Below are 1153433 nucleotides of genomic sequence, written 5' to 3' on the forward strand. Positions count from 1 at the left end.
AACAATGTCATCAACATCAACATTGAAAAGTTGTCACTTAGAATAACCCTTAGCCATTTATTCATTTTCCACCCAATACTATATGACTCTTTTTTTCACAACCCTATTAACTGACCAATTTTATATGATTCTTTCTTCAATTTTTAACAAGTAGTTGAAGAATAGTGGTGAAGTTTGTTATCAGCTGGTTTTCACATAGCAAGGATTGGCTGTTGCCAGGTGTGGCCCTGATTGGCATCAAAAGTAGGTGTACAAGTTAAGAAGTTAAGTTTACCAAGAAATACATGGTTTGTAGAGAAAAATTTAAAAGTATCTATGCTGAATCATTTTCTTTTTGTTAGTCTATTCTAAGAAAATCTGAGTCTTTTCCTTGATTACTAAGGCAGGGTAGAAGCGCCAGGCTAAGCATATTCAATGCCAGATGCTAAGCTTTCATTTGTTCTTGTGTATATGCGTGTGCATTGACTTAGCAGATAAAATAAGCATTGAAGATCATTTCCCACTTTTTTTCCTCATTCTTGGATTTCATTTTCATTTTGCCTAACTATACCTTCATATTATTTTATATAAACTTTATGAGTCCTTGAATAAATCTCTATTTGTCAAGTACACTTGAATGGTAATTTATGTAGAGTTGTCCTTCAGTATCTGTAGGGTATTGGTTCCAGAACTGCCATGGGTGCCAAAATCTGTGGATGTTCACACTCCTCATATAAAATAATATAGTATTTTCATGTAATCTATGCACATCCTCCTTTATATTTTGAATCATCTCCAGAATACTTATAATACTTAAGGCAATGTAAACACTCTCTAAATAGTTGTTATAATGCTGCTTTAAATGTTTACTATTTTTATTGTTGTATTGCTATTTTTATTTTCTCAAATATTTTCTACTTTTCTTCAAGTTTTAGATAATTTTACTTTAATTTATTTACATTTTGATTTTTCACATAAGTATCTGTCTCCAAAACCAAAACTATATTCAAGGAACATCTAAGAAGTCTTAATTCCTGTCTGTCTCCAATGTCTCAATTTCTTTTCTCTTCAGATAACTCATCAAGTATCTTTTTTTCTTTATTCCCCCCAGCTCTATTGAGGTATAGTTAACAGTTAACACATAAAAATAGCTTATATATACAGTGTACAATATGATGTATTGATAGATGTATACATTGTGAAATGATTACCACAATCAGGATAATTAACATATCCATCACCACACATAGTTATTTTTTGGTGTATGTGAATGTGTGGTGAGAATATTTAGGATCTACTTGCTTAGCAACTTTTAAGCATACAATATATTATTATTAACTCACTGTGCTATAAATAGATCCCTAGAACTTATTCATCCTTACTCAAACTCTGTACCCTTTGAGCAACGTTGCCCTACTCCCTCCACCCCCACTGTCAGCTTGTAGGAACCACCATTCTACATTTTGCTTCTATGAATTTAACTCTTTCAGATACCACATGTAAGTGAGATCATGCAGCCTTTGTCTTTCTGAGCCTGACATATTTTGCTTAGTGTAATGTCCTCCAGGTTTATCTATAATGCCAGAAGAATTTCCTTATTTGTTGAGGCTCATTAGTACTCCATTGCGTGTGTGTGTTTGTCACAGTTTATTATCCATTTATTTGTTATTGAACACTTAGATTGATTCCATGTCTTTGTTACTGTGAATAATGCTGCTATGAACATGGGGTGCAGATACCTATTCACCATACTGATATCATTTATTTTGGATATATTTCCAGAAGTGGGATTACTAGATCCTATTGTAGTTCTATTTTTAATTTTTTGGTGGACCTCCATACCATTGTCCATAATGGCTGTACTAGTTTGCATTCCCCACAACAGTGTATGAAGGTTACCTTTCCTCCACACCCTCACCAGAATTTGTTACTTTTCTTCTTGATAATAACCACACTAATGGGTATGGGGTACAATTTCATAATAGTTTTAATTTTCATCTCCCTAATTATTAGTAATGTTGAACATTTTTTCGTATATCTGTGAGCCATTCATATATCTTTTTTTGAGTACAAAAGTCTATTCAGATACTTTGCCCAGTTTTTGAGTTTTTACTTTTCTTACTATTGAGCTGAGTTTCTTCTATTTAGATATTAACTTTTTATCAGATAAGTGATTTGAAAATATTTTCTCCCATTCCATAGGTTGTCTCTTCACTCTGTTCTAATATTTTTTCTTTCCTTTCTTTCTCTTCCTTTCACTTTCTCTCTCCATTCCTTCCTTCCTTCCTTCCTTTTCTTTCCTTCTTTCCTTCCTTCCTTCCTTTTCTTTCCTTCTTTCCTTCCTTTCTTTCTTTTCTTTCTTACTTTTTTCCTCACACTGTTCCCCAGGGTACAGGCTAGAGTAGTGCAGTGGTGTGATCTCAGCTCACTAAAACCTCTGCATCCCGGGTTCAAATGATCCCCCCACCTCAGCCTCCAAAGTGTAATATTTTCAAGTCTCATTTGGTTGAATCTGCAGATGTGAAACCTAAGGATTATAAAAGCCCAATTGTATAGAGATTTCTAGGTTATATTTATTTTTTATCAGAACGGTTAAGGCCACTGTCTTCTAAGAGCTCATTAGCTGATGAAAAGTATGATGTCATCTGATGTTTGCTAATTTATAGGTACACAATTTGAGTATTGTTTCTTTGTTTTCTCTATAGAAGTCTTCAGACCTTCTCTTTTCACAAAAGTTTATTAGATTTCACTACATTCGAAAAAGCTTCCAGAGACAGAGACAAAGAAAGAAACAGTCTGTGTGTGTTTTTCTTTAACAAGAGGAAAGGAAGTAGAAAAGAAGGAAGTTTTTACTAAGTTTATACTAACATGACATTTTATTAGAATTAAACCAGGGTAGGTTCCAATAATGGTAGGATCATGGTGGAGGCGAGGCAGGACTATATTGCAGCTCCCACTCAGACAGCTGACAGTGCAGTGTCTGGAGTTCGTATCATGAACTTTTGCTCCAGAATGACTGCAGGAATAAATCAGGGAAGCAAAGAGAACCCACAGACCCTCTGAAGGAAATGGTTTGCTCCTGCAGGACCCAGGAGATACCCCAAATACTGTGAGTGCCCAAACTGTGGAAGTGGGAAAGGGGGATCATCCAGTCCTGAACACACACCCTCACTGGGGAACCTAAGGTGTAGGTTACGGGAGAGGAATTGACCTTACCTGGAGCTGAGTCACTTTAGAGAACTGAGCAAAATACAAGGGTAGAGGAAGAAGCACAAAAAGCCCTGTGGGCTTGCTGGGTCCCCTAGCAAGCCATTTCTGCCTTGCCTCACAGGGGTCCTTGGGGAGGGCTGCCAGAGCCACTGGGTAACGGCCACAGGGAGAAGGAAACCTCAAGCTGAACTTTGTAACAATTTGAACTGATCGAGAAGTCTCCTGGCTAGAACTTGGGGGGAGGTTGTGAATCCAATGTGCAGACTCCACAGATGGGATGAGCACAAAAGCCCTATTTGCCTTCACAGCTGGGAGGCGGGTAACCTGGGAGAAGTTCTCAGCCCTGCTTGCCCACTGCCTGGAAACAAACTTGGTGCTGTTGGTGGGGGGCACAGTGGGAGTGAGAATGGCCCTTTAGGTTGTGTGGGAGTTGGGTGAGGCCTGTAACTGCCAGCTTCTGCCTACTTTCCTGACAACCTGCATGACACAGTAGAGGCGGCCATAATCCTCCTAGGAATATAACTCCATTGACCTGGGAACCACATACCCATCCTCACAGCAGCTTTAGCAAGACCCTCCCAAGGAGAATCTGAGCTCAGTCATGCCTCGCCCTGCCCCCATTTAATGGTCCTTCCCTACCCACCCTAGTAGCAGAAAACAAAAGGCATATACTCTTGGGGGTTTTAAGGCCCCACCCACCACCTGTTCCTCCCCACACTATCACAGCCAATGCCCTCTTGAAATCGCCACCTCCTAGCAGAAGGCCAACCAGCACAAAAATGGTGGATTAAACAACCCAAGCTAAGGACACTCACAGAGTTCATTCCATTCCCGTGCCACCTCCACTCGAGCAGGTGCTGGTATCCACAGCTGAGAGACCCACAGACAGTTCACATCACAGGACTCTGTGCAGACAACCCCCAGTACCAGTCTGGAGCCTGGTAGACTTGTTGGCTGGCTGGATTCAGAAGAAAAATAACAATCACTACAGTTCTGTTGTCAGGAAGCCCCCTCCCTAGGAAAAGGGGGAGAGTACTACATCAAGGTAACACCCCTGGGACAAAATAATCTGAAAAACAGCCTTGAGCCCTAGACTTTCCCTCTGACAGAGCCTACCCAAAAGAGAACAAACCAGAAAACTGACTCTGGTAATATGACAAAACAAGGTTCTTTAAAACTCCCAATAAATCACACTAGCTCACCAGCAATGGATCCAAACCAAGAAAGAATTCCTGATTTACCTGAAAGATAATTCAGAAGGCTAGTTATTAAGCTTATCAGAGAGGCACCAGAGAAAGGCAAAGCCCAATTTAAGGAAATCCAAAAAATGATACAAGAAATGAGGGGAAAATTTTTCAATAAAATAGCATAAACAAACAAACAAACAAAAAAACCAAAACTTCAGGAAACAATGAATGCACTCACAGAAATGCAAAATACTCTGGAAAGTCCCAGCAATAGAATCAAATGAGCAGAAGAAACAACTTCAGAGCTTGAAGGCAAGGTTTTCAAATTAACCAAATCCAACAAAGACAAAGAAAAAAGAAGAAGAAAATATGAACACAACCACCAAGAAGTCTAGGACTATGTTAAACAACCAAACTTAAGAATAGTCGGCATTCCTGAGGAAGAAGAGAAACCTGAAAGTTTGGAAAACATATCTGTGGGAATAATTGAGGAAAACTTCCCTGGTCTTGCTAGAGACCTAGACATCCAAATACAAGAAGCTTAAAGAACACCTGGGAAATTCATCACAAAGAGATCATTGCCTAGGCACACTGTCATCAGGTTATCTGATAAAGGAAAGGATGTTAAGAACTGTGAGACAGAAACACCAGGTAACCTAGGAAGGAAAACCTATCAGATTAACAGAATATTTCTCATCAGTTACCCTACAAGCTAGAAGGGATTGGGGCCTTATCTTCAGCCTCCTCAAACAAAATAATTATCAACCAATAATTTTGTATCCAGCAAAACTAAGCTTCATAAATGAAGGAAAGATACAGTCTTTTTCAGACAAACAAATGCTGAGAGAATTCTCCACTACCAAGCCAGCACTACAAAAACTGCTAAAAGGAACTCTGAATCTTGAAAGAAATCCTGCAAACATATCAAAACAGAACCTCTTTAAAACATAAATTTCATAGAACCTATAAAATAAAAATACAATTTAAAAAAACAAGGTATACAGGCAACAAATATCACGATGAATGGAATGGTACTTCACAGATCAATATTAACATTGACTGTAAATGGCCTAAATGTTTCACTTAAAACATACGTAGACCAAGCACAGTGGCTCATGCCTGTAATCCCAGCACTTTGGGAGGCCGAGACAGGCGGATCACGAGGTCAGGAGATCGAGACCATCCAGGCTATCACGGTGAAACCCCATCTCTACTAAAAATATGAAACCCCGTCTCTACTAAAAATACAAAAAAATTAGCTGGGTGTGGTGGCAGGGACCTGTAGTCCCAGCTACTTGGGAGGCTGAGGCAGGAGAATGGTGTGAGCCCAGGAGGCAGAGCTTGCAGTGAGTCACGACCTTGCCACTGCACTCCAGCCTGGGAGACAGTGTGAGACTCCATCAAAAAAAAAAAAAAAAAAAAATACGTAATTGCAGAATGGACAAGAATTCACCAACCAACAATCTGCTGCCTTCAAGAGACTTACCTAACACATAAGGACTCACATAAACTTAAGGTAAAGGGGTGGAAAAAGACATCCCATGCAAATGGACTCCAAAAGCAAGCAGGAGTAGCTATTCTTACATCTGACAAAACAAACTTTAAAGCAACAGCAGTTAAAAAAGATAAAGAGGGACATTATATAATGATAAAAGGCTGTGTCCAACAAGGAAATATCACAGTCCTAAATATATATGCACGTAACATGGAGCTCCCAAATTTATAAAACAATTACTAATGGACCTAAGAAATGAGACAGACAACAAGACAATAATAGTGGGGGACTTCAATACTCCACTGACAGCACTAGACAATTCATCAAGACAGAAAGTCAACAAAGAAACAATGGATTTAAACTATACCCTGGAACAAATGGAGTTAACAGATATTTACAGAACATTATACCCGTTTACAGAACATTCTACCCAACAACTGCAGAATATACATTCTATTCATCAAACGGAACTTTCTCCAAGATAGACTATCTAGTAGGCCACAAAACAAGACTTAATAAATTTAATAAAATTGAAATTATATCAAGCACTCTCTCAGACCACAATGGAATAAAACTGAAATCAATTCCAAAAGGAACCTTCAAAACCATCCAAATACATATAAATTAAATAACATGCTCTTGAATGCTCATTGGGTCAAAAATGCAATTAAGATGGAAATTTAAAAATTCTTTGAATTGAATGACAATAGTGACACAGCCTATCAAAACCTCTGGGATATAGCAAAGGTGGTGCTAAGAGGGAAGTTCATAACCCTAAATGCCTACATCAGAAACTCTGACAGAGCACAAACAGAAAATCTAAGGTCATATCTCAAGGAACTAGAGAAACAAGAAGAAACCAAACTCAAATGCAGCAGAAGAAAATGAAATTAAACAAAAAGAAAATACAAAAGATAAATGAAATAAAAAGCTGGTTCTTTGAAAAGATAAATAAAATTGATGAACCATTAGCATGATTCAACAAGAAAAGAAGAGAGGAAATTCAAATAAGCTCAATTAGAAATGAAACGGGAGATATTACAACTGACACCACAGAAATACAAAAGATCATTCAAGGCTACTATGAATATTTTTACATGCATAAACTAGAAAACCTAGAGGAGATGGACAAATTCCTGGAAAGATACAAGTCTCCTATCTTAACTGAGAAAGAATTAGATACCCTGAACAGATCAATAACAAGCAGTGAGATTAAAATTGCAATTAAAAAAAAATTACCTATCAGGGGAACCACCTCCAATATTTCAATGTGGGTTCTTTTCTATTTTCCCTAAGTGTTGACCGGTCTGAGAAATAAAGAGAAAGAATACAAAAGACAGAAATTTTAAAGCTGGGTGTCTGGGGGAGACATCACATGTCGGCAGGTTCTGTGATACCCCTCAAGCCGCAAAACCAGCAAGTTTTTATTAGTGATTTTCGAAGCGGAGGGAGTGTGCGAACAGGGTGTGGGTCAGAGAGATCACGTGCTTCACAAGGCAATAAAATATCACAAGGCAAATGGGGGCAGAGCGAGATCACAAGACCAGGGTGAAATTAAAATTGCTAATGAAGTTTCGTATCCCACTGGGCATGCATTGTCATCGATAACATCTTATCAGGAGGCAGGGTTTGAGAGCAGACAACTGGTCTGACTAAAATTTACTAGGCAGGAATTTCCTCATCCCAACAGGCCTGAGAACGCTACGGGGGACCAGGGCTTATTTCATCCCTTATCTTCAAACGTATAAGACAGACACTCCCAGAGCAGTCATTTTAGAGACCTACCCCTGGGAATGCATTCTCTTTCTCAGGTCTGTTCCTTGCTGAGAAAAAGAATTCAGCGATATTTCTCCTATTTGCTTTTGTAAGAAGATAAATATGGCTCTGTTCCACCTGGCTCTCAAGCAGTCAGACCTAATGGTTATCTCCCTTGTCCCCTGAACATCGCTGTTATCCTGTTCTTTTATTGAGGTGCCCAAATTTTATATTGTTTAAACACACATGCTTTATGAACAATTTGTGCAGTTAACGCAATCATCACAGGGTCCTGAGGTGACATACATCCTCAGCTTATGAAGATGATGGGATTAAGAGATTAAAGTAAAGACAGGCATAGGAAATCACAAGAGTATTGATTAGGGAAGTGATAAATATCCATGAAGTCTTCACAATTCATGTTCAGAGACTGCAGTAAAGACAGGTGTAAGAAATTATAAAAGTATTAATTTGGGGAACTAATAAGGTCCATGAAATCTTCACAATTTATGTTCTTCTGCCATGGCTTCAGCCGGTCCCTCCGTTCGGGGTCCCTGACTTCCCACAATAATTACCAATAAAGAAATGTCCAGGACCAGATGGATTCACAGCAGAATTCTACCAGACATTCAAAGAAGAATTGGTACCCATCCTATTGACACTATTCCACAAGATAGGGAAAGAGGTAATCCTCCCTAAATCATTCTGTAAAGCCAGCATCACCCTAATACCAAAGCCAGGAAAGGCCATAACTGAAAAAGAAAACTACAGACCAATATCCCTGATGAACATAGATGCAAAAATCCCTAACAAAATATTAGCTAACTGAATCCAACAACATATCAAAAAGATAATCTGCCATGATCAAGTGGGTTTCATATTAGGGATGCTGAGATGGTTTAACATCCACAAGTCAATAAATGTGATACACCTCATAAACAGAATTAAAAACAAAAATCACATGATCATCTCAATAGACGCAGAAAAAGCATTTGAAAAAATCCAGCATCCCTTTATGGTTAAAACTCTCAGCAAAATCAGCATACAAGGGACATACCTCAATGTAATAAAAACCATCTATGACAAACCCACAGCAATATTGTATATTCTCATTCAAAAATGGGAACCAAGCTATGATGATGCAAAAGTGTAAGAATGACACGATGGACTTTGGGGACTTGGACAAAGGGCAGGAAGGGGGTGAGGGATAAAAGACTACAGACTGGGTGCAGTGTATACTTCTCAGGTGATGGCTTCACCAAAATCTCACAAATCACCACTAAAGAACTTACTCCTGTAAACAAACACCACCTGTTTCCACATAACCTATGGAAATAAATTAAAAATTTTTTTTACTACATTCTATATTTCTCCTTTAACCCTGCTTAGCACTGTATGTATTTCCTCTGAGGTTTCTTCAAAACTTATCCCCTTTATTTTCACTTAGATGGATGTTGTCTCTCTATATCTTTCATCCTTTCTGTCAAACTTTACATCTTTGTTTAAATGATATTCTACAAGATTTACTTGAACTTTTCTCCAGTTCTACTGTTAACTTTAAAAAATTTGGCCAATATTTTAAATTGACATTAACTCTTCCTTTTTGAAGGTTTCACTTTTCTAAAAGGAGCATATTCGTTTATTTAATGAAAAACAAAATCTTTGAATTGCTGTAAGCATTTAAACGAAATGCATTTAAAGTTATATTTTCTTCCATGAATTTTATTGATTTATCCAGAGTCAGTTGTCTTTTTCTTTTCTTTTTTCCCCTTTTTCATTGTCTTTTGTGTTGCTAGCTTTGATTACATTTCTGCTAATTGATTCATCTTTACTTATTTGTATGTTTTTAAACAAAAAATTGGGTTAAACTGCTTAGGTAGGTGGTATGGGTTTTCTCTTCTTTCTTTATTATCTATTCAGAGTGAAAATCTTGACTAGAAGAAAAGAAAGTATAAGTAGGTGTTATATTTTGGATGTTTGTTTCCTCCAAATCCCATGTTGAAATTTGTTTCCAATGTTGGAGGTGGGGTCTAATAAGTGTTTGGGTCCTGGGCACAGATTCCTCACGAATAGATCAATGTCTTCCCTGGAGGAGGTGTGGGGGTGGTGAGTGGGTTCTCACTCTATTAGTTCCTGCTAGAGCTGGTTGTTAGAAAGTGCCCAGCACCTCTATTGCTCTCTTGTTTTCTTTCACCATGTGATCTCTACAAAACAGCTCCCCTTCACCTTCCACCACGAGTGGAAGCAGCCTGAGGCCCTCACCAGAAGCAAACGCTGGTGCCGTGTTTCTTGTTCAGTCTGCAGAATGAGCCAAATAAGTGTCTTTTCATCCTCAGATGTTCCTTTGTAGCAACACTGAATGGAATAAGACAGTGGCATAAATAAAATGCCATGCTTTATTTCATAGAGGTGTGATGCAAACAAAGTAGACCCTTTCTCCACTCACCCTCAATGCCCAAATAAAAGGTATTTCCATTCCGTAAGTCAGTCTATTCCAAATAGATGTTTTCATCTCTTTACAGACTCTCTTTCTTCAGCAAAAAGAAAAATGGCCAAATAAGAAATCAGTGCACCAAATTCATATTCGTATTTTCTTGTTGTTTCTACTGAAATATATTGCCTTTCCTTCAATGAATAGATAAGTTCAAAAATTAAGTGGATATTGCATATCCAATTTTCTAAAGACTTAAACTCATGATAACAAAATTCGAACTCCTACAAGCAAATGTGAGCACTAGAATGAATAGTTCTTTTGTTCATATAGATAGATTGTAAGTGCACAGCTGTTTGTGGCAGGAAGGAGGGAAATAATAAAAAGAAGAAAAGTAAAAGTACCACATTAATCCATTGTGTTACTATTCTGTAGTTAACTCCCAAGGCAGAACCTTCTTGAAAACAACAGGAGTCTCTCAGGCCACTGCACATTCCTTTAGCACATGGTACCCAATCCAAAATGTAAGCAAGGTAGAATACCTGAAATTTGAACACTCTGTTGGTAAAAGCCTATGACATTGGGGAAAATCTCAGACCAATCTACTCTCCCAGTCCAAGATTCACAATTTGGTGAGTATGCCTATTGAAATCTGCAATGTTACTAAGCAAACACATGGTGAGATAATGTGTTTATATAAATGTTGGAAAAAGTACCAAAGATCTGCTGGGCCCAACTTCTATGAAGCAATTCCAACAATTTCTTACATTGCTTCAGTGCTTCAGCCTCACAATAGTCCTGTAAAATATAAAATATTGGGACTATCAAATCTGTCCTATTATAAAGGGAAAGATATAAGTAGAGAAACTAAGTAATTTGGCGAAATTCACAGAGCTAGAGAATGTTGAAGCCATAATTCCAACCCCCAGTTCTATGGATTTCTGGTCCAACATTCTTCTCCCAACAACACAGGGAAAGACAGCTCAATAACCTCCCAAATATATACAGCAACAAAAGTAAAAATAATCCAAAAAAGTCTTAAAATTTTTGGTTTCCTTATGAAGTCTTTCTGTGACCACAGTAAGCCTAAAGTCATTTTTATTTTTTTCTCCTATCCCAGTTGCATGCCCTAAAAATGCACAGCTGCATTTCTTTCTTTCAGAAGAGAACTAAGACATTCTGAAGATATAGCTGTGATATATTCATCTTAGAGCTTGTACCTGAGCAACAGGAACCAAGACTCTTTCAGTAAAACAGCAGGCACCACCTTTCATCTCACTCAACTTGTCTGAGAGTCTAGGAACCAGAGCTGAAGAATAAAAGGAACAATGAAATGTAATCTCTCCTGCTATTTTCCCTCACCCCTTGATACAGTTTTCTGATTTGTTTCAATGTCTTTGAAGTACATAAAGGAAATGTCAACAAGACACACAACAGTAGTAGTAGAGCAGCAGGCACTTAGAAGCTTTAGGATTTGTGCTAGCTTGGCATTTCCAAAAGGCATTCCTTTGGGGATCAAAATACTGAACACAAAGCCTGTATGCTCTGCAGGGAAACTTGATGCCTGGGCAAAGTCAAGGCATTTCAAAGATTCATAGTATCACATTGGGAAAATCAAAGGGTTTTTTTTGAAACTCTAAATCTAGAGCTTAGCACTTTTGACAAGTCATTCAAACCTTACATTATAAAGGTAGGCCCATCTGGAATTGCAACCACAATTGATTTTAACAATTCAGGGTAAACAAAATGTTATCCTACAACATGGAAGCAGCAAATTGCCATTTTGAAAACCACTCTTTGGCAATCAAGCTGAAACTTCATGAAGATTGTTTTCTTTTTGCTTATTCACCATGTGACAAACTCAATCATGAAATCACAGTTCTCAAAGGCAGAAAAAGCAGACTTTGTAGATATTCAACCCTGAATACCTTCATGAACTCCAACTCACTGACTGCATCCGTGGGCCATTTCATCAATCAAGAAAACCAATCCCAAAATATCCCCCCAAAATGGTAACATTAACATATGAAAGCAAGAGAGCAAGTGTTATCTAAATCACTCTTCAGTATTGTAAAGTATTGTAAGGTGGTGTTTCAATATATAGAATACCTATTTACTATTTAAGGCCCAAATGAAGACGTAGAGCTTGAACATTTAGAGAGGAGGGAGGGAAAAGTAATAGAGCCTAAGGCTGATGGTATAAGCCAGGGTGCCTGAAGTTAGTAAAAGTACAGTTTTGTGTCAAAAATGGGGAATAGTCTCATGCAGTATGAATGTAATGCTAAGTGTAATGAAGTGGTAAACAAAATAAGTTAGTTTCAGATCCTCAGATGTTGTAGTACTCTCAACCAGTTTCAACTTTTATATTGTTAAGCTCCAGGCGCCCTTTCCAGGGCATGAGATGCTTGTCTTTTTGCAAAAGGCTCAGGGAATCTAACTGCTTAGGGCAGCTGTTCACATACAGCTCATTTGAATCCACTCTAGGCTGACAGTATTCAGATCTTTTTTTATGTAATAAAAAGAAGTCTGCAGGTAAGAGTCCTAATATCTCAAGCAAGCACAAAGATCACACTTTTTCTTTTCTTTTTCTTTTTTAATAAAGAAGTTACTCAAACCTTAGCTACTTAATTTGACCACACTATACAAGTAATGTAAGTTATAAATCATTAATACGTTTAAAACATATAGATCTAAATAACTGCTAAATTATGAATGGCTAATATGAACATTTATTTTTGCACACCAAACTCAGATAGCTCTCCAAAAGAACAAAATGTTGTATCTAGAACTTACATGTGCTAATATCTAGTAAATAATAGTATAGCTGAAAAAAAGGTAGAAAATACTTTTTGCAAATACTTAAGATTGAAATGTTATTAATAAATGTTAATAAGTGTTAAGCAAGGATTTATAATTCACTTTGCAGGGTTAAGACAGATAAGAAAGTCTTGATGCATTTAAAATTTTAAAGACAAACAACTAGCTTTTCAGATAAAAATCAGTTATTTTGTAAGTAGAGTAATAGAAAAAATCTTAACATTTTATTATATCAAATTATAGTACCAAATTAGTTTTTCTTCAATTACATAGCAATTGGTATCATTGTAAGAAAAAAAAATTGGTCCTTCTTGGGTATAGGAAAATAAGATATAATAAGGTATAATGTTGGCCATGTTGGTTGGCCAACATGGCAAAACCGTGTCTCTACTAAAAACACACACAAAAAATAAAAAATTAGCCCGGCGTGGTGGCTCACACCTGTAACCCCAGCTACTTGGGAGGCTGAGGTGGGAGAATTGCTTGAACCTGGGAGGTTGCAGTAAGCTGAGATCACATCACTGCACCCCAGCCTGGGTGACAGAACAAGACCCTGCCTCTAAATAAATATAAATAAATAAATAAGATGAGACAAAAAAATAATCTGTTCAAGTAGAATGATGATAGACTTTGATTTTCATATTACAGAAGAAATTATGTTTCTACAGATAATGACCTTCAAAGTAAATAGGTCCCCTTGTTAATTCCAGATTACTATTAAGAAGAAAATCCTACAAATATTTTAACAAAGTGAAATATATTTTGTAGTTTTCAATAGTAAATATTTCAAATTAGAATTCTCAGTTCTTACTAGCACCAAACGCAAAACAAAAAGATAAGAACTTCATTAATATTAAATGAGATAAGATGCAGTCTCATATTTGTGAAGATTAAAAATATCAGCATGGAACATTACATTAAAATTAATTGGTCACTATTGCTTGCAACTTATTTTATTGATAATTTAAATAAAAATAATTTAATTCATATATTGTGATATATATTATAATTAATATAAAATACTATTTTAATTTGCTATAAATTATTTTTAACCCACATTTAAGTTCCACAAGTTCACTTCCAAAAAGTCAAGCATTTGAATATAAACATATTAAGACGTACCTTGCTGTTGAGTTTTAGTAGGAAGCACTGCCAGACTAAGCTGTGACCATTATTGGAAAATATTCTGGGCCGGTGATGGTCTTTCATGCCTGTAATCCCAGCACTTTGGGAGGCCAAGGTGGGTGTATCACTTGAGGTCAGGAGTTTGAGATTAGGATAGCCAGGCATGTTGCCACGTGCCTTTAATCCCAGCTACTTGAGAGGCTGAGGCACGAGAATCACTTGAACCTGGGAGGCTGGGGTTGCAGTGAGCCCAGATCGCTCTGTCTCAAAAAAAAAATTCTGTATTAGTAAGAATTGGCTAGCTCAAGCTGTGGAAATAAACTGAAATGCCACTGTCTTCACACAGAAAAGTTTATTTCTTCCTGATTCAAAGTCCTCTGAAGACTCTCCCATAGGCAGCTCCCTTCCATTGGTGACTATAGTAGAAATAAAACCTATTTCTAACTTGAGGCTCCAACATGCCCCATAGTTTCTAGGATGCCACAGAGAGGGAAAAGAGAGCTAGAGGATGATGTAGAGTGGTCTACTCCCTCAGTTCTAAGTGGTACATGCCATTTCTCTTCACTGCCCATTAGCCAGATATCGTCACATGTCACCACCAAAACACAGGGCTAGAAGGTGTAGTCTTCTGTTTGACCAGGACAGAGAAGAATGCAAGACATTAAGGAGTACTGGTTATGTCTGACACATCTCCCACCATGCTCATTTTTTTGTTTATATCTTCTTTGGTGATTTCTGTTCCTTATTGCTACCCAAAGAAATGCTCTCTTACTTCAGAATAATATCTCAAGTTCCTGTCTTCTTCAGTACCTTGAATGGCAATATAAGAATATAAGGTGTTATAACTAAATTCCCCTACACCAATAAATGCTGACACATGCTTTGTTGTATGATAAATTATATTAATCTTGACAGCTTGTTTTTTCTCTTTATTGAGTACATATCAAATGCCAAATGCTCTGTTCTTTAATCTATAATGCCAACTTGTGATACGGATATTTTATTCCTGTTTTGATAATCAAAAATTGGTATACACAGAAGCAAATCAACTGATGTCACATAGCCAATATGTTGCCAAACCAATCAATTCACTCTTGAGTCTGTCTGACACCAAAAACTGTGCTCTTTGTGACATAATACATTGCCCATGCTTTTCTACTCCTCTCATGTCCTTTCTCCCCTTATCAGATGGATATAAAGTGTAAATTCCTCTGAAAATTTGACAAAAATAATTCAACCAAGTCATCACAAATCAAGGAATAAGAGACTAATTTTAGGATGAAGAGCTAAAAGCAAGGAGTACTTGAACTTGGCATCAAAAGCACAACCCATAAAAGAAAAAATTGATAAGTTAGATCTCATCAATTTTTTTTTTTTTTTTTTAGTCGGAGTCTCACTCTGTCGCCCAGGCTGCAGTGCAGTGGCGTGATCTCGGCTCACTGCAAGCTCCGCCTCCCAGGTTCACACCATTCTCCTGCCTCAGCCTCCCTAGTAGCTGGGACTACAGGCATCTGCCACCACGCCCGGCTAATTTTTTGTATTTTTAGTAGAGATGGGGTTTCACCGTGTTAGCCAGGATGGTGTCAATCTCCTGACCTCGTGATCCGCCCACCTCGGCCTCCCAAAGTGCTGGGATTACAGGCGTGAGCCACCACACCCAGCCCTCGTCAATTTTTTTAACTATTGTTCTATAGAATACCATGTGAGGCAAGTAAAGGCATGTTCTATAGACTGGAAAAAATATTTGGAAATCACGTATCCAATGAAAAAACTAGTAGCTAGAATATATAAAGCATTCATATAATTCAACATCTGATAATAAATTGGGCAAAAGACATGAACAGACATTGCATCAAATAGTATAAACAGATGTCAGATAAGTACATGAAAGGATGTTTGACATTATTAGTCATTAGGGAAAGGTAGAGTAAAATCACATTGAGATCACTACACACCTATCAGAATGACTAAAACCAAAAATAGTGAAAACACCAAATTTTGGTGAGGGTGTAGATAAATCAGGTCACTCAGAAAACAATTTGGCGTTTTCTTAAAAAAAGACAGAAAAAGAAAAATACAAACAAAATAAATATCCAACTATCATATAACAAACAACTGTATTTGGGAACAGTTATTCCAGAGAAACAAAAACATGGCATTCTATGAAAATGTATATTAGAAGTTTCACAGGAGCTTTATTTGGAATAGCCAAAAAATGTAAGCAACACAAATGTCCTTCAATGCATTAATGTTGAAACAAACTACAGTACATCCAGTGATAGGATCAGAGGTAGAGATCTACCAGTTAATTGGCAATGGCTAAAGTTTTCACCCAATGAGCAGTCACATGGAAGGAATAAAATTGGATAATTATTAACAAGACTGAGAAAGAGATACGAGCCAAAGGTGAGAATATTTATATCTTATGTGAATACTCACCAAAAAGAACTCCTCTGTAGTAGAGATAGAAAAATGTGAAAATTGTATTGTAGTCGTAGTCTCTTTCTTCAAGTACTTTAGTATTTGCTCAAAGGGCCCCTGAATATGGTCAGGAAGGTAAGTGAACTATAAGCTCAACAACATGGATTTCACCTCACTATGGTGAGGACAATAGGGACTGCGTCTAATCTGCCAGAATCAGAGAAAAATACTAAAATCCACAAGGGGGGCAATACCTAACCATAAAATTCTGAGCATAATCAGCTGTAAACATCAACTGATGAAAATGCTATTTTGCTACAGCATTCCCTTGGCTTCACTCTGGGACAGCTGTTCCCTAGGCATATTTTTCCTAGATATTTAGGATTTAAGCCTGGTCCCCTTGGCCTATACAGGTTTTCTGGTGCTGCCAATAGACTTCAAATAAATCACTTCCTACTAAAACTATTGGAGTGAATGTTGTTGTTTGCAACTAAGATTATTCAATGATACGTCTCAAATGGCAAACTATCATACATAGTGGCAATTTGTGGAAGGAGTGTTTTTTTTTTTTTTTTGAGCAGTGGAATTTTCTATACATTTTATATTCAACTTCGGTGGGACTTAAATCCAAGTTTTTAAAGCCAACCAAAAAGATAGGTGAGAAGCCAAAGGCCACTCTCCTCTCAAGCAAAAATAATTCGAGAGGCAGTGTTCACTTTCCTCAGGAATGCCAAATGTATTCTTTTCAGTTTTCTTAATAATCTCTTACAATCACTCCTTCTATTTATCTTCTGGTTTAAAAATTGTTTGCCCCTTGCACACAGGCTGCTATAAAATCACATTTTTTTTAACTCAAGTGGGTTTTATCAGAAATCAATTCATTGGGATACCACATGTGCTTTGAATCTAAGCTTTCTATTTTATTTTCATTTGTATAATGCTATAACTGAAATAACTTTAAAGATCACTAATTCGACATCTTCAAATTATAGAAAAACTGGAACCTAGACAGGGAATGTGAATTGTCTATGGTCAGTAATGTTTGGTAAAGCTTAGCTCAGGACCCCACTTCTTTGTCTTCTAACTCAGACTGCTCAATGTTTCTCTTAAATCAGAGGTTCCCTGCCATAATAATCATTGCTCTATCATTACCCAAATATGTAATGATATTGCATATTTCTCATATTGCAATTCATATTCTTCCCAAGGTACAGAACCTAAGATTAATAATAATGCCAAGTTGAATACTATATTTGAAAAGTTTTGGTCTGGGTGCAGTGGCTCAAGTCTGTAATCCCAGCACTTTGGGAGGCCGAGGTGGGTGGATCACGAGGTCAAGAGTTCGAGACCATCGTGGCCAACATGGTGAAACCTGTCTCTACTAAGAGTACAAAAATTAGCCGAGTGTGGTAGCATATGTCTGTAATCCCAGCTACTCGGGAGGCTGAGGCAGGGGAATTGCTTGAGCCCAAAAGGCAGAGTTTGCAGTGAGCTGAGATCTTGCCACTGCACTCCAGCCTGGGCAACAGAGCAAGACTCCATCTCAAGAAAAAAAAAGAAAAGTGTCATATCAAACTATTGTTAAACTATAACTTCCTCAAAAATATTTACCTTCTTTGGGCTCACGTTGTGATTATTCTGGATTCTGAATTTCCCTCACCCTTTTAATTTCCCTCTTCAAATACCATTTTCTTTGCATTCTCATTGCTATAATTAAATGTATTGTGTTAATATGAAGAAGAAGCTTTTTCTACCTAATTAGTCTCTTTAATATGTCTTTTAAACATATGTAATTTATTCCTGGGAATGAATTTGGTTATCCTTTTCAGACAAACATCAAGGTCTACCATGCATAGATAATTCCAGAGATATATTAATTATCTCACTTAAGTAGCAGGCTGAGATACATCAATGTTCCTTTCCTCAGAAAAGTGGTGCTTATGCATTGGTAATTGAGTGATATGACAAATATATTTAAATATTAATCAATAATAGAGGTGATAGATCTAACCATATTTAAATGACCTTTGGAATAACAACAAAAAAAGTCTTTTATCTAGAGGTTCATTGGCCTGTACTCTGTTTCACTGTATCTTCTTTGCCCCCAAAATGCTTTGCTTTTATACACAAAACAGTCTTCAAATGAAAATATACTGCAAATCCCAGTATAAAAAGAGAGCTAAAAGTAGAGTTGCTCTGATGGACTGAAGTGTCTGCCTGACCAGAATCCTCACCTGAGTTCACACACAGGACTCTGATAGTGCTAGGAGGAAAACAGATAACACTGAAAAGCACAGTTAAAGGTACAAGGGATTTGAGACTGAAAGGTATCTTTGAGATAATCCTGTTTATAACTCTCCAAAAATGAATTCCATTTTGCTTGAATGAGAGTAAATGTAGGAGGACAAGGAAAAACAAGTTCATGATCATCAGTGAGAGTAGCAGCCCCTCCTGCTACCCTCCCTGACATTGAAGACATTTCTGATGACATTTTCCAGACTAATTCAGTTATATTAATGACACTGCATGAAACATTTGGATACTTGTTGTAGCATATTTGATATTTATATTCAAACATTAATAATTTGGGACTTCACCTAATGATTCCTCTAATAAGTATTTACTGAGAAGTAGAGTGAGACTTTAATTAGGGAAACTCACAAAGTGAGACTTAATGGGATTTTAATTCCAACTGTATTGCTGCTAAGTACTCGTTGATTTTTGGATGGACCCTAAACACCAGAAAGAAATGTTCCCTGGAACTTTTAAAGATAAATACTTTTGTAGTCATATAAATGGCCATTGTATTATGTTTTAAAAGTGTTACACAATTGATAATTTCGAACGAAATGTTCTGGTCACTTTAGTGAAGCAAGTCCTTTTTGACCATTTTGGTAACCATCAATTTCAACATCATGGCAAACTGCCTGGGATTCGTGTTGCCACAGTTACATGAAAGCCCAAAGTGTCTATTGCTTCTTCACAGTTCATCTTCCCTTCTCCTTCAGGTGGAGTTACTTCACCTTCCACTTCAGGATTAGTTTTGTACAAATGTAGTTAACAATCCAGTCTTTAGTCCAAAGCAATGTAAAAGTTTGGCTCAGTATTAAAGGGACTCATAATCAAGCCATCTTGACTGGTTTATATGTTCCAACTTTAGTAAAAGAGCCACTTCCTGTTTCGAGAACACCAACTCAGATAACTGGACTCTCTATTTGTTTTCCTGGGCGTGGGTCCCTGTGATAAACTGTCTCTTTCCACAATGGCACCTTAGATGTTTGGATCCCATGTCTAGCTGCAATGTCATGCCAAGTACTGGGACTGTTTCCTGTATAAAAGGGTTAGATAACACTGTGAAGGGAAATCCTCAGCATCAAATCTTACAAAGAAATAATGGAAATGATGTTGTGCTGAGAGAGAAGTTCAACAAAGGTCCAGTCTTCTACTCAACATAGTAATGCAACAAGTATTTACTGAACATTTATTATATGTCAGGCATTGTTCTAAGCACTGGAGATACAGAAGCAACTAAGTCTCTATCCTCATAAAGCAAACTAAGTCTCTATCCTCATAAAACTAACATTTCAATGAGATAGACAAACAAATAAATATAAAAATATACAGAATAATGTCAGGTAATGAGATGAGCTATAAAGGAAAATAATGTAGGATAAAGGGATAGAAAATGATAGCTGCTCTTTTGATAGAAAAAATATTTCTGAGGAGATGGCATTTGAACAGAAATTTGATTTATCTAAATTTATCCCTCTTTTTAACTAAGATTTAGAAAAATGGAGCCTAATAAGAGACAAACATACCAAACAGTGCCCCAAGAACTGCTCAAGATGGATCTAAATGATCTATTCCCCCGAGGTGTAAAAAATGTGTACTAAGAAGAGAATTTAAGGCTTCTCTTAAATTTGGTTTCAATAATATAGGAGGAATTTTCTAGATCTAACATAACCTCCTTGGTAGGCCAGAAATACCTTTTGAGATGGTTTTCATACTTTCTGCGAGAGTTAATGGATTGGTCCCATAAATGTGAAATTAGAGAACCTGGACTCTGACCCACAGGAGAACCAAGACAAATAGAATAAATCTCCTTTTCTTAGACACAATTAAAGGAGACCTCCACCTCCAATCACTGTCTCTATCAGTAGCAGCCTCAACACCCTTACTGCTGGCTCCCCAGGATTTTAGATCCCAGTTGCAGTGTCTCTGAAGTTTTAATAAAAAAAAAAAAAGCTGTTCTCCATATCTTTCAGGAGTAACTTCAGCTTGATACCTGGAATTATTATGAACCATAGTCTTTTAAATATGAGAGAAAAGAGGAGATATTGGCCAAAGAATACCAAATTTCAGTTATAAGACAAATAGTCTGTAGATCTAATGTACAGCGTGATGACTATAGTTAATATAGCAAGGTGTCCTATATTCGAAATTTGCTAAGAAAGTAGATCTCCAGTATTCTCACCCCTCTGTCCCCAACCCACCACACAAAAGACGAATAGGCAAGTTGTTGGATATGTTAGCACAATTGTGGTAGTCATTCCACAATGTATACATTTAGCAAAAATATCACGTTGTATTCCTAAAATATACACAATTTATATGTGTTAATCATACCTCAACAAAGCTAAGAACAAAGTATTAATAAATAAATAATGTCCTATTTGTCTTCCCTTTCTTCTATTTCCCACACTGCAGCTATAGTGATCATTCCAAAAGGAATATTTGATCCAGTCTCAACAAGATGTTAAATGACAAAATTCCTTATGTCTTGAATTTTGGATGGGAATGAATCACTATAATCACATTCTAAAGAAAGTTTCTAGATACACTCATGCGGGACTTGTTAAAACACAGCAAAGAGAATGAAACAACCATTAGAAACTCAAATATCTATTTTAATAGGAGACTAACGTATGTTTCAATATTAACATATTCTTTAATATTAATCCTACCCTTCCTTAAGGAAAAGATAAGAGAGGGGTATCATCAACCTCTCAAGCCAAGTGAGGAAAATGCTAAGGACAATAAAACATCTGGGAGACTGAGTTGCTTGCAAAAATTAGGGACTGCCATTTTACTTTGCTCCTGAATGTTTACTAAATTACTAAGATATATATGCAGATTACCAGACTAAAGAAATATGGGCTGGGTGCGGTGGCTCATGCCTGTAATCCCAGCACTTTGGGAGGCCGAGGAGGGAGAATCACAAGGTCAGGAGATCAAGACCATCCTGGCTAACACGGTGAAACCCCATCTCTACCAAAAATACAAAAAATTAGCCAGGCATGGTGGCGGGTGCCTGTAGTCCCAGCTACTCAGGAGGCTGAGGCAGGAGAATGGTGTGAACTCAGGAGGCGGAGCTTGCACTGAGCCAACATCGAGCCACTGCACTCCAGCCTGGGCGACAGAGTGAGACTCTGTCACAAAAAAAAAAAAAAAAAAGAAATATGAAGACATTTGGGGATAGCTTGAGATACGTCCCCTTAGGGAGAGGAAGGGTGTATGTGTGCATTATTTAGAAACTCATACCTGCATATTAATGGGAGGATTCTGGAGGTTAAAGGCCAGCTGGAGCAGTAGTGGAGACAAGAGCAAGGAAGGAGGGTACGGCGTGGCAAGCCTGCCTTCCTGCTACTTGGTATGGTAAGCATGATGAATTTTCTGTTGGCCAAATGGATGCCATGGAAAGTAGCTCTTTTAAAGAGAACTCATCTCAGTAGGGTGCCTGGTGAGATAAAGAGATATCAAGGGTGAATGTGGTTACATATCCACATAGCAGCTGGAGGAGGAAGCATTTGCAAACGTCCTGTCAGAAGGTATATTTCCTAGATGTGTGGAAACTGTCATTTGGAAGTTTCTGTGAGGCCTCCAAAGAACCCAAAAATGCAACTCATGAGAGAGTTTTTGCAAATATCAAGGGCATCAAACCAAAGAGTACAAATAAAATAGTAAAAATTATCTAAAGCCCACCCGCCTTTCTTCTAGCTTCCATTCCCCTGCCCCAGCCTCAGAAGAGTCCACAGCTTGAGAGATTATGATAATTGAAAGAGCCAGAGGAAGAGTGAGAAAACAGACTATAACTTCTTTCCCACTGCAGATCCCTGAGCCATGAGCGAGGCATCCGTTTAAAAGAGGAGCGAGGCATGGAAATGAACAAGAGGCTGGCATTTTGTGGTTGGACTCGACTATATCTTTAATACATTAAAATAAGTCATAGTTATAAAAATAAGACTTCTATAACTGAATATTACCAAAAAGAAACTTCCACTTTTAGCCATGATGATGAAACAGGGACTGGATTTACACTTACAATGGAAGCTATGAACAAAACCAGGTAAAATATATGAAACAACAGATTTTAGATGTTGGATATCAGGCAGCCCAAGACAGTGATTCCTGATTGAGGAGGGAAAAAATAATTTGTGCAATAGCCCCCAGCTTACAATCTATAGAGAGTATACAGGTCATTGTGCAGGAAGAAGAACCTGAAAAAAGCCCAGCCATCCCGCTAAATTAAGACAGACTGTAGGGTACAGCGATGTCATCGTGTGTAACTTTTTCTAGAGGGAGTACTGGAGAAGAAAGAGCTAAGCAAAGAGAGAGTTCTAGATCCCTATGGAGAGGCAGGGAGAGGAACCTAAAAAAGCCCAGTGGTGTCCCTAATTTAAGAGACCTGAGGGTCCAGGGATGTCAAGTTGTCCGTCTTTCTCTAGACAGAATACTGGAGAAGAAAGAGCTGAGCAAACAGAGAGTTCTAGATAGCTGTAGAGAGGTCCCTCAAGTCTTCAGCTGAGTACTGGTAACCCAAGTGTGTGAGGAAAAGCAAATCTTCATGAGCAGGTGAATGGATAAATAAAGTGTTGTACACTTAATGAAATACTGCTGGTCTATAAAAAAGGGATGAACTATTGATACATGCAACAGCATGGATGGATCTCAAAATAATTATACTAAGTGAATGAAGACAAACAGAAAGAGCACATCGTGTTTTATTCCACTTACACACAATTATGGAATATGAATACCAATTGACAGTGACAGAAAGCAGATCAGGGCTGGTGAGATTAGGGTAGGGTAAGGGGGGTGAGAAAAGGAGGATGACACAGAGGATGAGAAAACTTTAAGGAGTGATGCATATGTGCATTGTCTTGGTTGTGATGATGGATTCATGGGCATGTACATATGTCAAAATGTATTAAATTCCATAATTTAAATTTGTATATAGTTTTGAATTGAGTTATAACTCAATAAAGCAGTTTTAAAATGGAGGGTGAGAGATCTTACTAGAATGTTGTCAAAGAAGAGAGAAAGGAAAGTAGACATCATTCAGTTAAAGGTAGTCATTGGGGAAATTAGAGCCATATTCTGGTGATAGCTTGTTTGAGTTCAATTTATTCTATCAATTATTCATAGCTACAAGTGGCTTAACAACATGCTTAAAATATAATTCTGAGTTAGTAACATAATTTACAGAGTTCCCCATTATGTGGGCACACCTGTGTCTCTAGTCCTTTCACACACACTACACTGCATCCCTACCATATTTTCATTTAGTGCTATTTACACTCCTGAACTTGATATACTATTTTTCACCTTTGGTTCTTCAATCATTATGTTCTCTGCCAAAATACACTTCTCCCACCAGATGCATCCCTATGCCTCATTCTCCCAAGAGGTCTTTCCTAACAGCCTACTCTAGGTTGAGTACCCATGACAAGTGTTCTCAAAGCACGCTACTCTATTGCACCTCATAATACTCATCAAATTTATATTACTTGTTTTTTATAAGACCGTAAACTCTCTGATACATTTATTGCTATATCCCCAAGAATACAGCCCAAAAACTAGTTTATGAATGACACTCAAAAAATATTTGTTGAATGACTGAATATGAAAGAACCCAAACTTAAGGGTTTTATTTTTTATCTTGCCTCTACTCATTTACAGCAGTAAATCTGCAAGCTTCACAAATTAAGAACTTTGTCCATTGTATTCACCAATGTATCCTTGCACATGGTATCTGTTTAATAAATTTTATTTTGTGAAAGGCACTCTCTTAGGCTTTAAGAAATTCACTTACTTGTTTGTTTTAAATTTCAACCACTAAGGTATAAATCTATAACCATAACATTGCTTATTGTTCTTTTGCCTAATCTCTAAAACAGTTTAATAATTGAATAAAATTCAATTAAGTGTTCTCCTAAAACTAAATCTGAGCATGTTTACAAATGTCCATGACCTTCCTCTGATCCATCTTTTCCAAATTTATATATTACATGAAGTCCTCAACACTCCTAGACTCACAACTATGAGTCATCTTTGGTTTCTTTGTCTCCTTCATCCCTTGTACCACCCTGAACACAAAGTTCTGCCAAGTCTTCCTCTAATACATTATGCAACAAGTCTATTGTCTGTTTATGACCTACAAAGTACTGCAAGAGACACTGATACAAAAATGGCCTCTAATCCCTGAAGGCTTACCATCTCTTAAGGAGAATGTTGTCAACAAATGACAAAATATGCTATAAAATAAAGAGATTTCCATACAAACATGCATGCACCGTGTGCTCACACAGAATAAACTTTTCTGTTGTAGAAGGTCAAAGGAGAATATGCCTATTTTCAATGATACAAAAATATGTTGTGGAGAAAGACATTAGCAAATGTAGGTAGAGATGAAGATGTAATAAGGTGTAAAATAATTGTGAAATAGTATGTGACCACAACTTGGGCAGTGTAGACTGAAGTTACTGAGCAATAGGGAGATAAGATAGTGATGCATTTCAATCAATGATATATAAGATTAATCTAAAAATCCATCAATGTTTGCAACACACATAGGAGAGAAAATAAAATCAGAGATTAAAGTCTGCTCAGAAAGGTTTATATAATATGTAAGTAAACTAAGTTGCTTATAATAAGAATAAAATAAAATAAATATAAGAGATATTACAGAAGTTCATCAGGTCATATTAGAAACTATCTGGATTTGGAAAGAAAACCAACGATTTGGTGATTTACAAAGCACTTGTGTGATACCTCATTTTGATTCTCATGAAAGCTTTATTAGATACAATGACATAGATTCATTGGATTAGAGAGTAAACTGAGCCTAAGAGAAGGAAATAGTTTACTTAGGGTCATAATAGATAATCTAGTGGCAAAGTAGGAACTCTGATCTGTATGTTATTTTTAATGTAGCTCCCTTTCTTAAAAAAGCATCAAAAGATGATACCTGGAATTTTTTAGTTTTAAGCTTTTCCATTTCCAAAATCCAAGAAGTAAAGAAGGAGTTTTGGCTGAGTGGCTCACCCTAAATAAATGTATTAAATTCAATTTTCCTCTTATTTAATCCATGTAAGAACATATGAATGGTGCCTGTTGTTAAGATTATTTCTCAACTTCAAACCCACCGTTCTATATTTTGGAATGCTGAGGCTGGGACTGCAAACTTGTGCTTTGGCAGCCTTTCCATTAGAGTTGGTCAACAAAAGTTGCTACAGGGAGGCTGCATGCTTGGAAGAAGACAGGACTTGCTTTTGTGTTTTCCTGAGGGCTCTTTGTGACCTTGTGGTTCTCACGATCAGGACCTCAAGAAAGCTGTGTCCTCATAATAGCAGTTGTTCCTGTAACAGCAGCATCCCTTCCTCAGAGGTCTGAGTCCCAGAACCCACGAGGCCTGACCTCTGAGCTCAGAGACACCAGAAGCAGAGAAGCAGAACTCCCTCCTGAGCAGTGTGACTTTTGTTTTCTCGCTCCTTTTGTTTTCTCAGCCATAAGGATGGCAGCAGCTTCCACAGTTTCCACCTCTCCTACACCTTAGAATTATTCTTTATTTGTTGGCAACTTTATACCTAATTAAAATTATTTATATGAAATCTCCTCTGTCAAATACTGCTGTGTTTTCTGTCTTCTGTTTGGACCCTGACTAATACATCAAGTTTTCTAAGACTCCCCTAGTAATCACAGTTCTAAAGAGGACTTCCACTGCCTCATGCTAACATCTCCAAATAATAAATATGTACCAACCCATTTAACCCCCTAACAATTTTTGCTCTTGCTTTACATATATTTCTTCTTATCCTCTAAGGAAATATATCCCCTGGTTTCTAAATATATTGTCCCAGAATGCCTTCATTATGCTTCCTTGCTTAAACTATTTTCTTTTTCTTTCTTTCTTCCCTTTCTTTCTTTTCTTTCTTTCTTTCCTTCTTTCTTTTTCTTTCTTTCTCTTTCTTTCTCTCTTCTCTCTCCTTCCTTTCTTTCTCTCTTCTCTCTCCTTCCTTTCTTTCCTTTCTCTTTCTTTCTTTCCTTCTTTCTTTTTTTCTTTCTTTCTCTCTTCTCTCCCCTTCCTTTGTTTTCTTTCTTTCTTTCTCCTCTCTCCTTCCTTTCTTTTCTTTCTTTCTTTCTCCTCTCTCCTTCCTTTCTTTTCTTTCTTCCTTTCTCCCTTTCTTTCTTTCTCCCTCTTTCTCTCTTTCTCTTTCTTACTACATCTTTTTTCTCCTTACCTCTATCTATCTGTAGTTTACCACTTAGAGCACCTCTAGATTAGATTCATAACTTCTGCCCATTCTAATTATCGCTATTGATATAAATCATATAAATCATATATAAATAAAATATATATGTTGTATAAATGTTAATGATTTATATAACAAAACAATACAATATAGGTAATAGTATTCTACTTTTAAAACAGTAGCAATAATTCCATCATAATGTTATCTAAAAGAGTCACAAATTGAAAACAACCTAAATGTCTAACATTAGAAAAGCATTGAAGTAATGTTGTATATATGTTTATTAAGTGAAATATTATACTTATAATAAAAATATTACCTACAAAGAATTTAAGTGACATTGAAATTGATTATGACTTATGTGAACAAATAAAGATATAATATATAACTATGACATGATCTTAACTATGTAAAAATGTATAAAATAAAAACTACACAAAAAAGGAAAAACTTGTTAAATAAAGAAGGAATCTGAGGATTAGAGAAATTGTGTCTTTTATGATTTTCCTCATAGGTCATTCTATTTTTTTCACTTTCTCCCACTAGCTTCCATGGTCCTCAGAAAGGGAAATGTTTGTAATACACGAGATGTATTCAAAGTATCTCATGTGGTCCTGTGGATGAGGTCGTACCAAACACATGTTTTCAGACAGAGTCATTACTCTAATCATGATTTGCCTACTTTACACGTAATTTTCAAGGTGAACTTCTCATCTATATAGGGTACTAAAGAACAAAAAATTTGGAACCAGGAGGCCTAGACTTTAGTTCTGAGTCTCACACTCAGCCTGAGTCACACTGAGTTCTGAGTCTCACACTCGAGCCCCATCTCTGTCTCTCTGTCTGTGTCTGTCTCTGTCTCTCTCTCTCTCTCCCTCCCTCCCTCCCTTGCTGAAGAGTTTGGGTGCATCACCTAAACCTACAAGCTGACACTCTTAAACACAAACAAAGCATTTACTTTAGAGTAAGAGCTGTGTCTTACAAGTATACTTCCCAATGAAGCAGGTTCCAGAAGGTCTATATTGTTAATATCTTAATTGATCATTGTCAGCATAAATCACTTAAATAGCCTCCTTATTCTAACCTTTCCCTGTCTAGGATTTTGAATTTTAAGAAGACCGTATCTTACAAAGCAGTTTTCACAAACAGTCAATGTGAAGGGAACACTTGGTTGCTTTGGTTTTCAATCCTTATTTTCCTATAGGTGTTACATTATTTAGAGAAAATGTTTTCAATTTAATAATAACATATGATAATTAGACTTCATCAATATCCAATTATTTTTATAATACCTACTTAACATTTAAATTGTTCCCATAATTTTAACAGTATGAAAATCTATTAATAGATTATCTCCTGAGCTCTTCATAAAGAAATACATTTATTAAAGCTGAGGTGGTAAGAAAGTGAAGAATGAATTTTTATTTTTCTATCTTAGTGACAGACCCACAAAAACTTAAGGCCGTGCGAGTTTTTACTGGTTATTCTTCTATTTCAAACTGCTCACCAATATTGAAATGACTTCCACTGCATCTCAAACTAGGCTATGTCTTGCTTCTTGAATATTTCCTAGGAGGGAGTACACATGTACAATGTACATCAAAGTAGTCTATTCTTTGATGGATGGATCTAATTACTTCATTCAAATATTGAGCATTCTCTTTTACAAAGCTAGGTAGTGGGACAGATTATGAGTCAAAGTTCATGATATCATGACATTTACTGTCTGTGAAGTGCCAAAGGATCATTTGGTACTTATCTCTATTACAGTCCTAACCACCCTCTACTATATGTATGATACTGTGCCTTTCCTCGGATAGAGCATAATTTCACCACAGTAGAGCCCATGTTTTATTAATTTTCGTACCCAGCGGTAAATAAATGTTACTTAATGAGTAATAAATGAATATGAGGCCCAATAACAGCACAATTTGTATATATATATATATATATATATATCCTTTATACTGAAGTAAAATAAATTATGCTGTAAACTGCATGTCCCTAGAATAGTTTTGTCTTCTGATATTGCCCAACATAAGCATTTTTCATCTTTCTAAAGACAGCCTAGTGATCATAGATAATTTTTAATATATTGCCTTCTTTAAATCACTCACTCTCTGTCCTTTTATATGTTTTCTATACATGATGATGATTGGCTAATTCTTTATCATACTGGTTATCCTTCTCTAGTCACACTTTTTTGTGTCGACATCCTGAATTATCAAGGAATAAAGTAGAAACGTGTGAGAGTATTAAAACATTTCTCTTTATACAAAAAGAATGCTTTCTTGTCAAACTTAATTATGTCTTTTTATCTGGGAAAGTAGCCTGAAAATGAGAAATAAAAAGCAATATCAATTGTAGGGGAAAAGATGAGTTGGAGGACCTAGGTCTTTCCCCGGCTTTGACAAAAATTATTTATCCTTCATACTTTTGACGTGTGCTTACAAAGTCTACACAGCCTGTAAATGTAGTTCCATTCATTTCCCTTCATTTAGTCAGTAGAAGGGTACTTAGAATGGTTGAGTTTCTATGAATGTGGTTTCAGATTCTTGGCTTCAGATTCCATTAGTTTATGAAAACATGCTTCGCTGTCACTAATATTTGGTTTCTCAGGGTCAGATGAGTTTTGTGGTGTCTTCGTCTGCTTTCTATTGCTATGACAGCATAACTGAGTCTGAGTAGTGTATAAAGAAAAGAAATTTATTTGTATCATAGTTCCAAAGACTGAGAAGTCCCAGGGCATGGCAGCAGGTTCTGGAAAGGGCTTTTATACTGTCATAACATGACAGAGGGCATCACATGGCAAGAGGGCAAGGACATGCCAGCTTAGGTCCCTCTTCCTCTTCTTATAAAGCCACAAGTCCCATCATGGAGGCCCCACCCTGATGATCTAATCTAATCCAAATTGCCTCCCAAAGCCTCATCTCCAATCAACACATGAATTAAGGAATAGTTTCTAATACGTTAAATTTAGGGGACACATTCAAACCATAGCAAATAAGATTTCGATGTGAGACTTCAATGAAACAAAGGCATCATTGTTTACAAATATATTCTAAGCAAAGACTTGTAGCACCATAAAGGTGCAGCCATTGAACCTAATATTATAAATCAAATAAGCAAAGATCATTTCATTCTCCCATCCCATTCTTTCAATACTTTCTTCAATACTGAGCCTTCCTTCCTTTTAGTCTATTATCTCTGTCCTTCAACATAAATTCTCTTCTCATCTCCACTCAAAGATAATGGTTTTTTCCTTTGCCTATTGCCTCTCTGTATTGATTGGCAAATACCAAAAACAAACAAACAAAAAACCAAACCAAAAAAACCCTCACAACTTTTTTTTCTTATGTTTTGCAATAGAATGGGAAAAATTAATTTTTTTTTTTAATATGGGTAGAAAAAATGATTATGCAAGTAGCCACTCAATACTAACACTGTAGGAAAAGATTGTTGTTGTGGAGTTTTTGTTGTTGTTGTCTTACTATGAAATCCACAATTTCTTACTCTTTCCCTGTTGTTGAGGAGAAACTGGAAAAACAGATGAACACATGATATTGTCATTTTCATTGCAGCTTTATGAACTAAAGAGTAATTATATTTATAATATTTATTTATGGATGTATAAAAATTCTGTTTTATAAATGTTTCATTTATTCTTCCTATGTTTCTTCCTTAGATGCCACAGTCAATAATAATTTCAAAAAAGGTCAGCTTTACTTAGGGAACCATAAGTGTTTGATATTTACAAAGGTGGAAATGTGATTTAATAGATTATTGCCTACCCTGTTGAAAAATAAGTGTGACTTGCTGGGAAATGGAAAATGGAAATAGGAAATGTGATAAATAAGTTTGTAATAAGATTCCAAATAAGGAAAATTATTATTAATTCAAAATCAAACAAAATTTTTAAATTGAGACATTTAAATGCAAAAAGGACCAGTTACAGAGAATCCCATTGTTTGCATGAAGTCCCCACAAAAACAAATATTAAGAAATAAAATTCAAACTCATATGCACACTTCCTCCTGAGAATTAATCAGTAGATGTGACAGAAGATCTGAGCTGCTTAATCTGATTTTCCATCATAGAATTTTTATTATTAAAAATTAGGTTAATGTTCATAAATTTATTTTTTTTAACTTATTGATAAAATGTATATTAATAGTTGTTTGTTTCACAAAGGTTCCAGGAAGGAATTACTGCTTGCTGATATCCAGCTTTAATTGAGACAGGGAAACCTAACTATCATCCCCCATAGCTAGTCCTAGTAAAAAACATGAGATTCATTGCCTACTATCTCTGCTTTCTTCATAATATGTCTTTTCACTTCTCTCTACCTACCAATAGTTAAATAGCTAAGGAATGTTAAAGAATCAAAGTGCTGGTAGTTTAATGTATATTCATCTTACCTCCTCCATTCACTAAATTAGAAATTTAAGGCAAATCTTTTTCTACCTCAATTACCTTATCTATTACCTCCCTTGTACAGCTGAATAAATATGGAAAATATAAATAATTATGGGGAAGGATAAATTTATGCATATAAATCACTTAAGCTCTAAGTATTAATATTTTAAACTTATTATTGTGATATTTTCTCTGGACTCTATCAGAATGAAAGCAGTTGATAATCTCCCGTTAATTACTTGGCATTTTAGCCTCCTCTGTCACTCTCCCTAAGAGTTTATTCTTCAGACCACCATCACATTAATATTCCCTCAAGACAGTTGTATTTATTTCATTGCCTTTGTGGTTACCCACTATCTACTAATTAAAATTAATTGAAAATAAATGTGATATCAGAAACATTTTATGTTAATTCCACCTAATAATGTTTTATTTGATGGTAGTCAGTGACAGTATTTGGTAAAAAGACACTCTATCTCTGCATGTCAATATCCAGTTTTCCCAATGCCATACTGAAGAAACCATCTTTTTGTCCATTCTGTGCTCTTGGCAACTTTGAGGAAGATGAGTTGATTGTAGATGTGTGGATTTATTTCTTGGTTCTCTTTTCTGTTCCATTGTTCTACACGTCCTTTTAACACCAGTGCCATACTGTTTTGATTACAATAGCTCTTTAGTATATCTTAAAATTAATAAATGTGAGGCCTCAAGCTTTGTTCTTTCTGTTCAAGATTCTTTTGGTTACTTGGAATTTGTGGTTCTATGAGAATATTTTTTAGTATATATTTCTGTAAAGAATGCCATTGGGATTTTGATAGAAATTTCATTGATTCTGTAAAGTAATTAGTGTAGTATGAATATTTTAACAATATTAATATTTCCAATCCATACAGAATGTCTTTCCATTTTTGTCTAGTTATTCCATTATAGAAGACACAATCAATGTTTTATCATTTTCAGTACACAAATTTCATCTCTTTTGCTGTTTATTCATAAGTATTTTATCATTTTGCTGCTATTGTGAGTAGGATTATTATTGTAATTTCCTTTCTAGATACTTGATTGTTTCTATATAGAAACATGACTGATTTCGATATTTTGATTTTGTGTCCTGCAACTTTAGTGAATTCATTCTTTAGTTCTGTTTGTTGTTGTTGTTGTTGTTGTTGAGTCTATACTGTTTTCTAAGTATATGATCATGTCATTTGCAAGCCAATAGTTTTACTTCTTTCTTCCTTTCATTCCTGTTCATTTACTTGGATACCTTTTATTTCATTTATTTGTCTTATTGCTCTGTGTAGGACTTCCAGTACTATATTGGATGGAAATGGCAAAAGGGAGTATCTTTGCCTTCTACCAGGACATAGAGGAAAATATTTAAGTTTTCCCCTATATATTATGATGTTAGCTGTGGGATTTTAGCATATGGACTTTATTGTGTTGAGGTAAATTCCTTTTATACCTATTTTGTTAAGAGTTCCATATAAATGAATGTTTTGAATAAAATGAGTTTTGAAAAATGTTTTTCTGCATCTTTTGAGATAATCATGTGTTTTGTTTTCTTTCATCCTGTTAACATGGTTGATTGATTTGCATATATTGAGGCATCTTTGCATATAAGAGATAAATCTCACTTAATCATGTTATGTAATGCTTTTAATGTGCTGTTGAATTTGGTATCTTATAAATTAGGCCATTATCTCACACTATATTCAAAAATCAACTAAAAATAGGCTAGAGACTTAAACACTAGACCTGAATCCACAAAACTAGGGAAAAAGTTAAATAAACATAGGGAAAAAGTTTCTTGACATTGAGTTGGGCAACAATTTTTTTGGATATGACAACAAAAATACAGGCAACAAAAGCAAAAATAGACAAAAGGGATGGCATCTGACTAAGAGGATTCTTCACAGACAAAGGAAACGGTCAATACAGTGAAAAAAGCAACCTACAGAATGAAAGAAAATATTGACAAACATAGATAAGGGGTGAATATCCAAAATATATAAGGAACATATGCACCTCAGTAGTAAAAACAAAATAAAACAACAAAAAAAAATGTGATTAAAACATGGATAATGGACCTGAATAGACACTTCTTCAAGAAGACATATAAATGGCCAATAAATGTATGAAAAAGTGTTCAACATCACTAATCATCAGGGAAATACAAATTAAAACCACAATGAGCTATCACTTCACACCTGTTAGAATAGCTATTATCAAAATAAGTGTGGATGAGAATGTTGAGAAAAGGAAACCCTTGTACACTGATGACGGGAATGTAAATTGATATAGCCATTATGAAAAACAATAAGGAGGTTTCTAAAAAAATAAAAATTAAAAAAACTACTAGTAGGCATGGTGGCTCATGCCTGTAATCTCAACACTTTGAGAGGCTGAGGCAGGAAGATCGCTTGAGCCCAAGAATTTGAGGTTACAGTGAGATATGATTATACTACTGCACTCCAGCCTGGATGATAGACCAACATGCTGTCTCTTAAAAAAAATATATAACTACTTTATAATCCAGCAATCTCATTTCTGAATATAAACCCAAAGGAAATTAAATCATTATCTCAAAGAGATATCTGCACTCCTGTGTTCATTTCAGCATTATTCACAATAGCAATGTATTCCTAATTGTTCATTAACAGATGAATGGATAAAGAAAATGTGATTATACACACACACATACATAAACAATGGAATACTATTCAACTTTAAAATAAGGGAAATTGTGCCATTTGTGACAACATGTATAAACCTAGAAGACATTATGAAAAGTGAAATAAGCCAGTCTAAAATAGACTTACAGAGGTCTATTATTATAGAGGTCTAGACCCCTAGAGTCTAGGGGGAGGGGAAAACGGAGGTACATTGATCAAAAGATACAAATTGTTAGTTATGCAGGATGAATAGTTTCTGGAGATCTAATGTACCGTAATGTGCCCATAGTTAACAATACTGTATTGTGTACTTGGAATTTCCTAAGAAGGTTGATCTTAAGTATTCTTATCACAAAAAGATTTTTAAAAAAAGAAAGAAAGAAAATGGTAACTGTGTGAGGTGATAGATATGTTACTTAGCTTGATTTGGTCTTTATATCAGAATATATATGTATCTAAAAATATCGGTTGGACACCTTAAATATGTACAATTTTAATTTTTCAGTTGTACCTCAGTAAATCCAGAGAAGGAATAAAAAGAGAGGATATATCTATAAGAGCTATCTGGTAAGAGTTGAGACTATATCTGTCTTTTCACTGATAAGACCTGGCAAAAAGAGGCATCCACATATTTCTTGAATGAATGAAGGAATGAATGTGAAGCTTCAGGTTAATGCTAAACTCTCTTCATAGACGTTCCTTGAGAATTGCAGTTACAGGTTTAGTAAGTGGGTATCTGTTGTTTTACACTGTCAGCACCCATTCCTCTTTCTTTTGATAAAAGCACCTCAATATTCATTTAGGAAACTATGTGTGCAACATTGAGTGTGATCTTGGTGGCAACATCAACAAATGCACCCCCTCCTAATCTGGGGAGAAGACCACCTGACAAAGCTGGATCAATCAGCTGTTTTAAAGAACTGCTTTGTTTTTCCTTTTTTTTTTTTTTTGAGTATTGGTAATTCATTTTCTTTTGTTTGATTCTTTAAAAGGTGCCTACCATATTACCAATAAATTATTTTTTTAGTCTAAGTTAGGTCCGGTAGGTTTCTGTTTCTTATAGTCAAACAATCCATCTGATATAGCTATCATTTATAACTAACATATAACTGACTTAGCTAGGAAAGTAGTCATATAGATACAACATACATTAACTATTAGAATATCAGTACCACACTAGTAAGATGACATTACTGATGGAAAATGATAAGGTCACAATTATTGTTTAAAAAAAACCTCTTCTGGCTCAACTCAATTTAAATAACGTCTGCATTCAACTCTAGAAATATAAGAAGGATGAAATCACTGAAGACTGACTGAACTGTACAGCTCCCTGGCAGACATAACAGATGTCTGTCACTGAACCTACTGCAATCTCTCTCATTTCTAGCCAAGAGAATTCTCGTCTGTTGATTCACAAACCATGAATCTGTCTGAAAATTAATGAATCAGCTTCTGGCAATAGAGCCTCCTCCCTTTGCAGTTACCTTGACAAATCCTTCCATACAGATCCCCCAAACACAATTCTGCCAACTGAAGTGAGTTCTGTGGAGGTCAAAATAATTCATATCCAAAGAGTGTCATAGAAAAATTATTTAAGGGAAAGAAGTAAGCATATCAGGCAAATTATATAAAACTTTCTCAAACTACTGGCACACATGTTTCACATGAAAGGTAGAGTGGAGTTGTTTGATTTTAATAATTACAAGCACTCAAAAGCTATACAAAGTGAAGTTCCATAGTTCCCTAATTCTAATTTTTCTTAACATTTTTTTCAGAATCCCCAGAATTTAAATTCTACAGATTTAAGATTTGGAAATTTTTCTAGTCATCACAGACTTTCCAAGACAAAACAGCAGGGAAAAAAACAAACAATTTAGAGACCAACACCCCTGAATTCCATCTCCACGTCTGAGCTCTCTCTCCAAAGATCAATGTCCCTTTTAATCAAGTCAGCCAACTTTCATTCTTGTTGTCTTGCTGGGCATTTATTAATAGTGGGAGGTAGTGAATGACTTTACAACTTCTGTTATTACTGCTAGGAGAGTCCTTTATATAGCACAGAGAGGCTCAAGTATACCACTATTCTGCACCCAAATTTTGCTTTGCAATTGGTTCACTACCTCAATTTTTCTTTTTTATGAAAATTCTACTGATAATATTCTGGTCATTTTGTAGCAAAATATGGGTCAAGCCATGCATTTCAACCATCCAAATGGAATATAAGGAAAAACAAGGTGGAAATACAACAGAGAACGTTTGTCTTAATCCTCAAAACAAGAAAGAAAAGTAAACTAGATAAATGTTTTAAAACATGGATTACTGAAAATATGAAGAAACATTGTATTTAGATTATCAAACACTCAAATCAATAAGAAAAGCAAGATCTTTCTAAAATCCAAAATTCAACATCTCTATGAGGATATGTATATAAAGGGGCTACATACAAGATCCAATCTGGATGACAAAGGCTGGAGGATACAGAGTATTGTAAGTCTTTAAGAATCTTTACAGTGTATTTAAATTTTAGACCTATAAAAACTTAGGAATATGATCTGTAAGCATTTATCAGTTGGAAATAAAAATAAATATCACAATATTATACAATTAGAATTTATACAGTTTGCATTCAGCTGAATGGTACTTGGGTCTTAGGCCCCCACAGCCTCTTCAGAATGAAGAATAAAATGAACAGGAGAAGAGCTGGAGCAATAGGATATCAATGACAACCAGTTACACAAATCATTACAGATTCTTGTGGGAAGTTCATGAGCCATTTTAACATGGATAGGGAGAGATTGCTATACCAACAATTACGGTTAATTACCAGACGGTGCTTCCCTGTGAATCAACAACATTTCACAATACAGCCTCCCAAGAATGGCTATTTTGACTCATCTGACACCTACAGTTTTATGTATATGAAACAGATACATGTTAGCAGTAAGATGTGAAAAATAAATTTGGGGCTATGTTATAAATGTGGATTAAAATTTTTCTTTACAGACATACTAATCTTTTAAGTGTGTGAGTAACAAGGCTCCTTTCCCTCTCTGTCAGATTTTTAAAGGTGGTTGGAGACCTGAACTAGGTATCAAAGCTCTGCCTATATGGAACCTCACAAGAGTATCTATGGAAAAATTTGAGTGATTTTGGAATGCATTTTAATTCCATGAATATGCATACCTCTGTTAGGTGTAGGACACTCTTTGATATTAGTGCCCTTGAGGGTTAGTAATTGAACGTGCATTATCTTTATTTATTTTTTGTTTTTCTGTTCCATAGCTTTTTCCTTTTAGAATTTCTACCCCCTTTTGTTTACTATTTTCCTTTTTGGGGAGCATCTAAACCCTTGTTCCAAAGGGTGACCTGAAATAACACTTGAGTATATTTGAGCAAGCACAAAGATTGTCCTCACGCATTCCCCATGAGAAATCTCAATGCTATCTCATCTTTTCAAAGATATGATCAGATGAGACCCTGAACAGATTCTGAATCCAACTAAAGATCTAATTAAGTAACCCTAAGAAAATTTCCCATTCAGAGATTCTGTACCTTTATGAACTTCCTCCTAATCATCTCTTGGAAGGTAAACAAAATCACCTTTTTCTGCATTTGCCAGCTAGCAACAATGTGCATGACCTTGACCACAATGAAGAGCTCAGTATTGCCAGGCCTGGAAAAATCATTGACAGTGCATAGCCTATTGAAGCTGAAGGAGCACTGTGATTTCTCTCTGTGAGGGCAAGCACATTAAACATAAAGGCTAATCCGTGGACGCACAGAGCCCCACTAATCCTTGCAAACCGTAAGCTGCTTTACAAATTTTATCATGAACTGGCAAAGCTTGTTTGCAACTCTAAAAATCACAGAATTACTGAAACATTTGGTTGGAGGACTCAGTAAGGTCATTCACTAGCAACATTCATTAATCTATCTCTAGTCAGCTTTCCTTAAAGTTTCTCTAACAGAGAAGATTCTCTTAGTCTCAGATTTCTCGGGGAAAGACACTCCATAACCTCTTTTGTATTTCCTTCCTATTTTAAAACATCTCAAAATATAGATATTGTTTATTACTAACTTCTACCTCTTTTTTTAAAAAATAAATAAACCCTTAAAAATAAAACAAGGCAACAGTCCACTGGGTTAGAAGAAAAAATAAATCCCATAAAGAAAAGTAATTCCAAAAGCTGTATTGAACCATATTCACCACTTTTTCCTAAACTCCTGTTTTAAACATTTGATGATATACTATGATAGAATTTATCCATACAGCATATAAAGCTGTTTATTATTTGGTCTCTGCCTATTTTTACAGCTTTACCTACCACTACCCTACTTTTCTTCCACACCAGCTAATACCAGTTGTATTGATGGTACCTGAAGTTACCATCTTTATTTTCTTAATCTTTTCAACTAGCATTGTTCTTTAAGACACATTTTCTCCCTTGTGAAGCTTCCCTTACGTCACTTTAATCCTCTTTGTGTAAATTATTTTCAAACAGCCTTCATATATATATATATATATAGAGAGAGAGAGAGAGAGAGCAAGAACAGAACATATCACAATATATGATTAAATCATACATATTTCTCTATATTAGGTGCACTCCTCTTCAAATTAGCAATTTGGTTTTATTTTCTTTTATATCATTAGTGGAAGGCAAGTCATTTGTCCTAAATAACATTGGATAAATTGTATACAAGTTGTGGACCTTGCATTTATGAAGACAAAAATGTACTGTTTTTCGTTTGATGTGTTATAAACATTTTTCCAATAATTTTGAATATCATTCGCATTTCCTTAGGGCACTTAGAATCACAGCTGATGCCATGATAAGAATCTTTTTGAAAGATGAGAACAGAACATCATTAAAGAAATTTTGAGTTATCTTCTTTTTGATAGACAGAAAAACAGTTGGTAAAAAGACTAAAAATGAATAATTAACGTTCAGTGATTAAAAGTAGTCCATAGTTAAAATTACAATAATTAACTTTGACATGGCATGTAATACCTAGAGAAAACTATCTTACTATATATGTTGTATTAATTATAAATGTAAAATGTTACAAAAGGAGAAATTACCTTTTTGTAAATCCTGAGAAATATTTTATCCTCTGTTCAGGATGAAAATATCTTGAACACCTGAATATATTTTATCCTATATTTATTTATCCTGTATATATTAAATCCTATCTATATTTTATCCTATATTCAAAATGTGTAAGAATCAGAAGATGGCAAGGGAATGTCTCTTGCAAGCATCAATTTTAACACATGGTTTATACCATAATCTTCTTATTAGATATCTAGGACTCCAGAGCCCAGTATTCTTTGATATATAAATTACTAAGAATGGCTTATTTAAATTTTTAGAAATTAAAATTATCACAGAACTTCAAATTTAACACTGAGTTAATAAATATTTGATAATATTATTTTATACTTTTCTAGAGTTTCTATTTTTTTAACCAAAGACAAGGTCTTTTACTAAGATTTTTCTAAAGCAACAACCAATCTAGGCAAATATTAGTAGATTTAGAGATAGAAAACAAGCTCAGAGAGAGGTTTTGTAACTTATTCACAGATCACGCTGATAGTTCATAATATTGTGTTTTGGAATTAGGTTTCCTAACACAGTGCCTCACACACATACCACCATGTATCATAGCTATGGCTGCAGCTGGGATGGAAGGTTAGAGTTTAATTTCAAAACGAGAAATAAGTCTGGACTTCTAGTTTCAGCTCTGACATACAAAGTGTTTGGAAATCCTTTCTCCCACCCTTATAACAAGTAATAGCTAGACAAACTAAAAATTAATGATATTTCTTGGACATATTAGAGAATTGAGGTCAAAGGGCATCACCACAAAATCTGAAGACACAGGCACATCAAGAGAGACACAGCCAAGATTTATTTTTCTGGAGCAAAAGCCAATGGCCCATGAACTTCTAGTAGTGGTTAAATGATAATTTTTATGAATTCCTGGAGGCTGAATGCAGACTAACTTGAGAGACAGAAACTCTTGGTGGCCATAATATTAGTGAAGCCCCCATATTTACATGGGTTTTACCTCTAGGAACCCTACAAGATTCTCAAAATGAGCCAAGAAAATCCACTGACAGGTCTGGCCGGGCAAGAGGGAAACTAACCATTTTGAAGTATTTATAAAGTGTTCTTCATAGTGAAGACTTGCTCTCCAATAGAAAAGACTTTACTGGGGTGCTAAATGACCTAAGGTAGGGTCACCTCCAGCCCCCTTTGCCTTTCTGTCTCATCTAAAGGGTGGGAAAAAAAGCCAAGAAACACTTGGGAAGATTATAGTTCAGAGACAAAGACTCTTCAAAAGGCTGAGATTCAATCAAAAGATTATAGAACGTTTTCACTCCCTTATTGTTTAACAATACATCAACAGGTTTACAATATAATAATAGTGGATTATGACTGAAAGAGCTTCAAGACACGGACTCCATTTAGGAAAGAGCTTTTAGGGAACCCCCAGAAACCCCCAAAAAGGACAGACAAAACAAGAACAATGGGGAAAATGGAAACTTTTTGCATCTACTGCTACAGCAAACATTAAACACGGGCCAGCTCCTAGCCAGGTAAACATATAATCTCACACCGTAGAACTATTTACATCTTCTACTACACCATACGTCATGCCTAACTTTCAACAAAAAGTTTAAACCATTCTATAAGAAAAAAAAGCACATTATCTGCAGAGATAAACCAAGTATCAGAACCATCTTCAAATATGGTATAGATATTAGATTTATCAGCTAGGTAATTTAAAATAATTATAATTAATAAGTGAAAGGTTCTAATAGAAAAAGTAAATAATACACAAAAGCAGATGGGTAATGTAAGCAGAGAGGTGGAAATTCCAAAAAAAAAAAAATTTTTAAATTAACATAAATGAAGAATGTCTTTGATGAGCTCATCAGTAGACCGGAAACAACTGAGAAAAGAGTCAGTGAGACTGAAGATATGTCAATAAAAAATTTCCAAATTGAAATGCAAAGAGAAAAATAAAGAAAAAAAGAAAACAAAACAGAATATCCAATAATTGTGGGACAATTTCAAAAGGTATAAGATATACATAACTGGAATACCAGAAGGGTAAGACAGAGAATGGTGTGGAATAAATATGTGAAATAATAATGACTGAGGATTTCAAAAATTAATGATAAACACCAAACCACAGATTCAGGAAGCTCAATGAGCAACAAGCAGGATAAATACAAAATATATATATATATATATATATACACTTAGGCATACGATATCAGAATTGAGAAAAACAAAAACAAAGAGAAAATTCTTGAAAGAAGGCAGAGTGAAATAAAAAGCCTTATTTATAGAGGAAAAAGGGTACAAATTATAATAGACTTCTTGTTGGAAACAATGTAAAAAAGATGACACTGCAATGAAATATTTGAAATGTTGATAGAAAAAAAATCAAGAATTATACATATGATGGAATTATCCTTCAAAAGTAAGGGAGATAAAGACTAAGAAAAACAAAAATTGTAGAAAATTGTTGCCCATAGACCTGCCTTGCAAGAAATGTTAAAGAAAGTTCTTCAGGGAGGAGGTTTCCCAATACTGACACAGCATTTAAACATAACAATTTTTCTACAAGAGGAAATGCTCAAAAAGTAATTTTTAAATATAATTGCGTTAATTTAGATTTTTTCTGATTTTTAGTTGGTCTAATAAATACATATTCAGAGTATGAAAAGTAACAGTATATTGGATGTTTATGGCATTTGGATCAGTGAAATAAATGACAACAATGTTATAAGGGAACATAGAAGGGAAGAATTGGGTAGCACATGGACTTTGTTACAAGGTCCCTGTGCTACCCATGCAGGAATGTAGTGTTATTTGAAAGTGGATTAGCTGCAAATGTATATTTCAAAGACAATGGCAACCATTAAAAGCTTTGTTAAGGCATTATAATTGATATGCTAAAACAGGAGAGAAAATAGAACTTTGTAAAATGCTCAAAGTCACAATAGGCAAAAGAGGGGAAGATTTTAAAAAGTCACACACAAAAATGCATAAAATAGAAAACCATTGTGATAAACACAGCAACTATCAATCCAACTAAACCAATAATGATTTTATATGTATATTGTCTAAATATACCAACTAAAAGAAAGAGATCATCACAGTGTATTCAGAAACAGGCCCAACTATATATTGTCTACAAGAAACCCAACTTACATATAAAAACACAGATAGCTCAAAAGTAAATACATAATATATACCATGCTAATAGTAATAAAAAGAAAGCTGGAATAGATATATTTGTTTCAGACAAAGATGACCTCAGAGAAAGAAATATTCTCAGGGATATAGTGGGGCATTGCATAAAGATAAATGTGTCAAATCTCCAAGAAGACATAACAACCCTTAATATATATATGTATCAACAACAGGGCATCATAATATGTGAGACAAACACTAATTGAACTGCAAGGAGAAATAGACAAATCCACTGTTATAGGTGGAGACTTCAACATATCTCTACCAGTAATTGATTAATCCATCATCAGGCCAATCTGCAAGGATATAATTGAAATGAACAACACTATTAATCAACTTGATCTAATTGACATTTACACAGAAAGAAGCCTCAACAATTTCCAAGGAGGTATGAAGTTGGATCACCTCTGTCCATTTCACCTTGCTGATATGAGGATATATTGAGAGAGAGTACGTGTGTGTGTGTATGTCCAGTCCAACACCAGGCATAATACTGAAACAAGGTATGACTTGAGTGTATATTTATTTAATCTGAATCTTTGATATATTTACCTATACTTATTGTTAAAAAGGTACTCTTTCTACTCTACATACCTCTGGAGAAGTGACCCTGAGCCTTGGCCTGTTTTCAGGTGCCATGCTACCCCACTGTTACCCAGACTAGTGGCACAGGTTATGCACACCGAACCCTCAGCTCAGCTGCTCGCTAGTTTTAGATTAACCTCTCCATTTGTCTTACCATGGGCCTTGCCATGACCCAGTAGATGTATATAGTTCCAAGTACTCTCCTGTTCATTAAATTAATGCCTTCAAAGCTTTACTGTTATATTTAAAATTTACTATTTCACTACAATTAAAATTTTAAAAAATATTTTAATGAAAAAACTGAGTGCTACTTTGTACAGAAACTGTGTGGCCCATAACTAATGACCACATTGGTCCACATTGAATCAGAACTATATGGACCACTGGAAATAAGGACCAATCAGACACTCCAGCAAACTTTTCAGTGTCTTCCTACAATGCATTCCATCCAAAAGTACATGAGCAAGTTTCTGAATTTTTTGACATTTCCAACAGCAAGAGAAAATCCAGGCAATGCAATTTTTAGTCCAAATATAAAATATTCAGTACATTGTCAAATTTTATTACAATGACAGGGAAGATGAGATAAAATCTTATCTATTAAGAGAAACCTGGAAAATACTGTCATACACTTATGACCTATAACTGACCTCCTGTTAGTAGTGAAGAGAAGGGAATGAATAAACTAAATTAACTAGCCGGTCTTAAAAGGAAGAAACTATTACCTTTAATTTTTTGTTTTCTTAACCAGCAAATAAAGCACGATAGTTATGTTTTCTCAACCAGCAAATAAAGCATGATAATTACGTTTATGGTCACAGTGCCTGGCACGCAATATGCTCTCAACAGATATTAACTGTCTCATCTTTTTCCACCCAGGAACCCAAGGCCAAAGGTTACAACCCATGTGTATATAAACTCTGAATGTAATAAAATTTGACTGTCATTTGCTGCTTGCAGACATATCTGCCTTAACAAGAGCTATTCCTGTTATATTTGCATTATCAATACACATCTTTTCCTCCTTCAGCTTCATTCAGCAGGCTCTGTGACCACTCTGATACAAATTCTACCGCAATGGCAGCTGGAACACTCCTGGTATCCCAGGAGGAACAGAAACAAGAGTTTGCTCTGCCTCTTGATCTGTACTCTGGGCTTGGAACCAGCAGCTATATTCATAAGTCTGCCCAGTCCTGCTTCTCATTAAGGAGTATTTAACACTCTCCAAATATTAATAAGGATCTTCTTACAAATGTGATCTTACTTGGTAGCAAAGCCTTATGGCTTTCTTTTTATAAACCAGACTAAAAACAAAGCGTAATCCTTCTGTTAATAAGGAAGGAGAAAAACAAAGAATCAGTTCTTTGCTTGTGGCAAGGAATATGTTGTTAGACCTCCATGCATCTGTGGACTCTGTAAAAAGAAAATTCTTACTAATAATTTCCGAACCTAAAGTTAACTGTGACTCCCAATGAAGCTTCTTCCCATAAACTAGAATCCTTTTAATCCTGAAGCTGTGTATTTCAAATTTAAAAAAAATCACCTGAGTCTTTTTTTGAATGTGTTTAACAAAAAGTTCTTTTTCACCAATGTGTGTCAGGCACAAAGAGGATTCAATTCTTAACAAATACTCCCTAGTTGCCTAAACCACAAAACTATTGGCACAGTGGAATATATATTTACTTGATTCCTATGCTATGCAAGACTATGCCTGTTGTTTTAAGGGATATAGGAAATATTAAGTGTCTGTTCTCACAGTCCAGGCAAATCTATACATAAATCTCAGCTCCACCACTAACTAGCGGTGTTAGCTTTGATTTTCTTATTGGATCATGTTCTAAAGATCGTTCGACATGTTTTGTTCACCATAGATATGTCTTGTGCTTCTGGGAGAGCTTACACTATAGTCTGAACTTCTACAGAGCCTTTTCCTACTGTAAACCTCACTCAAAAATGACAGCCTTCCATTTCACAAGGTAAATAGACCACAGCAGTATTCCCAAGTATGGAATATGCTAACTTCATCCAAAAGAGGCCTGTAAGAGGTTGTGCTTCCTTCCTAGTGGTGGAACTTTTAAAATGTATTAATTTGTCCCTTACTTTGCCCTCAAAACCAAGGGTCAACAAACTACTGGTCACAGGCCAAATTTAGCCCACTGCCTGTTTATTGTGAATAAAGTTGTATTTTCATACAGCCCATTCATTTGCAAATTGTGTATGGCTATATTTGTGCTTCAACGGCAAAGCTGAGTAGTTGTGATAGTGTCTGGCCTGCAAAGCCTTAAATCTTCACTATTTGGTCTGATCACTTGCAGAAACACTTTGCCAACTGCTGCTCTAAACCTCTGAACACTTAGTAGTTCCTCTAATGTGGCAGATATCTGAATCTTTATAGGTCTTACGTCTTATCATCTGTTGTCCATGTATTTTTCCAGACCTCTAAACTTTTTACCAAATCTTGCTCATCTATTCTGATTAAGTAAGTTTATAAGGTGGCAAGGGTACCCCATGATTTTTAACTTCTTAATGATTAATCACATTTACCCTTCCATTATCTTTCTCCAATGCATCAATAGCTCCCAGCAACAGCCAACCAATCCCATAATCCTTTTATTGACTACTTCCCTGTACCTCTCAACTACCTGATATATTGTACCAGAAGAGCTTTTTTATCCAATAATATACTTTCTCAGTCCTCTATCACTGAAACATTGGACAACTGTACTGCTATATCTTGCCAAGGTTATCATTCCTTCTCCTACCAACTCATAGGTGATGCACCTGTCAAATTCCACTTTAGTCTCTGTCTTTGTACTACCCCTGGTACCCTAATATCAACTGTCATTGGTTGGGTTCCTTAGAAAAGCAGATGAATTTATATGCAGCAGAACTTTTGAGGGTGTGCACTAAAGATCAACTCCTAGAAGTGAGGAAAGCCAAACTGAGCATAGGGAGGAATTGAACTGTGATGAAGTTGTAACAGAGAACTCAGATAATCCCATGGAGTGCACTGGAGCTGAACTGGCCCAGAGTAAGTCTGGAGGGCCAAGTCATTGTACTCCCACAGCAAGCAGTTTTTAACAGGTTGCATCAAGGGGTGGGGTATAATCTTCAGTGAGGCAGCTGTCTTCTGTCCAGAGCAAATCATAGAAAGAGTTATTGTATTTGTGAACTGTTAGTAGACAATAATTTCAGCACCTGACAGAATGAAAGCCTGACCCCTGAAGTGGGTCTAGACAGCACAACACACTATCCATTCCACGGATGTAACGAGCAAAAAAAAAAATCCTAGAAGGGTACTTTAATTCCAATGGTGAGATGGTTGAAATAACAAGCCAATAATAACCAAAGCTAATAGTCAGACACTCTTGGAATCAAAGACACCTTTACATGCCACATCAGATGTGTATTGCTGATGGGAATGTCAAACAGTATAGCCACTCTGGAAAATAGTTTGGCAGGTTCTTAAAAACTAAACAAGCACTTGTCATATGGCTTGGCGATTGCACTCTTAGTCATTTACCCTGAAGAAATGAAAATTGATATTCACACAAAAACCTGTACAAAAAAGTGCATTACAGCCCAACGCTAAACCCAGATGTCCTCCAATAGATGAATGGTTAAACAAAGTGTGATACATCCACACTATATCCACACTATAGAATATTACTCAGCAATAAAAAGAGAAACAAAAAAACAAAGAACTATTGACACTTAGAACAACCTGGATGGGTCTTTATGGTGAATGGGAAAAAAATCTCCAGAGATTATACACACTGTAGGGTTCTAGTCATATAGTATTATTGAAATGACAACATTACAGAAATGGAGAATAGGTTAGTAGTTGCCAGGCTTAGGAATGGTAGGAAGAATTGAATTGGCTGCAGCAATAAAAGAGTAGCATAAGGGATCTTCCTGATGGAAGTATTCTGTTTTTTGACTATGGTAACACAAGCAAGCACACAATTAAACTAGTGATCTCTGAATAAGATGAATGGATTCTCTCTATGAGAATTCTCTGGTTATGATATTGTACTATACTAATATAAGATATCACCATCAGTGGAAACTAGTTAAAGGGTATACAGGTGCTCCCTATATTATTTATTACAACTACATATAAATCTACAATTATATCAAAATAGAAAGTTTACAAAAATATTTTGTGATGTGTTTTACCTTCTGTAAAATACCCAAATAGAAGTTTTAATTAAATCATAGTTGGCAACAATTTGCAGGTATTTCTATTGTTTTTGTTGGTGGTAATATTTGCTCATATGAACCTAAGCACTATTAGGCCAGGCATTTACTCACCAGATCTGGTCTGGGGTTACATATGGGACTGAAAACTCACATATTATCTGGTTAGAGTAGCAAAAAGCAAGAAGACCTGGACAGTCTTCTCCATGCACAGGCCAAGCAGAGATGCATGGAGCAGCAGGAGGGATTAGAGTCTTGCATCCTAGGTTGACTTATTTATTTACCATTTTATTGCTTGAAATACAAAACCTTGTTAAAATTCATGTGCCTGGGCATAAGTTTAACTCTCAAGTTAGACATGTTACTTTAGAAACACAGATGTAGCACCTTCAAGAGAACAGCGGATGATTTCAGCCAACATTTAATTGAATTAGAATATTGGAAGGAGCTCATACTATTTTGTTTATCCTACAAAAGGAAAGTCTTTAAAAGAAAGGTGGTAGGATTTTTTTTAATGTTATCATGATTCAGAATTACACCTGTAGGAGCAAATTACAAGAGGAGTATTTCAACTCAATATAAGAAGAACATTTTAAGTTATCACTACCCAATAATAGAATAAACTGCATCAGAACATAGTAGGCATCCTCATGCCCAGAGAGATTCAAGAAGAAATGATGGCTAAAAGAGAAACAGAATGAAGGTTATATGTAATATCTTCTGAATTTCTTTTGAGACTTCAGAATCTATAGATATTTTTACATAATTTATTTTATATTTAGGATAATTGAAGGAAGGAATGATTTTCAATGAAAAGGTTTTATTTAAAATTCTTACAATAGCCAGAAAATAATTTTGGCACCAATTTCAATTGGTGGCACTACACCTAATGCCCAAGAAGACAGATAACTTCCTTTGCTGTGATGTAATTTTTTTCTTCCTCAAAATTGGTACAATAATCAGTTGTACTTGATTTCATAATTTTTTGTGTGTTGAATAAAATTTTATTAAAAAAGAATAAAAAGAATAATTTATATTTTATTATCCCTTGGATTTAAAATAACAATATTTTTATATTTTCTACTCTTTTTCTTAAAAATTTAATAGCACCTTCATTTAATACATCAGTATATAATCTCATCATTGTTATTTAAATTGTCATATTATTTCCTGCTCTCATCTCTTTAAGAAGAGAGATGGTTTACCCTATAATATTTTGGGGTAAATAACCCTGTTTGGAATGGTAGAGTAAATTTACATGTGGTTGGTGAAAATAGTATTCTAATTATTATAAATCCCTGGTGGAAATATGGCATAGGAGAAAAGTTTACAGGGTAATATTATGGTATGTGTTTTTATCTATTTTATTTTATTTTATTTACTTTTATTTTTTGTAGAATCAGAGTCTCACTATGTTCCCCCAGTGGTCTCAACTTCTGGCCTCAAGTGATCTTCCTGCCTCAGCTTACCAAAGTGTTAGGATTACAGGTGTGAGCCACAGTGCCCAGACTGTGTGTGTTTTTATAATTGGAAGTACATGACATCTTTCACACAATATGAAAATGCATGTTGAGGAAGGAGGGAGAACAAATATGTCTAAAAGTAATCAGAATAAGTCTTGACCCATTAACTGTACAGATCAAAATCCACACCAATTTTAGATTCACAGAACACTATGTCTTTTTAAAAATCTATTTAGAAATTACCTACAGTATTTTTTAGAAAATGCACAGGAATTTGCTGAGAATGGTGGTTTCCAGCTTGATCTATGTCCCTATACCTAATGTTAAATGACGAGTTACTGGGTGCAGCACACCAACATGGCACATGTATACATATGTAACTAACCTGCACGTTGTGCACATGTACCCTAAAACTTAAAAGTATCATTTAAAAAAAAAGAAATAAAATATTCCTAACAGAGTTGAAGGCCACGCACAACCTTGTCATTTCACGTGCCTATTTCACTGTCCTTCCTAATCAGAATAATCTTGGTGTTTATAATGAACTTGGTGTTTATAATACCCATATATTTTATACCATTTCTTTCCAATCACTTTTAGGAACATTTAGAAACTTTTAGTTACATTTAGGAAATGCGCACTGAAACAAATATAGTTCTACGATGTATTTACTGTTCAACAACAAGAGACACCAATTGTACACCGAAGTAGGAAACCATGGACTGGAATTCAGAGGCTTAATTCTGGTTCTGGCTCTCCATCAACTAGCAAGTCACTTATCAATACACCTTATTTTCCTAATTTCTACAATGAAGAGGTGAAACTAGGTTAGCTGTTCCAAGCTTTTTACCAAAACAAAAAATGCTTTTTGGTTGTTTGTTTTTTTCAGTTTATATTCTGTGATTTGTGACGCTAGTAAAAGTACCTGGTCTACATTTCCTAGTTCATAAATTATAAAGTCACCAACAAATTTTCTGGTCTGTGTAAGGTCCTCAATGTTTTCCTTCTGAGTAACTTTAATTCTAATGTAGATGAAAAAAATAGGTCATTTTAATATACCTGTAGGACATTCTTATACTGGGTATATAGAGTCTCTCTCTCTTTCTCTGTGTGTGTGTGTGTGTGTGTGTGTGTGTGTAGGCAATATCTGAAGGATGATCTTTAAGTATCTAAAGTAAATCAAGTCAAAAATCTATTTTGAATACAGGTGACAGCTTCAATTTCAAAAACATTTATTTACAGGTCTTTCTATGCTTTGCATTCAATAATTCAACTCAACACACAATGCTGGCGTCATTCTTATCTTTTGAAGGAATGATAGGTATGCATCCAGCTACATGATAAACACAGACTTGTATTAAATTTATTTATATTTGAAGTTTGACTATAAGTTGCAGTAGTCTACATAACTAAGAATCTCTATTACTCTAAACACCCATATTTTCAGATGTTGGTTTTCATATTCAATGTTTCAAGACTGAAGGTACAAGTGAAATTATTGTCAAAATATGGTCCATGCACACCTGCATTAGAATCACATAGGATATTTGTTAAATTGTGAGTTTTGGAGAACTTACTCAGACCTAATGCATCATAATGCAGGCCATGAAGATCTTGACACAGAATAAATAACAATTGAGAACTGCGTTTCAGAAAAGTTTCTTAACTGATTCTTTTGTTTTACAACTTCTCTCCAGTACGAGAGCCCAGTTCCCCTCTCCAGCTCCATTAGAGCCTCCGGGATCTATTCCACCATCAGAATAACAACAACAACAACAACAATGATAATACAATATTCTACAACTTAAATTGGCATAAACTCTCAGCTCTTCATTAGAAAGAGAATCTATTTTGTGGAATAAATGAGACTTAGTATTTGTAGGGACCCAGATCCCTACTTACAAGAGCCTGAGTCTAGGAAGTACTTAACATAGTTAGAATCACTGCGGTAATTACAAGAAAGGTTCTGTAATGTTAGTCGTTAGTGTGCAGAAGAGATTTTTATCTTCAAGAATAGAGCATAATTACCAAATTGAAAACAAAAAAATTCATCCCAGAAGCAATATGTTAATTAACTGACTTAACAACATGTTGTCTTTACATTTTGACTTTGATTATAGCAGAGTGAAGCTGGTGTGTCGGGGGGGCGGAGGTAGGGGGGCAAGGGATGGAGTGAATAAAACATCTTCCAGCTCTTTGGCTTTGAGGGAGAGACCAGCTGTCAAAATTAATATGAGATTCATAGGTTCAGGACCTGACATAAATTAGACTGAGTGGAAGGAGAAATGTTAATGGAACTTGAAAATAAATCCCATAGCACCTGTATGTACAGGTTTTTTTTTTAATACAGTGATTATTCCCAGCTGCATCATTATGATGACTTAGTGAACTTAGCATCCTGAGGTCCTTTTGTGGGGTGAGAGAAGATGCAAATTGAGACAAAGCATCATATTTTTACTGACAGGAGACCAAAACAGTCAATTAAAAAAAAAATCACTAAATTATATAAAAAGTAGCACAACTAAATTTATTTAATTTTAAATGCAAATAAAGTATTGAAAAAGTTAATTAAAAATATTCTGGAGGTTTAGTTGTATTTGATGTTAGCTGGAGAAAAACATTTAAATTTTATCTTTAAAATAAAACATTGATTGGGTGATCATAATCATGTCTGCATGTTTCAGAGAAACTGCCTGTGTGGCCATATCTCTATGGGAATCCCCACAGTTAGGTCCTTGCTAATCAAAATGTGTTACTTCAACCTGCAGCATCAGCATCCCCTGGGAACTCGAAAGAAATGTAGGCTCTCAGGCCCCACCCCAGACTTGCTGAATCACAATCTGCATCATCATCAAATCTCAGATGATTTGTAGGCTCTCAGGCCCCACCCCAGACTTGCTGAATCACAATCTGCATCATCATCAAATCTCAGATGATTCAACTCAACATTAATGCTTTTAGAGCACTGATTTAGGCCATTAAATAAACTGCTTCTTTTTAATTAGTTTGAAAAAGAAAATACTTTAAAAATAAGATTTTATTTTGCTAGGGCCCTGGACAATTGAACAACTTACTATTCCACAACATAAAATGATTTTAGACCTGGAGGGGTTTTTGAAACCATTTTATCCAGTCCTTTGTTTTATAGATTAGGAATCTAAGAGCTCAAAAGACAGAATGACAGGCCCAAGGTCATACAGCTATTTGATTACAGAGCTGAAATGCAAGTTCGGATGTCTTGGTTTCCAATTCAAACATGGAAAGAAAGCAAGACTGATCTGAAAATAGTCAGTGACTTTTCAATTATTTTTACAAATATTTCAACTGAAAAGAAAAAGGAATACATTTCCCATCACTTTGCCTCACAAACACGTATACAATTATTTGCTTTATTTGTTTGTACAATAATTGGGGCAAACTGTCATATGTATTTAAACACACACTTTAAAATTAAATTTCTTTTTACACTAGGACCTCTTTTCTGCTAGCTCTGCTCATCTGGACCGCTAGTCTTCAACTCTGCTAGTCATTTTAATGCTGTTTTTTTCATCTCTGATGATAGATGAGCTCACTAAATAGGCCCACTATTGTGTAAACAACTAGTTACCAGGGATCACGGGAGAAAGGCCTTTTCAAGACGGAAGAGCACTGGAGAGAGTGGACTCGGTGTTTCTTTTTGAATGGTAGGTAACTAGTCCTTGAATATTGCTGAGTCAAAGGAAAACCACCAAGCCCAGAACCCTCATGGCAGGTAAAGCTGTGCCCTGTTAGGAGAAAGACGCTTCGCCAACACTAAGATGTCACAGTGCCAGTGTCCTGCTGAGGCAGTTCAGATTATGTCATACATGCTGTTTTAAATGCTAATCTTGATAAAATATTGACAAAGCAATACATGCAGCAGAAATTTCAAGATGAATAAAGAGTTGCAGAGGAGTGAAGATTGAGAAATTAGGAAAATATTTTTAAAATTTATTTTTATTTGATGTTTATTACCAATGTAAAAATGGATAAAAATGTATTATGTTACAACTGTAAATTTTCTTTGACACCTAAATCACATATTAAGACTAAGTTAGGCAGTGAAAAAGATGATTAAGCAGCCCCTAATATCTATCTGAATTACAGCACACCTTCTCTGGAATTTTATCACTGGTCAACTTGATCACCTGACCTCCGGTGAGATTTTGGTATTGGAGGATACATGGCTGAGAGACAGAGAAAGAGGAAAGGAGAGGGAGAGAGAAGTGAGGTGGGTTGGAGTAAAATGAAAGCCAGAAGATGTAACCTAATGTGTTTAAACATAAATATGCAAATATGCAGTTAAATTACATATTTATTTCCTGTTGCTCTTCTAAAATTGAATTTAACTGATGTGTCATACTCTGTGCATTTTAGAAATGATTTCTAAGTATTAAATTTCTCTTTCTGAGCACTCCATTGAATACGGAATGCCCACAATAAAAGATATGTAAAATTGCTGCAAAGTATGTATGGAGCTCAGCACTACAGAACATAGTTGTTAGGAAATAGGTCTACTGTCTACTACAAATAAACAATGAAAATTCCTAGGTAACCTTAATGTGCTATGCATACAGCATACTGTCAACTCTTTTTTAGATAACGATATAGGAGTTTCAGGCATGCCAGTATCCTGTCTGTCCCTGGGTTCCTCTGCATGCACTAAATCTTATACATTGGCATGAATTCCCTCTCCATCCTGCCTCAGTTAAAACAGTATTTCTTTTATCCTCCTCACTTTGTAGTCTGGGAGGCTACCAGCTTGTGAGTGGCAGCTGCTCACTGAATGGCGCTGTGGCTGAAACACAAAATGCATAGTAATGTCAATCACATATAATCTCTCTCAAATACAACTAGAAAGAGGAAGTATAAAGCCTTCCCATGGACATTTTTTTGTTATTTTTCTTATTTGTTGTTGTTGCTGTTTGTCCATAAGCCAGTTTTTTTTTCTCTAGAGTACGCATGACTTTCATTTTGTTTCTATAGGATGTAGGGATGACAATGTGGTTTTTAGAATTAAGCTACAGAACATAAATGAAAATAAATGAGTGCTTGGAATGTGGAAGAAAAACAGAGAAATGCTCAGCAAACTATCTAGAAATGTACTATAAGATATAGCAAACATCCTTTTATATGTATAGCTGAGTTTGCAAAAAAGAGAAATCCCAGCTGATAAGAAATGAAAGGACAGGCCGGGCTCAGTGGCTTATGCCTGCAATCCCAGCACTTTGGGAGGCCTAGGTGGGTGGATAACCTGAGGTTAAGAGTTCGAGACCAGCCTGGCCAACATGGTGAAACCCCGTCTCTACTGAATATACAAAAAAATTAGCCGGGCATGGTGGAGGGCAACTGTAATGCCAGCTACTCGGGAGACTGAGGCAGGAGAATCGCTTGAACCTGGGAGACAGAGGTAGCAGTGAAGTGAGATCGTGCCATTGCACTCCAGCCTGGGCAACAAGAGCAAAACTCCATCAAAAAAAAAAAAACAAAGAAAAGAAAAAGAGAAAGAGAAAGAAGAAGGAAGGAAGACAAGGAAAGAAAAAAGAGAAGAGAACAGAACAGAAAAGAAATGAAGTTCAAGGACAACACACAACACAAAACAGTGTAAACAGAAGCAGACCCTGCCAACAGAGACTATGGGCTTTATATCTCTGGGACTTCTTCTCTGATGCCCACATATCGAAAGCAGAGGAGGCCTTTATACTCACATAAAATGAAGAATTGGAATTGAGATCCCCACATAACGTCTGAACTCATACATGGCTGATCGTTTTGTAGAACAGTAGTCTAGGAACAGTTGCCTGTCTCTGACTGGGCTTGGAGTGAGGAAAACATCTCTTAAGATTCTGTAACCAGAGGCCTCTGTCTTATGCTTGCCCAACATACACACGGGAGTGATCAATTCAATCTAATGATTACTTAATGAAAGAAAGAGAAAGACAAGGTGAGAAATTAATTGCTTCTATGCCTTTAAAAATTTCTTAAAACCATTATTAGTTAAAGAGGGAGGTAAAGAGTCCTTTGGGCAAAAAAAGAAGGCATATGCAAAGGTCCTGGGTTGGAGAAAATAGGGCACATTTGAAGAATCAAATGAGGTCTCATGAAAAGGGAAGTGAGATAGCAAGAGAGACTAGAATTGGAGTGGCTGAAGATACACAAATTATGAAACCAGGTGTACAAACAGCTAAAAATAAGCAGAGTTGCACAAAGTGAACACAATTTGGGAACTGACACATTTGTCCATGACTAATCACTAAAGGCGTTTTTATGGGTTACTGCATTTCACAAAATGAGAGATGTTTCTATTATTATTTTAGACACATTTATGGCAAAGGACTACATGAATACCATTGTCATTTTTTGAATCCGAACCCTAGGTCCTTGAGCTAGAACTAAAAATTCTATAAATAGTTCCTGGACAATTTTCTGGACTTGATCTTGCCTTGAACAGATTGAGTACTGTGGTGGGTAGCCTGTCTTCCCTAAATATGCCCATTTCTTAATCAACAAAATCTATGAATTTATTTCCTTACATGGCAAAAGGGACTTTGCAGACACAATTAAATTAAGGATCTTGTGACGAGGAGGTTGTCTTGGGATTATCCAGGTAGGCCCAACATAATCACCAAGGTCTTTACGAGAGGGGGACATTTGAGCCAGCGTCAGAGAAAGAGACATGACCATGGGAGAAGAGATTAGAGTGATGCTGCCACAAACTAAAAAAAAAAAAAAAGGCAGCCTCTAGAAGCTGAAAAAGGCAAGGAACTGATTCTCTCCTACAGCTCTCAGGAGAAATACAGCCCTGCTGACCAATTTCAAATTTCTGACTTTTAAAACTGTAAGATAATAAAGTTGCATTGTTGGAAGTTACTAAATTTGAGGTGATCTGTTAAAAAAAAACAGAAAAAGAAAAAATTGGAAATACAGATACCTAGCATAAGCTGAATGAAGGGATGAGGGTAAGTTAATAACAAAGTTTTTTTGTTTTTGTTTTTGTTTTTGTTTTTGTTTTTGTGGTGGGGGATGGTGTCTTGCTCTGTCACCCAGGGTAGAGTGCAGTGGCACAATCTCGGCTCACTGCAACCTCCGTCTCCTGGGTTCAGGCAATTCTCCTGCCTCAGCCTCCTGAGTAGCTGGGATTATAGGCACCTGCCACCACACCTGGCTAATTTTTGTATTTTTAGTATAGACGGGGTTTCACCATGTTTGCCAGGCTAATCTCGAGCTCCTGACCTTGTGATCCACTCGCCTCAGCCTCCCGAAGTGCTGGGATTATAGGCGTGAGCCACCACACTCAGCCACAAAGATTTTCTAATAGCTAATTTTGATAAACACATGCAAGTCCACAGTTACACAATTCAACAATACAGACGTGTGCTGTCTAATACACAATTCAACAATACAGATGTGTGCTGTCTAATACAGTAGCCAGTAGCGACACATGGCTGTTGAGCACTTGAAGTGTGACTAGTTCTAATTGAGACGGGTTTAAAGTGTAAAACACAGAGTGGATTTAGAAAATATAGTATGAAAAAATGTAAAATATCTCAGTAATGAATTTATAGCAGTTATATGTTGAAACAGTAATATTTTGGATAGACTGAGTTTAATTAAATACATTGTTGAAATGGGTTTCACCAATTCTTTTTGCTTTTTTTAATGTGATTATTAGGATATTTAAAATGACCTATGTGGGAGGTGGAGCAGGATGGCCAACTAGAAGCCTCCATCAATTGTCCTCCTTGCAGAAATGCCAAATTGATCAGCTATCCACACAAAAAGCATCTTCATAAAAACGAAAAATCAGCTTATATACCAGCTTGGCCACAGTAGGGTAGAGCACTAAGCAGGCTTTTGGGGTCCCCAGTTTCAGGCCTTGGCTCTAGAACAACATTTCTGGACCTGCCCTGGGCCCGTGGGGAGTCCACTACCCTAAAGGCAGTGTCCGAAGCCTAGCAGCAGTCACCACAGGTTAACTAAACAGCTCTTGGTCACTGAATGAACATTAGTTGTAGCCAGGCAGTACTCGTTGTGGGCATGGCATGGTGGTGGCCATGGGGAGAGATTCCTCTGCCTGTGGAAAAAAGAGACAAGAGTGGGAAGAACTATGATTTGTGGTTTTAGTACCAGCTCAGCCATATTGTAATAGAGAACCAGGTAGATTCCTAAGGGTTCCAATTCCAGGCTCTGGTTCTAAGACACCATTTCCAAACTTGACCAAGAACAGCTGGACCTCGAAGCCATGAAGAAAAGGACTGAAGCCTGGCTAGATTCATCACCTGCTGATTGTAGAATCCTAGTGTCTTGAACAAACATAGGTGGTAGCCAGGCAGTGGTTACCAGGGGCCATGAGCAAGACCCAGTGCTGTGTGGCCTTCAGGTCTGACCTAGTGGTGGTGGCAACAGGGGTGTTTGTGTCCCCCTTCACCCAGCACCAGCTAGCTCAGTATAGAGAGAGGGAGTTTGTTTTGGAGAAAGTAAGGAAAGAGTACAAAAGTCTCTGCCTGGTAATCCAGAGAATTATTCCAGATTTTACCCAAGTTCAACAAGGTGATACCTCTACAAGTCTGCAAGAGCCACATCATTATTGGACTTGCAGTGTTCGCTAATGCAGATGCAGCTGCTGTGACTGAAAACTTTAGATCACAACACTGAAGTCCCTTTGAATACCTGGAAAGCCTTCCCAAAAATGACAATACAAACAAGCCCAGACTGTGATGACTAAAGTAAATACCAAACTCTTCAATGCCCAGACACCAGTGAACATCTATAAACACCAAGAATGTCCAGGAAAATATGACCTCACCAAACAAAGTAAGATACCAGTGATCTATCTAGGAAAGACAGAGACCTATAAACCTTTCAGATGGAGAATGCAAAATAGCAGTTTTGAAGAATCAAAAAAACAAGATAACACAGAGAAAGAACTCAGAATCCTATTAAACAAATTTAACAGAGATTCAATTAATTTTAAAGAATCAGGCAGAAATTCTGGAGCTGAAAAATGCACTTGACCTACTGAACAATGCATCAGAGTCTCCTAGCAGCAGAATTGATCAAGCAGAAGAAGGAATTACTGAGCTTAAAGACAGGCTGTTTGAAAATACACAGAAGAGACAAAAGAAGAAAGAAAGAAAAAAAACTAAAGCATGCCTACAACATCTGGAAAATAGCCTCAAAAGGGCAAATCTGAGAATTATTGGCCTTGAAGAGGAAGTAGAGAGAGTGATTGGGTTAGAAAGTTTGTTCAGTTAATAACAGAGAATTTCACCAACCTGGAGAACTATGTTAACATTCAAGTAGAAGAGGGTTATAGAACACCAGGGAGATTTAACCCAAATAAGACTACAAGACATTGAATAACCAAACTCTCAAAAGTCAAGGATAAATAAAGAATCCTAAAAGCAGTTAAAAAAAAAAAAAAGAAAAAAAAAAAAAGGTGAGGTGTTTTACAAACATCAGACAGGTGAGGTATTTTACAAACATCTGAAGAAATGGCTTCAGAAATCTTCCAAAGGTACAAAACTCACTGGTAAAAGCAGGTACACAGAATAACAGAATATTATAACACCATGATTGTGATGTATAAACTACTTATATCTTGAGTGGAAAGATTAACAAATGAGCCAATCAAAACTAATAAGTACAACAACTTTTCAAGACTCAGATCTTACAAAAGAAAATAGAAATAACAAAAGGTAAAAAGTAGAGAAAAGTTGTTAAAGTGTACAGTTTTTATTAGTTTTCCATTTGCCTGTCTGTTAGTTGTTTATTTATGCAATCAGTGTTAAATTGTCATCAGGTTAAAACAATGGGTAATAAGATATTATTTGTAAGCCTCATGGTAGCCTCAAATCAAAAAACATAGAACAGATGCAGAAAAAATTAAAAGAAAGAAATTAAAACATACCACCAGAGAAAATTACCTTCACTAAAAGGAACACAGGAAAAATGAAAGAAAGAAGAGAAAACTGAAACCAGAAAACAAATAACAAAATGGCAGGCATAAGTCCTTACTTACCAATAATAAAACTGAATGTAAAGGGACTAAACTTTCTAATCAAAAGACATAGAGTAGCTGAGTGGATTTAAAAAAAGAGACCCAATGATCTGTTGCCAACAAAAAAAAACACACCCCACCTATAAAGACACACAGAGACTGAAAATAAATGGATATATAAAGATATTCCATGTCAATGGAAACAAAAAAGAGCAGCAGTTGTTATTCTTACATCAGAGAAATGAGATTTCAAAGCAAAAACTATAAAAGAGACAAAGAAAGTCATAATATATAATGATAAAGGGGTCAATTCAGCAAGAGAATATGATAGTTGTAAATATATATGAACCCAACACTGGGGCACCCAGATATATAAAGCATGTATTATTAAAGCTAAAGAGAGAGATAGACCCCAATACAATAATAGCTAAAGACTTTAACACCCCACTTTCAGCATTGGACAGATCATCTAGACAGAAAATCAACAAAGAGACATCAGACTTTATCTGCACTGTAAACCAACTGACCCTAATAGATATTTACAAAACATTTCATTCCATGGCTGCAGAATATACATTCTTCTTCTCAGCAGGATAATTATTCTCAAGGATAGACCATATTTTGGGCCACAAAATAGTCTTTAAAAATTAAAAAAAAATTTTGATATTGTATCAAGTAACTTCCCTGACCACAATGGAATGAAACTAGAAATCAATAACAAGAGGAGTGGTGGAAACTATAAAAATACATGGAAATTAAACAAAATGCTCCTGAATGACCAGTGGGTCAATGAAGAAATTAAGAAGAAAACTTAAAAGCTGGGCATGGTGGCTCATGTCTGTAATCCCAGCACTTTGGGAGGCCAAGGCCAGTGGATCACTTGAGCTCAGGAGTTCAAGACTAGCCTGGGCAACATAGTGAAACCTCATCTCTACAAAAATACAAAAATTAGCCATGTGTCTGTAGTCCTAGCTACTCTAGAGGCTGAGGTGGAAGGATGTCTTGAGCCTGGGAGATGGAGGTTGCAGTGAACCGAACCATAATAAAAAGCCTCCCATAAAAACAAAACAAAACAAAACAAAAGGCTGGGACCCCATGGCTTCACTGCTGAATTTTACTAAACATTTTTTAAAGAATTAATACCAATCCTACTGAAACTATCCTGAAAAATAGAGGAGGAGGGAATACTTCTAAACTCATTCTTTTAAGCCAGAATTACACAGATACTGAAACACAACAGACACAAAAGAAAAAGAAAATTGTAGGTCAAAATCCATAATATAAACTGATGCAAAATCCTCAACAAAATACTAGCAAGCTGAATTCAACAACACATTAAAAAGATAATTCATCATGACCAAGTGGGATTTATCCCAGGGATGAAAGGATGGTTCAACATATGCAAATCAATTGATGTGATACATCATGTCAACAGAATGAAAAACCACACAATCATTTCAATTGATGATAAAAAAATTTGATACAATTCAACATTCCTTAGTTATACAAAGCTTTAAAAAAATTGAGTATAGAAGGGACACACTTCAACAAAATAAAACACACATATGACGGACTCACAGCTAGTATCATACTGAAGGGAAAAACAGAAAGCCTTTCCTCTAAGATCTGGAACAGGACAAGGATATCCACTTTCACCACAGCTATTCAACATAGTACTAGAAGTACTAACTAGAGCAATCAGACAAAAGAAAAAAATAAAGGGCATCCAAACTGGAAAAGAAAAAGTCAAATTATCCTTGTTTGCAGAGGTATGATCTTAGATGTGGAATATCCTAAGGACTTCACCAAAAAAAAAACTATTAGAACTGATAAACCTATTCAGTAAAGTTGCAGAATACAAAATCAACATATACAAGTTGGTAGCATTTCTATATGCCAAGAGCAAATAATCTGAAAAAGAAATCAAGAAAGTGATCCTATGTACAATAACTACAAATAAAATGAAACACCTAGGAATTAATTCAACAAAAAAAGTGAAAGATCTCTACAATGAAAACTGTAAAACATTGATGTTTCAATGTAAGAAATTGAAGAGGACAGAAAAAAATGAAATGATATTCCATGTTCATGGATTGGAAGAATCAATATTGTTAAAATGTCCATATTGCCCAAAGCAATCTACAGATTTATTTCAATCCTCATGAAAATACCAATAACAGTCTTCACAGAAATAGAAAAAACAATTCTTAAAATTATATGGGACCATAAAAGACCCAGAAAAGCCAAAGCTGTTATGGGCAAAGAGCAAGCTTGCAGGAAAAACATTACCTGACTTCAAATTATACTACAAAGCTTTAGTAGCCAAAATAGTGTGATACTGGCATAAAAAACAGAACGGATAGACCAAGGGAACAGAATAGAGAACCCATAAATGAATCTACACATCTGCAAGTCAACTCACTTTCGACAAGGGTGCCAAGAACGTACATTGGGGAAAGGATGGTCTCTTCAGTAAATAGTGCTGGGGAAACTGGATATCCATAAGTAGAAGAATGAAAAGAGACCCTCTCTCTTGCCAAATACAAAAATTAAATCAAAATAGATTAAAGACTTAAATCTTAGCCTCAAACTATGAAAATACTGCAAGAATACGTTGGAGAAATTCTCCAGGTCATTGGACTGGGTAAAGATTTCTTGAGTAATACCACACAAGCACAGGTAACCAAAGCAAGAGAGGACAAATGGGATCACATCAATTTAAAAAGCTTCTGCACAGCACAGGATACAATCAACAAAGAGAAGAGAGAATCCACAGAATTTGAGAAGATATTTGCAAACTACCCATCTGACCGGGTATTAATAACCAAAATATATAAGGAGCTCAAACAACTCTAGTAGAAAAAAATCTAATAATTCAATAACAATGGGCAAAAGATATGAATAGACAATTCTCAAAAGAAGACATACAAATGGCAAACAGATATATGAAAATGTGCTCAACATCATTGATCATCAGAGAAATACAAATTAAAACTACAATGAGTTATCATCTCACCCAGTTCAAATGGTTTTTATCCAAAGACAGCCAATCACAAATGCTGGTAAGGATGTGCAGAAAAGGGAAACTTCCTACACTGTTGGCAGGAATATAAATTAATACAGCCACTACGGATAAGAGTTTGGAGGTTTCTCAACATCTAAAAATATAATTACCATATGATCCAGCGATCCGATTGCTATGTATTTACCCAAAAGAAAGCAAATCAGTATATCAAAGAGAAATCTGAACTCCCATGTTTATTGCAGCACTATTCACAACCAATATTTGAATGCAAGCTGAGTGTCAATCAATAGAAGAACTGATAAAGAAAATGTGATACAAATACACAATGAAGTACTATTCAGCTATAAAAAAGGAAATCCTGTTATTTGCCACAAGATGGTTGGAACTTAAGGTCGTTATGTTAAGTGAAATAATTCAGGCACAGAGAGACAAATTTCACTTGTTCTCACTTAGTTGTGGGAGCTAAACTTGGAAATAATTGAACTTATGGAGATAGAGAGTAGAAGGATGGTTAACAGAGTCTGAGAAAGGGAGTGAGTGGGGTGGGGAATGGGGATGCTTAATCAATACGAAAATACAATTAGATAGAGTGATTAAGATCTAGTACTTCATAGCACAACAGAATGACTACAATCAACAATAATTTATTAAACATTTAAAAATAACTTAGAGTATAATTCGATTGTTTGTAACACAAAGAAAGAATAGAGGTGATGGATATCCCCTTTACACTGATGTGATTATTATGCATATGACTATATCAAAAGATCTCATATGCCCCATAAGTATATACCTACTAGGTACACACAAAAATTAAAAATAAATAAAATAAAAAATTATATATGTGACTAGCATCAGTTTTCTTTTATATAGTACTGAAGCAAACATTTCCACAATAGCTACATATTTTAGACATCTTTACAGATTTAGAAATTCTATAAACTCAGAGTCAACCTCAAAATGAGATAGTATAGATATTTAGGACATTTAGCAAATGCTGTTAAACAAATGAGCTCATGTATAATACGTAAGTATGTTCTAGATCAGAGTGTATATGTGGGTATTTTCACATATATTAAAACCACTAAAGTAACTTTTTTTCTGTGACATTCCAGTCTTTATCAATTTTAAATTCTAATCTTCTTTGAAATTTTGATATAAATATTGACTTTTCAATCTCTTATTTTGCTTCTTTGGATATGGCATTATTTTTCTCTTTTCCGGGTTAAACAAACCTCCACTGGATTAGAATAATAAATCTGAGAGAATAAAGAATCCTTTTGTTTATCTTGGCAAATACTTTGCATTGATTTAATAATGTTCTCTGTTGCATATATGGCAAGAGAATAAATTGAATACTAACACAAATCAATGAAATAAATCTATTAACTGAATACTAGAAATATTAGGAGATACAAATTTAAGCAAGTCCCTTTATATTCTGAGCTTTTGAACCTCAATCAGCTGGAATATATCTTAAGTTATATTTCATAATTACCTAAAGCTCATTAAAATCAGCCTAAGTTATTCTTGCTGCTTAATAAATTGTTTTTATTTTACCTAATTAGGTAAAGTACCAAAAAGCCTTCCATATTTTACAATAATGTAAAACTATGTAATTTTTAGTGTGGATCATAAAGAATAAATAAAATGGTATCGGAGAAGAAATAATAAATTGTAGTTGCAATCAAATCATAGTTTTAACCTCGAATAAATTAGAGGTGCATTTGAAAGTCATTTCCATGGCAGCCCATTTGTCGATTAAATTTATCTCATCATGAAAATATAGAGCCACAATTATCATTATTCATGTAATGTATGGGAATTCATTCCAAGTGTCACTTCTGTCTCTGTCTCCTATCTGTATTTATTCCAAATGCATTTAAAGGACAATTGTTCCAAAAGGATAACTTAAAAATCAGCTTCAAGTTCTAATTTTATTTGGAAAATCAGATATGAATCCAAATGTCTTTGTCCACAAAATAAGTCCAGCAAAGATGACTTTACCATATTTAAAGTGTCTAACTCTTAATTGAAATTATTATAAACTTTTGTTCTATTGAACACAAAAAAGCCTTTCATTTACATTAAAGGTGTTAAATATTTTCACTTGCCTCTGTTATAGCCACCCATATGCACTACAAAGCAAACTGTCCACAGACCAAAAGAAGATTTTTGAATTGCCAGAGAGTTTTGCTTCTGTTTTTTAATTTGTTTTCATTAGGAAAGCAAGCAATGAATTAAAACTTTTATACCAGGTCCAGTGAATAGTAAGTAAGAAATAAAAGTGCATTGGTAAAATGAGACCTCATATACTGAGGATATCCTCATATATACTGAGGATAAAAGACCAATGGATGAATGTTGGGTTATCATGGTTTTAAAGGAATGGCAGAAAGACGGGGGAACATACAGGAAGGTAAGAAAAAAAAGGAGCCTAAAGACTAGAAAGAAGGCCAGAGAAAAAGGGCCGTGTCACAGAAAACAAAAAAGCATAGCAGCATAACTTTGGGTTGCCTATCACAAAGCCATCGAGTAAGATAAGGACTTAAAAGGGTCTACTAGATACAGGAATTTGAAGATATATACTGACATTCTATTGGCTGAAAGAAAATCTTGTTGGAAATGCAAAAGAAGGAAGCCAGATTATGATTAGTAGATACAGACACTTGAAAGCTTTCATAAGAATATTCATCTATCATGTGTATTTACATAAGGTTTATTATGTTAATTTCCAAAATTACAGCAGCCAAAAAATATAATTATTGGCCTTATTTTTCGATCTGCTTCTATCCCATTTTTCTTGCAGAAACTCTTTCTGAAAAAAAAAAACATTGAGCTAGCAACGTCTCAATATATTATGATACGTTTTAGACTCTCTCCCTCTTCCTTTCACTAACCTCCCCCATATAAGAGAGTCATGAAGAATCAGGCATGGAAGAGTTAAGGGATATGTGTCACTTGGTGGAAATCTCTATTTTCCAAGGGCAATGTAGGTTTTGAATAGCTTTATGAAAACTCAGTAACAGGCTTCTATCAGTTATGAAAAAGTTTTGTAATACCGAATAATTGAAATTGGAAATATCTATTTGGAACTCATTATGTTTTAAAATATATTTTGTTTTATCCACCAGAGGAATCTGGAAACAAAGGCATCAATAGCAACAAGCACATCTATAGACAGACCTTGGTTTCTAAATACCATTCTCTGTGCAAAGGAACCAAAAATTGTCGAAGACCTTATGTCTGCTCTGGCAACATTCAGATGATACTGGGTCATCTTATTTTGCCAGAAAGAAAAGGAATATCCAAGACTAATTGGAATGTATCAAGGGAACACAGAAGCCAGCTTGAATGGGTTTCTTTTGTGAACATTTTGAGAGTTGAATATCAAAAACTTATGGACTCAGCCAGGCACAGTGGCTCAGATCTGTAATCCCAGCACTTTGGGAGGCTGAAACAAGCAGATCATCTGAGGTCAGGAGTTCAGGACCAGCCTGGCCCACATGGTGAAACCCTGTCTCTACTAAAAATACAAAAATTGGCCAGACATGGTGGCATATATCTGTAATCCCAGCTAATCAGGAGGATGAGGCAGGAGAATTGCTTGAACCCAGGAGGCAGAGGTTGCAGTGAGCCAAGATCGTGCCACTGCACTCTAGACTGGGTGACAAAGGGTAACTCTGTCTCAAAAAAAAAAAAAAAAAAAAAAAAAATTACAGACTCTAATTGATTGTAAAATATTGAGTAAACAAAAATCCAAGAATGAATAGAGATACTTAAAAGATGAGAAGGAAAAAAAAAATTTACCATCATTAAAGTAGACTATTTCACCAAGGATTTACTCTGAAAATTTGATAACTAAAGTAAAATTATCTACCTGGTCTTTATATACAGAAATGAGTTTCTTGTTTGATGAAGAAAATCTCTTTATAGAAGAATGCCAGCAAATATATTGTATTAGTCTATTCTTGCACTGCTCTAAAGAAATACCTGAGACACACTTTGGGAGACTGAGGCGGGCAGATCATGAGGTCAGGAGATTGAGACCATCCTGGCTAACACGGTGAAGCTCCGTCTCTACTAAAAAAAGGTACAAAAAATTAGCCGGGCGTGGTGGCAGGTGCCTGTAGTCCCAGCTACTCAGGAGGCTGAGACAGGAGAATGTCGTGAACCCGGGAGGCGGAGCTTGCAGTGAGCAGAGATCGAGCCACTGCACTCCAGCCTGGTCAACAGAGCGAAACTCCGTCTTAAAAAAAAAAAAAAAAAGAAAAGAGAAGAAATACCTGAGACTGAGTAACTTATAAAGAAAAGAGGTTTCATTGGCTCATGGTTCTGCAGGTTGTACAAGAAGCATAGCGGCATTTACTTCTGGGGAGGCCTCAGGAAGCTTCCAATTATGGTGGAAGACAAAAGGGGAGCAGCACTTCACATGGCCAGAGAAGGAGCAAGAGAGAGTGAAGGGGCAGGTGCTGCACATTTTTAAACAACCCCATCGCATGAAAACTCACTCACTATCATGAGAACAGTACCAAGCAGGAATGGCACTAAACCATTCATGAGACATCTACCCCCCATGATCCAATCACCTGCCACCAAGCCCCACCTCCAACACTGGGGATTACAATTCAACATGAGATCTGGGGGGGGACACAGATCCAAACCATATCATATATATTATACGTAATGTTACAATTTGAAAAAAAAATCACTATTTGCTGTTGTAAAGTAATTGATTGAGGCAAGGATCATCAATTGCCACAACTATTAGGAACAAAAAGTTTCTGGAGAAAAAATCCAAAATGCACAATGCAAAAAATCATCCCTCTTTCCACAAAATGCATACACGTTTATAAACCTCTGGAGTGTGTGTGTGTAAGTGTGTATGTGTATCTTTACAATGGAAATATAGGTTCACATAATCCCCTTAGAGGTGTGACCAAATTTAGCACCACTAGTAGTCTCAACAAATGTGCTTAAGCCAAACATATTTAAGGCATTAGACCTAATTTTGAGTTTACTAAAAATAAAGGTACTACAAAAATATTATTACATGATGCAGAAACAATTAGACATATCTGAAATGTGAAATACTCAACAAAAATACTAATCTGGTCATTTAGAAGAGTCTATTTCATGACAAAAAGATGTGAAGGAACTCTTTCTGATTATAAGATATGTAATAACCGAGTGCAATATTTGAACCTTGACTATATTGTGATTTGAAGAAAGAAAAGGTAATAAAAGATGTTATTATTTTATGATAACAAATTTGAGATAATTGGAGAAGACAAGATGGCCTTACTAAAGTTTTATTGGATAATATCATAAATATTATTTATGGTATTAAATACTATTGAGAAAATACTTTTCTTAGACATGACACTGATATTATAATTAATGTGGTGGAATACCCTGTTTGAAGCACTTAGGGATGAACTATCCTAATGTTTCTAACAACCTTTTTATATTGGAAATGTTTTCCAATTGAAACATTTTATAATAAAGCTCGGGAAATAATTTTTAAATAACTGCTGAAAATTCTTAAATGTATATGCCCAGTCAAAACTACTGTCTCTACTTCAGATGCACATTATCAACTGTCTTTTCAAAATCTCAACTTAGATAGTGAATAAACATTTCCAACTTTCCATGGACAAACACGAACTCCTGATCTTTCATTCCAAAAGATGTCTACCTGCAGTATTCCACATCTTATATATTTCATTCCAGTTCCTCATACTAAAATCTTAGAAAATACCCTTAACATTATGTTTCTGAAACTCTATTTCCAATATTTCAGGAAATCCTGTTAACCCTAAGGTCAAAATGTATTCAGAATCTCGTTATGTCTACTGTCACCACTCTTGCCCAACCCATTGTCTCAAACTCTTACTCAAATTCCTGGAATAGCCTCCTAATTACCTCATTTTCATCCTTGCTAACTTAGAGTCTATTCTTAACCCAACATCCGGAGGCATCCATGTCATGGTTCAGTGGTCCCGGGCTGGCAGGGAAGTTCTGCCAGGTAAAACATAAGACTTCACAGTAGTTACATGTGTTGCCATTTCATAGCCAATGAAGGAGAGAAAGTCCAGCCAAAGTATCTTTTATGAAATGACCTAATAATTTAATGCATTAATTCTTCTCCTATACCATTGGCCAAAATTGGTCACATGGTTACAACTAGCTATAGAAGTGACAAGGAGACACTTATGTTGTTGGAAGATAATGAGTTTAGCTAAATATCAAAGTATCTGTTTCTAAAAGAAAACATGGAAAACTATAAACTAGGAGCAGTTAGAATAACCCTCACTTTACCACACTGGCCATGTAAGCATCCATGCAGTTACTGCATCCAGCCCCCAATCCAGGATTTTGTGATGTGCAATCTTCTTTACCATATCCAAATCTGGCTCTTCAAAACCAGACAATCTATTGCCTTCATGGTAAGATATGTTCTTACTCTTTGCTTCCAGTCAGTACAAGTAAAAGGGGGCACATCTAAACATCTCAACAGTTCAAAATCATTAAAACTGCAATATTTCTCCTCATGAAGCCAATTAAAACAATAGAAAGACAATGGATGTTCTTGATCTGACCTTTACATCTGGGTAACTTTAAGCAATCATCTTATCTCTTGCTGTTTGAAACACGGACATCATTAGACTTTTTAACTTTGAAAGGTTCAAAATGTCTAGATAGTCCATCACTTTAACTTCCTAGACACAAACAATCCTCCCTCACCAGCACTCTCCTGAAATCCATAACCACTTCAAACCTAGCCAGTTTTTGTGTCAATTTCCTTTCTGTAGCCACTTACTAAACACATGAGGAGCAGCCAGCATGCAGAATCATTCTGAATTTTGTCAACTAACTTCCTCAGAGCTACAATCTCAGGAGGACATGATCTGCCTTCCACGCTATGTCAACAACAGTTTTACCAAACATTTTGCCACAGCATAATTATGTTTTCCAGTTTCCTGACTCACCATATTTGTGAATTTTCCATTTGCAACTTTATCCATGTTACACATAATCACTGTTTTCATAATAGCATCCTACTTCCAGGAATCATGTTTTTTTTTCAGGAAATGGTTAACGATTTGAGATCCAAGATAAATACCCATCCACCCCCCGAAAAAAAATAGTTTTTTTTTTTAAATAAGAAAAGCATTTTTGTCTCTACTATAATAGTTTAGAGGTGAGCAATCCAAGACTGGTTGAGAGGTTTTTGATTATACTGTAAGTCATTACCATTATCCAGCTAGCAGAGAGAAGTAAGGAGTCTAGAATGCCCATAAGTTGTACACATAGTTGCTTACACTTACCTAGTACTGATACAGATTTAGTCTCATGGGCACACATGATGCAATTATACAACAACAGTAAAAATATCGGCAGAAGGGTGCTCACATACTCACCTAAAACGCTTGATTTCCATTATCAAAAGATGAGAGGGAAACAGTCAACTGATCTTTATTCCAATTAATTTTGTGCCCGTTACTCTACTAGACAGTAGAGATATAATAGACAAAAATTGAGCAAGATGTAGTTCCTACTGCTATGGAGTTACTGAACTTCAGGGGAGGCTGTGTATAACTTCAAGGGTGCCCAGGGGAGCACCTCTATATTTTAATAATTGAATGAAACATTAGCTTTTAGGTAAAGTCATTGTCAGTCTTTTAAAAGAAAGATGGATTAAAGATGCATTCCTGCTAATAAGGGGAGAAGTTGGCTTTGGGTAAAAAATGGAGAGAAACAAAAGATTGCTAGAAAAGAGGCAAAGGAGCATAGAAAAGAAGAAACATTTGATTGAGGACAAATTAATAAGTGAATAGACATATCTTCACTCCTAGAAGAAAGAAATAATTACAAAGGTGCAGTGGACATAGGGTGAATTTATGTCCAGGTACCAAGGAAAGATAAATTGAAATGAGAGTGCTACTGGATATTTTGTTATTAGGCCGAACTGGCTTTGCCTTTTGCAGTAGATTCCTTTTTGTCCTATCCAGATCTTTTCTTCAGAATCCAGGCATACAATACTACAGCTATTGAGAAAGTTGATTGCTGGTGGCTCCCAGGTGTGTCACCTTCCAGACTTTCCCCCCTAAAGGTGCTGCCTCAATTAAATTTACAAGCCCTGTTTAGGGGCTTTGAATAACTCTGGGGTGCCATAATACAAAGGCCAGACTCCTTGACAAGGTTGGAGACTAAAGAGCCACCCTCACTCCAGAGATTATCCCCACACACTGAGAGTGGGAGGAGACCTCCACTTTAATTACATTGCTATTTAAATTCTCCCTTTCACCAATCAGTCCTGCTTGTCCCACTCCCTTGGAGTTGTTGTTCCTAAATACACCCTCCTATGAGCTTCCTGTATATAAATCTCAGTTTAGATTCTGTTTCCATGGAACTTGACCTAAAACAACTTTGAGCTTCCCATCAGTCACTGAGCTGATGCAGGATAACTCATAACGTAGGAACTGAGCTCTATCTACCTCAATTTGAAAACAAGAAGTTCTTTCACACATTCTGTAATCCTAAAAATGAGTAAGCTTTCAAGTGACAATGCAGTAATATTTTCCCATTAGGATCTCACATTATTTTGTAGCTTAATACATTTTCAAGGCCATAGTAACCACCAAATTGGGATCTGGCAATAACCGCATAAGTCTTCATCGGGTTGCAAGGAGTTGCGGAATTCTAGAGTGTTACATTTACAACATACCACAGCAATCATCTAAATTATACCCATGACAGACGAAGACCCTCAGTTCACTTGTGTGATAACTTAGTACACATCACTTACTGGCTTAGCTTTTCTCTGTCTGCTGTCTTCTGAAAGTCAGGGATCACGTCTAAGTCGTTGTCATAGTCCCAGTTTCTATTCAGTACTTTGCACGTAATATTTTCTTAAAAAATGTTTGCTCATGGAACTTAGAAAATCTGAAGGGAGAGAACTAAAGTAAATAAATAAAAATTGGTGAGCCATTCTAGATTCTAGTTATCTCCCATATTCAATTAGTGATTCGCATTTTAAATCCTAAGGCCTACATGCCCTTGTAATTTGTACACACCTCTTCCTTTACATTATTACTGCTTTGGCAAAGATGTTCATCATTTTGCAATAAAAATATTAAAATAGCCTCCTGAGTGTTCTTCATGACATCACTGTTTTTTAAATTCAATTTGCTTCGTCCATCTTTCACAGTGTGGCTAGAGACATCATTCTAAAATAAGTAAATAAATGAGCAAAGAAGTAAATAAGAAGGTGTAAGGGCCCCACTTTACGTGCTTACTATAGGAAGGCCAAGCTTCTTGTTTAATCATTAAGTCCCTAAATACAGTGAGCTCTGCCTGCATCTCCACCATGCCGTCTGTCATGCCCTCTCGTGCACATGTATCAGAGTCATGCCAACTACCTTCAACTCAAATGTACCTTCCCTTTTACTTAGAATTCCCCTCCTTTTTCTTTTTTATTTGCTTAATTCCTATTTATCCTGAAACTGAATTATCATCTATTTTAAGGGGTATTTTCTGATTTTTTTTCTCTTGACATACAGAACTTTTAAAAATGTCTTTCATAATACTATAGCTTCCTGAAAGATTAAATCATGTGTTTCATAGTTCAATCATGAGCAATAATCTCAAATATGGAAAGCAGAAAAATACAGATAAGAGTAAACCTCTCTGTTTACTCTTTTATGTAGTCCTAAAAATGCATAAGCTTTCAGGTGACAGTGCAGTAATATTTTCCCATTAGGATCTCGCATTATTTTATAGCTTTCAGGTAAAAGTACCTTTGTTTATTTGAAGGCTGAGGAAGAGGGTGGGGGTTATGAATGTTGAAAGAACCCAAGAGGGAACTCAGAAATTTTAGAACAAAATGTAAACACATACACAACAGGTAAATGTGCTTGATGTAGTACAGATATTATGGGCTTCAAATTAGTTTTTGACCTCCCTCTATTTATACATATGTAGTCAGTTCTCATTATTCACAGTAGTTCTGTTCTACAAAGTTGCAGCAAACACTGAATTAGTAAATATTAAACCATTGCTCCTAGGGAAAATATGGAGTTAAATTTTTGTGAGCCTCTAGTCACAGCATTTTTGTTAATAAACACATAACCTTGTTTTATATTGGTTTCTGTTTGAAGACACCTTATTTAGTATATATTGCTGATTCAATAATGTTGAACTCATGGTTAACAGCAGTATAAGTCATGCTTGAATTAAGCTTATCTAACACGTTTGTTCTTCGTAGGGCACATCACATCCTTCTCGCCCTTAGGAACACTAGACAATACTTCAGCAATACACTCGGGAGCCAGTGAAAACATGAACAAAAAGAACAAAAATGAGAAATACGTGGTACTGAATAGACCACAGAAAGTACACTTGTTTACAGTATGAGAGCTGAAACAAGAAGGTAGAGTATCCTCTTGTTCACTCTCAGCTAGTTACCTGTACCTGGGGTGACTCGACTTTTTTGCTATTCTGTACATGTCCATAAATGACTAGGAAAGTGGCACAAATATTGACTTGGGGGTTACAGATAAATATTAGCAAGTAGACAATTTTGCAAATATGGAATCCAGAAATAATGAGGAATGACTATATTCAACTCTAGTTCTGAAATATCATAGAAGAAATGGAGAATTGTCCTATCTTCTCTTAGCAGTATTGTTTTCCCAAACTATTAGAAGTTATTATTTCATCTTTTTTTATTTATTTATGGAAAATTCAGGTTCTTTATGTGGATATTACCCAAATCAGAGCAAGGAGGATCAAAAGTGAAACATTAATTAGTGAAGATGAAACAGGAGATTAGCCTCTTACTAATTAGTCTCATTCTCCTACCACATAGAGAACTTTGAGTAGCCTGCTGCATTGATATTTGTAATTAAAATGGTGGCTGCTGCTGCTGTTTGAATTTTCTCAATCTTTCTTCTCTTTTAAAGCACCAATAATTAATTCTTTTTCATTTTCTCTAAGCCCTTTTGAGAAATACTCCTTGCTTCTCTAGCTAAGTTTTGTTTTTAATTAAAATGAATCTGAAGGAAATACTCTGTATTTGCCCTATAAAAAGGGAACTTTTTTTTTTATTATTATACTTTAAGTTTTAGGGTACATGTGCACAATGTGCAGGTTAGTTACATATGTATACGTGTGCCATGCGGGTGTGCTGCACCCATTAACTCACCATTTAGCATTAGGTATATCTCCTAATGCTATCCCTCCCTCCTCCCCCTACCCCACAACAGTCCCCAGAGTGTGATGTTCCCCTTCCTGTGTCCATGTATTCTCATTGTTCAACTCCCATCTATGAGTGAGAACATGCGGTGTTTGGTTTTTTGTCCTTGTGATAGTTTACTGAGAATGATGATTTCCAATTTCATCCATGTCCCTACAAAGGACATGAACTCATCATTTTTTATGGCTGCATAGTATTCCATGGTGTATATGTGCCACATTTTCTTAATCCAGTCTATCATTGTTGGACATTTGGGTTGGTTCCAATTCTTTGCTATTGGGAATAGTGCCGCAATAAACATATGTGTGCATGTGTCTTTATAGCAGCATGATTTATAGTCCTTTGGGTATATACTCAGTAATGGGACGGCTGGGTCAAATGGTATTTCTAGTTCTAGATCCCTGAGGAATCGCCACACTGACTTCCACAATGGTTGAACTAGTTTACAGTCCCACCAACAGTGTAAAAGTGTTCCTGTTTCTCCACATCCTCTCCAGCGCCTGTTGTTTCCTGACTTTTTAATAATTGCCATTCTAACTGGTGTGAGATGGTATCTTATTGTGGTTTTGATTTGCATTTCTCTGATGGCCAGTGATGATGAGCATTTTTTCATGTGTCTTTTGGCTGCATAAATGTCTTCTTTTGAGAAGTGTCTGTTCATGTCCTTCACCCACTTTTTGATGGGTTTGTTTGTTTTTTTCTTGTAAATTTGTTGGAGTTCATTGTAGATTCTGGATATTAGCCCTTTGTCAGATGAGTAGGTTGCGAAAATTTTCTCCCATTTTGTAGGTTGCCTATTCACTCTGATGGTAGTTTCTTTTGCTGTGCAGAAGCTCTTTAGTTTAATTAGATCCCATTTGTCAATTTTGGCTTTTGTTGCCATTGCTTTTGGTGTTTTAGACATGAAGTCCTTGCCCATGCCTATGTCCTGAATGGTAATGCCTAGGTTTTCTTCTATGGTTTTAGGTCTAACATTTAAGTCTTTAATCCATCTTGAATTAATTTTTGTATAAGGTGTAAGGAAGGGATCCAGTTTCGGCTTTCTCCATATGGCTAGCCAGTTTTCCCAGCACCATTTATTAAATAGGGAATCCTTTCCCCATTTCTTGTTTTTCTCAGGTTTGTCAAAGATCAGATAGTTATAATATGCGGCGTTATTTCTGAGGGCTCTGTTTTGTTCCATTGATCTATATCTCTGTTTTGGTACCAGTACCATGCTGTTTTGGTTACTGTAGCCTTGTAGTATAGTTTGAAGTCAAGTATCATGATGCCTCCAGTTTTGTTCTTTTGGCTTAGGATTGACTTGGTGATGCGGGCTCTTTTTTGGTTCCATATGAACTTTAAGGTAGTTTTTTCCAATTCTGTGAAGAAAGTCATTGGTAGCTTGATGGGGATGGCATTGAATCTATAAATAACCTTGGGCAGTATGGCCATTTCCACGATATTGATTCTTCCTACCCATGAGCATGGAATGTTCTTCCATTTGTTTGTATCCTCTTTTATTTCATTGAGCAGTGGTTTGTAGTTCTCCTTGAAGAGGTCCTTCACGTCCCTTATAAGTTGGATTCCTAAGTACTTTATTCTCTTTGAAGCAATTGTGAATGGGAGTTCACTCATGATTTGGCTCTCTGTTTGTCTGTTATTGGTGTATAAGAATACTTGTGATTTTTATATATTGATTTTGTATCCTGAGACTTTGCTGAAGTTGCTTATCAGCTTAAGGAGATTTTGGGCTGAGACAATGGGCTTTTCTGGATATACAATCATGTCATCTGCAAACAGGGACAATTTGACTTCCTCTTTTCCTAATTGAATGCCCTTTATTTCCTTCTCCTGCCTAATTGCCCTGGCCAGAACTTCCAACACTATGTTGAATAGGAGTGGTGAGAGAGGGCATCCCTGTCTTGTGCCAGTTTTCAAAGGGAATGCTTCCAGTTTTTGCCCATTCAGTATGATATTGGCTGTGGGTTTGTCATAGATAGCTCTTATTATTTTGAGATACGTCCCATCAATACCTAATTTATTGAGAGTTTTTAGCATGAAGCGTTGTTGAATTTTGTCAAAGGCCTTTTCTGCATCTATTGAGATAATCATGTGGTTTTTGTCTTTGGTTCTGTTTATATGCTGGATTACATTTATTGATTTGCGTATATTGAACCAGCCTTGCATCCCAGGGATGAAGCCCACTTGATCATGGTGGATAAGCTTTTTGATGTGCTGCTGGATTCGGTTTGCCAGTATTTTATTGAGGATTTTTGCATCAATGTTCATCAAGGATATTGGTCTAAAAAAAAAAAAAAAAAAGGGAACATGAAGTTTTAAAACCACATACCAGGATTTTTATTTGCAGAAAACCATGTTCTTTCTCCTTAAGAGTTCCACAGTGACAATAGGTGGTGGTTACTCTCTTGGTTGCTGTACTTGACTTCCACTTCAGGATCTCTGACAAAAGCAGAACGCCAGCTCCTCCCTCAGACTGAACACTTGTCTCCAGTGTATTGGAAAAGGACCTTTCCCCATGTCCTCACTGGAGTCCCTGTTCAGTGCTTAGTCTAGCAGAGCCAAAGCCCACATTCTATTAACCAGATGTTCTGCAGAGGAGTTTAAACCCTAAAATAATGGACAGCCAGGCCTCCTTAGAAGGAAGCAGTCATGCAGACTGATTTGCTATCTGTTTTAAATCCTGGTACCATGAGGTAATTTACAACCTGTAATTTCCTCACTGAGTGGGAGGAATTATTCACATGCTATCAATGAAGGCACAATATAATTTAAAGGTTTTTCTGCTCTCCAGTCTTTTGGTTTAAGTTTCTGGCATCCTCTGAAGAGAAAAGGTGATGGATAACAGAAAAGCTGGCATAAAATGAATACTCCAGAAATGTTAGTGATAGTAGAGACAGTATACAAGGAAGAAAAGGAGAGAGGGAGGGAGAGACAGAGAGAGGGAAGGAGAGATGAAGAAAGGGAAAGAAGGAGGGAGAAGAGGAAAGAAGGAGGGAGAAGAGCAGGAAGGTCAGTATTGTCAAATACTGAAGGAAAAATAAGGACAACAAGGACTCAAAAAGCAGGCCCTTTGATGTGACAATTAGGTTATTCATAAAAAAGGAACAGCAGTAGGGTTGACAGCCAGTAGCCAGGCCATACATTTTGAAAGAAAATGGGGTGATTCAGGAAATATGGTGAATTAACTGTATGTTTCTGAATTTACTTCCTTGTGAAATCCCAATAAAACTGAAATCCCACTGAAATATCAAGTAATATTTAAGGCATAAATCTACAAATATGGGGGGAATAGGAGCAGGGAAATCAATAAACTAAAAATTTTGAATGCTAGAACATAGATGGAATAAAGATAACTGATGTAGCAGCACGGAGAAAGCCATACCCTAAGACTGCAATGGGAAAAGCCAGGAACCGACTTGAGGAACCGATAGCACTAGATAACTCTGGGAGTGTTTGGTGAAGTGGAGTGGGGTGTGTGTAGAGAAGTGATCTCCTTTCTAATCACATGAGTTCCACCTAGGAAACCAACTCTCTAAAATTTCTTGCAAAGACCTCTTCTATTTTAGCACGTCTGAGCAGATGATGGCAGGTTTATCCTCTGAAGAGATTAAAGCTGAGAATCTATCAAGGTTCAGACAGAGAAGCAGGATGACTATGAGTGTTATGTAATTAGGTGTGTGTCATGGCAACTGGAATTTACATAGTTGTAGAAGACACTGGAGAATCAGAGAAATAACCACCCATTCAATCCAAGAAGCCATACATGTCCAACAGTGAATTGGGACTGTAGAGAGGAAGCTCACGGAAAGGTCTAGGGGGTGCTATTGCTTCTAGGTAGCTCTTACTCCTATAGATATTCAGCAAAGCATCTAACTGTGGGCCTGAGGCCCCTGTTGTCAGCATGGCAAACACTTTGCAAGAAACACTGAATGTGAAGTTCAGGGGAGGGAGGACAAGTGGGAACCTGACAAACCCTTAATGTGTGTCTGACATATTTGACCATGAAAAGAGCTTCACAGTGTATTGAGTGATGCTTCACTTCTTTCTTCTGAATATTATTAAAGTGTTTTTTTTTTTTTTTTTTTTTTGGCCACTCTAACATAGAAGAATACAGGAAAAGAGAGTCTAGAAAACATATTTCTCAGCTTAACCAAGTTGACAGCAGAGGGTCTCTGGACCATTGGACTACAGGGATGGTCTAGGGCTGGTATCATTTATGCAAACAGAGAGATCAAAGAAATTGATGCAAATAAAATGCTGCTCTCTCAGCCTTCTTTTCCCACTCACAAAATATCAGCAGCTAGGCCTTGAACCTCCAGACTACAGATCAGAAGATTCTTATGATGTCTGACTTCCAATAAAATAAAAGCCTAAATATTTGGACTTCACGTGTTCTCTAACAGATGACTTAGCCCAATCTTGTCACAGTGAAATGATACGTCAGTGAGACTCATCCACTTACTCAGAGTTTCTAGTTAGCCTTTTAGCCCACAACACTCTCAAATATGAAGAGACAGCCAGGATCATTAGGTAAGTATGGAAAGCCGCTAACAAGGAAGAGGGAGTCCAAAGCAATAGACAGAAGAAAACAACTTGCAGAAAGTTGAGACTATGCAAATAAAAAGATATTTTTTAAAAGTATTACTAATATTTTCAAAGAAATAAGGTATTATATTCCATTCATTAAACAACTTTAGGTATTATGGAAAAGAACTATTCATGAAACAAAAAGATATCTTATAAAATTTAAAACTTGAGGGAAAAGAGTAAAACTCAACATAACTTTCATAGGATAAAGTTGAAGACATCTTTAAAAAGGTAATCCAAAAAGTTGAAGAAAGCAGAGGGAAAAAGCAGTGGGCTCACTCAAGAAAAATTTCCAAGACTGAATATTGTTCTAACCAAAATAATAATAAATCTCTTTTGGAAGAATAAGATGGAAGTTTGCACACATCTTTGGAGATGTGGAGTGGGAAGAACCTAAATTCTCATCTGTCATAGTGGGTAGTCAGTAGCGCCAAATCTGAAAAAAAAAAAAAAAATATATATATAGATACACACACACACACACACATACACATATATACATACATATACACATATATACATACATATACACATATATACATACATATATACATATATACATATACATGCATATATATATATATATATATATATATATATAGTGGGAAACAAGAAAATAGTGGGCCACGCGCAGTGGCTCACGCCTGTAATCCCAACACTTTGGGAGGCCAAGGCTTGGGGATCACTTGAGGTCAGGAGTTCGAGATCAGCCTGGCCAACATGGTGAAATCCCCGTCTCTGCTAAAATACAAAAATTAGCCGGGTATGGTCGTGGGTGCCTGTAATTCCAGCTACCGAGAAGGCTGAGGCAGGAGAATCGCCTGAATCTGGGAGATGGAGGTTGCAGGGAGCCAAGATGGCACCACTGCACTCCAGTCTGGGTTACAGAGCAAAACTCAGACTCAGAAAAAAAAAAAAAAAAAAAAAAAAGCCATGTTATTTAGAGATATTAACGTACATACATAAAGAGTAATTGGAAGTGATTGTCTCTGGAAAAGAGGAAATAAGGAAAAAGGGTCTGTGAATCATTTTTTGTCATAACAAATCCGGTAGAATTAGTGGCTCTTTGAACTGAGTAAATGCTTAGAAATGCTGACCCGAAAAAAGTGACTAGGTAGTGAGGAAGTAGACGCAGTCTGTTAGGCTGAGTTTGATGTAAATAGAAAAAATACGCAAATGACAACGAGACAGCCAGGTGGGAAGGCCTTCCTGGCAAAACTCCAACCAGCCGGTGCACTGGGAGGAGTGCACCCTGGGGTGGAGCCACAGAAGTTCCTACAATTTCCAGCAGGGAGGAGCCTGGCCCTTCCTCTTCCTGTGTAGAACTTGGGATTTTAAAACTGTGAGGCGAGACGCACACCACCAGGGGTTCTGGCTTTGTGGAGAGTCACTGTTTCCCTTTTATCCTTTTTTCCCAATAAATCCCATTATTCTTGCCTTTCAAATGGTCTGCAAGCCTAATTTTTTGTGGCCGTGTGATAAGGACCTGGCTCTTAGCTGAACTAAGGAAAAAGTCCCTCAAGAAGAACATATTGATAGGTGGAATGTAACGAGGAAGGATGTGTGGGGTACTCTGAGAGGAACAGGGAAATTATGTGAATATTACTAGGCTACAAGGCAGCAACCAACAGAGATGAAGAGAATGGTTATAGAGAAGTGATAGTTACTAGATGGATGTACTTCAGAATTTGGGAGGGTGGGTAATCAAAGCACATTTTAAAAAAAAAGCTTACCTTGGTGAAATATAAAAAACACAATCTCCTGAAAACAAAGTTAAAAAACAGAGAAGTCAAATACAAATCTGACATAAAGAAGTAGGTCTTGCTCAAGAAAGACCCTGAAGCAGCCACACCAAAGGGTAAAGGAGCACTTTATTGGCAATGGAGGCATAGACATCATTCGATTACTTTAATCACAGGGCTTATATTGCCACACGTTGTGCCTCAATATTTTAAAATAGCCATAAATTTTCAAAAGGACATTTCCTTATACAATGTATCCTTAAAAATTAATATAAGAATGAGTATGATTCATCTTCCTTCCGTCTGTCCTTTTTTTTTTCATGTCCTTCAAGTCTGTCTAGGTCTCCACTGAACATATCCACTGCTCAATATAGTATAATAACTGGAATAAGCTATTCTGAAAAAGTTAAATGAGAATTAGCTGGCTACACGGGAAGCCTCTGTTTCTAATTAGGTAATTATATTCCTGTCTATTAATCTTCAGTGTTAATCAGTCTAAGAAAAACAACCTGATCAATAAACAAACAACATAGAAAAAAATCTTAAAATATATGGGTCACTAAAATCATTTTCTAAATGTTCTATATTTTAACAGAACACCATAGAAAATAAAAATGGACATTGGAGATTTCATTATTAGAAATGTTAATTTTTAAAAATTAGCTTTTTTGAAATCCACTGCCTTTTGTAAAAGCCATCAATTCAGAAAAAAGTGTCTTATTCTTTGAAGCAAATGTGTATAGAATATATACATGTGAAATATGCTACTTATGTGTTTATTTGTACCTGAATGCAAAGAGAACATGAATGATCTTATAAATGTGGCAGGATTCCCACAAACCCCAGAAACCACATTAGCCAAATAGCTAGAGCACAGTAGGCATTCTAACATAATAGTTTGCCTCAAGGAAGGTCAGAGTGACCTTGTCAATTGCTGATTCTGCAAAGAAGTAATTGCCAGATTAACAAAGCAAAAGGACAGTCTGTCTAGGTTCAAAATAATACTGGCACAAAAGAAAATCTGTTCTTTGCCCACGTACTCATTCCCTTCTGACAACATTCCCTAAGATACCAACATTTTAAGCAGAGGCAAGAAGAAAATTACCATTGTTTGCTGAACACCTACTATGTGTCTGCCACTTTTACAATTATAATTGCAGAGTCTTGTGTGTGATCAATACTAAATAAAATGGAGATTTCTGCTAAGAAGACATTACTCACAAGCACTATAATTAACGTGTGTTTGTAATGAGGAGTAAATGCATGCTATATGCAGAACTATGCAGGGTGAGGGGCAGAAACACTGAGAAGACAACACATCTATTCTCCCAGTGTGTCTAAGAAGGAGTTGCACTCAGTACAGAAAATGCCCTCCACTCCCCTCCGGGTTTGCACACATGAAGTAACAAGTAACTTGCTAGAGACAGATCCATTGTGAGGCATAGCAAATGGAATAGGAACACCAGACACACACACACACACACACACACACACACACACACACACACACCCCCCTGGCATGTTAGGTTTGAATAACTAAAAAACAAAATACATAAATTTTGAAGGCAGACTAAGAAAAACATACATTACACATGAGGAACAAAGATTAGAATGAAAGTAGACTTCTTTTTCAGAAATCATACAAACTAGAAAATAATAGATTGACAATCTTTAAAATGTTAAAGAAAAAATAATCTATTAAGCCAGAATTCTATACTAGACAAAACTATTTTACAAGAAAGAAGAAGAAATACTTTCCTTGGAAAAACAAAAACTCTGGGAATTTCTTGCCAGTAAACATAAGCTACAAGACATGAAAGAGAAATTTATTCAGGTAGAAAGAATATGACACCCGACAAAAAGTTGGTGTCACAAAGAGATAAGAGAACTAAATATAAAATAAATTAAAGTAATATAATTTTTTCTCCTTTTAAATTACTTTAAAATATAACTGACTTGAGAGCAAAAATTGTAGCAATTTATTTCATATTTATAGCATATGTAAAAGACATAAAAACAATAGTACAAACGATAGGAGAGAAGCAATGAGAATGTTTACTTAACAAAACATGTGGAACATTACAATGTTATTTGAAGAAAGGCTGTAATTAATTTTAAATATATATGTAATATGTATTTAAATATATATATTAAAAGAGAGGGCCAGGCACGGTGGCTCACACCTGTAATCTCAGCACTTTGGGAGACATGCGGGTGGATCATGAGGTCAGGAGTTTGAGACCAGCCTGACCAACATGGTGAAACCCCATCTCTACTAAAAATACAAAAATTAGCCTGGCGTCATGGCACGTACCTGTAATCCCAGCTACTCAGGAGGCTGAGGCAGGAGAATCGCTTGAACCCGTGAGGCAGAGGTTGCAGTGAGCCGAGATTGTGCCACTGCACTCCAGCCTGGGCGAAAAAAAAAGCGAGACTCCATCTCAAAAAAAAAAAAAAAGAAGAGAATGTATAACCCTTAGGACAATCACTAACAAAACTTTATAAAAAGGAGATATAAATAATAAGTCAGCAGATTATATAAAATGAGATAAAAATAAACTCAAGTGATACAAGATAAGATGTAGAAACAAAAAATAGAAAGAATAGATAAAACAAATAGAAAATATTTGTTGATATTAATTCAATTCTATTAAATATTAAATAAATAGGAATCATATACACATTCCAGTTAAAAAATAATGGTTATCAGAATGAATAAAAAAGCAATATCAAACTATTTACTACACACAAAAAAATCACAATATAAAAAATAGATAAGTTGAAAGTAAAGGGATGAAGAAGGATATTCCATGAGTATGCTTATCAAAAGAAAGCTGAGGTAACCACATGAATGAGACAAATTATACTTCAGAGTAGAGATTATTATCAAGGTTAAACAGGGGCATTACCTTTTAAAAGAGGGTCAACTTTCCAAGAGTACATAATAATCCTAAATGTGCATGTATTTAGCAAGAATATTTAAACTACATGAAATAAAAATTGTTAGAACTAAAAGCAGATGTCCATACGAAAAAAAAAACTTTGATACAAATTTCATAACTCTTACAAAAATTATTTTTAAATGCATCCATCATAGATATAAAGGTAAAATATAAAATTATAAAACTGTAGATTAAAACAGGAGAAAAACTGCATGACCTTGGTTTGCTTTTTTTTTTTAAGATATAACACCAAAGCATAATGCATAAAAGAAAAAAATAACAGATGATATCCTGCCAAAATTTTAAACCTTTGCACTGAAAAAATACTACTAAGATAAGTAAAAGATAGCCACAGTCTAAAAGAATATATTTACAAAGTGCATATCTGATAAAAGATTTTTATCTAAAATATATAAGAATTCTAAGAACATCTAAAAAAGGAAAAAAATGAGCAAAGTTCTCAACAAAATAAGGAAGATATACAGACAAAAATAAACATATGAGAAGATGTTCAAACTCACCAGTCATTAGAAAAATATAAATCAAAATCACAACAAAATGTCCCTACCCAGACCTATTTTACCATCAAAAATTTAATTTCTTAAAAATGACAGTGTCATGTGCTGGCAAGAATGTAGAAATACCACTCTCACACATTGTTGGTGGGAGTACAAAATAGTGCAGTCACTTTGGGAAAGTCACAGTTAAAAATACACATACCGCATAACCCAGTGATCCCGCTCCTCAGTATTTACGCAAGTGAAATGAAAACCCAAATACTCAAAAACCTGTGCATAAATGTCTATAGCAACTTTGTTCACAACTCCAAAATCTGAAAAGAACTCAAATGCCTTTCAACAAGTAACTAGACAAACTGGGGTATATCCATACAATGGAATAGTATTTGGCAGTAAAGATGGAACAATCTATAGATTCATATGATAACATGTTTGAATCTTACATTTTGCTAAATGAAAGAGCCAAACCCAAAAGTCTATATGCATTTTTCCATTTATGTGGGATTCTGGGGAAGTCAACATTATAGGAATGGTAAAAAGATTGGCATTATCAGGGGTTAGTAAGGATGGGTTTAGTGTATAAGAGAAGCAAAGGGAGTAATTGAGATGTTCAAACTTTCTGTTTGATACTGTGATGGTGGGTACACAATTGCAAGCATTTTTCAAAGACTGTGGAACTCTACATCACAGACTTACTTCTACAGCATGTAAATTTAAATTTTGAAAAATAAACAAGTATTGGGAGGAAATCAAGAAACTGAAAACAGAATGCCTATTGTGACCATTCTCACTGCACTATAAATAAAGGACACAACCACATTGAAGAGGTAAGGAAGAAAGGATCTAATCTAAGTAATTTTGGACAACAGTGTTTAAACTGGATACTGGAAGGCTAAAGACAAAATGAACTGTATATAAACATTGTACTCTAGTTGAGTAAGTTAGTTTCTCAAAGGGTTATGAATTAGCAATTCTGAAACTGCTTTTTATTTACCCAAAGGGTGAACTGCTAAGTAAATATATGATATATGATGAGAGCCAGTTTTCTCACCATTAAAGAACGAATTTAAAATAAAGAGGAAATAAGAGGGGAAGAAAAAAGGGAGAATGCTAGGAGGAGCCCTGTGTGGTTGGATTTGAATTGGAGGTACCTGTATAAACTCACTGATATGGTTTGGCTATGTCCTCACCCAAATCTCATCTTGAACTGTAGTGCTCATAATCCCCATGTGTTGTGGGAGGGACCCAGTGGGAAAAAATTCAGTCATAGGGGCAGTTACCTCCATGCTATTCTCATAATAGTGACTGAGTTCTCACAAGATCTGATGGTTTTATAAGAGGCTTTCCCGGACGTCACTCTGCGCTTCTCCTTGCTACCACCACGTGAAGAAAAATGTATTGGCTTCCTCTTTCACCATGACTGTGAGTTTCCTGAGTTCTCCCCAGCCATGCTGAACTGTGAGTAAATTGAACCTCTTTCCTTTATAAATTACCCAGTCTTTAGTATGTCTTTATCACCAGTGAAAGAACGGACTAATACACTCGTGTTTTGCTTTTTGGTTTTTAATCTATATATGTATGTTGATATGTATAAACATAAATATGCATGTGTGTATACATGTATATTTATTTACTACCTCTGACATTTGAGGAGTCCTAGAAGCAGTGATATCCTATTAAGAGTTATAACACCTAACACACATATTTTAGTTTCTTAGTATCATTTTCCAATTAAAAATCAAACAAGCTTCTTGGAGAAGAGCTTGATATCAGGGCTAGAGAGCAGTGAAAATATAAGTTGAGCTTGAGGCATCTTGTGGTGCCAGAAAAAATAAATTAATGAACTAAATAAATAAAGAATTGAGGCATGTAGAATCTATGCAGGAGCTAACCTGGAAGAGTTCACAAAGGTCAAATGAGGAATAATTTGAGAAACAGAGTAAGTAAATACAATATTGGATTATAACCCAAAGAGTAAAATATATATCCATGATTCCACATTGATACAAACAAATGATTAAATAAATACAAAAGGAGAAAAAAGATTGCATCTCTTCCTTATAGAATTCCCCTTAACATAGAATGAAAAAAATTTTTTTAAATCACTATTTAAACATCACAGTTACAACTGTTGCAGGCAAGTTCCTTGGAATACTAAAAGTAGTAGGTTAAAGTTTAAGTAAAACAATATTTGTATATTTGATATATCACCCCCTAAATATTTATTATTTATAAAAAGAAGAAATAGCAATTTACAGTGCAGAAATCTGGCTGACACTATCTTAATTAAGTTGTCAATGTCAATATAACCAGTAATAAAACATATTGATGCACGAAGAAGGGCACACTAAACATCTATGGTATTTTTCTCCAATCAACTTAATCTTGAGAAAACATCAGATAATCCCAAATTGGGGACATTCTCCAAAATATCTTACCAGAACTCTTCAGAAGTGTTAAGGTCATGAAAGACAAGGAAAGACTGAGGAAGTATCACAGATTGAAGATGACTGAGGTTAAGTAAGACATAACTACTAAATACTATATGGAATCTTGGATTCTATTTTGGAACACAAAGAGACACAGTGGAAAAGCTGGTGTTGAAATAAAGTTCAAATGAAGTCCGTAACTTAATTAATAGTATTGAACCAGTGTTAACGTCTTAGTTTTGATTGATCATTATACTGTAATTAATAAAATGTTAACATTATCTGACATGGGTTAAGGATAATGGGAACTCTCTGTACTATTTTTGTGACTTTTCTATAAGTATAAAATTATTAATATTTCAAAATAAAAATAATTTTTAAGTGCCCATCTTTTTTTAGATTCTATTGTTAGGTATTTTGGCATCAATATTTTTCAAAAGCTACTCTAAATGTTCTAATATCAGGGTTTAAGAACACTGCTCTCAAGGGGTAAAAAAATGAAGAGAAAGTGAGAATTATAGAAAAATAGTCAAGAATTAATTAATGGAATAAATTGTACTTTGCTTATATTTGCCAGAAATTTTATGAATACAAAATATATGCTTATATAAACCCAAAAAACTTGCTTATGTGTTTGTTTAATCAGTCAGTTAAATAGTCAATGTTAAAAAAAAAAAGTCAAAAGAGAATGTGACAAAATAATAACTACGAGTAATTGCATATAGAAGAGGGATTTCTCTGTTCCTTTTGTATTTTTTACCTCTTTCAAAAAAAGATTACAACTACTAATTTTATAATCAGGAGAAACAAATTTAAAGGCCACAAAGAAAAACATGTCTTCTAAGTGATTCTAATGCACTTTAAGTTTTGAGGGCCTTTGTCCTGGAGCAATTTCTTCACAGGCAATCTGGACGGCAGAGGTATATCACTGCACAGCCCATGGATTGATGATCTGAAATTATCCTTTTCATGCACGTCTGTGTGAAGAGACCATTGAACAGGCTTTGTGTGAGCAACAAGGCTGTTTATTTCACCTGGGTGCTGGTGGGCTGAGTCCGAAAAGAAAGTCAGCAAAGGGAGATGGGGTAGGGCTGTTTTATAGGATTTGGGTAGGTAAAGGAAAATTATAGTCAAAGGGGGGTTGTTCTCTGGCGGGCAGGAGTGGGGGTCACAAGGTGCTCAGTGGGGGAGCTTTTGAGCCAGAATGAGCCAGGAGAAGGAATTTCACAAGACAGTGTCATCAGTTAAGGCAGGAACAGGCCATTTTCACTTCTTTTATGGTGGAATGTCATCAGTTAAGGCGGGAACCGGCCATCTGGATTGTACCTGAAGGTCACAGGGGATATGATGGCTTAGCTTGGGCTCAGAGGCCTGACATTCCTGTCTTCTTATATTAATAAGAAAAATAAAATGAACTAGTGGTAAAGTGTTGGGACAGCGAAAATTTTGGGGGATGGTATGGAGAGATAATGGGTGATGTTTCTCAGGGCTGCTTCAAGCGGGATTAGGGGCAGCGTGGGAATCTAGAGTGGGAGAGATTAAGCTGAAGGAAGATTTTGTAGTAAGGGGTGATATTGTGGGACTGTTAGAAGAAACATTTGTCATTTAGAATTATTGGTGATGGCCTGGATATGGTTTTGTATAAATTGAAAAACTAAATGGAATAAGAGAAGGAGAAAAACAGGTATTAAAGGTCTAAGAATTGGGAGGACCCAGCACATCTAATTAGAGTGCCTAAGGAAATTCAGCATAGTCCTGCCAGCAAAGATTATTTATTTACTTCAAGAGTTAAGAGTGGCAGTTTGGGGATAGCACCAGGAGATATCAGCTGTGATGGCTTGGAGAAACAGTATAAACCGGCAGTGTAAACAAGAGCAGGGCATGTATGAGTAGTGGAGAATGGTGAATAGGAGTATGACTAGACAGAAGATAGTAGGGATGACAAGTTTTTTGGGGCACAGTCCAAGTTGGTCTGGTGTCTGGAATGAGACTGGGGCCTAATAAAAAGGAGCATCTATACAGGAGCTCAAACGGGCTGTACCTTCTAGCATTCTGAGGATAGGTCTGACTTCTGAGAAGGGAAAGTGGTAAAAGTATTGTCCAGTCCTTTTTAAATCGGTGGCTGAGCTTGGTGAGGTGTGTTTTTAAAAGACCTTTAGTCCATTCTACTTTTCCTGAAGACGGAGGACCGTAAGGGATATAAAGGTTTCACTGAATACTAAGAGCCTGAAAAACTGCTTGGCTGATTTGACTAATAAAGGCTGGTCTGTTATCAGACTGTATAGAGGTGGGAAGGCTAAACTGAGGAATTATGTCTGACAGAAGGGAAGAAATGACTGCAGTGGCCTTCTCAGACCCTGTAGGAAAGGCCTGTACCTATCCAGTGAAAGTGTCTGCCTAGACCAAGAGGTATTTTAGTTATCTGACTCGGGGCATGTTGAGTAAAGCTAATTTGCTAGTCCTGGGTGGAGGCAAATCCTCGAGCTTGATGTGTGGGGAAGGGAGGGGGCCTGAATAATTCCTGAGGAGTAGTAGAATAGCAGATGGAACACTGAGAAGTTACTTCCTTGGGGATAGATTTCCACAATGGAAAGGAAATGAGAGGTTCTAAGAGGCAGGCTAGTGGCTTGTACTATGGCATAGCCTGCCTTTGCTGGTGTGTGGCGATTAGGCCTGGTGGAACCGCCATCAATAAATCAAGCGTGATCAGGGTGAGGAACAGGAAAGAAGGAAATATGGGGAAATGGGGTGAATATCAGGTGGATCAGAGAGATACAGTCATGGGGGTCAGGTGTGGTATCAGGAATAATGTGGGAGGCCGGATTGAAGTCCGGGCCAGGAACAATGGTAATTGTGGGACTTAACAAAGACTGAGTACAGCTGAAGGAGCCGGGGAGCAGAAAGCATATGAGTCAGGTATGAGGAAGAAAATAGATTTTGGAAGTTATGAGAAATGTAGAGAGTGAGTTGAGCATAGTTTGTGATTTTTATGGCCTCTAAAAGTATTAGGGCAGCAGCAGCCACTGCACGGAGACATGATGGCCAGCCTAAAACAGTAAGATCAAGTTGTTTGCACAGAAAGGTTGCAGGGTGCGGTCCTGGCTCTTGTATAAGAATTCTGACTGCACTAACCATGCCTGAGAAGGAGAGGAGTTGTTGTTTTGTAAGGGATTGAGGTTTGGGAGATTAATCAGACACGATCAGCAAGGAGAGCCTGTGTGTTTTTATGAGAATTATGCTGAGATAGGTAACAGATGAGGATGAAATTTGGGTTTGACTGAAGTAATGGGGGCTGTCTGTGAAGCTTTGTGGCACTACAGCCCAGCTAATTTGCTGAGCCTGATGGGTGTCAGGGTCAGTCCAAGTGAAAGCGAAGAGAGGCTGGGATGAAGGGTGCAAAGGAATAGTAAAGAAAGCATGTTTGAGATCCAGAACAGAATAATGGATTGTGGAGGGAGGTATTGAGGATAGGAGAGTATATGGGTTTGGCGCCATGGGGTGGATAGGCAAAACAATTTGGTTGATAAGGCACAGATCCTGAACTAACTTGTAAACCTTGTCTGGTTTTAGGCCAGGTAAAATGGGGGAAGGGTAAGGAGAGTTTATAGGCTTTAAAAGGCCATGCTGTAGCAGGCGAGTGATAACAGGCTTTAATCCTTTCAAGGCGTGCTGTGGGATGGGATATTGGCGTTGAGTGGGGTAAGGGTGATTAGGTTTTAATGGGATGGTGATGGGCATGTGATCGGTTGCCAGGGAAGGAATAGAGATGTCCTATACTTGTGGGTTAAGGTGGCGGGATATGAGAGGAAGATGCAAAGGAGGCTTTGGGTTGGGGAGAAGGGTGGCAATGAGATGCGGCTGTAGTCCAGGAATTGTCAGGGAAGCAGATAATTTGCTTAAAATATCTCAGCTTAATAAGGGAACTGGGCAGGTGGGGATAACTAAAAAAGATTGCTTAAAAGAGTGTTGTCCAAGTTGGCACCAGAGTGGGGGAGTTTTCAGGGATTTTGAAGCTTGGCCGTCAATACCCACAACAGTTATTGGGGTGAGGGAAACAGGCCCTTGAAAAGAAGGTAACGTGGAGTGGGTAGCCTCCGTATTGATTAAGAAGGGGACAGAATTACTCTCCACTGTGAGAGTTACTTAGAGCGTCTGTGATGGTCCTGTAGGCTTCCGAGGCAATTGAGCAGTGTCAGTCTTCAGCTGCTAAGCCAAGAAGATCTGGGAAGGAGTCAGTCATAGAGCCTTGGGCTAGAGTTCCAGGGGCTCTGGGAGTGGCTGCCAGGTGAGTTGAACAGTCTGATTTTCAGTGGGGTCCCACACAGATGGGACGCGGCTTAGGAGGAATCCTGGGCTGCAGGCATTCCTTGGCCCAGTGGCCAGATTTCTGGCACTTGTAGCAAGCTCCTGGGGAAGGAGGTTCTGGAGGAATTCCTGGCCACTGAGGTTCAGGCTTTGGAAGTTCTTGTGTGCTGGAGATGTGGCTGGGGTTTGTCTCACAGTGGAGGCAAGTAATTGCAACTTTTTTCTATTACTGTACACCTTGAAGGTGAGGTTAATTAAATCCTGTTGTGGGGTTTGAAGGCCGGAATTTAATTTTTGGAGTTGTATTTAATGTCGGGAGCAGATTGGGTAATAAAATGTATATTGAGAAAATAAGACAGTCTTTTGACCTTTTAGGGTCTAGGGCTGTAAAGTGTCTCAGGGTTGCTGCCAAACGAGTCATGAACTGGGCTGGATTTTTATATTTGATGAAAAAGAGCCTAAACGCTATCTGATTTGGGATAAAGAAAAAGGAGCATTAACCTTGACTATGCCTTTAGCTCCAGCCACCTTTTTAAGAGGAAATTGCTGGGCAGGTGGGGGAGGGCTACTCAAGGAATGAAACTGTAAACCGGACCAGGTGTGAGGAGGGGAGGTGATAAAAAGATTATAGGGTGGAGGAGCAGAAGCTGAGGAAGAATTGAGACCTAGCTCGGCCTGGTGAGGAGCAGCCTGGGGAGGAGGGGAGAGGTCAGATTGGTCTGTAGAAAAGGAAGATTAGAAAGACTCAGTGACGCTTGGGGTTGGGACTGAGGGGACAGTCAGGAGGGAAAGAAGGAAGATTTGGGACTAGTTGCACTGGGCACAGAGACTAGGGAGGGACTGATGTGTAAAAGAATGCCTGGACATCAGGCACCTCAGACCGTTTGCCCATTTTACGACAAGAATTATTTAGATCTTGCAGGATGGAAAAATTGAAAGTGCTGTTTTCTGGCTATTTGGAACTACAGTTGAGTTTGTATTGGGGTCAAGCAGCATTGCAGAAGAAAATAAGATGCTTAGATTTTAGGTCAGGTGAGAGTTGAAGAGGTTTTAAGTTCTTAAGAACACCGGCTAAGGGCGAAGAAGGAGGAATGGAGGGTGGAAGGTTGCCCATAGTGAAGGAGGCAAGTTTAAAGAAAAGGGAGAGTAGAGACATAGAGGGAAGCGGTTCGGGAGTTCTTACCCTCCAGAAAAGTGGGAAAGGGGTCGGGGCGCAGAGATACGAGGTAGGGGTGTGGAAATAAGGGATCAGGGCACAGAGATATAAGAGGTCGGGGCATGGAAATAAGGGATTGGGGCGCAGAGATAAGAGGTCCAGACGCAGAAATAAGGGATTGGAGCACAGAGATATAAGAGGTTGGGGCATGGAAATAAGGGATTGGGGCACAGAGATAAGAGGTCAGGGTGCAGAAATAAGGGATTGGGGCACAGAGATAAGAGGTCGGTGCATGGAAATAAGGGATTGGGGAGCAGAGATATAAGAGGTTGGGGCATGGAAATAAGGGATTGGGGCACAGAGATACGAGGTTGGGGTACTTGCCCCTCCTCTAGAAAAGTGGGACTTGCCACTAAGGGTGAAGGAGAAGGGGTTGGGGGTTTCTTGCTCCCAGAAAGGCAGAAAAGGGGCAGAGACACAGAGAGAAGGGGTGGGGGTACTTGCCCCTACCCCAGAAAACTGGGACTTGCCGCTAAGGGTGAAGGACCAAGGCAGGCATCCCTGCATGGTCTGACACCTCTGAAACGTGGGTGAATAATCAGAGAGGCATCCCTGCAATGATTAAACACCAAGGGAAGGCTGCCTTCCAGTCCGTGACCTGTGTCAGAGTTTTGGGTCCATGGATAAAATATGTCTCCTTTGTCTCTACCAGAAAATGAAAGGAATTGAAATTAAAAGAAGGGAGAGATTGAAGAGTAGAAAGGAGAAAGTGGTTGAGGGACAGTGAGAGAGGTTGGAGAAGAGAGTAAGAAGAGGCCGCTTACCCGATTTAAAATTGGTAAGATGTTCCTTGGGCTGGTTGGTCTGAGGACCTGAGGTTGTAGGTGGAGCTTTCTCGTGGAGCAAAGAGCAGGAGGACAGGAGATTGATCTCCCAAGGGAGGTCCCCCGATCCGAGTCATGGCACCAAATTTCATGCACGTCCATGTGAAGAAACCACCAAACAGGCTTTGTGTGAGCAACAAAGCTGTTTATTTCACCTGGGTGCAGGCAGGCTGAGTCTGAAAAGAGAGTCAGCAAAGGGAGATAGAGGTGGGGCAGTTTTATAGGATTTGGGTAGATAAAGGAAAATTACAGTCAGAGGGGGTTGTTCTCTGGTGGGCAGGGGTGGGGGTCACAAGGTACTCAGTGGGGGGAGCTTTTGAGCCAGGATGGGCCAGGAGAAGGAATTTCACAAGACAATGTCATCAGTTAAGGCAGGAACAGGCCATTTTCACTTCTTTTGTGGTGGAATGTCATCAGTTAAGGCAGGAACCGGCCATCTGGATGTGTACATGTGGGTCACAGGGGACGATATGATGGCTTAGCTTGGGCTCAGAAGCCTGACAATCCTAACCTGTTTTAGTTCTGAACTCTCTAGACCTCAAACTTTAATATGTCCAACTAGCAGCTCCTTTAGGGCTTACTGGAAGTGGAAGTGTTTGGACAACTCGTTCACTTTTGGACGCATAAGTTATTGAAAACTACCCATTAAAAGTCCATCCAATGTCTTCTTTTCTATCTACTTGACCGCTGAATTCAGACCTTGAAATAATCTCAATTTAAATTAGCTGTCACTTAGGAAATGGAGGACAAAAGTGGATACAAAGAAAAGTTCAGGGTCAGTTCTTGGCTCTTCTACTGACCCAGTCACCCAAGGACCTCAAGGACAATTGTATAGAAGTGTGAATTTCAAACATATAAAATAAATTCAGAATCTTCTCATCCAACTCCCCACACTCCAAATTAGCACGATAAACACTCCTTAGGCTTGCCAAAGTCACTACGTAAAAGTGTTTTGGTTTGAAGAAAATGAACCAACATTTTTAAGTGGCTAATTTCTGAGGAGAATGCAGATATCCAGCCTCTCTTAACTGACTGGGTCCAATGGCAAAGCTCAGCCAGATGAAACAAGCAGTTAGCCACAGTCTAAACCAATCCCTGTCACTTTGCATTAGGGACATTTTTTTTTTCCAATTCACGTTACTTGCCTGGTCTCTATAACTGAATGAGTTTTTAATAACTGACTACATCTTTAAGAGTGAATATTCCTTGCTGATAAAAATGGTGTATTATCTCAAAAATGGAAAAAAAATGGACTAGGCTAATTAACATGTTGTTAAAGACCTTAGGATGGATTAGGTCAGAGGAATGAATGAGGAGAGAGCTAACAATCTTTGAACATCAAAATTTGCCAAAATTTGCACATTAAATGTTTTAGTCCATTTGCTATTTGCAATGATATTTTACATAGGTATTATTAACCCACTTTATAGATGAGAAACTAAGTCTTAGAGGGAAGAGAGCATAGGTTCACTGCAGCAGATGCAAAGAATGAGGAAAGCAATTCCTCATTCTCTACTTCATCAGCCACTGACTTGGCCAATGAAAGAAAAATAGGGAATCAAATCGAATGCCCTTCAGCTGCCACATGCTGTGACATCTCCTTGTTATAAAAGTTAGAATGCTTTGATCTCAAATTTATGGCCTTTTATCAGAGTATCCAGCAAGATCCTTGTATTTTGAAAGCAACCTAAACCTAACCTCCAACCTAAACCTAAAAATGTTGATAGGAGACTTGGAATCATATGATATCAAAGCTGGCAGGAATTTGGAAATCATCGGGTTAGTGGTTTTTAAACCTTTTATGTTTCAAAGGAGAGTGCCCTTTCTTTAAGCTAAATTTTACTGAAAGGCACTTCCTATCAGCCAGATAAAAATAGGGCTGCACTAGCTGTAGTGATATGTGGTCCAAAACCAGCACTGCTCATGCTCCTTCCCCAGCTCCTGCTCTCACCCGTGAGACTGCTAAAGTGCTTGCAGAACCTAGAGTGTCAGGACTATGGGGGAGGGGGAGGCAAGACATAGGGAAGAAAAATTTCCTAAATCTCTCATTTCCTGGAAATGGAACCTAAAGCCCAAGATCATATAGAAATTCAATGATTACATTGGAAAATAGAAGGACTTGGGCTAAATTGACACATTACATCAGCATGAAAGAGAGAAAAAATAGTGACCTGTCCCCATCAAAAACTCAGCTTTAGTTCAGGTCTAGTGATAGTACTTTAGAAAATGCTGCAGCTGAAAAATGATTCTTCCCTTCCATATCCAATTTTATTTAGAAGATGAACCACAGGACCGGATGGCAAGGGAGAAAGAGCAAATAATGAACTCATGGTCAGAGAACAATTACAGTTTTACAATCATTCTTGATCCTAGGTCCTTTTTCTGCATAAAAGGGCTAATAATCTCTACCCTGTCAGCCTCAAAGGGCTGTGGTGAGACATAAGACTGTGTTTTTAACACTTAAAGAACAGGAAAAACCTCCTTACTATTTTTTTAATGGCTGAATTGTACAGCTTGAGAATGCATTGTTTGCATCACTTTGTAGTGTGCTCAGCATGATTAACAAATATTATTTCATCATCTCTATTATTTTAATTTTTAGCTTGCATGCTTAGTTGTTGGTTCCCTTTTCAAAAGCCAATAATAAAGTTAAGTGATCAGAATGCTTGACATGCCTCGTTATTTTTTCAGAGGCTCCACTGTTTGTGCCACCTTGAAAAATGTGTTTCAGTTTCAAAAAACCTTGCCTGGTCAATTCTTTCCTGCTTTTTCTTATTACACTATAGGTGCTCCATGGAGCTGTTTGATGGGCCCAGCTGTAGCCTGGCTCTTCACAGCAGAAAGGTGCCTGTCAGCCTCTCACTCCTCTTGGCTCTGCTCCAGTGAGCCATCCCTCTCCACTACCTTTTCCACTTCCTGGCAGCTGGATGAGGAGGCTGGAAGCCAGTGGCAAACTGTGGCACCTGGCTGTTTGGTTTGTCATTAATGATAGCCCCTGCTGAATCATGACTCAATAGCAGTACTTTTTCTTCAAAAGGGTTCAAGTGGGAGAAAAGAAAAGGCTGCTCTGACCTCTGGCCCATGTTCCCCTGGTGCAGAATGCTTCTGTTGACTATTTTCCTATGTTTAATAGGTGGAAGCAGACTGAAAGTGTAGAAGGAGGTTAGCAAACTTCTTCTGGCCTGTTCATCAGACCCTTGCATTTAGAAAATAACGGTGCCACTCTGGAGAAGGTAAGGAGAAGGGGAAGAAAAGGTTTGTTTGATTGCCACAAAATTACATAATGTGCACACTGTCTGAACTTCTTATGAAACAAAAACAAAGAAAGAAAGAAAAAGAATGCTATGACTACCCAGCAACATTATCACTCTCCAGATTTCATCTTTGACTGACGACTGCTCAGGGGTGATTTGACCTCTTCCCCTTCCCCTTTCCTCCTGTGACTTTTCCCCCCACGGCAGCTACTTGAAAACCACTTATACCAACACACTGGTTAGCCTGGATATGGAGGCAAGTGCTCTGAGTGACTGGTAGTCCTGAGGCAGCCTGCTCAAACCCAACACGTGGCACTTCGGGTAGCAGAAAGGCTTCCAGGTCTAAATGCTAGAAGCTGGAAGCAAGTAAGGGGAATCACAGCTAGCTTTTCTTGCTTTTGGGGCTCTGAGGATTACTACCACCTTTAGTTTCACTGCCTTTTGAGAGCGCTAACAGCTTTTAAATAATTAGCCCTTTCCTTTCCACCTTTTATGGCCACTCATATTTTTTGTCCTTTTTTATTTTCACTCTCACACTATTTGTTTTCTAAACACTTTCTTAATTTACCTCTACCCTTCCTTTTGTTTGCACTTGTTTTTCATTCCTTACTTTTCCTCTTTGCTTGCCAAAATCATCTATTCCCTCTTCTTAGGTGCAGGTTCTTTTACTCCAGCCTCTCCCTTTCATTATCTTCATTATCTTATTTACGAACATCTTAGTTCTTCATTTGTTTTTCGTCAGAACTTGTTTGCTTTTTATGGCTCCAGATTTTACTTTTGTCTCCAAAGGGAATGTTCACAAATGCTGTTAGATTGAGAAACATAAAGCACATTACCAATTGTTTCACAACGCTAAAAGAATAGGTTGTCCTAGATGGTTAATGAAAGCTTCAGGGGTGGCAGTCCTGCTGGTAGCATTAACTCAGCACTCCTAATCTTTTCTGATAAGCATGCCTTCCAGGAAGATAAGACAAATCAAAGGCTGCTTTTTTAACCTTGTAGTTTGATGTCTGCTAGAGCAGTTCCTGGTAGATACCATTTTAACTCCCTTTCAGATGAAAAATCTGAGACTCAAAATCAAATATTTTCTCACTATTCCCTCAGGCTTCCTTGTCAAACCTTCTGACCAACTGAAAACACAAAGCTTCAGATCCTAAAACAAAATCTTTTAAACATCGAAAAATCAATGAACATTTTACCTGGAGGACAGATGTGGTTTTATGGATTTGAGCAACTTATATAGCTAATGTAGCTTGACTTCATTTTATGCATTGTGTTCCCCCCAAAATATTAATGAACATATATATTTATGGGTGAATCATATTTTGTCACAGGGATGTACTGTAACTATGAAGGTCTAATACAAAACTGAAAAAGGATTTTAGACCAAATTTAAATATAATCCCATGTAATTCAAGAAGATTGGCTTTGTTAATGTGCAATCAATGGATATTTATTTCTCTCACGTGAAAGTCCACAAAAAGTAATCATAAATAGTCTACATTACCTTTGGGCATTCATTAAAAGATACATATTGAAATTAATAATTCTGTTACTTGCTACTTCATCAAGAATTCATTCTAGCTCCAGGAAACAATGATAACTAGTAACTTACATAATAATTCTTGGAAGGTCAATAGATTATCAAATATGTAATATGAATATTCTACATTACATATTTGGGAGCATATTGATTCCCAAAGCTATGAATAGGTAAAGCCAGTCACCTAAATGCCCTAACTTCAAAACAAGTTCTCATGAGACACTGGAAGACAATCACATAATTTATATCTTGGCAAAGAACTTTGGGAAATAATATATCTAGGAATACATAAGGAACATAAGCAGCTTAAATGTAGCAATAGAACCAAAGTAAGAAGCAAACAGCTTAATTAATATTGTCTTCTTCATCACTTTTTTTCCCCCACAAATAACCTCAGGACCATCAAACCTATTAAATCAATGGCCTTAAAAAAAAAAAGTTTGTAATGTTTTTCAAGTTCCAGTCTTTTCTAAGCAATTAACACATTAATTAATACAATTATTAATATGCAACAGGTAGGGATGGAGCTAGGTAGGAAATTCAGATAGTGTGAGACAGCAGTCCCCAACCTTTTTGACACCAGGAACTGGTTTCATGGAAGACAATTTTTCCACAGACAGTGTTGGTGGAGCTGGTTTTGGGATGATTCAAGTGCATTACATTTATTGTGCACTTTAGTTCTATGATTATTACACTGTAATATATAATTAAATAATTATACACCTCACCATAATATAGAAAATCAGTGGGAGCTCTGAGCTTGTTTTCCTACAACTAGATGGTCCCATCTGGGGGTCATAGGAGACAGTCACACCCTAAGTGTTTTGCTTATGTCCAGTCTATTCCGTAATCTCGTTTTGGTTGCTGTCACTGCAAAAATCCCTGATTCACAAAGAAAGGATGTTGCAAATGGAGGTAGGGGTTTCAGTGCTTTTGTGACAATCTCTGGATATTACCCCTTGATTTTAATCCAGAACATAAGGAGATTTGAAGTTGTCTCAAACATACTTTTAAGGCCACCATCATTTGCGATCTCAAGCAGTTGATCCTCTTGCAGAACAGAAAGTTGATTCACCTGGCTTACCCATAAATGGGTCATGGACCCATTCCTTACCAGTTCGGGGGTCTTTTGTGTTTGGAAGCAATGCTCAAACTCTTTTGAAAGCTGAGATAGGTGATTATGCACCAGCTGGGAGAAAGAAAGTCCTGTCTCTTTCAAAATCTCTGCTAATGTTTGAACATGTCAAAAATTCGAATGTTCGCCCATCACCTTCATAATTTCAATTTGCCATCGAATGCAGTCACTTTATTTGCTGGCTTGAACACAGTTGTCATTCTCCCCTGAAGTGACAGATTGAATTCATTGAGCAGGTTGAAAATGTCACACAAATAAGCAAGTTTTGTGATCCATTCCGTGTCACTAAAATGTGCTGCCAGTGGTGACTTTTTCTAAAAGAAACCTCTGAAGCAGCTCTCATAACTCAGAAACTCTGGCCAATCATCTGCCTTTAGAAAGCCATCTCATTTCTGTGTATAAGAGAAGACATGTGTGCTCTGTGTCCACCTCCTCAGAGAGCTGCAGGAACAGACATGTGTTAAGGGCATGCACTTTAATGCGGCTGATAATTTTAATCACACCCTGCAAATCATTGTTAAGTTCAAGTGACATTTTTCACCTAGCCAGCATTTCTTTTTTTTTTTTTTTTATTTTATCTCTAGTCCTGATTTATTTTCCAGTATTATTTTCACTAAACCAAGCATTATGTAAAATGAAAAGCAAAAACCAAAATACAATGAACAGTGATATAACATTCAAATATTCAATTTTATATGTTGAAAATAGATAATTCAGTGAACACTGCATATACACTCAGGTATTTTTGTCCATTTACAATTTATCCCCAGGAATAAGGCAAACAAATAAAAACTAACCCTGGTTATATTACTAAATAATGACAATATGACCCTTTCATGACAGGACTTTAAGTATTGCCATCAACTAAATTCACTGTGAAGAAGTATTTTTATGATCTCCAAAGCATGAATAATTTAACACATTTTACATTTTACAATACTTGGACAAAATAAGTTAAATATAGAACTGCCACCTTTACTTCAATTTTGTTGCTTTTATGTATTTAAACTTGACCATTAATGCACTTTTGCTGATTTAATTTCCTATACAATCATACTTAATTGCTTGCTATGTCATATAATGTTCAATAAAGCAAAGTAATGAAGCAAAAAATAGCAAGACCTTTAAGAGAGGTTAAAAGGAAACCTGTATTAGGACAAGAGTGAATAACACCTCCATGCTAATTAACACTGAATGGCTGAAGCTTATAAATAGTGAAAACTCTCATTAATGCTATTAAAAGGTAAGTTTTAATTTTATTTTATTTATTTATTTTTTTTTTATTTTTATTTTTCCCATAATAAAAATATTTTATTTTATTTTATTTTTTTTTTTTTCTTTTATTATCATTATTATTATTATTATACTTTAGGTTTTATGGTACATGTGCGCAATGTGCAGGTAAGTTACATATATATACATGTGCCATGCTGGTGCGCTGCTCCCACCAACTCATCATCTAGCATTAGGTATATCTCCCAATGCTATCCATCCCCCCTCCCCCCACCCCACAACAGTCCCCAGAGTGTGATGTTCCCCTTCCTGTGTCCATGTGTTCTCATTGTTCAATTCCCACCTATGAGTGAGAATATGCGGTGTTTGGTTTTTTGTTCTTGCGATAGTTTACTGAGAATGATGATTTCTAATTTCATCCATGTCCCTACAAAGGACGTGAAATCATCATTTTTTATGGCTGCATAGTATTCCATGGTGTATATGTGCCACATTTTCTTAATCCAGTCTATCATTGTTGGACATTTGGGTTGGTTCCAAGTCTTTGCTATTGTGAATAATGCCGCAATAAACATACGTGTGCATGTGTCTTTATAGCAGCATGATTTATAGTCCTTTGGGTATATACCCAGTAATGGGATGGCTGGGTCAAATGGAATTTCTAGTTCTAGATCCCTGAGGAATCGCCACACTGACTTCCACAAGGGTTGAACTAGTTTACAGTCCCACCAACAGTGTAAAAGTGTTCCTATTTCTCCACATCCTCTCCAGCACCTGTTGTTTCCTGACTTTTTAATGATTGCCATTCTAACTGGTGTGAGATGGTATCTCATTGTGGTTTTGATTTGCATTTCTCTGATGGCCAGTGATGGTGAGCATTTTTTCATGTGTTTTTTGGCTGCATAAATGTCTTCTTTTGAGAAGTGTCTGTTCATGTCCTTCGCCCACTTTTGGATGGGGTTGTTTGTTTTTTTCTTGTAAATTTGTTGGAGTTCATTGTAGATTCTGGATATTAGCCCTTTGTCAGATGAGTAGGTTGCGAAAATTTTCTCCCATTTTGTAGGTTGCCTGTTCACTCTGATGGTAGTTTCTTTTGCTGTGCAGAAGCTCTTGAGTTTAATTAGATCCCATTTGTCAATTTTGGCTTTTGTTGCCATTGCTTTTGGTGTTTTAGACATGAAGTCCTTGCTCATGCCTATGTCCTGAATGGTAATGCCTAGGTTTTCTTCTAGGGTTTTTATGGTTTTAGGTCTAACATTTAAGTCTTTAATCCATCTTGAATTGATTTTTGTATAAGGTGTAAGGAAGGGATCCAGTTTCAGCTTTCTACATATGGCTAGCCAGTTTTCCCAGCACCATTTATTAAATAGGGAATCCTTTCCCCATTTCTTGTTTTTGTCAGGTTTGTCAAAGATCAGATACTTGTAGATATGTGGCATTATTTCTGAGGGCTCTGTTCTGTTCCATTGATCTATATCTCTGTTTTGGTACCAGTACCATGCTGTTTTGGTTACTGTAGCCTTGTAGTATAGTTTGAAGTCAGGTAGTGTGATGCCTCCAGCTTTGTTCTTTTGGCTTAGGATTGACTTGGCGATGCGGGCTCTTTTTTGGTTCCATATGAACTTTAAAGTAGTTTTTTCCAATTCTGTGAAGAAAGTCATTGGTAGCTTGATGGGGATGGCATTGAATCTGTAAATTACCTTGGGAAGGATGGCCATTTTCATGATATTGATTCTTCCTACCCATGAGCATGGAATGTTCTTCCATTTGTTTGTATCCTCTTTTATTTCCTTGAGCAGTGGTTTGTAGTTCTCCTTGAAGAGGTCTTTCACATCCCTTGTAAGTTGGATTCCTAGGTATTTTATTCTCTTTGAAGCAATTGTGAATGGGAGTTCACTCATGATTTGGCTCTCTGTTTGTCTGTTATTGATGTATAAGAATGCTTGTGATTTTTGCACATTGATTTTGTATCCTGAGACTTTGCTGAAGTTGCTTATCAGCTTAAGGAGATTTTGGGCTGAGACAATGGGGTTTTCTAGATATACTATCATGTCATCTGCAAACAGGGACAATTTGACTTCCTCTTTTCCTAATTGAATACCCTTTATTTCCTTCTCCTGCCTAATTGCCCTGGCCAGAACTTCCAACACTATGTTGAATAGAAGTGGTGAGAGAGGGCATCCTTGTCTTGTGCCAGTTTTCAAAGGGAATGCTTCCAGTTTTTGCCCATTCAGTATGATATTGGCTGTGGGTTTGTCATAAATAGCTCTTATTATTTTGAGATACGTCCCATCAATTCCTAATTTATTGAGAGTTTTTAGCATGAAGGGTTGTTGAATTTTGTCAAAGGCCTTTTCTGCATCTATTGAGATAATCATGTGGTTTTTGTCTTTGGTTCTGTTTATATGCTGGATTACATTTATTGATTTGCGTATATTGAACCAGCCTTGCATCCCAGGGATGAAGCCCACTTGATCATGGTGGATAAGCTTTTTGATGTGCTGCTGGATTCGGTTTGCCAGTATTTTATTGAGGATTTTTGCATCAATGTTCATCAAGGATATTGGTCTAAAATTCTCTTTTTTTGTTGTGTCTCTGCCAGGCTTTGGTATCAGGATGATGCTGGCCTCATAAAATGAGTTAGGGAGGATTCCCTCTTTTTCTATTGATTGGAATAGTTTCAGAAGGAATGGTACCAGCTCATCCTTGTACCTCTGGTAGAATTCGGCTGTGAATCCATCTGGACCTGGACTTTTTTTGGTTGGTAAGCTATTGATTATTGCCACAATTTCAGCTCCTGTTATTGGTCTATTCAGAGATTCAACTTCTTCCTGGCTTAGTCTTGGGAGGGTGTATGTGTTGAGGAATTTATCCATTTCTTCTAGATTTTCTAGTTTATTTGCATAGAGGTGTTTGTAATATTCTCTGATGGTAGTTTGTATTTCTGTGGGATCGGTGGTGATATCCCCTTTATCATTTTTTATTGCATCTATTTGATTCTTCTCTCTTTTTTTCTTTATTAATCTTGCTAGCGGTCTATCAATTTTGTTGATCCTTTCAAAAAACCAGCTCCTGGATTCATTGATTTTTTGAAGGGTTTTTTGTGTCTCTATTTCCTTCAGTTCTGCTCTGATTTTAGTTATTTCTTGCCTTCTGCTAGCTTTTGAATGTGTTTGCTCTTGCTTTTCTAGTTCTTTTAATTGTGATGTTAGGGTGTCAATTTTGGATCTTTCCTGCTTTCTCTTGTGGGCATTTAGTGCTATAAATTTCCCTCTACACACTGCTTTGAATGCATCCCAGAGATTCTGGTATGTTGTGTCTTGGTTCTCGTTGGTTTCAAAGAACATCTTTATTTCTGCCTTCATTTCGTTATGTACCCAGTAGTCATTCAGGAGCAGGTTGTTCAGTTTCCACGTAGTTGAGCGGTTTTGAGTGAGATTCTTAATCCTGAGTTCTAGCTTGATTGCACTGTGATCTGAGAGACAGTTTGTTACAATGTCTGTTCTTTTACATTTATTGAGGAGAGCTTTACTTCCAAGTATATGGTCAATTTTGGAATAGGTGTGGTGTGGTGCTGAAAAAAATGTATATTCTTTTGATTTGGGGTGGAGAGTTCTGTAGATGTCTATTAGGTCCGCTTGGTGCAGAGCTGAGTTCAATTCCTGGGTATCCTTGTTGACTTTCTGTCTCGTTGATCTGTCTAATGTTGATAGTGGGGTGTTAAAGTCTCCCATTATTAATGTGTGGGAGTCTAAGTCTCTTTGTAGGTCACTCAGGACTTGCTTTATGAATCTGGGTGCTCCTGTATTGGGTGCATATATATTTAGGATAGTTAGCTCTTCTTGTTGAATTAATCCCTTTACCATTATGTAATGGCCTTCTTTGTCTCTTTTGATCTTTGTTGGTTTAAAGTCTGTTTTATCAGAGACTAGGATTGCAACCCCTGCCTTTTTTTGTTTTCCATTTGCTTGGTAGATCTTCCTCCATCCTTTTATTTTGAGCCTATGTGTGTCTCTGCACGTGAGATGGGTTTCCTGAATACAGCACACTGATGGGTCTTGAGTCTTTATCCAGTTTGCCAGTCTGTGTCTTTTAATTGGAGCATTTAGTCCATTTACATTTAAAGTTAATATTGTTATGTGTGAATTTGATCCTGTCATTATGATGTTAGCTGGATATTTTGCTCGTTAGTTGATGCAGTCTCTTCCTAGTCTCGATGTTCTTTACATTTCGGTATGATTTTGCAGTGGCTGGTACCGGTTGTGCCTTTCCATGTTTAGCGCTTCCTTTAGGAGCTCTTTTAGGGCAGGCCTGGTGGTGACAAAATCTCTCAGCATTTGCTTGTCTGTAAAGTATTTTATTTCTCCTTCACTTATGAAGCTTAGTTTGGCAGGATATGAAATTCTGGGTTGAAAATTCTTTTCTTTAAGAATTTTAAATATTGGCCCCCACTCTCTTCTGGCTTGTAGGGTTTCTGCCGAGAGATCCGCTGTTAGTCTGATGGGCTTCCCTTTGATGGTAACCCGACCTTTCTCTCTGGCTGCCCTTAACATTTTTTCCTTCATTTCAACTTTGGTGAATCTGACAATTATGTGTCTTGGAGTTGCTCTTCTCAAGGAGTATCTTTGTGGCGTTCTCTGTATTTCCTGAATCTGAATGTTGGCCTGCCTTGCTAGATTGGGGAAGTTCTCCTGGATAATATCCTGCAGAGTGTTTTCCAACTTGTTTCCATTCTCCCCGTCACTTTCAGGTACACCAATCAGACGTAGATTTGGTCTTTTCACATAGTCCCACATTTCTTGGAGGCTTTGCTCGTTTCTTTTTATTCTTTTTTCTCTAAACTTCCCTTCTCGCTTCATTTCATTCATTTCATCTTCCAGGGCTGATACCCTTTCTTCCATTTGATCGCATCGGCTCCTGAGGCTTCTGCATTCTTCACGTAGTTCTCGAGCCTTGGTTTTCAGCTCCATCAGCTCCTTTAAGCACTTCTCTGTATTGGTTATTCTAGTTATACATTCTTCTAAATTTTTTTCAAAGTTTTCAACTTCTTTGCCTTTGGTTTGAATATCCTCCCGTAGCTCGGAGTAATTTGATCGTCTGAAGCCTTCTTCTCTCAGCTCGTCAAAGTCATTCTCCGTCCAGCTTTGTTCCGTTGCTGGTGAGGAACTGCGTTCCTTTGGAGGAGGAGAGGTACTCTGGTTTTTACAGTTTCCAGTTTTTCTGCTCTGTTTTTTCCCCATCTTTGTGGTTTTATCTACTTTTGGTCTTTGATGATGGTGATGTACAGATGGGTTTTTGGTGTGGATATCCTTTCTGTTAGTTTTCCTTCTAACAGACAGAACCCTCAGCTGCAGGTCTGTTGGAGTACCTGGCCAGCCGTGTGAGGTGTCAGTCTGCCCCTGCTGGGGGGTGCCTCCCAGTTAGGCTGCTCGGGGGTCAGGGGTCAGGGACCCACTTGAGGAGGCAGTCAGCCCGTTCTCAGATCTCCAGCTGCGTGCTGGGAGAACCACTGCTCTCCTCACAGCTGTCAGACAGGGACATTTAAGTCTGCAGAGGTTACTGCTGACTTTTTGTTTGTCTGTGCCCTGCCCCCAGAGGTGGAGCCTACAGAGGCAGGCAGGCCTCCTTGAGCTGTGGTGGGCTCCACCCAGTTCAAGCTTCCAGGCTGCTTTGTTTACCTAAGCGAGCCTGGGCAATGGCGGGCGCCCCTCCCCCAGCCTCGCTGCCGACTTGCTGTTTGATCTCAGACTGCTGTGCTAGGGATCAGTGAGACTCCGTGGGCGTAGGACCCTCTGAGCCAGGTGCGGGCTATACTCTCCTGGGGCACCGTTTCCTAAGCCCGTCGGAAAAGCACAGTATTCGGGTGGGAGTGGCCCGATTTTCCAGGTGCCGTCTGTCACCCCTGGAAGGGGAACTCCCTGACCCCTTGCGCTTCCCGAGTGAGGCAATGCCTCGCCCCTGCTTCGGCTGGCGCACGGGGCACTCACCCACTGACCTGCGCCCACTGTCTGGCACTCCCTAGTGAGATGAACACGGTACCTCAGATGGAAATGCAGAAATCACCCGTCTTCTGCGTCGCTCGCGCTGGGAGCTGTAGACCGGAGCTGTTCCTATTCGGCCATCTTGGCTCCTCCCCTAGCCAGCATTTCTCTATAGATGACACAGCATGTAGACTCACATTCAGAAGTGACTTCTTTGACCCCAGTAGTGAAAACAGAAAGCCACCCAGTCATGGCAGCCACTCCATCCATGCATATACTGACACTAAATGACCAATTTAGCTTTCCTGATATGTGATCATTCAAAGACTTGAATAGTCCTGCAGCTATGGTGTTGGATGGCAATGCAAGTGCATGTTACATATCTTTATGAACATCCTCCTGAAAAATACATTGCACAAAAGCAAGCATTGTTGCCTTGTTGTCAACATCAGTAGACTTGTCAACCTGGATTGTGTATCACTGTGACCCGTTCATCCTCTCTAATAATTGTGCCTCAATATGCTCTGCTATTTCATCAGTTTGTCTAGTTATGGTGCTAGCCAAAAGAGGAGCACATGCCACTTTTGGAACTGCAGCCTCTTAAAGCTGCAGCCTGCAGATCATCAGGCATTAGGTTCTCATAAGGAGTGCACAACCTAGATCCCTCACATGCTCAGTTCACAATAGGGTTTGAGCTCTTATGAGACTCTAATGCCGACGCTGATCTGACAGGAGGTGGAGCTCAGCTGGTAATGCAAGCGGGGGAGTGGCTGTAAAAACAATTGAAGCTTCTGCTGGCTCACCAGCTACTCACCTCCAGGTGTGTGGCCTGGTTGCTAACAGGTACTGACATGTGTCATGGGGGCTGGGGACCCCTAGTCTCAGAGGACATGATGAATGATGAGAACTGGAGCAAACATGATACATTGAGACAAAAAAATAAATTACAAAGAAATTGGAGTGAAATTAGAACTTGGTGATACACGTGTCACGGTGGAATATAAAAAAGACGAGAATGACTTCTCAATTCTAAATTAGATTCTTGGATGAAAGACATTTTGCAAAAGTTGATAAGCTTATTTTTAAATGAAACTTTTGTTTCAGAACAGTTTTAGACTTACAGAAAAATTTCCAAAATAATCCAGAGAGTTCTCACATATGCATTCCCAATTTCCCCTATTGTTAACTTTTTACAGTAGTGTTGTATATTAATTAGAATTATTAAACTGATATACACACCTTATTATTAACTATAATTGATACTTTATTTAGATTTCCTTGGTTTTTACTTCAAAGTCCCTTTTCTGTTTCAGGATCCCATCTGTGACACAACATTACAATTAGTTGTCAGGTCTCCTGAGGCTTTGTTTGGCTGCGAAAGTTTCTCAGTCTTTCCTTGTTTTTGATTACCTTGACAGTTTTAAGTTGTGCCGTTATCAAGAGTTTTGTAGGATATTCCTCAATTGGAGATGTTTCTCTTGAATGGACTGAGGTTATGGGCTTTTGAGAGGAAGATCCGTTAGGTAAAGCACCACTTGTATTGTTTCACATCCAGAGGACATACTATGCACATGATTTATCACTGTTGATGGTAAACTCGATTACCTGGATGCAGCAGCATTTGTCAGGTTCCTATTTCATCAATTTTTCTAGTTCCAATGTTACTCTTTCCTACCCTCCCCTTTCTATATTGCACTCTTCAGAAGGAAGTCACTATGTGTAGGCTACCCTTGACGTGTGGGGAGTTTAGCTCCAGCCCTCTAAGTATGGCTTTCTACATAAAATATTTGAGGTTCTGAATGGAAGATTTGTCTATTCTCCCACATTCATTTATTTTTATTCAATCATTTATTCATATCAGTACAGAATCATTGATATTAATTTTACACTTTGGGTTATAAACTAATACTGCTTTATTTTGTTGCTCAAAGTTTTCTAACTTTGGTCATTGGAAGCAATTTCAGTTGGTTCCTGTGTCTTTTTGGCATACCAATATCATCGTATTGTTTTTTGTTTTGCTTTTGAATACTGTCCTCCTTTCTGACCCCATAAGATACTCCAGGTCCATCTTGTATATTTCCTGCCCAATCCTAGAATCAATCATTTATCTAAGGAGCCTTGGCTCCTGTTATTGGATAATGGATTTAGAAACCAGAGTCAGGGCACTAGTGTGCTCATTGGTACTGGGATACTCACTGCTACTTTCAGCTAATACCGGTTACGGTGTATACTCTAACTCCATGCACATATCTACAAATATTTCTGTATTTAAACCCATATGTCTATATTACACTAAAAATGAGATTATACTGATGTTTCTGACTGATTGTTACCACTGGATCATTTAACCTCCTCTTACTGCTTATCTGTACCCTTCCACTCCAATAGTGAAAAATCTGATTCTTACCATTCCCCATACATTTGCTTAATTGTCCATTTCGAGTATATATATGCAGCCATTTCAGAATTGTTAACTCATACTCCCATGGGAGACAGTTTTATCAATTAGAGTCCAGAGCTTGGCCGGGCTTGGTGGCTTACACCTGTAATCCCAGCACTTTGGGAGGCCGAGGCAGACGGATCACAGTGTTAGGAGATCGAGACCATCCTGGCTAACACGGTGAAACCCCGTCTCTACTAAAAATACAAAAAACTAGCCGGGCACGGCGGCATGCACCTGTAGTCCCAGCTGCTCTGGAGGCTGAGGCAGGAGAATGGCGTGAACCTGGGAGGCGGAGTTTGCAGTGAGCTGAGATCGCGCCACTGCACTCCAGTCTGGGCGACAGAGGGAGACTCCATCTCAAAAAAAAAAAAAAAAGAAGAGTCCAGAAGTCCAGAGCTTAAAGCTTTCAGACTCTACTCACTTCCAAAGGTCAGCATCTTTTTCTCCCCATACCTTTCAGTGAGGTTGGTTCATATATTTGCAATACAGGTAAATGTTTTTGTTACATTCTTGATTACATTCTGGGGTCTTCCAATATACTAAATAATTTTTTAAATATTTGTGTATATTAAGATTCATTGTTGGCTCTATAAGTTTCTATGAGTTTGGACAAATGCACGGTGTCATGTATCAACCATTACAGTATTATACAGAATAGCTTCATCACCTCTCAAATTACCCCGAGCTTCACTTGTTCAATTCTAAACCCTATGCAATCATTCATCTTTTCATTATCTCCATTGTTTTGTTTTGTTTTTTCAGAATGTCATATAGTTGTAATTATACAATTGAAGGCTTTTTACGCTGACTTCTTACAACTTAGCTATACACGTTGTGATTCACCTATGTCTTTTCTTGGTTTGTTAATTAATTTTTTTTTTGTTAACGAGAAGTGCACTCTAATTATTTTTCATGTTTCTCTATAAGTAAGGTGTTTCGCCATTCCTTATCCCCAGCTCCTTTTGAGATTTTCTCATTTTTCTTTAGTATGAATATGATATAAATAAATGTAGATTTGTCATATTTATTTTGCTTAGTGTTCTCTAATCCAATTTAATCTAGTGGTTTGGTGGCTGTTGTTAACTCTAGAAAGTTTTGGGCCATTATTATTTCAAATATTTTTCTGTGACATTCTTTCTTTCCTTGGTTACTGCAATTACCATATATATTTTTTTTAATTGTTACATCCACAGTTCTTGGAGGTTCTGTTCTGTTTTTTTTTTTTTTTTTTTCATTCCTTTTTTCTCTTTACATTTCAGTTTGGGAAGTTTCTACTGATGTATTTTTTAACACATTAATTCTTTCCTTAGCAATGTCAAGTGCTGCAATTAGTACATTAAAGGCAATTTTTTAATGTCTGTGACAGTGTTTTTGATTTGTGGCATTTCCTTTTGATTCTTTCTTAGGATTACCAATTCTCCTCTTAAACGTGTGTATCTATTCTTTTACATTTTCTCCTTTTCCATTGCAGCACTGAACGTATTGATCATAGCTATATTATATTCTGTGTCTCATAATTCCAACATCTCTCTCATATCTGAGTCTCATTTTAATAATTGCATTGTCTCTTCAGACTTTGTTTTGTCTTTTGGAACGACTTACAATATGTTGTCAAAAGCTGAATATGCGGTGTTGGGTAATAGACAAATAGGCTTTAGTGTTAGAATTTCCGTTAATCTGGCTACAAGTTGGGCTGTGTTTAATGTTTGCTGAAGCTGCAATTGTCAGAGGTTTTAAATGACTTTATTGTCCTTACTTTTGTCCCACTCTTGACTCAGACTTCACTATGTACTCCTCAGAGCCAGCATCTTCAAATTCAGTCTTAATTTACTATTGACATACTGGAACTCTCTTTGGTGGTGGTAAGGTGTGAGGGAGGAAAAACATTCTACAACCTTAGGATTAAATCCTAGTGGACCTTTAATCCTAAAATTTTGGGGACTTTTGAGGCTGTGACCATAATAAGTGTCAACCTAGTGGTATAGATTTTTGCCCTTAGATAAAACAAGAAGGCTAGAAGGGAATGGAAGGGTGAGAGTATTCTTACTTCAGGTGGGTAAAGTCTGGTAAAATCTTCATTCCTGGAGGGTAGGTCTTTCTTAAGTAAAAATGCTCTGGACCTGTATCACAATGATTATTCATTTTTTCCCATTTCTAGATAAATTCAGCTTAAAAATCTTCTGAGGTACCTGGATATAAAGCCCTTGAATATACTCTCCACTAAGACTGTCCCTAGGAGGTTCTCATTCTCATATTAGTCTACACTTGATCTCCAGTAACCTGGAGTGTTACTGGAGTGTTCTTAGCCTTTTGTGGCAGTAGCACGTTCTCTTCCATGTAAATAGATCTTGGCTGTTACTTTCTGGATTGTCTCATCACTCCAGATTTTTTAGTGGAAATTTGCCCTGCAACCTTAGTTTTTTAATGAGTTCTAGAAAAGACATTTGTTTTCAGGGTTTTTTCAGCTTTTTCTTGTAAGAATGTGAGTAATGACTTTCATTCTTTTTACAGGTCAGAGCTTAAACCAAAAGTTAATAAGCTTAATTTTAATATATTAATGCTAATATATTTAAAGATATAATCTATTTAACATATTAAATTTGAGGTTAATTCAAAAAAATGGATATTTTACTAGCAGAAGAAAAGTATCTTTCTTTGTCTTGCATTTCTTAAACTCCTGCCTAGGATTACAGAATCCTTAAGAGACACTAGGCCATTTGATCTTGTATTTGCATATCAGAAGAGAAAACACTGTCAACAAATTAAAGAACTGGGTCACTTTATTGATTCGGTTTTAATATGTATGCAAGTTGATGTGGTTACTTTTGGTTAATAAGTTTGTAAATTTCTGTGGGATGAGTCACAGCAGTCAGCCTTTGGCCCACTTGTCTCCATTTTTAATGAATTGGAAAAAAAAAGTCGAATAACATAGAAGTGTTAATAAACATTTTGCTGGCCTGGTGAACTAATGTATTAGATTGTGTTAAGAAATGGGGTTATATTTTATGGTTTCTTAGACTATGTGAGTAGTCCACCAGCTTCAGATAAATAAGCTTGTACTTCTATATATGCCTGCTACTCTACCACGAACTCCTCCTTTTACATTCTTAACCCTCAATGTTTTCTTTCTCAAGAAATTTGTCTTCTCCTTCACTCACCTATTTCTTCTGACATAAATTTTACCAAAAAATTATTATTCTTTTGAAGATAAAGAAAGCATTCACACACAACCACACACACCCATCCACATGCACATATCTCCTAACCTAGTTACCGATCTCAGTTCCATTTTTTCTCTTATAATTAGATTTTTCAAATTACTGACCTCCACTAGTTTGTTCGATGTCTTAAACCACTGTATCTCCTTACTCACTGTGAGATATGTTCTAAGTCAAACTACTCTAAAACATTGTCTTTAATAATCTACGGTGAGAACAAGCATGATATGGAGAAGAGAGCAATAGGTGAGATGCTCATTCTGAATTCTAGTTCTGACTTGAACACTTAATTTGTATGACTTTAGGTAAGTTACTTCCTATGAAACTTAATATCTGTAAAAAGAGAACTTACTTATCTGTAAAACTCTCAGTACTATATCAGAATTTTTAAAAGGCTATTGGGGAGTAATGAAGAAAAATTAACATTTATTGAACATGAGGTAAGACAATTTAATCCTCACAATCACTCTTCGAAGTAAATTAAATAATATTAATAATTTATGAATAGAAAATTGAGCTTCAGAAAGGAAAATTTTTTTCTAAGGTCATAGGGTTAGAAAGTAAGATTTAAAGACAAATCTATATGACTTCACAAAAACATGGTGCCCCTAAAACCAGAATAAACATTACTATAATTTATACAAATTCCTTAAATTAGTCTTCTTAGTTTATGGAGACAGTGAGCCAGTTTGAATAATTTCTTTTTCTCATCCAGCAGAACAAACGTTATGAAAAGTTCACATTAGAACTATAGTAGGATTTCTGAAACCATTGCAACCCTATTATTGATGGTAGGGTTGTTTTTTTTTTTTTTCAAAAGCATTATTCTACAGTTTCTGGAATGATATTTATCATGAGAGAAAGTGAATGACTTAACAGAAAATTATGCCTTTGAGACTGAACAAACTATATGGAACAACTGTTTTCTAAAATTGGAAAGCACTGGGCTGTGACCCCTTTAAAAAAGAGAAACAAACAAATGAAGTGAGCTCTGCAATTAACAAAGTTTCATGCCTGTAGGTAATTCCTGGAACGCAGAAAAAACTATAATCAGAGTTCAGGGTGTACAAAGTGATTAAATATTTGGGACAGAATGCCTGTGAGAAAGGAGCTAAAAAGAAGGGAAAAATTCACATAAAGAATCACCTGAGTCTTTGAATATTCAATTCATGCCTACATAGAGTAAAACACAATGAGATTGGATACAAATAACTTTTGAAGCAAGAATAGTGATTGAAGAGATGTAAAACGAACAATTCCCAGAGCTCCCACAGAACAGGAAACAATTCGAACTCCCTCTAGCCAGAGTGCAGATACCTGTGAAACACAAGGAGCATTCAGTAAAGACCCAAACATGTAATAGCTTACGTATGAAGATAAATAGGTATTAGATTAAAGGTTACTCTAGCCCAACCTAAAACACTTAGAATAAAACCTAAAAATGATCAGACTAATACCTGAGTACCTTAACTAACCACCAGAAAGATCTAACACTTTTCAAAGGAATATAACAAAATTCGGAGAGCAAAACTATCAAGTTAATAATGTGTATCAACAATCCAAAAACTGTAAGCATATGAAAAAGTGAAAAAATGTGACCCATTTGTAGGAAAAAAACTCAATCAATAGAAATAGACCCCAATATGACAGAGATGAGATTATTAGCAGAAATGTACATTAAAGTGCTGTAATAAATGTACTCCATATGCTCAAGGAGGTAAAGGAAAACATGAAGATGATGAGAAAAATGTAAGACATATATTTAAAAACTAAAAAAACTTACATAAATGAGAAATATAGTATCTGAAAAAGGAAATATTGGACAAGATTGACTGTAGATTAGATACCGCAAAATAAATTTTCAAAATGCAAAATAAATATTTTGAGAGAAAAGAGAAAAAAGAGAGAAAAGGGTGAAAAAATAAACAAAAACTCAATGACTTATGGATGAAATCAAATAGTCTAAGATATATGTAAACTGGATTTTCAGGAGATTCAAATAAGAAAAAACAAAAATATGTAAAGATATAGTGAACAATTTTTTTTTTAAATTGATAACTATAAACTCACAAAGCCAAGAAGAGCAAACTCCCTCCCACAGGAAAATAAGCATAAAGAAAGTCAAACCAAATAATATTTTAATCACATTGCTAAAAAACAGTGCTGAAGAGAAAATATTTAAAACAGCCAGGAAAAAAATGCATCAAGTACAGAGGAACAAAGATAAGAATTACAGCAGAAATCTTATTTTAAAAAAAACTATGGGCCACCACTGCTGCCAATGTGAGCATGCCCAGTAATGCTGCTGCCCCACTACCACCATTGCCTCACCCCAGTAGATGTGCATGCACCCCACTGTGCTGCTGCAGCTGCTGGCACACATGAGTTAGCACAGATTCCACAGCCACCACTCCAACAAAGTGCTTTGGCCAGCGCTCCTCTTCAGAGTGTTGTGGCTAGTGAACCAGGAACACCTCAGCACCTCCAGGACAGCAGGTTCCTAACCTCCGGGAGGCAGAAAACAAAACTAGGGACTTAGTACCAGAACACCAGAGTTAGAGCTCATAGCCCAGGAGTAGTGAGCTGAGCCTTGTCCCCCCATAATCTTCTAAAAATGAAGCCAGTCAACTGAACCCACCTTATGTCACAATCAAACCCCCAAGGGCATCAAAGAAGACAAAAGGGGAAAAAAGCATCCACAGGACAGCAACTTAAAAGACTGAAGGAACATCAGCCCACACAGAAAAGAAAGAATCAGTGAAAGAACTCTGGCAATTCAAAAAGCCAGCAAGTCTTCCTACATTCAAACAACCTCACTAGTTCCCCAGCAATGGCTCCTAACCCATGCTGAAATGGCTGAAATGACAGACATAGGATTTAGAGTATGGACAGGAAAGAAGAACACCAAGACTCAAGAGAAAGTCAAAACTCAATCTAAGGAATACAATAAAATGACACCAGAGCTGAAAGACAAAATGACCCTTTTATGAAAGACTCAAACTGATTTGATAGAGCTGAAAAACTCACCAAGAATTTCATAACACAGTTGCTAGTATTAGTGTAGCAGGACGAGCCGCAGACAAAACCTCTCAGATACCGACTTGTAGAAGGAAGGGCTTTATTCAGCTGGGAGCATTGGCAAGCTACTGCCTTAAAATCCGAGCTCCCCGAGTGCACAATTTCTGTCCCTTTTAAGGGCTCACAACACTAAAGATTTTACATGAAAGGGTCGTGATTGATTGAGCAATCTAGGGGATACGTGACAGGGGTTTCATGCACTGGTAGTGAGAGAGAAACAGAACAGGGCAGGGAGTTTCACAATGTTCTTCTATACAATGTCTGGAATCTATGAATAACATCGGTTTCTAAGTTACGAGTTGATTTTTAACTACTGGGTTTAGGCCAGGCAGGCCCAGGCCTGGTTTCAGGCCTGGCGCTGGGCTGCTTGTCTTTGGTTTTACTTCCTTGTTGTTTTCTTAAAACAGGTACTGAGTATAAAACAATATAAAACAATATGAGAGGGTCTCTCTCTTCCCTCATTAGCAGGAGAGTCAACCAAGCTGAGGAGAGAATTTCAGAGCTCAGAGACTGGTTCTGCACAATAACTCAGCCAGACAACAGTAAAGAAAAAGGAATGAAGAAGAATGAATGGAATCTCTGAGAAATATGGAATTATGTAAAGAAACCAAATTGATGACTCACTGACATTCCTGAAACAGATGGAGAGAAAGAAAGCAACTTGGAAAATATATTTGAGGACATCATCCATTAAAATTCTCCCAACCTTGCTAGAAAGGCCAACATTCAAATTCAGGAAATGCAGAGAACCCCTGTAAGATACTATACAAGATGATAATCCTCAACACACATAGTCATCAGATTCTCCACGGTCGAAATGAAAGAAAAAATGTTAGGAGACCTTGGGCCTTAAGGGAACATTACTGGTGGTTTGGCAGTACTCCTCTTGGTCAGGGGTGGCTGTGGCTACAGGGTGAGGCTCCTTTGCCTTGAGAAAAGGAGAGGAAGAGGGGATAAATTGCTAGTAGCAGTTTTTTAAGAAATGTGAGTCTAGTCTCTGACTCCCAGACCACTCTCCTGGACCCACCCAGGACCTAAGGGGCTTCACCATCCTAAAAGGAAGGACACAAACTTGGCTGACTTTGCCACATACTGATTACAGGGCCCCAAGGCCTTGAGGAACATAGGCAATAGGCAGGGAGTGGTTACAGTAGGCCTCGTGCAAGACCCAGCGCTATGATGGCTTCAAGTTTGACTCAGTAAAATAATAGCGGTGGTGGCCACAAGGGTTTTTGTGTCACTCTATCTCCAGCTTTAGGTGGCACAGAACAAAGACAGGCACTCTATGTTTGGGAAAATATAGGGAAAGAGAACAAGAGTCTTTGTCTGGTAACCCAGATAATTCTCCAGGGTATTGTCCAGCAGCATCAAGGCAGTTTCTCTATGAGTTTGCAAAAACCACAACATTGCTTGCTTGGGTTGTCCCCTAAAACAGAAACAGCTTAGGTCACAACACCCAAGTCCTTTCAAATAAATGAAAAGGCTTCCCTAGAAGGACAGCTACAAAGAAGCCCAGAGAGTGAAGACTATAACTAATATCTAACTCTTTAATGCCCAGACAGCAAAGAACATCTACTAGCATCAACACCATTCAGGAAAATATGACCTCACCAAATGAACTAAATTAAGGCACTGGGGACCAATCCGGAGAAACAGAGCTATGTGACCTTTCAGACAGAGAATTCAAAAGAGCTGTGTTGAATGTGAGAGTGATCTGGCTGTGACATCTGTCACCCCACTGATGTCCAGAATTGATTCACCTGATCTGGCTGGCTAGGCAGGTGTCCCCTTACTCCCTCACTGCTCCGTGTTCATCCTTCCCAAAGCTGGGTGGTTGGTCAAAGAAGATGACAATCTCCGATAGAGGTAGACCTGTCTTTGGACAAGGGTATATCAGTAGCTGCATTCCCCTGCTAAAACGTCCAAACAAGCTCTCAAAATAGCTGTGTTGAGGAAACTCAAGAAAATTCCAGATAACACAGAGAAGGAATTCAAAATTCTATCAGAGAAATTTAACAAACAGATTGAAATATTTAAAAAGAATCAAGCAGAAATTCTTGAGCTGAAAAATGCAATTTGCATAATAAAGAATATTTCAGTGTCCTTTAATACCAAAATGGATCAAGCAGAAGAAAGAATTTGTGAGTTTGAAGACAGGCTATTTGAAAATACACAGTCAGAGGAGATTAAAAAAAGGAAGGAAAAAGAATGAAGAATGCCTACAGGACCTAGAAAATAACCTCAAAGAGGCAAATCTAAGAGTTATCGGCCTGAAAGAAAAAGTAGAGAAAGAGTTAGGGGTAGAAATTTTATTTAAAGCGATAATAACAGAAAACTTTCCAAACCTAGAGAAACCTATTAATATCCAAGCGCCAAAAGGTTAAGAACACCAAGCAGATTTAATCCAAATGATGCTCTCTCAAAGCATTTAATAATTAAACTCCCAAAGGTCAAGGATAAAGAAAGAATCCTATAAGCAGCAAGAGAAAAGAAATGAATAACATAAAATGCAGCTTCAATACATCTGGCAGCAGACTTTTCAGTGGAAACCTTGCTGGCCAGGAAAGAGTGGCATGACATATTTAAAGTGCTGAAGGAAAATAACCTTCAGCCTAGAATAGTATATCTGGCTGAAAATATTCTTCAAACATGCAGGAGAAATACTTTCCCTGACAAACAAAAGCTGAGGGATTTCATCAATACCAGACTCATACTACAAGAAATGCTAAAGGGAGTACTCCAAAAAGAAAAGGACATTAATGAGTGATAAATAATCACCTGAAGGTACAAAACTTACTGGTAATAGTAAGTATGTAGAAAAACACAGAATATTATCACATTGTAACTGTGGTGTATGAATTACCTTTGTCCTAAATAGAAAGACTATATGATGAACCAATTGAAAAAAATAACTGCAACAACTTTTCAAGACATAGACAGTAAAATAAAATAGAAATGGAAAAACAAAAAGTTAAAAAGTGGGGGGATAAAGTTAAGGAGAGTTTTTATTAGTTTTATTTCTGCTTGTTTATTTGTTTGTACAAATAGTGTTGTTTTCAGGTTAAAATGATGGGTTATAAGATAGTGTTTGCAACCTCATGGTAACCTCAGACCTAAAAACATACAATGGATACACAGAAAATAAAAAGCAAGAAACTTAATAATATCACCAGAGAAAATTGTCTTCACTAGAGGAAGACAGGAATAAATGAAAGAAGGAAAATAATACTACAAAACAACTGGAAGACAAATAGTAAAATGCCAGGAGTAAGTCCTTATTTATCAATAATAACATTAAGTGTAAAGGACTAAACTCTTCAATCAAAAGACAGACTTGGTAAATGGATAAAAAAGCAAGACCCATTGAAAGACTTCACTTACTAAGAAGCACAAAGACTGAAAATAAAGTGATGGAAAAACATATTCCATGCAGATGGAAACAAAAAAAGAGCAGGACTAGCTATGCTTACATCAGAAAAAATAGATTTCAAAACAAAAACTATAAGAAGAGACAAAGAAGGTCACTATATAGTGATAAAGAGGTCGATTCAGCAAGAGCATTTAACAATTTTAAGTATCCATGCCCCCAACACTGGAGCACTCAGATATATAAAGGAAATATTCTTAGAGCTAAAGATGCAGATAGCCCCAATACAATAATAGCTGAAGATTTCAACATTTCACTTTCAGCATTGTACAGATTTTTCACACAGAATATCAAGAAAGAGGCATCAGACTTATTCTGCAATATAGACCTAAAGTATCTAATAGATTATGTACAGAATATTTCATTCAAGAACTGCAGAATACACATTCTTTTCCTTAGTGCATGGATCATTTTCAAAGATAGACCATATGTTAGGTTAAAAGGAGTCTTAAAACACTCAAAAAAATTGAAATATTAATGATATCAAGCATCTTCTTGGACCACAATTGAATAAAACTAGAAATTAATAACAAAAGGAATTTTGGAAATTCCTCTTGGTATTAATTACACAAATTACACAAATACATGAAAATTAAACATGCAACTGAATGATCAGTGGGTCAATGAGGAAATTAAGAAGAAAACTGAAAAGCTTCCTGAAACAAATGATAATGGAAATACAGTACATCAAACCTATGGGATACAGCAAAAGCAGTACGCAGATGGAAGTTTATAGCTGTAAGTGTCTACATCAAAAAAAAGAAAAAACTTCAAATTAAAAAATTTAACAATACATCTGAAAGAATCAGAAAAGCAAGAGCAAACCAAACCCAAAATCAGTAGAAGAAAAGAAATAATAAAGATCAGAGCAGAAATGAATGAAATTGAAATAAAAAAAATACAAAAGATCAATGAAACAAGGAGTTGTTTTTTGAAAAGTTAAACAAAATTGCCAAAACTCTAGCCAGACTAACTGAGAAAAAAATAGATGATCTAAATAAATAACATCATAAATGAAAGGGAAGACATTACAACTGATATTGCAGAAATTCAAAAGATCATTAGTGGCTACCATTAGCAAGTATATGCCAGTAAATTGGAAAATCTAGAAGACATGGACAAATTCCTAGATACATACAACTTACCAAGATTGAGCCAGAAAGAAATCCAAAACCTGAACAGACCAATAACAATTAATGAGATAGAAGATGTAATAAAAAGTCTTCCAGTAAGGAAAAGCCCATGACCTGATTGCTTCACTGCTGAATTCTACCAAATATTTAAAGAAGAGCTAGTAATACTGATCCTACTTAAACTATTCTGAAAATAGAAGACAGAATACTTCCAAACTCATTTTATGAGGCCAGTATTACACTGATACCAAAACAAAACAAAGACACATCCAAAAAAACAAACAAACAAAAACAAAAACAAAAACAAAAAAACCTGACCAATATCTCATAAATATTGATGCAAAAATTCTCAACAAAATACAAGTCAACCAAATTCAACAATATATTAGAAAGATTATTCACCATGACCAAGTGGGATTTATCCCTGTGAAGCAAGGATGGTTCAACATACATAAATCAATCAACATGACACATCAAATAAACAGAATAAAGGATAAAACCCATAAAATCATTTTGATTGATGCTGAGAAAGCATTTGATAAAATTCAGCATCCTTTCATGATAAAAATCCTTGAAAATCTGGATATAAAAGGAACATATCTCAACATAACAACAGCCATATACTTCGGACCCATAGCTAGTATCATACTGAGTGGGGGAAAAAAAAAAAAAAAAAAACCTGAAAGCCTTTCCTCTAAGAACTGGAACACAACAAGGATGCCCACTGCTACTATTGTTATTCAATGTAGCACTGGCAGTCCAAGCTAGAACATCAGACAAGGGAAAGGTATAAAAGGCATCCATACTGGAAAAGAAGAAGTCAAATTATTCTTATTTGCTGATGATATGATCTCATATTTAGAAAAACCTAGATTTCACAAGAAAACTAATAGAACTGGTAAAAAATCTCAGCAAAGTTGCAGGATAAAAAATCAATATACAAAAATCACTAGCATTTCTATATGCCAACAGTGAACAATGTGCAACAGAAATTTAAAAAGTAATCCCATTTACAGTATCCAAATATAGAATTCGATATCTGGAAATTAACCAAAGAAGTGGAAGATTTCTATAATGAAAACTATAAAACATTCATGAAGGAAGTTCAAGAGGACACCAAGAAATGGGAAAATCTGTTAATGAATTGAAAGAATCAATATTGTTAAAATGTCCATACTACCCAAAACAATCTACAGATGCAATGCAATCCCTATCAAAATACCAATAACAGTCTTCACAGATGCATAGACAACTATAACAGGACAGCCCCGAAATAAAACTGCACACCTACAACCATCTGATATTTGACAAAGTTGATGAAAATAATCAATGGGGAAAGGACTCCCTATTCAATAAATAGTGCTGGGATAACTGCCTAGGGATATGAGAAGATTGAAAATGGTACCCATCCTTATATCACATAAAAAATCAGCTCAAGATAGATTAAATAATTAAATGCAAAACCTAAAACTATAAATATCCTGGAAGATAACCTAGGAAATGCTATTCTGGACATGGGCCCTGGCAAAGATTTCATGAGAAAGACACTAAAAGCAATTGCAACATAAATGAAAATTGACAAATAGGACCAAATTAAACTAATGGGCAAAAGAAACTATTAAGAGAGTAAACAGACAACCTACAGAATGGGCAAAAATATTTGCCAACTGTACATCGGAAAAAGGTCTAATATTCAGAATCTATAAGGAACTTAAACAAATTTACAAGTAAAAAACAAACAACTCATTTAAAATGTAAGCAAAAGACAGGAAGAGTGCTCTTCAAAAGAAGACATACACATGGCCAACAAGCATATGAAGAAATGTTCAACATCACTAATCACTAGAGAAATACAAGTCTTATCTACAATAAGATACCATCTCACAGAAGTCAGCATGGCTATTACTAAAAAGAAAAAATAACAGATACTGGCGAGGTTGTGGAGAAAAGGGAAGGCTTATACACTGCTGCTAGGAACCTAATAGTTCAGCCACTGTGGAAAGCCATCTGGCAATTTCTTAAAGAACTTAAAAACAGAAATACCATTCAACCCAGCAATCCCATTATTAAGTATATACTCAGAGGAATAAGTTCTACCAAAAATTGTTCTCGTATGTTCATCACAGCACTGTTTACAATAGCAAAGACATGGAATCAACCTAGATGCCCATCAGTGGTAGACTGGATGAAGAAAATGTGCTACATATACACTATGGGACATTATACAGCCATAAGAAAGAATGAGACCATGTCCTTTGCAGCAACATGAAAGGATCTGGAGGTCATTATCTTAAGTGAACTAACACAGGAACAGAAAACCAAATACCACATATTCTCACTTATAAGTGGAAGCTAAACATTGAGTACACATGGATGCAAAGAAGGGAACAACAGACCCTAGGATCTGCTTGAGGTGGAAGGTGGGAGGAATTTAAGGATTGAAAAACTACCTATCAGGTAACTTTGCTTATTACCTGGGTGACAAAATAATCTGTATAGCAAATTCCCAAGACATGCAATATGACTATATAACAAACTTGCACATGTACCCCTGAATCTAAAATAAAAGTGAAAAAAATAAAAAGTTAAAAATTAAAAAGTAAAAATTAACTATGCAAGCCAGAGATAGAGAAATAAATACTGAGAAAGTACTGTAGGAAAAAATGCTGTCAACTTAGAATTCTACACAGAGCAAAAATATCTTTCAAAAAATGAAGTTGGAATAAAGACAGATTTAGATAAACAAAAGCTGAGATCATTCACTGCTGGCAATCTTGCTCTAGCAGAAATTTATATATATATAAATATATATATAGTAGTGTGTATATATATATAGCTCTAGTAGAATTTTATATATATACATATAAATGTATGTGTGTATACATATATACACACACACACATATATATATATATATATTTTTGATCCAGGGTCTTGCTCTGTTGCTCATGCTGGAGTGTAATGGCGTGATCGTAGCTCACTGTAAACTCAAACTCCTGAACTCAAGCTATCCTCCTACTTTTGTCTCCTTGGTAACTAGGACTATAGGCATAAGACACCATGTCCAGCTAACATTTTCATGTTTTGTAGAGACAGGGTCTTGATATGCTGTTCAGTTTGGTCTCAAACCCCTGGCCTCAACCAGTCTTTCCACCTCAGCCTTGCAAACTGCTGGGATTTACAGGCATGAGACACTACACCTGGCCTAGAAGAAATATTAAAGGAAGTTCTCAGCAGAGGAAAAATGATAACAGATGCAAATGTTGATCTGCACAAATTAATGAAGAGCATTTGGAGATGGTGCACATGTGGTTAAGCACAAAAGACAGTTTTCTCAAATTTTATCTTCTTAAAAGTTTAAAAATCACATCAAGCAATAATTGCATTAAAATTCCAATTAATAGTTGAAAATTATTGGAATAAATAAGAAAGCAAGACCAAACTATATGCTTTATTAAAAATATTTTTATCAACAAATATATGGATAAAATAATAGGAAGGTACAGATACAGTGTTCGAACATTAAACCAAAGAAAACTGAAGTTGCCATGTTAATATCAGACAATATAAAGTATAAGAAATTATAAAGAGGCCATTTGATAATAACAAAGAAGTCAATTCATCAAGAAGACATTAAAAACCTAAATACGTATACATCTAAGAGCCTCAAAATACATTTCAGACATTGAATTTAGGCTGGGTGTTGTGGCTTATACCTATAATGCCAGCACTTTGGGAGGGTGTGGCAGGATTGCTTGAGAGCAGAAGTTTGAGACTAATCTGGGTAACATAGTAAGATCCTATCTCCAGAAAACAATATAAAAAGTATCTATGTGTGGTGGTACACATCTGTCGTCCTAGCACTCAAGAGGTTGAGGCAGAAGGGTCCTCTGAGTCAAAAAGTTTGAGGTTACAGTGAGCTATGATCATGCCACAGCACTCCAGCCTGGGTAGCAGAGTGAGACCTTGTCTCTAATAAAACACAATTGACTTTAAAGAAAAAATTGATAAGTTTAAATTAAATTTGGAAATTTCAACACTTCTTTTCAATAAATTAGAGAATAGGTAAATTATACTCAACACGCAGCAATATATTGAAAGGATATCATATCAATAAATGTAGAAAGAACACTGACAAAATGCAACACCCTTTCTTGATATTTAAAAAAAATTATCACCAATGGTGTAGAAGGGAACCAGCTCAACCTATCTCTTTGATAAAAGGCTTCTACCAAAACAAACAAACAATTAAAGCTAGTATCATATTGTTAGTGGTAAAAAACAAACAAACAAAAAAAAAACTAAATGACTTCGTCTTAATATCAGGATGAAGGTAAGAATGTCTTCCACCACTTCTATTCCAGTAATAACTACTGCAATAAATTGAGAAAAAGAAGTAGGATAAAAACATATTGGAAGTAAAATCTTTTGTATCCAAAAATGTTATGGTTTTTGTTGTAGTATAGCATAAAGTATATCCAAAAATCTGCTAGAACCAGATAGTGATTTTAATAAACTCATAGTATACAAGGTCAATAAATAAAATTTAAGTGTATATCAGCATAATCTCAATAGATTATAATTAAGAAACCAATATCATTTACAATAGCATCAAAACACAAAATACTCAAGATTCATAAGATTAATTTAATAAAATATGTGTAAGATTAATTTAATAAAATATGTGTAATTTAATTTAATAAAATATATGTAAGACATGTATGCTAAAACTATATACTTTGCTCGGATAAATTAAAGACCTAAATAAATGGAGAATACAATATGTTGATGGATCTGAACACTCGATATTGTTAAGCCAGTAATTCTTCCCATATTTATCTGCAAATTCAGTGCAAACCCAATCAAAATCTCAGTAGGCTTTTTGTACAAGCTGATAAGCTGATTCCTATATTTATTTAAAAATGTGAATGCTCCCAGGTAGCCAAAAAAATGGTAAAACATTGAGAGACTTGTACTACTTTATTATGAGACTTACTCTAAAGCTATAGTTGTCAAGCCAGTGTTCTACCTGAGAAAAGATAAACTTACAGATCAATTTAACAAGATAGAGTTCTCTTCAACTTCTGCTGTCAAAAGAAGTTAAACAAAGGCTAGGAGGCACATAAAATGATGCCTATTGTTGTTAAGCATTATAAAAATGCAAAGCAAAACTTCAGTGTGATAGCACTACACATCCAGTAGAATGGGTAAAGTGACGGACAATACCAAATGTTACTAAAGATGTAGAGAACTGGAACTCTAAAACAGTACTCTAAGGAATGCAAAATCTACAGCCACTTTGAAAAACAGTTGGAAAGTTTTTTATAAAATTAACTATATAGTTACTATTTAACTCAGTAATTCCACTCATTGGTATTTAATCAAGAAAAATGAAATCACATGCCCTCAGAAAGACTTATATTCAATTGTTTAAAGCAGCTTTGCTCAAGATAGCCAAAACCTGAAAACAAATGAAATGTACATCAACAAGTAAATGAACAGAAAAATTATGGTACATCCACACTCAGCAATAAAAAGGAACCAACAATTGATGCCTGCATCAACACAGACGATTAACATAATCATTATGTTAAGTGAGAGAAATCAGAATCAAAGGGCTACATACTGTATGATTTCATTTATGTGACATTCTGGAAAAGACAAAACCTGAACGTTGCCAAATGCTGAAACTGGGGATAAAGAATGCTGAGAAAAGAGGCATGAGTTATCACTGAATCTTGATTGTGGTAGTACTTACACTATTGTGTATATACATTAAAAGTCATCATATCATACAGGTAAAATGGGTAAATTTTATTGTATGGAAATTATACCTGAAGTTGATTTTAAAATTATAGAATAACATATTCAGATTTTTTACTTTTTAGCAAAAATGCATGATGTGACAGAAAGAACAATGTGTTCACAGCCAGAGAGGGAAAGAGGAGAATATGATAGGAAGTGGAATGACAATTAATGTAGAAAAATCCCTTCTATATGTAAGACACGAGATTTTCTATGTGTTATTATTTTTTATAGTATATTTTTGTATAAATGAAGAAAGAATTGCCAGCTTTTGACTTAATTTAAATAAAACCATTTAGTCAGTAAAGTGTTTGAGCACAAGAAATGATGTGTTTCTAAAATTTGTATTCTGGCCAGTATCCTCATGCTGTTTCTCTCACCCTGCAGAATAGACTTCCGGACCCAGATCTAACTCTTATTCTCTGTGCAAATTTTTATGTGTTACATAATCTCCCTAAACCTATTTTATTTCCTGTACAATGAAGTCAAGATTTACTAAATTTACAAGATTGTTGTAAGAAGCAAATAAATCCATGTGTGTGCTAGTACTTTATAACCATAAGGTATTAAACAATGTAATTGCTATTTTTCATTGTCTCACTATAATGAATTGTGGGAATTTAAATTCTGAACCTCATTATTCACTAAATCGATGAGCACCCAGGTCACTGGCTATATCAGAAAATACTGTCAAGAGTCAACATTTTAACATGGACAAAGAACACCCCTACCATATTAAACAAGGGCTGTTTAGCAACTCTGAGTTCCACCACTGCAATAAAAATGCAAGACCATTGAAAAAAGGATTGAGAAGGTCAAATACCTCCCCCACAGAAGCATGGAGCAAGGACCCAGGAAAAATTAAGCTGTCCAGAGGCATGTGACTCTGCATAGATAATAGTCTATGCAGCAATAGTCTCTGGTAGCAATGTCTAAAGGAATTTATCAACACTGTGTTCTACCCTTATTTTATTTACCTAAGTTAAGGGGCAAAGTCTGCATATATTTTTTATGACATAAGTTCATCTGGATACATACATCAATAAATCTCAGGAAAAAAAAAACTCACTACAAAAGTCCTTGTCATTGTTATCGTTTAAGCACTTGCCTATAATTAATTATGTATTTACAACTCCAATACCAAAAATAAATTCCAAAAATTGCTACTATATTTTCAGCATATAGTAGGAAATTTCATCATATAGTAGCAGTGAATTTCAACGTATAGTAGCAATGAATTTCAGCATATAGTAGCACGAATGGCTGAATGTCAGTCAGCAGTGAACAGAAAGAGGGAATATAAAGTAGATATGTGACTGCTGACTCTTTGTTTTTCCCTATGGAATTTCACCATTTTGACACACATTGACCAAGGCATCCTTAGACTGACTGAACTTTAGACAGGCTTCTTTCTGACTATAAGCCACCAAAGTTCCTTATCTTATTATTAGAGCATTCATTTTAGAACGCTTGCCATTGTCAATTATTTCTCTGCCTCTGCCTTCTTAAGATGCAAATCTTCTCCCATCCTCTTGACTTTGAAATGTAATCATCAAGAAAGACGGGCAGGCCGGGCACAGTGATTCACCCCTGTAATCCCAGCACTTTAAGAGGCCAAGGCGAGTGGATCACCTGAGGTCAGGAGTTCGAGAACAGCTTGGCCAACATAGTAAAACCCCATCTCTACCAAAAATCCAAAAATTAGACGGTGTGGTGGTGGGCGCCTGAAATCCCACTACTCAGGAGGCTGAGGCAGGAGAATCACTTGAACCAGGGAGGCAGACGTTGCAGTGAGCCAAGATCGCACCACTGCATTCCAGCCTGAGGGAGAGAGTGAGACTCCGTCTAAAACAAACAAAAAAAGATGGGGCCTCTATTTCCCAATCTCTGTGGGGAATGTGGGAGTGTAACTTTAATAAGCAACAATTAGCGAACACAGATGGCCTAATCACACTGACCAACCTCTCCCCTAATACCCTCCAGTACTTTTCCATTAGTTCACCCAGCATTTAAAAATCCTCTCACCTTTTGTTTCAACACAGTTGCATTCAATCTCTTCCCCACTGCAATAATCTTGACCCGTATTGCAATAGTCTTAAATAGTTTTCTTGCCATTTTGGTAGGTGTCCAGTCCAATTCTTTTACCACCATACACACGCAAGCTATTTATTTGCTACGATAATGCACAAACAAGCAGTGCATTTCAGTTTACAAACTGATTTTGACCTAGGGTATTATTGAAGCACTGTAAGAAAGAAAGAATACCACTGTGTTCAGGAAAATGAGTCTAATACTCAGAGAAATTAAGACATTACTGAAGTTGTAGTTATTAAGAGGTCTAAAACTTGAACCCCAGGTATTTATGTCCAAGTCTAAAGCTCTTCCAACTGCATCTCACTGACAGCGGTGCTCTAAGAAACACCTCAACAAAGTTATTTTCTGAAAAAATATGCAGATATTTAACAACACATACTGATTTATCAAGATTTCCTGAGGGAAAACAAAATAGATTTGGAAATATCCTGAGAGCAAACTCATTTGTTGATCTAACATCATGGCTAAAATAAAAAATAGATGGCATTGTGTTCTTGCTATGATAATACTAAAGCTGAGTTTAACATCCAAGATTATTAATGAGATCATAATTATTTTGTTATAGTAATATTAGTAAATATGTTCTATTATTACAGTATGCACACATTTTTGTAGCCACGTGGAGATTTTAGGCAGAAAAAATCATTGCCCTCAAGTTTTACTATAAGTAGAGCTAAGATGTAATTATGTATGTTTTCTTTAAAAGTGTTTAGATAGTATATTCCTTCCTTATGTATTATCTTCCTTACTGTTACTTGAATAATAAAAAACACAGAGTTTTAAAAAGTGTGATTGTCCTTTTTCTATCTCATCCTCCCCTTCTACTGAATCCTCCAAGTAGAATTAGTTAAAACATGATTTTCTTGAGAATTTCTAATCTTGATTATAAATGACTATAGAACTACTGAAGCATGGTGTGCTAGTTTTTATTGTGCTCTATATGCAGTACCAGAACTGTTTGAATAATTATGAGATTATCTGACAGATTATGAAGAGGACTAGAAGACAGAAACAGAAAAAAAAGTAGGCTACATTTACTTTACAGATCAGCATCTGTAAGTAAATTCACTGTCACATCTCTTCTTTCTGGCTTAAATTTTTAGACACTGGAATAATGGAAAGTAAAACCAAAATCTTCATTTCATTAATTTGAACAGGATCCATGCTGAGAAAAGTACTAACAATGAACTCTTTATAAACAAATGCAAACACACACATACATAATTAGGTACACAGAAACCTTAAGCTGCCTTCAAGCATACTCCAAGATTTTAATATTCAGTCTAATGAAGTATTCTGATTACTTGAGACTAACTACGTATGCCAGAGCTAGGTTGTCCGTTTTCAAATCAGAATATGTTTTCTTAAAAATTTGAATAACTTTGCATAGCTTTTGTCCATTAGAACCTACTGTAAGAATTCTTGGTGCCATAGGGTCAATATCCAAAGCACTGGTCATTGTTTTGTAAATGTGCAAAATCAGTTTCAAGGAATGTATTTATATATAAAAGATTGTTTATGGTATGATTTAGGGTATCTAGTTATAATAACTGATAACTCCAGTTACTTCAAGGATCATTGTGAAAATCTAAAATAATAAGGCAAATTATATTTACTTTAATGTTACCTGTGAAGTCACAGCATGGTCTTTCCAGAAGTTCTGAGGAGGTAGGGAATTTTGGCAGAGAGATTGACAATTCAAACAGATAGTGACTTCTTGAGAGCATGACTCTAGTCTTATTTATCTCTTTATTTCCCCATATTGCTTATCATGGAGCCTCACATAAAGTAAATGGCCAATAAGTGCTAAGCTGACAGTGTTAGACTTTTAAAGATCCATGAATTTTTCATCTAAATATGATTTGTTGACGTGTTGGGTAAGTCTAGTATTAGCAGGCACTTGGTTGTTGAAGAATAAAAGCCCTTTTAGACTTTATACAAAATTCATTGCCTACTTTATTTAAATCCTTCATGCCCTCCAATAGATTCCTTTCCATATACTGGAATCCTCACAGCCGCAGGGCTTTCATGATATGTCAAAATACTAATAGATTTGGAACTTCATCATGGTGATTACAAAAAAGTATTTAATGTTGTTCTTTGATGCCTCCAATAACAAGAGCAAAACTGAACTTCTGGGCGTCATTGCCAAGATGCAAACAAGGAGAATGCAGAATTTAAATTTGCTATCGTCTAAAAAGACATTCTCCCTGACCAAAGTAAGTGTCCCTGCTGTTCACCTTTAGCAATAACTTCTTATTGTTCCACTTCAAAGTCTTCAGAGGCATTGAAATTGAGGATCTTCAGGCACTTCTCTCACATAGGGGTTTCTAGGAGCTAAATAAGATAGAAGCTCCACAATACATTCCTGCACAGTAGGGAGAAAAAATGATTTAATTTCTCCAGAGGACTACAATATGTACCCATAGCTTGATAAGAGAAATCCGGATGATTATTCACGAGACCTTTGGGCAAATCTTATGTTCTCAGACACCTCTTTTAAGAGCACCAAATGTCACTTAAATCAGTGATTCCACAGGAAATAATCCTCCATTTATTTCCTTCCTAGGATTTTGAAGCATAACATCAAGGGAGAAAAAAAGGAATCAACTTCTAGGCCCAGTTAGGAGAATTGGAAAAAAAAAAATGGTGTGATTATTTTTATTTATAAATTTCTCTCCTTCATGAACATAACATTAAAATTTTTAATGTATTTTTAACCACATGGAGATACACTTATTTTAATTAGTGAATGAACTGACAGATGCGGATATTCTTAGTCCTCAGCTTAAAGGTATTATTTGAAAGATCAGTGGGAGAAGCCTTAGCTCAATGATGTCCTGGATGATTACTGATACTCGGGCATGCCAGCTGTGCTAACCAACCTTTTCTTTTGCTGGAACAGTTTATTCCCCTCATGCTACCATCTCCTGCCGTTCAAGGGAATGTATATTTCATTTCAAAGGATGGAAAAGAGGAAAACAACATACAGATAGATACAGATACTTTCAAATGATCATTTCTTTGGGAAAATAATAAATCTATTACCTAGAAAATGTCAAGTTTATTAACATATTCACTTATGAATCATAATACAGAAGTAAATAATGTAAGGTGAAATGTTACCATGTGAAAACTGTTTTAACATTTGGCTTAGAAGACAGACCGAAGTTGGAAAATACAATAAAATATGCCCAAGCACTAAGTAAACAGCAGAAGATAAGAGCAACCCATTGGTAATACCATCTCATATTTATTGATAAATCAATTTAGAGTTTGATCAGTATAATATCTATGTGACATTGTCAGGGCAGATAATATACGGTCTTTCTTACCTATGATGGAATTCACAAGGCGTAAAGTGGAAGAAAGATATTCTTTCCGAATCAGAAATATTCTCTATGAGGTAATCTTACTACTTTTCACTCATTGATGATTGATCACTGTTTTTCTTCTTTTGCTTACAAAATACAATTTAAGAGGATACACATACACACACACACACACACACACACACACAAGAAAAAAGAAAGCTAGCACTCTGCAAGCACAGTAATCCTGACTTGTTCCTGCCTGATATGAAAGAGTTTACATTGCAGTAAAGATAATGTCATGTTACGATGGTAAGAGCCACACTCATGGATTTTATACATCAAGTACAGAAGACGACTCATAGGGCAGAGCAGTAGATGTCACCAACAATTTATGGCAAGAAAGAATGGAAGGTGAGAGGAAGTGGATCAAGACTGATCTCATTTACTCTGTGGTTGTTGAAGATGGCATTCTATGTATGTGAAGATTGGTATTTGACTTGATAAAATAGATATAAGGAAAAGTAATAAGTACTACATGTGATTTTAATATCATACACAACATATAGCTCTGAGAGGCAGAAGAGGATGGTGGTTTAGTACAGAAGCTATGGAGCAACGTTGCTAAGGAAACTTATTTCAGCCACTTCTAAGGCATGTGACTCTTCGCAAGTTACTTTACTACCTTTTATTTGCTTTATCATCTGCCAAAGCCTCAGAGGATATTTTTTAAAAAGTTAATTCATATAAAGCACTTGCAGGCACATAGAAAACACATAATAAGTGTGAGTTTCTACTATTATTTTAAAAAGTATGAAGTTAATAACATTAAAATATTTTCCAGAAAAGAATTATGAAAGTAAGAGGATCTTATTTAAAATTTGGTAATGCACAAACCTCTGAATCTGTCATGACACAAACAGATTTTCTCCTTGATAAGATCAATGATTAATCTCCAATTACCTTCAATTGACTTACTAAGAAAAAACAGTAAGAGGTAAGCTTCAGATACACAGAGATTTATGACTTAACATTTGCTGCTATCAGGAATTATTCACAATCCTTTAGAAATCTAAAGATTTATGTGATATTAAAAGTGTAGAGCTGTATATCCCCAATGTAATTATTGATTTTATTCCCCTATTTATATTGCCTACTCTCCAACGTTCTTAAGATCTAATGAGATGGGAACAATAAGATTCTTATTGCTGTAAGTGGCCCACATTGTTTGGTTTTTTATCTTCTTAGACTTAGAGACAAAAAAAAAGTGGGCACATCCTCTCTCTCTTCCTAGGGCTATGGAAATGAATGAAATAATTTGAAGTATGTAGTTCATTTGTTTTCAGCATCAGTGTTCCTTTTTCAAGAGTGCTGTATTTATCTATGTCAGTATTTCTGCTCCCTTTCCACAGTTCCCACCAGGAACCATGCCAAATCTAACCAGACTCCAAGCTACCTTCCTGTGTGCCTTTTATCTCTGCATGTGCAATCTTCTCTATTATAATTTTTGAATATCTAGGCTCAAAGTAGGAGAAGCCCTGAGCGATTTAAATTTTGATAATTATGAACAATAGTGTCAATTTCCTGGGGCTGCCATGACAAAGTACCATAAACAGGATAGCTTAAAACAACAAACATTTATTCTCTCATAGTTCTGAGAACTAGAAATCTGGGGGCTAGTGTCAGCAGGGCCATGCTCCCTCTGAGATTCTGGATAAAATCCTTCCTTGCTTCTTTCTAGCTTCTGGAGTGCCCATAGATCCTTGGCATTCCTTGGGTTGCAGCTACATCACTCCAATCTCTGCCAGTCATTACGTGGTGTTCTCCCTATCTGTCTGTGTTATCACATGCTGCTTCCTCTTCTTATAGAGACTCCAGTCTTACTATATTAGGGTCCACACTAATGACCTCACCTTAACTTGATTGTATGTGCAAAGACCTTATTTCCAAATAAGACCACATTCACAGGTGCTAGGTATTAGGATTTAAACATATTTTTAGTGAGGATAGAATTCAATTCATAACAAGGAATTTATAAAGTATGATATTAGCAAATATATTCTTTTTTTATATGTTTATCACCCAAACTGCTCAGAATAATGCTTTAAATATAGAATATTAAAAGGCATACTGATTTGAATTTAATTTACTTTTATCCCCATGGTACTTTTATCCCCATAAGGTACACTATAGTTCCCTGATAACACTAAAGAATAAAGTTCTAAGTTAGAAAAATATTCGTACCTTGTGATGACTATAATTATTTAGTGGAATGAAAGAGATTTTTCTGGAAATCATGGTTAGTTTCTTGTTGAATTGTGTATAAATAGAGTCAGGAAGTTTTAGACTGCATTTATCTGGGTTTTTCTTTAGCTTCCCCATCACTTTTTCACCTTTAGAAGTTCTATTGATTTTCCTCACCATGTCAGTCTTTGGAAACAAGAGTTTGCTAGTTACTTGTAAAAGTCACCTAAGTAGCCATCTGGGAAGCTGATAACATGGGTTTTGATTCCATATTGACCAACCATTTAGACGTCTGACTTTGGAGAACTGTCTTCATGAGGATTGTCATGCTTTTTCTAACCCTCTCTTTCCCGCATTTGTTCAAGGAGGGATTTAGAAATCTAAAATATAAATTTTTTTTCCAATTCAAAATGATTTTTGCTTTTTATGGTACATCTGTGCCATCTCATAAGTTAGGTATGTGAATTTAACAAACATTAAGAACATATATTTTACCTCTAACTTCAGATATACTTAAATATTAAGTTATATAAATATAGGTATAATTATACAAGGAGTGAACACCAGATCTTATTTTGTCTATCTACCAATATGTGCAAATGGAAAGGCTTAATTTTCAGGACTCTGTAGTGGTAATGATATTTATGACTATGGCCTTACTGAATGACTAAGGAAATTTAATTATATTCTTTAATTTAGGTATTCAGGCCTAAAATCTTAAAATTCTGTTTCTCAGGCCAGGATTTCTTGATAAGGCAGCACACCGAGGCTTAATATATAGCCTTAGTTCTGGGTGTATATTATGTCATAATTATTTTAAAAATATACTTGTGTTTACAGGTGCTACTTCTCAATCAGCCAGAATAGTCATTCAACATGTACAACCAATCAGCAATTCTTCCACAACAACAGGAGTTCATCACATCTATTACATGCAAAATCCATACATCACTAATAAGTTTTTCAAACTCAGGCTCCTGGCTTTTGTAAATTTTACTTAATAAACCAATTAAGCTGTATTCATTATAATCCTTGGAGGATTATCCACCAAGACAATGCTCTTGCAACTAAATTGTCTAATTGAAATATGTTCAATCTGTCTAAAATTGCCATTGAACCATTTTACTGTTGCAGACCAGCAAAATTTGGATGGGATTTGGATTTATCTAGCAACTTGGGAGACAGATGGTGTTAAAAAAGATACAGATGTAGCAGCTTCTACTGATTCTTAATATGCCCCATTTTTGTTGTCTTAAGCATTTTCATCAGTAAATGAAACACTTGTTTTAAGTCAATGATTTGCATATTAAGTTGGGAGAAAGAAACATAAGGCAATAACTAAAAACTTGGGCTATTACTGCTGTAGGGAGGCAATTTTCCAGAAAGAAAAAAAATCCTTAATTTTTGAAAGACATGACTCTATAATTATTCATTAATTTACTCACACATTTATTTACCCAATAAACGATTTTGAGCACTAGTCATGGTAGGTACCATGATAACCCTTGGGGATGGTTATAAATATAATTAAACTATGATTCTTGCTCTTAGACAACCTCTCAAGTAGAAAATGAACCATGAATAGAAAACTATCAAGCAAGTTAAAAAGTTGAAAGTGCCGTAATAGATAACGTACCACCAAAATTCAGACATGAGAGGACTATTTGTAGCCAAATTTATGAGAAAAAAATACATTTATGTTAGAACTTCTAGGCTGTTTTCAATAAATGGAGATGAAAAGGTAGGCATATGTGGCAGTGCTTGAAAATCTAAGAAGACTAGAGAAAACTCAAAGCTAATGAAAGGAAAAGAAACTATCTAGGGCAGTCAGAGATAAAATTGGAAAGATCAGTTGTTTTGAACAATGATTAAAAGGTTTGCACTTTACTAAGCAATAAGGAGCAATTAAAACTTTTTGACTAGAGGTACGTTATGTTTAATGAGGTTTACTTAGTAATGATGTATAGGATACTTTAAAGGAGCAAAAAGTAGCCTGTGGTCCCAGCTACTCAGGAGGCTGAGGCAGAAGGATCACTTGAGCCCAGGGATGGAGGCAGCAGTGAGCTGCGGTCATGTCACTGTACTACAGCCTGGGCAACAGAGTGAGACCCTGTCTCAAAAATAATAATAATAATAATGATAGAAGGAAGAAATAACTCTTAAAGTAGAGGTGTGTTTCTTTTCTCCAGATAGAAAAACAAAGGCTTAGTGGATATAAAAATTTAGGCAAACATAATGAAAAAAGGAGGTAACTAAAATAAGTTCTATTTGCTTTGATATTTTCCTCGTATAGAAGAGACAACCTTCTCTTCTATACAAAATGTAGTGGTATACATTTTGTTTACAAAATGTTTACAGAATGTAGTGGTAGCAACATTACAAAAATGTAGTGGTAGCAACAAGACCCTTAAGAAGGTGGAAAACTTTTCCATTGACTATAGAGTCAACTGGAGAAAAAAATGGGAAAGTAGCTATAACATTACAACATGAGTTCACAGTGAACCCAATTAGTAGTTTTTAAAAATGTCTTCATTTGCTCTCAATTATGGATTGAGATATATCTGACTTTAGGGACTGCCATGGCAGTAATTCATGGAAACAAATCATTGATTCATTTATTCATTATTTCACTTATTCTTTTATTTTGAAAACTTGACACAAGTATTCTGGGAACCCACTATGTTCAAGGTGTGATGCTGGAATATACTTGCAATATAGCAGTAAGCAAAATACAGTTCCTGCCCGCATGGATCTTATACTCTGATCAGGCAGAATACAAATTAGTAGGCAAACATATTGCGGTAAATGTTATAGTAGAGCATGTACACAGGGTTATATGACTACATAGAAGAGCCCTCTAACACCTACATGAAAGCGTGAAAGGTTTCCTAGGAAAAACTAAACTGTGATTAACAAAGAATGGAGATGAGTGTGTGTGTATATATATATATTATATATATTGTGTTATATATTATATATAAAAATAGTGAAATAGTGAATAAATGAATCAATGATGAGTGTATATATATATACACTCATCTCCATTGTTTGTTAATCACAGTTTAGTTTTTTTGTGCGTGTACATATATACACATAGTATATAAATATAAGCCCAGAACATTAGATGTGTATAATATATCAGTAGGACAGTGATACTGTGAAATATAAATTTGGTCTTAGTCCTCATTTCCTGACATACAACTCCTAAAGCCCTTGAAATCTTCAGAGTGATGAGTGTCTTTTGTATACTAATGATATGACTGGTGGCTGGGGGCCCCTATATAGCTTCAGGATGAGGGCCAGTCACCTAAAAGACCAAGGGAGGATTAGAGCGTTGGGAGTTTCAACCCTAACCCTCTAACCTTTAGGGAGGGGCGAGGGGCTAAAGGCTGAATTAATTACCAGTGGCCAACCACATGATAAATCATGCCTATTAAATAAAGGTTCCATAAAAACCAAAAGAATTGGGTTCAGGAGCTTTTGGATTGCTGAACACATAGGGGTTCTTAAAGGGTGGAACACCCAAAAAGAACATACATGGAAGCTTTGCACTTTCTTCCATACCTCACGCTGTACATCTCTTTCGTCTGGCTGTTCATCCCTATCCTTTGTAATATTCTTTATAATAAATGGGTAAATGTAAGTAAAGTGTTTCCCTGAGTTCTGTGAGCCACTCTAGGAAATTAAAGGAACCCATGCAAGGGGTCATGGGCACTTTCCATTTATACCCAGTTGGTCAGAAGTCTAGGTAAAAACCTGCAGTTATCACTGGGTCTGGAGTGATGGGCAGTCTTGTGAAACTGAGCCCTCAACCTGTGGAGTCTGACACTATCTCCAGGTAGATAGTGTCGATGTTGAATTGAAAACACCAGGTAGATGGTGTCCACTGCAGAACTGCTTGGTGTGTAGCTAAAAACCCCCACACATCTGATGTCAGAAAGGGATGTGTTGAATGGCTATGTGAAAGTAGGAAAGGAGAAACACTGATTTTTTTCTGTTTTCTTTCCTTCTCTCTTTTTTTTTTTTTGAGACAGAGTCTCGCCCAGGCTGGAGTGCAGTGGCGCGATCTTGGCTCACTGCAACCTCTGCCTTCCAGGTTCAAGAGATTCTTGTGCCTCAGTCTCCCGACTAGCTGGAATTACAGGCATGCACCACAGTGCCTGGCTCTTTTTCTTGCATTTTAGTAGAGATACAGCTTCACCATGTTGGCCAGGCTATTCTTCAACTCCTGGCCTCAATGGATCCATTCTCCTCAGCCTCCCAAAGTGCTGGGATTACAGGCATGAGCCACCGTGCTTGGCCAACACTAAGTTTTTTCCGTCTCCTCCAGAGGGCTTAATGACAGAAATAGCTCAAAGACATTGCAGGTTTTCTTCCAGACCACAGAAATAAAGAAATAAAGTGAATACTGCAATAAATCAAGTCACACAAGTTTTTTTAATTTCTTGGTGCATATAAAATATATGTTTACTCTATACTGTAGTCTATTAAGTGTGCAGTAGTATTGTTTCTAAAAATAAACTACAGATTTTAATTTAAGGATACTTTATTGCTAAACATGCCAACAATCATCTGAGCCTCTAGTGAGTCCTAGCCTTTTTGCTGGTGGAAGTTCTTGCCCCCATGTTGATAGCTGGCTGACTAATCAGGGTGGTGGTTGCTAAAGGTCAGAGTGTGTTTGGCAACTTAAAAAAAAACACCATAATGAAGTTTGTCACATCAATTGACTCTTCCTTTCATGAAAGATTTATCTGTCGCAGGTGATTCTGTTTGATAGTAAAACATCTTTCAAAATTGAAGTTAATCTTCGTAAACCTTACTGCTGCTTTATGAACTAAGTTTATGTAATATTTGAGATCCTTTGTTGTCTTTTCAACAATGTTCACAGCATCTTCACCAGGAGTATATTCCATTTCAAGAAATGACCTTCGTTCCTCCACAAGAAACAATATCTCATCCATTCAAGTTTTATCATGAGATTGCAAGAATTCAGTCACATCTGTAGGCTTCACTTCTAATTCTAGTTGTCTTTCTATTTCTATCACATTTACAGTTACTTCCTTCACTGAAGCCTTGAAACCCTGAAAGTCATCCATGGAGACTGGAATCAGCTTCTTCTAAACTCCTAGTAATGTTGATATTTTGGCCTCTTCCCATGGATCAAGAATGTTCTTAATGTCATCTGGAATTATGAATCCTTTCTAGAAGGTTTTCAATCTACTTTGCACAGATCTATTGGGGAATCACTATCTATGGAAGCTATAGCCTTACAAAATCTGTTTCTTGAATAATAAGACTTGAAAGTTGAAATTACTCCTTGAGCCATGGGCTACAGAATGGATGTTGTGATAGCAGGCATGAAAACATTACTCTCCTTGTACATTTCAATCAGAACTCTTGGCAATGAGTTGCATTCTCAATAAATGGTAATATTTTGAAAGCCTTTTTTTTCTGAGCAGTAGGTCTCAACGTTAGGCTTAAAGTATTTAGTAAACTACGCTGCAAATAAATGTGCTGTCATCTAGGCTTTGTTGTTCCTTTTCTAGAGCATAGGAAAAGTAACCTAGCATAATTCCTTAGGGCCCTAGGATTTGGGGAATGGTAAATGAGCATGGGCTTCAACTTAAAGTCACCAGCTGCATTATTTCCTAATGACAGTCAGCCTGTCCACTGAAGCTTTGAAGCCAGGCATTGACTTTTCTCTAGTTATGAAAGTCCTAGATGGAATCTTTTCCGAATATAAGGATGTTTGATCTACATTGAAAATTTGTTGTTTATTGTAGCCATCTTTATCAATTGTCTTAGCTAAATCTTCTGGATAATTTGATGCAGCTTCTATATCAGCACTTGTGGCTCCACTTCATACTTTTATGTTATGGGGATGATTTTTTTTCCTTAAACCCCATGAACTAACCTCTGCTAGCTTCCAACTTTTCTTCTGCAGCTTCCTCACCCCTCTCAGCCTTCATGGAATTGAAGAGAGTTAAGGCCTGCCTTGCTCTGGGTTAGACTTTAGCTTAAGTACATGTTATAACTGTTTTCATCATTTATCAAAGCTACTATAACCTTCTCCATACCAACTATAGATTCGCTTTCTTATTATTTGTGTGTTCACTGGACTAGCACTTTTAATTTCCTTCAAAAACTTTTTCTTTACGTTCACAACTTAGCTAACTGTTTGGCACAAGATGCCTAGCTTTTGGCCTGTCTCAGCTTTTGACATGCCTTCCTCACTAAGCTTAGTTGTGTGTAGCTTTCGATTTAAAGTGAGAGACATGTACAAGAGTTGGTGGAAGAAAATGCAGGTTTATTCAAAAGCTGACAACCTGAGGAGATGGTGGACTAGTGTCACAAAAACCACCTCAACATTTTCAGGCTGACCAAAGGGATTTCAAGGAGATAGGAACCATGGAAACTAAAGTGCAGGAGTGGTGCAAGGCACAGGTCTACACGTCTTATTCCAATGGCTATCATGAGTAAAGGACCATCTAGAAGCCTGGCTGGTGTCAGCTTCACCATGACTGGGTTGTGGATTAACTGCTTGCTGATCCCTTCTCTGGGAAAAGAGTGTCCTGAAATCTCGACTTCATAGCTGAATGGTTTCAATATTAGTTCGTGGAAATCTTAAGCAAGTATATAGTTAGTTACGGAAAAGAAGAGGGTCAAGTGCCAAGGGAGAAAGGGCAAATACGTATGTATAAAAGAATATAAATAAAAGGAGGTAGCCACTTATTTTTGGCTACTTTGTTTACAGTAATGTATGGGTGTGATTTGTGGCTCCCCAAAACAATTACAACAGTAACATCAAAGATCATTGGTCACCGATAACCATAACAGATAAAATAATAAGGAGAAAGTTTGAAAAATTGGGAGAATTATTGAAACCTGACCCAGAGACATGAAGTGACCATATGTTGGCGGAAAAATAGTGCCCATAGGCTTGCCCAAAGCAAGATTGCTACAAACCTTCAATTTGTAAAAATGCAGTATCTGTGAGGTGCAGAAGAGTGAAGCACAATAAAATAATGTGTGCCTGTATTTATCTAGGACCTACTTTTGGCTCAGCTCTTTACTTCATATTATGGCATGTTAAGTCTGCTTCTCTTGAGTTTGGAATATCAGCATCTATGCTTTTCCAAATAAAACATACATTAAATCACAGTTATATATTACTTATGTTATTCAAGCTATATTTTATCAATAGCTACTATGACCCACAGACAATGCTTGATAATTTTCAGGTGGAAAATATTTATCCTTGACTTCTTTCTCTCTCTCTATTATATAGCTATTTCTAATACATCAGCAAAGTCTGTTGAATTTACATTCAAATTCATCCAGAATCCAACTACTTTCCATCTCAATTACTACTATGCTGGTTAAAGTCGTCATCATTTCCCACTTTAATGTAAAACAGATTTTAGTAGGTGTCCATGTTCCTAGCTCTGCCCTCTCTTTAACATATCAACCAGAATGATCCTTCGAAAATATGTCTGCTTTGTCACTCCTCTGTTTAAAATCCTGTAGTGCTGAGCCACTTTACTTATAACAGAACTAAACTTTTACAAATTCCTTCAATATTCGTTGGATACTGTGCTTCCACTCGGATGTATTTTTCTACTAACATTCTTCCCTTTCCATCTGACCCATCATCAGTCATAATTGCTTTCTTGCAGTTCTATATTTTTTCCAGACATGCTATTTTTTTTCTGCAAGAAAGACTCTTCCTCTAGATGCCCTCTTAGCTAGATCTCACCTCTCCTTCAAGTCTTAGCTCATATATCATCCTACCAATGATACCTACACTAACTCCCCTTATTTAAAACTACAAATTGCCTACAAAATATTCCTCAATTCACATACCAGATCCTACTGCCCCATCTCTGTATTTCCCACGGAGCACTTTATAGCATAGTTCACAGTTGACCTATTTGTTATTTTAATTATTTACTGTTTGTTTCTCTTCCCTGAATGATAAACTTCATAGAGAAAGTCTTATATCCCACATGCTTAGAAAAATTACTAATAGCAGGTGCTCCATAAATATTTATCAAATAAATCAATACTTATTCTCAGTTGAATGCAAATCATTTTTCCATAAATGTGAGCACAATTCTAAATTTGTGATGATGTCCTGTTGGTACTGAAGCATGTACTACTCTGTCTCTGAACACATCAATAATCTTAAGTACTCTAACATTTAGTACAGTTTTAAAATTATTATATTGAGAGTATAGGAAGGAGGTTGTGATCTTATTTTAATGAACAGCAAAACCTGTCTGTACACAGACTACCACAATAAATTATGCTGTAATCAAATTTAGGTGTGTACAACATTAGGGGTATGAATTTCATTGTAATTTGTATACCGTGGCTCATTCAGAAAATTCACTAAGCACCCTTTGTATGCCAGGAACCATGTTTGGAAATAAGAGAATGAAGTGAACAGAATATTACCTCTAACCTTAAAGGAACTTATATTCCGAAAGGGAAGAAAGGAGTTTTCTGACGAAAAGACTCAATGGAAGCAGCAGCAGAAAGAGATTAAGCTAAAAATAGAAAAATCTCTAAAAAAGCACATATTTGAAAATTACATATCAAGGCTAAGCATCTTAGAAACTTCCTACTCATTGAGAGTATGTTTAATTTTATTACCCCTTGCAAGAAGCAAAGAGATAGGCAAGGAAAGGCCAATTATCCTGTAAAGTAGATTTTTTAGTTGAGTGCAACTGAAGCTTAGAAAGGGTACGTTATTAATTCCTTGGCAATTAAAAGGCATGCTCTAGTGAGAGCAACCTCTTTTTTTCTTCCTGGAGATCCTCATCTTCTCCACATTGCAGCCATTCTGCATACAGTCTTATGCCTGTTATCTTAATGGTAATAATAATAACAATAATAATAAATAATATATCAGAATGATAGTAACAGCAATAATCATACAAATATGATTCATAAACATATATGGGTTATTTTTTCTAGAAAGGGAGTAATTTACATCATCAATGTCTAATCCTGCAATCTTCATAATACTCTCTATGGTCATTTTCTGCGGCTATCTCTAACATCCCCTCTTTGACTTTATTTTGAGTTTTTCTCTTTAAGTGTTCAAGTACATATTTATTGTTTTTACCAATCTGCATATTCATTTTATCATCTATTAATTTTCATATATATAGTGTTTCTAAGTCTACCAAGTATTTTACCTGTTTAAATCTATTTATGTGTATCTATCTAGATATTACAAACCAAACCATCCTGCAAATATTGAATTTATCTTTACTTTAGCTATTATATACAAAGTCTCTGAAGTTCAGAATCTAAAGATCATCTAAGTCCAATTCTTTCAGTTTACAAATGCTGAAACAAATACATGGAAAGTTAAGATACTTATCTAAAATTGTTTACCTATATATGAAGAAGTCAGGTTTAGAAAACAATAAGTTATATTAGCCATTTTTGGTGTACCTCTAATCTTTGTATGACAGAACTCTCCTTGAATAAAACATAGAAAATTGGATATGAATTTAACAGCATGGGAAATATTTCATTCAAATAATCTAAACTACTTAGTATTTAGGTGGTTTTGTTTTTTTTGTTTGTTTGTTTTTGCCAGAATTTCATTCGTTTTTCAAGAATCCTTTTTCTTAGTGTTTAAAGCTAACACAAAGCTATGCTACAATTTTGCAAGAATACCTGATTTTAAAGATACCCATTATTCCTATGGCAAGAAGGGTACAATTCAGAATACCTTCATATGCAAAAGTCATCTGTTTACCATACATTCTTCAGCCCTTTCCTTACACTTGAATGGATTTCAACAGACTTGAAAAATGTTTCCCTCAATGATAAGAATTCTTCAAACACATCTTAAAAGAGCAATTGGTATTCATTCCTCAAAATTAGAATTATTTAACCTTTACAGGATGAATCCAATCCTTCTTTAACCTTGTTCTTTATCATTTATAAAATGCTGAAATAATATTATACTTTGCCAAAATAAATTTAAAATGGAAATATCTATCTTGTAAAATGTATGAATAAGAAGCAGATAAATGCATATTACCATATTACAAAATGAAAATACATATGTGAACAGTCTGTGTGTACTACAAAGATCAGATGGTAAACATATGAGATCAAAAAGCTGTGCTTGCCAGCTAAAGTGAATGGTAAATTTTGTGTTGTAACATGATTCTTAGCCAGAGATCTCACTTCTAACTGTAGGCAAACACCTCAAAAATTAAGGCCTAGGTCCCGCAGAGGTAAAAGGAGAGAATTTTGTGAATTACAACGATTTGGGGACAGTGGAAATAAAGGGTACTGGGATCAGGAAACCCATCTTCCAGCTTTGAATCTGCCAACTACTTAGCCAGGAAGTCACGGTCAACTCATTCATTTACTTCCTCATTCTATCACGCATTCATACATTTATTAAATACTTATTACCTTGACTGGGTGTGGTGGTGTATGCTTATACTCCCAGCACTTTAGGAGTCAAAGGCAGGAGAATTGCTGGAGGCCAGACTAGCCTGGACAACATAGCAAGACCCTGTCTCTACAAACGATTTAAAAATCAGCTGGGTGTGATGATGCACACCTGTAGTCCTAGTTACTTGTGAGGCTGAGGCAAGAGGATTGCTCTTCAGGAGTTCAAGGTTGCAGTGAGCTGAGATCATACCACTGCACTTCAGCCCGGGTAACAGAGCAAGACTCTGTCTCAAACAAACAAACAAACAAACAAAAAACAAGACTTATTCACATGTACTGTGGGCCAGGCACTGTACTTGTGGTAGTAATACAGTTCTGAACAAATAAGGAACACATGATGTGCAAGGACTCTGCCTATGCTCCTCGTAAGCTGTACAGATTTTAAACTGTGTAAGATAGGAAATTATTGAAACTCTTCAGAAGGAAAATAACATCATTTGTTTATGTTTTTTAAAGATCACACTTTGATTGTTCTATACAGAACACATTGTTGGGGATACAAGAGCAGAAGCAATTCTAAAACCACGTTCACAACCATTGCAACATGAAAAAAGGCAGGGAAGTTATGATCACAGCCACTGGCTTAATGGAGGAACTCCAATTTGCTGAGATAGAATGGCCAATTTATGGATAAACAGTGATGAGTGACAGAGCCAAAACTAGAAAATGTTTATTTGTTCTTCAACTACAACACAGCTACATTTCAGTAGTCAACCATTCATACATTCAATCAGCAACCTGGTGTATTAAGCCCTGTGTATAATTGATCTCATAAATGTATAAACATGTTTTACAGTTTTATCTTGGAGTGAAGTGAAACAGAGTAATTGGCTCAGAAACCACCATTTCCCAGTTGCTGGATTTTTACTTGACATATTGTTCCTTCTGTTATGTTCTTCAAACAGATTGAAATTTCAGAAACATCTTTGATCTGGGATATATCTCTATTCACCCAGATAGTATAATTCTATCTCTTAAGAATCTCTGGAATTCATCTCCTCTTATTGTAGACTCTAATTAGCTAATTTTTAGGTTATTAAGCAGATTTTATCTAGTCTCCCTATTATCCTATTTCTATCATTTACAAAAACACTAGCCCTTTATATTTTCCATATACTCTGGGGCTCTGGGAATTTACTTATGAAGAAGACACATCTCGACAAATCCACAGAGGAGCAGGATATATGTGTAAAGTACTAGATTCAATGCAGTATAGATAAACATACTTAGAATGCAGCACAGACAAGCAATTTACTAGCTCCTGGTGAAGGTAGGGCAGGTTTCATTTAAGGTAACATTTGAGATGGCTCCTAAAGAATGAAGCTGGAATGGAGATCAGTCTTTGCCTTATCTAATTTTGTCTGTCCACCTTTTAACATCAGTGCTTCTAGTGTTAAATCACCATGCACAGTTCTGAGCATTGCAACAATTTTTAACATTTTTGTACCTAAGCACAAAGTACGTCTAGATTATGGATTCAAAGTCCTTGATAAGTTTCTCAATGTATAGTAACAGACCACTATTAATGCACAATATTATTTTAGATGAGTAGAATTCTTAGTATCAGTAATTTTAAATATATCTAATATTCATTATGAAAAATACTACTAGTATATCAAACCTAGATGCTTAGAAGAATTTTAGCCAAAAAGTAAAATCAATGTAAAATTAATTAAATAAAAAATAAATAATGTTATATTTGGCAAATCTCTGGATACAGAAAAATGTGAATGTCATTATTATATCACTGAACTTTGGAAAACAGCATCATAATAGATGGTCTTGGGCTATACACTAGCCAGCAACACCTAACAACATTTCAGGTGGCCTTGAGTATATCTTCATACCTTCTACCTCTGCTCAGGCCATTTATTCTGACTGAGATGCTGGTTTCCTCCACTCAATTATGACCTCCTCTTCCAACATTTAGTTTAAATCTTTATTATAGCATTTAATATATATTCTATTATGTGTCAAAATAATGTTTGATATTGTCATCCCTGCAGTGGTGGAAACTGAGAGGAAGGCTTGTACAGGCTGGATGTATCTCTGGTTTTCTGTTCTAAACTAAGGGCCTGGCTTATACTTCCCAACAAACGAATGAGCATGAAAGTACAATGTAGGTGTCCAGTTACTGTTTGCTGAATTGAATTGATTAGGCTGCTGAAAGATCCAACTCCCTTAAGGTCTCCATTGTTAAATGTCACTTCTGACTTAGACAACAATGACAAGCCATAGCTTCTGCAAGACCATATTTAAAATAAACGTCCATTGCCTGGGAACACAGCATGTCTCATTGGCAGAGTTCTATGGACTATTTTATCTAATTAGCTCATATCAGCAAGAAACGCCTATGAGTATGAGATGGAAAAAGAGAGAAAAAATGAAAGGGAGATCATCATAATCATGATGTCCATTTGAACAGAATGTTATCGTTTCCTTACGTTTCTTCACTTCAGGTTGATTACATCCAAGTGACAGATACTGTGGTTACTGTTACTATTCCCATATTCCATTGAAATGATACAAATGAAAGTGCAGAGTTCAGTATCAACTGTCTTCTTGCCTTCCTTTCTTCTTTTTTAGTGGATTTTACTTTTTAACCTATTCTCTTAACTCATAAATCATAACAATGTTCTAGGTCAAATTTTACATCAAGATAAAGACCAGTCTTATACATGGATTGAATACCCTCTCTATTTATAAAAATCTTCCCCCATCAATTATTTTCTTTGCCTGAACATTGACACAATTTACTAGAAGAAAAAAAATAGTGCTTAAAATTATTTTAATGTTAGTTTCACATTTATTTTCTTCAAATATTTATTTCAAGTATACACACATATGAATACAAATCCTTTTAATAAACATATTTGGATATGAGCTGGAAAATTGTTTTAATGACTAAAGACTAATTCTGAGCATTTTATATATATTATTAGTGTCTACTTTTAAACATTTTAATGCTAGTTACTAAAGAAAACTTCCAGAACATTTCGTATGACGGTGTAATTATTTCTGCTTCACAGAGAACATAGAGGAAGTAAGATTTCACAGGACAGAAAAAAAGTTGCTTCTAGAGCCAAAACAATAAAGAGGATCATGAGTCAAAGGGAGACTCCATTAGGTAAAAGAAAATTGCTCAGAAGAAAAACTATTTCCTTTTCTTTACCAATAGCTATGATGACATTACCTGCAAGGACTGTGGCAGTCAAAGCTCAGTCAGGAAAGAAGAACCACTAGGAGTATTATGGAATGAGGACTTTACTATCAGGGTTGGCTGTTACTTAGCTGTGAAAAGAGATGAAGATTAAGGTTTAGAATGGAGGAGCTGGAGGATTAGAGTCAGGTTGCTAAGCTGCCAGTCTGAAGCACTGGCGAGGGGAATCTGGGAAGCCAGGCATGTCTATCTGTTGGTGTGTGGCCACAGTGTGGAGCTGTTAGGAAAGTCTATGGAAAGCTGTCACCTCTGCATCTCGTGGTCAGCCCAGCGTTGCATTTGGTTAGTAGGGCCAGAAGTCAGAAAGAACTAGACATAAATGAGCGATAAGTGAGGACATGCTGAACCCCACCAGTACCTCTAGGTTCATCTTTCAATGTTTTGACTGTTATGACCTTCAGGAAGGAGGAACTCCTGCTTCACTTCTTCCTTCTATGCCTCACGCAAATATTTATTTTTGTCAACCCTGAGTTAGAAGCATCCAGAGAAAGAATCTGAGAGAATGAACTTCCCATTTAGCCAAGTTGACTCAGAAAAAAAAAAAATCACAAAGATTTCTTGTTTGCATTCAAGTTTCATTGAAGCATCAGTGTATCAAAGTCTTGAAATTAATAGAATGTATGTTTTAGGGAGATTCTGATTCTAAAATATTTGGATGGAATTTAATGTCTCAGGCCAGAAGAGACTTTAGTTAAGCATTGATTATAATTGACAATATTTAGTAATCAGAGAGGAAGATCGATGTCAACATTTCACATTTTTATCAAAATAATAAGCATCAATAGTAAGTGAGACATTGTGGTTACAGAAAAACAAATATTCGAATTGTATACTAGTATAATATGCTTTTTCAGTCAAATTGGACTAATCTTTACTGATCTTTCAATTTTGCCATAACCAAAGACCAGACTTCACCAGGGAGCAGATTTCTGAATTTTCACCATGGATACTAGAAACAAATGTTCCCTAAAATAGCCAGAATTACAAGATGAAATTCATCCAAAGTGTAAGTGGCAATGTCAGTTTATGTGAATTAATACCACACATTAAGGCATATCATATCTTAATTTAGATAAATGAAAATGTTATTTAAACCAGTCTTTAGGGCAAACATTAAATGCACAGTTCAATGAGAAAATGAACAAGAAATGAACAAGAAATCTCTCAAGAACAATGAACATAAACAGGGTATAGAAAAGGGAACTTCAGACAACTGGGCTGACAGAAAAGAAGGGCACTAATAATTCATTCTTCCCATAAAAAGGAAATCAAGGGTATAGCAATAATCCTCAGCTATAGAATCCCACCTAGAGAAGTCTTTCATCAAAATAAAAATGCTGTATAAATAATATAACGATTTAAAGTGGTTTACTGTGGTGTCAGCATCATTATTTTTTAAAAACGTGGTTTACACACTTGCAATTTCCAGTATCCCTTTTTTAACCAATGCTTTGATGAGATGTGTCAGTCAGTTATAAATGAAATGACACTCCTATATCCCAGTTACTTTTGTAAACCTATCATTATGTGTTTTAAATCTAACATGGATCCATGTTTTAAATTCTGTCAATATCTTTGCAAGATTTGTCTCTAGCCTATCACTGCAGCTTCAGTACTGTCCTTCTCGCACATTCTCTCAGTCATAATAAAGTCTCTGCTATTTTTCATACATGCCACATACACCTTGGCCTCTGGCTGCTATGTATGTTGTCCCAGGTGTCTCCTTTCCAATACTGTTTTTCTGATTGAAATGCTAGTCTCCCATTAAACACTCCCTAATCCTCTGAGTAATGTAGGATGTGTGCCTATTTTGGACACATAAATCAGAATATTTGTGCCACAGCTAACTTCCTTCTTTATCTTTGTTTATATTTTATTTTTTTAGATTATGTGCTTAGCTCCTACCACATAATTTTCTTAATAACAGTAGAAAAACGTCTTGTGTATCCTCCCTCCATCTTGAGAGCATGCTATATAAATGGCACTCTTCTAAAGAATTGAATTGGTGTTGGTGATTTGTTCTTAGCTCCTTGTTATTTGATCTCTGGCAGTGAATTGGGCTTAGTATGTGAAAAAAATACATACAAGGTCAAAAAGGCTAATATCAAACTAACTGTAGCAGAGTATTATGTAACCAACCCTATAAATCTTAGTTTATGATGAAATTCCTTGCGATATGCCTCTTCATTAATATAGGATCTTCCAGAATTTGGTAATTGTATTATTTTATCAATCTTTATGTGTGCATCACCTAGGAGGGGGACTATCTAAGTATATTCAAAAAATGATTTTGCCCAGAGCATCTAACAAAATAAGATTAAGTAAACACTTGAAAAAAATACATTGATAATGCAGCACTGAGAGTTGAGTTAAGAAGGGCGCATAGCTAAGGGAGGCATAAGCACTGTTTCTGCTAGGAGATAATTTGGCCAAATTATTTATGTAGGCAACATGGTTGCTGTGTCCACTTAACAAGCTGTTTCATAAACTAGATGATTAGCAATATAATACAGAGCCCTCTTGAACTTCTAAAACAGCTGTTTAGCTCTAAAATGACCACTGTAAATTAGTTCAAGATAAAAAGAGAAAGGAGAGAGAGAGAGTTTTGGAGAGGGTAAGGAAGGGCATCAAAAGAGAAGGATAGAGAAAGCAAGAGAAGGGAAGGGAGGAGAGGAGAAGGAGGGGAGAAAAGGTGAAGAAGAATGAAAGGATAGAAGAGATATTTTAAAGAAATATTTTAAGGAAGTACAACTAACGAGTATAAATGAGTTAGACAAGGTAAATATTTTAAACGTATATAATATTTTATTGTTTTTCCTTTTTAATTTTGCTTTTAATTTTTGGATTTCAATCTCTGAGGGTTAATTATACTTCTCAATTAATGATACGTTACCTGTATGAGACATTTGTTTGATTTTATTTTGTCCTGATTCCCCACTACCATTATATCCTTCATCTATATATAATCATTTTGATATTTTGATGTTTATTGTGTATCCTTATATTTACACATACATATTTAAAATGTGTTTATTTCCTTTGCATGAATATATATATTATTAAATTATATGAATGGTGCCTCACATAAATATCTTGTTTTCTTCCTTACTTTTTTACTAGTGACATGTTTTTGAGATGCACTATTGTTGCTGTGTACACATCAAGTCTATTGTTTCTCACTGTGGTGTAGTATTCACTTGAATGTATCCACCATGTTTTACCCATCCACCTCTCCCTCTGCCACAGTGAAGGATATCTACGCTGTCTACAATTCTTTGCCAACATAAGCAACATTGCAATGAACATCTTCAAGCCTTTTTCTTTAAGCATTTTTTATAGAATGTGAGATGTATATCCAAATGTGGCCTGACTGGATCATAAGTATCGTCTAGTTACTGACAAACATATTGTTTTCAAGAACAGCTATGCCAGCACACACAACCATCAGCAGTGTGTATTTTATGTTGTCTTTAGAAATGGTAACCTTGCCATGGACCCGAATTCTTGAATGTATGCATGGTGATTTGTAATTCTGCTCTTCACTCTGTAATGATAAGTCTCTTTTTAACTGTAATCTCTTTAAATGTTTGAATTGTGTGAGTGCAGCTGGACTACTGCCCGGGACATATCCCTTATTGGCTATGAGACTTTCAGCAACTCATTTCTTCTTTCTGATCTTTCTTTCATTCACTTACTCAGCCATTCATTCAAACAATATTAATTGAACACCTACTATGTACTTAGTTTATGACTCTATCACCTGATGTGTGTGTGTTTCTTTATCAGAAGGAGAACCTCCATGTAAGTGTTGTAGAGACAGTAGTTCATATGAGGGACAGACCCTGCTCTTAGAAAACTCTTGGAGACTCAGAGACATCTTCCTTGAGAAAGATAAATTTAATTTCAAACCTTAAAGGAGTTGGTTAGTCAAAAAACCAGGGAGCTGAGATAATTTTAAAATTGAGGATGGCAAAAATAAATTGTATTCTGAATAGAGGAAAACAATGAATGCCGCAGACCTGAGTAGAAACATCCAAGTAGATTCAATGATGGAAAGGTGTGCCGTAAGGCTAGAACGAAGAGAGTGGCGTTTGCAGGAGGCTCAGAGAAGCAGGAAGGTGGTGTCAAACCAAGTAGCATACTGAGACTTGGAAAGCATTTTGGATTACAGAAAAGTCTTTATGGATATTAAGGTAATATTCAAATATTATATAAGCAGCTAGATGAGTACTTCATTGGTGTCTTCCAGTCTTTTCATTTTGGGTTTTTTTCTAAATCTGTGCTTGCAAGAAGCCACATGTGGCTACTGTGCTCTTACAGTGTGGCTAGTCTGAATTGAGAAGTGCAGTAAATAAAAGATAAACACCAGGTTGTGAAACCATAGTTTAAAAAAGACTGCAGGCCGGGTGCAGTGGCTCACGCCTGTAATCCTAGCACTTTGGGAGGCCGAGGCTGGTGGATCACCTGAGGTCAGGAGTTCGAGACCACCCTGGCCAACATAGTGAAACCCCCTCTCTACTAAAAATACAAAACAAATTAGCTTGGCATGGTAGTGGGGGCCTGTAGTACCAGCTACTCGAGAGGCTGAGGTAGGAGAATCACTAGAATCTTGGGGATGCAGGTCGCAGTGAGCCAAGATCGTGCCGTTGCACTCCAGCCTGGGTGGCAGAGCGAGACTCAAAGAAAAAAAAAATAGACTGCAAAATTTCTTATTAACAACTGTATATTGGTTACAGATTGAAATTATGATTTTTGGATATATTGGCTTAAATATATTGTATTATAAAAATTAATTTTGCCTATTTCTTTTACCTTTTCAGTATGCTTACTAGAAAAATTTAAATCATATATATGGCTCCCAACACATATTTGTTAGGCAACACTGTTCTATGTCATTTGCTTCCTGAAAAACCATAGAATGGTGAAGATTCATCTAGGGTGAAGATTTTGATAACCAACATTTTCTTCCTATTAAATCTGAACCCAACAGAAGGAGACATTTAGCCTTGAGATGATTTCAACTACAGTCCCAGGCAGAAAGCCATTTAACTTGATTATAAGCTGTATAGACTTCAGCAGAGCAGTTTAGAAGATTATGTGGGTGTTAAAATATATGCACATATTCCGTTATATATTAACAAGATATGTGCTCAGAGAAGACTCCCACACACCCACGCACCACTTAGAATACTGGCTTACATTTTTCTACCAGTAAAGTCACTTTGAATAAAGGAAGAAAAAAATCGAGCAGTAGTACAGTAAATGTCACATACTGTATAGTTAATTTGCAAGAATTGTTTTGCAGAAAATGAATTTTTCATGAGTGTTCTTTAAAATATGTTTTGCCAGGATATTTTTCTTTGATGTGGCCAGCTTAAAAATCCCATTACCTTTTATTGAAATTTTATGATTGGTCTTTTTCATATTTGAAACAATTTGATGAAAATTTACTAAATTCAGTTTTGTGCCAATCTAGCTAAACAGACTTCATTTCAGGCCTTCAAATGCTTATAGTTCAAGAGAGGGGACTGTGCACAAAGAAATAAAATAGTGTGAAAAGTTGAAGAATCAAATTACATCTAGGTACAAATGTAACATGATTCTTTCTGAGAGGAACGAAATCAGTTGTATTTATTCTTAAAAAAAAAAAAATGACTACATATAGTCCAGAAAACCTTAGCTACATTTAAAAACTGTCTCACATAATCAAAATTTGGAACTGACCCTCAATTTTAATAAAATATTTTCTTTGGAGGATCTGTCAAAATAAGACAGTGTATACATGTTCTCATTGGCATTTTATACCTGGTGATTATTATGTAGGTATTAGAGAAGTAATATTTTTTTCCCAATCTCTTTGAGTCTTCTGTTAATAAATTTTGCAGACTTCCTAGTCAATGCGTCTCCAACATAATCGTGCATAAAGTGCATTTATTTATTTACAGAGGAAATGGACCATGAATAGCTGTCACTGTGGACTTTCCCCTCAGTGCCCCATTTACTCTGTCACGCTGTAGAAGTTGCTGGGGGGAAAAAGGGTCAGGTGTTTTTAGTGTAGGCATTTTCTATGGTTAGACAGCTTTTATATTTCCTTTGAAGCACTAAGCTGTAATGAAAGTTGTAGGATGGCTCTATGATGAGGGCCATTTTTTGGCCAAATTTCTAAATATGAATCAGTGGATTAAACAGAAAGGTTAAATTAGTTTTTCACATCTTCTTTACTTTTTAAAATATTATTTCAAAAACTATAATTTGAAAGTTATACTGTATCACATTTTATATATCCGGGTGTCAACTGGATTAGATGGGGATATTTTACTTTTCCCCCACATCACACAGTATCGGTAGTGTATTGGAATATTTGATATATTAGGTTCATTTATCCTAGGTTTTATATTTTAATTTGTTAAGTGAACTCTGAGGGGGAAAAGGGGAGATTTTCATTCAGGAAAACTGACTAGATAAAATAATTGAAATATAAATAAATGTCATTAAATTTGGGGGGTTTTAAAGAATATCAGGGGTCCTGTTCTGGATAAGATGGAATAAACACTGGTGACTCAGTCTTCTGCACTGAATAAAAACTAGACAGATGCAACAGAGCAGCTCTTTGAGGACTCTGATAAATAGAAGGCAAACTGGGGAAGAAGCCCAGAATTCAAATACCGATGAATTTATCATTTTTTTCCTCTAATGCTCACAACCAACACAGCAGTGATCACAAAGGAGTTGGCAGAGAGAGCTTGGGAGAAGCCTAACTCTGGCTTCTCCTAAGAAGTTCTCCCTAGTTCTGGCTCAAGAAGCAAGAAAGGGAACTTAAAATATTCCAAAAGAGTGTGGAAATGTCCTGTTTTATTTTTCTTTCTTTTTTCTGCTGTCCCGTGGCCTAGTTCCTATGCAATCCTGTGGAGCCAAAATTCTAGGTGGAGAAAGTTTCTATTAGAGTAGTGCCCCCTTATCTGTGGGGAATATGTTCTAAGACCACCAATGCATGCCTGAAACTACCAATAGTACCAAACCCCATATATTTTTTCTTACACAAACCCACAATAAAGTTTAATTTATAAATTAGGCATAGTAAGAGATTAACAACAATAATAATAAAGCAGAACAATTATAATAATATGCTGTAATAAAAGCTATGTGAATGTAGTCTCTTTCTGTCTTTCTCAGTATATCTTGTCATGTATAGACCTATTTTCAGGCTTTGTTTGGCCACAGGTAACTGAAACTGCCAAGAGCAAAACCATGGATAAAAGGGGATTCCTGTCCCATATCTTCAGCAGAGGATCCTTGGTTCCAAGAGAGAGAGGCTGACCACCTCTGTCGTCCATTTGGATTGTCCTTTCATTGTTTGGACCTGGATGTGGGCACACTTCAGAAGTGCACCTCAGAGTGGGATAACTAAAACCCTGGCTTCCTCGACATAGAAGGACCCCAAGGAACCAGAAAATATGAAAGTTATGGAGAAAAAGGAACTCAGGAAATCAATTCCAAATAATTGTTTCTAAATTGTGGACTCGTTCCCAAGCTTGCACATCTGGATCTGATGTTATTTAGTGTTCAAAAGACAGAACTGAAGATACACCGCTGCCCAATGTCTGAGACTGGCCACTAGGTGGCACATGAACTGGGCTGATCCAAATAGTACTGTGAGTGTTTTGCAAACTATGCTGGCATTGCAACCATAGCACATAGGAGAGGCAGGCTCAAACTTAAGACTGAACCTAACCAGGCTGACTCTTACTAAATGAAAATGTCAACATTCTCCATAGGATTTAAAGAAGTCCCAGAGTCTCATAACATAACATAATATTCAAAATGTCCAGGATACAATGGAAAAAATTTTGGTATGTAAACTATCAGGAAAATCTCAACTTTCATGGGGAAAGACAATCAACAGATATAAATATGAGGTAACAAAAATGTTGGAATTATCTGATTCTTGAAACCAAAGGAAAAATAGAAAGTACACAAAATAAATGGAAGCTGTCAAAAAGTACCAAATGAAGATTTTAGAATTATAAAAATAACAACAGTAACAACTTCCCCTCAAAACAACAAACAACCAAAACAAAATTTAAAACCCTCCTTTGACAGGCTCAGTAGCAGAATAGAGATGACAGAGGAAAGAATCAATGAACTTGAAGAAAAATCAATAAAAATGATTTAATCAGAACAATAGAAAGTTTGTTTTAAAAATGAAAAGATTAACAGAACATTAGACATCTGTGTCTAATGTTCAAAAACACTGGTGTTTTTGTTATTTGAGTCCCAGAAGGACAGAGGAAAAAGTGCAGTGCAGAAAAAAAAATTAAAGAAGTAATCGGTAAAAATGTCCCAAAATTGGCAGAAGAACTGGACATAAAGATTCAAAAAGCTCAGTGAATGCCAAGCAGGATAAAAACAAACAAATCCATACCCAGAAGCACTGTAATCAAACTGCTAAAAATTAAAGACAAAGAAAAAAGCCCGGAAGGCCCCCAGAAAAAAAAAAAAAAAAAAAGATTCATTACCAATAGAAGACCAGTGATATAGCTCAGAAGGAAGTGCTGAAAGAAAATAACTTTCAACTCAGAATTCTATACCCAGTGAATATATTACTCAGGAATGAAGGTGAAATAAAAACACTTTGAGATGAAGAAAAACTAAGGGAATTTATTGCCTTGCAGACCTGATCTGAAGGCACTGTGAAAAAAAAAAAAAAAAAAAACTCTTTAGGATGAAGGGAATTAATATAAGAAGGAAACATGGAACATTAATGATGAAGGAGGCTGGGCACAATGGCTCATGCCTGTAATCCCAGCACTTTGGGAGGCTGAGGCAGGCGGATCACTTGAGGTCAGGAGTTCGAGACCAGCCTGGCCAAACAGTGAAACCCCGCCTCTACTAAAAATACAAAAATTAGCCAAGCGTGGTGGCATGCACCTGTAATCCAAGCTACTCAGGAGGCTGAGGCACAAGAATCACTTGAACCTGGTAGGCAGAGGTTGCAGTGAGCCGAGAATGTGCCACTGCAGTGCAACAGAGCAGAGCGAGCTTTGTCTTTAAAAAATAAATAAATAAATACAAAGAAGCAACAATGAAAATGGCAAATGTTTGGGTAAGTATAATAGATTTTTTCCCTAAGTAGTGTGTGGGAGTTGAAAGCAGAAATTATAACATTGTCAAATGAGATTTCAATGTATGTATATAATCATGACATAAATGGGAAGCTAAAGTGATCTAAATGGTAGTAAGCTTTCTACATTCAGCCAAAAGTGGTAAAATATTAATTCTAAGTAGACTGTAAAAAGTTAAATACATATATTGTAATCCTTTGTGAAATAACAAAAAAGAAGTCAGGAAACAGAGAAATGAAAAAACAGAAATAACTAACAGAAAACAAGTAATGAAACAGTAAACCTAAATCCAAACATACCAAGAATTACATCAAATGCAAATGGTCAAATCACATCTATTAAAAGACACAGTTTTTTAGGGTGGAAAAGGAAGATTAGACAATCAAATTAATCCCTGCTTTGAAAACTGTCTGTGTCTTACAATGAGGAAACAGAGATTTAGAAGAGAAATAAATTGTTCAAGATCCTACAGCAACTAGATTTAGAGGACAGTTTTTCTAACTTCTTAGATATTACTTCCTACTACTTTACAAAATACCTTGTCCCAGCCCTCTAGGGTATTGCTGAGATAAAGAATAAGAAAGTGGGAACAGCTGGATTGCATTGTTTCAGGATTGAATTCAGAGTTAAATGGCAGGAGGGTTCTGACCCTGTGCCAGAGGCGCATATTACTAGGAAAGCCATTGAAAAAGCCTGTCATCATATAGGGAGGTAGTCAATAATGGCTAAAGTGGCATCAACCCCACTGGGGTCATACTAGGTATATTAGTCAGGATTCTTCAAAGAAATAGAACTAATAGGATACACACGCACGCGCGCACACACACACACACACACACACACATACGGAGGAGAGGGGAGATTTATTATGAGGAATTAGCTCATACAATTGTGGGGGCTGAAAAGTCTCGTGATCTGCCATCTGCCATCTAGAGATCCAGGAAAACCGGTGGTGTAATTCTAGTCCAGGTTCAAAGGCCAGAGAGCTGATGGTGCAAATCCCAGTCAGGGGAAGAGAAGACCTGTGTCCCAGCTCAAGGAGACAGGCAGGAAGCCAAAAGGGGTAAATTCTTCCTTCCTCCACTTTTGTGTCCTATTCAAGCTTTCAACAGATTGGATGATGGACACCCACGTTGAAGAAGACAATCTACTTTACTGGCACTGCTAACTCAAATGTTAATCTCATCTGGAAACATCCTCACAGACACACACAGAAAGAATGTTTATATTTGGGAACCCTGTGGCGCAGTCAAGTTGACGCATAAAATTGACCACAATACTAGATCTGACCCAATCTCCAGCATGCTTCTAGGGAAAAATAGGAAGTGTGAGGCAAATTTCTCTAGGTTTTTCCTGAGGAGAGTTGCATACATTCTGACAAAGGCAGAGAAAGTGACCCGGTAACCAGATATCTTCTTTTGATATATGCTGCTTGCATCCAGCAGGTTCTAAGCAATGAAACTCAGAGTAACCTATAGTGAATTTCTGACTTCCCCTCCCTTATTTTTGGAGCAAGTCAAGGAATTTTATGAGACAAGTTGTGTGTCCGCTGGAAAGAATAAGGGCAAGGACTAGAGAAATATAGGGTACATGGACTTAAATAGTAAAATACAGAAACACTCACTATTGAATTACCTAGCTTTCTAGCTTTCTGGAGGAGACACAGATTTTTGTTTTCTTTCTTATGATGGGTTCAGTCAGTGTACACGTAATTGAGGAAGAGTCATATGTTACCTCTTTGTTTTTAGAGTGTAGTGCTAGGCAAAGAAAAAAATAAAACACAAGTGTGACAGTTTTGGTTGCAGGAGACAGTGTGCTCTGAGTAAAAGTGTGAAAAAAGCTATTGTAATTTAATTTTGTCCTGAGAATGGGTGCTCAGATGCAAGAGAATAAATCTGACTACTCATGAGTTGAGAGACATTCATAGCCAGGACTGTATTGTCAGGGGAAAGTGAACTCCTTTCCAAGTGACACAGAAGTCTGTCTTAACATGTTCACACTACTAAATAAAGTAGCATTGTGAACCATTACAGCAGAAGCAAAAAATATAACTTTATTTTTGTAAAGGTCCAGATTTAAAATATATGCTTTTAATAATTTGGGGAGCTACCGTTTCAAGACAGTGGCCATATTTATTAACCTAATTCAGATCCAAATATTTTGTTCATGAAGTAAGCACTCACATAATGTGATTGCTTAAACAAGTATTTCTCTGGATTCAGACAGAAGAAGTTGTCCTTGAATCAACTCCGAATATTCAGGCAACATCTTAATATAAGGCCAAGCTCCATATCAAGAAATCTTTAAATATATCACTACAACACCTCTAGGAGATTAGGCATGATGCTGAAATATGGCAGGGACATTGCAGAAACTTAGCATCTAATATCCCCTGCTATTAAAATTGTCTAAACCTTGTCACAAGAGAGTCTTCTACTCATAACTCTCAGGCATATTTACAACTTAGAATTTCTCTGGAAAGTCGACTTCAACCAGCCTTGACTAGGCACTTAATAAATGTTAACTACGGTTTATTAAGGGTTCATTCAGTGGAGTGATTCTCAAATCTGCAAGAAAGAATCACCTGTCTTTACTCCAAACTGATTTCATCAGGATTTCTAGGAATGGGGCCTAAGCCTCAGTATATTTTTTAGAAGTTGTCAGGTAATTCTAATATGCAGTTGAGGTTACAAACCAATGAATATATCCTAAGCAAGAATAGTAATGAAATCTAAATAGGAACAACATACGATAACTACATAGATACTGAAATAATCAATTACTTTTATTTCCTTGAAGAAACGAAATCATGAAAATGAAACCATTTTATGCATTCTTCATGAGATGCCTCTTAGACTCCTCCATCTGGAAGAAGGATACGTACGCTTGACCGGAACCTAGGCCCTAACTATAGAGGCAATGATGTGCTGGGTTTTGGATGGGGGAAACAGTGAGGAAGTAGGGAGAGCTAATCCCTCCAATTCCTGCTTTTAGAACCAAGTTCCAGATAACTATATACTCTGTATCAGAGACATGTGTGGCCATCTCCAGGTCCATGGACAATTATGCTGGCTATATTCTAACAGGTCACAGTCACTTGTTTCGAGCCAGGTTAGAAATAGCTCTAGCATTTCAGATGGAGAGTGAGTTAGTAAAGCAGATTCATATCACTCTTGTCCATAATTCCATGATTAGTTCACCTTTGGGCTGAGATGTCCCAGCACAGGTCATCTGCTAGTAGTGTGGGCAAGTTTCTAATTCAGTGAGACCCCCAAATTGGGGTGTTGTGATGATCATTCTCCTAGTGAATTAGATATGGTACAGTAGTAGCATCTATGCTTTATCATTCTAGGGTGATATGACCAAGTTTTCTTGGTACACGATTTAGAGAATATTGCTCTTCTAATCCATAGTGTTGAAAGAAAGAACGCATCTCCTCATACATCCAGTGTGCCTCTCTTTGATTTCTTATAGGGACCACCCAGACAGCATGTAGGTTAGTTACTTCCGTTGTCGTACAGGAGATCAGAAATGACAGTGGCTCAACTTGCCAGAGAAACAAGTATCCTGGACCACAAAAACGTCGTTAACCTAGACCTTATAGCCAGTTGGTTTTAGTACCTGCAGCAGGAGGATGTACTAGACAATGGAAGAGGCTGTGAATATGCCCAGTACAAACCTGGAGGGCAGTTCACATTTTGTGATTTAAGTGCCTAATTCCTTACCCAATTTCAATTCCTTTTTCTTCCTTACCCATGAGCCTCCAGTTCTGGCCAGTGAGACATATGCTGGGGGTTTCTGGAAAAGATGCTTCCATGGTAGAGGTACCACATATTTCTACCTCCCTGTCTTCCTGTTTCCTGTGTCCTAGATGTGAACATGACACCTACAACTAGAGCAGCCATTTTGGACTGTGAACAAATGGTACTTCGAAGAAAAAGTACATTGAATTGCAGAGACTTCGGTCATGATGTCTTTGAATGGTCCAAATAACATGTGGAATGCCTGTATTCAGGCTTATCATTACAGAAAAAAAAAAAAAAGCAAACAAACCCACAACCTTCCAGTTTAATTTAGCCACTATTTTCTTGGTTGTAAAGGTAAAGTGCCAATCAGATCTATTATGAGGGTATGTTTATGAGGTGAAGCCGTCAGCATAGAAAATAGTTACTCAAAACACTAGGGAAAAATATCATAAACAAATTCAGAGTTAAGTCAGTCAATGAAGCAGTGGTACAACCGAAAATGCATATAAGAAACAAAAAGATGAAACAGGCAAGGAAAATGACGTTAGAGACAAGTCATAGCATGACTGACATGCAATTCATATGTTAAATACTCCTCCTGCAATGTTCTTCTTGTGTATGTCTTTGTGTGCCTCTCTGGATCAGGGACATATTTTTCAAGACAGCAAATTGCAATGGGTAGGCAAGGTTAATACACAAGTAGGTATAATATATAAGAGACATAGCACAGAAATTAAGATACGTTGTCTTTCAGATAAGGTTGTCAAAAAGAATTAGAAAAATAATATGACAACAGCAATATTATTTTATACTCGTAAGAAAAACAATTGTGAAAGTATGTGCTCAGAAGATGCACACTACTTTTAAATAAAATGTATTCAATCCTCTCAAAAAAACAAACCTGAAAATCAGTGCAAAATCAAGACTTTTTTTGAAAGATGGTAACCCAAGGTTTTGATGCCAGTATAAATATAAAACCAATACTTCTCACAAATGGAATAGGGTAGTTTGGATTGTTAATGCACTTAGTGTCATCCAAAGTGTTCAAAACACGTGCTATGTTCTGTAGAGGAGATTCAAGAAAGGCACGCGGCCAGGCGAGGTGGGGTGCCTGTAATCCCAACACTTTGGGAGGTCGAGGTGAGCGGATCGCGAAGTCAGGAGATTGAGACGATCCTGGCTAACACGGTGAAGCCCCGTCTCTACTAAAAATACAAAAAATTAGCCGGGCGTGGTGGCGGGCACCTGTAGTCCCAGCTACTCGGGAGGCTGAGGCAGGAGAATGGCGTGAACCCGGGAGGCGGAGCTTGCAGTGAGCCGAGATCGCGCCACTGCACTCCAGCCTGGACAACAGAGTGAGACTCCATTTCAAAAAAAAAAGAAAAAAAAGAAAGAAAGACATGCATGGTTGTTGCAGGTGATTTTGAAATGCAGCATTTTCTAATGGCCTAATCCTAGCAGTGCTTGCATGGGTATGAATAAAAGTAGGTATGATAGGAACCTCTGATCTAGAATAAGCAAGCTGCATTTTCTAACCCCCTCCATGAGAGTCATCGAAAAGCATTGAACATATCAGATATATTAAGTTATTGTCAAATGTTCCACTTTTCTTTAAAATTGCAGCTGTTTATCTCTTCATCAGTGACCTGCACAGTGCCTTCTTCATAGCAGTCACTTAATAATGCTTAGGGAATTGAATTGTCAATGTTGTTGTTTGTTCTTATGGTTTATGGCAGTAGCTTTAATTAATCAATATTTGCATTTCTCTGCGGATTTTTAGAATATCCAATGACTTGTGACAGAAAATACATCTCTTCGTTAGTAATGGAGATTTGCTACTTTTTGCTCTTCATTTACATTTCCTCTTGATAAAAGGGATCTGAATTTCATTCAAATATTTACCCCTCAACCATGCAGACTTGTATCTTGGGGGACAATCCAACCTCCAGGTCTTGGTTGACTTACACTAGTCAACATATCTCAAGTTTCTGGCCATGGTCAGTCACTAAAGTGTGAAAGATGATCTAAATCAGGTCAATGAAATGTAAGATATTGTCTAGGGGATTCTAATAGAGAATAGATGATATAAGCATGCAGATTCTGAAACTTCTAAAGGAACTTCTGCCTCTAAGGGAGAAGTTATACATGGAGGTGGACAGAGCTGACAGAACTACAAAGTAAGCCTCGATGGTGATGCTGCGTACCTAGATATTCGAGATGAAGCGCCAGTTTGGTTTGGGGATTCTATCTGAGCAACCAGAAGCATCCTAGCAGATATAGATGTTCAAACAAATACAAAGGCTGTATTGAAAACCTTTGAGTAACTTTTCATTTTTATTGATGTCAACTCAGTTTTTCTTCCACCTCCTTTTCTGAACATTCTTCCCAACTAAGCCCTGTTTTGCAAGTATCCATATCTTTCATTCAGATGATTTCCTCTACTTGAGAGGCCTTTGTCGTCTCCCTTTTATCACTCAGCAAGTATCGGTTCTTTTTCAATTGCTGTCTTTCCTCTAATCCCTGATGATGCGTTCATTGCCTCCTCAGTGGCATATAAAATCTTTTTTGCATCTATCATAGCACATACTTTTAGGTATTACATTATTTGTTTATTTATGTGTCTGCCTTTGTTGTTGTTGTTGTTGCTTCGAGATTGCAATTTAGTTTTTGATGCCTAAACTCAACTGAGACTCTAGTTGGTATGTTATGAACGAAAGAATAAACGAACATACTTTAGTTCTTAATCCTTGAAAGCAACATGTCAGGTTGAGACAAGTAGCTATATAATTACAAAGAAACATTTACTTTTCTTTCAACTCTTCAACAAAATTAGACATCTTTCCCATCTGTAAATCAATTTTTGATCTTTTTCTTAAGACACAGCACTTTTTCAGCAATATAGGATAAACACACTAAAAAAAAAAAGGTGGACTTCTCAAAGAAGTTTAATGTTTAAAAAAAAGTGCCAGTATTTCGTCTACGTGCATGAGCATCTCAGGATTTTAATTGTTTTTAATTCCAGGAGGGTAATGATGTATAAACATTTTACAAATCTGAGCTCAGAAAACAATGATTTGAATAATCTGTGCTTTAATGGAAAAATGAAACATTAATTTGTTTAGTTTCTCATACAACATGTTTACTAAACATTTCAGTGTCAATAATTTCTTAAGATTGTAACATTTAACCTTGTATTGGAGCTAATACCAATTCTAGTCATGGGAGTATGTTTTAGACTTTTTGAACAATTTTGAGTAAAATGAATGTCATTGTCTTTAAATTGTACTTGGAGCAAAGACAAAGAAACATCAGCTCATTCTTTCTAACTAATAGAACATTTAATGATGCAATTTTTATTACATTATTTTAAGGCTATTATCATAATGTTAAATATTCTTATTTTTGCTTCTGTCTGTTACTAAAGCTCAATACATCATTTCTGAACATTATTAATTTTCACTTAACTTAGATTTAAGTATTGAATTTTTAACTTGGGCTCCAGGAAAAATCCTGAAAAATAAAGATCAGCTTCTAGCATCCTTTTCCTGTTCTTTCACCACAAATTCTCAATTTGATATGACTTATGAAATCTGTATTGGGAAGTATAGATTTCTAAGATAACTTTTTGTAACTAAAAAATAATTTCCTGTGCATCACAAGGGGGATTAAAAATCACCAAAGTACTGAAGGAACATGTGCTTTGATTATTATTCCCACCTGTTTCTTTTTATTATAAAGTGGCAATTTGTACCATCATTAGAAATGTACATTAATGTATAAAGTTTTGCATTCAAATCTCTTTATTTTTGATTACCTATGACTAAAGACCGCAAATCAAATAAAAACTCTATATAATATATCCTTATTTCAGAAGCATATGTATATATACACATATATATTTGTAGAACAATCCACTGTTTTAAATGTAATTTTGACTTAAAAAATGCTATTTACAATTTTATGACAGAGAAATAACCTCAGCCTTTTATGGTATTAAAATGAGCAGGGAATTTTTATGTTTGTGTCTCATCTTGTGCAGATGAAATTAAGCAATATCATGGAAAACCTTCTCAAGAGCAAGGCCTTGTAGACTAAGGTATGAGGGTGAAATAGATTTGCTATTTCTGGGTCTATGTTTTAAAAAAATTACTGGCAATGTAGTCATACTTACTTCTTCACCAAGAAATCAGTGCTCCCAAATTAGGAATTCCAAACTTTTCAATATGCAACCTTTAAAGTCTTTCCTTGTCCTTACTCTTGTCTTAATACTCTCATCTACCACTAGTGGCACCGCAGGACCACCAATCTAGATATTAGATTGTTGCTATTTTATTAAACAGAAGAGTCTTAGTTCTTTTAAACAAGCTTTCTGAATTAGAATGAGGCCCATAAAGCATCACATTGCATTACATTGATATCTCTTTATTGCGCCAATCCATAATGGCTAAAAATGTGCTATTAAATTTGTACGTAAATTTCAAAGCCAAAACTATTGCTATGAGAATAGGATGGCTTGCTGCCCTCCAATTTGCAGAAGCACGAAAGTCTCTGAATTAGCAAATGGAACTTCAGCTCCATTTGTTTCTATACTTTATTCTGCGAGCTTAAAAATCAAGTAAGGTATATTGACCAGAAAGCTATTTTGTGAGACTCTCAAAAGTTTTGTTTTCATTCTTAAGCTCATTGATTTTGAAACATATTCCAATAAGAACTCAGGATAAACATATCTTAATTTATATCCACGTAGCCAATTGCAAAACATTACTAAAAGCCATATTTTTCCTGGGAAAAATCCCAATGCAACTCAAAAAAAAAAAAAAAAAAAAAGCTTATTTTACTTAAAAAGGAAAAGTGACGAATGAATTGAAGACCCAGAAATCAGAACAATGAAAATCAAAGAATTATTATACTTGAAATAAGCTTGAAAAACAAAGTACTTAAACTCAATCATATTTTTGGATGAAGTTGGATATTATGTTTATACATGGTAATATTTTAAAAAACTCAGTGAATACTGGCATATTCTATTAAAGGTTTCATGTACTTGAGAAGTAAGCAGCAGTTAAGCAAACATTCACCCTTTGCTCTGAGCTACATTTTTTGTCAGGTTTATGTGTAAAAGAAATGAGGTTTCCAATTAATTCTCTGAACTAAACTGGAAATAAGACAAAGCTAATTCCCAAAACATTTTACTGCAGTGAACATTTGCTTAACATAATACAGTGAAAAACAATATACAAATTGTATGGTTAGAATTTTTTCTTAACTGCTATCAGGAAGGAGACAAATGTGAGTCTAGATGATAAATGATGAATAGCCACTGAAAATAGAGGGAGGAATTTTGTTAGTGATTCATCTCTCTATTTTTTCATAACCAACTTAATTAAATATATTCTGTCATGAAATCATCATTGTAATTGATTTTTATGATTTTCATCAATTGTGTTATTTATGAAACCACTGTTTTACTGATGAGTGTGTATGTGTGTGTATCACCACAAAAGCTCAAGTCATTTCATGCTAAAAGAGCCAGTGTCCCATAGTGTTGAAGTTTCTTTTTTATTTTTTTCAAATAAAATAAGCTTTGTGTTTGGGATTTTGTTTTTTTTTTTTTTTTGGTTCTGGTAGTGACAGGTGTATTTATAATCAAGTTGAATCAAGAGTGACAAGAAGAAATACAGCTAGAGTTATATTTTTCCCCCAAGGGTATTCTTTTCCTAGAAGAGCAAGTCCGTTGTTAGAAAATTTAAATGTCTTTATTTGTTACTTTCCAAATATTTTGGTTAAACAAATATCTCTTGCAAAAGTGTCTTCAAAATCTTTGCCTAGATGCATAACATTTGTTCTTTCCAACTGCTTAGGTAAATTCCTTCATTTCATTTTCTGCTAACCTCTAGTTAACATAAACAGGATACCTGGTGAAGGATATGGTCCACTATTGAAGAATAATGATTGTGTAAAGTGAGGGAAACTATATTGACCTTGAAATACGGCAACCAATGGCAAGGTTTGAGGTGAGGGCCTAGAGCTTCTGCAAAGTGTATATATTTTAGGGAGTCATATTTGGAACAATACATGCTGGACAGTAGAGATATAGGAGAAGTTACATGCTATGTCTTCTCATTGATAATATCCATAAATCTGCATACATTTTTTAACATTCTGTTTTGTGTGGTTTTTTTTCTTTAAATTTGGATGTCTCTACACCACTCCTGATTTGTAGGACTAAATAGATCTATTTATTCCAATGCAAATTGTATAACATTTATTTCTTCCTTGATTTTTAAAAATAGTATTCTTAACTATGTATGTGCCTTCTCTTACACTGAGTTCTTTTTTGCTACTTTAAGCTGCTCACACAACACAATCCTGTCTGTTGGAGTCATAGCTGCTAATTCCATATTATTTCTCTACACCCCTTGAAAATTTAGTGTATTACTGGTACCCTTCTGTGTTCTAGGAAACAAACGAATTGCAAACTGGACTTGTAAATGAGGATCATACATAAAGCAACAGATTAGCTACTGGCTTTGTAAGATAGTAAGTTAGGAATTTCACAGTCATCTCTCCAAATTTCATGGCAGAGTTTAAAAAACAATATAAGACTGTGGAAAGGTATAAAGGCAAATGCAATTTGCGTTGACTAATTTCCTAGGACTTATTTCCTTATGTAAAACCCCTGTTCTTTCTTTCCTGCCGCAAGACAGGGTACAAAGCTTTCTAAAACATGCACTTATACTCTCAAAGGTGTCCACAAAGCAAAAAAATGAGACCAAATGCTAAGAGCAAGTAACTTATACCTCACCACCTGGACATGGCACTGGCAAAGAATTCCCAAAAGTCACTTCAGCATTAGAACAGTAATGTTTTTGCTAAATTACTAAAAAAAAAAAAAAAAAAAACAGAACTCCTGAAATAATATCTTTGATAAAAATGTTATACTCTAGGATAATTTGAAATTATTTTTGTGAAAGAAATTCGTTAAGGCTATTCGATGCCATACAAGACTTTCCTTTTACATAAAACAATCTTAAATTACATCTCAAAAATAATTTCTTACACTTTTCTTGATGATAAATGGTTCCTGGCTATATATTTTATAGGTGTTAAAATAGTTTATAATTTGGAAATGTTCAATTTCACGGTTACAAAAAAAATCCTGCAAACAGAATGTAATGGTGTGTCAATTCCAGATGCCCAAATAAAATACAAAATCAAGCAAAACCACACATCGCAGCATTATCATGAGTTTAAGCTATTTAGTATATAACATCAGTTTGTGAGTTCAATTCTCCAAATCCTTTCCTTTAAAGTAATAATTTTATTTCATCTTTATTAATGTCTTCATTACAATTAGCCTTCTACTAATAACAATACAGTTTAATTTAATATTTGTGGAGTTCTGATTTATTTTTTCCTTTGCTTTTAAGTGTGCTAATTTTTGTGCACATGAATTTTCTACCACATTGCAACAAGCAAGCTTTGGTTCAATTTTCTTGTCCTACACAAAGGAAGATTTTGAGTGCAGAATCTTAGCCACTAGGTCTTGCGTTGTCATTTTATTTTCCTCTCCTTGGGTGGATTTACTGGAAGGAAATGGGTAAATGGGAAGGAAGAGAAGGGGAAGGGATGAGAGAGGGAAGAAGGGGAGAGTTCTCAGCTATGTTGAATCTTGATTCACAACTTTGCCTCCATTCATGGTTGGTGTTCCAGAACTTTTCCTTGAACGCCCTTGTTTTTCTCCAATTTCATGTAGTGATGGTTCTCTGTACATACACACTGAAAGGCAAAATAACAAAAAGTACTTATGACAGTGGACATAAATTTCCTTCAATAAGCTTTTCAAATTTTATTTTACAATATTCTTCACTCTCATCACAAGCTCTTCTCATTATAAAAAAACAGTTTTAACTTGATAATATATTCAGTGAATACACATAATTTTCTTTCAGTTCTTTCAGTCACAACCTTTTAAACTTGTCTTGAACTACAGACATTTAAGTTGTTTCTGTTCTCTCATAGATAAGGCTTGAATCTTTATAGTTTCCTAACCTAGAAAACAGGATTTTCATCCAGGGTGAGAGGAGACATGGGAAATATTTCACTTTTTGGTCCTTAATCTGCAGTCTAATTTGGATAGGTAAAAAAATATTTATTTACATGTTGCTAATCTTTACCCTACCATAGGAAATATAATGTATCAAACTGAAATATTTATTGCCATTTCCAGGGCATCCTATGTAAAAAAAATAAGGGAAGACAGAGAAAAGGAAAAAAGATGAAGCAATTTCCCCGACTGCCCTAGATTTACCTAAAGTAAGAAACACAGTCTGTGACTTTTTAGTTATTCATCAATAGGGAATGTGATTATGCAAGCATGAGACTTCAGTTCACATCTATATCAACAGTTCTTTTCTCCTCTATTGTTTTGTCTGGCTGTAAAGTTCAGTCATCTGTGAGCCATCATGGCTATTCCTAGATAATTGTTTAGAAAGAATGAGGTTTTCAAATTATTCAAGTTATTCTTACAAAATACATTAATTCAGCTTCATTATACTGTTGTGAAGTAGACAAATGTGACTAGATAAAAGTATATGATATGTCTCATGTAAATATCAGGAGTTACTTTTATCCTCGGCTTAGGAACAAACAGGTATCTCCACCTATTGAATCATCATTACAAAGGTTTGATAATTTGAATGTTACTTCCAACATCAAATAGTTTCCTCCCTTGAACTTTGAGTGGTTACTGATTTGCGAAGCACGCTACCCGGTTCCACACCCTGACTCAGCCATCTCCTAGCCTTGTTAATTTGGACACATTTTCTTAAATGAAAAATAGCACGTTTATGAAGATTAAATGCCTTGCATATAGCAAGTACCAAAAAATGTTTATGAAAATTAAGGAGCTGATTTCTTTGTGAGCATTTTGAATAACAGATCTTCAGAGAATATAGAAATAAATTGTTTTGGTTGAAAGTATTCTAAATCCAAAACTAGACTAAAACAAAATTTAGAATACAAGTGAGAGTCTCCTGAGACTGGTTCAGCGATGAGGAGACAGATTTCTTCCAACATATTCTATTACAGAACTTCTTAAATGTTACCGTACATGTGAATCACCTAGGAATATTGTTAAAATGCAGATTATGAATCAGAAGGATTGTAGTGAGCTCGAGAGTCTCCATTTTAAATAGATCTCAGGTGATGTTGATGCTGATAAAACCCAGACTACACTCTGAGTAGCAGAAAATATATGTATAAAATATGTGTGTTAAGGCTGTGATGTAAATTAGCCACATATATTTTAATGAGATTTAAAAATATTTCAATTACTGCACTGATGGCTCTTCCAACATCCCCAAAGGACTAAATGCCCTTGGCTGAAGTAACAGAGTATACAGAGGAAACCAGCTCAGGCAGTAGATCATATAATTTTCAAATGACACAAGTAAGTCATTCAAGTTTGTCTTTCTTCTTCTTTTTCTGTTTCAACAAATAGAAGATCCTTAGGGAATATCTTGCCAGAATCTTGAAGTTCCCTAAGTCTAATGGCGCCTACCTCTCTTTCTATTATAAAAAAATTAAAAACTCTAAAATTAAAGCATAGTTTTTTATTTGTGCAAAACACAATCATTTACATAAAACTGCTCAACGCACAGGGGAACGCAAGAAGCAACGAAGTGATTCAGCTGGAATGCTATTCATATGATACCATAAAATAGTTCTTCCCAACTCTGTCACCTAATCAGCTGTGAAAACGTACACATCTGCAGGTCACACCACAGATTGCTAAATCAGAATCGCAATGAATTTACAAAAATCTCCTTTTTTAAAAATAATATATTTTGACCTGCAAATCCTTAAGCTTCATCTGGGGATACTTGAGGAATAAATTTTGTAATTTTCATTAAAGTGTATATTTTTATCTTGTTTTTTTTTTTTTTTTTTTTGAGACGGAGTCTCGCTCTATAGCCCAGGCTGGAGTGCCCCTTGGCGCTGTCTCGGCTCACTGCAAACTCCGCCTCCCGGGTTCACGCCATTCTCCGGTCTCAGCCTCCCGAGTAGCTGGGACTACAGGCACCCGCCACCACGCCCGGCTACTTTTTATATTTTTAGTAGAGACGGGGTTTCACTGTGTTAGCCAGGATGGTCTCGATCTCCTCACATCGTGATCCACCCGCCTCGACCTCCCAAAGTGCTGGGATTACAGGGGTGAGCCACCGCGCCCGGCCTAAAGTGTATATTTTTATCATTTTTTAAGCTGAGTTTCTTAGAGTTGCAATTTCCTTTTTAGTTTTTTTATGCCACAGATTCTACCCAAAACATTCGCTTGGACTTTTATCTTTTTTTTTTTTTTTTTTCTGTTTCTCACTTGCACATAAAATACTTCATTTGTGTCAACACACAATGTTACTGTTATAATTACTGCTGCAGATAACTTTTCCAGTAATTTAACCCTGCTGGCCATCCTTATATTGAGAGGTATTGCAAATTGACATCTGAAAATATACAGTGTTTCAAAAAGCCCAAAGGTCACCAGTGCCACAGCAAGTTGTAAAATTTGCTCTTTTTCTCATACAACTCAATTTCTAATTTCCCAATCTTTGCACTAAATGGAGTAATAAAATTAAGGGTTTTGAAAACCTAGTTCATGTCACAGTTAGAAAATGACAAGTAAAAGGTAGGTTTTCCAGTTCACTGATAAAAACTGCCCTCCTCCTCAATAAATCAAATAGGTATTTGAATTTCTATACTTCTGTTAACCAAAATAAAAAGATGTTCGGAGAAAGCAAACTAAAGTTATTCTAGAAACTGCATGCAAATACAAATACAGAGAGCAAAACCTTGGTCAAAGCAATAGATTAAATGTGATTTCTTGAGCATTAATTTTCATTGTTATTTACAGGACCTAGGATTCAGTAATATATCTAAGAAGCTGACAAATCAAGGGGAATAAGTCTCAATCTAATTTCTGAATTACAACGTAATTAAAAGACCATAATCCAATTAGAAAGCGAAGAAAGAATAAAGTACCTCCCTTCAGTAATATAACTGCCTTATTACCATCCATAGTTGCATTAACACTTAATGACTGCTATTCTGAATGTACATGGTAAATAACGAAACAAAATTGAGGAAGGAAACAAGGCGTAAGTGTTCTCTAAAGTGCATTATACGTGCAAAATGTAAACGAAAATCACCATGATGTATATAGCAGCCTCAATGATAATTCCTTGAACAAAACTGTCATTTCAGAGTATTCAAAGCAATTTTCAATTGATTAACTACATTTTACAATTATAACCCAGTGAATATAGTAGGTGAGAAATTATCACCCCTATTTTTTAAATATAAAAGAAATTAAGCCACTTCCATAAAGTCAGATAGTGAGTAGTGGCAGGGCCAGGATGAATATGTAGGGTTTCAAGGTCCTAGTTAAGAGTTTTGAATAAAATCAGAAATACCGTAATTTATCCAATAAAGAATGTAAAATGACTGACATATCAGTGTTTGAATTCTTATGTCTGTATGTTAATCAAGATTTAAGTTGGCCTTAACTTCACTAAATATTCCTAAAGTCATTCAGAAATGGTAACAAAAGAAAATGTATGGCTGTTATAAAAAAAATCAAAAAAGAAAGTAACAAGAGTTGGTGAGTATGTGGAGAAATTGATACCCTTATTCATTGCTACTTAAATGTAAAATGGTTCAGCCACTGTGGAAAATGAAATGGTGATTCCTCAAAAAATTAAATACGGATGTACCATATGATCCAGCAATTCTACCTGTAGGTGGACCCTCAAAATAAATGAAAGCAGGGACCCCAGCATCTATCTGTACATCCATGTCCATAGAAGGATTATTCACTGTAGCCAAAAGATGGAAGCACCAAAATGTCCACTGACAAATGAATAGGTAAATATAATGTGGCCTATACATATAATGAAATATTATTCAGCCTTAAAAACAAAATTCTGACACATACTACAACATGAATGAACCTTGAAGAAATTGTGCTAGGTGAAATAAGCCAGTTACAAGGAGCCAAATATTGATTCCACTTATGTGAGATACCTAGAGTAGTCAAGTTCACAGAGGCAAAAAATAGAACTGTACTTTCCAGGGGCTGGAGAAGAATGGGGATTTCATATTTAATGAGTACCGAGTTTCAGTTGGGGAAGATGAAAAAGTTCTGGAGTTGGATGATGGTGATGTTTGCACAACAATGTGAATGTACTTAACGGCAATGAAACATATACTTAAAAATTATTAAATTGGTAAATTTTGTATTATATTTTACCACAATTAAAAAGCAAACAAACAAACAACTTATCCCGAATTGTCCTGAGTATAAGAAGTGACTATTAAAGCCAGAGGTGTTCTATTTGCATAGGAAGAGCCAGCAATTCCCCAATAATAAAAAATATTAGTTTTAGAACTGTATTAAGGAAGAGAGAGTTGAGATATAACTGAGGAGGTACAGGGTGAGGAAAAGGATAGAGGAATCTGATGAAAATATTCTAGGACTGTGCTGCCTAGTATAGCATCCATTTAGCCATATGTGGCCACTGAGCACGTACAGTGTAGCTAGTCCTAATTCAGATGAGACATAAGTGCAAAAATAAACACTACAGGACTGGGTAAAATAGGGAGGTGATGACGAATAAGAAGGATAAGGCTAATTTGTGTCAGAGCTTGCTGAATTCCAGGCCAGAAAATTTAAACCCTGAATATCATATATATCAGCCTCAATATGATAGCAAATGAAGAGTTAATATACTTAGTTAATTAAGTGATATGATAGCAAATGAAGAGTTAATGTCCATCCGACATGAGTGTATAAAGAGAAATCTATTAATTCCTTTATGTAGAAAAATGTCTAGGTTTACATGATATGGATACAACTAGTCAGTATAGTCAAGAAAAATCATTCAAATTGAATCTCACTGAATGAACTCTGTAAGCAATGGCTGGCAGCATTTGAAACTTTTATGAGTTGTTCTGGTGCTTTGCAAACACAATCACAATTTCGTAGGAATAAATCTAGCTGAAGACCCACTATGTGTATAAGGCCCACTGCTTATCTAATATACCCATTCCAAGTACCATAATTCTGAACGCAGTTGAAAGGTGAGGTTCATTTGGGCAATCTAAAACATGTTCTTTTGTTTTAGGGGGAGCTTAAGAAGCCTAAACAAACAAAAAATAAATTAAGAATTACTAATGTCATTGCTTCTGGCCTTTTGGCTATGAACAAGTATGGAGAATTAGTAATACCACATGGAAAATGGGAATCATATGTACTTTATAGTAAAATTTATTCATGATCTTATATAAATATCAGTACTAGAATTTGTAGTTCTGCTATTAATTTCTAATCACATACTATTAAGCAATTAGGGGAAACCTTTAACAAGTATGTCCAGAGAACTGTCTAGGCTCAGACCTTCAATAGCTACATAAATTCTACAACTCTAAACTGTGGTTCTCAAATTATTCTTATCCCATGCCAGATTAAGTTTCTCTCTTCCTAATAATCAGATCCTTGTTATTAACCAGAAAGATTCCTAGTCCCTTGATTTGTAGTAGCTCGAAGTGCAATGTATTTCAAGAGGGACTTTTTCCATCTCTTTCTGTTATAATGAGCAACATTATTTCACCAGGAATAGATTTACCTTGCTTTAGGAGGTGCTAGAATTTTTTTAAATCTCTTTTTTTTCTTCAAAATTTTTTTTCCTGTTTCCTCTGTGTTATGCACTGGAGCCTACTTCAGCTATGAGAACCAAATCTGATATTGTAGTTCTTATGATAAGCAGTAATTTCTAGACTGGAAATAATGTGAAAACAAAACAAACAAATAGAAACTCCCTATCTTTCTTGTCTTCCCAGTTCCCCAATCCTGTTTCACAAAAACTCAGATTCAGTGGCACTTCCCATATGAAATTGGAAACAAATCCTCTAATTTAGACAATATGGGATGTTACTAGTTAACGGTGTCTCACTCAGGACCTTGGGGCTACACTTGTGATACAGATTTTATTTTCAGCAGGTATGATGTTATAGATAGTACTTAATATAAAACTGATTTTAAACTTTGTTTCTTTCTGATTGCACTTGATACTATTTTTCCAACACAGTTTCAGTGAACCCAAATTTCAAGGATGTTCAGTGTCCTAAAGATGCAAGGCCTGCATGATAAACAAACAATATTATTTCCCTTTCATCTGGCTTTTCTGGGTTGTCCTTGATCAAGCCGCTTGCCCTCTTTCTATTCATTTGTCAAGTACATAGAGTAGGAAAAGAAATATTTGCTTCTCTCCACCCCAGGATATTTCTGAGATAAAATATCGTTGTTCCTCTAACGCATGTGTCATCATAATAGTTTTGGACAAATGGTAAAATACGATCATGTTTTGAAGAGGAAGCATTTCTTTTTGGTTCTTCCGTACTCTTTCTTCAAATCAAAGCACACTCTTATTTCACTTCTTTTCTTCTTATTTTTCCTCTATTCTGACTTACATTTCAATTTTCTTCCTTCTTAATGTTTCTTTCTATTCATGCTTTTGACTTTTCTAGAGCTATCGTAGATTGAAACAGAGAGATTCAACCCAGCTTTCTGAGTGAAAATAAGGTAGAGATTTGGTGCAAGAGTGTTCCTCCTTATTTTTAGACACAAGGACAAGCAAGTGTTTCTAATAACACAGCTCACAGTATGTACTACTTTAAAGCACAGTATTTACTAGGAATCGCCAGTTTAACCCTTGAATGTCAGCAGAATGCACTTGTGAGATAGACAGTAGTTACCAGGTGACCCAGCACAGTGAAGGTTTTGATTTTAACAGCTGTCTGAGCACGCACTGACCATGTAGCCATAGAAAGCCCTGCAGTTCTGGTAATACAAATAAAATGAACACTTGGTCAGAACAAGACCATAATAGATTGACGTTGTGATGACATATGGTATTTGTTCTATTTATTTAATTCTTGCTTCATTTTAAAGTGAACAATTACACTTTTAGAAAAGAGAAATGTGAAATATATATCACTGAGCTTTGAAGTATTGTCAAAAAAATCCATTTTCTCTTTGTAGGATTAGGTATGGATTTTTTCCAGGGCAAGCTTTCTATTTAATATTTTTCTATTACATTCTTTTCACTGGTGCCTCTGTTGCAAATGCAGTTATCAGAATATGCAGGCTTTCTTTGCCGTCGTGATGGTTCAGATTTCCCTATTTACAACTTCTCACACTCAACAATAACTTCTATTTTAGTTACAAATTTCTTCTGAAAAAATTACTGTGAAACAATGACTTTCTTAAAAGGATGAAAAAAGTAAAATCTTGGGCATTGCTGTTATTTATAAAGCACACAGCTATAATAAACCGGGTGCCAAGTACCACCCTATGGGTACTCTCCTATTAAGCATTAGTCATCCTCATAATAATATCTAAGATTAACTGAGCACTTACTATATGCCTGCACATTATACATACAGTTTTTTAAATGACCATAAAAATAGATACTTTTAGTGGCCTGTTTTGCAGTTGAGTAAACTGAAGAACAAAGAGGGTAGCCTGTCCAAAGTAATATAGCAATACAGGGCAGTCAGCTTTAAAATCCGTTTGAGATTAACCCTGGTGCCCCTGCTCTAAGTTGATAGCCTAACAGCTGAGTATGTCTAAATATGCTGAAAAACATAAAACTGTTTTGACTGGTCGTAAGTCAAAACCTTGACCCCAAACCTCATGGTTGTACACAGCACTTTCTGGAATTCTACTACATCTTTCTGGTCAATCGGCTCTCTCATTCTTCTCAAGTGACTTATTTCACACCTTCTTGTACCTCAAGCTTCCAATACCACCTCAGCCCCTCCACAGACTCAGGAAATAGACCTGCCTGCTTTTCTCTTTTCTTTCTCTCTCTTTTTTCTTTCTTTCTTTTCTTTCTTTCTTTCTTTCTTCCTTCCTTTTTTCTTTCTTTCTCGCATTCTCGCTTTCTCTTTCTCTTTCTCCCTTCCTTCCTTTCTCTCTCTTTCTTTCCTTTTTCTTTCTTCTTTCCTTCCCTCTCTTCCTCCCTCCCTCCCTCTCTCCCTCTCTCCCTCCCCCTCTCTCTCTTTCTTTCTCTTTCTTTTTTCTCTTGTTTTTCTTTCTCTCTCTCTCTTTTCTTTCTTCTTCCTTCTTTCTTTTTCTCTCTCTTTTTTCCCTTCCTTCCTTCCCTCCCTCCGTCCCTCTCTCTCTCTTTCTGTCTCCTTCCTTCCTTCCTTCTCCCTCTCTCCTTCTTATTCTTCCTCTTTATTTTTCAAGACAATAAACTATCTGACTTTGCATTTCACTTAGAAAGGAGAATCAGATGAGAAATGTTTTCATGGCAAAAATTACCAACCTATGCACATCTGCCCCCACATGTTCTGACTCCTGCTTGTTACAGTGCTTGCACTGTGCAGTTCTTATCTAAATCTAGAGTGCCACGGTATACTTGATCCCAGCCCTTCTACTCAGTGTTCTTTGGTGTCCCTCTCTCCTGTAATCCCAATGTCTGCTTATCCCAGATTGTTCCCATCAGTATATAAATGTATGAAATAGCTTTAAAAACAAAGAACCCTACCATGTAACTGTCATGTTTCTCACCAGCTCCCTCCTCATTTCTCTACTTCCTTTTTATAGCAGCAGTTCTCAAAAGAACTTTAACATTCAATATTACCTTCTTCTTTTCTTTGCCTCCAGTTATCATTTAATTCTTTCCATTCAGACTTATTTCTCACTGTTTCACCAAAATCACTCATGTCAAGTCACTGCTGACCACGAGTTACAAAAGCAATGATCAATTCTCATTTAGCAGCTTGCTAGACACTCCAGCAGTGTGGGATACAGTTAATTATTTCCTCCTTTTTGACAAGATGTGTTCACTTGGTTTCTTGAACATCAGTCAAAATATCCTAGTCTTTCTGCTAAATCACTGGCTACTCTATTTTATTCTCCTTTGCAGGAGCCTCCTTTTCTAATAAATGTTAGTGTTCCCCAGGAGTAAGTCAGCAACTACATTCATTTTCTTGGCAGTGTGAAGAAATCAGGGAATTATTCTCCCCATTTCTTGTCACAACTATAGTGACGGAGGTCAGGTTGGTATTGCTAATATTCTATAATGTGAGAAAGTTCCACACAATAGAATAATTTTTCCAAACAAGATCGTCTCCCCATTTGAAAAGTAGTCATAGAACCTAGGGCAGTGGTTGTCAAGCGGTGGTGAATTTGCCTTCAGGGAATCTTTCGTAATGTCTGAGACATGTTTGTCTGGCACCACTAGAGAGGATTATCTGCTATTGGTATCTTGAACATAGAGGCTATAGATGTTGCTAAATATCCTCCAATGCACAGGGAAGTGCCCCACAACAAGGAATTATACAACCCAAAGTCCCAAAATGTCAGTAGTGTCTGAGTTGTAATAACCACTACTAGGGGATTACAAGTGATTTTAAAATGTCATATTTAAGTTGTGTGTGTGTGTGTGTGTGTGTACACATTTCAGCACACAGACCCATTATTCGCCCAGTTCATCATGCCTAACACCTAAATGTCATCCCTGATTTCTCTCTTTAGCTAACAACCTACATCCAATCCATTAGCATGCTCTATCAGGTCTAACTTCAAAATAAATTCAAAGTCATTCTCTCTACCTCTAGTTATAAAACCCTAGAGTCCAATCTAATATTATCTTGCTTAAGATCCTGGCTGATTTCTCTGCAATTCTGCTCAAAATCTATAATGAATCCCCACCACATTAACCATAAAATCTAAAGTCCTGAAGGTGGTTACAAGCCCTCAATTTACACAGTCTTTCCTTTCTCTCTAAGTTCATCTCCTACCTTCCATTCCTTTAATCAATCCATTCTAGTCACATTGGCTTTCTTGCTCATTATTAGGCATCCTTGGATTCTATAAAAGCCTTTGGAATCTGTCAGTTTTGCCTGCAAAAACCTTGTACCACATCTTTGCATGGTTTACTACTAAATTTCATTCAGATTACTGTTCAAACATCATTTACGTCATCTTCTCTAAAAAATTTAACTTCATCATCCTTTTTAAAATAGTCCCATTTTTTTTTCTTGGAACTAATCTCTAGTGATGTTTTAAAATGCTTGCTTATTTTTAATTGCGTATTTTTTTTACCCATTTCTAGACATAAACGCTATCAAGGCAAAATTGTCTTTCACTAGTACAGTGAAAGACACTTAGCAGGTGTTTCATAGTTATGTTCCAAATGAATATTCTTATCTACTATGCTATAGTGACTAACTGAAGAAGTCTTTGGTTGGAGTAAAGTTGATTTTCCTTTCACCTTTAAAGTCAGTGAATCTTTACTTTATCTAAGGTCCTAAACTTGGGCTGAGTTCCCTGAAATTGACCAATATAAAGGTAAACTAGATGACTTTGACACAAATGGAGCAAGGAATACTATACGGTAGACAATATTTATCAAGCTCCTTTAGTTTAGTGATATTTGAATAATCAAATAATAAGCCTCATCTTCACAGAAATAAGAAAAATCAATGAAACAGAAAATAAACCAAGAAAGTTGATGACCACCCTTACCTTTCCTTGTATAGATGGTGCATTATAGAGTCTAGAAAGGAAAGAGATTCTAAGGATCATTGCAACAGACAGTTCCCTAAACTTAGTGATTCTCAAGGCATGACCTCTAACCACCACTACCAACAGCAGGAACGTTAAGAAATGCAAATTATTTGGCCAGCTCGAACCTACAGAATTAAAAATTCAGGAGATGGGGCCTAGCAATCTATGCTTTAGTGGGCTCTCTAGGTAATTCTGATGCACACTCAACTTGTAGAGTTGCTGTCCTTAATTCTTCCATGAGAAATACCTGGGTCTTCTAAGAATCCATATTTGTATCTATGTCTTGCCTCTGCAGATTCTAATTCATAAGAAGTTCCACACTACACACACACACACACACACACACACACAACTGATTAAGTAACTAAATTGAATAACTTTAAGGAATGACAATGCCTATTTACACACACACACACACACACACACACAATCATATCACATCACATTTGTAGTAGGAAAAGCATGACATCTGAAGTTACAAGGTAACAATTCTAGTTTTGCTTCTTTCTAGCTGTATACACCTGAATGAGTTAACCTCTAGAAATGACATCTTCCTCGTGTTTAAAATAGGGATAGTAAATCTTAACCTTCATACTTCCAAGGATTTAGTGGCTATTAAATGATACTCTGGTTCAGAAAGCATGTTGAAAGGACAATATGCCATTCAAATGGAATATAAGGTAGTATAGCTGCTACTAATTATCACTTTATATTGTTGCTGTATTCGTGACAGATCCTTTGAAATTTGAGAGTGCTAGTAGTAATGAGGAGAACCAGGTATTAATTTTTAAGTGTCAATATCACTCTGTAGTGGAGAGTTGAACAACCTGTGTGTGGGAACACTGTAGTTGTTCTGACAAATTCTGTTTTCCAAATAAAAACAATTTAACTTCTGTTTTTAATAAAACTAAAAAATTAAACTCTATAAAGAACCCCCATCGACTACTAGTTGCCATCAAAGACAAACGAAATATGATTAATCATTTTATTACTACAAATTTAATTGAATTTTCCTTGGTCCTCTGTAATTTCCAAGAAGCTAAAAGGTTAGACTGCTGTGTTAGTTAATGCACCATTGAAGATACTTAATTGTCTTAATAGCAGATCATAGAAGGGTGTGGGCAATTTAAATAAAGCAATTTCACACCTTAATTAATGTTACATGGAATCCTTTTGGAACTGTTGGAGAATTTTAAGTGCTGGTTTGGAAGAAATATATTGCCTTAGAAATGCATTCACTGTGCTATACATATTTACTATAACGAGTTAACCACTATAACGTTGTGAACAAAAGCATCTGTATGTTCATTTAGAAAGAAAGAAAAAGCAATATTTGCATGAGGGACAAAGAGGGAGAAAGAGGAAGAATGTGTGGGGAAGAGGTAAGAGGGTTGTATTAAAGACTACATTCAGAAATCAGAAAAAGCTGGTTTGAATAAGTTACAATGGTTTGCAGGAGGAAAGTATCATAGGCTGGCAGAAACCCAAAACGCAAAAGAAACAGTTGCAGCTATTATCCTTTCTGTAATTAAAACAATTACTGTCAGAGAGGTTCCTTTTTGCTCCATCTTTCTGCTTTTGTCTTTTAGTATGGTTGGATCCAAAAGAGAACCAAGGCATTTATTTCTATTTCCAGTTTATTGAAATAAAAATATCAAATTTGGCATTAGTGTCCTACCAGTCGGAGTTTTATAACATCACGACTCCTGATTTGCTCTGTTCTTTGGTGTCTTATTATGTAGTTTTGAAGGGATTGTTATTTTCCTTCCAGATTCCATTTTCATTGCCTTTAATTTCTCATGCAATGCCACATCTCACAGCATTTTTCCAATACAAAACACAATAAGACAATGTCCATTTTCTAAGACAAAATGAAAAATGCATTTCATGTTTGATCTGACAGAATTCTCTTGAGAAATTCAACTTTTTTACAATGTCTAATTTTCATATTATTCCTTTGAAGCAGGTGGAATTTATAATAGACTTTATCTTTAGAGATGACTGAGGTGGAAGGAGATAAATTATTTTCTCAAAATTACTTAGCAAGGCTGCTCTGCCTATGGAGTGGCCATTCCTCTGTTTCTTGACTTCTCCAATACACTTGCTTTCATTCAAACAAAAATTGCTTAGCAAATCATTGCCAAATTTTGACCCAAAGAATTAGACACTTCTGTATTCTTGGTTACCTGATTTCTATTAGGTTGCTCTAAGAGGTGTCAATTTAATAAAATAATTGGCATTACCTCTACTGACTTCATATAGGAATTTAACCCTGGACTAAAACATACCTGTCTTGATAGTAGCAGGGAATGTAAAAATGTAACATATATAGTATACTTAATTTCATGTCAAAGGGACAATTTATATTACATTAGATTTAGTCCAATATATTGATCACAATAATATGAATAAATTTAAATCATCCATGGCCAGATTTGACCAAAAGGAGCTTAGAAACACCAAATTCAGAACACTGCATCTCAAACTCAATGCCATCGGAAATCACCTGGACACGGTTTTAAACCTATAGAGTCCTAGGTCATACCTAGGTTTCAAACATCAGATCACTTTGGAGATTTGGTCTGAAAATCTGTTAGCTTCTAGGAACACTACAGATGGTTCTGATACTGATGTTTGGAAAACAGCAGTTTACATTCTGCAGAGTCTTAAATCAGATTCTATGAGCTTAAAGCACCAGTTCTAACAAAGAAAATGGATAACATGTATATGGCCAAGTGTGTGTGAGTGTGCGTGTGTGTTTGTGTGTGTGTCAGTAGTGTCTCCCCACTACCAAATAAATTGGGAGAAATAAATCAATATTCCTTTATTCCAAGTTTAATACTTCTGTATGGATGGCTCTCAAATGATCCTTAGTTATCTTATTTGGAAATATATTTATTTCTCCAGGTCTCAGCTCTTGAAGCTTAAATCTTTGCAAAGTATACAGATTTTTCTTTTTTTTTTTCAGAAGGGAAGAACCAAATCCTGAATACTCAGCCACCTGCAGGAACTCAGTAATATGCTTCTTGAAGGAGGAGGGAGGAGAAAAGGAGGAGACTGTATTTTGTTCTTTGTCAAAGAGTATTTGACTGCTGTATCTAATGCTGAAGGGGGAGGTCACCACTAAAACACTTTACATCTGGGGAGTTACTTACTTATCTGTGCTTTGAACAATACTCTGAAAGGGCAGAATTGAGAATCAGGAAGCCTGTGCTGTTGTCCAAAATTCCAGGGGAGGGGACCCATGTAAGTGAGGTTTATGTGCAATGTACATAGTAATGTGCTTAAATATCAAGTCTGTCTATCAGAATAGGTGACCCTGAAACCCCTCATTAACCCTCCTGTTCTCTAAACACAGGATGAGATGTGAAAGAGTGAAGAGAAATGGGCTGGTGGGTAATTATTATCATGTTATCAGTGTAGGACCTAACCATCCTCAAACTGGCAGAGCTTAATTTTGGGAATCCTGACGTTCAAAAGAAAACACCAGTGGGACTGGGATAAAGGCAGACATATTTGAAAAACAAATAAGCAGTAAAAAACAACAACAAAAAAAAACAAAAGCAAAACCCAAAACCAAAAATAACCTACTTTGGCTTTTCCTCCCTAAGAGGTCAGTTCCCTTCACAAAGGAAGGGCTCATTTACCGTGCAGTGCTGGACCCTGTTAGGATGTTAACAGTATTAGCATTGGGCTTACAGGGTTACAAAAATGCCTTTAAACATTACAAACAAAATAGCCAATAATTCTTTTGGTCAACCCGTTAGCAGCAAGTTAGCTAATCTCTTATGGAGCTATCATTTTCTAATCGTTTTCTAAAAGTGTCATCTAGTTATGTGCTTTATACCTGCCCTATGGAAAAATATTATCAAAAACTTTATTTATTTATTTATTCACTTATTTTTGTGACAGAGCCTTTCTCTGTTGCCCAGGCTGGAGTGTAGTGGCACAATCTCAGTTCCTGGCAAACTCCGCCTCCCTGGGTTGAAAGCGATTCTCCTGCCTCAGCCTCCCAAGTAGCGGGGATTACAGGTGTGTACCACCACACCTGGCTAATTTTCATATATTTTAGTAGTGATGAGGTTTCATCATGTTGGTCAGGCTGGTCTTGAACTCCTGGCCTCAAGTGATTCGCCTGCCTCGACTTCCCAAATTGCTGGGAATACAGGTGTGAGCCACTGCGTCTGTCCTAAAATCTATTTAAATGTAAGTTATGGCTAGGATGCCTTTCATCCTATCCCTTCATTAAAAAAAAAATCACAAATAATGGAAATAGCTCATAAAGCTGTAATTTATTTATTCAATAATTCAATAAAGAAAATATGTTTAGACCATGTTTACATGTAAATTCTATGCTAGGTTCTATGAAGGAACATGGTTTTACAGTAAAGGGCTTATAACGACTGCCACACAATGTCATTGCCAAAGAACTTTAGAAATCATCTGGTCCAATTCTTTTTTGCTGAGTAGGAAATAAAACTTGTTAGAATTCACCAGAAAAGAAGTGATGCATTGTTAATTCTTTCTTGCCTAGCTTGAATATGGCATTCTATTAACTGTTTTATCTGATTGTTTACCAATGTGTTTCTCATCATATCATGTATTCCTGTCTCAATTTTGCATGATTTAAAACTAGTTTACTATTCAAATTGCATCACAGTATAAGGTTTCTGCTTTGCTATCACTGACTTTTCTGAGTATTTGCATATTCATAGGCTTACTTCAGATTGAAGGGCAACATAGTGCAGAGGTTACGTGACATTGCAACCCCAGTTCTGTATTTATCTAGCCCTGTGGTCTTGGACTGGTTACTTAATTACTTCAAATTACATTTCCTCATCTATAAAATAGGATAAAAATACAGAACTATTGTGAGGCTTAACAGAGATAACATATGCAACCTGGCTAGCAAATTGTAAATTGATAAACTGCATACAGAAGTAGTAAGAGTAGTAATAGCAGTAATGGTGGCAGCAAAAATAATTTGAGTATCCAGCAGCGAGGAAAAAGGTTTCAATGTCCAGTAGATTAATGCTTAACACAACCTCAAGTGTACGTATCTTTGATAATAATGGTAACCTGTCAAAATCATTTAATGATATAATGTATAACTGCAGGAGAATCATAAGGTAATTGTTCACATTTTCTGTATTATAATGACATCAAAGCACATAGGAGGCAGAAGAGAACCAACCAATTTCATGTGTTTCATGTCAGTTATAAGAGCGTGATGATCTCCATTAATCTGCAAGAACTTTTATTTCTAAGGGGTAGGGATATATTGCAGATTTTTAAAAAGAGAAGCAATTAGGCGACATTTATTCAAGATCATTTACTAGGGCCCACTATATTGAAGTTACATCTACATCTTTCTCAGACCTCTGACTGTAGCCTATCTTACCAGTTTTAAATGGGGTTTAAGAACTTGATTGTTCAAGTCAGAATGCTTTGGTTTCAATTCTGGCTTTGCCAATTGCTAGCTGCATGATTTAGGACAAATTACTCAATATCTCTGTGTTTCATTTTTCATGTTTGTAAATGCGGATAATACTGGAACCTACTTCATACAAATGGAACGGAAAGTAAGAGACAGTAATTGAGACGTGCTTAGAATAGCACCTGCACAGAGTAAGCATTTATACAACTGTTGGCTAAGGTTGTTCAATAAAGTTAGTTCCCTAAGACAAAAGGTAAAGACATTTATAGGGAATGAGAAGGTATTTGGCCTAAAACCAATTCAGTTTTTTTTCATTTTTGGAAGTAATTATCTTCATAGTCTATATACTTCACACCTAGAGAGACAAAAATCCTTGGAAGTGAATCGAAGTATTAGTGAGTCTGATTTAGAATGCATTTTTTTTCCCAGAACAAAAAGAAAATCATTCTAAAGGATCAGTCAATAACATAAAGTAAAAACACGATAATCTACTAAAAGATGTCAATCAGAAAATTAGGAAATCAGAGATATTCTAAAATTAAGAGGATGGAAGGCTGAAGCAGAGTTTTTAGTGTCTCAATACCCATTGTGCCATAACCCCTAGTCACAGAATATTTATTTGGTATATGGCTATCAAAAAAAAAAAAAAAAAAAACGACTACATTCTTAGCTTCTTTACACCTAAGTGTGACTACCTGACTAGGTTGTGGCCAGTGGGATAAGTATCATATGGCAGTTACCATGGACAACTTGAAAAGAAAACTGGCCGTGGCTCTTCCTTCTGTCTTCTTCACCTCTCCTCTGCCCTCTGGCTGGAATAAGATGCTGGTTGGATCACGGGCAGAAGGGCAGATCCAGGGCCAGCATGTGTGGTTGTGTTCCTGGTGCAGTGCACAGTTGTAAATAAGCCATAGCAAAACACTGGGAGAGAGGTACTAAAAGCTGGATGCAGCCAAGGCCCTACCAATTGGGAAAGCACAGTACCAGCTAGGATAGCTGGTCTCTAGATTTGTTTTGTGAGAGAATAAAAAACTTTATATGATTAAGCTGCTGTTAATATGGGTTTGTGTTGTGTGAAGACAACCTTAATTCTCATCCATAAATATAGGAATGTCCAGTTGTACAGGTACATGGTCATCCAGACCCAAGAGGAAACTTGATTAACCAAAGTACAGGATAGCAGCTAAAATTAGGAGGGTAGGTTATAGGTATATATATACTTTTTTTTTTTGAGAAAGAATCTTGCTTTGTCACCCAGGCTGGAGTGCAGTGGCGCGATCTCGGCTCACTGCAATCTCTGCCTCCTTGATTCTCCTGCCTCAGCCTCCTGAGTAGCTGGGATTACCGGCACGTGCCACCACGCCCAGTTAATTTTTGTATTTTTAGTAGAGATGGGGTTTCACCATGTTGGTCAGGCTGATCTCGAACTCCTGACCTTGTGATCCGCCCACCTCGGTCTCCCAAAGTCCTGGGATTACAGGCGTGAGCCACCAAGCCCGGCCTAGGTGTATTTTTAAGTGGGGTCATGAGGGTGAAGTTCAATATAAAGGGCATTATCCGTAAAGGGAATAAACAAAACACATGGATTTCTTTTCTTCATACTTTCCTAAATTTTCCAAAATTGTTAATGACCTTGTACTACTTTCATAACAAGAAGAAAATCAATGTAAATGAACAAATAAAAATGATGCAATAATTAAGAGCATAATTCATCAAACATTTCATTTTTGAGAATCCATATATTTCCCTGTGAAAATATTATTTACTTCTCAGGTACCCTTTGCTTAACCCTAAGAAGCAGGCACTTTCCTGCCTTTATTCACACCGCACCTGGAGTGTTTTTGTCTGCCTAATCCCTACCTCTCATCTCAAATTGCAGGAACCTGGCCTAGCCCTGAAGGTAAGTTTAAATATTAGCTTCTCAATGATATCTTACTTTTTGTGAAAATAATAGCCTTTTTCTCTGAGTCCCAATATAAATCCTATATATTGCATCACTTTACATTTTACTATTGGCTCTGCGTAAACATGTGTCACACCTCTAAGAATATCATGAAGTTCTCTGGCACATATATTCTTCTTTGTCTTTATAGTTTTCTCTTCATTAATTCATTCACATGTTCACTTTTCAGACAACTATTATCAAATATCTCTCTATGATACGCCAACTATTATAGAAGACAAAGGGAGATATGAAGAAAAATAAAACATGTTCTGTTCATTCAAAGAGTGAGCTAACCGTGAATAAGAGGAGACAGAGTGGCACTGGGCAAATTTAATGTCATAATTTCTATGGGAGAGAAATGTATGCAATGACAAGGTGACAGAATGTTTAGTTCTACTTGAAGAAAGTCAAGAAGGCCATCATGGAAATATTGACTCTTGAATTATTTTTTTACAAAGACTAATAGACATTTTCCAGGCAGATGAGATAAATGGATAAAAACTAAAGGAGCAGGGGTGATGAACAAAATGAGGCCAATAAGAATGAAAATAGGCCAGGCATGGGGGCTCACGCCTGTAATTCCAGCACTTTGGGAGGCCGAGGTGGGCAGATAACCTGAGGTGAGGAGTTTGAGACCAGCCTGGCATGGCGAAACCCTGTCTCTACTAAAAATACAAAAATTAGCCGGGCGTGGTGGTGTGCGCCTGTAATCCCAGCTACCCAGGAGGCTGAGGAAGGAGAATCGCCGGAACCCAGGGAGCAGAGGCTGCAGTGAGCCGAGATTGCACCACTGCACTCCAGCCTGGGTGGCAGAGCAAGACTCCATCTCAAAAAAAAATAAAATAAAGTGAAAATATACTGCAGGAAAGAAAAGTTCATTTCATATGCTGAATACACAGCATGTGAAGAGAGTCCTGAGAGGGGCTAGGGGCTTTGAATATCACATTTTATCCAGTGCTTGGAACATTGGAAGATAGTATTGACTTAAATGTTTGCAGTCACAGTGCTATGTACTATGCACCAGGCATTGTGTACACTGGTTGACTGACCATGCCATATGAGATATTCAGGGGACAGCAAGCTTGACTAAGTCACAGAGTTGCAATGCACTGCCTCAATTTTCTCATTTCCTCAGACAAGGATGCTGAGCCAATGTTTAAAGTGATTATAATGTGACTTTCAGAGGAGAAACAAGCTTACTTAGCCTGTAGTAGAAACCTTGGCTGAATTCAGGAAATGTGGTTACCCAAATGATATACTCTCATCCTAGCTAAGGAATTTCTGAGGGAACATAGCCTAGCTGCCAAAAATCGGTTTCCTCAGAAAAAAAAAAAGTTTATTCTAATGGTCAGTTTGAAATAAATGAACAGAGAATTAAATGATTATGAGAGGAAAGGTTATAGGCTCACCTGAGAAGGATATAATGCAATACAGTAAATATAAAAGTATCATTTGTTTTTCAAGAGTGTATCTGGAGAAATTAAATTATTAGGTTTAAAAAAGGAGGAAACTGCATACTAGATAGTAACTACCACTTCTTTTCTACTTCCAAAATTTTTCCAGCTTCTATATTCAGGCATTTTTTAAACTGCCAAGTATTTGTAATAGAATTTTCCTTTTTTTTTTTTTTTTTAATAGGAAAAGATTCCCAGCTACTATGGAGGCTGTGGCAGGAGAATTGCTTGAATCTGGGAGGAGGTTGCAGTGAGCCGAGATTGCGCCATTGCATTCTAGTGTGGGCGACAGAGCAAGACTTCGTCTCAAAAGAAAGTAAAAAAAAAAAAAAAAAAAAAGGAAGAGATACTATTGTGTTTTCTGAATATTTGTTTTGAATCTTTCTTCTGATCTGTTGCATTCCAGGCAAACTCTCTGGACCAAAAGGGCAAGAAGCAGAACTGATGTCAACACACAGATAAGGGTCCAACAAAGACAGTCTGTTGGTTTCATACCTTCAATAGGTTTCGGTACAAAATGTGATGAGGGCTTGGTTTTCTTCACTCTGTTCCCTTTCATAATTTGACCTTCTTTATTGAGTCCCAGAAACCAAGCTCGGCCTGATTCTTGTTGGCGGTACAGTGTGGAAGAATAGATCACATAGTAGTTTTCAAACACAGATTCCTTGAATTTGCATTCTGGAGTGAAAACATCCTGTAGAAAAAAAAAAAAAAGACAAAAAAGAGAAATGATTTAAAGGTGAATCAGCAAATGCTTAAATCCAATAAGCTTGAAATCCATGTCCTCTGTTAAGAACAAATGAAAGGCAATGACACGTAGTTTCTATTAGCCTTTGGTTACAAAGATTCATCATACAAAACCAAAAAACATGATTGCCTTTCTAGCCAACCTTTAGCCCAGAGATAATAACTTGCTCAGGCTTGAAGTTAGGTTAAAATCATTCAGGACTGTGGCCAAGTCTGTGCTCTGATCCTAGCAATATGTTTTGTAAACTAAAGTGATTGGCCATTCCTCATTTACTCGCCCTTAACATGTAAATGAGGAACTAAAATTTATCCTGGAAATCAAAATCAAATATAACAACATCAAACACAGGCACACAAGATGCTTTTGAAGAGACTATTCTGTATATACAAAAACGTATTACACGGCCACAGCTTGGTCAGGAAAATCACCACTTTTCCTAATGTCAGTAACTTCCTCTTTAATTTCCTTAAAACATTTTTTTCCTTAGTAATCAAAATCTCAGGTAAAAATCCCAGGAATAATAGAAAAAAATTACTATTATATTGAAGAAAATTACTAATAGTATTAGTAATTCCTATTACTACTGACCTCAGTGAAACATAGAATGAGAGTTTTAGTCTCAGAAGAAACCGTAAGATCCTGTACTTCAACTCCAACATTTGGTAAGTGAGAAAACCAAAAGGTTATACGATTAATTCAAATATACATTTAAAAAACTACTGAGTCAATGCCAGAGCTCACATTTATTGCTTCATAATCACAACCTCTCAGGCTCACCTTTTCTGCCTGAGTCTTGTTTAGTGACTTATAATGAGATTTAAAAATAAATAAATAAAATCATATCCTAACATGTCACATGAACAAAATGTATTGTGTGGAAGAAGAAATTTCTCCCCTTCTGAGATAAGCAGAAGAAAAACAAACGCTATTGCATCTTCTTCAGCTGCAATTAAACAAGAGTCCTACATGTCAGACACATTCACCACAGTCACCATCTTCCTCTCCATGAACTGGAAGAATTTCAATGTAAGACTCCCATGATTTAATGCAAGCAAACCTGGAATTAAGTTATTAATGAATATAGGAATATTAATGAATATAGGTTGCTTGAAACCATGGCCTTGTAGGTGATACTCCCATGCTAATCTCCTTATTTGTAGAGAGTGCTCTCTCTCTCTCTCTGTCTCTCTCTCCTTTTTTTCTTTTTCTTTTTGTAAGAGATGGGGTCTTGCTATGTTGCCTAGGCTGGCCTCAAACTCCTGGGCTCAGAAGATCCTCCCACATCTTCCTCCCAGAAGAGCCTCCCACGTAGCTGGAACTACAGGTGTGTACCACACACCCAGCTTGTTTTTGAATAGTTCTAACATTATAGACTAAGAAAAATGAGACTAAGAAAACTGGAGTAGGCTGGGGTGCGGTAGCTTACCTCTGTAATGCCAGCACTTTGGGAGGTTGAGGTAGGTAGATCATTTGAGGTCAGGAGTTCGAGACAAGCCTGGCCAACATGGTGAAACCCCGTCTCTACTACAAATGCAAAAATTAGCCGGGTGTGGTGGTGGATGCCTGTATTCCCAGCTACTCGGGAGGCTGAGGTGGGAGGATGACTTGAACCAGGGAGGTGGATGTTGCAGTGAGCAGAGATTACACCCCACACTCCAGCTTGGGTGACAGAGTGAAATCGATCTCAACGCCCCCCATCAAAAAAAAGTCCAAGAAAACACTCCCCAAAGAAAACTGGAGTAGAAAGGTGGTTGTAGATAGTAAGATAATAAGAATAGCAATAAATTAATATTATGTTTATATTAATACTGAAATATGATTTCTTAGAGTACTTTGAGTTTTAAGTAAATGAACTACTAGCTTAAGAATCAAAGAAACAAATGACCATGAGATGCTACTTCACATCCAATATAAAGGCTATAATTTAAAAATGGACATTATAAAGTGTTTATGTGGAAAAACTGCAACTCACATACATTGCTGGTGGAAATGTAAAATGATGCAGAAGCTGTGGAAAACAGGTAGGCAGTGCCTCGAAAGGTTAAACACACAGTTGACACACAATCCAAAAATTCCACTTTTAGGTATAGTTCTAAGATTAATGAAAACATATGTCCACACAAAAACCTGTGCACAAATGTTCATAGTGACATCATTCATAATGTGGAAACAACCCAAACATCTATCAAGTGATGAATGGATAAATACAGTGTGATAGTTCTACAGAATGCAACTGTAATACCATTATAAAAAAGAATGAAATACTGATTTATGTGGCAACAAGGATGAACCTCATACACATTATGTTAAGTGCAAGGAGCCAGACATAAAAGGCCACATGTGTGATTCCATTTATATGAAAAGTCCAGAATAAGCAAATCCAGAGATAGTAAGTAGAGTAGTGATTACCAAGGGTCGGGGAAAGAGGTGAGATGGATAAGGATGGAGTGACTGTTTTGTTGGAGGGATGAAATGTTCTGGGATTAGATACTGGTGATGTTTGCAAAACTTTCCGAATGTACCAAAAACCACCAAAGCATGCATACATTTTTAAAATGTAAATTACATGGCATTCAATTGATAGCTCAATGAAAAAAAATCAGATAAACAAGGTGATTAAAGAAAGTGAGGGAAGGAATGAAACTATTGCACACTCCTTGCCTGGAAGCACAGGGCTACACTATAACCCATGTGAAGGAAAACTGGCTCTTCGAAGGCCTTGTCTCAATATTGCCAGGACAGAGTTTAATCATTGCGAAGTATATGGGTAAAAGGAACTCAGATTCAATTTAGATGATAATATTAAGTTCTGGTTTTCTTCTGGGACTAATAAAGTATTATTAAAATGCTTAAATTTAGGTATGGATTTTAGTTCATTTTCTTTTGAAAACAAACTAAAGTAATCCCAAAGCTTTTTATTATTATTTTTTCTAGATCTAGTCCAATACTCGCAAACATAGTATTAACCCTAGATGCTATGCTAAGGAACTCTGGAAAGTTCAAGCAATACATTCGATGTATAAGATTTCAGACTTTATAAAGAAGTTAGGAAAAAAATAATTCCTGTTTTGTGTAAGTACATATCGTCATATATGTAGATAGTGATAAAACCTTCTTCCTTATGAATGTACATCACAGAAACATGTACATTTGAAGACAGATATAAAGCTGCTTAGTGATAGTACAATTTGGCACCTTTATTTAACAAGGTAACTAAAGCTCATGATAGTGAAATAATTGTCCCCAGTGTCATAGGAAGTTAGCGGCAGATCCAGACCCTGTGTTGAGCAACAGGCTCCTCGCTGCTGGTTCAGTACTTCTTCCAGTGCCACACATTGCTTTCCTACTGCATACACAGTCCTGCTTTTGATGCCAAGCTTGATTTGAGCAAGCCTTACTCATATTATAGAAACCATATCAGTGATGTATAATTACTACATTGTCATTTATACATGAGAAAAATAACACTCTCATTTAATAAATAATGACTCTCAGGTTTCTGTTTCATACTCATTTAAAATTCCCTCCCGGAACAGTAAAAGTCAGAGAGATTGCACAGGAGCTGGAGTCCTGGGGTCCTGAGCCAGGAACAGCATTAGGTAGGAACCGGGCTTTGAACTACTAAACTGACAAATGGGGGATCTCTTACACAGCATCCAGGTCCTAATCGGCAATGAAAAGCCAAGTGGAGTTTTCCATTCAGTATAATTCCAACAGGGCTATGCAGAGTCAGAATCTGAAAATCAGGCAGCTATTAATACCTGACCAGGGCAAGACATTTCTGGCTGGAAACATGGCAGGAGTTTGCTGCAGGCACTTGTGTGGACACCGGCAGGCTCCCCTATAAACTGGACGGGAAATCTTAATGGCACTGAACCAGCTTGGATAGTCATTCTAAGTAGAACCTTTACAATATATGTGCAGTTTCAATTTCAATATGGAGTTGGGCATCAAAGAATTTACATTGTATTTGCTATTATGCCTCTTTTTTTTTGTAATGAGAAATCAGAGCCCTACACATGGAGTAAAAAAAAAAAAATCAGGGTTTTCCTTCTGGCTCCACACATATTAGCTGTGGCTTTTAGGTAAGTGATTACAATTCTCTAAATTTCACATTTTCAACTGTAAATTGAGTTATTTTAAGGAAAATCATGCATATGGACACATGTTTTAAATGTTTAGAATTTAACAACCTCCAACTCATTATTCAGTTTTCACATAGCAGGAAAAATACAATGAATCCTATAACAAGGCACTGAATTCTGTTTTTTGTCGCATGTTTATATCCGCTCCAACATCTAGGACCTCGTGCCATAAGAGTAGTTAAGGCAGGTTACAAATATATAGACATTTTAAAAATAATCTAAAGCTTTTGGTAAAGACTTAGACAATCACATATATTCAGAAGGGGTTCTGTGGTTATAAAATGCGTGTTCAGATTGACAAAACATCTAATGTATAACGGAAACAGGCAGGCTTGGGGTCAAAGGTGATAAAATCCTAGGCCACCTGGATCCAGTGCATATAATAGAAAGCTGAGTAAATAATCAGTATAATAAGGATGATTTTGTTTCTTTTGTAGGACTAACCAGTAGTCATGTTGCATCTCATTGAGTGTTTCTTCTTCCTATAGTCTTGAGCCCTCAGTTCAATGTAGGCATCAGAGAAAACTTATAGAAATCTGTTGAAATAGAAACACTCCCATGTTCTATCTATGTCATGTGTGTAGATATGTGAAATGATAGGTCTATTTTTCGCAATTATTACTTTAAAACCTGCCCATTCTTCAACTTCCACTCACTTTGACTTCAGCGGAAAATGAATATTTTGATAGTATTCCGAAATTATTTCTGAATGCTCCCTCTTTTAGCAGCATTTGCAGAACTGAGTTTTTGTTCTATCACGGTATAAGCCAATATTTGACCAATTCTTTTTCACATTCCAAATACCTGTCCACCCTAGCCTTGCCTCAAAAGTTAAAATCTCCAACTCATTTTAATCCAGATGATGAATGAATGCTGGAACCCTACGTAAGCCCAACATGATCACTCAGGACCTCTTCTAGTGTCTCCCCATCCCATGGGATTCCAACCTGCTCTCCCTAGAATGCTCCCTGACCCCAACTTCAGAGTTTCATACTCTACCTTGATTCCTCTCCAACGCTGAATTTCTTCCTGCTTCTTCTCCCTGCACTTAGACAACTGTCTACACAGTTTCTGGCTTCTTAGTGTCTGCCACTGCCCAGGAAAAGTCCTCTCCTCTCTAGTCAGCCTCTAACTGTGTCAGCTTTGGCCTTTCCCACCCCCCCATCTGAATGGAATTCCCCTTAAGATATAAACATCATGAAAGATAAATAGACAGAAATTTAGAGATTTTAATGAATACATGGATAAAATGCTGTCTCTTTTCAGGTTTGACTCCCACTGTCAACACTGTTTTCATCATATGCTAATTTCTTGCAATGCCCCCACTTCCTAACCCTCAAGCTGTGCTTTGCTCAAGCCGTTCTCTCTATTTCTCTATCAAATAGGACCATAACAGATGCTCATTCAAGTCTCTTTGGGCTACAGCAAACTTTCCTTCCTTTTGCTTCTCATAGTATTTGATATTTCTTTTAGTATTTAATGTGTTCTGTCTTGAATCACGATGGTTTTTCTTGCTCCTATAGTAGACAATGTGAGCTTTGGTTCATGGGGACATAATCCTCTTCAATGCTTTTTATGAAGCCAAGTTTATTCTTGTTTATTCAGCACCCCGTTTATTCTTGTTTAAATAAATGTAGCAATAATTTAAGTCAAGGAAACAGCAAAGGTTATGTGATGAGATAGAACTGACTGACAGTACTGATTCAGTCCCTTTACCTGTATGAACTTAGACATGCTATTTAATTTTGTTAAAAATCTCTTTTTCTATTAATTAAACTGGGAGCAATAATTCTCACATTAAAAATGTGTTGAAGATGAAGTAAAATGACAAAAATTACTTCCCAAAATCTTTGTTCTTCTTTCAATATCAAGTTTTTCCTATATAATTAGCTAACAGATGATGTATGGTAAGTTTAATAACAAATAATAACCATTCATTTATAGGTTGCAAGCAAATTTTGTTCAAGATGTAAATATAACATTGTGGATCACATAACTTATTCAAGAAAAAAATATTTTCCATTCTGTCTCCAACTAACACATTCCCCTTCTTATTTTCTATTCCATACCATTATATTATACAACGCCCATGCTTACATGTTTGATTTACTAATAATGTTTGTAAAACTGTGTAAGTTAAAAGTAACCACTTACAAGGTCCTACAGAATAATTATATCAAGACATCAAATGAACAGAACAGAAAAATAGAATTGTCCAGGACACATGGAGAAATAAACAGTAAGTATTTTCTGGAAAATTATTTGGATTATCTAAATTTCTGATTTGTCATTCACTGACAATTTTCTCCCTGACCTTTAACATGCCAGTTAACCTCTCTGAGCCTCAGCTTCCTCCACTGTACACTGAAGATACATTTACTATACAGACTCCGGGCATTGTAATGATCAAATTATTTAACAGATATGAAAGCTCTTTGATAACTACAAAGGCCTATAAAATTATTTGAGACTATTTCTTTTCACAGACAACTTTGATATTGTAACTTTAAAGGCTTCTACATTTTAGTATGACATCTGCTCAGAATAAATTTCTTGAAAGGTAAAGAATGTTATATGATTCACTCAGAACTGCTTTTGCTCCCATGAGCTTTACTTGCCAAATGCATGCTTTCCAACTCAAGTAGGAATACAGCACTTGGTAGCACTGTATAGTTCATATAATTACACGATACCATAACCATAATTCATCTTCACTCCGCTCTTTGCAGATCCCTGTTTCCTCCTTACTGCTTTGGCTGAGATAACCCATGGGTGAATGTACAGTCAATGAGTGAACGCTCATTGTACTCAGCCACTGGTCTCCTTGCTGTTGCTGAAACACAATAAGCATGTCCCATTTCAAATCCTTCACAATCAATATTCCTTGTTCTTGAAACTGTCTTCAGTAACATATTAACATGGTTTGATCTCTTATTTCATTCAGGTTACTGCTTAAATGTAACTACCTCAGAGAAAGCTCCCTTGACTACCTTATATAATTTAGCACTTCAGCCACTTTCTAACCCTTTATCTTGCTTTTGTTTTCCTTCCTAACTTGACGCTTTCTGGCATTATAACACATATGAATTTGTTTAAGCTTCTTGAAAGTAGCCACCATGATTGCTATATTCTCTTCGTATTCTCAACGGTTCTGGGAATTAACCAAAAAATCGACTCCAACAAAATAATTTGGTGAAAATACATCATAAAATCTGAACTTTTTCTTCCTGTATATCTCTAAGTTGTGATCAAATGGGAAAGGCCTCTTTCTTTCTTAGGCTCTCAGTTTCTCTAAAAGTAAAAAAGAAATGCCAAATTACACAATCTCAAATGTCACTTTTGTCTTACTTTATAGCTATATTATTCATATTAAATACATAATTTATTAAAATTAAAGAGCCTATATAAAATCTTGTTTCTTCAAAAATAGAGCTTTCCTACCAAAGAAATGGTGGTAATATATTATTATTTAATAAGCAAACAAAGAAAAATTAATCAGAGAAATAGACTTTGCTATTGTATTAGTAATTATGACTAATGATTCTCCATATGGTATATAGAAATTATTGAATTTTCAAGCATATGCCAGATAAAAAAGGGCCTCTGATTTTGGTTCTATCTTTCCCACTTAAAACCCCAAATCTAAACTCTTTTTTTTTTTTTTTCCAGAGGGAGTCTCGCTCTGTCGCCCAGGCTGGAGTGCAGTGGCGTGATCTCGGCTCACTGCAACCTCCACCTCCCTGGTTCAAGCAATTCCCCTGCCTCAGCCTCCTGAGTAGCTGAGATTACAGGCACATGCCACCATGCCCTATTTTTTTTGTATTTTTAGTAGAGATGGGGTTTCACCCTGTTGGCCAGATGGGTCTCTAACTCCTGACCTCAGACAGTCCGCCCACCTTGGCCTCCCAAAGTGCTGAGATTACAGGCATAAGCCACTGCGCCAGACCTAAACTCTTTGTAATGTGTATAACCACCTTCTCTGTTTGCTGTGCAACCTCGTGGATTCAGTTTTGTATAAGAAAGAAAGGAATCAAAAACAGCTGGGGAATCTTCCAACACAATTTACATCCAACAACTCCAGAGACAGAGTCTCTTTGGTTATTCTCACTGGATATTTGGCTGTGAAGCTTCTGATTTGCTAACTTCATTAATGGCCTTTAGATGGAGAGAACTTGAAAATCCTTGCTATAATAGCTGCTACTTTGTTAACTCTGTTGTCAGACATAATGATATTAAATCAAGCAAGAGAACTATTGTTTTCCATCCTGACAAGAGGCAAAGAAAATGCCAAATTACATTATCTCAAATGAATTTTTTTGAAAAAAAAATTGGGATTGCTTTGACTAGAACAAGTCTAATTTTATAACTTAAAAAAAAACAACTCTGCAGATACGGAAACCTTTGTCTATACACTTTTGAAATAATTTTTACTGGAAAACTACTGAGCTGATTCCTCTAAAAATAAAGGTTCTTTGTTAACACATTCTTTGCAACATCTGATGAGGAAACAAGGTAAATTTATACCATCATAAAATAATGCAACCTGTGACGTACCGGAAATGTAATGTTGGAGGTAGATAGACACAAATATTCAAACCCTTGATTTTTGACCTTGAGCAAGTTACTTAATTTCTCTGAAACTCAGTTTCACATCTGTAAGTTAAGGTTAATTATATCATCACTGTAAGGTTGATTTTTTTTTTTTTTTTTGAGACAGTCTTGCTCTGTCGCTTAGGCTGGAGTGCAGCCGCATAATCTCTGCTCACTGCAACCTCCGCCTCCCGGGTTCAAGTGATTCTCATGCTTCAGCCTCCCAAGTAGCTTGGATTACAGGTGTGTGCCACCACACCTGGCTAATTTTTATATTTTTAGTAGAGACAGAGTTTCACTATATTGTCCAGGTTGTTCTCGAACTCCTGACCTCAAGGGATCTGCCTGCTTTGGCCTCCCAGAGTGCTGGGAATACAACCATGAGCCATTGCATCTGGCCAGGTTGTGATTATTAGACTAGACAATGAAGATGTGTCAAGCATGTAGTACCTGACTTATTATACACTCTCCTTACTCCTGGTTACAATTTCAGGGGATAACTGATATCACAAATGAGAATGCAGTGGCCTGAGCAGCAGGCAGAGAAAAGTCACCGTACTTGTGGATCCACATAACGTGTCATGAGGATCTCTTACCTGTGACAGGTTAATTAAGATTATCTTGCTTAAGGCTCAACTTGGCCATCTATATATAGAGAACACAGAGATATCAGATCACTTTTCTTTCTCTGGTAGAGGAATTTGGTGCCATCAATTGGAGATAAGTGATGTGGTAATTTCAGGTTCTTATCACCTCCTAATGAGGCATTATACCACAATACCATTGGACTCAGCCTCTAGCCAGAACACTGTAAAAGTATAGAAGTGAGGTGGGAGAAAGCCAGTGGGTGAGGGGTATATTATATTACAATTCACTGTTATCATCAAAATAATTTCCAGGAGCTTCAATGTTCTAGAGATGACATATCTAGAACAGATATTAGAGGAGCAGCACAATTCTCCATTGAAAATACCTTTGGTTCTTACCAAGTGAACATGTGCACAATGCATAACCATGTGTCCCACTATGATTGAACAGGAAAATCATGGCAAGATAGGTGCTTCTAGTGCCTCAGCCTCTGTCTTCCTTTCTTGGGATAAGGATGAAAGTGGGGATGTTGTCAAATGCACATATTTCAATTTAAACATTCTTCTGCTTTTTGGAAAGTCACATTTCATGCACTAAAAGATACGAGAAATTATCAACTAAGGCTAAAAAATATATTTTTTACATGAAATTTCCTAACTTTTAAAACTTCTGTATCAACTCCCATGAAGTCAAACTAACTGATATCAAACATAACTTCCCGATGTAAGCAATTATAAAACTGGACAAGGTATATGAGGTAGCAGTTTTCAGGCACTTCTCAGTTGGAACTGTGGGTGTTTGATCTTTGAGAGAAGGCAGATACACAGGAGGTAAACACCGTGTATTTGCTTGGCTCTGTGTTGGTTTTCTTGCTTTCTTCAAGGGGCACTTTCCAACTCTGAAGTGGGAAGGTAAAACTGAAGGACAGCGCTGTGGTTTCGTGAAGCTGAAGAGGCAGAAACTGTAGTTCGAGATTGCTAAGGTGACTTGAATTTGTGGAGCAAGGTGCCAGTGAAAAGGGGCTGGATGGAATGAGGGGCAGGAGACTGTACAGAGATCTCCTGTGGATCCTGGGTTTGCAGAGAGAAAAGCACATGCTCAGGATGAGACTCTTCAAGGCCCAGAATAGAATGGCTGCTCCAGGATTGAGAGCTGAATGGAGATGGCTGTGGCTGTGCAGGGCTAGGATATGATAAACTTCCAGGCAAGTCAGAAAGCAGGGGCCTCACTAAGCAAAGAGGGCATTCAATGAAGACCTCAGAAAGGCCACAGGTTCAAGTTAATGACCACACCCTAAGTGAGCACGTCCTCATCTCCCAGATTAAAGACAGAACCAAAACAGTCAAGACAAGACCTACACACACACACACACACAGACACATACACACACAGACACAGTGTGACAAGATCAAGAGGATTTATTAGTTATTAATCCAAATGCCAGAACAAAACACACACCCATAAGAGCAGATAATGCAATACACTCTACAATGTGTTGTATAAATGTCTAACATACAATATCACAAAACATGGATGCAAGCAGCACAATGTAATTCACGGTCAATTATGCAGACAGTAGAAAAGATCACAAGGTGGCCTAGATGTTAAAATTAAGAGAAGTAATTTTTTTGTTTTTTTGACACAGGGTTTCACTCCTGTTGCCCAGACTGGAGTGCAGTAGCAGGATCACTGCCCTCTGCAACCTCCACTGCCCTGGCTCAAGCAATTCTCCTGCCTCAGCCTCGCGAGTAGCTGGGACTACAGGCATGCACCACACCACACCCTGCCAATTTTTGTATTTTTAGTAGAGACTTGGTTTTGCCATGTTTCCCGGGCTGGTTTCAAATTCCTGGGCTCAAGTGATCCACCTGCCTCAGCCTCTCAAAGTGCTGGGATTACAGACATAAGCCACCATGCTCAGCCAACAGATGAGAACTTTAAAACAGCTACTATAAATATGTTCTAGGGAAAACATATCCCAATGAAAAAAAGAATGTAATGAATAAACAGTAAATATCAGCAGAAAAAAAATAAATGATTTTTAAAACCCAATTAAAATGTAAGAACTGAAAGGAACCGTATTTGAGGGAAAATATTACTGGATATAATTAATGACAGGCTGGATTCTGGCACATATAAACAACTAGGTATTTGCGTGTATTATGTATGATTGGAAAATGTCTCGAAGCTTACACAAGCTGGTAATAGTGTTGGCTCCTGGGAAGGGATTTGGTGGGCTAGGGAGCAGAGAAATAAGAAATAGACTTTTTTTTCTACATGTATTATTATTTCAAGTAATGAACTTAGGGGAAAAACTCTGGGTCAAGTACAATTAATGTACTAGTTAAATGTAGACTACAGACCTCCAATTGCTAACAGAGTTTTGTTTCAAATCTTATAAAACATAGATTCTGAAGTGCAAATTTACTTACCCAGGCTCACAAAACAAAGATGACTATAAGGATATACCATAAGTTTTCCTAATCCCATATAAAAGAATGGCCCCTTCCTCTGAAAAATTACTGAAGGAAGAAAATCAATGAAGAACCTATTGAATAGGCAATCTGTAAATGGACTCGTTGAGTAAAGGAGGGAATGAGAATAAATATGTTTACTTACCCCATCGTCTATGTCCTGCTTAGACCACCAGAACTACCTTGGACCTCAGTACAAGGGATATATATTAAAGCAAACAAACTCATCATTCTTTGAACTCTACTTGCTTCATTTTTCAGTATTTTCATGATTTGGATCAATCCCAATATACAGGAGGTCCTGAAATTCCTCCTCCAACACTACCTAATTTACTAATCAAAGCTGGAATGAAGGATGTAGGCACTCCAGAAGATGATGACATTTCACCTGCGAATATGCAGTAAAGGGCTTTTGTTGGGGGTCTTATGTCCCTGTAGGCATGATATAAAATTATGCCTACGGCCATGGAGAAGAAACAACTCCAGAATTTGTGTTACTTGTTTGCTCATTGGGTTTAAATTATACATTCATCTAAACATAGACTTCCTGCAGGTGATTACAATGCTCAGTGACTGAAACATTTCTCAGTGAGGAGCGACTATAATGGTCAATGAAGGGGAAACATGGACTGGGACACAGCATGTGGTGCAGTATTGCTGAGATATTGATGTGAGTACAGCAGACATCCCAAATCCTTTTTATGGATCTGGAGAGCAAGTAAGATTTTTTTTAAGCAAAGCAAAGAAGCCCCAACAACATGAAGATACCCAGCAGTGAGTAGGCTGAGATCTGACATCATATCCTTAGCAGAGCTAGAAACGCACATCTCACAGGTGTTTTCTGCTCAAGCTCAATCAAGCCTGCATGGACTGTCACTCCAGCCACGTTCATTTCAACAGCCTAAAGAGTAATCTGTTAGACAAACAGTTCTGATGGCGCTGAAAAGCCGGAGCTGTGTTTTTGAAAAAAATCTTTGCTGCAATGCTTCTTGCCGTGATGGTGTGTCCTCAGAATGAGAATGCAAAGTAAACACCTGCACCACCAAAGAAGAATGAAGAGACAGAGGCCTGGTTCACTTTATGCTTTATTTCTAAAGCCCCAGGAATATCATTTACATGTATCATGTTTTGGATATACTACCATTTGGACAAAAAGATCACAAGTACACTTGTTTAATTTCATAAAAGGTACTAAAAAGAAAGTTCATAAGCTCTGTCCTTATCATAGAATCCTTGAAATCTAGAATTGCAAATATGTAGTTTGACTCTTCACTTTACAGATGAAAAAAGCAAGGCTGAGCAGGAGGAGGAATTAACCCAATCACGACCATGGAGCTAAATAACAGCAGAATAAGGATTAGAACCCGGTCTCCAGTCCAGGGGTCTGCCCTCTCTTTGCCACAGTGGGTGCTTTGCTTATGATTTATGTGCTTTCACAGATTAAGGATGACTAGCTAAAACAGACTTTTATAATCCAGGCATAGTGGCTCACGCCTGTAATGCCAGCACTTTGTGAGGTCGAGGTGGGCAGATCACTTAACTCCGGGAGTTTGAGACCAGCCTGGGCAACATGACAAAACCGTGTCTCTACAAAAACATACAAAAATCACCCAGGCATGGTGACAGGTGCCTGTAGTTGCAGCTACTCAGGAGACTGAGGTGGGAGGATAGCTTGGGCCTGGGAGGCAGAGGATACAGTAAGCCAAGATTTTGCCACTCTATGCCAGCCTGAGCAACAGAGACCCTGTCCCCAAAAATAAAATAAAATAGGATTTTACTTTTAATTCAGCATATTTTCCATTAATCAAATGACTGACCAATGTGCTTCAGTTAATATAATGGTTGTTTTCACTTTGCTTACCTATTAGAGTGAATTCTCTGCTTTTAGACATTTTGGCTTCAGGTAGGAAGTAATTTGCTCTTGATTCCATAAAGCAGACATTAGTAATATAAGAGGTGGCAAAGGGCAAAAATGGGTGATTCTTTTTATATGAACAGGATAAAACCAGAGTAAGTTTGACCAATGGTCTCAATTAGAGATGGTGAATGGAGAAAATACTGTATTTTCCAAAGTAGAATTGCCATTTGTGGGCAAAGGGAACAGTGGGTGAAAGGTCAGGGGAAGGCCAATCCAACTCTGAAACTCAATAGCCGTACTCCTACCTAATGATCCTATTAATGCACATTTTGAGTTCAATTCATTTGTGATTCAGAACTTGTGATTTGATCCTAAAGTAATTTTCTCTAGGAAACTGAAAGTTGGCAGGTGTCTTCCTCAAAGCATTTTTGCAGACCCTATGAAAATGGTAGACAAATGAAATCATTCTCCAAACATGTGTTTTATCTACCAATTTTCCCATTTACAGTGTTGGATTACAAATCCATAAAAAGAAGAATTCAGATACATGTGGATAATTTACATTCTCTATCTTTACCATCAGATTGCTAAATCACCTCATATATGTGCATCCATCTCATTAGGGTACTTGATATATATATCTTATCACTTCTCACAGATTTCGTTACAATTTATAGTTATTTCATTTGTTGTTACTACTGCCGTGCTTTCATATGTGGCAAGTCCTCCCACCTATATCTGCAAATCCAAATCTCTCCTGTTGTTAAAGATCTAGTTCAAATTCAACTCCCTTCACAAAATTGCCTCTGATCCTGTCATCTGAAAATTATCTCTTTCTCTTCTGACTCCCGTCATAGCTATTTATCTGTGGCTGTCTTAACATAACGATCACTTTGTATTACATATCATGTGTATTTGCAATGATGACATACTATAGAGAACTTACTTGAGACCCCGGCCTCTGTCTTATTTCTCACTGAAATAAGATACTTGCACAGTAGCTGGCATCTGTCACCTAGTAGCTCCTCCATAACTGTTTGTAAATGAGTTAATGAATGGAGGAATCTAGCCTGTTCCCTGTCGGGAGTAGTTTGACAAAATAGCCCTTGCAATGGCTTATGAAGCCTATTACAGATAGCTTCCAGCACTAGACTTTCTACAAATCAACATAGCTAACAAAATTCTGAACTTCACCCAACTGTTTACATTTTCTTTTTTCTTTCGTGAAATATTTTTTTAATTGAAAGGTAAAAGTTATAGCTAATAGGCCGGGCATGGTGGCTCATGCCTGTAATGACAGCACTTTGGGAGGCCTAGGCTGGTGGATCACGGAGTCAGGAGTTCAAGACCAGCCTGGCCAACATGTTGAAACCCCATCTCTACTAAAAATACAAAAATTAGCCAGGCATGGTGGCGGGTGCCTGTAATCCCAGCTACTCGGGAGGCTGAGGCAGAGAATTGCTTGAACCCAGGAGGCGGAGGTTGCAGTGAGCCACGATCGCGCCACTGCACTCCAGCCTGGGCGACAGAGCAAGGCTCTGTCTAAAAAAAAAAAAAAAAAAAAAAAAAAAAGTTACAGCTAATAATCAATGGATCAGTAGTCTATAAAATAACCATTTACTTTTTCAGAAAATATTCACTCATTGGTGAAAGAGAGAGAAAAAAACATTAAAAAAAATAAACTGAAGCATACAATCTCAAGAAGCCTACAATATGAGAGAATAAACACAGGTATGATTCAATCTCCTCTTCACATTCTATGTTAGTTTACAAAAGATAGTGATTTTATGTTGAGTGTAAGAGATACTATTTTTTTTTCTTGAACTGAGAACTAATTGTGTAGAAATTCAAATATATGTTAACTTGATAAATGTCATTAACATGTATGAACCAAAGCAAACAGATGGTATTCTGGGACTTGGAAAATATAAGGAAAATGCTAATACTACTTTTCTGTTGTTAATACTTTGAGAATTACATGTGAATCATTTAGGAGTAAATCCATTGTTTTGATACGTTTTAAAATGTCAGGGTTCCTGTTCAGTTCATGACTACATGGTGCCACCATCTTGCATAAAGCCTTAGACAAATGCTGTTTGATAAATACTTAGTGACATGTACATGATTTATTCTTATATATGTGGTTCTGCACATATTAAGCCTACTAGAAAGAAGGCTATCTACTTCCTTTTTATAGACTCATTCTATTAAAGTTATTTTTCAGGAATATCGAATGAATAAACAATTTCTTCTTCAGATCATCAACTACAAAAACCATCAGTTCATTTTCTCTTAAATTTGTGTGTGTGTGTGTGTGTGTGTGTACTGCTACTTTATTTGAAAGGAAAATAATTTTGATTCATTTCCTGTTTTGATTTTCATGCTCTTCTGCAAAAAATAAAATAAAGAACTGGGTTGGCAGTTTCAAGAACAATTGAAAAATCTGTTGTTTAGTATGAGTCATGTCTCCTCTTGACCTTAAATTCTTTTATCTGCCTAAACTTCAATTTTGAAGTTTGAGGTTCAATTGTTGATAAGCAGTTAGTATTTGATTTTGGTTCTCCCTGAAATGTACCAACACACTCAAACATAGTCTGCTCTTTTCAGATATTTTGCAGCTTGGCATTTTTAATTCTTTTCTCCTTAGTAGAAATCTGTATTAGTACAGATGAAGCTGAAAGGAAGCTTGGAATTCTTCTAATCGGAATTTCATCATTTTATAAAAGGAAGCCAACCTCAATACTGTTTCTGTTCTCTTAACTTGAAGCCAAGCAGCAGAGGGTTCACAGCATCTCATCAGTTCAGCTTGTATTCAACATGAATAGAATCTGACCATTTTCCCTAATAGAATCAGCATGCAAATTTCTAGCATTCAATTTTGAAAAGCTGTATTTAAAACTACTGTGTGGGAGAACAGAACAATATGTGAAGGAGATATTATGCTAGAGTCGACAAGTTTGTTTCTGACATATATAGTCTTTTTTTGAGCAAAGGCAAAATTTGTATAGTATATCTTATAATTTATCATAAACAGGTCAGTAAAACCATAAGCATATTTTTGCCTGCATTCTCAACTTCCACATATATTTTTAATGTAGAACAGCTATAAATGAGCCAGTCAAGGTAGAAAGAGAAGGTTAATATGAAGTTGACCAAATAGCATTTGCTATTTAATTACACGATAGACACTAAAATAATTATGTAATTCATGTAGTCTTTTAGCTAACACTTAAATTCTGTCCACGTTCTAACTGGTTAATGATAAAGAGATTAATAAACAGTTTTTGCAGTCAAAGAATTTGCCATACCGTGAGGTATAAGATTAAGTGATAATGCTTCCTTCTTGAATAAGAATCAGGACCAAGGAGAGTTTCCTGAAAAGGCTGCTTTTGATTGACCCTTGAAGAACGTGTAGGAACTTGGAAGCAAATGAAGAGAGGGAAAGGAAGGGAGAGAGAGAAATAAATAGAAGAGATGGAAAGAAAAAAAGAGAAAACTAGGAAAAGAAAGTGAAGGAAGGTGAAGAAAGGAAAGAGAAAGGAAGGGAAGGGAAAGGGAAGAAAGAATAGTAAGTTTTCCTCAACATGGACGGGTCAACTGTGGTTACGATATCACGGAAATAAAAAGCAGCAGATCTATGTATTAGGAAATGAGAACGGAAAGACAAGTGAGGTTTAGAAAGTGGAGACATTCCTATTCTAGTCCCAGGAGTTTCAGAGACATTCCAGTGAAACAGAGAACCAGGAAAGTTTCCTAAGGAGAGTGGTGGCCTCATGTATTTATTCATCAATGTATTATTTTATTAATCCAACATCAACTTATAATATTTGAACAATTTCATAATCATATGATTCTAGGAATGAAATCTAGAATCCAAAGAGGTACTAGTGAGACAGCCTGAACTAAAATACAGTCCAGTGGCAGGAATTCTAAGCATAGGACCTCCATACTCTTTGTTCCATAAAACCCAGCACATTTCAAATAATGTTATTCTGTCCTCTTTACAGGTTAATGGGGATTATAGATTGAAACTATGCACGTGTTTTTGTGTTTCCATTTTTCAGGTTGCTTTCGTGAGGTGGTACTTAACCTCCAATTAGAGAATGCTGCCACTAGGTGGCGGGTGGTGACTTGGTTCCAAGAGGCTACAGTTGGTGGGACCAAGAAAGGGAGGGTTATGGGTCCCATGATTCTTAAATCTATTTCATTTTTTCTTTCAAAAACTGCAGTGGACAGTTGAGAAATAAGCTTCAATAATAAGTTTTTAGAAACAACTAAGTGTGTCATTTGATACCTGGATGACAATACATTGTCTGAGAAATACAATAAGACTAATGAAAACTCTGGACTTTGATGCAAGACACTGAGTTTCAAAATTTTGCCTGTGCCATTTATTAGTTGAATGAAAAGCAGAAAGTTCCTTCATTTCTATGAGCGTTGGACTCATTTAAAACTTGAATCATCATACTTATTTCACAAGTTTGTTAGAAGACAAAGCCATGTGGTGCAACGTGCTTTGAAAAGAACGTGGGTAACTACCTAGATATGATCCACAGATATGCCTGATCCAATCCCAAGAGGCTTTTCAAGTTTACAACATTTCACATAGAAATGTCATCTCTAATTTCTAACGAAAAAAATCTAGAGTCCAGGCAACACTTCATCTTCATTCCTCTGTCTAAGAATTAGCTGGAGTTACGTGACCCAGGCTCCCCTCCCTGCACATGAGTGTGCTAACACAGTTAGGGGAAACTTGCCTGGGACTCTGGCACATCAATGTCATGTTTTCATGCCAGCCAGCAGCTTGTAGGCTTCCTGAGCCTCGCTTTCATGGTATCTCCAGTCCTGTTTAAGCCATCTAAAAGGGGCTTTTTTGATTTCCTTTGATTTATTTATTCTCCTTTCTTCCTTTACTTCCCATACTTGGAGGAATCCAATGGAGAAAGACAATATTAATTAGATAATCTTTAATGGAGTTATACCCTCTCCTGTGGCATAGGCATGCTTTTCAGTTCCAAAATAACAGAGAAATTTGACCTCTCCAAACAGAAATTAGCTGGCGATTGAATGCGTTTATCTGTTAGATTAAAAAATGTAAAGTTGACCCACCTCTCTCCTCTCTTTGCCCTCTGTTATAAACTAAACTGTGCCTTCTCTCACTCCAAAATTTTTTTGTTGAAGCCCTATCCTCCCAGTACTTCAGAATGTGACTGTACTTGGAAATAGGACCTATACATTAAGTGAAATGAGCTGTTAGAGTGGGTTCTTTCCAAGCTGACTAGTGTCTTTATCAGAAGAGGAAATTTGGACACGCACAGAAACACCAGGCATGGTGTGCACAGAAAACAGCCACATGAAGAGGCAGCAAGAGAGTAGCTATCTGGAAGCCACAGAGAGAGGTCTGAGGGGAAACCAACCCTGCCACTTTGATCTTGAACTTCCAAGATCTCCATAATCACGAAAAAAGTTATTTCTGTTGTTTAAACCATTCCGTCTGTGGTACTCTGTTATGGCAGCCTTAGCAAACTAATATACCGACCAAAGAGGATTCTGGTTTGGCTACCCAGTCCCTCCCGTTCCTCTTTCCTTTGAGCAGGATGTTTTAAGGACTTTTGTGTTTGACACTCAGGAGCAAGGGGGGATGGTGGGAGGGAGACTATGTGAAACATAGAAGGTCAAGGTGGAATTTTCCACTTTTTAATGGATCGGGACAGATTGAAAAAAGCATGGAAGCACTTAAGGTATGGCACACAGTTTATGAGAGCTAAGGAAAAGATTTTTTTAAAGTTATAAGAAATAAAAAATTATTTTGAAATTATGTTGCATAGACTTTGCATTTTTATATAACTTCTCTAGGATCAAACACAGTGGTCAAAGTTTTATAGTTATTATACAATAATACATCTTCCCATAACAAGCATACAAACAAAAACACCTTTTATAAATTGCAACTAGTATGAAGTTTTATGTTTCAAAAATTCCTTATGTTTCAAAAACTATTTTAAAGGGCAAGTGATTAATTCATTGAAAATATTTTAAAGCATCCACATTTTAGAAGAAAATTTAATGAATTATTTAACAGAGCTACAATATTCTTTTTATATAAACCAACTATACATTGACAATTAAAACCGGACAGTCTCTAAGCCCAATACTCTTTTTGAATTATTCTTTATAAATCTCAATAGGTCAACATCTCCCCATGAAAAGAATCAGAATACAAATGATGTGATAATGCTAGTGAAATGGTCTTTCAAATTATAAAGTATCATGTATGTGCAACGCATTACTACTGATGACCCTTATCTGAAGAATGATGACTTCTTCAAAAGGATATTCATTATTTCTGTCAATTTCTTTAGGCTATCCTAAGAGTGAGCCTAAAAGAAAACAATAATAGATCTTGTATAATTAGACAAGATATTGTAATGACACCTCTGTAATTTTTCTTGAAGGTACATCTTTCCCATCAGTACTTTTAGTATTGGTGACTACCCTGACATAATATGGAGAAGTATTTTCATAAGTAAAATAATGAAGTTCTACAAAACTATGAGGACAATAGAAAGATCGGTTGGTGGCCAGGGATCCCAGGGAAAAGTCAGGTGAATCCATGAAAAATAGAAAATTTTTAGGGCAGTGAAACTACTCTGTGTGATACTATAATGGCCGATACATGTCATTATACATTAGTCCACACTCACAGAATGTAAAACACCAAGAGTGAACCCTATTGTAAACTATCGACTTTGGTTGATAATGATATGTCAATGCAGGATCATACATTGTAACTAATGTGCCACTAATGTGGAAGATGCTGATAATGTAGAGGCTATGCATGTGTGTTTCAGGGAGTATATGGGATATCTTTGTAACTTTTTCTCAATTTTTCTGTGAGCCTAAAACTGCTCTAAAAATAGTCTTTAAGGCCAGGCGCAGTGGCTCACGCATGTAATCCCAGCACTTTGGGAGGCCGAGGTGGGAGGATCATGAGGTCAGGAGATGGAGACCATCCTGGCTAACACGGTGAAACCCCGTCTCTACTAAAAATAACAAAAAATTAGCTGGGCGTGGTGGCAGGCGCCTGTAGTCCCAGCTACTCGGGAGGCTGAGGCAGGAGAATGGCGTGAACCCGGGAGGTGGAGCTTGCAGTGAGCAGAGATCGCGCCACTGTACTCCAGCCTGGGCGACAGAGTGAGACTCCGTCTCAAAAAAAAAAAAAAAAGTCTTTAAAAAACTAATAACAAAGCCCTAAACAAATAGCAGGGATACAGAAAGATACACAGAGTAGGGGAAAAGTTCCCCAGAAAATAAGAGAATTACACTGAATCATTTTTAGTTTCATTTTATGCGTTTGTCACATAGGCATGGGATAACATCGTGTGCTTTTAAACACACTGAGCATACAGCAGTGGTAAGATCTGGTGCTCTGGCATAAACCTTCAGGACAAACTCTAGAGAAATCATTCTTCAATCTCATTGGATCCAAAAACTTTAACATGCTAAATGAAGATCTGTCATAATTAGAGCTGGAAGTCTTTCTCTCCTTTCACTTAATGGAGAAAGAATAAAATTATTATTAGCTTCATACTTTTCCTACAAGTTGATCAAAATGGAACTATTTAGCTATTGCTTATGGACTTTTTGGTAGAAAGGGAAATTATCTTTCTCTCATTGTCTCTTATGCTTACAAAAATTTATAAGTATTTTATTTTATTCAAATTATATACATATACATTTACACATATACTTTTCATAGAAGAAAATTATTTGTAAGATTTTATTTTGCTCAAATCATATATGTATATCTAATTATATACGACAAATATATAATTATATTACATATAATAAATATATAATATATGTTATATATAAATTATATATATACACACACACAGTGGGTCAGGAAACAAGACAGATCTTCTCACTTGAAACAGGTTTTTAATATAACTAGTAATAATTTGTTTCTTCTCTCCACACTTTTATTATGCATTCTTTCCCTGTGGAATTATAAAATCACAGTATTTTCAAACTTAAAGGGGAGAACATTTGATTTTTACAAAGAAATAGGTCGTGAGTGAGAAAATGAAAAATAAAAAAGAAGCGTCTTTAATTCTATATTGTTGCATTAAGTGCAGGTTCAACAGGTATTTATGAATACCTGCAGTTATTTTTTATTCACATAATACATCGGTGCATACATAGTATATCATTGTGTAACTAGAGCATTGAGATGTTTGTTAAGTAGGAAGCATTTTGCATCATGAACTGTCAATAAAAATGAAATTAATGACAATACATAATCATTTAAGCAGCAGTGTCAAGAATACTTTTAGCACCTATACTGAGTGAAATGTTGTTGCTGTAATTGTCTTTTTGGGAGGTAGGAAGAACATAGAGCAGGACAAGATTCGATCCAGGTAGACCAGAAGTTGGGTCTCAATGATCTGAGTTCTCAAGCTCACTTCTTTCAGAGACCAAAAAACGTTTCATAAATGCCATGTGTATTCTTAAATATTCTAAATATTTTAACTATTCCCATTCCCATGATACGGTTTGACTTACTTCCTGGTCTTGCTTGCCTTGCTCTAGATATGTTCTGGATTGTCAATGTTCCTATTAAAATATGACTCCAATAAAGAAATGTCTACTTTAGATATAATCTGATCTGAGGTGACAAGAGAACAACTTCAACTCTTATGCCTTGGATATGATACCGCCACGATCACCCCATCACTGCATCACTGTCTTGGACTCCGACACTGGACTGCACAGAATTCTCAGAAGGGTGCTCATTTTCTTCTACAGGTAATAAAGGACTCACTCCTCAGCAGTGATCCAAGTTTCGTTTCCTTTTAAGTAGGTTCTCATGATCAGCTTCCTTTATCAGCAGCCCTAACATTATAATCATCAAATTTATTTGACATTCTCTTACCAAACATACCTCTTCTCTTGAAGATTCATGATAAGAGTTACCTTGGTTAAAATCAAGTATCATTTCCAGAATATACTCTATAGTCTCACCCCATGTCGTCTTCCATCTTCAACACAGCTGGTCAATAACATGACTGCATACCTATCTTGGAATGATTCCCCAGTCCTTACTGAAACACTTTTAAATACTAGAAAGTGGCCACTGTACTCTTTCTTTTTTAAGGATATTTTTATTCCAAATGCATTATAATTTGTATATGTACCATCAGTGTGATTCTCAGGAATACTTCTGGCCTGTCCTACAAAGCAATTACAGTCGGCTCATCTTCGTGTACTTGAGTTTCACTGTGAATAAATAGCTTTCTCAACTTCTCTTTCTACCAAATATACATACCGGGCCAGCAGGGATGTGTAGTATGTAGAAAAAATAAAAGCAACATTTTTCTAGCTAAAACAACATCACTTCTCCAACTCATACGGCCCTGTATTTCTGGTCCTAACATAATGTTCAAAAATAAATCTGAGTGGTTTTAAATGTAGGCACATATTTTATAAAATACATAGCTTTCTATTACTTCAAGCAGCTGATTTATATAAAGCAGAAATCCATTCAAATAGGTCAGAAATTTGTAAAATGTAAGACAAGAGATTAAGCTCATTATGCTTATCTTGTGGTCTGCCCAAATTGTTAAAGCTCGTGCTTCAAAGTGTGCTGAGCCTCTTTGGCACACTGACCCCGAGATTAGTATTTTCTCATCCAGTGCAAGGATAATGCATGTCTCAGGGGACCAGGTGGTAACTAAAATCATTGAATCAGGCTGAGTGAGAGCTATGAAACTCTGGAGATTCTCATTTCTCCACTTACAAAATGAAAGTGTGACTTAGAGTCTAATTGACACTGATAATACCATAGAGCTATACATTCATATTACTCTGGATGAAATTTTCATTCACAGCGCTAAACATCTGGGTATTTCCACATGGACTTATTTTCATACATTTAGATGTTTGACAACCTAAAAATAAAATAGTGTATACGTGGTGGAATTTTTCTTTCTATCCATGACTATCATATGGATGGATTCAGAGTGTGTCAAGTTTTTCCTGATAGGATACTCATAGAAATGTATCTTTATTAACAGTCTAAAAACCAATACTATCTTTGAAACATTGTGGAGTCTCTATTCACTCTACCTAACTATAATGAGACTTTTTAAATGTATGCTTTTTTAGTAAGGAATTTGATCATTTTTATAACGTATTTTTCAGATTTCTCACCAATAAAAAATTAAAATACAGTGCAACCAATATTAAATGTTAAGGTTTAATTAATTTATATAGCAAGGATTTACAAGATACCTGCTTTGGGTCAGATATCATGCAAAGGACTGCGGTAAAAGAAGGATGCTGACTGACTTTGTCCTCACGTGGTTTACAGTTTAATGGAGAAAAGCATCTCCACCAAGTATTCTGTCTCCCACTGTGGTTGTCTTGGAGCCAGAACTAGGATGCAGATTGGCAGTCCCTACATAGCCAGGAGGGCCCACCAATTGCTTACCTCTTTCAACAAAGGCATCATGAACCCTCATTTTGAAGCGGGAACAAAACAAATTTTTTTAATATGTAATTTATCATTGGCCTTTTGTGTTATTTTTCATAAGGATTTTATTTCAACTAAAGTCATTACCATTTAAATAATCAAAGAGAAAAGTCAGAGTCCATAATTTGTTACACATGTTGACAGATACAATTATATGTATTTATCATGTATAACATGATGTTTTGAAGTACAGCCATGCACCTCAAAAGATTTAGGTCAAAAACAGAGCACATGTGCAAATGGTGGTCCCATAAGATTGTAACACTGAAGTTTTTACTGTACCTTTTCTATGTTTAGATACAAAAACACTTACCATTATTTACAATTGCCTACATTATTCCATAAATGGACAGGTTTGTAGCCTAGCAGCAATAGGCTGTGCCACATAGTGTAGGTGTACAGTAAGCTATACCATCTAGGTTTCTGTAAGTATACTCTACGATATTCACACAATGAACTTGCAATAATGACAAATTTCTCAGAATGTATCCCCATTGTAAGCAATGTATAACTATATATATATATACACACATACACATTTCACAATGTGTATGTGTGTATATATGTATATATGTGTATATATGTATGTACGTATGTGTATATATATACACACACACACACACACATTGTGAAATGGTTAAATATACCTAAGTAACAAATGTATTACCTCATCTAGTTATCACTTTTGTGGTAAGACCACTTAACATCCACTTTGCATTTTTCAAGAGTACAATATGTCTTCTTTAACTACAGTCACCATGCTATAGAAGAGATCTCTTGAAGTTACTCCTCCCATCTAACTGTATCACATACACTTTGAGGAACATCTCTCCATTCCCCCTTCCCCCGACTACCCCAGCCTTTGGTAACCACTATTCTATTCTCTAGTTCTGTGAGGTTAGAGTTTATAGATTCTACATGAGTGAGATTATGTGGTATTTGTTTTTCTGTGTCTAGCTTATCTCACATAATATAATATTCTCCAGTTTCATCCATGATTTCAAAGAGATCGGCACTCTCATGTTTACTGCAGCACTATTCACAATAAACAAGATAATAGAATCAACCTAAGTGTTCCTCAATGGATGGATGAAAAAAGAGTCCATCAATTTTAAAAGACATAAAAAACTGTTCCAAATATTACATTAAAAATTGATATTTAAAAAATATTCTGGGTAAATAGCACATTTTTTAATTCCTCAGGCAAAGTTTTTAAATGGGAGTGTTAGAACACAACAAAATGTAACGCTCTGAAATGTAAAAGATCATTATAAACAACAGACAGGTGAAATGCCACTTTTCCTTTTTTAGTCAATACTTAGAGCTTATTAGATAAGAATATTTGATGGGACAGTAGAGCTTTTTAATTGCTTAGGAGACAAAAAAAAAAATCCCATCTATGCCATAAAGCTGTTTAGCAACATGTTTGTCTGTTAAGAATGTGAAATGTAGATAAAATTAATAACTAAAATATTCTAGGGTGTACATTTCTAACTTTCCTTCAAAAATAACACTCTAAATGTGAACCATCAAGGTAGACTTGACAGCATTTTGTAGCATTCTTTCCACCATTTAAATCTATTTAGTTTTTGTGTGTGACAATTTGACAGTCTTGAGCATACAAATGAAGATACAGGGTAAAATTATAGATTCAGTTTTCAGAGACCATATATGCAAAGACAAGTATTTTTTTTAGCAAGAAATCAACTAAGCAGTAGTTACAGAAAATAACTTAATATGATAGTAGACAGAAAACCAGTATCTACTTAATAGACTCTTAGGAAAGAGATCGGTTATGAGATGCTTGGGGTTTCTGTTTTTGTTAGGTAAGATGTGCAGTTACCAGAAATCTAAGGAAAGGTAACAGCCCCTTCAAAGATTTCCCTTAGAATTAATTATCTAAAAATAATAATTGATTACTCTTCCTATTGATTGCTTAGATTTGGCCCACTACAATCTCTGCTTCGACAGTACATGTGCAATTTTCTATAAGTCTTTCTGGAAAATCCTAGTATAAAAAATGTATTTTTAGTGATTTTTGTTTTACACTCTGTATTCTTCTCAGTGCCTACATAAAACTCTATAGACAGTTCCTGTGAACTTGAAGATCAGGCAATCAGGTTCAAATACTTACCGTGTGTCCTTCTGTACTAATTTTTAAAGATGTTTAATATTCAGTGTGAGGTTTTTATATTGGGGATAAAACGAAGTCTGCATTATATGAAATTTAATTTTGAAGGTAACGACATTTGAACGGCAGTGGTGCGTTGTTATATTTCCTTTCTTGTCTAGCTTTTATAAAATTATCTGGAGTAAGTACCATAAAGATCATAAGGACCTTGTAAGTCCCTCTGCATTCGAAACAGTGAAGGGAAATGTGTTGCTTTCACATTTTCATCCTGTCCAAGGGGCCTCTACAGTGCCTGAACTCACCAATGAGGTAACAGATGAAGGGAGAATAGTGATGGCCTTTACAAAGCCCTCGGGGGGCCGGATGCGGTGGTTCACGCCTATAATCCCAGCACTTTGGGAGGCCGAGGCGGAAAGATCACCTGAGGTCGGGAGTTTGAGACCAGCCTGACCAACATGAAGAAACCCCGTCTCTACCAAAAAAAATACAAAGTTAGCCGGGCGTGGTGGTGCTTGCCTGTAATCCCAGCTACTTGGGAGGTTGAGGCAGGAGAATCACTTGAACCCAGGGGACAGAGGTTGCAGTGAGCTGAGATCGTGCCATTGCACTCCAGCCTGGGGAACAAAAGCGAAACTCCTTCTCAAAAAAAAAAAAAAAAAAAAAAAAAAAAAGTCCTCCAGGGGTCCTGAGTGCCAACCTACAAAGCTAACTTTTTTTTTTTTAACTTTTTCTCTCATAATATCAGCAAATTTGCTGTCAACAAACTTCTTAACTTTATAGTTTTGTACAAATTTTGAATAAAAGAAAGACCCCAAAGGATCCAGAACAGTGCATCCATTCTAAAGGCAGAGAGCTGAGTATTTTTTATTCTGATAAAAAGATATGATAAGCAAATGAATCACATAAAAAGGATTAGGAGAGAATGTTCAACTTTTTTATGACCAAAATGTTTTCAGGCACTTGAAAATTAGAAGCAAGTGTTCACTGATGGCGATTAGGGAATTAATGGCCTTTAAAACTGACAATATTTTTTTCATTGCTTTAGTTAATATCTATTTTCTAACCTTTAACCTGAGTAAAAAAGAATCTGTACATTATATTGAGCATAAAAACCACTGAGCAAATGAAAAGAAAAAAGCTAAAATCAGTAATAATGCACACTAAATTTGTAAATGTTGAAATGTTGCTTTACCTTTCATGATCTCACTTATCCATCCATGAAAAAAGGGTGAGAGAAGGAAGGCAGCAAGATAATTTCTATATCTGTTCCCCAGGTATAAGTGCCTATGAGTCTAAACTAGAGTGCTGAGGATATCAGAAAGATTTCATGAAAATTAAGATTTGGGGAATATAAAAAAGCTTACAAATCTGATGTTCTCCAAGTTCCTGAAATTTGTAATTACCAACATCATGACCCAACTAGGTAGAAATATGTAAATAACTAAGGAATGTTTTGAAAAGTCCTAATTATTACAGTGAAGAGGTAAATAAGGTCAACATGCTAGTGTTCACCATCAAAAGGAAATTTCATGTTGTTTACTCAGCTTCTCTGGACACTACCAGAGACACAGCTCTTAGTGGCTTTTAAGGTAGTTTCTTCATCACTGGGCAATAGTTCATTAACAGACTACCTCAAACTTATATAACCTTTTCATTCTGGAAAATTTTACACATGTGTTGTTTAGGTTAATCAGAAGAAACGAAGACTAATCAGAATAATCTTTAGTAGTAAGCTAATTTAGCTCTTCTCAGCACCGTTTCAAGGAAGATATGTGCAAGATGTGTGAACAAATGGGGAAGAGCTGAAGTCAGTAACAATGCTAACTAAAGTTGCAAATGCTGACATGTTACTTCATCTCTCTTGGCCTCACTTATTCGTAAAATGGGGCAACGGGAGAAAAGGGATGAGATAATCTCAGATCTGTTCTATGTCTAAGAGCCTATGAGCCTAAAACAGAATGCTAACAAAATTGAAAAGGAAAACTAAGTAGTAAGTGTACTGAGTTGTGCTCCTGTTCAGTCTTTTTCTATTCAACCTCCCTAACATTTCACTCAAGGATAGCATTTCATGTAAGACATACATCATAACAGTTCAGATAAGATGTCCTCCGTATTTGAGATTTCTTACTTTCTTGAGAGGGAAGGAGATGATTAGGACAAAGAAACAGCATTGTCTGCAAATACCAAGTAGCTTAGTGAAGCCAGCTAACAAATGGAGGCCAAATGTATATGTGGCCTTCTTTCACAGGCGGGCCAATAAACGTAGAAAGCTCACCTAACCCGCATTTGGTTTGAGAGCCAGTGCATGAAAGTTTAGGAATAAAGGATAATTATTTGGCCATCTGAGAAAAGCTAAATCTTGTAAGTGGCTATTAAAAGATGCAATAAACAATATTCCTTGCCAATCTGAAAAGGCAAAAAATAAAAAGGTAGTCTAGCTGTTTATGAGATCTAACTCCTCCCTCCTCCTCCCACTCTGAAAACAGTGAAGATGAAAGTGATTATATCATACACTACTCTTATGCCAGGAAAGCTCAAGAATAAAACCATCACAGTTCAGATGGACTAAAGGGTATTTTCTAGGTTTATAACCAGAATGATTCATATATCAAAGGCCAATCATATACATGTACTTGCTCAGGATTTTCAAGTCGATTTCTTAGAGATGAAAGGTATTGCTCCCTGGCTCCAGGAAACAGAGCAATGCTAAAGAGGTCAATCAAAACAGCAATAGAAAGGCTGGGTGCGGTGGCTCACGCCTGTAATCCCAGAACTTTGGGAGGCCGAGGCAAGTGGATTGCCTGAGCTCAGGAGTTTGTGACCAGCTTGGGCAACATAGTGAAACCCCACCTCTAATAAAATACAAAAAAAAAAAAAATTAGCCGGGTGTGGCGGCATGCACCTGTAGTCCCAGCTACTCCAGAGGCTGAGTCAGGAGAATTGCTTGAACCCAGGAGGCAGACGTTGCAGTGAGCCGAGATCGTGCCACTGCACTCCAGCATGGGTGAAAGAGCAAGAGTCCATCTTAAAAAAAAAAAAAAAAGGCAATAGAAATTACTCCTATTTGGGAACGTGAGGACATTAAAATCATAATAAAATGAGAATGCCAATCAAACAGGAATAAAAACACTTGCTATGTACTATTTCTCCTTCTCCAGTTTAAACCAGAAAAACACTAGATCCAAGAGACAACATGTAATACATTAAGAAAGAAACTTTGACATAGGAAGCCAAATATACTCCCACATTGTTTCCCCTATATGTGTACACTAATTACTGAAGCATCTTCACATGCCAGCGATTATCAAAGCCTCACAAGTATAGATTGCAGTGTCAGTGAGTGCTTGGTGAGACAGACCAAACTCCATCAGTACCTTGCCACGTGATCTTGGACAAGACATACTTGTCCTCTCATGGTCCTTAAAATAGGACAGGGAATGGGGACAAGATTCTATCTCGACTCTTTACAGCACCATAGATTTAGTTGTCTCTAGCAAGGCCTGTGCTCCTTAAGTTTATGGATATCACAAAGTGGTTCTGTATTTTAGATTATTTGTCAGAAGATTAGTAATAGGCTCCCATTAGAACCAGAAGAACCAGGCTTTTGTGTGAAAAAAAAAATCAGTGAGTAGGCTACCTCAGTATTTTAAGAGATGGTAAAAGTATCCTGCTTTGACAGCCAGTTGAAAAAGCTAGTAAAAGCACAGAAAGTTTTCACAAAGGGGTACGGCTTCAGATGTCTCCAGACAATCCCTCTGTTAATTGTGAAGGATCATCTGTAGGGGGCCACTGGTATATACCTCTTTACTAAGTTAGCTGGTTAAGACTGGATCCTTAGGGAATGAGATGATGTATGAATAGGAGTCAAGGTGCTAAGCTGTACTTTATGTTCTAAATGTGGAATTTCCTCTGCTTTCTTGATTGATCTCTTTAGGATTGTCCTGTTTTCTAAAGTCAAATTTTGACACATAATGGATGGACAATAGATTTCATTATATGCATGGGTGAATGGAAATGGAACACAACAACTTAAATGGAAATATTCAGAAAGGGGCAGGCAAGGGCAAAGCTTTATCAAGAAGGTGTGAGTGGACACCTACTCTAGAGGTCTTTAAAATTCATTTTTATGCATTTAATGAACACTTGCCATTTTACAAAATACAATGTCAATGTGTGTTATTTGACATTATCCTCACCACATCTCCATGCAGTAAGCCCAGAGACTACAATTTAGAGAGCTGATCTAGTTCCAAACAGGCCACACATCTTGTAACCCGCAGAGCTTGAATAGGAACCCAGTCTTATATTCATCCCTCTTTTTATACCACCACCACCAGCCCATAACTATGGAAACTCTATTAGCATAGGAACTCATTAAAATCATGTTTACACATTTAGTAACTTAAAATCATATTTATTTAACTGGATGTCTCATTAGCTTATTGAAGTCATTACTGCCTGTCAGTCAGAGAAAGCAAACGAATGAATATTCTTCATAATAGAAGAGCAAGCAGGACTGTAATTAATGACTTTGCTAATAACAGCCCCATGTTTATGCACATTGATTTTCAGATATGGAATATACACATAAACCTCTGGGGAACAATGTTCTTCTATTTACCAAGAATAAATCTACTGATAGTTATTAACAATACATTCTTTAAAAGGCTTTATTCCTAATAATCTCTTACATATGGATGTTTCTTCAATGTGAATTACCTAGTTGACTTTGAACAATTTATGCTGCCAAATTTTTCCACTTATCTCATTCAGATGACAAAAGTAAATACACCAAAGATTATTTCTATGCATAAATGTCTCAAGTGGAGCGGCATTCGAGATGGGATCTTGAAAAAAAAAGTAAGGTATCCAACAGAAAGTTCCAATGCAGAAGGAATGCAAGATGAAGGAAACAGCAAAAGAAACAGACAGATTGAGGAAGTGGCACAGTTCCCAAGAACAGAGATTGGCCCGGTAGCTCCAATGAAAGCAATAGAGGAAAGATCTAAATAGAGTTTTGATGTCAGGCTTTGGAAGGTCATGAGTACTTTGTCTACATGATAGCAAAATCCAAATATTTAAAGCCACAGATAACTGCCCAAGATTTTTGTCTCCATTTGTGTTTGGTCTTAGGCACAGATTTATTATGTGCCTGTTCTAATTAATGTAGGCAAAAACACTGTTTTTTTTAATGGAAATAAGCACTTTCTGTTTTCATACAACCCTGAAGCAAATGCTAAGCTGGAAGGTTTTATTTTTGTTTTTGACAAGAGTTTCTTTAATTGTAAGGGAAAATCAAGAAAATATTTAATTTTGTCTCATATCTGAATAGTAGCGGAAAGTCCATATTGTTGGAATGCAGCGATGGGAGCTCTATTATTCTCCCTATGTGAATTTGCAGCATTAGCATCTCTGAACTGTGGGTCCTATCACGAGAAAGTTGAGGATACCAGTAATTACCACTTTACTTGCTTAGAGGAATACAAATTATAATGTATATGACAAGGCTTTGTAACTTAAAAAGTGCTGTAACACAGTGAGCAGCTCTCTATGTGAAGCTGATAAAGACTGAAAAAAATAAGGTTAAGAACTTGTGATTATTTTATCTTTATTTTCTATATTTCTAGTGCTTGCTCCATCAATGAAGAAAAGTGGGAAATACAGCCTGCTAAACAGTGCTTGATGGTAAAAATACAATGCTAAAGCATTTCATTGGCTCAGCTACTTTTATTTTCAAAAACTTCAGTCTATATATAATATTAGGAGGAAAAGACTAGTCAAAGTATTGTTTAGATTTTTTTTAAAAATGTACTTAAAAGCATTAAATATTTGTGTGTGTGTGTGTGTGTGTGTGTACACGCACACTAGGTACAAATAATATTCTTCTGTAGGCTAGAGGACTGATAGAACTAATTTGGTATTTTCTTTCCTTATAAGTTGTAGCTTTCATATGCATTTGTCTTATAACCTGTTTTTTACCTTGACCTAGCTTAATGATCCTTCTAAACAAGATATTCTCTAGTTAAAAGGAATTAGAATTATGTGAAATTGACTTGGGAGGTAAAACTTTATTTTCATTCATTTGCACATACCCTTATTGAAAAGTATAAACAAAGTTAAGATTTGGAAGGCCATGCTAAACTCTTCTGTAAATATCACATGTCTATATGTCTAAGGATTTGGATACATGTTGCATTTGAAGTAGCTTAGGGGTTTCTAATAAATGAGTCAGCTTACACTCTGTCTTTAAAAAAAAAAAAAAAAAAAAAAAAAAGAGTCTCACTCTGACACCCAGGCTGGAGTGCAATGGCACAATCATGGCTCACTGCAGCCTTGACTTCCTGGGCTCAAGTGATCCTCCCATCTCAGACTTCCAAGTAGTTCAGATTATAGATTATAGATTACAGACTTCCAAGTAGTTCAGATTATTAGCTGTCACGCCCAGCTAATTTTTTTAAATTTTTTGTAGAGACAGGGTTCTCACTATGTTGCCCAGGCTGGTCTCGAACTTTTGGCCTTAAGCAATCCTCCTGCCTTAGACTTCCAAAGTGCTAGAATTATAGGCATGCATCACCATGCCCAGCAATTTACTTTCTTTACTATGATTTCAATTTTAGACATGTCAGGGGCCTCCCTGAATAACTGCACTTTTTAGACACGTCGGGGGCCTCCCTGAATAACTGCACTTTTTAGACATGTCAAAGGTCAGTGGTTCATTGGCCAAAAAGAATTTGTCATTAAAAAAAGGCAAATCTGTCAGATTTATTAATTTTGATTGTGTGATTTGATCCAACCAATGATAGATGGCAAATTTCACTTTTCAATTTGTCTAGGTATTAAATGAAGGTCACCCAAAAACTGAGTTGGTCACCCAAAACTTGAAAAGGAATCCATCTAGTCCATGTCTTTTAGCCCCATACAAGGCAGATCTGAGCATAAAGATGAAAGAAAATTCCATTTTCTTTATCACAGAGCAAATAAGGGTCTCAACATGCAAAGCTGCACAGCAGAACTTTCTCTAATGATGGCAATGGTATACTTCTGCACTGTCTAATACAGTAGACACATACCACATGTGACTACTGAGCAGTCAAAATGTGGTTATTACGACTGAGGAACTAAATTTTAAATAGCCACATGTGTTTAGTGTCTACTATATTAGAGAGTGCCACTAAATATTTTAGTCACACTTTACTGAAGCAAGAATTGTAAAGTGCCACAATCCAGGCAGATAAATATGCTGCATTTTAATAACCTGTGAAGTCAGGTTGTTGCCTTTTAGGCAGGTCCCATAATATCAGGAGTTCACCTTCAGATTTGCACTTGCAGCCAGGAGTGGTGGCTCATGTTTGTAATCCCAGCACTTTGGCAGATTAAGATGGGTGAATCACTTGAGGTCAGGAGTTTGAGACCAGCCTGGCCAACATGGCAAAACCCCATCTCTACCAAAAATACAAAAATGAGCTGGGCGTGGTAGCATGCACCTGTAGCCTCAGCTACTTAGGAGGCTGAGGCAGGAGAATTTCCTGAGCCTGGGAGGCAGATGTTGTGGTGAGCCAAGATCGCACCAAGATTGCACTCCAGTCTGGGCAACAGAGTGAGACTCCATCTCAAAAAAAAAAAAAAAAAAAAGAAAGTAAGAAAGAAAGAAAAAGAATTGCACTGGGACTGTCCATCACTCCTCGGAAGAAGTATGCACAACTCTGCTTCATTATCTCTGCATTTCTCTTCATTAGACTTGGTTACTATTGATTTTCTGCTCTCCTAAGTTTGGACTTCTCATTCCTCCTAATATAAATGCTGTCTAAGCATGTGTAGTGGCAGAAGTATCCTCTGTTATCTTTTGGGAGGACAAATTATGACAGCCATTAGAAAAAAAAAGATTAATCTAATTTAGAAAATCTCTTAGTGTAATAGGTCTTTAAGTAGATTTTTTTGTGGTCCCAGAATTGTAGCTAAATCCAGGATTAAAATATTCAACCTTATGCACCCCACATTCTAAATAAGCTTCCTAGAATTAGAGCCATCTACCCTTTATAGCACTTTCTAAGAGATTAAAGAAATACCTCCAACTACTATACCATCTCCTACCCCCATGTTAATATAAGAAAAGGATGAGAGATGAGAGAGGGTTTTCTTGGACCTAGGTCTTTTGAGAGATGCAGCATTCCTGAGGACAATCAATTCCCTTCCCTCCTTGTGGATTAGGTAGGGGAAGGGAGAATATCCCTCCTGCCTGAAGCTAAATGAAGGAAGCTCCAAGAATATTATGCATAAAACTTAAGTGCCCAGCAAGAAGAGACTAACATCTTATCCTTGGACTGGGTGCTTGATAAACAGTAGTCCTGTTGGTGTAGGCAGAGTAGGGAGTGCTTAAGAAGTTCTTGTAAAAATGTGACTTGTGCCACCTCATGTTTTAGGCCTTTGAGAACATAGAAAATGGTGCCCACTTCTGATGAAGAGATTTGGAAATCAGGCTCCCTGCTATAATTGATTATGGGATCATGGAGGAGGCCTTGAAGTGGTGTGGTAAGCATGGAAGAAGATGAGAATGCCAGCTATTCCATTCCAGTCTTTACATCCCCAGAGGGACACAGAAGAAGACCTCTGGATTCCCCACGGCTATGCATATTGAAGGTCCAGTTCAAAGAATGTGGTGCTCTACACAGAGGAGGTATTACTATTGCACACCATTGATGGGGTAATCAGACACACAGTTCCTTCTCTGAGAGGGTTCTCACCAACAGAAGGTCCCAGGAAGTTGAAGATGACTCCAAGAAAACCATGAATATTGCTAATATGGAGACAATTATATCACCTGAAGCTTTAGCAGCAGACAGAACCAGGCCAATCCAGAGCAATGCCATAGACATCACTCCACTATCTTCATGTGCCTTTATAAGGAGATCTCTGCCTTTCCATCCTTTTCCCTTTCCCTGAAAAACTGAAGGCTCTAGGCCCAGAAGTAGTAACAGAAGGGGAAATCTCAGAGAACGCTCTTCTCTTTCACTCTACCCAACAAAGGATCATAGATCATAGCTCTAGTCTCCAAAAGGGAAGATCAATAGCCTGAAATCAGATATAAGATTAAAGTTTTTTGCTAAATTAGACAAGTGGTTGGAGAATAATAGAATCGACTCAGTAGGTTGTTAAGCAGGAAAGCTGGATTTGACAAAGTACAGTTAAAAGTAATGACAGGAAGAACAAAACAAAGCGTAATAGGTTCATATTTATATCCACCAAGTTGAGACTGCTCAATTGCAAAAGAAATATGAATGCACTTCTTTGTTTTTGGTTTTCAGTCCAGTTTAACAGCACTCAATCTACATTAGTAAATGAATATTTGCAAACCATATCACACATTTTTAAACAAAACCCGCTCATATTTTTGGGCACTTTTTCAAAAGAGAAAAAAATATATTTTCGACAAGGTAGGGTGGATGATGGGGACCCTACCTATAAGTTTTATTTCTTCAAAAGTTGCCTTGCTGTCATTGAAGCAAATGGTGAGCAAAATGAAGTTAACAGTTTAACATTTTATTAAAAGGGTGTCTGTATCCAACTCTAAAGCACTGCCCTGGCTCTCAACCCTCCTGGAGGGCCCCCTGGAAGCTGCCCCTGAAGCTTCCTTCACACTGACCTCAACAGTGGGAAATCTTATTCTCTGGGGGTGAATATAAACTTTAGAGTTAAGCAGAACATAATTTCACACATTGTTTTCACGTATTAGACATCAGTCGTGGTGCTAAGTCTTGAGGAGGAAAGATATTATATTGGGAAAAAAATAACTAGGCTTTGGTATCAGAAAATGGCATCAAATCAAGGCTATAGGTTTTATTGGCAGTCTAGTCCTGAGAAAGCTCCTTAGCATTTGAATATCCATCCATTCATCAGTGAAACAAAAATAATACTTCATAATTGTATTGAGAGTCCTTAACGATATATTATTTGTAGAGCATATAGTTTCTGGGATTTAGTAAACATCCAAATTTTATCAACCTTCAACATAAAAAGATTATGATGTCATGCCTCCTAAACTTAAAGGCCAGTTGTGGAGACATAGAAAGATAATTACAATAAAATGTAATGAGTTCTCTCAGATGTGAGCAGATTGCTATGGCAATAAAGAGGCAGATGACTGACTTTCCTTGGGAAGCAGGAACAGTGATATTTGAGCTGAGGCTTTTGCAGAAGGAGGGATTCTTCAGGTACAAAAGATGTTGGACACAGAGCGATCCAGGCATAGCCAAAGGCAAATGCAGAGAAGTATGAAATGTTCAGTGTATTTGGAGAGTGGGGAGAAGTGAAGTGTGACTAGAGCATATGGCATATAGGGGGAATACCAGGAAGTATTGCTGGAAAAGCAGTCAGGGCCAAAATGTGAAGGGCCATCAATACTTTGCTAAAGGGCTTGGCATTTATCCAGAAGAGGATGAAGATCTGCAACAGGGATACAGCAGAGGTTTTTAGTGAAATGAGTGGATTTGTTTTTCAGGAAATATTTCCTTGGCATCAGAGTGGCTGATGAATTAGAGTTGAGAGAAACTGGTGTCAAGACTTACAGCAACAGCCTCCTACCTGGGCTCCCTGCCACCATTTCAGACACGCTGAAGTGGAGGTGCCTGCAGGACACACAGTGTAAACCACACTCACAAAGCTAAGCAGAGGAAAACCCTACTTAGGGCCAGATAAATTACAGGGTAATTATTTCCACTGCAGAAACATTCTTTGCTTCATAAAAGGATTCATTTTAGGATCCCCGAGTTCCTCTAAATAGCAAGTTTCTTAGTGCATTTAGGCATCCCTTTACAGCTCATTAGCTACTTGATAGAGGCGGAGAAAGTCAAGAAAATCTTAAAGATGTACTTTCAAGTGTTCTTATTAAAAATCTTCATAGATGAAAATAAAATGTTTGAAGTTATCATTTTTCAATGAAAAAGGAAATTTGATTTATAAAAGCACTTCGATGTGATTTATAGAAACTAGAATAAGAAGAATGTCTGTTATGATATTCCATAGAATGCATTTCACAAATTTCAGCCACAATAACTCAAAACACTGTTGGGAGTAAGTGTGACAATATGAGTAGTCAGATTAATAGAAATAACTAGAAATACAGCTGTTGAGCCCCTGAATAAGAACCTCTATTGTCTTTAAGCCTGAATCTCATACATAGTTTTATGTTAAGTGCTTCTCTCTGTCCACAATTTATCAGCAGAAGAACTATGTCCTTTGCTACATAAAGAACATGTTTTAATTTGGATTATATATATATATATATACACACACACACCAAATTATAAAAGAAAAACTATTTTAATCTCATTATATTGAATTTTCTTGTGAATAGATATTTCACAAGAATACATTATTAATATCAACAGAGTCATTTCCAGAATACAAATAAATGTAGAATAATCTCAATTTTAAAACAAAAAACACTGTTGGGAACCCTCTTTGAGGAATGCTTTCAGAGCATTCTTTGACCTATCTTTATTGAGAGCAACTCCTTCGTAATGAATTTACTTTTTCAAAATAGACAAATTTCAATTTGAGCCAAATGCTTCTCAGTTGCCACGTGAGAGGTATCTAACTTAGCTACCGTCTATGAGTGTCTCACTCGGCATAGAGTGTAGTATTAGTGTCCCTTATAGTACCTTTAGTTGAACTAGTTCAGAGAATTCATTGTTGATTAAAAAAAAAGCATGTGGAAGAAACTGACAATTGTCTTTCAGTATTCATTCTTTTCTAATGTGTTTGATAACAAAACACATGTTTTTATACTTGGCTACATTACTTAAAAAGTTAGACAACATTTACCATTCTTCCTTGTAGCTATATGTAGTCATCTGACTAAATTAAGGCTAATATGATATAAATGAATATATATTATGGGACTTTCAGAAAAGCTGATTTAAATGAGTTGATTTGACTTAGAGGAAAACATTTTCTTCTCCCCTACTTCTTCCAACTATTGCCACTACCACCATCATCATCATCATCATTTTCATCATCATGATGGAATGTGAATGTAATGGCTAGAATTCCAGCAGCCATCTTGAATCAAGAGGTGATGAAAACTATCAATGAGGATGGGAAAACAGAAAAATTGAAACCTAGGTTCCTAGTGTCCTCTGGGAATCCTGTGCTAGCTATGGACTGTAGACCTTCAGATCCCTTTTTATAATAGAATAAGTTTCTGTCTTGTTTAAACCACTTTTATTTTGTTTAAAGTGAAAATTAATCTTAGCTGACACAGGTTATATCAAAAGAGAACGTATTCTTGTCTACATAAATTATCAGGATAAACATGCACAAGATGAATTAAGGTGAAGTGTTTTGTCATTCTGAATTTTCTAGCTTCACAAATAATGATGATGCAAATAAGAATATCCCCTCACATCAGTACAGGATTTTAGAGATAGGATATAGGATTTTAGAGATAGGAATTTTTATATCTGTGACCACATTTAATCTTTGAAGTAACTCTGTAATAAAGCAGAGGGACTTCCATTTCCCATTCAAACAGATGATGAAATTAAGGTTGAGCGATCTGCCTAAGTTCAAACAACTGTAATTGGTGCAGCCAGAAAACAAACGTTTGACTTAAAATGTGTTGCTCTCCCATTGATAACCTGCAGGTTCTACATGTTAACATTAGTCACATGTTGTATACCATTCATTACCTGACTCACTTACATGCTCCTTTGATTAAAGATAAAAAAATAGCTTTCACAGTTTTTCACTGGGCTTCTGTTTTTGCCATGGTGCAGTGACAATGACTAGATTTAACTTCCCACTTTAAACAACCAAAAATTATACCATATACGAAACAATGATTTTCAGATGTTGGAAAACATGCAGTGTACAACTGTGATCCTTGAGAGAAGAAAACATAGTGAGGATTGCCCCAGAAGGAAATGTTTAGACAGTGGCACAGAAAGAAAGAACACAAACAGCCAAGGAGATTCACTCAGTTGAGGAAACAGAAACTGGATTTCAGGGAGCCAGGGGAGGCTAGAAGTGGGTGTCCGTGTATCAGATTAAAAGAAGACAATAATTTAGACGAATACTGATCTGCATATGTGTGAGTGGAAACTACCCAAGGCTATGGGAGAAAAAAAAAATACACAAGAAAAAAGCCAGACAATTCTTGGAGCTCACACAGAGCCAGGAGTAGTTCATGTCCCCACAAAGGTGGACAGACCTGGTAATATATGGAGCTTTGGCTGGAGCTCTAAGAAGGGTATAACTAGTTTAATAAAATTCTAGGAAAGTCAACATAGAGTACACAGAAAAGAGATGGAAGAAGAGAAAGTTACACAGTAACCTAGGATTTTATGAACCTGAACATAAATGACAATTGCAGTACATCTGCTTGACCTCGGTATTTGTCATAGAATTAAATTAAATTTCTACATATCGGATATAGCATGGAATAGAGATAAAAGTCTTTACCATCGCGGAGCTTATATTCTAACAGAGAGTAGAAGAGGGAGACAGCAATGTAATAAATATTATATTCGAGGAAATAAGCGCTATTAGAATATAAATGGGGGTAAGGTGTTGTGAGAAGGAATGTGGCAATTTTAAGAGCTTCATAAATTCATCAAGGTAGATGAGACCAAAGACAGTGATGAGGCCAGGGTGGCTGGAGGCAAAGAGAAGAACAACAGGAGGGAAGTCAGAGATGTATTGATAGGTTAGATCCTGTAAGCCATTGTGAAAACAGGAGAGACTGCAAGGTTTAAAGCAGAGGTATGACATAATGCCTCATATCTTGAAAGGATACTCTTCCTGTTGTTTGGATTAGGCTCCAAGGGTGCAATGGTGGATTCCCACCATTAAGGAGGATATTACAGTACTCCAGAGGAGAAGGACTGAAAGCTTGGATTTGAGGGGAAACTGTGGACAAGGTGAGAAATGGTCAGATTATGCATATAATTGAAGAAACAGAGCCATGACAATGTTCAAATATTATATGTGGGATATAAAAGAAGAGAAGAATCAAGGATGCTTTTGAGAGTTGTGGTTGTTTTTAAGCAACTGAAAGGGTAGAGTTGCCATTAACGACAAAGGAGAACACTTTGGATGGAGCATATTAAAAGAGAAGATCAATTCTGGACATGAAAAAATCAATGGCGGTTTAGTGTGTGATACCACAATATTGTTATTTATTTGTTTATTTTTTTGAGATGGAGTCTCGCTCTTGCGGCTGAGGCTGGAGTGCAGTGGTGTGACCTCAGCTCATTGCAACCTCCACCTCCGAGGTTCAAGCAATTCTCCTGCCTCAGCCTCCTGTGTATCTGGGATTACAGGTGCCCACCACTATGCCTGGCTAACTTTTTGTATTTTTAGTAGAGACGGGGTTTCATCATGTTGGCCAGGCTGGTGGCGAACTCCTGACCTCAGTTGACCCACCTGCCTCAACCTCCCAAAGTGCTGGGATTACAGGTATGAGCCATTGTGACTGGCCTTTATTTTTTGTAAACATAAAAATATTGTAAAACATTGTTATTTTAACAATAAATTTTAAAGTATTAGATCTGCTGCATGGTCATTTTTAAATGCTTTAAAAAAAGACATAATACAAAATAGCTTTCCCTTTCAAATAACATAATAAATCCTATATAATTGCATATTTTAGAAGAAATAGGAAAACACAAAAGTTTAGACTCTTGCTACAAAGTGAAGTCTCTCCCACATTAAACACACGAATGTTAAGCAGCCTATGGCGTTCTCCCAAATAGCCCATTGTGCAACTTAAACAACATGTATTCGCAATTTAACTTCTGTTTTGCCTAACTTCTTTTTCAAATGCATCCTCTCTGTGTTGCAACACTGTCATTTATACAGACGTGCACAGCAGGGCCTACCTTTAAATACTGAAATCTCTGAGCAGTTGATTGCTCTTCCAATCACTTATTGGGCTGCAAACTGCTGAGTTGTTGCCATGATTAACAGTTATTCTTTCATAGACAAAAACAGGAAGGTTATATAGTGAAGATTTAAAGCTAGAAACAAATATATTGATAATGAATACGAACACTGTCATTTTGCAGATGTGAAAACTGACGACAGTGTAGGGAAGAGATTTCCCATAAAACATCAACTCTGATTTAGTTCAGGCAGTTAGTTTCAGAAAAAAAAAATTGTATTTAAATGTGTTATGTAAAACGGTGTGGGGAGAAGAAAGGTTAAGTTTAAACAACTTGTTATTTAGAAGATGGTAGGTGACAAGAAATATATATATATTTGCTGCTGTCTGTCTGCCCCCTATACTCCACTGCGTGAAAATGCAGTAAACTGGGCTAATAACTTATAGTACAATTTGCACAGCCAAAATGAAGGTTTCTGCTAGATACCATTAAACTCAAAGGTCACATTTAATATCAACCTTTTATCCTGCCTGGACTCAAAGCAGTTTCAGGATTTGTCATTTAACAGTCATAAATAATGTGCCTCAATTTCGTGGCGTCCTGGAGACTGAGAATCTCTCCTTTCATATTTTCTTCTCAACATTAAAATTCACAAAAATGGGGGGATTGAAAAAAGAAATAAAAAGATAACTTGGTAATTTCTGTTGATAATTTCAAAAGCTGGTCCTTGAGCTTTGGTGGAGACAATCTCATTAGCATCAGTGATGTGTAATACAATAAAGAGAAACACGCAAAAATCAAACACCCTGTCTGGAGTGGCAGCTGCTCTTGTCAGAGCTATCTGTCTTGTGCCAGTCCCAGAAGTGCAATGGTACCAATGGTCTTTGTCCCATGTTCTTCCTGCAGCAAAACTTGTCAGGTTATGATGTGCCAATCTTTATCAATGTCTACAGTTCTGCACAAGAAGGTTCCTCACAGAACGTGCTTATGCTTCTGGGCAAGAAAATGCTGTGTGCTGTCACTCTTTCTTCCCCCTTGTAAGCACAATTGTCCCAGCAAGCGAGCGCCAGAGCAGCTGAAGGCGAAGGAGAGCATCTGCCTATTTCTAAGTCTTGGTTATCTGAAAGTGTCTCCAATTCTTTTTTTTTTTTTTTCTTTTTTTTCTTTTTTTTGGAAGCTGCTTTTGTAGTCAGTAGGAGCTCTGGATAAATCAGAATAGGAATTACCCTTTTAAGAGGAAACACCTTCTACTTGTTTGAAACTCTAAATCCAATAACACTATTTCCAGACACGAATTAAGCTCTTTAAATTGATAAATGCTCGTATCATTTTATTTTCTCATTTATAAATATGCATCTCATTTCATTCACCCAGCCATTTCCAGAGTAAGTATTATTTTTCCACTATAGTGATGATGATACAGTTTTCAAATAAGTCAAGTGACTTATCTGAGATCACTCAGCTTAGAAGGGGCAAGAGGCAAGACTAAGTCTTAGATCCAGTCTAGCTCTCATTTTACTTCATTTTAACTGCCTCATTTAAGGAAGTTACAGTTTCTATCACTATAGGAGTTTATCTTCCAGAGAGTTGAAGAACCATGGCTCAACAGATAGATTGAACACAGCTCACACTACGCACAGGCCTGTGATTCAGCCAAATTGTTCCTTATTTAATGTAGCTGTAGTGACTTGGGATTTTCATGGCCCGTTTATTCCAACGCAGCTTTCAGTTTCACTGACCGTTGTGGAAGCTGTGGCCATTTGACTGTGAGTGAGCTCTGATTCCAGGGTTGGGGAACTTCCTGGAGTACCAGGGCATGAAAGACCCAAGTCAAGAAAAGGGAGGGGCTTTTTCAAAAAACTTACTTTTCTCCCTGTGTGTCCATGTAATTTACAAATATTATAATGCTCGTTACTAGAATGCCAAACTGAATTAGGCCATTTCTCAATCTAGAAGATGCTTTTCCTTCGATGCAGACGGGAACTGTAACATTTATCAAGAAACTATATGATTGTTTGTCACGTTTTACATTTACTAATTCATTTTTGTTTATTCTTCACAATAACCACGTGAGACCAGTGTTATACTCATTTTACTGCTTAGGAAATTCAGGGCCAGAAAAGGCAACACATTTTCTCAATATTTCATATTTAATAAATGAGAGAACCCAGAACCAAAGCTAGAAATAATAAGAATAACAGTGAATCTCTGAGTAAGCACAGTAACATTTCTTCCATGAATCTTTGTGTGTTTTACTTTTTTATTTGCAAATGTTCTCCTGGGGGAGGTAATGGTGCTGTCAAATGTTTTTGCTAACAGAAGATGTGGAATGAGAAGAGACAAGTGACACATCGGTCACCATCATCAGACACTCCAAATAGGTCTATGTGTGTGTTACAGCAGAAAAAAGGAACTCTAACTACAAACTGGCTTCCAGATCAGTCACATTTTCCTGTGTTCCACATGGTTTCAGTTGCTATGATTAAGCAACTTACCCAAGAGCAGAAACAAGCATAGAGAAGGTGAGTTGGTAATTGACATGTTAAAAGTTGTTTAAAATGTCAACTCATAAGCATTGTTAGTCCAAGGCCAATAGCTGTCTTAAATATCAACATTAGGATGAACCTAAATAGCATAGACATCTTTGATCACATAAGAATGTCTGGAGAAGAATGATTTTAGGAACTTGCATTCTGTAAAGAATGATATTTGTCAACTTAAATGTAGTTACATGAAAACAATTGTTTTAGGTACTCTCACATGTAACCCAGATCCCTCCTCAGGAATGAATTTATTCCACAGCTGCTGGGAGAACTGCTGGAAGAAATTCTTCATGCTTTCAGCTCCCCCCAGATCTGCTTAAGACAGCTGCCTTACAATGACTAATCAGCGTGGAGGTATAGGGGCCAATCCTATTCACTCTAAATCAGAGGATGCTTACATTGTCATCGGCTCTTCAGAACTCTCTACAGGAGTGAATGGCTGTGTCCTCCCACCAAAGCTTCATCCTAACTCACAACTCCCTCTGCAGAATCCTGTTTTCTTGTCTTCCCTCTCCTGGCTTTCCCTCAAAGGTGTTGATATCACTTTCATTCTCAAATAACTCCCACCCACCCATTAGTCTCCACACTAATCTCTGTCTCAGAGTCTGTTTTTCTGAACCAATGAAGAAGGGAGAGAAGAGAAATACTTGGTACTCATCATCCAGCAATTTAAAGAAGTCTTTCTTACCCTCACACCACCACTGCTGGTTGCTAAACCTTAGCACAATAATTGATGGACCTCACATGGCAATTATTCATTGGAGCAATGGTGCTTCTTCAGTTAAGATTTTTACTTACTACACATTATCTGTAGCATTGGGCCCAAGTGTAAGTGCCTGGTTCATGGTTATACGGGTCTTAAAGGCCAAAAAGCCATAAATTCAATACTATTTTAAGGCTGACAGCTTCTCCACAATACTCCTGCCGACTCTGTACCTATTATCTCCTAGCAGGTCTTCTGCTAAGAAGTTCTCATTGCCTCTCCAAATAGCTCAGAGCCATATTTGTACAGATTAGACTGCTCTCTCTTATTTCCTCCTAAAACTTTTTCCCCTATAGAAGGAATTCTGCCAATCTTTTACTGGTGGTAGACATATAAAACAAAGCCATTTTTTGATATAATTCTTCAATGACATAAAAACAACTTTCTAGTTTTTCTAAAAGTCTCATCTAATGTCCAGATTTTTATTAATGTTTCCTCACAAGACTTAATTTTAAGACTCCTCCTTCTTCACTTTGCCGCCCTTCTCTCTATGCATCCCACTACCTTATCTGTATTAAAATGTTGAATATAGTCATGATTAATTCATTGTACAAGCACGTGAGTTTCTATTATGTACCAGGCACCTTGCTAGACCCTAGGAATATAGTTCACAAGGAGCTCAGATAACACAGTAAATTTAGGAAAATTTACTTTCCTCTCTGAAACCAATTTCCAGACCATTGTTACAAAGACAGTGTAGTGTATTGTTATATTCAATGACAGAAAAACACCATCTCCTCCCATTTACATTTCTCCAAGTGACTATTTCTTTTATTTTTTCTCCTGGCACAAAGAACTACTCTTAAATTATTGTTAACCAGAATTTTATGAATTGGACATTGTCACATCCAGCCCTTTGTTATCATCTACCCTGGTAATGGAGGTTATTCCCTGCCACCCAGATCTTGTTATACTATCCATTGTCTTTAACAATAAAATGGAAATTATTTTCCCAGCTCTTAGTCTGAAATCAAAATAAGATCGCTCTTGCATGGAAAGTAAATGAATTTACACAACGTTCCATCAAACGAAATACATATCATAAAATTTGTGTGTGCTAAAAAACTTGGTTTCCCTTTATATAAAAATTTTTATAATGTGTAATAAACAATATCTTTAAAATGCTACATAATCAGAAACTTCTATAAAAGATGTATAAAAAGAAATTATTGACATTTGGTAGGCAATAGCAGGGTAGAAAACAATCTCAAAATAGTTCTCTCATTCCTTTTTCATTTTATCTCAGAAATCAAGTTTAACTCACAAAATTGTGGAGCCGAAAATAATCTTTAAAACTACCATTTTGAGGTGAGAAAACCGAGTCCCAGAGAAATGCAATGTTATAAAAATTAGAAACATTTACTTATAAATATCTATTTTTTTTTTTTTTTTTATTTATTTTTAAATTGAGATGGAGTCTTGCTCTGTCACCCAGGCTGGAATGCAGTAGTGCGATCTTGGCTCACTGCAACCTCCACCTCCTAGATTCAAGAAACTCCCCCCAATCAGCTTCCCAAGTAGCTAGGACTACAGGCGCTTGCCACCATACCCGACTAATTTTTTTTATTTTTAGTAGAGATGGGTTTTCACCATGTTGGCCAGGCTGGTCTCGAACTCCTGACCTCAAGTGATCCACCCGCCTTGGCCTCCCAAAGTGCTGGGATTACAGATGTTAGCCACTGTGCCAGGTCGTTTTAATTTTTAAATATCAGAAGAAATGACTAGTGGTTTTCGGTCTGGCTGCCTACTGGGATCACCTGAGATACTTAAAAAGTAAAATCCCCCAGAAATGTTTTAATATAATAGATGTGGTTTGAACCCAGGTATTGGTATGCTTCCTTTAAGCTCCTCAGATGGTTCTCATGTGCCTCCTGCTACAGTGAGCTGGGCTACAGTGGCATAAATTCCCGAAGTGGTTGACTAACAGCACCAAGATCACCTGGGAATATGTAAGAAATGCAAATTATCAGGCCATATCAAGACCTACACAATCAGAAATTCTGGGGTGAGACTCAGGAATCTGTGTTTGAACAAGTGTTCCATAAATGTGCATGTAATTCTGACTCACACTCACATTTGAGAACCACTGCACTAAGTAGACCCTGCATATCTCTATTAGTTATTGCTTATAGTTATTGTTTTCACTCAGTAAACTGACTTACCTATAGCTGTGTTTGTATTTGAAGATCCCCTAACTGAGTTCATTCTCATTTTCCCAAACCTAATTTTTCTCTTGAAATTCCTCTTTCTGATTGTGACAAAAAGACACCAACCAAGCTTCAGGCATTGTTTTCTTTTCCAGTGCTAATTCAACCCTCTTAATATTACAATCATGGTGTTTTTTTTTTCCTTACAGCCCTACTGCCATTGTTCCAGTCCAGGCCCTCATTACTTCTTATCTTGACAATTGAATCTGTTTCTGGCTTCCCTGCCTCTAGTTATCTACTCACTCCAATTCCTCATATATACTGTTCACAGTTTTGTCTTCCTGAATGCAAGCCAAGTCATAAACTCATTCAGCTTCGAATTCTTCAGTGACTTGCCATTGAACATATTCAGTCTACTCCACCTAGCATCAAAGACCCTCCATGACCTGGCTCCTCCTTGTATTTCTACACTTCTCCTTCACCATTCTACTTCCTTATTAACTTTAAACTCTAAATAATTTACTATTGCCTAAACTTTCCTACTGCATATTGACTTTTAACTTTATGTTTCAACTTATGCTTTCACTCCACTTGGATTGACCAAATTTTGTCTTCTGTTACCATCTCCTCCAAATTCTCCCACACTATAATTGTCCCAAACACCATTTCCTTCTGAAGCCTTCCTTGATCCATCAAATCTAAAGTAGTTTTCATCTACTCTGTACTACCTTAGGTTTTTATCCACCTCTCATACATCACTCGACATACTGAGATAACACGCACACACAGACAACATATTAGTTGTCAGTTAGGAACTATCATCCATCTAGTTGGTTAACCAAAAAAAATAATAATTGACTTCTATGAGATAAGAACTGTGCTAAGCTCTATATGACTGGTAAGTACTGGTTCATTGAAAAGAAGCCTTAGAAATTTGGGGGCATAAATATGTTTTTAAAAAGTTTCTTTGAAGGATTTTTGAACAGATGGAAACACGATGTTAAATATTCCAATAGTCTACTGAAGATGATAATCTGTGAATCTTCTCCTTTCCATCTTCAAGGCAATTCCTCTATTATTACTCTCTTTATTAGATGAACTGAGACACAAATAAATCCTCCAAATATTGTATCTTAAAAGCGTCTTGCACCAACCATCTGAATGACAAAGAGGTGAATTAATGTATTTGTGTGACTCCATGAGAGGATGGTTTAAAAGGAAGAGTACTGGTAACAAGATAAGACTGGGTCTCAGCCAAACATGGCAGCTTGCCTACCTTTGGTGCTGCTTGGATTTTACTCAAAACACACAATTCTCCAATTTCCTCTTTGCTAGAGTTGGGTGACCTTTTCTGTTTGACAAAGCCTCACAAGGCTAACCCACACACACATTCACACATGATTGGTATTTCTTTTTATTTTAAACATTCTTCATGTTCCGGAGCCTTCTCACCTTAAAGCCACGAATTCTGCACATTCTCTTAAGCTCTTATGTGCAAGGCATTAATCTGACAGATCAGCCAATAGAAAAATGGTAACTAGGTTAAAATGCTATGCATACATAGTACTAATTAGAATTTAATAAGGCCTTACTCAAATGAGAGATACTATTATGCCTGTAAGCACCATGACAGTGCAAGTATGTGATCAGTATCTTTATACTAAGGCACGTTAATAAACACCAGTGGTGCTGGAGGGAGGAAGAGATAGCCATCATGAATTACCAACTGCTTGGACCTTTAGAACATCATAAATAGTTCTTTAAATATCTACATTTTGGACAAAGTGACTTGGGAAGGCTTAAAGCTGAGGCAAATCAAGAGAACAATGTGCATAGGTAATATAAAGAAAGAAATATAGTTCAAGTCTTGGACATCTAAAAGTAAAATGTAATTCAGGTCAACAGACATTTACTGAAGTATAAAATATAGAAGAAATATCACAAAAATATTTAAGATACAATCCTGTCTCTAGTTATGACTGGCAGTGTAAAGGTAGAATATAACAAGTATAAAACGATTGTGATATAAATACCACCAAGGTTATGTGGTTAGAGGATTTGAAGAAGCAAAATATAAACAAAAACAAACAAGAAAAAATAGCTTAGCAAAAGAGATAGAGAAACATTTGATAGAGATTTGCCTTACAATTCAAATTACATTTTTACCAGAAAAGGTGTGGTATGAAGACGAAGCCACAGGAACAGAGAACATGACAGGTGTCATGCGTATTCAGATACTATCCATAAATCGAATCTAGACAGAATACAAGTAAATGGGGCAAGAAGTGGGAGATGAGACTGTAAAACTTGGTGGGGTCATCCTGATAAGGCCATGAACATGGGAATGAGTACTTAGTGCTGAGTAGGTGAAGACAGATGGATGAAAGCCGGGTTTCTTATTCTCTTAGGTTCAACAAAGAACCCTGAAATACAGCATTCTTAACAGCCGACTCTATTGAAGAGACTCAAATAAGGTTCTTCGGCTGTAACATGTCCTTAGAATGTCCACAGGAGAATCAGTTTCCATTTCAGACACCTTTACTTCTATTCTGAAAAGTTCTGTAAACTCCTGAAACATGATTATTGGATTTCCAGATTTATATTTTCAATGTTAAAATGTTAGCATCTGGAAACTCAAAAGGAAAGAATAATAATTAGTATTTTTCATGCACATCAGATTTTACCTTGCTCTAGTGTGGTGTTCTTTAGGAGGCTGAGTTGGCAGATACCAATTGAATTGTGAAAATCTGTCTCTCCTCCACACTCAAAGATAATAAGAGTGTCTGGGAAACAGGCTGTATCAATACATGATACTTTTATTGCATGTGAAAAAGGGAAAAATTCCAAATTAATCTTAAGAATATATTGACTGATATCTATCAAGTTAACCTGATACAACAGGCTAGGGAATGGTAAATCCATTCCATCAAAAAATATGGCCATGATTTTCACCAAACTGAGTGCTCATCCTGGCTCTTTGTAAATGCAGGATGAAACTCAGCACACTTCCATTACTTATTCTGAAAAAACAACTGTTCATTAGAATTCCGAGAAATGAATGTTGAATTAAGACTCACTGTCTCCATTATGATGCAGTTGAGAATCTCCCCCACGTTTCATGTCCTTCCTCTTCAGTTGCATGTATTCTGCACTGCACCTCTGCCCATACTTTACCCAAGATTAGATATAACTTAGTAAAGTGAATTTAAAATTATTAATATTTTCAAAGCAAATAAAATCACATTAAAGGGATCTTGCAAATGCCTAAATTAAAACTCTTTTCTTTTAGCTCTATGTACCTTCAACACATTTTACTTACTAGAGGCGCCTGAACACTGAATATTACAGGTTACCTAGGAAACTTACAGTGACTACACTTAAAAACAACACAAAGCCCTCTAACTGAAGCAGAATACTATTTTAGAAAAATCTATTTTGGGAATGGCAAAAAGAAATGGTTAACAAGTAAATATCAGTGCATAGCTACTGTCACATTTGAGTTTTTCTTCCTCACATTATTCTTCAATTTCTTTTTATGTCTGCCACTGAGTTGCTCCTGAAATAAAATAAAAGCTAAAGATATAATAATGAATAAAGGGCAATGATTTCTATTATCAGCTATAATCCAGATCATGAGCTCTTACTCTGTGGCTCCTCAGATAATATGAGAAATAATGTTATGCCTTTTTAGCATTCATTAATGATGGTGACCATACATCCAGTTTGTCTGGTATAATTCCAGTTTATGCCTATGGTTCTGGCAAAATTATTCACAGTATCTCATTTTACTTGAAAATTATCCAGGTTTGGATGATAAATTATGTTTGCCTTAACTGTCTATTACAGGTGTATACAAAATGTATTGAGAAATATAAAACTGCACTAGGAAAATCAGTGCCCTTGGGGAGCTAAAAATGTATAATCTAATTGAAAAAATATAAATGGTAACATATTATATTCTTTACAATATTTACTACTGAACAATGTAATGATATTATTATATCATTCACTATGACTAAATTGACAAAAATACTTTTTTCCCCAAACTCTCCTGTCTAATGTAATAAATTACACCAAGAAGGCACTTCCCCATAGCCCATAAAATGAATAAAGACAAAGTGTATAGAGTGAGTTGTGATAAATCTGCAAGCCTCAGCGGCTTTGTTAGCAGCAAAATCAAGGTCACCTTGGCTACTGCCCAAATCTAATACTACCACTGAGAGATTGCCTCAGGGTAGGGATTTTGTAAGATACCTGGAGAGTTGTTGCAGTGTTTTCTGAAATCCAATTACAAAATCCATTATTACTACTAGACAAACTGATACAGCATTTCTATATTTGCAAGGTGCAGAGCACTCACAGCTCAGCAAAACAGTGCTGGAGAACGTTTTCTGTATTATGATGATAGTGTTGATGATGATGATGATAATGACGTACAATTCCATTTATTTAAATACTTTCTACTCCAGTCCTTTGAAAACAAACATGACGAATTTCCTACACAAAACTGGAAGAAGATAACATTTCTTTTTCCTTTTCTCTAGCCAATCCTTGTTTTATATAGTAAATAAAAATTATATCAATATGGCTTGATAAAGTGAAAAGACATTTTAGTGTTCAAATCTCAATTCAGCATCTCTTAGATCTGCGATTTTATTATAGAAAAATCTATTTTGGGACTAGCAAAAGAAATGGTTAACAAGTAAATATCAGTTCATAGCTACTTTTCTTTTTATTTGGGTTTTTCTTCCTCAAATTATTCTTAAATTTCTTTTTATGTCTGCCATTGAGTTGCTCTTAAAAGAAAAACCCTCCGGCTCAATGTTTTCATTTTTATAATGAGGATTATAATAGTCCTACCTCAGAAAATTAGTTAGAATAAAAAGAAAGAAAAAGTGTGAAGTGTCTGGCATGATGTCAATAAAACTCGAAACTGAATGTTAGTTCTCAACTGTACACAATCCTCAGAGTAGTTCCAGTTGCCATTGCCAGTGAGATTCTTGCAATGACCTCTTCTTACACTAGTAGGTTACAGCAGTAGTTTTAAAACCCCAGTATGTAAATGAATCAGCTGAACTACTTGTTAAAATAGAAATTCCTGATACCATACCCAGAATTCTGACGTAATAGATGTGAGAGAGGCCCCAGGACTTAGCATTTCTTACCAGTACCTGCCTTGCCCATCCTTACTACAGGCCACCTTTACACAAATACAAGTCAGAGAAAATGAAGACTTGCCACAACTTCAAGGCTGAAATTTCACATTAAAAATGTATCATTAGCCACTTAGCATCTCCCTCTGGATATTCTGCCAGCAAGTCTGTATCCCAAGCTGAATTTAACTTAAACCTTAAAATTATTGTTGTTTCTCTTAATGACCCTTCGACCTCAAAACCTCAGTATGCTCATCCTCCTCCTCACTAGGCATCATCACTCTGCACTCAATATTTTGCGTATTTCTCCTCCATTCCATCATCATTCTCTGCCCCACCATCCCTTGCCTGACTTGTATAATCACCTCATCTTTGATTTTTCCATCTCCATTCTCTCCCTCATGCTAATCAATCCTACTCTTGCTACCACATATACATTCTTAACGCATAATTATATCTTAAAACTCCTTATAAGCCTCCAATGAGGATGTAAAAACACTAAAATCATCATATGTTGTTGATGGGAATATATAAATGTGCAGCCACATTGGAAAACAGTTTGGTAATTCCTAAAGTTAAACAGGTTACCACGTTACCAACACTTCTACTCCTACTTTATATATATATAAGATAATTTAAAAATATATCTACACAAAATGTATAAACAAATGTTCATATTCATAGCAGCATAATTCATAACAGTGAAAAAGTAAAAACAACTGAAATGTCCATCAACTAATTAATGAATAAAATGTGATCTCTTCATACAATGGAATATTTTCGGTCATAAAAAGGACATATGGACACATGTTATAACATAGATGAACCTTGAAAACATGCTAAGTAAAAGAAGCCAGCCATAAAAGGCTACATATTGTATGATTCTGTTTATATGAAATTTGCAGAATAGACAAATCCATACAGACAGATAGTAAATTGATGGCTGCCAGGGCCTGGGGGAAGGATGGAATAGGAAGTGACTGGTAGTGGGTATGGGATTTATTTTAGGAGTGATGAAAACCTTCTGAAATTAGATACTGGTGATGAATGCACAACCTTCTGAATATGTTAAAACACACTGAAGTCTCCAATAGCTCCTCACCACCTGCAAAAAAACAAAATCCTAAATTTCCTGACTTGGTATATGAGACCCATTCTTCTACAGCCTCTCTTCATGTGTCCTATACCCAAGACTAAGTGAACCATTGCTCTTTTGAAGTCCTGGCATGCTTTTTTTCCCATGGCTTAGAGCATTTTCTGAATATCTTTGTTTCATGCATGATTACCGTAATATGTCACACAGTATCGGTACTCTATGCCTGAATGCCGAGTAAAAAAGCAAACTATCTTTTTCAAAACACAGTATCCTTTAAATTTTGTATGTAGCAATCTCCATTTGAAACATGAACATGCTGAGATCCTTAAAATAAGAATAAGGCAGAATTGTGTGTGTTGTAAAGACAACATAAAATGCCATTACTGCAGCCATTAATAAGTAAGCACACATCTATGTATAATGCACACACAAAACCCACATACATACATACACACATACTGCTATGGTCTGAATGTTTGTGTCACCCACAAATTCTTATGCTTAAATCCTAACCCCTAAGGTGATGGTAACAGGAGGTGGAACCTTTGCAGGGTGATTAGGTCATGAAGGCAGAGCACTTCTGAGTGGAATTAGTGTCCTTAGAGAAGAGGTTGGAGAGATCTAATGTACAACATGGTGAATATACTTAACTACAACATATTGTATACTAGAAAAATGCCAAGAGACTGAATGTTAAATGTTATCATGACAAAAATGATAGCTATGTGAGGAATCATATATGCTACTTAGCTAGATTTACTCACTCCACTATACATATATATATACTTCAAAACATCATGTTGTACTTGGTAAATATATTCAATATTGTGTGTCAATTAAAAAAACAATGAATATAATGATAAAAAGGGGTTTCTCAAACGAGCTTGTTTGCCCTTCTTCTGTGTGAGGATGCAGCACAAAAGGGCCATCCAAGAACCAGGAAGTGGGCCCCCATCAGACATTGAATCTGCTGGCACCTTAATCTTGAGCTCCCAGCTTCCGGAACTGTGACAAATAAATTTCTGTTGTTTACAAGCCACCAAGTTTACGGTATTTTGTTATAGCAGCTCAAACAAACTTAAACACATACATATACAATAAAGGAATGATCATATCTTATAAAGTCTTACTACTCTGTTTCCTCATACTGCTATCAGCAAAATCACTATTTTAGCAGTAATCTCAGAAAGAAAAGTAAAACCCAGGAAGCACAGTTTTTGTACTTATACACAGACATTTAAGCCTTAACTCCATATCCTGTGCCTCTCACCTTGGTTTATGAGATATTCTTTCCTTTGCTTTTATGAGGATACCAGTTCAATCTTTTTCTGGAAGTAGACCATTAAGCAGTCAATATCCGAAATGTATCTTAATTGCTTCCTCATATTTCCCTTTATCTGACTAATGGAATATGGAAAGCAATGTTTAACCGGGGAAAAAACATTTACTTCTACCTGGTAAAGCTTAAATTCCATTTAGTGCTCAGAACTTAAAGTAAAAGAAAAAAGAAAAAAAATTTCTATCACACCATAGTAAGTGGGCAAGAGGTAACTAGTAAGTATATGAAATTGAAGGAAAAATTGACTGAAAGTCAAAACATAGTCTAGGAAGGGAAACTCACTCCCAGCTAACCATCATTGACAAACGCAGGTCAATTACTTCTTATTGAACTCTATGATACACAGTCATGATTTTCCATTTGTGCTCAAAACGGAAGCAACTTCAGCAAAAAAATAGAATTGACAAGCATCGAAGAGAATTGCAAATAGTTGAAGCAAGGGGAATATTTTTCAAAACAAAAAAATGTTTTGTTTCCTCTTTCTACTTTTCTATATTTTCTACAAGAGGACCTATTACTTTAAAAGTTTGTTTGTTTATAAGAAATAAAGATAAGTCATGGGGGGAATGAGGAAAGAGGAGATGTTGGTCAAAGCCAACAAAGTTTTGATTAGACAGGAGGAATAAGTTTTAGTGATCTATTGCCCACTGTTGGTGACTATAGTTAACAATGTGTTGTTTAATTCAAAATTGTTAGAAGAGTGGATTTTAAATGTTCTCGCCAAAAAAAATTAGTATATGAGTAATTAATATACAAATTAGCTTAATTTAATTATTCCGCAAATGCATACATATCAAAACATTACATTGTACTCCATACATATATAAAATTATTATTTGTCAATTAAAAAATAAGTGACTATAGATGACATGAGGCATGCATTACCCATCACAGTGGTAAAAATCCACCTTGCCTGTATCCTGACCTCTTATTCTGTTGAGAAAGCATATCATATTTAATCATGACAATTGCATTACAGACATTAGCGATATATAAAAATGTAAATAGGCTAAATGTAACTAACTTTGCTCTTACCACAACAGTGTTTTATCTATTTAGCAAAGCTTCCATGTCAACTTGTCAAGGTGTGTCACCTTTGGACAGTATACACAGACAAGATATTAAAAATAATGGAAAATTTATCACAATCACCATGCCCTCAGGTGCTTTCTCCCTCAGAATGAGAAATGATGCATTTTTACAGTGTTAAAGATAAATACAGAATCATCATCACTATTTTAGGAAAGAAACAATACTCAGAATTGAATGTCATATTCTCAAGAAATCCACAAGTCATGTTTCCTTAGGGTATAGAACCATTAAGATGAATATAAAAGAATATCACTTGCTCCACTGATTTACATTCTTGCTTTAGTTACAGGATTTAAGAAATTATTCCGTACAACTTTTAATACTGCATCTGAGGAAAAACAGAGGGAAACTAGACACTACGAGAGCCAATACATTTGCAGTCACAGAGTTCAATTATGTTTTTTTAAAAATTAACTTATTCAATCCTCACAATAATTTTCTGAGTTACATAGGTAGCATAATCCTCATGTTACAGTTGATCAGATAATTTCAGGCTATGGTAGAGCTTATTATATTGTGGGATTCCTCACCTCATGATTGGAGCTCATTGAGAGTAAGGACATTCTATACTAAACCTAAGTTGTCTAACTTCTGGGACATGGCTGATGCACTATAAATTTTATGGATCTAAGTGAATAAAATTAAAAAAAAAAAACCTGAGCTCTTGGAGGGTTATGCACACAGAAGGAACAGATGAAAGAATTAAGATGCGAACCCAAGAATGTCTTTCCATTTTACCAAGCCATATTGGTAAAATGTTTATTTATATAATGGTATAAAACAAGCATTTGAGAAAAGCAAAGAAAAATGATTATCTTCTTCCAATGATAGGTGGGAATCTTTCACATTTGTTTCTTTTTTTTTTAATTATTATTATACTTTAGGTTTTATGGTACATGTGCGCAATGTGCAGGTTAGTTACATATGTATACATGTGCCATACTGGTGCGCTGCACCCACTAACTCGTCATCTAGCATTAGGTATATCTCCCAATGCTATCCTTCCCCCCTCCCCCCACCCCACAACAGTCCCCAAAGTGTGATATTCCCCTTCCTGTGTCCATGTGTTCTCATTGTTCAATTCCCACCTATGAGTGAGAATATGCGGTGTTTGGTTTTTTGTTCTTGCGATAGTTTACTGAGAATGATGTTTATTGCGGCATTATTCACAATAGCAAAGACTTGGAACCAACCCAAATGTCCAACAATGATAGACTGGATTAAGTAAATGTGGCACATATACACTATGGAATACTATGCAGCCATAAAAAAATGATGAGTTCATGTCCTTTGTAGGGACATGGATGAAATTGGAAATTGGAAATTGGAAAACATTTGTTTCTTTAACTGACTTCTCTCATTCACAGGGAAAGTGGAAGAGCTAAAATTCAGATGCAGATATTCTGGCCCCAGTGTTTCTCTAACACCTCATAACTAACTATTGGCTAATCAAGTGTGTGTTGATCATTGCAGATTTTTATTTTTCAAAAACTCTAAAATTGTTTTTTAGAGTACTGCTACCAGGTTAGAGGTCAACTATCACTATTAAGTGATACAATACAACATTTTGAAAATTAATTACAGATCCTGGAGACTAAGAAGATCCATGTTATGTAGTTTAAAATGAGGTAAATATATATTTATATGAGCCATTTATAAATGGCTATTGTAAGTAATTTGAATGGTCATGGAAAATAAACTAGCTGAACTACATGCTATTCCTATACAGCTTTGGAACATTATATAAATGAAAGAGATCTACTCATGGAATCCGAAAAACAAAGCTCTTGTACTATATTTACTAATTAGAAGTTCATACACCTGAAAAGCTTGAAATTGTCACATTCACTTTAGTTTTCTCATCTGTAAAATAAACAACTTACTTTTCATGCTTTACATAATTGTTGTAAAAATGAATGATACATTATGTGAGAAAGAATGCTGTAAACTTTAAAGTGTAATGCATATGACGGAGCTTATTACCTAACATCTTGCTACTTAAGCTGTGGTCACAGTGCAATGGCATCAACATTCCTAGGAAGTGAACTGACCCAAAGAATCTCAGACCCCATTCCACACCTACTGAATCAGAATATACATTTTACCCATATTGCCAATAGACTTATTCACATGTAAGTTGGATAGAAAGCAGTAATTTCACTACTTTCAAGATCCACTTTTATCATTCAATATTAAAAATGTTTTGATATCCCAATTATGTGATGTGAAACTCCAGCAAATCCATGGGCACTTATTTAGACAGATACATATATGGTGTTACTGTTTCATATTCTAATTAAGCATTCCTCTACATAACTGTTTTGGCATATACATATAATCTTGATGTATTTGTTTTTTGCATCACTGTGGCAAATTTTAGACTGCACATTTCTGGACGGCAAGGATTGCCTTCAAATACTTAGTTCAGTGCCTGATAAATATGTAAATTGCCTTGAGAAACGGTGATGACGGTATCATAATCTGACAATAATTAGAGAAAAAATGCTTTGGACGCACAGCTAAGAGTAGGAAATTCTCAGCAACATTAATTCCAACTCACCTGGAAATAACAATTAACAGAATAGAAAAAAACCAAAAGGTTGCTATTTAATATTCTTGAGCACCCACACTTAATTTTGATGAAATCTTATGTCAGACTAACCTAGAGTTTCAGGTGGAAGTAATCATTCTTTTTTTTAATCTCTTTATTTTTTACTGTCATAGGGTAACAGTCTCAATGTATAATTTTAATAGGATTAGAGGATGCCTTGAAACGTAAGGAATGATCAATCAAATTCATATAGTGTATCAGCAATTGTGATCTCCCAGGTTGTGGAAATCAAGCTGAAAAATATAGATGGTAGATATAGTCCTGGCATTTTCAAAACAAGAAATGAAAACTTTAATAAAATTAAACACTTTAAGCTAATGATGACCTACTTAAGAAAATCATTTACCTTTCTAATTTTTAAGCACTTGAATTAGTTTAGATTTATAGTCTCTAGACATTGCTAAATTTGATTAAATGTGAAAAACTTAAAGTTCACCTGTAAAAATGTCCTTGATTAATTTTATCTGTTAAGGGAAAACCTATACCATCCTCTCTGGCCTTGGAAATATCTCTGACAGAGTTCCGAATTCTTCTCTGTATTTTAAATATTGTTGATATATTATTGATGCAGGTTTCAGTCATGCTGAACAAACCTTAAAATGCATGGAAAATCTGAAAATGCCTATTTAGATAGGTCACAGGCCCCCCTTTTTTTACTAAGCTAAAATTTAAAAATCAGGAATCACAGAGCATCAACAACAATGAGAAAAGAGGTTGAGTTAGAGGTGCTCTGTAGAACTCCAAATAAACACTTTACATTTGTATTTTCATGCATTTAAATTAGGGCTGTTAAAATGAGAGCAGGTGGATATAAAACTATTAGGTTGGTGCAAAAGTAATCGCAGTTTTTGGCCAGGTGCAGTGGCTCATGCCTGTAATCCCAGCACTTTGGGAGACAGAGGCAGGTGGATTGCTTGAGGTTAGGAGTTCAAGACAAGCCTGGACAACATGGTGAAACCCCATCTCTACTAAAAATACAAAAATTAGCCAGGGTTGTTGATGGGTGCCTGTAATCCCAGCTACTTAGGAGGCTGAGGCAGGAGAATTGCTTGAACCCAGGAAGCACAGGTTGCAGTGAGCCATGATGTTGCCACTGCACTCCAGCCTGAGCAACAGAGCAAGACTCTGTCTCCAAAAAAAAAAAGTAATTGCGGTTTTAGTTATTACGTTCAACAGAAAAAAAAAAATACTTTTGCACCAACCTAATAGAAAACCATCAACTAGATTAATCAGCTCATACCATGTGAATTATTGACCAGTAGGAAACAGAGACCAAAGTCAGTGCCGCCTACTGCTTAGGAGATGCAAAGATAATTCCTCTGATGGACTTCTAGATTCATTTCATTGCTCAACGACGTAGAGATAATTAACTTTTAACGAATATTCATTTGAAATAAATTCTGACAAGTGCCCCATAATCCTTCCAGAATTCAGTAATAAATCAAATACATCTTTTTTTTTTTTCTTGTAACTTCCCATTGACAATGTCATATCATTAAAATCCAGGCTATGTGTGGTTGCTCTTTCCCACTGCAGTGAAAGACATTTCAGTGGGAAATGAGCTTACCTATTAAAAATATCATCATTGTTGTTTTCTACCAATCTGTATCAACAGGTCATTTTCTTTCCTTTCTTTTTAAAATAGTAAATAAAGAAGGAATGATCATGATACTTCTTGCTCTCTAGGAACCAAGTCATAAATGCTTTATTAGGTATGCCAAAGTTATTTTTTCTAATAGAGTACAGAAAACTCTTAATAAAAGATCAGATTCATTGATGTATATGCACGATATCAGGAAAGAGTTCTCATAATTTGTATAATTCCATAGGCAACCCTAGCAAGTGAAGATTAATCAATGGTGGGCTCCCATGCACATGTATTTATTTATTTATTTTTCTTTTCCACTTTCTTTTAGGTCCAGGGGGTACATGTGCAGGTTTGTTGCTTTAGTAAATTGCACATCACTGGGGTTTGGTGTACACATGATTTTGTTACCCAGATAGTGGCATAGTACTTGATAGGTAGTTTTTTGACTCTCGCCCTCCTCCTATCCTCCACCTTCAAATAGGTCCCAGTGTCTACTGTTCCATTCTTCGTATCCATGTGTACTCAATGTTTTAGCGCTCACTGATAAATGAGAACATGTGATATTTGGTTTTCTGTTCCTCTATTAACCTGCCTAGGATAATGGCCTGCAGCTTCATCCATGTTGCTGCAAAGGACACAATTTTGTTATTTTTTTTTATGGCTGCATAGTGTTCCACGATGTACATGTGCCATGTTTTCTTTATCCGGTCCACTGTTGATGGGCATTTAGGTTGATTCCATGTCTTTGCTATTGCGAATAATGCTACAATGAACATATTACTATGTGTATCTTTTTGGTAGGATAATTTATATTCCTTTGGGTGTACATTCACTAAAGGGATTGCTGGGTTCAACGGTAGCTCTGGTTTAACTTCTTTGAGAAATCTCTGGGCTGCTTCCCACAATGGGTGAACTACTTTACATTGCCGCCAGGAGTGTATAAGCATTCCCTTTTTTCCACAACCTCACCAGCATCTGTTATTTTTTGACTTTTTGATAATAGTAATTCTGACTGGTGTGAAATGGTATCTCATTGTGGTTTTTATTTACATTTCTCTAATGTTAGTGATGTTGAACATTTTTCATATGCTTGTTGGCCATGTGAATATCTTCTTTGGAAAAGTGTCCATTTGTGTCCTTTGCCTATTTTTTAATGGGGTTGTTTGGTTTTTCTTGTTGATTTGTTTAAGTTTCTTATAGATTCTGGACATTAGACCTTTGTTGGATGCATAGTTTGCAATTGTCTCCCATTCTGTAGGTTGTGTTTATGCTGTTGATGGCTTCTTTTGCTATGCAGAAGATCTTTAGTTTAATTAGGTCTCACTTAATCCATTTTTGTTTTTGTTGCAATTACTTTTGCAGACTTTGTGATGAAATCTTTGCCAAGGTCATGTCCAGAGTGGTATTTCCTAGATTTTTTTTCTAGGATATTTATAATTTGAGGTCTTAAATTTAAGTCTTTAATCTTGAGTTGATTTTCGTATATGGTAGAAGGAAGTGGTCCAGTTTCAGTCTTCGGCATATGGCTAGCAAGTGATCCCAGCACCATTTACTGAATAGGGAGTCCTTTTCCCATTGATTGTTAATGGGAAGCTTTGTCAAAGATCACATGGTTGTAGGTGTATGGCTTTATTTTGGGGTTATCTAATATTGGTCTACGTGTCTATTTTTGTACCACTACCATGCTGTATTTTACTGTAGCCTACTACTGTATCTATTACTGTCACCCTGTAATATAGTTTGAAGTTTGATAGTGTGATGCCTCTGGCTGTGTTCTTCTTGCTTAGGATTGCTTTGGCTATTCCAGCTCTTTTTTAGGTTCATATGAATTTTAGAATTTATTTTCTAATGCTGTGAAAAATGACATTGATTGATAAGAATGGTATTGAATCTGTAAATTACTTTGGGAAGTATGGTCATTTTAGCAGTATTGATTCTTCCTGTCCATGGGCATTGAATGTTTTTCTTTTTGTTTGTGTCATCTCTGATTTCTTTCAGCAGTTTCTGCAATTCTCATAGAGTACTTTCCCCTCCCTGGTTAGCTGTCTTCCTAGGTACTTGATTCCTTTTGTGGCTATTGTGAATGGGATCAAATTCTTGATTTGGCTGCCAGCTATTGTTGAGCTACTAATTGTTGTACATTTATTTTGCATCCTGAAACTTTACTGAAGTTGTTTGTCAGTTCTATGAGCTTTTGGATGGAGACTATGAGGTTTTCTAGGTGTAGAATCATATCATCTACAAAGGGAGATAATCTGACTCCCTCTCTTCCTATTTGGATACCTTTTATTTATTTCTCATGCCTGATTGTTCTGGGTAGGATTTCCAGTACAATGTTGAATAGGAGTGGTGAGAGTGAGCATCTTTGTCTTCTTCCAGTTGTCAGGTGGAATGCTTCCAGCTTTTGTCCCTCCAGTATGATGCTGGCCATGGGTTTGTCAAGATGTTCTTATTGTTTTGAGGTAGGTCCTTCGATGGTTAGTTTGTTGGGAGTTTTTAAAACCAAGGGATGTGATGTTGAATTTTATTAAAAGCCTTTTCTGTGTCTATTGAGATGATCATGTGATTTTTGCCTTAGCTCTGTTTATGTGATGAATCACATTTATTGACATTCATATGATGAGCCAATCTTACATCTCAGGACTAAAGCCTGCTTTATTGTGGTGGATTAGCTGTTTCATGTGCTACTGGATTTGGTTTGCTGATACTTTGTTGAAGATTTTTGTATCTATGTTCATCAAGGATATTGGCCTGAAGTTTTCTTTTTCCCTTGTGTCTCTGCCAGGTTTTGGTATCAGAATGATGCTGGCCTCATAGAATGAGTTAGGCAGGAGTCCCTCCTCCTTTATTTTATGGTATAATGTCAGTAAAATTGGTACCAGATCTTCTCTATACATCTGGTAAAATTTGGCTGTGAGTCCATCTGGTTCAGGGCATTTTTTAGTTTGTATGTTTTTTATTACTGATTCAATTTCAGAACTCGTTATTGGCCTGTTCAGGATTTCAATTTATTCCTGATTCAATCTTCAGAGGTTGTATGTTTTCGGGATTTATCAATGTCTTCTAAATTTTTGGTTGTTTTTTTGAGACGGAGTCTCCCTGGGTCGCCAGGCTACAATGCAGTGGCACGATCTCAGCTCACTGCAACCTCCACCTCCCAGGTTCAAATGATTCTCCTGCCTTAGCCTCCCGAGTAGCTCTTTCCATCTCTTTCAGGAATGACAGGTGCATGCCACCACACCCAGCTAATTTTTGTATTTTTAGCAGAGATGGGGTTTCACCATGTTGGTCAGGATGGTCTCGATCTCTTGACCTTGTGATCTGCTTGCCTCAGCCTCCCAAAGTGCTGGGATTACAGGCATGAGCCACTGCACCTGGCCTCTTCTAGGTGTTTTAGTTGGTGTGCAGAGAGGTGTTCATAATAGTCTCTGGGGAATTTTTGTACTTCTGTGGGGTCAGTAGTAATGTCACCTTTGTCATTTCTGATTGTGTTTATTTGGATCTTCTTTCATTTTTATTAATCTACCAAGTGGTCTATCAATCTTATTTATCCATTCAAAGAACCAGCTTTTGGGTTTGTTCATCTTTTGTATGAATTTTCATGTCTTAATTTCATTCAGTTCATCTCTGATTTTGGATATTTCTTTTCTTCTGCTAGCTTTGGGGGTGGGTTACTCTTGTGTTTCTAACTCCTCTAGTTGTAATGTTAGGTTGTTAATTTCAGATCTTTCTAACTGCTTGATGTAGGCATTTCATGCTATAAACTTTCCTCTTAGCACTTCTTCAGCTATGTCCCAGAGATTCCGTTTGTTGTATCTTTATTTTCATCAGTTTCAAAGACATTTTTGATGTCTGCCTTAATTGCATTCTTCACACAAAAGTCATTCAGGGGCAGGTTGTTTAATTTCCATGGAATTGTATGGTTTTGAGAGATTTTCTTGGTATTGATTTCTATTCTTATTTTGCTGTGTTCTGAGAGTGTAGCTTGTATGATGTCATTTTTTTTGAATTTATAGAGAATTGCTATATGGCCAAGCATGTGGCCAGTCTAAGTGTAAGCGCCATGTGCTGATGAGAATAATGTACATTCTGTTGTTGTTGGATACAGTATTCTCTAGATGTCTCCCAATTCCATTTGATAAGTGTTGAGTTTACATTTGATATATCTTTGTTAGCTTTCTGCCTTCATGATCTGTCTAATACCGTCACTCGGGTGTTGAAGTCTGCCACTATTATTGTTTGGTTATCTAAGTCTCTTTATAGGTCTGCAAGAACTTTTATGAATCTTAGTGTTCCAGTGTTGGGTGCCTACATATTTAGTATAGTTAAGTTTTCATGTTGAATTGAACCCTTTATCATTATGAAATTCCCTTATTTGTCCCTTTTGATCATTGTTGGCTTAAAGTCTGTTTTATCTGAAATAATAATAGCCACACCTGATCTTTCTTGCTCTCCCTTTGCTTGATCTTTCTCCTTCCCTTTACTTTGAGCATATGGATGTCATTGCATGTGAGATGGATCTACAGTTGGGTCTTGCTTTTTTATACAACATGACACTCTGTGTCTTTTAAGTAGGGGCATTTAGTACATTTACATTCAAGGTTAATATTGATATGTGAGGATTTGATCCTGTCATCATGTTGTTAGCTAGTTATTATGTAGACTTAATTGTATAGTTGCTTTATAGTGTCAGTGGGTTATGAACATATGTGTGTTTTTGTGGTGGCAGATAATCATCTCCTGTGTTTATATTTAGCACTCTCTTAAGAATCTCTTATAAGGCAAGTCTGGTGGTAACAAATTCCCTTAGTGTTTGCTTGTCTGAAAAAGATTTTATTTCTCCTCCACTTAAGAAGTTTGGTTTGTCTGAATATGAAATTATTGGTTGAAATTTCTTTTCTTTAAAGATGCTGAATATAGGACCCTAATCTCTTCTGGCTCATAAAGGTTCAGCTGAAAAGTCCACTATAGCCTGGTGGAGTTCCCTTTGTACATAACCTGCCCCTTATTTCTAGCTGTCTTTAAGATTTTTTTCTTCCACATTGGTTTCGAAGAATCTGATGACTACGTGTCTTGGGGATGGTCATCTTGTATAGTATTTTGCAGGGGTTCTCTGAATTTCCTGAATTTGCATGTTGATCACTCCAGCAAGGTTGGGGAAATTTTCATGACCAACATTCTCAAATATGTTTTCCAAGTTGCTTGTTCCCTTTTCATCTCTTTCAGGAATGACGAGTTACAGGTTTGGTCTCCTTACATAATCTCATATTTCTCAGAGCTTTTGTTCATTTTTCAAATTCTTTTTTATTTTTGTCTGCCTGCATTGATTCAAAAAAACAGTCTTCGAGTTCTGAGACTTTTTTTTCTCAGTTTGATCTATTCAGTTATTAATGCCTCCAAGTGCATTCTAAAATTCCTGGAGTCAATTTTTCATCTCCAGACATTCAGTTTGTTTCTTTCTTAAAATGGATATGTACTCTTTCAACTCTTGGACTGTTTCACCGTGTTCTTGGGATTGGGTTTCAACCTTCTCCTGTAACTATATGTGGTTCCTTGTCATTCAGCTCCTGAATTCTGTATCTGTAATTTCAACAATTTCATTCTGGTTAAGAACCATTGCTGGGGCGCAAGTTGTAGTCATTTAGACTCGAGAAGACACTCTGGCTTTAAGAATCATTAGAGTTCTTGCACTAGTTCTTATCTGTGTGGACTGATGCTCCTTTGGTATTTGAAGCTGCTGTCTTTTGGATGGGGCTTTTTGCTTTTCTATTATTTGATGCTCTTGAGGTTTTGACTATGGTATAAATTGGCTTCCATGGATTGGTTTCAATTCTGAATGCTTTTATGGAGCCAAAGCTCATCTCCGCACTCTTGGGCTGCATGCTGTAATCCTGGGGGACTGGGATTAGTCCTGTGGCTTTGCTCTCTGGCCCCTTGAGATTAAGCGCCTGCTGCGCTGGAGGGGCTGAGGTGTTCCCAGTTCACTTGCAACAACACTCTGGCAGGGTCTGCTGGCAAAATTGCTCCAGTGGGGCAGTGGGGGTCTCCACACACATGTGCACCAATGGAGGAGGCTGCAGGCGAGTACACATCAGTAGGGGGAGGCTGAGGGTGGGTGTGCACTGGCAGGGAAAGACTATGGGCAGGTATGCACTGACAGGTGGAGGATGCAAGCAGGTACGTGCTGGCAGGGGAGGTCATGGTTGGAGTGTGCCAGCAGGGGGAGACAATGGGTGGATGCATACTGGTAGGGGTCCACCAGGTCGTTTTCTTACTCCAAGTTTCAGTTTTGTTATCTGTACTATAAAATGACTGAACTGTAATTTTTAAAGTTTTCTTAAGCAAAGAGACTTCAATTATTTTATTTGATGTGCCACTGGACAGACCTGTAAATGGAAGCTCAAGGAATCCAGTGAGTTGTCTCTGGAAAAGAGCAGAGCAGGTAATCCCAGGCTTTTGTGTTACATATATATTGCTCTTTCCATCATCTTATGGCTGCTTCAAAAGTTCCTTACAGGTCCAAAGTTTACTCTAACTCAGTGAATTCCTTTGGTCATTCCACATGTAATCCTCCTGGAGCACATTATCAATGGCAATCTTTGGACAGTGCTAGGCCTATCAATGGTGAACCTGGGATGGCTGAAGCTCATGCTGAGTCAAGTCTGTACTAATCTAATTCTCCCAAATCTGATGGGAAGTGCATTTTCCACAAACAGTACTCATCTTGGAAAGTAGACCAGCATCCTAATAAAAGCAGAGGTTTTAGTGTAATACAGGTTAACATTCCAATCCCACAGAATGGGTTTGCTTAGTGTATAACTTTTCCTAGTCTTCATACTTATGAAAAGACATGCGGTCGATGTGTAACATGTAGAAGTGTACATGGCCCAAAATATAAATTGAGCCCAAAAAACATCTGTAGGATACATAAAAAGCTAGCTCTTTTCTATTCTCTATTTGGTTTGCATACAAATGGTAGCATCCATGCACTTTAATGTTATTCAAAATGAACAATAGAAAAATCCATGGAAACTTGTCCATTTTGTTTGCATTGATGTTTCCAGAACTACCGATTTTGATAGATTTGTTTTTCCATTAAAGAAGTAAGAACAAATCCCTGATCTCTTACACTGAATTTTGGTGAACAGAATGAGATGGGAAATTGCTCTTTTAATACCAAATTGGGACAAAGCCATTAATTATGTGAAGCTTATTCTAACAATAGCTCTTCAAGTGTGTGATGGACCAGGGGCCCCCAACTCCTGGGCCACAGACTGGTACTGGTCTGTGGCCTGTTAGGAACTGGTCACACAGCAGGAGGTGAGCAGCGGGTGAGTGAGCACTACTGCTTGAGCTCTGCCTCTTCCTGTCAGATCAGCAGTGGCATTAGATTCTCATAGGAGCATGAACCCTATTGTGAACTGTGCACATGAGGGATCTAGGCTGAGCACTGTTGGTGAGAATCTAACCAATGCCTGTTAATCTGAGATGAAACAGTTTCATCTGGAAACCATCTCCAACCCCCCACTAGTCTGTGGAAAAATTGTGTTCCACAAAACTGGTTTCTGGTGCCAAGAAGGTTGGGGACTGTTGTGATAGACTACTAATCCTGCTAATGGTGTAACTCAAGTCACAACTAAGTTTAAGGTTGGAAAGCCCCAGTAAATATCTGAGGTCTTATTGAAAGAGGGTAAAATGAAAGGTGAGAAAAAGTTGTATTAGACACTATGGGTGCAGGAAGATCCCAGAAATAATAGTCTTTGAATGAAAGTCCAAGATATGACCTTCTTGGTAGAGAAAAACTCAACCAGGAAACTTGTCTTATACATTTTTCATAGATGTTGTGCATGTTAAATCCCCACCCTTATGGTAATCCATTAGTATGCTGAAGGCTCAGAGGAAATAGTACAAAACAGATGCATTCATGCTTCATTTTTCCATATGTTTGTTATTCAACACCACACAATGACTGATAGATCCCATATCTAATTACCATATACTGGAGAGCTTTCTGGATTTTTCCAGCCCAGCAGTGACAATAATTGCCATTCAAGAAAAGATAAATCAATGTTATAATAATAATACAATGACTTATCTGATTTCCCCTGATATTTTTTTTTTGAATATCAACTTTTCACTGAATTTAAGATGACTTTCTTATAAAATTATTATTTTTTTGCTCTGAAAATCAATATAAATATGTTTATCTGCTACAATAAGAATGATAACATGCATCAGTAAATGTAAACTTAGCTGTTATATGCAAAAGATTTTGCTAGTTGCAATAAATAAAAAGACACATCAGAAGTAGTTGTTGACTTCAAACTGCTCAGAATCTGGTAAAACAGATGACCTAGTGCACAGTGATTATCTCACCCAATGTCCCATTATCATCCAGCTGTATTCTGTTCCTTTTCCAGTCCTCATGCTCTAATTATTTAAGACTCAGCTTAAATCCTATACAAATCTTGGTCTGATATTTTGTCAGAAGACATATCTCCCCCCAATTTCTCAGAGCTCTTTATCTCTACTTTGTATATTATTTGTAATTTCTTATTTTATGATACTATCATGCTTTTCACCATAACAAAGCAAAGCCTCTATTTTTTCTTAAGTTATATCTTATTAAAGCAACTAACCTAAAGGGTAAGGAAAGGACTTTTTTGAGCTTTCAGGAAATAAGAACAAGCCAATTACGAGGAGGGAAAAAATAAAGCTGACCTTAGGTATCTACACAGCAACACTTAATTCTAGAATGCAGTGAATCAATGCCCACAAAATATTCAAGGAAAGAAAAATACAATCCAAGTCTTTAATATCTAGCCACAGTGTTCAAGTACAAATACAAACAAAACCCAATTTTTAACATGTAAGAATTCAGGGAATACTATTCCCATGAGTTCTTGTTGAAGAAGAATTTCACTGAACAAAAAGATATTTTTGGAAAGACTATATAAAAAGATTAGTACTGAAATTTGAATCTATACATTTGTTGAACAATGATTTAAACATATGCAAGGATTATGGTGACAGAAGAGAATGTAAATGTTAAATGACTGGGTGGGAGAGTGATAAGTATGGTAATTTTCTCACTTATAATACCAGGAGTTAAAGGATATTTTCAATACTTCAAAATAAGTAATGTGAATATAAATGTATTTAATATCTCAAAGGAAAACACTACAAAGATTATGTAATTAACCGAAATCAAGGGGATAAGAAGAAAAAAGCAGTATAAAGAAAAACAAATATACTAATTCTATCATTGATTATAGTGGAGAATCAAAAACAGAGTGAAGAAACGGGATTTAGGTTATAAAAATTATATTAGATCAAGAATATCAACTTTCTAATGAGCAGAAGCAGCACTTTCTCTCTCTCTCTCCAAAGTAAGTAAAAAGGAAATACAAAAAGCTTTAAAGATGGAAAAGCATAACATGAAATTCTATGCTAGAATTAAAATTAAATATATCTCCCCTATTGATAGTTCCATGAGGGAAAGGATGTCTGCTTGTTTTGTCCATTGCTGTGTCCCGAGCACCTGGAACATTGCCTGGCTCATGACTGCAGGCAAAAATTTCTTTAAGGAATTAAATTCATACGGCTAAATTCACATAATAAGAAAAAGGCTTTCAAGTTACTTCAAATAACAAAACCAACTGTTCTTAAGTATATCTTCAATCAAAAAAGAGATCAAGACCAAAATTATGAGACTTTTAGAGACAAATAATAAAAATACATTGCATCAGTATTTATGGGGTACAGCTGAGGCAGTGCTCAGAAAAACAAATCACTGCATTAAATATTTATGTAAGGGAACAAGTAAAAAGAAAAACACATTAAGCATTCATATTCAGAAATTAGTTAAAAATCATGAAACCTAAGGAAAGTAGAAGGAAGAATATTGCAATGATTAAAATAAATTGATGAATTAAAAACAAAAGGGTAGGACTAGTAAACAAATACAAAAGTAGGTTCTTTGAAAAAATATAATAATATAAATAAGTTTTAGCTGCCAGGATATTTCCACGTTGGTACTTAAGGAAGATAATTTTTGTTGTGGGAGCTGTCCTGTTCATTATGGGATGTTGAGCAGCATCCCTAGCCAGATGCCAGTAGCCCTCCCCTTCCTAGTTCTAGCAACCAAAAATGTTTATGAACATTGCCAATTTTCCCCTTGGGGGTATCAGAATTGTTCCAATTGAGAACCAAATTGTTCCAGTTGAGAACCACTGAAGTAGCCCAGTCAAAAAGGAAAGGAAGAAGCACAAACACCCAATATAAGAAATAATAAGGAAGTAATGATCAGTCAGGGAAAATTTTAAAAATCAAAGGCTATTTTAATAAACTCTACAAATTAATATGAAAGCTGAATATAAAGCATAATATTATATTAAAGTAAAATTAACAAAAATAGAAAATGTTATATATGAATTACCAAAGGAGGAAACTTGCCAAAATCCAATCATCTCAAAAAAAAGTTAAAACAAATCCCTACTACAATGCTGTTTGACCCTTCCAGATACACTTGGCCATATAATTTAGTAAAAGAAAATAACCTTAGAAAAAGATTAAGAAGACAAAAATTAGTATTATTGTTTACAGATGCAATTTAATTTTGCTGATATTATTGTTTACCTGGAAAGAAAAGTATATTTTACTGAGCAACTACGAAAAATAGTAAGAAAATTTAGTCTGTTAGCTCAGTATAAAATTAAAAGACAGAACTCATTTTCCTTTATGTATACAAATAACCTCTATTATATAGAAGATTATGGTGGAAAAACACATAATATTCAGGAATAATACTGATAGTAAATTTTCAGGATCTATATTTAGAGATTATCAAAATACTTCTGAGGTAATCAAAACAATACCAGGTACTTAAACAGGCAGATTCAACTTCATAAAGATGTTAATTTAACCTTAAATATATCTATAAATAAAATACCAACAGAAAATTTGAGAGAACTGAAAAACCTAATGCTAACATTAATATAGAAAACAAAATCAGAAAGAATAACTAAGATGATCATGAAAAAGAAGAGTAATTTGGTGTGGGATATGGAGATTAAAAGAAGAGGTAGACTTGCTGTTATTAAAAAATAAAGTAAAGCGACAATAATTAAATCAGTGTGTTATTGGCACTTGAATGAATAGTCATAAAATTGGAACAGACTGGGTAGTACAGAAGTCCAAATAAATGAAGCATATATGTATATTTAAGGTAGCATTTAACACTAAGGGGAAAAAGACAGTTCATTTAAAATATTGTGGTAAAACATTAGGGCAGCTTTACGGAAAAAAAAAAAAAACTCAAGGTAAATTCCCTTTACAGTATATCCAACCTAAGTATAAAATTTTAAACAATAAATTTACTTCAGGCATTTTAATGACTTTAAATGACAATGGAATAGGAAGGTATTCCTCAGTAGGAGATTTTAAAATCTCAGAAACTATAAAAAAAATTAATAAAATGTTAACATCATTATGTTGTTGAGTCTGTCAAACACATGGTACTTATGAAAATGCAAAAATTTTTGTATTACTTAAAATGCCATAAACCAATCAAAAGGTAAAAAGTGGGAAGCATTTGCAAGGCCTAACTTTCCTAATATAAAAGGGTTCCTTCAGAAAGATAAGTGAAAGACTAAGATCCAAATAAGAACAAAGGCAAGGATAGGTGACAGGTAAAACAAAATCAAAATAAAATCAGCTATTAGCTATTCTCCTACAATATGCTAAAAACCACATATCATAAATAAAGTAAAAATTAAAACTACAATGAATAGAATTTTTTATCCATCATATTTTTAAAATTACATAACTCACTGTGCTAGTGAAAGTGCAGAAAAATTGGCACTGTCGTGTCATATATTGCTTTACTGAGTGTAAATACTATGTCTAGGGAGATTGATTTGGCATTATCTAGCAAACTTACAAATATTCTGCTTTCTGCTCTACTTTTAGAAATTTACTCTGCAGATATACTACAAAATGTGCAGAATACTGATGTATAACTATATTATTTATAATAGAAAAATATTGAGGCAAACTTTCAGAAATATGGGACTGATGAAATCATGTATGTCACAGTCTATGGTATAACACCACATAGCTTTTAAAAAATACAGAAACTCCCTGTATACTGATTTGGAATAATCTCCAAGAAATATTAAGTGGAAAGAGCAAAATGGAGTGATAGTGTGAACAGTGGCTATCTTTTCTAACAAAGAGAGGTAAATAGACATACCTACTTATACGGGTATAAGCAAAAAGTAATAATAATAATAACTCCAGCTGACAAATAAGAAAATTGTAATATTGATAGCATATAGAAAAGAGTGGCTAGAAATATGCAGGATGAGATTGTTCAATTTATCTTGTATCTTATGGTTGTGAGTTAAGTGAATGTATTATCTGTTCCAAGGGAAATAAATTGTTTCAAAATAGTTGACAAAAGATTATTATGATAAACCTGAAAGAAGATATGCACAGTATGATCAACAAATGCTGATTTTGAAATCCAGAATATTAGCCCACATGAGTCATATTTTGTTAATTTAAAATTCATGTTGACAGATGAACACAACAGATGAAGCTATTAATGCAGCTTTACCTTACTGACCCACAGCACTTCGAGTCTGAGTTTCCTCTGGACCAAGTGCTTATCTTCTCTATACAGATTGGGGATTCTATCTCCCAAGAATGCAATAACAGCCCCTTTTGAATATTCTAATTCCAAGACTCATTGCAACTATGATACTCTTTTCTTTTAAGTGTGAGCCTCAGAAACAATTAAGCAAGAAATAATTGTGCATTTGCATAAGCCCAATTTACTGTGTTTTTTTGTTAGTTTGCTTGGGAATTTCTTTGAGAAGCAGGAACTCGTTTTGTCATCCAGGCTGGAGTGCAGTGGCATGATCAAATCTCACTGTAGCCTTGAACTCCTGGGCTCAAGCAATCCTCTCATCTCAGCCTCCCACGTAGCTAAGACCATGAGCACATGACACCATGCCTGGCAATTTTATTTATTTATTTATTTATTTTTTTTTTCAGAGAAATGGGGTCTCACTATTTTACCAGGCTGGTCTCAAACTCCTGGCCTCAAGTTATCCTCCTGCCTTGGCCTCCCAAAATGCTGGGATTATAGGTATGAGCACCCATGCCTGGCCAACGACTGTTTACTCAGCAAACATTTATTGGGCATCAATTAGCTATTGACATAATCATAACGCTTCCTTCTACATGTGAGCATCAGAAATATTTAATCAGGAAGTAATTATGCATTTGCATAAGCACAATTTACTCTTTAGTCAATGAATATTTAATGGGCATCAGTTACATGCCAGGTAGCATGGAAGGTACTGGAAACAGAGAAAGACATGTTCCTTGCCCTTAAATAATTTGTATGGTAATCATTATTCAGGGAGACAAGAATATAGCAGAATTTAATACAATTTGGTCTGTGTTAGAATAGTAGCCACAAATCATAAGTATGGCAAGAGGCTAGGAGAAGGAGGCAGTAACAATGCCTGGGGAGACTCAGAGAGGGCTTTACAAAACAGAGGAAGTTTTACTTCTACTAGACTGTCTAGAATTATAAGTGACAGACAACAGAGTCCTTGCTTTTTCGGACCCTAATGCTAAAAGACTGAATAAATGTAATAGTAGAAAAGTGATTAGTAGGACAATTAAGTTTTAAGTTCACATTAAACTTTAAAAAACACTTAAAAACTTAAAAAACATTAAAATTAAAATGGAATTCCTAGTTCCTTGATATCTCATCACATTACAAAATTCTGTTTTTAATAACGTCAGAACATAAACATAACTTCAAAACATTTACCAGAAATAATAGCTTTAGTTTTAAAATGGTTCCTCCAAAAGCATGTTCCAATTCAAGGCAAGTGCTCATAAACTAAAAATATGAATTTTAAAATTTATCTTTTTAGAATTATAATTACATACTTAATTACATATTTAGTATGAGTTTATAAAAAAAGAAAGCAAAAGGATCACTGTGACAATAGGTGACATCAAGAACCACTTGGAACAATAAAAGGGAAAGAAATTAATCTTTAACATAAGTGGAGTAAATATAACTATCAATGGGCCAAACATTATACTGAATTTAGTGGTGCTGCCCATGGAATTCTGGAAGTCTTAATATGTTGTAGATAGATATATACTTTCCTTGACTCAAGATAGTAAGTACTTATTTTTTCATAGTATTTGGGCTTTTCCAGGTAGGACCTGGTTCTAATTGACATAAATATAAAAGTGATAAGAAAGCCTAAAGCTGCCGGGTGTGGTGGCTCACTCCTGTAATCCCAGAACTTTGGGAGACCAAGGTGGGTGGATCACCTGAGGTCAGGAGTTCTAGAGCAGCCTGGACAACATGGCGAAACCCCATCTCTACTAAAAACACAAAAAATTAGCCAGGTGAGGTGGCGGATGCCTGTAATCCCAGCTACTCGGGAGGCTGAGGCAGGAGAATTGCTTGAACCTGGGAAGCAGAGATTGCAGTGAGCTGAGATTGTGCCACTGTACTCCAGCCTGGGTGACAAGAGTGAAACTCCATCAAAAAAAAAAAAAAAGAAAGAGAGAGAGAGGAAAGAGAAAGAGAGAGAAAGAGAGAGGAAGAAAGAAAGAAAGAAAGAAAGAAAGAAAGAAAGAAAGAAAGAAAGAAAGAAAGAAAGAAAGAAAGAAAGAAAGAAAGAAGGAAAGAAAGAAAGAAAAAGAAAGAAAAAGGAAAGAAAGGAAGGAAGGAAGGAAAGAAAAAAAGAATGAAAGAAAGAGAAAGAGAGAGAGAGGGAGGGAAGGAGGAAAGGAAGGGAAGGAAGGGAAGGAAGGGAGAGAAAGAAGAAAGAAGGAAGGAAGGGAGGGAGGGAAGGAAGGAAGGAAGGACAGAAGGAAGGAAGGAAGGAAGGAATATCCTAAAGCAACTCTCAGGAAACAAAACAGAATGTTGAGGAAAGGAGACTAGTGATGTGCAATGGTGCTAAGACTTGCTGATGGGAAACATTTGTGTAGCACAAACCCAAATCTGTAGGCATGCTTGCCAGCCTAATCCCAAATAGTCAACAAGCAGATGTACTCATCTGCCATCCCCAGAGACTTCAGCACTGAAGAGTTGTTTCGTCACTGTAAAGTATCAAATTGGTGAGTAATTTTGCTCTCCTACCTGGCTAAAAAAACATTCATTCAGTTTCTACTAGCTTAAAGGTCACTGTATTTTGCAGTCACCCATGCACGCAATCTGATATGGCTCAATGGACTCTGCTCACCTCACAATCATGAATACAATAGGATTTAAAGGTCAGCCAACCTGCAGTCTGTCAAAAGAGCATAAGGAGAGAATTTCAGCTATGTGGTTCTATACGATGGCATATATTTTGCTGACAGTTTCCTGAATCCACACCTAGCGACCACTGGCAGGAGATGACAGTTCAAGGTCAAGAATTCAATAAATCATTTCACTATATAGTTATTGATTCTACCACATTTAATAACGAATGTATGCAAAATTGAAGATGTTAAGTCTGGGAAAGATTTATAGAAAAAACAGTCAACAGCTTCTGTGTGGCTTCCAGGAGAGATGAAGGCCAAAAGAGTGAGGTAGGATTTTGCTCTAAATAAGACTTCACCAATAATAAGGGATATTGAAAATGAAAAGTATTTAGCTTCTGAAAGTAGTGTTCCTGACATATGGTTAAGCCAGATGGTGGATTAACACATATTGTAATGTCTAAAAAATTAGGACTTTTTAAATTGGGGCCCACACACTGCTTAAGAAATTGAGCTATCTGACCCTTCAAGACTTTCTTATTTTATTCTCTATGATCAGCCATGAGAGTTCTAAAGGGGGAATAAATGGTTCAGCAAATTTCATCTTGTTCCATAATACTATCTAGAATCAACAGAACCAAACTATGAACATCCACTTCCTCAAGGACAAATTTCATCAAACCATTAGTTATAATACACATGTTCAAGGGAGCTGAGATAAAAATCACAAGTGGCAAATTAATAAAACAGCCATTAAGGAACTTGGACATAGTTCAAGTGTACACTGAACTGAAACATGACCATGGAGAACAACCTTGACAATATGTTATTTGAAGCTATTTTCAGGTGTATAGATGTGGCCCAATATGGCACTTTTCATGTTCTCCATGCAACTGCTTTCACCTATCCTGACATCTTCAAGTTATCTGAATTTAAGAAGTATCACTATTCATGTTGCACAATCACTAACACTGAATATACTTCTCACATTCTCTGGCACGTGGTTTTAAGCTATCCTGGGTATTCAGACAGTTAAGATTCTTGGATGATCCCAAAGTTTCCCTTTAATTATTTGTAACAGTCTTCTGGATTAATAATACTTATAAAACCTTGGGAATAGCCTATGCAACATAGTGAGACCCCGTCTCTACAAAAAATAAAAACAAAAAATTAGCCAGGTGCGATGGTACATGCCTGTGGTCCCAACTACTCATGAGACTGAGGCGGGAGGATGACTTCTGCCTGGGGGGATCCAGGCAGCAGTGAGCGGTGATTACACTACTGCATTCCAGCCTGGGCAACAGAGAGAGACCCTATCTCAAAATAAATACACAAATATATAAAATCTTAAGAGTTAATTCTTTAGAAAGCATTTTATTTTAGCTTAACACAATTAATTTGATCTACTAGCAAACCCTACCTGCTTGATGAGCCATATTTACTATCATCAATTTCTGTCTACCATTACAATCAGTGATTATTGATTGGGTTAGTGAAGAGTTTTGAATAGTTTTAACAACTGTTTTGGGGCTCAAATTGAGACTTGATTAACAAATGCAAAATGAGTCAACCATGACTAAAATGAAACTGCTTCAATTATTACATAATGAAGATGGTAGCAAGTTTTTATTATAAGGGCTATGTAAATGCAGTACACTGTACTATTATAATAATAATCACAAGTTCTTTGAGGAAAGGTATGTGCTATAACTCCCATCCATGGTCCCTAGCAGAATGTCTTTCACAAAGCAGATGTTCATTAAATGACAGCTGAATAATAAAACACTATTATAGAGAACTCAAGTGTGAATCTAGTATTTCATTTTAAAAACTTGTTTGATTGTTGTGGGGTGGGGGAAGGGGGGAGGGATAGCTTTAGGAGATATACCTAATGCTAAATGACGAGTTACTGGGTGCAGCACACCAGCATGGCACATGTATACATATGTAACTAACCTGCACATTGTGCACATGTACCCTAAAACTTAAAGTATAATAATAATAAAATAAAATAAAATAAATAAATAAAAAAACTTGTCTGATTATACTTACATATACAACACTGCATGCAGCAGCTACTCGATAAACATGTGTGTAAAAGATTGTCTGGTCAAACAATTGCTCTGAATCAAACTTGTGATATAATTCCTGACTCAGCTCCCACAGAATATTTAAAATATAGTAATACAGTAAAATAATTTTTCCACCACTTCATGAACAGTCAGTAGGGTCTTGAATGCTACCTTTCAATATGCAATATGGAGGCCTTAGGAAGAGAGGAGTTTTTTTCTCAACACATAGAGTCAGGGTCTTAAGAATGACTTTGTGAAAACTCCAGCTTTGGTTGCTAGGGAACATTGATTGTTTTCCATGGTGCTTGTAAAGGCATTATTTGCCCTGATTCTTTTGATGAGTTGAGACTGTTCACATAGTAACTTCAGAATGGAAAGAACAAACCCCTCTCTTCCTCTGGTGGCACTTTGCCTACTGTCAGACTACAAAAAAGGGAGAGGCATGTGAGGTGACCTTCTCAATGTTGTCTGAACAATGAGGCAATCATCACAACTCACATTCTATCAGTTTTTATGTGACACTGACCAAAGGCAATTTGGGGCTCCTTTCAAGCAGTTTGCATCAAAAAAACATTGAATGGCATTGTCACCAGGCTACACTACAACAAAAAAGCAACGATTGAGAAAGGCTGGTGTCTAACTAGAAGACAAGAGTGCTTTAGATATGGAAGCCATTGCTCTGATATTTTAAAATACATTTTTAAAACAACCTTATTATCGATTCATTTATACAGTCAACTCTATTCTGCTTAGTACTCGAAGTGTGCACTCATGTGGATAATCTAAAACAGTGAGAATTCAAATAACATTTATATTAAATCCGACATAATAACCTAACGTTTTAGGGTATGCCTAAATTTGCCTTTCTATTTCTGTTTATTCTGGTAACTTTTGAATTTGGTTCTCTGGCCCCGGAAATGCCACATTTAGCCAAAGAAAAACAGTTTTGATTAAGGGATAGCATTAATTATTAGCTAGTTAAGTGTACACTCAGGAAAAATTACAGTCATTATTTTGATGAGTTTGGCATAATTTATGGTCAGCACAAGAAAACAGGGCACCTGTTCATATTTGGTCACCAGAGAATGTTCTACATTTAATTAACCACTTAATATTTACACCTCGAGAAAAAATTATGCCACAATACAAGCTTAAGTGTTTTTGATAAATATTCAAATATTAGAAAAATAAATTAAGATTTACATATTTCAAGTCTATTTCAGCCACAAAATTCTGATCATACTCTCCCTATCTACCTAATTCCAGCTAACAATAATTCAAATGACAATAATGATATATTTAGATCATTGTTTTTAAAGAATTTCTCAAACAAAAAATAGAGGATACCTATAGGTATCTTCTTTTTCTGGAGAATCAAAACATAGTATAAAATGGAAGCTTTGTTTGTGCTGTAAAGAATTCAATACATTATGGGGCAAATAAGTCTATTTTGAGGTTTTTAAAATTTCTGGTAGACTAGAAAGGAAAGATCCAACTCGGATGTTCATTTATTTAAAATCAAACATAGAAGATTAAATTCATACAAGCCAAAGAACACCTGGCCCTTCCGGAAAGAGAATAGAGTTCTAAATGCTGAAATCAGGTGAAGCATACTTAATTACTGGTATCCAGAAAGAGCAAAAGTGAGACATGCTATTATATTTATTCTAGGACAAAATATACCATTGCCTATGATTGTGGGTTTTAGATAAGAAAAATTAAAAGTCTTAAGCTGATTGTGAGTAAATAATAGAGCTACTGGGACAGAATCTGTATCCTTTGTCACTCTATGGAAACTCTTCTGTCTCACCACAACTCACTTTTGTCTGTTGATCAAATATTTCAGGGCCTTCAAACTCATATAACATGTTTCTCCTAGAAAGAGCTGCTTATCTTTTCTTAACTAAGAGCAGGGAGTGTGCCATGAAAATGTTGTCATTGATGAGAACCCACTTTGATTCTGATAGAGAGTAAGTTGTGCTTTTTTGCTTTAGTCATGCTGTGTATTGTCTATAACTCTATTGTACTATTACATTCCTAAATTTGGCTATAACAGGTGTATCAGCTGATTCACCAACTTTCAAGAAATGTTTGACATTATCTACTAAAGCTAAACATAGGTAGCCTATGACTGTGCAATTCTATTCTTATACAAAGTCCCAAGACAAATGACTGTACATGTCCACCAAAAGAAAATGACGAGAATATGTTTAGAAACTTTTATTCATAATAACTCCAAACTGAAAATAACCCAAATGTCTATCATCAGGAGAATGGGTAAAGAAATTGTGTTATATACAATACAAAGGAATACTACATCGCAATAATAATGAACGAACTAAGATGTACAAAACAGCATGAAAAAGATCAGATATTTTTAGTTGCATGAGGAAAAAAAAGCCAGATACAAATGGCCCATATAGTATGATCCTATTTATATAAAGTTAAAAAACAGAAAAAAAAATAGATATAGAAAACAAAATGGTAGTTAATTCTTGATGGAGAGCTTTGTCTGTGAAGGGGCATTAGGAAAACTTCTGGGAGTGGTAGAAGGGTTCCAAATATCTGGATAGTGGTTACACAGGAGCTTTATACATTAGATTTGAACACTTTGCCTATAAATCATTCCTCACAAGAAGCACGTATCATTATTTAGGATTTAGTCTATGCTAGGTATTTATATAAGAACACCAGCAAACGAGATGACAGGTAATTGCATGCTTAATTTTTTTGTGTGTCTAAGTCTTTTTAAGATTGAGAGTAACGTAAAGTCAGAGACCTGTCTGACTAAATTTTGTATTCTCTAGGATGAGAAAATATTCAGGCTCTTAAGAAAGAATATAAGCCGGGCATGGTGGCTCACGCCTGTAATCACAGCACTTTGGGAGGCTGAGGTGGGTGGATCACTTGAGCTCAGGAGTTCCAGACCAGTCTGGCCAACTTGGTGAAACCCTGTCTCTACTAAAAAATACAAAAATTATCCAGGAGTGGTGGTAGCATGCCTGTAATCCCAGCTACTGGGGAGGGTGAGGCTGGAGGATCCCTTGAACCCAGGAGGTGGAGGTTGCAGTGAGCCCAGATCATGCCCCTGCACTCCAGCCTGGGTAATAGAGTGAGACTCTGTTTCAAAAAAAAAAAAAAAAAAAAGAAGAGAAGACAAGAGAAAACAAGAAAAGAAAAGAAAAGTCTTCTCCAACTCTAGAGTGACCGAGGAAATAAAAATGTATGTACCTATGTTGGTTGCTTCTAATTAGAATCAATGTCTCTTTCAAAGTGCTTTCTGCTGCCAACTCTTTCACAAATAATCACTTGTCTTCAAGTAACACAATGATCACCTTAATTTTGATTAATGTCAGCTATGGTAGAAAAGAAAAAAACTTACTGGATAGTCAGGAAAAATACTCTGAAAAATATTACTTAATTTACATAAGATATATATCTCAGTAAAATTAAAATAAAGAGCCCTAAAAAGATTAATTACAATAAAAAGCATTATATCGAGTGTGCTTTTCACATTATTGCCTTTCTAAACATTTCTCTCATTATACCCTGGGGGAACTGATTTGGTCTTAATGCCAAGGAAAGAAACAATAAGAAACTAAATCACATCAGTTGTTGAATAAAACTGTTGAAATGCCTATCCTTGAAAATGGATTTATGAATTGATCAATGGATCCAGAGGTTATTTCTGACCAATGGCATATAAAATATATCAAAAATCATTGGATCTTTCTACTTTTCACTGAAGGAAAAATATCTTCTGACTCTGGATGAAGAGATATGGTTTGATTTTGCAGGCTCCTAGGATCTGAACTCGCCGTCTCAATTACATACTTTACAAAAGTGCTCAGTCACCTCTTTTCAATCTCCAGAAGATAACATTTCTCAGAGCAGAGAGACCATTTTATTGATGTTGGATTTTTGCTCCTAGACATGGAACTAATCCTATTAAAGAAAAGGGAAAGGGAAGGAGGAAATAAGATGATATTGAGAAATCATGACTCCTGGCAAGAGTAACGCATATTACATAAGTACTTAATAAAAAATATGGCAACAAGGAGAAAGGGAGGAAGGGAAAAGGGAAGAACAAAAGTAAGAAAGAATGAAAAAAATGGAAAGGGAAAAGAAATTAATTTAGCTTTAGTTAACAGTAAGAAATGAAGATTGAGTAAAAATTAGGATGTTCTCTTGCTTTTCTGTTAAATGTGTCCAGAATTACAGAATTATTTTTAAAAACTGGAAAAAAAAAAAAGGCTGGATGTGGCTAAAGTTTGTGGTTTGGAAGGGGAAATGGTGTTATTCAAATTATGTTTGGAGTCTTGCCCTCTCATATTAATCCAGAGAAAGTCGGATGTTTTCCTGAGACTCTCAGCATAAAAAGATGCAGGAAATTTTCCCCACAGAATGATTTAGGCTATGAAAATTATTCACTTTAGAAAAGAAATGAATCATGCATTATTGTTAACATAAGATTTGTCATTCATTTATAACTGGTTTAAAACAGCTATTTGTAAAACCACCATAGTATTTAAAAAATTAATTAACTTTAACTTGACAAATAAAAAATGTATGTATTTATCATGTACAACATGATGTTTTGAAATATATATACATTGTTGAATGGCTAAATGGAGCTAATTAACATGTGTATCTCACATACTTATTTTTTTGAGATGAGAACACTTAAATCCACTCTCTTAGTGATTTTCAAGAATACATTGTTATTAGCTATAGTCACCACCTTGTACGATAGTTCTCTTGAACTTATTCCTCCTATCAAACTGAAATTTCGTATCCTTTGACCAATATCTCCCCAATCCCTCCTCTCCCAAGACCCAGGTAACTACCATTCTACTCTCTGCTTCTATGAATTCAAATATTTAGACTCCACATATAGATGAGATCATGTGGTATTTGTCTTTCTATGCCTGGCTTATTTCATTTAACATAATGTCCTCTAGGTTCATTGATGGTGTCAAAAATGACAGGATTTCCCACTTTCTTAAGGCTGAAGTGTATGTCATTGTGCATATATACTACATTTTCTGTTTCTATTCATGTTGATAGCCATCTTAATATTGTGATGCATTTTTATAAATAAAATAATATGTATTCAATTTCCTATTGTGTTACAGCCATTCTCTGTGTATTGACACACAACATAGGATATTTGATAAATTTGTCATTGAAGATAAATTCACAGGCTATATAGGAAAATGTACAAAGGATAACTGCATTGAATGTGATACTGGACTACTAATAATCTGTAATTTACCTTTAAACTAAAAATATTTGATTCTACAACTAGGCAAAAGCCAAAATTCTCAGGCTAATGTATAAACATTAAAAGATCCAATGGGAAGACATTAAGTGCTTACATAAGAATGAGGAGTTAAAATTCTCTGTCACTTTGCACTATAAAAAGTTTAACAATTCAATCAAAAGAAGTTATAACAAGTTAAAAGTGTGTTTATATCACAAGTAGATCCTTCCTTATGATTTATTTTATAATGAATACATATAAACTCCTTCAAATTACTTGGAACATTAGGTAACATTATATAATTTTTGCTAAGTTTCAAAATATTCACTCTGCTAAAGGCATATCATGCCAGAAGCCTAGAGAGATGAGAGGTATGGATGTGAACTAGTAGGAAGAGTATTAACTTAGGAGGCACACTGATCAGGGTATGAATTGTGATTCCACTGTTTACCAGCTGTGAGATCTTGAGAAAAATACTTTAATTGCTGATGCCTCGGTTTCCTTATCTGTAAAATGTGAATTAACAGCACAACTCTCTCATAAAAGGCTACAGGAAGGATTAATAGAAATACTGCTCACAGCATGTATCAAATAGCTGAGCACATTAGAAGACCTCAATAAAAGGTAATTTATTATTAATGTTAGAGAAGAGTTTAAATTATTAATATTATAAACATTGTGAACTTATCCCATTACAATCGTTCTAACAAAAGCCAATGAATAGAGCTGGGGGAGAGGTATACTAATTAAAATTACAATCTATCTGGGGAGAGAAAACATTTCAGAGTTTTACTTATTAAGTGCATCCTGAGTAAGCTGAGTTATAGGGGAAGAAAGTGTTATGGTAGAAACACTAGAAAGTTTAAATTATCAATGCACAGTAGGGATCATGTTAAAATGCATATCATAGCATAAAGTTTTCCAATCAATTCCAATTCACGTTTGGTATAATAAAATAATTAGATATCTGTTTTACATATCACATGTAAGCACAACCTAATCCTCTACTATTATTTCTTTATTATTTGCAATCTCTGATTAGTCATCAATGTAAACCTTACTTTATTAAAACAATATTTAAAATGGTATTTGCCAAAGCTTAAACATATATTTCTCATGTCTGACTCCCCAAGCAGTTTTTAACATGAAAGAAATATGTTACATTTACTAAACATAGCCATGCACATACATCTTCCTAGAGATGTGCCTATTAAGTCTATGGAACATCTCCAGTAGCCATTAACATCTTTCCCGAAGTTATATGGCATTTCATGAATGTACCCACCTGGCAGACCTCTGGTTGGCATTCCACAACAAAGAGTTAAAACATCCCATTAATGAAATTTATACTGCTTTTTGACACCGTTTCTGGTGGAGAGGGAAACTGCAAGTCACTTCTGTTATGGTTTAACTTGTTATGCTATTCCAGAAGATGAATTCATTGTCATAAATATTCAGCTTCACGCCAAAGAAGAGTGAACCCAGCTGGTTGGTCCTTGTCCTGTCCTCATCTCCTGTCATAATTCTTACAACTAGCTACAATGAGGCAGAGTCTTACTTCTCATGCAAATTAGTCATTTACTTTGATTTCTAGCTTCTGACTTATAAATATGCATAATTTTATAATTGTTAAATAATAGAAACTTTCAATAATCTGACCAAGTATACATTGTTCCTTTTAATCTTTTGATACTTTTGCAATAATTCATTGTCTGACTGATTTGTACCCTCTATTCAAATCTACTTCCCCATTACTCATACCACACACACACATAAACCTATAAGCAACACACTTGTTACGTATAGATATTTACATATTTTATGTTTACTTATAAATATAAATTGTACATATTTTATATATTTACATATTTTAAGTAAAATATGCATGTTTACTTTCTTTAAAAATGATTGCTCTATACTAATTTGCATGTTATTTGGTAGGGTATATGCCATATATTTAAAGCATTTAATGTCAAAAAAACTTTTTAACATCAAGTTTCTCTTGCTCCCTTAAAAATGCTCTTTGAGCCATTTTAATTAGACTGAAATGAAATAGATTCCTTAGGCAACAGCATAAAAATAGTAAAGTAGGTTTCAAAAATCTTATTGGAGAATAATTTCAAGTATGGTTTTATTTGATATAATTATTTATGGGTTAAACACACAGATAGATAGCAGTATAGATGAATAATGAGCATTCCTAAACTCAGGCAATTTAAACTGAGTTTTCTTGAGCTTTTGGACTTTCCTTTAATTAGCTTGGATCTGGTTAGTGACTACATGGAAATTAATATTTGTTTTCACCATCGCTAGTTTCCAAGTCTGGATTTCAAGACTTGGAATCCTTAGAAAATCTAAGACATTTAGATAATCCTTAGAAAATCCAAGACATGCTCCTTAGAAAATCTCACTCTTCAGTGACTTTTTCCCATAAGCTCATAAATTGTAATTATGCTCTCACAGACTAAATGTAAGATCCTACTAGTGCTTGGTTTTTGTAAAACTGTAAGAGCAATCTGTGCAAATAATATAATGTGACTTGGTCATTCTTCAAAATAATAAACCAGTACCATTATTGCTACATGCCTTTTCTAATTTTCCCACATTTTATCAGATTAAATAAGTACCTTCCCATATCTTTTGGGGGTAATTTTATTAGTATCAAAAGCCCTGTCAGAGTCTCAGCATTAGCATTTAGCTATAGAACCAGAATTTTGAATTTATGTCCTAGTTTTGCCACCGTGTTATTTAGACCCAATTTCCTATTCAATAACAATCAAAATATAGCCTGTCCATCACCCAAATGATCTCTATATCAACATCAGAGAGTGACAGATGAAACTGTAATCCCTATATCAGTTGCACACATATTGCTTGCAATCACGCACATCCCTGACTTTTGAGTAATTTCTCTGAAACCCTTATCCATCATTATCTTGGGATTTTGACTTCTTAAAGAATAGGTTTCTCCATATCTTCTGTTTAGAGCCATTTTAACTTCCACTTACGGTGCAGTGGTGGCTAAGTATAGTTCATCTATTTCATGAAAAATATTTTGGTGCTGATTTTGCTGATTGGTTGAGTTAACCAAATGTTTTAGTTATTTGACTAGGGAGGGTTTTTTGTTTGCGTTTTTACTCTTAAGCATGAAAATACTACTTTGCCAGAAGTCTCCCTTGGAAGAGTCTTTCCATGGTCGCAGGAAAATTGGCTTTCTCCTCATTTCGTAACAAGGAATACAAATTTATACTTTATACAAGATTAGGGTGAGCAAATTCTAAACAATATTTTTCTGTTTTTGAACTTCGGCTTGACTTCTGAGAGGGCTTGACATGCAGTGAATGTTTGAGAATCAAATTCCTAAATTCCAATTCTTACAGTATCCTGTGTGATTCAGAACCAGTGAAGCTTGCATATTGGTAAGGTAGTGGTAAAATTTACAAAAAAAAAAAAAAAAAGCAAAACGAACAGAAATGTTACAAAGTAAAGGTTGTTTTTGTTTGTTTGTTTGTTTGTTTGCAGGGGAGAGAGGAACCAGGAAAATTTTGCATGAGGAAAAATATAAGACATGGTAATAAATATAATTTAAAAGATAGGGCTGGGTGCAATGACTTATGCCTGTAATCCCAGCAATTTGGGGGGCCAAGGTGGATGGGTCACTTGAGGCCAGAAGTTTGAGACCAGCATGGCCAATATGGCAAAACCCCGTCTCTACTAGAAATACAAACATTAGCCAGGCGTGGTAGTGCACGTGTGTAGTCCCAGCTACTCAGGAGGCTGAGGCAGGGGAATCACTTGAATCCGTGAGGCAGAGGTTGCAGTGAGCTGAAATCACACCACTGCATTCCAGCTGGGTGACAGAGTGAGACCCTTTCTCAAAAAATAAATAAATACATAAATAAAATAAACAAAAGCAGTTAAAAACAGTATAGTTTGTTTATAATAAAAACGTATTTAAAGTATAAGAAGTATGGAGTTGATTCATTTTCTTTAAAATTGGAGAAGGTTAATATTGGATACCTTAATCTTTTGCTCTGTTGTAATGCATATGAAGATTTAAAGGTTTTTGAAGCATTTTATTTTTATACTATTAAAGAAAGTATAAAAACTTTTGGGTGACTCAAAAGCAGATTAACACAAATGCGCAGATTGATGACTAGAAGTTCCTCAAGTAATGATATATGAAAGAAATTCATGTTCCACATAAAGAGAAAGAAAGCAGTGAACAACGACTTGTGAAAATCGTGTTTCTATAAATCTTTGAATATGATATGCTGTCATCAATGCTTAGCAACTGAAGAAATATGCGTCACTAACGAATCAGATTTTATTAAATGTATGTGTGATGTGTGTGTTTGCATTTGCATGTATATTTATCCCCCTTATCTGCACACCATCACTATTACTTATGTAACTGCAGTTATTCAGTTAAACACATCCTAATAGAGAATATAAAATCATTCTCTTGAGAATCCAAGCAAATTACTTGGTTGCATTTAAGATCCATTGTGAGTAGCTTTTCCTGTGTCAATTCATTATACCCAAGGGCAATTCCTCTATTTCATCCTTTTTCAAGGTCATGGGTTGAGCTTGATTAATACGACTGGAAAACAGAATCATAAGTGGAAAATATCGGTCTGGTATCAGAAAAGGTTTTGCTAAGAAACTGAATAAGGGAAAGCTTCATAATGAAAACACTGCATCATAAGATAACTGTTGTATTGGAATTTAAAAAATTATTTTGGGGGTGATGAATAAGAACTATAACAATAGATGTTAAGGCTATGGTTCAATGGCTGTAAAACAACTTTCTATATGTAAAAATGTAGCTGACAATACATCCATAAAATAGAGAAAAAAATGAATTGAGCTGAGCACAATTATGTTATTTAAAAACTCCAGAAGCATTAGATTGGAACAAGGAAATTCTCAGTGTATGGGCAAAATGCACTAAGTCTCTGACATGCCATGTATAAATATTCATGGCAATAATTTTCCCATGAGAGGAAAAAAAATGTTTTAGGAAATGTTTGTAAGTAGAAATAGGGTGGTTTTATACTTTCTTCGCTAAAGAAATCTGTAGATTGAGGGGAGTTTAAAAATATTTCCTCAAAGAAGAAACAATCAGAAATTCCCTCTTTTTGTATAAGATACAAAAATACAATAAATATGTTCTTACCACAAAATAGTGGAAATAGTTTAACTTTAGGTAATGGTTGAAGGAAAAGTTTGCTGAAGCATAGGATGCAGCAATGAAAATAAACGAGGTGTGAGGTTTCACGACCAATGATTCACACCTAGGATTAATGCCAGAATTCTTAATAGCTGATCTCGTAGGTGGGATTATATGTGGCATTCTCATATATGTCTCTTAATGGTTGAATGTCTTCATTGTGGATGCTTTTGCTGACAGAAATTACTCAGTAAAATCTGTGGACTTAGCCTAAATTTATAATTTGCTGTTACATATTTTTTCTTCCCCAACTGGATCTTCTGTCACTTGAAGCATCTCTACGATAATATCAATAACCTCACCAATCTCCAAACCAAAATCATCACGTCAAAATGTTCCTATGCCTAGCAAACTAGTTTTCCCTTTGCCAAGTACAAAACCTTCTGACTTGACAAACTACAAGATACCATATCAGGGTAGTTTAGGCAAGTGTATATCACAGGCATATTCATCTATATTTAGCTATTTACAGTGTATCTGGCTTTCCCAATTAGGTTGTTTGCCAGTGAAGACAAATGTTATATTTTATACATCTTTGATCTCCCACTAAATTTTTACTGTGCCCAAATAATAGTGTTTATTCAGCGGCTATGAAATCACACTAAATTGGATTCTGTTCATCCTCAACTTGTTAAAATATGGAACAAATCCTTGGACTGGGATTCTTCCTGCCTCAGATTTCACTGTAGAATCAACCCAGCGGCTACCGTAATACAACCCGCATATTACACAAATCTCCATATGCAGAATTTACACATGTGATGTGGGAGAACATATTCCATTACTCTTGGACCTCTCAGGTAGCATAAGGTATAAATAGAGGTCCAAGGGTCAGAAATAGAATTTTGGAGAAAACCTGTTATCAGATTTCTCCAGAGAAAGTTATTGCTGTGTTGTAAGTCCCCTTTCCTGCTTCATGGGAGGGCTGAGAGGTGTTATCTCTCTGCAATGGAAAGACACAGAGGACAGAGGCCTGACTCATTCCTTAAAAAGTTAAACTTTACTAGGCTCTAACCCATGCCAGAGAAATATATACAGAGACTGAAAGCCTGACCAGCTGCTTTGATAGCAGAAACAGATAGGAGAGAACCGCTGTATTGAGATAGGGCACAATCCCCAGAAGTTGTGAGAACCAAGGATATATAGGGTTTTATCTGGATCAGATGTAGGCCAAGACAGATGGGGGTAGGGAGTCACTTTGGATAAGCTAAACTGGGGTACAGGGATAAAGGGACCTCACCACAAAGAGACTGGCCATACACCACAGGGTACGCAGGGGCTGAGGAAGGAGCCACAAAGGAATTATCTGCAATAGAAATATCAGTTAAGGGAACTGCGGGTGAGAGAATCCAGCAAGGAATCTTTAAAGATTCCATGAAACACTCATGAAAGGAAAAAAAGATGGCTTTTATATTGGCCTGGTCTACCTGAAAACCTCAACTTCAAACGTCGGCCACGGCCGAGGGTTTATGAAGCCACCTAGATAAACAAGAACTGTACTATTTTTACACCTCCTCTGCTCTACACATCACCTTGGTCCTGGTAGAGCTAATACAGCATCTAGGTAGTAAGAGACTCTAAGAAAGAGGAGCTAATGCTATACTTCCATTCCCAACCACAGGCTTCCGCACTAAAGCAAACCTCACCTGGGAGAGGATTTAACTGTTGATTACACAAGCTTTTAAGTTTGGATTAATACCTGGACTCCATTCTAATTACTGAATTGGCACTATGTTTGTGATCTAAAGTGTCTGTAGAGCTGTGGAGATGTCATGGCTCTGCCAGAGGTTATGTCCAGGAACACATGAATATATGCCACACTGTAATAAAGTGTAAGGAGGACAGACAGAGAAAAGAAAATCTTTTTTGCTTACATCCTGAGCTTATATCGAACACACTGGTTACAAATAGATGAGTTTTTTAGTTAGTAAAATGAATTCTCCCTACCTAAGGTAATTTTATGTAGAGTTAGATGAGGAAAACTCAATACGTGATATCTCCAGCAGCCTGTGGGACAATCTGAATTGTTTGTGCTTTATGGGGAAAGAAGTGTGTGAAGAAAAAAATAGTAGCAGTAGCCCATGAAAATTCTGCATTATGGGCTGTTTTCCTGAGAATGTATCTAGCTGATTTTATTAAGGAGGGGGACTGACTGTCAAAGACAACAGAGGTGCCCCCTTAGTACTTGAAGAATTAGAAAATGTGTTCAGATAATAGCTTGGACCCCTAGGTGTGCCAAGAGGAAGGGAGACAGCAGGCTCTTAAACAGGGTTGTTAAAATTCACACTTATTTAAAACACAGCAATTAGCTAACAAACCTTGGTGACAGACTGCTATGAATTTTGTGCTGACTCCATACACATAAATTAAACCATTCCAAGTTCCCCACGTGCAGCTTTTGACATTTGTTTTGTACAAGTGTGCTGGCCGTGGGGAGGCATAAACTTTGCTTTTAATTCCTTTGGCAACTGAGCTGTGGATCATTTTGTTAAATTTCTTGTAAGAGATTCAAAAACACTTTTTTGAAGACAAAAAATGTCTCCATTGCATGTTAAGCTCTAAAATGTATTCTAATATGAGTAGTTTTCAAAATGGTTTTTAGATCTGACTGCAGACAGTTAAATATTATGTAATTATGGTATATATAGTCGTGTGCTACATAACGATGTTTTGGTCAACAATGTACTACATATAAGAAGATGGTCCCATAAGATTAGAATACTATATTTTTACTGTACCTTTCTATGTTTAGATACACAGATATCACTACGTTACAACTGCCTACAGTATTCAGTACCATACCATATGGGTTTGTAGCATAGGAACCATAGTCTATACCATTTAGCCCAGGTGTGTAGTAGGCTGTAACATCTAGGTTTACCTAAGTATACTCCATGATGTTTGTTCAGTGACAAAATTGCCTGAGGATGCATTTCTCAGATGTATCTCAATCATTAAGTGACATGTGACTGTAATTTTTTTTTTCCAATCAAGTGCTCCTCTAGTTGCTTTGGATAAACCCATCAAAAAAGTAGATAAAAACCTCTAAGAACTACTCCCCCATACACACACACACATCCTGCAGAAAGGGAGAGAGAAAGAAAGATGTCAGATTTCGAGAATTTCTAAAATGTAAGAAATGTCTCTAACAAAAAGGCATAATACCTCAAAATTAAGCATAAAATAAAAATTTTACTTATAAGCCTTTTCCTTTGAATTATGGTCATTAGCATAAACACTCTGATTCTCGTTGAGCTATTTAAGCATAGGATTTCTAATTTTCTACTCTGTACATTCCCTGCAAGACTAGCAAAATAGTAAGTATATAGCAGGTGGTCAGAAAATACAGGATTGAATAAAGCAATATGGCAGTAAAAATGGTCCATTTTAGAATGTTGAGTATGACATCATTTTGAGTAATTAAGTAAACATTAATTATTTCATAAACAATTATTTAGTATCAAGGCATTGACTGATAAAATGTTTTCTAACTAAATTGGGCCTTAGCTTAGACCTTTCTTACTGAAAATATGGTCTTTGACTCAGCAGCATTAATCCCATCAATGTCCCATCCCAGAACTACAGAAGAATCAGAATCTATATTTTAACAAAATCCCAGGTGGTTTATACACGCATTACAATTTGAGAGGTGCTAATTTATACCACTGGTTTTCAACCAAAACTACTTGTTAAAATCATCTGGTGTTGTTTTAAAAAATTAAAAAAAGGGGGGAAAAGAAAAAAAAAAACAACCTATTCCTGGGCCACACTCCAAACCAATTAAATACGCATATGAGTCCAGGGATGAAGTTTCTTTTTTAATGCTCCATGAAGTTCTCAGGTGCAGCCAAGTTGAGAAACATTGATTTAAACACAACAATGAGATATCATGCTGGCTATGCTGAAATTTTCTGAAATAAGTGAAATTGAATTTTGAAATTAAATCAGAGGAAATAAACTTCTAATACTGTATAGGAAAACTCCAGTAAGACATTACTTCATACCCTACGTATTTTAGGATCAAATGGAAAGACACATTAGTCTAAATATGCCCTCTAAGACTCATAAATGCAGTCCAACAAAACATCCTGTTCTTATTCTTCGACTCAAAATCATCTTAAACAGTTAACATCAGTATGCAGAATAAAACTGAGCTTTAAAGTTCTGCAAAATTAAAGCAAACTTTCCTTACTGAGCCTAAAGAGGATCTAATGTTGTGTTATATTTCATCTTTAAAGCTTGAAACACTGTATTCCCTTAGGAAAAATCAAATGAATCAATCCTCCCATCAAGTAAGCTAATATCTCATTATGACTTAGATTCTTGTTAAAAATTTGGCAGAGTATTCTGATTTGTTTTCATAAATCACCATAACTATATAGCACATCCAGAAATCTCCAGAATGAATAAATATTCTCCAAGCACACGATAACTAAATTGACCTAATATTTTGTGCTAATTCACACCATCAATAAAATGACTTTCAAAAAGGAAGACTTTTCCTAAAAGCTAAATAATACAATTGCCTGGGTATATCATACTTTTTGACAATATTGACAGAACAAAAATAAGAGATGATTTTTTTTCACATTTAATGTGGAATCCAAAAGGGTCTAAGCAAAAAAAGCTTGCATTCATACTGGATAAATCAGGAATGTAGAAAATATGAATTCTATTTTTAATTCTGGAGAAAACGGTAAACAAAAATTTAAAAAGACGATAATTAAAATAATTTAAATGATTTATTTTCTTATTTAGTCCTCTAATCAACCTAAGTAAGTAGCTATTATTACCCCTACTTTCCAGAAGAGGAAACTGATGTACAGAGAGGATAGAAACGTTGCCAAGGTCATACTTTATACTTTATTGAGTAGAATCTTATAATGATTTGACTCTTAGCGCCTTTGCAGTCAGACAGACCTCCATGAAAATCTCTGATACACTCCTGGTTATCAAGACTCTACTTCTCAACCAACAAGAGTGGAATTCCAGAAGTCTAGCCCTAGAAACTTACAGCAAATGTCTAGTGAACCTTAAAACGTCTCTGGGATCCACCGTCTGATGCCAACTGCTTTGCCTCTGTCTCTCTAAATGTTCTGGTCTACATCAAGGCCATTCAAGTGTGTTAGAACTCACTAGGTATATTCAAGTATACAGGAGATCATCAATGCTTTCTAAGGACATAATCAGGCTTGCATCATTTTCACTTTATAAGTAAGTCAAACTTCAGGAATTTTTTCATATTTTTTAATCAAAAAGGGAACCATTGAAGATAAAGGAGAAAACATAAAAAGCCCTTGCTGTTTAAAGATTGACAAACAAGGTAACTTAAGTACGACATAACTTTGCTCACTTTAAGAGTTGGCCTGGAAACAATTCTTTGTTCAATAATAGAGTCAAGTCTTATCTCAGATGATTTTTTAACCTATTATTTTTCAGCAGATGCATGTGTGTAAGAGGTAGTAACATCCGATGTTATATTCCTCCGTGTAGGGCGTTCACTGGTCACTCAAACTGCAGAGTCCACAATTGCAGGCAGTGCTATTCAGATGGACTAACAATCAAATGAAGACCCAGGAGTTGTGTGATGCGATGGCCTCATATAAAGGGTAGGTGGCTCTTTCTTCTTTAATTATTTCTTATGATAAGTATTGATAAAGCATCAAGGGTCAGCAAAGTATGTCCTATGGGACAAATCCAGCCCACCTCCTGATTCTGTAGAGCCATGAGCAAGAACAGTTTTAACATTTTTAGATGGTTCAGAAATTAAAAAGAATAATATTTGATGAAACCTGAAAACTGTGTAAAATTTAATTTTCAATATCTATAAATGAGTTTTTTATTTTTTTAACACAGCCATGCTCATTCATTTACTTATGGTATATGGCTGCTTTTAAGCTATACACCAGAGAGTTTGGTGTATACCATGGCAGAGGTGAGTAATTGTGACAGAGATTGTGTAGTGTAAAAAGCCTACAATATTTACTATTTGGCTCTTTAAGCAAAGGTTTGCCAACCTCTCTCTGACACAATAATGAAAAAAAGAAATGTCTTTCAGCTTAGCAAATATGGCAGTGACTCTGTTACTTGCTCTTTCTTTTGGCCTGAGAATAAACTGAATCTCTGCAAGCTTCCGTTTCCTTCTATGCATTGTGGGGATAAAGAATTGGCTCTTAGGAAAGAATTCATTTAGCAGACTGTTTTGCACATAAAAAGCACTTAATAAATTAATGTTTCCCTTAAGTTGGAAGCACTTAGCACCTTTTCTCCTTCTCTATCTGCCAAAATCGTGCTGGTCCTTCAAAGGCATAACAAAATACTGTATTTTCATACAATCTTCTCTGACTGCTCAGGTTAAATTAGTTGCTCCCTCTATGTTTCCACAGCGGTCTGTTTACCAGTCTGTCATATTATGATCCTTAATCTACCTTGGACTTTGGTTATGTCTAAGACCCTTCTTAAATGCAGATATTATTTCTTATGAATTTCATGACTTGCATAACGTTAAGCACAGATAGGGCCTTACACATAGGCGACATTCAACGTTTGCTGAACAAATGAAAAGCTGAATGAAGATGAAAATGAACAACCAAGTGGGGGTATTTAAGTAGGTTTACTGCCCTCCCAAATAATAGGCAACATGTTAACTAGGAGGTTCAGTCAAAGGAATGTCAGGGAAAGGCTTTCTCCAACCAGCATCAAATATTAGACACTGTCTAATTTATATCTTGCTATATTTTATCTATGAAGACATATATTCCACTTGGCTTTAGGGTACAAATTAAAATATGTCATAGCAATAGCAACTGCCAGAGTCAAAAGAAGCATTTAGTGAGAAAATGGTAGCTAATAAAATGAATATGTTAATTAGGAACTTTGAATACATTCCATTTTTTTCTGCTGCTCGATCAGTCTTACTCCATCCTGTATTACTAACCCAAATGGCTTTATTAACCACGTTCTTTTCAAAAGTCAATTTGCTCTATCTTTAAACACCACACACACACACACATACACTACCTCGCACATGCCCAAATACACTTTTAAAAAGCTAAAAAAAGGAAAAGAAACTCAGGAAAAAAATCTATGACGTAACTTATATCTCAATAAAGCTCTTATTAAAGTAAAAGCAATAAAATCCTGAATTATAAAAGAGAAATAAATCTCTTCTCATTGGTTATCTGGTTCAAGGAACCGATGCCTTGAGGAATCAGATGTTTCATGCTGATTTAAATTTTTGGCACCTGTAGGCTTCGATTACATGAAATCTGAAAGACTGCTTTCTAAATAATGACAACAAATTTCCTGACAATGCGAACAACAGACGTCACCAAGGTAAGCAATGAAGGTTTAATTGAGTCTTAGTCCTTGGAGAGGTGATTTCGTCTGAGAGGGAATCACAGGTTACATAGTTGATTAATGCATCTTAGATAACTATGCTTGACTGGCTGGCAGCATAGCATCTCCAGGAAGAACCCCAGTGTATCATCTCGATGCTCTGATCCATCTTTATGCCAAAACACAATGTGCAAGGTATAGCTGCAGCCCCCGTCTAAAATTCCCATGCATTATACTTTTCAATGGCCACAGATTAAAGGCATTTAAATACATGTTAGTTATTTCCATTTCCAATGAGAGTTTAATAAGAAGATTATATCTTCTTTTTTTAATGAGAATATTAACATTAGCAGGGGCCAAGAAGATTCTCCAAGTCTATGCAAGAGATTATATTTATATATCTGTTTTTATATCTATCATCTATCTATCTGTCATCTATATACCTAAATTACCCTTCAGTCCTCTCTTTTCCTGTAACATATCAGTGGAGATGTTATAGTAGTAAATTTGGCATTGTGGACATTTATAAACATTTGATTAAAACCATGGATTTCCCTTCCTGAAAATATTCACATTCACATACATAAATTTGCTGTATAATTTGCCTAAACCTATTCATGGACTCCCAATGTTAAAAATTTTATAGGACATTTTAAATTATAAAATATGATTTCTGTGCTATTCAAAATCATAAAAACCCATTATAGATAATTTTGCATCAAAAATCACAAATTTCTAACAATGTACCTTTAATAAGTTTAACACAAATCATAGTTCTCCTTCCACATCACATGTTCTCTATTTTATAAGTTGCTTGACCTCCCACTTTGTAAGAATCCTTTCTGTTTCTATGTGAGTATTCTTGTTCCCCCAAAGGATGGATATCTCAGATTTAAAGATAAAGCTTTTATTTTAAAACATGAATACACAACCCAGCACAATACTATGAAATCTCAGAAGTTCTTCCTAATGTTTAACGTAAATGTTTCCTATGCCAGATGTAGCTATTTTCCTTGTCACTTTTGCATCACAGGCTAGAGGATTACAAACTGATTACCCAGACTGCACTTCTCTGCCCTACATAGTAGCAAATTCTGCTGCTTCCAATTTTCCACAAAGAGCTCATCCTTCAAGCATCTACTTCAACTGGGGAGCTGTGGTGGCCTTTATCTAAAACTAGACTTAACACCAGACCTCTAGATGTGGGTTTTCAGATGGAATAAGAGGTCATGTGGGATAGAGAGCTCTTTTCTTTCATACTATGTGATGGATGATATAGTTTGGATATTTGTCCCTGCCCAAATCTCATTTTGAAATGTGATCTCCAATGTTGGAGGTGGGGCCTGGTGGGAGATGTTTGAATCATAGGAGCAGATGCCTCATGAATGGCTTGGGTCATCCCCTTGACGATAAGTGAACTCTCTGAGTTTGCATGAGATCTGGCTGTGTAAAAGTGTGTGGCTTCTCCCCTTCATTGCTCCTGATTTTGCCATGTGACATGCCTGCTCATCCTTTGCCTTGTCATGATTGTAAGCTTCCTGAGGCTTCCCTAGAAACCAAGGAGACGCCAGCACCATGCTTCCTGTAAAGCCTGCAGAACTGTGAGCCAATCAAAACTATTTTCTTCAAAAATTACCCAGTCTCAAGTATTTCTTTATAGCAATGCAAGAATAATCTAATACAACAGCCTACTTTAATAAAGTTTGAACTTTGTATGCAAATGTTACACATTACTAAAACATTTTTATTTTTATTTATTTATTTTTTATTTTTCCTTTTTTTATTTTTTATTTTTTTGAGATGGAGTCTCACTCTGTCACCCAGGCTGGAGTGCAGTGGCATGATCCTGGCTCACAGCAGCCTCTGCCTCCTGGGTTCAAGTGATTCTCCTGTCTCAGCTTCCCTAGTAGCTGGCACTACAGGCACGTGCCACCACGCCGGGCTAATTTTTGTATTTTTAGTAGAGAAAGTGTTTCACCACGTTGGCCAGGCTGGTCTCAAATTCCTGACCTCAAGTGATCCACCTGCCTTGGCCTCTCAAAGTGCTGAGATTACAGGCATGAGCTAACACACCTGGCCCTACTAAGACATTTTTAAATAGTGAAAACCACCCACTAGAACATAAAAGAAAATAAAAAAAAATTCATCTCTTCCAAATTTCAGCAGTCTTAACTAATTTTATTTCTCTATATTCTCCTAGCTTTTTAACCTGCACTCAGTGTTATCAGATGTAATCAATGTAGATACAGCCATTTTTTGATCGTATACACAGTACTGTTAAATGTGAACTCTGGAGACAGTCTCCCTACATTTGAATCCCAAACCCAGGGGTTATCAGCCCTGCAATCTTGCTCAGTTCCTTCATGTGTAAATTAGGGATAATAATAGTACCTACCTAATAATATTACTGTTAGGCTTAATAAATGTAAAGTCCTTCAAAGGTGTTTGGCACATTTAAAAGACCTAACAAATGCTATATTTATTACGACTAGTTATTTAGCTCCTCTATATAACACTAGGTTGGAGCCAATTTTCTGCAGTTGCAGAGTCTACCCAATAACTCTTAATGGCCACAGAATATTTCTTTACCTCTTGGCATGTAAATTCATTTAATAATTTCTATACCATTGGGTATTTAAATTGTTTCCATCTTTTACTATTATAGCTAATACTACAAAGAATATCTTCAGACATACAGCTCTTTTTTTTCTTCTTTGAAATGATTTTATTAAGGCAAATTTCTGAGTTTAATAAATGGCTGAAAAGCTGAACATTGTTGGTGAGCCCTGTGTTATAAAGAGAAACAAAATTGACATCCATTCAGGTTAGTGGCTGGGTGTTTCATTAAAGAACATGGAATACTTGTAATACTGTAGTATTACTGAAAAAGAGTAACTTTCATGGGCCACAATTTCAATTTTGTGTTCCCCATCCTCCTGCATTCCAAGGTCAATGGAGTCAGGACCTAGTGGTTTTTCAGTAGAAATCTTTCACAATATAAAATTCAAGGCCCTTTTGTTCTGATGACCATGGAGCTATTTTTCACAGAAATAAAGCTTTTCCTGATGGTCTTGAAACAACTCCCACAGTTCAATGAAAAGCAAAAGCATTTTTCTTCTCTCCAAGGAGCCTCAGGCTACACGTAATACAGCATTTAATTTCCCGCACCTTAGTTGATAACTGTTAAATCAATTCATGAGCAAAGAACTGAACTTTCTTGAAATTCTCCACTCATGCTATTCCACTATGTCAACATTTCATAAAACCCCTCCTTTCTCCCCTTCTATTATTGGGCAAAGTGAACTAAGAAGAGAAAAAGAAAAGAAAAATAATTCAACCTAAGTTACTATGAACTGCAGCAGATCTCATGAAGGGTACTGGGAGAGAAATAAGGTGTTAAGTGCATTGCAGGAGCTGACAAACTAATTCTGGATGAGCCAAGTCACAAAAAATTAAGAGAATTACTCTATCTTATACTTTATGTATCCGTCACAATTTCAGCAAAGGTAAACTAAAATGACAAGTATGTTTCCACACTTACATAGCCCGTATATTCCTCCAGATTGTAGAAGAAAAATGCTACGCTGAAATTTTTAAAAAGAAGGAAAAAAGGAAAGACAGATGAATGGATGGAGGGAAGAAAAGTGGGAAGGAAGGAAGGAAGGAAGGAGGGAAGGAAGGAAAGAAGGAAGGAAGAAAGGAAGGAAAGAAGGAAAATAAAAGAATCCATTAACTCAATGGGAAGAAAATAGGGAGATATAATGGGTGTTGGTGGGATGTTAGAATTCCACCAAAAACACTTCAAATTCCATTTAAATTGATTTGATATGTAAGTTTTTCTTGCCCTTTTGAGTTTCTCAGATAGTATATTAGCAGGCAGCCTCATTCCCCGCAGTAAGGATGGTTCTTAAAAAACTGAACCAAGATCAATCAATTAGACATTGCCACAGATTTCTCTCCAAGTGTCATCTAAAAATCATTAACTGTGGCATGAAATATCATGGACATTTTATAAGACATCCCCGCATCATTTTTGGTTACCAAGGAAGAATAAGCCTAATGTTTGAAACTAAAGAGCCTCCTTCATATCAATGTATTTAATAACATCCAATACATCTGCTGGCTTTGTATGAATTCAGAGGTTCAAGCACTCTTCAAATTCTTTTCTCCTGTATTCTGTGTTATTCGCCCATTAAACTTTTTCTGAGTCAACATAAGTATCTGCATTGTCGAATGCTGTACTGTCAACCAGAACTATTGTGAATCTGATTCTCAGCCCATTTGCTGGAAGCTACAGTAGCAAGGCTGAAACATTACAATAGCAAGGCAAAGTCTGATTTGGCTCCAAATTCCTGATTTAAACTCCCATCAGCGTATCCCACCCATCTTTGAAATCCAACCTACAAAGCCTAACTTACCATTTCCCACCTACCTGCCTATCTCTAGCTTTCCCTATCACCTCTGCCTTCCTTCTTTGTACTAATGGTATCTTCCAACCTTTATTAATTTACTCCTAACTTTTCCTTTAGATATCAATTCAAATATTTCTGTTTTGGGGGAAGTCTTTCCCAACTCTCATCCCCAAATTAGATCAGTCCACTCTCATGTATCACATCTGAATGTTTTATAAACAAACACAAAGGCAACTTAATGCAGGGGTCTGAAAGACATTCAATATGTCCCAAGGAAGAGGTAGAGAAGCTGAGGACACTAGTTTTGCAGCACTGTAAAAAGAAGTATCCCAAAGGGTTCAGAATTTCTCCCAGGCTACAGACTGACTCCTTGGTTTATTGAGACGTCTTAAAACGGCTCTTCAAAGCTGATCTCCTAATTGTGATTCTTGCCTGGAATCTGATCTGGTCCTATTCATTTCTCTTATCCAGTTCTAGGGTTTTCTGGGAAGACAGGAGAGGGAAGAATATTGACTTTCCTCCAAGCGATATTAGGAATGACTAATAAAAATAATGGTGAGTCCTGGAAAATTCAGAGAGCTGCATTAAAAAATTAATGGCCCAAGTTCCTTGGAGTCATCTGAAAATGAAATAATCACCCAGAGACAAATCCAAATTTTTAAAAAAAAGCATTTCATAAAGACACAGTTTATTCTAGGAATTTTCAGTAACTGTTATTGCTTTTTTTGTGGCAGCTATGCTTCAAGGAAGGCTCATTTCGTTTCAAGCCTAACTTAGCTCCATTGCAGACAAGGAAAGGGGACGGGGAGGTTGTATGTTCATATTACCTGATTTTGTGAAATTGCTATGTCAAAATGTAATCCATTTCATGAAGATAAAAAACTACTTTAAAACATTTTTTAAATAAAATAAAACGTAACCAATGAAATATGGCTGCATGATTGCAGGGCACAGTTGAACCTAATTACCAGCAAGTTACAAACCACTCCACTAAATGAATATAAATCCTCAACAATGCAGAAGGGGGCTCTATGGGTATATGATATGCTTGGTACTCTTTTAAATGATACTTCCCTATTTGAGCAAAACAAAGAGGAAACTGCATAGGGATGAGGCAGGATAACTGTGGCTCATTTGTCACAAGGCTCCGACTTGCTTGATTTTTCCGTGCGTGTCAGAGAATGTGCACATTGAAAGAGAAGGAGCTCTCCATCACTAAGAGAGCCCAAAAATAGCCCAACTGATCACAGCCATTGTAAAAATATTCATGGATGAAAGGAAAGATCCTTTCCCTGTCTGATGCTCCTTGACTTGTGATTTGCTACATTTGACAAGCCATCACTTACACAACCTGTTTTATAGACAAATCCTTCCAGTTTCAGAAGAAAAAATGTCATCTATCTCAACCTCCATCTCTTTTTCAAACTTTGATAGATGAGAAGAAAATGGTGAATAAATTTTTATAATCAGTTTTGCAAGATTGGTTTCAAGGAAGGAAGAGAACAGGTGAAGTGGATAGAGCCACACTTCCTACATAATTAAGGGCAAGTTAGTTTTATCACTTTTGGGTAAAGTGTTCCCTATGAGGGGATTTACTCCTTTCATAAGAAAATCAATCTCTTCTTCCAACAAAAGCTACTGAACCACTTATGCTGTTACATAAATGTGTTAATGGGGAAATCCATTCAAACATCTGCACTAAGCACTCTGTATTTATACATATGAATGAGATTGAGAGACACTGCCATTCCTACTGTTTTAGCTTCCACTATAGCGGAAAAGGGAAAATATATACAATGTACTCTGATCCAAGGAGAAAGAAGAAAACTCACGAAATACAAACTCGTTAAAAAATAAAGACAAAAAGACCAAGTTTCCCTGGGGCTGAAGCTGGGTTATGGGCACAGACACACATGGGGCCTCTAAGAGAGTCCTGCATGCTAGGCAATATTTAGAGTTCTTCCTCACCAATAGCTCAGGATGCATTCAGATGTAAGCTCGAGGAGTCACGCAGCATCTCTTGGCATTATTGGTTGTTTGCACATCCATGTCTGTAGCTGGACTGCAAACCATTCTCAAGGTGGTAAATATTCTTCCCTGGGGCTTTGTGCATGGTACACCCTCAGTAAATGTTAAACGAATGGACGTATATCTGACACTGGGCGTGTCAAGGCTTCGGAAAATTTACTTCCACTCCTATAAAACTTTTTCTGTAAAAAATGCTTGCAAAAATAATAGATAGAAGGATTCAATTTGTGTTTGCAACCTTGAGACAGCAAGCTGAGGAATTGGTTTGTCTGCTTGCTGCCCATGTCCTTCCTGCTCAGTGGATTGATTCAAGGATTTGAGTCTTCAGGATGTTAAGTGAGTGAATACAAAAAAAAAAAAAGTAGAACTGAAAACAATGAAAAATGCCTGTCATCAGCATCGTAATGATTGATCACCATCAGCCAGATAATTATACAGGCTGAAGATGATTTTTACAAACATAAAACCTAAAATAGATGCCTCAAGGTTAACACATCCTAATTATCTTTTGTGACATCGTATGAACACTCTATACTCTATTTTTAAAGGTACTGCTAAAGAAAAAATAAAAAGAAATAGAGTTGATAAAGATTATTTGCTATATCCAGAGATAAACTGAAATTCCAGAATAAATCTTTCTATTACATTATTACCTATCGAGGTAGAGCAGAGTAAAAATTCCACCAATACAAGAATCTTTGTAAAATAACATATTTAATATACACACTTACCAAAATATTACAGTAAGAAATTCAGTGACAAGTATTTATGTATATAAAATGTGTACAGTAAGCCATACCAAAAATAAATAACAGAGAAAGTACTTCAAAAATTCCATATTTGCCTACTGTTTATATACCTCACAAGAACTATACCTATTAACACACTTGAGAGAAGACACATAGTAATAAAAATAGGAACGTGGTTGCACTGATGGCTAATCAGAAAAACTATTTGGTGTAAACTAGGGTAGTCAGGGTTTAAGAATTTGGCAAGAAAGAGAGGAAGAGAGAGGAGAGAGAAGAGGGGGGGAGACAGAAAGAGAATATAGAAGAAATGGTTTCTACTTGCAGCTACTATCTAATCCCTTGGCTTTTCTGAAGTTGAAGCCAATAATATGTGAATACTTTAAGGATACGTAAGCATTTGTCCAAATTAGCATGACTGATGTTCAGTTAAGGACATAACAAGGACACAGTGTGGCACTAAAGAAACAAAGTTGCTAATAACATACAGCTTTTGCAAATAAACTGGTTTCCTTCATATTAATCACTGTGGAAGGCTTCACATTTTCTTTGTCCAACGATGCCACCAGTACAAAGTCCATGGTTTAGGTGTTTCTTTAAATTATGTTTTAAGAACCTAGGGCAGGTCCTTCAACTGTTCTTAAAGGGAAAAAAAATACATCCTAACAAAGTGAAAACAGATCTTTCAAATAATATAGATAATGAAGCTGCATATTAATGTTTTAGATTACAGATGATTAGTATCTATTATTTCTTTTGTTCGGTACTTGGCATGAGAGCTATCTATAAGTAATCAGACTTTATTTATAGATAAACACAATTTATAGGAAGCCATTGGTTTAGACTGAGCTCTTGCACCAAGCCCAACAGACCAAACCAAGATGGAGTCACTCATGCTGAAATTCCTCATCACCAAGCCAAAACTAAGTGGTTTATTTGACCTTTTAAGCAATCAGGAGAGACTCACATCCCCAAACAGGCCAGTTTTAGCTACTATGATAAAGAAGTTCCTCCTGCATTAACCTTTGCAAGTAAAGTAACTTTGAAAAGACCAATTTGCTTTCTGTTTTCTATTTATGTTTTCCTCTACCCTTTTCTGTTTGTAAAACCAAACTCCTCTGTTCAGCTCATTGAAATATTCATTCTATTTTATAGAATGAGAAATTGCTTGATTCTAGAATGGTAAATAAAAAACAATTAGGATCTTCAAACTAAAATCTGTTGTAATTTTGTCTTTAGAATTATATCTACCTGTTGGGACTAGAAAAGATTTTGTGAAGGTGGTGTTTTCTAAATGGGAACTAAAAAGATTGGTAGAAACAATACAGGAAAATACAATAGAAAAATGATGAAGAGAGTTTGCCCAAGGAATGGTAAGATATTCTTTTTAGTTAAGTAAAGTATAAGTAAGATAAACAACTAGAAATGTACTTTGGGGACAAAATGTGGAGAAATATGAATGTCAAGCCAAGGAATTTGGACTTTATTCATTGTTCTCTAGGAAATTATGAAAGATTATAAATCATGAGATTGGCTTGACCACATTGTTCAGATAACTCCACATTCCAACCTCCCAGCTAAGGATATTGCCTCGCTGTCACCTCACTGGGATGGATTGCAACCCCTTTCCCTGTAATCTGAAACTAATATAAATTATATCGCCGAGAGCAACTTGTATATATCACAACACTCCACATAAAACCAACACCTACTGATAAGGGATGGAATAACGTTACTTACTTTTCTAGATTATCAATGTTAACAGTCAGCAATTCATTAAGAATCATCAAGCCTTGGAGTTAAAGAGGCTCATATATGCAGTGTTTAAAAAGCAAACATGTGGAAACAAATGCTCACTGACAGGAGAGCTGATTCACCAGTCGTACAGTCACTGCAGAAAATATAGTCCACGTGTAAGCACTAAAGTTTCTTTTCCCTCACAAGAGCACAACTTCAAGAGGAAATGCATGGGTAAAATGGATAAATCCCAGGCCTACACAACAACCTAGATGAATTCTAGAAATTTAGTGCTGAGTAAAATGGACAAGTCTGTTCAAGTCATCATCCAGTGCAAATCACAATGTTCTGAATGTGTTCTGACAAGGTTTTAGAGTGTAGATCCACTAATTTTTTGGTTACAGCTTATTTTAAAATTTATGATTTCTTATAAACTCACAGATAACCAAGGTGCTTTATGAGAAAATGATTCTCATTTTAATGTTCTTGTTGCAAGTTAGAAAACAATACCCCCAACTGAAGGCCTCAGAACCCAATCTTTTTCTGTCCTTTTCCTGTCCTCCTGCCTCTCAGTTCCATTTTTTCCTGAGGTTAGCCATAGAAACCGGACCCCTTCTTTCCCAAGGTGGGTGATAGAAACCAGAACCCCATTTCCCTGAAGCCAGCCAAAAACCTTAACATATTACTGTAACTTGCTCCCTCTACCTTTCTGTACGAAAACTGGCTATGACAAAATTATCTGACCCACCTTGTTTAACCGTAGGTAATAAGATTTCCTTTCCAGAGACGGTCCTCACCACACTCAGAAGAAAGAAATACGTACTCAGAAAGGCCAGGAAAAATCTAGACAGACAGGTCTTACTGAGTTTCCCTACTCAGTCTATTAGCATTAAATCACATTTGTTTTGTCCCATCATATTTCTGCAGGATACTGTCCATACTTTGTTAAACCTAAGAATAAAAAGGGACAAATTACTCCCCTGCTTCTTGGGGCCTTCATTCTGAAAGCCTTCATGTCATGTAAAACTATGATCAAACAAATTTATATGCCTTTTTCCTCTCAATTTGCCTCTTGTCGATAATTTTCAGTGAACCTTAAGGCAGCAGAGGAAAATTTTTCCTTGGCCCGTATACTCTCCATTCATTGATAAAATGATTCACTGCTGTTTCTATCAAAGAATAGATTGTTTCTAAGTGAAAATATTATCTCAAGTTTATTCAGATTTTAGAGATATGCCTAGGCCAGAAGAGAGAAGCCAAAGGTAAGAAGAGCCAAATTCGAGGAGCAGTCATAAAACACTTATTACTTTTATTGGGCTGAATGAGAAAGCATTCTGTAAAGATTTCTGTCCATATGCATAACTGCTGTGATTGCAAAACCAAGAGACACAGTAAAGATGGTTTTCAAGGGAAAACAAAGAATGATGCTTGGTCTGCAGTGGGGGCAGCTGTTTGATCAATCTCTATAGGGTATTCACATGAAGTTTTTGGTCCAAAAGAGACAAATCTCTTACTATTTTTAACTGGGTAACTATGAATATTGCTTGCAGAACCTACGACCGTGTTGCAGTGCTCACTACTGTTTGCATGGGTCTTTACAGTGAACATTCTTTCCTCCTTGCGTGTATTCAGAGCACGGAAGTTCACTGCCCCGCATCAGTATGAGCATCTGGCTGTCACAGTCCCTGTAGCTCCTATCCTGTACACATACATTTCCCCGTTTCCTTTTTTTGAGACAGAGTGTCACTCTGTCGCCCTGGCTGGAGTGCAGTGGTGCGATCTCAGCCCACTGCAACCTCCGCCTCCCAGGTTCAAGCGATTCTTCTGCCTCAGCCTCCCAAGTAGCTGGGAATACAGGCGCCTGCCACCATGCCCAGCTAATTTTTGTATTTTTAGTAGAGACGGGGTTTCACCATGTTGGTCAAGCTAGTCCTGAACTCCTGACCTCGTGATCCACCTGCCTCAGCCTCCCAAAGTGCTGAGATTACAAGTGTGAGACACCGCGCCCAGCCACATTTCTCCTTTAAAGGCTTGATGCTATTACCAATCAGTCAGCTTACCTACATTAAAGACTGAAAATCATCACTATCTTAACATATATTGATGAATAGACATTACGTATGTAACAGGATTTTTTTAAATGACAAACTTTGACTAAGGCATCAGGGAATAATAGATATGAACTCTAAAATTTTATTCCAGAAAATATAGAAATCTGAAAATAGGTAACACAGAAATTGGTTTCACTGCTCTAAATTCTACAAGGAAGACATAGAAAGTTTAAGAGTAGGGCTTGGTAATTTCTTCATCTAAAACCTAGAGAAAGGGCTTCAATAGGACCATGGAGAGTTTTTGATCTCCTTCCCACTGTACTGAGAAGCACAGTACACCAACGTCAAAATATAGTCCCACCTAGGAACATAGAAAGGAAGGGCGAGGAGCTCATCCTATATTTTGACGGAACAGCATTCCTAAAGCTGGTCAAGAGAGAGGAGAATGAGTGTATAATGCTTCTAGAACAGATGTGGGCCACATGGTAAAAAAGAACCAGCCTAGAGTCTTTTAAATCTCCAATGCAAGAGAACAGGGTAAGAGGAAACGAGGCTTTAATAGGAAAAGCCTACATATGGTAGAAAGTGGAAAACCAAGAGCTGATGGAAAAGTGGTTTGAAGGTGAGAAGTCATCACTGACTGGACAGAGTTCCAGTTGGAGAGCCCACAAAGGGAAGTCTCTAAAAAACCCTTAAAAACTACAGTAGGTAAGAGCTACCCCCAGATTCTTATTGAAGTACCAATTAAGTACCAATTCTCCGGTTCCCTTCCTGCTCCTCCCTCTCCATATTCTAACTAGTCCTGAAGATATCAGTCATGGTGGTTGGTTTGGGCAGTGGAGGTGACTAAATTTTTGGTGGCCTTTCTGCAAGAATGTCACAGTTAGGGCCTGATTGTGGATGAGAGTGTGGAATGAATAACCTTTGAATAACGAAGGAAGTGTTTACATTATATTGAGCCGGGAAATTTACTTATTAAGTGAATAAGTGTTTTACAACTTGAAGAAAAATGATGAGTTTCATCCATGGATATGGGAAAATCTTCCTTGTGTATAAATTTTTAAAGGACAGTTAAAGAAAATGATCAGTTTGTATACTGATTTTACCTTATAAGTCATGCTTGGTTAATGTATGAGTTCACATATATCTATATATATATAGATATATGTATCATGTACATTCCCATAGAGAACTTTATTTAACCTAGACAGCCACTCTGTGAGATAAATATGTCTCTCATTTCATAGGTAAAGAAAATGACTCTAAGAAAGACCATTTAAGATAATCAATAGCTTGCTTAAATTGAATGAATTGCCAGACATTTTTCTAAGCATTTCATATATTTATTTCATTTAATTCTCATAACAACCCTATGAAGTAGTCACTATTATATTCCCCATTTTATAAATGAAGAAACAGAGGCATAGAGATATTAAAGGTCACAGCCAGCAAGCGATATGGTCAGCAATTACACCTGTCAGTTGAACTTCAGAGCCTACAGTCCTATCCACTAGGCAGGTGACATAGTGAGTGAGCAGCAAAGCCAGCGTCTACACCAGAAATCCTGAATGAAATTCCCCCTAGATCAATTTGTGAGGACTCAGCTGTATCATAAACAATAAAACAAAAGTTAAAAAGGAAGGAGGGCAGCACAACAGGTCTGTCACTATCTTGCTGTGTGGCATGGGGTAAATAACTTACATTTTCTGGGCTTGAGTTTCCATGTTGATTAAATTAAGGAAATGGACTAGCGAGTCTCTAGGGTCCCTTCCAGATTTGAATTTGATTTCCAGCTCTAAAAGAATATGTGTGTGGTGGGCAGCTAATGCATATTAAATTATGCAAACAATTTAGCCTTGCATTTGACTGCAGGGCTGATGAAATATTTTTAAAATTTACATTTACATAAGAGATAGTTTTGAAAAAATGCTATCTGAACATAACATGCGATCAAAAAATATGTTTTATAACATGTCAACTGGATGAAAATAAAAGACAGTTTCAAAGATCAAAGAAGCCTAAATGTGTTTTTTTAAAGAGAGAGTGATGGGGTTATACATAGATTCATTATTATTATTTTTAGAACTGCACAGCTGTTTTGGCAGCTTGTTTTGTAAATCCTACTTTGCAAATGTAATGAGGTTTTTTTCCAAACAAATGTTAGTTAATGGAGCAGATAACACATTTATTTCCTTGTCGTAGCTTAGCATTAAATAAGAAATGTAACAAGAATTCAGAGTTTAAAATATGAAACATGGTATTTGGTTTCTTTACTTACTAGTTACAAAATTAGAAAATAACTCAATATTTTATATTATAATTATCTGTGATTACAAAATATTTTTCAGAATTTCATTTCTTGTCACTTAAGTCTTTTGCTATTGTAAAATCAATAGTTGTATTAGTAGTGCCTCTTCAAAGCAAATCTCAAGTCGCTGAGCAGAAATTTTTATAGTATCTGACATGATTTAGGCACTTCTTATGTGCAAAATACTCCTCCAAATGCTTTACATTTATGATTTTATTTTTTTCTCACAACGAACCCATATCTAGGAAACTATCATCCTCATTTGACAAATGAGGAAACTGAGGCAGAAAGAGTAACTTGCCAAAGTTCATCAGTTAGTTGAAGAGCTAGGATCTGACAATAGACTGTTGAGAGGTGCAGAATAAAACCAGAAACAACAGGATAAATAGCAATAATATAAGCTAAAATATTCTAATTTTTAGTTTAAATGTTTGAGGCTTTGATGTGGTATCTTAGATATATTTCCACAGAAGGCCTGTCTTAAAAATGTAAAATTTAGGCCTTTTTTGAAGTCTTATTTATTTTTGAAAATTCTGTTTCATTACAAAAAGGATTTGACAAGAGAAATGCTGTTTTCCACTTATTCACTACACTGAATGGTGGGGCCTCAGAAATTTGTGGTGCAGTTTTCCTTACACTTTTTGCAGTCTCTTACATTCAGTGTGTGGGGTGTATTTGTTTCCTGGGGCTGCCACTACAATCACCACAAACTGGGTGGCTTAGACAACAAAAACTTATTATCTCATAGTTCTGAAGCCCAGAATTCTGAAACCAAAATGTCAGCAACGCCATCTTCCCTCTGAATCCTCTAGGGAAGAATCCTAGTTTGCCTTTTCCTAGCTTTGGGGGGTTAACGAAAATCTTTGGTGTTTTTTGGTTTGTAGCCACATCACTTCACCCTCTGCCTCTGTCTTCACAGGGCCATCTACCTGTGTATCGCTGCATCTCTCCTTCTTTTATAAGGACACTAGTCATTGGATGGAGGGCCCACTCTGAATCAAGTATGACATCATCTCAAGGTCCTTAATTAATTATATATGTAGAAAGCCTACTTCCAAATAAGGTCACATTCTGAGATTCAAAGTAGACATGAATTTGGGGGACACTATTCATGTGTGGAGATACTGTGGCCTGGCATTAAGTTGACATTGACATACACCTCTGAGAGACCCTATAGTAAACACATAATCTCTGTAACGACTTCACAGATGCCTCCATGCTACCAAAGGTCACACTGTGACCTCAGCCTGGGCGCTTAGCAATACACGGGCAAACAGTTTTCAGCCGTCTCAAAGGACTGAGGTGAAGGGATTAGGGGTAATCCTCTGAGTACAGTGCATCCAGGGCTTACCTAAAACATAACAAATATGTGCCTCAGCCCTTCCAAAGCTGTTCCCTATAGCCCTTATGCAATCCTAGAGTGGAAAGGCTTCAGTGTTTCAAATCCTCATACTTTCTGTAATCATTTCCTGATTATACTGCACATGCTAGTATGAAAATGTCTACTTGGAGATTTCCTGCAAAACTGTTTCCATAAATCTCCAATAACAGTGGAAATTAGAAACGAGAATTCACCTACACTCATCTGACTGCCATGACATACAGAGCACACACTACTTATTCTTTTGCTGTAGGTAGGCACTTCATCCACTTGAAGAACATAAGTGATGTGTGGTGTTTTTAATTATAAGTTAGTAAAATGTGTATTTTATTGGTAGGTTATATTTTCAATCTTCTAAATATTTCTGACCAATTGTCTGATTAATTCCTTAGAATGCAAGCTCCGTTTGTTCTCAGATTTCTCACCAATATCTAGGTGAACATCTGGTACATAGTAGGTACTCAACACAACACATATTTTTTGAGTAAATGAATGAATGAGTGAATGAACTTGGCTGAATGAATGAATGAATCTGGATGACAAAGAAGAGAATGCAAAATTACTAGATTCTTAAATACACAACATGCCCCCTTATTACTCTAGTCAAAAAATAATTTATACAAAAAGAGCTATTTTGTTTTGGATTCTCTTCCACTGTGTGCCGTCCCTCCATACTCCCACTATGAGATGTTTGAAAATTTTCTTTAAGGAGTGGCTAAGTGTACTATGTACCAAAATCAAAAAGTAAGTATGTAAATGACTATATCCTTGTTTTCACTGTGGCTTCCAAGGAGTTCTAGGTCAATTAATTGGGTCAAATATAAAAGCTCCATAGGCCTTTATGCCTACAGATTCTGTATATCTAATATTTATATAATATATTTATATTAGATAGATAGATAGATAATTAGAGAGAGAGAGACAGACAGAGAGAGCTGTAACACATATAACAATATGACCTCAAATTAATATTTTACTCTTATTTCCCACATTAAGAAGTTCATTCTTTTGATTAGTTTCAGGTCTACAGAAATTGCACAGAGAGTGCAGAGAGTATATACTATAAATAAGGCACCAGATGTGATTACTCAGGGAGAGCGAAGAGACATGTAGAGCTTAATTTCTGTCCATGAGGTAAGTGGACGTGAGAGATACACACATAAACAGATAAAATGGATGCCTTGTACTGTTGAAAAATGGATGACCAGTATTACAGTGTTTCCTAGAATCAAGAAATGCTGTATGTGAGGGAAAACTGGGAGGGACTTCCCAGATGAGGTGGCTCTTGGACTGGCCTTTGAAAAATAATGTAAAGGTACAACAGGTATGAGAAAAATTTTCATGACATGAATGGTATAAAACATATTTTTGAATGTTATCTAAAATATTAGATAAATGTAACCACCATAGTCGGGCTAGCACATATGTAACCACAGTCCATAAGAACTATTACTATTTATGTTATTTATAATAGTAATAAAAGTATGAAAAGTTCTTTTTCAGTTGTGATTCACTCTGGGTAGGACATTGTGATTCACCTTGTTTTCTTTCCAAACAAAAACATTATTATCTTTAATAATTTTTTGACATCAGAGAGGCAACTAAACTCTTCGTTAAAGGATGAGGTTGAGCACAAGCATTTATTTGATCGTTTATATTCAGCTCTATTCACAAAAGGATTGAAAACAATTTCCACACACATATAATTAAATAGCTAAAGGATTTCAGTTTTTAGGAGATTTAGTTAGAATAGTTATTTGTGTACACATGTTATCACTCCTGGTTGGGAGAGAATATCATTTTCTGTTAGAAGGGTAAATTTTCACCTCTTTATTTGCCACAACAGAGAAACCGATTTTCAGTCGCTCCCCCTACATCTTTATTCCATATGAGATGTAGGTAATCTCATTAGTCAAAACTTGATGCACTGGGCTGTGTAAAAAATGAACAGGCTATTTAGGTTTAAAAGGTGGTGGGAGAGTGGTCAGTTGGGGAAGCACTATTTTATATCACTGCCTGAATAGTGACAAAGAATTCCTCTCCTATTTCCACGTGGTCAGCACTTCTAAAACAGAGCCCAGGTTCTCTCATCTAAGTGCACACACAAAAGCCTGAAATTCTCCTTTCCTGCTCTACCAGAGAAACTCTACAAAGCTGAATACATAAGAGCATTTGGGATCACTTACAGACACAGCTTTCTCCACAGGTAGGCTCTGAGGTCTAATTCAGATACTCAGAAATAATCCTACACTTCTGTCTTAGAGCAACACTGAATTCTGCATTGCAGCTTTTCCAGCTACTAGACACTTGCCACTAATAATAAAACTGTACTTTGATCCCCATTTGCACTCTTGTCCCTATTTTCTACTAGTTAGAACCTAGAAAATCATTCCTCCAGACCTCAACATTCTTTCTACACTGGAAAGTTCTTGATGAGGAGGATCATGCAATATTTGCATTTTACCTTTGGTGACATGCTGATGATCACAGGGCACCCTGCCCATTGTGGATGTTCAATTAATATTCTCAAATGGAAATCTGGTTAATACAATTCTTTGAGATATCTGCTAAAATACGCCCCAATTGCTGCTATATTCTACTCTGTCCTTCAAATAATCTTTACACCAGAAGTTTCCAACACAAATGTGAAAAACATATTATTACCTTTGCAATTTGGCTTCCCAATGCTATTAGACTCTAGCTAAATGCAGGATATGGGGACAGAAGGGAGAGGAGATTTTTTAAAAAATAGGAAGAACAAAATGTATTGATCTATTTGATTTTTGAGAAGCAGGTCACACTGCAGAACAGCCTTTTATCTAGCATTCCACAGGGAGAGAGTAATGTTTGTCATGATTCTCAAGGCAAATCAATAGATCTAGAGAATAAAAAGAACAAAACTCCAAATCTCAAGTTCCCAATTAACTCAGAAAGCAATGAAATCTAGACAAGCTCTAATGTAATATACTGGCTTTCATAAAGTCATAGAATCAACAGGCTGGAAGTGTTGAAATAAGTTCCTGGAGTCACCTAGAAAACTACTGGGGAAGCTGGATTTTAACTCATTGGCCCTGGTGTTATGCAGCAAGCACTGGGCTCGTATCAGATTGCTGGTGACTCTGAAGTTATGAACGTTACTGGGATTTACAACAAGCTGATTGGACTGCCCAGGAGCTACTTTAGTTAGGTTTCACCAAGGTACAAGTGCAGACGTAGCCTTTATTCAGATACACATTACAGAGACGTATAACAAGCTATTGTAGTCTCCTGAGTACTATTTGGGATTTACCATGATCTGACAGATGCAGTGTTCAAGTCTTGAGTGTACTGCTGCCCTATGAAATGAAATGTAATATAAATCATGTTCTGCCAATTTAATCCCCATGACCCTTAGTAGTTGATAAGCAATTAATACCTGTGAAAGTGGAATTATTATCTCCGTTTTACAGATGAGCTATATAAGCCTCAAAGAAATAAAGGAACTTGGCCATAACCACATTATTTCTAATTGGCCAAGCCAGTGCTAAACTTCAAGCCTCCTGAGTCTAAACCTCATGCTCTTTTCACTACAATCTCAAGCAAATATCTTCACATCAAGAACTGATTTTCTAGATCAATGACTTATGAAGAATATCAACTTATTACAGGGACTGCAACATGAGTAAATTAAATATCATGCATATAGTTTGCTCCTGTATTTTTTTTCAAAAATTGCCTATGTAAATAAGCATTTTTCTAAGAATCTCTCATGTGAGTGTAGTTCAGTGACTGTCATTTTCTTATTACAACCTGAAATTCTTTAAAATTCTGAAGCTCTTGTTTCACTTTCTACCCTCTGTAATAAAACTGAAATGTCCAAAAAACTAATTATACTTTCATTTTTGGTGTTTATGCTGTGAACCACCTTTTAGGTCAAACTAAAATTATTTTCATGGCTGCCTTTAGTAATTAAAACTTCTTGCATGAAGTAAAAGAAATAACATCCTACAGTGAGAGTATTCTAGACTATTTCAAGGTTATCTTGTTTTTGGTGGAAATAACGAAAGATAATTGAGTGAATGAATAGTGTGCTCCTTAACTATGACAGAAATGTTTGAGTATTTACAATGTGCTGGAGATACAAAAATTAGCACAACCTGGTGCCTGTCCCTGACGAGACTGCAGTTTAGGAGAGATGGCTACACAATCAACTAAACAAAAATACATCAAACTTAGTCATATAAGCAAAGAATGGCAGGCTCAGAGAAGGCCAGTCATTCATTCATCTGATGCAAGTGAAAATTCCAATAAGGAGGTGATAACTGAATCTTGAAGTAACAGACATGCTTTTGCTACAATACGAACTTTAAAAGATAAGGAGTAAAAGGATGAATCCTAGAGCTCTGAATTGTATATCATCGGATTTCTGGTTAAGTTTTCCATTACATGTGCTCTTGGCACCCTTCAGAGAGAGGTTAATTTTCTGATGGAGCTATGAAGCCTCCCAAAGGTCCTTACCGAATCAGAAAACCCTCCAACTCAAATATGCGTCCATGGTAGACTCTGTTTGGAAGTGTTCCCACTCACTGTTTCCATTCACCGTTACTAGTGCTGAGTAGTGTGGTGTTCCTGAGTTACGGAGAATTTAAAGCAGCCAGAAATCTGTACCCTTTTTTTCAGTTGCTTAGAATGATCTGCAATCTGACTGAATTGATTGATTTCTGGGATCATGACCAGTTTTGGTTGTTTCACATGTGCTTACAAATGGTGGATACAGAGGTTTTCAACAAGGAAATGTTAAATCGTCTCCAAAAAAGGCACAAAAGAGAGAACAGAATGAACTGATTCTTACTGAATGAAGAAATAACCGAATGAAAAAGAAATCCTTTTATCTATTGTGTCAATTAATATTCACAAAACGTTTAAGACAATGGTTTATTGTTGTTCTGAGTATACTCTTGAGATTGATTTTTGTTTAATTATCTTCATTTTTATCAACAAGTGATCAAATAACACAACAGTTCCATGATAGCAGAGGGTTTTCACCACTTGTGGGAAACTTTAAGACACTATATATCTGCTGCTGAGCCATGGCAGGCACACTTATAATGTACAGAAGTGTTGCTGTAAAATACGTCATCCTTTCAAAATGTTTTCTTCAGGGTTTACATCCTATGCAATTCTAAGATAATAAGGCAATTTACAAACTTATAAAAAAGCAGAAATAGAAAATTAATGATCAAACATAAATTGAATTGTCTGAATGACTCAGAATAAATTAAAGACTACCAGGCCTAAAATAAGAAAAATATAGCATTTGATTATACTCACCTTTTTTCTCCAAATAAATTTTGTCAATCAGAATTGTTTCTTTTTGATTAACTTTCAAGGTTTAGATTTAATCACATAGCCTACCATATAATTTATGAACCTTCCTTTATTTACTAATTCCCTTAGTGTTACTTCCTTTACCCTCATCTGCACTTAACAATTCACTGCTGGATATATTCTCTCATTCTCCAGTTGTATTCCCTTTTTTGCACATTGTCTCTCCAAGTAAATCAGGGAGGAACTGTGTCTTGTATTTTCTTTGTATCTTCATGATACTTAACACAATGCTATGCATATACCTTTATTCAGCAGTTGTTCAGAGGTTAACAGTCTGTGAAATTTAGCTTATTGTTTTAATGTGTTTAGCTATCTGGTCTGTTGCATCAAAGCAGACTAGAAGCAGCAACCATGAGAAAAGCTCTGAAAGCTAGCACAGGTGAGAAGAGATTACATTTAAAAAGCCGGCCAAAATAGTAAAACCACTAACCCCAAAGTAGACTGGGGTCCTTCAGTGGAGGGGCAAATGATTGCAAAACCTTCAATGACTCTGAGAATGTAAATGAAAAGAGTATTCTTCTAGATTTCAAGTTCAACAACTATTTATTTAATACTTATTGTGTGCCAAGAACTATGCCAGAATTTGAGTTTACAAAGGTTGACACGGCATCTGGATCATTTGCTTTTGAGATGCTCACTGTCTACTAGTGGAAAGGGATAGATTATCTTATTTTCAAAAAAAAAAAAAAGCGGCAAATGCTATGACAAATATAAACACCTTAGAGCAGAAGCACAGACAAAAGATACTTCTTTAACCCAGCCTAAGCCAAAAAGGGCTTCCTGGTGTAGTAACTTTCCTTGATAAACTCAGTTACCAAGAAAATGTAGTTATTGTCCGTTATTGTTTAATAAGGCACTAATCACTAATCACCCCTACAAATAAGTTGAAGGAAAGGCTTTAGAATAAAAAAAATCTTCCAAAAGTGCTTCAGGATTTGGGGTGTTCACTATAGCCATAACTTTGGGTAGAAGTGACAAGTTTTCAAGTGATGTGTGGGTAGGGAAAAAATTAGTTTGTGAATTGCAATGCTACTCTGTGTGACAAAGATGCATCGTTCACAAAATACAAACAATTACCTAACAGAAAAATAAATTCACAGCAGGAACCAGAGCAATTTATAGCAATTAATGCAGAATACACTTAACACAGAAATCAAGAAATACTATCAAAGCTGAAGCACAATTACATAAACCATCTAGGTATCGTTTAAGAGAAAGACAAGACATAGTATCTATTCTCCCAAAGGATTCATGAATCTTCCTTCAAAATTAGATTTATACCTGTGATTAATTTTTTAATTTTTACTAAATTATGGTATGCTCTTTTTTATAGCTGATATCCAGATAAAATTTATATTTAAAATACAAATGATACTTATATCTTAACTGATGATTCCACGTTTCCAATTAACAGCCTGAAATTTCATCCATGGCCATCCTATTTTCTTGAATCATCGACTATAAAGTGTTCATAATTAGGATTTTGGCAATGATAAATGTACTCAAGCAATGGAGCTCAAATTAATTCTTATTTAATGGCTTTTCAATTTCAAAGTAGACAAAATTTTAGTCTATCCCAAAACTAATTTGTGCTGGTTACCAAGGAACATGGGCCCTGGTTATAAATCCATTTTTCTATCTCAAATGACACTTTAAAGATTGGCTGCAAACTGTGCACTCAAGATATAAACACTATATTTCCATTTTAAATGTCTTCAACATTTCCTAAGCTCTCATGTGTACCATGTCTTTTATGCTTAACTTTTATCATAGAACTACCATTCATGATACCAAAAAAGGCCTCATGTCCGAGTGCCCTTGACATCTCCCTACAAGAGGAAACCACTCACTGATACTCAAGTCTATTATCACCAAGACATCTTTCCAGGAAATTAGGTGACATTCAAGGAAAACACTGATAATCATGCAGGAACCTGAAGGTTATATTTAAAATGATTTGATCAGCCTCTGATGATAGGAAATAGATTTTGGGAAATAGCTGAGCATCTTTCATTCATTTATTCAACAGTTATTGATTATGTATTTACAATGCCAGGCTCCATTCTAAGTGCTGGGATGCAGGACCAAACAAGATAGACAAGGTCCCTGGTCTCATAGAACTTACATTCCTTTGAATGAGTCCATCAGTGCCTAGCTAAATACATCAATAATTTCAGACAGTGACAAGTGCTATAATGACAACAAAAGAGATAACGTGACTGGTGATTTGGAGCAACAGGATAGCATCTCAGCTTTTGTGCCAAAAGGAAGGTAAGAATAAAACGAGAAGGAACAGTCACTGGAAGATATGAAGAAAAAAATAAGTAGAGGATTCAAATGGGAAAATACAATGACCATTCTAAGTCGATATGTGTGAGGAAGAGACTGGAATCTTGCTGGGTACTGCACAGACCTGGCTCCAGCCTGCAGAAGAGAAGAGCAAACAATCCAGAGTGGGATTATTGACTGCATCTCTTCTTATTTTCATTATGTGGGAGAGTTAACCACTTTTAACTTTTGTTTATTCACTACAAAATTAGAGGAACAACATCAAATTTCTAAGTTTGTAGTTAATATTAATTAGTGTAAATAAAGCACTTGGTACATATTAGATGTCCAATAAATGCCAGTTCTCTCTTTATCAGGGTAATAAGTAGCATTTACAAAATAAGGATTACAAGGAGATATGAAGCCCAGTTATAATTTATTTTATAACATAGCTGACAGTGCCTCATTCAACCTTCCAGTAACCCTTCAGAAAAGGTTTTATCATCTTTCTCTTATGGATGAGAAAATTGAAGCTCAAAGAGATCAAGTGACATTTGCAAGATGATTGCTTTGCATAGGAGCTTGGAGTTAGACCCAACTAATATCTCCTCTTGGCTGGGGATGGAAAGGCAAAGTTGTTGGTCAAAGGGTACAAAGTTTTAGTTAGACGAGAAGAATTAGTTTTGAGATCAATTGCACAGCAGGGTGATTATAATCAATAATAATAAATTGTGTAATGCAAAATTACTAAGATAGGAAATTTCAAATTTCTTACCACAGAAAATTATGTGAGATGATAAATATGTTAATTAGCTGGACTTATTCATTCCACTTTGTACATATATATCAAAACATCACTCTGTACCTCATAAGTGTGTGCAATTATGATTTCTCAATTAAAAATAATAATTTTTAAAAAGATTTGGCTGCACTACACTGCCTACTGATCGTATCCCTATGATAAAGTAATACATAAATCACAGCTTCAGATAAAGGCGTAGGAGCTTTTCATAAAGTAGTGAAAGAACGGGAAGTTGTAGGAGTTACAATCTGTCTATAGAGCACAATTCCGAGTTACAATGGTTAAGGGCAAGCCTATTGAAGACAGCTAAGCCCAACCCTGTGGTGTGCCATTTATTAGTCATGCATGAGAAACACCTAGCATGCTACCTGACACTCACAGAGCATTCATTTGCCCAAGTTGTGCTGCTTGTGAGCAGCAGGGCCAGGACTTGACCTCTCAAGTTTCCAACACATCATGATACTTATTTCTTCATGTAACTAGCTGGGAAATTCCACTTGCTACATAGAAAAGACAGGTTCTTAAATTATATTGTATTAAAGTGACTCTTTGTTAAAACACAAAAATACCCCACTAGTTACATGCAGGTTGTATCCTTGTTAATAACAATATAGGAATCTTACAATCAATTCTGGTCTGGTAAGCTATAAAGTTATTTACTTCAAAAAAAAGGACACATATAAAAAATATGTATATAACATACATGCATATACACACATACATCGAAAAACATCTATACATATGAGTATATTTTTCACCTCTATGCATATATGTGTGTGTATTTATCTATCTACATATACAATGTCACTATCCCTTGTTTGTTAAATAACATTAAATTATCATGTCTCCAGTTCATGGACTGTACATGTATTTGTGCATAAATAAATTGCTTTTCTTATTATCATCTGGTGATTTACTACCATTGAGTAGGAGAGCTTCTTGGATACGAAGAATATCTGATATATGTGTATATATTTTTATAAAACATTTTTAATTTATTAATTATTCTATGGACATACCAGTTTGAGAATCTTATGGATGTTACTTTTTAAAAAATTATCACCACAGGCCAGGCATGGTGGCTCATACCTGTAATCCCAGCACTTTGGGAGGGCGAGGCAGAAGCATCACTTGAACCCAGGAGTTTGAGACCAACCTGGGCGACATAGTGAGATCTCATCTCCATAAAAAATAAACAAAATTAGCTGGGTGTGGTAGCACACACCTTTGGTTCCAGCTACTCAGGAAGCTGATGTGGAAGAATTGCTTGGGCCTGGGAGGTCGAGGTTGCAGTGAGCCAAGATTGCACCACTGCATTCCTGACAGGGCAAAAGAACAAAGCCCTGTCTTAAAAAAAAAAAAAAAAAATCACCATGGCCAGAGGTTTGTTCCAGAATATCACCCAAAAATATTCCTCAAATGAATACTCTGGGAAGTACTGGCTTGCTAATACAGAGCAAAAGGTGTATATTAATAGAATAAATGTGAGAAACCTATGGAAATAAGTAGGGGAAATAAATATATGGAAACAAATTAGTCATAGAAATACATTCTTTCCATGTTTTAAGGGAAATACTAAAGTTATGTAACCTTTGACACTAAACTTGTGGAACAAAAGATTGTGAATCTTAATTAAAAGGAAAACAGAACTATTTTCCCAAAGTCCTCATAAAAGCAAACTGTGCTGTATTCAACAATATGTGTATCAAATTGGCATTGGGATCATGCATCTAACCCAATTTGAAATGCCACTTAAGTAGAGATAGGAAGGCAAATCATAATAATTCCACAATCAAAGCTCAAAACATGTGTTGACACTCAACAAAAATATGAAAATGGCTAACATTCACACAAAATTTTGATTACACTCACAGTAAATTTAAAACTACTCACCACTATTGCTCAGAATCAGAAGTTTGTTCAGCGTGTTATAAGCGACTTTCTAAGGGCAAGTTACTTTGTTCACATATGGACCAAGTAGCTATTGACAAATCACGTGCTTTCTTTTCAAATGCTTTGTGTTTGTGGCATTTTATTGGTCATCGTGTCAGGAATACCAAACAATTTTTTTTTAGTGTTTGCAGAATATTATACAGTCACAAACATAAAACAATATGTTGCAATGAGTCAGCATCCTTCTTTTCTAAGTTTTATAAAGAGAATTTGTGATAATTTACTTTACGACAGTGACCTTGATTGCTTTAAAATCCCTTTAATCAGTGCTAATTTCTCATCTTAAAGGAAAATAGAAACATCTGAGTCTATTCTCTTTCTACATTGTCTTACTTATAAAATAATAAAATAATGAGAGGATATTAAAGGAAAAATCATTCATTTATTCAAATATGCATACAATTGCTTTAAGTCTAAGATATTAAAATAAACATGGCAGAAAATATTTTAACAGTCTACACAATTTTCTGGTTTGTAAAGTCAGTCTCTCCCTCTGACTGGCTCACTTTCTATCTAAAACATACATATCTGAAACAACAAACAACACACTTCAACACAAACATACCAGTTGAACAAGGGACTTCTTATTTATTTTCAATTTTTTGAGACAAAGTCTCGCTTGGTCACCCAGGCTGAAGTGCAGTGGTATGATCATGGCTCAGTACAGCCTCGACCTCCTGAGCTCAAGCGATCCTCCCACTTCAGCCTCCTGAGTAGCTGGGACTGCAGGCATGTACCACTATGTCCAGCTAGGTTTTTTAAAATTTTTTTTAAGATGGGGGTCTTGCTAAGTTGCTTAGACTGATCTTGAACTCCTGGCCTCAAGCGATCCTCTCACTTCATCCTACCAAAGTGCTGGGATTATAGGCATGAGCCCACAACTGACTTCTCGAGAGGTAATTTTGATCATATGATCTCTCAGAATTTCATTTAAATTTCTTTCATAGACAGCTGAGAAAGAGAGATTAAAGACGGAAAGAAAGAGATTTCATTTAACTCAATCAAAGTTTTCTCTGGTTAATCTAATTCTGTGCCTTAGTGATGTTTACTGAAAAAAAAAAAGGTGGAATTTAGAGGAAGAAAAACACTTCCTCTTGGGAAATAAAAGAAAATCATATGAAAATTTACCTGTTACAATTTGTTAACAGAAGAGAAAATGAAGTGTATGTATTTGGAGATTTCCAATCATCTTTCCAGTGCTAAATTTGAACCTTATTCTCAAGGGTTTTCTAAAATAAAACTTAACTTACCTTTCCATCACCACATCCTCATGTCCTCAAGGCTAATTTGATTTAGGGATTATTCTAGTGTTTCAATTTGCTATCAGTTTGAGATCCTTTGTATCAAAAGAAGTGCCAAATTTTGTGAGGTTCTTAAGAGAATAATGCAGGTGAATAAAGCCTCAGTATACTGGGCTTCTCAGAAATGTAGCACTGACTGCCATTTATAATTAATTAAAGATTTAGAGATTCTGTACCTTTCAAACATTCCTTCTTTTTGTGTGGAATGTTTTCTAATATATATTCAACATTTGCCTCCCTTTTCTTTTGATTCAGGGTTGTTTCTCCTAGTTCTTGCTTATCTTCATCTGTTTGGGTAGCTGTAGCCAGTGGCTTATAAACAATGTAAGTTTATTTCTCACAGTTCCAGAGGCTGGGAAGTCCAATATCCAGGTGATGGCAGATTTAGTGTCTGGTAAGTGCTTGCTCTTCTGGTGGATAGATGAGGCTGTCTGTGTCCCTACCCAAATCTCATCTTGAATTGCACTCCCATAATTCACACAAGTTGTAGGAGGCACCTGGTGGGAGATAACTCAATCATGGGGGTGGTTTCCCCCATACTGTTCTCATGGTAGTGAATAAATCTCACAAGATTTGATGGTTTTATAAGGGGTTTCCGCTTTCACTTCTCTCTCATTCTCTCTTTGCCTGCTGCCATCCCTGTAAGATGGGACTTGTTCCTCCTTTGCCTTTCACCATGATCACGAGGCCTCCCAGCCACGTGGAACTGTGAGTTCATTAAACCTTTTTTCTTCCCAGTCTCGGGTATGTCTTTATCAGCAGCGTGAAACAGACTAATTCTCAGAGTCCTTACTTGGAGGAAGGGGCTAACTAGCTCTCCAGGGTCTCTTTTATAAGGACACTTATAACATTTTTGAGAGCCCTTATGACTTAATCTCCTCCCAAAGGCCCCATTTCCTAAAACTACCACCTTAGGAGTTAGGATTTCAACATATGAATGTAGGGGGGCACAAACATTGCAGTCATAGCACTGTTCCCTATCATCGCTGTCACTCTTTTCTTTTTCTCCTTTTTAAGTGTAGCTTCCTGTCTCCTTAGGCAAAGAAACAAAACAACCTAGGTTGGGAGAAGCACAGATATCAGATCATATAAAAGCAGAATAATTTCTACACTTACAAATAAAGTGCATGAGATTGTATAGAAAGGCATCACAATTTGTCTTTTTAATGTTTAACATGCTTTTTTGCTTTCTTCCTGATCTTCCAACATATTTTGGCCGATAGGGAAAAGTTTTGCAACTATAACATAAAATAAAAGACAAGCAACAGCAATCTTCTAAATTGATAGGGGTAAATAAACTTTAATTAGATTAGGTAACTACTTTCAGAAAAATATAAAATCTCTCTATATAAAGACATATTGTTTAACACTAAGAGGGCTCCCTTGAGCATATAAAACTAAGAAGTCATCAAGAGGTTTGGTTTCTTGAGACACAAACTCTCAGAATTTTGGCCATAAGGCCCTAACTTAAAATAATACCAGTGGACTCTAGCAGGTTAATTATCCTACCAATCAAAGACAGCTCTATGCAGATGTAAACATATTGTTTCTAGTGACAAAAAATGATGAGGCTTTAAGACTCAGAGTGATGGAGAAGAAACGGTATGAATCTTGCCTCATTCTCTTGCTAGTATTCAGTCACCTCCTCACCTCCTACTCTTTGGCTTACAAAAGCTGACCTATCTAAGAGAACTGCCTAGAGCCTTCTGGCGATACATTGTACTTTTTGGTGTGGGTCAGTGGCAGGAATGGAACTAGTAATTGGATTTCCTCACTCCCAGTTCACTTATCTATCCACTACAAAACAGCATGTTAATTTTGGAAATATTTATACCACTAGGTTATCATGACCTTTGAATATAACCACTGGCACCAATTATATACCAGGAATCTCCTTATGCCTCACCTAACTAGAGTCATTGCCCATGGCAGTATGGACTTCAGATGCCATCTCTCCTGGATAACTGTTCGACATATATAAAACCTCAAAATAATGTGTTATATTTGAGAAGAATTCGAAGACAGAATATCCAAGTGTGGATATATCAAATTAATGTCTACATTTCTCTCTTAATTTTCTATCCAAGGAATAAGAGCTAAATATAATCACAGCAGGAATCCTAATGAAATGTTTCAACAGGAAGCAATATTAAAGTATATCAGCCTAGATTGATTGTTTTGATAGACTGTCTTAAAGGTAAATCTAGATTTTCTCTTTAAAGAATACTGAATCTCATATAAAATCAAATCTCTTCCCTGAAATATTTGTCAAAATCAAATTGGTATAGACTATTTTTATCACAAACACTCCCATTTTTCACAGCTATTCCAATACAACTCTGATTTAAAAACTGCAATAGAAATATTCAATTTAATTAATTTATTTTAAAATTTTATTTTTTTTTTTTGAGACAGGGTCTTGCTCTGTTGCCCAGGCTGAGGGCAGTGGCACTATCACAGCTCACTGCAACCTCCATCTACCAAGCTCAAGCGATCCTCCCACCTCAGCCTCCCAAGTAGCTGGAACCACAGGCACACACCACCATGCTGACTAACTTTGCTTTTCTTTTTTCTTTTATTTTCTTTTTTTTTTTTTTTTTTGTGGAGACAGGGTTTCACCATGTTGCCCAGGCTGGTCTTAAATTCCTGACCTCAACCAATCTACCTGACTTGGCCTCCCAAAGTGCTGGGATTACAGGCGTGAGCCACCATGACTGGCCTACAATGTTTTCATTTTATTTTATTTTATTTTATTGAGACAGGGTCTCACTCTGTCACCCAGGCTGGAGTGCAGTGGCGCAATCATGGCTCACTGCAGCCTTGACCTCCCAGGCTCAAGTGGTCCTCCCACCTCAGCCTTCCCAGTAGCTGGGACCACAGGTGCACACCATCATGCCCAGCTTATTTTCATATTTTTTGTAGAGTCAAAGTTTTGCCATGTTACCCAGGCTGGTCTCAAACTCCTGAGTTCAAGTGATAGCCCCGCCTCAGCCTCTAAAAGGGGTGGGATTACATGTGTGAGCCACTGTGCCCAGCCTCATTTTATTTTTAAACCAAATCTTCAAAAATTGTCCTGATTTAATAAGAAAATACAACATCCTAAAACATGATATTAATATTTATCATCTTTAGTTGCACAGATTCTTTATTTCTTTGTAAAGAACATTATTAGGTCTTCATAAGAAACGAAATATTGCTCTTTACGAGTTTAATGCACATAAGTAATCTATAATTCTGTATGAAACTTTTACAATCCCTTAAGAAATGTCCTGCAAATTTGATAATGTCAAATTTAAAAATAAAATACTTTTAAGGTCCAAACTTCAGATTTCAGAAAAAAACATGTGGAGTACTTAGCTTATACAGCCTAACGCTCTTCTGTCATTTGCACTGATAACATTATTCCTGAACAAATTTTAGCCCAAACCCAGGGAAGACAGGCTTACATGCAAGTTTACAAAAGGAATAAAATCCAGGTAGTCAGCAAAGTGCCCCTAGATGAGAACCGAAATTCTTCCAAATTGCTTTGTTCAAGTTTCATTATCCAGACTTCTGTTTGGCACAACATGGTTATTGCTCAGCCTTTACTATCCCTTCTACCAGCACATGTTGTGAAGAACAATAAAAGTACTAGGGTCAATATATAGGTATGTCTGCTTAAAAAAATAATAATAAGAGAAAAACCTATTTGGCTAGAATTTCCCACGATTTGAGTCATAGCCCACGAACAAGACTGATTCATTCACTTTTCTGCAAATATGCTATGAAGCAAAAATTTTAAAAATTAAAAACGTCTTCTGGATTGCTAGACTGGTTCAGTCGCAATACTTTGTTTGAAAAGGGAAGAGAAAAGTATACTGTTTTGTAATTGGAACTCAAAGACCACATCCTATGTTGTTCAATGCAGATTTCTTGATTGGCATGACAGAGTATGCAATATAATTATTTTTAATTGCCAATTCACATGTCTAAAGAAAAGAATATATAAGACTCCCAGAGGCACTGTTCTACAGCAGGAGTTTAATACGTCAATGCAGGCTTTAGCAAATAAGGGCTTTTGTCAATATTTCCCTGGCACATCACCCACAACATAACAATATCACTTAGAATTTATATAGGCCTTTCATTTGCAAAGTGCTTTAAAATAATTAATCACCAGAATACTCATTTGTGAGGGGAATGAGCAATTGATTATAAAACTGAGGATTTCAAGCAAGAAATGGTTTGGATAAGTTCAAAAAGGAATCTCATTTTGAGACTGAAATAGAATCTCTAACATCCCCAAAGTTAGCAGTGCTGTTTTGATATGGTTAACATCTTTAATATTTTAGCCACTGATAAGCTGAACCTATAGGTTTCTTTATGCTCCCTATATTTCTTGAAAGCTCACTTCTGTTCTCCAATGTGTGTTCAGTTTTTAAGAGCCACAGATTTTTCCATACATTCTCAAAAATGGTAGAATGTCTATATTTCTGAATATAACACTGAGAAGGCATTTGTAACCATTATTAAAATATTAGACCATTAGTGCTGTGGTGGCAAGCACAAGTTCACCATTTTATACCCAAGACTGAACACAGTGCATGGCACACAGCAATCAGTAGTCATCCCAACATAAAAAACTAATGTTCTCTCAGCTTCATTAACTCATATCTTTATTTGTTCATTCATTTAATCAGTCAATCAATCATCATTTGTTGAGCTCTGCTATCTGCAATTCACTGAATGATTTAGCAAGAAGAAGAGAAAAGTGTTAACTGTCCCTTGATCTCATAGAGTTTACAATTAACTAGAGATATATAGGTAAGTGAAAAATGAAGATGATTAAAGACAACAGTAGAAGAACAGGAGGGTCGGAGAACAAAAGAAGAAAGAAATATTTCTATTTGGTGAGTGTCTTAGTCCATTTTGTGTTGCTATAAAGGAAAATCTGAGGCTGGGTAATTTATTTTAAAAAGAGGTTTATTTTGGCCAGTCATGGTGGCACATGCCTATAATATCCCAGCACGTTGGGAGGCTGAGGTAGACAGATCACTTGAGGTCAGGAGTTCAAGACCAGCCTGGCCAACATGGTGAAACTCCATCTCTACTAAAAATACAAAAATTAGCCAGGTGTGGTGCATGCCTGTAATCCCAGTTACTCATGAGGCTGAGGCAGAATCACTTGAACCCAGGAGGTAGAGGTTGCAGTGAGCTGAGATCGTGCCACTGCACTCCAGTCTGGGTGACAAGCAAGTCTCTGTCTCAAAGAAAAAAAAAAAGGTTTATTTTACTGATGGTTCTACAGGCTTTACAAGAAGCGTGGCACCAGCCTCTGCTTCTGGTGAGGCCTCAGGAAACTTCTGGTCACAGTGGAAGGAGACGTGGGAGGTGGAGTTTGCATATCACACAGTGAGAGAGGGAGCAAGAGAACAAAGAGAACACGTCAGGTCCTTTTTAACGCAGAGATCTCATGGGAACTAAGAGTGAGAACTCATTCAATTCCTCAAGAATGGCACCAGGTAATTCACAAAGGATGTGCTTCCATGACCCAAACACCTCTCACCAGGCCACACCTCCAACAGTGCAGATCAAATTTCAACACGTGATTTGAAGGGGACAAATATCCAATCAATATCAGTGAGGATTCAAAACAATGCTTCACAAAAGATGTAGTTTTACTTGGGTTTTGCATGATTTTGATAGGCAGAAGAAATTGGAGAAGATTGTTGCAGACTGAGGGAAGGCCAAGAAGTAGAAATAGCTTTCCTGCCACCACCAATTTGGAGAAATTTGTAGCTGAAATTATATCACTTTTGACTACACTCGGTAAATTCAAACTTGATTTGTGTTGCTGAGAAATTCTGGATGAGTTTGGCCTGTGATTACCATACAAATTGGTTGTATGTAAATATGTGCTTCTATAGTGTGTGAGGACATGACTTATTCTTTCATATGTCTGAAATACTCCTCAGATTGTTTCCTCTCCTAATGTATATTGTATTTAAAAAATGAGAAAATGTAAGTCTCTTTTGAATAAAAGGCTGAAAGACTTCTATAGCATAGTACACCATAAGTACTTATATGGAAACATACAATAAGTCTACAGAAACTCCTCAAATACACACTTTATGCTTAATTTTGTTCTAGGCGTTATGGAGGATATAGTGTTGTTCCCAAGAGAATGTCTTAACAGTGCTGATACATGAAAAATGTTCCATAAATTCTTGTTAATTAAATATTATCTGATGAGTTTACAGTTTGAAGGGAGGAGGAGTGACTCCAGACTATGAGGAGAATGACTGGAATGTCACATGAAGTTGTAGATAGTGCTCTCTGTGCAATGAGTAAGGCACAAAACACTGAGCCAGTCATTGAACTCAAGTCTTCCCGATCCCAGTCTAAGGTAGTCTTTCCACAGATACATTGATTCTATTGGATATTTCCTCATTAGAAGGACTTCATTTCAGTACTGAAATTACAAAGCTGCCTCAGGTATTTATGCATTTTATTTTTCTTCCTGTGCTCATTGCTCCACCTGTCCCACTGGGGCCTATTTTCTCTATGGATTGTGTTCATCTCCCACGAAAGCCAACAGAAACTCTGGCAAAACATAGGGGAGCACAGGCAATCCCTTCTGCCACCCCTAGGGCATGCTCAGGAAGACACTGGTGTCACTGCTAATAGCACCTACCAGGTGTCCTGGTTTGGAAAATCTTACCTACTCTGTCACATGGCAGCCCTCCTCCCAGAGCTAGCCACCAGTGGTACTTATTAAATTATAATGATCTACTTCAAATATCAGTAAATGATGGTGCAACTGACTTTAAAACCAATTTGGATATTTGCTGGACATATCTGTCATTGAGGCTGATTATGAAAGGTTATATAAAACTTAATAATGGGGCTTTCCAGATGGGACCTAATAGTTTACCTTAATTTTTAGCTTAAACAGAGACAGCCCAACATTACAATCCTGGACAACCAATCTATTACCTTCCAAATGCCTGGGGCCAGGGCCTGGGGGCAGCATGGTAGGTGCCAATTTTGGTCAAGTCAGGTCTTTCTTGGGGGCGGTCATGAGAAGTAAGAGTGAAGAGTTGTAGATAATTATATTTCATAATAATTCATTTTCTTTGTAAGTTATGTATTTTTTATTTTACAAATTAAAAAGTATTATTTTAAAAAAGGAATCCCTAGATTTCTCAAGACTGCCAGAGTGATCCATGGCACAAAATGGTTAAGAATCCCTGAAGGATGACCCGGCGCAGTGGTTCACATCTGTAATCTCAGCACTTGGGAGGCCAAGGGGGGCTGATCACTTGCAACCAGGAGTTTGAGACCACCCTGGACAACATGGCGAAACTCCATCTCTCCTAAAAAATACAAAAATTAGTTGGGTGTGGTGGCACATACCTGTTACCCCAGCTACTTGGGAGGCTGAGGCATGAGAATTGCTTGAACCCGGGAGCCGAGATCACCCCACTGCACTCCAGCCTGGATGACAGAGTGAGATTCTGTCTCAAAGGAAAAGAAAATTCCCAAAAGATTGTCCGGAAATCAGTTAATGTGCAAGCATAGCAAATGCATGGGACAAAGAACAGTAGAGAGGCCACTTTCCATAAGGAAAATACAATGAGGTATTGAAAGTCCAAAGAAACATGGACTTAACATATTACTGTGAAAAAAAAAGGGCAATAGAAAGGAGTTTGCGATATCTGGAAGGGGATAGGTTAGGACTAGGTGAAGATAAATGAATCACCGGGCATGGAGAAATCATTCCAAGACAAGCATCAGGGAGAAAACAGAATACTCTCTTTATCTTGCAAGTAGTGTCTTAAAGAAACAGGGTCCCACTAAATAGTCACTTGGGAGAAATAGCCAAGAGCTACTAATTATTGTTTAGTTACTCAATTCATCCAGTAAGTAAAAATGTATTGAACACTTATCATGTGTCAGGTACCACATGCTAGGTGATAGATATCCAATGGTATAGAAACACCACAAATGGTCTTTGACCTTGTGAAGCTTACAGTTGACTTGGAGAGACAGGCATTAAGTAAGTGAGTAAGAACCCAAAAAATTATGATAAGCTCTATGGAGGAAAAGAGTACTGTGGCAACAAAGGCATACACAGTCTCGTGGTCAGTGGAATTGAAGCTTTGACCTGTAAGATGAGCACAAATTGGCCAGGCAGAGTGGAGGGAGGGTGTTCCAGATGAAGGGAGGAGCACGTAGAAAAAGAGGGTACTGCTGCTTAGTATTCTGAATTATGACACTCTTCAACACACTGCAGAAATTGGGTACATTCTCCACCTTGAGAAGAAGAAAAGAGAGTATGGGAGTAGAAGTCAGGTAAGGAAGGGAGCAGGGAAAGAAACAAGGAGGAGGAGCCAAACTTTCGCCATCTAATCCTTTGACTGGAGCCTGAGCAACCACCTCTTCTTTTATTTACTCTCCAAATCAGAGCCATCTTTTCTCCTTATACGTTTTGCCATGAAAAGAATACGATGAAGAGAATAAGAGAAGCCCTATTTCATTTTAATATTTACCAAGAATCCAAAATGTACAACTAAGATGGTGTTATAGAGAATATAAAAGTGAGCACAACACTTGCTTTGCAGAACAATCAAGTGACAGGGAGAAAAAAATCTAATAGGACGCCTGCTAGGTGTTGAAGTAGAGCCACCAGCCCTCTGGGTGGCCTTAGGCAGGTCATGTCTCCTCTGGGAGCCTTCCTTTCACATCTGTCATAGAGCTTGTAGGCAACTGACTTTGTGAAGTTCCTACCAGGTTAAACAGACTGTGCTCCATTTTTCAGACTATCATTAGAAAATGCTCAAATACATCTGAGTTTGTGTATGATTGGAGGCAGTTAATATATTTAAGGGGTCAGACATATAATTAAGATTTTGTTGTTGGGGTGGGATTTCTCCCCCTTTTAAGTCTCACTTTTGAGAAACTTGAACCTGAATTGAGCTGTTCAGAGATGAAGACTAATATACCATAATGTGCACTTACTAATTCACTAAATGTCTTGATGTTGATGTTGGGGATTTAAGGAGGGGTGTTTACTAAGGCCAGGCACAGGACTAGGTCCCAGAAATTCCAAATTGCATAAAATGTGGTCCTTGCATATTAGACATTCAATGGGCTCAGAATGGAAATGGCCATGCAGAAAACAGTGAGCATAAAGAGTTTACTGCTGTATCAACCTAGACATACAAAGGAAGAACTCTGAGACCACTAAGAAGGAAGTAAGTAAGTGTTAATGGGAGAGGTACATGTGGAAAGTTTTGTCACAAGTCTTGCATTGGTGCCTGATCTTAAGGAGTGAAGAGGAGTTAGCTAAACAAGGTGAAGAACATTCTAGGCAGACAGACTATGATAAGTAAAGGCAAGAAGGGAAAGAATGAACATAATGCTTTTCCTTCCCCAGCATCTATTTCAGTCACATTGCAGATAAACAGGATTTTAAACATGGGAAGTCATCCAAATCAGACAATTCTCATTCTTTTATCAAAATCCTAAAGGGAACATTTTAAAATCTCTTTTGTAATTGCTAGGAAAATGAGGTGTGCCTAGAGTCCTTATTTAGAAAAAAACAGGCCTTATTTTTTTAATCAAACAATATATCACTTTTCCAATAGAGCTGGAACCAAATTCTGCATTGCATATGTTAATTGCAATGTACTTTTTCTTTTGTGAGGTGCATGAATATGGTCTGTCAGCCATTACACAAATTTAAGTATGGAAAAAAATGGGCTTCACAAAAAGCAATGAAATGCATCAACATCAGAAATTTTGTCACGCTAGTAGACAAACACATCGACTTGAAGGATGTCTTTGCCAGGTTAGGATACGTCCCTTTCCTAGCTAATGTCAACCTAGACTCAGCTCCACTCAGAAATGCCTGCTTGGTTGGCAGCTGCTAAGAGATAGCAACTCCTCCTAGCAACAGATGGAGCCAATCAAAAGCAAGCAGCAGTGATCCTTGCTGTTAAGTGCAATGACATCTCATTTATCTGGCAACTCCAGTGAAGACTGTATAGTGCATAAGATAATTACTGAGAGACTGAAATTTACATTCGTATGCACCAGGGACTATTAGAATTTCAACAGCATGATTGGAAATTTGCCTAAAATTAGATGTCTGTGTGTTTAAATTATGAACAGGTATCAGAGTGTGGTGGATTATGCTTAGGTTTTAAAGACACCTAAAGGTGACTGTTAGTTTTATCACTGACTGCCCATGTGTTCTTAGGCATGATAGTTTCCCTGAGTTTTAATTTTTTCATCTCTTAAAATAAGATACATACATTGCCTGGCCTAACATATCTCACAGTAGTGTTGTGCTAATCACAAAATATAGCCGATATCAAAGCCCTTTGAAACTGCCAATCTTCATGTAAATAAATATTAACTGACATTTTCTTACTATTAGAGAAACAGTATTTAATATAGCTAATAGCTTCAGCTCCCATCTGGGTAATCTCCAGTAAGCCATTTCATCTTTATTTCCTTACCTGCCCAAGGAAGTTAATGCTAGGACATGATTCAGGGACTGGCTGTGAAGACTGTAGTAAGCACTCAAAAATGTTAACTAACAATTATTATCATTCCATCATTTAATGCTGTGAGAACTTGAGGGGTTGCTAAATTGGAGACAGTTTTTATTCCTACTAAATGACCCCCAAAGCAATATTCTATAGAACCCAAAAACACATGTATCCAAGGGATCTTGCACAAAACTCTCTTAACCCTCCACAGCTTTTTAACACATTCATGCATGCTAGAGATTATTTCCAAGACATCTACTTCCTCTGTTGGGCACCAAGCGCTTTACTTTTGCTGTCTCCTCCTGATGACCTCTCCATTCTATGAAATTACTATTCTCCTGCTCTACACATAACTAAAAACTTGGGATAGTCCATGGTATATTTGATTAAGCAAGTGCTACCAAGCTTATAGTTCCTCACAGGTCTGTCTAAACAGAGTATCTACTTTTTATCTTATTACCAAAATTCTCTCCTGCATAGAAAGGAAAGAACAGGAAATTTTCTCAAAGGACCTACAGTAGTCAGTTTCTCAATTCTCACTCAACTCCACTTGCTTGCAGTAATATTTAATATTAAAAAGGTATAATATAATTATCTCATATACCATACTTTACATGTTATAATAGGCGAATCTATTATACACTTAAGAACAGGTCACAATGGCCAGTATTTTCCTGGACCTAAATCAGTAAGACTTATTGACAAGAACTACAGTTTTAAGCTACAATTTAAAATATCCTCTCTGCTTCATAATGCTTATTCCATATTCAGAACTTTAGTAGATCCCACTTTGAATGTCTTAATTTTTGTACTGTTTAGCTTTCTTGCTGTATAAGCTCCTTTGAGAGCAGACGTTTTGTGTCATTGTTTGTAGCACACGCACCCAAAGCATCTAGCTCACTTTGTACACAGTAGTACATGCTTAACAAATAACTATTAAAGAAATAGCAACAAAAACAAAAAAGAAAGGGAGTGAGAAAGAGGAGGAGGATTGGAGGAATGGAAGAAAAAAAGAGATAGATAAAGAAAAGAGAGGAAGGAGGGAAATAAGGAGAAAGGAAAGATGGAAACAGAAGAAAGAAAACTAAATTGTTATAAATGCATGAGGAGAGCTCTCAAAGATGTTTGACTATTTTAAATACAACTCTTAGACCACTTTTCAGATAGAGTATAACACTGTTTCTCATTGCCACTCTTGTATGTCACCCTTAGTCCTTAGGATGACTGATGCCACTACAGGGTGTCAAAAAAATGGAATTTTAACAGGCTTCATTTTCACACAAACTCAAAAAGCTAAACATAAAAAAAAAACAAATTTTTAAACAGAGATATAATACCTTTGTTTGTGTTTTACTTTTCCTCCCAGAAATACATGTTGAGCTGCCCTTTCTCTATATACCTCCCACTCCTTCTCTGCCTCCCAGCCAGATTCTACACGTCAGTTTGCTCGAGTCCCCAGCTCTCACGTCCTCAAACCATCGACGTCACTCTTCCAGACACACACTTCAGTCAATATTCTGGCCTCCAGTGAAACATAAACAAAGAAATAAAAGTCTTAAATAGAAATTCTAAACTCCTGCACATGATAGAACACTTATTTTTCAAATAAGGGAGAGAAAGGAACCTTAGGAAAAAAAAAATATATATATATGAAAATCCTATGAAAAACTGTGTGAAAAGACTGCTAGATCTAGAGTTAAGAGGCTTAGTTTTTGTGTCTGACACTGATATTAGTGACCCCTATTTCCTTTGAGAAACTTTCTATTTTTCTAAAATAGCAATAATGACACTGGTCAATCTGTCTCTCTGGGATTTTTTTTTCTTTGTTTTTTTTTGTTTTTGAGACAGAGTCTTACTCTGTCATCCAGGCTGGAGTGCAGTGGCACGATCTCAGCTCACTGCAAGCTCCACCTCCCAGGTTCACGCCATTCTCCTGCCTCAGCCTCCCAAGGAGCTGGCAGTACAGGCACTTGCCACCACGCCCAGCTAATTTTTTGTATTTTTAGTAGAGACGGGGTTTCACCATGTTAGCCAGGATGGTCTTGATCTCCTGACCTCGTGATCCAACTGTCTCTGGGGTTTTTTATGTGGATCCAGTGTCATTACAAACATGATAATTTTTCGACCATAAATTTTAAAAATGTACACAAAAACACACAGTCAGATTACCTTTTCTGAATGCACATTTTTGTTTATATGATTTCAATTATATGTTAGGGGACAAAATAAGTTGGAAATTCTTACACAAATCCATCCATTATGGAAGCTCTAAGCCACTAATTCCCACTACTGCAACCAGGTATATATAAAAACATGCCTTAACCCCCAATTCAGGTGAGTTGCAGGTTATGATTCTCAAGTGATGGAATACTCTGAGAAGACAAAAAGGGGCATCATTTTTCTGGGTGGCATCATAATCACTACCAAAAACTTGGTCAAAGAAACGGGGCATGGTGGCTCACACTTGTAATCCCAGAGTTTTGGGAGGCTGAGGCAGGAGGATTGCTTGAGTCCAGGAGTTCAAAATCAGCCTGGACAACCTAAAGAGAGTTTCCTAACATATATTTCTAAGGGGCAAATGAATGAATTCTAGTTCTCAACCCTGTATTGTTGATTGATATATGTTGACCATGAATGGTTTTCTAGTTGCCCCAGAGAGTCAACAACGGTTTGTTGTCAAGGGCTTACCCAGGGCAGAAGCTAATAAAATATCACTTGCACAGATTACATAATACCACATTTCAGGAGAGGTAGTATAAATAAGAGTGACCTCTGGATAATGAAAGGATTTAAAAAGTCCAGGCTGTCCAAATCAGTTTTCTAATCTCATAAAATGTCGTTGAACCAAATAATTTATGTTTCCTTCCACTTCCAAAATTTAATATTATTATTTACTTGTTCCTTTATTTATTTAAAAAATATTTATTTACTTAAAATGAGAAAAGTACCTGTGAAAGAATTAGATTTGTTTAATATTCTCATGGACACTATGATCACACATCATGTAGTATTTAAATGTGATCAACAAATAGTTGAAAATGTGTTATGTGAAAAATAATAATTTTTGCAAACACTTTTACAGCACTTACTATATCTTAGGCATCTTTTTATGTGATGGAAGACAAATACATAGATAGACATGGATATGGATAATGATTGAGATAAGAAATATAATGGAGATAGAGACAGAAAAATTCTTTTAATCATTACAACAACCAATAGCTTTAGAACATTAACCATGTGTTAAGTAATTAACATATATTTTCTATGATGCCAGATAAAAAAGGCACAATAAATAGAAAATGATCCTTATCATCACCTCCAGGGTACGCTTTAGGTAATAAAGTCCTAATATCAGAGATAGCAGCAATGACAGGATTCTAACTGTGGTGAATATTAGAAAAGAAGCCACTGATTTAGTGTAGCTGACCTCTATGATCACTTTTATCAACTGAAAGTTAAAAAAATAAATAAATAAAGCTAGAGTGGGCACAATGCTAGATAGCAGAGACAGAACTGTCATATTTGGAAGATCTCTCAATTCTACAGTCAGAATTTTTTTAAAACAAACCAAACAACAATCATAACAGTTTATTGTTAGGGGAAGTACTGAGGTTGAGCTTTAAGAGTTTGCTGAGAAGCTGATTTGCAAAGATAGGCGAGCTTGGACCCCAGTGAAGTGGTCAAATAAATAACAGTGCTCAAAGAGTTATATTTACTGCCATGCAAGATGAATCATGCCTCTTTGGGGAATGCTTTTTCTGAAATTTCATTTCCCATTTTGGACTACTGGATCAGTCTCTCAGAAGAGTTTGGAATGTGGCCAATTACTTCCCTCTGCATTTTTCATCTGAGACTTAGGCGGTACAACTCCATTTTAAATTTTCACACCATACATCTTAGATAGTAGGGACTTCATTTTGTGAAGAATAAGACACCAAAAATATAGTCTGTTTGTAAATATAGATTTGAGAATAAAGACCAAGAAACACATGTTAGAAATCTTAAGAAATGAATTTTTACTATAATTATCTACAGCTCTATGCTCCATACTTATATTTTAAATTATAATACTAATGAAAAAAATCACTGTTGAGATGATAAATTAGCAGACCATTAAAAGCTTTTAACAATGAAAACCACTCTCCAACGATATTCACATGAAAAACCAGAGAGTAAAAGAACAAACAAGTAAATGTGGAAATAACCAGAATCCAATGTGCAACTGTCTCAATCACATTTAACCTCAGTATTACTAGAGCACTCAAAACTAATAGGTTGTTAAACCGTTTGGAGGGCAAATGATATTGGCAGATCTAATGGCAAAACAAACAAAATATCAAATAGTATTTAAAATTTAAAATATCAAAGAGGCCAGGCACGGTGGCTCACGCCTGTAATCCCAGCACTTTGGGAGGCCGAGGCGGGAAGATCACCTGAGGTTGGGAATTTGAGACCAGCCTGACCAACATGGAGAAACCCCATCTCTACTAAAAATACAAAAAAATTAGCCGGACGTGGTGGTGTGTGCCTGCAATCCCAGCTACTCAGGAGGCTGAGGCAGGAGAATCGCTTGAACCTAGGAGGCAGAGGTTGCAGTGAGCCGAGATTGCACCATTGCACTCCAGCCTGGGCAACAAGAACGAAACTCCATCTCAAAAAAATAAATAAATAAATAAATAACAATAAATTAAAAAAAATAAAATAAAAGTCCAAACAAATAAGGTCTTTAAACCACTGACCTACAGCAATCCATTTTACTTGATGGATCATTGGGTAGGGGAAAGGTTACAGATAAGTTATTTTAAGGAATTAAATTATGTGAATGTTAAATATTCTAGAATTATACAAAAGAAATTGTCTTAGAGTAGGCATTGAAAAATTAGTTCAAGGTCTGTACCCACTTACCTTTCCTATGAAACAATAGGCACAAACATGTTTTGTAAATATACAATGTAAAATATAAAATACAATGTAAATATTGTATTTCATTTACAGAAATATTATTTGCTTTTTGTAAATTAAAGAATCACCCTCAATGTATCATGCAGGAGCAACTCCATTTCTGGCTATCACATCATTTTAAAGCAAAGATATAACCATAAACATGCCAAATTGACTATAAAAAATAACATGCAGGGTGCAAAGGAAGAGAATAAAATGAAGAGCACAACACAGTCATTAGTGGAAAGAAAGACTGCTGCTATGATTTAGACCATTCAGGGAAAACCAAAGCAGAAACCATAGCTTGTGTCAGTCTCATTAAGATTAAATTCACAAATATCCAATCTGCTATGGTTTCCTAAGTGGCTACAGTGAGGACACAAAGCTTTTCCATACATTTGAAGAAACTGCGGCAACAGAAAACTCCGTCATCTCTGTGGAGGTATTGTTGGGTGGGTGATGGGGTGAGAGAGTTTGCAGGAAACTGGAAGATGGGAACTGGAAGATAAGTTGGACACAGGCTTTGCCTTCAAGATGCTGATAATTCAGTTCTGGAAACAAATGTACAAACTCAACCTAAGGTGGGAGAGAGGTACAAGCAAAAAGCTATGGAAGAATAAGGAAAGGCAGACTACTTCTTCAGTTTCAGCAGGAAACAGTGAGGATTTCATGGTGGAGGTATACTGGGTCTTAAAGAAGAAACAGGACATTGATAAATAATGATGACAGGAAGACATGAGCACTGACTGAGTGCATGGAAAGTTGAGATATATGAAATGACTGAAAAGGAAAGGAAAACATGTCATAAAAGTAAATGAAAATGGAGATGAAGCCAGAGAATTATGCTGGGGTCAAACTGTTAAACAGCTTAGAAGGCCAGCCAAAGAATTTTGGATTTTATATATAAGTTCCTAGAATTCACTGAAGGTTTTAGATACAGTAAGTGTCTAGTCACCCGGAAAAGGGTGCCCCCACAAAATAGTGGGGGCAACAACACAGTCACTCTTCCAGAGCTGGCAAGACTGGGGATTTGGGAGAAAAAAAGAGAACAGAGGTAATACAGAAGTTAACAGGAAGGATGAACAAAAGGAAAAGAATCACTTCATTTTCACTTAATCAAATAAGGCAAACAAGAAATTTTTTGCATGCAAAGCAGACATACTACACTGAGATATTTTTTATCCTGCCAAGTATTTTGACATTTATGGAGAGTAGGAAGAAAGAACTATATTCATTGGTGTTAATTATTGATCTGACCATATTACATATTATTTTATCATTCTAAACTCTTGCACCAAACTTACCAGCTAGATATATTATATCCAGTTCAAAAACGATGTCAGTCATGGGGTCACAGGCCTATAGTCCCTATTACTCAGGAGGCTGAGGCAGGAAGATTGCTTGAGCCCGGGAGTTTGAGGCTACAATGAGCTACTATCACGCCACTGCACTACAGGCTGGGTGACAGAGAAAGACCTCTGCCTCTAAAATAATAATAATAATAATAAAAACAAAAATAAATGATAAAGAAGAACTCAGAAACATTAAGTGAATCACCCAAATTCAACCAGCAGCAGAAGTGAAGTTACAACCCAAGTATAACTGCTTCCAAACACCGTTCTTTACACTACACCAAACTGTTGGAACATGGCATGAGACACTTTTGGGGGTCGCATGCCCCCACAGACCTCAAGGTGTTCAAGCAGAGTCTAAATAGATCTAGAGGGAACCCATCAGAAAATGTTATTCTAGGCTGAACTATGTTGAAAATCTTTCATCCTTCTTAAAACTCTGTACTTCTCTGTATTTATTTTAGAGTTTCTTCCTTTACTCTTTTTTCTTCTTTTTTAGAGATGGGCTAAATTAAACAACGACACAAGGTGAAGTAGATATAGAATATTTAAAATGGTAAATTATTGAGCATGAAATCTCATCTGATTCAATGAGTGAAAGTAATATTGATTAACCCAGCCACTGACCTTGAGTAACAGACATAAGAATACTGTAATAAACACAAAAAAGTGTTGGTAAAGTATTTGTCGCAACGTCAAGAGCTACAACCTGGATTAATAGTCACACTTCACAAAATAGACTTCTATGACTTTAGATGTGCTTATTATGTCTAACGATGAAGAAGGTGAAACAAACTAAACTGAGAGTGGAAGACACATGTTGCCCCTCAACTGTGTGCTATTTTGATATTGTAGAGATGATCATTAAATGATTTATCATAAAATGTATGAACTAAAGATAAATATTTAATTATAGAAAGTATGTCTTCATGTGTCTTTCTATAAAGATTCCCATGGGCTTCAAACTTCAGTTAGAGCCCTTTTAAAATATTTATACTTAAAACTGCACCATAAATTGCAATTTGCAAATACTTATCAGGAAGTAATATTCTCTCTGATGTGAGGCACCAAAATGTACATTGTTGAATTGATACATATATTTCTATATCTGGTTTTCATTAAATAGCTCAAAGGTGTCATTTTAAGGTACAAAATATTATAAAATATCTCACAATACATGTTTAAATTGATCTAAGGACAGAAAGCAAAAATCTATTTTGCAATTTAATACCTACCCAAATGTACCACCTCATTAAGAGATATGTATAATTTTTTTAAGCGCTGACAATAATAATTTGGAAGCCCAAGCTCAGTAAGTAAAGTTAAATACCAGTCCTAGGAAAACTCTTAATCAGGAAAACTCTTCTTGCATAGTAGTCTTTTGTGGTCAAAATCATTGTGTTCACAGTTGTAAGACACAGCTTCACAATTAAAACATGGATTCCACTCTGTTTCCACTACTTCTGCTACTTTTTTGGTCCATCACCAGAGTGTTAAAATGTTGTCTCACCTCTCCAATCATGAAGAAATTCACACCTCTGTGTTACTTTAAAAAATGTAATTCAATTAATGTGTATTGAATATATAAAGAACAATGATTTTATTTCCTGTTTAATCTCAATTAAATAATGATTAAATTGACATTTTAGCTTTTTTTGGACAAATTATCTTTCTAAATAACAGAACTATTAAGACGTAATTCCCATACAATACAGTTCACTCATTCAAAGTGTACAATTAAACGGTATTTAATATATTCACAGAGTTGTAAAACCATCACCCCAACTAATTTTAGAATATTTTTCTTCACCTCACAAAGCAACCCCACACCCTTTAGCTGTGAACCCCTCTCATTCCTCCCATCCCCATTCAGCACTATACAACTGTTTTATGTCTCAATAGAGTTGCTTTTTCTGGATATTTTACATAAATGAAATGATAAAGTATATCTTTTGTGACTACCTTCTTCCATATCACATAATATTTTCATGGTTCATCCTTATTGTAGCACGCATCAGTACTTTACTGCTTTTTATTGCCAAATAATATTCCATTGTATGAATATACCAAACTTTATTTATCCATTCATTAGTTGATGGACATTCGAATTGTTTCTAGTTTTAGGCTGTTATGAATAATGCTACTATGGGTATGCATATACAAGAGTTTTTGTGTAGACATATGTTATAAATTCTTTTGGGTACACATCTAGCAGTGGAACTATTAGGTCATATAGTAACTCTGTGTTTCATCTTTTGAGAAACTGCCAGACTGTCTTACAAAATGCCTGCACCATTTTACATTCTCACTAGCAGTGTATACGAGTTCCAATTTCTCACCTACGTGTGTTATTATCTGTCTTTTTTAATATAGCCTTTGCAGCAGGTGGGAGGTGGTATCTCCTTGTGATTTTAATTTGCATTTCCTTGATGGCTAATGGTGTTGAGTATCATTTCACATTGCTATTCACTGTCTATCTATCTATCTATCTATCTATCTGTCTGTCTGTCTATCTGTTTTCAGATCATTTGCACACTTTTAATTAGGTTATACGTCTTTTTATTATTCAGTTGTAAGAGTTCTTTATATATTCTAGATACAAATTTCTTACCAGATATGTGGTTTTCAAAATTTTCTCCCATTCTGTGTTTTGATTTTTTACTTGATTGTGTCCTTTGAAGCACAAAAGTTTTTAATTATGATGAAATTCAACGTATCGATTCTTCTTTTGTTGGTTGTGCTTTAGATGTTACATCCATGAAACCACTGCTTACTCCAAGGTCATAAAAGTTTACTCCTATGCTTTCTTCCATGAGTTTTATGGTCTTAGCTCCTAAAAGCCATAGGTTTTAGTTCTCTAATCCATTTTGGGTTACTTTTTCATTTAGGTCTCTGATCCATTTTGGGTTACTTTTTCATATGTCATGTGAAAACTTAGTCTTTAAATTTTTTTTTTTTCTACCAATCAGATTTCTTAATGTCTTCAGACAATGGCAACAAGATCTCTTCACTGAAATAACCAAGAAAGTTTGTGGAAATCCCATAAGCATATAAATAAAAAAGAAAGCATTTCAATAAGTAGTACATAAGTTTTTAGAAATTACACGTCTTATTCTTGGATTGTATGTACAATTAATCAAAACACAAAGATAATACAAATACAAAACAAGGAAATTCACGAGAGCTAATGAAAACTTAAAATTTTATGCTGTGGGCTTGCAGTGAGCCAAGATCGCGCAACTGCGCTCCAGCCTGGGCAACAGAGTGAGACTCAGTCTCAAAAAAAAAAAAAAAAAAAATTATACCAAGACACAAAATATTTAATGTTTCTATAACCCTGCTTCTCTCTCTTATGGCACCTAACAATTTAAATATTTTATTATAGTATTAATGAATAGTGTTTGCCTTTGTCTTCTACCATGATTAAAGCATCTATAATATAACTTGGTACATGATAAGTAAAAATATTCAAAATTGAATAGGTGAACAAATTAAAATGAATGACTTCTAGAATTGGCACTTTTTCCCTGTTTTGATGCATAATTTTCTCTCCTTTTCATCCTTTATGTTTTAGCTTAAGTATTATATCCTTAAAGAAATTTCCAGAGAAATTCTGTAGAAATTAGTGTCCTCTATTTTTCTCTATTACAGAAATACACTTCATTCTTTCATAGCACTAATCCTAAACAGTAAATGTTTACATTTATTTGTTTACATGTTATTGTAGTCTCCCAATATGGGAGATGGAAGGTTTTTCATTTTACTTCCAATGCCTAAGACAATGTGTGACACATTAATAATTTTAAATAAATAGGTAGTAAATGATGGGGTAAATGGGACCATAGACAACCTGCTGATCCCTGGATTTTCAGGAATAGCTATATTGAAACCACAGGCACAAAGTCATTGTTATGTCCTTCTTCATGGTAGAGCTTTCAGTTCCTACACAACCTTTCACATTTCCCTGCAGAGAGAACCTTTTCCCATCTATTGAAATCGAAGAATAAAGGTTGAAGTAGTAATGCTTATTCATCCTCGACCTTGCTATAGAAATTTTAGAGGTAATATCCAGCAATCTGCAATGAACACTCGTCAAGCAGTAAGCTTCTGTTTCCAAATTCCAGATGAGTTCTAATTTATTTAGACCTGAATAAAATTAGAGGTAATCTCTCTTCCTTGTAGTCTCTACAGTTCAATATTTGGCTTCCCAGTAGAGGTTCATAAACTTGTCAACTAATAGTTATAGTGATTAGAAAAATAATATGCAATCTAATGAAGAGACTATGTATGCATATCTATGCTTCAGTCTACTCCTTTTTTCTCTCTTTCTTGCCCTAAAGTCTTATATTGTGCACCGTTAAGTTTTTGGTCTAGAGAGGTGTGGCTGCTGCCAGGTGCTATGGACTGTAAGTTTCTATTACCCTCAGATTCATATATTGAAGTCTAATTCCCAATGTGATGCGATCTGGAGGTGGAGACTTAGAGAAGTAATCAGGTCATAAGAGTAAAGTCCTCATAAATAGGAACAGTGTCCTTGTAAGAAGAGACAGGGAAGAGCATGCCTCCTCTTTCTCTGCCCACCACCATGTGAGTACACAGCAAGAAGATGACCAACTGCAAACAGGAAGGGGGCCCTTACAAGATACTTGGCCATGCTGCCCCCCTAATCTTGGGCTCACCAGCCTCCAGAACTGTGAGAAATGAATGTCCATTATTTAAGCCAACCAGTCTGTGATAATTTGTCAAAGCAGCCCAAACTCAGGCAACTCTGGTTTGATACACATGGTAAAGTATATTGCTTAAAATTAAAAATTAAAATAAAAAAAAGCTAAAAGAGGCATTACCCTGTTTTTGTTTTTGTTTTTAACTTAAGGTTCACCATGTGATGTAGTTTTATCCAAGGATTCATAAGTAAAATCTACTGGAACTTCTGGGAAGATGTTAGCTTTCCTGATAAAAGCACCATCTCTTCCTCTGTGCCCCTTTCTACTGCCTAGAAAGCTCCCATGTTATCTGGGGATTTAAGAGCCATCCACGCCAGTAGGAGAAGTCCAAGCAAATGTAAAGAGGCCTTGGACATAATGGGCCTGTTGAGTCAATCAATGAACCAATACCAATAAATGTCTATCTTTAGACTTCTGGGTGTATGAGGAAACCCAAACCTCTGATCCCTTTAAACCATTGTTATGGGCATCACTTTCCTCACAGCTAGACTTAATTCCTCATTGATACAGGAAAGTAAACATAAGAAATTTGTTATTAATAATTGGTCTTAGGAAACAAAATCAGAAGAGGAAACTTTCTTCTTAGTGAAGTTTTGTGCATATATTGACACTCAAATTACCCACTGAGTTACATGTAGAATTATGTGGAAGGCATGTGGAAGGTGACTGCATAATTATTGCCAAAATCTGAATCCAGGATTCTTTAGAAGGTTAAATAGGTGCCATCAATAATTACACTAAGATACTCGGCATAAACTAGAACTCTTCTGGATGAATCAGGACATAGAGTTACCCCATGGGAGAATGATGTGCACGGTGGCCTCAAAATAGAGTTCTTTCATTTCAGTTGTAGCTGGCTGAAAGGTATGTCATTTAAATTCTATATATTCCCCTAACATAACTACTAGATTTTTTGTTTGGTGCAGAAATAACCAGTAGGTATACCATAAATACAGCAGACTGTGGGCTTGTGGAGCATGCTGCACTCTGTGATCTATCTCTGTCTATCATTGTTCTTATTTGACCCCATCACAGGTGTTTAAAATTTGTTTCGTTGTTGTTGTTGTTTTATGTCTTTTTTCTCAGTGCTATATGTTCAAAGAGCCAACTTCTCTACAGACTTGTTCATAAGAATGACTTGTTTCTGCTTCTCTGATTTGCCACATCTCTATCCCTTTCAAATTTCTACTGAAAAATCCATTGATTTCCCCTTTGCATTTAGGACACATAAATTCTTTCTCTTTTCCTCTCCCTGAAGGTTATGAAAGTCCTGGACTGTAGCTTTATTTTATGTCGTATACTTCCCTCCAAGTGAGTTATATAAGGAGATAGTTCCAAGAAAGAAAATGCCCAGAAGTTGAAAAACCAGGTCATCCTAGGGGGAAAAAATAAGTAACCAATACTTTTTTAGGATTTTCTTGTTAAAAACCCAATAAACATTCAAATATGAAAACTACTAATGTTTCTACACTTTGCAGACTGGGGTATAGAACAGCAAGAGAAAGCAGAACTAATAAAGACAGGAGATCTTTTGGAAATCAGGGTGGACCAGAAAGCTACAGCAAGGCCATAACTCTTCAGAAGGCCATTGTGTGATGCTTTGGCAGGAACAACAAGGAGGACATGGACTAAATGGAGCTTCAGCTTTTTCAGAACATGTTGCTACTCTCAAAAATTGGTTCACTGCTTTATCAGTTTAGCAGTTCATAAAAATGTAACCCAAACTGATTTATGTAAAAAGGGCAATTATTGGCTCAGGTAACTGAGAGTTTTGGAGGTAGGGCTGGCTTTAAGGATAAGAATGAGAACTTGTTGCTCCCCATGTTTTGAACCAGAGCTCCTGTCCTCTGAATGTTGGAATCATTAGCAGAAGGGATCTCCCTCTGTGGTATTAAGATGGTTATAGTCCCTTTATCTTTTCTGCTCCAAATCCAGTTTAAAAAATAATAATAGATCACTGAGGCGGAGCAAAATGGCAAATAGGACACTCCAGCAATTGTCCTCCCTCTGCTAAAACACAAAAATGAATAACTACCTACACACAAAAAAACCCTTCATAATAACCAAAAATCAGATGAATTACCACAGTATCTAGTTTTAACTTCATATCACTGAAAGAGGCACTGAAGAGGGTAGGAAAGACAGTCATGAATCACCTATATCACCACTTTCCCATCCCCAATTAGTGGCTGCATGGCATGGAGACAGAATCTGTGTGTTTGGGGTAAGGAGAGTACAGCGGTTGTGGGGCTCTGCATTAGAACTCCGTGCTTCCCTGTTACAGTGGAAAACAGCAAAGTGAAGAACTTGCTGGTGCCCAGAAAGGGGGCACTTAGACCAGCCCTAGCCAGAGGTGAATTGTCTATCCTAGTGGTCAGAGCTTGAGTTCTGCCAAGCCTTGCCACTGAGGTCCTAAATGAACTTGAAAGGCAGCCTAGACAACAAAGCCTGCAACTCCTGGACAAGTCCTGCTGCTGGGCTGGGCTCTGAGCCAGTGGACTTGGGGTGCATGTGACCTAGTGAGACACCAGCCCAGGTGGCTAAGGGGATGCTTGCATCACCCCTCCCCCAACCCCAGGCAGTGCAGCTAGCAGCTACGGGAGAGACATCTTCCTTCTACCTAAGGAAAGAAGAGGGGAGAGTAAAGAAAACTTTCCCTTACAATTGGGATACCAGCTCAACCGCTATAGAATAGAGCACCAGTCGTGAGGCCTGCATTCCAGGTCCTAGCTCCCGGATGAAATTTTTAGACACACCCTGGGCCAGAAAGGAACCCAATGCCTTGAAGGGAAGGACCCAGTTCTGGCAGGATCCATCACCAGCTGACTAAAGAGCCCTTGGATTGTGAATAATTAGCAGCGGAGGCCACAGGCCTTGGGTGAGACTTAAAGCTGTGCTGGCTTCAAGGGTGTCCCAGCACATTCCCACATGTAGTGGCTATAGGAAGAGACTCCTTCTGCTTGAGAAAAGGAGAGGAAAGAGTAAGGGCAGGCTTCTCTTGCAGCTTAGGCACCACCTTGACCACAGTGGGGTACAGCATCAAGCAGGTTCCCAGGGTACCCAGCTCCAGGCCTTGACTCCTGGATGGTATTTCTGGACCAGCCCTGGGCCAGAAGTGAGCCCACTGTCCTAAAGAGCGAGACCCAGCCCTGGAAACATTCACCACAAGCTGACTGAGGAGCTCTTGGACATTGAATGAACATTGGCAGTAGCCAGGCCATGTGTGCTGTGGGCCAGGGATGGTAGTGGCCACAGGACAAGACTCTCCTGCTTAAGGAAAGGGAAAAAGGAAGAGTGGGAAAGACTTGTTTTGCAGCTTGGGTGCTAGCTCAAGCACAGTAGAATAGAACACCAGGAAGATTCATAAGGTTCCCAACTCCAGGCCCTGGCTCCCAGATGGTATACCTGAACCTACATGGGGGAAAAGGGAACTTGCTGCCTTGAAGGGAGCAAGCCTGGCTGGTTTCACCACCTGCTGATTACAGAGCCCTTGGGCCTTGAGTGAACATAGGTAGTAACCAGACAGTGCTCACCACAGACCATAAAGGAGACACAGTGCTGTGCTGGCTTTAGGTATGACCTAGTGCAGTCCCAGTGGTGGTGGCCACAGGGATGCTTGTGTCACCTACCCCAAGCTCCAGGCAGCTTAGCACAGAGAGAGAGAGAGAGAGAGACGGCATTTGTTTGGGGAAAAGTAAGAGAAAGGAACAAGGGTGTCTGTGTGGTGATCCACAAAATTCTCCCAATCTTACCCAAAACACCAAGATGGTACCTCTTGTGAGTCTACAAGACCCACAACATTACTAGGCTTGGGGTGCCCCCTAATGCAGGTATGGCTGCAATAGCCAAAAACTTAGATCACAACACCCAAGTCGTTTTGAATGCTTGCAAAGTCTTCCGAAGAAGGACAGGTAAAACAAGCTCAGACTGCAAAGACTACAATAAATACTTAACTTCAATGCCCAGACACTGATGAACAGCTGCAAGCATCAAGACCATCCAGGAAAACATGGCCTGAACAAACGAACTACATAAGACCCCAGGGACCAATCCCAGAGAGACAGACAGAATTCAAAATAATTGTTTTGAGGAAGGTCAACAAAATTCAAGATAACACAGAGAAATAATTGAGAATCCTATCAGATAAATGAAGAGACTGAAATAATTTAGAAGAATCAAGGATAAGTTCTAGAGTTGAAAAACTCAATTGACATAGTGAAGAATGCATTAACATCTCTTCACAGCAGAATTAATCAAGCAGAATAAAGACTTGGTGCACTTGAAGACAGCCTATTTGAAAATTCACGGTCAGAGAAGACAATAGAAAAAAGAATTTTAAAAAATGAAGCATGCCTACAAGATCTAGAAAATTACATCAAAAGTACAAATCTAAGAGTTGTTGGCCTTAAGGAAGAAGTAGAGAGAGAAATCAGAGTAGAAAGTTTATTCAAAAGAATAATAACAGAGAACTTCACAAACCTAGAGAAAGATGTCAATATTCAAGCATAAGAAGGTTATAAACATCAAGCTGATTTAACCCCAAAAAAGATTATCTCAAGACATTTAATGACTAAAATTTTAAAGGTCAAGATAAAGAAAGGATCGTAAAAGCAGGAAGAGGAGAAAAAAATACAAAAAACATACAATGGAGCTCCCACACATCTGGAAGCAGACTTCTCAGTGGAAACCTTACAGGCCAAGAGGAGGGAATGGCATGACATATTTAAAGTCCTGAAGGGGGAAAAACAAAACAAAACAAAACAAAACAAAAACTTGTATCCTAGAATAGAATTATCCAGGGAAAATTTCCTACATACAGGAAGGAAAAATGAAGACCTTCTCAGATAAACAAAAGCTGAGGGATTATATCCACACCAGAACTGTCCTCCAAAAATGCTAAAGGGAGTTCTTCAATCTGAAAGAAAATAATGTGAATGAGCAATAAGAAACCAACTGAGGGCAAAAAATTCACTGGTAATAGTAAACACACAGAAAACAGAATATTATAATACTGCAATTGTGGTGTATAAACTACTCATATCCTGAAAAGGAAGACTAAAACATGAACCTATCAAAAATAATAACTACTGGGCTGGGCGCGGTGGCTCACGTCTGTAATCCCAGCACTTTGGGAGGCCGAGGCAGGAGGATCACTTGAGGTTAGGAGTTCGAGACCATCCTGGCCAACATGGTGAAACCTCGCCTCTACTAAAAATACAAAAATTAGGCAGGTGTGATGGCACGTGCCTGTAATCCCAGCTACTCGGGAGACTGAGGCATGAGAATAACTTGAACCTGGGAGGCGGAGGTTGCAGTGAGCTGAGATTGCACCACTGCACTCTAGCCTGGGTGACAGAGTAAGATTGTCTCAAATAAATAAATAAATAAATAAATAAAATAACTACAAAAACTTTTCAAGACATGGATAGTATAATAAGATAGTAATAGAAACAGAAAAAGTTTAAAGGCAAGGGGATTAATCTAACATGTAGAGTTTTTATTAGTTGTCTCTTTGCTTCTTTGTTAGTTTGTTTACGCAACCTGTGTTGTCATCAGTTTAAAATGGTGGGTTATATTATTTGCAAGTCTCACGGTAACCTCAAGACAAAAATCATACAACAGATACACACAAAAAAATAGCAAGAAATTAAAACATGCTAGCAGAGAAAATCACCTCCACTAAAAGAAAGATAAGAAAGAAGGAAAAAAGGAAGAGAAGACTACAAAACAACCATTAAACAAATAAAGTGGCCAGAACAAAATTCCTTCTTTATCAATAATAATACAGACTGTAAATGAGATAACTATCCAATCAAAAGACATAGAGTGCCTGAATAGATTTCAAAACTAGAGCCAATAATGTCTTGCCTATAAGAAATACACTTTACCTAGAAAGATACACATAGACAGATACAAAGATGGAGAAAGATATTCCATGCAAATGGAAACCAAAAAAGAGGAGTAGCTCTACATAGATCAGACAAAATAGATTTCAAGACAAAAACCACAAAGAGACAAAAAAATCATATAATGATAAAGGAGTCAATTCAGCAAGAGGATATAAAAATTGTAAATATAAATGCACCCAACACTGAGCAAATATTATCAGAGCTAAAGAGAGAGACCCCAATAAAATAATAACCGGAGACTTCAATGCCCCACTTTCTGCATTGGACAGATCATCCAGACAGAAAATCAACAAAGAAATAAACTTAATCTGCACTATAGATCAAATAGGCTTAATAAATACAGAGCATTCCATTAAATGGCTGCAGAATATACATTCTTCTCAGCACATGGATTATTCTCAAGGATAGACCATATGCTAGGTCACAAAACAAGTCTTGGAAAATTCAAAAAAATTGAGATAGTATCAAGTATCTTCTCTGACCACAATGGAATAAAAACTAGAAATCAATAAAAAGGAGAATTTTGAAAACTCTACAAACATATGAAAACTAATTAAATAATATGCTCCTGAATATTTCTTACTCAATAAAGAAATTAAGAAATAAATGTAAAAATTTCTTGAAACAAAAGAAAATGAAAACACAACATACCCAAATCTATAGGATACAGTGAAAGCAATATTAAGAGGAAACCTGATAGGTATAAGTGCCTACATAAAAAAGTAAAACATTTCTAATAAACCTAACAATGCATTCTAAAGAACTAAAAAAAAAGAGCAAATCAAACCCAAAATTAAGAGAAGAAAATAAATAATAAAGACCAGAGCAGTAGTAAAGGAACTTGAAATTTAAAAAATACAAAAATCAATGAAATAAAATGTTGGTTTTTTGAAAAGATAAACAAAATCAACACACTTTTAGCCAGACCAATGAACAACAAAAGAGAGAAGACCCACATAAGTAAAATCAGAGACAAAAAAAGGAGACATTACAACTGGTACCACAGAAATTCAAAGGATCACTAGTGGCTACTATAAGCAACTACACACCAATACAATACCTAGAAGACAAAGACAACTTCTCAGACACATACAACATATCATGATTGAACCCTGAAAGAGTCCAAAACCCGAATAGACCAGTAACAAGTAATGAGATTGAAGCTGTAACAAAAAGTCTCCCAAAAAAGAAACTTAGTTGCAGGACTTAGTGGATTCACTGCTGAATAATTTTATTAAACATTTAATGAAGAATTAATATCTACTGTAACAATTTCAAAAAATAGAAGAGGAGGGAATAATACTCATTCTGTGAGGCCAGTACTACTCCGATATCAAAACCAGATAAAGACATTAAAAAAAAAAAAACTATAGGCTAGTGTCTCTGTTGAATACTGATGCAAAAACACAAAACAAAATACTAGCAAACCAAATTCCACAACACATTAAAAAAATCATTCATCATAAGCAAGAGGGATTTATCCCAGGTATGCAAGAATGGTTCAACATTCATAAATCAACCAATGTGATATGTCATATCAGCAGAATGAAGAACAGAAATCATATGATCTTTGCAATTGATGTTGAAAAATCTCTTGATAAAATTCAACATGCTTTCATGATCAAAACCCTAAAAATGATGGGTATAGAAGGATCATACCTTGACAAAATAAAAGCTATACATCGCAGACCCACAGCTGGTATCATACTGAACAAGGAAAAGCAGAAAGTCTTTCTCTAAGATTAGGGAACAAGGCAAGGATGCCCACTTTCACTGCTGTTATTCAACATAATCCTGGAAGTCCTAGCTAGAACAATCAGACAGGAGAAAGAAATAAAAAGCATCCAAATTGGAATGGAAGAAGTAAAATTATCTTTGTTTGTAGATGATATGATTGTATATTTGAAAAACCTAAGGACGAAAAGAAAACACAAACTCTTCGAACTGATAAACAAATTCAGTGAAGTTTTGGAATACAAAATAAACATACAAAAATCGGTGGCATTCTATTTGCCAACAGTGAACAATCAGAAAAAGAAATTTAAAAAAATCAATTTACAATAGCAACAAATGAAATGTAATACCTAGGAATTACCTTAACCAAAGAAGTGAAAGAGCTCTACAATAAAAACTACAAAATATTGATTCAATAATTGAAGAGGACACCAAAAAAGGGGAAATATTCCATGTTCATGGATTGGAAGAATCAATATTGTTAAAATGTCCATACTACCCAAAGCAATCTACAGATTCAATGCAATCTTTATCATAATACTAACAACATTCTTTACAGAAATAGAAAAAATAATCCCAAAATTTATATGAAACCACACGCAGACACACACACACACACACACACACACACACACACACACGCACACACACACCCCAGAATAGCCAAAGCTATCCTGGGCAAAAAATTTAAAAACTGAGAGAATCACATTACCTGACTTCAAATTATACTGTAGAGATATATCAACCAAAACAACATGGTAGTGGCATAAAAACAGATATGCAGACCAATGTATGAACAGAATAGAGAACCCAGAAATAAATTCACACCTCTACAGAGAACTCATTTTCGACAAAGTTTCCAAGAACATACATTGGGGAAAGGAGTCTCTTTGATAAATGGTGCTTGGAAAACTGGATATCCACATGCAGAAAAATGAAACTAGACCTCTATCTCTTGTCACAGACAAAAATCAAATCAAAATAGATTAAAGACTTAAATTCTAAGACCTCAAAGTATGAAACTACTGAAATCTGGCAAAAGATCTGAGTAGGCATTTCTCAGAAGAAGACTTACAAATGGCAGACAGGTATATAAAAAGGTGCTCATCATCATTGATCATCAGAGAAATGCAAATCAAAGCTATGATGGGATATCATGTCACTCTAGTTAAAATGGCTTTTATCCAAATGACAGGCAACTTCAAAGGCTGGTGAGGATGTGAAGAAAGGGAAAACTTCAACACTGTTGATAGGAATGTGAATTAGTACACCTATGGAAAACAGTATGGAGGTTCCTCAAAAAACTAAAAATAGAATGACCATACGATCCAGCAATCCCACTGCTAGGTATATCCAAAAGAAAGGAAATAGGTATATCAAAGAGATATTTCCACTCCTATGTTTACCACATCACTATTCACAATAGCCAAGATTTGGAAACAACCTATCCATCAACAGATGAATAGATAAAGAAGATATGGTATATATGCCCAGTGGAATATTATTCAGCCACAGAAAAGAATGAGATCCTGTCATTTGCAACAACAATGATAGAACTGGAATATGTTATGTTAAGTGAAATAAAACAGGCACAGAAAGACAAGCATCATATGTTCTTATTTGCGGGAGTTAAAAATTAAAGCAATTGCACACATGGAAATAGAGAGTAGAATGATGCTTACCAGAGGCCAGGAAAGGGGGACGTGGGGAGTAGGGTTGGTTGATGGGTACAAAAATATAGTTAGATAGAATGTTTGAGATCAAATGTTTGATAGCACAACACAGTGAACAATAAGCCAATGTACATTTTAAATTACCTAAAAGAGTATAATTGAATTGTTTGTAACACAAAGAAAGGGTAAGTGTTTGAGGTAATGGATACTTCATTTACTCTGATGTGATTATTTATCATTATATGCCTGTACTAAAATATCTCATGTGGCAGGGCATGGTGGCTCATGCCTGTAATCTTAGCGCTTTGGGAGGCTGAGGCAGGCAGATCGCCTGAGCTCAGGAGATTGAGACCAGCCTGCACAACACAGTGAAACACCATCTCTACTAAAATACAAAAAATTAGCTGGGTGTGGTGGTGTGCACCTGTAGTCCCTGCTACTTGGGAGGCTGAGGCTGCAGAATTGCTTGAACTCAGGAGGCAGAGGTTGCAGTGAGCCGAGATCACGCCACTGCATGACAGCCTGGGCGACAGAGCGACACTGTCTCAAAAAATTAATTAATTAATTAATTAATTTAATTTAATATCACATGCACCCCATAAATATATATGCCTATGTACCCACAAAACTTAAAATTAAAAAATAATAATAATAAAAGGCAACTTTCTTTCAACAGATAAAGTCTTGAGCCTGAAGCTAATTTGCCCTAGTTAGATGAGAAATACTCTTCAAGCAATCCCCCAAGACCAGAGTGACTAAAGATATTCGATTAGGCAAAGCAAGAACCAGCACTAAAACTAGCAGTGAGATTAATCCTACAGAAACTTTATGGATTGATGCTCAGGAGCTGTTTGAGGGTACACCGAGCATCTTTTTAAAATATATCTACTGCTGCTACTGTTACTGCTTATGGCTAACACTGAGTGTTGAATACATAATATACACTGCCCTAGGGCTTTACATGCATCTTTCCATTTAGTCCTTACATAATTCTATAAATCCCATATTCTCATTATTACCCCTGTTTTACACATAAGAAAACAATCTAGAAAGTTAAAAAACTTTCCAATTTTTTCACAAAGGAAGTAAGTTACAGGGCTATGATTCAAACACAGTTTTATTTCTAAAGCTTACATTTTAAATTACTACTTAATATTCCCTGATTCACTGATGACTAAAGAAATACAATCTAGAAACTTTGGAAATATGACTACTTGTTGGCCTAATGTGGCTAATGACAAGATGGAAAAGAAAAATACAAAATCTGGCATCATATTCAAATAATTTAAGCAAAGGTCCTCATTAGTGCTGCTCTCAAAAGCTGAGCCTTGCTTTTATTTTCTAATGAAAAATGTTTCTAGAAACATATATGCTAATTTTCCAATTAAGGTTAGCCCTGGAGCTAAAGTATTAAAATTTTCCGTAAGTTATAAACTCTTAGAAAAAAAAACCAACACTATTTACTATGAATACATTGTAAGTTAAAAATGGATGCTTACTGTTAAAACTTACTGAAAGTATAACTAATAATCTGTTGTTTCTGAAAAAAGACAACCTAATCCCAACAAAAAATAACCCATGTCACATGTTTGCAAGCAATAATTGCCAGGTTCTTGGGTTGACAGAATTCCCTATTTTCTTTCTTTTTTTAACTGAAAAAATTTCCAGTTCATTTAATAAATATATATGGGGTGAAAAAAGAAATAGGCAAAATAGATAATCCTTTTCTAGGGGCTATGCCCCCAATTTTTTTTAAAGGAATGTTACAAAGGTCAAGGAAATCACGAGTATATGAGAAGAAAAAATTATGTAAATGATCTAAACTGAATATTTAACAATCTACTTGTTGAATAAGCCTCTATGATTTGGCCTTTGACTTTTCTCTATTTAGGCATCATTAACTTCTAACTATGATTCATTTGACATTAATAGTTAGGGTTCTTGTTTCTCTCTCTCTCGTCTTTCACTTTTCTGAGATATCACTCACTTGCTGTCCCAAGAAAGAGCTGTGAATGTGCCTCAGATTTCAGAACTTTCCATGAGAAAGCACGTTGATAAGGAAACTCAAATTCCAGAATGGGTAACTGCTTTGTACCTCTGTTCCAGATATGCTTGTTTTATAAATCCTGCGTATCTTTTTAGGATGGAACAGAATTCTTTCACTGAGAGATTAACTGTACAAACCAGGTGGCTTCCCAGGGAGATATCATGGCTAATCTTTACCTCTCCCTTACCTTTTATAAACAGTATTTAGTATAGAAAGAAAAGCATGGCAATATCAGCTCTTAAAACTGCAGCACCATATCAGCCTCAATAGAGAAGCATGAACAGTAAGATTCCTCTAGTAAACTTTACATGCTTCAGTAGAATAGAAACAGACTACTCAAAAGTGAACTAGTCACTGAACTGGAAAGTGTGTAGGGTCACACTCAGGAAAATTATTACAAAGCCCATTAAGTCCAGACAGCCCGTGAATTATCGCCAAAATTAAACTGTGTGATGCCTCTATCAACTGATTCAACTAGACTTCAGCAGATGTCTGAACATTGGACTTACAGTTTTCAGCGCCATGAGAGATATTAATCTATATGAGATATTTCCCTAACCTCAAGGAATTTGCATCTGATAGGATAGAAAAAGCATTAAGAACAAATTCTAACAAAAGAAAGGAAATACAGAGATAAATGTCTCATCAAAGTATAAAATGTAGAAGTTATTTGGGGCTGCAGAAATTGGGAAAATGTTTACTGCGTCCTAAATGATGGGAGAAATTTGGATATCTATGATGGTGGGGAACTAAAAGAAATTAGAGGAGAGAATAACAACCGCTTTCTCCTATCACCTACCTTGTGGACATAAACGGTCTTCTCCTTGTAGTTATCAATAGTGGCCCTTTCATTTTTCTTCCTTAGAGATCACCACCCCCAACTCATGTTTCTCAATAACTCCTGACACGGCTTTTCAATATAAAATCAGTATCGTCATCTCACGATCTTAACATTGTCTGCTCACACGGAGGCAATACATTAAGGGAGAAATTCTAAATGGTGCAGAGGACATGCATCAATCAAGCAGTCTCTCTTTCATTTTTGTTGTTGGTGTTATCACTGTAATAAAGCCATCACAAACAAGGCGATAGGCTGTCCTGGTTTTCTAAGAATTATGCTTTTTATATTATGTTGAAACACTGTGGTATGGCACATCCTTAATTGCAGCAGCAAATAGGAGAAGCAATATTGATTAAAGAAATGAATATTGAACTAGAAGTTGCTTTTTCTTAACCTACCTCACTATGCTGAGTGACCTCATTTTAGTCACTTAACTTCTCTGTTTCCCAGGCATACCTTTTGTCACTCAGCAATAATATCAGAGTCATTGTAAGGCTAAATGTGACAGTTTATGTGAAAGCACATGGGAAAATATGAGAAACATTCCAATGGAAAGGTTTCATTACACATAAGGCCAAGAGCAGTATGGTATTATGAAAACCTCATGGTTGTGGAAGTTAAGACCTAGATTTCAACTCTAGTTCTATTACTCACCAGAGTGGGCTTATTTAAGTCAAGCACCTCACTAAGCCTCAGCTCTTCATCAATATCTACTGGTTCATTTCTATCCCTCCTCACAGAGTTGCTGTGAAATTAAATACAAATCTGAAAGTCCTTTAGAAACAACAAAAACTAAAAGTACACTGTATTATTTGCACTAGCACAGCCATTAATATTGTTACTATGATTTTCACAGTTACAGCTATTCTGATAAGAACTTATAATGTTACTTATTTATTAGAATATAGACTGACTAAATAAGCATCTTTATCACTATTTCAGCTTCAAATATAATTGGTACAAGTTAAGGCCCTGTTTAAATAAAAAACTGTGTTCGCACAATTTGACTTTAGTTTATCCTTTAGTTAAAAAAAGTCTCAATTAGTTCATAAACTACCTAATTCAGATTTGGGCAATAAATAAATTTGGGCAACAAATAAATTTATAAAATATTTGTTTATATTATTTGTTTATAAAAAGTAAACAAATCATCGCTATAGTTTGAAAAAAAATAAACCTTTTAAAAACATTTTAACCAATATTAACCACTAAAATGCCAGCGATAAGTGTACTAAGCACATCAAACTATTCATTAAAAAAGGTCCAATATTTGCCTAGTTATGTGTTCTAGACATGTTTCAAATTATACAGATTGCTTTTTTTGAGGAAGGGTTTTGCTCTATTGCCCAGGCTGGAGTTCAGTGGCACAAACATGGCTTACTGCAGCCTCGATGTCCTAAGCTGAAGCAATCCTCTCACCTCAGCCTCCCATGTAGCTGGGAACACAGGTGCATGCTACCAGCCCCAGCTAATTTTTAAATTTTTTGTAGAGACAGATTCTCACCTGTTGTCCAGGTTCAAACTGCGTTATTTTTAAGTGCTATTTTCCTAGATGCAAATGTCAAGGCTCCTAAGTTATACAAAGCAGTAAGTTATATTTTTATTTCCCAAGTGCTGATATGCCAGATATTACACCCATAAATTTCTTTCCTTTCATTATTTTCTTCTTCTGAGCTGGGGTAAGAAAATAGATGGTAGTCAGAAGAGTGAGGGTGTGGGACTGGAAGCAGAGCCACAGGTACATATTTATGGACCATGGCATTCACTTCACTTGGACATCGGACACATAAAGAACTTGCCCAAAAAGAGGTACAGCCATTGCCCTTGGTTTCTGGAAGGTAATTTGTGTTTTCCTGAGAGCCTTGGGCTAAATAGAGAATAACACTATGATTTAGGGTAGGGGCTTTGGGTCACACAATATCTGTGGAGTCAGAGGCTGGGATCAAGCACATGGGCAATGAATGAATCCTGCCTACGTAACAGATGCCAATGACATCTCTTGACATAGAGGCTCAGGTGAGCTTCCTGACTGGCGACACTCCATGCGTATTATCACATGTTGGTACCTGAAGAGTAACATGTCCTGACTCTATAGGAAGACGACATTAGAAGCTCAGTATTTGGTACTTCTACTGAACCCTGCTTTAGGTATTTCTTCCCATGGCGGATTTTAATCTGTCCCTCTCCCAAAAATAAACTGTAACCGTGAGTATAACCATGGTTTTCAGTGAGTTCTGTGAGTCCTTCTGGAAAGTTATCAATCTAAAGATGATTCTGTGAGGCCATAAACTTGCAGTTGGTGCCAGAAGTGAGGGTGGTCTTGAGGACTATGCCCTCTAACTTTGTAGTTGGCCTAAACTCCTTACAACAGCTAACTAATTACGATTATAAGAGCAAACTACAATAAGATAAGAATTGTATCTATTTCATTCATCTTTATATGCTCAGTATGCAGTCTGGTGCCTGAGATGTGGTAGACTTTCAATCAGTATGTATTGAACAAATTTTAGGTTTACTGAGATTGCTTTGAGGACAAACCAGCATTTGTGCAGTGGTTTGTAAGACTACCAAATAAACTTTGATCAATGTAATCATAGTTAATTGTGCAACAATTCTATGAAATTTGTTCCATCTATACTTGAAATAGGCAATTCTTTAAAATTCAACAAGTCTTCATTGAGAATCTTCCTTTACCAGGGAATGTGTTTAATGCTGTGGTCGGGACAAATATGTGGCTCAGATGGCCCAGATAGCAAAGATGAATACGATGTAATTCCTGCCCACTAGCAAAATAAAAGTCAAGTGCTCAGATATTACAGCAGAAGTAGCATCTAATTCTCATAGAGGATGGACAATGGAGACAGGTGACACATCAGGTAAGATTTGAGCTGAGCTTTAAGGAAAATTATGAATTACATAGGTACAGAAGAGAAAAAGGCAAATATAACAGTATCAGCGACAGCACTTTGTAAATATTATTTTTACTCTTTACATATTTTATCACATGTATCATTCTATCAAGTTACCTAAAATATTATATCACTAGTGTTCTAACCAAAATTTGAAAATCTAGCTTTATAATATCATACCAAATGATGTTTATCTACATTTGCTTTATTTATACAAGGTTCAGTTCAAACAACTCAAATATAAAAAGATGTGAGTCAATTTACAGAGGATGGTGAAGGGCTTACTTGGGCTTTGTCTTTTCTGCATAAAATGAAAATATATCTCTCCTTCCCCATTCCCAACCGAAATGCCTTTAAGCACTGTGATCATTTGAGAAAATTTACGTGGTCTTACAAGTTTTGTCAAAAACTTTTAAAACTCAAAAAGAATAAAACATTAAAGGATATTACATTTTAAATCAAAACTGGTTAAACAGCAAAATTTTTAAAAGGCACTGTCTATGTGTAAGGTAAAATTTGTAGAAAAATCTGTTTCAACAGATTGTAACACAGAATGGTATTTCCTGAACTATCAAAAAAGGTGTTTCAGAAACATAAGTTTCCAACATGCTTAACCTTCTTTTGTTTGAGAAAGAGATGCATTAAGAACTTTTTATTTACTCCATTTTTTAAATGTTATTTAATACCATTAAAATTATTTTGGTCTTCCTTTCTAAAAGGTGCTGTGAGATTAAATTTAATCAAGGAGTTGAAAAACTTGTATACTGAAAACTACTAAACATTGTCAAAAGAAATCCCATGTTTATGAATCAGAAAACCTAATATTCTTCAAATGTCCATACTACCGGAGATAGTCTACATATTCAATACAATTCCTATCAAAATCTCAATGTCATTTTTTGCACTAATAGAAAACTCCATTCCAAAATTTATATAAAATCTCAAGGAACCTCAAATAGCCAAAACCATCTTAAGAAAAAATAAATAAATAAAGCTGTAGGTCGCACACCTTCGGACTTCAAAACGTAGTGAAAAACTATGGTAATTGAACAGTATGGTACTGTGGTACTGGCACAAAGAGACACAAACACCAATGGAACACAATAGAGAGCCCAGAAATAAACCCTTTACTATGTGGTCAAATCATCTTCGACAAGATTACACAATGGAGAAAGGTTAGCCTCTCAACAAGTGGTGTTGGAAAAACTGTATATCCACATGTAAAAGAATGAAATTGGACCCTTACCTTACACCACATGCAACATTAATTCAGAATGGATTACAAATCTATGCATAAGAGGAGGCTGAGGCAGAAGAATTGCTTGAACCCAGGAGGTGGAGATTGCAGTGAGCTGAGATCACACCACTGTACTCCAGCCTGGCAACAAAGGAAGACTGCATCTCAAAAAACAAAAAATAAAACAACAACAACAACAAACAAACAAACAAAAAACCTCTTAGAATAAACATAGGAAAAAACCTTCATGACACTAGATTTGGCAACTATATCTTGGATATGACACCAAAACAGTAAGCAGCAAAAGCAAAAATAGACAAATAGGACTACATGCAACTTTAAAAATTCTACGTATCAACAGAAACAACTAACAGAGTGAGAAGGTAGCCTACAGAATGGGAGAAAATATTTGCAAATCATATATCTGGTAAGGGCTTAATAGCCAGAATCTACAAAGAAGTCCTACAACTCAGTAACAACAACAACACAAAACAACTCAATTAAAAAGTAGGCAAAGGAATTGAATAGACATGTCTCCAAAGAAGATTTATAAATGACTAGCAGGTATGTTCAAAGATGCCCGTTACTACTAGTTATTAGAGAAATGCAAATCAAAACAAAATGAGATCTCATCTCACACCTGTTAGGATGGCCACTATCAAAAGAAACAAAAAGTATCAAGTGTTAGCAAGGATGTAAAGAAATTGGAACTTTTGTGCACTGTTGGTGGGAAGGTAAAATGATGCTGCTGATAGGGAAAACATTATGGTGTTTTCCCAAAAAAAAACAAAAACAGAATTACCATATAATCCAACAAGATCTTGACATTTGTACTCTCATGTTCATTGCAGCAGCAATCTTATATCCAAGAGGCCAAAGTAACCTAAATGTCCATCAATAGATGAATAGATAAACAGAATGTAGAATGTGCATAACATACAATGGAATATTTTTAAACATTAAAAAGAAGGAAATCCTGTCATATTCTACAATATAGATGAATGTTGAGAACATTACGCTAAATGAAATAAGCCAGTTACAAAAGCACAAATATTGCATTATTCCACCTATATGAGATATCTAAAGTAGTCAAACTCTTTGTAACTGTAAGTCAAAAAGGGTGGTTGCTAGGGGCTGGGGGAAGAGAGGAAAGAGAGCTGTTTGTTCAATAAGTATACAGAATTTTAGTTTTCCAGGATGGAAAAAAGTTTCTGTAGAGATTACCTATAAGGGAAAGAATATTAAACTGATGGCAACCTTCTCATAATCCACAATAGATACCAGAAACCAATGTAATATTATTTTCCAAATGCTGAGAAAAATATTGGTCTACTCAGAATTTTATAACTACCTTAACTGCAATTCAAGAATGAAAGTGAAAGGAAGACGTTTTCATGGATACCAAAATCAAGTTCACCATCCACACACCCTCGCACATAAAATAATTAAAGGTTTAGTTTAGAAGAAAAGTGAAATCAGAGACCAAATTTGATATACACACACAAACAAAAATTCTATGCATAGAAATTATTCAAAACATTCATTAATTTAATGATTAGCTATAAAATAACTAATTGTGCATATGATTTTATTTTAAAGTGCAACTAATCAAACTGGTAGCAAGAAAGGTTGTGGTATTTACTAGCAAGAAAACACTGTAACGTCCATAAGCTGTTGGAAAGGAAGGCAGAAACACTAAAAAATATTTAGCAAAGTATGTCGTGATTTATGTATGATTAAAAAAATAAGACTAACCACTAAAGGAATAAAAATATAGCCTAAGGTTACAAACTTGCAGAAGAATTTAATAAAATTTAAAAATGTGAATAAAGCAACAGAATTTTTTAAAAAAGAAAAGAGAAACAAAAGGAAATTTTAAAAAATACAAACTACTATGGTAAAAACATATCCAGATACATCAATAATCTCATCAAATACATATGGATTAAACTCACCTATTAAAACACAAAATTTCAGAACAACTCTTAAAACTATAGCTCTGTGCTACCTAACAGTCACTCCGTCTTTGACACTCTCTCCTCCTGCTTCCTGGTGAAGAAATAGAAATCAAAAGTAACATGGGAATTAATTCCTAGCTTAAAAATAAATAGAAGCCAGGTAAATGACACTAGATAAATGATACTGCTTGTCAATCTTTTGGGTTCTAAATTAGCTTATGTAGGTCCTCTTAGTTTGCTTCAGTCCTCTCCTCTCTCTCCATAAACTGCAGTTATGACCCTTATTGGTTGCCCAACTACAGTGTTGCCTACGACATAGAAAATTGTTTTTCAAAGAAATTCTAGCCTTAATGCATACCAGAAACACCTCAGGAAAGTCAAAGCTAACAGATGATTTTTAACTCACGAGGGGAAAGCATTGTGATTTTAGGTGAGAGGCAAGTTTGACTTAAGTGGAGAGAAGAACTGAAAATTTAGATACCCCAATAGGTTTACAAAGGTAAACTCCATTACAAAAGAAACTCCCTCTTGTGGCTCAAGATTCCCACCCCCTCTTAACCTCAGAACTAAGCAAGAAGGACAGAAGGAATGCATCTCTGAGAAGCTTCAGAGGATGAAATCACAACCCAGCAATCCCTCCAAACTCCCTCCTTCCCTTATACAATTGTCTCCTGCTTACAATACTGTTGTCAAACTTTCCGTGTTTTTCTTCTTCATTGACCTTTGGGGATCAATTCTAGTCTAATAAACTGAACTCTATAGCTTCTGTGGAATTATAACCTGAATTATGACCTTTTAAATATACATAATATGGTCTACATTTAGCTGCTTATTTAATGACTGATTAAATCTTTAAAGTAAGACTAACTAGAAATATTCAAAATAACATCCTCTTGCCTTTTCTTCTTGTTTTAATTCTTACATTTAAAATGGACTCACAATAACTGGACATTAAGAGTTGTTAGAGCTGTGACATACTAAGAGAGCCCATTATTTTGACTGAAAATGTATTTAATTGTTATTTTAAGCAGAAACTTTGAAAAAATGTATATGTACACATATAGCATATAAGTGTATATTTTGATCTGAATATTTTCAGGAGTAAAAAAAATTGTAATACAAATGACGGATGTATTATTAATAAGCAAGTATGATGCACCTGTTGGAGCCAAAGGAAAATTTTCACTTCACCCTCTGTAGATTAAGTGAAAATTGATGAACAAAAGGCTGATTAACAGGAGAAAAGAAATACAAATTTATTAACATGCACTTGGGAGAATTACAGGGTGATTACCCCACCATACGAAATGTGGTACACATGGTTATATACCCTTCTTTTTAGAGGAAAGGGCGATGGGAATGTGTGGATGATTTTACAGTGATAGCAAATGATTTTGAGGGGAGTTCAATGAACTTAAAGAACATACAATGAGCCAGGACAAAGTCTTTTGTCCCAGGGTAGACCATGGTTTGTGACAAAACGTTGTCTAGGTGTATTCATGGACTTCCGTCTTTCTTCCTGTGATACGAGTTCAGTTAATGAAAACTCAGGGAAGAGACCAAAGGTAATTGTTTTCTTCTTTGGCAGGTCCGAGCTTAGGCAGGTAAGGGAACTCCAGAGAACAACTTCATCCTGTGCTTTGGGAGAGACAGGATTCAGACACAGGAGGCAGAGAGAGTTCAGAGAAGTCTTGAGGCTGCTTCTTCTGTACAGCATGTAAAAACACCATATTTGAAGGTATCAGTTTCTGAGCTCCAAGGTACCAGAGATTTGTTTAATTGAACATTGGAAGAGCCTAATGAAAATTAGTCACCTAATGAAAATTAGTCAATAACTAATTTAGAATCCAGCAGACATATGGAAACTTCCAAAATAACCTTGTGCTATTTACTGAGATCATAGAAAGGGTGGAAATCTGTAATCATGATTTTCAAGGAATTTTTTTCATGAACTACAAATAGCCAACTCTCTTAGAAGAAAGCGGAAATACACACACACACACACACACACACCATTCAGGGCAGCCACATTCTCTCAACGCATAAATTATTATCCTGAGAGTGAGACAAGCATCATAATTGTGTTCACTACTTTAAAATATGTCAGTGCTGATAATGTAGCCACTGATGCTACCTAATTTTGCCAGTTTGGGATTTGAAAGAAGACATGATACAACATGGTGTCCAACATGCTCATTTGAAAGGTCCAAAATTAAGCCAAGGAAGGAAGATAATTTGCCCAAAGGGATATCAAGATAGTAAATGAAATGCAAATAAAACTCAAATATCCTTGCTCGTAATCCAGAGCTCATTCCATAAATTCATATTGCCTTTAAATTAAAGTTATTCTGAGAATCTGACATATTAGATAAAACATAGACCTACTAAATACAAACAAAGCCACAATTCATTATGAAAGTTTTTTTCTCCATGGTAGGACAGAGACTATTTCCAGACAAACTGAAGAATTTTCCTTCCTGAGCCATCCTCTATGCTTAAAGGAGAGATAACAAGAGAAAAGAAAAATGTCTTGCTCTTTGAATTAAACAGAAAGATAAAATTCCAAAAGGAGAATATCCTGCAGAAATGGAAGCTAGACACAAAGAATTTATATTGCATGGAGAGTAACTGCAATATACTCATTCAACAAGACATGGTCCTTAACACTGTAAATTACAAAACCTCAAAATAATCCTGAAAAACGGGATCACAAAATATAAAATGACTTCAACTTCCAATTTTCTTGCCTAACATGATGGTTACTCCATTACCTCTCAGTGGTAGTTCACACACATAATACACACTACAATGTACTTACTGAACTGTAGAGATAGCCTTCACCATTCATGGCCACATAGAGGCTAGCCTTCACTCCTTGGATGGCCACTACACGCAGGCCCACAGGAATTAGATTGAAGAGAGCTGGGGGGGAAAAAAAGGGCAGAAAGGATCAGTGACCTTTTGAATAAATAATCTTCTTTCTTATAATAATTCTTTTGAGAATTAAAACCTATTAATTGAACTTGGTAGAAAAATGGAGACAGAGAAATAAAGAGAGGTCTAAAAATGAGTGAAATTGACTTCTTGACCCTGCACCAGCATTAATTACCTATGTAACTTCAGGTAAGTTACATAAACTCTGCACTAAAGGGGTTGGATTAGAAGGTCTCTAAACGCCCAACTGGATCTGAGATTTCAGGATCCCTGATCCTTAAAATGATCCTCAAACAGTGTAATATAAGATAATTTTTTCTAACAAACAAATAATATGAACCGAAAAATTCTCAACAGGAGAAAACCTATCTGTAGTCATAAGAAATAACAAAACATTATCTTTAAAACAGGCCAAAGCTTCTTGTTTGTAGTCTTTCCCTTGTTGTTCCAAACATTATATTGAACACAGAAGAAGCATGCAAAAATTACTGACTTATTGATGATAACATTCAGACAAAACTTTTTTCTTGATATCTCAATTTTTTACATGTAAATAAAGAGAGATAAACAGATGGATAGATGATTGATAGATAGCTTAAGCTATAATGGATATATTTTATATTCAGGTGGGAAATATATATACACACACACACACACACACACACACACATATATATATATACACACACACAAACATATACTCAAAACCATTAAGAATTAATTTGACAAAATTCAACATCCTAAGATGAAATGGGAAAATGCTTGCGGTCTTTACATATTCAAGTTGCTCATCACTCAAAATACTCAATAGTCTATAGGTCCACTTAGAGAAGGAACTCATAGATCAGAAAAAAAGATACCTGAGAGAACCTTTTATTTTTCTTCCAACAATATATTTCTGTCCTTGGGATTATTTCAGTTACTTTTGAGATCACAAAATGAGCATAAACAGAAAACACTGCCCCCACCCTGAAACCATTCACATTGCATATGGAAGAAAAGCAATCATATAGTTAGGCTCTATAGATGGCAACATGGATATGAATTAAGTATCTCATGGTTGTATGCATAAGAAAATATCTCTGCAGTTCATTTCAGTATCCTGGCTTAATTAGAAGTTCTTATCCACCTTTTCTATTGATAAAATTCCTATCAGTTCTCGTCTTCTCAGTTTTTAACACAAGATACACGTAAATTAACCCAAGGGCTACCATTATTTAGGGATGCCTCTATTATTCTGGGCTTCTCTCAACCTACAATAGTAAGCTAAACACACACACATGCAGACACACACACTCACAGTATTTGACTTTCAGTCAAATGTTCAATTGACAGTTGTAGAGGATCAAGTCTTAGATCACAAGTTTAGTAGAACAGGATTCCATTCTTAGCTGTTGACATCAGATCAGTCCTTTCGCCTCTTTGAACCCATTTCCACATTTGTCACGAAAACTGAGACTAGATAAGAAACTATAAGTAGTTTCTTATAGATTAATTGTTGGCTCAATGTAGATTTGAACTGGTTTTATTTCTTGCTATATTCTTACCAGTGTCCTTGTGTTACTGAAACAACTTAAGAAATACAAGAACTAGACAAAGTCTAGTTGGGGAGAAAATGCTAAGACATATGGAATAATATGATACAGTGTATAATTTACTTCTATAATTAAATGTAATATATGCATTCTATATATATATTCTCTATGTTACAGAAGTTCAGGAAAATGGAAGCTCTGTGTGGCCTGAAGTATTCATGGAATGCCTTACACAGAAAATGGAACCTGAGTTGACACTTAAAGAAGAAGCAGAAGTTGAGAAAGCCAAGAACAGAAAACATTTTAGTGAGGCGGAAGTTAGGTGGTTTTTCAGAGTAATGTGTGTACGCAGAAAGGGACTGGCAGATTGGTGGATTTGATTTATATTGGGGGGAAATGAGAAAGAACACCATGTAAATAAAATAAGGATAAATAACTGTAAGTCTGTCACTCTAATTTTAAATATCTAGACTTTACCAAATGGGCAACAAGATGTGTGACATACGAAAACTAGAGCAACAACACAGATTATGAGATTTGCAGACACATAGTTTCTAAACCCTCCACTCAGTTACATGACTTTGAGCTATTCATGTAACTTCTCTGCCTTAGTTTTCCTATCTGTAAAATGGACATGATAATCCTTATTGCACAGAGTTGATAGAACCAAATGCACTGTCACGTTTCTGAAAGTGATTCACAAACAGAAATGTGTCCTCTCTAAGAGCTATTTGTCATGAATACCTAATTCTTCTGTTTGCCAGATAAAGTTACCATAAGTCTATTGTAAAAACTGACATATTGCCTCAGTAATATTTTTTAGTTTATATTCAGCAGATTGCTTTAATGCTTTAAAATCTAATACTTTATATTTGTGCAAGATTAATTTTCAAAGTTCTGATATGTTCATTAATTGTATTTGATCCTCAGCCATAAATGCTATGAAGAATTTAGGACAGAATGATTACCTTAATTTATAGAAGTACAAAAAGATTTAGAGTTAACCCAGGGGAAAATGCATCTAAACAAAGGCTTTCAGGCTCTCTAATGTGGCTATCTGTTCAAAACATCATATTTCATCTTTTTGTTCTTTCTTTTTCTTTTTTGGACAGAGTCTAGCTCTGTCATCCAGCTGGAGTGCAAGCAATTCTCCTGCCTCAGCCTCCAGAGTAGCTGCTATTATAGGCACCTGCCACCACAACCCAGCTAATTTTTGTATTTTTAGTAGAGACAGGGTTTCACTGTGTTGGCCAGGCTAGTCTCGAACTCCTGACCTTGTGATCCACCTGTCTCGGCCTCCCCTTTTTGTTCTTTTAATTTCCTCTAATATCCATTTTTGCCCTCTTGCAAATAAACAGATTATTCAGCTACACCTTCTTACATATCCTGCAACCAGATGTAGGTCCTATGGACCCACTACCGGCCAATGAGACATAAGTCATCACATCATTATAAGCTTGAGGAATGCTTCCTTAAAGACAACTTAAAGGTGTCCTTTGCGCCCCTTCTCAACCTTTGCCTATTGCTGTTTGAATGGAGATATGGTAGCTGGATCATCTCAAACCAAAAAAACAAGGACTACTCCCCAGCGGGTGTTGGCAGGTGAGCTGGAAGGAGCTGGGTCCCTGAGAGCTTTGTGGAGCAGTGGCACAAGTCCAACATTCAGTTACCCAGGTCTGGCTTTTATGTGAGAAAATAAGTCCTTGTTCTCTTAGTCTGTGCAAGGCAGAGCCAACTCTAATCCTAACTGATAGAGATGCTAATGAAAGCAGAATTAATATGCAAGATATGAACTAGATGCAAGGTACTTCATTTTAAATAAAAGCAGATACTGGAAAACTATTAAGTTCACTGATAATTACTGTAAGAAGGAGAAGACTTCCCAGGATAAATGCTAAGAACACTGGTTTATGTAGCTGACCATAGAAGGAAAAGCAACTATAAAGTTTTTCCTACATGAAGAATGAGAGAAAAGTGATAATGCTAGGCAGGGACAAAAACAAGAAACCTGTTTGAAAGTTTTATATGAACCACAACATGATAATGGCTTTTAGCTGGTTTGCTTTGTGAGACTTAATAAGCCCATTTTTTAAAATCAGTAAACGATTTGAAATGAGACTTTATTGGTAAAAGCTAAACATAGTTTCTCTGGAAAGGTCCTCATCTGCCTCCTAAAAATCCCAAAAGGTGGCAAATGACTTAGTCTTATCTATTAATTATCTTCAGAGTAGCACCCTCTGGCTCCAGCTCACAGGAGCCCTTTGCTACTCCTTTCACTACTCCTCAAAGCCACTGTCCTAACTCATAGTAACTGGGCTGCTTGACTCCACCCACTCTTTAAGTCCCTTGCATCCTCTTATGCCATTTTCCTGCTTACAACCTGCAGTGATTCCTCCCTGTCTCCGATGTCCTTTACAACCTGGCTCCAACCCACATTTCCAGCTTATCACCTGTCACCCTTCCCATCTGCTGTAACCGGCTTCACAGAGCTTTTTGCCATTTCCTAAGTTCCCTCTCGATCTTTAACTAGGCTGGAGTTTGTCCTCTTTTGTCCTCTATCTCTTTTTGGAAAGCTTATCTTCCCACTTCTAAATTTGGCCAACTCTTTTCATCATTTAAGGCCTACCTTGTTGAACTCCCCCATAAGTCTTGCCCAAAACCCTTCAGAAATGATACTTCCCTTTTCCAGATGGCTTATTTCTTGTGTATATTTCTGTAATGGTATTTAGAACACGGTTTTAGAGTTCTTTGTTTATATCTCTGTCTCCATCCCTACAGTGCAAGATTCTTGAGGGTAGTTGCTGTAATGTCTAGCCCAGGTACATGTACATAGCTTTATTAAATAAATATTATTATACGGGTTATGACAAAAACACATTATTTCCAGGAATGTAGGTTTTCTTGTTAGAATGAAAGTTCTTTTTAAGATAAAAATGAAACTAGAAACTTAAAGCATCTCAGCCTGATATTCAAGGTTAATCTACAACATACATTTGTGCTACATGGCACTTTCACTCCAATACTGAGTGCTTCTAGTAATTTGATCTTCCTCCTCCTACCTACTAAACTCCATCTTTTTGCTAACTTAGTTCCCTCGGCTTGGAATGTCACTCTCCCTATATCTTCACACTGAAATCCCTGACATGCGTGAAATGACACACCAAATGCCAAGTGCTTTCTTTCACTTCTTAGCTGCCCTATTCCTGGATCCAGACTATATTTATCACAATTTATAGTTTTATTCTTCTAAAAAATCTGTTTCCTCTGCCAACCACAACCAGATTGTAAGCTCTCCAAAACAAAACTCACATCAAAACTACACTTGTATAATACAAGGAAGGGAGGAGACAGACAGAGACAGAGAGAGAAAATGAGAGAGAGAATACGCAGGGTAGTATATATTCTGTGTATATTAGCAATCCCAGTAAACATTTGCAAACTAAATAATATTACAATTATATGCCAAATAGAGTCCAAGTATTTAATCTGACATTCAAAGATCTTCTTAAACTTGTCCTTTCCAAAAGGAGTATCTTGTTTTACATCTTTTTGTAAAGTTGACTCTTGTATTTTGAAAAATGAAATAATGGAGCTGGTACTCCTGGCTTCCATAAACCAAGCTCATTCATAAAACTTCACGGAAAAAAGGTATTGGAAAAGGTAATGAAGAGAAAGTATAGTCTCTTCAACAAATGGTGCTGAAAAAACTGGGTATTCACACATGAAAGAATGAAATTGGGCCCTTATGTTATACCATACATAAAATTCACTCAAAATGGATTAAATAATTAAATGTGAGACCTAAAACTGTAAAACCCATAGGGAAAAAAAACATAGGGGAAAAAGTTGACATTGGCCTTGGCAATGATTTATTTCTTGGATAATGAAAAGCACAGGCAAATGAAAGCAAAAACTAGACAAGTGGGATTACATCAAACTAAAAAGCTTCTGCAGAGCAAAGGAAACAATCAACAGAATGAAAAAGCAACTTATGGAATGGGAGAAAATATTTGCAAATTGCATATCTGGTAGGGGTTCAATATCCAGAATACATAAGAAACTCCTATGACTCAACAGGAAAAACAAAACAAAACAAAACAAAACAAATAAGCCAATTAAAAAATGGACACAGGGCTTGAACAGACATCGCTCTAGAACAACATACAAATGGCCAACAGGTATATGAAAATATACTCAACATCACTAATCATCAGATAATTATGAGCTGTTAACCTAAAATAAACACTTCTAAGTTATAAAATATTAAAGGATCACTTTGATTAATCATGCTACAGGAAAGACTGAATTATCTTTATATTTCTCTCTACAAGAAATGTATAATAAAATTGTTATCATATGGAAAGACATTCAAAAATTATATATCCATAATAATGGGAAGGAAATTTATAGACTTGCTGCTATCAGGCAATTAATTAAAATGTTGTATTATTTTCCTGAGTTGTATCATCTTTGATAGTTCTCAGCTTTTCAAAATTTAAACTGTTGTGGTTTATTTTCTCAGTCTAAATACTCAATTTTGCATCTAATTTTCATTGCATTATATTTATTTTTTCGAGAGAGAACCCCACATAAGATAAGCTTTAGGACCTACAAAACCTAAATCATACTCATATTGAAATTTAAGTGGAAGGAGAAGATGAGAGAAAGTAACAAATGAGAAAAGAAAAACTAGACAGATAATATTCATTGACTGTCTATTTTTTTCAGGCATCCTGCTAGGCATTTTGATATGCAAAATATCATTTCATTATAAACTCAGTATTTGACTACTTAAAATAGCTTCATTGAACAGTATATAAAAGTCCTAACTTCTTTGAGGGGTACAAAGTGAAAAAAATGGAGAAAATGTAAAGTACCATCCTAACATTTGGAGTAGGACCTTGGCCTTACAAAGTTGAACTCGAACACAGCACTTGTAAAAACCTGACTTAGAAGTCATTTATTCTTACCATAAATATTTATTAGGACTTACTATATGCCAAATGCCATGCCTAGGCTAAAAAAAGAGTGATGAACATAACAGTTGTGGTCTCTAGTGAAAAGACTTTTATCTGTGAATCTTTCTGAGGTTTCCACTATTTTAAGGGCAAGTTGAAGGTACCAGAAACTTTTATTATGATCCCCAATACCTAGCATGATATCTTGGTTTTAGAAGCTGTTATTCAATATTTGCTGAATAAATAAATGAATTAGGATTAGTTTCTCCTTACACATGTTTATTCATAACTTTTCTCAGACATATTTTTATAATTAAGCATGTAAGAAAAAAATTGAAGATAATATGTATTACACATAGACTAAAGGAAAGCCAAAAGTCTACAAGGTACAAAGTCTGAAATGGCAGAATCATGGGATGCATAGGCCTGGTGAGGGCAGGAGTACGTGTGTGTGTAGTGATGCAAGGCTGGAGGGAATTAAGAGGAAGGAAAGAGTTTGGGGAATCTGTTACAATTGAGATATTAAACATCTTGTCAGCAAGGCGTGGTGGCTCATGCCTGTAATCTCAGCACTTTGGGAGGCTGAGGCAGGAGGATCACTTGAGCCCAGGAGTTTGAGACTAGCCTGGGAAACACAGGGAGACTCCACTTCTGTAAAAATAAAAATAAAAATAATTTAGTCAGGTATGTGTGTGTGCCTGTGGTCCCAGCTACTTGGGAGGCTGAGGTCAGAGGATAGCCTGCACCCGGGAAGTCAAGGCTGCAGTAAGCCATGATTGCACCACTCCACTCCTGCCAGGGTAACAGGGCAAGCCTCTGTCTCAACAAAATAAAATAAAAAAATAAACATCCTGTCCAATGATATTGGACCAATAAATGTACTTTCTATAAGTGCTATGTTTTACTCACCTTAATTTCTACCTGTGCATTATCCACACCATATTATTCCAGTAAGAAAAAGGTAACAATCAATCCAAAACACATAGGAAAACAATGTGACAACCAAGAAAGTTTCAAAGAAAGAGAAGAAGAGGGAGAGAGGAAGATAGGGAGGAAGAAGGGAGGGAAGGAAGGTGAAAAAAAACTCATTACAAATTGTCTTTGGAACATGTAAATCCAGTATCTTTCTAAGTAACTTCTAAGGACAGACTCGTTATTGCTTGTAACGAAGAAAGGTATAAAAGAGTACAGTTGTATTCAGAAATTCTAGGTCTATTTTGTCAAATGGCCAATAAACAAGATTCATCCTGTGACCCATTAAAAACCCAAGTGGAACATACTGAGAGAGAATGGAGATATTTGGGTTTATAATCTGTGCATTTTCAATGTTAGATTTCCTTGAAAATTCAAAATCATTTCCCACATCTCAAAATGTTCTCAATCAAGATATTTTATTAGAGTGTGAATAAGATAATATCCTACAAAATCTTAAATAAAAAGTTAAGTTAGTACCAGGTTATTTTCTCCTACAATAAATCCTACAGTCTCTCACAATAATATCTGTAATTATAATATTTATAATATTTGCAGGCCACTCAATTGGTTTTTCCTGAGTTATGAAATTAATATTTACTTCTGTTATTTATAATTTACTTAAGTCAATTATTCACCCTCCCCATTCTCAATAGGAAAATGCTATTACTGAATATCCAGCAAAGTAGTGAGCTCTTAAATCTTCCAATACAAAAGTGATTATATAAATTATGGTACAATGGAATGTTCACCGAAGCAAATTAATTATTCATTCCCTTACCCTAATTCCACAGCATTCCATACACAGCACTTATCACAGCGCTTATTCATATTTATATGTTTGTCTGAGTTTCCCTGAAAACTAGGGATTCATAGAGTATGAAATATGTTTTTGTTGTTGTTTTGCATCCAGATTGCATTTCAAAATAAAGCCTAAACAATTGTTGTTACTGAATTTAACCCTCTAAAACAGCATTTCTTACAGAAATTAAAGGAAAGATGTAACCTGCCATATTCTTTTAGCTTTTAAGTCAAGGAAATAAGACTCAGATGAGGACCGAACGTAGCTACGTAGAGGACATAGCTTTAGGTCATGAGCCCTAGTTCTAAAATTTAACAGATTTGTGGTCTTGGTGACTCCAAGTAATTTAATGAGGTTGCAATTTTTTGAATTTCTGCAATCAGACCTTGGCGATGACTTTGAGCAGTAGGATATAAATAACTCCCACATGCATAGTGTTCCAATAATGGAACACTAGACATAAATGAGTTAACCACTTTGAGAATTTCTTGGCTCTGAATGCTTCACTGGATTGTTATGAAGATCAATGAGATAATTAAAAACAAGCCACTTTTTAAACCATAAAGGATACAAAGCATCACTATCAGTGTTGTCAGTGTTTTTGTTCTCATTGTTGTTTTCATATCTCCACATCTGGAGTTTTCATAGTAGGAGGAACATGGCTGGATGATCATTATTCCATATTTCAACTTAAATTTTTAAAAATGTTATGGGAGAAAAAAAAAGCATGTATTTCATCTTCTATTATTGAAGTTCCCGTAAGCAAAACAACTATGTAGTTAAAATAAAACACTGTTAAGAATGTAAACGTCAACATACTTTAAGCTATATTGGTTCACTGCTTTAAGTATGATGGCCTGTTTTATAAACAATTGGCCAAATAGTTCAACTGACTGATTTATTTTCTCACTGAATTTATTGACTTACAGAGCTGACTAGTGGTTTGGGACTTCAGAGACTAAAATTTTTCTTCTAAGCATTGGCTGACAGCATACACTGTGGGTTTTCAGCATAATAAAAATGAGCAGCATTGTGATCTCTTTATTTGATAAAAGGTAGTAGAAATATTTGCCTTAGCTCTGCTAAAAGTCCTGTCATTGGGTTTTAATCCTGATAATATCATATAACCTTTCCTATGATAGTTCAAAAATGTTCAAAAATTTGCATAATTAACAAGTCAATTAAACGTGATTCTTTTTTCATTAAGATGAAAAATGAGGCATATCACTATCGATGATGAAAGCAAATGCCTGTCATTACTCATTCTCTGGAGCCACTTGTCTTACACAGACTTGTCTTGGAGCCCGTCTGAAGAATTCAGTGAACAGCACAGGTGACGGTCCATGAGATCAATGGGCAGAAACATCTTCCAAGAAATCTTTGCATGTTTTGAAGCTTTTAGATTTGCATCCTCTATAAACCTTTCATCAAAAGCTATGTTGCCAAAATCAATACTATGGCCTACTAGGTTTATTCATTAATTCATCACATATATTCCAGACATCATGCAAGGCACTTGCAATACAGTGGTAGAAAGGACAGAGATTGGTACCTGCCATCATAGTAGTTAAAGTCTAAAATAGATAAAAGTAACCACATGTGTACTATGTATCCATCTTTACAGACCAGGAAACTGAGACTCAAAGATACTGTTTTCCCAAGGTTATAAAGTCAGCTAGTGAAAAAGCTAAGCTGTGAACCTAGATTCTGGTGGCTACAAAGCTGTAAAATATTGTTGCTCTTAAGATATAAAATAAAATTCTAATGATAACAATTCAAGTAGTTGTGAAGAAAGTGGGAAAAACAGACTATAATAAGAAAATGTGAAAACCTTACAAGGAATATTTTAGCCAAGTAGAACCATCCTGCCCAAAAGGTACAAAATCTTTAGTTTTTTCTCAGATAAAATTACACACAGGCAATACAAGCACACTTATTTGAGTTGATTTAGATATGCTCAAACAAAGCTTTGCACTTTGTTATCATTAATACCTAAATAAGAAAATATGACTGCCTAATTCCAAAAATATTAAGTGGATCTATAGAAATAAACATAATGTGGAAAGATTTTTTTTTTTTTTAGAAATTAAGGGATAAAAAAGGACTTGAAAAATAAAATGATGATTTTGTCCTATTTTCTACTTCAGAATCTCTCACTCAACCCATGTCTACTATAATCTCCGGTTAGAAAATTTTTCTAAAGTATTGCATTTTACTCATTGCTCAGTAACTTTCATTGGTTCCCCATTTCCTACAATATAAAGCTTACACTCCCTTAAGTGTCAGTTAAGACACTGTAAAATATGGCCCCATGATACTTCCAAATAATCTCTTTGCTTCATGCAAGCTAGTGGGTTAATTTTTCCCTAACATGGCGGGAGCTTTCTCCACTTCCTGATTTTGTGCCTCCTTACCTGAAATACAACTGTCCTAATCTTAATTTATTTATTTTGTTCCCATTCTTCAAGAATTGGGTTAAAACCAAACTTGTTGATCACTATGGCTTTTGAGGATCTGTTAGATCTCTGAAATCTGGTGATTCTTCTAATCACTTGGTAGTACCAGTGACACCTTTTGTTTTACATTAAAATGTAAAACCTTTTATGCTCTGGGAACAGCTAGAAGGCAGGAATTGTATCAGATTCATTTTTGTAACCCAGTAACTAGAACGCAGTTGGCCTTCAATACGTTGGTATTAATGAAAATAAAGCACGCATATGGAAGGCATATGTGAAAACTCAATCATTTGGTTGTAGCTGCCTGAAACAATGTCTTAAGGAGACATTTGAAGCCAGGCAACAATGAATGTTGTGAGAATTTAGTGATGTCTTCAGTAAACACAGGAAGGGGTACTTGAGCCATTGATTTGTCATCTCCCACTTGAGGGCCTCCTTTTATAATAAAATAGCATGAAACATTCCATAAAAGAACAGTGATGATTTGCACTGTACTTTAAAATCAATTTCTTATTGTATAACTTTGACTCAAAGTTATAATAATACAAATTTGGAATGCAAACTTTAAAAATTGAAGAAAAAAACCAACTCTCCAGAGGTAATTTAGCTTAATGGTTCACAGACTTTGCTGCATATTAAAACCTTCTGAAAATTCTGATGTCCAGACTACACTCATAATAATTAAATAAAATTGCCTGGAATTGAAGACAAGTACTTTTTAACTCCCCAGATTATTCCTGTATGCTTCATTGTTGAAAACAATTTAATATTCAATAGCCTGGTATAGTTCTAGCAAGCTCACATGCGATACTGATTCTTCCCAAACCTTACCAGTCAATGAACCAAACCTTGCTGCTCAAAGTGTGAACAGCATCACCATCATCTGGAGCTTGTTGGAAAGGCAGAATCTCAGGCTGTATCCAAGAATTATTGAATCAAAATTTGCATTTTAACACAATTACAATGCAGTTAAAGTTTGAGAAGTGCTGTGTGTTTGGTTCTCAAAGTGTGGTCCTCCTGCAGACTTACTGATTCAAAAACAAAGATTTTGGAGCCATTGTTGAGAACTTGGATCTATGAGGAGTGGCTGCTGTCTCCCTTTACATCTCAGTAGGGCTTTTCTGCCCAGATCATCAGTGTCAAAGACTGGGAAATGACTTATGTAACTGTATATTCCAACCCCTTCAGAGGGAAACTCCAAGTGAACTGGATGTTAATCTTATCTAAATTAGACTTCGATCAATTCTCCCAAAGAAAAGAAGGTTGGTCTAGGGCCTAAAAGAGTGCTGAAACTACAGATGTGGTTCAAAAATGGCTTCTTACCCAATTTGTCAAAGCTCTGCTCAAGTCCTTCATTTTTCCTGAAATGGCTCTTGATCACTCTTCAGTCAGAATTGATTTCTCCTGTTGAGACTTTCCAAGGCACTTCCTTCCGTAAGGGTACATTTTGATATTATTAACTTAAATCTCCTACATATTATTCCCATTTTGTGGATGAGGAACTCTGGTTTCAAAGTGTTAAACTAATTGCCCAAGTTTACCCAGCTGGAAAGTGGAGATACCTATATTAATATCCATGATTGTCTGTCCCTAAAATCAAATGGACTATTTATAACACTATCTTGCTTCCTCAAGTATGGGAAATGATCCCTGGTATATACTATAGAAACAATAAAAGTGATGTTTTCTGCTCATACCTAAGTAGGAAGGAGCAAGGAGTTCTCTTTAGGATATTTGTAAAAATTCAATTATAATACTGTGGAGTGGGCTTAATAATGCTGTGCATACATAGTTTGACATAGGTATGTGTTCCAGATTTGGTCTCAATGTCAAGGGAAGCAGATGTACTAAGTGCAACCTCGCTAGATCTTGGCTGGATGCCTGTTCAGTACCGCTCTATCTAGGCTGCTGAATAATACATGAAAATATATATCCACATAAAGACACACACATCCTACACACCTCAAACTTCTCAAATCAGATATATGAAATAGGCAACCAGGTTATTTAAAATATTTAAAATTATTGTATAATGGTTTATTATCTCTAAAAAATGTTTCAATATATATTTTAAATACATCAAACATATTGAAGAAAAATCCTTGCAAGTTCACTGTTTAGCCTGTCTAAAGTAAACCGTCATAATATCTTAGAACTAAACCACGTTGCCTTCTTAATGCCTTTTAAAAGTGTTGTCAGAAGAATGCAGAGGTATGATTTAACAGATTGTTTATTATGCACTGGGAAATATTAACCAGGAAAGAAAAATTCAAGATACAGTGTAAACTGGGTGAAGGTATTAACATTGGAACTAAACTTGCTGAATTCAAATCCTGGGTCTGTTATTTAATATCTTTATGGCCATGTACTAATTATTTAACCTTCCTGTGCCTCAGTTTACTCATCTTCAAATTAGAAATGATTATAGTACCTTTTATAGGGTTATTACAAGACTTAACTGAGTATAATTTTGAAAATTTTCATAGCTGTACTGAACATTTAGAAGGTGTTCAGTAAACAGTTACTATTATCTGATATGTCCCCAAGTCATAGATTAAGAAATAATGCTTGACACATAGGTGACCATTTTATTTTCCAAATCCTTCATTCCAAATATGTAGTTCTTTATGCTTCATAGTAGTATGCCTTAGAAAATGCTAATCCATATGAGTATACATTTATAATTTATACCTTATTTAGTTGGTGGCTAAAAAGAGTGCTTAATCAAACCAGAGACATATAAGAAACTCCACTGCAATTCATTAAGAATATGGACAAATCTATACAACCTTGCAATCAGTAACTTATGTTGAAGACGGAGCACAGGATATGGATATAGTTGAAATGAATTCTACTTACTCTACTTAGAGCAAATCAACTCTCACTTCAGAGCCTCAAAGAAAGGTAACTTATGTTGAAGACGGAACACAGGATATGGATATAGTTGAAATGAATTCTACTTACTCTACTTAGAGCAAATCAACTCTCACTTCAGAGCCTCAAAGAAAGGTAATGAATTTCAGGAATTTTAAAGTAATCTCTAATTCTCACTCATCAAAACTTTAATACCCTTTTCCACTACTTCAAGAAACCCTCTCTTTTTAGTTTCTTATTCTTAAACACCTGAGTGTATATTTTCTTTTTCCTGCGACATACGTTTAAATTTATACTGCTGCCCTTAGATGAATAATAAAAGCAATGACTCTCTCTCTTATGGGCAAATATGCCATTTGCATATTTTAAGAAAATGATGTGTCTATAATTATCAAGATGAATATATATATTCATGTAACACTTTGAGAATATACGTAACACTGTGAAAGTGTCTTCTTTCACTACTATTGCTACAGAATTCACTTTTCCAGACTAAGCATACTCAATTTTCTTCCTGTTTTCAAAATGGAAATAATTTCCTTACTCATCCCTTGAATTCTCTTAAATCATCTGTCATTCTCAAAACAAAATGCAAGCATGATCCCATTAGCATTAATTTTTCAAGCTGGGCATTGTCACGCAAAGTCATATTCATTTTTGATGGGGTTGTTCTGTGAATTCACTTTCATTCATTTATTCAACAAATATTGAATACCTAATATGTGCCAGGTATTCTTTTAGGTGCTGGAGACATAGCAGTACAAAATGTGGATAAAGCTCATTGTCCCCATGAAGCTTATATTCTAACTAAATCTTTTGGTTTCAATGGTATAATGATTATACTATTGCTACTATCAATGAACTTATCCATATCCTTATCAAGGCCTTACTTATTATTAAGAACTTATTACAGGCCAACACAGAGATAAAGCAGGCATTTTCAATGCCCTTAAGTAGTTCATAACCAAAAAGAAGTCAGCCAGTCATATACACAATAAATACATACAGATGAAACAGCAGAAAATCATAAGAGATATACAGTTTGTTCAGAGAAAAAGTAGAATGTACAGTTAAATCAGAAACAGTTTTCAAAGACAAAAGGCTTTTAGAGGATGGCATAATTAGTGAAAGAAATAACATAAGCAAGTATAGGATAGAATAAAAAAAGTATGGTATATATAAGTAATATTTTAGTAGTAAGAAGACATAATAAAACAAGTAGGTATATTAGATAGTGGTAAGGGTTCTAAAGATAAAAACAAAATTCAAGTAGGCAAAAGAGACTGAAATATTGAGGATAGGGACTGAGATGTATGTAGATTAACTAGAAAAGATCTTTTTGAGAAAAGACTTCCCTTTTGAGTGGAGTATGAAGATTATGAGGGATTGAGCTATTTAGATATTTGGAAAGACATTCCAGAAAGAGGGGGATAGCTGGTCCTAATGCCTTCAGGCAAGAACATGGTTGGTGTGTTTGAGGAACAGCAAGATGGCCAGTGGAAAGAAAGAGGAGAGATAATATTTGAGGAGGGAGGAAGGAGGCAATGGGTGAGATTATATAAAACGTTATTGGTCATAGGAAAAAGGTCATTGGCTTTTACCCCGAATGATATGTGATGAAAGGGATTGAGCAAAGAAGTGAGTTTATTTCATTTTATCTTTTAACTGGGTCACTCTGGCTGCTGTGTGGAAAATAGGCTGATGGGGGGAAGCTTTAAGTAAAGAGACCAGTTAGAGAGTTATTGCAAGAATCCATACAAAGAGGATAGTAGCTTGGACTAGGGAGTGGCAATAGGGGTATTGAGAATTGCTGGAAATCTGTATACGTATGCGTTGAAAGTAGCGGTGAATTCACTACTGTGTTCCAATTCAATGCAAAAACTATTGTACTATTTGCTCTTACAATTTTGCCTTCTTTTGTAATGTGTTTAAAATAAAAAGTTTCCCATTTTTTCCCATTTTTCAAAGGTGAAAACAAAAATCATTGTCAACTTGTAGGCTTGCAAAATTTCAGATCTATCAGAGATAGTGGATATTGTATTTTCTAAACACTTCATTTTACAGAGTAGAAAACAAAGGATTCATTCCTCAGAGGAGAAATGAGGGGTGGGGGGAAGTAAACCAAGGAACAGAAAGTTTGTGGGACTTAAATACGTTCACTCAGCTATTTAGAGAAAGAACCTGGACTGGAAACCAGGCTGTCTGACTCACAGCCCAAGCTACTCTGTCTTACAATCGGTGATATTTAAGGGGTTTGTACTGTTCCTTTAAAGTTCTGTTCTGTTATTTTGATTTAACAAACATTGAGTGAAAGCCACAGGTATCTCAGACTGAAAAGTCTTCAGGCCCTAGGCAGGTAGGAAGAAAATGTGGGAAAAAAAGTAGATGAATCTGTTGCTTACATACAATCATTCCCCCTTCCCAAGCATGCCAGCTAAATGAAACACATCTGTAGCTCTTTGGATTTTGGAAAATCTCCATTGCTTGGCTAAGCAGAAGGGCAAATAAGGAAGTCATACTCTAATAGGGAAAACACAAAAGCAGATAAGGAATTGCAGTATATAATGTGACTTGTGCAGCTGTAAACAAATGCATAAGCCTCAAATACAGCAGAGTGAAGTGAGTGAGCGTGGGGTTTTGTATGGGGGTGACAGCTGAGACAAGATGGCTAAAGAAGACCTCACATGGACAAAAGAAACAAGAGTTGAGGAGGGTTTTGAAGGGTGAGAGTGGCTTGCTTCCTGGATAAGACTGGCAAAGACATCGCAAGCGAAATAAATTTGCATATGTAAAAGCTCAAAGACATACAAATCTGTGATACAGGCTTACCTATATCACTACATATTTTTCATATTTTTTCTTTTTTTGTGTAATTCTCCAAACTTATATTTGATCATATATCTGTCCAGAATTGAGCCTTGACTCTCTTCAAGTAATTAATCAAAATGTAACAGATTTCACACATGTTTAAGATGGTAGAAAGTTTGAATTTCAGTGCCTACAGACCTCTGCTTTCCCTATTACATTAGGAGTCAGATCCCCATAGAAATAGGCTTCACAGTCCCAGAACAGAGATTGCCTTCATTAGCAAATGTGAGCACTTCAAATCCTGGGGGCAGAGGAAAGATGCCAGTTGTACTTGCTGCAGTGCATCAGAATAATCTGGATGGCTTGTCAAAACACAGATTGCTGGACCCCAGCCTCACAGTCTCTGATTCAGCATGTCTGAAGTGATGCTGGAAAATGTGTATTTCTAACAAGTTCTCAGATACATAGATGCTGCTGGTCTAGGGACTAGACATTTTATGAATCACTGACTTATTCCTCAATACCCACCAGTGTAAACACCTTCAAATTCTTCCATATAATAATAGCTGCCACTGCTAAGAATTCTATTTCCATTAAAACGGTCACTGTGTATGAGCTCCTTGAAAACAAGGGGTCTCTCATCCCTGTTGATGAAAATAATGACAGCAGATGACATTTATTAAGAATTACTGTGTTCTAGGTACTGCTTAAAGCACTTTTAAGGAATCAAACCATTTAATCTACACAACAGCCGTATGATCTAGATATTATTATTATTGTCATTTAACAAATGAGGAAATTTAACAGAGAGGGGTTAAATAACTAATTCAAGGGCAAAGAATCTCAAGTCAGATTACTTGGACCCAAATTCTGGTTTTAGCATTTATGTGTTTAACTCTCTAGATCTTTAAACACACTTTGAGACTATCACACAGGGATTTGCAAACTGATGATTTCCTGCCTGCTGGTAACATATCTTTCAGAACAGAGGGTATTTAGGGAAATGGAGGCTGTCAATCAGTTTTTCTGAGCATACCTTTACTTCTATATCGGAAGTAAATAAAAGACTATCAAAATCTTAGTGATTCTTGGCTCCCCTAATGTTGTACTATCTGAATTTGTATAAATCAGAGAATGTTTATGTGACTTGCCCACGGCCAAAGCACTAGTCATCACACAGAGCCAAAAACAGATCAAAGACAACCTCAGTCCACAGCTCTTTCTAGGAATACACTTGCTTAAGTAGCTCCAATAAGATTTTTAACTAGTATGTATTCTGCCTAGAAATAAGCCCATAAAAAGTCATAGAGTAAATAAGAAAGAATATAATTTCAAATGACTCATGTTTTGCTTTACTGACCAGAAAGATACATGGGAGCAGAAGTCTTTTTTTTTTTTTTTTTTTTTTTTTTTGAGACGGAGTCTCGCTCTATCGCCCAGGCTGGAGTGCAGTGGCACGATCCCAGCTCACTGCAACCTCTGCCTCCCGGATTCACGCCATTCTCCTGCCTCAGCCTCCCAAGTGGCTGGGACTACAGGTGCCCACCACCACACCCGGCTAATTTTTTATATTTTTAGTAGAGACAGGGTTTCACCATGTCAGCCAGGATGGTCTCGATCACCTGACCTTGTGATCCACCAGCCTCTGCCTCCCAGAGTGCTGGGATTACAGGCGTAAGCCACTATGCCCAGCTGGGAGCAGAAGTCTTATGATCAAAAATATATACATAAGATCAAGAAGAAAGTGAGGAGCCAAGGCTGAAGAATCTGGAGGAGTTATCCCCTTATGATTTTATGTAAGGGGGTAAGCCATTCAAGAAAATAACTAGTGTTTGCTAAAATTTTCCACAAATATTATTTGGAGGCACTATCTTTAAAATCAAAACACAGTCAATGAAAACAAATTTCTAACAAATTTAGAACATCTGTTTAATTTTTTGTAGTACCTGCATGCCCTTGTAATAAGAAATAGAAGATTTCCTTCATAATTTTCCTCAACTAACCATTTGGATCATACTTCTGTTCATAGTTTAGCAATAAAAGCTTCTGCTGACTTTGGCTGTGTCTATATACTTGTGACTGGTGGTATCAAAACATCATATGTTTGTATTGTATAGAAAACGTAACTGAATGACTAAACTTTTACATTTCCAATTGGTTTTCTGAAAATCAGACACAGAACATTTTGAAATGTTTGTTGATGCTAAACTCACAGTGAATTTAGTACATTCATAAAATCTAATGAAAGTGTATTTGTATTCATAACTGATAAGAACATAAAGTATTAGAAGTCTAGACTGAGAGAATCTTAAGAAATAAATTCCAGATTAACTAAATATCAAATATAAGAAAAGAAAGAATACATTACAAAAAACAAAACATAGGAGACTTTTTAAATAATTTTGGATAAATAAAGCCTTTTTAAATTGGAAAGAAAAGCTGAGGGCAGAAAAGCACATTTAAAATAAAACAAAAAAGAATAAAGCATGGCAAAAAAAAATATTGAAGGCAACAGAATTAGAAAAAAAAAAGGTAAATCACAACAAAGAACTGATTTTTTAAATACAGATTTCCTAAAAATAAAAAAGGCATTTCATAGAATCAGATATATAGACAGTTCATAGAAAAGGAAGTACAGATAACCCTGAAACAAGTGTTCGACCTAACTCATAATTTAAAAAAAAATTAAAATTCACATTTTTAGGTAACAAAGAACCAAGTTTTTTGTTTGCTTGTTTGTTTGTTTGTTTTTAGTTTTCGAGACAGAGTCTCGCTGTGTCACTCAGGCTGGAATACAGTGGCACGATCTCTGCTCACTGCAACCTCTGCCTCCCTGGTTCAAGCAATTCTCATGCCTCAGCCTCCCAAGTAGCAGGAAATACAGGCATGCATCACCATGCCCAGCTAATTTTTCTTGTATTTCATGTTGGCCATGGCTGGTCTAGAACTCCCAATGTCAGGTGATCCACCCACCTCTGCCTCCCAAAGTGCTGGGATTACAGGCGTCAGCCACTACGACCAGCTAGAATCAAAAGTTTGATAACACATTTTGTTGACTAGATGATAAGGAAACAGACTATTTTAGAGTAAATTTGCACAATGGAGAGCAATTAGGTCATATCTTTCAAAATGAAGAAAGCACATACCCTTGACCCAGCAATTCTACTTCTAAGTAACCATCCTATAAATACATTTGCATATAGGAAAAATGACTTATATAGGAGGATATTCTTTATAGGATTGTTTGTATTAGCAAAATACCTAATAGGAAATTAAGTATTTAAATTATCCATTTAAATATGTATTAATATGAAAAAATCTTGCAGATATACATTTTAAGTTAAAAGAAGGTGTTGATAGATAGATCAATATAGTAGATAGATATAGACAGATGGATGGATGGATAGATATTGTACATGTTGATAAGTGCATAGACTATATCAGGAAAATACCAAGAACGTGCCCAGGTGGCAATGGAGGGGTGTGAATGAAAATTGCTTTTGACCGCGTCAATGACTTCCAATGAATATCATAAACACACCCATGGTTGAACAAAGTTTGTCTTAATAACACTCGGCAAGGAGGAAAAATACACACCAGGGCAGAACTGGGGTGTCTTGGTAAGAGGATGTAAGAAAAGCTTTACAGGATTTGGGTGTGTGTCAAGTGGTTTTAAGGAGGGCTCAAAGAGGTGTGAATCTACCCCAGACCAGACGCTTGAAGGATGTGGGTGTAATTCTATGGCTACTATCTTAGTGATTCTTTTCTAGAAGGCAAGAAGAACAGAGCAAGGTTAAAGCTGTGTTTGGTAGAGAAGCAGCAGCCACTCACATAATCTAGGACAGAGCCATATTTGTTCATTTTGTAATTTAGGAAACATTTTTGTTTTTGTCATGTTCAGACATGATTACAGGGTCTTGCTTTCATCTCAACCCATCACGTCTCAGTGGCTTTGTCTGACTGCAAATGTGAAATTGTCTATATTCAACAGAAGGAGACCAAGTCTTCTTGGGAGTGCCAAGCCACCTGCTGGCTGTCAGGGACTGTTCTGCTATTTCTCAACTATACACCCTTTTGTGCCTTTATAATTTGGTGCCACACACTTATCTTACCTATTCAAAATAATTTTTAAAAGAATATCAGGACTAAATGAGACCTTAAAGGTCACTGAGTTCTGAAACCACGCCCCTCCCACCACCACTCTGCTGTCTCCTCCCACACCAAGGGGGTTTTCTTGTAAACCTCTCCCTTTGCCTCAAGTGCCAGGACAGCATCTGCTTCAATGTCTCCAGTCTTTCCACTGTACTAACTTGTCAGGCAGCCCATTCCACATCAAATGGCTCTTAATATTTTATTGTTCAGAGGTAAAGAGAACAGTATCTTTGGTTATAATATCTTCATTGTTTTCTCCCTAGCATTTTTGACCTCTTCAAACGTATCTTGTCCTACGGTAACTCAGGAAACAAAATAATTAGCTTTTTAATTTTATGTAAAATATTCCTATTAATACCCTCCAAACTGCCATTGTCTTTTTTGTTCCAGTGTTCCAACACAGTTTTGTGCTTTTTATCATTACATTTGCAGAGATTCTTATCTGTTCCTGCCGACAAATCCATTTGTGTTTTGTACTCAATTACATATAATTAGTCTTTTCTTCATGAACAAAAGAACAGGTGTCTTTATCAACTCTGTGCAATATACTATGGTAAGGTTGGTTAGACCTAATGATGTCTAGTGAACCAAACAACACATTTCTGACAGATGCTCATAGTAACAAGATTCTTTTTTCAAACAATCAACTGCTTCTACTCCTACACACACAAAGTAGAGAAAGAAAAGACATTTTAACAACTTAGAGGTTTATAATTTTTCTATGAAAGAAATGAGTAGAATTTAAATCCTTCTTCAATATTTTTACTTCTAATCCCCACTCTGACAAAGTATATGTAAAATTATTTGTTTTTATTTGATATTCTTCATTAAAATATGTGGGGAAAGTGTCAGAAGAAAGCACATTGGTTGAAAAACTGGTAACATTTTAATAAAAGCTATAGCTCTCTGTAAATAATATTCACTAGTGTTAATTTTCTGATGTTGATCACTATGTTGTTATGTAAAATGGTACCATTAGAAGAAGCTGGGTAAAAAGTATAAAGGAATTCACTTTTATTACTTTGTAATTTTTCTGAAGTCTTAAACGATTTTTTAAGTTAAAAAATATGTGGGGCCGGGCGCGGTGACTCACGCCTGTAATCTCAGCACTTTGGGAGGCCGAGGCAGGTGGATAACCAGGTCAGGAGATCGAGACCATCTTGGCCAACATGGTGAAACCCCGTCTCCACTGAAAATACAAAAATTAGCTGGGTGTGGTGGCATGTGCCTGTAACCCCAGCTACTTGGGAGGCTGAGGCAGGAGAATCACTTGAACCAGGGAGTCAGAGGTTGCAGTGAGCCGAGATCACGCCACTGTACTCTAGCCTGGTGACAGAGCAAGACTCCATCTCAAAAAGAAAAAAAAAAATGTGTGTAACAGTACTTTAGCCAATGACCTACAGAAACTTTTGTACATATTGACAGAGACATTCATGCATCTAGTCATTCATTCACTCACTTTGTATTGAGTGCTTACTATGTATTACAGACCATTCATTCTAGGTTCTAATGATGCATGAGGCATCAATCAAAATCTTTGCACTCATGGAACATACATTCTTCTGGGAAAGAAGATCAAAAATAAATAAACAGCAACAATACATATTTCAGAAAGTGGGATATGAAAATAGAGTTCCAAGGTGAGAAGTGTAATTTTTAAAGGACTGTTAAGGAAGGCATCTTCAACATCTATAAGACAGATCTTAGCAGCACTATTTGTAATGGCCTTAAAATAGAAACAATAATTATACACAAAAAGGAAAATGAATAAATATGTTTGTGTACATTCATACAGTGGAATATTCTACAAAAATGAAAGAAAGCAAATTAATATATTACCATATACAAACCTCACAACCATAATATTGGGAATTCAAGTACATAAAATATATTTATGATAATGTTCTAACTTATAAAATACTTTGAAATATGCAAAACAATATTATGAATTAAAATTTTTTCTTCAATCGCATATATATGAGACATACAAAATTCCAGGGAGGAGTTATATCTGGCAATGATGGAAAGTAAGATTCCATGAGGGAAAACGCAACAAGAAGGTTAAACTATATCGATATTTTTAATTAATTTTAAAGCTAGTGGTAGGTATCCAGATAAACTCGTATTAGTCTTTATATTTTGTACACCTAAATGATTTTAAAAACAATTTATTAAAAAGTGTGTGCAGTAGTTTATCTTAATAAAATATTAGTTTAAATTTCTGAGTTCAGAGAATTTTTAAAAGTACTTATTTGACACAATGTGTGCCCTATGCCGTGTGTGTGTATGTGGGTTTGTGTGTGGTATGCAGAATGACATTATGCTAAGCTATATATATGCATGGAGGAAGGTACAAATGTACACGTGGGTGTAGGTTTACACTAGCAGTTCACCCAGCATCAGCAGAGCAAGCATTGTCAATTATTTTCCTAGAAAGAGTGAAGGAAGGATTTGTCCTAGCTTGACCCCACACTTGCACTTCCACTCTTCTGTCTCTGCCCCATGATAAATGTCATGCGTTTGCAAGATAGTTGGCTGGGTAAAGTTAGCATTTTGTAGATTGAATATGGCTAATTGTCTTACTTGGGTATTGATTCTATCTTCATCAATTTATAATTTTTCAATTTTTTTTAAAGTTAGATGGATGGTGCTGACAGGGATGTTGATATATCATCACCATCTCCAGCCATCACATTTTATAGAAATAAAACCTGAGAACTAGTAATATCTTGGAGTTAGTGCAGATAAGTGACACAACTAAGTGGTTCCTTGGTTCTTGCATCTGTGTTTGTAGCCTCACTAAATCGACATTTGATTACAGATGCAATAAATGAAAGTACATGGAGAGAAAAGTACCCTGATTCTTCTACACTGAGTTGAAAGCTTTAATCTTTTAAAGAATGCTTTCACAAAAACACAAGCCAACAATGCAAACCAAAATAAGCCAATCAACAACTTAGCAAAAAATCTGAGCGCAAGAAAACTGAAATGAAATTCTTTATAATAAGATCTTTTATTTATTGTAAATTATATTTTAAATGTGTAATATTAACTGAACAAAGAATAACTTAGAAAGGGTGGACAAGAGCATTTTCATTCATTAGCGATTTTAAATTTTTCCTCAAATATTTCTTAATAATTTAAAAGATGTTTCACTATAAAATATCTAGCTTCCTATATTACTTTATGCAGTTTGGTAGATTATCAACCTGGTCACAAAATTACATCCATCAGAATCACAACTTGTTTGGACAGATATCAATGAGCATTTATTGTGTGCTCAACACTAAAGATCTAGCAGTGAAGACAGACAAACATTAGGAAACAATATGGCACCATACATAATTTTAGAATGACACGAATTTGACCTCAGTTATCCGTATATGATTATGCAAAATTTGAAAGATATGAGAGCTATCAATCTTGCCTCTGAAGCTTGTATTTGAAATTTTTCTAGACTGCAAATTCATTTTGTCATACCTCGATGATTGCTTTAATTTTTGAACTTGTCAACTCTAAAGTTAGATCACTTAAAAACTATATCCAGAGAAATTATTATTAATCTTTGAATGCTCAGCATCTTTATTTCCCCCCCAAAATTTTTAAATTCCATTTCAGGTCTATCAGCCTTCGTTATCTTCTTGCTATTATATATATTTATTATATGTACCATATGTAATCATAATATTTAAATATATTTTCCTTTTAAAATCAGCAATTTTGCCTTTAACATAAAATAACATATATATACACACACACACACATATATATATATATATATATATATATATATATATATATATGCACGTACTCAGTGTTTACCTTAAGAGGTAATTTTTGTCTGTCAGAAATTGTGTTCTAAGAAATATACAACTTGTTCATTATTGAACTATAACTTGTTCATCACTTGGTTCCGGGATTTAAATACCATCTTGTGTTAGAAGATGTGCTTGTATTGTTCCTAGGAGTGTTTATCATCATGCTGCCTAAAAACACTATGATGGGAGTATATTCTTGCCCATTGACTAAATGGAATACCTTTAAGCCTCTTACCTTCTCTTAAGTGCATAACCTCTCTCCTATACTGTGTCTTTGCTGTAGGAAATCATAGCAAGAAGGATAAAGGAAAAGACACTAGCTTACTAATAGTTAAATAGTTTGAAAGGCATAGTTTGGTAAGGCAGCTTAGCAATGCTTTAAGTATAAGATACACTGGGCCCTACATTTGATTTGTAATCAGATTGTAAGAAGCTAATGTTTCTTACTGTAGTCGCTGTTTTCGTCCTTGGTCCCATCAATGGTGCCATCTGGGTGCATCTGCAGGAAGTATCCCTGCTGGCTGAATAACCTTGTCACAATCCCTTTCAGCTGGGGTTCTGCAAAACAAAATAATTATTCAAATTTTTATTTGGCTTATACAAATGCACACTTACAAATTGTTAAAAACATCCTGTAAGTAAATACGTAAATGCCAATAGCTTAAATATTGAATTACGTATTTGGGAGTTGGGTATTTCAGTAACATACCTAAGCTTTTTTTTTTCCATTTAGAGGTAGAGCTTTAACACTTTTAGCAGTAAACTAAATGCAAATAAATAAAAGCTAATTATGATTAGGAAAATACAGAGACATGCTAAAAAGTGAATTATTTTCTTCCTTTGTGCATCTGGCGTCTGACTGCAAGATTTCACCAGATTTATAGTCCCATTCCAGAATTATTGTTTAGGCCAGAATGCCTCTGTAATTTCTAAGTTTCTAGTAGTCATACAGGTCCATAAGACTTCTGTTTCTGCAGGATGTCAGCTCTCCATCAGAAGTTCCTGGGTTTTGAATTTGTGATCAAGTTCAGCCAGAAAGAATAGTTTGGATGAGAAGAACCACAGGCAACAGCAAAACTTCCATGGCCATGAGATGTGACTGGCAAATATGTGGAAATGCAAATTTCACCTTCACTAAATACTTCATCAGAGAGGAGCCTCAGTGTTCCAAAGTTCATTTCTCCAGTACAAAAAAAAAAAAATCAAGTCATACATATTTATCTAAGTATTTCAAACCAGAATTGCTCAACTTTTAAAAACCCTCTAAACACAAATACTTTCAAACTAACCTTTGTATAACACATTTGAATTTTTGTGCCTCAGCTAATATAAATATTTAAAGCTTTCTCATTGCAGTGCTGGCTGCCAGCAGCAATCTAGTTTCCACTGCATCACCATTTTTGTCTCTATTGTTGAGCAAAAATGAAGTATTCTAATGCACTTATAGCCCTAATTATTTCATTAAAATGAGGAGAAAAAGAAAAATGCTGCTTCTGGTGATAAAAATGGAGGCAAAGATGGAAATCATATGATTGCTGAAGTAGCAACATGGTATCCTCAGAAGGACAATTGCTGAATTTAAGCTAGTCAACTTCATCCTTCATCCATTTATTCAACTAATGTTTGCCAAGAATGTCTTTTTTCTGCCAAGCAATATGGTAGGCACTGTGTGTTACACTGAATGCATTATTGATGTTTAGGTCTAAAAGAATTCTAGTCAAGCATTTAATGTGATTAATTCTTTGAGAATTGGCCTACGCCCTATAACAAGTGTCTACTGTTGGGACTTTTGCACATGTGACTTGATCACATTCACATTATTTGGGAATATGGGTCAATGCCTCTATCGACACATCTTTTTCAAAGCAGTCCTACGAAGCAAAAGAGATGTCAAGAAAATTGGGAGTGAGGAAGCAGACTAATGAGCAAAGAACTGAACTGGAAATTGGGCATTCTAATTAATAGATATGTATTATCTTTATGAGTTAAATAATTTTTTAAATGTGTGAACCTCAATGTCCTCATCAATAAAAATCTGGAAGTTAAACTGAATGGTTATTCCTTCATATGAGTTTCTATGCACTTTGAGCACATTAGAATCCTCTGCCTTGAATGGTGTCAGAAATAGAAGAATTGATTTGTCTTCAATGCATTTCCTCCATAGGCTCATCTAATCCCACAACTATGGACAAGTCAGGGACACACATGGCTAGCTAACGTCACTGCAAATAACTCTCTCTTTTTTTTTTAATTATACTTTAAGTTCTAGGGTACATGAGCACAATGTGCAAGTTTGTTACTTATGTGTACATGTGCCATGCTGGTTGGCTGCACCCATTAACTCGTCATTTACATTAGGTATTTCTCCTAATGCTATCCCTCCCCTATCCCTCCACCCCACGACAGTCCCAGGTGTGTGATGTTCTCCGCCCTGTGTCCAAGTGTTCTCATTGTTCAATTCCCACCTATGAGTGAGAACATGCGGTGTTTGGTTTTCTGTCCTTGCTGTAAACAGCTCTTTATGTGCCTCTCCCTTTGGCTACCTGGCTGACAGGCAGCTTCTGATGTGGTAGATTTGAACCTCAAATGCTGTGTGGCCCTGAGCAACTCATCTAACACCTGAGTTTCAAGTTTTTGTATCTATATAGTAAGATTTTTAAAAAGTCCTACTCTATAATCATTGCAAATTTCAAATGAATAATGACAGAGTACAAACTAGAAAACCCATAAAATATACATCCTAATTAAAGTCTAATGTTTCAACTATGAAAATCAAGGACACGGTATAAGGGAGGTAAAGGAAGCATTCTGAAAAAAGAGTATGTCTCCAGCTTCTGCTTTAGTAATATTAACTGAGCTTGTAAAGCCACTAAAGTAAATAGTGGGCTAGAAGTACAGGATATAAAACAATAGAAGGGAGGAAGAGGGCAACTGTCTTACAATTCACACTGTATTTCTAATAAGCTTGATAAAGTCACTTTAAGAAGTCACCACATGTTCTCACTCATCGGTGGGAATTGAACAATGAGAACACTTGGACACAGGAAGGGGAACATCACACACCGGGGCCTGTTGTGGGGAAGGGGGAGGGGGGAGGGATAGCATTAGGAGATATACCTAATGTAAATGACGAGTTAATGGGTGCAGCACACCAACATGGCACATGTATACATATGTAACAAACCTGCACGTTGTGCACATGTACCCTAAAACTTAAAGTATAATTTTAAAAAAAAAGAAGTCATGTTTTTATTGGTAATGAGATGCACGGCAGTTTAGTCGTTAAAGCCTGTAAATGATTGTTTGTTTTCTTCGTGCTCCTCTTTCTGTACCTGTAATTAAACACTTCTTTTGCCCTGGTGGAGCCATCCCCTGCTGGAGCCCTGGGAATTCGAGTTGGTAACTCCTGCTCAGGATAATGAGCATCAGACTCTGAGCACCCATCTCTGAGAGCAGTGCCAGAACAGGCCCAGAGTCTGCGTTTTAATCATGTTGTGATATGTGAAAATGAACATCCTGCATTATAGAAGTTTCAAAGGAGACTTGATCATCTATTGAAAAAAATACCCTGAACATATATCATATAGATGGGGCACAGAAAGCTGTGTAGCCTGAGTGGCATGTTGTATGTCTATTACCATCTATCAAGTCCTACCAACCTTTCCAGGTTCAGCTCAACATCACCTCCTCCATGAAGACTCAACTATCATAAGTGAGGGTCTCCTTTATAATGGGGAAAACCAGAACATGTTTTGCTCTATTTTAAAGAAAGGAGGTACAAAATGAGACCACTTTTCAGCATATCCAGCATCCTGGGTACATTCAGCTAACACACATTTATTTATCAGACTATGCTTGGGGACCCAAGATATGAAGAAAACGAAAACCTTTGCTGTCCTCAGGGAGCACCCAGTCTAATGCATGAAACATATTTACATATAATACCAGTGTGGGAGAGCTGATAAATGAGGAAGTGAATCACAGTGATGTGATGTCACCAAGGAGCAAGGGACCAGTTCTGTCTGAAGGCTGGGATAAGGCACTTCATCTGTCACTTAAAGAATGAGTAGGATTGCCATAGGTAAGGAAACCAGAGAAAGGGCATTCCACACAAAACATGACAACTCTGGGAATGATGCAGCCTGGTATAGACAGAATACAGAAAAGTGTTCTCAAATGCAGACATGCAAGTAAGTGCCTGTTCTCAACAAATGTTCATAGCACAACAGGGACACTAAGACAAATAGGGTCAATGGAATAGGTTTTCTATGAAGCTAATCTTTTTCAGTTCATATGACTCCTTGATTTTAAAATTATGCTCTTCCATTACTATTTTTCTTTTTTTTTAATGAAATGATGGCTATATTATTAGATGGTAGGAGAGGAAGGGTTGGTTTGCTCCCTTTTGTGCTCTAAAGTGTTGTGGCAAATACTGCAAGCATTTCACTGAAATCCATTTCCTCTTTTTTCTGGGCACCCAGCTAGACCATATGTCCTAGCCTCCCTTGCAGTTGGGTTTGGCAGATGAATGAGTGTCATATGGAATGTAAGTGGAAGTGATGTGTGCCACTTTCAGGCCAAGGTTTTTAAAAGCAAACATTCTCTTCCACACTCTCTTTTCCTTCACACCGGCCAGATGAAGATAACATAGCCCTAGGGGCTATGGAAGCAACAGAATGGAAGAATGTTGGGTCCCCGAATAACAGGTAAAGGAAAGATGACAGCCATTGAAATACCTACCTTGGACAGTGAACTGAATAAGAAATAAACTTCCATTGGCTGTGCATAACGGGCTTTGGACTTCCTTCCAAAAAATACAGTATGCAAAGGGAAGGAGAGAGTAATATTATGGTGGAGAAACCTAACAAAGAAAGCACTACCTCAGTCAGGTGATCAAGGTTAACATCATCAATTATAAAACATGCTGATAGTATGTACTCTTGAGATTATGTGATGAGAATAGCACTTTACCTCTGTGATCTTCCACCAAAAAACCCACAACCCCAGTCTAATCATGAGAAAAAATATTAGACAAATGCCCATTAAAGAATGTTCTACAAAATACTTGACCAGTACTCCTCAAAATGGATTGTTCATAACAAAAAGAAGGGATAAATGCTTGAGATGAGAGATAACCTATTTGCCATGATGTGATTACTATACATCATATGCCTGTTTCAAAATATCACGTGTACCCTACAAATATATATACCCACCATGGACCCATACAAATTAAAAGTAAAAAATTAAGAAAAAAACTATCAATGTCATTGAAGAAAATGAGTGTCTAGGAAAAAGTCATAGATAAAAGGAGTCTAAAAAGACATAACAACTAAATGTAATGGGGTATTCTGAATGAAATCCTAGAGCTGAAAAGGAACATTATGTAAAAATGAAGGAAATCTGAATAAAGTATGGATTTTAGTTAAACATACTGTAATGATATAGATTCTTCACTGTGACAAATATTGTACATTAATGTAAGCTGTTACTATGGGAAATTGGATATGGGGTATATGGGAACTCTGTACTATCTTCACATCTTTATAAATTAAAAAAATTCTAAAATAATAGGTTTATTAAAAATACTAAGTACAGCCAAAAAAGCAAGTAATAAATGTTTTCCTTAAAGAGGCTGAGTGATAAGGAAGGTAAAGGATGGGACCTCTGGTTCAATACTGCTTCCCATCAGGATGATATGGCAATTTCAGCAGAAGGTTTGAATTCAGAGCCACTCAGAAAAGCTGACACATGCTGGAGCTATCTAGACATTCCTGCCAGCTTGACAGTCCATCTAGTGCTATGGAGCATTTCCTAGGTACACGATGGAAACCCAGAACAGAGACAGAGCCAAGGGGTCCTGGTCACACATCTCAGGATGAATATTCAATTACAGGAAATAGGATGAATTTTAGACGTGGAAAGGATCGACACTTTACTTCATTAGCTTCAAAGGTAAAAAAACAAAACAGAAAAAAAACACTCTGGCTCAGAGAGACAGTGTCTTATCCAAGGTCACACAGCTAACACACTGATGAGTTCAGACAAGAACTCAGCTCCTATATACTGAATGGACATCATCCTTTCCTTTCCAAAGAGCAAAATTCTTACCTTATTAAAACTGAGGGTTGGGGAGGAAGAAGGGAGAAGAGAGGAGAGAATAAGGAGGGGAGAGTATCTAGCTGTGCATCAGTTATTAAAGTATAGGTTGATAGGAAAGCAGTTATAGAAAACTGTGCAAGAAATACGTATATATAACCTTTGATACTAAAATCTTCTAGGGCCAGTGTATTCACATATACCCAAGCTTTAGAGAAAGGTACTACATATAAACTCCAATCTAAAATGAAAACTATTATGACAATAATGAAAATTATGTAATGGGGGCCATATCTAGAGAATTAATAGTACTTTTGATAACAATGGCTGCATTTTGAACCCATCTCCTTCGTGGCAGGCACACTTCTGATACTTTTACTATGGTTTTATTTATTATGCATAACAACTGACTGTATGAGGTACTCTTTTCTCATTTTTCATTTTTTGTTGAGATTCAAGGAAGCTGCATCACTTTGACCCAAAGTCACAGCCACTCTCTAGCAGTGTTCAGTCACTTTAAAAGAATACTGGCAAAACTGGAACATGTCCAGAGGAAAGGAGCCAAATAAAGAGGGTATAAATGACCATCACATGAAGAATGGCTGAATTAACAGTGGCCATGCAGCCTAGAAAAGGAAGGATTTGGAGGGATGTGAGAGCCTAGAAGAGGGAGGATTTGGAGAGCTGTCTCCACATTCTTGAAAATTCAAATAAGAAGCAGCCAATTTGTTCTGAGTGGCTCCACAGAGATAGACCTAGGGCCAATGGGTGAAAGTTACAGGAATGCAGATTAAAAAGAACTTTCTGTTAATTGTATTCAAAGACAGAACAGGTTGCCTAAGAAAAGAGTGAGCTTTCTATCACTGGACATAACGAGAAAGAAGCAGAAAAACTACAGGTCAGAGCAGCTGTGAAGGACATGGATGTCTCCAAAGGCGGAGACACTCTGAGTGAGAATGGAAGGTCTTTTCTAACCCTGATGTCCTGGAAAGCTTTGAGATAAGCCAGATGGTCCACTAAATACAATTTCACTTTTCTGTTTCCTTAGTCGGTGCTTAAGACAGGGAATTAAAAAGACTGTTTACCAGGCATCCAGAAAACGTAACCTTCTTTATAAATGTTAAACATGGATTGTGGAGTAGTTTGACGAGTTCTTTTAATCAGTCTCTTTGGGTTTACAAATGTGCCTTCTGTATTAACATTTAATGTTGTCCACTTAAGGGAAATGAGATTGAAGAAGCTGTTAAATGTGATTCTTGTCAAGGGCTTCGGGGGCATTACATTGATGCAGACTTCAAAATTAGACTATTAGGGTTAGAAAATGTTCATAAGCAAATACATTTCTGACCAATCATAACTAAAGGGTATAGACTAGGGCATATTTACATAACATAAATCAAAGTCCCAGACAAATCAGAAATGAGCTACAGTAAGCATTTGAAAAGGGATAGAACTTACCTGGACTTTTGAACACACTGAAAAATTGCAACTCTACTGAGCTATGGGGATTCATTAAAAATATGTTATTTAGTAAAGGAGAAGCAGGCCTGAGGCCCCTCATTCACTCAACAGACTGCGGTGAACAGACCTAGAGGAACACCTTCCAGAACTGAAAGGATAAGGCTGAAGACGTGTCACTATAGCCTGGCAGAATCTGCTCTGTGGAGTAAAGTGAGTCACGTCCTGTCCCTCATCTTCAATCTCCCCATCAGTCAAATGAAGATGAGAGACACCATCAGCAGCTACCTTGCTGAGGGTCATGAATCAACCCCAAAAGCGCTAATATTCCAAGAGGAGTCTCTAACTAAGTGCATTCTATTTTCTTTATCAATAGATACTAATGGCACATTTTATTTTTTAAGAATGAATATTTATTGAGCAGCAGCATTTGTGACAGTTATTCTTCTGGGCAAAAGGGATAATCAGTGCATGCTAGTAAATCAACTCTCCCCCACCTCCCTCCCCTGCCAAAAAAAACAGCAGAAAAAAAAATCCAAAACCAGACTTCCATGGGATGATTTCCACAGTGCAACTACTTCAACTATGACTGATTTAAAACTACTACTTGACATTACTGAACATAGATGTGAAGCTGGAAAGAGGTGAGCACCGTCAGCTCCAGCTCACCAATGAATATAACCAAGGATAAAACATAAAGCGTGCATTCTAGTAGGAAGATGGAAAATAAACATGTAAACAATAAAGTATATAATAAAATGTTAGTATAAGTGCTATGATAAAAATTAAAGCAATATAAAAGGATAGAGCACGCAAGGGATGGATGTGCTATTGTGGACAGAACGGATAGAAGATAACATCACAGAGGCCTAAAGAAAGAGAGGAAGGAAACCATTAAGGATATCTAACAGAAATACACTCCAGGAGCAGGGAGCAGCAAGTGTAAAGCAATCCTAATAATTGTAAAGATTAATAACCAACGGATTAGAGGCTCTCTGAAGATCCTTCCACTATACCAAGAGTCCACAAACTATAGCCCTGTGGCTGCCAATTTTGTTAATAAAGTTTTTTTTTTCATTTTCTTGCTCATTTAATCTGAACAGTATTAGAGCATGGCCATGCCCATTCACTCATGCATTGCCTCTGCTCTCATGCTACAACAACAAAGGTGAGTAGTTGCAACAGATACCCTATACCCTGCAAAGACTGAAATATTTACTAACAGACCCTTTAATGAGAAAGTCTGCCAGCCCTTTCTCTACTTGCTTTCTCTTGCTTCTGTAGATACCTCTGCCTGAAATGCACAACCCCTGCCTTCCTCCTCTGCCTAGGGGTCCTCCAGAGCCTCCTAAGCACAGCTTTCTTCCACAGGGTCTTCCCTGACACCCTGAGACAAAATTAATCACTTCCTCTCCTTTGTGCATAGGTTAGGAGAGCTGTGCACTATTTTAGAGGTGCTTGTTTACACCCCTGTCTCTGCTGCTGAACTATGAACCTCTCAGGGCAGAGACGTTATTCATCAACTCTATCCCAGCACCTAACACAGTGCCAGGCACAAGGTAGATGAGGAGTGTTTGTATGCTGAAGGAATGAAAGTAATAAGATATACCTGGCATTTTCCTTTGTCACCTGTGACTTTCAAAGGAGCTTCTCATTTGTACAAAGAGCTGCTTATAGCCTTTTAATATAATGCCTCTGGCGTCTAGTGCGTTTCTTCCAATTTTGCCCTGCACACTGAACACAGTCTGACAAGCACAGCAGCCTCCTCCATAAACTGTACAGTCTCCAAAGCCCTGAGTTGCCTCACATTTCAACAGGAATCGAATGACCTTGAGACAGGCAATCCTTAGCCTTCATACTGTCTCAAAGCTAAATGGAAAGAAAAAAACCTTCATTTTTGGAGTTTCCTCTTCACCAAAGCAGTCTGTGCTGTAGAAGACAGGAGACGGAGAGCAGGAAAACTGAGCTAAGATGTGAAATACCAGTAGGGACAAGGTTTTTGTACTGAGCCAGTTTTATTCCTCATAGCACTAGCCCCCTTCCTCCTAGATTCTTCTTTGTAATATGCTCATGAAAATTTAAAATAGCTCCAGCACCATTTATTGACTTCCGACATGCACTAGGTGCTGGGTACAAAGATGAGTAAGATGCAATTCCTGCCTTGAAGGCACCCACGGCCTGATCAGGGAGACACATACACAACTAATCATTATTTCAGTGAAGATGAAAAGTGCTGTCATAAATGAACAAACAAAATGCCATGGAATTACAGAATGGGGATGCTAATTTTACCTGGGATGGCAGGTTCTGGGACAAGAAGCAGTTGAAAAAAGCTTTAAAGGTGAAGCACCATTTTATAGTTAGCCTAGAATAGGCAGGAGGATTTTGCTTTGAGCAGCACCAGCAGGAGCAAGGGCACAGACAGACGCATGTGCTTAGCATGTGCAGGGACCAGGTATGTAGATGGCTGTGGTCAGGGTGAAGGAAATATGGGGGTGCATGCAGGGGCTAGAGGCAACAGCAGAAAAGAAGCAGGGTCCAGGACACTTGAGGATCTTTAAGCAAAGCTAATAACGAGTTTTACTTTATTCTTTAAATCAATGATCTCCAAACTTTTCTAATTATACATCTCTATCAGTAAAATATTTTAAATCTACAGCCTTCATATATGTACATGTATAATTTATGCCACGTGTATGTGCCACTCTGTAAATTTTGTGTATAATATAACACAAAATAGGAATTTTAAAATGAGATCAATGAAAAACACAAACAAAAGTTGTAATTGCCAGGCATGTGGTGCACACCTGCAGTCCTAGCTGCTGGGGAGGCTGAGGTGGGAGGATTGCTTGATCCCAGAAGTTCAAGGCTGCAGTGAGCTATGATTGCACCACTATACTCCAGCCTGGGAGACAGAGTGGGAACCTGTATCTAAAAAAAGTTGTAACAGTTTTTTTTCATATGCCATGGCTGTCATGCCCCACGTGCTTCAGAGGCCAATGCATTAAGCAATGGGAAAATTTGGAAGGATTTTAAGTCAGAGGCTAAAATTATGATGGTAGTATTTTAGAAAGTCAAATTTGGGAATAATAGTGAAGGCTGAGTTAGAATGGGTGATACTGTGGTTATGGGAGCCAGCTAGGGAGCTATTCCATATAATAAGGGCCTTAGATAGGCAGTGGCAATGGGGATGGAAAAAGCTGTCGACCAGAGGACTGACTGTGCTTGGTGTGCTAACGTTTCAGCCACCTTAAGAATGAAAGTCTCATTTCAGTTGTAAATCCAAATCCCAAATCCGAATCCGAATCAATCATCATCTTCCTAAGGGAGCACTATTTAAATGCAGAATATTAACGAAGGTGTGGGTGAAGAAAGCTTAACGTAGGCATTCCCATGAAGCCAAATACCTTCTGGCCTTTTAAGAATCTCTGTTCATGGAGGGGAGTTTGACACTGGTCCCCCTCACTGGGTTACAACTCCCTGGTCTTTCTCGAATGATCACCCAGAGAAGTAGACCTGGAATGAACATGGCTTTCCAGGCAGCTCAAAAATGATTGCTGGAGAATGCCGACCACAAGACACTTCAAACATGAAGATAATCCTAAAATCTTAAGATTTCAGAGCCAGACAAGCCATTCAAGATAATCTAATTCAAGGCTCATGTTACATATGAAGAAACAAAACACCAGGGAGAGGGGAAAGTCGCGTGGCAGCACATCTTCCAATCCCTGGAGTCAGAGCTCTTTAATATACCAGGATCTTCCAGCTCTGTGCCTCCCAGAGGTTTTCTGATCTTACCCCAAAGGAGCTGCACGGTATCCAGAAAGCTATTTCATTTCTTCATGCATAGCCATACTTTGCTTCTTGTGAAATTGTTTAGATAACTAAGACCCACTGAACTAAAGGCTGTTCTAAGAAATTAGGAATACACATTATAGTGTGCTCTATGACTAGGAAGCCATGCGTATATGGTAGATTTAACTTTCAGACAGAATTAATGTAGATAGGAAAACCCACGGTTAGTTAAACAGTAGCAATGGGCAAATTCTCCTGAGGTTCATTCACAGAAAGGAAATGCCAAGCAGTTAACAAATGCCAGGCACTTTATGTGGATTATCTCTGAATTTTCATTGAAATAATTTAAGGCAGGTACTATCATTGGGCTTTTTTTTTTTACATATATATTAGGGAACTGAGGCTTACAGAGGTGAAATCACTAGTGCTAAATTACAGAGTTAATCCATGCCAGAGCCAGGGTGGAAGATTTTTCTTTACACCTCATTGTTAATCGTCAGTTGTCTTTTGAAGAACTCTAACGTGCTAATACATCTCTCTACTTCTTTAACTGTGATCAGCCCACAAACCCTGTGGAAATCTATAAAGCCAGGGGCCAGGAATTAAAAGCAAACACTAAACTGGAGTTGCAAACATAGCTTTTGGCCTCCTGTCACAAAAAAAAAAAAAAAGTGGCAGGGCTGTAGACACTTCTATGCACACAGAAAGTCTTCTGTAATAAAAGCATCCTCATTTGGCATAGAAAAATCTTCTCAGTTAGTCTCTTTTTTCACAGACACATCTTTTGGCACCAGAAATAAATGAACAGGACACATTATTTGGGCGAGCACAGGCATGACAGTTCCCTGACATCAGGGGAGCTGCACAAATATTGGACTTGTCCTGAAACTGCCTTGGATATCAGAGATCTGTTTATCCAGGTTGGCAAGCCTCAGGAATTCCCTCATGCAGCCCAAATGTAAATTACTTTCAGGTATATTATTATGGTTGTTAAATGTGATTTTTGTCAATCATCTTTTCATACCATCACACACACACACACACACACACAAAATGCTTTGCCTTTGCAGAGTCAACCAGGTGAGTTCTAGTGGTGTAATAATACTTTCAGCAAAAGAGCAGTTGAGAGCGCCAAGAACACATCCATCAGCCTTGACCCTGGTAAATTCAGGCACTGTGGCGCAGGGGCATATGCAGGGCAGTGGGATCCAGACATTTGGGGTCTAATTCCAATTGTTTCCTTCTCTCCATCCCCACTGCCTCCACCTTTGTTCAGGCCATCAAGTGCTCTGGGCTAGATTCCACTAACAGCCACCTCACTAACACTCTTTCCCTTCCAAACCACATTACAGTCAAGGTAATATTTTACAATATAAATTGGATCATGCCACTCTTCTGCTTAAACTCTTTAACAGCTTCCCATTTCATTTACAATAAAACGTCAGACCCTTAGCATGGCCGGGAGAGCTTTGCACCATCTGGCTCCTGCCTACAGTTTCATCATCATCTTAATTTACTCTGTCCCTGGCTCACTAAGCTCTAGGCACATGTGCCCTCTTTCTATTCAGACCTAGGGATTTTTGCACATGCATTTCCCTCTGCCTGGATTGATTCTCTTCCTGAAATAAATTCAAGTCACTGCATAAATACAATTTCATAGAGGTCTTGTCTAGGCCTCCAACCTAAATCTGCCTCCACATTGTACAGACATTATCTGGCAGCACCCGGTTTTTTTTTTTTCCTCCCTTCATTTCACGTAGTCCAATTCGTAACTAGATAGCTATTTCTCTTTGTTGTTTATTATCTATTTCCCACTCTAGACTGTAGCATCCCTGAGGGTGAGGCCATGTAACTTTTATTTATTACAGAATACCTAGTTCTTAGCATAGTGCCTATTAACATATAGGAAGCAAACATATTTTTTTTTCAGTGACCTAGTTTCTTCTCTCTGGGCTTCAGGTTTCATCTATAAAACAACTGTACTGGAAGAGTTCAGTGGCTCCAAGTCTAGGTCCCAGAAACCTGAGGGACTCTCAGGCCAGGATAGATACTTAAAAGCTATTTTTAATAAGTTAGAATCGAAAATGGAGAAAACATTTTTAATAGATATATCTTTTACCACTGTAAATGAATGAAGATTATTAAAATTTCAATTAAATTATAATCTAGACAAACTATATTAATACAATTAATTTATTACTTGATATTATGTCACACAAGAGAGCACTGAAAATATTAATCAAATGTGGATAACACATACACTGTAAATATGTAAACATGGGTTGGGTGCTGTAACTCACATTCATTTTGGGAGGCTCTTAGGGACAAGAGAAACACAGGTACAAGGAACTGCCACTGTGACTGATAATGACGGACTGTGATATAGAGGCTAAGATCTCATGAATAAAGAAATGAACCAGTGTTTTCAGACAAAGTGCCAGGACAATACTTTCAAGGGTGCGTGATCTGACTGTAGACATGACCAAAAGCCTACTTCTCTCATGGCCAACTCCAAGAAGCATATTTCAGGATTCAATACAGTAAAGATTGATCTACCCACAGCTAAGGAATCTCTCAAACCTTATGGAGAAGGCCAGCTTGACTTTAACACCTATAACCTATTTTAAAAATTGAAAACAGTTTCCCATTTACATGTGAAACATTGTATTAAGAAAAGGCATGATTTGTCAACAAACAATTTTTAAAGGGCACATGTTTGGGAGAACAACTAAACATTAAAATGTATGTTGCATTTTTGTCTATGTGTTACAGAATCAAAAACACAAAAACATTGGGTTTTTTATTTGATGCTTCAAAATCTTGCACTTTGTTTTATAAAAACTGGTTTAATTTTAGAATCTCTGTGTTTTCTTTGTAGTGACCACATAAGATGAAAAAATTGAAACACTTCCCAAGTATGTATCCACACATAATCCATTCTGTCCATGGATCACCTGTGTAGTCACAAATGGAAAAACAAATTAGATACAATGGTCATAAGACTGTCTTCTTTAACTCTGATATTGAGGCTCTAAAAACATCTATATGTACCATGTAGGAATTTTTATTAGTAATTTTAATTTGCTTTGATGACGATTATCTTGATTATGATTTGAAGATGTATCATAATTTTACCTATCCATTAACAGTTTTATTAATTTGAATTATCTTTTCAACATGAAATATCTCAAACATGCAGAAAACAGAAAAATAATAATAACCTTCAATAGTGCTTACCGTGAGCCAGGGACTCAAATGATTTCTATGTCTAGCACTTATTCATTCCATCTTTGCATTAGCTCTACGAAGTTAGTATTTTTTTACTCATTTTATAGATGCTAATACTAAGGCACAGGTGAAGTGACTGACGAATGGCTCACCCATATTTCATAAGCAGAAGGGCTGTAAAGATTTGAGCGCAGGCAGTCTGGCTCCAGAACCCACAGAACAGATTACCATTCTCACTGCCTCTCAAATATCCATGTATTCATCACCCATATTTAACAAATACTACCATTTTCCATAATTGCTTCAAATTGTTTTATAGAATCAAACCATTACAGTCATCTCTTTAATTCCATTCCATTACTTTGCTAATGAGATGCAACCATATTTCTGAATTTGGGAGGTAGCCTTCCTATTCATATTTTTGTGCCTGTACTCCCTCTGTGAATATCCACAAAAAGTACCTATTGCCCTTTGTGTATTGTGCATTTTAACATAAAAATATGCCATGTATATTATCAAGCAATTTGATTATCTCATTCAACATTGTATTAACACCATATATTTGGATTTTGAATTTTCATCTGATTTGAAATTCCCATAATAGATGGCTATAATCATTTTGCTTTAACTTTAATTTTCTGATTTAGCTGTTTTTATTTCTATCATCTTTGTTTGTGGTTTTTATTTATTATGCGTTTCTTTGCTCCGTTATTTTATTCTTATGTTCCTTCAATTAAATTGATTTACTCTCCCTTACACTCCCTCCAATTTTTCCCTTTATCTTGAATTGGAAATTACAGTTCTGTTTCTATTATTTTAGTAGTAATCCTTACATATCTAACATAAATGTGTAGTTTAACAAAATTCAAGTTTAACTGTTAATTACTAAGCTTTTATCAAATAATGCAAATGGCTAAAAACTCAAATCCACATATTTCTATTACTGTCTAGTACTTTAGTTCTAGTTTCTTTTTAAACCCATGAAATGCTCGTCATAAGATTTTTTTCATTTATTATGATAGATTTACAAACATGTTTACCATCTTTTTCACTCATCATTATAACCTCTCTTTCCCCCCAGACTCAACCCCCTCTTTGTGAACCAATAAGGATCCAATCTATTAAAGTGTAAAAATGTCTCAGTATTTGGCATTACATTTGTTTATTTCTGTCTCTCTCTTTCTTCTTGTAATTAACCGGACACATAACATCAAAAAGATGCTTATTATCCGTCAGCATTCTGGAAAAAAATTTCATCATATTCTAGCAACTATTATTGCTGACAAGTCTGCAATCTGTCTTTCATTTGTAGTTAATCTGTCTCTTCTCTCTGGCTTCTTTTAAAATATTGTATATTCATCATAATGTGATTTTATAATATTACTATAATATTCCCAGGTGTGGGTTGTTTTAAGAATCCACATGATGGGAAAAGTCCATATGAATTTTGGTGTTCTGCAAATTCTCCATCTTAATCTCTTTGATTACAGATGATCTGACATTGTATCTTTTCTTCTTTCCCACAACTCCTTTGAAATGCATGTTGGAGCTTCTCTATATATACTTCCTATCTCTTAAAATCTCATTCAATGTTTTCCATCTATTAATCTCTCAGAAGAATTGATTTGTCTGCTTTCATTTCCAATTCAATCATTTTCTCTTCTATTATTTAGAGCCTATTTTTGAACACACACATAAACTTTCTTTCTTACTATTGTAATTGCTATATAATTATGATTTATTTTATTTTATTTATTTTTTATTTTTATTTTTATTTTTTTGAGACAGAGTTTCGCTCTTGTTGCCCAGGCTAGAGTGCAATGGCACGATCTTGGCTGACCACAACCTCTGCCTCCCAGGTTCAAACAATTCTCCTGCCTCAGCCTCCTGAGTAGCTGGGATTACAGGCATGTGCCACCACACCCAGCTAATTTTGTATTTTTAGTAGAGACAGGGTTACTCCATGTTGGTCAGGCTGGTCTCAAACTCCTGGCCTCAGGGAATCCGCCTGCCTTGGCCTCCCAAAGTGCTGGGATTACAGGCGTGAGCCACCGCACCTGACCGCTATTTAATCATTTTCTTTAAAATTCACCTTTTTTTCTATACTGCCCTTTTCCTGTCTTGTGATTTCTGTTTCATTTAATTAAATAAACATTTAAAATATTATTTTTTAAAATTTATTTTAGATTCATCTTAATATCTACAACTCGGGGGTATGAATTATTCAACTTGTTGAGCTTCACTCTTCTTTTTGATGGTTTATATCCTTACGTGGTTTTAATTATCAGACTGAGATTTTCCTCAGAGAAGGTTGTTTTGTGTTTCCCTGGACTGAAACCCATGGAAAGGTTTTGTATTGGCCTCTTGTAGTACTTCGCGGATTTCCCCAGCTAGAGAGAAGTTCTTACATTAACTTCTCAGACTGGAATTCCAACTTAACAAGGAGAATTTGATATTGAACCTCACCCAGGAAGTGGTCCCAGTTTGGGTTTCTAATTCCTCATAGACAACACTTTCCACCCACTGCCCTAGGTGGACACATCAAGTTCCTTTTAGTTTTCCTTGGCAGATAGAAAATTTTTCTAGATCACCATCTCTCAGAAGGAGCACTGTCTCTGTATAGACCCCTGCCTGCCTCACACAAGTCTGACACCCAGTCTCCTGTGCCCACATAAAGGTTAAGCCCAATGCTCACCTGTTGATGCCTATGCCGTTCTAGTAATCGCCACCTGAAGTACAGAAACTCAGTTCCTGCTCATCTCGATAAACATAAATTCCCTCTTCTTTTCTGGCACATAGAGATTTCCCCTTTTTGGTTTTGAGTGCAACTATGCTTTTTAATTTTTGTTGTTATATTTTCTCCAGCAGATTCACCTATTTTAAGTGGAAGGCAGAGTCATTTCGTAACAGCTCAGATTACAATAGTCAAAGTCTTATTTTAGCATCAATGTTTATTATGCCTCTAACAAGTAGAACATTACGGGGGTAACATTAAAACTGTATAATATTCAAAATTATCATTGTGGTTAGAACTGTGCAAATAGGACATAAAAACACTCAGAATGACTGAGTCATGAACACATCTGCCTGATCCCCTCCAAGTGTCAGGTATTTAGTAGGTGAGAGTCTCCTAGGGCCAGACACTACACAAGGAGCTTGGGATACAATACGGAGCTTATTAGTTTATGTTCCCAAATTTTAAATCTTAAAGGAAAAATAATTTTTGAATAGTTCATTCTATTGCTTTAAGGAGAATAATATATCTGAACAGATGTTTTCCCTAGAGAATTGCAAACCACCAGTGAGGAAAGCTGTTCTTATTCCCACTCCTTACAAGAGAAGAAACAGAACCCTAGTGCAGGAAAAAATGACTTTTCTGGTACTACACGTTGATCAAAATTAGACGAGATCCCTTTCTTCTAACTAACTTTCTTTCTTTCTTTCTTTCTTTCTTTCTTTCTTTCTTTCTTTCTCTCTTTCTCTCAGTGGTAATGATTGTGGTCTCAGTGGTAATGGTGGTAATGATAAGACATTGACTTATGATTTTATTATGTTTTAGTTATTGGGTACCATAAAGTACCCAGATTTGAACACATTCAAACACCACAGTGTTATATAACACACTTTTTATAGCTCACTGCTTGGGGAAATAAATAACAGGAAATTAATAACAAGATTTAAATTAAAGGCTATGCCAGAAATCTCTAAGAACACTAAATCAGATCCAACTTTAGGCAATAATAACTAATATCCACTAATAATTAAATAGATGATGTGTAGTTTCAGTTCCAGGTGTCCAAGTTTCTCTTCCTTGTCTCATTATTAAGAATGACAGTAAACTATCGCAAGAACAAAAAACCAAACACCGCATATTCTCACTCATAGGTGGGAATTGAACAATGAGAACACATGGACACAGGAAGGGGAACATCACACTTCGGGGACTGTTGTGGGGTGGGGGGAGGGGGGAGGGATAGCATTGGGAGATATACCTAATGCTAGATGACGAGTTGGTGGGTGCAGCGCACCAGCATGGCACATGTATACATATGTAACTTACCTGCACATTGCGCACATGTACCATAAAACCTAAAGTATAATAATAATAATAAAAAAAAATACTGTAAAAAAAAAAAAAAAAAGAATTACAATTGACTGCACTGCAGATAAACCTTTAGGCAAAGTGTATTTCATCTGTTTGCTTAATGGACTGGTGTCTTCTTAAAATTCAGAGTTCTAGACTTAATATTGGTTGTGAGATAATTTATGGTTGATTTCAACATTTTCTATCACATTGGAAAAATTTCCAGGCTTATTTCAAAGCTTGAAACCTTACCAACTTTCATTTGTCTAAATGAAAACATAACAAACCACATTCTAGAATCTAGCAAAGAAAGTATGGTATCTATTAGATGGTGGCTAATAGAGTATAAGTTCATGAGAGAGAAAAAATAATCTAACTATAAATAAATGCTCTACACCATAAAACACTATCAAATGGTAACAATTATGTTATTTCAGAAACAGTGTTTATGTACAGAAATTCTAATTTCTGATAGCAAGATAGTAAGACAAAATCAGAAAAACCAGCCCCTGATTGTCCAATAAAAAGTAGAGTACAACTTGTTAGATTTCAAGGCACATTGTTGACAACAGTCACCTCATTTCACCAGAATGGCTTTTTTGTCCCTTGGGATCTAATAGCAAGGCAGAGAATGCTGAGTTTCATGCCTAGGCCGGTACTATCCAATAGCAATATAATGCAAACCCCAGGTAAGTATTTTAAAACATTTCTAGTACTCATTTTTAAATAAGTACAATATATAGGTGAAAGTATATATTCTATTTATATAGAGTACATATTTATATACAGTATTCTATTTATATATAGTATATATTTAATGACATGTTCTATTTAACATAATGTATCCCAAATTAGTAATCAATATAGAAATTATTGCAATATCATACATTCATTTTCTTCATGCCACATCTTCAAAACACACTGTGTATTTCGCAATCACAGTATATCTCAGTTCAACTAGCCACTTTCAAGTGCTCAAAAGCCACATGTTGCTAGTGGCTACCATATTGTACAGCACAGACCTAGATGGCTGGACATCTTGACAGATACATTTCTCCAAACAGCACCGACCATCTATTATACAAAGCAACAATGATCTTGAAGACCTTGTTAATACTGATAACAACAAGGTACCGGTAATCAAAGACCATGTACATTCTGAAAAATACGTACCAAATAAGGTGCAAGCAAAAATTATATCCTAAACCTGCTGCCTGCCTGCCTTCATTCCTTCCATCCTAACCTTGATCTTACCTTCCACCAATACCCTGGTCTTGATACCACGCCAAGGAACACAACTATGAACAAGGAACACAACTATGAACAAGGCGGTAGGACTAGTGTCCTCATGAAATTGACCCTCTTGTCAGAAAGAAAGAAACTAAATAAATAATTCCACAATCAGTTCTTATAATTACAAATATGAGAAGTGTTCTGAAGGAGTCCTGGCTGCTATGGAGGATAAACCTCACCTAATCTCTAGGGAGTCAAAAATGGCTCCCTCAGGATAGAACATTGAAGATGAGTGGAAAGAAAAAGAAGGAATTAGCTAGAGGAAGTGAGTACGTGTCAGAAAAAATGAGGAGTAAAAAATAATAACACTCCACACAAGGACAGAAGTAAAAGAAAAGGTTCAAGGTCCGAAAGGACTTTTTGGTGAATTTAAACAATTGAAAGTGTGGCTGGAGTTCAGAGACCAAGAGTCTGGACAGTGGCCCAAGAGGAGTTCAGATCATTCAGAATGTTATAGAGCACAGTGGAAGAAGCAGTGTGAAAGCAAGGGTCATTTGGGAAATTCTGAATGGAAAAAGTCAGACACATAGGACATATAGGGAGTGTTATGTAGACTAGCGTAACACTTTTTTTTTTTTTTTGAGACAGAGTCTCGCTCTGTCACCCAAGCTGGAGTGCAGTGCTGCGATCTCAGCTCACTGCAACCTCCACCTTCCGGGTTCAAGCCATTCTCCTGCCTCAGCCTCCTGAGTAGCTGGGACTACAGGTATGTGCCAACACGCCCAGCTAATTTTTTGTATTTTTCGTAGAGACAGGGTTTCCCTGTGTTAGCCAGGATGGTCTCGATCTCCTGACCAAGTGATCCACTCATCTCAGCCTCTCAAAGTGCTGGGATTACAGGCATGAGCCACCGCGCCCAGCCTAGCATAACACTTTTTATTGAGCTTGTACATCAACCAAATGCTATGCTATAGTCCATCTACACTCAGGCTGATCACCCTGTACCCATTTTGCCAATGTTGTAGAACTTCAAATATATAGCCATAAAACCTAAACACCATTGCACAAATCTAGCCTTTGATTTTATCTACCTTTGTCCTAGAATAATGGCCTTTCTTTGCTTACCAATTCTTAGTGTGGTCTTCTCTATTACCTATAGCAATAAAAAAAAAATACGTTGGTATAAAAAACAAAGTCAGTCACACAAAACAGTTGGTTTACCCAAGCAATAACATGTTTTTTCCTTCCTTTGCTATAACATAGAGCAAGTAAGCAAACAGAAGAGGTTGGTTCTAAATAAATTAAAATTGTGCGACAGTTATAATTCATAATTATATAAGGAATGTTCATCATTTCCCTTTAATAAGTTGTATTACCCCAAAATATATAATTATTAAATTTGAATGTAAATTACCCTGTAAAATGAATGTCTATATTTAAAATTTTTCACTTTTATGAGGAGTAATGGTAAGTCATTGGAAAGTTTTAAGCATAAGAACGATATCTAATCTGTACTTTAAAAGCTCAGTAGAGACTGATTACGAGAGAACAGATAGGAGGATGAGCAGGGAGACAAGTGAGAAAGTAACAACACGGCCAGTCAAGAGATGCCAGTGACTTGGATTAAGGAGTGTTGGTGAAGATGTAAAATTGTCTTGACTTAGTTATTAATTGCATGTGGGCAAAAAGGGAAATGTGTGGGAGGGCAGTAAAAATAGAAAGTGGAAGTATGTAATCATGGCACAGACAGAATTTCCTTAGAAGACAGCAAAGTAGATCCTTCACTGATCTATTTCCCCCAAACTAACATATACACCCCAGCATGGCATGGACGACAAAACCCAGAGTTCATACTTTTCTGAGCTAATGAACCATACTTCTCTCCTTGTGAGCTTTGTTGACTACTGAGCTCAGCATGCCTCTGTGAGATATTAGGGAGCCAATGGGGAGGCTGCACATACTATAATATAGTAAATTGTATCCTTGCTGTTGTGTGTACCCTTTATAATATTCATGTGCTGGTGTGACAGTAAATCAGAGGGGGAAAAGGCAGTCAAGGCAGTCTTAAATAAAAGAAGTTATTCTCATAAGTCTTTGAACCCAGAGAAACCTTTGAGGTCAGAACTCCCTTAACATGACATGGTTCCAAGGATTCTGATTTAAAAAAAAAAATCTGATTAAAAAAAAACCTATTGCTATAGGTAATAGAGAAGATCACACTAATAATTGGAAAGGAAAGAAAGGCCATTATTCTTGGACAAAGGTAGACGAAATCAAAGGCTAAATTTGTACAAAGGTGTTTACGTTTTACGGCTATATATTTGAGATTCTACACCATTGGCAAAGTGGGTACGGGGTACCCACTTTGTTTAAACATGATAACCACATTATTTGAGGAGGGAAATATTAGAAGAGGAACAGATTTAGAAATAAACCTATAAATTAGGTTTAGGATATTTTCAACTGGAGGCACCAAGTGGAAGTCGGATTTATAGGTTTAGAACTCAGGAGAGAGGTCTTGCCTGAAGATATAAATGTGGCAGTGTTGATGTTTTGATAAATAAAGCCATGAAAGCACAATGTGAGTGTTTAAGATCCAGGACTCAGCCTTGGATCTCTAAAGATGGAACAGAAGAGTATAAACTGCTTAAGGAGACTAAGGAGAAACCAGAAAAATGGGAGTAAAGCATGTTTCAAAAACAGGAATTAACCAGCAATCTTGAGTGCTATCAAGAAGTCACATAAATGAGGGCTGAAAAGTATCCATTAGATTTGGTAAATTAGATGTCATTAGTAATGGTGACAAGAACAGTATTGTTAGTGTTAGTGTTGAGTGTAAATGCCAGATTAGAAAAAGATAAGGTAGAAGTGAGAGGTAAAGAAAAGCCAACAATGAATATACAGAATTTGTTAAAAGGTTAAAAATGAAAAAGAAGAAATGTAGGCACTCTTTCAGTCCTGAAAAAGGATTGGGGACTATTGATATTTTATAAAGATTTAAGCATATTAAATTGAAAACAGCAAGAAGCTAGAAGAGAGGGGATGTAAGGTGATGTATCTTCCCTACAAAGGTGAGAGGGGATGAGATTTAGAACACAGGAGATTGGTCTTAGCTAGAAGAAATAACATCTTCATTCTAACAGATGGAAAGAAGGATAGAACAGATGTTAATTTGCTTATTCAGATGCAAAAGTGTTGAGGAGCTCCCAAATGTGGTGACTTCTCTTTACAGCAGGTAATTCTCACTCAAGATTTTTAATACATATATGAAAATTCTTAAAGAGAAAAAAATACTTATACACATACACACGCACATACACCATCTCTCTCAGACTACACTGAATATCTGCTGAGGATGACTTTTTTCCTGAGCCACCGCAGGTTTTCCACTTTCAGGCCCCAGGGGGTGACATTCACTGATGTTTGTGTGAGTGACACATCCCAAAAACTGTACAGGCACCATCCGCACAGATACACTGGATGGTCAGTTACCTCTGTATTCTTTAGGCAGAGAGAGGGTAAAAAGGGACTGTTATGAGAGTCAGGAGAACTTGCCTCAATTCTTAACTCTGTCACTCTCATTTGGGTGACATCTGTTTTTACAAGTCCTCATGTATATACAGTCGCAACAGATAGGTAGGTAAGTAGATATGCAGATATATAGATAGATTTGAGGGAAAAGGGAGATGACATGGCTTTTCAGGAAGGAGGTACATAGACTCAGTTATGAAATTGCTTGTCATATTTAAATGAATTTCAGTGTGGCTGTGGCAGTGCCTACAATGTCCTGAGCACTTTGTGCTGAGGCTCTATGTGAAGTATCAAGTATTTCATTAATGTGGAGCTCTGTTAGTATTTATTTATATATAAAAATAATAATATGTTATGACATATCCTAAATTTATGTAGATTTTTTCTAATTTAAATGAAATTTTAACATATATATTTTGTTTGTTCTACAGCACACACTTTTAAGATAGGTAGTATTCAAACTCAGCCCTAATATTTGTAGGGCTTAAAGCAAGAGAACAAATGGAGACTCCCATATCATATGTTTAATATTTAAATTTATAAATCAAGGTAACTGTCAAATAAAGGATATTTAGTTCTGCTACTTGAAAATTATGTTTTCCTAATTCAAACAGATCTCTTGGGCTCCTCAGATCTGATCTTTCACAAAACAAAACAGGACTGAGAGAATTCACCCCCCAGCTCATAGTTCAGACCTCTTCTCTTCCCACTCTGGGCTCCAGCCAACTGACACTGCCAGGGACCCATAGGGATTCACATATAAACCATAGTTTGTATGTCCAAGCAACATGCACCTCCATCTAACAGCCTCGGTGAACCTTCAGGCCAGGGGCGAATACTCTCTGCCATGCAATTTGCCCTTGGAAGTACAGCCAAGGAAGAGGAACACACAGCTCCTGGAAGCAACCTCAGTAATGTCTGGGTAGGAACTTCTGGGATGCCAGAGTGTGGTACAGAACAAGGAAGCTCAGGCTCCAGGTAAACATGTCCCCTTATTCCCATGGACTCCTTGCCACCACAGACTTGGACATGCCTGGAGGAAGGTCTGAGTAGAGTCCCGGACAAAGACCCCTACCTAAGGATTAAAGCAGTCATTAGTATTCCCATTAAACTATTTTAACATGAAGGTGACTGGGGCTCAGAAAGGTTAAGCAACTGTTACTTAGCCCAATTGCTAGAATATGGTAAGTTTTCAATATGGGGTGAATAAATGAGGAATAAATGACACACACCTAATCAACGACATTGCCTCCAAAACGAACACAGTCTTCTCTTTCTCTCTCCAGAGCCAATTCCACAGTTCCAGGCTGACTTCAATACATACTGCTACACTAGTTTTTCATGGTCTTGAATACTCTTCTTGATAGCTCATTCACTCATACATTTATGTTTATGTTAGTGTGTAATTATACATGTGTATGCACACATACACACACTACATGCTAGCTGCAGCTTATCTTGGGAACAAATCTTAAATATGGCTTGCAGAAATTATTAAGTCTCATTTCATTATTTGATTTCCCCTACACAAATTTCATCTGTCATAAGTTCTGGCTGATTTATGACTCAGGAATGCAATACTTATAAATCTCACCATCCAAAACAGCATTCAAATTCCATCAAAAATTACTTTTCTCATTTTAAAAAATTTTTTGTAAATATAAAGTTCTGTCTCCCAGCTGGAATCCAGAAGAATAAATATGAATATGAAAGTTAAAGGAAGGCTCTGATAAAATCATTAGAGTAATTTATATAATATTTATTTTTCTATTTTTCCTTCTACATACAAGGCAATGCATGAATAGAAACAGAGACACGTCTAAAGAACACAAATTGAAAATGATGAATTTAGTAGGTGAAGAAATCAAACTATTTCTGACCTACCTAATAAAAAGGCAATTGGGAGAGGTAACCTCTGGTAGTATAAAGAACACTGGAATTAGAGTCAAAAGCTGGGGAGGCCAAAAAGAAACTAAAATTCATTGAACACTTACAATGTTTCAGGTACAGGGCTAGTGCCTTTATATACTTTATTGTTAAAACTGTCAAACTTTCAATAAGGTTGACATTCACCTGTCCGTTGCTTCCTTATCTATAATATGAATATCTCTATACATTGTACAATATAAATAACAGTAATATGAACAAAAAAAGGGACAATTGCTAGCATGGCTGTGCACTGTATTTGAGAAAGAATATAGAGAAATAACCATGGTATTCCTGTCTCACTGCACTGCAAATCCTAGGATCGTAATCAGATCCCATTACTATCAGTGAATCACGATGTCCCCTGGCATGCCTGCATCTGGGAACACCCTACTGAGGAGCAGGTTAATATTCTATTACATCTCACAGGAAGAATTCAAATGACACCTCATAGTTGGCCCTTTTATGATTTCACAGAATAGATGTGACAAGGGGCTATTCGGAAGCTCAAAATTTTAAGGTTTAGATAAACCAAAAGTATATCTAGCCATCTAGTTATAGGATAGACACCCAAACCTGTCTTCTATTTTTTAAGTTGGGAGAAAGAAAATGGCGTATTAATAAAATAACTCAAAAAGCCAGGCATTCTTCAATAATTTTTAGTAAATGTCTAAAAATGATTTCTTTTTATTACTAATTTCATTATTTCGATAAAGTAGTAGAGTTATTTTCAATAAAACAATAACAAAACAGTTTGGATGTGGTGGCTAAGGCCTGTAATCCCAGCACTTTAGGAGGCTGAGGCCAGAAGATGCTTGAGCCCAGGAGTTGAAGATCAGCCTGGGCAATATGGCAAAACCCCATCTCTACCAAAAAAAATACAAAAAAAAAAAAAAATATATATATATATATATATATATATATATATATAAAAATTATCTGGTTGTGGTGGTGCATGCCTGTGGTCCCAGCTACTCAGAAGACTGATGTGGGAGGATCACCTAAGCCCAGGAGGTTGAGGCTGCAATGAGGTGTGATCATGCCACTGCACTCCAGCTTGGGTGATGCAGTGAGACACTGTCTCCAAAAAATAAAAAGTTAACAAGATAGAAATGTCATGACTTTGAAGTTTGATTATAGCCACCCTTAGTTAGTTTATATAATTGAACAAACATAACGCCGGTGGGGTGGCTCACACCTGAATCCCAACACTCTGGGAGGTCAAGGTAAGAGGATTGCTTGAGCCCAAGAGTTCAAGACCAGTATAGGCAACATAAAGAGACCTGCATCTGTACAGAAAATTAAACCAAATAGCCAGGCATGGTGGCACGTATCTGGGCAACCTCCCAGATACTTGGGAGGTTGAGGCAGGAGGATCACTTGAGCCCAGGAGGTCAAGGCTGAAGTGAGCTGCGATCGGACTGCTGTTGCACACCAGCCTGGGCGAAAAAGCGAGACCCTATCTAAAAAAATAATAATAATACATAAAACATAAGTGTTTATAGAAATAAGCAAAGACAAAGACAATCCAAATCATTATAATACAATGTAATATCAGCTACAGTAAATGAGTCATTATATTGAAGGTATCATAATTTATATTGCATTTTATTTAAAATTTGTGAAGTTATAGAGGTTGACATATGTTAGGTACTTTTTATTTATTTTTTGTCTATAGAAATATAATTATTTGCTAGACATTTTCTCAGATGTTGTAGAGATCACAATTAGAAATCATATATGTATCATGCCCTAAAAGAATTCAGACTATTAAGAAAGATATATAACTTATAATCACATAAATTCAATACAGTAATACATGGAATAAAAGTTGAAGATAGAATATAGAAGGTAAAATAAAAATTTAAAAATTAATGTCATTTTCTTAAAATTAAAGTCATCATAAATTATATTTTAAAAACATTTCACATTTTTGAAAGCAACTTGCTATATGATGCCAGACTGTGGAATTCTATAAATAAGTATTCAAGTTTGAAAAATATATTTTAAAAGATATTCAATTTTTTTAAAAAAAATGAAACATATGGAAAAGAAGAATAACAAAATAAGCAAAAACTTTCACTATGTCTTATGAAATATAAAGTGGTGCCAAAATTTTGTCACTTATTTCCTGATACTGATGTCTGCGATACCAAATTACTGAAAAAAAGAAGCCAAAAAATAAAAAGGAAACTAAGGTAACCAAGAAAAAATAAAAGGATACTCTTACAACGAAACATAATTAATGGCTAACCAATGTGAAAAGACTTAAATTAATACATGGCCCGGCGCGGTGGCTCACGCCTGTAATCCCAGCACTTTGGGAGGCCGAGACAGGCGGATCACCTGACGTCAGCAGTTCCAGACCAGCCTGGGCAACATGGCAAAACCCCATCTCTACTAAAAATACAAAAATTAGCCAGGCATGGTGGCACATGCCTATAGTCCCAGCTACTCAGGAGTCTGAGGGAGGAGAATCACATGAACCTGGGAGTTGGAGGTTGCAGTGAGCAGAGAAGATGGCACCACCACCCTCCAGCCTGGCTACAGAGTGACACTCCATCTCAAACAACAACAACAACAATACATATTCCACAGTCTTCCCCTGAGGGCTGGGACAATCTAGATCAAACACTTCCTCAAGGGGAAGGTTGGGAACAGCATACGTGCATTTTAATGCTATCCTTTCAGCGTGAGCATTTCCATTTGTCTATTCCAGATTTTAAAAAAGAAACTAAACATTCCTAATCTTTAATGTTTGATCTAGCAAAATAAAAAGAAGCAAAAAGCGAACAAAAATTTAGATCAACTCAACTTTATTTTGATTCTACTTAAAATTATTTTAAAATCTTTATGATACAAAAGGTTAATAAAAAGGCATTCTCTTATGAGTTATTAAGTATCAGACCCACTTTTCAAAATGTATAATTTCTACAAGAGTTGATTAATCAGAAGTGTCCAATATAAACTACAGTTACACTAGATGATGGCACAAAAAGTCAATTCGAGGAACAAATGGTGAAATAAATATTATATGTCTGACTAAGACCATCATCCATAATAACTGGACAACAAAAAGAACTTCCTTTACTTAACTATCATGTTCTAAGTTTCTCTTTTCAATTTTAAAATGTTTAATCTAAACCAAGAATGGCACTATGGTAACCCAGGTATATAAAGAAAGAGCTGTCCTGTAGGCTGACTCATAGTCGCTGACTTAGTTCACTTAGTTTATGAAACACATTCAAATGCCCATGGGTTTTCCTTCCTTAGAACACGTACAAAATGGCTGCTTAGATTCTAGCACACTACGTGAAAAATATCACAATGGAGGGATGTGGGAAAGCCCTTTTGCGTCATGTATTTCTGAGTTTCAGTAACTGCTGGGACATGCAGCCATACAGTTTCCCATCTCTATTCATTTATTTGTTGATGTGTTTACCGCCCACACTTACTGCCTATTGAAATTCTTCTCATCTTCTCCGGCCTGGCTCAAGTGCCATACTCAGAGTGTGGGGGCTGTGGATACAGCTAAGAGAGAGGATAGAGAGATTGGATGAGATAAGATCTCACGAAAGTACAGTCATTTTAAAGCCATTTAAAGGTGCTCTTGTAAGGAACTGGGAACCTTTGCAAAGGTTTCTATAGGAAAGTAATGTGACATTAAATATGTTTTGAAAAATTCTGTGTAAAGAATAAGCAGGGATTCAAGAAAAGGGAGGTTGAAACACCAGGTAGGAGATTCTACAACATTTCAGGTCGGAACAACAAGCCCCTAAATTATGGCAGGAGGGATGAAGAAAAGGTTATATGAAACAGAAGCTGTTAGCTATGTGATGGCCATGACTGTGCTAATTCATCTTACTATCCCTTATAGTTCCCAGAAAGTCCTCAGTTAGTACCTGATGAATAAACAATAGAGTAATACGTTACAGAGATACAGTCAATGAGGTGTGTGACTGATATGAAGAGATGAGTCAAAGATAAGTGGGGTCCCCAACTTGGCAAACAAGAGGGTCAGTGTCAGAAAACTACCAATATTTGCCAAGTGTCTACTAGGTATCATTAGTAGTGCTGTTGACTAAAAGGGGAAACTCAAGACACAAAGCAGATTGGGTTCTGGAGGAAGATAATACATTCAAATTAAGGCAAATTGCATTTGAGTTCCCAGTGGAACAACTACCAGGAGGTATCTAGCATGTAGTTGAAAATTTGGATGAGGAGCTCAGATGTTAATCTGTGGCTCAAAAATATAGAGGAGACAAATGAAGTCAATAAAAATGAGTTTATCCAAGAAGAAATCATAGCCGAGCAAAGAGAAAAGCATAAGCCGAAGGAGGACAAAAAGATGTACTGTTTCGGGATTAGCAAAATGTATATCTCTTCATTATGATAGTTTTCAGACTGTAACAGTGAAATTGTGGACAACAATATGCTCAGAACTCTTAAAATTAAACACAGTAATGCCTTTGAGCATATAGTTTACATGCTGTGAAATCTACCTGCAAAAGTGCCTGAATCAGTTCAGATGAGGTCTAGACCAACTAGAGATTTAATTTAGAATGCAAGCAAAAACCTCTTATGAAAATCCTAAGAGTTTGGTTAACATTAAAATATAATAAAATCCCTACTGTGAAATTATAAAGTTCTTTTCTCAAAGCACATTATAAACAGCAGTTGCAAGGATTATTAACCAAATATTACTGTGCAGAGGGATAAAGTGATCTTGTAAAGGCCTCACAGAAATTCTAATCTAGACTGAAGGTATTTTACTCTGGGTTTATCAGACCAAATCTGGATTATTCTACTTGATTCCAAGCAACACCCTCTACAATAATATTGATAAACTGGAGGTGAACAAATCTCCTATATGAAATACAGTTTCATAATAGGTGCTGTAAATCCTTCATCTCAAATAAATTCTTTCCAAATTTAGGATAGGTAAGTTTGGTGTCCTGATTTTCAGATAAGAAAAGTGAGGATTAGAAAAATTCAATACCTGACCATGTCTCTCTGACATGTCAGTTTTTCAATATTACTTCTATAGATGAGCTTAAAGCCACCTTGTATCAGGAAGAACTAAGAAACTAAGTGAGACTTAGATTGGTGACGGTAAGACACAGATCGAGGAGCGGGAGAGAGGCTGTATTGCATAATCAAAGATTTATGTTTACTAAAGCCTTGCTACTCAATGTGTGGTCACCAGGCCAGCAGCAATGTTATCACCTGGGAGAGAATTCCAAAGCCACTCCCGACTTGCTGAATCAGAATCTGCATTTCACAAGTTTGAGAAGTGCTGATCTGAAGAACTATTATAGAGAGAAGGGCTTAGAGATTTTTTCCTATGTTTCTATTTTTGTTTCTCAGAAGACTTGAATTAAGAAGCTTCCAAAAGACAGATTTTGAATTAATATTGGGGAAAAATCATTTTATAATCAGAGTTGACAACATATGTCATCCACTGAAGATCATAAGTTTCAAGTAGAAAGCTGAACTAAGTAAGGGTGTGAGCGGTCGCTCACGCCTGTAATCCCAGCACTTTGGGAGGCCAAGGTGGGCTGATCACCTGAGGTCGGGAGTTCGAGACCAGCCTGACCAACATGGAGAAACCCCGTCTCTACTAAAAATAAATAAATAAATAAATAAAAGCTGGGCATGGTGGCGCATGCCTGTAATTCCAGCTACTGGGGAAGCTGAGGCAGGAGAATCGTTTGAACCCAGGAGGTGGAGGTTGCAGTGAACCAAGATTATGCCATTGCACTCCAGCCTGGGCAACAAGAGTGAAACTCCGAGAGAGAGAGAGAGAAAGGAAGGGAGGGAGAGAGGGAAGAAAGGAAGAAAGGAAGATGAACTACATATGTAATTTTTGGTGTTCTGTATCTCCTCTAACCCACGACGTTTTTGAGATAAAAGCCTTTGTTTTTTTTCTCGATTGACCCATACTTCAGTTCTAGACAGATTATAAGTAGACAATGGATGTCTGTCAAATAATTGAAAATGTAAATGAATGTACAGTGGTGATGGAGTCAGTGGGTTCAAATATGAAGGTAAATGACCTTTAAAGTTTTCTATAATATGAAGACTCTGTGATTACAATGTTAATGGGGTATAGGTTTGCTTTTTAATTCTACCTATAAGCAGGATAGAGCAGAATCAAAAAATTTCACCTACGACAAACTCAAATTTCCCAAAGGTTCATAGTGTATGTGAAGATGGCTCTATTTACGAGTATTCATAGCACATTGCTGAGGTCTTTCACTCTCCCTGTCCACCAGGAGTAATAATTTGCATTCACCTTGTTTTGTTAGGCCTATGTCATTGGTAAGGTGACTCATCCAACAAATATATTTTATGTGACATCTATGTGTCAAGCAATATGCTAGGCTTTGTTCTTCACCATGTTCTACGTAAGGACTAACCTCAAGAAATGACTTTATTAGCACCCTGTTCTAATCAAACAGTAAACTAGCCAGTGATTCAGTAGAATCCTACATTGACTCTCAACTCACATGTAAATAGGGAGAAATAATCCTGTAGGAGCCCTCCAAATTGTTTTTGTAAAAGTTTCCTCATGTTTGACACACACCATGAGGTGGCCTCTAACTGACTGTTATGACATTTTCCTCAAAAAGAAAACGAAAAAGCCCTTCTCATGGTTAAAACTGATTTTGTATTATACTTCAAATTCAGGGAGTAGGCCAAGCTTATTTTTGGTGAAGTAACATGATCAATGGTACAAAAGATAAAACTGAATTTTCCTGTGTATATCATAATCATACTGCACAGATAAAATGGGGGAAAAAAAAGAAAAAGGTCAAATACCAATCACACCTATGGAAATAGATAATGTGGATAATATACATGAATAAAATTCACAGAAACTCTTAAGATATCATTTTGGGATATGTTTTAATCATATCCTTCCTTACCAAGTCTTCTACTATTATCACTAATGAACATAAATTAATTTCACAAACTGTCCATAATATTAAACATGATGATTCTAAGAGAATGTCAAGGCTGATATTTAGTAAACGTTGTTTTTTAAAAAAATTTCATAGTTGATGAAGTCCTGGTGGAAAACATATCTAAAAGGTATATCCCAAGTCTGGGAAATCTAAAAACTTGATAATTAAGGCATGACTTGCCTCTCCACAACCATTCCAATCAGTTCCTATGGCACCCTATACTTTACTACATTTCTATTGCTTAAAACTGTCCTGCAATAGGACATTACACATTAACCTACCCAGAAATAAGTCTCCAACTTTCACTCAAAATCACATGGTTCCTTCCCTGTCTGTTTTTTAAAAATTGTTATATTATCTTCGAGACTACACTAGTAAATAAACGTATTTTCTATTAAAACAAATACTAGTTCCACTATATTATTAAATTCCTCTGGGGCTGAGGTCCAAACTTATGTAATGGTCTACCTTGAAGGCCTGTCAAAATGCTAGAAACAAGGAAAATTTAGAAATACAGTCAATTTGTGTCTAGTTGAATGAATCTAAGAACAAATAAAGAATATACAACAGAGAAGCTAATAAAAATGTATTTGTTAAATTTGTGATATTCTGTTTAATATACATGTCAAATCTTTTAGAACTTTATATCAAACATATCATTAAGCCATTTTCTTATATCTGACATACAGATATCTTGGAATACATACACCTGTCCTCCATGAGTATTAGCACCATAAATATACATCAAGAATAATAAAGCTGAAAGGAATTTTGGAAATCATTGATAGTAACCCTTTCATGCTGAAAATAAGGAAGCTAAGCTGAAGAGAAGACAAATGACTTCCCCAAGGTCACCAGGACTCTGACTCCTAGTCCAGTATTTTTTCTATGACATCATTTTACCTTAGACTGAATCAATAACCTCTTTTATTTATATCTTCCTTTTAAAAAGGTTGGGTTTCAAACCAAGCAAAAGAATAAATACAGAGAACTGTAGCATACACAGAAGACTTATTTAATGCTGCTATCAGTAACTTTAAAAGTAAGAGAAAAGAAGAAAAACCAATGAGGTAATCAAGAGTTGACAGAAAGAACCTTTTCCATTAAACCCAATCGATACTGTATTTCCCCATCACTTAGTGCTTCACCAAAGAAAGTGAAGCCAGAGTGAATATGTTCCCTCAAGGGTATTTAACACTAAAATGACTTGTTGATCTCAACTGTAAATGTAAGGACCAGACATGACTAAATCTGAAATCAATGGCAAAGGTTATTCCTCATTAACCTGACGTTAAGAAACCTAAACCAGTCAAAATAGAAATGGGCCCTTTTCCAAATTGGCTGCACCACCCACTCCTTCTAGGTTTCTGGGGCAAAGACTTAAATGAATATAAAGATGCTCCTTCTTTCAGCATTCCCATAGAAACTGCCCCCTGCATCAGTGGGTGCTCTGATAAGAAAGAGGTAAAGTTTGAAGGTGTTAGACAAAGTAAATACTAAGTATAAGAAGGGATGGCCATTAGGAGTTGGGTTGGGGAATAAGTAAAGACATGAAGTTCTAAGTATTTATCTAACAACTATATATCAAATTAAACTGGAGTAACAATATTTTTGGAATTTAATATCAAATGAAGAGATATTTATATCAGCCAAAAATACTGATTTATTTTCTTTCCCAACATTTTCATATATATGCAGAAATTCCCTCAGAGCCTGACTAGTACTGATGCCATGAGCACATTAGTCACCAAAGGAATTAATTTCATTTTGATGAATTATTTCTGATCACCTATTATGTAGAAAGCATTGAAATGACAGGGCCCTTGCCCTCCAGGAACTCACTCTCCAGTGGCAGAGACAAACAGGTACTTATAGAGTAATTATAAGACAAGACAGACTAACCACAGACAACAGTGCAGGGTATAAACCCTCGGGCAGGCAGTGATTCATTCTACCTGGAAGGATCTGAGAAGATCTGGCTGAAGAGATGGGAGTTGAGCTGGGCTTTGAATAATGGGCAGGACTGCAGCAGAGTGGATAAATGAGGGGTTGTCTCTGTGTAAGTGAAGGATAGGTGTGGAGGTTAATGGCATCCCTCGTGGAGAAATAAAAACATCTATAAACTAAAAGAACTGAAATGGATAGATGCAGTAAATAATGTCAAGAAGGTTTGGGTCGGCTAGAGTAGTATGTGGGGAAGGGTGGAGAAAGAACCTTGATTGTGGAGCCTATTCATATTGATGATACAATAATAAACTGTCTGCTCTTAACCATGTATCGAGCCCAAACATGTATTTTTAAAAGGCAGATTGTGGCTAATTTTTTTAAATTAAGAAATTACTGTTTTTCTTGAAATATAGACATTGAAGGAGAAACAGTCCAAAATAATACAGCAAAACTATAACTTGGAACACAGTAACACAAATCCAGCAAGAGTTAACAAATCTTAATTATATACTGCCTTACACAAAAGAAGGCAAGGATTTTCTCAGTATTTCTATATCCCATTCCCAAGCACATGATATACAAATACTCAATGGGTGTCTAGCAATATAACTTGACTATAGATATTTAAACGCATCTACCCAACATTTATATTGCTCCAGACACAGAACAGGCAGATAGCTCTTGCTACCAGCATTGGGCAATGGGCCCTAAAAGGAGGCAGCTGTGGTGTAGCAGTAAGGCACAGGCTTATCGCAAATTTCAGTCCTTGCTCTGCCTTTCGTAGTTGTATGACCTAACACCCACTATGAGTCTTATTTCTTTCTTCCATGAGGTGGGCAGGTGTATTGTAATGAGCTCTGTTTTCCAATTCAAACCCACCAACACTTTTCATATATACCTTACCAGGTGGACATCTCAAGGTTAATGTCACAGATACTCAACCCCAAGTGCAAGATATATAATGGCCTGGGACAAAAGTCTTAATCAAAGTGCCAGTTCAACCAGACTTTGAATTCAAATAATGAACCCAGCTGCATAAAGCTTGCTGCTCTTCAGCCCTAACAGGTGTCCACATAATCGCAAAGAAAACCAGCTTCAGACTGAATGTAATTGCTGAGCATGAAAAAGACAACAGGCAGGACAGCAGTTTCAGTGAAAATAACAAGAATCAGGACCAAGGAACCTCCGTCTTCACCAGATCAAAACTTACCCTGAAGGGGCAGGCTCCCAACCAAGATGGTAGTTCCATTAGCAAAATTATAATGAATGGAACTCTAAATCATAAAGCCATGTGGTAACCCAGAAAATGCACTCGGGAACATTTCAAAGAAGGGAGTTTTGTGGCAATACCAGGAAAAGCATAATTTCAAAGCAAGTTTCCTTCTTGGTCCTGCTTTTCTCATGACCTGTAGGTGGAGAGGGAGGAGTAGATAGAATGCCTGGGAAACCAGAGCTGCAGAATGTGGAGGCGGCCTGGCCACAATGCTGCCAACTCCTTTCCTGAGCAAAGCTGCAGAGGATAATGGCCCAGGGATTGTCAGAGAAAGACAGGTGAGGCAAGGAGGCAACGAGGAATCCTCTCTACTTTTCTGAAAAGAAAGTAAATCTCCAGTTTCTCAGAGGAATATCCTATAAGAAGACTACAGAGGATGTCTGGGTTTCTATCATTGTGACTTCCTTTCCTAGAATTCTGAGCTTCTGAACCATCACCTCATATGCCATCTATTCTCCTAGCTAGAGTCGAGTTGCAAAAACCCCACTGCAATATCCTTTGAAGCAACACAAAGCATGACAGCAACACATACGTGACTCGCTCCTCAGTGAGAAACTTGGGTTTCCATAGAATTTGAGTTCCTCTATATGTTCCATCATTTTCTATTAATTACTCAGATATGAATGCACCTTTTCTGTTGCGGCCTCTGTGGGTGACTCTGGGTGACTTTCCTTTCTCAAATGTAATATTGTATGTAGAAGGTATATTGTGTAGATAGCTAGAGCTATTTGGCTGAAAACAGAACCTGACACCTATTCTAACCAGAAAATTTGAATATAGATTCCTACTTTGGGCACTTATTTAAATTCTGCCCCTGTTTCTTAATGATTTTTAATGCATTATCTGATTCTAGGACACTGTGAAGGTGATCTGGGTCATCTTTTGAGTTCCCAAAATTAAAATACAACATTTAAATCGCCAGTGCAATTAAAAAAAAAAACTCTTTATGAACTTCTCCGTCTATTTTATCTTTATAATAACTTATACAATTTATCCAGGTTTATAGTTCTTCTTTCATGAATTTCACTTTTCCCTTCAAACCCCCTTCAAAAAAAAATCTAAAACAGTGCACGCAGCACACTGATTTAATTTCTAATCCTTGAGGAGACAAAATAAGCCTAAATTGGTGTCAAGAGAAAGACTGACATTTTAGACAGATTTCTTTATTAGTGCATTGCAAGTAATTAAACCATGGGATACAGTTACGAACATCCAAAACAGCACACTAAGAAAATAGTTTTGTCCTTCAAGTAAGAAGCAGGGAAAAGATTTGTGTTTCATGTTCCCAGTCACAAATGTTTCTCCTGGGGTGAGGGGAGCTACAGTTAATAGCTTTTCAGGCTAAAGAGGCCCTTATATATTCTTTTTTCTTTTTTCTTTTTTTTTTTTTCTGAGACAGAGTCTTGCTTTGTCACCCAGACTGGAGTGCAGTGGCATGATCTTGGCACACTGCAACCTACACCTCCCAGGTAGGTGATTTTCCTGCCCCAGCCTCCCAAGTAGCTGGGATTACAGGCATGCACCACCACGCCCGACTAATTTTGTATTTTAGTAAAGACAGGGTTTCACCATGTTGACCAGACTGGTCTCGAACTCCTAACCTCAAGTGGTCTGCCCACCTCAGCTTCCCAAAGTGCTGGAATTACAGGTGTGAGCTAGCTCTTATATATTCTTATATATAGCTCCTTTGTTTTTCAAAGACAGAAACTGAGGTCCATTTCCAGGACCGGCAGAGTAGAAAGAAAACTAGATTAGGAAAAACAAACCTGAGTCCAAATCCAGAATCTAACCAGTCCTGTGAAACTGAGAAGCCCCAGGCTTTACAGGACTTCAGCATCCTTAGGTGGGAAGGAGAGATGCTACCTTCAGAATCCTTGTTCCTCTGAGGCTTGCTCAATGAGTCAGGATGTCATTTCCTCATTGATTTAACAGCAACTGAAGAACTGCAGTGACACAGGCAGTATACTAAGTGCTGAGAAATCTAGTGCTGACCAGGTCCTGTGCTTAGGAACTGAAGTTTTCATCAAGAAGACGAGGAATGCAAGCATTCCGTATGATGATGCAGCTCGGTTTTGGGACATCATTAAACACAGGAAAGATTCAAATATAAGCAAAAAAAAAGTGGTGCCTTGGACAGAATGTTTATGTGTCCCTCCCCTGCCCAATGTTGAAATCCAAACCTCCAAGATGACATTAGTAAGTGGAAGCCTTTGAGAAGTGATTATTAGGTCATGAAGCCTCTCCCCTCATGAATGGGATTAGTGGTCTTACAAAAGAGACCCCAGGGAGCTCCCTTGCCCCTTCTGCCATTTGAAAAAGCAGCAAAGACTGCCATCTATGACCTAGGAAGCAGGCCCTCACAGACACCGAATCTTCCGGCACCTTGATCTTGGGAATGCCAGCCTCTCGAACTGTGAAAAATACAATTCTGTTGTTTAAGCCACCTGTGCATGGTATTTTATCATAACAACCAGAATGGGCTGAGACAGAAGAGATCATCATTATAAATTATATTAGTGTATAAAATTTCTAGGCATAATGGATGTTTTCCTAAAGACACTAACAAAATCATTAATTTTGTTTAAGGGCCACAAGTTATGAAATAAAGGAATTGGAACAAGTTGGGGACTCTCAATATATGATGCATATTAGCATAGACTTTCTAGGTGTTTGGCATTAGTACATTTAAAAAGTCCCAGGTGATTTCATTTTGCAGCTAGGGCTGAGAACCACTGGCTTACATAAGCTCTAAGTGCTAACATTTTGTGATTCAGCATACAGATCCTATTTGACCGATGTCATTCTTTACTTCTAGCGAACCAAGTTTGGTCTTAGGCCTTAGGGCCCTCTCCACTGACTCCTGAAAAGTAACGAAGAAAAGACTATATAGAGTACAGTCATCCCTCCCTATGTTCAGGGTGAGGAGTGGTGGTTACAAGACCCCCACCCTCAGGATACCCAACCGGAGGATCCTCAAGTCCTTTACATAAAATGGCATAGTATTTGCATAGCATGGTTGTACTATGGTTTTCTTCTTGAATATTTCCATCCATGGTTGGTGAATCTTCAAATGCAAAACCATCAGTCCAAGTTTCAATTATGAGGCATTAACGTAAGTGTGGTTACAAGCATGGAGTCTGGGAGGCCTATAAATACTACCAACGAATCAAATAACTAACAATAGGCAGAAAAATAGAACTTTATAAAATTTGTGTTTGTAAAGTCACTTGACGATTCGAAGGCCAATGAGTGTTTCTTGAGAGTTCAAGAATAAAGTAAACAGCCTTATATATATGGGTATTGTAAAACTATTAAACAATAAATAAAACCCAATCTTCCACCTTCACATTCTTTTCTTTTCTTTTTTTTTTTTTTTTTTTGAGACTGAGTCTCGCCATGTGGCCCAGGCTGGAGTGCAATGACACGATCTTTGCTCATTGCAACCTCCGCCTCCCAGGTTCAAATGATTCTCCTGCCTCAGCCTCCTAAGTAGCTGGGATTACAGGCACCCACCACCACACTCAGCTAATTTTTGTATTTTTAGTAGAGATGGGGTTTCACCATGTTGGCCAGGCTGGTCTCGAACTCCTGACCTTGTGATCCACCTGCCTCAGCCTTCCAAAATGCTGAGATTATGGGGGTGAACCACCACACCCAGTCACCACCTTCACATTCTATAGTATTTTGTAGTTGGGCAATTACATTATTTGACTTCTATCAACCCTGCTCCTTCCCCAGCATTCCTCCATCTCCGCAACCATGCAATTCACTATGGAATAGTTCAGCCAGGGATTATCCAGGCACCTTAGACTCTCCACTCATAGTCTACCTCTTATGAGGTTCTGCTCATTCTACCTTTACCCACTCTTTTTACATCCATGGCCATCAACTTCATTTCAACATCATCTATAGCCTAGACCAGTGGTTCTCAAACTTTTTGTTTTCAGGATCCTTTACACTCCTAGAAATTACTGAGTACCCCGAAGAGCTTTGTGCTTATGTAGTTTATATCTCTCAATATTTACTGTATTTAGAAGTTACAATGAAATTTTTCAAATAATTATTTGTTTATTAAAACTATAATAAGCCCCACTGTGTTAACATAAATAGCATGATTTAATAAAACTTATCTTTATTTTCCAAAACAAACAAAAAGGAATTAATGAAAAGGCCAGTTTATAAATTGTTTGTAAATCTTTTTAATGTCTAGCTTAATAGAAGTCAGCTTGTTCTCAAGTCTGCTTCTGCATTCAATCTCTTTTGATATCTTATTGTGGATGAAGTACGTAAGGATAACCTGGCCTCACAAAGAAAAGTGGTTGAAAAGGGAGGAAACTTTTAGTACCTTTTACAGATGATTGTGGATATATCACACAGTCTCTGGAAAATTCCACTGGACACTTGTGACAGAATGAGTGAAAATGGCAAATAACTAGTGATATTAGGAAATATTTTTTATGAAAATCATTTTGACCTTGTGGATCCACTAAAAGATTTTCAGGAAGCTTCTAGGGCCTCTGTACTGTACTGTACTTTGAGAACTGCTGGTCCATACTGATGCCCTAGCCTCCTTACTGTTCCCTTGCTTCTACTCTGGCTCCGTTGCTATCCATTCTCTTCTCCAAAGGCAAAGTGCCCAATTAAAAATACAAGTCGCATGATATCACCCCGTACTGCTGATCTTTCTTTGGACCCTAGATTAAAATACAAAATTCAACTTAGGCTTCTCAAGGCCCTGCGGTTCTTGCCAAGCTTTCCAACATCATCTGTACCCCTCTCCCCTTGTTCTCATTGCTCCAGCTATACTTCAATTTCTTCAGAAGCACCAAGCTCCCTCTCACATCAATCTTCATGCAAGTTGTTCTCTTCTGCCTTGAATGTTCTTCCATTCCTGTCTGCCTGTTTCATCTTTTGGAGCTCAGCTTAAATGATTCTTCCTCAAAGAGGCATTTCTTGACCAAAAGCTAGAGGTAATATCTTCATTTTACAAATCAGCAAACTGAGGTGCAAAGATATTAAGAAACTTGCCTAATGTTCTTACAAATAATAAGACCATAATCTGAATTCACATCCCATTCCAAAGTCCAGGTACTTAATCATTCTGCTATGCTATCACTTAAGTTAAACAAACAAACAAAAAGATTAAATCTTACAGAGCTCTGTTTAACTTGGTGTTAACCTCTTTACTCTCCAAAACATCTGAAGCAATCGTTTATGTTTATGGTTAAGAGAGTCTGGCCCTCTGGGCCCAAGTCTCCCAGTGGGTCCTTAGGTATCCCATGTGGCACCCATTGATATCATCAAGGCTCCTGGCATTCAGGCAGGAACATCCAAGCCAGGAGCCTAAGCCCAGCACATAACAACATAGCCATGGGACTGCTTCTTCAGTCCTGCCCTGAAGATCTCCATCAGCTTTCCACTTCTCTCCTCCACTCTGGGGACTCTAGACCACACACACAGCGAAACAAACCATGTAATCATGTTCCACATTTCTTGAACTTTTCATCAGAATTCCCCCAACAATAGTTTCTCAGCTTCCTAACCCTCAGTGTGGTGGGAGATAAAAGCAGATTATCTGCAGTGTGGAACTGGGGGCCATGCGACACTTAGTCATCTTCTGATTCCATGAATCTGAACAAGTCTCATTGCCACTTGAGGCTTAGTTTTCTTTTTTCTAAGATGGGGCTATCTCAGCAGACTGCTATAAAAAAGTAAAAGAAGCAAAAATTATAAAGAAATTCTATAAATCCTGAAGTCAAGTTATTATTATTAAAATGTATTATTATAGACGATTAATTTATAGGCATTTTGCATCTAAGGCTTCTCCCACTCACAGATGCTTAGGAGGTAGTCTTGGAATCAGAGCCCTTTAGATGTGGTGCAACTTTCTTTAGAAAATAGGAAAAGTTCTGTAATTCCATGGGTAAGCCAGAAGATAAAATTGAAAATATAGCATATCAAGCATGTCCCCTATGTCTAACAAGGCTGTTTTGTGGAATCATCATAAAATCTATAATAATTCTATGTCAAAAGCAAATATACATGATGATCATGCATTCAAAGAAGAGACAAGAAAAAATTAATCACTATTAACACATTTCCAAAGCAAATCTACAAATTTTCCAGAGCAAATTTATTCTCTCACCAAGAATAAAAGCAATGTGTTTCCATATGAGTAAGCCCAGGACTTTTTAAAATACAATTTTATGAGACAAAGCTTACATTTCTAAAGATCTTCCAAAATATTCCTATTGCTTCCTCAAATGCAGAGACTGCCTCATTTCCTATAAATTGTTTTTCTACTTCTGTTCAAGAAAAACAAATTCATTAAAACTTTAAAGACTTAATCTCAAGTTACGTCTTGATGAGATCTCTGTGGGATGAAAGAAATCAAGGGATCACAATAACTGCTATTTTAAAATGTTCCTACAATGGAAACATAATTTGTTGATGAGAATGCACTGCTGTAGAGAGAACAGAATTTAAAAAACATGTTCAAAATATCAGTTTAAACCCTAAGGTGGGTTTCTGAAAAGTTAGGGGTCTTACTGTTTTTTTTTTTAACAAAAATTAAGCCAAATATCATTTAATTAGGCTGATTTTGTAGTTCAGATATGAGTCATACTTTTAAAAGAGAAAATGTAATCAAAGTACTTCCTATAAATGTAAAATATCACCTGTCATATAAATCTATTCTTGACCCATATATTGGCCAAAACTATTTCAATTTATAAAAATCTAACTCATATTCCATAAATCACATGATTAAACATTATTTCACCTTTACTGTCAACTTTCTTCTTGAAGTTTCTATTTCCTACGATATTTTCTTCCTCTATGCAAAAGGATATGTTTTATAATAAAAATGTTGAATGAGTATATTGTTAAACACTGTGCATCTACCAAAACAATGTAAAAGAATATTGAAATATTTTGAATAACCACAATTTTTGTAACAGCAGAAACAGGGACTCAGAAAGATAAAGTAAATGAAAATCAACAAAATCGGATAAATTACAATTACTACTTTGATTTATTTTACCATGTAGTGTAATTCTACTCCATTACTTTTTAAAGGGATCGGAGTATGAAATCAAATCTTTAAATTATAAAAAAATTCTGAAGATCTTTAGGTTTTAAGATAGATTTTTCCTGATTGATTATTCTTTTCATGTTCTGGTTTGAGGTAAGAAACTAAGTTATATAGAAATATAATAAAAACACCCACATCACTTAAAATACCTAGATTTAGGCTTAATCAATTGCTTTGCTCTTTCCAGAGAGGGTCTCATTTGAAAAATGAAAGAGTAATATTGATGACCTCCAAGGTTCATGGCCACTCAGACATTCAGAGATTCTACAAACACCTTTCCCTCCTTGATTATGAGTGTTACCCTTTGTCTGTAATAACTTCTGAGTCAAAACATACATCATTTTGTAGTCAATCATCTGTACTATTGTTTCTACTCAAAATAAAGCAAAAGGTTGGACATGAATAAGCATGTAATTCATATAGATGTACTAATAGTCTAGTACAGCAAATTAAGTGGCATCAACATTTAGGCAAATCTTCTAGTGTGCCTGACTAATACAGCCTTTTCACACATAAATAATGACTAAAATAATGACTATAAGTACACTCTTTTCTCATTAGAAAGTACACAAACAGAAATGTTCTAAAGGCTTTTTCATGGTTCAATGACCTCATCCAACCTTCCAGTTCAGGGTCTCCAATATTTCATTTTCAAAGATCTACAGTCCACACAGTGTCTAAGGGGCTCATTAACCCTATGCTGCCTATAGGTCTTCAATAATGCTATACGGTGGTCACTGCTGAAGTCCAATGACCTCCCTAGCCTATGCCTTCCTCTACAAGTTACCTCTTCTACTCTACCCTATCTCTGTTCTAATTATAAAATAATGATCACAATGATAATAATAATACCAATGGTTAAAGCTTTGACAGAAGACATCCAGTTCTTTACACTAGTTGATGTTACTTTCTGCTGTGTTGCAAAGAAGGTAGGAAAAAAAGTCAACTGAATCTAGTTCTAGTCTCAATTTTGACAAAACCTAGTTGTGTAACCTTAGATAAATTACAAACTTGCACTGGCTCCAGGATTTCTTATCTATAAAGACAGAGATTTTCCTGCACAAAAAGGATCCAATGTGCACCCTGGCCCTGAAACTGTGTGATGTGAGGCCATACCTAGTCATTTCCCACGTTTTCATTCTGTGTTACTGTTATTTTAAATCTGAGCCCTTTGCCATGATAATTTCAGGATCCCCACTGTATTTATACAGCTTCAATACTACACATACCAGAACTTGGTTAGCTAAGAAAAAAGAGAAGGAGAGATACTCAATGTGTCAGCCCTGAAATCAGAAATACAACTGTGGCCTTTCCCATCAAACGCTTGCCTTAGATTCACTTCCTAAGCCTCACTCCCCTAGAAAGTCTGGTCAATGGAACATGTGTCTCAGTGACAGAAATTCAGAGTGGAAATTCTTTATCAGGACAAATTATTCCACTTCACCACTTTACCATTTGTGAGTTACTTTGTTAGTTCACAATGATATGGCTTAGGAAGGCTAGTGGTTTCAAGAATCAGTCAAATATTCAGTGAATACAACATCAAAGTGATTATAAAACAGATTCAAATAGTTTTTCTTTTTGGTGTTTAGCAACTTCCTCCCAATCCAACTAAAGATTCTTCTGTGGAACTGATATGTGGAAGGTGCTATCTCTCTATAAATAGACTTATTCCATGCTATGTGAATCATGGTGCTGACAGCAAATCAACAGATTAATTATTTGGCTTTGTTAGTGAAGATAATAGCACACTATCATCTTCCCAAAATGCTTTTACACACACCACATGCCCATTCTTCTAAGCTAAGCTTCAGAACAAACTGAAATGGTATACAAATACACGCAGGTTGCCCTTGCACTGGGAATGTCTTAATAGGTCCTGCCATCTCTCTGCCAGATTGTTATTTTGACACTTTAGCTAAAGGAAGTCACCAGTCAGGATCCTCTCTGATGATGAACACTGTGTAGAAGAAAAAGGGGGGCAAATTAAATGAACACTGAAGAAAACAATAAACTCAGAAATTGCCTCAAATCTCTGTTTTCTAATGAGATGCTAAGGAAGAGCCCACAGGAAGCAGCAAATACAGTCTTTCCTTCCCATGCAAAATGAAGCCATGAAAATTAAGCCATGCAAAAGTAACCCATTGATCATCTCCAAGTCAACTCCAGAGATCAGGATCAGTTTATGTTACCCGTTCACATATATCCACCTATCATTCTTATTTTCTTGTTTTTTAGAAGAGGCTAACTAGGATCAACTCAAAAACGTCATATAATTTTCCCAACTAGAGTGCAAGCACGTACTTCAGAGATTGAGATATAAAAGTCACACTGAATTCAGAACCTTGAAGTTCTCTGTAGACCACATAAGCCCTAAGAAAAGAAGGCCTCCAAATTATCCCTCCACAACAGAACAGGTTATTTTATTTTCCACTAGTTGAGTTACTTTGTAGAGGTAACTCAAACTATTGCATAAATCTTTACTTTATAAAATGAACATGCTATACTAATTGGACATAAAATAATAGAGACTAATAGCTCCTGTCTTGGGATCATAATTATTTTTGTATACTCCTGAAATTTACTACTTCATCATCATCACGAAATAAGAAAATGAGCCTAGTATGGAGTGGACAATGTCATGAAAACCCAACGGAAAATGAAACAGGCTCGCTTCTTCACAAGGCTTAATCCCAAATTTCTGAGCTAATTCTGAGCCCGACTTGTCCAGACTTCCCAAGTGTCGCCCTTCATCCAGTGGACCCAACCACGTACTTCATTGCTGGAAACCAACAGCACACCACAGTCAGAGTTGCAAAGAGACAAACTAGCCAACAGATTACAGGGTAGGCTCCCTTTCTAGACAGTATTTCCTTTCAGTTGTCCACAATAGGGGTAGAGTATCTGCAGAATGCAAATGGCTCTGCAGCCACAACCCAGAAAACCAACAGTCTGATGGAAGCACAGATCTCTCTGCAATTCTGCTTCCATTCTCTCAAGCTGGGAACACTGGCCTGGCTTGACCTGGAAATCATCATGTCAAAACTTTGGGTATTCAATTTCCCTTTGCAAGTAGAGACATATCCAAAAGCAATCATCTGCGGTCAGGGCTGCAGAAGAAAATTAGCTTCAGAAAGCCCATGCCATGAAAATCTCTGATCAAGCTGAAGTTTTCTTTACACTCCTTGAGGCCAAACTGTGTATACTGTCTTGTTCCCGCAATGTCTCAAAAGTGTGAGTGTGCTAAGTATGGTAATAGGACAGAAACATTAATGAGCAGAGTCCTTGGAGACCATGAGAGCGGTTGGAAGAAAATAACAGGAAAATGAAGACTGTGTAAAGGAAGTGAAAGGGCATGAGGGAAAAATGAAGAGGTGAGAAATTGACAAGGGCGTCTGAAAGATGCCATGCCAAGTGTTGCTGGAGGAAGAGTTGGAAAAATAATAAATTTAAGTTCATCTGGTGTCTACTAGGTGTCTATCATGGATTATGATGGATAAGGGAAGGGCTGTATTAATCTTTAGGTCCTCAGTGGGCAGCGTAAGTACTGTACTCTACAGATGGATGGATGCATGGATGGATAGATGCATGGATGGATGGATGGGAGAGCGGGAGAGAGAGAGAACGGATGAATGAATAAATGAATGAATGAGGTGGTCACTCCCCTCAAGGACTCTACAGGCTCTTTTGGAATAAGTGCATCTATACATATAATTCTTCTCCTAGTCAAACCCTGGATTGATCAAAGTAGAGTGTTTTTGCTGAATATGGGGAAAGAAGCTATTAACTGACAGAGTGGTTGAAAGAGAGAAGTCTGGAAATGAGAGAAGAGGGGTCAGAATGTAAAAGAGGAATCCTGGTTCCCTTCCACGGGGGTCCCGAGGTGCTTTGAGGAAGGGGAGAGAGGGTGTCCCCCTCTGGGTAGCCCACTCTCCGGGCTTCTACTGACCTGGTCTCCGCCTCACCGGCCTCTTGCGGCCGCTGCAGAAGCGCACTTTGCTGAACACCCCGAGGACGTGCCTCTCGCACAGGGAGCGCCCGTCTTTGCTGGGGCTGGAGCGGCGCTTGGAGGCCGACACTCGGTCGCTGTTGGACTCCCTCGCCTGCCGCTTCTGCCGGATCAAGGAGCTGGCTATCGCCGCAGCCATAGCTGCTCAGCGAGGGCCCGAGGCCCCAGGCTCTACTGCGCCCTCCGGCTCGCGCTCCGCCGGGGCGAGGGCAGGACCTCGGCGGCCAGGGACAGGGCAGTCGCAGGGAGGCAGTGCTAAAATTTGAGGAGGCTGCAGTATCGAAAACCCGGCGCTCACAAGGTTAGTCAAAGTCTGGGCAGTGGCGACAAAATGTGTGAAAATCCAGATGTAAACTTCCCCAACCTCTGGCGGCCGGGGGGCGGGGCGGGGCGGTCCCAGGCCCTCTTGCGAAGTAGACGTTTGCACCCCAAACTTGCACCCCAAGGCGATCGGCGTCCAAGGGGCAGTGAGGAGTTTAGTCACACTGCGTTCGGGGTACCAAAGTGGAAGGGGAAGAACGATGCCCAAAATAACAAGACGTGCCTCTGTTGGAGTGGCGCAAGCGTTGTAAGGTGTCCAAAGTATACCTACACATACATACATAGAAAACCCGTTTACAAAGCAGAGTCTGGACCCAGGCGGGTAGCGCGCCCCCGGTAGAAAATACTAAAAAGTGAATAAAACGTTCCTTTAGAAAACAAGCCACCAACCGCACGAGAGAAGGAGAGGAAGGCAGCAATATAACTCCCTGCGGCCCGCGGTTCTGAAGATTAGGAGGTCCGTCCCGGCAGGGTGAGGTCTACAGAATGCATCGCGCCGGCTGCGGCTTTCCAGGGGCCGGCCACCCGAGTTCTGGAATTCCGAGAGGCGCGAAGTGGGAGCGGTTACCCGGAGTCTGGGTAGGGGCGCGGGGCGGGGGCAGCTGTTTCCAGCTGCGGTGAGAGCGACTCCCGGCCAGCAGCACTGCAAAGAGAGCGGGAGGCGAGAGAGGGGGGAGGGCGCGAGGGAGGGAGGGAGATCCTCGAGGGCCAAGCACCCCTCGGGGAGAAACCAGCGAGAGGCGGTCTGCGGGGTCCCAAGAGTGGGCGCTCTTTCTCTTTCCGCTTGCTTTCCGGCACGAGACGGGCACAGTTGGTGATTATTTAGGGAATCCTAAATCTGGAATGACTCAGTAGTTTAAATAAGCCCCCTCAAAAGGCAGCGATGCCGAAGGTGTCCTCTCCAGCTCGGCGCCCACACGCCTTTAACTGGAGCTCCCCGCCATGGTCCACCCGGGGCCACCGCACCGAGCTGGTCTCCGCACAGGCTCAGAGGGAGTGAGGGAAGGGAGGGAAGGAAGGGGCGCCCTGGCGGGCTCGGGATCAGGTCATCGCCGCGCTGCTGCCCGTGCCCCCCAGGCTCGCGCGCCCCGGCAGTCAGCAGCTCACAAGCAGCAGATCAGATGGGGATTACCCGCCGGACGCAAGGCCGATCACTCAGTCCCGCGCCGCCCATCCCGGCCGAGGAAGGAAGTGACCCGCGCGCTGCGAATACCCGCGCGTCCGCTCGGGTGGGGCGGGGGCTGGCTGCAGGCGACGTTGGCTCGCGGCGGCTGCGGCTCCTGGCCGGAGCTGCCCACCATGGTCTGGCGCCGGGGGCGCAGGCGGGGCCCCTAGGCCTCCTGGGGCTACCTGGCGAGGCAGCCGAGCGCGCAACCCGGGCGCTTGGGGCCGGAGGCGGAATCAGGGGCCGGGGCCAGGAGGCAGGTGCAGGAAGCTGCCAACTCGCCCAACTTGCTGCGCGGGTGGCCGCTCAGAGCCGCGGGCTTGCGGGGCGCCCCCCGCCGCCGCGCCGCCGCCTCCCCAGGCCCGGGAGGGGGCGCTCAGGGTGGAGTCCCATTCATGGGCTGAGGCTCTGGGCGCGCGGAGCCGCCGCCGCCCCACCGGTTGGCTCAGCTGGAGTGCTAGCTCCGCAGGAAACTCGGGGCAGGGGCGAGAGCCACCGAGATGGCGGGTGGGACGCAGAGCCGGCGGCAGCCAGAGTTCTTCCCGCACCGCCCGCCGACCCACGGAAGAGCGAAAGAGCGCCCAGGTGGGGCCGAGCTGGGGGCCGGGCTCCTGGAGCGCTGGGAAGCACAGCGCGCTCTAGTCAGGTTCCCTTTCCTGGAGCCCTCCGCTTCCAGACTCCCTTCTTTCCTCCCTCCCTCCCTCCCGCCACCCCTCTCCCTCCTCTCTGTGTCTTCTGTCTCTCCCCTTTTCTCCTCTCTACGCAATCCTACGTGATTGAGGTTTGGATGAGAAATTCTCAGAGGCAGAGCGAGGGAACTGCAGCTCGGGTCCGCTCCGTCCAGTCCCTCCCACCAGAGAAACACAACCACACTGGGAGTTAAAGGACCCTAGGTGCGCAAAGAAGGGGTGAGGGATGGGGGAGCTGAGAAAATGCAGTCCACACTCTCTCCAATAAGCTTGAGCACGTAGAATTCTCTGTTTAGTTAGGAAGAAAGTGAACACTGGAGAAAGTAACAATGACCTCTTGGACCTTATCGTGGGCCCCACCTATGGCTCATTTTGGAACAGGAAAAAGTGTTTCCCTCCTTCTTGGAACGCAGATTTCTTGATTCTGTCTGGAAAGCTGCAAAGCAGGCTCAGTCCCTAAAAAGAGAGCCCAAATAAGCAGCCTGCACAGAGGATGACTCCAGGTGCGGTGAGGGAGTGATGTGGACAAGGACAGTCAACAACAAGCTGTGGAATGCAATCAGGTCTCCAGGCGTGAATGTGACGACATCTGATGTTGGAGACACTGGGCAGAGGAGTACTCCAAGTTAAAATGCAGCATGAAGCATTAATCACCTTCCATTCATGCTAAAGTCTGGGAGCGGCTATTGGTTTCTAGTTACAATTTCTCTTCATATATCCCTAATCTCTCCCCTTCAGACACTTCACTAAGCATCTAGGGTAGTGCGGAAGGATTAAACGTATGATTTCCAAGCACAGACAGGTGTATGTTGGCAACATCCTAATAGAAGGCAAGGAAAATGCAGGACCTGAAGCTACTGAAAATGGATGTGGGACCCAGAGGGACCCCAGGAGCTCGCTAGATATGAGAACAAAACTATGGGCCTAGCCAAGATTCACTTGGGCGATAAGACGGATTGAGCTCTGTGACGCTGTTCAGATCAAGCAGGAGTCTAACACCCTACAATGCCCGGAGGCCTGGACCTTCCAGGCTGCCAGCTGGGCAAAGCAGAGGCTGGCAGATAGAGGCTCATGGGACAAACAGCTGAGAGGAGGATTAAATAGGCAAGACATCCTGAGGAAAGGGAGAATCCCAGCTGTCATTTGGGAAGCACACATCCCCTGCAGCAGTTCAGTGTGGCTGAATGAAGACAGTGGATATATCCTTGGAATTCTAGCAATACAAAACAAGACACGTGAAAAAGACACATGCACACACACACCTCACATCCAAAAGCAAGGCTGAATGCATTTCCATATGTGCATCTCGATGGGGTGAGGAGCATTACTTAACATCAACTGGTAATTCTATCAATTAGGAAAATGTTCACATTCCACAAATAAAATTATTTTCCTTCCTTGGCTACCAGAAGACTTGTCTCATTCTTGAGCAAGGCAGACACAGATAGTACAGTGGGCTTTGGGGGCTTCCTGCCCTTGCTGTTAAACACCCAAACAGACAAAGGTCAGCTAAGGGGAGTAGCCAGAGAAATAGGCAAGAGGGGGTGTATAATGAGGACTTCAGGAAATTATTGCTAAATTTGGAGTCTCTTTTATATTCTCAAAATGGGGATAATCATTCTCATCTACCTCGCAGAACTGAATATGCATGTGTAAGCATTCTGAAAACTGGAAAATGCCAAATGAATGAATAAAATATGGTTGGTTTTTTTTTTCCCAAAGAAAATGCATGAGATTCACCTGAAATGCTTGTTAACATGCCGATTCCTGATGGTCTCTCAAAACACGAAGTGGAAGTCTGTATGGGCAGAGCCTGGGAATCTGAATTCTTAACAATTTCTCCAGGTGTCAAAGTTTCAGAGTTTAATGTATGTTTGTAACATAAATAATACTAGAAGACAAAAGTAAAATATAGTACATTTCTCCAGAACTGCAGTCCTGTGCACCACAACCCCACACCCCCTACAAAAGGCCTGGAAAGAGGATGTGTATTCTTTAGTCTTTGTTTTGCTGATTTTTTTCTGTAGGTTTATGAGATATGAGGGTGTGCTGATGCAGAAGGTAATGAATACAGAGGCACAGGAGAGAAGGAAGTTATGAGGAAAGATGAAAAAGCAGGTAACCGTTGCTGTTTGAAATTCTCTCTGTCTTAACATGACAACATCAAGTTAGGCATTTAAAGAACAGAACAAAAACAATGTCAGCTTTCTGAGAGCAACATTCTTTCTGTATTTAGATCTCTACTAAAAGAATGTAGTGTTTTGGATTCAATCGGACAACAAAGACTACTTTTTTCCTCGCACTCCTGCAGCTATTGTCAGAGTGCTTTTTGGTTTTTTAAGTCATCATCAGCATCATTTACTCCATTTCCCCAGTGAGAAGAGGTGGTATAAAGAAATTTAAGAAGTTAGCTAGGACCTAAATATATGGATATTGAGCTCAGAAGCGATGCTTAAATCAGTTTATTTTATATATACAAATTCGTAGGTTTCCTACCTGGGCCACTAAATCTCATAAGTCTTCCTCCAAAGTTACTCGTACATTTCCAATATCTTTGCATTTTGGGATCAGGAATGAAATTAAGCCAACCTACTGATGATTTAGGTTAAATTAACAACCAGGTATTTTAAAGGGTTATATGTCAGGGATACCAATACTTTGATTTTTATGCTATCTTTCTTTGAACAACTTAAGAATTTCTTATTCCTATTCTGAAGACATTATGAGTGGAAGAAGTTTTAATTACTTTGAAGAAAATTGTCAAATGCACATCAAAATGATAATTGTGTAGTTATACTTAGTTATATATATATAGTCTATATTTTTGGGCTCTAGTCAAACAAATAAAAACATGGGCAGTCTTAATTATCTCCACATTTCGAAAGGAAAAACAGAGCTTTTTGGTCTTTTGCTTATTCATAGGCCAAGTCTTTCAATTTCCAAATCTACTATTAGGGCTGGTTTACACATTCATTTTAAACATTGCATTGTCCACAGATTACATCCAGGGCTCTGTCAGTTACCATGAAATTCCATACACTTCCACATTCTCTCTGCCCTCAACAAGCTTCCAGTCCATGACGTTATGAACTTTCTTGGCTCTTGTTTTAATCGCCCACTAGCTGTATGCTGCTGGACACATTATTCAACCTCTCTAAACTACATCTGCAAAATAGATACATAATAATACTAGCAGTACCTAACTAACTAGGCTCTTGAAAGGCTCAAAGAAGATGTGATAATAACGTAAAGTATGAGAATGACCATGCTGTTATTAAAATCTCCATTTAAATTAAGTCCCTGCCATAAAATACAGATTTCTTAAAACAGGAAAACACAACTTATGATTCATACACATCATCATTCACTCTTGGAATGTATTTAACGAAGGCTGAAAATTTACTTGAAATGAAAGATTAACCTTGACATTGTCATGGCAAACAGAATTTTCATTAGTGGAATATTGTCAATGTCCTTGTCTTGAGAACACAAAGAAGTCTAGCTCTGCTCATACATCATCTTGCCCTGAGATCAGGCCCCTGACTCAAAGTCGGGTGAATATGAGCTCACTGGGCTCTGCCACAGCAAATGGAAGAAGACCTTTTCTCCATGAATTTTATTATATAAAGTAGCTGTATTTCCACTTGCTTTTTTCTGACATATTGTCAGTTACAATAGGCTGACAAAAGCAATATAAACAACTACTTTCTAAAAATTTGTAAATTCCTTTATATAGCAAATTTATTCATGGTGCTTTATTCAACAATTCGACAACTGAATTACTACATGTTATATGTCCATCTGGTTTTGGTCATCTTCCAAAACAGAAAAGAGAATAGATTTAATTACTCTTTATGACACAGATGAAGGGTGGTATCCTCATTGCCCAAAAAGGGAAATTTTCAATGTTTTGGAGAATAGGTGTTTTGATAAGAAACATGGATATAATTAATGTGAGCCAATGATAAGTGCCCTACATACTTATAAGTGCAGTACAATTATTGACACATTGAATCCTTACAACAACTCTATGAGGTAAGTTCTGTCATATCACCATTTTATAAATGAAGAAACCAGGACAGAGAGGTTAAGTTGTTTAACCAAGGTCACCCAGCTAAGAATTGCCAGAGTTCAGATTCACACCCATATAATTTATTTCCAGAGCTTCCCTTTTACTTCTGTGCTATACGTATGTCAACAAAAACATAACACCATGAATAATTACAATCGTGTAATAAAGTCAATAAAATAAGAATACGCAAATCACATACATTTATGTAACCCTTTACTGATTACAAATCATCTTCCCATGTATTATCTCACTGAGACTCTTCAACAATCTTATGATGGAAGCTAAAGGGAAAATAATAATTCAGTTTCACAAACTGAGACTCCAATAAGTAATGTGATCGCCCAAGGTCATACAATCAATGAGTGAAGATCTACGAGTTTAATCCAGGCCTTCTAACCTCAATGTGACTACTGCCCTAACTAAAGTAACCTGGAGGGGAAAAATGAGAATGCCAAATGTACTTCCATTCACTAGCTTCTAACATGGTTTCACATCGTGTGAATCACCTTGAAGAGATCATTTTGTGTTGGAAGGGAGAGGAAACAAGTATCCCAGATTCTCTCCCCGTGAAGCTCTTTCCTTTTTCTAGATGAGGAAGCTACTCCTGGTTTTACTATTGTTGGCCAAGATAGGGTACTATGTTTTCTTTGGTTCTAGGAGGGTGGTCTTGAAACACTCTCCTTCTTAGTTTAGTAATTCAAGTCGAGCTCAATAAGAAAATCATAGGGAAACTAAGTTAAAACAGAAAGTAAAGAAGCTTATAAGGGGAAAAATGTAAATTTCCTCCATTTTCATTTAAAGAAGCTTATAAGGGGAAAAATGTAAATTTCCTCCATTTTCATTCCTTAAAAATGTACATTGGTTTGGCTTATACCACCTAGGAGATGGTTGACACTTGGTTATTTTCCTTCATAGCTGGGTTAAGGATACTGAAAGACCTGTCACAACAGACTGCCCATCATTTTAGCCCTACTCTAAGTCCCACTGTCACTAATCTAGTGGCACCTTTTCCTTTTCAAAGAGAAACTCGGCTAGAAGATCCCTATTTGAATGTAAAACCCATAAGGACAGGGTCATTTTGTTTACTTTCTTACCTATTTTACTTTCTTGTCTATTTTGTTTACTTTCTTATCTCTAGTGCTTAAACTAATCTTTGCACATAGCCAGATACTCAAAAAATACTGAAATAAATGAATTAATTCATCAATCCATCCACCTAGATTTTTTAGCCAAATAGACGCATGGGTCATCCCAAAGTGAAGAATGGGGTATCAACTCTTTGTATCAGGAAATAAGCTCAGGTAACTCAAGGGTAGCCTCCATATTTCCAAAGTTGATTGTTTTGTTTTATCAACACTCCCTAAAATTCTCTGCCTAAATATTAAATCTGATATCCTCAGAGGGTACATGGTACCTAGGTTTCTGATCTGATCAACCCCCATCCCCATATTTAGGCCTATATTTTCAGTTCTGATACTTTTCTCTCTCTCTCTCTCTCTCTCTCTCTCTCTGTCTCTCACACACACACACACACGCACACACACACTCATGTCCACAGAAGAAAAGGAATATAATAAGGCAAACAGAGAGCCACAGACATCAGGTAAAATGAGCAGGCAACTTTAAAGTCTCAGTATGACTAAAATGATCTTAAAGTGGTTTAATAATCCTCACATTCATACTGTCACCCATGTTCACTGAGATTCTTTCTCCATAGGCCACTCCTAGTTGCTCTCATTTCTAAATTTAGATTCCAAATTTTCAGGGAATGGATCTTGTTGAAATAGCAGTCTCTTACAGCACCCAGCACATGACTGACACTCAAAATATACTATTAAAACCACAATAAATTCATATTTTTGTCCTCTGTATGCACACAGCACCAGACACTGTGAAAGTAAGAGACAATTAATAAGAGATCTCACTGATCCTGCATTCACAGGTATTTGATGTTGAGTAAGATTTTACTGTGATAACTAAAATATACTAACTGATTAGAAAAAAATCTGTCAGAGGATCAAATGGAAGTTTGGACAAGGTGACCAATAGGTCATTTCTTGTCTTAATTTTGTAGAATTCTCTAAGAGTAAAATGTTAAGTAGAAAGAGTATGCAATTTAGGGTAGATAAGTTGTCCTTACATAAAGCTACTTCGTCTGCCTGAGTTGAAGTTTATTTGCCTGTAAAACAACTACATTACAGGACCTAAATTCGTGAAAATAATAGGTTGAAATTATGGCACTGATTTGTGAAATGAGAAAAAGTGTGAATGAATAAATGAATGAACAGATCAGCAGACGAGTGGATGGATGTTTGTATGGAGGAAATACAGCATATTTCATTTAAATATCCCTAAATTAGCATTGTTCGGCTAAGTGAAATTGCTCCCAATAAAAATTTAACAAGATGTGGAGAGCTTGTTAGCAGATTAAAAACATTGAAGAATTCTAGGATAGTACATGAAAGCATGTAATAAAAATCTGTCACTCACTTAAAAGTAATTTTTACATAAAACAATATTCCCCTGTGCCTAGTATTACCCACTAATCCAACCTGTAACATGACATCAAGGAGGCATTGATGTAGATGTCTGTGTGTCTGCGAAGTCTACAGCCAAAACAGACAGATAGATATAGATAGGTATGCATTTTGGTGCTCAGCTATCCAGAAAAGCAGGTATAAGATAATGTGTAAGAATATTTCTTTTAACAGTATTTGCAGCAGGAAGAAACAATATTTTTCCAATGTTTTGGACAGGATAATCATATTTAAACTTGCAGTGTTAACTGGAAGGGATCTCATGAGGTCATCAGCCTACTCTAGATAATGTATACACATTGTAGTAAGCTAGCAACAGTTTAAGAGAAGAGATTTATTTAAAAGTAGGCTGGAAACTGTCTCCTGGTTGGTTGAGTATGCTAATGGCATGGCAATGGAAAAACAGCATGATCCTCACTGCATTTTGACAGTTCTTTCTCTCATTTCTTTAACAGGCCATAACCAGGAAATAGCCATAACTGGCCTTTAAAAGATAAGTAACCAAAAGCATTTATTATTTTGTAAGGACAAAAGGCAGGGAAAGAATGTTGACTTCATGCCAAGATAAGTAGAATTCATTACCAAAAAAAAAAATTCTAAAAATGATCTGTGTATAAGAGTAGACATAGAATTTAAGGGTAAGAATCTGACTTAGAATTTTTGTTCCTCCTGTAAGAATGTAGTACAGTGTTTTGAATATAAGATAGACACTGTAAGCATGTATTGATTTTTCACTTTGACTTAAAAATAATAAATGTTCAGGATGAATAAGAATAATCTCAAATGTCACCTTAAGCAAAACCCTAGGCATGCTTTTATTAATAGTGCAATCACCTTTGATCTCTGATAGCATGAGTTAAGTAGTGGCTACTAAAACAAGAAATAAATGTTTGATAAATATGGTAAAAAACACATGGTTTTAATCTAAGAGAGTTTCCCTTATCTCCTTTGTACATCCAGCAGATACTGAACTCTTGATAAAACCCTGCTGCAACCCTGATAAAACCCTAAGGTAAACCCACACCACTCTAGGGAAGGGAAAGGTTATGCCCTAAGTGAGGGAAACATCATAGTTTCAGGCAACAGCTAAGAGACCTGAGCTTTGGAAGGTGCCTTTAAACTCAAAAAAGAGGATGTGCCTTGTTCTTTTGTGCCTGGATTTTGAATAATTTGCCCATGTTTATGGTTGTGCTGACAGACAAAGGAAGAAATCCTCTACCAAGCATAATTAAGCCAAGAACTGCATGGGAAAACAATCTCATAGGGATTATTTTAAGATATTAGTCTGGAGTTGTGGACTCCAAAGAGTGAACCATATCAAGTTATGTAGATGTTAGATCCAAATTACTCTCCACATTGTAATTTTCTTTGTTACACACTGGCTTTCAATAAAGTATTATGTTAATGTTCCTACTCAGTCTCTCTTTTGCTGCCCATAATTTATAAAAAAGTTAATATGTCAATGCTTAGGCCAGGAGCTACATACTAAGTGGCACCATGGAAATAACAAACATAATTAATTAGAGCCTCCAAGCTGTATCTCTGGGGTGAGTTAGTCCTCACTACAAGACACTCTCGTTCAACACAGACTATGGAGAATTAACAGTATGATGTCAGTCAAGAAGTCGTTGGGTTTTCCTTACCAAGTCCTTATATAATTTCAGGCAAATCCTTTGAACCACAGAAAAATGTCAAAAAATTCTGCGTTCCAATTATAGGTTAAAAGTGTTTGAGGGACAGGAAGGATAGGGTAGGGAATAGAAGGGACATTGATCTGGTTTGAATCTGTGTCCGTGCCCAAATCTCATGTTGAATTGTAATCCCGGTGTTTGAGGAGGGGCCAGGTTGGAGGTGATTGGATCATGGGGGCAGACTTCCCTCTTGCTGTTCTTATGACAGTGAGTTCTCATGAGATCTGACTGTTTAAAAGTGTATGGCACATCCCCCGCTCACTCTCTTGCTCTTGCTCCAGCCATGTAAGATGTGACTCCTTCCTCTTTGCCTTCTACCATGACCTTAAGTTTCCTGAGGTCTCCCGAGTTATGCTTCCTGTACAGCCTGCAGAACCATGAGCCAATTAAACCTCTTTTCTCTGTAAATTATCCAGTCTCAGGCAGTTCTTTATAGCAATGCAAGAACAGACTAATACGGACATTAAGATTTATTAGACACCTTCTACGCACCATGCACAGTCCTGGGCTCTACACAGGTTATTTTACCTAATCCTCACAATAACCCTGGCAAGGCCAACATTGTTATTCACATGTTACAGTGGGAAAGAGAAAAGTCATAGAAAGTTAATTAATTGTCTGAAATATGGGATCAGGTCCAGAATTCAAATCTAGTTTAGCTCACTCCAAATCCAAAGCTCTCTTCGTGACTTTTTTTTAAGATGATGAATCCACAAAACGAACTTATGAGGACAATTCATATTCTTGAAGTGTTAAAAAAAAAAAAAGGTAAGATAACATAATTTAAGGCCACCCACAGTCTAAGTCAGGGTCATCCATGCTGTTTGTTCCTTGGTGATCATGATCCCATTTGAAATACTAGTTAACAAATAGAGCTGGGGAAAGAGAAACTGAGAAAAGTGAGGCCTATGTTCAAGTGTTTGAAGAACTTGAATATCCTATGTGTGCAGGAGATTCACACTAAGAACAAGATATCCTGTGTGTGTAGAGGCAAACTTGGATGCCTCTCTTCCACCCATGGAATAGATTGCATCGCAAAATGAGGAAGTGGTTTTCCCACCATCAGAGACTTTCCACTCAAGATCAGGAGCAATACCATGGGAAGTGGGTTCCAAGAAATCAGACAGGTATTCTATAAAATGATTAAGGTCAGCATTGCTGGGGGTGGAGAGTGAATCAAAATCATTATAGGCTGCATCCAAGGCAATACTTGGGAAAACTTTTGTTCATTTTAAAGGACATAAAAAAGGGAAAATAAGGAATCATGAATCAACAATAAAACTGATTGCTGGGGATGTGGGAGAAATGACAGAAGGATGGAAGATTCAAGGAGATAGTCATGGAAATCACATCTTTACCAACCCGGAAAGAAAGCACAGAGCTAAACACTTCTATGTGGCATCAAATGTGTATTGTAAAGGCTGGCACAATTGATTAAATAAGTAGATTTTTAACAAACGGTTGAAAACCTAAATGATAATGTTCCTCTGAGTTGTGGTATTTGAGAATAAGAAAAAGAAAACATATTAACCTATTAAGTTGTATGTGACGAAAGCTCCCCCGGAAAGTCCAGGGTAAAAAGCTACTAGGTTGTTTGTCAAAACTACAGTGGATTCTGTGGAAGACGGTCATTGACTCTTTTGGATTCCTGTGTAGGAAAGATCCCAGTTTGGGGTAAGGCACCTCAAAACAACGAAAAGCTGATGAGCTTAAAGGTGAGCACAGAACCAAAGGAAAATGGTCGGGGGTGGAAATCGTGCTATTAGGAGCTCTGCTATGGTTCCCTCACATCAGGCCTTCTGCAGGTTAAGTGTTAGGCTCATATTAGAGAGTGTGAAAAGGAAATACTCACTTTAAGTTGCAGTCATGGTTGTTTCCCACGAGATCTACCAATTCCACTAAAAGTAATCACAGAGAAATCTGGAGACTCAATGATGTAGTTCAGATGTTGATCCCCTCCAACTCTTATGTTGAACTATGATCACCGATGTTGGAGTGGGACCTGGTGGCAGGTGTTTGGGTCATGGGGGGCAGATTCCTCATAAACGGCTTGGTGCCCTCTCCATGGTAATGAGTGATTTCTCACTCTGTTAGTTCATGTGAGAGTTAATTGTTAAAAAGAGTCTGGGGTGCACCCCCCCTCTCTCTTGCTCCCTCTCTAGCCATGTGACACTGCCTGTTCCCCCTTCGCCTTCTGCTGTGAGTGAAAGCTTCTTGAAGCTCTCACCAGAGACAGATGCTGGTGCCATGCTTCTTATACCATCTACAGAATCACAAGCCAAATAAACCTCTTTTCTTTATAAATGCCCAACCTCAGGTATTTGTTTTTAGCAACATCAAATGGGCTGCTACACTTAATTATTGGCAAAAAGAAAGAAATATTTAAATCTAAGTACACACTCACAGCTCATCATATAGTATCTTTGATTTCATTTGTCAGGAAGAAAAACAAGAATCACAATTTGAAAAAACTCAAAACCAATTGGAGAAAACTGACTACAAACTGGAAAAAAAGTCTTACAAAATGTTTTATCAATAAAATGCCACAAAACACAAGGAAGGGGGTGGAGAGATATTCAACGAGGATGGACAGTGGCCGCTACATACATGAAGTTAGCTTTAAAAGGCAACCATCCCATTTCCTGCTTGACAATGTTTAACTGACTCCATGCACAGTATTATCTTTAAAATTAGAAAGTAAGCATGTGTTCCACCAGCAGGTGAGAAAGTGGTGTGACCATAGAAAGGTCACTTAATCTCTGTACATCAATTTACTCATCCATAAAATGAGAAATTGTTAAAAGAATAACCGATGATCTTTATGATTTAAGTCCTTTAGTGAAGATTACTTTTGGAAGGGTTCTGGAACCACGTGTGACACTCAGTTTTAGAGATTCCAAACAATAAGAAAAAAAAGTATATAGTCCAGAGTACCCAAATATTTTCAATGCGATTGCTTACTTGAAAAAAAAATGGCTATAGTAGCTGCAGCAAAGACTGTCAGCATGGAACACTATGCAGCCATAAAAAAGGATGAGTTCATGTCCTTTGCAGGGACATGGATGAAGCTGGAAAGCATCATTCTCAGCAAACTATCAGAAGAACAGAAAACCAAACACTGCATGAGTGGGAGTTGAACAACAAGAACACATGGACATAGGGAGGAGAACATCACACACCAGGACCTGTCGGGGAATAGAGGGCCAGGGGAAGGATAGCATCAGGAGAAATACCTAATGTAGGTGACGGGTTGATGGGTGCAGCAAACCACCATGGCACGTGTATACCTATGTAACAAACCTGCACATTCTGCACATGTACCCCAGAACTTAAATTCTAATAATAACAAAAAAAAGAGTAAATGACTCATCTCAACGAAACTCTCTTGAAGCTGCTAAATTCTCCCAATTTTAGTTCAAACCGAATTCCTCTATATCTGAATAAGTGGTGGTGGTGGTGAAGGAAAGAAATATGAAGATGTCTATTAACTGTGGAGATGGCCCAAAACAACATAAAGCTGTCCCTGTCATAGTTAGACTTCAAAGGTTTTTGCTTTAGTTATTTTTTTTTTTTTTGGCTTTTGGTGTTTTTTTTCCTGTGTACAATTTCTATATAGATAAGAAATCTTAGATAACTGTTGATGAACAGTTTTGTAATAATTTGGATAAAAGAAAGAGATAATTCTATAGTGAGGAGAGTCAACAGAGGAAATACATTCTAATGGATTTGTTTCTAGCCTGAGCTGAATCTTTATTCTGATGTTACTTACTCAAAATGGAACTTTGAACAAATTATTCCTCTTTTTTGGTCTCTATTTACTTATTCTTAAAATGAGATTAACCAGATGATTGCTAAGGTCTCTTTCTACTCTAAAATTCTATGATTCTAAATATAGTGCTCACCGACATCATATTACTTAAACAAAACAAAGTAGGAAGCATTTTCTGTCATGTTCCAAAGTAACTTCAGAGTAGTTAACTAAAGTGAAAAGAGCATTGGTTATCCTTCGTTCCCCAGGCCATTGGCTAGATTCCCTCAGTCCCCAGAAGAACTAAACTTGACTCATTATCTTGTGCCACAAAGCACTTCTCTATAACTCTGGATAAAGGCAATATTATTTAAAGCTAACATTTTTCGAGTGCTTATTATTTACCAGGAACTGGTCTAAGCACTTTACATGTATCAACTTATTATCACAACCACCCTATTAAATTGGTATTATTGTCAACACGTAAACAGAGGAACAAAAAAAAGTAACTTGGCTAAGGTTATACAGCTGTCAAAGGGAATGACCATGATTTGAACTCAGCAAGTTTGGGTTCAGCCTCTTACTAATCGATGAATAACATTTCAGTTATGTGGTCCCAGTGTAGTGGGGGAGGAAGGGTGCTAGTTCTGGGGCTAGTGACGGCTATGATAGCTCTTCTTTTTGGTTCTGTATGCATGACAGCTATGATAGCTCTTCTTTTTGGTTCTGTATGCATGACGGCTATGATAGCTCTTCTTTTTGGTTCTATATGCAAAGAAAACATGTGGCTGGGCAGGGTGGGAAAACCTGATGTGAAGAATGCTCTCAGCTATAAGAGCTGGGAGCAAGCCCATGCTTTCCCCTTCCAATACCTGAAAATCTTCTAAGTAAGCCTTGATACTGACAGCTCTATGAGTTTATAATCCTAACTGAGCCCTGTAATAGCATAGCATCTCACCTCTACTTCCTTGAAAACTGTGGGTAAGACTTAATCCTGCTTCTGAAGCAGAATCAGGCCTAAATGTGTGGCTCACTAATTTTCTTTTTTGTTAGAGAGCCCCCTGTTGCATAATTTGTATAATTAAAGTATGTATAGCTTTGCTAAGCAATTCTCCTAGAGCTACTAAAATGTGTGAGTGTTTTTAGAAATTATATTGGCATAAAATACCAACCTCAGATTTTCTTTTTGGAGTGTTCAATCTTAGGGAGCCATTTTATAAGTAGGTATCTAGAAGAGCGACTTAACACAGCATTAAGTCGCTACATTCTCGGGTTTTTCATTCTAATGTATAACTGCTGTAAGCTTATTGAGAGAGCCTGGGCAAACAGCTTAAACTTTTTGTTTCTTAAGATCATTTCCAAAATGAATACAGCAGACTCTCATGACAAAGATTTAGATGCAAAGATTTAGATATGGAATCACAACATACAATACTTGGAATGGAAAGAACTTTAAGAATTATTCAGGCTTATGCCCTCATTTTAAAGATTATGAAATTGAAGACCGAGAAAGGTGCAACATGCTTTAGGTCACACAGTTCTTGCTGGCTTAAGCAGAAATACAGCCTAGGCCTCCTGATTCTACGATCAGTGGTTTCTCTGGTATAAGGTTTAATTTTTCTTTTTAGGCTTTTTAAAAAAGTTCTAACAAAAGCTAGTATGTACAAAATGACACAGTTTATAGAAGCTTCCCATTCAAGCCTCACAACCACTCAGTAAGACAGTTACTAGTTATTATCAACACTCACTATATGCCTAATTTATAGATGCATAAAGAGAAGCTCAGGCTGCTGAGGAAGTGGTCCAAGGTCACATTAGCATTCTAGCTCTGATCTTCGAAATTTGAAATTTATTTTCTTCTTCGGACCTTTTCTTCACCCTGCCCTCTTTAAATTTGTTTCACGTAAGATCAAATGAATTATAAAGTCTTCAAAAAAAAAAGACTATTAATGCTTTCCCCAAAATGTCCCCAATTAGCATATAAGCTAAGCATTTCTTCACTGGCCACTTCCCCAGATCCTGTTCCTCTGACATCTATTTTCAAATAAAACAGGATTCTTTAGAACAGTAGGAATTTCTCACACTGGTTTATTGCATAGGAAAAGAGAGTCATAATTCTTTTTGTAACCATAGAAGTATCATCAAAATACAGAATTATTTGTAATGCTAATGAGAATTTTCTTCACCAGGTAGTGCTGTTTGCAAAACATCTGGTGCGCCATACCAAAAATACACAGGAGCTGAAAGGCAGGATGCAAACTTTGCCTCAGGATCTTCTCCACCAGGTAATTTCAAGACAGGCATTGCCTTTAATATATGTACTAGATGTTGCAGCATCTGATAGTCACATAACTAATTTTTTTAATTAGTGCACCCCTCGTGCATCTTAGCTTCAAGGATTCAATTAAACACAAAACTTGCAACTCAGTGCTAGAGTATTCATTAACCTGCAAGTTATCTTTTAAAACAACTATAGTCTAGGGAAAATTTCATGAAGATATGAATTTGCCTTTGTCCTGAATATATATAATTTGAATCACATGCCAAAGGAGGAGAGTCTATAAACAACAATGTTTACTCTTAGCAATGATTCACCTTACACACAGAGAGACACACACGTATCTTTATATCTCACCAATTTCTTTATTTACCTATAATAAAACTTTGCAATAGGCCATGTTTTTTTATCCCTTCACCAGTCTTCTTGCCTCAGCATTTTATAATTTTATGCATATACAATATACATATATATGCATAAAATATGATACATACTACATACAAGATGCATACGAGGTGAGTTGTCATGCATATACATATTTGTTGTTTTATATGTATACTGCATATATGTGTATATAAATTTTTAAAATGCTAAGGTAAGGACTAGTGAAGGAGAGGAAGAAAAGCGGTCTCCTGCCAACTTTTTCTACCAAAGCATTTATGTGCTTTTCCTTTTACATCCATCCCTCAGTCATTGGGCACTTACCACATGCCAAACTGCTTATCACATGGGAGACATAAAGAAATAAAACATAATTTCTCTCCTTAGAACATACTGTCTAGTGGATGGACCTGATATTTTATGTAATAACAGAATGAAGCACATACAAATGAAAGGTGGGCTCTGTGCTGGGATGTTCAGGAGAGAAGGACACCCTTCCCAATTACAAGGGTCCTTACAAGGTTTCACCATGGAGTGACATGAGAACTGCCCACTTAAGGAAAAGTGGGATGTAGTCTCCCAGAAATAAGTCTGAGAAAGGCCTTCTAAACAGACAGGAAAGGAAAAGCACAAAGGTGTCAAACATCAAAGTTATGTCAGGCTGTGGAAGTCCTCCAGGGCAATGATCCTATGTCTCTTACTATCATTTCTCATGTGTCAAACTCATGATTAATAAAATTAAATCAATCAAACAAAACAATAAATGAATGAACAGTGTTTGGAGAGTGTTACCAGTTTATTGGGTGGAGAAAATATGTGGAGATATATGATAGAAATCATAACAAATCGGTAGCAAATAGAATGCATTGCTATGGAATTTGTGCCTCATCTTAAAGGCAACAGAGAGCTATTGAAAGTTTTTTAAGAGAACTGTGATAGAATTTAATCTATAAAGTCATGTACTATTGTAGCTTTTAATGAAAATAATTGGGTTAAATGTGGTACAACAGAGTAGTAATCAGATTCATTCATTACATTAAAATTAAATAATATTAAACTAAATTTCAATACATTAAAATTACATGGGGATGGAACTGTCTTACTACAACTTTCTTAAATGGATATAAATAGCACTTGAGACAAAGCTCCAAGAGATCAAGTTCATAGGTGTTACACTTACTCTCACCAAGTTTATAGCTCTTTACAAATGTTATTGAAAAGTTATCTGTTTTCATAAGTAGAAAAACACATAAAAATATCCACAAACTCTCCCACGGCTATACATAACACACAGCATGGGACTAGTAGTGTAAGACCTGGATTTGGTGTTGCTATTACCATTAACTTGGTCTAAGATCCTGGGCTTTTCCTCCCTTTGCTGGGCTCCAGCTCCCTAATCTATAAAAGGAGGGGGGAAATGGTGCCCTCCATGGTCTGGTTTAGCTCTGATAGTCTGTGATTCCAATGTGGTCTCTGGAATGGCCTCTGTTAGTTTCCATACTTAGCACAGAAGAGGCCTAGGGAGTGATGAGCCTCATAGTATTGTCAGGGGGAAAAATATCACATCCTTTTCTTTACTCACCTAAAATTGAACAAATACAGGTATAAAGTGAAAAATGAGGCAGGAAGCTACAAGGGAACATTGCATTATGTTTAATGCTACTTTTGAAAATATATTAGGCTTCAAATTTGGAAATCTGTGTAGCTCTTCAAACAGATGTTATATTTTACCCCAGAGATGACCCCATTTTTGATGATGGCAATCCAGTATGTATAATAATATTCTTCATCAACTTCCTAAATTACTTGAGAGTTGTAGGAGATAAAAAGTGTAATACAAAAGAAAGATGGTGACATCCCAGTAACTATATTAAGAGCTAGAGAGACTGTGAGCACATTTACTTTTATCCTTAGCTATGTTTGAAAGAGAGACACTTACATAAGTAGTATCAGGATTTAAAAGAACCAAATGTCTCAAGAGTAGAAGAGTATTTGACTTGTAACCAGAATCCTGATTTTAAATTTTAATTATTTAAGTAAATAACTGTAGAAACGTAGGTTAATTACTAATTTACTGTCTCTTAGTTTGGTAGTCATCTTTGAAATGGAAATAAAAATACTTACTGATATGATTATTTTGAGGTATACAAAAATACATTACAGTAATTACTTGGCATGGTTTATGGCACATAGTATATGCTGAATAAATGCTAGCTTTTTTTCCTGGGACTTTTCAATAACGTTTATAGAGCATTATAAGAGTAGAAGAATGTAGGCTGGGCACGGTGGCTTACACCTGTAATCCCAGCACTTTGGGAGGCTGAGAAGAGTGGATCACGAGGTCAGGAGTTCGAGACCAGCCTGACCAACATGGTGAAACCCCGTCTCTACTAAAAATCCAAAAATTAGCCAGATGTGGTGGCAAACGCCTGTAATCCCAGCTACTCAGGAGGCTGAGGCAAGAGAATCGCTTGAACCCGGGAGGCAGAGGTTGCAGTGAGCTGAGATTGCCACTGCACTTCAGCCTGGGCGACAGAGCAGGACTCCGTCTCTGAAAAAAAAAAAAAAAAAGAGTAGAAGAGTGTAAGTTGTTTAACACTTTCTCATGATGTATGTAGTAGTGCCAAACATACTCTAGGTTCTCAATGAACATAAAACACAGATGAATTTTTAAATTAGCATGAACATTTTAATTTGTGATTTGAATTATCTGGATAGGACAAGCTGACGTTAATTCTAATCAATATGGTAGGCATTTATTTCATTTGGTAAATAAATACAAATAGCGGTAGAGTGGTTCTCACATCATTTCATTTAGTGCCCAGTAGTATGTGTTTCTGGGAAGATGTGCAAAGAGAAAATCTTTTCAAGAGGAGATACTGAGAGGCTCTTGAAGTGCATTCCCTGGTACTGTTCCGACAGAGCATCAATGTCACTAAGACTTGGCAGCAGGGAGCAGAACTCGTCTGTGTGACTTCCAAGAAACACAGAGACAGCCACTTACTGCAGCCACCAGCAGAGTAGTAGGTATGGGGGACACAGCTTCTTCTCATGCCTGCCGGCATCTGAAACAATATCCCTCTTGATTTTGCGTTTGCTTAGATCAGAGTGCAGACTCAAGGCACTCAGGTAACCTGCCACTGAGAATGTCTTAGAACTTCAACTGTGCTTTGCCAACCAAAACCAAAGGATGTTAATATTGTGTAGCAAGTTGGGTCAGGTAGAAAATGCTTTTCTTATTCAAGCCCTTCAAGATCTTTCTCAATTGCAACTTTCTTGTGGTCTCCTAACAGAATCCCCCTCCGCCACCCAAGTCTGAATGTCAAAAGCACTTTCCGGTTTTGCTATAGGAAAGGCAGCTTCCTACTTTGCATTACATTGATTTGTGTCTCAGTCGTGTCTATCTCCTCTACTCAACTATGACTTCCTAGAAGGCAGGGAGTCTAAATTCTTCCTTTGAGAAACAGTCAGTTTAATTAAAGGTGTGTTAGAGGGAAGAATCAGGAGAGGAAGAAGGGAAGGGGAAAACAGTTCACATGTATGAAAACAAGAGAAATAAATTACTATGTCTGAAAGCAGACACTCTAATAATGATGTCGATTTTTATACTCCTGGCTTGTCAAACAGATAATTATGAGAAGGTTCCATTTGAAAAATAAATTAGAGTATCCGGGTCTTAAAAAAGAAAAAAGAAAAAACACTGCTTGGAATGTTATTAATATATACATGATCTAAAACTTGACAGTGACTCTTCTCTTAGGTTCTCATAATTGGGCAATGCTTTGGAAGATGGTAGAAGGAAGTCCAAATCTGGGCATAATCCTGTACTTCCACAGACTGGTGACAATGTCAGATTTTGAAACAGTAAAATATGAGAGAAAAAAACTGTATATTTTACAAACTAACAGAAAGAAGGAGGGATTTTATGAATCAATTATTCCAGCACCTTAGCTTCAGATGAAGGATATGAGGTTGTTCCTTTAAGTATTTCACAGGCTTTGAGAGCTCCGTGAGTCTGCATATGGCAATCCTTCTGTCTGGAATTACTTCTCCTGTGTTTGACCCAACTCCATTGCCGTTTTTTCCTTGAAACCTTCTCTCATTCCTCCAGTCAGTTTATTCAACCTTCTTAAAGACCCGTGGATCATTTTTAAATACTTTTATTTATACACTGATATATGTTGGCTTTCTCAATTAGATTATGAATTTATTTTGGGCAAAAACTGTGTTTACCCTACTCACCCCAAACACCTAGCACAATGCCTGAAAAAAAAGAGTACTTCACAAATTAATATTGAGTTGAAATATCTAAGTTCACTGGAAGAGATGAGGGAAGAGGACAGCTCTTCACGAAGCTTAAGACATCTGACTCTTGTTTATAACAGCCCTCGCAGATTAATAATTTTAAACTGTAAAGCACACTGGCACCACTTAAAGACTGGCTCGTGAAGGATCACTCAAAGAACAGGCTATATTTTGATGGAATGGAAGGAGGAGCTTGTCCTCTATACTACAGTATTTTGGAAAAAGAAGTGGACTGAGAAAAATGCAGTCCTTTCTTTCTTTTCCTAACTTCCATCCCCCCACCGCCCACCTTTTTCTCTTATTTCTCCTTGTCTTCCTTTACGTGCTCCTCCTCTTTCTCCTTTGCATAAAGTATTGATAGTCATATGTTTAAAATATTACAAAATCTCTCTGCTTTCTACATGCATTACTCCTTCTCTAGAACTACGTGCCTACACTTTACCCAAAAGGCCAAGTGTACTTCATGACAGCTGCCATGAAAAATAAGAAGCTGGTTAGATATTAATGCACTTGTGTTTAAACCACAATGTATGTTACTTTTTGTGGGGGTTGTACTGTACATTGGTGTTTGTTTATCTTGGCAAATGAGGTAAGGTAGGTAACAATATTTATAGATTTGAGAAGATATCTCTTAATGCCACTCTGGAAAAAAAAATGCAGCTGGTTTATTTTGCTAGAAAATACTATCAAGGAAAAACAATAAGGTAAAAGGCCCTTAAGATTTTTTTTGCAACAAACAAACAAATACACGTCTGTATAGATATACCAGATGCTTTCTTCAAAGCCATACAGAGTAGATTTTCAGTGGTAATAAAATGATTGTCTCTGTTGCCACTATTCTATTTTAGTTAAATAGCATTAGCAATTTTAAGATAATCTCATTTTGGAAGTATTATAATTACCTTAAGAAATTGGCCTTCTCTTTGCTTGCATATGTTCATAGCAGCATATTCACAATAGCTAAAAAGTGGAAGCAACTCAATGTCCATTGATGGATAAATCAATAAACCAAATGTGGTATGTACCAACATACCTACCTTAAAAAAAAAAAAGGGAATTCTGTCACCATGGATGAACTTGAGGGCATTATGCCACATGAAATAAACCAGCCATAAAAAGGCAAATACTGTATTGTTATTCTTGTATGAGGTATTTAAAGTATCAGATCCATGGAAGAATAAAGTAGTGGTTTCCAGGAGCTGGATAAGGGAAAAATGGGGAGTTGTTGTTCGGTGGGTATAGTTTCGGTTCTGCAAGATGAAAAAGTTTTGGAGATCCATTGCACAGCGGTGCACTTAATATTACTAAACTGTACACTTAAAAATAGTAAAGATGGTAAAGTTTATCTGTTTTATCTCAATGAAAAATAAAGAACTGGATCCTCTTTGAAACAAAATGCCTGCAATTATTTCAACCTCACCCCTGCCATGTAGGTTTTGATTAGCACTCTCTAAATAGTTACTACACAATGCACAAATATTTCTCAAAGTAATAAGCAAGTTGGCTAGAAGACCTTCAATTCATTTATTGGGGTCCTATTATGCCTAAAGTAATGAGTTTGGCCCTAGGGTGAAAGGGGGAATGAGGGAAGGCATTTCACCACCACGAAGAGGGTAGCGCTGGGTGGGTCTTAGTGAGCACATGTAAGGAAAGACATGACTCCTATTGATACGGAATACGACAACCTGCTTCTGTACTATAACCAGTGTATTGGGAGCATAATTGTTATCGGAATTTCTCAACCTTTGAGTTTTTCAAACAATTTGGTCTATGCTCAATATCAACAGTTTTTAAATTCCACTGAACACTTCTCTATTTCAAGAGATACCTGAGGTTTCATGTTAACCTCAAGTCACAATGGAGTCCACCCACTTCCCCCAAGCACCAGATATTATTTTGAAGATATCCTGTAAGCCAAAGGAATGAAGGAACAGATGATATGAGTTATCTTGAGAACTCCAACATAAATGAGATCTGAATGGAGAAATTACTTGGATCACTCTAACAAAGGCAAAAACGGCCTTTACCACCCACAATGAATCCCAGAGATAAGCTCGCCCTACTTACACAGGAGCTGGGTTCTGAAAAGAGAAACTTCAGTGGTACCTGTAAGCAGTTGTAAGTGAAACCTTTCAATTTAAAGTTTGCATCAGGTTGATTTTCTTGGAAATCAAAATAGAAAGGAGCTGATTAGATCTTAGCTAAAGGGGAAAAACAAAATAGCTGGAGTCCCTGATGGTGAAGCTGTATTAAAAAGAAAACGTGTGAAGGAGAATTTAAAAAGCATATAGCACTTTATTCTTGTATTTCTATTGCCAATGTGACTAGAAAACTAAAGAAAACCAAGAGACTCCTTTTATACTGTTATTCTACTTCCTGTAATGAAAAATAACAGGGAGAAGTGGAAAATCAGTTCAAAATACAAAACCTGCTCAACAGAAAACAATTCTGATAGAATCACAGAATCCTGGGGTTGGAAGGTCAAGTTGCCCAACTGAAGTACCAAGCGTTTCTCCAATGATGACTTGTATTATCATAAAGTATATAATAGACTTGTATCTAGACTTAGACTTACATAAGCTTTCTATTGTCTAGAAATGTTGAAATACTAAACTCAACATGTCAAATCAGCCTAACTTGTCCCATTGCTTATGAGATAACAGCTGGGATAACAGCATTAACCTTCACCAGGTCATTTAATAGGAAACACAGGGCATCCTCTCTGACTACAGCCTCTCCTTCATGTACCCCAACCACAGCACACATGTATCAATACACGTGTACACTATGCTGTTTCCACAACGTCTCTTTGTTGTCTTTTTTCTGTTCCCACTGGCAGCCCTTTATCCAGGTATTCCATCACCGTTCACCTCGGCAGCACCACATAGATCAGATCTGCTTGCCTGTGGCATCTCCCTCTTAATTCCCATTCTTCAAGGGACTTATTTCAACCACCATCTTTCAATGTTTACTGACACCAGTTATGTCCCAGGAGCTGTCCTAAGTGCTAACAAAGATACAAAAATGAATGATGACTTTTGCCTTTAAGTAGCTGAGAGTCTAATGGAGGTAACACAACCTAATAAATAAGTGTACTATGGGGCAGAATAAACCAAATACAATCTTGTTCCAAGTGTTGTGGGAGTATTGATTCATATGAAGGAAGGAATGACAGTAAAGCCAGACCTTAAAGAATAAGAGACATTCTAAAAACACAACTTAAAATGAGCTTTTCTCTTGCCATGTTTTCAAAAGGCAAGACCAGAACTGGCTAGGCACATTGAGGTATGTATGGTAGGTGAGAGGTAAGACATGTTCAGCTATTTTCAAAGATAATTTGGAATATGTAAGAGAAATTATGAAAAGGTAACAACCAAAATAATTTTTAAGTAGAAGAGGTAAAAAGTATGCTATTTACATGAAGAAACATGGAGCAGTTCTTAAAAATCATATTAGCAAATAAAATTGAGGAATAGAATGTAGTATTATGAGAAAATGCAGAATGCAAAACTATATAATACATATAATCTCAATTTCATTTAAAATTGTATACTGCACATATGTATGATAATTTTTATGTGAGTACATATAGGAAGTATGTTATATAGATGTATGTAGAGGACTTATACAAATACATATACACTTATACAAATACATAAAGAATGAATGTGCAAACTGCAAATATCCACCCTGCTTCTCCCTATTTGGTGATTTATGAAAGATTAAAATTTTTTTCTTTGTATTTTTGTGTATTTTCTACATTTTCTATAATGCAGATTTTACAATTGTAAAATAGGCTTTACAATGATAACCAGAAACTCATTCCTCCAATGTATATTATTTTTAAAGAAAAAATAACACTTGGATAAACAAATAATAATATGTAAGAAGACAAAGCAAGCCTATGCAGAGAAGCTTATGAACAAGTGAGCACGAAAGTGTTTGGTATATGAAGGGGATGTTGTTAAGGTCTATAGCAGCAGCAGCAGCTAGTAAATTATTCCTAACATTAATTATTCAAGTTTCCACTAGAACATTGGATTTTTGGTTCTGTTTTTTGTTTGTTGTTTTTGACACAGGGTCTCACTCTCGCACTCATGCTGAAGTTCAGTGGCGCAATCTTGGCTCACTGCAACCTCCACCTCCCAAGCTCAAGTGATCCTCCCACCCCTGCCTCCCAGGTAGCTAGAACTACAGGGGTGCGCTAACATGCATGGCTAATTTTTAAATTTTTTGTAGAGATGGGGGTCTCCCTAGGTTTCCCAGGCTGGTCTCGAACTCCTGGGCTCAAGCAATCCTCCCACTTCAGCCACCCAAAGTTTTGGGATTACAGGTGTGAGCTACCATGCCGGGCCTCCATGGAATTTTAAGAACGTCTATTCTAATCAAAGGATGGCAGGCAGTGGTAATAATAAGAGGGTCAAGATTCCCATCTTTATGGTACATCACTGTGAAACATACTCTTAGAGGTGAAAAATTGCCAGGGGAAAATGTCAATCCTTAGGAATCCACAATAGGATCCCTCAAAGATCAGTGTCATCCAAGAAATCTCTCCAGTTTCCCTGAGATAATCTTCACTTTCCTCGTGCTTTTGTAACACCCTGCATAGCCCTGTGTTAGCCTATAAAACTTGGGTTGTAATAATTACAGTTTATAATATTGTCTCTCAATTATTTCGTTTGATCCTCACAGGTGTCCTTACAAGTATTACAGATGAGAGAAACTGAGAGCAAGAAAGTTGAAGTCATTGGCCGGGCGCGGTGGCTCATGCCTGTAATCCCAACACTTTGGGAGGCTGAGGCAGGTGGATCACGAGGTCAGGAGATCGAGACCATCCTGGCTAACACAGTGAAACCCCGTCTCTACTAAAAATACAAAAAATTAGCTGGGCGTGGTGGCGGGCACCTGTAGTCCCAGCTACTCAGGAGGCTGAGGCAGGAGAATGGCATGAACCCAGGAGGCGGAGCTTGCAGTGAGCCGAGATCGCGCCACTGCACTCCAGCCTGGGCGACAGAGCGAGACTCCGTCTCAAAAAAAAAAAAAAAGAAAGTTGAAGCCATGGGTAAATGGAGGCACTGATGCTCAAGTCTCCAGCTTCTTATTCAGTCATCTGTCTACTCTACCATAAGGATTCTTATATAAACTATTGTTTAGAACATCTTCCTTATTAATTTTTATTTTATCCACTGTTTTTCATATGGAAACCACAAGAAATATTTCCTGAATTAAACTGAAATTTTAAAGATGGACAACTTGAAACTTCATTGAGAAAGAAGCCTAACATTTAAATTGTGCCATATGAACTGCACTGATTAAACGGGCACATTATGCTTATAAGACCCTATCCCTTACGAGAGTCAGGACACATCACAAGGTGATTGTATATTCCATTTGACCTGATGTGGTCAGAGAGGTCATTAAATGCTCCTCTCTGCAGACAGACAATCAATTCCTGAGGCCAGGTGGTATGTTGCAAAGACCAGACTGTCAAGTCAAATGACGCAGATTCAAATTTAGACTCAGCTTCTCTAACTCTGGGCAAATTTCTTGATTTCTCAAATATTAGGTTCTTACTTATGAAAAATGAGATAATCACAACTATCTCAAAATGATTCTAATAAATAAATAAATGAATATAAGTGCATACTGTTGGTACTCAAAATAATATTGTCCTTCCCTTCTGTTGTACACAGAATTCTAAGATGGCCCCAAGATTCTCGTCCCCTAAAATGCGTACCCTATATAATCCACTCCCCTTCGACATAAGTGGGACTATGAATATGATGAGATATCACTCTCTGGATTATGTTGTATAAGACCCCTCCTTAGCAGATCAGAGAGAGTCCTAATAGCCTTAAAGGAGAAATTGTCATGCTGTGAACTGCCTGTGGGAAGGGCCATGGGGCAAGGTCCTGTAGGAACTGAGAGAACATTGCTGATATCTAGCAAAAAAAAAAAAAAAAAAAAGAAAGAAAGAAAAGAAAAGAAAGGATGTCAGTCTTGCAAACACAAGGAATTGAATTCTGCCAGCAGCCCGAAAGAACTTGCAAGAGGATCTGAGCTCCGTGTGAGAACCAACAGCATGGCAAACACTTTGCAGCTTTGTGAGACCCTGAGTAGAGGACCCAGTTAAGCTGTGTCTGGGTTACTGACCCACCAAAACTGAGATATGAGCATATGTTGTTTTAAGTAATAATTTGTTATGCAGCATGAGAAAACTATTACACCTTCCCTAAATGAAATGAGTCAGGGTGGTCTGTAGCATTGGTGAACTCTCCGAGGGTACCATATCATCTGATTTCCCACACAATTTCTAGGGAATGGTACCCTTCAGATCGTCAAACATGAGAATCCAGCTGTCATCAATCTCCTCCCACCCCCTCGCTCCAACGCACACATATGTTCTATTCAGGGAATTCCTAGAAAGGGCATTGATTCATCGTTTTTAGATTCATTCTTTTTGAGAGCACCCCAGGGACCCTGGCACCCTAGTCATTGTGCTGAGAAGACAGAATCACAGTACTTTAGATACAGAATGATCCTTAAAGATATTTGGGAGTAATCTTGTCCTGATCCTCATTTTAGATGATAACAGGCCCAAAGTGTCTTCTTTCACCTCCTACAAATAGTCAACTGCAGAAGGACAAACAAGTTTTGTGTGGCCTGAAACTTACATAATTTGGGAAACTCTCCTTAAAGAAAATAATACAAATTTACAAATATCAAATTACTTACCAAGTAAATATTTACTAAATATAAGAAAAAGAATTTAGACCAAATTGCACATTTGAAAAATTAACATCACAAAATTCAGACACAGCTTTAATACCTTTTCTTTATAATTTTTGTCTGTAAATGTTTTCATCCTGTACCATAAATGTTACAATATTTTCTGTAAAATAGATGATCAATCTTGCCTCCAATATGACTAACTTATTTTTAATTGTGAAAGCTTAAGAATTGTTAAATTCAGCTTTACCACTCATTATTGCTAATGTTATGTAAATATTTAGACTAGTATCAAATTTGATTTTAAAATAAACTCAATTTCCTTGATTTCTCAAATATTTCACATATGAGCTAAGAAACGTGGGAGAACTTTCCACGATTAATTCCTGCATACTTCACCTCCCCATGGGGTATGTTCACAACACAATTCAATCTCTTGCCATGCACTTTTGTGTCATGCCCCACACTGAGTCAGCACAGTGGACAGTTTCAGTATTTCTGGCCATTTCGACATCAGGAGGGCTGGCAATGATTTACTAGTAAGTGACTGTAAACATAAATGATAATCCTACCAAAACCAAGCTAAATGTATCCCCAATTCAACTTCTTCTTAGCCAGAGCCAAAACTGGCAATGACGAATCCACCACCCTTAAACAGAGAAAAACCGATAAAGGGAATGGCCGAGTGGAAAAAGATAGCAACCTTAACCAATTGTGGAAAAAAAAAATTCTCACTTTTGCAAATAAAAAAAACCCAAAAAACAAAACACATGTGAACACCCTCTGGGAGCCCCTCCCAGGGCTGCGCAAGTGAGAAACTGATGAAGCTGCAGCTTGATTAGCCTCTGTTCAGTGGAAGTTTTCCTTGAAAAACTGAGACAGATCAAGCTCTTTGTGGAATAAGAAAAACAAGGCATGGAAAGGTTACATAACTTCTCAGTCTCATAGCCAGTAAAGTGTACAGGTAAAACTGAACTCAGGAAGCCCGAATCCTGCCTTCACACTTTTTACCAGTATGCTACACAGACTGCCATAGGAGCAAGCTTGAGATTGTGCACGTGTGTGTGCAGGCATATGTGTACATGTGCAGGTATACATGTATGTGTGTGTGTGCATGTGTATGTACCTGGCAGAGAGGAAAGGAAAGAAGTGTTCTGTGATCAATCTTAATATGGAGTTGACTTTTTTGAGTTCTTGTTTGTTCTACTTGATTACAGTTAGAGTCTTTAGAAAGAAAATTGGGTCATAGAGTTGATTTTTAAGTACCATAAGGAGCAGTTGTGCTACTCGAAATACAGTTTGACTCTGTTGTGGTTGCAAAGCCAATCTCAAAGCATTTCCCTCAGAATGCTCTTTGTTAGTTTAAAACCCCTATGATCAGGATTAAAAAAAAAAAAGAAAGAAAGATAATCTAACTCATGATGGCTTCTCTATCCATTTAATTGGGGTAGCAGTACATTTACCCAACTGCTTTTCAGGTCTATGAGCATGTTTCTCAGTGGTGCTGTCTTAGCCATTGAAGGGTTTAAAGAGCACTGAAGAAAAAGTCAGGAGAACTGGCTTTAGGTCCCATTATCACAATTATTCCATCTTTGACACTTTGGACAACTCCAGCTCCTATCCCCGTCTTGGTCTCATTTTCCTCAACAGCATAAGTGATTTTATAGCTGTTCCAATGTTCTATGATCTATAAAGCATGAAGTCTCTCTTTTCTACTTTAAACCACAAATCAGAAAGCTTTAGAAGAACATTCAAGGCTGTGAAGTTGGGGGAATATTCTGGGTTTCTCTCGGATCTTTTTCATTTAGTGCAACACTAGTTTTTTTTAAAAAAACTTCATTTCTTCGACTGCTAAATGAAGAATGAATTTGTAATTACTGCTAAAGGAAATACAGTGAAAATTTTAATTCTGAAATTGAAAACTACTTAAAAGAGACAGGAGATCTTAGCAAAAGCCTCTAAAAGAGCCTGGCCATCTGGCTTCTTACTCCCAGGTCTGCTCGCTGTGATAATCCCCAGGCTTGGTGATGTCCTGAACTTGCAAGTTTTGGGAAGTTGGCGATCCATTTTGACCATATGGTATCACAGATAATGTACCAGAAACCCAATTTCTGGTCCCAGAACAGCATTGCTCAGCCAGCAGGCTATACATGAGCCTCCTGGGCCTTACTTTTCTCCTCTGTACCTAGTAACTTCCTTAGGTCTTTCTCTCTCAAAAATTCTATGTTTTCTAAAAGGCAAGTTACTCTGAAGGATGAAACAGCTTTGCTTTTCTGATAAAGTATATCAAGCCTAAATCAAAATAAGCATTTCTTCTCCTGTTCTTCTGTTTGGGCTCTGAGGATACAATCTGCTTCTGTCGTTTTCCCAGTGCAGAGTAATTTTCAATGTGTTACCATGCTAAGCCTTGTTATCACATTTTCAGAAGCATAAATGATAAATAACATTTGTTTAACCAGGTTTTACAATTCCCTGGCATTTTTAAAAAGAATATTTATTTTGAAGAATATTTTTTGAAACAACACAATTTGAGGAAACCAACACACCACAGCGAATACGTCTACTTCTCTCAGTTAACCCAAGCAATTCCCAAAGTTTTCTCCTCGTCTTTATTGAACACTCACTTCACGCCAGGCCTTGTGCTAGGGGTTGGAGCTCTGAAGGAAACAGAAGAACGTGACCTCAGGATGATACTGTCATAGTCCGTGTCTTCAAGAAGCTCACTCCCATTGTAGATGGTGATCCCACTTAAATTAATAAAGATGAGAAGCCTCCTGGGCAAAAAATTAGATACTTTGTTGTAGAGCAGTACCATACCAGAGAGGAACATTCACCTTCCTTTGTGCCTAGCTTTGCCTCTGGGATACAGTGGTACTGAGAGTCAGAGCTTAGTGCCGTGAATTAGTGGTTCTCAAATAGTCATACACAGCAGAATCAAGTGCAGGGCTTAGTAAAACACGGATCGCTGGGCCTTACTTCCAGATTTCCAATTCAAAGGGTCTCGGGTGGAGTCAAGAGATTTTAGTACTAGCGAGCTCCTGGGTGCTGCTGATGCTGCTGATGTGGGGCCCACAATTGGAAAACCTCCGTTATAAATGAGCGATCATGAATAAGCTAATTTTTGGAGCAAGACCTTGACTTGGGTAGTTTTACAAAGCTCTCCAGGTGTTTCTAATGTGTATCCAGGCTGGACAGCCACTGGGTTAGATTGCACAATGTCAGTTTCCCAAAATAACTGCATGTTCAAGATACTTTTAAGATTATACATGTTTCTGAGTAGCCTGTCTGATCAACGATTTCTTGCCCTGTAGATTGAAATTCTAGGTAAAGTTATGCTTAAGGTGGCATTCCCAGAAAAAACTAGAACACAGCCCCCTTTTTTGGGTAGCTGACCATATGCAAACTGCTGTCTCCCAACACAGACTGTGTTCCAGTCCTAGAGAACACAAAGGTGGGAAGATGTGAAAGGACACAAAGATTAATGTATGAAATTATCTACGTAAAAAATTTCTTGAGTGCTCACTCTATGCTGTGCCAAGAAACTCAGGCTTTTCTTTCTAAAAATTAGATGCTATGGAGGTGTTTAAGGACGAGAGTGATATAGTCTGAATTGCATCTTGTAAATGAATAGTGTGTAATTCCTTAAAAGGTCTTGCAGCAAGAGAAGCCGGGTAGAAGGGGCATAGTTAAGTAAGCAGAGGGGAGCAGGGAGAACTCTGGGAAAATGGAGGAAATAAAAGGCTAGCGACTAGAGGAAGTGCCTGTGATACAACTGCAAAGACTACAAAAAAATACCAACAATACCACTCTCAAAATCATTAGGAAAATAGAAATACTATCATCTTTGTTAAAGAAGTTCATCAAATACAAGGAGCTAACAAAAAATGCTATTCGTGTAGAGAACTAGTTGAGAGGTAGCATTGCCTTTTAGCCAAAAGTTTTAAGGAAGTCAGTGGAATGTGTAAGAGTGAGCAAATTGGCCAGGCGCCGTGGCTCACGCCTGTAATCCCAGCACTTTGGGAGGTCAAGGTGGGTGGATCACAAGGTCAGGAGTTCAAAACCAGCCTGACCAAAAATGGTGAAACCCCATGTCTACTAAAAATACAAACCATTAGCCGGGTGTGGTGGTGGGCGCCTGTAATCCCAGCTACTTGGGAAGCTGAGGCAGAGAATTGCTTGAACCCAGGAGGTGGAGGTTGCAGTGAGCCAAGATCACACCACTGCACTCCAGCCTGGGCGACAAAGCAAGACTCCATCTCAAAAAATAAAAATAAAAAAAGAGTGAGCAAATTACTTGCTAGTAACCCCCAGTTCCAAATCTATTCCTTCAGTCTCTTTGTAATCTGGAAGCTTTATTGGAGACTCCCTCTTACTTAAAGTCTCCAGCTTCCTTGGGCATCAGGGCCTGCCTCCTACTCTTTGCCCACTCCCTTGTATAGCTTCATTTCCTGCCTCTCCTTCCTTCTTTTGTCCCTGAATAAACGTGTTCTCTGAATTCTGTTCTTCTTTGGCAGTCATATCCCCTCAACTGACTAAAAATGTCCTTTCTATAGTGATGAATCCAACATTTTTCCTCGAACATCTGCAAATATACTGAGCTTGAGTCTCTCATTTTCAATTGCCTTTTGCACATATTTTGCAAGTTATCACGTAGGCACCTGAAACTGAAAGATATGATTTTACTCATTTTCACTCATTGATGAGATCCTATTGTCCTTTAAAAAATCTCACATGTGCTATAAAAGCATCTCTGATTCTAACTGAATATTATTCCCACCTTTGATTCTGCTTCATTCCTCTAACTTTACAATGATAGCTCATGACCCTCTACTCTTACCTCTCATCCAGATGTTAAAATCATTAAGAACAAAGAGTATGTATTGTTTGCACATGTGAGACTCAAGGCTTCCACTTATCATCTTTTAAATTAACTGGAGAAGGTATAAACTGATACAAAGGTCTGATGTTAAGCCTTCCCGGAAACTTATAGCCAATCTAGAAGAAGCCATCTTCAGGAATGCAGGAAAATAGATTTGGCTCCTGTTATCAGTCCAGAGGCAGAACTAAGGATTCCTGGTCTTCGTATTTCCTGGTGCCAGTGCAGTGAAATCACTAATTAATAAGCCTCTTTCTGCTCCAGCCTCTGAAGGGTAAAAGCCAGGGAAGAGTACCCAGACAAGAGACCAGGTTTGCTGCTGTAATCAGGCAGACACCACTAAGGAAGGAAACATTCATGTCAAAGATTGATGATTTGTGAGTATTCCAATACAATGCTTGACCAGTAGAAGTGGAGTCTTCCCGTGTGACCAAGAAAGTCAGTTTGCATGCGCTTCAACATGTCAAAGCCTCTTAGTCTCTCGGGCTGTCTGGCTGTACCAAGCCCCCAGGTTTCAAAAGAACTGAAACACAACAGGTTGGCTTGAGAGAAGCACCTCTACAGGGCTGCATGTAAAACAAGAGTTTCTACGTGGGAGTCATGAAGTGTGGGTAAGCCCCCACTTTGTCCTGAACTGCAACGCTAACTATATGGACCTAGTTGCATATACTGGTTTGCAGTTTGCAATAGGTCTCTGAGAACTACCCAAGACATCGTATCACCAACATGAGATCGACTGCCTTTGTCACATTCTTATGGAATATTATAAAAGGCAATCAGATTCAGACTTAAGTCAAAGACTCAAGCAGGAATTTAAAATTGCCTAAAGCTTTTATTAAAATAGTAACTTTGTTTACTACAATGGCCCCTTCAGAAATTCACTGACCTAGCCTTTATTCTCTCCTGTCAACCTACATTCTGACACTATCAGTATTCTTTATATAGATTTTAGAGCATCTACTGGTAATTCATCCCAATATTTCTTTATGTCCAACACAATGCACAGCTCTTTTACCCATCCTCAGGGGAGCTGAAAAGAACATCAAACTTTTCTCCATGTAATGCAACTTCCTATAAAGGTCCTTTTAAAGCCACACCTTAATCTTCCCTTCCTAAAATCAGAATCGTCCCATTTTTCTTGGATCAATCATTCAACAAATATTTAGCAATTTCCTTCTATGTGCTGAGCATTTCACTGGCTTGGGGATACAATGGTGAGCAAAAGCAGACCTGATTCTTGCCTCAACTGAGCTTACAATCTAGTGGTGGGAGAGACAGACGGGAATAAATCATATAAGTTAAATGGGAAATTGCATCTATGAGCCAGAGAGGTACATGTTGTATAAAAGCATAACATGGCCGGGCATGGTGGCTCACGCCTGTAATCCCAGCACTTTGGGAGGCCAAGGTGGGTGAATCACGAGGTCAGGAGTTCAAGACCAGCCTGGCAAAGATGGTGAAATCTCATCTCTACTAAAAATACAAAAAATTTAGCCAGGTGTGGTGGCGGGCACCTGTAATCCCAGCTACTTGGGAGGCTGAGGCAGAGAATTGCTTGAACCCAGGAGGCAGAGGTTGCAGTGAGCCGAGATTGTGCCACTACATTCCAGCCTGGGTGACAGAGCAAGACTCTATATGGAAAAAAAAAAAAAAGGCATAATATAAGGAGAGGAAAGTCAGGGAAGCTTTATGGAAGAAGTAAGTAAATGTTGAACTGAGGTCCAAGGGCTGAGTGGAAGTACCCAGGTGAATACTTTTTCAGGTATGGGGAACAGTATGCAGGAAGACTGCCATATGAAAGAGTGTGCAAGATAAGAGGAAGTTATTTTTCAAAGACTGGAAAAAAATGGTCGGGTAGACCATTAAAAACAATTTTTATTTGTTATTATTATTATTATTAACAAGAAATCTATTGAATGGTTTTACAGAATTAGTGAGATAAAATGAAAAAAACTGCATTTTGAAAACGTCACTCTGACTGTAGTCTGGGAAATTTTCAAGCAAAGGGAGCATTTAGCCCAGGAGGGTGGATGGGAGTATTTTTCAGCAGCTCACGTGAAAGACACAAGACGACAGTGGTGGCAGTGGGGCAATTAGTGATTAGTCAGATGGGATTTGGGGGAGAGCAACAATGTGTCAACGTTTCTGGAATAAATGTAGAGTGTGATACCATTCACGGAATGTAGCGATACTGCCAACAGACACACTGTGAGCAATAAAATCATACATTTGAATTTTGATGTGTTGAGCTTCACGATTTTCCTTCACTAACCTTCCTCTTTTTCCTAGCTACAAGGATATCAGGCAACATCTCTTAAAATCTTGTTTTGCAGATGGTAAGAGGTTTTCACACATCTGCCACGTTTGAAAACCTAACTCTCTTTACTCTTCTAAGACATATTAATCACTCAACAAATTGAAAGTAAAACAATTGATGCCCTATGTGTCAGCCATACAATCTAACTCTTCACTCCCTGTAAGCATCCCATGAGGCTGGTAACTTTTCTCTGTCCCATCATATATACTAATCTGGTGATGACACTTAACTCGCAGTTTTACTTACATTTTAAAGGATATAGAATCTCTCTCCAAGTTGAGTGCAAGCTCAATGACAGCAGGAACCACATCTTACATTGTAGAAAATGCTCTAGGATAAAGTACTTCAATCTGATAAATTAAATACTGTTCATTTCCCAATCCCTAACACTGTTTTGGGCACTGGCAACGGTTTATGGCATAATAAAAAGAGACTTATTTGGGGGACTTGAGTCCTAATGCCAGTATTGCCACTTAACTAGCTATGTAAAACTGGGCAAATTATTTCACTTTCTTGGGTTTCAACTGCCTCAGTTATAAATATTGAAGATTCAGTGAAATGAGATAGTATACTTTAAAGCAACAGCATTTATCACAGAACTTAGGACAGCTTTCCTTATCTTTTTCTGAGTAAATATTGGATAAATAAAGGCATGAACAAATGAATCTTTTACTGGGGGAATCTGAGGGAGGATTTAGCCAGTAGAAAAAGTATTAGGTAGTCATGAAACCAGGGTTCTAGCCCCAGTTCAGCCACTGACTCTCTGATCTGGGATCAGCCTCTTCTCCTTCTATGCCTCAGTTTCCTTCCCTGTAACTCCTCTCCCAGTGATGTTGCACGTTTTTTTCTGACATCCGATTGTCACAGACCCAGGGAGCCACAGAAAGAAACTCTTTACTCAATTATTTGAGGATGAAGAAAGAAGCAATAAACTGAAAGCACTGTTCATTTCTAGTATGAAAAGGCCCCTTCAAATGAGAAACGTCAGCACTTACTTTCATCCCTAAGATTGTCTGGATTATTTCTTCTTGTTCAAGAGATAGCAAGAGAAATTCCACTTTAGGAAACACAATTGTTTAACAAGTGAGTCCTTAGCAATTCTAAGGCCAGAATCTCATAAGCAGATATGGAAAGGTACCAATTACCTCTCAAAGACTGGCCTGGTTCCCAGGTGAACAATTTCATCCATTACAGAATTTTCCTGTTTGTAGTCCCAAGGTCCATACTTGTACCAGAATTTTACTCTCTAGGTTAGATGAACTCATTATAGCTTAAATTTCCCTTAGAACGACAATAATAAAACTGCTTTTGCTGCTGACTCACTTTAATGCCAACAATTGTACATACATTTTAGAAGCCTAATTTTGATGTACAGTAACTATATAGATCAAAATTAGAGCATTGTTGAGTGAGACTTTCTTTTGCCTACAGGACGACCAACTAGAGACAGAGGACAGAGGACCAGTAGTGCAAAATAAACTGCCAGAGGTGAATGATTCGAAGAAGTCTGTGACATGACCCTTGTATTCAAGCTCAGTGGGCAGGGAACACATGTCTCTTGTTCACCTCTGTATCTCCGTGCATTCATTGGGCTGATATATATCCAGTGTTTACTACACTGCATTGGGCACTGACTACACAGTGAAAAACAATGGTTCGTGGATGAAAGCTGCTTCCAGTATAGCACCGGGCTTGGCACAGTATGGACATCTACTGATTATTAACTGAATAAATGCATGAGACAATTAAGTGAAATCAGCAACATTATAAAAGAAAAGATAATAGACTCAAGACAGACTAAGATGTTGGTGAGTCTAGTTGGATGCTATAAGTTTTAGGTGCCAGAGGGAAAAGAATCTGAAGATGTCCAAACAAGTTACAGATGTACCCTCTATCTGGGACAGAGAAAAGAAGTCAAGATTACACACATCATTTTTTTTCTTTGGAGAGAAGATGATAAAGAAATGTGAATATCACACTGGTGTATGTAATCAATTCTGAATTAACCTCCAGTAAACCCAAAATCTCAGTATTTACATGAATTCTTTTATTCAGATGGTACCAAAATAATGCTGCCCAGTAACTGAGATGAGCCCTAGCTAAAGAGCCTGTTATTGTTTTCAGATAGAGAAATGGGAGCCACATGTCTTCCATCTTTTTTTTTTTTTTTTTTTTTTTTTGAGACAGAGTCTTATTCTGTCACCCAGGATGGAGTTCGGTGGCAGATCTTGGCTGACTGCAACCTCCGCCCTCTGAGTTCAAGCGATTCTCCTGCCTCAGCCTCCCAAGTAGCTGGGATTACAGGTGCCTGCCAATACCCCGGCTAATTTTTTGTATTTTTAGCAGAGACGGGGTTTCACCATCTTGACCAGGCTGGTCTTGAACTCCTGACCTCGTGATCCACTTCGCCTCGACCTCCCAAAGTGCTGGGATTACAGGCGTGAGCCACCGTGCCCGGCTGTGTCTTCCATCTTTACTAACAAGATCTTTGATTAAGCTGAAAGAAGGAGTTTTATTTGGGAAGACTGGATTTCAGTTGATACAAAACAGAGAAATTCAGACATTTTCAAGCATATCCATCCTCTTTTTAAAGTGTGTAAACATCATAGTATTCAGCGATAACCTTAAGTGAGGTTTTCACTGCTTTGTACAATTGTGTCACTGTAGCTCCTATATCCACATCTGAGTTGTGATAGAATGGAATATTTTTTTCTGCTCTTACATACAGATTTTAAATGTGGATAATATAGAAGACAGATATTTTATAAAAATATAAATAACTGAAGTATTGTAGGACAGTAGTAATAAGTAGGGCTGGAAAGGTTGTTGGAGAGCTTTGAATACCTAGCTGTATCTTTAACTGTATCTTTCAGGCCATTGAAGATTTTGAAAAGCAGTTGCAACATAATCAGCATTCTGCTTCAAAAATTACAGTTAATAATTTTGTTTTGGCTCAATATTTAAAATAACATTTTGGTTAAGACCTGAGTTCAAAATGTCTCTCAATATACCTTATAAGTTATGAAAACAAGCAAAAAAAATTTAAAGATGATTTCTAGCTCAGCAAAATCTGCATTTTCATTTGGACTTTGCTTTACCCTTTTCACAATTATTTATTTGCTTCACACAAAATAAGCCAGGATGGAAATTCCCCATCATGGTCAAGTTCTGCTCCATGATGCACACACAAAGTTCTGTAGCTTATGGGAACAGGAGAATAGCAGGTGGGGCAGGTAGCAACAAGAGAGCTCAAACACAGTGGCTGAGAAGCACTGGCACTGCAAGATGCAGTGCTGGCCCAATGTCAGGCACTGGGCTTATCCAGGACTCACAGACCTCCTCTCAACTCAGGACCATGGATTCTCAGAGTTCCAGAAGTCCCTATAGTGCCATAATAAAGTAATAATTCTTCACCAAACCACAGACATTTGCATGGATTTTAACAAGTTGATTGTGAGGAAGAAATAGGAAAATGACCATCAGTCTGGCCGCCTTGAGTTCCGTAGCCAAGCCCTAAAACCAAGGCCCAGCATGCCACGGTGTGTGACATCACCCATATCCCCTCCAGGTCTCTCCGGTCTGACCTTGAGAGCTGACCTTGAAAAAAGGAGAAGAAAGATTTGAGCTCACTTTTTTTCAAACCTGAATGCATCATCCGCCATAATTTCCTTCTCTCCTCACACCTTCCAACACTTCCCATTCAGTAGGTTTATTAGAAGGATTCCATGCTTTTGACTCAGCCCTCTTTGTTTTTCCCTTTTGTCTTTTTTTTTTTTCTTGCCTTTCTGTGAAACTGTCTTTGTTTCCTGTAGTTAGCCAATTGATCCTAACATTGCCTCTGGAACAAGATAATGTGACCTTCAGCATTAGACAAGACTGGAACCAGTGGGAAAAAAAAGCAGAGTATATTGTCATTCTATGTTCTAAGAATAATTCAAACAAGGCTATGCCATAACGCTGACAGGATCTTCCCAGATTCTCTCTGCTTCTAGACACCATCACAGCCCTGCTTGCTACGCATAGGAGGCCAGGAGTGGTGGGCGAGCGCCACCTCGTGGACAAAAGGGAAATTGCTTCACTATGCGAATTAGACTGAGTTTCGGCTTAGCTCTCAAAACACGTTTAAGAGAATTGTATTTTTAAATGGCTTGAACACCTTCCAGTCAGTGAAGCGAAGCCTGAATTTATGAATTCTCTATCCTAGGGATTCTCTGAGTAGCAGGAGAAATATCTGTACAATGAATCCGTCCTCAGGTAAAATTTAAGGTGAAGGACAACACTAGCTTCGCTTCTTTAAATAAAAGATTTGAAACAGAAATTTAAAGAAAGAAAAAAGAGCACTAATTATGCACATTGCATTCAAGTTAAAATTTACATAGTATCTGGGCAGTAAATTCCACCATGCTTTAAAGCAGAGCACTAATTACTACTCTTCCATTAAATCTTTCCTGAAGAATCTCTTCTGTCTTTGAAACTACCATCCATTTCGCAAAAACAAGTTACCTTTTCATATTTAACACCAGCAATTCACGGAGGAGTGTGATTTATAGACCATTTGCATTGAAATCACCTATACTTTTTTTTTGTTTTAAGTGCAGCTTCTTAGGCCCTACCCAATATCAACTAAATTAGAACTTCTGGGGCTGAATCCTAGGAAGGGGCATTTGAGGTTAGCATCTAGTTGATTCTCTTGCACACTGTGCGCTCCAGTTAGAGACCACACTGCTTTCTTCATTGAATCCAAGAATTAAGCAATTTAGGAATAGAATTGCCATTGTTCTTGCAAATTACACTATTACTAGTTTTTTATAGCCCAGCTTCCTAGAGCATCTCATCTAGAAAGCTTTCCCAATTTATTCTAGAAAATTCAAACAGATGCCTTTTCCTGAGTCCTTCACCCCAAGAACATCCTTATCCAGGGGTCGTTTTATTCCACCTTCCTATTTTAGCTCATCAGAGATCCATATCTTCACCTAGAAATTCTGAAAGGTCGGGGTCTCTCACGCATCTCTTTACATGGGCTTTCCGAACACATGCAGCAGTGTTTTGCACATGGCAAGGTTTAAAGAGTTCATCCCAAACTCTTATGAGTTTGCTCTTGGAATTTTATGGCTTCAAATAATTAGCCAAGCAAAAAGATTGGCAGCATGGCCACCAGAAAACAAACCTCCCACCTTCCCTAAAGTGGCAGAACAGCTGCCACCAGTAGAACAGAGTTGTTCCTCTCCTCTGCCACTCAGGCACCGTGACTGCAGAGTTATCCAGACACACCAATTATTTTGCAACTGCTTGGCTCTCTGCAGTGCCCCGGGAATTCTAAGCAACAAGGGAGACAGTCATCTGTTCCATAGCCTAGCAATTGTGTCATTAAACAAATTGCTCCATAACGTCAAAAGAGGCATTCTTTGTGACAGCCAAGTGATATAATTTGTCTTGATTCCAGACATGGGAGACATCTGTCTCGAATTCATGCCTGTCATTTGAAGTTGCAAGTTTATCTACAGAAAAGTGAGACTATACCCAGACACTGAACAGAAATATAAACATTAAGTGACTACCTAAAAAGCTATAGTTTTACCCTTTTAGCACAAATACATGGAAATTCTTTCTAAACTATATGGCTGTATACCAGGTGAAAAACATAGATTGTTATTCTCTCAACAAAACTGCTTTCAGAATCGGCAATTCAATTTGCCTGAACTGTTGGGACATAACAATAGATGCAGGTTAAACACACAGTTCATTCAGCTCAACACATCCATTTCTAATAGTGATGTCTCACGGAAGCATTAAATTAAGCAAATGCTCGTTGAGCACCAAGTTATGCAATGAACCATTAGATGCTATGGAATTAAAAGAATGAGAGCATGTATCAAATTGGGCAATTCACAGATGGCCTCATAGAAGTTCTGCTTCCCTTGGGTCTTTAAAGATGCATAGTCTGACAGCAGTCAGCAAACAGAGATGGTCCTTCCTTTCTACTCCTCTCCATTGTCTTTCCAGTGAGGTCAGCATCTACATGTGTAACGCATCCAGCACCAGCTGTCAGACCACTGGCATCCTCACCTTTAATAATATTTTCCTCCATCCTGCCTCACAACTCACATCCAAGACAAACATGGACTTACACCACCTCTGAAATCTTCATCTGAAACATGCAACTCTGACTCACCTCCCTCCTGTCCTATAGTATTTTCTTCTACCACTTCCCAACAATCCCTCTGTCTTCCTGAGATCCCTAATCCTTCGTTCTCGCTCCTGTCCACCATCACGTGTCCTGTCCTTTTACATTTGGCAGATTTCTATTCATCTTTTTAGTCTTTGCTTCAACAAAACTTTAGCAGCAATAATACTGCCCCTTTAGATTGGATGTGATCTCCCTTGTAAATAAACTTTCCTAATACTCTTAATTTTTTCCCATCTTCAACCTAATCAATCTTTAAGACAATCGCTTAGTTATTGTCTTCCCCAGTAGAGGAAATAGTAATCAAGGGAAAGGAAATCACAGCCACTCTCATTTGTTGCTGTGTTCCTAGAGTGCTTGGCAGATAACCGATGCTTGAAAATTATTTAATGAATTAACAACAACAAAAATAAGATAAAGCCCAATTTGGTCAAGGCACAGAGAATATTTGTAGAAGGAGGGAGAATCCAGGATACAGACTCAGATTGGTGCCATTTTCTAGAGCACTTGAGCATTAGGTAATGGGAAACATTGGGGTCTTTAAAGATGAAGACACTCTCCAAATACTCATTTTTTTTTCAATAATTAGTACAGCTGATTATTAAAAGTGTTTATACATTTATTGCAGGAAATCTGAAAAAACTTAGTGAAGTAAAAAGAAAAATCACCCATTTCTATAGTACTGCTAACATTTGATGCATTTTTTTCTACAAATTTTCTAGACATTTGGTTTACATAGGGGCAATAATATAGGGCATTCAGACTTGGACTCTAATTTGTTTCCTCTCAACGCTGTAACCTAAGCACTTTTTTCTTATCGTGTAAAATTTTTTAGTAAACTTACGTAATGACTACTTAATATTAAATCATTTTACCATTACACAGTATACTTATCATATTCCTATTTTTAAAAACTTAAGTTGTTACCCATATTTAAATGTTTTATTGAAAATATTACATAGATCAAGCACATAAATCTTTTCTACTCTATGAAACTGACAAATGTCTACTCTTACATAGCTACTACGCAGATCAAGTATTTGACACAGCAGCATCCCAAAGCCTCCTATATGTCCCTTCCCAGGCAATACCCTCAAAAGTAATTATCATTCTGACTTACAGCACCATAAATTCATTTTGCTTGTTTCTGAACTTCACAGCCCTTTTTGCCTGACTTCTTTTGCCCAACGTTATGTCTTTGAAATTCATCCAAGCTTTTGTATAAGTAGTTTATTCATTTTCATTTTTTCAAAGTATTTTCATATATATATGTGTGTGTATACACATACACATATAAGCACACATTTATGTGTACTATACTCCATCTAAGCCACTGTGGAAGGACACTTGGGTTATTTCTACCTTGCAGCTATTAAATTCAGTTCCTGTTATTAGCCATGCTTCAGTCTATCTAGTCATATTGTTAGCATAAAACACCTCTTAATGAAATGAGTTGCAGAAATCTACCAATGATGTGGAAAACTGTTTTCTTTTGAACATGCCTCAGTTGTTCTGCACTCTGCAAAAAATTCATTTTCTGATGATAGAGCTAGACAACCAACTCTAAATCAATTTCTGCTTATCTATTATTTACTTCTAGTGTCAAATGTGTGAGTTATTGAAAAGCAACTAAATATAAAAGAAACACATCCCCCTAAAAATTGGGAGGGAGGGGTAACAATATACCAGAACTGTAAGCAGGACAGAGACATGAAAGGTCCAAAGCAAATACGCATTTTGCCCAAGTGACAGCACTTTGACAGTATCCTAGGCTTGAGTTCTAAGTTAAGTATCCTATGCTTCAGTTCTAAGTTAGAGGCACAGGTTGTAGAATCAGAAAAATCTGGAACTGAATCCTGGATTATTTCCTTCTGTATGGTCTTAGAAAACTACTTTACCTCAGCTCCTCATTTTAAAAACAGGGCCAGTAATATAAATATCAGTATGAGTAAATGTATTCTGGCATATCATTAGATTTCAATAAATATTATTTTTTATACTGACTAATGGCCACCAATATGCCATATAGTTTAGCTTAGAAGACCCAAATAAGTTTAAATTCAGGTGCAATATTTCCCAAATATAATCTTAAAATAAATTCCCTAAAAACAAGAACAGCAGACTTGCTGCAGCAGAATCAGTCTGATCCAACTCTGGCACTGTACATTTATGTCAGTATCATGTTTAATTACAGTGAATCATAACTATAGCAACAGTATATTTTTGTATTCTGTTTTAGTGTACACAAAGGCTTTTAAATTCAAATCTCATTCAGTCCTTCAGATACCTGCAGGAATCTGTCCCTTCCTCTATGCAAGTTATCAATTTATTGTGTCTCAGTTCAAATCCATCCTTCATTACCTACTCGGCAACAATGGCCTTGAACCCCCTAAGTCTCTGTTCTTTGCAGCAAACACAATATTAAGCTTTGTCACTAGAGGGTGCTGGAGGAAGTGGTTTCTCTCCCTGCTTCCAGTTTACTTCTATATTGATTTTCTGGTTATTTGTTTTGGATGGCCATCAGCAGCTAATTTGTGAGGGGAATACTCACAAATTGTGGTGCTCACAGACCCAGAATGTGCAGCCCCTTGGTAAGCTTGCGTCCCCAGTTCCAGCTCAGTGATCATCTTGCCATGGATCTCCCAATGTGGACACCATGCATCCCAGGTTCCACAGCACCCTGCTGTCGGGTAAGCTCCTGTGCACCTGCCAGGGCTCACTTCCTGTGGGGCTTATGCATTCTTAAGCATTGGACCCCTCTAGAGTGCAGTTTCTTCAATGCCCCATTCCTACAGATGAAGGCTTCTCTATCTCTTGGTTCTTGTAGCATCTGGTGACCAACATTGCCCAGCAGAAAACAGTTTCACCCAGCACTGACTCTGGCAACTCTGCAGCAAGGCTTGAGGGCAACACCTCCCTGTGGACTGCTTTTCTGTACCCCAGAAGGCAGGTTTCCAGCAAGTCTCAGGAGTGAGGTACTTTGATGACTTTTCAATAATTCATAATCAGCCATGGGCATGCCCTCTCCAAGGGAGTCTGGATCTCAGCCTGAGGTGGGGTTAGAGGGCTCTTCCTTGACACTGTATCTCAGCCTTATGACAGCAGCTGATATTTATATATACTATTGCTGCATCCTATAGAATTATTTTTACTTCTTACTAGCCAATTTTCTGTTACTTCAATCCACATTACAATTAATAATTCTTATATTAAACTCTCACTTTTCAAATTACTGTGAGGTTTCTGTCTCCTGAGTTGACCACAATTGATACACCATCTTTCAAGATGATGAAATCCAAGAGTAGCAGAGACAAAGCCAAGACCAAAACCAAGACCTTCTAAATCTAAAAATCCCATTTTTCCCACTGCACCAAGATACCCTTTCCAGGAATAAAAACTATTGGAGAACAAGGGAAGAAACACCTAATATAATAAAATAATTAACCTCAGTGTCATTTTATAGCAACCTCCTTCCAACTCATTTTCTTGGACACTCAAAGACAAAAGTATCATATCATACTATGTACCACACCAGGACTACCCATTACACAGAGATACGTCTGCAGATCCTTTTAAGGAGCAAAAAGTGAAGACTGACAACATATCCAATTTTAATCATGTAGCAAATTTGGGAGGTCACCAGTAATACTAAACATAGATAGAACCGAACATAAGATACCAAATAAAACTCAACACAGATGACAGGTAAAACTCAACACAGGATACTGAGTAGATTAACATCCTAACTTTTGATGAAATAAACTATACAATTACAATGACCACAGTGTTATCAGGCATTCATGTTATGATGCATCCAAATAAACCAAACTGAACAAAAAGATGCTTTACTCTTTATAGGAGTCAAGAGTCATTCACTTAGTATAGAAAGAAAAATTGGCTCCTAATATTAGAATCTGAATAAAAATATAACACAGTTTCATGGATTAAGAATCCACAATACCAATCTGGCCACCATCTTTGATCAATCTCTGATAGTGAAGAGATCATTTAGCCTCTGTATCTAATGGTCTAATTTAAAATAGAGTGAAAAATACCAAACTATGTGTCAATCCTATACTTATTTCAGTTGCCAGAACCCTTTTCCAAAGCATTTCCATTGGTTACAGTTTCCTGTATATGTTCAACACACCTCAGTACCTTTGTGTGACACTCACTTCCAATACCACCTCAATCATGAAGCTTTGGCTAGTCTCCACTCACAAAATGAAAAGTGATTTCTCCAACACTGGAAGCCCATAGAATGATCTGTGTTTCTCTTATCATGGTTTCTCCAACACTGGAAGCCTCATAGAATGATCTGTGTTTCTCTTATCATGATTTCTCCAACAATGGAAGCCTCATAGAATGATCTGTGTTTCTCTTATCATGATTTCTCCAACACTGGAAGCTTCATAGAATGATCTGTGTTTCTCTTATCATGATTTCTCCAACACTGGAAGCTTCATAGAATGATCTGTGTTTCTCTTGTGATCTGTACTCCACTTTGTATGGTGACTACATACGTACCTTCCTTGGTATCTTGGAGCTGTAAGTTACTCTGGGACAAGAATTACTTTATTGATATGATTTTTGCCCAAAGTGTAAACACAATGGTTTCTGCATTGACAGTGCCCAATGATAGATATTTCATTTCATAACAATTTCTCAGGTTAACTCAGTAGGTGTGTAAAGAATGATCAGGAGTAGAATCCAACTCTCCTGACTTTCCAACAGTCTCGTTGTTCTATGCCATTGTAAGTGTCAAGAGACAAGATTTAAAGATAGTAACACCAGCTGAGAGAATGGAAGAATTATGAGAATTACCAGTCTGACAGCATAAAATACATTGTTCTTGACAACAGGAAAATTGTAAAAGGCTTGCTATGGCCAAACCATGAGAACTGAAACCAGCCTACTGTACCAGGAACTTATTTGATGTCATTATGACTATTGAGCAGGAGGTTGCCATATTAAAAGATACGTTTGTGATGATTATTAGACCCTTAGGTATTTAATGGACTAAAGATAAGTCATGTTGAGGGTTTAGGAGATCACTAAAGTTAAAAAACTACTAAAAGTACCAGACACAATTAATATGTCAAGACCTGGTAAATATCACATATATTTAGGATTTTGCATTTAACAGTTTGCTTCTTAACTCAACAATTTGTTTCTAAGATTCACCTATGTAGTAATGCATAGCTGTAGTTAATTTATTTCATGGCTGTATAATAGCCCATTGTGTGAATTTGCTAAAATTTATTTATGCATTCCGCTACTGACGGAACCTGAGTAAAGACTGGTGCTAGGCTAAACATTGCTGCTATAAACATTCTTATATGTGTCTCCCGGTGATGCATAAGAGTTTTAGCTAGAATGTTTGCCTTAAAGTAGAATAGATAATTATGGAGTATTCACATTTTCAGAATTAATAGATAAATTTTTTTTCTTTTCCTTGCCTTTTTGCTTTGGTAAGGATTGCCAGTGCAATATTGAATACAAGTAATGAAAATGGATATCCTTGCCATATTCCCAATTATAGTAGAAAAGCATCGATATTTAACCATTCACTTTGAGGTAAGCTATAGGTTTTTTGTACATATTTTCTATCAAATTGAGAAAGATCCTTATATTTCTCAGTTGCTAGGAGATTTTTTTGTGATGAATGGGTGTTCAATTTTGTTAAATGTTTTTATTCTGTATTTGTTGAGTTGACCATGTGAATTTTAACCTTTATTCTGTTAATATGTTGAATCACATAGATTGGTGAGTTTTTAATGATAAACCAAACTTCTTTTCTAAGGACAAAGTCCACTTAGCCATAATTTATTACCCTTTTGATACATTGATTTGATTTGTCAGTGTTTTATTATGGATTTTTTGTGGCTCTGTGTTAGGTACTATAGTCTCTACTAATTTTCTTAAGTATTTTTGTCAGGTTTTAGTAACAGGGTTATATTGTTCTCATGATATGAGGCTGAAATTGCTTCCTCTTCTACTTCCGGAAAAATTCCAGGTCATATTTGAAAGATAATTTTGTTGAATTCAAAATTCTATTTTATGCTGCATTGGCCAACTCCAGGGAACACTACACAAACTAAATCCTATGTGAATTACACCCCTCTGGAGTTGCTCAGTGCACAGCCTGTGTGGCTCCACTCAGCATCCTTGTCCGTGATTGTGTCAGAATGTGGACAGTATTGGTCCGGTCTTTCAGCTTCCATTTTTTAGAAGTCTTCTCTTTACCTAATTATTATTCCTTTGCAGATGATCAGTCTTTTCTCTCCAGCTGCTCCTAAGATCTCTTTTTCTTTGGTGTTCTAAAACTTCACTATAATTTCTTTGACATTCAAATATTTTATTGTATATACATGTATATTTTTTATTAACCTACCTAATGTGCATGTTTCTTTGTATATCTATGATGCATATCTTACCATAATTCCAGACAATTTTCAGTCCCTTGTTTTCTCAACTGCCTTTATCCTTTCGTTCTGGGACTCCAGTTGGATCTAGCTTAGATATTTACTGCATCCTCCATATCAGTTAACTTTTCATTCATATTTTCTACCTTCCTTCTCTGCATTATTATGATCTGGGTAATCACTTCATATATGTCTCCCTTTTCATTTATTCTTTCTTTTAGCTGTGTCTGATATGCTTCCAAACCATCTATTGGGTTTTTAATTTCAATTATATCTTTCACTTTTAAAAGTTGTATTTGATTCTTTTTGGAAACTAATTTGATCATATTTGAAAATCTTTTGTTCCTTCTATATCTAAACTTATAAATTTTACTTTTAAAATATTTTATACATAGCTCTGTATTATTCTGAAACTGACCATTCTAATATATGAAGTTCTTGGTTCTTGAAGGGTCATTAAGAATGCACCCCCCCCTTTTTAAAAAAAATTTTGGAGGGTTTGGTCACATTTAACTTTGAGCTCATATCTGATTCTAATATCTTTACATTCTGAGGATCTGTTTGTCTCCTAGGGAATTGAATTCCAAAATGGAAGTAAAAACACTTTAATTCTTTAAGGTATTATTAGAAAATGATTAATTATGTTTGCTTTCCTTCAGAGAATATTTGCATTTTTTTTTTGATCAGGATTTAGTACTGATCTGTGATCACTTTTGCTTGTTTTATTGGGGGATAAGGGGATGTCTCTTGCTTGGCTTGGGCTCAGCTCTCCTAGCATGAAGACCCATGGGATTAGTCTCCCAATTTCACAGTCATATTGATCTTTGCCTTGATCAGTTAGTTAGCAAAATCCATTTGTTTAAATCAAATTTAACTAATCTGGGTTTAAACTTTATTTCTCTATAAACTTGAAGTATTTTTAATAAGTATAATATCTATGTAAATAATACATATTTAGGACCAAAGTTATTTCTTTCTCTCCATGCAATACTCTTGGTCTATTATTTCCTTTCTAATCAAAATTTGGCAAAAAGTTAAAGATGTATATCTACATTTCTCTCCTTTTTTTTTTTTTATTTTGTTTTTTGAGATGGAGTCTCGCTCTGTCGCCCAGGCTGCAGTGCAGTGACGCAATCTTGGCTCACTGCAGCCTCCACCTCCCAGGTTCAAGCGATTCTCCTGCCTCAGCCTCCTGAGTAGCTGGGACTATAGGTGCATGCCACCATGCTCGGTTAATTTTTTTTGTATTTTAGTAGAGACGGGGTCTCACCGTGTTAGCCAGAATGGTCTCGATCTCCTGACCTCATGATCCACCCACCTCGGCCTCCCAAAGTGCTGGGATTTCAGGCATGAGCCACCGCGCCCAGCCTACATTTCTCTTAACAAGAAAGGCCTGCATGTTCTATTTCCATAGTCCTTATCAAAAACACAAAGATTTTCCTGTTTCGTCAGCAGAATAAAATGAACATGGGGAGTGTCTGGTACAAATACAGTCTAGAAATGTCATGCACTCAAAAAAAGAGATACTTCTAAAATAAGGAAAAATAATTGGAAAGTAGAAGGAAAAAAAATCAGGAATAAAAGGCTTACTTCATAAACCTAAAAAGAGCTTAAACCTTGTAGTCTGATAAACATGGCTCAAGGACAGAAACACAGCAAAGTGTCAAAGGCATATTTCTCAGACTACATGGTTCCAGCCCTTTTCACACGGCAAAGAAAGTTTTAGAAAAGGACAAAGGACACAAAACCATTAGCGATAATTTCACCAAAATTTTAAAACGATACCGATTGTTAATTACTACAGATCTGAGGAGAAAAAGGTGTCACACTAGAGAACGGGCCAGGTGACTCATTCAGAAGATGTCTGGTACATAACCAGACAATCAACTGTGAGCTCAACAATAAGAGGGACATTACAAGGCTCAACATCTATTCTGGATGTCTGTGGGCTTGGACATCTCAGGTTTTTACAATATTTCCACTTTCTCTAATAATTATTTTAATTATTAATTTCAAATGGGGAGAATACTTTTTTAAAAAACTCCCCCAATTCTCAATGTATTTTCTCTTACTGGTGAGAAATTTACTTTTATTGAACTTCTAACATCAAAGCTAAGCCATAAGACTTATTGCTTGGAAAAGAGTTGGCAATTACTTCCCAAAATTAAAAGCCTATAGAGTTGGAAAGAAGGATAATATGATGTACAGAAAGTTTCTACCACATAAAATGCAGACATAGAAATTCTTTGGAGGAGAAATACTGTTTCTGAGAGGGGACAAGAAGAGGATCAAAAGCTCTCTGAGCCTCTTAGGTTTTTAACGACTCCATCACTCTGGTTCTCAACTCAGATGGGGTGATGACAAGAAGATTGAAACTCTTGATCAGGAAGAAACTGAAGAGTACAGAAGCCTTTGGATCCAAATCTTATTTGGAATTCTGGGAGGAGAAATGGTTGCAAGGAAACTATGCATCAATATGGTGTACCTACAGTAGAATAGAAATGATAATATCATATATTTAGACAGAGAGATGGTCAGGGCTGGCCCCTGCACACAGGCTCTCTTTAATTTCTACACGGTCTATTGTGTTTATGAGAGTAGATGCAATGATAACATTTTATAACTTTTTTATTTAACATTATATGTTAAATACAAACATACATGTTGTTATAAACTTTTTATAACATTATCAATAACTGAATAATATTCCAATGATTTGCTCTAATGCACTTAGTCTTTACCATGCTTCTGCATATTTAGATGGCTTTAAGTTTCTACTATCATAAATAATTCTAAGATTTTCTGCAGAATATTAGTAGATGTAATTGAGAATATGTTCAGAATAACCACATGCCTCCATGATACTAAATGTCAACCGTTCCATTGGTCCCTCAAACACAATTCCACATACATGCATTAAAAACCGTAAAGATGAAAATATACTTCACACAGTTCATGGGATGCTCAAGACAGAAGCAAAGTGGTTAATAAGTGGGGCCTTGCAGAGGTGGTCACCTAAAGCCAGTAACTGGTCTTTTGGGTCCATAATATGTTATCAACTCAACCTGACTCACATTACCTAAACTCTGAAAAGATGGATTGATACATTAGGTATCAATATCTTCTCATACACTGAGACAAAATTTGATAAGCATGGTCTGACTAAAGCCTTTTCAGATAATTCTGGGTATATGACAAAATCTGAGAGATAATAAAAACATGGTAATGTCTATCACATTTTCACAATTTATGAAGAATACAAGAGAAAATATTTGAAATGTAATTATGCTCTAACATTAGAAACATATTGTTATGTTGTAGACTATACAGTTATCAAAAATTCATTTCTACTTTCAGGATTATGTATAAAAGAAACTGGAAACCCAAATTTGTTATGCCACTAATCAAACTTGGAATTAAGAGGCAGAGGTCATCTGAGACTTAAAGATATCTTAGCCCAAAACCTGTTGTCAAGCAGGCTAGAGAATGGAGTCTCATTGCAATTAGATAGTTTTGAGTAACTCATTAAAAATACTTTCCAAAGATTAATCTTTTATTATAAATGTGATACAGGCTTATTGTAGAAAAAAATTGATGAATATATTTTTAAAATAAGTGAAATGATCTAATTTGATTCTTTAAGTTATTTTAAAATCTCATTTACCCCATAAATGTATACTCCTAATACATATCCACAAAAATTTTAAAAAATAATTTAAAAGTTAAAAAAAATGAAATGACTTAAATCCCACCACCTAGAACATTTTATGTATGAACTCTTTGCAGATAAGGACTGCAAGGTAAGAATTACACCCTGCAGGGTTTAGCTATATAGATGTTTAGTAAATATCTTGGAGACTCAGTTCAACCATACTGCAGTGAATAGAGGTAGTACTATGAGAATGTATGATTCCTATACACTCAAACGCTAGGCACTCTCTTCTAGATTATAACATAAATCCACACATGCAGTGATACGGTTTGGCTGTGTCCCTACCCAAATCTTATCTTGAATTATACTCCCATAATTCCCACGTGTTGTGGGAGGGACCCAGTGGGAAATAATTTGAATCACGGGGGCAGTTTCCCCCATACTGTTCCCGTGGTAGGAAATAAGTCTCATAAGATCTGTTGGTTTTATCAGGGGTTTCCGCTTTTGCATCTTCCCCATTTTCTCTTGCCACTGGCATGTAAGAAGTGCCTTTCACCTCCCACCATGATTCTGAGGCCTCCCCAGCCATGCAGAACTGTAAGTCCAACTAAACCTCTTTTACCTCCCAGTCTCAGCTATGTCTTTATCAGCAGTATGAAAATACAGTAAATTGGTACCAGTAGAGTGGGTGCTGCTGAAAAGATACCCAAAATGTGGAAGCGGCTTTGGAACTGGGTAACAGGCAGAGGCTGGAACACTTTGTAGGGTTCAGAAGAAGACAGGAAAATGTGGAAAAGTTTGGAACCTCCTAGAGATTTGTTGAATGGTTTTGACTACGATGCTGATAGTGATATGAACAATAAGGTCCAGGCTGAGATGGTCTCAGATGGAGATGAGGAACTTGTTGGGAACTGGAACAAAGGTGACTCTTGTTACATTTTAGCAAAGAGACTGGTGGCATTTTGCCCGCATCCTAGAAATTTGTGGAACTTTGAACTTGAGAGAGATGATTTAGGGTATCTGGCAAAAGAAATTTCTAAACAGCAAAAGTGTTCAAAAGGTGACTTGGGTACTGTTAAAAGCATTTTGTTTTAAAAGGGAAACAGAGCATAAAAGTCAGAAAATTTGCAGCTGATGATGCAATAGAAAATAAAAACCCATTTTTGAGGAGAAATTCAAGCTGGCTGCAGAAATTTGCATAAGTAGCAAGGAGCCTAATGTTAATCCCCAAGACCATGGGGAAAATGTCTCCAGGCCACATCACAGATCTTCACTGCAGCCCCTCTCATGACAAGCCTGGAGGCCAAGGAGAAAAAAGTGGTTTTGTGGGCTGGGCCCAGGGTCCCTATGCTGTGTGCAGCCTAGAGACTTGGTGCCCTCTGTCGCAGCCACTCCAGCTGTGGCTGAAAGTGGCCAACAAAAAGCTTGGGCTGTGGCTTCAGAGGGTGGAATCCCCAAGCCTTGGCAGCTTCCATGTGGTGTTGAGCCTGCAGGTGCACAGAAGTCAAGAATTGAGGTTTGGGAACCTCTGTCTAGATTTCAGAAGATGTATGGAAACGCATGGATGCCCAGGCGAAAGTTTGCTGCAGAGGTGGGCCCTCATGAAGAACCTCTGCTTGGGCAGTGCAGAAGGGAAATGTGGGGTCAGAGTCCCCACACAGAGTCCCTACTGGGGCACTGCCTAGTAGAGCTGTGAGAAGAGGGCCACCCTACTCCAGACCCCAGAATGGCAGATCTACCAACAGCTTGCACTGTGTGCCTGGAAAAGCTGCAGACACTCAATGCCAGCCCATGAAAGCAGCCAGGAAGGGGACTGTACCCTGCAAAGCCACAGGTGCAGAGCTGCCCAAGACCATGGAAATCCACCTCTTGCATCAGTGTGACCTGGATGTGAGACCTGGAGTCAAAGGAGATCAATTTGGAACTTTAAAATTTGACTGCCTCACTGGTTTTTGGACTTGAATGGGGCCTGTTACCCCTTTGTTTTGGCCATTTTTTCCCGTTTGGAATGGCTGTATTTACCCAATAACTGCACCCCCACTGTATCTAGGAAGGAACTAGCTTGCTTTTGATTTTACAGGCTCATAGGCAGAAGGGATTTGCCTTGTCTCAGATGAGACTTTGGACTGTGGACTTTGGGGTTAATGCTGAAATGAGTTAAGACTTTGAGGGACTGTTAGGAAGGCACAATTGGTTTTAAATTTTGAGGACATGAGATTTGGAGGGGCTGGAGTGGAATGATATGGTTTCGCTGTGTCCCCACCCAAATCTCATCTTGAATTGTATCCCCATAATTCCCACGTGTTGTGGGAGGGATCCAGTGGGAGATAATTTGAATCATGGGGCAGTTTCTCCTATGTTGTTCTTACAGTAGTGAATAAGTCTCACGAGATCTGATGGGTTTATCGGGGGTTTCTGCTTTTGCTTCTTCCTCATTTTCTCTTGCCACCGCCATGTAAGAAGTGCCTTTCACCTCCCGCCATGATTCTGAGGCCTCCCCAGCTATGTGGAACTGTGAGTCCAATTAAACCTCTTTTTCTTCCCAGTCTAGGGTATGTCTTTATCAGCAGTGTGAAAACAGGCTAATACATGCAGAGACTTCATCTTGTCTATTTTTGTAACGTAATTCCTGGAATTCCATAGCAATTCAGAATTAAATTATCAAATACTGTGGCTGCTCGATTTCACCAACTCAGTTAAGTTAGCAAACTTCTCATCAGATCTAAAAATTGAGCTTCAATTCTTGTTGTGAATGCTAAATAACACAGCAACAAAATTTGGCATTTCCTACATCTGATGCTCTTTCATTTCAAAAGAATTGCCTGGTATTTAGAAGACATAAGTTGGTCAACTTAAATTGTTTAACTCGCATTTGTTATGATGCTACATTCAAAATGAAAAGATTTGGAAAACGCTGTGCAGTAACAACATTACAAAACTGTGAATCTTATTTGATTGTTTCCATGTCTATGGCTACATTCCCATGGGAACCAGACACATTTTTAACCTTTTTTGTCTCCAAAAACAAGGCACCATTCTGCATGAGCCTTGTCTTTGGGCACATTGCATACATTGATTCAAATATTAAAATGGATTAATAATAGAATCAAATTTAGAATGGTTGCATGGTTTCCAGAAGGAAAAATAAAATAGTTTTGAAGATGTATGTGCTTTAATCTGACTGGTTAAAATATGGCATTGCTTATACTTGTACAACCTTTTAAGAAAAATTCTTAATAATCTGAAAAGATCATCTTTCCTGCATGTATGTTTAGTGTCTGTGTGTGTGTTTGTGTGTGTGTGTGTATGTGAGAGAGGGAGAGAGAGAGAAGGAGACAGAAAGTGATTCAACATCCTTCAAAAAACCCTCATTGAGTACCTTTCATGTACTTAGAGATATGTTAGACTTTTAAGCTACAAAGATGATCTAGATCAATCTTGTCTTCGAGTCATGCAGGATGAACAGACATAAGTACATTTACAACACGGGGATAATGCAAATACTTACAAAGAAGAGTTGGTGGATGAGAGGAAAAGTAACCAACTCTACCTTGTGGGAGGGGGGGTTAGGAAACACTCTGTTGACTGTTAGGGACCTAATGAGAAAGACAAGCATAAGATCTTGGTCATAATAGGCAAAGAAAATGTAAAGCATGCTCCAACCTTTTCTTCCTTGCATGAACTTCTTCCTTTTCCAAAAGACTCAGCTGAACCAACCACTTGGATCACACAAATTTTATTCCTACTCATGCTCAAGTTCGGGTAGGAAGAGGGAGTTTTTTCTAAATTCAGAAACCTGCCTGAGTTCTCTGTCTGAGCTTTGCCCACAGCCTCAGAGCGGAGCTAGAGGAATGGCAGCGAAGTTCAGGATGTCCACTGAAAAACACACAGTCCTGCCTGGCCACCTGGATGGCCACAGCATCCAGTGCCTTCTCCAGAGCAGAGACAGATTTCATCTCTTGACATAGAAGCAAAATAACCCATAAGCAAAAAGGGGCCTAGAAAAGTAAGAGTTGACTTGCGTCATACTTGGGGTCTTGTTCACTTTGGGAAATGTTTACTGACATCAAAGCTAAAACTCCAGTACACTGCTCAGCCCTAAGCACATGCTTGACCACAAAGGACCATTTAAGAAATGGGCTTTCCTCAGGTTCCTGCAAGAATTTAACCTTTGCTCTTAACAACTTTCAAATAAAATATCCGTGCAATTGGAGGAACAGGAGCACCCATCTACCTAAACCGGACATGAGCCTCACGGTAGGCTTACATCTACCTTATATTTGCCTAGGGTAACAATGCAATGCAATCAACTTCCTGAGAAAGCACAAACCAGTGATAGTTGGTTCTAAAAATGCAGAGTGCTGGGAGGAAAACAAGTTGTGTAGGCAGTGGAGCTGTGACTACAATAAACTCTGCATTTCCTGTTACACTAACCATCTTCGCCTCTCCCGGAGTTCAACAAGGCCCCTGTCTCCTGCCATTCTTGCATCATTCTCAGGATTCTTTCCCCAGATGGCAAGTTCTGCATGGTAATCATAAAAGCCCTTGCTGAATGAAACCACTCTCAGGAGAAGGAACATGTTCTCTTTCCTTTCAACCACTGTAATCTGCTTACAGTGTTTGCTATTTCCCATCCCAAGACAGGAGGTTTTCGGCAAAGTTGACTAAGACAGCAGCCTCAATTTCACTGGGAAATTGTAGATTCCCCAGTGAATTCATGGCAGATCCCCAGAATATACATTTTTCTAGTTATGTTTGGGAGCAAGCAACAAAAGTAGGAAGAACGTATTTTAAATCCATATGAAATAGCCAGATGTAGCAGCCCCAGCAATAAAGCAGAATCCACGAAAGCTGGACTGAGAGGGAAGGTTGTTTTGTAAGGAGATGATATGATTATCAACTAAAAGAAACTTAAGCTTTCCAGATTAAAATGGTTTCAGTGGTTTTGCTCAATAACAAATGGCATGCAAACATGCAGCATGGGTCTATATATGCCCACTTAAAACTCAATATAGGGAAGACAGGGGAATATAAGGCTCATGTATCAGGTCTCTGAGAATCAACTCTGAAACAAATGTCACATAAGTGCCTTTAAACCCGCAAGCAGAGTACACATGCTCTGCAACCAGCAAGCACAGGCTACAGACGCTTTCCGAATCTCCCCTCTGCAGCTCCACAGTCACCTCTTTACAATGTTCCCACAGCCCTGTGTTTGCAGTAAGAACACTAGTCCTGCCTCATGTCAAATCATCTCCTACTAGATTCTGAGCTCCTTGCCTTCATTGCAGGGACTCTGACTTTCCGGGTCTTTATGATTTTTCTCCCATCAGTGACTACTCCTATGCTCAGTAAATGCTTGTTGAATCTAACGTTAAAAGGCAGAGGAAATGGAAAGAACTTCTTTTCATCCTTTCTGAACATTTGAAAAGTGTCATTTTTTTCTTACCCTTAAAAAATATCCACTTTAGGCTGGGGTGCGGTGGCTTACGTCTGTAATCCTAGCACTTCGGGAGGCCGAGGTGGGCGAATCACCTGAGATCAGGAGTTAAAGGCCAGCCTGGCCAACATGATGAAAACCTGTCTCCATTAAAAATACAAAAATTAACCGGGCATGGTGGCAGGTGCCTGTAGTCCCACCTACTCGGGAGGCTGAGACAGGAGAATCGCTTGAACCCCGGGAGGCAGAGATTGCAGTGAGCCGAGATCGTGCCACTGCATTGCAACCTGGGTGACAGAGACTCCATCTCAAAACAAAAACAAACAACAACAACAACAACAAATATATACATACACACACACGTATAGATATAGATATAGATTATAGATATAGATATAGATATAGATGCAGATATAGATATAGATATACACTTTGCATTTACTTGCATTTAGATAGTGCTTTACAGTTGGAAACTTTTTTCTTATATATTATTTAATTTGCTACTTTCAAGAGCACTCTAAGGTGGTTAGGGCAAGAATCATGGGGCTTAGAGATTTAAAATGAATTTCTCACAATCACTTTAACTGAACTGGAACAAAAAGTCAAGCATTTTTAATTCCTATGTATTTCCTGCCATACGGTGCTGCTAAGTGTTTGCACCTTTCCTTTTTATTCAGAGTACATACATTCACTAAGCATGTGGTATGGCTCACAGTTTGTGCTAAGTGATATGGGGGCCAGTTCGAAAATCTACAATCCATGATCTGTTTCAAGTAATGTTTACTCAATGTGATAACATATATAACATACAGGACACATTTTTTCACAGGCTGAAGCTTATCCAGAAAATGCAATCATTTAAACAATGGGATTTTTGTAAATGAACATTGTAAAACATTTGTTATATTTTTGAATAACAAATACACCTTGAATTACATTGGGAGGAACATGCTTAAAGACATGCCAAAAAAATGATCCACAAGCACACCTCCAGCTGAAAACATTCAGGCTTGAGATCATCAAAAAGAAAGTTAAACAGAATCTTCATGGAACACGTTTGCCTAATTTATAATGACAATTGAAAACATTGGCACTGTGATATCAAAAATGATGAGCACTATAGAACATACCCAAATTAGGTTAAATACTCTAAAGTAAGAGAAGAGTACAAAATTCCTGTGAAGGATTAACAGTGACTGGAATTCCATTATATTTATAAGGTAAATTATAAACTAGTATCTATCAAATCCTAATCAGTATTTTTATCTGATGTGGTTTTTATTTCTTAATTTAAAGAAATTTTATGTTCTCATTCCTACAAGCTATATAACTGAGATTATAACTGAATTCACTTTTCAGTTATCTGACCCTAAACAGAAGTATGTGTGTAAGCAGAAGTCTGGGGAACATGTTTTTTAAAAATCATTATTACTTGGCCGGGCACAGTGGCTCATACCTGTAATCCCAGCACTTTGTGAGGCCAAGCCAGGTGGATCACCGGAGGTCAGGAGTTTGAGACCAGTCTGGCCAACATGTTGAAACCCAGTCTCTACTAAAAATACAAAAAATTAGCCGGGCATGGTGATGCGTGCCTGTAATTCCAGCTACTCAGGAGGCTGAGGCAGGAGAATCGCTTGAACCCGGGAGGTGGAGGTTGCAGTGAGCTGAGATCACACCACGGCACTCCAGCCTGGGCAACAAGAGCGAAACTCTGCCACAAGAAAAAAAAAAATCATTATTACTTAATGATTATTGGATGATAAGAAAATGAATCAAATAAAATATACGGCTTGTTTCATTTTGAAATTTAAAACATATGTTTTTAAAACTCACTAGTAATAAAGAAATGTATATTAAAATAATAAAATTAACAAATGCTGAAACTATTAAGAATTTCTAATGTCAATAAAACAGTGGGAGTATAAATTGTTCTGGATGGAGATTATTATGGTTTGAGTATACCCTCCAAAACTCATGTTGAAACTTAATCTTCAATGTGGCAGTATTGAGAGGTGAGGCCTTTAAATGGTGAGTGGGCCTTGAGGGCTCTGACTCATGAATGGATTAATCCATTCATGCATTTAATGGGTTATCATGGGAAGGGAACTGGTGGCTTTATATGAAGAGGAAGAGAGACCTGAGTTAGTATGGCAGGATGCTCAGCCCCCTGGCCATGTGACACCCTTTGCCACCTCAGGACTCTGTAGAGAGTCCCTACGAGAAAGAAGGTCCTCAGCAAATGGGGCCCCTCAATTTTGGACTTCTCAACCTCCATAAGTGTAAGAAATAAATTTATTTTCTTTATAAATTAGCTGGTTTTAGGTATTCTGTTATAAACAACAGAAAATAGACTGACACAGAAAATAGAGTTCTTGGCAAGTTAAGAAGTCTCGGCTAGTTAAGAAGGCATTACCAAGGTTCTTTAATATGACAGTTCACTGAGAGGACATTAGGTACAAATGCCCCTAATTTTTTATTTAAAAGCCTACAGTAGACTTAATAAATTTTTAAAAAGGACTTTATGTATAAAGTTTCATATGATAATATGTATTAATTATACATATAACTAATTTATAATGTAAGCAATTTAAATATGCAGTCATATAAGAGAAGCACTCTGTAGAAGCTACACAACTGTCATGGCTTATGAAAAGCTTTCAGGGATATTAAAATATGATGTATGAAGAGTTTGTGGGGATATGAAATCATGCTCATGGTATTGTATCAAGTGAAAAGAGCAAGCTGAAAAACTGCAGTTATAATAAATCCCCAGGTATAGAGAAGGGAAAATAATATCAAAGGCATTAGAAAGGAACAGACCAAGCCGTTCAAAGTTGTTACCTTAGGGTAATAGAAGATTTTGTTGTTGGCTGGGTGTGGTGGCTCATGCCTATAATCCCAGCACTTTGGGGGGCTGAGGCAGGTGGATCACTTGAGGCCAGAAGTTCGAGACCAGCCTGGACAACATGGCAAAACCCCATCTCTACTAAAAATACAAAAAATTAGCCGGGTGTGATGGCACATGCCTGTAGTCCCAGCTGCTTGGGAGGCTGAGGCAAGAGAATCGCTTGAACCTGGGAGGCAGAGGTTGCAGTGAGCTGAGATTGCACCAGTGCACTCCAGCCTGGGTGACAGAGTAAGACTCTGTCTCCAAAAAAGAAAAAAAAAAAAGTTGTTGTTGTTGTTCAAAGGAATTATCAAAATATTATATAATAAAAGACATACCTTGTTTCCATCAACTGGTTATGGTTTTACCTTTTGGGGATGAACTCTTCAAGCTTACCTAGCCATTCCCAAAAGTTAACATCACATATCCTATGAGCTGCGAGCTGCACTTAACAGTCGTGCGTTTTGATTCCCCAAAACCACCCAACACCTTCCCAGCCCAGCACAGTGGCTCGCACCTAGATGGGTGCTTGCGGAACTCCGCTTCCAGCAGCTCTAGGCGTGACAGGGAATCATGTGAAAGGATGATGGAAGAACAAGAGCTTGTGGGTAGGGATTTAGTCCCTTAACTCAAATCAGAGTAGCTGCTATTCATCTGTTTTGTTCTTTTTTTAGGTCAGTTTCTGTTTTTGTTTTTTTTAAAATTAAGAACAAAGCTACCTGCAAAACAACATGCTTTATTATCATCCATAATATGACTCCTGCCAGTGTTCCCAAACCAAACCCAGCTCACTGGTGGAGCTCTCCAACTTTGCCGTACTACCCTCTTTTTTCTAATCCTACTCTTAGATCAGTGGTTCTACTCTTGACTACAAATTAGAGGCATGTGAGAAGTTTTTAAAACATACAATGCCTAGGTCCGCCCTTAGAGATTCCAATTACACTGCTCAGGGTGGGGCCCAGGGATGAGTTTTGTTGTTGCTGCTATTGTTGTTGTTTTTAGTTTCAGTAGGTCTAGGGGGAACATGTGGTGTTTGGTTACATGGATAAGTTCTTTAGTGGTGATTCTGTGAGAATTTGGTGCACCCATCACCCAAGTGGTGTATACTGTACCCAATGTGTAGTCTTGTATCCCTCACCCCCCTCCCACCCTTTCCCTTGAGTCTCCAAAGTCCGCTGTCTCATTCTTAGGCCTTTGCATCCTCATAGCTTAGTTCCCACTTGTAAGTGAGAACATATGATGTTTGGTTTTCTACTCCAGAGTTACTTCACTTAGAATAATGGTCTCCATCTCCATCCAAGTTGCCGTGAATGCCATTATTTCATTCCTTTTTAGGGCTGAGTAGTATTCCATGGTGTGTGTGTGTGTGTGTGTGTGTGTGTGTGTGTGTGTGTGTGTGTATGACATTTTCTTTATGCACTCATTGATTGATGGGCATTTGGGCTGGTTCCATATTTTTGCAATTGCTCATTGTAATGACACACATGTGCAAGTCTTTTTCACATAATGACTTCTTTTCCTCTGAGTAGATACCCAGTAGTAGGATTGCTGGATCGAATGGCAGAAGTTTCCTTTGGGAGAAGGGGCTCTGCTTTACACAACTGGATTACAGCTTTTTCCTGTGGACTGGGGAAGGGTAGTGCAAGCCTGCCTGAATGTGTTAAAAACAGGTGTGGCAATAGAGACAGTAGGTGCAGACACACCTCTGAGAGGTCTGGCTGTTAAGAAGAAAAATGCCCTAGAGCTGAATGAGCAAAGCTGAAGCATCAAGTGGAGGAGAAGTTCCTATCTCATTTTGATCTGATTTTAATGAGAAAAGGCCCCCAAATATCCAGTGCTTTCTTATTACAGATCATGTATGTTATCATTAATATAACACAGTACAACTTCAATTTAACATTATATAATGATATTTCTGTGGGTGTATAATAATGCAAATTCCTCATTGGCATCTAAATTGGGGCAGATTAAATCCCAATTATTTGTTAAAAACTTATAGAAGAATTTTTACATTGCAGAACTTTTTCTTAAGTTAAATGCAAATTAGCTGGTTAATAAGGCAATATAAAACTTCTCTATGTTTGAGTCCACTGAAGACTTAACTTTTCAAAGAAATAGCCTGGCAACAGTGAAATATTTAAATTTCTTCCAAAAATCCCAAATTCTGTAACACCGTCTAAAAATATACAATCAGGTAGAAGTTGAGAATTAACATATAGATATAAGGTGAATGCATGAATTTTCAAAACCATATTAATAAAAATAAACCCAAGACTTGCCCTACACTCACTCAGAATCTGTAGAAATTATCTTGACTGTGCAGAAAAAAAGTGGAACTGAGGCTGCTGTCTCTAGAGTGTCTGTCTTGAAAGGCTGGCCCTGGGCTGGCATCTGGAAACTTGGTCAATGGAGAGTTCCCTCCATTCTCTCTCTGATAAAGATGGTTTACTGTGCACAGTCTATACAAACAATGCGATTTATACTGAAGAGCTACTTTTCTTAAATTTTGATAGCTGCTAGGCAGAGGGTGCCTACGTGACTGTCGCCCTCCCCCCGCCACCACTCCCCAGTCAGGTAATTTCCTTGCATGCTCTGTCTCTAATGAGCTTCCTGGGAAGAAACATTGTATACATGTTACTGCCTTTTTTTGCTGCTGAAGAAAACAGCACCCTCGGTGCTCCCTCAGAGGAGACAGAAAACATCAGACGCCTCCGCATGAATCTCTACAGTCTCTGAGTATCTTTTTCCCTATTGATCCTGTTATGTTTCCTTTCCCTGCAATAAACTTCAGTGGATATTGCAACTACACTTATGCATTGCTTAATGACTGGAAGATGCATCATCAGGCGATCGCTACTGTGAGAATCGTGCGATCACCATGGAGCATACGTACACAAACCTAGATGGTGCAGCCTCCTACACACCTAGGCTATGTGGCGTAGCCTACTGCTTCTAGGCTACCAACCTGTACAGCATGCTACTGCACTTAACATCACAGGTGATTGTGACAGCAATAAGTATTTGTGTATCTAAACATATCTAAACACAGAAAACGTACGGTAAAAATAAGGTATTATAATATTATAGGATTACCGTCATACAGGCAAGTCTCTTGTTGACTGTAATGCTGTTAGGTCGTTCACATGACGATATCTACTAAATCCTGTGAGTATTTCCAGCAATTCACAGAATGTACGGGTGGTCTTCGAGATCCTCAGGAAAGCACTTAAACACGCACACACGCACTCAGAGACAAAATTAAACATGTAATAAATTCACACATATGCAGTGGCTGGCACCGAGCACAACAGGTATATACCTCTCAAATGTATTTGCTGTTTGCATTTACCAAAGGGTCTCTCCTCAGCAGAAGACGAAAGGGGTTCCTGAGAGCTCTCCATATCATTAACAAATTTCTTTGTCTCATCTCAATTTACTCCATAATTATAATAAAGTAATAAGCATATTTATTGTGCTTGCAGGTTACCACTAATTTTACCTTAATTTTCTTAGTTAATGTTGGCGAATTTCCTGTGAGGAAGCCATTCACTAGCATAGATGAGGAAATGGGGGACAAGAGAAAGAAGGTCAGGGGTCTGAGCAAGGTTAAATTACTTCACACTCACAGAGTATGAAAGAGTTGAAATCAGTCCCAGTTATTAAAATCCAGAGCCCCTGTCTTCTCCTCTTATAACTAGTTCCCTCAAATGTGGTTTGTAGACAGACATTTATACCAGCAAAGAAGTTGCATTAGCCCTCAGCGAAATGAGAAAAAAAAGTAATATAATTTCGCCACATGTTTTTAGCTATGTTCTGCCTTTTTTAGGGTTAAAATATCCATTTTGTTGGAAGATTATACAAACAACAGATAATGGCTCTTCTTATCTTGTTTGTAACAAGATAAGGTTTTTTCTTGTTTGTAACATCTGCATAGAGCAAATTTAAAAGAAGACGAATCTAGAGAGGCCCTGTGCAAAAGGTTTTAGAATTTTTCCAGTTAGTCAAATTTTGTAGTTTTCAAATCTTTTTCCTATCATCATCATATATGTCGGAAAATTAATTTCAACTGCATTGGCCTGGGGTCTGCTCCTAATTCTCCCACTGATCAGTAAGTAGCACAAGGCAGTTCACTCTCCCTCTATGGGCATCAATTTCCTTATTAACAAAGGGATCGGCTTAGGTGAATTCTGAGGGATCTCCCACCTCCTTAGAGGTCTATGATTCTGTAAATTCCTGAATCTGTTTACTCTTTTGTTAGTTTTCCAGCCCTACAGTACCTAGAATTGGCCAGAGGATGGCAGCAGAGTTCTACTTTAGCCAGATTGTGCGCGGAACAGGTGAGTGGGACGCCTAGAGCGCTGTGCTGAAGGGGAAAACGTGGAAGGTTATATTGCAATTACCATAATTAAGAAAGACATTCACAGGTTGGCTGCCTCTGACATGCTATGTCAAGAAACACAGCTACACTTACGGAGAGGAAGGTCTCTGTTTGTCTTTTAAAAGAGGACTACACGATTGTGAATTCCTAGCAATAAAAGATTCAGGCCCGTTTTAAAGATAGAAATACTGGGCACATGAAGAACCACTGAATTCCCAATGCCTCCCTGCTAGGAAATGGCAGAGCCCAAACTTCAAGACAGGTCTTCTGACTCCCAGGCCAATGTCCTACACTTAACATGTAGCAAAGCTGTCTCAGAGAACACATTTGCTTTGACATCTAGAAGAGGCTCTCAAAGAAGTCTTCAGCGGCCGGCACCGAGCACAACAGGCCATATACATCTCAAATGTCTTTGCTATTTGCATTTACTAAAGATCCCCTCCTCAGCAGAGGATGAAAGGGCGTGGACCCTGGACCAGGGTTCACCAAGGACACCAATTTCCATGGTCCACTCCCGACAGCGGGGAAGTCCTGACACAGAAATTCAAACAGCCCCCTTTTGCATAAATACATAAGAGACATGGAGTTCTATGACTAAAGAGTGGGTTTCCTGTCTGATGGTTTCAATGACAATCTTTTTTGAAAAATTGAAAAATGAGTAGCATTCCTGTACATCCTTCATCTAGCTCCCCTTAATGTTAACAGTTTACACAATCACAGTACAATTATCCAAACCAGCAAATTAACATTGGCACCATAGTAACTAAACTATAGGCCTTATTCAAAGTTTACCAGATTTCCCACTGACGTCCGTTTGTTATTTCAGAATCCTATCCAGGATCCAAATTGCATTGTACTGTTATTTCTCCTTCATCTCTTCCAGTGTATCACATACAACACTTTCTCAATCTTTCCTTGTCTTTCATAATCTTGACACTTCTGCAGTATATTGATGGGTTATTTTGTAGACTGTCTCACAATTTAGGGCTGTCTGCTGTTTTCACATGATTAGATGGAGGCTACGCATTTTTTTGAAAGGATGCCACAAAAATCATGCTGTGTCCTTCTTAGACATCATATCAAGGAGCTGATGTTAATATGTCTACTACTAGTGATGATTAACTTTGATCACTTGGTTAAGGTGACATCTTCCAGGTTTCTTCTCTGGAAAGTTACTGTCTTTTCACTTGTAGTTAATATATATCTTGAGGAAGAGACTCCGAGCCTATACAAATATCTATTCTTCTCAAACATTTCCCCCTGATTTTAGCCTCCATCAGGCACATTATCTGCAGTGATTATTAATGTGGGGTTTGCCGAATAGTGATTTTTCTATTTCCATTTTTCCTTCTATATTTATTAATAGAAATTCTTCTGAAAAGAAGACGGATGTCTTCTCCCCCATTCATTTATTTATTTGATTATTTATTTATACCAGTATAGATTCACGGCTATTTCTTTTATCCCATGGATTAAAATCTAACACTACCATTATGTTCATTCTCAAATTGTTCCAGATTTGGATATCAAGAGCCTTTAGGGAGGCTCCTGTGTTCTTTTGACAAGTCCTCATACCTGTTTAAGCACTTCCTCATTTTTTAGTATCACAAGATGCTCCAGGCTCATCTGGTATTTTCCCTTCCCCAGCCCTGCAACCTAGCACTTCTCTAAGGTGTCCTGGCTCTTTTATTAAATAATGAAATTTAGAAATGAAACTAAGATCTGGTTGCTAAGTGTGTTCATTATAAACAGAGTGCCTCTGTTTCTAGACCCTCTCAGCCAATAGATCTAGGAAATAAATGTACATTTGCTAACACCTGCATGTACACACCTGTATTTCTCTCTGTATGTCTATTTATTAAATACTGTGAATTCCTACTGATACCTGTAAATCCAATCAAATACCAGAGGGCTCATGATAGCCTTCCTTCTTTACTTGTAACTTTTTCTCAAAAGATGAGAAACCCGGCTCCCAGAGGACAATCAATAGCAGAGCTTGTCCTCCACGATCACCTACTCAGCCAACACAAAATTGTGTAAGTTTACCAAACTAAGTAGAATTGTGTAAGATCTAAATTAGGCTAAGTGAAATTAAGTAGTTATATGTTTTATGACCCAGATAATCTGTTCTGTGCTATTTATCCAAGGTCTATAAAGGAATGTGTGTAATAACTGTCCCCACAATGTTTGTAGTTGTGGGAACTGAAGGCAACCTAGGTGTCCATCACTGGGGGATGGAAACATAAAAGGTAATGGATATAAAAAGTGGGCACTGTGCAATAAACTGAACCTGGATAGACTTCAAAAACAGTGTTGAACGAAGAGTCAGGAGATCAATAATAATACCACTTATGTAAATTTAAAACACACGCCTACATAAAAATTATCTGTTTTACAAAGATATGTGTGTATATTTGGCACATATCGGATTCTGCATATCATGATGGGAAGGGGAATGGAACTGGATATAAAGGGAAAGAGTATGACAAAATAAGAGAAATGCATTTTCATTGAACCGAGGTAATTATGTGTGATGCATTGGAGAGTATAACTAATTCCAATGTCCTCTCTGCAGGTAAAAATCAAAGTAGGCAATGTGTAAGAAGTCAATGAAATAATCAAAGGCCAATAATAAGATAAGTCTTTAACTTAAAAACAATTTTTTTACTCATATTAAATTTATTGTCATTCAAGGCCTCCAGAAGCTAAAGGGTAAGAGGTTGTTTTAAAAATTCAGCACTGAAGATATTTTCATTCAAAACGACACTTGAGAACAATATAAATGCATTACAATGCTTTGAAAATCCAACATTGGCTCTACTAAATATCTTCTTTTAGTAAGGGAATTTTGTTGTTGTTGTTGTTGTTGTTTTAGTTGTTGAGACAGGGTCTCACTCTGTCTGCCTAGGCTGTAGTGCAATGGCACAATCTTGGCTCACTGCAACCTCTGCCTCCCAGGTTCAAGTGATTCTCCTGCCTCGGCCCTCCGAATAGATGGGATTAAAGTTGACCCCCACCACACCTAGCTAATTTTTGTATTTTTAGTAGAGATGGGGTTTCATCCCATTGGCCAGGCTGGTCTCGAACTCGTGACCTCAAGTGATCCTCCTGCCTCGGCCTCCTGAAGTGCTGGTATCACACGCATGAGCTCCCACACCCGGCCTACTAATGGAGTTTGATAACTGTCATGAACATTCATCATTATCAGGGTACATCAGTTATTCCTTGGGCTTTTTCTCCCACAAGGGAAAACTAATCTCTTCATTCTCCATGTTCATTTTACACCAGTCACTGTAGCCCTTTCTCCATCTTCTGGACAAACGAAGCCTGACCTCCTTGGGCTTGTGCTGTGGCTGACCCTTCTGTCTTCACTCTTCCTCCTCCACAGTTTCACACCTCCAGCTTCTCATCAAATGACACTTCCCCAGACATCTTGCTTGACCGCCTATCGAAATTACCTCTCCTCCACCCTTTATTATCCCCAGTGCAGTTTTATTTCATTGGTTGTTTCATTTAAAGTATTTAACTTTACATGATGATTTTCACTCTCTCCCCACTAGAATGTATGGCTCTTCAAGGCCTGTTCATTGTGATGTTACCGGTACTAGGAACGGTGCCTGGCAAGGATTAGATGCTCCATAAACATCATGCTCGCTCAGGTTGCAGACATGTACTTCTTGGGAATGTTTTATTCAGATGCAGTTTTCAGCCCGGGAACAGAGCTTTCTCTGAGTCCCTATTTCTATTCTTAGCTTTAGGAGCCAAGCAGTGGTATAATTACTACATACGACACCAGAAAAAATTACTTTTTAACATTTCTCTCCTACACGCCACAAAATTATTTTTAATCATAATACTAATAGAGAAATTTGCAAACAGTGAAAAATTGTTTATTCAATTATATATATAATGAAATCAGCAGTAAAATAAAAATAATGTAACGAGAAGAAATAAAATAATTACATTTATATACTTTTTAGAAAACGGAAAAATTGTATACCAGGGTTCATATTTTATTTCACTGATTTAAATGCTAGGCACAAAAGCTCTTCAAGTGGTCACAGAATCGAAGTAACTCAAATTACTTCTTCATCTTCACAAACTGTGTTATTATTGTTGATTCCAAATCTACTATTTAAATCCAGGAATTGATAGATATAAGCTGCTCTCAGAGTGAGCTGGGATATTCTGAGCCATGGCTAATTTATGCTCAAAATGAACATGTGTAGCTGAGTTTGCATGTATTGAGGACTGACTGTGGAACTGGGAAGTCTCCAAATTAGCTTTCATATGGATAGAATACAGTGTGTTCAAGGATACATGATTTTAAAATGTGAGAATTTCAAGCTTACATATTTATTCTAAAAACTCAACTATACGCAACCGCAGCAGAAGGTTTTTAAGGGGAAGAGTATGTTATCACTGACACTGTTTAGAAGTACCTGCACAGGCTGATTTTTTTTAAAAAAAGCCTATAGATTGTATTTCACTTTACTAATTTTGTTGTTGTTGTTGTTTGTTTTTTGAGATGGAGTCTCGCTCTGTCGCCAGGCTGGAGTGCAGTGGTGCGATCTCGGCTCACTGCAACCTCTGCCTCTCGGGTTCAAGCAATTCTCCTGCCTCAGCCTCCTGAGTAGCTGGGACTACAGGCGCTTGCCACCATGCCCGGCTAATTTTTTGCATTTTTAGTAGAGACGGGGTTTCACCATGTTGGCCAGGATGGTATTGATCTCTTGACCTCATGATCTGCCTGCCTTGGCCTCCCAAAGTACTGGGATTACAGGCATGAGCCACCGTGCCCAGCCTAATATTTTTAAATCTGTAGACACCACACTCCCTTATCATCCTTATTGGGTCAGGCCTCTCCGGTCATCCAGTCCAGCTACACCACTGTGTAGGTTCAGATACTTGCAATGAAACTTAACATTTCCTTTCATAACACTTTCACTTTCACATGGTACCTGGATGCCACTCCACACTGTCACCTGGCTTTTTCTCCCTCTGATTTCTGTCTTCTGCTAGAGTCCAAAGGTTCCCCCAAAGCCCACATTCCAGGGCCTCCAAAGACTCACAACGCCCTGGAAATTCCCAAAAGGCTAATAAGATGAAACTCATGAACAGCATCCAGCTCTTCCACAGAGGATTGAAGAGTAGGAAGGGAAAGAGTCATTCACACTCTGCTCCAGGAAGAGGGATGTCTCATTTTCTCTAAATCTCTTGCTCTCCCTGCTGGGCTCCTCAGCCCTGTCTCCTCACCTCCTCCCACTGCTTGCCCTTCGTTCCTACCAGGGGTGTTAAAGACAAAAACACAAATCCTGTGTCTCTATGATTTCCAGTTTGTACTTGCTATTCTCTTTACTTGGTATTGAGAAGTACAAATGTAATTTCTACCTAAATAATTCCTATCCCATTATTCAAAATTCTGTTCAAGTATCACCTGTTCTGAGAAGTCTCTCCCTATGTCCCTCTCCTTCATGGCAGGCTCCAGAAATATTTAGTCATTTTGTCTTTAATGCTGTTTCTGTACTTGCAAAAACTTCTACAATTGACATGTTTTTACTTACTGTGCTTTCTTTCAGTGCAGAGCCTATGAGTTTACTCATCTTTGTAATTCTAACTCTTAGGTTGTGTTCAATTTATGGAAAAATGTTTGATTGAAACAGGAAATACAAGATACAAGGTATGTTTTGGAGCCAATTGTAACTTAAAATTATCAACCATACCTCACCCCTCAAGCTGCAGAGGTTTGACCTAACCTTCAGAATGGCTGGCACACTGATTTCCTCGTGCTTTCACTAATTTATTCCCAAGCCTACTTCCAACAAGTTTTCTAGACCAGATGACATTACTTGCCATCCCTTATCATGAGTTGATGGTTATTATGGGGTAACTAAAGGCATAGTGGTCATTAAAGGCTGTATACATGGCTGGTGAATCCAGGAAATGAACTATAGAAACACTATGTAGCTGGTTACACTCTATCTAATTTCTATCTATGTGAAAGAAAACTCATGGTAATTATTACTTATATACCAATATGTCATTTCTGAAACACTTAAGAAAGGAATTAGTGAAAATTCAATATTGCTTTGTAAGTGTAGTATGTCGGGTTACTGTCCTCAATCATGTTTCCTCTCTAAAACAGGATTATACATCTCTATTGTCAAATGACTTGTCATACATTCAGTGGGAAGGAACCACACTCCCACCTCATTGATTCTGTGCTTGGCCATCATGTGATACGCACTGGCGGTGTGACCAAAAGAACAGTGAGCAGACGTTTGCCATGATTAAACAGAGGCCTTTAATGGAACTGTGTGGATGGCTGAAGCTCTTCTGTTCTTGCCCTCCACCATGACAATATCATGTCTCCAGACAGGGGTTGTTGCTCTTTCAGTAAAGGTTCCACAATGCAAAGAAACATGGAGCAGAACTACACTCACCCAGACTCATGCCCTGAAGCGCTCATGGTGTGTGAGCATGAATTAAATATTTATTGTAAGCCACTCAGCTTTATAGTTGGTCTTTTACACAGAACGTAGAAGAAAACCTTATGCATAGGGCAAATTACTGAAGACTGATTTTATTTTAATTTAAGGATAAGAATGATATCATATTGCCTTTTAATAATTTGGCACATTAAAAGGTACTAAATAAATATTTTGAATTAATATAATTGCAATAAAGTAAAACAGGTTGTGTTTAACGATGTAGAAATTAAAACTTTAAAAATTAGTTCCCCTTTGTGTATTGGACATCTGTTGTTTTTGTCAGTTCAGAATTTCTTCCTCTACTTACAGGAACAATACTTATCTCATTTTAGGGGCAAGTAATTCTTCTAAGGCTTTTACTCATAGGACACTGGCTTCCCAGTCCACAAGTTTAAGCACATAACCCAGATTTGGCCAATTATAGCACCTCATTTTCTCTGTCACAGTGATTGGTGCTTGGATAGGAACATCATCTAGGATGACAGAGTCCTTCCTTGAATTTCCATATACTGAAGTGGTTGGAGAAAACTGCTACCTTTTTTGTTGGGTTCACAGCTGTAGTAAACTGCAGCCATGCCCAAAAGGTATAAAGAAAAAGGAAGGCCGGGGTGCGGTGGCTCAGGCCTGTAATCTCAACACTTTGGGAGGCCGAGGTGGGTGGATCACCTGAGGTCAGGAGTTCGAGACCAGCCTGGCCAACATGGTGAAACCCTGTCTCTACTAAAAACACAAAATTAGCCAGGCGTGGTGATGTGTCCCTATAGTCCCAGGTATTTGGGAGGCTGAAGCAGGAGAATTGCTTGAACCAGGGAGGTGGAGGTTGCAGTAAGCCGAGATCATGCCATCGTACTCCAGACTGGGAAACAAGAGTGAAACTTCATCTCAAAAAAAAAGAAAGAAAGAAAGGAAAAAGAAAAAGGGAACAAAGCCCACAAAGAGAGCAGCAGAATTAAGAGAATGTTCTGAGGGCTCTTGAGTCTTTTGCCCTGTTCTTGAAATCCCATATCTACCTCATTAATGTAGCTCTTCTTTCTGTGAGCAATCCTGGTATCCTTCTAACAATTCCTTCTTTGCTTAAGTAAATTAAAATTGAGTTTCTGTATCTCAAGTACTATTGAATATAATTTGAATTAAAGTAGCTTTCAACCATTGGTTTATAAATCAAAACAGAACAAATGTTACATTGATCCAATTCAGCAAGTTGGGTTGTAAAGAATGATGATGCTCTTGAAAGCATGCCAGGTAACCCTAATCAGTGGTCCATTCTAGCTCTAAATTAGTAAGGATTAAGGATAGGCTATTCCTGAGCCTTTCCAGAGCTTCCACCCATATCCAGGGAAGACCTTTCCCCCTTTATCTATAAACTGAATGACTGGGACACAGAAAAGTGACATACATACAAAACATACAACTAATGTAGGTGTCAGTGAAGGGCATGAGAGGGCATGATGCACAAGGTTGCAGGCCTTAGAGGACCGGAAATACCAGCTTGTTCCAAGAATTGTTTTTCCAGAAATACTGAAATAAATACAGAAAATACAAAGAAAGCACAAATTCAAAGATATTTCTACCCACTGATGGGAAAGTTGTAAAGCTAAGCCAAACAGAAAAAGCCAGAGTGCTTTAAGTGATTATGGATTCCAGTATTTCAGGAGAGGCCCACGTTTTCTAGACCAAATCTTCTCATATTATAATTATTAAATGACAAAGAAATGAAAGGATTACAAGTCAGTGCAGAAGCTGTTCTTGTGATATGGAAATTCACAGGGACCAAACACTTCTATGTGTCTGAAATATGATTCTGACTTAACAGCCAGAAAATATCCTTCCAGAAGTTCACTACTTGAAGCCTAAAATCATTAAAGATAGATAGGATAGAAGATAGATAGATAGATAGATAGATAGACAGACAGACAGACAGATAGACAGGTAGATAAAATCTTTCTGAAAAAATAGCCTAACCCATTCAGCAAAGAATGTTACAGTCTATGAACTCCCCAAACCATCATCAAACAGCATAAAATAGAATAACGTGATCCCCAAGAGAGCCTGCAGCTCCAGGTGAGATGACACCTGAAAGACTTTCCATACATGGCCTAAACATTGGCTTCAGAGATCGCATGTGAGCTCTATATTTTAAAGGGCAGAAAAACATACAAATAATCACAGCTACAATCTTGAAGCTTTTTTCTGCATCCATTTACCTAAATGATTCTGCACAGTGACTACCATTTAGTTCTCACCTATGAGGAAAATATTGTTATTTTTGTTTGCAGATGAAAAAAAATGGAGCCCAGAGGTCTCTAACAAATAAGTGGCAGAATCTAAATGTGAATCCCAATTGTTTGAGTCTAAAGCCTGACTCTCACCACCACTCTACATTACCCCTGATGAATTACTCATCATTTTACCACAACATATGGGAAGTACTTGATAAATAATTGATGAATGAATTGATCAATGGCATTAAGTCCAACAGCCTCACGGCCATCTGTAATATGCCCCCTGTTTATTTTGTTGGTATTAATCCCCACTGTGACTTCTCATGGAATTACCTCCACAAATACCACATAATGCAAAATTGCAGGAAAGAAGCTCAAAGTTTGGGATCTGAAGACAGAGAAGCAAAGCGACTTCCCCGAAGTCAGACACTGAGGGTCAGAGAAGTACCTAGCAGTCTAGTTTTTCTAGAAGGAAGGTTGTCTGGAGGACACTAGTGGGAGTAAAGAAAGACTGATTATAGCCAAATTATAAATGAGTTTGGATGATCTTTACTCTGAAGGCAATAGAGAGCCATTGAATGGCTCCTAAGTGGAGGAGTAACATGATTGGAGCCATATACAAGCAAGTATCTGATAAATGCTTTTGGATATTAAGTTGATATCAGACTAGATCCCAAAAGGATATGGCATTCTTAAGTTTGGATAATTTGAGGAATATTTACTTACAAAAGAAGTGATTACAGAAGGAAGAACGAGGTGTAGAGAAACTACAGGGAGCAGGTAGGAACCCAGGGCTAGTAGCAGCAGAGCTGTACTAGCTTAATGGAACAAGAAGAGAGAGGGGCTACCCAAATCCAGGGGAGAAAGCTGTACAGTGTAAACTACCCAGAAGGGAGCAGTGACATTCTGCCATGGCCAGCCAGAGGTTTCTTCACAGGGAAGAAACTAGAGGAATAAAGACTCACTTTGCTTTCTCTATTCGCAGTATCTCCTGCCAGCGCTTCCCACTGGACAAACCCAACAAGCAGCAGAGTACACTCAAGCCCCTCAAAGAGTTCACATAGGGGAGCCCCCCAGGAAGAAAGCAGAGGTGGGAGAGTGGAGGGGATCTGGAGGCCCAAACCAATGATATCTGGCTCAAAGTCTTCCCAAAAACGAGAAAAATTCTGTTGCAGTATAGTTTACAGACAATTTTTAGTTACCTGTATTAAGATAAATGAAGAATAAGTAGAAACAATGGTAGGATATTATTACCAGTATAAAGATACTTTATTCCCAATGATTGTGTAAGATAACTATATTTATTTTTAAACAATAGACTCATTTATATTGTAGTTCCAGTTTCTGTAAGTATAGCAGCTGTTGAAATGGAGAATGGGAGTGGAGAGAGGGGAAGAGTCAAGTCTGGCCCCAAAATACATACTTTTGATTGGCAATTTGATCTGGCATGAAAAATTAGCTATAAATTATTAGTAGCAGAAAACTGCATATGGTTGATTTAAAAATGACTTCACTTGAAGCCACATATTTATAATAATAGTTTAATATGCTGTTTGATCAATTATTCTTTCAGGTTCATGACACAACAGAAAACTCTCATCAACAAGAATGTTGGTGTTTCCTAATCAGCAGCTAAGTGGTTGTACTTTACATCACTTAAAAATACAACTTATTTCAGTTCTGGAGATATTGCTTTCCCACATGGGCATCCATAGGTTACCTCTTTGTATGACTGATAAGCACACTGGCTTATGAAAAATGTAAGCCAGTACTTCGCTTTGCTAAGAATCATTAAATTCAAAATATCCTTGGTAGGCTTTAGGCCTAAAATCTCATTGCGTTTTAGCTCTCTAACCCTGGGCAAGTCTTTTGACCTTTTTAAGCAAATATCTTGCCCCACCTAACCTCTCATAGAACATATATATTGAGCAATTACCGTTTTCCAACCACCAGGTTTATCTCCATTACTTATCACCACAACCCAAGAAGCAGGTACAACAGTTATCTCCATTTTACTGATAAGAAAAGTGAGTCTTATTAATGTGGGTTAAGTAATTTACCTATAGTCTTACAGCTAATAAATGATAAAGTAGGATTAGAATCCAGCCCCTGGCCCGACTCTAAACTATATACTATATATCCTTCTACTCCATAATTAGTAGATAGTATATACTCTACTATCCTCCTACCCCATAATAGTCATTTAGGGTTTGAATGAAATAACATGTTAAAATATTATGTAAAGGTAAAGAATTACACGAATGTACAATTTTTGTTTTGTAAATTCTAAGATTCTTAAATCATTCCCTAAGTATAACTTTTCAAAGAGTCTACTGTATTCATTCTTCATATAAATATTTTGACCATCTATTAATCATTTTCAGTTTTCTTGTGACTAAGATAAAATTTTCAAATACTAGACTGTGGAAAAGCATACTTGAAGTAGTTAAAGGTGAACACTGGCTGAAAGAAAAATGAAGTTTAGAAAATTCTTGTAAAAACTACCATAGTATTTAATTGGTCTTCGGAATTGGGTTACTGTTTCAGTGTAACTGTTGACTTGCATAAACTCAAAAGAAACAGTTTCTCATATTCCAGTAAGCATGAAACATACTGTTGGTGTTGTCTTGATGTTATGTTATATATTTTAAGTCTTACTAAAAGTTTTCTCTGGTTAGAACTTGCTCAGTCCACTTTTCTGCAGAACAGACATTACTAAGGCAAAATAAATCTCCGCTTGTACATATTGATCAAAATATGGAAGCCTAAAAGAGGCATGCTGTTTGAAAAACACTGTGAAACATCATGCAGATGAGTGTTCTTATCCAAAGCCAAATTCTTCCCTTCTTTTAGTTCTTCTTTTTCTGGATACAGGAAATATATTCCCTTTTGAGGAGGCAATATGCCTGGGCCTCCCTCCTTCTCCTCACCAGTGTCTAAAAGGAATTATTCCACTTCCAAGGCCACAGAAGACTATATCAGTGCTGTCTATGTTTAGAGTCTAACACCATCATCCTTTCAGAAGGCAGCAGTAGCAGCTATCTCAAGAGATAGAGCAGTAGGATGGGTCCCTGAGCAGATGCCCACCTGTCCAAAGTCCCAGGCTCCATCTGAGTCAGGTGTCATTGAAACATATCACCCAGTGAAAGTCACATGGAGTCTTAATAACACAGATTTAGTCAACTTCTTTATTTCAGATGTCCAAGTCAAAAAACCTGGGAGACCTTAAGCATTACCTATTTTCTCTTTCACCAAACAAAATGATAAATGGAAAAAAAAAGTCTGCAGACTCTCCTATCTTCCTTAGCAAACCATAATAAAGAGAGATTCCCTACTCCTGAATGGTAGGTGTGAGTAAGATGGGGGAGAAAAATAGTAGCATGAGTCTACTAACCTAGTCTGGTTAAACAAAATCCTGTTTTACACTCTCATGACAATGCTACCCAGTTCATTTGGTCCATTTTAACTGAATGCCTCCACTGTGCCCAGTTTCTGGAGTTTGCACAATTTAAGTTGCATTTCCCATCCCCTAGAATATTAAGAAGTAAGAATATTTTAAAAATTATTACAGTAACATGAGCTAGGCTAAAGAATAAGATTACAGGTAATGAAGGCCCTATAAACACTATAGAGCATATACAATCAGGAATTTTTATAGACTGGAGTATTGGGGAAGGGTTTGTGGCACAGATATGGGACAGCCTGGGTTTGAAAGCCAAAATTGGGATTGGGAAAGAGAAGAAAGAAGGATTTGGGGGCCAGGGGAGGGGGGGAATGCCATGCAGATGATGAAAAGATAATAGCAAAGAGGACATCAGTATTCTGGGAATATTTGGCTGGCACCAACATGTAGAATTATTTTCTGTGGGGGTGGAGACAAAGAAAGGGAATTACAGAATCTAATGACAACTGAAATAATTTCAGTGCTAAGCATTGATTATTATAGACAGAATAAAGACGAAAAAACTTAATCGTAAGACTTTGCAAAGGAACCTTACCATTCTTCTCACCCTTGCCAACAAAATCTATTTTTCTCCCACAAAACCTGGACTATGAGATTCTAGCATTTCACTTGGCACAATCACCTTTAAGTATCAACATTAACTTCCTTCACTTCTCCTCTAAATACAAGATTTTGAATATCAGTATGAGAGCCCATGGCTAATTCTAGGAAGTCACTCTGTAGAAATGGCGTATAATTGCTGTGCTGGCTTGTGCAAAGAGGATATGCTTATTACTAGAGAAGACAGTCCTCTTTCCAAGAGGAATCTGCGACAAATGATGCTGCCATGTATAGAAACAATAAAAGAATGATGGTATTTTGCAAATAAAGTTGTCCACCGAGTAGAGTCATTGCTAAATGCAGAAAGCATGTATCTCACTGTGGGGAAACACTGAGACCTCTTTCAACTCTCCCTACACTGAAGCAATGTAGAAGGTTTCTGTCCAAAGTCCCAATCACCAGCAATATGGGACACAGCAAAAGTCATTTACAGTCTTATTCCATACATAATATATTCTACATTAAGAATAAAATAAGTCATATTGTGAAACCTAGAATGGAATCCAAACCAGCTTAACTGCATTACCTTGTGACATTCACCCATTACTATTGATTGATCAAAGTGTTTTCTTTGTCTGCATGCTGAGCTAACACAGATTAATTACTCCATGATCCATTTAAAATTAAATCAAAGAAGGCTCCACTATAATTGGTCAGACATAACATGAAGGCAGGGAAAGGAGTAGGAGTGGTTAATGCCCTGTATGCTTAATTTATTTTTCTAAAAAAACATGCTGAATTTAACCTCCCCTCAAAATCAAGTAACTATAATGCTGAAAGATGACATTTTTTATTTGCTGTATGTCTTGTTCACAATACTGCATATAAGAGAAATTTCATTTCTAAGATCTCTAGAGCTTGATGAGGAATGACTTTTATCAGCATTCTTCAAAATACATTTCATGTAAGGGTAGGTTGATATAAAATTTTTAAAGAAAACTCTTTGAAAATGAAAAAGAGCACAAATAGCTTGGATGGTTTAAAAAAATGCACTTATCCTCTCTGAGGAAAAAAAAATTCATTTGTCCTGATGTACACTGCACCCTAGTTTTTCTTTTCAGATTCCACTGGGTAGCAGTCATTTCTTTTGATAGGATTTACCAGTATCTCCAACTAGGGGTAGGTCCTAATTAATCCACATCTATAAAGGTAATCCTATACATCTTGTTTGTTTAAGATAAACTAGGTCTATACCAATCAATTAATAATAATTCTCTGGCCACAGAGATTTCATGAATGTTGTTCAGTGGCATCCACACTATCCCGCTGAGTAGTCTAAGTTTGCGTCAGGCAGCCTCCTATCCATGGCCACAAGAGAAACCAATCTAAGAATGAAGCCAGTGACACTGTAAATGGCAGCGCAAAAAGTGAAGAAAAATCTAGTTCTTGATGAAAGAGTTGTACCACTCGACCAGCCCACCCTGAAGTTGGGTCTACGTCTGGATTTTCCAATAAAATGAATCAAGTTATCCCCTGGTGTTTAAGCCAGGCTGAGTCATATTTTCTGTAAATTCTGCCCAAAAGTATCCTAACCGCTATGCAACATGTGTTGCTCAATTTTTCACAGAGCCTATAGTCGGAGAATAATAAACTGAATCTTAAAGACTGGTGGGTATTCAAGCATATTTTTATTTTTCTAAATATGAAGAAGTAAAGAAGAGTCATATGAAGAAGATAAGACGATTTTTAGGAATTGTAACTAATGGGGACTCCTGGGCCCAATGTTTGCTACTATGTCATTATCACAAGCCAACCTTATCACTGCTGAGAATGGTAAGAACACTGCACCTCATTATTGGGATCACTATGAGTTTCCAAATTTGAGTTTTGAAACTCAATCATAGAAGAGATTGCAACCTTAGTGTTTTAGAATTTGAAAAGAACTAAGCAAAATGTGTATGAGAAAAAATATAAACATATTCATATATTATTTAAGATTATTTTATTAAATGATAACCTAAGCTTTTACTGGAAAACTAAAAAGTCAACAGAGAAGAGAACAGGTACCATGGTAAAGAAAAACAGTATGAGCTGGACGTGGTGGCTCATGCCTGTAATCCTAGCACTTTGGGAGGCCGAGGCTGGAGGATCACTTGAGGTCAGGAGTTCGAGACTGGCCTGACCAACACGGAGACAACCTGTCTCTAATGTAAATACAAAAATTAGCTGGATGTGGTGGTACACGCCTGTAATCCCAGCTACTCAGGAGGCTGAGACATGAGAATGGCTTGAAACTGGGAGGTGGAAGTTGCAATGAGCCAAGATCGCATCACTGCATGCCAGCCTGGGCAACAAAACGAGATTCCGTCTCAAAAAACAAAAAAAAAAAAACAAAAAAGAACAGCATGGAGTATGAATCTTGAGACATGGTTAAATTCCTCTCTCCCTTTTAGCTGTGTGATCTTGTGCTGTTTACTTAAACTTTCTGAGGCACTCCCTTCAGCAGTAAAACAAAATAATAATAAAATTTTCAAAAGCTATTAAAAGGATGATATTAGGTAACATAAAAAAGCTGAATAAAATATTTATTATTCACATATGATTTCCACAAAATGAACAGCATTTAAACTAGTTGGAAAGATAAAATGTGCATGGTAAAACACTGATTCATTTCCTTGTTCGAGGCTGCCAGCTTTCCATTGTCTGAAGAATAAAGTCCAAATATTTTAGAATAGAATTTATAGTCTTCTACAACTTACAACCTGGCTTCAATATATGTTTCCAGCTTCATCTCCTACTACTCATCTTTACAAGTTCTGCGTGCCAGTAACCCTGCCGTCCAGCATTCCTAAACACCTCATTCTCAGCACCCCTTATGTTAGCCAGTTACATATCTTGGCTCTTGTTATTCCTCCTTGAAGAATACTCCTTTTCTGCCTACCTAACATCTACCCACGTCTTTTAATACATTATTACTATTTATGATTTTTTAGTGGACTACTACATCCTAAAGCCCAGTTCAAATGCCTCCTCTTTCCTGGGGATTCATATACCACCACTAGCTGTCATCCTTCATTCTCTCAACTTCCACAGCCCTTGATTTGTAACTTGCTTGCTCTTAAAAGCGAAACCAAACAAAATGAAAACATGTTATACAACAGTCACATGTAAAAAAAAAAGTCTAATTTCTCTTACTGAAGTGTAAAGGCTTTATGAGCAGAATTATGCCTGATATGGTTTTATTTCCTTAAGATGCTAAAATGAGATAATTCACAAATATTATAGTAAATATCAGTTCAATAAATAAACGAAAATAATAGAAGGAGAAAATGTGGTATAGGGGAATTCGTGTTATAAGCTATTTGTGTAAATGAGAGAAGAATTCAAAGCACAGAATGATCATTCCAGCATGAATTGCCAAGTAGAAGTGTGGCTGAGGTGGAGCTTGAAGGAAGGTTACTATCTGGATGCATTAAAAGGAAGCAGAAAGGCATTCCAGGTAGAAAAAATATATAAGCAGTAGCCTAGAAGAAAAAAAAGTGTATTCTATTTGTGGTAAAGGTACAATCACATGGGCTGTGCCACACATCAATAGAAAATAAAATTGTTGTAAGGTCAAACAGGCTTATTGCTGTATATACGAGGGAGACATTATGCTCTTGAGAAGTCACTTGTGGCATAATATACATTATAAAGAACAAATGTTAATTATATGTGACTTATCAATATAAAAAAATTAAATTGTAGGATATTAAAGGTAAATCCAAGAATTTGAGCCTGAAAGGTTGGGGAACTGATTTTATCCCTGAGAGCAATGAAGACTAGCCACAGAGGCCCAGTTAAGTAGATGAAATAGCAAACTCTATTTTGGTGTTGAATCAAAGAGAAGGGCACTTTGGGGACAGGTTATACTGTTAAAGGAAATGTTTTTCTGAGAGAGTACTCTTTATTATCACCACTTAGGTGCAAAGCTTCTGATCTCTATGCAAAAGAACACTCAACAACTGGATGCTCTTTTAAACCAATAGAGATCCTTCCATTCTCCTAAAAAAAAAAAAAAGAACATCAATTTTTATTAATCTAGAACTTACTCTAGAACCTGATACAAATATAGACTCTGAAATTCCACATAGACCCTTCAGTCAGTGCATGATAAAATACGCTGATTACAGCTCGCATATCCCCACAAAAAGCAAAATACAGCCTGTTGTTCTACCTTATTATTCTATTATTGACTTATTCATAATATACAGCAGTTAACTTTGAAGATGTAAATATTTCTGTAAGAGGGAATTATCATGTAAACTGTTGCCAAAGTGAATGATCAGCTGTGAGAGGTAGTATAGGAGAGAAGAGCAGGTTTCTCTGGGTGAAAAGAGAGGACAGTTGCCATAAAGGTGGGCGGACCTTATGCACTCTCCCAGGCTGAATCGACAGGCCCACACTGCACAGGCCCAAAGGGCACTATTTCCATTGTATTTATATGAAATGTCATTTCCTGAAACACAATTCCAGAAAGCCATGTGAATGGTGCTCCCGGAACTGTGCAACTTGTTGGCTATTTTCTAGACCAGAGCTCAGTTCAAAGACAACAATGCATTTTCTAGGAGTTTCATCTCTTTATTTGTATTTTTATTTTAAGTCTACATGTTTCAAGACTGGTCTAGAGCCCCACCCTCCATAATCAATGCCTAGATTTTAAATTTTATATGTGTACACATAAATTTTAAAATTTTAAATTTTATATGTGTACACATAAATTTTAAAATTTTAAATTTTATATGTGTACACATAAATTTTAAAATTTTAAATTTTATATGTGTACACATAAATTTTAAAATTTTAAATTTTATATGTGTACACATAAATTTTAAAATTTTAAATTTTATATGTATACACATAAACATCCATCTACCTGTATGTATTATATCTATAAACAGGTGTGCAGGTGTGCGTATGTATGTTTATCTATTATTTAGAAGTAGACATAGTCTAAGGCATCTGAGCAATGACTTTATTGACTTTATGGAGACTAATTATTGCCACAAAATTTTGAAATGAATGTTTCTGGTTTGTATTATCATATGTTTCACTCCAATAAAGTTAAGATGAAATCACTGTGCATTGAAGAAATAATTGTTTGAGGTAGTTCAAAATGAGAAAATGGAGTAATCACCAGACTTTTGAAGAGTTAAATATTAATGCTTCAGCAGTAAGAAGACATTTTACTTAGCAGGCATATGTCTTTCAGAAATCCCAGCTCTAGGAATACCATTGTTAGAATAATTCATTCATGATAAGACTAAATAGCAAACATTCAACGAGAAATTTATCTGTTCCCAATTCCAGCAACTAGTTCATAAAACATTTTAATGTAGTTTTCAGTAATGCTGTCTTATTAACTGTCTTCCAAAATTTTTTTTAATGGTATCATTACATTTAGCATTTTAGGATTTCTAGCAGGCAAAGATTTAGTTAAGTATGAAGTCTAATTACCCTTAAGTAACAAAACCAAGAAATTAGTAATATAATTTTATTCAACATACTTATGTGAACAGATTCTCTGCATAAGTATTATTGAAATAAAAGCATAGAAACATTAAATATATAACTGCATCTGAACTGAGATAATTTTATGTCATTAAACATTAAATTAATATTGCTAATTTAGATTGAATTGTTTCTGTATAGACTTGTTTATAATTTAATTTGTAAATTATCTAGTTTCATCATTTTGTAAGCACTATAGACAAGAGAATTTTATGCCATATACGTGCATATATAATACGTAGTAAAAATAACCTAAGTTGACAGCGGATGGCCATTAATACGGTTTTTCATTATAAAAAGTGAGTCCTTTACCTAAGTTCGAGGAACACTGCTCCAGAAGATCTAGGTCCAAAGAATACAGCACCAAACCAACATATCCAGGACATAAGCCTTTCAAGTCCTTTTATGCAGTGATCCATCCATTCATATTTATTGAATGCCTCCTGTGTGTTAGACACTGGAGTTATATTAATGAGCAAGACAGACGTTTCTTATCCTCAAGGAGTTTACACTCAAATGAGTGAGACAGATAATTAACATAAAAGCAAATAGTTTTTTTTTTTAAATTCAAATTGCATTCAGTGTATGAATGATCCTGTGGCAAACTGAGAGGACCAGTTGGTATTAAATGGTCCGTGGGAGCCTCTTGGAGGGCATATTGCTTCAGATGAGGCCTAGATGAAAGAAAGCCATGTAAACAAAGACTGAACATGGATGGCAAGGGGAAATGTTGCAGAAGAGGGAACAAAAAATTAAAAGCCTCTAGTGTTGGAAAAGTATGGCATAGCCTAGGAATTAAAAGAAGAATACTGTGGCTCGAAAATTGTGAGCAGGGGGAAGAACAGCATGAGACAAGCTCACAGAGGTAAGCAAGGCACCCTGTTCAGAGCCTTGAAGGCCATGTTACAGTGTTCCTTCATTCTGAGTGGAATGGGAAGACATTGAGGAGTACAAGCAGTAGACAAACATGATATAATTTATATTTTGAGAACATCAGGCTACAGTGGGTAAGATGGCTAGATGTGTCATGAATAAACACTGAACACTCATAGATGGACAAGGATACAACCTCTTTTATTCAGAGCCAAAATTGCCTTAAAAGGAACTAGAGCCAAGACTGCGTTTACAAGTGTGTTTTATATGTTTTAGTTTGAGTTGCCAAAATTATTAAAATCACGAGATTTCACTTAAAATATCTGGATTTCCTCCTGCATCTTTGGATTTGTTTTATTATTATTATTATTATTTTCTGGAAGATCCAATAACATTGAGCCTGCAGTCTTTCCTAAAACCAGCTGGCGGGAGCTGAGTAGCAGCTGGTTAATTTCTCCATTTGGAAAGTGCTGTGATTTTATATTTGCCACATTTCTTTCAAATCCCCTACTGCCTAAGAACTAGCCTACCTCATTCACTTTTCTTACTTGTTGGCTATAGCTAGATGCATTTATTATTTTTTACTTCCTCATAGGAACCACAGTAACTAATAACAATCACAGCCCTTGGGAGCTGTTCCTAGTGCCGCTTCAAAACCTTGGTAAAGACTATGCCGACTTGATCTTTTTTTTCTAAACCTGATCTTAGTTCACTTATTAGTCCCAGACGACTTTGTCCATTGTTTCTCCAAGACCACACCTAGGCATGAAACATCAACTTGTTCTATCTTATTGCTCATCCAAGCCTAGTGCTTACCTTCAGTTCTGTGAGCCATTATCCCAGGTCTCAAGCTCACCTGTTTGATCATGCTTGTTTCTGAAGACATTCACACAGGGCCTCTGCACTATTTACATCTACTATTCATGTCATTGCTGGACCCTTTGAGGGGCAGGGTATTGTATACAAAATTGTTTTAGTTGGCAAAATAGATGCTGCCTAAAGTGCTTTATTTATAATTTAATGGTAAATGTAAACGTAAAGAATGTACAATCCTAATTGTATTTTATGTGTAACGTCTTGGGTTGAGATTAACTGAAGCCTGTTTCTAGTTTTATCCCTTTACTCTCATCTGCCTGAAAAGTATGCAATTTAGCCAAATCAGGAAAACTAAATGCTTCTAAAAAACGTAAGGGTATTAGGTTGGGAATTTTAACTTGTTCATTACTGTAACTCCAGTACCTAGAGTAGTGGGACCTGGGAAGCTTCTCAGTACATATTTTGTTGAGTAGTGAATGAATGCCAGGCTATGAGACATGCAGCACAGTATTGTGCTCTGGACATATGAGATGGCTAAACGGAAAACCATGCTTATGCTTGCTGACAAGATCTCTAAAATAACAGAAGCATCGTCTATATCACTTTCTTCTCCAAACAACACCAGTTACTTAACTATAAGCTATGGCTTCTGGCTCATATGCTGCTTTCCTAAGCTATTTATATTATGAACCTATAATATCCCTCAGAATAATAAAATTCTTCATTAATTACCTCTTGATAAAAGTAACTTCTATTGGTTCAATACATAATCTTGAAACATACCAATAGATACAATAATTATGAAATTATGAAGTACCTGGGGAATATTTCCTAATATGGAAATACAACATTCATCACTAATAACCACATATGAAAATAGAGTTACCTAAATATTGCTCAACCCAGGTCTAAACTGTGTCTTCCAATCACAGTCACGTTTCTTTCCTCTTCTTCCTCTTCCTGAGCAAAACTTCTTGGACGGAAAAGACATTCACAGACTCAGCGTAAAATGAAAATCTCTCAGTCCATTAGCTCCACCTTTATCAATACCACATTGGAGATGACATAGTTGTGATTCTTTTCTTTCTCTTTCCTTCCACTCAATACAGAAAATGTCAACTCTTGCCAAATTAATTCTACCACCTTATCACCAAACTAAATATTAACAAACGACCATCAAAGACAAAAGTTATGTTGTGTGAGCCTTAATTGGATGAGAACCTCGTCTTGCTGCTTGCAGGGAGTCAATTGTCAGGAAATGGAATTTATAGACTAACCTGATTTCTAAGACTTGTTTAAAACAAAAAGAACCTCAAGAACTTCATATGACCATCTTTCTCTCTGTAGGGCAATACATACTTCTGCTTTGAAACAACATCTGAACCAATGTGCTATCTTTCTGTGCACTAACTCAACTGATTTCATGATAAATTAATTTGTCAGAAATCAACAACTGCAGGTTCGAGATAGAAATAAAGTCACATGAAAGACCAAATTGGGGCTATTTTGGATCTGTTAGCCTTATGATAGGATGTTTTAATTTATGCATCATAGAAATCTCTTTACACCACTGCCTGTAATTGCAGCATCTCACAATGCTTTCCTGCGCTCTGGTTTCACTTTATTCTGGAAAAGCTGGTAAAAAGTCATTTTATGTAACTGATGACTTGCTGGGCCAAACTAACTTTAAGACACATTATCTAATCATTTTTTAATCTCATGATATCATTATTATCACAATAATAAAAATAACAATAAAAAGAGCAAAAATACTACAAATAAAAAGATTTACTTTCTCATCATCAAATGGAATACTTAATTTTCCCTATACAAATTTCCATTTTTTTCTAATTCTCTATGTGAATATAAAATTGCACATTACAAAAAACCCATGCCCCTAATTCATTCTTCACTCCAATGCCATCATTGCTATAGAAGACCCATTTAATGGCCTATCTAAATCCATTTCTTTTTCTTCTTTGCCAAGAGAGTCTCAGTTTTCTTCAGAACAATAATGTGCTTAGTCCCAGGTAACTAATCATAATCAACACAAGCCAAACTTAATAATACTATGCCTCACTTCTAGCCAGAAGTCACCTACTTTCGGTAATTAGACTTGGGAAGGAGCCTTTGCAGGGATGTTTGGGAAACTTTTACTCCCCTGAGGAGAAAGAGAGACTAGGGTGGCAGGCATCACTCTGTCACCCTTCTGCTGCTTTGAATTTAGGCTTGATATCTGGAACTGTAACAACTATCTTAAGACTAAAAAAGCAAGTCAGAGTATAAATGGCAACATGCTAAAGATACCACAGAAAGACAGCTCCTAGACACAGAGACGGGAATGACACACACTGGGACCCATCAGAGGGTGGAGGCTGGGAGGAGGGAGAGGATCAGCAAAAATAACTAATGGGTAATAGGCTTAATATCTGCTGATGAAATAACCTGTACAACAAACCCCCATGACACACGTTCATCTATTTAACAAACCTACACATGTGCCCCTGAATTTAAAATAAAAGTTAAAAAAATACTAAGTTCTTTGTGAAATCCAGCAAAATACCTACTTTCAGACCAGACTTAGTATTTGAGAAAAATAAATCCCCATTTGATGAAGACACTGAAGTCTGTAACTTACAGTGGAATGCTTTTCTAAGTGATACAGTGGTTTTTTTAGTAGCTCAGGACTTCTAAAAAAAAGTCTCACCTTGTTTCTTGTGTTTCTCTTTAAGTCTACTTTCCACTTTAGCTCTCAAATAGCCACTCAAATTGCTCACGATTCTCTGAATTCTCTCTGTGGTTCGCTGCAGGATTTTGTAAAATCTGCATCAAAAGTTATGTTAGTACAGGTGTATTTCATGACTCAGTAAGTCTACTCCTAGTAATATTTCAATAAAAAATGCATATATATGTTTATATTACACATATGTATGTATGGATATTGTATACAAACATATATAAACATATAAGTGTGTATGTATACATGTGTATGTATGTGTATACACACATATATACATACACATATATACATTTATATACATATATACACATACATACACATATACACATATATATTTACCAAAAAGACAGAGATTGATCATAGAAAACACTATTCATAAAAACCCCAAACTGAAACAACTCAAATAGACATCAGTGGTAAAAAGGATAATGTGTGGTATGTTTATAGCACTGAAAATGAACAAACTGCAACTATAGCCACATGCAACAATAAGGATAGAGCTCACAAAGATAACACAAAGCAAAGCACCTAGGATCAAAGGAAGTTGTACTGTATTATTTCATTGATTCACATTTTAAAACAGGCACCTAATCGATAGTGTCAGAGCAAGATAATTGCTGCCCTTGGGGAAGGCAGTGACTGGAAGGAGGAACAAGCAGAGCTACCAGGGTGCTGGGAATGTTCTGTTTTCTAATCTACGTCATAGTCACATGGTCGTGTTCACTTTGTGAAATTACACCACGCTGTATATCTATGATTCGTGCATTCCTCTGTATGTGATATTTAAAGAAATTGTTTTCCAAAGCAAAAAAAATTTACTCAGGCCAAAGAATTATCATTAACATAAACACATTTCTTCTACAACCCTCCCTTTGATTCCTTCTTCTTTTCAATTTAATCTTTTTCTCTCTTATTCCTCCATAGAATTTTGTCTACACTTACCATGTAACAGATATCCCAAGCTGCTTTGTATTACAATGTTTGTATATGTAAACACCTCTTCTCCCCATAAGACCATGACCTCTCTGATAGCAAGGATCTCATCTGTGCTATGTCATACTGCAATGCACCAGACAGATCAGTAATCATCTTTGAAGGGAGTTTTACTTCAAAATAGCTTTCTATAAAACATAGGTACCAAAAATCAGCTGTTTGTGTGTGCTTTTGCATTTTTGAGTTTTCATAATCTAATATCATGAAGTTTTGCAGCTGTAGTGTAGAAGGCTCATTGGATGAAAAATGTAATGAACTTATTTGCAAGACTTCACTTGACACCACCTTTAGCTGTGGAAACTAATACAGGCAACTTTACCTCTTAGATCAGCAATATCTTCATCTGAATTATGGAGATAATCATGTCTGCCTCACAAAATTTGCTATGTATCTCAAGAGACTTAATGTATATGATGTTACATAAACTCTGAAACTGTATATAAACTACAAGCATTGTTCTCCGTTGTCTTCCAGTAGTATTTCCTAGCCTTTTTCATGTCATGTCACACCCAGAAAATTATAATTATTGTACAATACACTAGAGTAAAATAACAAGGCTTCTTAGAGCTGGAGGACAGGTAATTATGCACGCTGGCTAGAAAGCGCTAGAAAACCATGAATTTACTAAAATTAAAAATTCTCGCTCAGATAGGATTAAGGTATTTTGTCTCTCTTTCAAGCAACATGCATTAAGTTGAGCTCAAACACAAAGGTAGGTGTACAAGACAGATGGCTTCCATCACCATTGGGATCAAAACAGGAGTGTCATTCATCATATAAGAGTATTAATACTACAGACTTGAATCTTCTAAACTGAATTTGGAATGTTTATCTAGGTTTGTATGGACTTTTTGGTGGCATCACAGGAAGCAAAACTTTATAAAGGACACTTTGTTTATATCTTACATATCTAATGAGAATAAATTTGTAAACATCTGATCAATATTTAAGAAGGAATGAAATACTTATTTTGCACATTTTCTTAATCACTTTTTCCAGCCAAAAGATTTGTATCATTAGTTAATATATAATTGTAACCTGATTCATTCATTTTTCTAACAAATTAGTTTCCAATTCTTTCCTATTTCCTCCACCCTTATGGAGAAAGAAAAAATATATAAAAATGACATACACACACGCACAAAGGTAGGGATTGATGTTTTTTTCTCTTATAGTAGTAGTCAGATGGGGAGGGTGGAGAAGAATAAATTATTATTACACATTGCAGAAAGTTTGTTGAAATAGTCTCATTTCCTCAGCATTTCCCAAAGCACAGTATACAAAATTATCTTAGTTGACAGCCAGATGAAACTGTCAAAAAAAAGTACGGTTTTATTAAAGTAATTATTTTTATAGTAGAAAAAACAGCATGTTAAACTTGTGATTTTACAGATACTATTACTAGGACAAAGCTTAATTGATTTTTAGATATGTTGATTTAAAGAAAAAGGAGCACCCCAATATAACAAAATTATTCAAGAGGTGCATGAATTTCTAGAGTTTCCGGCTACTGTGTTAGTTGATATTTGCTCCTCACATGTCATTAGGTGTGAGAAAAGCCTCCTTAATGGTGCTTTCCTCTGGGTCAGTTCCAAATTTTTTCCAATTTATACACAGGATGGTAGAGATAAGAAGTGATGATGCCTCCCAAGTAGCTGGGACCACAGGCATGTGCTATCATGCCTGGCTAATTTTCGTAATTTTTTTTTTTTTTAGAGACAGGGTTTCACCATGTTGGCCAGGCTCATCTTGAACTCCTGGGCTCAAGTAATCCACGCTTATTTTTAGGAAAACTTAGAAATAATCATCTCAATGTGTAATCATGGGAATTACAAATTTAGGAGACAAATGGAAATATAAAGAGTCAGAGCATGCCTTGGCCAATGACAGCAGGAGTCCAGGGTCTCAGTCTAGGTGCTGAGACTGTGTGCCTTTAGCAGATTTCTTCCTTGAACCTCAGCTTGCTCATCTGTGAAAGGACTAAATTATCTCTAAAGAGTCTCTCTGCAACATCAATCTGTGAGTCTATGTATAAAACATCAACTCTGCATTAGGAGCACAGTTAGCTGTTAAGTATGTCAAATGGACTTCTTCTTAACTAAGTGGCCCATAAATTAAATTCTTGCTTCTTCCACCCAATTTATGCACTTATCCAAGTCTATGTGCTAAGGGTTTTATTATTTTATAGCAAATTTTACCACTCAAAGGAAGACATAAGAAGGCCTCAGAAAATGTATTAGTCAGGACTTGCACTGCTATAAAGAAATACCTGAGCCTGGGTAATTTATAAAGAAAAGTGGTTTAATTGGCTCACAGTTCTACAGACTGTACAGGAAGCACGATGCTGGCATTTGCTCGGTTTCTGGGGAGGCCTCAGGAAACTTACAATCATGGCAGAAGGTGAAGGGGAGAAAGTAATTCACATGGCCAGACCAGGAGGAAGAGAGAGAAAAGGGGGAGGTGCCACACACTTTTAAATAACCAGATCTCAGGAGAAGTCACTGTTGCAAGAACAGCACCAAGGGGAATGGTGTTAAATCAGGAAAAACCACCCCCATGAGCCAATCACCTCCCACCAGGCCCCACCTCCAGCACTGGGAATTACATTTTAACATGAGATTTGGATGGGGACACAGATCCAAACCCTATCAGAGGATGACTTTTTTCTATTATTTAGAAGAGAACTAGCTATATACCAAGGACACTGTTCTGACTCCTTGGATCAGAAGAGAATGAGAGAATGACAGAACAGCATATACCTAGAGATTTATCTAAACACTTCAGAAATCAAATGGCAAGTTTCATGTTTCTAGATACTTTCTGAAATATTTTCTACTATTTAGCATAACCAAGCACGTCTTGCATCTCTCTCTTCCTCTGTAGCTTCCCCTCCAGCCTCCATTAGAGCTCAGAAAATTCACTAGCTCTTCCTCTCATAACATCTTAGATTTGACACAGATTATGGGAGCTAGAAGACACTTCATAGGTCATTTATTTCTGCTTCATATCAGATGTTTAAATCCCTCTGCAATATCCCTACAGTCATCTAGCATCTGTTTGTACAATAACAGTAACTGCAAAGTTGATAAGCAGCCAAAACATCCATTGTGTTCTCTACAATAGTACTTCCTGTTGGCACAGAGCTGCTTTTCAAACTAAATCTGTCAAACCTACTTCTACTTCCTCGAAATCATCAGACCATCATATCCTACTTCAATCTCTCTTCTTTAGGTTAAATATTTTTAGTCTTTACCTGTTCCTTCTGACTCATGATTCCAAATCCTACTGATATCCTGGTCACTATCCCCTAGGTGCATTCTAGTGTGATAATATTCCTTGAAAATCATGATTCCCAAGACCAGATATAATCTCCTCCTTCCCAACTGCAAATGTTTTGTGATCTGCATGGAATACAATGGTATAACCTACTGTATCATGCATTCTATTCCTTCTCTCATTTGTGATTTATTTAATATGTGGGACATAGATTGAAACACAGGTGTAGTACAAAGAAACACTAGTGAAACTCAAGGGCTTATCTACATATTTGAAAGTACTGTGGGAAGAATTGGAGGGCCTATGCTTAGATAGATAGATAGATAGATAGATAGATAGATAGATAGATAGATAGATTTTTTTTTTTTGAGATGGAGTCTTGCTCTGTCACCCAGGCTAGAGTGCAGTGGCACGATCTCAGCTCACTGCAAACTCTGCCTTCCAAGTTCAAGCAATTCTCCTGCCTCAGCCTCCTGAGTAACTGAGATTACAGGTGCCCGCCACCGCACCCGGCTAATTTTTGTATTTTTAGTAGAGACAAGGTTTCACCATCCTGGCCAGGTGGGTCTTGAACTCCTGACCTCGTGATCCACCTGCCTCAGCCTCCCAAAGTGCTGGGATTACAGGCATGAGCCACTGCACCTGGCCACTAACACATTTTCTACAGTCTCATTAACCATAATCCAGAAATCATCCTAATCTCTGAAGAAACCTAATAACAAAGCTATACTGAACAAAGCTATACAACAACATACACATTTATATCTATGTATGCTTATATATATGTATGTGAATATATAAAGTGTCCATACATAAACATTTTAATCAGTCTTACTTTGCATCACAAGCAGTAGAATATGAATGTTTTTTCCCAAGATACTTACATCATGCAGTATATAATTGTTTTTATAAAAGCTGTTTTCCACAATTCACAACAATGATATATATATAAACCTATATATATATATGTGGAAGTCTTTATCAATCATAAAGTGTTTTAGACCTACTTGATCTTTACAAAACTCCAGGATGCTATAAACTCAAGGAAAGAATTAGCACACTCATTTTCAAGTAACACACAAAGCTTGTCAAAATTCACATAGTTTTTAAATAACAGAGACAAAATTGTAACCTAGGCCTTTGTATTCCAAATCCAATAGCCCTCACCTTTTTGAAACAGGGTCTTGCTCTGTTGCCCAGGCTTAAGTGCAGTGGCGTAATTATGGCTCCCTGCAGCCTTGACCTCTCAAGCTCAAGTGATCCTCTCAACTCAGCCTCGAGTAGTTGGGACCATAAGCATGTGCCACCACCCCCAACTAATTTATATATATATTTATATACAGGGTTTCCCATGTTGGCCAGGCTCATCTCGAACTCCTGGACTCAAGCAATCCACCCATCCCAGCCTCCCAAATTGCTGGGATTACAGGCATGAGTTACTGTGCCCAGCCTAATCCTCGCTTTTAAAAACAGGAAACCTTTGTTAAAATCCATGATTAAAGTTTCTCTAATCATAAATAGAGCTAGACTCTTATGTAAATACTCCCCAAAGAAGCCACATGAACTCCAAAAACCATTAGCAGCCTCTAGTCACAAATGCTATGATCATTCTTAATAGGGGAAATTCAAAACCAAGAAAAGCCAAAGCAAGATGAAACATTTATAAAAAGTCTAACTTTCCACCCCAAGCTAATGGATTCTTGCCACCACTGCAATATCTTACATTGCTTAAAACAAATGTTTCCAGATCTAATTCTACAATATAATCTCGGGGGGAGATTTTCTAAATATAAATACAGAATCTTTCTGATACAGAGGAGGTCTGGTGCAGGACAAGGCAATCTGTTTGACTCTGATATACTGGTCCAAGCCTGGCATTTGCCAGCCATGGGAAGATGCATTTACACTTGCAATATCCGCCCTCTTTTTCCTGCAACATCAGCTTTCCTTCTTCCAGTCAATCTATCTCATCAGCATATAAATATGCTAATAATATTTTTCATAAAAACAATGTTCTCATCATCTCACATTCCCTTACTTCTCCACACATCTTGACTGCAAACCTCTTAGAGAAAGATTTTTCCATACTCACTGTCCCCACTACCTCACTTTCTAGTTTCCTGAGCCCTTTCAAATCAGACTTTCTCACCCACTTCTCCATTGAAACTGCTCACCAGGGTTACCAATGACCTCCACATTTCCCAGTCGAAAGATCCATTCCCAGTCTGCGTATTGTGGATATCTCTCATCAAGTTGGTCATTCCTTTCTGCCACTTTCTTCACTTAATTCCTGTGTTATCACACTCTCCTGAATTTCCTCTACTTCTCAAGCTACTCCTTCTGGTTTTTTGGTAGGATTTAGCTCCTGATGGCTAAATATAGAACATTGCAGGCTTAGTCCTTATATCTCTTTTCTTCCATATTGACACTAACTCCTTACATGACTAAATACAGTTCTGTGGTCCTAAATACCATCATCTATATGCTGATGAATCACACACTCATATCTCAGCCCGAGTCTCTCCTAAATTCCAGAATTTTATCTTTCTATTCAATGTCTCTTCTCTACTCCATGTGAAATTTAACACATTCAAACAGAACACTTTATTCCTCCTCCCTCCCCCGCCTCCACCCCACAACACAGATTTACTCTATTTCCCAAATCAGTAAAAGGTGTCACTCTTCACCTCGTTGCTCAGGCCCGATTACTTGAGTCCTTTTTGAGGCCTCTCTTTCTCTCAAATCCCGCTGTCAATCAATAGCAAATCTTGACAGTTCTACCTTCAAAATGTATTCCAAGTCAGACTATGTGTCACTACTCAACACATTATCACCCTATTCCAAACCTCCCACCAGAAATGCTGAATAGCCTACTAAATGGTCTCCCTGTTAGAGTCTGTTTTCATAGTGCAGCCAGAGGGATCCATTTGAAATGTAAATGGCTTATGCCACCGTTGTCCAAAACCCTTCCATGACTTCCCATAATCCTCATTCCCAAATATATGTCACGGTGTAAAACATCAAATCATCTCCTTTCTTACCATTCTTCTTCACTTTGCTCTTGCCGCACTGCTCTTCTTGCCCCTCTTTAAATATGCCAAGCTTTTTCCTGCTTCAGGACTTTTCCACCTGCTGTTCCTTCCAGCTGGGATACACCTTCCCCAGGTATTTGCAGGCTTGCTTCCTCACTTCCTTGGTCTTTACTAAAAGCAATTCCCTCGGAGAAAACTGCTCTATCCAAAGAGTTCTTCCTTTCACCCTCTATCCCCTTAATGGGTTTATTCTCTTTATAGCACCTATCACCACCTGAAATTCTATTACACGCATGCAAGTTGTTTATTTATTGTTTTACTTCTGCACTAGAAAATAAGCTTTCAAAATCAACATTATTTTGCTCACCACTGAATCTCTAGTAATTAAAATAGCACCTGGCAAACAGTAGGCCATCAATAAATGAATGAAGGAATAAATGAAAGACAGCAAATTCATCAGCCTGAAGCACATGTTCTTTCTTAGCCCCGTGACTCGGTGCACATTTTCCCTTTTACTTAAAGTGTTCTTTCTCATCACCTTCTACGCCAAGTGGATGCCTATTTATTTTTAAAACTGCAACTTGAATGATAACTTGCTTTCATCTCTGTTTGCTCCTGTGGATAATTATTCTTACCTTTAGCACCTATTTTTGAAGACGTACTTTTGATTATATATTTGCTCCCTGGCTACACTATGAACTCCTTGGGGCAGACGTTGACTTATCTTTGTATGCCCAAAGTCTGGCACCTACTAGAAACAAAATTATGTCTAAATATGTGTAATCACCAGTGCTTACATGAGCTTTTACTATTTCCTTCTGCCTGTGCTGTTATTTTTACTAACAGCTGATGTTCATTAATGTGGTTGCCACACCTAAAAGTAGTTCAACTGTTCTCTCTGCATTACAGATAAAAATGCATGTAGGTCCTAGGAATTAAACCCTGATTGAGTATATATTTGCTCACCACTGACTGAGAACTAGAGTGATGCAAGCCTTTAATAATAGAAGTAAGTCTGGATATTGGAGTCCATTACCACACACTTTGTAAGAGTCTGGTTACTAGTAACTGGTGAAACCATTAAAACAAGTTTAAATCAATAAAATTCATTAATCTCTATCATGTTATCCCACTCCACAACACAGACTGAAACGTTTCTATTTAACTGATAAGGATAGCATCTTCTGTAAACAACATCATAATAGAATAGGTCAGAAAAATTTGTGTGGAACAAAATAGCTACTGGAAGATATACTTTTTATGCCAAAGAAGCTGTAAGATTCATGTTGGTATAATTTGCTTCTGCCTTTAAATCTCTCTCCAAGGTGATATAAAATGAAGCTTTATTTTTATCCCTGATATAGCCTTTGTGTTATGAATGCATCAAATATAACAACAGTGGTACTAAATAAGTTATATCTGTGTCATGCTTTTTATATTTTATGCTTTGGACATACACTATTTCATTTAAACGTCACAATGCTTTGATGGAAGCAAGGATGATCATAATCACTTTACAGATGAGAATTTTGAGGGTTAAAGAGGTTAAGAAACTTGCCGAAAGTCATGCATTGAGTGACCAAAATAACTAGATTTCAACCCAGGTCACAAGTCTACAAATCCCAAGTGTACTAAGAGGTAAAAGTTCTGGATTCAAAGATCCAGCCACTTTATACAGACTTGGGGCTTTGAAAAAACATCTCAAGCTTACTGGTCCTCAATTTATTCATCTGCCAAATAAAAGGGTGCATTCAATGCTTCCAATTGTTGCTAGCATCCATATATATATATATACATATATATATATAAAAAAAATTTTTTGAGACAGAATCTTGCTCGGTCGCCCAGGCTGGAGTGCAGTGGCACAATCTTGGCTCACTGCAAGCTCTGCCTTTCGGGTTCACGCCATTCTCCTGCCTCAGCCTCCCAAGTAGCTGGGACTACAGGCGCCCACTACCTCGCCTGGCTAATTGTTTGTATTTTTAGTAGAGATAGAGTTTCACCGTGTTAGCCAGGATGGTCTCAATCTCCTGACCTCGTGATCTGGCCCACCTCAGCCTCCCAAGGTGCTGGGATTACAGGTGTGAGCCACTGTGCCCGCCCTGCTAGCATCCAAATATTAAGATTCTGCATTTAAAGTCGCTTATGCTCTCTGCACTTAAGCTCTGTAACCTTCATTAGAAAGTTACAACCCAGGTACTATTTTTTTCTTCCTAAAATCTTTGTTGCAATAATAACAGCAAGGTGCATTAGAATTAGTGAAACTTGGTCATGCCTAAAGGATTCATGAGGTGAGAAGATCAATCAAAACAAAGTCCTGCCTCTGTCAATGTCTGCCTTAGAAATGCACTTACACCTTTCTGAGACAGCTGGCTATGTTTGGTCATAAGAAACCTGCTAAGGATGCCCAGGTGGCTTGGAAAGTAGAGCTGACACAGATCTGAAGTCACTGGACAATCCAGCTCCACATACTGTCTTTCACTTATTTTTCCTCTTACACACCTGGAAGGATTTACTTGAGTCTCAAGTGCTCACTGTAGTTCCAGCTCAACCAAGAATCAAGCCCTTTCCATTTAAAAGGTGAGATGACAAGAGTGCACCTATTTACAATTCCTCAGAGAGAGGAGGGGAAGGTCTAGAAAATAGAATAGGATTTCAGACCATTCTCAGTTTGTCCCTGTGGTATTGCTGATATAATAAATCCAACATCCCCCCACACACACACACAGAATAGTCAGGCAATTTCTCAGCAGATGCTACAAATTTCCCTCTATGCCAGTCTGCTGTGCAACAGCCTAATCTATCCTGTTCAGGTTACTACTCTTTCTGCTTCATTCAATGCCCAATTGCTTCTGAGACTAATCCAACTCTGAACACAGAATGTTTTTTTCTAGTTAACATGAATGTAAGAAATCAGAGAATATGAGCCAAGCAAGACTGCTCCTCCTACTATGACTGAATATGCATTCCCAAGTGAAATACAGATAATAAATACCTACATTTTGCTTAATAAGTGCCAGGCACTATCCTAAGAGCTTTGCATATATTAACTCATTTTACTCCTCACTATAATACCCATAAAGTAGGTGCTGTTGTTATTGCCATTTTACGAATGGAGAAATTGAGGCACTGAGGGGTTAAAGAACAACCTTGAAGGTTGTTCAAGATCGCATAAGTGGTATGTCTCAGAGCCACGTAAAACCCAGGCAACGTGGCTCCATAGTCCATATTCTCAGCCGCTGTAGTAGACTATTTCACATCAGGCTACCTCTTTCTAAATTTGATAAATTTCTTTTAACAAGCATACATTTCAAAAACACAAAATTGAGTGAAAAATAAGATGCAGAGAGATAAGTAAAGTTAGATATCATTTATATAAATGTTTAAAACACTCAAAACCATTACATATATGTTAAGAATGTAAACACAGGGACTGGAGGGACACACACCAAAATCATTATAGTTGTTACACCTGAGAAAAAAAGAATTGGAGAATAGAGCTGGGAAGGGTTCTAATAATTTTAATTGTATCACTAATATTTAACTACTTCATTTAAAAAAACTTGAAATAGATATGACATAAAGTCAGCAAATTTGTTCATTCTAAGTTTTAGGTGTATTGGTGTTTGTTACCGTATTCTCTGAACATTTCTGTTTCTTAACCTTAAAAACAAACTACATATATTTTTTCTTCTATTCCTTCCTGTGCCTTCCCAATTCCAATGCCATGAACTCTACTTCCAGTTGAAGTCATGGAATCCATAAGTATTGCATTTTGGAAAACAAAATCATAATGATGACTCATCTAGGGCTAGTTAGTGTAATAGTAACTACGAATAGAATATTTCCAGCTGAGAGTGATGAAAACAACACAACAACCATACCACTCAACTAGAATTTGAACTGAGCACACGCACACAATGACAGCAGCCAACCGTAATTGCCAGAGAAGATAACCTACAAACAAAAATATTTGGGAGAATTTATTTCTACTCTAAACATAGCAGTCTCTGCTAGAACAGTGACAATGCTGATTAAGAATGGCACACTTTAGACATCATTAATATCTTAATTAGGATGAGTTTTGCTCACGTGTTATCTCCCGTATCAAACTGTGAGTTCTTTTAAAATAGGGTTCATGCAGGCTCATTGCTTGGCACATGACAGGGGTCTTAGTAATGCTGGTTGAAGAAAACATATAAATGAAGCAATATTTCATAATGTCATTCTTTCCCAAACCTAAAACATTCAACTCTTCAAGCAGTAGAGTGACCAATGAGGCTGGCCTTTAAAATTCCTATAACTAGATAGATACCAATCTGGGAAGTGTTCGTAATTTTTGCTCCCTAGGATAGAGATTAGAATTTTCCCTTGTCCTAGAAATTACTTTGTTTTGAGAGGGACTGCCTTGTGAGTCTTTCTAATCATACAAATCTAAGTCCATTTCCCATTCTTTGTTCTTGGAAATACCCCTCCCACCACCACCATTGTAACAGATGCTTCCAACGAGGTGTTAAGTATTTTGTTTAGTAATTTACATTGGGTATATTTTAAGCAGAACCAAGTTTAAGCAGACTTAAAAATTTTTCCTCTGCATTTGGCCGCCCTGTTTGAAAATCCTTGTTTATCATTCTTAGAAGAACGGTCTTACTTTTCCTAAAAGTCTGTGAGAATGGATCATCCCAAGAAGAGCATGCCAGACTAATCTCTTTGCAATCTACGTTGTATAACAGATAACGGAAAGGTGTAATGTTACTTGGGCCAGACTCTTAGTGTTTTTCATCCAGTGTTTAAAATGAAATAACCCAAACACGTAGAAATGTACAGATAACTACTGTGATTACTTTTTCTGGACAAGGAGTGGCCAGACTGTGTAGATAACAACTGTGATTACTTTTCTGTACCAGGAATGGCCAGACCATGCCTTGTGGTACAATTGCTTCTCCTAAAAGACAGAGATGCTCTACCTTCAGTTATGTGGCAGTAAGAAAAGCAACTAATGTTGGAATGGGAGCAGGAATTTTCTCTATGGAATTGGGAGTAGCGCCTAATTGCTAGAGGAAACAAAGAATATCCATTATGCATATCTAGGCTAGGAGTTAAAGAGAGAAGACCAAGAGGCTCTTCTAGGGAAGCACATGTCCTAAGGGCTGTAGAAGCAGTGATAGCTAACATCTATCTTAACATTTCCTTTTCCTGCACTGTAATACACTTCTGTTTTCTGTAGGAATTCAGCAAATTATTCCAAAGACCCACAGTCTGGTTTTTCTTAGGACTGAAAGAGGAGAGTGGCAAAGTTCTTGCGCCTCAGTGGTTCTGAGTTTTCGAGGAAAGTTGGTGGATATATCAAATAAACACCAGGATAAATTTGTGGAATGTATAAATACTTACAGTGTTTCTTAGAAATTACTTGGTGACAGAAAAACAGCAAGAAAATGAAAAATCGGCAATCTACTGAATGAGCCTAGTTGTCAGGACTTGAGAAATAAAAGTGAATTTACTTTTTAGTCACAGGTTAATGAGGTCAAAAATTTTTGTTATATAATTTATGGTGTTAAATTTTAATATGACTTTTGCTTGCCTCCTGTCCTGATCCTCTGAATAATCTACCAACATAAGAGAGGGTTGAAAATGGATCACCATAGACTATTCAGTAGTAGTGTTACTATGCCGAATTCCAAAAAATCAGTTATCCAAAATCACTTAAAAGACTATCACCCAAGTTATATGTCACAGCCAAATTACTGCCCAATACCATTTTACATTTTTTATCAATGAAAAACCAAATTGAATTTTTTTCTGAATTCTATGGATATTATGGTGATTGTTAGTTTTTGTTTTGTTTTGTTTTGTTTTTTTTTGTGTGTTTTTTTTTTTTTTTGAGATGGAGTCTCTCACTCTGTCGCCCAGGCTGGAGTGCAGTGGTGCGATCTTGGCTCACTGAAAGCTCTGCCTCCCAGGTTCATGCCATTCTCCTGCCTCAGCCTCCTGAGTAGCTGGGACTACAGGCGCCCGCCACCATGCCCAGCTAATTTTTTTGTATTTTTAGTAGAGACGGGGTTTCACTGTGTTAGCCAGGATGGTCTTGATCTCCTGACCTCGTGATACCCAAAGGAATATAAATCATTCTACCATAAAGACACCCGCATGTATATGTTCATTGCAGCACTGTTCACTTTGCAAAGACATGGAATGGACCTAAATGTCCATCAGTGGTAGACTGGATAAAGAAAATGTGGTACATTCACCATGGAATACTATGCAGTCATAAAAAAGAATGAGATTACGTTCTTTGCAGCAACATGGATAGATCTAGAGGCCATTATCCTAAGCGAACTAACACAGGAACAGAAAACCAGAAACTGCATGTTCTCACTTATAAGTGGGAGACAAACAAAGAGGACATATAAACACTAAGAGGGGAACCACAGACACCAGGGCCTACTTGAGAGTGGAGGGTGTGGGGAGGGTGAAGATCAGAAAACTTTCTATTGGGTACTATGCTAGTACCTGAGTGATGAAATAACCTGTACCCTAAATCCCTACAACACACAATTTACCTATATAACAAACCTGTACATGTACCCCTGAACCTAAAACAAAAGTGAAAATAATAAATAAAACAATATCTACGCCTTTGAAAGTTACACACTGTAAGAGTTAACATTTGCTCTCTCACTTTCCAGAGTTACTTCTTGGCCCACAAAAGAGGCACTTCTGCCTTGCCCAGAGTATTGGAAATAAGAGTCTTTACCCTTCCATCCATTCTTCTCACTCTTTTTCAGGGAAGAGAAAACTTTCGTGTGTTTGGTGACATCGGGGGGAAATTGAACACGTGAGGTGTAGCCTGTTGTTTCTTTCTCTGTGGATCAGCCTGGCCACAGGCTGGACACATCCTGACCGCTGAGTAGGCACTAATGGGTCAGGACCTCGACCTGCCTTTACAGGTAGATGTGGAATCCAAATCTCTCTCACACTACTATTGGGGTTCAACAAAGATGAGGTGCGAATTCTCAGCAGATGAGTCCTCTCTGTAGACCCAGACCTTCCCTCTGGTGAGTTCGATGTGTCAAGATTTAGTTTTGGGAGAAAGGTGCTAAGTTCCATTTTGATCTTCTCCAATCTAGTATTCCAGCAATCGACTAAGAAGGTGGATAGCCATCTGTTTGACAAGTTTCTCTATTTTCTCAGTTGTCTGGAACTCAGAATGAAGGAGGGAGTTCAAAGGAAGAAAATGAAAGAAAAGTTATTACTGATATCCTCCCCCAAGCCCACAGCACACACAAAAATCTAAATATCAAATGACATTGAGTAGACTGATAAGTATGGTATAGACCTGTAATGTCATTCCATAACGTAATTTAAAATCATGTTTGGGAGAATCTTTTGTAAAATGGCATATCCATTAGTATTTTTAAATACAGACAAGCTTAAAAAAAAGAAACAAAAACGATTCACTATTCTCCACCTAGCTACACCCTTACTTATATTTAAATAAAGTCAATAGGTACACATCATTAGAAACAGCACAAAAATGCACAAAGCTAAAACGGGAAAGCCTCATTCCCACTGCTTCAGAAGTTTCTCTCTTCAAGTAATCATTACTAACAGCTGCTTGTAAATCCTTTTGGAAAAAATGTATGTTCCAAATATTTCAATATATGTACCTCTTTCCATATTTAGAATAATTGTTTAGTCCCATAGAAAGGAAACAAACAAAACATATTAATGTTTGTGTGATAACTTTTGTTTAAAAAATTCACAGGCATAGAATAGAAAAGATTATATTGGGATTATAAATTTATAAGAGATTTTCTTACTCTACAGAGATTTTACATTTTCAAAGTCTTGTGCTATCATCAGAAAACTGCATAATCTGAATATATATATATCACTAGTTTTTAATTATAAAAGAAACACATTTTTAATAAAAATTTAAATAATATAAACACATGTAAAGTAAAAAGCTAGTCTTCCTTTTCAGCTGTCAAATTCCCTAAAGGTAACTGCTGTTAATTGAAAAATCACAGAATTATAAATCTGGGAAGGAGATTTTATTTCTTATAAAGGGTAACAGCCTGCTAGGTGGCCATTCCCGCAGGCTGGGAAGTGTAGCTCTGGCAAAGACCAGACACCTGAACTTCGAAGGAGGAGGGGTGGGGTGGGAGCTTTATGCTAAACAGGTTGGCTAAATATACCCATTCAACAGCTTATAGGAGGAGTTATGAATATTCATGAAGGTAGTTCTGATGCATGCATACTGAACAAATATGCATGTAACATATGACCTATGTTCACTTTGGGGTGGAGGCTTAATATTAAGTGTATTACAATTGGGCCCAGTGGGTCAAAAGGTGAAGCAGGGATAGGAAGGCACTCAAGTGCATAGCTTCTGTAAGCCAGCCAGAGCCAGTGCGTGGTCAATGGTCTCTTATCAGGAGAAAGTTACTGATATCAATCTCTTGTCCAATCAAAGCTACAGTTATCATTTGTGGAAGAGAAGTTGGGGGTCAGTTAGCATTTAGTGGAGCTGTAATTGCTTCAACATTGCTTATCTCAAAGCCAGTGCCTGTTTAGCTGCTAGAGGAAAACAAATATCTTGTGGCAGTTAGAACATAGTTTATTCTTTTTTTCTTTTTTGTTTTGTTTGTTTTGTTTTGTTTTGTTTTGAGATGAAGTCTCCCTCTGTAGCCCAGGCTGAAGGGCAGTGGCATGATCTCGGCTCACCGCAATCTTCACCTCCCAGGTTCAAGCGATTCTCCTCCCTCAACCTCCAGAGTAGCTGGGATTACAGCCGCGCAACTCTGCAACCAGCTAATTTTTTGTATTTTTAATAGAGACGGGGTTTCACCACGTTGGCCAAGCTGGTCCTGAACTCTCGGCCTCGGGTAATCTGCCCACCTCAGTCTCCCAAAGTCCTTGGATTACAGGCGTGAGCCACCGCGCCCGGCCAACATAGTTTATTCTTTAAGTGTGGGGGTGCATAACTTAACCCTTCCCTGGGATGGCTTTAGATTCTATTTATAATTTGCTAATTTATGGCCACAAAGAGTCTGTTCTACCAGCCTTATGATCTCCATTTTAACAATGCTGGTCAGTTGTGTCTAAATTGCAAAACAGAGAGGATATAACAGGACAAATCTGACCTCCCATCTAGTCATGGCCATTAACTCAGTTTTTTTTCTTTTTTTTTGAGATGGAGTCTCGCTCTGTCGCCCAGGCTGGAGTGCAGTGGTGCGATCTCGGCTCACTGCAAGCTCCGCCTCCTGGGTTCACGCCATTCTCCTGCCTCAGCCTCCCGAGTAGCTGGGACTACAGGCGCCCGCCACCACGCCCGGCTAATTTTTTTGTATTTTTGGTAGAGACGGGGTTTCACCATGTTAGCCAGGATGGTCTCGATCTCCTGACCTCGTGATCTGCCCGCCTTGGCCTCCCAAAGTGCTGGGATTACAGGCGTGAGCCACCGTGCCCGGCCATGAACTCAGTTTTTACGGCTTTTAAGGCTTTTCTGGGGTGAGCCTCTTGGTTGAGAGGGGGTCCAGTCAGTCAGTTAAGGGGCTTAGCATTTAGTTGTAGTTTATACTGCCATTAGCAATTTTTAATGCATTTGACCAAATAGACACACACACACACACACACTCACACATACAAGCACACAGACATTTTAAATAGATATAAAGATATTTAAAATTTATAAATTTTTTCAGGATAAAATAATGTACATAGACCTAAATCTTCACCTGGGGAAGTCTCGGTTTCCTAATTTGTCTTATATAACTGTAAGGAGGAATGCTATCTTACTTTATCTCACAATAAGATTTGCAAGCCCAAAGGTCAAAGGTAATGATTGATGTTCTCCATATTCCGTACCGTGGCAGTTTTAGACAATGCAACACCAACTTTTCACTCTCCTTTTCACCACTTTCAGGTAATCCCCAGGCTGCTTGTGGACAGAAGACTGCCACCAGGACAGAAGACTGCTTGTGTGACAGAAGACCAAAAATTACTGCCCAGAATTCCTGATCTCAATTAATCTTCTGGCCTCAGCCTTTGAGGAACTGGAAGGACAGGCACATCTACTATCTCTAGTCAAAGACTTATTTGCAGAATGGTGGAATTAGTTGGGGTAAAAGGATCATCATCATCATCATCATTTTGAGAATGGCTTCATAATGACTGTAACTCTGCTATCCACCCACAAGTTCCTTAGAGCCAAGGTCAGATGCTGAACCAACATGGCGATTCACTGGTTCTCAAGTTCCTCCAAGTTAAGCAAATAATTAGTGCCTTAGAAAAATGATCCAGCTAGCAACAACCCCTCTCCCCTCAAAAAAAGAGATTCATTTTGTGTCACTAAGTTTTATTTAAAGACCATGCAATCGCATCCCAGCTGGCTTCATTGAAGTAACAACGTGGGCAATCAGTGACACCAACTGCAATGCTATCGTTTCTATAAACAGTAATGAGTGGAGGGGGTAGGTCGGTACTAGAAGCTTATGTATAAACAAGAAAGATCATTTCAGAAAGAGAGATTGTCTCAAAAAGAGTCACAGTATCTTTCTGATTGGCACCCTATGAAATGCAAATGCCCCACATTTAATGGCATCAGAAGAAATATTCAAACATGACATTCATAATATTGTGCAGTGAAAATTACATGGCATAAAGGTAACAACTGCATACACTAAATTAGACAAAGAAAAAGAATTCCATTGTTTTAAGATACTCCATAGAAACTGAGACAACAGATCTATAAGTGCTCGCTGGATGTCCGTTTATAACTCTGGTACCACATAATAGAATTTGCACCTTTCTAAGAAGCTGATTTCTAATATATCTGGCTGTAAATAAATGGCCAGATTTTTTATGTTGAAGCAAGAGCAGAGAAAAGATATCACATAGATAACTTTGCAGGATATCTGAATATGGGCAAAGCTAAGTAGAATTGAATTGAGTTGTAGAGTAATTGCCTTTTGTTAAAAATTGCTTCTTTTTATATCTTTATCTTAGTTGTATTCAAACACATTTTTTCCAGTAAAATATACAGAGATACTACTCATTTCCATTAAAGCTCTCATCTGTCATACCCCAGCACTTCCTTGTGAACTCCTAAATGCTTTTCAAGCTCAGGGAGATTATCATGAATCTTAGATGGAATTAATTATTCCTTCCTTGAGGTGACTTTTACCATTAAACATTAAATCAAGTAAGGGTTGTTGAACTGAAACAAACTGAGACTCCTAATTACTTCATTTTGGCACTTTGGCCTTGTATGATACCTTTTGCTTATAGGTATAGAGTTCCCTGCTGAGTCTCTGCTGCCTGAAACAGAAGCTAGATACAATCAGTCCTGAAGGGTTTTTTTTGCTAAATTGGAAAATGGCAATCTCTGAAGCAAGAGACATACTTCTCTAACTTTCTACTCTCAGATGGAGAGGGAAAGAAAGAAGGGAGGGCTGGCAATTTGGAAGGTTAATTGGCATGGTGCAAGTATCCTAGGCTTCAGAAAAACTCTGGGTTCCCTTCTCTCTTCCGCTGTGCTTAACACAGAGTCAGGCAAATGGATTGCTGGCCCATGAGCCAGATGGGAGCATTGAGCCTATCCTTTCACCATAAACAATTTCCCTGATATTCTTCCCAATGCACACAACTCTTTGTTTATAAGTTGAGAGAAGAAAAGGAGCATTTATTTGCAGTTTCCACTGCCTGGCAAAACTGCAGCAGTGATGAAAGCTACCATATTGTCACTGCTTTCCAGGCAATGGAGATAACTATTCCTCTCCTAGACGTGACTGGGAGCCTCAAAAGGTAATTTCCACATTTTAGAGTAAGTAGAAAGGAACGACTGAGTTTTTCAGAGTCTTGCAATTAAATTACAACTTTGAAAGAATAATCTCAAAGTTCTTGAAAAACATCAGTGGGGATTAATTACATCTTTGGAAAACAGATTGATATCATTTAAGGAATAATGCACCAACTAGCCTCAGGACACACACTAACTAGAACAGTCATAACAAAACCTCATAATTTGGTATGCTAAGCTAATTATCAAAAGACTACAAACAGAAATCAATACATCTATTTATTATATACTACACAAGATATCACAGAGAAATTAGAGCATTTTAACTGAAAACAGCCTTCAACATAGCTCAGTAACTTTCCATTAAATCTTATTATTTAAGCTGCACTGCCTTATTATATCAACAAAGGCAAGTTAGATAATACACTAACTTAAAAATTGAAGTTACTCACAAAAAGAAGTTTTAACTTTTTATTTGCATTAAATGTCCATCATAGGTCATATGGCGGGGCTCTTCATCACAGATACTCAGGTACACAGGCTAAGAGAGTAACCACAGCCTTGAATGTCAGCAGCAGCAAAGAACCTGAGGTGAGTTGTGCTCAGGTTATGAGAGCTTCCAGTGTGTCACTTCTGCTCATATTTCATTTATCTGAGCAAGCCATATGGCCACACCTAACTTCCAGTGAATGGAATAATGCCATCCAACAATATGCCCAGCAGGAGGACCCAAAATATTGGGTGAAAAGTGCTAATAACAACTCAACAATGAGAAATGAACAACCTGATTTAAAACTGGTCAAAAGACATTAAGAGACACCTCACCAAAGAAAATACACAGGTGGCAAGCAAGGATATGAAAAGATATTCAATATCATATGCCATCAGGGAATTGTAAATTGCATCAATAATGAGAAATTACTCCACACCTATTAGAATGCCCAAAATCCAAAACATTGACAACACTGACAAAGATGTGGAGCACCAGGAACCTGCATTCATTGCTGGTGGGACAGCCATACGGTACAGCAACTTTGAAAGACAGTTTGACACTGTCTTACCAAACTAAACACTGTTGCTATACAATCCAATAGCTGTGCTCCTTGATGTTTACCCAAACAGGCTGAAAACTTATATTCACAGAAAAACATGCACATGGATGTTTATAACAACATTACTCTTCATAATTTCCAAGTCTTGAAGCAGCCAAGATGTTCTTTAGTAGGTGAACGGATAAATAAATTGTGGTACATCCAAGCAATGGAATATTATGCAGTGCTAAAAATAAATGAGCTATTACACCATGAAAAGACCTGGAGGAAACTTAAATTCATATTACTAAGTGAAAGAAGTCAATATAAAAAGGGTACACACTATATTATTCCAACCATATGGCATTCTAGAAAATGCTAAACGATAGAGATAGTAAAAAGCCCATAGGTTTTGAGGGATTAGGAAAGACAGAGTTTGGGGTATGTGTTTTTTATAGGATCATTGAGCTGTTTTTGCCTAGAGTGTTTCAATTCCACATCAAGGCCACTTGATGTGATTGTTTAGCTCAGTCTCTAGGCATCTGATAATCCTTCAGGCTACCAGCCTGAGAAGCCCCTGAGTAAACAACGCAGAAGAGTCATAACTATACACAGAAGGAGGTTGATTTTCTGGGATAGCCCAAGTGATAACGCAGGCAAGCAAGGAAGCAATTGTGTGTACACACACACACACACACACACACACACCCGCTACTACTACTACTACTGTAGGGACCTACTGCCAAAAATGCTGCCCTTCTGTTTCAGGTTGAGACCTAACCCAGCTTTCTCAGGAGCCTGATCGTTAGGACAGGAATTCCTCTTCTACAACATTTTAATGGTCTTTCCTGCTGAAGTGATGAGGAACCTGCAATCTTAACACCACTCTGATGGATTGCTTCCACTTTTCCCCTGACTACATCTTGAGAGGAATGAGAATAGGCATTAGCTATTGTTTTAATCACTACTGTTCTGTGAGTCTTTTTCTTTGTAAAGTTTCTATCTCTAGAGAAAGATGAACTTGCTTTACTTTCCCTTTAAACTAAAAACTTAATATTTTATCAGATTAATACAAGTGCCATTTAACCTTAGCAATATTGCTTAGCATCTTAAACTTCAAATCTTTCATTTAATGGATGGGTTTTACATGCTTAAAAAAATTCATTTTGAGAAATGGAAAAAAAGAATCATAAGAGACCCAGAATTTAGCTTTAAACAATCCACTCAACCTTGTCTGAGATTGTCTTCCACTTGACAGCTTACGCCCATCCTACTGCAGTGCAAAGGACTTAAAAACTAATATGATGGATAAACTAGACAAGACATTCATATCTGATAACGCAGAGGAAAGACCGGAGCCGTAATATAGTTTAATGATACTAAAAAGCTCAAAATAAATGATTAGTTTGTATTTTCTTAGTACTATTCATTTAATAAAACTTAAATAAAATATCAAAATGCTTATAATTCCAACTATTCAGCAATCTGTTAGGAGAATCTCTTAACCTACTGTAACAAATTATGTCACTTCCCTTCTGTGGACCTCACCTCCCTCAACTGTAAAAATAATGGAGAAGAAGCAGCTGGCGTAAAACTTTGTTATCCATGCTGACATTGTTTAAAATATTACTTAATTTCTCCTTAAGTTAGTTTCAAAAATTAGAGTGGTTCATTTGAGCTCTATTTTTATACATTTGCTCCATGAAAAAAAGTTTGATATAATTACCTCAATTTGCATATGCACACTGGGCATGGCAGTATTACATGAAAAATTGTTGTGAGGTCATACCAATGGCACAGACCACATGAAAAAAAAATCACTTTAAAATAGAACACAATAATAAAAAGACCTAAAATATACTAAACACATGGTATATAGTAGGCTTAAAGTTCTTATAACAGTTCCTGGTATACCATGAGAGCTCAACTAAATCTTTAGCTGCTATTAATCCATTTAATGTTTACAACAATCTATTAGGTAGGTACCATTATTATAGTAATTTACATTTATGCATTAATTAGGAAACAGCAAGGCCATGTTAGTTACACTAGATCATAAGTTTAAAAGAGTCACAATTTTCGTAAAGGTAGTTTAGTTCCCAGAAACAGTCTTCTGATACATAACCATATATTACCTCTGTCTGTGGAAAGGGTGGGAAGTAAACTTCACTACTTGGAACTAAATACCATTTTACAAGAATTCCTCTACCCCACTAAGTAAAAATGCATATATAAATAAAACACAAGTTTTCACAGACTCACTGTTAAACCTAGAGTATACTCAAATATATATATATATATAAAACAAGCTATGTCTATCATTTCCACGGTTGTCAGATAAAAATAATGAGTTTCAAAGATGGGTAGTGACTTATTGAGACTGTGTTACAACTAAATCAGTCCCATACTTGCAACAAACTATGCTGTCCAATCACGTAAGTTAACCCTTGTATTTGGATCTATCGCTATTTGGGAAACCGCCTGTGCAGGTAAACTGAATATCTTTCCTAATTTGTCATGAGAGACTGCCCTGTCTTCATTACGTACCCTACACAGTTTTAAAATTTTCACCTATAAGAGACATATACCCAAGTTATAATCTATTCACATTATATTTACTGTGGACCAGGAAAAAACGAAATAATAACACATGTCTCTACCGGCTTCTTGAAATATGTGTATCAAAACACGAAACTTTAACATAAAGCCACTTCGTTTAGAATATAGTGGTATGACGCCTTTTAGCACTTACAAATATAATGGCAAAAAATAATGTATAAATAATCTTCCGAACTGGATGGAAGTAAAAATGAGATCTCGTTGCTGATTTCATTTTGAAAGTGTGTTCTTCAATTTCATAAATTAGTTCTTTTTAAGTAGTTTTCTATTTAATTCTAATTAGGTCTTTTTAAGTAGTTTTATATTTCATTTAGACTGATGAGTAACCACAAAGTCAAAGATCTATAAGAATGAATGAAACCTGCATATATTCTAATCTTTCCAAATATAATTTTCATAGCTCAAGAACAGAGTGAAAATAGGTGCCATAACCAAATGAATCAGACTCTCCAAAATAACATATGGAGTTTTAAACACGAAATCTTGTATAATGTTGTTAAATTTTTGAAAAGTAAAGTTATTTGGAATTCATGGACCAAAAACGTATATTTCTTGGCAAAAAGACACTTGTTTAGATGTATTAGGGTGTCATTGTTCTCTTCCCACACTCCACTCCCAGTTTGTAAAAGGAAAATCAAAAGACACAGAAACTGAATTAGCCCTTGCAAGATTAATAGACACATCACTTTAAAGATAACTTATACAAACCCTAAAGAACTTTAAACAATTAGAGATAGACAATGGAAGAAACGTGGTGAAACAGCACACCATTTTGCAAGACTTCAGCATAAAAGAATCACACTTATTTGATACTAGTTTGGTGGGTTTTTTTTTTCATTAAATTTTTAATGGCCTTTCTCAATATCTCAGTTCATTCAAAGGTTCTGATTTTCTTTCTTTTCCTCCCTGTAGTCTTTCCCAGGGCACCCAGTTGAAGCCCAAGGCTAACTGGGACCCTCCTACTTCAGCACCAAGGACAGAAATCGCTAAATCTCCAGGGGAAACGTACCCCTAACCACCGCCAGATGTCTACTTTTCAGACAAAGCAACAAAAAGAAAATATACCTGCCTTGCCAGCCATCTGTTTAAAAGTCCCCTCTCCTGTGGAACGCACGAGCAACTTTTCGGAGACACTGAACAACTCCAAGTCGCGCGCCGCCCTCGCAAATCGCAAAGAGAGGGCGGCGAGAAGGTGCGAACGCAGGTCACGGCCAGCGCCGCTTGGAGAGAGACCCGCAGGTTTCAGCCCAGGCGCGCCCGGCGAAAGCTAACGCGCTCTCCCTACAAAGCGTCGATGACTTCAGGGATTTAAAAGAAAAAATACCCACAGACAGAACCAGCGGAGGGGCCCTGACCTCGCCCCAGTCGGGAAACGCCTTCCCTCCGCCACAGGCAGCGCTGAATGAAGCAGAGGAGGGCGGCTGAGAGGGCCCCGGGAGAAGGGAAGGGGGCATTCTGCAGTGTTTGGGGGCTGGGGAAAGAACATTTTCTCACCACTTGGGCTGTCGCTGGACCTCAAGCTCCTTCCACAGAGACACTGCAGCATATGCACTCCTTTCTTCAGAGAAAGCTCAAGAATCTTCATGGAGAAGCGCGTGTGTGGGGTTGGTCAACTCCCCGCCCACCTGAGCTAGTAGTCCAACCAACAGGCGGCCTGTCTTCGGAAGCCGGGTCCCGAGTCCATCGCGCGCGCCCAGGTGGAGGGGAGTTTGCACATGGAGCGGGAGGGAGCCCGGGCGCCGGCAGGGGGCGGGCTGGGACGCGGAAGTGCCGGTCTGCCGGGGGCAGCCCTCTGAGAGCCCGAGGCGCCGCCACCCCTCGGTGGGCTCGAGCACGGCCCCTTGAGACCTTCCGGAGGCAGTGGCTGGTCTGAGGACGACGCGGAGGACGTCACTGCGGGTCGGTGCTTCCTTACAGGTGCCTTCTGGACCGGGGGCCTTGGCACCTCCCCTGCTCCTTGCCCTCGGTGCCGGACCCTGTGCCCTGGGAGCCCGACTACCTCGGTGTCCCAGCCGTCCCGGGCTTGGGGCGCTGAGAGGGCTGCCCGGCTTCCAGCCCGGAAGGCAGCGGTCCCGCGGGCTGCGCACGGCCAAGGGCGACTCCGGTGTGGGAATCCGGCGGAAAGGAAGCACCCTCTGGGAGGGCTGGACCCCGGAGGCTGCAGAGCGTCAGAAGCGACTCTAGGGAACTAGGGGGTGGGGCAGGGAGGCGGGGACGTGGAATAAAGAAAGCTCTTGGGTGCCGGCTAGGAGAAGTCAGGTGTGCGTAGGCGTGGACAGAGTGCCGATGTGGGAGTCTGGACACCTGGATTTTCTGGTCGGGGCTCTGTGTCCTTGGGTAAGTCACTTACCACCCTGGGCGTCTCCCCGTCAATCTGGGTGGGGAAGAGGGTGTGAGGTAGAGGATTGGCAGCGGCGTGCTTGTTTGTCCCCGTGCCTTTCAGGCTCCTAGAAAGGCTTAGCATAGGTGCAGTGGGAAATGGAGCTAGAAGGGACCGAGGGAGAGGAGGCAGGTGAGGCGGGAGATCTCAAGACAAAAGAGCGCTTCGCTTTGGCGCCAGTATTCTGGGCAGGCTTTGCCTCTGCCAGCCCGCCCCGATGACCAAACAGCTTCTCTATGAGTTTAAAGATCTCGATTTTTTTTTTTCCCAGCAGCCCCCTTGACTCTTTTTTTTTTTTTTTTTTTTTTTTTTCCTGATTCCAGCAATGCCCTTTTGGAAGCGTAATGAGTAAGCATGGGAAGAATGCTGTCGAAGTGACAGGATGTAACCCTATGTGGAATCTCAGGGCAAGAGGGGACTTTAGGGGACACTTAGCAATACAGCAAGTGGTTAAGAGCACAGACACTAGAGACAAGCAGCCTAAGTTCAAATTCCTACTAGGTGTGTGACCTTGAACAAATTACTTAACCGCTCTGTCCCTCAATTTTCTCATCTTTAAAAGAAAGTTAAAGATAGCATCTGTCTCACACACCCCCTGAGAGTTAAGAAAACACTTGTTTTAAAGTAAGTGCTAAAATAGTGTTTGCAATTATTATTATTTAGACCCCACCTGTAGGGTTGTGAATCATTTTCACTTTCTGATGAATGCCAGTGTTCATACCAGCGAATTTCTGCTTGAATAGTCCAGGTGACAGAGAACTCAGCAGCTCCCTAGGTAATTCATTGCACGAAAACTGTTAGGTTTTCCCTGAGGTTGAGCCAACAACTGACTTCACTTTTCTTCCATCCATTGTCTCAAGGCTGCCTAGCACTAACTGGTTAGCTCTTCCCTGCAAGGGAGTCAAAATGGTTTGCATCACACCTTTTCTCTTTCTCTTATATAGGCTAAACATTCGCGGTTCCACTGGTTCCCTAACATTTGAAATGACGTTTGAAGTTGCCTGGAAGAAGTCTCTTCCTTTTTCCTCCCAGAAGTGATGGAAGAAAAACCAGAACATCTGGAGGGCCGCTTGAGTTTACAGCCACCACCTGGGTTCACACCCTCTTAGCTCCTTTCAAAGCTGAAGCTCCAGGAAAGGTCATTTGGGGTGATTCCAAGATTCAAGAAGATATGCCCAGGCCTTTCTTTCTAGTCGCCTCTTAGTCCTGTTGTTCAGTGGTATCACAAGCTCTTTAAGCTCCAAGGTCCTTGAAGATCTTGCTAAAACCACTGCACTGACATCACCGAAGAAGTTATGCAGCCCCAGGGCAACCTGAGCCATGGTCTTCATCTTTCCTGTCTCTTTGAGAATTAGTGAGAAAATTGGCTCATCTGGGATTCTACCCATAGAAATTCCCCACAGAGGGAGAGACAATTAGCAAAAGGAAAACATCTAAAAATAGTCCTTTGTGCTGCAGCTGAACACGGTTTTCCAGTAGAGCTCTCCTATTCTGGAACCCAATACCTAGAGCTATTTCCTTACTTTGAGGAAAGTGCTATTCCTGGAAAAATAGCAAATGAACAGGACAATGCTGTGGTTCCCTCGACGGCACTTGAGCAGAGTGAACAGGTCCGTGTGTGATTTTAAAACACATATGACCTCCTGAGCATCAGTTTTTATATTTATCATAACCCTCTCTGCCTTCTGGCAAGGTTGTGGCAAGAGTTCAATTAGGTAAAACATGTGAAAGTGCTTTGAAGATTTTAATGATCTTTGCAAGATAAGGTGTTATTACCAGCTTCCCTGGGTTCTGGGTGTTAGACTATTGAGGTCTAATACAGTGGCTCTATTATTTGATTATAGGAAGCATTTATGTGTGAATCTTCTGACTCCACAACAGGATTGTAAACTTTTAGGATGCAGAGCAGGAAAGACAACTCAGTACAATTAATATTCAAATGGTGTACTGTATTGTTTAAATGGCCATCATAGTGATTCTTATGACCAGAGAGGAAATGGATCATCACAGTACTTATAAAAACAAACTAAAGTATTACATTTATAGATTGTTTTGTTGTTATTGAGCTTTCAGGTGAGTTCAGAGGGCACGTAACATTTTAATGCAAAATATTTTCTTACTGTATAGTATGGACATTTGCTAATAGTAAGCTCGTACTTTGTAAGTATATATCAACGTAAGTTTCTACTTTGTAAGTAAGTATAAAAGGGACTTGAGCAGTAGAATTGTATTACTTAGACAGTTTTTTATTTTTTAAAAAAGGTTCTTACACTTATCAGGATTTCAGTGTTCATGCTTTTTAAAGCAACTCCTCATGTGATTGTCACCCACTTCCACAATTAGGCACACAGGGTACAGTCTTTCTGAAGTATCTTGAGCAATATATCAGAATTCATTTTTACGTGTATCATAACATCCCAAAAAAGACAAAACAAAAAAAAATAGCCAGGAGCACATGAAGGGTAAGAAAGTGATGTATTTTAATTTGAACAAGAACATTCATCTTTTCTCCTTTCTGTGTATTATCCCATAAGCCAAACTCAAAATTTTACTGGCAATAATATTTTTAATTTTATATTCAGATATATTATTGTTTTAATACCCAAATTTTAAATTATATTATCTGTCTGTAATTGGGATTTTTAAAGTTAGCCATTCTTTCTGTTTTCTAATTGACTTAGACATCTTGGACAAATTCTAGCAAGTGACTCACCAGTGTGGCTTCAAAATAAAATAAGTTAGCATTTTTTGAGAAGGATTAGGAATTCTGGTTTATAATGATGGATGAATGTGTTTGAATTCCTAGTACCTAAATTTTTTCTTTTTAAAAATAATTACTAAGCATTTGTAGAAATTAATAATTGTGTAAGGGAGTTTTGAGATATTTAAATTGTGACTTATCTAATATTTTTTCTATTAACACTAAACATAGGCATCTGTTCACTCTTGGCATCAGCTGTGCAGTTAATCAGTGTATTTATCTGTTTGGAAGAGAATGTTGAATTGGTAATAACGTATAAAGCATCGTGCCAGGTCGCAAAACTTTTAATGAATATATCAATGGCAAAATGTCTGTTGAATTGATATTAAATTTATTTTCACAAAGAAACCAACATATAAACTAAAAGATGAAAATCAGTACGATATCTAACACGGTATTTTTGTTCCATGTTATGCATATAGCCCATTGACTCTGAAAGGGCACAAAACCATGCCTGTAGCTCTCATCTTAGCAATACCTTCACATAGGATCCTGATACTGTTTTTAAAAAAGCAAACATGTTATTTTAAAATTTCTCTTCTTCCTTTTGTTCTTTTTTATTTCTTTTTCTTTCCTCTCCCCCTGACTCCTGTTCCTCTTCTTCCTCCTTCTCCTTCTCTTCCTCTTCTTCATCTTCATTATCTCCTTCTATTATTTTCCAAACTTTTTTATCATTAAATAAGTTTCCACGTATGCAAATGTTATAAGACTGAGAGTTCATACATACCATTTACCCAATTTCCCTAATGTTAATGACTTTCATAACCAGTTTAGAAATATCAAATCCAGAGCATTTACACTAGTACCTTGTGATTAACTAAACTACAAACTTTATTCAGCTCTCACTAGCTCTTCCCCACCCAGAAAAAGGACCAGATCCTTTTTCTGGTCCTTTTTCTGTACCAGATCCAACTATGACCCATATTGCATTTGATTGTCATGTCACTTGAATCTCCTTCAATCTGTGATGGTCCCTCGGTCTCCCTGTCTTTCAGTACCTTGGCACTTCTAATAAGTATTGGTCAAATATTTTGCGGAATGTCTTTCAATTTGGGTTTGTCCAGTGCCTTCTAATGATTAGTCTAAGGTTATTCATTTAGCAAGAATGCCATAGAAGTGATGTTGTATCCTTCTTGGTATATCATTATGGCAGGGGGGAGGGTACATGATGTCAGTTAGTGATATTAACCTTGATTGCCTGGTTAAGGTTATGTCTACTAGATTTCCATACTGTAAAGTTACATTTTTTTCATTTATAATTGCTAAATATATTGAGGAAAAAACTTTGATGCTGTGCTAATGTCCTATTTTTCCTCAAACTTTTATCCACTGATTTTAGCATCCATTGACAGATCTTGCTTGCAACAATTATTACTGTGCAGTTTGCCCAACAGTGACTTTTGTATTTCCTTTATTCTGTCTAAAGTAATAGGAATTCTGTAAGAGCTGTTCCTTCTCTTGCATTTATTTATGTATTCAGTTATTTATTTATATCAGTATGGCCTCAAGGATATTTATTCTAAGGATTATAATCCAATACTATCATTATTTATTTTGTGGCTAAAATTGTTCTGGCTTTAGCCATTGGGAGAGCCTTCTGATTTGCTATTGTGTTCTTTTGACATACCCCAATTGTTTTTTAACAGTTCCTTAACTTTTTGGCATCACATAATGTTCCAAGTTTATTTTGCCCCCTCTACCCTAGCCCTGGGTTCAAATGATTGCCAAATGAGTCTGGGTTTTTTCTTTGGAGAACAATAGCAACAAACATCTGAGTGCTAAGTGTCCTCATTTTTATTGGGGTGTTATTGCTCTTAGGTCCTCTCAGCAGAGAGAGCTAGGAAATCTATATACACATACACCTATATCATATTTATTTCTACATTTCTATCGGTATATCTTTTTAGATAGATTCTGATATATCACGTAGAGCTAGAGATAGAGATAGATATTGTTAATACTTCAATCCTAAGTCAATACCACCAGGTTCATTATATTTTTTGCCTTTTCCTTATTTGTAACTTCTTTCTGACAGTGAAAAACCTGACTTTCGTTATTTATAATATATTCACTTATTTATTAAATCCTACTATACACTTAAGGTAGTTAGAGAATTGCTAACTGATACTCCTGTGAGAAACACTTATTACAAGAGTACAGTATTTATGTACACTTATTTTTGTCTTGAACTTTACAGTATCCAATCAAAATATTATTTTCTTTTGAAAGTGACTTACGTTGCTTCTTTACTTGCCCATTCTCTTCAGTGTGGTTTGGTTATTCATTTGTAAACTTATATTCCATACACATTGATTTTAATTATTTAACTACATTTAGTTTACTTAAATTATTTTTTTTTATTTGGGTGTGTGAAACATTACTATGGTACTTAGAGTCAAAGCTTTACCAAAAAGTATAGCTTGATAATTGTTATTCCCTCATTATCCCTCCTGGCCAGTTCCTGTTCCCTCTTTTTTTCCACTTATTTCCCATGCACTGCCTATAGGTAACTGGTTTCTTTAGTTTATCTTGCCTGTGTTTCTTTTGTACAAATGCACACACACTTCTATGTGGTGGTCTTTTGATTGTTTCCAGTATTGTACTATTATAAACAATGCTGCAATAAGTAACCTTGTGTGCAGCATTTTCATACTGTAGAAAACACTGCTAACCAATACTCCTGTGAGAAATACACTCTGTGTGCCTCCAGGGTAGCTTCCTAGAAATGGAAATGCTGGGTCGAAAAGTATGTGTATAGATATTTATGCTAAGTATTGCTGAATTGCATACTCCAGAAGGCTTGTATGAATTTAGATTCCTGCCAGCAATATATGATTGCCTATTTGCCCACAGTCTTACCAACATAATGTATTGTCCTACTTTTTCATTTATGTCAGTTTGATTGTAATGTTTTAATTTGCATATCTCTAATTATGATTGAGTTTGAACATTTTGTCATTTGTTTGAGAACTTTTTTCTTATCTTCAAATAGATACCTCCAGGATTTGCTGCTGCAGTTGGACATTTTCCATCTCTTCTAATAGCACTTTAACAAGTTGTCTTGAATAAACACGAGCTCGTTAGCCATAAGAAAACTTTAAAGATGAGTTATCTAATTCAAATGGAAGGAAAATGTTTTTAAATCATCATAGTAAAATGTGAGCTGTTTATTTTGCAAAATATGAGGTCAGTCAGTTCAGGATAATAAATACTTACGAATGTCAAGGAAAAAAAGCAATTGCTCATTAGTCAAAACTCATTACCAAAAGAGGGACACAATACAAAATGAGTGTTTCCACCCTTTTCTCCTATTACCTGAACACGTCTCTGACCCTATAAATTCACACATTTCTTGAGACCTACCATAGAAGCCACAGCGATCTCTCTGGTAAACTTTCCCTCCTATCTCCCCACCTCCCCCAAAGCAGTCACAGCTTCCTCGTAGTTCCCACAGCACACTGCAATTCCTCTATTATAGGATTTATTTTATTCAGCTTGCACATATATATGTTCCCTCCAAGAGACTATGAGCCTTTTCGCCTCCAAATTTTGGTGTTCATGTTCATGTCTTTTATGTTTGTATATCTTGGTACCTAGAATATGTAAGAAATAATTTATTTAAATATTGATGAAATGAAAAAAATGGGGACTTTTACTTTGGGAGGCCGAGGCGGGTGGATCACGAGGTCAGCAGATTGAGACCATCCTGGCTAACACAGTGAAACCCCGTCTCTACTAAAAATACAAAAAATTAGCCGGGCGTGGTGGCGGTCACCTGTAGTCCCAGCTACTCGGGAGGCTGAGGCTGGAGAATGGCGTGAACCCGGGAGGCGGAGCTTGCAGTGAGCCGATATCGCGCCACCGCACTCCAGCCTGGCCAGAGTGAGACTCCAGCTCAAAAAAAAAAAAAAAAACGGGGGGTACTTTTTTGTGATTTTCCAATTGGGAAAAATATTTGTAATTCTATATTACGTTTAAAAACAATAGCCCAGAAAGAATTTAGAGTGAGGATATAAATTAGATAGAAGATATAACTTACTTTTAAACATTTGAAAAGTCATCAGATTCACACATGAAAGAAATACTAAATATATATATATCCAAGATAAAATATTAATACCATATAAGATTTCAAGGATAAAAATGTTTGATAACTTGGTGTGCTAGAGAGAATATAAAGGAAATGGGAACCCTCATACATTCTTGGTAAAAGTAAGCATTAATGCCTTTATGGATAGCTATTTGTCTCTATCCTTCAAACTTTAAAAAGCCAATTCTCCCTTTGGCAATTTCTTACTTAGATATTTTAGATATAGTTGCATAAGCATACAACAGTGACAACTGCACAAAGTAGTCAGTACAACATTGTTGATAACACTATTTGATACTAGTGATACTAATCTATCAATAGGGAACTAACTTACATTTTGGTGTATTCCCACAAAGTAATGTGCTACAATTTTTTTTAATGTGAATAGATCTGTGACATTTATTACTGAATTTAACAACCATATAAAAGAATATATATAGTTTGCCACAATTTGCGTAATCTAGAAAATAAGAATGTGCATACATTCATGTTTATAAACTCATGGACTCTTTCTGAAAAGGTACACAAGAAATTGGCATCAGTTGTAGTCTGAGGGAGAAAGATTAGGTAGCAGAACACAACAGAGAGGGAGACCTACTTTTGACTGCATTCCATTTTAGACTTTAAAAATGTACCATATGCATATTACTTCTTCAAAATAAATAACATATTACAACAAAAATCAATTATATAAATTTTGCTTTGATTTTAAAACGTATTTATTACTAAGCTTAATTAAAATACAAAAATCCAGAATGTGAAGGAGACACACAGGGACCAGAAATGTTATTTCTAAGTTGCAGCAGGATATAGTCTTGATGTCTTGAGAATCAGAAGACCTAAGTGAACATCATACCTTCTCAGAGCCTAACAGTAGAATGTTGGTACCAAAAGGAGTTCAAGTATTGATGATCCTCATCCTCTAAGATGAAGGGATGCATGAGTAAATGAAAAGAAATTTCCAAAGTGCCGTAAATCTGAGCTACTACTCTTATTTTACTTTTAAACTATGTATTCATTTTTAAATGGGAAGTCTTACATTTAGGTGACATTGGGAAAAATAGTTACTTCCATGTGATTGTTATAAACCATGTTTGATTCCCACATGCCCTTCTGGAATTTCAACAATGAGTATTAAAGACACCAAAACAGTAATAAAGAGCCCTACCCAAGTCTGATAATAAAGATTCACCCAACCTCTTTTAGCTTTCATATTATCCAAGCTCTCCAAATAAAACTTTCATCAAATTTTATAAGATACTATTAAGTCCACCTGTTAAATGAATTAAAAATTATTCATTTCTATTCACTGCATATTTAGCGAGTGCATATTTTGTTTAAATATAACCCTGCCCTCAGTGGACTCACTATCTCATAGGGATGGAAATAATAGATAGCTATACAAATAATGTTGACATGGATAGAGAAATGTGAAGCCTGTAGTGATAGCACAGATGAGAAGAGTGATTCTGATTGCCGAGGAGGGATGCAAATCATGTAAAACCACATAGCAGTATCATCACATTTGTAAAGAAGAGGTTCTTCCAAAATGCAGATAGAAAAAGGATATGTATATGTGGAATGACTTCATTTGGGGTTTTGGGGATAAAATTTTAACATAAGTCAACCCATGGTAGACATTTATTTTCTAACTCCATCCTTTAACAGAAAAAAAAATATATAAAAAAGGGACAGTGACTTCTTCTAAAGTCACCTGGCCCCCAGCAGCAGGGCTGCAACTAAGTGGCTCAGAACCCCTGCCCCCTTCCTAGTGCAATATTCTCTAAAAGACACTATGATGCTGCCCCTGGTTTTGATAGCATCAGATCAAACTTACTTGATAATATGCATAGAAATGATTTCAGGGCATTTTTCCTTTCCCTGGAAATTGAATTTTCTCTGTAAATTGTCTGCTTTTTAGAAGCAGAAGGCAGCCATTCCTTTAAAGATCTGACCAATAAAAATAAACATTGCCTTTACAGTAAACTCCGAGGTTTCTATTAGTGTTAACTTTCAGAAAAGGGCATAGGAAAGAGTCTAAGCTTATGAATTTGGCTAACTTTCCTGATGGCAAGCTTTTAACTGTCCTAATACAAGTGGTTGTGGGGCAATGGTCAGAGTAGGAAAAGGAGGAGGAAAAGGGTTAACTGGAGATGTTCATTAGGATCCATGTCGAAGGCTTGTTGGACATGCAATAATTTGGAGAATGAATATTTCAGCCCCTTTAAGGTGATTGTTATGCACACAAATATATTCACAAGGATACATATGTATATATCTTTGTGCCTGTGCAGAACGCAGGTTAAGGCCAAAGTTGCCACTCTCACATACCAGGCAAGAGCCACATGTGGAATTTTGAAATCTCCTTTGTGCATTATTTTTCTATCCTCTCTTTCTTCCCTTCCACAAACATACAAACATCTTAAAGAAGAGGCTATATGTACTACCTTCACTTCAGCATTTCTTTTCTTTCTTAAACCCGCTGAGTGCTGCCTCTTGCTTGCACAATCTCACCAAAGTTCTTTTTATAAAATCACCATAATCAGGCTATTCCAGATACAATGGACACATTTTGTCCTAATGCTACAAAGATGCAGTAATTATATGTGTTGAAATTATTGATCACTCTATTTCAAGAAACTCTTCCTCATCTTCAGAAACACCATTTTTTCTCTCGGTTTTCCTTCTACTTCTCTATTAACATCACAGTTCTCTTTCTGCCATCCTCTAAGTGTTACTATTCACCAAGCTTCAATCTCTTCTCCATTTTTACTGTTACTAGACATCTTCTTACACATTAAAATTCTTATACTATTGATAACTCCTGGATCTGTGTCTGCTGACAAGATACCTACATAGATTTAATCATCCATTTCCAAGTTTCCCTGGAAATCTCTGCTAAAGGATCCACAGGTGTTTCAAAAAACAAAAACAAAACAAACAAACATAACTACAACTGGACACATATCTTTCTCTCTAAACTTCTTGAACTCCATATTTTAATGAATAACTACATCTAACTATCCAGTTTCCAAATTCAAAGCCTTGTGAGCCATCCTAGACAGTTCTTGCTAACTTATCTCCAATCAGACAGAGAGTATTATAGATACTATTTGTTTAACATCTCTAACATCCATCACTTTATTCTTGCCTTCCTTCAGGCCCTGATCACGTCTTCCCTAATTACTACAACGTATTTACAAAAATATTCCAACTGTCTTCAATTTAGCCTCCATACTGCCAAAATAATCACCCCAAAACTTAAGTCCCTAAAGAATGTGGCTCTTCGAAACTTTTCATAGTGTTGAAGATTAAGTCGACAATTTAAGTTTGGTACATAAAACCTATAATGATTTGCTTGTCTTCTTTTATCTCTGTACATGAACTTAACTCCATCCATGTCCTTGAGTCTCACTGTCTTTTTCTTTTTTTTTTTTTTTTGAGTCGGAGTCTCACTCTGTCGCCAGGCTGGAGTGCAGTGGCACCGTCTTGGCTCGCTGCAACCTCCCCCTTCCAGGTTCAAGTGATGCTCCTGCCTCAGCCTCCTGAGTAGCGGGCACTACAGGTGTGCGCCACCATGCCCAGCTAATTTTCGTATTTTTAGTAGAGATGGGTTTCACCATGTTGGCCAGGATGGTCTTGATTTCTTGACTTCGTGATATGCCTGCTTCAGCCTCCCAAAGTGCTGGGATTACAGGCATGAGCCACCGCGCCTGGCCTGAGTCACACTTCCATGTTCATGTCTACATGTTTTTGCACATGATAGTTCACTTGCTTAGACTATCCTGCTTTCTTTCTTCTTCCAGTGAGTTCATACCAACCCTTCAAAAATTGGATTCATTATCACCTCTGTCAATAAACCTTTCCTGGCTGGATTAGGTGCCCTTCTTTGGAGCTTACCTGCGCATATTTCTTCACATAGAACTTTCACATAATAGTCTCTGATTTCCAAAAAGCCAAAGTACTTCTTGAAAATTTAGCCAAATAGTCATGCAAACTAATATATTATTACAACTGTAACAGCTGCAAAAAAGGAGAAGTACATGATTTTATAGTGTCTAAAGAGGTGGTAGAAGTGTTGATTTAGCTAGAGGAATCAGGAAACACTGAGGCAGTTATCACATCATAGTTTGTGTCACAATTAGTTGGGCACATGCTTTATACACAGTTCCTCACCTCAAGCTTATAAACACACACACGCATACACACACACACACATGCACACACACACACAGTCACTTTTGTTCCCTTTCATGGTAAAAAAAAGTCATTTCATAAAAGTCATTCATCATGAAATATTACTATTTCTGCCTTTCTCAATATACAGATGCTACTCAAAACATAGGAAATGGTCAATAAATATCTGCTGAATTGAATTGAAAACTTTACCCGAGTTGCAGAATAGTTATATGATTCTGTTTCTTTAGAGTTAACCATATGGTTTGACTGAAGATAAAGCCTTAATCAAATTTATTATAACCTTACATTTCAGTTACAACAAAAGCAGTATGCGTCATGCCTTCTGTCTTTCCTAAAAATCAATGACACACCTACCACATGGTTTCAAGTATGATAAAAATAAAGGAGGTCTTGAAAAAATCCAAAAGAAATGCAAGCCAGGAGAAAAGGAGCCTTTGGAACCCTTAAATTGATGCTATGACTTGAATGTGTCCTCAAAATGTCATGTGTTAGAAACTCAATCCCCAAACATATATTGATAAAATTTGGAGGTGGGGCCTTTGGGAGGTAATTAGGATTAGAAAACATCATCAGAGTGGGGCCCTCACGATGGGACTGGTGGCTTTATAAGAAGAGGAAGAGAGACCTGAGCTAGCACACACTTGCCTTCTGCTATGATATGACACAGCAAAAAGGCCCTCACCAGATGCTAGCAGCCTTCCCTGCCTCCAGGACTGCGAAAATTAAATGTATTTGTCTTTATAAATTACACAGTCTGTGGTATTCTGTTATAACAACAGAAAATAAACTAAGATGATGACTAGTTTAGGATAAAGATCCTGGAAGACCAACAGACAAAGACCTGGGAGAAGAGGTTCATAGTATTAGTCTGAAAGGTTGTATACTTCCAGATTTTGCCATTGTTTCCACATCTAGTTTTATAGGTTAATTAACAAATAATGAAAAATGGAAGGATCAGAAAGATCTGTTTTCTATGGTCTTATGCAAGTGTACATTGTAAGCATTCAATATGTAGATATGAAAATCACTGCAATAATGCTTCTAGGAGCCAGCACTAGATAACCATCTTCAGCATCCTGGGCTTATGCAAATAATCCATTTAGACTGAACTATTATTTTCATTTTTTTATTTGTACATATTTATGGGTGTATTAGTCCATTTTCATGCTGCTGATAAAGACATACCAGAGACTGAGCAATTTAAAAAAGAAAGAGGTTTAATGGACTTATAGTTCCAAGTGGCTGGGGAGGCCTTACAATCATGGTGGAAGGTGAAAGGCATATCTCACATGGCAGCAGACAAGAGAAGAGAGCTTATGCAGGAAAACTCCCGCTTATATAATCATCAGATCTGGTGAGACTTATTCACTATCAGGAGAATAGCACAGGAAAGACCCACCCCCATTATTCAACTACCTCCCACTGGGTCCCTCCCACAACATGTGGGAATTCAAGATGAGATTTGGGTGGGGACACAGCCAAACCATATCATTCCAACCCTGGCCCCTCCCAAATCTCATATCCTCACATTTCAAAGCCAGTCAAGCCTTTCCAATAGTCCCCCAAAGTCTTAACTCATTTCAGCATTAACTCAAAAGTCCACAGTCCAAAGTCTCATCTGAGAGAAGACAAGTCCCTTTTGCCTATGAGCCTGTAAAATAAAACCAAGTTTGTTACTTCTGAGATACAGTGGGGGTTCAGGTATTGGAAGAAATTGGCCAAAACAAAGGGGTGCAGGCCCCATGTAAGTCCGAAATCCAGTGGGGTAGTCAAATCTCAAAGCTCCAAAATGATCTCCTTTGACTCCATGTCTCACATCCTGGTCACACTGATGCAAGAGGTAGGTTCCCATGCTGTTGGGCAGCTCGGCACCTGTGGCTTTGCAGGGTACAGCCTCTCTCTCAGTTGCTTTCACGGGCTGGTATTTTGTGTCTGCAGCTTTTCCAGGTACACGGTGCAACCTGTCAGTAGATCTACCACTTTATGGTCTGGAGGATGGTGGCCCTCTCAGCTCTACTAGGCAGTGCCCCAATAGGGACCCTGTGTGGGGGCTCCAACCCCACATTTCCCTTCCACACTGCCCTAGCAGAGGTTCTCTATGAGAGCCCTGCCCCTGTAGCAAAAGTCTGCCTGAACATCTAGGCGTTTCCTTACATCCTCTGAAATCTAGGTGGAGGTTCCCAAACCCCAAATCTTGACTTCTGTGCACTGGCAGGCTGAATACCACGTTGAAGCTACCAAGGCTTGAGTCTTGCACCCTCTGAAGTCATGGCCAGAACTGCACATTGGCCCCTTTCAGACACAGCTGGAGCGGCTGGGACACAGGGCACCAAGTTCCTAGGCTGCACATAGCATGGGGACCCTGGGCCCCACTCACAAAACCACGTTTTCCTCCTAGTCCTCTAGGCCTGAGATGAGAAGGGGTGCCATGAAGACCTCTGACATTCCCTGGAGACATTTTTTCCATTGTCTTGGGGAACAGTATTCAGCTACTCATTACTTATGCAAATGTATGCAGTCGGCTGGAATTTCTTCTCAGAAAATGGGATTTTCTTTTCTATCGCATTGTCAGGCTGCAAATTTTCCCAACTTTTATGCTGTCTTCCACTTATAAAACTGAATGCCTTTGACGGCACCCACGTCACATCTTGAATGCTTTGCTGCTTAGAAATTTCTTCTGCCAGATACCCTAAATCATCTCTCTAAAGTTCAAAGTTCCACAAATCTCTAGGGCAGAGGCAAAATGCCACTAGTCTCTTTGCTAACATGTAGCAAGAGTCACCTTTGCTCCAGTTCTTCACAATTTCTTCATCTCCATCTGAGACCACCTCAGCCTGGATTTCATTGTCCATATCATTATCAGCATTTTGGTCAAAGCCATTTGACAAGTCTCTAGGGAGTTCCAAACTGTCCCACATTTTCCTATCTTCTTCTGAGACCTCCAAACTGTCCCAACCTCTGCCTGTTACCCAGTTCCAAAGTTGCTTCCACATTTTAGGGTATCTTTTCAGCAGCACCCCACTCTACTGTTATCAATTTACTGTGTTAGTCCATTTTTATGCTGCTGATAAAGACATACTGGAGACTGGGCAATTTACAAAAGAAAGAGGTTTAATGGACTTACGGTTCCACCTGGCTGGGGAGGCATCACAATCAAGGCAGAAGGTGAAAGGCACATCTCCCATGGTGGCAGACAAGGGAAGAGAGCTTGTGCAGGGAAACTCCCTCTTATATTATCATTAGATCTTGTGAGATTTATTCGCTATCGCAAGAACAGCACAGGAAAGACCCACCCCCATGATTCAACTACCTCCCATGGGGTCCCTCCCACAACATGTGGGAATTCAAGGTGAGATTTGGGTGGGGTCACAGCCAAACCATATCAATGAGGTGCATGAGAAATGTTGTTACACATATCTAATGCGCAGCAATTAAGGGACAGTATCTAAAATGTCCGTCACCTGAGGATAATACAGTTTTGTCAAGTATGGTCATCCTATTCTGCTACCAATCATTACATTTATTCCTCTTATTGGATTGTATGTTTGTACCCTTAACCCACTTCTCTTCATCCTTCTCTCTCCATCCTGTTTTTTTTTTTTAATTTGACATCTACATTCTCTTTTGATCCACTGTCTCTCACTTGGTGGAGCTTAGTGTTTAGAGCTTGAGCTTTGAAATCAAACTGGACCTAGGATTACCTCTCAACTCTTACATTTACTGGATGAGATGACTGCTCCTTCTTTCAGTGGTTTTTATGTGTACCATAGAGCGAGTATTCATACTTCCATAGAATTGTTGTCAGAATTAATTGAGATAGAATATCTTAATATGGTGCCTGCCAGATCGTAGGTCCTTAATAAATTGTGGTAATGATATGGTGGAGAAGTTTATTGATATTTATGACTTTTGGGAAACTCTGCCAGTAATAATCCTTTTCATCCTTTCATCCTTGAAGATTTATTCAACAACAGCAATATCGCTCATTTGTTATTTGAGACTATTTTAATAATTTCTCTTCTGTATCTATAAAATATTTAAGAATTGTCTTTGAAGGAAAAATCTAAGAAAATTGGATTTTTAGTAGAAAGCTTTTGAAGGATTTTGCTTCATCAAAATTCTATAAGAAGTGAATACTAATGGGCATGCGGTTTTTTTCTGGGGTGATGAAAGTGTTCTGGAATTAGAGAGTGGTGATGGTTGCATAGCCTTATACATATGCTAAGAACCACTGAACTGTACACATTAAAAGGGTAAATTTTATGGTACTGAATTGCATTTTATTTTATTTTTTTTTAAGATAGAGTCTTGCTCTGTCACCCAGGCTGGAGTGCAATGGAGCGATCTCAGCTCACTGCAACCTCCACCTCCCGGGTTTGAGCAATTTTCCTGCCTCAGCCTCCTGCGTAGCTGGGATTACAGGCATATGCTGCCATGCCCAGCTAATTTTTGTATTTTTGGTAGAGACAGCTTTTCACCATGTTGGCCAGGCTGGTCTCGAACTGACCTCAGGTGATGCACCCACCTCGGCCTCTGAAAGTGCTGGGATTACAGGCATGAGACACTGCACCCAGCCCTGCAGTTTAATGTTTTAAAACTATAAGAAAAATATTGGACAGCAAGATAGTTTACAGCTACACACGTTATTAGAGTGGTGATTTTTTTTCTTTCCTGTTTTCATTTCAGTTGTCCACTCCATATTGCAGAGATTATGATCATTTTGGTTGTCAAAGTCTTAGATGACATCATAAGAAACACTTGAGAGCTATACATTGCTGAGTTCAAGTCCCAGCTGTGTGTTAATGGACACATTTCTTAACTTTAATTTCATTTTCCCCATTTGCAAAACAAGGCTAATAATCTGCCTTGAGGTTTGTTGTGGCAAAAAGAAAAAAGAAAGAAAGAAAAGGAAATGCTTAACATAGAGATTAGCACTTAGTGGACTCCCCATTTACAGAAGATCTTCTTCAAAAGGACTAGTACATTCCGAAAAAGAGGTTTGGGAATTTTTTTTCTTTTTTTCTGGTCAGAACCTATTATGAAACACCCATTGGTCATCCCTATTTTTAAAATTTATAATTATTTTAAAGCAAATGAAAATACTTTTCTTAAAGGTGAAATTTAAAACTTAAAGTTATTAACAACATTTTCGGTTGTTGTATTTTGAAAGGAAGGTATGTGAAGATAAAATTTGGAAAATCAACCCCCTCCTTTAATTTTCTACCACATGATTGATGCTGTCACTGACACCTCGAGTTGAGGAATATAAGTATCTTTTGCTTAGGAGGTGTTAGTCTGATGGCAGCTTATTTGGATAGTGCTTTTTTGTTTGTTGTTTTTAGTCCATGGTCTTACCTAGACACTCAGAATTAGACCTACATTCTGGATTAGCATATACTAAAATCTAGTTTCATTCTTCTACATGTAGCTTGCTAGTTTTCCCAGCAACATTTATTTAATAGGATGTCCTTTCCCCAATTTATGTATTTGTATGCTTTGTTGAAGATCAATTAGCTATAAGTATTTGGCTTTATTTCTGGGTTTTCTATTCTGTTCCATTGGTCTACATGCCTATTTTTATACTAGTACCATGCTGTTTTGGTAACTATAGTCTTGTAGTATAGTTTGAAGTTGGGTAAGGTGGTGCCTCCAGATTTGTTGTTCTTGCTTAGTATTTATTTGGCTGTGTGGGCTCTTTTTTGGTTCCATATGAATTTTAGGATTTTTTTTTTCTAGCTCTGTGAAGAATGCTGATGACCTTTCGATGGGGATTGATCTGAATCTGTAGATTGCTTTGAGCAGTATGGTCATTTTCACTATATTGATTCTTTCCACTTATGAGCATGGGTTGTCTTTCTATTTCTTTGTGTCGTCTATGATTTCTTTCAGCATTGTTTTGTAGTTTTCCTTGTAGATATCTTTCACCTACTTAAGTATGTTACTAAGTATTTTTTTATTTTATTTTTTGTAGCTGTTTTAAAAGCAATTGAGTTCTTGATTTGATTCTCAACTTTGTCATTGTTGGTGTATAGCAGTGCTACTGATTGGTGAACATTGATTTTGTATCAAACTTTTGATGCTTGTTCTTAAAGGCAGAGTTTAAAGTCTTACTATGAGTGACACACATACACTGTATGCGCAACAATGACAATAACATTTTTAATTTCTCAATTAATTTTCTTAACCAAATCAGAAACAAATTTTCTGGAATTTGCCTTCAGGTATTTTTAGTGAGGAACATGACCAAATATGAAATAAATTACTATTTCTTCTGGTTTTTTGCTTATTTTTTTCTTCTATGAAACAATTCTTGTATTTTTAATGCACAGTCATTTGGGGACATCAAACTCTGACCATATTTATGTGGCATGACACTTAGTAAGCTGCAGACATGATCTGAAATTGTTTTCTCTAACCTTATTTCTCCTACACACCATCACAAGAAAACAAATGATGGATGTAAATATCTATTTTCAAAAGGCATTTCATCTGACACCATCTTACTCAGAGTTTTTGTAATTGCATGGAGAAAAAATTTATAATAGCGTGTGCTCAGGGATTCAACCAATTTTGATAAAAAAAGGTTGAATACTTCACTTCTTCAAAAGTGTATAATGGTTCCTTACAATCTAAAGTCAAATTACCAAAATCTGTAACTTGCTGTGTTCAAGAACTGGCACAATCTTCACCTAGCTTTCTGGACATAGTTTCTACAATATCACTTCCCCCATAATTACTTCAAGTCTACAATCCCTTACCAGAAACAGCTGGGGCCGAGTGAGTTTTGTAATTCAGGTTTTTGGGGAACAAGGTGGTATTTTTTTAAAGTAATACAGTTAATGTTTAAAATATTAGCAAAATCCATGTATGTTGGGGCTGCATCTATAATGAAATACATTGATATTTCTGCAGTAAAATCTATAAGTATTCTCATAAGTGGGATAAATAAAGACTGTAAATAGCCTCCTGTCAATTCAGGTTAGTCTGTACCTTAAGGAAAAACAACAACACACACAGTGGTTTTCAGAGCTTCTTGAATTTAGAAATTAAAGACAGTAAAATGTAAGCCTGCACTTGCTTTACTTGGACATAGACATAGACTTTTGAACTTTTGAGCCTTTGTTCATTTTCTTTCCTTAGCCAAAACTGTCCTCTATGTCTCTCCTAGTTTATTAAAGTTTATCATGGGCCAGTCCAAACATCAGAAGCAACCCCATTTTCCTCTGTTGTCTGCATGCATATCTCTCTCCATAGGCTAGAAAGTCCATAGGGAATAGTTTTGTGTCTGATTTGCATTGCATACTGTGATTCCTGGCAGTGTATTTTTCCTCAAAAAAATATAAAAACTGGATGAAGCAAGCCTGCTTGAAAACATAAATGTCGACAAAACAAACCCAAAGCATTCAGTGTCCTGTCTCTATTCCTCTTTATAAATGTGAATTTTTATAAGATGACAGGGTTTCTTTTCATATCAGATGGGTAACGTGCCAATGTCTTGACAAGGTTCAAGGGTGGCACATCTCACACATACACTTGAACACCCAATCATCATGCTTATGAACTACAAAAGGATCAGATTTTGTTGTTTAACAAAAGTAATTTTACTCAGAATCTATTTTTTCTGGTCAAATATTTTCTAGTGATTCTAATAAAAAAGTATAAGCAGTATAATTGCTACCTTTCCATTACAGTTCAACACACTGAGTAAACTTAAAAGAAGCAGGTTTTAGGTTCCTGTAGTGCTCAGGAAATGTGAGTTTTTAAAAAATTAACTTACTCATATATTACACTTCTGATTTTTTCTAATTCTATCACTTCCAGAAGCAAAACCAGATTGTAAGCTCTTTATTTTTACTTTTATTTTTTAGATGGAGTCTCACTCTGTCGCCCAGGATGGAGTACAGTGGTATGATCTTGCCTCACTGCAACCTCCGCCTCCTGGGTTCAAGAGATTCTCGTGTCTCAGCCTCCCAAGTAGCTGGGACTACAGGTGCATGCCACCACACCTAATTTTTGTATTTTTAGAAAAGATGGGGTTTTGTGATGTTGGCCAGACTGGTACCGAACTCCTGACCTCAAGAGATCTCCCTGCCTTGGCCTCCCAAAGTGCTGGGATTACAGGCATGAGCCACCATGCTCTTTAGTCTATTAAAAATGTATCTTTTTATTTGATGTTCTTTGCAGTGCTCTTTGTAGACAATTAAGAGTGGCTGATAATTCATATATGACTGAATAATACTAATTTTGAATAAAATCATTTTAAAATTACTGATTTTAGAACTATTTAATAATAATAAGATAACTATTTTTCTAATATGGGAGATTTGGGGACATTCCTCCAAATAGAAATACCACCTTACTATTGTAAGTTCCAGTGGATATTTTGATTTTAAGTCTAACTTTTACCTTACACAATTTATGATCTATATTTTATTTCTAAGATTTAGTAGACTATCATATGAAGTGATATTCCTGACTCCTTTTGTAATAAAATCATTATTAGGGTATGTTATAAAATGAAACAAATAAGAAATGAATAAAATTCTTCCTATAGGTAAAAGCAGAAATAGTATATAAGGTGTGTTTTGGCTGTGGCAGGGGATTTGAAGAACAATGCTGAATAATATCTAGATCACAAAATCAACTATAATAAGCTAAAAATAGGTTTTTCATATTTGGTACTAGCCTTCATATGAAGTAGCTATCCTAATATGCAGTACTGTATAACATCTTTTTAGCCATCCATCCACCCAATCTTTCATCCATATATCCATAGGGAAAAAATTCTACTTAAAATTAAAACTCCCTTCTTAGGAAGACAGTTCAATTAAGGAAGAATAGGTCTTCTTTCTTCAGCAAAGCATCTTGGTAGATCAAAACATGCACAGAGGAGTCAGAGAGAAATTTGGGAGTAAGACTGGAGGAAATGGAATTAATCTGCAGAACAATGTGAGAAGAATTTGGAGCTCCTGTGAGCCATCTGGAAGGGACTAAGGAAAACCAAAAACCATGGTAGGAGGCTGGAGTCTGAGGTATAGAAATGGCCAAGAGAATTTTTCAGAGAACAAGGATAGCTGTACAATCTCTAAAATGAAATAATTTGACAGAAACAGAATTCAGAGCCAGAGGAGACCTCGAAAATATAAACTTGCACTGAAAATTTGCATACAACTTGCTGGTGGTTGGGGTGGGCAATACTGAACTCTAAAATTCATAGAATGGAGCTCAAACAAATCTTAGCTAGGTCTTAATTGGTACAAGGAATTTAGCTATATCTCAGATACATAAACATACATATGCACTTATTCATATGAAGCAAGTGTTCTAGAGCTCATTTATTCAATAACCCCAAATATCTGCCACAGATGCAAACCTGAAAGAAGATGCAAAGAAGGGACAAAAGAAAGACATCTAACCACCCACAAATGGTGTCATAAAATTGCAGCACTAAATTTTACATAGCTTGTAGGGTTACATTATGTCCTAATACAATATGTATTTACATTTTTAAAAATTCTATTTACTTTTTTACATATTACTCTACACAGCTATTTCACCACGCTCAACAGTCTAGAACTACAACCCACACACCAAATCCAGCAAACTGCCTGTTTTTGAAAATAAAATTCCATTGGAACACAGCCATAACCATTTGTTTCTGTGTTGTCTATGACTGTTTCAGGCTACAACCTGAGTCGAGTGATTGTGACAAAGGCTATATGGTCCATAAAGCCTAAAATATTTACTATCTGGCTCTTAGCAGAAAAGGACTGCTAACCTCTTATCAAGAAGCAAAAGTTGAAATAGACAGATTTAAAAACATATGGTGAGAAATAACTATTTTATAGCAAAAAAGTAAGCAAACAACAAACCAACAAATACCATGCTCTCCAAAGTCACAATACATGGTGCCATCATGTGTGAAGACAAAGAACACCAGAAAGCCTAACAAGTTGTTAACAAGTCTCCGAAAGTGTATTTTACAGGGCAATACAACTATTAAAATTAGTAATAATGATCCTGAGACATTAACAAAAATTGTAAAATATGTTGAGAATTTTCTAAGACATTTAAAAATATATATAAAAAATAAGATTTTTGCTTTTGATATTTTGATTTTTTTAACCTTTAGTTTTTGTTGGTACATACTGGGTGTATTTATGGGGTACATAAGATATTTTGATAGAGGCATATAATGCATAATAATCACATCAGGGTAAATGGGGCATTCATCACCTCAGGCATTTATCCTTTTTGTTACAAGTAATCCCATTATACTTTTAGTTAATTTTAAGTATATAATAAATTATCGTTAACTTTAGTCTCCCCATTCTGCTGTCGAATACTAGATCTTATTCATTCTTTCCAACTGCATTTTTGTACTCATTAACTATCCTCATTCCCCGCCACTACCCTTCCCAGCCTCTGGTAACCATCATTCTACTGTCTATCCCCATGAGTTCAATTGTTTTAATTTTTAGCTCTCACAAATCAGTGAGAACATGTGAAGTTTATCTTTCTGTGCCTGGCTTATTTTACTTAACAGAATGACCTCCAGTCCTATTCATGCTGTTATAAATGACAGGATCTCATTCTTTTTTTATGGGTGAATAGTACACCATTGTGTATATGTACTACATTCTCTTCATCCATTTGTCTGTTGGTGGACATTTCAGTTGCCTCAAAATCTTGGCTATTGGGAATAGTGTTACTATAACACGAGGGTGTAGAAATCTCTTTGATATACTGATTTCTTTTCTTTTGGGTATATACCTAGTAATGGGATTGTAGGATCATATGGTAGCCCTATTTTTAGTTTTTGAAGAACCTCCAAACGATTTTCCATAGTGGTTGTACTAATTTACATTCCCACCAAGAGTGTACAAGGATTCCCTTTTCTCCACATGCTGGCCAGTGTTTGTGATTTCCTGTCTTTTGGATAAAAATCATTTTAACTGGGGTGAGGTGACATATTGTTAGTTTTTATTAGCATTTCTCTGATAATCAGTGATGCTGAGCACATTGTTATATACCACTTCGCATGTCTTCTTTTGAGAAATGTCTATTCAGATCTTCATGTATTTTTTGTTCAGATTAATGGATTTTTTCCCTATTGAGTTGTTTGAGCTTCTCATATATTCTGGTTATTGATTCCTTGTCAGATGGATAGTTTGCAAATATTTTCCCCCATTCTGTGGGTTGTCTCTTCACTTTGTTGATTGTATCCTTCACTTTGCAGAAGGTTTTTAACTTGATGTGATCCCATTTGTCCACTTTTGATCTGGTTGCCTGTGTTTGTGGGGTATTACTCAAGAAATTTTTGCCAAGAATAGTGTTGTGGAGTGTTTTCCCAAAGTTTTCTTTTATTAGTTTCATAATGTAAGGTCTTAGATTTAAGCCTTTAACCTTTTTTTTTTTTTTTTTTTTGAGATGGAGTTTCACTCTTGTTCCCCAGGCTGGAGTGCAATGGTGTGATCTCGGCTCACTGCAACCTCTGTCTCCCAGGTTCAAGTGATTCTCCTGCCTCAGCCTCCTGTGTAGCTGAGATTACAGATGTGTGCCACTGCGCCCGGCTAATTTTTTGTATTTTTAGTAAAGATGGGGTTTCACCATGTTGGCCAGACTGGTCTCAAACTCCTGATCTCAGGTGGTCTGCCCGCCTCGGCCTCCCAAAGTGCTGGAATTACAGGCATGAGCCACCTCACCAAGCCTTTAATCCGTTTATTTTTTTTATTTTTGTATATGGTTAGCTAGAGATAGGGAGTCTAGTTTCATTCTGCTGCATACAGATATCCAGTTTTCTTAGCTCCACTTATTGAAGAGATTGTCTTTTCCCCAATGTATGTCCTTGGCATCTTTGTTTATGCAATAAGTTAACTGTAGACATATGGATTTACTTCTGAGTTCTTCATTCTGTTCCATTGGTCTATTTGTCTGGTTTTATGCCAGTACCATGTTATTTTGGTACTATAGCTCTGTAGTACAATTTGAAGTCAAGTAATGAGATTCCTCTAGTTTTGTTCTTTTTGCACATGATAGCTTTAGCTGGATAATTCTAGCTTTTTCCTGGGTCTTTTGCAGTTCTACATAAATTTTCAAATTTTTTTTTTCTATTTCTGTGAAGAATAGAATGTCATTGGTATTTTGAAGGACTTGCATGGAATCTGTACATTGCTTTGGGCAGTATGAACATTTTAACAATATTGATTCTTCCAATCCATGAACATGGAATATCTTTTCATTTCTTTGTTGTGCTATTTAATTTCTTGCATCAATGTTTTATAGTTTTCATTGTAGAGATCTTTCACTTATTTTGTTAAATTAATTCCTAGATATTTTATTTTATTTGTAGTTATTGCAAACGGGATCGCTTTCTTTTCTTTTTCAGGTTATTTGCTGTTGGCATGTAGAAATGTTACTGATTTATGTATGTTAATTTTGTATCCTGCAACTTTATTGAATTTGTTGATCAATTTGAATAATTTTGGGTGCAGCCTTTAGGTTTTTCCAAATAACAAAAATATCATCTGCAAACAAGGATAATTTGACTTCATCCTTTCCAGTGTGGATGCTTTTTATTTCTTTCTCTTTTCTGATTGCCCTAGCTAGGACTTCCACTATTATGTTGAATAACAATGGTGAAAGTGAGCATCATGTCGTGTTCCAGATTTCAGAAGCAATGCTCTCCATTTTTCCCCATTCACTATGATACTAGCTGTGGGTCTGTCATATATGGCTTTTATTGTGTTGAGGTATGTTCCTTCTATACCCAGATTTTTTTAGGGTTTTTATCATGAAATGATATTGAATTTTATCAAATAATTTTTCAGCATCAATTGAAATGATCATATGTTTTTTGTATTTTGTTCTGTTGATATAATGCATCACGTTGATTGATTTGTGTATGCTGAACCATCCTTGTATTTCTGGAATAAATCCCACTTGGTCATGATGAATGATCTTTTAATGAGTTATTGAATCCAATTCAGTTTGCTAGTATTTTGTTGATGATTTTTGCATCAATGTTCAACAGGGATATTGGCCTATAGTTTTCTTTTCTTTTTGAGGTGTTTTTGTCTGGTGTTGGTATCAGTGTAATACTGGCCTCATATGATAAGTTTGGAAGTATTCCTTTTTGCCCTATTTTTCTGAATAGTTTTAGTAGGGTTGATATTAGTTCTTCTTTAAATGTTTGGTGAAATTCACCATTGAAGCCATCAGGTTCCAGGCTTTTCGTTGCTGGGTGACTTCTTATTACTGCTTTGATCTGGTTATTTGTCATTTGTCTGTTCCAGTTTTGGATTTTTTTTCATGGTTCAATCTTGGTGGGTTATATGTGTCTAGGAATATATGCATTTCTTCTAGAATTTCCAATTTGTTGGCATAGAGTTGCTTATAGTAGCCTCTGATGATCCTTTGGATTTCTGCAGTATCAGTTGTAAAGTCTTCATTTTCACCTCTGATTTTTTGGGGTCCTTCTCTCTTTTCTTTCTTAGTCTGGCCAAAGTTTTCTCAATGTTGTTTATCTTTTCTTAAAACCAATATTTTGTTTCACTGATTTTGTATTGTTTTCTTAATTTCACGTTCACTTATTTCTATTCTAAACTTTATTATTTTTTTCTCTACTAATTTTGGGTTTGTTTTATTCTTGATTTTCTATTTCTTTAAGAAGCATAATTAGGTAGTTTATTTGAAGTTTTTCTAATTTTTGACGTAGGTGATTATAGCTATAAGCTTTTCTCTTAGTATCGCTTTAGCCGTATCCCATTGGTTTCAGTGTGTTGCGTCTCCATTATCATTTGTTTCAAGATTTTTTTCAATTTCCTTTTTCATTTCTTCTTTGACCCATTGGTCATTAAGGAACATACTGTCTAATTTCCTTATGATTGTATAGTTTTCAAAGTTCCTCTTGTTAATGATTTCTAGTTTTATTCCATTGTGGTCACAGAAGATACGTGATATAACTTCCAATTTTTTGAATGTTTTAAGACTTGTTTTGTGACCTGACATAAGGTATATCCTTGAGAATGATGCATGTACTGAGGAGAATATGTATTCTGCAGTCATTGGATAAAATGTTCTGTAAATAGACATTAGGTTCATTTGGTGTGTTGTGCAGATTAAGCCAGATGTTTCCTTGCTAATTTTCTGTCAGGATGATGTGTCGATGATGAAAGTGGGGTGTTGAAGTCTCCAGCTGTTATTGTGTTGGAGTCTCTCTGTCTCTTTAGCTCTAATAATATTTCCTTTATATATCTGGGTGCTCCAGTATTGGGCACATATATATTTATGGTTGTTATATCATTTTGCTGAATTTATTTCTTTTCATTATGTAATGACCTTCTTTGATTCTTTGTATAGTTTTTGTCTTGAAATCTACTTTGTCTGATGTAAGTATAGCTATTGCTGCTCTTTTTGGTTTCTACTTGCACGCAATATATTTTTCCATCCCTTTATTTTCAGTTTATGTGTGTCTTTATGGAAAAGTGCAACTTATCATTGGGTCTTGCTTTTTTAAATCCATTCAGCTACTCTATGTGTTTTGATTGAAGAGTTTAGTCCATTTACATTCAATGTTGTTATTGATAAGCAAGGACTTACCCCTGCCATTTTGTTACTTGTTTTCTGGTTGTTTGTGGTCTTCTCTTCCTTCTTTCCTTTTTTCCTGTCTTCCTTTTACCAAGGGTGAGTTTCTCTGATGATATGTTTTAACGTTTCAAGTTCTTGATTTTTATTGTGTTTGTTGTATATTTTCTGATTGAAGTTACCATAAAACATGCAAATAATATCTTATAACCCATTATTTTAAATTAATGACAAATTAACACTTATTCCATAAACAGAGAAAACTAATTAAAAGTTTGTATTTTAATTGTGTCCCCCCACTTTTTAACTTTTTGCTATTTCTATTTATATCTTATTACACTATCTGTATCTTGAAAAGTTGTTGTAGCTTATTTTTGATTGGTTCATCTTTAGTCTTTCTACTTAAGATGTGAGTAGTTTACACATCAAAATTATGGTGTTAAAATATGGTGTGTTTTTCTGTATACTTACTATTACCAGTGAGTTTTGCACCTTCAGATGATTTCTTTTTGCTCATTTACAAACTTTTCTTTCAGACTGAAGAACTCCCTTACATTTCTTGGAGGACATGTCTGATGTTAATAAAACCCCTTAGTTTTATTTGTCGGGGAAAAATCTTTATTTCTCCTTCATGCTTGAAGGAGAATTTCACTGGATCTACTATTTTAGGATACAAGTTTTTCTCCTTCAGCATGTTAAATATTTCATGCCACTTTCTCCTGATCTGTTAGGTTTCCACTGAGAAGTCTGCTGCCATATATATTGAAGCTCCATTGTATGTTATTCATTTCTTTTATCTTGCCACTTTTAGGATCCTTTCTTTATCTTTGACCTTGGGGGCCTCAGCCTCCCAAGCAGCTGGGACTATAGGTGCACATCACCATGCCTGGCATTTTTTTTTTTTTTTTGTATTTTTAGTGGAGATGGGCTTTCACCATGTTGGCCAGGCTGGTCTTGAACTCCTGATCTTGAATGATCCGCCCGCCTTGGCCTCCCAAAGTTCTGGGATTACAGGTGTGAGCCACCATGCCTGGCCCATTCTTTTTTCTTCTTTTTTTCTGTCTCCCCTGGCTATTTCCAAATAGCCTGCCTTCAAGCGCACTAATTATCTCTTCCACCTGATTTATTCTGCTGATAAGAGACTCTGATACATTCTTCAGTATTTCAATTGCAGTTTTCAGCTCCAGAATTTCTGCATAATTCTTTTTTAATTATTTGAATTCCTTTGTTAAATTTATCTGATGGCATTCTGAAATCTTTCTCTGTGTTATCTTGAATTTCATTGCGAGTCCTCAAAACAGCTATTTTGAATTCTCTGAATGAAAGATCACATATCTCTGTCTCTCTAGGATTAATTGCTGCTCCCTTATTTAGTTCATTTGGTGAGGTCATATTTTTCTGGATAATCTTGATGTTTGTGGATGTTTGTCAGTGTCTGGGCATTGAAGATTTAGGTATTTATTGTAGTCTTCACAGTCTGGTTTTTTTTTTTTTTTTTTTTTTCCACCTGTCCTTCTTTGGAAGGCTTTCCAAGAATTCAAAGGCATTTGGGTGTTGTGCTCTAAGTTTCTGGTCACTGCAGCCCCATCTGTATTAGGGAGCACCCCAAGCCCAGTAACAATATGGTTCTTACAGACTTATAGAGATACTTCTTGGTGGTCTTGGATCATATCTGGAAGAATTGTCTGGATTACCAGGAAAAGACTCATGTTCTCTTTCCTTATTTTCTCCCCAACAACTAGGCTAGAAGAGAGGGGACACAAGTACTCCTGTTGTCACCACTATTAGGACTGTGCTGGGTCAGACCTGAAACTAGTATGGTACTGGGTCTCACCCAAGGCCTGTGGTTACCACTTCCTGACTATCACCTATGCTCACCCAAAGCCCTAGGGCTCTACAATCATCAGGTGACAAAGCCACTCTGGCTTTTGTCCTTCCATTCAGAATGGGGAGTTTCCTCCAGCACCAGTCAGGTCCAGCAATGTTTTTCAGAAGCCAGTCCCTGAAGTCAGGGACAAACCTTAGGAATCTACCTGTTGCTCTATTCTACTGTGGCTGAGCTGGCACCCAAGCCACAAGACTAAGTCCTTCACACTCTTCCCTCCCTTTTCTGTAAGCACGGAGTTTCTCCCTGTGGCCACCCTTGCCCCAGGCCCATGGCGAGTACTGTCTGGTTACCACTGATGTTCACTCAAAGCCCAAGGGCTCTTCAGTCAGCTTGTTGGTGAATGCTGCCAAGCCTGGGACACTCTCTTCAGGACAATGGGATCCCCTCTGGTTCAGGGCTAGGTCCAGAAATGCCATTCAAGAACCAAGACCCAGAATGGGGACTCCAAGAGTCTGCTTGGTACTCTACCCCACTGTGGCCGAGCTGGTACCTAAGCTAAGGAACAAAGCCCCCTTTACTCTTCCCTCCCCTTTTCTCAAGCAGACAGAGTCTCTCCCTATAGCCATCACAGCTGGGAATGTGCTGGGTCTCACCTGAAGCCAGCATGTCTCTGAGTCTCACCCAAGGCCCACAGCGAGTACTGCCCAGCTACCACTGCTGAAAGATCAAGGCCCAAGGGCTCTTTTGTCAGCAGATGATGAATCCTGCCAGGACTGGGTTCTCCCCTTTAAGACAGTGGATTCCCTTTTGGCCCACGGTGTGTCTAGAAATGTCATCCTGGAATTAAGGTCTGGGATGGGGCCCTCATGACTCTGCCTAGTGCCCTATCTTACTGTGGCTAAACTGGTATCCAAGTGGCAAGTCCTCTTTACTCTTCGTTATCCTCTCCTAAGGCGGAGGGAAGAAGTATCTCCCAGAGCTGCAAGCTACACTGCCTGGGGCTGGGAAATGGATAGTGCAAGCACTCTCTTTGCTGTTCAAGCTGATGTCTCACTAGGTCACATGCCCCCCAAGTTCACTGGTTCTGAGCAATTCCCCTTTGCTAGGGCTGGTCTAATTGCTCCCTCCATCAGCTTTGGCTGAGTTCTGCCTGGTGTTGCTGTCTGCTGTGACAGGACAGCACTGAGTTCCAATGCAAAGTCCTACAATCACTGTGCTCTCCCTCTTCCAAGCACACAGATTTGTTTTTCTCCATGCCACTGAACTGCTGATGGGGGGATGGGGATGGGTAATGTTGGCAATTCAAGGCTCTCTTTTCCACCCTCTTCAGTGCCTCTTTCAGCAATATGAAGTTAAAACCGGGTACTGTGATTGCTCATCTGATTTTTGATTCTCATGAAGATGCTTTTTTGTGTGGATAGTTGTTCAATTTGTTATTCTTGCTGGGAGGACAATCAGTGAAGGCTTCTATTTGGCCATCTTGCGCTGCCTTCCTCTCTGATATTTTAATTTTTAGAAGGAGTAGGTTTTGATATCTGGACAGTGAACTCATGTAAATTATCTCATCCTTCTGAGAATTTTACTGTAAATTTATTTTATCTCAGTATTAAAGTTATCCAAAAGAGCTATTTAACACATAACAAAACATATAGATTTCTCTCTACAACACTTTAAATTTTACAATTTTTTTAATAGAAGTAGTGTCTGGATTTCACATTCATTTTATTATTTTAAAGTATTATTAGTGAAGTACTATACTGTAGATTTTAAGAGAGCTAATTGTAGAGCTAGACTTTTTAGACTCTCATTCCAGGTCTACCCACACAAGTTGTATAAGCTTGGGCACAGAATCAGGGTACGGTCGTGAGTATAGCAGACCTTTGTATTTCCATTCAGTCTGTAAGTCAATAGGTCTGTCTAAGAGCAAACACCTATTTCAGGGCAATCGCCACAACTACTTTGTCTGGACTTTGACTTTTCCTCTTCCTGGAAGAGGAGATGGAGGAGAAGTCAGGTGAGATAGCTTAAGGAGAACTTGAATAATCAGTAAGCTGGTACAAAGACTCACACAAGATCAACTGAGCCATGTCCAAGGGAAGCGAGCCCCACAATGATCAGAAACACCTATGAGAAGCAGCACTCTCTAGTATAGCATTATAGGGGATTTCTGTGCCAACTACAACTGCCTGGGGAATCAAATACTACAGGATATTCCCTCATGTAGGTACCAACTGAACACTTGCACTCTGGCCCCCAAAACTACTTGTGTATAAGCTTTAATTATCAAGACAATTGTACCAATTCATCATTACCAACATATTTTCTCTGGCACTGAATTCCAGGAGGCATTTACCATGTGCATCCACATGATAAATTTTATCACAAAGGACAGTGAGCATCACAAATAACACAGTCTTCAGCTGTGAATAGTGATGTTTCAATGACCTCTGTAAAAGCTTTCCTCCACAACCACTGATCTTTCTCTCCCACAGAAAATCCTTCACAAGTACGTGCATAGCTTTTGTGAAATGTTTACCTTCTAGCAAAGCTGTGAATTTCGTCCCATAGCTATAGCTGGTCTCAACTGGCCCCTATCCCGAGGAGAGTGACGCATGGTGAAGAGAATGAAACTGTAGGTGCTAGAAAAAGTAGCTTCCAGAAGAAAACAAAATTGTCCACATAATATCCAGAGGGTTTTTTAAGGATAAAATATTGTAATTCTTCAGCGTGGTAGATGCTGGTACTTCAAGGAGACAATTCTCAACTCAATATTAAAAAATATTCTCTTTCTCAAATCCATCCACAGTTGGAATTACTTGTCTCTACTCATAGTGAGCTTCTTTTTACTTTTAGAGGACATTCAAGCTTTGGGCAAAGGACGTTGAACCACTTGGCTACACTCTCTAAGACAAATTAGATCTCAGAGATTTTGAAAAGAAAAGTGGTCCAATCTGACTGATTAAAGGCATAAGGATCTCTATGCTCTGAATGGATTCCACCCAAATAAACTAAGGAACAAGTCACAACTTCTTCATCTCAGAATAGAATGTAATTAGCTGGCTGTAATTATTGCCTTAGGAAAGACCTAGTAAATGAGAGACAGAGTGGTGTGGTGAAAAAGAACATAACTTTTGAGTCTGGACAACTTTGATTCAAATCCTGGTTCTGTCATTTATTAGCTGTGTCATCTTAGACAATTTACATGACCTCTCTGAGTCTCAGTTGTTTCCTCTAAATATAGATAAGAATGCCTCATTATAGAGTATTGTAAGAAGTCTATGAGATATTATACATATAGTGATTACCTCACTACAGGGCTTACAATAGGCACTAAACAAATTAAACCTATCATCACTAATACTTTAGGTGCAAACCACAGTGATCCCAGCTTTTTTAAGATCATCTATGGAAAAATCAATGATATATACATAATTCATAAATTAAGGAGAAATTTAAAATGGGCAGCAAATTTTAGAATCTGTAACATGTTTGTCATGAGAAATTGCTACTTTTCAAAAAAAAAAAAAAAAAAAGGATATTTCGACAGATAAAGAATACACCAAAACCACAACTGGAGAATAAGGGTTTAATTGTAGTTCCCTGGTTCAATGCTTATTCCTTCCTGATAGAATGTAAGCTTTATGAGGACAGGAACTTTATCTGATTCACCAATGTATTTCTAGAGACCAGAACTATTTCTGACACATAGTCTCTACTCAATAGACTTTTGTTGAAAAATGAGTGAATAAAAGAGTGGCCACTCAGTACCTTAATAAACAATGACTATTTACAAAATAGTAGGGTGGGCTGGGCGGGGTGGCTTATGCCTATAATTCTCCACACTTTGGGAGGCTGAGGTGGGCAGACCCCTTGAGCCCAAGAGTTTGAGACCAGCTTGTGCAACACAGCAAAACCCCACCTCTACTAAAAAATACAAAAATTAGCCTGGCATGGTGGCACACACCTGTAGTCCTAGCTACTTCAGAGGCTGCAGTGGGAGGATCGCTTGAGCCCAGGAGGTTGAGGCTGCAGTGAGCTGAGATTGCACCACTGCACTCCAGCCTGGGCAACAGAGTGAGACCCTGTCTCAAAAAAACAATAGTGGGGCAAGACAAACCAGATTCTAGCTGAGCCTCCACAAATACTCCTTAGACCTACCCAACTCTATCTGTACTAATTTCACGTATCAAAAGAAACCTTGTGGTGACTCTTTGGCTTTTTATAAGCCATGTATGGAATGCTTTATGGAAAATAGAGTGACAATTTCCATTGGTAGTAGAGCAGGTGATGTCTCTCTCCCAGTGTAAATGTATCCATCGGCATCTGACTTATTAATTAAATGTTTTTTATAAGTAGTCTCTATGAATTAGTCTTTTTCAGTCTGATCACAATAGAATAATCCACAATCAAAGTATACATAGTTCTCAACTCACTCAAGTTCACCGTTTTCTTTACAGAGTCTCTGCTTCTGCAATAAACTCCCCCAATGTCTCTCTTTCATCACCTCAATGATACCAAGTTATTTCAGGAAGGTTGTCTCTAATAAATGATTATTGTAATTTATAACAGGTTACTATCTTTACAATGGTATATTATTGTGGACAAATCTCAATATTTATACAAATGATAGCTTATGTTGCAGTAAAATTGGCCACATAGAAATGATACTGGATTCTAAACAGCTTGCTGAATTCACAACTGAATCCAAAACCAACAGGAAGCGTTCTCCAACCTGTTCTTAAAAATACCTGCTCTAGGTATATAATGCTAGAACTTAACCAATGAAACTAGTATTATTTCTTATCACAGCACTGACAAGGGTTGCCTTTCAGTCACTGCGATAAAAATTATCATTTTCTTCTCTATAGCTTCTGTCACTGTTTTTTCTATAGCTTCTGTTATCATTTTCTTCAACATGTGCTAGGAGATAATACGCTATTCCCTTAAAAATGCTTCCCAAGTACTAGCTAGAAAATTTACTGGAGGCCTCTGTACATTCAGAATGTAGATGACTAAAACCAGAAATGAAGTCAAAAAATGAAACCAAGATTTTAAAAAACTTTCCAACTACTACAGGATTTGAAAATGCCTTTCTCAGCATACTTCAAAATGAGTAAATTGCTTCTAAGTGAGTAAATACTTCTATGTAAGTAAATTTGAATAACATCCAAAAATACACATTTCCTGTTTTTTAAGTGTGAGGGTATGCTGAGGGAGAGAAGAAGGATGTTTGGTGTCTAGTGCACAGAGAGACTTTAGAGCTGTTACCAGTTGAATTGGTGACAACAGATAACATTAACCAACTTAAAGGCCTTAATTCCCAAAGCATTGATACACATGTTTAAAAATATAAAACACAAATCGGAAATATTTCTTAAATTTCAAATTCAATATTAGAATTGATATAAATTTCAGATATTACACAGTCCAGTGCCTTCATTGTACAAATGGAAAAAACTGAGGCATAGGGAAATGAATCACTCAGAAAAACTCACAACATAATTACTCAACTTGGAGCAGACTTCAAGCCTTTTCACTTCTAAATCCCTTTTCCAGAGGATTTTGCTAGATTTATTCGTATCAACTGTGTGGCTATCATCTGTATTTTCAGTGACACTACAATGACCCATCTACCATGTCTAAGATGGGGTTAACTAACTCATCAAGGTATCTATTAGCCAGATTCTGGACATTATTATTAATTTCGATGATAGCTGTTCTCTAATAATGCCACCATTGTGTTTCAGAGCAGACAGATTGAAAGACAATCATGTATTTACCCAGTTGTAGTGTTATATCCCTTCTAACACATTTACTGATACTTTTATTCATCTCACCAATAACAACACACAGCATTAAAAAAAAAACTGGCAATATTAACCTAAAAAAATGGAAAGGAAAGCTGATTCCATAACTAATCTACAGTTGTTCCTGTGGGAATAATTCATTACAATATAACCCTGTCTCTTATAACCTGAAAAAATACTTCACTTGTGTTGCTTCCATCAAAAAAGTCTTTCATAGATCTCTACATCACTTCTCTATTATAAACCACTGCTACATTTCTTAATAGGCATTAAAGTGGATGTGATAGTTTGTGCTTCCTAAACCATGCCAGGCAAGCTAATTACACTAACAGTTGCTCAGGCTAAGAAATCTGGATTTTTAAAAATCCTATCAAAGCTGTTGAAAGATTTTAACTCCTAATATGCTGTAATCAAATATATGATTCAGGAGGATTACTCTGGTACTAGTATGGAGAGAGAGAAAACCAATATGACCTGACAACAAATTGTAAAACCCTGAACGATGGCAAATGCAGTCATGATAAAAATAAAAGAACAGATTCTAATAATTAATGTAACTTAGTAATTGATTGTGTGTGGAAGTAAAGAAGAAGAAGCAATAATGTTCAAGCTCCTGGAATTGTGCTAAGTAGAAAAGGGGCTCAAAATGAAAAACAGACATTTATTATTCATGACAGAATAATGGTTATTCACAGTCAAGTGTATAAAGTGTCAGATATGAGAACAAATGAAAAGGAGGATAAAATCACATTTGAAAACAGGAAAAAGGAAATTGGGGCGTTAATTTTATGTGTCTGCTTGAGTGAGCCACAGAATGTCCAGAAATTTGGCCAAACATTATTCTGGGTATGACTGTAGGGTGTTGCTAGATGAAACTCACATCTGAATCAGTAGATGGAGTAAAACAGATTGCTTCTCCTAGTGTGTGTGGGCCTTATCCACCAATTGAAGACCTGAATAGACATAAAGGCTGAGCAAGAGGGAGCTCCTTCTGTCTGACTGCTATGAGCTGGGACATTGGTCTTTTTCAGCCTTCAGACTCGAACTGAAATATCAGCTCTTCTTGGGTCTTGAGCCTGCCAGCTTTCTGACTGGAACTTACACCATCAGCATGCCTGGTATTCAAGCCTTCGGACTTGGATGGAAGCTACACAACAGCTTTCTTAGGTCTCTAGCTTGCAGACTGCAGACCTTGGAACTTATCAGCCTCCACAAACATGTGAGCCAATCTCTTATAATAAATCTCCTCCCTCTGTCTCTCTCTTTCTCTCTCTCTCTATATATATTATATATACACACACGTATCTATACACTCACACATATATGTGTATATGTGTGTGTGTATATATATGTATATATAATTACATATATAGAAAAAAGGAAATTGGGATGGTTAATTTTATGTGTCCACTTGAGTGAGCCACAGGATGTGAGGTGTATGAGAGACTATACACATATGTGTATATGTACAGATATATATATGTGTATATATGTATGTGCATAGATAATATTTATACACACATACATGTATATATGTATGTGCAAACATATATAATATATTCCTTTCCTTCCTATATATGTGCATACATATATAATATATTATATGTGTGTATACATAATATATCATATAATTATATATATTACACATATAACATATTATATATTACTTATGTTACATCATATATTACACAGATATAACATTAGGATATACAACACCTATCGAAGAACCATGAGTTCCATGAACTATGGTTCTCTGAAGAACCATGAGTAATGCAGAAATAAGTAATAAAGAGTGTAGTATGTCAAGTTTGCTAAGCCTTAAAGAAAGGAAGAGGGATGTTTCAGACAAAGAGAAAATTACATAGGTAGGGTATAGTTTTAAAAGAACAAATAGTATAACACAACTAGAGCATCAGGTGAGATAAAGTAGAAGGTAAGCAGAAAAAGGTAGATTGGAGGTACACAGGGGAAAATTTCTGAGATATAACCAAAGAGTTCAGAGTTAATTTAAGGAAAAAAAATATAATTCAATGAAGGTTTTGTGAAAGACTTAAAATGAAATTTAAAAAATACATTAAAATACTCAAATATTTAAAGATACAAACTTTTTTTTCTCTCTCTTTATTAAAAGCAAAATTATCTCCATTTATTTTAGCTTCCTTTCCCTGGAATGCATGTAACTGTCAGGTTTAGAGAGTCACTTAGGTCAGGAAGCCTAGGAATAGATTGTATATGCAATATTAAATAAAAACAACACTTCTGCTTCTAGCCATGACAAAGTCCAACTAGTATTGGACTTACCGTTCTGCCATAAACAATTACAAAACTGGGTGGAAAACTATTAACACATTATTTTCAAGCACTTGATAACAAATGGTGCAGGACTGTCATATTTTAGAGAAAGGGAAAATATAAGTTAACCCTGTATTAACTCCAGCTTTCTACCTGGGGTCACTTTCTAGGGGCAGCATGGGAGACAGAGGCCAAATACAGAATGACAGTTTTACTGAGAGGAGAAGGCACAGATCAGAGTTTCGGGCTGGTAAGGTAGCTAGAATTTGTGTGGCCGAGTACTGAGGAGAGAAAGCTTTGCAGAGTAGGGGAAGCAAGAAATCTTCACAGAGGTTGCCCTCAGGCCCTTGGGCCAAAGGATGGGCTACTTTTGTTCAGGTAAGTATTCTGTGACACTCTTAAGAGAACAACTACAGCAGTGACAAATCCTTCAGTGCTCATCTGAATGGCGACATTAAACAGTGCTCATAGATGTTAAAGTCCTAACGCAGCCAGAGTGAGAAAACTTCACTGAGCAACAAAAGCATTCAGTCGAGATACTGGAATGACCATGCCTAGGAGGAAAGACCATGACCTAAAATAATGGCCATGCCATAGAACTAAGCATAAAATTGAAATAAAGTATAAATCCATTCTAACAAAATCAAAAGAAGCCACCAATAGTTAACCACTTGCCAGAATAAAACTAAACACTCTTCAAAGAAAAAAAACATACTCAATACATACCATCCCACAACATACGATTCATAATGTCAAGCGTACAGTCAAATATTACTAGACATGCAAAGATGTAGGAAAAATGTGACCCATAGTCAAAAGTAAAAAGTTGATATAAACAAATCACAAAGTGATAGAGATGTTGGAATAAGGAGATAAAGACCTTAAAAGTGGATAAATAGATATATATAGGTGGGTATGTTATTATTTATATAGAGATACATATGTAGAGATATAGATATAAACTTAAAGAAAAATGTAGAAATAATATACTCATAATGCTGAGTTGGGAAATCTCAGGAGAGAAAGGAAAACTGTAACATAGGACTAATGAGAATTCTAGAACAAAAAATACTTTTCCTGAGTAAATTCACTAGGTAGGCTGAACAGCAGATTAGACACTACAATAAAGGGTCAATGAATTTGAAAACATGGGAATATAAATTAACCAATCTGAAGACAAGGAAAAGAAAATGATTGAGAAGAACAAGCAGAGCCCTGGTACCTCAGAAAGTTCAACTATTTGTGAAAATCCAGAGGAAGGAGAAAAGGAGAAGGAGAAGGAGAAAAAGTAGGAGAGAAGAAAAGGTAGAGAGAGATAAAGAAGCAAAAAAAATTTCAAAATTCAAAATCTGTTTTAAAAATTACCCTCCAGATTCAAGACATTTAGTAAACCCTAAACTGTGTAAATAGAAAACCTTGACTGAGTATATTATAATCAAAGTACTGAAAGATAATGGTAAAAAGAAAATCTTTTTTTTTCTTTTATTATTATTATTATTATTATTATTATTATTATTATTATACTTTAGGTTTTATGGTACATGTGCCTAATGTGCAGGTAAGTTACATATGTATACATGTGCCATGCTGGTGCGCTGCACCCACCAATTCGTCATCTAGCATTAGGTATATCTCCCAATGCTATCCCTCCCCCCTCCCCCCAACCCACAACAGTCCCCGAAGTGTGATGTTCCCCTTCCTGTGTCCATGTGTTCTCACTGTTCAATTCCCACCTATGAGTGAGAATATGCGGTGTTTGGTTTTTTGTTCTTGCGATAGTTTACTGAGAATGATGATTTCCAATTTCATCCATGTCCCTACAAAGGACATGAACTCATCATTTTTTATGGCTGCATAGTATTCCATGGTGTATATGTGCCACATTTTCTTAATCCAGTCTATCATTGTTGGACATTTGGGTTGGTTCCAAGTCTTTGCTATTGTGAATAATGCGGCAATAAACATACGTGTGCATGTGTCTTTATAGCAGCATGATTTATAGTCCTTTGGGTATATACCCAGTAATGGGATGGCTGGGTCAAATGGAATTTCTAGTTCTAGATCCCTGAGGAATCGCCACACTGACTTCCACAAGGGTTGAATTAGTTTACAGTCCCACCAACAGTGTCAAAGTGTTCCTATTTCTCCACATCCTCTCCAGCACCTGTTGTTTCCTGACTTTTTAATGATTGCCATTCTAACTGGTGTGAGATGGTATCTCATTGTGGTTTTGATTTGCATTTCTCTGATGGCCAGTGAAGAGGTACAAGGAGGAGCTGGTACCATTCCTTCTGAAACTATTCCAATCAATAGAAAAAGAGGGAATCCTCCCTAACTCATTTTATGAGGCCAGCATCATCCTGATACCAAAGCCTGGCAGAGACACAACAAAAAAAGAGAATTTTAGACCAATATCCTTGATGAACATTGATGCAAAAATCCTCAATAAAATACTGGCAAACAGAATCCAGCAGCACATCAAAAAGCTTATCCACCATGATCAAGTGGGCTTCATCCCTGGGATGCAAGGCTGGTTCAATATACGCAAATCAATAAATGTAATCCAGCATATAAACAGAACCAAAGACAAAAACCACATGATTATCTCAATAGATGCAGAAAAGGCCTTTGACAAAATTCAACAACGCTTTATGCTAAAAACTCTCAATAAATTAGGTATTGATGGGACATATCTCAAAATAATAAGAGCTATTTATGACAAACCCACAGCCAATATCATACTGAATGGGCAAAAACTGGAAGCATTCCCTTTGAAAACTGGCACAAGACAGGGATGCCCTCTCTCGCCACTTCTATTCAACATAGTGTTGGAAGTTCTGGCCAGGGCAATTAGGCAGGAGAAGGAAATCAAGGGTATTCAATTAGGAAAAGAGGAAGTCAAATTGTCCCTGTTTGCAGATGACATGATAGTATATCTAGAAAACCCCATTGTCTCAGCCCAAAATCTCCTTAAGCTGATAAGCAACTTCAGCAAAGTCTCAGGATACAAAATCAATGTGCAAAAATCACAAGCATTCTTATACATCAATAACAGACAAACAGAGAGCCAAATCATGAGTGAACTCCCATTCACAATTGCTTCAAAGAGAATAAAATACCTAGGAATCCAACTTACAAGGGATGTGAAAGACCTCTTCAAGGAGAACTACAAACCACTGCTCAAGGAAATAAAAGAGGATACAAACAAATGGAAGAACATTCCATGCTCATGGGTAGGAAGAATCAATATCATGAAAATGGCCATCCTTCCCAAGGTAATTTACAGATTCAATGCCATCCCCATCAAGCTACCAATGACTTTCTTCACAGAATTGGAAAAAACTACTTTAAAGTTCATATGGAACCAAAAAAGAGCCCGCGTCGCCAAGTCAATCCTAAGCCAAAAGAACAAAGCTGGAGGCATCACACTACCTGACTTCAAACTATACTACAAGGCTACAGTAACCAAAACAGCATGGTACTGGTACCAAAACAGAGATATAGATCAATGGAACAGAACAGAGCCCTCAGAAATAATGCCACATATCTACAACCATCTGATCTTTGACAAACCTGAGAAAAACAAGAAATGGGGAAAGGATTCCCTACTTAATAAATGGTGCTGGGAAAACTGGCTAGCCATATGTAGAAAGCTGAAACTGGATCCCTTCCTTACACCTTATACAAAAATCAATTCAAGATGGATTAAAGACTTAAATGTTAGACCTAAAACCATAAAAACCCTAGAAGAAAACCTAGTCAATACCATTCAGGACATAGGCATGGGCAAGGACTTCATGTCTAAAACACCAAAAGCAATGGCAACAAAAGCCAAAATTGACAAATGGGATCTAATTAAACTAAAGAGCTTCTGCACAGCAAAGGAAACTACCATCAGAGTGAACAGGCAACCTACAAAATGGGAGAAAATTTTCGCAACCTACTCATCTGACAAAGGGCTAATATCGAGAATCTACAATGAACTCCAACAAATTTACAAGAAATAAACAAACAACCCCATCAAAAAGTGGGCGAAGGACATGAACAGACACTTCTCAAAAGAAGACATTTATGCAGCCAAAAAACACATGAAAAAAGAAAATCTTAAAATCTACCAAAAAAAAAAAAAACCTCACATGAAGGGAAACAAGCTGAAAGATGATGGACTCCTCATCAGAAAAGTAAATACAGGCCAGTCGGGCACAGTGGCTCATGCCTGTAATCCCAGCACTTTGGGAGGCCGAGGCTGGCAGGTCACCTGAGGCTGGGGATTCCAGACCAGCCTGGCCAACATGGTGAAATCCTGTCTCTACTAAAAATACAAAAATTAAGCAGATGTGGTAGTGTGCACCTGTAATCCCAGCTACTCCGGAGGCTGAGGCATGAAAATCGCTTGAGCCTGGGTAGCAGAAGTTGCAGTGAGCCCAGATCACGCCACTGCACCCCAGCCTGGGTGACAGGGTGAGACTCTGTCTCAAAAAACAAAAACAAAACAAAACAAAAACAAAAACAAAGCAAAACAAAACAAAAAAAAACAAATACATGCCAGAAGATCTTGAAACAACAGCTGTAAAGTACTGAAAGTTTTTTAAAGTCAAGCCAGTATTCTACCATCAGTGGAAATACTTCAAAAATGAGGATAAGATAAACATTTTTAATAAATGCATACCGAGAAAATTTGTCCCCAGTAAAAATACACTCTAATAATTTGTTATTAAAGATTCTTCAAACTGAAGTAGGATACCAGATTGAAGCACAGATATGCAAGAAGGAAAGAAGAAAATTAGAAGTGCTGAATATATGAATCTATATAAAAAAACTATTTTTTCTTTTACAAATGTCATTAAAATGCAGCTTACTAGTCAAAGTAAAAAAAAGAAATTATATTGTAGGGTTTATAACATATGTAGAAGAAAAATATATAACAGCAATACCACAAAGATGGGAAAGGGTATAAATATAATTATAATACAATTCTTACATTTTATATGAAATACTACAATGGTAACTCTAAGTAAGTAGTACTAAATTAAGAATACATATTTTAATCCCCATACAGCTGCTAAAAATAAATGAAGCAGCACAGCTTAACAAGCCAACAGAAGAGCAAGATGGCAAAATAAGAAGCCCAGAACCTCTTTCCCCTCATAGGACACCATTTAATAGCAATTCAACGACAAATGTCCCTTGTTAGAAACCCATAAACCAGTTATGAAGTTCCTGAACCTTGGGCAAATATGAAGCCAAATGCATTGAAACCAGGAAGAAAATTTATGTCACTCATACACCGTAGTCCCCCCGACCGCCGGCTCAGAGTTGTACAATCCGGAGAAAACTCCCGTTTTCTGGCTTCTCTCTGGGGAGGAAATGAAAAGACTAAAACACACCCAAAACTCAGACTTTTGCGGGGCTGCCCAAGGAACTGGTTTATCTCCTGCCTGACTCTAAGCACAGAAAAACAAAAGGGCCAGGTTGGGGACTACTGAAAACAGAAGTAATGGTTTAGACTAACAAACACTCGCTCACCAAAATTCTATCCCCTTCCCCTCTGGCTCAGTGCAGAATGAGTAGGGGGAGAAAGAAGCCTCAACTCCTGGCTTATCCCTGTGGAGGGAAAGAGTTAAAGTGTGTGTCCAACATTCTGACCTTTCAACGGACTGCCCAAAGGATTAGATTCTGTCTTACCTGTCTTGGAGGATGGATGGGAGGGACCTGGAACACTCTATGCACTTGCAAAGAACAGAGGACAAAATAGAGCCGGGCAGCTTGCTGCTGCTACTGATAACATACAACAGACAGAGGCCTATGCCATTTGGTGGTCTCTCATTTGTGGGGTCATGCCAGAAGAGAAGAGTGGAGTATGCCTCTAGTGGTCTGGCTTTTCAGGGAGCTCTCTGGGGGGAATTGTTTCTGTGTCTTCAGACTTAGTGCACTGATATGTCCCAACATTTACTAGAAGCCTGGGAGCCACTGAGAACAAAAGAGAGCTAGGCACCTTGTGGCAGCTCCAAAGAACACAAACAGACACATCAGAGGGAGAAAGAGATGATGAACTCTTAAAAAAATAAATTGGCAAATCTCTCTAATGAATTTATATGCACAAGTCCAGAGAAGATGCATCCATAGGAAAAGTTTGAGAAGCTCTCTAGAATATCTAGCTGGGCTGATTGGTAAAGATCTTTTCCTTTACAAAGCCAGTTCATAAAAACTGATAGATATGGCTATTTTTTCAAATGATGAGATCCCAACACAAAGTTATAAGGCACATAATAAACAGAGAAACATGGTTCAATAAAAGGAACAAAATAAATCTCCAGAAACTGAACCCAAAAAAACAAAGGTATGGAGATTACCTGAAACAGATTTTAAATTGCTACTATAAAGATGCTCAATGAACTAAGGAAAAAAAAAAAAGAATTCATGAATAAAATGAGAATATCAACAAAAATAAAATATTTTTAAACACCCAGAAAGTTTGGAATGAAAGAATACAATAACTAAACTGAAAAATTTACTAGATGGGTTCAACTGCATATTTGATCTAGCTGAACAAAGAATTGGTAAACTCAAAGACAGGTCATTGAAATTATCCAGTAGGAGAAAAAAATAAAAGAATGAAAAAGAGTAAAGAAAGACTAAGAAACTTATGGCACGTGATCAAGGTGTTCATTATATGCAATATGAGAGTCTCAGAAGATGAGGAGAAAGAGAAAGAGAAGGAAAGATTATTTGAAGAAGTAATGGGCCCAAACTTCCCAAATCTGTGGAAAGAAATGAATATCCATATTCAAGAATACCAAAGGACTTCAACTAGTATAAAACTAGTATATAAGAAATCCATAACAAGCCACATTATAATTAAATTGTCAAAAATCAGACAATGAGAGAGTTTTGAAAGCAGCAAAAGTGACTTTCACATACAAGGGAGGCTCAATAAGACTATCAGTTTAAAGCTAGATGGCAAAGGTAAATAGAAAATCAGAGAATAGTATGGTACTATAAAAGTAATGCATAAATCACTTTTAATTCTGGTGTAGAAGTTGAAAGATAAAAGTATAAAAAATGACAATAAAAACATGATAATACACAATATAAAAAGATGTAATTGTCCAGGCACAGTGGCTCACACCTGTAATCCCAACAATTTGGGAGGCTGAGGTGGGTGGATCACCTGAGGTCAGGAGTTCAAGACCAGCCTGGCCAATATAGCGAAACCCTGTCTTTACTATAAAGTACCAAAAAAAAAAAAAAAAAAATAGCCAGGTGTAGTGGCAGGTGCCTGTAATCCCAGCTACTCGGGAGGCTGAGGTGGGAGAATTGCTTGAACCTGGGAGGCGGAGGTTGCAGTGAGCCGAGATCATGCCATTGCACTCCAGCCTGGGTGACAAGAGGAAAACTCCGTCTCAGAAAAAAAAAGAAAATGTAATTTGTGACATCTATAGCACAGTGTGTGCATGGGGAGACATTACAGCTGATGGCACTGATACCATGGGGAGGAGACGTAAAGGGCAGTTTTTGTGTACAATTGAAATTATCAGCTAAAAAGAGATAGTTACAACTATAAAATGTCTAATGTAAGCCCCTTGGTAACCACAAAAAAAAGTATCTATAAAAGATGCACCAAAGAAAGTGAGCAGTAAATCAAAGCATGTTGCTATTAAAAAAAAAAATCAATGAAACACAAGGGAAGACAACAAGAGAAGAAAGGAGGACCAAAAGGCTACAGGATAGACAGAAAACAACTAATAAAATGGCAATCATGAGTCCTTCCCTATCAAAAATTACTTCAAATATAGATAGATTAAACTCTTCAATCAGAAGACATTGAATGGCTGAATGTTTGTTTTTGTTTTAAAGATCCAACTATAAGATATAAACAAATCTTGCTTTAGATTTAAGAACACACATAGACTGAAAGTGAAGAGATGGAAAAGATTTTCCATGCAAATGATAAGCAAAGAGAATCATGGTAACCATATTTATTTAACGCAAAATAGACCTCAAGTAAAAAACTGTTATAAGAGACAAAGAAGGACATTATATAATGATTAAAATGTCAATTTACCAGGAAGAGACAACAATTATAAATATATATGCACCCAAAATATGGGCACCCAAATATAGGAAGCAAACACTGATAGAACTGAAGGGAGAAATGGACAGTAGTACAATGATAATAGGAGATTTCAATACTCCACTTTCAATAATGGACCAAACGTACAGAGAAGAGACCAATAAGGAAATAGGAGCTGAGCAATTCTATTTATCAAATGGACGTAACAGACATGTAAGAAACATTCTACAGCAGAAGATAAACATTCTTCTCAAGTGCACAGAAAACATTCTCCAGGACAGATCATGTGTTGGGTCGCAAAAGAAGTTTTAACAAATTTAAGGATATTATTTCCTATGGGGTTGTTTGAGCTCCTGGAAGATTAAAATTATACCAAGTATCTTTTCCAATCATAATGGATTGAAACTAGAAATTAAAAGCAGAAAGAAAACTTAAAAATTCACAAATATGTGGAAATTAAACAACAAACCCTTGAATGATAAACAACGAATGAGTCAAAGAAAAAGCCAAAAGGGAAACTTAAAAATATTGCTAGACAAATAAAAATGAAAACACAACATACCAAAATGTATGGGATGCATCAAAAGCAGCCCTAAGAGGGAGTTTTATGTCAGTAAATGCCTGCAATAAGAAAAAAAACCTCAAATAAAAACCTTAATGGTACACTTGAAATAACTAGAAAAAGAAGAACAAATTAAGCCCAAAGTTACCAAAAGAAAGGAAATAATCAAGATTAAAGTATAAATAAATAAAATACAAATTAGAAAAACAATTGAAAGAAATCAAGAAAATTAAGAATTGTTTTTTGAAAAGATAAAGAAAATCAACAAACCTTTAGCTAGAGTATGAAAAAAACAGATAAGTCTAAAAAAAAAGACATGAAAGAGGTGACATTACAACTCATGCCACAGACATAAAACAATACCAATTACAGGTAAGGGGATCGAAGCAGCACAAAAAAAGTCTTCTGAAAAGGATGAGCCCATGACTAGATGGTTTCATTTATGAATTCTATTTACAAAATATTTAAAGAAGAATTAATATCATTTTTTCTCAAACTCTTGTAGAAAATTGAAGAGAAGGGAACACTTCAAAACTAATTTTATGAGGACAGCATTACCTTGATAGCAAAGACCAACAAAGACACCAAAAGAAAGAAAATTATAGGCCTATATTCCCAATGAATACAGATGTAAAAATTCTCAACAAAATGCTAGCAAACCAAATTCAACAGCACACTGAAAGAATCATGTATTTATAACCAGGTGGTAATATATATTCCTGAGATGTGATGATAGTTCAACTTACAAAAATCAATCAAGGTGATATACCATAATAACAAAATGAAGGGTAATAACCGCATCATCAACTCAATAGATGCAGAAAATGTATTTGACAAAATTCAACACTCTTTCATTTAAAAAACACTCAAAAAACTAGGAATAGAAGGAAATTACCTCAATATAATGAAGACTATATATAAAAAACCAACAGATAACATAATATTCAATGGTAAAAAATTGAACATGTTTCCTCTGAGATCTGTAGGAAGGCAAAAAGTCACAGTCTCACCACTTCTATTTAACTGAAATAGTACTTGAAGTCTTAGCTAGAGTAATTAGGTAAGAAAAAATAAATAAAATCCATCAAAATCAAAAAGGATCAAGTAAAATTTTATCTGTTCTCAAATAACATGATTGCATATAGAGAAAATTCTAGAGTGCATATCAGAATAAACAGAAAAACAGAGCTAATAATTTCAGCAAAGCTGCAAGATACAAAATCAACAAACACAAATAACTTGTGTTTCTATACACTAATACCAAATAATTTGAAAAAGAAATTAAGAAAATAATTCCATTAGCATCAAATATATTTGGAATTGGAATAATGGAAAATAATTCCATTAGCATCAAATATATATTGGAAAATAATTCCAATAGCATCAAAAATAATAAAATACTTAGGAATAAACTTAACTGAAGAGGTAAAAAATTTGTACACTAAAAACTACAAAACTTTGTTGAAAGAAATTAAAGAAGACACAAATTAATGGAAGGACATCCCATGTTCACAGATTGGAAAAATTAATATTGCTAAAATGTCGAGACCACCGAAAGTGACCTAAAGACTTAATGTAATTGCTATCAAAATCCCACTGGCATTTTTTGTGTAAATGGAAAAAAATCCTAAAATTCATATGGAACCAAAAATAACAACAACAACAAAACACCATATAGCCAAAATGATTTGAGAGAGAAGAATAAAGCTGGAAGCTTCATACTTCCTGACTTCAACATATTACAAAGCAACATAATCAATGCAATGTGGTACTGCCATCAAGACAGATATATAGATGAGTGGAATAGAATAAAGAGTTCAGAAACAAACCCATATATATATATTGGTTAAATGATTTTTGACATAAGTGCCAAGACTACAAAATGGAGAAACAATAGTCTCTTTAACAAATGGTGTTGGGAAAATGGAATATCCACATCAAAATAATGAAATTGAACCATTATATTACACCATAAACAGAAATAAACTCAAAGTGGATTGAAGACTTAAATGCAAGATCTGAAACTATAGAACTCTTATAAGAAATCATTAGGGAACATCTTCACATCGCTTTTCCCAAGGATTTCATGAATTTGACACCGAAAATACAGACAACAAAAGCAAAAATAGACAAATGGGACTACATCAAACTAAAAAGCTTCTGCCCAGCAAAGAAAACAATCTGCAGGTAAAAGCCAACCTAAAGAATGAGAAAAAATATTGGCAAATCATATAGCTGATGAAGAGTTAATTCCAAAATACATAAAGAACCCCTTCAACTCAATAGCAAAACCAACAGATAACCCAATGTTTAAAATATTTTAAGAATTGGCAAATGACTTGAGTAGACATTTCTCCAAAGAAGACATATAAATGGTCAATAAGTGTATGAAAACATGCTCAATGTTACTATGGGAATAGTAAAAAGATGAGTGGTTATCAAGAGGTAGGGATAGGGAGGGATAAATAGGTAGAACACAGAGGATTTTTAGGGTAGTGAAACAATTCTGTGTGATGCTATGATGGTGTATATATGTTATTACACATTTTTCAAACCTCGTAGAATGTACAACACTGAGAACCGTAATGTAGAACATTGATTAATAATGATGTGTCAATAGATTGCAACAAATGTACCACTGTGGTGGAAGATGTTGATAGTGATGGAGGTTGTGTCTGTCTGGGGACAGGGACATATAAAAAAACTCTCTGTACTTTCTACTCAATTTTACTGGAAACCTAAAAATCCTCTAAAAACTAAAGTTTATTAATGACTTAAAAAAAATCAGTAGGTAAGTAGAAGATTTCAGCACTATCTCAACCATTTTAACCTAATTGATATTTATAGGACACTACTGAGATAATTGCAGAACACACATCCATTTCAAATGCTAAAAGCATGAAAAAATGCTCATCATCACTGGCCATCAGAGAAATGCAAATCAAAACCACAATGAGATACCATCTCACACCAGTTAGAATGGCGATCATTAAAAAGTCAGGAAACAACAGGTGCTGGAGAGGATGTGGAGAAATAGGAACACTTTTACACTGTTGGTGGGACTGTAAACTAGTTCAACCATTGTGGAAGTCAGTGTGGCGATTCCTCAGGGATCCAGAACTAGAAATACCATTTGACCCAGCCATCCCATTACTGGGTATATACCCAAAGGATTATAAATCATGCTGCTATAAAGACACATGCACACGTATGTTTATTGCGGCACTATTCCCAATAGCAAAGACTTGGAACCAACCCAAATGTCCAACAATGATAGACTGGATTAAGAAAATGTGGCACATATACACCATGGAATACTATGCAGCCATAAAAAACGATGAGTTCATGTCCTTTGTAGGGACATGGATGAAGCTGGAAACCATCATTCTCAGCAAACTATCACAAGGACAAAAAACCAAACACCGCATGTTCTCACTCATAGGTGGGAATTGAACAACGAGAACACATGGACACAGGAAGGGGAACATCACACACCAGGGCTTGTTGTGAGGTGGGGGGAGGGGGGAGGGATAGCATTAGGAGATATACCTAATGCTAAATGATGAGTTAATGGGTGCAGCACACCAACATGGCACATGTATACATATGTAACTAACCTGCACGTGTGCACATGTACCCTAAAACTTAAAGTATAATAAATAAATAAATAAATAAAATAAAATAAAAATGTTCAAGATTCATTCATGATATACCATAAAATAAGTATCAATAAATTTAAAAATATTGAAATTTTACAGTGCATGTTCTCTGACCACAATGGTATTGAATTAAAATTCAATAAGATGAAGAAAATCTTCAATATTTTGAAACGAAACAGCACATTTGTAAATCACCCAAGGTAAAGAAGAAACAACAAGGGACATTAGATAATTTCTGAAAATGTATGTTCATGAAAACAAATCACTCTATATTTGTATGATCCAGTTTAACTAAGTCTTAGAAATATATGAGATTCGAATTCTTATATTTGAAGAGAATTAAAATCAATAATCTAAGGATCACTTTAAGAAGACAGAAAAAGTAGAGAAAAATCACACCCAAATAAATAAAAATAATAATAATAAAGAGCAAAAATCAATAAAATATAAAACAAACAATATGGGAAAATTTAAAAGCCAAAGTGTTTTTGTAAAAAAAAAAGTAATAAGATTGTTAAACCCTAAAATAGGTATTGTTGATGAAAAAAGGAAAAACACTAATTACCAATACTAGGAATAAAAGATGGCATGTCATTGTAGATTCTATGGGCATATATTATATATGCCCTTGTGTTAGTATATTCAAATTAGGTAAAAGGATGAATTTCTTGAAAAGCATGAATTAAAAATTGACAGGAAAAATAAAGAAAATAAATATAATACTACCTGGTAAAGAAATTTAATTTGTAAATTAAAAACCTTCCCATAGAGAAAGCTAGAGGCCTGGTTGGTTTAACTGCTGAACTATATATTAAAGAAAGAAGAATGCTAATTTTAAACAAACTCTTTCCTAAATTAGAGGAAGAAATAAAACCTGTCACAAATCTAACAAATAAATTCCTGAAAAAAAGGCAAATTAATATTCTCATACATATAGGTGTGAAAAGAGCAATAAAATTCTAGCAAATCAAACCTAGCAGAGTATTAAAAAGAAGAAACAAAATATAGTACATGCATACAACAAAATATTTAGCCACAAAAAGGAATAAAGTATTGACTCATGCTACATGGGCAAACCTTGAAAACATTATGCTAAGTGAAAGAAGACTGTCACAAGAGGCCACATATTACATGACTCCATTTATCTGATATGCCCAGAACAGGAAAATCTATAAGGGAAGGGGGAAGTGGGGAGTAACCAACATATATGCATATATGCCATATATACACACACACAAACACACGCACAGGTATATACACAAACACACATTCTGCAAATCAATAATACAAAGACAACACAAATTTTAAAATAAGCAAAATATTTGAAAAGGCACTTCAGAACAGAGGACATACAAATGACCAATAAGTACGTGAAAGGTTATCAACATCATTAGTCATCAGCAAAATGAAAATTAAAATGATGGTGAGAAACTTCACTTTTTTTTTTGAGACAGAATCTCACTCTTTCACCCAGGCTGGAGTGCAGTGGCACAATCTCAGCCCACTGTGACCTCCACCTCCTGGGTTCAAGTGATTCTCCTGCCTCAGCCTCCCGAGTAGCTGGGACTACAGGCGCCCGCCACCATGCCCGGCTAATTTTTTATATTTTTAGTAGAGACGGGGTTTCACCGTGTTAGCCAGGATGGTCTCGATCTCCTGACCTTGTGATCTGCCCGCCTTCGCCTCCCAAAGTGCTGGGATTACAGGCGTGAGCCACCGTGCCTGGAAAATACTATTTATTTGTGAGGATATGGACCAACTGCAACTCTCATACATTGGGAGTGTACTATGTTACAAACGATTAGAAAATAATACTTCTAGAAATGTCACTTAAAATAGTATCAGATTGTTTGCAAATTTGTTTCCCAGTTCATTATAAAGTTAAACAAGAGCTTACACTATGACCCCGTACTTCTGCTCCTGGGTTTTTACACAAGAGAAGTTAAAACATGGCAAAATAATAATAATAATAAAGTAAATAAAAAAAGAAAGAAAAAAAAGAAAAAGACTTGTACATGAATATTTCCAGAAGCTTTATGCAAGTTAGTAAAAAACTGAAAATAATCCAAATGTCTACCAAAATAAAAACAAATAAATACACAACGGAATCCTTATGCAATAGACCTTATACTCAGCAATTTAAAATAATTAACTAGTGATACACAACAACATGATGGATCTCAAAAATTTTGTTTAGGAAGAAGTTTCGAAATAGTATAGACTGAAAAAATTCATTTATATGCAATTCAAGATTAGGCCAAACAAGCCTTTGATGAGAAAAATTAGATAATTGGTTGTGGGTGGGTGGGGAAGAGACTGACTGGAAGGGATGTGAGGAAATTTTCCCAAGTGAAATGTTGTATGTCTTGATCAATGTGTTGGTTATATAGGTTAATTTAATAAAACTCAATAAATTACACATTTAAAATTTCTGCATTTTATTGCATTTAAATTTTACTTTAATTAGACAATGGAAACACAAAGAATGCATGTATTTTTACTTCATAAATGCATGAAGTAAATAATAAGAAAAACATGAAGGGATTTCTTCAGTAAAGTTCAAAATTTGATTGAAATAAAAAACCCACAATGAAGTAGAATTGTACTAAATATAGCTCTTATTAATAAATAAAAAAAATTACATAGGCCATCTTGTCACCATGGGACAAATAATTGCTGTGAATTTATATTATCTTCAATAAAACACATTTGTAATCAGTAAATAGGTATACTCTTCATTATGGCAACTGGTATGGAAATTTGGGTACAGAAGATAAATTCTGGGTGATACTAACCCTACCTCTGAGACTTTTTTTTTTTTTTTTTTTTTTTTTGAGACAGAGTCTCGCTCTTTTGCCCAGGCTGGAGTGCAGTGGCGCAATGTTTCATTGCGCTATGAGAGAACCTATGTTTCATCCACTAAGCTTCTCTTGCAAACAATTGTCTCTCTTATTCACACTGTCATTGCTCATCCTGAACATTCTCTATCAAACATTCACATGGATTTCCCATACTGAAACCAACACTGTTTGGCTTACATACTCTTAGACACATTGTTTGCCACATGAGTATGACCAGGGTAATAAGGACACTCAAAGTCCTATCACAGAAAGACTCCAAGGATCTTGAGAAGACTCATACTGGACATATAAGTGGCTTTTATATGCCATGAAAGAAGATTAGACTTTTTTATGTGATTTCGAGGGCTTTAGAACTGGGACCTACTGTTGAAGTTAAAAGTAAAGCGATTTCAATTCAAAATAACAAAGTTAGATCTATCCAAGATTAATGGAATATTATTAAAAAGTTGTATAAACTGAAAACAGGTAAATAGACACAAATTTTAAGCATTTGATGAATGGCTAGGCAATCCAATCTTTAATCTCTCTCATATCCCAAGATTTAATGGTTCTGGGTGCAGATGTTTCACCAGGCTCTTTATGCCCCCAAGCTCACAACTCACACATTCACCACTAGCTCAAACAATGAAGACTTGCACACACAATCCCATCCTCCTCCTAGTTTGTTACCAGCTGCTGCCAATGGTTTAATACTGGAGACTGAGGAGAGCCAGAGTAGTTTCAACAGTACTCCCTAAAGAGGAAAAAAATCAAGCTAAATCCAATGAGGAAGGATATTTGAGAATGGCATTTTGATTAGCAGTTGACAAGTTTAAAAGTATGAACACAATTACATAGTGCTTTGTCAGCAAAGGTGTATCATTAGTGTCCTGAAACAAAGAGAGAAATTCTACATAATTAATAAAATGATATTTAACTCTACTATTATCAATAGATAAACACAATGATAAGTAGTATTCCTTAGTAGTTACAGCTTGAACTTTGGATCCAGATTGCCTGATTTGAAATCCTAACCTCTCTGTCAGTTCTCCAATCTGAGAAAATAGGGATGAAAAGAATACCTATATCAGAGACTTCTTATGAGGATTAAATTCATTAATTCAAATCAAGCCTAAGAACAGTGTATTTCAAGACATAGGTATGTGCTATTATTATCAATGGATGATCACCATTTGGTGTGCCTACATTTTTCAACGATCAACCTGTCTATATATTAGCAGGGACCAAGACTTAAAACTAGACCATGCGTAGTTTTTTTGTTTTTGTTTTGTTTTGTTGTTGTTGTTGTTTTGTGTGTTTGTTTTTTGAGACGGAGTCTCCCTCTGTCGCCCAGGCTGGAGTGCAGTGGCACCATCTCAGCTCACCGCAATCTCCATCTCCTGAGTTCAAGTGATTCTCCTGCCTCAGCCTTCTGAGTAGCTGGGATTACAGGTACCTGCCACCACGCCCGGCTAATTTTTGTATTTTTAGTAGAGACGGGGTTTCTCCATGTTGAGCAGGCTGGTCTTGAACTCCTGATCTCTGGTGATCTGCCTGCCTCGGCCTCCCAAAGTGCTGGGATTACAGGCGTGAGCCACCGCGCCCGGCCGACCATGTGTAGTCTTAATGGAACATCTAGAAGTTCCGGATGCTCCACTTACCTCAGGGATTACATTTTTTCATGTCCACTTTATGCTTCGGGGACAGTATTCTCAGGAAGACTTTCCAACACAAGCCGGCATTTAAGGCAGCAGGTAATATGTGATATGTCTAATGAATTGCTTTTGGAATTGAATCATTGTCTTTCCTACTGTACAAGCTTTAAAATACTTGGTCTTTGGGGTCTCCACACCATCTGCACACTTAAAGAAATCCAAGTGCAACAGAAACCAGTGATCACAGTTCATTATCACATGGAGCACTGTTCCCAAAACGGGCTATGGCAAGTTGAGGCTGTAGCTTCAATGCAGCGATGAGCTTGGCATTCTGCATTCCACTGGGTTTGGAATTTTTAAAATGTTTCTGTGTTTTGGTATTCAGAAACAGCATCTCAGGACTGAAATGAAAGATTATAGGAGAATGTATTTATAGCACAGAATTCCCTTAAGAATGTAAGCTCTTGAGACAAATTGCATTGGTTCTAATCTACTCTCCATTTACTGGCTGTGGGACTTTCCCACACCTTTGTTTCCTCTACATAAAATAGGAATGCTGATATTACTACTGATCTCAAAACTATTGTGTGTATTAAATGAGGTTATCTACATAAAACATTTTGAACAGAGTTTTTCACTTGGTGGATGCTCAATAAATATTAATCACTGTTTATTAACTAAAAATTTAGCAAGTTTGAAAATTCTCTGATTAGTGCATAGACAAATTATGAGATGACTTTAAGCATATTTTGGTAATATAATGAGAGTTCCAAGAAATAAACTGGCTTAAAGCTTAGTGATCCTTCACCTATATGTTTAAAAATCTTATCAAATTACTACAACTTAAAAGTGATAGGTGCAGTTGAAGATGCTAAGACAAATCAAATTCTTGCATTCAAAATAATTCACATTCTATCAGAGTGCTAATAATAGCAAATATTAGTTGAACACTAAATTATAGGCACTGTTGTGAATTCGCTCATTTTATCTGTGTCAGAAATAAATTTACACATGGCATAACAATGTTTCAGTCAATGATGGACTGCATAATAGTACAGTGGTCCTATAAGATTATAATACCATATTTTTACTGTATCTTTTCTTTGTTTACATATGTTTAGATACACAAATATAATTGTCTGTAGTATTCAGCCCAGTAACATGCTGTATAGGTTTGTAGCCTAGGAGCCATAGGCTATACCATACAGCTTAGTTGTACAGCAGGCTACAGCATACAGCCTATTGTATAGTGGGCTATACCCTACAGCCTAGTTTTATAGTAGGCTATATGATCTAGGTTTGTGTTCGTATACCCCACGATTTTCACACAAAGACAAAACTACCTAACAATGCATTTCTCAGAACATATCCCTGTCATTAAGAGACGCATGACTGGGCCAGGCATGGTGGCTCACGCCTGTAATCCCAGCACTTTGGGAAGCTGAGGCAGGCAGATCACCTGAGGTCAGGAGTTCGAGACCAGCCTGATCAACATGGAGAAACCCCATTTCTGCTGAAAACACAAAATTAGCCGAGCGTGTTAGCACATGCCTGTAATCCCAGCTACTCGGGAGGCTGAGGCAGGAGAATCACCTGAACCCAGGAGGCAGAGGTTGCGGTGAGCCGAGATTGCGCCATTGCACTCCAGCCTGGGCAACAAGAGCAAAACTCCGTCTCAAAAAAGCAAGAGAGAGGCATGACTGTATATGAAGCAGGCATTAGTAGTATCATATTTCATAGGTAAGGAAACTGAAATAAAGAACATTTAAGTAACTTGCCTCTGGTTACCAAATCGCTCTACTAGTTAGAGCCAAATTGAGGGATCTCGGTTTCAGACTCAAGGAGTCTGGCCTCAGACTTTACTCTTAATCACTGCTCTGTACTCTATAGTGCTTCATGAAAATCATTCTAGCAGCATGTGCAAGATAAAAGAAAAATAAGAGATCGTGGAGATAGGAAGACCAGGTATTAAAATGATCCAGGCAGAAAGAAACAAAGGCCACAGATACACAATAGACATAAAGCTGGAGAGTATAGAATAAATGAAAGAGATATTGGAGAAAAGAAGCTAAAAAGACTTGGAGACTACCTGTGGAGAGCCTGGGAAAATTTGCAGGAAATGTTAGAATTCCAATAAACTGTATTTTATGGATGCTCCTGGATAGGGCACATGCTTTTGTTTCTCTAAAGTCTACAACACTATCCGTTGCCTCTTTGACCCGTCCCAGTCTTTTAATCTCTAGATTTGTCCGTCATAATATTTCAAATATTTCCAAACCGTCTCCTAGTTTCCCTCAAACAAGAACATAGACACCGAACAATTTCACAGCTGTATGACCAGTATTTTTCTAAAATAAAAATTACTTTTTTATCCTGAAAATTTATAATTATAAAATTTATGGTTAAAACTATTAAATACAAGAACCAACAACACTAACAACTACCAGAAAGGCCACACGGTGGCAGCAAAGTATAGTGTACAAGCAGCAGGAGCCGGCGGCCTAGAGGGTGCTATGCATTGAATTCTCAGATTCCGTCTATTCTCTATGTAGTTCATACATATTAGTCAGCAGCTGTAATGCTAGTAACATTATCTCCACATAGCACCTCACACTTTACAAAACTCCCACAGATACTTTCTCTCGTCTACTTCTTACCACCACTCTGAGAAGTCAACAGGAAAAGGATCATGCTTTGTGTGGAGGATAAAGATCGAAGTTTTACTCCAGGTACTAGAAGCACCTCAGAGGCTCAAAGGTGAGACAAAGATAAAAACTTTGTTGTTGTTTATTTTAGGATATGATCTAGGGGAAATATAATATGAATGAGAATACTCTACCTTCAACTTTAGTGGGGAAAAAATCTAAGGCTTTTTTAATAGAACTGGGAATATTTTAAGGGGTTGAGGCTGTAAGTTATTCCTCACCAAAGTTGGAGAAAAAAACGGGAAAAGATAAGGAAAGGGAAAGGGCTTTCTTTTTTTAAGTAACAAAGGCTAAAAATTTTCTTAGAGATTATTATAGAAAGCTTAACTGGAGAGAAATATGCCTGGGGGGAAAAGCATGTGTCCTCCAAATGGTGCTTGCATTCATTTTCTAGGGCAGCTGTAAAAACCCACTACAGACTTGGGGGCTTAAAGCAACTCTTCTGGAGGTCTGAAGTCCAAAATCAAGGTGTCCACAGGGCTGTGCTCCTTCCAAAAGCTCTAGGGGAGAATCTGCCCTTGACTTTTTAGCTTCTGTTAATGCCAGGCCTTCCTTGGCTTGTGGTGCGTAACTCAAATCTCTGCCTCCATTTTTACATGGTCTCCTCCATGTGTCTCTTTCTTTCTTTCTTTCCTTCCTTCCTTTCTTGCTTCCTTTCTTCCTTCCTTCCTTTCTTTTTTTCTTTTCTTTTCTTTTTTTTTTTTTTCAGAATTTTGCTGTTGTCGCCCAGGCTGGAGTGCAATGGCACGATCTTGGCTCACTGAAACCTTCCCCTCCTAGGTTCAAGTGATTCTCCTGCCTCAGCCTCCCGAGTAGCTGGGATTACAGGCACCAGCCACCATGCCCAGATAATTTTTGTATATTTAGTAGAGGCGGGGTTTCACCATGTTGGCCAGGCTGGTCTTGAACTCCTGACCTCAGGTGATCTGCCCGCCTGGGCCTCCCAAAGTTCTGAGATTACAGGTGTGAGCACTATGCCCCGCCCTTTGGGTGTGTTTCTTATAAGGACAATTGTCATTGGATTTAGGGTCCACCTAAATAATCTGGATTGATTTCATCTGCAGAATTACATCTGCAAAGATCCCTTTTCCAAATAAGATCACATATACAGTTACCAGGGTTTAAGACACGGGGATATCTTTTAAGGGCCACCATTCAACCCACTGTAATGCTCTTGTAACCGTACTTCCTCCTGTCAGTGGGGAGCTCATGCACGTACATATTATGGACTCCTACCCTTCCGTGTGTTTAGTTGCTATAGAGCAATAATGTCTGATCTCTGCTCCAAAATCTGACACCATTTTGCTGTGTCCTCTCCTTGGGTTTTCTCCTCATCTGTAAAATAAGAAAGTTAGACCAGCCAATGGTCACAGTCAAAATGGTCACAGTCAAAATGGTCACAGTCAAAATGGCCACAGTCAAAATGGCCACAGTCAAAATGGTCACAGTCAAAATGGCCACAGTCAAAATGGTCACAGTCAAAATGGCCACAGTCAAAATGGCCACAGTCAAAATGGTCACAGTCAAAATGGCCACAGTCAAAATGGTCACAGTCAAAATGGTCACAGTCAAAATGGCCACAGTCAAAATGGTCACAGTCAAAATGGCCACAGTCAAAATGAAGAGCGAGGCTTCAGAGAAATGAAAGCATTTATATTTTATGCCAATTACTTGTCATATTATAGTGGAATCAGTTATCCTATCTCCCTCATTAGTTTTGAGAGTGTTTTTGTTAATTTTTATATTTTATTAAATATCTGCTTATTGTGGATATTTAATAAATTCTGAGACTATAGAGATGGGCAAGACAGAGTCCTTCTGCCAGGAAATCCACAACCCAGTAGGAGAGATAGATACATAACGTTATCACTGTGAGGTAGTGTTCAAGCAGTAAGGAGCGATCCTTTGCATACATGAGCATAGAGCCCACGTGACCACTCTAGGCTATGGGTAGACTCAGGTATGAGATAACATTTATTCAACCTTCAAGAACCAACTTAAGTGTGTCCTTCATAAAAGACCAACTTATGAAGGGCACACTTACGTTGGTTCTCCAAGGTTGAATAAATGTTATCAACTGAGCAAAATAGGAGAAAACAGTACATGCAGAATAATCGCCATGTCTAAAGATGCTGAAATGTGAAACCAACTGCTTAAGTGCCTTGGATAAAGTACAGCGATGAAAGGTAGAAAAAAATATTGTCTGCAAAGATAATCATTATGTGAACACTTGCTTTGGGGCCAAGCATCATAGTATATGCCTTTGTATATTATATAATTTCTCATAACAGCCTTTGTGGTAGAATGTCAGTGTAGGCTAAGCTGTGCTGAGGTAGCAAACAACCCTCAAGTATCAGTTGCTTCATCTAATGAATGTTTATTTCTCATCCACACATAGTCTGCTGTGGATTTGAGTCGTTCCTCAGGACAGTTGTCTTCTGTGTGTAGCCTCAGCATTCTGTCTCCTTAATTTCTGTGGAACCCTCGTATTCCCATGTTTTCACACTCAGCAAAGGAACATCTGGAGAATTCAGTACCAGGAATTGAATGTTTATACACAGAAGTGACACATAGCTATTGTGCTTACATTTCTTTTGCCAAGCAAGTCATTTGTACACACCTAACTTCAAAGGCCAGGGAAAGATAATGTCCAAAATTAGAGGAGAAGCAGGTATTGGGGAACTGAAGTAAGATTTATCGCAGGTAGCCGCCAAATTATTCTCATTTTACGGAAGAGGAAATTGAGATATAGAGAAGTTAGTCATAGTCACACAACTGGTAAGTTGCAGAATGAGGATTTGAACTCAGATCTGTCTGATTCCAGATCTTACACTTTCTTTATTGAGAAACGCATGTGCCATGCAAATAAGTTTGGACTTTATCCTAATGATAACAGGGAATTACTGGAAGGTTGTAATAGGGAGAACACAACTCATGTTTATGCTTTAGAAATATGTGTATACAACAATGATTGGGGAAGAACAGGACTAAGGATGTGAGGATAGTAGCGCTGCTATGACAGTTTTTGGAAGGGAAAAGATAAGGCCCTAAACTGAGCCAGTGCCATAAAAGTGCCAGTGATGACTGCAAGGAGGCAGAAGTTCCAAAGGCAAGTAAGAACCAGAATCTATAGGTTTTAACAAATGAGTGAATATTTAGGATGAAGAAAAAAGAAAGGAGGACAGAATATGATTAGCAAGGTCCAGGCTTGAGCAAGGAGGAAGACAGAGGTGCCATTTACCAAGACCGGGATGTAATACAAGCATCAGGCTAGCTGTGTTTGTTTGCTTTTGTTTTCGATGGGGGAGAGGGCCACAGGTGGTTTGGATTTGAACATACTGTATTTGAGTTGCCTATGGAAATCCAAATAGAGAGCTCCAGCAGACATTTAGGCATATGTATGTTAAATTTATCAAAAAAAGATTTTAGTTATAGATAAATACTTGGGGAAAAACATGCAAATCTGGTAGTCCAAATATGTGATTAATGATATTGCCAAAGAGAAAAAAAGAGACAGGCTGGCACAAACACTATAAAAGATAAAGGTTTATGATATGTCTGGAGGTGGGGATTTCATCATAGTCACCTTTGATCCTTCAGCCTAATTAAGGACTGAGTCTGGAAGTTTCCCCAAATTTGGTGAGCTGGATTTATGAAACAGAAAACACACCAGAGTGTACATCATGTGGACATAAGAATAACATCTGCTGTATTCATAGCACCATATTGTCTACAGCACATCTAGTAGTATGCAGATCCCCAAACTTCACAATCCTGGAAATCAACACACACACACATCCATACATTGCTTTATCTTTTCATAAAATATTTTTATTGATTTTGGCTTATTACCAAAAAAAGTTCACTGTAACAGTAATAATATGTATAAGAAAAAATAAAACTAAATAAAAAATAAGATTATAACCTTAGCACATCCCTTTTTAATAACTATTCTAAGCTGGAAGCTCACTTTCTGGCATCCGTCCTAGGAAGGCTAGGAACGTAAATGACGTAGTAATGGAAAAGGGAGGGGAAACAGAAGGGGAGTTCTATTCATTTAGGGTTCCGTGATTCCATTAACCTTCTGATTCTTCAGAGCTTCTCCACACCTTTCCAATTCCTCTCTGCTTTCATTTCTACCATTGGTGGCGGGGAAAAAAAGAATGTACCTTATTAGCCACACATAAACATCTTCCATTAAACTGCTCTAAAGCAATTACTGCTGTTAACACAGTTAATGGACTGTCAATGTCAAATGTGAAACCGTTTCTCCTGGAAAGGCAACAATGACTTCGTGAAATTGTTTTCTGTGCTCTAGCAGAAAGGGAGGAATTCTGGAGGATCGCTCTTTCTGCAAACCAGTCTGTGGTTTCGCGGTCTGTGAAATCTGCCCCCTAAAAAACAAACAAACAAAAAAACCAAACCAAAACAAAAAAACCCTGATCATATGCCTGTTATCCTAAAATAGCACCTTCCTCCATTATGCCGAGGTTCAGCGCAAAACTGACTCATGCAGTACCGGGATCGCTGCCAGAGCGACGGAGCGCGCGAGCAGCGCGGCATCAACAGGCAGAAGGTGCCACGGGGCGGACGGGACCCACTGCCCGGGTCCAGACTTTCCATCCGAGAAAGCAAAAGCTTTCAGTATCCATCTTATTAGAAGATAACATCTTGATAGGGTTCTCCGGCCTTATTAAAATAAATCTGTCAGACTGTGCTTTTGAATCTGTCCTGTGTCAGGGTTGCTCCCCCAGGGCAGGGCAGCGATTTAGCTTTTGCAAGATTCTGCACTTGCTCCTCAAACACCAAAGCAGCAACGCGAGCAGCTTCCGAGCAGCTGCTTCTTCCACACTCAAAGCCACATCACCAACTTCCTCAGCAGCAGCCCCAGCAGCAATCTGGGTGTTCAATCTATCTTGATCTCACAATGCCCATGCCTCCTAGAGGTCTTCCCAGAGCTTAGGAGTCTTTGCCCCTCCTGGGAACTTTCTGAGGGTCCATATAGTGGTCCTTAGCACTGTTGCTGTTTTTTTTTTTTTAAATTTTAGTTGTAATATACGAGTCTTAGCAATCCTCATACATCTCTGACTTATCCACAGTGCCTAGTATATGATGGACAACTTAGTGAACAATCAATAAATCAGAATATTGAGGCTTAGGAAACTAGGACCCATCACGAACCTTCTCATAGTAATCCAGATCCTGGATGGAAGCTTTTTATAAACACAACTTCTGTTTTCCTTCCTCTTTGTTTTTTATTTCTTCTCGAAAGAGACTTAATTGAAGAAAATGAGCTCTTTCACTTCTTCCATCCTCCAGGAGCATAAAACTGACAGCCTCCTCCAAATGATTATTTAGCACTTAATGATTTCTTCCTTGAGTACTCAGTTGATCTTCCTTAGGCCCATTTGAAGAACTCTTGTAGCAAGGGGAAAATTCACATGATCATGCACAGGGTCAAGCTCCATTTACCTTTTGTCCTTTAATGATGCTGATGAGCAGGCAGGTGATTTAAAAGAGAACAAATGGTCATTAAAATTAATCAAAAGGACACAATAAGGAAAAATGTGCTATATAAGGGCAACTTAAGTTTTGTAGTGACAAAAACAGAGCAAAACAAACAAACAAAACTCAAAGGAATGCAAAGGTGGCATGTATAGTATTTTAGCCCTTTAATTTAAACCCAAGGACTTAAATATGCACAATTTTATGCACAGACAAATATCACTCATTGGGGCCAAATACACAGGAACAATGCTAAAAGTTTACCCCTTAGACTATTTTTAGAAATTATATACTAAACTATTTTAATCAGAGCTATAAAGCACACAGTGACCCATTCACAATTTACACCAACAATTCTGTTTTTATGTACAATTTAAAATGCAGGGGATTCCCTGTCATCACAATGGCAATGTATAGAACATTTTAAAAGCCTACAATGAGAAATAGGAGCCCTTTCATGGTCATCCTCATAGTTTTTCCAACCGTTAGAATTACTTTATATAAAATAAATATTTAGTAAATGTTAGAAAAAGGCAGAGAGAAAATGAGGGAAGAGGATGATGACATGACTCTAGGAATGAAGAAATGGCATTCAGAAAAGATATTTTCATTTGTACTTGGGAAAGCAAAGGACAGAAGTAATGAGCAAAACTTTATAGTAAAGAGTCTCATTCTATATTCAGTGGTCAGAACTAGGAAAGGTTATTTTGGAAAGTTGTTCTCTTCCTATAGGATAGGGGTTCTCAGTGCTTATGGAACCTACTTCTGAACTGGCCTTAAAAATAATCTTGGAAAGGGGATGGTTGGTTCCTTGCGGAGCTTAAAAAAAAAAAAGGACAGTCAATATACCTGTGATGGTCAATTTTATGTGTCAACTTGACCGGCCAAAGAGTGTCCAGATATATGTTCAAATATTATTCTAAGTATTCCTGCAATGTTGTTTTTGGATGAGATTAACATTTAAATCAGTAGAGTGAGTAAAGCAAATTGACCTCTGTAATGGTGGATGGGCCTCATCCAATTAGTTGAAGGCCTGAATAGAACAAAAAGTTAACTCTCCCCTGATTAAGACAGAAATTCCTACCTGAGGTCCTTTGAACTGGGGCATCAACTCTTCCTGGTTCTACAGCAGCCTACTAGCCTTCGGACTTAAACTGGGACACTGGCTCTGCAGACACTGGACCAGCCTCAATAATCACATGAGCCAATTTCTTATAATAAATAAATAAATAAAAATCTATTGATTCCAATTCTCCAGAGACCCCTGACTAACATAAAACCTATTTTATGATACTCATTAGAAAAAATAAAACCCAACAAAATTTGAGTATAAGAAACAAACAGAGCAAGAAGACATTTCAAAAGCAGTCTGAGTTTTAAAATGTCAACACTGCTGGTGTGTCAGCAACATTTAATTGCCATCTTATCCATGCCCTTCCTCTTACATGTTCAGCAAGTGTCATTTAGTCTTCATTTAAGTTAGGAACAAAAGTTCAATAATAGGTTTAACCCACTTTTCTCCTTTCCCAGCCTCTTTTACCCTAAGATGCCCTTGAAGCAAGGGCCTCTGCACAGCCGTTCCCTAGCAGAGGATCATGGGAGTGAAGTATAGTGTCTTTCCTGTCCAGATTAAACATTATCGTTGAGCTATAAAGCTAGATGCTGCTTTGGGAAGGGATCACATACAGGACTCTTGTATTTTACTGACTTTTCTGCAATTAATAATCTACTTCTCATAGTACATATCCTAAAACTTAAAAGGAGTGCAGAAGTTAGCTAGTCAATATTGTTTATTTTGGATATGGAGAAACCAAGCCTCAGAGGAGAAAAATGTCCTATCTGTACCATACAGCAATTATTAGCAGATCTGTGAAGCCTACTATATAATGAAGCCTCAATTCTTAACATGTCTTTAAGATGTAAGAATTTTTAAAAAGTGTAGTTGGAGCCTCATGAAAATCCACTATGTCTGCTCTGCAGGAGGAGCTATGCTTCTGACCCTTTACCATATAAACTTTTGCTTAAAGATCAAATCAAGAAAATAAACCTCTGAACCTCTGACTAGCACTGCACAATTGGATAGTTCATGTCATCCTACTCGAAAATGGGCCACCTCCTGTCAACGAAACCAGACTTCCAAAACATAGGTTATCATAGCATTCCCCATTCAAACCCCTGCACTGATTCTCCATTGCTTAGGGGGGATGAGGGCGAATGTTCAAATGCTTAGCCTAAAATTTAAGAATCTCCATAATCAAAGCTTAACCTACTCTAGCAACATATATTTGTTGAATACTACTGTGTACTAGGTACAATAATTGAGACAGCAGATAAAAATGCGTCTTTGGAAGTGACTCCTCCAGCCCAGTCAAACTTTCAGGTAACTGCACATGCAGAAGTGGTCAACTGCTTAACAGCAATCTCATGAGAGACCCTGAACCAGAGCCACCCAGCTAAGCCACTCCCAAATGTCTGGCCCACAGAAACTGTGAGATAATGAATAGTTATTTTAAGCCACTGAGTTTTGGGATAATCTTTTATGCAATAATGGACAATGTACACATCCATGAACAGATAAATGGATAAACAGACTATGGTATATCCATACAAGGGAATACAACTAAGCAATAACAAGAGGTGAACTATTATTATATATAACATGCTTTAAAATCTCAAATAATTACACGGAATGAAGTAAGCCTAGAAGAGACAAGCTAATCAATTATGATGGAAAACAGGTAGTGATGGCCTAGGGATGGAGAGGAGGCAAAGAGAGAAAGAGTTCAAACACGTACAATGAAACCCTGGGGATGCAATTGTTATATTCATTAATTTTATCATGGTAATAGTTTCATGTCAAAATTTGTCAAATTGTACATTTTAATTGTGCACAGTTTGTAATCTGTCAATTAAACCTCAATAGAGCTATAAAAAATCAATTAAAAATGGTGATCACAGCATTGGCATTGGCCCTGTCCTAATGTACTTAGGTTTGGAATAAAGGACATTAACTTCGCTAATAGCCACAGTGCAGTGGAAGAAGGGCTAACACAGCAACATGGAGGAGGAAGAGGAGAAGGAGGAGGAGAAAGAGGAGGAAGAGGAGGAAGAAAAAGAGGAGAAGGAGGAGGAGAAAGAAGAGGAAAGTCTCCTATTCTCTGCCTCCCACTAGGGCTTCCATATTGAAGTCCTTTCTTTGTTTTTGCTTTTCCTTCTGTTGGTACCACTTAGCCATTAGGGATGCTTTTTTTTTTTTTTTTTTTTTGCATTTAGGTTTTGCTCTCTCTTAAGCCTAGTTTCTTTCTAATTCAGACTGATTTTTTTTTTAAAACATCTACTCTGGATCTCTTCTCTAAATGACTCTGGCCTGTTGATAAACTTTTCACCCCAACAAATAATCTGTAGGGTGTTGAGAAGCTTTAAACTGATCTATGTAGCATCTAGCTGCCACTTTATGAATACTTAATACATTGTAATTATTATGTTGATATTGTTACTACTACAAGGTTATATTCTATGATAAGTATGAAAAAGGTACTTGAAAAAAATAACTAAGGTTTTCTTTCATCAATAGATTTTTTACTTGCAATGAAAATTTTAGAATTGTAATTTCACCATCCAAATAACCTTTGTTTTAAATCATCAGATAAATCAGGTCACTGAGGGGAAAGGGTGAGTTGGGGTTAAACATTAACAAATCCTTTGGGAGGTCAGGCAATTGAATGATGTCTTTTCCAGCACATTTATGCAGCCTTTTTTTTTCTGCTTACAAAAGAAGAAAAATAATGAATGTTGCCTTTGGGTTAGAAAAGTAAAGCACAGGGAAAGAACCATCTCTCACTTTATAATATGTAAAACAATTTCCTACTCACCATATGATTTCATCTGCACAGCAACTATGTTGTAACAAAGGCAGGGAATGTTACCCCATCACACAGATGAGAGAGCTGAAGGTAAGTCAGATAAAGTAACTTGCCAAATACCACGCAAGCTACTTTTGGAACAACTGACTCTAAATCTTGCACATTTTCCATAACACTGAAATGTTTAAGAAGAAAGTTTGATTGGAAAAGGAGATAAGAAAAGGAACTATTGTGTGACTTAAAGTAAAGAATAATGTCTTAGAAAGGTACTAAGGGGAAATCAGGTCTTATCTGCATGCTATGGCCTCTCCTTATACTAAGAGAATGATTAAATAAATGATAATTAAACCCATAAGATACATTATTGAAGAATACTTAATGGTATGGAAAAAAATGCTCGTATTTTAATATTAAGTTTGAAAGGCAGAGAAAGAACAGCAGTTTAGTCCCAAATCTGCTAGGTGGCAGGGGAGGGCAGAAAAATAAATCGTGCTGTTTATTGCAGCACTATTCACAATGGCAAAGACTTGGAACCAACCCAAATGCCCATCAGTGATAGACTGGACAAAGAAAATGTGGCACATATACACTGTGGAATACTATGCAGCCATAAAAAAGGACGAGTTCATGTTCTTTGCAGGGATATGGATGAAGCTGGAAACCATCATTCTTGGCAAACTAACACAAGAACAGAGTACTAAACACTGTATGTCTCACTCATAAGTGGGAGTTGAACAATGAGAACACCTGGACACAGGGAGGGGAACATCACACACCCGGGCCTGTTGGCGGGTGGGGGACTAGGGGAGGGATAGCATTAGGAGAAATACCTAATGTAGATGATGGGTTGATGGGTGCAGCAAACCACGATGGCACGTGTATACCTATGTAACAAACCTGCACATTCTGCACATGTATCCCAGAACTTAAAGTGTAATTAAAAAAAATAAATAAATAATACTAATGGTAGCCATGCTCTTTCTGGTAGTAAGACAATAAACGATTTTGTGTTTCTTTATTTTTTTCTATACTTTTCTACTTTTGAACTATGAGCATATTGTCCTTAGTACAAGAAATAGAATCTTTTTTTAAATGAACAAATGGTTCTGAGAGTCATTGTGCTTATCTTCTAAATATTTGGCCCTTTGTATGTACTCAGTTCCAGCAGCAAAACACTCACAAAGGATATATGTAACAAAGTAGAAACATGATCCTGCCAACTTTACCTGGAATGCTATGTGCATTTTGGCAATGTTGGAGAGATGAAGCCAGAACAGACTTAGAAAAAAGCTGGGACAGAGAACAAAGGAAGAGGAAATTCTGCCATATGGCATAGAGGAATTCACTAAAATTTAGGAATCTCAAATAGAGAGTGATATGATTGAGGTTCATAAAATAATTTGTCATTATGTATTTGAATATCTGAATACCACTGTACTTCACTCTCCCGAATAATAACTGTTTTATTCATCTTTCTAATCTCACAATGATATGCATAGCATTGGCAAATAGCAGGTGCCTGAATTGAGTTGTAGTTTATAGGTTGAATAAACATGAATTTATCCGAGAAGTCTTAAAATACTAAGGTGAAGTTGTTAGATAAAGCCCTAAAAGGATGCTTCAATTCAAACAAAACAAAAGAAAATGCTCTTTTTTATGACAAGCAGTAACTATGGGTAAATATTTGGCTCCAAAGAAAGGTGCAGGGAGATAGCAAGGTCTAGTGAAAGGGGTTATGGTTGGCGGGGGGCAGGGTATCTAAAATAGCAACATTGTACAGTCACTTCATGAAAGATAATCATGTTCTCTACGGCAACAAAAAATATTTTTGGTACATTTGTCTGAAAGATAATTTCAAACTCTAGTTACCTGTGTAATATCAAATTAATACCAAGTAAGTAACAGTAAATGAAAACACTATGTTTATGTAGCAATCACAATGTGCCAGACACTGCTCTAAGCACTTTACATATATTAACTAATTTAGTCTTCCTAAACTTCCCTGTCAATAGGTACTATTATTCTCCTTGTTCCTTTCTTTTTACTGGAGTAAAGGAAGATTCAGTGATTTGCCCAAGGTCACACAGCTAGGAAATATTTAGTAAAGCCAGGATTTAAACCCAAGCCTTGTGGCTCTAGAGTCTGCATTCTTAACCCTTTACTGTCTTTTAAGATAAAACAACAACAATAACAACAATGCATATATTCAAAACTTATTTATTAACTGCTCTTATTCCTTAATTTCTTGGCAGTTTTGCCTCTCAGATTAGATTTGTAAGTAGGAAATGTGTCTTTAATTTTTGTCCCACCTAACCTCAGAGACACCCAGTACTGTTAGAGCCAAGTAATAGATATTCTTCTGCTATGATGTGTCTGATCTTTACTTGCTGGACATTCAAATTTCTTTTGATGATATTACCTTTTTCACTCAAGTTATTGAATTAAAAGAAAAAAACAACTCCCTGGACAGTTAATAAGAAAATAAGAACTGGGTCACCATATGTAAAATGATTTGCGGATTTGATTTTAGTTCTCCTATAATTGCAAAGCGAGTAGCTCATATTATTCCCACCGGCAAAGGAACAGCCTTCATGAACTGCATTTTCACCACATAGACACACACATCCACTTTCTATAAGAATGCTCAGCCCATCTGCTCACATTTAAAAATACCAATTGAAGACCTCCCACGCTGCCTTGGTTTGTAAAATGTCTATCACCAAATCTTCATTCCAACACTCCTTTAAATTTATAATTTCTTTTTCTCTTTTCTTTTAATGATTTTCACTAGTTCTTTTTCAAGTACCTAATGTTGATCATTAAGGTTTTTCTGAAATAGACAATGGTCTTTAAAATACAGGGTTTCAATGTTATTTCCATCTATGATGTGTCTTCATTTTGAAGAAACATTTTCCTATTTGGGAAAAGGTTACCTTGCACCCTGGTAATAAGCCTGTTTCCAATAAAGAAAATTAAGATCTCTATCTGTTCTCAAGGTACAAGACTTGATTACAGCACTATGAAAAGCAATTCTTAAAACACACACAAACACATACACGCACACAAAGAAAAGATGAAATTGTGCAGACAACTCATTCTCAAGATACATTTAAGAGAGTAAAAACTGAATTGCACATATATGTTCCTGAACAAGGAGTGGAGGTATTTGTTGTGGTAGGCACTTCCTGTATCTCCATGAAAATATCCCCTGGAGGATAGGTAAGCTGAGGACACACAAGCACTGTTTCCATGTTGCTGTAAACCACATGTTGTTATTATCATTATTATTGAGATGAAGCCTCTGTCACCCAGGTTCGAGTGCAGTGGCATGATCTTGGCTTACTGCAACCACTGCCTCCGGTGTTCAATGCCTCTGGGATTCAAGCGATTTTCCTACCTCAGCCTCCCGAGTAGCTGGAACTACAGGTGCATGCCACCACACCCAGCTAGTTTTTGTATTTGTCAATAGAGGCAGTTTTCTCCATGTTGCCCAGGCTGGTGTTGAACTCCTGACCTCAGGTGGTCCGACCATCTTGGCCTCCCCAAATGCTCAGATTACAGGTGTGAGCCACTGCACCTGGTCCCACGTGTTATTCTTCTAAGAGCCTCAAGCTCAGTATGCCTTCATTCGTTATTTCTTTTATCTATTCACTCATTCATTGAGGTAACCTGCTTTTACTGACGGCTATTTCCTGGTCATTCTCATAGGCAGTAGAGAGAAATGGTGATGACAGATGCCATGCTCCCTGACCTCAAATAACTTAAAATCTGGGAGGGAGGAAGACTAGGGTCTTCTTGACTTTTAATTCAGTGCTTGCTCTTTCCTTTTTCTTTTTTTAGAAATCCAAGACATACAACGTTGTAGCTTACTTCTTTATTTGCTTATATACTTACTTATTTTTCTGAGGCACTTTATGCAAGATCTTATGCAGTGATCAATTTCAAGTTCCTGTGTGCTATCTTGCTGGCTACAAAGGTGACAGCCAATGTGTGGTATTAGAAGAAGCTATTGGAATTTATCATGGAGTCAAAATTTCTTTTTTTTTTGCAAATGTTATGAAATCCCTTATTAAAAAATGATTAGAGATGAAAACTGCTTCAAACTCTCCCTGAAATTCAACTCAATAATTTTTTTAGGAAACATCTAGTGACCGCTGAACTGTGGAGCAGCTTGCTAAGGAAATGTGTCATAATATTTAGATACTGGGATCCTAAGGTATAGCTCCACATAGTTTATGTCTGATGAGGGCAATTGGTCCCACATGTGGGGCTTTTCAAAAAATCCTTCTCAATAAAGAGGGTTTTTTTTTTTGTTGCTGTTGTTTTGTTTTGTTTTGTTTTGTTTTTGAGACGGAGTCTCACTCTGTTACCCAGGCTGGAGTGCAGTGGCCCGATCTCAGCTCACTGTAACCTCCGCCTCCCAGGTTCAGGCGATTCTCCTGCCTTAGCCTCCTGAGTAGCAGGGATTACAGGCACGCACCACTGTGCCCAGATAATTTTAGTAGAGACAGGGTTTCACCATGTTGGCCAGGCTGGTTTCAAACTCCTGACCTCAGGTAATCTGCCCGCCTCAGCCTCCCAAAGTGCTTGGATTGCAGGCATAAGCCACCGCTTCCAGCCTCAATAAATAATTTTAATGACACTAATACATGTTGTGAGGATTTAATCTGAAGTAGATTTATTTATTTGAAATACATACGAAAAGTCTTAAAATGTCCATGCATTTTGAACAGTAATTTGAGATGAAGGAAATAATCAGATATGTATAAAATGTCTATTAAAATGTTCTATTTTTATAATGGAGAAAAATTGGACATAATATACTCTGTGAGAAGGGAATAGTTAATTATGAAATCATTGTTTCATAGATAATTGTTATCATTAAACATTATATAGAAGACTTTCAATGATGTGGGCCAAAAAACACAATTTATTACTAAATAAACAAAGTATGTAGAGAATTAAAAGACTCAAAGCATGTTAAAATATATTTCAACACATCTTAATACAGCTGGGCACAGTGGCTTATGCCTGTAATCCCAGAACTTTGGGAGGCTGAGGCAGGAGGATGTCTTGAGGCCAGGAGTTTGAGACTATAGCCTAAGCAACATGATAAGACCTCACCTCTCTAAAATATATATATATATATTTTATATGTGTGTGTGTGTGTGTGTGTATGTGTGTGTCTATCATATATATATATATATACAGGAAGAATACATGCAAAAATGTCAAAAATATTAACTCTGGACAATTGGACATTCTAAAATTTCTTGACTTTGTCATGCTCTCTATAATCGAGGTCAAGTGTTCTCTTTCCTTCCATTGAAATATTCAACTCCCATCACTCTTTGTTGACTTTGAAGATTTTTAAAATGTAAATGAAAATATTTTAGAGGACTTCAAATCTTTCCATTCTTTAGAATCCAAATGGCATGATGGCTTTTTTATCTAAATACACTATAATTCAAATTTTTCCCACATGCAAATCTACATGGCATGGTGAATTCTTAATGACTCAATGTGCTGAGCACATTATCTCTAAAATATCATTATGTTTAATTACCTAAAAGATTATAAATAAATACAAAAATGCTTGAAACAATGAATGCCTTACTCTCTTCGGGGTATTCAAATGTCCTGATAGACTCAATGTTTTACTCTTTGACAACATTTCTGCAACATTTGTACTTTTTCAGGATTTGTGGGAAAATAAAATTATTCTAGGCCCATTAAAGTAGAGTCTTTCTAAATTCTTGATTATTAAGCAGCTATATATAACTGTACAGATGTTAACCTGGTTCACCGTTGCATTTAACTTTGCATTTTATTTCAGAATTACTAAATTATGGCAGCTTTAAAAATAGTTTTAAGCTTTCAAAAATAACTGTGGCTGTGTATTTAGAATCTCTATAAAGTTATTTTTAGGATTGTAGCAAATCTGCCATAGACTGTTAACATAAAAAATTTATGTTTTATTTCATATCTTCTTCCAAAGCACATACTATAAATATAAACTGGAGTTGTTAGCCTATAAAGGAGGGGAACTCTAACTGAAAGTTAGAGTTTGTATCTTTATCATGTTCACTTATTGTTATTACTGGATTCCTATTTCCTACCTTAATACATAGTCTAGCACGTTATGAAGAGGATGGGCTGATCTTTGACAAGGATGAAGCCTTCCAGCTACTAAGCACTGTGAGATGTGGTCCAGCACAAAGAGAAATGAAAACTTCAAATGCCATGTAAGAAGTGAGAGCAGTCCTAAAGGTCAGGAGCTAAACTGACTTGAATAGCTTTGAAACTAAGTAGAATTTCAGTCCTGGTGGTTGGTGATTAGAAAATGGAGCAGGAAATACTTCCACAGCTAGTAAAAAAAAAAGAAAAAAAAATCCTTATCTAACTGTCATTATGAACATAGATATAAAGGTCTGGGTATGAACCAGGATCAAGCTGAAGATGAATAAGGCAGTTCAAATGCTTGTGCCTAGCTTCTCAGCTTCATTTGACCCTACCACACCTGAGCTCTCGGTAGGTACTCCCCAGGCCTATCCCACTCTGTTTCCCTTCCTCACATCCCTAGCCTCAACAGAAACATGCACACTGTGCACTTTTCATTCTTGACTCTATAATTTGCTCATTTGGTTCCTCCTTCCCTTCCCCTCATCACATACAGCCTGGCCTAGATGAGATTTTATCTGTTCCTCAATCTTTCTAGACCATCCCCTTTCTTCAAGAGCTAGATCACATCGCATCTCCTCCATGAAGAGATGCTTAGTTCTCATTCATTTCTCCAGTTTCCAAATCTTTATTTTATGCATTGCTAAATGATATCCAGTTTGCTATCTAATTATACACTGCCTCAAATAACACACACCTTTATTTTCTCTGCAGGTCAACGGTGAGTATCACTGGCTTCATGCTCTCTTATGTTCTCCATGGGGCCTAGTGTAGTGTGGAAAACATTGAAGGTATATAAGATATCAGATGAGCTATGTGAATTGTTTAATGATATTATTGCATAAAATAGTTTATACTTTTCAAGCATCTTCACAATATGATGTTCTTCCTTTTCTAGAGAAAATATTGGTACCGGTCCTAAAAAAATACTTTTGGCAGTGAGAGTGAACCTATCTTTGATTTGCTTTAGTGCTACTTTTCAGCCCTTCTGAATTGACAAGAACGGTTTCAAAAATTCAAGACTTGGATATTAAGTCACATATAATAGCAGAAAAAGACTGAAGCAGTTTTGAGTTTCAGAATACTAAATGTGAATCTTTCTAAAATGGATCAGAAAAAAAATGTAACTTTCAGACCCCCTGACTTCATCCTACCTACAATTGAAGAGCAAGGTCACAGTCTTGACATCTGACCTGTTTCCCTGGTGCTTCCACACTCAGACAGGTGTCTAGGAGAGGCATCAGTAACTGGATTTCTATCTCTACAGACATATTTCACAAAGGCTCTACCTCCTAACCCTGATTTTCAATTTAGCTTGTTTTATAGGCCTTAAAAGGCTGCTTCTGAAATGATCGTTTTATCTTTTTCTCTGTTAATTTAAATCCTGGAAAAAAATTCAGTCTGACTAGCTTTACAAAGCCTGCTGAGCTGCTGTGAAGAATAGGGTTCTGCTGACTTAAAAAAAAATCTGAGCTCATAATCTTCTTTAGAAATACATAGGAACATCAAACTGATCTACCATGGAATCATGGAGTTTAATGATTCAGGTATTTCTAAATTCAATAAGGAGCCATTTAAGAGACGTGGAACTGGCTTCATCCCACACCTTTATTTCCTCTGATATTGCCTATGCACTGTTTCAGAAGGAGTAAAAGAGATGAATAATTACTGGCAGATTAACCTTAGTAATTACTGTTTCTTTGATACCTTTGTTAACCCTTCAAATCTCTGGGCATTTCCTGAGGGCACACCTCTATACTTGCAAGTATGGAAAAGCCATAGCCCTTTTCTTTGTTGTATGCCGATCTTCTTCGGCCTTGTAAATTTGCACCAATTAAGAATATTATTTGCAGTCTTATTTTTAATCATGATAACATAATTATAACAATTTTTATATAGTATATTAGCGATCCCTGTGGAAAACAGAGGCCCAGAGAGGTCCAGAGATACACTGAGGCCTTATCTGAAGTCAGAGGCATCTCTGAAGCAGACTGCAATAGGTTCAGAGTTTGAGGTTCTCTACATTGAATGTGCTGCCTACTGTTGCCCTAGGTACTTTCAGACGATTTCACATAGAGGTTTGGCTCTTTTAGTTGCATACCAGAACGTCAGCCACATTTTCTATGTTTATTTATCCTTTATCCCTGGCCTTATCACCACAGTTTGTAGACAAAATCTGATACTCCTGTCTCCTACCTTTCCGGATTGTGCCAGGCTGCCCTGTATTGTCTGATCCTTAGGCTATCTTGTTATCAGCTTCTAAGATTTTTTCCTTTCTCTGCTCTCTCTGCTTGGCTAAGACACTTCCTCAGGTCTCAAGCTTCTCCTGGGCTTTTACGCAATGTTGCTTTTCCTCTATTGATGAATTACCGTAAAGCTGCCAACAAAACTCTGCCCCTCCACAAAGAATGCCATCCCCATCTCTAGACATCTCTGGGATATGACATCTGCTTTTCAATAGTGTATGCCAGGCCCTAGCTACGTGCCTTGCTGAAGCCAGTGAATTGGTTAAAGACAAGATGTGGTTCAGTTATTTTCAGATAAAAAATTCTCATTCTGGAAACAGGCTTATTCTGTTGCATTCAACATCAAGTGAGAAAAAGTTACCCTGCTTTCAACAAAGTAATGTGGCAATAGCATAGGTGAATTCAATATTTAAGGAAGAAACTGCAGGCCAAGTCAATTCTTTCCAGGTTGGGTCCAAACAATGCTATGGAGTGCCTAGTGAATGCTGGGCACTGTGCTTCCTGCCTGCTTGCACTCACCACTGTCTTATTTTTGACTCCACAAAAACCTTGGAAGCAACAGGATATAACCCAGGTCTGTTCAACTATAAATCTCTATATTTTCTATCATATATAATAAATAATTTTTGTGCCTCTTTCCAGCTGTAAGCAGGAGTGAGGGGTGGGAGCAGTTTCAGGGATCTCAGTACAGATCGTATCCAACACTTAGAGGTGTGGTTTGGCACAACCTGGTGGCAAGTTTCCTGCTCCCACTTTAATGTCCATAAGGGATTCTAGGCTCAGTGATTGGTTGAAACTTCTAGACACCTAACAAGCTGGTATGTATCTCACCAGCTTGACCCAAGGAGGTTGGGCCTGTAGAACTCTGGGGACTCCAGGACCCAATTTTTTTCTCCCCACTTTCTGAGGAGGGGTTGCCTGACATTTCCTGCTCAGACTTATTTTGCCATCCATGAACTCCCCGAGCCCCTCAACACCCAAAACCAGCAAAATAACAACAATAGGTGGAAGACTGGGGCCAATAGTCAATTGTCTTGAGTAGGTAGGGAAGAGAATAACTGTATTTACAGCAATGTAATATTATGTCTAAGAGTTTAGCTTCACCGATGAAACCCCATGATTACTTATACTTAGTCAAATGTATTTACGTACATTTAGTTGAAATTTAGCAACATTTCTAAGAACTAGTGAAGAAAGCATACAGTAGTAGCAGTAATAATATATGAAGAGAAAATATTGTATTGAAAAAATTTATCAAAAGAAAATAACTTGACATTGGAAAGTGGGGACTAGTCCATAAAAGAAAAAAACCATTGTTATAATGATTACTAAACACAAAAATTAACCAAGTGTACATGTGAAAGCCACCACACACAAATTGAATAAAAAGGTATGAGTCTTTGCTTCTTGTGCACTTGTGATTTTTCAGGGTGGGGGGGATATAACCCAGATGAGACAAGCATGAGTAACAAGCAGGTAAATCACATCTCCTAAAACTGAAGACCTGGAACAACTGAAATACTGAAGCAGACAGTATATTACCCTACATTGGATTTCTGCTTATGAGCTTACAAAGGCTCTGGATTCCTGCTTATGAGCTACCTAATGAACTCTGGAAATTTACACAAGTTAATTTCTCTAAACCTCAATTTCCATATCTATATATGGGCCATAATAATATCCAGCTCATTGGCTGTTACCAATGATTTAATGAAAGAATGTAAATAAAGAACTCAGTATAGTACCTGACAAATAGTAAATGTAGTTATACAATCAGCTATTGTTATTGATCTTAATATTATTAAATCATTCCAAAATAGTGCTTGGAAAATTGGCATTAGTGTCTCCAGAAAGAGCTTAATTACCTCTGACACAGTCTATGTTGCAATATAACTTTGCCTGACCTGGATAGCAAGGAAGAAGCCAGCAAGGAAGGCTCTATTTTCCTCCAGAAGTGGGTATCAAAGACTAAATTTCATCCTCTCATTTTTGTAGAGAAGCTTTAGTAAATATAAATGTAAGTCTAGGTAACGCCATAGAGATCCATTTGTTTATGTTGGAAATGTGGGTATGTCCTGCTGCAGACTAGACCACACTCATTTTTACTTTTTTAAAAAAATCATTCAAGTCTTGTTAAAATTCTTTCTATTAAACTGCTGACAACTGTACTTCTTGTTAGTATGGTTTCCATTTGTACACATTTCCCCCTGTGTCTCTACATTATAAATCTAATAATGTATTATTTTAGAAAGAGTCTAATATGATAATTCTTACACTTTTTTGGAATCACTGACCCCGGGGGGGTCTACTCAGAATAATATATACAAAAGCTACAGATTTAAACCAATTTCTGAATTGAATTAAATCTCTAAGGTTAATGCCAGCAAGGCATTTGAAGGGAAAGTGCTGCTCATAACTGCTCCATCTAGCATTTCTGTTAATGAAAAAACATTACCTTCTGGTAGTAATGGAGACACTTAATCCTCAATGTAGAACTTGGTAAGAGTGGTACTCAAAATGGTTAGTTCTGCAGGGTCATCAATCAGAATGAATGCCTTGTGATCAAGCAAGTTTCTAGAGCCCCCCACTTATTCTAGGAGTGGACCCATCTTATTGCTGGGCTGTGGAGTAGGCGCTCCTGGAAGAGGTTGTGGTGGTAATAGGAGGGTCTTCGAACAGCAGAATATGGATATATTGTAATATTTTACCAAGCATGACAGCTAAACATCAGCCTTATGTTTACGTATAATAACAAAGAAATAATTCCATGCTGAAAATCAACTCAAGATACTCTCACAGGTTGGGCATAGTGGTTCATGTTTGTAATCCCAGCACTTTGGGAGGCTGAGGCAGGAGGATCAGTTGAGCCCAGAAATTTGAGACCAGCCTGGGCACCACAGTGAGACCCTATCACTATATTTTTAATTTTTAAAAAATTTGCCAGATATGGTGGCACACAGCTGTAGCCCTAGCTACTTGAAAGGCTGAGGCAGGAGAATCGCTTGAGTTCAGAACTTCAAGGTTACAGGGAGCTGTGACTGCACCATTGTACTCCAGCTGGGTGACACAGGGAGACCCTCTTTCTCATTATATATACGTAATCTCTCTCAAATCTGAAAATGAGAGGAAAAAGAATGTCTAATTCTAAAACTTTGGGCACCAACTTCTTAATACATGGGTGAAAAAGACAAATAATACTTTTATTTTTGCCTTCACTTTTGGTTACCTAATTTAGTTATTTCATCACTCTATATAGACTTTCTTTGAGCATCTATGATTTCCTTGTATTTTATAGCACTTTTTAACAACAGTGGAATATTTAAGAATCCAGGCCGGGCGCAGCAGCTCACGCCTGTAATCACAGCACTTTAGGAGGCCAAGGTGGGTGAATAACTAGGTCAGGAGATCGAGACCATCCTGGCTAACACAGTGAAACCCTGTCTCTACTGAAAAAAATACAAAAAATTAGCCGGGCGTGGTGGCGGGCGCCTGTAGTCCCAGCTACTCGGGAGGCTGAGGCAGGAGAATGGCGTGAACCCGGGAGGCGGAGCTTGCAGTGAGCCAAGATCGCGCCACTGCACTTCAGCCTGGGCGACGGAGCAAGAATCCGTCTCAAAAAAGAAAAAAAAAAATTCAGCATCTGGATAAAAAATTAAATAAAATTAAAGCAATAATAGTAATGATGTTAGGAACAAGAAAGAAGTTCTTTTATAAAACAGTGACATATTAAAGAATTCAGCATCTGGATAAAAAATTAAATAAAATTAAAACAACAATAGTAACGGTGTTAGGAACAAGCAAGAAGTTATTTTATAATAATGCTAATTTTTGTGTTTTAGACTTTACAGTGTTATTTTACATATATCAACTCTTTTAATCCATGCAACATCCTGGGATACCAGGGTTATTATTCCTACCTTATACATGAAGATGTTAAAGCTCAGAAAATTAACTCAAATTAACTCACCAAGGCTATACAGCTAGAAACTGGGAGACAGTATTTATACCCAGGTCCTCTTATTTGAGTTCACTTTCCACTACATTAAACCACGCTGGAATTCCTGGGATTTTTCTTTAGGTGAGAGATAAATTAGTAATTATAATGTTTGTTCTAGAGAGCAAAAGAATGAAACATATTATCGTCTTACCTTGTTAGCTGTTGTATGTATTTGTGACCACTTCTTGAGCTCGATAACAGAATACTCAAGTGCTGAGACTAATAGGGATGTGTGCAACAGAGATCGCTAGAAACTGTATCAGCGTGGTCAAGAATTTCACACTTTATTAGCTTATTTTAAGCTTATTTTTAAGGCGTGGTGGCTCATGCCTGTAATCCCAGCACTTTGGGAGTCCGAGGCAGGTGGATCACAAGGTCAAGAGATGGGGGCCATCCTGGCCAACATGGTGAAACCCCCATCTCTACTAAAAACACAAAAATTAGCTGGGTGTGGTGGTGTGCACCTGTAGTCCCAGCTACTCGGGAGGCTGAGGCAGGAGAATTGCTTGAACCCAGGAGGGGAAGTTTGCAGGGAGCCGAGATTGCGCCACTGCCCTCCAGCCTGGCGACAGAGTGAGACTCCATCTCAAAAAAAAAAAAAAAGTCCTAAAATTTTTTAAAAAAAGAAAACAACTGCTACTGGATTGTATAACACCGTTTTATACAAGCAGGTTGTGCTAAATTGTCAGAAGATATAAAATTCTTAAGGACTTGCAGATCACAATGTTTTGGAATGGAAAAGAAAGTTAGCTAACAAGAGGAAAAACACTGCCTGCTCCATGAGTAGGTCTCAGCAAATTGTATCAACTTATTTCTAGGCTTAAATCTCATCAGCAAGTCCAGGATGTCTGATATAGAACACCCATTATGTAAGTCACACTGAAACCCTACAGGATTCACGGGATGGAGGGAGGAAATGGACAGTCAAGGAAGAGTGGAGTCAAGAAGTAGGTGAAATCCCCCAAACTCACTGAATGACACTAATCGAAGTAAGGTCCCCGGCAATCTCCTTTAGTCCCTCGATTTACATAAAGAGTGACTGATGCTCGGAGTACACAAATCACTTTCTTAAGGTCACATGGTAGGTGGACTTTTCAGAGAAAATGACAATTTTTAGGAGAAAGACTATGGAAGCAAGTAATATATTTTATGGAAAAAGGAGAAGAGGGAAGAATAGTGATTGTTCATCACCTGTGAGAGAAACTCTTATCTCCCTTCTCTACCAAGATGGAGATTGGTATTGTTTTTACTACTACACAGATGAGAAAAAAATGATCTTGGGAGATTTTTTTTTAATTGCTCAAGGGCCACTGGACTCTGAAGTGGTATAATGGGGATTCCAGCCTTGGTTCTTCTCTCTCAAACTCCTTTGCTCTTTCCACCCTACCACCATATTTAACCTAAAACTCAGGCTTCAGATATCACATTCATGCATAAATGGGTGTAAAACTAGATACCGTAGTGATTCATTCTAGAATCAGTATATGTATGGAACCAGGGAAATATATAAAATCAGAACACAGATAAAGAGAAAAGTTTCAAACCGTGAAAAAAATTTGTAAAGCCTAAACTGCTTTGCACATTGTCACACTTTATAGATAGTTAATTCATTCAGAAAACACACATAGTTCTCAGGAAATTAAATTCCTACATTTCGAATTCATTTATCCCTATTTTTTTGTGAACATATCAGTAGAACTGCAGATAATCAGAAAGCTTTATGAACACTTGAAGGTTTTTCTTTTTAGCAGGAAAACAATATTTTTCAGCAGAACAAATAAATGAAATTATGTAGATAAGTATTTATTCTGAATCAAAAACCCCATAGAAGTCAAGTGCTGCACAAAAATTATCAACAGAAATTATTTCTACATCCATCTTTAAAACAAATGACTTCCTTTTGCTTCAAGGCCAAAGATGGAGGTTTGGGTCACAATTATTCATGTTCCACTCCTCTCTGTACCACACTTCTAGCAGATAATCACATGGACCTTGCCACATTTTCTTGAGTTATGGATTTTGTGAAATACAGACTTCTTGGCCTTAGATTTTAAACCTCTCGAAAGTGGCACCATCAACTTAAGTTTCTGTCCCAATAAAACAAACAAAAAAACAGCTCCAGCCACAGTGATGACCTGATAGCTTGCTGTTCTTGACATAAACCTTGTTCTGCTCCCCCTTGCTCACATATTTATCTGAATAGTTCTCTCTCCATCTTCCTCCCATGCATATCACTTTCTAACAAAACACCAAACTGTCTATGTCTCCTCAAGGGGCCTTGCCTTCCTCAGTCCAATCAGCTCACCTCTCTTCATTTTCTAGTCATATGCTTTGCTATCTCGTATTGGAAACACGTAGTGTGAGTCTAAGACAAAGTCAGTGAAGAAGGCGGTATCTATGGAGACCAGGCAAAACCCAGTTCCTTCATAGGCACAATCGGACCAAAGCAGCAGTGTTGCTCTAAGAAGTGTCTTCTATCCATCTTCTACTTGAGTGCTTCTGGGGATTGGAAGTTTCTAATTAGCCTTTTTGATGACCAGTTAGAGCACTCTTAAGTACATTTTTTAAAAATAGAGACTCAATTTGTCATCGTGAGAGAATCTTTCACTTCTGGGCATGCTCGGCTCCCAGTTTTCATGCCTTAAAACCGCTGCGAGTGAAGGAAAAGAGAAGAAAGGAGAAATGTGCTTATTGTTTTTTCTAAAGGACTAAACCAGAAAGTAGCTAAGTGGTGGCACTGAGGAAAAAGAGGTAGGAAATAAGCTAGTTGTGGCTTATTTATAATCTGGTTCCCATGGGGTTCAGGCCAAGGCCCATCAAGCCCTTTACCTCCAGCAAGGCCCTACAGTGGGCTCAGGCTGCAGTCATCTTTCTCATGCATCATTTACTCATAAGGCAAAAAGATATTTAGTTCCCAATATAAGCAAGGCATTGTGCCAGACACTGAGGTGAGTGACAGGAAAGGGGATGGTATAGCTGGAAATGCTTAAGTGGCAATAGAAAGTCCACCATGTTTAGAATTAAAGGTACTGTAATTATTTTCTGCACAAGCCCTTCACGTCATAGATGGAGAATCTTAAGACTTTGGGGAAGGATGGGTGGAGGGGTATGGGTAGAGGGAGAGCTGGGACTAGATTATTCCTACCGCAAATAAAACTGGAAGCTAAGAATTTTTTTTCTTTTTTTTGCCACAGTACCTAATCTCAGTGGTTTAGCCAGAAAAACAAATTATAAGAAAAACTACTTATAAGTGACTCCTCTTGCTACTCTGTTTTGCTACAGGCTGTGTAGACAATAAAAATAGATTAGGCAGGGGAAAAAATCTCTTATTAGGACAAGTAGCCCTATATACCCGGATACTCTTATCTAGTTCAAAATTCTAGAATTATAATTGCTCACCATTCAACTCGGGCCTGGTAGAGTAAACAGACATTTTGTCTGAAGTTGTTTTATCAGTGTTTTCTTGTTGATGAAGACTGCATACATTTTACAAAGCTCTGTTGGGATAAACCCTCCTCTTAGGGAGAAGAGATTACGTCTTCGTTATTTGCCCCTATCTTTGCTGGTGTACCCTGTAGCACATTTCAAAGTACCCAGCTCTAGGTATTAGAATCCAATCTTATTTATCTACTGCCACCAGCATCTCTGGCCCTGTCACAGGTCCTGGTAAAGCGGTATTTGCAAACTGTGTCCTCCTGATCCTAGTCACAGATCCTTCTTTTCTGCTGGTTTTTTCCCCTGCTATCATTGTTTCTTTCTTAGGGTTATGGGAAACTTTTAGTTGTTCACCATGCGGGATGCATAGGAATTTGAGAAGCAACACTCTTGTCCATCTTCCCAAGCTCCTCACCCAGTTGTTGCTCCTCTATCATCATAATATCACGCAGGATGCAGGATACTCCACAGGGCTCATAGTTGTCCTTGCAGGAAAAACAAAACAAAAACAAAACCTCTGTTCCAGAATCCCCTCAAGTTTCTCCAAGGGTCTCCATCTTCCCTTTATCTCCAGAGCTTGGTATCAAGCAAAGGAAAGAGGGGTTGAGCATTTCATGGAGACTCAGTACACCTCAGCTCGACTCATAGCTCCTCTAGTGCTACTTCCTGCCCATTAGGCACAAAATTGTCTCCTTTGATGTCATGTGGTTCTGACTGGCTATGATAAATACGTACAGAAGCTGATAATTCCTCACCTGCCTGCCATTACAATGATGGTCTGAGTCACCATCATCCTCCTGTACTACTGTGATTGCCTCCTCACTGGTCTATCTGCTTCCTCTTCTGGTTCTCTAGAATCTATATTCAGAACAGCAGCCATGCGATCCCTTTAAAATGCAAGTTACATAGCATCCCTCTTGTGTTCCACAAAATCCTTCATTGGTTTTCCCTTCATTCTTAATAAAATCCAAAGCTCTGATATTGACCCAGGAAGCCCTATATTACCTGCCCTTCCTGCCTCCTCTCTTTTGCCTCAGGCCTCTGCACAAGCTGTCCCCCTTGCTTAGACTCCAGATATCTTTTTCCTCACTGCCTTCAGGTCTGGTCGACTGCCATGCATCTGCGTCACCTACTTCCCTCATGATCATACGTGGAATAGCAACCCTATGCCCTCTGTAACCCTCTCCTTCTCGCTGCCTCTTCTTCCCATGGCACTTATTGTCACCTGACATACTATTTGTTTATTTGCTGATATATGTTCAGTTCTACCCATTGGAACATAAACTCCATGAGAACACATTATTTTGTTTGCTACTGAATACCCAGTGTCTGGCACTTTATAGATACTCAATAAATAATTGTAGGATGAGTGAACGAATGAATGAACAAACTCTACATTTGGAGTTCACCAAACTTTGAATCTTTATTAGCAAAGTCAATCTTTGGAACTAAACAAACAAACAAACTAAAAAACAATCTCACAAGAAGCCTGCATTGGGTTTCAAAACTATTGTTTCTGTGGTACACTTTTAAAAGTTCATTTTTCAGTTCAAAGCTAGGCATTGATTTCTTTGTTCTGGGTTGCTTCTGCCCTCCCTCTGAGGCTTGAAAGCTACTGGCTCAAACGGTAGAAGGCTCTGGAACAAAGGAAAAACCAGGAAAAAGATCCTCTTTTTATAAAAATCCTCAAATTGCATTACTCTGCCTAAGAATATTGTAATAAGGATTTAAATGGTTTTGGTCTTACTTTGTCTAGACACTTTCATTCTTAGTCCTGCCTTGAATTGCTTAAATATTAAGAGGGTAAGCAGCTTGTCTGTTAAAGTTATGCAAAAAGAGCAAACCTGCTGAAATTTTCTGAAGAACATAGTGGAGCTGAGGCTCGAAATGTCTGGTAAGGACATTTGAACAGGAGACTACCTATTTTCAAAAGTTGGATAACAGGCTTTAATAGTGAAACACGGGGTGCATAACTGGACACAGTGGATAAAATGAACAGAATGAGTGTCATCACATGATGAATAGGCTATTTTTAGAGTCCGCACATTCATTCAATAATGGTTTATACCTGGTTTGCAAGGTGGCAATCCACAGTTGCCAGTCCTCAAGCACACTTTATTTAGCCTATATTTATTAAAGAAAAAATTTCACATATAAATCCTGATCTCGGTTTTCCTTTAAAAGTAGAAGGTCTGCCACACTTGCTTGTTAAGAAAAAATCATCCAGGCCTTGGAAATAAGACAAAAGGACTACAGCATGCTCATTCAATCATAATAGAATATTGTCTAAAAAATCTGCTGCTATGGTTTGGATATGTCCCCCAAGTTTCATGTGTTGGAAACGTAATCCCCAAATTCATACATTGATGGCTTTTGGAGATGAGGCCTTTGGGAGATAATTAGGATCAGATAAGGTCTGATCCTAACCAGAGTTGGGCCCCCATGATGGGATTGGCGGTTTTATAAGAAGAGCAAGATAGTCCTGAGCTGACATGCTCTCATCCTTTCACCATGTGATATTTTCTGCCATGTTATGATGCCGTAAGAAGGTTCTCACCAGACGCAACCCCTCAGTCTTAGACTTCCCAGTCTCCAGAACTGTAAGAAATAAATTTCTTTTGTTTATAAATTGCCGAATTTGTGATATTCTGTTATAGCAATAGAAAATGGACTAAGATACGTGCCTAAGACTTATACAATTGTCTAGGCCCTAGACTCTAGTGATGCAATATTGTTAGATTTACTGTGTACTATTGATTAGAGTTAAAAGTCTATAAAGTTAGATGCCAACTTGTAGAAGATTGAGTGATTGTAAATTATTTTTGTACAATAGAATAAATAACTCCACAGATAACAGTTTTGTTTCCTTGTAGGGTATTAACCAATTTTTTAACTAACTTTATCTTCTCTCAGTATTCTTATTTCTGTTGACTGTATAAATATTCCAGCCTCTCATTTTCTCCTTTGAACCAGCTGTCATCTTACTAAATTCTTATTATGAGTTAAATTAATCTTTGACACGTTCACTATATATTTGTAAGACAGTCATGTTTTCTTTCATCTTTTGGAAAATTATATTTGGACCTGCTTCACATTCCTAAATGGGAACCAATGTCTAGAATAATCACTAGCTGCTCCCATTAAGCAAGGGCAGCTCTCCAACTCAACACAGTTTCCTCCTCCCACTCCTGATAATCTTATTTCCAGTCCTTTCCCTCATTCATGTGTACTTCTTGGCCTCGGTGAACCTTTGAGTTCTTAACATCTGACTTATACCTTGAGGCTTTAGTAGAGCAGTGGTTCTTACTCTTGAACATGTATGAGAATCTCCAGGAGGGCTTATTAAAACACAGATTGCTGAGCTACACCCCAGAGTATCTGACTCAGTAGGCCTGCGGTGAGACTCAAGAATTCGCATTTCTAACAATTTCTCAGATGATGCTGATGTTGCTAGTGCAGGCACCACACTTGGAAATTCATTGTTGTAGTAAGTGGTAGGCTTTGAACTTGGTCTTGGTAGATTAGAAGGCATTTTTCACTGTAACAATTTGACAAGTTGAATGCAAGACATAGTAAAGTAAGACTTATTTTTAAAAAACTTTGAAAGCCAAGCACAGTGGCTCACACCTACAATCCCAGTACTTTGGGAGGCTGAGGTGGGTGGATTACTCGAGCTAAAGTTCAAGACCAGCCTGACCAACATGGTGAAACCCTGTTTCTACCAAAAATACAAAAATTAGCTGGGTATGGTGGTGCATGCCTGTAGTCCCAGCTACTTGGGAGGCTGAGGTGGGAGGATGGCTTGAGCTAGGGAGGCGGGGGTTGCAGTGAGCCGATATTGTACCACTGTACTCCAGCCTGGGTGACAGAGCCAGATCCTGACTCAAAAATATAATATAATATAATATAATATAATATAATATAATATAATATAATATAATACACTCTTAAAATGTGAATTACAACATATTAGATAATAGCATTTCTCATGATGCCTACTCTACTTGAGAATTAACTGCTGATGATATTGAAAACAATGAGTAATTTTTGTAAATTTATTAAAACATCAAGACCTTGTTCAATGACCATTTTTTTTTGTTTGTCTACATTTTAACTTCTTTGAAGGAAAAGAAATCCTAGTAGCCTCCTCAGTGCGGTGTCTAACATAGGCTAATGCTATGGACCTGGCAAACACCTATTGACTTACAATGATACATTTCTATGTATGATTGTGGTTTCCTAAGCCTTTCATATTCATTATCTCATTCAACATATACAACAATCTTGTGAGGCGAATAGGGTTTGTGTATTACTCTACTTTACAGATAAATAAGCTAAGTTTTAGAGGCTTGATATGTCTTTCCCTAGGATACAAAGCAAATACATGGCAAAGCCAGGGCTAGCACTTGATCTTTAGTCTTGCTCACCAGGATTATTTGCTGACACACAATGAAAACTAGATTAAAAATGCCATGAGGATTTAGGATAAGCTAAAAGGTTCTTAAAATGCAATTGGACCCATAATACATTACTCACAAATAACAGAAAGCATCTATTTTACACACAAACAATTATTTACACCCAGCAGCTTTGCAGTGAATACTTTGAATGAGATTTAAAAAATAGACTCTATTCCACCCAATTAATCAGCATCAGACAGCAAGGAGGCTGCTAAACTTTCTGGAATTTAAAACTTTGCAAAGAGGAAGATAGTGTGTAGAAAGTGGATAAATGCTGGAGTCAAACAAATCTTCATTCTGTCATTGACCAGCTATGATACCTTGAAAAAAATCACCTTAATTCTATGAATGTTAAGTCCCTTGCCTGTAAAATAAAGTATATGTATATGTTAAAACTTTAATCTGTAATAAGGATTAAGCAAAAATATATGTAAAACTAAGAATGTACATACAGAGTACCTAGTCCAGGGCCTTGAGTAGTGAGAGCGCACAATAACAGCTAATTCCTACCCTAACTTATTGGAAGGGCAAAAGGATGTGCTAGGACTGTTAGGATTTGAACATTAAAGAACATATTGAGTGAAGTGTTATTACTCATTCCCACTACATCCTCAAAATTTTATTGAATTGTTCATGCACCAAACCACAGCATATTCCAGAAAAAGCAAATATAGGCATATTATTGCAATACAAATACAGCTTTCCATTGACTAGTACACTAAGAAATCACCAGCATGTATTACTATCATGGCAGGTGATTTAAATGGATGTCAGGTGCAACATATTGTATTTCCATTTGACTGTTTTGCAGTGCAGGAATCAATGAGAAAGAAGAAAGCAACAGTCTGAGCCACAAAGGAGAAAATGGAATAAATTGCATTCACCCTAGATGCAGAAATGTACAAGCGTAAGTGGCATGAAAAGAAATATACATAATTATAGTGTGCATAGAACTGGGAACAAATGGAAAGAGTGGCTGTGTTGACTGAGAAAGAGAAGAAAAATCGGAGAAACTGGCCACTCTGCATTCCAGACACAGGCAGATTTCATCTGCAAACAGTGCCCTGGCCAGACTTGCCAGTTATGTGTATGACAAAGCAGAAAACAAATGCACTGATTAAAGTGCTGAATTCATCCTCAGACTGAAATACAACTTACAGCAGAAAAAGAGGGGGCCTAAACTGGAGATGACAATCTGGCATTTTGATGCAGACAGGCTGGGATAGATGGCATACCTGGAGTATCTAAATTCATTTTCCCTTGTGTAAATAAATGCTCATAAACTGTAAAGTGGGTAACGAAGGTTGGGTTTGTTTGGACTAGAGATGTTAGAAAACAGTCAACACTTTGTTCCCTATTGTGAGAACACAGCAGCCTCAAGTTGTGCTAAGATTGACCACCCACAACTTCCCTGGTGGACATGCAGTAGCTCTTCTGTGATTTGTAGTAAAATATCAGCCCTTCCTGGCAATGCACATTACTGCATAATTGCAGATGTACTACAGTCTAACTGGTATTACAGAACTCTACTCAACTACAGTTAGAAAAGCTAACATGACACCAAATGCCCACGCCACCACTGAATCACAGCAAAAGAAAAAGAAACTGCATTGTCTATGCATTACTGGAAAAGAATATTTTATACTGTCGAGGGGCTAGAGGCTGGCTTGTTCACCCACAGCAACACTATCTGCCTTACTAGCTGGCTGATAGCTCATTGCTTGTGTAATTTATAATAATTCTGAGTGTTTATCAGTGCTAGCAAGTGTGATAAGCATGAGTAACTATGTCCCCTCCTAAAGTGCAAGGTATTCTAAAAGCTAAGATCCTTGTTCGCTCACTAGTCAAGGACATGGGAGTTTTGGGTCTTGATATTCTTTAGAGGGCAGTGTTTCTCAAACATACATGTCTCATGTATACAAAGCTGCTGGAGATTTTGTTTAAATGCAGATTCTGCATCAGTAGGCCTGGAGTACAGCTAAAAGTCTGCATTTCTAAGAAAAGTCAGGTGATACCCTAGAGCACATGGCACAGCAAATAGTAGATGTGTAATTATTAAATGGACCAGAGTTAAATATCAAGGCACTTAGATTAAGCAACCATATTTCAAATCCAAAGAGTGGAATGGATTAGCTATACACTTTCCTCTCACTCTAAATTCCAACATACAGTTTAAGAAGACTTGGAACCAACCCAAATGCCCATCAATTATAGACTGGACAAAGAAAATGTGGCACATATACACCATGGAATACTACACAGCCATAAAAAAGGATGAGTTTATATCCTTTGCAGGGACATGGATGAAGTTGAAAACCATCATTCTCAGCAAGCTACCACAAGAACGGAAAACCAAACACCATATATTCTCACTCTAAGTGTGAGTTGAACAATGAGAACACATGGACACAGGGAGGGGAATATCACACACCAGAGCCTGTAGGGCGTGGGGGACTAGGAGATGGAGAGCATTAGAAGAAATACCTAATGTAGATCACGGGTTGATGGGTGCAGCAAACCACCATGGCAAGTGTATACCTATGTAACAAACTTGCACGTGCTGCACACGTACCCCAGAACTTGAAGTATAATAATAATAATAATAAAGACTGTTACCTTTGGAATCCTACAGTCCTGAATTTAGGCCTTAACTTTGCAATTTACTAAATATGTGATCTTCGGTAAGTTAACTTCTCTGAATCTCATTTTTGTACCTAAAAAAATGTCTCGACTACTTATATACTACCTATATTACCGGTTAAATGTTACCTACCTCAGAAGACAGTTCTGAGAATTGAATAAAATAATGTACTTAGAATGTATACCACAGTGCCTGGCATCTGTAAGATAATAAAAATGACAACCAATATTGTTATTGCCACTACGTAAGTATTTCCAATGACCAGTTTCTAATGTTAGCAGAAGGATGAAAGTAATTTTAATGGTGGGAAGATTTACTCATTTATTAACTAATAAATATTTATTGAGGACTTTTCTGAGACAATCATAGTCTAGCACTGAGGATACAACGTTTAAAAAGTAAGAAAATGACTGTGCTTTCATGAAGCTGTCATTCTAGAGGGAGAAAAAAATAAATAATGAAACATGTAAATAATACAAATAGTGATATATATGTTTTAAAAATAAAGTATCCAACTACATGACATTATAGAGAAAAAAAGTGTGGATATAGTAAAATTAGTGGCTCGTCTGATACAATCCCATTTGTTTATATTTACTTTTGTTACCTGGATTTTGAGGTCTTATTCATAAAATCCTTTCCCATGCCAGTGTCCTGAATTGTTTTCTCTATGTTTTCTTCTAGTAGTTTTACAGTTTCAGGTCTTATATTTCAGTCTTTGATTCATTTTGAGTTGATTTTTGTGTAGGAAGAGAAGCAGGGATCTAGTTCCATTCTTCTGCATATGGTTATCCAGTTTTCCCAGCACTAATTATTGAAGAAATTGTCCTTTCCACAATGACTGTTCCTGGTGCCTTTGTCAAAAATTAAATGTTGGCTGTAGGTATGTGGATTAATTTCTGGACCCTGTTGTCTGTTCCATTGGTCTATGTGTCTGTTTTTATAACAACACCGTGCTATTTTAGTTACTACAGCTTTGTAATATATTTTGAAGTCTGGTAGTGTGATGCCTTCAGCTTTGTTTATTTTGCTCAGAATCGTTTTGGCTATTTGGGGTCTTTTGTGGTTCCATACAAATTTTATGATAAAAAAAAATCCTGTGAAGAACATCATCGGTATTTTGATAGAGATTTCACTGAATCTGTAGATTGCTTTGGGTAGTATCAAATAACCAACAAAGTGAAAAGGCAACCTATAGAATGAAATAAAATATTTGCAAACTATTCATACAACAGAAGATTAATGTCCAGAATATACAAGAAACTCAAACATCTCAACAGCAAAAAACAAACAATTCAATTTAAAAATGGGCAAATGAACCGAAAAGACATTTTTCAAAAGAAGATATGCAAATGGCCAAAAAATACATGAAAAAAATGCTCAACATCACTAATCAACAGGGAAATGCAAATCAAAACCACAATGAAGTATCACCTCACCCCAATTATAATGGCTGTAATCAAAAATACAGAAAATTACAAATGCTGGCAGGGATGCAGAGAAAAGGCTACCCTTATACACTGTTGGTGAAAATGTAAACTCATACCACTGCTATGGAAAACAGTATGGAGTTTCCTGAAAAACTACAAATAGAACTACTGTACGACCCAGTAATCCTACTACTGAGCATCTATCCCAAGGAAGGGAAATCAGCAATATCAGAGAGACATCTGCACCCCATGTTTATGGCAGTACTATTCACAATAGCCAAAATATGGAGTCAATCTAGGTATCCAACAACTGATGAATGGATAAAGAACATACGATATAAATACACAACGAAATACCATTCAGCCTTAAAAAAGAATAAAATCTGTCATTCACAGCAACATGGATGAAACTGGAGGGCATTACATTAAATGAAATAAGCCAGGAATAGAAAGTTAAAGTTCTCAATCATATGTAGAAGCTAAAAAAGTTGATCTCATACAAGTTAAAAGTAGAACAGAGAATACTACCGGCTGGGAAGAGTAGGGGTACAGAGGAAATAGGGAGAGATCTGTTAAAACATAAAAATTACAGATAGATAGGAAGAGTAAGTTCTAGTGTTCCATACCACTGTAGTGTGATTATAGTTAATAATAATATGTAGTTTCAAATAGCTACAAGGAGGATATTGAATGTTCCCAACACAAGAAAATGATAAATGTTTGAGATAATGGATATCTTAATTACCCTTCTCTGATCATATACATTACATGTATTGCAAAATCACAATGTACCCCCACAGATATGTACAATTATTATAGGTCAGCTTAGAAAAGAAAAAAAAAAGTCACTGGTTGCTAGGGGTTAGTGAAGATGGGGAGATCAATCGGCAAAGCACAGAGGACTTTAAGCACAGTGAAACTACAATCATCCCTCAGTATTCCTGGGGGACTGGTTCCAGAACCCCTGTGGATACCAAAATCCACATACAATGGTGTAGTATTTGCATATCACCTGTAAACATTCTCCCATGTACTTTAGATCATCTCTAGATTCTTTATAATACCTACTACAATGCAAATACTATGTAAATAGTTGTTATACAATATTTTTTAGGGAATAAGGAAAAGAAGTCTGTACATATTCAGTATAGACACAACTGTCCATTTTTTTTTAAGTATTTTTGTTTCACAGTTGGTTGAATCCACAGATGTAGCACCCATGAGTATGGAGGGCTGACTGTATGCTGCATGTTACTATAAAGGTGATTAAACATTTGTTTAAACTGATAGAATGTACAACACCTAGAGAGAACCCTAATGTAAACTATGGACTTTGGATGATAATGATGTGTCAATGTAGGTTCACTAATTGTAACAAATGTCTTATTCTGGTTTAAGATGTTGATAGTGGGGAGATTGTGTATGTGGTGAGAGGGACAGGATATATAGGAACTTTCTGCTCAATTTTCCTCAGAACCTAAAATGGCTCAAAAAATAAAGTCTATTATTTAAGAAATAAAAAATTAGTAAACAAATAAATAAATAATACTAAAGGGGACAGATTACAGCTGGCTGGGTCATGGGTAAGGTGAGGGGTATTTGAGACATCATGGTCAGGGAAGTTCCTTCCCAGGAGGTGGTATTTGTACAAAACCTAAAAAATGAGAAGGATCCAACTAAGCAAATCCTTCCACCACCTTATCCATCAAATTCTATGTTGATGATAACACATCTTCTCAGAGCTGTGAAGTGTAGTTGAATTAATGCTGATAAGAAGTGTCCACTCTCAGGCATGTACAAGTTGCTGCCACAGTGTGTTTGCAATGTTTCTAAACAGCAAAGTTTCAATAGATACTTGTTAAGGAAAAGATCTACGATACCACTGTGGGACCCAGGAAAACATTGCTGCTTATGAGTATCTGGCACTTCTAATTAAATTAGTGCACAAAGGCCTACAAAAACAGAAAAATACAGGTCAATATCCCTGATTAAGATAAATGCAAAAATCCTCATCAAAATACTAGCAAACCAAATCCAGCAGCACACAAAAAGTCAATTTACTATGATCAAGTAAGCTTCTTTCCTAGGAGGCAAGGTTGGTTCAACATATGAAAATCAATAAATGTGATTCTCTCTATAAATAGAATTAACAAAAACCAGATGATCATCTCAATAAACACAGGAAAAGCTTCCAATAAAATTTAACATCCCCTCATGATAAAAACCTGCAGGAAACTAGGCATCAAAGGAACATATCTCAAAATAATAAGACCTTCTATGACAGGCCTATAGCCAACATCAAACTGAATAGGTAAAAGTTGGAAACATTCCCCTTGAAAACTGGAACAAGACATGATGTCCACTCTCACCACTCCTATTCAATATAGTGCTGGAAGTCCTAGCCAGAGCAGTCGGGCAAGAGAAAGAAATCAAAGGCATCCAAATAGGAAAATAAGAAGTCAAATTATATCTCTTTGCTGACAGTATGATTCTATGCCTAGAAAACATTAAAGACTCTGCCAAAAGGTTCCTGGAACTGATTAATTACTTCAGTAAAGTTTCAGGATACAAAATCAATGCACAAAAATCAGTAGCATTTCTGTACACCAATAATGTTCAAGCTGAGAGCCAAATCAAGTACACAATTCCATTTACAATATCCACAAAAAAATAAAGTAAAATATCTGGGGATATATCAGGGGAACCTGCCCCCCAATATTTCAACGTAGGTTCTTTCTATTTCCCATAAGTGTCGGCCATCCGAGAAATAACGAGAAAGAGTACAAAGAGAGGAATTTTACAGCTGGGGGTGCCGGGGGTGACATCACATATCAGTAGGACTGTGATGCCCACCCGAGCCTCAAAACCAGCAGGTTTTTATTAAAGATTTCAAAAGGGGAGGGGGTGTCTGAACAGGGAGTAGGTCACAAAGATCACATGCTTCAAAGGGCAAAAAGCAGAACAAAGATCACATGCTTCTGAGGAAACAGGACAAAGGGCAAAAGGCAGAACTCCTGATAAGGGTCTATGCTCAGTGGTGCATGTATTGTCTTGATAAACATCTTAACAGAAAACAGGGTTTGAGAGCAGAGAACTGGTCTGACCAAAAATTTACCAGGATGGAGTTTCCCAATCCTAGTAAGCCGGAGGGTACTGCAGGAGACCAGGGCGTATCTCAGTCCTTATCTCAACCGCACAGGACAGACATTCCCAGAGCGGCCATTTATAGACCTCCCCCCAGGAATGAATTCCTTTCCCAGAGTATTAATATCAATATTCCTTGTGAGGAAAAGAATTTAGTGATATCTTCCCTACTTGCACATTCATTTATAGGCTCTCTGCAAGAAGAAAAATATGGCTCTTTTTGCATGCACATGCAGGCAGTCAGACCTTATGATTGTCTTCCCTTGTTCCCTAAAAATTGCTGTTATTCTGTTCTTTTTCAAGGTGCACTGATTTCATACTGTTTGAACACACATGTTTTACAATCAATTTGTACAGTTAACACAATTATCACAGTGGTCCTGAGGTGACGTACATCCTCAGCTTATGAAGATAACAGGATTAAGAGATTAAAGTATCTCATTGTGGTTTTGATTTGCATTTCTCTGATATCATCTCACACCAGTTAGAATGGCAATCATTAAAAAGTCAGGAAACAACAGGTGCTGGAGAGGATGTGGAGAAATAGGAACACTTTTACACTGTTGGTGGGACTGTAAACTAGTTCAACCCTTGTGGAAGTCAGTGTGGCGATTCCTCAGGGATCTAGAACTAGAAATTCCATTTGACCCAGCCATCCCATTACTGGGTATATACCCAAAGGACTATAAATCATGCTGCTATAAAGACACATGCACACGTATGTTTATTGCCGCATTATTCACAATAGCAAAGACTTGGAACCAACCCAAATGTCCAACAATGATAGACTGGATTAAGAAAATGTGGCACATATACACCATGGAATACTATGCAGCCATAAAAAATGATGAGTTCATGTCCTTTGTAGGGACATGGATAAATTGGAAATCATCATTCTCAGTAAACTATCGCAAGAACAAAAAACCAAACACCGCATATTCTCACTCATAGGTGGGAATTGAACAATGAGAACACATGGACACAGGAAGGGGAACATCACACTTCGGGGACTGTTGTGGGGTGGGGGGACGGGGGAGGGATAGCATTGGGAGATATACCTAATGCTAGATGACAAGTTGGTGGGTGCAGCGCACCATCATGGCACATGTATACATATGTAACTTACCTGCACGTTGCGCACATGTACCATAGAGCCTAAAGTATAATAATGATAATAATAATAATAAAAAGAAAAAAAAAGAGATTAAAGTAACGACAGGCATAAAAAATTATAAAAGTATTATTTGGGAACTGATAAATGTCCATGAAATCTTCACAATTTATGTTCCTCTGCCTCAGCTCCAGCCGGTCCCTCCGTTCAGGGTCCCTGACTTCCCACAACAGGAATGCATCTAATCAAGGAACTGAAAGATTTCTATAAGAAGAACTACAAACTACTGCTGAAATAAATCACAGAGGACACAAACAAATGAAAAAGCATTCCATGCTCATGGGCTGGAAGAATCAATATTGTTAAAATGGCCATTCTTCCCAGAGAAATCTACAGATTCAACGCTATTCCTATCAAGCTACCAATGTCATTTTTTACAGAACTAGAAAAAACTATTCTAAAATTCATATGCAACCACGAAAGAGCCTGAATAGCAAAAAAAATCCTAAGCAAAAAGAACAAAGCCAGAGGAATCATATTACCCAACTTCAAACTATGCTATAAGGCTATAGTAACTAAAACAGCATAGTATGGGTACAAAGCAGACATAGACCAATGGAACAGAGTAAAGAACCCAGAAATAAAGCTGCACACCTACAATCATCTGATCTTCAGCAGAGTCAACAAAAACAAGTAATAGGGAAAGGATTCCCTATTTAATACATGGTGCTAGAATAGCTGGCTAGCCACAGTAAAACTGGGCCCCTGTCTTTCATGATATACAAAAACTCAAGATGAATTAAAGATTTCAGTGTTAATACCTCACACTATAAAAATCCTAGAAGAGGGTCGGGGGCAGTGGCTCACACCTTTAATTCCAGCACTTTGGGAGGTCGAGATAGGCAGATCATCAGGTCAGGAGATCGAGACCATCCTGGCCAACATGGTGAAACCCTGTCTCTACTGAAAATACAAAAATTAGCTTGGCACAGTGGCACACGCCTCTAGTCCCAGCTACTCGGGAGGCTGAGGCAGGCAGGAGAATCTCTTGAACCTGGGAGGTGGAGGTTGCAGTGAGCCAAGGTCACACCACTGCACTCCAGCCTGGGGACAGAGGGAGACTCCGTCTCAAAAAAAAAAAAAAAAAAAAAAATCCTAGAAGAAAACCTAGGAAACACCATTCTGTACATTGGCTTGGCCTTGGGAAAGAATCTATTACTAAGTCCTCAAAAGCAAGTGGAATTGACAGGTGGAACCTAATGAAACTTCAGAGCTTCTGCACAGCAAAACAACTCACAACAGAGTCAACAGACAACCTACAGAAAGGGAGAAAATATTCACAACCTGTGCATCCACCAAAGGTCTAATATCTGGAATCTATAAGAAAGTTAAACAATTGAACAAGCCAAAAACAAATAATCTCATTTTAAAAAGGCCCAACAAAAACAGAAAAATACAGATGCAAAAGACATGAACGCACACACTTCTCAAAAGACATACAAGCAGCTAACAAACTTGAAAAAAATGTTCAACATCACTAATTATCGGAGAAATGAAAATCAAGACCACAATGAAATACCATCTCACAGCAGTCAGAATGGCTATTGTTAAAAAGTCAAAACACAATAGATGTTGGTGAGCTGTAGAGAAAAGGGAATGCTTATAAACTGTTGGTGGGAATATAAATTAGTGTAGCCACAGTGGAAAGTAGTTTGGAGATTTCTCAAAGAACTTAAAAGAGAACAACCATTCAACCCAGCAATCCCCATTACTGGGTATATATTCAAAAGAAAATAAATTATTCTACCAAAAAGACACATGCACTCATATGTTTATCACAGCACTATTCACAATAGCAAAGACATGAAATCGACCTAGATGTCCATCAATGGTGGACTGGATAAAGAAAATGTGCTACATATATACCATGGAATACTACACAGTCAAAAAAAAAAAGAACAAAATCATGTCCTTTGCAGCAACATGGATGCAGCTGGAGATCATTATCCTAAGCAAATTAACACATGAACAGAAAACCAAATACTGCATGTTCTTACTTATAAGTGGGAGCTAAACATTGGGTGCTCATGGACATATAGATGGCCATAACTGACACTGAGGACTACCAGAAAGAGGAGGGATAAGGGGGTACAGGGGTTGAAAAACTAACCATTGTGTATTATGCTCAGTACTTGGGTGATGGGATCAACTGTACACCAAACCTCAGTATCACACAATATACCCAGGTAACAAACCTGCACATGCACCCCCTGGATCTGAAATAAAAGTTGAAATTTAAAAATAATAATAATAAATTAGTGCACATTAATAATCACTGTTCACCAGGCACTATCTAATTTATGTGCCATGTACTTGATTCTCATTACTTTATTGATCGTCACAGAGAATCTTGTAACATTGATATGGTTATTTTCCCGTTACACAGGAAGAAACAAGGCTTAAGGGGTTAAGTAAGTTGTCCAAGGTCATACAGTTATTTAAAAGCAGCACAACGATTTGAACCTGGATCTGTCCTATTCTCAAGTCTGGGCTACCAAACAGCTTCCATCTGGGAATTCCCCACTCCGCACCTCCAGTAAACTTGAGTCTTCCCCCTGACTCACGGGTATAAATCCCCCTCTTCCAAACAGCATGAAATATCTTAAAGCAATTGCAGCAGCATGTTGAGTAAGTCAGGTGAATACAAATGTTTATTACTGGAACTTCATAAGAATGCAGAGACAGCTTCAAGGACAACCCCCTCCCCCAACACACATGCAGGTACACACACATGCAGGTACACACACCCATTGAGTCACAATTTTACCATTGATGCTCTGACTGATTCTCTGTAACTTTTGAAATGTTTTCACTGTTGTTTATTTAACAACTACAACCAGAGTCATTAGCCGTTGACTGTTGGACATAAGAGACTTGCTATTTGACTAAAGTTGGACAAAAACCCACATCAAGCTGCCACATCCTGCAGCAGTTCCCATGAAATCCACCTTATCCAGGAAACCCCATGTGTTCAGGAGCGGCATCAGAAAGCAGTTCTGCTGAGCAAAGAAGAGAGGAGCACAGAGAGAAGGTGCTTCAACACCACAGAAAGAAAATTGAGGCCCGGCATAAGAAAGAAGGAAGAATATGGTGGTATTTGGAGTTAGTGGAAGAGGAGGAGTTTCAGGGGTGTCAGACTTGAGTTTTCATCCTGCTTTCCACTAGAGCTTCTGTTAACTAGAGCTTTAGTTTCTTTATTACATGCTGATAGTAGTGCCAGGGTAAAGGGAAGACTAAACATGATGTCAATGCCATTACAAATGCCTGACATATAGCACGCTTTCAAAAATATGTCAGTTCCTTTGTTGGAGTAAAAGGTTTTCTTCATTTCTAATTGTTTTAAAAATACAATGATTATTACTCTTGTTACTCTGATGCATGATTCATTAATTTTATTTAAGCTCCCCATGTGTTTCAATAGAACTTTGACAATTTTTAAAAAGGACAGAAAAAGTTCGTTGGTGGAAATTTTCTTGTCGGCTCTCTCCGTTTCACCATGAGCAAATAAAAATAGTTAACATACCCAGAGAACACTGAAAATTAAAAAAAAAAAAGAAGAAGAAGAATAGTTAACATTCTCTGAGCACTTACTTTGAGCCAGTCCCTCTTCTGACTGAATTCTGCATCACAGCAACCCAGTTAGGAACATGCCCTTGCCATTACTGTGCCCATTTTACAGATGAGAAAACTGGATCATTGAGGCCATTGTTAAGTGAAATAAGGCAGGCACAGAAAGACAAACTTCGCATGCTCTCGCTTATTTGTGGGAGCTAAAAATTAAAACAATCGAACCTCATAGAGATAGAAGGTAAAATAATGGTTACCAGAGGTTGGGAAGGGTGGTGGGGGCAGCGAGAAGTGATGACAGTTAATGAGTACAAAAATATTTAGATAGAATGAATAGGATTTAGCTTTTGACAGCACAGCAGAGTGACTACAGTCAACAATAATTTATTGAACATGTAAAAATAACTAAAAGAGTATACATATCATAACACAAAAAAGTGATAAATGTTTGAGGTGATGGATATTCCATTTACCCTGATATGGCTATTATGCATTGTATGCCTGTATCAAAATATCTCATGTGCTCCATATATATACACCTACAATATACCTACAAAAATTAAAAATTAAAAAAGGAGAGGAATATGTACCAAATTTGACAAATTATCCCCTTATAAGGAGCCATCAGCACATGCAGACCCTCCCTTTTAAATTTATACAGAATTTATTCTCCTATGGCAGAATCGTCTCATATTTCAGGTCAGATAAACAGTGTGTATTAGGCAGGGCCCAGAACACCCAACAGATAGAAAAAGCTGCAAACTCCTTCTGGCCTTCCGAGAAGATGCTTTTACATCTAGAAGCAGATGATTTCATTATTGCTACTTTACTGTGAACCTCAAAATTGCTGACAGTTAAATAATTCAGCCCTCTGGGAAAATCCAGCTCCCAGTTTTAAGTCTCTAACCCTTATGCCAATTTGATAAGCAGTAGAGAGAGACATAACATGACTCTTTAGGTTGTTCTAAATTTACCAGCTCCAAAATATTTAATGCAGAAGAAGTGCATGGTCAGTTCCACATATTCTGGCACTTAACCAGCTTAGTGAGGCAGGCTTAAAGAGGAGGATACTAAAAAAGGCATTTGGCTGAGCTATAACGGGCATGCAGCTTAAGGGACAGAATCTGTAGTTAGCTAACTTTGGAAATTCTGTGTTCCTTCTGGATAAAGCTGTGATCAGTCTCTTCTTCCTCTAGTTTCTTCTTAATGACGGGGGTTCAATAGGTCAAATAAACTAAAATTCTGTAAACTCTCCATATTTGTTATATAAGCCTGGTGTGCTGATTCTGGATGGTAGTCATACCCTCTACCCAGCTAACTGTGTTACATGCTGAATAGATGATGCATTTGCAGACCCTGACCATACTTGATCAGATGCCATAAAACACAGATTTTCCTGAAGCCAATCATAAACGGGGGGTGAAGCGTGTGAAAAGGCTGCATTTGCAGGACTTCTTCTCCCACTCTCCAGATATACTTTGGCTTATGATTGTTGGTTCTTATAGTGCTGGGAAGCACCCAAACCAGGGTAGGAGGGAGGGATCATGAATATGGAAAAGAAATATTGCCTTATACGGCTGTTGCCTAAGTTAGTGTGTTGCACGCTGGCTTGAGACATTGCATGTCTGTTAAGATGCCAGCAAGCATCATGAAGTCAACAATTCCTAATATCTTGCAAGTAAGCTTGTTCTTCTTTCATTATTACACTACTCTGAAATCTCAGGAAAGACACAGTTACCGTGTTAGGGGCAAGCCGCTGGGAGGCCAAGAACCCGTAAAATAGTTGTTATGGCCTCATATGTTGCAACATTCTTAATTTGTTTTGAGTGCAAAGTGTAATCTTCTGAAACAGATTAAAAACACTCAGAAGGACATAACTGTATTTTATACCCCTTTTAATATTTTTCTCAAAATATCAGGCACAAACCTAGGCAAAACATCTGTGTTCACTACACTTGCTCACTTGACTTGGTTCAAACAGACGTAGATCTTTGTCAGACCGTGTCAGCTAAAATATAATTTGATTTGTACCTGAGCATAAGCACAACTAATATTCAGCCTGATGCATGGCTGTGCCTGTTGTTTACAGTTGGCATCTGTTCTGACTGGTCTGTGCTAGGACAGGTGTGAAATATTTTAAATACATCCATGATCATTAGTATTTGCTTCCAATTTATTGTGACAATTGGTGCCACTATCATATATAACTTTTCAGTCTTTGAACATTCAATTTCCAGAGTTACTAAGGATCACAGAATCACAGAATCTCAGAATTAGAAAGAATGCTCACATTCATCTATTTCCACCCGCTGCTGGGTACAGAAATCTCCTCTTCAGATTCTTTCACTCATTGGTCAGTCAGAATCCAAGCAAAAGAAGCTGAGAGCTTACTGAATGTGAATCAAATTTTCCTTTTATGTTAAATTATCTGCCATTATAAAAAGGAAGCCATTAGAAGTGTACACTGTGCTCCAAGAAAATATGAACAGTAGAGTTGTGATGATGTATATCCAGGGAGGAAATTGTGTGTTCTGTCCAGTCTTGTTATATTGGTCCACAGACCAAAGGGAAGATTCACATAAAACCTGGCTACTGTTTATCTCCCGTTGTTAACACCTTATTCCAAACCACAATCATCTCATCCGGATTATTGCAATTGCTTTCTGCCTGGTCTCTTTGCTACATCCATTACCTTGTTCAGTTTATTCAACATGGAAACCAGAGTGATCCTGTTAAAATGTCAGATCAGGTCACTCCTTTATTCAAAAGCCTCAATGACTTTCCATCTCTGTAAGAATTAAAGCCAATGTCCATATTAGAACCTGCAAGGTCCTGCAAGATCTGGCTTCCCCATTTCTTCTTTGACTATCTCTTACTCCTAATACCCTGGCTATTTCTTGAATATACCAGGTGTGTGGTCATGTCTCAAAACCTCTGCTCTTGCTGTGCCCTCAGCCTGGAGAACGTTGTCACCCAAATATTCCTTCACCTCATTCCATTGTTTACTCAAATGACACCTTCTCAGCAGGGCCTAAGCTAGCCTCCTTATATAAAAATTGCAGCGTCATTTATACTCCCTATAATTGTTTCTGTTTTACTTTCCTCTTTAGCCCTTATCATGATCTTTATTTTCCCGTTAGATTTTAACTTCTGTAAGGGCAAGAACTTTTGTCTGTTTTGTCCACTAGCATAATCTCAAAGCCTACAATAGTGCTCATTACATATTAATCACTTAATAATCAGCTATAGAAGAAAGAAAAGAATATGGAGGGCAAGCTCCATTGCAATGCCATACATGGAAGCAGAAAAGAAGAAAAGACGGAGGGCCAGCTCTATTGCAATGCCATACGTGGAAGCTACATACCTAGAAGCTCTGCTTTCTGCTTTGCTTGTAGAATTTAAAACTCTTTAAGCCTCTGGGAAGATCAGAGTATCCTTGGAAAGCATGTACAGCTACTTATTGGAATTATTTCTAGCTTTTAAAGCCTACATACACAGTGGTAAGAAAAGGAGGCAGTTATCAGGGATTGCCTTTTTAATTTTGATTTTAGATCTTACTTTGATACTGTTTGCATTAGCATGTTTTAGGGGTGTATTCATTCATTCAACAAAATATCTATTGAGAATCTATTATCTACAAGGTCCCTGCATTAGCCTTAAGGATATCTGAAGCTGTATTAAACATATTCTGTAAAATACATAAAGAAAAAGTGCACCGTCAGGCAATGGTTCTGAACACAGCTTCGTAATAGAATGGCCCAAGAAACTCAAAACCAGGCCTGGGGCCTGGTTTCAGAAAGAAGAACAGAGGAATTCTTAAGTACTTCCCACGTAACTGTAATATTCACTCCAGGTTTTACTCCTGCTGTCATATTAAAAGGATGTATACTGAAGGAGCAACAGATATAAGTGCTAGAGGAGTACGAGAAAGAGTAATGCTGTCTAGTCAGAGCTATGTTCCTCAAACTATGTTCCAAAGGACAGTAGTCACCTGCGAAAGGTTAATAGCTGTTTTAGGTGAGTAAATAGCCCCATGTTCAAATAAATTTGGGAAATTATTCACTCTCCATTTCATGGAGATTCAGTGTTTTAGGGAATCTCTGTGCACTCAAGTGAGTTGAGGGAGATGAGGCAGACATTCTAGGGAGAGTCATTGATGAGTTCAACCCTGTTAAACAGGCCTGCAGAGGCTCTGGGATTATAATCCTACTTGGGCTTCATGCCACCACATGACTCTCTATATACCCATTTATCTTAGCCATGTAGAATTGCAACCAAGGCCAGTTCTTGGCCATGAAAACAAACCAGTCACAGTAGTAGAGAAATGGCTCTGTTTTTAAAGGTTTGTAGTGACTGGATGAAGTATGCTCTGCTTTCCTTCTATGGCCGTGGACTTTGGGTGCTCCTATCTACCTGGATTTTTTTTATATTTTCTCCATATTTTTGCACTTCTTAATTGACTAGGTTTGTATATCATTTCCTTTGTTAGCCTTTTGAAAGTAAATGAATCACTTGGAAGACAGAGAAACGAAGTTTTGCTTTATTATGCCAAACTGGGATCTGTAACACACATCTGAATTTCATAACTGTGTTTGGCTTACATGGTTGACTTCGTATTCAATTGATGATATTCATCTTAATTAAGAATAAATAGATAAATGGTTACTAAAAGGAAGGCTGATTAAATACGTTATGATAAACCTAGATGGTTACTAAAAGGAAGGCTGATTAAATACGTTATGATAAACCTAGATGGTGAAATACTTTGCAGAATGAGAAATGTCATGGGAAAATGGTCACCATAAAGTAAGAAAAAAATGTGAGGGTGGAGGATACAAAGCTACTTATGATATAAAAAAGACCTACAAGTTATAACTATGAAATAACATTATTAGGGCTATATATTTTCATCTTCTGCTTATTTTATATCAAATCTTCTAAGCTGAACATGTATTAATTTCAAAACATAAAAAATACGGTAATTTAAGCCAATAACTTGTGGTGTTTTAATGGAAACCAAATAAATATAAATCAGTTTTCCTTTATACCCCCTGTTCCAAGAAACATGCTCCTTGCCCAAATTTTTCTTTGAGATTTAAATTGGCATAACTCTTCTGAGTTGAATGTTTCCAAAATTTTAAGGGAAAAACTAATTAATGCTGATAAAAATACTTTGGAATCACAAACTGTGGGATAGACAAATAATCCTGAAAACACAAGCTGGTGACCTTTCCCTGCTCATTTTTCTTGGTGGGAACATGTAGGCATTACTTCTTATTTACTGCTTTTTTTCTGATCTGTGTTTTGTTTTGTTTTATTTTGTTTTACTTCAAAGCAAAAAGTTTTGCTGACCAGTGGAAAGCTTGTTGAAGTCAGTTATTCCTTGAAGACTTTTTGTACAACTCATTTGATGAAAATTATCTCTGAAAAGAGATCAGTAACTTTATTGCATAATTTGTCCCTTATTGATTGCCTCCAAGCCCTTTCTCATTTTGTTTATGAGCATTTTTATATTAATTGCTTTTATGATAGAGGAAATTGTAACAGACAACCCCCTCACAGGTATACCACAGATATCTTGCTCTGTTTTATTTTCTGGAACAGTACGATGAGAAAGTGTTCGCTATAAAAATATGACACTAAAGACTAAAAGCAAAACAATATAGGACTTACTTCATTTACCTTTATCTGAATAGATTATTATATCTGGGTTCTGAGAACATGTAATGAATAAATCATCCAATAAGGGACTCTTCTGTAGAACAAATGCTATTTGACCTGTAGACCTTCAACACAATTTTCCAGTTATTTTATAAAAATTTACAAATATTTACCAAGAGTCTTGGCATGTTCTAAGAAAAAAATAGGTATGATCAATTTTCCCAATTAAGAGAAGTCAAAGGTGAATGATCCTAGGTACACCAAGCAAACTACCAAGACACATTCCTACTTACACTCATATTATTGGAAACATCCAAAATGAAATCTTTGATTAGTAAAATTCCAACCCTGTGTACAGGCTCAAAAATGCAAACTTTTTTCTCAGTAATTATGCATAAGATCCTAAAACATCACTTATAAATTTACAATTGCAATAAGGCCATTAAACAAAGGAATGTAAATTAATTCATTTATCAGTGGTAAGAATGATCAACCTTGGAATGATGGATGGGTTTCTTATTGCATCAAAGTCATAAGGGCATGCTCTCCCCTGGCATCCTAGCATTTCTTGTCCTTCCCCATTGCTTCCCACTGAAGACACTGTTATTCATCTCTCCTGAACATATACTTGCTCCAGGAGTATGAGGGGTGAGAACGTGTGTCCAATGTAGCACTCTGTATATCCCTACCACAGATCATTTTATTTCTAAATTTTTATTTCCTTCATGCTTTTTTCCTTTAATCGCATTTAAAATTTTTTTCCTAAGGGTCAACATTTTCTATGGTTAAAGCTAAATTTTTTCTTTTAAATCCTCCTTTTTTGAAAAATCTGCTACAAAGATCCTTTGCTCATCTGCCCTTATATTTCTACATCTAGATGAAGTGAAGAGAATAAAATTAGAGTTTTAGTATTCAGAATGCTTTTAATAGGTGACAAGAAGGAAGAAATCTTTATCCTGCCATGGATTTTTTAACTTCTAAAAAACTTCAGTGGTAGTTTGAAAAGGACTTGAACCATTTCAAGAAAAAAAGAAACTATTTCACTCAAGTTAATGTATCTAGCTTTTTCTGTATGACTCTTTAAATGTGCTTCTTACCTTAAATACATGAACAGAGCAGAGTGTGTTTTCTTTGTATTGCTACAGATGGTACAATTTAGATTTCTTAAAACTCTAATCCATTTTTTTCTCAGTCGTACCAGACTAAATTTTAAAAGGAAACATTTCTGAAGGTGTTATTTAGTATTCTTTATGCTGTAATAAGGCAAAGGAATAACACAGAGACAGAGTTTCAGGTAACTGGCCTTTGAAAAGTGAGAGAGAGAAACGTTTTCTGTGAGTTCCTGGACTTTCCTGGTTAAGAAAAAAAATCCCATCTACCGCAAACTCTAGACAGAGGAGCACTTCCAGCCTTCTATAAGTACTTCACCTTCAGAATGGCCTTTACATACTGTTTTTGTTTTATTTGTTTACAGGGATTTTTTTCTCCATTATATCACTCTCTAAGAATTTTGATGAAAATAAAATTATCTTGACCAGATCTATTTAATACTCCAGAAGTCACAAGGAAGAGATTCTCTACACTGTCCAGATATCTACTGTGTACTTCATGTGTCAAAAGATCTATGGGGGACTGAGATACAGACCCCCTGGGACAGCCGCCATCTTTTGCCTTCACGTAGTTTACAGTATTGATTTTGTGTGTCTTTCCTTTTATGACAGGAAGAAAATAACATAAACCTTTTAAAAAATTTTTAAATAGATTATTTAATCTCAGTGTTATGCCAAGATAAACAACTAATTACACATTTTAAATGTGTGTGCTTTTTTATTCTATTAGAAGATGAAAAGATTCGAAACTCTCCCTTCTCTATAAGTATAGAACTAAGATTTCTCATTATAAAATCACATTTTAGAGTGTTTAGAATTACTTAATAGCTAATATCTTGAATCATCTACTAACAAATGGTTTTCCTTTTCTTTCCTTGAGAATATGTAACTCCAATTCTCCATTTCCTCACCCCTTACCAGCCCCGCCAGCCCCCATACACGCTATCCACTCCACCCAAGTGGCATTTTAATTAATGGACAAACTAAACCACCTACACATTTAAAATATATGTATGACATGTCCATAATTTGTAACTCACTGATTCCAATTCACAGAATCCATTATAAGGAAATAATCACAGAAGTGGTCAAAATATATATACAAGAATATTCATTCCAGTGAAAGCAATAAAATGTTAAAAGCAATCTAAATGTTCGGCGAGAAGATAATGGTAAAATAAACAAAGCATGGCATATTCTTGTGCTGGTTTGTTATGCAAGAATTAAAGCCAAAGAATATTTAACAAGATGGAAATATATGCCAGGTGATAAAAGCAGAATACGACATTGCATAGAGTCAATAACCATACTCATGCATATGTTTATATATTTCACTGATTAAAAATGAAAAAAGTACATCAAAATATCACATTTATCTACAAGTAATGGGATTATGGATGATTTTAATTTCTTTGTAAATATAATCAATTATAACATTAAAAATTGTACAATAGATAATTATGAGTTTTATGCTTACAAAATTTTTTTCTTAAAATATAACATATAATCTCAAATGTACTGACAACTAATATATTTTATAGATACTTATATGTAATCAATTCCAATAGAGCAAATTTTACTGATAAAAAATTATCTTAAGTTATATTTATTGGAATCATTGGCAAAGAAAAGAAAGTTGTCACAGCCTCAGAGAAGTTTCAAAATCACTGATGGTTTATTTAACTTATTTTTATTTGTTTAATTAAAACAAATAAAAGTAGTATGTCTCTAAAGCATTACGATCTACAATCTGAGAAATGGAATACTATCAGTGAAGCCTATGAATCTAAGTTAGTTTATTGTTTATTTAGGTATGTACCTCATCAACTTATAAAAGCCTCAGCCATCACAATATTTCTTACATCAGATTTATTATGATTCCTAAATCTGTTGTTTCTAACATCCAATAATTTGAGTAGCCCTGGACACACAGAGCCTTTGAGGCATAGACTCTCAGAATTTTGTTGTTTGAAGAGTTCTCAGCATAAGTGCTGAGAAACTAAAATCTAGAATATAAATAAACTGGTGAAAAAAAGTAATATGGGCAGTGATATTTTGAGAAGAGAAGATGAGTAGCTCATCTGTTTGATGCATGAGAGGTAGTAAAGTAAGAGAGTTCTTTTCCAGCTTGGTTGCATGTGGAAATCTTCTACGGCATTATGTACACCCTCATGTATATGAGAATGTCCTGTGTTGTTACTCTCTGCCTTCTGCTATCTCCTGCTTGTGGTCATCAATTTATTTTGTGATCAATTTGTATCATCCACTCTTAGAGAGTTAAGCTGTATTCTGGACAAATAACTGAAAAATCAAACATGAGAAAAATGTGAGAGATGTGAGAATGTGCAGTGTAGAAATGAGAAAGTTTGGGGGACAGGGGCATAAAAATGACCTTCAAATACCTAAAGAAGAGTTACATGGAAGACAGGTTAAAAGTATATTTTTTCATGGCTTCAGAAGACAAAAATTAGAAAATAAAGAAGCTTTTGGAAGGTATAATGTCAGTACAATAGAAATGAATATGGGCTGGTTCAGTTAAATCCAGAAGGAATTCAGGCTTATTTGCAAGAGTGTGATGTATGTGGGTCCATAAGGGTCTTGGCACCAACTGATTTCTAGGTAAGCTTTTAAATTTCAGACTGAAGGAGAATAGGCTAGGATATATTAAGAATTTAAAGAGAAGTTTGAAAAAGTCATTGGAAAAAACATAATGGTGTAGATAGCATTTCCAGGATCCCTCAGAAGGAAAGTGGGGGAGGTGGGAGGTTGGAGGATCAAGTTTTATGAAAAGCTCCACGGATAGAGTGGGGTTCAGGACATGGCTGCCTAGGACACTACAAAGTGATAAAGGGGGTCATAAAATTGGAGAAGTCATTCTCCCACTTTCTGTGCAGAACCTTCTCCAACTTGACCATTCTGGTTTGGAAATCATCCAGAAGCACCTCTTTTAGTCTTGAAATTGGTGTTATAAGAATGGGCAAAGCCACAGGCATCGTAAGGCACTATTTAGACAGACTAATGCCTCTCAAACTTATATAAGAATACAACAAACCTGAGGCTCTTATTAAAATGCTGATCCAATTCAGTGGGTCTGAGGTGGGATCCAAGATTCCACCTTTCAAATGAGTTGTCACGTAATTTTGATAGTGCTAGTCCGACAACCACCAGGTAGAATAATTTTAGTAGAGATTATTGAGACGAGAAGAAATTGACAAGGAAAATGCTAAGTAGGAGAGGAAAAACTGGGTAGATGCTGAACAGGGTCTGAAACCCACATGGTAGTTTATGAATACTCTGGAAATACCCTCCACACACAATCCAGACATACCCAGAAACGCTGGGAGTACTCCAGCTATCCTAGGTATTTTAAGAACATATATATAGGAAAGGAAAATAAATCTGGGTTATTGATATAAATATGACTCCATCTGTATACCCAGGATGGCAAAGAATAATTGAGGTTGACTAACAAAGGAATGCGTTAACTTGGAAGATAATAAATCGCTTTGAATGGAAGTATTCAAGATGAACATAAGCAACCCCTAATAGGAATGGTAGAGGGCTTGTTGAAGTGACAGCCAAGGTCCTTTCTTGTTGTACATTTTTCTGATTTTATAATGGAATCACTAAGGTGAAAAAGAGTACATTCTTTTATAAAAAGACATCATGGGGAACTAAAAAAAAAAAATTCTGAAGTCTGCTAAGTTAACCAGAGAATGCTACTGCTAATAGAACTGCATTCCAAACTGGTACAGGTCTCTAAGCTCAATGTGTATCCCATGACCTCAGACTCAAGTCCATCAGGTTTTGGCAGATTAGTGCCATTTGATGTAAGGCAAGATAATAAATAGATTGATTTTAAAAAATTAATTATCACTTCTAGGTGAAAAGAAGGAAGGAAGGAAGGGAGGAGACTTACAGTATGATAGACAAGATGAGAAGAGTTAGTTAATGTATTAAAATGTCAGCATATCAATAATAAATTTGACCGATTTCTCCTCAGAATTAAAGCCAAAAATATTCTCTCTAAAACTCTGGCTCAGAAATGGACTGCTTCAAAATTTTAACTTCAGTCTCATTTGAAGCTGCTAAGTCTTCCAGATCAGATTCACAGATGAAAAAGAAAGGTAATAACCCTGTTCAATTACAAATGTGGCTTCTGCCTTCATAGATCAAAGCTCGACTATCTCATAATACTAAAAAAAAAAATAGTAAGAGGATTTGCTCTTTGGGTGAGAACAGTTCCAAGAATCCGCCTTAAATTAGCAAACGTTCACCAATCCCTACTAAGTGAGAAACTCTTGCTAGGGACTGGGAATGCACATATAAGACCTGGCTTACAGTCTGATGGAGGTTCCAGCCAGCCAATTAAAAAATCATATAACATGTTAACCACTTAAAATAGGCCTATAAAAAATATATATATATCAATATATAATATATATATAATATATACAAGGGATTGGTAAATGTTTGCTAATTAAATTAGCTAATTAAAGGCTAATTTAATTGGTAAACACTTGCCAATTTACATATACATATTTTTTAGTAGTCCTGTTTTAAGTGGTTAGCATGTTATTAGATTTTTTAATTGGCTGCCTGTAACCTCTATCAGGCAAATGAGATGAGATGAGAGAGAAATTTATTCCTCCTTCCTCCCCCCATGGGTGGGAATCTGAAAGAGATGTTACAGAACAGGTGATGTTTGAGCTGGGCCTCAAAGAAGGAGCATGCATTTCCAGGCACAGAAAAAAAAAGCATATATGAAAAGCAAAGAGAAGTGAAAAGTGTGGGCAGGAACTGGGAAAGGTGATTAGACTAGTGCGTATGGCAGGAAGGTGCAGGACAAGGCTCAAGAAGTACATCTGGGCCTTGACTGGCGTTCCCATCAGTCGCTCTAGCCAAGCTTCCCCTGAGCACCTCCTGCTGACATCTTTAAAACATTTGGTATCATAGCCATGGGCTTTACTGACCTCAGAACTTTTATTGGCAACTTTGGGCTGGGAGTAATTTGAGGACTGTTACCTCTGCATCTTGCTCAGGTATGAGATTTTAGAATCCAAGTAGTAAACCCAGTTCTGACACTCCCTATGGGAAGTTCTTTGATTTTGCTGTTTGATTTTCCTATAATGTGGGAAATTGGAGATACATTGCTCTATTCCAAACTTATTTGGCCATAAATTCTTAACATCTTGAAAAAATAATTAGGAATACTTGTTAGACCTATGTTTTCTTTTGTCATATCTTCAATCAGGAAACCATCTCCTGCTGGGCAAATTTTCAGCTGGAGCAGAAGAATGGATTTTAGCAATGGAGTTTAATCAGCTTCCAAACCAACAAGTTGACAGCTTCTCCTTAACCCTTGGGGAGAGGTAGCTGAGATGGGTTGAGAGGACAAAAATACTTATTGAGAAACCTATTGATTGTTTCAGACCGGGATACCCTGTGGTCATTTGTGCCCGCATTCAAATCCCCCATAACACAGGTTCACTCCCATTGGCATCCACTTCGTGTCAACACTCCATTTTTGCCGACCTCACTCTCATCCTCCTCATTGAGGGGGACGTGAAAATACATTCTGGCCTTGAATTCACAAAAAAAAATTTATGATTCAGTTTAACAAGATCAATTACACACACACACACACACACGTGTGCATGCACACACACACACACACACACACACTCAAACCTAAAAAATATTTCAAGGTTTCAATAGACTAAAAAAGAGCCCACATTCTTCTTCCTTTTATAAGCACTCCTTACAGTAATCGGAGAGTTTGCCAAAAAGGCTTCCAGGGCCCATATTTCATCTACCCCAGTAGCTGTAACACACTAGAGAAAATCTGCATCCTTCCCTGCTGAGAATCATTTGCTTGGAGTGTGCTCTGCATAAAAACTATACGGTAGGAAAAATGCCACCCTGTCTAAGCTAGCCAGCATGCCACCAACCTGCTGCCCAAGCTTCTCGCCTGGCAAGCTACTGATCAAGATTCCACATTATTTAGCTTTTACGTTCTGAAACCTAATGTGCTGTGTCCTCCCTGAGTACATCATTCACTAGACTCACTCTTATTTTATTTATGAGGTCTATTTGGTTTCAGAATTGTCCAGATGTATTCTTAAGATCAAAATGTCTGAACTGCCATGTACCCAGCTTTGAGCCCCTCAACATCAATGCAGTGAGCTCTGGATTCATTTTTGAGGCAAGTTGAAAGAGCTGGGATGTCTACTTCCCTACCAAAGCCTATCATGGCAGCTCACAAAGGAGACCTGGGCTCAAGCTCAGTAAGCTCAGGTTCTACGTCTACATATATACCATTATGAGCTCCAGGTCATAAGCCTCCATCTGTAAAGTTGGAGAATTAACTCCCAGCATCATCTGACTCTAACATACTACTTAAATATTTTTAGTCAGGTAAATTAAGGGAATATAATTCTATATGACTTGAAAATTTCAAACATCTCCTCCCCTAAACTTTGCATTCTCTTCAAGCAATCCATTGTTGACTTTAAATCCATTAAAAACCATTGTTTTTGTTTTCACCCGCCCCCAAAATGATATGTGCGCTTTTCCCTCACCTTTTCTGCCTGCATTTAGCTGGTTAATTTTCATAAATAAATTTCCTTCCTCAAAAATTTTATAGAGAAATGTACTTCCTCAATGAAATTCTTTTTTCTTGTATAATTTATTTTCTGTCCAGAATTGTTTCCCATAGCTAGCAGGTTGGGTAAAACTTACTGTGTGAAATTAATTGTCACCTTTTGTAAAACTAAGTCTCTGTTTAGTTCAGCTATGCAGTAATGCATACCAGAAAAAGCATGGGCTTTGAAGCCCAACAAGAACCATTTGGAATTGAAGTTCTGCCACTGTGATCTTAGAGAAAATATGGAGTCCCTCACTTTCCTCATAGCATATTGGGAATAATAGCACCCACTCTGCAGGGCCATTTTAGAGTAGATAATATAGATAACTCGTGGACCATAGTGCCTGTCACAAAGTAGATATTCTTATTGAGGAGAAAATCATGTCTTTTGTTTAGGGAAGTAGCAGGGTTAAATTAAGTTTTCAGCAATATCTTAGGCAAGATACAAATACAAAAAAAAAAAAAAAAAAAGGAACATACACTTGCACACATCCTTCTGCCTCCAGCCCTAAGAACTGTTGCTCTCAGAACCAGAAGGGGCCTCAAGAAATCTGGAAAGCTTGGCAAGATGCTTGGTACTGTGCTCCAATGCCACTACTGGAAATGATATAATGCAAGTTCTTTGGGGGCAATAATGGAAATTGGTACATATCTTCTACCCCAAATATTTACCCTGTGACGAGAAGTCAAATAATGCCAGATGTATATGAAGAAAGTTGCAGCCATCCAGGATTGAGAACTCAAATCCTTCCAGTTGTTGGTGAGTAGCCCACTGAGGAAAAGGCCTCTTTTCCTATTTCTTTACAAATGCAAGCCAAGTACTAAATTTTGCTGTTGTCAAATGGCATGGGCACAAATAAATACGCACAGCATGGCTTCTCTGTGCCAACTGGTATGTAGATGTAATCATTTCCACAGCATGCCCTCCCTCAGCCCAAGGGTATCAAGCAAAATGTAGCAACTGAGAGACAAGAAGACTATGGAGCAGTCCAAAGGGAAAGAAAGAGACATGTGGGAACAGAGTCATCCAGGAGCGCTCCTTTCAACCTCCCGTGGAGCCCTTCTTTAGAGTTATCACCTAACCGATGAGACAATAGGTAAGTCATTGTTAGAATGCCCTGAGCAGAAACCACTAAACTAGGAGTCCAATCCTTGGGTTAGATGTTTCCAATCCTCACACTACCCTAAGACACCCAGGACATACAACATTCTCTCATGGAAACAGTGACTAGAAAAAGGAGGGGGCAGGGACTACCAGTCAGTGGGAATCACTGTGGCGTTCAAGGCAGGTCCCCACATAATTCAAGTTTACCCCAGTCTTGGTTCCAATGTTTACTAACTAGGAGAACTTAGGCAAATCACTTAACTGTTCTGAAGCTTAGTTTACATAATTGTAAACTAGACAAAGTATTCTCATATTGTTTTGAACATCAAATATGATCATGGAAAAGCACAGATGCATTTCATAAACTGTGAAACACCTCGTATCCACAAATAAACAGATTTCTCACTTTTCTTCATCAGGTGAGGACCCAAATGCACACATACTTACACACAGACACACACACACACGTGGCTAAAGAAATCAAGGTTTTGTTGTTTTCTTAGGGTGGCCTTCCTGGACAAGCAAGGAGAGTAAGTCAGTGTCGTCTTCTCTCCTAGATCCAGGGACCACAGAGCAATCTTTCTGGATTATGACATTTGCAGCAAGCACTTAATATATTAGAAATAAAACCAATTTCTATTTCAAACCTGGCATATATCCCTTCCTTTCCCCTCTGTTTACATTTGAATAATCAAAGTGTCACTCATTATTCAATTCAATCAAATAAACATCAACTATGTAACAGCTATAAGCCAGGTCCCCTGCTAGAGGTTATGGTAGATAAAGATAGAAATAACATGGTCTTTGTCCTCAGTGTGTTCATATTCATGTTCATGTTGACATGAAAACAACGAATAACAAGGCAAAAGTGAAGTCAGTACCAAATGGACTACAAGAGCACAGAGGGAGGTATCATCCTTTTTCTGATGAGACAAAAGAAAGTAAACAATTTAAGCAAGCCAAATATGCTTTTTGTGAACAGCTCTGGATCGAATTTCTGATCAGGGGATTACAATGTTTGCTAAAATTACACGTTTTGATACTTGGTATCTGAATGCCAGTGTAAACTGCTACTAATACAGATTTGGGGGTGATGCCACAAGGTCAACTGAATTTCTTCATAATCCTGTAAATATAATGCCCTAAAAATTGCAATTGCTCTTTTGTTTTGTACATAGTCCCTGGTGTTTACTTTGTTCTGTATTCTGTTTTTTATCCGGATGTATTGGTTTTGTTTTGCAGAAAGAGCAAGGCTCTATGAATGAAGGAAACCAGACTTCCATTAGTTTCTTTCATACGTTTGCCTACAGTAGAATGCTGTCCTCCTTAGGTGTAAAGAACATAAATGAGTCACTGCAGTGCAGATTCAGCAGAAGGAAGAGAGGCTGGAATAAAAGTAGCCAGAGACCAAGGAAGTCCAATAACTTCACCAACTTCACCTCTCTCTCGGCTATCATTCCCTGTTGGATTTTTTTCATGGCGCATCAGAGCTGAACCCTTCTTTGACAGCCCCTTACAGGAGCCTCAGAAGTAATCATGACTAGCTGCCAAAACTGTATGCTTGAAAAAGTAATTAGTTTATGGACCCTCCAAAAACATGCTCGACTGTATAATCAATTTTAAGACTAGGTTATCACAGGATGTGACAGAAGGTTAATTAAATGTGAAAACACACCATATCTTGAACTAGATTGAGATGACATGACATTATGAGGCTCCGTGGTTTAAGTTCCTTTTTTCCATAGTTTCTTTAGAGTTGGTAATAGCAAAAATTAGTGAAATGTGCTAATACTTTCCATAGAAATATATATAGGGCATACAACCCAGTAGCAAATGTGGAACAATCTCTTAGATTAAAAAAAAAAATCCCAAATAAAACTGAATGAAAAACTAATAAAATCCCTATTAAAATAAGGCTGGTATGTGCAGAAAGGCAGTTAGGCCTGTTTCTATTTATATCAACATAGAAAAAACATAATTTAGATGAATATCTAAATATTAATTTACAATTGTCATGCACATACCTATATTTTGTGAATGTATTTTGAAAATCCTTCCAATACCAGTCAATGCTACAGATAAACTAGACAAGAAGAAGATGAAGAGGAGGAGCAGAGAGAAGAGGAGGAAGGAGAAGGGGGAAAGTGATTCACTTATTTAGGTGTTCATTTATATTTTTTCTCATGTGAATAATACAAGTAGAAGTAATAAACTGAATTCAATGCTGCAAAGCTTTACTCTTCTCTTTAAACTTTAAAAAATCATTTTTCATCAGTATTATAAAATAATTATATAGCATTTTCCTTGTTAAAGGACTATAGTAGGAAAAAATTAGCTTCGTAGCAAGGAGAAAGTTGCTTTTAAACATTTCCGTTTACTGTATTTCCATTATGTGTGTATACAATGATTGTAAAATTAATTTTTTTTTGATTAGGTAGCATAATCAGATAGTTTAAAAACCAAAAGGTATAAGAGACCATACATTTTAAAAGTCTCTATCCCCTATTTGTGATCTATCAGTACCCTTCCATAGAGTAGCCATTTTGTCATGTTTTACTGCCTTCTTCCAGAGATACTTTATGAAAACATTAATAAGAAGCAAATAGGGTACAGTCTACTGTCATAGTCCTGTACCTTTGCTCTGTCTACTTAACAAGTTTGGGAAATAGTCCATATAGCATATTAAAAGCTTTGTTATGTTTCAAATATATAGGATTTCATGTTATAGATGTGCCACCATTTAGTTAGTACTTAGGTTGTGTCTAATCTTTTGCTTTTATAGATGATTCTATGATGTATTACTTTACAGAATCATCTTTCACATGTCCCAGGATATCTGAGGTAAATTCCTGGAAGTAGAATGGCTGGATCAAAATATGTGTACCTGTAATTTTGACAGATATTGCCAAATTGTCCTTGATAAATATTATACCAGTCCTCATACTTGTATTATGAGTGCCTGTTCCCCTTGCGACTGAGTCAATAGAGTGTGTTATAAAATTTTCTCATCTTTGAAAATCTGTGGATTTAAAAATGGTATATTGATGTTTAATTTTTAGTTTGCTTTTTTCTTATTAAGATTGAGATTGAGCATATTTCCATATGTTTAATAGCCACTTGAATGTTTTCTGTTTTGAAATTATTTTTCTATATTAAAAATTTAATAATGAGAACCTAATAAGTTCAGGCTGTTACTGCCTTTTTAAAAGTTAAACAAGAAACATTAGTGTCAAACACTAATGATTTTCAGAAAGCAATACAGATTCTAGGTTTTTTCTTAAAAACTGAGCAAATACATAAAGGAAAAATCTCTATTTTCAGAAAGTAAACCTTTTTTTAAAAGTCATATTTTTTTCAAGTATTTTGTTACCAGGTGTCTAGATTATCCCAAAGGGTATTTAGGTAATAAAATTTTGAAAAGAAAAACACAAAATATATTAAAAAGGAAAAGGGCATGAACAAATACAAATGGAAACAAATAATAGGCAAAACAGTTATTAGATGTCATGTTTCTAAACTTTAAAAACCTAATACCATGAACTGCAATTTTTCACAAGATCCCAAAGTTAGGATTAAAGGGTTAAAAGTAAATTGATAGCTAGTTTGTTGGGTAAAATTAGATAAATAGATGAAATTAGAAAGATGAGACAGTCCCTGTTGACTCGCATTCTGTAGCTTCTTATTTCCTCAGATTGCTCTTTGCTCTAACAGTGCTGCAATGCATAAAGTCTACAAAATTTTCTCACGGCTGCTATAATGACTGCCATTTTTAACACAAATTAAATGCTCACCAAGAATAAGTAAATGATTAAATGCTTCATAACCTGACCCAGTAAGTGGTTGGAGGTTTCAATTCCAATCACCAATGTATCATCTCAATCTGTTGAAATAATTATCATATGTTATTTATTTCATGGTCTCATCAGTGATTAATTTTCCAGGCAGTCAATTAATTATCTACTAACAAAATTAACAGTAAATATTTTTCAACGCCTTTTTTTCTGCTCTTCAGGATCAAATCATATTCCTTAAGTATACACCCTATATTTGGGCATAGTTAAAATTAAAAATTAAATACTCCATTCAAAGACTCTGTCACTATCCAAGAGAATCTATAAGGAAAATTTCAGCTGGGTAGAAATTTGCATGTCTTTTTCTCTCAGAAATGGACTAACTGTAGGCATTTTGGATATAAATTAAATATCGACAAGAAATAGTCATCATTACAGTAAGAAGGAATAAGTTAAACACCACATATACATGCCAATTTGTTTGTTTGTTTATTTATTTATTTAGAGAATGGGCCTTGCTCTGTCACCCAGGCTGAAGTGCAGTGGTGCTATCATAGCTCACTGCAGCCTCCAACTCCTGGACTCAAACAGTCCTCCCACCTCGGCCTCCTCAGTAGCTAGGTGTGCTCCACCATGTCCAGTTAATTTTTAAACAAACTTTGGTAGAGGTGGTGTCTCACTACGTTGCCCAGGCTGATGTTGAACTCCTGGCCTCAAGCAATCCTCTCACTTCAGCCTCCCAAAGTGCTGGGGTTACAGGCATGAGCACTATGCCTGGCCTATAGTAATTATTTTTAAACAAAAAGTATCACATGCTCATGCTCATTGTTAAAGATTTTTAAAATACAGAAGAGTGTAAATATGAGAAGTATTACTACTAACCAAATACAACTGCTATTTACTATCAGCTTAAAAATCTACATGCTAGGATATGCTTGGAAGAGCTATAATCATTTAATTAAAAAAGAAAATGAACGATTCCTATTATATTCCTATTGCACAGATAACAAGTCCAGAGAGGTTTAGCAATTCACCCAATATCACACAGCTAGTAAGCATAGGAGTCAGATATCTATTTTGATATATAGTTTATAATATAATAAATAAAATTTTATCTTATATTTTGTACTTAACATTGTCTCAGGGGCATTTCTTCAATTAACAAATATTGTTGGAAAATATAATTTTAATAAAACATGTAAAATACTACATTTTATTATGTAGGTTATTTTTAGTTTTATTGCTATCATAATACACTATACTGTATAGCATAATAAAACACTTATATGTAAATTTTATTCATTTTTCTGATTATTTTCCTAGGACAATTTCACAGGTGTGAAATTATCATGCCAAAGGATTAAATATATCAAATTATTGTTAAAAGTACAGCAATTTCTACTCCCATCAGTACAGTATAGAAGTATCTATTTTCCTCTGTCCTTGCCAGCAATAGAAGCATAAAAATATCCTTTTGAGGTACAAGAAAAATACTAACAGTTTTCTAACTTGCTTATTAGTAGGGATATCATTTATTTGAAATTTTTACAAGATAATTGCAGATTCACATGCAACCGTAAGAAATAATGTAGAGAGAACCTGTGTATACTTTACATAGTTTCCCCCAATGGTAACATTTTGCAAAACTATTACAGTCTTACTACCAAGATATTAACATTTATATAATTCACAGACCTCCTCAGTTTGACTTGTACTCTGTGTGTGTGCGTGTGTGTGTGTGTGTGTGTGTGTGTGTGTTTAGTTATATACAATTTTATCATATGTAGAGGTTCATGTGGAGGCCACCACAACCAAAATTAGTTTTGTCACAGGTATCTTTCATGTTGCCCTTTTATAAACATACTCTCCTTTCCTTTTCCCACCCTACCAACTGATCTCTAACCTCTGGAAACCACTACTCTGTTTTCCACTTCTAAAATTTTGTCATTTAAAAAACATTACATGAACGTGATTATACAGTAAATAACTTTTTGTGAATGGCTTTTTTCACTCAGTATAATTCCCTGGAGATTCATCCATGTTGTTAGATACCAATAGTTTGTTTCTTTTTATTGTTGAGTAGTATTTCATGGTATGAATGTAACACAGTTTGTTAAACCATTCTCCTCTTTTAGGATATTTAGGTTGTTTCTACTTCAGAGCTATTTTAGATAAAGCTGCTATGAACAATCATATACAGGTTCTTGTGGGAATATACTTTTTGTTTTTCTGGAATAAAACTCAAGAGCATAACATAAATAAAAACTGCCAAACTGTTTTTCCAGAGGGGCTATACAATTTTTCATTCCAACCAAAGTAATATATATACACACACACACACACAGACATATATGTGTATATATATATTAGTATATATGTATATATATACTATTTTTCATTCCAACCAAAGTTTCATATATATACATAAATATATAAAGCAAATTCAGGCCAGCAAATAGATGGAGGACACTGTGAGCTTGTGATTTCATTATAGATTTAATATATATATAGCAAATATATACATTAAAAAAGTATATATACATCTATGTATATATACACATAAATATATACATAAATACATATATACACATATATACATAAATATATATACATATATACATAAATATATACTTTTTACTATATAAGTTGACACAAAAGTAATTGTGGTTTTTACCATTACTTTCTATATAGATATTAATATATATACACACACACACACATACACAATCCTATTGGTTCCTTTTCTCTGGAGAACCCTGACTAATATAGGTATGGAGAATATTCTTATTATTTTTATTGGCCACTGAATGTAGAGCTAAGAACCAGAGGCTGAGACTGTTTTTGCCACCAATTTACTGTGTGATCTTGAGCAAACCATTTCCTCTCTCTCGAACATGGTTTCTGTAAACTACAAAGTTTCTAATAATGTTTAATTTTAACTTTATATGAATATAAGATAAAACAGACTATCATGACTGACTGTGAGGTTTAGAATCTAGGAAGAATCTGTACATTATTTATCTTCTGAAAGACAAAGAATTAATTTGCTTAATGAGTAGGAAATGCTATTTTTGGAGAACAAGGTAACATGTGGGCCCTAGAGCATATCATATTCTCCAAAAGTAACCCACTGAACACAGCAAGTTGATTTACTTCATCTAAGACAAACTCCAGAAAGTTTTTCCCTTGTTCTGCATGACTGCAGAAATCACCTAATCACCACCATGACTGATCCTATATTTATTTATGAAAACTTTTTCTCTAAAGAGTTTAAAATGCTGGGGAGATATCACTAGTCAGGCTTCAGAAAAGCCTCATAAAATAGAAAAAAAAGAAACCAGCGATCTCAAGAATGCAAACTTCTGCATCTGCAAAAATGGGCTCAGAAGTCAGATGAAAACAGATTCTAGATTAGACTTTTGATTGTTTGTGCTGCTGGGGCTCAGAAAGCAATAAAAACTAACTTCCCTGCATCATTTGGCTCCCAGACTTCAACTGACTGCTGGAAAGAGTGTGCCAATAAACTTCTTTATTGGATCTTTGAGCATCATCCCAATTCAGGAACACAAAAAAGTACAAAGGCAAATGATGAGAAGAGAAAAATCATAAAAACAGACTGTTGCAGAGACTTCATGGTCTCTAAGGTAGTCTCATCTCCATTGCTACCTCAGAACCACGTGGAGTGCCTGTTCAAAGCACAGATATCTGGGATCTACCCGTGACTATTTCGAGCACAATCTGCGAGGATATAACACAAGAACATGTATTTTTAACACGCTCCCTAGGTGATCTTATTAGCAACTTAGTGCCAGCCTGAGATAGTCTGGATGAGTTCCGGCCCAAATCGCATGTTGAATTGGAATCCCCAGTAAGGGAAGTGGGGCCCAGTGGGAGGGATTGGATCATGCGTGGATTTCTTATGAACGGTTTCACACCATCCCCTTGGTGCTGTCCTCGTGATAGTGAGTGACTTATCAAGAAATCTGATCATTTAAAAGTGTGGGGTACCTCCCTGTCCCCCTCTCTTGCTCCTGCTCTGGCCATGTGATGCGCCTGGTACCTCTTTGGTTTCTGCCATCATTGTAAGTTTCCTGGGGCCTCCCCAGAAGCCAAGCAGATGCCAGCATCATGCTTCCTGTACAGCCTGCAGAACCATGAACCAATTAAATCTCTTTTCTTTATGAATTACTCAGTCTCAGGTATTTCTTTACAGCAATGCGAGAACAACCTAACACACAGCCCATGGCCTGCCATTTGGGAACTATTAATATAGAGAAACGATTTCATTTTATAGGTACAGAAATCAGGACTAAAAAAAAAAAATTACCCAGGTCATGCCCCTGATAACTAACAAAGGCTGAACTAGAACTCTTCCACCCTTCCTGTGCTCTTAACCCTGTGTGACACGTTGCTATAAAAAAATTCACCTTTTTTTTGGTTTAGATGGAGTCTTGCTCTGTTGCCCAGGCTGGAGTGCAGTGGCGTGATCTCGGCTTACTGCAAGCTCTGCCTCCCAGGTTCACCCCATTCTCCTGCCTCAGCCTCCCAAGTAGCTGGGACTACAGGCGCCCGCCACCACGCCCGGCTAATTTTTTTTTTTTTGTATTTTTAGTAGAGACGGGGTTTCACCATGTTAGCCAGGATGGCCTCAATCTCCTGACCTCGTGATCTGCCCGCCTCGACCTCCCAAAGTGCTGGGATTACAGGCATGAGCCACCGCGCCCGGGCCACTTTTTTTTTTCTTAGAAAAACTATATTATGGCCTAGCCTGGTTCCAAACTTCTTCACTCTTCTTCCCTGCAACAGCTGAGGCTAAAGCTATGTTTCACATCTGCAGGCACTTCCAATTCTGGCTTTCCCCCCAAATTTTGCCTCATGACACAATTTACTAAACTGTCTCCAGTTCCATATTCTGGAGTTCATAAGTGTCAAGTCCTTCTTGCTAGCAGCTTATTCCTTATCTCTTTCTCCAGTTCCTGAGCCATTGTCACTTTTTTTTTGCCTTTGTTCTTATGAGAAGGATATTTTTTTGCTAACCTGCTTCAGAGTTCAGTGTCCTCCATCTATTTGCTGGCCCGAATTTGCTTTTCACTTCCCCGTTCATAGAGAAGAGTCCTATTCCTAAACTTCAGGCTAGTCACTAGGTCCTACGACTCTGATGCCAGTGTCTGGATATTTGAGACTAACCATGTCCTCGCACCCCTCTAGCATCCATCACAACATCTAGCCCAACTATTGGAACATAACGCCACTTCATCCCGTATAGCACTCCTGGCTTCCCACAGCAACTGTTTAACTGTAACTGAAAATCTTGCTAACATCATTTGTTCACCACATTGAGCCCTCATTTGCAGCCACACCTGGATAATTTTCCTAACTCCTTGTACCACACCAGTGGGCAAGTTTAGCACCTGGATGTTTCGGTCTACATAATTCCTCTCATTCTTGCTGAAAGTAAGTGGCCTTGTCTATTTAAAGTGGAGCTCTAAAAAATGGCACGCCACTTCACACACTGTGATTTAACTTCTCTCCATTACTAGACATGACACATTGAAGGCAGGGGGCGTACCTCATTATAGTTATCATTGTATTTCTGCATATAAGGCAGTGGAATGGAAACTGGAAGGCTAACGACAGAGCAAATGGGTTCTGCAATATGTGATAGAATATAAACCTAGAAAACTTCTTTGGCCACTTAAAGCACGGTCAGGATGCTTTGTGGGGGCTGCCTGGCGTCTTCACATGCTAGTGGGGGAAGCCCATCAATGAGTAGAGTCCTAAACTCCTGGGAGTCCAGCTCCAGCAGCAACATCTACTCCTTTTACTAATTTGGTAAATCACTGAACTGCTACATTTCAGCTTCCATGTTACAAAAGAACACAACTCGTAGTTCTCTCAGGAGAGCAACGCAAACAAATTAGCCAATAGTTGCCAAATCATCTAAAAATGAACTGAGCTAAATAGCTTTACACATACATTTTCTCCTGGAATTCCAGATTACACTTACTATGTGGTACATGGAGCTCCTTCCCCCCATCTAATCCAAGGCAGATGAGAAGTGTGACTTTCCTAAGAGAGGGTGAGTAGTAATTGAAAACCAGAGCATGGAATTCAAGACCTGCTGAAATTTTTATTTTAACTTGATGTACATATTTTACTTATTAAACCATAGCATAGCAATTTTGCTTATCTGTAGAGAAAAAGAAATGATTTTGACTGAAAGAAAAACACTGTCAGAAAGTAAAAATGCATTAATCATTTCATTTTAACCACTGCACTCACTTTTTCCCCCAGTAAGTAAAGACTTACAAAATTTTGTTGACATCAAGCTTCAAATGCCAAGCAGGTAAAATGACAACTAAATATTGCTAATTCTACTGCCAGAGAACAGGCATAATGTGCTTAATGCTGTGGTTGATACATAGTTAATGCTCAGTAACGGTTAGATATATTTCCCAACACTAGAAAATGGATTTTTAAATTCGCAGATATTTGTAGGGCACTTTAAGTTCGACAAATATATTCTTAATTTGATTCTGGTTCATTAATTCTTATAGAAACTCTCAGAGGTAAAAATCATCATCCCCATTTTACAGTGAAGTAAATTAAGGTTTGAAGGTGTATTTGTTTCCCAGGGTCGTCATAACAAAGTAGCAGAAAGGGGCACCTTAAAACAACAGAAATGTATTCTCTCATAGTTATAGAAGCCAGAACTCTGAAATCAACATGCTGCAGGGGTGGTTCCTTCTAGAAGCTCTGATGGGGAATCTATTCCATGCCTCCCTCCTAGCTTCCGGTGGTTGCAGGCAATACTTGGTGTTCTTGGCTCATTGACGCATCAATTCAGCCTCTGCTTTCATCCCCACTTTGGCATTTTTCTCTGTGTGCCCTCTCCTTTCTGTTTTGTTTTGTTGTGTTGTGTTGTGTTGTGTTTGTTTGTTGAGGCAGGGTCTCCCTCTGTTGCCCAGGCTGGAGTGCAGTGGCACCATCTTGGCTCACTGCAACTTCCACCTCCCAGGTTCAAGCAATTCTCTTGCCTCAGCCTCCCAAGTAGCTGGGATTACAGGTGCACATGACCACGCCCAGCTAGTTTTTGTATTTTTAGCAGAGACAAGGTTTCACCATGTTGGCCAGGCTGGTTTTGAATTCCTGACCTCAAGTGATCTGCCTGCCTCCACCTCCCAAAGTGTTGGGATTACAGGTGTGAGCCCTTGCGCCCGGCCTTTCCTCTTCTTATGAGGACATCAATCATTGGATTTGGGACCCCCTTTAAGCTAATATGGCTTCATCTTAATTCAGGATCCTATTTCCAAATAAGATCGCATCCTTAGGTTCCTGGCAGACATTAATTTGGGAAAACACGATTCATCACTACGGAAGAGTTAAAAGATTCCCCCAAATCACACAAGTAATAGGATGTGGAGCCAAGACCAAAACAAAAGTATATTCAACCCTTATCCAATTCACTCCATTTTTCTATAACATTATGCTGCCCAAGTCAGAGAAGTTAGGATGTGCTGCTGTAGTACTGGAGTCATTCCGTATCACCCTGCAGAAGCCCCTGCTTCATTCAACTTCTTTTAATTCACAATAATCAGCACAGGATTAACTATCTGTGACAGTCCTATATGGAGCCTCAACTCCCTTCAGCCAACAGCTGAAAGTTCAGGGTTTCGTGCTCATGATACCCGAAGTGGACACCTGGCCATCATTTTCAGTAACTTCTCTCACATCTCAACAACCCTTCATGCACCTTTATGTTTAACCAAGGTGAATTAGATAGGTGCCTTCGTCTCCTCTACCTTTTTGTAACTGTATATCGTTGTTGCTTCTCCTGAAATCCCTGTCTGCTCAGTTCATATCTGCATGCTCAAAATCCATTTAGGTCTAAATTCATTCCTAAAGGCCCAGTGCAGATATAAATCTATCTCCTCAATTACCATAGCACTACCTCTTTGCTTCAAAGGATACGAAGCAAAATATAATTTTCATCATACTTTATTCGTCCTTCCTTTTTCTTTCTTTTTTCCTTTTTTCTCTCTTTCATCTTTTTCTTCTTGTATGTACATGATGCCTACACAGGTAGATTCATATACACATGTGCACATACACATACATCCAGTCAGCCCTCATATTCATGAGTTCTACATCCATGGATTCAACCAAATGCAGATCGAAAATATCCAAAAAGATAAAATTAAAATGTAATACAATAAAAATAAAATTAATTTTTAAAATAATACAGTATAACAACTATCTACATAGCATTCACATTGTATTAGAAATTAAAATTAATTTAGACATGATTTAAATTATACAGGGAGGATGTGCATAGGTTATATGCAAATACTACACCATTTTATATAAAGGACTTGAGCATCCATGGATTTTGTTATCCACAGGACGTACTCATGGATACTGAGGGATGACTATACATACATATATGCACACACATTCACACCCACCTAATTCCAAAAGGAGAAACTGACATCTGAGAGAGGAAGCCCCATACCTTACTATCTCTCAAGAGTGTATACTGCAGTATACTTTGTTCCAAGAAGGTGTACAATAAATCACTGATGATGAATGAATAAATTACTTTATATATTTAAATGGCTTTATAGAAACTTAAATTACTTAAAATTAATTAGCTAGATTAATTAATTTATATATTTAAGAAGAATTGTGAGAGTTTAGAAAGAATGACTGATTTTAGGTATAAGTTCACAATAGGGATGAGAATAATTTTTTTCTTTTTTGAGACAGAGTCTCACTCTGTTTCCCAGGCTGGAGTGCAGTGGCATGATCTCTATTCACTGCAACCTCTGCCTCCCAGGTTCAAGCAATTCTCCTGCCTCAGCCTCCTGAGTAGCTGGGATTACAGGTGCATGCCACCACGCCCGGCTGATTTTTGTATTTTTAGTAGTGATGGGTTTTCGCCATGTTAGCCAAGCTGGTCTCGAACTCTTGACCTCAAGTGATCCACCCACCTCGGTCTCCCAAAGTGCTGGGGTTACAGGTGTGAGCCACCACGCTCGGCCGAGAATAATTTTTAAAATACTACGATCTATTACTATAATCACATAATAATTTTAAGACATTCTTACAGTTTTAAAAGATAGAGCTATAACATGATTTAGAATCACTTGTCCCCTGTGTTAGTGTTCAGAATGTTTTAATTTTTTTTCAAGTACCTCTTCACTCATAACTCTTCTTGCTTTAGGCCAACCTGATTGTGTTTTAAAAATCACTGTGAAAACACTGAAATCCCTACATATACACACGTACATTTTGATGCTAGAATTGATACATATATATAGTATTGCATATATCACAGAGAATTACTGTTTAACTTAAGTACAACCTGGTAAAGCTTTGTTGATTTTGCTACGTCACTTTACAATACTTAATAATTTGTCATTAAACCCTGTACTATACCAACACCTAAAAGTGCTTGACCGTAATAAGTTTTTATAATGCTTATGACGTGGCCTGACACTGTGTATACATTAATCCAGAAACCAGAGAAAACAATCAGTTATTTGATATCACTTCAACCAATAGATGGTTTAAAATCTTGCTGTACATTTTTTTCTTTCTGTTCTTTTTTTATGTGTGCGGAGGGAGTTTATTGGAAGTAGAGGTCCATCCTTTTAGTATATGTTAGTGCTATAGAGGTGGTTTCTCTTCTGAAGTTCTATGGAGAAGCCTGGATAGGATGTAGAACTGATTCTCTTTTAATTGATGGAATCATATAATCTCATGATCAGACCTTAAAGATCATTTGGTCATCAAGTCTTAATTGATGATGTCTATATCAAAGTACACTATATATGTTGTCTCTAGCACCTCAAAGACAGAAATCAGGTGTCTCTCTCTTCACAAATACAACCAATTGACACTAGCTACCCGAAACACTGCACTGAGGAAGATTCTGAGACTGAGACAGGGATCTGGAGGATAAATGGCATATGTGTACTTCCAATAAATATTTATAAAATAGAAGTCCTTGAAGTACTCAGACCTTTCTGCTCAAATACAATCATGTAATGTATAGAAACTCACCTTATAAGATATGTTATGTAACTAGGAAGACACAATGCTAGTATTAGCATTGGTACACTAGATCCCCCTAGATTGTCAGTTCTGAATATTTGGATACTTTCATCCATAGCTACCCTGTTCTATGTGGTAGCCACTAGTCAAATGTTTGAAATTAAATAAAAGTTGAAATTTATTTCCTTGGTTTTACTTCAAGTTCCAGATTTCGAGGGTTCAAATGCCACATGTGGCCACCACATTAGACAGCCCAGACAGAAGACATTTCCATCGCTGTAGAAAGTTCTCTGCACAAATTTCAACAACCAATATAAACCACCACCATTTCATCATGTTGAAATCTGCACAAATCAACTCTTAACAAATGGTTTCATAAATCTCTTCCAAGGTGTCATGCTACATCTTTACCTCTTTTCTCCTCCATGAGTCAAGGATATGACAGTGTCTAGTCCCCTGAAAATGGGTGTGGGTGCATATGTATGTATCAGAATTGGTGCAGAGTTTGAGGAAGAGTCATAGCTATTGGCTATTCTGCCTGCTGAATCCTTCTGTGCCATGAGGTGACCTAGCCATACTGGTCAGCAGAGGTGACTTCAGGGGACTTCTCCCTGATGACTCAGGCACTCGGGAGAGCAACAGTGATGTTATCAGAGAGGACTATTCCAAAACGCTATAGTTGTATCATACTAAATTAAAAGCAGAAATGGAAACAAGGATACAGTCAGTGTGGCCAGGGCACTAAGAAAGGCCATGAGAGGAGAAGGGCAATGGCAACGAACAGAGTGTTACTACTGATTAGGGAGGTGGGAGAAGGGAGGTGATAGGAAGCCAAAGAGCTATGGGCCTGCACAGAATTACCTGACAAACCACCTTAGCCTGATTATCGTAGGCTGTCAGCTCAGCCAAGTGAGGGATGACTGAGAACACAGCTGATAAATAGATGTTTCCTTTATTCTTCCTTTTATAGCGTCTCTCCCCTGCTCCTATTTCTTTGGATAAGGCAATGGAAATCTTGCGGAATGCTGACAATGCTTTTGGCTGGTTTTATAATGGCACTTCAGTGATGCCAAGTTTCTATGGCCCTCTTCTCCGGACTCCCAGAATAGCCATGTTCTGCACCTCTCCTCTGGCCACCGACGTGCAGGCCGCCTGGCATTTCTTTCAGTGCTTTCACTCATATTTACTTTCAGCTTAAATTACGACCATAAGCTCTAGGAGGACAAAATTTGTCTCATTTGTGGCCCCTGACAGTTATTAGCATGGTGCCACAAACATCTGTAGGAAATATGGCATTGATGTTGCATTGAGGCACTAAAGTCCATTTGCCTGGGTTCAAATTTCACCTCTGCCACTTACCAAATGTGCCTTTCAGAAGGTAGACCTCCCTGCATTCAGCCTCATTTTCCTTCTCTGTTAAATGGACCATAGGCTCTGTGCTAAGTAAGAACTGTATTTTTAGGAAGTCTTGTTAAAGTTTGTGGTGGTTAGCTTCCTTTGAGGGGAAAGATTATAGGACGCCAGAACTGGAAGGGATATTTTGAGTCACAGACTAGAATTATTTTCCGAAGTAATAAAAATCTGCAGATAAAAATGTAAAAGGAAACAATATATATAAGAAAAAATAATAAATGGGGGTTCTTGGGCATATAAGTCTTTAATATTTGTTGGAAAGTAGTTAACTGTTGGTAGAAATTTTGAAGCATCTGTTCTAAGCCTTAAATTCCAAAAACACAGTTTGAAAATCAAGTATGATTGTCCAATTTAACAAGAAACCTGAAACACAGAAAGAAAAGGAACTTGCTAAGAAGGGGAAAAGCTGAATCTCTAAAGAGGTGGCTTGCCTCCAGGCCAGTGTTCTTTCTATTCATATTATAACATGCTGGCTGGCTTTCACATTATTGCAAGTGAGCCTTAAATGGCATGACATCTAAAAATCGTAAGCCTTGCCAAAGCTACGTGTGTGTGTGTTTGTGTGTGTATATATGTGTGTGTGTATATATGTATATATATAAATAATAGAAGAGTAACCAAGGGCCTGTCTCAAGTGGCTCTTATCTAAACTATAATGTTGACCAACATAAAAGGTCAATTACAACTGTTAGTAAATTATTGAATACAACTTATTGTTCTTCCTTCCATTAGACATAGCCTTAGCATCAAAAAAATTATAAACAAGGATTAAGTTACTAAATCACTTGGTCTTAGTTAGAAAAAGATTCTTTCTTTTGATTCTTTTTATAGCAATGATGATGTTACTTAAATACTACTCAATTGTGTAAAGCTTTAAGAGAAGGAGGCAGTACCTGTGTACCTAATGACACTGTGGGGAGGAGGGAAAGATTTCATTAAAATGTTACCTGTAGCTTCATGCACTCTACAAACAAAGTCAAATGCCAGCTTGTTTCAAAATTGCTGCCATTATATCCTAACAGTAAAGCACTCACTGGCAAATACTAGAGGAAATAATAAACAATGACAGCTCTTAGCAATTGAATAATACATTTTATCCACGGATTTGAAAGTTCTTTAGAAGCATTAACTAATTAAGTTTCACCACATGCCCACAAAGTAGGTATTACTTCTCTGTTTTATAGATGTGCTCATTTAGTATGAGTTACAGCCCACGTTTGTGGGAGTGTTGGATGGGAAAAATCCCACTGATCAGATTCACTAGGCTGTGAATAACAAGGCAGTGTCCCAAATGATACCCAGGAGGTGATGAAGAATTAGTGCACATCCAAAACACCTAATTTAATAGAAACTTCCAAACCAAGGCAACTCAAACTGAACCCAAAAAGATGTAGAAGTTCACTTCTGGTTTTCACTGCATTTAATGCTTTTGAACTACAAAGGAAACAATCAGCAAAATAAAATGGAAACCTATGAATTGGGAAAAAAAATATTTGCAAACTATGCATCTGATAAGGGATCAGTATCCAAGATGTATAAAGAACTCATACAATTCAATAGCAGAAAAACAAATAACCTGATTTTAAAATGGGCAGAGGACTTTAATAGACATTTCTCTAAAGAAGACAGAAAAATGACCAATAGGTATATAAAAATGGTGCTCAGCATCATTAATAATCAGGGAAATGTAAATCAAAACCACAATGAGATATCACCTCACATCTATGAGGACGGCTATTACCAAAGAGTTAAGAGATAGCAAACATTGGCAAGGGTGTGAAGAAAAGAGAACCCTTTTACACTATTGGTGGAAATGTGGATTAGTGTTAACCATTACTGAAAACAGTATGGAGATTTCTAAATAAGTTAAAAATAGAATTACCACAAGACCCAGCAATCCCTCATCTGGGCATATGCCCCCAAAAGTGAACTCACCACCTTGTAAATACGTCTGAATTCCACATTCATTGTAACGTTATTCACAATAGCCAAGATATGGAAACAACATAAGTGTCCATCAACAACAAATAGATAAAGAAACAGTGGTATACACAGTATGCCCTCCATGAGTTCCACATCTGTGGATTCAACTAACAACAGATGGGAAACATTTGAGACAAAAACTGCATCTGTACTGAACATGTATAGGCTTTTTTTTCTTGTCATTATTCCCTATATAATGCAGAAAAACAACTTTTATAAAATTTACATTGTATTAGATATTATAAGTAATGTAGATCTTATGTCAGGGACTTGAACATCTGTGGATCTGGTATTCTCGGGAGGTTCTGAAATCAAACCCCCCATAGACACTAAGGTAGGACTGTATATACAATGAAGTGTTATTCAGCCTTAGAAAAGAAAAAGATCCTGCCATTTGCCACAAAATGGATAAACCTGGAGGCCAGTAAGTGAAATAGGCCAAACACAGAAAGAAAAATATTGCCTAATCTCACTTATATGTAGAATCTCTAAAAAAAAAAAAAAAAAAAGAGTGAAATATACAGAGATGAGAATAAAACAGAGGTTACCAGGGGCACGGGATGGGAATGGGGGGAAGGAAATGGGGGATGTAGGTCATAGGTTGTGAGGTAGCAGATCTGGAGGATGTGGTACAACATGAGGACTACAGCTAATAAATGTGTGCTGTATTTGCTGAATGGGTAGATTTTAGCTGCTCTTGACATTAAAAAACAAAAAACCATGGGCAACTATGTGCAATGATAGATATGTAAATCTGATTTGCTATAGGAACCATGTTACTATCTGCATGTATCCATAACATCATGTTGTATATATCAAATATGGACAATAAATTATATTTTAAATTTAAAGAAATAAAAATAAAAGAGTAAAATAAAATAAAATAGAAGCCAAAAGCTTGCCGGGAGAATGGTTTTCACAGGCGAATTTTATATATCACGTATAAGTAAAGATGAACTCCAATAGAGGTAGGTTATTCAGAGCCATTAAATCACAAAATATTAGCAAAAGAAAGCTCCTAAGAGGTCATAGAATGGTACCTCCGTTATTTTATAGGAGGAAAAGTGAGGTTCAGAGGATAACATGGCCTGCCCATGTCCACACAGTCAGCCCAATCTTACATAAAATGTATTTAAAACTTGAGTAAATAAATAAAAATTTTGGTTGGTAAAAGTTCATTTTTCTATATACAATTTGCTCTAAATTAGTGTTTGGCAAACTGTGACCCATGGGCCAATTTTGGACTGCAACGCATTTTTGTATGGGCTGAGAGTTAAAACACATTTTTTTGTTTGTTTGTTTGTTTGTTTGTGTGAGACAGGGTCTTACTCTGTTGCCCAGGTTGGAGTGCAGTGTCCCGATCATGGCTCACTGCCCCCTCAATCTCCTGGGCTTCAGAGATCCTCATACCTCAGCCTCCCAAATAGCTGGGACCACAGGTACGTGCCACCATGCCCAGCTAGTTTGTTTTATTTTTTTGTAGAGACAGAGGCTGTGTTACCCAGGATAGTCTCAATGATCCACCTGCCTCAGCCTTCCAAAATGCTGGGACTATAGTTGTGAGCCAGGTATGCCTGGCCTTTCACTTTTTTTTTTTTTTTTTTTTTTGAGACAGAGTTTCACTCTTGTTGCACAGGCTGGAGTGCAATGGCGCAATCTCGGCTCACCACAACCTCTGTCTCCCGGGTTCAAGTGATTCTCCTGCCTCAGCCTCCTGAGTAGCTGGGATTACAGGCGCACACCACCACGCCCGGCTAATTTTTTGTATTTTTAATAGAGATGGGGTTTCTCCACATTGGTCAGGCTGGTCTTGAACTCCCGACCTCAGGTGATCCACCTGCCTTGGCCTCCCAAAATGCTGGGATTACAGGCGTGAGCCACCGCGCCCGGCTGGCCTTTCACATTTTTATATGGTTGAAAAGAAAATGTTTTTGATTAATGAAAATTATATAAAATTCAAATTTCCATGCTCCTAAATAAAAAGTTGTAGTGAAACACAGCTTTGATCATTTGTTTGCTCATTGTCTACAGCAGCCTTCGTGCTACAATGACAGTGAGTAGCGGCAACAGAGACCACAGCACTCAAATGCCTAAAATATTTCTATCTGATTCTTCACAGAAAACATGTGCTCACTCCTTCTCTAAATGATGTCTGTGAAGAGATGTTTAATATGTTGATGTGTGTCTGCAAAGAGCGTATCTTTTGTTTATAAATTAGACATACCCAGAACTTGATTTATATCCTTCTGTGTTTTGATTATACATCCATGGGCTTATCAAACTGTTTCATCGAGGATACCAAATGTCTGAGAATTTTTCCTAATTTCTCAATAGTCGACACCTCCTTTTCAAACCATATTTACGTAAGTCTTTACTGTTTCAAACACTTTCACATCCATTATTCCAGTAATCTCTCACATGAGATGCCCACGGAAATAATTACTATTGCTGCTTTACAGAGAGGGAAACCAGGCTCCAAGAATTCAAAGGACTTTCCTAAGGGCACTGTTCAGTCAGCAAGAGATTCCTGCCCTGACCCCAGAACCCAGGTGCTCCTAAGAGAACAGCACTCCACCTGAAAGATACAAGATAATCACAGCTGAGATTACAGAAGCCAAAACATAATAAAGGATAATATTATAAAAACAATTACAGTCCTTTCCTGTGCATGGTTATCTCTGGAAAGATAACCAGGAAGAACTTTTGTCTCTGGCCAAAGAAGAAGTTAGGAAATACTTATTATTCTTTTGTTTAAAATTTATACCATGTACATATATTACTTATTCAACAAAGAAGGTTTTCAAAAGTTGCCAAACTAAGATGATCAAGTGAAAGCAACTCCCACCAGTAAGAATTGCCTCTCTCTGAGGAAAGATTTCACATAGTTCCAATGGTTCTCAAGGAAAAGAGAATTTCCAATTAAATGTTAATAGAAGGTCAGCATAGCCCTTGCCATGAAATCCATTTTGTTGGGCCATTTACTCGTAGCCCAAAGAAAATGATGAAGCACATCACTGCTCTTTGTCGCCGTGCCAGCACTGGCAGGAACCTGATGAGGAGCTTGATGGGGAGTCCTGCCCAATCCATCTGGAGTCCTACTCTTTATTTCTTTCCTTTGATTCCTTTTTACAACTAAATGCTATGACTTACAGTAAGATCACCTATCAATTACATTTTCTTACCAGTAGCAAATTACCTGGCTGTATATTCACAATCAATAAGTGTTTCTTCAGGGAATGATATTGCACAAAAGAGTTTTCTGCACATAGCTGGCAGTCATGATTTTTTAAAAATAATTCAGACTTAGAGTTAAAATATCAGAGAAATTCTTTACTATTCTAAGCTTCTGAAAACAGTGGGGGATCATTTAGAATGGATGGATGGATAGATAGATAGACAAATTTAGAATATATATCCATTTATCTATCTCTAGCTAGCTAGTTAGAATATCACTTATTGATCCTGACATGGAGAATTACAAAATTTTTTAAAATTATGATTGGATGAACTATTACAGATCATCTAGTCCAACTGTCTTAATCAGTGAGGAAACTACCACCAAAAGGGGATTTTGTCCAATATGAATCTTGAAAGTAAAGATTATATACACAGTGAATGTATCTGCAATCTGGCCCCAATCTACCATTTTAATCTTACCACAACGAGCTCTCCTGCATGTAAATTATACTTTCTGTCCCTCATTCTACTCCCAAACCAGCCATGTTATATTACACTATTTTTCCTTGTTCTTTTAAATAATATCAATGTCCTTTCCTTTTAATTTTCATATTCTGATCCTGTCCACTCTTCAAGGCTCTGCTTCCTTGAATTCTTAATGAACTTCATTAGTGCCCATTTCCAGTGGCACTTATTTTTATGCCTTCGTCATTCTGGTTTTTACTGTTTTATACCGGAATATAAATTATAAATAGTATTTACATTTTTTAAACCACAGATAAGACTATCAAATAAGGGAAATTTTTTGGCATCTGAATTTTGGTGAAACAATACAAATGAAAAAACAGATGAACTCCTATACTGTGGTAAATCACCTCAACGAGTTCTCACAAAATAAATGGGTCTTGATTTGTTGGAAGTTTTCTTGTTCTGAAATCACTGACACCCTACTTGAAGAGTAAACCAAGTGACTTCAGAACTTACAAAGCTAAAAAACCTAAAGGAACTTCTAGGCTGAACTTCCAGCCTTACACGTAAAATATGAAGGTCTAAAAAAGATGAAGCAACTTACCCAGCATTAAGACTTGGGTCTTCTGGCTCTTTGTGCCCATACATCCCCGTTTGATCATATTGCTTCCCTAACAATTTTTTTTAGTTGGTGATGTCCACTGCTAAAATGTAAATACGTATTTTGCTGCTTTGCTATTGTTATCATGTCCATACATTTTTAGAACAAACCATAACTTCATTAAATAACTTAGTCTGAACATACCTTTGGAGTCCTGGATTCTTGTATGAATTCTTTCAGATTTCCAGATCTGGCCCTCAGGAAGTTGGGGGGAAGCAAAGTCCAAGACACCCAGCCCTCTCTCCAACCACTCTAGGCTAAAACCCCTGTTGTCATATATTTGTGCTCCTGTTTTCTGGATCACCTCATAAGTTTATGTTGACTCCTATTTTATTGCATGATGGTTCACCAACAGTAAAGTTAATTTTTGTTTAATCATTAATTCAACAAATGTTACCAAATGTCAGTTGCTGTCCTACACCTAGGACACTATTGTTAGGTCTACTATTAAAAATAATATGAATAAGAATTACCATTAAGTAAATACTTATTGTACGTCAGGTACTATAATAGGCACTTTACACACATCTTCTCAGTTAAAGAGTTAAAAGTCTCACCCAAGCTGTGGGACTGCAAGTAAGAATCAGGATTTAAACCCGAGTCTGACATCATCTGAAGCCTAGGTCAGCAGAGAAGAGTCTTTGCCCTTCAAGGGCTCATGTCTAGTGTTAGAGATTGCTATCATGATGATTAAATCCACAGGGTTCCAGCTATTATTCAGATAAGTACAGGTGTCATTGAGCATGGTAGAAGGAAACCTAACTCTTCTAGGGTAGTTAGCCAAATCTTTGAGAAATAGATGACATTTGGGCAGAATCTTAAAAAATGACTATAAGTTTGTTAAGTAGATGGGAGAAAGAAGGCTTTGTGGGTGAAGGAAACCTTATGGGAAAGGGCACATAGTTTTTAAAAAGCAGCATATTTTGGGGAATAAAAGCAGTTTGGCATGACTGGAACATGGCTCCTGTTGAAGCCAAAAAAGCTTGGGGCTTGCAGGCCAAGTAATGAAGTTGGGATCTCACCTGTAAGAAATAATCCCCAAAGGCTTTGTAACAAAGCAGTCGACATGGTCAACTATTAGATTTAGAAAGCTCACAGCGGTGTGAGGTATGAATTAAATAAGACTGGGGTGGGGCGAGGCAAGTTAGGAGTATATCATAACAGCACAACAGAGAGAAAAGAAGTAATTAAGATAGTGATGGTGGAAATAAAAACATATTAAAGAAATGTTTAGGACACTTAATCAACTGGACCTTATGACCAGTTCCATATTAATAGCTGAAGAAAGAAAAAAATTTAAGACGATGCTTAGATTTCTGGCTTAGGTGTAAGAAGAATTTTTATTCCACTAAATAGGGCAGGTAGAAGCAAAGTTGGTGAAGAAAGATAATGAGTCCAGTTTCAGAACTGTTGACTTGGGTATACATGTGGAACATTCAGATAGAGATGTCAAGATGACAGCCCATACCAGAATGGATCATCAGATATGTCTAGGAGAGAGATTCCAAGTAGGCAGTCATCAGAGTACAGGTGGTAATTAAAGTCAAATGTTTGTTCTACAAATATTTATTGAACGCCTATTCTGTGCCAGAAACTGTTTTAGATGCTGAGGATACAGCAGTTGACAAAACAGGTAAAAAAAAAAAAAAAAAAAAAAAAGTCTAGCCTTCTTAGAGCCAACATTCTAGTGAAGGTTACACTTTAGAGCATACAAGCAAATCCACGATAACAAACTTACATTAAGTTCCAGAAAGGAAAGGTGTAGAGTGCTATTGAAAAGGAATAGCAGGGGCCATGTAATCTAGACTGAGTTGGGGAGTAGGAGATGGTCAGAGCCTCTCTGAAATATGGGCATTTAAATTGAAACAAAAGCCTGACAAAGGGTTAGCTAAGTAAAAATCGCCCCAAGTGGGAACAGCATATGTGAAGACTCTAAAACGAGAAAGAGTTAGTTTTGTATTCAAGATACTGAAAAGGTCAGTGTGGTTGGGACATCTCACATGTACCCAGGATGATAGGTAGTAAGGGGTGAGTTCAAAGAGATCTATTTATGCAGAGAAAATGTATAGCTTGAGACACAATATCAATCAATCAATCAATCAATCAATCAATCATCAGAGTGTGGAATGCAGGAAGTCAATGTTTAATAAAAGAGGCAGGGGAAGTAAAGCCTGCAAAAGAAACCTAGATTTTGACCATTTCCAGCACAGTATGGTGTCTACTAATGAGCTCCTTTCTCCCAATTAATATAAATATATGAGTCATTATATATGGCTAATTTGTCCACCAGAAATGTTCTCTTCTGGGGAGTAGGAAGAGGAATCCACAGAACACTTTGATGAAACTAAAGAACTCATGGAATGAATAAAAAACGTGAAATAGCCATACAAGAGAATATTGTTCAGGCATACAAAGGAATGAAATACTGATACGTACTACAGGAATGACCCTTGAAAGCACTATGTTCAGTTAAAGCAGCTAGATTCAAAAGGCCACATATTGTATGATTCCAACAATATGAAATGTTCATAGTAGGCAAATCGTTAGAGACAAAGTAGATTAATGGCTGCCAGGCGCTAGGGAGAGGGGAAAATGGGGAATGACTGCTGCATGGGTACAGGTTCTCTTTTGCAATGCTGAAAGTGTTCTGGAATTTGATAATGGTGGTAGATGCACAACTCTGTGAATATACTGAAAACCAGTACGTTGTATACTTTAAATGGGTAAACTTTACGGTATGTAAATTATATATCAATAAAGTTTTTTAAAAATGTCATGGGAGACCTCCTTGCATCCTGTTAGTGTCAATATATGACACCCTAACATAGAGATAGATCTAGAGAGCTTGCTTACATAGGATTTTACCAGAATTAATTTTGAAAACCGATATTGTCTTTAATGAGTTGTGGCTAAATGAGTTACGTCTGTATTTAACAATGACTTTGGAAATTCACTTTCATAAGATTAATTTTTTACCTGGAAAGAAACTGAAAACACTTTCAATAATCCATCACAAATGCATGAAGATGGCAAGACCCATGTGTCTTATGAAACATTGCCACTTGCTACCTTATAAAAGTATAGTTAGGAAGTCTCATCCTTCATGCTGAATGATAAGATTGACTGATCAAAAATGAGGCAGAGTTATAACACATTGGGGTTTTAATGAGGTTTTGGGTTCTATCTCACATAAAATATTCATCAATGAACCAGAAGGGGTGTTTTGCACACCATTTATTCTGCCAGTACTAACCTATGAGTTCATTTCATTAAAAAGATAGAGGGGTTAAATTCATCCAATATTCTGAAGACTGCCAAGGTAAGATTTAAAATTTTATCATATTTCTAGTTTAAGAAACCTAGTGACTTATCAGGATGCTGAATCCTTATAATGGCAAGTATTCAGGAAGTATTAAAAAAAGTGGACTTATCAATTTTTCAGCTTTCCCTTGATAGTTAATAATCAAAGAATGAATAATTACCTGGAATTCATATCAACCTGGGGAATATGACTTAACACTTTTATTATGGATGTTTAGAGAAAAATAGATACATATATATACACACACACACATACATATATATACAAACACATGAATATATGATGGCAATTCCATCAAAATTAATGAACTCCTTAGAAAATAAGACGTGAATAAATGAATAAATAACCAAGCAAACTAAATAGGAAAATGCTCAAGAATAGCAGATTAAAAATATTTATGAATAAAAACACTTTAGTATTTGATAGGTCCCCACTTCTATCTATTAACAAATGTGATCCTCATATCTGCTCTATGAAATGAGCAGTGCAGAAAGAATAACCCCATTTCACAAAGGGTCAAAATGAGGCTTGGAAAGGTAAGGCCACTTTATGCAGACTCAAACTTCTAGTAGGTGGCATATCCAGTTTTATACCAATTCAAATCTTCTGACATGAAGTCCAATACATTCTGACATGACACAGTATTCTATCATTATTTTTACTATTATTATTATTTTTATTATTGCAGGATAAAAATATACACAAGTGTCTGATAGAAAGTAAATAATGGCATAAGATATAACAGAAATGGTCTATAACAACTGACTAGTGGCCCAGATAATAATGCATCCTAGAAAAAAATAATTGATTTTGTTGGTTTTGTTGATTTTTGTCATTGTTTTTTGTTCATTTCACAAAGAAAAGTAAGGCACTAAGATACATCTATATACACAAAATGATTGTCTCCCCCACAATATGGTCAATTCTTAACTATCCATGGACTTATAGGAACAAAGACTATTTAGATTTTTTTTTTTTTTTTTTTAGTCTCTTAGAATTTCAAACTCTTACATCAGTAGATATTTCCCCTTTTAACAAAAACAAATTATTTTAAAAACCCATGAATTTTCTGGCCTTTGTTGGTTTTCATTCTTCTCCAACCAGATAAACATCTCTTAAGCAAATAATCATTGCTTCAATAGAGATTATTTTATTCATGATTATGCTTTGTGCTCCAAAATTTACGCAAAATATGAAGGATGAGAAATGGCATTAGAAGGGAGCAACAGAGAAATAGAAGGAAAAAAGACTTTTTAAACAATGCTTTCAGAAAGTAGAATAAATTATCTGTGAGGTAAGGCTTTCCATTGAGTAACAACTAAATATAAACTGAAATTGAAGTATGGGGCCAGAAGCCAGTTAGGGAGTTCACCAAACTGGGAGCTAATTAATCTCCAATATGGATTCTCAAATAAACCGAGGAACTCATTCTTGGAATGATTTCAAGTCATCCTTCTCTTTGGAGGGTAGAGTAAATGTTATTGAGTGTGGAGGAAGGGAAACTGCAATCTTAAGGGGTCACTCTATCATGTTAAAAATCAGCACAAGCAGGGTGTCAAAAGTTGAAGGCTTTTGAGTCACCCTATCCAATAGCAGTTGTCTTAGCTCTCAAATCAATACACCTATAAGTAGCCATCATGTGATTTAACTGATAGTGTCCCAGACAGTGAAAAATTCATTACCGTAACCTGTGAAGTGATTTCACCTATCCCTCATCCAACAGTAGAGGATTGATCGCCACAGCCAAAACCTCAGCCACTGCACACGATAGTAAGCACTTATAGTAAGTAGAGTGACCCCAACGGTAATGTCTATTCAATGGGCGGAAAGAGCTAGGCCCTCCCAAAGTGCAGTAAATCTCATTATTCATTGACTTCTCCTTAAGAGTTCTGCTGCTTAACTAATGACCGTTTTAATTCTTAATTCATAGGGTGCCTTGACAGTCTAGTTTTATTCTTATTATTATAACTTTGAGTTATAATAAATATATTGAGTTTTCTGTGTTACTAAAATTACACTGAAATATTGTTTAAACTATTTATTTTATTTATTTATTATTTTTTAATAGAGTCTCCCCCTGTCTTCCAGGATGGAGTACAGTGGTGCCATCTTGGCTCATTGCAACCTCTGCCTCCCGGTTCCAGCAATCCTCCCACCTCACCTTCCTAAGAAGGAGTGTGGAATTATAGGCGTGCACTGTCACATGCCTGGCTAATTTTTTTTTATTTTTTGTGGAGATGGGGTTTCACCATGTTAGCCAGACTGGTCTCAAACCCCTGACCTCAAGTGATCTGCCCACCCCTTCCTCCCAAAGTGCTGGTATTACAGGCTTGAGCTACCACACCTGGCCTTTTAACATTTTAACTTATGAATTACTTTCATACAAGATAATAGTCTTTTTAAAATACAGCTTAAGTTTATTCTGTGGTATATTTCGCTCATATTTTTCTTACTAGCAGCTTCAGGGGATAAGTTGGTTTTGAAGGAAATGTATTTTCTTTGATAACTTGGCAACATGCAGACCTGTTCCCTCTCTCACAGACTTCATGTAGGAAACAGTCTTTCACTGTTGCAGACTGTAAGGAAGAAGAACCAAAGAGAGTCATGGCGGAAGCCACAAACACAGCAAAATACTCTCTTTAAGAGCACATCTGATCATGTCACATGTCTCTACAATTACACATACTCCAAACTCCTTTCTGCCTGCAGAATACTTTAAACATTTTAATGGGCCTTCAAAGGCCTTCCAGGAAACTTGTCCCTACCTCCTTTTTCAACCTCAGTTTCTACTACCAACCTACACAAATTCTGCATTTCAGAGATGTCTACCGACTTACAACCACTTGAATATGCCATACTGTTTCACATCTCCATGCCTTTGCACCTGCTATTTCCACTACTGGAACTGCCATCCTTTTCCTAGTTTCCACTTTTGATAAACTCCTACTCATTCTGAAAGACAGTTCCCATCTGTATGAGCTTCCCTGAGCCACCCAAACAACTACCCACTCCCTTGTACTTGTGCCAACCCTATACCTATTATTTATCTCATTGTTGAATTTATTATACCTCACTGTCATAATTTGTCCTTAAATACATTTTTAGTCTGTCTATAAGTTTCTTCCAAACAAGACCTGTGTACCTTTCAACTTCATATTATCAGCAATTAGCACAGTTCCTGGCACACAAAGATGTTCCATAGAAGTTTCTGAATAAATCTGAAGTATTCTTGACCTAAGGAATGAAACAGCATCTCTTAAAGAGTAATATTTTTTAAAATATATAATAAAACAATGCCACATATTAATGTATGTCCAATAGGAAAATTATGACTTTACATATTCTGTCCTATCATCTGACAAGATAGCTTGATTTTTTTACTTGAAAAATATGAATAACATGAATATAAAAAGTAAATAATGGGTTTCATTGACCAACATTTAATTCTAAACAGCGAGTAAGATTTTAAGTTAAATATATTTCTGTCCTAATGTCTTAAGTTGCTAAGAAGATATTGATTATCTAGACACCAAAAAATAGTTTCCAGATGAAATCTGTACATCTATGTCCTTTGTATTCGTAGGCACAGACACCTACTAGGAAGTTAAATGTGTAAATTCAGGTGAATTTCCAAAACACACAAAACATTCTAATTACTTGGGTCAATGGGTTGATAGAAACCTTAGTCCCAGGACTGACGAGCAAACAGAACATTGACCTTCTCAGACTAACTGACATTTGTTGAAGCCTTCAGAGTGGGATATTCAGGTGGGGTGAATTGGGTACAAACCAGTCATATGAACCTGGGCAGGGGACTTCTTTCTGAACTGCAGCTCCTCTTCTGTAAAATTAGGGGCCTAGATGATATCCCCCAGAGTCTTCCAGGTCTCACACCCTGTCAAGCTATGGATTGTTTCAAGTTATAATAAACGACGAGGGAGGTTAAGTGATATTTACTGGTATATGGCAAATAAGAGGCCTGCTTCTCAATTCAACAATCTCATTTTTCCCCTCACCTTTGAAGACAAAAAATAAAAAATAAAACAAATTAAAAACAAAAATAAGATGCTTTTCTTATATGCAACACATTTAAAATGGGTGGACAAATAAAACATTTATTCTAGTTCATTATAGAAAATATATTAAAACCACTGTCACTTCGGGTCATTGTAGGAGATGTACATACTTTTGTTATACACGGAAATATTAAGCAATTAACATATTCATATTTATATAGGATTTATGGTTTTCCAAAGCACTCATGTATAATGCCTTGTTTAATCTTTGAAACATCGCTGAGAGTTAGGACCCTTTGATTTAGACAGAGGATGGGACAGAAAGGTTCAATGTACTGCTTGAGGTCCAGCAACTAATAAATGTAGAGCTAAGCTTCAATTGTCAGTCTCTAGATTCAATTCAGCTTCATTCTGTATCAATGCAACCCCTCCCTCCAGTCATATTATTCATGCAGAGGATGTGGCTAAGTGAGAAGAGAAGAGATTGGAAGGCTTATTTATTTATTCAAAAACTATTTGCCAGGTACCTACTCTATGCCAGACACTGCTAGATGCCAGGGAATATCAAACCTCACACAATCCCTGCCCTTCTGGACTTCTAGATCTTACACTTCCAGGAGAGATTAAAGTGGATAAAATGAATTGTATGCCATGGGCACATGTTACAAGTGGGACATAAAGATGTAAGCAAGGAACTATGGGAGCCCATTGAACAACTCATTGTGTTCATGAAAATCAGAGACAGCCTCTGGCATTTAGGTAGGCCTTGAAGAGGGAGGAGTATTTCAATAGGTGAACATAGCAAGGGAAGGCGTGCCAACATGGAAAGAAGAGCAGGAATGAGAGCCCAGATGGATGAGAGTGCAAAGCTCACCCAGGAAGGTAGTTCTTTTGGCCTGTATGGCAGGAGAAAGACTGAGTGGGCATCGTTTTGTTCAGAGAAAGCCAGACCAGCCCTGAGGCAGCAAAGTAAAATATCCTCTCTATGTTTTTCATTCTCCAAGCTTTGCCACAGAGGATGTTTACTTGCTCTTGGCTTCAGAATATCCTTAAGAATGGTTCTCAAAGTCTGGTGCCCAAATCAACAGCCTTGGTATTATCTGGTAACTTGTGAGAAATACAAATTCTCAGGCTAGTGTCACAAATTTACCAAATCATAAACTCTGAGGGTAGGGCCCAGAAGCCTGTGTTTTAGCAAGTACTCCAGGAGATCGTGATGTTCACTCAAATTTGAGAATCACTGCTTTAAAGGACTTCTGCCCATTTGAATATCCTTATATCAAAAAACGTCAGTTCTAACCCAGAATTACCAACACGCTCCTGAAATCTACAGGCTAACTTTGTGTGTGCATGTAAGAGAAGCTTGCAAGATGGACTGTTTGGGAATAAACTAGGAATTTATGCTGAGGTGGTGAGTCATCACTTTTTAGGGCTACTGAAAGGGAGACTTAAGCACCCATTGTTAATTTGAGTAGATGCCATCTGTGGCCCTACTCTCCTTGGAATAAAGTTTTGTTGTGACACACAACTTACTGTTAGCCTTCTGTGACATCACATTTCGAATGGTGCACAAATAGAAATTGTGAAATGCTCTTTATGGAACACCCATGTCATATTTAAGCACGACAATTACAGAAGAGACGGTGGGCATATCCATTTCTCTGCAGTCTTGGGGTTTGGCTTAAAACTGGTTGTAATTCAGTTTGATAAATGATCACCAAGCTCTCTTCATGTCATCACTGTAACTAGGCTAGGAGTGGTGATGGGAAATAAGTCATAGCTCTTGTTTTCGAGGTATTCAGTCCATTTCTTTAGAATAATCAAAAAATCTTCTCACTTTTCCCCAATCATCCCCAGGAGTTTCTCTGGTCCCTACATTTTGGTATCTTCCTGGAATGCTCAGCCAGCCTCACTTTCTGTGCCCATCAAAATCTGTCAAAGCCATGCTCCAATGCCACCAGTTTTCCTTAACTAGATACGATCTCCTTTTAGACAATGCAGGCCAAGTAATTATTTTTCTCTTACAGAGTTCTGTAGCCTTCTGAGAATGCAGTACAGATCTATAATATTAAAAATATTCTAATTAGTTCCTGTATGTCCTGTATGAAAACCTTGAAGCAATAATTTGTAATTTAAAATACAACAGATCAAATTTTCATTAAACCAAAATAAATAAATAAATCTCTTTCAATATATAATCCTCATTTGAGGCTTTTTTTTTTTTTGAAATGGAATCATGCTCTATCGCCCAGGCTGGAGTGCAGTGGCACTATCTCAGCTCACTGCAACCTCCGTCTCCCCGTTTCAAGTGATTTTCCTGCCTCAGCCTCCTGGGATTACAGGTGCATGCCACCATGCACGGCTAATTTTTGTGTATGGGTATATTTTTTAGTAGAGATGGGGTTTCACCATGTTGGCCAGGCTGGTCTAGAACTCCTGACCTCAGTTGATCCAACCTGCCTTGGCCTCCCAAAATGATGGGATTACAGGCATGAGCCACAGCACCTGGCCTCATTTGAGGCTTCTTAAGGTGAGGGTGCCACTCAGACTTTACAAATATTTAATGTTGCCTAACAAATATGTGAAGGATTTCAGGATTTTGCTATTGTATAAATAAATAATAAAGTTACTTAAGAATTTTAGGCTTGGAAGTAGGCACAAAGGAAGCTAGTGTTTTGTGGAAGTTTGGAGGGCAAGTAGGAGGGCTGGGAATAAACTATAGGTTATCTGGCTGTGCTTTCTAGGTCCTTCCTAATTAGCATTAATGGGTAATACATAGTTGCAGTGTCACACAAGACAGCAGAATTTTTTTGAGATAATTGATTGCTACTAAAAATTTTTGAGAAATAGAGTTTATCTGTTGCCAAGAATGGCTAAAATCTGATCTGGATCTAAATGATAAAAAAATAAATAATCTCCATATCAGCAACCCAATAGCATTTTGAATTTACATATGATTTTCTACAAGATATTTTATTTAAGCATAACAATAGCTCTGTCCTACCCTGGTATCTTGCCACAGATGGGCATTCAATGTATCTTTAAGAAGGGACACAACAAATGATAGCCGAGTTAAGGATTAGTCCCATTTTATAGATGAAAAGCAGAGGCTTACAGTGATTGAGGAAAAGTGACAGAGTCAGAAATGTTCCATGTGAAGCAGAAGAGAGGCTTCTTGAACGTAGTCTGTTCCTTTCCCCATACCACCTGCATCACAGTTTGACAGACCTGTGTACCACTCCTTCCCTTACATGCAGAAACTGCTTATGCTGTTCATATATTCAAGAGAAAGAGTGTCCTCATGATATTTCTCTGATAAACGCTAGCTATGTATAGAAACCCATAGCTAATCAGCCACTTCTGACAGATCAGTGTGAAAAAAAAAATAGTCAACTAGATTGATGGACCACATTTTTTACTTTTCAGAGGAATGTGAGTTTTCCCCCTCACTCCTTGGAGCAATGATAAAGAATCCTTCCAACTCTGTACTTTAGCACAAGGAACAAATGTTAGGAGTAATAACTCAATATAGTAAATTTTGCTGTATAGATTATGAAACATCTTCTTAAAGTCCTATTTTGTATATGGTATATGTAACGTCGATGACATAAATTCCACTCAAAATTCTCTGTGTGCAGAGACATCTGCTGCCTGGCCAATATCTATTCTCACTTCCTCCTTATTAACACAATCTCTATATTGTTGATAGCAACAATGTGCCCAGTTACATATCCTAGCCGCCCTTGTAGATAGGTGTTAAAATTTAAACAATTTTAAGAGGGACTTCAGAGAAGCAGAAAGCATTCCATTGACAGGCCTTTCTTTTTTTCTACATCTCTATTTCTAAAACTCAGATGTGATGGTTGGAGCTGCAATAGACAGACAGACATCTTTAGACCATGACTTGACCTTGAGGATGGAAGCTACAGAATAGGAATGCAGAATAGAAGGATTGAGAAAAACTGAGAGGCTGATGAAATCACAACATCACCATACCAGCCTCTTGACTTCTACATAAAGGGAAAATTAATTCTATTTTGTTTACAAGTATTACTTAGATTTCTGTTACTAGTTGACTCATTTAATCATAACTGATGAGTCCCCCAAAATATAAGTAAAATAAAGAGCTAGAAAATTTTGATTACGACTATATTTTGAAATTAAAGAGCGACTGAGTAATAGCTGGACCAGTGTCCCATGCTAATATGGGCTAGAAGAAGAAGATGATTTTCCCTAAATAAGGCAACCAGAAATGGAACGTTATCAGGAGTCTGAGTCATGCCAAGAAGAAGAAGATGATGTTTGCAAACCTGCATAATGATGCAATAGAGATGGGGGAATGGGAAGAGGTGAATATAAGCATGAAGATTTTAGAGCAAAAGGTCAGTGAAGCCATAGGAAAAGAAGCTGTTTGGGACTGGAGGGGAAGAATAACCAGCCCTCCAGACACATGGGCCGAGAAAAGAAATGTTAAACACCAGAAAAGAAATTCCCTCGTCCAGGAGGTTCAGGCAAAAAAAAAAAAAAAAAAAAAAAACTTTTCCTTGCAGTACCTGGCACAGGACTTTTTAGAAGGGTATGCACTCAATAAATGTATGTTAATTAATGTACAGCCATCCAAAAAATCAGTGACGGAAGCTCACCTAGGAGACCTTATTCTCAAAATACTGGATAAAACACACTGTTTCATCCCAATCCTTTCTGTGACTAAACAACACCTAAATTATAAGGTGAAAAGACACACACACACACACACACACACACACAGAGAGAGAGAGAGAGAGAGAGAGAGAGAATTATAGTAAAGCAGATACATGTAGTCAAAGCCTCATAGCACAAAAGGAATGAGAATTTAAACACACTCAGCATTAACTTGTGACCACTAATTAAAACTTCGTGCTCCATATTTACACATTTGTTTCTCTAGTGCAGTCGTTCTCAGCCGGAGTGATCTGGCCCCCAGGGACATTGAGCAATGCCTATATATCTCTGATTGTTATAACTGGGGTGAGATGAGGGGTGCTACTGGCATCCAGCGGGTAGAGGCTAGGGATGCTGTTAACCAACCATCCTGCAAGGCACAGGACAGCCTCCCACTTCGAAACCAAAGACTTAAGCCATACATATCCAGTAACAATGCCAGCTACTTCAAGATTATGGCATACTCTCTCCGATGTCGACAGTCTTTTAGTTCATGTACTATTTTTCAGAGTACCCAACAAGAAAACACCTAGCAGTGTAGGCTCATGAAAATGTAATGTGTGGTCTGTAATCCTTGACACGACCCAGCTTCCAGTGTATTTTTTGTTCACAGAAAGCTTGAAATGCATAATAGCCACAATTATTAAATATATACTAATTGGCAAGTACAATGTCAAAAACTTTACAAAGACAAATCTTAGTGAATCTACAGAACATTACTGAGGGATAGGTATTAGTATAGTGTCCCACGGCCAGCGCATATAAATAACAGAGGACCCCAGTACATATCAACAATGGGAAGGTTAATATGTAATCATATAATGGTTGCTATTCTGGATATCTATGTTCTCTGGTGAGTTGAGGTTTTTTTTCCTTTACATTCATAAAGACAATAACTTTCTTGCACAGCATGCTTCCTGAAATGTACTGTGCATTTCTGAACTTCATTTGATATATCATATTGAACATAATTTAATCTTCCCTTAACATGTCAGGGTGGTTATGATGAATATCCACATTGTCCTGTATTAGAGCAAATGAAATATTCAGGGCTTCCTGTCACTTCACTAGATAGTCCCAATGCTTTTAGAGTTTTTCTGTCTGATTTTTATCATTTTTCTTTGTCTGCCTTTCCTGGCAGAGTTGGAACTGCCTCTTTTTAACTAGAGAAAACTATTTAAAAAACACACACACATAGAACTATTAGAACTGTAAAACAAGCTCCTAAAAGAACCTCCCATAGTGTAGGGGGAGAGGGGAGGGAGGTGAGAAGGAAAGAAGAGCTGAGACTATACAAGTTTCTGGGTATCAATTTTATCTGCACCAAATCCCTTTTGGCCTTATTTCTTAGTTTACAACTGAGTTCCAACTACCTGAATTTGTTAAATCTATGAGATTCAGACTCATGTGGTTTTAAAATACAGGTAGTAGACATTTTAATCATAATTTTTAAAATCCTACATTTGGCTATATTATAATGGGATCTTATATTACGTATCTACCAAGCTATGCATGTCCGCTAACACTTAAACCCAAATTTATCAATAAAACCATATTTCCTAGACATTTCCAAACAATAATTTTAGTTTTCAAACATGCAGCTCCCATTTTAAATTGCCAAAAGATCAAAACACTAATAAAATTTTCAGAAGTAATAAATGTGGCAAGATAATATGAAGTTTTAAAGGCTTTTTTACTCTGGGCTAAACTATATTTCTGCAATGACGAGACCATTTGGGGCTTTTTTTTTCACTCTATCATTGCTCCTTTGGAAAACAGAAAGGACCTTTATCAGCACTTTGCAATTGCAGATACAAAACAGTGCACTGACAGAGATGCTGTGAAGTTTAACTAGGACAAAAATACAATAGGACACATCAGTGATTCTTGAAACATCACAGAAAAACCATGATAAATGTGCTACATAATCAATCAGTCCACTGTTTAAAAAATCACATTTAAATAGATTTTCTATATAGTTTTATATAAACAAAATAGGTGGTAAACTGGACCCCTGCCTTAGCAGGCTGAAAGCTGTTACTGAACCTGCCAGTGGTCAGGTACCCAGAACTTGGCATATCAGACTGCTGCATTGCTTCTGTAGCTCACCACTTGCCTCTTTCAACTCAAGATCAGCTGCTGGCTTGTGAGAATGTTCCCTTGGGTATCTAAATGCTGCTACCAGCAGTTTTATTACTTCTGCCATGACTTTCTGAAGCTGAGTAAGCTGCAGCCTCTGCACGAAGATCTTCATGGAGAGCAGAGCAACGCAGAGTTTGGAGCACGCTAACTAGTAAACGAAGTTTTAGGGTGCATTAGCTTTATCCTAGAAAGCAGGGCACTTGGCTTATTTTGAAATAATAGGTTAGCTTGAGAAATAAAAATTCTGCTTTTCTTTTAAATCATAGTTTTGCATAACTTAGGTTTTCAATGAAAATAATTTATTTGTCCAGTGCAATAATTAGTATGAAATTACCACTGCACTTAAGATTTTTTAAAAACCTCATTTGCAACATATCAAAATAATTATCCCATTAGAAGTTGAAGACACAGTGCCTGAAAAGGTGACTGAGTTTTTCTCTGGAAATTTTATAGGCTTTTCATTTGTTCTAAAAAAAAAAAAAAAAAAAAAACAAAACCATAATTTGATATATTCTAGAAACCCAGGTGCCAGGCCCTTTGCAAAGTACACAGGATTCAAAGGTAAGTCATACATGGCCCCTGCCTTCCAGGGTTAGTGGTCCGGCCAGGATGCCAAGCTGCTTCCCTATGTGCCTTGAGTGGATCATGGGACAGGACAAATCAGGCTTGAAAGTCATCCCAAAACTGATGGTTTCAGCTGCTGACGCTAGGTTTCCATGGATAGGAAAATATGAGCTCGAAAATGGAAATCATCTATTCTAAAAGGATCCCAGAAAATTATAACTACTGAGGGTAAGTTTGTAGCAATACATTAGTGTGACATCATAAAAATAAAGTGTTGATACATCTTATGGCATTTCATTTTTTCTCCCTACATCCCATTAAAATACACAAAAACCAAAAATATGACCTGACAGAACTATAGCAATGAAAACTAAACAGATAATATCTAACAACAGTTTTTCAGCACCCAGGAGAAATCAATACTCATCTGTATAAGATGAGCATGCGACCTCATCCCCAGCTGATGTGTACATACAGGGCTAGAAAAGTAGCAGAAACCATCAGTCACTCCCACTGTGTAGCTCCCTCTCCAGCCTGCAGAAATTAGAAATCTTACATCCCCCTTCCCACATATATTACAATAAGAAAATACAATAAGGAAATGGTTAACTAAGCCATATAGGATGATTTTCTCTCTCCTGTGACATTTGCTTTTTCCCTAAAGCAGCATTAGTGGATTACCCTTATAGAAAAAGTTGAAGACTGTAATGCCCAGTGGTACAGAAATTCCAAGCAGGGGAAAATGGTATTTCTAGTTCTAGATCCCTGAGGAATCGCCACACTGACTTTCACAATGGTTGAACTAGTTTACAGTCCCACCAACAGTGTAAAAGTGTTCCTATTTCTCCACATCCTCTCCAGCACCTGTTGTTTCCTGACTTTTTAATGATTGCCATTCTAACTGGTGTGAGATGGTATCTCATTGTGGTTTTGATTTGTATTTCTCTGATGGCCAGTGATGATGAGCATTTTTTCATGTGTCTTTTGGCTGCATAAATGTCTTCTTTTGAGAAATGTCTGTTCATATCCTTCATGATTTATAATCCTTTGGGTATATATCCATTACTGGGTATATACCCAAAGGATTATAAATCATGCTACTATAAAGACACATGCACACGTATGTTTATTGTGGCGCTATTCACCATAGCAAAGACTTGGAACCAACCCAAATGTCCAACAATGATAGACTGGATTAAGAAAATGTGGCACATATACACCATGGAATACTATGCAGCCATAAAAAAGGATGAGTTCATGTCCTTTGTAGGGACATGGATGAAGCTGGAAACCATCACTCTCAGCAAACTATCGCAAGGACAAAAAACCAAACACCTCATGTTCTCACTCATAGGTGGGACTTGAACAATGAGAACACACGGACACAGGAAGGGGAACATCACACACCAGGGCCTGTTGTGGGGTGGGGGGAGGGGGGAGGGATAGCATTAGGAGATATACCTAATGTTAAATGACGAGTTAATGGGTGCAGCACACCAACATGGCACATGTATACATATGTAACAAACCTGCACGTTGTGCACATGTACCCTAGAACTTAAAGTAGAAAAAAAAAAAAAGAAAGAAAGAAATTCCAAGTAGGATGTAATGTAAAGTTGGTGAGTGGGCACTAGTGAAGATAGGAAGAGCTCTGACCATTGTATACTCTGCTTTTGGAAAAGTAAGAACTAGAAAATTTTCAACTTACAGGGGGTGAAAAATTATCTTCTTCAGAGCCAAACAAGTATCTTCTACATTGGAAGCAGAAGATACTTCCTTATTTAGGCAGAGCCATACTAATAGACCTCCTAAAAATTAGTGAAGAGCTTTGTACAAATTATTACACTCTCATGGAAATTACTGGGGAATAAGGGAAAACAGAGAAGCCTCACTTTCGGAAATTCCAGGGTTGGATTCATGCTCAAGGAAAAGTAAACATTTGGGGGTAGGGGTGGGGCAAAAAAACAGCACAGATTGGACCCATGCTATAAAATTGAAACAAGGAAAAGTTGTTCTGAAAGTGCAGAAGAAAACCCTAGTTCTTTAAAAAATTATAATAATAATTTAATATTAAGAAAAAAACTGGGAACGTCTGTTCTGGGTTCTCAAGTAAATACATGAAATAGTACGCTTGTTAAGGTTAGGGATGATGATAAATGATGAGATAAAAAGACAATTTATCGAAATATAGTCTAAAATTATTAAGGGACCTGGCTGAGAAAAGCAAGGTAACAATAGCCAAATTAATCCTACCCTTGAATTGGAAAAGAAAAAAACAGGCACTATAAAAAAATTAAATCAGCTGGACGCTGTGGCTCACAGCTGTAATTCCAGCACTTTGGGAGGCCAAGGCAGGCGGATCACTTGAGGTCAGGAGTTCGAGACCAGCCTGACCAACAGGGTGAAACCCCGTCTCTACTGAAAATACAAAAATTAGCTGGGCATGGTGGCATGCGCCTATAATCCCAGCTAGTTGGGAGACTGAGGCAGGAGAATTGCTTGAACCGGGTGGCAGAGGTTGCAGTGAGCTGAGATCTCACCACTGCACTCCAGCCTGGGTGATAGAGTGAGACTCAGTCTCAATAAAAATTAAATCATTGATGTAAAGAGGAAATTCTCCCAAGAATCAGAAAACGTGAAAGATATGAAAGGGAAGATAATAAAAATAGTAAATACTGGAGATTTATCTTTACAAGTAATTTTTATCCTTAAGAACAAATCTTAAGTGGCGGAATAGAAATAATAATCAAGAAAATATTTCCTAAGCTGAAGACTGACCAGAGTCTGAGATTACCATGTTCCAGACAAAATGTAATCTATCTAGCAAATAAAATGACTAACATGTTAAGGTTCAACCTTCTGCTATCCAAAACCAATGAGAGCCAGCTCTCATTGTAAATTCCCTGGTAAATTCCCTGTGGCCTCTGCATTCAAGACAGACCCAGTTCAAATCGTAGCTTTACTACTTAAAAGCTGCATAAATATGGGCCAGTAACAATATCACGCTTGCCATAAAATTCTACTTCAAGAAGCTTTATCACATCAACACATCCCACTCCCTAATGAAAAATCCCTTTCACTGATCTCCTACTGCATCTGACTCAGCCTGAGTGGGCTTCTTTATTCCTCACTCCATATTCCACAGTCTTCATTCACCAGGGTATGTCCAAAAGAAATGGTGAAAGAAAAGAAAATGGTGAAAGAAAAGAATGGTGAAAGAAAAGAAAAGGAAAGGTAAGAGAAAGAAGAAAAGAAAAGAAAAGGAAAGGTAAGAGAAAGAAGGAAGTAGCCTCAAGGTCATTCTCCCTGGAGTAATAGCGACTGCCTTCAAAAGAGAGTCACAGTTAACTTTTAATAAAATATCTCAAATGATATGTTATTCATCCTCCAGAGGTAATATCCTTGTCTTATTGTAAAGACAGGTTTGCTTTGGTAGCTGAACACTTCCTGTATTAGCTTATTTCCACCATTCATTTTCATTACAGATTCATTTTCATAAATCTGAATCATTGCAAAATCCAAATAAATAGCCTCCAATAACTTCAATAACCATATTAACCATCTCATCAATTCAACCTCTAAAATGCTCTTTCCCAGGGATTACTTGAAAGCTACCTAGGTCAGAGTCAGTCTCCAATACATTCATTTGCTATGACAAGCTGATTTCCATAGGCTTTCACCTTCTAGGAAGTCTGACTTGGGTCCTCTACAAAGAGGAGCCCTTGATAGACTCTTTTAAACATAGTCCAAACTCTGTCTCCATTTTTTACAGATTCAATGCCTCAAGCTGGGGTTTCTACAACTAATGCAAGCTTTAAACAGCTTCTTCTCCTCTAAGTATCGTTTTCACTATCAATAAGGACCAACCTTTATACTAAGTCTTTTTCTACCAACATTTTCCCTTATTTCATTTTGAGTCAGAGTCTTATTGATTACCAGAAGGAATAGATCATAATTATACTTTTTAAATAATTAAATAATGATCTCAAGAAATGCACAAATACTTGTATGTTTAGTACTGTTTATCTCCAAAGATCGTTGGGAGACCTGGTTCTCAAGAAGCCTGGGTTCTCCTCTGGATTCTTCTACCAAATAGCTACAGTAGAGGCAATTCCCTTCTCTTTTAGGGCTTTAAGTATCAAAGATAATTGGTGAAGGAGACAATACCAGAATTCTGGTTCATGATCATGCAATGTTCTTTTTAGGCAGGCCACCAGAACTGAGACAGAAATAACACACTAGCATGACTTGGAAAACCTGTAGACAGAAAAAGTAACAATCAAGTAAGGTAAATTGTGTAGAAGTGCTTTGTAAATGGGTAGTTACTAATACAGTTTTATGTGGTTGTCAGGCAGTTGTCTATAAAATGAAAAGAGTACCAGATTTAGAATTAGAAGATCTGATGATAATTGTAGTCTAGGGAATATTTGAGTATCAATTTTCCTACAGACATTAATGGTACAATAGCACTCTCTTCGCAGAATTGTTCTGAAGGTCAAATGTAATAATTTTGTCAAAGCACCTACTCCAGAGGGTAGCACATAGTAGAATCTCAATAAATGGAGTCCAAGGCTGGTGGGTGACTTGTTCTCAGGTCATTCACATGCCACAGAACAGGCCTCCTGTGAAGCCCACAAAATCTTAGGCAGATGAGTACCCTCAGCCAAACACACTGGTCAATCCCATTTACCCTTCCATGTCATCTCTCTGGGGGTAGCTTTGCATCAGTTTATAGCTTTCCTGATTTAGGGGGCTCTCATGTCAGAGAAGCCACTTAAAAGTCAAATTATTATTATCATTAAACATAAAGAAACATGTCCAAGCTGTCAAATATCAAACAGGCTCTGATTTCTATTCAACATTATTTTCCTTTCCAGAATGGTTTCCTTCCAGCTGCAATCAACATATATTTTTGGCAGAAGAGATGCTAAAGAAAAAAAAATCTTCCAGCTTGTCTCCAAGGATTTCACTTTTGCACATACATAGAGATCCGACAATAATGGTGACAACATCCATTTGTTCTGTGTTTGCAATTAGTCTAGCATTTTCACATGCATTATATAATCCCATTAGATAGACAGGCAGGTAATAGTATCCCCATGTTAGATAAGAAGCCCCTGAAGGACATAGTACACATAAGCTTCTCCAATCCTACCACTAGTAAGTGATAAAGCTGATTGTGAGTCTATGGATGTGAAGAGTAAAAATGCTCCTACCTTTCTCAAGATACGTGGAAGAGGAAGTGGTTGGAATTGTGAAGTTAAGCAATGTGGTCCTCATTGTAACATACCTTAATATTTCATTTTGTGTCAACAAAATGAATCTATCATGAGATATAAAAAGATACCTTCATAATAAAATGAAGAGACATTATAATCCAAAAAAGTTACTGCTGTGTGGATTAGACAAGTAGTAGCAACTGAGGAGCACTGAGTGTGAGCACTTCCTGTTTTAAATGAGTCATAGACATGCCAAATAAGTGAAACTCCTCCCCACAGTTGTTCTAGGACCTTGGCGCTTCTGATTTTAGAAGTCTTATCAGAGCACTAAAACTACCACCAGCATTACTTCCCTAATTTACCCAATGAGGTTTTTAAAAGTCACCAAAGGCCGGGCACGGTGGCTCACGCCTGTAATCCCAGCACTTTGGGAGGCCAAGGAGGGTGGATCACCTGAGGTCAGGAGTTCAAGATCAGCCTGGTTAACATGGTGAAACTCTGGCTCTACTAAAAATACAAAAAAAAAAAAAAAATAGCTGGGCGTGGTGGCATGCACCTGTAATCCCAGCTACTCAGGAGGTTGAAGAGGAGAATCACTTGAACCTGGGAGGTGGAGGTTGCAGTGAGCTGGGATCACGCCATTGCACTCCAGCCTGGGCAACAGAGTGAGACTCCGTCTCACAACAACAACAACAACAAAAAGTCACCAAAAAGCCAGCCCCAAATAGTTTGATTATTTATTGCTATTCCTTCTGCATGGAATAAAGAATCCAGTACAAATCGACATAATGTCTACTATCTAGAGTTTTACTAACATTTAGTTTTTGTACAGCTAAGTAATACCTACCCAGTAGAGAAGAACTAGAAAACACAGAAAAGCACAAAGAAGAAAAACAGATTATCCAGAAACCTCATCTGGCGTTCACTAAGATTTTTAGTGCATTAATCCTGAAAATCCAGCAAAATCAGGACCACGGTTTATCTAAGGGTAATGAGAAATAAGATTTCTGTATTAGAGAGCTTGAGCTTTTTACTGAAATACAGGTAGTTACAAAATATTTCTTAAATGCATGTTACACATTAGTAATAGGATGGGGCAGGAGAGTGGGTGGAGAGTAAAAAACAAATTAGACACAGTTCCTCTTTCTAGACTTTTACCTAAATATGAAAAAATTCAACTTCATCATGGTTCATGGAACAATTATAGGAAAAGGTAAGGAAATGAAGATTGAACTACAGATAAGTCAAAGCGAGAGAACAGATTGCTGTGCCATTACCATAAATGACAAACCTGAAATCAATAAAGGATGTGCCTTCATATACCCCATGGAATACTATGAAGCCGTAAAAAAGAATGAGTTCATATCCTTTGCAGGGACATGGATGATGCTGGAAGCCGTCATTCTCAGCAAACTAACAAGGGAACAGAAAACAAAATACCGCATGTTCTCGTAAGTGGGAGTTAAACAATGAGAACACATGGACACAGGGAGGGGAACATCACACAAAGGGGCCTTTTGGGAGTCGGGGGCAAGGGGAGGGAGAGCATTAGGACAAATACCTAATGCATGTGGGGCTGAAAACCTAGATGATGGGTTGATAGGTGCAGCAAACAACCATGGCACATGTATACAAACCACATGGCACATATAACAAACCTGCATGTTCTGCACATGTATCCCAGAACTTAAAGTAAAATTTTTAAAAAAAGAATATGCCTTATCTAAGGTCTCATATGTGGGACCAGCACTCAAAACAGAATTCAGCATATTCAATTCAATTAGTCATGGAAGAAGACCTTTCATGAAGAAGACACATTCAGTAATGGTGAAATTGAATTTATTCTCAAAGTTTCTGGTAGTTTTGTTTGTTTGTTACGACTGAGTACACACATCAAATTTTAATACCACTAAGAAATAATCCTTAGTACCATGCAGTTAAAACAAAACCAATATAACTTACCTATGAAGTAGAAGAGAGAAAGATTTTTGGAAATGACCATACCCCAAAACAATAGCTATCAATTTGATAACAATAAAATAAACATTAAAAAGGAAGTCATTTAATTTTAAATACCTTTCTTTTTCATAATCAATTAAGGATGCTTTCTTGAGTTTCATATCTGCTTTCAACTCAGTTTTATATAGCTTTTCTTAATTTAAGAATTTATTTTCAGTCTATGAACTTTCTCTACAAAGCAGCAAACAGCTTATCATTTTTTCTATCACTTTCAAATTCGCTAGAAATGTGGATGGATGCTCATTTGTAGTCAAAACATTTCCAGAAGGATTTACAAGCTTTCTTCCCAGGACTTTATACAATCATTTTTCCAGATGTAAGTTAAAACATAAATACAAGTGCTGTGACTTCTATTTTAGCACTCCACAAAATACAAATATACTATAAACAAGTGCCACTATGAAACATGGGGCTCACTTATTTTTTATAGAACAGGGGCCATAGTCTGGGTGTTGGACATAGGATTATAATTATGAGTAAGAAGATCGACTATTAGAACTGGAAATTACCATGGAGGTCTTGAAGTCCAAAGCCTTTTTTATGTCTGAGAAAACTAAGAGAGGGAAAGAGGCTCATCCAAAGTGAATATTCAATGCAAATGTCCTGATAGCCCACAGTGCAATGACCTGCAGCAGAACTTCATAATAAACTCATTTCAACCTCACCAATACTGTAATTTTGCTTAATAGTCAATCAAACAGTAAATGTTTAGTGTGCCAACAATATGATTGACACTACATTAGTAGATTAGAGATTAAAGAATACAATAGTTTAGATGGATGGATAGATGGATAGATAGATGACAGATAGACAGACGGACAGACAGACAGACAGACAGATAGATAGACATAAAGAATATCATAATATAATCTTCACCCAAAACAAGTTTATTATGTGGAAGCAAAAGGAAAAAAATCATGATTCAACATGATACAATTCACAAAGTTATATAATATCATTCATTCATTGATTAGACATTGAGTGAGTACCTACTGTGTATAATGCACTCTGCTAAGTGCTGGGATTCAGATAACAATTTCTGAGAATTTCCCAACCTAGTGGTGGAGATAATCATGTAAAACAACTGTAGTGAATGCTTTAATAGAGGATCTATATAATAGCATAAAAGGGAGAAAAGCTTCTAGAAAGGTCACAGAGGGCTTCACAGCAAAAAGCCCACATGAGCAGAGTTTTAAAGGATGAGTAGGGGCCAGCTGTGGCTGCTCACACCTGTAATCCCAGCAGTTTGGGAGGCCAAGGCAGGTGGATCACTTGAAGTCAGGAATTAGAGACCAGGCTGGTCAATATGGTGAAACCCGGTCTCTACCAAAAATACAAAAAAAAAAAAAAAACTTAGCCAGGCTTGGTGGCGTGTACCTGTAATCTCAGCTACCTGGGAGGCTGAGGCAGGAGAATCGCTAGAACCCAGGAGGCGGAGGTTGCAGTGAGCCGAGATTGCTACCACTGCACTCCAGCCTGGGTGACAGAGCGAGACTCCATAAAAATAAAAAAAGTAGGAGATCACTATGCAAAGAGATGGGGTGAAGGGAAGTATCCCTGATAGAGGCGCAGGCACAGTGAAAGACACAGGAGTGAGAGAGCATAGAGTATCTGCAGAATGGTAGAACGGCAAGTGTGGTAGAGAAGACGGGTATAACAGGAGGCAAGAGGTCAGAAAGAGTGAGATGTTCACACATTTTTAACATCATGTTATGTTGTTAGTGCTTTATCCTGAAGGAAATGAAAAGCCAAGGAGGGGTTTTAAGCTGGAAGAAAAATGTTATCAGACACACATAATGAAAAGGTAAAAATTATCATTAGTTTTACTTCTGAAAATGTAATCTAGGGATATAATAATGGATACGTGCAAATGGTTAGCTATAAAGATGTTTATCATTGTGATGTTTGTAATAACCAGAATTAAAACACCCCAAATGTCCAAGAATGGAGAATTGGTTTAATAAATGTTAGTACTTTCCTAAAATGGATAAATGGGTACAAATGGCAGACTAAGCACATACCAAAAATTCCCTCTTCCACTCTGAACTCCGAAAAAAAAAAAATGGTAGAATAAGTAACTAAAAGATGCGACAAAATAAGTTATATATAATTGAAAACTGCATACTCTAAGAATGAAAAAATTTCTTCATCGTGGAAACAGAGCGGCAACCCACAGCAATAAGCGGAGACAAAGCTACTAGTCTACAGGGAACTGGGAAGGAATATAAACGTTGGATCAGGATTCTTAATGGGAATATTCAATGGGGGACAAATATGACTCCTGCCTAGTAGGAGAGTCTGAGATAGGCTCTCCAAATAAATGCAGAAGCTGAGATTGCACTGCCCACCTTCAAAGAGAAGAGTTCTTCTCACTCTCCTAGGTCTGTGGCCAGAAATGTGCCACTCTGAGGGCAGAAGCAGAAATTCAGCTTCTGCTGGTTTTCTGCTGGTACACAGGGTCTGCGTGGTACACAGATGCAGGACCTGAAATTTGACTACCCACAAATGGTAAAACTCATACTGAGATGCTATCATGAGACCTGGTTTGGAGCTGTGCATTGTGTAGGTCCCAGAATTTAAAAACTGCAGAACTCCCTACACTACTAGAGAGCAGTCTCCAAAGAAAATGACACCTCAAATAAGAATCTTAAAGCACATGAAAAAGCTCAGCAATGGGACATAAAGCAACCAGATACAACAAACAGGATAATCCATATCCATGAAATAGAGAAAATAGATAAATCTGAATAAGACTTTTTAAAAGGAGGATTAGAACCCTCAGAGAAAAGAACAGACTAATAACCATGATAAGAATTGAAAGAATAGGCAGTTAGGAAATTAGAATAAGCAAATAAGAAAAATGCAAAATGTGAAACACAAATAAATATGCTCTAATATGTTTCATAGGTATTTTAAAAATTGTTAGAGCAAAAAAGAATAGGCAAGTAAACAAGATAATATTTTTAAAAATAAAATATGGCTATTGGAATAAGAATCTCAATAGATATGTTAAATCGTATATAAGTTAGAGTAGAATATTGTATTAGTGAAACGGAAGTTAAAAGATTATGATAGAAAATGCAAAACATGAAAAAATAGAAGAGAAGAAATGTTATTATGGCTAGGACTTTTCCAGAAATTGAACATTGACATGAGTGTGATTGACAGATGGAACAGCTCTTAAAGTGTGGTCCCAGCATGGTGGTTCAGGCCTGTAATCCCAGAACTTTGGGAAGCTGAGGTGGGCGGATCATGAGGTCAAGAGATCAAGACCATCCTGGCCAACATAACAAAACTCTGTCTCTACTGAAAATACAAAAAATTAGCTGGGTATGGTGGTGGGGACCTATAATCCCAGCTACTTGGGAAACTGAGGCAGAAGAATCGCTTGAATCCAGGTGGCAGAGATTGCAGGGAGGCGGAGGTTGCAGTGAGCCAAAATTGCGCCACTGCACTCCAGCCTGGAGACAGAGCAAGACCCTGTCTTAAAAAAAAAAAGAAAAAAAAAAAGTGTGGTCCAGAGAATCCTGGATGTCCCCAGAAATTCTACAAGGAGTGCACAAGGTCACAGTTATTTTTCCAATAATATTAAATTGTTATTTACCTTTTTCATTATCATTTTCTTATGATAATGTGTTTTCCAGAGGCTCCATGACAGATGATGACATTGTGTAATAAACTATGTCAGCATATGAAAGAGCTGCATGACTCAGTGAACCAATATTTTTCAAATGATCAATATATGATATTAAAGCATATTCCATCGGTAAAACATCCATTCAAATTATAAGGTAGCTAATGTGAAAGAGCATAAAGAGTTCATTGATATGACTTTGAATTCCCTTTTATCTCTAACCTTTAAGAAACAATCACTGGTTGAGTTTTGATGTAGTGTTAAGAAAAATATCCACAATTATTTAAAAGAACCATTAAAATATTCCTCCATTTTCCAACTATATTCCATACGAGGCTGGATTTTTTAGCACACCTCAACCAAAACAATATTTGCCATATATTGAATGCGGAAGTAGATTGACAATCCAGCTGTCTTTTATTAAGGCAGACATTAAAAGAGACTTATAAAATATAAAATAATGCTGTTCTTCACACTAATTTATTTGTTTTCAAAAATATAGTTATTTTAATAAAAATATATTGCTTATAGTAGCATGTAATCATTTATTTAGTTACTTATTTTTAGTAAATAACTATTTTTGCATTTCTGTTTTAATTTTTAATAAGGTAGGTATTAATAAATATAAATCACATAAAAGCGCATTGAAATCTTCAATAATTTTGAATTATGTAGATCTTCTGAGACCGAATGTTTTAGAGTAATCATCACACATGAACAATCTTTAACAACAATAATATTTTTGAAATAATAATAATGTTGTGAATAATATAAATTGCCATACAATAAAAAGGCCAGGATATGATGTACATGTATCCATTGGGATAGAACTACGGGCAGATCAGCCTTTCTACATATAATACGAGCACAATAAATAGACCAGTGTTCTTGGTTTGTTGATTGCAAAGTACTTGGACTCACAAACAGTTAAAGCACTGAATAAATGTTCATAGAGTCCCTTACCTTCAAAGAGTCTGCAGTCTAGTACATCAGTAAGAATGGTTAAAGCATTATTTTTGTTATCATAGACATATATACAAAGTATAATGGGGACCCGAAGGATAGTTTGAATCTCCTTGAGACTCAAGGAAATGCTTCATGAAGGGGATAAAAATTGAATTGCAAAGATGAGCAGATGTTTTCCAGGTACAGTGAAGATAGATAAAATGGGAGAGCAATCTGGGCTGAGCAGTATCAAATCCATGACATCTGGCTCAGCTGGATTGTAGATGGTAATCTCAGGGAATCACCTAGATCTATCTTATTTATCAGATTTCATGTCTCTCCTAGCCTGGAAACTGGAATATCGTTAAGTACAGAAATAGGTTTTCAATAAATAAATGGAAGGCATGGAAAGAAAGGGAACTGTTGAGGAAGACAAAGACCAGGTTATGAATGCTTTTATATACCAAGTAAAGGAATTTCGATTATCCTGCAGAGCTTTGAAGAAGACAGCAGGAAAACATTAAAAGAGAGTGATGTGTTTGCTTTTGTGCTTTAGAAAAAAAACATGTCTAGTAGTAAAATATGTTTTGCAGGGGAGAAAAGCGGAGATCAGCTGAATAGCTGGGAAACTAGAGATTATATCTCATTTACCATTGATTCTGGATTAGATAAACAGGATTCAAAGATATCAATTATTAAAGACAAAATATTTGTGGGGCTTTCAGCGAAAATTCCATGTACTGGTCATGTTCTCTAATCACCAGTTTTCTAGCAGTCAAAAGTTAACCCAACGTTTAGTAGACGCATTAGACAAATAGGCAGAAATACCCATAACCATTTACCAGCTGTGTGTTTTGGGGCAAGTTCAAAGGATTCAGCTTTTTCTTCCACTGTAAAATGGACATGAAATGCCCTTTATTATATTTACACACTTTCTGTAAAGATCACATACAATGATAAACGGGATAACTCTTTACACCTTGGAAATAGTCCTCTAGTTAGGTAAGAAACTGAAGGCTGTAGTGAAGTGGAGGCATTCAATAAAGCATCTTGTGCTTCTTGGTCAATACACACACACACAAACACACACACACACACACACACACAAACATTCAAACATCATCTAAGAAATCTGAATCCTGTGATCATTGCTAAAATTATGTAATTATAAGTTTAGTGTAAAGGAATAAATAATTTTTCATAATTAATTGGATTTAAATAAAACTATCAATCTTTTAGATCACCATAGCAAGGAACTCATACAGACAAATTTCTTTATTTCACTGATGAAGAAACTGAGACCCAAAGAGAGAGTTTGGCTTACTCAACATTAAAAGCAAGTTAACAGCCAAGCCAGCACTAGAACGTAGCTCTCTTGACTTCCAGTCCAATAGTCTTCTATAATAAACTGCAGGAATATGACAATAAAAGGAAATAATACAGGGGCTTTATGTGTTTCACAGAATCTCATAGTTGTGAGAAGAGCCTAGGGTGGGTAGGAGTGGGTGATAAAGTAAGGCAACTCCTCTGATACATACCTCCCAGACCAAATGCTTTGAGGGCAACTCTGGATTTTTATAAGCATTTAAAAATAAGATTTTCCTGTTGCCATAAATAAATAAAGAAATCACTAAGTTATCTGAATGTTCTTTTTTTAAAAAAGTCTGGTATGGACACACCTGAAAATTCCAAGTAGATGAACACACATTAAAATTGTCATTCTAGGTTGATATCCATGCACCCATCTCTACTTACCTCAAATTCCTGCACACATATTGCCGTGCAGCTTGTAAAGATGCATACAGCTTTTACCCATGACTAATCATCACATTTTACCACTTCAAACACAGGGGACAGATCCGTGAGAAGGCACAGTTGTTTACCAAACCATTGAAGTGATAACACAAACAAGCTTCTTTAAAAGTAAAAGAGCACACGAGTAGACTGTGTGGGCTTCATTTTGTTCCCTTTATTGACCCATTTGCTTAAATTTTCATAAATGTTTCAGTTGTTGAATGTTCTGCTGCCAAGGAATTCATCAATGCCATAGAAACATGCAGCTCAGGTACAAAGATGAAGTTTGGAACTCTTGGCAAGAGCTGGCCTTGATCCACTGAGTTTCCTTCCTTATCTCTCCTGTTCAACTCAATTTCAGTGGACATTTTATGAGCTCCTACTATGTACTACATTCTAGGCAAGGCACCCTTGGAAATGGAGAAAAAAATAAGGCATAAAGTCCAATCCAAAAGGCAATAAGAGAAATGCATAAGAAAGGTGCAGCTGCAGTGGTTTTGCGATCACTTCAAGTTGGAGGCTCTTAGTGATTGAGTGATCACTTCAAGTTGAAGACTCTCCCTGGGAAATGATAATGTTGAATCAGTCCTTAATAGGAAATTGAGGATTAAAAGGGCAGTTTTTGTCCAGGAAATGAGCAAATCCAGGTGATCTAACTCCCTAGGCTTCCTGACATGAGGAGGTACTCTCCTCCCTCATTTACTCTTTGCTTATATCAGCAGGTTGTCTTGAGGAGCATTAGAAAGGGGCAACCACAGAGGCCTGTGGTGTTGGCAAGAAAAACGTAAAGAACACTATAATACAGAGACAAATCAGTTAAGTATTATAATAAATTGCTCACATTCATAAAAACTACATCCAGAAATCTCTTCCTTTTTTAAAAAATTGTATTTTATTTTAGGTTCTGGGATACATGCGTAGAACATGCAGGTTGGTTACATAGGTAAATGTATGCCATGGTGGTTTGCTGTACCTGTCAACCCATCACCTAGGTATTAAGCACCCCATGCATTAGCCATTAGTCCTGATGCTCTCCCTCCTCCTGCCCCCCTGACAGGCTCCAGTGTGTGTTGCTCCCCTCCCTGTGTCCACGTGTTCTCACTGTTCAGCTCCCACCTATGAGTGAGAACACGTGATGTTTGGCTTTCTGTTCTTGTGTTAGTGTGCTGATCATTATGGCTTCCAACTTCATCCATGCCCCTGCAAAGGACATGATCTCATTCCTTTTTTATGGCTGCATAGTATTCCATGGTGTATATGTACCACATTTCCTATATCCAGTCTATCATTGATGGGCATTTGGGTTTGTTGCAAGACTTTATAATTGTGAATAGTGCTGCAATAAACATATGTGTGCATGTATCTTTATAATAGAATGATCTATATTCCTTTGGGTATATACCCAGTAATGGAATGGTTGGGTCAAATGGTATTTCTGGTTCTAGATCCTTGAGAAATCACCACACTCAGACACCTTTTCAAATCGTCTAATTCTTGACTCTAACTCATTCAAAAGTTATTGCTAAGTGTTTTATGACCAGACTGTCTTATTGAGTGATTCCTCCTACATCCAGTGTTGCGACTTAAGGAATTTACATTCATACTCAGGATTTTTTTGCGGCCTATCTCATGTAATTCCTAGAACAACCCATGTGGTAGTTATTAACCTTGTGACAAATTATTATGTACCATAGACTTGGGTCTGTTGCTTTCTATCTAATCAAAACACCATGAATGTTAAAAGTACTGATGCCAAAGTCTGGCCACTGTAATCCACAAAAGCAGCAAAAGGCATGCTATCCACTGACTCAATTCTTGTGACACACATTTAGAAACTCTACAGTCCATCCACAATTGCATTGTTCATTGGTAAACATTTATTATATTCAAATACACTGGGCTAAAACAAAATTATAAACAAATGACTATGAATAGTATGTTAGAAAGAAACCCTAAGCCTGGAGACCTGCAGAAGACCCATACTCTGTAATTAAAGGACAGTTTCTAACCTCTGAGTACTCATTTTCTTCCACTGTATAAGGGAGATGAGAGCAGTAGATTTTGTGATCCCTAAGTTGCTTTCCACTGTAAAAAAAAAAAAAAAAAGTTTTTAATTATATTAATAAGATACATGCAGTTAGATGAATAAAAGTTTCTGTCAAATGAGTACTCTCCAATCTAAAAATTCTCAAAGGTGAAAACTGCTCATTCAAGGAAAGAATATAACCTGTTACTCAGCCTTAGCCTTAGCTGAGGAACAAGACTTTAATGGAGAAATGCTTTTTCCCAAAAGAGAAAATGTATTCTAAACTAGGAGAGAACTGTGTGTGTCCCAGCTTTGGCCATAAATGCAGAAGACAGAAGCCCACTGGGGTTTAGTTTCTGTCACAGCAAGGGTGTAGAGAAGGATAGGTTTTAGGCCAAACCCTTTGCAAGAACATCATACCCTTTCCTAAGTTTTGTAGCCTTTCCATGTTTCATTCTTTTTACCATCATCTATCTACCTGTGTGATCATGGTTTTTATCCTATAAATAGACTGGGCTTCAGTACTTGTCTTTAGGTGCAGAAAGAAAATGGGCAAATGCAGAAACCAGTATCACTTTGGAGACAGTCTTAGAGATAGAGGAAGTGGTAGGAGCAAATCAGTTGAGTGACTGAAGCCCGTGGACAGCCTGAGCACTGGCTAGACCTGGACGGTCCCAGGATACCGCAGCAGCAGGGCCCGCCTGGGATGCACTGTGGCCAATGACATCAATTATGTGAAAGAGTGTGGGTATAAAGCTCTTATTCTGTCCTTCAAAGCAAGCAAAACAAAAAAACAACAACAACAAAAAAAAAGTCGTACTTTTTTTCTCAAGTGAGGCTAAGAAACCAAACTTTAAGATAATTTACATAGTGACATAAATGATAAAACCAAGAATCCTTACATTCATTGTTTTATAATATAAGGATTATATAATTTATTATGCACACTCAGACATTTTTGAGAGTACAAGGGGATGTCACTAATTATCACCCCAAAACAATATAAACAGAGACACATGGCTCTCATCCTTAAAACCCTGTGTTCATTATCCACCATTTCATCTGCTCCATTTTTGTAGCCTAAGAAGGGAGCAGAATACAGGTTTTTATGCCTGTCTTATAGATGAGGAATCTGTTGCTCAGAGAGCTGAAGTGACTTGTCCAAGACACACAAAAGGTCACCTTACAGTATTTGAAGAACAATGCTCAAAGGATTCTTAAAGGTAGGAAACATTAAAGAACAAACTAGGAATCAAAACACATTATTAAAATGTTTGCAAGTCAACAATTCCCTGATGTGCTTCACAAGGCACTCAAGAATAGCTAGGCAGATCAGTGGAAACAACCGAGGTCTGCACAGCATGGCTCACTATTTGCACTGGCTGTGAATACTTAGCAAAATCCACTGGTGCCTATACTCCAATAGGGTCTTAAACCCAATACACCACACCAGGTGGTCAAACTCACTCAGGTTGACATATCCTATATCAACTGAAACTGGAGAGATATGCTTTTGACAAAGCCTGTCCAAATGGAGAATGTAGAGGAGAAGGAAGCCTCTGTGTGAACCCATCACACAGCCACCAAACCAGAAGACCATATGAGTATTCTCAGTTTCATTTAGCATTAAGTTCAAATAAAAGTATGACTCAGTTCTTCCTCTCCTCTTGCAATGAGTGCTTGGAATCTGTTGGAGCAACCCCTGGCCCAGCTCACATCACTACAAGACAAAAGAATAAGTATGATGGTATCACCCAACATCAGACTTCCTAGACAGAACAGGAGAACTTCAGAGAAAGAGCTGCAGAGTCCTAGGAGCATAGAGTTGAAAGAAATCTAAGAGAACAACACCAACTCCTCTCTTTATGAAATGGAAAGAGGCCTTAAAATCGTGTCTGAGTCACATTGCAAATTAGCGGTAGAGCCGGCAAATTAGAGGTAGACCTCAAGCTTCCCGTTTTGTGGTCCACAGTGCTTTCTAACTCTTTCCATGTAATAATGTATGCAAGTGAATTAGAATGGATTCATTATATGTGAGTTTGTGGGTTGTACTGTGTCTCCCCAAAATTCATATGTTGAATTCCTCACCTACAGTAACTCAAAATGTAACCATATTTTAAGATAGGGCCCTTATACAGGTAATCAAGTTAAAATGAGGCCATTAGGGTGGGCTTTAATCCAGTATGATTGGCATCCTCAAAAAGTGGATATTTACATGCAAATATACACACAGGGAGAACACTATGGAAAGATGAAGGCAGCAGTGGGGGCAAGGAATGGCAAAAATTGCCAACAAACAACTTGAAGCTAAGGAAGAGGCATGGAATGGAACAGAGTATCCCTAATATTTCTCAGAAGGATCTATCCTTGCTGATACCTCAGTCTCAGACTTCCAGCCTCCAGAATGGGGAGAAAATACATTTCTGTTATTGAAGCCACTCAGTTTGTGGTACTTTGTTACAGCAGCCCTAGAAAATGAATTCATTGAGTTTGAGATAGAGGCGCAGTGTTCCTCCAGTGTCTAGTAAGTCACTCATCTGCCGTATGGATTTGCTCACTCTGTAGTGACTGTTGTCCTAACCCCAGCCTAAACATGTACCACAAAGATTGCTTGACTTTGTGTAGCATGAAAAGTCCATACCTCAACACATACAATAAAGACGGCCTGCCAAACAGTGACCTTACTCCTTCCTCACCTTCCAAACTATTACCTCCCCCAACCCCCACACTGAGAGTTGACTGGGCCTAGTTCTATAGGCAAAAGTGAGCCCCACATTGATAATAACTGGTGAACTTCAGGGCTGAGATGACCATAGCCTTCCCCCTATTCCTGATCTCACCTATACAGATGAGTAGGCCAAAGAGAAACTCCTGAAGTTGTGTCAGGCAAACTTGAGGCCATACCGTGATGCTCTCAGAGTTCTGGCCCAGAGCTTTTTATACGTATACAGGGAGAAAATTTTTTTCTCTTTGAACAGAATCTCCAATTGTTTCAATATGAATATTTTCTAATCATTTTACTAGCTAGTTCAATATATTGGTTTTTCTTCTTCTAACAGAAAGATACAAAAGGCTCCAAAGAATAAAAACTCTAAAATTGGAAACTGAAAAAACAAAATAGCCACATGTTCTATGCCTGAGCAGAATGCTTTGGCACCAACGGACGCAATGTGACCTCACCCTTTTATTATATTTTTCAATGCAAGCTGCCCCACCCAGAGACATATGATGATGCAAAAGACAGATCCTGGCCTGTCTTCCATCTCACACAGAGCTGGTACCCTAAGTGGACTGCCAGGCATTAGAAGTTCTGAATTTGGCAGTCCTAATCCATAAGTCTGGAGCAGGCTGACTAAGAACCCATTCATCAGAAGAGGAAACACTGGAGTCATTTCCAGATTAAGTCCTGGCACTATATTCTCTACAAATACAAAGTACTTGTATTGGCAGTGAGTAAGCCTAGCCCGGCTTACTGTCTAAATGCTTTCTAAAGCTACTCTATCATGAGTAAAACATCATAAGAACAGTTCTACAATGTAGTACTCACTTTTGGGTTTTCAATTATACAAGTTGCTATCACAATACTCAATGACAAAATGACTAACCTCTAGTTACTATGAGCCTTGACTATGTGACAGGCTAAATGTTCCAAATGCTTTTCACTTATTATTGTGTGCTCATCTTTACAAAACCCTTGTGAGGTAGGTACTCTTACTATTCCCACCTCACAGATGAGGAACACAGGTAAAGACATGGTTGAGTAAATTACTCAAATTCACACAGCTAATAAATGGCAGATACAGAATGTGAAGCCAAGCTGATTGCAGAGCTCATGCTTAGAAACCACTATCCTGGTCTGCGTCTCACACTGAGGGCCACCGTTACTGTCACTTCTTTCTCCTCAACTCTGAACTTTTTTGAAGTCAGTGAGGATCCCCTTCTCAGCTCTTCCACCTGCATTTAATGACTGTTGTTGAAAGACTCAAACTCATTCATGTCCTTATGCCATAACCAGGAAACAATTTCTCCCTCCACTCAACTTTCTCAGTTTCTCATCGATGACTTGACAATTTTTGCCTGGTAGTTGTTTACATACCTTAAACCTCCCTCCTTTCCCCCACAGCTTATATATGTGCAAAATTCATAGCTAAGTTATTTCTGCAGTCTTCCCGAAGCCCACCATATTCCCTTGCATTTAGTAAGAAGTTCTCCATAAACATTTATGGGATAAAGAAAAACAGGATCAGTGCATGGCATGGTACAGAATCCAGGGCCTTCCTGAGAGCCAGCCCAGGCCCAGCTTATCTTTCATAAGGTTCATTTCAATGGGCCCTTAGACAGTGCTCACTGGGTAATGTGGAAGACCTGGAATTCACTCCAGAGCAGCGGTTCTCGATCTTTAATATGCTTCAGAGTCCCCTGAAGACCTTGCTGGGCCTACTCCAGAGTTTCTGACTCAGTGGGTATGCGGGTGAGGCCCAAGAATTTTCATTCTTAACAAGTTCCCTGGTGAGGTTAACAGTGCAGATTTGGGGGCCATGCTTTTGAGAATCTCTGCTCTGGATCCCAGCTTTGGAGAACAGGAAGTATTTTAAGCAAAAAAGAAATGAGTAGATAGTGAGAAGCTCCTTGGTGGAGTAAGGGTATGCAGCAAATAGAGGAGGCATGGAAGGTCATATTTAGATGGGAAATGGAAGCAGCAGGGTAAGTCTGGGATGCGAGAATGTACAAAGTGAGATACAGGAAGATAGGCAGAAAATGTGGAGTTGACACGAAAGATAAGCAGTTCTGCTCCAACTTCAGATCACAAAGAGATCTAGCCAGGCACAGTGGTTCAAGCCTGTAATCTCAGCACTTTGGCAGGCCAAGGCAGGTGGATCACTTGAGGTCAGGAGTGCAAGACCAGCCTGGACAACATGGCAAAAGCCCATCTCTACAAAGAATACAAAAATTAGCCAGGTGTGGTGGTGCATGCCTGTAATCCCAGCTACTCAGAAGGTGGGAGGTGGGAGGTGGGAGGATGGCTTGAGCCCTGGAGTTTGAGGCTGCAGTGAGCTGTGATTGTGCCACTGCACTCCAACCTGGGCAACAGAGCAGGACCCTTTCTCCTCACTGTCCCCCACCCCAGCCTGCCAACCAAAAAAAAAAAAAAAAAATCATAGATAGACATCTAGATTCATCTTCTCATACAGGGAGGCCCCAGATCCTGTCCACCACTGCCAACCAGGGGTCACACCAAAGGCCAAACACCTCATTATTCTAAAGCTTCTTAATCATGATGGCTGCTTTTTGTGGCTTCTCCATACAGCTGCACATTATCAAGGGAGCCAGCTAACCAGGACATGGGGCTTCAGACTTGGGAGCCGAGGACTTTACGTTTCAGTGGCAGGGAAGGAGAGAATAATTCTTTCTGAGCTGGGGGAGCATAAAATCCTCTCTTCTACTCCCTGCCACCAGATGTATGCCTGATGGTAAAATATCACATTTTAAAAGTGGAAATAACAAAAACAAACATTTTCTCTGGCTCCGATGTTGGTGAAAGATTTCTACACTAAGGGCTTTTCTTTTTTCCTTTACTGGAAAAAATAGCTTATCAATGTTTCACATTGCCTCAGTGTGAAGAAAGCGGTTGTAAAAGTCAGAAACAGATACTGTAGGGTCAAGGGAGGAATTTTGTTGGGTCCTCAGAAAAATCTGAAAGTGGACACCACTGTTCCAAACCTTATTTTGAACAAAGAACTAGAAAAAGTGGGGAATGATTAGAAGATTAATGCCATAACCAGGTGAAAAACAAGATGACTGCTGCCGAAGGAAATGGTGCAAAGGGGACAAGAGACTATGCCCAGGACACAAGAGGAAAGAGGTTCAAGGAGCTGGAAGAGCTATAAACCCAATGGACTCCAGCAGGAAAGCAGGTGGTGGTGACCTTCGGTTGGGAGGTGGTAGTGGGGGTAGGTTATGAAGAAAGGAGTTTTTGCAGGGGTTATTCAGGTCATCACATGGTAAAAGCCAAAGAGGTCAGACTGTGAGGTGAGGATTGGTGCGGACAGAAGAAAACTTTCCGCAATGAAAAAGACCAGTGATTGCACAGCAGGAAACCCAATAGGAAACGTGAGAGGCATAAGAACAGCTCAGCCAGACAAGCTCTGGTTCACAATGTGACTTGCTTCCTCTCTTTTAACCATAGCATCTACATTTATAAATGAATACATTCTATTAAGTTTTCTCTGAGGGTCCTCCTAGCTCCCAAGTCCATTAGGAAGTATATTCTTGCATTCATTCAGTCCACAAGAACTTAAGCACTCACTATTTGCCAGGTCATTAGATGCTAGACTCATAATAATAAACAAAAGTGTCCCTACCTATAAAGCCCAGGCTCATGAGCGTCCAGGATCAAAGAATAGGAATAGTTGGAAGCTACTCTAAATGAGACTAAATAATGTATTTACATGAAGACATTTAGTAAGGGCCTTTGCTGGGCTCAGCTGAACAAGTCTTCAGGTTATTTGGTTGTTCAATAATATAGGCAGCTCGGGAATATACTTGTAAACATTTTATTTATTCAATACTGTTTCTGACTATAAGCCACCTGGCTCAATGTAACATAGAGCATAGAATTAATGTCTTCTCATAAATGATAAAGGGTCAGAATAATGGAGGCCAGTTAAGCCTCCACTGCAGAAGATAAGAAGTGAGGAGTGTGAACTGAGACAGCAGAACCAAAGAGATATAACAATGTAAACTAGAGACAATAAAAGGGGTGACATGAAGTCAGACTAGGTGAGGAAAGGGCTGCCTTAGGAATGACTAAGTTTCCACTCTGAGTGCCTATGTAGATTGTGGTGTCATTTGGCAAGGTGAGAAAAGCAGAAGGCAGTGACTGAGGAGAAGACAAAGAGCTCAGCTGGAGTCAGTAGAGTTTGAGGTGCTTTGGTTCTGAAGTCCAGGAGAAAGTTCTAGACTGGAAGAATACAAGTCGTAAGAATCTAGGCGGCAGGTGAAGACAAGAAGTAGATGATAGTGCCTAGACTGAGGCCTGTGCCTTGCCTCTACCAATCTCTAAAAATCCCTGTGACCAGAGGGATTTAGAAATGAATAAAGAAAGAGCATGAAAGAGAAAAAGTCAGTTAACTGGAAGTCATTTTTTTAAGTTTTCTATTTTTTCCTTTCCCAAGTATCACCCAAATCCTCCTTTTTTAAAGGAAATATCTTTATTCTTACTTTACAGATGGGCATACAGGGAGCAATGATGAACACCCCACCCAGATATTTACTCCAGAAGCTGGCTGGGGTCATAAAAATCATCTAGTCAGCCAACACCTACATGCACAAGAGGAGGAAAGGCAACACGCTGAGGGTCACCATAGGATGACTGCATTTTTTTTTTGCATTTTAAAAAATTTGTGCCCCAAGAAAAAAACACACATACAATGTTTCATAGACATTCCATAGTGTCAGACTGTGAGGCCATTCTTCTCTGCTCACCCTTTTTATAAAAATGGAGATGTTAAGACAGTGGCAGGTAGAAGGGTTTGCCCATCATTTTCTCATGAGTTGACTGAGTCAGACAGTCAGAATCTGGGCTCTTGATTTCTCTTTTATAATAAGTTTCCTTAGACTGGAAGAAATGGTGACACACATCTCAAGTTTTATGTTTCAGTAATTCTCCCAGCAGTGGTCAAAAGAACCCTCATTAACCATATGGCAGCTCTGGTACAAGCAAGGTAAACAGCAGACACCCAATATTATCTGCTATAAGCCCCTGAACACACACAGCTGGTGCACACACAGTCATGCATGTTTTTTCCAATCCCCATTGTTTCCCATGTAAATTTTGCATGAAAATTTCCATCCGGGTCCCAAATCTGAGGTCTTGAGGTAAGAAAACCTCAACCTAACTCTGACTCCAGCTCCACCTCTGCTGTTTACTAGTAACTAACTTGGGAGATTCTCCTCACCTCTGGATCTCAGTTTCCTCACCTGTCAAGAGGGAGGTTTAAACTAAATGATTTCTAAGATTCATTCCTCCTCAACATTGTATGAGGTCCCAATAGATAACTTATTTAATATGAAATATCATCCTCTGAGAATTACAGTGTTATACAACAAAGAATTTGGTCTCTGTCCTGGGCTTCTGGGATGGAGACTCTAAACCTTTGAAATTTCCCAAATCATCAGAGTGTCTGTGATTCATGCTGGGCCCATGAACCACACCTGAGTTTGAGTTAAGGAGGTGTCTCTGGATGGGGGCTAGTCCTGCCAGAAAGACCAAACATGTAATTAGAGGGTTGCAACTTTGAGCCATGGGTCAGAAGGAGAGGGAAGTTGGAGGTTCACTTCGTTCATGTGGGCAATGACTCAATCAGTCATGCCTAGGTAATAAAACCCTAATAAAAACTCTGGACCTTGAGGCTCTGGTGAGCTTCCTTGTTGGGGAATGTATCAATGTGCCGGAAGGGTGACATGCTCTGATGGGGAGAGGGCAAAAAAGCTCAATATTTGAAACTCTTAGAGACCTCACTCTATGTGTCTCTTCATTTGGCTGCTTCCGCATCATATCCCTAATAATAGAACTATAATCCTAAGTATAATACTTTACTGGGTTTTGTGAATTGTTTTAATGAATTATCTAACCTGAGAGGGTCATGGGAAATCCCCTTCCGAATTTGTATTCAGTTGGTGAGAGGTGAAAGTGGCCTAAGGAACCTGAACTGGCAGCCGGCATCTGAAGTCAGTGCAATCTTGTTGCGGATTGCGTCCTTAACCTCTGGAGTCAGCGCTAACTCTGAGTGGTTAGCGTCAGACTTGACTTGTAGCATTGCATACAATATACCTACTAGACAATAATTATAATTTATATGTGTTCTTAGACAAGTAAATGGACTCTAAACACCTTCTACAAGTGCTCCTTGGCTTACAGTTACTGGTGTGCTCTGGCGGCAGCATGGGTGTTATGTGATTATAAGAGACTAGCTACTGATAGCGTTTTCAAATCATGGTTATATTGGTGTGATGAATGACATAAAAAATTGTTTCAAGATGTCAAAGAGGACACACTTGTCTGCACCAGCACCTCCTAACAGGGCTTAAAACAGAAACATTTCCCTGCTATATTAAGCAGCTGTTACAAAGTTAAAAAAAATTTTTTTTCTAGGGGGAAGCCATCATTATTCAGGTGTTGAATAAAGCCCTGCCTAATATATCATCTCTTTAAATGCTACTCTGTGGGGCTTATTTTTATCACTCTCAAGCAATTCAAATGTTGGCCATCCAGAAAATTCATTTCTTTTTTTTCTTCCTAAAGGCACAGGGAACAGAATTGAAATCACTGATGTAAACTGAGCCAAAGCAGACTTAGGAATATCTTTCTGTTCGGCTGCAACTCAAATCTCGGTTCCCTGCGCAACAGGAAGCGTCAATTAACTGATCATAACCAGCAGAAGAAAGAAAATCTGGAATTCTTTTGGGAAAGGTCAACTTAAGTTCCAGAGTCATTCTCATCCTGTATGATGCTATAAGAGACCAGCATCTCCCTTCCATGATACCCAGTCCCTGTATTCCTAAGAGTCATCTTGGGAGCGCTTGCTCTCGATGCAACATCTTAGAATCCTCTCCCAAAGGTTATCAATCGGTAGTTTTAAGTTTGATCCCATTAACCTGCATGGTTCAACCCTTCCAGGTAATTCTGACACAGGCGATCTGTAAAAACACTCTCTATTGCCTTTCCCCACAGGTCACTACTGAGGGCACATGCTGTCCAAGCTGCCTGTGTTAATGGGGTTAAAACGGAAATACGCATCAGACCCACCAGAAGATCTGTGATACAATGTTAGTGAGCAGTGAGTAATCATCACAAGTGATTTGTTATAAAAACAGATCTAAAGCTCCTTGACTCTGAACATGCCAATCAAGACCAACTGATCAGGGTTTGTCTTTTTTCATTTGGAAAAAGGTCAAGCAGCTGCCCGTTTGCTTTTTTCTCTCCAGGGCCATTTTAGGAAGTTCATCTGCTCTAAACAGCTGTTCTCAAGTAGAATTGATCCTTGCAGAAAAATAACTGTGGGACCACACTCCAGAGGTGACATATGTTAAACTATTTTTCAGTTTCTGCTTACCTTTGAAAAGCATGTAAGAATAGCAGTCTCTCTTTTCAGTGATTCAAAATCAGGGTTTAAAAGAGTATTTTGATGATCATCATCAAATTTCTATAAAGCGTTATGTTTATAATGCTCTCTTTTTAGTTGTCATGACTTATATAACACTTTTTCTTTATTCATTCAATATTTTGCAGTCTACAAAGTTTATTCATATCATAGTCTTCATTACAATCCTTCAAGCAGGCAAGGAATATATAATAATATTAACCCAGGGCAGATAGTAATAAACACAACGTGGATGAGGGAGACTGACCTTGTTGTTCAAATGTCAGCTCCCCTATTTACTTGTGTTATGTGGCCTTGGGCAAATTTACCTCCTTGTGCCTTAGTTTCTTCATCTGTAGAATGAAGATAATAGTATCCACATCATAGTGTTGTTGTAAAGATTACAAATTTAGTATCTTTTTTTTTTTATTTTGAGACAGAGTCTCGCTCTGTCACCCAGGCTGGAGTGCAGTGACACGACCTTAGCTCACTGCAACCTCTGCCTCCCAGGTTCACACCATTCTCCTGCCTCAGCCTCCCAAGTAGCTGGGATTACAGGTGCCCACCACCACGCCCGGCTAATTTTTTGTATTTTTAGTAGAGATGGGGTTTCACTGTGTTAGTCAGGATGGTTTTGATATCCTAACCTCGTGATCCGCCCACCTCGGCCTCCCAAAGTGCTGGGATTACAGGCGTGAGCCACTATGCCTGGCCTACAAAGTTAATATCTATAAAGTGTTTAGAACACAGTAAGCACTATAAAAGTTTGTGAAATAAAATTATACTCAACAAGCATTTGAGTGCTCACAACCACACAACAAAGGCACAGGGATATAAGATTTACAGCCCAGTTCCTGTTCTCCAAGAGCTCGCAGAGCAGTACTGAGAGGGAGACAAAAATTCAAATAACTGTAAGACAGTTTCTTAGGTATCATGAGAGAGTAGTGGGGGCACATCAGACAAGAAGAAAGGTAGGGAAGGAGGTGACAGCAGGTACCAGCACAGAGCAGAGTATAAATAGATAGCAGAAATTTCCCAGGAAAACTGGAAGGATGGAAGAGGGAGAGAATCAGACTTCAGGCTAAGGGTGCAATATTTGAGAAAAATAATAATACTTCCAAATCTTTCCTATCTTTTATATATAAGGACTGTGATAAAAAGATTTACTTACTTTGTTTTTGAATCCTGACAATAGTATTTTAAGGTTGTCCTCACTGTTATCATTTTTTAAATTAAGAACATGGGACTTAGAAAAAGCTTACAGTATATTTCTCCAGGAGAATATACTGTAAGTGGCAGAGCCCATTTGTCTCCATGACTGACACTGAACAGGCTGTTTCTCAGGCACTTCAGAGTCCTGGAGGCAAAAGTCAGTGTGGCGCAATCAGGGATGTTGTGAAGAACGGAGAAGGAAGGAGCTAGAAAGAGTTGGAAGATGAAAAGAAGGGCTTTTCATGTGCTGATTTTGTATTCATATAGGATAAATGTGAGCATGTCGATTAGCTGAGAAGTCAGCAAAGAGGATGAAAATATCAGCGCCTTAGAAGTAGGTGCTGATGCAGCATCCCACAAGACACAGGAGGTGACAGGATCTAGGGGAAACGTTGACTGGCTTAAAATGAAAGGAGAGCCAGCTCTTGCTCTGAACAAGGAAGAGGGAAAGACAGGCACAGAGGCAAGTTCATAAATGATAAAAAGGGTCAGAAAGTTGGAACCGAGACTGAAATGTAGGCTTGTATGATCTTAGCGAGGAGAGTCACTGAAGTCAATGGAAGACGTCCCACACCACTCCCCATCGCCACAACCCCAAAAAGTGTCCAGTCTGAGCACCCACCATTCTATCTCACAGACCTCATGCCCCGGTTGTTCTGAATGTAGTGCTGTTGTTTATGAAGACATTAACTTACATTTGTTCTTCTCTTTTTCCTGTGCTATTTGAAGTGGGTTACTTAAGGTAGTATTTCCTTGACTCAGGTATTTTTTCAATAAGAAAAACAGAAGTTATTTGGAGATCACAGGTCTTAGAAAAGACTATACTCAGCAAGGAGATGTGTAAGGCTCAGGGATGGAGGTATGTGGGAAAGAGATTTCTTAAAAATATCTATGTGTAACAAAACTGCATGTTCTGCACATGTAACCGAGAATTTAAAGTATAAAAAAAAAAAAGACAATGACTTTTTTCTCTAATTTTTTTTTTTTTTTTTTTTTTGAGATGGAGTCTCCCTCTCTCTGTCGCCCAGGCTGGAGTGCAGTGGCACCATGTCGGCTCACTGCACGCTCCGGCTTCCGGGTTCATGCCATTCTCCTGCCTCAGCCTCCCGAGTAGCTGGGACTACAGGCGCCCGCCACCACAACTGGATAATTTTTTTGTATTTTTAGTAGAGATGGGGTTTCACCATGTTAGCCAGGATGGTCTCGATCTCCTGACCTCGTGATCTGCCCGCCTCGGCCTCCCAAAGTGCTGGGATTACAGGCATGACCGCGCCCAGCCCTCTGATTTATTTTTAATAAAATAGTCTCTCACATCAAAAAAAAAAAAAGAATCTCTAGATGAGACAAATATTTGCCTTGGGACTAAAAACACATACACAGGGGTATTAAGAGGAAGCGGAGTGGAGACAGTCAGCAGCATTCTGGGGAGTGATGGCCATGTGACTTGCCTGGGGATCTGAACCCCAGGCAAAGGGCAGCTCTTGGTAGCAGTGAAGACTCTCATGCCCCACACATGGTCACATATTCCATAACAGTGGCCAATGACCACAAATGGGTTAAGGCTCATAAGACCCAGGCAGAACTTTGACTCTGCCTGGTAGGTGGAATAAGGTCCAATAGCGACTGACAAATAATTCACCACCAAGGAGAGGTAGTCAAAGTCAGAATTGGGTTGGCCTAATTTAAAGGAAACAAAGAACAGCTGCTGTCTCTAAAGGAGCTCCGGCCCAGGGACCCAGCCATCACCACCGTGTTCACACCCAAGGTTGTCCCCTGCAGCAGGCTAGGGCATGCACCCAACCCTACCCCTGCAGCTGTGCATTTGTAAATAGCAGGCCCCATCCCCCAGCTCCTGCCTCCACCACTGTTCTTGTACCCAGAACTGGCCCTTGCAGCTGCCTAGGTGTGCACATCTCCATCTCAGGCCCACTACTGCCTACACACATGTAGTCAGCCTGACCCCTGTCCCAACCTGCAGCTGACACCTGCTATCATGCCTGTGTACACTGCCAACCTCTGCTACAACACGTGCACATGCAGTCAGTCCTAGCCCCTTCCTCTGCTGCCAGCCCTTGCCACGATGCACAAGCTTGCAACTGACCTTTGCTGCCACACACATGCCTTCAGCCAGCCTCCACAGCTGAGCACATGCACACCACTGACTCTGGTCCCCACCACTTTCTGCCCCAGCCTTTTGCCACCAAACTCAGAGACACTACTGAGGACCGTCACAGCCACAGCAGACCTCACACAGCTCTTGCCACCAAGAACAACCTAAATGCCAATGTCATGGACCCCCAGCTTTCTGAGCCAATGAGACACCACATCCACCCCTGGACCTGGAGCTACTGTACACGTCCATTCATGGTGCCCCACACCACTATACCTGGTGCCATGGCATGCCCCAGCATGCATCCCCCTCTAACCACTCCCCAACCTCTGCCACAGGTGAGGGTCTTCTCTTACCAAAACCAGTCCATAAAGTTGGGAAAAGGAATGCATGCATCAAACGCACAGACACACCTTTGTAAGGCTACAAGAATTATGAAGAATCAGAGGAATATGAAACCAAAGGAACACAATAAACTTCTAATAAGTGACCTTAAAGAATTGGACATTGTCTATGGTCATACCACCCTGAATATGCCCAATCCTGTCTGATCTCAGAAGAATTGGAGATTCATGAATTTTATAACAAAGAATTCAAAATAATTTTCTAAAGAAGCTCAGTAAAAAATAAAACAGTATAGAGATTTTTGAAAAACTAAAAATACTATTACTATATAATCCAGCATTTTCACCAATGGATATTTATTCAAAGAAAAGGAAATCAGTATGTCAAAATGATACATGCACCCCCATGTGTATTGCAGCAGTATTCACAATAGCAAAAACATGGAATCAATCTAAAAATTCATCAGTGGACAAATGGATAAAGAAAATGTGGGATATATATATAATGAAATACTATCTAGCCATAAAAAAATAAAATTATGTCATTTGCAGCAACGTGGACGGAATTGGTTGGAGGTGATGTTAAGTGAAATAAGCCAATCACAGAAAGACATATGTTCTCACTCATATGTGGGAGCTAAACAAGTCAATGTCCAGGATGTAGAGAGTACCATAGATATCAGAAGATGGAAGGGGTATATGGATGTTGGCGATAAAGTAAGGTTGGTTAATAGGTACAAACACATAGATAGAAGGAATACATTCTAATGTTTGATACCAGAGTAAGGTGACTACAGGTAACAACGATGTATTATATATTTCAAAATAGCTGGAAGGGAGAATTTGAAATGTTCCCAACACATAGAAATGATAAATACTTAAAGTGATGTATACCCTAAATATCCTGACTTGATCATTACACATTCTATTTATGTAACAAAGTATCACATGCACCTCACGAATATGTACAAATATGAATCATTTTAAAAGAAGTTCAGCAAACAAGAGAGCACAAAAAACAGTTTAAAAAATTAGGAAACAATAAAACAATAAAATTATAAGCTCAACAAAATGATAGAAAACATTAAAAAATAACCAAACAGAAATTTTGGAGCTAAATAATACAATGACTGAACAACAAAATGGAATAGAGAGCTTGAAGAAGAATAGATCATGCAGAAGAAATAATAAGCAAACTAGAAGACAGATTGTTTTATATCATATAGTCAGAGTAGAAAAAAGAAAAAAGGAATGAAAAAGTTTATGTTATATATAAAACACCATCAAGAGAGTTATTTTTTGCATAATAGGATTTTCAGAAGAACAGAGAGAGAAAGGGACAGAAAACCATTATTTAGAAAAATAATGGCTAAAAACTTCCCACCTGGGGAAATAAATGAACATGCAGGTACATGAAGCTCAAAGGAATTCAATAAAATTCAACCCAAAGAAGAGTTCATCAAGATACATTACAATAAAAAATTAAGAACTAAGAAAGAACTTTAAAAGCAGGAAGAAAAAAAAGCAAGTCACATGCAAGTGAATACCAATAAGGCCATTATAGATTTCTTAGTAGAAACCTTGCAAGCCAAGTGAGAGTGATGATGTATTCAAAATGTGGAAAGAAATAAAACTGCCAACCAAAAATACATTACATAGCAAAGCTGTCTTTCAGAAAAGAGGGAGAAAAAAGACATTCACAGACAAATAAAAGCTGAGGGAGTTCATCACCACTGGAATTGCTTTATAAGAAATGCTAAAGAGATTTATTTGGGATGATACAAAAGGCTTACTAATTAGTAACATGAAAACATGTAAAAGCATAAAACTCACTGAAAATGTAAATATACAGTCAAAATCCGAATACCATAATACTGAAATGGTTGTGTGTAAGTTGCTTATAGTGCCAGTATAAAGATTGAAAGGAAAAAAGTATTTGAAATAACTACAGCTACATTAACTTGTTAATGGGGATATACAATATAAAGAGAAATAAACTGTGACATCAACAACATAAAATGCAGGGAAATGGTAAAACCATAAAGCTTTATCTGTGATCAAAGTGGGTATCAGCTTAAAGTAGACATACAGGTATAACTATAAAATGTTTTACCTAAGCTTCATGATAACTACAAAGCAAAAACTTATAGTAGATACAGAAAAGATAAGAAAGAAATCAAACCACAACACTACAAAAAAAAAAAAAATCACCAAATCACAAAGTAAGACAGCAAGAGAGGAAGGAAGGATCTACAAAATATCCAGAAAATGATTAATGAAATATCAATAGTAAATCCTTATCTATCAATAATTACTTTAAATGTAAGTGGACTACATTTGTCAATCAAAAGACATAGAGCAGATAAATTATTTAAAAAAGACAAGACCCAAATATATGCTGCTGACACGAGACTCATTTCCCCTTCAAGGACATACACAGACTGAAGATATTTAGTGCAAATGGAAACTTAAAGAGAGCAGAGGTAGCTTTTATATCAGAAAACCTAGACTTTAAGCCAAAAACTGTTACAAGGGACAAATAAGGTCATTATATAATGATAAAGGGGTCAATGCATCAAGAGTCTACAACAATTATAAATATATAGGTACCCAACATAACAACACCAAAACATATAAAGCAAATATTAACAGATCCGAAAGGGGAAATAAGCAGGAATACAATAATAGAAGTGGGTGTCAATACCTACTTTCAACAATGGATAGATTATCTAGACAAAATATCAATTACAAACTATTAGACTTGAACTACTCTTCAGTACAAATGAGCCTAACAGACATTTACAGAACATTCTGTCCATCAGCAACAGAAAACACATTCTTCTTAATGGCACATGGAACATTGTCGAGTATAGATTAAATGTCGGGCCACAAAACAAGCCTGTGTAAATGCAAGAATATTGAAATCATATTAAGTATCTTTTCCAACCACAATGGCATGAAACTAGAAACCAATAAAAGGAGAAAAATCTAGAAAATTCACAAACATGTGGAAATTAAAGTAAATACTTCTAAACAACTGATGAGTCAAAGAAAAAAAATCAAAAGTGAAATTTTAAACTCTCTTAAACCAAACAAAAATGGAAATACAACACACTAAAAACTATGGATACTGTAAAAGCACTCCTAAGTAGGATGTTGGCGGCAGTGAATGCCTACATTAAAAAGAAGAAAGTTCTCAAATAAACAACCTAACATTCTACCTCAAAAAACTAGAAAAAGAAAAAGAAACTAAATCCAAAATTAGCAGAAGAAAAAAAGTTATAAAGCTCACAGCAGAAATAAATCAAATAGAAACTAGAACTATTTAAAAATCAAAACTAAGAGTTGAGTTTTTGAAAAAATAAAATTAACAAACTTTTAGCTTGAATCACTAAGAATTTAAAAAAAGACACAAGATAAAAAACGAAAGTGGAAACATTACAATAAATGCCTCAGAAATAAAAAGGACATGAAGGACTATTATGAAAAATTATCTGTAAACAAATTTGATAGCCTAAGAGAAATGGAAAATTCCTAGAAACATACAACCTTCCAAGATTGAATCACAAAGAGAAATCATGAACATACAAATAACACATAAAGAGATTAATGTAGTAATTAAAAACCTCCCAACAAAGTAAAGCCCAGGACCAGATGCCTTGATGGTTGAATTCTACCAGACATTTAAGGAATAATTAATATCCATCCTATTCATCTATTTTAAAAAATAGAAGTAGAGAAAATACATACAAACCCATTTTATGAGGCCAGTATTATCCTGATATGAAAGCCAGAAAAATATAGCACAGGAAAGGAAAACAACAGGCCAATACCTCTGATGAACATAGATGCAAAAATCTTCAATAAAATACTAGTAAACCAAGTTTTACAACTCATCTAAAAAGTTATACATTGTGACTATGTGAGATTACCCCTGGGGAGCAAGGTTGGTTTAACATAGGCAAATTAACCAATGTGATACACCACGTTAACAATATAAAAGATAAAAACCACATGATCAGGCCAGATGCGGTGGCTCACGCCTGTATTCCCAGCACTTTGGAAGCCAAGGCGGGCAGATTGCTTGAGCTCAGGCATTCAAGACTAGCCTGGACAATGTGGTGAAACCCTGTCTCTACTAAAAATACAAAAATTAGCCAGGTGTGGTGGTGTGGTTCCTGTGGTCCTGGCTACTTGGGAGGCTGAGTTGAGAGGATCACTTGAGCCTGCGGAGTGGAAGTTGCAGTGAGCTAAGATCACACCACTACACTCCAGCAGCCTGGGTGACAGAGCCAGCAGACCCTGTCTAAAAAAAAAAAAAAAAAAAAAAAAAAAAGTCATTTTAATAAATGCAGAAAAAGCATTTGACAAAGTTTGACATCCTTTCATGATAAAAACTCACAAAAAATAGGCATCAAAGAAAATTTACTCAACATATTATAAGCCATTTATGAATAGTCTATATGGCAATCAATGGGAGAAAACTAGAAGCTTTTCTCTAGGGTCTGGCTTAAGGCAAAGATGCCTACTCTCACCACTTCTATTCAACACAGTATTGGAAGTACCAGCAAGAATAACCAGACAAGAAAAAAATAAATAAAAGGTATCCAAATATAAACTATCCTATTTGCAGGTGACATGATCCTTTATGTAGAAAACCCTAAAGACTTCACAACAAACTCTTAGAATGGTTTTAGTAAAGTTGCAGGATTAAAAAAAATACAAAATCAATTGTATATCTTTACACTAAATATTACCTGTCCAAAAAAGAAATCAAGAAAATAAGCCCATTTATAATAGCATTAAAAAAATACAATGGTTAGAAATAAATTCAACCAAAGAGGTGAAAGATCTGTATATTGAAAACCATAAGATGAAATAAATTGAAGAAGATACAAATAAAAGATATGTCTTGTTCATATATTGAAATATTAATAATGTTAAAATTATTATACCCAAAGCAATATACAGATTCAACACAATCCCTCTTATAATTTCACTTTTCATGGAAATTGGAAAATTAATTCTAAAATTTTTATGGAACAACAAAAGTCCCTGAATAGCCAAAGCAGCCCTGTAAAAGAAAAATAAATTTGGAGGCATCACACTTCCCGATTTCAAATTATATTACGAAGATAAAAACAATATAGTACTACCATGAAAACCGACACATAGACTAATGGAATAGAATAGGGAGGCCAGAAATAAACCCAGGCATATATAGTCAACTAATTTCTGAAAGGGGAAGAAAATACAATGAAGAAAGGAGAGTCTCTTCAATAAATGATGTTGGGAAATCTATATATCCACATCAAAACAATAAAATCAGAACCTTATCTTACACGACAAAATAATCAACTCAATATGAATTAAAGATCTAAACATAGAGCCATAAAACTCCTAGAAGAATACACGTGAAAAAGACATTAATATTTTCCTTTGCAGTGATTTTTATTATTGTTTTTTGGCTGAGATATCAAGCATGGGCAACAAAAGAAAAAATAAACAAGTGGCACTACGTTAAACAAAAAAATTTCTGCCCAGCAAAGAAAACAATAAACAGAATGAAAAAGCGGACTAAAGATTGGGAGAAAATATTTGTGAACCATATATCTGATAAGGAGTTAATATCCAAAATATATAAGGAACTCACAACTCAATAACAAAAATCAAATAACTCAGTTTTAAAATAGGCGAGAGACCTGAATAGACATTTCTCCAAGGAGGACATAAAAATATAAAACAGTTATGTGAAAAGGTGCTCAACGTCATTACGACATGCAAATCAAAACCACATGAGATATCACCTCACACCTGTTAGGATGGTTATTATTAAAAGGACAAGACATAAAAAATGTTGGCAAGGGTGGTGAGAAAGGAGAACAGTTATACGTTGTTAGTGGGAATGTAAATTGGTGTAGCTATTATGACAAACAGTATGAAAGTTCCTCAAAAAATTAAAAATACAACTATCACATGTCCCAGCAATCCCTCTTCTGGGTATATACCCAAAGGAAATGAAATCAGTACTTTATCAAGATACCTGCATTCCCATGTTCACTTCAGCATTATTCACAATAGCCAAGATAATGGAAACAATCTACGTGTTCATCAACAGACGAATGGAAAAGAAATTGTGGTGTAAATACATACATGTGTGTGTACATATATATACATACATATACATATATATGTACATATACATACATATACATATATATGTACATATACATACATATATACATATATGTACATATACATACATATATACATATATATGTACACAGTAAAATAGTATACAGTAAAATAGTATACAGCCTTCAAAAAAGGAGACCCTGCTGCTTGCAACAACATGGATGAACCCGGAGAACATTATGCTAAGTGAAATAAGCCAGGCACAGAGAGGCATACACTGTACCACTCTTATACGCGGAAACTAAAAAACAGTCAAATACATAGAAGCAGAGAGAAGAATGCTGGTTACCAAAGTTGGAAGGTTGGGAGAAATGGGGAGGTGAAGGCCAAAGGGTAAAGAGTTGCAGTTGTGTAGGATAAGTAGAGATCTAGTGTACAGCATAAGGACTACTGTGAATAATATTTGTACATATACTAAAAATTTGCTAGGGAAGTAGATTTTAGGTGTTCTTAACAAAAAAAAAAAAGATAACTATGTGAGATGATAGATGTGTCAATTGGCTTGACAGTAGTAATCATTTCACTATGTCTATGTATATCAAAACATCATGTAACCTTAAATATATACAATCAGAAAAAAAGAAAACAAAAGCATATTTATCTCTGAGTTGATAGATTACAAGTCATATTCAACACATTATTTGCTATTGCAAATACAAACCTAGCATTTTTCGTTGTGTCTTATTCACATTGTTCCTTTCACCTTGCCCATGACTTTCTCTACTCTGCAGACTCTGAATGTCCCCAAATTACCTTCTGTCCATAAATAATTCAAATGCCGCCTCCTAGGTTGAGACTTCATTCTCTGAGGTGGAAGGTAAGGGAGAAATGTCCCTTTGTGTTCCATTATCATTTTGCATGTACATATACATGAATTCTGTTAAACTGCAGGCTCTTAGGGAAGATATCACTCATACCAGAAACTTTCCTATCACCTACTCTCACGACCTTCATGTATGTAGTAGGTTCACAGGAAATGTCTTATGTCAGTTTTTTCAGTTAACAAACTGACTAATAAAATGTGAGAATTCAACCTGAGATCAGTGAGCTTTACTTACTTAGGGAATTCTAGTTCAGGATCTATGAAGCAAATATTTAAAATTCTATTAGAATTTTCCCTCACTCAAAGTATGATTCCTATGGATGAGGGGTTGTTTACCCAGCAGACTAAGTTTTGCCTACTTATTGGGTCAATTAGTTGCCGAGGATGAGGCACTCACTTTCTGCACATTTTATATCCTTAAGGGCTGGGCGCCGGTGGCTAATGCCGGTGATACCAGCACTTTGGGAGGCCATGGAGGGTGGATCACTTAAGGTCAGAAGTTCAAGACCAGCCTGGCCAACATGGTGAAACCCCATCTCTACTAAAAATACAAAAATTAGCCAGGCATGGTGACATGCACCCGTAATCCCAGCTACTTGGGAGGCTGAGGCAGGAGAATCACTTGAATCCAGGAGGCAGCAGTTGCATTGAGCTGAGATCTCACTACTGCACTCCAACCTGGGTGACAAAGCAAGATTCTGTTGAATGGTGGGCTATGAAGCTCTCTGCACACGTGTTTTTCTGTGATGCTAAGCTCAGCTTTTTTTTTTTTTAATCATTTCCTAACTGTAAGCAATAGTAGAAAAACCCATTTGTACCCACCAGTATGTTCCAGCTGCATGATCTTTGTTGTCTTGTTCTGAATTCGTACCCTTTCCTCTAAGTGAGGCCAGAAGGTTTTTGCAGAGAAGCCCTGAGCAAGTGACTGATGCTAGCAATTCTTATCAGATTCACTCATTGAGGGCGCCACGTGGGCAATGGCTGCAGAGCTTTTCAGTGTGTTTGCATTTCTAGAATCAGCAAACAGATGAGGGAGGAGCCCAGAAGAGCTGGTGGAGAAAATAAGAGCAGGTGGGTTCAGAGAAAAAGGGTTATTTTTCTTTCAAAAGCTAGTACATTGCAGGTATGCTATGAAGGGATTGTGGAGTGGGAAGTGACTGCAGCCAAGAGACTGCTGGACCAGGAGGCACAAAGCTTGGGTATGAAGCCCGACTTCACTACTTACTAAATGGGTGACCTTGGCTTAGTCACCCAATGAGGCTAATTCTCTATTTCCTTACTGTAATCAGAAGAAATTATTGTTCTGTAGGCTTTACAGCAATGTTCTTAAACTTTAAGGGGCTAGCGGTCTTGTTAAACATGAATTCTAGCTCAGTAGGTCTGTGTGGGGCATTTCTAACAAGATTCGGGTGATGCAGATGTGCTGGTTTGTATCATTTTATATAACAAGCACACACTAGATTGAAGAGGAGACTAAATGAGGTAAGGGATAGGGAAAAGCTTTATAAACTGTAATGCATTTTTTTAAAAAGTGATTTTATGATTAGCAATAATAAAAACAGGTGCTTTCTATTTAGTACAGCATTTCCTAGGATTGTTTGCCCCCCACACTACCCTGAAGATCTGAACTTCTTTTTAAGGGCTTCCCCACACTCCCCCACCTCTCAGTTAGTTCTCAGTATGGTTGGTTCCAGCCCAAGGGATGACTTCTCCTGCTGACAGAAGCAATGGGATCAGCATTTTCCAGAAGGCAGTAGGCTAATGTGGTGATTTAGCAATGCAGTGATTCCCTAAAGGTTACTAGAGGGGGCTCTGAGGAACCTTGTAGAAAAACACACAGCTCTCTTAAATGAAACATGGTCTGAGTCTACAACAACTCTTTGAAGGTATATATTAGACTTGCATTGCTTTTGGAAACAGAATAGAAAGAATTTCACTCCTTGCAAACTACTTTGCATTTCTTGTCTCTCCCATCAGCAATCTGAGGCTCTTGCATCAGAAGAGAAATGCACATTCTCTAAGGGGAAATTATTGATACTGTCCCACATTTCTGATATACAAGGGCATTCACTGAAGGTCAACTCCCATCCCCAGTTTAGTATTCAGGAGGCACTTATTATTTCAACCTGGCAGAAGGCTCAAATGTCACTTGCCTGAAGGAGCTGGTTATGGCGGAAAGCACCCTATAATAGGGAGAAGGTGGACCGACTAGTCCCACGAGTGTTGCCTTGCATATCTGCGATTTGACTGTGACAGAAGCCACTGGTCAGGAGATGGGCCATGAAGATGGAGATGTACTGTGGCCTCACCAAAGTTCATCTCCAACATTCTCACTTTCACTGACTTCACTGGCTTCCTTGATGCTTTGCAAATATGCCAAGCACACTACTCCTTAGAGGACTTGCATTTGCTGTTCCCTCCATCTGAAATGCTGCTCTCCCAAACAGACCATTGTTTGCTCATTGCTTGCTCCCTTGCCTAATTCAAGTGCTTGTGCAAATGTTGCCTCTTCAGTGAGGTCTTTCATGACCTACCTAAGTAAAATTCTAAATTAATCTACTAATGTCTCCTAAAATCCCCTGTCCCCTTGCCTGATCTTTTTTTTTCATGATACTTTCCAACATCTGACATAAAATGTTCTATTTATTTGATAGTCTCTCTCCCATCACAGAAGGTAAACTTCAGAAACTCAGACAACTCTATTGGCTTTTGTTCACTGCTCTATATAAAGCAGTACTTAGCACACAATAAGTCTCAAGAAATATTGGTGAATTAACAAATCAATATTTTAATGAATTAACTAATCAATTAATAAGAGGGTTATTAAAGTATTGAATCTCAGATAATGTGCATGCTCATCAAAACTATATACTATATATGACCTCCTCTAACAAAGTTGTTTACTCAAAAATGTATTGTTCTGGACTAGGAGATGAATGAAGTCAGTATAACCAAGTTTTGTTTATGTAGCTGTATAAGTTTATACATGCCCTTTCCTAGCCTCAGTCTTTTATCACAAAATACAGGAATTAACCAGGTTCTAAGTCCCTTCTAAACACCAATATCATATAATACTAAAAATAAGAATAGCAATGGCTGTATACACAACAACAATAATAAAAATATTTACTGAGTGTTAATATGCGTCAGACATTATCCTGAGGGCATAGAAGCCATAAAAGTGAGTAAACACTGACTTCAATTCCATTGAACCTTACTTACTGACAGTGGGAAGAAGACAAAATACAAAAATTTAATGAATAGTTAAATATTAATCCAAATTCATACATTGAGCAGAAACGATGAATTTTAATATTCCTGTCAGCTTTATAATTTACCTTTGGTTCTCTGGAGATGTGAAACAGTTAGATACTTGCCAGCGATGGTCAAATAGCAATAGATCTTCCCCCAAAAGGTGAGAATCACCTCCATTTTTCAAAGAGAAACCACAAAACACCAGTGAGAAGACCTTAGTTGTCAATACACCTCAGCCTTTCAGAGTGCTCATCACATTGTTCACTTCCGTTTTTAGTATTAGTCCCTTTGACCCTTTCAGAAAAGTTCTTTATGTTAATGCTTTAAAGAGAGTTATGCATTAAAGAGTTGTCTTCCCTCTTTCTGTCTAAAGATATGGATGATAACTTTGTCTTAGCCACTAAAAACCTGCCATCAGTGTTTCCCGATAAATCCTTATAACCCATTTGCAGCTTTCAGTTTTGTTTTTCCTTCTCATTCCTTGTTTCTAGTCCTCACCTGTCTCCAAATACCAGCCATGTCTTTTTCCTGCCTTCAAGTTTTACATCTCTCAGAGGAGGGTTTGCGCAACACATCATCCATGCCATTTGCAACTCTTTCATTTTGTTATACCTTAGTGTTTTCTGCAACAAGGAAATCTCTTTAAACTCATCTACTTTTCCCTTTCCTACACAATTTCAAGTCATAGAAAAGGAATGAGTCAGTGGTAATCATGGCTCTCAAAAAGCTATACCTGATGAAACATTAGCAACACTGCTAGGTGTGAAAAATTCTGAGTAATAACTATTCGGTCATGGTGGGGTGCAATATATCCATGCCTACATACTTATTTCTAGTTTATAAAAGAAGAGCACAATGGGATACATTACAAATATTCCAAAATTTCTAAATGTAAATCAATCAAAATCAACACATCTATTCCTCTTTAGCCACACTGGCAGAAAGTCACCACTCTAACAAAATAAGCCATCACCTGCAATACTTGGAAAGAGGTGCATTTCTCAATTTATCCTGAGCTTGACCTCCCATTCCAATTCATTTTGTGTAGTCAACTCTAATGAAATATTAGATCACTCAGTAAGTATTCAGAAGTAGTGCAGAGACATGCAAAAGCCCTGATGTAAGGCTTGATGCAAGATTTTGATGTAAGTTCTCTCTCCAGCACTCTCTGAGCTTCTAGTTCCTCATCTTTAGGAGGAAGGCTTGAGAGACAATGTCACATGCTTGAGTAAGTTATTTCATCATACCTAATCTTTTCGTTGTAATCATTTCATTGTATCCTTCTCTTAAGAGATATTAACAGATGAAAACTGCAATCACCCTTGCTGAATCCCTGAGAGAAGCTCCCATCACCTCTAACACAAGATAAAACCCAAATCTCTCCTAAGTGGAAAGAAAAACTACAGTACTTTTCATAAAATCACTTCAGATGCCTGAGGGTGGTAATTAGCACATTTCCAGAGCTCTCTCTTTTTCAGGTTAAGCAATGTCAATTCTCTTAACCTACCATTAAAGTGCTCATTTTATATATATACTCTGTCTATTTTTATGAGCTTCTTCTAAACTGCAGTCCAAAAATGGACACAATGCCTTAACAAAATCCAAATAATATAACATATAAAAAAAGATCACATTCATAAAACCAGAAAATTGTGCTTTTTTAAGAAAAAATTAAATTGTAGCCACAGTTATTGAAATTTAAGGTTCACTGTATTTAATGTGTTCAAATAAAGTAAACTTAGAATTTTACTGAGCAATAAAACAAATCCAAATAAAGTCCTGTCACATCATAATAAAAAGATACATTTCATTTTTAAAGATTTGTCACTGAAACTGAGGCAAGGATGGAAGCAATAACTCTGACCACCATATCTCGTTGTTTCATGTTCAACTACTTAACATGATTGAGCAGATACATTATTAAAGGCATTTGAGGTCACAAAAGAGTCAAACTTCCTTGAAATGTTAGTATTGTACAACATGAAAACCAAAAATAAAATTCTAAGGCCCCCAACAACTTATAGAACCCCTCTTGGCTAAAAGCATTCCAAAATAAACCTGAAACTCTAGTTTAGGCCATGATGGGAAGAGGGAGGTGGGACATGCCTCATTATACATTGCTCCTTTGGAATTCAGGCACAACTGACCAGCATTAACATTCAAACAGAGATCTTAAGATTGACAAAATAGACTCTTGGTAGCAATAAAATTCCAACATGACTGGTAGCAGGCCCTGAAAGAAACTGAAGTATTTTACTCCAAAATGTATTTTTTTGACATATTTTGAAATGGCCCTGTAAAGCTGTCTCTTGTAAGGAAATCTACATTATGTAGAGAATCCTCTTCCCTTTTCCAATCTTTTCTCTGGTCCAGGAGATAATTCACTAAGAGGAGTCTGGCACCTTTATAAGTCTGATAAAAGCTCAGATGCCTGGTACCTGGAGGTTTCATTTGCATGATAAAACCCCTTGGTCTCCACAACCCTTTATCTTAACCCAGACACTCCTTGCTATTGATTCCAGGTGTTCAGATAATAACTGTTTCAAGCAATTGTCAATCAGAAAATCTTTGACTCTACCTATGACCTGGGAGCCCTGCCCCTTCGAGTTGTCCTGCCTTTCCAGACGGAACCAATATACATCTTACATGTATTGACTGATGACATGTCTCCCTAAAACCAAGCCGTAGCCCGACCACTCTGGGCACATGTTGTTGGTATCTCCTCTGGCTATGTCATGGGTTATGGTCCTCATATTTAGCTCAGAATAAATCTCATCAAATATTTTACACAGTGAAACTCTTTTCATCAACAAGCAGTAGTAACTTTAAACACAGCATTAATTATTTTTCAAAGAATTCATGTAAAACTATTGTGCTGACAGAAAAACAGCAACCAAGAGAATTTTAGGCACCTCCCATATCAAATGAAGTTCTACTTGCCGTGATCTTTACTCTGACTGCGGTATAGCGGCAAGAAAACTCGTCTCAGAGACCATAATTATAGTCCTGATTTTGTGATTGAGCAAGACACGTCTTTTATGAAAATAATTTTATTTTATGAAAAAAGGCATATTATATTCATTATCTGTAAAGTTAGATTATTTTTAAAATTATATATTTAAAGTATACAACATGATGTTTTGATATATAAATAGTGAAATGATTACTACAGTCAAGCCAATTACCATTTCCATCATCTCAGATAGCACTTTTTTGTAACAGCACCTAAAATCTGCTCTTAGCAAATTCCCAGTATATAATACAATACAATGTTATTAACAATAGCCCTCATTCTGTACATTAGATCTTCAAACTTATTCATCCTACATAACTGAAACTTTTTACCCTCCCTCCCATAGCACCTCCCACCACAACTCTAATAATCTGGTAACCACCATTCTACTGTCTATTTCTATGTATTTGACTTTTTAAAAAATATTCCACGTATAAGTGAGATCATGCAATACTTTCCTTTCTGTATCTGGCTTATTTCCCTTAATGGGATGATCTCCAAGTTCATCCATGTTGTCACAAATGTTGGGCTCTCCTTTCTTAAAGGCTGAATCGTAGTTTATTATATATATACCACAGTTTCTTCATCCATTTATCTTTCTATGGACACTTGGGTTGTTTCCATATCTTGGCTATTGTGGATAATTCTAAAGTTAGGTAATGGAACTAAGGTTTCTCCTAGCTTTGTGATCACAAACAAATGTGCTATAAGTATTAGAGAAATTCACCTTGAAAATATACATAGAACTAAATACCTACATTATGTAAGTTGAAAACTTTCTTGTAGCCTTCTTATTTAAAAAGAGAATGACTAATAGGGTAATATTCATGCCCAAATGTAAAAAGGCCAGTCCAAGGCCAGGTGCAGTGGATCACGCCTGTAATCCCAGCATTTTGGGAGAATGAGGCAGGTAGATTGCTTGAATCCAGGAGTTTAAGACCAGCCTGGGCAACATGGCGAAACCCTAGCTTTGCAAAAATACAAAAATTAGCCAGGTATGGTGGCATGCACCTGTGGTCCTAGCTACTTGGGAGGCTGAGGTGGCAGGATCACTTGAACCCGGGAGGAGGAGATTGCAGTGAGTTGAGATTGTACCACTGCACTCCAGCCTGGGCAAGGGAAAAGGGCAAGACTCTGTTAAAAAATAAAAATAAAAATAAAAATAAACTAGTCTAAGTCATTTTAGGCAAAACTTTCAGAAATTTGAAAGAGTTGATTACATGTAACTATCCACCTTAATTATTTAAATAACAATATATGTTATTAGTATTTTCTCTACATTGCTCAGGCTTTGAGAGTTGCAAGAGATTCCAAACTGATTATCAAAAGATGGTATTTTGTTCTATACCTGACAAAGTCTGTTTAATATTTAAATAAAATGGTACATAAGAAACACTTATAATCCATAAAGCATTTTAAATATTCTGTTTTTATATTCCCTCTATCTTTTCAGCAAAATTAATCCCTTATCCTATAATTTTGGAATTGTGTTTTATCTTCCTTATACAGGCATACCTCACAGATATAGTGGGTTGGGTTCCAGACAACCACAATAAAATGAATATTGCAATAAAGCAAGTGACACAAATTTTTTGGCTACTAGTGCATAGAAAAGTTATATTTACATGATACTATAGCCTATTAAGTGTATAAGAGCATTATGTCTAAAAAATAATGTACACACCTTAATTTGAAAATGCATCATTGCTAAAAAATTGCTAACAATCATCTGAGCCTTCAGCAATTCGTAATCTTTTTGCTGGTGAAGAATCTGGCCTTGATGTTCATGGCTGCTGATTGATCATGATGGTAGTTGCTGAAGATTGGGATGGCTTTGGCAGTTCCTCAAAATGAGACAACACTCAAGTTTGTCACATCGATTGACTCTCCCTTTCACAAAAGTTTTTTTATAGAATATGATACTGTTTGATAGCATTTTACCCACAGTAGAACTTCTTTCAAAACTGGAGTAAATCCTCTCAAACCTTGTGATATGGTTTGGTTCTGTGTCCCCACCCAAATCTCATCAATAATTTTAATCCCCATAATCTTCACATGTCAAGGGAGAAACCTAGTGGGAGGTGATTGGATTGCAGGGGCAGTTTTTCCTCCATGCTGTTCTCATTATAGTGAGAGAGTTCTCAGGAGATCTGATGGTTTTATAAGTGTTTGACAGTTGCTCCTACAGGATTGCATGACTGTGCCCAGCTAACTTTTAAAAAATTTTTTGTAGAGACAAGGTCTCACTGTGTTGCCCAGGCTGGTCTCAAACTCCTGGACTGAAGCAATCCTCTTGTCTTTGCCTCCCAAAGCACTGGGATTATAGACATAAGCCAAAGTCTTGAAACCTTCAAAGTTATTCATGAGGATTGAAATCAACTCCTTCCAAACTACTGTTAATGTTGATATTTTGGCCTACTCTTATGAATCATAAATATTCTTAATATCATCTCAAATGATGACTCCTTTCCATAAGATGTTCAATTTACTTTGCCCAGATCCATCAGAGGAATCATTATCTACAGCAAGTGAGCCTTATGAATATATTTCTTAAATAATAAGACTTGAAAGTCATAATTACTCTTTGATCCATAACTACTTGATCCATAGCTATAGGATGGCTGTTGATCACTCATGGATCATAACTGTTTGATCCATGGCTGCAGAATGGCTGTTGTGTTAGCAGGCATAAAAACAACATTAATCTCCTTGTATTTCTCCATGAGAAGTCTTGGATGACCAGGTGCATTGTAAATGTGCAGTAACATTTTAAAAGAAATCTTTCTTTTTCTGGGCAGTAAGTCTCAACAGTGGGCTTAAAATATTCAGTAAGCCATCCTTTAAACAAATGGCCTTTCATCAAGGATTTGTTGTTCCATTTATAGAACACAGGCAGAGTATATTTAACATAATTGTCAAGGGCCCTACTATTTTCAGAATGGTGCATGAGCATTGGCTTCCATTTAAAGTCACCAGCTGCATTAGCCCCTAACAAAAAAAGTGAGCCTGTCCTTTGAAGCTTTGAAGCCAGACATTGACTTCTTTCTCACTATGAAAGTTGTAGTTGGTATTTTCTTCAGTAGAAGACTATGAAGTCTCCATTGAAAATCTGCTGTTTAGTGTAGCCACCTTTGTCAATTATCTCAGCTAGATATTTTTGGATAACTTGCTGCAGCTTCTACTATAGCACTTGCAGCTTTTCCTTGTGCATTATGTTACAAAGATGGCTTCTTTCCTTAAACCTCATGAACCACCCTCTGCTAGTTTCTAACTTTTATTGTGCAGCTTCCTCATCTCTCTCAGCCTTCACAGGATTGAAGAGAGAGCCTTGCTCTGTATTAGGCTTTGGCTTAAGGAAATGTTGTGACTGATTTGATCTTCTATCCAGATCGCTACAACTTTCTCATCAGCAATAAGGCTGTTTCGTTTCTTTATCCTTCCTGTGTTCACTGGAGTAGCACTTTCAATTTCCTTCAATAATTTTTCCTTTACATACACCACTTGGCTAACTGTTTAGGGCAAGTGGCCCAGCTTTCAGTGTATTTCAGCCTTCAATATGCCTTCCTCACTAAGTTTAATCATTACTAGCTTTTGATTTTAAGTGAGAGACATGTGACTCTTCCTTTCACTTGAACATTTAAGGGCCATTGTAGGGTGACTAATTGGCTTAATTTTAAAATCTTTGTGTCTCAGGAAATAGGCCTGAGAAGAAGGAGAAAGATGGGGAACAGCCAGTCAGTCAGAACACACACAAGAATTAACAGGTGAAATTCTGTTTGAGAAGTCAATTATGTCTACAACACTGGAAACAGATTTTGGTGTGATATATTCTCTAGTAACTTTAAATTTGTTTCTCTTCCTTCAGCAGTCAGAACACATACAACATTTATGGATTAAGTTGTTGTCTTATGTGGGCATGGCTTGTGGCGCTCCCAAAACAATTACAATAATAGCATCAAATATTACAGATCACCATGAAAGTTATAATAATAGAACAACTTAAAAGACTGTAAGAATTACCAAAATGTGACACAAAGACCTGAAGTGAGCACATGCTATTAGAAAAATGGTGCCAATAGACTTGCTCAACTCAGGGTTTCCACAGAGCTTCAATATGCGACGCATGCAACATCTGCAAAGTACAATGACACGAGGCATCCCTGTATAATTTTTAAGCCATGTTGCTTTCTACACTAGATCAACCATGTCTTATAATAGGAATTATCTTAACTACAGTGATTAGCATAGTGCCTGATTCTTTACAATTATTCATTTTTTTGGTTAAATGAAGGAAAACAAACAAATTTAAAGTAACTAGAGAATATATCACAACAAAATGTGCTTTAGGTGCTGTAGACACAATTGGTTTCTCATACAGAATTTCATGTTAATCCTTAGCCTCCCTTTAAATACACACATTCCTCCCAAATACAATACAAAAATGTAGTGAATAGGAGACTTCATTAGTTCCTTTTCAGTGGTTAAAAGATGAAGTTTTGGCATTTTCTTTAAAATAATTCCTTGAAATTATATATTCAAAATATGTATATTATTTGGGCCCACTATTGGTAAGACTTATGATTTAATAAACTAAACTCAATGATATCCTTAAATAAATAATAATCTCATAATTTAAACTCTAATAATCACATGTTTTTGTAAACTGGAAAAAAATCTCTGGATCATCTTTTCTTTCGCCCACCTCATATTACCAATGACGTAACAGAAGCACATGAGGTGAAGCGACTTTGCCAAGGTCACATCAAGTCACCGACTGACTGCCGAACAGCACCCGGATGAATTCCAGATCACCCGACTCCCAGCCCAGTGCCATTTCCTTCCTTTCTGTCCTCTCCAATTTATTCATCTAGAACTAACTGACCAAGCAGAAACAATTGGGAGTAGTCAGGCCTCTATTAATAACAACTTGCTTGTCATATAGTACAATATCGTTTACAAAGCACTTCCCAAATACTTTCTCTCCTTGAATCCCCGCCTCAAGAACCCCAGATGCAAGATATTTACCTTTGCTTACAACACACTAAGGCCTAGAAAGATAAAATGAAATGTCCAAAGTCACAGAGCTAAACTTGAACCCTGACCTTTTTACAACACATCTAGTTTTCTGTATGTAAATCCACAGCAATTTTTGTTATAGAGATAGAATCAAAGAAAAAGAACTATTCACTATAACCCTATTAAGCCAAGATTCTAAGGGGACTTCACCAGTAGATTTGTGAAGTGTTTATTAACATAGAAGATGATTTCAAAAGAATGTTAATACTAACCAGATGAATAACCCATGCAAAAGTAACAGACGAATTGTTGAGGAAAAGGACAAGACAGTCACAGAAATGAATGTCCAGAAAATGGATTCATACATCAAGGACAAGAAAGGCCTTCATTACCCATTTATTTCAGTTTCCGCTTTTGAGTTGAGGAAACTGAAACATCTCTAACCTCAGGCCTCAAGAAGCAGAAATCCCAGGTTATCTTCAACAACAAAGTTTGTAATAGTTGTAGCTCCAGAAATGCCACCCTTTGAACTGATGCAGAAGTCTCTTTGTTGGGACTCACAAAAGGTCCTGAGAAGTGCAATCTCAGTCACTAATGCCAGGGGTGTAACTAATGACAAGGCTGTACTTAGAATGCAAGGAGGTGTTTAGAGCTGGCTTCATGGGAGCTGACCGAGAATGGCACATCCAGTCTTCGTCAAGAAGGAAGAGAACCTGAAGACAGGTCACAACACAGATACACAAATAATAATAAAGAATCATGCTGTTCCCCATTGTTCAAGAATGAGAACAATAGCTGGGTGCGGTGGCTCTTGCCTGTAATCCCAGCACTTTGGGAGGCTGAGGCAAATGAATCACGAGGTCAGGAGATCGAGACCATCCTGGCCAACATGGTGAAACCCCATCTCTACTAAAAATACAAAAATTAGCTGGGCGTGGTGGCGGGTGCCTGTGAACCCAGCTACTTGGGAGGCTGAGGCAGGAAAATCGCTTGAACTTGGGAGGTGGAGATTGCAATGAGCCAATATTGTGCCACTGCACACCAGCCTGGCAACAAACCGAGACTCCTTCTCAAAAAAAAAAAAAAAAAAGAATGAGAACAACAGAGAATGTTTTCTTTTTCTTTCTCATTTTTAGAAACAGCACAGGAATTTCTTCCACCAAGGTGAAGGAGAAAGTTTTTATGCCGAGCCAGATTTCCCAGGGATGAGGATTGATGATTCTCTTCCATGGACAACAGGAAGTTCAGTCATATGGAATAGCATCCATTATTATTATTATTATTATATATATATATTTTTGAGATGGAGTCTCGCTCTGTCGCCCAGGCTGGAGCGCAGTGGCACGATCTCTGCTCACTGCAAGCTCCGCCTCCCGGGTTCATGCCATTCTCCTGCCTCAGCCTCCCGAGTAGCTGGGACTACAGGCGCCCGCCACCACGCCCGGCTAATTTTTTGTATTTTTAGTAGAGACGGGGTTTCACCGTGTTAGCCAGGTTGGTCTCGATCTCCTGACCTCGTGATCCACCCAACTCAGCCTCCCAAAGTGCTGGGATTACAGGTGTGAGCTGCCGCGCCCGGCCAATAGGATCCATTATTTAGAGGGCCCTAACAGCCTAGGGTGAGAGATGAAAGGCATTTCAAAAGTGAAAGAAGGAAATCTTGAAGCATGTGTGTTACATGTACATCATCCCTGAGACTTTAGCTACTTTATGCCTCAGATATAATGAAAAGTGCTATAAAAATTAAATTAACAAAGATTTTATGTTAATATATTGAGGGCTTTATAGTATTCACTCGATTTACTTTCTATTGTATACTTAACATGTGCCAAGTCACTGAAATTACAAAGCAGAATGACATAGTCCCTATAGAATTAACTCAATTTACCTTCTATTATATGCTTAACATGTGCCAAGTCACTGAAATTACAAAGAAGAAGACATAGCCCTTGCCTTCATGAAATTCACAGCCTAGAAAACAAGCTTGGACCCAAGGAACTATAGTATAGCATAGAAAGAAATCAACACTACAGGAGAGATTTGAAGGACCAGGGAAAAAAGGACTTCTTACCAGAATAGGATCAAGCAAAAGCTTTATTGAGAAAATTACAATCTAAGCATTTGTGGAAATAAAAAGTTAATATACTTTGGGAAGATATTATAATATCACTTTCAAGTTGTATTGTGCTTTGAATGAGTAATGTAATTATTGTTATTATTATATTACTGATAAAGAACTGACAATTGAACAATATTTTTTATAGTTCTTAGCTTCCCCATAATATACCATTTGCTAATCATTAATTAAGTCATGAAACCATATATTTAACAGAAAACATTACATTCTTAAGTGTTCACTGAAGACAACATTGTCTGCCTCTCCAAAATGTTTAAATTCTATGTTTATACATCTGTTGTGTACTTCCAAGGCAATGTAAACACAGAAATGTCTCAAAAATATATTGCAAAATGACACACCGAAGCTTCATCCGGGCAACTGTCCCCTGAATTTGCTGGCTGATTTGAAGTTCAATCAATACTAACCTGTACAAATAAGAAGAGCCCTGTTCTTCTAGCTTAAGAATGGTAGCCCTGCTTTCAAAAGAAGCAATGAGAGCTCCAAGCCATTCTCTCTTTATGGCATTACATGAAAGAGTTTGGAGTCCTGTATCTGTATCCAAAGTACAGCTCCTTCATTTAAGTTACTGTTTTGAAAGAACTTCTTAGAGGTTTTTAAAATCAGTACATCCGGATCTCTGAGACTCAGAGCTACTGATTAAAATTTCAGTCATGTCAAAAAATAATTGGGCTTTTGGGTGGGGGCTCAATATAATTTAGTGAAAAGTATATTACTATGAGACTCCAGAAACCTAAGTTTCAGTCTTGACTTCACCAGGATTGAGCCAGGTTTTCCCAGATAAAATGAAGAAGCTGAAAATCACTTCCAAATTCTCTTCTGACCGAGTTAAGACTCTATTATGGTGCTGGGAAATTATTAAGTTTTCCAGTTACAAATTGGCCTGGGGATTGTTCTGGAAAATTATTGCTTGAATGGTGAGAGTTAAGACACATTTCTAATCATGAGTTTTGAAGGCAGACTTAATCACTCCCACCCCCTAGAGCCTCTAGCACTTGTTAATATCTTTATGATGGCATTTACCATATTGCATCTTGAACACTGGTGTCTGTCTTCCTTGATAGCATGGAAGGTTCATGAGGTCAGTCTCTTATTCATTATCCTGTTTTGCCAACTCATGGCAATATGCATGGCTCAGGCTATGTGTCCAATGTATGCTTGAAAAGTGGAAGAACAGACGAATGAGAATGTCAAAGGTAACTTTAAAAACCTGTCTGGAGATGACCTTGGTAATTTTCTTAAGCCAGTAACTTTTTAAAGCTATTTGCATGGTGTTTTCTCAAGGGAAGAATACCTTAATGACCCTTATGTCTGACAGCCTACAGTATATTGGATAAACTGAGGGAGCTGGCCAGGGCACTGCTGAGAACTCCCCAAAATGCTACATCAAGCACTTCTGAGTTGAGAGTATCTTTCCATGGGGTTATTTAGTATTTTTGGATGTAAAGAGACTTCCAAGTAAGGATAAAATATTGAACACTGGCTTTTACTTTCATTCCTACTTGAAACATAATTAAAAGTACAATAAATGGATGCAGGTGTGTTTATATGTTTTGCATAATTCTTTAAAGATGGAACAAAAGAGAGAGAAGAAAACAACAACAAAATTTTAGAACTGGAAAACCAGCTGGTGAAGATATATTTTTCAGATCTGAGAAAGCTGAGTCCTAAGTCAGCAGTGGAGAAAGCCAACAGGCAACCTAACTTGGATTGCACAATCTTCAAAAGTTTAGACAGTGGTAGCACCAGGTTTGTCTAGAAGTGAGGTGAAGGAGAAAAGGGTAAATTATGCAAAAATAGTGGAAAGGTTGTTTTTAGGACGGTATTATAACCTCAAATCCTCTCCCAAACATCAAGCATCTAGCCAACTGCTCTCCGCAATCCCAGGAGAAGACTAGATATTTATTCTTTGTAGTGGATAGAGCAGAAACTCTCTGCATAGTGGACAGAGTGAATACCACACTGAAAATCAGGAGATTAAGTGAACATTTATACGGATTTCCAAAACCCACAGGACCCTCACAGCCAGGTCTTTCCCATTCAGGCAAGAGAATGGAAGAGTCTTCTTTGAGGAATCTTGGAAACGTAAGAGGTAAGACCTAAAGATATGGACCTCAGGAGCTCCATAGTGAAAAGCCCACCAACATCACTCTACAACTAAGATCATTGACAACAAGCCCCACTCATGAACACAGAGCTTCCAGTCACCTTTTTAGCCCCCTACACCCACTTTTAAATATGAACAGGTAACCAAATATAAAAATATCTTCAGGAAATCTCTAACATGAAAGATAGAAATGAAAACAAACAAAAAGCTTACTGGAAACAGAGGTTATGGAGGGAGATTAAAACTTCTTTAAAAATGTAAATCATAAATATTCTCAGCAAATTATTAGAAAATATCGCATCTGTGAAATAAGACAGCATAATATAAAACTGAACAATTAAAGAAAACCGACAAATAAGCCTCTTGGAAATTAAAAATGTGATACCAGAAATTAAAGAAAACATCTAAGAAAAAGATTAAAAGATAAACTTGAGCCCATAATCTAGAAAACAGAGAAAAGACAAAAGAGGTAGAGAATAGGAAATAAAACATATGAAAAATAGAAACCTATGAAAAATAATCCAAAATATAAACAATTAAGTAAGATTTCCAGAATACCAGAACAAAACAACAATAACAAAAAAAAGAGAGTAGGAGATCATTAAGAAAATATTTTCAAAAACTAAATTATTTTCAATTTTCTAGAGATTAAAGAATTAAAGAAAAAATTTCTAGAATTAAAGAAGGGTTTCCACAGTAAATACACAGCATAATGAGTGAAAATGAAACTATAAGAAGGCAAATTACTATCAATTTTCAAAACACTGAGAAAAAAGAATAGACACTAAAAGTTTTCAGAGGAAAAAAATATCAAGCATGTACAAAAAATAAGAAATCAGAATGTTAGAATGACATCAGACCAGAACAACGAAACTGGCAGAAAAAAAGTTGTTGTAATGGTGTAATTTAAGTTCTGAAGAAAAATTATTTTAAATCTAGAATTCTATACCTAACCACATGATTGTTCAAATATGAGGAAAAATGAAGATATTTTCCGATATGAAAAGGCTCAGAAATTTTACTGTGTATCCTTTTTTTAGGAAGCTGTTGGAGAATGTATTCCACCAAAATAAGAGAGTGAACTAAGAAAGAATAATACAGAGGATGCAGGATAACAGGAGATCCAAGCAGAGACCTGCAAAAATTTTCTAGGGTGATGGAAAAAGAGACCCTGGGACCAAAGCAATGACAGAAAAAGGGTGCACATAGCACCCAATCATCAGGTTCTGAGGGATATTACTTCACAATGAAATTGATAGAATATCTGTGCATCCGAGTGTCTTGAGATGCGATTCAGATAACTGGCAGGGACTTGGAGTTAAATATAGTACAAAGTATATAGAAAGCTGGGCACATAAAAACAAGACAGTTATCAACCACAGGAAAAAAAAATCTTATGACAAAAGGAGGAGTAATCATAGTTTAATTTGTCTTAGTCATAAAAGTATTTACATAATCATAATCATGCAACTACTAAATACTGATCTAACAAAAATAACAATGTAACAGCCTTGGAAAGATGATGAGATGGAAAGGAAGCATGTTGTGGTAAGAATGTGATAAAGGGAGAGACTTGAAAGCTATTTCCTTGGTGGGACACTGAGAAATTAAGAGGTAGTAAGAAGAGAATATTGTTTAGCATATGAAGGTAAACATCAACAAGAGTCGAAAGTGATTGTAGAGGAAAAAATGGGAGAGAGGACAAGAAAGTACTATATTTCACAATATACTTTCTATAACTGTGACAAAAATAGCAAGTAAAAACAGAAAAAGAAAGAAGAAATCACCTCAAATTTTATGCATGAGAGATTGTTTTTATACTGCTTTTGCTCTAAAAGCATTTCTGATGGAATTGAGTATCACAGGAGATTGCAGTGTGTTCCCCAACATCCTCCCATCTTTCCTAAGACACGATTCATTGGGGTCAGTTGAGATTAAAAGAGGTTGCTCAGAGACAAGACAAGGCTGTTGTTGCCATCTGTCTAACCACACCTTATGGTTATTAGATGAAAATCATCTGCTGAGCTTCATCTTCAAAATCTTGTTCATAAATCTTTTACAAATCAAGCTGAGACCTTCCCTATACAAGGTGCTTTCTAGACTTCAACCATTGATCACGATGATGCAGTTTGGTATGATGTGTCTTCCTGGAGCAGTTGTAAGTGTTTGATTCAAAAGTAAAATCTTTGTGGAGCTGCCATACTTTACAGCACTACACTGAGCTACAACTAAAGGCACACATTGGAAGTGTAGTGCTTGAATTTCATTTAAACAATTAAGCAAACTCGAATCCATCAGACTCAGCAAAACCCCATGGTGATGATTTTGTACCAGAGCAGTTTTGAGATACTTAAAATAATAATATCTATATTTTATTAAATGCTTATTATATGCCAGGTAGTGTAGTAAATACTTATATTATCTTATTTAATAGTCAAAATAACTCTATAAATAGCTACTATTATTATCTCCATTATATACATAAGGAAATCCAGGATTATGGAGATTAGGACCCTTGCCCAATGTCTTTGGCTAGGAATTAGGAAGACAAAAATCAAGACCAGAATTGGATTCAGAAACTGTTCTTTTAGAACTCTGTCTTCTCTAAAGAAGGGTCATCATAATATCAAAAATATACCTTTGAAAGAGCGATGGGTGAGTTTGGAGACAAACATATTTCTGACGTGAGTCTTCATATATTTAAGCATAAGCGAGTTTGAGAAAATTCATATAACACAGTTGCAAAATGCATATATATTAGTACTTGCATAGTTTTTACTCTGTTATAATTCTGAGTCTTAATAATTTATAGATCTTAAGGAAATAATTTTTAAGCTTGACGCTTTTCAAAAGGTTATTTTCAAAAGGACCTTTACCCTAGAATACTAGTCTATAGGTTTCAACGCTAGAATTTTAGAGAGTTGAGAGCCAAAAGCGAACAGAAATGAAACTCATTGTTCCATTAAGTAAGAGAAGTGTGTTAGCAGTAGAGACTGGCAAAAATCAGAGTGAAATACTGGGTCACAGTATTTCTTCTGGCCCTGACAGTGTGCTTGTACGTATGCCTTGCTTTGCACAGCAGACGTGTTCTTGAAAAGTTAGTGAATAATTAAAGCTTTGTAAGTAGAATTGTATTCTAAAAGACCTAGGAATCTAATTTTTTAAAGATGATTACAGTAGTCAATGTTTTTGAAATGTAAATGAAATCATCACCTACGTTACATAATTTGTAACAGGCTTCCACAATTTGCTTCCAACCTTTCTTCCTTTCTTATATGATTCATCATCTACTGTGTCCTGTCCCAACCCTACATGATTTATGAGGAAAGAGTGTCAGTACTACATTCAGCACCTAAAACAGTGTCCAGCACAATAAATGGACACTGGATGAATGAACTAAGGAATCCATTCATCTTTTCCTGGCTACTACATGTATATCAATGTCTCTCTACCTTTGCATATAATATTTCATCAGCCTAGAATGACTTTCCAATGTTTTCATTTTATCCCTTCTGCAAGAGTGAGTTCAAATGCCAACTCCTTCCTAGATGTCAAATTCCTCTCTATATTCCCAAAAGATTACATTTAGATATTTAGTGTAATAGGGGATAGTTTAAACCTTATCTTAGTCCTTGGTTCCTAGCCTATAACACCTAGCCAGAGCAATCCACACAGACAATATGATGGTAAAAGTAAATTTAATCTAAATTTTCACATGCATTGCCAGCTGTCAGTTCTTCCTAGGTTTCTGTTTATGCATATCTTCAAAAGCTAATTTGTGAGGTGTTCTTGAGGTCAGTAACTGCGTGGTTTTTCATGTCTAGCCCCAGTAACAAGCAATGTGCATGGCACAGATAAATGGATACGTCCAAGCATGGATCCTTGCATTAATTAATTAACCAGTGTGGTTGTGGGTAATGCTGGGCTAATTGTCTATATGTGATATCACTGACTCTTTTAAGCTATGGAATTCCCTTATGAGAATGCTATCCCTGATCCCTTATTCTGATATTTCCGAATAACCAGCAAAATACACATCTATTTCCAGATTGAATTCCCAAGTGCAAGAGAGCCTTAGACTAGATTGTCTACACCAGGGTTTCTCAAAGATCTAGACTAGCAGCATCAGCACCTTCTGGGAACTTGTAGAAAAGTAAACTCAAAAGCCCGGGCTCATGCTGGGTTCACTGAATCAGAAACCCTAGGGGTGGGGCCCAGTGATCTGTGTTTTGGTACACACTTAAGTTGGAAAACTGGTCAGAAAGTTGTCCTTACTCTTCTGACATAAACAATGCAACGTTTCCTGGACCCAACCAACAACGTCAACATCCCTGTTAAAACAGTCAGGTTCTTTCTTCTGAAGAAATTAGACTTCATTGTAAGCCAGATAATGGGAACAAAATAGTAAAACTATGATTTAAAAAATCAGTATAGGAATCAGTTGATGTCACTGCCATTCAGTTTTTACTGCATAATTTAAAACGAGTATATCTTGACTACATTGTTTTAAACTGCATACCACAGCTGCATGGCATTCTATGGTTCCAAACAGATAAAAATGAGCGAAATAAAACTAGGCAAGATGAAGAGGAATCTTAGGGATTTTAAGGAAAGAATCCAGCCCCTCATAGAAGCAGAGGAAGTAGTAAGCCTAAGGGTCAAATGCTAACAACAAGAATAACAACAGTAGCAGCTGTAATTATTGAGTACTAATTTTAAGCTTGGTTCTTTATATATATTTTCCTCATTTGTCTCATTAACCTACAAAGAGAGTCATTGTACAAATTAGGAAGCAAGGATACAGAAATATATCTTACCCAAGTTACAGAGACTAAAAAGTTGTTAGTTGTGTGTTTGATTTCAAGTCTTATGATCTTTCTACCACACCACTGAGCTGTCCAGGTAAACAGAACAGTTATGCAATGTGAGGGTTAGAAAAAGAAGCTGCAACCCGATGCTTAATTAAGCCCCTAGGGGTGGAAGCCAACTTAAGGCACATAAGAGCAGTGGGTTCTTTCTTGAACCCACCTGATAACAGGCAGGAAGGCCCAGTGATTCCTCAAGTCTGTATCTCATTGGCCCAGGGCTTGAGTGAGACTAAGCCTGCAGAGATTGGGTATTCTGAAGGTTAATAAAATCTGTACATACACAGTGGGACTAGTTTTTCAGTAACAAAGGAAGGTTGATTGGCTTATAAGACTATACTAAAGTATGCCTTAGGTGTTAAGTAGTGGTTAAGCTCATAGACTCTGAAGTCAGTCTGCAACTTACTAGCTGTGTGACCTGGGCAAATTACTTAACATCTCTATGCCTGACTTTTCTCATCCCTAAAATAGGGATGACAATAGTGCCTGCCTCATTGGGTTTTTATGAGGCTTAAATGAGTCAATATATGTAAAGTACAGTGCCTAAACATAGTAAAAGCTGCAAAATCATTATTTCAAAAGACTCAGTTATCTTTCCAAGACTCAGTTATCTTTCCAAATGTCCTTTCAATGTTTGACATGAATAAAGCATGAAAGCATGAAGAATAAAGAGCTTTTTTAAGTTTAGCTGGATCTGTTTAAGTATATAACTGAGCCCAACACCTATTACAGTTTTTTTCCCCATAAAGCATAGAAAAAAAAAACTGCTTTATGGGAAAAAACTGTAATAAAATATTTGATAAAGGATAAAACTCCACTCATAATTCAATTGTCATTATCCAAATATTGTCACTTTTTGCATAATACAATCTACTATTTGCCAATGACCAAATTTTACATTATTATAATTAGTGCATATATCCACATGTACTATTTTTATAATTACCATTATGTCATAAACACTTCTGATTATAACCCATGTTCATAAACATGTTAATGGCTGTTAGATATTTCCCTTTCTTTTATTCTTCGCATAATCAAGAAATTCAGTTTATTAACCATGAAACTCTTAGACCTTGGATAGCTTTCATCTGGTAGTAGAAAATGCTTCTTCTATCTAAAATGATCAGTAGCCAGTCAAACATTGGAAGACATAGTTATTGGTTTTTAAATTGTTTGAAGGCAATGAAGGATTGAGTGCAATTGTTTTTTAGTAATATATTACTAATGATTGAGAACTAAAGAAAATCAGACTTCCTATCAATAATGTCAGTAAAACACTCAGCCCTTGGACTGTTTGTCATTATTCTGTTAATCTTTCTTTTTTTTAGCAAGAAGGTGCTGGTTAGGGCTGGCAGAGAGAAGAAAACCATATCCACCAAATCAACTTCACATATGACTGTTGTATAAATAAACTCATCTTAATTGTAAAGAGGACACATATGAGGGTGAAGAAAAGACGTTATAAAAACATAATGTACAATCTGCTAAGCAAAAATGCCATCAAGTTCGCCAAAAGAGATAGGAGAGAACAAGCAGCTGATCATAAATCTTTAAACAGAATGTATCCACTGTAGTTCCTATATAAACACTTCACAAATGCTGGTTCTTTCAATCCCAGAAGTGAAAAGAATCTTGCCTCTAATCCACTCTTGTTTTGCAGATGAAGAACAAGGCCATAGAAAGAAAGCCACCAGCTCAAACTGAAGATGGGGCGGGAATTAGATTCAAATCCAGGTCTCTGGATTCCCAAGACAGGGTCTTTTCCACAGGGCCACTGCAGCCATCCATCAATTTAGACATATACCTGTGACCTGTGTGGTCACAATCATGCCATATACAAACTTCAGCCAAATAGCACTTTTTTCCTCTTAGTGCTTTCTCACTCAGAATCAAATTAATTGCTCAATAAAGTTATAAATCCAACAACTTCAGTTGCACAGTTCACAGCATTAAAAAGCTAGCTCAAACCCAAACTGAGTCCTTAAAATTTCATGTGGTAATTATGATCACCCTGTTTATTTTCTATAGAAGTTAAGCCTAAAGAGGATCAAGAAAGAATACAAACAAGCTTAAAATAACAATTTCTTTGTAACAAGAAAATAAAAATCAATAATGGACAAACCGAGTTAAAAAAAAAAAAAAGAGAGAGAGAGAGAGGTTTAGTACATTGAGGTTCATCCATGGAATAAATAGAGGAACCAGAACCTGATCTCAGACCTTCTAGCATTTAATAGATTAGATTAGAATAATCTAAGTAGTCTGTTAGAATAATACATTAGAATATTAGTTATATTTCATTGGAACATGCACCATGTGTATTTTATGCCTCAGTGTATCACCAGAGTATACAATGTCATAATCCCACCAGTGTACATACTACAGTTAGAAAAGCTCAGCCTTAGAACAGCTAACAAACAGCAGGTTCTAAGGAAATACCGCTTATTGAATCAATCAACCAATGGTCTTATTTTAAAAGACTGGCACTGATTGGTCTGTGCTATTGCTTTAGTTGTCTCCCTCACGTTTATGTTATTGTTATTGAGGGTCTTGCTATATTTGCATAATCGTTTGTTTTTTATGCTGATGCAAATCAAAGCCCATAGTAAAAAAGTACTCATTTCATCTCATGTTAAATTATTTGTAGGCTTGCAAATAAAGCGTGATTTACATGGAAACCTTTATCGTGATACATAGCAAATATTTCTCTCTTAAATCCCAGAAGTAAGAAAGAAGTAAACCAAATTCAATTTTAAATAGTGCTAGAAATGTTGAAAATATTTTGAAATGAAGGAAAAGCCTCTAGATAAAATGTGTAAATAGTCTAATTTTAAATTTTCCAGATTTAAAAAATTAGAATGATCATATAATAGATCTTATATAATAGTCTTGTTTATAGAGTAACCCCAATTTATTATAATATGTGAAAGAAACTAAGGGCAAAAAAAAAAAAGAAAGAAAAACAACCCAACACATTTTGAAGCAGGAAGCATATCTAGATTTTTCAGTTTCCAAGTATCTGAAAAGAAATTTCCCAAATTACCTGTGTTGAGGTTTGTTCAATTTGTTAGAGTGCTATCAGTACTGGAGGATTCGAGGAAAACCTGATTGTTTCACGTGGGTGATAACTGTAGCAGTGAATGAGGTAGGGAGAGATTGGCATTGCTGCCTCTTCCTGCCTGCTTGTTAAAGGACTCTTTGGTGCATTTAGTTATCTTCTGAACAGCCTCTGAAAGTTTCTGGATTCTTTTTCTGCAGTCTAGTCCCTTTGGGCTGCTTCTCAGGCTAATGGCCAATCCACAAACAAGAAACAAACAAAAACCTAACCACAGAATGTCAGCTTCCCTTTACTTCTTTCACATAAAGTCCCACTTTCAATTATGTGTGCTTTTTCAATCATTAGTAATGGGGCTTGTTTCAGGTAAAAAGCCAGGCAGAGTATGCGCTAAAGAAAAAAGAAAAGATCTGTGAAGGGGCAACAGGTGTCCTTTGGGACTTCTGCCTAGGTGCCATCAGCAGCATCGCAGCAGTTAAATACCACGGCCTCCCTGGGTGGGAGTCTCACATTCCCAAAGACAAGGAGACAGGGACTATTTCAAAAAGTAACTGGAGAGATGAGAAAGCTAAAATTAGAACTATTGACATAGATCCTAAAAAAATCCTACCGTGCTCTGCATGCAGGGATGTTAATAAGGAGATGAGGAAGAAGATGCTGGGGAAAATGGCATGTCATCTTAGCCTCAAACTCTCGCCATCTATTTTGCATATCTATTTTCAATCCCAAGTCTGTAGTACAGAAATGAAATCTCTCTTCTACACACACTCTCTTAACACTAAAGAGGGTGGTAATAAAAGACAAGGCCCAGGCAGTAGGAGTCCTATAGTGCTCTTGATAAAGAACACATGTATGTGTTATAGTCTCCTAGTAACCATCTTGGAGCTTATCTGTGGATTCATAATTGAGGACATACATCATCACCTGAGTGCTTCTTAAATATCTGAGTTGCAGGTATTACAGGATGTCCGGTGGTTCTGAGATGTACCCCTGATTGAGACCATTGTTAGTGGCCAGAATTTACACAGTTTATGTTTTAAACCCATCCAAGGTGTAATACTTGACTCAATATATCTCCATCCCCAAACCCATAAGATGTAGAGACAAATTCAGGTGTTGGAGAAGTTACTATTAGAACTGTAGAATAAGCACAAAAGAAATCCCTTTTGGTAAATTGAAGTTTTTGTGGGAGTTGATGAAGATGATTTATTGAGTGTCTATGCAGTATACTTGCTGCTAAAACTACAAAAATGGCAGAGGACCAATTTCTACCATCCAGGATCTCACAGTCTAGTGTAAAGAGAGACACAGCTAAAAATGATGAAAGTCATATTATAATTCTAAAGAGTTCCAAATACTTTATTAGCATGAGTTTTATTTCATAATCATGATATTATGGTATGGCACTTGCGATGGGTATAAGAATTCTTATTTTGCAGAGAAACAGAGGTAAGATGAGTTGCCTAAGTCATTTAGTCTTTATGATCCTTTGTTTTGTTATCTATAAAATAAAGTTAAAATGCCCAATCACAGGGTTTTAAGGGAGACTGTATATATTAAAAGCCTTTTGAAAAAGTACAAAGTGTTTCACGAATGTTATTTATGGGTGTAAATATGTGACAAATCAGGAAACCCAATATTAACAGATGCAATAAACCATTACTGGTCACTCAGTAGCACAAAACACCATACCTAATAAGGTTGGTACTTCAAAAACTTAAAAGCATAAAAGAAAAAGAATAAGGGAATGGCAAGTAGGTTGGCCTCCCCTAGACCTATTACTGAGGCTAACAAGCCTCATAATAACCTAAGGCAAGAAACAGGTTAGGCAGGTAGCTAGTTAGGCGGAATAGCTTTTATAGTAGATATATAGCTTGAGTTCAAATGGTCTCCCACACAATAATTTTGTTTAAATAAGCCAAAGGGAAAACAAAAGGCAGGAATTATTGCTGTGGAATGTTAAGTGCCTCTTTGGAGCTCATTAATCACTGTAAGACTTTATATTCTAGCCTCCCAGATAACCTACTAGAACTCTGAAAGATGAATGGAGAAGACACATAAAATGTTAGAAATCAACAGCTCTTGGTCCTGTTCATATATCCCTACATTGTAAGCTTTTAGAGGGCAAGTCAATAAACTATTTATACCTCTGCCCCCACATTTAATAATGTGCCTGGAACAATGTGGCAACTCAGTATTTTAAATTAAATGAACTGGACCCCCTTTGATATTTAAGAATCTTGAGACCCAAAGAGGAAAAGATTTGTCCAAATTTACACCATGAGAGGTGGAGTAAGAAACTGTATTTCCTACACTCAGTAACTATACATCATGATTTTACTGAATTATATTTTACTTATCTCACTATACTGGCTCAGTCTTTCATTATTGTTGTTGTTATTGTTTAACCACAAAATAGCTCTTCTTAAAATCACTTTCCAGTTCTGATATACTAATGATTGCATAGACATTTCCTTTCTCCACTGCAGAGTAAATCATACTGGCTTCAGATAAATGACTGTTCTATACCTTAAGTGTGTTGGTTCATGGCCCTGGCTGAACTCTGATGGCTGGTATGAAATCTAGAACAGAGAATTGAATCTTCCTTGGGAATACATGTGCAGGTCTCTCTTAAGAGAGTGGGTCAAGTTACTCCCTTCCATGTTCTGGAATCACACTGATGTTTCTGGGAGCCCTCCTGGTAGCTAAATTTCCCACACTTCTCCAACTTACAATCTTCTGGATCCATGAAGTTGGCCTAAAAAACTAATTAAGGCTATCCAACGCATATAATCTGAGTCCCTACTATGCAAACTAAAATGTTCTACCTGAGATGGACACCTAGGTGGTTGCTGGAATGTTAAAGGCTCAGATTTTGCCCATGAGCAGGTTAATATGAGTGAAGATAGAAGAGTGAAATTGTCAAGTTCAGAGATTGCATCTTAGTTTTCTTTCACATTCTCAGAAATAGGCACATTGGGTACATATCAGATGCTCAATAAATATTTGTTTAAGTAAAAAGCACAAAAATTACAATGTTGATTGTAAGAAATGCAGTATGTGAGGGACAAACAAGTACTTAGGTCATGGGAATCTCAAAAGGGTTGAACAGAGAGGTATGACAATAGAAAAGGATAAAGCTATATTCACTCTGTTTAGAAGTGCCTTGATTTAAGTAGTCAAATATCATCACATTACCATGAGTTAACAGCAGACTTTGTCAGGAGCTTAAAATGAATGTAGAGAATAAATTTTTAAGGATAATTGGGGGTTGAAAGTAAGTGATTGGAGGATGAGCAGCAAGGGTATTTAAAAGTTTGTTTTCTGATCTAAATATGAGGCACGCAGTTTCTTTTTCATTTTTGTCGTTTACAAAAACAACCAGAAGACCTAGAACATGATCACATATCCATGAGCCTTCATATTGATTAGACGGATAATATCTAATCTTCTCTACTGAGGTGCCTGGAGTGGTGTCATTCATTCTCAGGTACAATCAGTTCCCTGAGATCTACACCAGTGCTTCTTAAATGTTAAGGTGCATAGAAATGACCATTAGATTTTGTTAAAATCCAGATTTGATTTGGTAGATCTGGTGTAGGGACTGAGATTCTGCATTTCTAACAAGCTCCCAGGTGATGCAAATGCTGCTGGTCTGTGGACCACCAGTAATAATGCCCTACATCAGTGGTTAACTCTGGCCATCCATTAGCATCACTTGGGAGCCATTTAAAAATACTTGTGCCCAGATCTCACCCCAGAACTAATTAAGCCCACATTATTAGGGGTATGGCCTAAGCATCTTTACATTTGAAAAGCTCTACAGGTGTTTCTATAGGTAGTATGCCAGCTTGAGGCTGGAAATCTACCTAGACAAAGAAAAATGTGATATAGGTGGTGGTCAGTAGGAAGTGAGAGTGTGTGTGTGTGTGTGTGTGAGAGAGAGAGGAGAGGAGAGGAGAGGAGAGGAAAGGGGAGGGGAGAATAGGGGAGAAAGGAGGGAAGAGGAAAGGAGGGGAGGGGAGGAGAGGAAGGGAGGGAGGGGGAAGGAAGAAAGGGAGGAAGGGAAAAGAGAGGGAGAAAGGGAGGAAGGGAAAGGGAGGGAGGGAAGAGGGAAAGAAGGAAGGAAGAAAGGAAGGAAGGAAGGAAGGAGGAAAGGAAGGAAAAAGCCTGTTTCCTCACTTTAAATCATGCTTCTCAAACATTAATGTGCATACAAATTACCTAGGTACTTTGTCAAAATTCTAATTCTGACTCAATAGACCTGGAGTAAATATGGAGATTCTGCAGTTCTAAAAAATTTGTTCTGCAAACCACATTTTGACTATCAAGAGTCTAAATCAGTGGTTTTCAAACACTGCTGTACATAGGGACCTCTAAAGGAAACATATATGCTTTTTTCTTCCACCCCAATATTCTAATTTCATTGGTATGGGGTGCCATCCCAGGATGAGTATGTTCAGAAAGTATGTCAGGTGATTCTAGTGTGCAGCAAACTTTGTGAACCACTCATCTAAATACTAAACATTTTAACTCATTTAAGAATCTCAAGCCCTTAAGATATACAAGGCACAAATTCCGTCAGAGCTGCTCAGACTGCGTACCAACCCAAATCTTTGAGACAACGTTAAGTACATGGTGCACAAAAATCGCTGAAATTAGATCATGAATTGAACCTCAGGTCAACTGATGTATTTTCCTCTCTTCTTTACCCTGTATGACAGGGAGTGATGCAAAGTTGTAAATAAGGAAGCAAAAATAAATTGATCTTATTTGTAAATAGCTGAAGTTCAACTTTCTGGACACTGGAAAAATGCTCTAAGAAAGGTTGTCAAATGCTAGAGGTAATGTGAAGGTTGTCAAGTGTTGGCAATGGGATTCAAGATTAAATGGGCCATTAGACGGGGTATGGGATAGAGAACTCTTGAACCCTCAACTGAGTCATGCAATATGACTCTATCTTTAAAGACTTTCTAATAGAAAAGTATTATATATACATACATTTGAGAATGTCTTCCTAGAATTAGATTTGAATCTGTTGGGGGAAGAAGTTTGTACACGGCAGCATAAAACGTGAAAGATGCACCAATTAGAGTATTGCACAAATACACATTTCTCTTAATATACTCTTTTTGGCTGGAATAAAAATTTCAAGTTAGCTACCATCGTTAGCTGTGCCATTTGCATCAACTTAGAAAGTGAGGCCAATGTATAAGTAATTAGCCATTTTTAATCTGATTGCCAAGCAGCTAACACAGCTTCATTAAGAAAGTCCAGGAACTCACATGCATAAAGACTTTCATCATGTTTTTTTTTTTCAGAGGCAATTATGGGACCTCTGCAAAATGACCACAATGTTGGCCTACAGCAAAAGTCTTCGTTGCCTTTGGATCAGTGCTGTGATTCACTATATCATTGCTGTCTGGATTGACATAGAACTTCTGAACTGATTCTTTTCGGATATATTTCTGAGATTCTTTCTCCTTTCTGAACTCAAAAGACTGGAAGAACAGCTAGAACTCTACTGTTAGCAATCTGATCATTAAATCACCTGGAACACTAAGTGACACATAGCATGTTTTATGGGCAACGAAGGAAAATAAAAGATTACTGCTGAGAGATATAGCCTCTTTTTATGATTGAACAGGAATTAGTATACACATTGGAGGCAAAACTGTTACCAAGAACCTTTGTCAAATAACTAAATTTAGTGACCAAATACCAGGTGTCATCTAAGCAAGAAAAACTGTTTCATAGTAAAATGATACTCTTTTTCTGTTGTTAACCTTATGTCCCAGAAATACTTAGTCAACTAGAATATTACAAAACTTTATGTGTTAAGAACTGCCTTTTTATTTTAAAATGGAGTATAATAGAGTTAATAATATATGCCTCAAGTACATTTATAGACATGGATTCTCTCATATGTGCACATCATTGTCAGACATGGAAATGCCCATCAACGTATCATAAGAATAATCTGCCTGAACTGAAAATTGCCAGCTAGTCTTAATCCATGTTGATTCAGCTCTTTTTATACTATAAATGCTTGCCTAGGTTCAAATACTTTAAATCTACCAATTAAATACTTAAAATACTTTATTGAACATAGAACTGCTATCATTCAACACTCCAGTTTCATTAATCAGCCCAGAAATAGGTAACTCACCACCATTCCCTGATCCTAAGTACATTACCACAGTGACTGACATTCCTGGTTTAAAAATAAAATCTTGTTTCAAATATAGCTTCCCGAGTTCTGGGTAATGAATATAGTTTCATAAAAGTTGACATCATTTCTTCTGATTTCGCCAGAATTAAATACACCCAGTATGCCTCCTGGATATCTGACCACCATATCACTCAAGGCTCTCACAACCTGGTGGGCGTTTTAAGGAGAAGGAGAAACAGACCTGCATAGATGGGGTTAAATCCAAAAGATATCTAATCTTGTGATTAGAATAGTCGTTGTGTTTATGTGTGTTCAATATGCCATTCAGAAGCTGATTTTTACAGTTCATTTATCAGTTGGCATGCATACATTATTCAGATTTGCTTATGAGGAGAACATTAATATGTACATGTCCAGAACTAGTAAATGCATTATGCTTGGAAGCCAAGCAGTACTCCCATACACTGTTCTTCTTAGAGGTCAGTTCTAACGCATGCTGTTCCAAATAGACCCAATTTCTCTGCTGATATATATTCAAAATGCAGTAGGATGTGGTCATACACACCCAGAAATACCATCTTCATGAGGTGGGGGTGGTGAAATTCAAACACTTTTTTTTTAGCAATGCATTATTGGATATCAGATACAAACGTGCCTGTCAGCAATTCTAAAGCAAATGAAATAGATTTATTTGAGTCCATCCATTATACAGAAAAGATATTGCTTTACCAACACATACCTCCTCCTCCTCCTCCATTTTGGGGGGACTCCCCCCACCTCCCCCCAAAAAACTCATCACACTTCACTACGCAACTGATGGAGTATTAAACACTGTCTTCCAAGCTGTGGGAGTTAAAAAGAAGTCGCCTTCCTGCCACACTTCCCCAGTGCTGCAATGGACATAGCATCTCCTCCTCTATCGACCTAGTATGATGCTCGCTCCCCAAGCACTGCAGTCCCCTCGCCGAGGATTGCCTTGGCCACACGCACATGCAGCGGGAAGTCCCCCGATAGGCACAACCACATACCTTTGCTCTCCATTTCGGTCCCTTTCGAGTGCTGGGAAGTTCAATGGAAGTTGGCCGGAAGATGTGGGCCCGCTTCAGATTCCCAAATCTGGGAAGCCAATCTGATGATTTCGCCCGTACTTCCTTCCTTCCCCTCAGGCTTCCTGAAAGATGGGATTTCTTAAACCTTGAAGCTGCAATCAGCCACCAAAGGACACTTAGGAGCAGCAGCAGATTGCCTCTACAGGGGATACGTTGCGACGCGCATCTGATATTGAAATGCATGCACAGTGCCCGCTCAGATTTTTTTTTTTTTTTTTTTTTTTTACCTGGGTCTGGAAGCTGCAGGCAGGAGCTGTCCTCCGAGCGTGGTGCTGCAGGTGTAGTGACAGATCATCCCACTTTGCTCTCTGGATGTACAGCAGATTTGCATGGGCGCTGGCACGCATGCGCAGGGCGTCCCCCCTCCCCTTTTCACCGCCTCCCGCTCCCCCGCCCCCTTCGCTTCGCTCCCCAATAGGGTCCTCAGTTATCCCAGCTGAGGAGCTGTAGCATTCGGTCACAGGGAAGCGCTGCTAAAAATAAACGCCGGACCGGATTTTCCTCTGCAAACTAGAAAATGGATTGGACTGGTACTGCGTGCATCAGGACGAATTACTGAAGTCTTAGAGGAGGCTAGTGTCTCCAGGCAGGATATGGTTTTATTCAGAAGGCAGAGGGGAGAGATTTACGAATCGTTTTTAATGTTCACAATTTGGGTTTCTCTTTCTACTTGCTGCAGTAACTTTCCAGCTGTCTGCTTCCCTCTCCTCTCCCCATTGACTTCACATTCCTTGTTATATTCCTGTATGTGTTTTGTTTTGTTTTTCGAGAGTGGGGTGAGAGTAGTTACGGAGCTGTCAAAGGTTAATATTCTCTCGCTTCTTTGTTACTCAAACTCAGTGTTTTCCTGCCTGCCTCCACCTCAAAACTGTTCCATGAGCAGGCTCCAAGCCTTCCAAATTTCTTCAAAAAAGCCACTGAGGATATTTTGAGGTGCTCTTTTTAGCTTTTTTCCAACAACCTGCAAGAAGTCCCCAAAGGTGGGGAGGCGCCTTATTGATAATAAGTACTTCCAAACGCAATACCTAATCATTTTTGTGAAATTGCAGGGATAGAGAATTTTCCTTGTACAGAGCTCTAGAGCAAGATGCAAAACCAAAAATCTCTTGAAGTGCTACTTTCATATCAAAATATTTCTAAAGCCCACCCTGTATTTCGTTTATATGCAAAATGTTTAACAGGAAAAATTGTGTTGTATTTACTACCTTTCTTTTTCAATAGTCCAAATTTTCCTGAGGTGATCATCTCTCCTTGAGAATAATAATCTTATTCTCCAGAAGTCCAGAAAACTCTGTTATCTGGAATGGTTAAGGAAAGAGATGTGCAGATTAGTCACATACTCTAGTTCACAAAAGATCCTTCCACAGTAGGCTTCTAGTCCCAATTTTCAAAACATTGAAATATAATAAAATGTACTCCCAACAAGAAACCTGGAGTTATATCTAATTTAATCTTTTTCTGGTGATTCAGAGGGCATCCTTTGATTTTTCCAATGCCTTAGGGCCATGATTACAAGTATTAACCACGGATGGTTCAGCCAGACATGGACATTATTAGTGGAGGACTCCCACTAATGAACTGCTGTGGGTCAGCAATGCCTGGATCCATTCAGCATTTAGGAGTATCGGATTGCAGAGGCCACAACCTAGGGCCTACTAATTTTTAGGTTCTCCAATTGTATGCCAAAATACATGTTTGGAAGAATCACAAAACTCAGGATTTCTTTTCAATGTCGAATAGGCTTAGGAAGTAGGCTAAGGGTGGGAGTAGTGTTGCTCCTTAAGAACAATAGCCTATTTCATTGAGATAAATAATTTCTGCTCTTAATACTGCACCCCGTTACATGTTCATTCCTTCTCAAAGGTTTTAGAATAGAAGATATCTTTAGAATGCATCTCTATGTACTCTTCATATTTATTCTTTTACAGATGGAGAAACTAAAGGCAGGGGAGGAGTGGCACTTGATAAGAGTTACATGGTGAACCAGATCTGGGCTCAGAACCTAAGTGTCATACCTCAAAGGCAGAGGCAAGCCATCTAGTCCAGAATGATTTTTCATATAACTGCCTTCCCATTATCTACAGTGAATAAGAACAGGGAGAACCTTCTAGTTCATAAATTATCATTATTTTTATTCATAATTTTAAGAACCCAGCTGCTTTATTAAATAGAAAGCAAATCAAATTTAATGCAAAATTTGTGGTCTGACATTCAAGATCTTTCCATTCTTCTCCAAGCTTAACTCCTAGACAACAATTGCTATTATCCTAAACAAACCTCAAAATTTTCCTTTTTTTAAACCAGGGGAAAGTGGGATCACAGACCCCCACTACCACAAATTATGCAGTCTCGTTTCCCACATGTGGGGAAATTGCAGGGGTCAGCACGTCTGGAGTGCAATGGATAAGGCTTGACTGGGAAAACCACCTTCTTGATCATGATAGCTCCTCTGTCAAGATTTTTCTTACCTTTGCTTACATAGTCATTGCTGGAATATCTTGACCTCATCAAACCACTACCTACCGCAAGTATCTACAAATTCAAATCTTATATTTTCCTCTAGATCCATCTCCTTCTAACAGTCTTCCCTGATACTCTTAGTCTGAAAATACTCTCTACCAAGAACACTGATGATCCGCTCACTAATAATTCCAAAACTGATGATTTACTTCTCTTCCATCACTATTTTTTATTCTGTATCAGAATGATTTATGTATATATCTTGTTCCTTTTCCCACTCTTATTTTTTAAATGGCCTCCTTTGTCTTCAGTGTAGTCTAGAGTGTCCTGAACATAGGAAACAATAACAATGTTTCATGAATTAATAACATTTAGCATACATGGTTTTGTGTACTTTACTATGTGACATTAACTACAATCACCAATGACAACAAAATGATGATAATATTGACCTAACATTGCTCAGAGCTTACTATGTGCCAGGCACTATAAGGATTCTAAATGTTTAATGAATATTATCTTTATTCATTAAATAAGCTATATGAACATGCGAATGGCCAATATATGAAAAAAATGTTCAACATCACTAATCATCAGAGAAATGCATATTAAAACCACAAAGAGATATCATTTCATCCCAGTTAGGATGGCTATTATCAAAAGACAAAGAAAATAAAGCACATGCTAGTGAGGAAGCAGACAGAAGGGAATTCTTATGCACTGTTGGTGGGAATGTAAACTAGTACAGTCACTATGGAGAACAGTATTGAGTTTTCTGAAAAAAAAAAAAAAAAAACTAAAACTACCATATGATCCAGCAAACCCACTACTGGGAATTTATCCAAAAGAAAGGGAATCAGTATATCAAAGAGATATCTGCACCCACATGTGTATTGCAGCACTATTACAATAGTCAAAATATGGAATCAACTTAGGTGTCCAACAACAAATGAACGCATAAAGAAAATGGGGTACATATACACAATAAAATATTATTCAGCCATAAAAAAGAATGTAATCCTGTCATTTGCAGCAACATAGATGAAACTGAAGGACGTTATTTTTGATGAAATAAGCCTAAGAAACAGAAAGTTAAACACCACATGTTCTCACTCATATGTGTAAGATAAAAGAAAAAGTTGATTTCATAGAAGTAAAAAGTAGAACAAAGGATAGGAGGAGCTGGGAAGGGTAGGGGGAAGGAGCGAGAGATTTGTAAAAGGATACAATATTATAGCTAGGTGGGAGGAATAAGTTCTAGTGTTCTATACCACTGTAATATGGTTATAGTTAATAATAATATTTTACATAGTTTAAAATCAGCAGAAGGAGGATATTGAAGTTTCCCAACACAAAGCAATGATCAATATTTGAGATGATGAATATAATAATTACCCTGATCTGATCACTTACATTATATGTATTGAAACGTCACTGTTTACCCCATGAATATGTACAATTATTATTTGTCAATTTAAGAAATAAAATGTTATGAGGTTAGTACTATTATGATCTCTATTTTAAAGATAAGCAACCTGGAGCACAGAGAGGTTAAAGTATGAATAAAACATGATCTCTGCCGTACAGAAGCATAAAGTATATTGAAGATGATAGAAACATAAATGATTTTAAAAGCTATCGTAAGGTATGAGACAGGTTGTCACAGGTGGAGTAGGAGGTGCAGAAGAGTTGGCAGTCAGCCAGCCTGAGGGTTTTAAGAAAGTTTCCTGGAGGAGACATATATAGAGCTAGTTCTTGAAGTCTGAGCTTCACAGGGTTGGGGTATGAGTGTGGGGCAGGGACCATGTGAGAGTGCAAAAGTACTTTTGGACATAAGAAGTTATTACCATTTTCCAGGTTTCTCTACCAGATGTGAATCTCCAATGTCAAAAAGGAAAGTGGAAGGAGGCAGAGAAATGCTTAGTACTGTTCCGGGACCAGAGCTACAAAACTCCAGAGTATCTGGGAGAGATCATATCTCTGTATCTCACCTAAATTTTCTGTCATACATTTGAATAGAGAGACAGTACAGCATAGTGAAAAAAATAGATTCTGGAACCAGACAGACGTGGGCTCAAATACAGTTTGCTTCTTGTTATTTTCTGTACCATCTTGGGCAATTAATCTGTTTGGGTCCTATTTTTTTAATTTGGAAAAGTAAGTAATATCTTCTTGTAGGCAGAGCTGTTTTAAGGACTGACCATAATACTTATAAAAGTGTCTAAAACACTGGTCACTCAATAAATTGTACTCACTATTATATACAGGGTCTTGGATCCATCTAGGCTAAGGATTAGAGCTGGAATCCCTGAAGGTCCCCTCCTTTTTAATAAGAAAAGGATCTAATCCCCCCATCCCAAAATGGAAGAGGATTTAAAGGAAGAATTGCTTCATAAAAGTGTTGATGAAACATAATTTGATCTAGTCATGATGAACTCACTTAATGATAATCCTGGAATAGGGGAAATAGACTAGTACCTGGCAATTTGCTATTTCAAAATGCCAACAATTAGGTGACACTGGGTTTCTTGTATTTGGGGTGAATGTGCATTCTGGTTTTCCCAAAATGTTCCCTTTTTATACTCATTGTCACAACATACTTTTAAAGAATGTCCCCTTTGCCCATCAAAAACAGTTCTGGCTTAAACAATAAATTATATGACCATATACCTTTAGTTCCTACTAGAATGTACAGAAATAATATAAATGATTGAAATTAATTAACAGCAATACATTACATTATAACTATTTTAAAAGCCTTGTTAAAATGCCAAACCAATTACCAGCCCGCATACAATGTTTCCATATACTCATGCTGTTTGTCCAGAAGTGCTGAATGTAAATTGAGAGAAATGTGTGACCATTTATTTGTGCCCAATTATTTTCTTACTGTTCATTTTTTATAACTAGCATCTTTTATAACATATTTTATATTTACTAAAAAAGAAAAGTTGGTCAATTGGGACATTTTGGTGATGATATTGAGGTCAACTCACCTCTAGAAGTTGAAATAACTTCATCACCTCTAAGATGAAACAAATGGTCAGCTCAGTTTCCACTGAGAGTGTCAGTTCAAACTGTCACCAGATTGTAAGCTCTACAAGAACAAGGACCTTGTCCATTTTGGTCACTGTTGTTTTTCCAGCTTCTAGAAGAGCATGTGATCCTTAGAAAGTTTTATTTAATATCCAATGAATAAATGAATGAGTTTAACGAGAAAAAGCTTTTTTTTTCGTGGCCATAAAGCCAATTCATTTGGCAACTGAGAAGCATCAATCAGCAATCCTTGATGGCATAAACTAGGTCATAAGTGACCTGCAAGAAGCAGCAAGATCACCACGAGGCAGGAAGTCAGTTAACAAGTGTGCTCAGTGCTTACTCCTGGGCAAAGACCATAAATAATCAGGCCTACATTCGGTTTTCTCTGCACTTGAGTTCAGGTATTCCTCTTAAGCAAGCTAATAGGTGGGCCATGCCTTTGCAAACAAGTTAGGAGGCTGGAAGAAATTAGTCATAGAAGATGAAAGAATAGGAAGATTAAAATTTCAAAGCACAAGAAGAAGACGGGTTGATGTGGCAAAACTTGTGAAAGTGACTATGCTGTAGAAGTTAGACAGCGTCCCTCAGAAAGCAATGTCTTGCTTGCTTACTATGTGCAAGGTTCTCATTCTCTTCCTTGAGTGAGGGTGAAAGAATGATCTTCCTAAAAAGGCAATGACACATGATAAAGCTTCAATAAAAATGGTTCAGGTTGCAGGGAAGGAATGAAAGTAAGGAACAGTCTGAGAAGACAGGAAAGGGCAGAAGATGCAGGTCATCTGGGTATATTTTTCCATGGAGTTACCCATCCACATGGTCTAACAGTGATCTCTCTAGGGGCTATTAAGTATCTAAAGAGACTTGTAGAGTCGTGTAACAGAGTAACGATGCATGGGTAAGGCATCTGGAGGCCAACTGACAAACATTTTTTACATTTCTTGTTAAGGACTTTCTCCACTTGACGATATTAGAGATTTATACAAAAGCTATCAACTGACAATTTCAAGGCCCATCTGTTACACTGGCATAATGCCCACTTAAAATGTGGTATGTCAATTTCATTATTGTTTAGGTTTTGAGTCAAAACCTTAATCAGTCAAAATAGTATACTAGAAAATAAAACTTTTCAGTTGATTGTCCCTTTTCATTCTAGGAATAAGAAATAATCTGGCAATCTAATACGCAAGAGTAACTTCTTGAATCTGCTCAGGATCATTATGAAGACCAACCCAATCCTTGAGTTCTGATGCTAAGAATAGACCAAATGTGCATCAAGGTTTAGTCCAAAACGGCATCATAAAAAATGCTGCATCTAAAGAATGTGGACATGTGACATTTTCTCATCCTACACTTCTCCCACCCTCCCCTCAAAATTCCAAATACACAGATGCTCGATATTTTTGTAATAATAGCATATGAGTATTCAGTCATAAAGAAATTAACTAAAGTCCATCATTTGTTCATTTACTGAGAATCTACTATGTGCAAGACACTAGTGTAGGTGCTGGGATACACCATAAATCTGTGGACTCATAATATTTACATTATAGTTTCACAGTTGGAATGAACTTCATAAATCTTGTAGCCCAAATACTTATTAAAGAAAAGTAAGAAAAAAGACCCATTAGGAGGGGGACAACTTTTCTCAAGTCAAACAGCAAGTTGTAAACAAGACTAGAAGTAGTCTCCTGATGCCTATCTCATTATGGCACCCTCTATGCAAATTTGTATACATTCTTAGGTTGGAGGACTAGTCCTATGTGTGTTGTACTGCAAACCATTGTTTCATAAGTTTATTTATTTCACTTAGTAAATACATCCAGAAGTTCTTGTTGAAGGGCTGGAAAACGGTAACTATACTAAATGTGTTGCTGCCAATAAGAAACCTCCATAATGTGTTCTACATGATGCCTGATAGATGTGATACAAGTGTATTGTTCGTGTGATGAATAATAACAAAGCTTTATTTTATTAGTAATGCTCTTACTTGATGAAAAATCTTCATGGTTTATGTTTATATTCAAATCTCAATTCACATAGCAGCTATGGCTACCCAGGGAAAGTGAAATGCAGAAATGAAACAATTAGCTGTGTTACTGGTTCCAAAAACCCTGCTTTTTAAACGGGAGGAAAAGAGTAATGAGTAATTTAAGCCAACTAAAATTAAATAACGGCAAAAGAATGTAATAGCATAATGGACCCCACATGTGTATTGACACAAGGGTATTATCACCAGGGACTTGGAGGTCATAACCAATTGCTGATAGTACTGATACTCTGCAGCTTAAAATAAATGACAAATGGATTTGTCTATCTGATAGCTTTTTTAAAAAAGTGTTTCCACAACTTTTTACATTTTTTTTTTCTCTAACCATTTGCCCTAGCAAGGTGACTACAGGACTGTAAAGGAAGCAAAGAGTTATAGTTAGAGGTGGAACCAAGACTGCTGTTCTGCCCAGAGGGTTCTCTTACATACTGAGCTCTAGGCCTAGGGTTGTGATAATATGATGCTGATGCTGCCAGCCCCTTTCAGTCACTTAAAATCTGTCTCAATTTAAAGTATCAGATGAAAATGTTTTTCATCTGATCTTAAATTTATGTTTATTTATCATGACTGACAAACTTCTTATTTAGCCTATCCAATTGCTTCTAAATTTATTCATTAAACATTTTCCCCTTCTTTCTGAAGAATCACAAGCTATTAATAATTAAAAAGTAATAGCTGTTATAAAAAGGATGCTGTAAAGATTGAGATGTATCCTTGATTTCTTATTCTGTGAAAGAAGGGACTTTGACAAAACAGTCTATAAGGCCCTTTCCAGCCCTAATACTGGAAGCATCTGTTTTGGGCCAGCAGTGCTTCTAGGCTATCCCATGGAATGTTGTATGCCTTTTGGAATCAAAGTCAGTCAGACCTGAAAGGAACACTAGAGTTCCTCTAGCCCAACTCCTTTAGTTTATAGATGAGACACCTGAGCCCTAGAGAGGGGAAGACTTTTGAATCTGAACTTGGAACTGCTAGAATCCAAAGTCAATACTTTTAGCCATTATCTTATATTGTCACTTTAGTATCTTTACTACACTTTACTTCTACGTGTTGATGAAGTGCAAAGTATTTAAGTAAAAAATAGAAAATAGGTTGAAGTAAAAAAATAGTATTCTACTAGGCCCCACTAATGCCACTCAACTACTGAATGAAGCAATACAAACCCCATCAAAATGATCTCCACCTACCTGCCTCATTGCCCCCTCTCCCTTACATCTTTTTACTTGTTCATCTCATTTTTATTGCCTACATCATGCCAACAAGCCAAGTTGGCAGATGATTCAGGCTGTGATACAGAGGAAGGGATAAATACAATCTCACAGAGCTACAAGATTGGATATAACCTTGGGCTCACTTTTTTTTTTTTTTTTGGCTTAGGAAACTCTTATTTATCCTTCAAAACCCAGTTAAAGTGTTTCACAAGAAGCTGTCTCTTAATCTTCATAGCATTTTCAGTATTTTTTATTCAGGTCTGCCATTTATTTATATATCTGCCTCTCTATAAAGGCAGTGCTATAGACTGAATGTTTGTGTTCCCCCAAAATTCATACATTGAAACCTGATTCCCAACGTAATACTGTTTGGATGTGGAGACTCTGAGCAATTATTAGGTCATAAGGGCAAAACACTTATGAATAGAATTAAAGCCATTATAAAAGAGGCCCCAGAGAGCTTCTTGCCTCTTCTGCCATGTGAAATTACAGCCACGAGACTGCTTTCTATGAACGCAGAAGTGGGCACTCACTAGACACCAAATCTACCAGCAGCAAGATTGGGAATTTTGGACCTCCCAATCTTCAGAACTATGATAAATAAATTTCTGTTGTTTATAAGTCACCAAGTTTGTGGTATTCTGTTATAGAATCCTGAATAGGCTAAGACAGGTGGAGTATTCCCATCACATAGCATTGTGCCCAGCATATAGTAGGCATAGAGTACTTATATTCTGAATTCATTAGCGAAGCAGTCAATGAGTGATTAAATGAATGAAGTTTGAAAATGTTCCGGAACCTTTCAATTCAGTTGATTCGCTCTTCATTATACCCCAGGTGCAAATAAAAATGAACTTTGAATGGCCATGCTTGTTCTGCATTGGGTAGTATTATCAACACTGTCGGTGTTTCCCATCAACCTGCTTTATTCTTGCTCTTTTCTCCCCAAATCTCCAAGTTGGAGAAAAAAAAGTTCTCCACTTCTGGCTTCTTAGACTTTGGCCATTTTTAGTCTTACTTTCTTCTCCCTCTGGTCTTGGATTTCCCATCTCCTGAAACATCCACCTTCCACCACCACCACAAGCAGCGCACACACAATCCTCATTAATAATCTCCTTGCTTGGCTCTGCAGACCTCCATGAGCTGAGCTAGTATCCTGACTTGGTCAAGGAAAGAAGGAGTGCTTTAGAAAAAGAAATGCATGAATGATAAATATTCTATTGATTTTTATTTTCCAGTTTCAAGCTCTGAATGTAGCTGAATGTTACTGTTTGATCCTTTTACCCACTTCCTTTGGTTTCCTCCCAATTATTTCTTCTTTTAAGCAGGGAACTTAAAATACTACAATTCTTGGTTTTCTCCCTGAACAGAGGGCACTCCTCCCTTAAGTGCGATATTAGCTTCCATGGCTAAATATAGCAATCATCTATCAAGAATTTTCCCAGAATATGAAGAGATACTCTACCTTTCTAATAAAGGATGTGGTTTTTCTCACTGAACATAAGTATGTTCAAGAAATACATTTAAAAAGATGATGTATTCTTGCAGAATACATTACTGTGCATTTGTAAACTCTATTTTCACATTGATGCACATGCCAAATCACTTGCTATTATTACATTCAGCACTATTTGCTCTGGATGATAGTGCCAAAAGACTAATGTCTTGTAAGTACAGAAAGCAGACACTTTTGGGCAGCACAGATGGAGGTGGGAGAACTGCCAACAGAAATGGTGTCTTTTCTCTACTTGCATTATTTTTGTTGTTGTTTTTTAGTTGTTTAAAAGCATGGAGATCATGCAACAAGTATTACTTAGGCCCTGAAAGGAGAACCACTGGAATCTGAATGCAACTAAGCTGGAAGGAATGAGAGAGAGAGAAAAAGAAAGAAACAGGATTGTTCATCCATCTCAATGATAAACTGAAAATCAGAATCAAGAAATCAACACTGAGAAAATGAAATAAGCTTATGAAATTGACTGAAATAACTTTGTGGGTTATATATTGAATAAGATTAAAGTGTCACCATTTTATTGTTATAATGATGATAAAATAGTAAAACTGCCAAGAGAAGAGAATGGCTTGTCTTTATGTGGCATCAAAGAATTTATCAAAAAAGCAGCATGATAATTTAGGAAATCAAACTCCTTTCTTAAGCTGAAGGTAGCTCCTAAAATCCATTATAAGGTATGTAACTAGTTCACATTTATGTTCATTTATATTATGAATTCCAAAGATTGAATTTAACAAACCAAACATCCTAAATTTTGCCTATCGTTATGCCTGGTACTTTATATCTACTGTATTATTAAATCCCCATAACAATACTGATAAGGAACTGAGGCTCCAAGATCTATTATTTGCCCAAAATATGCAGCAAGTGAGGAATAAGTCAAAAATGCAACCAAACACTTACAGAATTTAAATTCTTGACCTTTGTACGTGCCTCAAGGACATATACTTGGTAGGTGAGCCATCTTCCACCACTGGTGTTTATATAACTTGTGCTACGGGAACCCAAAGAGAGAGAGACTGCATTACTTCCCCAGCCAGGGAAGGAGCAGAGAACACTGAAAAGCCTTTTCCATGAAGTAGAGAAAGCCAGTCCTGACAGAGGTTTCAGCATTAAAAGGCTCAGTGAAGACAGTGTAGGGTGATTTGGGGAAAAGTAAATAGTTTAGTGTTCCTGCAATGGAAGAGTAAATAGTTTAGTGTTCCTGCAATGGAAGAAGATGAGGAGAAAAGGTTGGCTAGATGTGGATTGAGGAGGACGGCTTAACACTCCTGGGATTTCAGTTGAACACAGAGTTTACCATATCTGAAGTTTTGACTGTTTTCATGCTTACCTGTCATGTCAGATTTAGCTCCTTGCCTGCGAAGACTGAATCTTGCATGAGTTTTCCATCAGATCTTCCCTTCCCAGTGCAGCTCCTTTAAGGGTTCAGCCTTGGCTTTCCAAGCTGTTGAGACTGCAAAAAAAATATGGACCACACGCAAATTTAGATCTCCATCCTTTGACTCCACCCACTAAGCAATTTGCTCCTAGATTCTCTCTCTTTACTTAGCCACCAGGTTTGTGTCTGACTTGTGTTAACAACCTCACTTCCCTAGTCAGCATGATACCAGATTCAACTTCCAGCTGTGCTTTTTATCTCTCTTCCTTAATTCCATGAGTTCTTAAAGAACCTTCAGGATAACAGCCCTTCCAGCTCTACCTCTCCCATCAACTCTGCTCCCACAGAAATCCTGTTGGCTCACCTCTTCCAACTGCTCTGCCCTGGAGGTGAGGTCAAGAGAGAGCTTGGCACAAAGTCTGGTAAGTGATATGTACAGTTTATTAACCACTGACTCTATATACTATGCCCTTTGTCTATACAGTTGAACCTTGGTGTCTATGGGGTATTGGCTGCAGGGCCTCCTTTGGATACCAAAATCCACAGATGCTCAACTCCCTGATATAAAATGGTATAGTATTTGCATTTAACCTATGTACACTTACTTTATTATCTCTAGATTACTTATAATACCAAACACAATGTAAATAGTTGTCTTACTGCTTTGTTTAGGGAATAATAAGAAGAAAAAAATTCAATGTTCACTGCATGTGAACATTGCAAATGCAATCTTTTTTTAAATATTTTTTATCCACAGTTGGTTGAATCTATGGATGTAGAACTGATAGATATGGAGGGCTGACAGTATTATTGTTAAGTTTGCAAATGATTATTCCTAAGTTCACAAGGTTAAATAAATCAAGTAAACAGAGCTTTAAAAAATGGTTGAATTTAACTTCTGGATGGATTCAGTAATCATTGGTGGACTGAATTTCAACACTTCTCTCTCATTGCAATTTTGGATTTAAGGTTTTATTTTATTTTCCTGTTTAGCTTTTCATATGTTACTACTACACTAAACATGAAAAATAGTTTTAATTTGAATGCTCATAAAATTGTGCCAAGAAATAAAAAGTCTACTGAATGTCTATGCTCCAGAGAACTAAAGTAGGATAAATACTACCTAGTAAACCCTTATTATCCTCGATAATACGCTAAGATTTGGGTCAGTTTATCAAAGCACTGGGGTGAATATTTAAATGAACAGTTGTAAAATTTTATATCACAAAAGGACATCAACATTTCCATAATCCTTCAGCTCTTGACATTGTTAATTGATCTCAGTTAAGTCAGCAGATCTGGTTAATACTTGTTTACATTTGAGCAATTGTATAGTGCATATTAGAAATGACTATTTGGTAAAAAGCTAGGCACTCAGCAATGCTAATTTTATCAATCTTTGAAATCTAAAAATGAGCTTAACTTGTATTTTCAATTCAGTCAACAAAAGGCAGTTATTATTAGCAGCAATGGTATTGCCAGCTGAGCCTAAAAGAGACTTCACCACTGCACCCCCAGATCCCACCTTTCCCATGATTATCCTCTCTCCTACCTCCTACCAAGATCCTCCCATTGTTCCCCCAGATATAGCAAGTTGTGTCACACCTCTGTGTTCGTCCATGCTGCTCTCCCTATTTGGAAAAACAGTGTGCCCCCTTCTCTGTCTACTTCACTCAAACTTTAGTGCAAATGTCAGCTCCTCTAGGAAGCTTTCTCATATCCTCCAGTATGATTTGATGCACTCAACCTAGGCTCTCATAGAACGTTGAGCATTTCTTGAGCATCATGACTTAAATTGCTGGAGAACCTTTGCCCCTCACCCTTTTAGGCTTCAAGCTTTGTGAGAGAAGCACCCATAATTGTATGAGAAGTGTGCCACACCTCGCATTCAATAAATACGGTAGTTCCCCCTTTATCCATGGTTTCAGTTTCCAGGGTTTTAGTTACCCACAGTCAACCAGGGTCCAAAAATATTAAATGGAAAATTCCAGAAATAAACAATTCATAAGTATTAAATTGCACCCAGCTCTGAGTAGTGTGTTGAAATCTCCTACTGTCCCACTCCATCCTGCCCAGAACATGAATCTTCCCTTCGGCCAGCATATCCATGCTGTATACACTACCTGCTTGTTAGTCACTTAGTAGTCATCTCTGTTTTCAAATCAAAAAGATATGGCATATATAGCATTGAGGACTATCTGCAGTGTCAGGTACCCACTGGGGGTCTTGGATCATATCCTTCACAGATAAATGGGGAACTACTGTATTAGTTGGAGGCAGGAAAGGGTGAGAATTTGTCTTGAAGGAAAATCAAGGCTCAGAACAGGTATGTGACTTGCCCTGCATCACAAAGCTGGTAAATGGAAGAGTCCCTGGAGAATCCATTTCTCTTGCATTCCAGGGCCAGGTCCTATCCACTATTCTACACTTCTCTCACTGTTGTCAGTTGGGGGCTCTGGGTATTTTTTAAAGAGTAGTGTCATGAATACACACATACACACACACACACACACACACACACTTGATGAATTTCTTAAAGAATTTTAAATAGAAACACTTAAACGTAGAAGTGAGTTTATTACTTTGATGAACACTTACTTAGACAACTATATAAATACACTAATTCCCAAATCACTAAGAATATTATAACAATCAAGTGAAGAACAAGAAGTAACTACTTCCAAAAACAGGATGGCTTCTTATATTTAAACCAGGGAGAAAGGTGAGCCTGTGATCCAAAGGAATATAATCAAAAGGAAGATAGGAGAGTTTTTTTTTTCTCATCCAAGCCAATATATTATTTATCAAAATAAAATGAATGATTCAATATGGTTACTACTTTTCTAGGGCCACTTTGCCAAAAGCAAGACAATTATCAATGACATACACACAAAATCCCAAGTGTTTGGAAAAATCACTGTGGTAGGTCATTCTGAGCCTTTATTCATCACGAATTACAATGGCACTTGTTATTTGAGGAGAGGCTGGCTTTCCAGTTGCTCAGAGAAATCTATTACATATAAGAGACTGGGTGAATTGTGAGATAACTGTAGACTAGCGAGTGAGGTTGTACATGGTCAATCATTTAAATGCCCCCAAATAGCACTCTCAAAGTTTCACAGTATTGCCTTCACGGTTAAGCTGGCTGCCAAAGTGACCCACAGAAACTCTTTATCCAGTTCTTGCCTGCTATACTCTCCAATCTGCCCTCACAGGACCATGCTTGGTGCCCAGGATCAGTTTCCACTTCCCTGCCTCTCAGACATTGTTCACCTCTGGAATGCACCCATTAGCAAACCATCTTTGTTTTTTGTTCTTGTTTTTTTTTCTTCAAAATTTTTCATAGTCAGCTACAAAAGTATCTCAAATACCACATTACAGAAAAAAGAAAACAAAAAACACTTTCTGGTTTCATCAAATCCTTTTTACTCTTTGAAGAGTGTGATTTGGGGAAAAAAAAAAAAAAAAAAAAAAAAACCTCTATCAAGGACTATTTGTTGAATGAATGGTCCCTTCTAATTATTTATAGTCTTAATCATCCCATAGTGAGCTTTTGGAGGGAGGTGGCCCTGTCATCTCTGGGTCTTTCTCAAAAGTGATAAAAAGTGATAATCCTTCAGCAAATGTTTCAAATGACTGTCAACAATCCTGCCATTCAAGATCATGCAAATTATCTACGTGATTTTCCTGTTCTAGATAAAACTGCTAGGGATATTCCAAAGCTGTGGAGGCCTACTCGGAACCCTTTGGTAGAAAATGTCTGAGAGGCTACATGGCTGGAAATGGGAAACATGCCTAATGCTCCCTGTAACATCTTGCGCTGGCTCACCATATCCCTGCTGACTCCTAGTTCTCTGAGTCAACCGCACATGAAAGTAGAGCTTTGATCCCAGCATCTTAAAAATCCTTCAATTGGAAAAGAGTCTGTTCTCTCTAGATGATAAAAGTGAAATTGCACCTCTGTGAAATGTGTTTGCAGCCAGGTGCAGGTCTCTGCAGGAGTCAGCTCTGGGACAGACTCAAATCTCTCTCAATCAATAGCTACATTTAAACTTTCCATTCCAAAGTGTCTGAAACTGAGCTGACCAAAGCAGCCCAGAAACCTAACCCCCACAACCTGGGTCACACAATGTGTCTTTCAGCCACTGACATCATTTCTCATTATGGGCAAATAAGGAAAAGGCCCAGTTTTCTGTGGATGAAGATATGTGACTCTTACCAAAGAGTCACCTCTTACCAAAGTTGCCCAGCTTCAGCTCATGAAACAATTATTCTTAGCACAATGTAGGCCACTGCCCACCTTAAGCTCTGGACTGTAGCCCTGCCCCTGACATTGTCTGCACGTAACTGTGGATCCGCAGTTTTCCATAAGGTAAGTAGATCATTAGCAATATTAATGACCTACCCACTGTCTAAAATGCTGCCTGACACATAGTAGGCATGCAGTAAATATTTGTTGGACAATCTACGGAATGGAAATTAATTAAAATTTGATGGATTTAGCTTTTAACAGCTCTTATCTCAGAGGAAAGGCACTCTGTAAATAAGGATCCAGCGCCATTAGCATTGATTGGCTATTATTCAACTCCATATTGGGAGTTTTATAAACTTGTAAATACAGTCTGTACACTTAGAGGCCCAGAGGAGCTGTAGAGACTGCATTTACATCCCGTGGAAATGACTTCTTAAATAATAATAATGGTAATGATAATAATAACCGTTTCTATGTGCGGGGTTCTTTTTAGTTTGCAACACACTTTCACATCCATTATCACATTAACTCTTCCCAACCCTGTGAAGATATCGTTACCTACTGGTTAAAAAAAAAAAAAAATGGACTCAGAAAAGTGGCATGACTTGTCTAAAGTCACACAGCTAGTAAGAAATAGAACAGTATCTCAAATTTCACTTTTCCCACACCAAAAAACAACAACAACAACAAAACCCAGGTAGCATTTTTTCTACCACATGGCATCTACCTTTGAATGGATTTATTTTTAAAGAAGGAGAATTCAGCCAAGATCATTTAGTTTTTGATTAGACAAGTCTCTATAATAACTTCACAAAAAGTATTTTACTTCTAAATGAATTCTTATTAAACTTGCTTCAGGATGAGTATGATGTTACTCTAAAATCAGAGTTTGTGTTAGAAAGGACCTCAAATATCATCGATTCTTTGTTTGTTCAGATATTTATTTAATTTGTACTTCATGAGGTCCACACTCCTGGAAAAGAGACAGGACACAGAGACGTGTCTGTCATCGAGAATCCGTTAGATAAGGAACGGAACAGGTAACAAATGACTATAATATGAGGCAGAAATTGTTAAGCATCATTCACAAGTCAAACAAGTGACTGGCAGGTGAGGAAGAAACACTAGCTTCCAGCAGAGGAGTTCAAAGAATGCTTCACGGCGTTTGCGCTGGCCTAAAAAAAAGGGAGAATTGGAATAGTGAAGATAAATAAGGGAAGACAGAGTTACGGAAGCAAAAGCAGCGTGAGGTTGCCTCATGGGTGATAGAGGAACTGGGTTCTTAGAGTATAGAGAGGAGTGGTGTTGGGGAAGGTCAGAGCCAGAAGGCAGAAGCCCTTGAATGCCAGGTTCATTTACAGATGGGGAAACTGGGGCCCAGGGAGGGAAGTGACTCCCTCTTTTGTCTTTCTTTCATATATATTTTAAAAATTGCATCTGCCAGTATCTCCTCAGCCAATAAGGAAAACTAGCGTCTTGAACTAACAGAAGCTAAAACATGATCTGGCTATTTTCTGTCCAAGTACAATACTGTCAAATGTAAAAAACAAAGCTATGCACTTAGGTCCACACTAGGGTCACAAGTGTGTTTTCTTAGGGAAGGCCATTAAGCAAGCCATCTCTGAAACCAGTGAAGTAGTGAGCCGGAGTCGAAATAACACGGGGGGTAGGGGGTGGGTACTTAGGAGGTCAGGAGACATGGTCTGTCCCTTTTGTAACTGGACAATAGTTTGCTCTGTAATGTTGGTCGGGTAGTGTCCCTTTTCTCTTAACTGTTTTGGAAGAGAATAATACATCTCAGTATTATTCTTGCTCAGCATTTACTAAATAATACTTCCAGGGTTATATTTGCTTAGCATATATTAACAAATTTGTTGTGACTTAATGGATGTGAAGTTGTCTATAAACTATAAATTGCTAAACAAACTAGAGGGTCCTAGTATAATCATTATCATCTTGTTACTCGTAGGTTCAGCATTAATCACAAAACAGACCTCACGGATCATTATTTCCAAGCCTCCTGATTTCTAGGTGAGGAAACAAGTCTAGAGAGGCAAAAATGACATGTTCAAGTTCGCACTAGAAATTAATATTGAGGTTGAAACTAGAGCCATGACCCTTAACACCCAGCTCTGCAGTCACTCTACCAGAACCAGAGGCTGTACTGTCATGTAACCTTGTGAACAAGGCCTATGTGGGACTGTAAGTCTTTTTAAAATGATATTTTATGTCTTGATTAGAATATGGTAAAGTAAGCACTTTGCACCATTCCCACTTAAATGAAAAAAAAAAAAAAGGGAGTCATGCAGGTCAAATGATTTGGCTAATTTCTAACAAGGAAACATGCATAAGAAGGAAACAGCAGAAAGTCAGCTTCTCCCTGGAGGTCAGTCTGCTCAATGAGACAGCATTGCCAAATTCCTAAAAACGACTGCATATTATTTTCCAAATCACCATGGCTCTCCTCCTCAGAACCCTATATAATACAAATCCAAAGATTCTGACTTAAACATTTTATTTGAAGAATTCCGTGACTCCACTTGCAGTCGCTGAAGCCAGGCAGAAGTAGGATCAGTAATTCCACGCGGCTCAGTTGCCTTCTCACCTGCTCTGTTCTGATGGCCTCGACATTGGCTCATTTCCTAGCGACTTTGACAGAACAATCACTTCTGTTTAACCTTGCTTTTTTCCTGCTACCATATCATATGTAATTTTACTCCTTGAAATAGAATATTCACTTTAGTACAAACTCAAACTTTCTTGTCTAAAACCTTTTGAGGCCATATGTGTTTCAAGAATTTATACTTGTATTTCAGAAATACAAGTATTTCTGTATACTTGTATTTCAGAAAGATAGTTCAGTGTCTGTCTTACTATATTAAAAACATCCCAGCAGGATCTGGGGCAGGAACCTATCATTGAAAGCTTTCGTGTTTCTTCAGAAAACATATGAATATTCTTAATAAGTGGGCTAAGTAAAGAGTATAAACAACTTCATACAAGGCCAGAACAAGTTTTGTGACCATGAGCACTTGCTATACATTTACAGAAAAACTATCATATTTCAGAGCATTTTGGACTTCAGAATTATAGATAAGGGATTGTACCTCCATACAACTACTCAATTTGTATAACTACTCAATCTAATCAACTACCATTGGTGACTCCATTTGTCCCTCAAGAGAGTCATCAATATTAGTTGACTTGTATTGAGCTGATTTTTCCTATGGCCCTTTATGTCTTCATAATGAAACACCACAGAAAATAAAATGGACGAAAAGTGTCATTAATTACAAAAAATTAGCCAGTCATCGTAGTGCGTGCCTGTGGTCCCAGCTACTCAGAAGGCTGAGGTGGGAGGATCACTTGTGCCTGGGACATGGAGGCTGCAGTGAGCCAAGATCATGCCACTGCACTCCAACTTGGGTGACAGAGCGAGACCCCATCTCAAAAAAAAAAAAAAAAAAAGTGTCGCTTGTTCTCACTCATAAGTGGGAGTTGAACAATGAGAACATATGGACACAGGGAGGGGAACATCACACACCAGGGCCTGTTGGGGGTGGGAGGCAAGGGGAGGGAGAACATTAGGACAAATATCTAATGCATGCAGGGCTTAAAACCTAGATGACGGGTTGATAGGTTCAGCAAACCACCATGGCACATGTGTACCTATGTAACAAACCTGTACATTCTGCACATGTATCCCAGAACTTAAAGTGAAATTTTAAAAAAAAGACATTATTGGTAAGTATTTTTGCATCCTCTTCCTTTCAAAAGCAGTTTCTTTGTTGCTGGCAGTGAGAGTAAGTACCTGCCTCCATTTAAATCATCAGTGTGGCCAAGGACAGAGGACGCAGGCTAGTCTGAAGATAGTCATCGCTATGGACTGAATTGTGTATCCCACCCAAAGTCATATGTTAAGGCCCTAACCACTGATTTGACTGTATTTGGACATAAGGCCTATAAGGTGGTAATTTAGGTTTAGGTAATGAGGTCACAAAGGTGGGTTCCTGATCTGATGATATTAGTGTCCTTATAAGAAGAGATACCAGAGTGTACTTGTGTGCGTGCGTGCATGCGCTCTGCCTCCCCCCTCCCTCCCACACACCATGTAAAGTCACATTTTACCATCTGCAAGTCAGGAAGAAAGCCTTCAGCAGGCACCAGCAAGCACTTTGCTCCTGGACTTTGCAGCCTCCAGAACTGTGGGAAATAAATTTCTGTTGTTTAAACCACCCACTCTGGTATTCTGTTATAGCAGCCTGAACTGACTAATACAATTGTTGTTAGAATTCTGTTTCTCGGACGGGCTATATTCGCATGCCCTATACACAGTCAGAAGTCTTACTCATGGTTACATTTATTGAACACTAAGCTCGATGTTGGGAGGCCTAAATTCTAAACTTGACTCTCTGCCACCAACTAGAAGTGTGAATTGGGACACGTCACTTCCTTTCTCAGGAGCTCAGTTTCTCAATTGTAAAGAGAATTATGCCCTGGATAATCTCTAAGTTTCCCTCCTGCAATGACTTTCTAAGCTGCTGAGAATTTAATCACACCCGGTTTCCATTCCCCAGTAATGCTTTTTGGCAAGGTTAGGAAACAACTCAAGAATCATTTATGCCATCCCTTCTTCTCACTCTACCGCCAAGACAATTTGTGTTGCTCTCACACTTACCTCTGGGGCGTTAGCAAAATCAATGGAGCTCTTTGTGTTTCTCAGATGGAAAAGCTTCTCATGAGTGTCCTTGTAACTTGATTGTGGTTAGAGCTGCTTCATGCATTGCTGATGGCCTGCACTTCTGAAAGATGCTGAGGTAAATGCAAATTATAGCAGGGTCAATTTTGGGATAGGAAAGAATTCTTCCCAAGATGCCCATCTGCCAATATCCCATGAGGTCAGGAGGCAAAGATTAGGTAAATATCATCCACTATATCTATAAACTACCTTCGTAGCAGTGGCCAGGTCAAGAAAAGAGACACAGAGGCATGACAGTGGCTTCTTCCATCAAAAGAGCTTTTGTTCTGCTTTTGCTTTTCCCCTTGCTTCTGGCCAGGGATGCCTAACATGGTAATTGTTTCTGAGTCAAGTTGAGGAGTGACTCCATTCCCTCTGCCCACCCACAATGTATTACCAATTTCCTACATACTGTCCCCAGTTCTGATCTTCAGTTCTTCCTTGTTCTTCCACCCCCACCCCCAATCCCCAAGTCTGACTACATTGCTTTCTCTCTTCTCCTCCTCCTAACACATCAAAGGGATAACAACTCCACAAGAGGAAATGTTTAATTTTACCATCTAATCAGTACCCAAATTGAAATACAGCTGATGTATCATAATTGACATGGCCTGCACCATCTTGAAGTCACATTGCCATGTTCTCAAAATATTTACAGAAGTATTTCTGCCAGAGGTTTCCAATTCTTGCTGTGCATCAGACTCATTTGAAAAGCTTATTAAAAACACAGATGTCTAGGCTAAATTGCAGCCATCCTATACCAGAACCTGCAGGTGAAGAAGCCCTAGAATATGTATTTCAACAAGCTGCTATAATACTCCTTAGGCAATTAGCCTAATATTAGTCATTTGGGAAATATAATGTTTCTTGCTCATAGAAGCAGAAATCTTATGTCTTTAATCTTGATTTTTTATTAATTATAAATCTTTGTTACATAGAATAAAAATATAATTCTACTACTTTAAAAACCAAAAAACGTAAGAACATTGGATTGGGTCCTGAAACTCTAAGAAAGACTGCAGTTGGGCTCAAGAATAATGAAAAACTCACTTTCCAGATGTTTTCTATTTCACATCTTGAGGGGCTTCTGAATATTGATTTGGCTTTTCCATCTCACCTCAGACAGGCTTTCTCCTCTCCTCAGTAGCAGAATGTAACTGCTGCAATTTCCCAAGTGTTACATATTTCAGTCCATATATACAGATAACTTTCTTTTCTAAGGCCAAATTCTCAGAGAAAGATTCAAATTGGCTTTGAAGGTATCAAGTGTCCACTTTACCCAAAGTAAACACACACACACACACACACACACACACACACACACACACACACTTCTCTCTCTCTTCCATGAACCATGGTGCAGATTCTATTAAAGGATTTCTGAATCTCCCATATTTGCATCAAGTCATTCCTTTGGCTGCTTATGATAGCTGGGGTGAGACTGATGTGGAAGCTCTCTCAGTCACCCTATCGTGTGAGTTTGGTGGGTAGCAGCAGTTCTGAGACAACTGTGGGAAGTTCCTACAAAGGGGCAGTTCTAGAAGAAAGTGCTAGGTGAGCAAAAGAAAAAAAACAGGTGTGCACTACAATATATTTCTCTTAGTGCCCATCATAGTGCTTTGCTCCTAATAAATGCTCAATAAACATTAATTAAATAGAGAACTGGGCCAGAATTAGTCAGAAGTCCTGATTTTAAATGACAGTACCAACAGTGATTAGCCATGTAAACATCAAAACTCTCAAGAGTTTCTTTATCTAAAGAATGGAGTTAACAGTCATATGAAAAGGTACTCGACATCATTGGTCATCAGAGAAATGCAAATAAAAACTATAATGAGACGTCATCTCACGCTAGTAAATTAACATGGGTTATATTCAAAAGAGAGGCAGTAAAAAATGCTGCAGAGGATGTGGAGAAAAGGGAACCCTTGTACACTGTTTGTGGGAATGTAAATTACTACAACCACTATGGAGAACAGTTTGGAGGTTCCTGAAAAACTAAAGATAGAGCTACCATATGATCCAGCAATCCCACTAGTGGGTATATACCCAAGAAAGGAAATCTGTATATCGAAGAGATACCTGCACTCCCATGTTTGCTGCAGCACTGTTTACAATAGCCAAGATTCTGAAGCAACCTAAATATCCATCAACAGATGAATAAAGAAAGAAAATATGGTACATATAAAAAATGGAGTACTATTCTGTCACAAAAAAAGAATGAGCTCTTGTAATTTGCAACCACTTGGATGGAGCTGGAGATTGTTTTGTTAAGTGAAATAAGCCAGGCACAGAAAGACAAGCATCACATGTTCTCACTTATTTGTGGGATCTAAAAGATCAAAATAATTGGATTTATGAACATAGAGGCTAGAAGGATGGTTACCAGAAACTAGGAAGAAGGAGTGTGGTGGGGGGAGGGGAGGATGGTTAATAAGTACAAAAAAAAGTTAGAAGAATGAATAGGACCTATTATTTGATAGCACAACAGGGTGACTATAATCGATAGTAACTTAATTATTATATATTTTAAAAGAACTAAAAGAGTATAATTGGGCTGTTTATAACACAAAGGATAAATGCTTGGGGGATGGATACTCAATTCTCCATGATGTGATTATTACGTATTGCATGCCTGTATCAAAACATCTCATGTACCCAGTAAAATTCTGTACCCACAAAAATTTAAAATAAAAAAAAATCTATAAAGAATGGAGTTAGTAATATGGTTATTTGGTGGATGGAAAAAATTCAAAATTATACATATACCCACATATATACACACACTTTTATTTATATGTAAAAGCATTGTAAACCACAAACAACTCTATAAATATTAAATACCACTCTATTTTTTTTTTTTTTTTTTTTTGGAGACAAGTTCTGGTTCTATTGCTCAGGCTTACTGCAATCTCTGTTTTCCAGGCTCAAGCCATCTTCCCACCTCAGCCTCCCAAGTAGCTGGGACCATAAGTATGTGCCACCACACCCAGCTAATTTTTTGTATTTTTGGTAGAGACGGGCCTTCACCATGTTGCCCACCAGGCTGGTCTCAAACTCCTGAGCTCAAGTGATCCACCCGCCTCAGCCTCCCAAAATGCTGGGATTACAGGTGTAGTCACCGTGCCCTGCCTTAAATACCACTTTGAAACATGTAAAATATGTTTGGATTGAAATTTTCCAATTCATCATTAAAGTTTCATGTCCGTGATTTAATAAGATTACTTATTTATGGGAATGTCAACAGAAATCTGGAGTCTGCCTTGCTTGAAGGTGCTTTATCAGAGTTGTCTCCAGTGTAAGTGCCGTACTTCATTAGGACCTACTAATAGGAGCAGCTACTGAACACTAACTACATGCAAAGCACCATGGTAAGTCCTTTACACACATTATTTCATTTAATACAAACAATAATTCTTTGAATTAGGTATAAATAGTATCTTCATTTTACAAAAAAAGAAAAAAGAAAGTTGAAACTTAGAAAGGTTTGGTAACTTGCCAAGAATGCACAGATAATAAGCAGTGGCACCTAGATTCAAGCCAAAATCTTCCCATAAAACAATTGTGTTGGAATTTGTCTATCTTAACATGTCATGGAAATTTCCACATTACCCAGAAACAAGTTATTGTTAATATTCTCCCTGTAACTAGCTTTAAGATACGATAAATTCGATAGTATCATTACAGCTAAGCCTTTTAAAATATAACACATTTTAACCTCCAGGCCAAAGTTGTAAGTGTTCTTCACGGAATTATGTCCTGAATCTGATTCTGGTGTATTCCTAATTGAAAAACATTGTGCTTAGACTAAAAGTAAAAAAGTAAATAGTAAGGAGGGGCCAAGATGGCTGAATAGGAACAGCTCCATCTGCAGCTCCCAGCAAGACCGACACAGAGGGTGGGTTACTTCTGCATTTCCACCTGAGGTTCCCAGTTCATCTCACTGGAACTGGTTAGGCCGTGAGTCCAACCCACGGAGGGAGAGCAGAAGCAGGGTGGGGTGTCGCTTCACCCAGGAAGTACAAGAAGCTGGGGACCTCCCTCCCCCAGCCAAGGGAAGCCATGAGGGACTGTGCTATCCAGCCAGGTTACTATGCTTTTCCAGTGGTTTTTGTCATCTGCAGATCAAGAGATTCCCTCACGTGCCTACACCACCAGGGCCCTGGGTTTCAATCACAAAACTGGGCGGCTGTTTTGGCAGACACCAAGCTAGCTGCAGGAGTATTTTTTCATACCCCAGTGGCGCATGGAACTGCAGCAAGACAGAACGGTTCACTCCCCTGGAAAGGGGGCGGAAACCAGGAAGCCAAGTGATCGGGCTCAGCGGGTCCCACTCCCACAGAGCCCAGCAAGCTCAGAAAATGTGGCACATATACACTATGGAATACTATGCAGCCATAAAAAATGATGAGTTCATGTCCTTTGTAGGGACATGGATGAAATTGGAAATCATCATTCTCAGTAAACTATCGCAAGAACAAAAAACCAAACACCGCATATTCTCACTCATAGGTGTGAATTGAACAATGAGAACACATGGACACAGGAAGGGGATCATCACACTCTGGGGACTGTTGTGGGGTGGGGGGAGGGGGTGGGATAGCATTGGGAGATATACCTAATGCTAGATGACGAGTTAGTGGGTGCAGTGCACCAGCATGGCACATGTATACATATGTAACTAACCTGCACATTGCGCACATGTACCCTAAAACCTAAAGTATAATAATAGTAAATAAATAAATAAATAAAAGGAAAAAAAAAGAAATTCTTGCTGCCAGCACAGCAGTCTGAAGTCAACCTGGGACAATAGAGCTTGGTGCAGGGAGGGGCTTCCGCCATTACCAAGGCTTTAGTAGGCAGTTTTCCCCTGACAGTGCTAAGGAGGCTGGGAGGTATGGGCTGGGCACGGAAAAGCAGCTGTGGCCAGACTGCTCCTCTAGATTCCTCATCACTGGGCAGGCCATCTCTGAAGGAAAGGTAACAGCCCCAGGTAGGGGCTTACAGACAAAACCCCCATCTCCCTGGGACAGAGCACCTGGAGGAAGGGGCGGCTGTGGGCACAGCTTCAGTGGATTTAATCTTTCCTGCCTGCTGGCTCTGAAGAGAGCAGCGGATTCTGACAAGAGGAATTCTCCCAGCACAGCTCACCAGCTCTGCTAAGGGACAGAGTGCCACCTCAAGTGGGTCCCTGACCCTTGTGCCTCCTGACTGGGAGAAACCTCCCAACAGGGGTCAACAGACACCTCATACAGGAGAGCTCCGGCTGGCTGCAGGCTAGTGCCCCTCTGGGACAAAGCTTCCAGAGGAAGGAGCAGGCAGCAACCTTTGCTGTTCTGCAGCCTCCACTGGTAATACCCAGGCGAACAGGGTCTGGAGTGGACCTCCAGTAAACTGCAGCAGACCTGAAGAGGAGGTCTGACTGTTAGAAGAAAAACTAACAAACAGAAAGCAACAACATCAACATAACGGACGCCCCCCCACCCAACCCCCCAATAAAAACCCCACCCAAAGGTCAACAGCCTCAAAGATCAAAGGTAGATAAATCCACGAAGATAAGGAAAAACCAGTGCAAAAATGCTGAAAATTCCAAAAACCAGAATGCCTCTTCTCCAAATGACCACAACTCCTCTCCAGCAAGGGCACAAAATTGAACAGAGAATGAGGTTGATAAATTGACAGAAGTAGGCTTCAGAAGGTGGATTAAAAACAAACTCCTCTGAGCTAAGGGAGCATGTTCTAACCCAATACAAGGAAGCTAAGAACCTTAATAAAAGGTTACAAGAACTGCTAACTAGAATAACAAGTTTAGAGAGGATCATAAATGACCTGATGGAGCTGAAAAACACAGCACAGAACTTCGTGAAGCATACACAAGTATCAAGAGCCAAACCGATCAAGAAGAATAAAGGATATCAGATATTGAAGATCAACTTACTGAAATAAAGCATGAAGACAAGATTAGAGAAAAAAAAGAACGAAAAGGAATGAACAAAGCCTCCAAGAAATATGGGTCTATGTGAAAAGACCAAACCTATGATAGATTGGTATACCTGAAAGTGATGGGAGAATGGAACCAAGTTGGAAAACACACTTCAGGATATTATCCAAGGAGAAGTTCCCCAATCTAGCAAGGCAGGCCAACATTCAAATTCAGGAAATACAGAGAACACCACAAAGATACTCCTCAAGAAGAGCAACCCCAAGACACATAATTATCAGATTCACCAAGGTTGAAATGAAGGAAAAATGTTAAGGGCAGCCAGAGAGAAAGGTCAGGTTACCCACAAAGGGAAGCCCATCAGACTGACAGCAGATCTCTCAGCAGAAACCCTACAAGTCAGAAGAGAGCAGGGGCCAATATTCAACATTTTTAAAAAAAAGAATTTTCAACCCAGAATTTCATATCCAGCCAAACTAAGCTTCATAAGCAAAGGAAAAATAAAATCCTTTCCAGACAAGCAAATGCTGAGGGATTTTTTTCACCACCAGGCCTGCCTTACAAGAGTTCCTGAAGGAAGCACTAAATATGGAAAGGAAAAACCGGTGCCAGCCACTGCAAAAACACATCACTTCTTAGCACTAAAATCGACCACCTAATTGGAAGTAAAACACTTCTCGACAAATGCAAAAGAAAAATCATAACAGTCTCTCACACCACAGTGCAATCAAATTAGAACTCAGGATTAAGAAACTCACTCAAAACTGTACAACTACATGAAAATTGAATAGCCTGCACCTGAATGGCTACTGGGTAAATAAGGAAATTAAGGCAGAAACAAAGAAGTTCTTTGACACCAATGAGAACAAAGAGACAACATACCAGAATCTCTGGGACACAGCGAAAGCAACTTTAAGAGCGAAATTTATAGCACTAACTGTCCACAATAGAAAGCGGAAAGATCTAAAATTGACATCCTAACATCACAATTAAAAGAACTAGAGAAGCAAGAGCAAACAAATTCAAAAGCTAGCAGAAGACAAGAAGTAATGAAGATCAAAGCAGAACTAAAGGAGATAGAGACACATAAAACCCTTCAAAAAATCAATGAATCCAGGAGCTGGTTTTTTGAAAAGATTCACTAAATAGAAGGACCACTAGCTAGACTAATAAAGAAGAAAAAAAAGAAGAATCAAATAGACACAATAAAAATGATAAAGGGGATATCACCACTGATCCCAAAGAAATACAAACTACCATCAGAGAATACTATAAACACCTCTACGCAAATAAACTAGAAAACTTAGAAGAAATGGATAAATTCCTGGACACATACACCTTTGCAAGACTAAACCAGGAAGAAGTCAAATCCCTGAATAGAACAATAACAAGTTCTGAAATTAAGGCAGTAATTAATAGCCTACCAAGCAAAAAAAGCCCAACACCAGATGGATTCACAGCCGAATTCTATCAGAGGTACAAAGAGGAGCTGACACCATTCCTTCTGAAACTACTCCAAATAACAGAAAAATAAGGACTCCTCCCTAACTCATTTTATGTGGCCAGCATCATCCTGATACCAAAACCTGGCAGAGACACAATAAAAAAAGAAAATTTCAGGCCAATATCCCTCATGATCATCAATGCGAAAATCCTCAATAAAATACTGGCAAACCAAATCCAGCAGCACATCAAAAAGCTTATCCACCATGATCAAGAAATCTTCATCTCCGGGATGCAAGGCTGGTTCAACATACCCAAATCAATAAATGTAATCCATCACATAAACAGAACCAATGACAAAAAATACATGATTATCTCAAAAGATTCAAAAGATGCAGAAAAGGCCTTTAATAAAATTCAACATCCCTTCATGCTAAAAACCCTTGGGCCGGCACGGTGGCTCACATCTGTAATCCCAACACTTTGGGAGGCCAGGCAGGTGGATCATGAGGTCAGGAGATTGAGACCATCCTGGCCAACATGGTGAAACCCCGTCTCTACTAAAAAATACAAAAATTAGCTGGGTGTGGTCGCACATGCTTGTAGTCCTAGCTACTCGGGAGGCTGAGGCAGGAGAATCACTTGAACTGGGGAGGCAGAAGTTGCAGTGAGCCAAGATCGCTCCACTGCACTCCAGCCTGGTGACAGAAAGAGACTCCGTCAAAAAAAATAAAACAAAAAAATAAAAAAAACTTCTCAATAAACTAGGTATTGATGGAACATATCTCAAAATAATAAGAGCTATTTGTGACAAACCCATAGTCAATGTCATACTGAATGGGCAAAAGTTGGAAGCATTCCCTTTAAACACCGGCACAAGACAAGGATGCCCTCTCTCACCACTCCTATTCAACATAGTATTGGAAGTTCTGGCCCGGGCATTCAGGCAAGAGAAAGAAATAAAGGTATTCAAATAGAAAGAGAGGAAGTCAAATTGTCTCTGTTTGCAGATGACATGATTGTATATTTAGAAAACCCCATCATCTCAGCCAAAAAACTCCTTAAGCTGATAAGCAACTTCAGCAAAGTCTCAGGATACAAAAATCAATGTGCAAAAATCACAAGCATTCCTAAACATCAATAATAGACAGAGAGCCAAATCATGAGCGAACTCCCATTCACAATTGCTACAAAGGGAATAAAATACATAGGAATACAACTTACAAGACATGAAGGACCTCTTCAAGGAGAACTACAGATCACTGCTCAAGGAAATAAGAGAGGACACAAACAAATGGGAAAAAATTCCATGCTCACAGATAGGAAGAATCAATTGTGAAAATGGCCATTCTGCCCAAAGTATAGATTCAATGCTATTCCCATCAAGCTACCAGTGACTTTCTTTGCAGAATTAGAAAAAAACCTACTTTAAATTTCATATGAAACCAAAAAAGAGCCCATATAGCCAAGACAATCCTAAGCAAAAAGAACAAAGCTGGAGGCATCACGCTACCTGACTTCAAACTATACTACAAGGGTACAGTAACCAAAACGGCATGCTACTGGTACCAAAACAGATATATAGACAAAGGGAACAGAATAGAGACCTCAGAAATAACACCACACATCTACAACACCTGATCTTCAACAAACCTGACAAAAACATGCAAGGGGGAAAGGATTCTCCATTTAATAAATGGTGTTGGGAAAACTGGCTAGCCATATTCAGAAAACAGAAACTGCACCCCTTCCTAACACCTTATACAAAAATTAACTCAAGATGGATTAAAAACTTAAGTGTAAAACTCAAAACCATAAAAACCCCAGAAGAAAACCTAGGCGATACCATTTAGGACATAGGCATGGGCAAAGACTTCATGACTAAAACACCAAAAGCAACTGAAACAAAAGTCAAAATTGACAAATGGGATCTAATCAAACTAAAGAACTTCAGCAAAGCAAAAGAAACTATCAGAGTGAAAAGGCAACCTACAGAATGGGAGAAAATTTCTGCAAGCACAAGCTACTCATCTGACAAAAGTCTAATATCCAGAATCTACAAGGAACTTAAACAAATTTATAAGAAAAAAACAAACAACCCCATCAAAAAGTGGGTGAAGGATATGAACAGACACTTCTCAAAAGAAGACATTAATGTAGCCAACAAACATATGAAAAAAGACTCATCATCACTGGTCATTAGAGAAATGCAAATCAAAACCACAATGAGATACCAACTTATGCCAGTTAGAAGGCAATTATTAAAATGTCAGGAAACAACAGATGTTGGCAAGGCTGTGGAGAAATAGGAATGCTTTTGCACTGTTTGTGGGAGTGCAAATTAGTTCAACCATTGTGGAAGATAGTGTGGTGATTCCTCAAGGATCTAGAACCAGAAATATCATTTGACCCAGCAATCCAATTACTGGGTATATACCCAAAGGACTATAAATCATTCTACTACAAAGACACATGCACATGTATGTTTACTGAAGCACTATTTACAATAGCAAAGACTTGGAACCAACCCAAATGCCCATCAATGACAGACTGGATAAAGAAAATGCATTACGTATGTACCATGGACTACTATGCAGCCATAAAAAAAGAATGAGTTCATGTCCTCTGCAGGGACATGGATGAAGCTGGAAGCCATCATTCTCAGCAAACTAACACAGGAACAGAAAACCAAACACCACATGTCCTCACTCATAAGTGGGAGTTGAACAATGAGAACACATGGACACAGGAAGGGGAACATCACACACCAGGGCCTGTGGGGGGGTTGGGGGCAAGGGGAGGGAGAGCATTAGGACAAAGACCTAATGCATTCAGGGATTAAAACGTAGATGATGGGTTTGATGGGTGCAGCAAACCACCATGGCAAGTGTATACCTATGTAACAAACCTGCACATTCTGCACATGTATCCCAGAACTTAAAGTAAAATTTAAAAAAATTAAATAGTAAAATTTACTTGTAAGCCAGATGTAAATGGCAAGATGGCTCCTAAAAAGACTTTAATAATTCAATTTGTCAACTGCCAACAAATAAATCAATTATATTTTCATCTTAATTTGTATCACTTCCGGGTTTTTTGTCCTTCTGGCCTAGCTTTTTCTCCTCTCATTTTTTCTTTCTCTTTGTTAAGAATTTCAATATAGATGTATAAACATTGTATAATAATTTTATGCAGCAAAAATCATTGAATCATAGAATATTAGAGCCAGAATGAATCTTATTTACCGTCTGGTATGATTCAATCAAGTTATAGGGACAAACTGTGACCTAGAGAGAAAAGTTCACACAGCAAGTTAATGTTCTTCCATCCACAAAGTATTCCACAGAGAATACTGATCCCCAAGTCAAGAAAACATAGTAATATTGTTAATTACTATAAACCAATCTTCATTCTTGCCTAAGTTCATCCATCTGGAAAAGACATGAGAATGAATTAGATGATTTCAAAGATAACTTTTACCTCAAATATAACTTTTCTTAATTTTTTCACCCCAAAGAGATATGCAACGATTTCACACATAGACTCACATTCATATCTTTATGTCTTCTTATGTTTGAATGTTCATATCTGCCATTCTGAGTTAACTGAACAGTCAAAATTACACATTTATTGATACATAGGGAATTATTGGTAGACTAGCTTTCATAACCCTTAACTTCAGACTGAAGCACATTCTGTAGAGACCATGGATATTACGTGGTATCACTTTCTGGTGACAGAATTTCAGTCTAGTTCCATTAGACACTGTTAGTAACCAGACACAACATAATAAAAGAAAGCTGTGTTAGTTAGATTTTGTTTTATATAAATATAAAAATTCCAGCTAGCTTAAGCAAAATGGGAATACATTGGGAGAATACAGAAATATCTTATAAAATATTTGAAAAGCAAAGCCATAGCAAGCTTCAGGAACAGCTGGAATTGGGGACTTGAGAGTCTTCAGAATTCCCGCCCGCCTCGCCCCCACCTCTCTTCTCTGCTTCTCTCTAGGAATGGCTTCATTCTACTCTTACTATAACAGTCCTCTCTACACTTTGGGAGACATAGCTGCCGACACCAATGATGTTTTACATGCTAACCTTGCAGCCTACCAAGAGATACCAACACAGATCTTAGCTCGAAGATCAGAAATCTCAGAGAGAAGTGACTCTAATCTAGCTTGAGTTAAGTGTGTCCATTCCTGAACCAAACAACTGGGGTCAATGGTTAGGATCATGTGTCACTAATGTAATAATTCTCTTGATAAGTAAATTGATGAGGAAAGGAGCTCTCAGCAGACCATCTGTAGGTTTTCACTCCATCAGTAAATTCTGGGTCCTGTGCATATAACACTGGTATTTGCAATCAAGGGGAAAGTTATTTTCCAGAGTGTTAGAATCATCGAAAGATTATAGTGAGCTTGGGATAATGCTGAAGTGGTCAAATTGACAGCCCGGTTGGAAGTTCAACTCCAAACACATTTCTACTCATATTTTATATGCCCTCATGCTATGGAGACTATCACCAATTTAACCTTTTCTATGATATATTCAGTGTATTGTAATCCCTGCATTGGAGCAATACATTTTTAATTTGTAATGATTGACAGTGATGGAAAAATTCCTAACTACATATTTCATATACTTCTTCACAGTTTACCTAAGCTTTCTCTTACTTTTTTCAACTCATTTCCCCTACCCAACTGGAGGTAAACTAGCAACCCATGACAACAGGAGGGTATGTGCTTGTTACTGTTACCTAAACAGCCACTCTCCAATAATAACCTAACCCTTTTCCTGAGTTGTGTGGTTTAGAGTAGCCACCAACTAACAGCTGGTATAGCATGCAGAGGAGATGAGAAGACTAACACTGTCACCAAGAGTCACAACAATATTTTTTCCCTGGAGGTAGAGTGTTGAGACAGGTGGTTGGTGTCATGAGTATTTATCAGTTGTTTTGAATTAACATAAACAAAACATGAAAGTGGTTTTACTTTCCTGGAAATGCAATAAATTTATTAAAGATATTTTATGTGACTTCTTATCATAAAAAGAGCATTATGTTGCTGAATTTTCAATAATACATTGAGATAATTTAGATTTCTTAGTATCAGTTGTAAAAAATTAATATTTGATCTTATGTTTTAATTAGAGACATTTCTTTTACTTGTAAAATGACTTTACTGAGAAAAGCATTTTATATGTGTTCTCATTTTAATGGAAACTATAGTGTTGATACTGGTTAATTAAAGCAAAATTGGTGAGGTCATAGCAGGTTAATTATCAAAGTTTCTAAGCATGTACAACCTCCCATGGTGAACAGTTTATAACTTTAGTTTTCTATAAAAAACATTTTTCTCAAATGCATGTAATTATAATAAATATAATTTCAAGGATATAAGCCAACAACTCTTGGAATTGCGATTAAAACAAAAATTTTAACATGATAGGAAAGTATATCTCCCCTTTCGGTTAACTAATTGAGATATAAACTCCATTTCCTTAATAATTAGATGCAAGTAAGTACAGATTTACTTACATTTTGTGGTAAATGAAGATATGCAAACATTTATTAACCTTTTCCTTTGTCAATTTAAAAATAAGCTAGTAATTACTCTACCTGCTATTCTCAAAAGCACTTGTGTCAACAGCTTATCAGGCTCTCAAGGTTCCTGCTTTAAAAAACAAAACAAAACTATACAAAATACCTTATAGCCTCAGACTTCAATTCTCATTTTAATCAGGGCTAAATCAAAGATAGTTTAAGGTTTATAATAATTTATTTCTACAGAACTACACAATGAAAGAAATTTTAGAGAAAATCTAGCCCACATCCCTTAATTTTATAGACAAGAAAAGCAATGCTGAAAAAAACCCACCAAAAATAACTGAGCAAATTAGCCCCAGAGTTAGACTTGAAAACTCAGGACTTTCCTGATTTCCAGACCTCTGACTACTGATTTGCCCAAGCTTCTTTTAAAGTCATGTTTCCAACTAGGCAAAATAGAGCTGAGGGGAATAGGCACCTATTATTTTCATCAGAATATGTGGAACTCATTGGTTGCTAAATTTTTTTTAAAAAACATATAAGTGCTGTTCTCAAAGAGAATGTAACCTAACAGTGGAATCCAGGTAAATACATATAAAAGATAAAATGCAGTAAAGTAGCAGAAGAAAACAGTGGTGCACTTATCTAAAATAAATATAATCCTAAGAATTACATTTATATAAGCTTCATCAATTTGTAACCCTTCTCAAAAATGAAAGACTGTTTTTTCTTTGTTGTTTTTTTTTTTTTTTTTTTTTTTTGAGACGGAGTTTCACTCTTGTTGCCCAGGCTGGAGTGCAATGGCTCGATCTCAGCTCACTGCAACCTCTGCCTCCCAGGTTCGAGTGATTCTCCTGCCTCAGCCTCTCCAGTAGCTGGGATTACAGGCGCCGGCCACCACACCCAGGTAATTTTTTGTATTTTTAGTAGAGACGGGGGTTTCACCATGTTGGCCAGGCTGGTCTCGAACTCTGACCTCAGGTGATCCACCTGCCTTGGCCTCCCAAAGTGCTGGGATCACAGGCGTGAGCCACCGCGCCCGCCTGAAAGAGTGTTTTAATAAATACAACACACAGAAAAGGACAGATATATCTGATGCAATATAGAAGGAAACAGATGTGAGACGTTAGTGGTTCTGAGGACAAGCTAGAGAAAGCAGTCTGGCTCACCATCATTTGGGAAATATTGTTATCGTCCTATAGTGAGGGACTGTGTGGAAGAAACAACGTGACAGTGTGACACATTTAGCATGTCTTTGATATGGAATTTGAACTGCATTTATAAAAATCACTTTAAAATTATTTTAACTGTAGCAGGAGGTAAAATTTTTAATGTTCTTACTTTTTAGGGCTTGGTCTTTTTTTTCTATGGTAAGTAAAAATACTAAGTCAGATTCTGATATTTTCAACCCTTGTTGCTTTGCCGTGTCATAATTAGCACCATGGTTTGTACAGATCTTCAATTGCCTGACTTTTATATGCATGGGGCTTAGGAGAGTGGTATATATTCCCATCAAGAGTTATATCAGGCCTGAGTGATGTGTGGATATCAGCAAAGACATTATTGTTAAAACTAGGAAGAAAAGAAAAAAGAAAAAAAAAGAGGAAAATTCCATATATGTAGATGCATCTAGGCAATAAAGATTTTCATCTTCAGTTAACATGAAGTTCTTTGTAATGAATGGGGGATTATAACTCTTGACTGTTCGTCTGCATAATTTATCCCACTTTAATATCAAACTTTAATATTTCTAATATGTCTTAGCAATAATTGTTACCACAATCGATAATTAAACTACTGTCCTGGAAGCCAGTGTGAAAAGGAAATTCAACAGGTTGCTGAGTTCCCAGTGGGTGATAAAAGAAATTCATGTCAGATCACACTAAGTCCATAAAGACAGTGAGACATTCAAAACGGTTCCTATCACATGCAATTTGGATATTTAAATAAACAATATCTATAACACTAAAAATGCAGCAGATTTATAACCTTTTACATAAGTCAAATGTTAAAGAATTAAATCATAACACCTGAAGGCAGCTCTATAGGAAGCCAAAAAAAAAAAAGTCAAGGCAAGTGTCCTAACTTGTCTCAAAAACTTAGAACAGGTTCTTTTTTTTAGGCTGGGGTGCAGTGGTGAATGTGCACATCATGGTACTTTACAGTAAGCAATAATATTTGCATGACAGAAAATAAAAGGTTATTTTGGACACTCCATAAATCCTTTGGTGAAAAAAGTTTGCTTTTCTTTTTAATGTACAATTATAAGTAAAATAAAACATTAGGAAAAATATTAAATATTAGATGTGATAAAATTTCTAAATAAAATATTTTCAAAAATTTGTGGCTGGGCATGGTGGCTCATGCCTGTAATCCCAGCACTTTGGGAGGCACAGCTGGGAGGATCACTTGAGGCCAGAGGTTTGACAACATTGTGAGATCCCATTCCTACAAAATAAAAAAATTACAAAAAAATTGATAAGAAAGTTAAAGTTTTGTCAATTAACATAAAATTTTTAATTCAGATTTTATGATTGACATAAAATTCCTGGCAAGACTTTCTAATGATGAGCTCTCCAAATTCCTGATAGTCATCATTGATGAGAAACCATTCCCAAACTTTTTTTATAACCATCTAGATATTTAAAATACTGATGCCCCTCGACTTATAATGGGGCTACATCCTGATAAACGCATCATAGGTGGAAAATAACAAAAATGCACTTAGTACTCCTATAAAGCTATCATGAAGTTGAAGAATCATGTTGAAACATTGTAAGTCAGGGACTATTTGTAGTTCAAATTACATTTAAAGAATCTAACAACTTTTCCTAACTTTCATTAACAAATGAAATAGTACAATTTCCTACGATTTGTAAGTGGGTTTGAATGCAAAACACTTTTTTATATTAAGTATTTCAAAACAGCGATAATACCTTAACTTGCATTGTCTGAACATATTCTGCAAATGGTACTTGCATTGTTATAGCAGTCACACTGGAGGTAGCTCAGACTCCAGTAAAAGGGTAAATCAGTCACAAAAAAGTATCAGATATTAGGGCTGATGGGTTTGAGAACTCTACCACAAGAACCCCACAGTCAGCCTCCTACAAACCCTAACTGGCTGCACTTTGGATATTCTGCCATGCCTTTTGATCAATTGGAACATGAATGTCTTCATCATTGCGTACCTCTTGTCTAAAATTGGCAGATGCACTCAGCAATTGGCAGCTGAGGTAGAAATCCAGGTGGAGGAGCATCTCCTTGAACAAGACCTCAGAGTTGCCAAAGCAGAGAATGGGAGTTTTCATTCTTCAAATTTGTGGGTACCATGGAGCATACCCTCAAATTCTTCTCTAATCATGCTGCCTTCTAAGGAGTCTCAGATGAGACTATTTACGACCTGAGGCAAGTGGCTTAGGAGCCCTATTTGCAGGCAAGCCTGCTTGTCACTCCAAGCACAGAATTGTTCAGTTTCTCAAAGTACAAGCATTAGACTGTACAATAGCACATTGGTTGGAAAACTTTAGGGAATACAGTGACTTGTCAGCACATCTCTATAACTTTCTTTCACAAGTATCCATGGTCTCAAATTTGTTTAGGCAAGAGCCAGAGCAGCAAACTCAGGGATAATAATCCTCATAAATGCCTTTGGTTTCATACAGTCCAATCAACTGGTTAATGGGTTCATCTAATTATTATTAACTGTCTATTCTGTGCCAGACACTAATGTTAGTCTAAAAATGTTTCAAGTTGAATTGGGAAGAGGTTCTGGGGTCCTTTCCGTAGGCACTGGAAGTCTGGGGTCTTAACTCAAGAATAAAAGAATGTTACTACCCCTGCCCCACATCACATCAAATATTAGACAAGCTAATCAGTGATAAACTGCACTAATTTTTTCATAGCATATGTGCTACCGCTCCCCTAATTGATTTGTAAGGTTTATGCTTTTCTGGGTATTTTTTGATTCATTGAGGCTGAGTGAAGGGAAAGGATCAAGGTGCCAAGATGTCTAAAAATTCTGGATCCTTTAGAATTTAAGTCCAGAGAGTCTGGAGATGCCTAGAGCTCACGAAGAGGACCCAAGGGGAATGATGAGCAAAGGTTAAATGATAAGTTGACATTTTTCATCTTCCCGGTAAAGTCCCTTCTCCCTATCCCATGTCCTTATCTTGTGATGTTGTAGCAGAGTAAGGGCTCATATGTCATATCTCCCTTGGAGATTTCTGGTTTTAACTAGATAATAAAACTTCTCAATTTTCTGCAAAACAAATTATTCTTCATTCTCTTAAGGAAGAACCCCAAAGAGCCATGGAAATAAGGAGTATTGATGAAGAGGGCTTATGGACTTTGTCCTCAGAGTATATTAAAAGAGATATTTGCTTAGAGGGGAGAGGCACAGTTGGCAAAGTTGACTGCCTTGTCTTCCCCACTTCCACACAGGGACATTATGTTACAGCTCAGCTGAACAGCTCACCATTCCCAAGGCGTGCAGTATATATCCTAATGTCTCCCTGTTCTTTCTCTGGCAATTCATTCTCTAAGACCTGCCATGAATGTCATCCACATATGAAGTCCTCCCCACTGCTACCTCCACCATCTGTCACCTCCCCACTCCTACAGTCCCTGTTTTGGAATTTCCACAGCACCTTTTGCTTATCTTCATTGCACTTAGTTCATGGCACTTGTTTATATCTCTTAATATTACACTGGGCAGAGACCTCATTACAACCCTCAAGGATCTGTCCCAAATTAAGGACTCAGGAAACATTTGATGAGAAAGCAAATATTACCTTCTCTTTGTATTTAACTTCCAGCTCACATCTGCCTCCAGAACATGGCTGTATACATTTTTATCTCTTCTTGATCCTAACACTTCCACTCTTGTCTTCTGCTCTTCCTCTTATTCTGGAGCTTCCCTCAATTCCAGGGCTTCTCTGACTCCTTAGTAACTGCCAAGTAGACAGCAACTGCTGCTCTGCTGCCCCCAAGAGGACCGTGGCCAACATAGACATTGTACGGTTGGTGGTATCATAAACCTCACCGGAGAAGCATTCAGGCAGTAATACATGGACCTAGGAGAACAGAATGATGTTTGTCTCTGGGAACAGTTGCAGGCAATGGATATAATAGTAGGTTAAGCCTCAGGGTTGAAACAGTCTCTGCTCATGGATTTAATCCCTAAGCCTCTCAGACTCTGTAGAAGGTACTGAAATAAATTAATGTCCATTTGGGCTTCCTTACTATCTGGACATTTCCCTTCTGGTTAATCTTCAACATTTTCAAATAATTTCTCCAAATGCTTGATCAAGAAGCATAAATGAGAAAACACTAGATTAGTCTTTCAGTCTTCCTAAGACATGTATTTCTTTTTCTTTTCCTGTTAGCCTAGAAAAGCACAATGAATTTATATAGAAGAATTTTAATTGTTTATCTTTTCTAAAAATGTTCTCTACCAGACAATGCCTATAAAGTGCTCTCAAAGTCTCTAATGAAAGGAACTGCTGTACAATGTAGAAGATTTTCTATATTACTATTATAAGGACTAGGTGCTTTAAATAAATATCTTTTAATAACTGTTACAGAAGGAACAAAAACCAAGGAATAGAATAAAGAGTAGAAACATTTATATGTCACCAGAAATTCACAATAAAGCCTACAGAGAAATACATGGCACAGGTTTTTATAATATTTAAAATTCCATACCTGGGAAAAGGTTTACTCCTAAATTTGATATCTAAGTTTTGAACAAGTACGAGTGGCAGTCACTGAAGAAAACATATGTAGAAGAAGAACATATTCTGAAATAGGTAAAATCCAAGATTATGTTATGTTCTATTAAAATAAGAATATTAGAAAATCAGAACTCATACTACCCCTTGTCCCCAAAGGATACCATTTTTAATAAAACTACATTTTACAGAACTGACATCAGAGATCATGCTTGAAATAAGAAATAATAAGAAGAAGAATATTATTCTGAACATCTGAACACTTCACACATCTCCTTCATTGAAACATTGTCATATCTTGGAGAGGAAAATCCACGAAATTTTAAAATGAAAAGAGTTTGGCTGGCCACATCAATACAAGCTATTGTAGGAATAAAATAGGAAGTAAGAATCAAAATATTTAGCCAATGAAAAGGATCTACCAACATAGCAATTACAAAGTCAAAGAAACTGTAACAAAACACTCCAGTGTGAATTAAAAATAATCAAACAAGAATTTGGAGGTATGAGAAAGTATTTCAAATTAGGAATTTTAAAACACGGAAGAGAAATATACAAAGAAACAGGATAAATGTGAAATAAAAATGAAATGAGTCTAGAAAATATTGGAAAAGACAAAATCATTTCATAATAAACAGTATATTAGAAAGAGCCCAAAGGAAAAGATATAGCTAAAAACATAATAAGAATATCACAACTGGACAATTAGTGATGTGGTTTGGCTATGTCTCCACCCAAATCTCAACTCGAATTGTATCTCCCAGAATTCCCACATGCTGTTGAAGGGACCCAGGGGAAGGTAATTGAATCATGGGGGCTGGTTTTTCCTGTGCTATTTTCATGATAGTGAATAAGTCTCATGAGATCTGATGGTTTATTACGGGTTTCCGCTTTTCTCTTGCTGCTGTCACTCAAGAAGTGCCTTTCATCTGCCATCATGATTCTGAGGACTCCACAGCCATGTGGAACTGTAAGTCCAATTAAACCTCTTTTTCTTTCCAGTCTTGGGTATGTCTTTATCAGGAGTGTGAAAATGGACTAAATACAGTAAATTGGTACCAGAAGTGGGGTGTTGCTGAAAATATACCTGAAAATGTGAAAGCAACTTTGGAACTGGGTAACGGGCCAACGTTGGAACAGTTTGGAGGGCTCAGAAGAAGACAGGAAAATGTGGGAACGTTTGGAACCCCCTACAGACTTATTGAATGGCTTTAACAAAAATTCTGATAGTGATATGAACAATAAGGTCCAGGCTGAGGTGGTCTCAGATGGAGATGAGGAACTTGTTGGGAATTGGAGCAGAGGTGACTCTTGTTATCTTTTAGCAAAGAGACTGGGAGTATTTTGCCCCTGCCCTAGAGATTTGTGGAACTTTGAACTTGAGAGAGATTATTTAGGGTATCTGGTGGAAGAAATGTCTAAGCAGCAAAGCATTCAAAAGGTGACTTAGGTGCTGTAAAAAGCATTCAGTTTTAAAAGGGAAACAGAGCATAAAACTTCAGAAAATATGCAGCCTGATGATGCAGTAGAAAAGAAAAACCTATTTCTTGAGGAGAAATTCAAGCTGGCTGCAGAAATTTCATAAGTAGCAAAGAGCCTAAGGTTAATCCCCAAAACCATGGGGAAAATGTCTCCAGGCCATGTCAGAGACCTTCGTGGCAGCCCCTTCCATCATAGGCCTGGAGACCCAGGAGGAAAAAGTGGGTTTTGTGGGCTGGGTCCAGGGTCCCCGTCTTGTGTGCAATCTAGGGACTTGGTGTCCTGTGTCCCAGCTGCTCTAGCCACGGCTGAAAGGAGTCACTGTGGAGCTTGGGCTGTGGCTTCAGTTGGTGGAAGCCCCAAGCCTTGGTAGCTTCCATGTGGCGTTGAGCCTGCAGGTGCACAGAAGTCAAAAATTGAGGTTTGGGAACCTCCACTTAGACTTCAGAAGATGCATGGAAATGCCTGGATGCCCAGGCAAAAGTTTACTGCAGGGCAGGGCCCTCATGGAGAACTTCTGCTAGGGCAATGTGGAAGGGAAATGTGGGGTCAGAGCCCCCACACAGAGTCCCTACTTGGGCACTGCCTAGTGGAGGTGTGAGAAGAAAGCCTTTATCCTCCAACCCAGAATGGTAGACCCACTGACAGCTTGCACCATGCACCTGGAAGAGCTGCAGACACTCAACACCAGCTCATGAAAATAGCCAGGAGCCACAGGGGTGGAGCTGCCAAAGACCATGGGAATGCACCTTTTGCATCAGCATAACCTGGACTTGAGAACTGGAATCAAAGGAGACCATTTTGGAGCTTTAACATTTGACTGCCCTGCTGGATTTTGGACTTCCATGGGCCCTGTAACCCCTTTGTTTTGGCCAATTTCTCCCATTTGGAATGGTTGTGTCTACCCAATACCTGTACCCCCATTGTATCTAGGAAGTAACTAGCTTGCTTTTGGTTTCATAGGCTCATAGGCAGGAGGGACTTGCCTTGTCTCAGATGAGACTTTGGACTGTAGACTTTTGGGTTAATGCTGAAATGAGTTAAGACTTTGGGGGACTGTTGGGAAGGCATGATTGGTTTTAAAATTTGAGGACATGAGATTTGGAGGGGCCAGGAACAGAATGATATGGTTTGGCTGTGTCCCTACCCACATCTCAACTTGAATTATATCTCCCAGAATTCTCACATGTTGTGGGAGGGACCCAGGGGGAGGTAATTGAATCATGGGGGCCAGTTTTTCCCGTGCTATTCTCATGATAGTGAATAAGTCTCATGAGATCTGATGGGTTTATCACGGGTTTCCACTTTTGCTTCATCCTTATTTTCTCTTGCTACCACCATGTAAGAAGTGCCTTTCACCTCCCACCATGATTCTGAGACCTCTCCAGCCATGTGGAACTGTAAGTCCAATTAAATATCTTTTTCTTCCCTGTCTCAGGTATGTCTTCATCAGCAGCATCAAAATGGACTAATACAATTAGATTTTTTAAAAAACATGAAAAAATTAGCTGGGCATGTTGGCTTATGCCTGTAATCCCAGCTACTTGGGAGGCTGAGGCAGTAGAATCACTTGAACCCAGGTTGCAATGAGCTGAGATCACACCATGCAGTCTAGCCTGGGTGACAGAGCAAGACTCCATCTTAAAAAGAAAATTTTATATATATATATATATATATATATATATATATATAAAACAGTATCATTAAAAAGTCTGATATCTTTTAAGTTTAATAAAATTTGTGCAACATTTCTAACTTAAAACTACAAAATATATCTGAAAGAAATTAAAGAAGACCTTATAAATGAAGAACTAGACTATGTTCATAGATTGGAAGATAAAATTTCCCAATTGTAATTGGAAGATTGCATCTTTTGATTGCATATTTTCTACAAATTATTAAATGTTCCATTCCCCAAGTTAATCTACAGATTTAAAATCATCACAATCAGTGCTGGCATGCTTTGTGTATCTGTGAATATTGATAAAAACTGATTCTGAAATTTATATGAACACACACACAAAACCTACAATAGCCAAGACTGTCTTGAGAAAGGACTTACACCTCTAGAGTTCAGGACTTTAAAGACACAGTAATTAAAAGTGTAGCACTGACATAAGCAGAGAGACATCCACCATAAAACAGAATAAAGTGTTTATGAGTGTGTGTGTGTGTGTGTGTGTGTGTGTGTATGTGTGTGTGTGGTCATTTCATTTTTAACAAAGGTACCCCAGCAATTCAGAGAGGTGAAGATGATCTTTTAATAAATTGTACTAGGTCAATTGGATATCCATATAGAAAAGAAAAACAACTTTAACCCCAAACCTCACATCATACAAAAATTTAATTTAACATAGATTATAATAAAAATTTAATTTAAGATAGATTATACATCTAAATAGTAAAAGGTAAAACAATAAAGCTTTTAGAAAAAACAAAGGAGAATATTTTCAAGACATATTTGTCAGGTAAAGAAATTTTACCAGAACACAAGTAACAATAATCATAAAAGAAGAGAACTTGGGGACTTTTTTTTTTTTTGAGATGGAGTCTCGCTCTGTCGCCCAGGCTGGAGTGCAGTGGCGCGATCTCGGCTCACTGCAAGCTCCGCCTCCTGGGTTCACGCCATTCTCCTCCCCCCATGGTATCTAGGAAGTAACTAGCTTGCTTTTGATCTAGGAAGTAACTAGCTTGCCTCTGGAGCAGCTGGGACTACAGGCGTCTGCCACCATGCCCCGCTAATTTTTTGTGTTTTTAGTAGAGAGGGGCTTTCACTGTGTTAGCCAGGATGGTCTTGATCTCCTGACCTCATGATCCACCTGCCTCGGCCTCCCAAAGTGCTGGGATTACAGGCATGAGCCACTGCACCCAGCTAAGAACTTGTGGACTTTAAAAGCTTCTGTTCATCAAATACATCATTAAGAGGGTAAAAAGAATATCTAGGCAGAGAAAGATGTTTAAAATACATTTATAGATGAAGGACTTGTTTCTAAAATATATAGAGAACGATTACATATTAATAAAGAAAGACAAAATAACACAATTTCAAAAATGGGCAATAACTTGGACAGGCAATTTACCAACAAAGATATAAAAATATCCAATAAGTGTAAGACAATCTATTAAACACCATTGGTTATTAGAAAATGCAAATTAAGGCCGGGCATGGTGGCTAACGCCTGTAATCCAAGCACTTTGGGAGGCCGAGGCAGGTGGATCATGAAGTCAAGAGATCGAGAACATTCTGGCCAACATGCCGAAATCCCATCTCTACTAAAAATACAAAAATTAGCTGGGCGTGGTGGTGTGCACCTATAGTCCCAGCTACTCAGGAGGCTGAGGCAGGAGAATCGCTTGAACCCAGGAGGTGGAGATTGCAGTGAGCTGAGATGGCGCCACTGCACACCAGCCTGGTGACAGAGTGAGACTCCATCTCAAAAAAAAAAAAAAAAAAAAAAGAAAGAAAATGCATATTAAAACTACAATGAAACACCTGTATGTACCTACCAAAGTGACTACAAATTAGAAAAAAAAAAACTATCAATACAATGTGTTGGTAAGAATGTGAGACAACTGGAAATCTCATACATTCATGATGGAAGTATAAAGTGATACAACACTTTAGATACCTGGAATGATCTACTATCCTCTGAGTCAAAAATTCTATTTCTAGATATATACCTAAAAGGAACAACTGCATATGTCTAACCAAAAAATGTATGAAATGTGCATGTTAGCATTATTCCTAACCATAAAATACTGCCAAAAATAGCCCAAAGCTGGAAACAACCCTAATGTCCCCAGATGGATTGTAGACATAAATTCGAATTAGAAAAATTATAAAGCTTTTAAAAGATAATATAGAAGAATGGCTTCAACTATCAAGTTAGGAAGAAATTTCTTTAATTTGTTATTTATTTATTTTATTTTACTTTAAGTTCTGGGATACATGAACAGTGTGAAAAGATTGATATACTTTATATTAAAATAAAATTAAGATCTCTGCTTTTCAAAACATAAACAGAGGTCTTAATTTTATTTTAGTATGAAAACAGAATGAAAAGGCAAGTCACAGAGTGGGAGAAAATATTTGAAACATTTGTAAGTAACAATCTACTTCGGTTTTATGTCCAAAATGTTGGAAGGTATGAGTACTAGGAGACATGGATGAAAATATCCACAATAGTATTATTAATAAGTAAATACCGGGGACGAGTTAAATATCCATCAACAGCAAATAGTTAAATAAATAGTGGCGTGTTTATATAATGGAATATCAGACAGCATTGGAAGTCTGTCTACAGCTTCCTGAAACACCAGCCTCCTGAAACTACAGCTTCCTGAAACACCAGCCTCCTGAAACTACAGCTTCCTGAAACACCAGCCTCCTGAAACTACAGCTTCCTGAAACACCAGCCTCCTGAAACTACAGCTTCCTGAAACACCAGCCTCCTGAAACTACAGCTTCCTGAAACACCAGCCTCCTGAAACTACAGCTTCCTGAAACACCACAGGTGAATCTCACAAACATAAAATTGAGTGAGAGAAACCAAACATGAGAAAATGATTCCATTTACACAAAATGTTAAAACACAGTCAGACTAAACTATATCACCTAAAAATGCAGAGGGCTACAGAAAAAAACATAAAGAAAAGAAAAAGAAGAGATCATCATAAAATTGGACACAGTTACATTTATTAGGGGAAAAGAAGGTTGGAATTGGGAAGAAGCACAGATGGGCTCTGAGGGTGCTGGACAGGTTCTGTTTCTTGACCTCAGTGGTGGTTAAATGGGTGTTCACATTTACAAAAATTTGTTAAAGTGAAGCTGCATATTTACATTTGTATGTATTTTACTTAATGGCATATTTCACAGTAAAGACTGTATGAAAACACTATATAGGAACTGTATTTTCATTATCTGCCCAAAACTATATGCTTACTCTTGGGAGTATTATCTCACTCGCTTAAAGACAATAATCTCAAACATATAAAATAATTTTATAGTTCTCCTTTCATTATCAAATATAAAATAGAAGAGAAAATTATATCTCAGTAATTTTTCCTTACTATTCTCATTTCACAGTCTATACTTTCTCTCTCTTATACAATATAAAAAAAATACAGTTGGTTCTGAATAACAAACTGGTATAAAACTGAGCAAAGGTGGAAAGTTAGCAAGATAAGATGAGATGTCTTCATAAAGAAGCAACTTCTATAATTTCTGTCAGTCCCCAAATACTCAGTTGGAAGGCTGTTACATAGCTCTTTCAAGCTCATCTTTATAAAGAAACACTAGGAACCACTGTCGGGCATAGAAGAAGAAAAGAATTATCTAGTTATAAGATACTTGAAAATGAAATTTAGACACCAAGCAACCAGATCAGCACTATCTGTAATAGCAGCTATGTAAATTAAAAGCTACCTTCTTCATAGCTCTTAAAAGAGATTCAAAGTGACACTGCCCCTAGCTTAGTCCAGAGGAAAGATCTAGCATTTAAAGTGAGGAGGCTGGAATCCATGTCATTTTATTTAAGCCTCAGCCTTGTCAGTCAATTGTAAAATGGAAAATATAATCTTTGCCCTAATTATGGGATAGTTAGGACAAAGATTATAAGCAAGTGAAAAATTAATTGTTATTTGTGACTTCATCTTATACATAACAAAAGAGTAAGCATATGTGAAAGATTTGTTGAGTATTATAAGCTCTAGAAAGATAATTCACATGTTTAAGGTGGGTGGTGGGTAACCAACATGCAGTTTCTTTAAACTATTCTAACACTAACCCAGTGAATCACTGGCATTAATAGTATTGCATAATATCCCTTGGGAAGGCTGGGTTGGGATAGAGATATGGTTGAAAATTTGAGTTATGACGGGGACTCAAATAGAAAGCTAATCAATAATTCATCTGAAGATTATAGCACTCATACTACCAGAATTAGTTTAAGTAGTGATAATATCAAATGAAAGATTTGTCGAAAGAACTTAAACTCAGGTTATTTTGCCAGTTTAATCATTATTTAACATTGGAATATTTGCCAGTTAAATCAATTAAAATAAATTCCTGAGAAGCTGAGAAGGAAAGAATATGTCTTACCTCAGTGTCCCCAACACTGTGCAGTGTTGACACATGATGTTTATTAAACAACTGAATTAAGTAGATGGTTTTGTCTCTCTTATGACCTAAAAAAAACTATTAAAAACTCTTTTTAAAAATGCAAATGAAACCCTCCCACAACATGGCATCAGTCCTAGTTGGTTTTAATAGAAATTCCTTTAAATAATCAAGACACAGATAATTCTTAACATTTAAATCCTTAAAATTAATTTTTGATGGCCATCTTTTCAGTTAAATTCACAAAGCCAGCCTTACCTTGATACTAATTTTTTTTCTTTGAGACAAGGTCTCACTCTGTCACCCAGGCTGGAGTGCAGTGGCACAATCACAGATTGCTGCAGCCTCGACCTCCTGGGCTCAAGTGATCCTGCCACCTCAGCCTCCCCAGTAGCTGGGACCACAGGCGCACACCACCATGCCCAGCTAATTTTTGTATTTTTTTGTAGAGTTGGGGTTTCACCATGATGCTCAGGCTGATCTCAGACTTCTGGGCTCAAGAGAGCCACACCCCTTGGCCTCCCAAAGTGCCGGGATTACAGGCATGAGTCACCATTCCCAGCCTATACTAAATTTTTTCTATAGCTGTTTAACTATTGAGAAAATATATAATGGAATAAGAGTGGAAATCACAGTTGCAGTAATGGGAATCATGAAGAAAACTAGAACATCTACTGATATATTGACACAAAATGAATTCATGTTTCTGAAAGAGGCCTCAATGGTATAAAAATATCAATTAATCAATTTAACAAAATAACTCAAAAATACCTGGAATAGCTAAAATAAATTTAGGAAAAATATAAAAGAGATGAGATAAACATTATTTCATACAATAAAACATATATTCAAGACAAAATAATTAAACCACTATGGATTTGAAGCAGAAACAGAATGACAGATGATTACAGATGCTACAGAAAGTCTATATTAGAATTCAGTACATTCTGTAACACTGCATACCAGTAGAGAGAGGACAGATATAAACAAATGGTTGGGGGAAAAACCGGCTAACCATTTATAAAAATAAGTAAATTAGACACCTAAGTTAAACCTTACACAAAAACTCCAGTAGGATTAAGGAATTAAATATTTTTAAAATGTACAAAATGAAACAAAAACATATGAATATTTATAAAATCAAAGGCATTTCTAAGAATAGTTTTAAAATCAGTAATCACAAATGAAAAAATTTGGTAATTTTTATATTTAAAAAAACTCAATACATTTCTACATGAAAAGACAAGATGTGAGCAAAGATGGGGAAGTAAAATGATCTTTGCTCACTTCTTTTAGTGATTAATTGAAAGCAACGATTGAAGTGAAAATAAACAAAACTTATTTCTTCAAGACAAAACTAGGAAACACCCCTGCCCCTAAGTCATATATATTTGAAGAAGAGCTGTCAAGGGTGGTGAAAATTGGACCGGGGAAGGTGGGTGGGGAGGGACCACACCCACTACAGATCTCTAGTAGCAGCAGCTGGCTTCAGTTGCCTCCAAAATATTAGGCACGTTAAGAAGGGCAAAAGCAATGACTTTTTGTTTGGAGATGAGGAAGCAGCACCTGGGAGCTTCAATGAGCTGCTTTTAACACCAGAGAGAAGCCAAAGAATTGAAGACAAATGAGGAAAGGAGCAAGAGAAAGCAAGCTTCTGAGATGCCACATCTGCTACCAAGTGGAAGGATGGAGAAAATCTGTGATGGCCAAAAAGCTCTGCGGTTGCTAATTTTTCTTAGCCAACATGAATAGGACTTAACCCCTTACAATCACAAACCCTGCTTCGTGTGGGACTTCATTCTGAGGCAGAGAGAATTCCTGGCCCTTCCACACTCTCCTGTTGCTAATAACTAGCCCAGGAAGAATTCACTTCATTGAAACACCAGGAGCACTTGCCGTGGGTCGGCACAGAATGATGTAGTTTTTAATTTTACCAAAACTTTCTGAAAAGAAAACACATCCATCAGTACAGGGGGGAAAAGACATGAACATATTCAACAATATTCTCCTGAAAACCAGTTGTCATCAAGCCATTAACAGCAGCAGAACCTGTATGAAATAACAGTTGAATAGTGGAAGTTCACTACTGTACCCTAAAAGCTATTGAAGCTAAAAAATATCAATGAATACTTGTCCACAAGAAGAGAAAACACCATTCTAATGGAAAACCAGTATGGGTTGTTCTGGAAAATATCTGTTAAACAAAGACCCTCACAGAGTGAGAACTGTAAATACAAATAGATTAAAAAGTGCTGCAGTAAGTTGGGGCCTTTGAAAATTATATAATCACCAAGTATTCTCTTCCAGAAGGATAAAGTCCCATTTTGCGGGAAAAAAAATACTGGAAACAAAAATCAAATTGAGCAGAGCAGAGGGCCACTGATGGTAAGGAAGAGAGATAAGTCTCCTTCTTTAGTTCCTAGTTAGGGGAACTCCTTCCTAGTTAGGGGAGGAAAGTCTTTGAGGAGGCGGATTCAAGGAAGGAAGTACTCCCAGCAAAACAAAGTCTAAAGCAGAGAGCACTAACCAAGGCCCAAACAGGTTGAGACTGGAGCACACAAAGCTAGAGGGAGGAAATGTTACTGGGTCTAACTTGGCCACACAGAGAGGCCATGTTTTAAGTTTTTCATGGTGATAACAGAGAAGAGTTACTGAGCTCTGAAGCTGGGAAAGAAACCCTACTTCCTTTCTTCCACCCAATAGGAAACTCCTTTTTATAGCCCAGAAAAATTCACCTTATTTAAACATGAGAAACAAAAAGTGAATTCAATTGAACCCTTTAAACCCAAGTTACAAGAAAAATATTAAAATGAGCCCTATCATATCTGACTGTAACACAGAAAAATGTGGTCATGAAGCAGATGAAAATGACCTATAACACATGAAGAAAATAATTGAACCTTTGAAGAAATAGCACAGATCAGAGATAGAAAATCTCAGAAGTGAAAAGTTAGAAATTATATTTCTAGGAAGAAACGAAACAAGAACTCGGAGATCTCTGAAAATAATTAAGCAAGAAAAAATGTCCCTCTCCTCAAACAATTCGGTCCAAGAGTTATTAGACAAGGCCAAGTGTAGTAGGCATTTATGTGAACGATGCATGTTTGTTGGGGGGTTGGGGGAGTGGGCCTTTACCCCGGAGAAGGCCAATTACCAGGTAAGGAGAGTGTCAAGGGGCAGGGCAGCAGCCCAGGGCTCATGTTAGAGATCAAGTAGGATGAGAGGGGATCCACACTGCGGGTTGGGTGGCAAAGAGGTGGCAGAAGGAATAGGAGATTAGTTACCCACAGAGAGATTGATCAAATACATAAATATATCAAGGCCAGTTTTCTCAGAAAATAAACATACACCATGAAAAATAAAATGAAAATGAAGGAAACTAAAATGAACCCTTCAAAGGTAGATACAGTTGGGGTATTGGGGTGACCTCATTATTTTCAAATTATAAATGGATATAGAAATAAATACTGGTGTGTGTGTATGTGTGTGTGTGTGTGTGTGCGCGCGCGCGCACTGTAGTTCTCTCCACTGAGAGGACCTGAGAGAAGTAACACACTAATGGCAATTAGCATACCTAGCACCGGTTTTTAGTTTCTATATACCATTCTCTACCAAAACTAAAATAAAAATAAATGAACGATTGGAGGAATGAATGATTGCAGACCTGGGCCAAGACAGGGAAAATACCCAAGAAGATAAACCTAGAACATCTTGTTGTGCATGAAAATAAGGAAGTGCTCAAAGAGTGATGGGGATCAATTCAAGAGGACATAGAAGCCATCTTTAGGAAATTCCCACTGGACAAACCTGGGACAATTTGATCATCAAAATAAACTATAATAATAATGGATTATAAACTTTTAAATTAAAAAGTGCATAAGTCTATCCTAATTTAAATAAGTGAATTAAGTAATAATATGATGAAGAGCAGGATATTTACAGTTTGAAAGTACCTCCTTACAAAACACTTTGCAAAAATAAAAATAAAAAATAAGCTTCACAATGGAGAAACAGGCAGACAATTTCTTAACTGAGTAGAAAAAAAAATCTAAATAATGTACCACTGGATGGAATACATTAAAAACTCAGCATCTAGTTGATGTTTTTACTGCCAATGATGTAAAACTAATCCTAAACATGTGGGAAAAACCAACAAGTCTAAATTGAGAGACATTCTAAAAAATAAGTAGCTGGTAATCTTCAGAAGGGTCAAGGTCCTAAAGTTAAGGAAAGACTGAGAAAAGGTGCTAGATAGCAGACTGAAAAAATGTGACAACTAAACGCAATGTGAGAATCTGAACTGGATCTTTTTGCTATAAAAGACAGCATTAGAAAAACTGACCAAATTTGAATGGAGTCTGAGGATTAGATAATAACAACATACCCACTTCAATTCTCTAATTTCGACAGTTGTACTGTGGTTATGCAGGAAATTTTCCTGTTAATGGGAAATAAGTATTTGGTGATGATAGGACATTGTATCTACAATGTACTTGATATGTACTTGATATGGGCTGGCTCTGCATCCCCATCCAAATCTCATCTTGAATTATAATCCGAATTGTGATCCCCACATGTTGGGAGAGGGATTTCATGGGAGGTGATTAGATCACAGATCATGGGGGTGGTCCCTGCTCTCCCCCTATGCTGTTCTTGTGATAATGAGTGAGTCTCAAGAGATCTGATGATTTTATAAGCGTCAGGCATTTCCCCTGATGGCACTTGTCTCTCCTGACACCATGTGAAGAAGGATGTGTTTGCTTCCCCATCTGCCATGATTGTAAGTTTTCTGAGGCCTCTCCAACCATGCAGAACTGTGAGTCAATTAAACCTCTTTCCTTTATAAATTATCCATCTTGGGTGGTTTTTTATAACAGCATGAGAACAGACTAATACAATACTCTTAAAATATTCAGAAAAATAAAAGTCTTTGCATTGTACTTGCAAATGTACTGAGTTTGACATTTCTTTTTCTAAAAAAGAGTAAATTAGAAGCAAGATAAAAATAGACAAAGAAATCTCAATAAGAAAATGATTTTAAATGGTAATAAATAAAAATAAAATAAATAAAACACAAAATAGGAAAAAGAAAAAACGATTTTAAGACAATGACAGAAATAAAAGACAGGCAAAGGAAACAGGATATGAGTATTAATAGATTTCCAGAAGGAAAAAGTCAAACACTGCTGTAAAATAAATATTTAAAACTATAACTCAAGAAAGATTTCTCGAGTTTAAAAAAAGTCTTATATAAACTGAAATGAAACTCCAGGTAACTAGTAAATACTTCCCACAATGGTCAACCTGTAAACATATTTTAATATGAAATTTTAAGGCTAAGAAAGAGGGATCTTAACAGAGACAAAATGAAGCCAGAAGCAAAATCAATAGTCACTTTAAAAACAAGACAAATAATTTTAAGTGTTTTTCCTTGGCTCTTGATGAGTTCACAGGTATGATTAATATTGCTCAGTTATGTTTATTTGAGGAATCAATGCAGAGTTTGATGTGACTAAAGAACTGGCCTCTAGTGGTGTATGTGGAACAATTATGGGTGAGAACATTTTCAAAGAAACTGAGAAAAACACTAATTCTGTACAATCTGAAGTGGAATCTGCAAAACTGTGTGACAACTAATAATGATAAAAATATGGGTGGAGCAGAACAAAATTTTAGTTGGATAAATTTACCAAAATTTATGAAGATGTACTGCTTAATCCTACTGTTATTCATTGTACTATTCATCAACAAGTACTTTGAGCACCATATTTGATTATGTGTTATGAACCAGTCACATCAACAGTCAACTTCATATGCTCTTGTATACTTAACTGTTGGCAGTTCTGAATATTTTTGTTGAGAAATAGAAGTGGAATATTCTTAATTGCCCAACCACACAGAAGGTCAATAACATAACAATGGCAAACATTTTTGTGTGTGACATTTTGGGACACTGGCTGAGATTGAAATTTATCAGAATGAAAAGAATTCCCCTTAGTGACTATAAATAAACCTTGACTGGCTTTGGAAATTAGTGGTTGCTAACGACTTGATAATGTTTCTTAATGAATTCAAACAAAAATAACAAGGTAGAACAGTGTTCATACGTGAAACTTATTTAGCAGTGAAGTCATTTCAATGACAACTAACATTTGAATCTCAAATACTGTCAAGCTGCTTTATATGTTTCCCAGGCTGACAAAAGTTAAAATTGGAAGTGAAGTTCCATCTCCACTCCAATCTGCTGTAGCTATGTTTCCTGAGTTCAAACTACAGTTCAAGAACCATTTTCAGACCTCAATGAATGAAATAATATGACTACTTCTATTTCTTGTCCTTCTTTCCCATGCATAGTCTTTCCATGTCTTATTCTCTATTTTTTTCCTTCATTCTATAACACTTTTCCAATTGTCTGCATGGTTTTAAGCTACTATCCTTCAAACCTTCCCTAAATATTCCCGCCCAAGATTTCACCCTATACTCAATGTCTATGACAACTATTATCTGGTCTTTCATTTAACCCTTTCAGTATATTCCCTTTGCTACTCATTATACGTCTACCTACACAATCAATATCTTCCTGGATATACTGTCAGTTCTTTAAGAAAAAAGCTACATCTTGAAGAGTGTAACCAGAAGAATTGGAAAAGCTGGTTCATTAGCTGGTTGAGCAAGCACTTCAATAGTTACAAACATAAAAGTGATGAATGAAGAACTATGGAAAGCCTCATCGGCACTTCATCTCTTAAAAATGTAACACAACCAACATTAGATGGGCATTGTTACTTTTAGCTAGTCATAATTGTCTGTATCCCCAAGGAAATAACAGGTAAGATAAAATTTATCCATACCCCTAAAAAATAATAGGTAAGGTATAATTATTTACTACAGTGGTTCTTAACCAGAGGCAGTTTTGCTCCCCAGAGGACATATGGCAATGTCTGGAGATATTTTTGTTTGTCAAAACTGGAGGGGCAGGATTCTACTGGCATGTAGTGAGCGAGGCAAGAGATGCTGCAAAGGGGTCCTATAATACTCAGGGGATCCTCCCATAACAAGGAATTATCTGGCCCCAAAATGTCAACAGTACCAAGCTTGAGAAACCTTAATTTACGGTGCCAATGTGGGCTGTTATATGTGAAAATAGATTTCAATATTTGTTTTCGACTTTTAAATTATGGAATTTTTATATAACTGCTAGTTTTTATATCTGAGCATCTAGGGTAGATGTTCTCCCCCATGTTCATCCGCATTTCACTAGACTAAAAACTCCAGGAAGCTGGAAAGTGGCTCCCTCTTTTTTTTTTTATTTTTATTTTTAGTTTTTCAAAGTTTGTTGAGCCTCAGTGCTCAATAAATATTGTTGAGTGAACAATTAAGAATTGAAGTGTTTTCCACTCATCCTTCACTCCCTAACACATTAGCATTTGCTTTCTAGAACTACTGACCCTTAGAAAGCTAGAAAGGCCTTTAGAGATAATCTCATCTCATGGTTTTTAATACTTAAAACAGTGACACTTTTTTTTTTTTCAAATAACTTGCTAGAGGAAATTCTAGTTCATAAGACAAATAATCCTAGAGCTGCCCCATTGAGTGAAAGATGAGGGATCTGGAGCCTAACCACCAGCACATCTTGGTATCCCCTAAGGTGGGCGTTCAAAATCTAACACACTCACATAGCCCTTGGGAAAACTGAAGTAGAGAGAAAAAGAAACCGGAATAAAGTCACATGGCCAGTAGTGGTAGACAGGTCACCAATCGAAGCTGCTCTAATCATACCCTGAAACACAGGTGCAGAACAGAAGTTCTTATTTTTTTTAAACTAACCTAATACCACACTATGCTTTTATATAAAGATGTGTGTATGTGTATTTAGAACCCCTATTTTCTAGAGCTGATTTCTCCCTTCATGTTCACACCCACTTCACTAGAATAAAGCTCCGCAAGTGCCTACCCACCATAGTGAGAGGTGACAGCGTGCTGGCAGTCCTCACAGCCATCGCTCGCTCTCGGCGCCTCCTCTGCCTGGGCTGCCACTTTGGCGGCATTTGAAGGGCCCTTCAGCGCGCCGCCGCACTGTAGGAGCCCCTTTCTGGGCTGGCCAAGGCCAGAGCCGGCTCCCTCAGCTTGCCGGGAGGTGTGGAGGGAGAGGCGCGGGCGGCAACCGGGGCTGCGCGCGGTGCTTGCGGGCCAGCTGGAGTTCCGGGTGGCTGTGGGCTCGGCGGGCCCCGCACTCGGAGTGCGGGCAATGAGGGGCTTAGCACCCGGGCCAGCGGCTGCGGAGGGTGTGCTGGGTCCCCCAGCAGTGCCGGCCCACCGGCGCTGCGCTCCATTTCTCGCCGGGCCTTAGCTGCCTTCCCGTGGGGCAGGGCTCCGGACTGCAGCCCGCCATGCCTGAGCCTCCCCCCACCCTCGTGGGCTCTTGTGAAGCCGGAGCCTCCCTGACGAGCGCCACCCCCTGCTCCACGGCGCCCAGTCCCATCGACCACCCAGGGGCTGAGGAGTGCGGGCAGACGGCGCGGGACTGGCAGGCAGCTCCACCTGCAGCCCGGGTGCGGCATCCATTGGGTGAAGCCAGCTGGGCTCCTGAGTCTGGTGGGGAGGTGGAGAACTTTATGTCTAGCTCAGGGATTGTAAATACACCAATCAGCACTCTGTATCTAGCTCAAGGTTTGTAAACACACCAATCAGCACCCTGTGTCTAGCTCAGGGTTTGTGAATGCACCAATCGACACTGTATCTAGCTACTCTGGTGGGGACTTGGAGAACGTTTGTGTTGACACTCTGTATCTAGCTCATCTGGTGGGAAGGAGAACCTTTGTGTCTAGCTCAGAGATTGTAAAGGCACCAGTCAGCGCCCTGTCAAAACAGACCACTGGGCTCTACCAATCAGCAGGATGTGGGTGGGGCCAGATGAGAGAATAAAAGCAAGCTTCCTGAGCCAACAGTGGCAACCTTTCGGGTCCCCTTCCACCCTGTGGAGGCTTTGTTCTTTCGCTCTTTGCAATAAATCCTGCTGCTGCTCACTCTTTGGGTCCACACTGCTTTTATGAGCTGTAACACTCACCGTGAAGGTCTGCAGCTTCACTCCTGAGCCAGCAAGACCACGAACCCACCAGAAGGAAGAAACTCCGAACACATCGGATCAGAAGGAACAAACTCCAGACGCGCCACCTTAAGAGCTGTAACACTCACCGGGAGGGTCTGTGGCTTCATTCTTGAAGTCAGTGAGATCAAGAACCCACCAATTTCGGACACAATAGGAGATTCAAGATTTGAGCAAAGTCTGTGTAGATCAACAAGCTATAGAGACATTTCTTTATAAATAATTCTTTCTAGTGAGGCAGGTTATTGTATGAGGTCAAATTAAGCAGAAGAAATTCAGAAAAGCCCTTCAACATCCACTTGGCCTTCCATGTAGATAAGTTATTCCTAATGGAGGTAGGGGGAGAGTTACTGCATCATGATGTTTTAGAATTAGGAGTATGTGTAGCTTGAAAAACCACAGTCTCTAAATTTATTTTAAAATCCCCTAATACCTATAATTTTTATAGTACAAACCTCAGAAAGCTTGTCAAAATATTTTTGGCTGTCTAGTGGGAATACTTAGAAGATAGTGATTCTCTAACAAGTAACAGGAAAGTGAAAAAGGAGTGTCCAAAAGACTTAAGGATAGATTGAAGCACGAGGTTTTTGTGTTGATCAAAAGATTGCAGGATATCTAAAAACAGAAATTTGAAAACAGAAATTAATGTAGAAATTTGGTGGGGTCTCTTCACCCATTTAATATTCGATATAATTATTACTAATAACAATATAAGGAGACTGGGTCTGGGCATAGAACTATGTGAAACAAACAGGCAGGTGATGCCAAAATTCAGAAACCTTCCAGGCCAGGACCTTCACTGCTAAGGAAGCCATTCATAGACTGTTACTTTGTTATTTACCCTTCTTATATTTTGTTAGTTTCTTCTCCACACCATTAGCATAGAAAAACACAAGATGACTGCAAGGTCAATGTGACAGCAAGGAATGATTCCGCTGGCTGGAGTCGTGCTGTGATCTTGTCAGAATCACAGGATTCTGATAGGAGGCACTGTCCCGAAAGGTTTCTACCACACGGAGAACACATGGTAGGTAGCAATCAAATTTAAGCAGGTTATATACCCAACCTGGACTTACCTTCTTGTCACACAAACCCCCAAATGGCTTACTTTTAGGATTCTCATATGAAACAGCTGAACAACACTGATGTGTGAATTAGTAAGGTCAATGCTTGAGCTATATTGAAGGACCTGAGAGCCAAAAATAGTTTGTTTTCCAGTAAAATCCTTTTGTAAGCAACAGCTTTATAAAATGTCACAATCACAGCTGTGCAGAGGGTACAGAGAGATCTGTGCCTATGACCATGAGATTGGCCTTGGAGAGGTCTCAGAACAATGATACCACCCTGTTGTAAAGAACGAGACAAGCAGAAGCAACGTCCTCTCATTTATTCCAACCTATCTGAGCACTCCCTGCCACTTCTGTCCATCTCAGTTTATCTACAGCCCCAGCCAGGATCTGCAAATCCCATTTAACCGTCATAGGTTATCATTGCTTAATATTTGTGTATAGTTGTTGTCTTGGTGTTTGTTCTTTTACAGCTCTTCATGAAGGCTCTAAAGACAGGCCACACATCTCATCCTCAGTTTACAAATGATGAGAGCAAACAAGACCCAGAAAAGGGAAAGGTTTGCCTAAAGTGTCGTAGCTAATGTCAGAACCATCTGCATCCAGGTTGTCCAGCCCCTTGTCTACACACTCACTATTGGTCCACAGGTTGCCTCAACCCGCCTTTCCTACCCACTACAGAACATTCTTCCTTCAACAGGTTCCTTTTCAGAGGACAGTCATTTGGTAAATTTCCACAATCATTATAGAAAGTACCTTCCCATCACCACAAAAGATCAGATGAATCTGACTTTATTTTTAATCATTCTTATTATCTTGTGAGATGGGACGCTTCTTTAGATTTATTAATTCCCATAAATGAAGAGTTTGGCTCATGATAGCAGATATTTGCTTTGGTCCTCCAAGCATAGGCTGTGTTGAGGCTGGAAGGAACAAGGATCAGAAACAAGCTGCTGTTTATCTCAGGGTAGCTTCAACAAACACAACCAAGGAATGCTGTCTTGCCTCTTGGGTCAATCACCTAGGGCATCATTCAAACCACACCTCACAGTCTTCAGTTTGGTGATAGTCTATAAAAACTAGTTTGAGATTCCAATTTCTATTTAAAAAGTATTAATGTAAATGGTAAATTATAGATTTATAAAATGTAAGCAGTAAGATTTTGTAGGGGGTTTAGTCTACCAAAGTCTACAAATGCTCAGAATTTTTAGAAGATATCATATTCAAAAAATATTCAAAAACTCCCTCTAAATTACAGAAATACTGTTTTAAAAATACAAGTGGTCTATTTACATGTATTTCATTTTTACATCAAGGCCAGCTGAGCCGTTAAAGTTATCGTACCTTTCATTTGTAGCTAATTCATAAATACCTCTCTCCTTACATCTTTAAAAAGAGTAGTATTTTGCTAATAGTAACAGTTATTCTGCCTACTCCTCTGAGCTCAGAAGTTAAAATGATAGAGACATTTGGTGCATTTCCTTGCCCGAAACAGAAAATTTTCCATAAATGGTCATTTATCTTCTCTTAGCATTCTCTAAATGATCCATCTTTTCTGCTGATGAAAAGCTCTGGAAATACTCAGGGTTCTGGTATCAGAACAAAGTCCAAGGTTTACCTGTTATCTGAATGCAGGCCCCCCTATGCAGGCACATAACAGAATTTATCCTAAACAATAAAAACAGATTCTAATACCAGAGGCAGGACAACACAGAAGAAAGTTCTTAATTTTTGAAACAAACAAATGGGTTCAAACACTGACTCTGCCCTACCACTTAATTATCTATGTAATTTTGAACAAGTCACCTAATTCCTGAGTATTGAAGTTTAGACTTACTGTGTTTAGAGTTGTTGTGATACTTAAATAGGCTCATGAATATAAAGCATCTAACAAGAACTGTACATGCAGGTGCTCAATAAATGTTTCCTGTGCTCCACTGTAGGTGTTGGTGCAACTTAGTATAAGATTTTTAAAAATAATATTCTGTCAAAATGAATACTCAGAGTGTGTGTAGATTTATAGATCTAAACTTGAGATTAATTTGGAAACTGAGGCAATTTTAGTGAAAGCTAGAACAGCTACCCCAATCCACATTTTACGGATAACGATATAAAATCAAAGAAACAAAATTTCAACTATATCCAAAGTTAGCCCCTTTTATCTTCTGTGATTAATTGGTGAGGCAGAAAATGGCAAGTGAAAAATATATCAATGCCCCCTCACCAAGGTCACATTAGAAGTCCATTAACCTTAAAGAGAGGGAGAGTGGTCCAGAGTGCAAACATTCTCATCTTAGCTGCCATACCAAATTAAGGCTACATATGTCTTTATACATCTTTGAACAACAGTGTATTTACATGATGGTTAATATTAGACTTTTCTGAGATTTCTTGCTTATTCTTAACCACACAAACCCAGTCATACGGTCTCTCTGATGATTGCTGAATGTAGAGACCCAACTGTGGAGAAAAACTGTCAATTCAAACTCAGAAAAATAGAGTCACATTAAATCAATATAAAATTTCAGCGTGATATAGGAAATGGTTTATGAAACATGCTGCTTTTGAACTTATTGCTAATAGCACTGGAAATGGGCATAAAGAAACACAACTATTGTAATTATTACAGCTTCAGTCCTAAAAAATAAAAATATATTTTTCCAGGTAATGAACGTATGGTAGAATTTTAGATATGTAAGTAATTGTCCATTGGTGAATATTTATTCTGAAGTGTTTAGATTATACATTCTTTGTTTAACTGTTGAAGAAATTATAGCATAAGAGTTGATTTTTTTTTTTTTTTTTTTTTGAGATGGAGTCTCACTCTTGTTGCCCAGGCTAGAGTGCAGTGGCGTGATCTCGGCTCACTGCAACCTCCGCCTCCTGGGTTCAAGCTATTCTCCTGCCTCAGCCTCCTGACTAGATTCCTGACTAGATGGGATTAGAGGTGCCCGCCACCATGCCTGGCTAATTTTTGTACTTTTCAGTAGAGACGGGGTTTGCCATGTTGTTCAGGCTGGTCTCGAACTCCTGACCTCAGGTGATCCACCCGCCTTGGCCTCCCAAAGTGCTGGGATTACAGGTGTGAGCCACTGTGCCTGGCCAAGAGTTGCATTTTTAAAATTAACTGTTTTCCTCAAAGAGGGGCATTGATTACATCCCTGTAATAATCTAAAAAATACATTTGTATTTACCTGACATTAATAAAGAAACAGCAACAGAGATTGATCCCTATTCTTCCTTTAATATAAGTAGTAGCTAGTGCTCCATTTAATGACAGAAAGGCTTATCCTCTAGGCAAGACTGTGGGAGAGTGAAAGTCTTTCCCAGATTCCTACCTGAAACAGTCATACAATCAGCACCTTCAGTGACTCAGAGAAAGAGGTTCTGGAGAGAGCTTACCAGGATGGAACTTGAGGCACCTTCTCTAAAGACCACTGCTGAGCTTTGAAGCCACAGGAAACCCCCAGACCCTGGTAGACCAACACCGCTGCTCAACACGCCTCCTTTTCCTTCCCAGCATTACCAGCAAAGGCTGAACTCCAACTCAGAAAATTCCTCTTGGTGAGGCAGTGATCTGATTCCAAACCACCAACGATTAGTTATGACCGGGGGCTTAATTCTTCAAGGAAGTGCATTATAAAAGTCACCCCAAAGAAACCTCCAATTGGTGATATAAAAATATGTGTGTGTGCTCACACTCAGGTATGTGCGTGTGTGCCTGTGGTACATAAGTGACTAGGGGCTCTTACCCTCCTTTCCACTTTTCCCATCTCTCCACCCAGAAGTATAAGATTAGCCACATATGCCTGCCTCTTATTTTCTCTGAAATAATTCTGTATAGTACTTTCAGAAATATTTTTTAAATGTCTGGTCCTGGCTCTACCCACTTCTAAACCAATCTTTACTGGCATCTTTGGATCTTCCACTTCAGAAGAGAAAGCCAGGGGACAGAGAATAACCTACTCTCAAAACAGGTGAAACCAGGCCTCATTGGAGAATTGAAGGCCTGTTAAGTAATAGCTTATAAATCCCCCCTGATCAAAAAGTCAGCCATGAATAATGTTAAAATTATGACTCCAGCCTTAAGGCATTGTATTCTGTGCTTGAAACAAGTGATTTTAACCAATGTTCTGAACTTCAGAAGGACAAACTGGTTAGTAACTCAATGATTTGCTTACATTTCAGATAAGAAAAGGTATTGGACTACATCCATTTCTACCCCTCTCAACATCTGAGCCAAAAGTCCAAGGTTATAGTACCAATAGGAAATTCCAGGAATTTTTTAAAGGATTTTAAAATTACTAGAGCCCAGAGGCCTCTGGACCTTTTTCGAGAAGTTTAACCAAGAATCTGTAGAGTGATCTTCACTAGGACTATAAGTGGCAAAAACAAAACAAAACAAAAAACGAAACGAAAACAGGGCCAAGAGGATCTTTGAAACTAATTTCTTTTTATGCCTGCAATGGAATTTTGTCTGCAAACATGGCACTTAAAATATTGCAAATATTGCTAAGTGTATTTGAGACACCAGTTCAGAGAATAGTTACGGTAGTTTATAAAGGAACAGCTGTTGTAATATGCTTGCTACTTTGATGGTTTATAACTATTTTAATCTACAAAGTGTAATGTAATGGTCAAAGTATGATACATTTTTAACAGTCTTTAGCAGAAGCATAGTTATTATAGAGGCTATTTTTTTTAAATAAAATCAGATAGCATAAACCAGCTCTTAGATAAAATACATGGTAACCCTGATATCTGTCCCGAGAAAGAAAAGAGGCACACAACAACTGCAATAGTTTAAATATACTGACGTAGTTTGGTATACCAGTTTAAATATTTTGATGAGTCAAATTCAAACTGGCTAAAATAACCTAAGTGTTGACTCATTTAGCTAGAAAGTCTAGTGGAGGAGAGATCTCAGACTTGGAGGGTGTGGTGGGTCATGTTTTAATTCCCAGCTCCCATAACACCATCCAACGTCAGCTTCATCCTAAAGCTAGCTCTAGTCAAGATTGTGTGATACAAGATCAGAAAACCAAACGCCACATGTTCTCACTCTTAAGTGGGAGCTGAACAATGAGAACACATGGACAGAGAGGGGAACATCACACATTGGGGCCTGTCGGTGGGTAGGGGGCTGGGGGAGGGATAACATTAGTGATGGGTTGATGGGTGCAGCAAACCACCCAGGGCACGTATATACTTATGTAACAAAACTGCACGTTCTGCACATGTAACCCAGAACTTAAAGTATATTAAAAATAAATAAATACATAAGTAAATAAAGACTGCATGATAGTTGTTAGTAGCAAAAGAATCCAAATGCTTTCTCCTCCATATCCAGGGAGAGCGTATGTTTCTGTCTCGGCATTCCAATTTGGAATGCTGAGCATGTCCCTGACTGGAGCAGCTTACATCCTGTGTCCCTTGTTAATGTTGTGGCCAGGGAAATGGTTTGTGCATATCGGCTTTTCCAATTATGACGTGTTTTCAGTGCTAGGGATGAAATCATTTCCTGAGAAGGGCAAGAATGATGTGGAGGATAGATACTAGTAGTAAAACTGGGGAAAGAGGAAGACTGAATGTTGGATGTTCACTGTATGGACAACTGGTCTGAAAGACACTAGCAAGCCCATGGCTGTATTTATTGAAAATTGCTGTTAGTATACTAATAAGAAAATATACTAATATAATACTAATAAGAAAATAATTCCCAGATTACAAACTAACAACAAAATTTCAAGGCCAGTATGTTTCTTTTTTTATTATTATTTTTGTGTTTGACTTAGATGGTTGAATGTTTTCATTTTCATTTATAAGCATTACATTAATTTCCATGCAAAAACCCAAGATCGCATATGTCTGATTTCAATTGGCCAAAATCCAACCCATGAGTTTGGACATTCAAGACCAAAATGAACACGTTACTTGACCTTTCCATGAGCAGACATCATGGGTGTCCTTTGAAAGATCAGCAGGCCTCCTGACCTCTTAAACACCAGCTTGCCATGAGTCCACACCAAAACAGGGAGCCAATACCTTCCAGCACCTAAATCAGGCAAGTAACTTCATTCATGAAGACAGGACACCTCTATACCAAGGCTGCCACCCACAGATATTTCCTGGATCCTGCTCTATAGCAATACCTGCTTTTGAACAGACGTGGTATCTTCTATTTGGGGATTATAAGTTCTTCCTGCCAGTTTTCCTCAAAACTCTCAGGAAGAGTAGAGACTTTACAAAGAAGCTTACCTCTGTGACCCCCAAAAAAATAAATACAAAGACACACCTACTTTATCAAGTGTATATTTGCCCCAGCTTTAGATGGAGTCAACATGTATAAAGCTTTAACAACTTCTCTCAGTAAGACAGGAACCAGGAATATCAAAGAGGGCAAAACAGGACCCCACAATTGAAAGAGAACTAAGCAAATGCAAAGAATCATTCCACTGATCGAGAGAAATGGGCAAAATGAAAAAATGATAGAATTTCAAGAGTGGTTGTTAATTTATATTGAAACACACTTTGCAATTCTGACAATGGCAAAGATTAGTGCAAATAATAATTATAATGGTATGTTTTTTAATAGGATTTAAATAAGGCTTCAAATAATTACATATGCTAAAACTAACATTTGGAAACCTTAATTGTGTTTGGAAAACTGTCAAACACACCCTTCAAACCACCCAGTGTTCTCTGATTTGAGGACAATTACATTCAATGAAGTTGCTCCAAAACACAATTTGTAGTATCATCACTTTCAAAGTTTACATTGTTTGGTGGAAAAGGGGGGAAACTACTCTGGTCACTGGTCAAAATAAATAAATCCAGCTAACATGCCAGGTAGTTCCCAGGTTCATATGATTCTCAAATATCAGTAGTGGTGAAAGCTCATAAGAAAAAAGACAAAAACAAAATAATAAAAATAATACGATAGAATCGTTAAGCATCAGAAAGATATTTGTTTCCCCATACCCATGAACAAATTTGCACCAAGTATAAAACAGAAAAAAGCAAGAGGATTCATGGGCATTTTCATCTATGGCTCAAGATCTCCTTAAAAAGAAAAAAAAAATCCAACAAACTAAAGAGCATGACAATAACTACAAAAAGTAAACAACGAAATCAGAGGCAGAATATGAAATAGTAATATACTGTTTCAGAGTCTGCACCATCCTGCAGAACCAGGAAACTTAAAATTTGTTCTTAACAAATCCAATCTAGGCTGGATATGTAAAAAACAGAAAGATAGCATCACAAACCACACGACGCATTATCAGAGTTTAAGAATCAGGAAAAAAAAAAAGTCAGCTAACACTCAGAAAAATTTGTCATCAATTCTGAAATGGGGCCTTGTGACATCGTCAGGATTGATAAAGACAGAGATTGACTTTCCCGGGTTCTCAGTCACTAGCTGCTGCAGTTTTTTTGCCAAACGGTCATCAGGCTGGTTGGGGTCCCCTCCGTCGGACTGTGGGGAGGGGATGCTGGTGGTGCTACCTCGCCTCTGGAGCTCCAGTGTCAGCCGGTTGGCTGCCTTGACATGCTCAATGGCGGTGCGCAAGTGCTCTGCCGGGTCTGAGCGCACAGAGGACAGCTTCCGGGCGTGAAGCATGACTGTCTCCTCAGACAGGTGTTCCAGCATGTTGCACTGAGGGATGAAATAATTGGGGCACATCTTGTTGACCAGACAGTGTTGCAGGTCATCGATGAGGCCCAGCAAAAAGTGGGCTGCATAGTCTTCTTGAGCCAAGTAATTGGCAGGAAGTCTGTCGCAGGCCCAGAGCATCATGCTCCGCAGGTGATAGGGGCTAATAGCCTTGGGCCGGGACAGCAGTTTAATGATGATGGCTTTGCAGGCCTGATAGGCCTGCATGAGGCTGCTGGAGATGCACTTCTTCAACTGCACCTCGCTCCTGGCAAAGGACAGCCGCCATTCATTGTCCTTCTTACCCTTGTAGGAGCAAGCAGGCACCAAGTAAAACCCACTGATGACCTCTTCCTCAGTAATCTTCCCATCCCAAAAGTGGTTCTCCATGAGCCAGCTCTGGGCCACTGCAGGCCAACCTTTGAAAGATACCACAGGGACAATATCGTACAACATGCGACTACTCCCTACACCCAGAATGATGGAGATGATGGTCCCGTTTTTTTCCACCTTTTCCACCTTTGGCATCCCTCGCTGGGGTTTCTTCTGTATTTCTGATAGGACAATGCTGATAGAGTCATAGAACCAGTCAGCCACTTTGGTAGGTGAGAAGAAGTAGTTGGTGGCACCATTGATGTGATCCACAATGGTGCAGCAGTCTTTCCATTTACTGATTGTCCCCTCGTCAAAGAGCCGCAGGCTCAGCCAAGAGTGGCACAAGGCTGAGTGGCGCATGTCGAGTGTCACAGGCTGGTTACGGTCATGCAGCTTGAGGGCTGGCACCAAGAGGGTAAAGTCCATATCATAGTCAGTCCCCCGGGCATAGACATTAAGCTCATCTAAGTCCAGGTCCACCACGCCTTCCCGGACACCTCCAGAGAGCAACAGGTATTCATTAGCCACTGGAAGCTTTTGGTCCAGCTTTTGCACCATTCCTAGAAATAAAGAAGAAGAAAACAACACTATTATAGGAAACACAGACATAAGAGTCTCATGCATGCAACAGAATGCTCTGATGTTCCAAGAACCAAAATTCATTATCAGTACTAAATCAAATCTCAGGCTGCTGCACAGACCTGGCCAACAGTACTTTCTCACTAGTGCTAGAATCCACCCTTTTCCAAATGCAAGAATTATGATAGATTTTTCTCTCTCAGTGAAAAGCAGTATCATTTTCAATAATAAAACAGGGCCCCTCTTCCCCCAGTCATCATCTCAGTTAATGGAATTGCCATCCACTCAGTTATGCAGACTGAAAACCTCAGTACATTTCAACTCTTTGCTGCCCTTCTACTGCCAAATCTTTTCCATGGAACCTCTGCCAGGGTTTCTCACTTCCTTCCCTGTTCTCCATCTCTCCTGCCATCATAGGAAGTTCGGCCTTTTTTATCTCTTGCCTAAGCGGTTTTCTTTCTCCATGCTCTTTGCACTTACACTCTTCGTTGCACCAGCGGTTCTCAGTGTGGGCTGGAGACACTTTCAGGGGTAATGAGTTCATAACTCTCTTTATAATAATACTAACACATTGTTTGACTTTTTTTTTTAAGAGACAGGGTCTTGCTATGTTGCCCAGGCTGGTCTCAAATTCCTGGCCTCAAGCAATTCTCCTACCTCAGCTTCCCCAAGTGCTGGGATTACAGGCATGCGCCACCATGCCCAGTCTTGTTTGACTTTTTTACTGTGTTGCCATTGTACTAATGGCACAAAAACAAGGCAGGATAAAATTGCCAGTGCCTTAGCGGCAGCCAAGACATTGATGCCAAACTGTACTGGCAGTCAGTAGGTTCTTTACCACTGACATGCATTAGCAATTTTTAAAAAAAAATCCAGTTTTACTTAAGAAAATCCTTGATGGAGAAGAAAAATAAGTTATTTTATTGAATCTCAACCTCTGAGCCATTAGAAAGACTATCTTCCTAATAGTCTGTGTGATGAAATGGAAATAACCATAAAACCTGTCTTCCTCATACTGAAATAGGAAATCTTCCTTCAGGAAAAGCGCTCACGTAACTGAGTTGTGAGCTGAACTAGCTTCTTTGTTCATGGAACACCATTTTTACTTTAAAGAACAACGGAAAACTATGGCTATTTAGATTTGGGTATTTGGCAGACATTTTCTTCAAAAATGAACAAAATGAGCCTGGCTTCAAGGAAACTACTGACAATATTTATTGCCAATGATAAAACTGAAACTTCTAAGAGAAAATTAAATTTAGAAAACTCCGCACCATGAGCGTGACATCTTCCCGAATTGTATACGTTTCTGATTAAATTGGTGGTGATATTAACAAATGTGATTATTGATGAGATTGTGAGTCCTTTTGAGAACCATGTGTCATATATTAAGCAGGCACAGAAGACTCCGTGCATGCAGTAGGAACATAACTGGAGCTATGACTAAATGATAAAGGAACAAATGCATGAATAGGTGGATAGCATTAATAGATGGAATTAACATAAATAAAGGCTAGACTTAAATGACTGTTCCATAAACAACATATACATTTTCCCTCCTTCATTATATACTTGCTTACGCTTGATTATCTGACAATCAGCATCATCCTGTGATTTATTTAACAGTGTTTCCCCAAAGATCATAAAGACCTACCACAATCTATTAGAATATTCCATTATTCATTATAATTCACAGTTTGCTCTTCATAGGACAATCCCAAATCAAATAAACCATATGCACGTGTTTTGTTACTATTATTGTTATACTCTAAATGTTTGTGACCCACTCACATGTTGAAATCCCAACTTTCAATGTGATAGTATTAGGAGCTGGGGCCTCTGGTAGGTGATCAGACGTGAGGGTGGAGCCCTGAGTGGGATTGGTACTCTTATAAAAGAAACATCAGAGCGCTTCCTCACCCCTTCTGCCATGTGAGGACACAGCGAGAAGACAGCCATCTGTGAACCAGGAAGCTGTCCCTCACCAGACAATGAATCTGCAGGCACCTTGATCTTGGCTTTCTTGACATCCAGAATGGTGAGAAATAAATCCCTGCTGTTTATAAGCTTCTCAGTCTAGGTACTTTGACATAACAGCCTGAACGAACTAAGACAATTATACTTTAAAATTTAACGCTAATTTATTAAAATATGCTCTTTAAAATCCTATTTTCCAAACCACATTAACCATGAAAAAGTCTTTTATTTAGTACAATTCTTTACACACAGAAATATGGCAAGTTATCATTTTCTTTTTAAAACTGTAAGTTAGCCAACATTACAGTGTCAACAATTCATCAGAAAGAACATCCAGCAAATCTGACTTCTTGGCTGTTTCTCACACTATCTGCACTGTGATATGGCATCCAGGTCCCTCTTCAATAAAGAACTTATCTCAGCTGCTTAAATGCTATCCCTTAAGGCTTGTCTCAGCTGCAAAAGGCTGTCTTAGCCAGGTCAGGTCCTGTGGCTGGGATGGGGGTTGCAGGTGCACATCCAATAACTGATCGGTGTGGGAGTGTCCCAGCTTGGGATACTCTGAAGGGCCACTCAAACTCTGAGTTCCCAGTGGGGTTGGCTGTGGCAAATGATGCGCCTGCAGGGAAGCTCAGCTTCTCCTATTTGAATCTGCTTCCTTCCCCACTTCAACAGGTGTAGATCCCAAGGGTGCTGCTTCATAAACATCCTAACTCCATTTCAGAGGCTGCATTCGAGAAACCCAACATACTACACTAAATACTATCCAAGCAAAACAGAAAATACTCCCTACTACCCAAACAAAAACCATCTTCAGCATGGAAAATATGTTTTTCCTTTTTAAAGTGTTTTTTTTTTAAAGCCACACTTAATCCGGATTGAAAGTTCTTATGAACGCCAAGACAAAGATCCATTTCTCAAATGTCATTATGTTTTAATATTAACCTCATCTTTGCCATGTAAAGAAATACTACCACCCCACGTTTTGGTTATTGCTTTAAAGGATAAAACTGATTTCTCAGATTCCAGATTAGGTTGTGAAAATCATTTTCATTATTTTATGAACTCACATGTCTAACAGTCAGTTTCAGTGAGATATATTTGATAATGAAATCGTTTACTCTTCATTATTTCAAACATCCTTTCATTCTAGCATTCAGAATACCATAAATATACATGAGAAATACTGTGAAATGCTGTGTTGTGTTTAGTAAATAAGATCTAAATCTATTAAAGTGATATTGTTATTTGAGTACCACACTGTTGTCTCCTCTTCGGCATAACTAACTCAAAATCCTGTACATCCTTTTGTCCTGGACAGAAGAAAACTGGCTTTGAGCCCACCAGCTAAGACTTGTCTATATAATCAGGGTAACTGGTGCATTAAAAACCTAGAGATAATTTGTCTACAGAAGTGCCACTGAATTTTGCCTTGGATTGTCACAATTTTGTTTGGAGAGTCTTGGGTAAGCCATAGCTAAAACTCCCTTCTGCCCTCTGCTGGATTTAAGAAGTTTTAACCTGTTTTCACTTGTCAATATATACACTAGAAAATTCCTGCCAGTGATAAAAGGTTCTCTTTCCTTCCAACTGATGCTTATGCATCTCGTAAAATGTTGACCCTTTATTCAAAGGAGTCAACATCAAGTATTTGGCTAAATTCTAATATTCAGGAGATAGGGTAATTTTGAACACTTCTTATTCCTTTTAAAATGAAGAAAGCCCTTTAGCAGCAGAAAGAGTATTGCAGACACACATTTACTAAGCCCCTATAAGAAACAAAGCCCCTAGGGCCACACTGTTCCAGAAGCTAATCCCTTCTTACATCCACATTTCCATTTAGCCTCCCTGAGCCCATTAGTCTGCAATTTTACAAACGATATGGTAACACAACTCGAGCCTTCCTCAGCGTTATACAAGCCCAAATGTCTTCCTTGAAAACTTTCCTGGGCTAAGTTTAAGTGAAAATGAGCTGACATCAGCTATCATGGCAGATGGGTTGCCATGCAACCAAAACACAGGGCTGGAAGGGAAAAAGACAGAGGAGGGAAAATTTTCAACTGTACGCTTTGGCTGTAGGGATCAGTTCCAACAAGTGCCATCTCTGCAATGATCCGAGGTTTTTTGTGTAATTACTGGAGGATAAGATCTAGTGACTCTGGCTGTTTAGCTGTTAGATTATCCAAAGCTACGAGTGGGAACAGAAGGAAGATGCACATACACCACTGAGCTTGTTAGCAGCAAAACAAAAAAGGAAGGATAGAGGACAGCTATTCCCTTGGGTGGGTCTCTTCTTTTCATGGAGGCACTGGCATATGCTTGTTCTTAAGTAAAACTGCCACCCGACCTCCTTTCCTGTAATTCTCCATTTCTTGGTTTTGATATATTTCAGAGTTTTTACTTAAGAATATCTTAATAGTACCCTTTTATATAGATACTCAGGTCCTAAGTTTAAGGAATGTGTTTCATGTCATGCTTTCAGTTATTTGCTGATTATCTTTAGAATATCAAGTGAAAAATAGAACTCTGTCCCTGACTTCTTTATGTTCTAGTGAATAAAACTATATCATATTCCACTAAATTGAAACTGCAAACCTTCATCATGCAAACATATAAAGCCAGATTGCTAATACTAGAGCACAAAAACTAAGTATCATTTCTTGTTGTCTTTACAACCCCACCCCAGTAAGTCTGTGAAAACTCAAATAGAGTTCAAGAAATACTAAGTAGATAAGTCAAAATAGTACTTGTATAGATTTCTTTAAAACACACACACACACACACACTTACATACGTTGAAGGGAGGAAGGTTTATAAAAGAAGTAAAATTTTTATGTCTTAAAGTTACAAAATTAGATAAATTTAATCTTTTTATATACCTTTGACTATATATATATATATGCCTGAATATCTCAGTAATATTCATTGTTTCATATAAAAGAGTTTCCTTTTTTGGCTCCAACTCATGTAGCATATACCAGTAACAAACAGTGCCTTATTCCGGCAGTGGGTTTTAATGGCAGGAAGGGAACACGGTGGGATGATGTTGACAAAGTCCTTCTTTCATTCTGATGCATCCCCCAGGGTAAGTCTCCTTGGTTGACAATAAACAATATAAAACCTTCCTATAAAAATATTATGGTTCATGTTTCCAGGGCGGAAGTATTTTTGTCAAGCTTACTTGACATTCTGAGAAACATCTGAGATGTGGGCATGGCTACCTTTTTCTAAGAAACTCACTAATCCATGAAATTCTTAATGACTCCAGTTGGAAAAGATTTTAGGCCTTTCCTTGTTCATGCCCAGAAATCATCTATCTGGAGAAAAAATTGGTTCCAAGAGGAGAAATCACTCATTTGGGTTCATACAGCCTGAGTGACAGATTACCAGCATTGGTGCATTCCAACATTTGCGCAAAGACCAGAATGGCACATACGTCCTGATTTCCCCACGACAATGCACAATGGCTTAAGAGGGAAGTAGCAGAGGTCTCAGGGCAATGTGCCAGTTTTGCATTTTTATTGGTAAAATCTTTAGTGGGACCTGGGACAACTGGCAGAACATGCCTGACCATCCACATTTATCATAAAGAAGAATGGGCCTGGTCTGCCTTGATAGGGCCATTAGTATTCCCAAATAGACTGTAAGACCCTGGAAATACAGAAGACAAAAACGGAGCTTTCCAGTTTTTCAATAATATTCTGAGTTATTAGTACTCACAATTATGATAATATGTTTTATATGTCAAAGAGTCTGCTTTATTTTGCATAATTTGAGACAACTGCATATAATTTTCTTTAGAAAACTGATTAATTCACGTATGGTAATGGCAATGCCCTATTGACTAGAATATATATATAGTAATAGGGCTGATTCAAAAGATGTCTCTCCAAAGGAGTCTTTCTTAATACTTCCCCATTTTGACACTGATATGTATGCAAGAACACTGGACTCAAGACAGGCTTGGGCTTGGATCCTGGGCTTCTCATTTACTATTTAAGTGAGGCTGACAAATTACTTAACCTCTCTGAGCTTCCAATTCCTTATCTATTAAAAAACAAACAAACTGATGAAAAGTAAGTAAATGCGTATAAAAACCCACCCTTACAGGATTGCTATGAAGTGTCTAAGCGCATCGTATTTAGCTCATTTTCCCCATATGTCCGTCCCTTTTCCTACCACACATAAAACTGGAAGAGCAAATAACACAGATTCCACGGAGTTATTTTAAAGATTTAATTAAACAAGATAATCTATTTAAAGCCTCTAGCACATGCAAGGCACACAAAACATGTTAGATGAAGGGAAATGAATGAAGTATTCTCTCCCCTGGCTGTACCAAGACTGCTGCTAGTCAAGGCTGCTTCCTCTGAGTGGATGCCATCGTGTGGCACGACACACAGGGTGGCAGGCAGAGGGCAGGCTGGATTCCAGCTCTTTCTTGTCCTCTCACCCAGGAACCCCATGGAATGAACAACCTGTACATCCTAGTGGAGGGTCTTGACCTGAACTGAGTTAGCACCTTCGACACCTACTGTCATTGTGGGCTGTGTTCATGGTGTATCTTTCCTCCTAAACAAGACAACAATATACAATCGTCCCTTGGTCCCAGGAGCTCCTACATATGCTGAAATGTGTCCATACTCAAGTTCCATAGCTGACCTTGTGGAATCCACTTATACAAGAAGTTGGTCCTCTGTATAAGTGGGTTTCATATCCTGCAAATAGTATATTTTCAATCTGCATTTGACTGAAAAACAGCCACCTATAAGTGGACCTGTGCAGCTCAAACCTGTGTTGTTCAAGGGTCAACCGTGAAGCATCTGGCATAGTAACTCATGAAAAGTCGTCACAAATGAAAGATCCTATCTTAGGCGACATCTATAACCTCCTTGTGTTCAAGATTCTTTTGCTGCATTGCTAGTATAGACTTTAGATTAGAAGGCACCTGCTTTTTGTGTATACCATTTGTTTCAATCAACCTGAATACCTCATTAACCATAACCTAGGATTATGGAATTTGCTGCACAATATAATATGAAAGCCTGTCAGCATACGTGCATAAAAGTGTTTTCTAATAATCTAAAAGACGGGAAGAAAAAAATGCCTCTCTAATCTTCCATTATTTTCTTTCTTAAAAATTAAAACTGAAGGTCTTAAAAATTGGTGGGCTTTGTCAAAGTCTACTAAGCTATTTTAAACAGAATGAACATGAGTTAGACCTGGATTCCAGTCCAATTCATTTATGAACATCAACCACTGTGGGCCTTGGTTTCCCTAAACGAAATTGTAGAATAACAACTGGTGCAAGTTTGTTGGGTGGCCACGGGAATAAAATCAGAAAATGCACAACACGTTTCTTAGTGTGTAGTTTTGTGCTTAGTTGGTAATCAGTAAACAGGGTTTGTTGGCACATGCATACACATATTGATATATTATCAATATATTTTTTCCCATCAAATAAGTCCTGACCTTTCTTTTCAGTACTTAGGATAGTTTAAGAACTCATGGTTTTTGCCATTCAGAACTTACTGGCAAGACCCAATAGAGAGTCTTATTAGCCCTACCTAGCAGCTTCCCAAAGTCACAATAGGGTACAAAGTTACAGACTGACAATTTATAAGAATGTTCACTTCAGAAGGCTCATTCTTGAAAGGCCAAAAAAAAAAAAAAAAAAGTGAAAAGCAAGAGTAGTGGTGTCAAACAGCTACACAAGGATACAGAAATATATCAGGGATGACCACATGGATGCTCTCCTGATCTTCACAAGAACCCATAAGCTTGTGATGGAGATGCTCTGAATGAAGTCAACTGGACCCCATCACTGACCCTTTGCCCAGGACCCAGCTGGGTCCAGTTTCCACTCCTTTCTCACACTGAGATGTGTATGTCAACTACTTAATTACTCCGAACTACTTAATTACTCCGAAACTGGAAAGCTGTGTTTAATTGGGGAGGAGAAGGGGGGAAGTCTACATTTTGGAAGAAAAATAATGAAGTAGGCCAAGTCTAAGAAATTGCAACAAGGATAAAGATAGGATTCAAAACTCAGATTTTACTTATTCACACAGTAAGTATGAGCATCTCCTATGAGCCAGTACTGTGCTAGACACTGAAGAGACAAAGGTGAAGAGAAACATACACCACCCCCACTGCACAATGCTGATTATTTGGTGAGAAAGCCAAATGTTAATTCTACCAATCAGGGCAGGTGAAGTTATGCTGAGTAACAAAGCTAATATCTCAGTGACTCAAAACAACCAAGTTTTATTTTTCATTCACACTAGATGGCCATCAAGGGTGAGTGGGGCGGGAGGGATTGGGGGTGCTTCTTTCCTTAATTGAGGACCCAGATGGGTAGAGCAAGCCATGTCTAGAAAGAACTTCACAGTCACTCTGCTGGAGGAATAGAAGGCTCTGGGAGTTCTCTTTTTGGCAGTTAAATGCTCTGGCATGCAAATGACATACATCATTTTCATACACAAATCATTGGTCAAAACTAGTCACATGGTCCCATCCACACCCATGAAAGAAAGCACGATTCTACCACATGCTGGGAGAATGGGGAATCTGTGATATGCTGCATGAACAGCTCCCACACTAATCAGATAATCACACACGAATCAACATATGATTAGAAATTGAGATAATAGCACTGAATGAAATGAATAAGGTCCTAGCCAAAATGCAGAAGAGGAAGAGGAGGAGTGAAAATTATTTAGCCTGAAAAATGGAAAATTCAAAAAGGCTATGAGAGCCATCTTCAAATATCTGATAAGCTGTGCTAGTAAAGAAGAAATGGAATTTGCCTATATGGTTTCACTAAGTAGAATATATAGAGAGAAGTTTTCAGTGTAATGTTGTAAACTCATCCATCCAGCAGAATTTTCTAGCAATGCTGCCTGTGGAGGCAGTACCTTTCCTATCCCAAGAGAGGCTCAATCAGAATCTTCAGCAGGGATGGAGTCTCAGTATAGATGTCTTCCGAGGTGGCTGCCCATCCCAAGAACCTACTACTTAAGACAGACAACTATAACGTAGACTTCTACAGCCACCTATGACCATCCAGTGTGGGCCCAGTTGCAGTGGCTGTAAGAAGACCATAATCTGAGCATCATGCCCAAAGGGTGGATGCTGCCCTTCCTTCTCATCTGGCCTACTCTATGTCATTTGTAACCTGCAGCCCCGCTGCCATGACATCCTCCAGCCGACTTCACCAATTTTACAAAGAGGTAACTAGCACAAGCAATGACACACATAACAGCAAAAGAAGAGCTGAATTGATAGTACACGTTTGAAGTACATACATCCCACGACAAGGACTCTGAGAAGGGCACAAACATCCATGCCACTACCATGCGCTACGGCACAGGCCGAATGCTTTACCTGTGTCATCTCGTTCAATCTTCTTGGCCCTTTCAAGTGGGCAATAGTGTCCCCGACAACTTTTTTTTTTTGAGATGGAGTCTCGCTCTGTCCCCAGGCTGGAGTGCAGTGGCGCAATCTCGGCTCACTGCAACCTCCATCTCCCTGGTTCAAGCGATTCTCCTATCTCAGCCTCCCAAGTAGCTGGGACTACAGGCGCGCACCATCACGTCTGGCTAATTTTTGTATTTTTAGTAGAGATGGGGTTTCACCATATTGGCCAGAATGGTCTGGATCTTTTGACCTCGTGATCCGCCTGCCTAGGCCTCCCAAAGTGCTGGGATTACAGGCGTGAGCCACCATGCCCAGCCTAGTGTCCCCATTTTACAGATAAGGAAATAAAGAAAAATAGCAGCCAAATAAATTGTTTATGGCCATGATAGCTGACCTGGGATGCAAATTCAGATTGATCCTATGCTGCTTTCCTGCATTAAATGGGCTTTCCTAGGAGAGAATAAACAATGTAATACCTTGGGCCTTTAGAACTGCCACATAAACAGTATAGGAAACAGTAAGTAGAAATTTATTTCTCCATCCGAAAATGACTTTGGAGTAAACAGATTTCTAGAGCAGATTAAAAACTGACTTTAGTCATCTCTGGGGAATAAAGTATATGAGCAAATGGGTCAAGGATCATAGGAAAGAGACGATTATAAATGACATTATAAAAAGATACTTAGTGCTGAGACACACAGCTATATGCGTGCACACGTGTGCATGTGCGTATGTGTTGCACACTTAGCTCTTGGACAACTTTCAAAGAACATTCCACAAGTGTTTTAATCACAACAGCATCCTTGAAATTCTTTCAGGCTCCCAGAACAAACTCTGAAAATATTCCCACATATTCAGATGCGTAGTCTAATTTGTTATTTTAACCCAACATCAGAGCCTTAATTTGAAGGTCATACCCCCTAAGTTTATACTACTAGGTTGAGAAGGCAGGTGGAGGTAGCCAGGAATATGACTGCCAAAAACATACTAACCACAAGGTCAGAAACTCTTATTGAACTCTAAAGCAAGAAAGTCCTTTCCCGTTACAGACACGGCAGTATCTATTACAGTCACATTTTGTCTTTGTACAAAACTCTTATCAGGTACACTGGGACATGGAGAAAGAAAGAATTCTGTGTCTTCTCTAAAAACAAAAACTGGTATCCATCAAACTGTGATAAGAGATAATGCTCCTTGTGACCAGCACCCTAAAAAAAGGTGTCACTACCCATGTAAAAGAGACCCTGAATCGGTGATCTACATTACACATTTGAATTTGCTAAATTAGCTTAAAAATGATCCCAATTTATATAAAGAAGCCTCCTCTAAAGGACTTACAAACTATCACTGGCTAGTCAAACAAGACCCTGTCTTACTTTAGACAAGTTTATTAACTTATTTTACTGTTTACTTTAGAAATTTTCAAACATATACAATAGTAGATATAATAGTATAATGAATTCCCATGTATCCATCACCTAACTTCAACAATTATGTTTGCCATTCTTATTTCATTTATCCCATTTTTTTGGCATGATATGTTAAGGTAAATCCCAGACAACCTATCATTTTACCCATAAACACCACTTTCTCAATTAGACAAAGACATTTGTCTAAAGACTTTTTAAGTATAACCACCATTCTCATATCTAAACAAAATTCATAATAGTTCCTTATTATTATTACAGACCTCACTTGAATTTACATTTTTCCTAATATATGAGTAAGCTTGTGTGTGTGTGTGTGTGTGTGCGTGCGCATGCACACATGCATGTGACTTTGCTGATATCCTGCCCTGTGTCCCCAGCCCATCCCTGGGTTCACTTGCAGCTGTGACAGGCAGTCCCCCAGATGTTCCCAGCCCTTCTCCTCAAGTGCCAGTGACTCTGCCCCTTTGCCTAAGGGCATTCTCTCTCCAGCCACTGCCAGGAAGTGTAGGGGAGTTAATGCAAGAGAACTGACACCATTGGGGCAACTGTCAACCAGTGGGGCAGAATCAGTAGATAAATGCCCTAGCTTCCCCAGACTCTGTGGGCGATTCTACCTTGGGTTCTATACAACCTCTCAGATGAACCCACTCAAAGCTTATTAACAGACAGAATCTTTATTGGCTTGTCTCCCTTCTGTCTCAATTGCTGTATTCCTTCACTCCTGTTTCTTTGTGTCACCTCCCAAGTGAACTACCACAGCAAAGTAATTCTTGTTTCTGGAACTGTGGTGGGTGGGGGGTGTAAAGCAGGCACAGACAGACTCATGTCTGTTATAATTCTTGATGACATTACATTTCATATGGACAACTGGCCATGAGGAGCCTGGAAGCCTAAGCTAATGGTAAGGGATTACTTGCTCTTTCCCACAATGTTATAGATCCATTATACGTCTTATAAAACTAGATCTGAGAACAATTCTCAAAAAGAGTTCATTAGCCTTCGCAGATCAGCAAGCTTGCTTTTCTGTGCGTTTACAGCTAGCATCTTCCCGATTATTTCTTGCTTTGTTGTTATCTCAATTCTCCTCACTTCCCAAGGGACATTTTAAGACCTCTGGAAAGCTTTGGAGAGGTGAAAATCCATATATTCTTCAGATACAGGCATTTCTTCCTTAAATTCCAAAGAGAACAATGGGGATTAAGGTTGGGGAGGGTGGATTAAAAAAAAGAACTCACTCCAGGAACCAACCTTCAGAGTGGAGATTTGTTCAAACAGACCTTACTTATACATAAAAGCCTCAAGCCAAATTTAAAGACCAAAACAAAGTTTCTCTTTCAGCCTCTATTGAGGATTATTCTGTCTCTATTCCTCTAAATTGTACAGAAATAATTCTAAATGATATGTTTAGTTTCTTCATTCAATCACCTTTGTCCATACTTTATTTTGTGTGTGTGCGTGTTTTGTTTTTTTTTTGCTTTTTTATTTTTTTTGGAGATGGAGTCTCACTCTGTTGCCCAGGCTGGAGTGCAGTGGTACGATCTTGGCTCACTGCAACCTCTGCCTCCCAGGTTCAAGCAATTCTCCTGCCTCAGCCTCTCGAGTAGCTGGGACTACAGATGTGCGCCACCACGCCCAGCTAATTTTTGTATTTTTAGTAAAGACAAGGTTTCACCATGTTGGTCAGGCTGGTCTCAAACTCCTGACCTCAAATGATCCGCCCACTTTGGCCTCCCAAGCTGCTGGGATTATAGGCGTGAGCCACCATGCCCGGCCTGTACTTTTTTTAGTGTAGTGTTTACACTAATTATCAATTATGTGTTTACCTGTCAGTGTCCTCTGATGACTTGTGTATCTCCCACCCTAACATAAGAGAAGTTCAGCAGAGTATGCTGTATCAGTAAATAGATGGTGTAGCCTAATGACAGAGTTTTCTGAAATAAACTCTATCTTTATAGTGGATGAAACTGTCAGGTGATATACTTAGACTGACAACACTGTCATTGTGAGACATGATGAAAGACTCCAGATCCTCTATACCTGCAAGCAAGGGAATCACATCACATGCTCAGAAGAGATGAAGGAGAAGCTAGGGGCTTGTTAATGAACTATACTGTAACTACACAGACACGTCTCCTCTTGTTCTTTGAGGATAATTTAGCTCTAGGACATTCTCCAAAGCACCAATTTTTAGTCAACAACCTCATCAGGGAAGCAGGAGAAAAGTTACTATATAACTATAGTGTGATCTAAGATCAAAATCTAATACCTAATTTAAAGATTAAAACCATGTATTTTTTCCCTTGATGCGTAAGTGGAGAACCTATAAATAAATGGATTCCTTACTAAGCCATTCCCAAAAACTGCCAGGAGATGGCATCCACACTCTACTCATTTACTAAGAGTTTCTAGCTGGTCTTGGAAGTCTTACAATCCTAGAATAAAATCTTTGGGGAAACAAGCTGATCAACGGGCTAAAATGTGATAAGACTACATTAAAAGCATCAGTCCCAGGCCTATTTACTTTGAGGTTCCACCCAGTGACTTATAACTTTTCTGTTTAGTTTCCCTGAGAAAATCCTCCTGATAATTTAGGAGCTGAAGGGATCATCTAGGTTGAGCCAAGACTGAAAGATGCTTTGTCTTGGCAAGCAACATGGCTGACAACGGGTTCCCAATGCATATTCAGGAGCTCTTTGCAAGGCAGAGTTGTCTGCTTGCACTTCCTGCAGCTAATTTTTTTTTTTTTTTTAATGAATAAAGCTTCAGGTTCCAGGAATAAAAGAAAAAGAAGTCAGAGGAAACAGTCTTTGATGTTATGAGGCTGAGACACTACTCTTCCTTCAAGACTATTTCATTCCGACTACAAGTGATTAAATACATTGAAGACTTTAGGAGCTCAGATGATTAATAAAAAGAAAATTTTTTAACCTGTCTTCAATCAAGTCAAAATAAACAATCTATATATTGTACGATGCTTTGCAGTTTCCAGAGAATGGCCACAATCATTTTCCCATTTGTTCCCTATAAGTACTTGATGAAGAGCTCTAGAATTCTCATTGTAGGGATGTGGAGGCTGAGGCTCCCAGCCCTAAGTAACTAGTCGAGTATACCAAGTATCCACCTAGTTCTCTGGCCTAAACCAGACTGAAACTAATCTGAGCACACACAATTCTTTTGAAGGAAAGACAGAGGGACCATTTTTTTCCCCATCAAGTTGTCAATTTGTTGCAAGGCGGGAGAAAGGGCTCAAAATGTAACCTGTGCTCTATTGGGAGGAATCTATGATGGTTATAGCCAGACTGCCTGGGTTACTGATAAGATTCCCTTCTTTCCTTACCTATGCCAGCAAAATAAACACACATCCTTGCCGGAAAATAACTTGTCTTTAAGTGTCAATAACCAAGGGCTTAATAGCTATTCATCAATTTTCCACATGGCTTATTAACAATGACCTCCTGCTTCTACTGTTTTTGCCTTCATTTAAATAAGTAAATGTTATTTCAAATACTAATTTCCTCAATCTAGTTTTCAAATAACAAATCAGTAATATCCTAAAAACACACTATTTCGAAAAATAATGAGTACATTAGTAAGTCTTAGAAGTATTTCCATCGTATAAAGCTGGAATGTTCGATACATCCAGAAGTTCAGATTAGTACAGCTACACCCATCCCTGTAATTTAAGAAAGGACTAAGGGATCAAATGAGTTTTTCCAAGGACAACAGACATGAAAAAAAAAAAAATACTGACAGGCTAACAGACTAAAAAAGAGCTGAATCTACTGAGACAGAATTGCCTACCTGATCATTGCTTTCAGTATCTGGGTAAAAACATACTTTATTGTTTGAGCTTGACAATGTTCAGATCAAAAGAAATCAGACTTAAAATAACCAGCCAAAGGCCTCTGCAGAAGTAGAAATTTGCAGTTTAAAAGCACGGGTAGATCATTTAAAAGAGGGCAAAGCTGCAGTGTTTTTAAATCCATGCCTGCTCAATAAAAAAAAGCCTTGGCTGGGCGCGGTGGCTCATGCCTGTAATCCCAGCACTTTGGGAGGCCAAGGCAGGCGGATCACAAGGTCAGGAGATTGAGACCATCCTGGCTATCACGGTGAAACCCCGTCTCTACTAAAAAAAAATACAAAAAATTACCCAGGCATGGTGGCGGGCGCCTGTAGTCCTAGCTACTCGGGAGGCTGAGGCAGGAGAATGGTGTGAACCCAGGAGGTGGAGCTTGCAGTGAGCTGAGATTGTGCCACTGCACTCCAGCCTGGGCGACAGAGCGAGACTCCATCTCAAAAAAAAAAAAAAAAAAAAAAAAAAAAAAAAAAAAATTCTTAGACAAAGTCAAAGATGAGTCTCATAATGCTGACATGGGAAAGTCATATTTTGAGAGATGGCTTCTTTCATTTACTTTCTCCCAACCATCTAAAAATGGAGCAAGTCAGTGGATGAACAGTGTGGCATTCAAACATTCTAGCCAGAAATTATTAACCAAATGATGGCTACTAAGGGAGAAATAAGAGTTTGTTTAATTTCATAGTATTAAAGGATGTTGTTTGAATAAGTTACAAATTCGCTAAGTCTTGGTCTCCAGAGAATGAAGTTTCAGTTATATATGTGTTCCCCACACAAAGAATGAATAAATTGGAGGTCACTGGAGCCAGAACTGACTTTCAAGGTTATTTATTCCAACTGCCATGGTACGTATGAGGTTGCTAAGGCCCAAAAAGCAAAGGTGACACAGCACTGAACCTGGCACAGGTGCCAGAAATAGAACCCAAGTCCTTGACTCTCAATCTGGAACTGTCTACTTCATATGAGGGTCTCAAACCGAGAGGCTTGTTAAAAATGCAGGTTCCCATGTCTCACCCCTCAAGGATGGAAGCATAATCTCCAAGGAGACGTGTTTAAAACTAGCAATGTTGAAATGCTTTTAAAAATTGAGACTGCCTCTCTCTCAATTTCAAAGCAGAAAGTTTAACTGCATGAAATCAGGAAAGGCAAAGCTGTCAAGTTAGAGGAGGGAATTTACTGTCTCAGTAATTCTCTAAGATCTTGAAGAGCTGAGATTGGCTACTCTTCAAATCAGGAAAGACAACTTTAGCGGGCTTTTGGAAACATGATAGTAATTGAGATTCAGGAGGGATGTGACAGGTCTCATTCCGCACAACTGGGGAATTCATTCATCTCCAACCACCCAGGTATTCATTTAGTTTGAAAGAAAATGATGTATTTGTGCTAGATTTCTGCTATTTTTTCAGGGCCTCTACCCATCAGATAGGGACTGATTTTTGTCCTCTATTCAATCTCAAGCATAGACAAAGTGATTGCATCACCAGCCGAATCCTTAAGGACAGTTGGCACTCATACCACACTTTGCTTGGGAGCACATATATGGGTCAGTGAGTATCAAGTGTGGAGCTGACTTGGCAGCCAAGCAATAAACCTGCAGTGATGGGCACAATTACAGCTCAGTTCTCAAAACCAAAGATCACAGTTTGAATAGAGGTATACAATTTCCAAAGCTATCAATGGTCCCAGAGTTGAATTTAGAGACGATAGATTAAATGCAGACAGCTGTATTTATATTGTGTCCCTTCCAAAAGTCCAGTTTGGGTTTTATAGTGAAGTGGCAAAAAGACGAGAGGACAATTTTTTTTTTAAAAGATGGTTCCGCCGACTTGAAAAAGGTTATTAAAGGACTCAGGTGTACTACGATTGGGAGATGCAAAAATCCCATTTTTAAGATAGTCACAAAAATGACATTCTGTACACAGACCCAAGTCTTGTTATGAGGTAACTTTCAGATGAAAAATTCCTTAATTCCAGTCTAAAAAGAGGTGGTTTGAGGAGAAACTCTCCAGTAAAATCATATGAAGTTTTCTGTCTTTCCACCAGAGGTCATGCCTTCCTAATTTTTCTTTAGTTGTTGGACTGGCTCCAACCCAAAAAGTAAGGCCTGAGGTTGAACATAAATTTTTAAAATTAATACCTGATTTTACTGGTATGCTTTCAAAGTGAGTCAGAACACAGTGCTTCTTGCTGGTGAGTTTCAAATGCCCACATGCTGTTTGCAGCAATTCTACTGTCATGGGATGTCACATCCGTCGTTGATAAGATTCACAGCTTTGAGGTGAACAAGGAAGACAGAAGAGAAGGATGCCAGAAGAGATGATGTGGATGACGTAATAGAAAGATTATTAATTTAGGATACAGGCAAGCTTGAATGTGGACCTTAGCTTCATGATTTATTAGCTGTGTGACATCTGGATAAGTTACTTGACTTTCTGAAACTTCAGTTTCCCCATTTAAAAAAAAGGGGGGTAATATCATCTTTCTCATAAGGTTCTTATGACAACTGAAACAGTTACATAAAGCTCCAGGTAGAGTTTCTGGAACTTTGCAATACTGAGAAAATGTAATTGTATTTTTAAAATCACATTCTGTTCACACTTCTGTAGGTTAATAAATAACACTCGTCTTTACCCTGTTATTTGGGCATGTGACTTTTAAAAATAAATATTCCAATACTTTTTCTATCTATTCTATCACCTCCCTCCCTGTTTTTCTTTTAATTTTAGTTTTTATTTAGTAATGTAGTCATGTGGTTCAACATTCAACAGCATAGATGTGACTTTGGAGAGGAGGATCTGTGTTTGAGTCACCCCTTTATTACCAAGAGTTCATTTAGTGCTTTGTAATGCAAGTAACTGTGTGTCAAGTAATGTGGGTTGAGTGGGTGAAACCTCTTGACAACTCTGTCAGCTTTGTAAGGGACAGAAAACACTTTGAATGAAAAGTTACCACAAAGAACCTAGTAGGAGAGAGGGAAGGAGGGAAGGAAGAAGAGAAAGAAGTGAGAGAGAAAGGAAGGGAAAGAAACAGATATACTGATTTTTACAGTTAGTTTTAGCTTAATATAATTTTTACAGGACTCAATGATGACAGCTAGCATCAATGCAAACAGTAAATATGTCATCATTAAACAGGTACCACCAGAGCCCTGCACCATCATTCAGTTAACAAATACTTCAGATTCTGTCCCTAAAATGTCTGTGGTGTAGTGCCCTCCCTGCACACCCCATGCCACTGTGTGTCACTGTAACAGTCCAGCCAGGGTCCTCTCATCTCTCACAGTGACAACTGCAATACCTCCGAACTACACTCTGCTCCCACCATCGCACCCAGCATAGGCTGCCAGAAGGAGCTTCTTGAAAGATGGGCTCTGATCACATCAGTCACCTGCTCAAAATCCTTCCACGGTGCCCCCATCTCCATAGCCAAGGCCTCCCCCACTCTGAGGCCAATCTCCATTTTCGTCCTTGTCTTAACTGCTCCCTTATGTTCTGAATTGGCCCCAGCCCCCAAATGGATCCCCCACAATATGCTAGTCCCCCAAATATGTCCAGTGTTTTCCAGTCCCCAAGCCTCTACTTGTTCTCTTCTGTGTGCCCTCCCTCCTTGCCTGCTGAAATCCTGCCAGTTCTACCCACCTAAAAGCTTTTGCCTCCTAACCTTACTCCACAATCATACAAATTATTTCCTGTCCCCCTTCGTACAGCATTTGTACTACAGCTATTTGAGCTCATTCTCATGTCTCACACGAGACCACGAGTTTTTTGAAGACAGGAACGGAGCCTTATTCACCTGCATCCCCCTGTGTTCTGTGTCTGGCGTTTAGGCCATTGATATCTAGAAACAGTCTGACCTACTACAGAATATGTCACTGTAACATGAACTGCTTGTACAGGACCGGCAGATAGGAAAATGACATCAGCACAATTAAAAGTTGTATTGCTTTCACATGCAATTTTCCTAGAAAGCTAATATTTTGTACAATCAAGAACTAGCAGCTTAAAAAAAATGTACTCAAACACAGAACACAACAAGTCACAGAGTTCTCAGCTCAGACGGACATGTGGTTCTTGGTTCAGAAAGCATGTGGCTTTTCTTTTTGTACTGCTGCCTATGATCTTACTTCATTGTATCCTTGTCTCCAAAATTCAACAACTTTTCCTTACAATCCATCAAGCCATCTTCAACCATTTTTAAAGGTAAAGTCCTTTTTAGAGTGGTATTTCTTTATCTTTTCTTGTTTCTTTTGCTTTTGTTAATGTCCTGGTTACAAAGTCAAATAGGTTTTGGGGGATATGCTCATAACCCTGCTTTTCCTATAAGTCATGCTTGTTTTTTTAATCCAATTATGCAGAATATGAGGATTTTAAGGAATATATATACTATATTGTTATATAAGTGCCTAGACCAGTGCTCAACTTAACTGGAGATAGAAGGCCAACTGCTGGTCTTAATAAGTGAATGATTACAAGGTCCCTCAATACAGTTCCCTTGAATGTCAATTGTTTGAGCCAGTTCTCAACTAACTGAATATCCAAGAGGCAGGAATCGAGCTTTTTTTGCTAGAATCTGAACTGCCAATGGAAATGCTCTTGGGCAAGACAGGCTGACCTGACCTGGCACTGGAATATAAGTGACTCATAGTTTTCCTGCAGAGCTGAGCACGTCTGAAGAATGCTAGGTCCCAGGGCTCCTGAAGAGGGAGAGGCCATCTCGGGGCAAAAGGGAAGGGAGAAGAAAAGAGAGATAGGAATCAATGTTTACAGAGTATCTGCTAAGGCCCAGTTATATATTAAGATTTACATGCAAAAATCTTTGAGACTTAATCCTCAATTGACAAGAAAAGAAAGTCAGGCTCAGTGGTGAAGGGGCTTGCCCATGGTAACTAACACAGGGTTGCCTGAATCCAAAACACCGGCTTTTCACGGCAATGGTGGTTTCCAAACCTAGCACAAGGGCTGGGCCTCCGGAGGAGCCCTGTAATTAGTGGATGGTGGAGGTGGAAGATGAAGTGCAAGGAAAGAATGTGAGAGTCAAGTGAGCAGAACCTGGGCCTCCCACCCCTGCTTCAACCACTTGGATCGGTTTTACATATTGGGCTTCCTCTTATGCTTCTATTTGAAGGAAGAGTCCTATAGTTTTACAAGGGACATGGGGAAAGGGTTAGAAAATCACTGCATCATATCAAGCTGCCTGTTTCCCAATTCTGCCTGAGGCTGGCCCCTCAGCAGAAAAATAAATCAGTGTTTACAAAAGATCTTCTATGCAGACCACTGTTGGAGGGGTCCCCAAGTCCCTTCTCTAATCATTCCAAAGCTGTCTAAAAAGACTTTACTTTTCGCCAACTGTACTCACTTGTTCAACTATTTTTACCCATTTCCACGTATTCCAGCTTGGGAGGCACCTGACATCCATCTGTGAAAGTGCAGGCAGCTTGGAGAGCAGGCCCTGCAGCTCCTGCTCTGGGGACAAGCTCTGCATCCCAAGCTCTGAACCTGAAGCAGGACACTCAGGGCCTAGTCCTGGTGCTCCCTACAAGGGGGTAGGGGGATCAGCTCCTCTCCCTAGGTTTCTGTTTCCTTGGCTACCAAGTAAGTTGGGTGGAATACATGGTTTTAAATGTCCTTTCTGACTTTCAGGACTCTATACATAAATAAGTGAGTTTGTGTTTCTGTGGGGAGAGAAAGGGGAGGGAGATGAGGTATTAAGAGTGAGTCTGTATAACAGCAAGTCAGAGCTAAGACATATAAAAGTACATACCCCCCAGAAACACACAGAGGCGTATGCAGAACCTTCAGACAGATTTCTCTAAAATTTATGAGTATCATGAAACAGATTGTAAAAAATAAAACTATGACATTATGAACGCTGATTTAACTTAAGCACAACAGAGAAAAGTAGACCTTTAACTCCCCCGAGATAACAACTTCGGATAACACAAAAGGTAATTTCAGATCTTTCCAAAGGCCTTTCAAAGTCCAGGAATGAGGTTCTGTGTTGCAGGGAAAGGACTCGTACAGAAGTTTTGTTAAAATGATTAGAAAGAAAATAACAGGCACCGGATTTACAGCCAGTCTCTGGGCAATGAACGATTTGTCACCTTTTTCTTCTGTTATTGATTCTCGCCTATAGACAGATGAGGAATGACTGCTGATGAAAGTGTCTGTGTAGCGGCCGCTCAGACTGTGTCAAATATTCCTCTGGCGTCCCGCCCCGGGCTCTCTCTGCAAAGGCCCAACCTCCTCACAGATGCTCTGTTGCCTCGTTCAGCCAGCATCTGGAGGTACAACTTCTGATTACCTAACTCGCAGCTCCACCCTGTTTTCCATCCCCACAAATCTCATTTTCTGACACAGGGGCTCACTCTGTCACCCAGACTGAAATGCAACGGTGTGATCACGGCTCACTGCAGCCTCAAACTCTTGGGCTCGAGCACCTCAGCCTTTTGAGTAATCAGGACTACAGGCGGTGCCACCACACCCAGCTTTTTTTTAATTATTATTTTTTGTAGAGATGAGGTCTCGCTATGTTACTCAGGCTAGTCCCGAACTCCTGGCCTCAAGCCATCCTTCACACCCATCCCTCACAAATCCATTTTAAACAAACAAATAGAACATTATGTACCCTTCAAATAACAATGAACACATCACTTATTTGACTAATGCTGCTGCCTTCCAGATATTGCTAATGTCACTATCCACCGGCACCTGGGCTCTTAATAACATCACTCGTTTACTGGGCACCTACTTTGGGCCAAAAGGTTTCTTGTGAATTGTTATTAATCTTTATAATGCCCTCTTACGATGAAGACCTTGAGGTTAAATAAATGCTCAAAGTTACAAAGTCAGTGGATCTGATAGCTGAACCAAGCTGTCTGACTCCAAAGGCAGAGTTGACTCACAAACATCTCATCCAGGTCAGTAGTGTGAACTATCCACACCTGCTCCCAGCTCATTCCTCAACCTCACCTCACAACTTCGCTATTGCCCTGGGAGACGGCAAAGCACCTGCAGCTTTCAAACACGACAGGATCCAGAAATGAAGGAAGCTGGGAGATCCAGGCACAAGCAAGGAGCACCAAACCCAGAGGCAAGTTCTCAGTCCAGAATTTTCTGCCCCTTCCCTCTCTTCTTGCCTAATTCTACCAATTAGGTTCACTGTCATGATTGAAAAAGAAACTGGAAATTGCTTTCTGGAAGTTAAGGCGCTAATTAACATTTACTCTTTGGTTTAAATGTCTGGAATTGGAGAACAACATTCTTAACACAGCAGAGAACACCGGCCCTGCCACAGTGGGAGTTGGACTCAGAGTTGACTGAGTGATTTGGAGGTTTACAAAGTGCCATGATGGGCCGTCACGGTCCTGGAAGGTCCTGAGGACAGGAGTAGGAGACAGGGAGGCAGCAAGAGGCAGCACCCAGGAAACGCTTTGTCAGTTTCAAAACTGTGCTCAATTTTTTTCTCTTCCTCTTCCTTTCTCTCCCCTCCTATACAGCTTCCTACTCCCCAAACCCAAGATAATGGGATGAGTACTGCATTCCGGTTGCAAACTGAGTTAAAATGGCACCTGTGAACCTAGGCATTATTTAAAATGTCCTTACATGGAAATACGTGATCTGACTCTAAACAAACAAGTGTATACCTATCGCATTTCTAAATGTGAGGGAGATATTATTCACAGCAAGTCCCTGAGAAGCTAATTAAATGTGCCACAAACAAGCATAACAGTCCAAAAGAAAAAAGGTGGGGTGGGGTGGGAGGTTGGAATGGGGCATCTGCTTAAAGTTTTCATTCCTAATAGGAGATGTTTCTAAATTGAGTCGAAGAGAGCTTGTGATACATTGGAGAGTCACTTACACTGTTTCACTTCAATTATTGGTTTCTCCCCAAAATAAGATTCAACAGAAAAGGTGACAGGAGTTCACCTCAGATACCAGTCTCAACAGGCATTGAGGCAGAGACTTAATTAATAGTATAGGAACTCACTAAGTAACTTTACTCCTCCCATCCCTTTTGGATATCCCCATAGAAGTTCTCCTAATAGATGTAAGAGCAAATGCAAATGACTGGCATTGTAAAGAATAAGGTCCACTGTGGGGAAGTGCTACTGGGGGACCATGAGGAAGCATGAAGGCCAAAACTTAGAAAGAGTCTGACCTATTCCCGATGAGCCAGTGATCTTCCCCCATGGCCGTGGTCAGGTCACTGTATCCTTTATGGCTTTTGCTTTTCTGCGTGCAAAACAGAAACATTCCACTGATCACATTCATTCACCTTGTAACTGCACAGGCCCTTAGAACATCTACTCTAACTGCTTCCTTGTATGGATGAGAACCTGAATGTCAAAGAGGTACTGCTGGTAGTTAGAGGCCACGCGGCTAGTCAGTGTCAGAACTAAGATAATTAGGGCAAGGTCTCCTGATTCTTAAACGAGCACTCCAACACCCTGGTATCAGTCAAGTATTACCACACAGAGGTGATGAGATGACCCGAAAATGTGTAAACCTATATCCTTACAGGACAGTCTGGCTATCACCCTAATTGCAACATTCAGTTGACATTCAACCTCCATAGTTTCTACTACACGGATATGATAAAATATAATACAATACACCATTTCTGATACATTTATAAACCAGTATAATATTCATTTAAAGTTAAATCTACCTTTTAAATACATATCTGAATTATTTTCACACCAAAGATCTTATGTTCTAGTTTATTTAGAGGTGGCGTTAACCAAACACATTTAAAATAAAATCAAAATTACCTGCAAAGAAATTGTTTAGGTTTAATTTTAATTCATGTCATACAAAAATGAATCCAATTTGCTTTAAAAACACTGAGTAAATGTCTGACAATCTCTATAATGGCTTGCTGCTAGAGAATTCCTAACTGCGTCTACTCGCTGCTTCACAAAACACTTTACTCTGGCCAGGCACGGTGGCTCATGCCTGTAATCTCAGCACTTTGGGAGGCCGAGGCGGGTGGATCATCTGAGGTTGGGAGTTCAAGACCAGTCTGACCAACATGGAGAAACCCCATCTCTACTAAAAATACAAAAAATTAGCCGGGCGTGTTGCCGCATGCCTGTAATCCCAGCTACTAGGGATGCTGAGGCAAGAGAATCGCTTGAACCTGGGAGGCAGAGGTTGCAGTAAGCCAAGATCACGCCATTGCACTCCAGTCTGGGAAACAAGAGTGGAACTCCATTTCAAAAAAAAAAAAAAAAAACCCTTCTCCAAAATAAGTCTACTCTCCTGGCTGAGAGCTTAACAGACAGGAAAAAGAACACTTATAGCTAGCTTGGACTGTAGGACATATATTCATGTGTGTAAAAGGTTAATTTAGAACTCTGGTACTCATGTTAACCTGTTTTATTCAAATAAACTTGTTTTTTAATAAAACTGACAGATTAAAAGACTAAAAAAAAATTTAAAACTGTGGAAATAATAATTGTTTCCTATGCCAAAACATAGCAGAAATACTTCTATCTGAGGACATCCAGATGGCCTAACAACCTTTGAGGAAAAGACAGTGAAAATCACTGCATTTCAGGAACTTGTTTTTGAGAGACCTCAGTGAGTACAAGAGGCAATGTCTAGTTTTGTAATATATCCAGCTTCACCAAGAGAACACTGAACAGTAGGAATAGGGTCAGATCACTGAGGGATGTAAATTCCAAGGGAAGAATTTAGGACTTCACCCCTTAAAACCATGTTATCCATTTTCCCACTTGGACTGAAAGCTTTTCCTGAGGACAAGAACAATGTCACACCCCAGTGTCTAAGGCCCTCATAGTAAAAGTTCAATTTGTTGGATCAAAGAAAAAATAAATTGCTCAAGTAGGTTGGGAGATTTGTAATAAGACCTCAAATAATGTGGCAAAACATCCATGTATTTTAAAATTTTTTTAATGATGGAAAGTTTAAAGTTGGAGTTCACAGAAAATAAGGGGAGATGATGGATTATGGGAGAAAGCTTCTAGAAGAGGTAATATTTTGAGTTGAGCCTTCGAAGAAGAAAGGGATTCAGAGAGATGGGAAGATGGCTTAGCCATTACATGGTCTGATTTCTGAAAATAAATAAACAAATAAATAAATAAAGTTTCTGGACATCAATTGCCTTCTGTGAAATGATTAGTATAAAAAATCTTTAAAGTATTTTCAACTCTAAAAATTTGGTTAAAATAGCTGATGTTTATAAAGAGGCGCTTGAGTTCAGTTATGCAGCCCACAGCCTGTATTTAAGCAGGCAATTATAAAATATATGCATTTAACGTTTTCATTTAAAATTATTAGCCTTTTTATAATGTCACCTCTTTGAGTGTTAACTCTTTGCCATTCATTCTTCAAAAATCACTCCAATTTATTTCCACTTCATGTGCCTACATCAAGCAAACCCTGTTTTTTATGAAATTGTTTTTCCTCTTCTAGGCCACATACAGAAAAGGTGCACAGGAAGTCCTGAGAGGTACACAAAACAAAGTCTATCCAAACGCTTCTTCCTCTCAACCTTTACCTTCTTACATAAAAGATCTGCCTAAAACGTTACATACCCCGAGTAGCTGTCCTTGATTATGTCTAGCTTAGTGGTCCTCCTACGTGCTCATGTTCTGCCGTGTACTCTACCCTAGAATAGCCCCAATATATTCTACTTTCCTGTCTCCCATTTAGAAAGCCAGCTCTTGAGAATCGAGGTCTGGTGCTATTCAGGCCACTTATCTACTTTATTTTTTGGAGACAGGGTCTCACTGTCGCCCAGGCTGGGGTGCAGTGGTGCTATCATGGCTCACTGCAGCCTGCATGCTACTTTACTTCTAGTTCCTAACACAGTAATTGGCACATGGTAAGCTTGCTGAATGAATGAGTAAATTAGTGGTTTGGAAAACAGAGGCCTGGATAAATGTGTGCGTAGGGGAATGAAGTTCATTTCAGGCAAATTCTCATGCCAGAGCAAGTCAAACAATGGAATACGGAAGAGGCCTCAGAGATCATCTAGTCCAATTCCCTCATTTTCCAGAAGCCAAGGAATGTTGGCATAATGCCCATGAAATAAAAAGAAAAAAATCAGAAAACATAAAAGAATATTAGGAAAAGCAAACATTCTCTCCTATTAAATGAAGCTTCCAGCCCACACAATCTGCAAGTGGAATTTAAATAATTAAAATTTTCACAACACTAATTGCATTTGGCCCTTATTAGTGACTTCAAATGTGTCCACCTATTACCTAATGGTGTCAAGTCTACATCTTCCAGGCTCAATTACTTAGTATGTAGATGAGGCAAGATTCTCCCTTCTCTCCCTTCTGTGTTTCTCCAGCCTTTCAATGCTCATTAGCACCTCCAACAGAAGGCAGAGGAAATGAAACTCCAATTTATCAATGTCAACTGTTGAACCAGCAAATTGCATCAGTCCCGCCCCCACATGGAAGTGTTTGGACAATTCTGAATAAACAAGATGTTGGCAGCTGTGTTCCAATGGTTCAGTAATTGCATTGTTTCCTACTGTGCTTTATGGGTTGTGAAATGAATTTATTAAATAACCTACACAAGGGGAATGTGGTGTGGTCTAGCAGAAACAGCTCCAGGCTGGTGCTGGGAAACTGTCTACAGTTTCCCATTTTCACCACTAGTCTTGACTCCAATTTTTCTGGTCCTCAGGCTCCTAAACTATTCACGAGGACAGTAATTCTGCCCTAGGCAGTAGAGAAATCTCTAGTACTTAAAACACTACGTGCTTTTTTCTCCCCATACAGAGGTTTAACATTTATCATATTCTCCATATACTAGAACCCTGCATACTTACTTTCAGACCAAACTATGCCCTTTGAGTACAACATCCATAACACAAAATGGTACCCAGGGCTTGTAGGAATGTAAATTTAACTGACCACTTAATACTGGATGACTATAGTCAGGAAAGGAAAATTGAGTCAAGGCACATGTAGCAAATGGTGGAGGGATTTCAACACAGAGAACGGGAATCAATTCTATTGTCTTCAGTATGTTTGCCAGTTGGTATTTTGCCAGTTGTCTTGGGCTATTAAAACTAGTTGGTGTTTTGTAAATTTAGCCTGGCTGTGTGACAGAATGAGAAATTATTTTCAAGTGAAGATGGAAAACCTACTTGTATATCATTGTGATTATAAAAGGGAAAAATAAATTAAGTTTTAATAAAAGTCAACCCTAAACCTGGTTGACCCCATGTCAGTTAGTGTTAAACTGGCCTCTTAATCTCAGAAGGCAGACGAGTCTGAGATTACAGAGAATGCCCTCAGAGAGAATCTCCTGCATCTCTGGTATTAGCTGGACCCTAAATAGCACAAGGTCTCTGGGTGGTTGGAGCATTTTTTCTAGACACAGAGGAGGCTGAGTGCAGATGAGATTGGGGAGGACAGCTTCCTTTCAGCTGAAGTTTGGCACTTACTGAGCATCCCAATTTTGGCTTCAATTGTTTTCCCTTTCTTTTTTTTTTTTTTTTTTTTTTTTTGAGATGGAGTCTTGCTCTGTTGCCCAGACTGGAGTGCAGTGGTGCAATCTCAGCTCACTGCAAGCTCTGCTTCCCAGGTTCACGCCATTCCCCTGCCTCAGCCTCCCAAGTAGCTGAGACTACAGTAGGTACCCACCACCACGACTGGCTAATTTTTTGTATTTTTTTAGTAGAGACGAGGTTTCACCATGTTAGCTAGGATGGTCTCGATCCCCTGACCTCGTGATCCACCCGCCTCGGCCTCCCAAAGTGCTGGGATTACAGGCGTGAGCCAGCGCACCCGGCCCCCTCTCTTTCTTAAAGGGCAAAAAGTATAAAAGAAATCTTCCTCTCGAATTAAGAACCAAAATTTCAAACTTTCCAAGCTCCCCAACCTATTAACTTATAAATAGAACTTGATTCATATCCACAGTCGTTTATTGAAATTGACTCATGACCACTGGTCTGCCCAGCTGGTATAATTGCTGGCAGATTGTGTTCCCTGGGCTGGCTCACCTCCACGACGGGAACAATGATTGTTAGGGTTTAAGATGATGTGTGTGGAACACATAGCCCAGTGCTGACACTTAGAGAAGTCTACTGAAGCTGGAAAGGTACTCTATGTCCCAGCTTCTTATTTAAACCTCACAGAAGCCCTGTGACGTAGGAATTACGGTCACTATTTCCCAGACAGAGAAGTTAAGTGGCTACTCAGGGGCATGAAGGTGAAAAGTAGAGTCAGAAACTAAAACCAGGTCTGGCTCATTCCAAATCTTACCTGCTTTCTGCAACAAGATGTTGGTGTTTAACTCTAGAACATTCTGTTCTTTCTACACTGACTTAGTGTCCTTCAAGGCACTCTTCTGAATAAACTGAAAGTTTTGCTTCCCCCTCCCCACCATAAAAGTTGAATGACGTATGTGCATAGAAGTTCACTGGCAGCTTTTTGTTTGATATGGTTTGGCTGTGTCCCCACCCAAATCTCATCTTGAATTTTAGCTGCCATCATTCCCACCTGTTGTGGGAGGGATCAGGTGGGAGATCATTCAATCATGGGATTGGTTTCCCCATAATGTTCTCGTGGTAGTGAATAAGTCTCACGAGATCTGATGGCTTTATCTAGCGAAAATCCTTTCGCTTGGCTCTCATTCTCTTGTCTGCCGCCACATAAGACATATCTTTTGCCTTCCGCCATGTTTGTGAGGCCTCCCCAGCCATGTGGAACTGTGAGTCCATTAAACCTCTTTTTCTTTATAAATTACCCAGTTTTGGGTATGTCTTTATCAGCAGTGTGAAAATGGACTAACACAACGTTCTTTGGATTCTGGCTGAATGCAAATTTGTTTTATTTCCTAATTAGGAGCCCTCCAGCCAAATTATAAGTCAACAGCCCAAAGGGCAGCACAGTGAAGTGTGGGTTTTAAAAAGCCACACACAGTGATGCATGGAGAAATGAATATCAGCACTTGAGTCCTACCTGGAGTGTGCTCTAGAATGGGACAGGAGGCCAAGGATCCGGTGCACCTGTGCAGCAGGAGTGGGGCCCAAGATGCCTGTGTCCCTGACTCACAAGAGCTAGCAAGTCGTTTCCTCATCTGGGGCCTGTTTTCTCATTTGGAAAATGGTAGATTTGGACAGGTTGATATATTTTTTTAAGTCATACTTATTAAGGTATACTTTATATACAATAAAACTCACCCTCCCCCATATATATATATATATATATATTTTTTTTTTTTTTTTTTTTTTGAGACGGAGTCTCGCTCTGTCACACAGGCTGGAGTGCAGTGGTGCGATCTCGGCTCACTGCAAGCTGCGCCTCCCGGGTTCATGCCATTCTCCTGCTTCAGCCTCCCGAGTAGCTGGGACTACAGGCGCCTGCCACCACGCCCGGCTAATTTTTTTGTATTTTTTGTAGAGACGGGGTTTCCCGTGTTAGCCAGGATGGTCTCAATCTCCTGACCTTGTGATCCACCCGCCTCGGCCTTCCAAAGTGCTGGGATTACAGGCGTAAGTCAACATGCCTGGCCAAAATTCACCGCCTTTTCAAGATGCAGTTGGGTAAGTTTGGCAAAGGTATAAAGTTGTATAACCACCACAATTAAGACAGAATATTCCCATCACCCCAAAAAGTTTTCTCACACCCCTTCGCAGTTAATCCCCTTCCCAGCCCCCAGGCAATCTCTGTTCTGATTTATGCCTGTAGTTTTACTGTTTCCTGAATGACATATAAATGACATAGTATGTAGCCTTTTACGACTAGCTTCTTTCACTTAGCATGATGCTTTTAAAGTTCACCCATTTTATTGATTCATCAATAGCTTGCTTCTTTTTGCACAGATGTGACACAATTTATTTATCCATTCACCAGTTTCTGGGTTTTTTGCTAATATGAATAAAACTTTTGTAAACATTTGTGTACAGGCCTTTGTGTAGAAATAAATTCCATTTCTCTCAGATGAATACTTGGAAGTGCGATTGCCATTCCATTTTTAAAGTGTGGATGTGTGTTTGACCTTCTTGTAAAGTGTCACATTATTTTAAAAAATGCTTGTACCATTTTGCATTCCCACCAGCCATGTATGGACTGGATGACATTTAATGGGCAACCTCAGATAATGACTGTTGTTCCTTTGACAAATCAATGCCTCATGTCTGCATTCTTCTAGAGCATTCTTCTGTTTATGTTTATGTTTGTATGTATGTATGGTATATCTATAAATGTTGAGACAGGATCTCGCTCTGTTTCCCAGGCTGGAGTGCAGTGGCACGATCACAGCTCACTGCAGCTTCAACCTACCAGGCTCAAGTGATACTCCCACCTCAGCCTCCTGTGTAGCTGGGACCACAGGCATGCACCACCATGCCCAGCTAATTTATTTGTTTATTGTAGAGACAGGGGTCTTGCTATGTTGCTCAGGCTAGTCTTGAACTCTTGGGTTCAAGGGGTCTTCCTGCTTTGGCCTCCCAAGTAGGTAAGACTACAGGTGCATGCCACGATACCCAGATAATTTTTTGTATGTTTTATTTTTGTAGAGACGGGGTCTTGCTATGTTGCCCAGGCTGGTCTCAAACTCCTGGCCTCAAGCCATCCTCCCACCTCGGCCTCCCAGAGAGCAAGGATTACAGTTGTGAGCCACCACATCAGGCTACATTCTTCATTTTATTCAAAAAATATATTATGAACATAGAGTTTTCCTGACTGTTAGTATGTTAATGCTTCAAAGATGAGTGTGTGTGTGTGTGTGTGTGGATGTCAAAGGGAGAGAGGAGAAAAAAGATGAGGATCCACTGATGGATATCTGAGCTCTGAATAATGCATTGACACGTTTCATTTTAAGCACTGTTTAGGTTCCATTCCGCACCCCTACCCCCGGCAAGCTAATTACCTCACCATTTTGAGCACCCAGCTGTTGCTGTCTGAAACCTGACCTTCACCATGAACAGACTCACAGCTGCAGTAATCTGCCTACCTAATAATGCATGGCTCTTATCTGCTTTATACACTCCCTTTCTATTAACCAACTTCATGAGGCAGGCTTCTCTGTTTCTCTGGTTACTTCTCCCCAAACCAGTTATCTCTCTGCAAAAGAAAAGGAAGAGGCAAGTACATCTTGAGAAGGAGAAAGGAGTTTTGGTCGCAGTGCAACCCTAGAGATAGTGCTATTGGAAGCCTGCCTGTCTGTTCATTTTGCCACTCAAAGTGTTGTTCACGGCCCAGGAGCAAAGGCATCATCTGCTTGCTAGCATGAAGAATCTCAGCCTGCATTTGGGACCTAATGAATCAGAATCTGTGTTTTAACAGAAGATCCAGTGGATCTGTAGGCATGCTAAAGTTCTACAAGTGCTAGAAAGGAACATAAATCACAGGGAGTTTCCATGTATTCAATTTAAGAACTGACTTATGGGTATGAGATGGCCAAGCTAATAAGGACAAAACTATGTCAAAAAGGCTGTGTGGTCTGAAGGAAACAGCGCACACTCAGTGATCCTCACCTCCTGATATCCATACCCCTGTGTAGTTCCCTCAAAAGCTGAATGAGGGTTGGTCTGTGTGGCAAATCAAATAGGTAAACATGATAGTATGAGACTTCTGAAGCTAGGTCATAAAGACACGGCAACCTTTTCTTGCCTTGGTTCCTTGGATCACATGCTTGGGTGGAAGCCAGTCACTATGTTGCAGCACTTCAAAGGAACCTTGTGGAGATGCCCACATGGGGATGAGCCGAGGCCTCCCAACCGCAGCACCAACTTCTCAGCCATGTGAGTCCGGTGGAAACTCTAGCCCCAGTTTCCACCGGAAATTTTAGATTTCAGCCCTGCAACCTCATGAGAGACCACAAACCAGAGCTACTCAACTACACCACTCCTAGGTGCCTGACTCCAAGAAACTGTGTGAGATCATAAATGCTTAATGTTGTTTTAAGCCACTAAGTTTTGGAATAATTGATTACTCAGCAGCAGAAAACTAGTACAAGAACAGAAAGATGGATCTGAGACTAGTAGCAATTTTCCATAGTCAGATCACCTTCTTAGTATCTCAGATGACTCATCTGTAAAAGGAGCCATGGCAGTTCATCAAATCTTCAACACTTTTGGTTATAAGATGCACCGTCCCGTTACAAATCACTAGAATAGTGATAAATATTCAAATTCAGACAATCAATTCTAAGATGCATACTATTATTAGGGATGTACAATTGTGAGAAAGGGGAGTATCTTAAAAAAATCAATGAAATACAATTATTATACTTGTTCTGCCCACCACACAGAGATGGTGTAAGGATCAATGGAGTAACAGATGAAAAGACACCTGGAAGGAACTTGATGGGCAGCATCCTCAAGCGCCACAGCTTGAGAAGGGGAAATGACATTACAGTTATCCAAACTAGCTAATTAAACTGGCTCTGCTGGGCTTTGTCAACTCACTTTTAATGCTATTGCCTCAGGCTCCTATCACAATTTATACTCAAAATGACTGCTACAAAGCCCAGCTGAGAGGAAAAAAACAGTCAAGGAGAACTATCTACAGCAGTGTTCCTTAAACCCGTTTGAGCATAAGAAATCACTTGGTGCCTTTGTTAAATATACACCCAGGCCCCTTGCCTAGAAACTTTGATTCAGTAAATCTGCAGCTGGCATTGGAATGTGTATTTTAACAAGGGCCCCAGGCAGTTCTTACGAACATACAAGTTTTAAAACACTGATCTAAACAAGATAATATTGACACACTTACTGATATTTTTTCTTGGATCAAACTGTAACAGAAAATCACAAACCTAGATTGCCTTAGTTACGTCTCCTCCCCATATAAAAATGCTTTCAACTAAGTGAAAGATTTTACTGAGGGCCAATTCAAAAAACTTGTCTTACCAAGTAAAGTTTATCATCAGCTGGAAAACTTACTTAAGTGATGGCAAATTACACTATTCAATGTTTATAATATTTAAAAATCTGCATAATAAGGATATGAAAGCGTATGTCTGACCAGGTGTGGTGGGTCACACCTGTAATCCCAGCACCTTGAGAGGCTGAGGCGGGCAAGATCACAAGGTCAAGAGATTGAGACCAGCCTGGCCAACATGGTGAAACCCCGTCGATACTAAAAATACAAAAATTAGCTGGACGTGGTGGCGTGTGCCTGTAGTCCCAGCTATTCGGGAGGCTGGGGCAGGAGAATCACTTGGACCCAGGAGGCGGAGGTTGCAGTGAGCCAAGAGATCGAGCCACTGCACTCCAGCCTGGGCAACAGAATGAAACTCTGTCTGGAAAAGAAAAAGAGGGGGGGAAAAAAAAACAGTACGTCTACTGACAGACCTGTCTCTTTTAAATCAATCAATAAAAGTTGCTAGGCAACCACATTTTCCTTTTTTGCATAGACTGCCAGGAATCTTTTCTCTAAAATTTATGCCCTCAAACAATAGCTATCTACCTATGTCAAATAAAACATTTCCTGCTACATAAACCTTCCTGTGAGATGTTAGCTTTGCCCTGTATTTTAATGGACACATTACAGTAAAACCTTTTTCCTTTAGACCTTTTTTTTTTTTTTTTGGAAGAAAGCAGAAACAAATTTTAAAGTCAATAATGTTAGGTTATTTTTGTTGTTGTTTGTTTCTAATCACATTCAGACTAAACGACTGTAACACAATTTCTAGCAATCCTTCCTCCAGTTGCTCAGGTTGTCTCCCCTCATGCAATCCCTTGGCCTGCTTTTAAAACACAAAACAAATGCTAACCCTGTCTTGGCAAGGAAAGTCAATGACTCATTCAAGCCAAAGAGTTAAGAGACTAAACAAAAAACAATTTTAGCGCAGCTCCTCAAAAGGCTCTTCTTTTCTCTCTCGGATGTACAACATAATTTTCTGACAATCTCACGCAACTATGGCAGCACGTTCAAGCCATTAAAAATCTTTTTTCTGCAAAAAACAAAAACAAAAAACTTCCACTTCATTTTTAAACATCTCATTTGTGTGCCTTCAGTTTCGCAACAGAAATTCATCCTTGACCTAAACTTCTAAATATTCCACAAACAATAATTAAGTCACTAGAACCCTGCTGTGAAAAGGGCATTTTCTGACAGATGGGCAACGAAGTCAGGGCACAAAAATAGACTCTATGCTTTCCCAGCCTTACAGAGCAAGGAGACGTGGGGCAAGGGTTTCCATAACCAACCTTCAGAACAACCCAAGAGCTCTGGGTGCACGTAGTGTCTCAAAAGGACACGACTAAGTTGTCAATACTTTAGAGCGTGGGATAGTGTTACTCGCTGTTGTTCCAATGAAGTTTTTCAATCTCTATGATTCTTCTCATACCAGCCTGGCTGCCCAGGCTAACTTCACCCTCTTCTCCTTCTAGGGAAAGGTCTTTTCCTCTGTTGAGTCCTGCAGACTTCCCTCTCTTTCCATTAAGGCTAACTCCATCCTTACCTGTATTCACATGACACTCACAATATGGCATCACAAATCGTTGTCTCATATGTCTGTCTCTGCTACTGAACCAAGCAGCTTGAGGTCAACGATCTCAGTTCATTCATCTTTGAATTGCAGGACCCGTCACACTGCAGGTACATGGTAAATGGCAGGTACTCAGCCAATTTGTGTGAATGAATGAATCGAGTTCAGCAACACTGAGGTCCCTCAGATTCTCTGACTCAAATCCAGTTATGAGGCCGGGCATGGTGGCTCATGCCTATAGTCCCAGCTACTTGGGAGGCTGATGCAGGAGAATCGCTTGAACCCAGGAGGTGGAAGTTGCAGTGAGCTGAGATCGCGCCATTGCACTCCAGCCCAGATGACAAAGCGAGACTCCATCTCAAAAAAAAAAAAAAAAAAAAAAAAACCAAAAAAAAACAAATCCAGTTATGATGCAAATAAGGACATGAGGACTGAGGAAGTAATTTTCCCCAAAGTTATATCAAAAAAAGAAGAAAGAAAAAAGACAAAAATCCAGATTTTCTCATCCCCATTCCACTGCTTTTCTATCATGCCTCCTCTTTGCACATGCTGTTTCTCCTGTGGGGCCACTGCTTTTTGTGTCTTCTGCCACTACTTTTCTGACCTTCCCAAGGTTTCTTAGCCCCTCCCAAGTCCTTCACATCTCAGCCAAGGAACAAAAACAAGGAAGCCAAACACGACAAGGAAGTGCCAGCTGTTCTACCATGAGAGCAAGACAAACTGGGAACACCAATACAATGCTGGCAGAATTTCTTTCCAGGATAGACTGAAATGTTCCTTGGATTTTGCAGACAATTACTTTCTACCACAGGTACAGATGTTCGAGAGGATTGTTCATTTTGTTTTTTTTTTTTTTTTTTTTGAGACAGAGTCTTGCTCTGACACCAGGCTAGAGTGCAGTGGCATGATCTCAGCTCACCGCAACCTCCACCTCCCTGGTTCAAGCGATTCTCCTGCCTCAGCCTCCCGAGTAGCTGGGACTACAGGCACGTGCCACCACACCCAGCTAATTTTTGTATTTTTAGTACAGACAGGGTTTCACCATGTTTGCCAGGATGGTCTCAATCTCTTGACCTCATGATCAGCTCATATCAGCCTCCCAAAGTGCTGGGATGACAGGTGTGAGCCACCGCGCCTGGCCAATTGTTCACATTTTATTTGGCCAGGGATCTTTAGAAAGTGTCTTTAAAAAAAAAAGGCCGGGCACGGTGGCTCACGCCTATAATCCCAGCACTTTGGGAGGCCGAGGCAGATGGATCATGAGGTCAGGAGATCGAGACCATCCTGGCTAGCACGGTGAAACACCGTCTCTACAAAAAAATACAAAAAAATTAGCTGGGTGTGGTGGCGGGCGCCTGTAGTCCCAGCTACTCAGGAGGTTGAGGCAAGAGAATGGCGTGAACCTGGGAGGCAAAGCTTGCAGTGAGCCGAAATCGCACCATTGCACTCCAGCCTGGGCGACACAGCAAGACTGTCTCAAAAAAAAAAAGTCTTAAAAACATACAAGCACATTTGCAAATTTTATTCCACTTAATCCAGAAAAATGCTAGGCCCTGATTCCCAAGTCACTTATAGATTCCAGAAAAAAATGATGACAATTTGATCTAATTTCCTAAAACATTTTAACCATCTGTTGGTCTAAAACTATTTATTAAGACATCAAGAATCATTTTCAGTCTTAACTCTGGAATTAAACTAAAAAAATTAGATGAATCACTTCTACTATTGTCTCTGTTCTACCTCTGTTTAAATATAACAAAACTCTGCCAACTTACAGACTTACTAGCCTTGATCCTAGAACTCATGGTGAAAAACCTGACCTCCTTTGGAAGATCAAGAAGAAAGGATTGGGGGAAAAAAAAAAAAAAGGCCTTCCCTCAGACAAAAAAGCTTTTGATTACAGGATGCTACTATTTTTAGCATGTTCTTAGCACATTCCCAGTCAAGCACCATTATATCCTCCCTCTCCAGAGTTGAAAAAAAAGTCCTACCACTTCTAAGCTGGGTGTCTCTGAGGTGTTGGAGTGAGGCAATAGTGAGGTCAGAGAGTATGGTTATATGCTCTGGTTTGTTTCTGAGTGGATGGAACTGGGTTATAAATCAAGAGATCTAATTATAGACATAGCTCTATCCCTCCCCGGACCTCAGCTTCCTTTAATATTAAATAGAGGGCATTCCTTGAAGGTAGCATTCTGTGACTCCCTAACACCTCAGAGCATGTTTCTGAAAAAGCAGAAAATGGACCAAATGTCTTTAGGGAGTTCACTCTATTTTACTTCTGCTATGGAAACCCAAGGGTGCCTGGCACCCACCCCAAGCCATTGCGTCACCCAGACCTCTAACACACAAAAAACAGCCTGGGTGCTTGTTATGGGCTAAGTTGTGGACTCACAAATTCTTATGCTGAAGCCCTAACTCCCAGTAACCTCAGAATATTATTGTATATGGAAATACAGCGGTTAAAGAAGTGATTAAATTAAAATAAGGCTGTTAGAGTGAGTCCTAATTCAATCTGACTGGTAGTCTTATAAGAAGAGGTAACTGGATGCACAAGGGTGCACAGACACAGAAGGCGGCCATGTGAGGACACAGCAAGCAGGCGGCCGTCTGCAGGCCACAGAGAGGGGCCTCAGGAGAAACTGCACCTATTGACACCTTGAACTTAGACTTCCAGCCTCCGGAACTGTGAGAAAACAAATTTCTGCTGTTTAAGCTACCCTGTCTGTGGTATTTTGTTATGGCAGACTTAGCAAGCTAATACAACACTGAACAGTATTTAACTGTTTAGATGGATCATTCACCCTGCCTAGCTTTCTCCTTTCTCTAAAGAAAAGACTTTCATCTTAATGCTGGTAACTAATTTTCCCAAGGTCACACAGTTACGTAGTGTCAGAAGAAGTATTCCAACAGGGTTCATGGGAAGAAACAGGTACCTCAGACACCTCTACTTTTTTCTTTTTAAAAAATGCAGATGATACAACAAAACACCAAAACACTTGGCATAGACATCCAAACGGTATACATCAAAGACCATACCCAGGATACGGTCATAATGCTTGAAGAACCCATTTTAAATTAGGATTATGACATTGAAGAACTAAAAAATACATGTTTAAAATATGCCCTGTTTGAGTCCAGAACTACGTCAGCATCTGTTGACCAGAGTAAGTATTAGCAGTTCTTCTTTCACCCTAGAAAGCCCACACGTTTCCTCCTGAGAGAGCTCTCCATTGCTACTTACTCTCCTCTGAGTGGTTTTCTTTCCCAAAGGGGCCTTCTGAAGTTTGTAAACATGGAGAGACAGTCCCACATAAACATGCCTATTGTTAAGGGTAATACCACACATCAGTCTCAGCTGTAGCACTGGAACATGTCTCCTTCTCGGCTCCTGGTCACACTCAAGGCCTGAACAGGCAATCCTCCATCCCTGTCCCACCTGGGCTTCCCACCAAACACAAGACGCAGCTCAAGGGGAGAACAAGCTGCAGATCTGTAACAGTTCATCATTCCGAGGCATGCCCCTCAGCACAGAGGCATTAAGATGAGCTCCTGGGAGAGAACTGAAGGGAGGAAGCCTGTAGCAAACCTTGATTGTCAGACCTGAATCAAGGAAAGGGCCCTCACTCACTGGTTTCCAAATGACATTCCCTGGATGAGTCTGGGCTGTCTGCATCTGAATCATCTTAAAAGGTTTTGCAAAAAATATAGATTCCAAAACGCCATCCTAGGACATTCCGTCATGAGTCTGTGGCTTTAGATTCTGTATTTTTAAATGATCCCCAGGAGATTGTCTAATTTGAGAAACACACAAAACTGTCACACATATTTTAGTTGAAAGAAAACAAAACAACTGAGAAGCAGCCACTGCCAACAAATCACAGTTCATATCAAGTCAGTATCAGAAACATCAGAAACCTGGAGGTACCACCCATCTATTTCTACATTAGTTTTCTATTATTACATGATAGAACACCTCCAAACTTAGGGATTTATAACAATAAACACTTCTTAACTTTTAGTTTCTGTAAGTTGAGAAACCAGGAGCAGCAGAGCTGCATATTTCCTGCACAGGCTCTCTCATGAAGCTGTGGCAACATCACTCATGGCTGGAGCTGCAGCCATTTGAAGGCTTGACTGGGGCTGAAAATCTGTTTCCAAGTCATTAACCAGAGGCCTCGGTTCTTCACTGACTGCTGGTGGAAGGCCTTGGTTCTTTAACACATGGGCATCTATATAAGACATCTGAAGTGTGCTCATGATAGCAGCTAATTTCCCCTACAGGAAGTGATCCGAGAGAGCAAGGAGGAAACCACAGTGCCTTTATGTCTAGTGTATATAGTTGCACACTATCACTTCCACTTTTGTCCATGCGTTAGAAGCAAGTCACTAGGCCCAACCCACCTTCAAGAGAAAAATGGGCTCTTCTAAGTGAGTATCAAATAATTTGTGGACTTTTTTTTTTTTGAGATGGAGTCTCGCTCTGTCACCCAGGCTGGAGTGCAGTGGCGCGATCTTGGCTCACTGCAAGCTCCGCCTCCCGGGTTCACGCCATTCTACTGCCTCAGCCTTCCGAGTAGCTGAGACTACAGGTGCCCGCCCCCACGCCCGGCTACTTTTTTGTATTTTTAATAGAGATGGGGTTTCACCGTGCTAGCCAGGAGGGTCTCAATCTTCTGACCTCGTGATCTGCCCGCCTCGGCCTCCCAAAGTGCTGGGATTACAGGTGTGAGCCACCACACCCGGCCTTGTGGACATATTTTAAAGCAGCATACTTTCCAATGTTTCTGTCATGCCAAGAATGAAGTAGAAATTAGAGATACAAAAATACATACATGATTTTGACTCTGCCCTCATGGAATCTTGGAGCAGGGATAGAAGAGAGAACCCAAGTATCCACTGTATTATATTCCGTTTTTGAAGTCAAACTAGTGAATGCCCATTTAGGTTAGGAGCAGATGCACATAGTGTACTGAGTTAGAAGTCAAAAAAGCCTGGGTTTGAGACCCTGGTTTCCCACTTTTAGCTATGTACATCACTTAGCCACTAAGTTACGACCTTTTTCTTTTACAAAATGAAAAGTACTTATGACTTCATGATGGTGAGGGGATGGATTGGGAGGCAAGGATTTTGTGAGGGCTAAAGAAGATAAAGTGCATGACTGTGCTGGAAAAAATAGCTGAGTGCTACAAATATTAACAATTACAATTACTAGCATGCTTCTTATAAGCAAAAATATATACATATCAGAAGGTGAAGAGGTCAATACAAACAGGTCACCTTAATTCCTTTTGCATGTACCTACTCTGGATTTATGTACCTTCCTTCTAGGAGCAAAACAGCCTTCTGTTTCTCTCTGGGGCACTCATCTTCCTGCTCCAAACTATGTTTTCTTTCTGCTAAACCTGTCCTACCTGTGGTGTTCCTGGCAATTAGAACTGGATGGGCCCTGTAAAATGTACTTAAACAAGTGCCCAAATGTTACTTCATCAAGCAACTCATCTTGAAGACTTATAGTTAATTGCTCCCTAAATGTTTAAATGTCCATTTATATTGAAGATGACAGTAAGAAGGAATAGCACATAAATATAGAAGTTTCTGGAAATATTTTGTATTTGCAGATATGTCTACATATACATATATGTGTCTGTGTGTGTGTATATCTATTATTTACCTAGGTCTAGATCTAGATATATGTAAAAAGAAACTAGCAAGACAGAATTCTACCGTCATCAGAATGGGAGCTTTCCCAGAGCTCCAGAGGAAGGAATTTGATTCAGAGTATAGCCGCTAAAGAAAACGTCAATCTATATGTCAATCTATACAGAAAACAACCTTCTAACCACCTAGGAGCATAAAAGTATTTGAGAAAGTTCATTCTCAATTCTTTTTCAAATCCCTTTCTCATCTTTTCCAGTATGTTCAGACTCTTTAAAGAGATTCAAAAAATTCCGTTTTAGGGAACTCACTGTGGAGAAGAATGTAACATTAAACCACCCCACGGCCACTGCAGGTAAAAAATAATAAGCATCTCTATGCAGAGATAAGAAAAGAGGTTGGAAAACAATATTCAAAATTCCTCTAACCATTGGTGGATAGAAGACATGCTTCAATAAAAATGTTTCAAAAAGAGATATCTTTAGCCAATAAGCCAAAAATCTAAAGATCATTACAAGAATAAGTCTAATGTCCCCTGCAGATATAAAAGATGATCATGAGAGGGAACACAAAAATTCGAGGTGTTCAAGTTTCAGAAAGCCACCTGCAGTGTTCCCCTTTCTGCAGAAAAGGGCAAATAACTGAAATTAGAAACATACACATTACACATTTTCAAAGTCAACCAAAAGGACCAGTATTTTGTTCAAAATGAAAAAGAAAATCAAAGCTCCTTTACTGAATTCAACCACCGTAACTTTGTGCTTGGAAGTAAGACAAAGACTTTTTTCTCTTTTTTCTTTTCTTTCTTTTTTTTTTGCTTTTCCTAGAACCTCCCTCTGAAGCTAAGTTGCGGAATCCAGAGTGCGTTATTGGCAGAGTTCCCTATTTAGTTTCCAGCGCAATCCCTCTAAGCCTAGAAAACCCAGAGACTGTTCGCAAGAACATCACTTGTTAGAAACAGATGAGCGAGGCGCTATGGTAGAAATTTTCTTGTGGTGGGAGATGACCAGCTGAATCTCCCCAGATGACTTAATGAGAAAAAAACTGCTAAAACATGGTATTCGTATGGGCCTCTTAAGCTCCCTTGCTCAGCAGAACAGTCAGATAAATCAGGGGCTTTGGCTAGGCAACTGAACAGATGAAGACCAGCAAGATGAGGTTTTAGTGAGTTAAGGTAACGTCTCGGAAACTTTTCCCACCTGAAAATCGTTATACACAAATACTTCCCTGCAATCATTGGGAACTTCCAAGTTGCTCCTTTTAATTAACACCAAAGCTTATAGACAAGAGGCACGTTGTGGAAAATATTTTATAGAAAGCAAAATCAGCATACCATTTGTATAGTGGACAGAACATGGGTTTTAGATTTAAAGACCTAGGAGTGAATTCACATGTTCTGTCACACAGTAGTTGACTGACTTTAGATAACCAATCCTTCCAGGCCCCAGTTACCGCTAGCTCTTAAAAAAGGAGGAGAGGGCAACAGATTATTTTGAAAACAAAATAATTATCTCCATGAAAAGCACAGTCAATGAGACCAGTCTGCAAACTTAAAACAGTGCCAGGCTAGCTGGCAAAACAGAACACATGCATGCTAAAACAATATAAGGCAGGTGTAGCAGCCAGCCTCCCAGGTGGCCCCTAACAACCCCACCTTCGGGTATTCACACCCTTAAGTAGTCACCTCTCACCTTGTATCAAAGGTAGCAGTCAGTGTGACAAATAAGAGTGATGGTTTTTACATCCAAAATTGGGTTATAAAAGGCATTGCAGCTTCAATCTTAGTCTTTTGTCTGTCTGTCTTTCTCTCATCACTCACTTTAGAAAAGCTATCTGACATGATGCTGAGTAGCCCTATGGGGAGGACAAAGTGAAGAAGAAGTGAGATTTCCTGCCAAGAGCCTCACAGGCGAGCTTGGAAGTGGATACTCCAGCCCAGTCAAGTGTTCCAAAGGCTGCGGCTCTGGCCGACAGCTTGAACACAACCTTATGAGCAACTCTGAGCCAGAGTCACCTGCTAAGCCACTCCCAGATTCCTGACCCTCGGAAACTATGGGAGATAATATGTATTTGTTGTTTCACAGTGTGGGGTAATCTGTTACACAGCAATAGGTAACTAATAATACATTAGGCTTCGCTAGAAGTTGGTAGGGTTTGGAAGAGCAAGAAATCCCTAAAGGTTAGGAGTTCTTTGTCAAAGGAACAGGCTTTGAAGGAAGGATGAGTTTGTAAGAAGTGGTAGAGTGTAATGTGCTGTAGACATGAGTAGAAGTGAACCAGGCAGAGGGGTGAGAGGGTTTCAGAAAAGCTCCGTGGGCAGTGGGTCAAGAGCCAGGGATGGCAGGCCAGAGTGTCTACGCTTTATACAGGCAATGGAGCACAAGCAGGGTCCTTGAGCAAGGAGATGACTGGGCAGTAGCTAGGAGTGTGAGTCGCCACTCGGGGGGCATATAAAAGATGAAATAGCTGTTGTAAAACCAGAGGCAGAGAGGTCAACCAGGAGCCTTCCGTAACGACCCATTGGGGGAAATAAAGAGCTGAACTGGGGCATAGCTGAACTAGGAATGGATTGAAGAGATGAATGGGAAGTACGGCAGGAACATGGTCCACCACGTTGAACACTGGCCTCCCATGGCTGCCTGTCAGAGTCAGAGGTTTCTAAACACTCACTTGGTCATTGAATATGTGTGCATATTTAGTTCCATGCCTGAGGACAAAGCTACCACAGGACACATTTTTCAGTCAAAGCACCACCATTCATGCATATAACATGCTGTTCTGGTACACAATGCATTGCACTACAAAATTAATGCCATAAATATTGTAGACGTTATAGACACAAAATTATAGTAAATATGTAAGCTTCGTTTCCTCTTAAATCAACTCGGCTGCAAGAACTGACTCCAAATTACACTATCTTTAATAAAATGAAGCCAACTAATAATAATGATAATAAAAGAGAACACATGGAAGTAATACAGAGAAAATTCAAAAAATAATCCTTTATAACACTGACAGGTCTGAGGAGGAAAGGCCTGAAGAACAATATTAGTATTATCAATCTCATCAAGTCATCCTATGTAACAAAAGAAAAATCATCAATGGAGATTCCAGGAACATTCAGATCCGGGGATTTTTTGGTTCTTTGGGAAGTGGACACGGTCCAATTACTCCAAGGTTGTCATATCCACTGTGCATGTTAAGTGCAATTAGGGCCATTCTCGTGGAAATTATGGCAGGAAAACTGACAAAAGGACCCTAGCCTTTGGCAGACTGTGTCTTTGACTAACAGAAGTCTTAAGAGACTGGAGGTAAAGAAGTTAACATGCCCTTGGGGTGAAAAGAGCACATGAGGCCTTTCCTTCCCAGATACACAAGGTTAGTGCCCAGCTAGCTTAGTATGCATGGGAGGTCTTTTAGCCTACACTCATTTTGTAGTTAGGAAAATTGAGGCTGAGCGAGTTAAAGCTACTAGCTCAGGTCACAGAGCCTGAAGATTACATCAGGGCTAGCATCCAGATTTACTAAGGGAATAACATGATTCAACCCTGGACAGGGAGAGGCTCAATCACCCACATTGGTAGCTTGCTAAAGGATCCTCTGTCACTAAGTTAGTCCTGTCAGTGGAACTACAAAAGACAAGTGCTGAAAGAAAGCTCCTTCCTGTCTTTGACATGTCAGAGTGGAATGCTCATCAGCTTTCTTATGAGGAACAAGTGCTAAGAACTCAGCTTGAGTAACCTATGCTTCTCTGCTTGCTATGATCAGACAAGGAGACTGTCATAACAGCGTAGAGGCCAGTCCTGCTAACATCATACTGTGCTGAGACCACAGAGATGCTCAGCAAGTGTCCTTTTAGATTAAAAAGCAATAGAGGTAGGGACATTTGCTCATGAAAGTTGGACATGATAAATTCACAGAAATATAAACATATCTCTACTTGGGAAACAGTGACGTCTGTATACAGTATGTACATATAAATAGCAAGACAGCTGGGTCAGGGAAGAGAGAGTCCCTCTCCGCCCTAAAAATTGTAACAGAAAACCTATATTCACTTCCTGGCTTTACCACTTAGCCATGTAACCTGCAGGTTATTTCAATTCATGGAGGCTTGTTTACCCAAATTATAAAATAGAAATAAATATCCTCTTCTTTGCCAACCTGTCAAAAAGACTGCAAGAGGGAAGTACCTACACAGCCCCCAGCCCAGGCTCATAAGCAGCCATGGCAACCCTCCATGCACAATCAGACAAGGAGCCTCTTGAAACGTATGCTCCATTTGTATACGAGTCCCACACTACCAGACTTGGGCCAGAGCACCTGTCCTCCCAGCCCCGGAACTCCCACTCCTCCTCTCCTACCATGCTTACTTCATCTGCCGATTATGAAATGTGCTATTTCTGTCCAGGTTTGGATTTCTGCTCAACTTTTTTCTTTCTAGTTCTGCCTCTCTTAGCTAGAAACCTATCCTGATCCACCTGAATCCCCGAGTGCCGCAGCCTCGCCAGCCCACGGGGCATCTAATGCAGCCAGGCACTCTCATTTACGTTGTCCTTCCCTCTGTGATGATGAAGCCTGGACACATAATGTCCCATTAACATTCGAGCTTATTTTTATTTTACTTCCCTACTTTTTGGAGGCAAGGAGCGTAGACAGCTTTGGTTGCCCCGAATGTTAGTTGGTGCTCATGTGAATTAAATGTCCCTATCTTCATCACCCTGTCATGAGATGGATGCTCCCACTCATCTGGTTGTTTCAGAGGCAGAAGTATCTCTCCCCAAAACCTCTGCCAATCTCTAGATGCCTCTCCCCACTGCTGTGCTCTTTAGCTTCCCCTGTCCCTTCTTTTCACCAATTTATAAGTAAACGAGCAGATGCAAAAGCTTAAAATGTAATCCAAAGACCACCCATCCACTTCTGTGTACAAGCACATGTCTCCTCGTATCTCTCCCCTCTGGCAGGTGGAGCCAGCACAAGCTCTTGAGGGAGATTAGGTGGAGCCCTGGGACCTCTCAAACAGAGCTCCCCAATTCTGATGGGCTGGAGGCTCCAGAGCGAGAGGAAATGCTTCAACACCCTTTCCCGTCAACCTGACCCCTTCTTCACATGAACTCTTAGGGCCTGATTCCAGCCTGTTCCTTCACAAGGACACCATTCACATACAACCGTATTTTGCCTGAAAAAGAGAAACCTGAATAAGCCAAGAGCCCTCCTTTGATGTGTAGGAGAAAGTCTGTTTCCAAGCCTCCCATCTCTCAGCCAGGCGGTTGGCAGCCTCTTTCTCTTTTCTCCTCCCAAGGAAGGCCAACATGATTAAAGCTCTGCCCCTGTCGTTCCCACTTGGAACTTTTACAACTGGTGATTAACAGCCTCTTAAACAAGAGTGATTCTCTACTCACTATAGATTTGGCTGCTAAGTAAATTTGATTCAAAAGTAAAAGAAACATGTATTCATTGTCTCATTTCCTTGGGAAACTCGGAAGTTGCAGACTAAATGATGAAGAAACCTACAGAATAGTAACAGAAGGGTTACAGGGTGACCGGCACATGTTCCTCAAATGACATAAATTACTGAGTAAGGTTTTCTTTCCCTTTATAATTAAGAGCCAGGGTAAAAGTAACTCCAGCCGCTTTCATCAGTTACATGTCACAGGAAGGACAATGTACCATTCCTAACTCCAGCAACTGCCTTTCGCGTCCCCAAAGGTTCTCATTTCACTGTAGAGCCAAGGGTGAGCTTTGTGGTAGAGAACATTTTGCAGCTATGAATCACAATTCCCATGAAGAAGTGTTTCCTCTCCACTCCCTGACTTGCTGAGCATCCTCATCTATGCTCCTGTGCTCCAATTATAAATTCCCATCACAAGACCGAAGGGTCACATAGGTGAGCAAATCCTCCAGCTCTGCTCCTTAGCCCATAATTCTCGCCTCAGCTCTGAATGTTCCACACCCTAACAGGTTGCTAATCTCTGCCTTCCCCACCAGAGTGCTCAGAAGGGCCTTAAGGAAAGGACAACAGACACTGAAATGTCAAATATCACTCTGATCTACTTCATTTCCCTCCACCAGAGGCTCAGAAAGTGGTACACAGGAGTCCACATTATTTTATGCTCTAGAATAATGCCAGAGGCCAGGGGCCAGTGGCTGGGGGCTAGGCATGGTGGCTCATGCCTATAGTCCCTGCACTTTGGGAGACTGAGGTAGGGGGATTGCTCGAGCCCAGGAGTTTGAGATCAGCCTGGGCAATATAGTAAGACCCTGTCTCTACAAAAAATAAAAAATAACTTAACCGGGCATTAGCGGCTACACACCTGTAGTTCCAGCTGCTTGGGAGGCTGAGGTGGGAGAATCACTTGAGCCCCTGGAGGTTAAGGATGCAGCGAGCCATGATCATGCCACTGCACTCCAGCCTGAGACCCTGTCTTGAAACTATATATATGAAATAAAATAAAAAAAAAATAATGCCTTTAGCCAAGTCATTGAAACATTCTGATTAAATATCCAATCTTCTGTCTGGTTTAGACTCTAATCACAGTCATTATCTAATCTTTTAGTTAAATGTTATAAAACTTACATAGCATATCTTATTAATCCATATAAGCCTTTCTTCCATGCACATCTGAGATACATAAAATAACAGTAATAAAAACAAGAGTAATAACATTAAAAACAGTATTTAGAGAGTGCTTACTATAGGCCAGGCTTGGAGCAGTACATATATATTATTTCAATGAATCTTCATAACAAAGTTTTGGTATTTTGTTTGTTTTATTTTGTTTTTATATATAATTACCTGCTCTACTGTTCTTCCTTGCTCCCCTGCCCCAATGCCACAAACCACACCCTTGGCTGTGTTCACATGTACATAAACAAACCCACCCCACAGGGTCACTGGCAACACAGTTCCAACTCCTAACCCACTCATAGCATCACCTCTTCTGGAATTTGGAGATTTGGGATCTCAGAAAAATCTCTTTCTAAAACATACCAAAAATACCCTGAACAAGAAAGCCATGCTGTTTCATTTAGAATCAGAGAAACAGCCATCATTTGGCCAAGCCATATTCTGAACACGCATTACTGATAAGCACTCCCTAGAATAAACAAAGCCAAGGACCACCTTTATCATTCTTGCTCCTCATACCATAAACTTTGAGACTGTGGTTTTCTTGGGGCTTCTCATTTTCACTTTTCTCTTATACCTGTTTCAAGATGTGAGGTGTAAGCACAAACAATGGCAGCTGCGTGCACGGGCACCTTCATCCCTGCAAACATTTTGATTAAATGCCAATTAATTTAAAATCTCCCAAGTGGTCTGATTTGAGGGTTCCCTGGACTCCTTTATTTACAGGTAGCAATTAGAGCCCAGTTGGGGGAAGACTCATCACCATAGGGAAGCAGAGGCTCTGGAAATACCTTGGAAAGAGTCATCCCTGAGTCTTCACGGTCTCGAGGTCAAGGGAGCTGTAAAGAATCTAAGCCTTCATTAATCCCCCAGATACTCACACGATTATTTGTCAAACAAGATTCAGATGATTGGGTCTCAGAGACCCAACATTACTTTGCTGATTAAATGTTGAAAATGAATTCATAAACATGTAAAGGCATAGTTTCTCCATTTAATTATCTAGAGATTAAGAAACACTAAATCTGTCAGACCCAATCATTTGGGACATGCTTGACAAATATCACCTTATTTCCTCCCTAAAAACAACCAGAGACAGTGAAAAGAGAATGGGCTCTTCAGTAGGTTGAAATGGGGTGCTTACTTGAGCTATGCCACTAACTAGCAGTCAGGGATCTTGGAAATGGTGTCTCTCAAAAGGCAAATTTTCCTCATTGTAAAATATGATCAACTCACATGAAACATAAGGATTAAATGAGACGGCCTGTGACACACAGTAGATGCTTTAATCTCCTTTGTTCTACAGTCATAACAATGAAACGTCCTTCACCATAATGCTCCAAAATCAAAGTTCTTGCAGAACAAACAACAATTCCTGATTCAACACAGCAGCAGATCAGTTGTCCAGACTACAAACTCAGTAACTCCTCAGCCTACCTGACAACTTACTTTATTAACTGGCTAAAACATCCTAAAGCTGTTTGCATAACACTCTTCCCTGGGGAACTAGAGACAAAAATGATTATTTGGACATGATCTGAAAAACAAACAGTTGCATCCATTTTACATGGGGTACAAATATTCTAGACGAGAAGGACAGGTAAAAAATCAATATAAATATGAAGGACCATCAAAAAAACATTCAAACAGAATTCAGTTTGGGCTTAACTTTGATGAACTGTACATGCTCAAAAATAAAATAAAACCAACCAAAATCCATTTATGTCTACAGCGATAACATTAACATTGGTGGCAGCTTGTTGACATTTTCGGCCAAGAAGTGTTCTTCCATCTGGTCACATACCCGGCATGACACACATATTTTAAAGTTATTTAAATATTTCATGTGTGAAAACAGAGAGGTTACTTCATGTAGGCAAATCTGGAAGAAGTCAAGTGCTAAATATGCTGCAAAGATCCTGCTTAACCCACGGAAACTGACATCTTTCTTTCAGCCTGCCAGTTAAATGCCTACTCGGCTTTTTAATTCATTCACCCACTTCTACAAACATTTGCACTAACATGTTGCCAAAAAGCTATCCCACAAATCTCTAATGGGGAGGGAAGAAAGGAGTACAACAAATATAACATAAATTTTAAACTCTGGGGACATCTTCAAAAAACTCTGGCCCAGGTAAGGCTCCAAATCAAGCCAGATAAAATAAGTGACATCAGTACTTTTAAACTGTACTACTATAGATGCATGTCACAAGAAGCTACCCATTCATATGGGAGATAATCTGACTATTGCATGACCCATTTCCTATTCCCAACAAAGATAAATTGGGATTGTGTAACAGACCCACTATTTTGCAGACTAACCGTATACTACTGAGGTCATATTTCTAACGTGAAGAAAACCTTGTGAAATGAAGTAAACCAACCCGTCAGAGTTTTATACACCAGCATCCAGAATCTACGTGTTATACACATGTATCTCTACTTTTCAAAGTATATACACAAGGTAGGCAAATGATTAAGTACTAATTTCTAAATCTTCCTAGAACAAATAAGACCCCAGACCTGGTCACGAACAGCCAGCAGCAGAAAAACCCATCCAGCAAAATCAGGCATGGCTAAGCTGCCACTACAGAAAGTGCTCGCTTTCCCTTTGGGTTCTGCTGGACTGAAGAGAAGAAAACAAATGAGTTCAGAGGGCCCCTGAGAACGTGACAGCATAACTCTGGAATTCCCCAAGTTCTGGACCCACCACAGGAACTTTTTATTTCTTGAGCTAATCTGTCTATTCTAATTGTGCTTAACATATCACAGATTCAGTTTTGTTATGAGATTCTCAATGGGGCAGCCCCCTGCTCAGTCGTGAAATGGCTGGCATTCCACTATGAGGACAAACCAAGATCCTCTGGCTAGCCAGAGGAGTGACAAGCTGGCTTCCCACCACTCCTTGCTCCCATGCTCACAACTCCCGGCCTGTTCCTTGAACCTTCCGAATTCTGTCCTGTGAGACTCTTCCTCCAAAGCTCTCATGGCTAATTCGTTAACCATCTTCAAGTGCAAGTTTTTCACGTCTCTCTTTTTTTGGGGGGCGGGGGCGGGGGAGCGGTGGAGTCTCGCTCTGTTGCCCAGGCTGGCGTGCAGTGGCGCGATCTCGGCTCACTGCAACCTCTGCCTCCCGGGTTCAAGCGATTCTCCTGCCTCAGCTTCCTGAGTAACTGGGATTACAGGCATGTGACACCACGCCCAGCTAATTTTTGTATTTTTAGCAGAGACAGGGTTTCACCATGTTGGTCAGGCTGGTCTTGAATTCCCGACCTCGTGATCTACCTGCCTTGGCCTCCCAGAGTGCTGGGATTACTGGCGTGAGCCACTGCGCCCGGCTGTCACCGTCTTACTTTATTTAATATTTCAACCACTTTACATCCCTTTTTACTTTGCTCTACTTCAACTTTTTTTATGACACTTATTCTATTAAATAAAAAAAAAACTATAACATATTTATTTATGTCTATTGCTTATTATTCTGTTTGCCCTCGCAGAATAGTATAAAGACAGCAAAAGTCCTTCTCTATATTACATATTGCTCACTCACATGTCCCAAGTTCCTAGAACAACTCCTGGCACAGAAGAGCCTCATAAATGTTTGCTGAGTGAATAAACTGTCAGAGACAGAAACATTATGTCATAGAAAAATTTTCTTTTTTTTTTTTTTAGAGACAGTCTCACTCTGTCACCCAGGCTAGAGTGCAGTGGTGCGATCTCGGCTCACGGCAACCTTTGCCTGCTGGATTCAAGCAATTCTCCTGCCTCTGCCTCCTGAGTAGCTGGGACTACTGGCGCGCGCCACCACGCCAGGCTAATTTTTTGTATTTTTAGTAGAGAGGAGGTTTCACCATGTTTGCCAGGCTGGTCTCGAACTCCTGACCTCGTGATCCACCCATCTCGGCCTCCCAAAGTGCCGGGATTACAGGCATGAGCCACTGCGCCCGGCCCATAGAACAATTTTCTAGGGTTCCACTAAGAAAAGACTAAGCTGGGAAATCTGATCTCCCAGGAGATAGACTCTCCACTGAAGGAAAGAACCTGGGTGATAGCTCCTAGTAGAATCTAGACAGCAAGCTCCAGCAGAGTAACAGAGACGTGGACAGACTGTACACCTCTCAAGGCAGGCCACTGCACGGTCTGTGCAATTTGAGGTTCAAGGCTCTCAACTCTAGTACCCACCCACCGTATCTCTCCTTCATTCCATCATTCATCACATGTGTGGTGAGCTGGGCAGCATGGTTAGCCTTGCTTGTACTTCTCCACATTCCACAGAAAAGAGGTGCCTGCTATCAAGTCCCTGCCTGCACAGGCCAGGCCCCACCCAGATACACATACATGTCTGAAAACCTTTGGCCTCAGGCTCAGCCCTGCACGCTGCCGAATCAGCCCTGAGCAAACCTGTCAGTGGGCTCCCAGTCCCCTGACACAGGCCACTCCCGTCTCCCTGTGCCCTAGATCACTTGTGCTGCCTTAAATCCACTGTGCACCATAATCCGAAGGGCGGTACAAATGATTCAAAGTACAGCACACTGTAACAGACACCCACACCACAGGCCACCCCCAACTATGAGCTACTCAACTCCACAGTCATTCAAGACCTTTGTAACTTCCTCCCACGTTTATACCCATTTTTAAATATGTCTTCTATCCTGTGACTCGCGGTGTGTGGCGGGAATAGTATGGTTAAGAGCACAGACTCTGCAGTTAAACCAAGCTTGCTCTGCCACTTATTAGCTGTTTTACCTATCTATGCCTTCTTCTTTACCGGCAATATGGCAACAGTAATTGTACCTATGAAGTAATTGTGAAGACAAAGGAATTTAAAAGGTAAAGCTCATGGAACAATGAACACAGAACACACTCAAGATATGACTCCTATAAACAAAATGTGGTATAGCCACACCATAGGATAGAATTAAGCTATAAAAAGAAATAAAGTATTGTTACACGGATAACCTTAAAAACATCATGCTAAGTCAAAAAAGCCAGACACAAAAGGCCACCTATTATACAATTCCATTTCTATGAAATGTCCAGAATAGGCAAATCCATAGATTCAGAAAGGAGATTTGTGTCTGCCAAGGGCTGTTGGGAAGCAGGGAGTAGAAAGTGACCACTAATGGGTATGGGGTTTCTTTTGGGGGCAATAAAAATATTCCAGAATTAGAGAGTGATCAATGTGAATTTTGTATATATACTAAAACCACTAAATTGTACACTTTTTTCTTTTGTCTTTCTTTTTTTTTTTGAGACAGAGTCTCACTCTGTTGCCCAGGCTGGAGTGCAGTGGCACAATCTCGGCTCACCGAAACCTCCGTCTCCCGGATTCAAGCGATTCTCTTGCCTCAGCCTCCAGAGTAAACGGGATTAAAGGTGTACACTGCCACATCCTGCTAATTTTTGTATTTTTTTAGTAAAGACAGGGTTTTGCCATGTTTGCCAGGCTGGTCTTGAACTCCTGACCTCAAGTGATCCCCCTGACTCGGCCTCCCAAAGTGCTGGGATTACAGGCATAAGCCAGCGTGCCTGGCTGATTTTTAAAAGGTTATTATTTATCTTCCTCCTCTTTGAGCTACTCCAAGACAGTGCCCAAGTCTTACTGCTGTATCCTCTAAAGTATCCAACACAAAGCAAGACATGCTGTCAAATAAACTAAGTAACCATGACAAATGTGGAGCCAAAATTTTCTAGGAAACATCAACAAAGACCAGAACAACTGGGCAGCTTCGAGGAATGACTGGCAAACTTGGGCAAAGTTTTATCCCCCAGGCATCTGGAGTCGTGCCAGTGTACACTGATTCACTGTGGCTGAGGGTCAAGGGCAGGTTCTGCCAACAGGGGAAATGATCAGAAAGCAGAACTGAGACAGACCAGTTCAAGGATAGAACTATGGAGCAAGACGCCTCCTTCATCCTTTCACCGGGATTCACACTCAGAGACACCATTCAGCATGCACGGCACCCATTTCTAAAATGCAGACCTATTTGTACGGTCACTCTTCAATCGATGTAATTGCTACAAAAGCAAATAAACTGGAAAAAAAGGTTGTGAGGCAAAAGAACGCCATAGGAAGCAAATAGCCCTTATTTCAAAGCAGCAGGTTTTGTCTTCTCTGTTTTTTGCTTGAACTAGCAGTCAGTAAAGAAGTCTTAAATATATTCTAGCACTCAGCTGAACCACCCATGCAACCTGTTTCATATACAGGTTCTAGAGGTCATTTCGTAGCAGAACATTTTAAAGGAGGGAAAAACAGAAGAGGGAGAAATAAGCAATTGCCTCAAACAAGGAAAACAGTCTCTTTACTTCATAGTGAAAAGAATAGATTCAGTTTCTTGCATCCTTTTGAATCCAAAAGCAATAAATACAGGAAATGTTAAATAATGAAAGCAAAATAAAAACCAATGTCCATTTGTTAGTATGGCTAACATAATTGAGAGATGGATGACTGCCAGAAGCAGGTGAAGGTCAGTTGACTGGCAAATCCTCCAATTTTGCCCTAGAATTTTCAGAATGAGCTCCCCACCACTGACCCCCACTTCCAGTCACTTTAACCAAGATGCCCATCATCCTCTGTCTGTAGCATTCTCACTGCATTTCCAAATTACTCCAGGTTTTCCTGTTCCTACTTTCATGACCATCTGGAAATCCAGATTCTTAAAAGTGTTTTTTAAAATATCCCATCATCTTTCATTTCTGTTAGCTACTTTTCTTTCTCCTTATCACTGCCCTAAATCCAGTTTTCAGTTATCTCTCTCTGTCTCTCTCTCTCTCTGAGACCATTTTCATTGCCTTTGACCTGGTTTATATTCAGTATATTGACTTTCTGATCCATCTTCCATATAGTCCCAGTATTATAAATGGACAAATGAATGAATAAGGCCTAGACTCCTCAACCTGGTCTTTGAGACCAACCACAGCCACCAACCACATCACCCCTCTAGGGTCTTCTCCCACTTCTGGACACTCACTCCACATCTCCACACCAACCAACCGTCATTCCATCCCATGTTGACCCTGTCAGAATTTAACACTCCTTTCTTTAGGAGGCACTTCTGTGACAAATGGTTTTTTAGACTAAGGTAGCATTTAATATAAGGTAACTTTTATCACTGGACACCTATGCAGTTTCAGCTCACCGCAGATTTAACCATGTCTTATCTATAATGCCTTATTGTGTCACTAAGTATCCATAATGGGACAAAATAGGGGTTGCAACAACAGCAGTGGTGTTCCCACCTGAGTGTCACTCAATGAATGCACACTGAATATGTAAATGAATCAATGACCCAAACAGAAAAATAGCTGAAAATATTTATGTTGCACTATGCTAAATGTTCCACATACATTTCTGGTGTTTTTGGTGTTTTTTTTTTTTTATTATTCTCAAAATACTTACAGGTACAGGTGCACCTTGTTTGATGGTGCATTGCTTTATCGTGCTTCTCAGATAGTTGCATTTTTTACAAATTGAAGGTCTGTGGCAATTCTGCATTGAGCAAGTGAGCACCACTTTTCCAACAGCAGGGTTCACATGCGTCTCTGTGTCACTTTATGGTAATTCTCTTAATCTTTCAAACGTTTTCATTGTTATTATACATTATGGTGATCTGTGACCTTTGATGTTACTATTGTAATTGTCTTGGGGCACCATGAATCACACCCATAGTGTGTTCTGACTGCTCCACAACCAGCTGTTACCCTAGCTCTCTCCCTCCCCATGGGCTTCCCTATTCCTTGAGACATAACAACTTTGCAGTTAAGCCAGTGAATAATCCTACAGTGGCCTCTAAGTGTTCAAGTGAATGGAAGAGACACATGTCCTTCACCCTAAGTCGAAAGACAGAAATGGTTAAGCCTTAGTGAGGAGAGCATGTCAAAAGCTGAGACGGGCTGAAAAGTAGGCCTCTTGTGCCTAACAGCCAAGTTGTGGATGCAAAGGAAAGGTTACTGAAGGAAATTAAAAGTGCTACTCCAGTGAACACACGAATGATAGGAAAGTTAAACAGCATTGTTGTTAATATGGGGAAAGATTTTAGTGGTCTAGATAGAATACCAAAAGCCAATGTCCAATCCAGAACATGGCCCTAACTCTCTTCAATTCTCTGAGAGCTGAGAGAGGTGATGAAGCTGCAGAAGAAGTTTGACGCTAGCAGAAACTGGCTCATGAGATTTAAGGAAATAGGTCATCTCTATAACATAAAAGTGCAAAGTGAAGTCACCAGTGCTGCCATGGAAGCTGCAGCAAGTTATCCAGAGGCTCCAGCTAAAATAACCGATGAAGGTAGCTATAGTAAACAACAGCATTTCAATGGAGATGAAACAGTCTTGTATTCAGAGAAGATGTCAATGCAACTTTCATAGTTTGAGAGAAGTTAATGCCTGGCTTCAAAACTTCAAAGGGCAGGCTGACTCTCTTGTCAGCAGCTAATGCAGCTGGTGACTTTAAATGGAAGCCAATGTCCATTTACCATTCCGAAAATCCTAAGGTCTTTAAGAATGACGCTTAATCTACTCTGCCTGTGCTCTACAGATGGAACAGCAAAGGCTAGATAACAACACATCTGTTTACAGCATGGTGAATTACGGAATATTTTAAGCCCACAGTTGAGACCCACTGCTCAGAAAAAAAGATTCTTTTCAAAATATTTCTGCTCATTGACAATGCACTTGGTCATTCAAGCACTCTGATGGAGATGTACAATAAAACTAATGTTTTCATGTCTGCTGATACAACATCTATTCTGCAACTCATGTACCAATGAGTAATTGTGAAGTAAATCTGAAGGCTCAGATGATTATCAGCATTTTTTAGCAATAATTTTTTTTTTCCAAGACGGAGTCTTCCTCCATTGCCCAGAGCTGGAGTGCAATGGTGCAGTCTTGACTCACTGCAACCTCTGTCTCCTAGGTTCAAGCAATTCTCCTGCCTCAGCCTCCCGAGCAGCTGGGATTACAGGCACCCACCACCACGCCCAGCTAATTTTTGTATTTTTAGTAGAGACAGGGTTTCACCATGTTGGCCAGGCTGGTCTCGAACTCCTGGCCTCGTGATCTGCCTGCCTCGGGCTCCCAAAGTCTGTGATTACAGGCATGAGCCACCACGCCCAGCCAATAAAGTATTTTTAAATTAAGATATGTATATTTTTAGACAAAATGTTATTGTACACTTAATACAGTATAGGGTAATGGGAAACAAAAAATTTGTGTGACTCACTTTATTGCAATATTCACTTTCTAGTGATGGTGTAGAACTGAACCCACAATATCTTTGAGGTATACCTCTATGCAATATCATCTCCATTTTACAAATAAGAAAACTGAAGTTCCAGTTTCTAAAACACAGAGTCAAAACACAGAAGTGCCAGGATTCAGTACTAGGTCTGTGTACTCTAGAACCCATTCTCTTGATGACTAACCTCCTCTCCACTTTCTCTCTCCTCCTTTTCTACCTCTTCCATTTACAGGATAGAAAATGAAGCTTCAAAGAAGTTATAAAGCAAGACAGGCTGGGCATGGTGGCTCATGCCTGTAATCCCAGCACTTTGGGAGGCCAAGACAGGAGGATCACCTGAGGTCAGGAGTTCAAGACCAGCCTGGCCAACATGGCGAAACCCCATCTCTATTAAAAATACAAAATTAGCCGAGAGGTAATCCCAGCTATTCGGGGGCTGAGGCAGGAGAATCACTTGAACCTATGAGGCAAAGGTTGCAGTGAGCCAAGATCGTACCACTGCACTCCAGCCTAGGTAACGAAGCAAGATTCTGTCTCAAAAAGTAAATAAAAAATTAATAAATAAGAAAATAATAATAATAAAGCAAGACAAAGGCAGAATCAGAGACCTACATGCTGTCATGTTTCCCATGTTCAGAATAAAATCAATCAGGAGGAGACTCTGATTGCATTCAGAGAGGACGCTTTGGTCTTATTAGAGGTCTGGTTTGAGGCAATAACATACAGTCCCTTGCACACAGACTCTAACACGAAACCTGAAGACTCCACACTTAGGTTTAAAATCCAGCTGCAATTCTTTTAACTTTGCAACCTTGAGCAGATCACTTCACTACTCTGAATTTCAGTTTTGCCATGAGTTAAATGAGAATCACAATGCCTATCCTACCAGATTGCTATAAGCAGAAATAAGGAAACGGGAAATTAGGCAATAAGCACCAGGAAGAAGAGACCCAGTTAATCTTTTTCATGGCTCTAACTCAGCACCTGGCATTGCCCTTGCATGTTTTCTGAAATCTGAATCACAGGGTTTTGTTTTTTGTTTTTTTTTTTTTCTCTTAAGACAGTCTTGCTCTGTCACCCAGGCTGGAGTGCAGTGGTACAATCTCAGCTCACTGCAACCTCTGCCTCCCAGGCTCAAGCGATCCTCCTACCTCAGCCTCCCAAGTAGCTGGACTACAGGTGCACTCCACCAAGCCCAGCCAATTTTTTTTATTTTTTGTAGAGGTGGGGTTTCACCATGTTGCCAAGGCTGTTCTTGAACTTGTAGACTTAAGCAATCTGCACATCTGGGCCTCCCAAAGTGTTGGGATTACAGGTGTGAGCCACTGTGCCTGGCCAAATCACAGCATTTTTGGTTTTTCTCTTATCTACTAATTATCTTCTGTCTGTTTGAGATCTAAGCATAGTAACTGATTTAAAAAGAAAAATAATAACAATGATGATGACATTATTATCACCTAAAACATAAGCAAAGGAAAAATGATCACATACTACAGTCAGCAAACAAGAAAAAAGTCCTTGCACTTCATTACAGCTGCTATGACTGCATGCTTTTCACAATAAAAGAGACTTAAAGGTAGAAAAAAGAAAGGCAAGCAGAAATATGAATAAATAGATTAAGAAACCCAGCTGATATTCTAACTGCCTAATCAAAAACAACAGGCCCTGCAAAATAAATTGAAAGATCTGCTCAGAGAGAAGCAATTGAAGGCTCAAATCGAACAGTCTCGGCAATTTGTGGGAGAAGAGATATTCTGAAATGGCATAATGTAAGAACAAAGAACAAAGCATTTTTATCTGGCTCCCAAACAATTAAATGAACCTGCCAATTCCATGTGGAAGATGAGCTTTAAAGTACTGCAGTCGTGTCAAGGGAACATTCAAAGTCAGCCAGAATTCATTAGATGCCAGAGGAGAAACAGCTACAGATTTCTAAACAGGCATCTCCAACCCAGGCTAGAAGGAGCCCAGGGCAGCCTAGAGCTGCTGGAGACTCCAAGAGAAGCCACTCTTTTATCCCTTTCAGCATGCGCATCTTGCCAAACTTCTGGACCCAGTTCCTCCCATAGGCATGACTAGTGCATGTGTACATAATCCCTGTGGAATTACAGAAATTAGGCTAAAGAGAAAAAAAAACCTGGTTGTGGGTTAGGAAGGCATATGATCAATCCTGACTCCGTCTTCCATGCAGACAGGGAGGAAGATGCCTCCTTCTGAGACCATCTCATCTGTGACATGGGACAAAGGTGGAAACACACTGCACGAGGAATTCAGTTCATAAGTCAATGGATCTGGCAAAATCACATATGATAAAAGTGGCCTTAGGTCAGGCGTAGTGGCTCACACCTGTAATCCCAGCACTTTGGGAGGCTGAGGGGGGTGAATCACCTGAGGTTGGGAGTTTGAGACCAGCCTGGCCAACATGGAGAAACCCTGTCTCTACTAAAATTACAAAAATTAGCCGGGCATGATGGCACATGCCTGTAATCCCAGCTACTGGGGAGGCTGAGGCAGGAGAATCGCTTGAACCCAGGAGGTGGAGGTTGCAGTCAGCCGAGATTGCACCATTGCACTCCAGCCTGGGCAACAAGAGCGAAACTCTGTCTCAAAAAACAAAACAAAACAAACAAAAAAGTGGCCTTGGAAACCTGTAAATTCACTGAAAAGTTAAGGCTGACATGTTTTAATGCATATATCATAAGAGACACATGGGACCTGAGGCCAAAAAAGAGAAAAGAGAGAACAGACCTATATCTCCCACCAGCCATCTCCTGCCCCTCAGGATGCTGTGTCATGGTTGGGGCTCCCAACCCCATGGCACCAGCACCATTTCCACTGTTCTCTCTCTCTCAATTTTTTCCAAGTCACACTCCTGGAATTTAAAGGACATAAAATATAATGTCATATTATAATTCCTATCTGAATCCTAGAGATGTCTGAAGACCAATACATAAAACAAATGTGAACGGACCATGCAAACAACAAAGTATTTTACAAATAATGTTATTCCTTTGACAAGTTGTGAACTTCTGCAGATCAGGATTCACATTTCCCCCTCGGCATTTCTAGTATTTAATATTGAATGCTTATCATACTTTCTAGGAACTCAATTAAAAAATGGACAGACAGATGGAGCTACGAATCAACCAGCCCTGAATGTGCAGTGTACTGCAGGTTATAAAGGGCACAAGGTATGTCCCCAGGCCTGTCATTTAACTGCTCACAATCTACTTGAAGAGGATATCCTCCCAGGAAGAAGACAGTGTCAAAGACAATATACTTCTATTTACAGGTATACAGGTATTGCAATATAGGCTCTATTTACAGCGTACAAACCATCAGCATAAACCATGGAACAATCTGTGAGCTGGAACCATCCACAAAGGATTCCTGCACACGGTGAGAATTTTATCACACAAAATGGAAAAACCTTGGAGCCAGGAAAGCTCTTAGGAATCAGTTAGTCAACTTCCTGATTTTAAGGTTGAGAAAACTAAGCCTTTGGAAAGGGTTCATGTGTGCTGGGCTCACAGAGAACTTCCACAGCAAAGCCATGCTGGCCGGCTCCAACACCGTCACCACAAAGCCCACGGACCCAGAGGGATCCCGATCCATCCCTGAGCAGTACGGCACAACACAGAGCAAATCGTGTTTCACCTCAATGAGAAGAGCAGCAAAACCAGCCTGATAAAAATATTCACTCCAAAATAATGTATTAAGCACCATGAGGAAAAATGCTAGACGGCACTGGAAGAGGGTACACGCACAGATACACGTACACTCTCTCATCTTTCACTGTCTCTCAGTCTCTCCCTCCTGTCAAACCACTCCTACCTGGCACATGGTTGCTGCCCACAGTAGATCTCAGACAGTGCCAGATGAGGAGCTGGGGAAGAAGACAGCACTTCTGCTGTCAGATCCTAACTCAAATTTCACCTTCCCAGTTAGACCTACCTCTTGGAACATCCTATTTAAAGTTATAACCCTACCCCTGCCCTACCATCTAACATCCTACATGCACACTTTTTCTCTCTCGCCTGAGTAAACTAAGGGCTCTGGGCAATGATCTGTGTGTTTTCTTCAGCACTTTATCCACAGCACCAAGCACACAGCCTCAGACATATTAGGTACTTAATAAAATGCCTTTTGAAAAGAATGAATAAACAAATGAATAAAAACAGAAATCAGAGGAGTCTTTGTGAAGAAGACACCATTTGAAATCACCTTTAAATGGACAGTGTTCAGAAAAAGTAGACATTGACAAGAACTGAGACCACAGTTAAACATCCCATGTGGAGGAAACAATATGGAAAAGTATTTAGACTTTTTGAGCCTGATCAACATGGAGAAAGTGTGGGGGAAGTGTGGGGCTGGAATAGCACCAATGACGGGTTCCTTTGTCTGAAATGTAAGATGCATAAATGAAACTAAAGCAGAAAGGATGCAGAATGAAGCCCAAAATGTGGAAGTGTATAAACAAGGGTGGAGGGCCACCATTCACTCTGAGGAGACCACCCTGGTGTCCCCAAAATTACAGGCCCTGTTAGAAAGCAGTTCAGCTGGGGTGGTGTAGAGGATGATTCCTGAAAGCCAATGAATGTAGGACAGGACTCCAAACTGTTCCCCACGTGGCCCAGTAGTTTTCTGAGCCAAAAGCCTACCTCCCTCTTCACTCTTGGCTACATGCTGACCGACCCAGAAAAGCCAACCAGGGTCTCCCCAGCACAGCAAAGCAGTGATTTTCTACATCCAGTTCAGATTCGTGCCACAAACTGCTGGGCAGAAACTGACCCTGATGTAGAAGGCTGTTTTTAAAAGGTGGGCATTATTTTATTTTATTTATTTATTTATCTATTTATTTTAATGTTGCAAAGACTGATCTGGGAAACAAGTATATTTCAAAAGGAGAAAAGTCATTAGCATGCATAAAAAATAAAGGCAGTAGAATATTGATAGTGGCAATTTAAGAAAGCTGGCACAATGCACTTCTCCAATTCACAGAAATTGAGAGAAAATATAGTCCACATTGCAAATTAAATGGAGATAGTGTGGCTTCAGGATGCAAGCAGTTGCTGAATATGCAGAGATAATCTGCACATGGTGCCAGCCCGCCCTGGGAGCCAGCTCTGCCAGCAGAAGTGGGAGACTTTATCAAGTCTTGAGAAAACGCAAGGACTGGGGCAACTTCCCCTCCTTATGTCCCTGTCTCAGAGGGCAACAATGTCTCCCAGCTAATCCAGACACATCTGAAGTAAATCCATAGACACCACAGAGGAAACCAATCAGTATTTTAGTGAGAAAGGTTTTAAATACCAATTCTATGTATTTATCTTCCTTTATTCCGTAAACAAAAGCAGAATGAGAAAATAAATAACATAAGCTGATGATTTCTAAAGTGCTAGAGTAGTTTAAAAGAAAGAGCATTAAACTAGAAACTAAAAGGCTGAACATCGTTCCTGGTTTAGGTGGACACACAAGTGGCCTCAGGCAAATCACTGGACTTCTTCGGGTCTTAGCTTACCTTGCTGACTGCATCTTGGCTAAAATTAAATGGGAATTATTCTAACAACCCTATGAGTTGATACTATTATTAACCCAATTTTACAAAGGACTTTCTCCAAAGTCACAAACAAGAGGTGGAGCCAGGTATGCAAATCTGACTTCTGGGGCTCGGTTCTCAATCCTTCAAGTTACCATCTCCAAGTCCCCTGTGGTTCTGGTTCTGACCATCTATGCATTCATTCAAATAGAAAGGGGCTGGGACTGCCAGCATCTACGTGCATCTAATTAGTACCCAAGTGTCAGAGGAGACCCTGCTAAATGGTATGAGAGAGCTGCATCCTCCTCAGTTGTCTAGAGTAACAGTACAAAATCCTAAAGCCTTTTCCATAGCTATCCCCAAATTACATCTGGGTCCTGTTCTGATAAGCTGTTTGGGAATGAAGCAGCAGCACGGCGACCTTTAACATAGACCCATTTCGGGCCGGGCACGGTGGCTCAAGCCTGTAATCCCAGCACTTTGGGAGGCTGAGGCGGGCGAATCACCTGAGGTCGGGAGTTCGAGACCAGCCTGACCAACATGGAGAAACCCTGTCTCTCCTAAAAATACAAAATTAGCCAAGCATGGTGGCGGATGCTACTCGGGAGGCTGGGGCAGGAGAATCACTTGAACCTGGGAGGTGGAGGTTTGCGGTGAGCCAAGATCACGCCACTGCACTCCAGCCTGGGCAATAAGAGCAAAACTCCATCTCAAAAAACAACAAAAAAACAAAAACAGACCCATTTCTATCATGAATCATGTCTCTACTCTCCCCCCACCACAATCCATTATCATGCAAGGTGCAATGACAACATTATGATAAAAGTGTTTCAAAAAACTGGGGCAACAGGCCAGGTACAGCACAGTAAAATATAATCATACAAGAGCCAAGCCCTGGTCTTGGGGCCAAAATGCTCAACAGTACAATGCTCAAGGAACACGGTTTAGCAACATTACATGAAACCAACAGTAAATTCAAATGTTTCAAGAGTGTGCTTTGGCGGCCAAGATTGTGTGACTGAAGCTGCATGAACAGAAGCAGACTCCCTGGAAGGAAATGTATCTGCTTTCATCTGTGCTGCTCTTACCACACCTGTTTCAACCAACACCCTGAAAGTTCTGCCAACGTGGAGGAAGTGAGGTAAGGAAACTATAGACTAGATGACGATTTGAAGGAACTGGGAACATTCAGAAAGGAGGCTAGGAGCACCATCTTAAAACCTTAAAGCTCCCTCTCTCCTCTGAAACATAAGTAGGATTGTATTCCATATTCTTTCGAATTGTAGAATAATAGAGACAGCAGGGAGATAAATTTGGGTTCAATAATAATAATAATAATAATTCTCAGAAAGCTGCTGCCCAAATATAGAAATTTGCCTCTAGAAGAAGTAACTTCTTCACGGTGCTGAAACAGAGGCTGGGCGACCATTTAGAGGAGACAGGAGTCAAGATTCCATGATAAGAACAATGTACTGTTGTCAGTTGAATTGTGTCCTGCAAAACAGGTATGTTCAAGTCCTAACTCCTCCTGCTCCTTTAACTGTGTAACAGAGTCTTTGTAGGGTGCTCACACTGAATTAGGGTGGGCCCTGAATCCAATGACTCATACACTTAAGAGAAAAGGGAAAGTTGGACGCGGACATACGCAGATGAGAGAAGGCTGCTGCGGTCCATTTGGGCTGCTGTAACAAAATATCTTCAACTGGTAATTTATAAAAAATGCAAATGCATTGTTCATAGTTCTTGAGGCTGGGAAGTCCAAGGTCAAGGCACTGGCAGATTCTGTGCCTGGGGGAGGCTCGCTCTCTGCCTCCAAAAATGGTGCCCTGTTGCTGCACACTCCCATGGCAGAAGGGAGAAGCGGCTCCTTGGGGCCTCTTTTCTAAGGGCACTAATCCCACTGACAAGGGCAGAGACCTCATGACCTAATCACCTGCTGAAGGTCCCATCTCTTAATACTATAGCACTGGGGATTAGGTTTCAATGTATGAATTTTAAAGGGACACAAACATTCCAGACCATAGCAATCATTATAGAGGCAGAAGCTGAAGTGTTGCAGCTACAAGATAAGGAACACCAAGGGTTGCCAGCAGCCACCAGAGGCTAGGAAGAGGCAACGAAAACTTCTCCCCTAAAGCCTTCAGAGGGAGCACTGGCCTGCCAGCTCCTTGAGTTCAGACTTCTAGACTCCAGAAGGGAATATACATCTGTTTTGGGCCACCCAATTTGTGGTGATTTGTTACAGCAGCCCTAGGAAACTAACGCATACACAAACACCCAACTCGGCGACATTCTGTCTATATCTACGGGACTCACGGTTGTTTTCCAAGTGGGAATGGTGATGGGGCACTAACATTAATTCTTGAATCAAAAGGAACATTAGCACATGGTATAAGTTTATTTTCTTTTTAACTCATTCATACACTTATTAAATATTTACTGAGTACTTAATATGTGACAAAACTTCTGCAGTGCCCTAAGAGGACAAGGACAAAGAAGACATGATTCCTGTCCTCAAAGAGCTCACTGTCTACTACAGTCTGTGTCCCCCCCCAGAATTCACATTGAAATCCTAATCCCCAAGGTGATGATTATTGGGAGATGGAGCCTCCAGGAAGTGGCCAGGTCATAAGAGCAGAGGCCTCATGAATGGGATTTCTGCACTTGAGACTTCAGAGCTCCCTTTCTCCTTCCATCAGGTGAGGACACACAGTGAAACAACAGCTGTCTGTGAACCAGGAAAGGGAGCCTCGCCAGACACCAAATCTGCGAGAGCCTTGATCTTAACCTTTCCAGACGCCAGAACTGTGAGAAACTAATTTCTGTGGTTTATAACCCACCCAGTCTATGATATTCTGTTATAGCAACCTGAATGGGCTAAGACACTCCCCACCAAGAAAATGTAAAAACATAATGTGACAGATGTCTTTACATCAGTAGTGGATGCTGTGACAGAGGCATTTACAAACACAGAGGTAAGAAAAAGTGAAGAATAATCCTCTGTGGCAGTGGCTATCAGGGAAAGCTTTCTGTGAAGTTTACATTTGTGCTAGATCTTTAAAAAGCAGGTGTGCTCCAGGTGACCAAGGTAGGGAAGTACTTTCTAGGCATGTCAAAAGGCCTTGGCCTAACTCTTCCAGATACAGATAAATGTGAGGAATAAGGAGGGAAGGACAAGAAATAAACCTCAAGAGCTGTGCTGAAGCATCCCAGTTTGTGTGTGAACTGGTCCAGGAAACCCTGCAGGTGCTCGGACAGTTCTTTTTTTAATGTTATCATCATTACTGTTATTGCAGAAATGGGGTCTTGCTGTGCTGTCCAGGCTGCTCTTGAGCTCCTGGCCTCATGCAATCCTCCTCCCTTGCCCTCCTAAAGAACTGGGATTACAAGTGTGAACCACCATGCTTTTTGCTTTCTTTTTTTTTTTTTCTTTGACAGAGTTTTGCTCTTGCCATCCTGGCTGAAGGGCAATGGCACAATCTTGGCTCACTGCAACCTCGGTCTCCTGGGTTCAAGCGATTCTCCTGCCTCAGCCTCCCAAGTAGCTGGGATTACAGACACCCGCCACCATGCCTGGCTAATTTTTGTACTTTTAGTAGGGATGGTGTTTCGCCATGTTGGCCAGGCTGGTCTTGGACTCCTAACCTCAGGTGATCCGCCCACCTCAGCCTCCCAAAGTGCTGGGGTTACAGGTATCAGCCACCATGCCTGATCCCAACTCCAATTTTTAAGAGTCATATTCAGTGACTGCCCTCTCACCCAGAGCACTGTTATTTCTACTATTTCATTTTTAGAGTGACTCCAGTTCCACATTCCTCCTCCTACACTGCTTATATACCCACCTTGCAGTTTCAATGGGAATATTAAAATACTCACAGATGAAAAACCAGACAGAAGACATCTCAGATGGTTTTCCCCCACCCCAGCAGATTTTTAATTCATTCATTTCTCCTCAATCTGGCCTACGGAGAAGGGAGAGGCTGAAATGAAAGTAACAGCTGCTTCTCAACAGTGGAGGAGCATGAGGATGTCAGTGTGTCGCACTTGACAGCTGTGAACAATCTTAGAACATAATTATGTAACCTCCTGCATGTGGAGCTTTCCACCCTTCCAGAACACTCTCATGTGTCCCTGGGCTTTATTCTTACAGCAACCCAGGGAGCTGATCAGCATGAACGAGGCTGGAAGGAGGCTCAGAGGTAGGTGAACTGCAAGGTAGAAGATGACCCAAGATTAGCCCTCAGTCTCCTGCTCCCAGGATGCTGTCGCCTTTCATAGTTTTGCTTGATTTTCATATGAAGCATGTAGAAGGGCTTGTAGGATTGTATACTGGAGAAATGGTTCAGCAGGAGTATGTAGAAATTCAAAGTACACGCATTAACATTCCACTGGAAGGGCAAAAAGAGCAAGTACTGCTTTGCTTCATCTTACAAGCAAGAGACATTTCAGAAACATGATCAAAATAACCACACCTCTGCATTCTGAATTTGGGAGTCCTAAGAAAAGAGTTAAGGATAAAGTGAGAATTGAAGCTGTAAGATGCCTTGTGGCTGTGATGAAGCTTAGAGAAGCATATTTGGTCTACCAGGTCCCCTCCCAATCTTCCCCAACCCCCACCCCATCCTCACCATTCTTCTGTGCTCAACATATGACTGTCTCTATCAGCCACCTTTAAGAAGTTGCTGATCCCTGCCTGTAATCTCAGCACTTTGGGAGGTGAAGGCGGGAGGACTGCTGGAGCCCAGGAGTTTGAGAACAGCCTAGGCAACATAGTAAGACTGTCTCTACAAAAACTAAAAAAATAGCTGGGTGTGGTGGCTTATGCCTGTAGTACCAGCCACTCTGGAAGCTGAGGCGGGAGGATTGCTGGGGCCCGGGAGGTTGTTGAGGCTGCAGTGAGCCATGATTGTACCACTGTACTCTGGCCTGGGCAGCAGAGGAAGACCCTGTCTTAAAAAAAAAAAAAAAAGAAGAAGTTTCTGATTCCAAGGGTAATGATAAAATGAACTCATCAGAAACCGAGACTAGAGCCACTCACCCTTGTATACCAACAGATTTTTCTTCTTAAATATCATTATTTCAAGCTAATTGTTCATCTCTAAGGCTCAGAATTTCCCCAAAATGCTCAGGTTAGGAAAACAACAGCAAACTTTAAATATATACTAAAATTACAATGTACAAGTGTAAGCAGGAATCACACTCTTCCTGAAAGAACTAAAAACATCACTGGCAAAGTCTCTTTAATTTGCTAGGATTAAAAAAACAAAAGAACATCAATTAGATTGCATCTTCTGGTTAGAAGATGTCTCTTTCTCTGAGAGGGGAACTGACGCAAGGAAATCAAAGAATGTTACATTTAATTAATTTATTCACCTCAACCTACTCCCCAGCCCAATATGTATGCTGTTGAGACTTCTTTTTACCTGATTTATAATGTTAAAGATAGAATGCATCTCAGCATGCATGCACACATGTGTATGTAGACATGTACATACACATCACATTTAATTCTGAATTAATTTATTCTTTCTCAGGTCCCTTAGGTCATAAATGAATTCTAAATTAACATAACTGTCTGGCTTATCCATGAAGACTGCCTGTTTTTGAGGCATGATACATGAAATGTAAGAATATTAAAAAAATAAAAATTGTCCTCACACCAGGTAAAAGATAACTTAGGAGAGAAGAAAGTTCCCATCTTTAGAAGAGGAGACTTAATTGGATTTCTGACCAATTGCTGAAACACCCTCCATTACCACGTGCTCTGACCATCTCTCCCCTCCTGCTTCACACACCTAGAAACTGACATCAAGTCCTACATGAGGAAAGAATGTAAATGTTCCTTCCTCCCAGAAGGGAGAAGGAATGGGGAAAGCTGTTTTCCTTCCCTCTCAGCTTTCTCCCTTGTGCGCATGCATGCACACCAGATGGTGTGAAGCTGCAGGTTGGAAGGAGATAATAAAGCCAGAAAATGTTGCAATATTAGGTTATAAAATGACTGACTTTCCAACAGGCATGCATCAGTGGCCCACTAATGAATGGGAGGAGTATTGGGTAGAGGGAGGAAAAGGCTGCTCAAATAAGGAGCTGTAATCCTCAGTCCCTTGTACCCCAACCTCCACACCCCTCCCAGGAAGCAAAAATGCAACAAGCAAAGATGCCCTCTACAACACAATCAAAACAGGCTCTCTCTCTCTGGCTGAGAAAGGGTCCCAGCAGAGTCAAGGAGCCTGAGGCTGATGCAAAGCAGCTCCCTCAAAACTGACAAGCAGCATTCTGTCAGCATCTTATTTGCAAAGAAAAAACAATATACCCTGGCTGTCACCCCACTATGTACCTCCATGGCTCAGTGACACAGAGCAAAAGGAGAAGGTAGCAGAAAGTGGTGAGCACAGGTACTCTGGCTGGTTAGGGTTTAGGTTTCTGTCCTGGTTGCTGTTTTTTATTTTATTTCTAAAAAGAGGGCTCAGAGAAATTGGACTAACTGCTGCTCCTCTCAGGCCTCAAGTTTTTCATCTGAGAAAAGGTTATGTGACTACATGGTCACGGCAGGTGAAAGATGGCTGCATGCATATTCTTTGACACTCTCCCATCAAGAGGCTGGGGCTAGGTCCTGTGCCCTTGAATCTAAGAGGGCTCTGTGACTGCTTGACAGAATAAGAGGGAAGTGATGGTTTGCTAGTTTTCAGCGTCAGGCCTCAAGAAACTGGCAGCTTCCACTTCGTATCTCTTGGAATGTTCTCATTGCGAGCCCAGATATTCCACACAAGGAAGCTGGCTTAGACTAAGGCTGTCATGCTATGAGAAAGGCCAAGCTAATCACACAAACAGGCTGCGGGTTGGGAAGGAAGGAAGACTGGAATGAGGGAAGGGGAAAAATGCTTGGTCAGTGAGGTCCAGAAATCATACAGCAATTGTAGGCCATCCCCTTTGTACCCTGTCTGAATTTCTGACTCAAAGAATCACCAGATATAATAAGGTATTATTCTAAGCCACTAGGTTTGGGGGTAGTTTCATGCAGCAATCAGTAACGGATACAGGGACCTATAAATGCCCTTTTAGCCCTAACAACTCTGATTCTCTGATTTTCGTGTGTGCCAGTGGTCCTCTACCTCTTAGCCCATCCTCACTATGGCAGTCATATCCAAAAGATAGAACGGCTAGGTGCATGCTTATATTGGACTCTCATTGTCTGACTCTACAGAATCCATCTCCCCACTGAACTTGAAACACAAGAAGCAACTGGAGCAGAGCGGAGAGAATCTCTTTGAAAATGCAGTAGGAGACAGAGCCAAGTAGCCAAGTAACAAGGTTACTTGGAAAGAAACAAGGAAAGAAACAAGGACTAGTGACATCATTTGACTCCTTTGATCAAGCCAGCTCTACCCATGAACTTTTCACTGACAGTTAATAAATTAATATTTTGCTTAAGCAAGTTTGTATTAAGTTTTTTATTTTAATTTTGCTGCTGCTGACACTCCTGCTAGTTAATGGAAAGAGGAGTTTCACTTGCTCTTGATTTTTTCCGTTCCTAAATAATCAGTCATCAGTGGCAAAATAAGGAATCATCTTAAAGGGGGGAAAAGACATATAGGCAAATTTTTAAATATACCAAGGCTCCATTTTGTGGTCCATAAAATGAAAAGGTTGGTCTGCGCTATGCCCAGGGAAGGATGGTCTCTAATATCCCTAGGATTCTATAAGTGCAACTCTTTCATACAATTCACTGCCACATATAATCATGAAAAATAAGACAACCCAACAGACTGACATTAGTGGCTAGCTAAGCAAACTATCATACAAAGCACAGTGGGAAATGACGTAGCCAATGAAATGGTAAGTTTGGGGACTATGCTACTAACCGGAACTATGTCCATGAAATAATACATTAAGTAATTAGGTAGGCCACAGACTAGTTGTTAAAAGAAATATATGGCATTTAGTAATGAAATAAGAGGAAGAGGGCGGATCACTTGAGGTCAGGAGTTCGAGACCAGCCTGGCCGACATGGTAAAACCCCATCTCTACTAAAAATACAAAAATTAGCTGGGCATGGTGGTGTGCCCCTGTAATCCCACTTACTCAGGAGGCTGAGGCAGAAGAATTGCTTGAGCCTTGGAGGCAGAGATTGCAGTGAGCCAGGATGGAGCCACTGCACTCCAGCCTCGGCGACAGAGTGAGATTCCATGTCAAAAAAAAAGAAAGGAAGGAAGGAGGGAAGGAGGGAAAAAGGGAAGGAGGGAAGGGAGGAAGGGAGGAAAGGAAGAAGGGAAGGAGAAGTGGAATAATGTGATAGGCTTGAGTAGTGGAGGAGACTGACACAGTGAATAAAACAGTCCAAAACCTGAAAGCTGGCTCCAGCCGAGGCCTGATGTTGTAACCATCCTGTCCCCAAATCACTGGAACAAACTCCAAGCACAACTATCCAGAGTCATGTAGTATGTGTCTGACTCAACCCAGGCTCTAGTCACAGTTGGGTTTCCTGGCTTTGCCAAAGGAAAGTAAAAGCTGCCAATTACCCAGATTTTTACTGGCCTCTTGGCTCTGAAAACCCCTCTTTCTCCTCCCTGTAAAAAGCCACTTGACCTCACCTTGCACTTGGGGCCATGGCCAGTTCTGCAGGAAGGAAGCATATCTGCCATCAATAAGCCTATTCCAGCCTGCACAGGACACAGCAACAAGCCTGCCACTGACATTATCAATAATGAAAAACATCACTGCTCTTTGAGCAGCCATCAGCACTGTCTATAACCTGCTGAACTGAGTTAGGAAAGGTACTCAAACAGCAGGAAATAAGGGAGCTTCAGCCTTCAAATTATATTACAGCCATGCAGAGCAATTCCAAGAAAAAAAATAAACTGCATATCAATAGTACTTGGATGGATGATGCTTAAGTGTGGAGCAAGATCCTGAGACTTATCGGAAAGGCTACCTGAATGAATAAGGCTAATAATTATCATCATGAAATAAATTACACAACCAAATACTGATGCTCTTGGCCCACGACTGCTTAGACACACAATAACCTCCAAACCACACAATGAGGACTGCCCCTCTGTCTTTCCTAATCCACAGGGAGGACTTCTGTAACATGAATCCATAACATGGGTCAGGAAACCTAGTCAGAATTCCTGACTGTGTTTCTCTAGTAAATGGCATCCTCTGACCCTCAGCTTCTCATCTGTAAAAGGATCAAATAAGCCAGAAACATTTAAAGCCCAAGACTAGTGAGCACAATGAGTGAGCACATTGGATCTGATGGGCATTTCTGTCATGCTTACCCTTGTTCTTAGAAATGCAAAGGCTGGCCAGGCACACTGGCTCATGCCTATAATCCCAGCACTTTGGGAGGCCGAGGTGGATGGATCACTTGAGGTCAGGAGTTTGAGACCAGCCTGGAAACATGGTGAAACCCCACCTTCACCAAAAACACAAAAATTAGCCAGGCATGGTGGTGCACGCCTGTAATCTCAGCTGGACATGGTAGTGCAAGCCTGTAATCCCAGGCTGAGGCAGGAGAATCACTTGAACCCAGGAGGTGGAGTTTGTAGTGAGCTGAGATTGCACCACTGCACTCCAGCCTGGGTGACTCCTTAGAAAAAAAAAAAAAAGAAAAAAGGAAGGAAGGCAGGAAGATTGCAAAGGCTAACAAGCTTGAGGAGTTAAAAAAAAAAAATGCAAAACCCATGTAGAAACAGGCAGATACTTTCTCATTGTATCTCTTTTTTTGAGACAGAGTCTCGCTCTCGCCCAAGCTGGAGTGCAGTGGCGCGATCTCAGCTCACTGCAAGCTCCGCCTCCTGGGTTCACGCCATTCTCCTGCCTCAGCCTCCCGAGTAGCTGGGACTACAGGCACCCGCTACCATGCCTGGCTAATTTTTTCGTATTTTCAGTAGAGACGGGGTTTCACTATGTTAGCCAGAATGGTCTCGATCTCCTGACCTCGTGATCCGCCCGCCTCAGCCTCCCAAAGTGCTGGGATTACAGGCGTGAGCCACCGCGCCCGGCCTCTCATCTCTTAAGGCCAAAATATATTATGACCCAACTGGGAATGATTTCCTGTGGCTATTTTAATTCTATACCTCTCTCCTTCCAACCAGTGTGAGGATAGCTGGTCATGACCACCCTCAGAGCAAATGTTGGATGCAACTTCTCAACCAGACATTGTCGTTGTCATCACAAATATTATCTTAGTTGTAAGACGGGGATAAAGACTGCTCTGCCAAGTTCAGAGGTTATTAAAAGGCCATGAATGGGGATTATGAACGTGAAAGTTTCCACCTGTGAAGCTTCAACTCACATGGAACATGGGCATATTCACGAAGGCAGGGACTGAGTCCATCTATTCTCATAGAATCCACTTTCCACCCACCCTGCCGTTGTTGACAATCACCTGACATGAAAAGTTACACATACTTGCAAACTGAATGTACCCAGGCTTATTAGAAAAGGAAGGATACTACCTTATGAAAAATGACGGTTATTTAGGGGTTGATGGGACCTACTAAATATAGATTACTTATGCCAAAGTGTGGCCCTTGTAAAGTATACACTTCAATTTTTTAGCAAATCTCTCTTGAGCATTTACTGTTTACCCGACACTGAGAGGGATACAGGGACACAGTAGAACACAGAATAACATAGAGTTTGTCCTCATGGAGATTATGTTCTATAAAGAAGAGCTGAGATTTTGTAACAATGAATAGACATTAGAGGTGCAGGTATGGGGATGAAACAAAAACCTAGCCTCGTTTGCAGAGTCAGGGAAGAAGGTCAAAGATATAACAAGGAAGGCAGAGCATGTTCCAAGGTCTGAAGCCAAGAGTGGTCAGGATAAAGGGCCTCAAAGGAACTCAGAGCCAAGAGAATGAAGACGGTGGAGGCCAAAGATGGGCTGCGGAGGTGGGGAGAAGCCAAGTGGCCCTTAAAACAGGTTGACAGGGATGCTTTTTGAGTTAACTATAGAGGGAACCATGGAACGTGTTACGCAGGGGAGTGACATGATGGGGACAACACTGTTTGCAGCAAGGGGGGTGAGGGGAAATTACTTGGACTCTCCCGGGTGGTTCAAAAGGCCCTGCAGTAACTAGAAATGCCCTTGGGTACTGGATAGAGACATCGCGTGGTGCTGAAATAGAAAAACCACTAGTGCAGTAGATGGAGGTAGAGCTGAACTAATCTTATGACATATCCTAAACATTTCACTCATTTTCTTTTATATAATCATGATCCAAGTTTGTCTCTCATAAAACTGAGGTGTGGAAATAAACCTTACCTAGCTTTCTGGCTGTTTGGATTTGGATAAAGAAAAGTTTACTCATTTATTACTCAAAACCCCACCTGTTTCTAAAAAGGATTTGAGGTCGTTTACAATAAAAAAGGAAAACAGAGACCAACCAAATGTATCACAAGGTAAGGGAGCTCACTGTTTGCCTTCTGCACTAGCTCCCTAGGGTCTAAGGATCAAAAGTTGCAAAGCTGGCTGGGCACGGGGACTCACACCTGCAATCCCAGCACTTTGGGAGGCCGAGGCGGGCGGATCACGAGGTCAGGAGATCGAGACCATCCTGGAGAACACGGTGAAAACCCGTCTCTACTAAAAACACAAAAAATTAGCCGCGCGTGGTGGCAGGCGCCTGTAGTCCCAGCTACTCGGGAGGCTGAGGCAGGAGAATGGCATGAACCCAGGGGGCGGAGCTTGCAGTGAGCCGAGATGGCGCCACTGCACCCCAGCCTGGGCAACAGAGCGAGACTCCGTCTCAAAAAAAAAAAAGTTGCAAAGCTCTGACTTTATAGCTAAATATTTCAAGACAGAGAAAAGAACCATAGATGAGGGTAATGCTCCCTACGGGGATGGCTAAAATTACGAAACAGAATCAGGTTCTAGGTTTTCTCTGGGATCATCTTTGGACAAGCCACTCTCCCAGTCAGGACAGCAAAACATAACGAAACAATAGAAAATTAATAACTCAAAAGCAGTGAGGTCCCCACCCTATGTCTTTAAAAACAGGGGCCCCAGCCAAGGTTTCATTCAAACACACATTAGCGGTGCCATTAGATCTTGACCTCTGTTCCCTTAGTTAGCTCAGCATAAGTGATCCATTAGCTCCCCAGCAGCTTAACCCAACAGATCCCAAATTTAGTGATACTCAGCAAAACACTAAACATAAAATTCACAAGTTTAGAAGACACACCCCCCCAACACACACATGCAAGCAACTCAAAATGCTGTGTCCCCTGCCTATACACCCTCATCCTCTACACCAATCGGCGTGGAGAGTGCTCGTGTGCTGCCCTCCCCACTGTCTCCAAAATGAATCCCCTACCTATCCCTCCCTCCACCTTGAAAAGGGCTACAACAGAACCGTCGCTGTACACACAATTACTATTAGTATGATTACATTCGAGTTAAGTGACGGTTAACAATACCCAAGTGTGTCACTTCCTATATTCCAAGGAGCATTTCTAGAATGACAGTACTCGACTGCGGTCCCCTGGAAACTTCCCAGCTTCATCATAGCACACAAAGAGAGTGAAACTGTAATTTATAATATTTATGATACTAGGGTGAAGGGGATGAGGCTTCTCAGGACCACAAGTAACCAGTTGCAGGAGGTCTCCACACCCATTCCACCTCTACCTACATCCCATCCCTACCCCAAACTGAAAAGCTCTGCCTAAAGAACAAGTGAGTTCACCGCAACCTTCCCTTCTTCCCACTCCTGCCATTCAGCCCATTTCACCACTGGAGAAACCAAGCAGCCTCTGTGGGGCCCCTCTCTTGTTATCCTTCCTCTACCATTCTTTGACCTGCTGTCCTCGTCTGGGAGCTTCACTCCCTGGAAACAGAAGACTCCCTTAGTGCATTTCTTTTTTTGTTTTTGTTTTTGTTTTTTGTTTTTTTTGAGTCAGAATCTCGCTCTGTCAACAGGCTGGAGTACAGAAGGGAAGTCTCAGCTCACTGTAACCTCTGCCTCTCGGGTTCAAGCAATTCTCCTCCTTCAGCCTCCTGAGTAGCTGGGACTATAGGCGCACAACACCACACCCGGTAACTGTTGTATTTTTAGTAGAGATGGGGTTTCACCATTCACCAGGCGAGTCTCAAACTCCTGACCTCAGGTGATCTGCCTGCCTTGGCCGGCCAAAGTGCTGGGCCTTAGTGCATTTATTCTCTTCACTTTGGCATTGAGCACAATGTTTGCCTAGCACACTGAAAGTACTTTTAAAAATGTCTGTTGATTCCCAATGGAAATGAGTGGTAGTGTCTACTCAAAGACCAAAGACTGGTACAAGAGGAAGTGAATGGGAAAGGCATAAAGAAGCATCCAGGGGGTCTAGCAATTTCTCTCCATAGACTTGGGTAGTAGTAGTTACACAAGTGTATACTGTGTAAAAACTTACTGAGCTATACATGAAAATGTTGCCGTTTACCATGCAAGAGTTGTACCTCAGTAAAAAAGAAGAAAAAGCATTTGTTGAATGAATGGCTGAACAAATGAATAAATGAGTCAGAACCACAGCTAGAATCAAGGTCCATTCCCCAAAGCTCTATCACTAACAATGACTAGGATACATTATAAAACCTAAGCTGATACACTAATGAAACCTCACACTGTCTTATGTTTAAAAACAAATGCATCCACAAACATCAAAATTTACCTAAACGATGTCACTAACTCCCAGTTTCCCAATTCCAGCCCTATCCCCACCACTTACTTTATTATCCTGTATGTATAGTTGCTTATCCAGTGCTTCCTGTCAAAATACTCTTAAAAATAACTTTATATGGACTGTCTCTGCTGGATATCCTGTGTGCCCCTTCAAATTCACTTCCCCCCAGCTCCTTGCCCTGGAAAGCTGACCTCTATGGACTGCACTGAGACTCTGTTGCTTGCTGGTTTCTAGTACGGTCCAGCCAGTGGGGAGCACAGCAGAAAAACAGAGAAAGATTCGAGGAAGACAGGAACATAAGCTTGGAGCATTTATTCTCCTAACTCCTCTGCAAGGTCAATTGGGATGGCTGCTTTCCTCAACCAGTCTCTCAACGCATCCGTTCTACCAAATGATCTTCAGGGTTTCAGAAATCTCCCCCTCCCCTGGCTGTTAGGTCTAGGGGTGCTTTACAGTCACTGCACTGAAGACGCACCATCCTGATGGTTTCCTTTCACCCCAACCACACCTTTGTAAACTGTCCCTATTTTAAAAAACAAAAACAAAAAACTCTTCTATTTATCCTAATTTGGGTGTGTCACCTGTCTTCTACTGAGACCCCGACTGATACGGTGTTAAACAGAAAGCAGTTATGTTACATCTACGACACAGAAAGACCATGCTACACCATGTTTACTGCCTCCATTACAATTTTTATTAGACATCATTTATTACTTATTTAATGTGTTATGCATGCAGCCATTCCCCTACTCTCCAAATGTCAGCTTCCTGAGGACTGACACTATTGTAAACCTTAATATCCTTCAGACTACCTGGCATCTAGAAGATACTCCAAATGTCAGCTTCCTGAGGACTGACACTGCTGTAAACCTTAACATCCTTCAGATCACCTGGCATCTAGAAGATACTCTGCTGTTTGCTGCACGAATGGATGAATGGATGAATAAACAGCATGGTAAAATATATGGTGAAAGAAAACAGAAAAGAGAATGGAAATCAGGATTGCCATATGGATGCACAGAGAAAAGGATTAAAAGAACATAAAGCTTGAATTTTTCTTGTTGTTTTAGAAAGACTGTAGGTGGATTTTTTAATTTTAATTTTTCATTAAATTTGCTATGTTTATACAGCAATAATACTTCAAAAAGAAAATATTTTGTGTCTCTGAAATCTGGAATGAAATGGAAATGTAGCAAATATGCATTTATATATTTAATGGATGTACAAATGGAATACTAAATTTTTTTAGAGACAACCAAATGATTAAATGTTAACACCTTCCCCCTGTACATAGCTATTAAAGAGTAATTAAGACTTTCCACAGTGTTAAGCAACCACTTGCCTAACAAAGTTGCCATAATCATGTTCAGACAGGGCAGGTGGAATCAAATGAGATTTATGGCCCCACATTTTTATTATCAGGAGTTATTCCCAAGCAAGGGACAACATGGCTACATACACTCATTTCTACATGTTTTTCAGAGGTTACTAAACCAACAATAGAAGTGGAAGTACTCCTAGACAGATGCTGAAGACGTAGGTACTTGTCCCAGATTAACCAGGATGTACCTATGCCCCTAAGCCAGTTATTCCACCTCTCTAGAGTCCTTTCCTCATGTGTAAATTAAAGGTCCCTTGCCAAACCACAAATCCCCACAGTTCTGACACTTTTATGCTCACTACCTCTAGTGTTAAGACATCCAATGGCAATGGTAGAAAGTCAATAAAATTCCTTGGATGCTCCCCCAGGCACTGCCAACTCAGCAGCCCCAATGCCAAAACTCTATCTATCTCATCCTGAAACTTGCTTTCTTTGGCTCTCTGCAGTCCTTTTCTGAGAATGACTCCACCAGGCGTTCTTGCACCCAAGACAGAAACATGGCTGTCATCTTGAATTTATTTCTGCCTTTGTCCTTACAACCCACATCAGAACAACTCTGCTCACTTTGCCTTCTAATTATCTCTTGAATCTGTCTAGTTTTCTCCATAATTGCTGCTCTTATTCCAGTTCAGGCTCCCTGGATTATTGCAACAATCGTTTCTCCTGCACTACTGCAACACTTTCCTAACTGGTCGTCTTTGTCAGTCCATTCCATCCCTTCTCAACCTTGTAGCCGCAGTGGTTGGTCTTCCGAAAGGGCATTTCACTTCCCCACTTTAAAATGCTGCAATAGACATTGCCCTTAGGATAGCGCCCTACATCCTGAGGCTGATGCTTTATGATCTAGCCCCTGCTCCCTTTTACTTCTTGCCACCCCCCTAGTTATACTAAGCTTCCTATGGCTCCCCCAGGAGCCATGTTTTCCCTGGGCTTACGGCCTTTGAACATAATATGTTCTCTGGCTACAATGCTCTTTCTTTCCCACTCCTTCCTTCCTTTCGGTCTGGCTACCTCCTACTACTGGTCCTTCAGGCTCTAGCTTTCTCTAAAAACTCCTTAGGGCTCCAAAGTGGGTTGGATGCTCTTCCTGTGTGCTCCCGTGGCACCCGCTATTTAATACCCAGAATTCTAACAGTCTGCTGGTTGAGTGAAATGATGAGCCACCCTCTGCCCTCGAGTTTATTTCCAGATTCTAGAACAGCGTCTGCCCACAGTGAGTAATTAATATATGCTTATGGGTAGAATGTATGAAAGAGAAGGAGAGAAACAGAAAGAAAGGAACAAAAGAAAAACAATGGATTTCTAAGCAATCCCAAGACCCTGTACTACAACAGGATTTGTGTTAGTCAGGGCCTGAAGGATTCCACAGAAACCTTGGCTGAACACATACTTTCTTAGTTTACGTAACTTAAAAGATGGAAGAAATTCCTGGAGATTACCATCTCCTATGTTGTATTTAAACTGTATTATCCTCTCAAATCATTCAAGATGATTCTGAGCTCATTAAAGCAAACAAAAAACAAAAAAGTTCATATCTAGGTCATAATTTGAGAAAAATATGAAGTTAAACTTTCAAAATAATAAAATCTGACAATCATTTTGAGTGTTCAGAACCATTTCAAACGAGTTACCCTTCACCACACAGGTCATGCATATCCTTTAACAATATCTGAATTTTTGTTCGTGCCAGTCCCACTTCTCTACCCCGAGCTCTGTCCGTCGCGTATATCAACTCATCCACAATGGCCTCCTTGGCCACCAGTGTCCGTGACACTACAGTTACCTCACTGTCCTCCCACAAGACCTCATCTAGAGGTTTCCCATGGTGTACGGTATATCCATAATTATATATTTGACATATATACTGTACAACATGTATCTGTAGTTAGCTCAAGGAATCTAGCTCAAACTCCTATCCAATGTGTCTTTATGAATAAGTAATAGCTTAGTGACACCAAATTACTCAGATTGGGGCTGAGGATCTAGCAAACTCACATGCAAGTACTGCAGACCGATATATGTGTTCTGCGCATCTTTGTCTCCAGAAGTTGCCATGTCTAAATTCTGATGGGCATTTCTGTTGCCAGAAATTGAAAGAGCCAAAGATACAAGTGGTTAGAGATTTGGGGTTCCCAAATAAATGATTACCCTCCTTTCACATGAAACTGTTGTTGAAAAAGAAAAAGAAACACTGCGAGGCAGCGACAGTGGGAGAAGCCATGTACTAGGCAGGAACTGCCCGTACGAAACGTCTTCAAGCAGTTCCTCCTCTTATCCTCACCTCAACACCCAAAAAAAGGAGAGAGTGACAAAATGACTTCAAAAGGCTTGACTCCGTGGTGTATTATCTACTTATGAGTTCTCTTCCCCCAGGCAAATTCAGTGGCAGGACTAAATCATTTAAAAAGTGGACACAGATGAATGCCTTTACAGACCTCTCTCCCCTTAGAGAGAAAATTGGAGAAGAAATAAAAAGCTTAGCAGTTTCTATGGTATTAGGTTTTTGCCTATTACTTTCAATAGAATAAAGATTTATTCAGCAGCATCTTCTGGTCTAGTTTGTCCTTTCATGAAAAATTAACTTTTTTATAGCCTTAAAAAACATCCATTAAACAAGCGAGGACTTTGAATGTGTCAGCATTTCTATAAGCTATGTCTTGCAGACCTGACTGTGAAGATCGCAACTCTACTTTTCAGTCCTCGGCAACATGCTAGCCATGGGATGGGCGCTTTGTGCTGAAGAGCAGGCTGCAGTGGCTCATGGCTATAAACCCAGCACTTTGGGAGGCCAAGGCGAGAGGATCGCTTGACGTTAGGATTTCAAGATCAGCCTGGCCAACGTGGCGAAACCTGGTATCTACTAAAAATACAAAAATTAGCTGGACGTGGTGGTGCACGCCTGTAATCCCAGCTACTAGGGAGGCTGAGGCAGGAGAATCGCTTGAACCCAGGATGCGGGGTTTGCAGTGAGTCAAGATTGTGCCACTGCAGTCCAGCCTGGGCTATGGAGGGACACTCTGTCTCTCAAAAAAAAAAAAAAAAGAAGAAGATGAAAAAAGAATCACCGTGCCAGCATAATTCTAAAAGAGCCCCCACCCTCCTCAAAAAGAAAAAGTCAGAAAGAGGTGCTCAAGAAGCAGTGGTCAAACTTCTGCAGGCCTTATCTCCCTAAAATTCACACTGATTCTAAAATCCACACAGCAGGGGCTGGTTAAGGCTCAAGGTTAAAAGCTCCAAATAAAACTGAGCTTTGTGGGCTAGAAGGAAAGCTCAAAAATCTCTTTCTCTGCCTCCAGTGGTACTTTATAATAAAGAGAAGAGATTCCAAGGGGCCAGACAGCACCTGTGGCTCTCTTTACACCGATGTCACCAGCACCACAGCTGGGCAGCACACACAGCCTTGAAGTGAAGGGTGAAGGTCTCCAAGGGGACTCTGAGAAGATAGAGAGGCAGGGTCCACCAATACTACCAGCATTAACCAGGGGCACAAAGCATTCCAGCAAATGCGGTGACTAAAACAAACCCCCGCTGGGCCTCAAGGCCTGAACTGCGTCCTTCTTACTCCCGTCTCCACATTCCTTTCTAGGTGATTAGTGAGATTACAATTTCCCCTGGAAATTAAAAAGTGATTGGAGAGGCTGTACACACAGAGGGCTTCACAGAAGACACCATTAAGTGGCAGGTTGGAAGCAGGGAGGGGCAGAGACGGGGGTATCTGTTGGAGGCCAAAAAAGAAAAATCTTTCTTAATCAAGTTTTATGCAGAAGCTTTCAACTGTTCTAGAGAAATTTCTCCCAAAGCAGATAAATCTTTCATTGATTAATGTCATAAACAATTAAAATGGATTTTTATTGCAGAGAATACCCATAGCGAGAAAATCGTTTAAGCTTTCCCTTAAAACCACAAACCAGTCAGCTTCAGCACCTTACCCAAGGCCAAATTCCTCAAATGCCAAACCTCTGACAAGGAGTAGACAAGGAGAGGATGAGCTCACTCTGAGAAGGCGAATGGACTGGCAGATCCTTGGCTTCGCAGGATCCTACCAGCTCCCAGGACTACTCCAGCAAGAGAAATGGCAGGATTTCTTGCCTCACCAGTGGCAACTAAACCACTTCAGAAACAAACAATAAGGCCAGGCGCGGTGGCTCACGTCTGTAATCCCAGCACTTTGGGAGGCCGATGCAGGCAGATCACTAGATCAGGAGTTTGAGACCACCCTGACCAACGTAGTGAAATCCTGTCTCTACTAAAAATACAAAAAACAATTAGCTAGGCGTGGTGGCGGGCACCTGTAATCCCAGCTACTCAGGAGGCTGAGGCAGGAGAATCGCTTGAACCCAGGAGACGGAGGTTGCAGTGAGCCGAGATCGCACCACTGCACTCCAGCCTGGGAGACAGTGCGAGACTCCATCTCAAAAAAATAAATAAATAAATAAAATCCACTGTTTCAGGTTGGATTCTTCAGAAGCAGATGCTGAGACAAAGTTTGGGGTTCAAGATATTTATGAGAAGAACTACCCTTTTAAAGGAAGGAGGAGGAAGCAGGATGAGGCAGAGAAAGCAACCCACCAAAGCCTCAACGGGGTGTCTGGTGTCCAGTGAGCCTTCGTACTCCAACCTTGCCTGTCACCAGATGTCTCCAGATGTGAGTCCCCCAGGAAAAGCACGGCCTAGGGCGAGCAGCTCTCGGAGGTGACGGACCCTCAAGGAGGTGACGGACCCTCAAGGAGCTGACAGCTAGCAGGAGGCTGTCTGCAGAGTGCACCACCTGTAACTGTCAGCAAGCCCTCCCCCAAAGGGAGCCAGGGTGGCCCATCTCTGCAGTAAGCACATCCACCTGTTCCAAAGACATAACCTGTCTTTAGATTTACAGTGAAGTTTAAGAAGATTAAAAGTTTAAGTTATGTTACTGGGAATTTACTAATATGAATAAAATACAAACCAATAGGAAATATTTTCATTAGTGCTTAAGATGACAATCTTTTTCAGATTATAGAAAAATCAACTGCAAGAAAATTTTGCTCTTCCCACTTACTGAAAATTATAAAGAATGCACACACACATATATATATATTTATATACACATCTGTATATAAATAGATATAGATGTACGTATTTATATAGAAGATGGTCTGGATGTTCCGAAAATTGTTCACAGTAATTATCTCTAGGTGCTATGATTTCAGAAAGATTTTGCTTTCATCTTAATATCCTTCAGTATTAATTGCATTTTTTGGTAGCAAGTTATCTGTCTTTGTAAACAGAAACAAAGATATAAACTTAAAAGCATCCTTTATCCCCTCTGGAGGACTTCTATATCCCACCCATGAATCCAGCTGAGAACTACCATTATGGAGGAAGGACCCCAAAACTAGACAAAAGTCTTGGATCCAACCGTGAATCACCGAGAAACAAAGGCTAATGACTGGTTGCTCTGTAGCTCTGTTTCTGGGGCAGGGGAAACTAGAAGGTCTCTGTGACTGCTTCCAGCTGGATGTTTTAGGGTTCTAAAACAAATGTCAGCCACCTTCCCTCCCCAATATTTTTGGTAATGAGAAGCTAAATTTAACTGACAAACACACAAAATACCCTAAACATATAGCTTTGCTGTAAGAAAACCGTACTGACAGCTACGAAGTTTGAGCTGTCTACCAGTTACCACAACCCTTCTGGGGAAACAGCACCCTCGCTGGCAGGTCTTTGTCTCAGAAGCTGCAGAAGCTTATGTCACAAACTGGCCAAACCAAGAGAAATAAGCTATTCGGTACCTGTGGAGGCCAAGAAAGGAAGGCTTCTGGAGAAACCTGGCAGCACTGGCCAAAGAGGGCCCATCATGTCAGATGGCCAACACAAAATTCCTGTGAAATTGTATCACTAGGGAGCTATAAATGCCACGTGAACAAAACGAAGTGGCATCAATGTTTATCTGTTCTTGTCCCCAAAAGTACTGAACTCTGGTTGTCATTCTCTGTGATATTTGCATTTTATCCCAGTCTTATAAACACTGGCATCCAAAGGAACTGTGAGCCAAAAAGGATGATTCCTCTTGCTTACCCCACAAAAGAACATTTCCTAAAGGGAACTCTTGCCTGGCTACTTCCTTTATAGGATGGAATAGCCTCTGAACTCCTTGAGGGCAAGGGTCGTCGGTCTCATTCAGTTATGTATGTCTAATGCCTAACCTAAGACTTGGCACAAAACTGACATTCAGTAATTTTTTTTTTTTTTTAGACAGAGTTTCACACTTGATGCCCAGGCTAGAGTGCAATGGTGCCATCTCGGCTCACCGCAACCTCCACCTCCTGGGTTCAAGCGATTCTCCTGCTAATTTTGTATTTTTAGTAGAGACGGGGTTTCTCCATGTTGGTTAGGCTGGTCTCGAACTCCCGACCTCAGGTGATCTGCCTGACTTGGCCTCCCAAAGTGCTGGGATTACACGCATGAGCCACTGCGCCCTGCACATTCAGTAATTATTAAACAAAATGGCCAAATGAATGAATGTATATGCTCCTTTGCTAAATGCAGTGACACTAAGGATAAGACAAAACACTATGCAACACTTGGAAATAAGGCAAAAGGAAGGCAGCATGTCCTTTCAATGCCATACTGGTGTACTGTCTCATAGGTGCACCCAAGGGTTATCTGATTCTCTAGGAGATGATGTACCTGTGTTTCACTGACTGTTCACCATTGGTTACGGTTCAGACTTTATGAAGTTACATGTTAACTTGGAGATTTTTATCCATTTTAGATGTATATGATTTCTCTGCCTGGTAGAAATAAGATCCCCAGATGTTATTGGTTTACCGCCCTACAGGACATCAACCAGTTTCCTTTTTTTTTTTTTTTTTTTTGAGACAGAGTTTCGCTTTTGTCACCCAGGACGGAGTGCAATGGCGTGATCTCAGCTCACTGCAACCTTCACCTCCTAGGTTCAAGTGACTCTCCTGCCTCAGCCTCCCGAGCAGCTGGGACTACAGGTGCCCGCCACCACATCCAGCTAATTTGTACTTTTAGTAGAGATGGGGCTTCACCATGTTGGCCAGGCTGGTCTTCAACTCCTGACCTCAGGTAATCCACCCGCCTCGGCCTCCCAAAGTGCTGGGATTACAGGCGTGAGCCATCACGCCCGGCTAATTTTTGTATTTTTAGTAGAAATGGGGTTTCACCATGTTGGCCAGGCTGGTCTTGAACTCCTGACCTCAGGTAATCCACCCACCTCAGCCTCCCAAAGTGCTGGGATTACAGGCATGAGCCACCACGCCCAGCTAATTTTTGTATTTTTAGTAGACATGGGGTTTCACCATGTAGGCCAGGCTGGTCTCAAACTCCTGATCTCAGGTAATCCACCCATCTAGGCCTCCCAAAGTGCTGGGACAACAGGCGTGAGGCACCGTGCCCGGCCTGACCAGTTTCATATCTAACCTAGCAATCTTGTTCCGGTATTCTTCAGGGCCTATTAACTACACAGCTCCTCAAATGCTCTTTGAACCAGCTTCAGCTTCCTACCGGTTCCCTCATTAATGAGTTAAATACATCTTTGCTACTTTGCTATGTACTCATTTTACATTTGTATGAGTCATGTTTAAAACTTTTTAAAAATTATCTATTGACAAGAAAAACATAAGAAAAGAAGATCTAGTTTGTAGCATAGCATGAGAGTAAAACATGTACATAAACATTTATATTTTAGGTTAAAAATGGTAGTGTGGAAGACAGCTATTGACTGCTGCTGAAGTGTAGGGAATTTTAAACATGGCTTTTAGCTTAGTTTATAACTAGGTTTTGTATTTATTGTCAGGAATATAAATCCTTGACAATTATCTGAAAGAATGGGGAAAAGGAAACGATCCATTAGAAGGTATCTGGAAACACGATCCAGTAGTTGTAGTTGTATCTCTGTTACAACAGAGTTCAGTGGGATCAGCAGACCAAAAGATCAGCATTCCAGTCCCAGGAAGGCCTCTGTAATACCAGGAGAGTCACCTCCCTCTGAAAGCTAGTTTCTAGCTCCAAAGATATATAACTATTAAATAGTTCCCTGATTTGAGGCTTAAATCACCTTCATTCTGGCTTCCTCGATTCCCCTTTAGAGACATCTCACTGCCAGAAACAGGGGAGTCTTTTATTCAATTTAAAATAAAAAAATAAGTTCTATTAATAGTGGTGTTGCTGCCTGAAGGCAATAATCAAATCTAGATCAAATCTCACAACCTCTCAAGCTTGATCTGTTTCTATGGTTGACTCTCAGCTTCTGAGGCTCCTTGTCATAGCAAAGTAGGTGAACATGAGTCAAAACCACTTAGATTCACACACATGAAAAGCCATGTCTGAAGCCCTTGGCATGGGCATGTATCAGATGAGACGTTCCCCTACCTTTCAAAGTTAGGGTCCAGTGTTCATGCGGTGATGTAAAACTGCACTTTCCTGCATTTCCTTCATTACTATTGTTTACATTCTAAACCTATCATTCCTTAACTTCTCCACCATTCAAACATTGTAAATCATCCTTTAATTCTGCACTAATCCTCTCTCCCTTTTAACTATATGACAACTGAAATTGAAGTGAACTTCAATAGTGTTGGAGACTCAGGTAGGTGGAGGTGCATGTCTTTTTTGTTGTTGTTGTTGAGACGGAGTCTTGCTCTGTCGCCCAGGCTGGAGTGCAGTGGCCCGATCTCGGCTCACTGCGAGCTCCGCCTCCCGGGTTCACGCCATTCTCCTGCCTCAGCCTCCCGAGTAGCTGGGACTACAGGCGCCTGCCACCACGCCCGGCTAATTTTTTGTATTTTTTAGTAGAGACGGGGTTTCACCGTGTTAGCCAGGATGGTCTTGATCTCCTGACCTCATGATCTGCCTGCCTTGGCCTCCCAAAGTGCTGGGATCACAGGCGTGAGCCATCACACCGGCCAGAGGTGCATGTCTTGTTCCATCCTGATCAAAGTCAAACAGAAAATCTGAGGCTGAATGGAGCCTCTTTTTCTCTATTTGCATGCGCACACATGTACATTTGTCCCCTTTCCACGCCTGCCTTCCTCATGACACCTACCACAGCACCCTACACATAAGAGGAGCCCAGTAAATATCTGAATACATGGACAAATCCATGAATCACTCAGATAGAAAAGGACAGAGTGTCATTCCTATTCTACAGAGGTAAAATCTGATACAAAAAGATTTAGTGTCATGCAAGAGCCAGGAAGCAATTCTTCTGCTACATCTGGCACGATTCAGACCCTTAAAAGATAATTATATATGTTTCTGGAAGATTAGAGACATTTGAGAATTGAGGTTAAGAGCAATAAATATGACTAAGAGGACAAAAATTGGTTCTGTGAGGGAAATAAAATCATAATAGCAAGGGTTAGACTAAAGACAGACTTCAAGCTGTCTTCAGATACCGGATGTGACTACATTGTAAGCCCAATTTAATTACTAACAATAAAACATCCACAACTAAGAGATCTTGATATAGACAACCTGCATAAATTGCACATTATTTAAACTCCTGGCAAGATAAATTCTATCATTTTTGTCAACGTGGCTTAATTAACAATATTTCTGCTCTCCACTCCCATGACATGCACTTTGATTTAAAATCCCAAATCTTCTCCATTGCCAGAAAGAACATCTACAGTGATGGGCTGCAGTCCTCTACTCATGAATAAATATCAAGTTTGCGACCTTTATCACACCCTCTAGGCAAGGATTATTATAATGAGAACACTGATCAGTTGCCTCCACCTGCACAGCAGGAAAACTCTGAAGTGGGGAAGGCCAGCCTACAGGAAAAGGTAATTAAACACACAACAGTCCTCTAAGAAGCTCCAAGAAACTCCTTCTCAATCATCTTTAAAACCACCATTCGTCTCAGATGACTCTGAAGTAGTGCTGCCTAGAGATGGGACAGGCACAAATGACAGGGCAACGTGCAGGCTCTCTGAGTAGAAGATACTTTCAGGACCACAAGGCCACAGCAAGCTGGGACTCTGCCACCTGAAATCTTCCTTGGAAGCAGCAGAACTACAAATTCCAATAAAAACAGAAATGACCATGGCCCACCATCATTAACTCTTTGGAACTCCACCTGAGTCTAAGGTGATGAACGGAAAGCTTGTTCAAATTTTGGACAACCCCACACACGTCACAAATGGCTCTTTTTAATTATTTTCCTTACGTCTTTAAACCCCACTAGTTCAATTGTTTTTATAATTTTTTTTTTCTTTGGAGATGAAGTCTCGCTCTGTCGCACAGGCTGGAGTGCAGTGGCGCGATCTCGGCTGATTGCAACCTCTGCCTCCCGGGTTCAAGCAATTCTCTGCTTCAGCCTCCCAAGTAGCTGGGATTACAGGCACCCACTTCCATGCCCGGCTAATTTTTGTATTTTTAGTAGAGACAGGGTTTCACCATCTTGGCCAGGCTGGTCTTGAACTCCTGACCTCATGATCCAGTCGCCTAGGCCTCCCAAAGTGCTGGGATTACAGGCTTGAGTCACTGCACCTGGTCTGTTTTTATAATTTTTGACAAAGTCTCCATTGTTTTGTGATGAGATGGGAGTATAAATAAAAATCATACTTGTTAACATTCTTGAGTACTTGAGTTTACAAAATATTTTCACGTACATTGACTAGTTTTCTTAAGGTATTTCTTTTGTAGTATTTCCAAACACACAACAGAATTAATACGACGAGTACTCATTTATCCATCAGCCACCTTTAGCAAATCTTGACATTTTGCTACATTTCCTTCAGGCTCTTGAATAATAATTTTTAAAAAAAGCTACAGATACAGTTATTCCATTCCACTCTCCTGTCACTTAGAGAGATGACTACTATCCTGAAATACGAATGTGTCACTCTAAAGCACATTTCATACTTTTACCATGTGTGATTCATAAGCAATTTATAGTATTGTTTAACATTCAATAAATGGTGCCATGTACTAGTCATTCTACAACTTGCTTTTCTAAACCTTACGTTTTTTAATTTTACCTTTGCTGGAAATATAACTCTAGTTCATTAATTCCAATTTAATTCAATTTTCACAGTAACTTTTTACCTAAAATAACAAAAGAGTAAATATGTTGCCTGATTCTAAGAAGCAATGACTAATTCAGATTCCATTCTCATCCATAAGTCCATGTTCTTCTACTGTAATTTCCAGAAGACTGGAAATTACAAAGTCTTCATTTAAAATCCTGTCAAGCTGTAAGTTAAGGAAAGGAAAAGAAAAAATCCCCACTTTCGCCACTGTCCCTAGATTCTTCACTATACAAACAGGGCTACCAATTCATTTCGAGAAGATGCTGAACCAAATTCTTTGGTTTCTTTATCCACTCTGGGAAATGTGAACACTAACCAGACATTTGACGATATCAATGAACTTTACTTTTTAAGAGACAAGGTCTCGTTCTGTTTCCCAGGGTGAAGTGCAGTGATGTGATCATAGCTCACTGCAGCCTCAAACTGCTGGATTCAAGCAACCCTCCTACCTCAGCCCCCAGGACTACAGGAACATGCCACCACACCCAACTATTGTCAACTTTTCTTGAAGAGTGAAAATGGTATGTTCAAAAGGAAAAAAGACGTTGCTTAATATTTATACAGTTTCAGTTTTACAAGATGAAAAGAGTTCTTGAGATTGATTACACAAAAATGTGAACGTACTTACACTACTAAACTGTACACTTAGAAACTGTGAAGATCGTAATTTTATGCTATGTGTCTTTTACCACAATATTCAAAAAAAGGAAAAAGATATATTTAGGGATAAATTATATGTCTAGGTTTGATCTAAAATAATCCATGGTGGGGTAGAGGTTACAGAAAAAACAAAACTAACTAGTAACGCTCAGTGATAGGTATATGGGGGTTCATTATACCAGTCTCTATTTTTATATGTTTGAAGTTCCAAAATAAAGTTTTAAATAATGGCTTAGCCCAACCAAAAATATTTTTTCACTTTACTAACAGGTTGCTTTGCTCTTACGTAAAAATAAAAAGCATCCTATTTTTTGAATGCCAGCAGCCCTAAGACCTGCTTTACCTTTTGCAGTTCTAGAAGGGACACTGCTTCTCAAGCTTGAATGTGCATTTGAGTCACCTTGGGGCCTTGTGGAGATGCAGCTTCTCTTCAGTAAGGCTTGGGTGGGGCCTGAAATGCTGCACTTCAAACAAGCTCCCAGGTGCTGGTGCTGGTTCACGGGTCCCATATTGAGGAACAAGGCAACAGGGGACGCGAAGGCTGCAAGCATTTGCAAGGGGAGAATCTAGCAAGGCTTTATTTAAATTGCATATCTGGGGACTAGAAGGGCACCTGCATATCTGGGGACTAGAAGGGCACCAACACTGCTCCTCCGTTCTGGGAAAAAGTCTCCCGGCTCCTTTGCACCCCAGCACCAGGCACTACTATTCACTTAGTGAGAACCTCTAAAATGGAGAGCATCATACAAAAACATCCTAGCAGTCAGCTTTATTCCAGCCTTACACTTAGATCTAAACTCCTTAAATAGCCATGAAAATCTAATGCCCTGAAAGATTCTCCTCCTCAATCTATTAAGTAATGACTAAGCAAAAGAAACACATCCAGAGGCCAAAGTGCAGAGGCCCAGGCAAGAGCTGGGAATCATTAACAAACTATAAGAAGGTTAAATGCAGTATATCTTGGAAGCTCTAGTAAATTCCATTAAAGAAATAACATTCATTAAAGCATGCGCGCTCCTAAGCAACCATCAACATCTCTGAAGAATCAAAAGAAGAATTTCTACCCGTAGAAAATCTTATCCACAAAATACAGTTATTTCCTCTAATGTTTTATGGTTGTCACGTTGACTTAACCAAAGTCTTCTGTCCTCAGAGAAATGCTCTATTATCTGCTAGACTATGAATGCTCAGAGGACAGGGATTATCACTGATGATTCTTAAGCTCTTACCATATGATCATACAGCTTCCATTTATTGTGCTTTCGAGGTGAGCACGAAGCAGTTTATATGACTTATTTCACCTAAAACACTCTGTCACTAAGGTATTTTATTTATTGAGTCTTTACTCACCAAATCCCTCCCCTCTTTGCAAGTATTTTTCCTAAAATGTTAATTCTTAGCTTCTTTCAGCAGAATGATGTAAAGGAGAAGGTGCTACCCTCTTTGACCTGTGAACTCCAGACCAAGCTATCTAGAGTCCAGCTCGGTCACCCAGGCTGGAGTGCAGGGGCGCAATCTGGACTCTGGTAGAGTCTAAGGGACTCTACCAGCTCAAATCATGCCCCTTATGGTTCACATATGCATGACAGGGAGCCAGCCACTGGGAGAAGCATGGAAAGAACCCACCCAATCCCTGCCTTCAGCAAGCACGCAATCCAGTGGAAATGTCACCAGGCAGAAAAATTAAAATCTATTTATGATTTATTCAACAAACAGATACACACACACACATACATAGTTAGTTCAGGCAGGCAGAGGAAACCCTTCTGACAAAAGGGTTAAGGAGTTCTCTATTAAGATGGTTTCCCTATTAAGATGGTTTTGGGGCTGGACCTTCAAAGAGTACTTATAACACATAAAAAAGGGAAAAAATGAACTAAGACACTGAAGCATGTGAGAACAGACTAGTGAGTAGCTTGGAATGGTTGGAATGCACAGACCCAGAGAGCAGGAGCTCCTGGCAGAAAAGAATTCAATGGGCTGGTTATTACAGGAAGCTGATTTGCTCTGAAGCTCTAACTTTGCAATTAATACTTAATTTTTACTTGATAGTGTTATTCTTTTTAAAAAGTCTTATTGTACCTAGTTCCAACAGCATTTCCTTGAGGCTGCAGCCTGTATGGAAATTACAAGACACTTGCCCAGGCCAGGTCCTACCTCTGCTGGCCCTAGAGTTTATCACAGGAAGATTTTTTTTGTTTTTAAATGTATAAATACAGTTTCTAGAGGCTTGTTCCAGGGTGACTCTCAAGCCCAAGCCAACATACCTAACAAACAAGAAAAATCCATGTATGCAGAGTATAAAGATGTGAAAAGTGTTTTGTGAACTATTTGTAAAGTGTGCAACATAACAAGAAAACATTATAACTCTTATCACTGCTGGGATTGAACTCAGTCCAATGACCTCCAATAGAAAAGAATTAAGGTCCTGAACACCCACATCCAGAGTCAACACTTAGTTTAACAAAATAAAATAATAAAAGTGTTGCTTAGTCACTTATGGAAAAAAAAAAATCCAAGGGTAGACACCAGAAATGACTTCACTGTGAAGGACAGATTTCCAGAAATAACAAATGTCTAATGCCATTTCTGAAACTACAGCTAGGCAGAAAAAACAATTCTTTTTACTTTTATTTATTCCCAGAATAATAGAAACAAGAACCAAGAGCAACCTTTTCTTGACATCCTTCTGGTGTTTCTGGAAAAATATCTCCTTGGAATAAATAGTGGAGCATATCCCTGCTTCCCTCACAGAACAGGTATGTAGGATCATTTTTAGTATATAAAACTAGTTAATGGTAATATGCAAACAGAAATTCTCATCATTGTGTAGATGATCTATTTGCACTGATCACAGATGCCAGGAGCAATTCCCAACATAAATAAAAAGACTAAGAAGGTTTTTTTCCTGGTATTTTCAAGGCGATATACTTAGGGAAATCATAATTTGAGCAAATCTTGGAAACTCAAGACACCAAATAGGTTAACAAAGAGCTTGTACTTGTCCTTTAAAGAAGGCCTGGGTTTTAGAAGGGGGGACGCTTAGCTTGTAATGTCTGATGGGGCATCATGACAAAAGCAAAACCTGAACTTCCCACATGATAATTTTCTAGGTATAGAAAAAGTCTGATGCAATCTGTTCTGTAAGCAATGATTACAGGAAAAAAAAAAAATCCTACCTATAAAGTTAACAGTTGGCATACCCTGCCACTCCTGACTGCGCAGGTACAAACTCATAAATTTTGAAAGCCATGAAGCCAAGTGATTGTGCTATCTGGTTAAAAACCTTTGAAACAAACAAATTTCAGCAAAAATGATATATGCTCTGAGGATATGGCATTATGTCATAATGATCCTCCTCACATCCTCCACGGCAGGCGGTTGATATAAGATGTACGTGCTTCTCAGGAGTCCCTAAATACTAGGTCCACGCATAGAAATGGGGAGAGGAAGAAAGAATGATGATTTTAAATATTACTCATAAAAACTCAGTTTATACTGAGTGGGGGAAAAAATGATGGCAACATCTGCTATCCAAGTCTAAAGTTGTATTTTTAGAGGTCATTTTCACTATTTCTTAGCAGCTTATCTCAAAGAAAAGGAATACCACTCAGGGGAAGACTTACTTAAACTACAAAACACACATCATCATCTGACTTATACAAAGTTCTTATAGAAGTTTTCTGGTCAAATTAATTGGGTGAGTCATTTTATCTCAAACAGGTAGGTGTATTATGCAATTTTTCATGAGAAACCATAAATACAGATTTATATATGGTCACCTGAATTTTTAGGCATTGCCATCTAATTCAACCATGCATTTGTAATACATTGAGGGCCAAAACAAGACAAGGATGCAAGCCAAATTCAGCCTGCAGGCAGCCGATTCATAACATTTGGATTAGAATAATTAATGTAATAGAACAAGAGCAGGAAAATAATTAATATATAGAACAAAATAATTAATGTAATAGAACAAGAGCAGGAAAAGCTGATATCATAAGAGGCACTGACATTTGCTGTTTCCAAGGTGGTAAAAGAAAGGCAAAAGAGAGGTATTTGCAAATCCATTGCAAGAGAAGAGAGATGATGGGAGTCCTCCATCTGCATAACATTTTCAAGGGCTTCCTGCTCAAGGGCTTCCCTTGCAGGCTTAGTGTGACACCAAATGAGGTTCTAGATGACACTGTTTAACATGATGCCTGGCACCTAGCAAACTGCCAATACATGTTAATGCTTTTATTACTGTTACTAATATAGCAAAAGCTTAAATGGGTCTTCCCCACCAGCTACATGACCTCTGGTAAACTACTTAACATTTCTAGCTCAGTTTTCTCATCTGTAAAGTGTGTCGGCACAGACCAAGCTTCAATAAATGTCAGGTGTTATTACTGGTATAGAGGTGATGGGAAGCCCTTCCCAAAAATGTGATCCATGAGAAAAGAAAAACTCTAAAAGCTGCGAACAAAAGGCAAAGTTTTAACAAAGTACATTCCGATGGTTGATTCGATTTTAGGCCTATTATTTAACCCACCTGCACTTTTACTGCTTGGTTTGTAGAACAGAGAAAAACAAACTCATTTACTTCATAGAGTAAAATCATCTTGTACATTCTCTTGTGTCAAACAATGATTACAATTATTAGCCCAGATATTAAATATTAACACTTCTATTCCAGGACACACACCCATGACAACCACTCACAAATTCACGTGGCACTGGCAGCTCCTTTGGCCCACACTTCAGGAATTGCGCTTCATAACAATCCCCACTGCCCGTGAGGCAGGGTCCATCTTCAGCTCCCAAGGTGCTTTCACACCCAGCAGGCTCACTGGTCCCCACATCCGGTGACTGGGAGTTCAGATAATTTTGTCCCCATTTCACAGGTGAGGATTTAGATACTGGGTCCTTGAATTAATAACCCAAAGCTCACCCCAGGTTATGACACTGCCTGCCTCTAGTAGCAAATAAATGCTACAGAGAAAGGCTCAGAAAAAAGTCTTAATTTAGGAGTCTGCTAAACTTCAATCATTGCGATGGAGTTTCGCTGTTGATGCCTAGGATGGCGTGATCTCAGCTCACTGCAACCTCCACCTCCCAGGTTCAAGAGATTCTCCTACCTCAGCCTCCTGAGTAGCTGGGATTACAGGCACCTGCCACCACACCTGGCTACTTTTTGTATTTTTTAGTAGAGATGGGGTTTCACCATGTTGGCCAGGCTGGTCTGGAACTCCTGACCTCAGGTGATCTGCCTGCCTCGGCCTCCCAAAGTGCTGGGATTACAGACGTGAGCCACCACGCCCAGCCATAGTCATTGCTTATTAATACAGCTGGTATGAGCAGACCCAGACTAATATTATAGCAACTGAAAAGCAGAACGTAGCTCTATAATTACCCTAATGTTTCTAACAGAATTACACAAAGGGCATAGAATTATGTACAAAGGGGGGAAAATTGTATTAGACACCTCTGAACCTTTGAAATTGTATTACTTAGAACCTTGGCAAAGGAGCAGTAAGTATTTAAAGAAGATTAAGATGAATTTCCCTTTTGGTGTCCTACTTAATTGCTCAGGGCCGCCTTGGTGCCTTCCAAAACGCAGTTACATTCAGCCCGGCCAGCTGCCCAGAGCTTTTGCACCACCAAAAGCAGAAGGGGCCAAGTTACCAACCTCCCAACGCAGGTCAAAGCACCCCTGGAGTTTAATGAGTCACCCTTCTGAGAGCCACAGCCGGGATGTGGGTTTCCGCATGTGTCAAGTGACATGACGTCTTTACTTCTTCGAATGAGAACCGAAACTGCTCTCCAAACATTTCCTTGAAACATAAATCACTGCCCTCAAACCGACCACCACTGCAAATCTCTACATCTAACCCATCATTTCAAAAGTATAGCTACCTGACACAGGTTTTGATATCAGTAAGAGGCGACTCTACTTACGGAGTCCTAAAATCACAAACTAGGAAGGGAAGCCTAATTTCCTCATTTTATAGTTGGGGAAAGTGAGGGCCAGAGAGAGGAAGTGATTAGCTGAAGATGACACAGTAAGTGACAGAAGAAGGCTGCCAACACCCCTTGATTGTATGGGAAAACATTGCATTTCCTCAAACATCTGGGAAACATCCGTAACAATTCTCAGCACTTAGCACTTAGCCTCAGGTGGGCTTCACTGCCGATTTCTCAGGGTCCAGTCCAGGCATTCCCCCATGTCCAAGCACTTTTCTCCCTTTCGAAACCAGTGTATGATTCCCACCCCCCACATCTTTAAAGAGCCACCCCTGGCTGGGAGGTGGCTCATGTCTATAATCTCAGCACTTTGGGAGGCCCACGGTGGGAGGATCGCTTGAGGCCAGGAGTTTGAAAACAGTCTGGGCAACATAGAGAGACCCTGTCTCTACTACATATTTAAAAATTAGCTGGGTATAGTGGTCTGTGCCTATAGTCCCAGCTACCGTGGAAGCTGAGGCAAAAGGATTGTTTGAGCCCAGGAGTTAGAGGCTGCGTGAGCTATGATTGTGCCACTGCACTCCAGCCTACGGAACAGAGCAAGACTGTCTCTAAAAAAGAAATAATTTAAAGAGCCACCCTCGTTTTCCCATTCTTTTCCCTGTTCAAGCTCTTCTCTCCCCAGCAAATTTTTGTTCTTTTTGTTTTGTGTTGTTTTGTTTTTGAGACAGAGTCTCGCTCTGTCACCCAGGCTGTAGGGCAGTGGCGCAATCTGGACTCAAAACGACCTCTGCCTCCTAGGTTCAAGCGATTCTCCTGCCTCAGCCTCACGAGTAGCTGGGATTATAGGCGCCCACCACCATGCCCGGCTGATTTTTTTGTATTTTTAGTAGAGACGAGATTTCACCATGTTGGACAGGCTGGTTTCAAACTCCTAACCTCAAGTGATCCACTCGCCTTGGCCTCCCAAAGTGCTAGGATTATAAGCCACCGCGCCTGGCCTCCAACGGATTTTTGAGTAGAACGTGGTTTCTGCAGCTTTTTGCCCAATCCTGTACCTGGCTTCCCTTGAAGATAAGCACAGGGACTATTTTCACCTGAGAGGTCTTCGCCTCTCATTTTAGTAGGGAGGCAACAGGTAACTGGAGAAACAAACCTGAGAACATGTAAAAGCTGCCAGTCTTACAAACATTTTGCCCATGTCCATAACACAGTGTCATTTTTTTCTGAGAAAGTGACTGGAGTTTCCACTTCATTGCTCAAACTAGAGATGAATCTCCATCCCTCCTCCATTCTTTAAGAATCCTTTTGCTGCTTCCCACCCCATTCTTCCATCCACCTGAGTAACAGGTGCGTGCACTCTAACTAGGGTGTGCCAATTTCACCAGGCAGCTCTCCCTCAAGGGAAACCTCCCTTTAGGCTTTTTCTCACTTCATCACAACACAAAAAGATAAGATTGATAAGAAAGACAAACATTGATAAAGAAATCTGTTATTTGTCTGACATCTCAGAGCACATTCCCGAGCTCGTCTCAGTCTAAGAGGGTTGTTTGGGCATCAAACTCATCACCAACTCTTTTTTCACCAACCCTCTCCACATAACCAGCCAGTCCTACACAGAAGCAGGAATACGGTGGCCTGGGTTGGGGGGAGGGGGCCAAGGGGGCCTGCTAGGGAATCACTCCATGGCTCCCGCTTCTCAAGGGGCCTGAAGGAACAGGAGTGTTTTCTTAATACCATTCCTTCTGGTCCAGTGCTCACCTTCTTCATTTCACCAGCAGGTGCCCAACGCACGTCACCACCTTCACCCTCAAGAAGATTAGTGGAATCTTAAATCTCACATGCAGACTTTCAAGAGGGAGTTCCATACTCCCACACCCAGACATAGTCCCCCATCATCTCCAAATCAGGTCTCTCTCAATTATCTCTCTTGTAAGTAAAAATTACTAATATAAGCATCCGTTTGAAACCTCAGCTTTATTTCAATCTATTTCAACACTTTAATCCAGCCAGGCAAGAGGTCCTCAATCAATGAAGCCAACGACTCACTGCAGAGAGGTAGAGACTCTCTTCTGCTTCTGAAGGCCCCCTTGGGCTTGGTTTACAGAGTGGCTGGAATAAGCACACTGTTTGGCCAATTACATACCTTTTAAAACATCCAGAAAACTATTAATGAAAAAGAAAATTTCGTTCAGTTTCCTGGAAAATCTAGCTTTTGTTTATAAGACATTTAGAAAATCATTAGAAACTTCATTCTACCTACTCAAGTTGTTGGGTTTTTGGGGTTTTGTTTGTTTTTTTTGAGACCAGCTCTCACTGTGTTGTCCCGGCTGGAGTGCAGTGGCACGATCCTGGCTCATTGCAACCTCTGCCTCCCAGGCTCAAGCAGTCCTCCCACCTCAGCCTCTCAAGTAGCTGGGACTACAGATGTGTGCCACCATGCCTGGCCTAAGAAACTGTTGAGTCAAATTCTTTGCACAAAGAATCACACTAGACCTTTATTCAGACAACTTTATGCTACTTCTCTTTTCACAGGCAACACACTAATCCTACTTAAGGAGACAGAAAGAAAGGATTTTCCACAAAAACATGGAAGAGAAGAGCAGTTTTATGTACTCTGCTGCTCGTTTAACATACAACACATGCATTAAGTTAATCCTTAAAACAACCCTATGAAGTTGGCATTCATCCTCTACAAAATCTTTTTAAAAAAACATGGCTATAAAATTAAAAGATGAAACACATTCGTTTACCCCTGTTACACTGACAAGGAAACTAATGTTCAGAAAGGAATAGTTTGCCCAAGGTCACACAAGCTGTCCCACACAAGCTGTTAACAGGTAGGTCTGCCTGACTCCAAAGTCCACGTTCTGTCTTCCCACTACACCACACCACCCAGCGTCCTTCACCTTTTTTTGTTTTAGAGATGAGGTCTTTCTATGTTGCCCCCTGTCGTGCAGTGGCTATTCACAGGTGTGATCATAGTACACTGCAACTTCAACCTCTGGGCCACAAGCGATCCACCCATCTCAGCCTCAAAGAAGCTGGAACAACAGGCGCATGCCACCACACCCAGCTTTCCTTCATATTTACTTCTTCTTCTGTGGCACTGATGCCTATCCTCCCTTCCAGATCCACAAGGACAAAAGCACTGGTATTGTTCATCTCAGACAATGAAAACTTAACACAGAACCACAAATTTTGCCTACAAAGACATTGCCACTGGAAACTAAATCTTCCCCTACTGGCCCAGTATCCTGTTAGCAGTTCATGGATATTAGCAACACCAAAATAATTACCATCATTGGCTAGTTACTGAGTATCTCAACAGGAAATAATCCAGCTAGAACTCTGATATTCGGAGAAAATTTCCAGCATTGGGGTGTCTTGGGTGTCACTGCAGGAGCTTGCTTAGGGCTGTGGGACCCCCTAGAAGGAGCAAAGAGCATGGGATGAAAGGAGCAGAGTTGCCTCCAGACACGACCTGCGGAAGAAACAGCAGGGCAAGAAAGTGAGGGAAAACCAATGGTTCCCTTCTCGGATTTCTAGAATGAACCATCAAGGTGAAACGAGAAGTAAATTCCCCTATGGAAGGAGGAGAAGAGAGACAAGGAAAGAGAAAATGGGGAAATTAATAACAAACAAGTTCTGCAACTAGTCAGAGAGACTAGTTTGATGCAACAAACTGCAACAAACAGAATGGTTGCATAGCTTGTTTGAGGTCATCAAACTAGTGAGCAACAGTGGAAGACAAAGACCCAGGTTTCCTGACTCCTGACCCCAGGGCTCCTGCTCACAAGCCTCTGTGGAGACTGACAGGAGGCCCCACTAACCAACGGTTAGGTCATTAGGTTTTGAGTTCCCATTTTACCAGTAACTTGCCATAAGATAGAGATTAGTGAGGACTGTGACAAACTGAAGAAAATGTGGCACGTCTAGAGGAGGCAGCTGCTATTCAGTCCGGGTGATTATGGCCATATAGGAAATCAAGTCTAGTTCTCTCATTTTTCAAGAAAATCTCCCAGCTTTTAAATATTTGCTCCAAAATTTTAAAAACAGCATGCTGGTCAGATCAAACACATATGGGGGGAGGGGTGGAATGAGCCTACAGGCAACCAGTTCCAAATCTGATGTATGTAAAATAAAAAACCAAAGGCCGGGCATGGTGGCTCACACCTGTAAACCCAGCACTTTGAGAGGCCAAGGCGGGAGGATCACTTGAGCCCAGGAGTTCAAGACCAGCCTGGCTAACATGGTGAAACCCCATCTCTACTAAAAATACAAAAATTAGCTGGGAGGGCATGTAGTCCCAGCTACTGGGGAGGTGGAGTTGGGAGAAGCGCTTGAGCCCAGGAGCTGTGAGCATGCACTCCAGCCTGAGTGACAGAGCAAGACCTTGTCTCAATAAAAAAAAAAATTGAAAAAATAAAGGACCAATACTAATAGCTGGTTCCTGATTGAGAGACCACGTGGGCATGGAGGTATTGGTGCTATAGTATTATCTCTCATGCAAATATACTACTACTTTTTAAGTATCTGTAGATGCTATTAAGATAAAATTTAAAGTAATTTACATAATTAAATTCACAGTAGCATTTTATAACTATTTATTTTTCAAAAAAAAAAAAACTGATAGCAAAAATACAACCAAAAATACATGAACCTCATGTATTTTTTTTGGAGATGGGTCTTAAACTCCCAAACTTAAGCATCCTCCTGCCTCAGCCTCCCAAGCAGCTGGGACTACAGGTGTGCATCACTATCTCATACTTTTCTTAATTGAGAAAAAAGAAATTCTCATATTTAGAAAAGGTTGGGAATAACTGGACTAGACAATTTCAAAAGATGTCAGTCTTATAATTTCATGATTATATGCTACAAAGAGGTGGGAGACTAGGAAGGAAAGATAAGTTCCCAAAATACATCAAAGTATATACTTAAAGCTCAGAACACACATAGCCATCTTAGTGCCTCATCATGAATGGTGAACCACCTAATTGCCCAAGTTCAAGAATGAAGGTAAAATAGCCAACAATACCAGCAATATTTGTTGATCTGCTTTTCAGGCAATTAAAAAAAAGACAGAAACAGATACACAAAGGGCCATCATTGAGTTTCCATGGCAGAGTAAAATACCAGACATTAAGCACAAACAATTGCAAATTCATAACTGATTGGTGCAACTAAGAAACCTGTGACGCCAGAAGGCCAGGGAAAAATTTAACCTGTTCTAGGCTGGCCTGAAAGGCCTCCCCAAGAAGTGGAGATTTGATGGAGCTGAGATCTCACGGATCAGTAAGAGTTAAGTGGGATGAGAGGGACGGGGCGTTCCATCAAAGGCGTCTGTGGATAGAAGGATGTGCTATTTTCAAAGAACTGAAAGGCCAGTGTGGTTGAAATGACAGTAAGAGCTTCTGAGATTTCAGTGTGTGGATGAAGAGGCAACAGGAAAAAGAGCACTGAGGCCCTCTAAACATGTTCAGAATGTTTGTGTCTTTACCTTAACATATAATACAAGGCCAATACCTCACATGGTGCCTATCTCAGCAGGCATACAAGAAATATATGGTAAAACTGAAATGGTTATAGGAGAGGAAGCTAGAGATGTGGGCTGGAGCTGGGTTTCCAAGAGCCTTGTAGAACAGGCTACGGAATTTGAACAGCCAGGTGCGGTGGCTCACGCCTATAATCCCAGCACTTTGGGAAGCTGAGGTGGGAGGATCACTTGAGGTCAGGAGTTCAACACCAGCCTGACCAACATGGTGAAACCCCGTCTCTACTAAAAATACAATAATTAGCCAGGCGTGGTGGCGGGTGCCTGTAATCCCAGCTACTCGGGAGGCTGAGGCAGAAGAATCACTTGAACCCAGGAAGTGGAGGTTGCAGGGAACCGAGATCGCACCATTGCACTCCAGCCTGGGTGACAGAGCAAGAATAAAATAAATAAATAAATAATAAATAAAAATAAATAAATAATAAATAAATAAATAAATAAATAAAAGAGAATGGGATGCCCATAATGGGTTCAGGCGTACTTAAAGGATGACTCAGCATGGAGAAGGGCTTGAAAGGATGCAAGACTGGAAGCAAAATCCCAGTGAGATTATTACAACAATCCATGAGACAGATGGTAGTGGCCTGGCCTATGGTGACGGAATGGAGGGAAGAAAACATAGTCCAAAAAAGGTAGCAGAATTGACAGGCCTCATTTCCTCTTCAGCTCTGGGGTAGGGAGAAGCCCAGGATGGCTGCTGAGTTCCTGTCTTGGGCACCTCGTGTTGTGGTAGTGTGGCTGACTGAGAAGAAACATGTTTGGGGCACAGATAAATTCACTTTAAACACTGACCTTATATCACCTTTGAGTCATCCAAGTAGAATTGTCAAAGAGGCAGTCAAGAGGTCTGAGCTGGAACACAGGCTTGGGAGACAGAGACTGGCACTTTAAGATAGATCACAGAGGCCGGGCGCGGTGGCTTACGCCTGTAATCCTGGCACTTTGGGAGGCCGAGGCGGGCGGATCACAAGGTCAGGAGATCGAGACCATCCTGGCTAACACACTGAAACCCGTCTCTACTAAAAATACAAAAAATTAGCCGGGCGTGGTGATGGGCGCCTGTAGTCCCAGCTACTCAGGAGGCTGAGGCAGGAGAATGGCGTGAACCCGGGAGGCGGGGCTTGCAGTGAGCCGAGATCACTGCCACTGCACTCCAGCCTGGGAGACAGAGCAAGACTGTGTCAAAAAAAAAATAAAAGATCACAGAAAGTGTTGAGGGGAGAAAAGAGAAAAGCAGTCACCAAGGGTTGGACAAATCCATCCTTTACACAGCAATGGAGAAAAAGGAGAAAACCAAAAAGAATACGTTGCCATGAAAGCCAAGGGAGGAAAGCATTTAGGGATGAGAACGGTCAACAGGGTCAAGCTGGAGAAGAATGCCAAGTCACAGCACCATGTTCTGGTTTGGTTGGTTTTTTCCTTTAGGGTATTGATCATAATCTGTAAAGCTTCTTTTTTTTTTTCTTTGCCCATCTCCTGCTAAAACTGTATAAGTAACATGAAGATTTGTTCCCTACTGTATTCCTATGGCCCAGTAGAAGACTTGTTGCACAGGCCGGGCGCAGTGGCTCCCGCCTGTAATCCCAGCACTTTAGGAGGCCGAGGCGGGCAGATCACGAGGTCAGGAGTTCGAGACAAGCCTGGCCAACATGGTGAAACCCTGTCTCTACTAAAAATACAAAAATTAGCTGGGCATGGTGGCGCCCGCCTGTAGTCCCAGCTACTCGGGAGACTGAGGCAGAAGAATTACTTGAACTCAGGAGGTGGAGGTTGTGGTGAGCTGAGATCACGCCACTGCACTCCAACCTGGGCGACAGAGCGAGACTCCGTCTCAAAAAAAAAAAAAAAAAAAAAGACTTGTTGCACAAAGGTCTCCAAGGTCTCTGTTGAAGAAATTGATGAAGGATGGATGTACGAATGCTTCAGGAAGAAAACAGTACTGAAAAAGAACTACAGATGGAGAAGCCAGCGATAATACCCAGGTGAAGGGCCCGAGATGGCAGAGAGGATGGAGCCAGGGTTGGTTGGTCTTGGATGACACACAGATATTAGGTGGATCATTTCCCATCAATCCTCTTCCCCAAGAAACAGAGATTTTTAAATTGTTTCCTATGAGGTTCTACATTGTCCAGATAGTTCACTATTCCATGGAGAAATGAATGTTTCCATTCCTATTGAGACTTTATTGCAGCCGGGCATGGTGGCTCACGCCTGTAATCCCAGCACTTTTGGAGGCCAAGGTGGGCGGATCACGAGGTCAGGAGATCGAGACCATCCTGGCTAACAAGGTGAAACCCCGTCTCTACTAAAAATACAAAAAAAAAAAGACTTTATTGCCAGAAAGCCATGAGTAAGTAGGTTGGGAATGGGGCTTCTCTGAGAATTTCAGTTCCATTCCTCTGCATCATGAGCACCAGGATCTCAAGAAGTTATTTCACCCCAACAACCAATTGTGTACCATCCCATGAATATGCTTCAATGCTTTAAGACAAGTCAACGTACAAACATATGCCCTCGGAAAGCAGGAAAGCTGGAAGGGTTATTCATATTAACAAATAATTAGTCACTTTTTAGTCACTATAAGAGTCACTCACAGCACTAAAGAGGCCAATCCCTTAGTTCACATAAAACCCAACTCAATTTATAAATTGTGACCTCAAAGTCAACTTCCTAAAAATACATTTGGCATCTGCCTTTCCCTGAAAAATAGATCTGCTCCCCCATTAGCCCCACAATGATAGACTACATTAACTATGTCCTAATTAAATGTTCTAAATCTGAAATTAAACGCATTGGAGGAGTGTGGGGGAAAGCCTGCATCTTCGTAAGGCTGCCCTAATTTACTTAGTGTCAAGGGCCCAGTTGGCCTTTATACCTCTTTAAATCAATCAATTAGCTGGGACACACCTTCTTACTTTCAAAAGGAGGCTATAGATAGGATGAGATTTCATACCAGGACTTTTCAATAAACAAAGTCACAAGCATCAAAAGAACGTTTGTCCTGGGAGCTGCCAAGGAAGGCCAACTGATAGAGTGAAAAGGCTTTGGACCAGGAACCAGAACCATATTAGCAACTGGCTTTCAGGAGAGCAAAACCATTATCTTTTCCACTCTGCCCACTACCTCCTCACTTCTGTTCTTTCGCTCAGTGTGTGGCACCACCCCACGTTTGTACACCAGCAACCACACAGAGCCCGGTGTAGTCAGTTTTGTGAAGGTGCAAAGAGGGAAGGAGCCAGACTGCCGATGTCTGAATCCAGCCTCTATCACTAGCTTGAGCAAGGTGATTTCCCGGCTTTAGGTTTCTTATCTATAAAGTGCGGACGGGTAACAGTACTCTCCTTACAGGATTGTTGTGAGGATTAAATGGATTAATAATTCTAAGTACTTGGAACATCACCTAGCCAACAGTGAGGAAGAGTTTCTCAATTTCATCATTCTCATCACCACCATCACTGTTTGACCTTGAGCAAGTCACTGTTCACAAGGGGTTAAGTTTCTCCATCAGTAAAATGATGGGGTGGATGAGCTGATCTCAGAAAGATTCCCAGTAGCTTAACTCCTCTCTAATTCTTTGAATCCTATTACAACACCCTAAACCCTCCTAAGCTCTAAGACCAGCCACAGGGAGTGAAGGTTATGCTGGTTCTTTCAGATCCCGAGGAGGTGTTTCAGCCCATGCAGCGGCAACTCCTCCCAGCCACAGGCTGGTCCTATAGTCCAGAGTCCAGCCCGCCAGCCTTGATTATAGATACTAGTTGTTCAGAGATCAAAATATTCATCATGCTATTCAAAGTTGTGGAAACAGCACAGGCATAAGAAAAGGTCACACTTTTTAGAGGAAAGAAACCAGAGAGAAAGAGATGAGGAACAAATCAAAAGGCCAAAGCAAACACGACAGACCAAAAATACACCTTGCCTATGAGGCTATTTATTTAGCATCCTTCCTCTAACAGCAATTAAGAGAACTTCAAACTACAAGGTGGCTTTGTAACAGGGGAAATTTTCCCTACCTTGAAGCACAGCCCTCTCAAAGTGACTTTTCTTGTCTTCAAAGTCAGCAGAATCTCCACTGGGGCACAAATGCTATGAAGCCAACTGTCTCAGGTACAAGTATCTTTCTTAGAAAGCATTACTTACCCAACATTTACTTAACCTCCATTCCGCCCAAAAGTAAAGGCAGCGTTCAGAATGATCAAGTCCCCTTTTCTTTTTGGCCCTCAGTTTCTGTGTCTATAAAACGGAGGTCGGAGGAAGTCAAGCCACCTAATTTTCAAGTTTCCTGGAAGCATTAAAATTATAAGAATCTGTCCATGATTTGTACTTTGCATGGTAAGAGGTTTTATTTTGCTTTTTTAAATGAAGTCTTGAAAAAAGTTCATAGTTATTTGCCAATTTCTGCCTGAAGCTAGACTTCTTGGGTTAAATCCTCACTTTACTAGTAGCTCTGTGACTTTGGGCAAATTACTTAACCTCTCTGTTTCAGATTTCCCATCAGTAAAATAAGGATAACGGTACTGATAGAGTTTGGATATTTGCTCTCCCAACAACCGGTATCTCATGTTGAAATGTAATCCCCAGTGTTAGAGGCGGGCCTTGTCGGAGGTATCTGGATCATGGGGGCAGATCCCCCATGAATGGCTTGGGCCATCCCCCTGGTGATGAGCAAGCTCTCACTCTGAGCGGTTGAGAGATCTGGTCATTTAAAAGTATGGGGGCACCTCTTCCCCCACTTTTGCTTGCTCCTGCATTCGCCATGTGAAGTGCCTGCTGCCACTTTCCTTCCATCATGATTGGAAACTCTCTGAGGCTTCACCAGAGGCTGAGCAGATGCCACACTATGCTTCCTGTACCACCTGCAGAATGGTGAGCCAATCAAACCTCGGCTTAAATTACCAGTCTCGGGTATTTCTTTATAGCAATGCAAGAACAGCCTAACACAAGTACCTTCCTCATAGTGTTGGTGTTAGGACTGATTTAGCTAATACACATAAAGTAATTAGAACCACACCTGGAACATAGTTTGCAATATTAGTGTGGTTATTATTATTTTCAAACGTTTTCCCATTCAAAGAGCAAATGTATTCAGAAGACAGTATGCAAGGACAAACACACCCACAGCAGGAAACCTGGGTTCTAGTCACGATTCTGCCCCAAACTAGCTGTACGCTGTGGATGAACTCCCACTCTTCTCTGGGTCTCAGTTTTCAGAGCAGGCCACAAAAGAACTTTCCTGAAAGTATTCAGATCAGAGGTGATAAGTTGATAGGCAGTGTTCTGTTTGACCTACAGTTTTAAACCCCACGGTGTTTCTTTAAAATTTGATTTATTCTCAATACTTAAAATCTGGAGATTTTTCATAAAAATCCAAAATTCTATCGGTCCAGACCCTCAGCCCTGGGCCCTTGGCTGTGGTTCTTAAAGTGTGGTCCTCAACCAGCAGCAGCTGCATCACCTGGAAACTCATCAGAAATGCAAATTCTCAGGCTCCATTCCAGTGTTACAGAATCAGAAACTGTGGAAGTGGGGCCTGGCCATCTGTGTTTCAACAAGCAGGACACTGATACACACTGAAGTTCCAGAACCACTGCAGTGGAGGGACAACGGGCAGGTATTGAAGGGCAGTGGCCCCATCAGACAACAGGGAGAGGAGGTGATCTCTATTTACCAACGTACCCTGCCTCCCTGGCATCCCTGACTCATACTGGGGAGTCGGCATTTACTGAGCCACCCACCACACTCATCTTCCCTACCGTCCAGTCCCTGGGAGGTCTTGGGCTCGGCAGCTCTGACCTAGGTGGACCATCTCTTCTCACAACAGGGTAATGAGCCCGCAGGCACCATATGCCCGTAGGATTGTGTTGTTCCAAATCAAAACTGTATGAAAAGCAGGCTGTGCACACCAAAGGCACAGTTGAAAGAACAAACTGTTGAGTTGCCTTTATTAATCACAACACAATCCGCACAAGCAGCTGCTATTAAGAACAGCTGCAGCTGCTAAAAGGGTGATCTTGAAGCAGCCTAAAACAGTGCTTACAGCTGAATGCCCATCAGGCACAGGCAGACTTGCAGTCTGCTGGCTTAGTTCTTCCTCCTGAGCCTCACTCAGTGCCTTTCTCCAGACCAGAAATCATCCCCTTTCCATTCCTTGTGGCAGGGTGGGATGGGGTAGAAAAGGTTTTGTTTTTAAATTCTTGCCAGCTTGGGCAACACGGCGAGACCCTGTCTCTGCAAAACATTTAAAAATTAGCCAGGCGTGGCTGGGCATGGTGGCTCATGCCTGTAATCCCAGCACTTTAGAAGGCCGAGGTGGACAGATCACAAGGTCAGGAGTTCAAGACCAGCCTGACCAACATGGTGAAACCCCATCTATACTAAAAATACAATAATTAGCCTGGGGTGGTGGCAGGCACCTGTAATCACAGCTACTTGGGAGGCTGAGGCAGGAGAATCGCCTGAACCCAGGAGGCAGAGGTTCGAGTGAGCCGAGATCAAGACATTGCACTCCAGCATGGGTGACAGAGCAAGCCCTGTCTCAAAAAAAAAGAAAAAAGAAAAATTAGCCAGGCGTGGAGGTGTGTGCCTGTAGTGCCTGCTACTCTGGAGTCTGAGGTGGGAAAATTGCTTCAGCCCAGGAGGTTGAGGCTGCAGTGAGCCGAGATCGCGCCACTGCACTCCAGCCTGGGTGACAGAGCAAGCCCTGTCTCAAAAAGAAGAAAAAGAAAAGAAAAGGAAAGGAAAAGAAAAGAAAATTATTGTAAAATGAAGAATGAGGTGAGTTTCAAAGGATTTGAGTGTGATCCCACCTCAACCATTTAGTGACCTTGAATGAGTTATTTAACTTCTCTTGATTATGGTTTCTTCCTGGGTTAAAATAGATACAATCATAATACTTCCTAGGGTTGCTGAGGAATAAATCAAATCAGATTATACATATGAAAGTATTTTGTAAATTGTGGAGGACTAGATAAAAAGAGGCTTATCAGCATCATCCCATGAAAGCTGCAGTTTGAACCATAAATCATAAAATGTAGAAATCACTGTTTCTGGCCTAGGACTATCAGGGGTAAAATCTGAGCATCACATGGCTACAGAGGGCTTTTTGGGGACTTGTAATCCAACTTTTCTACATTCCTCCTACTCCACCCCCGCCATCCCTGAATGCCATTAACAGGAGTCTAGCAAAAGTGTGGTCCCACCTGGAAAACCTTTATCCACAGGAAGCAGCTCACTAAATGCCAAGGCAGGCAGCCCCACCCCACCATAAGCCTTATCTGAACACAGACCATTCCTCCTTACGGAGACCAAATTAAACTTGCTAAAATTTCAGCCGCCTTGAAAGCTCCTTTCAAGTTTACCCCTCACCTCAGGGCCTTTACACCTGCTGTCTGTCTACCTGGAATACACTTCCACCCAGTCTTCAGACGGCTGCTGCTGCTGCTGCTGCTTCCATTTCAAACGTCTCTGCTTCAGGGAAGACTTCTCAATCATTCTTCACTCTATCCTACCCAGCTGCCCACCATCATCATATTCTTTGCTTCTTGTTCTTTTACAGCACACACCCCTGTTTACTTGCATGCTTAATTTTGTTAAACCCTCCAGAGAACAGAAGATCTATGGAGGTAGTGGTCTTGGTTCTTATTCACTACTCTGTGCACTTACATAGTAATTGCACCAGTAATTACACTAGCACATGGCAGGCATGCCAACATATGTTGAACGAAGTTATGAATGAATGAATGCTTAACACCATTCTACACACATTGTAGATATTCAAATACTAGTTGGAAGAGACAAAAGCCTAAACAAGACTTATACCAACTCCCACTACTGACTTAACTCACAAGTCTTCTTGCGTTAAGGAAAAAATATAAAATATAAACAAATTGAACAGTTCCCCATGCCAGCTTTATTCATAGCAGCACTGTCCCTAGTTATCTCTTTATCTTGTGTAGAGTGAATTCATGAAAAGGCTCTTAAGTGGATGAAAAACAGACAGCTGTTTCCTGGAAACAGGGCCTCACAGAAGGGCATAATTATGAACAGTTCTTAAAAGAGATCACTCAGCTGGCAAGTACTTACCCAGGTCTATTGTAAACACTGTCACAAGCCCTAAGGATGAGTTGGGCAAGGCCTAAAAATCAGACCTAGGGAATGAATGTCTATAGGGCTTGTATTTACTCATTCCACTCTCAATCAGAGTCACCCCCTATATACCCTTGGCTCAGGTGAAGAGCAGAGAGGTCCAAAGGGGAATGAAACCTACTATCCCTCCCTTGTCTGCGACTATAGAATCAACCCCCGCAACCCAAGAATGATGGCTAAGAGGAGAAAAGTCTATAAGCTCTTTTCAGGTGATATACTGACTGCGGCAGAAGACACCCAATAGCTGGGTGGAGTCTTGATCTACAACCGACTCTGTGACCTACAACTCAGTCACATCACCTCCCAGAGTCTCAGTACTCCCATCTAGAAATGAGGATTAATACTTCCTATACAACCTTTCTCAAAGGCCTGACCTAAGGATAATACCATACCAAATGTGAATATTTATTGTCATCTACAAAGCATTGTGCAAAGGTAAATTAGTATTGATGGCAAATAACAGTAGTTTCTAATAATAAAGAATTCCTACAACTTGTGTTCCAGATTAACCATCCAAACACTTGGAGGCACTTGGAGGATGACTGATTCGCACACTAAACGCCATAATGAGAAAGATAACGTGTGCCCACTGTGCATTCCGGAAAGCCCTGAGTATGGGCATGCCAGAGGTCCGGAAGTACCCTCACAGGCCTGTGAAGAAACACCGGGGTCCACAAGAAAGGGAACATTCCTATGAGTCATGAGTTGCAGTTTGCTGTTCCCAGTCAACAAGCTACAGCAATCACTATGGACATTTCTTATATTGCCCTAGGATAGGCCTTAAGGAATGTAGAAAAACTTGCCCTACATCCCTCTGCCACATAAGGAGATAAGATCAAGATTTTCTGGACTCCAGAAAATGATATAGCATAACTCAATGAATTTTTAAAAATCATAAAGAGACAAGGTTAGAAAGTGCTAATTTCTCAGAGACTGCAATAAAAAGCTTCACTGGGAAGAGCTCTTTTTTTAAAGAGTGACTCAAGTCACATCACACTTAGTGAGCACCTACTATGTGCATGACCCCCTGGGTGCTGCAAAGATAAATAAGCCAGGGATTCTTTAAAGCATGGGAAAGAATAGGCTAAGGGCCACAAAAGGGACCAGGCATTAGGAGGAAACACAGGAAAGGTAAATTTTTTTCTTTTCCTTTTTTTTTTTTTCTTTTTGAGACAGAGTCTCCCTCTGTCACCCAGGCTAGAGTGCAGTGGCGCGATCTAGGCTCACTGCAAGCTCCGCCTCCTGGGTTCACGCCATTCTCCTGCCTCAGCCTCCCAAGTAGCTGAGACTACAGTAGCTGGGATGACAGACGCCCACCACCATGCCCGGCTAATGTTTCGTATTTTTTTTAGTAGAGACGAGGTTTCGCCGTGTTGGCCAGGATGGTCTCGATCTCCTGACATCGTGATCCGCCCTCCTTGGCCTCCCAAAGTGCTGGGATTACAGGCATGAGCCACTGCGCCCAGCCAAATTTTCTTCTTCTCAAAGAGATATAGGAAGGCTTCATGAGTCAAGTGGCATTTGAGCTGCGAGAGAAAAATAAAGCGGACATAAGGTGTCAGAAGGTCATCTGTAGAACCTGGGACATTTAATTGTTTCTGTGACATGGATCCTCTCGACAGACTGTAGAAGCCTATAGAGCCCTGCAGAGAATAGCATATTTAAGTGAATATGATAACATCACACAGGATTTCCAAGAAAATCAGTATTAAAATACAAAATGCAGCCGGACACGGTGGCTCACGCCTGTAATCCCAGCACTATGGGAGGCTACGGTGGGAGGATCACGAGGTCAGGAGATCGAGACCATCCTGGCTAACACAATGAAACCCCGTCTCTACTAAAAACACAAAAAACTTAGCCAAGCATGGTGGCGGGTGCCTGTAGTCCCAGCTACTCGGGAGGCTGAGGCAGGAGAATGGTGTGAATCCGGGAGGCGGAGCTTGCAGTGAGCCGAGATCTCACCACTGCACTCCAGCCTGGGTGACACAGCGAGACTGTCTCAAAAAAAAAAATAAAAAATAAAAAATAAAATACAAAATGCGTTTTTAAAGTAAATTTGTGATAGAGTACCCTATGTGATTATCAGTGCCTTAAATAATAAAATCTAGCAGCAAGTCTAATATCTACCATAATTTCAAAGCAGCAGTAAACATTTTTTGAGATATCTGCAACAACTGTAATGTGAAATAAAAATGCCTGGGATTTCTATTGGCAACAAAAACATATGTACCACTAATAACACTATGGTTTCCCATCTATATTTATAATGAAACAAAATGCTATATTTAAGTTAGACGTTAACACAAATAAAGATGTCCTTTTTTCCCCACTCAAGTTCACAGGTTCCATGCTGTTTCCATGGACCCAGGTTAGGGAACTCTGACAGAGAAAAGAGCCTCGGCCAGGCACGGTGGCTCACGCCTGTAATCCCGGCACTTTGGGAGGCCAAGGTGGGTGCATCACTCGAGGTCAGGAGTTGAAGACCAGCCTGGCCAACATGGCGAAACCCCATCTCTACTAAAAATACAAAAAATTAGCTAGGCATGGTGGCACATGCCTGTAATCCCAGCTACTCCAGAGGCTGAGGCAGGAGAATCACTGGAACCCGGGAAGCAGAGGTTGCAGTGAGCCCAGATTGAGATTGGCCACTGCTCTCCAGCCTGAGTGACAGAGCAAGACTCTGTCTCAAAAAAAAAAAAAAAGAGAGAGAGAGAGAAAAAAGAGCCTAAGAGCCTAAGCAAAGAAAGAAAGTGAGAAATATATGGGGTGTGTGTTATATGACAATGTAGAACATGCAGAGACAGGAGACGGCATGGAAAGGCAGGTAAAATCCTCAGAAGATGGCAGATAAGGTAGGTAAAATCCTCGGAGGTCACCAATGTGAGAATTCATTACTCCCAATTATTAAATAATACAATAGAGGTGGGGCACGGTGGCTCATGCCTGTAATCCCAACTCTTTGGGAGGCCAAGGTGGGAGAATCACTTGAGCCCAAGAGTTCAAGACCAGCCTGGGCAACATAACGAGACCATCATCTCTACAAAAAATAATAATAATAATAATAAATAATTAACCAGGCATGGCTGTGCTCTCCTGTGGTCCCGAGTACTTGGGATGCTGAGGTAGGAGGATCGCTTGAGCCCAAGAGGTCAAGGCTACAGCGAGCCGTGATGGCACCATTGCACTCCAGCCTGGGCAACAGAGTGAGACCTGTCATTCATACATATATACATAAATAATAGAATGTGCTCTAAGTTCTAGAAATGCATCTTCTTTGGAATAAAAAGAGATGAATGAAAGAAGCTAGGAAAACATCATTCTACAAGTTTCAACTTACAGCTCCTCTTTTAAAATGTAGAGGACAGCATATTGATAAATTTACTCCTCATAAAAGAGCATGGATCCCATACCATCCCTGTCATGTAAATGTACGCATATGTCTGGGTATAAGCATATGTATAACACAGATGTTTAGAAAAAATGTGCATCAAAATATTAATGATGATTCAAATTTAGGAGTGATTTTACTTTTTCCTTTGCATTTTCTATCATTGGAAAATGGGCAAAATTAGGCCCAACATAAGTTAGGAGACTTAGGGTAAAACACATACCACATAGTACAAAACAGAGCTTGTACAAGAACTCAGAAATTTCCTTTTCTCTTACTATATAAAAGCTTTCAGATTCAGAATTGAATGCACCTGAACACATGAAGTACATATAATTATTAAACCCAACTTATATATTTAGAAACTGAGGCTTAAAGTCTGAGTGACTTGCCCAACGTCACACAGCAGAGATTCAGAGGTAAAATCTGGGTCTCTTGGTCCTCCTGAGTGCAGAATATTGTCCTTGTTAAAAGCCAGGGTTTTGTATTCATCCTGACCCAGGTTAAGTCCCACCTATGCCACTCACTTGCTGGTAAACTTGGATGAATTCCTATATTTTTCTAATTCTAGGGTTCACCACAGTTTTTTTTTTTTAACCTCAAAGTGTAATGGTGATGATTAAATGATACAGTAAAGTCCTATTAAAACCTGTGACATAGTAAACACCCTTGTCTCACTCACTATACCGCTTTGTCTCTGTCCCAGGTGGAAGAACTCCATTATTACTTTCCAGGAGCAGACAGACATTATCTGTTCATTAGGCTCAGCAGCTTGGTTCTAGCCTCAAAAGTCAACTGGGATCATGCTCATTGTGCCTAGAACAGAGAATGCAGAACATCAGGCCTAACACAGGACAGGATGTTGACGTGCTGAGCAGCTCGTTGGGGGATCTCTAGGGAATTCGGATTCAATAGGTCAGAATGGGACCAGAGATTTTGAATTGTTAGAATCTAATATTTCTGTGAATTAAAAAGGGGCTCAGCCTAACTGTAAGCAACGCATTATCCAATGGGTGCCATGACAAGGAATGACAGGAAGACCCAGGACTGTCAACAGTTCTAGGCCTCTTCTCTCAAGGACGAAGGGCAGCCACTGCCCAGAACCACGGAGGGGGAATTGAAACCAATCCAAACTAGCACAAAAATGAATGTTTAGAGAGATCCCCTGCCCTGGATACATAATGTTCTCAGAGATAGAACAAACTTCCGAGATGATCCTGTCCACTCTACAGATGCAGCACATAGTGAATACAACTCTCGGGAACTTCCCAAGCACATGGAGGCCCATGAAACACCAACGTACCATAAATTCCCATGGTAAATCCTGCTGCTGGGGGAATTCATTAAGAGAAAAGTAGCAATCAAACACTGGAAAGGTAGGGCTTCAGAATTACCCACTCTGGAGATGTAGAAAGTGCCTAAAAATATGGTAGGTCCAGGAGCACCACACCACGCGTTTACATCTTTGAAATGGCCACATAGCACTTATTGGCCTGAAAGGAGAAACAGCCAGCAAAACATCCTGCTAGAGTTGGTGGGCAAAGGAAACAGCGGAGGGGTCCCTGAAGGCCCTTATGAATTTCTCAAAGTTTTTGCTCACCATTTTATCTTCAGAACCCTGCACGCTGATTGGCAAACACTATTACATTCATTAAGTATTTGTCAAATGCATGAAAAAACAGAGGGAGAGAAAGAGGGACAGAGACAGGAAGACAAAAAGAAATTATCTCAGGCGGGGCATGGTGGCTCACGCCTGTAATCCCAGCACTTTGGGAGGCCGAGGTGGGTGGATCACCTGAGGTCAGGAGTTCTAGACCAGCCTTGGCCAACAACATGGTGAAACCCCATCTCTACTAAAAATACAAAAATTGGCCAGGTGTGGTAGCGGGTGCCTGTAATCCCAGCTACTCGGGAGGCTGAGGCAGGAGAATCGCTTGAACCCAGGAGGCAGAGATTGCAGTGAGCCAAGATCGTGCCACTGCACTCCAGCCTGGGCAACAAGGGAGAAACTCTATCTCAAAAAAAAAAAAGAAAAAAGAAAAAAAGAAATTATCTTTGCTCCTACAGACTAGGCAGGCTACTGAGTGTAGCATGTCTCACCCAAAAGTGATGGAAACTGATTGCTACTACAGTAAAAGGAACATGAGCTTCGGAGTCAAGAATAACTGGATTCAGTCTCCAACTCTGAATGATCTTGGCCTAAGTTCTTGACTTCTTTCTTTGAGCCTCACCATTTCATCTTTAAAACGGGATAACAGCACCTATTTCACTTCCAAAATAGGCATGATACTTATGCTTACAAAGTTGTGGAAAAAAGATTACACGAGCTAATGGACTTGGGCAAAGTAAGCTAGCACCATGGTCAGCACATGGTATGAGCCAAAATCCTCCTGGGCTCCCCTAATTGTACTGCATAGTTCTTTCAGATGTCAAGCTGCAGAAATAATTCCAATTTAAGTTCACTGGATTTTCTAAGAAAGTACATTTTTATCCCAGCACTCTGGGAGGTCGAAGCAGGAGGATTGCTTGAACTCAGGGGTGTGAGACCAGCCTGGGCAACATGGCGAAACCCTGTCTCTACCAAAAATACAAAAAACTAGCCAGGCGTGGTGTTACACGCCTGCACTCCTAGCTACTTGGGAGGCTGGGGTGGGAGGATCACTTGAGCCTAGGAAGTAGAGGTTGCAGTGAGCTGAGATTGTACCACTGCACTCTAGCCTAGGTGACAGAGCGAGACCCTGTCTCAAATAATCAAATAAATAAATAAATAAATAAACAAACATTTATTTAAATAATAAACTCACGTATATATTCTTTTTTAGTTAGCAAAGTAATTTCACACTCCGACATAACAGTTCTGAAAAACAATGCTTACTGTTATCCATGTTTAATAAATGAAAAAACTGGCCAGGCATGGTGGCTCATGCCTGTAATCCCAGCACTTTGGGAGGCCAAGCCAGAAGGATCACTTGAGGCCGGGATTTTGAGACCAGCCTGGGCAACATAGTGAGACTCTATCTACACAAAAATTTAAAAAAATTAAAAATTAGCTGGGCATGGTGGTACACATCTCTAGTCCCAGCCACCTGGGCATGGTGGTACACATCTCTAGTCCCAGCCACCTGGGCATGGTGGTACACATCTCTAGTCCCAGCCACCTGGGCCTGGTGGTACACATCTCTAGTCCCAGCCACCTGGGCCTGGTGGTACACATCTCTAGTCCCAGCCACCTGGGCCTGGTGGTACACATCTCTAGTCCCAGCCACCTGGGCATGGTGGTACACATCTCTAGTCCCAGCCACCTGGGCATGGTGGTACACATCTCTAGTCCCAGCCACCTGGGCATGGTGGTACACATCTCTAGTCCCAGCCACCTGGGCCTGGTGGTACACATCTCTAGTCCCAGCCACCTGGGCCTGGTGGTACACATCTCTAGTCCCAGCCACCTGGGCATGGTGGTACACATCTCTAGTCCCAGCCACCTGGGCATGGTGGTACACATCTCTAGTCCTAGCCACCTGGGCCTGGTGGTACACATCTCTAGTCCTAGCCACCTGGGCCTGGTGGTACACATCTCTAGTCCTAGCCACCTGGGCATGGTGGTACACATCTCTAGTCCTAGCCACCTGGGCCTGGTGGTACACATCTCTAGTCCTAGCCACCTGGGCATGGTGGTACACATCTCTAGTCCTAGCCACCTGGGCCTGGTGGTACACATCTCTAGTCCTAGCCACCTGGGCCTGGTGGTACACATCTCTAGTCCTAGCCACCTGGGCATGGTGGTACACATCTCTAGTCCCAGCCACCTGGGCATGGTGGTACACATCTCTAGTCCTAGCCACCTGGGCATGGTGGTACACATCTCTAGTCCCAGCCACCTGGGCATGGTGGTACACATCTCTAGTCCCAGCCACCTGGGCCTGGTGGTACACATCTCTAGTCCCAGCCACCTGGGCATGGTGGTACACATCTCTAGTCCTAGCCACCAGGGAGGCTGAGACAGGAAGATAGCTTACACCTAGGAATTTGAGGCTGCAGTGAGCCATGATCATACTATTGCACTCCAGGCTGGGCAACGGAGCAAGATCCTGTCTCAAAAAAAGAGAGAGAGAATACTAAGACCACACAGCCAACAAGAGGCAGACTGGGAATGAAACTATAGATTTTAACATTTTATTATAATTACTATGATTTTCTGAATCAAAAATTCAAATAGGAGATCTTATTATAGAATACTTGAACTCAAACTGTTCCAGAAATCTACTTATATTATGCTAAAACTTATAGCTAAAATCGAAACAAAATCCTGAAAGAAGTGATTTTTTAAAACAAAGCCTTTCCTCTGGATTTTATGCATCTATTCTTAATAGTCTCAAGTAGGAGAAAAGGAACATGTTTTAGAGTAAGGCTGACCTGAGTTTTAGTAGCATCTCTACCATCTATTAGCTTTGTGACCCTGGATATCCACTTTCCTAACCCCACTAAATTTCAATATCTTCATCTATGTAATGGGAAAGCAATACCTCCTCAAAAGTCTATGTGAAGTTCCTGGCCCTGAGAAGATGATTAGTAAATGATTAACTGCTGTAAAAATCATGCCATGGTACCGACCACTTGGTCTGTAGGTTAGGTGACGGCTTGTTTCTTTCCTGCCTTCTCCAGCATCTGCATACCCCCTGTTCTGCATCTGTTCAATGGGGACACAAACCAGTCTTTATCGAACCTCACCAGGGGATGAAGACAACAAAAGAGCTGGCAGAGACATTATGCTAATACCAAATATTATTAAAACATTAACGAACTCTGGCAATTTCCCTGAATTTTGATAAATGGTGTTTATTATGCACTGCCAGCCTTTCGCACAGTCTGGGCTCTCAAATATTAGCTAGATAATAACACCAATCATTCTCCTAAAAGACCAAGGTATAGAGGAATAAGAAGTGAATCTAGACAATTGCAGCTAACACCTGCCTCCAAAAAAAAATCAGAATCTCTGTACAAATAGAGAGCATCAGGACAGATCCCAGAGACCACAGTGACCACCAGCAAGCTCAGATCAACCCCACAGCCTGTGCAGAACCCTGCTTTGATAAGACAGTGGAGTGTCTTGGTGTTGACAGGTCATTGATTATGACAGCTGTCTACCACCTCCTTGCTCTTCAGTGTAAAATTCCTCCGAACTAGACAAAATGAAAAGGATCTGTGAAGCTGGAGGGGTTTCAGACTTGGCTAACAATCTTACACAAAAAGAGAGTAACATGCCTCACCCCCGCCAACTGCCTGAAACATGAGGCAGTATTTTTCTCATTTCCACTAAAGAGGCTTGCACCCAATTCGTGGTTGGCCACTTCATTCTGTGTGAGGGGATAATATCTGTAAGCTGCTAACAATCCTCAGGTGCAGCTCAGATACAGAACAAAGCCAAGAGGACTTGCCACCCCCCGCTCCCTCCCACTGAAATGAGGGCCTGGTACCACCCAAGTAACACCTTAACAAGCTAGGGGTCATTAAGAGGCCTGATTTGCACAGTCATTAAAGAACCAAAGCTGTGGCAAGTGAAACAAAGTGTACAAAAAAATGATTTTGTTCTTTAAGCCAAGCCAAAATCTGCTTTAGAAAAAGTAAATCCACATAGGAACCCTTGCTGTCGCCAAACCTCCACTTGTGTAGAGCAGCCAGCATCTCATTAAAGGAAAGCAAGGAACTCGCAAATGAATGCAGCACCACACACAGGCAAGCTCATTTCGCCATCTGCCTTCTAGTGTCCAGAGGGGCAAAAGGCTTAAATGACACTCTCCTGAATCTTCTCTCCTGTAGGTGGAAATGCTAAATTCCCAGGGGGCAAGAAAGACCGCTTGCAAGGTCAACTGGGTAAAAAGGAATAGAAGCAAATCCAGTTTACCTGTCAACACAATGCCACCCATGACATTAAACACATGCAAAAATTAAGCACCCTAGAATAATTTACTTTTTAATATCTGGATAAAAGCTTTGCCGATTCAGTGTATCAGCTTTGGAGTTAAGCATAGAAGTTCCTAATGAGCCAGGCACTTAAATTTACCCTCCCTACATTATCCCATTTCCTGACCTATGACTACCCTAACTGGTGGTGACCCAGTACCTTCTTCTAGTAAATGACCTACGCAAGTGACATCAGAACTGATCTGGGAGCTGTATTAACACAATGGCAGACTTCCATTATTTATGCCACAGAGAAAGGCTATGATTAACTAAACAACTTAAGTAACTGCCCTCAGCCTTCTGTGTGTGTCCCCACCTTCCTGACAATCACTGTGTTGGCTTTTGGCTTTGTAAGCATTTTAGACTTCCCTCTGGAAGCTCACTCCTACCAGGTTATATATATATATATTTAATTCATCTATTCATCTAAATAGTTGAACGGTCGAATCTCTCAATAGTTTTTCAACCCCATACGCAACGTTAAGATACACTTGGAGAGTGCGGCACAAAAGGTAAAAACCAGCCTAGAGTTTTAACATGTTTCATCTAACTTCCCAACGCGTGAACAACTACCAGCGGACACAGACACGTTCAGTCTGTATTACCCCCTCCTTGGGCAGTGAGGAAGAAGAAAACCTAGAAGGAAGAAGGTATCCCAGGATAGAAGCAGCAACAGCCGGCTGAAACCCAATTAGATTGCAGGAGAAAGAGAAAAGCCCTGTCTTCCTCTGTGGCCAGAAGACCTTTTCCAATCAAATTTTTCAACACCTGGAAAATTGGCTGATCTATTTGTAGAGAGCACACAGAGACGAGCGTTAGAGCAGCACTACCCTGGAGTACCAGTTCTGCGGAATGTTGACCGCCGGCCACGCACCGCATGACAGCCACGGATCCACTGGCGGAGCCGCAAGCTACAACCCAGGCGCCTGGCAAACTCACACTACACCTCAGTAGCAATAATCCCAACGGCAGGACACCTGGGGAGGGTGGGCTCGGTCTCCCCGGCCTGGCTCAATTATGTTCCTTTACACAGCATTCAGTCATGTTTCAGGAGCCGTAGGTGAGGGGCTGGAGGTGGGAGTTGGGGGCACATTTTCTAGCCCCCGACGTCTCCGCGGTTGGAAACTCTGGGCACCTCTTTCGGCCAGCGCTAAGACAATACACAAAGAGCAGGGAACCGGCGCTCCTCTGCGGCCAGAGCTCCGCGCCTAGTCACGGAAGAGCTGGGAATTAAGAATTCCAAGCTCAGCCAGAGCCCTGAAGAAGCACCGGAAATGCTTCCGATCGCTTCATGAGAGAAGTCAATTTGCAAATCAAAGTTGCAGGAACTCCGGACGCCCAGACTACTTCAGCGGGTTACTCGGGAACACCCAACAAGTTTGGCCACCGGGGGCTCCGCATGACAGCGCCGCGCCGCGAGACGAGAGAAGCAACTTGTCGCTCGGGCGCCAAGCCAGAGCCCTGAGCCGTCTCCGCTCCCAAGCTCGGGAGAGCACCCAAGAGCCGGCGTCGGGAAAGCGGAGGTCCCTGCCTCCGGCAGCCAAATCCCTCAACCGAAGGCACCTCAGGGGCTCACCTGGACTGCACTCGCTTCAGGGGCTTCCCCCAACAGTGCAACGCTTCACCGCGAACGCCTCACCTGCCTGCCAGCCCCCGGTGGCGGAGAAATTAACAAAAGAGCAAGCGAACAAGGAGAAAGGGAGACCCGGCGTAAAGTATAGTAAGGAGGGGAGGGCAGGCAGCTCGGCTTTCGGCGGAGAAAGAAAAGAGAGGCGGAACAGAGATGGCTTATACCCAAGGCACCGGCTCGGGAAGGCAACCGAGAAGGGAAGAGGTCAAGAAGGGGGAATGGGTTTTCTACTCCGCTTCCCATCACACACACACACACGCACACACACCTCCCCCTTTTTCCTCCTTACCCAGCATGGAAAAGATGAAATCCTTGGCTGTGTGAATCTCCAGCGCTCTCTGGTCGTCGTATTCCCGCTGGTCGTGCTTCGTAAATTCTTGGATGAGTTTGTTCAATTCCTCCACCCGAGCTCCCGACCTGAAATCCAGCTCCGGGAACGCAGGCTTGTTGTTACAGCCCAGGGAGGCTGCCTTGCTGGCGGTGGGAGCCGCCATCTTCATGCAAAACGCGCCGAGTAGCAGCTCCGCGGCAGCGCAGCACCCACCCCCGCCCCCCACCCCGCCCCCCTGGGCCTCCTCCGCTCGCAGGCTCCCAGGCTTTGGCCCCGGCCCGTGGGCGGGTTGGCGGGCGGGCGTCTGGGCGGGCAGTCCCCCGCTCCGTGCGCTCTGGGCGTGCGAGCTTCGGGAGGAGCTGGACTGCAGCGAGGGTGCGTGTGTGGCCCCGACACCCTTTTCTCCGGCCCCACGCCCGCCCTGATGCTGCGCGTCCCTGCCCTGCCCTGGCTCTCGCTGGCAGCGGCAACGGCGGTCGTAGAGCCAACCGGAGCCTCCCCCGGGCGAGGAAAGTGAAGTGGAAACAATGTGAAATTCACCAGCTCTGAAATCAACAAGCTGCCGGCTCCGGTGTTACGGAGCCAGCACCAGCGTCTCCATTTAAAGGGACAGCGCACCCAGTGGAAAGGAAAATAAATAAATGACAGAGGTCTGCGCGCATATGCCACTTGCCAATCCGTACTTGGGAAGACGCGCGAGGTGTGGATGCATTCTTTCTCCACCTCCACGGCCGTCCCCCCATCCCCTTTCTGGGCAGGGTTTGCCAAGCGCATTCAAGGAGAAGAAAGTCTTACTCCGTTTAATTTTAAGGGCGGTGTCCTGGGGGAGGACATCTCTGTGCGCGTTTACCTCTCTATCCCAAGAACTCCAATACCTTTAAATAGTAAAGGAAACTGCCTTAAGGAATATGAAACCTGTCTTCTACCCTTTTCCTCTTGGATTGCCAGAATGATAGGATTGAGCGTATCAAAAAAGAGGGTCCACATCTAACCCAGTATTGGCACTCCCACTAACCCCTATAATATCCCTATCTTTGCCCAAGGTAATTAATGACCTGAATAACAGCTTATTTATCTTAACATATAATGAGTTAATGAGATTCAACCTACTCTAATATAAAGATAGGGAAACTAAAGTGTGGGTGCGGGAGAGGGGAAACAATGTATTGCCCCAGGTTCCAAGAAATGTTGAATGACAAGATGAAAATTTTCTCATTCAACAGATAAAATTTGAGTACGCACTATTTGCCAGATGGAGTGACAGAATGTGACAGTGATAGCCAAAAGACATGGCTCCTACCATGGAGTTAGGCTTACATGACAAGGCAAGTTCAATCTAAGTCAGTCATTTAGGCAGAATAGAGTCTCAGAGGTGGTTTTAGTGTTTATGGGGTGTATCATTCAAACACTTAGGGAGGCCCATTGGCTCTGAGAAACATAGGTTATCTTCCTCCCTAATTCTCCAAAATCTGTCTTCTCTATCCCACAGTCCCTGATTTAGATCAGGTCTGTTTCTTACCCGAGTTCTCATGGCCAAGAATACAAATTATTTTGTTAGACATGGAAGGAAGTACAGGTTCTTCCATGCCTTCCCCTATAAAACGGGAATAATAATTCCTGTCTCACAGGTTGTTTTAAGGATTACATGAGATAAAACAGGTCAAGCACTTAGTACAAGGACTGACATAAGAAGTACTTAGCTATTATCAGCTTCTACTATTATTGTTATTAATTCTTTCACTTTTCCTCAATCTAGTAACAACTTGTTGCCAGAGTGATCTTTAGAAAACACAAATCTGACCACTGACCTCCCCCTGGAATTCCTCTCTTCTTTACTCAGTTTACACCAAAACCAATTCGCGTCTGCCTTTTTCTTACAGCTTTCTGGAGACCCTCCCCTCAAGCTGGTGGCAACTTTTCCTTCCTCAGAACCTACTCTCAGAAGCTTTCATATGATGCTAATGAATTTTGACCTTGCTTCATCATTGTTTTTTGTTTTGGGTTGTGTGTGTGTGTGTTTGTTTGTTTCTGAGACAAGGTCTTCCTCTGTAGCCCAGGCCAGTGTGCAGTGGCACAATCGTGGCTCACAGCAACCTCAACCTCCTGGGCTTAAACAGTCCTCGCATCTAGGTGTCTCAAAGGGATTACAGGCATGAGCCACCACACCTGACCACTTCATCATTGTTAATGCAAGTTTTAGACTAAAAGATTCTTGGGGATGAGGGCTACATCTTATTCATCTTTGTATTTCCTGCAGCATATGGTCCTACCGAAGGATCCTCTATGTTTATTGAATCAAGTAATGAGTGAAGAATTGTGGCATAACCAGTTAATTTCTCTTACTTTTGGTTTCCTTCTCTTTGAAACACTTCCTCACCCACTCAGTATGAAAGAGAGAGGATCCATGCCTAGATAAATGCTGGTGGACTGATGAGGAAGTAACTTAAAAACTCTGGTTTTTAGGCGGGGCGTGGTGGTTCGCGCGTCTAATCCCAGTACTTTGGAGGCCGAGGCAGGCAGATTGCCTGAGCTCAGGCGTTCGAGACCAGCCTGGGTAACACGATGAAATCCCGTCTCTACTAAAAATACAAAAAATTAGCCAGGTGTGGCGGCATGCGCCTGTAGTCCCAGCTACTTGGGAGGCTGAGGCAGGAGAATTGCTTGAACCTGGGAGACGGAAGTTGCAGTGAGCCGAGATCGCGCCACTGTACTCCACCTTGGGTGACAGAGCAAGACTCCGTCTCCAAAAAAAAAAAAGCAAGCTCTGGCTTTTGCAGCTCTGCTATGCTCCCCTGACTTCTCATCCTGAGAGGACATTAACATTACCTGGGCAGTACTAGAAGCCACATAAGTGTTTGGAACTCCAGCACAAATTGATCCACTCCCATCTGTCAGTGCTTCACTAGTGATCAATGGCAGGCACCTGTGTGACAGCTGACTGAGGCAGTCATTCCATAGAGCAGAATGGTTCTAGTTACCTCCAAACCATATACAGTTAGAAATACTTCAGACAACAAAATCAAAACACTTTTTATTTGTTAATTTCCAAACATATGAATGAGGCATCACTACTCTTCCCTTATTTTTACCTTTTCTTGTGATATTTATATCCATAAAGAAACAACAGGTTGTTAGCAGAAAGTATTCCTGTTGTGCCGTAGTGCTGGGCCCTGGGGGTTTGAATGAGTGAATGGTCTCTCTGATGTTCCTCATTGTCTGTTCTCCTTCCCATCAGCCAGATCAGAATTCTATGAATCATGGACCCTCAGTGAGTCTGCATATCCAGATAATGTAGTTGGATGGTAAACTAACACCTTCCTAGGCTCTAATAGAGCGCTGATAAGATTGTGTCAATATCCCTTGTTGAATTAGAAGAATAGAGAAAAACAATCAAAAACCATAATTTCCTGAATTGATCTATTGGGAGACTTTTTAACCTCTGAGCTTCTCAAGGGCAAGTACTGTGTTTCTTCACCTGTGTAAACGCTGCATTTAATTTAGTTCTTGACCCATCTTATGACCTTAGTTTATATGTTCAAATGAATATATAAAAGAATGAATGAAGCCGGGCACGATGTCTCACACCTGTAATCCCAGCACTTTAGGAGGCCAAGGTGGGCAGATCACGAGGTCAGGAGTTCAAGACCAGCCTGGGCAACATAGTGAAACCCCGTCTGTACTAAAAATTCAAAAATTAGCTAGGCATGGTGGCATGCACCTGTAGTCCCAGCTAGTTGGGAGGCTGAGGCAGGAGAATCGCTTGAACCCGGGAGGCGGAAGTTACGGTGAGCCGAGGTTGCACCACTGCACTCCAGCCTGGGCAACAGAGGGAGACTCCGTCTCAGAAAAAATAATAATAAAAAAGAATGAATGAACTAATACCATCCCTCAAAGTCCAAGAAGTCAGAATTTAGGTGATTTTTGCTACAATTTAAATATCTCAATGTAAGCTATCTATGGTTTCCCAGTATTTAGTTAAGTGTTGTTATAAATGTAAATATTTCTGCATGCATTTAATTAAATGCCCCAATTTTTATGCCTTTTTCTCCCTGTGTATATGACCTAAGAGAAGGAAGGGCAATAGAGAGGAAGGTGAAGAGAGAGGGAAAATCTTTATTAGAAGATGTTAAAGAGTGTCTGAGCCTTGTAATAAAAATGCAATCTCTAGAATTTTGACAGATAGACAAAGGTCAGTGGAGTCTACCATCGAAACAAGCACTAAGGTAGGCTTTTCCTTTGCTGGCTCTTGCAGCATCAAACAGAACAGAGTAACAGCCTGCATTTCCAAACTGCTGTCACACTTAGAGGTAGAACTTGCCCTTCTACTCCCAACTCCCGAATTTTATTAGCATGTGAAAGAAGTCTTCATCTTGCTTCTCTGGAGCTGTTTGTTGTTAAATACAGCTCTGAAGTTCTGTGGCAAACTCTCAGCCATGAATAACTGGGCTGTGCAGAGCCTGCATTAAAAATAGCAAGCTCCACATCCACATGATGGATTAACAAAATATAATTTTAAACAAAGATTCTCTGGTCTGACGGAGATTTAAATAGCAGCCTAGGCTACAAGATCTGGCCTTCTTGGGCAGCTGGATTTTCAATAAAAGTCTAACAAATGGAAGTGGCCTGGGTTTTTTATGATTTGAAATGCAGGCAGGAAAAAGAGAGGCAAACATCACGGACATGTGGAATGTTGACAGCAGAAGGAACTTAGATGATAAATTCCATCCACCCCGCTTATTTACCAAATTGGAGAATGAGGGCACAGAAAGAGAAAGGAAACTTGACTAAATAGTAGAGACAATTCTGTTTCTATTTTTCATACTAACTTTAAATTTACTAAATATTTGTTATTGTGTTTCCAGACTGCCAGAAGGAACATGAAAAATGCCATGAAATTTGATCAAAATTATAATTTAAAAAATAAAAATAAAAGCAGGAGAGTGGCCCTTGGGCAAAATGCACTCATTTCACTTGAAGTTAAATCTCAGTAAACCAGAAACTGCTGACATTTGGAATTACTTGGCTACTGATTTTTCCTGGCAATAGGTGGACAATCAAGACTACAGCTAAATCTCTTTGGTAGTCATAAACAAAGGTGCGCATGTCCCTGCTCGGGGCAAATCGGGCAGTTTTACTTCTAATGAGATTAGGCCATTGAATTTTTTTTTTTTTTTTTTGAGACGGGTTGTCGCCCAGGCTGGAGTGCAGTGAAACCATCTCAGCTCACTGCCACCTCCACCTTCTGGGTCCTGATTCAAGCAATTCTCCTGCCTCAGCCTCTGGAGTAGCTGGGATTACAGGCACGCACCACCACACCCGGCTAATTTTGGTATTTTTAGTAGAGACAGGGAATCACCATGTTGGTCAGACTGGCCTTGAACTCCTGACCTCATGATCTGCCCACCTCAGCCTCCAAAAGTGCAGGGATTACAGATGTGAGCCACCGCGCCTGGCCTTAGGCCGTTGAAATATCAGCGAGGTCCCCAGAACAATATAAATAACCCTCTCTATTCAGACTATTCAGTCCTAATAAAGTGAGGCCCACGTGAAGCCCACCTGCTCTGATGTGTTCACATGGTTCAGAGGGCCTAGTCCCAGCTTCTCCCTCAACCCTGTATCCTCATAACCTTGAGGGCGTGAGTGATCTAGCTATGGAGAAAAGTGCAGCAATATAAATCTCTCCACTCAGTCTCTCATTTTATTCTCTGCTCTCTCTCTCCCCCAACCCTGTACTCTAATAACCTTGAGGGCGTGAATGATCTAGCTATGGAGAAAAGTGCAGCAATATCAATCTCTTCATCCAGTCTCTCGTTTTATTCTCTGCTCCTGCTATACTCAGGGAAGCAAAATCTGTGCATGTGAAAAGAAGGAAATGAACTCTAGGGATGGAAATAACAATATCTGATAGCAATTATTAACGATTCCTCATGATAATAGAGCACTTTACAGTTCAACAAAGCGCTCATCACAAAATTCATTTATCAGTTCCTCACAGCCTCCTACTGAAGCAGGTTAGTGAGGACTATTATTATTTTTTGCATTTTGGAAATAAGAAACTAAAGCTCAGAGAGATAGTGAAGTTTGTGGCTAATTGTCATCCTTCAGCTCTCTATTTAGATGTCATTTCCTTGCAAAGAGCTTTTTCTGGATCTCCTCCACCCCCACACACCCAGGTCTAGGTCAGGTAAACTCCTTTGTAGACTCTCCTTCCCTTTGGACTTAGTCACTGTTCGTTCTCACACTTCCTTGTATCTGCCTGATAACTTACCTGTTTCCCTCACAAAAATGTAGGCAACACTGTCTGTCTTGATCACAGATGTATCACCAGTACCTCTTACTGGATGTGTAGAACATAGTAGATATTCAATAAATGTTTGATTAAAAAGTAAATGCAGGCTCAGACCCCAAATTTGAGTCTTTTGATTTACGATTCGAGTTCTTTCCATGAAACCTCACTGAGTCTGTTGTTAGCAACCATTGAGTATACAGAAAAACACCAATAATCTCTCACATTTTAGAGAATGGGTACGCTTTATCAGCATTTCACATACACAATCTGATTCCAAATTTTGATTCAAGTTACCTTATTGTAAACAAAGCCTTTTGTTCCTCTTCTCTCTACCTTAAAATCTAAGCTCAGGCCCTTTGCTCAATAAAGTTTATGACAAAATAACTTTAAAAATTAAGTTCATATTTTCAATTCTTCTCTCTTTTGGGAAAACCCATCTGACTTAAACTCTACGCATCAGGTAAGAAAGGGCATAGTAATAATTGCAGGCTCTAAAAATCCTCTTTGCATATTACAACTGCCTTAATCCCATCAGCTGTTCTGGTGAAACGGTGGGGCCCTCATAACCAATCAATCCCTTGCTACCGTGACATTTTGTTCTGGTCCTTGAACTTGCCAAAAGGCCCTGTTCTGGGTTCTCCACATCAATCCGTATCCTACTTTACATATACCCTGGGTACTGGATCAAGTGCCAAGGATAGACCATAATCCTTTGTCATGGGAAAAGTGGAGCTGTTTGGCTTGCTTTGCTGTGGTCAATTAGTTAATTAAAAATAAATTAATTTAGTTTTTTTTTTCTATGTGGCTTCAGAAGGTGGAACCAGGAGGGATTGATGGCAGCTACAGACATAAAACTTTGACTGAGGATGTGGAAGCATTTTCTCACAATGAGAGCCACTCTTTACCGAATAGGCTGCTTTATGAATTAGTAAACTCCCCATCACAGAAGGTGTTCAGGGCTGTGTTATCCACCCATCAGGGTTATGCTAGAGGAGGTTCCTAAGTTAGTAAAGAGCTTAGACTATGGCCTCTGAAATGTTTTTCCACTCTGAGAAGCTCTGACTCTATGGTCCATTTTCAGTTAACAGAAAAACTGAAAACTAGCTTCCTACAAGGAGTCACTCCATGACAGAGCTATGTTCTGCACTAAACACAAGGCGTTTGAGATCTATTTTCATGTAAGGCCCAACGAAGATCAAGGATTATGTCTTTTATTTTTCTAGGCTTAAAAATACATATTTCCTTGTTTCTGGCTTTTGTTTTCTTTTTCTTTCTTTCTTTTTTTTTTTTTTTGAGACGGAGTCTCCCTCTGTCGCCCAGGCTGGAGTGCAGTGGCACGATTTCGGCTCACTGCAACCTCCGCTCCTGGGTTCAGGCCATTCTCCTGCCTAAGCCTCCCGAGTAGCTGGGATTAGAGGCACCCGCCACCACGTCCGGCTAATTTTTTGTATTTTCAGTAGAGACGGGGTTTCACCGTGTTAGCCAGGATGGTCTCGATCTCCTGACCTTGTGATCCGCCCGCCTCGGCCTCCCAAAGTGCTGAGATTACAGGCGTGAGGCACTGTGCCCAGCCGTTTCTGGCTTTCTTACTGTCCAATTCTAGCAGGTTATTTCATTCCACCCGATACAAAGAAGTTATGTGGTACAGAAACATGCCACAGACATCATATACATACCGTGCAACCCAAATTTATATTTGGAGAAGTTCTCAGTAAAAAGAAAGGGTCTTCCTTTAACATATTAATTTACATGCTCATCGTTTAATGGTAGAAACCAGTTCTCTGAGCACGTCTATACCATTGGCAAAGGAATTGTTATAATGCCTGTTTTGTTTTCTAGATCTTGTCAAAAAAAAAAAAAAAAAGCCGGGCGCGGTGGCTCACGCCTGTAATCCCAGCATTTTAGGAGGCTGAGGCGGGCGGATCACAAAGTCAAGAGATCGAGACCATCCTGGCTAACACGGTGAAACCCTGTCTGTACTAAAAATACAAAAACTAGCCGGGTGTGGTGGCGGGCGCCTGTGGTCCCAGCTACTCAGGAGGCTGAGGCAGGAGAATGGCGTGAACCTGGGAGGCAGAGGTTGCAGTGAGCCGAGATCGCGCCACTGCACTCCAGCCTGGGGACAGAGGGAGACGCCTTCTCAGAAAAACAAAAACAAAAACAAAACCTCTCTAAACCCTACACTGTAAGAAGTTTATTGAAAAACTTGGCTTTCTTTTTTTTCCCCCCCTCCAACCATACTCCGTACAGCACAAGAATAGCAGGAGTTGTTTCGCCTGATCTGAGACCTGGCGTGTTGAGTTGTGGTCCAAAGCTAATTTTAAATTCCAAGTGTATAACCTGGACAGAGACAGAGAGAAAGAGAGAGAGAGAGGATATGAGGAAAATTCTGATGTTCCTTCAGCCCTGACAATATTATCACACACACAGCCATAAATATACTTTCTGGACCATGACTTCTAATTCTGCCTACTCTATTAGTACTTTCTAAGCAGCAGAAAAAAATACCCTCACACCCCTTACATTCTCCAATGTTTCTTTATAGTCTAATAGAAAAAAATGAGAGAAAAAAAAGGAAGATAGACTAAAAGAAAACATAGCTCCCTTATTCTATCTAATTTGTGATTATTTTTGTCTATTTAAACTATCTTGGGGATATGAGTACATGCATTTTATTGAGATTTGCCTTAATTTTTTTTTTTTTTTTTTTTTTTTTTGAGACAGTCTCGCTCTGTCACCCAGGCCAGAGTGCAGTGCTGTGAACTCTGTTCACTGCAACCTCCGGCTCCCAGGTTCAAGCAATTCTTGTGCCTCAGCCTCCCAAGTAGCTGGGACTACAGGCACATACCACCATGCCCAGCTAATTTTTGTATTTTTAGTAGAGAGGGGGTTTCACCATGTTGGCCAGGTTGGTCTCGAACTGCTGACCTCAAGTGATCCGTCTGCCTTGGCCTCCCAAAGTGCTGGGATTACAGGCATGAGGCACCGCACCCAGCCGGCCTTAAATTTTTTAAAGGGTGATAGATAGGAATATATCAGATATACATTGTAAATAAATAAATTCAGACAAAAGCCGAAAGTCAGGAGATCTCTGTTCTGGTTCAGCTGTGGTCATTAGTTTCATGATCAGAGAAAAATCCTGTCCTTTTCTCCGAATCTCCTCTTCCTCTTGTGTAAATGAATAAATAAGGTGTCATCCAGGCGTGACATTCTGAGGCTACAGCTCTAACATAAGAAGACAAATAAAGCAGTCTTGTGCTCCCTACAAATTCTTAACACAATGTGTTTGTTTATTTTCCCCCAGTCTATCCTTGCACAGCTTGACATTCCATAGTTGAATGTTCTAATTTTTTTCTAAGGATCTTTACTCTAAAAGAATTAGCCTAAAATCAAAAGAGAAGAGAATCTATAAGTGCATTAAGACCCCCTCCTTGACACATCATGGCTAATGGCCTCTTACTCTCTGCTGGTGGGGGATGAAGCAAAGTCTGCTGATGAAATTCACTCAGCAGCTTGGCCCTAGGGCATGGCTCCATGGCCTCTGGGTTCTTAGGGTCCAGCCAGGGCCAGCAGGTTTGTCAGACTCCAGAAATCCCTGTCCTCACAGGGTAAGCAGAAACAAAAGGCACCCATAGAAAGTATCCCAGGAAGTATTTACAAGAGGCTGCAAAACAGTTATAAAATGATTTTCTGGCCCTAAAATTAGAAGCCAAGGATGATGTTCTGAAGCCAAGGTGTGAGATGAACACAGGTATAGAACTTTATAACCAGGTTTATAAAGCAGTTGACACAAGAAACTGTGGTTTTGGCAAAAACACATTAAGGAGTCTGTATTTCTTAACAACCAAGATATGGAAGAAATCTGCTCCTAGGAATCTGGGCTGCAGTTTTCTTTAGGTATTTTGGAGAAGAGCAACTTTATAAATTTCAGATAATAATTAGTGATAGTAATAAAAAGACGTAACAATCTTCAGGCAATAAATAACATTCAAGTATGTCTGATGACAAAATTATATGCAAAATTAAGGATATAGCCATGCATAAAAATCACAGATCTTAAAGAAGGGTGGAAAGGCGTTTCCAATTCTATCATAACATCAAAATCTTAATAATACAGTTGAACAAGATAAGGTGAAGAGAACAGAAGTGACTGGCTTATGGGAACACACAGAATGGCAGGACTGGAATTTTTTTTCCACATGTCAGCACAAAAGCCAAAGAATGTGAGGGCCTGTGCATCAATTACCAATAAATGGCTGCATGTTGCAGTCCATAGCTATATGTTTGCAGTCCATAGCTATATACTACAAAACTATAAATAGCCAAATTTAGCAAAAACCTAGTAGTCTAGTAAATTTTCATAACCGAGTTAATATGGCATTTTTTATAAAGTTGTCTTTTTATGTCTTCATTCACTGAAAACATATTTATTGAATCTCTATTATGTGTCGGTCACTGTTCTTGACAGTGAGGATACGGCGGTGAACAAAGCAAACATTTTCGTCCTACTGGAGCCCGAAAGATTTATTTTTTAAATTAATTTATGCAGTTGTGAGGACTGACGAGTTCAAAATCTGTACGGCAGGCAAGTCTGAAAACTACAGGGCAGGTTTGCAGGAGTTGATGTCGCAGAATTTCTTCTACAAACTTCAGTTTTTGTTTTTAAGGAATTTCAACTGATTGGGTAAGTCTCATCCACAATATCTAGGGTAATCTCCTTTACTTGAAGTCAACTGGTTGTAGATATTAACAACATCTATAAAATACATTCACAGGAACACCTAGATAAGTGTTTGATGAAATGACTGTGTACTAGAGCCTAGCCAAGTTGACACATAAAACTAACTGGCACGCCATCTACCCGATAAATATTTATTAAGTGCTTATCACATGCCAAGTTCTGAGATAAATCACACGCAATCCCTGCCCTCTAAAGGAAGGGCATAAGTCATTTAATTAAAGACATTAAAAATGTTATTCGACAAATCTATAAGAGATAGAGAAGAAGAGCTATCTTTGCAGGTTTAGAAGAAGGAATGGTACTTCCAGGTAAAGAAGGCGGAAGAGCTGAAAACACAAAAGACAGCTGACCTTGTCCTTGGAGAACAGGTAAAATAAGAACAAGACAGGACCATGGCTTTCCTAGTGAGAGAAATGGCATAAGAAAAAGTGTGGAGTCAGGAAAATGTGTGATGTTTATAGAAACATTGAGTGGTTCAGTTTGGCTGGAAATATAGAGCATTCATCAAAACCTCTTTTATTTAGCCAGTGATTACTCCATGCTTGTTCAAGTACTCATTCCAAAGCTGTTAGCACATTTGCAGATGAAACAGAGAGATCGAGAGATTCCTCCGAAATCACACAGAAAATCTCGAGGGCATGACACATACAAGTCGATGCCATTTTCTTTTGGAAGCTAGATGCTGCTGACTCTTCAAAACAAGTTTTGCCATCCTTGAGAAATAAGAATGCTTTTATCTCTGTTTTTCAGTTTAACTGTCTTTGAAAAAGCCACTATTTCTTCAATAAATGGAAGAAATGTATTAGGCCCTAACTTTTAATGAACATACGTGTAGGTATCGATGCACCAAATAACATGTTCAGGGATTTATATATCACACAATTCAAACCTTACTGCTTTTACCACTCAGTCAAAGGTATTTCTTGATTTTTGTTGTTGTTGTTTGTTTTTTTTGGGTGGGGGAGCACAATACTTGAATTGCTGTGGTCAGGGGTGCAGAGAGAAAATATTTATAGGAGTCACAAGGTTCTCAGGAAAGTAAAATTAATCTGACTCTTATTATTTCAGTTTTGTGCCTTATAAATTCCTTTTATTACAATTCTTCTCAGGCATCTTCTTTCCATGCCCCAAGCCCCTCCCACATTTCGAAGAACTGTTGTTGGTTCAGCACATTACTGTTAAGAAAACATGATGTGTGCCTTACTTATTCCACCACCAGCCTCTCCCATCCCTGCATTAAACTCAGTCATCCTTTTGCCTACATAGGAATTCATGTTTTCTGCTGATGAACTAAATAGCCATAGGTTTGTTCTGAAGATTAATGGTTTTATGGCATTCAAAAGAATGTGACTGGTTTTGAGGCTAATGTAACATTTTTTTAAAATAAGATAATTATAGGAATTATAGGATTCTAGACACTTTCTGGACCAGTCTTTATTCGGCTTCATGCTGCTGTGAATGGAGCAGAAGCAAGTTGTACCCTTTCTTCCCTTCTCCCCCTCCTAATTCCTGCTTTATAAAAGGGAAGCTGAGGACCTGCACCAGGAAGTGACATAATCAAGTGCCTGGTTTCATATCCCCATAAAGTGCATTACTTTAATTAAATCTACCGAAGAGGCTAGTAAAAGAGAGACTGGGGAGAAATGAGGTTATTGATCAGAGGTATTAAATAAATGGACATCATCGAGAAATGGATGTTAACAGATGTGTGGAACGCTCAAGGGGGGTCAGAGTTCGACTTCCTCTGTGAACAGCTGAACATTTGTCTTGTGGTGACATTGTTCCATTATTTTCCAAAGATGGAAAATGTCTAGAGGCTTAGAATCATAACATTACCTTACATTTACATAAAGCATTAGATTTATTGTATATGATCTCATTTTAATGTTCATCCGCACAATAATCCTGTGGACAGGCAAACCACAGATTCACAGACTGTTGATTCACATTCTGGAGGGCAGAGGTTACCCTCTACAGCACATCAATAACACCTGGGTAGGAGGAGTGTGTCTAGGAGGATGTCTTTGTGTGCCTCAGAAGGGCAGGTGTGGAGAGATAGATAAGGAGCATGGATAAATGGTAATCATGCCAACTAGCTAATGGCCTTCATTAAGAAAAACTTCCCCTCCCAGGGTAGGTGTCAATCTGTTATAACAAGATTTAGTGTATCATGTTTCACTCTCGTCTGGGGACAAGGTCACATCCCTTTGGATAGAGAGCAGAGTCTCCCCCTAAAAAAGTAGCATGTGGCCGGGCACAGTGGCTCATGCCTCTAATTTCAGCACTTTGGGAGGCCGGGGAGAGCAGATCACCTGAGGTCAGGAGTTCCAGACCAGCCTGGCCAACATGATGAAACCCCATCTCTACTAAAAATACAAAAAATTAGCTGGGTGTGGTGGTAGGCGCCTGTAATCCCAGCTACTTAGGAGGCTGAGGCAGGAGAATCGCTTGAACCCAGGAGGTGGAGGTTGCAGTGAGCTGAGATCACACCATTGCACTCCAGCCTGAGCTACAAGAGTGAGACTCTGTCTGCAAAAAAAAAAAAAAAAAGTAGCATCCTCAGAAACAATCAAGGCAGAGGTGGGGTCTTAGAAAAGTACCTAAGGCAAATTTGAGGCAGTAGAAAAGAAGAGGCTTTGTTAGCTCAGGATTAGATTTTGAAGAATGTGAAAAGTCAAAAGTCATTTCCAGATTGGCAAGGCTGCTGGGAGGCCAGCAGTGGAATGTGTGGGGTGTGGTCAGCAGGTTGAGCATCTGTGTCATCCAGGGCTTGATCCTACCACAAACTGTAGCAGAAAAAGCTCCAGGTGTCTCCTGATTGTTAAAGGAGAGCATGGTGTCATGTGGGAAGAGTGCAACAAGTACTTTAGCAAGAAGTTTCTTCAAGAATAGGAAATTTCAAGTGGCCTGTGATTGGTGGAGATACAGCCCCTCCACTCCAGAATCCTAATGCTGCAATTGCCCTCCTTGGGAGAGCTTAGTCTGAGTTTACTTAGACAGGTTACCTCATGTATTCATCCAAAGACAATGACTCAGTTCATTTCAATGATAAACTCTGGGGGGTTCCTATGGAGGTGAGGGCTGAATGCCAGTTCGCTCTTCTTTATTTATTTTTTATTTTGTTTTGTTTTGTTTTGTTTTTTGAGATGGAGTCTCTCTCTGTTGCTCAGGCTGGAGTGCCATGGCGCAATCTCAGCTCACTGCAACCTCCGCCTTCCTGGTTCAAGCAATTCTCCTGCCTCTGCCTCCCTAGTAGCTAGGATTACAGGCATGTGCCATCACACCCGGCTAATTTGTCTATTTTTAGTAGAGATGGTGCTTCACCATGTTGGCCAGCCTGGTCTTGAACTCCTGACCTCAGGTAATCTGCCCACCTTGGCCTCCCAAAATGCTGGGATTACAGGTGTGAGTCACTGCTCCCGGCCTCCAGCTCTTTCTTCTTGGTATGTCCAAAGACTAAGTATTTCCCACAGTGGGTCTTTCATAGTATATCACATAGACAAGATCTATGTAATCTAAACGGAGATGTCAAGTCCAGTTTTTAGACCTGTGGTAACTACACCTTGTACCTGGGTGGATCCCCATTCCCTCAACAACTTCATCTTTAATAGCTAGTATTTGTTGAGCACGCAAAACATCTCAGTCTCAGTGTCAATCATTCTTCACAATTTCCTTAGAAGTTGTAGCATCATTCCCATTTTCAGAGTAGGTAACTGAGACTTTAATGGATTATGTAATCTGTCCAAGGCTACATAGTAAGCAGCAAACCAGGACTTTCACCAATGTCTGCTTGAATCCAAGTCTATGGTCTTGACCACTGCACTGCGTGTCCTGCTTTCTGGTCACTTCCCAGAGAACATGGGTAGGGTAACACGGGAAAGGCGTATAGCTGTGTTAGGAGGCCTATCACCTTGGGTTTGTCCTTTGCCAGCTGTATGATCTTTAGGTACCCTGGCTTCTCTGAGTGTCGGTTTTCCTTCTCTGCAAAAGGCACATTATTTTTTTCTCCTAGCTACAAAGTTGTTGTGGAGGGCAAATGAAAAGATGGAATGTGAATAAAAACTGTAAAAATGCTGTAAAGGGCCGGGTGCGGTGGCTCACGCCTGTAATCCCAGCACTTTGGGAGGCCGAGGCGGGCGGATCACCAGGTCAGGAGATCGAGACCATCCTGGCTAACATGGTGAAACGCCGTCTCTACTAAAAAATACAAAAAATTAGCCGGGCATGGTGGTGGGCACCTGTAGTCCCAGCTACTCAGGAGGCTGAGGCAAGAGAATGGCGTGAATCCAGGAGGCGGAACTTGCAGTGAGTGGAGATAGTGCCACTGCACTCCAGCCTGGGCGACAGAGCAAGACTCGGTCTCGAAAAAAAAAAAAATGCTGTAAAGATGGCTGGGCGTGGTGGCTCTGGCCTGTAATCCAAGCACTTTGGGAGGCTGAAGCAGGTAAATCACACTTGAGGCCAGGAGTTTGAGACCAGCCTGGCCAACATGGTAAAACCCTGTCTCTACTAAAAATATAAACATTAGCCAGGCGAAGTGGTGGGAGCCTATAATCCCAATTACTCAGGAGGCTGAGGCAGGAGAATCACTTGAACCTGGGAGGCGGGGGTTGCAGTGAGCTGAGATCACGCCAGTGCACTCCAGCCTGGGCAACAGAATGAAACTCTGTCTAAAAAAAAAAAAAAAAAAAAAAAAAAATGCTGTAAAGGTATGAGGAATTGTTACGTCTCATTTTTATGTCTTCCTAATATTGCTGGAATTGATGAGGCCTGGAGATGGAGGAAAAAGGCCCAAGGGAAGGGGGAAATCATTTATTCTTTCAACAAATGCCATACACCATAGTGTGCCAGGAATAAGGAAGAACAGATATTCGACAGCTTCTGGATAGCTGATCTGTGAAGCACTTGATTTCTTTTTCACATCTCAAAGAGATTACCACTTTGGCCAATTATTGAAAAACCCTCTCTGAGTTGGTACCTGAGCTATAACTGTGTTGAAAATGAAATAAAGGAAAAGGCGACATTAATGCTGGCCTCCAAGAAGGCTTTGGTCAGCTCAGCACCTTTTGCAAAAAAGCTGTAAATTTACTCCCCAAATTGTCTACTTAGATAGTTTTCCTCTCTCAGGAAAAAGAAAAAGTAGCCTGTTCAAAATTAAAGTCTACTTCTCAAAGAAATATCACAGTGGGAATATAATTCAACAAGTATTTCCAGAGTGTTTTATGGTTTCTATACCATGCTAAGATTGAACTGCTTCAAGGGGTAGAGAAGTGGATGGTAGCTGAACACCATATATATGTGTATATATATATGTGTGTATATATATGTGTATATATATGTGTGTATATATGTATATATATAGTGTGTGTATATATATATAAAAAACTTTTTTTTCATTTGGATACAGGGATACAGGATCTAGCTATATTGCACAGGCTGGTCTCCAACTCCTGGGCTCAAGCAGTCCTCCCACCTCAGCCTCCTGTCCTGATTGCCTAGGGCTACAGGCACATGGTCTGAAAGACGTAGTCCCTACCTTCAAAGCAGTAATAATTTCCATGGGAACTGTCCTAACATATGTGGAATTTTATAAGTTGAAACAGGTTAAGACGTAAATGGACTAAAACCAGATGTCAATGTAAGAAATAAGTGTTTGCACATTCTAAGGTTTATGTTCTTGGATTAAGAAAAGTGAACCCTTGCTGTGGAAGGCTCTGAAAGTGAAGCAGAGGAGCTTTAATTTGGTTTTGTAGGCAATTAATAAGCTAATTAAAGGTTTTATTTATTATTTATTTATTTACTTTTGAGAAACAGTCTCACTCTGTTGCCCAGGCTGGAGTGCAGTGGCACACTCACAGCTCACTGCAGCCTCCACCTCCCTGGGCTCAGGTGATTCTCCCGCCTTAGCTGCATGAGTAGCTGGGACTATTGGCGCACACCACGATGCCCGGTTTTCTTTTCTTTTTTTTTTTTGAGACAGAGTCTCACTTTATTGCCCAGGCTGGAGCGCAATGCCATGATCTTGGCTCACTGCAACCTCCACCTCAGTGTCCTAGGTTCAAGGGCTTCTCACACTTCAGCCTCCCTGTAGCTGGGACTACAGGCATGAGTCACTACACCTGGCCAATTTTTGTATTTTTAGTAGAGACAGGGTTTTACCATGTTGGCCAGAGTGGTCTTGAACTCCTGGCCTCAAGTGATCCGCCTGCCGAGGGCGCCCAAAGTCCTGGGATTACGGGCATGAGTCACTGCGCCTGGCCCACTTTTTTATTTTTTGTAGAGATGGGGTTTTGCCATGTTGTTCAGGCTGTTCTTGAACTTTTGGGCGCAAGCCATCTGCCGGCCTTGGCCTCCCACCATGCTGGGATTACAGGTGGGAGCCACTGCAGCCGGCCTCATTAAAGGTTTTAGAGCAGAACAGTAACCATGATGAAAAGATGGAAAATCCAAACCCGGTGTCATAGTTAGGGTCCTTTAATTCGAAGCTTTTATTATCAGAAATAATTCAAATCAAATTAAGCAAAAAAACAAAATGTAAGTGGAGAAATGAACAGACTCATGTAACTAGAAAGCTCCTGTAGCGGGCTTCACCCATGACTGTTCTGGCATTCAAATAATGTCCATCAGCTCTCTGGCTCCATTATTAGGCTATCTCCATGCAACAGTAAGACGCCTACAGACAGCTCCATTTATATGGGGTTTAGAGGTTATGGGCTCAGAGAAAGAATCTTTGGAAAAGGCACCATAAGGAGTTCTGATTGGCCCAGCTTAGGTTTCCATCCCTGAAAACCCACTGTGGCCAGTAAGGTGAAGCCATTTGATTGGCCAGGACCAGGTCATATGCAACTGCTGAGGTAACGAGGTGACCCTTGTCAGTCCTTCCTCCACCTTCTTTAACCACATAAACCGATATTTACAAGAGTATGGAGTAGTTTCTCAAAAGAAGAGATACTGGGCCAACAGACACACTTGCACACACACACACACATAAGTGCATTACCTAAATTTGACATTAACACATTTACAATCTAGGATAGAAAATCTCTTTAAAAAACAGCAGTATTTTCTTTAAAAATTGCATTTATGCACTTATTGTATAGACACGCAATGCTGAGTCATGGCTCCTATTTTTGAGTATCTACCACAGAAGTTTCTCTATTTCTCTACAAGCAAACAGAATAGGTTCTGAGAAGTTAGTTATAAATCCTTCTGTTCATAACTGAAATGAGAAAGTGGGGGAGATGATAAAGCGAGAATGGTTAATGAGTACAAAAATGCATTTAGAAAAAATGAATAAAGAAAGAAAAAGACCTAGTATTCAGTAGCACAATTGGGTGACTACAGTTAGGACCCTTTAATTTTAAATTAACAATAATTCTGTGTGTGTGCGTGTGTGTGTGTATACACATATATTTGAGCCAGGGTCTAGCTACATCGTCCAGGCTGGTCTCGAACTCCTGGGCTCAAGCAATCCTGCCACCTCAGCCTCCCGACTAGCTAGGGGTACAGGCACATGTCACCACTCCTGGCTAATTTTTTTATTTTATGTAGAGACAAAGTATCTCTATGTTGCCCAGGCTGGTTTTGAACCCCTGGCCTCAAGCAATTTTCCTGCCTCAGCCTCACAGTAGCTGGGATTATAATGCGCTGTATATTTTAAAATAACTGAAAGAGTGGAATTGGAATGTTTCTAACACAGAGAAATGATAAATGCTTGAGGTGATGGATACCCCAGTTACTCTGATTTTACCTGTATCAAAATATCACATGTACCCCATAAATGTATATAGCTATTGTGTACTCATAATAATGAAAAATAAAACACTTTCTAAAAAAGAAGGTGTAGCTGATATAGTTTGGATATTTGTCCCTGCCCAAATCTTATGCTGAATTATAATTCCCATTGTTGGAGGTGAGCTCTAGTGAGAGGTGTTTGGGCCATGGGGGTGGATCCCTCGTGGCTTGGTGCTGCCCTCACAATAGTGAGAGAGTTCTCGTGAGATCTGGTTGTTGTAAAGTGTAGCACCTCTCCTCCACTCTCTCTCTCGCTCTTGCTTTGGCCTGTGATATGCCTGAGGCTTCCTGAGGCCTCATCAGAAGCTGAGCAGATGCCAGGCACCATGCCTCTTATACAGCCTGCAAAATGATGAGCCAATTAAACCTCTTTCCTTTATAAATTACCCTGTCTCAGGTATTCCTTTATAGCAACGCAATGCAGTGGAAGAACAGCTTAACACAGTAGCAGAGATGGATAGCTGACTACCAAAGACTCCTTTGTAGTGTAGGTTGTTGCTAGAAAGTGATGCCCAACTAGGGCATATTTAAAGCTCCTGCTCCCCTGCATCTGGGGCGGAAGTCACATGGCTAATTCTTGCCAACGGAAAGAGAGAGGAAATGATGTGACTCAGTAACTTTGGGTGAAGCAGTGGAGTGGGTGTGTCTTCACCACAGCCCCTTTGTATGTCTTTAAGTGAATAGGGAGGACTCCTTGGCTCCTGCAGGAGGGGTGCCACAAGATAGAGTTCTTGGTGCCCTGAATAACTACATGAAATATCACCCAAGTATCATCCTAACTGCATTCCCAGATGAGTCAGATGTAAACTTTTCTTGTGTTAAGCCTATGGGAACTAGAGTCTTTTTTTTTTTTTTTTTTTTTTTGAGATGGAGTCTTGCTCTATCGCCCAGGCTGAAGTGCAGTAGTACGATCTCGGCTCACTGCAACCTCCACCTCCCAGGTTCAAGCAATTCTCCCTGCCTCAACCTCCTGAGTAGCTGGGATTACAGCCACCTACCACCACACTCGGCTAATTTTTGTATTTTTTAGTAAAGACGTGTTTTTCCCATGTTGGCCAGGCTTGTCTTGAATTCCTGACCTCAGGTGGTCTGCCTGCCTTGGCCTCCCAAAGTGCTGGGATTACAGGCATGAGCCACCATGCCCGGAGAGGAACTAGAGTCTTACCTTAGCAAATAGAGAAGGATTTAATCTTATCATCCACACACTCATTTCCATCACATAGAATTGTTATCAATGACCATCAAAGCTGTAAAACCAAAGATTCACACATCCTTACAGCTATGCTTTTCCTCCAACATCTTTTCCAAAAATAACCAATTTATTTTATATGGTGGAAATTCCACTGAGGCAAGTCACCTCCCTCTTTGTTAATTCTCCTAAGTAGTATGGGAACACTTTATTTTTATTTTTTATTTTTCTGGAGACAGGGTCTGACTCTGTCACCCAGGCTGGAGTGCAGTGGTGCCATCTCAGCTCACCACAACCTCCACCTCCTGGGTTCAAGCGATTCTCCTGCCTCAGCCTCCGAGTAGCTGGAATTACAGGCATGCACAACTATGCCTGGCTAATTTTTGTATTTTTAGTAGAGACAGGGTTTCACCATGTTGGCCAGACTGGTCTTGAACTCCTGACCTCAAGTGATCCTCCCACTCTGGCCTCCCAAAGTGCTGGGATTACAGGCATGAGCCACTGTGCCCAGCCTTGGGGAACACTTTAGTAGTTACTGTACCTGCACTCCCTCTCTCTTCACTGAGAGTCTTAAACCACACAAACTATCCATGGCTTATGACAAGTTTCATCAACAAAGCTCCACGCCTTCACTTTTAATTTTTGACCAAACCCATAGCCTTCTCCTGAATGAATATATTGATGCTAATGCTAGAATCACACACTTTAATTGTATTTTGGCTTATCAATCTTTTTTTTTTTTTTTTTGCTTTTGATGATTATTGCTGATTGCAAAGGTGTAGACAGATCCTTGCACCTGCTTCATGAATAGCTCTTTGTCTTCAGAAATTTCCCTGAAGGCTAGTGAATTATGCCACTTTAAAATTTTAAATATGCCCTACCCTGTTTACATAATTCTTACAGGCCTCTTCTGATTAGCACTTTCAATACTCTCCTTGCTTTTGCATTTATTGGATATTATGGATTAATCATCATTGCAAAAGAACCTAAAACCTAACATGAATAAAGCAAATATCCAGAAGAATATTTTAAAATAATGTTATCCTCACAACCAAAAATAACAGCGGAGGGTCCCTGTTGGTGATGAGCTCAGTTGGTGTATTTTTACATTGTTCTTAGCTTTGTTAACATGTATGAATGCTTTTAAGTTGTAGAACCTTAGAAGGCCAGAGCTAGAAGGTTGTCTCATCCAGTTAATTTTTTTTTTTTTTTTTTTTGAGATGGAGTCTCGCTCTGTCACGCAGGCTGGAGCGCAGTGGTGCAATCTCGGCTCACTGCAACCTCCGCCTCCCGGATTCAAGCAATTCTCTTGCCTCAGCCTCCTGAGTAGCTGGGACTACAGGCACGTGCCACCATGCCCGGCTGATTTTTTGTATTTTTAGTAGAGACAGGGTTTCACCATGTTAGCCAGGATGGTCTCGATTTCCTGACCTCGTGATCCACCAGCCTCGGCCTCCAAATATCTATAGTTTACACATGAGAGAAATGAGATTGAGAGAGGCACATAACAAGTTCCTGATCACATGGCTAAAAATTTAATCCAAATGTAAATGAAACAGAATTTAATAATATGTGAGAGTTTTTCAGATTACTTTTAGTCTGCCCTATCAAGTTTTAACAGACATTTTGTTTTCACCAGCTCAGCTTCTCCCCACAGTCTTCTAAGAAAATACCATCTTTGCCTTATTCATAGGAAAAAGAGTGGAGAGATTCACCTGCAGACATATAGGAAATGGTGTAGATTCGTGTATGTTTTTTCAACTCTTAGGGTCTGGGTAATTGGAAAATAAACAAAGAAGCTGAATAGATCTATATGATCAAGAACTGTGAAGAAGAAAACAGAGAAAGTTTGATGTGGCTTGAAAAATTGAAGGACTCTGAAGGAACGGATACTTTTGAGATAATTAAAAAAACTGAAACAAATCTCTCTTCCCCTTCTCTCAGAATCCAATACGAATCAGTTTGAAACATACCCATTTCTGAGTTACAGCCAATTATTCCCCATATCACTGAATATTCCAAGTATCACTGAATAAATTATATTGTGGAAAGTGCTGCTTTTCAAACTTTTATTTGAGACATCCCTAATGTAAATGGAAACATTAGCTCTGGGCACTGGCTGTAGTTACTTTGTAAGATGCTAGAGACTTTCCATCTTTTCCATAAAATTTATTTTTGGTAATAATGTCTCTTCTTTATTCTGATTGGTGGTAAAACTCTTAAACTTTGAGCCCTAATACTTGTTCAAGGGATGGAGTAAGAAGTAGAGCTAATATTTAGGAGGGAAAAGACAGTCAGTTAAGTTCTTTGAGATCTAAGTAATGAAGATTCAAAGATTCTAGTGTGTACGGAATTTATTTCTTCCAGTAGGTTCTTGGTCTCACAGACTTCAAGAATGAAGCCGTGGACCCTCGTGGTGAGTGTTATAGCTCTTAAGGTTGGTGTGTCCGGAGTTTGTTCTTTCAGATGTTCAGATGTGTCCGGAGTTTCTTCCTTCCAGTGGGTTCGTGGTCTCGCTGACTTCAGGAGTGAAGCTGCAGACCTTCACAGTGAGTGTTACAGCTCCTAAAGGTGGCACGTCCGGAGTTGTTTGTTCCTCCCACTGGGTTCGTGGCCTTGCTGATTTCAGGAATGAAGCCACAGACCCTCACGTTGAGTGTTACAGCTCATAAACGTAGTGCAGACCCAAAGAGTGCGCAGCAGCAAGTTTTATTGTGAAGAGCGAAAGAACAAAGCTAACACTGCACGGAAAGGGACCCAAGCGGGTTGCAGCAGCTGGCGGGTGGCCAGCTTTTATTGCCTTATTTGGCCTTGCCCATATCTTGCTGATTGGTCCATTTTACAGAGAGCTGATTGGTCCATTTTACAGAGTGCTGATTGGTCCATTTTACAGAGTACTGATTGGTGCATTTACAATCTTTTAGCTAGACACAGAGCGCTGATTGGTGCATTTTTACAGAGTGCTGATTGGTGCATTTACAATCCTTTAGCTACACACAGAGCGCAGATTGGTGCATTTTTACAGAGTGTTGATTGGTGCATTTACAATCCTTTAGCTAGACAGAGTGCTGAATGGTGCGTTTTTACAGAATGCTGCTTGGTGCATTTACAATCCACTAGCTAGACAGAAAAGTTCTCCAAGTCCCCACTCGACCCAGGAAGTCCAGCTGGCTGCACCTCTCGCTAGGTCTGAGAAATGGCCCTGTAAGGTAGTTTTAGAAACATACATATAGGGGAGAGGAGTTCCTGATGAGCCCTATATGACCATGAATACCTGTCCTCAAAACTCTGGGTCACAAAAGTGAAAGTACATCCCTAGGTATGTGTATATTGCCAGCTGTGTGGGTAAAATCCTTTAGATGGAATGAGTTAAACCTAGAATGAGCCCCTTGCAGGTAAGTGTGGCAAGTCCTCCTACAGCATTCTTGACTCTTAAAACCAGTGCCCACTAGTGCCCAGGAAAGAACAGTCTCATGAAAGAAGAAAAAGATGACTTGAAACCCAACTGGTAAGAGAAAAATTCTGTCACTGGCTTTCTCTTAAAAATGCAATTTGGGGCCGGGCATGGTGGCTCATGCCTGTAATCCCAGCACTTTGGGAGGTTGAGGTGGGTGGATCACGAGATCAGGAGATTGAGACCATCCTGGCTAACACGGTGAAACCTCGTCTCTACTAAAAAATACAAAAAATTAGCCGGGCATGGTGGTGGGCACCTGTAGTCCCAGCTACTCGGGAGGCTGAGGCAGGAGAATGGTGTGAATCTGGGAGGCGGAGCTTGCAGTGAGCCAAGATGGCACTGCTGCACTCCAGCCTGCGTGACAGAGCGAGACTCCATCTCAAAATAATAATAATAATAATAAATATATATAATATAAATAATAATAATAAAATATCCAATTTAGTTCTGGAAGTGGGTTTTTCTATTTCTTAGTCATCTCTCAAAAAAAGTTTTTTTAAGCCAAATCTTGGAGAAAAAGGACCACAGACAGGAAAATATTTTATTTATTCCAGACTCATATCAAGCAATATGTGTTCAGGCACTTATTTTAGTTCCAAATGTGTTTCCCTTGATTCTTGGGTAAAATCAGTTACTTTTCCTTCAATCTTGGTCCCTATCAAGACTTTAGAAAGAACTCTCCTTGGATTTTTAAAAGACAATTAGCAAACTGGATATCTACACGAAAGTAATTTTGTACCTGCACAAAAGAGTGCATTCAGCAGATAATTCACTCTTGTGGCTTTTCGTTAGCTAACTTTCCCTCGGGGCAATTGAGAGGTTAAGGCCCTACTCATCCACTTACTCAGCTTCTGTTAGAATTACTGTTGTAATTCACCAAGGGAAGTCAAAGAAACGGCACCTCTCACCAGAACTAACCCTTGTAATTGAGGTAGATTCATTTAATAAGTGTCTCATATGTTAGTCATTTAAAGGATATTATGTAATCCTCTCAACAACCTTATAAATTAAAGCTAATCTCAAGAAAGAAACTGGTTTTGAGAAGTTCAGTGATTTCTCCCAAATCACACACTTAATAAATGGCAGGGTTGTCACAGTCTTTGTAACTCTGAAGTCCATTACCTTTCTGCTCTGCTTCTTGGCTTTACAGCATCTCTCTCCTTTAATCTCACCCATAGGTTAAAAAAATCCCAAGCATTATACGTCTCCTGGGATTAGGAGAGTCTAAAAGGAAATGCAAATACTTCATCTGCCAGGGGCAATATGTGACCTCCCTGCTTTGGAGGCTTAATACTTTTTAAAATGCAATCTAATCTTACCCAGATTTCTCTAGGTGGAAATCTTACCATAGTAGAAATCTTATCTTTCTTTTCTTCTTCGTTTTTTAAAAATTTATTCATTTATTTTTCTTGAGATAGGGTCTTACTCCGTCACCTAGGCTGGAGTGCAGTGGCACAATCATGGCTCACTACAGCCTCAACCTGCTGGGCTCAGTTAATCCTCCCACCTCAGCCTCCTGAGTAGCTGGGACTACAGTTGTGGGCACCACGCCCAGCTAATTTTTATATTTTTTGTAGAGACAGGGTTTCACCATGTTACCCAGGATGGTCTCAAACTCCTGGGCTCAAGTGATCCACCCGTCTCAGCCTTCCAAAGTCCTAGGGTTACAGGTGTGAGCCACTGTGCCCGGCCAAAATCTTATCTTTCTACTTCTAAGATAGAAATACACTTCATTAATATACCTTTACTTGGAAAATCTAATTATAATAGTTGCTTATTATAAAAAAATGAGCTATTTTTGTAAATATCAAAATTTAAAATTAGGGGTAAAGATAACATTTTAATTTTTTTAATCAACTTGACTATTAATAAAATACAAAATATTTGCACATCCCTTGAAGTACCTTCTGAAAATCTTTACTTTAGAATTATTTCTTTCTTCTTCCCCTCCCTCCCTCTCTTCCCTCTTTTCTCCTTCCCTCAGTCCCTCGCTCCCTTTGAAATACGTACCAAACATCTCCTAAGAACCAGAAACTGAGGAGTGAGAAAGGGTCCCTGCTCTTAAGAGCTCATGTTCTAATCAAAAGAGACATAGCACGATCACAATTTCCAGAAGAAAAATATCAGGTGAAGCACAAAATATTAGGGGAGTTTGGAGTTGGAGGGACTATTCTGGCTGGGTGTGGGGTAGGGATCTTGGTAGACTTTGGAAAGGAGGTGGCTTTTCTAGAGAGTTGGGAATAATACATGCTGTGTTAGAAACAATGGCTTTTCAGATGGAGGGAAAAACCATGCTGGAGAGGGAAAAGGACAGGCCATGGTTAAGGACAAGGTGAGGTGTGCCTGGAGGGGAGTCTTGAGAGTAAGACTGGAAAGGTGTGTTGGGATCACATGAAGAAGTCTGTGAAGGTCTCTCTGAGGAAGTGTAGCCCTTAGTCCAACAGGTAATGGGGACCACCAAGAAAGTTTTTCAGTAGAGGAGTAAAGATATCCAAACTGTCCTTCTTTCATGAGATTAGCCTGACAGCAGGCTTCTGTGAAACATGGATTACAGGAGGGAGAGCCTATTGTAAAGGAGAACAATGAGGATAATAATTTTGGCTCCAGTGAAGGGAAGCCATCCAAGGGGAAGGATTATTCATGATGAAGGCAAGAGACAGCTCCAAGGCGATGTGATACGAGGAGTAGGGATATAGAGACATTCTGGTGTACTGGGTTGAATAGTGTCCCCCTAAATTCTTGCCCTCCTGGAACCTGGGAATGTGACCTTTTTTGGAAATAAGGTCTTTGGAAATTTAATTAAAACAAGGTCATACTGGATTAGACCCAATTTAATAATTGGTGCTCTTATAAGGAGAGAGAGGTTTGGGGCCACAGAAAGACGCACGCACAAAGGTAGGAACTGCCATGTTAGGATAAAGGAAGGGAGCGCAGCGATGCAGTTACAAACCAAGGAACACAAAAGATTGCCAGAAACCCTAAGTAGATGGAAAGAGGCAAGGAATGATTATTTCCTAGAACTTTCAGAGAGAGCATGGCTTCTTGGAAACCTTGGTTTTGGACTTACAGTCTCCAGAACTGTGAGGGAATACATTTCTATTGTTTTAAGCCACCAACTTCTTAGTGATCTGTTACAGCAGCTCTGGAAAACTAATACACCTGAACAACCTTAGAAAGATCAAATGATAGTGGTCACGTTCAGGAACAAGGAGAGATTTATTAAAATTTATTATGCTAAAGAGGAAAGAGGATGTTTATATGACAAATTATATAGTGGGCCTTTGTGCAGGGCACAAAGATAAACAAGGCATTCCTACTAATTCCAGAACCTTGCAGACTCATTAGTGAAGACTACGAACAATCAGTGGAAGGGACTGTAATCATGGAAACAGATGAGGAAACAGACTCAATGACGTGAAGTTACTTATGAAAATTTGCAGAGCTACAAAGTGGCAGAACTGGGCTTGCACTTACCTCTCCCGCCTCCTAGTCCGGTTCTGAACACAGATTTTCACAGGAGAGTAAAAATAAAGAGGAACACCATGGAATAAAGAAAGAGGCTTAGAAAAAGGAGGCTGGCTCTCTCCAAGGATTAGTCCCTGCTTTAAAAAAATCTCTGTCCCAGAATGGAAACATGGTAATCTGTTTGCAAATTCCCAGTTTCCCAGCCCCCTAACTCCACCCTAGTGTTTGAGAGCGCTGTCCTATTTCTCTTAAATCTCCAAAGACTGACAATAATGACATCATTGCTTTGGCCATTTTTAATTTTATCTGCTAAAAGATTGAAACTTAGAATAAGTAGGTCACCATAAGTTGGAACAAATGCGTCAAATGTTTCAGAAGCTCCAGCCTTAGAGCAAAACTAGAAGTGTTAGTCGACCAAGATAAGCACCACCTTGGGAGAGGCATTTGATAATGTGTTTCTCATCATGTAATAATATTACAAACTGGCAGGATCAGGGCAAAAACATGCAGGTCATTTAAGTTCATCTCTCCGTCTTGTAGGAATGATTAAAATATGAACCATCTAAGAAGGACAGAATCTGGTTGACTAGACATTTCTTTTTTTTTTATTTTTTTGAGACAGAGTCTTGCTCTGTTGCCCAGGCTGGAGTACAGTTACACAATCTTGGCTCACTGCAACCTCTGTCTCCCAGGTTCAAGCAATTCTCCTGCCTCACCCTCCCAAGTAGCTGGGACCACAGGAATTCACCACCACACCCAGCTAATTTTTTTGTATTTTTAGTAGAGACGGGGTTTTACCATGTTGGCCAGGCTGGTCTTGAACTCCTGACCTCAGGTGATCTACCCGCCTTGGCCTCCCAAATTGCTGTGATTACAGGTGTGAGCCACCCTGCCTGGCCCAGACATTCCTTGAAAGTCTCTGGTCAGGGGACATGCTGGCCAGTTCTTAAATTCATAGAAATGCTAAAAATGGAACAGCCCTTACTTAACTAGTTACTGAATTGAGGTAGTACTGCTGTTGGGCCTGCTTCTAGGTTGTCTCACTTAACCCTCAAAACAGCTGTAGAGATCTCAGTCTACCTTTTCATTTTAGGGATAACAAAGCTGATCCTCTAGAGAGGAGAAGTGACTTGCTAAAAGTAAATTTACACAAGAGGAAATCATATGAAAAACAGAGAGATGTTTGGCTTGCTCAGCTACTAAGGAAATAGAACAAAAGACCATGCTGAGATCCTATCAAATCATCAAATATTAATATTTTATATCAAATTTTATTTAATCCCAGTGATGATCAGACTGCAAAGAAAGAGGCACTCACATTTGTGGAAGGTATTGTACATGCATTAAATTGGTATGATTGTTTTCAAAGGCAATCTGCTTATTTAAACCATGACTTATAGAAAGGGTCCTACCCTATGACTGAGTGATCTAGTTTCTGGATTTACATCCTGAAGTTTTATACATTAAGAAAAATTATTTGCTCAGATTTTTAGAACAGCCTTATTCAATATTTGAGAACTCTAAGATCGCATAGTCTGAACTCTTCCAAAAACAGATAAACAGATTGAGACATATGAAGAAATGATTTTCCAAGAGTCTGAGCCAGGTCAGAATCCCATATTCTTGTCCATTGATATTATGCTCTGGAGCATTTTGGTGAAAAATGGAAAACAATTCACATATCCCCCAATGAAAAGGATAGTTTAACAAAACTGTGAAGAGCCTGGCTTCCTGGACTCAAATTGTGACCCCATCAGTCACTAGCTGAGTGGTTTAAGGGAGGCACTTACTCTGTTTGTGTTTCACCCCCAAACCAGTGCAATATAGAATCTCTTGTATGTCCCAGCCATTGCTACCACAACCAGGTTTTATGTAGGCTCTGATTGGCTTCGTGAAGTTGTGCAGGCAAACTACAGATACCTAGCTTCAAGCCCTCATGCCTGTGCCTGCCTTTGTTGCCTAGCCTGAGGCTTCCCTGTTGATAACTGAGGTGTGACATGCACCAGCTCAGAAGTGTGTGTGTGTGTGCTGTGTGTATGTCTTAGGGCAGTGGTGGGTGGATAAAATATTTCATGGGGCAGATGGGAACAGGTGGACAAACTTCCTCCTCCCTCCCCCTATAGGACTGTCTAAAATGCAGCTTATGTAGCCTTTTGGAGAATTGTCTCCTGGGAAGACAGTCTTAGAAGTCTTAGATAGATGGATCTATCACACTTGCTGGTAACTAGATTAATCACATAGCCTCAAATGGATTCTTCCCCATTCCCTGCCTCACATTACTTTTCCTTCACTCTTGCCTCCCTGGAATTGCACCTTAAATAGTGTATGGAATCCATTGCTTCAGGTTTTGCTTTATTTTGAAGCCAGACTAGAGAGATGGGACCCACCTCAGAGGGCTTTAAGTGAGAAAATATTTAATAAGTAAAAATTGGTGAAGTGGTTAGGACAGTGCCTGACAAATAGTAATTACTATGTAAGTGTGAGCTATTCTTATTATATTGTATCACTGTATAGCTCTGTAAAATAGCAAATATTTAGACTGTGCTGCTACGTAGAAAAATATATGTAAAATGTTAAGCAAAAACAGAACTCTAGAAAGCAAGCATCCAGGGATAATATCCCCATAAAAATTATATATACACAGTGAAGATAGAAGAGATGATATAGAGTTGGAAATCACGATTCTGTAATGGGGGCGAGGTGCTATGTTTACATTTCCACAGAGGTCGTTATTTATCTGAAGTGGAGTTTAAATAAACAGAATAAATACACTCTCTTTTCCCTCTGCCCAGAGATACAGTCCAGTGCTTATAACTCCTCAGAGCTGGAAAGTCCTTCCATGCAAGACTTTTCTTTATACTGTAATTTTAATCCAATTTCCTTTAATTCATTGTTTATGAAGATTGGGAACCGTGGAGCAGCAGCTGTGATGAAACAACTCACTGTCTCTGCAAACAGAGGTCTCTGCTTCTACTTCTCATGGGGCGGTGAGATGATGGGCTCCTCTTTTGGGAGCTGCTTTGTCCCACACTCAGGGCTCAACCTCCTCTGTAGTGGGCCCTCAGCAGCACCTGACACGCAGCAAGAGTCTGAAAATGACTTTTCTTCCTCTCTCTCCTCTTCCCTTTCCTCTCCTCAGGCTCTTGGAGTCCAGACTAGGAAGAAATGATATGCAAGTTATGAGAGATGGAGTCCTGAACTTGACTTCATTAGAATTTCATGCACATCATTTTGTGTGTGTGTGTGTGCAGAAAAAAGCTTAATGTGAGCAGAGAACATTTTTCTATGGGGATGGGGATTGGGAAGACTCATTATATGCCCTATTCTCATTTGTTTATCTGGGATCCCAGGTCTGTGTTTGGTCATGTGACCAATATTGGTTTAAACTCTCTAATGGCCTCCTCTAGCACTTAGAGTTAAGCCCAACTTCTTGTCCTGGTGGCAGAGCCCTCCTGCAACCTGCCCCTGCTCACCTCTCAGAACTTGCCTCACACCTTTTCCTTGGCTCACCACTTTCTAGCTAACTCAGTCATTTTTGTTTGTTTGTTTCTCAAACATGCTAAACTTGTTTTCATCTACAGCTTTTTAGACTAACAGTCCAGAATACTCTTCCTCTCCATGTTCACCCATTTGGTTTCTTCTTGTCTTTCAAACCTCAGTGTAAATGTCACCTCTTCAGAGAAGCATTCTCTGGCCATGCAATCTAAGATACATGAGTCATTCTTTTACCTTACCCAGTTCTGGTTCTCTGAAGAATAGCCATCTGGTTTTGTGCTTTGTTTAGATATTATTTGTTTGCTGTTTGATGTAATCTTTGAAGAAGGGAGAACCTTGTGTGTCCTGTTCTTCTGTTCTTCCCTAAATTCTCTAATAGTGCCCAATACAGAGACACACTCAATAAGTACGTTGCATAAATATATATGAATGCACAGTGAATGTTAAGTTAACGGGGGCTTCCAGGTGGTTCAGGAAGAGCAAAAGCTGCAAATGACAGCCGGACTTTTCTCTCTTGAGCTGAAAAGTAGGGCGGACCCATTGCTTCTCCACCCCTTTGTACATCAAAAACCATATTATTAACACCCTCCAGGTGGTAAAAGAAAAGAGGACACTGAGCTGATCTATCTGTGCCATATAGTTTGTTGGTTCAGAATATTAACTACTTGCAGAATCACACACACACACTATCAGATTTAAAGACTTACTATAAAGCTACAGTAATCAGGACAGTATTTGTGATAGAAATCACCAATACCGTACTGACCAATGGAACAGAATGGAGAGCACAGACATCTGTAGAAATATGGCCAATTGATTTTTGGCAAGCTTCCAAAGGCAATTAATGAGAGAGGATTTGTCTGTTCAACAAATGATGAAACAATTGGTCGTCCATATGCAAAGCCAAGAACTTTGACCAAAACTTCAAACTTTATATAAAAATAATTCAAAATGAATCATAGAGCTAAATGTAAAACATGAAACCATAAAGCCTTTTTTGGTAGTTTTGTTGTTGTTGTTGTTTTTATTTTTCTTTTTGTTTTTGAGACAGGGTCGCCCAGGCTGGAGTGCAGTGGCAAGTACACGGCTCACTGCAGCCTGGGGCTCCTGGGCTCAAGGGGTCCTTCTGCCTCAGCCTCCTGAGTAGCTGGGACTACAGGTGGGTTTCATCACATCCAGCTAATTTTTTATTTTTACTTTTTGTAGAGCCAGGGTTTCACCATGTTGCCCAGGTTGGTCTCGAATTGCTGGGCTCAAGTAATCTGCTGCCTCGGCCTCCCAAGTGTTGGGATTACAGGCATGAGCCACCAGGCTCGGCCCATAAAACCTTTCAAAGAATTGATAGGACCAAAATGTTTTTGACCTGAAGTTAGGCAGAGAGGCTTTTTGTTTTATTTATTTTTTTAAGTGACTTAAAAATATTTATTTATTACAAATGTATTATCTTACACTTCTGGAGGTAAGTCTTAAATGGGTTTCATTAAGCTAAAATCAAGATATCAGCAGGCTGTGATCCTTCTGGAAATTCTAGGGGAGAAACTGTTTCTCTGTCTTTTCCAGCTTCTGGGGAGGCCTGCACTCCTTGGCTCGTGGCTCCTTTCTCCATCACCAAAGCCAGTACCATGGTGCCTTCCCATCGCTTTCTCCTTCTCTCCGACCCGGACCCTCCTGTCAGAGAGTTCTTAAACAGGACACCAAGAACTGATCCATTAAAAAGAAAAGTTGATAAATTGGACTTCATAACAATTTAAAAAGTTTGCTTTGTAAAATACATTATTAAGATAATGAAAATACAAGCTATGAACTGGATGATGAAAATAGTTGTGAATCATATTTCTGATGAAAGACTCAGAATATATAAAGAATTCTTAAAACTCAAAGGTGAGAAAAACACACTTTTTAAAATATCTTGAATAGACACTTTGCTAAAGAGGAAATATAGATGGCAAATAAGCACAGAAAGGGATGTTTAACATCTCTTTAATAAGCACATAAAGAAGTTCAAATAGAAAAAATGCAAATTAAACCACCATGAGACACTATTAAACACTTTTTAGAAAGGCTGAAATTAGGTCAGGCATGGTGGCTCATGCTTGTAATCCTAGCACTTTGGGAGGCCGAGGTGGGCGGATCACCTGACATCAGGAGTTCGAGACCAGCCTGACCAATATGGAGAAGCCCTGTCTCTACTAAAAATACAAAATTAGCCAGGCATGGTGGCACATGCCTGTAATCCCAGCTACTTGAGAGGCTGAGGCAGGATAATCACTTGAACCCAGGAGGTGGAGGTTGCGATGAGCCGAGATCCTACCATTGCATTCCAGCTTGGGCAACAAGAGCGAAACTCCGTCTCAAAAAAAAAAAAAAAAAAGAAAAAAGAAATAAAAAAGGACAAGAAAGGCTGAAAAAATAAAAAAAAGTAACTGACAATCCCAAGTGCTGATAAGGATGTGGAGGCACTGGAGCTGTAATATTTTGCTGGTGAGAAGTCAAGATACAACTGTTCTAGAAAAGATTGGCGATTGTTACAAGGTTAAACAAATGCTTACCGTGTGACGCAACAACCTGACTCCTAGGTATTTATCTCCCTAAAACAAACACTTACCTTTACACAAAATCTTATATGTAAATGTGTATAGCAGCTCTATTCATGATCTCCAAAACCTGAGAACAACTGAAATTTCTTTCAACAGATGAATGGATAAACAAATGTGATACATCTGTATTATAGAAAATTACTCAGCAATGTAAAGGAAGAGACTATCATTACATGCAGCAGCAAGAATGAAGTTCAAAGACATTATACTGAGTGGAAGAAGCCAGTTTGAAACGGTTATATACTACAAAATTCCATTTATATCACATTCTCACAAAGAAAAAAACTCTGTGACAGAGACCAGATCACTGAGTTCCAGGGGTTAGCAGGGGAGGAAGGTGTGATTACAAATGGGTAAAGTGATGGAACTGATTTGTATACTGATTGTGGTGATGCTTGCATGAATCTACACATGTATTAAAATTCTTAGAACTGTACATCAGGAAGGCCAATTTTATTATATAAAATTTAAAAAAAATTTAATGAAAGAACTAATAATTATCAAGACCTTGAATCCAGATTCCATTAGTTTCTAGCTGTGCTATATTGAACCAGGTACTATTTTCCTTAAGCCTCAGTTTTCTCATCACCTAAAATGTGTGTAAGAGTATCTACATCTTGGCCGGGCGCAGTGGCTCACGCTTGTAATCCCAGTACTTTGGGAGGCTGAGGAGGGCGGATTACGAGGTTAGGAGATTGGGAACATCCTGGCCAACATGGTGAAACCCTGTCTCTACTAAAATACAAAAAATTAGCTGGGTGTGGTGGCACACGCCTGTAGTCCCTGCTACTCGGGAGGCTGGGGCAGGGGAATCGCTTCAACCCGGGAGGTGGAGATTGCAGTGAGCCGAGATTGCGCCACTGCACTCCAGCCTGGAGACAGAGCAAGACTCCATTTTAAATAAATAAATAAATAAATAAATAAATAAATAAATAAGAGTATCCACATCTCATAGGGATGTTTGGTGAATTATAGGAGGCCATGGGTATATAGTTGTATGTACAGTGACATATTAGTGAATACACAATAAATTTACCTGTTAATATGGGTCATTATTTTCAGAAGAAAAATCTTTAGAGGAGGCTGAATGTTATGGTGATAAGGAACAAAAGCTTTAATAAACGGTCATACTTAGCTTTGAATTGCTTATCATCTTGGACACGTTAATCACTCTCTCTGAACTTTAGTTTCCTAATCCAAGAACAGTGATAGTAATATTCACTTTATTATATTGTGATGAGAATAACCATTAATATATGTATGTCTGGTACTCAATGAGTGTTCAATAAATGATAGCTGTAATTATGATTTAGAGTGGTTCAATAAGTAAAATATGATTTCTTCTGACATTTAAAAATTATGTTTACAAATATGTAATTCTAAATGATTAATTACGCAACAAAAGAAAGAGCTGATGTTATGCAAATGTTTTCATTTGTACTGGGCTGGCCATTCACACATATTTTCCTATTCATAGCCAAAATGGTAATTGGTTGAAATGAGCACTGTTGCATTTTAATGAGCCCTTAAAAGGGCAAAAAAATTCTTCTAGTACAATACAGAATGGATTTTCCATGACAGTGTGTATTTTTCTATTTTGTTATTTTAATTTGCAAATGGAGTCCACAGGTCTATAAATGGCCTTCTTCATTTCATAATGCTTTCCATCTCTCATCTCAAGGATGTGTTTTAAAGTAAATTAAAGTTAGAGCCAATGCAACCCAGGGCCAGCTAGAAAGGCCTGGTGGCATCTATAGGCTAGATGTGTAGAGACAAGCTGAATTTCTCCTGGGCTTATGTTTTTTTTCAGTTTGCTTATCATCATTGTCATCATCATCATCATCATTATCATCAACCGGGCTCTGATTATCCAAGAAAGGCTTTTTGGCTCTATAGCACCTCCGATCATATTGAACACTACTTAAGCTGTTTTTTGCTGTTTCTTTTCATTCACAGATCCATGAAAAGGGAAACTGTTGCTTTAAGATGGTAAAGGATGCACATTTTAACAAAGGACACCACTCGGTCAGCCAGATGTGTAAAAACACACCTTCAGCAAAAGACATTTCTCATAAGTTAGATTATCTTTCATTGTGAATTAAAAATGTTCTGAAATGGCTGATATGGTTTTATTGCTGCTTATGAATGGCATTATAGAGGTTATTGATGGGAATGGAAGAACAGAATACTTGAAGCACAAAGGTGGAAAAGACCTTAGAAATTTAGCCTAATACTGTTATCATATCAAAGATGAAAATGGAAATCTAGAGAAGAAAGTACCAGGCATGTGTTATCCAACAGGCAAGAGGCAGTCAAGATGAAAACCCAGGTCTCCTGCCTGCAGGACAGGTTAATTTTCTCTATATCACATCATCTCTTCAACAACATCTCTCTGTTTTTTCTGTTCTACTTTTTAACCCCAGGTTCGCAAAGTTTATTTAATTACTTTAGTTCATAGAATACTATCACCATTAATGCATACTGAGACTCTTTCATGTTTTATTATAGTACATTTTTTCTCCACTCATAATTGTCATTCCCAGTCCTTTCTCCCCCTTAGACGCTTATTCTACTGTATTTGATATGTCCTTAAGTATGAAAATGCTGCTTTATCTATGGATTTTTATTTACTTAAACGTATTGTGCTAGACATTTTCATTCAATACTGTGCTTTTATGTCTATCCATGTGGCTACATGTTAATTTACTCTGACCATGGCTTAGAATTCCAGACTATTAACTTACCACATTTTACTTATCTATTCCTCTCTGGTGGATACTAGGTAACTTCTACATTTAATACCACAAACAATGCTGCCACAATTAAGTTCTTTTGTTTAAATATGGAGTCTCCTTATGTGGCCTAGGTTGGCCTCAAACTCCTGGGCACAAGTGATCCTCCTTCCTCAGCCTCCTGAGTAGCTGGGACTGCAGGTGTGTGTCCCTGTGCCTAGCTTTATACTGTATTTGTCTCTTAGTGAACTCATGGGAGAAATGTTCTGGGTATACCCATTGTTGGGATTGTTGGGATTGTTGGGTCATAAGGTACAACCATTCCTTTTCTTTTCTTTTTTTTTTTTTTTTTTTGAGATGGAGTCTTGCTCTGTCACCCAGGCTGAAGTGCATTGGTTCGATCTCGTCTCACTGCAACCTCTGCATACCTGGTTCAAGCGATTCCCCTGCCTCAGCCTCCCGAATAGCTGGGATTACAGGCACCTGCCACCACTCCTGGCTAATTTTTTGTATTTTTAGTAGAGACTGGGTTTCACTGTATTAGCCAGGATGGTCTTGAACTCCTGACCTCATGATCTGCCTGCCTCAGCCTCCCAAAGTTCTGGGATTACAGGCGTGAGCCACCTTACCTGGCCCGGCCAACCGTTCTTAATGTTGCTAAATATTGCCAGATTTCTTTCTACAAAGGCTGTATGTTTTACACTCAAAACCAGCAGCAGGCCGGGCGCAGTGGCTCACGCCTGTAATCCCAGCACTTTGGGAGGCCGAGGCAGGCGGATCACGCAGTCGGGAGATCGAGACCATCCTGGCTAACACGGTGAAACCTTGTCTCTACTAAAAATACAAAAAATTAGCCGGGCGTGGTGGCGGGCGCCTGTGGTCCCAGCTACTCGGGAGGCTGAGGCAGGAGAATGGTGTGAACCTGGGAGGCGGAGCTTGCAGTGAGCCGAGATCGCACCACTGCACTCCAGCCTGGACGACAGAGCAAGACTCCGTCTCAACAAAACAAAACAAAACAAAACAAAACAAAATAAAAACCAGCAGCACCCAATTGTTTCCATCTTCTCATACCCTTGTCAATAATCAGTCTTATCTTCCTTTCTTTTCTTCCTCTCTTTCACAAAACTATCCTACATTTTCTTCTGACGACTTTATAGTTTAAGATTTAGGTCCTTAATCCACCTAAAGTCTACGTTTAGATATGATACAAGGAAGGGCAACACTTTTACATTTCTTCATATAATATTAATATTTCAGTTTTCTCAATACTTTCTGAGTAGGCACTTCATTCATGCACCTCTACTCCACTCCAGTCACATTTCTTTATTTTTATTTTATAATTTAAACCTTTATTTTAGATTCAGGGGGTACATGTGCAGGTTTGTTACATGGATATATTGTGTGATGCTGAGGCTTGGGGTATGACTGATCCCATCACCCAGGTAATGAGCATAGTACTCAGTAGTTTTTCAACCCTTGCTCCCTCCTCTCCCTCCATTCTATAGTAGTCTCCAGTGTCTATTATTGCCTTCTTTGTGTCCATGAGTATTCAATGTTTAGCTCCCACTTCCAGGTAAGAACATGAGGTATTTGGTTTTCAGTTCCTGCACTAATTCTCTTAGGATAATGGTGGCCAGCTGCATCCACATTGATGCAAAGAACATGATTTCATTCTTTTTTTATGATTGCATAGTATTCCATGGTGTATATGTACCACATTTTATTTATGCAGTCCACTGTCGATTGGCATGTAAGCTGATTCCATGTCTTTGCTGTTGTGAAGAGTGCTGTGATGCCCATATGAGTCCATGTGTCATTTGGGTGGAATGATTTCTGATGGATATATAACCAGTAAAAAGATTGCTGGGTCAAATGGTAGTTCTGCTTTTAAGTTTTTTGGGAATCTCCCATCTGTTTTCCATAGTGGTTGAACTCATTTACATTCCCGCCAACAATGTGTAAGCATTCCCTTTTCTCTGCAGGCTTGCCAGCATCTGTTGCTTTTTTATTTTTTAGTAATAGCCACTTTGACTGGTGTGAGATGGTATTTCATTGTGGTTTTGATTTGCATTTTTCTGATGATTAGTGACATTGAACATTTTTCCATATGTTTTGTGGGCCACTTGTATGTCTTCTCTTGATAAATGTCTTTTCATGTCTTTGCCCATTTTTTAATGGGGTTACTGGTTTTTGCTTGTTGAATTGTTTAATTTTCTTATAGATTCTGGACATTAGACCTTTGTCAGATGCATAGTTTGCAAATATTTTCTCCCACTCTGTAAGTTGTCTATTTACTCTAGTGATAGTTTCTTTTGCTGTGCAGAAGCTCCTTAGTTTCATAAAGTTCCATTTGTCAATTTTTGCTTTTGTTGCCATTGCTTTTGAGGACTTAGTCACAAATTATTTCCCAAGATCAGTGTCCAAAATGGTGTTTCCTGGGTTTTCTTCTAGTATCCTTATATTTTGAGGTCTTACATTTAAGTCTTTAATCCATCTTGAGTTATTTTTCATATATAATGAAAGGTAGGGGTCCAGTTTCATTTTTCTGCATATGGCTAGCCAGCTATCTCAGTTGCATATATTGAACTGCTTATTTTTGTCATCCAGTCCCATTAAAATGCTTCACGATAGACATTTTCTACTAGGTTCAAGAAGATATCTTGATTCACAGACACATGCTCTAATTTTGTTTGTTTGTTTGTTTTTTGTGTGTTTTTTTTAGGCAGGCTCTCACTCTGTCACCCAGGCTGGAGTGCAGTGGTGCAATCACAGCTCACTGCAACCTCTGCCTCCTGGGCTCAAGTGATCCTCCTGCCTGGGCCTCCCAAGTAGCTGGGACTACAGGCATATGCCACCACACCCAGCTAATTCTTGTATCTTTTGTAGAGATGGGGTTTCACCATGTTGCCTAGGCTGGTCTCAAACTCTTGAGCTCAAGTGATCTGCTGGCCTTGGCCCCCCAAAGTGTTGGGATTATAGGCGTGAGCCACCATGCCCGGACCCACAAACTCTAAATTCTGAGAAGAATAGTGGTTGTCCTAATTAGACATTTTGTTGGCAAATGGGGCCAAGGACAAGGAGTCAGGATTCCAGGGTTTGAAGTCTATAGACTATTCACGGCATTAAAGACAGCTTATTGCAATAAGGGAACCTGCAGTTCAGCAGGTGAGCACAACTTCTCATGGGTACGGATAAGAGGATTAGACCCGACTGCACTCCACGAAATGGTCTGAAGATGCTGGCCGATCTTGACTCCTCTCTCAAGTTCAGCCACCTCAATTAGAATATGACCTTCATTTGATGTAGTGAGCTCCCAATTAAAATTTTATGTGAAGAGTTTTTGAAGCTAAAGAAATTTTTAGAAAACGACTGGTATAGATAATCCCATGAGTTTTTCTAAATTTTCCTTTTAGGGTACAACCTCTCCCTTGAATATTAGTTTTAATTCATTATTAATATGAATTCACTTTTACTTCTATCTCCAAGTTGGCTATTCAGAATAATAGGTAAGAAGTATTACAGTATCTGCGCTCTGCACATCGAAGGTCAATAAATATTTGATGAGCAAAAGAAGGTTGATGATACCAGGAGAAAGGAATGGGTCAGGTCGTTTTCATTTTTTTACTGTCAGTAAGCCATAGAGGAGTAGGGCAATTTTTTTAAACAGAGAAGTGAATTTCTACTTTCTTTTTTTTAAATAAATTAAGTAACACTGACATACTTTCTTAACGTTGCATTAAAACAACTCAACTTTATGAAGGGGTTCTCACTCTAGTGAAGAGTGATGAGCAGATGATAGAAATGGCTTATATAGTGACCCAAAGAATGCACACACTACTAAATTGTGCAGATTTCTTTGCTTTATGTTCAAGTGTATGAAAATTACTTGAGTGAGCCCTAAGATCTAGCTGCTTTTGGAACAGTTGACTGTGTGTGTGTGTCTGTGTGTAAGTGTGCATGTCTATGTGTGTGTCTGTGCGTGTATGTGTATCTGTTTGTGTAAGTGTGTATGTGTATGTTGTTTGGAGGGAATTCTGTGTCACAGTTGTGTGGTCATAGGAATTCGGAAAGAAAGAAAACCGTACCCTGAGTAGGGATGGCTCAGATGATTTCTCAGATGAAGTGACAGAGATTGTTGAGAAAATGTAATTTGAGCCCACAGAAAACCCATTGTAAACACTCCAATTCCTGGCTACAAACTGCACTTTATTCTTCAGGAAAATATCCTGGAATCAATCTTTAATCCTTTTTCAAATTTTTTTCTTTTTTCTTTTCTTTTTTTTTTTTTTTTTGAGATAGGGTCTCACTCTGTCACCCAGGCTGGTGTGCAGTGATGCAATCTTGGCTCACTACAACCTCCGCCTCCTGGGCTTAAGTCATTCTCCCATCTCAGCCTCCAGAATAGCTTGGACAACAGGGGTGCACCACACCTGGCTAATTTTTTTGTATTTTTTGTAGATACAGGATTTTGCCATGTTGTCCAGGCTGGTCTCAAACTCCTGGGCTCAAGTGATCCACCTGCATTGGCCTCCCAAATTGCTGGGGTTACAGGCATGTGCTGCTGTGCCTGGTCCATTATTCAATTCTTAATGATATCTTTAGGCAACAGTGTAGCTCAGTAAAGAGTCCAATTCTGCCCTCAGATGTGTGGAGAGAAGCCACCCAAGGCAGGAAAAGCACCTCAATCCATGGGGTAAATATGCTGTGAAGACCTGTGCATGGAAAGCTTCTTTTGGTAGACGTTCACAAACTCAATGCTTAGAAGTGATATATCTCCATCTGTGGAGGACTGTTTCTTTGGGGAGAGTTCTGCAGATGTACGGGGCCTCAGTTACCATGGCAAGTAAAGTTTGGGGAAATTAAACCATTCCAGGAGGGAACAAATGGGCGAAGGGGCTGTTTAGAGCCTGAAGTGAATGCCCTTATGGAAGTCTGAAACTAATGTGGTTTGAAAAGGCAAGCTAAATGATTCCTATTTGGGGATTTGTTTGAAATGTTTTGATGAAGGTTATGGAGAGGAAGACTCCAGTTTCATCATCCCAGAGCCATTGGATCTAAAAGAGGTGAGGCGTCTTCTACTGGGAGCTTAACCAGTTAGAGGAAACCGATGCAGACGTGATTTCTCTGCTTTCCATCTCTTCACATAAATCCAACAAAATATCTTCTGCCTAGAGCTCTGCTTTCAATGTGTGCAGTCATTTATCCATTTCCTCAATGTTTGTTAAGTACACGCTGTGTGCCAGGCACCATGACAGGAGCTGGGGAATCAGGGGGGATATGGGCCATACCATCAAGAGTCCCACAGTTTGGTTGGAGAGGAAGATAAGAAAACCTGCCATGACAGGATTTCCACACAACAGGGAAACAGTGACAGGAAGGTAATCAGGGAGGTAGTCTTGGGTGCTGTTCACAAGCACAGACTCTGGTAACAGCTCTGTTCTTATCCCAGCCCTGCCATTTAGTAGCTGTGTGATCTGGAGCCAGTTACGTGAACTCTCTGTGTTGCAATCTCCTCAATTGTGAAATGAAACTCGTAACACCAACCTCAAGGATTTGTTGTATGGATTAAATGAGTTAATACATGTGAAGTGTTTAGTAAAGCACCAGCATGTACAATGTGCTCACAGCCCGCAGAGAATTGCAAGGGCAGGGACCGTTTCAGCTGCACTTCGACTGTCACTCCTTGTCTTTAGTTCTCAGCTGAGTCCAGCAGTTTCTGGGCAAGATGAGGAAGAAACAGTTACCATCATTTCCCCCACAAACCAAAGGGAAATGAATGACTCACTCCAGCATCATGGAATGTCTGAAAGGGGATTTCTCTCTTTATCTAAAGGAAATTTTGGCAGGAAAAGTAGACTAAAACTATTCCCCAATGTAGGCAGCTCTTGTAAAATGATTTGTTAACTTAATATTTCTATGAACTTGTATTAAATACTTACCATATGCTAGGAACTGTGGGCTATGGGATAATAGCCTGCATTTATTGATCCCTCACATGTGCTAAGCACTGTAGAAAGTACTGCATTTATCTAATATTCACAATACATCCTCATGAAGTAGGTTTATTATCATTCAAAGGAAGAAACTGAAACAGAGAGAGGTTAACAAATAACTTGCCAAGGTTCTACAGCAAGATAGGAAATAGTGGAGCAGGGATTTGAACTTGGGAGGAATGAGTGCAGAGTCCAATGCCTGACCACTATGTTTTCCTGTCTCAAGAAAATATAATCACTTTCTGCAAGGAGTTCTTATTCTAGTGAAGGAGCCAGAAAAGAACAGACAATTAATATACAGTGTAATCTGTGCTCTGTAAAGGTGTGAACAGAGTTCTGTGGAAGCACAGAGGAGGCAGGAAATTACTTTGGCTGGGAGAACCAGTTTTAGCTGTAATAAGCAAAGTACTCAAGATTACACAAAATTTCCAAAATATGTACAAACCTGGAATGATGAAAATCTGTCACAGTGAAAGAAAAGCTTACATTCAAAGATGACTAAAAACTATAAATCTGTCTAGGTAATCAGCCTCTAAATGAGCAAGAGTCAAAGTTACATTTTTGAATCTATTACATCAGGTGTAATATGCATATTACTGCTTTGGTGTGACTAACCACACTGCACTTTGCTAACTGTCAAAACCATATATTTCAAGTCCCAGCTCAAGTTCTATCCTGGAAGGGAGTGGCCACAACTTATTAGTCTTTATTCTTTTTGGTATCCTCTGTCTCATCTATATTAGGTGCCTATCTCACTGCCTGACTCAAGGTAGTAGCTCAAACGTGTTCATTCTGTGTCTTTTAGAAGTTGATTAATCTGTTTTTGTCTAGTTCAAGGCCTAATTTTTTCTCTCTCACCTTTCACTGTTTTCATTTCACATCTCATTTATATTTCTCACAGATGTTACTAGGAGTCAAACTCTAAAATTCACCCATTTCAACATTTGGGAAAGTGCATCAAAATGCGATCTCAAGATGGATTCTGGTGGTAACTTTTGGGTTTTCTTTATCGATGTCCCTCTTTGTCACTCATAGGAAAAAATTAGCTTAAACTTAGTGGGAAAAAATTTGGTTCCATATTGCTTAAGATATGTCCCGACTACCTGTTCAGTTCTGATTTTTGAGTAGTGGGTAACAACCAGTACACATCTTTCTCCAGCTCTTGACATCAAAACCGTCTGTTCAGAACAAGAGGGAAGAGAAGGAGAAAGGGGAGAATGAGCGTGGGAAGAAAGACAGAGAAAAAGCTTCTGTCAGTCTAGGATCAAAAATAAATGGAGGAGGCAAGAATGTCCTGCAAAATGCTTTGAATAATGTTATAATAAATTACCAACGCTTACGAGGTTAAACGAATTGTGTCCCTACTGACATTAAGTAAGGATTTGAGGCAGAATATCAATCTTCAGTAAGTGTCATCCTTTTGAGCTCAAATCAGTGGGCATCATTTTGTCTGATCAAGCACCAGTCCAGTTGTAGCTGAGAACTAGCTGTTACCTACAGTAATAGCTGATTTGTCAGTTACCCTGCTCAGGTGCCCAATCATTGCAGAACTGCTCCTGAAAGTACAGTCTTTGACTTTGATATCTTTCAAACACACTTCCAGGACACCTAAAATTCCTCCGTTACTTCAAGTCTCTCATTGTGTTTATAGTAGACTTCTGCTACCCTAACCTGGCCCTACTCCATCTGTGTTAGTTTATTCCTATGCTACTAATAAAAACATACCTGACACTGGGTAATTTATAAAGGAAAGAGGTTTAATGGGCTCACAGTTCCACATGGCTGGGGAGGCTTCACAGTTGTGATTAGAAGGCAAAGGAGAAGAAAAACATGTCTTACATGGTGGCAGGCAAGAGAGTTTGTGCAGGGGAACTCCCATTTATAAAACCATCAGATCTCATGAGACTTACAATCACAAGAACGGTATGGGGGAAACCGCCGCCATGAATCAATTATCTCCACCTGGCCCCACCCTTGACATGTGGGGATTATTACAATTCAAGGTGAGATTTGAGTGGGGACACAGAGTCTAACCGTATAACCATCTGTTGTTATAGATTTTTCTTATTCATAGTTTTCTAGTAATTAATGTCCAAATGATAAGATAGGATCTCAGTATATCTCAGTATCTCATGAGGATACAAGTTTATTCTTAAATACTTTATATATAATTTACTAAGATGAAAGGAGATTTTTAACCTGTGATTTAAAATCCAAATTTAGTAATGTAGTTTATTTTGGTTTGAAAATATTTGTTAATATCTCTTTAGTGCCAAAATCTATATTTAGAACACCCAAGATCACAAAACCAGCTAAAATGATGTGGGTTTTCGGTTTTGTCTTGTTGTTTCTTTTAAAAATCAAGGATTAATTAGGGACTCTTTTTTATTATTATTATACTTTAAGTTCTAGGGTACATGTGCACAACATGCAGGTTTGTTACATATATATACATGTGCCATGTTGGTTTGCTGCACCCATTAACTTGTCATTTACATTAGGTATTTCTCCTAATGCTATCCCTCCCCCGTCCACCCACTCCACAACAGGCCCTGGTGTGTGATGTTGCCTGCTCTGCGTCCAAGTGTTCTCACTGTTCAGTTCCCACCTATAAGTGAGAACATGCGGTGTTTGGTTTTCTGGCCTTGCGATAGTTTGCTCAGAATGATGGTTTCTAGCTTCATCCATGTCCCTACAAAGGACGTAAACTAATTCTTTATGGCTGCATAGTATTCCATGGTATATATGTACCACATTTTCTTAATCCAGTCTATCATTGATAGACCTTTGGGTGGGTTCCAAGTCTTTGCTATGGTGAATAGCGCCACAATAAACATACGTGTGCATGTGTCTTAATAGTAGCATGATTTATAACCCTTTGGTTATATACCCAGTAATGGGATCACTGGGTCAAATGGTATTTCTAGTTCTAGATCCTTGAGGAATCACCACACTGTCTCCCACAATGGTTGAACTAGTTTACACTCCCACCAACAGTGTAAAAGTGTTCCTATTTCTTCACATCCTCTCACGCATCTGTTGTTTCCTGACTTTTTAATGATTGCCATTCTAACTGGTGTGAGATGGTATCTCACTGTGGTTTTGATTTGCATTTCTCTGATGGCCAGTGATGACGAGTATTTTTTCATGTGTCTGTTGGCTGCATAAATGTCTTCTTTTGAGAAGTGTCTGTTCGTAACCTTTGCCCACTTTTTGATGGGGTTGTTTGCTTTTTTTCTTGTAAATTTGTTTAAGTTCATTGTAGATTCTGGATATTAGCCCTTTGTCAGATGGGTAGACTGCAAAAATTTTCTCCTATTCTGTAGGTTGCCTGTTCACTCTGATGGTAGTTTCTTTTGCTGTGCAGAAGCTCTTTAGTTTAATTAGATCCCATTTGTCTATTTTGGCTTTTGCTGCCACTGCTTTTTGTGTTTTAGTGATGAAGTCCTTGCCCATGCCTATGTCCTGAATGGTATTGCCTAGGTTTTCTTCTAGGGTTTTTATGGTTTTAGGTCTAACGTTTAAGTCTTTAATCCATCTTGAATTAATTTTTGTATAAGGTGTAAGGAAGGGATCTAGTTTCAGCTTTCTACATATGGCTAGCCAGTTTTCTCAGCACCATTTATTAAATAGGGAATCCTTTCCCCATTGCTTGTTTTTCTCAGGTTTATCAGAGATCAGATGGTTGTAGATGTGTGGTATTATTTCTGAGGGCTCTGTTCTGTTCCATTGGTCTATATCTCTGTTTTGGTACCAGTACCATGCTGTTTTGGTTACTGTAGCCTTGTAGTATAGTTTGAAGTCAGGTAGCGTGATGCCTTCAGCTTTGTTCTTTTTGCTTAGGATTGTCTTGGCAATGTGGGCTCTTTTTTGGTTCCATATGAACTTTAAAGTAGTTTTTTCCAATTCTGTGAAGAAAGTCATTGGTAGCTTGATGGGGATGGCATTGAATCTATAAATTACCTTGGGCAGTATGGCCATTTTCACGATACTGATTCTTCCTATCCATGAGCATGGAATGTTCTTCCATTTGTTTGTGTCCTCTTTTATTTCGTTGAGCAGTGGTTTGTAGTTCTCCTTGAAGAGATCCTTCACATCCCTTGTAAGTTGGATTCTTAGGTATTTTATTCTCTTTGTAGCAATTGTGAATGGGAGTTCACTCATGATTTGGCTCTCAGTTTGTCTGTTATTGGTGTATAAGAATGCCTGTGACTTTCGCACATTGATTTTGTATCCTGAGACTTAAGACTGTAAGCTGAAGTAGCTTATCAGCTTAAGGAGATTTTGGGCTGAGACGATGGGGTTTTCTAAATATACAATCATGTCATCTGCAAACAGGGACAATTTGAGTTCCTCTTTTCTTAATTGAATACACTTTATGTCTTTCTCTTGCCTGATTGCCCTGGCCAGAACTTCCAATGCTATGTTGAATAGGAGTGGTGAGAGAGGGCATCCCTGTCTTGTGCCAGTTTTCAAAGGGAATGCTTCCAGTTTTTGCCCATTCAGTATGATATTGGCTGTGGGTTTGTCATAAATAGCTCTTATTATTTTGAGATACGTTCCATCAATACCTAGTTTATTGAGAATTTTTTAGCATGAAAGGCTGTTGAATTTCGTCGAGGCCTTTTCTGCATTTCTGCATCTACTGAGATAATAATATGGTTTTTGTCTTTGGTTCTGTTTATGTGATGGATTACGTTTATTGATTTGCCTATGTTGAACCAGACTTGCATTCCAGGGATGAAGCCAACTTGATCTTGGTGGATAAGTTTTTTGATGTGCTGCTGGATTTGGTTTGCTAGTATTTTACTGAGGATTTTTGCATCGATGTTCATCAGGGATATTGGTCTAAAATTCTCTTTTTTTTGTTGTGTCTCTGCCAGGCTTTGGTATCAGGATGATGCTGGCCTCATGAAATGAGTCAGAGAGGATTCCCTCTTTTTCTATTGATTGGACTAGTTTCAGAAGGAATGGTACCAGCTCCTCTTTGTACCTCTGGTAGAATTCAGCTCTGAATCCATCTCATCCTGGACTTTTTTTGGTTGGTAGGCTATTAATTATTGCCTCAATTTCAGAGCCTGTTATTGGTTTATTTAGCAATTCAACTTCTTCCTGGTTTAGTCTTGGGAGGTTGTATGTGTCCAGGAATTTATCCATTTCTTCTAGATTTTCTAGTTTATTTGCATAGAGGTGTTTATAGTATTCTCTGATGGTCATTTGTATTTCTGTGGGATTGGTGTTGATATCCCCTTTATCATTTTTTATTGCATCTATTTGATTCTTCTCTCTTTTCTTCTTTATTAGTCTTGCTAGTGGTCTATCAATTTTGTTGATCTTTTAAAAAAAATCCAGCTTCTGAATTCACTGATTTTTTTGAAGGGTTTTTTGTATCTCTATCTCCTTCAGTTCTGCTCTGATCTTAGTTATTTCTTGCCTTCTGCTAGCTTTTGAATGTGTTTGCTCTTGCTTTTCTAGTTCTTCTAATTATGATGTTAGGGTGTCAATTTTAGATCTTTCCTGCTTTCTCTTGTGGGCATTTAGTGCTATAAATTTCCCTCTACACACTGCTTTAAATATGTCCCAGAGATTCTGGTACGTTGTGTCTTTGTTCTCATTGGTTTCAAAGAACATCTTTATTTCTGCCCTCATTTCATTATATACCTAGTAGTCATTCAGGAGCAGGTTTTTCAGTTTCCATGTAGTTGTGTGGTTTTGAGTGAGTTTCTTAATCCTCAGTTCTAATTTGATTGCACGTGGTCTGAGAGACAGTTTGTTGTGATTTCTGTTCTTTTACATTTGCTGAAGAGTGCTTTACTTCCAACTATGTTGGAATTAAACAATTCAATTTTGGAATAAGTGCTATGTGGTGCTGAGAAGAATGTACATTCTGTTGATTTGGGATGGAAAGTTCTGTAGATGTCTGTTAGGTCTGCTTGGTGCCGAGCTGAGTTCAAGTCCTTGATATCCTTGTTAATCTTCTGTCTCGTTGCTCTGTCTAATGTTGACAGTGGGGAGTTAAAGTCTCCCATTATTATTGTGTGGGAATCTAAGTCTCTTTGTAGGTCTCTCAGAACTTGCTTTATGATTCTGGGTGATCCTATATTGGGTGCATATATATTTAGGATAGTTAGCTCTTCTTGTTGAATTGATCCCTTTACCATTATGTAATGGCCTTCTTTGTCTCTTTGAATCTTTGTTGGTTTAAAGTCTGGTTTATCAGAGACTAGGATTGCAACCCCTACTTTTTTTTTGCTTTCCATTTGCTTGGTAGATCTTCCTCCATCCCTTTATTTTGAGCCTATGTGTGTCTCTGCATGTGAGATGGGTCTCCTGAATACAGCACACCCATGGGTCTTGACTCTTTATCCAATTTGCCAGGCTGTGTCTTTTAATTGGAGCATTTAGCCCATTTATATTTAAGGTTCATATTGTTATGTGTGAATATGATCCTGTCATTATGATGTTAGCTGGTTATTTTAACCATTAGTTGATGCAGTTTCTTCCTAGCATTGATAGTCTTTACAATTTGGCATGTTTTTGCAGTGGCTGGTATCAGTTGTTCCTTTCCATGTTTAGTGCTTCCTTCAGGAACTCTTGTAAGGCAGGTCCGGTGGTGACAAAATCTCTCAGCATTTGTTTGTGTGTAAAGTATTTTATTTCTCCTTCACTTATGAAGCTTATTTTGGCTGGATATGAAATTTTGGATTGAAAATTCTTTTCTTTAAGAATGTTGAATATTGGCCCCCACTCTCTTCTGGCTTGTAAGGTTTCTGCCAAGAGATCTGCTGTTAGTCTGATGGGCTTCCCTTCATGGGTAACCTGACCTTTCTCTCTGGCTGCCGTTAGCATTTTTTCCTACATGTCAACCTTGGTGACTCTGACAATTATGTGTATTGGGGTTGCTCTTCTCGAGGAGTATCTTTGTGGTGTTCTCTGTATTTCCTGAATTTGAATGTTGGCCTGTGTTACTAGGTTGGGGAAGTTCTCTTGGATAATATCCTGAAGAGTGTTTTCCAGCTTGGTTCCATTCTCCCTGTCACTTTCAGGAACACCAATCAAACATAGATTTGGTCTTTTCACATAGTCCCATATTTCTTGGAGTCTTTGTTCATTTCTTTTTACTCATTCTTCTCTAAACTTCTCTTCTCACTTCATTTCATTAATTTGATCTTCAATCACTGATATCCTTTCTTCCACTTGATCAAATCAGCAACTGAAGCTTGTGCATGCGTCACGTAGTTCTCGTGCCATGGTTTTCAGCTCCATCAGTTTTTTTTTTTTTTTTAGATGGAGTTTCACTCTTGTTACCCAGGCTGGAGTGCAGTGGCATGATCTTGGCTCACTGCAACCCCCACCTCCCGGGTTCAAGCAATTCTCCTGCCTCAGCCTCCCAAGTAGCTGGGATTGCTGGTGCCCACCGCCACACGTGACTAATTTTTTTTATTTTTAGTAGAGATTGGGTTTCACTATATTGGCCAGGCTGGTCGTGAACCCCTGACCTCAGGTGATCCACCCACCTCAGTCTCCCAAAGTGCTGGGATTACAGGCCACCATGCTCAGCCTAATTAGGGACTCTTAAAAATGTAGTTGGGATTTTAAAGTGAGGGCTTAAGTTGTTAATTTTCTTTAAAATTTGAGATGGAATTTACATAATGTAAAATTAATCATTTTAAAATGAATAGTTCAATGACATTTAATACCCTCACATTTTTATGCAACCACCACCAAAACATTTTCATTACCCCCGAAGGAAACCCTGTCCCCATTAAGCAGTTACTCTCCATTCTTTCATCTACCTCGCCGTTGGTAAACAGCAATCTACTTTCTGTCTGCATGGATTTACCCACTCTGGATATTTTATATAAACAGATAATAGGATATATAACATTTTATGTCTTGCTTGTTTCACTTAGCTTAATGTTTTTAGGTTCATTCATGTCGTAGAATGTATCAGTGTGCCCCATTCTTTTTTATGCTGAATAATATTCCGTTGTATGTATATATTATAATATGTTTATACATTAATCTGTGGATGAATATTTGGGTCATTTCCACCTTTTGGCTATTGAAAATAATGCTGTTATGAACATGCCTATATACGTATTTGTTTCAACACATGTTTTTAGTTCTTTTGGATATATACCTTCTATGTTTAACGTTTTCAGGAACTGCCAAACTGTTTTCCATAGGAACTGCACCATTTTACATTCTCACCAGCAGTGTATGAGGGTTCCAGTTTCTTCGCATCCTCACCAATACTTATTATTATTATTTTTAATTATAACCATCCTCATGAGTGTGAAGTGGTATCTCATTGTAGACTTCGATTTGAAATTTCCATGACTAATGATGTTGAACATCTTTTCAAGGACAAGTGGACTATTTGTGCACCTTCTTTTGAGAACTGTCAATTCAAGTGTTTTGCCCATTTTTTTTGGGTTTTTGCCTTTTATTGTTGAATTATGAGTTATTTACATATTCTGGATACTAGACCCTTACAGATATATGATTTGCAAATATTTTCTCCCATTCTGTAAGTGTCTGTTCACTTTCTTGATAATGTTCTTTGATGTAAAAAAGTTTTTAATTTTGTTCTTTTGTTGCTAATGCTTTTGGTGTTGTAGCTTCCCAAATTCAAGGTCATGAAGGTTTATCCTATGTTTTGTTCTAAGAATATTATCGTTTTACCTCTTATATTTAGACTGTTGATCCATTTTGAATTAATTTTTGTATATGGTATGAGGTAGGGGTCCAAATTCATTCTTTTGCATGTGGATCTACAGTTATTCCAGCACAGGGCTTTAGTTGCATGTACACACATGTGCTATGGGTAACTTTAAATGAGAGATTAAGAAGACTTTCAGGGTGAACAAAGAGGAATTAAGGAGTTTTTTAAGGTGAACAAGGACTAAGCAGGCCAGGGCCAAAGTCAAACCCTCACCAAAGATTAACAGGCCTCTGCCTGCATTCCTTGTCCTCTCCCACTAGCTGTTGACAGAACACTAGTTGTTGAGGAACAAGCCTGCCTGGAAAGGAGGGAAGAAAGGTGCACTAGCTTGATGTGAGAAAAACGGTTAAAAGTATAAAAGACAGGTCATTGAGATTATCTTTCAACCTAATGCCTAGGGCATGTATGTCAGAACTTAGGTAATTACTAAATGAAACCATAAACAAATAAAAATTCAAGATGATAAACCTAACCACCAAAGACACTTCTGCATGGTGGAGTGATATCAATAGATGAGGAGGGTGAAGGGGCAGGAGATATGTGTCCTGTTTGCGGCCCCATCCTGACCAGCATGGGCCATTTTCTTCCTCCCCAGGGGGCAAAGGAACCAGCAGAGTCTTGGAGGGCCCCACCTGTCAGCCGGGATGATGTCTATGAGAATGCAATGGCAGAATGGCTGTGACAAACTCAGGTTGCCTGATGGCATGAGGTACATTAGAAACTGAAGCTGTTGTCAGGACAAAATGTAAACTGGAACAAATTCTACCAAATGGGTAAAGAGTATGACATGGACTCTTTTTTGCCCATGTGAGTCACACCATGGGAACCAGAATGAGAGATTTAGAGCCTGCCTTCCAGAGATTTTTGCTGAGACAGGGAGTTACTGATGTGCCCTTAAAAAATTCTAGTTATATAAAGGTAAGTTTCAAAAGTGGCATTTTCCATGATGTAACTGTGGCAGAGATGGCCAGCTGCGCATCAGAAATTTGTATTCTCCTCCATGTTATACAATTGTTGCTGAGAAGTGGCTGTCCAATGAGGACTACATTTCTCAGCCTTCTTCCATCTAAATGGGGTCATATGGGGGTAGGGCAGGAGGCAGAGGAAGATGGCTGAGTAGACCACTGCAACAATCATCCTCCTGCAGAAACACCAAAGGTAGAGACAGACAGAGATTAGGGTAGAAAGTTTATTCAAAGGGATAATAACAGAGAACTCTCCAAACCTAGAAAAAGATATCAATATTCAACTACAAGAAGGTTGTAGAACATCAAGCAGATTTAACCCAAGTAAGACTATCTCAAGACATTTAACAATCAAACTCCCAGCCAGGCGCAGTGGCTCATGCCTGTAATCTCAGCACTTTGGGAGGGCTAGGTGGGCAGATTGCTTTGCTTGAGCTCAGGAGTTTGAGATCAGCCTAGGCAACATAATATAACTCCATCTCTACTAAAAATACAAAAATTAGCTGAGTGTGCTGGCAAACGCCTGTAGTTCCAGCTACTCTGCAGGCTGAGGCAGGAGAATTGCTTGAGCCCAGGAGGTAGAGGTTGCAGTGAGCAGTGATCACGCCACTGCATTCCAGCCTGGGTGACAGAGAGAGACTCCATCTCAAAAAAAGTAATAATAATAATCATCAAACTCCCAAAGGTCAAGGACGAAGAAAGAATGCTGAGAGCAGTGAGAGGGAAGAAACAAATGATATGCAAAGGAGCTCTGATATGTCTGGCAGCAGACTTCTCAATGGAAACCTTATAGGTCAGGAGAAAGTGGCATGACATATTTGAAGTGTTGAAGGAAAAAAACCTGTATCTTAGACTAGTGTAACAATTGAAAATATCCTTCAAACATGAAGGAGAAATAAAGACTTTCAGACAAACAAAAGCTGAGGATTTCATTAACACCAGACTTGTCCTCCAATAAATGCTAAAGGGAGTTCTTTAATGTGAAAGAAAAGGACGTTAATGAGTAATAAGAAATCCTTTGAAGGTACAAAACTCTCTGGTAATAGTAAGTATACAGACAAACACAGTTACATATTATAATATGTAATTGTGTAAGTGTCTAAATATGTAAATGTTATAACACTGTGATTGTGGTATGTAAACTATTCATACCTTGAGTAGAAACACTAAAAGATAAACCTATCAAAAATAATAACTACAACAACTTTTCAAGACATAGTCAGCATAGTAAGATATAAATAGAAAACACAAAAAGTTAAAAAGTAGGAGGATGAAGTTAAAGTGTAGAGTTTTTATTAGTTTTCTCTTTGCTTGCTTGTTATTTTTTTTAATCAGTGCTAAGTTGTCATCAGTTTACTTATTTTATTTATTTATTTACTTATTTTTTGAGATGGAGTCATGCTCTGTTGCCCAGGCTGGAGTGCAGTGGTGCGATCTCGGCTCACCTCAGCCTTTGCCTCTTGGGTTCAAGAAATTCTCCTTCCTCAGCCTCCCAAGTAGCTGGGATTACAGGTGTGCACCACCACACCCAGCTAATAAGAGGAAAGTTTATAGCAATAAGTACCTACAACAAAAAAGTTTCACCATGTTGGCCGGTCTGGTCTTGACCTCAACTGATCCTCCCACCTCAGCCTCTCAAAGCGCTGGGATTAAAGGCATCAGCCACCACATCTGGCCACGTTGAAATCAGTTTAAAACAATGAGTTATAAGATGTTATTTGCAAGCCTCATGAGAACCTCAAATAAAAAAACCTACAACAGATACACAAAAAATAAAAGAAATTAAAATGTACTATATTATCAGAAAATATTACCTTCACAAAAAGGAAGGAAAGAATGAAGGAAGGAAGGCCACAAAACAATAAGAAATCAAATAACAAAATGGCAGGATTAAGTCCTCACTCATAAATAATGACATTGAAAGTAAATAGATTAAACTCTCCAATCAAAACACAGAGTGGCTAAATGGATAAAAAGCAAAACCCAACAATCTGTTGCCTACAAGAAACATATTTCACCTATAAAGACACATACAGACTCAACATAAAGGGATGGAAAAAGGTATTCCCTGCAAATGGAAACCAAAGAAGAGCAGAAGTAGCTATATTAATATCAGACAAAATAGATTTCAAGACAAAAGCTGTAAAAAGAGACAAGGTAATTATATAATGATAAAGGGGTCAATTCAGTAAGAAGATAAAACAATTATAAATATACATGCACCCAACACTGGAGCACCCAAATATATAAACTAAATATTATCAGACCTAGGGAGAGATTCCAATACAATACTAGCTGGAGACTTCAACATCCCACTTTCAGCATTGGACAGAGCATCCAGACAGAAAATCAACAGAGAAACATTGGACTTAATCTGCACTATAGACCAAATGAACCTAATAGATATTTATGGAACTTTTTATTCAATGGCTACAGAATACACAAACTTCTCCTCAGTACATGGATCATTCTCAAGGATAGACCATCTATTAGGACACAAAACAAGTTGTAAAATATTCAAAAATTGAAATTATATAAAATATCTTCTCTGACCACAATGGAATAAAACTAAAAATCAATACAAAGAGGAATTTTTGAATCTATACAAACACATGGAAATTAAACAATATGCTTCTGAATGCCCAGTGGGTCAATGAAGAAATTAAGAAGGAAATTTAAAATTTTCTTGGAAAAAAGGAAAATGGACTCAGAACATCCCAAAACCTATGGGGTACAGCAAAAGCAGCAATAAGAGGAAAGTTCATAGCAATAAGTACCTACAACAAAAAAGTAGAAAAATTTCAAATAGGGCCAGTTGCAGTGGCTCACGCCTGTAATCCCAGCACTTTGAAAGGCCAAGGTGGGTGGATCATGAGGTCAGGAGATGGAGACCATCCTGGCTAACACGGTGAAACTCCATCTCTACTAAAAATACAAAAAATTAGTCAGGCATGGTGGCAGGTGCCTGTAGTCCCAGTTATTCAGGAGGCTGAGGCAGGAGAATCACTTGGATCTGGGAGGCAGAGGTTGCAGTGAGCCGAGACTGTACCACTGCACTCCAGCCTGGGAGACAGAGCGAGACTCTGTCTCAAAAAAAAAAGAAAGAAAGAAAAGAAAAGAAAAATTTCAAACAATAACCCCATGATGCATGTTAAGGAACTAAAAAAGCAAGAGCAAACCCAACCCAAAATTAGTAGAAGAAAAGAAATAATAAAGATCAGCCCAGATATAAATAAAATTGAAATTAAAAAAATACAAAAGATAAACAAAATGAAAAGTCAAGTTTTCAAAAAGATAAAATGGACAATTTCTTAGCCAGACTAACTAAGAAAAAAAAAAAAAGAAAAAACCCAAGTAAATAAAATCAGAGATGAAAAAAGAGACGTTACAACTGCTACCACAGAAATCCAAAGGATTATTACAGGATACTATGAGCAACTATATGCCAATAAATTGGAAAACCTAGAAGAAATGGATACATTTCTACACACATACAGTCTACCAAGATTGAACCATGAATAAATCCAAAACCTGAATAGACCAATAAGAAGTAGTGAGATTGAAGCCATAATAAAGTCTCCCAGCAAAGAAAAGCCCAGAACCTGATGGCTTCACTGCTGAATTTGCCCAAACATTTACAGAATATCTTACTCAACCTGTGCTGAAAATTGAAGGAGGAGGGTATCCTTCCAAAATCATTCAAACAACAACAACAACAACAAAAACAAACAACTAGAGGCCAATATCCCTAATAAACATTGATGCAAAACTCCTCAACCAAATGCTAGTAAACCAAATTTGACAACAAATTAATAAGATCAGTCATCAAGACCAAGTGGGATTTATCCCAAGGATGCAAGGATTGTACAACACACACAAATCAATCAATGTGATGCATTATATTAACAGAATGAAGGACAAAAACCATGTGATCATTTAAATTGATTGCTGAAAATATATTTGATAAAATTCAACATACTTTTATGATAAAAACTCTAAAAAAACTGGGCATAGGAGGAACATACCTCATCACAATAAAAGCCGTGGGCAGCACACCCACAGCTGGTATTCTACTGAATGGAGAAAAACTGAAAGTCTTTCGTCTAAGGTCTGGAAAAAGAAAAGAACACCCACTGTCACCACTGTTATTCAACATAGTACTGAAGTTCTAGCTATGAGCAATCAGACAAGAGAAAGAAATAAAGGGCATCCAAATTGGAAAGGGCAAAGTCAAATTATCTTTGTTTGCAAATAATATGATCTTATATTTGGAGAAACCTAAAAACTCCACCAAAAAAACTATTAGAATTGATAAACAAATTCAGTGAAGTTGTAAGATACAAAATCAACATGCAAATATTTGTAGCATTTCTATATGCCAACAGCAAACAATCTGAAAAAAGAAATCAAGAAAATAATCCAATTTACAATAGCTACAAATAAAATAAAATAACTATGAATTAACTTAACCAAAGTAGTGAAAAATCTCTAAAATAAAACCATATATCATTGCTGAAATAAAAAGAGGACACTAAAAAGAAATGAACAATATTCATGTTCATGGATTGGAAGAATTAATATTGTTAAACTGTCCGTACTACTCAAAATAATTTATAGATTCAATGCCATCCCTATCAAAACACCTATAACATTCTTCACAGAAATAGAAAAAACAATCCTAAAATTTATATGAAACCACAAAAGGTCTACAATAGGCAAAGCTATCATGAGCAAAAAAAAAAAAAAAAAAAAAATGGAGGAATCATATTATCTGAATTATACTACAGAGTTATAATTATACTACAGAGTTATAATAACCAAACAGCATGGTACTGGCATAAAAACAGACACATAGATCAATGGATCAGAATAGAGAACCCAGAAATATCCATACATCTACAGTAAACTCATTTTTGAGAAAGTTGCCAAGAACATACATTGGGGAAAGAAGAGTTTCTTCAGTAAATTGTGCTGGGAAAACTGGATATCCATATGCAGAAGAATGAAACTAGATCCCTATCTCTTGCCATGTAGAAAAATCAAATCAAAATGGATTAAAGACTTAAATCTAAGATCTCAAACTGTTAAACTATTGACCGAAAACACAGGGAAAACCCTCCAGGACTTTGGTCTGGGCAAAAATTTTTTGGGTAGTACCCCACAAGCACCAGCAATCAAAGCAAAAATGGACAAACAGGATCACATCAAGTTAAAAAGCTTCTGCACAGCAAAGGAAGCAATCAAAAAATGAAAGGGCAAACCCATAGAATGGGAGAGAATATTTGCAAACTATCCACCAGACATGGGATTAATAACCACAAAATATAAGGAGCTTAAACAACTCCATGAGAAAAAAATCGAATACTCAATTAAAATATTGGCCAAAGATATGAATAGATGAATAGAGATTTCTCAAAAGAAGACATACAAATGGCAGACAGGTATATGAAAAGGTGCTCAACATCATTGACTATCACAGAAATGCAAATCAAAATTGCAATGAGCTATCATGTCTTCCCAGTTAAAATGGCTTTTATCCAAAAGTCAAGCTATTATTAATAACAAATGCTGGCAAGGATGTGGAGAAAAAAGGAACCCTCATACACTGTTGATGGGAATGTAAATTTGTACAACTACTATGGAGAACAGTATGAAGGTGCCTCAAAACCTAAAAACAGAAGTATTGTATGATCCAACAATTCCACTACTAGGTATATACCCAAAAGAAAGGAAAACAGTATATCAAAGAGATATTTGCATTCCCATGTTTATTACAGCACTATTGACAATAACCAAGATTTGGAAGCAACCTAAGTGTCCATCAGCAGACAAATAGATAAAGAAAATGCGGTACATATACACACGGCGTATTAGCTATGAAAAGATGAAATCCTGTCATTTACAACAACATGGTTGGAACTAGAGAACATTATGTTAAATGAAATAAGCCTGGTGCAGAAAGACAAACTTTGCATGTTCTCACTTATCTGTGGGAGCTCAAAATTAAAACAATTGAACTCATGGAGATAGAGAGTAGAATAATGCTTACCAGACTCTGGGAAGGGTAGGAGGTAGGTAAATGGATATTGTTAAAAGATAAAAGGATATACTTAGATAGAATCAATAAGATCTGGTATTTGATAGCATAATGGGGTGATTATTCTCGACAATAATTTTTGTGTATTTAAAAACATCTCAAAGAGTATGATTGGAATGTTTGTAACACAAAGAAATGATAAATGCTTGAGGTGATGGATACACCATTTACTCATATTACTCATCATATGCCTGTATCAAAATATCTCATGTACCCCCTAAATGTATATATCTACTATGTAGCCATTAAAATCAAAAATTAAAAAAAAATAGGGCCATATGACTGGTTGTGCCCAGTGGGATGTGAGTGGAGGGGTTACATGTTACTTCTGAATCGTGGTGCTTAATAAGCTGGCATACTATCCCCATTCTCTCTACTCTATTCTTCCACTAGATATCAAAGTCCAGGGCAACCTTGGGAGCCACATGTCACAGCTGGCATAGCCTGTCAGCTGAGGTCCCTGGCTGAGGTCCCTAAATAACCTCGTGGAGCACCCATGTTGGACTGTTACATGAGTGAGAAATAAACTACAGTGATTAAGCCACGTGACATTTGAATTTGTAGGTTACTAATGCTGGTAATATCCTATAGCAGTGGTTCTCACACTTTGGTGTACATCAAAATCACCTGAGAACTTGTGTTAAAACACAGATTATTGGCCAGGCGTGATGGCTCACACCTGTAATCCTAACACTTTGGGAGGCTGAGGTGGGCTGATCAAAAGGTCAAGAGATCAAGACCATCCTGGCCAACATGGTGAAACCCTGCCTTTACTAAAAATACAAAAATTAGCTGGGCGTGGTGGTGTGCACCTGTTTTCCCAGCTACTCGGGAGGCTGAGGCAGGAGAATCACTTGAACCCTGGAGGGGGAGGTTGCAGTGAGCCAAGATTGTGCCACTGCACTCCAGCCTGGTGACAGAGCAAGACTCCATCTCAAAAACAAACAAACAACAACAAAAAAAGCAGAAACAGATTGTTGGGCCCTATACCCAGAGTTTCTGATTCAGGAGGTTTGGGTTGGGGCTCAGGAATCTGCTTTTCTAACAAGTTAAAAGATGATGCTGATGCTGCTGATCCAAGGGCCATACTTTGACATCCAGTGTTAGATAACGCAATAATACAGAAAGAAGTTAAGTGAACAGTGCTTACCAGTCTGATCTGAGGAGCAAGAAAATTTAAAACAAGCTTGAATTTAGAAAACACTTCTTTAACTGTCTTTTGCGCCAGGCAATTACTAAGTCCTGGAGATGGAGTGATCTGCTTCTTGGTGAATTTACCATCTAGTGTAGAAGAAATAAATGGATCAACACATATATGTATATAATAAACTGTAAAGTATAATGAAGGGAAAAGGTAGGGGAAGATGAGACCGAATAAAAGGGAACTTCATTTACTATAGGGTAGGGGGTTGCAATGCTCAAGAAAGACTTCTCTGCGAAAGTGTCATTTGAGGTAAGATTTGAATGTCTGTAAAAGATAAGGGTTTTATTTTTACTTTTTAGGGAGGGGGGTGTGTTTCAAGGGGAGAGAATGCATGAAGAAATTAAGAAACTGGAAGAAGGCCAGTTTATCTGGAATAGGGAAGTGAGGGGAATAATGGCAAGCAATGAAATTAGAGAGGGGGAGGGGAGCCAGATAATGCATAAGATGATAAGCCACATAAGGATTTGGATTATGATTCCAAGAACGGTGTGAAATTAGAGTGTAAAGGGGGGAAAACAGAGTTTGTACTTAGAAACACTTTACTTCATTTTCCCCCATTTTAAAATTTAATCTTTCTTATTAATTTATAAAACCTTTTAAAATAAATTAATATAATTTATAATTACAAATTTATAAAAGCTATATTTGGCTGGGCGCGGTGGCTCACACCTGCAATCCCAGCACCTTGGGAGGCTGAAGTGGCGGATCACCGGAGGTTGGGAGTTTGAGACCAGCCTGACCAACATGGAGAAACCCCATCTCTACTAAAAATACAAAATTAGCCAGGCATGGTGGCACATGCCTGTAATCCCAGCTGCTCGGGAGGCTAAGGCAGGAAAATCGCTTGAACCTGGAAGGCAGAGGTTGTGGTGAGCTGAGATTGAACCATTACACTCTAGCCTGGGCAAAAAGAGCGAGACTCTGTCTCAAAAAAAAAAAAAAGCTAAATTTATTTTAATTTATAAAACCTTTACAATCATAAAATTATAAAACTTTTGTATATTTAAAAACAACTAAAATAATTTAATTGGAATATTTGTAACATGAAGAAATGATCAATGCTTGAGGTGATGAATACTCTATTTATGCTGATGTGATTATTCCTCATGGTATGCCTGTAACAAAATATTTCATGTACACCATAAATGGATATACCTACTATGTACCCATAAAAACTAATATTTTCATTAATTTTATTATAAATTGATTAAATTTATAATTATAAAGGTTTTATGAGTTAATAAAATTAGACTTTTGTATTTTATATGTTTTGCTAATATTTTTTCCTGGTCATTTATTATGAGTTTGTTTGTATTATTTTTTAACACCTGGAAATTTCAATTTTTATATACTTAAATTTCTCACTTGTTTACAATTCTGAGTTTTGTGTCATTCTTAAAAGTTATCTTTTTCTTAAAAGATATCTTAAAAGTTATCATTCTTAAAAGTTATCTCAAAGTTATCTTTTTTTTTGAGACAGAATCTCACCCTGTTGCCCAGGCTGGACTTGCAGTGGTGCGATCTCGGCTCACCTCTGCCTCCCTGGTTCAAGCGATTCTCGTGCCTCAGCCTCCCAGGCAGCTGAGACTATAGGTGCCCGCCACCATGCCTGGCTAATTTTTGTATTTTTAGTACAGATAGGGTTTCACCATGTTGGCCAGGCTGTCAAAATTATCTTTTATATGAAGCTCACCTTGGTTTTTCCTAGTACTTTTATAAAGAACAGGCAATTTGAAAATATAATAAAATACAAATTTTAAACTATGAAACAGACAAAGATCAAAAATTTTGAAAATGCCTTGTGTTAGTTGGGGTGGACAGGAGTTTCTGGTAGGTGCATAAATGGAAACATTAGAATTTGGTAAATTGACTGTTAGGGTGAAGGCAGTGCACAAGGCAGCTTTAATGCACCCTCATCAGCCTCCCGTTGGCCTGCATCTGATCCTCAGCTACACCCATGGATAATTTCTTTTTCAATACATTTATGCAACAGTGATTTGGTTCAGGGGGTTGACTTGTGTTGATAAAACACACAAGAAACCCCATTTATATCCTTCTTTTGTTAATGATTTCAGATGATATTTTAATTTAGTAACGAAGTCATATATTCTATCCGTTATTTTGGATACCCAAAGTGCAGTGACATGGAGTTAAAAGAAGAAAGTTTCTCATTCCTATCTCATTTTTTCCTAATTGAGGAGTAGAGTGCACTCCCCTGAGCCAAGGGCAGCTCCCATCTTGTTGTCCTGTACACCTCAGTTTCTTTTTTTGTTTTTTTTTGAGACGGAGTCTCGCTCTGTCGCCCAGGCAGGAGTGCAGTGGCGCAATCTCAGCTCACAGCAAGCTCCGCCTCCGGGGTTCACGCCATTCTCCTGCCTCAGCCTCCTGAGTAGCTGGGACTACAGGCGCCCGCCACCACGCCAGGCTAATTTTTTGTATTTTTTTAGTAGAGACGGGGTTTCACCATGTTAGCCAGGATGGTCTTGATCTCCTGACCTTGTGATCCACCGGCCTCGGCCTCCCAAAGTGCTGGGATTACAGGCGTGAGCCACCACGCCCAGTCCACACCTCAGTTTCAATGGAGTGTTTGAAAAGCATACATTGACTATATCTGGGATTTTACAAATGAAGAGAACAGAAAATCCAATAAAAATAAAACAGATATCACCTGATGATAATCGAAGCTTGACGTGAAATACGATTGAGAAGAAAAAATAAACAGAAAAGATGGAGAAATCCCATTAGGGCATTACATTAGTCCCACTTTCTACCCTGACACAAGGCAGGACAGGCTTTGCAGGACTAGAGACCTCTCCGAGGAGCCAGGCTATCCAGGCTCTGTAGTACTTTTGAAGCGGTTAGCTCTGCTCTATATTTTCCGTCACACACTGCTGAGATGCGCTTTTAAAGACCTCCAAGCAAAAGCCTTGCAAGCATAGTAAAATATTGATACTGCTTGTGCCCAGTCCCCCCGGTTTTCCTGTTGATCTATCTTGCTTCTTTTAAGAACTGCGAGTTCCTATCCCTGTCCTTTCTCTGCTTTTTGTTTTTCCTACACCAAACCTGCCTCTGGTTCAGCCCTTGAATGTTGGAAAAGGAAATAAGACAGCGAGTAACTCTCCTAGAGTTGGGTGACAATCATGTTGCCCATTACGGACATTCCAACGACACCTATTTTTTTTTTTTTTTTTTTTCTGAGACAGAGTTTCACTCTTGTTGCCCAGGCTGGAGTGCAATGGTGCGATCTCAGCTCACTGCAACCTCTGCCTCCCGGGTTCAAGCAATTCTCCTGCCTCAGCCTCCCGAGTAGCTGGGATTACAGGCGCCCACTACAACACCCAGCTATTTTTTTGTATTTTTAGTAGACATGGGATTTCACCATGTTGGCCAGGCTAGCCTTGAACTCCTGACCTCGTGATTCAACTGCCATGGCCTGTCAAGGTGCTGGGATTACAGGCGTGAGCCACGGCGCTTGGCCCCCAGTGATGTCTATTTGTATTCCATTCCTCACGGGAGTGATATAATAAGGACATAAGATTCAGAATGTAGCTCTGGAACTTAAAGGTCTCTTCCAGTCCTAAGACTGAATTATTCCAAGCATTTGAGAAATGTTCTCTTCTAGAACTAAGTATTATATGAGGATTTTAATTAGTGTGAAATGAAAAGAAAATGTGTTTTCTCAATTTCAACTCCAGTAACATTTTTCTAAGGACCCATGGCATGAAAATGACAATAGGCCGGGTGTGGTGGCTCATGCCTGTAATCCCAGCACTTTGGGAGGCTGAGGCAGGCAGATCACTTGAGGTCGGGAGTTCGAGACCAGCCTGACCAACATGGAGAAACCCTGTCTCTACTAAAAATACAAAATTAGCCGGATGTGGTGGTACATGCCTGTAATCCCAGCTACTCAGGAGGCTGAGGCAGGAGAATCACTTTAACCCAGGAGGCAGAGGTTGTGGTGAGCTGAGATCGCGCCATTGCACTCTAGCCTGGGCAACAAGAGTGAAACTCTGTCTAAAAAAAAAAAAAGAAGGTGACAATAGTGGAATTGAAGAAGATACAGACCTTGGTTAGGAACTTACAGTTCAATGGGAGAGGCAGAAGCCCGTCTGAACATTTTAAAAAAATATCTAAAGCAGAAATGTGAGGAATGGGATAGAATGACCAAGAAAGAACTCTGGAAATATTAGAGAGAATGTAACCATTCAGTTTTCTTAATTGCTTACATCAGAAACTTTAATCAGTAAAATGAATAATTTATTGAGGGAAACCCAACAGTTCTCAGAATTGAAGGAAGGGTTGATAAGAAGATTTTGAAGACAGGTTCAGAAAGGTAACCCTTATGAGCTCAGTGGCCTGAGGTCATGGATCCTGCTACTGAAATCACCCAAGACTCTAGAGCTCACAGCAGGATGGCCCTCTGTCTGTGAATCAACTCCATATTCTTCATAGAGATGCTTTTTGCGTGGTTTAGGTCACATGTCCAATTTTGCACTTGTGTATAGTGGTGATGGTGAATTTAGGACACATTAGGGGGAAAATTGTTCACTATATTTGATAGTCCCAACAAGACAATTTGAAAAGAGGGTTTGTTGACAACATAATAAGAAAGAAAGGATACTAGCAAGGCAAAAACTATAGATGTCCTTTTCAGACATCTGCCAAAGGGACCTGGGGAGGATTTGGAAGAGAAAAGATAAAGTTAGGCCTTGATCAATGGATAGGACTTTTTAAAAAGTAGATTTAGGGGACTAGGAGAAAGAAGCCATTCCAATCAGAGAGAACAACTTGAGCAGAGACATGGAAAAAGGAACAGTGTGAGTACAACCTAATCATCTGAGAGTTGGGAGAAGTCTAATAGGATTAGAGTGTGACAACACAAAGTGAGAAAAATGGGAAGAATGACTGAAAAGACATAGAATCAGAGTTCTAACTCACTGTAGAGGGTTACAACATGATTGGATGAAATAGTGAATGTGAAAGTGTTTTGTAAATTATAAAGTGTTTTGAAAACTATAAAATTTTCATATCCATAAATTGTTTTTTTAATAAAAGTGTTTTGTAGTAAATTGAGTTTCTTACTTTAGCATTCTCTGTAACCATTCATCATATGCAAAATTAAGAATGTAAGTAGAAAATCTGGCCATAAAACTCTGTAATTTCTACATATATAAGCTTTGATATACACAATCATGAAGTTATATATATATATATAAAAAATTTTTATTTTTTGAGACGGAGTCTCCCTTTGTTGCCCAGGCTGGAGTGCAGTGGCGCAATCTTGGCTCACTGCAACCTCTGCCTCCCGGGTTCAAGCAATTCTCCTGCCTCAGCCTCCCAAGTAGCTGGAATTATAGGTGCCCGCCACCACTCCAGGCTAATTTTTGTATTTTTGGTAGAGACGGGGTTTAACCGTTTTGGCCAGGCTGGTCTTGAACTCCTGACCTCAGGCGATCCACCTGCCTCAGCCTCCCAAAGTGCTGGGATTACAAGCGTGAGCCACCGTGCCCGGCCTTAAAAGATAATTTTTAATAAATCAACCAATTTCCAGGAATAATAGCTGCTTTTATTTATGTTTTTTAAACATCTACTAATGTGGAGGTAATTTGCAAACACATGGCCTCAGTAACCTTCACTGACTGTTAAGTAGGAACTATTATCCCCATTTTTCATAGGAGGAAACTAGGGCTTAGGAAACAGAGATCCCTTTTCCAGGTCATATGGCTAGAAAGTGTCAGAGCCAGGATTCATCACGGGATCTACCTGTTTCTAAATCCAGTGCTTCTTTTGTAGCGACCAGATTTTGCTCTGTTGCCCAGGCTGGTCTTGAACTCCTGAGCTAAAGGGGTCTGCCCACCTCAGCCTCCCAAAGTACTGTCATTACAAGTGTGAGCCACTGTGCCTGGCCTGAAACCAGTACTTCTTATTGGGTCCCAAACTACCACTACTTCCTCTACTCAATATGCCACTAAGTCCCATCTTTACTCTCTAAAGCCACAGGAAGAATGTCAAGGCATTTACAAGGCAGGAACACGTAGTGTCTCTGGTGTGGACTGAATTGGTCAGAAGTGAGATGGCCAAGAGATTTTGAACATTTAGAAGAAGACAGACAGTAGTCATTGAGTGCCAACTTGGGGCCCAGTACCATGCAAAAAATATTTCCATATTATTATAGAAATTATTCTGCCCATGTTGCAGATGAGAAACACTAGCTTAAAGTATGTTAATTGTTCACAGTAAGTGACAGATCCAGTTGGTATTCTGTTACTCATTCAAAATATTTACTGAGCACTCTGGGATCTTGGGATATGTATGTGAACCAAGCAGACAAAGATACTCCATAGAGCTTGCATTACAGTGTGGAGAGTAGGGTCATATGCAAAAAGCTTAATTAGAAGTCACATAGAGCCGGACGTGGTGGCTCACACATGTAATCCCAGTACCGTGGGAGGGCAAGGCACGATGATTGCTTGAGCTCAGGAGTTTGAGATCAGCCTGGGCGCGTGGAGAAAATTAGCTGGGCCTGGAGGCATGCACCGTAGTCTCAGCTACTCGGGAGGCTGAGGCAGGAGAATTGCTTGAACCTGGGAGGGAGGCGGAGGTTACGGTGAGTCGAGATGGTGCTACTGTACTCCAGCCTGTGCAATGGAGCAAGACTCTGTTTAAAAAAAAAAAATTACATGGTCAGTTAGAAAGTCATAAGTGTTATAGAGAAAAAGAAATTAGAACAGGATAAAAGGAGGAGAGGGAGCGGGAGCAAGAAGGGATAACTTGAAATTGCATTTTATTTATTTTTAATTTTAAATTTAAATTTAATTTTAATTTTTGGGGATGGAGTTGCATTTTATTTATTTTTAATTTTTAATTTTAATTTAATTTTAATTTTTGGGGATGGAGTTTCACTCTTGTTGCCCAAGCTGGAGTGCAATGGCATGCTCTTAGCTTACTGCAACCTCTGCCTCCCAGGTTCGAGCAATTCTCCTGCATCAGCCTCCCAAATAGCTGAGATTACAGGAATGCACCACCATGTCTGGCTAATTTTGTATTTTTAGTAGAGATGGGGTTTCACTATGTTGGCCAGGATGGTCACAAACTCCTGACCTCAGGGGATCCACCTGCCTTGGCCTCCCAAAGTGTTAGGATTACAGGTGTGAGCCACTGTGCCCTGCCTGAAATTGCATTTAAAATAGGGTGACTTTATCACAATATCCAGAGGTCTAGAAGTCGATTTGTCAAGATATAATCTAGACTTTGCCTATAGGATCACCAGATTTAAGGTCTTCCTTAGTTTTTAGTTGCATCCAGTAAGCTGATGGAATTGGAGAGTCTTTTCTGTAGACGGTACCCTACATGCTTGGGAATTTTAAGGAACTAAAGACCCCACCCCCACCCCACTTTCAGCATTACTCTCCACCACACTGATCTTGAAGATTTCCTGGAATTCCTCCTTTAATTCAACAAGTAACATTGTCACAGGCCATTTGATGAATTGGAAAAAGCACTTGCCTAGGGGTTCGGAAAACCTGGGGTCTAATGCCAGATTTGTCGTTAATTAAAATCTGACCTTGAAAATGTCTACTCTGGGCTTATTTCCCCAATTGGCAAAACGACAATTCCAACTTTAACACCTTGTGGCTATGAAGTCCTGGTGAAAAATTTATAGTATGCCCCAGTTAAAATTGTTTTGGCAGAGATTGGAGTCCAATGGGAGAAATTTATCTTTTCAGATTTTCTGACAAAATTTCAGCATCAAACTTCTCTTTCAAAATCACCTAGAAATGTCAGCTGGCCCAGATCACTGCCTTGCCTTATTTGGGGCGGATGTTAGAAGCAGGTGCTTGGCCACGGACTGAGCAGCTTAAAAGGACTTCCTGTTCATTTCCAAGGGTAGCTCAAGGTGTTGGAATGACTCTGCAAAGCCCCATATGGCTTGGGACCCGGTTACCTTAGCAATTGGTTCCCTCCCCATGCAGTGTCAATTAAGAGGCAATTAAAACTCTCCACTGCTGCAGCTAATAGTTCCCCAGATTGTAGTACCAGGAAATGAGAGGCAGGAGGTTTTCATTCTTTTTTTCTTCTTCTTTATTTTAAAACTATTTTATTTTTATAAATTATAACATGCCCTTGGATCTGAAACCTGCCATATTTAAGATTTTTCTTTCCCTTAACTTGTCATTTGGTTTGTACATTTATTGTATTATTTATTGGCTCAAAAATCCTTTAGTGCTTCTAATTATTCATGGAAACAAATCTGAAATGTTCTGCTTACCTCTCTCTAAACTTTTGATAATATAGTTCTACTCCTACTATCCAATTATATTTCCCACGCATTCTTTCAAACACTCATTATTTGCTTCCTTTTTACGTAAAGGTCTTTTCCTTTGCCCACCATGAAAATTTGCCCATTCTGCAAAGCCTAGCTTAGAGTCGATATCATGATCACACTAGTTCTCTATTTTGAATTTTCTTCTGAGTTTCAGGTGTAACTAGAATTAGAATAATTTTATTTCCTCCTTCTTCATGCTAATTAGCCTTATCAAATTTTCTCTCCACAAATAGATTAAAACTTAGTGAGGGTAAGAACCATGCTTTATATTTTTCTTTGTATCCTCAAACCTTACCTAGCACAGTGCTACCCATTACTGAAGGCCACCTAATAGTGAGTTTATAAATTGCTGCTGTTATATGCAATTTGACAAAATTGGACATTTGAACAACTTGGACAGTAAGCTTAGAATCTCGCAATATTAGAATTTTAAAGCATTAGGGACCTCAGGGATTAATATACTAAATTCTCCCTTTTATAGACAAAAAAAGCCAAGAGCTAAATGGAAGCAGTAAATTGGCCAAAGTTAAACTGTAAGTAAATGAAAAGCTTGGATCTAATCTCATGTCTTTTGACTCAAAATCCATGCCCTTTTTCCTTCTCCAGTAGTTTGAAACTTTTCCCTCATTATGACACATTTGATAGATGATGTTCCCCTCAATGAGGCTCTCCCATGGGCGTAGGTGGGGCTTGCCCATTGCTGGAGAGAATAGTGTGGTGTCTTCTCTATATCTACCACTCAGGATGATGTCATGATGTATGAAAGTCACACTAATATAAGTATCACCTTACTTCTTTAATTTTTTAAAAGTTGCAAATGTCAATACCTTAAATATTAGTAGTATCAGTATGATCCAGCAACCCCACTACTACGTATATATCCAAAGGAAATGAAATTAGTATGTTGAAGGGATATCTACCTTCCCATGTTCATTGCAGCATTATTCACAATAGCCAAGATATGGAATCAACCTAAATGTCTGTCTGTCAATGGATAGATGGATAAAGAAAATCAGTGTGGAGTACCTTCATTCTTTCCTCCTTTTTTTGTTCAAGCAACACTCTTTTTTTTTTCTTTTTGAGAAGGAGTCTTGCTCTGGGCCTCAGGATGGAGTTCAGTGGTGCAATCTCTGCTCACTGCAACCTCTGCCTCCTGCCGCAGCCTCTGTCCCTGCCTCAGTCCCTCAGCTGGGACTACAGGCATGCACCATGATGACATCGGGCTAATTGTTGTATTTTTTGTAGAGACGGCATTTCACCATTTTGCCCAGGCTGGTCTTAAACTCATGGGCTCAAGTGATCCTCCTGCCTCAGCCTCCCAAAGTGCTGGGATTACAGGCATGAGACACCGTGCCTGGCCCAGGCAACGTTCTTAAGCATTTGCATGTGATAGACACTGGCAGAACAGAAGTGGAGATACAGGGATAAAAGAACACAGCCCTCTCTCTGGAGCTCACAGTCTAGTCTAGTAAGAGAGACAGTCAGATGAGCAGCAGTGTGGTGTGAGGGTATATACACACAATGGCATATTTTTCAGCCGTAAGAAAAGAAGGGAATCCTGTCATTTGCAACAACACGGATGAACCTAAAAAACATTATGTTAAGTGAAATAAGCCAAATACGGAGAGACAAGTCTTGCATAATCTCACATGTGGAATCTAAAGAAGTTAAACTCACAGAAATTGAGAGTAGAATTGTGGTTACCAGGGGTCGGTGGGGGAAGATGGGACAAGTCTGGGAAGATGTGGTCAAAGGGTGAAAAATTTCAGTTCGACAGGAGGAATAAATTCAAGAGATCTATTGTACAACATGGCGAATATAGTTAAAAACCATTATGGTGGTCTTGAAAATTGCTAAGAGAGTAGATTTTAAGTGTTCTCACCACAAAAAATTGATAAGTATGTGAGATAATGCACATGTTAATTAGCTTGATTTCACCAATCCACAATGTATACATATTTCAAAACATCATGCTGTACATGATAAATATATATAACATTTTGTCAATTAAAAATAAAAGTTAAAATATATTATTAGTGCCTAGTGAATTATAAAAATCTGTTGTTCTGTATATGCTGCTATATCTAAAACTGGTGTCCTTTGACCACCATTTGGTAATATAATCAGTGAGTACGCATTGTTAAAAGTTCACTTGGTGTTGTCAAATAGGTGGAGTGTCAGATGGCTAAGGTCAGGCCAAGCCTGGTGCGTTCAGAGAAATTTTAAGGCACAGAGCAACAGAGAAAGTTGGAATTGTAGGGACATGTAAGACATGGCAGCAAAGGGGAGTGCAGGGGATGACACTGCAGGGCTGTGGGGGAGGATCCAGCTGCAGGATAGTCACAGTGGCAGTAGACAAATGAACTCTGAAGTAGATGGAAGGCGAAGCCAAAGGGAATTCAGCATCATGTTGCAGAGACAAATAGACACTTTTGGGATGGAAATTAGTAATCACATTTGGTTAGGAAATCGCTAGAAAGGCAGAAAACAACATCGCTATGAAAGTAGTAAGATTGAAAGGCTGAGTGTGAAGGAGGAAGGAAAGATGGCTGGAGGGAAAAGGAGCAAGAGAAGGAGGGAAGGCAATTTTTTTAGAGGGTAAAATGAGCTAGTTGGGGCTGGGTGAGTTGGCTCATGCCTATAATCCCAGCACTTTGGGAAGCTGAGGCAGGAAGATTGCTTGAGCCCAGGAGTTCGAGAACAGTCTGGGCAACATGGCAAGAACCTGTCCCTATAAAAATTTTAAAAATTAGCTGGCCATGGTGGTAGTTCCAGCTCCTCAGGAGGCTGAGGTGGGAGGATCACTTGAGCCTGAGAGTTTGAGGCTACAGTGAGCCTTGATCACGCTACTGCACTCCAGACTGGGTGACAGTGTGAGACCCTGTCTCAACCAGCCAACCAATCAATCAACCAATTAATCAATAAAATGATCCAGTTTCTGTGTTAGGCACTTTCACATACCGTCTCTCATTAATGAGGGGGAAGGAGACAATATAGGAATGGGGAACAGAAAAAACAAAAAGGGTTCCCCAAGAATTCCCGCTGGTCACTCAAGGGTGGGTGTTGTGGCTGTTGTGTGTATGTTTGTGACTGTGACACAGACTCCCTGTTGTTTCACCATCTCGAATGGATGACTGCAGCTTTTTCCAATATTTTTGTTTTACCCACCCTAGTAAAAACCAGATTCTACAGACTAATGACCTAACTCTACCTATTATGAAATTTCAAAGGCTGCTTATATATCACTCAGCAAAACAAAATAAGTATCTCAAGAGTAAAATATATCTTAAGTGTTTCAAATGATTTTGTGCCTCAGTTTCATCATCTGTAAAGGGAATAATAATAGGTTTGATATAAATATATTATTAGGGATAATGATAGTACTTACATAGCAGGATAGTACTACTTATGAGTAGTAAGTAGGTTAATATTTGTAAAGTGCCTGGAATAGTGCTTGACACACAGTGCTATATAGATTAAATCAATAAAAATAAAATAGCAGTAAATTCATAGATTGTCAGCCCTGGAAGAGAATGTAGGGACCATGATCCAAAGCATTTCTTTTAAGAGATGCAAATGGTTCCAAAGTAGGACAATTATTTACCTGCAGTCTTCACAATTGATTAAGTTGGTGGCAGAGGGAGTAGGAAAACTCTCCTGATTTCTAATCAAGTGTCCTTTTTAACTAAGAAACACATGACAGGCAGAAACATAATACAGATTTGACAAATCCTGACTTTAATATTTAACTAGATTATCAGCTTGTGAAGGGCTGTGTCTTGTCTATCTCTTTATTCACAGTGATCATCTGAATGTCCGTGAGATAAGAGTTTGGCAGGACTGGTTTCAAAAGGTACAGGTCACGGAGACCCAGCTGATAAAATAGGATGTGGTAAAGAAGCAAGGCAAAACCTATCAAACCCCAGATGACAATGAAAGTGACCTCTGATCATCCTCACCGCTCATTATATGCTAATTATAATTCATTAGCATGCTAAAAGACACTCCTACAGCGCCATGACGGGTTACAGATACCATGACAATTGCTAGAAGTTACCCTATATAGTCTAAAAAGGGAGGAACTCTTGGTTTTGAGAATTCTCTGCCCTTTTCCTGGAAAATTCATGAATAATCCATCCTTGTTTAGCATATAATCAAGGAGTAACCATAAAAATAGCCAACCAGCAGTCCTTGGTGCTGCTCTGCCTGTGAAGTAGCCACCATTTTATTCCTTTACTTTCTTAATAAACATGCTTTCACTTTACTCTGTTGGCTTGATGTGCAAAGCCAAAAAGCCAAGAACCCAAGTGGCCTCCTGGCTGAACCCCAGTTCTGGAATTTGCCCTTTGACACCCATATACAATGGTGTTCTATAAATGTTCACTTAACAAACTGGGTAATTTGATAAATTAATTCACATTTAAAGCACTAAAAGCTAATCGAGGCCTAGAATTGATGAAGTAGAAATGTTTGGAGTAAAGGATAAACTTTTTAGGTATAGCGATGTTTTCTAGCTTCTTTTAAAATCTTGCATGTAAAATCCACAGCCCAGTGTCTAATACATAATGACATTCAGTAAATGCTAGCTATTATTTTTAGGTAGTTGCCCCTTAGGCCAATACATGATGGTATATAATTTGGCCACCAGCACAGAGGTACTGCCAGGTCTGATTCCCATTCTTTACAGGCTGTTGGCAGGTAGCAGTTTTGGGAAATGTCTGACGTGGCCGAAAGGGATTGCCAGTAGGCAGTAAGCTGTTGCCCAAATGTTGGTCTCTGTTCTATTTAATAGTAATTGATTATTTTCAATATCCACTAAAAGTCATCAGTCTTGCAGGGTTTTCTCAATTCATACTGTCCTCTGTTCCTTCTTTAAAGTTTTAAGATGTTTGTTTCCTGTCAGTGCTATTTTTATTCAATTAGATCCTGTTGGGGATTTTCCTGTTTATTTTTCTTCCTGTTTCTCAAAATGGGAATTAAAAGATAAAGATGACCAATCATAAGAACTTTGTAATGACCTTTACAACTTCATTATTAAATCTTTAAAAGCTCCCCCTTCACTAATCCCTTATCACGTAACATTCAGGAAGCAAATGAGTCAAAACTGAAAACGACTCTGAAGCTTCAGGGCTGCCACGAAAACTCGCTCTTTCTTGGTCTGAATCCTTTATCCCTATTATTTCCTTCACAGGAAGCACTTTTTTCTTGTTTCAGTCATTCAACTGTTTGCCATACATCTCATCCTCCCCCCTGGGTAGCAAATGAATCCATTTTCTAGCTGTTTAATTTTAGGCAATTTTTTACCCTCTCTGAGCCTTGGTTGTCTGTTGTGCATTCAGGAAGTGTTCGATGGTAAGGAAATTAGGAGAAAAGGGGAGAACTGAAGGAACAAGGAAGGCCAGAAGGCAGAGAAGTTATCAGCACTGGTGGCTATATTGGAGAATATACAGTAGAATATTGACGATGGCCAAGGCATTGCAACCATGTAGACCTTGACTGGAAACTCGCTCTTCCACTTACCACATCTCAGGCAATCAACTTAACTTATAACTATTCCCAATCATAACTCTTAATTTCAACATCTCACAGGTAATTTATCCTCCCTTCTTGTTATATTTTTGCTCCCCTCACCCCCATATCTGAATCACTCTTTCATCATATTTTGGTCATTACTAATAACTGCAATCTCTCTGTCTTCTCGATTTCAAGCATTTCACTCTCTAATTCAATTTTACAGATTTACAGGCCACTCCTTTTTTTTTTTTTAGGTGGAGTCTCACTCTGTTGCCCAGGCTGGAGTGCAATGGCGCAATCTCAGCTCACTGCAACCTCCACCTCCTGGGTCCAAGCAATTCTCCTGCCTCAGCCTCCCGAGTAGCTGGGATTACAGACGCCCACCACCGCGCCCTGGCTAATTTTTCTATTTTTAGTAGAAACAGGGTTTCGCCTTGATGGCCAGGCTGGTCTCGGACTGCTGACCTGAAGATCCGCCCACATCGGCCTCCCAGAGTGCTGGGATTACAGGAGTGAGCCTCTGCGCCTGGCCTGGCCAGTCTTCTTATACCTCCTTTCTAACAATTTTTCAGCCCCATTAAGATCAACCATCATTGAGCCTCCACCTTTCTGCTCTTTTTGTACCCCCTTATGTTCTCTCCTCCCACCTTACTCAGCTTAGCTTCCAGAGTAGTCCATTATCATAATCATCACCTTGCCAATACCTTCAATTTTGTTCCCCTCTCTCTTTTGATCAAACTTGCCTGGCAATACCTTAAATCTGGTTAAATCTTATACTCCATGTACTTTGTGACTGCACACATGCAGCTAAATGTAGCTGGAAAATAGCAACTAAGCATGCTGCCTGGTATCACTTTATTATTTATTTTTAATAATTTCAACTTTTAGATTCAGGGAGTACACATGCAGGTTTGTTACAGGGGTGTATTGCATGATGCTGAACTTTGGGGTATGACTGATCCCGCCACCCAGATACTGAGCATAATATCCAGTAGTTAATTTTTCAATCCTTGCTCCCATCCCTCTGTTCCTCTCCGTTGTAGTAGTCTCCAGTGTCTATTGTTGCCATTTTTATGTCCATAAGGATCCAATGTTTAGCTCCCACTTATAAATGGGGACATGCAGTATTTGGTTTTCTGTTTCTGGGTTAATTTACTTAGGATAATGGCCTCCAGCTGCATCTGTGCTGCTGGAAGGGATATGATTTTGTTCTTTTTAAGGCTGCATAGTATTCCATGGTGTATATGTACCACATTTTATTTATTCAATCCACTGTCGACAGGCACCTAAGTTGATTCCATGTCTTTGCTGTTGTGAGTAGTGCTGCGATGAACATGTGAGTGTATGTGTCTTTTTGGCAGAATGATTTCTTTTTGTTTCTCCTAGTAATGGGATTGCTAGGTCAAATGGTAGTACTGTTTTAAGTGCTTTGAAAATTTCCAATCTGCTTTCCATAGTGGCTGAACTAATTTACATTCTTACCAACAATGTAGAAGCATTCCCTTTGCTCTGTGGCCTTACCTGACATATGTAGTTTTTTTACTTTTTGATAATAGCCATTCTGACTGGTGTGAGGTGATATTTCACTGTGGTTTTTGTCAGGCTTCTGAGCCCAAGCTAAGCCATCATATCCCCTGTGACCTGCACATACACATCCAGATGGCTGGTTCCTGCCTTAACTGATGACATTCCACCATAAAAGAAGTGAAAATGGCCTGTTCCTGCCTTAACTGATGACATTGTCTTGTGAAATTCCTTCTCCTGGCTCATCCTGGCTCAAAAGCTCCCCCACTGAGCACCTTGTGACCCCCACTCCTGCCCACCAGAGAACAACCCCCCTTTGACTGTAATTTTCCTTTATCTACCCAAATCCTGTAAAAATGGCCCCACCCTTATCTCCCTTCGCTGACTCTCTTTTCGGACTCAGCCTGCCTGCACCCAGGTGATCAAAAGCTTTATTGCTCACACAAAGCCTGTTTGGTGGTCTCTTCACATGGACGCACATGAAATTTGGTGCCGTGACTCGGATCGGGGGACCTCCCTTGGGAGATCAATCCCCTGTCCTCCTGTTCTTTGCTCTGTGAGAAAGATCCACCTACAACCTCAGACCGACCAGCCCAAGAAACATCTCACCAATTTCAAATCCGGTAAGCGGCCTCTTTTTACTCTCTTCTCCAACCTCCCTCACTATCCCTCAACCTCTTTCTCCTTTCAATCTTGGCGCCACACTTCAATCTCTTCCTTCTCTTAATTTCAATTCCTTTCATTTTCTGGTAGAGACAAAGGATACATGTTTTATCCGTGGACCCAAAACTCCAGCGCTGGTCACGGACTGGGAAGGCAGCCTTCCCTTGGTGTTTAATAATTGCAGAACACCTCTCTGATTATTCACCCACGTTTCAGAGGTGTCAGACCACGCAGGGATGCCTGCCTTGGTCCTTCACCCTTAGCTGCAAGCCCGCTTTTCTGGGGGAGGGGCAAGTACCCCAACCCCTTCTCTCCATGTCTCTACCCCTTCCCTGCTTTTCTGGGGAAGGGGCAAGAACCCCTCAACCCCTTCTCCTTCACCCTTAGCAGCAAGTCCCACTTTTCTAGGGGGCAAGAATCCCCAATCCCTTATTTTGATGCCCTGACCTCATCTCTGCACCCCAATCCCTTATTTCCACACCCCGACCTCTTATCTCTGGGCCCCATCCCTTATTTCCACACCCCAACCTCTTATCTCTGGGCCCCATCCCTTATTTCCACACCCCGACCTCTTATCTCTGCACCCTGATCCCTTTTTTCTATGCCCCGACCTCTTACCTCTGTGCCTCAACCCCTTTCCTGCTTTTCTGGAGGGTAAGAACCCTTTTCCATGCCCCGACCCCTTTCCTGCTTTTCTGGAGGGTAAGAACCCCCAAACCCCTTCCCTCTGTGTCTCTAATCTCTCTTTTCTCTGGGCTTGCCTCCTTCACTATAGGCAAACTTCCACCCTCCATTCCTCTGTCTCCCTTAACCGGTGCTCTCAAGAACTTAAAACCTCTTCAACTCTCACCTGACCTAAAATCTAAGCATCTTATTTTCTTCTGCAATGCTGCTTGACCCCAATACAAACTAGACAGTGGTTCCAAATAGCCAGAAAATGGCTCTTTCAATCTTTCCATCCTGCAAGATCTAAATAATTCTTGTCGTAAAATGGGCAGTCTGAGGTGTCTGATGTCCAGGCATTCTTTTACACATCAGTCCCTCCCTAGTCTCTGTGTCCAGTGCAACTCATCCCAAATCTTCCTTCTTTCCCTCCTGACTGTCCCCTCAGTCCCAACCTCAAGCATCGCTGAGTCTTTCTAATCTTCCTTTTCTACAGACCGATCTGACCTCTCCCCTCCTCCCCAGGCTGGTCCTCACCAGGCCGAGCTAGGTCCCAATTCTTCCTCAGCCTCTGCTCCTCCACCCTATAATCTTTTTATCACCTCCCCTCCTCACACCCGGTCCGGTTTACAGTTTCACTCTGTGAGTAGCCCTCCTCCACCTGCCCAGCAATTTCCTCTTAAAAAGGTGGCTGAAGCTAAAGGCATAGTCAAGGTTAATGCTTCTTTTTCTTTATCAGACCTCTCCCAAATCAGTGAGCATTTAGGCTCTTTCATCAAATATGAAAAACCCAGCCCAGTTTATGGCTTGGCAGCAACCCTGAGACACTTTACAGCCCTAGACCTTAAAAGGTCAAAAGGCTGTCTTATTCTCAATATACATTTTATTACCCAGTCCGCTCCTGACATTAAATAAAACTCCAAAAATTAAATTCCGGCCGTCAAACCCCACAACAGGACTTAATTAACCTCACCTTCAAGGTGTAAAATAACAGAGTAAAGGCAGCCAAGTAGCAATGTATTTCTGAATTGCAATTACTGGCCTCCACTGTGAGACAAACCCCAGCCACATCTCCAGCACATAAGAACTCCAAACACCTGAACCACAGCTGCCAGGGGTTCCTCCAGAACCTCCTCCAGAACCTCCTCCAGGAGCTTGCTACAAGTGCTGGAAATCTGGCCACTGGGCCAAGGAATGCCCACAGCCCAGGATTCCTCCTAAGCCATATCCCATCTGTGTGGAACCCCACCGAAAATCAGACTATTCAACTCACCTGGCAGCCACTCCCAGAGCCCCTAGAACTCTGGCCCAAGGCTCTCTGACTGACTCCTTCCCAGATCTTGTCGGCTTAGTGGCTGAAGACTGACACTGCCCGATCGCCTTGGAAGCCCCCTAGACCATCACGGATGCTGAGCTTTGAGTAACTCTCACAGTGGAAAGTAAGTCCGTCCCCTTCTTAATCAATATGGAGGCTACCCACTCCACATTACCTTCTTTTCAAAGGCCTGTTTCCCTTGCTTCCATAACTGTTGTGCGTATTGATGGCCAGGCTTCTAAACCTCTTAAAACTCCCCAACTCTGATGCCAACTTAGACAATACTCTTTTAAGCACTCGTTTTAGTTATCCCCATCTGCCCAGTTCCCTTATTAGGCTGAGACACTTTAAATTATCTGCTTCCCTGACTATTCCTGGGCTACAGCCACACTTCATTGCCACCTTTTCCCCCAGTTCAAAGTTTCCTTCACATCCTCCCCTTGTATCTCCTCACCTTAACCCACAAGTACAAGACACCTCTACTCCCTCCTTAGGGACCGATCATGCACCCCCTTACCATCCCATTAAAACCTAATCACTCTTACCTTGCTCAATGCCAATATCCCATCCCACAGCATGCTTTGAAAGGATTAAAGCCTGTTATCAGTCGCCTGTTACAGCATGGTCTTTTAAAGCCTATAAACTCTTCTTACCATTCCTCCATTTTACCTGTCCTAAAACCAGACAAGGCTTACAGGTTAGTTCAGAATCTGTGCCTTATCAACCAAATTGTTTTGCCTATTCACCCCATGGTGCCAAACCCATACACTCTCTTGTCCTCAATACCTCCCTCTATAACCCATTGTTCTGTTCTGGATCTCAAACATGCTTTCTTTACTATTCCTTTGCACCCTTCATCCCAGGCTCTCTTCGCTTTCACTTAGACTGACCCTGACACCCATTAGGCTCAGCAAATTACCTGGGCTGTACTGCCGCAAGGCTTCACAGACAGCCCCCATTACTTCAGTCAAGCCCAAATTTCATCCTCATCTGTTACCTATCTCGGCATAATTCTCATAAAACCACACGTGCTCTCCCTGCTGATCGTGTCTGATTAATCTCCCAAACCTCAATCCCTTACAAAACAACAACTCCTTTCCTTCCTAGGCATGGTTAGTGTAGTCAGAATTCTTACACAAGAGCCAGGACCTCACCCTGTAGCCTTTCTGTCCGAACAACTTGATCTTACTATTTTAACCTAGCCCTCATGTCTGCGTGCAGCAGCTGCCGCTGCTTTAATACTTTTAGAGGCCCTAAAAATCACAAACTGTGCTCAACTTACTCTCTACATTTCTCATAACTTCCAAAATCTATTTTCTTCCTCATACCTGACGCATATGCTTTCTGCTCTCCAGCTCCTTCAGCTGTACTCACTCTTTGTTAAGTCCCACAATTACCATTGTTCCTGGCCCGGACTTAAATCCGGCCTCCCACATTATTCCTGATACCACACCTGACCCCCATGACGGTATCTCTCTGATCCACCTGATGTTCACCCCATTTCCCCATATTTCCTTCTTTCCTATTCTTCACCCTGATCATACTTGATTTATTAATGGCAGTTCCACCAGGCCTAATAGCCACACACCAGCAAAGGCAGGCTATGCTATAGTACAAGCCACTAGCCCGCCTCTTAGAACCTCTCATTTCCTTTCCATCGTGGAAATCTATCCTCAAGGAAATAACTTCTCATGTTCCATCTGCTATTCTACTACTCCTCGGGGATTATTCAGGCCCCCTCCCTTCCCTACACATCAAGCTCGAGGATTTGCCCCCACCCAGGACTGGCAAATTAGCTTTACTCAACATGCCCCGAGTCAGATAACTAAAATACCTCTTAGTCTAGGTAGACACTTTCACTGGATAGGTACAGGCCTTTCCTACAGGGTCTGAGAAGGCCACTGCAGTCATTTCTTCCCTTCTGTCAGACATAATTCCTCAGTTTAGCCTTCCCACCTCTATACAGTCTGATAACAGACCAGCCTTTATTAGTCAAATCAGCCAAGCAGTTTGTCAGGCTCTTAGTATTCAGTGAAACCTTTATATCCCTTACGATCCTCCATCTTCAAGAAAAGTAGAACGGACTAAAGGTCTTTTAAAAACACACCTCACCAAGCTCAGCCACCAACCTAAAAAGGACTGGACAATACTTTTACCACTTTCCCTTCTCAGAAGTCAGACCTGTCCTCAGAATGCTACAAGGTACAGCCCATTTGAGCTCCTGTGTAGACGCTCCTTTTTATTAGGCCCCAGTCTCATTCCAGACACCAGACCAACTTAGACTGTGCCCCAAAAAAACTTGTCATCCCTACTATCTTCTATCTAGTCATAATCCTATTCACCATTCTCAACTACTCATACATGCCCTGCTCTTGTTTACACTGCTGGTTTACACTGTTTCTCCAAGCCATCACAGCTGATATCTCCTGGTTGCTATCCCCAAACTGCCACTCTAAACTCTTGAAGTAAATAAATAATCTTTGCTGGCAGGACTATGCTGAATCTCCTTAGGCAGCCTCTAATCAGATGTCTTGGGTCCTCCCAATTCTTAGACCTTTTATACCTGTTTTTCTCCTTCTCTTATTCCATTTAGTTTTTCAATTCATACAAAACCGTATCCAGACCATCACCAATAATTCTACATGACAAATGTTTCTTCTAACAACCCCACAATATCACCCCTTACCACAAAATCTTCCTTCAGCTTAATCTCTCCCACTGTAGGTTCCCATGCCACCCCTAATCCTGCTCGAAGCAGCCCTGAGAAACATCGCCAATTATCTCTCCATACCACCCTCCAAAATTTTCACCGTCCCAACACTTTACCACTATTTCATTTTTTTTTCTTATTAATATAAGAAGACAGGAATGTCAGGCCTCTGAGCCCAAGCTAAGCCATCAGATCCCCTGTGACCTGCACGTACACATCCAGATGGCCGGTTCCTGCTTTAACTGATGACATTCCACCACAAAAGAAGTGAAAATGTCCTGTTCCTGCCTTAACTGATGACATTGTCTTGTGAAATTCCTTCTCCTGGCTCATCCTGACTCAAAAGCTCCACCACTGAGCACCTTGTAACCGCCACTCTGCCCGCCAGAGAACAACCCCCCTTTGACTGTAATTTTCCTTTATCTACCCAAATCCTATAAAAACAGCCCCACCCTTATCTCCCTTCACTGACTTTCTTTTCAGACTCAGCCCGCCTGCACCCAGGTGATTAAAAGCTTTATTGCTCACACAAAGCCTGTTTGGTGGTCTCTTCACAGGGACGCGCATGAAAGTTTTGATTTGCATTTCTCTGATAATTAATGATGTTGAGCATTTTTTCACACATTTGTTGACCTCTTACATATCTTCTTTTGATAAATGCCTGTTAATGTCTTTTTCCCATTTTTTAATGGGGATATTTGCTTTTTTGTTTGTTCAATTGTTTGAATTCCTTATGGATTCTGGATATTAGACCTTTGTCAGATGCATAGTTTGCAAACATTTTCTCCCATTATGTAGGTTGTCTGCTCACTCTTTTGATCATTTCTTTTACTGTGCAAAAGTTTGTTAGTTTCATTAAGTCCCATTTATCTATTTTTGTTTTTATTGCCATTGCTTTTGAGGACTTAGTCACAAATTCTTTCCCAAGGCTGATGTCCAGAATGGTGTTTCCTAGGCTTTCTTCTAAGATTCTTATAGTTTGAGATCTCATATTTAAATTAGTCCTTCTTGAGTTAATTTTTATTTGTGGTGAAAGGTAGGAGTCTATTTTCATTTTTCTGTATATGGGTAGCCAGCTACCCCACCACCATTTATTGAACAGGGAATCCTTTCCCCCATTGCTTGTTTTTGTCAGGCTTGTTGATGATCAGGTGGTTGTAGGTGTATGCCTTTATTTCTCAGTTCTCTAGTCTGTTGCATTGGTTTATGTGTCTGTATTGGTACCAGTACCATGCTGTTTTGGTTACTGTAGCCTTATAATATAGTTTGAAGTTGGGTAGTGCGATGCCTCCCACTTTGATCTTTTTGCTTAGGATTGACTTGGCTATTTGGGCTCTTTTTAAGTTTCATATGAATCTTAGGATAGTTTTTTCTAGTTCTGTGAAAAATGATGTTGGTAGTTTAATGGGAATAGCATTGAATCTAGATTTCTTTTTAATGGTATTTATTCTTCCTATCCATGAGCATGGAATATTTTTTCTATTTATTTGTGTTATCCATTATTTCTTTCAGCAGTGTTCTATAGTTTCCTTATAGAGATCTTTCATCTCCTTGGTTAGAAGTATTCCTAGGTATTTTATTTTTGTGTCTGTGGCTATTGTAAATAAAATTGTGTCTGTGTGTGTGTGTGTCTGTGTGTGTGTTGTAAAGTTTCTGGAGTAGCACCAGAATATTTATATCTTTTATTTATTTTTTTAAAAACTTTCAATAAGTTATTGGGATACACGTGGTATTTGGTTATGAGTAAGTTCTTTTCTCTTTCTTTTGAGGTGGAGTTTCGTTCTGTTCCCAGACTGGAGAGCATTGGCACAATCTCAGCTCACTGCAACCTCTGCCTCCTGGGTTCATGCAATTCTCCTGCATCAGCCTCCCAAGTAGCTGGGACTACAGGCACGCACCACCATGCCCAGCTGATTTTCATATTTTTAGTAGAGATGGAGTTTCCCCATGTTGGCCAGGATGGTCTCAATCTCTTGACTTCGTGATCTGTCCGCCTTGGGATTACAGGTGTGAGCCACTGCACCTGGCCACGTGAGTAAGTTCTTTAGTGGTGATTTATGAAATTTTGGTGGACCCATCACCCAAGCAGTATACACCACACCATATTTGTAGTCTTATCCCTTAACCCCATCCTGCTCTTCCCCACAAGTCCCCAAAGTCCAATGTATTATTCTTATGCCTTTGCATCCTCATAGCTTAGCTGCCACATATCAGTGAGAAGACACGATGTTTGGTTTTCCATTCCTGAGTTACTTCACTTAGAAAAATAGTCTCCAGTCTCATCCAGGTCTCTGCAAATGCTGTTAATTCATTCCTTTTTATGGCTGAGTAGTATTTCATCATATAAATATACCACAGTTTCTTTATTCACTTATTGATTGGTGGGCATTTGGGCTGGTTCCATGATTTTACAATTGTGAATTGTGCTGCTAGAAACATGAGTGTGCAAGTGTCTTTTTTGTATAATGACTTCTTTTCCACTGGGCAGATACCCAGTAGTGGGATTGCTGGATCAAATGGTAGTTCTACCTTTAGTTCTTTAAGGAATCTCCACACTGTTTTACATAGTGGCTGTACTAGTTTACATTCCCACCAGCAGTGCAGAAGTGTTCCCTGATTACTGCATCCATGCTAACATCTGTTTTTTGACTTTTTGATAATCATCATTCTTGCAAAAGTAAGTGCTGTCACGTCGTGGTTTTAATTTGCATTTCCCTGATCATTAGTGATGTTGAGCATTTTTTCACATGTTTGTTGGCTATTTGTATATCTTCATTTGATAATTGTCTATTCATGTCCTTAGCCCACTTTTTTATGGGATTGTTTTTTTCTTACCGATTTGTTTGAGTTTCTTGTAGATTCTGAATATTAGTCCTTTGTCAGATGTATAGATTGTGAAGATTTTCTCCCACTCTGTAGGTTTTCTGTTTACTCTGCTGACTGTTCCTTTTGCCATGCAAAAGCTCTTTAGTTTAATTAAGTCCCAACTACTTATCTTTGTTTTTATTGCATTTGTTTTTGGATTCTTGGTCATGAAATCCTTGCCTAAGCCAAACTCTTGAAACGTTTTTCCAATGTTATCTTCTAGAATTTTTATAGTTTCAGGTGTTAGATTTCAGTCCTTAATCCATCTTGAGTTGATTTTGTATAAGGTGAGAGATGAGGATCCAGTTTCATTCTCCTACATGTGACTAGCAAATTTTTCCAGCACCGTTTGTTGAAAAGGATGTCCTTTTCCCACTTTATGTTTTTGTTTGCTTTGGTGAGTATCAGTCGGTTGTTAGTATTTGGGTTTATTTCTGGGTTCTCTATTCTGTTTCATTTGTCTATATGCCTATTTTTATACCAGGACCATGCTGTTTTGGTGACTATGGCCTTATAGTATAGTTTGAAATCAGGTAGTGTGATGCCTCCAGATTTGTTCTTTCTGCTTGGTCTTGCTTTGGCTATGTGGGCTCCTTTTTGGTTCCATATGGATTTTAGAATTGTTTTTCTAATTCTGTGAAGAATGATGTTGGTATTTTGATGGGGATTGCATTGAATTTGTAGATTGCTTTTGGCAGTATGGTCATTTTCACAATACTGATTCTACCCATCCATGAGCATGGGATGTGTTAACATTTGTGTTGTCTATGATTTCTTTCAGCAGTGCTTTGTAGTTTTCTTTGTAGAGGTCTTTTAACTCCTTGGTTAGCTATATTCCTAAATATTCTTTTTTCAGCTATTGTAAAAGGGGTTGAGTTCTTGATTTGATTCTCCACTTGGTTGCTGTTGGTTGGTGTATAGAAGAGGTACTGATTTGTGTACATTAATCTTGTATCTGGAAACTTTGCTGAATTCTTTTAGCAGTTCTAGGAACTTTCTGGAGGAGTCTTTAGGGTTTTCAAGGTAAATGATCATATAATCAGCAAACAGTGACAGTTTGACTTACTCTTTATTGATTTGGATGCCCTTTATTTCTTTCTCTTGTCTGATTGCTCTGGCTAGGACTTCCAGTACTCTATTGAAGAGGAGTGGTGAGAGTGGGCATCCTTGTCTTGTTCCAGTTCTCAGAGGGAATGCTTTCAACTTTTCCCCATTAAGTATTATGTTGGCTGTGGGTCTGTCATAGTTGGCTTTTATTACATTAAGCTTTGTCCCTTGTATGCTGATTTTGCTGAGAGTTTTAATCATAAAGGAATGCTGGATTTTGTCAAATACTTTTTCTGCATCTATTGAAATGATCAAGTGATTTTTGTTTTTAATTCTGTTTATGTGGTGTATCACATTTATTACCTTGCATATGTTAAACCATCCCTGCATCCCTGCTATGAAACTCACTTGACCATGGTGGATTATCTTTTTGATTTGCTGTTGGGTTTGGTTAGCTAGCATTTTGCTAAAGATTTTAGCATCTACGTTCATCAAGGATATTGGTCTGTACTTTTCTTTTTTGGTTATGTCCTTTCCTGGTTTTGGTATCAGGGTGATGCTGGCTTCATAGAATGAATTAGGGAGGGTTCCTTCTTTCTCTGTCTTGTGGAATAGTGTCAAAAGAATTGGTACTAATTCTTCTTTGAATGTCTGGTAGAATTCTGCTGTGACTCCATCTGGTCCTGGACTTTTTTGTTGTTGTTGGTAATTTTTAAATTACCATTTCAATCTCACTGCTTGTTATTGGTCTGTTCAGGGTATCTAATTCTTCCTGATTTAAGCTAGGAGGGTTGTATTTTTCCAAGAATTTACCCATCTCTTCTAGATTTTCTAATTTATGTGCTTAAAGGTGTTCACAGTGGCCTTGAATGATCTTTTGTATTTCTGTGGTGTCAGCTGTAATATCTCCTCTTTTGTTTCTTAATGAGGTTATTTGGATTTTCTCTCTTCTTTTCTTGGTTAATCTTGCTAATGGTCTATCAATTTATCTTTTCAAAGAACCAGGTTTTGGTTTCATTTATCTTTTGTTTTTTTTTTTGTTTCAATTTCATTTAGTTCTGCTCTGATCTTGGTTATTTCCTTTCTTCTGCTGCATTTGAGTTTGGTTTGTTCCTGTTTCTCTAGTTCCTTGAGGTATGACTTTAGAATGTTAGTTTGTGTACTTTCAGTCTTTTTGATGTAGTCATTTAGGGCTATGAACTTTCCTCTTAGCACTGCCTCTGCTGCATCCCAGAGGTTTTGATAGGTTTTGTTGTTCTGTCATTCAGTTGGAAGAATTTTTTAGTTTCCATCTTGATTTCATTTTTGACCCAATGCTCATTCAGGAGCAGGTTATTTAATTTACATGTATTTGCATGGTTTTGAAGGTTCCTTTTGGAGTTGATTTCCAGTTTTATTCCACTGTGATCTGAGAAAGTGCTTAATACAATTTCGATTTTCTTAAGTTTATTGAGGCTTGTTTTCTGGCCTATCACATGGTCTATCTTGGAGTAAATTACATGTACTGTTGAATAGAATGTGTATTCTGCAGTTGTTGGATGAAATGTTTTGTATATATTTGTTAAGTCCATTTGTTCCAAGGTATAGTTTAAATCCATTGTTTCTTTGTTGACTTTCTGTCTTGATGATTTGTCTAGTGCTGTCAGTGGAGTAATGAAGTTTCCCCACTATTATTGTGTTGCTGTCTATCTCATTTCTTAGGTCTATTAGTGATTGTTTTATAAATTTGGGAGCTGCAGTGTTAGGTGTCTATATGTTTAGGGTTGTGATATTTTCCTGTTGGACAAGGCCTTTTACCATTATATAATGGCCCTGTTTGTCTCTTTTAACCACTGTTGCTTTAAAGTTTGTTTTGTCTGATATAAGAATAGCTATTCCTGCTTGCTTTTGGTGTCCATTTGCATGAAATGCCTTTTTCCACCCCTTTACTTAAGTTTATGTGAGCCTTATGTGTTAGATGAGTATCTTGAAAGGAGCAGATAGTTGGTTGGTGAGTTCTTACCAATTCTGCAGTTCTGTAACTTTTAAGTGGAACATTTAGACCATTTACATTCAATGTTAGTATCGAGATGTGAGGTACTATTGCATTCATTGTACTATTTGTTGCCAGTGTATTTTTTTTCTTTTTAAGTCGTATTTTTGTTTTATAGGTCCTGTGTGATTTATGCTTTAAAGAGGTATGTTTTGATGTGTTTCTAGGATTTGCTTCAAGATTTAAAGCTCCTTTTAGCAGTTCTTGTAGTGGTGGCTTTGGTAGTGACAAATTCCCTCAGCATTTGTCTGAAAAAGACTGTATCTTTCCTTCATATATGATGCTTAGTTTCACTGGATACAAAATTCTTGGCTGATAATTGTTTTGTTTGAGGAGGCTGAAGATATGGCCCCAATCCCTTCTAGCTTGTAGGGTTTCTGCTGAGAAATCTGCTGTTAATGTGATAGGTTTCCCTTTATAGGTTACCTGGTGCTTCTATCTCACAGCTCTTAAGATTCTTTCCTTCGTCTTAACTTTGGATAATCTGATGACAATGTGCCTAGGCAAAGATCTTTTTGCAATAAATTTCCCAGGTGTTCTTCCTGCTTCTTGTATTTGGATGTCTAGTATTGAGATGTGAGGTACCATTGCATTCATTGTACTATTCATATGTACTAGCAAGGCTGGGAAAGTTTTCCTTGATTGTTCCCCCAAATATGTTTTCCAAGCTTTTAGAATTCTCTTCTTCCTTAGGAATACCAATTATTCTTAGGTTTGGTCATTTAACATAATCCCAGACTTCTTGGAGACTTTGTTCCTATAAGATTTTGTTCTTGGTTTGGTTCTCAGCTTGAACGTTATTGGTATATAGAAATGCTACTGATCCTTGCACATTGATTTTGTATCCTGATACTTTACTGAAATTGTTTATCAGTTCCAGGAGCCTTTTGGCAGAACTTTTAGGGTTTTCTAGGTATAGAATCATATCATCAGCAAAGAGAGATAGTTTTACTTCTTCTTTTCCATGAATTCCCTTTATTTCTTCCTCTTGCCTGATTGCGCTAGCTAGGACTACTTGGTCTCACCTTACATTCATGATTACTAATCTCAACAGGACCTTTAGTGCTGCCTAGAAATACAATCACATTCTCCATCCTCTATCCAATCTCCCATTTGCTTATGTTTCACACTCTTTCCTATCTCCTTAAATTTCAAAGATCTCTTCCTCCATTCTCACTCTCAGTTGATGACTTTACTTTTTACTTCACTTTGATAAGAGAAATAAACTCAGGAAAAGAAAGCACTTCCCTACTTTTCTCCTACTAAGCCTCACACCTCATCTGCCTTTGTACTCATGTGCTCTACTTTTCTCCAGTTACAAAGGTTGAATTTTGTCTTTTCTTATCTAAGGCAAATTGTCAGCCTGGTGTCCTACATTCTATCATTTCTCACCTACCCAGGGACATCTCTTTAGTGTTTCTCTCCCCTCCCCCATGCCATCATTTTTTCCCTCTTTACTGGATCATTCACATAAGCATACCGAGATGCTTCAACACTCTCATCTTAAAAATGAATAAACATTTCCTCACCTCCACATACCATCCCATTTCTCTGTTCACTTTTATAGCAAAATTTTCCGAAGAGCTTTCTATACTAGCTGTTTCTGATTTCTCTCTCCTCACTTTCTCTTTTGTACTCACTGTGCTTGACTTTTGTTCCCATCATCTCACTGAAAACAAAACAAAACAAAACAAACCCCAACAACTTTGAAAGATATCAGTGACCTCTATCTTTCCAGTTGCTCAGGTCAAAACTCATCATTGGCTCTCCTCTTTCTCTTGTTTCTCACATCCAATCAGTTGAACTACTCCAGTCAGTTTCACCTTCAAATAAATCCAAAATTTGACCATCTTTTCACTATCACTTTGTTTTAAACCACCATCATCTCTTGTTTAAATGGTCATAATAGTCTCTCAACTGATCTCCCTGCTTGCACCCTTACACACTTGCAGCCTGCTCTCAAGACAATACACACGTGTGAAATGTTATTTTTCTTAAAATCTTTGAATGGCTTCCTATTTCACTTGGAGTAAAAAACAAAGTCCTTATGGTGGTTTATACAGCCCAAAACCCTATATGACCTGGCTCCTCTCGCCTCTCAGACATAATCTCCTGACTTTCTTCCTTTCATTCTCTGTTAGGTGCATTTCAACTTCTTTGCTATTTCTTGAACACACAAAGCACTTTCCAGCCTTAGGGTCTTTGCACTTCCTGTTTTTCTTCTTGGAATGCTTTTACCTCATAGCCTCATGGCTAATTCCCTCACTTCTTTTAGATTTCAACTAAGACATCCTCTTCCCAATGAGGCCTTCTTTGTCTTCTCTACATAGAGTGGTGTATGTGTGCACATATACCCACTCCCCACCCTCACTCTTAACCCTGCTTTATTTTTTTTCCATAGCACTTACCACTATCAAACACAAAACATATTTGCTTGTTTATCTTTTTTTCTATCTTCTGTGTTTATTGTGTTCACTGCTATATTTCTATTATCTAAAACAGGGCCTAAAATACAGTAGCATTAAATAAGTATTTGATGAATAAATGGGGCTAATGTATTAAATTAATTCATATCTGTGTAATGGAATCGATGTTTCCTCTGAGCATTTCCAAGCTTTTCTTGAACTACCCTCTGCCTCCTGTAGTTACTCTGGGAGGTACTCTGGAAGCAGCCATGCACTGTGTAATTCTGACCCTCTAGCTACAGTTGCTGGACCAGGGATAAAGACTCTGAGACAATTGCTTCTTCCTTGAGATTTTGGTACTGGGACTAAAAGAGCCGAGCCATCTGTTGACACTCTAACACATCTTCCCATAGCTGTTGCAACTGTTCCACAGTTGTCTTGCTTTCAGCCAGGAGGACCAGATGCAGAGGTATCTATCAAAAAGGGAGAATAAAACAATGATCAGAGAAAAGCAGAAATAATAGATGGTAAGGGAAGCTCCACAGTGCTCTAGTCCCCATTACCCATTGTTCCTCAGATGCAAACAGATCCCTGCACCTCCTGCTGCATTAAGGAGAACACCAGTGCACTGTCTGCCATTATAGCAGGTGGTTAATACATACTAATTGAGTCGGAATCTGGAGGGGAGCAGATCTAATGTGTTTAATACCAAAACCTTCACAATAAATCAAAGCAAGCTAAATTGCAAAAACAAATATGTTTTATGAACATTTGGCACCTTACTTCATTTGACAAAGAAGGGATTCTGTTCTTTGTCTTAGAAGGCAGCATGAGGTAGTGGGATAACTGGCCCAAAGGCAGGAAACTTAAGTTGTGGTCCAGCCGACAAGCTGGTTATCATCCCTTTTTAAGTTCAATTTCCCATCTGTACAATGAAAGGGCTAGATTAGGTGGACTGCAGTCGATTTTCCATGTCCAGATTTTAGAACCTAGAGTCCTTTATGATATAGGGTAACAAATGAAAGCATGTTCTTTTCCTTCTGATGTTAGTCAGATGGTTAAAACGTTTGTCTCTTCTTGTGGCTGTGGCATAACTGAACCCCTTCATCTGTGGAAGAATTTTTCACTATATAAGTTTAAGTGGGAGATAGAACTTGTCTTCACTGTGGATGCTGAAAACCTCAAATATTCACTCTCCTATTTCTCTTGTGCCTGAAACTAGGTTGACAGGATCTAGGCCCATCAGACCCAGCTGCCAAGACTGAATTGGAAGCTGTGACTCAAAAAGCAGGGGCAGCCAAGAGCCCATTCCAGAGGCAGGTGTTGGCAGCAGCTGCTACAGCACACAGTGGTGCCAGTTGTGATCTCCTGTGTCTGTCAAGGCTGAGGGGGACAGGGTACCAGCATGGCATCCTGTGTTCCTGGAGGGAATGTGGGGTCTTCCAGGTACCAGATTGAGAACTTGATGGCTGTGATCCTGGCTGGCCCTAGGCCCCACTTTCTTTCCTGCCTCTCTAGTCTTCTTGTGATTCTATGAGCTGCCCACAATCCCTTCAGTAAGCTCCCTTTTTTTAACTTAAATCTGTTGCAGATTTCCCCCATTCCCCTTCTGCAAATAAGCACCTTGTTTGAAAAACTAGATTAAAGGAGGGCAGGAGAGTTACGAAACTTCAGGTTTTAAGAGAAAGCCAGATTCCTCTGGCAAGAGTCAAAAATTAAAGGAGGGTTAGTAAAGTCCCATATTCACAGCAACACTGAGGATTTTTCCTAACCCAGGGCTCTGCTAGCTTTGTCTCAGTACTATATATATAGTATACTATATATACTACATATACTATATATATACTATATATATATATTGTGTGTGTGTGTGTGTGTGTGTGTGTGTGTGTATATATATATATTTTTAATTTAATTTTTTTTTTTGAGATGGAGTCTCACTCTGTCACCCAGGCTGGAGTGCAGTGGCACACGATCTCGGCTCACTGCAACCTCTGCCTCCCGGGTTCAAGTGATTCTCCTGCTTCAGCCTCCAAAGTAGCTGGGACTACAGATTCCCATTACCACGCCCAGCTAATTTTTGTATTTTTAGTAGAGATGGGGTTTCGCCATGTTGGCCAGGTTGGTCTCGAACTCCTGACCTTGTGATCCACCTGCCTTGGCCTCCCACAGTGCTGGGATTACAGGCATGAGCCACCGCACCCAGCCTCAGTATTATAAGTTTTTAGATGGCAGAGATCTGCAAACTGTGGAAAAACACAAAGCTATCAGAAAATGCAAAATCATCAGAATTCTTTAAATATGCCTGAAGTTATGCTTGTTGGCATCTACCTCAGAAATGCCAACCCTGACTACTCATTGACTCCTGGGAAAGAACATCCTTAACAAAAGACAGCAAGTGAATGATTGCCTGTGAAGCTGAGGGGAGAGACATCAATGTAAGACCTAGGCATATTCAGGCAGGCAAGGTATGGTTCCCTGCAGCTAGTGAGGATCTACCCTTAATCCGGGAGCTCTTTGTGATCCTTCTAGCCCCTTCAAGCTAGAGATGTAGCCATTAACCTTTTAAAAGAACCAGCTTTTGACTTCCTTGAATTTCTTTATTGCGTTTCTGTTTTCTATTCTGTTGATTTCTGCTCTAATCTTTGTTTTCTTTATTCTGCTTTCTTTGGGTTTTATTTGCTTTTGTTTTTCTAGTTTCTTAAGATAGAAGCTGAGGTCACTGATTTGAGACTCTTCTTTTTTTTCTGTTATTTATGTTCAGTGCTATAAATTTTCCCCATATTATTGCTTTACCTGCATCTCACCCATTTTGATAGTTGAGTTTTCCTTTTCTTAGTTCAAATCATTTTCTAACTTCTAGTACAATTTCTTCTTGACTCATGGGCTGTTTGGAAATATGTTATTTATTTTCAAATATTTGGAGATTTTCCAGTTTTCTGTTATTAATTTCTAATTTAATTGCTAGGCAGGCAGAAAACACACTTTCTATGACTTGAGTCCTTTAAAATTTATTGACACTTTCTTCATGACCAAGACTATGGTCTGTTTTGGTAAATGTTCCTTTTGTACTTGAGAAGAATGTGTATTCTGCTGTTTTGGGTGTAGTATCCTAAAAATGTAAATTAAATCTAGGTAGTCAATGTTTTTTTAAAGTCTTCCATATCCTTACTGATTTTCTGTTTACTTGTTCCAGTAATTATTGAGAGAGGGTTGTTGCAATCTTAATCTATAAGTGTGGACAAAGGATAAATGCGTGAGGTAAATGATACCCCATGTTTCATGATGTGATTATTATGCATTGCATGCATGTATCAGAACATCTCATGTACCCCATGAATATACACACCTACTATGTACCTACAAAAATAAAAAATGAAAAATTATGTTAAAAATTATAAGTGTGGCTTTATCTCTTTCCTCTTGTGGTTTTATCAGGCTTTCATCTCTACTCTGAAGTGCATAAGCATTCAGGATTGTTATCTCTGCTTGATGAATTGGCCTATTTATCACTGTTAAATGATTCTCTTTATCTTTGGTAATATTCTATTCTTTGCTCTAAAATTTTCCTGGACTGCTATTAATCAAGATACTTTAGCTTTTATTTTTTAAATTTAATGTTAGCATAATATATCTTTTTCACACTTTGACGTTTAACCAGTTTATAGTTTTATATTTAAACTGATTTCTTTTAAGCAGCATATGGTTGAGACTTGCTTTTTAATATAATCCCAACATGTCTGTCTTTTAATTGGAGTATTTGGATTATTTACATTAAATGTGATTATTGGTATGACTGGGTTTAAATGTACTATTTTGCTATTTCATTTCTATTTGTCCCATCTGTCCTTCATTCCATCCCCATTTTTTTCCTGCCTTTTTTGGATTATATGATTTTTTAAAATAATTTATTATTCTTTTTGTTGGCAAATTAGCTGTTACTCTTTTTTGTTTTATTTTAATGGCTGCTTTAGGGTTGTTGTATTCACCTTAACTTTATTCCAGTTTTTCTTCACATGATATCCTGTGTTACATCAAGTATTTAAACCTTGCAAGAGTATGCCTGCATTTCTCCCCTCTTGGCCTTTGTGCTGTTATTGCACATTTAACTTCTACATACGTTATAAATCCCACAGTACATTGTTAGTATTTTTGTTTTAAAAAGTCAATTATCTTTACAGAGACTTAAACAATGATAAAAATGTTTTTGTATTTTCTCCTTTTGTTGCCATTTTCCCCGTTCAGGACCCTTCCTGCTCACTACCTCCTTCAAAGCAGTCTTAGAAGTACTATTTATTTATTTGCTGTTTTTTGAGACAGAGTCTTGCTCTGTCATCCAGGCTGGAGTGCAGTGGCGTGATCTCAGCTCACTGAATCTTCGCCTCCCTGGTTCAAGCAATTCTCATGCCTTAGCCTCCAGAGTAGCTGGGATTACAGGGGTGCGCCACCACACCCAGCTGATTTTCTGTATTTTTAGTAGAGATGGAGTTTCACCATGTTGGCCAGGTTGGTCTCGAAATCCTGACCTCAGGTGATCCACCCACCTCAGCCTCCCAAAGTGCTGGGATTACAGGCATGAGCCACCACACCCGGCAGGAGTACAATTGAAAAACAAGGGTTACAAATTTCTCTTCTCACTGTAGCCAGAGTTGGTTTATCTTGCTTTGCTGTCAGTGAAACCGGGGATCAGCTAGCTATTAAAAGCACATTGAGGGTTGTTTATTACTCAGTATTGTGGGAGCAATAAAAGGACATCATCCTTCCTGAAAATCACCAAGCTCCTCACAATTTTCTGAACATTTTGCATCTCCTCTATTTGCTGAAATAGACGATGTTTCTAAAATACAATGCACCTGGAATAACTTCCATACATCCTTCAACATTTGGGTGTTGGAACTTCCAAGAGGAGGTAATGAGACAATTTGGACACTTGTCACCCCCTCAGTTCTTGGCATTGCCATTATACCCTGGGAGTGCGAAGGTCTTGGCAACTTCCAGACTTAGTTGTTTGAGCTGCAGGTGCTATGGACAGACAGCCCAACAGATGACCATTATGAACTTGGCACCTACAGACCAGCTTTTGGAGAGGAGAGAAGGTGTACTCATCCCTACTCTAACCGTAGGCCTTGATGCAAAATGCAAAGCTGGCACAGAAAGCTGATCTAAGTGGGCCAGGTGCCTGGTAACATCCTTTTCACATTAGCCAGCTGTTTTTTCTTGGCTGGCATCACCAGGAAAGCTTGTCCTGATCCCATCAGACACATGGTGGTGTGCAGACATGGTGAAGCTCTGGCATAAGTAACCCACCAAGTTAGCAGAGGAACACAGGAATAGGTCAGGGTGCCCTTTCCCACTGCTGCCTGCACAATGAAAGCTGGATGTCTCCCAGAGGGGGCTGCCAGGCTTTTGGTCGACAATTCTACTCCCATAGTTTCCAAAAAAGAGCACATATAACCATATAGACACTAATAAGGAGTATAGTTTAGGCTAGAGCTTAGGAAGAAGCTACACTAAACCCAATTAACATTTACTGATTGGCACAAAGACATTGTGCCAGGGACTAAGTGTAGTTCAAAGAAGTGTGATCCATGTCCTGGTCTTTCATGTATTCAAGTCTGGCTGGAAAGATGAGACATAATGGCCAAGAGATAACTGATAATAATAAAAGGGATGACTTAATGAGGCAACACATGCATTGGCAAATGAGGATGGTAGATGGTGGGTTTTAGAAGGCAGAAATGTGCTGGTTTTTAAAAGGAATCAGACCTCATCGGTTAGTACAGAAACAGTGAACCAATTTGAAGGAGATAATATCATGTACTTAAGACCAGAAACCAAGTGTTTGAGGCAGACGGAGGCCAAGGAGGAAGCTTAGCCTCCCTCTGCCTCAAACTGAGTCCAATAACTGAGATGTTATTGGACTACTGCAGAGATGAAAAACATGAGTTGTGAAGCTCTATAATTTACTGGCTGTTATCACCTTGAGCAAGTTATTTTACTCTAAATCTCAGTTTCTTCATCTGCAAAATGGGAAAAATAATATTACTAGGTTCCTTCAAAAAGTTGTTATAAGGATTAAATAAACGAATACATAGTAATTAAGCACAAAACAGTGTCTGACACAGAATAAATATTTGATAAATATTAGCTAATAGTGGTGGTTGTATCAGTGGTAGTAAAGTATTGGGACATACCTTAAAATAAAGTATGTGACCTGCAAGATCTTAATAGTATCCTCTTTTCGCATGAGGTACCTGAGGCTGAAAGATTATACAACTAGCTAGTGGCAGGGCCTGTGAGTAGACTCAGGTGTTCTGACTTCCTATCTCGTGCTCTTCCCACCACACGGCATCATAGCGTATACTTGATATTGGTATATGTGCTGCTGAAGCGAGCACATAGCCTATACTTGAAAAGCCAGGAATGGGTAAGTGAGACTAATTAGGGGCAGAATGGGGGCAGATTTGACTTTGTTTTCACCTTAATTTGTTATTATCCTTTTGATTCTGGGTAAACTGTGATATTTTGTTCAGGGTTCTTTATGCAGTTGCCTGCCAGCTCCGATAACCAGCTGGAAGGCAGCAGCAGAATCTGGTATTTGACAGTGAAACTGCCTAGAACATCTCAAAAGGGCCTGGCAGTCAGCCCATACCTGGCCTGGGCAGGCATTCCCTGGCCAGGTTTCAGGTCAGCATAAAGTGATTCATTTTTGTTGTGCATTTGAAGGAAGCAGAAGAATCACAGGGCTTTAATGAGCATATTTAATTGGAGCTTTTTCTCAGGAGAAGAGAATATGTTCTCTCGATGTCTGTCATATGAAGAGGAAAGACAAGAATCCTAATGACCTGAGCACAGCAGGGCTCTATTTGAAACACTGAAGACTTAGCTGTGGGGAAGCTCCAGGATGTCAGGAAGAGACACTTCCAGTAGAGAGGCTGCCCGAGAAAGAGGAACTCTGTCTCTACAGGAACTTGGGGAAGGAAGCGTGGTTAGGTATTTTTCACTGGAGTGAGGATGTATTGGCTTGGGTTTGAGGTTTTCCAAATAACCAAAAGCAATGCAAAGTCCTCCTTATTAGTTGTATACTGTAGCTTTCTTAGCCTAGTTCAGTAGGCCTAGATAAAAAGAAACAGTAGATCTAATACAATTCAAATCCACAAATGTGCATTAGGTGTTTATTACACAGAAGGCAAGAAAAATGTTTGAAAATACTGTATAAAGATGAAGTTGACATGGTCCTTGCCTTCTGGAAACTGCTGATCTACTTGGGGAGATATGTAGTGAAATGTTATACATACCTTTTGGGGCTGCTGCTCTGATCACAATGATTCCTTTTTCTTTAGGGACAGCCTCTGATGCTCAGATAAGGGAGGTCTCTAGTGGAGCTGTACTATGTGGGTAACCTTCCAAATCTCACAATAGCAAATTGGACACTGGACATTAGCTGAGCTGATCTATTCTCTCTCTCTCATTTAAAACTAAAAACAAAAGAGACAGAGACTGGGTGTCATTGATAATGGCAGTACAGAGAAGATTCATGAATCCCAAACAGTTCTTTTCTTTAGAAAGTCCTTCACTATTTCACTTCCTTTACCACTAGAAGACAGGTCGCAGTCTTTCCCAATAATTGTTCTTCGCATAAATTAGTTTGAGTTGGCTTCCTGTCACCCACATCCAAATAAGCCTGATTCATAGAAATGATATGATTTTAAAAAGTGATCAGTTGAAAATCTGTGGAAATAGCCAGAGAGAGGGAGGTGAAGGCGAAAGAATAGCCAATATCTCTAAATGTCTCTAACAAATATAATGGGAGGCTATACATTTAATTACCCTCACAGAACAGAGCTCAGAATGCCAATGATGTCACATACTGATGAATCTCTTGGTACTTACTAATGGTATGGTAGAACAAAGGGAATTCTAACTTGGGAGTCAGAAGTAATTTTCTGGTGCTAGTTGTTTTTTTGTTGTTGTTTTGTTTTTTTTGAGACGGAGTCTCACTCTGTCACCAGGCTGGAGGGTAGTGACATGATCTCAGCTTACTGCAACCTCTGCCTCATGGATTCAAGCAATTCTCCTGCCTCAGCCTCCCGAGTAGCTGGGACTACAGGCGTGCACCACCATGCCCAGCTAATTTTTGTATTTTTTTGTTTTTTTTGAGATGGAGTCTCGCTCTGTTGCCCAGGCTGGAGTGCAGTGGCGCGATCTCTGCTCACAGCAAGCTCCACCTCCCGGGTTCGCGCCATTCTCCTGCCTCAGCTTCTTGAGTAGCTGGGACTACAGGTGCCCGCCACTATGCCCGGCTAATTTAATTTTTGCATTTTTAATAGAGACGGGGTTTCACCATGTTGGCCAGGATGGTTTCGCTCTCTTGACCTCTTGATCCGCCTGCCTTGGCCTCCCAAAGTGCTGGGATTACAGGTGTGAGCCACCATGCTCAGCTTTCTGGTGCTAGTTCTATTATTAAAAACTTGGGTGACTTTGGACATGTTGTTTCTTCTTACTAGGTCTTAGTTTCAATATATGTAAAATATACAGGATAAACTTAACAATCTTCAAGGCCTCTTCCAAGTCTATGATTATTGGCTGACATAAATAATAGATTGTGATATCCATCTACATAAGCAATAGCAAAAGTAGATCCAATAATTCAAATGATGTAGAAAAGATAAAGGAACGTGTGATGCTTAAAATTGAGTGTCAACTTGATTGAATTGAAGGATGCGAAATACTATTCCTGGATGTGTCTGTGACGGTGTTGACAAAGGAGATTAACATTTGACTCAGTGGACTGGGAGAAGCAGACCCACCATCAATCTGGGTGGGAACCATCTAATCAGCTGCCAGCACGGCTAGGATAAAAGCAGGCAAAGGAACGGGGAAGGGCTAGACTTGCTGAGTCTTCCAGTCTTCATCTTTCTGCCATGCTGGGTCCTTCCTGCCCTCAAACATTGAACTCCAAGTTCTTCAGCTTTTGCCAGGGGCTCTCAGGCCTTCGGCCACAGACTGAAGGCTGCACTGTTGGCTTCACTACTTTTGAGGTTTTGGGATTTGGACTGGCTTCCTTGCTCCTCGGCTTGCAGATGGCCTGTTGTGGGACTTCACTTTGTGATTGTGTGAGTCAGTACTCCCTAATAAACTTCCTTTTATATATACGTCTATCCTATTAGTCCTGTCCCTCTAGAGAACCCTGATTAATACAGAAGGGTAAAAATGGATTTATGCAAAGAGGATTTAACAGTCAATAGATTCATTTGCCATAGATATTTTCTAAATAAAGCTTAATGGGAGAATGTGAACGTCTATGAAAACATAGTTTGATGTTACACTTGGTATGTCCTCATTAATGGAAAGTTTAGTTCAGTTCAACTCAATAAATATTTATGTAGCCTACACCAAGTACTGGGTTATGCACAAGAGATTGAGAGATGGACTAAGAAAGAGTTTCTGCCGTCAGGCAGAGGTTTTCTATTGCTAACTATTTCAACAAGTTATTTCATCCTTCTCCTTCCAGTGTACGTGCCTGATAATTTTTCAATTGAAGAGAGCATTGCCAGCAATAATTATTGATGATAATATTAATAATAGCTAAATATTTTGAGTGCTTACTGTGAGTTACTGTACTAGGTACGTGACTTGCATTATCTCATTTAATAGGTAATACATATCTCATTTAATAGGTAACATAAGGTTGGAGCTATTACTATACATTTTATGAATAAGGAAATTAAGGTCTAAGGAACACTTTGCCCAAAGTTACACTTCACTTCAGGCATGCCTGCCTTCCACATCCATGGTCTTAATATACTATAGGGAATTGTTTCAGTGTAATACCTGTGATATAATTAATGTTTATCAAGTACTATGTGTGAGGAGCTGGGCCGAGAGTTTATAAATCCAGGTAACCTAGGTAGGAAGACATTTTAGACTCATAACTCTTTGGGACTTTCTAACCATTGAAGCTGGCCAAAAATGGAAACGATGGACTGAAGAATCGTGAGTTTCTTGCCAGTTAGATATGTTCCTCTAAGCTGGATGATACTTAGAGACGTTTTAAGAATATGTGAATCCTTGTACTGGAGAGAGTTAACACAGGAAACTCCTTAGATCTCTTGCATCTCTGGCTCCTATGAAAATGCTGAAGTTGGTTCTTTAAGATGTGGCCTTGGGGGAAAAAACAACTCTTAGACCAATCAGAAAACCTGTCAAGGAGCATAGAGTATTACCAGGGTTAGCCATGCAATCATAGGACTTTTATCTTGCACAGACTGTAGCTCGATAAAATTAATGCAATCAATTTGAGCCCAGCTTCTCATGGAGAGAAGGGGTGCAATTTCTCATGTGTGGATGGCACAATGGATAGGCCTCCTGCAGCTCAAGTCAGTGAATGATTTTTGCTGCTTTGCAACGCAAACTCCAGTTCTTGTGATATGGCTTTCCTTGAGTGTCAGATAAAACCCAGTGCTTTGGTATATTTCCTCAGCCAAGGCAAAAAGCATAGCTTAAACCAGAAACAGTTCCTTGGCTACTGAATTTTCACCACTGGATTGGTTGTTCTACCAGGAACAGTAAGTATTGCTCCCACTTAGTTCATTGTCAGCCTCTGGCTTTGTTACTGTACAGCATGTGAGCATGCAATGCGTTATTTTCTCATCTTAAAAAACATATGAATAGGACTTCCGATACTAGCGTTTCTTGGATTTTGTAATCTTAAATGGACTCAAGCTTTAAATGCATGAATGAGCACGGGATAATATAGGAACTGTGTGAATGATCAAATGAGATGTAACCAGGGCCCAAAACTTTATATTTAGTATTTCTATTATATAAACTGTCATTTATTCTTAGCATGTGAAAGGGATTACCAGGTCTAACTACCTTATGTATAAATGGGAAAAACTGAGGAACAAGTGGAGAAAGTGACTTACTTTTCTAAGGTCACATGGACATAGCAGAACTGGAACTGGAGTGAGAGACCGTGGAGTTCACACTCACCCCAGTGCTCTTGTCTCTACCCTCATCCTCACTCATCCAGTTCCACTCCACTGTGGTGGAGTCTGAGCTGTGGAGCTGGGCAGTGACGTGCTTATAGGAGCACTGATGGGACAGGAAGTGGCAAATGTCTCAGCCCCAGGCTCAGAGCTGGACTAACTGTGTGGCTAATGATGGATGATTTCTCCGGAACTTTTGAGGCTCCATGCTGCTGCTGCCTCTTTTTTTTTCTGAGACGGAGTCTTGCTCTTGTTTTCCAGGCTGCAGTGCAGTGACACGATCTCGGCTCACCTCTAATCTCCGCCTCCTGGGTTCAAGCGATTCTTCTGCCTCAGCCTCTCAAGTAGCTGGGATTACAGGCACCCGCCACCACGCCCGGCTAATTTTGTATTTTTAGTAGAGATGGGGTTTCTCCATGTTGTGAGCATGCTGCTTCTTAAGCCAATCAATGTAGGATAAGGCAGGGCCTGAAGCAATGAACAGCTGTCATGGCAAGAGTTCTCTTTGAAAGGCTTTGGGGACACAGGTGAGGTGTGAGTGAGATCTTCAAGCACAGATTTTCATGATGTTTTCTTCTGAATGTGGAAGAGGTTTGCAGTGTTATCTAGTAGAAGAAAGGATAAGGAGAAAGGATGAGACTCCAGGCAGGAGGTGAAGAAACTGTTTTCTTAAAGCTCTCTAGGAGACAATAAACATAAACATATTATTTCTTTGAAGGGATGTGGTGCAGTTTCCTCGGTCTCTGAGAGGATCCAGTGTCCCGAGGCCATCTGGCAGCTTGAGAATGCAGCTTTGCCTGTGAGAAAGGGATTAGAAGCCTCAGTCAAGGATCAAGGCAGCTAGAGTGGTGGAGTCAGGTACCTCAAGGGGCTTTCTGGGCAGGAGACTACATTGATAGGAATGTACAGAGTCACCTAAGACAACTATTTGTAGATGGTGACGGGGAGGAGAGGATTTTGTAGGGGGGTGGGTTCCGGCATTATGCTAATGGATTCTGAGAGCCTGAGAAATACAAGTTATCAAGGTTAAGAAATAATGAAAAACATGAGATAACATAGGATAAAAGTCACTGTTCCTCCACATGAGATAACATAGGATGAAAGTCACCATTCCTCCACATGAGATAACACAGGATAAAAGTCACTGTTTCTCCCTCTTTCTACCTTTCTCAACTTCCCAAGGATGCTCCTTAGGAACTTCTTTTCAAGGCTGTCCTTGATGTCCATTTATTTTTAAATATGTAATTAAATGGCTATGCAGAGGAAAAGTACCTGATATTATTTGCCATCAACTCTAAGTCCTTTGGTTTATGATCTGCTTGCTTTTAAACATTTTAAAATTGCATTTCCTTGCTATCTACAAATTGCATGCCTCTATAATAGATACTGCAAAGCATACAGCCATGAATAAGATAAGGTTCCTGGGCTTCAGGAGCTAACAACACTAGAAATGGGAGAGAAGATGTATTCACAGCTGCCATAGACTGCTGTTGTGGTGAGTAGCTTGAGTGATACGAAAGAAGCACTTTAGGAATTGAGGCAGAAGGAAGCATATCTTGCAGGTGCCAGCAAGGCTGACTCGATGGAAAAGCTGACATTTTTCTTAGACTTAAACCCATCCAAGTGGGATAATTTGTTTTCATTGCAATAAAAATATTTAATTATATTAAGTGCACACAAGTGTTTAATAATAGCAGTATATTTATTTCTATAACATTTGTTCAAGAAATGCAAAAATAAAATGCTGATTGTCTTCTGACTTGAATAATTCTTGGTAGACTGGTGTCAAACAGTATGCAACTACAAGGTCCCAAGTCATCAACCCCAAACTCAGTTTGACCAGAGGGCTGTTTCTCTGCCATTCCATGTATAGTTGTTGAGATTGGACGGGGTCCAATAAATAGCACCCTTCTTGTTTACTTGAGTTCTGAACCAAAGGGAAAATAAGGCTTAAGAGTAAGGTAGGTTGGGAGCCAACATATTATTTTTCTTACCAATGAAGTTGATGTTGGAAAATGTAGTTTCTGTTTATAGGTTGGCAGGCTTACTAATACTGAATCCCAGAAGTAGCAAGACTTAACCACAGCACCCCTGCTCTGTGCCTGCCCTTGTAAGACTCAAGGGATCAAGATGCAGAGCAGGTGCATGCTTCATGCAGAAAGATCAGATCTCCAAGTAAAAAGAAAAGACGAAGGGCCAAGATTATGCAGATTCATTTCTTAGTCCCAACCAATCAGACCCAGCCCTTTACCCCATAGGGAGGAGTAAGTAAAGAGTGGAGAGGGGACAGGGTTTCTCTGGTCATGAAGACTTCTCATGGAAGGGCAGGGTAGAGAGAGCCTTTCTCACTCCCAGCCCCCCACAATAATTGCCCTGAGAAACTAGCTGGAATCAGAGCAGCAGATACAATATTTATCTTATTTTCACTTCAAAGAACCTGTCACGCACTAAATGAAAGGCAATGAAGAAAACCTGCGAAACAAAACAGAGATCCCCAAACCAAAGAGACACACTCTTTTGTCCTCTCTTCTACTTCCTGGAGGACACTTCTTCATTTCCATGTTTATTAAATCATGGCCACAGAAAATCCCGCCTCAGTTTACTTTTCATTATACTTTAAGACTGTCATTTAATGAGTGGTGCCATGCAGAGGCATTATCTCTCAGGATGTGATGGTGAGGGAGATGGGTCTTTGAAGTCAGCTATTTTTTTAGGACCTGTGTCTATCTATCCATTCATCATTTTACCCCACATTGTTAGGTCCTCTTTTTACCTGGGTTGTGAGGTATGTGTGTTTGTGTGTGTGCAGACCTGTGTGAAAAAGAGAACGAGAGAGAGAGATCCTAGCTTCCCATCAGTCCTTCCTGTTCTTAGTGAGTTCCTGCTTATTCAAGAACTCTCTGGCCCACTCTAAATTCCCCAGATCCATCCCTTTGCACTCCCACAACTATAGAAAAATATACATGTATTCTTTATATAGAGAATAGCTTCATATATCTTATCCTCAAAATCCACATCTTGCAACCAGATAGAGATTTAATAAATGAGAATTCACACATGCAGCAAGGATCCCGGCATGCTGACCTCTCTAGGAGCCAGTATCCTAGCTCATCAGGAAAACTGGGTTCATTCTCAACCAGCCATGCAATTGTGGTAAAGTGTCCTTCAACCTCTGTGGCCCTTGCTTCCTTCTGTAATAAGGGAGTAGAATTTAATTTTTTATTATAGGTTAATGGGTAGGACTTACTGGTTTAAATATGTAAAACATTACAATTATGCATTTTGTATTTTTCTTGTAAAAATTCAAACAACACTCAAGTAAAATGAAGAAAAAAGAAGAGGCCACTTTTTTATGCTTACAAATACGTATTCGGTGAGTCTTTCTGCCCATCTACTCTCTATCACATTGCTTATTGATTTTCTTCTTAGCTCTTAGAATCCGAAATTGTATCTTGTTTAATTATTTGTTTGCTCTCCCACTTACAGTTAAGTTCTATCATGACAGGGATTCTATCTTTTCCTCTGTCCCTCACATATAGTAGATGCTCAACAAATAGATGCTGACTGAGTGAAGGATGCAATGGGCACAGTACCCATTGCAGGGAAGGCCCAGAGACAGAAGAGCATTGCGTGAGGACCAGGGAGAAACGTGGGTAACTGAGTAAGGAGAGCTGGCAAGCAGATGACAGGAGAAAGACTGAAGTCACTGTCAGGACTCAGAGTTCTACGATGAGTTTATCTTCTGGGTCCTCCAGGCTCTCTAGTTTGGCTCCACATCAAATCATATTATATTGCCACCAGCAAGAAACTCATGCATGAGGGACTGCTCCATACATCCTAGGATTTGAAACTTGGTCTAGGGTTTTATTTTTTGAAAGCAGCTCTTAGCACATCTATTTTATATTTCACTTTCAAGAAGGCTCGACTTCTCTTTAAATTCACAACTTATTTTTCTAGATTTGTTGTGATTTGACTTTATTTGGTCACTTGGAGTTGGAAGAACTTAATAGAGTAGCTTTTCAGAAACCCATTATGGTGCATTATCCACTTTCTGTAAGTTAACAAAGGTACAGATTTCTCTAACAGTTAAAAAAGAAAGGCCATGGTGTCTCCAGAACCACCAAGGTATGTGATAATCTCATTAAATTTCTTGGTACAATTAGCTACTTCATTTTCCTTAAGGAATATTCATATTCTCTGCAATTAAGGTATTTTTAGCTTTTCTGAAGTATGTAATTTTCTTTATAAAAGAAAAAAGCTCCATTTATTTTTGTTGCTTGAACAAATTCCATTTATCCCTTCCAATAATTTTAGGTGTATGTTTCTTACTTGGAAATATAAATGGCATTTAAAGGTCAAGGAATGATTTATTTACAGCACTGGTACCTCATTGAGAATGTGCTGAGGCCTCTGAATTCCAGCATCTGTCTATTGTGAAGAACATCAGTCATTGAGTAGGAAGAGCAGGGAGTCTTTAATCAGGCCCGAGTTCAGACTGCAGCCTGGGCCTGGCTGCCTATCCTTGGAGAACCTCCTAATCAACCCACTTCTCACTATGGATTGGAGCTGCAAGAACTGCTGGAACAAACTTATTTTTGCTATTAAAATGGAAATCAAAAGAAAAATGTGATTTTTAAAAATAGATAATTTCCCAAGAGCATTTAGCTGCAACAGAAGTTCTTAAATTCATTAGATATATTAGTGAAGTTAATACACAAATTCTAACCATAAAGGACCATCTTATTATTGTTACAGGAACAAATTTTAAGCAAAACATAATTTAAAATATCAGTCTGTAATCAATGTCTGTAAACATATAAACTTTCTAATCTCTAAAATCTAAAATGCATTTTTCATCCTCATTCCAAAACTTTATTCTTTGTTGCCAATATATCACCATTAGACTAAAGAAACTCAAAGTGGTTATAATTGAGATGTTATTTGATTCTTATTTTAGCCTTAAGTTAGCATATTAATAAAACAGCATATGAGTGTCCTGCTGTTTAAATTGTAAGCTAAATTTTCAGAATGGGCTTGTAGCCTAGTAACAACAGAGACTTATTGAAACATCACTAACTTTTCTTCATGACTTAGGCCCTTTATTATTATTTATAAATAAATAATAAATGTATTCTTTAAGCTGTAATTTTGGAGAAGAGATTAATATTGGAGGAGAAAAAAGAAAAAGCAAGAGAATGGAAGGAAAAGAAAGCAAGCTTACAGAGAAAATCAGAGAAGTAAGGAGAAGAATAAAGACATTTTAAAAAAAGAAAAGAAACACCGAGAAATGTTTTTCCTTTTCTAGGTCCTAGACTGCCTTTTAAGTCATATAGTAATAATAGAATTGTAGGGCTTTTTTTGGGTAACAATCCATTTCATTTTATTTTATTTTAGTAGGTCTCTTTTAAGAAAAACTTTATTTTGAAATAATTATAGAATTACACAAAGTTGCAAACATAGTACAGAGAGCTCTAGTGTGTCCTCCCCTCAGTTTTCTCCATTGGTGCCGTCCTATTTAACTAGAACACAATATTGAAACTAGGAAATTGCCATTGGCACAGTGTGAGTGTGTACAGCTGTATATCCCTTTTCACATGTAGATTGATATGTCTACTGCAATTAAGATACAGAAGTAATCCATCACTACAATTATCCCCCTCCTTCTACTTCTTCACACTTACAACTCTCCCTTTTCCTTTCTCTCATCTCTCTTTCTTTCTTTTTTTTTTTTTTTTTTTTGAGACAGAGTCTCCCTCTGTAGCCCAGGCTGGAGTGCAATGGCGTGATCTCAGCTCACTGCCACCTCTGCCTCCCAGGTTCAAGCGATTCTCCTGCCTCGACCTCCCAAGTAGCTGGGATTACAGGTGCCCGCCACCATGCGTACCTAATTTTTTGTATTTTTAGTAGAGACGGGGTTTTGCCATGTTGGCTAGGCTGGTCTCAAACTCCTGACCTCAGGTGATCCTCCCACCTCGGTCTCCCAAAGTGCTGAGATTACAGGTGAGCCACCACACCCAGCCTCTTCCCTCATCCTTAAATCTTAGACCTTTGATCTGTTCTATCACTAGAATTCTGTTATTCCAACAATGTTACATAAATGGTTTCATATGATATATAGTTTTGAGATTGGCCTTTCCTACTCAGCATGATTTCCTTGAGATTTATCTTTCTTACTGTTTGTGTGTATTGATAGTTTTACCCTTTATATTGCTGAGTAGTATTTCAAGAACTGTGTTTAAATGAGCTGATGATGCTAAAATGCTGTTTATGCAATAAGGCAGTTTAACCCTATTCTAACTCAGAAAATCAGTAATCCTACATGACATAGTCAGTTTGTTTCATATAGGCCTCTGCTTTGCACACGCTAGGTGCTCTCCTACAAGTGCCCGTCTCGCAGCAACCCAGTTCACATCTCAGCTCTGCAGAATCCCTCGCTGATCCTTGTAGTTGTCTGGTTCATTCCTCTCTTCCGTGCCTTGTCCAAGGAGTTGTTGCAAGCTTGTCCTCCTCTGCACTCCCACTGCATCCTGCTCTTACCTTTATCAACTGTGTGTCCCCATGTTCTCCGGTGTTAGACTCAGTGCCTTTCGGGGTAGGGAGCATCTTCTTGCAATACCTGACAATGGCCTGCTCTCAATAAATGTTGGTTGTATTGATTTTGAGTTTAAGTTAATTAGGCTATGGGTTCTGACTTTGCCAACACATGGAAGTCACATGGGCAGGCTTAAAAAAAATTCGGATGCTGGGTCTCACCTGCAGAGATTTCAACTCGATCGATCTTAGGTGCAGCTACGATACTGGAATTTTAAAAGCTCTGCAGATGGTTCTAATGTTCAGTCAAGATCTGGAACCACTGCCTTGGTCAATATAAAGAACAAAACCGCTGTATTAGACAGGATTTAATCTATATAGGAAACACTGTATTTGGCTGTTTTTTTTTTTACTTGCCTACAGTACTTTTTTGTTGTTAAAAACAAGCATTTACTTGCATTTTGATGTTTAGATGTCTCCTATTGTTAATAGAAAGGTTTTACATTTGAATCAGAATACAATCTTGAGAATTTTGCCTGTCACTTTGATTCTGTGGAATACATTCTGCAGGCAGGAAATGTGTGTGCTATACCCTCCATAAAATTTAAATCAGTTCAAAACCCATTTCTGAGGCTTCTAAAAGTAGTCATTAACCAGTGGTTCTCAACCTTGGCTGCACATTAGAGTCAGCTGGGGAGTTTTAAACATTCCAATGCCCAGGCTGTACCCCACACCAATTAAATGACATTCTCTGGAGATAAGACTCAGGCATCAGCACTTTGTAAAGCTCCCCAGGTGATGACAATGTATCGCCAAGACTGAAAAACCATTGTCCCGAATGAACACAGTTCCTAGATGAATACATTCCTAATTCATCTTTATAAACATATTCATTAACACTTTTTTGTTTACATAAATTAACTATTTATATTAATTGGGTGAAAAATAGAAAGTATCCCTTATTCTATCCTCATGCTTTAAAAAAAACCTTAGTTGTTATTAATGTATGCATGACATTGTGCTATTAAAATGCTTTCATGTCCACTAGTTCATTTATTTCTTACAAAATAAAACAAAAAAGTGAGATAAAAGGAGCAATGATTATTAACTTTGTACCTTAATTTTACAGATGAGAAAACCAAGCCATAGACAGACAAAGCGATGCAGGGCATAGGATGAGGCATGAAAGGCTCCTAGAGCTTGAAATTCAAGGAGACACTCACTCTCAGTCTCAGAGTTGTGCAAGTACAGGTTGGCACCTGAGTGGGGGTGCTACCTTAAGTCGTGTGCCTTCGTTAACTCATCTCACTTTAGTCCCAGCCCTGAAAATGGCTTATCCCAAATCATATGGCAGTGGGAGGATAAGTGCTAAGATCAGACTCTCGGGCAAATATGCCTTTCTCTCCCTACCATGCCTTATAGATTAGGAAATCCACACTTATATTAGAAAATGCAGAATTCCACCTGCTTTAGCTTAGTATGGAGGCCTGAATAATACCCCCCACCGAAGAGGCCCACATGCGAATCCCCAAACCTGCAAACAGGTTATCTCATATGGCAAAATGGACTTTATGGGCATGATCCAATTAAGGATCATAAAATGGCAGGATTATCCTGAATTATCTGGTGGGACCGGTGTAATCATAAGGTCTTTATAAGAGTGAGGCAGGAGAGTCAGAGTCAGAGGGGGAGATGTGGAGACAGAAGCCGAGGGGGATGCAATGCTATTCTTGAAAGGAGGTCATCAATCAGGATAAATCAGGGAATGTAGACAACCTTTAGAAGCTGGAAAATGCAGCATCCTAAAGCGTTCTGAGGGAACACGGCTCAGCTGATACCTTGACTTTAGTCTATAATACCTGTTTTGGACTCCTGACATTCCTGAACTGTGAAATAATATCTTTATGTTATTTTAAGTCAATAAGTTTGGGTAATTTGTTATAGCAGCAATAGAAAACTACATACTTAGTTTAAAGTATTCACTTAGTCTAACAAAACCATATTCAACTATAGTCACTAATAAGACTCCTGGATGTAAAAAACTAATTTAATGATTGTCATTTGCTACAGAAATACAAGTAGGCACTTAATTTATGTATGACTGACAGGTAAGCTCATAGAAAACACCTGGATCCCTTCTCCTTTACTGAAGGTCTGTACTTACTTTGGCTATGTAATGAGGCTTTGATTTGCTTCTCTCTTCCCAAAATCTGACTAATTGCTGCCCTTCTTAAGAAACCGGAGGAGCCAGTATTGCTCTTCTTGTGTCACGTTCTAAGGTCAAACAGCCTTTGATCATATGTGCTTTCCTGCCAAGCCATACAAATTATAAAAACCACAAAAGTGTCAGTTTGAAGTGAGGGAGACCTGAGTATTTCCTCTCAAAAAAGAGAACTTGAGAGGTTAGCCATAAAGTACACCCTGGAATAACTTCCATGCATGTGGAAAAAGGGTAGATCCTAAATTCAGTGTGGCACAATACACTACTCACATGTAGCCAAAATTTTCTTTGATTATTTTCTAGAAAGAGTCCATGTTGAAGACTAATATACCACCTCTCAGTAAGTTTAATACAGTGAGTTTTTCTCCAAAGATGGAAATGATTGCTATTTCTTAGTGGATAGCCAAATAAAGTAGTTGGCTCATGTTTAGGTGCCATGTTTTATACAAAAAATCATCTAAAATACTTAAATCACGTTCAGTGTGGTAAGCTGTGTATACTGTGGGAGACACCTGGGAACTGAGCCAACAGAGGAAATAGATTCTCATCTTCTGCTGGTGTGTACACTCACTGGGAAAAATGGTAGACAGAATCATCAACATTACTTAGGATGTTATTGCTTTTTCTCTTGCTTGCTGTTCTTGTTTGCTGTTCTCTTTCTCTCTTATAAGCACATGCAATCGAATTTGAAAAAAATTAAAAATTAAATGTGAACATAATGCTACTCCTTCATAAAATTATTTTTTTCCACCGTACCCTGGAAAATCTCATTCACCATATAGCATTAGAGATATTGTTGGTGGCAGGAGAATTCATAGAGGTGGAAGGCTAGGAAGATGATGAAATAGACTTAGTCTGTGAGCCCCTAAGAGTTGGAACTAGTATTAGTAGGGAATTGGAGACACAGACTCAATATCTATAAGAACTTTCTTATAGTCCAAATCTTTCATAAGTAAAAATATTTTTTTCTGAAGATGATGATATTCCCAATACCCCAGATATTCAAGCAGAGATTAGCCAACCACAATGTAAGGAATTGACTAAAGCATTGAATGAAAGATATGAGGGTCTTTTAGATCCCTTTTAAATTAATATTTTTCATTATGATATTTATACTGTTCTATTTCTCCAGAATATTTGGTTCTGTTTTTAAGACTATAAACTGGCCATAAGTAAAAATATATGTTATTATCTTATATCTTATTCCCTAGGTAAGATTATTTGCTCACCATAGAAATTCCAAAATTAGGCTGGGTGTAGTGGCTCACGCCTGTAATCCCAGCACGTCGGGAGGCTGAGGTGGGCAGATCACTTGAGGTCAGGAGTTTGAGACCAGCTGGCCAACATGGGGAAACCCCATCTCTACTAAAAATACAAAAATTAGCTGGGTAGGGCTGGGTGCGGTGGCTCATGCCTATAATCCCAGCACTTTGGGAGGCTGAGGCAGGTGTATCACTTGAGGTCAGGAGTTCGAGACCAGCCTGGCCAACATGGTGAAAACCCATCTTTACTAAAAATACAAAACAATTAGCCAAGAATGGTGGTAGGCACCGGTAATCTCAGCTACTTGGGAGGCTGAGGCAGGAGAACTGCTTGGACCCAGGAGGCAGAGGTTGGAGTGAGCCAAGATTGTGCCATTGCACTCCAGCCTGGGCGACAGAGTGAGATTCCATCTCAAAAAAAGAAAAAAATTCCAAAATATTACAGCAAGGTGCTTCTTCCTGTGCAAGATACAATGCCTGTTAAATGACAGTTTTTTTGTAGAATGGAATTTAATAGCAGATATGTTACTGTGGGCACATCCCATGAGGCTGAGTGTGAATTTTAACAGTTTTCTTGTTGTGAGGTCTAAATTCTAATACACAACAAGGAAAGGAAGTGTGACAGGGAGGTGATCGGGGCTGTCCCCATTTCTTTCCCTTAAAGTAGGTGCCACAGCATTTTCCAAACACTGGGTTTTGTGTTTAAGAGACCGTGAAGGAGAAACCTTCTTCAGAGCCCTTGTGGGGCTGGCTGCAGTCCTCCTCTGTCAGGGTCCTGCCATGTGTAAATCATACACCCAAATACATCCAGAAAGAGCCCATCCATCACATTCTGGCTGTGATGTGGGCTGCAATGTCTGTAAATCTGGTGAAAATAATGTATTTGTGCTGTGAGATGACATCCCATAATGAGATTCTGATATTCCGTAGCATGTGATTTGCTATTTGTGACAAAGATGAATTTCACAGTGAGCACAGCTTTTGAGAAGCTGCTGGGGCTGGCGGACATGTGTAAGGTAAGGCCCCCTCTCAGGCCATCCTGTCATAACTCTTCTCTCCTGGAAATAATTTCTCAGGACTGCCAAGAATGAGTTGCCAAATTGAATTTTCTCTAAAGGGTAGCTGAGTATTTAGGCAGGGCGAAATCTCTGAAGGGAAATAAATGTATAGAAGACATTCATCAATATTCTTTGATTGCATTTATTTGTTTGTGGTAGCAGAATCCAACAGTCTACAACTGACGTTATCTAACACACTCCTGTGCCCTCTGCACATGCAATCGATGCAAAGTAAAAACTGCCTTTATGTTCAAAATAAAATAAATAACCTAAGATGTTCAGATTCTTACTCTCAGAGTCATATATGGAGCCATTTTATACAGTTATCATTTTTAAGCGTCCTAAGTTGTACTGAGTCCTTGCTACATAGATTGGCATCTCCACACTAGCAGTATTGTTAATATCTGGGAGCTTATTAGAAACACAGACTCTTGGGGACCTTGCCAGATCTACTAAATCAGAATCTGTATTTTAACAGAATCACCAGGTGGTTCTCATGCACATATATTTTAGGAGCACTGTACTAAATGATGTTTAAGATGTTCTAGTATGCTCATTAGCATGGAAAATAATAATACTACTAATAAAGCAGGAGTCATTCCAAATATATATGTTGTATTTTTTTGCATATTACAAAACATTTTCACAATTATTACCAAATTTGAGCTTTCCCATAACCTTGTAAGGTAGGTAGGTGCCATTATCTTCATTTTACAGTTGAAGTAATTGAAGTTCATGGTGATTAATAGTTTTGCCCAAGATATATGCAGGTGAATAAAGAGCCTAAATTCAAACTCTGATCTTTTCTATCTTTTCTCCCTAAGTGCATATTTCTTTCTCATTATTGTTAGAGTATGTTCTGTGAATTTGTCTGCTTTTGTCTCCAGGAGTAACAAGATTCTATAAAGCCACTCATACACTCTCAAGGTATATCCATCACAAACAAGAATAAGCATCTAAAACAATCAGCTAGACCTGTGGTTATCGTGTGTGGCTGAGTTTATGCAGGACTTTTCTGATTCCAATGGGATCATATTTGATCCTCGATCACGTTAGGTCTAGATTCTGAAAAGTCAGGCACCAGCTACTTCACGATATGTCTTGATTTAGAATTGATCACACGGGTCAACTCGGTGATATCCAGACCTAGTCAAACTATGAACTTACAATTCTTTTAGGGACTCTACTGCCCCAGAAAAATTTCCCAGGCCAGCCACTGAAACACAGACCAATAGAGCAAACACTCTGTATTATACACCTCCTCTGGCAAGAGATGTTCAAAAATGCTTTTGATGGTGACAGCAGGATCTATTAGTCACTAAGTGTCATGTATAATGTAACCATTGCTCTAGGAGCTTTTATGCTTTGGCCCTGCAATGCAGAGGGCCTTGTGACAAGTAAAGCCAGAAGTCAAGGATGCTAAGGAGACACAGGCTAAAAGAATTCTCCAGCCTCCCTTGGAATCTAGTAACGCTGAGAAACCTGAGACTCTTTTTTGTGAGACAGAGTCTTGCTCTGTTGCCCAGGCTGAAGGGAAGTGGCATGATCTTGGTTCGCTGCACCCCACCACCTCCTGGGGGCAAGTGATTCTCCTGCCTTAGCCTCGAGTAGCTGGGACTACAGGTGTGCACCACAATGCCTGGCTAATTTTTGTATTTTGAGTAGAGATGAGGTTTCACCATGTTGCCCAGGCTGGTCTTGACCTCCTGGGCACAAGTGATCCTCCTACCTCGCCCTCCCAAAGTGCTGGGATCACAGGCGTGAGCCACCATGCCAGTAGATATTTGAGACTCTTGAAGAAACTCTTGGGTTTGTAAATACAGAGATAATAGAACTGGGAGAGAATGTCTCAGAGCAGGGGTGCAAGGGCAGGTTAAGTGTATAGACATGTCTTTTGTTGCTATAGTGCATAAACAAATTTATAATACAAATATTTTTATAAGAGCTTGATATACAATTTTTAGCAACGTAGTTTTGTGTCAATGTGTACATATTTGAGAGATTTTAAGCAGAGGAATAAACTCACTGAGCCTCTCATTTAATATTTTTAATTAACATCTTTGAAAATTAATCAATTTATTTGTAATGGGCTACACAGACCCTAAAGCGATTTTTAAATAAAAAGGAGTTGTTGATAACACAGAACTTTTGCCTGAACTGAGGAGTGGATGTCGCAGAATATACAAGAACAGTAATGGGAAAAATAAACCGATGCTAACTCAAAACTTAACCCCTAGTCTTAGGGACTGGTGAATCTGCCATTTAGATTTTGGAAGATTCAGTTCCCATATGCATAATTCATATAAGGTACTTCCTTAATTGTATACAATCTATATGGTTTCTTCTAAACATAAAGCATTTCCTTGGGGTATTGAAATACTAATTCTTATGCTCTACTGACTCACCATTTCTTTCCTGTAATTCTGAGATGATAAAAATCAAATTCTGACTACATTTCTATCCCTTTCTTTCTTCGTTCTCCAAAAGCTTAATCATGCAAAAACTCACAGGCACAACCTTTCTGGTTTATGGAATCACATTTTGTAATGACGTTATTTATGCCCACATTCTTGTTAAAACATGAAACACCGTGGCTGACTTCAGTCTCACCTGCAGACACACTGGGAGAAAGTCGTCTTCTGTCTTGGGCATGATTTTCTCTTTAGAAGCTGACTTGCCTTACGAATTTTCATCTATCATTTTCCCCGTTTCCTTCTCTTAGGAGAGGAAAAGCACAATCTATGGCAAACCAGAAAGAAAAAGAAAATGCTGTGTGTTAAAAGCTTCTTTATAACATGTTCCTTGACCAGTCCCCTGTGCATTAGAGAAATGTCCCTGCTTGATGCGATGTATGTGCTTGTCTAGCGCAGACTTCAAAACATACTTGGTTCCTTATCATTTTATCACATGGCATCTCGGGGAAAGAGTATGGAAAAGACATTATTTAGATAAAAATAATGATGATTTTTATGATAGAAAATGGAAGTATATGGTGTTTTCATGTGGAAAAGAATTATCCACAATTTCAGAGTAGATTAGTACAGGTAAGAAGGCCCTATGTGAGCACCCATGCTTCAGGTTTTTCTCTGCTTTTTGGTTTATAGTTAAGACATTACTATAAATTAGGTTCCAATATTTTCTCAACTTTAGAGATGAGAAAATAGAAGTTCAGAGAGTTTGGGTTACTTGTCCAAAGTCACTCTTCTAGTTAGCTACCAGCAGAGCTGGGATTCAAATCCAGAACGGATGATTTAAACTGTTTACACTATAAGCACTACTTACATGAAATGCTATAGTGCTTTTTAAATTATAAAGCACAAGGCAAAGCTGTTGTCTCCTTCAGGTTTATGCTGCCATTTTTTTCCTCCTGCCTTTTCTTCCATTCTGGAATGTATACCACTGTCTAAACCTGTTGAAAACCTCCTCCTCATCTTGCAAAAGCCTGCTCTACAAAATTCCTCTTCCCCCATTCTTCCCTCATTTTCCTCATTGGTGGTAATACCTCTCAAAAAAGATGCACTAATGTATTGTTGCTAAAAGAAATCTTAAGACTACAAAAAAGGCTGAATTCCTCCTTCCTGTGCCCTATCCCAACCCCTTTCCTTGAAGTAACCACGTTACTTTTTGCTAAGCATTTACTTGAACACATATACACAGAAATACAGTTGACTCTCGAGCAACATGGGTTTGAATTGTTATAGTCCACTTGCACACAGAAGGTTTTCAATAAACATACAGTACACTTTTTTGGAGACTTTGGACAATTTGAAAAAACTCACAGATGTATCTCTTAGCCTAGAAATATTGAAACATTAAGAAAAAAGGCATGTTGGGAGTTTGAGACCAGCCTGACCAACATGGAGAAACCCTGTCTCTACTAAAAATACAAAATTAGCCAGGTGTGGTGGCGCATGCCTGTAATCCCAGCTACTTGGGAGGCTGAGGCAGGAGAATTGCTTGAATCCGGAAGGCAGATGTTGCAGTGAGCCGAGATCGCGCCACTGCACTCCAGCCTGGGCAACAAGAGTGAAACTCCATCTTAAAATAAATAAATAAATAAATAAATGAAAGTATGTTATGAATGCATAAAATATATGTAGGTATGAGTCTATTTTATCATGTACTACTATGACATAAGTATAAATCTATTAGAAAAAGTTAAAATTTGTCAAAACTTACTCACATAAACATTTACTTACCATGCATCGCACCATCCGCAATCAAGAGAAATGTGAACAAAAAGTAAAGATGCAGTATTAAATCATAACTGCATAAAGTTAACTGTAGTACATACTGCGCTACTGTAATAATTTTGCAGACCCCTCGTGTTACGATGTAGTGAGGAGCAGAGCAAATATCCGCTGAAAACACCCAGTGACATGGGTCTCCATGTGAGTGGTTCCTCTCTCCAGCAAATTGCATGTTGCAGTAAAAAGTGATCTCTCGGGATGGTTCTCCTGTATTTCCCGTGTGATATAGTAAACTTTCAATAACCCCAAGGGACCCATATGAAGTGCTACTAGTGATGCCAGTAGTGCTTCCAAGAAGCAGAGAAAAGTCAAGACTTTAGAAGAAAAAGTCGAATTGCTTGGTAAGATTGAGGTCTGCAGCTATGGTTGCCCACCATTTCAGACAGATGATGCGGTTTGTAAACAGATATACGTATCTATAATACAGTACACTACTATAAAACTATTTCCCCTTCCTTATAATTTCATTAATAACATTTTCTTTTCTCTAGCTTACTTTATTGTAAGAATGAAGTATATAATTCATATAACATACAAGATATGTGTTAATCATCTGTTGATGTTATCAGTAAGGCTTCCATTAACCAGTAGACTATTAGTCGTTATGTTTATAGGGAGTCACAAATTATACATGGCTTCTCAACTATGCAGGGGAGAGCACCCCTAACTCCTGCATTATTCAAAAATCAACTGTATGTGGTTTTGTTGTTTTTTAGAAAAATGAATAATTTCTTTTTATATTATTCTGTTACATTTTTCCCCACTTAATAGAATGTCCAGAAAATCTTTGCATCTCAGCATGCCTGAAGCTGCCTTGTTCTTGTTTATTTTTTATTTTTAATTTTTGTATTATACTCTAAGTTCTGGGGTACATGTGCAAAACATGCAGGTTTGTTACATAGGTATACACGTGCCATGGTGGTTTGCTGCACCCATCAACCCGTCATCTACATTAGGTATTTCTCCTAATGCTATCCCTCCCCTAGCCCCTCACTCCCTGACAGGCCCTGGTATGTGATGTTCCCCTCCCTGTGTCCATGTGTTCTCATTGTCCAATTCCCACTTATGAGTTAGAACATGCAGTGTTTGGTTTTCTGTTCTTGTGTTAGTTTGCTGAGAATGATGGTTTCCAGCTTCATCCATGTCCCTGCAAAATACATGAATCCATGCTTTTTTATGGCTGCATAGCATTCCGTGGTATATATGTGCCAAATTTTCTTTATCCAGTCTATCATTGATGGGCATTTTGGTTGGTTCTAAGTCTTTGCTGTTGAGAACAGTGACCCAATAAACATACGTGTGCATGTGTCTTTATAGTAGAATCATTTATAATCCTATGGGTATATACCCAGTAATGGGATTGCCTCATTGTTTTAATTGTTCACCTGGCACTGCTTATTTACACTGAGTCTTCCCTTCCTGAAATACTGCTTGTCTTTCCATTTATTCAGGTCTTTGTTTATGCATTTTCATAAGTAATATAGTTCTTGCATTTCTAGAAATTTTATAGATTTGGTTGCTGTTGTGATTGTGATTTTTATTTTGTATTTTCTAATTGGATTGGCTAATGTGTAGGAAAGCTATTGATCTTCAATCTAACTACATTGCTGAACTCCTAATCTTTATACTTAAAAAAAGTGATTCTTATGGCTTTTCTAGATAGGTGAACATGTTAACCGAAAAAATATCTCAGCTTTTTCTCCATAATAATAGATTTATTTTTTCCTTTATTTTGTCTTGTTATTGGATAAGATCCCTAGGATGATGTCAAATAAGAGTGGTGAGTGTAGAGGGCATCTTTAACTCATTTTGTATCTAACTGGAAATGTTTCTAATGTTATTATGAAATTTGCTTTAGGTTCTTGGTATATGGCCTCTTTCTAGTATGGGAATTTTCTGTTGGCTTTTAATCAATCAGGAATAGATGTTCAATTTTATCAAAAAATTTTTTTCTGTACTAATTTTGGTACCTATTGAGATTACCTTAGTTTAACTTATTTTTTTTCGGTTAATGTAGTGAATTACATGAATGAAATTTCTGCTCATGCCATTTTGTACTCCTCTTACTGGCTTACCAGTTTTAATCTTTTAAAATGGTACTTGTTTACATGCCTGCCACCCTCCTCATCCCCACAAAAAAGCCCTGAAATTTCCTTGAAAACCATGTAACTTTCATGTTGTGGATTCTCAATTAATGTTGATTGATACATCTTTATTAAAATTTACATTTATTATGTCAGCTGAGTAACACTGCAGCCATGCAGTTAGATATTATTCTTAAGTTTTAAATATTATAAACTGAAGTTTGGCTTTGAGGACTCAAACCAGGTTAGAGTGAGGGCTAGGTCCAGAGTTAGGTCTCAAATTTAAGTTCTGTTACTTAAGGGCAAATGCTCTTTTTGCTGATTCATGGATAACAATTTTCTTAGATTTGTGGCATTCATCATCAGAGGCAGTATTCACATTTTCCACATTTGTTGGAGACCCTGGGCAGCTCCGAAATGGTGTTCTCACTACCTGAATGATAGTGAATGATGCTTCCTAACTGAAGGGGAAAGGATTGATCTGGTGATCGTTTTCATATTAGGCCCCATTATTGACCAATACCCAACCAGCCCAATTTAAGTGCTGTTATAAATACATACAGCGAAATTAGTTTCATTAAAAGACTCTTGATGCTCCTTACAGTAGCCTGATACTGAATCCCAGGCAATTATCAAAACTTGACTTGTTTTAGAATCACAGAAGGTCAAAGTTGGCAGGGTCCTTAGAGCTAATCCATGCCACCATCCTTGAGACCTCCTCACCCCGCCACTTTTAATAGATGGGTAAAATGAGATTCAGGGGAAAAAATGACTTTCACAAGTCATGTTGTGCATTACCAAATATCTCAGGAGGTCTAGAACTACCTTATTTTAATATGGTTTAATTATTTGTTTGCTCTCACAGACAAAAGAAAGGGTTAGCTATATAAATCTTTGCTCCTTACTCTGAGATAGCAGGGCACTTAAGTGGATGTTGGGCAAAAATCAGATCCATTTTAAAACAAATTTGGAAATGAAAATAGTGGCAGTGGTAACTGTCCATTGCATGGGCTTCAGGGGAAGTTTTGTAGACCTAGATACTTTCCCAGCTCCTACCAGGGAGGCGATGATCATAGAGATTGAATCCAAGTGGAGTCCTGGTCTTTTTCTTAGTGAAACCAAATCTGATATTATGCTGTTGATTTTGGATTCACAGCCTTTTGTCACCATGCAAATAATAATTCCTTCAATTAAAAAATCTTCTTTTATTGTCCCAATATGTGATAAAACAATAAGTATCAATTGGACTGTACTTCATAGCTGACACGTTTCATCACAGCACCAGCATTATTGTATTATCCTCACTGTCAAGATGGAAAGCAAAACCAAGTCTAGGGAACACTTTGGTTACCCAAGAAGAGTACTGGAAAGCAATTTTTTTAAAAAGGTGGTTAAAATGACTTGCCACAAGCCTATTTAGTTTCACTAGACACACTGCAAAGATATTTAGATAGATGTAGTCTCTGTTCTCTGAAACCTTAGTTTTGCAATATATCCAGAAGACTGTCATATCACCATAAGGAGTAACAGGAAATAATATATTTTAACAAACTCAAACATTATGTTAATAAATATACATATAAAATAAACAAGGCATTTAAAAATGGTGAGGTACAGGGTGTTTTGGGTGTGTGTGTGGTGGAATAGGTTATGAAACATCACAAATTTTGATGTGAAATAATAAGTAGAACATATTCCCTCCAGAAAGCCTCACCACCCTCCTTTCACTCTGATCTTTTTTTTTTTTTGCATTTTCAGGACCCCCAATTCAGTTGATGGTATTGTTGCTTATTCATGTTGATATGTTATTTTGTAACCATTTCCAAGTTCTTTCATACTTGATCTTCTCAACAAGACTTACTGTAAGATCCTGAAAAATATGACCACGTTTGTAATTTTATCCAGAATCTCTGCAGCCAGAAAGTGTTCAGTTAATGCACATGTTTGAATATGGTAATGTGGATTAACATGTAGGAGACACAGAGACAATCCAACAAAAACATTAATCAGATCCAAAATGTACATCTCTGCTTCAAACACCAGACAACAATAAAAGCATTTTAAAAGGCTCCAGCAAATGGGAGGCTCAGGGAAGGGCTTATGCTGCAGCAGTGGGGCAGGAGAGCAAATGATTTTCCCATAATTGAGCTTCTAAGAAGACTTTGTTCCCTGTAACTTTTCTATATATTAATCTCCCTGTAGTTTAAAACAACATAAGACAAACAAGAATAAGGGTCTTCAACTCATATACCTCCCCATGAGATTTCCTTGGTGGCCTGAAGAAGTCTCCAGAAAATACCTACTAGAGGTAACACAGACAGGAAATGCCTAGCAAACAAAATGCTGCCACCTTCTGGTAAAATAGTACAGAATCTTTTCTCCCCTTGTCATTTTTACACACACACACACACACACACACACACACACACACAAGAATTATCCTAGTAACAATAACATTTATATCATGCTTCATAGCTGGCAAACACTTCCATGTGTATGATCTCATTTAATGCTCACAAAATCCTTATGAGGTAGCTTTTATTACCCACATTTGACAGAAAAAGAAACTGAGGTTCTCAGAGAGTATGTCACATCCAGAAGGTCACACAGTGATTGGCAGATGCATACTTAAACCTTAACACAAGTGAACCTGCATTATGCTTTAACACAAATGAAGAGTGAACCATTATTTCCTGCATTGGCAAATACTAAACGTGTCGGCCATGCACTCAGCAGCAATGTGTGGAGTCTTTTGTCTGATCACATCATATCACAGCTTTGTATGATTGTATGGGACTACCACATCTTTCTTTCTGGCTCTGCAGAGTGCAACAGTGTCCCTGTGAACTGAATTTTGGGAGATGGGGATAGAGGGGGGATAGAGCAAACCCTTCTCTGTCACCCTTGAACCAGGCGAGATACACATTCTACTCTTTTACCCTTAACATTTTCTCAGTAATCTTAAAATGCAAATTGGTGTCCTTTTAATAATTCAAAATCCATAGTACTGGTTCCCATACCCAGCTTCATCTCCCATGACATGCCCCATGCACCCTATCTCATGCATGAACCCTGGTCATTCTTTTTTAGATGTTAGGTACTTTCAGCTGCTTTTCCATTTGACTCTGCTTTGCAATATCCTATTCACCCTTCAATGCTCCCTCCTGTATTAATGCTTTCCTGATCGCTTTAATGCATATTCAGTGCCTTCCCAGCCACCAGGGAGGCTTAGTTCCTTCAGTTTTTATGATAGCTTATTGTTTTCCTTTCTATGAGTCTGTCTCACTAGTGTGTCCACCTAGAAGGTAGAGAACGATCCTCATTAATTTCTATAACCCCCAACAAAACTCTGCATAAGTGTTCAGTAAATATTTGACTGTTATTGAATTGTCATAGAAAAGCCTGTGAAGCACCACCTGATTATAAGAACTGGGGTAAATTTTACTAAAATGAAAAGCATAAGGGAGCTGTGTGACCATAGTCATTGCTTACAAAATCAAGGAGAGACTAGCAAAGGTAGGAATCCCATCTCCATTCTCACATTTGTTCTTCTCTGTGCAGGACCAATAATTTTTAGAAAGATGTTTCTAAATTTCGTTCCTTCTCCATCCTTAGCTGTGCACCAAATTGTCAAATTCCTGCCAAGAGAAAGCATTCCTGTCAGAGTCCCCTGTTGGATTGACAGTATTTGCAATCAGAATATTGATCTCCAAGAAGGCTTTCTGGTCCTGTGCCTATACAACATTGGCTGCAGGATAATACTCATGTAAATATTCTAGTGGTATTCTAGCCTTGTTATGAGATTGCTCTTCACTTTTTTTTTTTTTTTAGACAGAGTTTTGCTCTTATTGCCCAGGCTGGAGTGCAATGGCATGGTCTCAGCTCACTGCAACTTCTGCCTCCCGGATTCGAGTGATTCTCCTGCCTCAGCCTCCCAGGTAGCTGGAATTACAGGCTTCCACCACCATGCCCGGCTAATTTTTGTATTTTTAGTAGAGACGGGGTTTCACCATGTTGGCCAGACTGGTCTCGAACTCCTGACCTCAGGTGACCCACCCACTTTGGCCTCCCAAAGTGCTGGGATTACAGGTGTAAGGCACCACACCTGGCCTTCTCTCTCATTTTTATTATGAAGTAATTTTTAACTCAGAAAAGTTGCAGAAATAGTACGAAGAATTCCCATAATTTATTCCCATTAATTTATACTATGGTCTTTTTGGAGGGCATTTTGCATCTAAAAAATGATTTACCAACATACAAGGATATTAAAAGCATTATTCATGATAGCAAAAATTGGGAATGACCTAAATATTTCAAAAAAGAGGATTAGCTACATAATTATATCAAAATGATGAATTTTCAGTCATTAAAAATAAAATTATTTAAAAATATTTACAGGGAAATGCTCAATATATTATTTCCCTGGTGCTGCCATAACAAAATACCACAGACCTTGTAACATAAACAACAGAAATTGATTTATCACAGTTCTGGAGAACAAAAGTCCAAGATCAGGGTGCCAGCAGGGTTGCTGTCTCCTGAGGCCTCTGTCCTTGGCTTGCAGCTGGCCTCCTTCTTGCTGTGTTTTCACATGGTCCTTTCTCTGTGTTTGTACATTCTTGGTGTCTCTCCCTTTTCTTTTTTCTTTTTTTTTTAAGATGGAGTCTCACTCTGTCACCCAGTTGGAGTGCAGTGGCATGATCTTGGCTCGCTGCATCCTCTGTCTCCCGGGTTCAAATGATTCTCCTGTCTCAGCCTCCTGAGTAGCTGGGACTACAGGTGCGCACCACCACACCCAGCTAATTTTTGTATTTTTAGTAGAGATGGGGTTTCCCCATGTTGATCAGGCTGGTCTCGAACTCCTGACCTCGTGATCTACACACCTCGGGCTTCCAAAGTGCTGGGATTACAGGCATGAGGCACTGTGCCCTTTCTCTCCCTTTTCTTATAAGGACACCAGTCATATTGGAGCAGGGCTTCACCCTTACGACCTCATTGAACTGCAATTACCTCTTTAAAGGCCTTTTCTCCAAATGCAGTCATATTGGGAGTGAGGACTTCCGCATAGGAGTTTGGAAGAAACACAATTCAGTGTATAACACTCAAGATACTTAAGTGAAAAAATGTATGTCATAAGCCATGTTTATAATGTGATTTCGATTTTTCAAACACATACACATGTATACAGAAGACAAATAGTGTGGAAGTTTACATGTCAAAATTTTAACAGTCGTATTTCTAAATTGTGAGATTATGAGTCATATTAATTTACTTTCTACTTTACTGCATTTTCCAGTTTTCCATAATAAACTACCATTAATCCTTTAGTTAGAAAAGAATAGATTATAAGTAGCACAAAATACTTTTTAAAAAGTTTAAAGTTTTTTCAAATATATTAACGTATTTGATCTCTGTAACAATGCTATGAGGCAGGAACGGGAACAATGTTTTTGAATTCATACATAACAAAATTGAGGCTTAGAAGAGTTAAGTCATGTGGCCAAATAGCCTAATAATCAGAATAGGTGTTCTGAGTATTAATCCAATCTCTCCATTATACCACAGTTCTTTAAAATACCTTCCTTCAGCCTGGGTGTGGTGGCTCACACCTGTAATCCCAGCACTTTGGGAGGCCAAGGCTGGATGATCACTTGAGTGCAGAAGTTTGAGACCAACCTGGGTAACATGGCAAAATCCTGTCTCTACAAAAAATAAAAAAAATTAGCTAGGCATGGTGGTGTAAACCTGTAGTCCCAGTTACTTAGGAGGCTAAGGTGGGAGGATCACTTGAGCCTGGATGGTTGAGGCTGCAGTAAGCCATGATCTTACCACTGCACTCCAGCCTGGGCAACAGAGTGAGACCCTGTCTCAAAAATAAATAAAACAATAAATATTAAAATATCTTCCTTTAATAAACAAAGAAAAATCTAACAATGCTTTTTATCCCCAACAATTTATTGGTGATACATATGAAAGTAGAAGAAATAATAACAATAACAGCAGTAATATGTTTCATGGAGATCATTTAAGCTTAGTCTTAAATTGAAAGTTTTGGGATAAAATATATATAAATATATAGTGACTTGGAGATCACTTAAGCTTAGTCTTAAATTGAAAGATTTGGGATAAAAATATATATAAATATATAATGACTGGGTATATACCCAAAGGAATGTAGGTCATGCTATCATAAAGACACATGCACATGTATGTTCATTGCAGCACTATTCACTACAGCAAACACATGGAATCAACCTAAATGTCCATCAATGGCAGGCTGGATAAAGAAAATGCGGTACGTATACACCATGGAATACTATGCAGCTATACAACGGAGGCCATTATCCTTAGCAAACGAATGCAGGAACAGAAAATTAAATATTGCACATTCTCACTTATAGGCAGGAGCTAAATGATGAGAACACATGGGCACACGGGGGGAACAGCAGACACAGGGGCCTACCTGAGGGTGGAGGGTGGGAGGAACGAGAGGATCAGGAAAAGTAACTAATGGGTATTAGGCTTAACACCTGGGTGACAACATAATCTGTACAACAAATCCCTGTGACATAAGTTTACCTAAATAAAAAACCTGCACATGTACTCCTGGACTTAAAAGTTAAGAAACAAAAGTTTCACACAAAAAAATAAATGAATAAATAGTAACCCGGGATGAAAATTGTCACTGAGTTTTTTACTCCACAGCACATTCTTATTGTTGTCCGTTTATGAAGACGAAGCACGGAGACTCCTTTACGAGACTCTACTGGGTATTTCAATAGATATTCCTACCGGTGAGAATGCAAGGATGGACCACTCCTGTAGGCACAGGCTCCTCATCTGGAGGAGTGAAAGGAGAATTAGGGAGACAAGAAATTATTGCAAGAGTTCCAGAGATCTTGAAGTATAAATATTTTTTCATTCCAGGCATGTAAAAAATATGGCCACAGTTATGTATGTGTGTGTTGTGGGGTGGGGTGTGGTTCTGCATATATGAGGTGTTCTTTCATTGAAAAAGTTGGGGATTATTGCTATAGGTCAATAATATTAAGAATCCCATTTATAATATATTCTTTTCCACTCTCCATTCCTATAATAAAACCAACCATCCCAACAATCACAATATAAATGGATGTTTTCTGAGGCGAATTCAGTTTTCTAGTTGTGAGTGAGTTGAACTCAACCAGCTTCTACCTGCAAGATATGTTGCAACTGCTTTGGACCTCACTCTGGGGAAGCAAAGATGGGGTAGAATAAAGAACTCTATAGGTAAGTAGCCAGAGAGACTCTTCTTCAAGAAGCAACATCTGTTCAGCACCTATCACAGACCCTGGATTATATGTGGTGAAAGTGTTTTTTGCCTGTGGCTTGTGGACGGAGCTTTGGGGCCAGTCATCAATATCTATTTCAGCGGTCAGAGCCTCTTTGTTCTGTGCTAACTAAACTTCATCCAGGTTTTTGTGGTACTCTTGTGATTTGTGAAATGACAGACACCGGACTAAAACGAATGACAAAATATATTTCAAGACTTTCAAGAAGGTTCCATAGTTTGATGCCAATTGTCTTGAGGCAAGCGGCTGGGCATTCCCTTCCAAGGAGGATCCTGAACAGCTGTCAGGCCTAATCTGGGTGAGAGATGAAAGGGGTGACCTGCGGGTTAAAGTCTCCGCTGCCTGGTGCAAATCCCCTGAGTTATCTAATCTGTCCAGCGGAACAAGCTTTCTGCAAAGAAAGCATTATTTTACATCTGACCCTTTAACAAAGGGGAAATAGCAACTGTTAGAAAATGTAGTAAGTAGTTGTCCTGAGATAATGCTGCTTGAGTAAATTCTGTAGAGTTTTTTTTAATTAAAAAAATCTTCAAAAGGACAGATAAATATCTGGAAAGCCCACACGGACTGTGTACACGAGGCATTGCATTACATTGCATTATGGAATATTGTCTAGGTTCTTTTTGTGTGTGTGTGTGTGTGTGTGTGTGTGTGACAGAGTCTCACTTTGTTGCCCAGGCTGGAGTACAGTGGCGCAATCTTGGCTCACTGCAACCTCCACCTCCCAGGTTCAAGCGATTCTTCTGCCTCAGCCTGGGATTACAGGCATCCGCCACCACACCCAGCTAATTTTTGTATTTTTAGTAGAGACAGGGTTTCACCATGTTGGCCAGGCTGGTCTCAAACTCTTGACCTCAAGTGATCCACCTGCCTCGGCCTCCCAAAGTGCTGGGATTACAGGTGTGAGCCACCGCACCCGGCTGTCCAGGTTCTTACACACACACACACACACACACACACACACACATATACAGGGAGAAAGAGAGAGAGAACACGATAAGCCTAAAGTCCTGTACATGGGCTAGTTTCCTCTAACCAAAAGTCTGCCTGAGATGATTGGTGTGATGGTTAATATTGAATGTCAACTTGATTGGACTGAAAGATGCAAAGTATTGTTCCTGGGTGTATCTGTTCGGGTGTTGACAAAGGAGATTAACATTTGAATCAGTGGACTGGGAGAGGCAGACCCACCCTCAATCTGGGTGGGCACCATCTAATCAGCTGCCAGCATGGCTAGAATAAAGCAGGCAGAAGAGTTGGAAGGACTAGACTTGCTGAATCTTCCAGCCTTCATCTTTCTCCCATGCTGGATGCTTCCTGTCCTTGAACATCAGACTCCAGGTTCTTCACTTTTGGACTCTTGGACTTAACACCAGTGATTTTTCCAGAGGCTCTCAGGCCTTTGGCCACAGACCGAAGGCTACACTTTTGGCTTCCCTACTTTTGAGGTTTTGGGACTTGGACTGGCTTCCTTGCGCCTCAGCTTGCAGATGGCCTATTGTGGGACTTCACTTTGTGATTGTGTGAGTCAGTACTCCTTAATAAACTCCCCTTTATATATACAGTTATCCTATTAATTCTGTCCCTCTGGAGAACCCTGACTAATACAATTGGTGTCTCTGCAATATTTGTGCAAATTTGAGTAAGTCTTTCTCTGGGCTGCAGTATTGTCATTTGCAAAACAAAACAAAACAAATAGCCAGAAAGAAAAGAGAGGATTTGGATTAGATGGCACATCCTTGGCATACCATCATTCTTCATTCTTGCTCCCATAACAGTCATAATTAATTGATTATGGCACTTTCCACCAACCTCGTGCAGCCTCAGAATTCCCAACAGCAATTGTTCTGAATTAGCATGTTAGAGGAAATATATTTGCTCTACTTACAATTGAGTGATGCCTGTGGTCCTCTTCGTCAGGAGTCTCAGAAGGCTGAGTGGCATAGTTCATGGTGGTACCTCTGGCACAGCACAGTACAACTGGTATCAATAGGATGGAGTGACAACAGCTACAGCAAGATTTTTTGGGAGAAAATATTGAGTTTCAGAGATGACATGTGTTACTCATAAGAAGAGGCGTGCACATCAGATCCAGAACCTGAGCAGAAGAGGAAAGATCCAGAACCTGAGCAGAAAGAGAAAGCCACTACAATGGAGAGAGAATGTTTATTGGTGTACATCCCCAGTGAACTCCCAAAATTCTGGGGAAATGGGAATTTGAAGAGTCTGCAATAGCAGGAAAGGGTAGAGTTGGTGGATTTTTTTTTACTTTGTTATTTTTTTCCCTCCCCCTTTCTAAATCTAGGCTGATACAGTCTGATAAAAAGATTACATTTATATGACTAGTTGTATAATTACTAACATAAGAATCACAGCAAAAAAAAATTTTTTTAAACAAAGTCTTGGTATGTTGCCCACGTTGGAGTGCAGTGAACATTCTCATTTACAGGTGGAATCATAGCCACGAATTTTTGGGTTCAAGTGATTTTCCTGCCTCAGACTCTCGAGTAGTTGGGACTAGTGGCACATGCCACCATGCCTGACTTGCAGAATACATTTCTTAAATAGAATTTTAAGATTTGGAGAAGACCCTAGAGATCATCTAGTCTATTGGTTCCCAAATACTTCAACTTGGACCAGATCCATGCTGGCTTCATAAGATAACTCGAGAGCTTGTTAATAATCTGATTCCTGAATCAAGTTCCCAAAGATTCTGCTTTAGTAGGTTTGGCAGGTTTTTTTTTTTTTTTTTGAGATGGAGTCTCGTTCTGTCATCAGGTTGGAGTGCAGTGGCACGATCTCAGCTTACTGCAACCTCTACCTCCCGTGTTCAAGTGATTCTCCCGCCTTAGCCTCCTGAGTAGCTGGGACTACAGCCATGCACCAGGGCAACTGATGCACAGCCTCAGGGCAACTGTGACCTCACCACTTCTGAAATATTTTCTGTTCTTGCTGTCTACATATTTTTGTATATAGATACACACTTACTTGTTATTTAGCCATTTCCTTTATGTTTATTTTGTATCCCCAGTTAGGTTGAAACCTCTTATAGGACAGTATCATATCTTAGCCACGCCCAGCTAGTTTTTGTATTTTTAGTAGAGATGAGATTTCACCATGTTGGCCAGGATGGTCTCAAACTCCTGACCTTATGATCTGCCTGCCTTGGCCTCCCAAAGTGCTAGGATTACAGGTGTGAGCCACTGTGCCCTGCCTGGCATAGTTTTAACAAGGTCACTAGGTAATGGCAATGACCATCAAGGTTTGAAAATTAATGATCTAGTCATACTTCATCATTTAAAAAATGTATGCTCAGGCAGAATAACAATTCTTCATTTTTAAGATGAGAAAACCAAAGTAAAATTAGAAAAAATGACTTGCCCAATATCACACAACAACTCAGGGACAAATTTGGAAATGGTATCTAGGTTGTCTGACTGCCAGTCCCATGCCAAGGGGCAGGCTAATTCTTCTGGGGTTTCTCGAAACAAATGGCCAGTCATGTCAGTGTGCCCTGTATTTTAATAAAGCCAGTAATGCTGATATGGAACAGGCTCCCTTAGAGGGTAGTGAGATGGTCAACTGTAGGACAAATGCTACCTAGAAGGACACCTGTAGATAAATGCATCAGATGGGTAGGTAGAATTTACCTTCCAGTTTTATATAAAGCTATTCTCTGCCAACTCATTTGTTAGAAGGTTGTGATGAATTGCGGCCGTTTTTTTAAACACAAAAGTTTAATTTCTAATTATGAAAAGGAAGCTGGGACAAGGATAGATGACCTATGGCAGTGATTTGAGCCTCTGGAAAACTGTCGCTCTTTAGTCTAACTCCTCACCACCTCTCACCTCGTGGTTACTGCATCAGCTCTCTAACTGGGATCCATCCCACTGACATATCTCCACAATACATTCCACTCACTGTTGCCAGAAAGATCTTCCAACTGCACTGATTCCATCACGTTATTCTGCTGCAGAATCTTCAGCGACTCCCAATAGGGCAAAAGTCTAACCATCACATTGGCAGTCAAAACCTTTTTATAATGTGACTCTTATCCTATCTCCGAAAATTTTTCTCCTAGTATGCTGAACATCAACCCTGTTTGAGTCTAAATAGATTTTTACATTGTTTCTACTTTTTTTTTTTTTTGAGACAGTCTCACTCTGTCACTGCGACTGGAGTGCAGTGGCGCAATCTCAGCTCACTGCAACCTCCGTCTCCCGGGTTCAAGTGATTCTCCTGCCTCAGCCTCCTGAGTAGCTGGGACTACAGATACCTACCACTACGCCCAGCTAATTTTTGTATTTTTAGTACAGTTGAAGTTTCACCATATTGGCCAGTCTGGTCTTGAACTCCTGACCATGTGATCTGCCTGCCTCAGCCTCCCGAAGTTCTGGGGTTCCAGGCGTGAGCCACCGCACCTGGCCTGTGTCTACTTTTAATGGCAACATATTTTCAAATTCCTTTGCAAATGCTATTTACCTTAAAAGGTCCACCTCATATTACTTACTCATTAAGAAATACTTAATGTTCACTAACTACATGCTATGCACTGGAGATTCTCAGGAGAATAATTCAGATATGATCTGTACCTTACAATCTGGCAGAATAGCATGGCATTAAATAGCTAATTACCAAAGATGTAAGGAGTGTTTCAAAAAGAGAGTAGCTGCCATAGACGCATGTAATAGGGAGACATGCCTTAATACATGAGTTTTTCTCCTCGGGGCAACTGTGACCTTACCACTTCCAAAATCTTTTCTGTTCTTGCTGTCTACATAGTTTTGTATATAGATACACACTTACTTGTTATTTAGCTATTTCCTTTGTGTTTATTTTGCATCCTCAGTTAGATCAAAACCTCTTATAGGACAGTATCATACTTTGAACACTTTTTATAGCCCAGTTAATTACTAATGTAGTCTAAACAGGCACAAAAAATGCTTATTCAAGGCAGCATTCCATGATGCATGACGACTTTAAGGTGGTTTTACTTCTGTTGTTTTATTTGATCCTCCTGTTAATCTTATGAATTAGGTATTATGATCCCTGACTTACAGATAAGAAAACTGAAGCTCTGAGAATTTGAGTGACTTGTCTAAGACCAAACAACTGATAATTTATAGAGTCTGAACAAAAACCCAGAGACTTTCATTCTTATTTAAAACTTTTTCCAGTGTAATGTGAATGAATAACAATCACATGTAACAAATGGATGAATAAATGAATGATTCTCTTATCATTTCTCACCATTCCTCTTCCTCTTTCCATTTCTTTTTCCGCCTTACTTCTATGCTCATCCACCTGCTTTATATTCTTCCTTTGTCTCTAACCATGCCTCCAGCTTGTTAGTGACAACTCTTCTCACTTCTGGGCTATAATCGGTTGTTTTGTAAGAGGTTCAGTAGCAAAGACGCCATTGACCCCATCTGGTTGGCATTCTGTAGGCAGTTGTCTTAAGAGAGGTTTCCCAGAAAAAGACCCTGAAAGGAGGATGTGTGTGTGTGAGTTATTAACAATGTGCTTCCAGGAGAATCCAGTAAGGTGGTGAGGGAAACAGGACACAGAACACAAAGAAGCCCAGAAATTTCTGGCAAAGCCCTAACTTCAGTTTGATTCCACAGGGTATGCTGGAATGTGAAATACACATCAGCTTATCCCCACTGAGGCAAGGGAGCTGGGCTTTCATACTTCTTCACTAGTCTGTCATTGGCTAAAGACAACCCCAAGAGGATATAAATTCCAGATATTCAGCTTTCTGCACAAACAAAGCTCTTCTGAAAAAGAGTCATGGTTGTAAGCCTTTAAAGCCAAAAGCCCACTGGAATTGGAGGAAGAGCATGCTGAAATAGTAGAAAAACAAAACAAACAAAAAAAACCAAACCAAACGAAAACAAACAAACAAAAAATCCAAGGAGAATCTGGCCAGAGCACCAACAATATCTGCTAGGTCTAGGAACAGTAATATAAGAATTTGTCACATTTTAGAGCATCACAAATGCCTTGAAGGTTCTGATGCCTGCATTAGACCCTTACCTCAGAAAATTGCAAATGTTTAGAGTTGGCCAGTATTCATAGGTCCCCAAACCCATGGGCCCTGTGTTAGCATTATCTGAGAGTCCTCAATGAAGCTGTTCTACCTTAAAACTAACTTCCCAGGCCTCCATTTCTAAGACTCTGCTCTCCAAGGAAATGTCATACACTAAGCTGCATAATCTCACATTACTTCATTACTCTAATAGTTACAGAGCAGAAGGAGAAGGCCTTTTTTCCAGCCTGCCTGGTTTTAAGGTGGAGTAGTACTGCCATGTGACCTTAGGAAAATCTCAGTCCTATTAGCTAGAATGACATGAGGATAATGAATAATAACCTCCTTTAGCTGAGAAGTATCCCTTGGGAGAGAAGGCACATAGACTGGAGACCCAGAGAATATAGATTGCTGTTCTCCATGGAAAGTAGGGTGTAAACTCAGAAAATCAAAACCAAGCCTGTGGGCTTTGCTGGCACATCATACGAGGCAGCTTTTCAGCAGCCACCTCTCCGGCTCACTCATGGACTCCCTGGGCTCCACATCTATTATAATCAAAGACGCAACGTTTTCTTTTTTCCTCATTGTGGAGAGGTCCATTGGGTTTGTCTTGACAGGTCAGGCACAACATGACAGATGGGGCTGAAGTCACAATTCCCCTCCCCCAGACCATCAGAATTACTCTATTACCCTCCCTTTCAATCTTGGAGGATGAGGCCTTGTTACTAGGCTGCTGCATTGAGGAAATGTTGAGCCTGACCTGATTGGAATCTCAATGGCAATTAAGGAAAGACTATACCTTGTCATCTGTATTTGAATCTCTAGAGTTATCTCTAATTAATTATTTATTCTTTAATTTATAAGCTTCTATTGTTTCCACTATCATAACAAACTATATTTAAAATAAAAAAATCTGGCTATAAAACAGAATGCAGAATATGGTCTCATTTATGGAGAAATATGTGTGAGTATGGTTGTATGTGCATTAAAAGTCTGGAAGTATTCCAGCAGCTTGTTATAAGTGGTTATCCCCTGGGAGTGGGGAAGGAGATGAGATCATATAAAGATTTTTACATTCTCTGCATGATTTGGATATTTAACAATGAGAAGAAATACAATAATATTTTTCATAGGAAATTATTATTAAATCAGTTTCTCAAAGAAGTATATCTTTATTCTTTTTATTTAAACAACTATTTTCATCATTCCTTGGCCTAGTTTAAGTCTTTCCACATATAACCATTATAATAATTATAGAGTATATATAATAATTTTTATTTGACATTTTCACTTAATGCTATTTCATTTCCTAAGAACACAGTCTGCATATTTCTATTAATGGATGCTTAGTTGTCCATTGATTCAATGTCTATTTTTATGACATAGTTTCCTTTGGAAATTATACGGGAACTTTTTGCCAATAAAATATAAAAAGGGTAACTAATGGGAGGGAAAGTCTCAAATCTCAAGCAAGGACCCCTGACTTACCATCAGACAAAGAAGGGCTAGGTCATTTGGAAAACTGCCCTTGGCTTGTTTCAAGCACATACTTCCTGGTTTTTGGTAGACATTTACTGGACAGCTACATACCAAGCCAGTGTTATCCTTTGTATTTTATCTATGTTTCCTGAATTGTAGCATTATGAAAATTTCTTTTAGAAATCTGATCGGTGAAGGTCATCTGAGTCCTAGCAGTCTACCAGCCAGCCCAAAGGTATAGCCTGAATTTGAAGACCAGCCTGCATCCCGTTTTACCATGTCAACCATGTAAGTCAAAGAGGAGACAAGAGTACAGTTCTCCAAAGGGTGGGGACAACATAAACGTCAAGCATTATCCTCTTGTGGCCATAGAAAGGTTCTTTCCAGGACCAGGCCTTTGGGCTTGTAGAAGAGCTTCCTTCTTCTCTTATCTCTGTAATGCCCACCTTAACCTTCCTCTGCAACCATCGCTCAGGAATATATGACAGCTCTCTCTTCCTTCCCTTGGATTTTTTTCTCCCTTTGGCTCCAAATTTAATCAACATATGAACATACAGCCATAGACTATTGATCCTACAGGCCATTCCCTCCAATTTATAGGAGATAGGGTCAAAGAGAGAATAATTTGCTCAAAGGCATATAGCATCCACCAGCCCTGTGAATGACGGAGGTTGGAAGAACCTCCTAAAACATGTGGCTGTGTGTGGGTCTCCATGTTTGCTTGTTAATATGTATCTCCATTTTTACATTTCCATATTAGGCTATCCCTGGCCTGTGTTCCAGAAGATTCTCTGGTATCCTCAGCTGGAAGTTAATTCTCTATCAAACAAAACCCATCTGTGCTTCTTTCATGTTACTTACCATTTTTTGTTGTGTTATGATTATTCTTGCATTTGTATAATCTTTATGCTTAGATCCCAAGTTCTTTGGGGGAAAGAGTTCATGTTCCTACATACACATTGCCTAGAGAGCATAATAAAATAACTTGTTTAGTGAGTGATGGTTGAAGGAAAGTACATAGCTTTTCTTCTTGAAGGGTTCACAATAATTTTTGGTAGAACAGAATGATATAAAGGCTTAGGAAATTGGTCTATCATATTACATTAGTTAAGGCTTTGGAGTCTCAAAGACCTCTGCTGAAATGGCAGCTCCATATTTAGTTGCCACAATGCCTCAGGCAAGTTACTGAATTCTATGAGCTTCAATGACCCAGTCTGTACACTAGAGGAAGTAATACATATCTCATGGGGTCATAACTGTTTTAAATGAAGCAATATATGTAATTAGCACACTTATTTGCATAGAACATGCACTTATTAAATTATACTTATCATTAATTACTGTTAGACACTGGTAGTATTAGTAACATGATTTGCTGGCAAAGAGCATTAGGCTCAAATGTTTAAAATGTTAGGAGGAAAAAAGAAAGCAAGTGGCTTCTACTCTAATTTACCTGCCACTGCCTGTCCTGACCAATTCCTTTGATGCCTACCCTAGTCTCAAAATTAACATCTTAATGCTTATCACAGATACTAAAATAATGGTAGGACCAAGAATTAGACTGGCCATTTGGCAGGAAGAACAAATATCTTTCTTCTTCTAGTATTTGTTTTACCACCTAAAATGCATGCAGGCTACAAAAATTAGCTGGGTGTGGTGGCACACGCCTATAATCCCAGCTACTCACTCGGGAAGCTGAGGCAGGATAATCATTTGAACGTGGGAGGCGGAGGTTGCAGTGAGCCGTGATTGTGCCACTGCACTCCGGCCTGGGCGACAGAGTGAGAATCTGTCTCAAAAAAAAAAAAAAAAAAAAAATGCGTGGAGGCTAGTATATGCTACCATGGACAGAGATGACATGGTTTCTCTTGGGTTCATCCAAAATACTTTGAAAACTCTCATAGGAAGTCAGCAATAAAAGACAGAGGAATCTTTTTTTTTTTTCCTTTTCTCTTCTTTTAAGTGTTAGGAGATGGACAGCCTGCTTAATGATAAATGAGTATGCCCCTCCTCACTCCAGTGTGAGAGGCATACATTTAATCCTAAAAATACAGGGAAAATTACCAAAGTGAAAACATATTCCCTGGAGAAATAGAGATAAGAATGCTGATGCTTACTGAAGTGCCGTTGCTTGTGGATTTGTGAGGCTGATGGAATACTGACGTTTACATTAAGAGGAGCTTGCAATTGTATTGGAAACAAATGCTTACCATTGCATTACTGAAATGAAGATATATGCAACAAAAATGTTCTGCATAGGAATATACAGATGCATAACAATTATTATCATTGTGAGACTATAGCTGCATGATTGTGAAATTCCATGTTTCAATAGAAAATGAGAATAGGAAACATAAACATTGTCATTATTTAAATTGCAATAAGCAATTACATTAGATAATAAAAGATGAGAGCAAAAATATTTCAATTGAGCTAGCATAGATGATACAAAAATCTTCTATTATATAACAGTATTTTCAAAATGATATTGATATTTATATACAAAATTTTAAATAATCTCAATAAGTTTTCAGAACATGAAGGAAAGGAAAATAGCCAGAAACCCGAGATGCTCAAATCCTGACCTCCTACAAGACCTCTCCCCCATCTTCTCCACCCTCTCTGATGAGATTCCCAGGGATCTGCAGGCAGAAGACAAGGTCACTTGTTTTATTACAAGGAGTGTTTTATTCAAAACCTCAGTGTAACCTCTAGTAATTTTGTTTATTCAGACCTGAAATAGAATGAATCTATGGCTTTTTTTTTCTTAGCAGCAGCAAGCTTTTTATGGTTTTAGTGCATACATAGCACTGTATCAACATCTTTTAGATAAGGTAAACATAATGTACAACCCTTAAATGTTAGTAATTATTGTTTTATATAGGTTTAATAGACAATATAGCTTTCTTTCCCCAAAGTATTGATACCTAACTACCAGACTCCATAACGAATATAACTGCCAGCCATGTTTCATATCAACTTGGTTTATTATAATCTTTTACAACATGAAAATAGAAAATCTTAATGTGGACAGGCCTGTTGGCTCACGACTGTAATCCCAGCACTTTGGGAGGCTGAGGCGGGTGCGTCACCTGAGCTCAAGAGTTCAAGACCAGTCTGGGCAATGTGGTGAAACCCCATCTATACTAAAAAAAAAAAATACAAAAATTATCCAGGCACCATAGTGCACACCTGTAGTCCTAGCCCCTCAGAAGGCTGAGACACGAGAATCGGTTGAACCCAGGAGGTTGAGGTTAGAGTGAGCCAAGATTGCGCCACTGCATTCCAGCATGGGCGACAGAGCGAAACTATCTCAAAAAAAAAAAAGAAAGAAAAGAAAAGAAAATCCTAATGTGCAATTATAAGTCATCAGAAATGGGAGAAAGTGTTTGGTGACTTGTCAGATAATTATAGACATTGAGATCAGTGAAAAGCCTGGAAAGATGGAGAGAAATTTCACTGAAGGTTACTTCAACATTCTTTCACATACTAATTTGGATTATCATGTCCAAAGCTAGAAGCCTGGATATTTTAACTTAGGAGAAAGCAGGAAGTGGATTAATTATCCACTTTTCAGTTGCTTTAATTCTTAAAGTATTTATATTTTGCTGTGACATTTGTATGCATTTTTAAAAGGTGCTTAGTTGAGTATTGATCTTTCTGATGGAAGGAAAAAATCATCAGATTCTGAGAAAGATCCAAATTCTTGATGAAAAAGCTGGCTTCACCATAATTCAGTCTTTTAAATATGTTTTGATATATTTTCCTAAACATTAAACATTATATTTTATCTTTAGGATGATAGATTCAAACTATTCAGATATTGACTATATTGCTGAGACACCTCGTTTGAGTAAGCCCCTTAAAATCATAGAGATGGTCTTTGCTGACTTTAGCAGTGCCATGAAAAAAAAGTTTCGTTTCATCCTGTATTCAACCACTCAATGCAAGCACCTTTCCCCTCAGCAGTTAGCCAACTTACATGTTGTGACAGTCTTGTACTTCCTGCTTATTTCTTTGAACAGCAGGTTGAAAAGCCATACACTCAGGTTCTACAATTGAATCAGACTCATAGGTTTTACAATTTCTTTCAACACCAAATTAAGATCAGAAGGTATATTGACAACTTCCAGTTGGTGACCTGTTCTCTGACAATAAACAGAGTGTGGACTGGCATTCAAAAGCAGCCCCCATTATCCTTGTGGTAAAGCCCTTCCTTACTGCACACATAGCTGGTGCACCTTTGGTTCTGACCCCAAGGTGCCATTTCCAGTCCACCTCTTGGCTAACAAAAACAGGTGTTATCTAAATGAGAAATGTCTCTCCCATAGTGTGTTTTTAAGGATAAGCAAAGTAAGAAGTCATTGGGCACTTTTTCTTATTCGAAGTACATTTGCCAAAAGCTGATCCACACTCTGCATTAAAAAATGCTTTGATCTCACTGTAAAGGGCAGCATGCCCGTGGGATGCCGATTGCTCAATCACATCCTGTGCCACTGGCAGAATGTAACATCGAAAAGGTGCCATTTGATAAGCTTGCCAATAACTCATTCTTCTTTCTCTCCAAATAAAATATTATCAATGACTTTGTTTCTGGTTTTATAGACTTCTTGGAAATAGAGTGACTTGTGCCTATTTTTGCTCTATGTGATGACAATTACTTATTTTGATGCCTGAGCCGTTTAGATGTATGAGTCATATTTTCTCATTTCTTATTTTAATAACAAATTAATCAATTTTCTATTTGAAACATTAATTTTTTTGCTTATTCCAAAATATTGTGATTGGTTTATCAGGGAGGCCACTGTGCTTTGTTTTAGAATGATGTGACAATCTCATTGTTCTGTGCATTATATGACATGACATAGACAACAAAACTGGGGAGCAGATGGATCACTTGTCCAGTAATATCTGATGTTCAAATATTCACTCTTTACTTTCTATGTGTAGTTCCCATTTCCAGATGCTTATGTAAAATCATCACACCTTCTGATTCATTAGAATTGTATTCGTCTTATTATCATTATTTTTTTTAGAGACCAGGTCTAGCTCTGTTACACAGGCTAGAGTGCAGTGGCATGATCATAGCTTGATGCAGACTTGAACTCCTGGGCTCAACGGAGCCTCCCACCTCAGCCTGCTGAGTAGCTGGGACTATAGGCATATGCCACCATGCCTGGCTAATTAAAAATATATAATTTTTTTTTTGTAGAGGCAGAGCAATCCACTGTATTACTTTTTACATTAACTACTTTAATGCTTTAATGACCCACTTTTGAGCCATTTTCGAAGAATATAATGCAACATGGTAGGAATAATTAAAACTGTTAATTTGATGAAAAAATTAATAACATGCAAATGATGGAGAAATTTGTTTGCTTTTTAAAAAGCAAACTGTTAATTAATATGAACAATCAGGCTGGACACAGTGGCTCATGCCTGTAATCCCAGAGTTTTGTGAGGCCAAGGCGAGTGGATCATTGGAGGCCAGAAGTTTGAGACCAGTCTGGGCAACATATTGAGACTCCTGTCTCTACAAAGAAATTAAAAAATTAGCTGGGTGTGGTGGTGCACACTTGTAGTCCCAGGTACTTGGGAGGCTAAGGTGGGAGGATCCCTTGAGGCCAGAAGATTGCAGCTGCAGTGAGCTATGATTGTATGCACTGCACTCTAGTCTGGATGACAGAGCGAGACCATGTTTTTTTTTTAAAAAAAAAAAAAAACAACCAATTTAGTCATTACAGTACCTTGTATAAAGTTTATGAATATAATTTGGAGAATATAATTTCATTCTTCAAATTATTTTCCTAAACTTTACATAATAAGGTTTCTGAGAAAAATAACTTCAAATTTATGAAAAGTATATTACTTCATCTTTCTCTCTGTCTTTAAACTGACAGCTTAATAGATCTAAGTAAGAGGGGCTGCTGATAATGGTCTGAGGACCATATTTTGTTCTGACTTAAGTTCACTGTGCTTACCATTCCTTCATGGGGAGGAAAGTTAAGTCTGAGAAAAGCAAACCAAAGAAAGGAATTTCTCTCTATGTTCCACAGCAGGGCTGGCCAGAGGTGTACAAAGGGCAGGGCACAGGGAACAGTCAATCTGCCCCTCCCAGGACAAGAGGAGTGTTTGATCACAGACATTGTTTAGAATTATTGGTGCATGCTGATAATAAACAGAATTTTAGTTGTTCTGTTGTTGCTTTTAAATTATTTACAGACAATTCACACCTTTATTGTTTATACCTGGGGCAGACCACTCTCATTCCCAGCCCTTAGCAGGCCACATTGGCTGGCCTAATAGGAACACTCCGTGCTAAGAGGGCCTGGGAGAGACTCACATGGGATGAATCCGAAGCCTGTCTTGCCTTGATAGCTTTATAAATGAAGAGAGAGAGCCTACCAGGAGGGAAAATACACACACACACACACACACACACACACACACAGATAGAGATAGAGAGAGAGAGAGAGAGAAAGGTGTTGAGGGAGAAAGAGAAAGATTATTTTGGTGAGCGCAGGACCTGATAAATAATCCTGATCTTGACCCCTTCATTTCTGCACCATTTCTACTCTTTTGAGGAGAGTGAGGTACAAGTGGGAGTAAGGGGTCCAGGTGAAGGGGAACAGAGAAGACTCCAGATTTTCTGAAAGACAGTGGGAAGAAGTCTCTGAGTAGCTCGGGTGTAATATGATTCTCAAAGTGTAGGCATTGCTTCATTTTTCACAGGATTTCCGAAATGAAATGCAAATTTGCTAAAGTTTTTGGTGCTGAGGATGTGCTTAGTCAACAGAGTGTATGAAAATCCTGAGCTGAGGTGAAATGGGGAAGTCAGAAAGCCAGTGCGGACACCAGGGAGGCTGCTAAGAACATAACCCCTTCTCATCTTGGGTCTCCAGAGTCACAGATGCGCTGATCCGTCTTACCATATTACCCCTACGCTGAGCACGGCACAGACAACCAGCGGAGCTAGTGGGCTACCTGTAATGCACTAGAAATCCAACTCATGAAATTTCCGTTTTTAAAAAGCCTTTTAAATATTCAGCTGTTTTCACATTAGATTTTCCTAAAGTGATGTACACTTGTACACTCAGAGCATTCGGTTTCACCAGTAAGTAAGTGGAAGCTGAAGTAACCTGAGCTTTTCTTATTTACTTGAGGAAAACTGATGACCTGGGAAATTGCTTGGTGATTAAGGAAAGGGTACTCTGTCTCCTCCGTGGAAGTGCTCCAACCCTGTGGTGAGCAAACGTTGTTATGAGAGCTTTTGAACAGCAAGTGTTAGTCCCCCACCACTATTCTGGTTTTAGTCAAGAAAATTCAACTAATTCAATAAACACTCACTGAATGGTTATTATGAGCCAGACCCTAGGCCAGGAGCTAGAGTTATGAAAATGTGTCTCACAGATGTACACAGTTAACTATATTAGAAGGCAAAAATCTTCCAGTGCAATAAAAAAGGCACAAACAAAAGCTTCTAGATTGAGGGTGTGTGTGTGGGGGGGACATGCATCATTTTTGAGCTCAGGTAATTTATTTGATCTCTCTGTCATCATCCTTATAAATATGCAGGCAAACTTAATGACTTTGGTGAGGCTTAAAAGACATAACATTACAGGTTCTTAACAAAGTACTGTCCCCTCCTCCTCCTATCTCCTCCACTCCCACACTGTAGACTTGTAGGCAAGGACTGAGTTGTGCTTGTCACTGTGTCGTGTATGGTATCTATTCTAGTGCTTGGCTTTAATTATGCTCAATAAATGTAGACTTGGATGAATAGTTCACTGATTGTGCTGAGGAAAGGGCCAAAAATGACAAATAGGAAAAAGGAGGAGAAAGAAAAAGAAAGAAGAATTGCTCCAAGCACTGTTGATAAAACACAAATAATCAGGTAGGTAGGGCAAATGGAGGCATTTATGCAGATGGAAAAGATGGGTTCAACAAATTATTAATACCGAATGAGTGTAAGTTATCAATATGAGATAATATTATCCACTTTTCTCCTGTCTGTGTTTGGCCAGCTGGTATTACTTAGAGCACACTAATAATGTATAATTAGAAATTATATTTTATAGCAGCACAGCAATTTGAAGCATACATTCTACCACACTTATCAGTGATACTCCATACCTCTCTTAATTCCTACCTCCTTCTCTTGAGGTACTGAACGAGTGTCAGTCACTTGGTGAGATCTCCTAATGTCACCAGATGATCTAAAAAGAATTGGCAAGAGAATTTGAAAAGGGAAAGCTTCAGCCCAACAGTTATTGTCATTTAAAAAAACTATGATATCAAACAGTAAATCTGTCTGATTTTACCTGTAGAATAAACTCATTATAGAACAGCCACTTAATAGACCAAGTATTTCAGTGTGTATAGACCTATGCGAGAGGACATTAACTGTCTGTCTTCTTTGCAAATATAATGACCACCATCAAATCCACACCAGCCTGGATTATGTATACCAATCCCTACGAAAAAGAAGTCAAAACAACTCCAAACAGAAAGACAGGACGTAGTTAATCTCTCTCTACACTAGCATGCTAACTTTTTTGAGGCCAACCTTTAACTCTCTCAAGTGGCATTTTTAGGAAGCTATATAAGCTGATGAAAAAATTGTCTTACTGACAAGACTGGCCCTAAAATTTACTTCTTTTTATTGGGCAGCATTCAGCATCCGTTTGGTCTACAATTCTGGATGGACTCTCTTAATACCATCCAGGTCACTGATGAGAATGTTAAAATAACCCTCCAGCCCTCCCCCACACACCCCTTTACCCCAGTTCCAATCTTGAGACTGTTCACTTGCACCCTCCATCTATTTAGCACTCCCCTGCTCTGCTCCCTTGAATTATTTATGTATTTGTATCCCTGAGTAGAATGTAAATTATTTGGAGGGCACAGACCATGTTTCATTCACCTTTATATTTCCTAATTGCCCTTTGCACAAAGATTTTGAGATATGATAAGCATTTGCTAAATAAATATTCAGTAAAGTAGGCCAAATTATATTGTCAGTGAACACTGCAGTCTCGATTATACAGAAGAATGTTCATTGCCATTCTAAAATTAATCCTAATTCAAGTTGTGTACTATAGTTTGAAAAACATTCAGACCAAAAATTAATATGAGATTATAAACATATTGGATATGTCTACATATATCCCATATTGTTGAATGAGGCTTTTCCTGGTCTAATGCCCATATGTTTGAGTTGACTTTAAAGAAATTCTTAAAGAAAGAATTAGGCATTTGCAATATGTGCTAACAAGATAACGTTAAACTGCTATAAGCATATTTCATTAGATAGAAGTAAATCCCCAATTAGCTTAAGACTGTAGCAGGTTAAACAAATTATAATATTTATATTGTCAGATAATGCCATACTGAAGAAAAATTATCCATGTCAGCCAGATAAAAGTACAGCATATATTACTCAACTTCAGGGATTTAAGATATGAGAGCTAAAATATCCCTTAGTATTACACAAATGCAGGAGCCAGAGATTCAAATGCATACAGAGGTCAGGCCAGAAACCTAAATTCTTACAGTGGGTGGGGAGAATACCATGCAGAGAGGTAGGGCCTATCTCTCTAAAGGGCAATCGTTGTCAGCTCCAGATTTTGGTTACCACATGGAGATAAACCCTGGATATTGTCACAGAAGAAGAAAAGTTGCAAGTCTAGACACTTGTGAGAAACATCTTGAGTTTTAAATGGCTCCAAATTCAATTTTTTTGGGTCAAAATCAAGTGTAGGCCAAAGAAAACCCATCTATAGGTCAGATTTTGTTCCATAGGTCATCAGTTCCTAGATGAGCCAAACACTATACATGGTCTTTAAGGTACCATTTGGCCTCAGATTGTGCTAGTACATATTTAGGTAGCAGTTTAATGTAGTTAGCAAGAATTCTTCCATATTTTCTGCCAGATGTTGCTTATTTTACTAAAATTATCAAGTCATATTTAAGCAATACATTGCAAAATATTTTTGGGAAAAGAAAGATAACTACAGAGAACAACTGATAGGTGTAACCATGTAAAAACTTGGCCAAATCTCAAGCACCTACATGGAATCACTCACAGATTTTTATTTTCACATTTTTTGTGTTTTCTAGGCTAGATCTATGCATTGAGACTGCTAAATGAGATTTTGAAAAGAAAAAATAAACTGAAATGGAATCACTTATTTTATTCTGACCTCATGCTTTCTTTGGGTGTTTGAGAGGAATGTCACAACTGTAACTATGCAGCTGGAAATATCTGGTGGCTTTAACACAAGAATTATTAATTTGTCGGACTTACACATATTCACTTCTCCACACTTATATTGAGCACACTATATCCGAAAGCGGATATCAATGAGCAATTAATGTTTCTAAATGCAATTATATTCTAAAACCACACTAACATCTTCACATTTTAATAGCTGTTCATTATTACACACACACACACACACACACAAAGAGTAATAGCAAGTGCTTATGCTGATGTCTTGGAAAATTCATATGCCAGAGTCTAGAAAAGACACTCTGAGTCTAGGTCTAAGCATAAATTAGTTTAAGTGTTACGAATGATTTGATTAGTTAAGTTAGTTTGAAAAATAGAGAGATGTCAAAAAGCTCTTCAATCTTCCTTCAGATTATTCAAATCACACTTCCTTGACATCTCTTTTACAAGGCAGCAGCCTCTCCTAGCATGCCTACTCTTTCCATAACTTTCCAGTAAATCCAAGTAATTCGGTAATTAAATAACTTCGTATTCTTTCAGTAAACAGTCACTGTGTACTTGCTGTATGGAAAGCTCTTCACAAGGCAGTTAGAAGGGTTGGATGTGACACTTGTCCTCAAGCAGCTTAGAGAGTGAAAGGTGATTCCTTGAATCCTTGAATAATGTGCAAGGCCCTTAGCAATCTCCATCCTTCTTCATTCAAAAAGCCTACCTTATGCTTTTTGAGGACATAAAATGTCCTTGCTTTTATAGGACATAAAATGTCTCATAAAATTAAACAAATAATAAAATAAACTCTAGCATACATAAAATTCAACAAAACAACAGTTTTCAAGTCCATACTGGTTGCAAAGAAATCTAGAAATTTATAGGAACTTTTTTGTCATCCCTTTAGCCTCTTCTCGTCATGACCTTCTTAAATTTTGTATTCTGCCAAAAATAGAACCTCCTATGGATCCCTGTACACAACACGTTTCATGCCTCGGTATCTTTCCATATGTCAGTCTCTCTACTTGGAGTCCCCCAGCTTTCTATGATTTGTCTACCTGTCAGCTTTTATTCATCTTTTCAGAGCCATCTGTTTCAGACATCTCTCGTGCAGCACTTCAAAATCTCTCAGCCTCATTTGTCTCTTATTCCAATTACTGCAGCTCCTCTGTGAGGACTTTGACCAGCTTCATGCATGTGCATTTTGACAGTGACTTGCCTCACACCCCCACCCTGTGCCTCTCACTTTCCACATTCAATGCCCACATATGCAAATACAGAAGTGCCAGCAGTTAATGCTCAGAAGGACAAACTCTGGGCAATCTTAAGAAAGTTTGTATGGCTCCTCAGAGGATCCTCTAAAGAAAAGAGAAAGGAAATAAAAGGAGAAAAGAAAAGTGACAGGAGGAAAGAAGGGAGGGAGGGAGGAAGAAAGAATCAGCAAAGGAAGGAAGGAGGAAGAAAAAGGATGTGGGCATAAATAATGAAGTCTGGCTAAGTCACGGTAGATGTCATCTGAAAGGTACTAACACAGAATGTGTACTGAGAATTTAGAAAAAATATAATAGTGATAATGTGAATCTAGTGTGATAACAGATGTGAGTCAAACATCACAGTAAAATAAGAGTGGTAATTAGTAATTAGTAAGTGTTATTGGGCTGAGTGCAGTGGCTCATGCCTGTAACTTTGGGAAGCCAAGGCAGGATTGCTTGAGCCCAAGAGTTTAAGACCAGCCTTGACAACATAATGAGACCCCGTCTCTACAAAAAATAAAAAAAAATTGGTTGGGCATATTGGCATGTGCCTGTAGTCCCAGCTATTCGGGAGACTGAGGTGGGAGGATTGCTTGAGCTGAGGAGTTCAAAGGCTACAGTAAGCCATGTTCACACCACTGCACTCCAGCCTGGGTGACAGAGCGAGTGAGACCCTGTCTCAAAAAATATATGCAATAAATCTTCATGACTGACTGGAAATTCTAGTTCTAAGAGAAAAACTATCATCCTGTGGTGTGAGTACATCTAATGTGGCCAGTGGATCAGAGAAGAGGAAAGGATAAAGAAGCATCAGTTCTTGGGATCTGCACAAAGTGGAGAAATTATTAATTTCACCTCTTTGGAAGCTGTTTCAAAGATGGCACAGTGGCAGAAGGTCTGAGCCAGATATAGGAGCATGGGGATTGGCAGAAGCTACTTAAGTCTTTATCTCAAGTGATATTACAATGCTATAAAAATGGGGCTAAAACTTCACAATAACCAGCATTTCAATAGGAATTCAAGTAGTTTTACTGCACTGGTAAAAAAATCTGATTCTGCTTGCATTTTATCAGGTTTTGATTTTGTATTTACATTAAAAAACAACTACAGTGTTTTAGCTCTGAGCATCTACAGTGAGTGAAGAAGCTCGCTTTTTAAGTGAATTTTTAAAGTGATAAACGTAAAACATATGGAGAAGCCTCTGGCAGTGATTCTCAAACATTATTGACATAATAAACACAAAGGAGATATTGAATTGCAAATTTCTGAGCACTGGACTAGCCCTTCTAAATCAGAATTTGGGGGGTATGACCCAGGAATCTGTATTCTTAGTCTGTACCTTACGTTATTTTGATGCAATCCTAAATTCTTGGAATTTTGAAAAACACTGGCTTAAATAAGCATGCAAAATTAGTGTAAATCAGTCAAAAGTATACGTGTGTATTAGTCTGTTAAAGTAAACATGTACAAAGACTAACAGCTAATAACTTTTACTATTCATCATAATTAGTCAAGTAAGTGAAATACTTATAATCTCAAAGAGAGGAAACATCTTTGACTATAGCATTAGCCTAATCAGAGTGTAAATCTGAAAAAATGTCACTCTTAATTTAAAATGAAAATTGATCAGTGTTGCAAAAAAGAATCTAAAACAATAAAAACTCACGAAAGTGTCACAAACAAATAAAAAGCATGGAGTTTTAATTTTCACTCTGAAGTGGGCTATTTTAACTATGAAAACTTTTCTGTGGCGTTCTTCAGATGTCTGAGGATTCCCCAGTCTGTGAGGTCCCTCTGTACTTTCATACCAAAGTCACTGTCAAGGGTCTCCATGACACCTCTATGCAGAAAGAGCTGAGGTTAACAAGCCTACCCTTGTCAAGAACTTCTGGAACCTCCTTGGGAGCGGTAAGGTGTTGCCATTCCATCCAGGTTGTTGTCTGTCCCTCTAGTCAGCACATTGCTTCTTACTAACCTGAGAACTTTGCTTAAGCTGTTGCTGCTCTCTTAGCACCACTTCAGACAGACCATGAATGGAAACCCTTTTATTAAGAGGTGATTTAGAGGATTTTTGATGATAATTGGAGGGAATTACAATACAGAAAACTTAAACATAGATATGCTGCTGTTAGAAAGAGACCACGGTCCTAAGATCCTCATCACTGATCCCCTAGTAGGCAACTTCTTGTCTAGCTGCCTGTGATGTCACTGTTTCATAGGTCTGCCAAGCTATTTAATCTCTGAACTGCAGCTGTGATGGGGTTCAGACTGCTTTCCCCAATGGAAGACCCAGTAATTATACTCCCTTCTCCAGAACCCTAGCCCCAATTCCTTGAATTCCAGAAATAAAATCATTTTACCCCTCCTCCAGTCAAAGCCCCACCTCCTACAGTCATTTTTATTCAGGATTGACTATTTTCCGGGATAATTTTTGTTGGGAATGCCATTTCACTTGAGAGGCAATTCCAACTTTACAGAGTAATATACTCTTTGCCCCTTCATGTCCAAAATATATTGGACCATAAGATATTTTTATAATTATCATCAGTATATATCTCAAATATCTTTATTCAGCATCATTATAATTTTCAGAGTCCAGGTCATTCAATCTTGAATAACACCATCTGGAAGACTTTAGTCCTTCCGTCAAGTTGAACAAAATATATTTCTATATCAAAGGCTGTTCTCCAGCATGAGGCTATGACCAGGCCTATGCAACCATCTAATTCTTTCTGAGATCTTATCCTTACCTCCTGAGTGCAACAGTTTAGGTAATAGCATGCATATCTACCAAAATCCAGCAATAACATATAAGCATAAATAATACTAACATAATCTGGAATGACAAAGATCTATTAACAATTAATCCTATTTATATTACTAATAAGAACTTTAATTTCTCAACCCAAAGCATCAGTATTTGGGTCATTATACTGTACATAAAAAGTCTTCCCCCAAAACAGTAAATAGATACTTGATCTTTCTAGTAGATTCTGCACATATTCCTCCCCCCAAGTAAGGTAATTATCTCCAGAAAGTTCCAGTTTCCATGCCTTAGAAAGCAGAAGTAGTCTGTATCTTTAAATAACACTTTTTCCAGTTTCTTCCTGTCAAGAGTTAAAAAAAAAAAAGTATGACATTTTAAACATGAGTTATTTAATTTATTTACTTGGTTAGTTGCTTTGCTTTGTTGGTTTGGTTTAGCTTTGGCTTAGGAAGTACATCCTATAAGTGGATTGATTACCCACGCACATTTCTTCTTTAAACGACTGCTGTTCATTTTCCTCTGCAGAGTTAATCTTTGTCCTCGTTTCCCAATTGTTAAAATGAGAACAAAATAATACTTGCAGGGAATGGATTAATCTATGTAAACCACTAGCCACATGCTAAGTAGCTTTGCTGTTGCTACTTATCTTCAATGAGAAATTATCTTAATGCTATGTAGGTGACAGTAATTTGTTGAAGTCTGGTGAGAAACAGCACAATAAACACATGAAAGTGACATGTAACAGTAATAAGCATCATGGCCCATTCCTTATAGATTGAATATTTGAATTGGATATATATGTTCAAACTCTCTGCAAATATACTGACAGTGATTTGACATCAAATTAATGTGCTTATTAATTGGAAAATAAAGACATTATCTTTAAAATTTCATAAATTTCCATTCTTGATGAAATAATGAGTAGAAATTTAAATATTATTCATTTTATGCTTCCATTTTATATCTCTGTTTAAATTCTATTATCTGTCTATCTATCTATCTATCTATCTATCTATCTATCTATCTATCTATCTATCATCTATCTTAGCACAGAGCCTTGAATGTTGTAGAAAGAGGAAAGTACTAAGTACTATAAGACTTTTGCTTCCAAGAACTCATAGCTGACTTACTTTCAAATTATTTCTTGTTTCGTAATAGCTACATAAGGTGAATGCACCAAAGACATTTTAGTGCAAACTTATTTTTGAACCCCTTTTTTAATTTACATGACATTAACCGAAATAGATTCGAAGAGTAAATGTACAGTTTTGGCAAGTAGAATTTTGCTGGTCAGATAGTACCCTAATAAAATTAATTTGCAAACTGGAAGTAAAAGAAGAGTAAATGAGAGAGACATCAATGCTATCTGCATTACAAATTCCTAGAAAACACAAGAGAAGTTCTCATAATTATATAATCTTATTACTAGAAACAATTTCTGTCTTGTATTTATGTACTCCTTCTCACCTATGCAATTCAGAAAACAAAGAGTGTACTACTACTTCTAGATTAAAAGGAGTAGTTTATATCAGACTAAACTCCTGCTGAAAGTAACTGTAAAAGCTGAATAAAACAGACAACACAGATGTTGAAATCACCAGGCAGCAACTAAAGCAGCTATAATGTGAAGGATCATGACAATGAATAAAAAAACTTTAGAGAAGTTAGCCCATTGTGGTTTTGATTTGCATTTCTCTGATGGCCAGTGATGATGAGCATTTTTTCATGTGTCTGTTGGCTGCATAAATGTCTTCTTTTGAGAAGTGTCTGTTCATATCCTTTGCCCAATTTTTGATGGGGTTGTTTTTTTCTTGTAAATTTGTTTAAGCTCATTGTAGATTCTGGATATTAGCCCTTTGTCAGATGAGTAGATTACAAAAATTTTCTCCCATTCTGTAGGTTGCCTGCTCAACCGGATGGTAGTTTCTTTTGCTGTGCAGAAGCTCTTTAGTTTAATTAGATCCCATTTGTCAATTTTGGCTTTTGTTGCCATTGCTTTTGGTGTTTTAGACATGAAGTCCTTGCCCGTGCCTATGTCCTGAATGGTATTGCCTAGGTTTTCTTCTAGGGTTTTTATGGTTTTAGGTCTAAATTAAGTCTTTAATCTATCTTGAATTAATTTTTGTATAAGGTATAAGGAAGGGATCCAGTTTCAGCTTTCTACATATGGCTAGCCAGTTTTCCCAGCACCATTTATTAAATAGGGAATCCTTTCCCCATTGCTTGTTTTTCTCAGGTTTGTCAAAGATCAGATAGTTGTAGATATGTGGCGTTATTTCTGAGGGCTCTGTTCTGTTCCATTGATCTATATCTCTGTTTTGGTACCAGTACCATGCTGTTTTGGTTACTGTAGCCTTGTAGTATAGTTTGAAGTCAGGTAGTGTGATGCCTCCAGCTTTGTTCTTTTGGCTTAAGATTGACTTGGCAATGTGGGCTCTTTTTTGGTTCCATATGAACTTTAAAGTAGTTTTTTCCAATTCTGTGAAGAAAGTCATTGGTAGCTTGATGGGGATGGCATTGAATCTATAAATTACCTTGGGCAGTATGGCCATTTTCATGATATTGATTCTTCCTATCTGTGAGCATGGAATGTTCTTCCATTTGTTTGTGTCCTCTTTTATTTCGTTGAGCAGTGGTTTGTAGTTCTCCTTGAAGAGGTCTTTCACATCCCTTGTAAGTTGGACTCCTAGGTATTTTATTCTCTTTGAAGCAATTGTGAATGGGAGTTCACTCATAATTTGGCTCTCTGTTTGTCTGTTGTTGGTGTATAAAAATGCTTGTGATTTTTGCACATTGATTTTGTATCCACAAGGAGATACCATCTTACACCAGTTAGAATGGCAATCATTAAAAAGTCAGGAAACAACAAGTGCTGGAGAGGATGTGGAGAAATAGGAACACTTTTACATGGTTGGTGGGACTGTAAACTAGTTCAACCATTGTGGAAGACAGTGTGGTGATTCCTCAAGAATCTAGAACTAGAAATACCATTTGACCCAGCCATCCCATTACTGGGTATATACCCAAATGATTATAAATCATGCTGCCATAAAGACACATGAACACATATGTTTATTGTGGCACTATTCACAATAGCAAAGACTTGGAACCAACCCAAATGTCCATCAATGATAGACTGGATTAAGAAAATATGGCACATATACACCATGGAATACTATGCAGCCATAAAAAAGGATGAGTTCACGTCCTTTGTAGGGACATGGATGAAGCTGGAAACCATCATTCTCAGCAAACTATCGCAAGGACAAAAAACCAAACACTGCATGTTCTCAGTCACGGGTGGGAATTGAACAATGAGAACTTTTGGACACAGGAAGGGGAACATCACACACCTGGGCCTGTCGTGGGGTGGGGGGAAGGGGGAGGGGGGAGGGGGGAGGGGGGAGGGATAGCATTAGGAGATATGCCTAATGTAAATGACCAGTTAATGGGTGCAGCACACCAACATGGCACATGTATACGTATGTAATATACCTGCACGTTGTGCACATGTACCCTAGAACTTAAAGTATAATAATAATAAAAAAAAGAAATTTAGAGAGATTAAGTGAATTGCTGGAAGTCACATAGCTAGTGAGTTGGAAAGTTGGCATTTGCTAACCCTAGATATTATCCTTTTATTCTACTCTGCCCTGTATAATTGGTAAAATATCCCTAAAACACTACAAATAGCTCTTAGTCTGCAAAATATACTAGACACACCCAAATCTACCAGTGCTAAGCATTTACTTCCCCAATCTAACAGTTTCTACTTAATTTCTTTTCACTTTGCCCCAGTCTATAAGAGAGTAATCAGAATGTCTCCAATCAGCTCCCCTAGAGATTAAATACACAGGAATAGGAAGAAGACATGGCTGTCATCAAATCTCTCCAGATCTCGTCTTTTATCTACTTTAGTCCCATGGCAACTTCTTTCAGGCCCAGGATATGGGAACCATTTCATAGATGTGTTGCAGTAGATGAGCTGTTAGGATCATAAGCATTTGTAATGTGAATGTACCTACCTAAGGTGAATTAGTTATATAGTGTAGGTAACAAGCTTAGTGTGCTCCTGTCCCAGCTGGTGCCCCAAAATATGAGTGTGCATTTGGGTGTGTATGTGTTTTATTTTAATGGATAAATAAATGGACTAAAAAAAAAAAGAGAAGTAAGCCCAACATTTACACATGATTTCCACTGAAGCATTTGATATTCTTAACTTTCATGTGTATAGGGAAAAAGGCCAGGCACAGCGTAGCTACTCAAAGATGAAAATGCTAAGCAGACATTCTGGCAGTCTCACTGGGTTGGGCATGTTATCAATTGCATGTTTATACCTCCCTCAAATTTATATGTTGAAGCACCAACCTTCAGTATGATGGTATTTGGAGACTGGGCCTTTGGGAGGTAGTTAGAATGAGATTAGGTAATGAGGTTGAGCCCTCATGATGAGATTAGTAGCCTTATAAGAAAAGAAAGAGAGAGATCAATCACTGTCTACATGAAAGCACTAAGGAACTGCCATGTAAAGACATAGCAAGAAGATGACCATCTGTAAGCCAGAAAGAGAGCCCTCACCAGAACCTGACTATGCTGGCACTCTGGTCTCGGATTCCCGGCCCCAGAACATTGATAAAATAAGTGTGGTTGTTTAAGCCATCCAGTGTATAGTATTTTGTTACAGCAGGTTAAGCTGTCTAAGACAGGGAGAGAAAAATAGGAATTAAGAGTCAGCCAGAGAAAAAGCCACTTGGAATATATTCAAGGCTTCTAGTTGGGATGATTGAAGGATTATGTTCTGGACATAAAGGCAAACTGAGAATAGGTAAACTGAGAATAGACAAACTATCAAAAAGCTTGAAAGACAACCTTGAAGCTGTGAAATTCCAATTGGATCATAGTGATCTGCTTGTACTGTATCTGCCAGCTAGAAGAAAATTAAGACTTCTCTGAAGGAAGGTGACATTATGCAGAGATTCTGCATTTTCTTCATATATAATATGCAGCATTACCTTAAATAAAAGTAAAAAACAGGCATGCCAAGACACAGACCATAAAACAAAAAACTCAAGAGGGAGGAAACAGCAGATCTATAAGTTATGAAGATGTTGGAGTTAAGAGATAAAGACCTTAAAATATTCAGCATTATGTAGAATAAAATAAGAGAAAATATGAATAAGGTAGATAAAGAGATAGATACTTTTTGTTTGAAACAGAAAAAAATGAAGAGGTAATGAATAATGGCAAGAATTTTCCCAAACTGGAGTAAGACATTAATCCAGATTGAAGAAGATTTACAGACTACAAACAAAACTTAAAAATACAAAAATACAAATAAATAATAAAAAATAAAAAATACAAAGAAAAAAATCACATAAAACCACACAACTAGGCACATTATATTAAAATTGCTAAAAAAACAAATTTCAAAAAAAGATTTTAAAATGAGACAGGGAAAAGAGTAATGTCATCTTAAAGAAGCAATAAAAAGATTTACAACAACTTTAAAGTGCCTCACGAAAATAAGTGGAACCTATACTCTATACCCAGCAGAATTTTTCTTCAAAATGAAAGAGAAATAAATACATTGTAAGAGGAAAAAAAGAGAAGAATTTGTCACCAGCAGTATCCACTACAAGAAATAATACAAGAATATAGAAATACAGAAAGGAAAAAAGAATAATAATAAGAAAAAATATATGGGTAAATTTCAATAAATATTCACTTTCCAAAAAACAGTAATTTTGCATGGAATTTAAAAATATATACCCAGAGTTAAAATTCATAAAAAATGTAATGCAAAAGGCAAGAGAAGGATGAATGAAGTTATCATGTTCTAGGATTCTAGCAGTACTGGAGAAGTAGTAAAAGGTAATAAACTGTATTAATCTATAATGAGTTAAGGATGTACACAGTGATCTCTAGTGTAACTACTAAAAGGATGAGTAAAATATATAACTAACTGTATTAATCCATTTTCACACTGTTATAAAGATACTACCTAAAACTGGGTACGTTATAAATAAAAGAGATTTAATTGACTTACTGTTCCACATGGCTGGAGAAACCTCAGGAAACTAACAATCATGGTGGAAGGTGAAAGGGAAGTAAGGCATGCTTTACATGGCAGCAGGAGAGAGAGAGAGTTTATGCAGGGGCAATTGCCAATTTTAAACCATCAGATCTCATGAGAAATCCCTCACTATCACAAGAACAACATCGGGGAAACTACCTCCATGATCCAGTCACCTCCTCAACATGTGGGGATTACAATTCAAGATGAGATTTGGATGGGGACACAGAGCCAAATCATGTCACTAACCGCTTATTGGGAGGAAAGTAATAGAATAGTAAAATTTTTTGATTAATCAAAAAATAAGGCAAGAAAGAAAAAAGGAACATAAATGTGTTAAATGGAAAAAAAGTAATTGTGTAAATAAATTTAAACATCAATAATTATATTAAACGTAAATAGGCTACTTACTTCTATTAAAAGGCAACATTTTTAGAATAGATTGAAAAACCCCAATAGTTATATGCTATTTACAAAATGAACACTTTAAATACAAGGACTTAGTTTCCAAGAAAAGAATGAAAAAAGACATACCATGTACAGACTAACCAAAAAAAGCTGGCTTGACAGTACTAATGCAATACAAAGTACATTTTTAAAGACAAATATTACAAGAGATAATGACCAACATTTCATAAGGCCAATGAGTACATTAATCAATGTTACAACAATTTAAATGTTAATGTACCCAATAGTAGAGCTTCAAAATATGTAAGCAAAAATTAATAAGATTAAAAAGTAGATAAATTTACAATCATAAAGATTTAACACATTTCTCTCTATGTACAAAGTACAAGCAAACAAAAACAAACTCACTATGAGTATAGATTTTTAATAATCACAAAACTGACCCAATTAACATATTTAGAACACTGCACACAATGACAGAATACTCATTCTTTTCAAGTACACATCAAACATTTACCAAATTTTTATTGTGTCATAAAATAAACTTCAAGAAATTTCGATGATTTATGTCATTCAAAATAATTTCTTTGAACATAATTGAATTAAACTACAATACGATCACAAAAAGGTAATTCGAAATCCCCTGCTTGGAAATTAGATAATGTACTGTTAAGTAATTTGTGGGATAAAGAGGAAATAAGAACTTTTTAGCTGAAAAATAATAAAGACGTGATATGTGATACTTAGTTACATGATATGGCTAAAACTGTCTTGCTAAGAGACATGTATATAGGATTAAATGCATATATTTGAAAGAAAGTCTCAAAATCAACATTCTAAGCTTCTACCTTTTTTTTTTTTTTGAGACACTCTGTTATCTAGCCTTGAGTGCGTGCAGTGGTGTGATCATAGCTCACTGTAACCTCAGATTCTTGGGCTCAAGACATTCTCCTGCCTCAGTGTCCCAAGCAGCCAGGACTATAAGCATGTGACGCCATGCCCAGCCTAAGCTTGTATCTTAAGAGGCTTGGAAAGTAAATAAAACAGACAATTTAACTCAAAGAAAGAAAAAAGTAGGAAGTATTAAAGATAAGGATAGAAATAGAGTAGAAAACACACATACAATAGAGAAAATAATTTGAGCCAAACTTTTATCCTTTGCAAAGATTAATCATACCATCAAAAATCCATTAATAAAACAAATAAAAAATGAACTGAAAAAATGCACAAAATTATCAATAAAAGAAATGGCAAGAAGGGCATCTCTATAGATGCTACAGAGTTTAAAAGGATAATAAAAAGATATTATGAAAAACTTTATACCAATATACAATGATATAGATAAAATAAACAAATTCCTTGATAAATACAACTTGCCAAATTAGACCACGAAAAATAATATACCTGAATACTTCTATATCTATAAAAGATATGTAATTTATTATTGAAACTCTACCCTCAAACAAAACACAACAAAAACAATAACAACCAAAAAAAAAAACCAAATTCCCAGTCCCAGATAGCTTCATTGGAGAATTTTCCCAAATATTTAAAAAAGAAAGAAAACCAATCTCACAAAATTCTACCAAGAATTTAAAAACTGGGGAATTCCTCTCTGTTATTTATGGGCCAGCACATCCTTGATTTGAAACCTGGCAATAATATTACCAGAAAGGAAAAATACAGAATATAGACAAAGATCCTGAAAAGAAAAATATACATTATAGATAAAGTATCAAAAGAAATTATTAGCAATGAAATTAAACAGTATGTGAAAAGGCATACATCATGATAAAGTAGAATCTATTCTAGGTATCAAGAACAGCATGATATTTTTTAAAAAACCCATATATTCCACCACATTAATAGAAAAGTATAAAAATTATATAATCTTGATAGATACAGAAATTATTTGATACAATTTACCATCCATTCATGATAAAAAAAAAACTCTTAGCAAACTATGAATAGAAGGGAACTTTCTTAATTTGACAAAAAAAAATTTATAGAATGCTTACAGCAAACGAGATTTAATATCAAAATATTTAAAACTTTGCTGTTGAGATAAGAAAGAATGTAAGGATGAGGCTATCACCACTTCTACTTAACATTATATCAGAAATCCTACCCAGGGAAAAGTCAATAAAAAAGTAAAAATTTGTACATACCTAAAAACATAAATTCAAAATATTTAAAGGAAAATTTGACGCTATGGACAAATACACAATTATAGTTAGTGCTTTAAACACATTTTTCAGAGTAACTAATAGAACAAGCAAATAAAAAAAAACTGAAGGGATAGAAATTATTTGAACAATACAATAATTTAATTTGACCAAATTGGCATTTGTAGAAACTGAAGAAAATACATTTTTTTGCAGATGCCATGAAATTTTTACCAAAAAGGGAGTGTATGCTGTGCCATAAAGGGAGTCTAAAAAATTTTCAAAGGATTAAAATTGAGTGGAATATATTCTCAGGCAATGGTAGAATTAAACTACAAATCATAAGAAAATATTTCCCGATTAATTGGAAATTAAGTTATATGCTTTAAAATAAGTTATGCTTTAACATAAAAATCTTGTTACTGATATTAGGAATAAAAATGAGAACATGGCTATAAATCCTAAAGACATTGAAATGATAGTAAAAACTGCACTCACAATCTGAAGAAAATACACAAAGAAAACTACAGCCTCTGATAAAAAAAGTGGTAACAATCCTACACGACGTATTTCAAAGAAAAGAAAAATAGAGGATGCTTTCAAACTCATTTTGTTGCAATGATATTAGAAGAATGGAAATTTACAGGCTAATCTCTTTTATGAACTTAGGAACAAATATCCTAAGCAAATCATTAGCAAACTGAATAAAATGAATTAAGAAGATAATCATTACCTAGTAGGATTTATTTCAGGAATGAAAGGAATGTTTAACAGCAGGAAATCAATCAATATTATTTTCTACATTAATACACTCACAGAGGAAGATTTTAATAGAATACTTTCAGAAATTGATAATTCTTGCAGAAAAAAAATAGTAGGACTGTAGTAATATAAATAACGCATTTCATTAGCTTGACCTAGCACCTATGTAGTATTTGGCATCAAACAATGATGGGTCTAAGTTATTTTCAAGCATACATAAACAAAACATTCTCTTGAGTCGACATTCTTTAAGAGCACAATGGGAATTCCAATAGATTGCCAAGAGTTGATATCACACAGAACATAGTCAATTGTTAAAATCAAGTAAATAAATAAGAAATTAATTAACATTTAAAAACAAATTTATTTAAAAGCAAAGCAACATTTAACAACTTATAAAGAGATAATCATAATATAAAATATAAAATAGTTTTAAACAAAGGAAGTATGTATAAGCATTGTGTGATGCATTTAAGAAAAATACTATAAACAAGTAGGATAAGGTTTCAAGTCAAAAAGCTAAAAAATAAAAAAGCACAAACAGAAAGAATGTAAAAAAGGTAAAATCAGAAATTAATGAAATAAAAAATAAAGAAGAAATTTTAAAATGTAAAAAGCTGATTATTTGAATAACTAATAAAACAGACATGTGAAAAAAATTAATTGAGAAAAGGAGAGCAATCCCAAATAAATAATGAAAGGAATATGAGAATAAAAATATTATAAATACAATTTAATTTAGAGTGTATATGAAAGATACCATGAACAATTTTTGCTAATAAATTAAAAAATTTGGATAAGGTACAAAATATAAAATACATAAATGATAACATTGACAAAACAAGTTTTTTTATATTGATAGATTGAAAGACTTTAAAAACTTGTATTATAGTAAAAAAGTTTCTCTAGCAGTTTTGTAGGTGAATTCTTTCAAATATAAATGGAAAAGATAATTCCTTTTATATGCAAACTGTTTCAGAAAATAGAAGAGGTAAGTTACGTAACTCATTTTTTAAGGCTAAAATTATAGTCCAGCATTACTAACAAACATAGATGCACAAATTCTAAATAATATAAGACCAAGTAGAATTTAGCACAGTACTACATATATAAAAATGTGAGCAAATAACATTTATTCTAAAACAATAATTTAGCATTATGAATCTATTAATGTAATTTATCAGATTTACAGGTTTAATAAAGCTATGGGAAAAGGTAGGCAAAAAATTGAATTCAACTTGAAAGTAATATTTAATTTATTTTATATATTAAAAAGATCTGAAGCAATTATGACAAAACCTTATCCCACCTGGGTGTGGGTATGTGTGCTTTTACTGTATTACTCTCTGCTGTTTTCCAATTTTGTAATTTTACAGCCTATTCTCTACTAGATTGCAGCAAGATTTTCTGCATTATCGATAGATGAAGCTATTTCTTATTGAAGAAAGCCTGTAAAAATCAACCTCCTACTCTTTTGACCCATTCAATTACAATGGGGCTTTTGCCTTTGCTTTTATTTTAAAAAAAAGCCATTTTATTGCTGTGAATAAGAAAATCAGATCAACCTCAAAGGTCATGAGTGACTTTCTCTGAGGTTTCTTTGTTCTTAGCTCAGTTCAAGGATTTAAAATGACACCTCTTTCCCTGAGAAAGGAGAGCCTATTTTCCTCTGGGAAAGCACTGCTTTATGTGGTGTGAGGAAATGGCAGATCACATACCTCAGCCAGGTTGTGAGGTAAGATGCTGCAGCTTACGATGTGGCAACTCCCTTCTGCCTTGTCTTTTAATATAAGTATTTGATGCCATTCAAGGCCACTGGCCTCATATAAAACTGCCTCTGAGCCAGTGTCAGAGATATTCCTCTCCACATGATCTGCTTTCACCTGACACACCATCTGTCTCTCTCCTTAGAGAGACACAGAGGAAAAGCAACTGTGGAATGTAATCACTGAGGTCTCTAGGCTGTTGAACTCCCCACTTGCTGAGATTCAGCTAAAAGCTTGTGTTCCTTTGCTGTGAGAAGGAAGAAGAGTCATTTTTGCACTTAACTGAAACTGTATTCTTAAAATGATTGATCCTCTTATTCATCAATGTCATTGAATTAAACTAAAATGATGATGTTGATGATAGTACTAATTTCAGCAAAAACAAGAAGTATTAGTCTTTTTCATTATCTTCAGTCTTACTAGGATTATTTGTATGATTTAGGTTTCTACTCTGGATTGAAGATGGCCCAAGAGCATTGAATGGGATAATGCACCTAAAAATTTAGCACAGTGGTTGACGATGATGTATTTTACTTTATAGTTTCTACCTCTACCCGCATCAAGAACGTCTTTTGTTTGTAAGAGTTCACACAAGGTGGGATTAAAAGACAGGTCCCAGGATCATTGAGGGATTTTGAAGACAAATAGACTTTGAATTGGCTTCATGATAGTTTTAGAAGAATCTGGGTTATCCTAGGATACATTGCCCCCAGACTCAAGTAAGAGGGAAGCTTCACATGAGTCTTAATACAGGGTTAGGGAAATTTTTTTCTGTGAAGAGCAAGATAGTACATATTTTGGGCTTTGTGGGCCACTTGGGATCTATGTCACCTATTCTTCATTGTTTTCTGTTTGTTTTGTTTTGTAGTTTGTTAGTTTATTTTTACAACTCTTTAAAAATGTAAAACCATTCTTGGCCGGGCACGATGGCTCACACCTGTAATCCCAGCATTTTGGGAGGCCGAGGAGGGCGGATCATTTGAGGTCAGGAGTTTGAGAACATCCTGGCCAACAGGGTGAAACCCTGTCTTTACTAAAAATACAAAAATTAGCTGGGCGTGGTGGTGCATGCCTGTAATCCCAGCTACTCGGGAGGCTGAGACAGGAGAATCACTTGAACCCAGGAGACGGAGGTTGCAGTGAGCCGAGATCGCACCACTGCACCCCAGCTTGGCAACAGAGCGAGACTCCATCTCAAAACAAAAAACAAAAAACCACTCTTATCTCAAAGGATATGTAAAAACAAGTTGTGGGCTAGATTTGGCCTTCAGGCTATAGTTTATCGATTGCTACTGGAAATGACCCCCATCTGGTTATTTCATGGTTGCACGCCTTCATGTGGTACCAGGGGTCCTCGCAGCCAAGGGAATGTGTCCTCCTAGTGTTCATAACAAGTTTCTAGGCTTTTCCCTATGTACCAAAGAATATTATGCTTAAATGACACATAGCCCACTTCCAGGGCCTGTACTGGATTCTTCATCAGCTCCTTCCTCAAAAGGCTTGACTGGTAGACGATGAAGATAGGATAGGAAGAGATGGGGATGAACTGTGGGGAAGTATCCTGAGGCTAACATTCATGCTACATTGTTCTGGTCTGGAATTCCAAGATTTCTGAGAATTTTAAATTTAAAACTGGCCTTAGGCCAAGTGTAGTGGCTCATGCCTGTAATCCCAGCGTTTTGGGAGGGCTAAGTGAAAAGATAGCTTGAGTCCAGGAGTTTGAGACCAGCCTGGGGAACAAAGTGAGACCCCATCTGTACAAAAAATGCAAAAAATTAGCCAGGCATGATGCCGTGGGCCTGTAGTCCCAGATACTTGGGAGGCTAAGCTGGAGAATCCTTTGAGTCTTGGGAGGTCTGGGCTGCAGTGAGCCATGACTGTGACACAGCATTCCAACCTGAGTGACAGAGCGAGACCCTGTCTCAAAAACAAACAAACAAATGAACAAACACCCTGGCCTTTAATGTTATTTAGGTGCATCTTTCAATGGAATATAGAACTTTATTTTGATTAATAGTTTGTTAGTGTACATTTACAAATTCAAAATATTTAAGCACATAGTACACGGGCCTTTATTTGTACTCCTACTCTGAGCTGCACAAATATTGAGAGCAAACCTGTCCCAGGATATCCAGTACTCTTACTTTGAAAAAAACCACCAATTCCTAAGTTACTCTCAGGGTATCCATAATAAGTCTGTTGCAGATATATATTCCCAACAGTTGTCCTTTGCATAAATTATACCCAATCAGAGAGGCTAGAACTGAGCCAACCTCTATATTCCACACTTTTGTCCCAGAAGTTCCACCTTAATATATGCAATCTAAGAGTCAGTATTCTCAGATCCCTTTATTCAGTGTCACAAACTCAAATGCCTACACAAAGGAGAGGGAAAGCACCTTCCAAATGGGGCAGCTACCATTCACCTCCAGTGACTGCTATCATAAGAATAACACTGGTCAGGAGTTCAAGACCAGCCTGGCCAAGATGGTGAAACCCCGTCTCTACTAAAAATACAAAAATTAGCTGGGTGTGGTGGCTGGCGCCTGTAATCCCAGCTACTTGGGAGGCTGGGGAAGAGAATTGCTTGAACCCGGGAGACAGAGGTTGCAGTGAGCCGAGATCACACCACTGCACTCTAGCCTGGGCAACAGAGCAAGACCCCATCTCAGGAAAAAAGAAAAAAAAAAGAAGAAGAAGAACACTGACCCAGTGTTACAAAAACTGTTTCTTAAAAATCTGGAAATCTGAGTTCATATATCAAATCTTCAAATTTTTAAAAGTTGACAGCAACTTACATTTTTAAAAGTTTATGTTGATCAAGCATAGCTTTTTGTAGGCTGGATTTAGTCTTCGGTACAGTTTGACTTTCACCTTAGTGCTTTCTGAGGTATTCTGATGGTTAATTCTATGTGTTAATGTGACTATGCCAAAGGGTGCCCAGATGAAACATTAGTTCTCAGTGTGGCTGTGACAGCATCTGTGGATGAGATTAGCATTTGAATCAGTGGATTCATAAAACTAGATTGCTCTTTCCTATTAGATGATGTATGTTGGCATTTAATCTGTTGAGGGTTTGAATAGAACAAAAGGTAGAGAAAGGAGTGATACAGTTTGTATGTCGTCCCCTCTAAATCTCATGTTGAATTATAATCCCCAATGTTGGAGGTGGGGCCTGGTGGGAGGTGATTGGATCGTGGGGTAAGTGTCTCGTGAATGATTTAGTACCACCCACTTGGGCTGTCCTCATGGCAGTGAGCAAGTTCTCATGAGATCTGGCTGTGTGGCGTCTTCCTCCTCTCTCTCTCTCTCTCTCTCTGTCTTGCTCCCACTCTCACCATTTGATGTGCCTGCTCCCACTGCACCTTCTGCCATAAGTAAAAGCCTGTTGAGGCCTCCCCAGAAGCTGAGAAGATGCAGGTGCCATGCTTCCTGTACAGCCTGAAAAACCATGAACCAATTAAACCTCTTTTCTTTGTAAATCACCCAGTTTCAGGTATTTCTTTAAGCAATGTAAAGAATGGCCTAATACAGAAAATTGGTACCAGGAGTGGGATATTGCTATAAAGATACCTGATAATGTGGAGTGATTTTGGAACTGGGTAACAGGTAGAGGTTAGAAAAGTTTGGAGGACCTAAAAGAAGGCAAGAAGATGAGAGAAGGTTTGGAGTTTCTTAGAGACTGGTTAAATAGTTGTGAGCAAAATGCTGATAGTAATATGGACAGTGAAGTCCAGGTTGATGAGGTCTCAGATGGAAATTAGGAGCTTATTGGGAACTGGAGCAAAAGTCACCCTTGTTACACCTTAGCAGAGAACTTGGCTTTATTGTGTCCATGCCTAAGGGATCTATGGAAGTATGAACTCAAGAGTGGTGACTTAGGGTATCTGGTGAAAAAAAATTTCTAAGCAGCAGTGCATTGAGATGTGTTCTGGCTGCTTCTAACAACCTTCATTCAGATGTGGTAGCAAATAAATGACTTAAAGTTGGAAGTTACATTTAAAGAGGAAGCAGAGCATAACAGTTTGGAAAATGTGCAGCCTGGCCATCTGTCCGAGAAAGTAAAAGCACTATCTGGAGAGGAATTCAAGAGGGCTCTGGAGCAACCACTTGATAGAGATATTATCCTGACTAAAAAGGAATCAAGCACTAATAACCAAGACAATGGGAGAAAAGGCCTCAAAAGGGCATTTCAGAGCTCGGTGAGGCAGGCTCTTCCATCACAGACCTAGAGGCCTAGGGGGAAAGAATGGTTTTGTAGGTCAGGCCCAGGGCCCTGCTGCCCTGTGCATCCTTGGGACATTGCTTTCTGCATCCAGGTTGCTCCAGATCCAGCTTTAGGTCAAAAGGGCCCAGAGGGCAAAAGCTGTAAACCTTGGCGGCTTCTACATGATGTTAAGCCTGTAGGTTCTCAGAATGCAAAAGTGAAGAAGGCTTGGGACCTCTACCTAGATTTCAGAGGATGTATGGAAAAGCCTGGAAGTCCAGGCAGAAGACTACTGCAGGGGCAGAGCCCTTACAAGGAATCTCTACTAGAGAAGTGCAGAGGGGAACAAACTTTGGGCTTAGGGGCCTTACACAGAGTCCCCAGGGAACTGCCTAGTGGAGCTGTGGGAAGAGGGCTGCCACCTTCCAGACCCCAGAATGGTCGATTCACCAGGAGCTTGCATCCTGTGCCTGGTGTAGACAAAGACTCTGTAAAACATTTGAAAAGGTATATTCTGAACCAAATATGAGGGCCATGACTCATGACACAGCCCTAGGAGATCCTGAGAACATGTGTCCAAAGTGGTCAGGGTACAGCTTGATTTTATACATTTTAGGGAGACATAAGACATTGATCACTGCATTTAAGATGTATACTGGTTTGGTCTGGAAAGGGGGGACAACTTGAAGTGGGGACTTCCAGGTCAAAGATGGATTCAAGAATTTTCTAATTGGTAATTTTTTCAAAGAGTTATTATCTAAAGACCTGAATTCAATAGAAAGAAATGTCTGGGTTAAGATAAGGGATTGTGAAGACCAAGCTTTTATGTGTGTGTGTGTGTGTGTGTGTGTGTGTGTGTGTGTGTGTGTGTGTGTAGAGAGAGAGAGAGTGAGAGAAAGATATATATATATATATATATTTCTGTTTTTCTGGAAATCTCAGGTGTCCTCAGAGGAGAAGCTTCTCTCCTGTTCTTATTAATCCAGTGTGTAACCTTCTCATGTATACTCTATGAGCTATAGATATAATAGAAAGAACATATAATTATGAGTTGGGAGACTTAGGTTCTAAGTCCTGAATTGTCTTCACTATTCTGCGAGAAGATCTGGAACAAGTTGCATGTAATAGTCCTTCATTCTCTAAGCTAAAGAGATTGGCTAGGTGATATTTTAGTTCTCATCCAGCTTCTGTATTTTCAATTTTAAAAAGTTTTATAGTCAGACATGTGACTTAAGGAAAATTTAAACATGCTAAACTTTGTTTTATAGCATTGTACCACCTTAACAGTTATAATAAACTTATAATCTGTTTATCACAATTTTTTTCAGATCCATATATAGCAACAGAAATTTGTTAAAACTGTGAGTTTTCAAGTCATGGCAATACAGAATTATTAACATCTAGTGTCAATAGGAACTATCACCTTTATATTCCCATTTCACACACGCAGAATATTTTATCTTATTATAAACAACTCCTAATGACCAGAAAGCATTATCATTCCCCGCTTTTGTCCCAGCAGGGAAAATGCACCAAGAATACATAACAGGTAACTTATGGCAACACATTTTACGTATTATTTCCTATATTTTGTTCTCAAGAGTAACCTGTGTACACCTCCTGGTTTCTCTGCTGTTAGGATACATTGTTAGACTCAAGTAATCCTGCAAGTATAATGGTGTTGACTATATTTATAGAGATGTGATAATGTGCCACAGGGCTGGTCACAATCTAACAGCAAAGCAGGACACAGAGAAGATTTAAATCCTGAACTGAGTGCCAGACGATGCCAGAGAACAGCTTCAGAAATAGAAGATTTGGGTAGACATCCAAGGCAAGTTTCTACCAATTAATTATGAGCAATGCCACCAACCATTCTTTTTTCTAATTTCAAGTACATTTTTTCCTTTTAAAAACGTTATTGAGATATAATTTACACGCCATACAATTCACACATTTTTAGGGGTACGCTTCAATGAATTTCAGTATATTTAGAGAGTTTTACAACCATCCCCCACATCTAATTTTAGAACATTTCCAACACCCTTAAAAGAAACCTTATACTCACTTAACGTTACTCCCTATTCCCACTCCCAGCCTCAGGCAACTACTAATCTTTCCTTCTTGATGTATGTGCCTTTTCTTGACATTTCATGTAAATGAAATAATGTCATATAAGCAATTTTGTTTGCCTTCTTTCATTGAGGGTAGTGTTTTTGAGGTTTCTCCGTGTCGTAGTGCTTTGTTCCTTTGTATTACTGAATAGTATTCAAGGATATATCACATTTTGTTTACCTGTTCATGAGTTGTTGGACATTTGGGTTGCTTCCACTCTTTGGCTGTTGAGAATAATGCTGTCATGAGCATGCATGTATGAGTCTATGTATGAGAACAAGTCATTCTTGACTTGATAGTTACAAAATTGAGGTTTGTAGTTAAGTTGGTTTTTTGTTGTTGTTGTCATATAATAAATTTCAGGGAAATAAACAAGTATCCCTGTAAGTCTCACTCACTTCCATCCTGTTGGCAAGAGTGAAAACAATGAATTTTCAGAAATCAAATAGGCAGACGGGAGTAACCTTGGGGGCAGCCCCAGGAGTTTTCCAGGCATGGGAACATTGTTTTTCTTTTTCTTTTTTTATGTTAATTTTTTATTATACTTTAAGTTCTAGGGTACATGTGCACAACATGCAGGTTTGTTACATATGTATACATGAGCCATGTTGGTGTGCTGCACCCATTAACTTGTCATTTACATTAGGTATATCTCCTAATGCTATCCCTTCCCCCTCCCCCCACCCCATGACAGGCCCCAGTGTGTGAGGGAACGTCATTTTTCAATTGTGTTGTAGAATAAAAAGGTTGAGAGTGGTTCTATTCAGTCACTGATTTGGATGCACTCATTTCTGGAGGATTTGTCTCTGAATGGACATGAGAATTTTTCAGTGGACCTACAAGGGGAACGCTTTGGTTCTAGGCTGCTTCTTTGTTTCACTCAAAGCTAGGTCTAAGAATGACATTTTCCCTTTATCTATGCTCAAGGAAGCTAGCATTCTATTGTCTTCTTTTTACAGATCCTACTAGAGGCTCATCTCTCAACCTTCCGCCTTCCCTAATCCAGAGATGACTGTGGAGCAGAACAGTCTCACTAGTTTTTCTCCCTCTGCTCGCGACTTAGGGTTTTATTATTAACTTCAATAGGTAATGAGAATGAAAAACAAACGAAGCAATGTGGGCAGTGGCAACATTACCTCAGGACTGATAGCATCATAATAATGGTCATTCCCTGAGATACAATAAAATACAAAGAATGGCTTTCCTGTTTCATTCTAAAGTATCCCTGGCAGCTTAGGCAGTTTCTCCTTTTTAATGATTTCTGGCCAGTGCTCTCATTCTTTGTTTCCTTGGAGTGGAGCTTGCCCTCTCCTCTCATTGTTCTTTCAGCTCTTTCTTTTTAATAGTCCTTCTCTACAGCACCCAGGACTGAAAAAGATAGATGTAGGGCAGATGCATGAATTATCTGAGATTTCTTCCAGTGGATTATGGGGACCTCAGGTGAACCTCAATCTTTTGGCTTTATTGTTCATCCTGATCATTCCTGCCACCTCTCCAGTAAATGCAGAAAAAATCAAATATGGTTAATCGCGGACTGTAATCCAAACGTCTTTGATCGTCCAATTGTCATCCTATACTTTGAACACTGCCAGAGGTTACAGTGATTTTTTTTTGCAATGACTTTTAAAGCATAGACTTCCTCCCTGAAGTCCTTTGTTAAGAAGACTTTGGGTGAAAACTGATTACAGCTCTGATCATACTCCATGCCTGGGGCCAGTCATTGCCTGCTGCTTCTTCCCTGTGTTCCACAGTCATTCTAAACACAACACACAAGTCAGAGATTTGCCTTTGCTTTAGAAGGGCAGCATCCTTCAAACTTCCCAGAATTTCAGTGGTCATAATGGCGTCTTTCATAGGGGCAGAGAAACTAGCTAGTTAAGAGTACTGGCCAGGTGCGGTGACTCATGCCTTTAATCCCAGCACTTAGGGAGACCAAGGAGGGCAGATCACAAGGTCAGGAGTTAGAGACCAGCCTGGCCAATATGGTGAAACCCCATCTCTACTAAAAATACAAAAATTAGCCAGGCATGGTGGTGTGTGCCTGTAGTCCCACCTACTTGGGAGGCTGAGGCAGGAGAATACCTTGAACCTGGGAGGCGGAGATTGCAGTGAGCCAAGATCACGCCACTGCACTCCAGCCTGGGCAACAGATTGAGACTGTCTCAAAAAAAAAAAAAAAAAAAAAAAAAAGAATATTTGACATGCCAGATTAAATTTCTTTCAAATACAAACCAAACTGTTGTGAGAAATATTAAAATAATATTACCCTACTATGATACAGTGACATTGGCAGAGAGGTTTTGTGTTCACTCCTTTCTTTTTATTTTTCATTTAATTGGAGTTCTTTTGGTTCTTTTGTCAGCTCTGTGGTTGAGTGTTGGCTCTACCGAGCTTCTGCATAGCCTTTATAAGATTCTAAGACTAATAAATAGGGTGATCAGCTGTCCTGGTTTGCTCGGGACTGAGGGGTTTCCTAGAACATGAGGCTTTCAATGTGAAAGGTTGGAGTCCCAGGCAAATGGACAAGCTGGTTACCCTATTAAAAACATGAAGGATTAAATGATACCTATCTACAGATTGTGGTGAGGATTCTGAGCCAGTAATAGAAAACCTAGCAGAAATAAGTTTTAAATAAATGAAAACTGGTTTTATTCAATTTACTTTCATAGTCTTTCTACTTGTTTTTTTCTCCACTTGACATCTGCTTCAGTTGGTGAATCAAACCTTCCAGAAGACCAGAATCATATCAGTATGATTTTTTCAACGAAGATTTTTAAAGTTTTTTAATTGTGGTAAAATGTACACAACATAACATTTACAATTTTAACCATTTGAAAATGCACAGTATAGTAGTGTTAAGTACATTCACATTTGCTGTGCAGCCAATCTCTGGAACTCCTTTCATCGTGCAAAGCTGAACCTCTATACCCATTAAACAACAACTTCCCACTCCCCTCGCCCCCTACCCCCTGGGAACCACCATTCTACTGTCTGTCTCTATGAATTTCATGTTAGGTACTTCATATAAGTGGAATAATACAGTATTTGTCTTTTGTGACTGGATTATTTCACTTTTCATGTCCTCAAGTTTCATCCATGTTGTATCATGTGTCAGAATTTTTTCTTTCCTTTTTAAAGGCTGAATAATATTCCCCCACACACACATATGCACACACACATACACATACACACACACACACACCCCATATTTTCATATTTTGTTTATCCATTCATCCACCAATGGACACTTGGGTTATTTCTATCTTTTAGCTATTGTGAATTATACTACTATGAACAGAGGTGTACAAATATCTCTTTGAGATCTTGCCTTTAATTCTTTTGAGTATATACCTAGAAGTGGAATTACTGGATGGATTCATGCTTCCTAACCTTTAATGTACATACAAATAATCTCAAAATCTTGTGGAGACACAGACTCTTATTTGGTAAGAGTAATAACAGAGATTCTGTATTTATAAAAAGCACCCAGTGATGGCCATGCCACTGTTGAGGAGACTATACTTTGAGATGCAAGGGCATAGAAGAAAGTAAAGTAGCTTGGAAGTGAAGAGACTTGAGTTATATACGATTCTGGCTCTGCCAGTGACTGGAGATATAACCATGGGTGTTACCTAAACTCTCTGGGCCTATTACACTATTTTAAAAGTGAAGAGCTTGGACTAGATGACTTATAAGGCCATTTTCTTCTGATATTCCTTGATATCACATCTGCCTAGGATAAGTTTTATTTTATTGTATACACTTGCAATAAAATACATGGAAAATAACTCATGGGCTGTAGAACTGAAAGGATCCCTGTGGGTCTGGAGAGCCATGAAAATTAGATCAATAATTATAAATTATCAGACCAATGAGGAAAAAAGAGCAAATAGACTTGCATGGAAAGTGGGGCCTTCTCAACTCTGTCAGTTCATATTTATGAAAGTATTTATCGACTTTACCCTAGGCTACTGTGGCAGCCATTTCTATTTAAGAGAAGAGGATGCAGAACAATTTTATGATGAACTATAGGGAAAAAACTTTCATCTGAACTTCATTAAAAGGAGAGTGCCTCTAGTTACATGTAGTTTCTGATTCAAGGACAAGCAAGGTGAAGGAAAATGAACTAAAGGCTAGAGCAGTGTTGTACTGGTAAATGCTTTGCAATCAGCTGGGAGTGGGAAACACTGATTTGTAGTATTCGTCAATGTGTAAATTATCCCACACATCTACTTTTCATTGACCAAAACAACACCAACGGGTTAACAAAATTTCTGAAATTTTAACAATCAGCTTTCATAAGCTATTATAAGTCAGCTCTAACACACTACTGAAAAGTAAGTTTTCTATAACTGACCTATTGAGATTAGATAGAAAAAAAACTCTTCTAATAATCTCATTTTCCCCACTGTTGCAGTAGTCCTCAATTCTGGCTGAATATTAAAATAATCAGGGTAATGTTTAAAAAACAATAATGAGCAGGCTCCATCCCAACTCAACTAAATCAGAAATTTTGGGGGTAGAGGCAAAGGGAATTTTTAGTGTTTAGCCAGGCACACAAAACAATGAGAAAATGAATAACAAAATGTCAGGAGTAAGTCTTTACTTATCAATAATAACACTGGATGTAAATGGAATAAACACTCATTCTACAAGGCCAGTATTACCCAGAAAAAGGCATATGAATAAAAGAAAAGTACATGCCAATATCCCTGATGAACATTGATGCAAAAATCCTCCACAAAATACTGGCAAACCGAATTCAACAACACATTTAAAAGACCATTCATCATGACCAAATGGGATTTATCCTAGGGATGTAAGGATTGTGCAACATATGCAAATCAATCAATGCGATACATCATATCAACAGAATGAAGGACAAAAACCATGTGATCATTTCAATTGATGTAGAAAAAGCATTTGATAAAATTTAACATCCCTTTGTGATAAAAACCCTCAAAAACTGGGTATAGAAGGATACCCAGAAAGGACAGAAAGAATAGAAAGAACATATCTCAACAAAATAATAGCCGCATACAACAGACCCATAGCTAGTATTATACTGAATGGGGAAAACCTGAAAGCCTTTCCTCTAAGATCTGAAACATGACAAGGATGCCTGCTTTCATTACTGTTATTCAACATAGTACTGGAAGTCCTAGCTGAGAGCAGACAAGAGGAAGAAATAAAGGGCATCCAAATTGGAGAGGAAGGAGTCAAATAACATAGTTTGCAGATGATATGATCTTTTATTTGGAGAAAACTGAAAATTCCACGGAAAAACTATTGGAACAGATCAACGAATCCAGTAAAGTTGCTGGATACAAAATCAGCATACAAAAATCAGTAGCATTTCTATATGCCATCAGTGAACAATCTGAAATAGAAATCAAAAACTTAATCTCATTTACAATTGCTACAGACAAAACAAAATAATTAGGAATGAACTTAACCAAAAAAGTGAAAGATCTCTACAATGAAAACTGTAAAACATGGATGCAAGAAATTGAAGAGGACACCAAAAAAAAATGGAAAGATATTTTATGTTTATGGATTGGAAGAATCAATATTGTTAAAATGTTTATACTGCTCAAAGCAATCTACAGATTCAATGCAAGCCCAAAGACATTCTTCACAGAAATAGAAGAAAACAATTCTAATATTTAAATAGAACTACAAAATACCCAGAATACCAAAGCTTTTCTGAGAAAAAAAAGGAACTGGAGGAATCACATTGGCAGACTTCCAATTATTCTAGAGTTGTAGTAACCAAAACAGCATGGTACTTGCATAATAACAGACATACATACCAATGGAACAGAAGTAAATCCATACATCTACAGTGAACTCATTTCAACAAAGATGCCAAGAACATAAGTTAGGGAAAGGATAGTTTCTTCAATAAATGGTGCTGGGAAAACTGGATATCTTACATGCAGAAGAATGAACCTAGACCACATCTCTTGCCATATACAAAAATCAAATCAAAATGGATTAAAGACTTAAGTCTAAGACCTTAATCTATGAAACTTCTAAAATAAAACATTGGGAAACTCTCCAAGACATTGAAGCGGTCAAAGATTCCTTGAGTAGCACCACAAAAGCACAGGCAACCGCAGCAAAAATGAACAAATGGCATCATATCAAGCTAAAAAAGTTCTGCATAGCAAAGGAAGTAATCAACAGAGTGAAGAGAAAACCCACAGAATGAGAGAAAATATTTTCCAACTACCCATCTGACAAGAGACTAATAACAAGAATACATAAGAAGCTCAAGCAACTCTATAGGAAAAAAATCTAATACTCTGATTTAAAAATGGGCAAGAGATCTGAATAGACAATCCTCAAAAGAAGACATACAAATGGCAAGCAGGTGTATGAAAAGGAGCTCAACATCATTGATCATCAGAGAAAAGAAAACCAAAACTACACTGAGATATCATCCCACCCCAGTTAAAACGGCTTTTATCCCAAAGACAGGCAATAACAAATGCTGACGAGGATGTGGAGGAAAGGGAGCCTTAGTACACCTTTGGTGGGAATGTGCAACCCACTATGGAGAACAGTTTGGAGGTTCCTCAAGAAACTAAAAATAGAGCTACCATATGATCCAGCAATCCTACTACTAGATCTATACCCACCCCTCACCCCCCCAAAAAAGAAAATCAGTATATCGAAGAGATATCTGCACTCTTATGTTTATTGTAGTACTATTCACAATAGCCAAGATTTGGAAGCAATGTGGGTGTCCATCAACAGTCGAATGGATAAAGAAAATGTGGTACATATTCACAATGGAGTTCTAGTCATCCATAAAAAATAATGAGATCTGGCCAGGCGCAGTGGCTCACGCCTGTAATCCCAGCAATTTGGGAGGCTGAGGCGGGCGGATCACTTGAGGTCAGGAGTTTGAGACCAGCCTGGACAACATAGTGAAACCGTGTCTCTACTAAAAATACAAAAATTAGCTAGGCGTAAAGGTGCAAGCCTGTAATCCCAGCTACTTGGGAGGCTGAGGCAGGAGAATCGCTTGAACCTGGGAGGCAGAGGTTGTAGTGAGCTGAGATTGTGCCACTGCACTCAGAAATTAAAACAACAGAGCGAGACTCTGTCTCGATCATAATAATAATAAATGAGATCCTGTCATTTGCAACAACATGGATGAAACTGGAGGTCAGTAAGTTAAGTGACATAAGCCAGGCACAAAAAGACAAACTTTGCATGTTCTCACTTATTTGTGGGAGCTAAAATTTAAAACAATTGAACTCATAGAGATAGAGAGTAGAAGAATGAATACCAGAGGCTGAGAAGGGTTGTGGAGTGGGGGAAGTGGGGATGGTTAATGGGTACAAAAATATAGTCATATAGAATAAATAAGATACAGTATTTGATAGTACAACAGGGTGACCACAGTCAACAATTTATTGTACATTTAAAAATAACTAAAATAGTACAATTGGATTTTTTCTACACGAAGAAAAAATTATTGAGGCAATAAATAGCCCATGTACCCTGATGTAATTATTATTCATTGTATGCCTGTATCAAAATATCTCATGTATCCCGTAAATATATACATTTACTATGTACCCACAAAACTTTTAAAAATATTTTTAAATTGCGGTATATTTACACAATGGCATGCTATTCACCAATAGAAAGGAATAAACTACTGATACAGCCCACAACACAGGTGAATCTAAGAAACATGTTGCACCAAAGGAGCTCGACACAGAAGAGATACATTGCATGATACCAGTGATAAGTTTTGCCAAATATACATCAATTACTACTTCATAATCAATTATTATGATCAAGGTAATGAACACACACCCGATCCTCTAAGTTTCCTTGTGCCCTTTCCTACTTTCTTCCTCATGCCACTTCCTGTCCCACCACTTCTCCTTAGACAATCACTGGTATTTCTGTTATAGACTAGTTTGCATCCTCTAGAGTTTTACATGAATGGAATCATACTCTATGTAATACTTGTTTAACTTCTTTTAATTGCAATTTTTATTTAAGATTTATCGATGCTGCACATGTTAATAAATTTGTTTTATTTTGTTTTAATTTCTGAGATAAGGTCTTGCTCTGTCACCCAGGCTGGACTGCAGTGGTGAGATCACTGCTCACCACAGCCTTGACCTCCTGGACTAAAGTCTTGATCTCCTGGACCTCCCACCTCAGCCTCCCAAGTAGCTGGTACCACAGATGCATGCCACCACGCCCTGCTAATTTTTATTTTTATTTTTTTGTGACAGGGTTTCACCATGTTACTCATGCTGTTCTCGAACTACTGAGCTCAAGCAATCTGCCTGTCTTGGCCTCCCAAAGTGCTGGGATTACAGGTGTGAGCCACCACGCCTGGCCCAATTTGTTTCTTTGTATAACAGAGTAGCATGCTCTTGTGTGGATATACCACCACTTATCCATTCATCTGTTTCCTCGCACACTTTCACTGTTCAATACTCTCAGGTGAAGACTCTCAGGACACTCTCTGAAAATCTCTAGAGTCCTTTCCCTGTAGCTCTCTCCACTTTAGTACTCTGCTTCATATACTCCAGCCACACTGGCCTCCCTAGAATCCTAGCTCGGGGAGTTTATGAAGCTCCACCCAGGTTCCCCAACCTGTGTTGCAGCCTGGAAGCTGCAGTCTGGGAGCAATCACAGGCTTCATTTGATTTGTTTTTCTTTCTCAGAAATCACTGTCCTTGGTGGCCGGATGTCCATTTCCCACTTATTTGAACACCATTGCTCTCTCTCTTGCTCTCTCTCTCTCTATATATTTTCATCTGGAGGGAGAAAAACTAGTTCCTATTATTTCATTTTGGTTGGCAGCAAATGTTCCCTCAGTATGCCTTGGATAAGACTTAGATGTTTTCTAAATTCCCAACTGGGTCTCAGTTAAGCAAGAAAATGACAAAGTTTTCATCTTGGGACTCCTCAATATATGACAGTTTGGTTGAAAATCATGCTGCTATATAAGCTCCCATTCTGCTTTGCATATCTGTGAAGGCATCAATATCTAGAAGCTCTGTAAAGTGACTCCTCATATGATCTTCATAAAAAAGTATGCTTTCTGCTTTTTGTCCAGCCCACCCCACCCCACACAGAGGCATGGTATATTCAAACAACACTGGGACTGAGCATATGGAGTCACAGGTTTGAGTTCCAGTGCTGCATTTAATATACAGTCTGAACTTGGACAATTTTCTTTGCCTTTCTCAGCCTCAAATTTCCCATTTATAAAATGGTTTGGGGTGAGTAGAGTAATGACGTTTAACTTCCCTTCCAGCACTAAGATCCTTTGTTTCTAATTTGTGTCACGTCTCAGTCATTTCAATGCTTGTGAAAAAGGGGGGCCCCAGTCATCTCACGTCTCTTTCTTGCTGTGAACCAAGGCTGAGACTTTTTGAAGGATACCAAGTGATTCAATCCATCCTTGTTTCCTCTACTCTCTTTTGCTGTCTTCTAGGAATTGTGGTTTATGGTGGCTTTTACCTCCATAGTCCACCAGGGACAGAAACAGGAGAGGCCGGAATTAGCAGAAAGCATCTCTTTTGTGGCCTGCTTCATTGAGAATGACTGGCTCTCCATTTGTCTTTGTTAAAAAAGCCAATCAGCAGACTTAGGACCCTGGGTTCTTTCGCATTCTTTCTTGGATGATCAGTGATTCATAGAGTCCATTAAAATGCCTGGATGACCAAGAGCTCAACTTTCCCAGATGAAGCCCGCTTGGCAGAAAAGAGGCTATTTCTCCCTTAGCAACCAGTGAAGAGTCAGCAATTTGTGGCCTTCTGGAAGTACATCTTGGCACACTGTATTAACCTCTCTGGCACTGCCTGGTGGCCCTGGTCCAGCAGATAGCCAGCCAGCGTTCAGGTGCATGATTGCTCAGGCATCAATGAGTGCCCAGGCTGATGGTGCAGATTTACTTAGCAGAGGTGGCTTATTACTTCTAGGCTCTCTAGAAGAACATGCAAGAGCTGTTTATTGTGAGACATTTCCCACAGGGTGGAAGTTTAGGTGATTATATGCTTCCTATTCTAATATGTAGTTAGAAATATAGTGAGGTGATTTGTAAAATATGAAGGTTATCAAGTTTCTAAACAGCGAAACTGAAGTCTAATAAATGGGCTTCATAATGTGTCTATCTCACTATAAACTCAGGGATGTGAATGGGCTTTGTAATTTAAAAGGTTCCCATGTAAATGTTAGTATTATTGTCCACTTTCCTGAGTTTCTGTATTTTCTAGTTTCTGATTCTGCTAAGGAAAAATGTCCTTTTAAATGTGTTTCTCAGTTGCCCACTGCCTGACCCAATTCCATTCTTGGTGTTGATGTTCCCTCTTACGCCTACATTTCCATTCCTGTCGGCTCAGGGATTCTGCTCCAGCCTCTCCTTTCTTCCTTTCTCCTGCCTCCAGGCTGACAGCTCTATTCACCTGTAGAAAGTGGCTTCTGAGGGCTCTCTACTTCTCTGTTGCCCTCAGCTGCTCCTGAGGAGAACATCTGGTTCAGATCTGTTATTGCTGACGTGTTACAGGTCAGTTCTAGCTAAATTGTAACAATGACAACTGCAGCAGCAACCACGACTGCCTGAGCACCTGGCAGGGACCAGATCAATGTGTTCATTCCCTCCAAACCTCAGAACAACACTGTATAATATCATAACGTATAACAAGGTACACACTTATTATAGACATCGCATAAACCAGGAAACAAAAACTCAGAAGTTATATAACTTCCTTCAAGCAGAGCCAGCATTCCAACCCAAATCCATTTGTCTCCAGAGTTTACTGGATTTTTATAATACAAAATGTTTCTCTTGGAGGTAGGCACTTTGCATTTCACAGGATACTAACCAAATATCCACACTGAGTGAATAAGAGTAGGCTGGAAAGAGGGAAGAAAGAATCATGACCTAGAATTCTCTTCACAATGAAGGTAAACCTACTTTCTGAGCACAGATAGGCAGCCCCAAGGAGGATTTTCTTGTATAGTTAGTAAAGATAGGCTGGGATTTACTTCACTGATTTTCAGTGCAGTTCTCACGCATTTAAAGGTAAAATTAATGTTACTAGCTTCTGTAAGGTAGATGCTGTAGTAGACGCTTTCATATACAAGGCCGCTTATAATCAAAGTATTACAAAGATACATACACAGAATTAGATTTCAAGATTGGTGGATATGGGACACTCAATATCCTTCAATAAGGAATAATATTTCAATCATCATTTAGTAGAAAGCACAGAAGGATTTGAATTACAAATTTTAAAAATAGAGGGATGTTTTCATAATTAAAATAAAATTCATCAAGTGACTTCATTTAGGCACTTAAAAACTGTGACCTTAGGATGACATGCTATTTTCTATTCAATAATTCAAGTAGACCTTAACCTTCTGTCTAGATTTTGCATATATGAAGTATCTCAGAAATACACTGTTAATAGCTAGAGCAAGGACAATGAGAATGAAATCTACATAACTATATTTTAATGGCACCTTTCACAAAGGCATTTTTGTTTTCTTAGAAGAGTGATTATTCAGACTATTTTGGGATAGGTCAAACTCTCTTGACAACAGGGTTTTCAGAGGTGAGCCCCTCAGTGGGAAAGTTTACTGATATGACTGTGAGTTTCTGTTTGACATCAATTTGACATGTTGCAACCTTCATTCCTAACTCCACAGGACAAAGCTTTCTGGGGGAAGATAAATTGTTTAGTGAATAACGTAAGGATGCTTACTTATTTAAAAGGTGCACAGTATCTGATAACATAAAGTATTTGAGTTTTCTGATCCTCTGATTCAATAGGCATTTTCCAGAAGATTGTCAATAACATTCAAGGAGCACTTTTCTGCGTCTTTCTGCATATATAAAGGTTTTGGATTTTGTTACCTAATGCCCCGCTTCATCCTTGGATATAGAGCACAAATATATTTTTCTTTAATCCTTAACCTACTAGCTTCTTATTTAATGAAACCCAGTTCCAAACAGATTTTCAGAGGTTTGAAATTCTCCAAATGGGATTTTCGTAAAATTCTAGCCTCTCCAGTAACTCCACCGTCTTCCTCAAAGCCACTCCACATGGTTCTTACAATTCTAGTAAAAATATTGTCTTTGCCCTGTAAATTCAGCATCAAGGCTAAGACTGAAAAGCCACTTGGTTAAGATATAAATTCTAGAGCTGCTACCAGTTAAGTCATCTCAGACACATTTATGCTTTTGAAAACTTATTTACATTAATTTACTAACAATGATATCTTCATTTATAATCAATATGTCTGGAGATGGAAGCAATTACATAATATCCAAAGTAATAAGGTAGAAATTTCAAATCACCATCATGTATACCTTACTCTGGCATTCAAAGCTCTCCATAGCTGACAACAATCTAGCTTTCCGGCAACATGTCCCATGTTTCCACACACTTCACGCTCCAGTCCTAAAAGATTAACTCCTCATTCCACACTCACAGCCTATGCCTCTGACCCCTTGGCTTTTGCCACTTTTGTTCCTTTCACCTATAACATCATTTTGTGTACATCCTCCATTAGTAACTATTGAACTTTTCCTATTTTAAGGCCTAGCTCCAAATCTACCCCAAATAATCACTATTCCTCAACCACAGTCAGCCGAAATTATGTGATTCCTTCCTAGGCTTTCCAAGGTCATTTCTATTCCGTGTTTGTAACTTAACAAATGATTTTTTATTTGGACAGAAATTAATATAATTTATTTCAGAGTATTCCTGTCTCTATTACCAGACAGCAAGTTCATTGAGGGCAAATAGACTTCCTCAAGCATCTCTTTATCTCACCCAGGCCCTGATAGAGACCAGTTGAACTGAGTTGAATTGATGATACAACTTGCAGTGTAATCAAAGTCCACAAGAAGTATTTGCAGATAATAGCACAGAAGTGTCCTATAAGAGTCCAGAAGATTACTCTTGGTCTGTTAGATGCTTTTCTTTGTTTAAACCACAACATCTGTAAATTCAGATTCTTTCATTTGAAAATTTCACAGTAACTATGATAATTAGGTAATCCAAATTGGCCTGTCATCGAAAAGGTCATTTCCGAGAAGAAAATCTTTATTATAATTAGTCCTAATGAAGCTTTATTTTTAAGGTTATTACCTTCTTCTGGTTTGCTCTTTCTTTAATCTGGAATATTCTTTAACTATTCAGAATACTTACAGTGTTAGCCCTGCCAGACTTACATAGATGGATGCCTTTCATTGGCATCACCATCCCTTACCCCAGCTAGGGCTTAAAGGGATTTTAATTTGTTATCATCCTTCCTCTAGGGAAGGCTGTGGTTTGTGGTAGGCTAAGTAAATTGTCAAAAATGTTTATTTTTCATTCTCCTTTTCATAGTCTTTAAACATATTTAGTCATCACTTCCTGGGATTCTTCCTTAATTCTCTCGGAGCTTTCCTCTAATCAGTGGTTCTCAACTGGGAAGAATTTTGCCTGGATTTTATCAATGTCAGAATTCTGCTCCAACTTCTCCTTTCTTGCTCTTCTCTTCCTTCACTTTGACAATACCATCCACCTACCCACTAGATGGGTGGCTTCTATGGGCTCTCCACTCTGGGTATTCTCAAGCTATATCTGAAGACAATTTTTATTGTCATAATAAGGGGCTGCTGCTATTGGCATCTCATGGGTAGAGTCCAGGGAAGGGATGCTGCTAGTTTTATCATGCTCCACAACAAAGCATTACTGAGTCTCAAATGTCAATAGTACTACTCTAACTGTAGATGAGATGATGAGAGGAAACATTTAGTCATTCTCTGTACACTTTCTTTATAATGATTTTATGTGACTATTAGTGTCTGTCTCTGTGCACAGTTGCTGAATGTCCTTCAGCACCCTCTTATAATTCCTACCTAGAAGTTAAGGCTTTGGATCTATTCTTAGTATTTGATTTTTTAAAAAAAATTATTTAACTTTTATTTTAAGTTCAGGGGTACATGTGCAGGTGTGTTATATAGGTAAACTTGTGTTATGGGGATTTGTTGTACAGATTATTTTGTCACCCCAATATTAAGCCTAGTACCTGTTATTTTTCCCGATCTTCTATGTCTTTTCACCCTCCACCGTCTGATGGACCCTGATGTGTGTTGTTTCCCTCTATGTGTCCATGTGTTCTCATCATTTAGCTCCCACTCGTAAGTGAGAACATGTGGTGTTTGGTTTTCTGTTCCTGTGTTAGTTTGCTAAGGATAATAGCCTCCAACTCCATCCATGTTCCTGCAGTGGACAGGACCTCATTGAGAATGACTGCATAGTATTCCATAGTGTATGATATAGTTTGGCTGTGTGTCCCCACCAAAATCTCACCTTAAATTGTAATAACACCCACGTGTCAAAGGTGGGACCAAATGGAAGTAATTGAATTAGGGGGTGGATCCCCCTTGCTGTTCTCATAACAGTGAGTGAGTTTTATGTGATCTAATGGTTTTATAAGCATCTGGCATTTCCCCTGCTTGCACTTCTCCTTCCTGCCAGCTTGTGAAGACGATGCCTTGCTTCCCCTTCTACCATGATGGTAAACTTCGTGAGGCCTATGCTGAACTATGAGTCAATTACACCTCTGTCCTTTAAAAATTACGCAGTCTCAGGTATGTCTTTATTAGCAGCATGAGAATGGACTAATGCAGTAAATTGGTACCAAGGTGGGGGGAAGTGCTGCTATAAAGATACCTGAAAATGTGGAAGTGACTTTAGAACTAGTTAACAGGTAGAGGTTGGAACAGTTTGGAGAGCTAGAAGAAGATAGGAAGATATGGGAAATTTGGAACTTTCTAGGGATTTATTGAATAGCTTTGACTAAAATGCTGAGAGTGATATGGACAATGAAGTCCAGGCTGAGGTGGTCTTAGATGGAGATGAGGAACTTACTGGGAATTGGAATAAAGGTGACTCTTGCTATGCTTTAGCAAAGAGATTGATCACATTTTGCCTCTGCCCTAGAGATCTGTGGAACTTTCAACTTGAAAGAGATGATTTAGGGTTCCTGGCCAAAGAAATTTCTAAGCAGCAAAGCATTCACGAGGTGACTTGGATGTTCTTAAAAGTATTCAGTTTTATGCATTCACAAAGAGATGGTTTGGAATTGGAACTAATGTTTAAAAGGGAAGCAGGGCATAAAAGTTTGGAAAATTTGCAGCCTGGACAATGCAATAGAAAAACAAAAACCCATTTTCTAAGGAGAAATTCAAGTGGCTCCAGAAATTTGCATAAGTAACAAGGAGCCAAATGTCAATAGCCAAGATAATGGGGAAATGTCTCCAGGGCATGTCAGAGGTCTTCATGGCAGGCCCTCTCATCACAGGCCCAGAGACCTAGGAGGAAAAGATGGTTTTATGGACCAGGCCCAGGGCCTTGCCGCCTTGTGCTGTCTTGGGACTTGGTGCCCTGCATGCTAGCCATGGCTAAAAGGGACCAACATACAGCTCAGGCCATTGCTTCAGAGGATGCAAGCCCCAAGCCTTGGTGGCTTACATGTAGTGTTGGGTCTGCAGATGCACAGAAGTCAGGAATTGAGGTTTGGGAACCTCTGTCTAGATTTTAGAGGATGTATGGAAATGCCTGGCTATCCAGGCAGATGTTTGCTGCAGGAGTGGGACCCTCATGGAGAACCTCTGCTAGGACAGTGTGGAGGGGAAGTGTGGGGTTGGAGCCCCCATGCGGAGTACCCACTGGGGCACTGCCTAGTGGAGCTGTGAGAAGAGGGCCACTGTCCTCTAGACCCCAGAATGGTAGATCCACCAACAGATTGCATCATGTGCCTGGAAAAGCTCCAGTCACTCAATGCCAGCCAGCCCATGAAAGCAGCTGGGAGGGAGGCTGTACCCTGCAAAGCCACAGGGGTGGAGCTGCCCAAGGCCATGGGAGCCCGCTCCTTGCATCACCATGACCTGGATGTGAGACATGGAGTCAAAGGAGATCATTTTGGAACTTTAAGTTTTAATGATTGTCCTGTTGGATTTAAAACTTGCATTGGGCCTGTAGCCTCTTTGTTTTGGCCAATTTCTCCCATTTGGAATGGGTGTATTTACCCAATGTCTGCACCCTCATTGTATCTAGGAAGTAACTAACTTGCTTTTGATTTTACAGGTTCATAGGTGGAAGGGACTTGCCTTGTCTCAGATGAGACTTTGCACTTGGACTTTTGGGTTAATGCTGAAATGAGTTAAGTCTTTGGGGGACTGTTGGAAGGGCATGATTGTGTTTTGAAATGTGAGGACATGAGATGTGGGAGGAGACAGAGGTAGGATGATATGGTTTGGCTCTGGGTCCCCACCCAAATCTCACCTTGAAATGTAATAATCCTCACGTGTCAAAGGCAGAATGAGGTGGAGGTAACTGAATCATGGAGATGGTTTCCCCCATGCTGTTCTCATGATAATGAGTGAGCCTCATGAGATCTGATGGTATGATAAGCATCTGGCATTTCTCCTTCTTGCACTTCTCCTTCTTGTCACTTTGTAAAGAAGGTGCCTTGCTTCCCCTTTGCCTTTCACCATGATGGTAAATTCCCTGATGCCTCCCTAGCCATGCTGAACTGTGAGTCAATTAAATCTCTTTGCTTTATAAATTACCCAGTCTCAGGTATGTATTTATAAGTAGCATAGAATGGACTAATACAGTGTATATGTATGACATTTTTTCATCCAGTCTTCCATTGATGGGCAGTTAGGTTGATTCCATGTTTTTGCTATTGTAAATAGTGCTGCAATGAACATACATGTGCCTGTGTCTTTATAATAGAAAAATTTATTTTCCTCTGGATATGTACCCAGTAATGGCATTGCAGGATAGAACAGTATTTCTGTCTTTAGGTCTCTGAGAGATTGACATACTGCTTTCCACAATGATTGAACTAATTTATAATCCCATTAACAGTGTATAAGTGTTTCTTTTTTCTCTGCAACCTTGCCAGCATCTGTTATTTTTTGACTTTTTAATACCAGCCATTCTGACTGGTGTGAGATGGTATCTCACTGTGGTTTCGATTTGCATTTCTCTAATGATCAGAGATGAGCTTTTGTCATATGATTGTTGGTGGCATGTATGTCTTCTTTTGAAAAGTATCTATTCATGTTCTTTGCCCACTTGTTAATGCGGTTGTTTTTCTTTTTTCTTTTGTTTAAGTTTTGTTTGTTTAAGTTCTTTACAGGTGTTAGATATTAGGCCTTTGTTAGATGCATAGTTTGCAAATATTTTCTCCCATTCTGTAGGTTGTCTGTTTACTCCGATGATAGTTTCTATTGCTGTGCAGAAGCTTTTTAGTTTAATTAGATCCCACTTCTCAATCTTTGCTTTTGTTGCTATTGCTTCTGGCATTTTCATCATGAAATTTTTGCCTGTTCCTACATCCAGAATGATATTGATATTGCCTAGGTTGTCTTCCAAGGTTTTTAAAGTTTTGGGTTTTACATTTAAGTTTTTAATCCATCTTGAGTTTTGTATGTGATGTAAGGAAGAGGCCCAGTTTCAATCTTCTGCATATGGCTAGCCAGTTATCCCAGAACCATTTACTGAATAGGGAATACTTTGCCCATTGCTTGTTTTTGTCAGGTTTGTTGCAAGTCAGATACTTGTAGGTGTGTGGACTTACTTCTTGGTTTTCTCTTCTGTTCCATTGGTCTATGTGTCTGTTTTTGTATTAGTACCATGCTGTTTTAATTACTGTAGCCCTGTAGTATCATTTGAAGTCAAGAACAATGATGCCTTCAGCTTTGTTCTTTTTGCTTAGAATTGCCTTAGCTCTTTGGGCTCTTTTTTTGTTCCATACAAATTTTAAAATCATTGTTTCTAGTCTGCAAAGAATGTCAATGGTAGTTTAATAGGAATAGAACTGAATCTATCAATTGTTTTGGGCAGTATGGCCATGTTTTCTTTTTATTTTCTTTTCTTTTATTATTATTATACTTTAAGATTTAGGGTACATGTGCACAATGTGCAGGTTAGTTACATATGTATACATGTGCCATGCTGGTGTGCTGCACCCATTAACTCGTCATTTAGCATTAGGTATATCTCCTAATGCTATCCCTCCCTCCTCCCCCCACCCCACAACAGTCCCCAGAGTGTGATGTTCCCCTTCCTGTGTCCATGTGTTCTCACTGTTCAATTCCCACCTATGAGTGGGAACATGCGGTGTTTGGATTTTTGTCCTTGCGATAGTTTACTGAGAATGATGATTTCCAATTTCATCCATGTCCCTACAAAGGACACGAACTCATCATTTTTTATGGCTGCATAGTATTCCATGGTGTATATGTGCCACATTTTCTTAATCCAGTCTATCATTGTTGGACATTTGGGTTGGTTCCAAGTCTTTGCTATTGTGAATAGTGCTGCAATAAATATACGTGTACATGTGTCTTTATAGCAGCATGATTTATAGTCCTTTGGGTACATACCCAGTAATGGGATGGCTGGGTCAAATGGTATTTGTAGTTCTAGATCCCTGAGGAATCGCCACACTGACTTCCACAAGGGTTGAATTAGTTTACAGTCCCACCAACAGTGTAAAAGTGTTCCTATTTCTCCACATCCTCTCCAGCACCTGTTGTTTCCTGACTTTTTAATGATCGCCATTCTAACTGGTGTGAGATGGTATCTCATTGTGGTTTTGATTTGCATTTCTCTGATGGCCAGTGATGGTGAGCATTTTTTCATGTGTCTTTTGGCTGCATAAATGTCTTCTTTCGAGAAGCGTCTGTTCATGTCCTTCGCCCACTTTTTGATGGGGTTTGTTTGTTTGTTTCTTGTAAATTTGTTTGAGTTCATTGTAGATTCTGGATATTAGCCCTTTGTCAGATGAGTACGTTGCGAAAATTTTATCCCATTTTGTAAGTTGCCTTTTCACTCTGATGGTAGTTTCTTTTGCTGTGCAGAAGCTCTTGAGTTTAATTAGATCCCATTTGTCAATTTTGGCTTTTGTTGCCATTGCTTTTGGTGTTTTAGACATGAAGTCCTTGCCCATGCCTATGCCCTGAATGGTAATGCCTAGGTTTTCTTCTAGGGTTTTTATGGTTTTAGGTCTAACGTTTAAGTCTTTAATCCTTCTTGAATTAATTTTTGTGTAAGGTGTAATTAAGGGATCCAGTTACAGCTTTCTACATATGGCTAGCCAGTTTTCCCAGCACCATTTATTAAATAGGGAATCCTTTCCCCATTGCTTGTTTTTCTCAGGTTTGTCAAAGATCAGATAGTTGTAGATATTCAGCGTCATTTCTGAGGGCTCTGTTCTGTTCCATTGATCTATATCTCTGTTTTGGTACCAGTACCATGCTGTTTTGGTTACTGTAGCCTCATAGTATAGTTTGAAGTCAGGTAGCGTGATGCCTCCAGCTTTGTTCTTTTGGCTTAGGATTGACTTGGCGATGCGGGTTCTTTTTTGGTGCCATATGAACTTTAAAGTAGTTTTTTCCAATTCTGTGAAGAAAGTCATTGGTAGCTTGATGGGAATGGCATTGAATCTATAAATTACCTTGGGCAGTATGGCCATTTTCACGATATTGATTCTTCCTACCCATGAGCATGGAATGTTCTTCCATTTGTTTGTATCCTCTTTTATTTCATTGAGCAGTGGTTTGTAGTTCTCCTTGAAGAGGTCCTTCACATCCCTTGTAAGTTGGATTCCTAGGTATTTTATTCTCTTTGAAGCAATTGTGAATGGGAGTTCACTCATGATTTGGCTCTCTGTTTGTCTGTTATTGGTGTATAAAAATGCTTGTGATTTTTGTACATTGATTTTGTAACCTGAGACTTTGCTGAAGTTGCTTATCAGCTTAAGGAGATTTTGGGCTGAGACAATGGGGTTTTCTAGATATACAATCATGTCATCTGCAAACAGGGACAATTTGACTTCCTCTTTTCCTAATTGAATACCCTTTATTTCCTTCTCCTGCCTGATTGCCCTGACCAGAACTTCCAACACTATGCTGAATAGGAGTGGTGAGAGAGGGCATCCCTGTCTTGTGCCAGTTTTCAAAGGGAATGCTTCCAGTTTTTGCCCATTCAGTATGATATTGGCTGTGGATTTGTCATAGATAGCTCTTATTATTTTGAGATATGTCCCATCAATACCTAATTTATTGAGAGTTTTTAGCATGAAGACTTGTTGAATTTTGTCAAAGGCCTTTTCTGCATCTATTGAGATAATCATGTGGTTTTTGTCTTTGGTTCTGTTTATATGCTGGATTACATTTATTGATTTGTGTATATTGAACCAGCCTTGCATCCCAGGGATGAAGCCCACTTGATCATGGTGGATAAGCTTTTTGATGTGCTGCTGGATTCGATTTGCCAGTATTTTATTGAGGATTTTTGCATCAATGTTCATCAAGCATATTGGTCTAAAATTCTCTTTTTTTGTTGTGTCTCTGCCCGGCTTTGGTATCAGGATGATGCTGGCCTCATAAAATGAGTTAGGGAGAATTCCCTCTTTTTCTATTGATTGGAATAGTTTCAGAAGGAATGGTACCAGTTCCTCCTTGTACCTCTGGTAGAATTCGGCTGTGAATCCATCTGGTCCTGGACTCTTTTTGGTTGGTAAGCTATTGATTATTGCCACAATTTCAGAGCCTGTTATTGGTCTATTCAGAGATTCAAATTCTTCCTGGTTTAGTCTTGGGAGGGTGTATGTGTTGAGGAATTTATCCATTTCTTCTAGATTTTCTAGTTTATTTGCGTACAGGTGTTTGTAGTATTCTCCGATGGTAGTTTGTATTTCTGTGGGATCGGTGGTGATATCTCCTTTATCATTTTTTATTGCATCTATTTGATTCTTCTCTCTTTTCTCCTTTATTAGTCTTGCTAGCGGTCTATCAATTTTGTTGATTCTTTCAAAAAACCAGCTCCTGGATTCATTAATTTTTTGAAGGGTTTTTTGTGTCTCTATCTCCCTCAGTTCTGCTCTGATTTTAGTTATTTCTTGCCTTCTGCTAGCTTTTGAATGGGTTTGCTCTTGCTTTTCTAGTTCTTTTCATTGTGACGTTAGGGTGTCAATTTTGGATCTTTCCTGCTTTCTCTTGTGGGCATTTAGTGCTATAAATTTCCCTCTACACACTGCTTTGAATGTATCCCACAGATTCTGGTATGTTGTGTCTTTGTTCTCGTTGGTTTCAAAGAACATCTTTATTTCTGCCTTCATTTCATTATGTACCCAGTAGTCATTCAGGAGCAGGTTGTTCAGTTTCCATGTAGAGCAGTTTTGAGTGAGTTTCTTAATCCTGAGTTCTAGTTTGATTGCACTGTGGTCTGAGAGACAGTTTGTTATAATTTCTGTTCTTTTACATTTGCTGAGGAGAGCTTTACTTCCAACTATGTGGTCAATTTTGGAATAGGTGTGGTGTGGTGCTGAAAAAAATGTATATTCTGTTGATTTGGGGTGGAGAGTTCTGTAGATGTCTATTAGGTCCGCTTGGTGCAGAGCTGAGTTCAATTCCTGGATATCCTTGTTAACTTTCTATCTTGTTGATCTGTCTGATGTTGACAGTGGGGAGTTAAAGTCTCCCATTATTATTGTGTGGGAGTCTAAGTCTCTTTGTAGGTCACTCAGGACTTGCTTTATGAATCTGGGTGCTCCTGTATTGGGTGCATATATATTTAGGATAGGTAGCTCTTATTGTTGAATTGATCCCTTTACCATTATGTAATGGCCTTCGTTGTCTCTTTTGATCTTTGTTGGTTTAAAGTCTGTTTTATCAGAGACTAGGATTTCAACCCCTGCCTTTTTTTGTTTTCCATTTGCTTGGTAGATCTTCCTCCATCCTTTTATTTTGAGCCTATGTGTGTCTCTGCATGTGAGATGGGTTTCCTGAATACAGCACACTGATGGGTCTTGACTCTTTATCCAATTTGCCAGTCTATGTCTTTTAATTGGAGCATTTAGTCCATTTACATTTAAAATTAATATTGTTATGTGTGAATTTGATCCTGTCATTATGATGTTAGCTGGTTATTTTGCTCGTTAGTTGATGCAGTTTCTTCCTAGCATCATTGGTGTTTACAATTTGGCGTGATTTTGCAGTGGCTGGTATCAGTTGTTCCTTTCCATGTTTAGTGCTTCCTTCAGGAGCTCTTTTAGGGCAGGCCTGGTGGTGACAAAATCTCTCAGCATTTGCTTGTCTGTAAAGTATTTTATTTCTCCTTCACTTATGAAGCTTAGTTTGGCAGGATATGAAATTCTGGGTTGAAAATTCCTTTCTTTAAGAATGTTGAATATTGGCCCCCACTCTCTTCTGGCTTGTAGAGTTTCTGCCGAGAGATCCGCTGTTAGTCTGATGGGCTTCCCTTTGTGGGTAACCTGACCTTTCTCTCCAGCTGCCCTTAACATTTTTTCCTTCATTTCAACTTTGGTGAATCTGAAAATTGTGTGTCTTGGAGTTGCTCTTCTCAAGGAGTATCTTTGTGGCGTTCTCTGTATTTCCTGAATCTGAATGTTGGCCTGCCTTGCTAGATTGGGGAAGTTCTCCTGGATAATATCCTGCAGAGTGTTTTCCAACTTGGTTCCATTCTCCCCGTCACTTTCAGGTACACCAATCAGACATAGATTTGGTCTTTTCACATAGTCCCATATTTCTTGGAGGCTTCGTTAGTTTCTTTTTAGTCTTTTTTCTCTAAACTTCCCTTCTCGCTTCATTTCATTCATTTCATCTTCCATCACTGATACCCTTTCTTCCAGTTGATTGCATCGGCTCCTGAGGCTTCTGCATTCTTTACATAGTTCTCGAGCCTTGGCTTTCAGCTCCATCAGCTCCTTTAAGCACTTCTCTGTATTGGTTATTCTAGTTATACATTTGTCTAAATTTTTTCCAAAGTTTTTAACTTCTTTGCCTTTGGTTTGAATTTCCTCCTGTAGCTTGGAGTAGTTTGATCATCTGAAGCCTTCTTCTCTCAACTCGTCAAAGTCATTCTCCATACAGCTTTGTTCCATTGCTGGTGAGGAACTGCATTCCTTTGGAGGAGGAGAGGTGCTCTGCTTTTTAGAGTTTCCAGATTTTCTGCTCTGTTTTTTCCCCATCATTGTGGTTTTATCTACTTTTGGTCTTTGATGATGGTGATGTACAGATGGGTTTTTGGTGTGGATGTCCTTTCTGTTTGTTAGTTTTCCTTCTAACAGACAGGACCCTCAGCTGCAGGTCTGTTGCACTTTGCTAGAGGTCCACTCCAGACCCTGTTTGCCTGGGTATCAGCAGCGGTGGCTGCAGAACAGTGGATTTTCGTGAACCACGAATGCTGCTGTCTGATCGTTCCTCTGGAAGTTTTGTCTCAGAGGAGTACCCGGCCGTGTGAGGTGTCAGTCTGCCCCTACTAGGGGGTGCCTCCCAGTTAGGCTGCTCGGGGGTCAGGGGTCAGGGACCCACTTGAGGAGGCAGTCTGCCCGTTCTCAGATCTCCAGCTTTGTGCTGGGAGAACCACTGCTCTCTTCAAAGCTGTCAGACAGGGACATTTAAGTCTGCAGAGGTTACTGCTGTCTTTTTGTTTGTCTGTGCCCTGCCCCCAGAGGTGGAGCCTACAGAGGCAGGCAGGCCTCCTTGAGCTGTGGTGGGCCCCACCCTGTTCGAGCTTTCTGGCTGCTTTGTTTACCTAAGCAAGCCTGGGCAATGGTGGGCACCCCTCCCCCAGCCTCGCTGCCGCCTTGCAGTTTGATCTCAGACTGCTGTACTAGCAATCAGTGAGACTCCGTGGGCGTAGAACCCTCAGAGCCAGGTGCGGGATATAATCTCCTGGTGTGCCGTTTTTTAAGCCCATCGGAAAAGCGCAGTATTAGGGTGGGAGTGACCCGATTTTACAGGTGCCGTCTGTCACCTCTTTCTTTGACTAGGAAAGGGAACTCCCTGATCTCTTGCACTTCCCGAGTGAGGCAATGCCTCGCCCTGCTTTGGCTCGTGCATCGTACACTGCACCCACTGTCCTGCACCCACTGTCTGGCACTCCCTAGTGAGATGAACCTGGTACTCAGATGGAAATGCAGAAATCACCCATCTTCTGCATCACTCACGCTGGGAGCTGTAGACCGGAGCTGTTCCTATTCGGCCGTTTTGGCTGCCACTATCAGTATGGCCATGTTAACAATATTGATTCTTCTTCCTATCCATTAGCATAGAATGTTTTCCCATTGTTTGTGTTATCTTTGATTTCTTTAAGCAGTGTTTTGTAGTTCTTTTTGTAAAAATCTTTCACCTCCTCAGTTAACTGTATTTCTAGTTTTTTTTCCTTTTTTGACACTTATGAATGGGATTGTGTTCCTGATTTGGCTCTCAGCTTAACTGTTGTTGGTAAATAGGAATGTTAGTAATTTTTACACATTGATTTTGTATCCTGAGACTTTGCTGAAGCTGTTTATCAGCTTAAGGAGCTTTTGGGCTGAGACTATAAGGTTTTCTAGATATAGGATTACATCATCTGCAAACAGGGGTAGTTGACTTTCTCTCTTTCTATTTGAATGCCCTTTATTTCATCCTCTTGCCCTGGCTAGGACTTCCAATACTCTGTTGAATAGGAGTAGTGAGAGAGGACAACCTTGTCTTGTGCTGGTTTTCAAGGGGAATGCTTCTAGCTTTTGCCCCTTCATTATATTGTTGGCTGTGGGTTTGTCATAGATGGCTCTTATTATTTTGAGGTATGTTCCTTTAATACCTAGTTTATTGACAGTTTTTAATATAAAAAGACATTGAAATTTATCAAAAGTATTTTCTGCATCTATTGATACAATAATGTGGTTTTTGTCTTAGGTTCTGTTTATGTAATGCATCGTACTTATTGATTTATGTATGTTGAACCAAACTTGCATCCCAGGAATAGAGACCATGGTGGATTAGCTTTTGATGTAATGCTGAATTTAGTTTGCCAGTATTTGGTGGAGGATGTTTGCATCAATATTCATCAAGGATATTGGCCTCTTTTTGTTGTGTCTCTGCCAGGTTTTATTGTCAGAATGATGCTGCCCTCATAGAATGGGTTAGGGAAGAGTTCTTCCTCCTCAATTTTTTGGAATAGTTCCAGTAGGAATGGTACCAGGTTGTTTTTTGTACATCTGGTAGAGTTCAACTATAAATCCATCTGGTCCTAGGCTTTTTTTGGTTGGTAGGCTATTTATTACAGATTCCATTTCAGAGCTTATTGTTGATCTGTTCAGGGATTCAATTCTTCCTAGTTCAGTCTTGGGAGGGCATATGTGTCCAGGACTTTGCCCACTTCTTCTATATTTTCTAGTTTATGTGCATAGAAGTGTTCATAATAGTCTCTGACAGTTATTTGTATTTTTTTTGGGTCAGTGGGGTCAACAAATATTATTTGCCAGTTATTATTATCATTTCTAATTGTGTTTAGTTGGATCTTCTCTCTTTTCTTCTTTATTAGTCTAATTAGCAGTTTATCTATTTTATTAATTTTTTCAAAGGAGCAACTCCTGGATTTGTTGATCTTTTGAATGGTTTCTAGTGTTTCAATCTTTTTCAGTTCACCTCGGATTTTGGTTATTTTTTGTCTCTGCTAGCTTTGGGGTTGGTTTGCTCTTAGTTCTCTCATTCTTTCAGCTGTGATGTTAGGTTGTTAAATTGAGACCTTTCAAACTTTTAGATGTGAGCATCTAGTGCTATAAATTTCTTTCTTAACAGTGCCTTAGCTCTGTCCCAGATATTCTGGTATGTTGTATCTTTGTTCTCATTAGTTTCAAATAACTTCTTGACTTCTGCCTTAATTTCACTATTTACACAAAAGTCATTCAGGATCAGGTTATTTAATTTCCATGTAATTGTATGGTTTTGAACAAATTTCTTAGTCTTGATTTCTAATTTGATTTTGCTGTGGTCTGAGAGAGTGGTTGTTATAATTTCAGTTCTTTTGCATTTGCTGAGGAGTGTTTTGTGTCTGATTATGTGGTTGATTTTAGAGTATGTGCCATGTAGTGATGAGAAGAAAGTACATTCTGTTGCTTTTGGGTGGAGAATTCTGTAGATGTCTGTTAGGTCCATTTGATCCAGTGCTGGGTTCAGATTCTGAATATCTTTATTTTCTGCCTTGATGATCTAATGGTGTCACTACTATTATTGTATGAGAGTCTAAGTCTCTTTGAAGGTCTCTAAGGACTTGCTTTATGAATCTGGTGCTCCTGTGTTGGGTGCATATATATTTAGGATAGTTAGGTCTTCTTGTTGAAATGAACCTTTTACCAATATGTAATGTCCTTATTTGTGTTTTAAAATCTTTGTTGTTTTAAAGTGTGTTTTGTCTGAAATTAGGATAGTAACCCCAGCTTTTTTATGTTTTCTATTTGCTTGCTAGATTTTTCTCCATCCTTTATTTTGAACCTCTTGGTGTTATTGCATGTGAGATTGGTCTCTTGAGGACAGCATACCAATGAGTCTTCGTTCTTTATCCAGCTTGCCACTCTACCTTATAATTGGGGCATTTAGCCCATTTATACTCATGGTTAGTATTGACATATATGGATTTGATCATGTAATCATTATATTTCCTAGTTATTATGAAGATTTGTTTGTGTGGTTGCTTTCTAGTGTCACTGACCTGTGTACTTCAGTGTGTTTTTATAGTGGCTGGTAACAGTCTTTCCTTTCCATATTTAGTGCTTCCTTCAGGAGGTTTTGTAAGGCAAGTCAGGTGGTAGTGAATTCCTTCAGCATTTGCTTGTCTGAATAGATTCTTATTTTTCCTTCACATTTGAAGCTTAGTTTGGCCAGATATAAAATCCTGGGTTGGAATTTTTTTCTATAAGAATGTTGAATATTGGTTCCCAATCTCTTCTGGCTTGAAAGGTTTCCGCTGAGAAGTCCACTGTTAGTCTGATGGACTTCCCTTTGTGGGTGATCTGACCTTTCTCACTAGCTGCCTTTAGCATTTCTTCTTTCATTTTGACTTTGGAGAATCTGACAATTATGTGTCTTGGGTATGATCTTCTTGTGAAGTATCTTACTGGGGTTCTCAGCATTTCCTGAATTTGTTCAGGATCTCCATCCTTTGTGGTCATTAAACTTAGGCTTTTGTACTCATAGACCTAACAGTCTTTCAAAAATCTCTGCCTAGCTTCTCAAGTGCCTCTTTGAGAATCAAACATTACTTAGATAAAAAATAACCGACAAATGTTATGACTCAATCATGCTACATGTATATGTCCACTATTAATCAACATGATGGCTTTGCTCATTGTAGTCTTTCAAGAACATAGGTTAATGTGGGCTTCATTTTGTTACATGTTTCCATGGCCTTTGATAGTAGAAAGGGAATATGGTGAATTCTGAGCTGACTTTAAAACTTCAAACTAGAACTTCTGTTTTCCTTTCTCTGGGCAAAAGCGAGTCATAAGGTCACACAAAATATCAAGTGGATAGAGAATTACAATTCTAGTATATTCCTGGAAAGTAGAGAGCTGGAAGTTATTGGTGAATAGCACATGGTGAAGAGTAAAATATGCTACAACTGATTTATCCTATTCCCATACATTTAAAAGAGGTTACTGATTTTTTTCTTCTTTTTGGTCTTCAAACACATTTCAACAAATATCCTTGTATACATGTGACAAAATTTCTCTAAAATACTTATTAGGTGTCAAATTGCCAGATGATAATAAATTCCTAATTGCATAACTAATTAGATGTTGCCAAATTAAAATTGTTTTCTAAAATTGTATTTGTTTATACCCTAACCAGCCATGTTTAGAGTTCCTATTCTTCCATGTTCTCACTAAAATTTTATGTTATAATGTATATTAACTTTCTAATCAGATAGGTATCTATGCTATCTTATTTTTATTTTTATTTTTCTGATTACTAGTAGGTCAAGCATCTTTTCTTTTTTTTTTTAATTCTTTTTTTTATTTTACTTTAAGTTTTAGGGTACATGTGCACAATGTGCAGGTTAGTTACATACGTATACATGTGCCATGCTGGTGTGCTGCACCCATTAACTCGTCATTTAGCATTAGGTATATCTCCTGATGCTATCCCTCCCCCCTCCCCCCACCCCACAACTGTCCCCAGAGTGTGATGTTCCCCTTCCTGTGTCCATGTGTTCTTATTGTTCAATTCCCATCTATGAGTGAGAACATGCGGTGTTTGGTTTTTTGTCCTTGCGATAGTTTACTGAAAATGATGATTTCCAATTTCATCCATGTCTTTTCTTATATATACTTCCCATTCAAATTTTCTCTTTTGTGAATTTTATGTTTTATGCATAATTGCTGTCTAGCTTTATTATATTAAAACAATCTTTTTGTGGTGCAATTTGGGTATTTCTTCAAATCTATCTTCTAGTACACTAATTTATTTCTTAATCTGTGTTTTAAGTATGGAAATTTTAAGTATTCAATTACTTTTTATTATTTTTAGAAGCTTTTTAAAATTTCTAATTTTGGCCAGGGACAGTGGTAGCTCATGCCTATAATCCCAGCACTTTGGGAGGCCAAGGCAGACAGATCATGAGGTGAGGAGATCAAGACCATCCTGGCTAACACGGTGAAACCCTGTCTCTACTAAAAATACAAAAAAATTAGCTGGGCATGGTAGCAGACGCCTGTAATCCCAGCTGCTCAGGAGGCTGAGGCAGGAGAATGACGTGAACCTGGGAGGCAGAGCTTGCAGTGAGCCGAGATCACGCCACTGTACTCCAGCCTGGGCAACAGAGCGAGACTCCGTCTCAAAATAAATAAATAAATAAATAAATAAAATTTCTTAAAAAAAATAAATAAAATAAATAAATAAATAAAATTTCTAATTTTTTGCAATAGGCTATTATTTTAGTATAACTTATGTTCCTTCAGTTAGCTTTTAAATAATTTAAAGCATACATATTCTATAGTCTTTCCCCATTTTTCTAATATATCAAAGTCTTATGTTTGCTAATTCTGTCTTTCATGGTAAACAGTTTTCTCTTGTGTAAAAAAATATTGCCAGCTCTTCTTCAGTAGAGTGTTTTTGTTGTTGCTGTTGTTTCTTTAAGTTTGAATTTGTTTCACTAGGTTCTGCAGGGTTTTGTTTGTCCTGGTCCAGATTTTATGTTACTCTTTTATTAATAGCTTGGAGATTCACACACCACACAATATAGGTTGAGACTCCATCTAGATACTTAACTAATGAGTTCTGACTATTCATAGGAGATCTTTTTCTCTCACAGCTTCAAACATAGACGAGCTTACTTATTGTTTCCCTGGAATGGTGCATGGAGATTTTTCAGTCCTCATTTCACTGAGAAAGAAGCCACCTACAGTGCTCTGTCAATTGGCTCTTAATTCCAGCCCCTATCTTATGCAAGTCATGTTGCTTTCTCTACAATAAGCATTAAAAACCTAGTCCCAACCAATAACAACTTAAATTGAGATTTGACCTGTAGTTACAGCTCACAAGCTTACCTCTGATTATGTTGAACTTCACCTGAGCCTTGTGCTCTGGGAAAATAGCAATGATTAAGAAATCTCCATCGTTTTATTTTCTGAGAAATGAGTATCCATGAAGGACATCCCATATTTTCAGCTTTCCCATATTTCAAGATGAGACTCACCTCTACCTTTTCCAATGACTCAGATAAACCCTTCTTCATCTTCCCTCTTGATTCTTATAAGACTTGTGGATGATTCTCTTGTTAACTTGCCTCTTCCTATGTCCCCTTTATTTTCTTTTATATGTTCCTCACTAGTGAATGCTCTCTCAATTGCAATAGGCTGAGTAAAACCTTCTCCTTAACTGCCTGGTGAATTTTGTCTTTAATACTTTGGTGCTGTGACTCAGAAGGGATTGAACCTCACCTTCAGATCCCTGTTAACTCCATCCCCATAATTAGGCCCCTCAGTGAGCTTTGTGCACTGTTCCTAACTGGTGATCTGGTGACCAATGGTATGCGTGATTCCTTGTCCTGTGTTCTGGGTTATTGTCCATTGGTAGCATGATAAATATTTGATTTTGATTATATTTGAGTATGCACTTGATTTCTGGTGCTGCGCCTTCTGATTTGATGGCCTGACCTTTTGGTGATTTCTATAAATGGATTGATGGTCTATAGAGATCTTGTTTTCGTTGAGTAAAGGACAACAAAATATTAACAGAAAAGTGTTAATCTCTTTTGTTTGTCTATTTTGAACTCAAATCAATTAAGAATTCATACCCATTCATAAAGAAGAGCTTTTTAATATGAAATGGTGACTTTTTGTTGATATATAATATAGTCACATATTTTCAAGGTACAAGTGATAATTTAATACATTCATATAATTTGTAAAGATCAAATCAGTGTAACTGGCATATCTGTCACCTCAAATATTTGTCTTTTGTTTGGGTTTAGAAGCATTTTAATGATTCTCTTCTAGCTACTTTGAAATATACAATAGATCATTGTAAACTAGAGTCACCCTACTTATCTATCAAAAACTAGGTCTTAGGCCAGGGATGGTGGCTCATGCCTGTAATCCCAGCACTTTGAGAGACCGAGGTGGGTGGATCACTTGAAGCCAGGAGATTCAGACCAGCCTGGCCAACATGGTGAAACCCCATCTCTACTAAAAATGCAAAAATTAGCTGGGTGTGGTGGCACGTGTCTGTAATCTCAGTTACTTGGGAGGCTGAGGCAGGAGAATCGCTTGAACCCAGTATGTGGAGGTTGATCTCAGTGAGCTGAGATAGTGCCACTGCCACTGCACACCAGCCTGGGCAACAGAGCAAAACTCCGTCTCAAAACAAACAAAACAACGACAACAACAACAAACAACCAAACAAAAAAACACAAAGAAAAACTAGGTCATAATTCTTTTATTAAACTGTATATTTACCAACTCATCAATCTCTTTTTCCCTTCCCCTATACCCTTCCCAGCCTTTGGTAAACACCAGTCTACTTTCTATCTTCATCAGATCCACTTTTTAGCTTCCCCAAATAGGTGAGAACATGTGATACTTAGCTTTGGCTTATTTCACTTCATGTAATAACCTCCATAATGATCTCCATCCATGTTGCTGCAAATGACAGGTTTTCATTCCTTTTTATGGCTGAATAATATTCCATTGTGTGTATATACCACATTTTTTTTATCCCTTCATCTGTTAATAGACCGTTTGGCTGATTCCATATTTTGGCTATTGTGAATAGTGCTGCAATAAACATGGGAGTGCACATATCTCTTTGATATATTGATTTTCTTTCTTTGGATATATAACCAGTAGTGGAATTGCTGGATCATACAATAGTTCTATTTTTAGTTTTTAGAGGAAACTCTATACAGTTTTCCATAGGGGCTGTGCTAATTTACATTCCCATCAACAGTGTACAAGTGTTCCCCTTTCTCCACATCCTCACCAGCATCCATTACACCTTGTCTTTCTGATAAAAGCCATGAAATGATGAGTCTTGTGAATTAGTGTTTTTTCTTGATCCAAGGCTAAAATTTTAGAATTGAAGCTGTATGCACTCTATTTGCGTCTGTCTGCGTGTTTATATGACGTGTTCAGAAGTTCCTTTGCCTCTCTCATTATGCGTGTAATATTTTTCCTTATCTGGATGGCATTAATAAATTAGATTATAGCATCTCTTAAAGGAATTCAGTGCTAATTGGTTTAGAGATTAAGTGCTTATATAAATTGAATACCCCTAAAATTCCCAGATATTAAGGAAATTAAATTTCTAGTAAAATGTGCTAAAATTTTTTTTATAGAAACTGACACAAATGTTTTAAGAAGTTCGCATAACTTTCAGAAAGTTTGTCAAATAAACCAGTTTAATATTTTGATTTAATTTTTAAAACACCATGTCTCCTCTGATTTGTGTTAAATATAGTATACACATAGACTTTATTCTATTTCTTATGCTTTTCTTAAAAGTACACATGTCTAAATAAGCTAGCATCACTTCTACTTAATGTATAAATTATGCAAAATGTAAACTAGTGTTTATCAAATTGAATCATTATTCTCACAAACTTTATTTCAAGAGTAATTAGATTTTATACTATATAGCTTGAAGATAATTTCCAAGCTCTTTAGGTAATTTAAAATCTTGGACTGAAACTAAATTGAGCTAATTAGTGGATATTCATTAGATACGTAGATTATTTCTGAGTAAGACAGAATATGGAAACATTAATTCTTAAATGGAATTTTAAGCTTATACTTTCTGCCTCTTATTTTTATATGGTAAAAATAGGCTGTATATATTTTAATGTTATTAAAAGTATTTATTTTGCCATTCTGAGAAGTTGTTGTATAAAAGATGTGTATGACTATAGGAAAATAACAGAAGGTTAATGGAAAGATAATTTTGTTGTGGTCAAAGGTAAGGTTTGATGGGTTTATTTATAAGATTTTTAAAAAGAGCATTGATATCAAATATTATATTGATACAATACTAGAATTTGTTTTTCTTTCTTTTTCAGCAAACTTTTCCACTAGCATAGTGCTCTGTTCTTACTAAGAGGTTGTAAAAGATTATTCTATATTCCTTTTGTAATCTGCCTAGTTACCAAATATTCTGTATCTTGCCAAAATAACCGCTATGGTTTATGTTAAATTTATTATGTCCTTTATTATTTTAAAAAACAAAAAAAAACCATATAAAAAAGTTAAGATTCTTTACAATCATGTTATCTCCTATGTTTACTTTCAAAATCTTTTATTGCCACTTAGTTTAATAGGTCGCTAAGTATCATTTCTCAGTAACCCATGCTCCTATCTTAATCAAGTTTAAATTTCCAGATAATTTCAATATTTTGCCTTTTCAAAATTGAAATCTGACTAATATATTTTACATCTAAAATATCTAAATCTTTAAGATTTCCTAGAAGGCACTTGGAAAATCACAAAGGGTTTATTCTTCCTATTTATAAAAGGAGAAGTGATAGAAATAATTAGGTTTATTTGACATGTTATTATTGATGAGTTGCATGGAGTTGTTAAATCAGGAGAGACATTTAGCCCTCTCTGGATTACAGTTGTATAAAAATGTTATTAATATAAATATTTTAGAAATTCTATGTTGCATGAGATGTTCCTGGAGATTTGTCAATGCCCTCGGTCCATGGCCTGTTTCTCTTCATCAGAGTCCTGGTGCTGCTTTCCTTGATGTCAATCTACAACAATATGGTATTATCAGTCATATTCTATTATCAGTCAAAATAGTATTATCAGAATATTCAGTTGCTTTTTAAACTGTTAACTGGATTGCAGTTTTACTCCTTTAATTTGAGGGCAGTGGTTTTCAACTGGGAATTCACCAACTTCCCTACAGAATTTTCTCAATATGGATGCTTAGGACCTACCTAGACTTCAAGTTCTTGATATATTCTTGGTATGTTCTAACTATAAGCTTAGAATATCTCAGGATTATTATATGCCTGAAGATATATTACTTTGTGAAAGATTATATTCATTCATTTTTGTGAATTAAATGTAACATCCACTCTTCTTTGAAAATATGGCTAACAATTATGTTTACAGACATTTTGCCTAATCTTTGGGATTGATTTTGTTATCTTCTTTTGTATGAAATGGAAGCAAACAACTTTGTCAGTTACATTATTCTTGTGACGAACATTCACCAGATGTTTCACTTTTGAAAATTATCAATAATAAGTTAACCATAGCCATTTTGTCTATTGTTAACTACAAATAGTTTTTATTTTACTCTGTTCCTTTCCTGAAAATACTTGCAATCAGCTACAGGCCAGAATGCTTTGCCTTCAATAAAGAGGGGCTGTCTCAGAGTCTCATGTAAAAGGACTATATTAAGTATTTTGGGGCTCATCCTTCTTAAGCAACTTTGAGAACACACTGGTAGACTGAGTCATGTTTTTTAGAACTTTACTTGAGAAACAAGTGGGTTCATGAGACTGCCAACCCAAGATGAAGCAGAACAATAATTAAATTACACATCAATAAAGTAATGAAAATTGATTGTGATTTTTGCTTGGGATAGTGTTCATACTTTAATGATCTGTTTTCTGGATATAGAAGGAATTCTCCCTTCTCTCATAAACTATAATTCATAAAAATTAAGTAGATTATACTTTTATAAATGGGAGAGAAACATCTGTAAATGTTATCTTTTCCTCCCTACTTGATTCCTCCAGAATTTGAAAGCTCTTATTGTTTTTTTTTTTTTCATAGCGATACAGTTATTTGCATATGTTCCATAAAGGCAAACTTATTGTTAGCAGATATAATTGGAGACATTTTTTGTAACCAAAATCTTGCCAGGAATATCGTATTTGAGAATGATGTTAATTTAATCTGATATAATCAGATACCTTCAAGGAACGAAGGTGAACACTATGGACTCAATGCTTACAAAGCCCTTGGAAAAATTGGCCTATTACTTGACTCACAGAGTTCCCAGACTTAAATGTGAGTAAGAAAGGTCACTTCCTGAAGGCCTAGGACTCTTAAAATACTTTGAGGACTTCATGAAGAGAGGAATTTGATATTCTAGGTGAAATCTGATGGTGAGGTATTGACTTGACTTTCTAGTATCAAGGGGCTTTTGGTGCTTTTGAAATTCCAATCTGATATTCCTTTATGAAAACTTCCAGCAAAGCAAACTTAAGAAGACCTATGTGGTAAATTACTATTCTTGCTGCCTCTATGTGAGTAATGAAGCCAAATAAAATTAGAGCATTCTTATTTTGTGATCAAGAATAATACTTTTTCCCTCACATTATTTTTGAGCAAAAGGGGTGTGACTGTAGAGAGAAATTTTGTATTTCAATGAATAGTTTTTGTCTATAGCATTGTCTATAGCATAATCTTGCAGATGGTTAAATTCGGGCACTATTCATTGTCTTTGAGCTGTTTTGCACCTTTTCTGAAATTGCAGTAACTGAAGGATAAGTAAACTATCTTGTCATTTTGTCGAAAAAAATGTCTCTTCCCTCCCACACTGTGGAGAAACAGCTTTTATCCTACATGAAAATTGGAATGGATCCTGTCACCTTGCTGAAGTTGTTAATCCTTACCAAATTTTCAATTCTTCCTGTTTCCTTCAATATCTGATATGAATATCTGATTATGTGCCCTTCTCCCAACATTTCCAATTTCTCTGTTTTGACTCAGCATCACTGGGGACAGGGACTAAAATCTGGCTGCCCAGATTCCTCCTGAGACTCTAAGTTGCCTTGCAGCCAGCCAGCTCTTTTCTCCAGGATCTGAAGAATCCTTGTGAGCTGAAGCCCGATGACTTGATGCAAACCTCACCACTAAAGCAGACCATGTGTGAGTCACAAGTATCCCTTAACAAGCCACTGTCTTGGCTGTGAAGAAAGTCTATTGAAATGGTTGGGTCCTGCATACTTCAGGGGCCAAGGACAAACTTTCACTTTGCACTCTGAAGGTTCACTGAAAATCAACTGACATGAGGCAGATTCATAGGAGAGAAGGTATGCAGATTTATTCACGTGCATTGGGCGGAGAACTACAGAGAGATTACCCCAACCCCCAAATGGTGTTCAGAAGCTTATAAACCATCTTGAAGTTACAGAAAGAATGAGGGCTTGGAGCATGGCCAAAAATAGGCTATGGTGGTAAAGCAGGTTATGTGGCAGGACAGGTTATGGGAGGGAGACAAGAAAAGGCCTGGCTAGCAAAGGTCATCTTGTTATGTAGACAAAATCTAATAGGTCGTCACCCGCAGAGAGAATAGATGGTGAATGTTTCTTCCAAATCTTTAAAGGTCTCAGACCCTCAGTTAAGCTTTCCCAAACTGGACAAGGGAGGGCCTCAGAGAAAGCCTGGCTGTACCAATGCAGATTCTCTACAGATGCAAATCACCTCCACAAAAGACAGCTTTGCAAGGCTACCCTTGTTTGCAAGCACTCTGAACAGCCATCTCGAAATATATAAAGAAGTATATTTCGGGGTGAAATATCTTGGTTTCCTTCAATGCTCTTATAAAAGAGGTAACTAAGACTGTGTACATAATCACCAAGAGCATGGCCATCCTAGCTTGAGAGCTTCAAGAAACTCAGTGGGTAGTGCTGCAGAACTGAAAGATTTTCTACCATTGACTTCTTGAAATCCATTGGACAGGTTCCTCTCAGGGTTCAACTCCTGGCTCTTTATTTAAGAAAACCTTTTATATTAATATTTCTTCTTTCCATTTGAGGCATGTTTTAAAATACCTTGTGGCCAGGACCCTGAAACAACTGACCTTTGCCACTACCTCTCAACAGCTGTTTCAGCTGATTTGTAGGAACAACACCAATAATCAGAGACTAGTTCTTAGACTCTACTTCAGCCAATCAGGTTTATGATTACTTCTGAGTTGTTCAGAAAGGTGGTAGTGACAATATTGAACTCTACTTCAGCCCTGTGCTCCCAGAAAACAATGATAGTTCAAAAATTCCTCACCCCTTGGTCATACAAGAGAAAAAGGCTAACCCTAACCAGCTAACATGGAAAAGCTAGCAGGTGCTGGAATATTTCAAGAGAAGGCCCAGCTCCATCTTTCCCCAGTGACTCACATAAGACCAGGCTCCAGCCATCTTCATGACCAGCATAAGACTCAGAGCTACGGTCTGAATATGTCCCCCAGTATTTATGCATTGAAAATTTCATCTCTACTGCAACAGTGCTGGGAGGTGGGGCTTCATGGGAGGTGTTTAGATAATGAGAGCTCTGTCCTCATGAATAGAATAATGCTGCTATACAAAGGCCATGTGGGAGTGGGCTCCCTCTTGCTATCCTGCCATGTGAGGACACATCTTTTGTCCTCTCTTGCTTGTCTGCCTTCCACTGTGTGAGGATGCAGTAAGAAGTCCACACCAGTGCCAGTGCCTTGCTCTTGGACTTCCTAGTCTCCAGAACTATGAGAGAATAAATTTCTGTTCTTTATAAATTACCATTCTCAGGTATTCTGTTACAGCAACACAAAACAAAGTCACTTGGCAATGACTCCTTTGTTTACTGCCTCTATAAATTCCCCAGTTCCCTTCCTTCTCCTTAAGATGTTCCTCATTAGTCAACATTCTCTCTATTGCAATAGCCTCAATAAAATCTTCTTCTTCATTGTCTGGTGCATTTTGTCTTTGACACCCATCTGATTTTAAGTTTCCTCTTTGTTTCTGAATGCTGAAAAGTGAACTTTCTTTTTTTTCTAATTTGGCTATGTATTTTAAACATTTAAATTTATATAACATTTTTATATGCTTTTAGCAGGAGAGAGATCCTCAATAACCCAGTCCTCCTTATTATAGGAAACTGATGCCACCTCTATTCTTTTTCCCACCTTTTGTTGGTGGATATATTTTGTGCTTAGCTCCTTTAGGGCTTTGCCTTTTGATTTACAAAAACCTCTCTTTCCCTTTAAAATAAAAAGCTTCAAGCTTCAGCTTTTATACATTTTTGCCTCTGAAGTGGGCATCAAGAATCTTTCTTGGAACTCAAAATCTGAGCATCAACTCTCTTTGTGTTTATATTACAATTATACCATTCTTCCCCCCAGCAATGGATGCCTCTGGATGAATAAAGGGAAGGTTTTGGATGAGGAAATGCAAAAGAAAAAGCACCTTGATTTATTTCAAGATGTTTTCTCAATACAGTCTCAATCATTCCCACCTATTATCCAGCAAAATATGCTCCTAGAAGCTGTTGTGCTTGCCTTCCATTTTGGGCACGGAGCCACAGAAAAGAGACTCCTTGTCACACACATTTCATCCACAAGCCATGACCTCCTTGATTTGACCCTTGCTGCAGGCTGTTTCTCCTAACAGTTGGCTGACTTTGTTATTTCTATTAAGGCTTTACCTTTTTCTTAAGTTTGATTCACTCTCTTGCTCCCGTGTTATGATTTTGTCTTCTCCCTGTTATTCATCTTCAGACAACTCTAATAAGACCATTCTTTAACCTGCCCCTAGGACAAAAATACCCAAATGCTCCTACCAAATTTGCCGTGTTATCCAAAAAGTGACTGAGGCAGATGCTTACGTTCTTGTGAGGCCCTGATCAGCCTCCGAAAGCATACATTTTATTTATAAAAAGGTAAAGGAAAAAGTCAAGTATGCATTATCTCATGCTCAGTAAATCTACATTTGACATGAGATAAAGAAAACGTGTGAAAAGAGGGAGTAGAAGGAAAACTAAATTTTATACCTGAAGGGTAGGTGAAGGGATGATTTCTGATCTTGTCTTTGTCCTTTGTGAAGATAAGCTGATAATTGACATTGTCAGGGTGAAATTCAACAGAACTCAGATTTAGAGCTAGTTTATAAGGGGGATATGTATCCTGAAAGATTTAGAGGCTCACAAGGAATTTCCTTGTGAGCAATTTGTGATTTTGTGAAGGAGGCCATCTGGGGTGATATGTGGACTTTGATCATCATGAGAACTTGGCTTATGGATGAGAATATGACACAGGGTTGGGAAATTGCTAATACCTGTTCGGGAAAAAAAGGAAAGCAATATTGTGTGACTTAGTTCCCAAGCTTAACTTTCTCTTTAGGATGGTGAGTTTGGGGTCCCAAGATTCTATTTGCTTTCTCAGCTTAATAGGCTCTAGACATCTGGACTAAAAACAAGTGTAACAGATCCTTTTCAAGTAGCAGATTTTGATTGGCAGAGAGAAGTGAGACCTAGGGCAATGGAATATCATCCTAGAGACGGTAGTAGTGGACTACTGTCACATGGGAGAATGACCCTAGAAAACAAATCCAGGGGTATTAAAAAAAGAAGCTACAATTTTAGCACTGTCACAGGCGTGACTGGCTGGGGCCAGCATTGCAGGTGGTAAGGGAATTTACCAAGACAGTTGTAGGTAAAGAAAGGCAGATTTATTAGAGAAAGTACAAAGTTACGTTGCAAGGGTGCAAGGGGAAGCACAGCAGAGAAGTGGCTGTCTGCAAAGAGGCAGGGCCTGGAGGGAACTTTTACAAGGTCATGCTGGAGAGGCTATGTGTGGAAGGAGGTATTTGGGAACAGGATTTTGTGCAGCAGGTTGTTTGTGATTAGCTGTCTCTCAGAACAATTGTTCTCCCCTACTTGAGGCCCCTTCCTTATTGTTGCTTACTTATCTCATCATGACTCCACAGGACCTTTCAAAAAAATTTTACTACCCAAGTATTATATGATCACTGGAGAAAAAATAGAAAAACAAAAAATTATTCTATATAGAAAACCAAGGTTAAAATGAAGATTTTATTTTCATGTACGTTATCTTAAATTTTAATCATGCTGGCTGGGTGTGGTAGCTCTTGCCTGTAATCCCAGCACTTTGGGACGCTGAGGAGGGTGGATTGCTTGAGCCCAAGAGTTTGAGACCAGCCTTGACAACAACATCATGTCTATACAAAAGAAAAAAGTAAAATAAAATACAGAGATTAACTGGGCCTGGTGGCATGCACCTGTATTCCCAGCTACTCAGGAGGTAAAAGGGTTGATTGAGCCATGGAGGTTGAGGATGCAGTGAGCCATTATCACACCACTGCACTCCACCCTGAGTGGTAGAGCAAGACTCTTTCTCAAAAAGAAATTCTTAAAAAATTATGCTTCCAAGTATATGTGTGCGTACATAATTTATTGAAAGAAACTCATACTGGGCATTTGAGTTTGTTGAGATTCAGAAACCAATACCCCAAAATATGGCATTTTTGACACACTGAACTGAACAAGCCTCAAAGTCTCTCTGACCTCCTGCACCCCCACTGTCTCTCCCATAGGAGTTGAAATTCCTTTGTCTGCCTAAGATCCAGACCCATCAAGGAGAACAATTGTTTTTTCTTCTCCTCCCTCTTATCTAAAAGACGAAGATGTTACCACACCTGAGTAGACCCTTTTATAAGTACAATGACTTGTCCCCAAGGATCATTTAAATTCCAAAGAGACCTATTTACAACCTAATCCCTATTCACCATCTATTCATTCTTCGTAATAATTATTTATTGCCCCTCAATAGAATTCTTCTCCACCCCGCTCCTATCACCTGTTTTGCCAGGATCCAAGCCCCCATTCTCTCTGTAACTCCGGATGGCTTCTCGAACCCATTGGGAAGTTGGATCTTTATTCTGAAGGTTTCCATGTATACACATGAAATAAATTTATATGCCTTTTGTCCTATCAATCTGCCTTTTGTGAGTTGACTTCTCAGTGAACCTTTAGAGGCCCAAGGGGAAAGGTCTCCTTTAGCCCCCATAAGGTCTTCCTAACTGTAGCTATTATAAAAAAAACACAGCAATGGTTATCTGTGTTGTCAATTTTTGTCATGTATATTTTGATGCTTTAGTTACATGCTTCAATATTACCTTCCATAAATATAAAGCAGTTATTAACTCATTATGTTACAATAGGTAGCTAGTCAGGGCAGGGCAGGAGACCCCTTCTCCAAACACCCCTTCTCCCAACACCCCTTCCTGCTCACTACCGGAAATGTCAGGTGACTATCAGGTGATGGTCAGGCAGTTTTACACTGTTTCTCTAAAATAATAATTGGTTGTAGCCAGTGCCAGGGAAAGGCAGTCTCTCAATAGATAGAAATACCTGAAACTGGTATCAACAGCTTACAGATAAGATCTCAGGAGTTGGCTGGGTGGGCTCAAGCATGGGCATTAAGAAGCAAAATGGCAGAAGACCTTCCTCTGGGAACACTGGACTGATAAGGGAAAAATGCCTCAACTGAGCATGTGTACAACACCAGTAAACACACTGAGCCTGGGGCATCTCCCAAGCACTAGCAGACTACTGCGCATGTGGATAGCCTGCCCCAAAGGAAGAATCAGAGGAGAAGAGATGCAAGACCGCAGAAGCATGCCAAGATATAAAACCTCAAGTCGGGTCAAACCCCACTAATCTCCCAAGTCACCCATTTGACCCTCTTCCAAGCGTACTTTACTTTCATTCCTGCTCTAAAGCTTTTTAATAAACTTTCACTCCTGCTCTAAAACTTGTCTTCGTCTCTCCTTCTGCCTTAGGCCCCTCAGTTGAATTCTTTCTTCTGCAGAAGCAAGAATTGAGGTTGCTGCAGATCCATGTGCATTTGCCACAGTAACAATTACTTGTTATTTTTTTAAAAACTACTAGTTTGGAAAACTTACTATGGGCCAGGCAACGTTTTAAATGCTTTACATGAATTATTTCAGTTAATCTTTCACACTAATTTCATGAGAAGTACTAACATTATCTCTGTTTTGCAGATGAGAAAACTAAAACTCTAAAATGTTAAGAAAGTTTTCCAAGGTCATACAACTATAATATTATGTGACAGAACCGAATTGAAACTGTCTCCTAAGTCCAGAGGCTACATTCTTAATCGGTGTATTTTAGCACATGCAAGCATACAAGGGGGCAAGCATGCACAGGGGTTTGCAACCTCACCAGTTCCAGGAATTTTACATATATGTATTAATATATAAAAATGACATTTATCTTTTTTCTTTCAAAAGCCAAATTTTAACTACTTTAACATTGTGACTAAAAGAACACCGATGGATCATTTAACATTTCTCATATATATGTATGTATATATGTCTTATAACAATCACGTAAAGTAAGTAAAAATCATAATCAGGGCCAGTTTAAGATCTTTAAAATTGCTAAGCTGTCAAAGATTAAGGTATTCCTGCCTTTGTCTTATCCTTATGTGGCCTTCAGTATGAAAACATTTCTAGATAGTATTGAGACGGGATTGTTCCCTTGACCTTGACTCCCGTCGTGAATGGGAACTGGAGTGCTCCTTTCACTCAGCCCACCTCTGGCCACTCCTTGGAAGAGGGAATGTGCGAGGAAGCAAGTGTGGAAACCAGAGAGAATGAACCCTAGAATCAGCAGGTTGCTCCTCTCTGATGGGACCTGGCTCTGTGCAGGCCCCGCAGCAGCATCCAAGCCCCTGCCCTCTTGACACTCAGGTTCTCGTGTGGCGTCCAGGAAAAATCAGGCCACATAAATGGATTGAAAGGTAGTGTATGTGAAGGATTTTTTTGTTTTTGTTTTTTTTTTTTGATACAGAGTCTTGCTCTGTTGCCCAGGCTGGAGTGCAGTGGTGCAATCTTGGCTCACTGCAACCTCTGCCTCCCGGGTTCAAGTGATTCTCCTGCCTCAGCCTACTGAGTAGCTGGGATTACAGGCATGTGCCACCATGCCCGGCTAATTTTTGTATTTTTAGTAGAGACAGGGTTTCCCCATGTTGGCCAGGCTGGTCTCAAACTCCTGACCTCAAGTGATCCTCTCACCTTGGCCTCCCAGAGTGCTAGGATTACAGGCGTGAACCACCGAACCCAGCCTATGTGGAGGATTTTATTGGGTGGTGGCTCTCAGCAAGATGGGAGTTGGAAAGGGAATGGAGCAGGAAGAAATGATCTTTCCCTGAAGCTGCACTGTCTGAAGTTAGCCCTGTCTATCCACAGTGGACCACTCTCAGCCGCTTTCATCTCTGACACTCAGTAGCTTGTATCCTTGACCACTTGTACCAGCCACCTGTGTTGCTCTGCCAGCCGAAGTCTTTTTATGGGCACAAGATAGGGACATGGCAAGCCAAAAAGGCAACATTTGGGCAAAAAATGGGGTCAGCTGTTTTCACTTAGGGCCGAAGTTCCCGACTTAAGGGTGAGGTTTAGCCGGGAGCCCAGCCATTCTGTATCAGTATGATAGGTATAGAACAGGCTAATAAGTTCTGAATTTTCTCATAATTATTACATTAATGTTTCTCTGTAAAATAGAATATTTAAATTTGTATTTCTTTATTTGGTGTTTTGGAGGATGTGAAGACATTCTTTCGTTACTATTGTCTCAAGTACGTAGGGTACTTGAGTCTGCATGCGGGGTAATCCTGCATCAAGAATAATTAGTGACAATCAGACACTGGGGTAGATGCAACCCCTAATCAGGCTTGCTCACCTGGTAAGTGGTGGAGCTGGAATCAGATGGTGCTTCCTCCTTTCCTGCTGAGGGCTACTCAAAATGTGCTGCACCGACCAATGCCAGTCTACAAAGTATTTTTTACTGCTTGTCAACGTGTACAGAAGTACAGAGATCAAGAGTAAGCATTTAGAAACTTTCATAGCAATTTGACGTTGTCCTGCCTCTCAAGCATGTGACTAGCGGACTCACGTGGACTCATGTCAGTAAAGAAGATGTAGACCAGTTGTCCGACTCAGGTGTTGGACAAGTAAAGACCCCTTACTTGCTGAGAGGCAGAGAGTTCACAGGCAGATAAATGCCCACCAGCATCAGCTGGCAGGTACCTCCCTCTCACCTCCTCTCTAAATCTGCCTCCCAGATTAAAGAATGCGTTTACAGTTTACAGAATGTGTCAGGTATATTAACGGTGTTGAAGAGGTACTGGACTGGGACGAAGAGGACTGGATTCGAATCTTGGTTTTGCTGCTTATTAGCCACATGATTTGGGAGCACTTCATAAAGCAAATGCCCACAGCTAATTACTACTGTCTTCTACTGGAGGGGCAAAATTCATATCAAGAAGAATAAGTTCTATGGAGGTAAACACTCTGAAGATCTCACTAGGTCTTTCTGGTTATAAAAAGATGGAGTGGTCTGTGCCAGTTTAGATGAAGCAGGGTTGCCCCAGAGAGGCCGTCTTAGTCTGTTTGGGCTGCTATAACAAAATACCATAAAATAGGTCACTTATGAACACCAGAAATTTATTTCTCACAGTTCTGGAGTCTGGGAAGTCCAAGATCTATGTGCCAGCAAATTCGATGTCTGGTAGAGGCCTGTTTCGAGGTTCATAGATGGTGCCTCCTGGCTGTGTCCTCACATGGTGGGAAAGTCTAACTAGCACGCTGGGGTCTCTTTGGTAAGGGCACTAATACTTTGTCCTTATGACATAATCACCTCCCAAATGCCCCTACCTCCTAATAGTATCACCTTGGGGTAAGGATTTCAACATATGAATTTTGGGGGCAAACATTCAGGGGACATAAACATTCAGCCCTAGCAGAGGCAAATGCTCTGCAAGATATGAGACAAGAATGCTAGGATTATTTTTTGGTGCTTAGAGAAAGAAACTGGGCCCTTGGAAAAAGGTAGAAGGAAATGGTGTACAGCGAAACTTACAAGCTGGGCAGGGCTCATGCCGTAACGCAGCTGGGAGCTGAGGAGGGCAGGCTTGATGGTGCTTCAGAAGGCAAGGCCTGGCCAAGGGGAGTGCTGCTCTGCTCCAGCCAGTCATTGCCATGCAGAGGTGGAGATCCAGCCACTGTCAGATCTTCCAGTCTTTCAAGAAAAGTCAACATCTGAAAAAAATCTCATTTTAAAAAATGTTCGGAACTAATTAAAATTGTATTTAACTACTCTGCTGGCCAAATGATATATGTCTTTGGGCTGTATTTGGTCCATGAGCTGCCATTGAAGAATATCTTGTCTAGAGAAAAAAAGTATCTGAGCGAAGGAGTCAAAAAATAATTTTAGTGCAGTCAAGCCTTTTCTGAGTTGACTTATTTTGTGTCTGCCATACACATCTTAGGTTACCTCAAATTTTCGGTAAAAATGTGATAGACATAACAGTTTAATTTGTGATAATGTAAGGGAATAGAGGAAAAAGGTTGTTGCCTAGATGGGGCAAAGTGGTACAAAAAGAAACAGTAATTGCAAGAGAGAGATAAGATTAAGAATGGAGAGTTCAGGAGAAGCAAAAAATCAGAAGAGGTGGAGAGAGACAAAGTCTTCCAGTATCACTAAGAGAAACATAAACCCCTTCCTGCAACAAGAATATGAGTGGGATGTCCTGGGCTTTCAGAATAAATGCAACTGGGGTCAAGCATTTCTAGTTTCATAAAAAAGAAGAGGGTGACACCAGAAAGCTGGAGAATGTGGAGATATCCAGTGGCAGATACATAATTTATAACAGAAATGAAATGACATAAAATCCTTCAAAGAGATGATTCAAGATTACTCACGTCATACACAAGTAATATTTGCCATGGGAATGTTCTGAGGATATGGAAGACTAGAAAGAAAATATACTTCTGGGAGGGCTGGGGCAGTTGGGAGACAGTTTGGTGACCCTCGTTCCTCCCAAGTCAGCTGCCTTAGTAGACAGAAAGGAGATAAGCAGAAGACCTGACCTGCTGTAACAGGGAAGACCACTAAGCCACCCTGGGAATGCATGTCCACAAAATCTCAGAGACATTAGGGAAAACCTCTAATGCTCAAGAGAGAGGCGTGAGGAACCCAAGAAGGAGAAATGGAAAGGAGATATGGAACCAGATGAAAACGCAAGATCTCCATGGTTTTGAGGCAAACCATTGTCTTTTTGGTTGATGTATGCATATGGAGTTAACATTTGTATTCATGACATTCTGGAGAAGTGAAGCATACAGTATATGAATATAATGAGAATTTCTTTCTTTGGGCACATTTCAGGTATTCTGCAACACTGGAGGCAGTTTATTCGTCATTTTTTCTCTCTTTCCTTTTGCGAAGCACATGGGGCATAACATCATTAACACTCCCAAAGCCAACAAAGGTTTTTCTTTCTCATGCAGCATGCATTTGAGCATCATGCCAGAAAGTATTTTCGTGGCTGGCAACTTCAGAGAAATCAGCATTTCTATTCGCCGTTGGAGGGTCAGGGTTCTAGAAGGATTATGGAAGTGCTATCTTGCTCAGCACCACAGTTATGCAGAGGGTGATAGAGATAATTTCGCTGCTTTTTTCATGACAGTGTCTCGCTGCCAGAGAGGAGACAATTGGCTGGTCATCGTAATAATTAGCATGTATTAAAAAGCAGCAGTGTGCTCTGCACCATGTGAGGAAGCTGGAAGAGTGCCCTGCCTCTTCAGTGGCCATCTAACTGAGTGAGACACGGGGAGGAACGAGGGACTGGAATCATAGGAAGCTAGTACTTACTGCTAACATTTATGAGCGCTGCATGAACATACATGAGTTATCTTGCTTTTTTTTTTCTCCCCAAAGTCTCAGTGAAATGAATGATTGTTACTATCCTTTTGCAGCTGAGGAAACCAGGCTTACAGAGATCAAGTAAAATGTCCAAGGCCACACAGAAAATTAGTGTCAGAGCTAGGACTTGAATGCAGGTTTGTCTGATTCTAAGTCCAGGTATGTAAGTCCCTGGCAGCACCATGGGGTGACCACTGACCTGTGTATGGCTTACTAGGTTATTGGATTCAAGTCTCTGTGGTAGTACAGATGTCAAACACACAAAGCCACTCCCTTGAAAACAAAGGCTTTTAAATGATCGATAAGCCATCAAAATTGACCTCATAATGCTGGAAGTGGGCCATCGCCAAATTACCTGCAGGACATTTTCTCATAATGCCTTCCAGAAACACGTAGAATTTTAGGGTTCACGGTCTACACTGCTTGGACACCTAGATTTGGATTTCAGTATGAGAACTGAGGTGATCAGGAGCAAGATACCTTACTCCAACCTTCTGTGCTTCCAGCCCAACTTACATTGACCACCTACACCCTTGCATCTCTACAGCCCACATAGTGAGCTGAACAGAGCACACTAAGGAAAGGAGAGAGGACCTAGAAACATGGGCATTTTTAAATTGGAGATAAAAAAACAACCTTATTATCTGGTGCAGGTGACCATAGAATTTCCTTTTCAATAGCTCCATTACTAACTGGTCCATTATCTCTTCTGTTTTTTTTTTTTTTTTAATTAACTACAATTATTCAATTTTATTTTTACCTAAGTCACTCAAGCACCCAGTTAGAACAAAAATAATGTAATGCTGAGATACGTTTTTTATAAAAAATAGTTAGCTCCCTACCCTACACCTCCAACACTCCCAAAAGGAATTGCTTTTACCTTTTCCTTTTGACTTTCTCTTCCTGTAAATGAGAGTTTAGTGTTCTTATAAACCCTCTACATCCTGGCACTTCCATCTTCCTAATGTAGTTTTATCTTGGGTATGGTTAAAAAAATCACTATGACTATTTCCCATTTGACACTATTGTATTAATTTTTTTCAAGCACCTCACTAGATCTGACACTATTCTCTACTGAGTGTACCCTCCCACAACACACTCACCTGCTTTTCCCCGGAGACTCCCCTTCCAGAGCTTCCCCCTTCTCGCTGCCATATGGACTGTTTGCCCTCCAGCCTGCTACACGGCTGATGTCCTGGACATCCCCCGGTTCAGCTCCTGATTTTTAAGTTTCCTTTATCTTCCTTGTCAGCATTCTTCCCTTGTCTGGCCAAAAAATATCCCACAGTCGCTGAATGGTGTCCCAGAAAGGAGAGCGCATCGTCTGTCTTTCAGCTTTAACCAAAACACCTCTAGTGACAGGGAACTGACTCACTCTCTGTTATAGTGACATTCTGGCTATTCCACCTAAATGCTAAAATGTTTTTCATTTATTCTTAATACCTAAACATTTTTAATGATCTGTTACCGAGATATTTGTCCCCATGTATCCTCAAATTTTCTAGTCTCTCTTGTCAATTTTCCACATGATTTTCAAATTAAAAGGCTTTAGCTCCTATCCGGCATGCTGTGGCAAGCCCAATATGTTCCTTGGCCAGTGGTGTCCTTGAAGTTCTACACTGTCAGTCCTTGGGATCAGACTCACACCATCTCAGCACCTGATGATGAACTCCAGCCTCTCAGCTGGCTATTCTCTCCCCTCTTCTGGGACTAACTAGAGGATAGCAATAATCTTTCTCCTATGGTTTGGTGTATCAATAACCTTCCTATGAATTGGTGGAGTGGGAATTCATCATTCAACAGCATGCCAGTTCAGTAACACTGCAATGTAGAAACTCTCCATCCCCTGAAATTCTTCTGTCCTCTTCTGTTCTAATCTCCTGCGTACCTGAGTTTTCCCTATTTTCTCTGAACATATGCCTAAATCATATGTCTACCCTATACCTAAGCCAGTTGTCAAAGCTTCTTTTGTCACCTTGCTACTGAGCCCCAATTCCCATCACGACCCCTCTCATACTTGACAGAGTCCTTGAATGACTCTTTTGCCCTATACTCCTATTGCATTCGTCTTGTATCCTTGTCCTCTTCCCATAAGCTAAACTCCCCCTAGTCCTTGCATCACACCTCAGAGCCAAGGAGGATTCATGGTCCACTTGTCTTTGGACATGATATCTGTCCCCTTCTTTGAGATTTTTACTTCTGCTTCTATTTGTTTCAAGCGCCTACCAGTTCTTCTTAACTCTTGGCCTCAGCCAAGGGATGGAATACTTTAAGCTTTCTCCCCAAACTATGAGCTTAATTCTCTTTTCAGAAACTCCTGAGAAAGAAATCAGAAAGTCCTTCATGTTGTCTTAAAGGTTCTCAGGAGAACTTGTTTAGAATATGGGCGAAGTATGTAATGTTCGTATGGGCTGGTTTTTGAAGTACCAGGAAAAGGGCCCTTCCCAAAGAAATGTTATCCACTCAGTATTCACAGTGCCCCAAACTCTAAACAGCCTTTAACCAGATAGTGGTTCTCAACCCTGGCTGAAAATTTGAAGTTCCTGGGGAAGTTTTAAGCAATGCCAATGCCTAGCTTCATACTCTGAGATTCAAATTTAATGAGTCATCATGAGGCTTGAACATCAGTTTTTTGTTTGTTTGATTTTGTTTTTGAGAGATAGGGTCTCACTCTGTCACACAGGCTAAAGTGCAGTGGTACAATCATGGCTCACTACAGCCTTGAACTCCCAGGCTTAGGTGATCCTCCCACCTCAGCCTCCTGAGTAGCTGGGACCACAGGTGCATGCCACCATGCCTGGGTAATTGTATTTTTGGTAGAGATGTGGTCTCACCATGTTGCCCAGGCTGGTCTCAAACTCCTGGGCTCCAGTGATCTGCCTGCCTTGGCCTCCCAAAGTGCTGGGATTACAGGTGTGAGCCACCGTGCCCAGCTCAGATCATCAGTATTTTTAGAAAGATTTCCAGGTGATTCTAATGCACAGTCAAACCTGTGAATCATTGCACTTTAGGATAAGAGTAAAGCTTACTATGTAAATCACTCTGTGGAAACACACTGCCAGCGATGCTGACATTCACGTGATTAATGTGTCTTCTGACTTGGGGCAGACAGGTTCAGGGAAACAGAACAGAAAGTATCACCAAGAATGGACTTTGCCAAAGATGAGTCCTAGTCTCTACCTAGGAAATGAACATATTGTATTCATCATCACACCTTATATGACCTTGGCCTACTAGCTTGTCATGCCTCAGTAACAGGGGCTATGGGAGAAAAGAATGAGTTGGGACCGGGAGAGGGATAAATATAGCCTTAGGGCTGCTACTCCTTAGGGAAGAGGGGATCTGGCCTGGAATTTGAATATAACATCGAGTGTGACAAACTTGTGTATAATTGGGACTTATTTTGTTAACCAAAACATCTAACCTGCAGGTGATATGCTGTGCTCATAATGGAGGTTGGGGTGTTTATTTGGGATTCTAGGGAATAGGACATGTTTGAAGCAGGATCCTAGCAGAGTACTTCCCTTGACGTGCCCTGGCCCCTGTGGATGGTGAGGGCTAAGTAGATTTTTAGGGCTTCAGCCAAGTGGGCTATGGGTCAGGGCCAGTGCTATTCCCAGTGTGTAAGTGGAGTACAAATGGTATGGAACCTCCCCATTGTCATAAGGTCTAGGTAAAGGAGGCAGAGGAGGGGAGAGCTATCACTCTAGATACAGGATGATCTGGGGGAAATGAGTGATAAAGCTTGTGATGGCAAGAAAAACCCAGGTAATATTCTTTGTTTTTTTTTCATCGTGTGAGTGGAAAGATTCATGCTTCTTCCTTTATTTTTTTAAATTTTACTTTAAGTTCTGGGATACATGTGCAGAACATGCAGGTTTGTTATATAGGTATACACGTGCCATGGTGGTTTTCTGCACCTATCAACCCGTCATCTAGCTATTAAACCCTGCATGCTTTAGATATCTTTTCTCTCCCTCCACTTGTTCCCCACCCCACAAGAGGCCCCGGTGTATGAAGTTCCCCTCCCTGTGTCCATTTGTTCTCATTGTTCAACTCCCACTTATGAGTAAGAACATGTGGTGTTTGGTTTTCTGTTCCTGTGTTCCTTTGCTGAGAATGATAAGCCCAGATAATATTCTTACAGGCATCCCCTTATTAAATTTTTTATGTATATGGAATGATTATCTTTTTCTGCAGTTTAAAGTCATAGTAGTTCTAGCAGGTAAGTTATTTCTTCTCTATGCCTCAGTTTCCTTAACACAGCATGATGACATTTCCAGATAATTTCTAAGGTTCCCTGAAATATAGCAGTCTAAGAGTCTGTATATTAGCAAAACATAATTGCACAAGCATGGGAAAGGTTACAGTGATCAGCAGTCCTAACTGTTCACAGGTTTCTCCTATTCAGCTATAATTAATTATTTGCCATTTTAGAGCTTCTTGCTAGTCCTCTTAAAAATCACATAATGCAATACAAATACCCATAATATAAATTTTGTTGGAGAAATATCAAGGACTTTGACTTTCTCATTCAGGAGAGGAAGCTAAGCGACCAAGAGACCAATGAATCATATTTAATTGCAAAAAGAAAAAAAAGAGCGAGATGAATTCTAAGTAGCAAAGGTGCTCGCCCTCTTCTGGACAAAAGCCACAGAGGTGCTGGGAAGCAGGTTAGGCAAGACAAAAGAAGGGAAACCAATTTTAGAGGAAAGATTTTTGAAAATGAGGATGTGGGGGTATTAGCTAAAAATAATGGAAGATAATAAGTACAGGCTGTTCCTTAGCACACAGAAATCAGACAATTAAGGGCCATATCTGTATTCTTTCCCTGATACCTATAAGGGTCATAAAGCTTGAATGGCAGCTAGTAATATTCTTAGGAGGATAGGGTAATGTCCAAAGCAACTTTTTTTCTTCAACTGCAATATTTTGTGCAGGTGGACTCAAGTTAAAGGCAACAATGAGAACAAAAGGAGTCATAAGAGGTGGTAAGTCTGAGAGACCACTGGGTTGTGAAAGCTGTAAGGTCTCAGACTGCACGACATTCTCATACCCAACACCTCACAAGGACTCAGTCCATAACACAGTAGATGCTCTGAATGGATGAATTAATGAATGAATGAATGATTAATCTCAAGCAATTTGCCTTAAAGAGGTAGAGGGCAAGACGGGCTGTAGTGATATTACGGGTGATGAATGAATGAGCCAGATTTCAGGTTATGTGCTGAAGGACTATTTACATCTTACCTACGTGCATGGGTTACCATCCATTGATCAGCAGTGTGGAGTGGGAGGCAAAGGTGGAAAGAGTAGTAACGCAAAGCTTGTTGCTTGATGATTGTGATAGTTCTTCATCCGCTAGTCTTGGGCATTCACTGGCTACTTTCCCAAAACAATCTGTCAAACAAATTAGACTTTGGGAGAAATTCAATAATGCTAAATATTCAATAGTAACTCTAATAAAATATTTGTCTTAAATTTAAGCCAAAAGTCCTTCAGAAATTTAGTATCTCCTTCCAGCTGGAGCCAAACAGTCGTAAGACTTCCCATAATAAGTGAGCCCTCTGTCTGCCCTAGGAAATTCACCCATTATACTCATGGGATAGTCACATGATGCTGTACTGTATTCCTCCTTTGTGAGTTTGTTTCCATTTTTTCCTTTAGGATATGAGGAAGTAAGCCTAGTCTAGGATCCTAAAGACTGGAGTCTTGCTGTTTATTAGTTGTGTATCCTTAGGTAAATCTCTAAGTTTTCTAATTTGTTAAACAAACATAACAGATTATTGCGGGAATTAAATTTTCTAAAAACTCTGCAGTCATTCCATAAAAACAAGAGTGCAATTTTAACAAATGACCTAAAAGACCCTTCTGTCATAGCCTGTGCTTATCTCTTCAATCTCCTCTTCTATTTCTCTCCCTTTGCTCATTCAGTTCCTGTTACACAGGCCTTCTTTCTAGTGCTCAAATATCAACCTCTCTCCCACATCAGGACTGAAATGCTTTTCCCCCTAACACCCTCTGCTTTCTCTTTGCCATCTTGCTCTCAGCTCATATGACATCTTTTATTCAAAGAAGCTTTTTCTATTCACCCCACCAAGTGTTTCACACTGGTACATTTCATTCCTACCACCAACCGGTCATAGACCACCACATCATCCTGTTTTATTTTCTTGCTACTAATTACCACCATTTGAATTTATTCTAATTTGTTTGCTTACTTGTTCTTTAGTTGTCTCCCTCCAACTAATAATATAAACACGAATACAGCAGAGACCTTATACCACTTGTACCTAAAATAATGTCTGGCAGGTACATTGTAGATGGTGAATAAACATTTGAATTAAAGTAGCAAATCCATGAATTAAAATATTTGAATGAAAAGAATTTATAAACTGTAAAGTGCTATACACATGTAAGGTAGTATTTACTTCTATGGAGAGGGTGCTATAAGTGAAACAACAGAAGACAAGGCATAAAGAATGCCAGATTTGAATTTTAAATGGACTATTTGTAGTAGGACAAATCACTCCTTTGCTTCTGTGTACATTGGTTCTCTCACCTGAAAAGTGAGAAAAAATGATATTTATCTCATAGACTATTTTGATACTGAGATTTAATACAGACAAAATCACTGTGAACATTATAAATTGCTCATGTAAGTTTTAACCATTCTCCTACACATGATCCTAAGCTTTGGAAATGGGGAAATTCTTAATATCTTCTTTATTTCAAAAGAGCAAGAGTTTTGGGTGACATTGGTGCAAAATTGTGAAGGGAGTTTATTGTACCCAAAATTTCACCCAAATCATTAAATTTCTGTGGTCCATGACTTCATTTGCATTAGGTACATACATTTGCATGTCCTAATTAGAATCATTGGCAAGAATCTTCAGGAAGGAGTTTAGCCTTTTGCCCTCAAGAAAGAAGTTAATTCTTTACAAAACAGCCACCTCATTTTTTATGCTGCAGAAGATAGGTAGCAAAGGCATTCATGATGCTTGAGGATATCAGACTAAGTAGTCAGATTAACATCAATTTACAAATAAAGCAGGATAAGCCATTTTAAATAAGGTGCATTATATTTTATTTAGCAACAACCCTTTGCTTCTTCTATGTGTGTGTAATGACAACCATTCTAATGCTTTCACAAAGAAGCCTGCCTGAAAAGGAAGAAAAAAAGGATGAGTGTGCCCGTACTTGATTTGAGTGTGTGTGCTGTGCTTCTGTGTTGAAATCCAGATGTGCTTCAGAGGCTACACAAATCCATTCCAGACGTTCAGCCTCATCCTTTGACTCTAGGGGAAACTTAGTGCTTGATTGACTCACTACCCTCCAGCACAAGACTTAGAAGCAGGAAGTCTGGTTTAGGTAGTGAGTCTGACATTTATGACCCACGTGGGACCTTAGGCTAGCCATTTTTATTCCCTTAGCTTTAAATCCCTCTGCTGCAAAATGAAGATAAAATTGACATCTGCCCCATGGGTAGGGATGGGAGGAAATAACTAATATCCTATGTGGGGAAAACACTTTGTAAAGGGTGAAGTGCCATGTAAATGCCCCACATTCTAAATCTTGCCCTCTTCCGGCTTGAACCTTCTGCCACAAGGAATTATTATGCTGCTTCCCTAGGCAGATGGGTTTGCTACACTCAAGGACCTGAGTGCTCCCAGGGAAGGGAAATACATGGCACAGGTGCAGCTTTCCTTATTCCTGAGCCCACGGTCAGCATTGCTAATTGATCACTACACTTTTTCCCACCAAGTCTGGACCCAATCTCAAAATCCCTCTCATAACATTCCAGCAGCTACCATCAGTTGCTGGAGTTGGCATGGGAGGATAAAGCTGATTGGCCATCCCTGTTAAGCCTCTAAAACCTGTGACCAAAGGATCCCGCACTCTCTCCTCCATTGTCCAGATTGAGGACACACGGATCGCAGCACAGTGCCTAGAGATGACATCCAGCAGTGACAGAACCGCTTCACAGTCAACACACAGGTACACAGAGCAGAGCTAGCTCAAGCATTCATCTGTTATGTCTGAGTTAATTTCATAGTGAAAAAAAAAGCAAATGTTCAGGGAATGTTGGCAACAGTACAATTTATGATAAATCAAATTGCCTGAAGAGATGTGGAAAAGGGTTTTGGAAAGAACAAAGACTCTGGGACTGAGCAGCGAATGTCAAGTTAGCTATGTAACTGTTGGGTGTGTGTATATCATGTAACTGGATCAATCCCTTAATTGCTCTGTTTTTCTATCAAACAGGATAATTAGAAGACATTTTGATTCTCAGTTGAATCAATTCTTTCCTTAGGCTTTGAGAATTGTGTCTTACAGGGAACCTCAGATGTTAATACTGAAATATTTTCTTTCTTAGTTCCTGAAGGAAGGGTTTAGTTTCATCTTGTAAGTGTGCCACAGGTCCTGCCTTGGAAATCCAGATAACAGATAGCAGTCCTAAATGAACACAAGTTGACCTTCACATCTCAAACTTCCTCACATGCAAATGGAGGCCCATTTCTTTTATTCAGTCCTGGTGTAAGTTTGCCAGGCATGAGGTGACCCGATGTATTAGTTTATCAACAGCAAAGCAATCTCATTTCATGGGAACTGCACCCGCCCATTACTCAACCTGTATGAAGGAAACCGCTCTGCTTTGTGTCATCAGGGATATGACAAAAGGAAGACTTCTGTAAAACATGTTTTCTTAAGAAAAAGAAAATGTATTTTATATGCAGAAATATAACAAAAATCCCACATCTTCACCAGTCTAATTTGGCAAGAGGTAATTTACAATTTTCATGTTAATAATTTCTTTTAAGTTGTAAAAGCTTAAAAGCTCATAATAAATAATGTGAAAAAAAAGTGGCAAATATTTTAATTTTTCTGACCCTAAAGATTGTTGTTTCTATTTGCTTTAAAGTGTTGGCTTTAGGGCTTAACTCAAGGAATGCATCTTAAGAAAAATAGATCTTTATTTTGGACAAGGGAGATTATAGCTCCTTTTATTACCCGCTGACCTTTTATGAGCTATCTTTTATTTTAGTGTTGAGTAGTTAATAATACCCTTGTAGTTTAGAAAGCACTTTTAAAAAATTTTATGTATCTCATTTGATCCTCTCATGATAGTTTTAGCAATATAAACACCAATTTTCAAATGAAATATGGAGATTCTGATGGGTTAAGGCACTTGACCAAGGCCACATAGCTAGAAAGTAAAAAAAATAGGGCTGAACCTAGGTAAATGAATTTCTAGAATGATGTTCTTTACTGCCACACACTCTATGACTTAAAACAGGGATTATGTTTTCTGTGAAGCCTAAACTAAAACAGAGGATTTTTACCTAATACAAATGCCTAGGGCCAGGAGAGTGGGTCAAAAGAAAATCAACATCAGAAATCTGAGAACTAAATATCAGAGAAAACAAATCCAAAGGAGCCAAGGATGCTGAGCCTGAGGTCAGGTGAAGGTAATATCAAAACAAAAGCAGCTGGGTATAAATAAGAGGACACCCTAAGCAATTGATTTGCATATCGGCTGTTATTTACAGTATATCTTGGCAATTTAAAGTTTTGTGATGCTTGAGTAAGTGGATTGGTTCAATGGGCCAGAAGCAAAAATGGCAATGTATAGTCTTTCCATGTGGATAGGGATACAGTGCCTGACTCTGTCCAGGCTGGACTTCTATTGGTTCTCTGGCTTTGCTGTAATAGGACGAATGACATTTGTAAGAAGCTACACAAGTAAAGGGTTGTCACCAGTGCAGAGTGACAGGAATGACACGTTTTAGTTTGTTGTTGCCATTAATGCAGACTGTCATAACACTTAGATTCTACTTGACATAGAAATGGAAACCGGCCATGTGGGACTGGCCGTGTTTAAGAATGAAGGGAGCATGTGTATTACTGGTAGAGGACAGAGCCAAGTAGTAAAGTGAGTCATTGCCAAAACACAAAACATAAGGCATGACAGATTCCTGCAGCTGACTCATGAGGCGAGCCAGCCAGAGACCTACCCAATAGAAGATGCTGAAGACTAGGGACCAAAAGTGAGTCTGTTGATCATAATAGTGATTGCTGTAATTCAGTGTATTCTTACTATTAATATGTGTTAGGCATGTTTACAGTGACATAAATATTTTTTCATTAATCCTCAAATACTATAAACCGGTTATTTTTAAGGACATTTTTATAGATAAGAAAACTGTAGTTCAGAGAGATCAATGAGTTATTTGGGTCAGACAGCTAGCAGAAGGCAAGGCAGGAATGAGCAAGGTGCTTGGTTCTGAAGGCTATGCACTTGGCCAACATGTTAAACTTTCTTCTCATTACACACAGCAGTTAGACAATAAGTTGAGTTGTCAAATCCCTGGGTACCAGTGACTAGTTAGTTTGTATGGTCTTAGCAGATTTTATTAATTTTAGAGTGCAGACTGAGCATCACGGGAGTAGGCAGTTCAATGTCTCAAGCACAGCTCTAAGGAGTAAGCTTTCACCGAGATTTATGGAAGCCATTGCCTGTATTTTAATATCCTTTATATTCCTTTCCAGTGCATTTTTTTCTATCTACCACTATAATCTACATCTCATGACAAGCAGCTGAGGACACAGAAAAGAGAAAGAGCAAGCCTGTAAATGCAACCTTAAGGGATGGCCAGTTTGAAGATTGCTGTCTTTGGGGGTCTCATTTTGATCTGTGAATCTTCTTGTGGATGTCTGGCATCATAACCGTAAAAAATCATAAATGAATCTTCCTGGTTTTTCTACATTGAAGCCAAGTATATATTGCTTCACTTATGTCCGTCAAACCCTAGTATTACAAAAAATGCTGAAGCACTTCTAACTATACCCTCTAAATGGAGACTGTAAAATATTCTGAGACAAAGGGAATTTGAACATTGTTAAGAATGCAGAGTTTTATACTGAAGAACAAAAGGAAGGGAAACATGGGCCAACCCATTCAAAATCTTCCAAGTTCAGTTTCTAATATAGCTCACTGCATTTCTTTTTGAGTAACTCCAACCTTTCCAATGGAAATGTTATTTGTAATTTAAAAGGATTGTTAGAGCTGAGTCAGTGTTTTAGTATTCGTCAGTGTTTTTGGTTTTAAGCAAGAGAAATTGAATCGATCTGATTTCAGCAGAAAAGGAGCTCATTATATATAGAGAGAGAGACAGAATGGAAGGAGGAGTTAGTCTGATGAGGATGCTGCTGCCATGATGGCCACAGATGACACTGGACACCATCTTCACTGCGGTTACTAGATTCTGGATACAGCCCCTAAACACCCTGCCACTGTTCCCAATAAAATAAATTCTCCCTAAGCCCTGCGTTCTTGCATCACTGGCTCCTGATTCAAATTATCATGTGGGTGAACATGATTGGCTAACCTAGATTGTGTGTTCATACCCTAGCTGCAAAGGAGGCTGGGAAATTTATAATATGCCCTTGTTGGCTTATATAGTCTAAGGCTGGCTCCGCTTCCCTTCAAAATTTATGAGGTAGGAATTCCCCCTGATCATAGGGTTGGAGGAGTTAATATGCTGGTTGGCCAAAAATGTGACATTTTTTGCATATTCCACCTCTTGAGTTTTCCTAATAATATATTTTTTTCAAACTCTGTCACAGCCATGTGTTTTAAAGGCCATTACTTTTTTGTTTATTTCAGGTCTTTAAAAAAATTTATGAAGTTCCAAATTATTCTTATACCATTCTTAAAAATCTATTTGAAGACTTTTTCTCTGGGCAGCCAGCATACTCCTAAGGCTGGGTACATTAGGTTTCCAATCCAATAAGCTTTATTTTAGTTTTTGGGCCAAAAGGACTCATTTATACTTAGTTCAATCAGTCAGAAAAAACCATGCTTGCTAAAAAGGAAGGGAAAATCAAGCAAATGCAATTGACAGGACATCAAGATCTAAACAAATATCTACCACATAGATATCTTTTTATTTTGAATTGCAGTTGTCTTGCAACAAATGGTCCAAATATAAACAATTTAATAGAAATTCTAGAAAGAAATTGCTTGGAATAGCAGGGACTTTATGCTCTTAAACAAGCCCTAAAAGAATCAGAACATGCCCTTCTTTGTTCAATTCCATGAAATCTGTTTAGAATCAAGCTGATGATCAAATCTCTTTAAAAGAGAACCCTGGGCATATCTATAGGTTGACATGGCAAACTCTTTCTCCGATGGAGTTAAAATGAATATATGTATATGTGTATATGTGTGTAAAAGTAATTTTTTTTAGCAGAAAATTCATGATCATTATTTTTAGAGGTTGGCCGTGCAGTATTTCTCATATATAAGACCAACAGATGGCTGAGTTAGGATCTAGTTGGTGAAATTTATTGGTCAAAATTTACAGTTGCGGTAGTGGATTGAACACACTCATCTGTCTCCACTCTCTCCTGAAACCCAATTTAATAAAAAAAGACAGCAAAGAAAAAAAACTTAAAGTTTAAACCTAAACAGATAAATAGAATTGGAAAGAAGGCAACGATAGCTAAATTTGAGGTATCTAGAAAGCACAGGAATGAGTTTCTGACTTAGAAAGGCAGAAAAAGCTGAAACATAAATCAGAATGGATTGAGTAAAT

The 1153433-nt window shown here is 38.1% G+C and overlaps 2 protein-coding genes, 1 long non-coding RNA gene and 2 other non-coding genes across 7 annotated transcripts; 1 reads left to right on the plus strand and 4 right to left on the minus strand.

Annotated features, from left to right (window-relative positions):
- Positions 1-160981: 160981 nt before the first annotated feature.
- FGF12 (fibroblast growth factor 12) lies at positions 160982-747942 on the minus strand. Of its 2 annotated transcripts, NM_001132576.1 has the most exon segments (6): positions 164093-165687; positions 185874-186072; positions 349893-349996; positions 374831-374941; positions 747553-747695; positions 747861-747942. In NM_001132576.1, coding segments are annotated over 5 exon segments (546 nt in total). In that variant the 5' UTR covers positions 747566-747695; positions 747861-747942; the 3' UTR covers positions 164093-165568.
- On the plus strand, positions 421254-448125 carry LOC129058759 (uncharacterized). The gene is made up of 3 exons (XR_008524117.2): positions 421254-421328; positions 437440-437535; positions 446907-448125. It is a non-coding gene; the product is annotated as an uncharacterized LOC129058759 (long non-coding RNA).
- On the minus strand, positions 551449-551552 carry LOC112132917 (small nucleolar RNA U13). The gene has a single exon (XR_002914618.1). It is a non-coding gene; the product is annotated as a small nucleolar RNA U13 (small nucleolar RNA).
- Positions 747943-749934: 1992 nt separating the features above from the next.
- LOC112132958 (U1 spliceosomal RNA) lies at positions 749935-750096 on the minus strand. Its single transcript, XR_002914655.2, has one exon. It is a non-coding gene; the product is annotated as a U1 spliceosomal RNA (small nuclear RNA).
- Positions 750097-810450: 60354 nt separating this feature from the next.
- MB21D2 (Mab-21 domain containing 2) lies at positions 810451-934819 on the minus strand. 2 transcript variants are annotated; one of them, XM_024245347.3, is made up of 2 exons: positions 932149-934819; positions 810451-813296 (listed from the first exon to the last, which is right to left on the minus strand). In XM_024245347.3, exons 1-2 carry the CDS (start codon positions 932357-932359, stop codon positions 812032-812034), a joined length of 1476 nt encoding a protein of 491 aa, XP_024101115.1. In that variant the 5' UTR covers positions 932360-934819; the 3' UTR covers positions 810451-812031. The 2 variants fall into 2 exon arrangements, with proteins under 2 accessions (XP_024101115.1, XP_002814467.3); XM_002814421.6 differs by having other exon boundaries at positions 931806-932285.
- Between the last annotated feature and the right edge of the window lie 218614 nt (positions 934820-1153433).

The sequence above is a fragment of the Pongo abelii genome, chromosome 2, assembly GCF_028885655.2.
Source record: "Pongo abelii isolate AG06213 chromosome 2, NHGRI_mPonAbe1-v2.0_pri, whole genome shotgun sequence".
Lineage (NCBI taxonomy): Eukaryota > Metazoa > Chordata > Mammalia > Primates > Hominidae > Pongo > Pongo abelii.

What these genes read in the sequence shown, in the direction of transcription:
- MB21D2 (XM_024245347.3), bottom strand. Translation starts at nt 932,359, where the DNA reads ATGAAGATGGCGGCTCCCACCGCCAGCAAGGCAGCCTCCCTGGGCTGT. An exon ending in TTTCATCTTTTCCATGCTGG is followed by an intron (nt 813,297 to 932,148) that starts GTAAGGAGGAAA and finishes CTTTATTTCTAG; the next exon opens with GAATGGTGCAAAAGCTGGAC.
- FGF12 (XM_024244072.3), bottom strand. Translation starts at nt 421,166, where the DNA reads ATGGCTGCGGCGATAGCCAGCTCCTTGATCCGGCAGAAGCGGCAGGCG. An exon ending in GCCGGTGAGGCGGAGACCAG is followed by an intron (nt 374,942 to 420,967) that starts GTCAGTAGAAGC and finishes TTTGTTTTGCAG; the next exon opens with AACCCCAGCTGAAAGGGATT. An exon ending in AAGGCTATCTCTACAGTTCA is followed by an intron (nt 186,073 to 349,892) that starts GTAAGTACATTG and finishes TTTTTTCTACAG; the next exon opens with GATGTTTTCACTCCAGAATG.